The 1,153,433-nt window shown below is 38.7% G+C and overlaps 2 protein-coding genes and 1 pseudogene across 2 annotated transcripts; 1 reads left to right on the top strand and 2 right to left on the bottom strand.

Annotated features, from left to right (window-relative positions):
- Positions 1–528,558: 528,558 nt before the first annotated feature.
- On the bottom strand, positions 528,559–1,098,665 carry COL22A1 (collagen type XXII alpha 1 chain). The gene is made up of 63 exons (XM_036741444.1): positions 1,098,578–1,098,665; positions 1,089,329–1,089,895; positions 1,028,568–1,028,642; positions 982,934–983,045; positions 939,161–939,284; positions 928,595–928,870; positions 910,790–910,870; positions 908,802–908,915; positions 905,349–905,384; positions 898,572–898,634; positions 897,574–897,612; positions 839,266–839,319; positions 836,630–836,683; positions 832,140–832,193; positions 829,001–829,045; positions 800,493–800,546; positions 799,478–799,522; positions 796,019–796,063; positions 794,456–794,485; positions 793,613–793,666; positions 789,812–789,865; positions 755,316–755,369; positions 726,554–726,607; positions 725,729–725,782; positions 722,692–722,745; positions 718,024–718,077; positions 711,189–711,233; positions 709,725–709,787; positions 705,045–705,098; positions 702,318–702,368; positions 694,773–694,805; positions 686,473–686,526; positions 684,102–684,155; positions 680,524–680,577; positions 677,642–677,695; positions 669,987–670,040; positions 667,329–667,433; positions 665,413–665,457; positions 659,506–659,583; positions 641,327–641,362; positions 640,480–640,533; positions 635,022–635,066; positions 629,903–629,950; positions 623,412–623,525; positions 619,412–619,465; positions 592,494–592,547; positions 590,971–591,024; positions 584,648–584,701; positions 582,296–582,349; positions 571,744–571,797; positions 568,567–568,620; positions 566,469–566,513; positions 560,843–560,896; positions 558,016–558,069; positions 556,042–556,095; positions 553,801–553,872; positions 548,812–548,847; positions 547,423–547,467; positions 542,262–542,441; positions 537,884–537,950; positions 531,457–531,639; positions 529,853–529,930; positions 528,559–528,746 (listed from the first exon to the last, which is right to left on the bottom strand). Exons 1-63 carry the CDS (start codon positions 1,098,663–1,098,665, stop codon positions 528,559–528,561), a joined length of 4,809 nt encoding a protein of 1,602 aa, XP_036597339.1.
- On the bottom strand, positions 851,679–873,477 carry LOC118854178 (annotated as a pseudogene).
- Positions 1,098,666–1,146,184: 47,519 nt separating the features above from the next.
- Positions 1,146,185–1,147,372, top strand: LOC118833994 (40S ribosomal protein S27-like). Its single transcript, XM_036741435.1, has 2 exons — positions 1,146,185–1,146,191; positions 1,147,125–1,147,372. Exons 1-2 carry the CDS (start codon positions 1,146,185–1,146,187, stop codon positions 1,147,370–1,147,372), a joined length of 255 nt encoding a protein of 84 aa, XP_036597330.1.
- The last annotated feature ends 6,061 nt before the right edge of the window (positions 1,147,373–1,153,433 follow it).

Here is a 1,153,433-nt window from a genome sequence, read left to right as displayed (position 1 = left end):
AAAGCCAGGAGGCAGACATAAAATGGAGTATTCAAGGTGTGAAGGACAGCCAGTGAAAATGTCTGGAGCTGAGAGATGGAGTGCTTTGTGCTAGGAATATCAAGAAGGCTGGTGTCACTGAATTTATGAATATTAGAATTTTAGATTTCTATTTAGAATATTACATTTGGAATCAGGGGACCTAAGTTTGAGTCATCGATGTGATGACACTCCCTTTCTGTTCTTAAGTGAATCACAACCACACTGGCCCTCAGTTTCCTCATCTTAAAATGAGAGATTTGGACTAAATGATCTGTGAGTTCATTACAGTTCAAGATTTATGATCCTACAGGGTGACATCTGGCAAAGTACTGTGGTGTAGGGGGAAGATACGGGAACTGGCTTCAGAAAACCTGGGTTCTAATTTCACCACAGCCACTAACTCTCTGTGTAGCCTTGTCTAAGTCATATTTCCACTTTGAGCTTTATCCTCATCTGCAAAAAATGGGGTTGAAATCTATCCTCTTTAAGGTCCATCCCAAAGCCAAAATTCTCTGATTTTAAAAGGTTTCACAGCATATTAGATACAGAGCTAGACATGGGATCATGAAGACTTGGGTTCAAATCCTGCTTTAGATACTTAGCAGCTGCATGACCCTGGACAAGTCACCGAACCTATATATGGGTATCAGTTTTCTCATGTGCAAAATAATGAGGACAACACCTCACAGGTTTACTGATCAAGTGTAACGCTCTCTGCAAACTTTAAAAAGGAACATAGAAGTGACATATCTTCACTATCATCATCGAAAGACTTTTACTGAGTGGAGTATGGTTGGGATCAAGTCACCTAAATCCCTGAGAGTGATCTGATTGCCCTGAAAGAAACAATGATTACAAAAGGATCCAGAGCAGTGATATTTAGCCATGTCTGTGCAGGTAAATAAAAGAGGAACATTGATCAGATTTTCAAGTAATTTAATCAGCATAAATACATAACTTGAGGAAATTTACTTAGAAGATGGATTTAACTTATTTTTAACAAGTCAACTCATTGTTGTCTTGCTTCCTTGTGTAACTGAATCAACCTATCATATAATGAATAGATTCAGTTTAATTGAACACAGTTCAACAATCAGCAACTACATTCTCAGTTTTATTTCTCCATTCTGTTCATTAGGTTTATGAGATGATAATACATTACATTTGCCATAATTACATATTATGCATAAATACATTATTTTATGCTGTAACACAGAACTATAAGAAGCCATTCTAGTGCCGAGGGAAAGTGAGGGGAGGGAACAGGGCAGACTGTTGTAGGCTAGGCTGTAAATTGGGTAGAGTGCTAGCTATGGCTGAAGTCAAGAATACCTGAGTTCAAATCTTGCCTCAGACGCTTATTAATGTTGTATCTCTGTATACGGGACTTAACCTCTTCCAGCCTCCATTTCCCCATTTGAAAAATGAAGGAGCTAAAACTAATAGCTTCCAATGACCTTTCTGGCTCTGAGTCTAATAATTCTAATGCTACTTGGGTCCAGAAAGGCCTCAAGATCTCCCCTCTGGCATGTGTCATCCTTGAATTTCACTGTATTATTTGTGGGCTTCATTATGAGCTACTCTCAGCTAAATGTAGTCACACCACAAACCTGGAATTTTCACTGGCTGTTGCCCTATGCCCATAATGCTCTCCTTCTTCATCTCCGCCACCTGGCTTCCTTAGATTCCCTTAACTTCCAGCTAAGATCCCATGTTTTACAGGAAATCTTTCCTGATCTCCCTTAATTTAATTGCCCTCCATCTACTGATTATTCCCTACTTATCCTGTATATAACTCATTATTACATAGCCATTTACATGTGTCTCCCCAGTTATTCCCTACTTATCCTGTATATAATTCATCATTATATAGTTATTTACACGTATCTCCCCAATTAGACAGTGAGTTGCTTGAGAGCTGGGAAGGTCTTTAACCTCCCTTTGTATCAACACACCTACTTAGTACATAGTAAGTGTTTAATACATGTTTATTGACTTATTGACTGACCAGGGAGTAGAATTCTGTCTCTCAGTAGGCCTGTCCTATGCCTTCACATAATCCTCCTCAAAAAAAACCATTAAATGTGTCTGGGACCAGAGGAGGTAATGAGAAAAGGACATGGAGTGGGGAAATATGCCAAAATGGAGTAAGAATCTATAGCAGATGCAGCAGGGGGACTGGAGAACCAAAGGAAAAGGTAGGAGGGAGAGGGGAAAGGCCATGGTTTTGACATCAGGTTTGAGGTCCATGACCCAGAAGAGGCAGCAAGTCCATGAATATGGGAGGTCAAGGCATGCTGCCAGAAAGGAGAGGAGTCCAGAAATACACTTCTCTATGTATTTGTATGCTGGATAAAACCCCACTTCATTTATCATACTTATGACTCTGCGATCTATACAATCCTCTCAAAAATCCTATGAACTCTGCCCTATTATCCCCATTTTAAGGGTAAGGAATGTATTTGTATATGTGTATTATATATATATATACATATATATATATATATATATATATATATATATATATATATATATATATACGTATATATATCACAGAGTTATTGTGAGGCTGAGTGAGAGAATACATGTAAAGCATTTTTAAATCTTCAAAATAATATATAAATGCCTGTTACTAATATTAATCATTAGTCTATTTTATTAATTTGTTTACTATCTTCTCCCTTTCAGAAAGAGATAGAACTAGTTTATTAATATTCTCTAAAAATTCAATGCTTTACGTACTCTTGCCCAGGCAAGCAGAAATATTTTTTTGTTTTTTTTTTTTTTGAGTTGAATAAAAGTGTTGGGATGTAAGGTCATCCTCTATAAGAGCAGTGATAGTATTTGGTACAACTCCAGTAGCAGACTGGATGATGGGGATGATAGGTCCCCACCCTGTCCTGTTCCTGTCTTATTTTGATCTCCTCTCCTAGGTTTCAATTTTGAAAGCTTATCATTCCAAATCATTTGGAGGTTATGAGTATTGAAATTGTTGTCATTTTTAATGTATAAATTACTATAACTATCTTACATTACTGCTGTTATTATTTTTATGAAGTTATAACTTTGGGAGGGACAGAAACTTATGGACCCATCTCTTAAGGCATTGAGGGTTTGAAGTCTTTATTGGTAAAAGAAGTATCCAGACTAAATATTTTGAAATATCACAGAAGAATAGATGAATATTCAGGAAAAAAGATTACTAGGAATACCACAAGTAGAAATTAAAGTAAAACCATCTCCATATATTTTTCCTTTTTTGTAGCTATTCCTTTAGGGTGTGAGTAAGCTACCGTACTACCTTTGGTGGAAGAAAGCATCACTTGGAAAATCCAACCTATAAACAGCATTTACTACCACTTGCCTTTTCTTTTTTCAGTCCTTTGCCCTGGTATAGTTGGAAAAATTAAAACAGATCAGTTTCAATATGCTTATCCATAATTCAAAACTGATCCTTTGCTAAAGATCATGTTCAAGGCTTGGTTCACTTTGGAACCTTTGTGATTCTAACTCATGTACCTAGATGGCATAAGACTCATATTTTTGATGATGTATTGAAATTCTTCCTTTTTTGAAAGACCCTGCAATTGGCCTACCATAACGATGGTCTTCCCCTCCAGATCTGGGTCATTCATTCCTGGATGCACCCAGTGACCTCATTTTCTTTCCATGTCCAGACTTACCTGTCTGCCCACCAATCTTGACACTCAACCTGTGGGGAATTCTTGAGGGGACCTTCAAGGTAACTCGGACTTGGTAATGCCTATGGACAAAGGAAAAAAGAGTCTGCTGTCATAGGATACTGACTTGTGTTCCTCATCATGAAGGGATGGGGACAAAATCTTGCCTCCCTTGGATCCCATTTAGCACTGGCATTAATAATCAAAATATAGTTAATGAGATATCTTATTAAATATGAGAGACATAATAGTAAAAGACGTCCATCATTATCACCATCCCTTCCAAATCACTCTTTCCCTCTGCTGGCTCCTTCCACCAGCTAGATAACAGTTTCATTTGATCCATCCCATCCTCTCCAGTTATCATTTTCTAATGATCACACCATTCCTGATAAAATTCTTAAAAGAATCCACTCAATTGATCCCTCCAATTCTTCATTCCCAACTCAATCCACAGGGCCCCATTCTCTGGCTTCCTTCTGCCTCCTTAATGAAAATATTCTCTTTGAGGTCACCAGTGGCCTCGTATTTGCAAAATTTGTTGGCTTTTTTTCAACCCTTATCCTTGACCAATCTGCATCCTCTGACTCTGTGGATCAGCCTCTCCTTCTTGACATATTTTTTCCCTCAGTTTCTATGACATTACTTTCTCCTGGCTCTCCTCCTATCTGTCTCAATTTGTAATCTCCTTTGCTGGACTATCTTTATTCCCATTCTAAACTTATTTTTAGGTATTCCTCAAGGCCCCTTTTCCTGCTCTGTTTTCTTCTCTCTCTTCCTTATTGATCTCATTTACTCCCATGATGGTCTTATCCAGGGGGGGGTGCTAGAGCTATCATTTATAGGCTGAGGACATCATGAACATTTCAGCGTGGGCAAATATGCCACAGAAATTGGCAAGAGCTACCAATCACGTCTTGAGTTATTGTTTTGTTGATTGTCTAGACATAAGAAACTGATGAAAGAAATGGTAATAATGCAGATTAAACTTAAAAGTGTGTCTTACACACATTTTTTCCCTTCAGACTTGGTTATTATATGTTTGTCAGCATAATCTCTTTTCTTATCCACTCACTTGACTTCAATTATACCCTTTATGCGAACAGAATAAATCTATATATTGAACCATGAATTTAAGTTACATATTTTCAACTGCCTGCTGGATATATCCATATTATTGTCCCACTGGTCTTTCAAATTCAATTGAATTCATTATTTCTTTTAAAAACCTTCCCCATTTCTGTTGACAGCATCCATTTCTATTGAGCTTGGTCATTCAAGCTCAAAACCTTCAAGCCACCACATTTATTTATTCTTTACTGCAAAGCTTTTGACTCAGTTCCACGCCCATGGCTTGTTAATGTGTTAAAATATGCTGAAAATACTATTGTTTAGCTCTAGTCATTCATTCCAGTCATCTTCCACCTTGACTCTGCTGCTATACCCTGGGCCTCCAGGAACCACTATCTGGAAGATCTCTGGAACTTCTGTCCAGGTTAGCCTTATGGGTGATACCTTATTATATCCAGTTTTCCTCAGATCCACTTATGCTTTGTCATTCTAGCTTCCTTCTGATCTGACAATGCTGCTGCTGCTGCTGCTGCTGTACTTTCCAAATGGACCTCAAAGAAACTATGACAAGGTAAAAATTTGGAACTAGAACCAGGTCATCCTAATTGGTGAGATATCACTATAATTATCTGGCCACAAACTTCACCATCTTCTTTTACCCTATCCATTTTCTGGCTTGGTACTTGTACAGAAATCTTTCTAACATACCTCTAAACTCTAACCAAGAGATTCAGAACTCTGGACTTGGGGCAAGGATGTCCTAACTGGTGAGACTTCACTTTATCTAGCCAGCCCCAAATTCTTTCACGCTCTTTCTCCTTTAGTTATCCTTTGGTCTTCTGCTACATATATATTCCACTTCCTACCCACCTTTGTTCTGGGAACTATACTCATATTAACAATTAACATATTAATCAAGTATTGCTTCCAGAAAGGTCACGTAAATTTATTGCCCTCTTGTGCCACTCATGACCCCTTTGACTTCCCAAATTAAAACATCCTTCTCTGGACCCTACTCTTTTTTATATATTGTCTCCCCCTATAGAATACAAGCTCCTTAAGGGAAAGAATTATCTGCTTGTGCACTATACCTCTTGACATTGCAGAGTATATATAGTAAGCAATTAATAAATCCTTTTTAACTGCCTTACTTTATTTAGGAGAGAATTGTGCATTTAAAGCTAGGAAGAACCATAATGGGTATTCCTAAGAAATGTTATTAAAATCAATTATCCTTGATATCCTTATGCTGGTAGCCTGTCAAAGAGACCATTTTTCCATATGGATATCACATACTCAACTCTTCTCACTGTACTCAAATATGCTTTATGTGTTTACACTAATTGAACAAGATGAGTGTGGAACTGAGTCAAACACTTTGGAATCATTAATAAAGGTAGTGAAAATATCATGGCATTTTCAGGCAGCTTTGTAAATCCCTTCTGAATCAATAATCAGTGCATCTTTACAATGTTGATATTATTTATCACTTTCATTTTGCTCCTCAACAATAAGTATTATCTTTTCCATAATGATTTATAGATCTCTTGGTGATAGAATCTGTGAATGTTCTGCATAAAATGCAGAAGCATGAAACTGGAAAATACATTGTTATTCCTGTAATTCTCACCTTTTGATAGTGTAGTAGTATGCAAATAAACTGGAACAAATATGGTAACACAGGTAGATAGATAGATTTCTACAATATACTTTTTAAAGTTTAACATATCTTTTTTTGGCTGAACCTACTTATTTTATCTGATTTGTCAATGAGTACACAAGATTTTGCTAACTATACTCTAGATCTTCATTATGAAACTGCATCTTTATGACTGGATATCAAGCATACTTTTGAAAAATAGCCTATTTTTCCAAGGGTTAAAATCAGGTGAGTTCCCAGGCCACTAGAGCCTGTTGATCTCCATCTCTTGGACACAATGTATGACACAAATAACATGAAATAAGGTGTGTGCACAAGACTACTTTTCGCTGTTCCATTTCCATTTCTCTAGTTCTGTAATTCAGGAACAAGGAGTCCACTAATACATTTCTTTCAAAGTTCAGGATTTCCACAATGGGTATAAGTCTATCATATCCAATGGAATTAATATTAAAACTAAAACATGTTTAGGGGTGAACACTTTACTGTCTGTCAAAGATGCTCACATCTTATAGACTCACATGGGATTCTTTTGACAATGGTTTTGGTATAGAATTGGTATAAAGATTGAGTTTCAGGAAGCAAAAGTTATCTTTTGTCCAAGCTTCAGGACCCTGGTCTCTCTGTTGTCTTGCCTGTAACGAGCATTATTTTTTCCTTTAAAATCATAGTTAGCAATTAGTTTTTTTTTCTTTGCTTATTTGTCTATTTGCTTCAAATTGATCTTCTGGATGTTCTTCCAGTGTTACACCACACTTTAGAAGAATCACGATCAATCCCACCAACTCTCGGTTCTTTATTGAGGCCTTTACTGATTTTGTGAAGATTGAGTGGTTTTTACAGCAATAATTTGTCACTTCTTGATTTAAAAAAATTAACCCTAATTTTGTTTGCATTTTGGTAAGAGTAATCCTGTTTCATTGTGGGCTTAAATATTTTTGAAACACTTGACTTTCCCACACAAACAGCTCCAACAATTATTAAACAGTACTCATTATGGACTACAACCTTTGCACATTTGAGGGGAGTAAAAGCCATAACTAAAAATCACAGAATTCCAAATCTAACAATTCTACTCCATTTATCCCTAATTTTAATAATTTTCCACTCCTCAAACTCACTTTTGACCTACTTTGTTAATGCAAACCCCTCCTCCTTATTCTTCTCATAGCCTTCTCTTTTCTGCTGCTTCTTTTCTGATGATAATATTCTATGGAAACTAAAAATAGGTTTCCTTTCCATCCATCTGTCTATCTACCTACCTACCTAGGAAGCTAAAAAGAAACATGCAGAATATATATATATATATATATATATATATATATATACATATATATATATACACACACACACACATATATATACACATACATACATGTATATATCAAAATATATGGGTATAGAACATTTGTGTAAATACATATGTGCATAGTTTTGTATACACATATATGTATATTCATGTTTACATATATGTACAAATTATGGGTATGTGATTTATAGAAATATATGTGCATAAGTACATATACACATGATTTATATGTATGTATAAATGATGTATATATATTTTTCTGTATATTTTTATGTCTATTAATCCTTTCTTCATGTTTCCTATTGGTTTCTTTAATAGGAGAAGATGATTTTCAAGATTTTTACTTTTCATTCCTTGAGAGCAAGGATTATTTTTTGGTTTTATTTGTATTCCCAGGACTTAGCACAGCACCTGACACAGAGTAGACACTGAATAAATGTTTATAGGTTGACTGACCAATGTACCAGTTAGACACTGATATAATCTTCCTATCTTTTTTCACAGGTCTTCAATAGTTTTCTCAAGACTCTCCTATCTTAAGGATCTCATGTTTGAGTACTGAAATAAATGTGTGTCTGTTTATAGATCCAAAAGTTTGACATCTCTACTGTAGACAATTCTCTAAGCCTATAAGTTACAGAGAAAATGATGACCTGAATTAGTTGAGGACATTCCCTCACCCAGGAATTCCCTACAGCAATGACATCACAATCCCAGTCTCAATCTCTCTTTCACTTTTGGTAGCAGTTTTGGAAGCCATATTAAGTATAGGTAATCAATTCTTCCAAATTCATTAGCTTTCTACTCTCAGATAAGTAATTACTCAATTTCTACTCTCATTTCTTCTCATCTTTGTATGGAAATAAATATATTTCTGATTGTCCTAAAATAATCTGCAGAATTATTATATAACTTGGCACTGAGGATATAATTGACAAAAACAGTAGTACGGTGTCCTTGCCTATAACTAGTAAAATCTATTTCCATTGTAATTATAACGTACTCCTGGTGCATAATAAAATCATGTATATATTCAGTTGATTTCATGGATACTTATGTTTTATCTGTTTCAGTGGTTAGCATCAAAGCATTGCCAGTAGGTATTGGTATTTCAGATTTGTACCTATGTATTTTGCATTCCTGTGGCATCAAAACATTTGTTCTGCTACTTTCTGTGGCAGGTTGATCCACATTTCTTGGTGGACCCGAGAAACTCTATGCTCCCATCTATTTCTTAGATTTACAGGTATATATGACACTGGGGAGGGTGCGAATCCAATCACTGTTATCACCAGAGTCCAATTAGCCAGAACTTCAGGATTCCTAACAATACTATGTCAATCTCATAGCACACAGAAGCCCAGTTGTATTATCATATTGGCTGGCATTCTCTTACTTTGTCATTGCTATTTCTAATTATGACAGGGATAATTGGTTGGGCTTTTAGTGCATTGTTTTTATCATTGTGATCATTGTCATTATTAATTAGTCTGCCGAAATATTTCATACAGTTTAGTTTTTTTTCCTAAAGTATTTTAATCTGCTTTTGTCACTCTCCTGCCTCCAAACTTTCAGTGGCTGCCTATTGACTGGATGATAAGATAGAAATTCCTAAAGCCTGACATTTAACACCCTCCACAATTAGGCTCAAAACAATTAGGCACACATCATCTGCATCTTTTATGCACTACATGAGAGTCAAACAAGACTATGGAGGATTCTTGGATTAAATGTTGTACTCTTCTGTCTGCATACATTTGCATAAGTCATTTCTCATGTCTGGGATAAAAAATTCCTCCTCATTCCTGTAAATAAATCTGAGTCTTCTTCCAAAGCTAAACTCATGGACTACCTATTTGTCAAAGCTTTCCTATATCTTCTCCCTGGCCCCAAGCTAAACATGATCTCCCATTCTTCAAATGAGAAAATATTTATTGAGAAGTCATCACAAGGCCTGCTACACAGTAGGTTCTTAATAGTTACTTGTTCCCTTCCCTTCTTCCATTTTATAAACATTTATTAAGTGTTTATTATGTACCAGGTACTGTGATAAGTACTGGATATTCAAATGCAGACATTAATCAGTCCCTATCCTTATGGGGCTTATGTCAAATTTTATCTAAACTCTCTTTCTTACTTACCATATTCTTTCTGTATCATATTCATGGTGAATGTAACAATTCCATTGTAAGTAAAGTCCATTAGAGCTGGTATTGTTTCTTTGTACACTCAAACTCTGCCAGTGATAGTATTTTCAAAAAGTATATACTATTTCAGATTTACAAAATGTTCTATGGCTTAAAAGCTACTCTTATTCTTTTTAAAATGTTCATTGACATTTCTTTTAATATTACTGACACTGTTCAATGATCATACTTTCTTCAACAATAGAATACTTCCTTGTAACAAATATGTTCAGAGAAGCAAATCGATTCAAGTCATGGACCATGTCTGACAATATATGTCTCCATTGCCCACTATAAGTTTATCAATAAAAATTTTGTTAAAGACCTACTGTGTGACAGACATGGTATTATGTTCTGGGTATACACTTTTTTTTTATAAATTTCTTTATTTATTTTTGGTTTACCACACCCGGTTCTCCATAGTTTTGAGTTCCAGATTTTCTCCCCTCCCTCCCCTCTCCCTCCCCAAGACGGCATGGAGTCTCATATAACTGTCATGAATGACTTTACATTGAATTAATTTATGCACTAGTCAAGTCATGGAGAAGAATTTTGACCAATGGAATGAATCATGAGAAAGAAGAAACAGAACCAAAAAAAAAACCCCCAAAAACAAAAACAAAAGAGAAGCAGAAAAGGCGAGCATGTAGTGTGCCTCAGTCTGTATTCAAACTTCACAGTTCTTTGTCTCGATGAAGATAGCATTCTCCATCGTGAGTCTCCTGGAGTTGTCCTTGCCCCTTAGGTTGCTGAGAAAAGCACAGTATGTCAGGGTTGGTCCTCACGGAATCCACATATCTGTGGCTGTGCACAACGTTCTCCTGGCTCTGCTCCGCTCACTCAGCATTATGTCGTGTAGGTTTTTCCAGGTTGTTATGAAGTCTGCATCATCCCCATTTCTTATGGCACAATAGTATTCCATCACCTTCATATACCACAGCTTGTTCAGCCATTCCCCAATTGATGGGCATCCCTTTGCTTTCCAATTCTTGGCTACAACAAAGAGAGCTGCTATAAATATTCTTGTACATATGGGTCCTTTTCCCGCTTGCGTGATTTCTTTGGGATACAACCCTAGAAGTGGTATTGCTGGGTCAAAGGGTATGAACATTTCTATAGCCCTTTGGGCATAGTTCCACACCGCCCTCCAAAATGGCTGGATCAGCTCACAACTCCACCAGCAATGCAACAATGTTCCAATTTCCCCACATCCTTTCCAGCATTTATCATTCTCCTGATTTGTTATTTTAGCCAATCTGACAGGAGAGATGTGGTATCTAAGAGTTGTTTTGATTTGCATTTCTCTAATCAGCAGCCATCCAGAGCATTTTTCCATATGCCTGTAGATAGCTTTAATTTCTTCCTCTGAAAACTGCCTGTTCATATCCTTTGACCATTTCTCAATTGGCGAATGGCTTGTATTCCTATATATTTGGCTCAGCTCCCTGTATATTTTAGAGGTGAGGCCTTTATCAGAGATACTAGTTGCAAAGATTTTCTCCCAATTTTCTGCTTCCCTCCTAATTCTTATTGCATTGGCTTCTTTTGTACAAAAACATTTCAATTTGACATAATCAAAATTATCCATTTTGCATTTTGTAATGCTCTCTATCTCTTGCTGGGTCATGAATTCTTTACTTTTCCACAAATCTGATAAGTAAACTATTCCTTGCTTTCCCAAATTACTTAGAGTATCAACTTTTACTCCTAAATCATGAACCCATTTTGACTTTATTTTGGTATATGGTGTAAGATATTGGTCTATGCCCAGTTTTTGCCCTACCATTTTCCAATTTTCCCAACAGTTTTTGTGAAATAGTGAATTATTAGCCCAGAAACTGGCCTCTTTGGGTTTATCAAAGAGTAGATTGCTAAACTTGTTGATTTCACCTACTTGTGTACCTATCCTATTCCACTGATCCACACCCCTGTTTCTTAACCAGTACCAGGCAGTTTTGATGACTGCTGCTGTGTAGTCCAGTTTAATATCTGGTGTGGCTAAACCACCATCTCTAGCATGTCTTTTCATTAATATCCTAGATACTCTAGACCTCTTGTTTTTCCAAATGAATATTGTTATTATTTTGTCCAGCTCAGTAAAATAATTTTTTGGTAGTTCGATTGGTATGGCACTGAATAGATAAATTAATTTAGGTAGAATTGTCATTTTTATTATATTAGCTCGGCCTAACCATGAGCAACTGATATTTCTCCATTTATTTAGATCTGATTTTATTCGCGTGAAAAGTGTTTCATAGTTATGTTCATATAGGCCCTGGGTTTGTCTTGGCAAATAGACTCCCAAATATTTTATAGTGCCTTAAGTAACTTTGAATGGAATTTCTCTTTCTATCTCTTGCTGTTGGGCTTTGTCAGTAATGTATAGGAATGCTGAGGATTTATGTGGGTTTATTTTATATCCTGCAACTTTGCTAAAGTTGTTTATTATTTCAAGTAGTTTTTTACTTGATTCTCTAGGATTATCTAAATAAATCATCATATCATCTGCAAAAAGTGATGATTTAGTTTCTTCTTTTTCTATTCTAATTCCTTCAATTTCTTTTTCTTCTCTTATTGCTACAGCTAACGTTTAATTGAGTTAGTTCCTATGCTCAGGAAATTTACATTCCACTTACTGCAAGCCATCTTTTCTGATAGATGATGAAGACAGCCTAGAAGTTTCAGATTTCAAACTATGTCATGTAGTGGTAATCATCAAAACAGTCTCATACTGACCAAGAAATAGAATGGTGGATCAGTGGAATATATTAAGTACAAAATACACAGTAGAAAATGACTAGTAATCGAGTGTTTGATAAACACAAAAATCCAGTCTTTGAGGGTAAGAACTCACTATTTCACAAAAATGAAGGGAAAACTGGAAAACATTTTGGTAGAAACTAAGTATAGAGCAACATCTCACACAATAAATTGAGAATAAGTTAGAATGGATAAACAATTTAGACATAAAGGGTGATATCGTAAGTAAAATAGCAAAGCATGGAAAAATATACCTTTTAAGATCTATGGATAAGATCTATGGATAAGGAAAGAGTTTATGACCAAACAAGAGGTAGTGAGGATTACAGGAAGTAAAAGAGATAATTTAATTACATGAAATTTAAAAGCTTTTGCATGAACAAAATCAATGCAGTCAAAATGAAAATGAATACATGAAACAAAAAAAAATTAGGATAAGAACAGGTGGTTTTCAGAAGAAGAAATCAAAGCTATCAATAGTTACATGAAAAAAATTCTAAACCACTACTGATTAGGAAAATGCAGATTAAAAATACTCTGAAATACCACCTCATACCTATCAGATTGGCTAACATGACAGAAAAGGGAAATGACATATGATGGAAGGGATGTGGAAAAATTGTGAGAGTAATTCATAGTTAGTAGAGTTGTGAACTAGTCTAACAATTCTAGAAAACAATTTAAAGCTAGCCCACCCACCAAAAAGCAAGCTAGCCCTCCCAGCAAAAAGCTGTAAAACTGTGCATACCTTTCAACTCACAATATCACTACTAGTTCTATATCCCCCCCAAAATAAAACAAAGAAAAGGAAAAAAAGGACCTAAATGTATAAAGATATTTATAGGAGCTCTTTTTGTGGTGGCAAAGAACTGGAAATCAAGGGGATGCTTATCAATCGGGGGATGGCTGAACAAGTTGTGGTATATGATTATGATGGAATACTATTTTGCTATAAGAAATGACAAGCACGGTGGTTTCAGAAAAACCTGGGAAGACTTATGTGAATTCATACAAAGTAAAGTGGGAAGAACCAGAAGGACAGTGTACATAGTAACAGCAATATTATGAAGATGATTAACCATAAAAGACTTAGGACAGTGATCCAAGACAATTCCAAAGGACCCATGATGAAAGTTGCTATTCATCTCCAGAGAAAGAACTGATGAACTCTGAGTATGGATTGAAGCAAACTTATGTTTTTATTTCATCTTTATTGTTCTATTTTGTTTATGTGTTTTTTGCAACCTGGCTAAAATGGAAATATGTTTGGCATGACCTCACGTGTATAACTGAAATCAAAGTCCTTGACTTCTATTAAAAAGCAGGAGGAAAGGAAGGGACAGAATTTTTACCTGAAAATTCTTTTAAACAGATTGTTTAAAATTATTTTACATGTAATTAGGAAATATTTAATGAAATAAAATAATTTAAAAATAGAAATATATAAATAGAAGATTTTGCATCAAGAAGTGGAAAAACAAAATGCTGAGGTCAGAGAAAGGAAAATTCCATACTGCATGGGAATCAATAAATCAACAAGGTTTTATTTATGTACATTCTATAATCTAGAAATAATGTGGATGAATTATGGATATGAAAACAAACCAAAAAAAAAGCACCACCAGGTCCTCCAAGGAGTATACACTCTGTGACACTTGCATATCCATTACAAGGGATAAACTGTACACATATCAGCATATAAGATTAAGATAAGGCATAGCCTCTGCTTTAAAGAACTTATTAAAAATAAGCATACCTATGGCAGAGAATTGTCCTATATTTTTCTAATTCAATTTAAGTCATTTCAAGAACCTTTTACTAAGAGAATATGCTAACCAATGGGGGAGATACAAAGTTCAGCTAAAGCATCTCCTTGCCTTCCTATATCTTTAGTCTGATGTTAAAGAAGGTCAGGTGAAACACACATTTTTCAAGAATTCATGGTTTTATCAGTGTAGGTACCTATTCCCTTGAGAAAACCCAGGCCTCTTAATAATGCTGGATCAAACTTAATTAATGGAACGTAGAGGCTGAAATGTCATCTGTTGATGACCAAGCTTAGTGGTGAGGCACTCTACACTTCAGCCAGTCAGAAAACAAACACAAGCCCATTCCTAGGAGCTTACTTGAATACTCTTCCAGCTTTGGAAAAGAACTTCCCCAAACTGTACACATCAAGCAAAGCCTTTGAGAAAGGGTAGACACTACCATGCCATGATAATACTCTGATGGAAGATTTTACTATGGCATATATAGAAAGATAACTACAATTTGTACATCAATTATGACCATGAACACTAATCTTTCAGAGAATCAAATCATAGAACCATAGAGTATTAGACCAAGAAGACATCTTGTAGATGACACCTTTCCTGTTTTCATTTTAGTTTGGTTGCATTCATTTTGTTTCTTCAAAAGCTTTTTAACTTTACACAATTAAAATTATCTATTTTATTTCCCATAATCTCCTCTATCTCTTGTTTGGTCATAAACTCTATCCTTATCCATAGATCTGAGAAGTACATTTTTCATGCTCCCCTAAGTTATTTATATCATCACCCTTTATCTCTAAATCATTTATCCATTTTGACCTTATCTTGTAAGAGGTTAGTCTATGCCTAGTTTCTCCCAATCTACTTTCCAGTTTTCAAGCAATTTTTGTCAAATGGTGTGTTCTTACCACCAAAGCTTGGATCTTTGGGTTAAACAAACATTAGATTGCTGTGGTCATTTATTACTATGTATTGTTTACCTAATCTCTCTTTTTAAAGTAAGAAAACTAAGGCCTACAAAGTGTGAGCAATTTGTTCAAGGTCACATAATTAATTCATGTGATGATAGTTAATATAATAGTTAGCTAGGTGGCACAGTGATCTGGAGTCAGAAACATATAATCAAATCTAGCCTCTGACCTCTGATGCTTACTAGTTATGTGACCCTGGCAAAATCACTTAATGCCTCTTAAACTCAGTTTCCTCAGCTGTAAAATGGAGATAATAATAGCACCTCTCCCCCATAGCTGTGAGAATAAAATGTTATAGTATTTGTAAAGTGCTTCACAAACCTTAAGGCACTACTAAGTGATTATTATTACTGATTCTGGAATAATGAAGAATTAGAAAACATAGGATTTAATGACCATGAAATCACATCAAAAATGATATTTTAATAGACAGGAAATGATTTTATTAGTGGTAGCTGTCTTCTTGAATTAGCTATCTGCAGACAGACTACTAATCTGTTAGAGCCAAGCTAAAAAAATACAAAACCATTAGAAATAACATAGATGAGAAGATAAATGGTATTCAATTAAAATACCACCAAAATATTTGGACAAATAATTTTTACCCCAAACTGAGAAGTAATGGATAAAAAGACAGAGACATTGATTTTAGCAATTTCATACAGTGAACAAGTATTTATCAAGTGCTTGCTTTGTGCGGAGGCACTGTTGTAAGCAATGAATACATGTTTATTCAATTATTCTTCCTTAAACAAAGTCCCTTTCAACACCAATAATCTTTCAGTGATGTTGCATGGGTCCGATTCATGGAACAGTAGAAACTGAAGAAATGAAGCTGAGAATTATTCAAATGCCATTGGAGAAGAGTGTTGGGCATGAGACCATAATACATTTATGCACCAGGAACTATATAAAGTGCTAAGAAGGATAATATTACAAAAATAAGAATGGAAAAAGAAGGTGGTCCAGTCACATAGAAAGAGCTTTAGAATTTGAAGAAAGCCTTCGGCATGTTGAGTGAACCACAAATGGAAAATTATGAGAGGCTATAGATGAGAGTCACATAATATGGGCAAGGCGAAATGCAGCAGACATGAAGAATTTAGCTCATACTCAGCTAGAGAAAGCCAATTATTAAATTTCAAGCATGAGCATTTGCACCTGGAAGTCAAAACAATCCAAATCAAGTCCTGATTTATTATTTTGTTTCCTGTCTAAACCTAAGAATGTGATAGAGAAATAACGCAGTTTAAACTTAAACTTAAAAGTTTAAACTAAAAAAAGTCATCCATATGATATTAAACCTTAATGAGTACACCTTTGGTTGTAGTATGTATCACAGGAAAAAAATAAAACATTCACACCAATGAGGCCAGCAATCCATTAAAGTATTAGCATATCAGAGTATTTCACTATTGCTACCTATGGGAAGGCTACATTTCTAGTCCCTGTATACTTCATCTGCTGTTGCTTCTTTGATACTCCTCGTTATGTCCTCCCATACAATTAATTTTCAAACTGAATATCAGGCTTCATAGGAAATGCTATACTTCTTCAGCCTTCTGAACAGGTGGAGAGCCTCAAATCTCTAAGTCTGCACACTGGTAGTGCTTTTGATACAACCTGTCTTTTCAACAGTGTTTATCCATTTCACAGAACTAAATTTGGGGCCTTGTTTTCAAGTCAGTGATCTGTTATCCATACTTTTCTGTTGAGATATTCCTAGTATCATAAGTATTTGTTCACTTTTTATTTTTTAGCTATTTACAATTTTTTGGCACCGTAATGAACCTTTGCCTTCAGCCACAAACAACAAATCTCAGAGAAGATATCAATGCCAGACCAAGTTACTGGACTAAGTCAAAACAATGGCCAAAATTTCTACGGAGTTTTACCATATACATAATATTTTATATACATTATGTCATTATATCTTCATGACATCCCAGTGAGGTAAGTAACAACAACTGATCCTGTAGCCTTCAAAGCTTATAAAACATATTCCTCACATCAACTCTATATGAGTTACACAAATGTGTAAGTATTCTGATCTCCATTTTGCAAATGAGGAAACTAAGGCCCCGAGAGGCAAAGTGACTCCTTCATAGGTCACTTATTTCATAAGTGATGGAGTCACGGATGGAGCTGAATATATCTCAGCCCTAATTATAAGCAAACCAACACAACCATGATTTGGTGATGGCCTCCCCTTTGAGATTTCTTTTCACTGAAACTATAAGAGAAGGACTGGGAAGCTGAGTGGGGAGGGGATACTTGCAGACAAACCCTGTGTAGAAGTGAAGAGGAGTGAAGGGAAGTGAATGAAAAGGTCCTGCTATTGGTCAACCACTTACCACCCTCCTTGGAATGCTGGAAAAAAGAAAATAGGAGGCTATACCAAGGAGAGGAATTTAGTGCTAGCTCGGAAATGGGCCGGGTCTGACTCAACAGAATTCATTTATCTTTATTTCATGCAACATCTCACTCAATCCATACACATTTACTAATCAACAAGCATTATTTATTAATCAACAAGAATTTATTAGCAGAATACTATTCATCAAGCACAGGGCTAGGAAGCAGGAATACGAAAGATTATACAAAGGTAATAATGAAGCAGACTCTTCCCTCAAGGAACTTATATTCTATCATATACATAGATATACATAGCTATAAGTGCATGCAAAAATATGTATAAAATAAATACAGTTTGAGGAGGGAAGTAGGGTGATCAGGAAAAGTCTCAGGTAGGCAATGGAATTTAAATGAGCTTTTAAAGGGGACTAGGGATTCTAAAAGACAATGATGAAGAATGAGTCTATTCCAGGCATTGGGGGGGGAGGTGCAGAGATCTATAAAAAGGTATGAAGAAAGGAATTTCAATCTTGTTTGGGAGGAAAAGCAGGAACGCCAATTTGGTTGGACCTTAGAGTGTTTAAAAGGGAGAAATATATTATAAGTTGTGTTGGTAACCAAAAATGGACTCCTTAGCACTTAATCAACAAGTGCCCTTGAATAGTTTGGCTTTTTTCCCCTGAACTAACTGAATGCTGTCTGTATGTTGGATTGGAATAAGCTTGTCGGCCCCTTCACCTTGCTTCCCTTGCTTAAGCAGATCGAAAGAACCTGTGCTTTCCCAGTCAACCCCTTCACGTTGCTTAAGCAGATCAAAAGAACCTGTGCTGTTGGCAGCTTTCTGGGTGCTGGCTGTGGGTGACTCTTATACCCCCACAGAAGCTGCTAGCCAGATTATTCAAACATAAGTTAAGAAAAATAGGTTCAAGTCAGGTTATGAAGAGATTTAAATGAAAAATTAAGGGGTTTGCATTGCATCCTAAAAGTAATAGGAAGACACAGGTATTTACTCAGCAGGGGATTTGCCAAGGTTGGACCTGTTTAGGGACATAGTTTTGGCAGCTGTGTGGTGAATAAATGGGAAAGGAGAAAAACGGGAGACAAAATAGGAGTTTACTGCAAGAATATAGGGAACAAGATGATCAAGGCTTGAATTAGGATTGGGATTGTGAGAGTGGAGAGGAGAGAATGAATGCGGGGAAAATAGAGAGAGAGCCAAAGATGTGGCCACTGATTTGATATATGAAGTGACAAAGAGCAAGGCCTTAAGGATAACTCTCAGGTTGTGGGCTTGAATGACTAGAAAGATGGTGGCACTATATGGGGAAAAACATAGTGAAGTTATGAAGAGGAATGGGTCTGGGAGAAAAAGATGAAGAGTTCTCTTTTGGACATATGTCAAATTTGAAAAGCCTATTGGTATCCAGTTCAAATGTCCAGTTAGCAATTGTTAATTTGGGACTGGAATTCAGAAGAGCAACTTGGGCTAGATAAACATTTGGGAAACATCTTCACAGAGATCATTGGACCCATGATAGCTGGCCAGGCAGCGAAAACGCACCCAGATTCAGTCTCAGACTTTGCATTCTTTTTTTGGTGACAAAGAAGACCAAAACATAAAGCCAGAAGAAGTCAACAAAGTGAAACAGCCTACAAAAAAAGCATCCAAGAAAAACATGAACTGGTCTCAGGCCATGGAAGAGCTCAAAAAGGATTTGGAGAAGCAAGTTAGAGAAGTAGAGGAAAAATTGGGAAGAGAAATGAGAAGGATGCGAGAAAACCATGAAAAACAAGTCAATGACTTGCTAAAGGAGACCCCACAAAATGCTGAAAAATTCACTGAAGAAAACAACACCTTAAAAAAAAGATTAACTCAAGTGACAAAATTGCTCCAAAAAGCCAATGAGGAGAAAAATGCCTTAAAAGGCAGAATTAGCCAAATGGAAAAGGAGGTCCAAAAGACCACTGAAGAAAATACTACCTTAAAAATTAGATTGGAGCAAGTGGAAGCTAGTGACGTGATGAGAAATCAAGATATTCTAAAACAGAACCAAAGGAATGAAAAATGGAAGACAGTGTAAAATATCTCATTGGAAAAACCACTGACCTAGAAAATAGATCCAGGAGAGACAATTTAAAAATTATTGGACTACCTGAAAGCCATGATCAAAAAAAGAGCCTAGATATCATCTTTCAAGAAATTATCAAGAAGAACTGCCCTGATATTCTAGAGCCCCAGGGCAAAATAGAAATTGAAAGAATCCACAGATTGCCTCTTCAAATAGATCCCAAAAAGAAATCTCCTAGGAATATTGTCACCAAATTCCAGAACTCCCAGATCAAGGAGAAAATACTACAAGCAGCCAGAAAGAAACAATTTAAGTATTTTGGAAACACAATCAGAATAACGCACAGATTTAGCAGCTTCTACATCAAGAGGTCAAAGGGCTTGGAATACGATATTCTGGAGGTCAATGGAGCTAGGATTAAAACTATATATATAGAGAGAGGAATATATTGAGAGAGGGAGATAGGGAGAGATAGAATGGGGTAAATTATCTCACATAAAAGTGGCAAGAAAAAGCAGTTCTGTAGGAAGGGAAGAGAGGTCAGGTGAGGGGGAATGAGTGAATCTTGCTCTCATCAGAATTGATCTGAGGAGGGAATACCATACATACTCAATTGGGTAACTTACCCCACAGGAAAAAAAGGAGGAAGAAAAAGATAAAAAAGGGGGGGATGATAGAAGGGAGGGCAGATGGGGGTGGAGGTAATCAAAAACAAACACTTTTGAAAGGGGACAGGGTCAAGGGAGAAAATTCAATAAAGGGGGATAGGTTAGGAAGGAGCAAAGTATAGTGAGTCTTTCCCAACATGAGTATTGTGGAAGGGTTATGCATAATGATACGCATGTGGCCTATGTTGAATTGCTTCACTTCTTAGGGAGGGTGGGTGGGAGGGGAAGAGGGGAGAGAATTTGGAACTCAAAGTTTTAATAACAGATGTTCAAAAACAACAAAAAAAAATTTGCATGCAACTAGAAAATAAGATCCACAGGCAATGGGGAGTAGAAATTTATCTTGCCCTACAAGAAAGAAAGGAAAAAGGGGATGGGAGGGGGGTGGGGTGACAGAAGGGAAGGCTGACTTGGGAATAGGGCAACCAGAATATGTGCCATCTTGGCGTTGGGGGGAGGGTAGAAATGGGGAGAAAATTTGTAATTCAAACTCTTGTGAAAATCAATGCTGAAAATTAAATATATTAAATAATAAAAAAAGAAAAAGAAAAGAAATTCACTGACAAACTAAAGTGACTTCTTCCACTTTAGAGCTACACGAGAGGTCAACCAGAAACCCACATGCAGCATAAGGAGAGAGTAGCTTCCAAGTGCCACCAGAAGCTACAAATAATATGTTAATAACTCTATTTTCAAAGACAAAGAGTAGGGAAGGAAGGAAAGAAAGAAGAAAGGGAGGAAGGAAGGGAGGGAGGGAGGAAGGAAGGAAGGAAGGAAGGAAGGAAGGAAGGAAGGAAGGAAGAAGGAAGGAAGGAAGGAAGGAAGGAAGGAAGGAAGGAAGGAAGGAAGGAAGGAAGGAAGACTGTTGAAGAAAGAATTGGAAGGAAAATAAATACCTTAGAAGACAATATGGTCTTAACCAAGAGATGGACTCCCAGAAATGGCAAAACAGAAATTAATGACTCCATGAGACAGCTAGAAATATTAGAAAGCAATCAAACCACCGGAAAAAAAAAGATTCCTAACCAAAAACAAAAACAAAAAAGAAATGACCCAGAAAAAAGGTCAAGAAGAGATAATTTAAGTATCATTGGACTCCCTGAACCCTAAATGTTCTATTTCAAGAAAGCGTAAATGAAAACACCTGATATATAAGAATCAGAGGGCAAAATAAAGACAGATTACGTTGATCCCTACCTAAATGGAATCCCAAAAGAAAAAGTCCCAGTAATGTCAGAATCTAAATCCAGAGCTCCCATGTCAAAGAAGTAATACAATGAGAGAGGGAGAGAGGGAGGGAAGGAGAGAGAGGGAGATGGAGAGGGAGAGGGAGAGGGAGAGAGATGGAGAGAGTTAAGTATTTACTATATACCAAGTACTGAGCTAAACCCTGGGGACATAAATACAAGGAAGCAAAACAGTCTCCCCTTGCCTTTGAAGCCTCCCCTTTGAAGCTTATATTCTATTAAGAAGAGACATCATACTAAAGGTTTCTGAAAACAGACTGCTTGGAGGAATGGTGGACAGACAACAGGAAGCAATGTGTAGGCCTGAACATTGGCAAGATGAGACAAAAGTTCACCAGTCAAAGCCAGGAAAGTCAGGGTCAGTGTCCAAGACTTCAATGGAAAATAGATAAGGATAATGGCAAGATCTATACAAATATCTGTAAGACAGCATATGATATATATCATATGACAATACAAACTAAGAGCCAGATTAATTTTTCCAGCATAGAGTTTTGGAAAGCTACTAAGTGTCTCAGGAGCATAAAATATGGGTAAGGTAAATTATCTGCTAACTTTCAACTCTTTTCACAGATTTTAGAATCCATCCTTTTCTCTTAATTCATAGAGTCACCATGCTGGTTTGGGATCCAATACCCCTCTTATCTGGACTATTACAATAACTCCCTAATAAGTCTCTCTGATTCCAGTTTCTATTTTCTCTAATCCATCATTATAACATTTGCCAAATTCATATTCCTGAAACACAAGTGTAACTATGTCACTTCACTGATTAAAAGTCAACTAATTGCTTTAATTCCTAATTTCCTCAAGGAGAAAGTACAGATTCCTCAGACTGGCATTTAAAGCCTTCTGCATTCAGCCTTCAGCCTAGCTCTGCCTCTGACAAATTACCTGTTGGATTTTTTTCCTTCATGTTCTCTACATTCCAGACAAACTGGTCCAAAAACCCTAAACCTCGCATTCCATTTCTCATCTCCATTTTTTGGCACAAACTCTCCTCAAAACTACCATGCTGGGAATACACTCCTTTTTTCACCTCCTCTAAGAATCTTTAGGGTCCATCAAGACTTAGCTGAGATCTAACCTCCCATACAGAAACCTTTCCTGACATCTACCTGCCATATTTCTAGTTCCATCTCCTTCCTTATTTAAATTCACACTGTGTCCCTTTTGTAGAATATGGGTTTCCTGGTGAAGGGCTTGTTCCCTTTTTTTCCTTTTGAATCCACAAGACTTAGTTTATAGATTCATGCATGTAATAAGAGCTTAATAAATTTTTGTTTACTTGACTTGCATCCTTTCTTTCTGGAGTACTAATAAGAAGTTCATGAAAGAGACACCCCTGAAACTGAGTTTTATTAGAAGGAATCAACCAATAAACTGTGAACAAAGGGACTGGGGGAACAAAGAGTCAGAAGTAGGACTGTATGTGTTGAGTGGAGTACAGCGGCAGGTGATAAAGGCTACAATGGTGATGTTTTCCCCTTTGTCCTCATGATGCCTTGACAGAAACATAGTCAAAGTTGTAATTAAAATGCTTTCTTGTGACCAACAGTTTCTATTGGACTGTCATCATGCCATAAGGGGATGGTGCCACATAATAGAAGTCACGGAAAGCCAAGCTCCCTTGGAAGGCCAGAAAGACACAGTAAAGAATGACTACTTGCCATGCCAGAAGGTATATGCTCTGACTGACTTTTGAACTCTCCTCACTCAGGACTTTTAGGAAGCCAGAACTTCTTTGCTTTCATCCATGTAGCACTTAGTGCAGGTATTTTCACATAGAAAGTATACAATAAATGCATGTTGGATGGGATCAGATGCAAATATATACATTCTACTTAAAATGTTACCCATATTTCCAAGAAACAGTAAGAATATATGGAGTCTAGAGATGGAATGTCCTTTGAAAGGGAAAGCAAGGAGATCAATGTCACAGCATCACAGAGTACATGGAATGGAGTAAGATTCCAAGAAGACTGAAGACTGCAAATATCGTAGGGGTCCAGATTATGAAGGGTCAAACAGAAGATTTTATATATGACCTTAGAAGATATGTGTGTATGTATACATATACATATATATGTGTGTGTGTGTGTACACATATATACACATATATGTGCATACACACGTATATATATGTATAGGTGTATATGTGTATATACTATATATGTTTTCATATATGTATGTATAATGTACATGTACAGATATACACATATGTATATACAGATAACATATATGTGTGTGTATTTATTTTTTCACATAGAGGTGAAAGGGAATTATTGGAATTATTAAATATGAAAGTAACATGAACCTGTGATTTAGGAAAACCAAGGTGATGCTACTCAGAAGATGGACTGCAGCAGGGAGAAATGAGGCAGGGAGACAAATCAGCATGTATTGCCATCATTCAGGTGTGAGGTGATAAGGACCCACGCCAGGGTGATGGCAGTGCCTGATAAGGGAAGGGAGATATTACAAAGGTAGAATCAACATGACTTGGCATCTGATTGGATAGCAAAAGAAGATGGAGAGGAGAGGATGACATCTAAGTTTCCAGGCTTGGTGACTGTGACTGGAGGGATGGTGGTACCCTCGACAATTAATAATAGGGAAGGTTGGAAGGGGAGAAGATTTGGAAGGAAAGATAATGATCTCCTTTTTGACATATTAAATTTAAGAGGTCTAATATCTTAAGATAGTAAGACTTAATAGACTTTAGGAATCCCTAGCAAAGCAGTCGGTAAGGCAGGTAGCCTACTGTCTTCCTTTAAGAATTGTAATTGGCGATTCTCTGCTCATATAATTATGAGAAGATGTATCCTTGGCCCATGGCTGTTTGCTTGGGAGCAAAATGGGAAGAGGGGTTTTATGTAACTTACTTTGAGGGCGAAATGATTGTCAGTGTCCAACCAGGACAGAAAAGCTAGGACTTATTGGAACTAAGCAATAGGGACATGATAGGGGATGGTCTTGGCAGATGAACAGGAGATGGTTATAAGCAGAAAGGTGACACATTGGATAAAACACTACGCTTAAAATTAGGAAAACTTGAGTTCAAATCTGGCCTCTGTCAATACTTCTTCTGTAACCCTGGGCTAGACATAATCACTGTCTGCCTCAGTTCTACAACTGTAAAAAATAGGAATAATTATAATATGACTTTCCAAAGTTGTTGTAAGGATAAAATGAGATAACGTTTACAAAATGAAGTGTATTCAAGTGCCTGGAACATACTAAGTAATTAATACATATATGTCCCCTTCCCCTTTCTGAATCCCAGAGTTTTTTTTTTTTAATTCAGTTGGACTCTTGACTCCCCTCTGGAATCTAGAAAGAACCAAAAACAGTTGAATAAGAGGAAAGAGAGAAAGAAATGTGAGGAGGAAAGAGGGATGAAAAAAAGGAGAAAGAAGGAAGGGAAAGGCAGCAGAGATGCATAGAGGAGAGGGAGAAAAAAGGATGAAAGAGGTAGAGTGAGAAGAGGAAAGGAGAGAGCAAATCGAAAACTAAAATAAGAAATAGAAGCAAAAGGAAACAAAAGGGAGAAGAAAAGATAGACTAAAGAGATGAGATGGTTAGATTGAAAAGAATGTAAAATGTGAAGAGGAAAGGAAATAGAGGAGAGAAAGAAAGGAGATGGGATGGAAAAGGAAGAAATAGAAAGAAGATAGGAGAAATATGGATAGAGAAACAGAGGAGGAGGGAGGGAAGTGGGCAGTGTTAAACCTGAAAGTTTGGTTGAAGAAGGCAAACAAGATAGGTGATAGAAAGATCCATGTTGTTTATTATTTTCCCTTAAAGCATGGCTAAGCTACCTTACTTGTATGTACAAGGAGTCAGAACACAAACTCTGGCTATCTGAACAAAGGAATGGGAAAACTTATATACATTATTTTAGCAGACCCAACAAGCCTGTGTTACCTCATTTTTTATGACCCCCATGTATGTTTAACCATGATACAAGAAGAGGATTTTCCTGAATGGAATAGGGTTGTAAAGAATGTTGACAAAGGTCAGTTAATATTCTCCCTTGGAGTTAGGGTCTCATCCTTTAATGGCTAACAGGGGTAAGAATGTCCTTAGGTCAGTTTAATCTGGCCTTGTTGACAGTGGTAAGGGTATTTCCTGAGTAAACTTTTAGGGAGAACAAAGAGGCCCAGGTCCTGGATCTTCATCCAGTTACTCATTAATTCAGACTCTGGGTCTAGTTGAAATTAAAAATGATATAAAATGGTATAAAATGTTCCACATTTCCTCCTTTTGGTCAAAGGTAAGCTGAAAGCTTCACCTGAAGACCAATTAAGGTATGGAAAAACCTCTATCTTCCTCAGGGGTGAAGTTCTAAAAATCCCTATCTAGGTGGATTCAGGTTTTTTTTTTTCCTTAATGTGGTTGGACATCCCCAGAGATGGGCAGTAATTGTAAACTAATTGTAAACAAGCACAGGGAGCAAGTTGCAGGGTTGGGAGCATAATGGGGAAACTAGAGCAGCTAAGTAAAATAAGCTAAAGACACCAAAGGTACAGGTAAACAGTCTTGGGAATGCAAGGGACTCAGAAAGGGAAAGAGCAGTTGTTCATTCAGATTCTGGTCCAGGCTCTTGGGAGGGTTGCCTGCATCTGATGCTGTCCCCTTCAGGCTCCTTTGAAACCATAGGGCAAGGTGTCCTATGGGCTCAGATGTCCACTCTGGAGCAGGGGCAGTCCTCAGATGTGAAAGAAGGATCAAGGAGTCCATATCCACATGTTGGCAGCTGTAGAAGTAGTCAGACCTAACAGGAGCTCCCAGAACACATATGATTTGATAATTGAGAGAAAAAGAGCACAACATAGTTCCCAGCCATGCAGGGCTAAGTTCAAACAGTGAAATGAATGGTTCAATATCCCAGCCACACAGGGCTGAGTTTAAACAAATACAATAAAATTACAGTAAAGTTTTTCTCACAATTCACAAATTTCACAATTACATTGAGTCAGGTACAGACCAAACCATTTAGATGGTTCACTCTAGACTGGTATTGAGAGGGTGAAATTTACATGTCACATGTTTTACATTTACATATTAGATAACCAAGAAAACTTAAACATGAACCGTACAAAGTAGTGCAATCATTATTAACAGTGTTGAACATCATAAACTTTAGTCATGCCATGTCTCTTTGATGACATTTACAAAATAAACCACAAGCCATTCTTAACAAAGCTTAAAATGTTTCTGATTTAATTCCAGCAATTAATTGCACAATTTGTATACAAAGTAACTTTAAATCACAGTTACATATTCCCAATGCTCATTTAGAGCAGCACTTTTGAATCCCAGGTGCCTGATTGTAGTTATCTGGTCCCTAGATAGTAAAAGAGAGTTCTGCTTCTCTGGTTCAGATTTAGAAATTCTCAGACAATTCTAACTTAATATAACTTACTACAATCACTTTAAATTTTGCTCTCCTTTTTGAAACTTCAGAGTATTTCAGTTTATATATCATCTGCTGTTTTTAGCCTTACCTAAATTTTGTACCTGGTATAAGAATCCTTTAAAATATGAAGGTCCAACCATAAATTGAACTCATCTTCCTTTTAAAATCATCAGACAGACACCTTAATAAAGAAGATATAATTTCACTTGTAACAATATCTTATACAATTTTCTTGTGCAAAAATCCTAATTTAAGATCTTATTCCCTAAACACATATATTAGCTTGAATATCCATGACTGGTAAATTTTGGAGCCAATCATACACATCTGTAAATAATTCTTAGGGGAATCAATCTGATCCTATTGCCTTTCTCAAAATTTACTACCCCCTTTCTTTTTATTAGACATTTATCACATTACATTTTTGTCTTATTACTTTGTCTAATCATTTCCTCCTTTTGGAGGATGTTATCTCTATATTCTTTTAATCTTTATTTGGCCATGAACATAAGTTAAAATCCTAACCTATTCATTCCTGTATCCTATTATAATAACTCAGAGGTATTCCAATATTCATCTATTACCTAATAGATTTAGCATTGTGCTTACAAAACTTCTTGATAATATAAATTTCTATGAAAGAAAAGACAGACAATGTCATATATCTTAACAGAAGGAAAGGACTTCCTTAGCTTTGTTTGATTCCAGGTGTGAGTCATAGCTGATAGCCAATCATATAGTCACAAGGTGCTGAAAGCAGGGCTTAGGGGTAATTAGGTGGGGGATTTTCCTTTTCAGAAAAGAAATAGCAGAATTGGGAAATAGAATCAAGAAGATCCTACCTAGGCTGTATCCAAGGTCATCTTCAAAACTTTTTCCCAGGCACAGACATCTACCTTTAAAGTTCTCAGCCTGTAATACCTGCCATTCTACTACTGGCTTCATGTGACCTATTCCTGTAATCAGAGCTTAAAACAATATTAAATTGTAGTGCCATAAAATCTTAAATAGCAAATAAATATCCTTTAGATAGGACTGTCCCAGATTTCATTGAGCTAATAATTATCAAATCAAGCTACATAACTTTTCTGTCTTTTAAAATACTTTCTCACACTCTTTCTCAACTTACTTAAACTATCTGAAACTAGTATTCTCTTGGGACTGTAGAGGCTTATCTAACTCCCATTTGTCCCCAAACTTTCTTATCTGCCTTTCGTATTTCCGATCAAACCCTTATTTACCTTTCCAAATCTTTCAAACCCATTATTCAGTCTTCCTTTACGTTTCAACCATAAGACAAGATAGCTCATAAATTAGTGATTTTTACTGACATAACTGTCTGTACTGGAATCCATTCCAGGTTAAACAAAGCAAAGAGGTTAATGACCAAGCTCACAGGTTGATGGGTTTATGTTCCCTGTTTACTCATTCTGGAGGAAAGGGACACTTTAGGAATCAAATCTTATACACAGTGATAAGCTCTAATTCTTGCTCAGAATCACAAAAACATTTTCCAAAACATTTCTAGAATTATTTCCCTTCCTTTAAAAACAGTTTAAAATTTATCCTGGTGTTAAAAGGAATACTCACTAAACTTTCCTGAAGACAATTATTTAGAAAGTTTTAAAATGTTAGACATCTCCCTCTTTTTCCTTGAGGCAAATTAACCCTTAAATGCTGGAATTCATTAACTAAGTTGATGCCAAATGTTCTCATTCTCAAATATTGTACAGAATTCCTATATATTGCAAAGTTCTTTAGTCAAAAAGGTGTTGTAATGGGGAAGACACCTAGTTTGTATAATTACATACCCAATTAAATTAACCTTATCACAATAAACAAAGTTTACCAGGACTTTAAAAACTTACTTCGTAGGAATTCCTCTACACACAAACTTTGTACAAGATTGATAAGAATTCATGACTAGATGGTTTCAAAAGTCCTCATTTCAGTTAACAACCTTAAGTTCTTAATTAACTACAATTCCTAATTTAACAACATCTAGATTAGAAGAGGAATTGTTTTTTTCTCTATCAATATAGGTAATGCAATTTTAACTGATTTGTAATTTAGAAATATAGGTATACCACAAACAATTGTTATGTATTTTAAAACTTGAAACAACCTACTTATCAATTTAGGTGAAAGCATTTCTAAATCTCCTTCCACAGAGAATCTTTCATCTCATCATTGAAACTATAACTTTAAATCACCAGATATATTCTCATAATAGAAAACTTTTTCACATAGAAAGTCTGTTCTCATGGTTAAATATCAGCATTATTAATTATTTCTTGTTATAACCACATATAATAATTCCAAATCATCAAATTTTATCACATCCCTTTAAAAACCAAATTCATATATATCAAAATCAGATGAAAATGGCTATAATATAATTTCTTACCACACAATGGTCTTCTCAAATTTCATAATCTAAGAGAATTTTAGAAACACAATGCAATTTTAGAAATACAGAAACAATTTTCAGATGACATCAATTGCATTTCCCGATTACCACATATAGAAATTATTCAGCTTATTACTTTTGGTATTTAAAAACCACTTCAAAAGTTAACAATATCATTAAATCAGAGAGAGATAATAATAAGGTCATGTCTAACATATACCAGACTTTATGTTACACATTTTACAATCATTATCATTTTGATCCCATAACAACCATCATTATTATTTTCCCTTTACAAATCAGGAAACAGGTCAAACAGAGATTAAAATACAGTTTTGCAATGGGAACAAAGAAGTGTGAAGTTACTTAGAGCAGAAGCTGGTATCCCAGTGGTGACAATTCTGGGAGGCAGAAAGTTCAAATCCACCTACCTCACCCTTCCCCCACAACTGCAGAAGTTACTGAGCCTAGGGAAGTTTGCAGCTGCTAGGGACAGAGTGGGCAGAACGCACAGGACCTGGGTGACATCTCCAAGCTTTGCCAAAAAGGATGGGCTACAAAGGTACCCAGGGGCACAGGACTGTCAGAATACTGTCAGTCTGTGAACTTCTGTCCTTCTCCTCCTTTTGCCAGGTGGGGAAGGGTGATTTAAGTTTTCCCTACAGTTCTCCTGCATTCTCTTCTCCTAATCTGATCTGGGATGAGAGGAGTTTGTTTTAGCTGCTCTAACTTTTACTACAGCTCTGGCTCAGTCAGAGACAAGACATCAATGGTGAAAGATCTCAATGATTGTAACTCAAGTAAACTTCACCTTTTGCTCACTCCTTAAAAACCTTTTGCACTTAAATCTAAGGGAAAATATTCCCTCTTAACTCTGGGGAGGGAGTGGGGAATGATAAGTGATCAGCATTGGGAGAAGGTGTTTCAGCAAGAGTGAGCTCCTGGAGTGATTTTACAGTTTCAGGAGTTCTCTCTCCCAAAATCCAACTAACCAGTTTCCAAACTTTTAATGAATAATCAATCCCAGAATCTGCTAAAATGTTTCAACCCTATTTCCATTGTAATTCCAAGTTGTCCAGACAAGAAACCACAAGGAAAAGAGTCTTTGTTTCCCTAACTGCAGTCTTAGAATTCTCTGGCTACCTATGTTTCAGATTTTACATGGTATAGACACAGAGCACACGCTCTCACACAGACAATTAACAGACAATTAACAAAACTAATACAGAACAAACACAGACTGAGCTCAGAGTCTAAGGAACAGAGAATTAGAAGCTTTCATGAGCTAGCTATTAGCACCCCCATGGTCTTTAGGGAAGCCTTGGCATTCCTGATTTTTCTGACTCTCCATATCCTATCCCTTAGGAAGGGAGAAAGGGGAGATGGAGGAGGACTAGGACAGGTGAGAGAAGGCTAGAAGTAAGGATATAATGCATTTGTCCTCCCCATAATCACAGCCTTTAAGGGAAGGAAGCAGGAATAGGGCAGAAGGCAAAAACAGAGCCCTTAAGGGAAAGGGGAAAGTTGGATGAGGAAAGAGAGAAGGCAACGGTAGCAGAATAGAGTTACCTTCTTCCGGATCAGAGCCTTTTCTGCGAGGCATAGGGGGAGGGGATAACAGCAAAATGCAGTTTTTCTCCTTCAGATCCGGGCCTCCGAGGGAAGGAAGGAAGGAAGGGAGGGGGTGAGCAATAGGGTGGAGGGAGTAGAGGAACAGCTGGACTTCTAATTCTAGTTTTTGATTGATCCATAGCTAATTGTCTAGATCAATAAGTGTTTCCAGGGGATCTATGTACGTTTGACCACAGGTCTGAGTTTTACCACAGATTTGATCCCTACCCCCAGAGCTAGCTTAAAGGGAATTTTCGGACTTCAACCAATTTTGTGGGAGTCCTTTTTGGAAGCTGGGAAGAGAGACAACTTACCCCCACCTTGTCAAGGCTAAAATTCCAGGAAAAATGAATCCTGTGGTGCCCAAAGCATTGGCAAGGTTGGGCTGCATTGTCCCATTTCCATCATTTCCATCCAAGTCATGGCACCATAACTGTTAAATCTTAAAGTTTGGTTGAAGAAGACAAACAAGCTATGTGATAGAAAGATCCATGTTGTTTATTATTTTCCCTTAAACCATAGCTAAGCTAGCTTACTTGTACATGCAAGGAGTCAGAGCACAAGCTCTGGCTGTCTGAACAAAGGAATGAGAAAACTTATATACGTTATTTTAGCAGACCCAACAAGCCTGTGTTACCTCATTTTTTATGACCCCCATGTATGTTTAACCATGATACAAGAAGAGGATTTTCCTTAATGGAATAGGGTTGTAAAGAATGTTGACAAAGGTCAGTTAATATTCTCCCTTGGTGTTAGGGTCTCATCCTTTAATGGCTAACAGGGGTAAGAATGTCCTTAGGTCAGTCTAACCTGGCCTTGTTGACAGTGGTAAGGGTATTTCCTGAGTAAACTTTCAGAGAGAACAAAGAGGCCCAGGTCCTGGATCTTCATCCAGTTACTCATTAATTCAGGCTCTGGGTCTAGTTGAAATTAGAAATGATATAAAATGGTATAAAATGTTCCACAGCAGAAATAACTAAGGTAGGTATATACACATTTTAATGTATATGGTGAAATACAAACTCAGTCATTATAATATTATACATACATACACACACATATATGTATGTGTGTGTGTATATATATATATATATATATATAACATTCTGTAACCATTTTAGCTAAAGTTATATATTCTCAATGAAATCATATGCATTTTCAGCAGTGAATTACTTTATCCTTACTTCTACTATATGTCTCAATTGGATTGCATGATCTCAATTAAAACAATTTCTATTTGGCCTGTTTTCCCCTTGCCTCTGTATGTGTATCAGTTTTCTGTGCATCAAGCTAGTCTGATTTGAAAGTCCAGTTGCATTCCTATCAATCACACATTTGCATAGATTCTCCAGGGAATTTGCAGGCCACTGTAATTGTTCTCTATTTCCACTGACTCCAAAATCATTCTGAGAATTAATGTTTGTGAAACTCATCATAAACACAGGGCTTCACTAGCCCATTAAGTTCACATTTCAGCTGCATTCTAAGTATTTGCAAACTGTTGGTGGAAAATGTCCAAGACAAAGAGACGAGTGACATGTCCTTGGTCTGTGAACTCAGATCTTTTGTTAAAGTATTGTATCAGTGGAAACAGTAGGTGCAATTCTTCCAGACTTTGAAATCACAATCAAAATTCTTTTATTATTGCTATTATCATAATCACTTCTCCAGCCATACCATACTCACCTGAAAGTTCAGCCTATTATCTGCATATGTCGGAATTATGTGGGGAAAGACTCTGTTATTCCCCCACTTTGACCAAAACCTTGATGATGTAATATAAATGTTCTAAGCCTCTTTCCTCCTACCCAACCTGTTCTAATATTTCATTTAACATTTAACATTTAGGGATTTCTCTGAACCAGAAATAGGGAGCAGCCTAAAAACTTATCGCTAAGACTACCCATAGTTATGCCCTCAAGGTATATCAAGTCAGACAGCTTAATCTCACTGCTTATCTTATTTTCCAGAGATCAGATGGTGAAATAGAAGTTTCTTCAGAGAGGGAGATTGATCACAGGTGTGGAACATTACATACATTAAATGCTTCATCAGTCAATTTTGTGTAACTCTTTTCTTTATTAAATAAGAAGTTGAATAGTGTGAGGGTGTGTCAGGAATTAACTGTTATGTAAAAAACAAAGTTCATTTGTTTTTCAGTCATGTCCAGCTCTTTGTGACTCCAATGGGGATTTTCTTGACAAAGATCCGGGAGTGGCTTGCCATTTCCTTCTACAGCTCATTTTATAGATAAGAAAACTGAGCTAAAGGTTAAGTGACTTGCCCAACACAATATAGCTAGTAAGTATCTGTGGCCAGATTTGAATTCAGGAAGATGAGTGTTCCTGACTCCAGGTCCAGCACTCTATCTAGTGTGCCACCTAGATCCCCATAAAAAATCAGTTAAGTTTAATGAATCAGGCTTATCACATAGTTGGATTTAAAAGTCAGGCTTAGTAGACAGAGCTGGACCTAGAGTGATGAAGACTTGGGTTTTAATCTTGCCTCAGAGACTTACTAGCTGTGTGACCTTGAAGAAGTCATTTAACCTCTGCCTCAGTTTAATAAAAATGGGGATAATCATAATGCCTTTTTCATAGGACTGTTAGGAGAATTCAATGGGGTAATATATGTAAAGCACTTTACAAACCTTAAAACATTATGTAATCATTAGCTATTATTATTCGGGTGAGTCCAATTTGAATGCCCATTACCAAGCCCAGATGTTATGTATAAAAATGATTCTCTTTCTGCACAATGATTCAAGTCATACTCATCCTTCAAGGCTCACCCTTATAGGAAGTATGCACTGAATAACCTTTCCTCTCTTTACAATCACTTCTATTCTACCTAAAACCTAGTACAAGATTATGCCGACTCATCTAAAAAACTTGTTCTCTTAAATGTCCTACGTAGGTCCTGTTGTATCACCTTAATGAGACTAAAAACTTCTTTTGTGGATAGGACAATATCAATTTCTTCTTATGTCTTCCTTAAGGGGTGTAATGATTATAGAATTGCTGAATCTTCTAGCTTCAGGAGAAGCTGGACTAGAAGATCATCTAGTCCCATTAACACCTGACCCTGAACTCCTCTAGAAAAAATCAAATAACAGGTCAGCCATGTCCAAAGTATAATTCTCAATTGACAGCATGTGCTACTTTCTAAAAGCTCTAATTCATTAGAAAGTTGTTTCTTCATTAAGGTAAATATACTTAGGCAACTTCAAAGAATCACAGATACCAGGTTTGAAAGAGACCACAAGGGACAATCTAGTTCAAAATCCTCCTTGAGGCAACAATCCCCTTTATAGGATCCATGAAATGGAGACTAACTTTTGCTCCAAGACTTCTAATGATGAGGAATCCACTGCCTCCCAAGACACACCATTTTACTTGGCATAACTCTATGTCATGATGCTTTCACTTACATGAAGTCTATATGTTCCTCTCTGCAATTTCTATCCATTGTTCTTGTTCAGTCCTCTAGGGCCAAGCAGAACAAATCTAATTCATTTTCCACATGGCTGCCCATTAAAGACTTGGAGAGAGCTCTCCTGTCTGCCTGGCACCTTACAATGAAGCATGTACACAAATAACCAAAGTGCTTAAGAAAGAAAAAAAGAGGATTGGATGAGAAACTCTAGCAAGGGAGATATCATTTCTGGCTCAAGGGATCGAGAAAAGCGCAATAGCAAAAAAAAAAGTCAGAACAAGGCCTTGAAGGAATAGAAAAAGATATGGGGGGTGGGTATCTGTTCTAGCTATGCATTCATTCCTGGCAGTGGGTGTAGCAGGGCATAAGTAGGTGAATGCAACTGAAAAATAGCGTGTGGTTTCGAAAAATTATAAAATAACTCTTTCAATACTATGCTGAAGAGTTTATCTTTGACCTTATAGGCAATGAGAAAACATTGAAGGTTTGAAAGAAAGGAAGTAACATGACCAAGGCATTTCATTTATAAGGTTATCTTGGCAGGAGATACATAAGGGATTGTAGAAGGGAGAAAAAAAAAGGTAGGAAAACCAAAAAGGCCAAAAGGCCAAACCAACTTTGGCAGGGCATCTAGAATCTTGATCTTAGACCTTGCTTTCTGTCTCTCTCCTGCTCATTGTCTTACAAGAATAAGTATGTACAGAAAATCCTTGTCCACAGAGATCCAACAGGGCCTAGGAGGGATGGTCCAATGCAATCTGTACATTAGAAGTAAGAGTGACGCTCATAGCTTGACGATTCTAGCTTTTTTTTTGTTTGTTTGTTTTGTTTCACTTTAAATAAAAGTCTATATTGATGGATGTTCATATTGCTGAGCTAATGGTTTGCTTTATAGTCCATATTCTTGCTAGTTTGACTTAGGCTATACTGGTTCGATTTATACTATATGATACTGCTCCCTAATGAGGGAAAATGTTCGTATATTCTATATTCTAATGATTCCCTTGAGATCCTCAACGGCAGCTGGGTGGTGTATTAGAGGCAGGAACACCGGAGTTCAAATCCTGCCTCACTCAATACCTGTGTGACTTCAGGCACAACATTTAACTTCTCTCAGCCTGTTTGTCCATCTATAAAATGTGGATAGTAGTAGCACTTACTTTATAGGGTTATTGCAAGGATCAAATGAGGTAATAGTTGTAAAGGAAGGAAATAACATTTATTGAGTACTTACTAGGTGCCAGGCAAGGTGCTAAGTGTTTTGCAAATATTATCATGTTTGATCATCACAACAACCCTATGAGATTATTATCAACTTACACTGAAGAAACTAAGTCAGACAGGGACTGGTCCAATGTCATGCAGCTAAATGTCTGAGGGAAAATTTGAACTCAGGTCTTTCTGATTCTAGGACGAATACTCTCTTCACCGCACTTTTATAAAACACTTTTTAAAACTTAAAGATAGATTTAAATGCTTGCCATTATTAGCTTTTAAATACCTCCTTTCCACCCTACTTTCTGCTCTTCTTTCCCTCTGTTTCTTATCTGCCCCTTCACTTAAAAATTGTGAAATTATTTTGAATTTTCAGCTGAGTTGGCCAGGTAAGACCAAGTCCAGAGATTTCAGGAATACTATATCTTCAATATCAGACACCAAAGGGTTGAAGGGTGGGGAGAGGGTGAAGGTAAAGAGAGGAGGAAGTGAGGTCAGCTATATGAAGACTCAATAAAGCCTGGGTGAAAAGAAAGATGTTGGTGCCATCAACAGAAATAGGAGGGGTAGGGGAAGGTTTGGGGGATGGAGGATTTTGTTTTGGTCACGTTGAGTCTGGAGTGCCAGGGAGTCATCTAGATAGAATTGTCTATGAAGCAGTTAGAAAGGCAAAAATGGAACTTGAGGAAAGACTAGGGCTACAGATATTGATGTGAGAATCTCCTGCATGGTAGTGATAGCTGAAGTCAGGGAAGGGGATGGAAATTTTTTATATCATATGATCTAGATGCCTTTTCTTTAGTATTTGTATTTCCAGTGCTTAGCACAGTACCTGGCACATAGAAGGCACTTCTTTTGTTCATTCTTATTTACACAGACAGACAGACACACACACACACACACACACATTCCATTAGCATTTGTACTTTTCATAGACTTTTACATACATTTATACATATTATATATATATATATATATTATATCCCATTAGCATTTATACTTTTCAAAGACTTTTATATATATTTATACATATTATATTATATATATTTTATATATCCCATTAGCATTTATACTTTTCAAAGACTTTTATACACTGAATCTCTCTTGACCTTCATGATAACCTTGTACATAGATAGAGCAAAGAAAGGGAGCTTTAGAGAGGGTAAGTTTCCCAAGACTACTTGAAAAGTCTGTTAGTGGTTAAAACTTGGACTGTAGTCAAGTCCCCAGCCCTGAGTATCCACCACTTCATGTTCTGGAAGAAGATAAAAGTGGGAAATCTAAGTTGATTTCATTTTCTATCTGACAAAATAGAATTTGTCACCCGGCAGCAGGCAGTGTGAAACACAGTTGGCTTTCCACCGTGTCATCACCCTGACAGGGTGCTACTGCACCACTCTTAAAGAGATGATAGGCTTCCATCAAGGATGGGTGACTCGAGGGGAGTCATCTGTGACTGTGCAAAGATGAGGACTGAGAATGAGTGAGGCAGGAGGCAGTGGGCATGGGAAGCATGAGATGATAGGGGTAGAGGAGATTTTAGAGGACAGCTAATCCATTCCAATTACAAGGCACACATCCTGTAAACCATGAGTATTGTGTTTTTTCTATTACTAGTGTTGTTAATTACTGTCATTATTGCAATTATGATTTGAAACAGAGGCAGCTATAATACAGTGGATAGAGAACCTGCTTTGGAGTCAGGAAGATCTTGGTTCAAGCCTTTACTCTGATGCATGCTAATTGTGTGGCCTTGGACAAGTTACTTAGCTTCTCAGTGCTCCAAGCAACTTCTAAATTGCAGAATTCTCAATTTAAAATAAAACTCAATAAATTGCACAACAGGTGCTAATCTTCACTAGGTTAAGAATTTTCTTCACGAGCAGTTCCTAATGCTAAGGAAGTCACAAGGCCTGCCTTCTTTACCCACCCTCCCAAAAAAAAAGAAGAAGAGAAGAGAGAGAAGAGAAGAGAAGAGAAGAGAAGAGAAGAGAAGAGAAGAGAAGAGAAGAGAAGAGAAGGGAAGGAAAGAGGGAAAGTGGGAAAGAAAGAAAGAAAGAAAAAGAAGTAAGAAGGAAAGAAAGAAAGAAAGAAGCAGAATAGTATAGTGGAAATATCCCTGAACTTGGAGATCAGTAGACTTGGGTTTAAAATTCCATATTTAAAACTATTAACTTTATGACCTTAGAGTCACATAACCAATTTTATTCTCAATTTCATCATCTGCAAAAGGACAATAATCATACTTGCATTACTACCTACCCATCACAGGGGTATCATAGGCAAACAAAAGAAACAATTGAAATGTGAATTATTGTAGTTATTATTTTGTAGAAGAAGAAACTGAGACCCAGAAAGGTGACCTGAGCTGTCCAGGGTCATACCACTAGTGAGTGGTAGACTTCCTCATCCCTGGAGATGTTCAAACTGACAGGATAGAAAATACTGGAAATAAGATCCAGTTGAGTTCTGCAGTATGTTTTGACCTACCTGACCTCTGAGTCCCTTCTAATTCAGAGATTCGATTAGGAGTTGACATGTTAGGATATTAGGAGTTGACATATGTATTTAGTCAAAACTCCTGGTTTATTATCATTATTACTTCTGAGAATAAACCCAAGTCTCCAGACTACTAGCCCAGATTCCACTGCAGTTAGTGGGCTGAAGAACAAAATGAATAATCAGTCTTCATAAATACTTATGTGTGTGTGTTGCGATGGGTGGGGGGTGGGGACAAAAGGGGAAGGATAGAACAATTTGCCATGTACTGCTATGCATTTCCTCCAGTAACCCACGGGTTTCTGTTACAACAGATAATTTGTTTTGGCCTCAATTTGAACAGGTCAGTTGTGTCAAGCTGTCCCTGCCAACTCCTTCACCATCAGTACAGGGTGACACTTTCTGGCACAGCAACATTAAAGCTCCTTAAAGTCAGCTCCAGGGTGACAAGCAACGACTTGGAGGGGCTCGATGCCAGAGCTCTGGGAAACTGCTGGCAACAGGTCAGGAGTCAGAAATCCAGGAACTGGATTCCCAACCTGCATAACTCCTGTTCATTCTCTCTTTACCCTGACTGAATTTACCAGTTTGTAATGAATGATGGGCAGCTAGGTAGTACAGGGGGCAGAATACAGGGCTTGGAATAAGGAAGACTCATCTTCATGAGTTCGAATCCGGTCTCAGACACTTACTAGCTGTGTGACCCTGGACAAGTCACTTAACGTTTGCCTCAGTTCCTCATCTGTAATACGAGTTGGAGAAGGAAATGGCAAACCGAAGAAGACCCTCCCAAATGGGGTCACAAAGAGTCAGACTTGACTGGAATAACTCAATAACAACTTGTAAGGAACTTGTAAGGGTATTTATCCATTTTTTCACACTTGAGTAAAGTTTACAAAACATATTCCTTACAATGACCCTAAGAGTCCTATTTTGCAAACAAGGCAAGTGAAGTTCAAAGACAACAAGGACCCAGATGGCTTAACTGAATTGGTCAGTCAGTTCCTGAAATCATGTCTTGGTATCCCTTGGAAAGCATTTAGTCCAATATCTGCGTGATGTAGAAATCTACAATATTTCCAATAATTTCCGACCTGTGTTCATCTATATCACTTCCCCTCGAAGCCACTCTTTTGATTTTTAGGCAATACACTTGGGATGATTTCCTTACATTAAGCCAAAACTTCTATCATTGCAACATCTATCCTTTTGCCTTAGTCATGGCCTCTGGGTCCACTTAGAATAATTCTAATCCTTCTCGGTTATGATGATCATGCATATACCTGAAGGAACATACGTTCTTTTTGCTTCCCCTCTATCCATCCTAGAGGTGGACCTTTCTCTCTGTTAGGCTGTACCCAGACAGGGTAGATATCAACTAGCCACCAAACTCACCTTGAAATATATTTGAGTTAGAGGCTTGCATGAAAACCACCCTTTGGTGCCAAGTGAAGTTAGATCCTTAATCCTGCCTCCGTCTCAGGCAAGTTCTAACTTTCTTCCCCAGCAGGTTTTCTTTGGACTATTTTCCTTTCTTTTGTATACTTATTGGGAACTGAAAGTTGAATGTCAACTCTCTGAGAGCAGGGATAATGTTTTGTATACCCTAGCCCCTTGCACAGTGCCCTATATTCAGTAGGCATGTAACAAACGTATGTTGCTCAATTAAATTGAACTCAACCTAACAGAAATATACAAACAACATGAAGCCTTCTGGGATATCTTTTCCAACATCATTCTTCCCTGATACCTACCCCTACCAGTGATCTTTCTTTCATTCTTCTCATTCATTCAGACTCATTCTTTCATTCATCTCTTTAATGGAATAACATTCAAATACAGAACGCCAGACATTGAATGAGGAAAAATCATTGTTCAGTTGTGTCTGACTCTATGTGACCCCATTTGATTTTTTCTTGGCGAAGATGCTGGAGTGGTTTGCCATTTCCTTCTTCAGCTCATTTTACAGACGAGGAAACTGAGGCAAACAGGATTAATTGACTTGCCCAGGTCACACAGCTAGTAAGTGTCTGAGGCCAGATTTTGAACTCATGAAGATAGTCTTCCTGAATCCTTGCCCAGCACTCTATCCGCTGCACAGTGAGGAAAAAGTAAGGTTCAAATCATGACACGAATTTGTCTTTGTGTGATGATGGTCAAATCATTTAGCCTCTCAGTGTCTCAGTTTCTTCATCTGTAATATGGAAATTACTACTACCTGTTGTTGGTATAAATGCCCATTGTTCTTTGTATTTTGTTATAGTTATTTGTGTACATGGATCACATAGTCATTTCTCAAAGCTGGGATTAGGATTTATATTTCTGTTTACCCAAGATTATGTAAATTCGTGGGTACATTAGAAGTTTTATATGTATATTATTGGTTCAAATTAAAACATGGATGAATGGAAAGGAAAGAACTGCTTAGTGGGACTCTAGTCATCGAAGTGTAAAGTAACACAGGAATTTACACCTTAAAGGGACCCTAGAGGTTTTAGTCCAATCTTTTACTTTATAAAGAAGAAAAATGATGTCCAGGGATGCAAATTAACTTGTCGGAGTTTGCACAGATAGTAGCAGCACCAAAATATAATCTTAGCTTCTTTGATTCCAAATATAATGTTCTTTTTTTACTGTGCCAACAATTTATTGAGTCTACTAAGTACAGCAAACTGAGCTATAACATAAAGGATATGAAGAAACACATAGTCCTTGTCATCAAAGAATATACAATATGGTAGTGGGATAAAAGACCCATATTCAGAGAAATGTACAAACTAGAATGTTTTAAGTACATAAAAGTGGTACAAAGTCCTGTTATATCATATGGGGGAAAGATTACCTTCAGGAGTTAAGCAGTGAACTTTTTTTTTTCTTTCTATTTTTACTTTGCCCTGCAGTTCTAAGAGATTTGGGTGATTTTCTCTTAAGATTTCTTGAAATAAGATGTCTAGGCTTCTTTCCAGTCACAGCTTTTAAGTAATTCTTAGATTTTTTTCTCTTTATTTTCTTTTCCAGATTAGCTGTTTCTGATGAGATATATTTTTTCAGTTTTTATTTTAATAATTCTTGTTGCATCATTGAGTCACTAATTTTCATTTGGTACATAATAATTTTCAAGGAGTCTGTAGCTTGGGGAAAGTTTTGCATTTCTTATGCTAGCTGTTAATCTTTCTAAATCTTTCTTCTATAGCACTCATTTTCCCCCAGGCCCACATGAGTTCGTTGGCCCACAATTTAAGAAGCCCCAAAGGGGTCCCGAGTGGAAGAAGTTTAAGTCCTGATTTCATTTTAAAATCTTAAAAGCTTTTGCTTCATTTATTTCAGAAATTCTACTTGAACTTGCCCCTAGGTTGTGTTCTTATTTGAAGCTTTGCTCTTAGATGTTTTTGGAGTCATTCTAGTCTAGGTTTGTATCTTTGGTGTCATTGACCCCATAATAGCTACTTTGTGATTCTTTTTGTTTGCTTGTTTGTTTTCTCATTCTTCCAGACCTTTTTTCCAACTTCAGGCTTTGTGATTGGGCTGGTTCTGCACACTTCTACAAGCAGTGTTTGTTTTGTGCTTGACCATCTTTTGCATTTCTTGAGTCCTGTTGCTTAGTTTAGAAAAAGATACGCTCTCAATAAGCTTAAAATATATTAAAAGGTAAAGATAAAGCACATAGAATAGTATATTACACATGGCATGTATGAGCACGTGTCTGTGCAACCCGAAATTTTATAGTAAAAGCAGCTATCAACTTTCACTATGTATTATTAAGTGCATTAGAGAGGTGCAGAATAAAATGTTAGGTGAAATCTGAGGGGGAAGATCCTTACTAGTATGTAGGAGATCAGAGAAGGCTTCCTGGCGCTGGCCATGTTTTACCTGTGCTTAAGACAATGGCTAGGAGTTTAGCTGATAGAGATAATAATAACAACTATTAATAATAATAGCTAACATTTATATAGCACTTATAGCACCTACTATGTGCCAGGCACTGTGCTAAATAGTTTACAATTATTTTCTCATTTGATCCTCATAACTAACCTAAGGCGGTAGCAGCTAGCATTTATATAGAAATTTTAGGTTTGTAAAGCAGTTTAAAAATACTGCCTCATTTGATCTTTACAAATACCCTGAAAAGTTGGTACCATCATCATCTCCCTTTTACAGGTGAGGGAAGAGGAGACAGAGGTTACATGACTTGCTCATGGTTTCATAGCTAGTAAGGGTGTGAGGCTGGATTTGAACTAGGTTCTTCCTAGGTTCAGACCCAGCATGCTATCCACCACATCATCTAACTGCTTCTAGGCATAGGTAAGCTTCAAAAGGTATAGAGAGTAATGTGAGCCAAGGCACAAAGGTGAGAAACCATAGGGACTGTTTGGGAAACAGATCAGTTTGGCTGAGGAGCTACAGAATGAAGGGCAACAAGAAACTAGAAAGAGTGATGCTAGGTTATAAAGAATCTTGAAGAAAAAGACAAAAACTCTGAGCTGCACTCAGGATGCCAGAAAGAAGGGGCTGCTAGATCCTGAATGAAATATGCAGAGTTCTGGGACAGAATTAGAAGCTAAGCCAATTAACAGTAGGTTGCTGGAGGTATCAGTCTTTCTGGTCATGACAAACTTGGACTTGCTATGGCTGCTATTTTTAGAATGGCAAGTCCAACCCTCTGATAACGGAGGCAGTAACAAGAAAAAGTTTGTGAAAGAAACTTAGCCAGATGACCAAGCCAAACAAGGTGGCCACAGGACTGAGTATGGGTGTATGGGTGTATGGGTGGTGTGTGTGTGTGTGTGTGTGTGTGTGTGTGTGTGTGTGTGTGTTGCATGTTTGGAGAGAGAAGTTCCTATTAACTTGCCAGGCAGCGGGTTATGCAGGAACGGGAAATTTTGGATGTTGTCAACTTGGTCACAACACAGACAGTTTTTTGGGCTGCAGGAGCTCAGGCATCTCCACCTATATTGAAACTGAGTTCCCAATGCACCTTCCCCAAAAAGGGGACTATAAAACCACAAGATAAATTTAGAGCTGGAAGGAACATCTGAGGTCATCTAGTACAATGTTCTCATTTTATAGTTGAGAGAACCAAGACATGGAAAGGTTAATTGACTTGTCTGAAGATCACATATGTATTAAGAACAATTGGGTGGTGAAGTAGATGGAATATTAGACCTGGAGTCAGGAAGATCTGAGTTCAATTCTGGCCTCAGACCCTTATAGCTGTATGATCCTGGCCAAGTCACTTTACTTCTGTGCCTCATTTCCTCATCTGTAAAATGGGGATAATAATAGCCTCTACCTCCCATAGTTGTTGTGAGGATCAAACGTGAAAATATTTGTAAAACACTTTGTAAGCATTAAAGCTCTATATAATTACTAGCTATTGTTGTTATTAATTATTACTGCTAAATAGAAAGAGCAATAGGAAGAAAATGAAGAAGACAGAAGATGCCACCAATCTACTGAGCAGCAGGCTAATAGATAGTCCCTATATGTTGAAAAGGGAATTTGAATTGTGAGAACTATGTATGGCAATATATCTCTAATGTATGAGATTATTACCAATGATAACAATGATGTCCTTTATACGTTTTCAAAGTGCTTTACATATTGTGTCTCATTTGATCCTCAAAGTATTCCAATGAAATAGGAAATCAATAATGGTTAATTCTGTCCCAATCAATTGTACCTTGGGGCTAGTTATCAAGTTAATGAGCACTTATTAAGTACCTACAATGTTCTAGACACTGTGCTAAGCAGTGGGAAGATTAAAATTAAAAGTAAAAAAAAGAAAAACAAGCAAACAAAAAAGTAGTCACTGCTCTCAAGAAGCTGATGGCTTAATGGGAGATAACCTGCAAACAACAGCTTAGTGGCACAGTGAATCAGGAAGACCTGAGTTAAAATCCAGCCTGATATGTAAAGTAACCGTGTGACCCTGAGCAAGTAACTTAACCTCCCTTCACCTCAGTTCCTCATCTGTAAAATGGGATAATAATGACACCTACTTCGTAGGGTTGTTGTGAATATCAAATGAAACAATACTTGTAAAGTTCTTGACACAGTTTATCAGTAAGGCAAGATTCATGACCTCGAGGATGACCATGAACATGCCTGTATGGTTTGGAATAGCAAAATATGAAAAACTCTCTAGGTAGAAGGCAGAGGAAGTATAACATTTATTTAGACAGCAGAGGATCCAATCCCAAGACTAATAACTCCAATTTGATATAGTAGTAATTATATTCCAAAATCAGTAAACCCACCTCAATGTAGCAACAAGGAAATTATAACACAGGATTACAGCAAGGAACCAAGTCATCCTGTAACCTTCCCCTCTGCTAAGGCCTTCCCGTAACCAGTCACTCATGAATCCTAACTATCTGCTTGCCTGTGTCCTGTTTCACAGTTCTGAAAGCCCTTGCAGTTCTCGGAGTCCTTGCAGTCTCCTGGATTCTCAGTTCTCCAATCTTTCAATGTTGTGGATTCTCAGCTCTTTGATGTCCACACTCTCCACTCTGCAGTCTCTCTCAATACTGGCTACCTCAATGTCTTCTTGATGTGCACTTCTCAATTCTCCTTCTCTCAGTTCTGCTGCTCTCAAACCCTGGACTCTTTTTATATACAGTTCTAGACAGCATCTGATTGGCTAGAACTCAGTCCACACACAATTTGCTCTGGTCTTAGCACCTCTCCTTAAGGCCCTTGAAGGTTTCACACTTCTCCTAAACAGAAAATAAATAGCAAAAGGGTGTGGGCCTTGGGCCTCACACCTAGTAAGTAAAGGGTGTAAGCCTGCCTACAATCAAGCCTCTCCTAATCAAATTTCCCTTAACTGGCTCCACCTAAGAAACTTGCCTTAACTAGCTCCACCTGAGGCCTATTGAATGGTGGGGGGAAGATTTTCAATCACATTATCACCACACATAGTGCCTGGCACATAGTAGGCACCATACAGAGGCTAGCTATTATTATTGTTACAATTATTCTTATTTTCAAACAAGATATATAGAGGATAAATTTTGGAGATAACAATAGCATTAAGGGGGACAGGGAAAGGTACATAGTAGGAGTTTGTACTGGGACTTGAAGGAAGCCAGGAGTCAGAGAGAAGGAGGGAGAGAGTTCCCAGCCTGAGGAACAGAAAGTGAAAACGTCTGAAGATAGGAGCTTCCTGGTGGAAAAACAGCAAGGTAACCCATCATACTGGGCTCATAGGATTCAATGATGGTCATCTACAATATTTCAATGGCTAAACAGGAAGTATATCTGGGGAAATCCAGGATGATACCTCTCCCACCAGGCTGGAGAAAGGAGGAACAATCGAGGGTAGAGACTGATAGTGTATCTGATATTAATAGTGTATTCTAATAGTAATCAGAAAAAAAGAACAGCTAAGTAATGGGGAAAGGAAGACAGTTGCTGCTGCTGCCAATACTCCAGAAAAGCACATGGACCAGATGTTATAGAACGCCGAAAGAAGCAACAGACCTAGAATCTAGAAATCTTCACTGATCGAAACACCTTGGAAATATCATGTTCAACATTGTGCATCAAATTTTGGAAAAGATGCTGACATGTTTTAATGCATAAAGGGAAACATGACAAAGATTACTTGAGATCAAGGTATATGAAGACTGGGCGAAGGAACTTTGAGGTAGTTAGCTTGGAAAAGAGAAGACTAGGGGAGAGGAAGGACTTGGTTAACTGTTTTCAAATATATGAAGCACTATTATATGGGAAAGGCATTATCAGACTTTTCCTGTGTCTAAGGGGAAAATCTGGGAACAACAAGTAGAAGTTCCTAGGAGGCTGATTTTGGTTCAGTAGGACAAAAATTCTTCCGACAACTTAAGATTTCTAAAAGTGGAATAAGCTTCCCCAAAAGGAAGTGCATTCTCATTCAGTAGACGTCTTTAAATAAAGACTGGATAACTACTAATTTGGGATGTTTAAGGAGGGATTCTTCATTTTATAGAGGAAGGAAGTGAGTCTCCAGAAAGAGAAGCTGCTTGTATCAGGGGTGAGTGAGGCTTATAACCCTGGCATCCTGATACTGAGTAGAATCTAAACTCCTTGAGAAAAGTAAATGTTTTACTCCTGTCTTCACATCCACAACACCTAACACAGTATTTTGTACATAGTAGGTGTATAATAAATATGTTTCGAATTGAACTGAATTGCTTTGCTCCTTCATCTGCACAGTATTGAGTTGCAGATGAATTTTGACTCAGAGTTGCATAGATTTCAAGCTGGAAGGAAATTTAGAGGCCATCTATTCCAACTCCTTCATTTTGCAGATGAGGAAACTGAGGCCTAGAGAGATTAAGTGACTTGTATTAGGTAGCCCAAGTATTAAGTAGCAGAGCTGGGATTCAAACACAGGTTCTCTTCAAATTCAGCACTGGATCACTGGACCTCACTAACCTCCCTTAAAAAGAACAGATTGTTTATAGGTATTTGTGAGCTCTCATTTATGAACAATTTAATATACCACAGTGAAAAAAATACAGAGGGTTTTGGTGTTACAAAAACTAATTTTGAACACTGGCTCTTCTCCTTTCTAGCTGTGTGACTGTGGGCAAGGCACTTGATATTCCTTGGCCTTGATTACTTCAGTTATTGCTGATAGCCATGTCCAACTCTTCCTGACCCCACTTGGGGTTTTGTTGGCAAAGACACGGGAGTGGTTTGCCACTTCCTTCTCTAGTTCACTTTATAGATGAGGAAACTGAGGCAAACAGGATTAAGTGACTTGCTCAGGATATAAAATTGAGCTGATAGTTGTAATCCCTATCTCACAGGGTTGTTGCAAAAATCAAATGAGATAATGAATGTAAATCACTTCAGAAACTTGACAGGTGCTCAATTAACACCTGTCAAGTGAATAAAAGAAGGCCCTCCTATACTTTTTCCCCTTTTGTATCTATACATAGCATTTGAGCTTCTTAACTTGAGTACTCCTAGACTAAATGAGGTCAAGCATTTTGCCAATTAGAAATTTTACAAGACATTCTGAACCCAAAACATAAAATCTGTTTGTGCAATGAGGCACTGTGACAGGGGCCTTTACAGAAATTATGTTCTCCAACCAGTCCTTTCAGAAGCAGTGGTAAATTCTCAGAAATCACAGAACTGTAACAAGGAATTATAACCTTACATGATCTCAGGAATGAGGCAGACAATTGCCATTCTCTGTGGCACAATGAATCTATGAAATCACACATATCACAGAAATCACCAAGTCTACTGTCTTCATTTTACACATGAAGAAACTGAAGGTCAGAAAAGGAAAGGTATGAGTTATCCAAAGTCACAAAGTAAATGTCAGAACTGAGACTAAAACAGGTAGTTACATCTCATTGTTCAGATGCAACTGAATCATCAATACCAGAAATAGACGTAAGAGTACTGTGAAGCCATTCTCCCTAAGATCTTGGAGTTCTTTCAAGTAGGTGAGCTTTTCTTCCACGCTACTTTGGGTACCTTCTGCACATACTTATAAATGTACATGTTACCTCCATTAGAATATAAGCTTCTTGAGAGAGCATAATGTTTCACTTTTATCTTTGTACTCCTAGTGTACAGCATAGTATGTGGTACATAGTAGCTGCTTGGTATTTTCTTTATTTCATAGATTTATTGATCATTTGATGCATATAAGAAATGACTATAAATTAATGTCTGTTTCTTAAATAAAAATCACAACTCAAAAGTCCTTTCTCAACCTCTCTTCTAGTGGTCATAGTGATGATTTCAATAATACTACTGATAAAAACAGTGAAGTAGAAATAAACACTGTAATGAGTTTTATAAAATCTATAATCAAATATTCCTCTTAGAACATGAAACAAAGAAACCATTATATTGCTTTCCAAAGAGCAAAGAAGCCATACGATGCTGGAAACAGAAGGGTCCTTGGAACACAGGATTTTAGAAAACAGAATGCTAAAGAGTTGGAAGGACCTTCTATTTTTTAATATAGGGTAGTAGAATGTAGAACAATGAATTCTGGAGATGGAAACGTCTTTGGAGATTAGCAGGTGAGAACACAGATTATGATATCTAGGACGTACCTCAGCAGCTATATAGTCCAATCCCCTCTATTTATAGTTAAGGATAAGGAGAGCCAGGAAAGTAAAGTGATTTGCCCAAGGTCACATAGTTAGTAAGCATCAAAGGGAGGATCTGAACCCAAGTCTTTGACTACAGAACCATTTCCACTGTTTCATACTGCCACCTTTTCTATCCTCCTTGCCAGACCCCCTACTCATTTCCCAATAAAATTCACTGTGCACTTCCTTTGATAATTACTAAAACTACCAGGAGAAAGGTGCCACTTCAGAGATTTCAAGGTATTTCTCTTCCTACGCAAAATTTCCATCTTCTAGGGAAATCACCTGCCCCAGTTGGCTCTGCTTCCTGTATTTCTGGACAACTGCTCACACCATGCCAGGCCTCTACTCACCTGCATTCGGTTGATAACCCTTGGAAAATGAAGTTCTGTCACTCTCCACTCAGAAGAATGAACAAAATAAACAAACCTGATAATAGCAGACAAAATTTAATTACAGAGCTCACAATGAAAGGGGAGAAGGGAGGGAGGGCTAGAATATCAAAGATGGCAACAGGAAGAGGGGAGAAACAATTGAGTTCAAGTCAGTCCAGTTGGGGTTTTTCCCTCTACTTTGAATGTAAAATAAAAAATTCAAGGTTTTAATTACCCCCTTCTCTCTCTCCCTTTATCCCCCACCCCTCTTCTATCCCTGTTTGACAATAAAATCAATGACAATGGACACATCCTGCAGTTCAGCTCCAGCTTTTAACTTTTGTCATCTGTTCTCATTTTAGGTTTCTTCCATTAACCTCTGGCACAGCTGCGAAGAAGTTCCAAGGTTTGGGGTTTTATTTATTTGGGTCCGGAAGTAGCCATCTCAGTAACCTTTGTTGCTTTTCATCTCCCTTTGTCCTCAGTGGTCTGGGAGATGTTTGGCAAAAGCTGGCCTTTTGTGAATCATGTCCTAGAATAATCGTAACCAACTAGCAACGACAGTTGAAATGTTTCTGTCTTCTTCTGATCAAGGTCTCTGGTTTTATGTATCAATATATCTCTGATTTGGGCTAAGTGGACACTGGAAAGCCTAGTTAGGCTTTCATAACTGGAAATGGCCTTAGAGCACGGAATATTTAAAAATAAAATACAGGCTAGTAGAGTAGAAGAGGAAGGCACCTTAAAATATTAGGGCAAGAAGGCACCTTAGGACATATAATGTTACATTATATATAGTCCATATTACACTATATATACTATATTACTAGTCTGTACTATACTATTATAGTATTAGCATATAATACTATTATTGGTAGTATGTTATTAGCACTGGTATACTCTGGGCAAGTCAATTTAGCTCAGTTTCCTCAACTGTAAAAGGAGGAGTCATTGAGAATAACACCAAAGAATCCCTTCTAGCTCTAAAATGTACAGTTCTAAGGGCATTTTCACCTTTGGCATTCTACCGCCTACTTTCAAATTTTCTGGATTCTAAATTCCATATCAGGATTAATGTTCTTTGCTATTCCTGTTCTATGTGTTTTAATTGTGTATGCTATTTTAAAACATTTTGGAAGCAGTGTATTCTTAATGATAATTTTGTTGATGCTGCTATTAAATATAAGATTCTTATTCTCCTATACACATATATCATGGTGCCCCCAAACAACTCAAAAGTCATCCAAAGGGGCATAAGTGTTTGTGGAGGAATTGCTTGTTTTACTTGCAAATAGGTGGTGGCTCTGTAATTTTCTGTTTTAATTAATATGGTTATTCAAAGTAAAAGCACCAAGGTATCATTTTATCAGAGATTTAGAGCTAGAAAGAACCTCAAAAACCCTATAGCCCAATCCCTTCATTTTACAGATAAGAAGACAAGCTGAGGAAGGCTGAGTGACTGCACTCCAAATCACACATGTGTGAAGCTTCAGAGAAAGGGTTTGAACCAAGGACTTCTGATATTTCTTTTAAAGGAAACGCCAGAACATATCATTTCCAGGCTGGAGCTGATTAATTTCTTTCCTGGTGTTAATGAATCTGAGGATAGCTTACTGGTGATCTCTTTCTCTTTAATCCCTACTTTTCTTCCCCCATATGTCTCTCCCATGACCTTCTCTCTTCCCCTCTTTTCTCCCTCTTCTTTTTGCCTTTAGCTACCCTTCCCCTATTTAAACCTACTGGCTTGGGGGAAAGTCAACTGAAAATCTAAAAGAACCCATAGGTAAAACTCCTCATAGCATCTGAGGCCCAGTGAATAAAAGTCCAGAAAGCTGGCAGGTATCTGAAATTTTCTAAGCAACAGAGCTATCCTTCCTAAGATTGTCCCCTTTCCTCAATATAGGTAAAGAACTAATAAAAACAAGCAAAAAAGAAAATTCCCCAGTGAGCTTCCTTCTCTGGTCTAGGCTCATTTTGGCCTCTGGAGTTTTTGACATTATTCTTGCAAGGCTGCTACAAGTCTGTATTCATCATATTCCCTGTCTTTATTTCTATTTTTAGTACATAATTAATGAGTTCCTTGTGCATCCCCATGAATCCCTCTAGACCAGAAGCATCAAAAACATATGATGAAGTGGCATAACACTCCCAAGTGTGGCTGGAACCAGACTAAAATCTAAACAGGAAATTTTTATCAAAATAAATAAAATTACAATAAAACATAGATAATATTATGTAGTTTTCTAAGTCAATATGTGGCCAATGGGGATCATTATGTACAGGTTAGTGGCTCCCATTTCTATCTGAATTTTATACCACAGACCTAGACAATATATCTTTTTCTTCCTCACAGGAATTATGTCTTTGTATCTCCCAAATTTGATTCTTGAGAGCTTCCCACTCCTCCTGATCTGTTTCTCTACTGAGTTTTACTTCATTGGTGCTTACTTTTCTTTCTTGTGATCTTTCGGAAATCTGTAGTCTCACAATATTTTATACAATAATCACCACATTATAAAAATAAACAACTTTGAAACAGTCCAGCCATCTTATCAAGTTAATGCCAGACCATGATTCCAAAGAACCAATGATAAACCATGCTCTGACCTGCTGACAAAGAGATGAGCCACTCAGGGTGTATGCCGAGACTATATTTTTGGACATGGCCAATGTGAGAATTAGCTTTACTTGTATGTATAGTTGATTTAAAAAAAAAGTTTTATTCCCTAGGCCTTTTCCAGGGGGCAACAAATGCTTGTTTATTTAAAAAAAAATTAAACAAATCTGTTCTCCCAATGTCTAAAGTGTATGTTAGATTTCTCCTCTCTCCACAATTGTAAGGTAGAATGGTCATTTGCAGTCTCCACCTCACAAAGGAACCTATTATTTTAACACCAGAAGCCAGTTGAGAATAATCAGTAAACATTCATTAAGCACCTACTATCTGCCAAGTACTGGGGATACAAGAGTCAAAAGACAGGTCCTGTCCTCAAGAACTTTATAGTCCAATGGAAGAGACAAAGCAAACATACACAAAGCAAGCTATATACAGCATAAATAGAAATAATTAAAAAGAAAAGAACTGTGAATTAAATAAAGGAGGTTGAGGAAGGCTTCCTGTTGAAGGGGAGATTTTAGTTGGGACTTAAAAAGAGTCAGGGAGGTCAATAGTCTGGGCAGTGCAGGGACAGCATTGCAGGACAGCCAGAGAAAATGTGTGGAACTGAGAGATGGAGTGTTTTGTTCATGGAACAGTGAGGAGGCCAGTGTCACTGAACTGAAGAGTATGTGTTGGGGAGTATAGGTGGAAGAAGACTGGGAATGTAGGAGGGGGCAAGGTTATGAAGGGCTTTGAATCCCAAACAGAGAATTTTGTATTTGCTCCTGGAGGCAATAAATAGCTAGCCATTGGAGTGTGTGTGTTGGTGGGAGGAGGAATAAAATGTTGGGACCTGCACTTTAGGAAAACCATTTCAGTGGCTGAATGGAGAACAGACTGGGGTAGGGAGAGACTTGAGGTAAACAGACCCACTAGCCAACTATTGCAATAACCCAGGCCTGAGGAGATAAGAGACTAATTCACAGTGGTTGCAGTACCAGAAGGGTGAAGGAATATTTGAGAGATGTTGAAAAGGTGAAATCAGTAGGCCTTGGCAACAGATTGGCTGAAGGCCAGGGGTAGGGAGGGTAGAAACAGTGAGGAATCCAGGATGACTCCAAGTTTATGAGCCTGAGTGACTGGGAGGAAAGTATTGCCCTCTACAGTAATAGGAAAGGGAGGAAGGCAGTTGGGCTTAGGGGGAAAGATAATGAGTTCTGTTTTGGACATATCGAGTTTAAGATGTCAAAAGGACATCCAGTTTGTGATTCTGAAAGTCAGGGAGAGATATGAGACTAGAGGCTGGGGAAGCAGCCGTTAGATTTAAGATCATCAGAATAGAAATGTTAAATTAATGGGAATAGAGGATATCATCAGCAAGCATTATATGTAATGGGGAAAGCTAGATGCATTCCCAGTAAGATCAGGGGTGAAACAAGGATGTCCATTATCATCCCTATTATTCAATTTGGTACTAGAAATGTTAGCTGTAGCAATAAGAGAAGAAAAAGAAATTGAAGGAATTAGAATATGCAAAGAAGAAACTAAGTTATCATTATCTGCAGATGATATGATGATTTATTTAGAGAATCCTAGAGGATCAAGTAAAAACTTTTTGACATAATAAAAAAAAAACTTTAGCAAAGTTGCAGGATATAAAATAAACCCACATAAATTCTTGGCATTTCTATGTATTACTAACAAAGCCCAACAGCAAGAGATAGAAAGAGAAATTCCATTCAAAGTTACTGTAGACACTATAAAATATTTGAGAGTCTACCTGTCAAGACAAACTCAGGGCCTATATGAACACAATTACAAAATACTTTTCACACAAATAAAGACTGATCTAAATAAATGGGAAAATATCAGTTGCTCATAGTTAGAATGAGCTAATACAACAAAAATGACAAATTTACCTAAACTAATTTACTTATTCAGTGCCATACCCATCGAACTACCAAAAAAATTTTACAGAGCTGGATAAAATAACAAAAAAATCATCTGGAAGAACAAAAGGTCCAGAATATCAAGAGAATTAATAAAAAGAAATGCTAGTGCAGGTGGCCTAGCCATACCGGATATTAAACTGTATTATACAGCAGCAGTCATCAAAACTACTTGTTGCTGGCTAAGAAACAGAGTGGCAGATCAGTGGAGTAGGTTAGGTACCCAAGATGCAGTAGTCAACGACTATTGCAATCTACTCTTTGATAAACCCAAAGAATCCAGCTTCTGGGCTAAAAATTCACTATTTCATAAAAACTGCTGGGAAAACTGGAAAATGATATGGCAGAAACTGGGCATAGACCAATATCTTATACCATATACCAAAATAAAGTCAAAATGGGTTCATGATTTAGGAATAAAGGCTGATACTATAAGCAATTTGGGAGAGCAAGGAATAGTTGACCTGTCAGATTTATGGGAAAGGGAAGAATTCATGACCCAACAAGGGATAGTGTTACAAAATGCAGAATGAACAATTTCGATTATTTTAAATTGAAAAATTTTTGTATAAACAAAGCCAATGCAACAAAGATTAGGAGGGAAGCAGAAAACTGGGAGAAAATCTTTACAACCAGTATCTCGGATAAAGGCCTCATATCCAAAATATACAGGGAACTGAGTCAAATTCATAGGAATACAAGTCAGTCCCCAATTGCAAAATGGTCAAAGGATATGGACAGGCAGTTTTCAGAGGAAGAAATTAAAGATATCTATAGTCATATGAAAAAATGCTCTGTCACTATGGATTAGAGAAATGCAAATCAAAACAACTCTTAGATACCACATCTCTCCTGTCAGATGGGCTAACATGACTAAACAGGAAAATGATAAATGCTGGAGAGGAGGTGGGAAAATTGGAACATTGTTACATGGTTGGTGGAGTTGTGAACTGATCCAGCCATTCTGGAGAGCAATTTGGAACTATGCCCAACAGGGTATAAAAATGTGCATTCTCTTTGACCCAGAAATACCACTTCTAGGACTATATCCCAAAGAGATCATACAAGTGGGAAAGGGACCTGTATGTACAAAAATATTTATAGCTGCTCTTTTTGTGTGGCAAAGAATTGGAAATCAAGGGGATGCAACTGGGGAATGGCTAAACAAATTGTGGTATATGCACGTAAAGGAATACTATTGTGCCATAAGAAATGAAGAGCAGATGGACTTCATTATAACCTAGAATGACCTATGTGAGCTGATGCTGCGTGAGGAGAGCAGAACCAGGAGATCATTATACATGATTACAGACACATGGTATCTGCAAGGACTAACTTTCATAGACTTGACTCCTCTCATCAACGCAAGGTTCAAAGACAGCTGCAAAAGACTCATGATAGAAACAGCTATGCACATTCAGAAAAAGAATTATGGAGTCTGAATGCAGATTGAGGCAAATTTTTGCTGTCTTTTTTCCCTTCTTTTTTTGGTTTCATTTCTCCTTTCTCATGATTCATTCCATTGATTTTAACTCTTCTTTACAACTGGACTATTATGTAAATAAGTTCAATGTGAAGGTATATGTAGAACCTACATTAGATTATGTGCAGTCTTGGAGGGGATGGGGAAGAGAGGGAGGGAGAGAAAATTTGGAACCCAAAAACTTGTGGAACTGTTGTAAACTAAAAATTAAAAAATAAATTCCTAAAAAAGATGTCAAAGGGACATACAGTTTGTGATTCTGAAAGGCGGGTAGAGATGTGCAAATAGAGGTCAGTAGAGAGCCTGGAGAAGCAGCCATTAGATTTGAGATCATCAGAATAGAAATGTTAACTCAACTAATGGGAATAGAGGATATCACCAAGGGAAGCACAGAGGGAGAAGAGAAGGCCTAGGACAAAACCCTGTGGGATGTCTGAGTTAGAGGGTATAATCTGTAAGAGGGAATCCAGGAAAAGAGACTGAGAAAGAGTGATCAGGTCCAGGAGAAGAGTGGTATCCTGAAAATCTAGAGGAAGAGTATCAAGAAGGAGAGGGTAATCTAGTGATCATTTTGAAGATTATTACTTCACAATATGGTTTGACTAGAAATGGAAATGACATGCCACTTCAGTATCTCTGCCAAGAAAATCCCATGGACGGTTGGTCCATGGGTCATGAAGAGTGCAACATGACTGAATGTCTGAACAACAATACAGTTTGAAATCTAGCATTGCAAGGTTGGTTTTTCCTTTTTCTTGATTCCCTTCATATTACTGACCGTTTATTCTTCCAGATAAATTTTATTATTTTTTCTAGCTTTATAAAATAATTCTTTGGTAATTTGATTGGTATGCCACTAAATCAATTTAGGTAGAATTGTCTTTTTACTGCATTTGGTTGGCCTACCTATTAATATTTCACCAATTGTTAAAATTATTTTTATTTGTGTGAAAATTGTTTTGTAATTGTGTTTCCCATCCATGAAGTCAAAGACAGAGATAATCATTTATTGGCACATGGCTACCCCTTCTCCCTGCCAGAGGTGAGAAGAGTTAGAACTGATTTCTCCTTTAAAAACCCATAGCCTTGGCCTGTGTCATTTGAGCTGCCCTGATATGCAAATGATGAAGACCCAGCTTATAGGTCATGGCATAGGTGATGGCATTAACTTGAATATGCCAAGTATGAGGGTCGTTTCTCCCAAGAAAATTGCTTTCTTTCCCCTCCCATCCAGAATCACAGAATTTGAGAGTTCAAAAACCTCTGCCACTATTGGATCCCACCCATGCACTAAAGGAATATCTACTATAAAATACCAGCAAGTCATTCTAACTATTGGGAGGTTTGTTCTGACATCTGATCAGGCCGCTTTGTAACTTCCAGCCTTTGTTCCTGGTTTATTCCTTGGGTCCACATAGAACAGATCTCTCTTCCCCATGGCAGCCCTTTTAATAGTTTAAAAGAGCTGTCATGCCACCTTTAACTTTTCTGTTCTCCAGATTGAGCATGCCTAGTTCCTTCAATGGATCTTCAGATGACAAGGACTCAACACTCTTTACCATCTTCGTTGCCCTTTTCTGAACATTCTTCATCTTATCAATGCCCTTGTTAAACTACAGCACCCAGAACTGAGCTCAAATATCTAGATCAGGGGCAGGGAACCTGCAGCCTTGAGGCCATGTGTGACATTCTAGGTCCGCAGGTGCAGCCTTTTGACTGAGTCCAAGTTTTATAGAATGAATCCTTTCTTTAAGGGGATTTGTTCTATGAAGTTTGGATTCACTCACGGGGCTGCACTTGAGGACCTAGAGGCCCATGTGTGGCCTTGAGGCCACAGGTTCCCCACTCCTGATCATGATAAAGACTGATGAATAGAAAATTCAGTAGAATGAACATCTCTTTATTCCTGAAAATTACACAGCTAAGGGAATCATTAGCTTTGCTGGCTGTCACAACTCACAGATGACTCTTATTGAGGTTGTAGTCCACTAAACCATGAGATCTTTCTTCCCCCTGGAACAACTGCTACCTAACCATGCCTCCTCTGTTTTGGACTCACGATTATTTTTTACCCAAGGATAAAACTTTGCATCTATCCCTATTGAATTCCATCTTATTAGGTACAGCTCAGTACTCTTATCTTGTGAAATCTTTTGGGATCCTGACTGCATGATCCCAGTGTTTCAGCTTTTCTCCTAGGTTGTCTTGAAGAAACCCAAAACTGAGGCTGATTGTAGCCTAACCCTCCAATAAATTAATCCTAGTGTCCTATACTCTTTTTCTTCTTTTGTTGTGCTTGCATGAGCTAAACATGCCCATAATGAGTGACCTATTAATTTATCCATTGCTCATCTGAATTTTCTGCAAAACCCTCTCAAGTCCCAACAGTGCTAGAACAGAATAGGGCAGCAGTACAAGTACAATTATTCTCAGTTTTAAAGGAGAGAATTGAGTGGATGACTTTCCCCTGAACATAGTATAGAAGGTGGGATTTGAATCCAGGTCTCCTGACTCCAAGTCTAACACTCTATCTACCACATAATATTATTGCTAAGCCCTCTAGACACTTTTTATCATCTCTAGTATAAAATATAAACAGTTCTACTTAGCTTTTAAATTCCTTCACTATCTTTCCCCCACCTACATTTTCAGCCTCATGAAACACTCTTCCTCCTGCATTTGCTCCCAGCCAAATTGACCTCCTCTCGGTTCCTCACAAAGGACATTACATTTCCTTTTTATGTGCCTTTGTAATACCCAACCCCCATGCCTACAATGCATGCCTCCTTTACCTCAACTTCAAAGAGAGCCTCTCTTCCTTTAAGAAGCAGCTCAAGCACCATTTTCTGCTTGAAATCTGTATTGATCTCCCCAATTGCCAGTGCCCACCCTCCCAAATTAATTACCTGATACACTACATGTGTATAGCATATATTATACACACACACACACATATATGTATTATATATATACTCATATACACAAATATATATTATATGTATGTCTATATGTACTTACATGTTTATGCTGTACATATTTATATATGGACTGTCAAAATTGCATTTATCGAATACTTACTATGTGCCAGACACTGCCAAAAGCCTTACAAATATTAGCTCATTTGATCCTCTCAACACCCCTAGAAGGTAGGTGCTCTATTATTCCCATTTTATAGTGGAGGAAGCTGAGGCAGAGGTTAAGTGATTTGCCCTGGAGTCACATAGCCAGTAATGAGTTCAGATTTCATCTCAAAGCTTCCTGACTCCAGGCCCAGTGTTCTCTCCACTGTCCGACCTCACAGGCTCTGGGAGTAGAGATTATTTCATTGTTTGTATTTGTTCTGTCAGTGCCTAGCATACTAATTGGCATAGTATAGGCACTTAATAAGTATTTTTTGACCTTGACTGCTTGTTTGAAGGTCTCATCTGTAGTATATGGCACACCTGGCAGCTAGGTGATGCAGTGGGTAGAGCACTGGGCTTAGAATCAGGAAGACTCATCTTCCAGATTTCAAATCTGACCTCTTCAGACACTCACTAGTTGTGTGACCCTGGGCGAGTCACTTAACCCTGTTTGCCTCAGTTTCCTTCTCTGTAAAATGAGATGGAGAAGGATGTGGCAAACCACTCCAGCGTCTTTGCCAAGAAAACTCCACATGGGGTCACAAAGAGCCTGACAAGAATAAAAATGGCTGAACAATGGCACCTTATGTGACCTTCGGCAAGTCATTTAATGTCTCTGAGACTCAGTTTTCTCAACTGTAAACTGAATGGGTTGGATTAGATGATCTCTGCAGTCCTTTCCAGCTCACCCAGATACCCAGGCCTGTTCTGCTTACATATACTAAAAAACAATAGTTATGGGTCTGTCATCCCTTTGGGAAAGTTTACTCCAGAGAACTGCAGCAAACATTTACATTTTCCCTTCTAACAAAGAGGAAGGGCTCGCTCAGCTCCAGTGAGCAGCATAAACACTAGCTGGCAGCAAACTGGAGATTACAAGCAGTTGATTATAAATGATTCCCACTGAATGGTTGGCATTGACAATGCCTTGGGTTGGCAGATGTTTTCATGGAGATGAATAGAAATTTGCAAATGAGGAGAAAGGCCTGGATTAGGGGCTTTATTGTCTTTTCCCCCTTATTTGGTCCTTGTCTTATAAAAACCTGGATTTTCCCCAGCCTTTTGGCCTCAAGCAAGCACTTTCCCTCTCTTATCCTCAATTTCTTCATCTGTAAAGTGAAGGGATTGGATTCGATGATCTCAAAAAATGACCTTTCAGTTGTAAATCTTAGTGCTTATTACAGTGCCTGGCACATAATCGGTCATTAATGTTTGGTAACCTGAGTTAACTAAATCATATTATCAACTAACATGTATTTCATTGATTATCCTTCCATTCTAGAGACAGTAATTCAGTGGGAAAAAATGCTGTAAATGAATCAGACATGGGTTTTTGCACTAGTTCTATCTCTTAAAAACTCGATTCTCATTTAAATTATTTCCCTTCCTTGGGACTCAATTTTTTAGGCATTTTGCCTACTTGATTCGCTATTTCTAAATTTGCATTTAAGTTGAGGAAGTTGGAATCAGTCATAGCTTGAGATGCAATGACCTTAGAAGCTGTTGACTGGAACCCCTCAACTTAAGATGAGGAAATTGAAGCTTAAGGAGATCAAGCGAAAGCTGGAATTTGAAGTCAGGTCTTCCTGGTTTTTAGTCTAGTGCTCACTCTGTGACCCCTTGGCCTCTATGGTCTCTTTCAACTTATGGGCTCAAATCCTCTCTCTTCCATGGAGCCTTCCCTGAAGATTAATCTTTGGGAATTTGTTCTTCCTCTGAAACCTTCAGCATATACTAGCCTTCTTTTTGTCCCTTGCATATATATCTTACTGGCTTTGCCACTGAATTGTTTCTAGTATTGGTTATGGTTCCCTGACAAGATGGTAAGACTGCCGAAGTCAAAGTAAAAAGCTTACACATATTTCTTCCCACTGCCTCTGCCAGCGCGGTTTTTGTGTTTTACTTTCATTTTTGTGTGCCCAGTGTAGAGTACTAGGCATTGCATTCAGTAAGAGCTCGATCAATGTTTGTAGATTCAAATTGATCATTGGAAATAAAGAACTTAGTAGATTCAAAAATGTCTCCTAATTAGAAGATGACACAACAGTATCTTCAAATATCTACATTTAGACGAAACATCAAGAAAGGGAAGATACTGTGCCACTCAACAGCAAAGCCCAGGCAAGGTACAAGAAAAGAGAAGAACATTCAGCAAATGAGTGAACCTGGCATATACGAATCATTTCCCCCCAAAGTAACATGTTAACAAACATCTTCTGCTCTTGTCACATGGCCGACTGGAAAAATCACTGGGATTTTAACAGAGCAGGTATTTAAATACATAGTTAAATAGAAATAAAATTGTTATTGTAATACACAATTGTATTGTATACATAATGCACATTATATACATAAATGTAATGTAATTGTAAACACGTAATTAAATACAAAATGGGCACTTATAAAGTTCTTTAAGATTTGCAGAGTGTATCACACCTGAGCTTTAGAGTAACGTGTTGTTATACCCAACAGGTACAATACCCTCTTAATTATTATGACAATACATTTCACAGAGGAAGGAAAAGAGGCTCCTTGAGGTTAAGTGTTTTGCCCACAGTCACATAGCTTGTAAATGGGAAAAACCACTAATCAGTGGCTCAGGATTTAGAGGAACTGAGTTTAAACTGGACCTTGGTTTCTAACATCCTAGATGATTTTTGGCAAGTCATTAGCCTCCAAGGGACTCATCTTCTTCTATAAAATAAGGGTGTTGCATCAGATGATCTCTGAGGTCCATCCCTACTCCAGATCTATAACCCTAAGTGCTATAAATACTAGAATTAAAACCCAGATCATCATTACTCCAAATCCAGCACTCTATCCACTAAACCACAGTGCCTCTTCAAAAAGAATTCAGAGAGTTTTCTTTAAATTCACCTTTCACTATGGAAAGAAAAGAGGGAAGTTATAAGGCATAGTTTTTTTTTTTAATAAAAAGCATTCAATTTGGTATAGAGTTATGGATAGAGTCAGTGTGGTATAATGCATAGAGTATTAGACTCAGAGTCAGGAATCACTGAGTTAAAATCCTGTGCCAGCTACTTGCGAGCTATGTATCTCTAGCCAAATCAATTAATTGTTCTAGGTCTCAATTTCGTATCTGTAAAATGAAAGGGTAACACATGATGAACTCAAAGATCCTTTCCTGTTCTCAATCCATAATGTTATGATTCTATGTCTGGCTCCAATACTTATAAGTTATATTGTGGAGATTATTTCAAATTTTTAAGCCTTATTTCTCTTATCTATGGAATAGAAAATAGACACTTCTTAGCTGTGTGACCCCAAGCAAGTCACTTAACACCGTTTGCTTCAATTTCCTTATTTGTAAAAGCAAATGGCAAACCACTTCGGTTTCTGGGCCAAGAAAACCCCAAATGGGGTCAAAAAGAATCAGACATAACTGAAATGACTGAACAACACAGAAGAAATAGATAGATATGCATGTATTTATATAGCGACATGCATCTATGTATGTCTATATGCATATATTATGTATGAGTATATATACACATACACATATGTAGTTATATGTGTGTACATATATACACACATGTAATATACATACCTGTATATATGTATACCCACATATCGACTTATATGTGGGTATACATCCTACATGTGTATGTTTTATACATACATGTGTATATTATCTGTACATATTGCACAATATATGTATACACATATATATGTATTAAATGCTACTATACCTACATGACAGGATTGTTGGATTATTGGGGAAAAGTGGATTGTAAATGGTAAAGTATATATGAATATGAGTTACTCCAATTCCTCTCTATTCAATACATCCAGTGCTCACCATGCCATAAGGGTGACCCTAGTTCCATCAATGAAACTCTATCTTTGATAGATCCTACTAGCTTGAGAAGGTTTTAGGCACAGGTTTATTGATAGAATGTATATATCCATCTTCTGAGGACCAAGGGGAAAGCTAGATAAGTTGGAGAAATACCAACACTCACATAATGAATATGGCAAACCTTTGGGCAATGTGAATCCTTTTCATTTGTCCTGCTTCTAACCCCTTTAAACTACAGCCACTGCCGCCAGCTAGGCCTTTGTACTCTCCAAATCACAAGCCTCAACATCTTGCCATTCAGCTGTACACTAAAGACCAGGAGATCTTGTTTTATACCCTAAAAAGCTCAACCTTTCTGTAAACATCAATCTGTATTAGAATGTGACCTCAGTGAAAGCAAGGACTAACTTTTTGTATTTATGTTCCCTATGCTTAAAATAATGCTTGCCACATAGTAGAGATTTAATACATCTTGGTGTTGATTTTTCTCTCATTCATTCATTTGAGAATTCACATTAGGAAAAGACCCCTATTCATTTAATACATGTGGCAAAACTTTCAGCAATAACTCATTTCTTGTGTTTGATCAGGTAAATCATACTGCCAAAAAAAAATCCCGTGTAGTGGAATGAGTTTGAGCATGCCTTCAGACAGATGATCCCCTATTCAGCATAAAAATAAGACCCTATGATTCTAAAAAAAAAATTGGGAATCTTTCACTGACATAGCTTCCCTCACTGACCCAGGTTGATTCTATGATATCATTGGAATGGTGAACTACTGGTATGTAAATTTCTTCCACTGACTGAGATCAGTGACAAATCTGTAAATTATAGTCATTGAGAACTGTCTAGAAAACGTGGGGGGTTAAGTCACTTGTCAATGTTCTCACAGCATATCTAAGAAGCAGAATTTGAACTCTGGTCTCCCTGAAACCAAGAGTAACACTCCATCCACTACACAATGCTCTCTCCTTATTAATTATTAGAAAATGTAGAGAGCAACCTAATGGAATATAGTGATGCTTGTGGGAAGTATAAACATTACTGAAATAAACTTTGTATTGAGGAGAAACCCTGTAAAGATGATGAACATCGGAAAGCTATTAGAAAGAGTACTTTCTTTATTGTCAGAGAACTTATACAGCAGGTAAATCTTATAAATGAAAAAGATTTAGAAATTACTTTAGGGGTTGGTCAAAACTTACAGGAAAGACCCACCCTATGAATGCAATAAATCTATGAAAAAAATTAAGAAATTCACTTTTTCCAAAAGAGAAAATCCATACTAGAAAGAAATTATAAATACAATGGATATGTTTATATATCCATTGGCTTCCATGTCCTCTGAGCTTGCTTTTTTAATGTTAAGATTCTACCCCTCTGACAAGCTCATCATCAGAGTTTTGGATGGCAAGAGGCTTTTTTCCCCCAACCACAGTAACTCAGGAAGACTGTATACTAAAGTATGGAGAGGATGTGGTCTGTGTTGGGTCAGAGAGTGAGAGAGTCTTCACATCAAAATAATCATATAACTCTGAAGTATTGCCATATTATTATTCTATTCAGCTCAATTCAGCTATTCACCACACACCTACGTTATGTATTGAGCACTGTAAACTTGGGCTGAATTCATGAGTTTACTAACCAAACTTCCTGCTTCAGACACATCAGACCCTCTCAGACCTAAAGTGTTCTCTCCAGAGGGTGTGAAAAAGCCATTCCAAGACAAAATGATTCTTGGCCCACACATATGTCAAAGGACTAAAGATGCTTTCAGGATAGAGAGCAATAGTCCCTTCAGAGAGGTAGCAGAATGCCTGCTTCAATGGTGAGGGGGGACCCTCAAGTCCTGTGGGATGATGGAGAAAGACTTAGCACCCAGAAAGGCTTGAATTCAAATAAAATCCAGCACTTAACGCACTGCCTGGCACATAATAGGTGCTAAATAAATGTTTATTGAATTAAATTGAAAAATCTCACCTCTCACGGGGCCTTACCTGATAGGCTAAGGACTTCATAACATTAAGAAATAGGGAGTCATTGAAAATTTTTGAGTACAGAATTTGCCCAAGTATTAATGAAGGACAGGGTGGGGGAAGGTGAAAAGAGACTAGTAAACTGGGGGTTAATTATAAAGCTATTCAGTTCAATACAAAAAAAATTCATTGCAATTCAATTAAAAATATTAGGTGTCTACTACATGCCAAGCCCTGCACTAGACACTGGGGATATGAAGACAAAAATAAAGCCACCCCTGAACTCAAGCATATACTGGAAGGGAGATATAAGATTATCTGACCATCTAATTTAACAGAGAAGGCAACTGAGGCTCAGTGTTGCAGTGACTTCCTCATGGTCACACATCAAGTTACTTGAAGTCAGGCATGGATGATTCTGAGTTTTATAGCTTAGATGCCTAGGAAGATTCCTGCCAACAGGAATCACAAGGCTCATGCCAACAATGGCCATATTCTATCAACTCAGCAAAAAATGGTTATAACATCTCAAATGCATAAAAACTGACTCAGTTGAAACAAGTACAATGATGGGAGTTGGGGGACAGGGGAAAAGTTTGCAAAGACCAATCTCATGTTGAAGCAAAAGTTGGAAACTCATTCCCCATGTCTATGACTTTGTAGAACCCATAAGAAGAAATTAATTATCCAATTCTGAGTGGCATCATTTCTGAACCAGGGGGGTGTTAGAAATCATCAAGGCCATGACTTCAAAATTGCTGCAGTTAGTTTATAGGTGGCCTGATACCAATTCCTCATTTCAAATAAAAAACAGAATGTGTGGGGCATGAAGGGTTTGAAATGAGGATGGAAGCTTTAAACCAAACTGGCTAAAAAGGAGTCTTCAAATGTCATAAAAGAGGCTACTGAAGATCAAATGCCTGGCATAAGTGGATTTCCCTCACCCGGGGTTTCCCATTCTGAATCATTCTGGAGGCCTGTAAAAAAATTGCTATTGGTCACTTTGTCCTCCATAACCTCAGCCTCAGTGTGGCAGCTGTTGGTGGTTCAGGGAGAGGAACAAAAATCTGGCTAGAGAGAGGGAGCCAGAGATGGGAGAAATGGAGCACAGGGAGAAAGAAGAGGAATCAGACATTTTTTCTTTAAATTTATAGATTTCGAAAGTAAGAGCTGTTGGTCAGTATAAAGGCAATATGATGTATTGTCCAGTAAACATATCAGTGAGGACTTTTGAGCTTTGACTTGTTGTTTTGCATGAAAACAGACCCAGAGAGTAGTTTGAAAATGGGCTAAATTTTTCCCATGAATGGGGGGAACTAGGGGTAGGAGTGTCCTTTAGGAGAGAAGGTGGGAGAAGGGGAGGGGAGGGAATTATATATTCTAGAAGGCAATTAATTAAAAGACATGAGAATAGAATGCTGGATGGTACAGTAGAAATGATACTAGATGCAGTGCAAGGAAACCTGGAATCAAATCCTTTCTGTGCCACTTAATTAATACTAGTACAACCTTGAGCAATTCCCTTATACTTTTTATGCCTCTGTTTCCTCATTTGTAAAATTTAATAAGTGGGACTATGTAGTTTCTAAAATTCCCCCCCCCCCTGCTCCCTCCCCTCTGCTTTCAATCAATCTGTGAACCTATGATGGACTTCAAAGTTTTTAAAGACACCAAACAAATATCAGTTCAAGGCCTCCAAAAAGGTCACCTTTTAGAGAGAGGGAAGGGGAATGGTGTAAATTAAAAATAAAATAAAATAAAATAAAATTCTGGACTGGGATGCATTCTCTAGCTTTGACTCTGCCACTAATTCACTGTATGATTTTGAAAAAGACACATCCCCTCTAAGCACCTAAATTTCTTTCACCCTATGGAATAATGGGCCTTTCCATCTGCTCAAAAGCTGAATCTTCCTGCGTTTGTTGTCTCTCTTAGTTAGAATGTGAGCTCCCTTAAGAAGGAACTGTCTTGATTTTCTATTTGTATCATCAGAATTTAACTGCATGATTTACAATCAATCAGCATTTACCAAGTTCTTACTATGTGCCAGGCTAAGTGTTGGGGATACAAAAAAAATCCTTACATTCAAAAATCTTACATTCTGAAGAGGGAGAAAAATGCATATATATAAGTATATAGCGATATACTCAAAATGAATACAAGGTGGTTTGGCGAGGCAGGGCACTAGCAGCCAGCAGGATCAGGAAAGGCCTCATAGATGGTGCTTGAGCTGAGAGTGAAGAACAACATAGAGTCCAAGAGTTGGAAATGAGAAGGAATCCTACTGCAGAAATGGAGAATGGCCTGTGCAGAGGCACAGAAATGAAGGATAAAGTATATGCATGGAACAGCAAAGAATAATGACACATAAGGCCAGATCACAGATGTGCAGAGGGGAGTGATGTCCAAGGTGGAAAGATAGGTAAGGGGCCAGTTTGTGAAGAGATTTACATGCCAAATACAGGAGTTAATATTTGATCCTAGAGGTTATGGGAATCACCTGAGTTTACTGAATAGAGAAATGACATGACGATACCTATGCTTTAAGAAAATCTCAGCAATAGGTGTATGGATGGATTAAAGAGGGAGATTGGTTGAGACGGGGAGACTAAATAGACTATGGCAATATTCAAAACAAAAGGTACTGAAGGTCTGAAATGGGGACAGTAGTAATATTATTAATGATGATGATAACTAGCATTTATGTAGACTTTAAATTTTGAAAAATGCTTTACAGATATTTTCTTATTTTATCCTCACAACAACCTGAGAGGTGATATTGTTATCTCCACTTTACAGATTAAAAAAAACTGAGGCAGACAAAGATGAAGTGACTTACCTGAGATCACATAGTAGTGAGTGTCTGAGGTCAAATTTGAACTCAGATATTCCTGATTCCAGGTCCAGTGCTCTATCTACTGTGGCACTCACTGCCTAGAAAACTAATATTTTTATGAAGTTCTACTAATTCATCATGTTACCTTGTGAAATGACTCTCTCTCCCCCTCAGTTTCCTCTCATGTAAAATGAGTATGTTAGATTAAGTGACTTCTGTTCCCAAACTTCTTGACAGTCAGGTCCATTTCATTTTGTGTTTGTGCCCCCAGTGTCTAATACAATGCTAAGCATGTAGAAGTAACTTAAAATATGCCTGTTGATTGATCCTAGCATTTTGTGTTCTAATCTCCTTTGCAACACCAAGCCAAGATGTTTCTATTATTCTAATATGTAGATTCCTTAACCAAAATCAAAATGAATCACTTCTAGGACTTATAAGCACCATCACAAAGTTCAAGTGTTAGAGCACATTCTATTGAGCCAGTGGTTCAATTATAGAACACTAAAGTACAGAAGGAGTAATATTTATCAAGCCTAATTAAGATTTCATCCAGTACAAAAATCTGATGGAAAATTATAATTAAGGAATCACTGTTGAACTATGGAAAGAACTCTACATTTGAAGCCAGACGCCCTGCATTCTAATCTCAGCTCTTCCAATTACCAATTATTAGTAGAAAAGACAACCTCTTTGCTGCTTATTAACGCAACATTAAAGTAAAGAGGAAGTCCTAGCTATAAGGCAAAGAGGCCAAGGGCTTAGGATTTCAACCCTCCAATGCTGGTCTGCTTTAGCCTCATATCAGATAAGGAAGAGGGGTTATCCTCTCTCTGTGAAAGAGTCATTAGACCTAATCTGCTTGGCCCCAGAGGCAAGATGTAGAAGAAATGACTCAAAACTGCAAAGAGATAGATTTTAGTGTTAAGGAAGGAAAAACTTCTGAACATTAGAGCTATTCACAAGTGTAAAGTGTTGCCTCCATCACCAGCAGTTATCAAGCAGAGCCTCTTTGACAACTATGGAATACTATAAAGCAGAGATTATTAATGTTTGTTATGTCATGGACCTCTTTACCAGTTTGGTGAGGCCTATGGAATACCTCTCAGATTCATGTTTCTAAATATACAAAACCAAATACATATAATAACAAAAGAAACCAACTATATTGAAATATAATTGTTAAAATGCATATATGGATAAGGAAGGGAAGAAAGAAAGGGGGGAGAGAGACAGAGAGAGAGAGAGCACATAGGATAAGAAGCTCAGATTTTCAAATTTAAAGAGAATTGCTCTTTGTTCTTCATGGTCAGAATGGAAGCATCCTTTCTGAGGTCCCCTCCAGTTGATCCTATTATATGATTTAGATAGATGCCAATAATCACGCATAGGGTATAGAAGTGACTCAATATACATTTATTAACCACCAATTCTTATAATGTTGGGCAGCTAGTGAGTACTGTTACTAGGTGCTAGGATCATGTCTTATCTTCCCAATGATATGACTTTCACCTCCCGACAGTGCCAAGTATGGACCTCTTACACGGAATACCTTCTCAGAAATGCATTAATCCATGGAAAAGGTGAAGCTAGCTAGATATTTAGTCTTAGCTATGAATAGGGGTCCAGTTTCAGCCTCAAAGGTTCAAAGAAAGGTTAGAGAGATTTAGAGCTGGAAGATGTCATCTAATTTATCCCCATTATATTACAGATGAGGGAATGAAATCCCAGAGACTGTGCATGGTTCACGCAAGGTGATGAAATTCAATTCAACAGCATTATTAATTAAGTAACTAATATGTACAAGACATAGTTCTAGATTCTGGACATATAATTCAAATCCAAACAGTCACCATCCTCAAGAAAATTCCGTTCTACTTGCTCTTGTAGAGGATGAATTAAGGCATAAAATATAAATAAACATAATGCAAGTTCGTCTACAGAAGAGCATTAATATCTGGAGGGATCAGAAAAGGCTTCAAGAAGGCAATGAAAAGTATCAGAAATTCTGAGCTGGAGATAAGAATTCCAGGCCAGGCTATAACTAGGGGATAGTGTGACTAAAGGGCAGGTAGGTGGCAAAGTGGAGAGAGCACCAGGGCTGGTCAAATTTGACCTCAGACACTTACTATTTCTGTGACCCTGGGCAGGTGACTTAACTCTATTTGCCTTAGTTTCCTCATCTATCAAATGAGGGGGAGAAAGAAATGGCAAATCACTCCAGTATCTTTGCCAAAAAAACCCCAAAAGGGGTCACGAAGAATTGGACAAGACTGAAAAATGACTAAACAAGTGTGATCATAGCTTTGTCTGAGGGGAGCAATCTCCTGAGGAACATGAGGACATATTCACACTTCCTATATTTAACCAGCAAAATTTTCAAAACTCTCCTAGATCCTATCTTTCCCTCAAAATCTTGCTTTTTCCCCAGACCACTCTTTAAAAAAAAATTAGTTTATTTATTTTTAGTTTTCAACATTCACTTCCGTAAGTTTTAAATTTTCTTCCCCTCCCACCCCTCCCTCACCCCAAGATAGCATGCAATCCAATATAGGCTCTACATATACATTCCTATTAAACATATTTTCACATTAATCATGTTGTATAGAAGAATTAGAATGAATGGGACTAATCATAGAAAGAAAAACACGAAACAAAAAAAAGAAAATAGTTTGCTTCCATCTGCATTTGGTCTCCATACTTCTTTTTTGTGGATGTGGATGGTATTTTCCATCATGGGTCTTTTGGAGTTGTCTGGGGTCCTAGCATTGCTGAGATGGGCTAAGTCTATCAAAGTCAGTTGTCTCACAGTGTGGCTGTTACTGTGTACAACGTTCTCCTGCTTCTGCTCACTTCACTCAGCATCAGTTCATATAAGTCTTTCCAGGTTTTTCTGAAGTCTGCTTGTTCATCATGTCTTATAGCACAATAGTATCCCATTACATTCCTACACCACAACTTTTTCAGCCATTTCCCAATTGATGGGCATCTCTTCAAATTCCAGTTCTTGGTCACCACAAAAAGAACTGCTATAAATATTTTTGTACACATGGGTCCTTTTCCCTTTTTTATTATCTCTTTGGGATTCAGCTGAGTCAAAGGGTATGTACATTTTTATAGCCCTTTGGGAATAGTTCCAAATTGCTCTCCAGAGTAGCTGAATCAGTTCACAACTTCACCAACAATGCATTAGTGTTCCAATTTTCCCACATCTTCTCTAACATTTATCATTTTCCTGTTTTGTCTTGCTAGCCAATCTGATAGGTGTGATGTGGTCCCTCAGAGTTGTTTTGATTTGCATTTCTCTAATCAATCAGACCACTCTTTAAATGAATGTTGCCCTGCATGGGGCATGGCATTCAACTGGGCTGAAATCTCTTCTGTACAAAAATACTTCTATTTCTTCCTCCTGGGGATTATAAAATGAAAGTGTAGGACCTGAAAAGAGGTGACAGGTGGCAATCTTCTTTCTATTCCTTCTCCCCCATTCTGCCACCCTTTACCTTATTCTGGGGATAACCTGTTCCCTATACCATCTCTTTCCTATACCTCCCCCAGTTTTGGTCCCCTGTCCAGAATTCCTAGTGACAGTTCTGGCATCAGAGTAGGCCTGGAATGCACAGAGATGGAAAATGGAGGGAAACTGAGATTAGGGAGCACCTATAGAAAGGAATGCAGCATTTTTCAAGGAGGAAGTACTACGAAAGAAGACTAGAAAGGTCATTGTAACATTACAATGGAAGACCTTAAATGCCAGCCCTCATGAGGCATTTATATTTTAAACTAGAGGTGATGTGAAGCCATGGAGTGTTTTAAGGAACAGTTGAGGGGAATGGTCAGATCTGTGCTTTAGAAAGGTTGTTTTGATAGATTTTAAAAGGATCTATTAGAGAGCAGGGAGAATGGAAGCTGGAAGACCAAATGGGAAACAGTTACAATAATCTAGACAAGAGGGGATGAGGACCCGAACTAGGTTCGTACCTGTGCTAGTGGAGAAAAGGGAGTGATTGTGAGAGATGTGGAGGGAGAAAAGGCATAACTTGGCAATTGATTGGATTATAATGAATGAATGAGAAGGAAGACTTAAGGCTGACTCTCAGTTTATGTAAATGGTAAGTGCTGGTGCTCATATCTGAACCCATGCGATCTGTCTCTGAGTTAAGTATTCTTTGCATCATAGCACACTGCCTAGGTTCTCCTTAAACTGTTTTCTTAATGGCATTCATCTTCTTCATTTTAAAAATTATTTTAATTGCTGCATAATTTCACCTAAATTTTTCATTCATGTATTCATTCATTTAGTGAACATTTTATTAAGCACCCATTATGTATAAGGCACTATCCAAGCACTGAGGGAGTTTTAGAGATGAATAATAATAGTCTTTAACTGGAGGAGCTTACGAAGTATTAGAGTGGTAAGATTTATATAGAAATCGCCATCATACAACCTAGAGTGTGATAAATACCCAGAATAAATAGAAGCAAAATAATAGGGGTGTTCAAAGAAGGCAAGCAAGGCAAGCTAGGAAGATCATGGAAAGTTTCATGGAGGAGGGGGCACTTAGAGGTATTTAACTGGGAGTGGGAGGAAAGGGGAAGAGTAGACATTCCAGGCATAGAAAACAGAATAAGTAAAGATGCGGTGACCAGAATTCTTTCATTTAGGGAACAATAACAGTCTAATCTGGCTAGAATGTAAATTTCATGTGGGTGAGTGGGGGAAGATAAAACTAGAAAGACAGAGGAACAGACTGTGGAAGGAGGCCTCGAATTCCAGGCTGAGGATTTGGGAAATTATACTGTACACACCGGGGAGCCACAAATGGTATTTGAGCCGGAGAATGAAGAGCTCAGAGCAATGCTTTAGCAAGACCAAACTGCCTTCAGAATGAGGGTTTGATTGTCTTAATTTTGCACAGGGCAATCTGGATGGTAGTCCTTTAATCAAGGTTCGCACCTAATTCCTTCTGAGAGCTCTGGTTTCTACCCACCTTTCTCCTTGGGGTTCACAGGGTTCATTCTTAAGGAAGCAGAGTTTTAGGCAAAGCTTTAATTGGACAGAATGGTGAGTGATCACCCCTGGGAGAGTTCTATTTAGAGGTGGGGAGGGGAGGGGGGAAGGAGAGAGAGAGAGAGAGAGCGAGCTGATTAGAAGAGATGTGTGAATACATTTGGATAAGGCCCAAAACCCTTCCAAGGTCTGTCAGAGGCCCTCAGTCTCTGAACTCGTATCATTATCACATTACACATGGAAGATGCTCTTAAAGGTACCAGACAGCTAACTGGAACTGGGTTATTTCTGAATAATACTGAGCAGGAAGAATACCAGCATGACACATCATTTTCAAAGAAAAGGCACAGGCATACACACACACACACATACACACACACACACACACACACACACACACAAACATGTGAAGTTAGACAAAGAAACTCAGAGAAAAACACACCAAGAAATTCACACATAGAAACCTGAAGGAGGACAGAGGATACATGTATGCAGAGATCCAGGCCAGCTTACTCCAAGACAGAACAACATGCAGATATTTGCAGAGTGCATACATATCAATATAGCATTAGACACACACTCATACACACACACACACACACACACACACACACAAACACAAACATATACACTCAAGCCAGGCACACATACACACCCAGCAGTTTCTCTTAATCAGGGAAGTAAAGTGTTGTTTCCAAAGAGTATCGATTATCTGTACTGTGGGTAAGAAAGCAGGGGCACAGGATTTGGTGGATGATTTATGTTAATGCAAAGGTTCTCCTGGGAAGAAGAAAGCTGCTTTGAGAAGAGATTAAGACCCCACTTTGTCTGCTGGAGGTAGACATAATGCAGTGACAGTCAAAAAAAATCCTTGCCACCTTTGGTAGCCACAGAGAAAGGTAGCTGAATCAGATGCCCTGATGTGTATCAATTTAATCAAAGAAGCATTTAAATAAGTAGGCACCCCAAATTTGACCACTCTAAACTCTGCCCATCCTTCATAGTCAATTAAATGAAACCTCCCCAATGCCATATTTCTAGACCCTTTCTCCCAACCTTCACTCACCTGAATGTGATCACTCCTTCTAAATCTTTGGAACACTAAGTCCTTTCATGGAATTTACCACATTCTGGCTTCTATTTGTGGACAAATGTCTCCGCTACTAGACAAAAAGCTCTTGAGGGCAGAGACTGGTTCTTACTCTGAGTCTCTTAGACCTAGCACAGTGCCTTATTCACATCGGACACTAATATATGTGTGTGTATATATATATATATACATATATATATATATATATACATATATGTATATGTATACGTGTATGTATACACACATTATATATATAGAGAGAAAGATAGATAGATGATAGATGGATGGATGGATGGATGGGTAGATAGAAAGTGATAAATAGGTAGATAGACATAGATATATGTAGATAGGTAAATGGATGGATAGATAGATAGATATGCCAAATGACGGAATGGATGTCTCATGAGCTCCCTATGATCAGAAGAGCATACTGGAAAGATCTCCCTATCAATGTACGCACATTATTTCTTTGATAGATTCTATGTTCCAGCCAAACCTGCCTAGTTACAAGTGAGCAGCACCACCCCTACCCCTGCCCAGGTGCGGCACAGTAGAGAGAGTTCCAGGTATGAAGTCAGGAAGACCTTAGGTCAAATCTGGCCTCAGACACCTACCATCTTTGTGACCCTAAGCAAGTTATTTAACCATTTTGGCTCAGTTTTCTCCTCTGTAAAATGGGGACAATATTAGTACCTAGTACTAGATGGACTATGAAGAAGGTTAAGCACTACAGAACCAATGCTTTCAAATTGTGGTGCTGAAGAAGACTCGTGAGAGTCCTTTGGACAGCAAGAAAATGAAATCAATCAATGCTTAAAGAAATTAATTCAGGCTATTCACTGGAAAGTCAAATACTGGAGCTGAAGCTTAAATACTTTGGCCACATAATAAGAAGATACAACTCATTGGAAAAGATCTTGATGTTGGAAAAGATGGAAGGCAATAGGAAAAGGGCATGGCAGAGGATGAAATGGATAGACTAACATAGAAACGATGAACATCAACTTGAACAGACTCTGAGAGACAGTAGAGGATATAGGGCCCTGGAATGCTATGGTCCATGGGGTCACAAAGACCTTCTGTCCATGTGAAGTGCTATGTCTGTGTGTCCATGTGGGGTGCCTGGTGTGCTATGTGTTCATGGGGATACAAATGAATGACCCCAAAACAACAATAACAACAACACAGGGTTGTTGTAAGAATCAAATAAGATAATAATTTTAAAGCACTTAACACAATGCCTGGCACATAGTGTATAAATATTAGCTATTATGACTTGTGATTCCCAGAACTCAGTAATCTATCTCCCACCTCCATACATTTGCCCAAGTTGTTCCTCACACCCGGAATGATTTCTTTTTTTTCATCTCTGTCTCTGAGAATCCCTAAGTTCCTTCAAAATCAGCTCATTTGCTATTTCCAATGAAAACCTTTCCTGATTTTTAGTTGTTAGCACTCATTCCTTGTCCCTCTACCTCCCATTTTCATATACTCTTATCTGTTTACATACCATGCCCCCCCCACACTAGAATACCAGCTTCTTGGGAAAGGGGCCAGGTATGATTTTTCATTTTTATGTTTGTACCTCCAACATCTAGGACTTGGTACCTAGTACATACTTAATAAATCTCTGCTATATTGGTTTGAATGGACCGATGATGGAATGATTGATTAAGAAGCTGTTAAAATCATCCAGGCCAGAAGAAACAAGGTTGTGACCTAGAATAGTGTCTCTGGAAGTGGAAAGAAAGGGAAAAAATGAGATATATTCTGGCAACAGAGTCAATAGCACTTGGTAACTAGGCAGATGGGTTCATTTAGATAAATTTACATAATTTGCTCAGTGGGGGAAAAGCTATCACTTCTTTAAAAAAATAGTAACTGAGATTCAACAAAGGATATATTAGGCATCCTCTACTATTCACTACATGCTGTATTAAGTACTGGGGATACACACGATAGAGATGGAGAGCTGTGCTTTCCCTGCTGAAAACCAAGACACTTTAACAATATTTTTCATTAACATGGCACTAAAAAATTCCTTTCTCAGAACAACTCAATGCGATAAGTAATGCAAGTAAGATTATCTCCATTTTAATGATATAAAAGTAAGGATAATTAATCAATAAGCAAGTTTTAAATGCTTACTAGGACCAGGCATTACGCTAAGTACTGGCAATACAAAAAGTGGAAAAAAGATGGCTCCTGCCCTCCAGAAGCTTGCAGTCTAATGGAGGAGACAACATGCAAACAAATATATACAAACGAGCTATATATAGGATAAATACGAAATGATTAACAGAGGGGAGGCAATAGAATTAAGGGAAGTGAGGAAAGCATTCCTATAAAAGATGGAATTTAAGTTGGGACTTAAAGGAAGCCAGGGAAACAGTAGAATAGAATTGAGCAGGAATGCTGGACAGCCAGAGAAAATGCCTGGAACTGAGAGATGAAATGTATTGTTCATGGAACATTCTGGAGGCCGGTGTCACTGGACTGAAGAGTAAAGAGCAGAAAGACTGAAAAGGTAGGAAGAGTTTAGTTTACGAAGGACTTTAAATGCCAAACAGAACATTTGGTATCTGATCCTTGAAGGGAAAGGGATCCACCAGTTTATTGAGTGTGTGAAGGGGTGGGGTAAGGTGATCAGACCTGCATTCTAGGAAAATCACTTCAGTGGCTGGAGAATGGATTATATTGGGGAGAAATTTGAGGCAAGTGGAGCCACCAGCTGACTATTGTAATAGTCCAGGTGTGAGATGATGAGGGCCTATACCAGATGATGGTTGTGTCGGAGGACAGCATGGAACATATGGGAAAGATGCTGCTAAGGTGAAATTGATAGACCTTGGCAACACATTGGATATAGGGGTGAAGAGATGGTGAGGAGTTCAGGATGACACTTAGATCGTGAGCCTGAGGGACAGGGACTGGGAAAGATGATGTTGCCCTCTATGGTAATAGAGAAGGAAATAGGTGAGGAGGTTTTTGGGGAATGAAAATGAGTTGGTTTTGACATGGTTAACGTGAAATGCATATTGGACATCCAGTTAAAGATGTCTGAAACATAGTTGATGTAAGTAGATGTAAGACTTGAGGCCGTGGAGAGTTTTGAGAATCATCAGCATAGAGAAAGGAGCTGATAAGAACACCAGGTGAAATGGTATAAAGAGAGACAAAAAGAGGGCACAGGATATAACCCTCTAGGATGCCAAAAGGAGACTGAAAAAGAGTGATGAGATGGGTAGGATGAGAACCAGGAAAGAGGGATGTACTGAAAACCTAAAAAGAAAAGACTATCAAAGGAGGAGACAGTGATCAACAGTGAAATAGGTTGCAGAGAGGTCAAGGAGAAAGAGGATAGAGGAAAAGGTCATTGGATTTGGCAAGTAAAAAGATTACTGGTGACTTTGGAGAGAGCAGTTTTGATGGAATTAAAGTCAGAAACTGGATTGTAAGGAATGAGAAAAGAGGGAAAAAAGAGGAAGTGGAGACACATATTGTTGGCACCCTTGTTGAGAAGTTTAACTACCAAGGGCAGAAGAGAGAAAGAATGATAGTTAGCAAGGACGGAAGGATCAAGTGAAGGGTATTTTTGAGGGTGGGAGAGACATGCACATACTTGTAGGGAAAAATTGGTAGGGGGGAGAGAAATTGAAAATATGTGATCGCAGGGCAGCTAGGTGGCGCAGTGAGTAGAGCACCAGTCCTGGAGTCAGGAGGACCTGAGTTCAAATCTGCTCTCAGACACCTGACACACCAGCTGTGTGACCTTGGGCAAGTCACTTAACCCCAATTGCTCTGCCTTCACCCCTCTAAAAGAAAAGAAAATATGTGATCAAGTAGGGATGACAGAGGAGGCAGTCTGTTGGAGGAGTTGAGATAGAATGAGATTGCTTGAACAGGTAGAAAGGTTAGGCTTGGTAAAAAGTAAGACCACTTCATCATGTGAAACAGGTGTGAAGGAAGAGACAGTGGACAAAGGCATATGAGTGATACAAACTGAGGAAGAGGAGAAGAGAGGGAACTCATGGTGAATGACCTCAATTTTTATTCTTTTTTTGTAAAATGTAAGGCAAGGATCTCAGCTGAGAAAGTGGAGGTGGGGAGCCATAGGAGGGATAAAAAGGTTTGGAAGAGCCATTGTGGTGAGTGGGACAGCTAGTTGATAAGACAAGTATAGTAGGATTGCCTATCAGCAGTGAGAGCCCAGTTGAAGTTGTATAGTAGCATGTTATATAGGTTCCGAACAGGGAGTTGATTCATCCAAAAGCATACTCCTAAATAAATGTCAGGACCAGGATTCCAAATGCATTATGCATTTCCTTCTACCATACAGCATCGCCCTTTCAGGAGATACACAGACACAGACACAGACAGACAGATAGACAGGCAGAAACACACATACATATACACTATTAAATATTATAGCTAAAAGAGGACTTTAAAATATATTAATCAATCAATACATGTATTAAACACCTACTATGTGTTAGGAACTGTATAAGTTGCTGATGATAAAACTACAAAGAATAAAAAACCCTCCTCCCAAGGAGTTCACATCCCAATGGGGGAGATAAATACTTTTATCAGTTTATACATAATTTAAAAAACAAATACAAAACTAAATATGATACACTAACAGGAGAAGGACATTACAGCTGGAGGATTAGGAAAGGTTTCATTAGAAGGTAGTACTTGAGCTGCTTCTTAAAGGAAAATTGTGATTCTATGAGGCTGAATTGAGGAAGAAGTGCATTCCAGGCATGGATGCCAGCTAGTAGTGCAAGGGTACAAACAAGAAAAATGGAGCTTTGTGAACAAAGAACAGAAAGGAGGACAGTTTGGCTGGATTCCAGAGCATGGGGAGGGAAGTGATGTACAATGAATTCGGGGGGGGTGCAAATCATTTAGGTCTGATTGTAAAGGGCTTTAAAAGTTAAACAGAGGAGAAGCTAGGTGGAGCAGTGGCTAAAGTGCAGGGCATGGAGTCAGAAAGACCTGAGTTCAAAATGGGCCTCGGACACTTACTATGTGACCCTGGGCAAATTACTTAACTCTGTTTGTCTCAGTTTCTTCATCTGTAAAATGAGCTGGAGAAGGTAATGGCAAAGCACTCCAGTATCTCTTCAAAAGAAAACCCCAAAAAGGAGTCATGAAGATTTGGACACAGCCAGAAACCACTAAACAACAACAAAACGAGAACAGCAAATTCTTTTCCATTTCAAAGCCAGGAGCTGTGGAAAAGTCCCCTGTCACTCTGATATACCACAGAGGAAATTATATTTGAAAAACAGCCTTAAGCCAACCCAAGGTATTTAAAATTTCTACACAGCTACATCTGTACCCTAGTGATTCCTGGTCTTTTGTCAACCATCAGGACTTGTCCACAGCTGGGGTTCAATGGGATAAAGAAGGATCAAGCTGGCAGGCTGAGGAAGTCTCTATTTGACAGAAAAGAAAGTGGGACATTTTGGTAATTAGCATGAAGAGAGCAGAGTTAGGGAAACTGATTCCTAAATCCTTTTAACAATAGCACCAAAGCTATTAAAACCACTGCAACTCCCAGTAGGAATAATTAGAACAGCTTGGGGATAGGGGAGAGGGGAAAAGCAGGCTCTACTTCTCTGGGAGGCATTAATTTTATTCTCACATTTCTGAGGGACTATAAATTGCTCTGAACTAGCACATGTTGCACAGTCCCCAGCCCCTGGCTCTTCCTTATTCTCTTCCTGACCTTCACCCTCCTTCTTAAAAGCCGGATGGGTTTCAAACTGGATTAGGGGGGTGGGGTGGGGGAAGGCCAGGGCTGCTAGGTAGCAATTTCACAATTCTACTTTTAGAACCATTCCGGTCCTTGTATGGCAAACTTTGGGATGATGTAGATAAGAGTCAAATGGGATGCGCAAGAATAGACAGGCTAGATTGTGAGTAAATGGAGGCAATACCCAAATCAAAAAATCACCTGTCCACTGAAGTACTAGATTGAAAGCAGGAAAGGGCCTTAGAGACCCTCCATACTCAACACTTTATTTTATAGATAAGGAAACTACAGTCCAGGGATGGGGTGTAAATCAGTAAATGTTTATTTGTTGTTGTTCAGTCACTTCAGTCATGTTGGACTCCTCCTGACCCCATGTGGCCTTTTCTTGGCAAAGATACTGGAGTGGTTTGCCATTTCCTTCTCCAGCTCATTTTACAGATGAGAAAACTGGGGCAACCAGGGTTAAGTGACTTTCCCAGGGTCACACTGCTGGTAAGTTTCTGAGGCTGGATTTGAACTGAGTACGATGAGTCTTCCTGACTCCAGGGCTGGCACTCTATCCAACATGCCACCTAGCTGCCCTAAACATGTATTAAGCACCTACTATGTGCCAGACACTGTGCTAAGAACTGAAAACACAAAAGGGGGCAAAAGATACTTCTTGCCCTCAAGGAATTCGTAATCTAAAAGAAGAGACAACATGGAATCACATATAAATCAAACAATAGATGATGGATGGATAGATAGATAGATAAAAATATGATAAATAGAAACTGAAGGAGGGAAAGCACTAGAATTGAGAGAGGTTAGGTTGGACAAGACCCCAAGTCCCCTGCTTTGAATCCCATTGCTTTTCCTACTTTTTAGAAAAAAATAGTAGCAAATTAGAGAATATTTGGTAGGAAGTAACTAGTGATGGAGATCATATCATATGAAGGTGAGTTAAAGGAACTAGAGATGTTTAACTTGGAGAAGAAAAAAAAAACTTTAGGATTACTTTCAAGTACATGGAAATGTAATTATACTTGTGCTTGGCCCAGGAAGGCCGAAATAGGACAGGTGGTTGGAAGTTCTACATTACTTCATGGAGGCACCCCTTGTCAGGGATATTGTTCCCTTTCTATGTATGGGTTAGTGGTCTGAAGTCCTTTTCAAAAATGGCATTCTGTTAGATATGATTAGCCACAATAATCCTCTGGGCTATGGGCCAATTAGACTTAGCAGTAAAAGCTAGACTATTGAAGTTTGGGCACTCCCTCTAGGGATAGAAATTCAAGAAAAACACTCAGCTGATGTCGATTGTCACTTATCTGTGGGCATATAATCTTCCAGGCCCAATAGGTACGCCTTGAAAGAGTAACCAGGAGGCTACAGAGAAACATGATTGCGTAAAGCAAAATCATGTTTCCCCCTTGATGGTAATAAGATTACCCACTGGACTGAAGTCTTTGTTCAGCTTCCTCCCGTAGATCAGCTCTGCTGCTGGCAGCTCCTGCCTCAGCTGTGTCTGTTTCTGAAACTGAAGCTGCAACTGAAACTGACGATGTAACGGTCGCTGTAACTGATGTAACTGTCGTAACTGTCGCTGGCTCCAACCGGAAAAGGAAAGAGAGAGAGAACTCTCCGAGCTGTCCTCTCCCCTCTTATAGGGTCTCTGACATCATCAAGCTCCGCCCAAATGACCAGGGCTGATTGGTTCTTGAGTTGGCTCCTCCCCCTAGGGTAGACCAGGTTCTGGAGCTAACACCTCCCCTCAGCCAGCCCCATGACTCCTCACACAGGAAGCTGTCTGCTTCCCGGCATGCTCCCCGGGCCTCCTGCCCCGGAAGAGCAAGCCACAGTGTCCAGAGGCTCAATGAGGCAAGCTGAGCCATTCAAAGAAAACAAAAGCCATTATGGCTACAGCATACCATATTCCCCTAGTAGAATGCAAGATCTTTGGAGCCAGAGATTATGTGACTTTTAGGTTTGTATGCCCAGCATATAGAATAATGTTTTACTTATGATAACCTCTTAATAAGTTTCCATTGAAATGAATTCAGTAGAATTAAATTGAATGAACTTAATTGGTCCAAGTCTGATAAGCTGAGTCTGATCCCAGTATCATTATTATTTCCTTCCCCCAATTTTCCTGCAAGCTGTGTGTGGACGCTCAGCAGGGGTTGCAACTCACTTGACTTATTTATACAATGTGTTTGAGAGTTGAATTAAGATCAACGAGGGGTAGGTTACATGGAGGTAGGTGCTAACATTGTATAAGACATAGCTTCTGAATAAATCAGAACCATTCCATAATAAAATGTGCTGCCTTGAAGAAAAATGGACCTCTGAGAAAAAATGAATTGTCCTTTGCTAGGGATATAACAGAGAGGATGACCTCTAAAATCCCTTTTGTTTGTAAAAGTCTGTTGTTTTATATTCTAGTCCAGCCTATACCTAAAATGTGAATTTTCCCTAAAACATGATGTGTAAGCAGTTACACAGTGTCTGATTTAACACAAAACACAGCATGGTACAGTGAATAATAGCACTGGAGCTGGAGGGAAGACTTGTATTCAAATCCTGCCTCAGATTCTTTATTGAGGTAGTGTAATGTTAAGTAGGGTGGGACTTTTTCACTCTTTCTCTTTTGTAATGCTAAGGCAATCAAGTGCGTTTAATGAGTCTTGCCTTTGCTTGAATTGGGCAGGTAAAGTGGGAGCTTGTGTCTTTTGTTTTGGAGTGCTCCTCAGCACTGAGTTAATCAAGTACCTTTGATAAGTCTTGCCTTTCAAATGTAATGGCAAGCAAAGTGGGACTTTTTGCTGTTTTTTGTTTGAGTGCTTCTCAGCACTAAGGCTACTGAGTGCCTTTGATAGAGTCTTGCCTTTGTTTCAACCAAGGGTCTTTGATTGAATCAAGAGTCTTTGATGACCTGCTTAAATCACAAGAAAGCCTAAGTTGCTTAAGTTTGAGTCACATGGTAGTGACATCCTATATATATATATATAGTCTGAGGTTTGCATTTTGCTTGGGGCTCTCACTCACTGGAAGAGTGACCTGTGATTTGACCAGATGAGACTCTGGGCAGCAAACATGGAGCCTCCAGGCTTTGAAAACCCATATGTTGGTGCTTCTCTCTCTCTGGTAACTATTTATGCTATGGTCAGACAGAAACCTATCTGTTGATCTGTTTATATTGTCTCTGTAATTTCTATCTGTATTTGCTGTGAAGTACAGGGTGCTGACTTTTTCCCCTGAACTAAGTGAATGGCGTATGTAATTTTAATTAAAGTGAGATTGTAAACCCCTTAAAGTTGCTTTCCTTAGAAAAGCAGATAAAAGAACCTGTGCTAGCAGCCCTCCTGTATGCTCTTGTTGTTGGTCTTTCATGTCCACAGCAGTTGCTAGCAACATTGTTGTTACAGATAGTGACTTAACTTCCCTTAGTCTCTGTTTCCTCATTTGTAAAATGATCATTTAGATTTGATGGCCAATCTGAAGCTCCCTTCCAACTCTATATCCATGATCCTATGATCTTAGTGATGGTGGACTCATTACATCATGAGGAAATATTCCACACAGCTCTCAGCATGTGAAACCTCAAAGGCTTTCCATAAAATTCTAGTAATTTGTCTTAGTTTTATCTCCTAGGGTCAAGCAGAAAAAGTTAAATCCCTCCTTGACATGTTTTAAAACAATAAGCTTTTCTAGGTTACAGCTTCTACTGCATAAAAATCACCAGTTTTTCAGTAGTTTTTTGGAAAATGTTATTTCAATTTCTCCCACCATCTTGATTGACTTCTTCCTTATCCATATTTCTCCTCAAGTCCCTTTAATTGATATTCTAGATGTGATATTCCTTCCTGGTTCTGATTTTGAATTTCTTGACTTCCCTTTCAGGTCCTTCTTTCATTGTCTTTCTCCTTGAGAATGTAAGCTCCTTGAAGACAGGGAAGTGGGGGAGGTGGTATATTCATATCTTCAGTGCTTAGCACAGTGCCTAGCATGTAGTAAGGACTTTAAAATTTTTGTCCTCTTGACTTGCTTTGTCTTAATATACCCTGGCCCATACCTAGTGAGACAATCAACCTCCCTTTGTCCTGGACACAAGAAGTCTATTAATGCTGCCAGATGTAGAAGCTAAGTTTGCTTAGCTTCTAAAATAAGGGTGACAGGAGGAAGCTACCACAGATTCTTGAGCATGACAAATAACAAGGACATATCGATTTGCTTATCTTCTGAGAATCTGTAGAACCTCAAACTTGAAAATCTACAAGACCTAAAAATAACCACTTTCTGACAAATCTGAGAAAATATAAACCTATTGTAGAGATCAACAAGACTTGAGACTAGATGTAAGGTGCTGACCTAGGTCCTGATGTTGTCTGTTGTCTCCTACAGTTCATGAATGTGGAAGAACCCCCCCCGCCCCATTTCATGCAAGCACAGAAAGATATTCAAACACCCTGCATTTTATGTTCCCCATCCCGATATATACCTTCAGAGATAAGCTATTTTGTAGCCCATATACAATTGCTCCAGATCTTCTGAATGCTACCTGTTTCTGAGACTGGGGTATCCTTTGTCACTGAAGACATGTTGAGACATTTCCTGAAAGTAGTTAGGCCCTGAAGAGCATGGCCTATAGTAGAACTCCTCTCTAGGATAATTGCTAAGTTGAGTCTGAACAGACCAGCTGAAGCTATGACCCTTTGGGAAATGGAGTCAGGAAGATGAGTGGTAAAGGATTCCATCACAGTCTGGCTGGATAATGCAAGAAGGATGACAATTGAATCTGAAGATTACTGAACCAGGAATCACCAAATGTGTGTTTCAGGCCCTGCTCTACCACTTACTATAGCAAGTCATTTAAGTTTTCAACACCTCAGTTTCTTGATCTCTAAAATGGCCTTATTACTACAACATTACCTATTTACCAAAGATTTGAGGAGTATGAAGTGATAAAATGTACTTACAAACCACTTTGGACACTGTAAAGCATCATTAAAAAAAAGAGAGATGTAATTATGATTACTTAATTAACTGAAGGCTGAGGAAACCCAATAACAGGATATCAAAAACCAGGCATCTTATATGAGGGTGAGGGACTGAGAAAGAAAATGCACAGCCTAAATATAACTGGACTTCCCCGAGAACCAGGATATCCTTTCTTTATGGATAGCTGATGAAATCAGGTTTCTCCTAACACCTAGAGATGTATGAAGGTGGGAGGGAGATATTCATAAGAGGAGCTGCTTCATTTTAACACCCCCTCAAAAAAACAAGCCTTTTTTTTCCTAACAGTATCAACTTGCTTGTAACTCATTTCCTTAAAAGTCTCTCACCTCAAGGACTCCTTTTAGTTATAAAGTATTGTCCTTGGCTACAGAAAGAAGTGATTGAAATGGCTTATTAAGGCAATCGCATCATCAAAGCCCAAAGTCCTTGCTACTGACCATTTATCCTGTCATAACCTTCCACTTAAAAATACATCATTGTCAAAATCCCACTATAGTTATGCCATGGACTCACCTCTACCATGACCTTACCTTTCTCCCTCACTCAAAGTTACTCATCCCTTATGGAGGTTGTCTAATACTTTTCTTTTCATTCCAACCCCCCCCCCCTCTTTCTTTAAAGTGTGGAAATCTATCAATAGGAATCTCAAGATATTTCATGAAAAGCAGCAGAAGAGGGATTGTTTCCGACGGAACCAGACAAATCAATTAATTGATCTCTGGCACGCAAGGATAATTTTATTTCCTAGTCTATTAAAGAATATCAGAGGTGGTGAGCTAATTTCACTGGAGGATGATCTGTCATCAGTCATTAGTCAGGGAAGTGGAGAATGAGGATGGAAACTTGAAACTAATTTCTCTATCATAAGTCACTTCATTTCTGCAACCTTTATAACTCCTGGGATAGGGGGTGGAATGAAACCAGTGATTTTTTTACCCTTTCTACCCCAGCCTTTTTTTGTTTGCTTGTTTTTTTAGCTTACAGGTTTATTGACTGCAAAGCTTCCTCCATAGCTTATCTCATTTGAGCCTTACAATAATCCTGTAAAGTAGGCAGGAAAAAATATAGCCATTCCAATTTTGCATATGAGGAAACGGAGCCCCAGAGACTTTAAGAGATTTGCCTATTGTTGTAACTCATAAATGGAAGAGCTAGAACTCAGTCTAGTTCTCCTGATTCTAGGCAGAAGATAATTGCATTCTGTTCTCCTATTTAAAGAATTTTACTCAGGGCAATTTAAAAAATGTAGTTTAATCTTATACTTTAAGTAGAAAAATATAGATGCCAGACCCTACTTCAGCCCCTTACCAAACATATATATATATATATATATATATATGTGTGTGTGTGTGTGTGTGTGTGTGTGTGTATGTGTATATGTGTATATATATATATATATATATACATATATATATATATATATATATATATATATATATATGACTTTACAAATAATAAACAATTTTCCTAGCAATATCATTGATTCGAAGTATCTGGAAAGGAATCTATAAGGTTGCATTATCATAGAGGATGAATGCAACTTTAAGGCAGAAGAAGGCTTTCCTATTCTTCCTTCATGCTTTGCAGATAAAGTAGCATTTTGTGTACAATACTAGACACTAAATAAATGCTTAAGGAATGAAGGGAATGAATGGTCTGTTTCTAATGACAATGACAGGGCACAATGATAAGTCAAGAAGAAAAGGCTGAGAATGATGAGAATATTGCTCAGGAAGTTACAATAAATTCAAATAAACACTGGGTTATCTAGTCATCTAGGGTTAATGAAGTCCACATTTTTCTCAACAACTAGTGTTTGAATAGAGAAAGAACTTAATGAAGGCTTGCTTCTAAACAAATTTTTGAGGTATATGACACAAGTACAACTATATCCCTATTTTACAGATGGGTATCTGGAGGCCCAAAGTGATTAAATGAGTTTGTACAAAGTCACCCAGTCAAGTAGTACAGGCTGAACATTCATTTCAGGTTTCCAGCCTCTCAAATCTGGTGTTCTCATGAGAGTGGCTATTATTATTTTTAAGGAAACACAATAATTAAAAAGAATGAGGTTAATAAAATGTTCTCAATATAAAATTCTCACTTTCAGAAACACATCATAATGAATATTTTGGTTAGTATAGGAGAATGTATCCCTTGAAGTCAGAGGACCTGGTTTCAAATAATATCTGATACAGCTGGTGTGAACTTGGCTAACTCACATATGTGCCTGGGTCTCAGTTTCCTCATCTGTAAAATGAGGGGATTAACACAGATGGCCTTTGAAGTTCCTTTTAGCACCAGAGCTACATTCCTACAATCTTATGTATCTTTGATTCCCTTAAATAGGTTGGCTATTCCTATGTAAATAATGGTGTTTACCATTACTTCCCACCCTGCTCTTCTCCCTTTTCTCATAGCTATAACTCCCTATGTAAGAGTAAAAAGAAGGAGTTGGAGTAGATTCTTGGTATAATATAAGCAGTCCCTGTGCCCTTTTTACAGCAGCCAAGAGACAAATCTTCAGGCAGTCAGTCAACAATTTGTCGATAATCATTTATTAAGGCTTTATTATTTACCAGGCACCGTGTGTGCTCAGCAATATAGAGACTCAAAAAGACGGCTCCTCCCCCTCAGGAACTTCATGTTCTAATAAGAGAGACCATCTATAACCAACTGTTTACATAAAAGATTGTTGTTGTGGTTGTGGTTGTTGTTATTTGTTCTCCAAGAAGACCATGACATCAGGAAGGTGACACCATAACATGGAAGTGAATTGGATTTTACTGAGGGAGGGCTAAGCAAAGTCACCAGTCTCACTTTCTCCTCTGGAGGCACCTGGGTCCAGTGGCAAGATCTAGATCAGGATGACTGGAGATGGCCCAGGATGCAGTGGAAGACCTTGGCCTTAGCTAAGGTCTTTAACAGGTCTCAGTTTGAGAGAGGAATTGCTCATTCAGTAATTAAGGCTAAGTAAGAAAAGAGGCAGAAAATGGCCTCTTTACCTAGTCAAAAAAAATCAGTCCGGGAGGGGGAGATCCTCTGGATGTCTGGCCAAAACAGAAACAATTACTATTTACATTCAGTCTGAGAAAATCAAGTACATACAATGCAAATAGAGGGAAGTAGTAAGGAGGAAAGAAGGGGAAAGGAGAAGGAGAAAAATAATAAGACTAGGAGGAGGGAGACAGAGGCAGAGAGAGAAGAGACAAAGGGAGAGACACATAGAGACAAAGAAATAGAGACAGAGAATGACAGAAAGTCAGACAGAAACACAGACAATGGAATATCCTCCAACAGAAAGTGAGATTTGAACTATCTTGAAGGAAGCTAAGAGGTCAGAATGCAAAAAATTTCAAGCATGGGAGACAGCCGAGATAAAAATATGAAATGGGAGCTGGAGTGCCCCTGCCAGGAGGAATTGGATCATAGGGTACATGGTGGGGAGTAAAGTATATGGAGCCTGGAAAGATAGAAAGGGACTGGATGTGAAGGGCTTAAATACCAAATGGGGAAGTTTGTGTTTTATCTCCTGGGAAAGGAATTCATCACAATTTTGTTAAGGAAACAAAAGTTTATCTCTAAAGAGTTAGCTCTAGAGAAATGGGAATGCTGAGGAGGTAATTAATGTCTCCTTGCTGATAAGCTGCTAATTAAAGTCTTTTGACACTTGAAAGGGGGAGGGAGAACTGGTTAAAACTTTCCTGTTGAGGTGCAGCCATTGGCTCTGAAACCCCAAAGCAGAAAGCACTGCCTGAATGAACAGAATCCAGATGTTTTTTGATGTTAATAAGAGATCCCCTCTGAGTGAAAGTTGTTTGCTTCTCAACTCTGCTGCTCACTAGTGATTGCAAACAGCTGAAGTTCAGTGATACTCTAGTGGCACGCCACTTATCAGTCAACATTAGAAAATTAATTCCCCCAGGTAAATTTCATTTATCTGGAAAATCCAGTTAACACTTTAAGTGGCAACTACTTCTCATTTTGTCAAAAATGCTTAATTCTTTTCCCAAAATATTTTAGAACACAACATAATTAGGCAGGTGAGATTTGGAGTAGAGTGGAAAGGTTAAATTTAATAGAAATATATATGAAGTTCCAAAATTGATTCAAAAAAATCATAGTTACATGTACATGAATAGGGAAGCGTGGTTCCATGAAGAATGGAGTTTTTTTGTTATTAATATGTGGGATGAACTTGAGAGCAAAGATTATCTTCTGCCTTTCTTTGCATTGATGTGCACAGCACTTAATGCTTATTTGACTAACTATCCCAATGTCTATTCCAGTGCTTTTCACAAGAGAGACATTTAATGCTTCTTACTTAAATAATTTAAGTGAATGAATCAAATCTCCCTTTCAATCTTTTACTTTCCTCAATGAAGAGGTCTAAAATCCAATGGTGCCAAACTTAAATTGAACTTGGGGCTACTAAACTATACATAAAGAAAACCACATATTAATTTTACCTATATTCTATTGTATTTTTTATTTACTTTATTAAATATTTCCCAATTATACTTCAGTTCTGATCCTAAGTACTACTATAGGCCACAATGCTCCCAACAATTCTGATCTCCTTTTAGTCAAAAATTTAAGGTAATAAGTGGCTAGTATAGTGGATAAAGAACCCACTTTAATATCTGAAAGATCTGATTTCAAATCCAGCCTCTGAAATATGATGTCTGTGAGACCTGTTAACCTTCCAGTGCTCTCTGACATCTCTAGCACTACAGGTCACAGAATAATTGCATATCTCAATAGACAGAAGGACTTTCTTCATCCAGAGTTGCATTGGAGTCTCACGTGTGGAGAAAATGAATAATAATCCAAGTCAACTTCTCACTCATTGCAGCAGTGGCCTCAGGAATATTTCAGCCAGTTGGTTATCATCCATTGCTTGAACACATCCAATGATAGAGATCTCAGCAGCATAATGTAGAGAACAGAGAGGTAGGCTTGAACCCAACTGTCAGTCGTGTCAATGAGCAGTCATTAAATGCTTACTGTCATTCATCGTGCTAAGCACTGGGTGTACAAAGAAAGACAAAAACATATTCATTGCTCTCAAGGAGCTAATGTTGTAATAGTGGATGCACCATGAAAAACTATGTTATGTCCTATACATACACACATATATGTATGTGTGTGTATAAACATACACACACACACACACACACACACACACACACACATACACTAGCAGCTAGGTGAAGCAGTGGACAGAGCACCCAGCCTGGAGTCAGGAAGATCTACCTTCAACTCCAGTCTCAGACACTTACTAGTTGTGTGACCCTGGAAAAAGTCACTTAACCCTGTTTGTCTCAGTCTTCTCATCTGTAAAATGAGCTGGAGAAGAAAATGGCAAACCACTCCAGTATCTTTGCCAAGAAAACCCCAAATGGGGTCATGAAGAGTCAGATAGGACCAAAACAACTCAACAGCAACAATAAAAATCTATACCTCTCTCTCTCTTTCTCTCTCTCTCTCTCTCTCTCTCTCTCTCTCTCATATATATATATATACACAATATATATAATATATATATACGTACATATACACACATTTGTGTATATATACACATATATACATGCACATATGCATATTGCATATACATATAAAATTGTATATGACAATCATATCTAACATATAATTTTATATAATATACATTTTAATTTATACACATATATGTACACACACATACATACATACATACATACATACATAATAGATATAGATATATATCTCAGAGGCAAAGCATTAGGTGGCAGGAGGATGGGAGGGAACCAGAAAAAGCCTCTTGCTTCTGAATGTTAGGCAGAATGTTAGCTGAGTCTTGAAGGAATACAACCTCTCAATCTATTTCCTTACTTGATAAATAATGAAGATAATATTTATCCTACCTATCTTAAAGGCACAAACTAATGTCTTAAAAACAATTAAAGGTATTTTTAGTCTTATTTTTAAATGAAACTTAGTTGTTAATCTTTTGTAAAGTTTCATTTCATTTTAGTTTATTTTGATGAAATAAAATAATGTCCTTTATGATTGGGTAGTCAATAAATCTTTACCCAGAAAAAAATGTAATTCTCCAAATGCATCCCCATAATGAAATGTATGTATTACAATCACTTATATTTCCTAGTCTGTTGGATGAAATCATTTTTCAAACATTAAAGCAGTAAGTAGAAAAAATGGTTAATTATCACCTTAAGATATTAAGAGATAGAGTAATTTATCTCATATTTAGCAAGCTGTTGCTTGCTGAACTATAACTCTTGGGATTTTGGCCCCCTCTGGGTCTAAGCAGTCCCTCTTTCATATGGGAGCTCTTTAGATCTTTAAAGACAGTTTGCCCTTCACTGAATCATCTAACTATCATGGTCTGCATTTTCTATGAAAGTTAGCTCCCACTTCAAGGTGACCTCAGGCAACCTCTGACTATAGCAAACACCTGAAGAAATGCCCCTCTGCTGAGACAGCAGTGTTTTGTGTCAACAGCCTTATAAAACAGCTACACAAACCAGCAAGGGATTAAGCAATGGCAGACTGGTTACCTCTGGGAGGTGTTAAGTGGGAATACTATAGCCTTTGATTTCATAATCCCAGCACACAGTTGATTCTAGGATGTGGGCTGTCTTTGAAGAAAGGAGAGCTTTGGGATAAACAAATCCTGAGGAAATATCTGTGTAAAGAGCCAAAGAAAGAATGTGGAGTCAAGAGACTTGGATTTGAGACTGGGCTGCCCCAATTAGTGTCTGTATGACCTTGAGCAAACTACTTTAAAGTTAGTACGCTAAATGTCATTTTCCTCCCCTGTAAACTAGAGAACTGCTGCTCTGTCTGTTTCACTAGGTCTTTGGGAAGATCCAAACTGAGAGTAAATGTTGGTACCAAGAACTACCTACCATCAGATCAAGGATGCCAGTTCATTAGGATAGATAAATTCTAGAGAATTTAGGTCTTCCTAACTCCAAGGCAAACTTCCAAATCCATACTATCACTGGACATTGCGATATTAAAATACTATAATTACAGATTTAGTTACATTTAATTACAAATTATAACATCATATATGATAATTTAAAGTCCATACGCCAATCAGACATTTATTAAACTCCCATTTTGTGCTAGTTGCTATGAGTATAGAGATAAAAAGGAAAGTCCTTGAATACTTTCTTAGAGGTAGGCGGTGCCAAAATTCTCTTCCACATATTACAAATGAGGAAACTGAGTCACAGTTCCTGCCTAGGATCAAATAATTAGTTAAGTATTGAAGTCAAGTTTCAAACCCAAGTCTGCTGACAACAAATCTATGATCAGGCATTTAGTAAAGGCTTCTTGAATTTAATTGAAACCATTTATGAGTTAAAAAAAATGTCAGTGCCAAGTGACATGAATATTGAATAGGGTTAACGTTGGGACAGCATTTCAAGTTCCACACCATTTTGTTTGCAACACAGCATATCTTGTCAAAGGCAGGGAAGGTGTTTCCATTCTGGTAAAAATGTGATAGGCCATCTGTTTAGAGGTACAAGGGGCATTCTTTTCAGAAGGAAATGCCAGATGGCAGCTCTCTAGCTGTTAAGAATGACGAAAGGCAGGGGAAGAATTGTCCTTCCGTGATGTCTCCCACACATTCAGAGCTCCTTGCCGTGACCACCAGAGACCCCCGACAGTGAGAAACTGGTGTAAAAGACCCTAGGTGATGGCTTGGATGCTCTAATTCTGGATCTAGCTTTGCCAAATGCTCCCTCTAAACTACCTAATAACATTTTTTAATGATATTAATGATAACTCTCCATAGTACTTTAAGGGTTAAGAAATTTGAATAATTATATATGTATATATATATATGTGTGTGTGTGTGTGAGTGTGTGTGTGTGTATGTATACACACACATTCATTTCCCAAATATAACCCAGAGAGCCATCCTGTAACAATAAAGAAAAAAAGATTAAAAAACAGTTTTTTTTTAAAACTACCAATATACTAACATATAAACTAAGTCCAGCATTACATGCAGAGTTCCACACTGATAGTCCATATCTCTATGAAGAAGGGAGGCAGGTACACTGACTATATAAAGATATAAAAATAAATATCATGTATACTTATTCATATTTCTATATATGTGACATATATTTGAATCTACCTGCCTCTATATATAAAATACATACACACTTATATGCACACAATATACATGTGTAAATATATGTGCATACATATATACACATATGCATATATACACACATGTATGTATATGTTATACATGCATGTGTGTAACTGTATATATGTACATATACATATATACACAGACATACATGTGTATATATACGTATATGTGTATATATGTATATGTGTGTATGTGTGTGTATAGATATGTGTGTGTATGTATGTATGTATGTATATGAAAGGAGAGGAAGATGCCAAGGAAGATAGTGAGAGACAAATGTATATACATACATGTAAATATGAATGTGTGTATATATGCAAGTGTGTATATGCACATGTGTATATTGACATGTACACTTAAACATGCATATATACACACATATAAGTTTCTCACTATGTCTACATATTGTACTAAATGCTGAAGAAATACAATGATGAGTAAGACATGAACCCTACCCTCAAAGTGCTTCTGTTTCAGTAGATTAGATACTAGAAAAGAGGATACAGTCTAGTACCAAAATAGTAGCTGCCTTTAAGGAGCTTACAGTCTTTTGGGGATAGGGGATGGGTGATAAATATTTGCATAAACAACCATGATATGAAATAGAATCTGATTTTCCAGATGACATAACAAGTGGCAAAGCCTGGCCTCAAACACCAGTCTTTGGATTGCAAGGTTAGCATTCTTTCTGTAGTAGCATACTACCTCCCATGATTTCACTTCCCCCTTCTATAAAACACAAATAATAAGCATTACAAGCCTTGTCCTTGCAACCCCACAGGAGTCTCATGATTATCAATTAAAAAAAATACATGCTATGTCAGTCATTAAAGAGTCACCAAGTACTTCCTAAGTGCCAAATCCTGCTAAGGAATGAAAGCATGCTTTTTTTTTTTGCTTTGTTTTGTTTGGGGGAAAGAGACAGGGCTTGGTACAGACCTTAATTCATTTGTAGAGGAAATAATATCTGTGTTACAATGATATGTCCAGTGCAGATCTGCTGGGAAGGAGGTTTGCTGCTGCAACAGTCCCAAGTAAGAGAATATATGAAAAGTGCTTTGGAAACATTACAAGTGCTAAGTAAATGTGAGTTGTTAGCATTAAGTGCATCGTCTTTTGGAGGAGACTCCACACCCCTATTTAACCTTGCCGAGGCACAGTTTCCTCAGCTATAAAGTAGAATTTTTAACAATACATTTATTCTTTATCTCAGGCTAGACACCTTATTTGGACCCTTACAGGAAAAGGAGGATACATTAGAATGTCAGTAGCTTTCCCCAGTAGCAACCCTAAATTCATTTCCTTTCTGAAGGGATTCAAAACCATGAAGTGGTGCTATGAATCTTGAGGACTCTGAGGGGAAATCAAACTTAACAAAAAGGGAGAGGAATTATTATCGTTATGGGATATTATGAGTCATTTATATGTTTCCTGAACGTTCTGCGGGACAAAATAAAGTCTTCCCTGAATTCCTTTATATTAACTTTTTTTTTTTTTTGCTTTAAGACCTTTTATGTGACTTGGGAACCTTTCAAATGACATTTGTGAAAAGCTTGACATAAGCTACATTTAAATTATTTCTGAGATTTTCTCTGAGTAAAGTCTTGATAGCGACAATAAGAGAAAATTGTCTGATATGGAGGACATCTTCAGGAGTGCAACAACGTAGGGACAAAGAGTCATAGTCGACAGCAAAAGTGTCTACTGTTCTATTTTTTAAAAATTCATCTTACCCTTACTTCAGTCTTTCATACCAGTACTTATAAAATCTGAAGGGATTGATGAGCTCCTTGTGCATCCACACTTGCAACTTTAGACTTCTGTTTTAGAAAACCTTCCCTTTTCTTCCTCATCAGAACCAATTTTGATTGCATCAGGTAATTTTCATTTTTATAAATCTCTCGCCTCTCTTGAATTTAATTCCCCATTAGAATTACAGACCACAGCATCTTATCTATCCTTGCTCTAAATTATTCAAAGCTTCTCCCCTAAGCTACAATCCTCTTATCATAGTAGTTACCACTTGTCTGTGTAAGAATATCTATCAAGAATATAAAATTAATATTAACTATATAATCAGTATATTAAATAAGAAATATAAAATCTATAAAATTGGCACTTCCTCAACAAATTTCCTATATATTCAACTCAACAATATATAATAAAAAGCTATTCAAGGAATCATTTTCACTTAGGCAACCTTCCTATCCTAATTGGAGAGAATCAGGTCCAAGACAGTAGTTTGCCATGACACATCTCCCAATTTATAAGCAATAAAATTATAGGTAAGGTAAATACGAATCCTTTAGCTGCTCTGCTAGAGGCAGAGAGAACCTATGGCAGATAGGTAGATATCCAGGTGGTTGAGTTCTCCCAAAACAACTACAACCTTTGTGTGTGTGTGTGTGGGGGGGCAATTTTTTCATCTTTTTTAGGAGATTATCATTCAGTTCCTGCAGCTGGTCTGGTGGCCCACAGTGTACTCCATTACCATACCACCTCTATTTATCAACTCCTATTTTTTAAATTTAAAAATTCTCATCCTCACTTAATGGATTTCAACACAGATAATTATCTTGAGTACAAAGCTACTCTACCTCCTTTTCTACTTAATTTATTCTTCTTGAATAAAGTATGCCCTTGCACTTGAGTCATAGGTTCCATTCTGCCAAGTTTCAGTGATAACTGTGAGGAATATGACCCCTGAATTGTAATTTCTTGCCCACTTTGCATATTACTTATTCTACATGCATAAATGTATAGACACTTGAGCCCATGAGCACCTTCTCTGCTCCTTTTACCACTTAAATGTTCCCATAAATTACCAAGCACGTCTACTACCATTTCTCTTTCCAAGTCATGTATTTCCTCTGTAGTTTCTGGTATAACCACTCTATGTGGAGATTCCCTCCTCCCCCTCCCTCTTTAGTATAAATCTTTCTTAATCAAATTAGCTGGTTCCCAGCCAGATGCATTTGTTCTGACTTTTTTGGCCTCTCTCCCTGGCCAGGGACTCTTTGTGTGTCCTCCAAAGACCCAATCCTGTGATTTAGAGTCTTTCTCATTCTTACTTCTATAAAGATTCTCTTCCCTCCTCCTGGCAGCACAAAACATGAAGAAGAGGTAGTGATATTATTATTATTAATTACAGGAACCTTTACAGTGGTAGAAGATTTGGTGTAGAGATCTTTATTAATCTTCAACCACTTACTCTATGCACAGGTTTAATAACATTTCTTGCTTATAATCCTCCTACCCATCTTAGTATGCCTCTTGAGTTTATTTTCTCTGCCCACCAACTAAGTATGGACATCCCTCAAGGATTTATCCTAGACTTTCTTCTCTTCTTTCTACAATTTCATCTCTGTTTGGATTTTAACATTCTTTATAAACTAGTCCCTTCCTATCTTTCCAGTCTTCTTACATCTTAGTCTCCCTTCATATACACTAATACGGTGACATTGGTTTCAGTGCCCAAAGAGATAGACTTTCTGGGTAATCAATAATCAATTTATTAATTAGGCTAGCTAATAATAAATTGATGGTTAGTGGTTTCTCTTGGTAATCAAAGACACAAAGGCGCTCTAAATCACCTTAAATAGGATGTGTGCCTTCTGATAGGGAACTCTCTAGCATATATAAAAGTGAGAAAGACTCTTACCTTATATAGTATTTTTTACAACATTTTCACAAATAAGTCAATAAAAGCTGTACAGGAATGAATAAAAAGCAATTTTGTAGATGCATTGATGACTGGGGAAGTAAGGACCATCATCATGAAGGAACTCCTCGCCTCACCTTCCCTTTCTCCCTCCTTCCCCTCCCTCTGTATACATAGGGTATCATACCCTCACCTGTGAGTGTTCTGCCCAAAGGAATTTAAATTTTGATCGCTGAAACCTTGCAAGATATCTTGGGGTTTACTGGCTAGTTTTCTCTCTTAAGGATAATGCCTTAAACTCAACTCACTCTAGCTCTTATTGATTGACCAAGATAGGTCCCAGCCCAAGCCCCACTTAGTGGTCATTGTTTGGGCCCAGATGGCTCAGAGTGAATGTAAAGAGCAACTGTTTTCGTTTTGGCCAGAAACTCTGAGGGTCTTCCCCTCCCAGATTGATTTTTTTTTGACCAGGTAAAAGAAGTCATTCTTTGCCTCATTTATTACCTAGCCTTAATCACTGAATAGGCATTGTTTCAGTCCACCTGAGACCTGGGAAAGAGCTTAACTTAAAAAGGCCATGGTCTCCCACTGCATCCTGGGCCATCTCCAGTCATCCTGATCTATATCTTGCCACTGGGCCCATCCTCCAGATGGCTTCAGGAGAGAAAGTGAGACTGGTGACTTTGCACAGCCCTCCCTCACTTAAATCCAATTTACTTGCAAGTCATGGCATCGCCTTCCTGATGTCATGGTCCTCTTAGAGAATGAAGGACAAAAAGCAACAGATTTCCAGGATTCCTTCAAGTCCTAACCAAAGCCCTACCCTTCTACAAGAAAATTTTTCCTATATAACTTAAACTTATGGACTTCCCTCTGAGACTTCTTCAAATTCATCTTGTATATAACTTATTTTGTATAGTTCTTTGCATATTATCTCCTACATTAGACAGACTATGAGCTCATTGGAAACATTCTCTCTCTCTCTCTCTCTCTGTCTTCCTTTTTTTGTATCACCAGCACTTAATACAATGTCCAGCACATTGAAGACACTGATGTTTGTTGTCTGACTGACTTGCTGGGCCCATCAACTCCTAAGACTTCAATGATCAATCCCTCTCTTAATGGCTGTCCGCTCAGAGACTAGACAAATTGATTTTGCTTAAGTATATGTCTGATCACATCACTTTCCTACTCATGAAGTTCCCTTGGCTCCCCACTGATTCCAGTATATAAATACAAACTCCTCTGGTTGACACTTAAATCTTTTCAAATTATAAGATCTGGGAAAAGGGAAAGTTTCCAAATATGGAACACAACCTATATAAATGCAAGTTGATGCACTAGGAGGCTGATCTTAAGGAATAGAAAGGCCAATTTGGCTAGAACATAGAGTATTGGGAAGGGCATGTAAGGTGAAATCTTTGTGGGATAATTCCAAATATTCCCCCAGACAATACTGTATGATCTACTCAAACTCAATTGCCTGTTGTTTGGTATACAAGGCATCCTGTATATAGAGGTGAGTTTTAAGCAGCTTGAAACTGGAGAATAAATTGTTAAATTTTCACACTAAGCCTTTACATCTTGTTAATTAGTGTAGTCAAACACTACAAATCAGGGATTAATTCATTGTTCTGTCGACTGTTTAGACCTAAGAAAGTGAGGGAGAAAATGTTAAGAATGCAAGTGAAACTTAAGTGTCTTCAGTCCTCTCTCCCTCCCCCATAAGAGGTTCTAAAACATTTATCAGAATACCCTTGCCTCATCTCTGTGCCTTTGAATAAACTATGCTCCCATTCCTGAAATCTTTTCTTACCCCTTCCGGCTGCCTTCAAATTTAAGCTCAAGTACTGTCTCCTTCAAGATGATTTTTCTTATTTCCCCAGTCATCAATGTTCCCACAAAATTACTTTTATCTATTTCTGTACAGCTTTAAGTAAATAAGTAAATCTACTTATCTGTGAACATGCTGCAAAAAATATAAGGTGAGAGTCTTTCTCACTTTTATATATGCTAGTCCCCGATATTTTGATTGGTGGTGGTAAAATTATCATCTCTCTCACTTTATCTAGTGTCCTCCCTACCCAAATATCTCAGGTAGCAGCTATTTGAGATTTGAGGAATTCATTCACACTAGGATAGAAATGACTGATAATGCAATCTTTTCCCATTCATAAGATCAGAAAATTCTGAGGCTGGAATGTACAAAGACACTGACCAGCTGACACATTACATACAACCCTTACAACTTAGAATCAGTCAAACTCTCCTTGAAAACCCATAGTGACAGAAACTCACTACCTCATGCGGTAAAGCTCATTCCTTTTTCAGATAGGTTTAATTGTCAAGAATATTCATGTATATTCATTTAGAACAGTCTTGTGTTTGTTCAATAAGAATCTGCCAATTTAATCAGCCACTTTTTAATCAACCACAATGTACAAGGTACTATTTTAGGCATAGAGGATCAAAAACAAGAAAAGTAAACCTTGCTTTTAAGGATCCTATGTTCTAGGGAATTCAATGAGTAACAGATTCCTCCTTGAAGCAAGGGACCAAGTACTTAAAAGAAACTCAGTAAAAGTGTCCCATAAAAGATGGTACATGATCTGAACCCTGAAGGAAGCTAAGCAGAGGTGAAAAAGGAAAGCATTTCAGGGATGGGGTGAGCCTGTACAAAAGTTGGGAAGTAGGAGGTGCAGTGTTGAATTTGGGCAGCCAGACTGACCAGAACACAGAGTGTGTGAAGGGGATCAATGTGCAATAAACCTGGAAAGTTGAGTTGTAGCTGGAATGTGAAGGGCTTTAAATGTCAGCTTGTAGACCTATTTTCTCTTAGTCTCACACTTTTTAAAGACAAACAGTTCCCTTTCCCAAGACAACCTTTCAGATACTTCAAGACAGTAATAATTCCCTCTTTCATTTTTTGGCTCTTCAGAATAAAAATCACCAATTCCTTAAAATCATCTACAAATGTCATGGTTTTAAGGTCTGACCATTTTAACCATCTACTTATCAACTTGCCGAAGTCACTCATAATAATCTCAATTATTCTCTAACAGTTCAATGTGGTAGAAAATAAGCTTCTTTTGAGTAGAGATCATTTAATTCTTCATATTTGTATTCCATGCACCTAAAACAGTGCCAAGCACATAGTAGGTGTTTAATAAATCCTTGATTTTGGATTGAATGATAGGTCTTAAGTTTCTAACTACATTGTCATCTTCTTGAGGGCTGGCAATGCTTTTAACTGTTCCTGAATTCCTCTCCTCAATTCCCCCACACCTTCCCTTCCTCCCTCCCTCCCTCACTGTATGCAGCATGACTCTGGGCACATGGCCAATGTCAGTAAAGACTTATTGAATGATATCTGAATCAGCTGCTGATATGCGAATTCAAAGAGATATTCCCTAGTTTCAAAATTTAACCCACTTCTTAAAATTCATCCTGTATTCTAGAACCTCATCCCTGATGTACAGAACACTATGGTCTCCAAAGAGGTGGCTCCTGACCCTTTTAGACTAAAGGAAGAATGGAAAGAACACAGGACTTACAGTGGAAAGATGTGAGTCAAATCATAGATTATGCTTACTAGCTTGGTGACCTATAAGAAAGTCATTTAATCTTTCTAAGACTTAGTTTCCTAATCTGTCAAATGGTGATAATAATATGCTAGCTATATCGTGAGAAAACACTTTTATTCTATTATTTATTTTTAATATTTTTTATTGTAAAATGCCAAGTAAATGTGAGCTATTATTAAGGTGTAAGTAAATAGACACCCCCCACCTGCCCCCCCACTCTCCTACCCCCCCCCCACCCCCACACACAGTTGCCTGGTCAGGCTTCCAGGAATATTTCTTCCATTCCTGCAGCTATATATCAGCCTACAGGACTGCAGAAAAAGGGAACTGAAAATTCATGGAGAGGAATGTTGGGATATTATCTGCTAACTCTATCTGACTATGACAGTCACATATAATGCTTAAAGTTTTGCTTATCTGTTTAATTTTTTTTATTCCTAGGAATTTGATTCTCTCTACTCCAATAGCCCCATCACTGAAAAAATATGTCAAGCCTTCATATCTTCATTTTTCTGTCATCTCTTGCTTTCCTATGTGGTCCTTTGCATAAGACTTTTCTAGGAGATCTATCACAAGGGCACTGCCAGTATTTTTCCATCTTGTCCTTCTCTGAGTTATAAAAACATTTTTCTCCTCAGGAGGGCTGTGGACAACTTTACTGTTGGTTAATGTTTTGCTTGCTACAATGAACCTTTCATTAGCAGGATTCAGAGCACATCTCACTGTGTAGGAAGCTAAGGATTGGGGCTCGTTGTAATGCAGCTGCCAATTTAGGGCTACTAGGAATGGTCTACTGGGTTGCTTACTTTCATTTATATACAAAAAAAGATCTTTTAACTTTGGAGGTGTCTCATGTGAGTCACATTCAAATTCACATCCAAGAAGGCCTAGCTATTCTGTCACCAGGCTAACACAGCACAGAATCATATAGTGTTTTAAATATTATAAGGCACATTCTTCAAGGCTACTCTGTAATATAGGCAGGTTATTATTTCCTCATTTGAGAAATCAGGAAACTAAAGCTTAGCTAGGCTTAAATGACTTGTCCATTGTCACATAGCAGGTAAGCTCCTGAGCTGGTACTTGAACTCAAGGGTCCTGAATCCAGGCCCGGTGCCCTTTTCATAATGAAGATGTTACCTTATCTTTACCTACTTGCATCTTTAGTTCCAAATTCAATCTCCTGTTAGCAGTTGAGAATAAGATATAATTGGTGGCACATTTACTGGCTGGCTTGTATAAGTCATCTTCTAGAATCTGAGCTTTTCTAATAGGATCAACCATTCCAACAAACTGTCTCATAAGGCTTTGTTTATTTGAAGACTGCAAGGATCTGTAATTTCATTAATGTAGTAACTCACCCACCAATAAGGATCATAACTCCTCCATATTTGAACAGTAGTTGTGCCAAAAATATCCATCCTTCAGTTGTCACTCAGAGTGAAAAGCTCAATGGCCTAATGGCCACGCATTCATTTACAGAAAATTACATGTCCAGTTTTCCAGCCTAGTAAAATTTACTAGATCTTAGAATTTTCTAGAATATTAACATAACCAACAACTTCTCTCCTCTTCCTCCTCACATACTTTTCCATTCCTTCCCTTCATTTTTTTTCTTCCCTCTTCTTCCTTATTTTTCTTCCCTCTTCTTCTGTCTTCCTCCTCCTTTTTCACCATTATGTCATTAGGATGTTTTCTCTTTTTGAACACAGGCATTTACTTATTTTTATATAGATTTATATTCTATCCTCTACTGGCCCCCACAATTTATCCAAAACAATAGAAGAAGAAAAGCCTCATCTTGAAAATGTGAAAACAAATTTTCACATTGGTAATGCCCCAAAATAGTATGCCTCTGCATTTTAAGTTAATCACCTCTGGCAAGAGGTGGGTAACATTTTATCTTCAGTCTTCTGAGACTCAACAACTTTAAAAACTTTAAGGTTTGCAAAGTACTTGCCACACAATAACACAGGTAATGAGTGCAAGCATTATTATGTCCATTTTACAGATTCAGAAAATTAAAGGTCCTGAGAGATGATCAAGTGATTTGCCAAGGATCATATAGTTAGTTAGTGTCCAAAGTGAGATTTGAACCTGTATCCTGACTCCATGTCCAGTGCTGTATCCACTATGCTATGGTACTACCAGGAGAAGACTTAAGAAGCTTTGGGGGGCAAGTATGATTCAATGGCTCTGAAGTCAGAGAACCTAGTTTCAAATCATACCGCTAACAATTTATTACACTGAGCAAATCATTTAACATCCCTGGGTCTCAGTTCTTTCATCTATAAAATAATGAAGGGTGGATTAGGTGAACTTGAAATACCTTCCAGCTTTAGATCTATGGCTACGGATATAAGTCTCATTTCCAGACCATTAGAAGGCATTTTAACAGAAAACTCAAATACACATTAGCATTATTCTGTAATATGAACTATCTAACATCAAAGACATGGGCCAGGAGAAACACAAGGCTCATTTTTTTTCTCTTATACCCAAACCTATCATATCCCCTGGGCTCCTTTTCTATCCACTTCCCCTTTTGTTCCCCTCCTCCTACCCTAATGGCGCCAGATACATGCACAAATATAGATATCAATGCATGCTCATTCTTCCGTTTGCACATGTACACAAGCAGATAAGCATATACACATACATTTACATCACACAAAACACAAAATGTCCAAACTCACCCTCGCTGGAAGAGATCCACATTGTGGAATTTATGTAGTTCTACAGAAAACTCAACCGTTCCCTGTACTTCAGACATGATCTTTTCGGGTCATCACCTGGAAAAAAAAAAGGCAGTGAAAAGGTTAAGTTCTTTGAATCACTTCAGCCAAAGAGAAAGGTCAAATGATGATGGTGCCAAACCAAGTTGTGCTTAAATAACATATTAAACACTCTTCTGTGGTGGATCCACTTAACAGAATACAAGTAAACATTTTAATAATCATTATTCTTTATATGGATATAATACTTCATAGTTCCCTAAATGTTTTCCCACCTAACATCTGATTTAATGCTCAAAGAACAGAGCAGGGCAAGGATCTTTAGCGTCATTTTATAACTTAGGAAACTGAGGCACTGAAATAGTAAAATGATTTGCCACTGATCATAATGTGTCATTTTGGAGAGCCAAAGCTAGAAACTCCACCAGTCTCCATACTACCATCTTTGGTTCTTTGTGTAGGTTTTGTGTTAATAATTTTTGTTTTGTATGTATGCTAGAAGTTTTCTAAAAAGTTTTATTCATGACTTCTGCTTTTAAACCAGGGGCATTTTCTAAAACTCTTTCTTCCAAATGAATTCATCCTTGTTACAAAAAAAAGTCAAACAAAACCAAGAGACAAAGCAATAACATCTGATAACAAATGGAGCACTCCAAACACATAGTATCCTGCCACTCCACCTAGAACAAGGAGGTATGTTTCGTTATGTTTTCTCCAGAATTGACAATGGCCATTTGAGTTAGAGGTTGGCTGCCTTTTAACATTGTTTTCATTTATATCATTGTAATTACTTTATCCTGTTCTGGTTCCTTCTCTCTGCATTGATTCAAACAAATCTTTCCATATTTCTCTAAATTCATGTTCATTGTTTCTTACATTGCAACTATATTCCACTATATTAATAGAGGAAAAATTGTTCAATTTATGAACAAGCTCTTATTAAGCACCTACTGTAAGCAGTTACCATGCTAGGTGCTGGGGATTCAAAGACAAAAGTAAAAAAGCCCTTGCCCTCCAAGGGCTTATAATCTAGACAACATGTACACACACACACGCACGCACACGCACACACACACAATAAGTGTTACACAAATTTCAATTCCCTGTCTTGAAGAGACTAGACAAACTATTAACGTCCTTTAATTCTTTGGAATCCTAAAAAAAAAAAAGTCAATACACATTAACTGTCATTCTATAAGGATTTTGTGGACATCTAGAATTTTAAATGTCATTTTAGAGAGACTGTTAATATTCATGGCTAAAGAGAATATCGTATTTCAGGAGTCTCAAAAAAGTATACACACAGCGATACACACACACAAGTGCTTAAATTAAAAGTTTTATATATAGATGTAAGATTAAATTAAAATCTTTTACTTAGCAAAGCTTAAACCAAACTAAGACATTCTGGATACCCATATGTATATGTACATATGTGTGTTTGTATGTTTACATAGACACTAATGTGTATTGCATATCTATATGTACATACACATATATGTATGTCTAAACATACACTCACAAACACAAAAATAACTTGGTCTAGAAAAACTATTCTAATTTTGGAATCCTCATTCCAACCCCAGCTTATTGCCCCTCCCCCTTCCAAACAGAGTGAGCACCTCTGATTCATTTTTAACTTGTGAATCACTGCCCCTTTGGTTTGTTACTCACTTGAGAAGATCAATGATCCCATCAATCAGGATGCCACTTCTATTGGTACAAATCACCGTCTATCCATACTTTCCAAATTCTTGCCCATGTTCAACCATAAATTTACCATCGAGGGTCTCCTTAATGTGTTCAAAGCCTTTTCTACTTTTTAGCACTCACTAGTGGATAATGATACATCACTAAGGCCACTCATCCGTTTTTTCTCTCTCTCATTACATGACCCTCCTACTTCCTTGTCAGATCAAACATTTCCTAGATGGTACATTTAGGCCATTCCTTGGGTAAAAATAATCTTTGGTAATATGCTGCAGGTTATTTATGGCTATCATGTTGTCCTTTAAGTCACCTGTAATTTTGATTCTTGGGAGACTGTGATATTCCATGATTTGCAGCCATAGAATATTGCCAAAAGAACATTATTTTATAACCCATCTAGTAAAATATTGAATTAACTCAAATTAGAGTCTCTGGGCAAATTACAGTCCTCCTACTTGCCAGTCACCTATCTTGAGATTAAGATAATTTAATTCAATTGACAACCTTTCTTGTGGACCTGCTGGAGACAAATTTTAGATAAGGCATACTTTGTTGTCTTCATAGAGCTCATAGATATGCAGAATTACATACCTCCACAGATAACCATAATACATACAATTGGATACCTAATTGGAGAGGTGACAAGTACAATAGTAGAAAAGTATTACGAACCAGGGCGATTAAGGATGACTTCATGGAGAAGGAGGGTAAATTTGAGTTGAACTTAAAAAGATGAATAGAAATTCATCAGCCTAAGAGGGGAGAGAAAGAAAACTTTCAGAGATAGATGGAGGAAAACTAATGTGAAATTAATTCAGCAGCCATTTTGTAAGTGCTGTTTATGTGGCAATGCATCAAAAGGGATTGGGAAGGGCTCCCCCCCATAGAAGGTGGGATTTTCTTTTCTTTTTTTAATTTATTTTTAGTTTTCAACATTCACTTCAATAAGATTATGAGTTCCAAATTTTCTCCCCCTTTCTCCCTTCCTCTCACCACAGGATGGCATGTAATATGTAAAGGAGAATTAGAACCAATGGGAGAAACCATGAGAAAGAAGAAACAAAGAGAGAGAGAGAGAGAGGAGAGGAGAGGAGAGGAGAGGAGAGAGAGAGAGAGAGAGAGAGAGAGAGCACAAATAATATGCTTTGATCTATATTCAGACTCCATAGTTCTTTTTCTGGATTTGGACAGCATTTTCCATCATGAGTCTTTTGGAATTTAGATCAGAAGGTGGGATTTTAGCTGGGTCTTCAAAGAAGTCAGGGAAGACAATAAACAGAGATGAAGAGAGTATTCCATGAATGGGAGGCAGCTAGTGAAAATGCCTAGTCAGAAGATGGAGAGTCTTGTTTGAGAAACAGCAAGGAGGCCAGTGTAACCTTTCAAAAGTGCATATGTTGGTGGGGGTGGAGAGTTGGTGGTGGTTCTTGTTCTCAAAGAGGACCAATGACATCTGGAGGGTGATGTCTTGACTTGAGCATGAATTAGATGTAAGTGGGCAGAACTGTATAAAATCAGCAGCCTCACTCTCTCCTCCGGAGTCAATGAAGTCTAGCAGCAAGACAAAGGTCAAGAGCACTGGCCATGACTCAGGTTACAATGGGTGACCTTGGCCTTTCTAAATTTTGTCTGAAGCCCTGCCCATTCAATGACTGTGGGCAAGGTAAGAGTTGAGACAAAAAATGCCTCAAATTACCACCACAAAGATATGAGTCTGGGAGGGAAAGACTCTCAGAGCTTCTGGCCAGAACAGAAAACAATTGCTATTTACATTCATTCTAAGCCATCAAAACCTAAAGAATTAGCCACAGAGGCTAGGGTTAGGGCTATTATCAGCCATTTAAGGAGAGCCAGAGTAATTCTGGTTTTAAGGTGGAGTCAAGTAGCTTCATTTAAAACACAATGGGCTTTTAAAAAGCCTGTCTTTTCAGAGCTATATTTCTTTTTTTAAAAATTTAATTAATTTATTTATTTAACATATTTAGTTTTCAGCATTGGTTTTCATGAGAGTTTGAATTACAAATTTTCTCCCCATTTCTAACCTCCCCCCCACTCCAAGATGGCATATATTCTGGTTGCCCTGTTCCCCAGTCAGCCCTCCCTTCTGTCACCCCACTCCCCTCCCATCCCCTTTTCCCTTCCTTTCTTGTAGGGCAAGATAAATTTCTACGCCTCATTGCCTGTATATCTTATTTTCTAGTTACATGCAAAAACTTTTTTTTGTTTGTTTTTGTACGTCTGTTTTTAAAATTTTGAGTTCCAAATTCTCCCCCCTCCTCCCTTCCACCCACCCTCCCTAAGAAGTCAAGCAATTCAACACAGGCCACATGTGTCTCATTGTGTATAGCCCTTCTACAATACTCATGTTGTGAAAGACTCACTGTAATTTGCTCCTTCAAAAACCCATCCACATTTATTGAATTTTTTCCCTTGACCCTGTCCCCTTTCAAAAGTGTTTGTTTTTGATAACCTCCACCCCCATCTGCCCTCCTTTCCATCATCTCCCCCCACCCCTTGTTTTTATCTTCTTCCCTCTTCTTTCCCCTGGGGTAAGATACCCAATTGAATATGTATGGTATTCCCTCCTCAGGCCAAATCTGATGAGAGCAAGATTCATTCATTCCCCCCTCACCTGCCCACTCCCCTCCTCCCCCAGAACTGCTTCCTCTTGCCACCTTTATGCGAGATAATCCACCCCATTCTATCTCTCCCTATCTCCCTCTCTCAATATATTCCTCTCTCATCCCTTAATTTGATTTTATTTCTTTTAGGTATCTTTCCTTCATCTTCAACTCACCTTGTGTACTCTCTCTCTCTCTCTCTCTCTCTCTCTCTATCTCTCTCTCTCTCAGATATATATATATATATATATATATATATATATATACACACACACATATATATATACATGTCTATATGTGTATATATATATATATATATATATATATATATATATATATATATGTATGCATATTCCCTTCAGCTACCCTAATACTGAGGTCTCATGAATCATACACGTCATCTTTCCATGTAGGAATGTAAACAAAACAGTTCAATTTTAGTAAGTCCCTTGCAATTTCTTTTTCTTGTTCTTTTTCTTGATTACCTTTACATGCTCCTCTTGATTCTTGTGTTTGAAAGTCAAATTTTCTATTCAGCTCTGGTCTTTTCACTGAGAAAGCTTGAAAGTCCTCTATTTTATTGAAAATCCATATTTTGCCTTGGAGCAGTTTTGCTGGGTAGGTGATTCTTGGTTTTAATCCTAGCTCCATGGACCTCCGGAATGCTGTATTCCAAGCCCTTCGATCTCTTAATGTAGAAGCTGCCAGATCTGGGGTTATTCTGATTGTGTTTCCACAATACTCAAATTTTTTCTTTCTGGCTGCTTGTAGTATTTTCTCCTTGATCTGGGAGCTCTGGAATTTGACGACAATATTCCAAAGAGATTTCTTTTTGAGATCTATTTGAGGAGGCGATCGATGGATTCTTTCAATTTCTATTTTGCCCTGTGGCTCTAGAATATCAGGGCAGTTCTCCTTGATAATTTCTTGAAAGATGATATCTAGGCTCTTTTTTTAATCATGGCTTTCAGGTAGTCCAATAATTTTTAATTTATCTCTCCTGGATCTATTTTCAAGGTCAGTGGTTTTTCCAATGAGATATTTCACATTGTCTTCCATTTTTTCATTCCTTTCGTTCTGTTTTATAATATCTCGATTTCTCATAAAGTCACTAGCTTCCACTTGCTCCAATCTAATTTTTAAGGTAGTATTTTCTTCAGTAGTCTGTTGGATCTCCTTTTCCATTTGGCTAATTCTGCCTTTCAGGGCATTCTTCTCCTCGTTGGCTTTTTGGAGCTCTTTTGCCATTTGAGTTAGTCTATTTTTTAAGGTGTTGTTTTCTTCAGTCTATTTTTCAGTATTTTTTTGGTTCTAATTTAGCAATTCATTGACTTGTTTTTCACAGTTTTCTGGCATCCTTCTCATTTCTCTTCCCAATTTTTCCTCTGCTTCTCTAACTTGCTTCTCCAAATCCTTTTTGAGCTCTTCCATAGCCTGGGACCAGTTCATGTTTTTCTTGGAGGCTTCCGTTGTAGGCTCTTTGACTTTGTTAACTTCTTCTGTCTGTATGTTTTGGTCTTCTTTGTCACCAAAGAAAGAATCCAAAGTCTGAGACTGAATCTGGGTGTGTTCGCTGTCTGGCCATATTCCCAACCAACTAACTTGACCCTTGGGTTTTTTCAGCGGGGTATGACTGCTTGTAGAATAGAGAGTTCTATGTTCCACATTTGGGGGGGATGTGCCAGCTCTGCCACACCAGCACTACTCCTTCCACAAGAACCCCCAACCCAGACTAGGCTTAAATCTTCAGCAGGCTGTGTACTCCTGCTCTGATCCGCCACTTAATTCCTCCCACCAGGTGGGCCTGGGGCCGAAAGCAACTGCAGCTGTAGCTGCCCCACCTCCGCTGCCCCCGGGGCCAGTAGCCAATCCTCGAACTCCTTCCACTCCCGCAGCTTTTCCCACTAACCTTCTCTGCTGTCTTTGGTGTTTGTGGGTTGAGAGGTCTGGTAATTGCTGCAGCTCACTGATTCAGGGTGCTAGGGCATATTCCGCCTGGCTCCTCGTCTGTTTGGTCTGCGCCGCTCACGCTGGACTCTGCTCCGCTCTGTTCCCAGCTCCCAGCTCCGTGTGGGATAGTCCTCACCCAGAGACCATCCAGGCTGTCCTGGGCTGGAGCCCTGATTCCCTCTGCTGTTTTTGTGGGTTTTGCAGTTCTAGAATTGGTTCAGAGCCAATTTTTATGGGTTTTTGGAGCAAAATGGCAGGGAGCTCATGGTAGTCTCTGGTTTCCTGTCACCATCTTGGCTCCACCCCCGGAACTTCCTCAGAGCTATATTTCAAGAAATCAAAATTGGAAGCCATGAAGGACAAAAAGTAAATTGTGAAGATGGTGAAGGAAGAGGAAGAGGAGGAGGAGGAAGAAGAAGAGGAGAAGAATAAGAAAGGAGGTAGGAAGAAGATAGCATTTTCTAACTTCTGCTTGAAAATGACAGGTTGGGTCCCCAGAAGGCAGTGACAACGACTCTCAGATAACATGGTAAAGGCAGTTAATACAAAACATTCTCCAAAGAACTTGGTTCACTCCTCACAAACACTCCTTCATGGGAGGAGTAAGCTTAATCTTAGAACACCATAATTGTAATGAGGCACACATTTAAGAAATATATGTGACAAGTTTTAACTCAAAACACCTGTTCTGGAAGTCCTTCTCTCTGTGTAGAGACTTCATGCAGAACCCTTGTTGTTTGTCCTTCATTCTTGAAGAGGACTAATGACATCAGGAGAGTGACCTCTTGACTTACATGTGAATTGCATATGAGTGGGGCAGAGCTGGACAAAATCATCTGCCTCATTCTCTCCTCCAGAGTCATCAAAATCCAGAGGCAAGATAAGAGTCTAGATGACTCACAGGGAAGGAGGGAAAATAAGGTGTGAGAAGACTAAGGGGGCAGGTTATTTTTCTTGCTTCAATGGCTCATAATCACTAATAGCCATGGATACTATAAGGGTGTATAGCTCTTTATACGTTGCTTTGTATGCCTGCGAATTAAGAGCAACCCCCAAAGAGTCTCCCAGAGAATAGAGGCAGGGTACAATATACAGAAAATCAGATTCAAAGTTAGAAATCCTGCCTCTGACAGTTACTATCAGTGTGATCTTGGGCAAAGCCTCTTAACTTTTCTTTAGTTTCCTCATCTGTAAAATGAGCCAGTAAAATCAGACTGGATGGATGTTTTCCTATGATACTCTGAATAACAAATTTCTAAGCTTAGACCCATTGATCTTTTTACTCTCTGTAAATCCTCATGAATGAGGCCAATGCCAACCATACTAACTATATTTCCTCTTTTTATCAATATTTATAGACAAATAAATTATGGCATTTGCAATTAAAATGTAAAATGCAATTTACATACTTGTTTACTTTTTCCCCCTCTCCTCTTTCCCCACCCACAAAGGATTGGTTGTAATATGAATCCTATTTGTCATGAAAGGCCAGAATAAGGGCCTCTTGAGTCAGGAGATCTGGGTCCTAACTCTGACTCACACAATTTAGCTGTGTGAACATTTGCAAATCACTGCAAGTCTCCAGGACTTGATCCTATCATTGGCGGATAGTTGGTTGGTACTTAGAGATAAAGCTGCTTTGAACCATTTATCAGAAGCAACAGTGTCCCTAAAAAGACTCCAGAAATAGAAAGATAAGTCTTGTTGCCTTCTTTATGACATTATTCCCTCCACTTCTGGTTTAATCAATTCATGTAGAATTACATTCTCCTTAACCAGATTCTCTATGTGCTTCCCTGAACCTTTTTAGCTCTAGAGATAAAACTGCATCTCCTGCATCCCAGGCTCTAGGCCAGATCCATAGCATCCTAGATTAATCACTGGAAGGGACCTCAGAGGGACAACTCAAGCCTGAATCAAGAATGTTAGATCTGGGAATTTCAAATATATCCCCAGACTGATAGGGTGATGCCCCAACTCATTTAATTAGGTATTCAGGCTAAGCTGTATCTGGATTTCCATGACATCACAGATATACCTTTGTTGACCATCTGATCTCTATTGTACAGACACAGGAGAGCAGAGGTGTGAAGAGGAGGAGACAAAGAAACACAGTTGTGCCTGTCACTGTTTTCCAAGCAGGTCAACATGCCATCAGAAAACACAAAACACCTACAAGAGTTTTCTCCCATGCTTCCAGTGGTTGCCATGGTTGCCCCAATCTCTATGTCCCTTATGATTTTGGTTTTCACATCATGAGCAGAAAATAAAGGATCTGGAGCAAGCACAGATTGAATAGAAGTTTCTAGTGGAGTCCCCAAGGGATCTTTCTTTCACCTTACACTGTTTGACATTTTGATCCACGATAAAGATGAAGGCATATGTCAGTGTGCTCATCAAATTTTCAGATAATGAGAAACTGGGTAGGACAGCTACAGTGTTAGGATTATCGAAGATCTTAACAGGACGATGAGTCCAATCTAATATGATACTTCAAGTGATATATGTGTGTGAAACACACATACATACATACAAGAAGTCCAGTGAGAATGGCTGATTTATTCTGAGGATACTAGGCACAGTTGGGCCTCCAGTTAATAGGAATAAGGCCCAAATGTACTTGGACACGGCCTGGCTTTGTGCTAGGAGACTGCCAATGGATCAATGGACCATGGAACACCATTCCAAAGGCTTATGGAGACTACTTTGATATATTTCTTCTATGAAAAACTGTGAGGAAGATGTATTACAAGTCTAGAAGTGTAGAGATACTAGGAAAGATTATCATCAGAAATGGGTATTCAAATTCAAGGCTGACAAAACAAGGGCTGTGATTCAGAAAGGAAAAAATCGTCTCTCTTTGCTGTCTCCTCTTCCAACAGGTGGAGCTATAATCAAACCTCCTCACCTTGGAATTATGCAAGTACCCTAGAAAGGGGGAGGGAACTATACAATGCCAATAGTGAGAACTCCTCACCCTGGACTGATGATTGTGAGGCTCTTGCAGCTTTAGCTGCCCTGTTTGCCATTTATCACTATGGAACAAAGGATTGAGCTTGAAAAATGGGCCTGTTAACTCTTCAAATTTTATGTATTTATTACTATTCCTATGACAGTACTTAGCCATTGCCATGAACGAGTAAGGTAACATCATTAGGTATTGCTCCACCTCAAACTGGGCAATGGCCAGTGACTTTTACAAGTCCTTCTATGATCTCTGCCAGCTACCTAACCTAGCACTCCACTGCAAAAGGAATGTCACCTTCTCATTTCTGAAGCTGATACAATGCTACAGAATGCCAAACTGAACTTGGAGTTTGGGAATTCTTGAGGCTGTAGATCGCTATTGGTTGCAGTTCGTATTTTTTTTTAATATCCTTGATAATTAATTAGTAGCCTTAATAAAAATGTGTATATATATATAATATATATGTGTGTGTATATACATTTACATATATACACATACAAACATACACACATACGTATACATACATATGTGTGTGTATGTATATAAAAACGTACAAAAGAGAAAGCTTGAGATTTCCCACAGTTTACTTCTCCATATGCCAAAGGCTTGCTAAAATCAGTTTCATTCTTCACAGATAAACCTAGTCTGCCCAAATGCAGTTGTGCCCTGGCTAGTCTTATATCCACAAGCAACAGTAATCACTTTGCTTTCTCTTTAAATTTGCTAATTAAATCCCATGTTGGTAAACAATTATAAGCAGCTCCTCTCATTTACTGTGTATTCCAAGTTATCTTGTTATCAGTATCTAACTTAACTCCTTTTAAGTGCAGTGACAATAGTCTGTACAACCCGTGAAATCCAACCTAGGTAAGCATGTGGCTATATTGTACTGATGTGTTATCTTCTAATCCATACCTCTTCCAATCCAATAAACTGTCCTTTCTTCTGACCTTAATCTTAAATCCTTTTCACTTCATAGTCTGATCTTTAATCCAACCCATACAGTACCAGGTTGTTTTCAGTTTTGTGTCAGCTTTCAGATGAGTAAACCAGTTTGGAAGATAATTAATATTTCACTAATTGGGATGACCCTTCACTGGAGGTCTTTGAGCAAGTTAGATGACCATTTATTGAATATATTTTAGAGATGAACTTTGTTCCAGGCAAAGTTAGACCAAGTGACTTCTGAGGTCACTTCCATTTCTGAATTTCTGTGACTCTACAATTATATCCACTCTATATTGCTCCTGAGTACATTGGAATAACAATATAGTTACTCAGGAAACATTTCACTTTCTCCCTTCTGTTCTGTGTCTCCATTAGGTTACCCTAGTCACAATGCTAACAAAAGAGGTCTTCCCCTATAAACTATAAAAAGCACCCTCCTCAACGTAGTCGTAGTCACACCTTCCACTACTGCCCCTTTTCTAAGACCTAATGTTCTAGTTGGAGTTGATTTGGAGGTAGGTGAGACATTATTAAGCCTCCAGTATTTCTAAATTGCTAAAAGGTAACAGGGTATAAATCAAATCTGACAAAGCTTCAAAGAGAAACTAAATAGGCAGATTCATCACAAGGTTCAGGCATGACCAGAGCTTCTGGATGCAAAAGTTTGCATTGTGGGAATGCATGCTTTTTGCAGTTTGATTGTTATGGAACTGAATAAGTAAATGAATTTCAGCAGAATTGTCATTTTTATTACATTGGCTCAGCCTATCCATGAGCAATTAATATTACTCCAATTTTTTAGATTTGTCTTTATTTGTCTGAAGTGTTTTTTAATTGTGTTCATATAGTTTCTGTGTTTGTCTTGGCAAGTATTTTATATTGTCTACCCAAGTATTTTATATTATCTGCAGTTATTGGAATTAATCTATCTCTTCCTGCTGGACTTTGTTAGTAAAGATAGAAGTGCTGATGATTTACATGTGTACATTTTATATCTTGCAACTTTGCTGAAGTCGTGAATTATTTCAACTATCTTTATAAGTTGATTCTCCAGGATTCTCTAAGTATGCCAGTTTCCTCATTTCCTAAATGGGGATAATACTTGAATTTTTAGAGTTATTTAGGGATTCAAATGAATTGTTGCTAACGTAAAGCACATTGCAAACTACAGCAGTATACAAATGTTAGTTATTATTAGGGTTTTTATTCTCATTTTATGTTGTTCAAATGAGAAAACTAAGCCTGAGATAAAGTGATGTCACATGACATAAACAATGGAGTTGAGATGATATCCCAGGTCCATTTACTCAAATTTATGATAATAGCAATTGAATCTGAATCAAGAGAATAGAAAAGGGAGGAACTGGTAGAATTTTCAAATAGGAAAATTTAGACTAGATATCAAGGAAAAAAATCTAAAACATTTGAGCTATCCAAAGGTGAAATGAGTTGCTGAGGTAGGTGAGGAAGGGGCCCCCCTCATGAAGGTCTTCAAGCAAAAGCTGCATGAACTTTTATTTTCTGTATGTTATCGCAGCTGTTTCATTTTTATGGTTATTATATAAAAACACTTTTTTATTTAATATATTTAGTTTTCAGCATTGACTTTGACAAGAGTTTCAATTACAAATTTTTTCCCCTTTTCTACCCTACCCCCACTCCAACATGGCATATATTCTGATTGCCCTGTTCCCCAGTCAGCCCTCCCTTCTGTCACCCCACTCCCCTCCCATTCCCTTTTCCCTTTCTTTCTTGTAGGGCAAGATAAATTTCTACACCCCATTGCCTGTGTATCTTATTTTCTAGTTACATGCAAAAACTTTTTTTTTTGCTTTTGAACATCTGTTTTTAAAATTTTGAGTTCCAAATTCTCTCCCCTCTTCCCTTCCCACCCACCCTCCCTAAGAAGTGAAGCAATTCAACATAGGCCACATGCGTATCATTATGTATAACCCTTCCACAATACTCATGTTGGGAAAGACTCACTATATTTTGCTCCTTCCTAACCTATCCCCATTTATTGAATTTTCTACCTTGACCCTGTCCCCTTTCGAAAGTGTTTGTTTTTGATTACCTCCACCCCCATCTGCCCTCTGTTCTATCATCCCCCCTTTTTTTATCTTCCTCCTTTTTTCCTATGGGGTAAGTTACCCAATTGAGTATGTATGGTATTCCCTCCTCAGGTCAAATCTGATGAGAGCAAGATTCACTCATTCCCCCTCACCTGCCTTCTCTTCCCTTCCTACAGAACTGCTTTTTCTTGCCACTTTTATATGAGATAATTTACCCCCTTATATCTCTCCCTATCTCTCTCTCAGTATATTCCTCTCTCATCCCTTAATGTTATTTTAATTCTTTTAGATATCTTCCCTTCATCTTGACCTCACCCTGTGCCCTCTCTCTATATATATATATATGTATGTAAACATACATATATACATACATACACACTCACATATACATATATATACATAAACATATATATATATATATATATATGTATATGAATATTCCCTCAGCTATCCTAGTACTGAGGTCTCATGAATCATACACATCATCGTTCCATGTAGGAATGTAAACAAAACAGTTCAACTTTAGTAAGTCCCTTGCAATTTTTTTAATTGTTTACCTTCTCATGCATCTCTTGATTTTTGTGTTTGAAAGGCAAATTTTCTATTCAGCTCTGGTCTTTTCACTGAGAAAGCTTAAAAGTCCTCTATTTTATTGAAAATCCATATTTTGCCTTGGAGCAGAATACTCAGTTTTGCTGGGTAGGTGATTCTTGGTTTTAATCCTAGCTCCATTGAACTCTGCAATATCATATTCCAAGCCTTTTGATCTGTTAATGTAGAAGCTGCTAGATCTTGGATCATTCTGATTGTGTTTCGAGAATACTCAAATTGTTTCTTTCTGGCTGCTTGCAGTATTTTCTCCTTGAACTGGGAGCTCTGGAATTTTGCGACATTATTCCTAAGAGATTTCTTTTTGGGATCTATTTGAGGAGGCAATCTGTGGATTCTTTCAATTTCTATTTTGCCCTGTGGCTCTAGAATATCAGGGCAGTTCTCCTTGATAATTTCTTGAAAGATGATATCTAGGTTCTTTTTTTGATCATGGCTTTCAGGTAGTCCAATAATTTTTAAATTATCGCTCCTGGATCTATTTTCCAGGTCAGTGGTTTTTTTGTGGTTACATTGTCTTCCATTTTTTCATTCCTTTGGTTCTGTTTTAGAATATTTCGATTTCTCATAAAGTCACTAGCTTCCACTTGCTCCAATCTAATTTTTAAGGTAGTATTTTCTTCAGTAGTCTGTTGGACCTCCTTTTCCATTTGGCTAATTCTGCCTTTCAAGGCATTCTTCTCCTCATTGGCTTTTTGGACTTCTTTTGCCATTTGAGTTAGTCTATTTTTTAAGGTGTTGTTTTCTTCAGTGTATTTTTCAGTATTTTTTGGGTCTCCTTTAGCAAGTCATTGACTTGTTTTTCATGGTTTTCTCACATGCCTGCTCATTTCTCTTCCCAATTTTTCCTCTACTTCTCTAACTTGCTTTTCCAAATCCTTTTTGAGCTCTTCCATGGCCTGAGACCAGTTCATGTTTTTCTTGGAGGCTTTTGGTGTAGGCTCTATGACTTTGTTGACTTCTTCTGGCTGTTTGATTTGGTCTTCTTTGTAACCAAAGAAGGATTCCAGAGTCTGAGACAGAATCTGGGTGTGTTTTCGCTGCCTGGCCATATTCCCAACCAACTAACTTGACCCTTGAGTTTTTCAGTGGGGTATGACTGCTTGTCGACTAGAGAGTTCTATGTTCCACGTTTGGGGCGGGATGCACCAGCTCTGCCACACCAGCACTCCTTGTTCCCCAAGAACCCCCAACCCGACTGGGCTTAGATCTTTAGTAGACTGTGCACTCCTGCTATGATCTGCCACTTAATTCCTCCCACCAGGTGGGCCTGGGGCCAGAAGCAACTGCAGATGTAGGTGCCCCACCTCTGTTGCCCTCGGGGTGGTGGTCAAACCACAAACTCCTTCCACTCCTGCAGCTTTTCCCACTAACCTTCTCTGTTGTCTTTGGTGTTTGTGGGTTGAGAAGTCTGGTAATTGCTGCAGCTCACTGATTCAGGGCCCTAGGGCACCCTCCGCCCTGCTCCTAGTCTGGTTAGTCCACGCTTCTCAAACTGGGCTCTGCTGGGCTCTGCTTCACTCTGCTCCACCTCAGCTCTGTGCGGGATAGACCTCACCCAGAGACCATCCAGGCTGTCCTGGGCTGGAGCCCTGTTTCCATCTGCTCTTTTATGGGTTCTGCAGTTCTAGAATTGGTTCAGAGCCATTTTTTGTAGGTTTTTGGAGGGACTCGGTGGGGAGCTCACACTAATCCCTGCTTTTCAGCCGCCATCTTGGATCCACCCCTGAAAGTCCCTATAGCAGCTATTTCTTTAGTTTATAACCTGGATTGAGTGTTCATTGATATCTCTTCCAAATCTAAAATTCTGTGATTCTAATTCTAAGATTTGGAGCATGTTCTGTATAATTAATTTACTCTCTAGGCCTCAGTTTCCTCATCTGTAAAATAAGGAGGTTAAACTAGATGATATCCAAGATCTACAAGGCCATTACTTAAAGCATAAGACCCAGTCTCATACCAAATCTTTTCATTCATATGTAGACTCCTAGTATTCCAAGACATGTACAACATATAGGCTCCAAAGAATGGGGGTGTTCCCTTCTTATATATTAATAGTTGAAAGAAATGTTTATACACTCTCACATTCAAACCCTCTCATTCCTCCTTCTTAGGTCTGACATATTTTAGAAAGCTGGTATGAATGCTGCTTTAAAAAAAAGACAGTCTCATCTGCAGGTGCAAATAGACCTTCTCTTACTCTCCAATTGGGTGGGAAGGTCAAACGGGATTCCCAGAGAACCTTTAGCACTGGGTATGTAAGTGATATAGTCCCTGAGCTAAATGCTAGGAAGTTTGCAGAGAGCTTAAGGCAATGTATTATGATGTGTAAATTCCTCCCTTTTGGCTGAATGAGAGAGGCAAGGCAAGCCTGAGCCCCAGACCTTGCAAAGTTATCAGCCAGAGCTCATATTTCCCATGACAGATGCAGTGAAGGGACTAGAAGGAATTTACCACGCCATCTTTTTATGAGCATCAAAGACAGTAGTGTACCATCACCAGTCTTTATGAACCCAGGAGGATTCATTGTCCTAATAATTCAGTAAAGGTTGTACTGTCTGGCACTTTACTGCAACTTTTATTTCTACTACTAACAACTCAATTTAATTCTACAAACAGTTTGTAAGTGTAGTATGGGGTAGAGAACAAACCTTGAAGTAAGGATGACCTGGATCCAATATGTGCCTGTTCTATATACTGGCTGTCACCCTAGGAAGCTCATTTAACTTCTCAGTATTCCAAGGCCACTGTAGGACTAGAGGTTACCAGCCAATGGCCATTTGCACTGGTAGAAGGTGATTCCACACTGGAAAGCTTCCTGTATCAATGAAATCACAGGTCTCTACCTAACATCAGAAGGCCTTCTACTTTCTATACATACAGCATCCCTTCTAGTTCATATTACTATTTTATTATGTGCATAGAATGCACCAACTCCACTCAGCTGAACCTCTCCTCTCCAGAGTTACTAAGGAATTCTTAAATGATCAACCCAGTGGCCTTTTCAACATCGTCATTTTCTTGACTTCTTCGCAGTATTTGGCACTGCTGAGCACTCTCTCTTCCTAGGCTACCAAACCTGTGTTTAAGCTATCTTGCTCAACTCCCTCCACCACTTTCACTCTTCTCTTGGGATGATAAGTTGTAATAAGTGAGCTTTGTATTCAATTAGTCAGTCAATAAGCATTTATTGAGCACCTACTTTGGAACAGGCACTATGCTAAACAGACACAAAGAAAGGCAAAAGATAATTCCTGCTCTCAAGATCTCAATCAAATGAGGGAGACAGACAAATATGCGCAAACTACATACAGGATAAATGCAGAATAATTAATGAGAGAAGGCCCTTGAATTAAGAAATATTAGAAACGGTTTCCAGTACAAGTTGGGACTTTAATTGAGACTTGAAGAAAAGTTGGAGGCTGAATTCTTTCCTAGGACCAGGTCACTGTGCCATTTTGGGGACATTTCACAACCTTGTCACTACATCCATACCCCTTGGGGGCCAAAGAGAAAATTTGTTCATTCTCCACATAAGGTCCTTTCAAACACTTAAAGACTTGAAGACACTTATCATCCCACCCACCACCCATCCCCAGTCTTTGTTGGTCTTTTTTTTTCCTTCTCCAGACTAAGTATTCCTACTTTTTTCATTAGATCCTTATAAGGTATGAGACTCAGGAGTCCTTCACCATCCTGGCTACCTTCCTCTGGACACTCTCCTGTTTATCGATGTCTTCACTAAACTATGGTGCCCAGAAATGAGCACATTCATCCAGAGGTGAGTTGAACAGGGTTGAAAACAGAGGGACTAACTCTTCTTTTAAATGCAGCCAAAACTTGCCATAGGGTTTCTGTTTGCTTGTTTATTTTGGAGGGAGAAGTTGCCCCATTATAGTATGAACTCATATTGACCTTGAAGCTCATTAAAATGCTCAGATCTGTTTTCATATAAGCTGTCTAACCATGACTTTCTTCATCTTTTCCTTGTGAATTTGATTTTTTTTTGAATTCACATGTAAGAATTATACCCTTTTATTCCCATTTTCATCTTATTAGATTGAGTACAATAGTCTAGCCTGCCATCTTTGGGGATGCTATCATTCTATTAACTACTCTTCACACTTTAGTGTCATCTCTAATTTGATGAGCTTGCCAGCTATGCCTTTATGAAAGTCATTTATAAAAATGTTGAATAAAATGTGGCCTAGGCCAGATGTCTGGGGAATTCCTCCGGAGACCTTGCACCAAGTTGACATTGAATGACTGCTTTTGAGTCCAGATGTTCAACAAGTCCGGAAACAATGTAATTTTATTAATGTCCAGTCCATAGCTCCATTTTTCCCACAATAATCCTATGTACTTTATTTTAGTATTTTATTTAAATCTAGGTGTTGCAGTGGAAGTGTACTGGGCTCGGGATCTGGAATACTCATCTTCTGAGTTCAAATCTGGCCTCAGACACTTAACTAGCTGTGTGGCCCCTGAAAAAGTTACTTAACCGTGTTTACCTCAGTTTCCTCATCTGTAAAATGAGCTGGAGAAGGAAATGGCAAAACCATTCCAGTGTCCTTGCCAAGAAAACACTAAATGGGTTCACAGAAAGCTGTACACGACTGAAATGACTGAACACCAACAAGAAGTCAAAATTATATATGTAGCATCCCCTGACCAACTAGTTTATTAACTTCAGGCAGGGAGGAGGTAGAGTGATGAAATAGATCTAGTCTGGAGTGAACAGTTCTTGATTGAGTCATTCTGGTTTCTTGCACCCACAATTTCCTTTTCCAGGCATTCATGGTCTATTTCTCCAATCACCTGCTCTAGATTTTCCCCAATAATCAAAAAGTCAAACTCACAGTCCAATAATCTACAGGTTTTGATGCTATCATTTGTGAAATCCCAGACATTTGTCTGCCTCCATTGCCGTGGCTCCTCTTCTGCCTTGTATGACCACATCAGTCAGTTTTCTCTGTACCCAAAGAGTTATTCTGGACTTGGTTATATGACTTGATCAAGGACAGTTATATCCTCTTTTACTATCTTTTTGCATATCATGGAAATTAAGTCCCTGGTATCCATTTATGTTCTGTCATATAAGGTGCAAAGGTCTTTCCTCTCAGAAGAGAGGGAAGGAATAAGCATTTATCAAGGAACTACTATATGCTAGGCACTGCGTTAAGCCTTTCTAAATATCCTCACCACATCTCTGTAAGGTAACTGCTTTTATTATTCCTGTTTTACAGCTGAGGAAACTGACGCAAATAGAGGTTAAGTAACTTGCCCAGGGACACACATCTAGGAAGTATCTACAACTATATTTGAACTCATGTCTTCCTTACTCCAAACCTAGAGCTCTGTCTACTCATCCTACCTTGCTGCCTCTTTCCATGGCCAAGGAAACATGAGCAAAATAATAATTGGGCAGCTCAACCTTTTCTATTGTCAGTTACCATTGCCCATCTACCCTAAGCAGCAATCCTATCCATTTTTGTGATCCTCTCCTTTTCCCCATTATAATTATTGTTTTTTTCTTTTAAATACATTTTGTTTTTGTACTTAGCTTCTCATCAGTCCCAGCTCATCCTACACCTTGGCCCTCCTGACAGGATTTTTAGAGGATCATGTCATTTTCTTATATTCACCCTCTGTTTCCTGTCCTTATTTTCATCTTCAATATAAATATTTTTTAATCTATCTTAGTTGATAAGTTCCCAATACACTCATATTTATCTCTTCTGATGCCCCTTCTAGCTCCAAATCTATGAGCCTATGTCCAAGATAGAATGTATGATCTTACCTTCTAAGCCACACTCATTTCCTACTTTATTGTTGTTGTTCAGTTGTTCAGTCTTGTTTGACTCTTTATGACCCTGGGGACCAAAGCACGCCAATACTTTCCATGGGGCTTTCTTGACAAAAATACTGGAGTGGCTTGCCATTTCCTCTTCCAGTAGATTAAGGAAAGCAAAGGTTAAGTTACCTGCCCAAGGTCACATAGCTGGTAAATGTCTGAGGCCAGATTTAAACTCAGGTCTTCCTGACTCCAGACCCAACACTCTATTCACTGAGCCACTTAGCTGCCTTCATTTCGTACTATTTCACTGTCTTTCAAATGTTCCATCCCAACTGGACTAAAGGCTGTTGACCAGATTTGATATACCGTCTCCTACCTCTATGACTAAAATACACCTCTTATACTTTTTATACCTCCAAGAATCCTTGTCTTCTTTCAAGAACGTGCTCAAGTATCAGCTTCCTACATAAAAAACTATCCCAGTGGTTACTACTCTTTTCCTCCTCATTTAACCTTACATTATATTAAAGTGTGAACACTGAATAACCTTAAGGCCATGAACTGTTAACAATACTGACATATTTGTATCACCAATGAGTCAATGAGTTTACACACACACACACACACACACATATACATACACACAAAAAAAAAATATATATATATATATATATATATAGTATAGTGTATACACACACACACACACACATATATATATTTTATATATATATATATATATATATATATATATATATATATATGTATTTCCTCTTTACCAAGTACTGTAGTAGTTGCTATAAATACAAAGATACAAAAGAATCAGTTCCCACTATCAAAAAATTATATTCTATTGAAACAGTGTGTGCCTAGATATGTTTATACAAATAAATCCAATTTGGGTTTTTTGTTTTATTTTGTTTTGTTTTGTTTTCTAAAGGCAATGGGGAAGAGGAAGCTTAAACTGATTTGTGAGGACAGAATCAACAAGAATTTTCAAATAATTGGATGTGGAAGGTAAGGGTGAATAAGGAGTCAAGATTGACATTAAGATTAAAACCAAGTGGTGGTGCCCTCAGAAATAGGAAACTCCCCAGTGCCTAGCTCACTATCTTACACAGAGTAATTGGTTTTTATAAAGTATGTTGGTGTTGCTTTTCAACCAGACTTACACCACTGAGAAGAAACTAGACACAGAAACAGCAATGATGGACATAGTGAAAGGATAGATAGTCTCATGTCCTAAAATTACAAACAAAAACTGCCTTTAAAATGATTGGAGGAAGATGGCGGCTGGTAAGCAGGGACTAGTGTGAGCTCCCTACCGAGTCCCTCCAAAAACCTATAAAAAATGGCTCTGAACCAATTCTAGAACAGCAGACCTCGCAGAACAGCAGAGGGAAGCAGGGATCCAGCCCAGGACAGCCTGGATGGTCTCTGGGTGAGGTCTATCCCACACAGAGCTGGGAGCTGGGAGCTGGGAGCTGGGAACGGAGTGGAGCAGAGCCCAGCCTGAGCAGCTTAGAAAAAACAAACTTGGAGTTGGGCGGAGGGGGCCCTACCGCCCCGAATCAGTGAGCTGCAGCAGGTAACAGGGCTTCTCAACCCACAAACACCAAAGACTGCGGAGAAGGTTAGTGGGAAAAGCTGCGGGAGTAGAAGGAGTTCGCGGTTCAGCTTCCAGCCCCGGGGGCAGCAGAGGTGGGGCAACTACGGCTGTTGTTACTTCCGGCTCCAGGCCCACCTGGTGGGAGGAATTAAGTGGCAGATCAGAGCAGGGGTGCACAGCCTACCAAAGATCTAAGCCCAGTTCGGGTTGGGGGTTCTTGGGGAAGAAGCAGTGCTGGTGTGGCAGAGCTGGCACCTCCCCCCAAACGTGGAACATAGAACTCTGTAGTCTACAAGCAGTCATACCCCACTGAAAAACAAAAAGGTCAAGTTAGTTGGCTGGGAATATGGCCAGGCAGCGAAAACACACCGGGATTCAGCCTCAGACTTTGCATTCTTTCTTTGCTGACAAAGAAGACCAAAACATACAGACAGAAGAAATTAATAAAGTCAAAGAGCCTACAACAGAAACCTCCAAGAAAAACATGAACTGCTCTCAGGTCATGGAAGAGCTCAAAAAGGAGTTGGAAAAGCAAGTTAGAGAAGTAGAGGAAAAATTGAGAAGAAAAATGAGAAGGATGCGAGAAAACCATGAAAAACAAGTCAATGACTTGTTAAAGGAGACCCAAAAAAATACTGAAAAATACACTGAAGAAAACAACACCTTAAAAAACAGACTAACACAAATGGCAAAAGAGCTCCAAAAAGCCAATGAGGAGAAGAATGCCTTGAAAGGCAGAATTAGCCAAATGGAAAAGGAGGTCCAAAAGACCACTGAAGAAAATACTACTTTAAAAATTAGATTGGAGCAAGTGGAAACTAGTGACTTTATGAGAAATCAAGATATTCTAAAACAGAACCAAAGGAATGAAAAAATGGAAGACAATGTGAAATATCTCATTGGAAAAACCACTGACCTGGAAAATAGATCCAGGAGAGATAATTTAAAAATTATTGGACTACCTGAAAGCCATGATCAAAAAAAGAGCCTAGATATCTTCTTTCAAGAAATTATCAAGGAGAATTGCCCTGATATTCTAGAGCCACAGGGCAAAATAGAAATTGAAAGAATCCATCGATCGCCTCCTCAAATAGATCCCAAAAAGAAATCTCCTAGGAATATTGTCGCCAAATTCCACAGCTCCCAGATCAAGGAGAATATACTGCAAGCAGCCAGAAAGAAACAATTTGAGTATTGTGGAAACCCAATCAGAATAACCCAAGATCTGGCATCCTCTACATTAAGAGACTGAAGGACTTGGAATACGATATTCCAGAGGTCAATGGAGCTAGGATTAAAACCAAGAATCACCTACCCAGCAAAACTGAGTATCATGCTCCAAGGCAAAATATGGATTTTCAATAAAATAGAGGACTTTCAAGCTTTCTCAGTGAAAAGACCAGAACTGAATAGAAAATTTGACTTTCAAACACAAGAATCAAGAGAAACATGAAAAGGTAATCAATAAAAAGAACAAGAAAAAGAAATTGCAAGGAACTTAGTAAAGGTGAACTGTTTTGTTGACATTCCTACATGGAAAGATGATGAGTATGATTCATGAGACCTCAGTATTAGGGTAGCTGAAGGGAATATGCATACATATATGTTCGTGTATATATATGGGTGAATGTGTATGTATGTATATATCTATGTGTGTATGTGTATATATGTGTATGTATATATATATATATATATATATATATATATATATATATATATATATATATATATATATATATATATATATATTATATATATATATATGGAGAGAGAGAGAGAGAGAGAGAGAGGACACAGGGTGAGTTGAAGATGAAGGGAAGATATCTAAAAGAAATAAAATCAAATTAATGGATGAGAGAGGAACATACTGAGAGAGGGAGATAAGCAGAGATAGAATGGGGTGGATTATCTCGCATAAGGGTGGCAAGAGGAAGCAGTTCTGTGGGAGGAGGGGAGAGGGCGGATGAGGGGGGAATGAGTGAACTTTGCTCTCATCAGATTTGGCCTAAGGAGGGAATACCATACATATCCAATTGGGAATCTTACCCCACAGGAAAGAATAGGGAAGAAGAAAAAAAAATGGGGGGGATGATGGAGGGGAGGGCTGATGGGTGTGGAGGTCATCAAAAACAAACACTATCGAAAAGGGACAGGGTCAAGGGAGAAAATTCAATAAAGGGTGAGGGGTTGTGAAGGAGCAAAATATAGTTAGTCTTTCACAACATGAGTATTGTGGAAGGGTTATACATAATGATACACATGTGGCCTATGTTGTATTGCTTGACTTCTTAGGGAGGGTGGGTGGGAAGGGAAGAAGGGAGAGAATTTGGAACTCAAAGTTTTAAAAACAGATGTTCAAAAACAAACAAAAATGTTTTTGCATGCAACTAGAAAATAAGATACACAGACAATGGGGTGTAGAAATTTATCTTGCCCTACAAGAAAGGAAGGGAAAAGGGGATGGGAGGGGAGTGGGGTGACAGAGGGGAGTGCTGACTGGGGAACAGGGCAATCAGAATATACGCCATCTTGGAGTGGGTGGGAGGGTAGAAATGGGGAGAAAATTTGTAATTCGAACTCTTGTGAAAATCAATGCTGAAAACTAAATATGTTAAATAAATTAAAAAAATAAAATGATTGGAGGATTAAGGATGAAACTGAGGCAAAAAATATTCATGAGAAATAAGATGGAGATTTCTCTAAAGAAAACAATTGTGGATACACATGGAACTCACTGAATGACTAAGATTTTTAAAAGACAAGCACAGAAGATAGAAGCAAATGAAAGTAACTGAGAATGAATGATTTTTTAAAGCAGTAAAAATCTATAAGAATAAACTCAGAAAATCTAAAGTAGAGGGTGGTTTGAGGTTTTGACAAGTACTAAAGACAAGCAAAGTATATACGTTTTTTAAATCAGTTATGCTGAGTACAAGAAGTAGATCAAAGAGGGACATCTGATATCATTATTCCCCAGTTAGCTCCCCCCTGTAATGCTTCCACTCTAGCCATTCCTTCTTCCCACCAGATACAGGGACTCACTTTTCTCCTCTCTCTGAAACTATCTTTAACTCTGATAGGTGAATTTTCCTCTTTTCTTGCCCAGATTTAGGCCTTACCTCCCTTACTGGCCATCTCTAAACACTGTCTCTGAAAGTATACCACCCTGCTCCCCTTTCTGAGTTGTCTTTCCCCATTACAATGGAAGGACCTTGAAGGCAGGGGTTGTCTTGCTTGCTTTTATTTCTATGTCCACAGCACAGCACCTGGCACATAGTAATCACTTAATGGATGTGTTATCTATTTATCTGTCTAGCCCAAGTTTATCATTTTACAGATGAAGAAGAAAGCCTGAAGGGATTTACCTAAAGTCACAAAGCTAGTTAGGGACAAAGACTAGAAAGTGGTTTCCTAAGTCCCAGTCCACTGCTCTACACCATTAGTAATTAATAATTGATATAAGATTCCATTAAACACCTATTATTTGTCAAGCACTGTGCTAAGTACTTTCCAAATATTATTTCATTTTATCATCACAAAAAAGTCTGAGAGTAAGGTTAATATTTTCTCCATGTTACACCTGAGGAAACTAAGCCAGAAGGAGGTTTAAGTGACTTTCCCAAGGTCACATAGCTAATAAGTATTTGACTTCAGATTTGAACTCAGATCTTCCTGACTCTAAGCCCAGCTCTTTAGCTACTTCACTACCTCCAATAAAAAAAAATATAGAAAAGGGAGCAATTAATTAAGAAAGATTCCTAGCCACCTCACTGACTAGTAAACAGCGCAAAACATAATATTTTTAAGATGTTGCTCCCCAATGACTATTATAATTATCTTCTTCCAGTTTCATCACAGAAACGGAATTACGAGAAGGGGCTGCAGGACTGAGAATGTTAGAAATTGGGAGAAACCTCAGAGACCATCTAATCCAACCCCCTCATTTTATAAATGTTAAAGTGAAAGCAGGTGACCCAAAGTCCCACAACTAGTAACTGACAAAGCCAGGACCTGAAGTCAGGTATCTAGTCTCTTTAGTCCAATGTTCTTCACACTGTCCCCATATAATGGTTGGCATCATGGCTTCTATTATCTCTTTAATTGCTTTTTAATGTTCGGTTCAAAAATGAGAACGGTTTGGTTGGTTTGAAGAAAAAAATGCAAGGTCCCTGTGTGATTATCTTGGTTCTCCAACCATGAAGGAAATCTTTATTCTTCATGTCTCAATTCCATTAATCATCCTTGACTTCTCTTAGCTCCCTGAAAGCCAGCACACCTTGCATTGAAAACCCATTATCTGTGAATCTTCCTCTTGGCAAAGGGACATTTTATTTTCTTATAATTGGGATCCAAAGGGGTGTGTTTATTTTTCTTCTCAGTGGAAAGTGAGGTAAATAACAATTGAAGGAAAAGCACTACATTGCTGCTGTTTTTCCTTTCTCCTGTGTTTTCTTCTCAAAAAAAAAACAGGTTAAAATTCAGAAACAGGAACAAAACATTTAACAGTCTCCGCAAAAGAAGGGCTATGACTCATAACCTATTAAGAGCGTAACCGAAAAAAGTGTCACTATAATAACTATCTGGAGTTCACCTTTAAAAATGCTGTAATGAGAGTGCATTGTGGTTAATCGAGAGACAACACTGGTTCTGAGAGAAAAGTCAGAAGTCTGAATCCCAAATGAATGCTTGACTGAGTGTACGACCTTGAACAAGGCACTTAGCCATCTCCCAGGACCTCAGTCTCATCATCTGAAAAATGTGGAGAATTACATTCTCACTATGTACCTCATAAGGCTTTTATGGTAATGAAATGGGACAAGAGATATAAAACTCTTCGTATAAAGAGCTCTGACAATTCCAGGTATTGTTAGACGTAATAGTAGCATTAGTAATTATATTAATCTTAGTCAATATTTTAGTAAGAGGTAGCTTGGTGTAGCTGAAAGAGAGACCGACTTGCACCAAGAAAGATATTCTGCCTCTAAATTCTGCCTTTGGAACTTACTAGCTTGGTAACAATCTGAGTCACTTAATTTCTCTGTGCCTGTTTCCTCATCTATAGAATGAATATAATATCTGTTCTGCCTAACTGACTGTGATGCTAATGTGATCAAAGATTTTCCCTGCTCTTTCAATAGGCCTCAGGTGGAGATAGTTAAGGGAAGCTTGATTAGGAGAGGCTTGCTTGTAGGCAGGCCCACACCCATTTGCTACTAGGTGCTAAGCCCCAGGCCTACACAGGATACATATACCCTGTGGGTAGCCATTAAGCTCAGACAGAAGAAGAAGAAGAGGAGGAGGAGGAGGAGAACAGCAAGAAAGGATGAAGAATGGAAAGAGATGGAGAGAAAGAGAGGCAGAGAACTGGGAGGGTTCTGAGAACTGCAAGGGCTTTCAGAATTGAAGCAGGAAAGGACAAAAGCAAGCAGACAGTTAGGTTCATGAATGAGTGGTTATGGGAAGGCCCTAGCAGAAGGGAAGGTTACAGGATAGCTCGGCTCTTTGCTGTGATACTATGTTTTAATCTCCTTGCTATTACATTGAGGTGAACGTACTGGTTTTGGGATACAATTACTGCTATGTTGAATTAGGGTTAATGGTTTTGGGATTTGATCCTCTGGTGTCTGAATAAATTTTTACTTCTTCCTTCTATACAGAGTGTCTTATACTTGGCGATTCTGGACTACACAGGCATATTCATGGTCATCATCAATATCATGAATCTTGCCATAGTGATACATTGACCTAACTCAAAGGGATGTTATGAGGCTCCAATAAGATAATGTACATAAAGAATTTTATAAACTTTTAAATGTAATGCAAATCATATTTGTTATCATTATTTTCCCCATGAAAACAAAGATTGAAAATCACAGAAAGGGCTTCCTTATATTTCTGATATATATTTTACTGAAAGGAATTGGGTAGCACAAAGGCCAAGGGGAAAGATAAAACACATGTTAATGTAACAGAGAGGGAGTTCATCAACATCATCAGAAGTGACAGTAAATTAGCTGAACTGGACTGCCTCCTCATACTCCCATCCCCCTCCCAATGCCTGGTACGTGGTAGATGTTTAATAAGTGCTTGTTGACTTGCTGACTTGAACACTCTTCAAGGGCTTCCTAGTGTCTGCTAAATAAAGTATAAATTCCTCAGACTGGAACTCAAGATTCTCCATAATCAGTCTCTGAACCATCTTTCAAGCCTTATTTCCCATACTTACTCATTTTGCCTAACATCACACAATTACTAAGTGACTGAGAGTCTTCTTGAGTCCAAGTCCAGTCTAGCACTCCAGCCACTATAACATAATACAGATAATAAGTATATTATACATGTCTTATTTCTCCGTGAGATCAGGGAACACATTGATCCAATACTAACAACTCAATTAAGTACACACTATGTGCTGGGCCCTAGAATACAAAGACTAAAGGGAAAAAAAAACATTCCTTGGATTCAAAGAGTTTAATTCTAATGGAATAGAATATAAACAAAAAGTGTATTTGTTATTATTTCAGGAGAAAGAAAAGACTAAAAATTTGGGAAATTAAGAAAGATCTCATATAAGACATAGCAATTATAAGTCTGTTGACTGCATAGAGATTCTAAGAGAGAAAGAGGAGAGGGAGGAAAACATTCCATATGTAGGGGACAACACGTGCAAAAATACAGAAGTGGGAGATGGAATACCAGTTTTTGGAAATATCAAGATAATGTTGGTAACTGTGTGGAAGACAGTTACCAGAGAGTACTTCCAGCTAAGGGTTTGGTGATCAATCCATACAGGACTGGCAGGGGAGATGGTACTAGGCTGAGGCTGGAAGGGAGCTCGGGGTTCCAGGAAGTAGTGGGTAGAAAGAAATCATTCCAAGCATGAGGGAAAACCTGAACAAAGGTAGAAATGAAATGCTGGGTACAGGTCAAACAAACCAATTTGTTTGGAACACAGAATTTGTGAGAAGTAAAGTCAAATCAGTCTAGAAAAACACGTCAGAGCCAGCTGATGAGTGGTTTAAAATGACAGGCTAAGGATTCTGCATTTTATCCCTGAGGCCATCAGGAAACACTCAAGTTTCTCTGACAATGCAACCACAATGTTAAACCTGCATTTTAGAAATGGCAATTCTGGAAGATTTTTGAAGAACTATTGTGTGGAAAAACATCAAGACAAATGTAAGCTGTATGCAAGCCAGATATGTGACAGAGTACCATACACGTAGACACATATATAAATATGTGTATGTATAACATACATACATGTGTATGTGTACGCATGCATGTTTAGTTATTCAGTCATTCAGTCCTGTTCAAGTCCTCATGACCCTGTAGACCATACCATCCATGGGGTTTTCTTAGCAAGGATACCAGGGTGGTTTGCCATTTCCTTCTCCAGTGGATTAAAATAGACAGGGTTAAGTGACTTGCCCAGGGTCATAATCACACAACTCGTATGTATCTGAACCTAGATTTGAACTCAGATCTTCCTGACTCCTGTCCCAGAACTCCATCCACTGAACCACTTAGCTACCTCATACATACATACATACATGCATACACACACATAGATATATACATATTATCTATACACATATGTATATATATACACATTCTATACATGTATATCTATTATATACATATACATACACATACGCATAAACACATTTTAGAGATGTTTCGCAGGTAGGACTGATATGAACACAACAAGGGGGTTTCTATTCAATGACAAGATGTGTGGAACTTGGGGAAGGACAGAGGCTTTGGCTAAGAAAAAAAAAGATTAGGGAAATGAGGCTATCTGGGACACACTCAGGTGATTGGTTTTAGAGTTCAGGGTTAAGGAGCTGGGACTTAATACATCCTGGGTGGGAGGACACCATCTAGGAAGCCAAAACAGAGTAGGGGTTGCAGACCAGCAAAATGCACACAGACACACACAGAGAGTATATGTGTGTATACATGTATATATGTATGTGTATATACATATATGTAGATAAATGTGTAAGACAGACAACACTAGCACACAGAAGGGTTGCTAGCACAAGTTCACTCTTGATCTCATCAGACAGGAAGGACAGCTTTGGAGGGGTTAATAATCTTACTTTATTCTAGTATAGTCTTCTCACAAGAGGGTTTCTGATAACAGGAGCACCAACTCCTACAGCATTCCCTAATCACCCTTCTTGCAGGGGCCGGTGAGAAGAGGGGGGCAACTACTCCTACCTCTTGATGGGGTCAATCAAGACAAGCACAGCTTGTGCACTCCCGTAAGTCCCCTCAAATCTCAATGGGGGCCAGTTGAGACAAACACAGATCTCCCAATCAAGGCACACACAGCATTCCATGTTGTGCATTCAACCCTTAAGTTTCCCTACTCCTTGACCAGTGCCCACCTGCTTTATAGGGCAACAGACAAAGAAAGCATGTTGCCAGCAATAGCCTCATAAGTTTACATCACCTCGTCCCTATATCTCACTGCACAGTCACAGCAGATATTTACAATTTAAGCACAAATTTTTATATTATTCATCATTATATAATGCTGTGCAAGCATGGTGGAGATGTTTTGAACCATAATCATGAGAACTCATATCTAATACCTGGAAACAAGAGATTGTTATGGTTATGGATCCTGGGAACTAAACTATAACAAATAGCAACAAAAATCCACTTTACACACACTTAAATCCACCTTACTTACAATATGTATGCATACATATGTGTATATATATATATATATATACACGTGTACACACACACACACACACACACACACACACACATATATATATATATATATATATATATATGTATATCGAAAAGATCTATGATCATACTGATGCATGTAGCCCTAACCCCAACAGAGATTATAAACCCTGAAATATGAATAGGGAGGAGACTGATAACAGGAGACTGATAGCTCTTCTTTCTTGAGTGAACCCAGGAAATTCTCCTAATATTCTCTCAAATGTGGGTAGAACAAGGTTCAGAAATAAAGCACAGGCACTCAATCAGTAACATGGATACAGGATATAGAAGAGTTTTTATTTTACCACAAAGAAAATATATCAGACACTAAAGAATTACAAGAGCCCATGAACAAATTACTGAACTATAAAGCATTCAAACAGCCCATCAACATTCTTCAAGAAGGGAACTGAACTTGGGGTTTTTATCTGAGTAACCTTCCGCCAACACCAGTAAATAACTCTTTCATAAAGAATATTGCATAGTCCACTTCAAACTCACAGTGCCACCCCTGGTTTAAACTCCCCCTAGAAATCTACTTTATTTTTATTTATTTATTTATTTTTTTTTGCAGAGGAAGGCATTTTATTACGCTCCCTGGGAGAGCGGGTGTAGTGCTCGCGGGAACACTCACACTGATACAGCTGCAGGAGCAGGGGTAACTATTCCCTCCACTCCTGCTAGAGTCATGGTTAGTTTACAGTCTTTGTTTTTTACATAGTTTTCCAAGGTTATATAGTTTATATAAATAGGATAATAAGGATACAGAAGCAAAAGTGAAGTTAATTAGATTTTCCTTGTCTTAGTTTAGGATTAAACTATATTCTTTTACTTCCCCTACTTTCCCTCTTTAACATATGCAAATTAGGCCTGGATTCTTGACCAAGACCAGACCCTAGATAAGCTTGAACTGGTTCAAGTGGGTTTGGCCTCTCTAATTCCCCAGACTGCCTTTTCAAAAAGCATGCACTTGCTTAGAAGCCTCTGACCTCCTACCTGACCGACCTTGAGGCCTGGTCTCTGCTAAAGCTGGGGTGGGGGAGGGAGAAATCTACTTTGGAGATCGCTCAACAAGCAATCCCCTTTTCACTGGAATCATACTATCTGAGTATCCCAATGACTTTTCTTTCCAAGTAGGACTAATGTAGAATGCCCTCCTTTTTCTTTAAGGAACACACTGGATAAGGAAATCTCTCATTAGAAGGCTGAAACTTTCTAAGTCTTGAACTTTCAAACTCTGTTAACTCTTGGACTTGGAGTTACCCATAAGGAAATCCCCAAAGATTTTGCTGCCCAAGAAATTTTCCTTCTCTACTTAAGAGGCTAAATATTCTAGGATAACACTTTCTAGGGAATTAGAAATGGGCTCCTCATTTACAAAGCAATTTGGGATTCAGGAATCCCATGCTCATCCTTGAGCTTCTCAAGCCATATGCAAATGTATGTCTACCACTGCTATGTATTTTTGTTATAAGTCACTATCTACTAAAAGTGATCAAATATGGAAGAAGGCACAAGGGGGAATATCCTGGAGCGTAAGAGTACTATAATGCTACCATCTTTCTTTTATAAGACACAGATAGTGGTAACTTACCCTCAGGTTCTTCTTATTGGTATGTTCACATTCTTGTTGGGAAATGCTCTTCTTGCCTTCAAAGGATAGCTCTTGCTGGTTAACCTTATCAACTGACCTAGACAATTTCCTCAAATTGAATAAGGACTCTTTTGATTCGCTCCTTGTCTCACATTATTAACCCCATTTTACAGATCAAGAAATGGTATCAGAGAATTAAATAGATTTCCAAAGGCCACCCCTGTCTAAATGTCTGGGCCAGATCTAAGTGTCTGGGTCACATCCTGAAACTCTAAGGTATTTCCGCTGTACCAGAACTATTTGCATTCCTAAAAGCCTCACTATGATGTAATCTCCTGAGTTCATGACAGGAGACCATGTCATAGGCAAAACTATTCTATAGTTTCTGTTGGCATGAAGTAGCATAGGAACATAGGATTTTAAGCCAGATGGCCTCTTAGCAGTCACAAATTGTATGGTAGACTCCAAGAATAGACCCTCGTGTGCTTGGAGAAGAATAGCAATTCAAGAGTCAAAAAAAAGTCATAAGCAGGCTACAAAGTGCATTTGGAACATATCAAGGTCAGCCTTTGCTGGAAGCTTTAAGCAAATACAAAGAAGTTAATATAGTCATCTCTTAGCCTAAGTAAAAATGATAATGTCATTTCTTTGAACCTAAAGTGAGCCTAAGGCAAAATAATTCAGCAGGTAAATGAAGCTTGTCTTTTACTCTCCTTGATCCTTGCCTGTCCTCTCTAGAGAGACAGCATAGCATCATAGGAAGGACACTAAGTTTAGAAGCAGATGAGTTAGGTATAAGTTCCCTTTCTACCACTACTTAGGGTCACAGACTTGGAGCTAGAAGGGACCTTAGGGACTATCTAGTCTAACCCCTCCCCCCACTTCATTTTGTAGGTGAGCAAATGGAGGGATGAAGCAGCTCCCAAAGTTCATAGAATGATTAACTGTAAGGAGTGGGATTCATACACTTGGTCCACTGACCCTGAATTCTGGGCTATTTTCATGGCACCATGCTGATGTCTGTACTTACTGGATATATGGCCCAAGGTAAGTCAGTGCATTACTCATAAGTTTCCTTTTTTCCTATATGTAAAATGAGGATCAAAATACTCACATTATTTAGACTGCATTGTTGTGTGCGGGTCTAATTAAATAGTGTATAAAGTGAAAAAAGGAAGGAACAAGGAAGGAGGGAAGAAGTAGAAGAGAGCTGATATTTTTTTCCTAAATTAAAGTAGACATATTAAATGGGTGGATTAGCTGTAAAACAAGTCAAGTTCTTGGAGTTCCATTATATTTTAAAATGAAGATTGTCATGGGTCAGCAGTGAAGGAATAAAGATGGACTATTTTTTGAAATTTTACCTCCTCTAGCATAGGAGCTAGCAGAATTACAGAATCCTGGGCCTACAATCAGGAAGACCTGGGTTCAAATCCTGCCTTAGACATGAACTGTGTGACCCTTAATATGTCTCTTAAGCTCTGTCTTAGTTTCCTCATCTATAAAATAAGGATATTAGCAGCTCTTATCCTCCCAGGATTGTTTTAAGGATAAAATAAGATAACATTTGTAAAGCACCTTTCAAACCACATAGCACCTTATCATCATCATCATCATCATCATCATCATCATCATCATCAAAGGGCAGTTTAAATAGTCACAATTAATTCACTTTGCAAGTGTTGGTAGCCCCCAGTTCATTCTGACTTCAACATTTTTAGCTGTTCTTCCCATGCCTCCCCAAAGAGACCATTCTTCTGTGTATCTCTTCCACTTCTTTCCCTATACAATGATCACAAATTTTCAAAACAATAGAAAACTCTGTGACTTCTACAGAGATGACACCACCTTCACTATATTGTGTGGCATCATCACATCAGCTCCTAATTCTATAGTTCCTTAAGGCTTACAACACACTTTCTTCACAATAATATTATTGAGTAGAGAGTCTGAGTAGGGAACGTCATCCTCAATGTCACTTTCATGTAGTATACCCTTAATAAGTGTCTGTTTATTGAATCCCGAGCTTATGGACAAGAAAAATGAGATGAAGGGATTTTCCCATCACTGCAAACCTGGTCAGTGTCAAATCAGGGACACTCTAGTTATTCTGTATAGTCTTAGCCTAGGAAAAGACCTTAGGAATCAATCATCTGTTAAATAGAAGCAGCTGGTGTCACAGTAATTGGAATATTGGACCTGGAGTCAGGAAGGCTTGAAGTCAAGTTTGTTCTCAGACAATTACTAGCTGTGTGACCCTGGGCAAGTCACTTAAGCTCTGCTCAGCTCTGTTTTCTCAATTGTAAAATGGAGATGTTAATAATAGCACCTACCCTACAGGGCTGCATAAGGATCAAATGAGATCATATTTATAAAGTGCTTAGCATAGTACCTAGTGGGTAGTAGGCAGTATATAAATACTTAGTCACTTCCCCTTCTCTAATACTCCTACAATAAGTCACATAACCTATCTGCCTGATCTAGTTCACTAGAACTTTATGTTAAATAATCTCATTTGGGTACTCAGTGCTGTATGAAAATCCTGTTATTCTTCCCTAAGCAGTTCTCTATCACATACCCCATAGAGTAGTTCCAAATATTCTATTCTCTCAAGTCTCCTATGCTACCACATTCTCCCTTAAAGTAGTAGACCTCTCTGACTTTTGGGGGAAAAAAGCATCTAGTGTGAGTTCTGTCTTCTTTTTTCTAAAAATCACTCAATGTAAAAACCCATCCTCCCCTCCAGTGCTCTAGCCCCTGATACGTCCTTCCTCCTTGCCAAGGTCAACCCCTCTCCTTGTACCCTTGATCTTATCCCCTTCCTTCTCCTCTCATAACTCTCTTTAACTTACCTCTTACCCCTAATACTCAATCATTCCCTATCTACCTCAGGGCTATATGCTCCTTCATCACCATCCATCAGCATACTCAGGTTCCTTTATCCTTAAAACCAAAGCCAAATTAACAACAACTCTCTATTTCATGCTGGAATCCTCCCAAGGTAGTTGTCCTATATGGTTTTTTCCTTCCTTTCACAGTGATTCTCCTGGAAATCACTAAAATGGACAGTTTTGGATCAAACTGGGAAGACCTACAAACTGATCCAGAGCAAAGGAAATAGGGATACAATTGATACAATGACAATAACATTACAGAGGAAAAGCAATCAGAAAGACTTTAGAATTATGACCAATGCAATGTGAACTCTGAGTCCAAAAGAGTGAAGATGAAACATGCCAATTGTCTATCTAGAGTGTATGAACTGCAAATGTAGAAAGATATATACATTCTGCAGTGGACAATGTGGGAATATGTTTTGCTCAACTATGATGTTTATGATCAGGGTTTTATTTTTCATGTGTTTTTGTTGATATTGTTCAATTTTAGGAGATTGAGATTGTGAGTGGGGCATAATATAAATGCATGTATTTTCTTTTATTTTAAAAATAGGATGGAAAGAAATGCACAGTTAGTAATACTAACTGTTAATGTGAATGAGATGAATTCACGCATAAAACATAAATGAATAGCAGAATGGATTAGAATCCAACAATATGTTGTTTACAGGAAATGCACTGAAACAGAAAGACATGCATAGATTTAAAATAAAGGATGAAGGAGCCTATGGCACTTAGGTAGATAGGGAATGGTGAGTATTAGGGGTAGGAGGTAAATGAAAGAGTTGTGAAAGGAGATCGAAGGGGATAAGATCAAAGGTACAAGTAGAGGGGCTGACCTTGGCAATGAACAAGGCAATGTTAGGGGCTAGAGCAGTGAAAGAGAGGATGGGTTATTATACTGGGTGATTTTTAGAAAAAAGAAAAATAAAGAGCACAATCTATTATTCTTCAGCTAAAGTCAAAAAGGAAGAGATAGCAATCATAATCTCAGCCAAAGCAAAGACAAAAACAATTAAATTAAATAATTAAGGGATAAGCAGGGAAACTCCATCTTGCTAAAAGGAACCATAGCCTATGAAGTAATAACAATACTAAATACATATGCCCTAGATGGTATAGCACCAAATTCTTAAAAGGAAAGTTTAATGAATTACAGGAGGAAAGAGACAACAAAACTATACTACTAGGAGTCCTCAAGTCTCTACTCTCAGAGTCAAATAAATCTAATTACAAAACAAATAAGAAAGAAGTCATAAAGATAAATAGAATCTTAGAAAAGTTAGATATGACAGATATCTAGAGAAAACTGAATGGAAATAAAAAGGAACATATGTTTTTTTTTTTTCTAGCTGCACATGGAACTTCCACAAAATTTAATAAAATCTTCACAGCCAAATGCAGAAAAGCAGAAACATTAAATGTGCCCTTTTAAGACAATAATGAAATAAAAATTGCATTTAATAAAGGGCAATGGAAGCATAAATTAAAAGGTAATTGGAAAGTAAATCATCTAATCCTAAAGAATTCTAATCATTAAATAGAATGACAACAATGAGACAACATTCCAAAATTTGTGGGATGCAGCCACAGTAGTGTTTAGGAGGAAATTTACATCTGCTAATGCATACATCAAAAAAAGAGAGAAAGAACAACTCAATGAATTGGGCAATCAACTAAAAAAAACCTAGAAAAAGAACAAATTTAAAAACTCCAGTTAAATACTAAAATGGAAATCCTGAAAATCAAAGGAGAGATTAGTAAAACTAAAAGTAAAAATACCATTAAAGTAATAAATAAAGTTAGGAGGTGGTTTTATGGGGGGAAAAACAATAAAATAGATAAACTTTTGGTTAATTTGATTTAAAAAAAGGAAAATCAAATTACCAGTATCAAAAATGAAAAGGGTGAATTTACCACCAATGAAGAGGAAATTAAAGCAATAATTAGGAGCTATATTGCCTAATTGCAGCTTAATAAATCAGATAATCTAAATAAAATGAATGTTTACAAAAATATAAATTGTCTAGATTAATAAAAGAGGAAATAAAATATGTAAATAACTCTATCTTAGAAAAATAAATTTAACAAGCCATCAATGAACTCCTTAAGAAATAATCCCCAGGACCAGATGGATTTAGAAGTGAATTTTACCAAATATTTAAGGAACAATTAATCCCAATACCATATACATTATTTGGAAAAATAGGTACAGAAGGAGTCCTAACAAATTCCTTTTGTGACACAAAAATGGTTGGATAACTAAACCAAGGAAAGATTAAAAAAAAGAGAAAGAAAACTATCAACCAATTTCCATAATGAATAACAAGGCAAAAAAAATTTAAATAAAATACTAGCAAGGAGATTACAGCAATATACCACAAAGATCATGCACTGTGACCAGGAGAGATTTATACAAATTGGGGCTGGTTCAATATTGGAAAAACTATCAGCATATTTGCCTATATTAATAACAAAAATAATAAAAATATTCTATCAATAGATTCAGAAAAAAAATTAGATAAAATACAATGCCCATTCCTCTTAAAAACACTAGAAAACATATGAATCAATTGAGTCTTTCTTAAAATTATAAATAGTATTTCTCTAAGGCCAAGCATTATCTTTAATGAGGATAAACTTGAAGTCTTCCCAATAAGATCAGGAATGAAGCAAGGATATCCAGTATTATCAATATTATTCAATATTGTACTAAAATTGCTAGCTATATCAATAAGGTAAGAAAAATAAATTGAAGGAACAAGAATAGGCAATGGGGAAACAAAACTATTACTTTTTGCAAATGATATGTTGCTATTCTTCAGTAACCCTAGAGGAACAATTAAAAATCTAGTTGAAACAATTAACAACTTCCACAAAGTTATGGGATATAAAATAAACCCACATAAATCAGCAGCAAGAAATAGAAAGAGAAGTTTCATTTAAAATAACTGGAGACAATATAAAATTTTTGGAAATATACCTGCTGAGATAAACCCAGGGATTATATAAACATCACTCCAAAACCCTTTTCACACAAATACAGATCTAAACAATTGGAGAAATACTAATTGTTCATGGGTTGGCTGAGCCAACACAATAAAAATGGCAAGTCTACTTAATTCAATTTACTTATTCGGTGACATAGCAATAAAACTACCAAAGAATTATTTATAGATCTAGAAAAAAATAGCAACAAAATTCATCTGGAAGAATAATAAAAGGTCAAGAATATCAAGGGGATCAACGAAAGAAAAGGTTAAAGAAGATGGCTAAGAAGTTGCAGATAAACTATATTACAAAGTGGTAATCATCAAAATAATCTGTACTAGTTAAGAAATAGAGTGGTAGATCAATGGAATAGATTAAATACACAATACACAGTACTAAATGTCCATAGTTAACTAATGTTTGATAAACCCAAGGATCCAAGCTTTTGGAGTAAGAACTCACCATTGACAAAAATTGCTGGGGAAACTGGAAAGCAGTTCAGCAGAAACTATGCATAGAACAACATTTCACACCGTATACACCAAAATGGATAAATGATTTAGTCATAAAGGGTGGTATCATAAATAAATTAGGGGAGAATGGAAAACTATACCAGTCAGATGCTGTGGGGGATTACTGAAAGTAAACTAAACAATTTTGACTATATGAAATTAAAAAAAAAAAACTTTTGCACAAACAGAATTAATCCAGCCAAAGTTAGAAGATAAACAAGAAACTGGGTGTGGGGGGTGGGGGGAGGGGAGGAGGGAATTTTCATGGCAAGTTTCTCTGATAAAGGCCTCATTTCTTAAATATATAGGGGACTGAGCCAAATTTATAACAGTCATTTCCTAGTTTATAAATGCTTAAAATATGTAAACAGGCAGTTTTTGAAGAAGAAATCAAAGCTGCCGATAGTCACAGGAAAAAATGCTCTAAATCCCTACTGATTAGAGAAGTAGGTATTAAAAGAAATGAGATACCACTTAATACGTCAGATTGGCTAACATGACTCAAAAGGAAAATGACAAATGCTGGAGAGGATGTGGAAAAAATGGGATACAAATTCACTTTTGGCAGAGCTGTGGAGGCATCTAGGCAGAGCAATGGATGCAGGGGTAGGAAATTTAGAGCCTTGAGGCCACACATGACCCTCTAGTGTAGCCCTTTAACTGAATTTGTGATGCTCAAAGGACCCACTTGAGGACCTAGAGGGTAACATGTGGCCTTGAGGCCACCAGTTCCCAACCCCTGGAGAGCCTTGGCCTGGAATCAGGAAGACCTAAATTTAAATCCAGTTTCAGACATTTTCTCACTGCAGATGCCGGGCAAGTCACTTACCCTCTACCTCAGTTTGCTCCACTGAAAAATGGAGCTCATAATAGCACCTCCATTCCAGGATGGTTGTGATACTGAAATGAAGTAATATTTGTACAGCATTTGACACAGTGTCAGACACATAATAAGCATTTAATCAGTCCTTTTCCCCCTGTACCAAACCAAGGCAAGCATGGAACACACTGTAATAGGTGTTTAATAATCCTTATTGAAATGAAGTGAATTCTTAACATTTCCTGATAATGTATAACTTTCTTTATTCAGCAAGTATATATTGGGTATCATGTCTAATGTGCTGTATACTGTAAGACAAAAGACACATAAAAATGAGTCCTGATTTAAAGCTACTTATAGCTTCACGGAGAGGAAATACACATGAAACTGTGAAATCATTATAATATGCATGGTTTTATATAAACACATGGCAAAGGAAAATACATGAATCAACTAGATGGTTCGGTGGATGGTGTGTTGGATCTATTTAGAATCAGAAACATTTGAGTTCAGATCTTTATATATTTAATAGCTGTGTGACCCTGAGAAAGTCATTTAGCCTCTCTCAAATTCAATTTCCTCATCTGGAAAATGGGAATAATAAAAGCATCCATCTCCCAGGGTTATTGTGAGGACAAAATCAGATAATGTTTTTAAAAAGAAAAAAAGTACTTTGCAAACCTTAATGTGTATTATTATAATTTTATTAATGGATCACATTTCTATGTTGCTTTAAGACTCATAAAGATCTCTCATGAAAACTAGTTTTGCAAGGTCAATGGTAAAGGTACTATTTACCTTACATTTCAGATGAGGAGCTGAGGCCTAGCAAGGTGATATAACTGGGTCAAAGTCACAGAGCTAGTAGGTATATGAGCCAAACCCCAAACTCAGATTTTCTAACTCCAAGCTAGAGGTCTTAAGGGCTACAGCAGGTAAGCACTGGGCTGCATATAAATCAGCAGATGCAATTTCTACTCCTAGCTCTGACATTTAATAGTTTTGTGACTGTAAGCAAATCAGTTCCCCACTCTGGGCAATGGTATAAATAGCCATGAAATGAAAATGGTTGGGATGGTATCTAAGGGTCTTTCTAGTCCAAAAAGTTTCTAGGATTCCAAATCCTCTGAAGCATCTAGAATTTAAGCAATTGTTGAAGTGTTCAGGGAACACTTGCCTTGGAAGGATGTTTACAAGAAGAATAGGGGAGACGACAAGGAAAACCCTTTCCAATGAGCAGAAGGAAATAATTGAAAAGCACTAGAAATTGGGGATGGCATGGTTCATTTATAGGAAATTGAGGACAATGGTCTGGTTATTGCACACATCATTACTGGAAGGTAGTGGGAGATTTGTTTGCATGAGAAGAGTGGGGACAAGTTATGAACAAATTCTTCCTTAACTACCAGGAAGAATACTTTGGACATTATTCTATAGGCAACGGAAGAAACAAGATCTTGAAAGTCCGTGGCTTTCAACCACCACAACAAAATAACTATATCCCCAAGTATTTATTGTGGTGTTGCAGAAAATACCCTGAACTAGAAGTCAGGAGACTTAGTTTTTCATTTTCCAGCTCTAACTTGTACTTTGCTGTAATATCACTGGCAAATCTCTGACTTTCTGTGGGCCACAGTTTCTTAACCCATAAAAGATGAATTATTATTCTTTGTATTCTATCACATTACCTTTCTTCACACTACATTGTTCTTAGTTCCACCCTCGTAAGTCAAGCAAAAATGTCCCTTATATTACTAGACTCCATAAGTAGCAGTCAGTATATGGATCAATTTCTCAATTGTGGTGCCAATCATAGGGCCCTGTCCTTGGTCCTGTTCTGCTGAAAATGTTTTTGACAACTGGGATGAGGCTACAGAAAAAGTGTGCTTCTCTATGATTATCAATCTACAATTGATCCAAAGCTGGGTGAGACTGAACAAACTCAGTGAACAGAGAATCAAGATTCAAAATCAGCTTGATCTTGTTAGGCAAACAAGATGATAATTAACAGGGATAAATATAAATCCTTGCATTTAGGTTTAAAAAAATTAAATTACATAGGTACAAGTTAGCAGAGGTCTGGTTTGTCTTCAGCTCAATATTACTCCAGCATGTGACAGTGTACAGGATACAGAGCAATGGAGATGAACAACCCCACTATATTCTCTTGGTCAGACCCCATCTGGAGTACTCCATCCAGTTCTGGGTCACACAGTTCAGTGAAGACACTGACAAACTTGAGATTTATAAAGATTTATCAATTCAGTATATTCAGATGAGGTTGACTGCTATCATAGAATCACACAATGTCAAATATGATAGGCCTTAAGGACTAAATCCAATTCTCTCATTTTGCAGGCAAGAATATTGAGGGATGGAGAGAGGATTCATGCCAAATCTTATCAATGTGGCTTCTGTGACACTTTTTAAATCTGTTCGTCTTCACTCACACAGCTGCTACCCTAATTTTGGACCTCATTATCTTTTACCTAGACTAGTGCAAAAGTGTAGGGAGACTAATTGGTCCTGTTCTCCCTCCCACTCTTCTCTTCCTCTCCAATCTATCTACCGCACAGAAGTCAAATGAGCATTCCTAAAACATAGATGTGACCATGTCACTTTCCTAGTTAAAGAAAAAAAAAAGAACTTTGGTAGCTCCTTGTTGCTTTTAGAATAAAATGTAATGTGTTCTTGGTAGAGAACATAGAGGCAAGTGTGGTTAATTATCAAGAGGGTAGAATGATTCTGTAGAAACAGTATCAGCAAGGGTAAGGCCTCAAGGGGTGGTGAACCTGTGGCCACATGTGGCCCTCTAGGTCCTCAAGTACAGCACTTTGACTTAATCCAGACTTCCTGTGAGGTTTGAGACCACACTTGAGGACCAAGAGAGCCACATGTGGCCTCAAGGCTGTAGGTTCACCAACACCAGAGGTGAGGCTAATTTGAGATTTTGGATATAAAGCATGCCACAAATGTTAAAAACACTATATAAATGGTAGTTATTATTACTGTCGTTGTTATTGTTAGTCTATAGTCACTGAGCGTCCAGTCTGGTGATGACTTCATTCCCTGGACCTTCCACTATCCTTCCACTGAGCTCAAGAAATATTTATAGAGCAAATTGGGATATGCTGACAAATGTTCTGAAAAACACATACACATAGCAGCATCAGCAACAATAACATGTATGTACATGCAATTTTAATTTTTTTTCTTTTTTCTTTTTTTTTTGAGGGGGGAAGGCAGGGCAATTGGGATTAAGTGACTTGCCCAAGGTCACACAGCTAGTAAGTGTGTCAAGTGTCTGAGGCCAGATTTGAACTCAGGTCCTCCTGACTCCAGGGCTGGTGCTGTACTCACTGTGCTACCTAGCTGCCCCACAATTTTAATTTTAATCTGCATTACTAGAATTTTCTTGAATCTAGACCAGGGCTATCCAAAATGTGGCCCACAGGCCGCATGCAGCCCGCAGTGTCAGTGTAATTTATGTGGCCCACCTACGAGCACAGAAATTTACATAGATGCTTTAGTAAATGATGCTGAGCTAACACAAAGCTCTCACTAAAATGGCAAATCAAAATATATTGTCAATTGTTTCAATAAAAACCTAAGATTGGACAGCCCTGATCTAGACAACCCATAACAATTACAAAAAAAGAATGAAGTCTTGATATGAAGATTGTTATTTCTGAGGTATACTTATACTAAAGAAATTTGACAATTGGCTCTCTGAAAGTCAATTCAAGCTAGTTTCAGTAAACCCATGGCTAACACAAAAGATTAGATAGAAGAGCTTATTTTTGTTTTGTTTTTTTTGTTATTGCTATTAATTGTCATCATTTTTGTTAAGGCAAGTTAGGAGGCAAGAGGGGAATCAAAGAGGAGATTCCTGATTGACTCAGTGGGGTAACTGATTATAATGGACAGCAAGTAACAAGTCTCAACTACTTATAATTCTTATTTTACTTGTATTTTTTTTTCTTTCGAAGAAAATAATCTTTCGATTGGGAAGAATAAAACAGAAATCATTGGTGGTTCATAGAAGCCCAGAATAGATGAGGAAATAGTCAGAGACAATTAATTTTCCATTAATAAAAGTCATCCAACTTAAACAACCTAATTTTGACCTTAACCCTATGTATTAAGGAATAAAGGAGAAAATACAGCAGAAGTAATTTCTTTGCTACTAAAGATAATATGTGAAAAAGCATGGATAAAGAAAGAGTTGATGTAGAAGTAGAGAAAGGCAAATGTCCTTATTTTCAATAAAAGAAAGAATATGCAGTAAGCGAATTATAGGCCAGGGAATTTGACTTCTATTCCTAGAAAAAAGAAATCTAGCAAATGTTATTAAAGTGTTACCTCTGAGCTCTTTAAAAGGGAAGTAGATGTCATTAAAAGCCACCATAGGTTCACCAAGAACATATGATACCAAATTTTATTTTTTGATGGCGTTATGAGACAGGTAGATTTGGAGAATGATATGGATATAGTATATTTCCACTTCAGAAAAGTATCTGAAAAAGTCTCTCATGTCATCCTTATAGACAAGATGGTGACAAATGGACTAGATATAATTAAAGGTATTCAGTACTAGTTGAATGATGAGATCTAAATGGAAAAAAGTAGGTATTTATCGAATCTATGTCCCCTTGGAAGAAGGGCTGTGATGGATTTATTCTTGACTTTATGTGTTGTTTATTATTTTTTATATTAACACATGAAGGTATAACAGACATGCCTGTCAGATTTCCATGTTGAAAAAAAATGATGGAAGGGATAGCTAACATATTGGGTGATGGAGAATGAAAATCTAAAATACAAAGGATAACATGACAGGCCCAAGTAAATGAAAGAAATTCTAGCATATTTATTTAATGTATATATTCATTCTGAGCTAGAGAGCTATTCTCACAAATTAGGGTAATATAGCAATGGAATTTAGACTAGCAAGTTGCCAGTCATCCAACTGGGCTCTCGTTTACCAATGTCATTATTCTCAGAGGGCAACTCCCCAGTTAGGCTCTTTCAAGATAAAGGTAGGCAGTATCCTATGGCTCAGGTGTGTTCATGATTGATCCAGGCTTTGGTGATAGAAATCCTTAGGCAATATTGCCCAGAAATCTAGAAGAATGCCTGTTATTAAAAGTCCATTGTTATGATAGTCTGGCTACAAGAATGTGGATAGAAAATGGATTAAGACATTGGGAGGGATATGGGCATAAGAGGATTAAAGCATGTCTGGAGGAATGGGAGAAAAAGAAGTAGATATGAAGGGATTAGATCACCAATGTGCCTAAGATTAGGTTGCTTTGTTTGGCTGATGGAAGCTATAAATTTGTGGTTCAACATCTTACAAGAAAGTAGCCTTGGAGCTCAGTTAAAGAATCATTTAGGATTGGTGATCCCATAATACCCTACAGCACCTAAAATACAGTAGTCAGTCCTAGGTACCATATTTTTAAAGGACACTCTTGGAAATCCTATCATAGATATTGTCCTATTGTAGAAAGAGTACTGGATATTGAGTCAGATGACCCACATTCAAATCTTAGCTCCATGACTGACCTTTTAGCACATCACTGCCCTGGACCTCAGTTTCATCCTCTGTACATAGACAGACCAAGGAAACTTTTGTGTTTTATTCCAGCTAATCCAAAGCCTCTTTGAAGGACACTCAGAAAAGGGCAGCCAGGATAATGAGAATACCGAGGAATGTATAAAAGGAAAAGGTTGAAGTAACTGGGAATGTTCGGCCTGGAGAAAAGAAAAGTTAGAGGGACGTGATAGCTGCCATCCACTGTTTGCAAAGTTGCCACATGGAAGAAGGATGAAACTTACTGTGCTGGGCCTGAGAGGTGAATAACTAGGAATAACAGGTAGAATTCACAGAGTCTGATTTAGGTTCGATAAAAGAAAAAAAAACTTTCCCATAATTAGAGCTGTCCAAAAATAGCAAGAATTTACTTCATAGTTTAAAAGTTCCTTGTTCCTAGAGGTGCTCATAGGCTAAATGAGACCTTTAAAAGAAGCTATAGAATGAACTAATCCAACCATTCTGGAGAGCAATTTGGAACCATGCTCAAAGGGCTATCAAACTGTGCATAACTTTGACCCAGCAATACCACTACTAGGTCTGTATCCCAAAGAGATCATACACATGGGAAAAAGACCCACACATACAAAAATATTTATAGTAGCTCTTTTTGTGGGAATTGAGGGAATGTCCATCAGTTGGGGAATGGCTGAACAAGTTGTGGTATATGAATGTAACAGAACACTATTGTGCTATAAAAATGATAAGTAGGCAGACTTCATAAAAACCTGGAAAGACTTATATGAACTGATGCTGAGTGAAGTGAGAAGAACCAGGAGAACATTGTACACAGTAACAGCCACATTGTGCAATGACTGACTTTGACAGACTTAGGTTCTCTCAGCAATACAAGGATCTAAGACAGCTCCAAAAGACTCACAGTGGAAAATGCCATCCACATGCACATCCACAATATTGGAGTCTGAATGCAGATGGAAGCAGACTATTTTCTCTCCTTTTCTTTTGTTGTTTTTGTTTCATTTCTTCTTTCTTGTGTTTCCTCTCATTAGTTCTAATTCTTCCTTACATCATAAGTAATGTGAAAATATGTTTAATATGAATGTATAAATAGAGCCTATATCAGATTGCACGTCATCTTGGGGAGGGGGAAAGGAGCGAGGGGAAGAAAATTTAAAACTCAAAATCTTATGGAAGCGAATGTTTAAAACTAAAAATTAACTAATTATTTTTTGAGAGAGAAGAGAAGAGAAGAGGAAGAGAGAGAGAGAGAGAGAGAGAGAGAGAGAGAGAGAGAGAGAGAGAGAGAGAGAGAGAGAAAGGGAGAGAAAGAGGGAGAGAGAGAGAGAGAGAGAGAGAGAGAGAGAGAGAGAGAGAGAGAGAGAGAGAGAAGCTACAGAAAGAATTTCTGTACTTAACAGGGGGGGTCAGGCCAGACAACATTTAAGGCCCTTTCCTGGATCTAGGATTCTATGATCCAGTAATCCTTTCCAGTTTTGCATCATCAGGCCACTTGTTTGGGAAAACTGTGAAAGAGACTCTGGAATAAGAGGCTCCACTCAGTTCTAAACCTATGAAATGCAACTCAACTAGTTTAAACCTTTGCATTCATTAATGTCTATAAATATTTCAAGGGCCTTCCTTTTTCAGAATAATGGCTATGTAAGTTTAGGCATATGAAATAATCTGCATGGTAAGGATGAGTAGCTCCTCTCCTTTCTTTTTATTCTTAGCCTTTTGATGTCATCATCACAATCATAATTAGCAGTATTATTAATAAAAAAGTACTTTATGTCTGGAAGGCAGTACAACAAAATAGGCAGAATGTTGGATTTGGAATCAGGAAGACAGAGTTCAAGTCCCACCTCTGGCACTCATGTGTGATCTTAGGGAAATCATAATTTCTCTGAGATTCAGGCAACTCCCTAATACACAGCAATTAACTTATAGGGACAACATAGGATTTATATGTGCTGCTGGAGGAAGTATCCCCATGGGCAAAATCAGAGCCACCTAACAAGGACTTCATGCTTATGGTGATTATTTTGCTAGCTTATGGAGATTATTTTTACATTTTTTACATTATCACATGCCTATGGAGATTATTATTATTCTGAAGCACTTATTTAAGTACATATTATTTCTATCATCTCTCTGCAGATGCCTGATGCAGACTGCAGATTAAAGAATCTATAAATCATCTCTCCCCTGAGTTTCAGTCCTAAATTACCAATCTTCAAAGTAGAATTCATTATTATGCTCCCCACAACCTTAAATCAGCTATCCTAACTTTTCTATTTCTTTTGAGAGTATCATCATCCCTCTGGTCATCCAAGTTTGAAGCCTCGAAGTCATCCTTCACTTTTTACCTCACCACCCGTCCCCCAATATCCAATCAGTTCTCAGGTATAATTATTTCTACCTCTACAGTATCTTTGAAATGCCTCCATTTCTCTCTACTCACATAGACCCCACTATGGCTCAGGCCACCAGCAGCATCTTTCAACTGGAATATTGTAATAGTCCCCTAATTGAGCTCCCTGCCTCCAAGCTCTACCCTCCCCAATCTGTTTACATGGATCCCAAAGTGATATTCCCAAAGCACAGATCTGACCAAGTCGACCTCCTGATCAGAAAAGTTCAGTGGTTCCTTATCTTATCAGAGAAAAAACACAGAAGGTGTTCACAATCTGACTCCAACATACTTTTCCAGACTGATCTCATAAAACTCTCTTCAATCATCCTTCATTCTAACCAATCTGGCTTGCTGATATTCCTCACCCTTCACATTTCATCTCCACCTCTGTGCCTTCCCTGTCTTCTTACATCATACCTCCTACTCCTCCCTATGAACTCTTCAGTCAAGTGATTGAACTATTCTTAGAACAAGAGATGGTATCGCCTGACGCCACTGGCTAACCCCCCATTTCTGGAATGTTCTTCCTTCTCATCTCTACCTGCTGACTTCCCTAGCTTTCTTCAAGTCTCAGCTGAAGTCTCACCTTCAATGAGAAGCCTTTCCAGATCCCCTTGAATTCTGATGCCTTTCTTCTGTTTATTATGCTCCATTAATCCTGTATAGATCTTGCTTGTATGTAGTCATTTACATCTTGTCTGCTCCATTAGACCGTGAGCTCCCAGAGGGCAAGAACTATCTTTTGTCTTTCTTTGTTTCCCTATTTTTAGCATAGTACCTTGTACATAGTAGGTGCTTAATAAATGCTTATTGACTTACTTTTTCACAGATTGTCTCCCACGTTTGCAAAGTTCTCTTACCTCATCTCTGTTTCTCAGAATTCTCAATTTGAAAGTTGAGCAGTAATGTAATTTGATTCAGTAACTTCAAGTCTGGAAGACCTCAGTTCAAGACTTACCTCAGACACTGACTAATTGTGTGACTTTTGATTAGTAACGAATGCCTTAAGCCTTAGTTTATTCATCTGTAAAATAGGTGTGATAGAAGTACCTAGCTCTCAGGTATATTATGAGGGGCAAAGGAGATTGAGAATGTAGTGTACTTTCTAATCTGCAGGTGTTATACGAATACCAGCTATTATGACAGGAAAGCTTTCCTGACTCACTCTGTCGTTAGTGTTGTTAGATTTATTAATCTGTGTCCAGGGTATTTTTCAACTGTAGTGCATCGTTAGCTTTTTGGGGACAAGGAATGTTTTGCTTTTGTCTTTCTATCTCCCCAGCCCAGCATAGTTCCTGGCACTTTTATTAAATGGAACTGATTCTCACTAAATGCTAAGAGTTAATTAAAGCAAATCTTTTATCTCCTTTTTGTTACTTGGTTGTTTCGGTCACGTCCGACACTTCATGACCCCATTTGGGGTTTTCTTGGCGAAGACACTGGAGTGGTTTGCTGTTTCCTTCTCCAGTTCATTTGACACATGAAGAAACTGAAGTAAACAGGGTTAAGTGACTTGCCCAGGGTCACACAGCTATTAAGTGCCTGAGGCCATATTTGAACTCAGGAAGATGAACCTTACAGATTCCAAGTGTTCTATTCGCTGTGCCATCTAACTGTCCCATTTTATCTCCTACCTACTTATAATTTGTTGTCATTGAAGAATTGTTTTTTTTCAGTTGTGTTCAACTCTTCTTGACCCCATTTGTAGTTTTCTTGGCAGAGATACTAGAATGGTTTGCTATTTCCTTCTTCAGCTAATTTGAAAGATGAGAAAACTGAAGTAAACTGGGTTAATTGACTTTCCAAGAGTCCCGCAGCTAGGAAGAGTCAGAGGCCAGATTTGAACTCCAGAAGATGAGTCTTCCTGATTCCAGGCCCAGCACTCTATCTATTGAGCCACAGAGACATTAAATATTTGTCCAAGATTATAGAGAATATTAGAGAAAGAGGAAAAAAGACTAGCCTCTTGTTAGCTCATATCCTCACCTCGCAGTGTCATGGAGAATGCGACAATCTGAAGCAAAGACAGACTTTAGTTTGAGCCCCATCTCCTCTCTGATACTTAAATAAATCTCTAGGTCAATCACCTAACCTCGCTCTGCCTCAGTTTCCTCATCTGTTGAATGGGGATATTAATACCCAGAGGTCATACTTCCACATGGTTTTTGAAAGGATTAAATGAGATAACATAGGTAAAGTCTGTCAGCTAGCATTTAGCTAGTTTAGCTAGCACTTCTGTGTTCTAGGTACTGTAAGTGCTAAGGATCAAAAAAAAGAAAGAAAGAAAAAGAAGAAAACAGATCCTGCTCTCAAGGACCTCACAATCTAATTAGCTTTATAAACTAGATGTGCCAACAATTATTGTTATTTTTGTTGTGACACGATGGAGCATTCATTAATTGTGAAGGCACGGTGTTCTACGAGCTAAGCAGACTTACAGTAGCTCAAAACAAACAAGAGATATGCAAATTCAGAGGCATCACCACTCCAAATGTTCATCCAGACTATTTGTGACTGATTCACTTTGGTCATGCTCGAGAGAGTGTACAACAACCATCAAATGCTTCAGATGTTCTTCACCGTATCATAACCAGCAGAATAAGCGGTTTGAGAGCTAGAAGGAACCTTAGAAATTGTCATGTCCCACCTTCCACATTAGTGAGGGAACACAATTAAAGGCTCCCCTGACTTTATCACAGGCTATTTGTAGGCTAGTGTAAAGAGTGTTTGGCTTAGAGTCAGAAGACATGTTTTCAGATCCTCTGCTTCTTATTAGCCATGTAATCTTGATTAAGTTGTATCCTTCAAATGTTCTCCTCTATAAAATGTTGGGGGTTGAGAAATGAATTCCAGACAACTGAGTGGTGCAATAGACACAAATATTGCATTTAGAGTCAGGAATAACAGTTCAAAATCTGGCCTCTGATACTTATTAGCTCTGTGACCCTAAGTCACTTAACTGCTGTCTGCCTCAGTTTCTTCAGTGATAAAATGTGCATAATAATTGTAGCTACAGCCCAAGATTGTTGTAAGGTTCAAATGAAATAACATATATTAAATATTCCGCAAACCTTAAGATAGAATACAAGTGCTTGCTAACAGATTAATAATCTGTTTTACACTCCCTTTCTGCTCAAACATTCTGCATTCTAACAATCTAAGTTCTTTTCCAACTTTAGCTTTTATGTTCTAAAATTTTATGTTCTAAGCTCCCTTCCAGCTCTAAACTCCTTCCTAGTGCCAACATTCTATGGTCTGAGCTTTCTTCCAGGTGTAACAATCTACATTCTATCGTTGGATAATCAAAATTCTCTTCTTGCTTTAACAGAATCCTTATCTAATATTCTATGTTCTAAGGTCTGTTCCATGTTTTGACATTTTTATGCTATAAACTCTCTGCCAGCTCTAATATTTTGTAATTCTGTAGTTTATCCTTTCATTCAAATCATTATAAAAAGGAAAAATGTCTAGTACCCTAAGCCTCTAAATATTAGCAAACTTTTCAGCACAACATTCCAGGATCTCCATGATCTGTTACTACCCACCATTCTACCTTGGCAGCCTTATCTGCTTCTCTGCCTCTCCTATAAGCAGGATATGTCAAGGCCAAATTTGCCTGATCTCAAAGATGGTCCCACAATTTCTTACCCGGAGTCTTTGTTCATGGAGTTCTGTGAGTCCATGAATGCTTCTTCTCTGTTGTCTTGATGACTCCAATAATTGAAATCCTCTCTATCCTTCCAGGCCAAGCTCAAATATCACCTTCTTCATGCAGCTCTCCTTGATTCCCCCCAAGTCAAAAATGATATTTTTTTTCAAACTTCACATAGCACTTTGTACATCACTTACGCATGTATCGCACTCCACTTTGTGTTATATAACCTATGAGATGATTAACTAAATCAGAACACATAGAATCACAAGATTTAGCGATAGAAAGGAATCTGAAGCTCCACATTTTGTAGCTAAAGAAAATGAAAGCCATGCTTCTTTCCAATGTATCACAAAGGATATCCCCTTTAGTGAAAAAGCACTGGGCCCTGAGTCAGAATACTGATCTATATAGATCTGTAGTTCATGTTATATAAGGCTGTGAGCTCCAAAAGTACAAGGACCATGTCTACTGTATGTCGTATATCTCCTAGGAGATATACAATGCTCATCAAAGAGCAAACACTGAATAAATATTCTTGAATTGAACTGCATAGAATAGAATAGAATGCATTTTCGACCTCCCTTCTGATTAAACCAAACTGAGAGGGGAAAAAAAAGTAGGAACAATATTTCACATTAGTATATGTAGCAAGGAGCCAAATACCAAGAGACTGTATGAGGTAATCGATAGGTTGTTAGCTGAATGAAAATCATGGTATTTACCTTCTAGAAGGCAAAATACAAACAAGAAAAATCCATGAATATGTGCCTAAGTGCCCCAAACACATGAATCATTCCTTTGCCAAGTTGGTTTTATATTTATATAGACATACATCTTATCTCACTGGTGAAGTACATAAATACATATTTTTATAGACAAGGGTAGGGAGGGAAAGGAAGATGAGAAAAATAGAAAAACAAAGAATTCAAAAGATCTATGATTTCATTAGTATATCTGTCCCTTCTATTCATTCAGATCACTTTCTGAAACTGAATCTTCCTCTGATCCCCTTAGATTCCCCCTCACTGCTCCCCCTCCCCAATACAAAGTATCAATCCCAAATACAAAGTTGCTTTGGCCAAAAGAATTCTTAACCTAGTGCACAGATTTATAAATGACTAATGACAAGTTTTTTTTTTCCATGAGATCGGCTGCTGGTGCTGAAACCCTCCAATTTGTAACCAAAACAATATTCAAAGCCAATCCATCTCAATAGGGCTTGCAAGAGGTTGGACTTAATGGCATGGTTTGAGGAGCCCAGGTTCTATTCTGTGCCATAATGAGCAAAGGTGAGAAGGCAGAATATTTCAGGGATGAGGGACAGCCATTGCCAATGGATAGTCTGGAGATGTTGTATCACATTTCGAGGATACAATCAGGCTGCTCTATTTCCAACATCTACTCAGAAGTCTATTTGTAACCAGGCTAAACACCTCCAGTCCTCTCACAAGGCTGCCATGGACATCCTGAGACGATCATATTACCATCTCCATCTCCCACTAGCCCCTTCTCTCCCTTACCGGTATGGGGCTCAGATCACTGATAAAGCAAGTCAAGATGGAATGCACTGAGCTTTTTGGGAGTAAAACACTATCAGAACCCTGAGTGTTATTTATCCAAGACTACAATTATATTTAAATATCTCCACTTATACAATAAACTTGTCTGTACAGCTCCCCTACCCACCCACCCCCTGCCATTAGATAAGTGTTGAAGTCAAAGTCACAATCTCAGGAGACCTCAGGTGTTCCCTGGTGTAATCCTGGCTGAGCAATAAGATTAGTAATGCACTGGGAATATGCTGTTGATTCCTCAGCTAGAATTCACAAGCATTCTTCATTTTATACAAAGAAAGTCATATACAGTGAAAACCTTGAAGAATAATAACAGTCTCTTGCTTTTACATAGCATTTTATGACTATATACTTTATTGCACAATGGACTTTCACAACACCGCTGTAAAATATGTTAGCGTGCATATTATTATGCCCATATTACAGGTGAGGCAATTGAGGCTGAGCCAACTGAACTGATTTTCCCAGTCAGGAAGTCACTGAGAGCTGGGGCTCAAAACCAGATTTTTTGATACCAAGATCAAAACACTTTTTTCTCTGGTGTTAAAATTTTTTTTATTAGTGCCCTTACTTTCCAATGTCCCTAACTGCCTGTGACCTTTCCTTTTAGGTGAGGACTTCCTCTTTTAGGTTAAGCACAGAGTCTGTAGCTCAGAAACTGTGGGAGGGAGAGGGGGGGGCAATGCTGTTTTGACTTGTAAATTGAGCAGATTTAATGTGAAGTCATGGAGAGAACAGATGCTATTTTTAACCTCCATTTCTTGGCTGGGGATACGCTCTGGTACCCTTGGAGAGCCAATCAACCTGGAATCTCTATTCTTGCCTGTTTGCAGCCTCTCTCTTTGCTACAGAGTTAAGCCATCTATTAATTAATCAGTTCATGTAAGAATCTATCATTGAGGGTGTGAAGGGGGAAGGTTCGGAGAAAAGGAACATACCTAGGTTTAAAGTCATATCACATTCCCTGTCTAAGACCTCAGCATAAACAGCGATCTGCATCTTAGAGGGATAACAGGAGCCTTTCAGGGCTCTGCACATCAGCATCTGCAATGGTACCCAACCTAGTTATCAGGCATGACCCTTGACAGAATAATGGCATCAATGGAGTAGATCATCTCCTTTCAATGTTTCCTGTCTGTTGCCCTTGGGGCTACAGTTGTGAGTTTCCATCCTAGAAAAAAAAAAACTCCCATAACCTTCAAGGTGCTCTGTCTCAGGAGGTTTTAGAATTAGACCTTAGGGATCATCTTGTCCAATACTTTCATTTCATATATTAGAAAAAAATGAGACTAACAGTCAAAATGACTTGGCCAAAGTCATGCAGATTATAAATGACAGAAGCAGAATTTGAACCCATGTCTTTTGACTACAAATCCAATACTCTTCTATTTCCCCTGCTGCCTCACAAGATCAAAGGGGTATTAACCTATTGATGAAGGTTTCCTTTTCCAATCATGCTTTCAGCTATTTGAAAGATAAATAAAGGGAGAAAAGGAAGGTTAAGAAACTACTAGAACAATCTTAATGTGAGGTAATGAGGCTTGGGATAGAGCAAAAGTAAGGAGGATTATTAGGAAGGGGCTTTAGATGGGATTTCACAATTTGCTTTACTTTGAGGACAAGGATGAGAGAGAGGCAACCAAGAAGTTTCCATGATTGAGAGAATGATAATGGTGCCTTAAACAAAAATTGGTATGGGAAAGTCAGTGGAATATACTGGAATATACCCTGAATTTAGAGTCAAGGGATCTGAATTTGAATCACAGCCCTGAAATCAAGGTGCATGCTATATGCACTTAGCACTCATCAGCTCAGTGAGTCTCCGTGGGCCACAGTTTCCTCAACGTTAAAATGGGAAAGACAGACTAATGATAGTCACAGAATCATAAATTTGGAGCTAAAAAAGAACTGAAAGTCAATCTAGTCCAAACCACTCATTTTACAGATGAGTAAACATGGGCACAGAGGTTAAGTGACTTACCCATGATCACAGAGCTAGTAAGGGTCAGACATTGTTTAAACCCACATCTTCTTGATGCCATATTCAGCCGTCTATCTATAACGCCTCTTAATGGTAATAATGAATAATAACTACTCACATTTGTATAGCATTTATCATTTTAAAAATACTTTACATTGCTATATTTGATCCACGATCCTGTGAGATGGATGCTATTTTTATCCCATTTTATAGATGATGACACTGATGCTCATAGATCTTAAAGAACTGACCCAGAGTCCAACAACTTAAGTCTGAGCTGTATCTGTGAACTAATATGAAAAGAAGTGGTTACTCTTCCCTTCTGCCCTTTTAAATATATTCCAAACCCCTAGAGTAAAAATAGCACTTATATAATGCTTTAACATTAGCAAAGCTCTTTATGAATATTATCTTATTTGATCCTCAAAACAACCCTAGAAGGTAGATGCTATTCTTATCCTCATTTACAGAGCCTAGTATGAAGTCCAGAACATGGTAAATGATTAATAAGTTTTTTGTTGATTGATTGTTTGACAAGTCCAGCTATAGGCAATATGGAGCCAAAAGAGGCACAAAGCAAGTCACCAGCTCCCTTAAGCCAGGACAATGGCATGAAACCATGAACCTCTGATCAAAAAAAGGAAACAACAGGGGTCTCCACTCACCTAGGATCCATGGTTCCTAATGATCAGGGGACCCAGTTCCCGGGGTGGGGTTATATGTAAACCTAATTCAGGCACCAGTATCCCAGAGACCTCATTTGACTAACCAATCTAAAACTGGTCCTGAAGAGGTAGGAGATCCCATTTTGGCTTTTCAGACTAACCTAAATTACTGTCTGCTACATTAAAAGCATATCAATGATAGAGAATTTATTAAGGACCTACCATATGTCTGGTACTGGGCTTGGCACTAGTAGTAAAAGTACAAAAAAATGAGACAAAAAATCCCTTAATAATAAGAAGCTTAAATTTCAATTAACACTACAGTAAGTAGTACATATATGAATATAGAGAGCATAGAGATAATGTGAAAATATATACACATATGTATATAGAAAGACATAAATACACACATATATATGTGTTTGTGTGTGTGTATATAAATACATAAGTATAGGTATATAGTTAAATACAAGTAGTCTGGGAAAGAGGGCTCTAGAAGCTGAGAAAAGGATAAAGAAAGGCTTCATGCAGAAGATAATGCTTAAACTGTGTTTTAAAAGGAGAGGTATCTGTGAGGAAGAAGGAAGGAGGAAAGCTATTCCAGGCATGTAGAGCAGACAATGCAAAGGTTTGGAGACAGGATATTGCATGTCATCTGTAAAGAACAGAGAGAAGGTTAGTTTAGCTGAATTAAAAAGTGTGGGAGGGGCAGGGAGTAATGTCCAATGAAGCTAGAAAGACAGCTTGGGGCTAGGATGCATAGGGCTTTATCCTAGAGGTATAGGATGCCACTGGAGTTAACACGATCATATCTGAACTTAAGGAAAAACACTTTGGCAGCTATGTGTAGAATGAGCTGGAGCAGGGATGGGGACTAAGGAGAAGGCTCTTTTACAATAAGCTGTGGGGGTGATGAGGGTCTGAACTAAGATGGTACTTTTGTGAGCAGAGAGAACAGGTAAAATGCCAGGTACATTGCATAAGTAGAATAATAAGCACCTGCCATTGTGAGGTAAGGGAAAGCAAAGAGCCCAGATAATGCCAATTAAATCGACCTCCTTCCTTTTCCATACTCTTCCCCATCTTCTTAAAGTATGGCTGCTCCAAATATTAATAAAGCTAAATACATGGAGTATGAACGTTTCCCACTGAATAAACCCTTATAGGTATTTGAATAAATAAGCTATATTCCCAACAAAAATTCCCACAAGAGCCTAATTTTATTTTGCTTCAAAATCTTATAATATTATTAAACAGATAGTAAATGAACGGTGAGAATCACAGAAGTTCAGTGTCGAAAGGGACCAAATCATTCCTAAACCAGCATACCCTTTCAACAACACCTGGACAAGTGGCTATCAGGCCTTTTCTAGATGATCTCCCACAGCCAGAGAGAAGCCATTACTTCCTGAGGCAATCCACTGCACAGCTTTTGACTGAGGTCTGCACTACCTACCAGGTAACAATTAGGTGGTACAATAGATATATCACAGAGGTTCTGGAGTAAATTAAGGAAGACCTGAGTTCAAATTCTACCACAAAAACCTACTAGGTATGTGCCCCTTGGCAAGTCACTTAACGTGTCTGCCTTGGTTTTTTCAACTGTAAAATGGGGATAATAATGGTACCTACTTCTCAGGATTACTGTGAGAATCAAATGAGATAACATTTGTAAAGCTCTTAGCACAGTGCCTGATACATAGAAGGTGTTTAATAAATTCTTCTTCCCTTCTCCTCCCCCACTCCCACCTATAGTTAAGGTAGAGATGCCAAAGACGCAAATACAGCTCTTGTAGGAGTTTTCATTGGGAATATAACTTATTTATTCACATATTATAGAATGGAGTATTTAGGGGAAAAATCATTCATACTCCATGTATTGAGCTTTATAAATAGCATTCTGTATAAGCAGCTATTCCTTAAGAAGGCAAGGGTGGGGATACATAATTTACACATAAAGGTTGATACCATAAGCAAATTAGGAGAACATGGAATAGTTTCTCTGTCATATCTCTGGATACTAGCAGAATTTAGGACCAAAGAAAATATAGAGAGCATTACAAAATATAAAATAGATAATTTTTATTGTATAAATTTTTTTTAAGTTTTTGCACAAACAAAATCAATACAACCAAAAATAAAAGGAAAGGAGAAAACTGGGGAGAAATTTTTGCAACAAGAATCTCTGATAAAGGACTTATTTCACAAATATATAGAGAACTGAGTCAATTTTGTAAAAACATAAGCCATTCTCCAACTGATAATTGGTCAAAGCATATGAACAGGCAGTTTGCAAAGAAATTAAACCAATCTATAGTTATATGAAAAAAACTTCTAAATTAATATTGATTATAAAAATGCAAATTAAAAGAACTCTGAGGTACCACTTCACAGCTCTCATATTGGCTAATATGACAAAAAAAGGAAAATGATGGATGTTGGAGAGGATGTGGGAAAACTGGGACACTAATGAACTGTTGGTGGAGCTATCAACTCATCCAACCATTCTGAAAAGCAATTTGGAACTATGCCAAAGGGCTATAAAACTGTGCATACTCTTCAATCTAGCAATACCCCTGCTAGGTCTATATCCCAAAGACATGAAAAAAAGGAAGAGGACCCATTTGTATAAAAACATATTGTAGCTAAGACTTGGTAATCAAAGAGATGTCCTGCAATCGGGGAATGGGTAAACAAGCTGTGGTACATGATTGTGATGGAATATGATTGTGCTATAAGAAATGACAAGAAGAATGATTTCAGAAAAAACCTGGGAAAACTTATGTGAACTGATGCAAAATGAAGTGACCAGAACCAGGAGAACACTGTACACAGTAACAGAAATATTGTTCAATGAAGAACTGTGAATGACTTAGATATTCTTAGCAATACAATGACCCAAGACATTCCCCAAAAAATAATGAGGCATACTATCCACCTCTAGAAAAAGAACTGATATTACTTGAATACAAAGTGAAGTATGGTCCTTATCACTTTCTTTTATTCATCTTCTTGTACAAAATACCTAATATGGAAACATTTATTGCACATGTATAACCTATATCCAATATCCTATTGCTTACTGTCTCAGGGAGTGAGGAGGAGATAGAGGGATAGAATTTGAAATGTAAAACTTAAAAAAAGGTCAAAAATTGTTTTAACATGTAATTGGGGAAAATTATGTATATATACACATAAGTGTGTGTGTGTGTTTGTGTGTGTGTGTGAAAAGAAAGTAGGGGTGGGTATAATGGTAATATAAATTTGAAGATCTTCCCCACCCACTAACAGGCCATGTGACATGCTTATGTCACAGGAAGCCTAAGTCACATGTGGTGGGAGGAGTTCTCTGAAGGAAAGAAACAGGAAAGGGTGGAGCAGGAAATGCTGAGAGAGGTTAAAGCTGAGGGAGAGAGCAGATCTGTGTTGGCTGTGCTGTGAGTGTTTGTTGGTGGCAAGGCCCCAGCAGGGGGTGGGAAGGTTACGGATTGGCTTGGCTCCCTGCTGTGATGTTGTGTATTAATTTCTTTGCTTGATGGATTGGATTTACTGGTTTTGCGATCTGGTTCTCTGGTGTCTGAATGCATGGCTTACTTCTGCTTTCTATATGGAGAGTTTCCTGTATTTTGTGATACAGAACTACATAGGCATAATTACAATTATCATCTCTATTGTGATTATTGCCTTGCTAATACAGTGTGGAAGAAGAAGAAGGAAGACTGTGCAAAGGAAAGCAGCAGTCACAAAGAGCCAACATGACTTTATCAAGAACAGGTCACTTTTTTTAATTGAAGAACTTCAAGTCTATTTTGGATGGTGTTACTAATCTGGTCCATCAGGGAAATGCCATAGACATGATATATCTAGATTTCAGCAAGATATTTAATAATCTCTCCAATTCTATCCTTGTGTTCAAGATGAAAATATCTGGGTTAGATGATAATAGAGTGGATATAAAACTGGTTAAAAGTCCAGATGGAAAGAATAGTCACTAATGGATCAACAGCAACTTCTAAGGAAGCTTTTAGTACAAGACACCCAGAGATCTGTGCTGATTGCTTAAATAAAACTCAAATCCCATGTTCATCAACTTTCCAGATGACATACAACTTGGAGGAACAGCTCATACATTGCATGGCACACAACGTGGAGGGTCATCATCTCACTCACTGGATAACATACAACATGGAGGGCCAGTTTATTTACTCCATGACACCCAACATAGAGGACCAGCTCATTCAATGCATGATGCATAACATGGAAGGAGAGCTCATTCACTGGATAACAGCCAAGATTCCAAAAGAGCTTTATAAGCTAGGATATTGGGCCAGAATTAACAGGAATAGATGCAAAGCCTTACATTCTGTCCAAAAAATTAGCAGTATAGTTACAAGATGTGACAGGTGTGACTAGATAGCAGGTTAGCTCAAAAGGATCTGAGGATTTTAATGAACTACAAACTTGGTAAATAAATTAATATCATCCTCTGGCAGTAAAAAACAAACAAACAAAACAAAGTGATCTTAGGCTTCATGGCAAGTAGATAGAGTTCATCACGAGAGAGGTAACAGTCCTACTATACTTGGTCATGGTTATACTACATTTATTTTGAATTAAATTCTAGGTGTAACATATCTGAAAGAAGATTGATGACTGGACAATACCTAGAAGAGATACACCAAAATGGTGAAGCATCTTGCGGCCATGCCACAGAATCAATGACTAAAGGAACAAGCTATGTTTAGTTTGGAGAAGACAATACTCTTCCATTGTGCCATGATGCCAGCTATCTCTTTCCCCTTCTCTTCTTTTCAATTTCCTTTTTATGTGTTATCTTCCCAATTAGAATGTAAATTTCTTGAGGACAGAGTCCATCTTTCTTTTTATTTGTATTTCTATCTCCTAGCACTTAGCTCAGGATCTGACACACAGTGAGTGCTTAATAGATGCTTGTTGGCTGACTGACCCAGAGGGCAGAATAAGATAATGCATACAAGTTACAGAGAGACAGATTTCAACTAGATGTGAGGAAAAACTTCCTGAGCAAGATATCCAGAAAGAGATTGGATTAATTTTCCCCTCTTTAAGCAAAGACTCTATGATCATTTGTCAGGTAAATTATAGAGTGGATGCTTGTTCAGGTCTGGTTTGAACTAAATGGCCACTGGAGTCTCTTAGACCCAAGAGGATTACAATGTTCAGAACTGGTAGGAACAATAGGGAACATATAACCCAACCTACTCATTTTACAGATGAGGATACTGAGGACCAAGATGATATGATTTGCCCAAGGTCACATATGTGGTAAGCAACAGAATCATCATTGTTTTCAAGTCTTAATGCTCCCACCTAACACTTAGAAATCAAAATGCCATCATATGTTTCTCTCAAAGCCCAACTTACTAGAATTCTGCATAAATAAAAAAATCTCAAGCAGAGACTAGACAATTAATTTTAAGGAATTCTAAAAATGTGATTCAAAATAATAGACAACCCAATTCTACATTAGTTTGGAGGAATTGGAGAACTGGATTTCAGATTAGGAGACCTGATTTTGCTAATAATTTGTGGTGAGACATTCAGGGAGTCATTTCATTTACTTGTGATGACTCATGAACTGCTTAGTTGTTCTTTCCAGTTGTAGGTGTTAGCAAGTGTAAGGTCACCCAATGGAAAGAACAAAGGACTTTCAATCAGGACACCTGCATTGAGACATAACCTTATAACTAGCTTGTGGTCTGACCATAGACAAATCCCTTTTCCTCTATGGACCTCAATATCCCTATTTAATAAATGAAGAAGTTGGATCAGGCGATGCTTAAGGTTCCCTAGACCTTTAAGTCCAAAGGAAATATGATTGTTCAAATCAGAAAGTTGGGCCAGATGCCTTCTAAGATCCCTTCTAATTCTTTTTTTGAGCCCTTCTAATTCTAAAATTCTATGATTCTGACTACTTTAGTAGGTTAGTTATTAATCTCCAAGCACAAAGCAAGACTCTGAGGGTAACCTTGGGTAAGTCTCAACTTCCCTAGTCTTCACTTTCCTCATCTGTAAAATGTGAGGTTAAGACTAGATGCTATCTGAGGTCTCTTCCAGCTGTACAGCTGTTATCAGATGTAGCCATCTGGACAGCAAAGAGAGGGTGACTAGAATAGAACATTTAGGTTAAATTTGAGGCAGATGTTCTTCGAGGTCTTTTCAGATTCTGATATGTTGTGAGTCTATTAGCTGGTCACTTAGATAAGGTTTGGTCAATTGTTAGCGGGAAGGTCAGGAATTTTAGTGCTACCCAAGTAGGCTGCATTATGAAGATCTGGAAACTAAAAAAGGAAGAGAAAGCAAAAGGGAAATTAGGAAATGGCAAAAGTAAGGATAAATGGCACTTAATAGCAGAGCCAGACATAGTATAGGGCAACAAGGACTTTAGGCCAGATGTTAACCTCTGGGAGAAAGGGATGATTTCTTCATTACATTCCCTACCAAGGAGGATACCTCATTTTCCAAGTCTAACACACTCCTTCTCTTTCCCACATTCCCATCAGAATGTAATAGACTGCTCCTGATATACAGTATGGCCTGGGGAACTTCTCCATACAAAAATATTAATTTCATCCATCAAAAAAGAGGGGAACCAACAAAAGAAAATTCTGCCCCGGCTCTCATTAGTAATAAAAAGAAGCACTTATGGAGTAGAAATGATGAGAAACCTAGGTAAAAGAGCCCATTCTTTTGGAAGGGTATCTTTATCACTAGCCCTTTTCTTCCTCCCATCCTTTCAATGAAAAAGAATAAAACAAAAACAAAATACTATAAATGATTAATAATAATAGTTGACATTTATAACATGGTTGACAAAATACTTCATATATATCATCTCATATGCATGTCTAATAAAATTAATTCCCTTATTGGTTATGTCTAAAAAATATGTCTCATTCTACACCTTGAATCTATCACTCCTCTGTCAGGAAGTTGGAAGTATGCTTCAGCATTGTTTCTCTGGGATGACTTCTGGTCATTGAAATGATCAGAGTTCTTAAAATATTCAACACTTTTTTTCCTTAAAGTGTTGCATATTTTATGTAAATTATTTTCGTTCTGCTCACTTTAGTCTGCATCAATTCACAAAAGTGGGAAGTCACCATGCCCTCTAAGAGTTTGTGACAGAGAAAAAAAGGAAATCTGGGCATAGTATGGCATGTATCCAAGATTTTAGAAAAAGTACTAAAAAGGAAAAGTACTACAAAGGAAAGAAACATAGACATGAACACATAGAATAAAATGCCTCAAAAAAGTCAGGGAGAGAAATGATTAAGGATGAAATTCTGAAGATAAGAAAAGGAAACAACTCAAATAAAGAGGAAAGATGAGATTGTTAAAGTTGGTATATGAAGTTGGAGGGAGGAAAGAGAGAGATGGAGAAGGAGAAGAAGAAGGAGGAGGAGGAGATGGAGAAGAAGGAGAAAAAGAAGAAGGAGGAGGAAGAGGAAGAGGAGGAAGAGGAAGGAGAGGAAAAAAAGATGGTCAAGTAACACAGGATGAGGTCATTGGGGTTTTGTCCTGGAAAAAAAAGTCAGGAGTGCTAAAACTCAGAATGAGTTAGTGCTAATAGAAAGATAAAAACCAGAAAAAGGTTATTTTGGTTTGTTAGTTTTAGTTTTAGCTTTTAAGAGAAAATGTGGAGGAAATATGGCGCAGTGGAAAGAGTAAAAACTCTAGTCAAAGAATCAAGGTTCAGTGTCTATCCTGACTCTGATTACTATTGCCTTTGTGATCATGGGCAAGTCACTTTCTCAAGCCTCAGTTTCCTCATCTGTGAAATGTACTCTTTATCTTATCTGATTGTCAAAATGACCCTGGGAGGAGGTGCTATTTTTGTTACCATGATATAGTTGAGGAACCTGAGACAGACAACAGTTGAGTGACTTGGCCATGGTTTCACAGCAAGAAAGTATCCAAGGCTGGGTCTGAACTCAGGTTTTCATGATTCTACATGTAGCACTCTATCTACTGAACCACCTAACTACAAAGGGACTTACGTGAAACAAGCCTGAAAAGTTAGGCTTTTGCCAGATTGTTAGAGATTTAAATTATGCAGTGATTACACATGAAGGTGGGTCATAGGGAAGGAAAGGATCTAGAATAAAGTTGAGGATACGTATCTAACTGGTGGTACTCTCTACCGAAATGGAGAACTTTGGGGAAAAGGTGGGTTCAGAGGGGAAGACAATGAGTTCTGTTTTGAACATGTTGAGGTTCCTTAAAGCTCTGTATCTTTGATCTTCTCAAACTTAACATAAGTCCCTCTGTAACTAGGTGGTAACAATGGATAAGGTGCTAGATGTAGAATCAGGAAAACCTGAGTTCAAATCCAACCTTGGATACTTCCTAGTTGTTAGACCATGGGCAAGTTACTCTACTGCTCTCTATCTCAGGTTCCTCATCTCTACTACGGTGACAATAAAGGCACTTATCTCCCAGGGTCATTTTGAGGATCAAATGAGATAATATTTATTTTTAATTTATTTATTTAACATATTTAGTTTTCAACATTGATTTTCACAAGAGTTTGAATTACAAATTTTTTCCCCATTTCTACCCTCTCCCCCACTCCAAGATGGCATATATTCTGGTTGCCCTGTTCCCCAGTCAGCCCTCGCTTCTGTCACCCAACTCCCCTCCCCTCCCCTTTTCCCTTCCTTTCTTGTAGGGCAAGATAAATTTCTATGCCCCATTGCCTATGTATCTTATTTTCTAGTTGCATGCAAAAACTTTTTTTTTTGTTTTTGACCATCTGTTTTTAAAACTTTGAGCTCCAAATTCTCCCCCCTCCTCCCTTCCCACTCACCCTACCTAAGAGGTCAAGCAATTCAACACATGTATCATTATGTATAACCCTTCCACAATACTCAGGTTGTGAAAAAATAACTATATTTTGCTCCCTCCCAACCCAACCCCCTTTATTGAATTTTCTCCTTTGACCTGTCCCCTTTTGAAAGTGTTTGTTTTTTTTTGTTTGTTTTTGGTTTTTTGTCTTTTGTTTTTCTTTCTTTTTTAAAAAATTTATTTATTTATTTTTAGTTTACCACACATGGTTCTACATAATTTTGAGTTCCAGATTTTCTCCCCTCCCTCCCCTCTCCGTTCCCAAGACAGCACGGAATCCCATATAACTACCATGTATAACTTCGCATTGAATTAATTTATACACTAGTCAAGTTGTGGAGAAGAATTATGACCAATGAAATGAATCATAAGAAAGAAGAAAGAGAACCAAAAAAAAAACCAAAAAAAAGAAAAACAAAAGAGAAGAAAAAAAAGGCAAGCATGTAGTGTGCCTCAATCTGCATTCAAACTTCATAGTTCTTTCTCTGGATGAAGACAGCATTCTCCATCGTGAGTCCCTTGGAGTTGTCCTTGCACCTTGTGTTGCTGAGAAGAGCGAAGTATGTCAGGGTTGGTCATCACAGAATCCATATATCTGTAGCTGTGCACGTTCTCCTGGCTCTGCTCCGCTCACTCAGCATTATGTCGTGTAGGTTTTTCCAGGTTGTTACGAAGTCCGTATCATCCCCATTTCTTATGGCACAATAGTATTCTATCACCTTCATATACCACAGCTTGTTCAGCCATTCCCCAATTGATGGGCATCCCTTTGATTTCCAATTCTTGGCTACCACAAAAAGAGCTGCTATAAATATCCTTGTGCATACGGGTCCTTTTCCCGCTTGTGTAATTTCTTTGGGATACAACCCTAGAAGTGGTATTGCTGGGTCAAAGGTTATGAACATTTTTATACCCTATGGGCATAGTTCCAAACTGCTCTCCAAAATGGCTGGATCAGCTCACAACTCCACCAACAATGCAACAATGTTCCAATTTCCCCACATCCTTTCCAGCATTTATCATTTTCCTGTTTTGTTATTTTAGCCAATCTGACAGGAGAGATGTGGTATCTAAGAGTTGTTTTGATTTGCGTTTCTCTAATCAGTAGTGATCCAGAGCTTTTTTCATATGCCTATAGATAGTTTTAATTTCTTCCTCTGAAAACTGCCTGTTCATATCCTTTGACCATTTCTCAATTGGGGAATGGCATGTATTCCTATATATTTGGCTCAGTTCCCTGTATATTTTAGATATGAGGCCTTTATCAGAGATACTAGTTGCAAAGATTTTCTCCCAATTTTCTGCTTCCCTCCTAATTTTTGTTGCATTGGGTTTTTTTGTACAAAAACATTTCAATTTGACATAATCAAAATTATCCATTTTGCATTTTGTAATGCTCTCTATCTCTTGTTGGGTCATGAATTCTTTACTTTTCCATAAATCTGATAAGTAAACTATTCCTTGATTTCCCAAATTACTTAGAGTATCAGCTTTTACTCCTAGATCATGAACCCATTTTGACTTTATTTTGGTATATGGTGTAAGATATTGGTCTATGCCCAGTTTTTGCCCTACTATTTTCCAATTTTCCCAACAGTTTTGTGAAATAGTGAATTATTAGCACAGAAGCTGGTCTCTTTGGGTTTATCAAAAAGTAGATTGCTAAACTTGTTGATTTCTCCTTCTTGTGTACCTATCCTATTCCACTGATCCACACCCCTGTTTCTTAGCCAGTACCAGGTAGTTTTGATGACTGCTGCTCTGTAGTACAGTTTAATATCTGGTATGGCTAGGCCACCTTCTCTAGCATGTCTTTTCATTAATACCCCAGATATTCTAGACCACTTGTTTTTCCAGATGAATTTTGTTATTATTTTGTCCAGCTCAGTAAAATAATTTTTTGGTAGTTCGATTGGTATGGCAGTGAATAGATAGATTAATTTAGGTAAAATTGTCATTTTTATTATATTAGCTCGGCCTAACCATGAGCAGCTGATATTTTTCCGTTTATTTAGATCTGATTTTATTTGCGTGAAAAGTGTGTCATAGTTATGTTCATATAGGCCCTGGGATTGTCTTGGCAAATAGACTCCCAAATATTTTATAGTGCCTACAGTAACTTTGAATGGAATTTCTCTTTCTATCTCTTGCTGAATATCTACAAAAACATAAACTGCCCAGGCTAACAGAGAAGGAAGTGAAATTTCTTAATAACTTCATATCAGATAAAGAAATTGAGCATGCCATCAATGAACTCCCTAGGAAAAAATCTCCAGGGCCAGATGGTTTTATGTGTGAATTCTATCAAACATTTAAAGAACAACTAATTCCAATACTTTGTAGACTATTTGGGAAAATAGGTGAAGAAGGAGTCCTACCAAATTCTTTTTATGACACAAATATGGTACTAATACCCAAACCAGGTAGAGTTAAAACAGAGAAAGAAAATTATAGACCAATTCCTCTAATGAATATTGATGCAAAAGTTTTAAATAAAATATTAGCAAAAAGATTGCAGCAACTCATCACGAGAATAATACACTATGACCAGGTAGGATTTATTCCAGGAATGCAAGGCTGGTTCAATATTAGGAAAACTATTAGCATAATTGAACATATCAACAACAAAACTAGCAGAAACCATATGATCATCTCAATAGACGCAGAAAAAGCCTTTGACAAAGTACGACACCCATTCCTATTAAAACCACTAGAAAGCATAAGAGTAAGTGGAACTTTCCTTAAAATTATAAATAGCATCTACCTAAAACCATCGACAGGCATTATTTGTAATGGGGATAAACTAGATGCATTCCCAATAAGATCAGGGGTGAAACAAGGATGTCCATTATCACCCCTATTAGTCAATTTGGTACTAGAAACATTAGCTGTAGCAATAAGAGAAGAAAAAGAAATTGAAGGAATTAGAATAGGAAAAGAAGAAACTAAATTATCACTTTTTGCAGATGATATGATGATTTACTTAGAGAATCAAGTAAAAAACTACTTGAAATAATAAACAACTTTAGCAAAGTTGCAGGATATAAAATAAACCCACATAAATCCTCAGCATTCCTATACATTACTAGTGTTTTTTTTATTGCCTCCAACCCCATCTGCCCTCCCCTCCATCATCCCCCCCTTTTTTTAATCTTCTTCCCTCTTCTTTCCTGTGGGGTAAGATACCCAATTGAGTGTGCATGGTATTCCCTCCTCAGGACAAATCTGATGAGAGCAAGATTCACTCATTCCCCCCTCACCTGCCCTCTTCCCTACTCCCACAGAACTGCTTCCTCTTGCCACCTTTATGCGAGATAATCCACCCCATTCTATCTCTCCCTATCTTCCTCTCTCATCCTTTAATTTGATTTTATTTCTTTTAGATATCTTCCCTTCATCTTCAACTCACCTTGTGTCCTCTCTCTCTCTCTCTCTCTCTCTCTCTCTCTCTCTGTATATACATATATATATATATATACACATATACATATATACACACATATACATATATACACATACATACATATATACATACATACACATTCACATATATACATATATATATATGCATATTCCCTTCAGCTACCCTAATACTGAGGTCTCATGAATCACACATGTCATCTTTCCATGTAGGAATGTAAACAAAACAGTTCAACTTTACTAAGTCCCTTGCAATTTCTTTTTCTTGTTCCTTTTCTGGATTACCTTTTCATGCTTCTCTTGATTCTTGTGTTTTAAAGTCAAATTTTCTAGTCAGCTCTGGTCCTTTCACTGAGAAAGCTTGAAAGTCCTCTATTTTTTTTTGAAAATCCATATTTTGCCTTGGCACATGATACTCAGTTTTGCTGGGTAGGTGATTCTAGCTTTTAATCCTAGCTCCATTGACCTCCAGAATATCGTATTCCAAGCCCTTCGATCTCTTAATGTAGAAGCTGCCAGATCTTGGATTGTTCTAATTATGTTTCCACAATACTCAAATTGTTTCTTTCTGGCTGCTTGCAATATTTTCTCCTTGATCTGGGAGCACTGGAATTTGGAGACAATATTCCTAGGAGATTTCTTTTTGGGATCTATTTGAGGAGGCGATCGATGGATTCTTTCAATTTCTATTTTGCCCTGTGGCTCTAGAATATCAGGGCAGTTCTCCTTGATTTTCTTGAAAGATGATATCAAGGCTCTTTTTTTGATCATGGCTTTCAGGTAGTCCAATAATTTTTAAATTCTCTCTCCTGGATCTATTTTCCAGGTCAGTGGTTTTTCCAAGGAGTTATTTCACATTGTCTTCCATTTTTTCATTCCTTTGGTTCTGTTTTATAATATCTCGATTTCTTATAAAGTCACTAGCTTCTACTTGCTCCAATCTAATTTTTAAAGTAGTATTTTCTTCAGTAGTCTGTTGGACCTCCTTTTCCATTTGGCTAATTCTGCCTTTCAGGGCCTTCTTCTCCTCATTGGCTTTTTGGAGCTCATATGCTGTTTGAGTTAGTCTATTTTTTTAAGGTGTTGTTTTCTTCAGTATATTTTTCAATATTTTTTTTGGTCTCCTTTAGCAAGTCATTGACTTGATTTTCAGGGTTTTCTCACATGCTTCTCATTTCTCTTCCCAATTTTTCCTCTACTTCTCTAATTTGCTTTTCCAAATTCTTTTTGAGCTCTTCCATGGCCTGGGACCAGTTCATGTTTTTTTTGCAGGCTTCTGTTGTAGGCTCTTTGACTTTGTTAACTTCTTCTGTCTGTATGTTTTGGTCTTCTTTGTCACCAAGGAAAGAATCCAAAGTCTGAGACTGAATCTGGGTGTGCTTTCGCTGCCTGGCCATATTCCCAACCAACTAATTTGACCCTTGAGTTTTTCAGTGGGGTATGACTGCTTGTAGAGTACAGAGTTCTATGTTCCAAGCCTGGGGTGATGTGCCAGTTCTGCCACACCAGCACTCTTCCTTCCCCAAGAACCCCCAACCCGGACTGGGCTTAGATCTTCAGTAGGCTGTTTACTCCTGCTCTGATCTGCCACTTAATTCCTCCCACCATGTGGGTTTGGGGCCAGAAGCAACTGCAGGTGTAGCTGCCCCACCTCCGCTGCCCTGGGGGTGGTTGCCAACCGGTGAACTCCTTCCACTCCTGCAGCTTTTCTCACTAACCTTCTCCACTGTCTTTGGTGTTTGTGAGTTGAGAGGCCTGGTAACTGCCACAGCTCACGGATTCAGGGTGCTATGGTACACTCCGCCCGGCTCCTGGTCTGGTTGGTCCGCACAGCTCACGCTGGACTCTGCTCCGCTCTGTTCCCAGCTCCCAGCTCCATGTGGGATGGACCTCACCCAGAGACTATCCAGGCTGTCCTGGGCTGGAGCCCTGCTTCCCTCTGCCGTTTTGTGGGTTCTGCAGTTCTAGAATTGGTTCAGAGCCATTTTTATAGGTTTTTGGTGGGACTCGGTGGGTAGCTCACGCTAGTCCCTGCTTTCCAGCTGCCATCTTGGCTCCGCCCCCCAATCATCACCAAATGAGATAATATTTGGAAACCTTAAAACGCTTCATAAATCCTAGTTATTATTAGTCTATATTTTATTTGAGAGAACTGAAATGGCTGTTACCTCTACTCAGAATTCAAACTCCCATCTCTCTGTTTTTGCATACATTATTCCCCTGTGTCTGGAATGCACTTCTTTTTTACCTCTGACTCTTAAGACTCCTGACTATATTTAAAGAGGAGCTCATGAACTGTCTCCTATAGGAAGAATAATTGAACCCCTATGGTTATATGTGTTATCTTCCTCTTCTAACCACCACGCATAAACTTATTGGTTTACATGTTGTCCCCTCTCCCATCCTCTATACTCAATAAATGTTACTAATAGTGACCTGTCTTCTTGAAAAGTATTATAAAAGGGGACTTCAGGGAGCCAATATGGAGGAGTAAGTAGTAAATGGCCATAACTCTCCCATATTCACTTCCAAACAACCATAAAATAGTGCCCCCAAAGAAGTCCTGGAATATCAGACACAGGAAAAGATGGGATAAAGCAATCTTTTAGCCCAAGAAATTTGGAAGATCAGCAAGAAATAGCTGTCTCAATTGGGTAAAAGGGGAATACATTACAGGACAGGAACCATCCCATCAAGCCAAGAACAATCTCCACCTCAGAAAAGCAGCAGGAGATCCGGAGCCCCAGTGTGGTGGAACAGACAAACACCAACACCAGGAACTCCCACATGCCTCAGAACAGACAGACTCCATCTCCAAAAACCAACACATGTTTCAGCATAGCCCTGGGGAAACAAGCAACCCCCAGAGGCATGACCACCACATGCTTCAACGTAGCCCCAGGGAAACATAGAAACAATCCATTGATCTCACTACACACCAGACACCACCACTTGGACCCCAGCTCAGCAGCATGTAAGCTGCCAGATCCCTAAGGACTCCAGCAGTGCCAGCCACCTCCCCACTGCCTCCCTCACCAGACACAAGGGTCTCCCATGGGCCTCAGGACAACATCAGTACAGCACCAAGTAAACAGCCAGGACCTGCAACCCCTGGCACAAGAAGACAGAAACAGTGCCCCTTCCACCCCAGAGTAGAGTTTAAACTTAAAAGAAAGGGAGAAGGCCAAAAAAGAGCAAAACAATAACAACAAAGAATCTGACCATAGAAAATCATTATGGTGACAGGGAAGATCAAGACACAAACTCAACATTTGACATTGATAACAATGCCAAAACACCTATGGGCAAAACCCCAAAGAAAAATGTGAAGTGACATCAAGTCAAGAAAGAACTCATGGAAGGGGTCAAAAAAGAGCTTGAAAAATCATGAATGAGAGGTAGAAGAAAAATTGGGAAAAGAAATGAGAATGATGCAAAAAAGAGTCAACAGTTTGGAAAAAGAAAACAACTGCTTAAAAAGGAGAATTGGCCAAATGGAAAAGGAGATACAAAAATCCACTGAAGAAACCAACCCCTTAAAAAGTACAATTGGCCAAATGGAAAAAGAGATATAAAACCTAACTTAGGAAAAAAGTAAAAAGCTCCTTTGAAGTTAGCATTGGACAAATGGAAGATATTTACTCCATGAGTCATCAAGATTCAATGAAACAAATTCAAAAGAATGAAAAAAATTGATGAAAATAATATAAAATACCTCACTGGGGGAAACAAAAAACTGACCTGGAAAATATATCAAGGAGAGACAATGTCAGAATCACCGGACTACCTGAAAGCAATAATCAAAAGGAGGATTTGGACTGGATTAGGAGCTTTCAAGAAATTATCAGTGGAAACTTTCCTGATGTCCTGAAACTAGAGATCAAAACAGGCATTGAAAGAATCCACCAAACACCTCAAGAAAGAGGTCCCAAATCAAAAAAAAAAAAAAAAAACTCCAAGGGGCATTATAGACAAATTACAAAACTATCAGGTCAAGGAAAAAATACTGAAAGTGGCCAGAAACAATTCAAATATAGGGGAGGCACAACAAGGATTACACAGGACTTAGCAAATGCAACATTAAAGGTTCAGAAGTCATGGAACATGATATTCTGAAAGGCAAAGGAACTAGGAATATAGAATCAACTACCCAGTGAAATTAAGCAGAATATATCAAGGGGGGAAAGTTCATTCAATTAAATAGAAAGATTTCAAGCCTTCCTAAGGAGAAGATGAGAATTGAACAAAAAAAATGATTTCCAATATCAAGACTCAAGAGAAGTCTAAAAACGGCAAAAGGGAAAAGAAAGCATAAGGGATTCAATGGAACTGAATTATTTAAATCCCTACATGGGAAGATAATACTTATAATTCTTAAAAATTGTGTAACTAACAGCATAACTAGAAGGAATATACATAGTTGGAGAGTATGGGTATAAGGTGATTATGAGGGAATGACACACAAATAATTAAGGGATGAGAAAGAGGAGTACACTGGGTGCAGAAGGAAAGTAGTGGTAGAATGGGATAAATTATTTCACATGGAGAGGCACAAAAAACCTATTAGAGTAGAGCGAAAGATGTGGGGATAGGTGACATGTATCACTTGACCCTTACTCACATCAGTATTGGCCCAAAGAGGGAATAATATATACAATCAGTTGAAAATGAAAATCTATCTTACCTGACAGGAAGGTAGGAGAGAAGGAAATTAAGTGAAGGGGGATAGGTGTTGTCAGAAGAGAAGGAATACCTAGGGAGGTAATAGACAGAAGCAAAACACTTGCAGAGGAAAAGAATGAAAGGAGAGAAAACACAAAGAGGGGAAAAATAGGATGGAGGGAACTACACACTTAATAGTCATAACTGTGAATGTTAATGGTATGAACTCTCCCATATAATGGAAACAGACAGAAGAGTGGATCAAAAACCAGATTCCTACAATATGTTGCTTAAAAGAAACACACTTGAAGCAGAGACAGAGTAAAGGCAAAGGGCTAGAACAGAATCTATTATGCTTCATAAGAAATAATAAAAAGCAAGGGTAGCAATGCTCGTCTCAGACAAAACAAAAGCAAAAATAGACCTAATTAAAAGGGTTAAGGAAGAAAACTACATCTTGCTTAAAAGTACCATAGACAATGAAGTAATATCAACATTAAACATATATGCACCAAGTGGTACAACATCTACATTCTTAAAGGAGAAGTTAAGTGAGTTACAGGTTCATGACCAAACAAGAGATAGAGAGCATTATGAAATGTGAAAATATTATGAAAATATTAATTTTGATTAAATTAAAAAGTTTTTTTGCATAAACAAAACCAATGCATTCAAGATTACAAGGAAAGCAGAAAGCTGGGAAACAATCTTTAGAGCCAGGGTGTCTGATAAAGGCCTCATTTCTCAAATATATAGGAAACTGAGTTAAATCTATAAGAATACAAGCCATTTTCCAACTGATAAATGGTCAAAGGATATAAACAGGCAGTTTTCAGATGAAGAAATAAAAGTTATCTACAAATTTTAGATTAGAGAAATGCAAATTAAAACAACTCTGAGGTACCATCTCAAACCTATCAGATTGGGTAATGTGACAAAAAAAGAAAATTTGGAAATACTACTGCATTTTTGGAGGAGTTGTGAAATAATCCAACCATTCTGCAGAGCAATTTGGAACTATGCCCAAATGGCAAAGTGTGCATACTCTCTGACCAGTAATACTACTATTAAGTCTGTATCCTAAAGAGATCATAAAAAGAGGAAAGGACCTCCATATGCAAAAATATTTATAGCAGCCTTTCTCATGGCAGCAAAATATTGGAAATCTAGGGGATGCCCATCAATTAGGGAATGGTTGAACAAGCTATGGAATATGAATGTAATGATGACCAGGCAGATTTCAGAAAAAAAAAGACTTGTATGGACTGATGAAAAGTGAAACGAGTAGAACCAGGAAAACGTACACAGTATCAGCAACACTGTATGATGATAAACTATGAATGACTCAGCTCTTCTCAGCAACACATTGATCCAAGACAAGTAAAAAGGACTCAAGAAGGAATACACTAACCACATCAGATAAAAACTGATGGACTCAATGCAGATCAAAGCATACTTTTTTCACTACTTTACTTTTTTCATGTTTTTTTTCTTTTGATCTGTTTCTTTCACAACTGTGAGTAATATGGAAATATGTTTTACATGATAGCACATGAATAGTCTATATCAAATTACCTAACATTTTTAGAAGAGGGGAGGGGAAGAAGGGAAAGAGAAAAATTTGGAACTCAAAATCTTGTAGAAATGAATGTGGCCTATGTTGAATTGCTTGACTTCTTAGGGAGGGTGTGTGGGAAGGGAAGAGGGGAGAGAATTTGGAACTCAAAGTTTTAAAAACAGATGTTCAAAAACAAAAAAAAAAGTTTTTGCATGCAACTAGAAAATAAGATACACAGGCAACGGGGCATAGAAATTTATCTTGCCCTACAAGAAAGGAAGGGAAAAGGGGAGGGGAGGGGAGGGGAGTTGGGTGACAGAAGGGAGGGCTGACTGGGGAACAGGGCAACCAGAATATCTGCCATCTTGGAGTGGGGGGGGAGGGTAGAAATGGGGAGAAAATTTGTAATTCAAACTCTTGTGAAAATCAATGCTGAAAACTAAATATATTAAATAAATTTTAAAAAAAGAAATGAATGATAAAAAATGTATTGATATGTAATTGGGAAAAAAACACTATTAATAAAAAAGAAAAGCATCATAAAAGGCATTCCAGTCCTTTATAATCAACTCTCTGTTAGATATCTCCACCCACACTCCAAATAAAATGCAAGCTCTTTGAGGGCATGGCTTGTTTTTCAATTTATCTTTGGAGTCCACAGTAACTTACAAGCATTTAATATATGCTTGCGGGATTGTTTTGTATTTGAACACATAGCTAGAAAGGTCAAGGGGCAGAATTCAAACCAAGGACTTTCCTGACTCCTGTCCTTTGTTTTCACCATCATGTCACAGTGCTCCAAGATTATATAATGTACTTTGTTTGCAGAGCAGGAACTACGATGACTGAGGAATTAGGAGATGTAAGATCTGGATCTCACCCTACCTCTAACTCACTGGATTTTTCCTCTCTGAGCCTCCGTTTTCTCTTTGGCCAAATGAGGGGGTTGGAATATGATCCTGCCAGTCCCTTCCAATTCTAACTTTCTATTCTAAGGCATCAACAGAGAGTCAAGGGGAAATTTTTCCCAGTTGATAACAGTGCTGCAGAAGGAAGACTCATCTACCTCCACATGCCAGCAACTGTGAACAATTTACTTCTTTCTGCCCATGAAGAAATGCTTAGAGATACTTACCATGGCTACATGACTCCAAACATCTGGATGAAATATGGAGAAAAAAATGCACCTTAGTGTCAACAACTTCCTGAGATAACCATAGTGAGTAGAGCTTGAAATTGGAAGACAGGTAATTTTAAAATATGGGTCATACCTCCTTTTTTGGTGGGGAGTGGGGAGAGGGGAGAAGGATATTGAATAGGATGGAAATTTTTTGCGGGGGGAGGAGAAAGACCTCTGAAATATTGTCTTAGGCCTTAGCTTTCAAAATCAATGAAGTAGAGAGGCAAAAACACTGAGTTCAGAGACAGAAAACAGATTCAAATTTCAGCTCTGTTCAGACTCAGTTTGAGTTCTCAGGTCTCCAGAGTCCTGGACTGCCCACTTCCTCCCCCCCACACCAAACTTTTCTTTCCTTAACCATAAAAGAGGGGCTGGAATGGGGAAAAGGGTCCTAAATTCCCCTGAAGCTTTAAATGATGGGTGCTGATGTGCCACTGAAAATCACCTCCAAGAATTATGTCTGAGCTGAGGTGTCAGATGATATTAGCAAAAGAAAGCCATGGCAATGCATGGTGCAGATGAGCAAATTTAGTTTGTAGGGGGTTGTACAAGGTGCCACAAAGGATGCAGGATCTCAGAAAAGTAACCCTAAGCATTGGAAAAAGCACAAGACTAAGAGATGACTTCTGGGAACACATGAATTCCCATCCTAACTCTACAAAAAAAAAGTCAGCTGACCTCACCACTCTAACCCTTAGTTACCTTCTTTACAAAAAAAAAAAAAATGAACTGATTGTACAATGGAAAGAGTACTGATACCAGAGTCAGAAGATCTGGATTCAAACCATGCCTCTGATGTTTATCAGGTGAGTGACCTTGGGCAAGTCACTTAAATTCCAATGACCTCTGTTTCCTCCTCTCAAATATGTGTAGGAAAATGTGTCATATGAACTAGGTGAATACTAAAGTGCTAACATAATTCATTTTCTACATTCTTGCGTCTCTTCAGGTTCTAACATTCTATGTTCTATGATTCTATTACTTCTTTGGAAATCTATAAACCTGATCCTACCCACGTTGAGTCTCCTTGAGTTTGTCCTTAAGCTTCAACCAAGTATTTCCCCATCTGGTTTCCCCCTCCCCTCTGAGAGGAAGGTAGGAGGAGAGAAAGAAGAGGAGGAGAAAATATGCATCAACCACCTGCCACTAAGAAAAAAAATTAGGTCAGACTCCCACTCTCCTGTTCTCCCATGACCCTCCTTCTCCTGGATTTCCCCTTTCTTTTTCTTTTTATATTTATTATGATAACTGGCTAATTCCTCTGCTTTTGGGCAACTCTGGTGCTTATGTCATAGTAAGAGCCTTGAATGTACAGTTTTATTGTTTAACCATATATACATTTTCTAATTCATTTAATTAGCAAACATTTATTAGGAGCCAGTTACTATATAAAGAAGACAAGATAATGATGCAAATAACTAAAATTTAAAAAGTAGAATGTTAGTACATAGGAATGATTCATGCAAAGTGCTATGAGAATTTGGAAAAGGAAGAAATCATGTCCTTCTACAATTGGATCAAGGAAAGAGGATTCTGGGGGGTGGGGGTGGGGTGCTGCTTGATCTATGCCTTGAAGGATAAGAAATATTTTAAGGGGTAATGATAGAAGGTAAGTATTCCAGAAAAGAGGAAGGTATACAAAGGTGTGGCAGCAGTAGAGGACAAGACAAAAACCAATCAACATAAAAGCATGTATGTATATACTAAGTGCCTGGTACTGTACTTAGGCATGATGGAAACAAAGAGAAAAACGGGAGTCTTTGTTTTCAAGAAGCTTACATTCCATCAGATATGAAATCAGGAAACAATAGGTGCCTCAGAGCAGAAGTCTAGCACATTAAGGTGATAAGTTCCCCCCTCCTTGGAGGTATTTAAGAAAAAGGTAAAAATACCTATTGAGTATGCTGTTATGGGGATATTTCTTTTCATTTATACACTGAATTAGATGGCCACTGAAATCCCTTCTAACTCTCATAGTCTGTGATCCTGAACACTTTTGGATAATATGAAAAAGATACAGGGACCCCTTTGTTGGAAGCCTTGAAAGCCAGGCAAAAGAATTATTATTTTATTCAGTGACCAGTAAAAAAATGACAGTCTTTTCAGCCATTTAAATTTAAATATCAGGGAAATTTATGGATACGTGTGTATGTATATGTGTATGTATGTGTGTATGTTACATAGATATTCAGAGTATTTTTATCATATTGAATTTATTTTATCTTATTTAATATTTACATTTTCCCAGTTACAGGTAGAAATCAATTGTAACTTTTTTTTCGAATCGTGAGTTTCAAATTCTCTCCTTCCTTCCATCCCCTCCACTGAGAAGACAAGCAATTTGACATAGGTTATACATGGATAGTCACACAAAACACATTTCCATGTAAATCATACTGTGAAAGAAAAGACTGAAAAAAGACAGAAAAATAAAGTAAAGAAAAAATATCTTAGATCTTCATTCAGGCTCAACTAGTTCTTCCTCTGGAGATGGACAGTACCTTTCATCATAGGTCCCACAGAATTGCCTTGGGTCATTGTACAACTTAGAATAGCTCAGTTATTCATAGTAGTTCATCACACAATATTACTGCTGCTGTGTATAATGTTCTGCTGGTTCTTCTCATTTCATTTTGCATCAGTTCATGTAAGTCTTCCCATGTCTTTTTTTCTGAGAACATCCTGCCCATCATTTCTTCAAGCACAAGTATTTCATCAGAGTCATATATAAAACTTGTTCAGCCATTCCCCAATTGATTGACATCCCTCAATTTCCAATTCTTTGCCACCACCAAAAGGGCCGACAAATGTATTTATACACATAGGTCCTTTTTCTTTTTGTTTTTTATCTCTTAGGGAAACACACCTAGTAGTGGTATTGTTGGGGCAAAGGATATGCGTAGTTCTATGGTGCTTTGGGCATAGATCCAAATGGCTTTCTAGAATGTTTGGATCAGTATACAATTTCACCAGTAGTATATTAGTGTCTTAATTTACTCACATCTCCAACATGTGTCATTTCCCTTTTCTGTCATATTAGCCAATCTGACAGGTATGAGGTAGTAGCTCAGAGTTGTTTTAATTTAATTTCAACAATAGTGATTTAGAACATTTTTCCCATATGACTACAGATAACATTGATAACTTTGAAAACTGCCTGTTCATATCCTTTGATGATTTATCAATTGAGGAATGGCTCTTATTTCTATAAATTTGACTCAGTTTCCTATGTGTTTGAAAAATGAAATCTCTATCAGAAAAACTCACTGTAAATTTTTTTCATGGTAATAATTACCAACTATGTATTTCCCTCCATCCTATTTTCCCCATGTTTATCCTATTCTCTCTCTCTCCTTTAACTCTGTCCATTCTCAAAAGTGTTTTGCTTCTGACTTTTTCCTCCCCCAAACTGCTCTCTCTTCTATCAGTTCCCCTCTCTTCTCTTATTCCTTCCTTTCCTACTTTCCTGCATGGTAAGACAGATTTCTACACCCAATTCAGTGTGTATATTATTCCCTTTCTGAGCCAATTCTGATGAGAATGAGGTTCGTGTGCTCCTCTCTCCATTTCCTTCAGTCTCCCCTCCACTGTAAAATCTCTTTCAGGACTCTTTTCGGTTAGATACTTTATCCCATTCTACCTTTCCCTTTCCCCTTCTCCCAGCATATTCTTCTTTTTCCTCCCTTAATTTTATTTTTTTTTAGATAACCTTTACCATCACATTCAACTTATACCAGTGCTTTCTGTCTATGTGCATGCCTTCTAACTGCCCTAATAATGAGAAAGCTTTTAGGATCCAGAAATATCACTTTCCCATGTAGGAATATAAACAGCTTAACCTTATCGAAGCCCTTATCATTTCCCTTTCCTGTTTACCTTTTTATGCTTCTCTTGAGGCTTGTATTTGAAAGTCAAATTTTCTATTCAGCTCTGGTCTTTTCACCAGAAATGTTTGAAAGTCCTTTATTTCATTTTGTCCCCTGAAGGATTACACTAAGTTTTTTTCTGGGTATGTGATTCTTGGTTTTAATACTACCTCTCTGGCCCACCAGAATAGCATATTCCAAGCCCACCAATCCTTTAATGTAGAAACTGCTAAATCTTGTGTTAGCCTGACTGCAGCTCCACATATTTGCATTTTTTTTCTTTTTGGCTGCATGCAGTATTTTGTCCTTGGTCTGGGAGATCTGAAATTTGGCTATAATATTCCAGGATGTTTTCATTTGGGGATCTCTTTCAGGAGGTGATCAGTGGATTCTTTCAATTTCTATTTTATCCTCTATTCCTAGAATACCAGGAAATTTTTTCTTGATAATTTCCTGAAAGATGATGTCTCTTTTTATTGATCATGACTTTCAGGTAGTCCAATAATTCTTAAATTATCTCTCTTGGATCTATTTTCCAGTTCAGTCATTTTTCCAATGAGATAGTTCACATTTTCTTCTATCTTTTCATTCTTTTGATTTTGTTTGTTTCTTGATGTCTCAAAGTCAATAGCTTCTACTTGTCCAATTCTAAGGAATTATTTTCTTCAGTGAACTTTTGCACCTCCTTTGTGATTTGGCCAATTCTACTTTTTAAGGAGTTCTTCTCTTCAGTGAATTTTTGCATATCTTTTTCCATTGGGCCAATTCTACTTTTTAAGGTGTTATTTTCTTTAGAATTTCTTTTTGTGACTCCTTTACCAAGCTGTTGATTTGTTCATGCTTTTCTTGCATCATTCTCATCTCTCCCCCAAATTTTTCCTCTACCTCTCCTGATTTTTAAAATCCTTTTTGAACTCTTCCATGGCCTGAGACCAATTCATATTTTTCTTTGAGGCTTTGGATGCAGGAATTTTGACTTTGTTGTCTTCAGAGTATGTGTTTTGATCTTCCTTGTCCTTTACTAACTGTCTATAGTCAGAATGTTTTTGTTATTTGCTCATTTTCCAGCATATTTCTTGACTTTTAACTCCATGTTAACATGGGACTCTGCTTCCCAAGTAGAGGGGGTATTGTCCCAAGCTTTAGGGTTTTTGTGCAACTGTTTTCAGAGGTATTTCTGGGGAACTGTAAGTTTTTGGCTCTTCCAAGGTAGTATGATATAGGGAGAGGTGTGTTTACTACTCTCCTGTATTGTCCACTGGTTTGTGAGGTACCACAAGCACTCTTTTCAACCCTGGAACTGTGACCAGGGTTGCTGCTCCCCTGGGGCCACAAGCTCTGCTGTGCTAGTGTTCCTCTTCACACTGCAACTAAGATCCAGGACTGTGCCCCAGTTACAAGTATAGGAAATGCAACAGAGTCCTTTACCTGGTGCCAGCAAAGGGACCCCTATAAATCTCCTAACCCGTTGTCCAATCCCCTTATCATCTGAGGGCTGAGAGGTCTGGAAACTGCCACTGCTGCCACTGATTCAGTCACCCCAAGGCCTGCTCCTAGTTTTCTGGGGTCTGGTCATTGCTGGCATAGCCTGCGTTAGATTGTACTCCTCCCTCACCCTGATGCAACAGATTTTCCCTGCCAACCTTCTAAGTGGTCTTGGGCTGGAAAATAGTTTCACTCCATCCTTTTGTGGGTTCTGCCACTCCAGCATCTGTTTAGAATCATGATTTAAAGGTATTTGGAGGGACTTCAGGTGAGCCCCTGCCTTTACTCTGCCTTCCAGATCACATTTTGTTATGTATTTATTTGTGAGCATGTATGTACGTATACACATTTCTGCTATAACATTTGTTTTAACAATGCATATTTCTTTCAACATGAATGATATTGGGGAACAAAAGCATATCACAAATTTTGTGTTTCCTTATGGGTGATTCTGTCTGCAAGAAAGATCAGGGCTGTAAAAAGAATCATCATCCATTTTAACTAAGCTATGTAGGAATTTTGAGTGTTTTATACATCATGAAAAACAGTTGCAATAACCCGAACATAATGATTGAGGTTCTAGTAAAATAGTCATGCATGGCATCCAGATGAATTTGGAATCATATGCATAGCTTCTGTGTGAAAGGAGTAGTCTAGCAAAGCAGCAGATACTGGATTTGTATTTTAAGTTACTACAGAAGCGACAACAAGAAGACAATGAACCACACACAACCACATCTGGTATTACAACTTTCTTTCTCATTTCAGATAAACTGCCTTCCATGACTTCCATGAATTCACACAAGCTATACACCCTTTCCAACACCCACTTCCACAAGCAAACTTTAGGTCTTTCTCACAATAAGGTCCAATTTTTATTATACACCATCTGGTACAGTAAGAGCTTAGGCAGAAGGCTGGTCCTTAACCACATTTTTCAAAACACCTCTTTCTCCAAGCCATTGTATCCTAGAGTTGTGACCTGTAGATCGCCCACTATCAACTTTGACAGCCTTGACCCCATGAGAACTTTTGGCACAGACTGAGCAGCCACTCCAGGCCACAGATGCTGGCACTATTTATTAGAGTATTTATGTATTTCTTAAAAAATTATATATATATATATATATATATATATATATATATATATATATATATATACATATATTTATAAAGTATACTAACATTTTTATTAGGTTGCTATTTTTTATTTTATGTGTGACTGACAAAGTTTTTGAGTGTTGTACCTCTAACCACAATTTTTCCATACACCTTGTAGTTTTTATTGAGCAATTTTGCATACTGCAGTGATTTTTAGGAACACATACTACTTATATGTCTATGGCAGAAGTGATTGCCTATATATGCAATATAGGCAAATATATGCATACAGTGTGGGAAGTATACATGTATATGTATATGTGTATAATAAATAGGTGCATTTATGTTTTAGTATGTATGTATGTATATCTATACATATGTAGGTATATGTATATATATGCATATATATTACGTTTTTGTTGTTCCATCATTTTTCAATTGTGTCCAATTTCATTTGGTGTTTTCTTTGTAAAGATTCCAGAGTAGTTTGTTATTTCCTTCTCCAGCTCATTTTACAGATGAGGAAACTGAGGCAGACAAGTTTAAGTGACTTGCCAAAGGTCATGCAACCAGTAAGTATCCAAGGCTAGATTTGAACCCAAAAAGATGAGTCTTCCTTACTTCAGGCCCATCATTCTATCCACTGTGCCAACTAGGTGCCCATATTATGTATGTGTGTATATACATATATATCTCTATATATAGCACACACACACACACACGCATATATGTATATAAAGAAACAAATGCCCCTTAGAAAATGACTCTGTTGATCCCATACCCTTTAGTACCCCCCAAAACGAAAGAACAAAACAGACCTTTAGAGCTTACAAAGTACTTTCTTTCCAACAACACTATATAACAAATGACGTAAGTATTACTCTCCCTGTTTTACAGATGAGCAAATTAGAGCTTGGAGACATTACCTAATTCACTCAAAGTCGTACAGTCCGTGTAGACAGTATACACTTCAACTCCAAGTTCTGATGCTGCTCCTCTACAGGCCTTCACATTTTGGCTCCTGGGCTACCCCAAAGTGATACATAGAAAACATCATTTTGATTTAAGTATTAGGGCAGTTGCAGAATATTCACTTTTCGCCTTCTGGTGTGGGATGTCTTGGCAGAAAATCCAACTGTTTCATGACAGGAAATAGGCTAATTGGATTGAACTGGGACAGAAATGCTGAAATGGCAGTTTAGAAATTCTGAGAAAGGAAATTGCTGAAGTGCCCTGTGCCAGATGTCAAATCCCAGTGATTTTTTTACACCTGAGTGGCTTCTGCCACCCCAACGGGGGGACAAAAAAGATGTGATTGCAGAAAGCAAAATCTGAAAGTATTTATTTTTAACATCACATCTTCTCACTGGGATAAAGATCAATTGCTTTTCATTTCTAAGGAACCAAATATGGAATCTCAATGATCGAGGTGAAGTATTCTTCCACTGAAAAGTACCATTCACAAACCAGTACACATCCAGAATCGGGAGACCAGGTTGGGGAAAGGCTTGCCATGTCATAGGCAGTTTGCTAGTAGGAGCTCAGTATGGGTCATTTAGCCTGGGAAAGTTTAAGGTGGGGCACAGGGAGAGACACTGGAGCAGAGCTAGGGAGCAATGTATGGAAGTTACAATGAGTCAGATTTGTACTCAGTGAAATTAAACACTTCCTAATGATAAAAGCTGTCTAGTGATGGAAGGGTCTGTTTTGGGAAGTCCGGACTTCCTTGTCATGTTGAAGTTTTTGAAGCTGAGGCTGGATGGCCCCTTGTCAATAATGTTTGGGGAAGCATTCCTGTTCAATTCCAGGTTGGACTAGAAAACCTCTGAGATCCCTTACAATTCTTTGTCAAGTCAAGACAACAAGCATCTACTATGTGCTAAGCTCTGTGCTAAGTGCTAGGCATACAAAGAAAGGCCAAAAGAGACAGACAGACAGAGACAGAGGGAGGGGAAAGGAAGGAAGACAAGGAGAAACAGAAGGAGAGACAGAGAGAGACAGAGGAGGGAGGAAGGGAGGAAGACAAGGAGAAATAGAAGGAGAGACAGACAGAGACAGAGAAAAACAGAGAGACGCAGAGATAGAGATAGACAGAGAGACAGAGAGAGAAGGAAGGGAGGAAGACAAGGAGAAATAAAAGGAGAGAAAGACAGAGACAGACAGAGACAGAGGAAGGAGGAAGGGAGGAAAACAAGGAGAAACAGAAGGAAAGAGACAGAAAGAATGTCTGTTCGCAGGAAGCTCACAGTCTAATGGAGACAATATGCAAACGACAATGTACAAACAATAAACACAGGGATAAATTGGAGATAATCAAAAGACGGAAATCATTAGCAATAAGGGGAATTGGCAGGGACCCTTGCCGAAAATGAAATTTTAGCTAAGACTGGAAGGAAGACAAGAGGCAGAAAAGAAAAAAGAGATGATTCCAGGCATGCAGCATAGCCACTGAAAATACATGGAGTTTAGAGATGGAGTGTCTTGGGTAAGGAATAGGAAGGAGGGCAGTTGCTGGATTGTGGAGGGGAGTATAGTGTAAGAAGACTGAAAAGGTCAGAAGGGACCAGGTTATGAAGGGTTTTAAAAGCCAAACAGAGGATTTTTATATTTGATCCTGGATTTAATAGGGACCTCGCATGTTTATGTAAGAGGTATTAGGAATGATACTAGAATCTCATCTCATCTAATGATTACAGACAAGCAGGAGTGTTTAAGCATGATTAGGCTTTTGGAACATTGGAGTAAAGCCATATTTGAGAACAGGCCCATTCTCCAGAGATTCTTTTTATACTCAGTTTATTGGTTATTTTTTTAGGGGGCAGGTAAAATGGGTAAAGAAGGAGTCTCATAAAATACAGGAGTGGAAATAATACACCAAAATACTTCACTCAAAAAGGAGACATACAGATAATGTGTCTACTCTCATAAAGGAAAACACATATATACATAGTGTTTTGTTTACAGTTATGTATTTATATGTTCTTTTATGTTATGTTTTTGTCCAAATATCAAATTATTATCATCCCCACCCCCAAGCTATAAGTTCCATGAGGGCAGGTGTCATGGCTTATATAAACTTCATATGTCCTCTAGCCCACAGTATACAATAGACAGTAATAAATCTTTGCTTGATGAAATTGAGGAAATGGCTGGTAGATGTGAAGCCATGACAAAAATGTGTAGAGTAAGTAACCTGCTGAATAAACTAATTAATCAATCAGTAAGCATTTATTAAGTCCCTTCCCAGGCAGCAATGTGGTGCAGCGGACAGAGTGCTGGGCCTGGAATCAGGAAGAGTCCTCTTTCTGAGTTCAAATCCAGCCTCAGACACTTCCTAGCTGGGTGAACATGGGCAAGTCATTTAACTCTGTTTACCTCAGTTTCCTCATCTGTAAAACAAGCTAGAAAAGGAAATGGCAAACTACTACAACATATTTGCCAAGAAAACCTCAAATGGTATCACGAAGAGTCAGAAATGACTGAAAAACAACTGAACAGCAAGTACCTACTATGTGCCAGGCACTGTGCTAAGTGGAGCAGAAAGCAGAAAGAAAGCTGGATTTGTACTCAGCAACATCTGGCTGTGGCCAAAATATCACTGGATAAAGAATCAGAAAAAACTGTATTCAAATACCAACTCTGCCACTCGCTGTCCATGTGATCTTGGTCAAGCTGTCTTGCCTAAGTTTACCACATTCTAGGAGTGTTGGACTAGATGATCCCCAAGGCCCTTCTAACGCTAAATGCCATGGTTCTACGAAATACAGTAAAATTAGTTGATATGTATTTTTATCACAAGAGCATTTTGAAATAGGCCAGACATTTATCAGTAGCCAATCTTACAGATAAAGAAACTTTGCTTCCGAGGAGAAACCAAGTCTCCTGATTCTAACTCCAAACACAAAGGCCAAATACAGAGGCCACCCAGCCTTGAAAGGCTCCCACAGATTGATAAGAGTAGAGATGTCTTTAAAGATTATTCCCCTACTCTGTAATTTGGCAATCCTTTGCCAGCTCATTTCACTTTATTTAGTTACCTTGATTGCTATAAAAGGTTTTATTTGTCTTTTTTTAAGGAACCCAACTTCTGTCTTGCATGAACTAAAGGCTTAGGCTGTCTAGTCCTCCAATGGGAAAATGGGGGCAGGGAGGACATGTATCTTGACAAAGTAATAGTAGTGGAGGTCATAGAATTTAGCACCAGAAGGGGCATCTGAGAACTTTTATTTCAAAGTTCTCATTTTACAGTTATGGAAACTGAGGACCCAGGGAGGACCAGGAGAAATTGGCAAATGCCACAAATCAGGGAGTGATTTATTGTTTTGTTGTTTGTCTAGACTTAAGTGATACAGAAAATGTTAATAAGGCAGATTAAACCTAAAGGACCTTGCAGTCTATGTGATATTAGGCAAGTTGCTTGTCTGTGCCTCAGTTTACCATATGTTTATAAGATGAGGATGTTGGACTAGATAATCCCTAGGGTTCCTTTTAATTCCAAAGCTTATGATTCTATGACACTAGACTCATTTAATAAGCCCTTTTTATCACAAGAACATTGTGAAATAGGCCAGACACTTCTCATTAATGTATTACAGATGAGGAATTTGTTTCAGAGAAGACCCCTGGTCTTCTGATTCCAAATCCAATTACAGAGGTCAAAAATATTTACATTTTTCTGCACAAAGCCACTGTTATGCATTTACCAGAACATCCCTGGTGGGGAAAGTGAATTGTCCAAGATCAGAGAGCAGAGCTATGATTTGAATGCAAGTCTTTGGATGCTATATCCATTTCTAAACTTACTACACCACACCACCCTCAACAGCACTAGGATATTAGCTTCTTCAAGAGAACAAAACTAATAAATTTTAAAAGACCAAAAAAACTTAGGGCATAGTTAAGATTTGTAGCATATTCCTTCCTTTTGTGTTCATTTATACAACCTCAGACCCTAAGGGAGATTTGAGACACTGAAACCCTATAAGCAATGGCAAAAAATCCTTTTCCATATGGAAGTTATGTTGCAATTTCACCTTCTTCATTCAGAAGGCTAGGTAGCTTCCCCCAGAATCTGGCTGTACCTTAAGAGGAAGGGAGATGCTAATGAAAATAGAAGTCATTTCAGCTGTTTCTATATTTAAGCCTAAATTGGACAAGTCACTGGCACAGTTCAAAAAAAGGAAAAAAACCTGACAATTCCTAACACAATATTAAAAATTTCAGGAAGAGCTAGATGAAATACAGAAGGAAATGATTCAGGCACATTTCAATTCTTTGTCTCCAGGCATTTTTAAAGTCAAAAGGATCCCCTTGGATTGCCCTTAAATTTATGTGGTGCATGTAAACTTCCATCACTTCTAAGCAGGTATATGTATTCGACAGTAAATTTTATAAAAAGAATCCTCTAGCAAATGTTCAACTTTGAAAGGAAGGAAGGAAGGAAAGAAAGGAGGAAGCAAAGGAGGAAGGAAGGATGAAATAGACATAAAGCATAAAACAAGAGATTTCAAGAATTACATAGGATATGAAGGATGGTTGGTGAATGGGTTGGGATTTGTAATGGTAGAGAGATTGTTAAAATTGATAAGATCATGGATCCTCTGAAGAATCAAAGCAATTGATGGGCCAAAGAAAAACATCAGTTAGTCAAAGCCAAGGAGTCATAACTTTCCCCCAATATGAGTTTCACACAGCAAAGGCAAGGAAAATGTCCCTGACACCAACTCTCAGACTTCCACTGTCATCTCTGCCTTTTGCCTGAAGTAAGCTCAAAAACCTCTATCCAACACACGAGCTTCCTTTCCCTTCCACACAGACTGAAAGGCCAGAGTACAGGATCTGATCTACGTGGATCCTCACAGAGAGACAGAACAATCTGTCCTGGGAATGGCCAAGTAGCTCTAAAGTCAGGAAAACACACAGCTCACACAAACAGATAAGAACAAATAAACAGGAAAGGAATAGGAGTATGTTTAAATACTGATGCTTGGATTCAAAAATCAATTGTACAAACACAGGATGGGGAGGCATGACTAGATTACAACCCATCAATAAAGATCTGGATGTTTTAATGCTTTGAAAATTCAAAATGAGGGAAGTGTGAAAGAAACACTACAGCAAAAATAGATAAGCAAATTCCCCAATAGGTAAGTAATCAAAGGATAGGAACAAATAATTCTCAAAAGGAGAATTGCAAACCATTAACTACCATATTAGAAAATGTTTTAATTTACAATTTTTTTAAATGCAAATCAAAGTAACCCTGAGAACTCTTTCACCTCAGAGAAGACTGGCAAAGATGACCAAGGCTGGGAACAGCCAGTGTTGAAGGGTTTATAAGAAAATGGGTACATTAATGCATTCTTAGTAGGACTATGAATTGGTTCAAGTATTCTGAAAAATAATATGAAGAAAGTAACTGAAATATTCAGGCACTTTGATTCAAGTATTCTAATACTAGATGTATATCTCAAAGGTCAATAACAAAAAATAAAGGCTCCATATACATCAAGTTGTCTATAGAAGCACTTTTTATGATAGCAAAGAACAGGAAACTAAATAGATGCTCATGGATTTTGAAATGGTTTGTTAAACAGCTGCGGCAAAATATCAATGCTATTGAGTAAATGTCACTAAATATCAATATTATTACGCTGTAAGAATTGATGAATATGACAAATATAGAGAAGCATGGGAAGACATAAGAACTGATGCAAAGTGAAGAAAATTTCATATACATATATATGTGTATATACATAGAAATACATATATACATACCTAACGTGTATGTATACATGCCTACATGTATGTATACATGTGAATATATACATGCTTATATGTATGCATATGTGTACATGTGTGTATACCTACATGTGTGTACCAATAAACACACAATGATTACAACAATGTAAGTGGAACAAGAAAAAATGGTTAAAATAGAGCACTGCAGAATTATAATGACCAAACTTGACCCTAAAGAAGAGATATGAGAAGGCACCCCCTCTACTCCTTTACAGAAGTACAGGACAATGAGTATGGGATGTGACATATGATGTCAGAATTACAGTTATTTATTCTTGCTAAACTTTTTTTTCCTCTTTTTTTATATGAGATGGCTGTCTGGGAAGGTGAAGGGGTAAAAGGAAATGCTGGGAATTGGAGGTAATATACAATCAAAAGATAAATATGTATATAAGATAGATATAGATATCTATGTATGGAGATAGAGAGGTAGATAACTATCCCCCTAAAACAGTGTTAGGCTACATTAAATGTATCATTGTGTCACGATAAAATGAGGTGACAATTTCCCTGTCCTCTGCCCTGATCAATGCCATTTAAAGTACTATGTGCAACTATTAAGTAATACATTTCAGGAAGGATATGGAAAGACTAGAGCCTACCCAGAGAAGAACAATCAAGGTGGTGAAAAGGCTAGCGAGAGAGACAGAGATGGAGAGATAGAGAGAGACAGAAATAGAGACAGAGACAGAGAGACAGAGAAACAGAGAAAGAAACAACAGAGACAGAGAAACAGAGAGAGAAACAAAGACAAACACAGACAGAGAAAGACAGAAAGAATGATGAGTAGATGGATGGATAGATAAATGGATGGAAAGATAGATATGAAGATTCATTGCAGGAAGTGGACATAGCATGGAAAAAAGAGGTGCTACCACTGGTAGAGAAGAAGGGGAGGGCTTGATTGCTGTCTCCAAGTATCTTAGTTATTACTGTAATATAAAAGAAGCATTAGGGATCAGACTTCCTTTCTGGATATAGATAGCAGAACTAGGAGCAAAGGGTAGGAGCTGCAAAGAGACAAATTTAGGCCAGATGTAAAGAAGAAGAAAAAAATAACAATCAGTGCTTCCTAAATTTGGAATAGGCTTTGTTGGGAAGTGATCAGTTCCCATTCAACCGAAGGCTCAGATGACCAGTTGTCAGGTGAGAAAATGCGGTGTGCAAAGGATGTCACTATCAGCATACAGGTTAAACTTGACCTCTGGAGTCCCTTTCAGCTCTTACATTGTATGAATCTATAGAGGGCTGACCACAGTGGAAGGCTCAGTTTTAGGCTTAGTTTAAGCAGATCAGTATTAGGTTCAGAATAAAATGTTGCCAAACGCACAGTACACCTGCTGAAAAGTTCACTCTGGGATCTGAGAATGAAGGACTATCCATCAAAAGAGTCCCAGAAGAGAGATGTATCTCCCCCTAACTTTTTTTTTCCTCCTGGCCGGTAAAGGGAAATTATATAAAAACATTCTAAGGTTCAGCCTGAGGCCTCCCTGGCTCTTTACCAGTTTTCTGAAGCACGATTTTTACCACTTGGAAGCAGTCCAAGAGAAAGCTGACTTTAGTCCCTGGATCTATCACCTAAACTCACCTGATTCCTAAAGCACAACTTAGACACAAAGTGACACCTTCCAGGCTACTGAGATAGCCTATGCCACCCATTGGGTTCAAAGATATGTGCTATCTAAACCATAATAAATCATCCCTCTTTCTCTGCTGCTACTGTCTTCAGATGCCCTTCATTAGTACCTGCTTGACTCTTTCCTTTCTATCCCTAGACCTCACGAGCCCCAAACTACAAGGTATACTATGATCTATTGTTAAGAGAATAGAAGAGATAGAGCTGTTTAATTAGAAATATATTGTATAGGGATCCCTGACCAGAAACACTAAAACTTCAAAAGAAAGGAATTATGAGCTACATATGAATTAATTGCAGCTGAATCTTCCAGATAAGAAAACAGAACACCCATGAAATATAAACACTCCATGAATTATTACAGGAGAACTTTAATATTTGAAGCCCTAATTCAGTGTCCTTAATACCAGCAATCAACTCCAAATTCCTGCCTTTGTGAACTCAGTCTCAGGACCATAAACATTAGGATCATAAGCCTAGAGGTAGAAGGCTTTGCTCAGACCAACTGAATCTAAACTCATTTTACAATGAGGAAATTAGAGGTAAGATGATTTGTCCAAGGTCACACAGGTAGTAAGCAACAGAGGTCAGATTTGAATTTTGGCTCTCTAACTGGAAAACCAGGATTCTTTCATAATCTACCACAGCAGAAACTCAGTGAAAAACACTGAATCTGCTTTACCATGCAAAGGAAAGGAAGAGCAAGTAAGGAAATTTAGGGTAGGGCAAAACACAAGCTAGAGTCATAGACTGGATTCTCACCTTGGGCTACAGAGCTTACTCAGCGCAGGGACCCAAGTCCAGCCAACCAGCTCAACCCTCTCAGGCTGTGATTGCCCATCATTCCAGCATTAGACTTGTATGAAGCCATAAAAGAGGGAGTGCCTGATAAGAGGAAATCTGCAAAAGTAAAAGAATAAAGGAATACAAAAGAAAAGTTGAAAAACCAAAACTTCAAGAAAGGAAGTCTAAACAAATATGTAAAGGAACAGATTGAATCTTAACCAAAGAAAGAAGAAATAATACCTTAAAAAGAAACCAGGGCACTTTGAATAAATGTAATAGGAAGGAAAATCAACAAGTTTCCTTACTCCAAGAAAGAAAGAATCCTGTGGATTCCCCCAAGATCATAGAAGCACAGGAAAAAATCATGAATGAATGAAAGGAAAAAAGTCATAGTTCTCAGCGCAGAATTAGAAAACAAAGAGCAGATTGGAAGAAGAACAAATGATAGACAGAATGTTAAGTAGTTGAGAGAGGGAATAACACATCCAGAACAGAAAAATACTGTTGCAGGAAAATTTATCAAAAGAGAAGCAAAAATCAATGATAATATATGAGATAAACTAGGTGGCTCAGGAAGACTCATTTTCATGAGTTCAAAATCCAGCCACAGACAAGTCCCAGCAGTGTTACCCTGGGTAAGTCATTTAATTCTGTTTACCTCAATTCCTCATCTATAAAATGAGCCAGAGAAGAAAATGGCAAACCACTCCACTATCTTTGCCCAGAAAACACCAAATGGGGTCAGGAAGAGTCAAACATGACTAAAACAACTGAACCACAACAACAACAACAAAATGAAATAAACATAATCTAAAGCAACTAACCTCCAACATGGATTGCAAAGAGCTAAATTAATATTCAAAGGTCTCCCAGAAGAACATGACAAATGAAAAAGAAGCTTGATTATTATATTGTAGGAAATAATAAAAGAAAGTGAAGCCAGACAGCAAAGCATTGATCTATGAAAGAATCCACAAATCACTCCCAGAAAATAAATAAATAAATGAAAATGGAAAAACAAAAACAACTTTTCAAACTCCAGGGGATATTTTTAATTTCACAATTAAATTTCAATAATTTGTGGTTAAATTTCACAATTTCAATAACAAACAACTTTTTTTCCAGAAGGACTTTCCAATATAAAGAAAGTCAGATTGAATAACACTGCCTTATTTTGCATTCATAAGGGATTTGAGAAGTGAATAGAAAGAACACTATTATTACAAAAGCAAAGGAATCCGATCTAAAACCCAACCTAACAGAAAAGATGGAAGGACAAAAGGAAATAATGATTAATAATAACAATGATAAAAGAATGTATATAGCACCTTAAAGTTTGAAAAACAGTTTACAAATATTATCCTTTTTTCTCTTCATAACACCCCTAGGAGATAGGTGGTATTATTGTGCCCTAGAAGAGGAGCCTGAGGCAGACAGGATAAATGACTTGCCTACCATCAAACTAATAATAAGTTCTATTGGTAATTAAGGTGGGCTCTGAGACCAAATACGAACTCAGGCTTTTCTGATTCCAGGTCCAGCACTATACTTGCTATACTATTTGAGGAATTTGGGTTAGGAAGGTTGGAAGGAGTATTCCCCCAAACACTTATTATATATGCCAGTCACTGCGTTCACTATTAGGAATACAAACACAAGCAAGCAAGGCAATCTCTGCCCTGAACCCAAGGATAATAATAAACTAAAAAAAATGGATTTTCAGTCAAGGAGGTGTACTTCTGCTATCACCACAAAAATAACAATAATGATAAGAAGCAGAAGAAGCAGAACAAGAACAAGGAGCAAGTGGATTATTGGATTGGCAAATCCTCCAACAAAAGAAGCAGAAGAGATATTTTGTAAAATAAGTATAATTATCCAGACAAAAAAAATCTAAGTAATGAGGCCAATTCTCATGTGCTTTAATAGTTTTTCTTTTTTTTCCTTTTTTTTTTAAAGAAAGTTTGTTCTGTGGTTTAAACAAAAGAGCAAAGAAGGATCACAATGGGACAAAAAATTTTAAAGGATTTAAGGGAGTAAGGATTTAAAAGGAATTTAAAGAATCAGAAAAGGGGAAGGTAGAATGAAATAACAGAGTGGAAAGCTGCAAAAAAATGGGAGGAGAGAGTTGAGGGAAGGTATATTGGGTGATGCACCCCCACCAAGTCCATGGGTGAATAGGGACAGGATACTAATTCCTAGTCTTTCAATAAAAGGTGTGGCTATAGAAGTTGCTAAACAAAGATTCTTCTGATTCCAAGTCCCCCATATAATCCTGCCCCTCATGACATAGGCAAAGAAAGAATACAAAAGACAAGGCATGAGTAAGCCCCCTTGATCCTTGTCTTACTAAAGAGGAGATCACACAAAGCCACTTTCATCACTCCCTGAAGCCAAGCTGTCAGATACAACAATAACTCACCCTAAGAGCTGCCCTTGCTTTTCCACCAAGTATCTTTAAAAGTCCATGCAACAATAACCTATTCATCTACCTGCCAACAAAGGCTGAACTTTTCCAACATTTTGGCAAATGCACCATTTGTGAAATTAGAGAGAGCTGTAACCGAAATTCATTATGCTTACATGCATTCCTTCCTACATTCATTCATTTATGTAATGAGCATTTAGTAAGTCCCTATGGTGTACTGAGTTCCTGTGCTACCTCTTCCAGCAAGGGGCAGACATAATTTTTAATTAAGGTAAGACCCCTGCCTTCATAGATCTTGCAGCATAGCAAGAGGAAAAGACAGAAATGGGTAACTTAATACACACACACACACACACACACACACACACACGCACACAAGATATAGGAATTAAATACTGTGTCCATAGCATATGAGTTTGATTTTAACAGACAGGTTGAACTAAAAAAACAAAACAAAACAGAGGGTCATAATCATTGTCTTCCATTATCTGAAGGCTGTCATGAGATAGAGGTTTAGACTCATTGCATGTGATTTCAGAAAGAGTTCAGGGGTAGGATTTGTGGACTGGCATATTGGGCTTCAATATTTATTCATTTCCTACCAGCTGTCCTTAGACTAGCTTCCACAATCATCGCACTCCCAGGAAACCTCTACTGGAAAACTCATCAGACTGAGAGATTATATTAGTTCTAATACACATCTATTTTCAATACCCTAGCTCTGCCCCCTCTGATCGAAGGGCTACAGAGTGGAATAAAAAACCCCTCTGTATTGGTAATTAAGGTGGGCTTTTAACACTTATTCAATCAACTGCCCTTGAAGAGTTTGGCTTTTGTTTCCTTGGTTAAATTAAGAGTCCTTGAGGACCTCCTTGCCTCAAGGGAAAGCCTAGTTTACATGGGTTTGAGTGACATGTTTGTGACATCAAAGGCTTTAAGTCTCATTTTGTGATGCTTTTGAATCGCATGTGTGACTCACCTTTGACCCTGAACAAGATATATAAACCCAGAGGTTGGTGCTCTCCCTTGGGGCTCTGAGCCACTCTGGGCCATCCGTTGTTATGAGCTCCTGAACTCAGATGTTGATGCCTTTTTGGTAACTATGAATTGTATTTGTTTGTAATGTATGTTTGTAATTTGTTTGTATTTGTTCTGAAATTCAAGGTGCTCCCTGAACTAAGTGAAGGATATTTGTATGTTGGTTTGAAATAAGATTGTTAACCCCCTAATGCTACTTTCCTTAGTAAAGCAGATCAAAAGAACCTGTGCTGGAGGATCCTTGTTGTTGGGCTTGTGTTGGTCTTTCACCCCCACAGCAGCTGCTAGCCAAATTGTTGCTACACCCTCCCAAAGCCTTCATTCATAGAGTCTTCAAACACTAGCTTACAACTTATTTCTTACGATTTATACTCCTTATACTGTACTCTACCATGCCCCCATGCTGGGTATCTTCTCCCCTCTCTCCCAACCCATTTTCAGTTTTTGTGAGTGTGTGTGTGTGTGCGCACGCGTGTGTGTGAGTGCATGTGTGTGTCTTATTTAACTGTAAGCTCCTTGAGGAGAGGGGCTGTCTTTTTTCTTATTTGTATCCCCGGTGTTTAGCATAGTGCCTGGCATGTAGACACTTAATAAGAGTGTACTGACTATGAGGGCAAAAAACACCTTTCTAATGAATCTATTCAAAAGTAGAATTAGCTCCCTTTGGAAGTAATGCATTACACATAGCTGGATGTTTCTAAGTGGGGGCCAGATCACCATTTTGTAGGCAATGCAGTGCCATTGGCAGGACTAGATGCCTACTGATGTTCCTTCTACATCTAAGTCTATAATTCTATGCAATTAGGACAGGTCCAATTAATCTCACTGATTAAAACAGGTTACTTTTCCAAAGATGTTAACATAAGCTCAACAACTACAAAATAACCAAAAAAAAAAAAACCACCGCAAAATTGAAAATGGCTTAGTTAGAACTCACAAGATATCATAAGCAAATCCCCTTACTGGTAAGATCAACAACCCACAATGAGTCCAGGGGACAAGATGACAGAGCTTAGCTGCAGAGACATTCTGTGACCTCCTTGGCCTGCAACTTCACTGTAGTCCATCTACAGATAGAGGAAGGCATGATTGGAATGGTCATTGTGCAGATGAAGCACTCCAATTGGCCTAAACAAAAGTTCCAAATGGGATGGTGTAACAACAATGTTGCTAGCAGCTGCTTTGGGGGTGTAAGACCAATAACATCAGCATACAGGATGGCTGCTAGCACAGGTTCTTTGATCTGCTTTTCTAAGGAAAGCAACGTTAATCTCACTTTAATTAAACATACATATATGTTTATATAGTTCAGAGGAAAAAATCAGCACTCTGAAATTCAGAGAAAACACAAACAGAAATTACAAGCAGAAATTACATAAACAGTGCAAATAAATACAAATCAACAGACAGGCTTCTAGCTGTCTGACCAAGACATTATATACATAGTTACCTGAGAGAGAAGCACCAACAACTGGGTTTTTCAAAGCTGGGGTGGTGGGCTGTTTCAACAATCCAACTAGCAGCTATTGTGGGGGTGAAAGACCAACACAAGCCCAACAACAAGAATGCTACCAGCATGCTGCAAAAGCACAGGTTCTTTTCATCTGCTTTAGTAAGGAAAGCAATGTTAAGAGGTTGACGAGCTTATTTTAATTCAGCATACAAATACCATTCACTTAGTTCAGGGGAAAAATCCAGCACCCTGAACTTCAGAACAAAATACAAACAAAGTACAAACATCGACAGATAGACCCTATCTGATTCAAATTCCAATACATAGTTACCAGAGTTGAACAAAGTCCCAACATCCGATTTACGAGCTGGAGGGCTCTTAGCTACAGCTGCCTGGAGTCTCCATGCCACCAAGAGTGAGAGCCCTGCACAAATGGCTCCGTCTTCTCTTCTTATAGTATTTCAGATGTCATCAAACGTCATCTGAATGACCAGAACTTAGGCTCCTATGATTGGCTCTTGAGTTAGCACCTCCCCTTAGTACCCTGGGAGCTTCATACCCACATAGGCTTAGCACCTAATAGCGGTTTGGGCCTGGGGCTTAGCACCTAGGAAGACTCAATGAAATACACTGAATTACTCAAAGGAAACGAAAGCCAAACTCTTCAAGGGCACTTGGTTGAACTAGGTGCTACGAGCCCATTTTGTTTACCAACACAGGGGCCCTCCTTAACAGTGGCTACCCAGAGTCTCATCAGGCAGAATCACATGAATACTCTTCCCATCAGTGAGCCCCCAAAGCAAAATGCCAACCTCAGAGCATATATATACCCTATTTAGAGCCCTGGAGCTTAGTGCCTATTTAGCAAAAGTGTGTAGGCCTGAGGGTTAACATATTTTTAGCAAAAGGGTATGGGAAAAATCTTTACTCACTAGCACCACATCATATATATTGTTTCCAATCAATGACTCTTGATTCAAACAAAGGCAAGACTCAAAGGCACTTGATTGCCTCAGTGCTGAGAAGCACTCCAAAACAAAAGACAGCAAAAAAGTCCCACCCTGCTTGCCATTATGGATGTTTAGAGCTCTGGGCATCAGAAGGGGATTTACAGCTTCATTTGTTCCATCCACCTGTCCTTTATTAAGTTACATTTTATCTGGAAGAAAAAAAAAAACAAAATGCTACTGAGTCTACTCAGTCTACGACTCACACTTTAATACCTCTGTAGTTTTATCAGTGAGAGAGTTCCCTTTACTGGGTAGTATAAGTTACTAACCTTCCTCATGTCCACCTCCAACTTCTGTCCCTGCCAATTAATGAATCCTTCAAACAGAAACATTTCAACATATTTGAATACTTTGCCCTTGATATTTCAGGGACATTGCTCAGTACAATATTTGGCCTGTTCACCTATTATTCCTTATATTCACTACATGACTGACTCAGCTACTTGATAGAACAATGCACCTGGAATCAAGAATACCTGAGTTCAAATCCTGCTTCAGCTATGTGACCCTGGACAAGTCACCTCACCTGTACCTCAGTTTCCTCAACTTTAAAATGGAGATAATGATAGCACCTACTTCCCAGAATTGTTATGAAGATAAAATGAGATATTTGTAAAGTGCTTCCCAAACCTTTTTTATTGTTTAGTCATTTCTGACTCTTCATGACCCCATGGACCAACTGTCCATAGGGGTTTCTTTGCGAGGATACTGGAGTGGTTTGCCATTTCCTTCTTCAGTTTTAGGCAGACAGGGGTTAAATGACTTGCCCAAAGTCACACAGCTGGTAAATACCTGAGATCAAATTTGAACTCTGGTCTTTCTGGTCCCAGTTCTTTTCATCTACTTAGCTATATAGCTGCAAACCTATATAAACCTAAATATTTATATAGCTGCAAAGTTTAAAGCACTGTATAAATTATAGCTATTATTAGGTATCATTGTTATTATTATTTTTGGACATACATTCAACAACTACATATGTTAAAGAGCCTTCTATAGTGTTTGCAAGTCATGATGATCAACACTGCTAAATACCCAAATAGTCCCTACCTTCAGTTAGTTTACATTCTATGAGGCCATATAATATGTAGCCAAATAAGTATATACTAGTTGATTTGAGGAAGAAGAAGGCACTAAGTGGAGGATGTGGGCTTCACATAAGGGAAGGTAGGTAGTGAAATAGATTCTTGAAGGAAGAAAAGGATTTTAACAGGTAAAGATAAAGACAGAATATATTATAGCTGTAGGGGTAAGATTCTATAAATACACAGAAGCTAAAGATGGCATGTAGAGTTCAGAAAACAACCTGTTATCCAGTTGGGCTGAAAGAAACATCTTTTCAGTCACTTCTTATGGACGAGTTATGATTTACACCTTCCCTTTATCTTTTCATTGTCCTTTGAGTTGCCTACAATTATGATTCTTCTCCTCTGTTTCTATGTACAACCTATTTCCCTGTACTCCCTCTTCACTGATACCTCTTAGAATCAAAAAGTCCTTTCTTAGTCACCACCCTCAATTGTTAATATCTGCCCAAAAGAAAAAAGCACTTTGTATTTACTTTAAAGATATTTTGCATTGCCAAACTCTGTGTACATCCTGTTCCCCTTCTCATATGAGAAGTGGACAGCAAACAAGGCCCACTTTTCAGTGTCCATTTCCCACGCCTTGAATGCAGGGACTTATTTTCATCTTTGCATGCTGAGAATCTAATATTTTACAAAGTAAGGCATTACACAGTGCCTTACACATGGTAGATACTTAAGTATGAATTGTTGAGTGAATTCTCCTAAGATTATGATGGTTCGTAATTTGCATCTAAATGGAATCATTAGGAAAGTGCTGGAATTAAAAAAACAAAACAAGGTGGTCTTAAACCTAGAGTCAAATTACCAAATTATCAATTGTCAAATTGTCGATTATCTAAATGGTCAAGGGATATAAACAAATGTTCTCAAAAGATTTGAGAAGTATTAGCAAGTTGGTGAAATTATGCTCCAGAAGTCTAAGGATAAAAGAAATGTAAGTCAAAACAATCCTAAGGTTTTATCTTACATAGAACAAAATAGCAAGATAGCCAAAAAAAAAGGAATGGTCAATATTAGAAGGGTTGTGGAAAGACTAATGCATTATTGGTGAAAGGGTGAATTGATTTATAATAATTCAAAGACAATTACTAAATGTCTATAACTATGACTCAGAGATTCCAATATTTTGTGGTCAAAAACAAAAAGAAATGTCCCATATACATCATGGTATATACAGTAGCATTCTTTTTTTGTAGTAGGAAAGAACCTGAAATTAAATAAATGCCCATAGATTGGGGAATGATTAAAAAAATGTGGCACATGAACTTGAAGGAACATTACTATGTCATAATAAATTATGAAGATGATGAATACAGAAAAAGTATGGAAGAGAAATGAACTGATACAAAGTGAAGTGAGTGGAATTAGGAAAACAATATACATGACTAAAGTAACATAAATGAAGAATACCACAAAGTAATGGAAACTGAATGAATGACAAAGTGTAGTCACAAAGCAGAGATATGAGAAGGCTCTCCTCCTACTTCTTTGTAGAGGTAGGGAACTATTGGTGTGGGAAGCTGCTTTTAATGGCAGACTTCTCTCAATACGTTGGTTTTTCTTCCTCTTTTTTATTTTATATCATAAGGGATGGCTCTCTTGGGAGAGGATAGCAGTAGGGATACATTAAGGAATGTAAGTGACATTAAAACAGAAGATATCAAGAAAAGATCATTCTTCAAAAAATGTATTTTTGTGATAACAATCTGTTTCTGGACCTAGCTCACTGTCTGTCTTCAGTGCCTGGCTAAGATGCATATATTCACAGACCAATTCAACAGGCTGCCCATCAAACTGCATTGCAAGCAATTAACCAGCAAGCACTTAATAGGTATCTACTACGTGTCGAATACTGTACTAAGTGCCAGAAATTCAGAAGTGAAATAAATCCTTTTAGGGGCAACAACAGGTACATATGTCAAATGACAGAATAATTGTAAATCACTTGCACAGTGTCTGGCACACAGTAAGTGCTAAATAAATAAGATAGCTCTTATTAGTTATTATTTTATATGAGTAAATACAAAATAGATACAAGGTGATTGGGGGGAGAGAGTATAACTTCTGTGAGGGAGAGAGAATCAAGAAAAGCCTCATGGAAGGCTTAAGCACATGGGGTAAGTGTTGAAGAAAAACATGGAAACTCAAAGATTGAGGTGAGGAGTGAATGCTTTCAATGTGTGGGGGACAGTCGCTGCGAAGTGGGCCCTGTTGCTACCCATCTGCAGCACCCTACCAAGACCTAGGTACTAACAGAACCATTCAATGGTTTGTTGATCAGACTACATATTTTAAACTGAATGATATGAGTTTTTCATCCACTTTTTCCCTCTCTGTGTGGATGACTAGGAATTATTGGCCATAAACCCTAGTCATCAAACAATAAGAAAAATACAATTAAAGGCCTTTACCATATCTGTGTTCAGGAGACAAGACTGAGTTAACTTTATGGACGGTGGACCTTTTTTTACCATGTGTCCTTGGGTTCCTTCAGTGGATACAGTTGGATTTGCGGTAAATATAATGAGGTGTGGTGGAAAGAGACTCAGATTGAATCCTGACTCTGACAAATGCTAGTTCTGTGACCTTCAGCAAGTCTAGGTAAATACCTAGACTCGGATTACCTATATGGCAGTCTTGTTTGTGAGACTGGAGTACCAAGCTATATGCAAATATTAAGCAAACATAAGCTATTCTATTTATTAACATAATCATAACTGACATTTATATAGTAATTTAAGCTTTACAAAGAGCTTTCCAAACATTATCTCATTTGATTCTCACAAGGACACTATGAGATAGGCAATAACAGGTGCTAATATCCCCATTTTAAAATTGAAGAAAGTGAGGCCTAGACTATAAAGTCAATTGAATCATGTAGCTAGTAAGTATTAATGGTAGAACGTAAACTCAAAACTTCGTGATTTCAGGTCTAGCACTCTATCCATTACAGCACCAGGCTTCACCTACACCATCTTTGAATTCTCAGCATTGAGCAAAGTGTGTCATGTATCATATCACATGGGCTTAGTAAATATGTATTGAAGGTTGATCCTAATCTCATGTTCTGTAATAATAACCCACCTTACTTTAATGCCTTTTCCCCAGACTTCCAAAAGCTTCATTAGATTTCTTTCTAGCCATTACATTTGTACTGAATTTTTCTGTCTTCAGAGAACTTTCATATGCATTGCCCCATTTGATATTTACAACAACTTTGTTTAGGAAGTCAGGATTTACCATTCCCATTTGATAGATGATCATTCTGAGGTCCGAGTGGTGAAGTGATAGGCCTTTGGGCACAGGGTATATAAGTGGCAGAGCTGCCCACGTCTCAGGAATGCTAAGAAAATGTAATGAGATAAAGAATGGGAAAGCACTATGGAAACTGAAAAGTATTAGCCCATGAAGATCTCACTACAATAAGATCAATTGTACTGCAACATCTAAAGTACATGGAAGTCATTGAGTAAAAAGGGCTACAATATGGTTAACCTTTCTTCATTGTGGGAGTAAGAGAAGTGGTGCCCCTCAATCTGGAAAATCCACATAAAAGTTTTTGGCTTTCCCTTTGTACTAGAGAGGAAGTCTGAAATTTTCCTTTTTCTATTTTACGGGGTGTTTACAGTACCTTTTGTAAAATTTGGGTTAAGTGTTTAATCATCGGCTGTGTGCCATCTTGCTGGCCTTGGGTGTCATCTGCAGCTTCTGCAAAACTCCCTGAAAATTTCCATTTAATTTCTTATGCTGACCCACAATATATTAAAACTACTATGGGGAAAGTCACAACGGGGAAGGGATAACTGCAATGCCCACTTTAAAACAAAAAAGTGCTAGATCAAAGGGAAAACTACAATAATCTAAAAATAAATGAATGGTGGTGGTGGTGGTAATCAGCACGCAGTAGTTAAAAAAAAGTCAGGCCCCAAGACAGGAAGATTTAGATTCAACTTCTCCCTGTGTGGTTCTGGGCAAGTTTTGAAGCCACTCAGCGCTCTAGACAAATATATAAACCTTTTAGTTACAGAAGTACCAGCATTACTGGTAAAGAGTGTTTCTTCCTCAAAAGTTCCCGGTACCAATGAAATTACAGATGCAGTCCCTATACCTATTCTATCATTATTATAATTGTAATTATTATTATTATTCATATTACTGTGTTTGTTCTATCCTTGATTGTGGGGTTGGAAGGAATTAGACAAATACACATGTGGAGAACTCCCTAGGTGGAAATCCCGTCTTCTATTGCATCATCTTGTAACTCTTAGGGACTGGCCTGGGACATCAAGCAGAGAGGGACCATATGTCAGGGTTTGGGACTGAAGTCAGGTCTTTATGACACTAAGGCCAGCCCTCTATCCTTTATTTCAGGCTTCCTCTCATCAATAATCAATAATAAGGTAGATCTTTTCACAACAGAAACAATTTCTCTCACCTTCAAAAATCACCTCTTTCCCTTCCCCCTCTCTCCCTCCCTCCTCTCTGGCATTTGACAAAAGCACCAATTTCTTAGTAGAAAAACAAAGTAGCTGACTAATTCCCCTGACACCTCTGGATTAGTAATTAGGTTTCAGAAATTATTCCTCTCATTTCTTAATAGCAAATTTATATGATGGTAGCGAGAGCAGCTTTTCTGTTAATGACTATGCGTTTACTATGAGCCAACACACAAATCCAATATTAAAATGAATTGTCAGGGACCAAAACCAACCACTGGCATTTTCTTAGCACTTTTAGGATTACTCAAGACTTAACTTTACAATGACCCTGTGGGGAAGCTTCCAGTATTATCCTTTTCTTCCCTTGTTTCATATCCAGTTACCAGGATGTATAGATTCCCTCTATGCAGCATTTGTGTCTTTGATTCTCAACGTTATCTGTCTAGTACTGGTAGGTCCTTCATCTCACCTACCTAGACTATTGTAATAATCTCCTTATAAGTCCTCTAGATGCATTTACAATCCACTTCAAATGCTACCTCCTCCAAGAAGCCTTCCCTGATCTCCCCAGATGATAATAGACTTCTCATTCCTCTACTGCTTTGTAACTCTAATATACTTAATATATTATAGAAACCTGGGTTGGTACCAAGACTAAGGTTCTTGAGGACAAAGAACACATCTTATTGAAGCTTTGAATTTTTCACAGCAGTTGTAGTACAGGGACTTATTTAATGTTTCTTTAGTTATGTTGTATTGTGTTTAGAGGTATTATGGTGTAGTGGATAGAGAGCTAACCTTAAGTCCAGGAAGATATGGATTCAAATATTGCCTCTGAAGCATACTACCTGTGTTGACCTTGGACAAGTCACATGTACTCAGAGCTTTGGGTCAGTGGTGTTATACTCAAATAGAAACAGGGCCATTGAGCTGTTGTGACAGCAATTTAGATATGAAGATCTTTCCCACCCATTAATAGGCCATGTGACATGCTTACATCACAGGAAGCCTAAGTCACATGTGGTGGGAGGAGCTTGCTGAGAGGAAAAGGAAATTGTGTCACAGGAAATGCTAAGAGAACAGTTATGGCAGTTACAGCTATGGGAAAGAGAGCTGACCTGTGATAGCTGTGCTGTAAGTTTGCTTGTTTTTAGGAAGGCCCCAGCAGGGGGTAGAAGGTTGTGGGATGGATTGGTTTTCTGCTTTGGTATTATGTATCGAATTCTTTACTGCTGTGATGGACTGGGCATATTGGTTACAGGATCTAGTTCTCTGGTGTCTGAATAAATAGTTTACTTCTTCTACCTTCTACGTGGACAGTCTCATATGTTTTGCAATTATCATCTATATTGTGATTATTGCCTTACTGTTACAGTGGTACATAAGGATCTCTGCAGGCCCTATTGCTTTAACTTTAAAATGTAATGTTATCTATGTTTTCTTGTATTTTTAATTTATTTTGTTAAGTATTTCCCAATTACATTTTAATCTAGTTGGGGCACTTGGGAGTATTAGGCCTCATACTAGACACATATTTTAAACTTCTGCTCAACTCTACTAGTAGAGGGGTTCTTTGTTTCCTTTGCAGTCACACACACACACACACATACTTATGTATGTGTGTATGTATGCGTATGTATGTATATATACATACATACAAATACGTATGTATGTATGTGTGTGTATATATATATATATATATATATATATATATATATATATATATTTAATTTTCTGAGGATTCCATTGACTTCACCAAACTGCCAAAGAGACTTATGACACATTAAGAACTCCTGGAATAGAAGGTGGTGACATGCATTGGTGGAGAGAGCTTCCCCACCTAGAAGTCCTCTATACCAAATAAAATCACAGATCCTGACCTCAGTACTATTATATCTTTATAGAGTGGCAGAACTAGAATTAAAACCCAGGTTTCCTAACTCCCAATAGGATTGATACTTTCACTATAACAGACATTCTCTCAGAAACTATGATTAAGTCATATTTTGGCCAAAGTCAACTAAGGTTGATTACTGGGTTCAATTCAACAACCATGTCTAGGTGCTCACATGTGGAAGGTACTGGATGATTGCTTTTATCATTTTTCCTACTTAAATTCTTTTGAAGTGTATTTTATTATTCTTATTATTATTATATTTTCAACTGAAAAGCATTTATTCCCTTAATACTAGTGTCCTCCCTTTGAGAACAGCCCTAATTTAAATATCCTGTTTATAATGTATATATCTTGTTTGTGCAGAGTTGTTTGCATTTGGTCTCCCATTAAACTGTGAGCTTCTTGAGAACAGTTACTATTTTTTGCCTTTCTTTGTAGCCCTTGCACAGAATATTGTCTGGCACATAGTAGGCACTCAATAAATGCTAGTTGATTGTTTAATTTTCTCTTTCTCCTAATGCACTTCACTGAAAAAAAGAACCTTGTAAGACACATGTAGTTTCAAACAAAACACACTTCCACATTGGCAACAATAACTCATAGTTCACTAGTACTTTAAACTTTACAAGACACATCCCCCACAACAACCCTGGGAGGTGCTTTATATAAATGAAATTACCAAGGGGAAACCAGACTCTAATGTGGAAAATGAAGGAATTGGAATGTATTATTATTCTTCTTTCCAGATTATAGTTGAATAAACTAAGATTCAGAGAAATTAAGCGACTTGCCCAAGGTCAAATAGTTAGTGCTGGATATGGGAAGTCTGAACCTAGGTTTCACACTCTTTCTGCTCTATTATGTTTCCACTCTCCTCCAGGTGTACTTGATGATTTTAAACACCTAACTTTGAGAGCAGATTCTCATCTTAGACAAATTATACTCCTAAGGATAATGTATTATTAGTTTAACTGTGTTTTAGCCCTTGCATCCCACATGAATCATTGGTGCATGAATCATAACTGTTGCTCTTCATATTTTAGAAGCAAATATAATTTATTCCTGCCTGGAAAAAAATAAATTACATGCTAAATATGAACCTGATGGTGCAACAAAACTCTTTACTGCTAAATGAATTCAGATCCTTAATTTTCTCTCATATAGGAATAACCTAAGTAATTGGGTCTGGTATATGAGTTGGTAATTCTAGACAGATGCTACTCTTGGGAGTAGGGGGTGGGGGGAAAGGGAGTGGAGAGAGAACATATATAACTTCTGGCGAAACTCTAAACCAAAAATGCTAATGTGATGTTAGGCTATGTTTGAAAAGGCAGAATATCCAGGACTAGGGAGGTAAGAGCCCTGCTGTGTGCTGCTCTGAAAAGAATCTCCCTGAAGTATTATGTTCAGTTCATGGTGTCACATTTGTGAAAGGATATTGACAAGGAAAGGCACTATTGGAAGCTATTTCTTTAAAGGATCAGTTGAAGAAAATGGGATGCTTGACTGAAAGAATAGACTTGGTGCAAAAGAATGGTAGTTTTCTTTGTGTATTTCAAGAATTGTCATGTGAAAGGGGGATTGGGCTTGTTCCATGAAGAACACATTCTTAGAGCATTGGGTGGAAATTATAAAGAGGGAAATTTCATATAAATAGATTGGTCTCCATGAGGAGATAGTGATTCCCCCATCAATGGAGGTTTTTGAGAGACTAGGTATTATTTAGAGGTTTCTGTTTAGAACAAGTTAGACTAGAATCACAGGATCATGTATTTAGAATAGCAAAAGATCGTAGAGGCCTCTTTTATACATAAGGAAACTAAGACCCAGAAAGATTTAATTAATTTGTCCAAGGTCACACAGGTAGTGATAAAATTGGAACCCAGGTCCCATGACTTTAAAATCAGAGCTCTTTATTCAGATAACCTTCTGGCTAGGCACAGTTCTTCTAGCCTGTCTTTGTTAAGGTGATTTTTTTTTTACATCCAAGTGAAAGGCTTTACATATGTCTCTATTAAATTTCATTCATTATAGTTCCATGTTGAGTGGATCCCCCCCTCACTTTGGTGAATTATGGACAGATTTGATTTGTTTTACCACCTACAACATTGGTGGGAACTCCAAAATTGATGAGATCAGAGGACTACTGCAGTATTTAACTTTCATTTTATTAATTTGACCCAATGTTCTGGCCTGTTTAGATCTTACTGAAATTCTCAGAACTCACCTATCCCTCCTTGCTTCATGTTAACTCACCTATGTCAAAAGCACATCATCTTTGTCTCTATTCAAGTTATAAAAATGTTTGACAGTGTGATGCCAAGTATAGATCCCTGTTCCACTCCACAAGTGACATCTCTATTGTTGTTTGTCCTTCATTTTTGAAGAGGACCAATGACATCACAGAGTGATGTTTTGACCTGAAACTGGATTTAAGTGAGGCAGAATTGCCCAAAGTCTTCAGTCTCACTCTCTCTTCTAGGGTCATCCAATGACACGAAAAAAAATTAGGTTGACTTTCAATGACCAGGGATCCAGTAGATGACCTTGGTGTCATTGATATCTGGCCAAGCTCTAAGTGCTCCACAATGCCTGCTTTCAGCTGTCTTCATGGCCACTGGCACAAATTATTCTCAACTGCCCATTTCACCAGGGAAATGTCTTTATATGCTTAGCGTGGACATCCCTTTAACTCACCTAATGGGTTTGAGGCTTTTTGGTTACTCTCCGGCTGGTTTAGCCAGTCTGCTAAGCTGGTTTTACCTGAGTGTGGCTGTTGTCAGTGCTATAACTTCCTGGAGCTACAGGGGAGAGATCAGTGACTGGTTAGACACCAAAGGTGGATGGGCAGCCCTGAAAAGGGCTCCTCGACAAGCCTTCACACCAGAGGTGCTCATCCTTTCTGCACACCCCTTAAAAGTTGGCATTAAAACATTAATGACTGCTTTTTGTGTACCAATATTGAAAGAGCTCTGACTCTACTTGCTGTTTCACCCATCATCTTAATGTGTTTTTTACAAAAATAACACAGAAAACTTTGTCAAATGATTCGCCAAAAATTTGGGTTAGGTGATACTTATCTCTGTTCTTCCAGTCTAGTCCCTTAACTCCTCTGAGTCTGAGTTTTGTCAAATGTAAAATAGAAATAGTAATATGCACTAATTATCTGCCAGAATTTTGTGATGATCAAGAGAAGAATATACTGTAAGGGCTTAGTAAACCTCAAAGGCTCATTTCAATACAAGCTACTAACATATATTTTTGGAGGGGGGAAGGTGAGGCAGTTGGGGTTAAGTGACTTGCCCAATGTCACACAGCTAGTGTCAAGTGTTTGAGGTTGCATTTGAACTGAGGTCTTCCTGACTCCAGGGCCAGTGCTCTATTCACTGTACCACCTAGCTGCTCCTAAGCTACTAATATTATTAATAGAAAACTTAGTTTTTTTTTCTTGGTCCTTATTTACACAGTGCCTTAAATCATTACTTAACTATTCTCAGTTGTGTGCATGCCCTCTTTTCCCAATTAGATGATAAACTGCTAGACTATGTACCATTCTAAGCACCATGTACCTTATTGCAGATACAGTGCATTCTGAATATATGCTTGCAGAATTAATGAATCTCACTTAAAAAATTAAGCACCACTGTATGTAGTGGAGGCACCAACATAGCAGAGTGGAAACAGCCCTGGCTGTGGTTCAAACTCTGTCTCTGAATCTTTGATGTGACTCGTCAATAAATCCAACCTCCCTAGTTTCTAACAGTTTCCTTAGTTAAAAAAAATAATAATGAGGAAGTTGAATTTGATGGCATCTGCAGTCCCTTCCAGCTCTACACTTGCTATGCTCCTACTGTCTTTATTTTATTATTTATATCCCCATTGCTTAGTAGAGTGTCTGGCACATGATAGGTATTTAATAAATGTTTATTGACTGACTACCGTATACAAAACTCTGTGATTAGCCCAATGGTAATCCAGGGACGAATAAACCACAGTCTTTGTCCCTAAGGAGCATTCAAACTTGTCACAGAAGGAAGGCTACACAAAGTAAAAGTAACATTAATTAGAATACAGGAAGAAAGGAAAGATTCAAATCAAATGGTATAGGAGATGTTGGAGAGAGCAAGAGAGATAGAGAAAGAAAGGGAAAGTGAGAGGGAGATGGAGAGGGAAAGGAAAGGAAGAAGAGGAAGAAGCATATTCAGGTCTGGCTGAGAGGAATACAGAATATCAGGGAAACGAAGAGAATCCAGGCTATGGACAACGTGGTATGTGAGTTTTGCTGAGGGTGAATATGATTTTTAACAGAAGTGGGTGGGAAAGGGGGGAGGAGGTAAAGAGGAAGGCACTTGGGGTATGGGGAATAATATGAGCAGGAAAGGGTGAAATGAGCCCAGGAAACAAAGGCTGGCAGAATCATCAATTATATGAAGAGAAGGGTGGAAGATAAGGGTGAAAAGGTAGGAGAGCTTTTGATACCAAAGGCTGCAAAATACCAGACTGAGGAATTCAGACTATTCAGTAGGCAATGGGGAACTATCTGAAGGTTTTGTAGTGGATAGGGACATGAAAAGAGTATTATATTAAGAAAATTACACTGTCAGCATGTGCAAAATGGATTTGAGGGGGTAGTGAAAGAATGGATGCCCATGTGGATGCGTAGGATATGTAAGGGAGATACCTTTTGAGCAATAATCAAAGGAGGAAACGGTGGGTTAGGGATGCTGGGTTCCTTTCCCGAATCTCAACTTTACTTGCACCAAACATACCTGTGCCTCAATTCACCCATCTGTAAAAGTACCAGTAGATACAAAAACATTCACCAGCTTTGTGAAGGAAACCTGCTAATTTTAATTAGCCTAAAAGAGTTTAGCAATTCATGTTTGTAAAGTACTCTGACATCCTGAGAATGAAGATGCAATTTAAATGCAAAGTTTTATTATAACACCTTTTTTATGATTATCATTCAAAAAGCTTTCATCCAAGGAACTCAATGTGTTTTATACTCCTTATCTAGGAGAGAACGGCCTAAGCCTGGCAGAGGGCCAGGTGCCCAGGGAAGGGAACTGCAGCTTTCAGAGAAATCCCTGACAAAGTAAGCGTCGTGCTTCATGTAGATCAAGGGGAGAAGAGGGCTTACAAGGAAGAGATAACCCTACAATCCTTGTCCCTGCTCAGAACCCACCACAAATACTGGATCCATTCTGGGTGCCACACTTAGAGAGGATCATGAACAGGAGATGCATGCGTGTGTCCAAAGCAGAGGACTCCACTACTTCCTGAAGCAGCCTATTGTACCTCCTCAGCAATTTAAGCCATAAAGAAAGTTACTAAAATCATTGGTGTTGGAGGGAATACTGAGCAGAGCTTAGGATCTATCCATCTAGCTATCTAATATGTATGTATATATATATATATATATATATATATATATATATATATATATACATATATATATATACACACACACATATATATATACACCTACATACACATACATACACACACATATATACATGCACATATATACATACATACATATATACACATACACATATATACATACATATATACACATACACACATATACACATACATACACACAGGTGCATGCACACACACGTATGTATATATATATATATATATATATATGTATATACACATAAATATACATATACATCTGAACAGAGAGAAGAGAAAGGCACAAATAATGAAATAATCAAGATAGTACTGCTTCTACAAATGCTCTATGCTTAAGGACAAGGGAAGAGGAGAATTAGTTTTTATTTCCAGAATTATAGGACCCTTAGTGCAGAAAGAATTTTGGAATAGAAAAGGCTAGAGCTAAAAGGTTTTTTAAGACTAATTTAGATCAAGGGCCCACAGACCTGCCCACCCACCCCAGAGGACCGTGGATAGGTTTCATGGTGTCCAAAACTTGGTTGGGGGGGGAATATACCATTATTCACTAACATCTAGCTGAAATTTAGAATTTTCTTTAGTAATAAAAAAAAACATTATTCTAAAAAAGAAACAATAGGCTTTACAATATTACCAAAGCTATCCATGACAAAAAACTTTAAGAATCCCTGTTTCAGACCCAATTTTTGTTCCACGTAAGGAAAATGAGGTCTAAACAAACTTTGATTACTCAACATCACATAGAAAATTAATGAGAGAACAAGGGCAGGGACCCCATTCTTGTGACAATTTTGATCTCGTCCTAGATTCAACTTACCATTAATCAAGAATATATAAATATATATTATATATACATATATATATAATTATGATATATACCAGGCATTGCACTAAGAATACCAAAACACAAAGGAAACAATCCCTGCCTTTGAGAAGCTTAAATTCTTTGGGAGAAGACAATATACAGGAGCATATAAAAATATCTACACGATAATATCTACGAAAAATATCTACACGATATACAATGAAAATTTTGGGAGGCAACACATTAGAAGCTGCAGGGATCAGGAAACAAATCTATCCATCAGCTATGTCTGAAAATGGGGTTGAGGTCCTCATCATCTCATACTTAGACTATCGCAATAGCCTGCTGATGAGTTTCCCTGCCTTAAATCTCTCCCCACTTCAGTCCATCCTCAACTCAGCTGCCAGACTGACCTTCATAAAGCATGTCTAACCATGTCACTCCCTTTTTCAATCAGCTCCAGTAGCTCCTTATTCCAGTATCAAATATAAAATACTATATTTGGCTTTTAGGGTCTTCCATCCTTCTCATACCTTTCTCACCCCACATACTCTGCAATCCAGTTAGTGTTCTCAGAGTATGGGAGTGTCATGTAAGAAATCTCAGAAGTGCTAACCTTGGGATGGATGGTAGCTGGTGGCAATGGAGAGAGTGCTAGACTTGAAGTCGGGAAGACTTGGATTCATGTTTGATCCTGGGCAAGTCACTAAACCTCTATGAGACTCATTTTCCCCAATGGGAAAATTAGGGAACTGAATTAGATGGTATCTAAGTTTCCTTTCCAAGTCTAAATCTATCACCATTTGATTCTATGAATAACTTGAAGCTGGTAAGTAAAGCTTAAGGCAATAAAATGGATTTTTAAAAGCCATAATGGGGAAAAATGAAGGTCAAGTATGGGATATGGCTGCCCCTGGAAGTGGACAGGATGGCGATAAATAAAACAGGGAAAAGGTAAAGATACTTAATTCTTATTTTCTCTGCCAATGAAAAAGGCTTTTGCCAGAAAGAATGATAGAGAAGTCAGTGTTCAAAGTTACATTTCGGATTTATTGTATACTTAAAAAGAAAGAGAAGTTGAATGTAATGGTGATTCAAGATTTCATGTGCAATCCACTCCTATTCTAGAATGTATATGGAAATGCTCATTTTACTCAGCTTTTAAGTTCAGAATTTTTAAAAAGTGAAACATTTAAAAATGATTAAATTGACTTTACTCTGGAAAACTCAGGAAAAATTACTAACAGCCATCTGATATGTAAGAAAAGAAAGGCAATGCTGTGAGAGTCCACTTGATGAATTCAGGTCACCTGGATGAAATGAAATACATACTCCAGCACTGAAGGAACTCAGGGGGTGGGGGTAGAGGGGGGCTACTAAAACTGCTGAGTCCCCATATGTGATACCTGAAAGATTATTGAAAATGGGAGAAGTACCAAAAAACTGTAGAAGAGTAAATATACAGCAGATTTTCAAAACTGAAAGAAGAGACTTAAAGCTATGGGCCAGTAAATTTGACTTTGACTTCTGAAAATAAACTTAGAATACATGATAAAGAAATGGTTAGTGAACATCTAAAAAAGCAAGTCATGATTACAAATAGCCAGTATAGCTTCAGTATTAAGTGATTCCAGACCAACCGTATTTACTAAAACAAGCAAAACCCCCACAAAACAGATTACTAAACTGATAGATCAGAAGAATGCTATAGCTAGAGTTTACTTAGATTTTAGTAAAGCATTTGATATAGTTTCTCACATGCTCCTGTTGTGAAAGAGATGGCAAGATGTTGGTTGGTTGAGGGTACAATCAGATAGACTTGGAGCTGGTTGGATGACTGGAATGAAAGATTAGTCATTGCTGATTCAATTTAAGCTTGAAAGGAGATTTTCAGTGTAATCACCCAGGAATATGGGCTTGCCCTTGAGATATTTATCATTTTATCAACCCCTGGCAAATGGCATGTGTAGAAATGTTCATCAGAGCTGAAGGTGACTCAAAGTGGAGAGGGATAACTAACAAATCAGATAAACAAAGAGGAAAATTTAAGCTTAATGTCAGGATAAATTTGTGTCAATTAGAGTTATTCATGAGTGGAATGAGTCACGTTAGGAGGTACTGGACTTCCCTCATTGGAAGTCTACAAGCAGAGGATGGATATCACTTGTTGAACTGTGTTGAATATGTGGTCAAAAACTATGTAAAATATCAAAGACTCCTTTTAGGCTATCCTAAGTTTGAGTGGATGACCACTGAGATCCCTGACAACTGTATATTCTGTGATTCTCTGAATATTATCTCCAAGGTGCCTTCAAACTATAAGTGTTTTATGTTAAGCACTCCAACATTCCCTGTTTAATGGTCCATTGATTGCAATGATTCCATGAGCTCATTTTAAGTAGATGCTGGAGGAAAAGAGGATATACCAGTATAAGGACCTCAGGTGAACTATGGAAAAATATTCACTAATCAAATTATCCAGCCTTCAGATGAATGGAAATATCAATTGAAAAGAATAACTATCCTTACCTAAAATAATCAAAAAAAAGAAACCAGAAGAGTCATTATTTTTTAAAAGAAAATATTAGATTAGACTAGCTTATTTCTTTTTGTGACAGGGCAGAGTTAATAAACTGGATCAGAAAAAGGCCATAGACATAGTTTTTCTGGTTTGCAATGAGGTGTTTGACAAAAGTTTTGGTTTGTTTCTTTAACAATTTCCCAGTGGGCTAGATAAACAAATACGGACTGGATGATATTACAATTAGGTCAGCTCAGAGACAGTTGAATGACCAGAACTAAAGAGCTATGGTTATAAGATCATTCAAGCTAAAAAGAGGCTAGTGGTAGGGTGCCTTGGGGATATGTCTGACATTGCACTATTCAACATTTTAATCAGTGACTTGGATGAAGACATATGTGGAAGGCTTATCAAATTTAGGGATGATGAAAAGTTGGAAGATATGACTAATATATTAGATGAGAGAATTAAGATATGAAAAGATACCAAGAGGCTTGAATAATGAACCAAAACTAAAAAGATAAAATTTAGTAAGAAGGAAAATAAACCAATACCAATATCAGATTATGTGCTTGGGTTGTCAATCCTTGGAAAAACACAAGGATCTTAGAAAAATCACAAAAACACGTGTCCCAAAGGGAGACTTAGGTGAACCAAAATGTTTGTCATTGTCTTGGTGGTTCTGCAGTGCAAAGTGAAAATTGTAGGTCTTCAGGGAGGTATCCAAATGATTCAGTTCATCCATGACCCTGTGGTGATTGAATCAAGGAGCTGATTAAGTTCTTACCAAATGTAAAAAGCCTATTGCTGAAGACAAGATAATTAGTTGTGCAAACAACTTGGACAAACAGAGTAGATGGTCAATGAAGCAGATCCAGAATGGTAAGCAGTAAGGACAGCTAGGTCAAAAGCCTTTCAACTAACCCAGAACTTCACCTTAAATTGTTTCCACATCAGGGGCGGAACCAAGATGACGGCTGGTAAGCAGGGACTAGAGTGAGCTCCATTACTGAGTCCCTCCAAAAACCTATAAAAAATGGCTCTGAACCAATTCTAGAAGGGCAGAACCCACAGAACAGCAGACGGAAGCAGGGCTCCAGCCCAGGAGAGCCTGGATGGTCTCTGGGTGAGGTCTATTCCACATGGAGCTAGGAGCTGGGAACGGAGTGGAGCAGAGCCCAGCCTGAGCAGCATGGAACAACCAAACCTGGAGTTGGGCGGATGGGGCCCCCAGCGCCCTGAATATGTGAGCTGCGGCAGTTACCAGACTCCTCGACCCACAAACACCAAAGACTGCTGAGAAGGTTAGTGGGAAAAGCTGCAGGAGTGGAAGGAGTTCGCAGTTCCGCTTCCAGCCCCAGGGGCAGCGGAGGTGGGGCAGCTACAGCTGTTGTTACTTCCGGCTCCAGGCACACCTGGTGGGAGGAATTAAGTGGCAGATCAGAGCAGGGGTGCACAGCCTGCCAAAGATCTGAGCCCAGTTTGGGTTGGGGGTTCTTGGGGAAGGAGCAGTGCGGGTCTGAAAGAGCTGGCACCTCCCCCCCAAACGTGGAACATAGAACTCTTTAGTCTACAAGCAGTCATACCCCACTGAAAAACTCAAGGGTCAAGTTAGTTGGTTGGGAATATGGCCAGGCAGCGAAAACATGCCCAGATTCAGTCTCAGATTTTGGATTCTTTCTTTGGTGACAAAGAAGACCAAAACATACAGCCTAAAGAAGACAACAAAGTCATAGAGCCTACAACAAAAGCCTCCAAGAAAAACATGAATTGGCCCCAGGCCATAGAAGAACTCAAAAAGGATTTGGAAAAGCAAGTTAGAGAAGGAGAGGAAAAATTGAGAAGAGAAATGAGAAGGATGCGAGAAAACCATGAAAAACAAGTCAATGACTTGCTAAAGGAGACCCAGAAAAATACTTAAAAATACACTGAAGAAAACAACACCTTAAAAAACAGACTAACTCAAATGGCAAATGAGCTCCAAAAAGCCAATGAGGAGAAGAATGCCTTGAAAGGCAGAATTAGCCAAAAGGAAAAGGAGGTCCAAAAGACCACTGAAGAAAATACTACTTTAAAAATTAGATTGGAGCAAGTGGAAGCTAGTGATTTTATGAGAAATCAGGATATTATAAAACAGAACCAAAGGAATGAAAAAATGGAAGACAATGTCAAATATCTGATTGGAAAAACCACTGACCTGGAAAATAGATCCAGGAGAGATAATTTAAAAATTATTGGACTACCTGAAAACTATGATCAAAAAAAGAGCCTAGATACCATCTTTCAAGAAATTATCAAGGAGAACCGCCCTGATATTCTAGAGCCACAGGGCAAAATAGAAATTGAAAGAATCCATCGATCGCCTCCTCAAATAGATCCCAAAAAGAAATCTCCTAGGAATATGTTGCCAAATTCCAGAGCTCCCAGATCAAGGAGAAAATACTGCAAGCAGCCAGAAAGAAACAATTTGAGTATTGTGGAAACCCAATCAGAATAACCCAAGATCTGGCAGCTTCTACATTAAGAGATCAAAGGGCTTGGAATGCGGTATTCCGAAGGTCAATGGAGCTAGGATTAAAACCTAGAATCACCTACCCAGCAAAACTGAGTATCATGTTCCAAGGCAAAATATGGATTTTTAATAAAATAGAGGACTTTCAAGCTTTCCCAGTGAAAAGACCAGAACTGAATAGAAAATTTGACTTTCAAACACAAGAATCAAGAGAAGCATGAAAAGGTAATCAAGAAACGGAAATTGCACGGGACTTACTAAAGTTGAACTGTTTTGTTTACATTCCTACATGGAAAGATGATGTGTATGATTCATGAGACCTCAGTATTAGGGTAGTTGAAGGGAATATGCATATATATGTATATGTTTATGTATATATATATATAAGTGAATGTGTATGTATGTATATATCTATGTGTATATGTATGTATGTGTATTTATGTGTATATATATGTGTTTATTTATATATATGTGTGTGTATATATATATATATATATATATATATATATATATATGTAAAAGAGAGAGAGCAGACACAGGGTGAGTTGAAGATGAAGGGAAGATATCTAAAAGAAATAAAATGAAATTAAGGTATGAGAGAGCAACATACTGGGAGACGGAGATAGGGAGAGATAGAATGGGGTGGATTATCTCACATAAAGGTGGCAAGAGGAAGCAGTTCTGTGGGAGGAGGGGAGAGGGCAGGTGAGGGGGGAATGAGTGAACCTTGCTCTCATCAGATTTGGCCTGAGAGGGAATACCATAAATACTCAGTTGGTTATCTTACCCCACAGGAAAGAAGAGGGAGGAAGATAAAAAAAAATTAAAGGGGGGGATGATGGAGGGGAGGGCAGATGGGGGTGGAGGCAATCAAAACAAACACTTTGGAAATGGGACAGGGTCAAGGGAGAAAATTCAATAAAGCGGGATGGGTTGAAAAGGAGCAAAATGTAGTTAGCCTTTCACAACATGAGTATTGTGGAAGGGTTATACATAATGATACACGTGTGGCCTAGGTTGAATTGCTCGACTTCTTAGGGAGGGTGGGTGGGAAGGGAAGAGGGGAGAGAATTTGGAACTCAAAGTTTTAAAATCAGATGTTCAAAAAAAAAGTTATTGCATGCAACTAAAAAATGAGATACACAGGCAAAGGGGCGTAGAAATTTATCTTGCCCTACAAGAAAGGAAGGGAAAAGGGGATGAGAGGGGAGAGGGGTGATAGACGGGAGGGCTGACTGGGGAACAGGGCAACCAGAATATACGCCATCTTGGAGTGGGGGGGAGGGTAGAAATGGGGAGAAAATTTGTAAATTCAAACTGTTGTGAAAATCAATGCTGAAAACCAAATATGTTAAATAAATAAATTTAAATAAAAAAAGAAAAAAATTGTTTCCACATCATGTTAGCATCAATATTCTTCTTGTGAAAGTAAATGGCTGCAAGAAGTTAGTGTCTAAAGAAATAAAGCTGTATGTTATCTTAAAAGCAACAGAGAGGAAGAAGAGTGAATGTGATTAGTCTATAACATCACCAACAAAGAGTTACACAGAAGTGACTTAAAACATATTATGGGTGATCAGTAGTACCAGAAAGGGAGGTAGGTCAATCACTTAGGAAAGGGGAGTGATAACCACTGGATAGCCCATGTACACTGCTGGTATCCATAAAATGTAGAGAAATCAAAGGTACCTTCACCATGTTGAGAGGGACTGCTATGATTTATGAGAGGACATGGACAAGAGTCATATGGCATAAAAAGTCACAGCTGGACTGCCTACTGTTCTGCTTGAAGGCATACCTGTATCAGTAAGATCATGGATCCAACAAAGTATTAACTATGTGGCCTTCGTTTTAGGAAGGAGCCTAGGCCAACAATCATTCCTTCCTTCTTACACTTCTAACTTTCCAGACTTTGCCACCATGCCTCAGCTACAATCTGACTCTGGAATTATGCTCAGAATCTGAGGCTTCCTTCCATTGCAATATTCATCTGTGTCCTTCCCATCTCGGAATCAACCTCTGCCGTGCAGTCACCCTTTGCCTATAGGTTAGTCTCTCCCAGAGTCACCTTTTGGGGGAGGAGCTCAGACCAGCCAAACTTTATATTCTTCTCCTACCTCTGTTTCTGACTCTCTGGACTTTAGCGCTAGATCCACACACACCCCCAAGACATTCACATGCTTTTTCAGCTCCCTTTTGTGTTTGGTTTGAGGTTATTTTGTTTCTCTTTTCTCTAGACATTATGAAAATTTTTTTATTGAAAAGAAAAAATAATTGTACATGAAACCAAGAAATCTATTTACAATCAGCTTCCTCTTCCTTTTAAGTATATAATAATTTCAACATATAATTTCCAAAGTTTTCTTATTTGTCTGTATTTCCTTCTGGTCTTCTTCTTGTTCTACACTGTGGTTTTATTTTTAATGTTTTTGTGACTCTCTTTTACTGTTCTGTTTGTTTGTTTTCATAACCTTTTCACTCTCCCTTCTCCTTTCAGACCCCTCCTGCAACTAATGGGTGGGGGGTAGCAGGGATGACCTTATAATAGATAAATATAGTCAAATAAAACAAAATCCCACACCAGCCATGTCAAAAAATGTATGTCTCATTTTGTACCTTCAATTCATTATCGTTCCTTCAGAAGTTGTATATGTTCTTTAGTTTTCTAAGAATTATTCTTTTCCTGAGGCAAAAGATTTGCTTTTTTCCTTATGCATTGTTTTTCCATCTTGTAAAAATCAGAGAAAACAGTAAGACTTAATTCTAATTCCTCTGGAGCTTAGGAAAGTTCTTGGGTCAAATCAGGTAAGGGGTGGAAGGGCTGGGGAGATAAATTTGTAGATAACTTGATTCAGCCAGACCCTGTTTTTCCACAAAAATGAATGTGTGTGTGTGTGTGTGTGTGTGTGTGTGTGTGTGTGTGTGTGTACGCATGTGCACATGCAAATGGAAGGCATTATCCTGCCTTCTTTGAGTTACAAATCATTTCTGCATTCACTATCCTGATTGTTCCTGGAAACAACTCCATGAGATACATCCAGAGGAAATTATCATCCTCTCTTTAACGATGAGGTAAGTGAAGGCCAGAGATGTGAAAAGATTTGCTGAAGGTTACACAACTAGTCAGGGGCAGGATCATAGCAGCTAACATTCATGTAGTGTTTACTATGTGCAAGGCACTGTGCTGGCATTTTACAATTATTATCTCATTTGAATCTCACAATAACCCTGCAAGGTAGTTGTTATTTTAGCCCCACTTTACAGTTGAGGAAACTGAGACAAACAGAGGTTAAGTGACTTGCCCAGGATCACACAGCTAGTAAATAAGAGTCTGAGGTTAAATTTGAATTCAGGTCTTTCCAACTTCCAGGTCCAGCTCTCTATGAATCACCTAGCTGGCTCTGAATTTTAGTATCAGAACTCTTGATCCCAGTGGTACATCTGGTCTATCAGTTACCTCCTTCATTAATTGTGTGTGTGTGTGTGTGTGTGTGTGTGTGTGTGTGCCTGTGTGCATGATGCCACGTAGGTGCTTTAGACACAAGTGCATTGTACACATGTATTTACATCTTTGCATGAATCCACATTTTACCTTTATGTACCTATAAGTAAACTGACATGCCAACAGGTGTGTGCATACTTTGATGTGCTTAAATATCTAAGTATGACTTTCATATGGAATACTATAAATTGTGTTACAATTGTAAAGGACTTCTTCATACAGTAATCTTGGGAAGAGTCAATCAGTTGGCAACAAGCATTAATTAATTATTAATAGTGTGTGTGTTTATGTATACACATTTACTTATGGGTATGTGTGTGTGTGTGTGCATGTGTGTATCAGTCTAGAAACCCTGTAGAAAAAAAGGAGAGGGGAATAAGATTAGCCTGGTATAAATCATTTTTTAAAAAAATAATATTTTATTTTTCCCTAATTACATGTAAAATACAATTTTTAACATTTCAGCTTTTTTTAAGCTTAAGCTTATCCTCTCTTTTCTCCTCCCACTCCACTGAGTGGGTAAACAACCTGATACAGATTATACAAGTGTAATCATATAAAATATATTTCCATATCAGTTATTTTGTGGATGAAAACTCAAACCAAAATAAAAAGGAAAAAAATGAAAAATAGTATACTTCACTCTGTATTCAGATGACATCAGTTCTTTCTCTGGAGGCAGATAGCATTTTTCAAATATGAGCTTTTGGGGATTGTCTTAGATCATTGCATTGATGAGAATAGCTAAGTCTTTCACAGTTGTTTATCATACAAAATTTTTGTTACTTTGTGCAGTGTCTCCTGGTTCTGCTTGCTTCTCTCTGCATCAGTTCATGTAAATCTTTCAGGTTTTTCTGAGAGCATCCTGCTCAACATTTCTTATACCACAATAATATTCCATTACAATCATACATCACAACTTATTCAGCCATTCCCCAATTACTGGACATTCCTTCAATTTCCAATTCTTTGCCACCATAAAAAGAGCTGCTATAAATATTTTTGTACAAATAGGTCCTTTTCCTTTCTTTTTTTTTTAAATTTCTTTGGGATATAAGGATACACATCTAGTAGTGGTACTGCTGGATCAAAGGGTATGCACAGTATAAATCATTCTTAATAAAGCCATGCTTACTCATTTTAATCACTATTTCCTTTTTTAGCTGTGCACTAATCATCTTTTTAATAATAAAGTAGAGATTTTGCCAGAAATTGATGTTGAGCTCATTTGCCAATGGACTGAAAAAAATCTATTTTTCTCCTTAAAAAAAAAATCAGGAAATTTTCCTTCCTCCAACCATAAGGTGAGCCATTAGGTGGCTCAGTGGATAGAGGACTGGGCTTAGAATCAGGAAGGCTCATTTTCATGAATTCAAATCTGGCCTCAGGAAATGGCAAACCACTCTAGTATCTTTGCTAGAAAACCCCAAAAGGGGTTATGAAGAGTCAGATGCAACTGAAAATTGACTGAACAACAAAAATTGAGGAATCAGAGTGAGAAACACCTGAGTTCAAATCTGGCCTCAAACATTTACTAGCTGCGTGACTCTTGGCAAGTCATTTAACCCTGTTTGTCTCTGTTTCTCATCTGCAAAATGAACTGGAGAAGGAAACGGCAGACTACTCCAGCATCTTTGCCAAGAAAACCCCAAATTGATTTATAAAAAGTGGGATATGACTGAAAAAAACAAACCACAAGGTTCTTCTTCCATTCTTCATGATCTTTCAAAAACTAACAGTCCTTCACTAATCTCCTTTGCTAGTTCTTTAAATATCTAATGATATAACTCATCTGAGCTATGTGACAGACAAATGCTTCCATGGTACCATGAGCTCACTGACATGGGTACCATTTCCAATAGTATCTTTCAGTCCATTTACACTTTTTTATTCTGTATTATTCTTGTTCATATTCTCTCAAAACACCTCGACAAATTGTGTTCAATATACAACGGAGCTTACTCTATCTTGTCATTATGTGGCTAACAATGGGACTAGTGGTCTCTCCATCTGATATCTTTTACTCTCCCTACATGACAGGCCCAAGTCCTTTTGGTTGGTCACAAATACCTTTGATTATATCTTTTATGGCATGCAATCTTTCATGTGTGCCTTGTCACACCTTTCATACGTCTGCCCGTGGCCCTCAGGGGTGACCTGCAATTTTGATGCCTTAAATACTTTAGTATTCCATGATCCGCCAACATATAACACCACTAGAAGCATATGATAAAAAGGTAGAATTTCCCAAGTTAAATCCAGTTTGCTGTCCTTCTGTTCAATTCTGAGCCCAGTCCATTGTCTATCTACAATGTGAATTCCTGACAGGCTAAAGGATGACAGGTTGTCCCCCCCCTCCCACAGTCCCATAGCACAGACTATCGACTAACTAATTAATAGAATGTAAGATCCTTGAGAGTAGAGACAATTCTGTTGTTTTCTTTGTATTCTCAGTGACTAGAAATAAGTGTTGCACATAGTAGGTGTTCAATAAATGCTTTCAGAATGATTTTGTTACAATGAGCAATATTTAGTTTCCTGACTTGAATTTTTAATCTTTTTCATTAAAATCACTTAATTTCCATTCTCTCAATATGGTGACCTCCTCTGATGCCAAAAGCAGCTAGTGTTGTCATAGCAACTTCATGAAGTTGGGTGGGGGGGAGGAGTGGAGTTTGAGAGATGGTATATAAAACAAGGATAAAGTTATTTATAAGTATTTTCTATAAGCTTACAGATAAACAAGCCAAAATTGGCATGTGTGACATCCCAAATTGATCCCAATTCTCTGGGGACAGAAACAACATGAAAGCTATCCTATTAACTCAGGTCAGAATATCCCTAATCATGCTATTATCCTTTAGAAAAATGTTTCTCAATTAATGTTTCAAGTGAATTGGATTATTTCCTGCCAATTCGAAGTCCTTTATACATGGCAGGGCAGGGTCTTAATGTGAAATTGCAAACTCAGCTTTCCTACCCTATACCTACATCTCCAAATTGCCATTTGCAGAAAAGTATTCTGAAGAGATAATCCATAAAGTAGCATGGAAGGTACACTGGACTTGGAGTCAGAGATCTGGGATTAAATCCTACCTCTACCTCTCAACTCTAGTGGGATAAGAGGCAAATGTCTTAATCTCAATAAAGGCACAGGCCTCAGATTCCTTATCTATACATTGTGAAGATCAGAACCTATGACCCATAAGGTCCTTTTCAGCACTCCATCTCTGATCCCACAAGCCTGTAAGAAAAAAGCCAAATTCTGCCTTTCATTTTCCTTAAAGAAGCTTCCTGTATAGATTCATAGAATATTAGAGCAGAAAGGAAGAATGTTGATACTTGGAATGTCATAATGTTACAGTCCAGGGGTTCTGGAAACCCCGCAATTCAAGGGCAAATGACCTTGAAAGAATTCGACCCAAGCCTTCTTTCAGTTGGAGACAGGGCTTATTAAAACACTGGTTGGGATGGGCGAGATTTTAAGAATCCGCACTACTGGTCAAGCTCTTAAGGAATCTGAACCTTTGTGATGCTTGTATTAACAAGCGGGCCAGATAGAATGTGAGCAATTTAGTAGGGGGCAGAATAGACCTTCTATACAGTGGTCAAGAAGTGAGTCCAGATGGAATCAAGGAGGGGCAGTCTAGGGTAGGGCCAGGTGCAGACAAAGAGGGCCACAACAAAAGGGCAGTTAAAAGGATTACACTGAAATGAGCCTGAGGCCAATGCCAGGACCAGTGGGAGAGTTCAGGGGAAGGTGGTGGAGGGGGTAGGGTTTTCCAGGGCCTATACCCTGTCAATAGCTGAAAGGAAGATGGCAGAACCTGCAGTCTACTAACTGAGGGAAAGAGCACAAGATACCCATTGGATGACCCCCTGAGCTAAAAGGCACATCAAAAAGTAAGAGATGAACCGAACTTCTGTTTCCACAGAAAATATGCAATATACCAGAAGTCTTATATTTTCTGAGGAAGGCAAGACTACAGAAGAAAGTCTTGGGAATGTAGATTAACACTTGGTCAGTGCCTGCTCATCAGCATATCTAAAGAAGAACAACTCCTTCCTTGTACTTCGGATAAAATCCACAAGTCCAAAGGCCAGAGGAGAATTTCATCCTACTGTTTTGAAAGTTAGGACTCTTCTTATGTTAATGGTGAAGGAAACTTAAAACATCCTGGGTTCCTGGGGATGGCTTCTTATCAACTGAGGAGACTTCTTTAAAAGAATTTATGACATGCCATTCTCTAAAGAAAATGAGGAATGTGGCAGGAGTGGAGACCCATCTGGGGTTGCCGTTTAGGTGTTTTTCAGATAGGCTGTGAACCCTGAAGTGCCTCACGGATGGGAGGCAGGAAGGAAATTCGAATTGGAAACAGGACATAAATAGCTTTGCATTTGTCTGAGCAAGCCTACTCCATTAGGGAGCTACCCATTCATTCATTCAGAATGAACGTAAAATAAATATAATGAGAACTTTCCTGGCTTCACGAGGACTGGTTCTTTCTAGAGTAAGCACACTTCTCAGAAAAAGAAAAGCACTTGGGGAATTCCAGGCCAACATGGCCTCATTGATCACAGGAACCCCTTCCCTTTTGTTTTTATTGTTTTTGCTTTTTTTTTCCTCCCATTAACTTGTGTACTCTTCTGTCATGACAGAATGCTAATGTTACTTAAGGAAAAAAAAAAAAAACGAATGGAAACTCTAGAATGTATAGGGTCATAGAAGGTTAGCACTGAATGAGACCTTAAAATATAGACTATTCGAACATAAAAACAATGACTACTAGAGCTTTAAATTCACAGAATATCAGAATTTTGAAGGCACCTCAGAAAGCACCTAGTCCAATACCTACCTGAAAAACAATCCCTTCTACAACATGCCTAACACATGGTCTTTCAGCCTTTGCTTGAAATTCTTCAGTGAACTTTTCCTCCAAGGCAGTCCTTTCCACTCTAAAAGAGTTCTAAATATTAGGAAAGTTTTGCTTACATCAAATCTAAATTTGAGCTAGTAGGTGCTTTACAACATAGAACACTAGAACATAGACTATCGAAGATGAAAGGAACCTTAGAACATAAAGTATTAGAAAAGAGACAAAAATCAGTTACACTAAAAACAAACACAAATAACAACCCACTTCAAAGAGAATTGAGCCCAAAAGATAACAACTCTTCAAAACGCAGACTCCTACATGCACTGCAATTAAAAAAAAGCAGCGTACAAAAATAATGAGAAAAACAATGTCACGGAGGGAAGACCACTGTCCCAATGGGGAGCAGGGATTGGCCCCTGTCTAGCCTGTAACTTGAGATGGAGGAGAACAAAAGGATCGATTTTAATGTAATCCTATTAACTAATCAAAAGGTTGTGAAGAATTACTCCCAAGAGGTTTTGTCCTCTTTTTGTGGTTAGAACCATGGCTTGCTTTTAATTAAAATACAGAATAGCAGTTCAATGTCAGCTCCCAGCTGCCAATAATCATTTGTTGATAATGGCCTAGATTTTTAAATTTTTAAAATTTCCCACACTAGATGCTATCTCCAAACATAAACAAAGGAAGGAGTTGTATTCAATCCAATTCACAAATATTTATTGAACATCTATTATTTATTCATTAAACATACATTTATTATGACCCTAGGATCTGAAGGGCCTTATGCTAGCTAGGAAGGGAAGGGAAAGGAAAGGGAAGGAAACAAGCATTTATTAAGTGCTTACAATATTTCAGGTTCTCACTCTGAGTGATGTAATACCTATTCAGTGAATAGGCCTCCTTAAGAAGTGAGTCAAGGGATGGCCCCATTAATATTAAAAAAAAAAAGTCAAACTGGGAGAGGAAGACCCTCAGGTTGCTGACCAAAAGAGAAACAGTTACTATTTACATTCACTCTGAACCAGGAGGGCCCAAAAAAATAACCATTAAGTGGTGCTTGGTCAACCTATTGTTGGCCAATCAATGAGAGACAGAGTGATTTGGGTTTAAGGCATAGTCTTTAAGAAAGAAATCTAGCCAGTAAACCCCAAGATAATTAGGTTGGTTTCAGCCATCAAAATTTACCTGCCTTTGGGCAGAATACCCTCAGGTAAAAGGCATGATACTCCATGTAGGGGAATGGAGGAGAGGAAAGTAGAGGAGGGAGGGGATGGGAGGGGAGAGGAGTTGGAATACTTACAGGTTATGATTTGTCCTTTATTCTCTAAGAGGACCATGACCTCAGGAAGATGATGCCACAACTTGCAGTTGAAATGGATTTGATTGAGGGAGGGCTGTGCAAAGTCACCAGACTCACTTTCCCTTCCGGAATCTTAAATTCCCACCAGGACTCCAGCTCTTTCTCTGAGGCCCTGGCTTTCTTACTGATTGGTAATCACCCTAACTAGCCCAGCCCACACCCACCATCACATCATCCTCATTCCCTCCTGTTCACTCCCCTCAGTAACCCTCAGCTGGTCCATATACATACATTACACTACTAACTCTTTTGACAATGATCAATCAATCAACACTACCATTCCTGGAAAGGGTATGTCCATCAATTATCCTATGACTCTACTCAGCATCCTTGTGACTTCCCTGACCAAAATGCTACCTCCCATATCACCACTAGCCTATGTATATTACCTTCCCCTTTTAGAATGGAAACTCCTTAAGGGTATAGGCAGTTTTGCCTTTTATATTTATGTCTCTAGTCAAAAAAAGTGCCTGACACAGTAAGCACTTCACGAATTATTTGTACTTGTGAAATTGTTCATCTATCCATTCATTCAACCATCAAGGCAATAGCTGAGATTCTCTTGGAAAATAGAAATCCAGTAATCTCTGGGAGGCTAGTGTTTATTTTGGTGATGACCTCAACAAAAGGAAAGTGAGGAGAGAGCCTGGTCAGATCAGAGAAACCAGAAATTTTAAAATGATAAAAGAAAGTAATGACTGATTTATGAAGAATGATTAAAGGAGCAAGGAAGGAATGCTTTGATTTTTTTTAAATGGATTTAGCAACATATTTGGGGGTTTAAACATCTAGAAGTAAATAGAATGAATTCACTCAGTATGAATAGGGTAAACAGAATAATAATAGAATGCAGAAACAAATGAAAACTCATCTGCTGAGATCTTATCCTTTGGTGAAGTTTCATTTCAAAAGCAGCCTTCTTTGTGGAGAAGGCAACAGGATATAGTGGAAGAAGCCCTGACTTTGGTATCTTAGGACCTGGGCTCAGAACCAATCTCTGATATTTACTATCTGTGTGACTGGGAAAATCCCTTGACCTCCACAGGCCTTTGATTCTTCCCTTGTAAAATAAAGAAGTTGGACTATAAGGTCGATGAGGTCTCTCTTTTCTGGCCTTGTATGTGAAGACAGCTAGGTGGTATAATAGAGTACTAGCCTTGAGTTAGGAAGACCTGAGCTCGAATCCAGTCTGACACTTACTAGCTGTGTGACCCTGAGAAAGTCTCTGCTGCCTCAGTTTCTTCAGCTATAAAATGTGGAGAGTAATAGTACCTAACTCACAGGGCAGTTGTGAGGATCATTGTGATGATATTTTTAAAGCACTTAGCACAGTGCCTGGGCATATAATAAGTGCTTAATAAGTGTTTCTTTACTCTTGACATCTATGATTTCATGATCTATTGATACTGACCCAGTCCTCTAGCCAGAATTGATTTCTCCCTCCAAAGAATTTTAATACATCACATTCCCTCTCACATTGTTGTTAATATGTCTGCATGTCTATATCTATGCTAAACAACGAGTTCTTTGAGGCAGGTAGGGGAGGGAATCAGTCCATATGTCTTCAAACTATTAAATGTGCATGCTCTTCAAAATAAGAGGGAATGAAGCCAGCATCCTACGAGATACAGAGGTCAATTGGTCCTTGAGTCTGGAAATCAGGAGTGTTTGAAGTTGCCGTCTCCACAATGTCACTGACTACCATGGCAACATCATCACTTAATTTACCTTAATTTTCTATGTGTGAAATCATCATAATGGCATAGGCAGCTAGCTTCATGGGGAAGTGGAAAGGATTAATGATCAGCAACATCTTGATCATAAAAAAACAAAAAAACCTGCATACCCCATACACTTATTTTAAAACATGTGGATTCCATTCTGCCATCAGAATAAGATGTTATGCAAAAATAGAAAGAGTAGATATTATTCTTAAGGGCAGGTAGGTGGTGCAGTGGATAGAGCACCAGGCTTAGAGGCTTCCTGAAATGAAATCTGGCCATAGCCACTTAGTAGCTATATGATCCTGGGCAAGTCACTTAACCCTGTTTGCCTCAATTTCCTCACCTGTAAAATGAGCTAGAGAAGGAAATGGCAAACTACTCTAGTATCTTTGCTGAGAAAACCCTCAATGGGGTCATGGAGAGTTGCACACAACTGAAAAAGGACTTAATGACAACAAGATGTTACTGACTTTCCACTGTCTTCTCGAAATAATCTAGGAAGGGAAAGAGTCCATGCAGACCAAAAAACAAAACAAAACAAACCAACCCTTTGCATCTAATATATCCAATAATAATATCATAGAAAAGACACATACCAAGTTCACATACATAAAACCAAGAGACATTTTCCAATAGTTAATATGGTCAAAGGATAAGAATGGTTATCAAAAAGAATTGTGAACTATTAATACCTACATGAAAGACTGTCCAAAATTACATTAGAAAAATTAAGAAAATTAAGAAAAATGTAAATCAGAACAACTCTGAGGTTTCATCTCACATGCAGCAAATTGGCAAAGATGATAAGAGATGGTAATAGTTAATGGCAAAGGAGCTATGGGAAAAACAAAACAAAAACAGGTACACTAATATACACTTGAGATGGTGGTTAATTTAATTATTATGGAAAGCTATTTGGTATTATTCTTTAAAAGCAAAAAAAAAATTACCTACTCTTTGACCCAGGGACATGCTAGGCAAATACCCTTGGGAGATCAAAGATAAAAAGAATAATGCAATATACAACAATATATTCATAGCAGCAACAAACCAACCAACCATTTGTGGTAGCCAAAAAAGACAAAATAAAACTGGACACAAAGTCTGTCCATCAACTGGGATAAAGAACATTGCAAACAAAGAGAAATCAAAATGTACATGACCTGATGCAGAGGGAAGTAAGCAGAACCAAGAAAACAATATATACAATGACTACAAAAAAATTAATGGAAATGATAAAATAAAATTTGGACACTGTAATTATAACAACCAAGCTTGTCAAGAACAGAATAGGGAAAACTCACCACTACAGGAGTGTGGGCTAGGAGAATATTGTCAGATATGAGTGATGAGTCAGTTAGTCTTGCCAAACTGCTTTTCTTTTTCTCTTTCTTTTCTAATCCTTGTTACAAAGGAAGTCAAAGGGTCAGGAGGGGAAGTAGGTTAAAGTAATATATTCAGAAATGAAGGTGCTGTAAAAATTAAATATATGAACTTAAAAAGATTTAAGGAAAAAAAGAGAAGTGGCCAGATGGGTGGAACACTGAACTAGAGATCAGAAGACCTGGGATCAAATTTTGAATCCGTTTCTTTCTTCTGATTGTGTGACCCAATCCAAGTCACTTGGCCTCTGTGTGCTTCACTTTGTTCTGTACAATGGAAGGGATTGGATGAGATTAACTCTATGATCCTTCCTCACTTTAATATTTTATGTTCTAACATCCCATGTTTAAAGAACCTTCCTTATTTGTAACTTTCTATTTTCTCATTTCTATATTCCAAGCTGCCTTCTAGTTCTAATAATTCTATGACAAGTTTTTTTTCTTATCAAACATTCTAAAGATTCACAGGTTAATCCTTCTCTAGAGATATGGTAAAAACTGATCATTCAGAGGTAAGGTGAACAGACACACCACCAAAGGAGAATAAATTACAGTGTAAAAATTCACAAGAAGGTGGTAGGAATTTCATCCAGCATTAGTGACCTGAGTGTAGTTTTAGCAAGCAAAAAAGATAGATAGAAAGCTAGACAGACAGACAGACAAATAGACAGATAGATAGAAAGACAGACAGACAGAAAGACAGACAGATAGATAGATATAAATATAAAATCAAGATTTAGGAAAGAAGATCATGAGAGGATGGAAATTAACTTTGTGCAAGAATTCTTCACTTTCTAAGCAAAATGTTTCATTATAGGATTCCTTTCAATATCAAATTCTCCTGATCCATTCATAAAAGGGCTTAATGTAAAAAGCAATGAAACTTCTACAGGAATGTTCTGTATAAATAAGAATCCCTTTATTCAATAGTCAGACATTGATATGCACGTTGTAGACACGTACAGATATTTGTTACATTGAATTATTATTTAGCACATCCCATGTTCAAGGTCTGCTCCATCTCAAACTTAACAGGTCCAAAGTTAAGTTTATGACTTCTCCTATAGAACCTGCCTATTCTCCAAATCTCCTGTATCTGTTTCTCCTTGCTATCCCCTGTCATTCAAACTTAAAATGTCATCCATCTTTGGCTCTTCCTTCCCTTCCATTCTTGCTACTTTAATTCTAGTTCCCTCATCCTTTCCCTCCACATTCCCCAGATATCTAATGTGGTGAGGTGGAAGAAATGGAGGGTGATTTTTATTAAGTACATTTATTAAGTACCTTCTATGTGCCAGATTATGTATGAATGCACAATATTTTTAAATATAATCTGATTTGATCCTCACAATAACCCTGTGAGTGAAGTGTTATTGTCCCTATTTTATGATTAAGGAAACTAAGGTAGACAGACTTGCCCAGGGTCACATAGCTAGTAACTATGAAAGGCTAGATTCAAACTCAGGTGTTCCCAAACTCCAGACCTGATGCTCTATCTGATGTGCCACCTGGCTGTATCGTTCATACTACTCAAGTCCTCCCAAGTAGGCCTAAATGCTCTGTTTCACATTCACAGCTCCCTTTCCCATCTCAATGCTATCACTCAAGTTCAGGTTCACATCTTTTTTCTATAGTAATGGAATAGGCTCCATTGCCTTCTCTCTATCATACATCCCTCACACAGCGCTAACACAATCTTTCTGATCATATAGCTCCCTATTCCCAGACTGAACAAGTCACAGTTTCCACAATCTGGCCCTTAGGACTTTCCATGGTTTGTCCACAGATATCTCTTCCTGCTTTTTTTGCATTCCATTACTTTTAACGTCCTTTATGTTCAAGAGAAAAGAGATTACCAAGGCATCCCCCAATCTTGGCCTTCCCATTCCCACTTCTGCACTTTTGCCTGGGTCTGGAATGAAATCCCTTCCTCATTTAACCTCTTGAAATCCTTCCACTCCCTTAAGACCCAGTTCAGATGCTATTTCTGTGAAGCCTTCCATGATCCCCTTCCTTTTCTATTCTTACATCAATCTGGCATCCATTTGTAATAATATTAATTCACTTTTATATAATGTTTGCAAACTGTCACATATATTATTTCATTTGGCCCTAATAAAAAACCCTTAGGTAGAAGCTATTGAATTATTATGCCCATGTTAAAACTGAGTATAACAACAATGGGACTTGACGCTATGGTGGCTGTGTAAGACCAACAACACCGGCACACAGGAGGGCTGCCACCACAGTTTCTTTGATCTACTTTTCTAAGGAAAGCCACTTTAAGGGGTTTACAGTCTCACTTTAAACATACACATATCATTCACTTAGTTCAGGGGGGAAAGTCAGCACCCCAAACTTCAGAGAAAACACAAACAGAAACTACAAACAGAAATTATGTAAACAGAGCAAATAACACAAACCACTAGACAGGCTTCTAGTTGTCTGTCCAACATCTGGGTTTTTAAAGCTGGGGTGGGGGTGCTCCTTCGTCTTTGAAGAATCTAGTCACCAACACTCTTCCAATGAGTGGGCTCACAACCATGGGCCACAAACCCAGGTGACCTAGGCCTTCCTGTGACATATGCAGGTCATCGAAGACTCCCCATTCAATCAAAGATTCCCAATTGAAACAAAGGCAAGACTCATTAAAGGCACTTGACTGCCTTAGTATTCCAAAATAGAAGACAACTAAAAATCCCACCCTAATTACCATTACATGGAGGAAACTGGGGCTCAAAAGGGTGAAATGAGATAAATCAAAAGGGATAGAGCACTGAGCCTGAAGTTGGAAAGATCTGAGTTCAAATCCAGCCTCAGACACTCACTAGTTGTGTGACCATGGGGAAGTCATTTCACCTGTCTGCCTCAGTTTCCTCATCTTTAAAATGGACGTAATAATAGCACCTACTTCTTAGAGTTATCAGAAGGATCAAATGTAATAATATTTGTAAAGTACTTAGCACAGTACCTGGCACACAGTAGGCACTTAATAAATGTGTGTTCCCTTCCATTTTTTCCTTCCTTTTCCCCTCTTGCCCAAGGTCACATGAAGTATGTTAAAACACTTCTTCAAATTCTTCAAGGTCTTCAAATTATTATGTTCTGATTTGTGTTGCAGTTATTTTGGTGTTTTATGAGTCATAAGATTACTGTGGGTGGTTAGTGCTTCGTTTTCATATCCCCAGGTCCAAGCACAGTGACTTACATGTGGTAGACATTTACTAAATATCTGTTGAAAATGAGAGAAAACTCTGTACTTGCCACTGAGAGATAATACAAAGAGGAATAAGACCTGGTCTATGTCCTTCGCAAGGTTTCCCTCCAGTAGAGATGAGACAACAGATACACAAATAACTCTAAACTAAATAATTTCTCCTGAAGCCTCAGTTTGTGAAGGGGCAAGGCTGGCCTGTCCTTTTTCTTTTATTTTTCTGTCATCTGAAGTTTCCTATTCGATGAAATCAATTTAATTCAATACAATGCGGTAAATATTTATTAAGTAAATACTATGTGCCAGGCATCGTGCTAACTGCTGAAAGTACAATAAAAAATGAGCAAAGTCACACAGGAAATTACAGGATATGTTTCTGGGATATCAAGGAGTCAAGTAAAAGCAATGATTCTATAAGAAAAAAATGTGAACCTAGGGCAAAAAAAAGAAAAAAAGGATGGTCCAGTTCCACTCCCATTCCTCCCAAAAGTAACAAAGATTATTCAATTTAGCAAACACTTATTAAGGGCCTATTATATTCATTGACATTAATTTTCACATGTTTGAAACCTTGGTGCTGACTCTTTCCTTTAACTCACCTCTCACGGCTAGTCTCCTGTTAATTCTATCTCCATCACTCTCATCTGTCCTCTCTGCTCTATTTCCACTGTCATATCACAAGGCAGGATTGCTTCCATGACTCTCTCTCCCAAGCTCTTAAAATAACCTCATAATAGGTATTCCTGCCTTCATTTTGTCCCTTTTCTAATCCAAACTTCATACTATTACCAGACTCTTCCTTGTTCATGGATCTAGTCATGTTACTCCAACTCCTCAAAAATCTTTAGTGGCTCCCTGCTAGAGTCCAAACCCCTTTCCTCGACATTTAAGATTTTCCACCATAAGGCACCACATGTCCCTTTCCCGTCTTATCTCCCTATACCTGCCTCTACTCAGTCAATGCTTAGCCAAACTGAACATTCTTTGCTTCCTCAGAAGACACCCTACAATATTCTGTCTCTTACACCTTTCTTTACATGGTTTCCTATACCTGGCGCGGCCTCACCTTCATCATTTCACCCACTGAATTACTTCCTCTTGTGAGGTCTTTGTGTCACTCTTCATGACCCCATATGCCATCTTCTTGGCAAAGATGTTGGAGTGGTTGCCATTTCCTTCTCCAGTATTGAATTACTACCCCATGCTTTAAAGCTCACTTAAATGTCACGTCCTCTATCCATTCATTTGTTTATTCATTCCTCTGAATGTTTCTTAATGCCTATGGTATACAGAATCTTATTTAGACCTTAGAGGACACAAAATTTGGTTAAGACACATGATCACTCTCTTCACGGTACTAGAGTTTATATTCTTAGGAGAAGAATAAGACTAAGGCATAAACACAGAAAACTGTAATATAATTTTCTAGGAAGCCAAACTTGACCCTCCCTGTCTAATAACCTAATTGTTGGCCTCCGAGTTCACTCATCACTTTGTTTGGTGTCTCTCAAATGTTTCTGTCATGTGATAGAGTGCATACTACATATCAACATTTCTGTTTTATTGTTCTATCATATTGTAAGAGCCACGAAGGCAGGGACCCTCCCTTATCTGCCTTAGTACCTCTAGTGTGGGTGAAATCAGTTTGGGTTATAGTCACTTCTATATGTTCAATACATTCTTACAGAAGTGCTTTCTAGTATCTGTTGTACAGACAAATGGCCCAGAATGTGTTTCCGCTGAGATATCTCAGGGTCTGTCTCCTGACTCTTTCACAAGCGTGCAATTCTTTCATGGAAGGGGAAATTCTGATGGGTTGTGAGCAGCAGGGGAAGAGGGTAATGGGTCGCCCAGGGCAGGACAGAGAGGAAGCAGTAAGGCCAATGCTCCTTTTAAATCTCCTGCTTTTAAAGCGGAAAGGGCCAATTTTCAAAATTACTTTATGACATGCTGCGTCAGCAGTTAAGCTTCTAAATTTGGTCCTGCTTCTTTTCAAAGGCCCAATTCTCCAGATGCAAAGAGGACTCAGAAATAGGTAGAGTGGTTTATTAGAACTAAGAGATGCTTCAATGACCCATTTACTCCCTCATCCATCATATGGAGAGTTCCAGCCCCAAACCTCGACCTCTAATAGTAGCCTTTGAAGGATTTCCCTTGTTCTTAGGCCTGCTGAATGTGACCATAGAAGGCAGGCTTGTAGAATAACTTGGAGACAAAAAGCCTGGATCTGAGATCCAACTCAGACACTAGTTACATATTCTTGGGAAAATCATTCCTGTTCTTTGGAGCTCTGTTTCTCATCTTTAAAATGAGACTAATAAAACGTATACTACATATGTCCAGAGGTCATTTTAAGGAAACAATGGCATGGGAAAGTCCAAAGCAAAGTGGAGTGCCAGGGTATTCTATTGCCATGAGACAGCAAAAGCCTTCTCAGAAGCCAAAGAGAAGTCTGAGGGTACCTTCCTAGAGACAGAGGGGCAGCAGACCTCACCAAGGACTAAACAGTATATCCATGTAAGGCAGGGACAGGAAACTCAAGGCACCACAAGAAAAAAGATGAAAGCCTTGGGGAATCTGGTGAGTTAGACAAATGCTCAGTTCTCTAGGATGCTCTACATTTTGATTTGTAAATATTATGTGAACCTTGAATAAAAACAATGATGGCTAAAATTTATGTAGTGCATACTCTGCACCACACATTATGCTAAGCACTCTTCAAATGTTATCTCGTGTGATCGTTACAGCTCTAGGCAGTAGGTGCCATTATTATTATGCTTATTTCATAGATAACTAAGGCAAACAGAGTTTAAGTGGCCTACCTAGGGCCACACAGCTAGTAAATATCCCAGGCTGGATTTGAACTCAGACATTACCGACATCACCTGACACCTATGCTTCTCACTTGTCTCAATATTCGGATGGAGGGACATTTTTAGACACTGTAGATCCTGTTGTCAACACAGACCAAACATCTGCTTTGTGCTTCCTTCCCTTCTTACTCTCATCCTGCCTCTTCATCCCCAGATAAGTTTTACTTTTCCCCTTCCCTTGCACCCCAGGAATTATCTAAACACCAACAAAAGGTTGGTCCTGCCCCAGACAGGATTCAACAATGTAGTCCAGTTCTAGACCACAGGTCTAGAACTAGAGAAAAGCTGAAAGGCCACCTAATTCAACCACCTCAATTTTCAGGGGAGGAAACTCAGCTTCAAGATGGTTAAGTGACTTGCCCAAGGTCATACAGATACCCAGTGTCAGAGGTTCTGTGACTCTGAAGACAGTGTTCTTACTGCTATACCATGCAGTTTCCAATCATGGGTATGAAGAAAACAGATTTCCAGCTGAGATATTCAAAGGGATATTAGTTATATCAGAAGAGGGGCCTCTTGGGAGAAGCTCTTCTGTTTATAAGTCAGCCATATCTACCACACTACAATAGTGGTTCTGGCCAGAAACTCTGAGCGTCTTCTCCTCCCAGAATGTCTTTTTTTTTTTTGACTAGGTAGAAGAGGCCATTCTCTGCCTCATTTCTCACTATCACTGGAATGACTCGAGGAAAATTATTTCCCATCTCTGAATTTCTACTTTTTCACTTATAAAACCAGGAGCTTGGAATAGAGTCTCTGACATGCCCTAGAGCTCCAAATTCTATGGTAACTCCTGTGGATAAACCACTTGAAAAATTCTAAATTTTTTAACATACTTTAAAAATCAAGTCTAAAGACTTTGGAAGTACAAAGAGTTAGTCCTCCTAGGCTAATAAGAGGTGGGGACTTGAGGCCCTTAAGGATCTGCTTTAATGACTATATCAGGATGATTCACAACTCACATTACAAACGCTCAGAAGGAATCTAGTGATTTTTTAAAATTTATTTAATATATTTAGTTTTCAGCATTGATTTTCACAAAAGTTTGAATTACAAATTTTTCCCCATTTCTACCATCCCCCCCACTCCAAGATGGCATGTATTCTGGTTGCCCCATTCCCCAGTCAGCCCTCCCATCTGTCACCCCACTCCCCTCCCTTTCCCTTTTTCTCTTGTAGGGCAACATAAATTTCTATGCTCCATTGCCTGTGTATTTTATTTCCTAGTTGCATGAAAAAACTTTTTTTGTTGTTGTTGTTTTCAGACATCTGTTTTTAAAACGTTGAGTTCCAAATTCTCTCCCCTCTTCCCTCCCCACCTACCCTCCCTAAGAAGACAAGCAATTCAACATAGGCCACATGTATATCATTATGTAAAACCACTCCACAATACTCATGTTGTGAAAGATTAACTATGTTTTCCTCCTTCCTAACCTATCCCTATTTACTGAACTTTCTCCCTTGACCTTGTCCCTTTTCAAAGATGTTTGTTTTTGATTACCTCCTCCCCCCGTCTGCCCTCCCTTCTATCATACCCCCTTTTTATCTTCTTCCTCCTTCTTTGCTGTGGGGTAAGATACCCAATTGAGTGAGTATGGTATTCCCTCCTCAGGTCAAATCCAATGAGAGCAAGATTTACTCATTCCCCCTCACCTGCCCCCTCTTCCCTTCTTACAGAACCACTTTTTCTTGCCACTTTTATGTGAGATAATTTACCCCATTCTATCTCTCCCTTTCTCCCTCTCTCAATATATTCCTCTCTTATCCCTTAAATTGATTTTAGTTTTTTAGATATCATCCCTTCATATTCAACTCACCCTGTGCCCTTTGTGTGTATATATATATATACATACATATACATATATATACACACACACATATATATACATATATATATACATACGTACATATATACATACATAAACACACACACACACACACACACATATATATATATACACACATATATATATGCATATTCCTTTCAGCTACTATGATATTGAGGTCTCATGAATCATACACATCATCTTTCTATGTAGGAATGTAAAAAAAACAGTTCAACTTTAGTAAGTCCCTTATGATTTCTCTTTCTTGTTTACCTTTTCATGCTTCTCTTGATTCTTGTGTTTGAAAGTCAAATTTTCTATTCAGCTCTGGTCTTTTCACTGAGAAAGCTTGAAAGTCCTCTATTTTATTGAAAATCCATATTTTACCTTGGAGCATGATACTCAGTTTTGCTGGGTAGGTGATTCTTGGTTTTAATCCTAGCTCCATTGACCTCCGGAATATCATATTCCAAGCCCTTCAGTCCCTTAATGTGGAAGCTACCAGATCCTGTGTTATCCTGATTGTGTTTCCACAATACTCAAATTGTTTCTTTCTGGCTGCTTGCAGTATTTTCTCCTTGACCTGGAAGCCTTGGAATTTGGCGACAATGTTCCTAGGAGTTTTCTTTTTGGGATCTATTTGAGGAGGCAATCTGTGGATTTTTCAATTTCTATTTTACCCTCTGGCTCTAGAATATCAGGGCAATTCTCCTTGATAATTTCTTGAAAGATGATATCTAGGCTCTTTTTTTGATCATGGCTTTCAGGGAGTCCAATAATTTTTAAATTATCTCTCCTGGATCTATTTTCTAGGTCAGTAGTTTTTCCAATCAGATATTTGATATTGTCTTCCATTTTTTCATTCCTTTGGTTCTGTTTTATAATATCTTGATTTCTTTTAAAGTTACTAGCTTCCACTTGCTCCAATCTCATTTTTAATGTAGTATTTTCCTCAGTGGTCTTTTGGACCTCCTTTTCCATTTGGTTAATTGTGCCTTTCAAGGCATTCTTCTCCTCATTTGGATTTTTGTAGTTCTTTTGCCATTTGAGTTAGTCTATTTTTTAAAGTGTTGTTTTCTTCAATATTTTTTCAGTATTTTTTTGGGTCTCCTTTAGCAAGTCATTGACTTGTTTTTCATGGTTTTCTTGCATCATTCTCATTTCTTATCCCAATTTTTACTCTACTTCTCTAACTTGCTTTTCCAACTCCTTTTTGAGCTCTTCCATGGCCTGAGACCAGTTCATGTTTTTCTTGGAGGCTTTTGGTGTAGGCTCTTGGACTTTGTTGACTTCTTCAAGCCATATGTTTTGGTCTTCATTGTCACTGAAGAAGGATTCCAAAATCTGAGACTGAATCTGGGTGTGTTTTCGCTGCCTGGCCACGTTCCCAGCCAACTAACTTGACCCTTGAGTTTTTCGTCAGGGTATGGCTGCTTGTAGAGTAAAGAGTACTTTGTTCCAAGCTTGAGGGGATGCACCGTTGATTTCAGAGCTATTTCTATACAGCCAGCTCTGCCACACCAGCACTCCTCCTTCCTCAAGAACCACCAACCCGGACCTGACACAAATCTTCAGCAGGCTCTGCACTCCTGCTCTGATCCGCCACTTAATTCCTACCACCACGTGGGGCTGGGGCCGGAAGTAACTGCAGCTGTAGTTCTGTAGCTGCACCTCCCCTGCTGCTCCTGGGGTGGTGGCCAAACTGCGAACTCTGTCCCCCACAACTTTTCCCACTAACCTTCTCTGTTGTCTTTGGTGTTTGTGGGTTGAGAAGTCTGGTAACTGCCGCAGCTCACTGATTCAGGGTGTTAGGGCCTGTCCTGTCCAGCTCCTGGTCTGGTTGATCCTGCTGCCTCCCACACTGAGCTCTGCTCCCCTCCACTCCGTGCGCGATCCATCCAGCGACCAACCAGGCTGTCCTGGGCTGGATCCCTGCTTCCCTCTTCTATTTTGTGGGTTCTGCAGTTCTAGAATTTCTTCAGAGGCATTTTTTATAGGTTTTTGGAGGGACGTGGTGGGGAGCTCATGCAAGTCCCTGCTTTCCAGTTGCCATCTTGGCTCCACCCCAGGAATCTAGTGATTTTAAAGCTTAGAATAATTTAGTCTTAAAATTCACCTAGTCCAAGCAATACCTGAAATAGGAACCCCCTTTTACAATATACTACCATTGCTTCTGGGGATTCAAATGGCCACTTCTAATTGGGCAACCCAGCTCTTGCTTCCCTCCTGTCTGGCTCTCATTGATTGGTCAACAATAGGTCCCAGCCCACACCCCACCTGGTTACTCTTTGGGCCCTGATGGCTCAGAATGAATGTAAATAGCAATTGTTTCTGTTTTGAGTCAGAAACTCTCAGAGTCTTCCCCTCCCAGATTGATTTTTTTTGGACTAGGTAGAAGAGGCTATTCTCTGCCTCATTTCTTACCTAGCCTTAATCAATGAATGGGCATTGCCTCAGTCAAACTGAAACCTGGGAAATACCTTAGCTTAAAAAGGTCATGGTCTCCCACTACATCTTGGGGCATCTTCAGTCATTCTGATCTATGTCTGGACACTGGATCCAGATGGTTTCAGAGGAGAAAGTGAGGCTGGTGACTTTACACAGTCACCCGTCACTTAAATCCAATTCACTTGCAAATCATGCCATCACCTTTCTGAAGTCATGGCCCTCTTAAAGAATGAAGGACAGACAACAACAGCTTCTGCTACTACTACTACTACCACCACTAATAATGATGATGATGATGATGATGATGATGATGATGATGATGATGATGATGAAAACAACAGCTATAGAACTTTAAGGATTCCAAAGCACTTTATATAGGTATCTCATTTGATCCTCATGAGAGCCTTGTGAGATAGATACTCTTATTACCCACCTCCCTTTTTACAGGTGAAGAAATTTGAGATTGAAAGAGTGACTCTCAGGTCTTTTTTATATGATTGTTTTCTGGATATATTTCCCCTATCCTTGACTTGTTCCTTTGTGGATTTGGTTTTTTTGGTAGCCATATTCAATTCTTTTCATATCTCCCTATTAAATTTCATCCTTTTAGCTTCAGCCCCTAATTCCAGGTTGCCAAATCCTTCTTCAGATTCTGATTCTGACATTTAGTGTACCAGCTTTCCTGTCAAACTCTGTGTCACTTACAAATTTGATAAGTATTCTTATCATGGTTTTATCCAAATCATTGTCAAAATTGTTGGACAGCACAGAACCTCAGGGCACTTTCTCAGAGACCTCCCTCCTAATTGAGAGCTGTCAACCAGTCATGTGACACATGTGACATCAACTCTCTCTGGTATACACTTTGGCATAATATGTTATTAATGAACACACAGGCCTAGACTGAATACTTCTGATCCTCTGTTTCTCAGAGCTCACAAACTGCCCATTTATTCAAAACAGTTTGGGGCATAACTTTATGATCTTTACTTGCATACAGTAGACGAGTACTAAATGTCAGTTCAATTAATTGATTATATCACATTCATCAGCTTAGCAAATCATTTATTGTAGTTAGAGGCAAGTTTACTTGCAACCCATACTTCTTCTGAATTGGGTTGAAAATAGGATCACTTTCACAGGGCTGTTGTGCGAATCTTCTGAATGATCAGGTAGTTGGGGATCCAATTCATTCATTCATTCAAACAAACATTTCCAGAACAACTAAGATTCAGAAATGGCTTTGCCTAGTGGTTAGAGATTAGAGTAAGGAAAACAAAGACAAATCCAATCTCTGCTATTTACCAGCTAAGTTATGTATATGCAACCATCTCTCTGGGCCCTAATTGCAGTATCAGTGGGGTTTTGAGCTGATGGGATTTTTAAAGAGTTCTCATTACTGGAATTTCTGCATGCTAATTCCAATCACGGATTGGAATTGTCACAATCATGTATGTGCAAAGACTGTTAGGCAAAGCAATATAAAGGCAAATAAGTCAAAACCCCTACCTCCAAGGAGCTTACAATCTCCTTGTTGAGAAAGGACGTGTGTGCAGATGGATATGCCTTCAACTTAGAATGTGAAAAGTGAATGAGAGGAATACAAAGTACTATGAAAGAACATAGAATTGAAAGATGAGGTGATCAGGAGAAAGTAGCAATTGAGTTGGCCCTAAAAATATATAAGATTATAACAGGTAGGGATGGGGGTGGGGTTGCTCTAAGTGTAGACAGAACAGTAACTGAAAAGATCTAGAGATAAGAATCCCATGCTCCTGCTTGGGGCAAAACACAAATCTGTAGTTGAAGACAACATAGGATTAAGATGATTTACAAGGCTTTATGGACAACAATTAGCTCTTAGTTCATTTTGATGTCTTAAGACTAAATGAACCAGGAATATCCACACTAAATTCCCTTTAAAATGCACAGGGATATAAAACATAAGACCATGGATTTTCCAAATATTTCACTTTAATGTTTTAAAGACTGACCTAAAATTAAATTGACTGGTCCAGTGAAAGGGGCCTCTGAGATCCCCTAGGGAGGTATCATATTACCGTAAAGTTCAAGGGTTCTTAACTTAGGCTTCTTGAACTTTAAAAAAAAAATTATTGGTGTATATCAATTATTTAATGTTTTGCTTACTGCATTTCAGTATAATGGTTTCCTTTGTAATCCTATTTTATCTTATTTACACTCTTAGCTGAAAAGATTGCTTCTTACTTCACTGAAAAAAATTGAGGCCAGACAACAAAAACTCCCTCTTCTTCCTTCCTCCTCATCTCATCAGATGCCTTCCACCATTGTCTCCTCCATTAACCCCATTTCACATGAAGTTGGTTCTTTTGCCTGACAAGAGAAATTCTTCTATATGCATAACCCTCTTCTCCAGCAGACTGTCCCCTCTATCCTGCCTACTCTCACTATTCTTTCTAATTTTCTCTGTCTATTGGTTGCTTTCCTACTACCTAAAAACATGCCCATGCCATTCCCATCTCCCAAAACCTTTCTCTTGATCTTTCTGTTCTTGGTAGTAGTCTTCCTTTGGTTTTTCTCTCTTTTGTAGCTAAACTCCTTGAGAAGACTGTTTACAATAGGAAAATCTACTTACTTTCCTTTCAATCTCCTATTAACTCTCGATAGTCTGGCTTCCAACCTCATTATTCAATTGAAACTATTTTCCCCAAAGCTTTGAGTTTCTCTTAAGTGGCAAATCTAGTGACTTTTTATCAATTCTCATCCTTTGTGGCCTCTCTATAACATTCATAACTTGTCCCTTTCCCAACTTTCCAGTCTTCTTGCAACTTCCTCCCCTCCACATACTCTACAATTCAGTGACACTGGCCTCTTTATTGTTTATTGCACACACACACACTGAGTCTGTAATGGTGAATTAAAGAACTTGTGCTGAGCTTTGTAGAAAAAAGTCAGCTAGGAAAGACTCAAATAATATCCAGTGATTGGATGAATGACATCACAACGACCTTATAATATGATTTGATTAAAATGTAGACACACAAATTTTTAATTGGTGTGACATTATGTTTGATACCTTTCAGTCTTCCCAAGACATTTCCATAATGATTTCACTTTGTTCAAAGAATGACAGAATTTGAGACTTGCAGGAAACCTCAGAGACCATCTTAACTATCCACTTGTTGCTGTTTGTCTTTCATTCTCAAAGAGGACCATGACATCAGGAAGGTGATGCCATGACATGCAAGTGAATTGGATTTAAGTGAGGGAGGGCTGTGCACTCACCAGCCTCACTTTCTCCTCTGGAGCCATCTGGGTCCAGTGGCCAGACATAAATCAGGACAACTAGAGATGGCCCAGGATGCTGTGGGAGACCTTGGCCTTTTCAAACTAAGGTCCTTAACAGGTCTCAGTTTGACTGAGGCAAAGACTATTCAGCGATTAAGGCTTATTAAGAAATGAGGCAAAGAATGGCCTCTAACTATCCACTCCAGAATCCCAACTATACCATCTTCTCCCATGCACTTTTTATTACTGCAAACCGGCCTATCTTGCTATTGTCTATATACAACATTCAATCTCCATGTCTGTGTACAGGTTACCTAACCCCCATGTAAAGGATAGGGCAGCTAGGTCTTGAAGTGGAGAGAATGCTGGACCTAAAGTCAGGAAGACTCATTTTCCAGAGTTCAAATTTGGCCTCAGACACTTACCAGCTGGATGACCCTGAGCAAGTCATTTAATCCTGTTTGCCTCAGTTCCTCATCTGTAAAATGGGATGGAAAAGGAAATGGCAAGCCACTACAGTATCTTTGCCAAGAAAACCCCAAAGGGGGTCACAAAGAGTGAGACAGGACTGAAAAAATGACTGAACAACCAAAAAATGTCTATAATTCTCTGTCTCTTGGAATTGTTAGCTCTCTTCAAGGATTAACTCAAGAGACACCTCCTTCATGAAGCCTTTCCTGGAGAAGTGGAAACCCCTTTCCCCCACTATCATTAATTCTCTTTTCCTGAAAATTACTTTTATTTATTTTCTATATCCTTGGAATTTATTTATCTAAGGGCAGTAGCCCAAGAGCTCTTTGAAGACTGGGTATACTTTAACTTCATCTTTGCATTCCTAGAGCCCAGCTCAGCACCTGGTAAATAGTAGGTCTTAATAAATGCTCATTGAAGTGAGAGATTATAGAGATGTGGAGTTTAAATATTATATAGAAAGATCCAAGGTGGAAGGTTTCAGGTGCCACTCCATGGAGGTGATATACGAACTGGCTGATTAGAAGCCTTTAAAAAAACTATTTATTTCATACTTATCCTTGAATATTAGACTGACTGTGCCAGTAGTGATAGGGGAATGGATTCTGTTCTAATTAGTCTATGATCCACGTATTACTTAGATTTCCTTTTTCCATGAGAATTTCTTGTTCCCTACAAAATTCACGTTTAACTTAGGTGCCTTTCTCTCTCTGTCTCTCTCATTCTCTATCTCTCTCTCTTTTAATTGTCCCCACCATTTGCTGAGAACGTGTACTTTAAAATCATAAGTATTTCTATAATTAGCAACTCTCTAAGCAGGTGAAAAGTCAAAAAATGCAAAAATTGGGAAGCCTACTTTCCTTACTGAGGATCCAGGTAAAACCAGAGCCACAAACCCAGGAGTAAGCATGATGGAAGCTAAAGAAGAAGAAATAGTCTAAGTGATCAGATCCTATAACCTTGATTGAGTGATACTTAGCTATCCATTGTGCTATAAGTATATCAAAATGTGAGCTATTTTTACCTAAATGTAAGAGAATCAGAAATTTCATCAGCTTGAGAAATTCAGATTGTGGGAAACTCCTCACCCAAAGGTATTTAACTATCTATTGTTTGGTTGTTTCAGTCATGTCCTACTCTTCATGACCCCCATTTGTGGGTTTCTTGGAGGAGATACTGGAGTGGTTTGTCATTTCCTTCTCTAACTCATTTTACAGATGAGGAAACTGAGGCAAACAGGGTTAAGTAACTTACCCAGGGTCACACAGCTAGTGAGTGTCTGTGGCCAAATCTGACCTCAGGAAGATGAGTCTTCCTGACTGCAGGCCCAGAACTCTATCCACTTTGCCACCTAGCTTCCCCTAACCATCTATAACTTAGGAGAAAAGTCCTTGGAAGTTATCTGAGGCACTTAGAAGTTGAGTGACTTGCCCAGGGTCATATAGCTAGTAAATGAAGGAAGAAGGATTTGAAACCAAGTCTTCCAGCTTCTAAGCCCAACACTCATAGGACTAAATGATAAAAGACATAGAGCTGAAGGCACCTTGAAAGCTGACATTTTACAAATGAGGAAACTGTGACCTAAAGAGGTTACCTGACTTGCCCGAGATCACACAAACAGTATGTTATAGAGTCTGAATTCAAACTCATGTTCTAACTCCAAAACCAGTGTTCTTTCATTGCTCCAGCTATCTCTGCAAACTATCAAAATTAAATTAATGTGAAGTCACAAACTGAAAACAGAGGCTCTTAACCTTGGATCTACAGACTGCGGCGAGATTACAGGGAAAATGTGAACTTGGATCAGAAGAAAATACACAAACACATATGTATATGTATATAAATATATATATACACACACACACACACACACACACATATACACACACACACACACACACATATATATATGTTATAGGTTATATATATATATATATATAATATACATATATATATATATATATATATGTATGTATGTGTGTATGTGTTTACTAACCTATAACTGAAATTCAACATTTCTTTCTATTACAAATGTGGACAACAAACAATACTCAGAAAGGGGTCTATAGGTTTCCCCAGACTGTGAAAGGGGTCCATAAACATGGAGAAAATTAAAATCCCTGCCTTAATCTCACTGTAGATTGTGTTGGACTCCATGACATTAAGTGCTTGCTGTTCACTGTTCATGCTGAGTGACAAACTCTGTCTTAAAATTGAGCCCCACCTATCTCATATCCTAAATATGGCTAGTCTCATGATTTCAGTTTTCCTTAGTAAAAGATTCCTCAATCTAAACACCACCTAATTTCATTAGCATTTAGAATTATAGTGTGTTAGAGCTGGGATTCTACAGACCACTAGCTAACTACACCTGTGGGCTAAATCCAGCAGCTACCTAATTTTGTATGTTTTTTTTTAATTTTTCCATCAGGTTTGATTGTATTTAAAAGTATAAAAAGCATTCTTAGCTAGCCATATTTTGCCTATGCCTGGTTTAACACCTTCATTTTCCATATGTGTAAACTGGGGGACCCAGGGAGGTTATGTAAGTTTCTCAGTGTCCCATAGTAAGAGATAGGGACAGTTCTTCTGACTTGCAGGCCCCTCTTTTCATTACACTGTATCTGTAATTTTAGCAAAGGCCCACTTGGTGGATCTCTAGAATCTCTAGGATATGACTATGCAATTAATTATCCTGTGTTTGGTGTCAGTCTCAGTATGTATACTCATTCTAACATTTACTTTGTAAATGGCTCCTCATTGTGAACATTATGTAAATTATTGAGCGGTGGGACTTCGAGGGCAAATGGGCACAAATGGCCAGCACAATGAGTAGCATATAGAAGCCACTCTTGTTTGTAAAGATACATTATTTACCATGGAAAGGATTTAATGTTGTGGGAGGATTTTTGTTTATTTTGTTGCTTTCCTTCATTTACTTACCTATGCCTCAGTACAAGATGTTCCCTTAACTGGGGCAGCTAAGTGGTACAGTGGAGAGCTTGGTGGGCCTGGAGTCTGGTAGACTAGAATCCAATTCTAGCATCAGACACTTATTAGCTGTGTGTCCCTAGGCAAGTCACTTAACCTCTGCTTGCCTCAGTTTCCTCATCTGGAAAATGGGGCTATTAAGAGGAGATAACACCCAGGGTTCTCATAAGAATCAAATGAGACAACAATTATAAACTGCTTAGCACAATATCTTGTACATAGAAAGTGTTATATAAATGGTAGCTATTACTCTTCCTACTCCTACTCCTCCTCCTCCTCCTCCTCAGCAGTCTTTGGCAGCATATTGGATATGGGGAGGGAGTGAGAGAGTGAGGAGTCTAGACTGCAAGCTGAGGGACTGGGAAGATGGTGTTGCCCTCTACAGTAATAAGGAAGGTAGGAAAGAGTGAGGGAGAAAGATAGTAAGTTCTGTTTTGAATGTATTGAGTTTAAGATGTCTATGGATATCCAATGTGAGATGTCTGAAAAGCAACTGGAGGTGCAAGATTTAAGGTTAACAGGTAGACAGGGAAACAAATGGTAGATTGGAGACTCATCAGCATAGAGATGGTAATTAAGTCCATGCTTCACCAAGTGAACCTGTAGAGAGGGAGAAGAGAAGAAGACCCAGGACAGAATGCTGAGGGACACCTTGTAAGGGCAAGCAAAGTGGGACTTTTTTACTGTTTTTTCTTTCTGAGTGCTTCTCAGCACCAAGGCAATCAAGCACCTTTGATTGAGTCTTGCCTTTGTTTGTAGGAAGGCCCACACCCTTTTGCTAATTAAGTTGATGAGAGGTGTGAAGCTCTTGGGCCCTGAAAAAGGGTATATATACCCAGAGGATAGCCATTGAACTCAGAATCAAGAATTGAGAATGGAGAAATCTCAGAACTGTGGGAGGTGAGGTTTTGCTTTGGGGGCTCACTCATTGGGAGACTATTCCTGTGATTTGGCCAGAGGAGACTCTGGGTAATCACTAAGGAGCTCCCCCACCTACCCCCCCGCCACCCCCGGCTTTGAAAACTCAGATGTTGGTGCTTCTCAATCTGGTAACTGTGTATGTATTGCTATGGTCAAACAATTAGATGCCTGTCTGTTGATTTGTGTTTATTTGCTCTGTTTATATAATTTCTGCCTGTAATTTCTGTTTGTGTTTTCTCTGAAATTCAGGGTGCTGGCTTTTCCCCCTGAACTAAGTGAATGATATATGTATGTCTAATCAAAGTAAGATTGTTTACCCCTTAAAGTTGCTTTCCATAGAAAAGCAGATCAAAGAACCTGTGTTAGCAGCCCTCCTGTGTGCTGGTGTTACTGGCCTTACACAGCCACAGTAGCTACAAGTGGCATTGTTACACACCTACAGTTAGAAGGAGTGCTCTAAAGGAAGATCCAGCAAAGGAGACTGGGAAAGAGTGGTTGTTTAGGTAGAAGGAAGAACCGAGAGAGAGAGTGGAGTCCCAAAAATCTAAAGAGAAAAGAAAATGAAGGAGACAGTGTCAAAGGCTGCAGAGAGGTCAAGGAAAATGAGGATTAAGAAGAGGCTATTGGATTTGGCAACCAAGAGAGAATTAGTAACTTTGAAGAGAGCTGTGTAAGTGGAATGCTGTGGTCAGAAGCCCAATCGTAAGGGGTTAAGAAGTGAATGAGAGGAGAGAAAGTGGAGGCACCTAATGGCAGATGGTGTCTTCTGGGAATTTCTGTACAGAAGAGCGGAAAAGATACAGGAAAATAGTTGGGATGGAAGGATCAAGGGAGGGTTTCCCTAGGATAAGGGAGACAATGTCATGTTCATAGGCAGTACGAAATGAGCCAAAAGAGAGGAAGAAATTAAAAAATAAGTGAAAGAGTAGGGATCACAGAGAGGAAATCTGTTGGAGGGGATGTAGGCAAAATAAGACCACTCGAACAAGTAGAGGGATTAGGCCTAAGGCCACTTAATCGAATGAGACAAGGATGAAGCCTTGTACATCCTCTAGGCCCAAGTCGTGGAGGAAAAAGATGTTGGAAACTGAATGAGGGAAGATACCCCATGCTGAGCTCATTAGTTCTGCTCTCTTTCACCCAGTGGTAGACTTCGAAGTCTTAAGTACTTATTACACCAAGTATGAAACCAATCAACCAATGTTTTATGATGAAAGATATAGGAAAAGGAAATATGTCAGATCAAATGAATATGATATAATTATTCCCTTAGTTGTTCCGAAAAAGAAACATTTTGTAAAGCCCCCATCTTCATCTTCTTCACTATGATTGGTTTGTTGATCATCCTTTGAAATTTCCTTAAAATAAGATACATGTGCTTCTTGTGACCCTAGGCAAGTTCTTTCTGAACCTTATTTTCCAACTCTTAAAAAGATGGTATGAGGTGAAGGAGAGGGGACCTGATCATCTCTAAGGTCTCTCCTAGCTCTATCTATCTATTCTGTGCTAATGGGAATACAATTAGCATACCTGAAAGGTGTTCAGAGACATTGGTTGACTATCCACAGCACCATAACTCACATCGACCATCCTCTACTGAAAAGGATGCCTGCTGAGAGCTGCATTTTTAGCCTCTGCAGCCTTATGTAGTTTCCTGACAAATTGAGCCAATTCCCCAAGGCATTTTTGTACATTTATAAAAAAAAGAAGAAGAAGAAAATAAATCTCCCTAACAGAAACCAGAGCCGATATTTATTGAATTCCCGTTTACAATTGTGTTTAAGTAATGTCTTTCAACACCCTCTCATTCGAGTAAAAATCAAAGGGGAAAATAACAGCAAAACCCCCAAAGAGAACAACACAGCTGTCAAGTTGAACATTAGGAATTCCGATCATAGACTATTTGTTGGGGGAGAAAATACAATGAATGGTGTGGTCTGGGGCATTCTGTTAGAGCTTACACCATATTGGTTTTAGAATTAGGGAAGCGGTTTCAAATTCTGATTCTAATGCTTAAAAGTTAAATCACATTGAGCAAGTCACTAGACTCTTTGGGCCTCAGTTACCCTATTTGTCAAATGAAGATCATAGAATCATAAATTTGGAACTGGAAGTGACCTTAGAGACCAAAAAGCCTTGTCCCTTCATGTTACAGATGAAAAAACCGAGGCATAGAGAAACCAATGACTTAACCAGGGTCACACAGCTAGTAAATATCTAAGAGATAAAGCAGGCCTTCTTGACTCCAAGTCTAGTGCTTTTTCTACTGTGCCTGAATAACCGTCCTTCCTAGAACACTGAGGTATTATGGGTATCATGAGGAAAATGATTAATATCAAAGTACTACCAAAATATAAGCTGTTGTTATTGTATAAATCCACTGACAAGCATTTTTTGAAGAGCTTACTAAGTGCAAAATACATATTTGGCACCTAGTGTATGCAAGACCCATGCTGAGCACCACAGCTACAAATTATAGAAGTCCCTGCTCTGAAGATGCCAATATTCTTAAGGCATACACACAAGTAACTGTAAAACTGATGGCTTGATGGATTCAAGGTTATTGACAAGGCTGCGCCCTGCATGGGTACAGACCTCGTCCTTTCTGGCATTTCTACCTTGTGCCAACTGGTCCATATGTTCTCACAAATCCTCCATAAAGGATCTACCAAGGAGTTTCATGTTCATTTAGTATCTCAGGGATTTCAACACGTCATTTGGGATGTTCATCTATCACCTTCCATTCTCATGGCGCAACCAGTCTACTTTCTTTTTCTGGTTGTACACACCCTCAGTGATATATTTTATAGAGTATCTCATGGGTAATTCATCACTGATAGCATGCGGAGGCCTGAGGATACCTCCCACGTGTATTCCTATTGCCTTTTGGGTGACTAGAAATTTCACTCATCCTAAAATTATTGCGTTCTGTGATTTATAGCCAAAAATCATCCATATGATAACTGAACTTAAAAGGTGAATAATATTAACCTTAGAAACTTAAAATACTGAATTTGCACCATAAGTTTGGGGTCATCGAAAGTAACACAATCCAACAAATGTAGCCCAGTCTCTTTTCCTATTACTCAGTCCCTGAGTCTGTTCATAGTCCAGATGGCTAGATGATAGCTCCATATGCAGCTCCACTGTATGCTCTCTTGGTCAGACCCTATCCAGATGACTAGGCATTAAATTTAGGAAGAGCCTAGACTATGTGGAGTGCACAAAAAAGATATTGGTCCAAATGAGGAAGTGGACATAACCTCTGAGTCTCAGGTGAAGGACCCAAAGATCTGGTAGTGTGGTAAACAGTGATGGCTTGAAACTCAATCCTAACTCAGAGGCTTAGTAGCCCTGTGATGCTGGGAAAGTCACTTAACTTCTTTGTTCTTCAGTTTCCTTATTTGTAAAATGTGAATAAAAACAGCATCTAGCTCACAGGTTTGTTGTGGGGATCAAATATATGATGAGATATTCAAGTGCTTTGTAAATATTAAAGTGCTATATAAATGCTAGCTAATATTGTTGTTATTCTCATAATTATTATGAATCTGAGGGGGAGGAGTGATAGCTGTCTTCAAGTATTTAAATGGTGGTCATATGGAAAAGAGATAAGACTTTTGCTTGTCCACACAGAATCAAACTAGAAGCAAACAGTATATGTTAGAGAGCAGTATGTTTAGGTTCCACATAAGGCAAATGTCTTTTAAAAAAAAGGAGAGCTGGGGCACAGCCAAGATGGCAGCTGAAAAGCAGTGAGCTCCCCAGCGAGTCCCTCCAAAAACCTATAAAAAATGGCTCTGAACCAATTCTAGAACTGCAGAACCCACAAAACAGCAGAGGGAAGCACGGCTCCAGCCCAGGACAGCCTGGTCTCTGGGTGAGGTCTATCCCACATGGAGCTGGGAGCTGGGAGCGAAGCAGAGCAGAGCCCAGCGCTCAGACCAACCAGACCAGGAGCCGGGCGGAGCGGGCCCTAGTGCCCTGAATCAGTGAGCTGCGGCAGTTACCAGACTTCTCAACCCACAAACACCAAAGACAGCGGAGAAGGTTAGTGGGAAAAGCTGCAGGAGTGGAAGGAGTTCAAGGTTCGGCCACCACCCCCGGGGCAGCAGAGGTGGGTCAGCTGAAGCTGCTGTTGTTTCTGGCCCCAGGCCCACCTGGTGGGAGGAATTAAGTGGCAGATCAGAGCAGGAGTGCACAGCCTGCTGAAGATCTAAGCCCAGTTTGGGTTGGGGGTTCTTGAGGAAGGAGGATTGCTGGTGTGGCAGAGCTGGTGCATCCCCCCCCCAAACGTGGAACATAGAACTCTTTAGTCTACAAGCAGTCATATCCCACTGAAAAACTCAAGGGTCAAGTTAGTTGGTTGGGAATATGGCCAGGCATCGAAAACACATCCAGATTCAGTCTCAGACTTTGGATTCTTTCTTTGGTGACAAAGAAGACCAAAACATACAGCCTAAAGAAGTCAACAAAGTGCAAGAGCCTACACCAAACGGCTCCAAGAAAAACATGAACTGGTCCCAGGCCATGGAAGAGCTCAAAAAGGATTTGGAAAAGCAAGTTAGAGACATAGAGGAAAAATTGGGAAGAGAAATGAGAAGGATGCAAAAAAACCATGAAAAACAAGTCAATGACTTGCTAAAGGAGACCCAAAATATATTGAAAAATACACGGAAGAAAACACCTTAAAAAATAGACTAACTCAAGTGGCAAAAGAACTCCAAAAAGCCAATGAGGAGCAGAATGGCTTGAAAGGCAGAATTAGCCAAATGGAAAAGGAGATCCAATGGACCACTGAAGAAAATACTACCTTAAAAGTTAGATTGGAGCAAGTGGAAGCTATTGACTTTATGAAAAAACAAGATATTCTAAAACAGAACCAAAGGAATGAAAAAATGGAAGACAATGTGAAATATGTCATTGGAAAAACCACTGACCTGGAAAATATATCCAGGAGAGATAATTTAAAAATTATTGGACTACCTGAAAGCCATGATCAAAAAAAGAGCCCAGATATCATCTTTCAAGAAATTATCAAGGAGAACTGCCCTGATATTCTAGAGCCACAGGACAAAATCAAAATTGAAAGAATCCACTGATCGCCTCCTCAGATAGATCCCAAAAATAAATCTCCTAGGAATATTGTCACCAAATTCCAGAGCTCCCAGATCAAGGAGAAAATACTGCAAGAAGCCAGAAAGAAACAATTTGAGTATTGTGGAAACACAATCAGAATAACCCAAGATCGAGCACCTTCTACATTAGGAGATCGAAGGGCTTGGAATATGATATTCCGGAGGTCAATGGAGCTAGGATTAAAACCTAGAATCCCCTACCCAGCAAAATTGAGTATCATGCTCCAAGGCAAAATATGGATTTTCAATAAAATAGAGGACTTTCAAGCTTTCTCAGTGAAAAGACCAGAGCTGAATAGAAAATTTGACTTTCAAACACAAGAATCAAAAGAAGCATGAAAAGGTAAACAAGAAAGAGGAATCATAAGGCAGTTACTAAAGTTGAACTGTTTTGTTTACATTCCTACATAGAAAGATGATGTGCATGATTCATGAGACCTCATTATCATAGCAGCTGAAAGGAATATGCATATATATATATATATATATATATGTTTATGTGTATATATATATATAAGTGAATGTGCATGTATGTATATATGTATGTGTACATATATATATATATATATATATATATATATATATATATATATATATATATATATAAAGAGAGAGAGAGAGTGAGAGAGAGAGAGAGAGAGAGAGAGAGCAGACACAGGGTGAGTTGAAGATGAAGGGAAGATATCTAAAAGAAATAAAATCAAATTAAGGGATGAGAGAGGAATATATTGAGAGAGGGAGATAGGGAGAGATAGAATGGGGTGGATTATCTCGCATAAAGGTGGCAAGAGGAAGCAATTCTGTGGGAGGAGGGGAGAGGGCAGCTGAGGGGGGAATGAGTGAATCTTGCTCTCATCAAATTTGGCCTGAGGAGGGAATACCATACATACTCAATTGGGTATCTTACCCCACAGGAAAGAAGAGGGAAGAAGATAAAAAAGGGGGGGGGATGATGGAGGGGAGGGAAGATGGGGGTGGATGTAAACAAAAACAAACACTTTTGAAAGGGGACAGGGTCAAGGGAGAAAATTCAATAAAGGGAGATGGGTTGGGAAGGAGCAAAATGTAGTTAGTCTTTCACAACATGATTATTGTGGAAGGGTTATACATAATGATACACATGTGGCCTATATTGAGGGAGGGTGGGTGGGAAGGGAAGAGGGGAGAGAATTTGGAACTCAAAGTTTTAAAAACAGATGGTCAAAAGCAAGAAAAAGTTTTTGCATGCAACTAGAAAATAAGATACACAGGCAATGGGGCGTAGAAATTTATCTTGCCCTACAAGAAAGGAAGGGAAAAGGGGGTGAGAGGGGAGTGGGGTGACAGAAGGGAGGGCTGAATGGGGAACAGGGCAACCAGAATATACGTCATCTTGGAGTGGGGGGGAAGGTAGAAATGGGGAGAAAATTTGTAATTCAAACTCTTGTGAAAATCAATGCTGAAAACTAAATATGTTAAATAAATAAATTTTAAAAAAAAGGAGAGCTGGGCAAAAGTGGAATGGACTGCCTTGGAAACCAGTGACTCCCTCCTGCCCTTCAGAGGTTGTATGAAAATGATAGGAGATATCGTATAAGTGTATTTGTATATTATGTATATAGTATATAATATAATAATATAATATATAATATCGTATAAGGGATTTGTGTGTGTAGGTTGGCCTAAATGACCTTTAAGATTCCTTCTAACATAGACATGATAGGAAGCAAATTAAAATGTAATTGAGAAATATTTAAGAAAAAAAAATAAGAATACAATGAAATCCAGATAATGTTAATTTGTAGTTTTCTAAGTCCATATACAGCCCACAGGGAACAGGGAATGGTTTCTATTTCAGTTTGACACCACTAGTCTGAGGAATAGGTACTTTTCATTTAGGGAGCTAGGTAGCACAGTGGATAGATTGCCGGCCCTGGAGTCCAGAAGACATGAATTCAAATACAACCTCAGATATTTACTAGCTGTGTGACCCTGGACAAGTTATTTGCCTCAGTTCCTCATCTGTAAAGAGAAGGAAATGGCAAACAACTATAGTATCTTTGCCAAGAAAACCCCAAATAGGTGACAAAGAGTCAGGCATGACTAGAAAACAACTGATCACCTCACTTTCCATCGTTTTGTTTTGAAAATGTAGATGGTTAGACCAATCTCTTCTACACTACTGGGAATTTCACTGAGAAGATTTTGTCAGTTTTCAAGGCTAAATCACTTAAGAGATGCCCCATAATGCCTCATAAAAAGAGAAAGAAAGAGAGACAGACTGACAGAGACAGTGAGAGAATGGGGAAAACCTTCCCGTGCATATGAATTGCCTGTTTCCTTTGGCTCTTACAGAGGAGAGCATCCATGACATGCGTAAACACTTTTGGCTAACATAAATCTCACTTTTAATATTGTGGTAAAGGTCAGTTGTGGGGAGACCACTAAACACAATTATCTCTGTAGTCAAATCTATCCTAGAGTCTAGTATGATTTTGCTATACCCAGGAAAGGCATTTTGTCCTAGAAGAGACTTGAAAGGCTGCACTTCATTCTACTGGGCAAGTGATTTCTTAAAATTCTTAATGACAAAGGCACTGTCCTTCTTTTCTCCTCTCAGTGTGAACACAAAGGATTCTCTGTGCTGGTCAGAACTATTGTGAAAACCTGAAAATTGTTGTTTCATGTTCTCACAAATGATTGCTTCAGTAATGGAGAGACAGATCATTCTCATAAAGATTTCACAAAGATAAAAAGTAAGCATATGTACCAGCCACTGATGTCTTCTCAGTCAGGTTTTTTTTGGTGGGAATTTTTTTCTCATTTATTTGACATCTTCCCTGTATACACTTGGAACTAGTCTCTGAGTCCCTTTACAAATGTGTTGGCTCTGGAATAGTTTTATTCTGAACTAGTAAAGGCACAAGTATTATTGCCATTTCCCATATGCTATATCAGCTTACAAAGTTGGTGAATAGTATTACCATCAATAGTGACAAAAGAACACAATAAAAATACTGATAGATCTGTTCCATTATACATCTGTTTGTTGGACTTAATGATTCATCTGCAAAATATTCTTAGGATAATCTGTTTTATCCAGGTCTGCTGCTAATCTCTTATCAGGTTCATTTTATTTTTCCCTTTTGACTGCTTTTTGACCTTTTGTGATATTATATCGCCTATAAATCTTTCTTCTTATTTCCTCCTTCGAAGACTTTTGAAAGCCAACATGGCACTATATGTTAACATTTTCCTTGGCTGCCTCAGCTCTCCCTTTAGCAAAGAGATTAAATAAGTGCTAATCTGGTCATTTTCTGAGGTTTCTGTTTTTGTAGTGTTTTTAAAAATGTTTCCATTATGGCAGCAGTTTTTGCATTGGTTAAATAGGACATAAAGGTGATAGGGACTTTATAAATCACCTAGTTGAATGTTCTCATTTTATAGATGGGGAAACCGAGACGTACAGGGGTTAAGTGATTTCACTAAGGTTACATATCCAATAAGAAACAAAGCTAGGATTTAGAACCCAGGTCTTCCAACCCCAGATCCAACACTTTTTCCATTATACCCAACTCATAAGAAATGCTTACTAATTACTTTTTGGCTGAGTGACTGGCCCTACTGCCCCCTTCTTTTCCAGAAAATGGTACGTAACTTTTATCTGTTTCCCATTTGGAACAGTTGACAGCATTTAATGTAGGGTGGTCTGGAATTGCTGCAGTCTAATGCAGTTTCTTCCTCTCATCATTATCCTTTCTTCTAATCTGATGTTTATTTTGACCTTTCTTCTGACCAGCCAATGGTCTGATTTCACACAGACAACTCATTCTGAAATGGCTGCTACATCTGTAATCAGTTGCTTCCTGACTGTTAAGATATAGCCAATTTCATTTGTATTTGTGTGTGTGTGTGTGTGTGTGTGTGTGTGTGTGTGCGTGCGTGTGAGAGAGAGAGAGAGAGAGAGAGAGAGGGAGAGGGAGAGATTTTATTCATTATTGTTCAGGGATCAGTTTTTATTATCCAAAGAAAATATTCATGATATGTGTGCATAAAACTAGTGAATAGTCTGTGGGCCACTGACCTCTTTCATTCATGGAATTCAAACCATATTCACCAACCTAGTCGTTGGATGATTGTGCTAGGCTTTGTAGAAGACAAAGGGATAAATGAGAAGCCAGCCCTCTCTGAACTGTGACAGCAAAAGTCACATTTTCTAAAAAGCCATTGCAATCGGTTAATCAAAAGGTATTTATTAAGATCTTACTACATGCCAGCTACTTTGCTAGGATAAATACAAAGAGTGAAATGATTCCTGTTGTCAAGAAGCTTATATTCTAAAGGGGGGAGATAACAAAGACATATGTAAGTATATATAGAAAAAGTTAAAAGAGAATAAATACATTGTAGCTAAAATCCAAGGTAATTTGGAGGAAGGACACCAGCTGTTAGGAAGGAAGGAAAGTTTTCACGTAGGAAGTGGTACCTGAGCTTCATCTGGAAAGAAGAGAGACAGAGGAGAGGAGGAAGTACATGGGGGAAGACGTTTCCTCATAAAAACCCATTCAGGAAGGTAATAACATTAGCAACGCTGTTTTCTACATGAGGAAATTGATGCTTAGCTTAAGTGACTTTCCCATAGCAACACAGTGACTGTCAGGGCCTGCATTTGAACCAGTATCTTCTAGTTCAAAGTTCAGTGTTCATGTACCCTTCTGCACTCAAGAATCTCACCATCCAATAGAATTAACATGAAATGAACCTGATCAAAAGAGATATATCTAAAAAGAGGAAGAAAAAATTTACATACCCACAGAAGTTCCAAACTGCAGTGACTAGGAAAAATGAGTCCACTTACAGATGTAGAAAAGTGAGGAAAAGACCTTGTTTCAGCATAGTCCCCTAACTGAATGCAGTATTCCAGCTGTGGTCTAATGAGAACGGAGAGCAGTGGAATAATTATCTGCTTATTCCTGGGAATTTTACCTCTCTTAATGCAGCCCGTGATCAAATGAGCTTTTTTTGGCTGCCAGCTTCCAAAAAGGTTTCCAGAGGGAATATGATCAAGGGCACAGGTAGGGAGTTTGGCCTTGGCAAGGAGTAGGAATGCCACTTCCCCTAATACTGTAAGGAAGGAGGACGGGATAGGTGAACACAGACATAGTTAGAGGTTAAAAGGAAAGTTTAGGGAGCTCAGAATGCGCTTCAGTGTTCCAGTCAGAAATTCCCACCTGGATTCATTTCAGTAGAGTCTAACTGTCCCAGGAATTTCATGGAAGAAAAGGCATTTGAAAAAGAAAAAATGTAAAGTAAAATTTCTTAAGATTATCAGGCATATCACAACCAAGATAATCTCAACAAATCATTAACAGCTCAGGACTGGGGCTCACATGTGTTTAAACTAGCATTCACTGCATTCTCCAATTTTCTATATACCTTCCATGATATAGCTTTCATAAGTATATTTATACAGGTTATCTGCCTGAAATGTATTCCTTTTATTCATTTTGTTTTGTTTTTCTTATTTAGTATTTTATTTTTCCCAGGTTACATATAAAAACAACTTTTATCATTCGTTTTTTTGAAACTTTCAGTTCCAAATTCTCTCCCTTCCTTCCTCCCCACCCCAACCCCATTGACAAGGCAAGAAATTTGGTATAGGTTATACATAATAGAAATGTTGTGAATAGACAAAAAAAACTCAAGAAAAATAAAGAAAAGTGAAAAAAGTATTCTCCAATCTGTATTCAGACACCATCAGTTCTTTCTCTGGGAATGGATAGCACTTTTCATCTTAAGTCTTTCAGAGTTGTCATGGATTGTTGTATTGCTGAGAACACCTAAGTCATTCACAGCTGATCATCTTACAATATTGCTGTTACTTTGTACACAGTACTTTTCACATTGTATCAGCTCATGTAAGTCTTTCCAGATTTTACTGAGAGCATGCCATTCATCATTTCTCATAATATAACAGTATTCCATCATAACCACATACCACAGTTTGTTCAGCCATTCCTGGACTGATGCATTTCCCCTCAGTTTCTAACTCTTTGCCACCAGAAAAGAGCTGCTATAAATATTTTTTGTACATAGGTCTGTTAAGCTTTTAAAGCCTTCCATAACCTGACCCTTTCCTACCTTTCTACCTTTTTCATACCTTACTCATACCTCGCCAAGTCACGTTCTTTTTTTAAAATAAATTTATTTTTTTAGTTTTAGTTTACAACATTCAGTTCCACAAATTTTTGGGTTCCAAATTTTCTCTCCCTCCCTCTCCTCCTCCCTCCCCTCCAAGACGGCATGTAATCCAATGTAGGTTCTACATATACATTCTTATATATACATAAATTTTACATTGATTTTATTTACATAATAATCCACTTGTAAAGAAGAATTATAACCAATGAATTAATCATGAGAAAGAAGAAACAAAAACAAAAAAGAAGGAAAAAAAGAGAGCAAATAGTTTACCTCCATCTGTGTTCAGACACCACAATTTTTTCTCTGGATGTGCATAGCTTTTTCTATCATGAGTCCTTTGGAGCTGTCTTTGAAACTTGCATTGATGAGAAGAGCCAAGTCTGTCAAAGGTAGTCCTTGCAGATACCGTGGCCAAGTCACATTCTGTGATCCATTAATACCAACCTCCTTGCTGCTTCTCACACACAACATTCCATGTCCCAACTAAACTCTAAGTGTTTTCACTGGCTGTCTCCCATGTCTAAATTCCTTCTTCATCATCACCGCCTGGCTTCGTGACTTACTTCATATACCAATTGAAGTCTCACCTACAAGAAGCCTTTTCCAGTCTTCCTTAATCTTAGTGCCTTTTCTCAGAGATTATCTCCAATTTACCCTATATCCACTTTGTATATTGTTGTTGGGTTATTGTCTCCTCCATTAGTCTGTGAGCTCTTTGAAAGAAAGGTCTTGTGGGTCGAGCCAAGATGGCAGCTGGAAAGCAGGGACTAGCGTGAGCTCCCCTCTGAGACCCTCCAAAAACCTATAAAAATGGCTCCGAACCAATTCTAGAACTGCAGAACCCACAAAACAGCAGAGGGAAGCAGGGCTCCAGCCCAGGACCGTCTGGATGGTCTCTGGGTGAGGTCTATCTCGCACGGAGCTAGAAGCAGAGTGGAGCGGAGCAGAGCCCAGCATGAGCGGCATGGACCAACCAGACCAGGAGCTGGGCAGAGCGTACCCTAGTGCCCTGAATCACTGACCTGCGGTAGTTACCAGACTTCTCAACCCACAAACACCAAAGACAACAGAGAAGATTAGTTGGAAAAGCTGGTGGAATGGAAGGCAAAATATGGATTTTTCAATAAAATAGAGGACTTTCGAGCTTTCTCAGTGAAAAGACCAGAGCTGAATAGAAAATCTGACTTTCAAACACAAGAATCAAGAGAAGCATGAAAAGGTAATCAAAAAAAAGAACAAGAAAAGGAAATGGCAAGGGACTTACTAAAGTTGAACTGTTTTGTTTACATTCCTACATGGAAAGATGATGTGTATGATTCATGAGACCTCAGTATTAGGGTAGCTGAAGGGAATATGCATATATATACATGTATATACATATATATATATATATATATATATATATATGTGTGTGTGTGTGTGTGTGTGTGTATATATAAAGTGAATGTGTATGTATGTATACATGTATGTGTACATATATAGAGAGACAGACAGAGAGAGAGAGAGTGGGCACAGGGTGAGTTGAAGATGAAGGGAAGGTATCTAAAAGAAATAAAATCAAATTAAGGGATAAGAGAGGAATATATTGAGAGACAGAGATAGGGAGAGATAGAACAGGGTGGATTATCTCACATAAAGCTGGCAAGAGGAAGCAGTTCTGTGGGAGGTGGGGAGCAGGCAGGTGAGGGGGGAATGAGTAAATCCTGCTCTCATCAGATTTGGACCGTGGAGGGAATACCACACATATTCAATTGGGTATCTTACCCCACAAGAAAGAAGAGGGAAGAAAATAAAAAAGGGGAGGGATGATGGAGGGGAGGGCAGATGGGAGTGGAGGTAATCAAAAACAAACACTTTTGAAAGGGGACAGGGTCAAGGAAGAAAATTCAGTAAAGGGGGATGGGTTGAGAAGGAGCAAAATATAGTGAGTCTTTCACAACATGAGTATGGTGGAAGGGTTATACATAATGATACACATGTGGCCTATGTTGAATTGCTTGACTTCATAGGGAGGGTGGGCGGGAAGGGAAGAGGGGAGAGAATTTGGAACTCAAAGTTTTCAAAACAGATGTTCAAAAACAAAAAAAAAGTTTTTGCATGCAACTAGAAAATAAGATACACAGGCAATAGGGCGCAGAAATTTATCTTGCCGTACAGGAAAGGAAGGGAAATGGGGATGGGAGGGGACTGGGGTGACAGAAGGGAGGGCTGACTGGGGAACAGGGCAACCAGGATATACGCCATCTTGGAGTGGGGGAGAGTGTAGAAATGGGGAGAAAATTTGTAATTCAAACTCTTGTGAAAATCAATGCTGAAAACTAAATATATTAAATAAAATATATTTAATAAAAAAAGAAAGGTCTTTTTGCCTTTCTTCATATCTTTAATGATAACACAGTGCCTGGCACATAGTAGCTGCTACAAAATGCTAGCTGACTTACTTATCGATTATTAGGTGCTTTTATTCACAGCGTCCCTTTTTTCTTCATCAGCTTCCATGCACATTAATCATCAGTAAGGGTGACTCAGACCAAGAGCTTACTGTGTCTGTATAGCTAAAGGGAGTAAATAGTTCATTAACACTGAAAAAGTCCCAAATACTATTACAAGCCAGCCTGGATATATGAGGGGCTTTAGTTAATGCTGCTTTGTTGTAAACACTCTTAAAAGCAACATGGAAAACAAAAAGGGCACAAAAATAGCCATCAGTTGACCCAGAAAATTTAGACATCATTATAATTATCTTAATCAATCACAAGCATTTATATAACACTTTAATACTTTCAAGCACTTTATATAGGTTATCTCATCTGATCCTTACTTACAACAACCCTTTGAGGTAGGTACTATAATTACTTCCATCTAAAGATGAATTGAGTGGTTAAATGACCTTCCTAGAGCCACATGGGCAGCTAAGAGGCCAGCACCTAGAGTGACCAGCCTGGAATTGGGAAGATTCTTCTTCCTGAGTTCAAATCTGGCTGTAGACACTTCCTACCTGTGTGGCCCTGGGCAACTCACCTGTTTGCCTCTGTTTCCTCACCTGTAAAATGAGCTGGAGAAGGAAATGGCAAACCGTTCTAGTATCTTTGCCAAGAAAACCTCAAATGGAGTCCCAGAGAGTCAGACGTTGAAAAAAAATGACTGAAAGAATCACATTAGCCATTAAGGCAGAACTTCAAATTAGGTTTTCCTGACTCCGAGTCCAGCACTATTCACTGTATCACCTAGAGGCCTATCGATTACATATATGATCTTGAGTAAGTGACTTGAGCTTAAATTAAATTAAATTAAATCATCTGTCAAATGAGGAGAGCAATACTTGCACTCTTTACCTCATAGGGTGGCAGTGAAGAAAGTACTTGGTAAATCGTACCTTGTTATAGAAATGTGGGCTACTGTTGGTATCCAAATATTTAGTTTGATGCTCTTCTTATTCTCAGAGCATGAATATGTGTTGGTATATTTTAAAATGGTTAGTAGACACTTAAACTTTAAAGGAAAGAGCCATAGTTTGTACATAGTTGCTTCTAAGCTGTCATCCCCCATGAGACTGAGCTCTTTGAGAAGGTGAATTGTCTTTTGCCTTTCTTTGAATCCTCAGTGCTTGGCAGAGAGCCCAATATTTAGCAGGCCAATATGAAATTCCCAGCTCAAATCAAGTGGGAACTAAGAAACTAAACTATGGCATCAATAGACATTTATTGAGGATCTATTATGTATTCAATACTGAGGAACTTACAAGACATCAAGGAAGACAGATAATAAATAAAATTAAATATATTAAATACATACATATATGTGTACACATATAATAAAATAAATGTCCATGAGACTTAAAGTCAAAGCCTTTAATTTAGGCTCTGGTTCTGTAAACTACCAGCTGTGGGACTTTGAGTGAATTGCTTTATTTCTCTGGTTCTCATTTTCCCCATATGCCAAATGGGCATATGACCACCTACTTTGAGAACTCACCAGGGTTGTACTGGTCAATTCAACTCAATAAACATTTAATAAGCATCTACTATGTGCCAGGTACTGTGCCAAGCACTGCGTCAAATGTAATAGATGTTAAAGTCCTTTACAAACTATAAAACATTTAACGAATAAGTGATTAATATTAATGTAGTAATATAGGTACAAAAAATAAAAAAACCTTTTATTAAGGGAATTTGTTCTGTAAAGTCTGGATTCAGTCAAAGGGCCTCACTTGAGGACCCAGAAGGCCACATGTGGCCTCGAGGGTGCAGGTTCCCCACCCCAGTATAACCCTTAAAATGCTACATAAACATAAGTTCCATGAGAGACACTGTGATGAGACACTAAATTAAGTCATTACAACCAATCTGTGTCCTCATCTGTTCAATGAAGATACCAACACTTCTCTTCAGGGGTAAATTTTGGAATAAATATTTTAAAGGTGTTCCTTCAATGCTTCTTCGCGGAGTGCAAATAGCACTAATTTCTCGTACTCTATTCCAACAAAGTCCCGGTCCTGCCAAAACAGGAAGGCTCCAAGTACTACCTGGGGACAAATGGAATATCTCTTGTCCAAGCATCACACTAGTTACATTCCCCAAGGCCCATCACAACGGGATAAGGAATACAAAAATAACCAGTCACCAAGCAAAGTCTTATGAATGATGGAGAGAAAATGTAAAGTATGAAGTGAGTATTTCCACATTGCTTTATACCTTACAAGGCATTTTCCTAACAAAATCCTATATGGCTCATGTGGTGGTACTCTTATTCCCGTTTTACAGTTAAAAAACTGAGGCTCAAAGTGGTGAAACAATTTTCTGAGAGTCACATGGAAAACTAAAGTTCTTAACCTGGATCTCCTGACTCAAAGTTCAGGGCTCTCTATCTAGGAACAAATTATTGGTATATATTTTATAAGGTCATACATAGATTTGGAGAAAGGACCTTAGATATCACCTAATCTAGAGGGTCATTTTTTTGTGGCATTAAACTGGTAGTCTGGTGAAGTCTCTGAACCCCTTCTCAGAATACTCTTTTTAATAATAATGATAATAGGTGGCATTTATATAGCGCTTTAAGGTTTCTGAAACAGTTTTACAAATCTTAGTTCACTTTATCCTTACAACTACCCTAAGAGGAAGGTGCTTTTAGCATTCCCATTTTACAGATGAGGAAACTGAGGCAGACAGTGGTTAAGTGGCTTGCCCAGGATTACATAAGATAAATAAGTTCCTGAGGCTGGATTTGAATTCTCTTCTTTCTGACTCCAGGTCTAGCATTCTACCTACTACACGGGCTAGCTGCCTTGGTTTAAATGCATAAAATAAAGTACATAGGATTACAAAGAAAGCCAATAATGTTGGGATATTCTTATGTATTTCTTTAAAAATTCATGGACACAAAGTTAAGAATCCTTGACCTAGGAGGTGGAGCTGAGATGGCAGCTGGAAAGCAGGGATTTGCTTAAGCTTTCCCCCAAATCCCTCCAAACACCTGTAAAAATGGCTCTGAACAAATTCTAGAGCTGCAGAATACATGAAACAGCAGAGAGAAGCAGGTCTCCAGCCTAGGATGCCCCGGATGGTCACTGGGAAGGGTCTATTGCATAGTACTGGGAGCGGAGAGTAGCCCAGTGTGGGGCCACACCAGGACAGACCACAATGGGAGTTGACCAGAGCAGGCCTTAGGGCCATGAATCATTGAGCTGTAGCAGTTACCAGACTTCTCAACCCCAAAACGCCAAAGACCATGGAGCAGGTTAGTGGGTAAACTGCTAGATCAGGTTAGAGTGCAGTCCAGCCACCAGCCCTTGGGGTGGCAGAGGTGGGGCAACAGTGGAGTAGAAGTAGCTCTGAAAATGGTAGCATAGAACCTAAAGCTTAGGACAAAGCACTCTCTACTCTACAAGCAGTCATACCCCGACAAAAAGCTCAAAGGTCAAATAGTTGGCTGGGAACATGATCAGGCAGTGAAAAAGGATGCAGACCCAGACTCTAAAATCTTTTTTTTTGGTGACAAATAAGATCAAAACATACATCCAGAAGAAGTCAAAAAAGTCAAAGAGCCTACATCAAAAGCCTCCAAGAAAAATAAGAATTGGTCTGAGGCTATGGAAGAGCTCAGAAAGGATTTGTGAAAGGAAGCAAGAGAAGTAGAGGAAAAATTGGGCACAGAAATGACAGTGATGCAAGAAAACCATGAAAAACAAGTCAATGACTTGCTAAAGAAGACCCAAAAAATACTGAAGAAAATAACACTTTGAAAAATAGACTAACCCAAATGGCAAAAGAGCTCCAAAAAGTCAATGAGGAGAAGAGTGCCTTAAAAAGCAAAATTAGGCAAATGGAAAAGGATCTCCAAAAGGCCACTGAAGAAAATACCACCTTAAAAATTAGACTGGAACAAGTGGAAGCTTGTGAATTTATGAGAAATCAAGATACCATAAAACAGAACCAAAGAAATGAAAAAATGGAAGACAATGTGAAATATCTCACTGGAAAAACCACTGACCTGGAAAATAGATTGAAGAGAGATAATTTAAAAATTATTAGACTACCTGAAAGCCATGATCTTTCAAGAAATTATCAAGGAAAACTGCCCTGTTATTCTAGAGCCAGAGGGTAAAATAGAAATTGAAAGAATTCACTGATCACCTCCTGAAAAAGATCCCAAAAGGAAACTCCTAGGAATATTATCACCAAATTCCAGAGTTCCCAGGCCAAGGAGAAAATACTGCAAGCAGCCAGAAAGAAACAAATTGGGTATTGTGGAAACACAATTAAGATAACATAAAATCTAGCAGCTCCTATATTAAGGGATTGAAGGGCTTGGAATATGATATTCTGGAGGTCAATGGCACTAGGATTAAAACCAAGAATCACCTACCCAGCAAAACTGAGTATCATGCTCCAAGGCAAAATATGGATTTTCAATAAAATAGAGGAATTTCAAGCTTTCTCAGTGAAAAGACCAGAGCTGAATAGAAAATTTGACTTTCAAACACAAGAATCAAGAGAAGCATGAAAAGGTAAACAAGAAAGAGAAATCATAAGGGACTTACTAAAGTGGAACTGTTTTATTTACATTCCTACATGGAAAGATGATATGTGTAATTCATGAGACCTTTATTATGGTATTATGGTAGTTGAAGGGAATATACATACATTATATATATATATATATATATATATATATATATTTATATATAATGTATGTGTGTGTGTGTGTGTGTCGTGTGTGTGTGTGTGTGTGCAGGGTAAGTTGAATATGAAGGGATGATATCTGAAAAAAAAATAAAATTAAGGGATGAGAGAGGAATATATTGAGAGAGGGAGAAAGGGAGAGATAGAATGGGGTAATTTATCTCACATAAAAATGGCAAGAAATAGCAGTTCTTTTGGGAGGGAAGAGGGGGCAGGTGAGGGGGAATGAGTAAATCTTGCTGTCATCAGATTTGACCTGAGGAGGGAATAACATACGCATTCAATTGGGTATCTTACCCCACAGGAAAGAAGAAGGAAGGAGATAAAAAAGGGGGGATGATAGAAGGGAGGACAGATAGGGGGAGGAGGTAATCAAAAGCAAACACTTTTTAAAAGGGACAGGGTCAAGGGAGAAAACTGCATAAAGGGGGATAGGATAGGAAGGAGCAAAATATGGTTAATCTTTCACAACATGAGTATTGTGGAAGGGTTTTGCATAATGATACACATGTGGCCTATGTTGAATTTCTTGCCTTCTTAGGGAGGTTGGGCGGGGAGGGAAAACATGGAGAAAATTTGGAAAACAATGTTTTAAAAGAAGATGTTGAAAAAAAAGTTTTTGCATGCAACTAGGAAATAAGATATACAGCCAATGGGACATAAACATCTATCTTGCCCTATAAGAAAGTAAGCGAAAAGGGGATGGATGGGAGTGGGATGACAGAAGGGAGGGCTGACTGGGGAATGGGGCAATTGGAATATATGCCAACTTGGAGTTGGGGGAGGGTAGAAATGGGGATAAAATTTGTAATTCAAACTTTTGTGAAAATCAATACCGAAAATTAAAAATATTAAATAAATAAATAATGATTTAAACTCAAAAAAAAGAACTTTAAAAAAATAAAAAAATAAAATAAGTATAGACAATATAAAATACCTGGGAATCTACCTGCCAAGACAAAACACTTTTCACACAAATAAAGTCTAAGCTAAACAACTGGAAAAAACATTAATTGAAAATGGGTAAGCCAAGCCAATATGACAAATATGACGACTCTATCCAAATTAATCTATTTATTCAGTGCCATACCAATCAAACTATCAAAAATTATTTAATAGAGGTAGAAAAAATAATAACAAAATTCACCTGGAAGAACAAAAGTTCAAGGATATCAAAGGAATCAATGGGGAAAAAATGCAAAAGAAGGTGATCTAGCTGTACCAGATCTCAAACTGTATTATAAAGCAATAATTATCAAAACAATCTGGTACTGGCAAGAAAAATAGAATGAAGGGTCAGTGGAATAGACTAGGCATAAATTGCATTACAGTAAATAACCAGAGTAATCTAATATATAATAAAACCAAAGACCCAAGGTTTTGGAGCAAAAAATCATTACTTGACAAAAACTGTTGGGAAAAATGGAAAACAGTGTGGCACCAACTGATTATAGACCAACATCTCACACCATATACCAAGTACACATTTACACATAAAACGTGATGTCATAAGCAAACGAAGAGAGCATGTAATATTTTATTTGTCAGAATTATGGATAAAGGAAGAATTTAGGACCAAAGAAGATATAGAGAATATTATAAAATACAAAATAGATAATTTTATTATATAAAATTTAAAAGTTTTTACACAAACAAAACCAACACAAGCAAAATTATAAGGAAAGCAGAAAAAAAGGGGAAATTTTTGCAACAAACATCTCTAATAAAGGCCTTATTTCTCAAACATGTAGAGAACTGTGTCAAATTTATAAAAATGCAAGTCATTTCCCAACTGATAAATGGACAAAGGATATGAAAAGGCAGTTTTCAGACAAAGAAAGCAAGGCTATCTATGGTCATAAAAAAAATTCTCTAGATCACTATTGATTAGAGAAATGCAAATTAAATCTACTCTGAGGTACCACCTATAAGATTCGGTAATATGACAAAATAGGAAAATGTTGGATGTTGGAGGGGATATAGGAAAGCTGGGACCCAAATGCCCTGTTGGTGGAGTTGTGAACTGATCTAACCATTCTGGAAAGCAATTTGGAACTATGCCCAAAGGTCTATAAAATCGTGCATATACATTGATCCAGCAATACTACTGCTAAGCCTATATCCCAATGACATCCAAAAAATGGTGAAAGTACCAATTTGTACAGAAATATTTTAGTACCTCTTTTGTGGTGGCTAAGAACTGGAAATCAAAGGGATGCCCAACAATTGTAGAATGACTAAACAAGTTGTGGTATACGATTGTGGTGGAATATTATTTTGCTATAAGAAATGACAAGCAGGATGATTTCAGAAAATCCTAGAAAGACTTGCATTAACTGATGCATAGTGAAGTAAACAGAACCAAAAGAACATTGTATACAGTGACAGCAATACTGTTCAATAAATAACTGTAAATAACTTTTCTCAGCAATACAATGATCCAAGAAAATCCCAAAGGGCTAATGATGAAGCATACTATCCACCTCCAGAGAAAGAATTGATACTGTTTGGATACAGATTGAAGCATGCTATTTTTATTTTCTTTCATTTTTTTTCTTTTATTCGAGTCTTCTTGTGCAAAATGACTCATATGGAAATGTTTTATATGCTTGCACATATATAGCCTATATTTGATTACTTACCATCTTAGGGAGGGGGGAGGTGAAGGAGGAAGGGAAGGATAGAATTTGGAACTCCAAACTTTAAATAAAAATGTTAAAAAAATGACAACATAGTTTTAGGAAGCTTAGCATGGCAGCAGTATGTGGGATAATTTGGCAGAAGGAGAACTCTAAATCAAAGAAGCCAGATAGAGGACTCATATAGTAATCCAACTATGAGGTGAGTAAAAGACAGACTTTACTAGGGTGGCAGCAATGGGAGCAGAGGAAATATGTGAGGCAGGGACATATCGGCAGCCTCCTAACAAATCCAGGTATCATACCTCAGTTTCCTTATCTGTCAAATGAGGAGATTATACTACAAATCTCTAAGGTCTTTTCCAGTTTTAACATTCTGTGTTCAATATTCTAACATTGCTTGTTCCAAGATTTCAAAATGAAAAGGAGTGACTTCTCTGATGCACATCTTCCATCTTTCTGTATGTGTGTGTGTGTGTGTCTGTTTTGTCTATGTATCTTTCTGTGTGTCTCTGTGACTGTCTCTATCTGCCTCTCTGTGTTTATGTGTCTCTATATGCCTCTATCTCTCTTTCTCCCTCTCTTTCCCTATCTCTCTGTCTCCCTTTCTTACTCTCTCTCTATATTTCTCTCAGTCTCTGTCTCTCTCCTCTAATCTCTCCTCTCCTCTTCCTCCTCTCCATCTCTCTTTTCTGTCTGAATACCTCTGTGTCACTGTCACTGGCTCTATCTCTGTCTCTTTCTCCTCTCTCTCTCTCTCTCTCTCTCTCTCTCTCTCTCTCTCACACACACACACACACACACACACACACACACACACACACACACTCCTCTTACTGGAGAAACAAGTTAACCAACTTACCTAAAATCACAAAGAATGTAATAAGTTATAAAGGCAGGATTGAAATTGTAAGAGGAAGGATTCTCTATTAGAAACAGCATTAAATTTGGATTTTGGGAGAAATGATGAGCAGGAAATGCATAGAGTTCTCTCTCCTTTTTCATCCAAGCTCTAGTGAAGAGGAGACTCAAGAGTAGAAAAATGAACACAGCAAACGGTAATAATACAGTGGGATCAAATAGATGGAACCAGTAAGACTACATTTATTGCACCTATGAAGTGCATTAAATTAACACTTGCCATTGTGATGGGGGAGTCAGCATATTAAGCCTTGCAAAATGGCTTCCCTAAGATGAAAAAAATAAGTCACGTTTACAAATAGCAACAATATAAGGCAGTAGTTAATATTATAAGCTCTTTTGAAGGTGGGGATTATATTTTATCTGTCTTTGTAATCCTCATAGTATTTTGTAAACAATAAAGCTTAGAGTCTCAAAATTGGAAAAGACTTTGGAGTTCTTTAGTTAATCCCTATGGGAGATATGTATCTCTTCTACAGCATTCCCCAAAAGCAATCAACCCACCTCTGATTAAATACTTTTAGAGATAGGGAGCTCTCCATTACCCTAGGCAGCCTGTTCTGTATTTCAGAGTTCACTTAGAATGCATCAGATGTTAGCTGGACCTGGAGCCAGGAATACCTTAGATTAAATCCAGCCTTACACATCTATTAGCAGTGTAATTCTAGGCAAATCATATAACATCTGTCTGCCTCAGTTTCCTCACTCCTAAAATGGGGATAATAATAGCACCTAAATAACATCCCAGAGTAGCTGGGAGAATAAAGTGAGATATTATTTGCAAATGTTAAATGCTATTATCATATCAAGCCAAAGTCTGCCCTCTTCTCCCTTAACTTCTATACACTTCTATAACTTCTTAGTTCTGCCATGAAAGCTATGTAGAACTCTGATATAAATATTAAGAAGAATACATAAATAATGCATGGCATTGGAATGGTAGAGATAATAAAGGCTATGTTAGGTTAATGGAGGTAAAGTTCAGATCTGGTTATCCTTCAGGATAAAGTATGCCTGTGAAAAGAATGGATCTCAGTCAGACCTATACATATGGATACGATTCAGTGTGGTGTCATGGAAAGCAAAATGGGTTTAAGTCTCCATTTTTCTAATCACCAACTTTTTGACCTTAGGAAAGTAATTTACATGCTCTGGGTCTTAGCTGTTTTAGGGTGGCCCGTGAATTATTTGGGACAATCAATAATTTTGATATGGCTTCACTGTATGATGACAATGAGCATTTATGTGTACTTCATAATGACATTGGTCTAAGATCATCTGATATTGACCAGGTAAAACCCTGCACTAGGCTGGTTTCCTCATCTTTAGTTCTTTCAGTTGACTGCTGGATTTCTAGATAGATAGATAGATAGATAGATAGATAGATAGATAGATAGATAGATAGATAGAAGATAGATAGATAGATAGAAAGAAACATAGATAGATGGACAGACAGACAGATAGATAGATAGATAGGCAGATGAACATACATATATGTGTTTCATTTTTCTCTTTGATTATGTTTTACATTTGTGGCTTTTAAGAACAGATATCCTTGAAACAGCAAAGGTGGAATTCTTAAAGAGCACACTTCAGTGACTGTTAGAGACACTTCAGCAGACACTCGGGGGAAATAAAGTATTTCATGGCTCATCTAAGCTCACAATGAAACAGTATCATTCACACTGAAGGGCAAAGGAAGATATGGTTAAGAAAAAATTTAAACGATGCCAAGAACTGACAAATCATTGTTATAAAACAATCTAATTAACTGTCACAAAAGCAGCAAAGACTTTCAAAGTGACATGGCAGCTGAAAGAGTTGTTATTGATTTTTCTATACTGTTGTATGGCATTGGCTTGTTGAAGTTGGAAAATTACTGAGAAGACCAGTTTTTTAAAAAATGCCAACCACTGTTATGAAGAAAAAATAATTTGACATGGGGAAGATGATAAAAGGATTAGGGAGCTAAAGACTGGAAAAACACACACAGTGAGTTTCATTTCAGAGAGAGAGAGAAATATATATAGACATATGTATGTGTGTATAGATATAGATATATAGTAACTCACTTTTTTTCATTTAAGCATATGCCAAAATCATTTTAAGAATTCTAAGCGTGCTTGTAGAATCAGAATATCTTCAACAGATTGCAAAACATCTACCCCCAAAATGTTTGGAGGAATATATTTTTTATTTCCAAAGGGTTTTGTCTCCATTGTGGGATTGATGAACTCTGAAAAAAGAATTATTCCAAAATTATATAAATTCACAAATGGAGATAGTCTGCAATACAACTTCTCTTTTCTTGAGACTGTGAAAGGTTTTTATTTTTTTAATATATTTTTATTTTTTTAATTTATTTATTTAACATATTTAGTTTTCAGCATTGATTTTCACAAGAGTTTGAATTACAAATTTTCTCCCCCTTTCTACCCTCCCCCCCACTCCAAGATGACGTATATTCTGGTTGCCCTGTTCTCTTCTCTTTTTTGCTACACATCACAAAATGTTAAGAAGTGTATCCAGGAGATGGATATCAACATGCTTCAGTAGCCTGAGAACCGATCTGATTAAAACCCCACTGAAAAGCTATGGACTGTAATCAGGGCTACACACCAGGGGGAAATGTAGTTTTTGTCAAAATTATGCTTAAAATCCAATATTACAAGTGTCATTTCATGATGCATAATCAAAGTGTGTCAAATATTGTAAATTCGATTTTGAATCTTACAAAACACGTGATTCTAGCAAAAAGAGAACTCTCATTCATCCCATATGTCCAACTCATTGCCAAATTTTGTTGTTTCTTCCTTCATAACAACTCTTCTAAGTGTCTTCTTTCCACTCTTATAGCCACAACCTTAGTCCAGGACTTCTTACCTATATTACAGTAATATCATTCTAACTAAACTTCCTCCTTCAAGTATTATCCACTCCAGTTCATCCTCTACTCAGTGGCCAAGGTGATTTTTCTTTTTTTTTAAACTTATTTTTATTTTAGTTTACAGATGGTTCTACATAATTTTGAGTTCCAGATTTTCTCCCCTCCCTCCCCCATCCCTCCCCAAGACGGCATGGAATCTCATATAACTACCACGAATGACTTTGCATTGAATTAATTTATATACTAGTCAAGTTGTGGAGAAGAATTATGACCACTGGAATGAATAATGAGAAAGAAGAAACAGAACCAAAAAAAAAAAAACAACCCAAAAACAAAAACAAAAGAGAAGAGAAAAAGGCGAGCATGAAGTGTGCCTCAATCTGCATTCAAACTTCATAGTTCTTTCTCTGGATGTAGATAGCATTCTCCATCGCGAGTCCTTTGGAGTTGTGCCTGCACCTTGTGTTGCAGAGAAGAGCAAAGTCTGTCAGGGTTGGTCCTCATGGAATCCATATATCTGTGGTTGTGTACAGTGTTCTCCTGGCTCTGCTCCGCTCACTCAGCATTATGTCGTGTAGGTTTTTCCAGATTGTTACGAAGTCCGTATCATCCCCATTTCTTATGGCGCAATAGTATTCCATCACCTTCATATACCACAGCTTGTTCAGCCATTCCCCAATTGATGGGCATCCCTTTGATTTCCAATTCTTGGCTACCACAAAGAGAGCCACTATAAATATCTTTGTACATATGGGTCCCTTTCCCTCTTGTGTGATTTCTTTGGGATACAACCCTAGAAGTGGTATTGCTGGGTCAAAGGGTATGAACATTTTTATACCCTTTGGGCATAGTTCCAAATTGCTCTCCAAAATGGCTGGATCAGTTCACAACTCCACCAGCAATGTAACAATGTTCCAATCACCCCACATCCTTTCCAGCATTTATCATTTTCCTGTTTTGTTATTTTAGCCAATCTGACAGGAGAGATGTGGTGTTTAAGAGTTGTTTTGATTTGCATTTCTCTAATCAGTAGTGATCCAGAGCATTTTTTCATATACCTATAGATAGCTTTAATTTCTTCCTCTGAAAACTGCCTGTTCATATCCTTTGACCATTTCTCAATTGGGGAATGGCTGTATTCCTATAAATTTGGCTCAGTTCCCTGTATATTTTAGAAATGAGGCCTTTATCAGAGATACCTCTTTTCTCAAAACAATAATTAGGAATTATTTTGCCCAATTGTATGCCCATAAATTTGACAACCTTAGAGACATGGATGAATATCTACAAAAACATAAATTGCCCAGGTTAACAGAAAAAGAAGTAAAATTTCTAAATAACCCCATCTCAGAAAAAGAAATTGAGCATGCCATCAATGAAGTCCCTAGGAAAAAATCTCCAGGGCCAGATGGTTTTACGTGTGAATTCTGTCAAACATTTAAAGAACAACTAATTCCAATACTTTGTAGACTATTTGGGAAAATAGATGAAGAAAGAGTCCTACCAAATTCTTTTTATGACACAAATATGGTACTAATACCCAAACCAGGTAGAGTCAAAACAGAGAAAGAAAATTATAGACCAATTTCCCTAATGAATATTGATGCTAAAATTTTAAATAAAATATTAGCAAAAAGATTGCAGCAACTCATTACGAGAATAATACACTATGACCAAGTAGGATTTATTCCAGGAATGCAAGGCTGGTTCAATATTAGGAAAACTATTAGCATAATTGACCATATCAACAACAAAACTAGCAGAAACCATATGATCATCTCAATAGACACAGAAAAAGCCTTTGACAAAATACAACAGCCATTCCTATTAAAAACACTAGAAAGCATAGGAATAAATGGAACCTTCCTTAAAATTATAAATAGCATCTACCTAAAATCATCAACAAGCATTATTTGTAATGGAGATAAGCTAGATGCATTCCCAATAAGATCAGGGGTGAAACAAGGATGTCCATTATCACCCCTACTATTCAATTTGGTACTAGAAATGTTAGCTGTAGCAATAAGAGAAGAAAAAGAAATTGAATAAAAATGTCAATTTTACCTAAATTAATCTATCTATTCAGTGCCATACCAATCAAACTACCAAAAAATTATTTTACTGAACTGGACAAAATAATAACAAAATTCATCTGGAAAAACAAGAGGTCTAGAATATATAGGGTATTAATGAAAAGACATGCTAGAGAAGGTGGCCTAGCCATACCAGATATTAAACTGTACTACAGAGCAGCAGTCATCAAAACTACCTGGTACTGGCTAAGACACAGAGGTGTGGATTGGTGGAATAGGATAGGAATACAAGATGGAGAAGTCAACAACTATAGCAATCTACTCTTTGATAAATCCAAAGAGTCCAGCTTCTGGGCTAATAATTCACTATTTCACAAAAACTGTTGGGAAAATTGGAAAATGGTAGGACAGAAACTGGGCATAGACCAATATCTTACACCATATACCAAAATAAAGTCAAAATGGGTTCATGATTTAGGAGTAAAGGCTGATGCTATAAGTAATTTGGGAGAGCGAGGAATAGTTTACTTATCAGATTTATGGAAAAGAAAAGAATTCATGACCCAACAAGAGAGAGAGAGCACTACAAAATGCAAAATGGATAATTTTGATTATGTTAAATTGAAATGTTTTTGTATGAAAAAAGCCAATGCAACAAAAATTAGGAGGGAAGCAGAAAATTGCAAGGTGATTTTTCTAAAGCATAGCTTTGAATGTGTCACCCCAATTCACTAGCAGGATCAAATACAGAGTCTTCTGTAGAGCATTCTGTAGAGTATATGCAAAAGAGGCAGCTAGATGATACAGGGGATAAAAGTGCCAGGCTGGGAGTCAGGAAGACTCATCTTCATAAGTTCAAATCCAGCCTTAGATACTTACTAGCTATATAAACCTGGGGAAGCCATTTAACCATGTTTGCCTCAGTTCCTCATCTGTAAAATGAGTTGAAGAAGGAAATGTCAAACCACTGCTACATTTCTGCCAAGAAAAACTCAAATGGAACCACATAGAGTCAGAAATGACTGGAAAAAAACAAAATAACAACAACAAAAGCAACAGCTGAAAAGTCTCTTCCACAAATGATTTCTTCACTTTCTGGCTCAGTCCCCACCTATTCAGCACATTCTTCTGCCCTCCCCCTATAATGCATCATTAATCCACCTTTACAATAAAGTCATAATCATAAACATATACAAAGGTTTTTTAAACACACAGTCTTAAGTCCTTGTTAAAGCAAAATTAATGAGAAAATAGCAAAAAAAGAACTGGTATCACAGGCTTGAAAGCAATTTTGTAATTAAGAAAATTAGTGGGTCCAACAACAGAAGAATCATTGTCAAGTCAGCAGCTGTGCAGAAAAGGTGACACAAACAGAGAAAATTTCTCCTCAGTGTCTAAGCTATTCCCTGGCCATAAATTTGATTGCTTGGGGAAGTACCTGCATTATTCTGTGCTCCGGGGTCAACTCTAACCATCTTCTCCTTGAAAACCAAATTAATGACCTGCCATCAGTGAATAAGTATTCATTTTACACCCAGCACTTTCAGAGCAGTATAGTTAGAGGCAATCATTATGTGGGGTAGATTTTACTCAGGGTGAGAAGTCTTGGACCCAAGTCTTGGCTCAGCAACTAACTCACTGTTTTGCCTTTGGCAAGTCTCTAGAAGAGCTAGTGTGCTATGGCAAGAAGAGTAATGGTCTTGGAATTAAGGGATTCAAATCTCAGCTCTCATGCTTAATAGTTTTGAGACAATTATCAAATTGTTTCAACTCTCTGCATTTCCATGTTTTTTACCTATAAAAGGGGAATGATGCTGCTATCTGTAACACCAATATTGGAATTATGGTGGGGAAAAAATGTTCCTGATCCAAAGTACCGAAGTACTAAAGAAATATTACTTTTGTCTTACTTTCACAGAATTAAATATTTAGATATTTATTATTAAATATCTAGATAAATATTAAATATCTATTAAATAATCTATTACTTAATATTTAGATATTTAGAAATAGACGGGACCTTAAATGCCCTCATTTTCCTCAGTAACATTAAGTAACTTTCGTAAGGTCATTAGAGATAGTAAATTTCAGTGGCAGAATCTGGAACTAGATCTTCTTGGTTCCAGGTCTACTCTATTTGAAATACCAAACTTCTTTTTTCTTTCTCTGGGTCCCAGTTTCTTCTGTAAAATGTGAGTATAGGAAATAATGATCTCTAACTTTGTATGGTTCTGTGAACCCCCTGAATTAACAGATAAGGAAACTGAGGCCCACAGGAGTGAAGTGATATTATCCAAGGTAACTTAGGAGAGTAACAGAGAGGCATATCTGGAACCCAGAGCTCTTGTTCCCAGTACAATATTCTTTCCACTATTTTATCTCTCCTTGTTGCCAACTCTCTCTTACCTTTTTATGCAGAAAGATTCCCATATCATCCTCATTTCCTTTGCTATCTTGAAATCCACTTGTCTTTTCCTTAATCAGAAGAAAGTCCCTTTTAAACTCTATTATCCAAAAAATGGTTATTTTCTTTGTGATCAATAGCTTTCAATATGTTTAGAATTTTTAGGCTTTCATCAAACTCCAAACCCTGTAAGTCCTCTGAGAGAGTCCTGAAGGGAGCAAAGATGGCAGGGAAAAGACAGGAACTCCCCTCAGCTCTTCCCTAAACTCCTCTGTACACCTTTAAATAATGCCCCAAAATAAATTCTGGAGTGGCAGAATCCACGAAAGTATGGGGTGAAACAATTTTGCATCCCAAGACAACTTAGAAGGTTGGCAGGAAGAGTTTGTCACAGCAGGGTGAGAGTGGAGCACAGTTCTGTGCAGCCACACCAGTTACAGACCAGGCCCCGGCCAACCAGGAGCAGGCCTTGGGGGTGAGTGAATCAGCAGCAGCAGCTACTGCTTCCAAAGCTTTCAGCCCACAGATGCTAAGGGGTAGAACAACTGGTGAGAAGGAGATTACAGGGATCCCTTTGCTTGCAGTCCATACTCGGATCCAGGTCACAGTCCCAGGTGGCAGTACCATGGCAAGTAGGAGCAGCTGCATACCAGAGCTTGTGACTGCAATATAGTGAGGAGCCTCCTCATAGTTCCAGGGTGAAAAGAGTACTTGTGGCTGCTCATAGACCAGGGCACAGGCCAAAAGAGTAGTGAACATACCTCTCCTTATAAAACCCCTGAAGCTTAGAACAATGCACCCCTCCACCCTGGAAGCAGAGTCCCACTTTAGAAAAGAGTTAAAAGTAAAGAAATAGACTGGGAAAATGAGCAAACAGAAAAAAAATTCTGACCATAAAACATTACCATGGTGACCCGGAAGATCAAAATACACTCAAAAGAAGACAACAAAGTAAAAGATCCTATATCCAAAGACTCAAAGAAAAATATAAATTGGTCTCAGGACATGGAAGAGCTCAAAAAGAATTTCAAAAATCAAGTAAGAGAAGTAGTGAAAAAATTGGGAAGAGAAATGGGAGTGATGCAAGAAAATCATGAAAAAAGAGAAAACAGCTTGGTAAAAGAGGCACAAAAAATACTGAAGAAAACACCTTAAAAAACAAAAATAGGCCAAACAATAAAAGAGGTACAAAACCCAATAAGGAGAAGAATGCCTTGAAAAGCAGAGTTGGCCAAATGGAAAAAAAAGAGGCACAAAAATTCACTAAAGACAAGAACTCCTTAAATTGAATTGGGCAAATGGAAAAGGAGGTGAAGAAAATAATTCCTTAAAACTTAGAATTGAACAAGTGGAAGTTAATGCCTCTATGAAACATCAAGAAACAAATACATAAAATAAAGTACTAAATTAAAAAAAATTACCCTGAAAAAGAAAGAGTACTGGAGGGACAGCTAGGTGGTGCAGTGAATAGAGCACTGATCCTGGAGTCAGGAGGACCTGAGTTCAAATCTGGTCTCAGACACTGACTATCTGTGTAACCCTGCACAAGTCACTTAAGGTTGATTGCCAAGAAAAACAAAACAAACAACAAATAAAAGAGTACTAGAGTAGGAATTAAAAGATCTGAGTTCAAGTCTAAGTTCTAATACTCTCCAGTGGTACGATATTAGGAGAATGATGTAGTCTTTTTAGGCATTAGTTTCCTCATCTGTAAATTTGGGATAATACTGCCTATATACTCTGTGAAATTACCTCCCATTATTTACCCTGTATATATCTTGCATATTCTCTCTTCCATTAAAATGTGAGCTCACTGGGGGCAAGGGCTGTCTTTTGCCTTCCTTTTCATCTCCAGCATTTAGTACAGTGCCTGACACAGAGTGTTTCACAAACCTTGTTCCTCACAATGAAGATGATGCCACATATGATTGGTATAAGGATAAACAATGTGTACTTATTTCACAACTTATTTGGTTGTCAAGCAGTTTCAGCAAATTTATTATAATGGTGACTTATAAAAACATACTGAAAAAGAATCACAACAGATTTAGAAACAAAAATCAGAAAGTGTTTTCTCCATAGGAGGCAACCTGGAGAACAATAAATACAGTTAAATTACCAAGGATGGGGGCAGAGTGGGGGGGCAGGGACACAGGATGAAATATTAAAGCCAATTAAAGCCAATTTCTCCTAGAGAGAAGCAGACAATGGAGATGCATTTCAGGCACTAAGTCCTTCCCAAACACCTCCTCCTTCTCTACCTCTCCACTGAATGGCGGTGACCTTGGGATCTTGACTGCTACATTCACAGAGCACAAGCTATAGCATTGTGTGGGGAGGGTTCCAGCATGGATCAAGAATGGGCCATGCATCTGTCATCCAGTAAGCAGGTTAGCTAAGTCTGGAGGACCTCATTCAAAAAAGAAGCAGAGCTGGGTCCAAATCTCAGCTCTTTATAACAGGAGGTGAAACTGAAGCTCTGAAAAATGAAGTTACCTGCCCAACATAATAGAGCTTGTAAGGGCGAGAATGAGTATGTGAGTCTATACCCTTGAACTCCAAATCCAGCATGGTTTCTCTCACAGCTCTAGGTCACACAGTGAGCATCCAAGTCTCCTGACACGCAGTACTGGCCTGTACAACCCCCCCCTTTTTTAAGCAAAACAGGTTGGATCAAGATGGCATCTAGAGGGCCATTCCAGTCTTCATGACTCTGATATAGGGTAGGTCTCCATGTATTCTGGTCATAATCATAATTGAGTTAATTGAAAAAAAATAAAGATACGTGATTGCAATTTTAACAAAACTCAAACTAAACTCACTGGCTGCTCCACCAATCACAGAACATCAGAACTAGAAGAGACCCCAGAGGTCACCTGGACTAATCAAAACCCAAACAAGACTCTTCTCTACAACAGAGTTGTCTGACACACTGCTGTGGGCCACATGTCCACATCACTCCTGAGTGTGATCCAAACCATGTTAAAATCTACTTGGGAAATATTTAATGAAATAAATAAAAATATATTAAAATACAGATAATATCACAACTTAAAACAGTCTATGTATAGCAACAGGGGCCCCATATTTGCTCATTTAATACTTCTGCTCTACTACATTTCTGAGAAGTCTCTCTCTAGCTTTTGCTCAAAGATCTCTGGCGACCCTGGACTCATTAAAAATCAGTCCATTATGTTGTTGGCTAGCTTGAATTCTTAAGAAATTTTTCCTTGCATATGAAATAGAGAGAAGTATGGAACAGAGGGAAGAATGTTGGATTCAGAGCTGGAGGCCCTGAGTTCAGGTGCCTAACTCTCTTTCCTATTACTTATGTTACCATGGACAACTCCCAACCTATCTGGTCTCAGTTTCCTAGTGAAAAATAGTGGAATTAGACTGGATGGACTTTTACTTCCTTTCCAACTCTATCACGCATTTATTAAGCATCTGCTATGTGTCAGGTACTGTGCTTGGCACCGGGGATACAAGGACAAAAATAAAGTCTTTGCCCTCAAGCAGCTTCCATTCTAATAGAGGAGACAATATTTGCAAACACAGGTATATATATAAGATACATACGGGGCAGGTCAGAGTAACTCAGGAGACAGCACTTGTCATTCCGGAGAACCAGGAAATGGAAAATGGTGACTGAACCATCTCAAAGTAAGCCAGGGGGTCTGAAAAGGAGGAGTGCGGAGGAAGAGGGTTCTAGGTATGGGGGATAATCAGAGAAAGATGATGGGAGTGTCATGTGTGGCCCAGTGTGTGAGGAACAGAAAGTAGTCAGGAGCGGCTGGACTGGTACATTGAAAGGAGAAATGTGTACAAAGCCAAGAAAGGTAGAAAAAGCTCTAAACACAAAAAAAGAGGAGCTTATATTCCATCCTAGAGAAAATAGGGAACTATCGGGGTTTATCAAATAAGGAGATAACATGCCATGATCAGACTTCCAGTTTAGGAAAAGTGATCATTTTATGATCCTTTGGAATCTCTTCCTGAGACATCTACCAATTGGAGGTTCTCTCCTCAGGTGCCAAAATAATGTCAGCTTCGTCTTTCACCTGACATCTCTTCAGAGATTCAGAAATAGCTAGGTATCATGTTCTTTCTTCTCCAAGCTAACTCATCCCAGTCCATTTAAGCACTACTCATGATTTGGCAATACAATGAAGCCAACCTAGGCAGGAAACAAGCAGTAAGGTGATACTCTCATAAGCAGGTATAGGGTGTAATCAGCCCCAGAGAAATCTGCCAGAAACACTCAGGGGTCCAACCTCAGCTAGCCTGGAGGAAGGGTCGGACTAGTCCCTGATCTAAAAGAATGGAGTTTCTGGGGAGGAAACTAAGACAGAATCTGGACACAAGGTGTGGTGGCAAGCAGGGTGGGACTTTTTGCTGTTTTTTCTTTTGGAATATTTCTCAGCACTAAGGCAATCAAATGCCTTTGACTGAGTCTTGCCTTTGTTTCAATCTAGAGTCTTTGATTGAATCAATAGTCTTTGATGATCTGCTTAAGTCACAAGGAAGCCTAAGTCACATGAGTTTGAGTGACATGGTTGTGAGATATTCTCATCCTGAAGAAGTACATATATACTCTGAGGTTAGCATTTTGTTTCAGGGCTCACTCATTGGAAGAGTGTTTCTGTGACTTGACCAGAGGAGACTCTGGGTAGCCGTTAAGGAGCCCCACCTCCACCCCAGCTTTGAAAACCCAGATGCTGTCACTTCTCTCTCTGGTATCTATGTATGTATTGCTATAGACAGACAGAAGCCCTGTCTGCTGATTTGTGTTATTTGCTCTGTTTATATAATTTCTGCTGGTTATTTCTGTTTATGTTTTCTCTGAAGTTCAGGGTGCTGACTTTTTCCCCTGAACTAAGTGACATATATGTATGTTTAATTTAAGTAAGATTGTAAACCCCTTAAAGTTGCTTTCCTTAGAAAAACAGATCAAAGAACCTGTGTTAGCAGCCCTCCTGTGTGCTGGTATTGTTGGTCTTATACCTCCACGGCAAGTGCTAGCTGTGTTGGTGTTACACAAGAAAAAGGCAGAACAGGGACCTAGTGACTGGAAACAGGGCCAATCAGTCAGTCAATAAGCATTTATTAGCCACCTACTATGTGCTGGGCACTATGCTAAGCTCTAAGGAAACAAATGCAAAGATAGTTACTGCCTTAAAGAATCTTACAATCTAACAGGCAGACAAGAGTCATGATGAATAAATGAAAGACTAAACTAAAGAAAAAGGATTTCTTTAGCCATTATTATGTGCCAGATGCTGTACTGATGACGATGGTGATGATGATAGTAAAAGCAACTAATATTTATATAGACTGGCAACACAGAAATATTATGCTTTTTTATACTACAAAAAAGCACTGGCCTTTGGGGTCAGGGGACCTAAATTCAAGGCCTAGCCTTGCTCCTTCTACTAGCTGAATGACCAGAGGTGAAAGATTTTACCTCTTATTCTATATGATCAGCTATACAGACTTATAGTGAGGAAAACAGCTTATCAGCCTCAAAGTAATGGCTGATATGTTTTGTTAAGGACTAGGTCAGTCTCTGATTTCTCTCTGGATCTAATACATATATATATATATATATATATATATATATATATATATATATATATATATATATATATATATAATTTCATAACAGTTTAAAGTTTGTAAATCACTCTGAGTGTATATAAAACAACTAGATGGTGCCATGGATAGAGCGCTGGGCTTGGAATAAGGAAGACTTCTCTTCAAGAGTTCAAATCTGGCCTCAGACACTTACTAGCTGGGTGACCCTGAATGAGTCATTTAACCCTGTTTATGTCAGTTTCCTTATCTGTGAAATGAACTGGAGAAGGAAATGGCAAACTACTCTAGTAACTTTGCCAAGAAAATCCTGAATGGGGTCACAAAGGGCCAGATACAACTAAAATGATGGAACAACAAAAACATCTGTGTATGTATATGTGCATATATATATATATATATATATATATATATATATATATATATACACACATACATATATACACATATATACATATATGTAATCACTTTCTATGAGGAAGGAGTATTTTGCCCCCATTTTACAGATGAGGAAACTGAGGCTGGCAGAGTTTAAGCAGCTCACCCAGGGATCCACAGCTATTAAGTACATGAGGCTGGATTTGAACTCAGATCTTGCCAACAAGTACAGGTCTCTTACCATCTAGGACAATTAGCAACCTATCTCACTAATGTAACTTCTGAGACCCTTATATAGTGATAATAATAATAAAATAATAATATTTATATAGATTTTTAAGGTTTACAAAAGACTCAACAAATACTATCTCATTTTATCCTCACAAAACCTTGGAAAGTGTTATCATTATGTCTATATTACAAATGAAGAAACTAAGGCAGATAGAAATTAAATTACTTGGCCAAGGTCACACAGCTAAGTGTCTCAGGCCAGATTTGAACTAAGGTCTTCCTGACTCCAAATCCAGCATTCTCTCCACAGTGCCACCGAGCTGCATTTTTTAAAATGGGAAAGGATGGAGAACAGCTAATGAAATCACCAAAATTCTCCAGCATTAAGATCACAAACTTTTAACTATATTGTCTTCTCTGACTCTCCATATTGAGAGAGCTTTCCCTCATATCCCCTTCTCCCTCACCCCAAATTCTAACTTTCCTTTTATTTCCCCAAAATTAATCCAATTCCTTGCTTTGCATATGGTGTCCAGGAAGCAGCCTAAGGCGGAGCCCCTACTGGGAAGGGTTTGCTAGGTGATGAGAAATGGTAATAATTCTAAGAATATATGGGTAGGAGGTATGTATGAAGGTACCCAAAAACAGCAATATCAAATATGTGCCAGATGCTGAGGTCAGGCTGACCCTTTGGGAGAGAACACACAACATTGTTGCCAGTGGAAAAATGCCATAAAGAAATTGCTTTTTCACTTACTTCTTTCCCTTTCATGGAAGAAGGCCTGGGAGCAAGCCAAGGATTTTTAATGAGAAAACGCACTAGAGTTTATCTAGTCCAGTCCCCATAGAGGGGAAGGAATGTGCTCAAGGTCATACAAGGAGCAAATATGAGTGTGTGGTCCCCATTTTACCAAAAGAGAGAGAGAGAGAGAGGAAGAGGAGGAAGGAAGAAGGAAGGAAGGAAGGAAGGAAGGAAGGAAGGAAGGAAGGAAGGAAGGAAGGAGGGGAGGAGGGAAAACAAAACAAAACAAAAAAACCCAGAAAACCCAAATTTGTCCAAAGTCACACAGCTCATATTATAGGTGTAGAGCTGCAGGAAACCTAATCTACTCCAATTTCCACATTTTGCAGGAGTGGGAGAGAGATTTGCCCAAGGTCATACAAAGAGTAAATATCCTGTGTTCTTCATTTTGCCAAAAAAAATTAAAAAGGAAATTTTGTCTCAGAGAGGTGAAGGCACCCAACTAATTAGCACTAGGAATGATCTAAAACCCGCTAATCCTGAATCCAATTTCAGCATCCTATCCATGGCACCATGCTAGCAAGTATCAGAGTTCTATGATATGCAACCAGAGCCCTGAATCTAAATGAAGCATTTCTTCCATTCAGCACACTACCTCTCACTATGCCAAGCTGCCTCAAAAATGGGTTATGAGGTCACCCCACTGGAAGCAGCAGTTTACTTTCAATGACACAGGGTCTGCAAAAAACCACACCTCATCCTGCTGCTAAAATATGTTTGAGGCACTAGTTTTCAAGGGTGCTATAGCAAAGTGCATTCTATCACTCTGTAGTCCTTTTCTGGTGAAAAGTTCGCTAGAATTTCTGCCCACCTCCCCCCCAGGCAATCCCTTTAGGCAAGTTGTATGCCTAGATGAGACAGCCTATTTTCACTATTTTCTCTAGCTCTAGAATGCCTAAGGGCGGGAACCATACCTATAAATGTGCTCTGTGGGAGCAATTCCAAGCTGTCAGCATTCCACAAATAATAAATAAGACTAAATCAAAGGCCCTGGGTTATGGATCACCTTGGAATTTCCCCAAGTGATATGACCCTACAGAATGAGAGTTTAATTAGTCATCTGTGATTTTTTAGAATCAAGGAGAATTTGGCTCTGGGGTGTGACCTTAAGCAAGTCACTTATTGTCTCTAGACTTCAGGTTCAATTACTATTAGTTACTACAGTTACTACTACTACTTCTAACAGTAATAACATTTATATTGTACTTTTCCCTCCAAGATAAAATATAAGTTCCATAGTTTTAATTCAAGGCCCTCAGTGGTCTGGCTCCAAGAAGCATTTCCAGTCTTATTTCAAATTAAATCAACAAACATTGAACAAACAACAAACAAAAGAAGATGTTTATGAAATGTCTTTTACGTTCAAAGCCATGTGTGAGGCTTAGGTGATGTAAAGATGAAAAAAAAAACACAACTCTGGATCTCAAGCTTATAAATCAGTAAATGGGTAAGACTTGAACATCTTTAACACAAGCTAAAATGAGAAAAGCAGGACAGAGAAATGCATTTCAAACTGCAAGGGACCAAATAGGCTACCTCGACCAAACGTCTCCTTTTACAGATGAGGAAACTGAGATACACAGAATTTTGGTGATTTTTTTCAAATGATATACTGATAGTAAATCAAAAAGTTTGGATTAGAACCTTGGTCCTCTGACTCCAAATCTATCACTTTTCCCACTCTCCTATACTATATTGTCCTTCTCTCTCTCCCCACCTTACATCCATACTAAATAGCATACATAGATTGTAAATCTCCTCCTGGATGTCTGCCTTCTTGTGGTGTAGGGGCTTGCATAGCTCAATGAACTATGAGCTATGCTATGCAGGGTTACCCAAGGTGGAGAGATCATAGTGGAGAGTTCTGACAATCGGTAACCCACTGGAGAAGGAAATGACAAACCTCTCCAGTATCTTGCAAGAAAACCCCATGGACAATATTAAAATGATGAAAGAGACAACACCAGAAGATGAACCCCTCAGGTTGGAAGATGTCCAGCACCCTACTGAGGAAGAGTGGAAGACAACCACAAATAGCTCCAGCACTAATGAAGTGGCTGGGTCAAAGCCAAAAGGAGCCTCAGCTGCGGTTGTATCTGGTGACAAAAGGAAAGTCTGGTACTGTTAAGAACAATATTGCATAGGAACCTAGAATGTAAGATCTATGAACCAAGGTAAGCTGAATGTGGTCAAATGAGAGATGGAAAGATTAAACATCAGCATCTTGGGTGTCAGTGAACTTATTTTGGGTGATCACTGTATATACTACCATGTGCAAAAATCCGTTAGAAGAACTAGAGTAGCCCTCATAGTCAATAAGAGGATGAAAAAAGCAATATTGGGATATAATCTCAAAAAAAACCCAAAACAGAATGATATCTGTTCAAATCCAAGGCAAACTGTTCAACATTATAGTAATACAAGTCTATACTGCAACCACTAATGCCAAAGAGGCCAAAATTGATCAGTCCCAGGAAGACCTACAATATCTTCTAAAAACAACACCAAAAAAGATGTCATATTCATCATAGGGGATTGGGATAATAAAGTAGGAAATCAAAAGATAAATGAAATAACAGGCAAGATTGGCCTTGGAGTATAAAATGAAGCAGGGCAGAGACTAATAGAAATCTGCTGAGATAACTTGTTGGCCATAGCAAACACTCTTTTGTAACAACCCAAAAGGAGACTCTACACATATACATCAATATAGAAATCAGATTGATCATATACTTTACATCCAAAGGTGGAGAAGCTCCTTATAGACAGTAAAAACAAGACCTGGAACTGACTGTTGCTCAGATCAAGAGCTTCTTATTGAAAAATTCAGACTTAAATTGAAGAAAGCAGGGGAAATCATCAGACTACGTAAATATGATTTAAATAACATTCCTTATGAATATGAAATGGCAGTAAGGAATAGATTTAAGGCATTAGATCTAATAGACAGAGTGCCTGAAGAACTATGCACAGAGGTTCACAATATTATACAGCAGGCAGAGACCAAAAAGTTTCCAAGAAAAAAAGAAGAGCAAGAAAGCAAAATAGTTTCTGATGAGACTTTACAAATAGTGAAGCAAAAAAGGGAAGGGAAAGATATACCCAACTGAATGCAGAATTCCAGAGAATAGCAAGGAGAGATAAAAAAAAGGTTTTCTTAAATGAACAATGCAAAGAATAGAATGGGAAAGACAAGAGATCTCTTCAAGAAAATTAGAGCTATCAAGGGAACATTTTATGCAAAAAAGGGGTATGATAAAAGACAAAAATGGTAGGGACTTAACAGAAGTAGAAGAGATTAAGAGGTGACAATAATGTGCAGTCTGTGGACTTGTTTTTTAAAATATATTTTGATAACTGTATTTGAAAGTATTTGGCTTCTCTTGTAATCCTGCATATTTTATTCATTTAAAAACTTCAAAGGAGTCCCTAAGCTTTACCAAATTGCCAAAGGGATTCCATGATACATATGATCACATGCATGCACACATGCACACACGCACACACACACACACACACACACCTTGCTGTAGAATTTGGAAGGGGAAATATGGGAAACAGAAAAGTCTATCACAATTACATGGAAAGAAAGTATTGAAATGTAAACTTGAAAAAGGTGCAGATGAATATCATCATGACTACCAAAGAATACCTCCTGCCTAACTCCACCCACACTGCTTTATGATGTTGTAGGAAATGAGTGTGTGTGACTACATGATAAATGATGAAAGGAGTAGAACAGCTCCAAAACACCAATGCAAACAAACATTCTCAAGTATTTAAAGAAGGAGGACAAGGAGAAGCAAGAATATAAAGAAGAACCATATGAGAAATATTATAGCATCACTGCTAACCATGATGGTGTGGTTACTGATCTAGAGCCAGACATCCTGGAGAATGAAGTCAAGGGGGCCTTAGAAAGCATTGCTAACAATAAAGCTAGTGGGATGACAGAATACCAGCTTTTTAAAATTCTGAAAGATGATGCTGTTAAAGTGTTGTACTCAATATGCTAGCAAATTTGAAAAACTCAACAGTGGCCAATGGATTGGAAAAGATAAGTTTATATCCCAGTCCTAAAGAAAGGCAATGTAAAGGAACATTCAAATTACTGAACAATTGTACTAATTTTGCATGCCAACAAGGTTATGCTTAAGAGTCTGAAAGCTAGGCTTCAGCAACACCTGAGTCAAGAATCATTAGAAGAGTAGGCTGATTTTCAAAGAGGCAGACAAACTAGAAACCAAATTGCCAGCACTCACTGGATTATGGAAAAGCAAAAGCGTTCCAGAAAAACATCTACTTTGTTTCATTGACTATACTAAAGCCTTTGGCTATGTGGATTAAACAAAATGTAACAAGTCCTCAAAGAGATGGAAGTACTAGGTCATCTTACTTGTGTCTTGAGGAATCTTTATGAGGGCCAAGAAGCAACAGTTAGAACTGAACATGGAACAACCGATTGGTTTAAGATTGGAAAAAATAGTTCAAAGCTGTATATTGTCACCTTATTTATTTAATTTATATACAGAGTACATCATGGGAAATGCCAGCCTGGATGAATTATAAAGCTGGAAATAAGATTACTGGGAGAAATATTAACAATCTCAGATATGCAGATAACATCGCTCTGATGGAAGAAAGTGAAGAATTAAGAAGCCTTGGGATGAGGGTGAAAGAGGATAATGTAAAAGCTGACTTGAAGCTTAACATTTAAAAAAAAAAACTAAGATCTTGGCAACTAGTCCTATCACTTCCTGGCAAATAGAGGGAGAAGAAATGGAAACTGTCAGATTTTATGTTCTTGGGCTCAAAGATTACTGCAGATAGTAACTACAGCAATGAAATTAAAAGATTCTTGGTCCTTGGAAGAAAAGCTATGGCAAATCTGGACATCACACTAAAAGGCAGAGACATTACCTTGCCAACAAAGGTCCATATAGTCAAAGCCATGGTTTTTCCAGTAGCACCATACGGCTGTGAGAGTTGAACTTTAAAGAAAGTGAGTGCCATAGAATGGATGCTTTTAAATTGCACTGCTAGAGAAGTCTTTTGAGAGCTCCTTGGACAGTAAGGAGATCAAATCAGTCAATACTTAAAGAAATTAACTCAGACTATTCACCAGAAGGTCAAATACCACATAATAAAAAGACACAACTCATTGGAAAAGACCCTAATGTTGGGAAAGATTGAAGGCAAAAGGAAAAGGGGTGACAGAGGATGAGATGGATGAATAGTATCATGGAAGCAACAACATGCTCAGACAGACTTCAGGAGAGAGTGGAGGATAGAAGGGCCTGGTGTGCTATGGTCCATGACATCACAAAGAGCTGGACTGACTAAAGGACAGGACGACAACAACATAGATAGTAAATAAATAGAGGTCTAAGAGATTGGCAGGAGAAATGGATAGATCTCCTGTAGTCAGGAAAGGTAGAGGTTGGTGGTGGACACCTGAACTGCATCTTGGAAGGAAGAAAGGCTTCCAAATGGCAGAAATGTAAAGGCAAACCTGTCCCAGAGAGATAGGACGGTCTATGCCAATGCACATGGAGGCAGAAGAGTGCGGTAAGATGAGATGTGATAAAAACAAGTATACCAGTTTAGCTGGAATAGAGGGCTAGAAAGGGAATTGCCTTCAGTGCTTTGAGGGTAAAGAATAATTTCATTGGGGGGTGGAGCCAAGATGGTGGCTGGAAAGCAGGGACTAGTGTGAGCTCCCCACCAAGTCCCTCCAAAAACCTATAAAAATGGATCTGAACCAATTCTAGAACTGCAGAACCCACAAAACAGCAGAGGGAAGCAGGACTCTAGCCTAGAACAGCCCAGATAGTATCTGGGTAAGGTCTATCCCACACGGAGCTGGGAGTGGAGGGGAGCGGAGCTGAGCACCGCACACCAACCAGACCAGGAGCCGGGCAGAGTGTGCCCTAGCGCCCTAAATCATTGGGCTGCAGCAGTTACCAGACTTCTCAACCCACAAACACCAAAGACAACACAGAAGGTTAGTGGGAAAAGCTGCTGGGGACATGGATAGAGATTGCAGTTCAGACACTGCCCCAGGGGCAGTGGAGGTGGGGCAGCTACAGAATACAGCTACAGTTGCTTCTGGCCCCAGGCCCACCTGGTGGGAGGAATTAAGTGGCGGATCAGAGCAGGAGTGAAGAGTCTGCTGAAAATCTAAGTCCAGTCTGGGTTGGGGGTTCTTGGGGAAGGATGAGTGCTGGTGTGGCAGAGCTGGTGCATCCCCCCAAGCTTGGAACATAGAACTCTTTAGTCTACAAGCAGTCATACCGCGCTGAAAAACTCAAGGGTCAAGTAAGTTGGCTGGGAACATGGCCAGGCAGTGAAAACGCACCCAGATTCAGTCTCAGACTTTGGAATCCTTCTTTGGGGAGAAGGAAGAACAAAACATAGAGCCAGAAGAAGTCAACAAAGTCAGAGAGCCTACAACAAAAGCTTCCAAGAAAAACATGAACTGGTCTCAGGCCATGGAAGAGCTCAAAAAGGATTTGGAAAAGCAAGTTAGGGAAGTAGAGGAAAAATTGGGAAGAGAAATGAGAAGCATGCGAGAAATCATGAAAAACAAGTCAAGTACTTGCTAAAGGAGATCCCAAAAATACTGAAAAATATGCTGAAGAAAACAACACCTTAAAAAATAGACTAACTCGAATGACAAAAGAGCTCCAAAAAGCCAATGAGGAGAAGAATGCCTTGAAAAGCAGAATTAGCCAAATAGAAAAGGAGGTCCAAAAGACCACTGAAGAAAATACTACTTTAAAAATTAGATTGGAACAAGTGGAAGCTAGTGACTTTATGAGAAATCACGATATTCTAAAACAGAACCAAAGGAATGAAAAAATGGAAGACAATGTGAAATATCTCATTGGAAAAACCACTGACCTGGAAAATAGATCCAGGAGAGATAATTTAAAAATTATTGGACTACCTGAAAGACATGATAAAAAAAGAGTCTAGATATCATGCTTCAAGAAATTATCAAGAAGAACTGCCCTGATATTCTAGAGCCACAGGGCAAAATAGAAATTGAAAGAATCCACCGATCACCTCCTAAAATAGATCCCAAAAAGAAATCTCCTAGGAATATTGTTGCCAAATTCCAGAGTTTCCAGGTCAAGGAGAAAATATTACAAGCAGCCAGAAAGAAACAATTTGAGTATTGTGGAAACACAATCAGAATAACCCAAGATCTAGCAGCTTCTACATTAGGAGATCGAAGGGCTTGGAATATGATATTCCGGAGGTCAATGGAGTGAGGATTAAAACCAAGAATCACCTACCCAGCAAAACTGAGTATCATGCTGCAAGGCAAAATATGGATTTTCAATAAAATAGAGGACTTTCAAGCTTTCTCAGTGAAAAGACCAGAGCTGAATAGAAAATTTGATTTTCAAACACAAGAATCAAGAGAAGCATGAAAAGGTAATCAAGAAAAAGAAATTGCAAGGGACTTACTAAAGTCGAACTGTTTTTTTTTATATTCCTACAGGGAAAAATGATGTGTACGATTCATGAGGGCTCAGTATTAGGGTAGCTGAAGGGAATATGCATGTGTGTGTGTGTGTGTTTGTGTGTGTGTGTGTGCATATATATATATATATATGTATATATGTTTATGTATATATATGTATATGTGAGTGTGTATGTATGTATATATGTAAGTGTATACACACACACACACACACACACACACATATATATATATATATATATATATATATACAGAGAGAGAGAGAGAGAGAGAGAGAGAGAGAGAGAAAGAAAGAGAGAGAGGGCACAGGGTGAGTTGAAGATGAAGAAGGGAGGAGAGAGGAATATATTGAGAGAGGGAGATAGGGAGACATAGAATGGGGTAAATTATCTCACATAAAAGTGGCAAGAAAAAGCAGTTCTGTAGGAAGACAAGAGAAGGCAGGTGAGGGGGAATGAGTGAATCTTGCCTGCATGAGATTCGACCTGAAGAGGGAATACCATACATAATCAATTGGGTATCTAACCCCACAGGAAAGAAGGAGGAAGAAGATAAAAAAGTGGGGATGATAGAAGGGAGGGTAGATGGGGTTGGAGGTAATCAAAAACAAGCACTTTCAGAAAGGGACAAGGTCAAGGGAGAAAATTAAATAAAGGGGGATGGGTTGGGAAGGAGCAAAATATAGTGAGTCTTTTACAACATGAGTATTGTGGAAGGGTTATAAATAATGATACGCATGTGGCCCATGTTGAATTGCTTGACTTCTTAGGGAGGGTGGGTAGGAAGGGAAGAGGGGAGAGAATTTGGAACTCAAAGTTTTAAAAAACAGATGTTCAAAAACAAAAAACAAAAAAGTTTTTGCATGCAACCAGAAAATAAGATACACAGGCAATGGGGCATAGAAATTTATCGTGCCCTACAAAAAGGAAGGGAAAAGGGGGTGGGAGAGGAGTGGGGTGACAGAAGATAGGGCTGACTGGGAACAGGGCAACCAGAATATATGAATATATGCCATCTTGGAGTGGGGTGGAGGGTAGACATGGGGAGAAAATTTGTAATTCAAACTCCTGTGAAAATCAATGTTGAAAACTAAATATATTAAATAAAAAAATTTTTAAAAAAGAATAATTTCATCTTTGTCTCTGTATCCCCAACACCTAGCAGAATGTGTCATACCTGTTGTAGCCACTTAATAAATGCTCGTTGAATGAAACAGAAATGTAGCTGGTAAATCTGTATGTAGCCAAGCCTCAGAGGATCTTGATTGGCAGGTCAAAGAGTTATGTTTTATCTTAGAGGCAACAGGTATCACCTGAAGAATTCCAAGTAGGGAAGTGAAACTACTTTGGTGGCTGTGTGATAAAAGATGGACAAGGAAGGGTAGATAGTAAACAGGGAAACCTTTACAAGTCACTAGGTGATAAGTTATGAAGGAATGAACTAGGCTGGTAACTACGGGTACAGAGAAGGGGGCTAGATGCCAGAAATGTGACAAATATTAACATGAATCAACAACTGACTAAATATGGGAATCAAAAGCAACTCAGTCTTCTAGCATAAAGGAGTAAAAGGACAGTAGGATTCACAACTGAGATATGCATACTGGGAAGAGAAGAAGGCTAGACTAGAGGAAGAAAAGGTATGATGAAGTTCAATTTAGGACATACTAAGTTTGTCACCAGCAGGAGACATTTCCTCATCTGTTGTCAGTCATTCAAAAAAAAATTTATGAATCTTCTGCAAGCAAAATGATTTCTTAGATACTATAAAAGATCCAGTGTTTGGGTAAGTCCCTGCCCTCATGGTTCTAGTCTAAAAGACTGATGCTGCTGCTGCTCCTGCTGCTGCTGCTGCTGATGGTGATGATGATGATGATGATGATGATGATGATGATGATGATGATGATGTTGAAGATGACCACTCACACTTAGGTAGGCTATGACGTTGGCAAAGCATTTTGCATACATCTAAGAGTATGCCTCTTTCAGACTTTCAGAAACATTTTCAATCTGCAAGGGTTATTTTCTCTCCACTTGAGTCACTTCTCATGTTTTATATGTTTGAGATGGGAAGAATAATAAATATCCTATCATCCAAAATGGGGTGGATGGGAGGGAAGAAGGGAGTAAGTATTCATACGATGCCTACTATGAACTCGGCATTGTGCTAAATGTTCTACAACTGTCTGATTTGATCCTCACATTAACCCTGTGAGGTAGATGCTGGTATTCCCATTTTACAAATGAGGAAACTGAGGCAAAGAGGATTTTTTGTTTGTTTTGTGGTTTTAAATGATTTATCCAAGGTCACACAGTAAATACATGAAGCTGCATTTGAATTCAGGACTTCCGGAATCCAGGCCCATCCCTCTATCCACTGCACTACCTAGCAACCTAAAATACAAGCACAAATGTCTAGATGTTATTCCTTCCCTCTACATTTTTTTCCACCATTCTACTCTAACTTGTCATTAAAGAGGTTTTTGTTTGTGTTGCCAAGAAGTAGTTTGCAGAGCTATAAAAACTAGCGAATCACATTCCTTCATTATGTGGCTGAGAAAAGACTGGAAATGAGGCAGAGGTGCCTAACATTCACCCTAGCCTCCCAAAGGCAAAGAAAAGGAACTTAGTAAATTAAGCTCAGTTAGCTCTATCTTAAGCATAAGTATGTCTTTTATTTCTTAAGGAAATAGAAGAGATAATCAACGTCGAGAAGTGAAATAGCTGCAGAAACAGTATTATCCGCGTGGATGAAATAAAGTGATTCTTGAGGCATCAACAACATACAATTATAGAAAGCTTATTTTGTTCTTTTAACCTTTCAAAGTACTTTGACATCTATTGCCTACTTGACCCTCACAACAAACCCCTGAGGTAAGAAGGACAGGAACTATCATCCCTGTGCAACAGATGATTTATCGAGAACCACACTGGCAGTGTGTGTCAGAGGAGGGGTTGGAATGGATGTTTTCCTGAATCTGAAGCCAGCTTTCTAATTTCCAGGGCACCCAAGCAGCTTTCTTTTTTTGTTTGTTTTGGTTTTCTTTGGCAGGGCAGTTGGGGTTAAGTGACTTGCACAAGGTCACACAGCTGGTACATGTGTCAAGTGTCTGAGGCCTGATTTGAACTCAGGTCCTCCTGACTCCAGGGTCGGTGCTCTACTCACTGTGCCACCTAGCTGCCCTACAAGCAGCTTTCTAAGGTAGAAAAGGTGCCAATCTGCATTGGTAGAAGGAGTTACCTCATCCTGTATTTCCCATACCAATGAAATCACAGGTCTAAAACACACACGCACACACACACACACACACACACACACACACACACACACACACCCCTGAACACACACAGTAGCTTCTACAACCCAGAGTGGACAAATAATTTGCCTAGTGACAGAACAAGCATCAGCAGCTGGGTAGTACACTGGATAGAGCGTTGGGCCTGCAGTCAGTAAAAACCTGAGTTTGAATCCAGGCCCAGACACTTTCCATCTCTGTAACCCTAGGCAGGGCCCTTTGCCTTTGTCTGACTCAGTTTCCTCTAATGTAAAATAAGCATAATAATACCTATCTCCCAGGGTCCTTATAAGGATATTTGTTTAGTGTTTAGCACACATAATAGGTACCTAATAAATGCTTGTTTCCCTCCGTCCTGCTAATTTGCTCTTTCTATCATACCATGGTGCCTCTGTAATTCTAAAATGCTAAAATTGCTCCAATTTGTGTCTGTTAAAGCACTCTGCATAGTGGTTTCACCCTGACCACTGCGGTTTATGGAATCCTGACACCAGATGGACTCCTGGACTGAAATCCACCACGATCATCAGCCTAGGAGATCGTATCACCTGTGCACTCCCATCTCATCAGCAGCTCAAAGACCCTCTCCCCCTTTCACTGGCCAAGGGGTAGAGAAAAAGCCTCCTCCCAAAGCCTCCACTTTAAGAGGTCTCCCATACCAACTGGGTACCAACTGGGTGGGCAGAAGACCACCTTTTTCAGCTTCCTTTTATATGTTGCCTCCCTCGCCACCCCCACCTTGAACTCAGGGATTGTCTTTCTCATTTGCCCCCCAGTACTTTGTACAGGGCTAGGCAAGTAGTAGGTGCTTAATAAATGCTTATTGACTATTAATCGAGAGTGTCTGTAGGTGGGACTGATAGGTTGAAATCCATCTTAGAATCAGCTCTAGATCTGAAAGAGACCTCAGGTCTATCTAGTCCAGCCTCACAATTTTACAGTCCCTGCCCTCCCTCAAAAAATGTATATTCTATCAAGAGAAATACCATGTAAACCTATAAGTACATACAGAGTAATACGAAGTAATTGGGGGGGGGCATACTAGCCTCTACCAAGACTTTCAGTAAAGTCTTACATAGTTGGTGGCATTTTCACTGAACTTTGAAGGCAGCTGAGGGTTCTACATGGGAGAAGTAATAATGGGGTACATAACACAAATGGGACAGTAGCCTGTACAAACGCCCGGTGATGGGAAAGGTAGTACTGTGCATTAGGAACAGCAAGAAGGCTGGCTTGCCTGGACTGTAGAAGACATGAAGGGGAGTTCCTGGCTTCTTTCAAGCCTCAGCAACAATGCTACCTTCTGCAGCAAACCTTCTTAGTCCTTCCAGCTCCTAGTGTCTTCCCTTCTGAGATTCTTTCTCATTCATTATAGCTACCTCTGTGACTTTGGGTCACTTTCTACTTCTGGATTATAGTTTCCTTCTTTGCAAAATAATTAGTTTAGACTAAATGATCTCAATCTATGATTCTAAGAAGTGATTTAAAGAATTAGAAAATAGTCTCTTTCAAAACACACGCATGCACACACACACACACACACACACACACACACATGCACACACCCCATTCTTCTTGCTGCTGTCCAAGAAATCCCCAACAGTACCCTTTAGAGTTACAATAGTGAATCTCCAGCAAACCCCCACTGACAATAGTAGATTAAGAGGTCACTGAGGGTACTCCTGCCACTGTTACCTGGGTTGTCATAACTAGTCATCAATGACAGAACTAAGAATTTGAATCCAGGACTCTACAGACTTCAAGTCTAGTCCAAGTATCCAATACTGAAGACTAAAGTCTCTCCACACTTTAGTGGAAAATTTTTATGAGTTCCTCCTACCCACTTAACCCCTTCCACCTACTGGCTGACATATTACTTACCAGTAGAACATAAGCTCCTTGAAGGCAGGGACTCCTTAATTTCTGTCTTTCTAACCCAAGGGTCTAACAGTTCCCTGGCACATAGTAGGTGATTAATAAATACTTGTTGAAATGGCTTGGCTTCAACTCCATGGAACACCATCACCCCTCCTCCTCCCCCAGGATAAGATGATCATCTGAAATTTCACCACCATGATGACTGACTCACATTTCGTTACTCTATTCCTTTCTAACCTAACCCTCAATTGACTCTCCCCTCTGACTGGAGGGCTGGAAGGCAGAACATTAAAGGCTTCCCAAAACCTCCCTTTATAGCAGGCTCATGGGCTCCTAAGCAACTCCATTTTCCATAGGCAGCTTTCCTTGGCTTCAACTCCACAGAACACCCTTTCCCACCACTCCCTCCTGTGGGTACCCATAGCCACATCCCTCCTTCTTTTTGGTTTTTTTATGTTTCAGTAGCAACAATCTTGCTAGCAGCTACTCTGGCTGTGTAAAACCAACAACCAGCACACAGAGGGCCTCCAACACAGGTTTTTTTGATCTGTTTTACTAAGGAAAGCAACATTAAGGGGTTAACAAACTTACTTTAATTAAACATGGACATATAGTTCACTTAGTTCAGGAAGAAAAGCCAGCACCATAAACATCAGGGAAAATACAAACAAATCACAAACATACACAATATAAACAGACCAAATCACAATTCATAGTTACCAGGAAAGTATCAACATCTGGATTTACAAGCTGGGTGGCTCTTAAAATGGCTGCCCAGAGTCCCATGCCACTCTTCCAGTGACTGAGAGCCCCAAGGGAAGACTCCAAGCTCTTGAGTTTATATATTCTGCTCAGGGTCAAAGGGCATCACAACATGCGACTCACCTGCGTGACTCAAAAGCATCACAAACATGGGACTTAAACCCATGTGGTCCAACCTTTCCCTTAAGGCAGGGAGGTCATTAATCAAAGAAACAAAGGCCAGACTCTTCAAGGGCACTTGATTAAGTAAGTGCTAAAAGAGAAAACAGTAAAAGAAAGTCCCACCTTAATTACCAATACAGTTTCTTTTCCCCATTCCCCAGTGTAGACTCCTTGTCTCTTTTTTATATCTCTCATGCTTAACACCTTGCCTGAGGCATGTTTAATAAATGTTTATAGAACTGAACACCAATATTACCCCCTTGACATTCAATGGATCTGTGACCTAATCCATCGTCATCATCATTAGTAAGAAAACAATAGCTGCTACTTATACAATGCTTTAAGATTTGCAAATGCTTTACATAAATTATCTAATTTTATCTTCACGATAACATAAATGTGGCAGGTGCTAGTCTTGTGGCCATTTTGCAGATGAGTAAAATTAAGCTGAGACAGGTTAAGTGACATATCCAGGGTCACCAAGCAATTGTCTTAGGATTTGAACTCAGATCTTCCCATCTCTAAGTCCAGTGCTTTATACGCTATGGCAGGATATGAAGATTGCGACAAGTCCATGCCCTCTCATCTTACGAGACCTTTGTCTATATTCTCCCTTAGATCTTCTGCCGAATGTCTACCTGAAGTTCTGATGGCTTTTTTCTACTAATGTCCCACTAAAAGGAACCTCATCCCCACAGGCTTCTAGGAGTTTCAGCTGAAGAGAAATAAATAGTCTCAGTGGACTGAAAAAGTTGTCAAACACTGTAATCCTAGCCTGGATCCTCCATAGAATCCCATCCCATTTCTGGGAGAGATCTTCCTAAACCAGGTACTAGAAAATGAACACAATGAATCAGAATTGTAACTGGAACACAGTGATAGGAGCTTTTCCCAGTGGTTCCATTTGATCTAAGGCAGAGTTGGAGGATATGGGTGGAACTATTTCTCCACAGCTGTCTTGTAGCCTGCCATCTCATGTTTCAAGGAGATTCATTTATCTTTGGCTAGGGCCACCTTTTTGAGTGTTTTGTCTCTATCTGCCCTCATTACACCGTAAGCACCTTGAGAGCAAGGGTTGATTTTTTTGCTTTGCTTTTTATTCTGAGCGCTTAGCACAGATCCTGGCACAGAGTAGGTACTTAATAAATAGTTGTTGACTTGACTTCAGCTCTTCCATTCCCACCCCTCCATCCAGCCTTCTGCAATGTGTTGTGGGCTAACTGTGTCACAGGCACTAGGTAGGGCTACATTCTCTGAAGAAACAGGTAACCTCTTGTCCTGGTGTGACTGTATCCAACCAAGGCAAATTATCCTCTGTACATGTATCCCCCAACAAAAAATGTCCTAGACCCCAGAATTCCTAGTTACTAAAACTGCAGAAAAACAGTTAAGTCAGCATAGGCATCAAACACAATGGGAATCTGGAAGTAATCCTGAAGGGAATAAAGGAAAAGATGATATGTATTCCCTAGGCATGTCATGGAGCATGAAGGACCTTAGAGATCTGGTCCAAACCTTTCATGTTGGTGCCCAGGGAGAAAAAGTTATTTGCTCAGAAATACTTGTAACATTGTTCATTTACTCTTCTTATAAATTCCCTCATAAAAATCAGAGTCAACTTTTTTTTGGAAATGATTTGTTAGTGAGAACATTTTGCTTTTATGGGGTTTCTCTGCTTGAAATATTCAAGGGTTTTGCAGATGTCTCATGAATCTTCACTATAGATTTCTGGGGTAAGCTAGGACTTTGTAAGGATGATTTCTTGCATTTAGAACACAAGAAGAAAAAAAACCTGGAGCTAAAGGAGGCAAAGAAACTCCCCTGAAGTCACCCAAGAACTAGATAGGCTTAGCTTGGAAAAGAAAAAAGCATGGGAAAAAGCAAGAGGAGAAACATGGCCACTGTCTTCAAATATGGGAAAAGTTGTAATGTAGATTGAATTTGTTATTACTAGTCCCAGAGAGCAAAACTAAGACCAAGGGCTAGAAGTTATAGGAAAAAAAAACATTCGACTGAAAGGAAAAATCATCACACTTGGTATCGGGAAGCAATGGTTCAAGTTTCAGATTGGACAGTAGCTGTATAGCCTTGCACAAGTCATTTTACCTTCTCTTCAGTTTCTTTCCCTGTAAAGCGGAGATATTACTACTAAGAATAACTGTCATTTATATAACACCTTAAAGTTGGAAAAGTGCTTTACATAATTATCCCCATTAAACAGATGAAGAAACTGAGACTTCAGGAAGGTTGGATGACTTTTATATGGTCATACCTGTCATATCAGGGGCAAGATTTAAAGGCAGGTGTTCCTGATCTCAAGTATAGCACTCTACCTACTTTATATGACTATGTCTCTCATAGGACTGTTGTGATTAAAGATGCTATGAAAATGTGTGTTGCTATTATTATCAGCAGTATTATCAATATTATTATTATTACAGAGGAACAGATTTCAGCTCAATATGAGAAACCTCTTCCTAATAATACTATTCAACAAGAGAGGTTTTTAAGCAAATTTACGCAAATCTTGAATGGCTTCAGAAAGAATTTATATGTTAAGCAGATGTCAGGGTAGATACCTTCCTGGTAACTCCAATGAGTCTGAGATGCTATGATTCTAGAAATCAGTGGAGAAACAAAACAGAGGGAAATCAACTCCCTAATTCTGAGGCTAATGGGAGCTATATGACCTACCTGCTCTCAAAAAGACCTGGGGGAAAAAATAAAGACATCCATACCAGGAAAGAGTATATGCCTTGAGTGATGATGGTTATCAGGGAGGTAAGCAGCTTAGAGAGAGGGAATAAAGGGAATTCCAAAATGCAGGGTAAATCTTCACAGAAACTGTAGGCTTATTTCTAGTCCCTGTCTATCAATTGACAACAGCCTGGCAAAGAGAGATATAGTTTAATTTATAGATTCATAGAATATTAGAGCAAGAAGGCACCTAAAAGACCATCAAGTCCATTTCTTCATTTTACAGATGAAAAAATACCTGAGTCTCAAAGAGACAGCATCACAAGGTCACACAATGAGTTAGGGGCACAACCTGCGTTAGAAGTCAGGTTTTCTTAGTCCCCCTTACACTACACTCTGCTGTTTCCCACTAATCTAAATGTGGAAGGAGATGAAGGTGGTTTAGATTTTTCCAAATAAGATTATTGAGGAAACAATCTTTCTTACAAGTTGAACTGACATCTTGGATATAGGATTTTCACATGCTACCTGGGCCATGAATTAAATAAAGGGGAAAATTAAGAGAAAAATACAAGGTTTGAAAAAGGTGTCTTGTTAAATTGTGGCTTTCAAATATGTTTATTATAAGATTTAGAGATGGAAGGGACTTTGAAGATGATCTAGTTCAATCAAGCTCTCACATTTCAGATGGGGATTCCGAGGTTAAACTAGAGGAGAGGGGACTCGTTCAAGGTTAAAAAAAGGTAGTAAGGTGCAGAGCAAGTCTTTTACCATAGCTCCTGTGACTCTAAACACACTGTTCTACCAGCTTTACCATAGGTCTTTAAATATCTTAAAATATACATTTGATAAAAAGTGACAGCTTTTCTAAGATAGCCACTTGGGAAAAATGAGCATCTGTATTTTTGGAAAAAGAGGTCATTTCTGTCCTTTTTCATTTTGATTCAGTGGATGACCTAAAATATTCCTTAAGAGTACAAGAAATGTTCTTTAGGCTGGCAATATACCAAGACTATGAGGGTAGAAAAAAACACTCAACATCCAGACAGCCCATCTTTGAACTGGCTCCCATTGGTATGAGCTCTCCCCAGATGATCACAAATTAAATAGATAGCAAATAAGTTAGCGTGGAGTTAGCGTAGGATTAAATTTTAATTCTTTTCTTTACCATCTGTGTGACCTTGAACAGGCCACTTTCCTTGGGCCTCAGTTTCTTTGTCTGTAAAATGAGAGGATTCCACTATATGACCATTAAGTTCCATTAGAGCCCTAAATCAATGATTCAAAAATCCCTTTAACTCAACTCTCTAGCAACCAGGAATTATTCTTCACAAACTAGCCTCGATGCCACACTGCAGAGAACACCAAAGATCTTGACCTTTAATTAATTGTTTACAGGATAAAAAGAAGGATTGTTTTTTTTATTCTGATAAGATCTTCTCTGTAATTTCCCATCATATAACACAAAAAAGAAAGACAAGTTCTAAATACAATTTAGTTACTTCAAATTTCTACTATCTTTAAATATACGAGTTGTTTAACAATTCCATTATTTTAAGAATGCCGTTTTGTTGGGGTGTTCAAGACATAACTATAATATATCCATAGATCCAGGAAAAGCTTATATGTCTCCATTAGATGGACATTCATACTGTCTTCCGACAGAAGCTTTATATAGATGTAACCCTTTAAAAATGGAAGAAAAGAAAACACAACTTATATACCACAGGAAAATTCACGTAGAGTTTAGTACACTATCTGGCATATAGTGGGTGCTTCATATGTATTTTTGGAGGTGAATTATGCCAAAGAACTTTCACACCCAAAGCATCAATCTAATTGTATCTATGTTGCACTGACCTTAACCAAAGATGCATTTATGTGGAAATGAAGGGGAAAAAATAGCCTTTGCCTTGAAGCTCCTCTCTGGAAACAGACATTGTAAATAATCCATCCAATAGTGCACATCCGACATAGGTACCACTATGCTTGGCCATACCACTTGAGGCCAATGGAAGCAGAAGCCCAGAACCTGGACAAGAACAGTATCTCCCTAACCAGCTAAAGTGTCATTTGCCTATCTCTTTGCAAGAGAAAGAAAATTTGCCAATGACTGGAGTCTTTATTATTAGGACCCTGATTGTCATTAAGGCCAGGTACAACCCCATCTGTGCTGTGAATAATAATTGGGGAAGCAGAAGGGGTAGAGGAAGATGGAGAAGGCAAGCAGGAGGGTTTGGCTGCTGACGTCTATTTTTTCTTCTACTGCAAAAAAAATACTTGTTATGCCCATAACTCTTTTCACTCAGGAAGCTTTCCTTCGGTCACTGCATAGCAAATAGTTCCCCACTGGCCCTCAACTTCTGGGCCAACCCAATTATCTATCTCAATCAAAGTCTACATTCCAAAAAAAAAAATCTATGAGTGTCCCTACGTGGCTTGTGGGGATTAATCACTTCCTCATCGACTCTGATAGGTCTGCAGTGGAACTCTATCTTCCCCCCCACCCCACACACACACACACTCCTACCCCTCTACACCACTGATTTGACCTCTGTATACACTATTTAAGTTGAATTTCCCTCTGCTATATCCCCCACCTCCAAACACCCATTAACCCATTTGCCCCAGATATCATCTGAACAGAACCTGGGCTCCTCCGCTGTGAGGAACATGAGTGAATGCAGGACTCCAGAGTAGGAAAGGATACCAAAACGACACTTGGCTAGCGCCTTTAGATTTCCCGTGATTGTTCCCAGCTCTCTGCCTCCCTCCAAGACTTCAGGAGTGAGAACAGTTTCTCTTTCACCTAGGACATGGGAGGTTCACTGATCCTCCCCTGAAATCTCCCCAAGAGTAGGTAGAAAGGTAAGGAAGGCAAAGAAGATTAGGTTAAACGTTAAAAATTAAAATTTTAAAATTTAAAAAGAAGCACTAAGTCTACATTCCATCAAAATTGTGGAAGCCAGTCCAACTCTCTAAGAAGCTTGAACAATCAGCATCAAACCTGAAGAGAGAGTTGGCAAACAAGGACCTAGCTCCCGCGCTCTCTCACCTGGGTTGGAGCGTCCCTCTGCAGTGCACCTCTGTCAACTCTTCCCAGGCGCCCGGCGCACTCTCCCTTCTCTATCCTCTCTCCCTTTCTCTAGCGAAAAGGCTTCGGTAGCGTGGATCACGAAAGGAGGAAGAAAGGGAGAGTAAGGAGGCCCAGGGAAGAAGAGGCAAGCAGCGGGCAGACCGCAGTCCGAGGCAGCGTGAGCTCCTGAGGCTCTGTCCCCACCGCCGCCACCGGGGGAGGAGAGAGAGGAGGAGCGCGGAGGATGCTGGCGGTGCTGATGTGGTTGCTATGGTTATCAAACTCAGCAGCTGCACCCTCTCGGCGCAACAGCTGCTCCGGCCCGGACTCCAGTCACAGCGCCGAACTGTGGTGCGAGAAGCACGAATATTAAGGCTCCAAACCCACTCCTCCCCAAACCTCCCCGCCCCTCTCAATAATAACAATAATAATAAGCGCACGCGCTCTCCCTCTCCTGTGCCAGGCTCACCTCTTGCGCTTCCTCGCCTTGCCTTCCACGGTCTCTTCCTCCTCCTCGTTCTCCTCCAAGGAGACACAGCTGCCGCTATCAGCCCAACAGCCTACAGCCGGCTCCGGGGACTGCCTCCGACCTGGGATGCTGGGATCCGCGCCACGGGTTGCAGCTCGCGGGGTCTGGGCTCCCGCCTCCCGGCCGGTGTGGCTAGACCGGATTCAAGTCCCTGCAAACCCTGATGCGTTGGAGCTTGGGAGGGTGGGGGGCTGGGGAGGAGGGGGGGAGTAGGAGGGGGAGTCAGCCCTTGCCACAGCCGCCTTGGGCAGAGGAGAGAAGCTGTCGCAAGAGGGAACCAGAGAGGAGTGGCACCGGGACAAGAACCAGAGGCAAAAACCCCAGCAGCTGGGCGGAGAGAGGGAAGGTGGGAGGCTGGCGGGATCTCTCCAAGCCAGAACACCTTCTGGCTGCCCTGTGCAGCGCAAAATTTTCCTCTACTTGCAATCGAATGCTGCCCCGTCCTCCGGAGCATGCTCAGTTCCCCACTTCTAGAGCCGCCTAGGAGGTGAAGCGCACAGATTCTACTCAGCTGAGTTGTTTATTGAATTCCCACCAGCATCAGCCCCTCGCGATTTGCCTCTGTGGCTCAAAGGAGAGAGGGCTGGAGAGTCCTGTCTTCAGACTGACCCTGAGAAGCAGCTGTGGGAGCAGCGCAGAAAAACGGGGCGGGGGACGGGAAGAAAGATATATGAGGATATATATGTACAGAGGAAACACGAATGTTTAGAATCCTAGAATATTAGAGCTGGGAAGGTACTTAGAGGTCATCTTCAACCCACTCGTTTTACAGAAGAGGAAACTGAGGTCCAAGTAGGCAGGCAGTGGGAGGATTTGTCCGTAAACGATCGAACTGCAGTTTTTAGGTCTCCATCTGCATCTTACTGGAGATGTAATTAATACTTGGTTAGTAGAGTCAAGGCTGAGTCTGAGCCGAAATATATACATCCCTACTGTTCACTCCCCTCCAAAATGACTTGTCCTAGCCTCCTCTGAATTCCTAGTGCACTTCATCGGTCTGTACAACTAGTTAGGCAAGCCCTATCTTCTAAACAAAACATTTCTCTCCTCTGATAGAAAATACACTCTTTGAGAACAGGGACTGTTTCATTCTTGTCTATTTTCCCAGTGCCTAGCACAGTGATAGGCACTTAATAAAATATTACTAATAACTCATTCATAGTATTTAACATAATTCTACAATCATAAAATTTGTACATAGCACCTACTCTGAGCAATGAGTAGGGAGTAGGCCCTTGCCTACTGTTGCTGATCCCACCAGCTCCTAGTGCTTTCGCACTCAAGTGACCTAATGATTAACTTATTTTTTTGTACTTATTTGTATTTTCTTTATATTTATTCTATGTATACATATCCTTGTCTTCTCTATTAAAATATAAGTTCCTGGACAGTTGGAATTATTTTATTTATAGTCTTTTTATCCCATAGGATAGATTGGTGGCACAGTGAATAGAGTGCTGGGCCTGGAGTCAGGAAGATTCATCTTTCTGAGTTCAAATGTGGCTTCAGACACTTACTAGCTGGGTGACCCTGGGCAAGTCATTTAACCCTGTTTGCCTCAGTTCCTTATCTGTAAAATGAGTTGGAAAAAGAAAGGGCAAATTACTCCAGTATCTTTGCAAAGAAAAACCCCAAATGGGATCATGGAGAGTTGGACGTGACTAAAAAATGACTAAACAACAAAATCCCAAGTGCTAGCACTAGTGTCTAGCTTATAGTAAATTATTATTTTTAAATGTTTGTTGATTGATTTCCAATCTTCTTACACTTTATTCTATGAACTCTGAGTTCTAGCTAAAATGACTTTCTTGCTACAAAATTACCTCTAAACTATACTCTATGATACATATGGAATTGATATACCAAAGAAAACTCTAGCTGGCAATGGACAGATGATGGGAGTTTGAATCCTGAAAATCTGACCTATTTGTAACGCTTTAAAATTCATTCATTACTCATTCAAAAGAATACTTGTGTTCTGTGTGATGCAGAGTATATTTTTTTTTACTATTGCTTGTATTGTGTTTAAATCCAGTCGACTTCTTCCTGATTAGTCAAATAGAAGAAAACAAAAAGGAATAAAATTTTTTTCTGCTGAAGTTTCCAAACTCAAGACAGTCTCAGCTCTGTGTATCTAATCCAGCAAAATTAGGAATACAAGGAGACACAGAGTTGTCTTATGAATTATGGTCATTTCTGTATTTGAAGAAGCTTTATAGCAAAATATGACAAACTAGAGACTAAACTTATTTCTGAAGTGTAATCTTTTAAAAATATGTTTCCAAATTATGATGAAAGTATGTTGAAATAGGTTAATGAATTTTTTGTAGTACTGGTCTTTATGACTGATAAAAGCAGAGACTTTGTGGAAGTTGCACGCAAATATTATCTGAATATCTCTCACTATCTTCCTTCCCTGGTGAGTGAAAAAAAGATATTTTACTGAAGAGAAGAAGGTAGTCTCACCACTTAGAGAATTTTTAGTTCTAAACTGAATCGAAGGCAGTCTAAAAATTAGTTCTCTAGTAAGCAAAGGGAAAAGTTCATTTGCAGTTTGAGTTTTCAAAGCTTCTTGAGAACTCAGCATAGGTACTAACAATTCTCTAACTCAAAATCTAGTTTTAAGTCAAAGGCAAATTTAGGGGAAAAATGAGAAATATTTTGAAAGTGGAAAATTGTGGTCTTCTGTGAATAATTTGGTAGATTCTAATTGCCTAGGTCTTGAAACTGAAATAGAAATTAAAGAAAGTAAATTGGAAGTATTTCACTTAGGGATGAATGAGAAATTGTCCTTAAGTCTGGAAGTTTAATTTTGATCTTGGAAAGAGTGAAAGTTTTTGCAGTAAATTTCAGTTATGTGAGAAAATTATTCTGAAGTTGACTTGAACTATGACTTGGAAATTAGAATGTGAGTAATCAAGAAAGTAGAAATGAAGGAAAGTATTGGGTTGAATCAGTGCAGAGAGGGATGCAACTTGGAAGGTTTTAAGCCTTTAATCAAAGTCCATAAGAAGAAAGGGAAAGAAAGTTAAAAGAAGTTGGAAACCTGCTATAGAATGGATGTGAAACTCAATTAGAGGGAAATATGAAGTAAGGCTGGGTAGAACACCTCAGTGAAAGACGCTGAACTAAGTAAGGTTATTAAGACTTATGAGTGAGGGTGATGATGATGATGATGATGATGATGATGATAACAATAAAGATGAAGAAGAATTCATTGCAATCAAAAATTATAGAAGTGCTATGCTTAGTGATTTTGAATTGGTTGATCAGTGAAGTGTGTAGGGAAATTATAGAAATGACAAGTAACCACTGAAGGTCACAGAAGTTTAGAGCATTCTGATTTTGGAAAAACACAATTAGGTGACCAGAAGAATATACCAGAAACTGACTATCCTTCATAAACTAATAAAAGACAAATCCCACTATTACAAATACAGATTCCAAAGCATTCTTGAGAATTTGACAAATTAACCATAATGAAAACAGAGTATTATCATATGTAAAGTTGTTGTTCGCAATTGCCTCAGCATCACATTGATCCATAAAAATTTAAGAACAATGTTTTTAATACCTATTGCCAGAACCAAGTTGCATAGAATGAAAAGATTTTGAAATATAGAGATCAAGGAAGCTAGGCGGTATAGGAAGACCAAGGTTCAAATCTTGCCTCAGACGTATGATCGTTGTGCAACCCAGAATAAATCGCTTAACCTCTGTCAGAATCAGTTTCCTTATCTGTAAAATGAGGATAATAAAAGCATCTCTTTCCCAAGGCCTTTTTGAGAATCAAATGAAATAATACATTTAAAAGAACTTTATAAACCTTAAATAACAATATAAATTGTATTATTTATATTATATTATATTATATTATATTATATTATATTATATTATATCATATCATATCATATCATATTGTATTTTATTGTATTGCATTGTATTACATTACACTACATTGCATTACATTACATTACATTACATTGTATTGTATTGTATTATATTATCATTATTATTATTCTAGTGGATCAAATCAGAATTATATGGGAATGGAGTCAATAACAGAATTAATGGAAAACAATCAATTGAGGACTTACTACATGTCAGTCACTGGGCTAAGCACTAGGGATGCAAATATTTAGCGAAAGATGAACAAGCACAGAGGGACAATGACAGAGACCCTGGCCTCAGGGAGCTTACATTAAAATAGGAGAAAACAATAATAATTTGGGAGGGGTAACCACGGAAAAGTTTTGTTTTTTGGAGATGGAAGTGGAAGAAAAGGAACACGTATTTGTGGCAGGTAGAAGGTAAAACATAGTCTGGTAGCTAGGTCCAGCCACTATATAGTGGGCTAGGTGGGCTGGTTTGTACCCACTCTGTCACTGTTCGTCTGGAATGGGCTCTAGAACAGGAACTCCAAAGATAAATAGCTTAACTTCCTTCAGGACTAAGGTCATGAATTTTGGAAACCCTTGGTGTGGAGATCCAGGTCTCAGGTCCTGTGAGGAGACCATAATGGTTCATTTTTCAGTCATGCCCAATTCTTTGTGACCCAGGCAGACCCTGTGGGACACCCATAGTTAGAGGGTGTGACCTGGATGAAAATCCAGCAGAAGAGAATTAGAAGGAACAGACTAAAAGGTTGGAGGAGAACTAGGAGAGAATCATGTCTTGAAAACCTAAAGAAAAGAGAGTAGGGATCAAAAGTGTCAAAAGTTGCAGAGAAGTCAAGGAAAATGAGAACTGAGAAAATGCTATTGGATTTGCCAATTAGGAGATCATTGCTAACTAGAAAAAGCAATTTTGGTAGAATGATGAAATTGTAAGGAAGATTTTAGGTGGTTGAGAAGAGAATGAAAGAAGAGAAAGTAGAGGCACCTGTTGTGGGTAGTATTTTTGATGAATTTGACTACAAAGGGATAGAAGGAGCAAGTGAGTTCATTTTGTTTTGGTTTGTTTTGTTTTTTGTTTGTTTGTTTGCTTTCCCCAGGATGTGGAGATTTGGGTTTCTCTGTAGGCAATAGGAAATGAACCATTGGAAAGGGAAAGATTGGAAATAAATGAAAGAGTGGATGATGGAGGGGGTAATTCATTGAGGAGATGGGCTGGAATGGGAGCACTTGAATAAGTAGAGAGGTTAGCCTTAGTAAACCCCTTCATCATGTGAGATAGGAGTGAAGAGGGGATAGAGGTAGAAGGCATCTGAATTATAGGAGATGAGGAAGAGAGAAGATGGCCTAGATTTTTTTCTGTAAAAGATGAGGCAAAAATCTCAGTTTGAGAGGATGGGGTGAGAAGAAACAATGAAAGGTTGAAGGATGGAGGAAAAGGTTTTGAAGGCCCACTGTGGAGAGTGGACTGGTACGAATAAGAATTCAGTAAGTGCGTAAAAAAGGAGCAAACTGTGTACCAAAAGAATTCAGAAGGAGAGATCATTTCTTGCTGAAGGAATTGGAGCGTATGGAAGATGTGGTTACTGAGTTGAATTTTGAAGGATGCTTATAAATAAATGGAGGAATGGAAAATGCATTATTTCCAGGTATCCAGGAAAATATAAACCCCTTATGAAGGAGAATTATCTCATATTTGTATTCATATGCCCACTTTGTGTCATAATACCTCTCATATAGTAGGTGTTTAATAAATGTTTATTGATTTATTGGTTGGGAATATAGTGAACAAAATTTAAAATCATCTATTTAGTTAGTAGGGAAATTGTATGACCATAGGCTGAATGGAAAGATTGTGAGATATGGAGTTAGTGTATCTTGGTACAAATTCCAACTCATTACTTGTTTTCCCTTGGGTAAATCTTTTCACCTCTCTAGGAGTCCTATTTCCTCATCTTTAAAATGAGAAAGGCTGGAGGAATGATATTTTGTTTACTAGAATATAAATTAAAAACATCATTCTTCCATCTCTAACTCCAACTCTAATATCATGTTCAGAGAATGGCAAAATCAGTCTATGAGTTGCCAGAGCACAGAGTAACTGAGAAAGAATAGTGTGAGATAAGATTGGAAAGATGACTTAGGGCAAGATTATGGAGGACCATGAATGCCAAGCTAATGAGATTAGATATTTTTCAGTAGACAGTGGGAAACCACCGAGCATTTTTTGAGAAGGGGAATGACATAAACAGAGTTATACCTCCAATAGCCTACCTTGTCTTTATAGTTTCCAAAGCCAAATAGTGCAGAAAAGGAAAAGAAGAGACCAAAGAGAAGCTTGACTCATTTCACAACATTGTTTTTAGTCCATTCTGATTAAGAGCTTCTCTTCCCTTTGTGAGGGAACTCTGAGGGAACTCAAAGTACTTCTCTACGATTTATATTCCTACCTTCCAAAATCTGGTGGAAATAACACATTTACCATTGTGTCTCCTCTTTACTTCACCCAATCTTTCCAAAAAGTTACAAGGCTATGATTTTCTTAGCCCATTTTACATTTTTTATTGTGATATAGCTACCTTTGGCTTTGAGTCTAAATCTTATTAAACCCTAACCTGTTGAGGTATTCAGGAGTGTCATATATCTAACAGTCCTATAATGCCACACCTGGAACAGGATTCAAAAAAAGAGAAAAAAAATTCCCTACAGGTACATGCTGGTCTCATTTATCTTCCTGCTAATTTGATATGCAGTTGACTTTGGGGGTTCTTTGGGGAAGAAGGGAGAGAAATCTTGATTTCCAACTGTCTAATAGACCTGTCCATTTGGTCCACTTGAGCTTTATCTAAATTGGACAGAGATGATTTTAAATCTGATTTCTGCAGACAACATATTGACTGATAGGCACAGAGCCATCCCTATGACATTAGTCTACTTTTGAAGTTTCCTTTGTTTCAGATTTCTTTCTTTGAAATGCTTTGTTCTTTATTACCTATTTGGGTCCCATATTCAATGAACTCTACTATCTTTGTGCAGAATGAAGTCTTAGACTATAGAATGCTAAAACAGATAACATAGGATGTTAGAGCTGGAAGAGATTGTAGAACATAAGTTTTTAGAAGTAAAAGGAACTTTAGAACATAATTTTTTTTTTTTGCTAAAAGGAACATAGTGGTGTCACACCCAAAGGACAATGGATTTTGTGGCCCATTATTGACTTAGAGAACCACAAATTAACATTATCTATGTTGTATTATTACCTATTTTCTTAAAAATTGCTCAATTACGTTTTAATCTGCTTTATGCCTTACTCAGGAACTCCCAATTTAACACTTTTGCCATAGAATATAAGTTAGAGCTAAACATGATCTTAAATTAGGGAACATTAAGGTATAAAGATAGAAAGTGACCATAGAAGATGGAATATTTAAGCCAGAAGCCTTAGAAGCAAAGAGATTAGAATATCTCCTAGAATATAGAATATTCTAATGTTGAAATGTTAGTAATAGATGTTCATTTCGAGAGCATACAATTCAACCCCATTATTAGAAGCAAGGAAACTGAGGGTCAAAGAATGACTTGCCCAAAGTCACATATCAAGTCAGTGGCAAAGCCTAGACTACATAGATTATAGGTCTGCTCACTGCTAGCTTACCACTCTTTCTACAACACTGAAAATGCTTTTTTCTGTTTCTATATTAATTACTGCTTTGTCTGCTGGTTTTACAATCAGTTTTCTAGAAGCATAAAATACTGGAACACATAATTTCCCCTTTTGGGGGAAGGAGGCATATTATATCCCCTCCATAGTCACAGGGACTGTGAACAACAAATCATAGATTTTTGATAAATACTTGTTGACAATCTGGAGAGGAAAATTTCTTTTCAGGATTTGTAAAACAATAAAGTTAACCATAAAAAAATCCATCTTTAAAGTTTAATATTTTAAAATTATTACTTAAAATGCCTTTTAATGTATCCCTTGTAAATTAAACACTATGAAATTAACATTTAAAAAGGATAATGAATAGAAAATGATAGTGTTTTCAATTCAATAAAATTTTAGAATATATATACAAATATACATACAGAAATACACATACACTTCATTTTTAAGGATTGCGTCAATAAATAAAATGACTGCAGTGCTATTAGAGGGAGCTCTTCTCTTGGTAAAGGACAAGTTTTGGAAGTGGGCCAGGAGATTCACACTCTGCTTAATCAACAAGGTAGAGATTTCATTTTGTTTCGCCTTTACAGCAGCCCCAGGCCCTGGATGCAAGAGAAATTCTTCCTTATCCACCACCACCATCACCCCGTTCTACTCCCATCTCTTCTACAGCAAAATGCAATAATGAGTGAACTAAATGAACAAGTCAATAATGTGATGTATCTAAAACAATCTTAGCCTGTCTTTGAGAGGCACAATGTCCGAGCCTAGAGAGGTAAGAATCCTGTTGTACTCTGTCCTGATCAGGCCACAATTGAAGTTCTGAACAGCTCATTAAAAGGAAAACATTTGTAAACTGGGAGGTGTCCAGAGGAAGACAACCAGAATAGTGAAGAGATTCAAAACTAGTCCTTGGGGATATGGTTAAAAGATTGGGACGTTTTAGCAGCAGCAGCATAGCTAGCATATATATATATGTGTATATATATGTATATATATATATATATATATATATATATATATATATACACACATATACACACACATATATATGTGCGTGTGTGTGTATATATGTATATATATATACGTATATATATATATATATATACACATATATATATCCTTCTATCTGTCAGACACTGTGCCAATCACTTTACAAATATTATTTCATCTGATAATCACATGACCCTGGGAAGTGAGTGCTATTATTATTCCTGTTTTGGAGTTGAAAAAACTGAGGCAAACAGAATTTAAATGATTTGTCAGGGTTGCACAACTATTAAGTGTCTGAGGCTAGATTTGCACTCAGGTCTTCCATCACCCTAGGCCCAGAGCTCTCTCCACTACTCCATCTAGCAGAGTAACTTGATTTTTTTGTTGTTGTTCAGTCATTTTTCTATCATGTCCAACTTCTCATGGCTGCATTTGGGGTGTTCTTGGCAAAAATACTGAAGTGGTTTGCAATTTCCTTCTCCAGCTCATTTTATAGATGAGGAACCTTGAGGCAAACAAGGTTAAGTGACTTGTCCAGGGTCACATAGTTAGTAAGTGTCTGAGGCCAGAGTTGAACCCAGGGAGAAGAGTCTTCCTGATTCTAGGCCTGACACTCTATCCACTAAGCCACTTAGCTTCCCAGGAGGGACCTAATAACTATATTCAAATATTTGGAAGACTGCCATATAACAGAGAAGTTGAACTTTTTCTTCTTGGTCACAAGAAGTAGAATTAGGGGTAAAAGGTTTAAGTTACAGGGAATGTCTTCCCAATGAATAAAACTGTCCGAAGCTGAAATGGGAGGTCTCGGTTGGCAATGAAGGGACATCACAAATTGGTCATCAAACCACTGTGAATTCTACCAGTAGTTAGATGACCACTTGTTGGGGATATTTTTACCCTTACAATAGGTATAGATTAGACCATATGTTCTCTGAGGTTGCTTCTAGTTCTGAGATTGTATGATTCTTTGATCTATTCATCTCAACCCTTATATTGACATAACCCCCCTTTTATCCTCTCCCTTCCAGAGGATACCTCAGATACTTTAAAACTTCCTGCTACCCCTCTGACTACTCATAGCCCACTGTGAATAGGCCATTGAATTTATGGTAAAGATTCATATTCCTGATCTTCTATCTACTGTCAAAACTACCCAGTCTGCAGCCAGAGCTCCTAAAGTCTTTGCTTTTATAAGATGGCCATTGGTGATCTCAGGTTTAAGAACAAAGAGGAATCCTATGACATGTTATCCCTAAACAACATAAATCATACTCAGCAATTGTAATGGCAGGGATGTATCTCCAGGCAGGTGTGCTTGCTGGTACCAGTTCCTCAGATGATATCCTATAAAATGGCCTTTCATTCTGCCCCTATAATGAGCTTGTTCTGCCATTTGAGCAGTGGAGTAGAGAGACAGTATGTTAGAGAGGAAATAGCATGACATTTGGAGTTGGAAGCTGCAGGTTAGAAAATCAGCTCTGACAGTTACAGCCTGTGTGGCTCCTCTGGGCCTCATTTTCCTCATCTTTAGACGGAAAGAGTCGCATGAGATTACTACCGAGGTCCCTATTCTTAAGCTATGAAGGTGAGAGTAGACAGAAATCCTGAGCTCAAAGAATATTAGAACACAGAATGTGAGAGCCAGAATGGAACTTAGATTTTAGGAAACATTATGATGAAGATTTGAAGCTGGAAGGATTCTTAGAGGCCATCAAATCCAATTCATTTAATTTACCAAAGAGGAAACTGAGGCAATAGGGAGGTTTCTTCGGGTCATTCAGCTAGTATCTGAGCCAGGATCCAAACTCAGCTTTTCCTAGCTCCAGGTCCATTGATATATCCACTACTCTGACTGGAAAGGGCATTAGAACCAAGAAGGCTAGAACATCAGAAGGAATTCTAGAATTAATGATTCAGTACCTCAGTGACACAGAGAAGGAAAATAATTTGCATGAGGTCACACAGTTAATTAAGAAAACTTCTTCTTGTACCTCCTCTCCTAACTATTGGTTTATTGATCTTTCCCTGTCTCAAACTCTGCCTCCCCCCTCCTTTACCTGCCCAAATACAGTAAAGCATCATCTTTCTCAGGGGCCAACTACTAGGAAAGAATGCCACCTACTGAGTCACAATCAGAATGCACAGTGTCTTAGGGCAAACAAGAGTCAGATTCAGTGTCTCCATTTACCTCGCTCCTCCTCATACCTTTGCATTGTGGAAGACCTATTTCACTATGCCCCATAGGCAAGCGGAGAGAACAAAACAAGATCCTGGAGAAACCAGATGGGATTTTCCAGAGTTTCACTGACAACACTGTATGATGGAAAGAGTCATGTTTGGGAAGTCAGAATAACCAGCTTTAGCCCACCTCTTCTTCTTACTAGGTGTGTAACCATAGGGTATAAAAATCACTTTAACTCTTGGGATCTTTTGCATTACCTATTTCACAGTGTTCTGAGGAATGCACTTTGAAAAAACTACAAGTACTGTGGGAAAGACAACAGGGAGTATCGGATAAAGAACCAACCTTAGAATTAGGAAGACCTGAGTCCAACTTTTGCTTATTCTGACTGTGTGATCCTAGGCAAATCACTTGACCTCAGGGACATGGGTAAACTCAGGATAGACTCTGCTCAGGGACTAATTAGAACCAAGAGAACAATTTATAATATAATATCAATATTATAAAAAAATATTTTGAAAAATTAGAATTCTGAGCAACCAAATGATCAACTAATATTTCAGAAGACTGGTAAAGAAGAATGCTGCCCAACTCATGACAGAGAAATGAAGGTTTAATAAGCAGAATAAAAGTTACATTTTTTGACATGACCAAGGTAATTCAATTTACTTGACTAAAATTATGTGACATGTTCTGAATTTCTTCTCATTTCATTCTCCTTTTCTTTCTTTCTATTTCTTTCTTTCTTCTTTCTTTCTTTCTTTTCCTTTCTTTCTTTCTTTCTTTCTTTCTTTCTTTCTTTCTTTCTTTCTTTCTTTCTTTCCTTCCTTCCTTCTTCTGACCCTCCCTCTTCCTTCCTTCCTTTCTTCTTTCTTTCTCTCTTTCTTTCTTTCTTTCTTTATCTCTTTTGTTCTTTCTCTTTTCTTCCTTCTCTCTCTCTCTCTCTCTCTCTCTCTCTCTCTCTCTCTCTCTCTCTCTCTCCCTTCCTTCTTTTGTTTTTCATTGGAACAGATACGAGGGAGAAAAATGAATTCTTGATCATTAAAAAAATTAATTTTTAAAAACTCCTGTTTCGGTCTTTCTGGGGGTGGAGCCAAGATGGCGGCTGGAAAGCAGGGACTAGAGTGAGCTCCCCACTGAGTCCTTCCAAAAACCTATTTAAAAAATGGCTCTGAACCAATTCTAGAACTGCAGAACCCACAAAACAACAGAGGGAAGCAGGGCTCCAGCCCAGGACAGCCTGGATGTTCTCTGGGTGATGTCCATCCCACATGGAGCTGGGAGCTGGGAGCTGAGAGCTGGGAGTGGAGCACAGCAGAGCCCAGGATGAGCGGCACAGACCAACCAGACCAGGAGCCAGGTGGAGTGTGCCCTAGCACCCTGAATCAGTGAGCTATGGCAGTTACCAGACCTCTCAACCCATAAACACCAAAGACAGCATAGAAGGTTAGTGGGAAAAGCTGCAGGAGTGGAAGGAGTTCCCAGTTCCGCCACCACCACCCCCCCCTCCGGGCAGGGGAGGTGGGGCAGCTATGGCTGCAGTTGCTTCTGGCCCCAGGCCCACCTGGTGGGAGGAATTAAGTGGTGGATCAGAGCAGGAGTGCACAGCCTGCTGAAGATCTAAGCCCAGTTCTAGTTGGGGGTTCTTGGGGAAGGAGGACTGCTGGTGTGGCAGAGCTGGCACATCCCCCCCCCAACATGGAACATAGAACTCTTTAGTCTACAAGCAGTCATACCCTGCTGAAAAATTCAAGGGTCAAGTTAGTTGGTTGGGAATATGGCCAGGCAGCGAAAACGCACCCAGATTCAGTCTCAGACTTTGGATTCTTTCTTTGATGACAAAGAAGACCAAAACAGACAGACAGAAGAAGTTAACAAAGTCAAAGAGCCTACAAAAAAAGCCTCCAAGAAAAACATGAACTGGTCTCAGGCCATGGAAGAGCTCAAAAAGGATTTGGAAAAGCAAGTTAGAGAAGTAGAGGAAAAATTGGGAAGAGAAATGAGAAAGATGTGAGAAAACCATAAAAAACAAGTCAATGACTTGCTAAAGGAGACCCAAAAAATACTGAAAAACACACTGAAGAAAACACACCTTAAAAAATAGACTAACTCGAATGGCAAAAGAGCTCCAAAAAGCCAGTGAGGAGAAGAATGCCTTGAAAGGCAGAATTAGCCAAATGGAAAAGGAGGTCCAAAAGACCTCTGAAGAAAATACTACCTTAAAAATGAGATTGGAGCAAGTGGAAGCTAGTGACTTAATGAGAAATCAAGATATTCTAAAACAGAACCAAAGGAATGAAAAAATGGAAGACAATGTGAAATATCTCATTGGAAAAACCACTGACCTGGAAAATGGATCCAAGAGAGATAATTTAAAAATTATTGGACTACCTGAAAGCCATGATCAAAAAAAGAGCCTAGATATCATCTTTCAAGAAATTTTCAAGGAAAACTGCCCTGATATTCTAGAGCCACAGGGCAAATCCATCGATCGCCTCCTCAAATAGATTCCAAAAAGAAATCTCCTAGGAATATTGTCACCAAATTCCAGAGCTCCCAGATCAAGGAGAAAATACTGCAAGCGGCCAGAAAGAAACAATTTGAGTATTGTGGAAACACGATCAGAATAACCCAAGATCTGGCAGCTTCTACATTAAGAGATCGAAGGGCTTGGAATATGATATTCCACAGGTAAATGGAGCTAGGATTAAAACCTAGAATCACCTACCCAGCAAAACTGAGTATCATGCTCCGAGGCAAAATATGGATTTTCAATAAAATAGAGGCCTTTCAAGCTTTCTCAGTGAAAAGACCAGAGCTGAATAGAAAATTCGACTTTCAAACACAAGAATCAAGAGAAGCATGAAAAGGTAATCAAGAAAAAGAACAAGAAAAAGAAATTGCAAAGGACTTACTAAAGTTGAACTGTTTTGTTTACATTCCTACATGGAAAGATGTTGTGTATGATTCATGAGACCTCAGTATTAGGGTAGCTGAAGGGAACATGCATACATATATATAGATATAGATATATGTTATGTAAATATATATATATGTTTATATTTATATATAAGTGAATGTGCATGTATGTACATATGTATGTGTGTGTGTGTGTGTATATATATATATATATATATATATATAGAGAGAGAGAGAGAGAGAGAGAGAGAGAGAGGGCACAGGGTGAGTTGAAGATAAAGGGAAGATATCTCTAGAAGAAATAAAATCAAATTAAGGGACGAGAGAGGAATATATTGAGAGAGGGAGATAGGGAGAGATAGAATGGGGTGGATTATCTCACGTAAAGGTGGCAAGAGGAAGCAATTCTGTGGGAGGAGGGGAGAGGGCAGGTGAGGGGGGAATGAGTGAATCTTGTTCTCATCAGATTTGGCCTGAGGAGGAAATACCATACATACTCAATTGGGTATCTTACCCCACAGGAAAGAAAAGGGAAGAAGATTAAAAAAAGGGGGGGATGATGGAGGGAAGGGCAGATGGGGGTGGAGGTAATCAAAAACAAACACTTTCGAAAGGGGACAGGGTCAAGGGAGAAAAACCAATAAAGTGTGATGGGTTGGGAAGGAGCAAAATATAGTTAGTATTTCACAACATGAGTATTGTGGAAGGGTTATACATAATGATATGCATGTGGCCCATGTTGAATTGCTTGACTTCTTAGGGAGGGTGGGTGGGAAGGGAAGAAGGGAGAGAATTTGGAACTCAAAGTTTTAAAAACAGATATTCAAAAACAAAAAAAAAAGTTTTTGCATGCAACTAGAAAACAAGATACACAGGCAATGGGGCTTAGAAATTTATCTTGCCCTACAAAAAAGGAAGGGAAAAGGGGATTGGAGGGGAGTTGGGTGACAGAAGGGAGGGATGACTGAGGAACAGGGCAACCAGCATATACGCCATCTTGGAGTTGGGGGGAGGGTAGAAATGGGGAGAAAATTTGTAATTCAAGCTCTTGTGAAAATCAATACTGAAAACTAAATATGTTAAATAAATAAAAAAACTCCTGTTTCTCCTAGCAATTGTCTAAGATTTTAAGTCTCAGAATACTGGTAATGATATATAAAATGGTAGGGAGAATTTCCATTAGTATAGGAATCTCCTACACTAATGGATTCAGAAAGAAGTCCATCCTCCTACTCCCACAAAAAAAATTACTATGGAAGTGTGACTTACTTTTAATTTTTATCACTTTGGAAAATTCTCTTAACTCACCTGAGCCTCAGTTTCCTCATTTATCAAAGGGTAATAAAGCCTGCCCAGTCTACTTCATGGGATGGTTGTGAAAAATGAAGGATATGATTGATATAAATATGCTTTGTATACTCTAAAGGGCTTTACAAATGTAAGGCATTATTTTTATTGGTTTGAAGCTCTGGGGGATAAAAAACCAAAGCCAAAGCCTGATGACTCTGAATTAAGCAGAGTTTCAAAATGAAATCTGTTACAGTTGCCACCATCCATTTTCATCTGAAAATGAATTAAGCTATTGAAATTCAGCGCAATACACCCAGGAAAGGCAACTTCTTAGTCAGTGCCTGATGACAGAAGAGATAGGTTGATCTCTATATACATTTCCTTCCAAAAAGCCCTTCTGTGATATGTGTGTATATGTATGTATGTATGCACACATATATGCATGCATACGTACACACATGTGTATTATATGTACATATAGTCGTGACCTACATGTGTGTATGTATATGATATATGTGTATCTATTGTGGGTGCTTGTATGTATGTATGTATGTATCTATATGTGTGTATATGTGTATCCAGGCACATTTTAGAATCATACACTTCTTTTTTTAAAGCTGGAAGGGACCTCAAAGATCATTGCATCTATCTCATTTAACAAAGTGCTTTATCTCAAGTTTACTGGGTGCCATTAAGCTTGTCTCTTCTTTTACCTGAACCTCAGCTCATTCATCTTTAAAATGGGATGGTGGTACTAGATGATCTCTAAGGGTTGTTCATTAGAGGTATTTTGATCTGCAAGCAATACTGTACTTACAAGACCCTTATCACTCTGCCCCTACTGCTCTTAAAAGAGACACCCTCATTCTAGTCAGAACAGACTTTCATAAATCCTTTGTTTACAATAAATTTTGAATGTCTGAGGGTTGCTTTACAGACCACAAGGTCATTAATGACCTTCAGGACAAACGCAAAGCATGAGCACATATGCCGTATAATATAGGGCCATTAATTCTCAATATTTTTCGTCTCATTCTCCCAGAGGGCCTAGCTTTTGTTTTATATTTTATGTTTGCTAAATCAAGGGAGTCCTTGTCCAAGACAAATAACAGACCTAATAAATTCTTAGTTCCTTATACTGGCATTCCAGCTTTCTGCCCCCTCCCACAACTCTCTATCTCCAATGACTCTTTCCTGCTTTATTTCATACCATTCCCCTACATATAATTTGTGCTCCCCTATACATATGCCATACTACTCCCCTACACATAATAAATTACTAAAATGTATGTACTAAGAATTTACTATGTGCTTGTCACTATGCCAGATACTGGGAATACAAAGAAAAAGGAAAAAAAAACCCACAGGTTCTACCTTCAAGGAGCTTATATACTATTGGAGAAGGCAATGTGTATGTAAGTAGGTACATACAAAATACATGCAGACTAGTCATCTTTTTTCCTAAAAAGCATCCTCCTCCATTCCTTTTCAGTTATTCTCTATTCCCAGAGGATGCTGGGAGTGATGATAAACTGCAGCACACGTTGCCAAGAAGCACTAACAACAGTTGGAAGTAATGAGAAACTATAGAAGAGAAATTCATGGCCACGTGTGCTGTAAGTATGAGGAAGGAGGAGCTCCCATGGAGAACAATGGTTGATGACCAATGCTGGGAACAAACAGAAAATAACTAGAGAGGAAGAGAAACTTGTATATTGAGGATAGTGAGAGACTTGAAATGAAGACAGATCCTAGAGAAATGCCTGCTGATGAGACAGTTGGTATTTATTTCCCAAGTATTCTATTTTGGTTACTGTTTTCTTCTGCCTTTCAATAAAATTCTCCTGTTTCTTTAACCTTGTGTAGTATTCATAAGTAGGACATTGATGTTAGTACATCCTTGAGCAGTGTGCATACATTTCCCTGGTGTTCCTAGGTAAAGCTTCTATAAACCAAGATAGTTAAGAAAAACTCCTAAAGAGGTGGACTCTGGGCCATTTGAGTTGTAAGGTCTTTTCCCTAAGAGTTGAAAAGACTTCTGAAGAGTAACACTTGTTCAAAAGTAGAATGAGTTATTCCTTAATGTTGTGTGGTCTCTGCTGCTGATAGACTTCAAGACATGGCTAGATGGCCATTTGCCTAGGCTGTTGCCAAGGACTTCAAGCTTAAAGTGGGGGATGAACTAGATTACTTCTTAGGGTCCTACTAACTCTTAGAGTCCATGATTTGGGGGATGTTCTGGTTCCTTGAAGTATTTAAGTATTTCTCATCCTTTAAGATCCACCTCTGAGCCAGAGCCATGATGGAAAAGTAGAGGTAACCCAGCTGAAATCTCCCAACACTCCTGTCCAAACAACTTTAAAATAACACCTGGAATTGGATTCTGGAGTTATAAAGCCAACAAAAGGTCAGGGTAAGATATTTTTCCAGTCTCAGACAAATGGAGGGATCTGCAGGAGAGGTTTATGACTCCATGGTGGGGGTCAGCCTGGTGCAACTCCAATGGTGGGCCTTGAAAGTGGCAGCAGCAGCTTCAGGAGCTTTCAGACCAGAGATGCTAAGCGGATCAGAAGAGATTACAGGAGACCTTTTGCTGGCATTGGGTACAGGACCTGACATTGTTTGGCAACTCTATTGCCCATACACAATACCCGGTTGTAGTTCCACGGTGGAGAGAAATGCTTGTGGTCAGTCACAAGGGAGCAGGGGCCCTGGTTGAAGTTTCAGGGGCAAGAGGAGAGACCTTGTGACTGTAGTGGCCCTTCCTGGATGAAGACAAGAATGAAGGCCAAGAGAGCAGTGACCACACTTCTCCCCAGAACACACCACCTTGGAAGCACCAAAAAATTTCAGACCCCCAGAACAAGCTCTGAAACCAGCGGCATAAAAAGCCTGAAGCTTGGGCTAGTGACTTCCCACCCCTAGGTGAGCAGAGCCCAATTTTATCATAAAGTTCAAAGTCAAGAAATAGACTGGAAAAATAAGCAAACAACAAACAAAGAATTTGATCATAAAAAGTTGCTATAGCAGCAGGGAAGACCAAGATGAAAATTCAAACAAAGACAATGTTAAAAGAGCTATAAGCTAAGCCTCAAAGAAAAACAAACCCTGCAGAGAGAGCTAAAGGAAGAGAAGAGAACAATAGAATAAAAACTAAGAAAAGAGAGTGATTCAAGGAAATTATGAAACAGAATTAATAGCTCAGTAAAAGAGGCATAAAAATACTGAATAAATTGTACCTTAAAAAAACTGAAATGGCCTAATAGTAAAAGAGGCACAAGAACGCTTTAAAAAGCAGAATAAGAAAATGGAAAACGAAATACAAAAAAATCATTGAAGAAAAATCTTTTCTTAAAAATTAGAATTGGGCAAGTGAAAAAGACATCACGAAACAATAAAACAAAGTCAAAAGAATGAAAAATAGAAAAAAGTGAATATATCTTCAGAAAAAACAACTGACCTGGCAAATAGTTTAAAGAGAGATCATTTAAGAATTTTTGGAGTGCCTGAAAGCTGTGGTCAAAATAAAAAGCCTAGACATCATATTTCAAGAACTCATCCAGGAAAATTGCCCTGAAATCTTAGAGCCAGAGGGTAAAATAGAAATTGAAAGAATCCAATCATCATCTGAAAGAGATCCCCAAAGGGAAAGTCCAGAAAGATTATAGTGAAATTCCAGAGCTCCCAGGTCAAGGAGAAAATATTACAAGCAGCCACACACACACACACACACACACACACACACACACACACACACAATCAAATATCATGCAACCACAGTCAGGAACATACAAAATTTAGCAGTTTCCACATTATAGGATCAGAGAGCTTGGGATATGATATTCTGCAAGGTAATGGAGCTAGGATTACAACTATAAATAACACACCCAACAAAAATAAGTATAATCCTTCAGGGGGCAAATGGGTATTTAAGGTAAGAGAGGACTTTCAAGCCTTCTTGATGATGAGCTGAATAGAAAATTTCACATTTAAACACAAGATTCAAGAGAAACATAAAGAGGTAAATGTGAAAGAGAAATCATAAGGGACTCAATAAGCATAAATTGTTTCCATTCCTATATGGGAAGATAATAAATGTAACTCCTAAAAACTTTACCATTATTAGGGTTATTAAAAGGAGTCTACATAAACAGAGGACATGGGCATGAGTTGATTATGTTGCAATGATCCTGATGGGAGGACAGGACCTGGAACCCTAAAAGGAAAAGACCATGTATTTGAAAGCAACCTAATCCCTGAACTTTCCCTCATATTTTAGCAGCCCAGATCACTGGCCCACTGCAGCCAACCTAGATCACCTAATTAGCTTACTTGACATTTCTTTCACTGTTGTACCTGGCTTACCCAAGACTACTTACCACTCCTTAATCCCACCCAGGTCCTTCTCACTCATCCTTTTTTGTATACAAGCACCAGCCTCACCCTCATCTATTTGCAAGTTCACTAAGAACCCTGCCTGCTTCTATTGGCTTTACAATAAAATTTGCTCCTTGACTGGAATACAGTTTGAGTGCATGAATTCATTCTAGGTAGATTCTGCCCTGTATGTTGACATTTCAGGGTTCCCAGCAACCCCAAACTGCATCAATGCCTCCCAAAGAAAATGAAGTGGTAAGAAAAAGGGATGCATTGAGAGAAGGGAGAGGAAGAATGGGGATAATTTTCTAACATAAAAGTGGCACACAAGGGAAAGCTTTTGCCACGGAGATGAAAAGGGAGGCAGGGCAACAGGCAAGGCTTGAACCAAACTCTCATTGGAATTGACTCAAAGAGGGAAGAATATACTTACATACGTACTAAGTTGAGTATAGAAATTTAACTACCCAACAGGGAAGTAGGAGGGGTAGAGGAAAAAAGAAGAAAGGGGTATAAAAGAGAGGGTGGATTAATGGAGATAATGGTCAGAAGCAAAACAAACTTTTGAAGAGGGACAGAGTAAAGAGAGAGAAGAATAAATAGAAGAAAATAGGATGGAAGGACATATACACAGTAACCATAAATGTGAATGAGATGAACTCACCCATAAATTAGAAATCAAAACAAGAATGGATTAGAAACTAGAATCTAACAATATGTTGTTTATAAGAGACACACTTAAAACAGATAGTTATAGAGAGAGTTAAAATAAGGGCCTACAGCAGAATCTATTATACTTCCACTGAAGTAAAAAAGGGAGGGGTAGCAATCATGATCTCAAAGAAAGCAAAAGCAAAAATAGATCTAATTAAAAGAGATAGGAAAACTACGTTTTGCTAAAAGGTACCATAGAGAATGAAGTAATATCAAAAAAATGTACAGCAAATTTCTCTGATAAATGCCTCTTATGTAGAGAATTGATTTAAGTTTATAAAAGAGCCATTACCTAATTTATAAATGATCAGAGGATATCAAGAGTCAGTTTCCAGAAGAATTAAAATCAAATGTTCTAAGTCACTACTGATTAGAAAAATACAAATTAAAACAACTCCGAAATAACACTTAATACCTACCAAAAATGACAAATGCAAGAGGGAATGTGGAAGGATAGGTATCCTAATGAACTGTTGGTGGAGTTGTGAACTGGTCCAATCTTCTGGAGAGTAATTTAGAACTATGCCCAAAGGACTATAAAACTGCATACCCTCTGACCCAGGAATATCGTTGTTGTTATTAAGTCATTCAGTTGTGTCAGACTCTTCATCACCTCATGGACCATAACATTCCAAGCCCTTCCATCCTCCAATATCTCCTGAAGAATATACAAATTCATATTTGTTGTTTCCATGATACTATCTATACATTTCATCCTCTGCTGTCGTCTTTTCCTTTTGCCTTCAATCTCCCCCAACATCAGGGTCTTTTCCAATGAGTCCTGTCTTCTCATTATGTAGCCAAAGTATTTAAACTTCAGCTTCAGTATTTGACCTTCCAGTGAATAGCCTGAATTAAATTAAGCATTGGCTGATTTGATCTCCTCCTGACCAAGGGACTCTCAAATTCTTCTCCAGTACCACAATTCTCTGGTATCACAAAGTTTTGAGTTCCAAACTCTATCCTTCACTCTATCCTTCTCCTTCCCTCCTCCCTGAGATGGTAAGTAATTAGGTAAAGGTTACACATGTGCAATTATGTGAAACATTTCCCCATTAGTCATTTTGTATAAGAAGACTCAAATAAAAGAAAAAGAAGAAAGAATAAAAAGTGAAAAACATTATGCTTCAGTCTGTATTCAAACAATATCAGTTCTTTCTCTGGAAGCAGATAGCGTGCTTCATCAATCCTTTCATCAATCAATTCATCAATCCTTTGGGATTGTCTTGGATCATCGTATTGCTAAGAATAGCTAAGTCACTCACAATTCTTCATTAAACAATATTGCTGTTACTATCTACAACATTCTCCTGGTTCACTTTGTTATGCATCAGTTCTTGTAAGCCTTTCAAGGTTTTATTGAGAGCATCCTGCTCGTCACTTCTTATAGCGTAACAATGTTCAATCATAATCATATACCACAGCTCGTTCAGCCATTCCCCAATTGATGGGAATTCCTTCAATTTGAATTTTTAGCCACAAGAAAAAGAGCTATTATAAATATTTTTGTATAAATAAGTCCTTTCTCCTTCTTTGGATGTCTTTGGGATATAACACCTAACAGTGGTTTTAATGATGGTGGAGTAAGCAGTAAATCTTTGTAACTCTCCCATATTTACCTCCAAACAACTATAAATTAGTGCCCCAAAAGAAATACTGGAAGAGCAGAACCAGCAAAAAGATAGAACAAAATGATATATGAGCCCAAGAAACTTGGAAGATTGGTGGGAAAGGTCCACTTCACTCAGGTAAAAGGGGAGTCCAGTCTAAGACAGGAAGCTTCCTAGTATGCCAGAGGCGAGCCCCACTTCAGCAAAACAGTGGTAGATCCTGAGACCCAGTGTAGTGGAGCAGGCAAATGCCAACACCAGGACCCCTATTTGCCTCAGCATATCCAGGAGAAAGGGCAAACTCTAGCTCTGAGGACCAACACATGCTTCAGTGTATCCATGGGTAAACAAGCAGCAGCCAGAGGCCTGACCACTTTGTACTTCCATATAGCCCCAGGAAACACAGAAACACCCCACTAGACACCCACTAGACACTAGCACACAATAGACACCAGCTCTAGGAACCCAGGTCAGCAACAGGTAAGCTGCCAGACCCATACAGCCTCCAGCAGCACCAGCCAACCCCCACACAACCTCCTCAGTGTAGCACCAGACACTAGGGTCCCCCGTGGGCCTCAGGACAACATCAGTGCAGTACCCTTCCACACCAGAGGACAGCTCAAATTTAAAAGAAAGGAAAAATGCCAAAAAAGATGATCATTAAGCTGCAAAACAAAATAATCTGACCATAGAAAGTTATTATGGTGATAGGGAGGATCAAGGCAAAAACTTAGAAGGGGACAACAATGTCAAAACACCTATAGGAAAAACCTGAAAGAAAAATGGGAATTGGTCTCAAGCCAAAATGAACTCACTGAAGAGCTCAAAAAGTAGCTTAAAAATCATATGAGAGGTAAAAGAAAAATTGAAAAAAGAAATGAGAGTGATGCAATAGAGTTATGAAAAAATAGTCAACAGCTTGGAAAAAGAAAACAACTACTTAAAATGTAGAATTGCCCAAATGGAAAAGGAGATGCCAAAATCCACTGAAGGAAACAATCCCTTAAAAAGTACAGATGTCCAAATGGAAAACGAAGTACAAAAGCTAATTGAGGAAAACAATTCCTTAAAAGTTAGAATTAACAAGTGAAAGCTATTGACTCTATGAGACATCAAGAATCAATCAAACAAATTCAAAAACATGAAAAAATAGAAGAGAATATAAATTACTCATAAGAAAAAACAACTGACCTGGAAAATGAATACAGGAGATGTTAGAATCATTGGACTACCTGAAAGCCATAATCAAAAGGAGGACTTGGATGGAATCTTTCAAGAAATTTTCAAGAAAAACTACCCTGATACCCTGTAACCAGAAGACAAAATAGGCATTGAATGAACCCACCAATCACCTCAGGAAAGAGATCCCAAAATAAAAACTCCAAGGAACATTATAGCCAAAATTCAGAACTAACAAGTCAAGGAAAAAAAAACACTGCAAGTGGCTAGAAAGAAACAACTCAAATATTCTGGAGCCACAATCAAGATACACAGGACTTAGTAGCTGCAACGTTAGAAGTTGGGAGGTCATGGAACATAATATTCCAGAAGGTAAAAGAGCTAGGACTACAACCAAGAATCACTTACCCAATGGAATTAAGCATAATATATCAGAGAGGAAAATGGTCATTCAATGAAATAGAAATATTTCAAGCTTTCATACGAAGACCAGAATTAAACCAAAAAATTAATCCCCAATAGCAAGACTCAAGAGAAACATAAAAGGGGAAAAAGGTAAAAGAAAGCATAACAGATTCAAGAGAGGTAAACTGTTTACATCCCTACATGGGAAGATAATGCTTGCAATTCTCAAAAATTGTATCACTAACAGTACAGCTAGGAGGAATATATACATAGATAGTGGGTATCAGTAACAGGCGAATTTGAGGGACTGACATATAAAATATTAAGGGATGAGAAAGAGGAGTACAATGGGTGCAGAAGGAAGGGAAAGGTAGAATGGGGTAAATTATTTCACATGAAAAGGCACAGAAGACCTATTACAGTGGAAAGGAAGACGGGAGATGGGCATGGCTTGAGCCTTACTCTCATCACTATTGGCCCAAAGAGGAAATAATACACCCAATCAGATGAATATAGAACTCTATCTTACCCAACAGGGAAGTAGGAAGGGAGGGGACAACGTAAAGGGCAGGGGGACTGAGAGAAGGGAGGACAGATCAGGGGAGGTTGCAGACAGAAGCAAAACATGGGCAATTAGGTAAAGGGTGAAAGGAGAGAAAGGACAAATAGAAGGAAAAATAACATGGAGGGAGATACATAGTAATCACTGTGATCATAGTATATTTATAGAACCCTAAAGAATCAGCTAAAATACTACTTGGAATAATTAACAACTTTGGCAAAGTTGCAGGATATAAGATAAATCCACTTAAATCATCAGCATTTATTTATATGATCAACAAAGCTCAGCAGCAAGAGGTAGGGAAATTCCATTTAAAATAACTGTAAACAATATAAAACACTTGGAAGTTTACTTGCCAAAAAAAACCAAACAAACCAGAAACTGTAAGAACACAATTTCGAAACACTTTTCACACAAATAAACTCAGATCTAAACAATTGGAAACATATCAATTGCTCATGGGTAGGATGAGCCAAAATAATAAAAATGATGATTCTGCCTGAACTAACATACTTATTCAGTGCCATACCAATCAAACTACCAAAAAAAAGTATTTGATAGAGCTAGAGAAAATAGCAACAAAATTCATGTGGAAGAATAAAAGGTCAAGAACATCAAGGGGACTGATGAAAAAAAAATACAAAGGAAGTTGGCCTACCAATACCAGATCTCAAATTATATTATAAAGCAGTAATCATCAAAACTATCTGGTAATAGTTAAGAAATAGAGTGGTGATCAGTGGACTAGATTAGGTACACAAGACACAGTAGTTAATGACCATAGTAACCTAATGTTTGATAAACCCAGAGACCCTAGCCTTTGGGATAAGAACTCATTTTCTGACAAAAACTTCTGGGAAAACTGAAAAACAATAGGACACAAATTAGGTATAGAGTAGACCAATATCTCATAGCATATACCAAGATAAGTTCAAAATGGATGCATGATTTAGACCTAAAGGATGACACCATAAGCAAATTAGAAGAGTCAGGAATAGTCTACCTGTCAGATCTGTGGGAAAGGGAAGAATTTATGACCAGACAAGAGATAGAGAGCATTACAAAATCAAAAATATATAATTTTTATTATATTAACTTAAAAAGCTTTTGCACAAACAAAACTAGTGCAACCAAGGTTAGAAGGAAAGCACAAAGCTGAGAAACAGCCTTTAAAGAAAGTGCCTCTGATAAAGCCCTCATTTCTCAAACATATAGAGAAATGAGCCAAATTTATAAGAATACAAGCCATTCTCCAATTGATAAATGATTAAAGGACATTCATGGGCAGTGTTCAGATGAAGAAATCAAAGCTATCTATAGGCATATGAAGGGGTGCTCTAAATCACTTTTTATGAGAGAAATGCAAATTAAAACAACTCTGAGGTATCACTTCACACCTATAAGATTGGCTAATGTGACAAAAAAGGAAAATGATAAATGTTGGAGAGGATGTGGGAAAATTGGGACATTAGTACATGGTTGCTATAGTTGTGAACTGATCCAACCATGCCTAAAAGGTAATCAAAGTGTGCATACCCTTTAACTCAGCAATACCACTACTAGATCCGTATCCCAAAGAAATCATAAAAAAGGGAAAAGGATCTACATGTACAAAAATATTTATAGCAGCCCTTCTAATGGTGGGAAAATATTGGATATTGAGGGAATGCCCATCAATTGAGTAATGGCTGAACAAGTTGTGGTATATGAATGTAAAGGAATACTATTGTGCAATAAGAAATGATGAACAGGCAGATTTCAGGAAAAAAAAAAACTAACTTGGAAAGATTTGTATAAACTGATGCAAAGTGAAATGAGCAGAACCAGGAAAACATCATACACAGTGTCAGCAACATTGTGCGATGAACAAATATGAATGACTCAGCTCTTCCTAGCAACACAATGATCCAAAACAAAGGACTCAGGAAGGAAAATACTATTCACATCCAGATAAAGAACTGATGGACTTTGAATGCAGATGGAAACATAGTTTTTCACTTCCTTTATTCTTTTTTGAGGTTTTTTTTTTCCTTTTGATGCATTTCTTCTTTCACGATTGTGAAATATATTGATGTGGAAATGTGGAAATATATTTTACATGATAGCACATGTATAACCTGTATCAAGCTGCCAACCGTTTTCAGAAGAAGGCCAGGGAAGGAGGAAGGGAGAAAAATTTTCAACTCAAAATATAAAAATGGATGCTAAAAATTTGTCTTAACATGGTAATTGTGAAAAAATAGAATGCTCTTAAAAAAACAAAGGGTGCAGTTTTATAGGCCTTGGGGCATGGTTCCAAATTGGAGCAAGTGTCTTTTAATTTCATGGCTGCAGTCACTGTCTGAAGTGATCTTTGAGCCCAAGAGTACAAAATCTGACACTGCTTCCATTTCTTCTCCCCCTATTTGCTGGAAATGATGGCACTAGTTGCCAAGATTTTTTTTTGTTAAACTTTAAGTCACCTTTTACACTCTCCTCTTTCACTATTTCAAGATGCTTCTAATTCCTCTTCACTTTTTGCCATCAGAGTGGTATGATCTGTATATTTGAGGTTGTTGGTATTTCTTCACCATCTTTAATTCTGGTTTTTGATTAATCCAACCTGGTATTTTGAATGCTGTACTCTATATATAAGTTAAATAAACCAGATGACAATATACAGTCTCATCATACTCCTTTTCCAATCTTAAACCAATAAGCTGTTCCATGCTTGCTTCTAATTATTGCTTCTTGGCCTTCATACAGTTTCCTTAGGAGACAAGCAAGATGACTTGGAACTCCTATCTCTTTGAGGACTTGCCACATTTTGTTGTAATACACATAGTTAAAGGCTTTGGTGTAGTCAATAAAGCAGAACTTGGGTTGTTTTTTTTTTTCTGGAACTCCCTTGCTTTCCCCATAATCCAGTGAATATTGGCAATTTAGTTCCTCTCCCTATTTGAAAACCAGCCTGCCTTTCTTATAATTCTTGGTTCACATATTGCCAAAGCCCAGCTTGCAAAATCTTAAGCATAACCTTGCTGGTGTGTGAAATGAGAACAATTGTTTGGCAATACCATTATTAAATCTGTATCCCAAAGAGATCAAAGAAAAAGAAGAAGGATCTATGCATACAAAAATATTTATATTAGCTCTTTCTGTGGTGGCAAAGAATTAGAAATTGAGGGGATGCCCCTCAATTGAGAAATGGCCGAACAAGTTATGGTATATGATTTTGTTGGAATATTATTGTAATATAAGAAATTATGAAGGGGATGGCTTCAGATAAACCTGGGAATATCTATATGAACTGTTGCAGAATGAAGTGATAAGAAGCAGGAAATCATTTTACGCATTTGACTTTTTGCTTCTAAATGATGAGTGCCAGTGTCAACATCACCATCAGTCTTTTGCTGTCAGTGTTTTTCTTCTTCTCTAAATCATGTTGGTGACCTTGTCACCCTAAAAACTATCCAAACTCCACAGTATAGAATTGACTTTGGGTAGGTGTCAGGTTCCATGCACTCTCATGGTAATGCTAAATAATATTGCACTGACCACTTACCTTGATGGTCTGAAATAAGTTCTTTACTTACAAATCCTTGAGGAAGTCCCTTTCAGGACTCTGTTTTTCTATATGTACCTATTTGTGGAGAGAGGCAGGTTTTGAGCTATTCAAGTAACAAGAGGCCAGCAACTTCTAATGAGAGAAGACTCCAAGTCTTCTGTTACCTGCAGATATGTTGCTGAGGCTGAATAGGATGATATCTGACGGGGAAGGAGAGGTGGGGGAAGAATCAGGAATTTTTCCTCTGTTTATAGAAGAGGGCTTTGATTTAGATTGTGAGTTTAGTTACTGTACTACTTCAATTGCTGCCGATCTATGGGTGGAAGCACAAGGGCCAATTGGAAACAAGGCAGTCCCTTCACAAAAGCAAGTAGTGAGCTTAGGATGAATACAGATTTTTTCTATCCCTTTCCCTGGGATTCTTTGAATTATTTTGAATTCTTTGAAGTTGGTTTCTATAGAACTATATTTGCATTATATACACTTTTGCTCAAATTGTCATTTTCTCACTGGGTACTTTAGTTTCAACTCAATCAGATTAGTCTATTCATGTCATACAGTACAAATTCTACAAACTTTAGTTATTTTTTCCAAGAATACATGAAAAGAAAAGTAGGAGGTTAGTAGTTTGGAGGTACATCACTTATATCCTTGCTAATGGCAGTGCCCAATTCTTTTGATTGGATATTGTTTCTATCTTCACTGCAGTGAAAAGAGACCCGAGTTTAGAGTCACATAACCTGGGATGCGATCCTGGTTCAGTCCCTTATTACTTCTTGTGAATGACCTTTGTCTAAGGATACTGATGACCTCTAATTGCTAAATGCAATGACCTTTTCTCAGTCCTCATCCTTCTTGACCTCTCTGCAAATTTTAACACTGTTGACCACCCCATAGATCCTGGATATTCCTCTCCTCACTAGGTTTTTTGGCACTACTCTCTTCTATTCCTTCTAACTGCTCTTACTTAATCTCCTATGAAAGATTAGCATCCAAGTCCCAAGGATGGGGGAGGGGCTTTGTACTCTCCTTTATTTTCTCTTAGTGATCACATCAGCTCCTACGGGTTCAACCATAGCCTCTACGCTTGCACACCCAAGATCTACGTAGCCAGACTTATTCTCTTTTCAGAACTCTAATCATATGTCAGTAGTAGTAGTGGTAGCAGCAGCAGCAGCAGCAGCAGTAGTAGGTACTGCTATTATCCCTATTTTACATATAAAAGAACTGAGGCTGAGAGAGGTCACATGACCTGCTACTATCTGGGATATCTACACCTGGATGTCCTATAGATATCTCAAACCTAACATGTGTAAATCGGAACTCAATATCTTTCCTCCTAAACCCACCCTTCTTTCTCATATCCCCTATTATCTTAAAGGCACCATCATCTTTCCATTATCTAAGGTTTTCAGAGTCACCCCTAAGTCTTGACTCTAATTTACCCCCTCTTATGCAATCAATTGTCAAGTAATATAGATTCTACTTCCACATCTCTCAAATCTGTCCCCTTCCTCCCACCCCCATAGCTCCTAGTCTAGTGCACGCCCTCATCCTCTGTCATAATAACCAGTTAATTGGGCTCCCTAGTTCCAGATTCTCCCTTTTTAAGCCATCTTCCATACAGAATGCTAAGTTAATATTCCTAAAGCACAGGTCTTACCATGTCATGTCTCTACTCGTGAAGCCTTAACGATTCTTTATTGCCTCTAGGAAAAAAATACAAATTCTTCTGCTGGGCACATAAAGCCTGTCAGAAGCTATCATTATATAGGCTGCACCAGCCCGCAACCCCCCAAGTCCTATACCTAGAATGTTTTCTCTCTTCATCTCCTCCTCTAAGATTCCCTAACTCCCAAAAAGGTTCAAGCACTACCTTCTATAAAAATCCTTTCCTGATTCTCCTAGCTATTCAGGCTCCCTATCTTACAACAAAATGACTTTGTATTTTTTAAAGTGTGTACATTTTGTACAGTGAACATTGAATTGGCCCATAGGAGCCATTATGGGGAATAGGAGTCTGTAGCTTCTCTGGAAACTCTCAAGACACGGACCTGACAATTCTGCATTTGGACATTTTGGAAAAGATAAACTTTCCAGATGCTTCCTGTTATGGGATGACTTAGAGCTAATAGGACTAATCACTTTGCTAAGATGTATGAAATCTTCAGTGGTTTCTGGTTCTTCTCTTATCCCATGGTAGCTACTGAGGATCAATTTGCTAAACAAGTTAAAAAGTGCGAAAGCTTCTGGCTTGCTATTTTTCTCTGACTCTTCAGTGGCAGTTCAGGGACCACCTTTCTTTTTACTTGTTTTTGTATCCTCAGCACATAGCATAATGCTTCGCACAAAGTACCTGCTTGACTGGGGGAGGGCTTGAGGGGAAGAAAAATAATATTAATTATAAGGGACTACACTTCTACTGATTCTTATTATTCATATATATATATATACATATATACACATATGTGTATATATGCATATATATGCACACACATACGCATGCACACACATATGTTAATGGTCTTATAATATAAAAATAATAATAATGTTTAGTGAAATGAAGCATCTAATATCATTGTGCTGACAGGACATAATACATAAAACAACTAGAGAACAGTTTCTAACAGTCTCTTCATCCACAAATATTCTTTGAATGCCCCCAGTGCATCTCGTAAATATGTTATGTGACAGTGTGTTCAGTAGAAAGAGCACTAAATTTGATATCACAGGACCTGGGTTTAAATCCTGCCTTTGCCACTTACTACATGTAAGTCACTTCCCTTCTCTAGCCCTTGGTTCCCTCATCTGCAAAAAGAGGGGGTTGGATTAGACGACCTCTAAGGTCCCTTCTATCTCTGAACCTCTGATTCTATGATCCTGTCCTTTAGGTGGTTGCATTCTATTGGGAGATAAGACTAATATTGAATAATTAGAACACAGTGACAGAGAGGTGCAACGATGTGCAAATTACCAGAAATAAATTACCAAGTAGTAAATTCGATAGATAACCATTTTGTGACAGCAAAGTTCACACACATATGTATGTATATATATATATATATATACATATATATATACATATACATGTGCATATATATGTGCATATATATATATATTTTAGTGACAGTAAGCTTACTGAGAATAGCTGACCTTGAGCAGATTAAACTAGATTAATTTGTGTTCACCACTTCTAGTTATTTCTATCACTTAAATGCTGAATTTCATGCCAAATACACACATTCCTTTATGGTATTAATTTTATGGTTTTGGAGAAAGGAAGTTATTCCAAGTATATATAAAAAAAGTTGTAGTGCTTTAAGAATACACTTCAATGACTGTCAGTGATATTGTAGCATCTATTGGTATGAGGAGGTCAAGTATTTTAAGGATCATTCAAACCTGCAATTAAACTGAGTCAGTCTCATTGAAGAACAAAGTAAATTGTTGTTGAAAATGAAAAAAACAACAAGAACTATTGTTTCAATATTGCCCATTTCCTCCTCAGAAAATCAACAAAGACCATTGGAGGAACTTGAAGTTTGTTGTTTTGAAGTTAGAGTTGTTGTTGATTCCTCTCTAATGTAACATAGACTTTTTGAAGTTGGAAAAATTACGAGAAAATCAGGGGTTTTGTGTGTGTGTGTGTGTGTGTGTGTGTGTGTGTGTCTGTTAATTTTTACTGTTAATGGGGGAAAGTGGTCATAGGGAAGAAAATGCCAAGACTAAATAAGTACTAAAGATTTAAGAGAGGTAATTTTCATTAATGAAACTAATGATTATATCAAAACCATTTTAAGCGAAAAAGAACTCTAGCTGAGTCTGTAAAATCGGGGCATCTTCATCAACATTCTTTACTTTTTTCGGTCCTGTAAATCATTTCTTTGTTGATAAAATGATGAACTCTGATGAATACACTGACATGTTTAGACAAAATTGTTCTGAAATTACAAAAGTTCTCAAATGCAGAAAGAATACTGCAACACCACCTTGCACCATGTCATCCATCATGAAAGATTGAGGGATTTATTCAAGAGGTTAAGATAAAATGCTTCAAAGTACTGAAAACTCCTCTGATTTAAACCCCATTGAAAATACATGAACTATAATCAAGGCTAGACTTGGCGGGGGTGGGGGGGAGCAGAATAATCATCAAAGTTGCGCTTAACAGCCATTGTGATGAGTGCTTTAATGACGAATTAAAGAATTAACCAAAATTGTATGAAATCAATGACAAATCATATAAAAAGTGATTGTAACAAAAGGAGGAAGTATGACCTATTCAAAGTTTTTAGAGATGAAAAATTTATATGGTATACTCTATGGTAACAAATTGAATGATTTTACTTTCTCCCACTTAATTTGAACCCTTCTGAATAATTTTGGACTTGATATGAGAAAAAACTTCCTAATAATTAGGCCTAATCAATAGCTGAATAAGCTGACTTGGAGGAAGTAGTTCTTTGAACAAGTTTGGATAGCCACTTATTGGGAATGTTGGGGAGAAGATTTTGGATGAGGTACAGATTGGTCCCTTGGTCCCTTGGTCCCTTCCAACACAAAGATTCTGGAAGCAACATAAGTAAACACTACACTCTGTTACTTAGACTGAGTACATGCTGCAGGAGTTTAGGGGAAGGGGAGATGGCTGAAAACTGGAGTGGTTGAATAAAATTATCATAGAAGGCTTTATGGAAGAGGGTGTCCTTCAGTGGTGTGCTGATGATGAAATGTAACCTTTGGCTTTGCTGAGAGATAAGGAGAAGGCATCTGGGCTGGAGAGACTAGAAAGAAGTTTTTGTCTGTAGTGAAAATGATGTGCCATAAAGCCAGTTTTCCCATTATCACAGTTATAGGTTTCCTAGATCACTTGTGTACACACACACACACACACACACACACATTAAATCTCAGGAACATTTCTCCTATTTTTCCTTTTATTATTTAATGTAGGACTAGTCTCCATCAAATAACATTTCCAATTGTTTGTGGGGATTCCCTAAGAGTGTATGCCACAAAGAGGATATTGCTAAGATTCAGCAATTCACTTTTCTTCTCTAGATAAACTTTCTCTTTTGTAAAGTCAGTATTAGAGGACTTAGTTGCCTCTAAGGTCCCTTGAGCTCTGACATTCTATGCTCTGTTTTAACATTCAATGATTTCAAGACGTTTGAAGTTCTAACATTCTATAAACTAATATCTTATGGTATAAGTGCCCTTCTAGCTCAGACATTGAATTCCAGCGCTATCATTCTAAGCTATCACAGAATGATAGGAATTTTATCATCTTGTGACTGACATGTACAATAGCATATCATGTTATAAAGTGATACTACAGATATTAATCTGTCTGAAGTGTTATAGATATACATATACGTATATATATATATATATATATATATATATATATATATATATACATATACATATAAATCGATTCTTTGTGAAGGCAAACTAGGCCATCTTTTGCCTTCATTCTTATCTAGCCTTTAATTACTGAACGCATATTGCCTCAGACAAACTGAGACCTGGGAAAGACCTTAGCTTAAAAAAGCCAAGGTCTCCCACTGCATATACTTCTATTGCCAGTTGTACTACCTATGTGTTTCCACTGGAATCCAATGACTCCGGAGGAGAGAGTGAGCCTGTCCTGCCTCACTCAAGTTCAATTCATTTGCAAGTCAAGACATAACCCTCCTGATGTCATTGGTCTTCTTCAAGAACAAAGGATAAACAACATAGAATTACTTGGCTAGATATAGATACATATACACATACATATATGTGTGTATCTATTTGTATATAGATAGATCTAGAGATACAGGAATCCAAATATTTCTATATGGATCTAAACTTACATCTATCTAGGTATAGGTATAGAATTTATCAGCAAGTCAGCACTCACCCCTGTTAGTCCAATGCAATATAGATATAGATATAGAATTAATGAAGTTTTTCCAAGATACTGTCTTGGACTAATGGTGATGAGCGTTGGTCTGACAATAAGATCCCTGAAATCTCTAAGTGAAATTGAATTCCAGTGGTAATATTTGGGTACAACTTCCACTCTCTGTGATTCATCTTCATATGTAAAATAAGTAGATTGAACTAGAGCCCCTCTAAGCACCTTTTTGACTGTTAGAAGATCTACTTACAAGGTTACATGATCCCTACTGTCACCTTTGTGAAATGCTATCGCTGTTATAGAAAATAACCAGGAAGTGAGAAGGGTTATGTCCACCATCACACTTTGCCCTGGTTGCCACAAGATTGATGATCACAGTTATCCCATCCTCTCCTCCTCAAGAATTCCCCTTTTCTGCTGTGACTGACAGAATATTGTTTCATCTGAACATTAGCTATTGGGAACCAGGTAGATCTCCCTGAAATTCTTTGGTAGGTGGAATTGTTATACTTATTGCTTAAGTTCTTCCCATTTTTCATTTTCTGCCTTTGGCAAGGAAATGAGCCCACCCTGATATTATCCCTCTACCTCTCTTTTCTGCTTTCACCCATATCCTATTCACAGTAGCATTCAAATGGAAACCTAATGGGATACATAAAACATATGCTTTTAATTAGCCATAGTCTAGTGTTCTTATGTTTTTTTTTTTTCTGATTCTTAATGGTTGCACCTGCTAGCTTGCATGTGTAATTCCATAAATGCTAATTATAGACCACATATAGTCGACACAGTAGAATCTTATTTTCTTGATAACTCTCCATCAGCTTTATGACTATGAAAAATATGGTCTGTTCTAGAAAGTCATTTGCAAAATTCTGCTTTTCTTATGTTTTCACCAAGGATATTATCAGTACATGCATAGTTCATTGTCACATAAATCTTCTGGAGGTGGCTTATGGGTTGCAAGTTTCTGATATTTTCTACTTCATGTGTTTTTGTTCCATCTCCATTTCCATTCTTTTAGAGTCTCTTCTTATTGCAGATATCTTGAAAGTCAATCCTTGTGTATTTTTAAAATTATGTCAATTACAGCACAGATTTCTTCTGTTTGTACTCAATTATTCTTCCTAATCATAAATGGATTATTTTCCATTTCCTCCTTGGGTACCGAGGTCACAGCATCTCAATGTGGCAGTTCTAATGTATTACTGTCTCTAATGAGAATACTTCATTAAGCATATGAAAGCAGATCTGTTCCTTTCATACTTATTTGTTATCCTCCTTTTAGTTTCATTTTTGAATAATTTCAGGTTTAACTCTCACATCAAACTATCTGCAAACTCATTTGTCCAGGGACTGCTCTTTGTTCTTGTTTTTGTTCTATGAAACAATATTGCTTATAACTTCACATCCTCTTCCCTAAAGCCATGTGAATTAATTTGCATGCCAAACTGGGTGTTGTCCTGGGTCATCATTTATTTCTCTTTAACAAAGATCATAGATTTAGACCTGGAAAGATGTTCAGGGATCATAAAGTCCAACTCCCTCATTTTAAAAATTAAGAAACTGGAGCCTAAAGAGGGTAAATGACTTGTTCAAGGTCACACAAGTCAGAAATGATGGTCAGGATCTGAATGTAGGATGTACGACTCCAAATTTAGTGTTCCTTCCATTGTACCACCTGACTCTCTGTTTAATGTTGTTTATTGACTGAAAGCTTTTGTGGTTCTTTTATTGCTCCCATTGAACTGACTGTTTTGTATTAATCTTCTCAAAAATAGTTATGTCCTGTCAATGCTTTTCCTTTTGCTAATTTTTTTCAATTTTGCACAGTCAATAGTTTATTTTAAAAGGATGATACTATAATTTTATAAAATATACTTTAATTTCTATCTTATCTTGAAATTTGATATTGATTTTGCCTCTTTCTGGGATTCAAAAGGTCTTAACTGGGGTGGAGCCAAGATGGCAGCCAGAAAGCAGTGACTTGCTTAAGCTCTCCCCCGTGACTCAAAACACCTATAAAAATGGCTCTGAACAAATTGTAGAGCTGCAGAACCCATTAAATAGGGGAAGCAGGGCTCCAGACCAGGACAACGTGGATGGTCACTGGTAACGGTCTATTTCATGGTGCTGGGAGCTGAGCGGAGCAGAGCCCAGCATGGGCCATGCCAGGACCAACCAGACCAGGAGCCAGGCAGAACAGGCATAGTGCCCTGAATCAGTGGTCTGTGGCAGTTACCAGACTTCTCAACCCACAAATGACAAAGATAACAGAGAAGGTTAGTGGGAAAAGCTGGGGGGGATAGAGTGAAAAGAATTCATGGTGGGCCACCACCCCTGGGGGCAGCAGTGGTACAGCTCTGAGGCTGCTTCCAGAGCTACAGCTGCAGTTGCCTCTGGCCCCAGGCCCACCTGGTGGGAGGAATTAAATGGCAGATTGGAGCGGGAATGCAAAACCTGCTTTGCCCTGACTGAATCTGGGTGGCAATCCTGGTTGGTGGTTCTTGGGGGAGAAAGAGCACTGGTGTGGTAGATTTTCCCATGTAGAAGTAGCTCAGAAAATAGCAGTGCAGCCCCTCAAGCTTGGAACAAAGTACTCTCTGCTCTACAATCAGTCGTACACCCAACAAAAAACTCAAGAGTCAAGTAGTTGGCTGGGAAAATGAACAGGCAGTGAAAATGCTCTCAGATTCAGACTCAGACTTTGGAATCTTTTTTGGTGACAAAGAAGAGCAAAACATACAGACAGAAAAAGTCAACAAAGTCAAAGAGTCAACACCAAAATCCTCCAAGAGAAATATGGATTTGTCTCAGGTCATGGAAGAGCTCACAAAGGATTTGGAAAAGCAAGGAAAAGAAGTAGAGGAAAAATTGGGAAGAGAAATGAGAATGATGCAAGAAAACTATGAAAAACAAGTCAATGACTTGCTAAAGGAGACCCAAAAAATTCTGAAGAAAATAACACCTTAAAAATAGACTAACTAAAATGACAAAAGAGCTCCAAAAATCCAAATGAGGAGAAGAATGCCTTGAAAGGCAGAATTAGCCAAATGGAAAAGGAGGTCCACTGAAGAAAATACTACCTTAAAAATTAGATTGGAGCAAGTGGAAGCTAGTGACTTTATGAAAAATCAAGATATTATAAAACAGAACCAAAGGAATGAAAAATGGAGGACAATGTGAAATATCTCATTGGAAAAACCACTGACCTGGAAAATAGATCCAGGAGAGATAATTTAAAAATTATTGGACTACCTGAAAGCCATGATCAAAAAAAGAGCCTAGATATCATCTTTCAAGAAATTATCAAGAACTGCCCTGATATTCTAGAGCCACAGGGCAAAATAGAAATTGAAAGTATCCTCCGATCGCCTCCTCAAATAGATCCCAAAAAGAAATCTCCTAGGAATATTGTCGCCAAATTCCAGAGCTCCCAGATCAAGGAGAAAATACTGCAAGCAGCCAGAAAGAAACAATTTGAGTATTGTGGAAAAATAATCAGGATAATACAAGATCTAGCAGCTTCTACATTAAGGGATTGAAGGGCTTGGAATATGATATTCCAGAAGTCAATGGAGCTAGGATTGAAACCAAGAATGACCTACCCAGCAAAACTGAGTATCATGCTCCAAGGCAAAATATGGATTTTCAATAAAATAGAGGACTTTTATGCTTTCTCAGTGAAAAGACCAGAACTGAATAGAAAATTTGACTTTCAAAGACAAGAATCAAGAGAAGCATGAAAAGGTAAACAAGAAAGAGAAATTATGACAGATTTCCTGAAGTTGAACTGTTTTGTTTACATTCCTACATGGAAAGATGATGTGTGTAATTCATAAGACCTCAATATTAAGCGTGGCTGAAGGGAATATATATGCCATTCCATTTAGCTGCTTTCAGATTCTGTTTCTTCATCTATAAAATGTGAACAATAATAACACCTACCTCATAGTGTTGATGGGAAGGTCAAGTTAGATAAAATATGCAAAGAACTTTGTAGACTTTAAAGTAGTGCATAGTTTATTAGCTAGTATCACCATCTATGAAGGTACTGAGATTGACATAGAGATGCCTAACAAGGCACAGTCCTTGCCCTCAAGGTGATTGTAGTGCAGTGGGCTTGTTAGGTTAAGCCATAGTGCATAGAGTGCCGGTCCTAGAGTCATGAGGACTCATCTTCCCTAGTTCAAAAATTTGTCCTCACACACTTACTAGCTGTATGACTCTGGGCAATTCTCTTAGCCCTATTTGCCTCAGACTCCCCATGTGCAAAATGAGCTGGAGAAGGAAATGGCAAACCATTCCAATATCTTTGCCAAGAAAACTCCAAATAGAGTTACCAAGAGTTGGACTCGACTAAACAACAAAAAACAAACAACACGGCATAATAAAACATGTACCTAAATAAACAAGGGCGCTAGATTTGGAGTCAGGAAACCTAGGTTCAAATCCTAGCTCTGCTACTCAGTACCTGTGTGACCTTGGGGAAGTCACTTTAATTTTTTTGGACCCCAGTTCTGGACCTTCCTCTGTAAAATTAAAAGGTGAGAAACTAAGATGATCCCTGTTGTTTCTTCCCATTCTAAACCACCTGAATCATTTTATCCGATGAACTGTTATCCAATGTGTGACCATCTCCCTTACACAGGATGAAAATGGGGTAAGGCTCCCAAGTTGGAGTTAAAAAAACATAAAAAACCTCAGTCTCTCTATTTCTGAAATAGGAATAAATAATCCTTGCCTTATATACCTCAGGGGTTTTTTGCTACGATGCAATGTGACAATAGATGTCAAAGCTTATTAGCAGAACAAGTCAGATGTGGGGAATTACTGCTAGAGACAGCTTTCATTTTAAACACTTTATTTTGCAGAAAATGAAAATGTCACAAACAATGCATTTCACATAAAATTGAGTTGCTGAAACTATAAAGTCACCCAATCAAGATTTAGATGCTTCATTTTCATATTTTCATGCATACCCACCCTACTGATGTAAAACTAATTTATTTACCTCCCACATAAAGGATGTTTTTCATTTAAATGGAACAATCCCAATAATAGATTATCACATTATGAATATGAAAAGTATATAGCCATTACATAATCAGCCTTTTAATTGATACATTATGTCCCCCATGAAAAGCAGCACAGATTTTGAATCACATGACTACTCCCTGTTTGGTTAATAAAATATAGTCTCTCATATTTAGTAGAGAGGAAAAAACACACTGAAGTAAGGTTGAGGAGCAGATGACTGTCTTCAAAATTAAAAAAAAAAACAATCAAAAGACTATTCTATAGAACACAGAGGAGACTTGTTATCCTTGGTCTGGGAGGAGAGAATTGGAAGCAATGGATGGGCATTATGAATGGCACAATTTTAGATAAATCTAAAGAACAGGGAGTTGATTTCACTGATATAGGTGAAAACACAGTACCTAATCTCAAGGAGCTCAATATGTAAATACTTGGGCACGTACTTGATTAAAATAGTAGCTAGAAAGTAAGCAGAAAGGAGAAGATATTATCAGATGAGGGGACCAGGAAAGGCCTTCTGCTGAGGTTGACATTTAAGCTGGAGCCAGAGAAGCCAGGAAGCAGAGGTGAGGCAGAGTATTCCAGGCACGGGGAGGGACAGAGAGTCTGAAAGCAGAGTTGGAAGATGGAGTGTTGTATGTGAAAAACAGCGTGATGGCTAGTGTTACTGGATCATAGAGTACATGAAGGGAAGTAGAGCGTAGTAGGGACACTAGAAAGGTAAGAAGAAGCGATGTTAAAAAGGGGTTTAAATACCAGACAGAAATTTTCTCTTTGCTCCTAGAGGGTGATAGGTAGTCAAAGGAGCTCACTGGGTGATGTAGACAGAACTCTGCTTTAGAAGAAGCATTTTGGCACCTTAGCGGAGGGAGATTGGTTAGAAAGCAATTGCAGAAATCCAGACCAGAGGGATGACCTCCCCTCCTCCATTTCCTGCCTTCTTTCCTGTGTTTCCTTCTCCATTAGATTATAACATCCTTTGAGTAAGGGACTGACTCCTTTCTTTTTATTAATTGTATCCCTAGCATTTAGGGCAGTGACTGGCAGATTGTAGATGCTTCATAAATGTTTATTGTATTAGATTGGATTGGATTAGGTGATGAGCACTTTGTCACTAAGATTGTTGCTTTCTAATGGAGAAAAGTGGATATATAGAAGAGATTTAATGAAGGTAGAAAAGACAAGATTTGGCATCGGATTGGAAATGTAGGGTGAATGAATGAATGAATGAGTATTTGGGGAGGACACTGAGATTGTAGACCCAGGTGAATAGGAAAGTAGTGGTACTCTAAGGAGTAATGGGGAGGTTCAAAAGAATGAATTGTTTGGAGCAAGACAAAGTGAGCTCTATTTTAGACGTATTGTATTTGAACTGTCTTGAAGGCTAGTTACATTTTTGTGATAGTGAATTCCCCATCACTAGAAATGTTTAATTAGAGATGGATTAATACTTCAGGATCCTTGGATTATATGACCTCTTAGGTGCCTTGGAACTAGATAATCTGATCAGATTCATCTGAGGGTAGGAGACAGTGATATGACCACTGGACAATACTATCTCTCAAGCTTTAAACTAAATATCCTGCCCAAGGTTTTCTCAGAAAATAGACACCAAGACAGAGTAAGAATTATTCTCTTATAGGTTCTGATTAATTTTTGTCTGATACTGTATCTCTGTTTGCATCAGTTAAAATGACCAATGTTCAAAATTGAAAAGTCTAACAATATAATTTAAATAACATACAGATAATAGTGGAGAGAGCAATTGGTTTGATTTCAAAAGTCTGGAACTTGAATCCCAACTTGGCTACTTCACAGATGACCTTGTGACAGTAACTTAACTCCTCTGAGACTCAGTTTCCTTCCCTATAAAATAAGTAGATTGTATTAGATGATTGCTAAGGTCTCTTCTAGATCTATATCTTATGACCTGTCTATGCCCCATGTGGGATACAAATACAATTTACTTCAGTTCAATATATACATAATAAGTATCTGTTACAGGCTGGGCATTGTACTAAAGAGCAAGGACAGGGACTAGACCTGTGATTTAATTGTATAGAGGGAATTCTCAAGTTAGGAGATACCTCCACTAATGAAGTTCTGTACCTTCTCTGTCATTTGTAGTTTTAGAGAATTGACTGGAGGACTGATGAACTGGAGACTCACCTAGAGTCAAGCAACTTGGGAGTTATCAGAGGGGAAATTGGAATCCAGGTTTTATTCTTTCCTAAATTAGCTTTCTTTTTTTTTAATTTTAAATTTATTTATTTAGCATATTTAGTTTTTAGCATTGATTTAGCATCTCCTTCATCTGCTGGTCTTCCCTCTTGAGGAGTGAAATAAACATCTTACATCCTGAGTACAATGACAGGTATGTAGGTCTGTGGAGGTTATGTTAAAAAACAAAAAAAAAAAACAAGCCAGTTTAGAGATGGGGCGGTGGGGGTGGCGTCTTGCCCTTTTAGCAACAGAGAGTTTCCCCTTCAGTCCAGTTCCATGACTTGTGCTGGGGTCTACTTTCAGCATGCAGAGAGCTGAGAAGGGTGAGTTGTCATACTTATTCCCATTCTAAAAAATGAGAAGGCAATTCGGTGTCAGTTGTAATTTTGATATTTCAAGATCCTAAAAATGTAAGCTTTACTTTCATGACCCAACTCACAGAACCTGACAAGACAGTGCTTTGTAAGTCTAAGAGTGCTATGGAATGGGAGACTATGAGCAATTAGGAGGCAACAAGAAGGCAATACTATTAATTGAACAAATATTTCTTAAGCATTTACTATTTTTGAACTCAGATGAGGTCATAGTGGATCACTTAAAAGAAAGGTTAATTTGTAAAGTTGGGGGAAAGGGTCAGGGGAGAGAAGAGTTTCCTAGGGGAAGAAAATCTTTACAAGTGTATTTTCAAGAAAATTTTTATTCAAGAATATTTCATCTGTTCTCACCTTAAGGTCAATAATCCAAATTGCTTGTAGCTTTACCAGTGCAATTTGGTGAATCCACCCACAAACTCAACACCATATTAAAATCTCTAGTTACTGAGCTCTTGAAGTGGGGAATAGAGAAGAAAAAACGAATAAGTATTTATGAAGCACGTACTATGAAGACACTTTAAAAACTTTATTTCATTCAGTCCTCACAACAGCAGTGTGATATAGATGCTATTATCCCAATTTTATAGATGAAGAACCTGAAATAGACAGAGGTTAAATGACTTGCTCAGAGTCAAACAACTCATCTGAGGTTGCATTTGAACTCAGGTCTCCCTGACTCCAGGCCCAGCACTCCATCTACTGTGTTACCTAGCTTTCTGATGGGGGGAAGGGAAGTATTATTTCCGCTTTTAATCCTTGTAGATGCTGGAACTTGGGAAAAGATTTTCTTCCCGTACGAATCTCTTCTCCCCCAACCCTGTCCCCCAACCTTACAAATCAACCTTCCTTTAAAGTGATCCACTATCTGCTCATTACTGAGTTCAAAAAGAGTAAATGCTTAAGAAATATTTGTTCAATTAATAGTACTACCTTCTTGCTGCTTCCTAATTACTCGTAACCATGCACCTAGGCCTGCCCTTCCAAGAGAGGGAAGGTGCTTCACTGTGGAGCCTCTCTTAAACCTTCCCTTTATCAAAATCTATGCTTAGCTTGAGGCAGTATTGGCAACATTAAATTGGAAAGGATTCATTGAACTTAATTGAACACATTTATTAAATGCCTGCTATATCCCAGGTCCCCTGGGGAGTGCAGAGGGAGGTAAAAATACAAAAATAAATAAAACACCACCCTCAGCCTTATAAAATGTACAATCAAATGGGGAAGGAGAGGATGACACATACAAATAATTGTATTACAACTAGAACATAAGGGCATAAGATAGGAACAAATAAAAGGCTATGTAAGGTCTACTAAGGGAAACAGCGTCTAATTGGTAAGGTCAGGGAAGGTTTTCTAGGAGTGACGACAGTTTAGTTGGGCCCTAAAGAATGGGTAGAATTTTAATAAGAGGAAATGAACCCATGCTAGCCATGGGATAGGGAAGGACATGAACAAAGACATGGAGGCATATAGAGTGCAGGGCTTACAAAGAAAAAGATGAAGCCCAGTGTACATAGAATATAAAATATATTGCAAGGCAGGGTGCAGAGTAAGGGGAGATTAGATAACAAATTTATCATGGCTTCAGACTGCAAAGGATTTTGAAGATCAGATTAAAGAGGTGATTCAGCAGTTAGTTTAGAATCATAAAAGGATTTTTTACTGTCGTGATTATATCTATGCATACTAAAGTACTCAAAAAGGATGTGAGATCTCTTTGATTGGAATATTCCCTCCAATGATGGTGACTCCAAACCATCCATATCTGCCTGTGCTATGAAACTCTTCATCATGTCCTCCCATATATTTGCTCCAAACATTATGAGAATACCAGTGGAGAACTCCAAATCCATCTTCTTCATCTGTCATCTAGTTCCTGGATGACATACTTTATTCCAAGTTTCCTCGTTTGTTATGTGGTTGCAGCTGTTCATGCCTGCTCTACACCCTCCATTATTCTCTATGCAATGGATATGCATTCTCAATTCTACAGAGACTATTGCAGTCATATAACAGGATTGGCTATTCACTATCCCAAACTGACTCTTACAAATGAGCAGAAGCCCTAATGACCTTCAGCTTGGAATGGAGAAGGTATGACCTTCAGGGAAAGTTGAGGATCAGGAAATCCAGCAGGAGTTTCTAACCTAGGGTTTGCGTACCCCTGAGGGGTAAAAGAAGCTTCTCAAGGGGGTGTGAGAAATACTAGAAATACTAGAAATATTTAGTAAATAATTCTATTATCTTATTAAATATCAAAATATCTTATTAAATATTCTAAAAACTTTGAGTAGATTTCCAATAAATTTAAGTTAGAAAATTTTGGGTGTACCCTTGGAAAAGAATATTTGGTGAATAAGATAAGCAAATAAATATTCATAAAGTACCTACTATGTGCTGGGCACTGTGCTAAGTGATTTAAAAATATTATTGCATCGATCCTCCCAACAACTCTAGGAGCTATTACCCTCATTTTACAGTTGAGGAAACAGAGGCAAAAAGAGTTTAAGTCACTTGTCCAGGGTCATACAGATAGTGTCTGATGCCAGATTTGAATTCAGGTGTTACTGACTCCAGCCCTAGAATTGTATTCACTCCACCACTTAGCTTTATTTTTTTTTTATTTTTATGAGTGTATACATGGTAAACTCTAGAATATATTTCTTTTAGGATTTAATAGTGGTTATGGGGAGGTTTACTGAAAAGCCAAGGATTATAGGGATCAAAAAAAGATGTAGGAACCCTACTTATAGATATTCTAGGAAGAGAAAAAGCAATGACTAGTGACCTCACTAAATAAAAGTGATGAATACAAAATGCTCACATCTTCTTCTTCTTCTTCTTCTCTTTTCTTTGTTCTCCTATGCCAGAAGAGAAAGTCTCTCTGTGCTTCCTCTGGGTTGGCAGAACTACCAACAGCAGCCAGCTCTGATCTTCACCCCTGGAAGGCCTCACTCCCTCTGGTCAGGATAATCCTAATGACACATCCCTCTGAGATTCTCCATTTTATCCTGCTTGGAAATTGCTTGTACATAGCTGTTTTCATGTTGTCTCCTCCATTAGACAGTGAGCTTCTTGAGGCCAGGGACTCTCTTTTTGCCTTTCTTGGTATCCCAAATAATTAGCACACAAGATGAGACATGGTAGGCAATTAAAATTATGCTTGTTGACTTGAATTATTCACTTGTTAACCGTGGATAAACTAACTCTTTTCCAGGATAATGTCCTCTGTAAGGAGGTTTGAGTGTTCAGGAGTATAAACGTCTCAATAAATTTAAAATAATAATAGATCTTGTGTTTGGAAGAGAAAAAGATACTACCAACACGATCTGGGAGAGATACAAATTTAGAACCTAGGTCCTTCTACTTTGGAGAGCTACTGTGTGTTTAGGTCTCAGAATGAATAGGATGATCATAGATTCATAAATTGGTAACTTAGAGGTTATTTAGTCCAATCCTATTATGTTTTTTAACAGATGGGGAAACTGAAACCTTCATAAATAAAATGCTTGCTACATATGCTGAAAGAATTTATTATTGGTCTTCATACTTTTGGATTTTTTTGGCTTTTACTTCTCTTTTATAAAATTTATTTAGTATTTTATTTTTCCCAGTTACATGTAAAAACATGTAACATGGATTTTAACACTCATTTTTAAAACTTTGAGTTCCAAATTTTTACCCTTCATCCCTTCCCACCTCACTTCATTGAGAAAGCAAGCAATTCAATATAGAGTATACATGTATAGTCATGCAAAACTTTTCTATATTAGTCACGTTGTGAAAAAACATAGGCCAAAGACAAAAACCCTCAAGAAAAATAAAGTATGCTTCAATATATATTCACATGCCATAAGTTCATTCTTTGGGGGTGAATAGCATTTTTCATCATAAGCTTTTCAGACTTGGATCATTGTATTGCTGAGAATGGCAAAGTCATTCACAGCTGATCATCTTACAATATTGCTGTTACTGTGTACACAGTACATTTCACTTTGCACCAGTTTATATAAGTCCTTTCAGGTTTTTCTGAGAGCATCCTGTTCATTATTTCTTTTTCTTTTCATTTCTTTTTCAGCCAAAGAAAAAAAAAAGTTTATTAAAGATCCACCATATTGGGTAGACTCTTAAAGAATCTGAGCATTTGTGACACTTGTATTGACAAGCAGGCCAGAATGAATCAGCTCCTTCATGGAGGCAAGATGAATCTTATATACAAAAAGACTGTGGTTGGGATCTAGGGGTGACCAAGTAGTCTGGGGTGGAGTGGAGGAGGGGTCCAGGGAGGATTTTGATGGGAGTGGCCAGTTGGCTGGGCTGCCTACATGTCAGGCACCAAGAGCCAAGAGAATGGAATTTTGATAGGATAGGGGGTGGCAAGTAGCAGGAGGCAGTCTGGTGGTAACCGAGATTGGGGTGTAGCAATAAGGAAAGGCTTATGGCCTCAAGTGAATGCCAGGTCAAGTGGGAAGATTCAAGGAAAATTTGAAAGGGTTCCTAGAGCCTGTACCCCATAATTCTCCCCCTCAAACAAATGGGACTCAAATTCTTTGGAGGTAAGGGGCAAAGGTCTCAGCTTATGAAACTGCTTCTTGCTGGCAAGGGGTTTAGAGCTGTCCCTGCCACAATGGGTCATGTTCAAAGGGTACATAGCCTGAGCAGTCATCTGGAAGCTAATGGCTTGGACCCTGGAGGAGACACACTTGGCAAGGAGGTTAAGCAAACAAGGACCAAACAGGCACAAAAGGAGTATAGAGAAAAGACAATTTCCCTGGCATAAAAGACAATTTCCTTGGAGGGAATTAAAGATGACTATGGCAAGGACAAAACATAAAAGGAAAGGGGCATGTTTGATAGGGGAGTTTTTTTTGTTATCAGATATCCCCTTTCTTTCTGAATTGCTCCATGGGCATGTAGAACATGGGAAGCATATTTTAAGTCAGCATATTTTAACTCTTTATTTTTCCCTAGCTCTAGGGTTCCAATGAGTGCCACTAATTCTGCCTTCTGGGCTGAGGTCCCAGGGGGCAGGCTGTGTGGCACACCCAAAGAATTAGTTGAGGGATCTGTTCATCATTTCTTATAGCACAATAGTGTTCCATTATAATCACATACCACAATTTGTTCAGCCATTCGCCAATTGATGGGCATTCCCTCAATTTCCAATTCTTTGCCACCAGAAAAGACCTGCTATAAATAGTTTTGTATATATAGGTCCCCAATCTGTCTTCCCTTATATCCCTCCCCTTTATCTTATCCCCTTCCCCTCCTACCTTTCCTATAGGCTAAAATAGATTTCTATACCAAATTGAGTGTGTATGCTATTCCCTCTTTGAACCAATTGTGATAAGAGTAAGGTGTAAGTGTTCCCTGATATAGCCAGAATGGACTTTGTTTTCTTTGAATGACTCAACTTGCCTCATTGAGCTTCCCTGGACACTGGGGCTTGCTCTTCCGGGGCAGGACCAGAGCTTCCTGTGTGGTGAGTCGTGGGGCTGGCTGAGCGGAAGTGTGTTAACGTGGTCTACGCTAGGGGGAAGGGCCAAGTCAAGAACCAATCAGCCCTGGTCGTTCAGGCGGCACTTGATGATGTCAAAAACTCTATAAGAGGGGAGAGGATGGCTTGAAGATCCTCCTTTCCTTTCCCGGTTGGAGCCAGAGACACCTACAGCCGAAGCTGAGCTGCCGGTAGCAGAGCTGACTAGAGGCTAGTGGGTAATCTTCTTACTGTAGAGGGGAAGCATGTATACGATCTTGCCTTATACCATGTCGCTTCTCTGTGGCCTCCTGGTTACTCTTATAAGGCGGACTTATTGGGCCTGGAAGCTTTTGATGAAAATATCGAAATGGGGACGCTGGTTTGTGGGCTTGTTATTGTGGAGTGTAAATACATGCTTTAGTTCTCCTGCCTTCTGCCTAGAGAATTCCTTATATCCTGCAGTTCCGGACCTTTTAGGCACATATGAGATTCTCTTTGAAATCATAAATTCTGCCTTCCTAATATATTTGGCGACGAGTTGGATGGGATCGCTAGATGTAAGATCTCTGTTCAGAAGCAGAAGAACTTCAGAGGAAGAGATGAATATCCCAGGGTGGGAGGATCCATTTTATTCCTCCTTAGCAAAGGAATTGGCTAAAAAAGCCGGACCCTGTGAAAACTGGGAACCAAGGCTACAGAGAGGAGATCCTAAGGATTTGGAAAGGTGTTTACAAGAGGTTGGGATTCAGTCAGGGGCATCACTATCTAGGCAAAGCTGGATAGTGTTATCAGCCTACCGGCTAGTATATGAAAGATTGAGATTAAGTGAAAGAGATGGAGGCACTCCTACCCCACAGCAAGAAGGGGAATCTCAGATAGCAGAAGAACAAATTGCTGCTCAAGAACCCACTGACTCAGATGAGAACTTTTCTATTAATGTGGCTAGGAGCAACAGGAGGCCAAATAAGCCAAGAGTGCATCCCAACTCAGCCCAGACCAAGCCTGACTGCCTGCTTTGTCCTTGCCATGGTGGCAGGGGAAGCGAGTGGGGGGAAAATGAGACAGTGTTAGGGGCTGAGACAGAAAACACTACTAGGGTTCAGGACATCCCTCGCACAGAGAATGGGAGATGGTTAAATACTCAGACAAGCGTTCGTCCCGTAGAGAGGAGGAGGACAGAAACCAGAGGTGGCAATTTAGTTACGAGGGAATTTCAGGAAGATTTCTCACCACAAGAGGTCACAGATATTTTGAGTAGATTCAGCCAAAGAGTAGGAGAACCATTAATATCTTGGATGGTAAGGCTCAGTGATCAAGGGGCCGGTGGAATATTAGTAGATAAGAGGGACTGTATGAGATTCATAGGTATCAGCCACTATCCTCTAGTTCAGCAAGCTTTTAGGGAACATCATCAGCGAGGAGATGATGCTAGCAGGACTACTCTGTTGGCATTAGCTGCTGCGGGATGCAATAAGAGATATACTAATGATTCTATGTGGCCCACTGAGTACAGACCCTGGTATTCACTTAAAGATTGTATCATGAGACTAAAGGAGGAGGTAATGAAGACTGCTATTATGACAGGAACTGCAGACAAATATTATAATGATCCCATAGGAATCCCTCATAGGAATTTAATAATTAGGATAGCTCCCCCTGCTTATAAACAACTAATTTTGAATCTGTTACTTGGAGAAGTAGGGAGCCATCTTACAGAGGTGATAAATAAGATTTTACAGTTACATGACTTAGGAGACTGGGGAAGGGACAGATCTCCTCGAGAGAGAAGGGTGAACAGCCAGCAAACTTGGCGCCAAAATGGAGTGACAAGAAAAGAAATGTTCACTGCTCTATTGAGAGCAGGGGTAGGTTTTGAAATGATAGATGGCATTCCAACCAATGAATTGTACAGGATGTACCGAGATAAAGGACTCGATAACAGGAGAGATAGGGAAATAAGAACTGCTCCTGCAAATGCTACAGATGGTGAACCTTTATACCCAAGTGAATCACATGCCAGGGAATACTAGGAAACAGGCCAGGCCCCAGCCCAAATTAAGGAAATACGTAAGCTGGATTGCAGACCTCACATTAACTTGACCATATATTGGAAAAATGGGTCAAGTACAGTAACTAGGGCATTAATAGACACTGAGGCCGAGGCCACCCTTATCTATGGGAATCCAGACAAATTCAGCCATGGAACTCCTATTACCGTCACAGGACTAGGAGGGACTGAAATATCAGCCAGACAAGTTAAATTGATGATGAAAATTGGACAGTTGCCCAAGAAAGAATATAGTGTGGTTATTGTGCCTATTCCTGAATACATCATTGGAATAGACATTTTGAAGGGTATGACCTTAAATTTACCCAAAGGGAAATACCAATTTGCTGTGAGGAAAATAGGCATTAATGCAGTCTTAGTGGGGAAAATCAAGATGGATCCAATCACTTTGCCCAAACCTTCTGAAGTAATTACTTTGAGGCAATATCGTGTGCCAGGTGGGCAAGATGAAATTGCCAACACTATAAGAGAATGTGTTGAGGCAGGAGTGTTAGTCCCTACAACTACTCAATGGAACAACCCTGTCTGGCCAGTCCAAAAGTCAGATGGGACATGGAGGATGACAGTAGATTATAGACAGCTGAACAAAGTGACTCCTCCCTTGTATGCTGCTGTTCCAGACACGGTTACTTTAATAGAGAGAATACAAAAACATGAAGGGACTTGGTATGCAGTTATTGATTTGTCCAATGCCTTCTTTATGATCCCAATAGACCCCAAGCAATGGAACCAGTTTGCTTTTACTTGGCAAGGCCGACAGTATACATTTACACGCCTGCCACAAGGATATATTCATAGCCCAACTATTTGCCACAGGATTGTAGCTGAGCATTTGGATGAATTAAAGCTACCTGGTGTACAGCTTACACATTACATAGATGACATCATGATACAGGGAAAGAATATAAAAGAAGTGGAGGAGAGTTTAACATTATTAACTGACCACATGAAAAGCAAAGGATGGGAAATGAACCCCACAAAGGTTCAGGGGCCAGCTCAAACTGTAAAATTCTTGGGGATACAGTGGAATAGAGGACTGCGAGAAATTCTCCCACAAGCTCGACAAAAAATTCAGGATTTTCCCACCCCTACTAATAAGAAAGAGGCCCAAAAGTTCATAGGGCTATTTGGTTATTGGAGACACCACATCCCACATTTGGGACAGATTTTAAAACCCTTGTATAAAGTCACCAGAAAGAAATATGAATTCGATTGGGGCCTTGAACAAAGTAGAGCTTTTGAGGAAGCAAAGGCTGCTATACAATTAGCTCTGGACTTATGGCCTATGCAAAATGGGCCAGTGGAGTTACAAGTGACTGTACAAGATGACTATGCAAATTGGAGTCTGTGGCAAAAACAACAGAGCTGAAGTGTACCTTTAGGCTTTTGGTCAAGGAAACTGCCCTCATCTGGAGTGCAGTATACACCTTTTGAGAAGCAGCTGTTAGCTGCATATTGGGCTTTAGTAGAAACTGAGCAACTAACCCTGGGTCATGAAGTGATATTAAGGCCTGGAATTCCAATTATGACTTGGGTAATGAGTACCCCAGCTTCTCACAGAATTGGACATGCAGAAGAGGCGAGCATAATCAAATGAAAGTGGTATATTCAGAATAGGTCCAGAGCAGGCAAAAGTGGAGTTTCTGCTTTACATGAATCGGTGGCGAACATTGGCACTGAGAGAAATGAAAAACCCATTGAATCTAAGCAACAGATGGTGCCATCCTTAGTGAAATGGAATAATGGGTATGATGGACTAAGTGTAGAACAGAAGAAACACGCTTGGTTTACTGACGGGACAGCAAAATATTTAGGACAGAAGAGACATTGGAAAGCAGTAGCCTATAACCCCTGTACTAGGCGAACTCTGGAAAGTTCTGGGATAGGGGGAAGTAGCCAATATGCTGAACTGATGGCAGTACATCAGGCCATCAGAATGGAGAAGGGAGGACAGTGTCATATATTTACTGATTCATGGGCAGTAGCTAATGGATTAGCTACTTGGATGCCTATATGGAGGAATCAGAATTGGGAGATTCATGGCAAACAAGTTTGGGGTAAAGAGTTATGGGAAAATATATGGGACATGTCTTTGGTTACAGATTTGTCAGTTTTTCATGTTGATGCTCACGCGACCCTGACCACACCAGAGCGTGAGTACAATGCACATGCAGATCGACTAGCAAAGATTGCCACTGAATGTATTGTCCCTACTCCAACTCCAACTGATGACTCAGCCTTAGCAAGATGGGTCCACCAGACCGCCGGCCATTTAGGGGTCCAGGCCACCCACCGATGGGCACAGGATCGGGGTATCAGTATCTCTCATGCGTTGTTAAAACAAATAACAGAGGGGTGTTGTATATGTCAATTAGAAAAAGAACGAACTCTTCCTAGGATAGTAACTGGAGAAATAGCAAGGGGAAAAGTTCCAGCCCAAATTTGGCAGATAGATTATATTGGCCCACTACCCCAGGATAAAGGATGTAAATATGTATGTATGTGTGTTTACACCTATTCAGGTGTACTAGTGGCTTGTCCTTATAAGGACACAACTCAGAAAAACACCTGTAAAACCCTAGATATTGTAAGTTTATACTATGGAACCCCAATGCAGATTCAAAGTGACAATGGGTCACATTTCAAGGGCAAAGAAGTGAAAAGATATTGTGTGTTGAACAATATAGAATGGATATATCATATTCCATATTACCCATAAGCATCTGGGCTGATTGAAAGAATGGATTGTTGAAAGAACAGCTGAGAAAATTAAGCTCTAATAATTCATATCGACATTGGAAGGATAATTTGTCTATTGCCTTACGTAATTTGAATAATAGGCCCTTAGGGGGGAGTACACCTCTAGCCAGAATGATGACCCCAAATTTGCAGATTAGAGAACAGCAAACACGTGTGATCCAAAATATTGAATTTTGGACTGTGAGGGAAGATGTCCCCCTACCATGTCCAGGAACACCTGGTTCGGCAGGATATGATTTACATTGTATAGAGAATTTTAGGTTGAATAGGAAAGAGATAAGAAAAACCCCTACTGGAGTATGTATGAGAATCCCCAAGAATCATTTTGGACAGATATTACCTAAACCAGGATTAGCAGCTCAAGGAGTACATGTATTGGCTGGAGTGATAGATTCGAATTATCAAAAAGAAATTGTTGTGACACTCCAGAATTTGGGTGAAAAACCTGTACAATTTGGTAGGAATGATAGGATAGTTCAAGTGATTATTATCCCCTGTGAAAAAATACCCTTTGTGAAAACTGACCCTCCTCCCAAAATAACTACTAGAGGGGCAAAAGGGGCTTGCTCCATTGATAGAATAAAGTTGGGAGCTAAGGTATGGGTAAAACGAAAGCCAGATGATATTCCAAAGGCTGCAGAAGTCATAGCCCATGGGAAGAACAACACTGTAACAGTTGTCTATTCAGGGGAAGATAATTACCAAATCGTGCCCCTGAACCATATATTTTACCGTGAATAGGGCTATAATATTAGATTCACGGACCCCACAGGTATGGCTGATGCTGGTAATTGACACAAGCCACTCAGAGGGAAGATGACTTTGTGTGATTAACGGATGAAAGCTTGTACATCTGGGGAAAGTCTGGGAGGACAATCCTAGTCTATCTAGGATGGGATCCTCCTGGTTTCCCTTGTACATCTGGGGAAAGGCTGGGAGGACAATCCTGGTCTCCATCTAGGGTGGGATCTTCTTGGCTTAGTTTCCTCATTGTGTTCCGTTTAAAAAGAAACATTTCCCATCTGAGTTTGGCTCTGATATTGGATCTCTGCATAACCGAAATTTCAACTAAACTGGAGATGATTTTATTTAAAGTATATATACTTGCCTACTCTTTTTGTTCTCTGTTTTAGTTAACCTTGTCGCTAGTTCTGTCTCCTGCAGGTTTAAGCACCCTGCAGTTTCCGGTGACTGCCTAAGTACGTAGCATTCTTGGAATTCCTGCCAGCTCGCTAAAGAACTGAACTCTGGAATGGGACTCTTTTGGGCAGGGACACCTCTACATCCAATTTCAGCAAGAAGAAGCTATGGAAAATGAGACCTTCACCCATTACCCCAAGATTTTGAGCCCCAATTGTTTGAGGGGGGGAATGATGATAGTGTTCTGTGTACTTATTTTGTGTTATCCTTGCTATATTGTTTTATTGTTATGATATTATTAATCCTATGTAATGGATACGAAGACCTAGGGGTGGACATTTGAATTATTAATAATTATTTTGGGATGATTGATTGAAGAGTTTATCTGGCTGGGATCTAGGGGTGGATCACATTTGAATCATAAACCAATACTTGGGAATGTCACTGAATGGTATGTTTTGCTTTATTGTGAATGATGTTTTAGTTTCCTGCATAATTGGATCACAATGTTCTAGGATATATAATTTAATTTGAATTATGATTGGATTGTGCATTCTAGAACATTGTGAGGGGTGGAGTGCAGCCAGAATGGACTTTGTTTTCTTTGAATGACTCAACTTGCCTCGTTGAGCTTCCCTGGACGCTGGGGCTTGCTCTTCCGGGGCAGGACCAGAGCTTCCTGTGTGGTGAGTCGTGGGGCTGGCTGAGCGGAAGTGTGTTAACGTGGTCTACGCTAGGGGGAAGGGCCAAGTCAAGAACCAATCAGCCCTGGTCGTTCAGGCGGCACTTGATGATGTCAAAAACTCTATAAGAGGGGAGAGGATGGCTTGAAGATCCTCCTTTCCTTTTCCGGTTGGAGCCATAGACACCTACAGCCGAAGCTGAGCTGCCGGTAGCAGAGCTGACTAGAGGCTAGTGGGTAATCTTCTTACTGTAGAGGGGAAGCATGTATACGATTTTGCCTTATACCATGTCGCTTCTCTGTGGCCTCCTGGTTACTCTTATAAGGCGGACTTATTGGGCCTGGAAGCTTTTGATGAAAATATCGAAATGGGGACGCTGGTTTGTGGGCTTGTTATTGTGGAGTGTAAATACATGCTTTAGTTCTCCTGCCTTCTGCCTAGAGAATTCCTTATATCCTGCAGTTCCGGACCTTTTAGGCACATATGAGATTCTCTTTGAAATCATAAATTCTGCCTTCCTAATATACCTGACACCTCCCTTTTCTTCCCCTCCAATGTAAAAGTTCTTTCTTGACTTTTTATGTAAGATAATTTACCCCATTCTACCTCTACCTTTCCCTTTCTCCAAGTACATTCCTCTCTTACCTCTTAATTTTAATTTTTAAGATATCATACTATCAAATTCAACTCACACTTGAGTCCTCTATCTATATATACTTCCTCTAAATGCCCTAATAATGAAAAAGGTATTATGAATTACAAGTTTCATCTCCCCATCTAGGACTATAAACTGTTTAAACTTATTTAGTCCCATATGATTTCCCTTTCCTGATTACCTTTTTATGCTTCTCTTGAATCTTGTATCTGAAAGTCAAATTTTCTATTCATCCCTGGTATTTTCATCAGAAATGCTTGAAAGTTCTCTCATTGAATGTCTACTTTTTTCTCCAAGGATTATACTCAGTTTGGCTGGGTAGGTGATTCTTGTTTGTAATTCTAGCTCCTTTGCCATCTGGAACATCGTATTCCCAGCCTTCCAATTCTTTAATGTAGAAGACGCTAAACTTTGTGTTATCTTGACTGTGGCTCCATAATATTTGAATTGTTTCTTTCTGGTTGCTTGCAATATTTTCTCCTTTATCTGGGAGCTCCAGAATTTAGCTATAATATTCTCGTGAATTTTCATTTTGGGATCTCTTTCAGGAGGTGATTGGTGGATTCTTTCAATTTCCACTTTCTAGTGGTTCTAGAATATCTTGGCAATTTTCCTTGATAATTTCTTGAAAGATGGTGTCTAGGTTCTTTTTTTTTGATCATGGCTTTCAAGTAGTGTAATATTTTTAAAATGACCTCTCCTAGATCTATTTTCCAAGTCAGTTGTTTTTCCAATGAGATATTTCACAGTATCTTCTGTTTTTTTCTTTATTTTTGGTTTTGTTTTATTGTTTCTTGACCTCTCATAAAGTCACTAGTTTCTATTTCCTCCATTCTAATTTTTAAGGAATTATTTTTTTCAGTGAGCTTTTGGACCTGCTTTTTTAGGAGTTTTTTTCTTCAGTGAATTTTTGTGCCTCTTTTTTCCATTTAGCCAATTCTTCTTTTGAAGGCATTCTTCTCCTTACTGGCTTTTTGTACCTCTTTTACCATTTGGCCTAGTCTGTTTTTAAGGTGTTATTTTCTTCAGTATTTTTTACATCTCCTTTATCAAGCTGTTGACTTATTTTTCATGATTTTCTTTCATGTCTCTCATACCACTAACCAATTTTTCCTCTGCCTCTCTTACTTGATTTTCAAAGTTCTTTTTGAGCTCTTCCATGGTCTGAGACCAATTTATACTGTTCTTGGAGGCTTTGGATGTAGTAGCTTTGACTTTGTTATCTGGTCTGTGAGCCCCACAAGCACTCTTTTTCTGCCCTGAGGAGAAAGTTCCTCCTTCCATTGTGGCTACAAACTCTGGTGTTCTACTGCTCTTCCTCACCCTGGGACTGCCACCTGGATTCAAGTACAGGCAAAGCAAGAGTCCTGCCTCATTGCTAGCAAAGAATGCTCTGTAATCTTCTTCTGACCAGTTGTTTGATCTCCTTACAGTCTGTGGGCTGAGAGCTCTTGCAGCAGCTGCTGCCACCTAATTCAGTGGCTCCCAAGACCTGCTCATGGTTTGCTGTTGCTGTATCTGTGCTGGCCTGGCCTGCACTGGACTGTGCTCCACTCTCACCCAGGTGCAACAAACCTTTACTGCTGATCTTCTAATCTGTATTTGGCTGGAAAATTATTTCACCCCACCCTTTTGTGGTTCTGCTGCTCCAGGAATTGTTTCATGGCATTATTTAAAGGTGCTCAGAGGAGTTTGGGGGAGAGCTTAGGTGAGCTGCTGCCTTTTCTCTGCCATCTTGGCTCTGTTCCCCTCATACTTTTTAATTTCAAGATATATTTACAGGTATCTGAAGGATGCAATCTTCCTTTGACTCAGGAGTCAGGTTTTGGCATACCACTGATATCATATATGTATGTATGTATGCATGCATGCATGCATGTGTATATGCATGTACATGTATGTATTATGTTTGCATGTATGTATATATATGTGTGTGTGCTTATGTATATGTATATATAGACATATAACTGTTTTTCAATTTATATAATTGTCTAACTTTGATGGCTAGGTTAAATGACTTGTGTTGTTATACAGGTGCTAAACAGTAGAGCTGGAAAAGGTAAACAAAAAAGGGAAGTCATAAGGGACTTAATAAGGTTAAACTCTTTACACTACCACATGGGAAGATGATATTTTTAATTTATATGACCTGTCTCATTATTAGAGTAGTTCGAAGGAGAATATATAGACAGAGGGCACAGGTGTGAGTTGAATATATCGCAACTGGAATTTGAATTCAATCTTCCTATACGACAGTGGAATTTGAATTCACTTCCCTTTTATCACACCTTTTAAAGTTATTTTTGATTAATTATGTCTTTAATGTGTCAATAAATGTCCATGTTTATAATGATCCAAAATGTCCAGAAAAGTCCATATGCTTGCAAGTTCTCATTAAATGTCTTCTCTTTCTTGAACAAAATAATGTAATGATTGAATAGATCAACAAAGTCATAACTAGGGTCAGGTGGGGTGACTAGGTCTTTAGTTCAGATGCTGACATGGAGTCAAAGGCACACATTCTCTCTAAGGGCACTGGTATAGTCTGGACCACCACATATGCTATGCTGCGTGTCATCTGGATTTAGATTAGGGCAACTGAATCTTGGGAGATGAGAAAAGAGCAAAGAATAGTATTAGTAGAAAACAGAAGAGAAGGGGAGAGGAGTGAGTCAACCACTCTCCCAGCAAGACCATACCCCTAGACTATTTCCTGCATATACTCTCTCTTCCTCATGCTAAGTCTCCTCCCCAAACAAACAAATGAACAAACAAACAAACATCCACAGGATCTCACTGCTACCTCCTGTGCAACTATTTTTGTCCCAGGTGAAAAAATATTTTCTTGTTTTTCCCTCTGGACCTCAACTTCTCCCAGGGTCTTATCAGTCACTTATCTAAAGGTCCTAAGAATTGCTTGAAGGAAAGGTGAGTCCTTTGTTGCCTAAAATGTTTGCCAACTAAAATCTGTTCTCAGAACAAGATTGTTAAACAGTGTCAGCAAAAGCCTCATTGCAAGGGGGAGTCACAGTGGCATGAGTGGCAAGGCAAAGGATTCATTAAATGTGGACACTTTCTAAAAGTTCAACAGTGAAAGAGAAGAGATAAATGGAATAACTGATGAAAAGAGTGAAAAAGATCAGAGATTGCTTTTTGAGAGTTTGGAAGATCTGAACATGATTCATTTGAAAATCTAAACATGCCTAAAATGTATAAATTCCTTATAAATGGTATCGGCTTTTTAACTCAAGAGACCTTCTTAACTGTCTCCCCCCACCAAAAAAGGAACCACTAATGGCTGAATTTAAGATTTCTTTGGTGGTAAAGGTAGATGTACCTTCTAGTACTGCTTAAATCACACTATTCAAATAACTCCCATGTTGTAAAATCTGGCTTTATTCATTCATTCATCTATCTATCCATTATTTTATTCAACAAAAATCTTAACATTCTACCTTAAAATATTACCACATGGTCAAATTGGAGGTTTCTTTATGTAAGTCAAAAAAATCATCAATACCATATGTTGGCCTCAGGTTTTCTGGAACAAATCTAATAATAAGATAACTATTTTTGAAGTACTCATGAAATTACATCTAGAAGTGATTGAAATTCATTGAAGCAAAGAACACAGAGACGTCCTACCTTCCCAGAAACGGAGGCTTAGGGCATATGTCTTCCATGCTGGGGATTCTTGTAACCTTTCCCAAGAGCAAAGTTTACTTTATGGTGTAAATGTAGAGGATGATCTACTGGTAGTCAAAGAGACGTAGGTTCTGACCATGTCACAGGTTACAACCTGTAACGATTGGTTTGCAGCAGGGCTTTGCACATAGTAAGTGCTTAATAGATGATTTTCTATTCGTTCATCTATCCTAACACTAATTCACTGCAAGACTTTTAGCAAGTCTCTGAGGTCTCCTTTCAGGTCACATAAACATTTATTATGTTCCTACTGTGTGTAAGTTACTTTTCTAAGCTTTGGGGAAGTGATAAGTGATAAGAAATGGCCCCTGATATTATAGAGATTATAGCCTAGAAGGGAAATATGATACAAAATCGTAACTAAAACATATGCAGCACTTTATGAAAAACTACAGAGGCAAACACTATGACATAGGACGCAGAAGAAATCATTACTATCTTGAATACGATAACAATAATAGCTAAGTTATTTTTAAATAAATTTTTAAAGTTTGCAAATTGCTTTCCATGTATTATTCCATTTGATCACATAAGGAAAATAGACTTCAGGTACATTGATGGGGACCATGTTCACTAGGAAGAAAGTATTAGCATTAGGATTAAAACCCAGGTTCCTTGGGTTTAGGGCTGTTTCTCTTCCCATTATACAATGGTATACCTTTAAATTGGTAATGTAATGCTTCCTTCAGTCTTACTGAAGCCAATGAGAATCTTGAGAAATCACAGAATCTCAATTTTGAAAGGTATCTCTGAAGATTTAATGCAACCCAAAGCTTAATAGTGATAATAGTAATAATAATAATAATAATAAACTCTCCTCTATAGAATCTCTCACAGTGGTCATCAATATTTGTGTTAAAGATCTCCAATGAGCAGATGTTCACCACCTATTGATGGGATGTCAATCAATCAATGAACATTTATTAAACCCCTACTACATACCAGGCACTGTGCTAACCCTGAAGATACAAAAAGAGGGAAAAGATAGTCCTGCTCCCAAGGAGCTCATGGTCTAGTGGAAGAGACAACAAACAAATACATATACAAACAAGCTCTATACAGGATAAATGGGAAATAATGAACAAAGAGGGGGCACTAAAATTAAGAGGAGTTTGGAAAGACTTCCTGTAGAAGATGGGGCTTTAGTTGTAACTTAAAAGGAAGTTAGAGAAGGCAGGAGGCAGAGATGAGAAGGGAGAGTATTTCAGGAATGGGAACAGCCAGAGAAAACATCCAGACTTGAGAGATGGAGTGTCTTATTTATAGAAAAACGAGGAAGTCAGTGCCACTGGATCAAGTGTATGTGGTGGGGAATAAGGTATAAGAAGACTGGAAATAAAGGAGGTGGCTAGGTTATGAAGGATTTTGAATGATAAGCAAAAAATTTTAAATTTGATCCTGGAGGCAATGGGAAGCCACTGGAGTTTATTGAATGGAAGTGTGTGTGTGCGTGTGTGTGTGTGATATAGCTGGACCTGTGCTTTAGGAAAATCACTTTGGCGGCTGAAAGGAAGGAAGATGGATTGGAGTGGGAGAGATTTGGAGTAGGCAGACTTATGAGTAGTCTATTGAGCCAGTTCAGGTGGGAGGTGATGAGGGCACATTGTCAGAGGAGAGAAGGGGCATATTCAAGAAATTTTGCAAAGGTGAAAACAACAACCTTGGATTTGGAGATTGGATATGGAGAGTGAGAGATAGTGAAGAGTTAAGGATGACTTCTAGGTTATGAGTCTAAGAGACTGTGAGGATAATGTTGCCCTCTATAGTGATAGGGAAGGTAGGAGTGAGGGAAGACATTGGGAGAAAGACAAATTTAGTTTTGGATGTGATACATTTAAGATATCCATTGGACATCCAGGTGGCTATTCTGAAATACAAATAGAGATGTGAGATTGGAAGTCAGCAGAGTGCTTAGGGTAGAATAGGTAGATTTGAGAATCATTAGCCTAGGGATGATAGTTAAATCCACACGAGCTGATGAGGTTCCCAAGTATTATAGAGGGAGCAGAGAAAAGAGTCCAGAACAGAACTCCTTAGGACACCAGTGGTTAGAGGGCATGATCTGTATGAGGATCTAGCAAAGGAGACTGAGAAAGAGTGGTCAGATAAGTAGGAAGAGAACAAAGAGAGAAAGGTGTTCCAAAAACCTATTGAGAAGAGAGTACCAAGGGGGAAAAGTGGGGGGGGGGGGGATTTAATAATGTCAAAGGCCTGCAGAGAGGTTGAGGAGACTGAAAAGGGAGTAAAAGGTGATTGAGTTTGGAAACTCAGAGATCATTGGTAACTGTGGCAAGAGCAATTTCAGTAGAATAAGATTGGAAGTTGGATAATAAGGGTTTGAGAAGAGAATGAGAAGAGACAAAGTAGCAGTATCCATTAGAGCCTTTACAAGGAGTTTAGCCATGAAGGACAGAAGAGATATGGGATGATAGTGGGGATGGAAGAATTGAGAGAAGGTTTTTTTCCCCCAGGAGTGGGAGACATGGGAATGGTTGTAAGAAGTAAGAATTAGTCAGGAGACAGGGAAAGATTAAAAATAAGTGATAGGGTGGAGACAGCAGAGAGGACAATCTGTTGGAGGAGACAGGACGGAATGGGATTATTCGGGCAGGTGGAGGGATTAGCTTTGGTACAGATTAAGGCCACCTCATTGTGTGAGACAGGGGTGAAGGAGGACATAGTAACAGAAAGCATGTGAGCAATAGGAGATGAGGAAGAGAGGAGAAGAGGGAGCTCATGGCATGTGTGTGTGCGTGTTAAAAATTTGTCACTGAACTGATCAGAGTTCTGATATCTTTTGATGCTATTTTCCTTTATTTTCTGCAAAATAGTGGTCCTAAGGCACTAACCACACAGTGCCATTCCCCTGCTAACAGTGGAACCCTATTACCTCTAAAACAATGTAGACTACTTAGTCTGGTATTTAAGGCCTTTCACAGAAAATTCAAATCATCTTTCCATTTTCATTTCACATTTCTTCTCTTCTCAACACTATCTTCCAGTCAAATGCAACTTAGAGCACACCCTGATGATATTCTAATGTGATTGTTATTTATGTACATTTTATTCCTGCTACTAAATTATAAGCTTCTTGTGGACCAGGGCTTTGTGATACACATTTTTGCATCTCTCCCAATATGTAAGATAGGATCTTGCCCATATTATCTAACTAATAAATGATTCTGAATGAAGCTGGAATGAATGGATAAGTAAAGAAATCCCAACAAAAGCCCTAACCAGCCATTCCCAGAATTTGGCATCTAGTCTTTTGTTTCCATTTGCTGATTCATTCACCCAGGTTGTTCCCAATGCAGACAGTGAATTCCCATCCTCCTTTCACAATCATTATCTTCTTTCAGGGGCTACCTCCTCCTGAAGGCTTCCCTGATCTCCCAAGATGAAAGTGAGCTTTCCCTCCTAAAATGTCTTTGAAATGTCACTTTACCTGAATCTCTCCTCTCCCCTTGTAACTTTCTTCCTTGTATATATGTATCCCCAAGTAGAATGGAAGGTTGTTCAAGTTGGGGACTATGTCAATTTGGCTAGGCTGGTCCAGTTTCTTTAGGTAGGGAAAACCTCCCTCTCACACCAATCCGTAAGTGTAATGGGCTCCTTCAGGAGGACCTACATTCCACCTCATCTGAGCCTTTGGGCAAAGGCTGGATGGTTGCTTTTTGATTAGAGGTTGAAAATAAATGATTGATTGAGGAAGCTATTTATAAAGGGAATTTTTGAACTGTAATTATTGTACACAAACTTACTTAAACACATCAGTTTGTTACTCTGAGCTCCAAAACTGCCTCAAACACCAGGGATCAACTAATAGGCAGGGTAGAGGACTTGACTAGGTATTGATACAGCTGGGTTTGGGTCTCTCTGGTGCTGTTTACCAGTTCTGTGATCCTGATTGAGTTTTCTCAGCTCTCTGAATCTCAATTTCTTTGTCTCCTTACAAAACGGAGAGAATAATATGTGTTAGAAATTTCATAAATATATTGTAGGAAAAGCTCATTATAAAAGTATTCTCTCTATATAATAATATATAATGATTAGATTGACTTAACATCTATATGGATGATCTCTCAACTGACACAGAAAAAACCCCTCCAAGCCTTAGTGAATGAGGCATTTCATGAGTTGCTGTGGACAAGGACATTCATGAGATACTAATGAATTGTTTCTAAGGGATGAACCATTCCCATTTTTTGTGTCCTGTCCTCACGTAACAGAAACTCACAGAGTCCATCACCCTGACCAATCTTGATGCTTTTTCAGTTGGATAGGATCTAGATCCTAGATTGTAGATCATAAGACTCATATTTGCAAGAGTTTTAAGAAGTCTTCTAATGCAATTCCTTGATTTTACAGATGAGTAAACTAAGAAGGGAATTGAACTGCCCAAAGTCACTCAGGAACTCAGTAGAAGATGTGGGATTTGAAACATCTTATGACTGTAGATCTAGCATTCTTTTCTGCCAAGTTTGTGCTCTGCTGCAGTGGCCCTTGAGAACATAGTGACCTCTCAATGGCATAAGGAGATGTTAGAGGGGATCATCAGTGGAGGTAGTTTGAATGATGCTGATGATGACAGTTCTTATTAAAACACCAGTTAGTGACCCTGTGCAGACCCAAAGCTATTTGTAGCCCAGTCCTTGTTACTGGCTTAATTACTAAATTGGAATGGCTGGCTTTCTAAGCAAATGGTCAGACATTGGCTGGCCAACCACAAAGCTGATGGATTGTCTAGCCATGTTCTGGGTCTGAACAGCTCTAAGTGAATTGAGAACTTCACAATTATCCAGAAAATCTGGTCAGTACAGGAAGCCACCTACACTGGATGAGTCAGGCTTGGAAATCTGCTTTGTCACCTGAATTAGCTACATTGATCACAGAGTTGGATAACCACTAAATTTCCACTCTATTTCTTACTCTGAATAGAAAAAGAAAAATCAACAAATATGTATTAAACACCTACCACGTGCAAAGTGCTTGGTGCTGGGGAACTAAAGATGCAATCAGATACAGTCCCTACCATCAAGGAACCCACACTTGGATTCAGGGAATATGGCATATATAAAAATAAATATGTTGGCCAGGACAAGGAGAGAAGCAGACAAGCACTCCAAGGTAAAATTTGTAAAGGTTTCAGAGAAGAAATGGCATCTGAGCTGGGCTTTGAAGAAAAAGATCTAAACAGATGGACATGAGGAAGGAATATGTTGTGTCTGAGGCATAGATAGACAGACATGATTAATGTGGAAAAAAACCTGACATATTACAGGAAAAAGTGCGTAGTTCAGTATGGTGGAAATGTAGAGTATAAGAAAAAGAATCATATGAGATGAAATTTAAAAGGTAGGTTGAAATGTTGAAACCAGATTGTGGAGGGCCTTGAATGCCAGGTAAATTAATGATTTTTTTTAAAAATGCTATATGTAATTACTAAAAGATTCTATGAAGCAGAGTGATGTGGTGATGAGGCTTTTTTAGGTATTCCCTCATTCATCCATTCACTCAACCTTCATTCAAAAAAATTGTTGGGGAAAATTCGGGGCAAAATTCTGTACTAGGCAGTGGGAGAAACATAAAAACATGTAAGATACTGCCCCTGCATTCAAGCACCTTACAATGTAATAGAGGAAATAAGACACAAATAACATAATACAAAACATTTATTATTTTAAATTTAATTTTAAAACATTGTATAAAAATTTTTTAACTTAGTTTAATTTTAATTTAATCTTTGAAAATTATTTTAAATTCTGAGATCAGGTGAGATCAGGTGAGATCAGGTGAGATCAGGTGAGATCAGGTGAGAAAATAAAGTCATGACTAACATGTAGTTTTGAAAGTATGTAAAGCCCTTTAAAAAATCAATTCCTTTGATTAGGCATATGCAGATAAATGTTAACTGGTTGTCTGAAAAAATACATGCATGATACACTTTTAAATTTAATATACATTATTAATATTTTCTCCATCACTTTCTTAATTTTAGATAACCTTTAAAACAATTAAACTAAGCCCTAATTAGTAACTTTTATTGAGTTCTAAGGTGTAAATACTCATATTGAAAATTTAAAATTCAGCTCTTAGAAGGCATCTGAACTGGCTCTATCATGTCCCTGAATTTATTCTGTATAATACATCAGTATCAAAACATTTGTATGTTGCGAGGTTCAAAAGAGACAAGGTTTGTAAATAATGTCTAATTATTGTTTGTTGATATTCTAAGAAAAGTGTCTCTTATTTCTCTCTCTGTCTCTCATACACAGATACACACACACACACACACGCACACAAATACACACACACACACACACACACATACACACACGGAAAAAAACAAGTGGATAGAGAATATCTAGTTTCCAAATTTTACCATACAGTTGGATTGTCAACCTGTAAAGATTGTCCATCATGTGCATATCTATGACTATTAGTATAAATGGATTGGATAGATCTAGAATTAAGCAGCAGGAGGAAAGTGGACTTCAGGAAATTGCATATTTCCTTTAATAACCCCAAACTTTCTCCAGAAACAAAGACACATGTTTTTAATACCAATACCCTATCAGTGTTGTTCTATGGCTCAAAGGTATAGAACATGGCAATCCCTGAAGCACTTAGTACACAGTGCCTGGCAGACAGTAGGCATTTTATAAATACCTGTTGGCAGGGGCAGAGCCAAGATGGTGGCTGGAAAGCAGGGACTGGCTTAAGGTCTCCCCCAAATCCCTCCAAACACCTGTAAAAATGACTCTGAACAAACTTTAGAGCTGCGGAACCCACAAAATAGCAGAGGGAAACAGGTCTCCAGCCCAGGAGAGCCTGGATGGTCGTTGGGAAGGGTCTATCACATGATGCTAAGAGCAGAGGGCAGCTGAGCTTGGGCCATGCCAGGACAGACCAGACCTGGAATCAGTCAGCCAAAAAAGGCCTTGGAGCCATGAAACAGTGAGCTGTGGCAGTTGCCAGACTTCTTAACCCACAAACATCAAAGAGCAGGTTAGGAGGAAACTGCAGGATCGAGTTCAGAGCAGTCTGGCTGCCAACTCTAGGGGTGGAGGAGGTGGTGCAGTGGTGGCAGTGGCAGCAGCAGGAAAATCCTGCAGCTGTTTCCAGAACTCCAACATCAGCTGCTTCCCGAGTCCCTGGCTCACACGGTAGGAGGAATCTAGCAGCAGATCAGAGTGAAAGTGCAAGGAGTGCTTTGTGGGCACAAAGGCACATTCTCTTGTTGTGCCTTGCTTGGATCTGTATTGCGGTCCTGGTTGGCAGTTCTTGGGGGAGGAGGATCACTTCCGCAATGGTGGAGTAGAAGTAGCTCTGAAAACAGCAGTGCTTGGACACTAAAGCTTAGGACAAAGTACTCCCTACTCTACAGGCAGTCATATCCTGACAAAAAGCTCAAAGATCAAGTACTTGGCTGGGAACGTGAACAGGCAGCGAAAATGAACTCAGACTCAAATGCGAACTCTAGATTCCTTTTTTGGTAACAAAGAAGATCAAAACATACAGCCAGAAGAAGTCAACAAAGTCAAAGAGCCTACATCAAAAGCCTCCAAAAATATGAATTGATCTCAGGCTATGGAAGAACTCAAAAAGGATTTGAAAAAGCAAGTAAGAGAAGTAGAGGAAAAATTGGGACAAGAAATGAGAGTGATGCAAGAAACCATGAAAAACAAGTCAATGACTTTCCAAGGGAGACCCAAAAAAATGCTGAAGAAAATAACACCTTAAAGAATGGACAAAATGGCAAAAGAGCTCCAAAAAGCCAATGAGGGGAGAAGAATGCCTTGAAAGGCAGAATTAGCCAAATGGAAAAGGAGGTCCAAAAGACCAGTGAAGAAAATACCACCTTAAAAATTAGACTGGAGCGGGGCAGCTAGGTGGTGCAGTGAGTAGAGCACCGGCCCTGGAGTCAGGAGGACCTGAGTTCAAATCCGGCCTCAGACACTTGACACTTGTACTAGCTGTGTGACCTTGGGCAAGTCACTTAACCCCAATTGCCCTGCCAAAAAGCAAAAAAAAAAATTAGACTGGAGCAAGGGGAAGCAAGTGACTTTATGAGAAATCAAGATATTATAAAACAGAACCAAAGGCATGAAAAAATGGAAGAAAAAGTGAAATATCCCATTAAAAAAAACACTGACCTGGAGAATAGATCCAGGAGAGATAATTTAGAAATTATTGGACTACCTGAAAGCCATGATCAAAAAAAGAGCCTAGACATCATCTTTCAAGAAATTATCAAGGAAAACTACCCTGATATTCTAGAACCAGAGGGTAAAATAGAAATTGAAAGAATCCATTGATAACCTCTTGAAAAAAATCCCCAAAAGAAAACTCCTAGGAATATTGTTGCCAAATTCCAGAGTTTCCAGGTCAAGGAGAAAATACTGCAAGCAGCCAGAAAAAAAACAATTTGAATATTGTAGAAACACAGTCAGGATAATACAAGATCTAGCAGCTTCTACATTAAGGGATCGAAGGGCTTAGAATATGATATTCCAGAGGTCAATGGAGCTAGGATTAAAACCAAGAATCACCTACCCAGCAAAACTGAGTATGATGTTCCAAGGCAAAATATGGGCTTTCAATAAAATAGAGGACTTTCAAGCTTTCTCAATGAAAAAACCAGAGCTGAATAGAAAATTTGACTTTCAAATACAAGAATCAAGAGAAGCATGAAAAGGTAAACAAGCAAGAGAATTCATAAGGGACTTACTAAAGTTGAACTGTTATGTTTACATTCCTACCTGGAAAGATGATGTATGTAACTCATGAGACCTTTCTCAGTATTAGGGGAGTTGAAGGGAATATAGAAAGAGGGCACAGAATGAGTTGAATATGAAGGGATGATATCTTAAAAAATGAAATAAATTTAAGGGATGAGAGATGAATATATTGAGAGAGGGAGAAAGGGAGAGATGGAATGGGATAAATTATCTCACATAAAAGTGGCAAGAAAAAGCAGTTCTGTTGGAAGGGAAGAGGGGGCAGGTGAGGGGGAATGAGTGAATCATACTCTCATTGGATCCAACTTGAGGAGGGAATAATATACACACTCAATTGGGTATCTTACTTCACAGGAAAGTAAGGTGAAGGGGATAAAAAAGGGGGGATGATAGAAGGGAGGGCAGATGGGGGAAGGAGGTAATCATTGAAAAGGGACAGGGTCAAGGGAGAAAACTGAATAAAGGGGGACAGGATAGGATGGAAGGAAATATAGTTAGCCTTTCACAACATGAGCATTGTGGAAGTGTTTTCCATAATGATTCATGTGTGATCTATGTTGAATTGCTTGCCTTCCTAGGGAGGGTGGGTGGGAAGGGAAGAGGGGAGAGAATTTGGAACTCAAAGTTTTAAAAGCAGATGCTTAAAAAATAAAAAAGTTGTTTTTTGCATGCAAAAAAGTTGTCTATTGACCAGTGACTGTCTGAAAAGTTGCAAATTAACATCATGCAGTTGACAAGCAGAGGTTCATAGGGCATTTATACTCACTGCAGCATAGAATAGAGGAAGAGTTAAAAAAAAGAAGAGAAATCCACAGTCATGAGTCATACTTGTAGAGAACTTTATTGTTTACAAAATGTTTTACAGTCATTATTTCATTTGACCAAAACTACCCTGTGATGTGAGATAGGTGCTATGGTCATCCCCATTTTATAGATGAGGAAACTGAAGTTAACATAGATGAAATGATGTTGCCAGGGTGACATAGCTAATAAGTACCTGAGGCAGGTTGTAAGCTTAGGTCTTCTTGGCTCCAAATCCAGTGCTTTGCAAGGCAGGTAGATAGAGTGCTGGAGTGTGTAACAGTAAGGCAATAATAACAATGTAGATGATAATTGTCAAAATGCCTATGTAGTTCAGTATCGCAAAGCATACGAGACTCTCCACAGAGAAGGTAGAAGAAGTAAACCATTTATTCAGACACCAGAGAACCATATCCTACAAGCCATTTATCCTACCACATGTGTCTTGGGCTTCCTGTGACTTAAGCTGGGCCCATGGTCTGTTAATAGGTGGGAAAGATCTTCAAATCTAAATTGCTACTATAGAGTGGCAGGCAGGAAGAACTGAGTTCAGAACTGACCTCAGATACTTACTAGCTGTGTAACCCTTGGAAATTAACTTCTTTCTATCTCAATTTCCTTTTTTATAAAATGGAGATAATAATAAGACCAACCTCCCAGGGTTGTTGTGAGGATAAAATGGGACATTTGAAAAATACTTTGTAAAACTTAAAGTGCCAAATAAATGTGCTATTATCATTATTATTATTATTATTGTAGCAACTCCCTAGCTGACTAGTAGGATGGTGGTTGCATAAATATGGGCAAGATGATCAAGTCAGTGTGAGATATGCTAGGTTTGAGGTCATTGATTGTGAGGGCTGGAAGGTAGAATCTAAAGATATTCAACAGGAGAGCTGGAAATGTAGAACTGTAGCTGTAACAACCAGGTTGCTAGCAGCTGCTTTGGAGGCTAAAGACCAACAACAAGAGAAGACAGGAGGGCTGCTAGCACAGGTTCTTTGATCTGCTTTTCTAAGGCAAACAACTTTAAGGTGTTAACAATCTCACTTTAATTAAACATACATATATCATTCACTTAGTTCAGAGGGGAAAGTCAGCCCCCTGAACTTCAGGGAAAACACAAACAGAAATTACAAGCAGAAATTATATAAACAGAGCAAATAACACACAGAAATCAACAGACAGACCTCTAGCTGTCTGAACAGGACATTACATACATAGTTATCAGAGAGAAAGGCACCAACATCTGGGTTTTCAAAGCCCGAGGGACTCCTATGGCTACCCAGAGTCTCATCTGGCCAAATCACCAACACTCTTCCAATGAGTGTACCCACAAAAGCAAAACATCAACCTCAGAGCTCATATACTCTTTTTAGGGCCCTGAGGGCTCAGGACCTACTTAGCAAAAGGAATATGGGAAAGATCTTTAATCATTAGCACCACATCATACACATTATTTCCAATCAATGACTCTTGATACAAACAAAGGCAAGACTCATTAAAGGCACTTGATTGCGTTAGTGCTGAGAAGCACTTCTAAACAAAAAAACAAAGGCAAAAAGGCTTTCCATTAGGCTTGGCATTACAGTAGCTCAGGGGAGAAACTGATGCTATACAAATTCATTAGACAGTGAATTTTCACATAGGTGTCAATATGTGGGGACAGACAAGGTCACCAATAAATTCAATTCAATGAACACTTATGAAATAGAAAAGCTCTGTGTCAGGTAAGGGGTAAAACAAAATAATAAACTCTCCCTGCCCTCAAAAGCTTGTGCTCTACTGTACCATGTATAAACATACAAGTAAACATGACATAACTTAAGGAGTGTGAAAACAATGGTTGGGGGGAATCAGGAAAATGCCACATGAGTTGAGGTTGGAAGAAAGCTAAGGATTCTAAGAGGCAGAGATTTAAAAAAAAGGAATGCCTCCCTGGGCAAAGTCCCAGAGGTAGGATATGAACTGGCAAGTTCAAGGCACAGCAATGCCTTCCTGGGCAAAGTCCCAGAGATAGGATATGAACTGGCAAGTTCAAGATGCAGCAATTAGGACAGTGTGGCTGAAGCATAGAGTATATGAAGGAGAGTAGTGCAAACTATCTTGAATGTTAGGCTGGGACCAAATAGAAAAGTGGTTCAAATGTCAATTTGAGCAGTTTGGCATTTGACCCAAGGCTCAAAAAGGAATCGCTGAAGATTATTGAGCAAGAGAGTGACGTGGTTAGTCCTGATCTTTAGGAAGATTATTTGGACAGCTGTGTGAAAGATATCATTAGGAAAATATATAACAGAAACATAAAATGGGCTGCTGACATAGGAAGAGATGACAGGTGGACAGAGAGTGCTCCATTGGTATCCATCCTCGAGATCAGGAAAAAATAAGGAATACTTAGCACACCAGATGCACACCTGCCCCCCCACCCCCAACCTCACCCTCTACCTTGGCAAATTTACTGAAGAATAGGAATAAGATTGGTAGGCATGGATAAATAACAATCTGCATTGTTGGAGGGAACATCCAAAGGATGAGATCATAAATCCATTTAAGTAATGTTCCAATGAGGTCAAGTTTATTATCCCCACTTTACATATGAGTAAACTCAATGGAGTTAAATGACTCATCCATTATCAGACAGTTAATACCAGAGGATAGATTCAAGATCAGATGTCCTTTGGGTCCAAATGCCTCCTAATCTTTTGACTTTAATATTCAATCTCTGGCCTGGAAAGTCATCATGGAGGAAGCTGCATTAAGATAAATAAAAACACCCCGGAGTTCTCATTGAAGCCTGGACTATTGGAAACCATGACCTTTTCCAAATAATATCATCATTGAAAGCCTTCAGTGCCTGTAAGCCAATGGATGGTTGCTGCATCTAGATAGTCTTCCCATGTCTCCTTACCTCCCCTACATTACAGAATCATTGTCACTGAGATGTACAGACCTTCTGTCCTTGGAATGGAACCCCTGTCCTTGTTACATACGAATTGTCATATTCCCTCTCAGAAATGATGTGTTCCATTTCAAGGGAAAGTAGTTCCAGGAACACTGAATTAATCCAGGCTCCAAGGCATGAATTCTACTACTTGAGACACTGGCTGGACTAGCAATTACCTTAGTGTTATTCAGGAAGGAAAAGTTTCCTAACCGAATTAGTGCTGTAAAGAGAATGGTGGGAAGGGGAGTATAGAAATACAATGGTCACTCATTTAGCAAAACATGATGCTTTCTTAAAATACGTAGAAAGAGTGCCAGGATTGGCATCAGAAGACCTGAAACTGAAAGTTGGTTTAGAATTGCAAAACAAAAATTGATGTCTTAATCAACCCTCTCAGTTTTAAGCAAGGAACTAAGTCCCTAGAATTTAAATGATATACCCAAGACACACAAATCCTGAAAAGAAGACTTGAGATTTTAACTTCAAATATTTGACTCCAAATTCAGCAGTTTTTCCATTGTAACATGTGTTTTGCCCATCCAGGGATGTCAGGGCATAGTGGACAGAGTGCTGGGCCTAGAGTCAAGAAGAATTCTTGTCCTGAGTTCAGATTAGGTCTCAGACACTTACTAGCTGTGTGACCCTGGGCAAGTCACTTATCCCTGTTTATATCAGTTTCCTCATCTTTAAAATGAGCTAGAAAAGAAAATGGCGAACCACTCCAGTACCTCTGCCAACAAAACCTCAAATGGCATCAGGACTGAGGCTATCCAACAGCAAAACAAACAACAACAACGTGGCTTACATCAGACTCCTAGCTCTGCTACATAGGAGCTATGTGACCTTGGGCAAATCATTTCTTTCTTTAAAACTCAGTTTCTACTTCTGTAAAAAGCAGATAACCACCTCCAGTGATCAAATGGGATCATGTATGCAAAGAGTTTTATTTCATAACAAAAATCTCTGTTCTGAGCTCCCTGGTCCCATATAAACTTTTTAAGAGTAAGGATTATTTCATTCTTTGTATGTATGTCATCAACACCCAGCATAGTGTCTGGTACACACTAAGAACTTAATTAATGATTATTATTTGGTAAATTGATTGATTCTCTTCTACATCATCTCTTTTGATGAGCTCACCCACTTCCATGACCTCAATGATCATCGCTATAGAGAGGACTCCAAATACTTTCAGACTCATTCTCTCCCCTGAGGATCAGTCCTGTGTTGCCAACTGCATGTTGCGTATATCATCCTGAATGTCCTGCCAGCAACCTTAATGCAACATTTCTGGAACAGAATTTAAGACTATTCAAAAATTCAAATAAAATACATTTATTAAGTACTTGCAGTATAAAAATCACTATGCTAAGGATTGGCTTTTAAAAAATTAGGTCAATTCTCTAATCAACTTGATGAGTTTACAGAGTTGTGGGCTTTTGTTTGGGACTTTGATTATAGTCTTATGGATTAGGAATGATTTGTTTGGCTTGGACTGTTGGAAATCAATTGAGAATTGAGAATGAATGGGTTAGCTGACTCTAGTGGGTGTTCTGGTCTATGAAGGGGAGGGATAGGGTGGCAGTTGTGAAGTTAGCTTTTTGGTCCTTTCCCTCTTTTAAGATAGAGCAGAGAGCATCAGGCTAAGACTTGACCTGAATCCCAGAAGGAAAAATCTATGCAGGTGCACAGCCTCCCTCCCTAGTCTGGGAGCTGCTAAAGGCTGCCCTTAGGGCAGAAACAGAAATACATGTGCTTTCACCTACATGGCCTGAAAAAAGAATTTCTTCACTTAAATTTCTGTAATTGACCTTAGATAGAGAAAAGGGGTATTTCCTGAATAGGTTCAACTTTAGACTTGCCTCTGAAACAACTCCATGTTTGAGAGTTCGGGGATCCCAGCTGTCTAGAGAGAGGGCAAAATTCCTGAATAGCACCAGATTCACAACTGCCTCTGTCACAACCCCATGTTCAAGAGTCTTGGTGTCTAGCTTTCTAAAATGAGAAAAAGGAAACTTTCTAGAGGAGTAAAAATCTGGACTGTATCCTCTCCTTATTATTATGAGTTCTTCTGACAGAGCAGATATGAGAAGAACGCTGCCTCTCTAGCATCCTCAAACTTGTTCCCTCCCCCAACCCCTTAGGGAAGTCCAAGGCCTAAGATAATACAATAAAACTAGAAACATTTATGGATCTCCAAAGGAGAAATGGAATTCATTGGAATAGTAGTGGGATGCCTCTCTAGAAACCTGAGTTTTCTTGTTTCTCTTTTAAGGGACCCTAAACAACAGAATGATGCTGTGAGTCCGTAGGACTCTATGGGGCTGGGGGCAGGGTATCAGTAAGAGAAGGAAGGAGGTGCATGGACTGAAAGCTATGCACAACCATCAGCTTCCCCTTCTGCCCCAATCCCCTCTCCTAGCTTTGGTCTTAGTTTTTTATGCTCTCTGGCCTCTCTGAAAAAAAAAAGGAAATAAGAAAAGGAAAGAATAAATCTTCGTCTGTCTCCCTTACATATGCAATAGCACAAAAGCACAAAAACTAACCATTTCTTCCTCAGATCAATAAGACACAATCAATATCCCCAAAACTCATCATCATGAAAGCTCATAAGATTGACAATCAACCTATTCTCTTCAAATCTCTCTACACAAAGTTTAGATAAAACACATCCCTTGCCTTACTGGATATTAAAGTCTACTGGGAGATGAGACACAAACACAAATAATTAAAATATAAAATATTCCATGTATATGGAACATATGTATTTATTGAACACGTATAATATGTACATATGTATACATACATGTAGAGGGAGACAAAGAGACAGAAACAGAGAGACAGACAGAGACTCAGATGCAAAGATAGGTAGAATGCAAAATGTCATTTACAGTATGAGGTGGAAAAGTTGTTCTTGACTTTCAAGGAAGCCTCTATAGAGCATGTGAATTTGGAAAATGGCTAATGAAAAATTCCACTGGTGAAAAGGGAAAAGGACATTTTACTTATAGGAAACAGCCTGAACAAAAGTATAGAGGTGGAAGAGTCGTGTTTAGAAGCTAACAAAAAAAATAGTTCAGTTTGGCCAAGCCATAGGGTATCTAGAAGGGAATAATTGGAAATAAATCTAGAAAGGCAGGGAGATATCAGATTATAGGTGGCAATTCCAAGCAGTTAAATTTGAGTGTTATTATAGGGAGCAACTGAAGATTTTTTTTAACAGTGGAGTGACATTACCAAGTCTTTATGTAAAAAGAATATTGCAGCAGGGAAGAAAATAGAAACCTTCAAAAAGCAATATCCAGGCAGGTGCTTAGCAATGAATATGTACTAAGGCACTAGCAGTGGGACTTGACAGGATAGGAATAATACAAGATTTGTTTCAGAGATAGAATAAACATAGAGATGATTGAATAATGATACATGAGAATGAAAGATAACTCCTAGTAAAAAATATGGGAGACCAGATATGGTGGGTGAAAGATGAAATGACTGAAGAAACAAAGGTTCAAACTTCTGAGCATATCAATTTATTAAGCAGTGCATGCCAATTGCCTAACAAATTGGGTCAGTTGCCTTCCTCATCTTTGACACTGGACCTCGAATATATGGAGAGAATATTTTATACATTAAAAACAGTTACTCAGATAAGGCCAATTAATTAAAAGGAAATAACAGGAGTACAAATTTAGATAATGTGATTTGTAATTAGGGGAAAGATTATAGACTTTCCAAGTTAAGAGGAGGATGGTGAATAAATGTATTTCCCTGAAAGTGAAAAAAGAAGTCTCCCTTTCCCCCTTCCCAGGGCCTGTATACAACCAAAAGAACATGGCAACAATAACTGATTGATCAGGACAGGGTCAGTTTTCAGATAAGACATATGGGTTGCTTGAGATATATAATCATGGGAAAACTCTTGCATTAATCTTAGGATCTGACTGGGTTTCTAGTCAGTGTAATCTAGGCCCTTAGTCAAATATTTCTAAGTATCAGGTAGAGGTGGTCCAGCTTCCCAGCCACTCAGGGCTAGACTCAAACAATGCAACCAAGTCCTATCATAATTTCCGTAATTGAAAAAGTTTTCTCACAGAACAGAAATTGAGTTAGACCCATACTTGAATAGAAAGGGAAATGAGCTAGCTCCAGAATGAAGGTCACAAGATGGAGTCAATGTGGTTCACTAGATTCCTACCACCACTTGCTGTTCCAGTCACCTTGATTCTCTCGATTTTCTCCTTTTGATTAAAGGGGGGAATGGGCAGTCGACTCGCCCTATGGATCACTCATCTATCAGTCAAATATATATTTTTTCACATATTCAAAATCAGAACTACAAAAATCATACTACAGATCAAACTACTTACGATGAACTAATTTTGAGAAGGGAGATTTACGTGTCACCAAGGTAACCAAGAAAACCTGAACTTAAACATAAACACCAAGATCAAGCATCCTCATATCTTATTAACACACTCCCAATCTCCATTTAATCATCACATTTTTAGTCCCAGACATTTCATGTAGGTATCTGGTCCCTAGAAATATCTTCTCTTAGACATTATGGAATAGGCTTTTCCCAGAGACAGACATCCACATATAGCATTTCTCAGATTGCAACACTTGCCTTTTTCTAATAGCTCAAAACAATATTAAGTTAGAGTCCCAAGAATTTTTACCTCAGATAGCAAAATTTCACTAACCATAGCTTAGGGCTTGAAAATTATGAACCTGGAGTGAATTTGAACTTCTATGTTTCCCTAACAGCTACATTTCATTTATCCTTTATTTATTAATTATAACTAACAACATTCCGGGATTTCAAATATAAAGCTAATATCTTATAGTTAACTCCTATTAATGTTTTGAAGTTGCATCTTTAAACCACCCTCTACATTTTCAGAATTTTTTATGATAGCCAAAATTTTTTAAATGAAAGTCACTCTTTATTATAGTAAACTTTGTTATTATGTTTTAAAACAAAATACACTCCATTAAACATTCATTTTCAAATATCTATTTTTATCAAATTCTTTTAAATACTCCATTCATAATCTAACAACATATAGATTTTTTGAAGTTGTTTTTCTAATAGCATTTTTGATGCAATGATTTCCCAAATTTCACAGGGTAATTTAGAAATACAATAACAAATCTATTTGAACTGTATTTAATATCATGTATTTAAAACATGAAACAAAACTTATTAATAGTCAAATGACATTAATTCATCCAAATGTATTTCCAAATCATCATATATAGAAAATCACCAATTTTATTACCTTTGGCATTTTATACTAATCACATCTAAAACCTGGAATGCAATTACATTTAATTAGAGAAGTAATAATGATAATACTAACAATAGTCAACACTTATATTGCACTTACCGCATTCTAGTCACTGTGTTAAACATTTCACAACCATTATAACATTTTGATCTTCACAATAACCCTGGGAAGTGGGTACCATTATTGTTTTCCTCTTTACAGGTCAGGAAACTGAGGCAAACAGAAATAAGATAACTTTCTTAAGATCACAAGTTAATAAATTTCATAAGAACAAAGTGTAACTCAAATTCCCCTGCATTTTTCAAGCATTTTTGTGGTGGTGGTAGTGGTGGTGGTGGTTGAGCACCTTTATTTGGGAACACATTCTGAGATAAATGGGGTTAACACGGTCAGAAGAGGAGAATTTTTGAGTTGGGGGAGTCAGTAAGGTTTTGAGCTGAGAGTCACAGGGAGTCTCTGAACTGGGAGAAAGGGGAATATTAGAGGTAGGATTTGGGGGGGTCAGGCTTAGGGGGTCCCTAATCTTCGATAGGGGTCAGAAAGAAAATCTCTGACCTGGGTTGGGGGGCAAAAGGGGTCCTCCTATTTTGGTTTAAATCAACCTTTCCATTCCTTAATTAAATTTAAATTAGATATCAACTTAAAATGAGTTAAACAATGTTTTTCATGGTCAAGTAAGGGTTAAGTATTCATCTGGGGTTCCAAGCTAACTGTCAGGAGAGGGAGAGGAAGAGGGAAAGGTAGAGAGATTGACTGGAGCTAGGTCTCAGAGGAAGACAGAGAAAATAGGATCAATAACGAAGGTAGAAGAATTATCTTTAGAAGTAAGAATAATGGGGGGGGGGGGGGCAGCCAAGATAGCAGCTGGAAAGCAGGGACTAGCATAGGCTCCCTGCCACGTCCCTTGGAAAAACCTGTAAAAAATGACTCTGAACCAATTCTAGAACTGCAGAACCCATACAATAGCAGAGGGAAGCAGGGACTCAGCCCAGGACAGCCTGGATGGTCTCTGGGTAAGGTCTATCCCGCATGGAGCAGAGCACAGCGGGGGAGGCATGGACCAACCAAACCAGGAGCCGGGCGGAGCATGCCCTAGTGCCCTGAATCAGTGAGCTGCAGCAGTTACCAGACTTCTCAACCCACAAACAAAGACAACAGAGAAGGTTAGTGGGAAAAGCTGTTGGGGACAGAGTGAAAAAAGGAGTTTGCAGTTCGGCCACCACGCCTGGGGCAGCAGAGGTGGGGCAGCTACAGAAGTACAGCTGCAGTTTCTTCCAGCCCCAGGCCCACCTGGTAGGAGAAATTAAGTGGCGGATCAGAGCAGGAGTGCACAGCCTGCTGAAGATCTAAGTCCAGTCTGGCTTGGCGGTTCTTGGGGAAGGAGGAGTGCTGGTGGGCAGCACATCCACCCAAGCTTGGAACATAGAACTCTTTACTCTACAAGCAGTCACACCACGCTGAAAAACTCAAGGGTCAAGTAAGTTGGCTGGGAACATGGCCAGGCAGTGAAAACGCACCCAGATTCAGTCTCAGACTTTGGAATCCTTCTTTGGTGACAAAGAAGACCAAAACATACAGCCAGAAGAAGTGAACACAGTCAAAGAGCCTACAACAAAAGCCTCCAAGAAAAACATGAACTGGTCTCAGGCCATGAAAGAGCTCAAAGAGCATTTGGAAAAGCAAGTTAGAGAAGTAGAGGAAAAAAAATGGGAAGAGACATAAGAAGGATGTGAGAAAACCATGAAAAACAAGTCATTGACTTGATAAAGGAGACCCAAAAAATACTGAAAAATATACTGAAGAAAACAACACCTTAAAAAACAGACTAACTCAAATGGCAAAAGAGCTCCAAAAAGCCAATGAGGAGAAGAATGCCTTGAAAGGCAGAATTAGCCAAATGGAAAAGGAGGTCCAAAAGACCACTGAAGAAAATACTACCTTAAAAATTAGACTGGAGCAAGTGGAAGCTAATGACTTGATGAGAAATCAAGATATTATAAAACAGAAGCAAAGGAATGAAAAAATGGAATACAATGTAAAATATCTCATTGGAAATACCACTGACCTGGAAAATAGATCCAGGAGAGATAATTTAAAAATTATTGGACTACCTGAAAGCCATGATCAAAAAAAGAGCCTAGATATCATCTTTCAAGAAATCAAAGAGAACTGCCCTGATATTTTAGAGCCACAGGGCAAAATAAAAATTGAAAGAATCCACAGATCGCCTCCTCAAATAGATCCCAAAAAGAAATCTCCTAGGAATATTGTCGCCAAATTCCAGAGTTTCCAGGTCAAAGAGAAAATACTGCAAGCAGACAGAAAAAAAAACAATTTGAGTACTGTGGAACCACAATCAGAATAACCCAAGTGTTTCCACAATCCGGCTAGCAGCTTCTGTAGGGGTGTAAGATCCATCCACAGCCAGCACCCAGAAAGCAGCCAACAGCACAGGTTCTTTTGATCTGCTTAACTAAGGAAAGCAAGGTGAAGGGGTTGACAAGCTTACTTTAATTTAGCACACAAATATCATTCACTTAGTTCAGGGGGAAAAGCCAGCACCCTGAACTTCAGAGCAAATTAACAACAAAGTACAAACATCAACAGACAGACCCAATAGAGATTCATAGTTACCAACATCTAGGTTCAGCCTGGGAGCTCAGAACAAGGGCTGGTCCAGAGTCACACACACCACCACTGCTGCGACAAAGAGCTCCAAAGAACAGACAGCCAACCCCTGTTTTTTTTTTTTTTTTTTTTTTTTATCTTTCAGTGACCTAGAATCGTCAAAGAGGCAGACTTAAACCCAGTGGTCTAAAAGCCTCTGCTTTCCCAGACATGTAAGCTAGGCCCTCCCTGGAGTTAGCCCCACCTTGGGCCCCACCTTAGTTGCCAATCCGCACCCACTAAGGTTTTACACCTTAATTTGGGCCTAGGCTTAGCACCTAGTAAGTCTCAATGAATTACTCAAAGGGAACAAAAGCCAAACTATTCAAGGGCACTTGTTGGACTAAGTGCTAAGGAGCCCATTTTTGGTTACCAACACACCAAGATCTAGCAGCTCCTACATTAAGAGATCGAAGGGCTTGGAATACAATATTCCGGAGGTCAATGGAGCTAGGATTAAAACCAAGAATCACCTACCCAGCAAAACTGAGTATCATGCTCCAAGGCAAAATATGGATTTTCAATAAAATAGAGGACTTTCAAGCTTTCTCAGTGAAAAGACCAGAGTTGAATAGAAAATTTGACTTTCAAACACAAGAATCAAGAGAAGCATGTAAAGGTAATCAAGAAAAAGGACAAGAAAAAGAAATTGCAAGGGACTTACTGAAGTTGAACTGTTTTGTTTACATTCCTACATGGAAAGATGATGTGTATGATTCATGAGATCTCAGTATTAGGGTAACTGAAGGGAATATGCATATATATATATATATATGTTTATGTATATATGTATATGTGAGTGTGTATGTATCCATATATGTATGTGTGTATATATACACACACACACACATATATATATATATATATATATATATATATATATAGAGAGAGAGAGAGAGAGAGAGAGAGAGAGAGAGAGAGTGAGCGTGAGCAGGTAGAGAGTGAGTTGAAGATGAAGGGAAAATATCTAAAAGAAATTAAATCAAATTAAGGAATGAGAGAGGAATATAGATAGGGAGAGATAGAATGGGGTAAATTATCTCGCATAAAAGTGGCAAGAAAAAGCAGTTCTGCAGGAAGAGAAGGCAGGTGAGGGGGAAATGAGTGAATCTTGCTCTCATCAGATTTGACCTGAGGAGGGAATACCATACATACTCAATTGGGCATTTTACCCCACAGGAAAAAAGGAGGAAGATAAAAGAGGGGGAATGATAGAAGAGAGGGAAGATGGGGGTGGAGGTAATCAAAAACAAACACTTTCGAAAGGGGACAGGGTCAAGGGAGAAAATCCAGTAAAGCGGAATAGGTTAGGAAGAATCAAAATATAGTCTTTCACAACATGAGTATTGTGGAAGGGTTATACATAATGATACACATGTGGCCTATGTTGAATTGCTTGACTTCTTAGGGAAGGTGGGTGGGAAGGGAAGAGGGGAGAGAATTTGGAACTCAAAGTTTTAAAAATAGATGTTCAAAAACAAAAAAAGAAAGTTTTTGCGTGCAAGTAGAAAATGAGATACACAGGGAATGGGGCATAGAAATATATCTTGCCCTACAAGAAAGGAAGGGAAAAGGGAATGGGAGGGGAGTGGGGTGGCAGATGGGAGGGCTGACTGGGGAACAGGGCAACCAGAATATACACCATCTTGGAGTGGGGGGGGGGGGAAGGTAGAAATGGGGAGAAAATTTGTAATTCAAACGCTTGTGAAAATCAATGCTGAAAACTAAATATATTAAAAAAAATAAATAAATGCCAAAAAAAGAGATAGAAAGAGCAATTTCATTTAAAGTAACTACAGACAGTAAAAAAGAAGTAAGAATAATAAATCTTCCTCTGTGACCAAGGGGAAGGAAAAGTATGTAATATTGCAGAAAAGTTTTGAAAAAATAGTTACCGGGAGAACTAATGCTAGGGGGTCTCAATTTTCTTCCTCGTATCATAAGAGGTCATGTCATTTTTTGGGAGCGGGAAGAGTTAGGAAGAGCACCGGGAAGAAGGAAACTAAAACAGACACCATTGGGAAATGGGATAGCATATAAATCAGGGTAGAATAATATGATTTTCAAACAGGAAAATCCTTGCTGAGACTATATATTATGAATTAGTAGAGGGTGAAGTCAATTGTATTTTATAACTGAGATGTGGAAAGGAAGGAATGTGAAGATAATCCAGAAATTAAGATTAGCAGGTCAAGAATGGTGGAAGACAGCAAAGGATTGTTGGATAATAGCCAATAAACCATTAAAATGGCCAGCAATGGAGTCAGAATTGGATTTGGAGGCAGGTGAATTTAAGATCACAGAGATTATGCTAGAAGCATGAAAATGGATGAAGGGACTGGAGTCAGGGAAGGAAAAGGGAAATAATACCGTTGGTGTTCACAAAACAGTAGGAAAAGAAGAAAGATAAGAACCTGTCAGTCACAAAGCACTTATTAAGCTCTTACTGAATACTAAACACTGGTGTTACAAAGTGCAGGAAAAAACCACTGTTCTTGCCCTCAGGAAGCTCACATTCTTTTAAAACATACATTTTATTAATAGATTTTTTTTATTGCATAGCTCAAATTTATGCCAGTATCCTTTTTCCTGCTCAGAGAGCTATTCTATATGTATGCTTTTCAGCATAGTGACACTGACCTTTATGCTCTTCCTTGTATATATCACTCCATCTCCCAATGGAGATGTCCCTATGGCTGTTCCCCATACTGGAATTCTCTCTTTCTTTAACCCTACTTCCTAGCTTCTCTGGCTGTTTCTGAGTCTCAGTTAAAATCCCACTTTCTGCAAGGAGCCTTTCCCAGTCCCCCTTAACCTTAGTGCCTCCCCTGTGTATTAGGAGGGCAGAGTTTATAATCTCAAAGAGGGTCATATATATGTCTGAAAGGTTCGGAACCGCTGGATATAAGAAATTCTCAAGATAAGAGGCAGAAGAATCAAAGCATATATTTAGGCTCCACAGTAACCAACCCATGAACCAACATCCCCATTTTGACATATTGATCAAAAGCTTCCAGGCCCAATAAGTACGCCGCACGAGAGTAACCAGGAGGCTACAGAGAAGCATGATGGTGTAAAGCAAAATCATGCTTCCCCCTCTATGGTAAAAAGATTACCCACTGGCCTCAAGTCCTTGTTCAGCTTCCTCCCATAGGTCAGCTCTGCTACTGGCAGCTCCTGCTTCAGCTTCGGCTGTGGCTGTAGCAGCCTCTGGCTCCAACAGAAGCTGTTTTTAACCATCCGGCTTCTGCGGGGGTGTAAGGTACGCCAGGGAAAGCACAGGTTCTTTCCATCAGCTTAAGCAAGGTGAAGGGGTTGACCAGGAAAGCACAGGTTCTTTCCATCAGCTTAAGCAAGGGAAGCAAGGTGAAGGGGCCGACAAGCTTACTCCAGTCCAACATACAAACAGCATTCAGTTCAGGGGAAAAAGCCAAACTAGTCAAGGGCACTTGTTGACTAAGTGCTAAGGAGCCCATTTTTGGTTGCCAACACACCCTGGGAGATCGCCCCCAATTTATCCTGTGCAGATTGAGTATATATGTAATTGTTTGTGGGTCACCTCTCCCACAAGACTTCGAGCTCCTTGAGAGCAGGCCCTCTTTTTTGCCTTTCTTTGTATCCCAAAGCCTAATTCCCTCATTTAGGTTTTCCCTCTACCAATGAAATCACAGGCCTAGTTGTTAGCCTTAGTAAGCTCTTATTCTAGGCACTGTACACTCCAAGGTTCTGGGAATGCAAAATTGAAACAAGGCTAGTCTCTGCCTTCAGGGAAAATTACAGTGTAATAGGAGGAAAAGATAAACATATCCAAAACAATCACATTGTGGGAGTAGTTTCAATCGGAATGGTAAAAAACAAAAGACAGGGGGAGCGATCAAGGAAAGCAAGGAAGGTTACATGGAGGAGGTGATACATAAGCTGGATCCTGAAGGAAGGGAGGGATGTCAGTAGGTGAAGATGAAATGGAGAGTCCATTCCATTCCTAGCCAAGAACCTTGCATAAAATCATGGAGGCAGGAGAGTCTACTGGAATAGTAAATAAATAGTTCAGTTATGTGGGAGCATAGAGCACATGATAGGGGTGGTGGATAGAATGAGGAAAGATTGGAAAGATACGTTAGACCCAATTGTGAAGGGCTTTGAAGGCCAGAAATAGGAGTTTAGATCTTACTTATATCTACAGGGTATCCCAAGAAGCTTTGTACAGTTTTAAGTTTTAATAACATTTAAAGTAAAAATGTTACAAATTTACCCAAAACATTTGAAAGATTAATTAAAATTTTAAAATATTGATATGTTTCTTATTAAAATTTAATATCACTGTGATCTTGTGCTATGTATTGCTCTAGTCTATTTTCAAATTTTGTATAACCTCTCATAAGCTGCGGCTCAGTGACTGAAAGGATTGCAATGTAAGCTTGGTCTTAAAATCATACCAAAAGATGAGGTTATGATGCAGACATGATAGTTTGTATATACCCCACAAGAAAGAGTTTAATGAAGATAAACCAGAGGACCAAAGTGGCTAAGAGGATTTCCTCCACTAATCCACTGATTTTAGAAAGTGTCATCTCGAAACACACAATGTATAATGATGAGGTTTACCATCTTGTGAAAATTTAAAGATTAGTGTCCAAATTTCACAAATCTCAATATGTATAAAATAAATTTAAATTAATTTTAAAATGATGCTTTTGTTCACTTATAGCATTATCCTTCTCAAATTACTAAAGCTCAAAACTGCACTAAGATTTTTGGAACATGTTATATATGTATCTTTATAAATCCCTGTCTCTATGTATCTATATCTAGGCCTACATAGATATATAGATAATCTAGATATTGTGTATGCATATATATGTGTATAAACATATGCATGTATTTATAAACCATAGGTATATGATTAGAAGATATGCTAGAGATATATGTTGCTAGCTATCTAGATATCTATAAATATTGAGATATGTAGAGAGATATAGATCTCTATATATCTATATAGAAAAATATTATATATGCATAGGTATATATCTCTTTATATATAGCTCATAGATATATTAGATAAATGATTGATAGAGATTTATATATCTCTATATGTCTATTGATATAGAACTCTATATCTCTATTTCCCTCTAGATATCTCTGAAGTCTATAGACATCTAGAAGGATATATAGATTATATAGGCCTCTATACAGAAATATCAGGGCAGCCACATGGCGCAGTGGATAAAATGGCAGGCCTGGAGTCAGAAAGACTCATCTTCCTGAGTTCAAATCTGGCCTCAGATACTTACTAACTGTGTGACTCTGGGCAAGTCACTTTATCCTGTTTGCCTCAGTTTCCTCATCTGTTAACGGAGCTCGAGAAAGAATTGGCAAACCACTGCACTATCTTTGCCAAGAAACCTACAGATGAGGTCACAGTCAGACATAACTGAAAAAATGACTGAACAGCCATGGCTATAACTCTAGATATCTAGATACATCTATATCTATATCTATATCTATATCTATATCTATATCTATATCTATATCTATATCTATATCTATATCTATATCTATATCTATATCTATATCTATATCTATATCTATAAAACATATATGTATACATATATGTGCACATATCTCATAGGTATATGATCACATCAATGGATAGATAGATAGATAGATACAGGAATAGATGGGTAGATAGATAGATACAGGAATAGATGGGTGGATAGATAGAAGGATAGATAGAAGGATAGATAGATAGATAGATAGATAGATAGATAGATAGATAGATGATACAGGAATAGATAGATGGATAGATAGATGGATAGATAGATAGATAGATAGATAGATAGATAGATAGATAGCACTAATTTTAGAACCACCTGTGAGGTAATATAATTTTCTCATTTACTGATGAGGAAACTCAGGATACATAACCTTCCCAGGATCTCACAACTATCAGAGCCAGGACTTGAACCCGGGTCTCCTGATTCCATGAACAAAAGCCTTGGCACTACACCAGGAATGAGAAGTCAATAAGTGTTTTCTACTTGAGCATCGACAAGTTTGGTTTTATGGGAATCATTCTCTCTAGCCTCTTCCATTATTTTCTGTTTGTAAATGATGGTCTTCAATCAAGCTGTTTTCTTGTCCTTCAGCTTAGGGCTGAACAGCACCGGCCCTGAGTTTCATGGAAATCATCTGTTCCCAGGGCATCGTTTCGCTCGCCTCTCAGGAAGAGCTGTGTCTGCCTTGCCTGCTGTCTGCTGCTCCACTTTTCTTTGAGAGTGGTATTATTGGCCATGTTCAAACATAAAGAGTGAAGTGGAAAGTAAAGTTAATTATCTAGATAATGGAGGCCAAAAGAAAAACAGGAATTGAAAGGAAAGAAACATGCTTTACCTAGAGATGCCAAATCAACTGGGGCCATGAGTCACATTCAGGAAGATATGTCTTTATTTACTCCTGCATTTAGCTCAATAGCTCTTAAAGTTTTCATATGAGAAATTGTCAATTCTATTGTTTAAAAATATCTTTTTTCACAGAGACTCTGTGAGGAAGGTGGCGCAATGATTAGCATCTCCAAACAATGAATCAATAAATATTTATTATACCTGCTCTGTGCCAGGCACTGTGCTAAGTACTAGGGATACAAATATGAAAATAAAACAGTCCTTGTCCTCAGGAGCTTTCAGTCTAATGGAAGACGAGGAAACAGAGACTCAGAAAAAGTAAGTTTCTAGCCCATGTTCATATAACAAGTAAGTGGCAGAGCTGGGATTTGAACTCAGGTCTTCTGACTCCAAATCCACTATTCTTTTTAAAGTCTCATGATCAAGAAGGTTCACTTCCTTTCTTGTGCTGGACTTCCCAGGCCAGCCAAGGAAACTTCTCTGATTATGAAGGAAAGGTTTTAGCTTCATAGCCTTTTATCTCACATCAATTTTGATGGAAAGCCCTGGTTTATCTCATATTTCTGGACCTCACTCTTTATGGCCAAGAGAACAGGACAGGCACTGGCAGATCAAGACCTGAGGATTCTGAGAACAGACCTTAGAGTAAAGGTCTTTCTGCCCCACAGAATCTGCCATGCTATCTACTGCAGAGACATTGATGGCTACCATGAGGAGGAAGTGATAGAGTCTGTCAACTATATGGTCATAGGAGGGGAGGGATCCATATGACCCAAACAATGGTATCAAAGAAGCCAAGGAGTTTCTGGAAATGGAACCACAGGGACTCAAGAGAGCAGAAAGTGTGGATAGAAGTGAGTTCCTGGGGATCCAAGGTGGTGGAGTACAGGCAGCAACCCAGCTGAATTCTCCCAGCAATCCTCTCCAAACATCTTTAAAATAACTCCTCAAATGGAGTGGTAGAGCCAACAAGAGGTCAGAGTGAGACATTTTTCCAGACTAAGATGACTTAGACTTTTGGCAGGAGAGGTATGTGACACTGGTTTGGGTGCCAGCTCCAAGTACAAGAGACAGCAGCACCAGGGGCGAGCCATTGTCACTGTGACAATGGTGGCAGCCACAGCAGCAGCAGCAGCTTCAGGAGCTCTCAGCCCAGAGACGGTAAGGAAGCCACACAACTGATCAGAAAGACATTATAGAGACCTGGGTGCATCTGGTGCTGATCTGCAACTCTCTTGCCTGTATTCAGCTCTGAGTCACAATTCCAAAACAAAGAAGAGTGCTGGTGCTCAGTCACAAGGGAGCAAAGGTCCTAGTGGCAGTTCCAAAGCAGAGAAGAGCACTAGTAGACATGGCTGCAGGAGAACAAGGTATCTGAAAAGCCTTAGTATGGTTTTAAGTGTTAATAACTTCAAAAGTAAAAATGCTACAAAGTTACCAAAAACATTTGAAAGATTAATTGAAGTATGGAAAGGAATACCAGGAATAAAATTAATATCTACTCGATTTAACCAGTGACCACACTGACATATCAGTGAAGGACATGGGTGCAGCAGGCATTATCTACTACCACCAGGAAAAAAAAACCTTGAAGTTTTCATATGACAAAGTTGAGTCAGTGCCCTAACATATTCCATATCTTAAGCTCCACTAACATCTTGCCTTGAATATCTAATTCCCTATTCCTATAGCTCTGAGCCTCTACCCACTGGCAAAATCCCACCTCCTATGTTTTAAAACTTAATGTATTGTCTCCTTCTTTCTCAACCCCTTGTGTTGTGTGATCTAAAGCAGGGTTCCTTAAACATTTTCCACCCTTTTTTATGTTTCCACAGCATTCCTTGGTGTTTCGTGGCCTAAGGGCATGCACAGTGCAAAGTGAACACGCTTTGTGTTCAGAAACAAGGTTGCAGTGAAGTTGCCTGATGCAACATGGGCAAGTGCTGCCAGAAACACCTTGGATTCACTACTAGTCTGAGTTTGAATTAATTTTTGGTCATTGCACGTGTTAGACAAATAATACAAGGGAGGCACTGGGGTTTGGACTCCAGCCTCTTATCTCATATCAATTTTGATGGAAAGCCCTGGTTTATCTCATATTTCTGGACCTCACTCTTTATGGCCAAGAGAACAGGACAGGCACTGGCAGATCAAGACCTGAGGATTCTGAGAACAGACCTTAGAGTAAAGGTCTTTCTGCCCCACAGAATCTGCCATGCTATTTACTGGGGAGACATTGATGGCTACCATGAGGAGGAGGTGATAGAGTCTGTAAACTATATGGTCATAGGAGGGGAGGGATCCATATGATCCAAACAATGGTAGCAATGAAGCCAAGGAGTTTCTGGAAATGGAACCATAGGGACTGGTTCACCCTTGATCTGGTCAGAGAGGAAAGACAGTTTTAAAGGGGTTAATAATAAGTTTTATTCTAGTCTAGTCTTCTCTAACACAGTATTGCTGATAACGGAAGCACCACGAACTCCTACAGCATTCCCTAATCACCCTTCTGGCAGGGGCCGGAGGGAAGCCGGGGTAACTACCCTTTCCTCTCGATGGGGCCAATCGAGACAGGCACAACCTGTGCATCCTCTAAACCCCCTCAAGCCTCAATGGAGGCCAATTGAAGCAAACACAGACTCCCCCCTGCCAAGCCTTGATGGGAGCCGATCAAGGCACACAGCATTCCAGCTTGTGTGTTCAACCATAAAGATTCTCCACTCACTGACCACTGACCATCTGTTTTATAGGGCATCAGAGAAAGAAGGCATATTGCCAGCAACAGCCTCACAAGTTTATATCGCCTCATCCCTGTATCTCATTGCGCAGTCGCAGTGAATGTTTACAATTTCAGCACACATGTTTATATTATTTATCCTTACATAATGCATGCAAGCATGGTGGACATGTTTTGAACCATGAGCCTGGGAACTCGTATCCAATACTTGGGAAACAGAGACTGTTATGGCCACGGATCCTGGGAAACTTCACTCTAAGAAATAATAACAAAAATCCACTTTATTCACATTAAAATCCACCTTATTTACACCAAAAATCACCTCACTGACAGCACGTTCAGAAATCTTTTACTGTTGCCAACTTTTTCACAACTCCATATGGGGTCACAACCCCACAGTTGAAGAAGTATTGATCTAAATAACTCTAGTAACAATCTACACTAGCCTTTTGGTTTATGCTTGATTAAACCCTGATTCGAACTTCGCCTTTCCCATGGTTGAGAAAATTGCTCTGCCCCAGCCCTGCTGATTGATTACTCTGACCATTAATATATGTCAGCTGATCCCTGTTCAGAATATGATATGACACAGAGTATTCCGAAGACATATCATGATTTGAAGTGGCTATAATTACACAATCACAGAGTTGGAAGGTTACCTCAGTGGCCATATATTCTGACCTTATCTATAAAGGAATTCCTTCAATGTAATGCTAATATTAAAGAAGAGAATTCCACCTACAACAATAGGAACAAATAAGGAATAAAACACCATCATGAAAAAATAAGTGTAATTGAGAGTGATTTGCAGGGAACAAGAGATGATGGTTTAACCATCGGTGGTCCTGATTGCCGCTTACCTGATGGCTTCAACCACAATAAAATTATCTTGGTCCTAGAGAGTTCTATGATCACCCTGGTGTTTTTCATTTGCCACAGCTGAATGAAGTACTGATTAAATCTCTTTCTTTGTTTCCCATCTCTGCACAGAGAGGTAATAAAGTGAAAATACAGAATGAAACATACATTTACTATGCTTACTTAACTCAAGAAAGGAGGAACTTTTGGGGGAAGGAGGGGCAAGAGAGAGGGCGATTAATGAGAAAGATGCCCAAGAAAAAGAAGAAAGGAAAGAAGATAGTATAAATGAAACATTATTTTTAAATATACACAAAGAAACAGAAGCAAGTTAAGAGGGGGGTGCAGACATACAAGATAGCTTTGGAACTAATATGTTGAGTGGATTATATAGTTTAAAAAACTAGATTTAATAGTCATGGTTTCATATGTTAATACTACTACTACTAATGATGATGACAATACTAGCTATGTAGCACTTTAAGGTTTTCAAAGTACTTTACAAATGTTATCTCATTCTATCCTCCCAACAATTCTGGGAAGGAGGTGAGGAACAGATGAGGAAACTAAGAAAAACAGAGTTCAGCAACTTGCCCAGGATCACAGTTACTAAGTGTCTGAAAGGGGATTTGAACTTAGATCTTCCTGACTCCAAGTCAAACACTATAAAAGGCACTACCTAATTGTTTCTATGTGGCTATTTTCTGGTATGGAAACTTTTGTTTGTTGGCATTAGCCTAGTTTAGAATAATAAAAAAAACTTATAATTAATATCTTGGTAGGAGGAAATCGTTCTCCCTATGATTAGCAGAGAATTAACAACTTTCTATCACTCAGCTTCACCTCTCGCTATAGGATGGCATAGACACTTTGTAAAGGGTATGTGGATCCACTGAGAATTTAGCTTTGAGCCCCCAACTGACTTGCAAACCCCATTTACTCTTCTATTAGTCTGTTATATTTTAGTGAGTCACATGGCTTTGGCGTAAACACGTTGGCCAGCAGACACATATACTTACATAAATGTACTGAAACATTTACTCTCAGCATAAAATTAGTAAGCGAATAAATAACAGGTACAGTAGACAATGCACTAAGTCTGGAACCAGAAAGCTGAGTCCAAAGTTGGCCTTGGATATTTAGCAGCTTATGACTCTAGTTAAGTCCTTCAACCTCTGTCTCAGTTTCCTCATCTATAAAATGGGGATAATAATACCTCCTTGGTTTGTGGGGAGGTTCAAATGAAACAATAACTTATGCACACTGCCTGACACACAGTCAGCATTACATAAATGTTAACTGTTATTACCATAAGCAAAATAGAATAACAAGAAGATAATTCATAATAAAATTTTTAAAACCCAGTAATTCTCCCATACAGTCTTTTAGCTGTTCCCTTTGTGAGTAGACAAAATACTCCAAACAATATAGTTTCCATAAAATTCTCCAGTCATATTTCTGGTAAAAGTAGTCATTAGAACCAGAAACAGAAGCATGAGAGGGATCCTGGACCTGGACCTCAATGGTATTCTATCATGTCATGCACAACCTCGTGAACTGGAACTCAAAAAGATTGATGCTTATTCCAGTCTTATCCGGTAAAATCTGCAGACTGCCTCCATTCTTGACTAGAACATTGAAGAATAAGGTGAGTGGACTCAACAGGCAGCTCTGGCAAGGGGCATTGTCACGATTGCAGGTAGTCCTGCCATCCCACCTTCTCTAACCTTCTGTCATCAACCCCAGCCAATTTCTTATTGATCAGCATAGTAGGGAAGAAAGAGGCATATAAACTGATAGAATTTGTAAGCAAAAAGGGAATTTTCTTACTGTAACCCAGTTAAGGGGGCAGCAAGGTGCACAGTGTAAGACTACTGGACTAGAGGTCAGGAAGACCTGCACTCCAATCTGACCTCAGCCAACTCCTAGCTATATGACAAAGAGCAAGTCACTTAATTCTGTATGCCTTAATTTACTCAATTGTAAATGGGGATACTATTAACACCCACTTCCTGTACTTGTCATTAGGATCAAATGAAGTATTTCTGAAATACTACATAAACCTTAAAGTGCTATATAAAAGCCAGCCATTAGCGTTATGAGTATTAAGACAAAATGACGCATTGCAGCAGCAGGGACAAAATGTACTGACAAGTTGTTTCACAGATAACACACAGGAAGCACTGGAGTTTTGGGACTCCAGCCTCTAACAGGTTCACTCTTGATCTGGTCAGACATGCAGACAGCTTCAGAGGGGTCAATAATCAGCTTTATTCTAGTCTAGTCTTCTCACAAGGGTTGCTAAGAAGTTCAACTCCTTCAGCATTCCCTAATCACCCTTCTCACATGGGCTGGTAAGAAGGGTGGGGGGCAACTACCCCTATGTCTCAATGGGGTCAATCGAGATAGGCAGAGCTTAGGAGCTCCCCTAAGTCCCCTCAAGCCTCTATGCATTATCCGTGGGTTCCCCACTAACTGACCAGTGCCCACTTGCTTTATAGGGCAACAGACAAAGAAGGCATCTTGCCAACATTAAGCTCACAGGTTAACTTTAGCAACATCATCATTCTGCACAAATGTAGTAAATATCAATTTTGTCACCCTCATATTTCATGGCACAGCCTCAGTAGGACTGCCTATCACTATGATTCTAGGAATTACTATCTAGGATCTGTGGGGCTATTCTGGGAGTTATTATCTAATACCTGGAAACTAGACATTGCCATGGCCATGGATCCTGAGAAACTGAACTCTAAAGGCTAACAAAATTCTCCTTACATACACAAGTCTTGATGATTTTATTTTCCTAACATCTCTCCTATTTGCCCCCTTCTCTCCTTTGACACCACTATCAACCTGCTATAGACTCTCCTCACCTCACATCTGTATTATCATAATAGCCTGCTCATTCATCTCACTATCACAAGCCTCTGCCCATTGCTGTCCATCTTTTATTTCAGCGGTCAAAAAGATCTTTATAAAGTGGAGATCTTAACATATTAACCAACTCCATTGGTTCCCTATCACCTCCAGGATCAAAAATAAAATTCCATTTTACATTCAAAGCCCTTTATAATTTTCCCATTCCTTCTTAGATCTCACTACTAGGTATTCTCTGATTTAATCTTGGCTTTCTTGCCATGCCTAGATCAAGACACTCAGTCTCTGGACTCCAGGCATTGTCACTGGCTCTCCACCAAGCCTAGAATTATCTGTCTCACCTCTGCTAAAATCCCACATGCTACAAGAAGCATTTCTGTTCCCCCTTGATGAGAGTGCCTTTCCTTTACTGATTATTTCAAATTTATCATATGTATATATATATATATATATACACATATATACACACACTCACATGTATGTACATATGCATATGTATGTATGTATCTATCTATATCTATCAATATAGATCTATATGTATATTTCAAGCCCCAAAGCCTGTTGGTATGAGAGTCTCTCCTCAGTGATGGAGATTTCACTTAAATGGATGGGGTAGAGCAAGAGAGAGGAGAGACCTCTTCAGTTTCTTCAGTTTCTTTGGGTGCTTCTAATTTACAGCTTTAAGAGAGAAAATGGATGATGCCAATCCCAATTTAAGTTGCTGAAGGGAGAAAAAGAGTATGGGAAAAAGCTGACATGAGAGGGGCTAGTAATCTCCATCATGTCCGTATCCATCCCCCCCACTTGCTACACTCGAGACTTTAGGAAATTCCCCCCCTCCTTTGCGTGAGATATGGAACTCTCTCTCTCTTTCTCTTAATTGGGCTCAATTACCTCACTCCCAATAGTTGAGTTCCCTCCTTTTTTATTGTCTGGTATATTATCTCATATGTAGGCATTTTCTGATTTCCATTTTGCTATTAACTTGGTTAAATAGTTTTCTTTACTATTTGCTATTTTTGCTCGTTGTAGAACTGGCATTCGCTGAAAAGAGAGTCAACCCTTGAATCTAAAACTTAGGCTCCTTCCTTTCTTGTTAAGAAATATCAATCAGGAGTCCAACTTGAACCTGAAAACCACATCCCACAGACAAATAATATTTGAGGGAGCAGACAGATCTGATTCTCCCTCTCTCTGAGGATGAGTCTGACTCCAACCTCCTACTTCCCTTCCTGTCAGGAATCAGTCTCCTTTGAAGAAGGGAGATGAGAAGACATTGAAGTTTTTTTTGCTATTGGGGCCTCCCTGTGAACCCAATCAAGACAACCCCAACATATCATGTTTGTACATAACTGTTGCTTCCCCCATTAGACTGTGAGCTCCTTGAGAGGAGGGACTGTCTTTTGCCTTACTTTGTATTCTGAGCACTCAGTGCGGTGCTTGGTACATTATAGACACATGATACATTTTTATTGACTCTCTCCCACCAATACTCAAGTATCAGTTGGGAAGAGTGAATACAAAGTTAAAGCATAAAGTTAGTGAGGCATGCATGTGTTCAAGGCAACCTGTCAACTCCCAAACTTCAGCATTCTAATGTCCCTTCTCTCTCTCCGGAACTCTAGAAGACCTCCATATTTGTTCTTCCTCTCAAATTTCCCTAACAAGGTTGACCATTGGGAGTGATAAGGGAAATATGTGGGTGACTGTTGCTAGGGCACAGTCACTCTGCCTCTAAGCTTAGCATAGTGCCTGACACATAGTAGGCACTTTATAAATGTTGATTAACAGACTCCGGGGCTGTACTAGCTCCTGACAGGGTATGGCATCCCATCTGGAGTGGTTTTTGCACTGGACATCATCAGTGGGGCAAGGCAAGGCTGGTTCCTCCACCTGGCTGGAGTTGCTCCAGTTTCTGTTCCTTCCTGCTTCAGGCTCAGCTAATACTTTCAGCTTGTAGAGTATTCTTTCAGAAACAGCAGATGCTGTTAGCCTAGGACAGGTCAGTTTTGCTTCCTTGGCTGGGCTTCAAGTTCACACCCATAATCCCCAGTCAAAACTCCCAATCAGTAGGTAATTGCAAAGCTAAGTTAGCCTCTTTCTTGCTTCAGGACTATTACCCTCCATTCAACTTTCCCCTCCCCTCCAAAAAAAGGCATTATTCTAAATGCTTTTGACTATCCTGAGCATTTCTCAGATCTTTATAGCATCAAGCTATGACTATTTGCCCAAGAATCAGCAATAGCATAGGAATCATCAGATTTACCAACTGTTTTATTTATAAATTCATTTTTGTTTCTTTCCATCTTCCTTCCTTCCTTTCTCTCTCCCTTTCTTTCTCTCTCTTTCTCCCTATGTCTCTCTCTTTCTTTCTTCCTTTCTGTCTTTATCTCTCTTTCTCCCTCTCTCTCTTTCTCTTTTTCTTTCTCCTTCCTTCCTTTCTCCCTCTCTCTCTCTCTCTCTCTCTCTCTCTCTCTCTCTCTCTCTCTCTCTCTCTCTCTCTCTCCCCCTCTCTCTCTCCCTTTCTTCCTGTCTGTTTTTATTTCTTTCTCTTCCTTCTCTCTTCTTTCTTTCTTTCTTTCTTTCTTTCTTTCTTTCTTTCTTTCTTTCTTTCTTTCTTTCTTTCTTCCTGTCTGTCGTTCTTTCTTTCTCTCTTTCTTTTTGTCTCAAGCAAATGAAAGGCTTGGAAACAAGAAACTGAGCCATTCTACATCCTGGAGTCCAGTCCATTGTCAATATTGCTTTCTTGGCTTTACAAATCATCTATTTCACTGTAGAATTTCACATTGTATCTGACCTTGCTTCTTAAGACTTAACATACTTGCCAAAGTCTGAAAGGGATATATCCTTACACATACAGGGTGTTCCAAAAGTCTTAGTGCATTTTAAGTTTTAATAGCTTTTAAAGCTTAAAGTGGCAGTAAGACTTTGAGACACTCTGTACATAACAGTATACTCTCTGGCCATTTCCCAGAAGCACATTGGCATGCACAGTTGCATTAAATAAAATCACTAGTTGAGAGACAAAGGTACCAAGCTGTGGTTTAAGGAAGAAAGGCATTTCCAGGTTTTCAACAAGGGTAAGAAATTGAGCAAGCTGGTAGGACCAGGGATGATTGACTTAAGGCTTTAGGTTTTGAGAAGAGTGGGGCATGAAAACAGGATAGGTGTGAAAAACTTCTCTATTTTATAATTTTGGCTGCAGCTAACTATATTACCTAAGGCCCACATCAGGATCCCTATCAATGGTGCCTTTATACCTTTGCGTATTTAGACAGTTGTTATGAATGCCATGGAATATGATGCTTTTCTGAAAGTCTGTCCTCCATTTTTATCCATTTCAGCCAACAAATATTTATCAAGCACCTATAAAAGCCCTGTTGGATTGAGATAGAAGTCACAGAATCTCAGAATGCAAAAGTGACTGAAAGGCCATGTAGCCTAACCCCCACCTGAAGTTTGAATGTCCTCTATATCCCTGACAAGTGATCATCCAGCCTGTACTAGAAAGCCTCCAATGATGAGAATCTCACTACATTTTAAGGCACCTCATGCCCCTTGGAGAAGGAAATGGCAAAATGCCTTAGTATCTTTGCCAAGCAAACCCCAAACAGGGTTCCAAAGAGTGGGACATGGTTGAAAAATGACGGAACAACATGCCCCTTGGAGAAACATCTTATTGTTAGGAAAGTCTTCCTTTATATTGAACCAAAATCTGTCTCCATTTTTCCTAGTTGTGCCTGCTGGGGCCAAACAAAGTAAGTCTAATCCATTCTCCATACAAGAACCCTTCATATTTTTGAAAATATCTACTTTGCCATTCAGAGGCAACTAGGTGGCACAATGGATAGGGTGCTGGGCCTGGAGCCAGGAAGACTCATCTTCCTGAGTTCAAATCTTTCCTTAGAGATTTATTAGCTATGCGAAGCTGGGCAGGTCACTCAACCCTGTTTGCCTCAGTTTCTTCATCTGTAAAATGGGTTGAAGAATAAAATGGCAAATCACTCCAGTATCTTTGCCAAGAAAACTCCAGTGGAGTCACAAAGAGTCTGAAATGACTGAACAACAAAAACCTTGCGTTGCTGCTAAAATTTTCTCTCCTGAGCTATAGTTCATTCAGTCTTTAAAGGGTATCAACTCAAGGTCCTTCAGCATCCTGGCTATAGGATTATAGAGCAATGATTTAGAGCTAGATTTAGATAACTTAAGAGTGTTATTGTATTTGTCCTTCATTCTCCAAGAGGACCATGACATCAGGGAGATGAGGACATGACTTGCAGTTGACTTTGATTTGAGTGAGGGAGGGCTGTGCAAGGTCACCAGCCTCACTTTCTCCTCCAGAGCCATCTGGGTCCAGTGCCCAGATATTTACCAAGACAACTGAAGATGGCCCAGGATGCATTGGGAGACCCTGGCCCTTTCAGGCTAAGGTCTTTTCAGGTTCTCACTTTGAGTGAGGTAAGGCCCATTCAGTGAATAGGTTTCTTTAAGAAGTTAATCAATGTCTCCAATCCTCACATTTGTAAGAGATCTTTTCTGATTTGTAAAACAGATAAACTAAATTCTGTGTGATCCATTACCATAAAACTCAAACAAGATAATATGTATAGAAATACATTTTAAAACTATGAAGCTTTATGTGAATGAGTTATGTTTAGCAACATTTTGATATTTTATGTGTCTTTGGTAATAAATCACTGACAAATGAAAAAAAAATGTTAATCAAGTGATGGCGCCTTTAACCAAAACTCAAAAGAAAAAAATCAAACTGGGAGGGGAAGTCCCTCAGGGTTCCTGGTCAAAAGAGAAACAGTTACTATTTAGTATTGACATTCACTCTGTGCTAGGAAGGCAGGGACCTATTGTCTAATCTATGAGCTCCAGAGTGAACTGAGTTTAAGGCCTGGTTTTTGAGAAAGAAGTCTAGCCAATAAACCTGAAGTGAATTGTCAAGGTCAAGTGAAGTTCTTTGTTTAGTCTCATTGTATTGTACTATGTTTTCTTTAAGGTTGGTGGAGACCTGGGCTTGTATGCAGGTGGCAGGGTTAAGATAAGGCAAGGATAAGATCTCTTCAAAGACAAAAAGTTATGATTGAGAGGGCAAGATCCCAGAGGAAATAAGGCGGTGGGGCGGGGTGGTGGGGGAGTTGCGGGAATCAAAAGCCCAAGTATAGGAGAGGAGATTGGCAAAGAGAAGGGCCTCTTTCTCCCCCAGAGACTGGAATAGTATGCATACAAAATGGACATACAAATAAAACCTAACAACTTGAGCTGTCCCCCAGGTGATGAGCTATCCCTTTCCTTTCTCACTGCATTGGTTAACAAGTACTTATTAAGAATTTAAAATATGCCAAGCCCAGGTGATAGAGAGGCAAAAACCATGGTTCCTGTCCTCAAGGAACATACATTCTAATGGAAGAGACAGCATGCAGTCTTTATGGAAATATGAGATACATACAAAGTAGATGAAAGATAACCTCAGAATGAAAGCACTGGATTGGGAGCATGGGGGGTAAGGAGGAAGGAACAGAAAAGGTCTCCTGAATAAGTAGGATTTGAACTGAGTTCTGAAGGAAAAGTGAGAAACCATGGTATGGAGATGAGGAGGTAAAGTGTTCCAGGAACACTGAAGTCCAGAGAGTGTCTTGTAAAGACCAACCAGAAGGCTAATACAAAGAATTTGCAGAGCACTGAACTTGGAGTTAGGAGACCTGGGTTCAAATTCCACCTCATAAATTTCTTAGTTGCACAACAGTAAATGAATCATTTAACATCTCAGTTTCCCCGTCTGTAAAATGGAGATGGCAACAGTATGTACATGACCTCACTCATATTGTGAGCAAGCCCTTTGCTAACTGTGAAGCACTTTTCAAATTTCTCGTTTTATTATCATTATTAATTATTATTATTATGTTAATGCGACTTAAGATGGCATTAGCTTTATTGACTGCCCTGGCACACTGTTGACTCATACTGACCTTGTAGTCATTGCAGCCCCCGTCCTTGTGGGAGGCACCGCCTTCTAGGCCCATCTCCTTAATGCAGCTCCTGAGTCAGGTTCTGCAGAAACTGAGGCTCTGTCTCACTCAGCTCTGTGCTCAGGGCAATTTATTAAAGAACACTTTTTTTGATCTGTGTGTTCTTGGGGTGCATTTTAGATGGAAGTTCCTTTTCTCAGCCACCTCCAATTGGCTGAGTTCCTCCCCTGGAGAGCCAGCAAGCAGTACATTTCCACTGGCAGAACAAATCTGATGCCCCAGCAAGACTCCAGTCTGCCAGCCCCGGGAATAAGATGATTTGATCATTCCACAGTCACCTCGGGCTCCCGGTTGGCCTGGGCTACACATTTACAAAGGGGACATCCTGGAGGAAGCATTTCACACCATGGCTGAGGCAGGAAATCACCATGGGGATATGTACTATGCCAAGGCTGGCGAGAGCCCCAGAGGATTCTGGGAACTGGCAAATGATTCTGCCTGCAATGGGCCAGGAAGGAGAAGCTTTCCGTGCTAAGATGTATGCTGAGTTCATCTGCAGTTTATGCTGCACTAACATTTTAGAAAACAGAAAATAGTACAGTGCCCTCAGGGGACAGTTTCTCAGGGACACGTAGGCACAAGGTTGTTGGGGTTTAGTTTGGTTTTGTTCTTACATTGTTTTTGTTTTTTTTTTTTTTTTTGCAGGGGGGAAGGCAGGGCAGTTGGGGTTAAGTGACTTGCCCAAGGTCACACAGCTAGTAAGTGCGTCAAGTGTCTGAGGCCAAATTTGAACTCAGGTCCTCCGGACTCCAGGGCCAGTGCTCTACTCACTGGTGGCCTTTGTTTTCTTTGGGTGGCTCAGTTTATCTCATTGGGTGCTGGGCCTGCTGCTCCTCTTCCGGGGCAGGAAGCCCAGAGACCCATGCCTGTGAGCAGAGAACTTCCTGTGTGACCTCTTCTGGGGCAGGAAGCCCACAGACCATGCCTGGGATCGGAGAATTTCCTGTGTGATGAGTCATGGGGCTGGCTGAGGGGAGGTGTTGACTCCAGAGCCACGCCCTATTGGGTGTTAACCTAGTCTACGCTAGGGGGAGGGGCCAACTCAAGAACCAATCGGCCCTGGTCATTCAGGCGGCGCTTGATGATGTCAAAAACGCTATAAGAGGGGAGAGGACAGCTTGAAGAGGCCTCTTTCCTTTTCTGGTTGGTGTGGGAGCAGTGGTGAGCGTGACTCTGGGCCAGCCCTTGCTCTCAGGCTGAGCCCAGATGTTGGTAACTATGAATTGTATTGGGTCTGTCTGTTGATATTTGTAATTTGTTTGTATTTTGTTTTGAAGTTCGGGGTGCTGGTTCATTTCCCCGAACTAAATGAATGTTCTGAACCTCAGGGTGCTGGCTTTTTCCCCTGAAGTAAGTGAATGAATCTGTATTTGGTCTGTCTCTTGATGCTTGTCTGTATGCTCCCCTGAACTAACTGAATGCTAACTGAATGTGGCTGTTTTTTCCCCTGAACTAAATGAATGTTGTCTGTATGCTAACTGAATACTGGATTAAAGTAAACTGGTGAACCCCTTCACCTGCTTTCCTTGTTTAAGCAAATAAAAAGAACCCGTGCTTTCCCAGTGTGTCAGCAGCCTCCTGGGTGCTGGCTGTGGGGGGATCTTACGCCCCCACAGAAGCTGCCAGCCAGATTGTTAAAACAGCCACTTAGCTGCCCCAGTTTGGTTTTGTTTTAATGGCATCTTAACAGGCTTCAAAGAAGTGTTTGACCTACTACAACTTTCCCTAGAAAAATAAATGATTATTTCCAAACCACAAGGATCGTGATGGCTGAGATCATGACAGCTTACATTTGTATCATCTTTTACAGGGTCCAGAGTACTTTCCCCTCAATAGGCCTGTGAGTCCAAGAGAGGCCATATGGGGTAGTAGAGAGATCTTCGGACTCAGGAGAAATAAGCTCGAATATCATCTTCAACACTATGTAGCCATATGAACCTGGGCAAGTCTTTTAACTATCTGAGTTTTGGTTTAACCTCAGTTAAACTCCTGAACTGCACCTATGTTTCAGAGTGGTTAGGGGGACCAAATGGAATATTTATAAACAAAAATATTTTGCAAACAAAGATTTGTAAACAAAAATTTAAAAAGCACTTAACACAGTGCCTGGAGCATAGTAGATACTATATAAATGCTTATTCTCTCCCTTCCTCCCCCCCCCCTTTCAGTTTCTGCATCAGAAAAAAAATGGGAATAACCATATTTTCACTTCTCAACTAAAAGAATGGTGGTGATGAAAACACTTTGCTAAATTTAAACCAGTAGCATATAATTATGAATATTGCTACTCCACAAATGAGGAAGCTGGACTCAGGGAGTTTAATTTACACAGAACTAAGGTTGACTTGAAGCTCACACCTGTCTTTTGTCTTCTATATCTGGTGGTTTTATCCCACTCCTCCCACCCCATGCACAACACAACTGGCAATCAAAATGGGCACATCTGCAAGGCAGTGTCTTCCACTTTCTTTGGAATTCCCTGAGAGTTAGACCAGCCCTCTTCACTCAGCCAGTGTTCAGTATCAGAGGCTAACTAGAGCAGTGCAGCAGGACTTTGCTCCAAAGCATCAAATTTAGGGGGTCCTAATAATATTTGCAGTGCTTTAGCAGCATAGGGAAAGAAAAAAAATGCTGAGCTTTGTTAAAACTGAATTAGTTATCAAGAATAATTAGTTAAAACAGGAAGCTACTGACCTATCTCAAGTGAGCTACTGAACTCATTTTGTAAAACTTACCCTGGGAAAGAGGAAGGAAGGAAGGAAGGAAGGAAGGAAGGAAGGAAGGAAGGAAGGAAGGAAGGAAGGGAGAAAAAAGAAAGAAAGAAAGAAAGAAAGAACGAAAGAAGGAAGGAAGGAAGGAAGAAAGAAAGAAAGAGAGAGAGAAAGAAAGAAAGAGAGAGAGAGAAAAAAGAATTATTGGTCTCATTTTCAATAAAATCAATTACTTGAATTTCATAATGTCGTAGAATGTTAGAACTGGAAGAGGTTACAGAGATCTATTCACAGGGATTATAGAAAACATTAAGCTCATAGTTCTTTCAGTCAGAAAGGAACTTAGATCATCTATCCTGACCTCCTACTTTATAAATGAGGAAAATGAGGTCCAAAGGGGAGAAAGCGAATTGCCCAGGGTCACAGAACTTCTTAATCAGAGTTTGGATATGAACCCATTTTTCTGGATTCATAACCCAGTATTTATTCCACTGTACCTCTATTTTAAGGATAATAATAAAATACATAACTTTCTATGACATGTTAATAGATTACACTATATTTTCCATACAGCTCTGTAAAAAAAGTGATGCAAATAATATTATACCCATTTTATAAGGAAAGAAACTGAGGTTCAGTCAGAAAGCCTGCCTGTTAAACATAGTCACACAGGTAATGGATAGTAAAGCTGAAACTTAGACTCATTTTAATTTTCTTTTACATATCTTCTGGGAACTTTGATTTTAGGGTCTGAGAAGTTGGTCACACATTCAGAATTCAGTGTCTTATAGCAACAGCAACTCCATTGTTATCTCCTTCAGGGGGAGAAGCTGATGGACATGGTTTCTGTTAAATTGCCATCTCTAAAGGCTTCAATTGCTTCTAAAAATGCACAGGTGGGGTGGAAGGGAATAATCTATCAAGTTGTATAAAGTGCTTGGAATACAAAAAGAGCCAAAAAGAAAAACCCATGTCCTCAAGGGGCTAACAAACTAACAGGAAAGACAATAAGCAAACAAAGTTGTACAGACAATCTTATATAGTATAGGAAATAATTTAGAGAAGACACTAGAATTAAAAAAGGAAAAGACTTCTTGTAGAAGATAGGATTTTATTTGGGACATAAAGGCAGCCAGGGAAGCCAGGAGGCAGAGATGAGGAGGAAGAACATTCCAGGCAAAGGGGACAGCCAGAGAAAATCCTGGAGCTAAGAGATGGAATGTCTTGTTTCTGGAACAGCCAGGAAGCCAGTGGTACTTGATCAAAGAGTACATGTCCAGGAGTAAGTTGTTGGAAGATTGGAAAGTAGAAGAGATTTACATAATGAAGGGCTTTGAATGCCAACAAAACATTTTGTATTTGATCCTGGAAGTGATAGGGAACTACTAACTCCCTTCTAGAAAGAAAGAAAGAAAGAAAGAAAGAAAGAAAGAAAGAAAGAAAGAAAGAAAGAAAGGAAGGAAGGAAAGAAGGAAGGAAGGAAGGAAAGAATGAAAGAAGGAAGGAAGGAAGGAAGGAAAGGAAGAAAGGAAGGAAGGAAGGAAGGAAGGAAGGAAGGAAGGAGATCGATGAATTGGGCATGCAACTGAAAAAAACTAGAAAAAGAACAAATTGAATATCCCCAATTAAAAACCACATTAGAAATAGTGAAAATCAAAGGAGAGATTAATAAAATTGAAATCAAGAAAATTATTGATTAATAAATTAAACCAAGACCTGGTTTTATGAAAAAAAACAATAAAATTGACAAAGCTTTGGTCAATTTGATCAAAAAAAAAAGAAAGAAGAAAATCAAATCACCAGTATCAAAAGTGAAAAGGGTGAATTTACTCCAATGAAGAGGAAATCAAAACAATAATTAGGAATTATTTTGCCCAATTGTATGCCCATAAATTGGACAACCTTAGGGATATGGATGAATATCTACAAAAATATTAATTGCCCAGGTTAACAGAAGAGGAAGTAAATTTCTAAATAACCCCATCTCGGAAAAAGAAATTGAGCAAGCCATCAATGAACTCCCTAGGAAAAACTATCCAGGGACAGATGGTTTTACATGCGAATTTTATCAAACATTTAAAGAACAATTAATTCCTATACTTTATAGACTATTTAAGAAAATAGGTGAAGAAGGAGTCCTAGCAAATTCTTTTTATGACACATATATGGTACTAATACCCAAACCAGGTAGAGTCAAAACAGAGAAAGAAAATTGTAGACCAATTTCTCTAATGAATATTGATGGAAAAATTTTAAATAAAACATTAGCAAAAAGATTGCAGCAACTTATCAGGAGGATAATACACTATGACCAGGTAGGATTTATTCCAGGAATGCAAGGCTGGTTCAATATTAGGAAAACTATCAGCATAATTGATCATATCAACAACAAAACTAGCAGAAACCATATGGTCATCTCAATAGATGCAGAAATGTCTTTGACAAAATACAACACCAATTCCTATTAAAAACATTAGAAAGCATAGGAATAAATCGAGTCTTCCTTAACATTATAAATAGCATCTACCTAAAACCATCAACAAGCATTATTTGTAATGGGGATAAGCTAGACACATTCCCAATAAGATCAGGGGTGACACAAGGATGTCCATTATCACCCCTATTATTCAATTTGGTACTAGAAATGTTAGCTGTAGCAATAAGAGAAGAAAAAGAAATTGAAGGAATTAGAATAGGAAAAGAAGAAACTAAATTATCACTTTTTGCAGATGATATGATGATTTACTTAAAGAATCCTAGAGAATCAAGTAAAAAACCACTCGAAATAATAAACAACTTTAGCAAATTTGCAGGATATTAAATAAACCCACATAAATCCTCAGCATTCCTATATATTACTAACAAAGCCCAACAGCAAGAGATAGAAAGAGAAATTCCTTTCAAAGTTACTGTAGACACGATAAAATATTTGGGAGTCTATCTCAAGACAAACCCAGGGCCTATATGAACATAATTATGAAGCACTTTTCACATGAATAAAGTCAGATCTAAATAAATGGAAACATATCAGTTGCTCATGGTTAGGCTGAGCTAATATAATAAAAAATGATAATTTTATCTAAATTAATTTATTTATTCAGCTCCATACCCATCGAACTACCAAAAAAATTATTTTACAGAGCTGGATCAAACTTTGTATAAAAAAAGCCAATGCAGCAAAGATTAGGAGGGAAGCAGAAAATTGGGAGAAAATCTTTACAACTAGTGTCTTTGATAAAGGCCTCATCTCTAAAATATACAGGGAACTGAGCCAAACCTTTAGGAATACGATTCATTCCCCAATTGAAAAATGGTCAAAAGATATGAACAGGCAGTTTTCAGAGGAACAAATTAAAGATATCTATAGGTGTATGAAAAAATTCTCAAAATCACTACTGATTAGAGAAATGCAAATCAAATCAACTTTTAGGTACCACATCTGTCCTGTCAGATTGGCTAAAATGATGAAACAGGAAAATGATAAATTATGGAGAGGACGTAGGAAAATTGGAACACTGTTACATTTCTGGTGGAGTTGTGAACTGATCCAGCCATTCTGGAGAGCAATTTGGAACTATGCCCAAAGGGCTATAAAAATGTGCATACCCTTTGACCCAGCAATACCACTTCTAAGGTTGTATCCCAAAGAGATCACACAAGTGGGAAAAGGACCTGTACGTAAAGAAATATTTATAGCGGCTCTTTTTGTAGTAGCAAAGAATTGGAAATCAAGGGGATGCCCGTCGATTGGGAATGGTTGAACAAGTTATGGTATATGAAGGTAATGGAATACTATTGTGTTATAAGAATTGGGGAAGATACGGACTTCATAACAACCTGGAAAAACCTACACAATATAATGCTGAGTGAGCGGAGCAGAACTAGGAGAACATTATATACAACCACAGATATATGGATTCTGTGATGTCTAACCCTGATAGACTTTGCTCTTCTCAGCAATACAAGGTTCAAAGACAACTCCAAAGGACTCATGAGGGAGATAGATATCTACATCCAGAGAAAGAACTGTGGACACTGAATGCAGATTGAAGCAAACTGTTTGCTCTCTTTTTTTTCCTTTTGTTTTTTTTCCTCTCTTTTGTTTTTGTTTTTGGGTTTTTTTGGTTTTGTTTCTTCTTTCTCGTGATTCATTCTATTGATCATAGTTTTTCTTTACAACTTGACTATTGGGTAAATAAGTTCAATGTGGAGTTATATGTAGAAGATATATTGGATTCCATGCTGTCTTGGGGAGGGGGGAGGGGAGAAGGGGGAAGAAAATCTGGAACTCAGGTTCACGGAACTGAGTGTTGTAAACTAAAAATAAAAAATCTTAATATAAAAAGAAAAGAAAAAAAAAAGAACTGTATGGGGGAAAAGCCAGCGCTCTCCCACTTTGCTTGCCTGCCTTGTTGCATAAAGGGACAATCCTTCCTTGAGGAAGTTAATAAATCATCTCCTTGCATAACTAATAGTCTCTGAGAATTCTTTATTTTGAGTGGGGGGCGCACCACACATTTTCCTTCTTAATATTGCAGATTATATGTTCTAATGCCTCTTTCCACTCTAACGTTCCCTACTCTAACTTTTAACACGTGATAGGCATACTATAAGTTTATTTTTCTATTCTCTTTTGTTTCACAAATAACACATAGGAGGCATTGAAGTTTTTGGACTCTAGCCTTTAACAGGTTCACTCTGGATCTGGTCAGACAGGAAGGACAGGAAGACAGCTTCAGCGGGATTAATAAACTAGCTTACTTTTTTCTAGTCTAGTCTTCTCAAAGGATAGCTAATACTGGGAGCATTAACTCCTAGAACATTCCCTAATCACCCTTATCACAGGGGCTGGTGAGAAGGGGGGGGCAACTATCCCTACATCTTGATGGGGTCAACCATGATGGGCACAGCATTCCAGCTTGTGCACTCTCCTAAGTCCCCTCAAGCCTCAATGGGGGCCCATTGAGGCAAACACAGCACTATAGTGTCATATTCCCCTATGGGTTCCCCCTAAGCCTTGATGGGGGCTGATCAAGGCAGGTATGTGCATTCCTCTATGAATTGCCCGAATGAGTTCCCTGCTCACTGACCAGTGCCTACTTGCTTTATAGGGCAACAGACAAAGAAGGCATATTGCCAGCAATAGCCTCATAAGTTTGAATTATCTCACTGTTATATCTCACTGTGCAGTCGCAGTAGATACTTACAATTTTAAGCACAATGTTTATATTATTTATCATTATATAATGCTGTGCAAGTGTGATAGAGATGTTTATAAGTCATGAGCCTGGGAAAAAGAGATCACTATGGCCATGGATCCTGGGAAACTAAACTCTAAGAAAGAATAACAAAAATCCACCTTACTTACATCTTTATTCTATTCTTTGTTGCTTATTGTTTTATGTCCTGTCTAGGCCTTAGGCATCTGTCTCCAAAGACCTCAGCCCCACTAGGAAAAGATGCCTGTTGTTAGGGTTTAGGCATTAGGGCTCTGTCTTGATTCAAAGAGCTTAGATCCTGACACTATCCAGACAGCGATTGGGGTGGGGTGGGGTGGTGGCCCTATAAAAGAGACCTGAAACAGAAGAGGAGTTACAGGCAGAGAGGAGTCAGAGAGGCAGCTATCTGGACAGAAGACAACTAAAGGACATTCTGAATTGTTCAGCAGCTGGATTAAGAGGCAGCCTTTTACACTGAGAAAAGAGAGTCTAAATATGTCCTGTTCTCCATTGCAGCAGGAGCAGAGATGGGACTGGGGCCTGTACCAGAGATTAATTACTAAGAGATTGATTACCAGGCAAGGAAGATTCAACAAATCCCAGGCTAAGAATTGAGACATCCTTGGCCCAAGCATACTGTTCTCTTCCAAGGATCAAACAGGGCAACCAGTAATGGGCCTGAAAATCAAAAAGTTACCAGGTAACAGACTCTGGGGACTAGTTCTGTATGGGGGAGCAACAAGTTCAAAGTCAAGGCAATGTCTGCCCATAACTTCATCAGGATAATGGCATTGAGGAAGAAGCTCTGTGCTTCCAGTCATAATAATTAGCTCCTTGCTAAGAATCAATGACTTTGAAGCATAATTTTATGTGAGTGGCATTACCAGCCCCTCCTGCCTAACTCCAAACTCAGCTGATGCCAATGCTGCCTGGCTCCTAGTCAGGTCCTGCCTGTCTATTCTGCCTGTCAACAGATCTGGCTTTCCCCTTGCAGCAAGGAGAGGCTGTTTCTTCCATAACTCTGTACAACCCTCGCCATTTTGTGGGGGTTGATACATTCCTTTGTGAACTTTCTTTTATTGGTTTCCTAGTTGCCTCTGTTCCCTCTTTGCAATTAGAATACAGGCTTCTTCCAAATTAGTTCAATTCAATTCAAGTCGACAAACATTTTTCATTTGCTTAGTTTTGGGAGATGGGACAGAGCTATCCTGACTGGTGAGGGAGTGAATGCAATCCACTATATCTTGTAGATCCCAGTTATGCTTCACATCTCATCTATCCTTCCAACCTGGCCTCTTACCATATGCCCTATGGGTGAATAGTTCTTCCACCCCTACTCCCACCCCCCCATCCACAATCAGCACACACACAATTTCCTGTGCCTGGGGAGAGTAATTAAATCAATATTATCACTGAAATATGTTTTGCATGACTTCATGCGTATAATGGGCAGCATATTTCTTGCCTTCTCGGTGGGAGGGGGTAGAGGGTTTGGGAGAGAGAGAATTCAGAACTGAAAATAATTTTTTAAAAGCTAAATTAGATTTAGAAAAATAAGAGGAAATCAACACTGCCATATCTTCTTTACATAAGAAAAGTACATGGCATTGTGTTGCCCAATGGCTTCACTCTCCAAACCAAAACCCCTTCCTGGCCCCATTCTCCTATATTTTCTCACCCTCTTAGAATGTAAGTTCCTTGAGGACTCGTATTGTTCCACTTTTTTCTATTTGTATCACAATGCCTAGCACAGTGACTGACCTACAGTGCTTATTTAGTAATTCTTTTTTCATTTATTTGATTTATTAATATTTCATTTATTAACTCCTATTGCATGTAGAATTTGGTGCTAGTTAGCTGGGGATGTAGAAAGTTTAGTGAAGATTCAGTCTTTGCTCTCATGGAAGTCACAGACTAATAGTGGGATAAGACATGAATACAGAAAATGATTATACATGAAAAGGCTTGACAGTCACACCAGAGAAAAGCGCTATGTGAAATATGAAGGGAAAGGCCATCACTGAGAGCACCAGGAAAGATTTCCAACATGAGGTAGCACTAAATGTGAGCTTTAAAAAGTGGTAGGAATTTAGCAGGCAAAGAGGGAGAGAGACAACGTTTTCGACATATGGAACATTCTTGACTCTAATGTCCTTTCCAACCTATATGTATGTTTGTTTCTCCATTTCCACTCTCTTTATTCTTCCTTGTTTTCTGTCCTACCTATGCTTTAGGTAGCTATCTGCAAAGATCTGGCTTTGCCCTGCTAGGGACATGAGGCAGGAAAGGCACCATTTGCCTGTTGCCAGGGTTTAGGCATTTGAGCTCTGAACGAGCAGGGTAATGAAAGAAAAGAGTCTAGAAAGTGCAGGGTGCATTTTAGGCAGAAGCGTCCTGGTAAATGTTTAACAACCATCTAGGTGTGGTGGAATAAACGAATGATCCCACTTTTAAGTTAAATCTGCTTTATTAAAATTTCCTCCACTTTCTTAAATAATTCTAGATTCTCAACAATTGACAAAATAAAACATAAATCAAGCCCCAATTTGTAGTGCCTTGCTGATTTCTGAAGTGTGAACGTTCACAGAAAATTTAACAGTAAGATGTCTTGGTTAGAGCTGGCACCTGTCCAGCCATGAAGGAGACAGGTAGCAGACCAATAGAGCACATGGTGTTTGGAAGGGAACAATAGGGCATAAGACTCCAAAGGCAATAATAACAGCTAACATATATACAATTGCAAGAGATGATCCCTCAGAAGGTGAAGCCTGGTCAAAGGGTTAATGATTTCTTGTACCCCCTGTTCTATTAAAATATACTATCTCATATAAAAACAGTACCTGCAGCAAGCTAACTTTGTGAAAACATGTTTTTCAGTATACCCTGTATTGTACTCGACCCTCCCCCAGTCACCTGGACCCTGCTTTTGAGCACGGAATAGAAATAAATTATCAAAAGACTCCCCCATCCCGTCTTCAATTTTCTTCCTATCTCCCTCTGCACCTTATTCCCTTGTATTGTAAACAAACAGGGAAGACTCTGTTGCTGGGTAGATTTTCATGAGATAGATTGTGTACCCTGGGGATGAAGGGGGAAGGGGTTAAGGTGGGGGGGGGGAGGAAGGCTTTGAGTTAGGGATAAAAGGTTGAAGGGGCAACTCCCACCTTGGTTTTGTTATATAATATTATAGATCATATTAATGTGTTTATTTGTATGTTGCTGTATTATATGTTGAATATATTATATAATATACAGAAAATATAAACATATAACAAAATTAAAAGTCTTCAGAAATCATATTATTATATTATAATATATTATATTATATAATTTTAATATATTATATATTATATTGTTAAAAGTGAGCATCATGCTGTTAGAGATTCTTAGTGAAACTAATAGTAATTAGTACTACTAATTTATTCGTATAATGTGCCATGTTGGGGCCAATTTTAGGCAGGCTCTAGAAATGCTAGTTGCAATGTTTCCCTGCAGAGAAAACCAGGTTTTTAGCCCTTACTTATGGTGCTCTATAAATTATCTAGGTCATTAGGTAATGGTCTGGAAGCAGAGATGTAGGAGAGATTTGTGCCAAGCAACCAACAGATGAGAGAGGACACCTGACCTTGATTATGTGCTATGGCTTGTAACCCCTCTGGGGCTCAGTTTCCTTTTTTTGTAATATACAGGGAGAAGGTGAATAAGGTGGGTTAGATGATCTCTCAGAAGTCTTCCAGGTTTAACTTTCTATGTTCTTTGTTTCAATATTCCATATTCTAAAGCTTTTCCTAGTTCTAATATTCTTTGTTCTAAAGCTCTTCCTATGAGTAGCATAGGATTATGTGAGTCAGTAAAAAATTAGTATTTATTCAAACATACAATGCCCATTTGTCATGTAGTTTCTTCCCCCCTCCCCTTTTCTCTTTATCAATATCATCCTGGTGGCTGTTGGGAGACTAGAGCATGTGGTTTGCCTTCAAGAAGAATAGCCATTTTTACTGAGACTTTTTGTTGTTGTTGTTGCAAGTTTGAGGTTTGACTTTTTTTTCTTTTGAGGCAGTTGAGGTCAAGTGATTTTCCCAAGGTTACGCAGCCAGTACATGTCTGAGGCCAAATTTGAACTTGGGTCCTTGTATTATGAAGGCAGAATTTATGATTTCAAAGAGAATCATATATATGCCTGAAAGGTTCAGAACCACAGGATATAAGGAATTTTCTAGGTAGAAGGCAGAAGAACTAAAGCATGTATTTAAACTCCACAGTAACAGACCCAGAAACCAGCGCTCCCATTTTGATATTTTGATCAAAAGCTTCCAGGCCCAATAAGTCCGCCTCACAAGAGTAACCAGAAGGCCACAGAGAAGCATGATGGTATAAAGTAAAATCGTGTACATGCTTCCCCTCTACGGTAAGAAAATTACCCACTGGCCTCAAGTCCTTGCTCAGTACTCCTTGGTCCACACGTGGGTCAGCTCTGCTACCGGCAGCTCCTGCGTCAGCTTCGGCTGTAGGCATCTCTGGCTCCAACCGGAAAAGGAAAAGGGAAGCTTCAAGCTGTCGTCTCTCCTCTTATAGAGTTTTTGACATCATCAAGTGCCACCTGAATGACCAGAGCCGATTGGTTCTTGAGTTGGCCCCTCCCCCTAGGACCCTGGGAGGTTCACATCTGTAGACTAGGTTAACACCCAATAGGGTGTGGCTCTGGAGTCAACATCTCCCCTCAGCCAGCCCCATGAATCATCACACAGGAAGTTCTCTGCACCCAGGCATGGGTCTCTGGGCTTCCTGCCCCAGAAGAGGAGCAGCAGGCCCAGCCACCCAGCAAGGCTCAATGAGATAAACTGAGTCACTCAAAAAAAACAAAGGCCACTCTGATCACAGTCCTCTTGACCCCAGGACAGTTGCCCTATCCACTGCACCACCTAAATGCCCCAGTTTGGCATGTTTTGAGGTTCGTAAATATGTAAGAGGCAAGATTTATATATATTTTATATATATTTATACATACACACATATGTATTTATATATTTTGGAACTATTTGCCGTACTATGTATGTTGGTAATATTTAAATAAAATTACCGGTAATAACCTCCAGAATGTAATAACCTCTACAAGAAAAGGCAAGGCCCCTTCCTGCCCTCAAGGTGTTTACAATCTAATAGGGGAGACAACAAACAAATACATACATACATACATATGTACATATGCTAAATACTGCATAAATAGGAAATAATTAAGAGAGGCAAGACTCTAGAATAAAGAGGGGATGGGAAAGGCTTGCTATAAAATGATAGGGCTTAAAGAAAGCCAGGGAAGGCAAAGTGGAGGAGGGAGAACATTGTAGGACTGGGGTGGCAGAGTGGGGCTGGGGGGTGTTGCAACAATTTGGCTAGCAGCTGCTGTAGGGGTGAAAGACCAACACAAGCCCAACAACAAGAACGCTGCCAGCACAGGTTCTTTTGATCTGCTTTACTAAGGAAAGTAACATTAAGGGGTTAATAATCTTACTTTAATCCAACATATACATATAAACTCACTTAGTTCAGGAGGAAAAGCCAACAACCTGAACTTCAGAGCAAGTACAAACAAATTACAAACATACACAATATAAACACACCAAGTCACAATTCATAGTTACCAGGAAAGCATTAACATCTGAATTCATGAGCTGAGGAGCCTTTACCAATGACTGGTCCAGAGTCATGAGCCATTCCTCCAGTGGCTTAGAGCGCCAAGCAAACAACTCTGTTCTCTCTTTTTATACAGTCTTTAGACATCATCATCATCTGAGCAATCAGAACTTAGGTGCCTACTATTGGCTCTGGTCTTAGCAACTCCCCTTGGGCCCCTGAGGGTTTCACACCCACATCTGCTTAGTGGTTTGAGCCTGGGGCTTTGCACCTACTAAGGCTCAATCAAAGGCGCTTAATTTATTTAGCATTCTAAAACAGTAAAAAAAAAGTCCCACCGTAATTAATGTTACAGGGGGACAGCCAGAGAAAATTTCCAGAGCTTAGAAATGGAATGTCTTGTTCTCGGAACAGCCACGAGAGTAATCTCATTGAATCAGAGTATGTGCCAGCCAGTAAGTATAAGAAAACTGGAAAGTTAGAAAGGGACTGGGCTATAAATAGAGCATTTTGTATTTGATCTTGGAGGCAATAAGGAGCCACAGAAGTTTGTTGAGTAGAGGGGTGGCCTGGTCAGATCTGTGCTTTAGGAAAATCACTCTAGAGGCCAAAAGGAGGGTGGATTGGAGTGGGGAGAGACAATGCAGACTGATCCACCAATAAGCCGTTGTAGCCCATGTGTGAGGTGTTGAGGGCCTGCATCAGAGTGGTGGTAGTATCAGAGGAGTTTTATTTGAGAAATATTACAAAGGAGAAATCAACAGGACTTGGTGATAGCTCAGAACTGGGGAGTCCAGGATGAGCCCTACTTTGTGAGCCTGAGGACCTGGAAGGATAATGTTGCTCTCTACAGTAACAGGGAAGGTAGGAGACAGGGAGGGTTTAGGGGGAAAGATAATGATTTCTGTTTTGGACATGTTAAGGTTAAGATGTTGACTGGACATCCAGTTCAAGATGTCTGAAAGGCAGTTGGTGGTGCAATATTGAAGGTCAGCAGAGAGACTGAGGCAGGAACGGTAGATTTGAGAATCATTGGCATAGAGATGGTAATTAAATCTGTGGGAGCTGATGATGTCACCAAGTGAAGTACTACAGAGGGAGAAGAGAAGAGGACTCAGGACAGTGCCCCATGGCTTAATGCTCTTCCACTGGGCCCCCTAGCTGTTCCTAGGTAGATAAGAAGACCGGGTAAACTGAAAGGGAGAAATTGAGAGGAAAGGGAGGAAATAGAAGAGAGATGGAAGGAAGAAGAGGATAAAAAAAGACCAAAACTCTTCTCTGACCTGAAGGAGCAAACTGACACCTGTTACGTCGTACTAATAACACAAGTTGAAACTGTACTCCCCCAAACAACCAGGTCCTTCCCACTGTAACAGCTCTTAGTGCAATGAAGAAAGAGTCTGAACAAGTCTTTAACCTCTATATGCCTTAATTTCTTCATTTGCAAAACGGAAATAATATAATATAGTAAAATAATATATTATATGATATAACATAACATAAATAATATAATATGACATGATACAACATGTTATGACATGATATAATACAATATAATATAATATAACATAACAACATAACATAATGTAACGATAACATAACATAACATAACATAACATATAATATAATAGAATAGAATAGAATAGAATAGAATAGAATAGAATAGAATAGAATAGAATATGATATAATATGATATGATATAATATAATATAATATAATAATAATAACTTCCCCTCAATTATTGTGAGGGTGATAATGTTTATAAAGCACTTTGCAAACCTTAATTTGTTTGTTGTTGTTCAGTTATGTCTTACTCTTTGTGACCCCATTTGGGTTTTCTAGACAAAGATACTGGAGTTTTCCATTTCCTTCTCCAGCTCCTTTTACAGATAAGAAAACGGAGGCAAACGTGTTTAAATGACTAGCCCAGGGTCACATAGCTGGTAAGTGTCTGAGATCAGATTTGAACTCAAGTCTTCCTGCCTCCAGGCCTGGTGCTCTATCTACTACACCACCTAGCTGCTCATGGACTCTACAAATGCTACCTATTATAAATGAGTCATTCTGACCACATTCTCCTCTCTCATTCTACACTAGATTCTTTGTTGTTGTTGTTGTTCTCTGGTAGAATACATTGATTTTTATTCCATTTTATTATGCATATCATTAAGGCAAGATTCATGACCTTGAGGATGACCATGAACATGCCTGAATCGTTTGGAATCACAAAGTATGAAAAACTCTCTATGTAGAAGGCAGAGGAAATATAACATTTATTTACACTCCAGAAGATCAAATCTGAGAACCAATCCCCCCAATTCAATATAGTAGCATTTATATTCCAAAACCAGTAAGCCCACCTCAGTATAGTAACAAGGAAATTAATACACAGTATTACAGCAAGGAACCGAGTCATCCTGTAACCTTCCCCCCTGCTAGGGCTTTCCTGTAAACAATCACTCATGAATCCGAACTCTCTGCTCAGCCCTCTCTTCTATAGCTCTGTCTCAATGTCCCTCTTGTCTCAATGTCTGCTCTTCAGTGCCCTCTTGGGGTCTGCTGCCTCAATATCTTCCTCTCAGTCCTGCTGCTCTCAGATCTGTTCCTCTTCAATTCTCTTCTCCTCTTATTTCTGCTCCTCTCCAATTCCGTGCTCTCCTTTTATACAGTTCTAGCTGCATCTGATTGGCTGGAACTCAGGTGTCTGATTGGCTGAATTCATGATTGACTAGAACTCGGTGCACATACCATTGGCTCTGGTCTTAGCAACTCCCCTTAGGGCCCTGATGACTTTACACCCACATCGGCTTAGCACCTAGTAAATAGGGGCTTTAGGTTTACTTACAAAGATACAATCAAGCTTTCCCACCTAGGCCCACCTGAGGCCTATTGAATGGGTGGGGAAGAGCTTCCATCACATTAATACTACACATACTAAATTAGGACATTTGAAACACTGATTTTTAATCCTACCTGTTATCCCTTCCTACCATTTTCAGGTTCTCTGCCATTTTGTTAAACACACTATCTATACCTTCAACTAAGAGGTCATTGATAAAAATGTTGAAAATAACAGAGCCCATAACAGTTTCCAGGCACACTTCACTAGAGATGCTTTGCTTCAGGGCAATAAGCTGAAGAAATGAATGGAAGTCAGTTTTGATCAGGGTGGAAGGAATAATTCGGGGATGATTGTACCAAGCCTCAGTAGGGAGAATGAGGATGCTAGGCCACATGGAAGGGAGTTGGTGCTAAGACTATTTAAGAGGGTATTGGCTTCACCTTGTGACCTTGAGCAAGTCCTTCCTCTCTAGGCTTCAATCTCCTCTATAAAATGGTAGCTTGGGACAAGACACTCTCCAGAGCTCCTTTCAGTTCTAACAACCTATGCTTTTATAAGTAGCTTGGCCAAGGTCACATTAGTTAGTAAGTGGCAGAGCCACAAGGAACCAAATATCCTTATTCTTGGTCTGTAGCTTTTTTCTTTACACAAGGGCACCTCTATGCATACGAATTTGAAGGATACAGAATTTCTCCTCTCTTTACTCATCTTTTGTCTGGTTCTCTTTTTAGCCTTGACCAACAACAAATGACTTTGGGTTATATGCATAAATTATGTACTCAAAGAACTCCAGAAATAGTTTGGTGACACACGAAAGTAATTTTCAAGGACTGAAAAGAAGTCTTTTCATTATAGACCCTAGGGATCTTCATGTGGGACAAAGTCCAAAAATACCCCCCCCCATGTGATCACATTTTGAGGTTTAGCTCAGGGGAAATTATCTTTTTACTTTTTTGAGTTTTGGCCCTTGAGGGATAAACGAAAATCAGTGATGAGGATACCTTCTAGTATCCTGAATTCCCTACTCACAGGCCAATGGACAGGAATCTGATTGTTGTCTGTGAGAGATCCTTACCATGAAGTCCAGGAAGCTCAGGCAAGGCATAGCCTTTGTCATGTGTTCAAAGTGATTTTGAACGGATACAGACTTCAGCTCAATGCCTATAGTACTTCCTGATGACTGGAGCTGTCTGAAAATGAAATGGACTGCCTGAGAAAGCAGTTAGTTAGTTGTCCTTCAGTGGAAGACTCAAGCAGAGACTGAATGACCATTTGTTGGGGCTGTTGGAGAAGGAATTCCAACTTGGTACAGGTTGGATTAGATGACCTCTGAGGTTTTCTTTTGCTTTTATTATTCTTACCCTGAGATTCATTAACTTTGTCTTTCCCACATTACAAACGTCTGAGGGAATGAGCTGCCTTTTCAATGAGCATACATCTGCAGTTAGTGCCTTTAAAAAGACCTTTAGGGGCAGGTAGGTGGTGTAGTGAGTAGAGTGCTTTCCCTGGAGTCAGGAGGACCCGACTTCAAATCTGTCCTCAGACACTTGACACACTTGCTAGCTGTGTGACCTTGGGCAAGTCACTTAACTGCAATTGCCCTGCCTTCCCCCTCGGAGGGGAAAAAAAGGAAAAAAGAAAAAAAAGACCTATAACATCCATAGAAAGCAGGGATACTTCCATAATTGGGTCCTTACCCTTTAATACTCCAGCGGATCTAGAATATTCTCGTAATGAGTACTCCTCTCCTCAAGTAAAGATTACCATCCATCCTTGCCTCCTCATCATCTGAAATCCTTGTCCATGTCTTTCCTTGTATTTTCCAGAGACTCTACCTAGTGCTCTGAACGCATCTTCTGGGTCCTTTATTAATTCAAGGATTTCACTGCACGGCTCAGTCCATTTATCCCACAGTCTTATGGACTGACTGGCTCACTCTTTCTGGTCACATATATCCTTAACACCAGGGCTCCTTTCACTATACCACATGACATTTTGATATAACAGAAAAATCACTAGCTTTGCATCCAGTGGACCTTGGTCCTGGTCCTGTCTCCAAGGTCCCCCAACTGGGAAGTGTCAGAGTCCATTTCCCCTTTCATAAAATATGGATAAGACTAATTGCATTCCATGTGCTGGTTTATAAGGAAAATGCTGCATGCGTGGTGAAATGAGGCAACTAGGTGGAACAGTAAACAGAATTTCAAGAAGATCTAAATTTGAATCCTGCCTTAGACACAGACTCGGCGTATGACCTTAAGCAAGTACCTCAATCTTTCTCAGACTCAATTTCCTCACCTATAAAATGGGGATATAATAGCACCTACTTAGCCGAGTGAGGATCAAATGAGATGATAGGAAGCTCACCATTCCCAATCTCATCACCATTTGCTAACTCATGCCTTGACTAACATCATCTTCTTCTTCTCCCTGCTGATTGGAAGGCTGGAGAGTAGAGTATCAAGCTCTTCCCAGTGTCTTCCTTTATAGAGGACAGAAATTAAACTCTCAGCCCAGCTCTAATTTTGCACTTACTCCTTACTCTACCTGGTTTCAACTCCATGGAACAAGATGCCCCCTGGTGTCCTTTCCCTCCCCATCCACCCTTTCCTGCCTTCTAACCACTTCAACCTAACCACTAGATTGTAAGCTCATTGAGAAAAGGTACTGTCTTGCTTTTGAATAATTGTATCTCCGGTGTTTATGGGTGGCAGCTAGGTGGCTCAGTGTATATAATTCCAGGCCTAAAGTCAGGAAGACTCATCTTCTTGAGTTCACATTTGGCCTCAGACATTTATTAGCAGTGAGACCCTGGGTAAGTCACTTAACCCTTTTGCATGTGTTGCTCACCTATAAAATGAGCTGGAGAAGGAAATGGTAAAACATTCTAGTATCTTTGTCAAGAAAATACCAAATAGGGTCAAGAAGAGTTGGACACAATTGAAACAACTGAAAGACAACAAAATCCCCAGCACTCAGCACAGTGCCTGGCACATAGTAGGTGCTTAATAAACATTTATTGGATTGGACGTATGTTAAGAACTTTCCAATCCTTAAAGTCCTATATAAATGCTAGCTAGCTATTTTAGTTTGGGAGCTATCATTGAGAAAGGCAGCCAGCTGCCTGCTTTGCAAGCCAATCTCACCAGTGAGAGGGGGAGGCAGGGAGATGGAAGCCATATGCTTAATGGGCAGCCCAGGGGACTGCAGTACTCATTGGTTTTCCTTAGAGAAGTCCCATCCAGTGCTGATGAAATCACCGCCTGCTAATTGAACAACCAGCCCAAGGCAGAGCAGCGTCAGGAAGCCCAGTGGGGTAAGTGGCAATGAACAGTAGTTAATATTTATGTGGAAGGCAGCCTTCAGCATTGGCAGTTATAGTGGTTCACTTTATATACAGAATTCATTTAAGCAATCAGCAATTCACTGCAGCAGATAGCCCTGAGCACTCATAGTAGCTCTTATCCACTACAATCCCCTCTCCTCCTAGAAGTTTTATGATATTTTCACGCAGGTACAGATTGGTTCAAGGCTAGAAAGAAGACCCATTGGATTGTAGTCAGATTATCCAGCTTTTAATCCTGGTTCTAATATTTATTGGCCATGTGACCCTGTATCAGGCACCTCACTCTATCTCAGGTTCCTCAGCTGTAAAATGATAGGGATAATGATCATGCATGACATAGAGAAGGGGAAACCTAAAGAACTTTTAAAAAAAAATTCTGCTTTCTTTTCTAAGAACAATAATCTTTAGACTGAGAAGGATGGGGAAAAATGTAAATAGGGAATGGAAACCCTCCATTAGCAAGGATATGGTTGGTCATTGAAACTCAAGCTACTACCACAGAATTCAAATCAATAAGTTTGGACAAACTACATTCCATGGTACAAAAAACTTGGCAAATGGAATTGCTTAGCTCATGTCAGAGAGCTCTGAAAGATCTTAGAAGATAATAGAAGGACCAAATAATTAGAGAAAGGCAAATGTCTTGATCCCTCCCATCCCCCTTAAAAAAAAGGAAGGGTGGGAAAAGAAAGAAGATGGAGTCTGTACCTGTTTCTGACAATGCTATAAGACGCACGATTAGAGGGATGGTTTTTGAGCAATTAAAAAGCAAAGCAAGGATGACAAAAGGCCATTATGATTTCATTAAGGATAAGTTTTATCAAATTGAATGCATCCCCCACCCCCTGCTTTTTTTGTCTTGGTAAGGGAATTTCCACATGTCGGGTTCCCAATATTGATAAAATCATAGATACAGATCACAAAACAAACTCAAAATCTAGAGTAGTAGATGAAAGGAATGGTCCAGTAAATCTAGGTTTCACCAAAACATTTGGCAAAGTCTCTCATGTTCTCCTTGTGAAATAGATGGAAAGATACATAACAAATATTGCCATGGGAAATTGGAGTTGGTTGAATGGACAAATCCAAAAGGTTGTCATTAACTAATAGAGGACAACTTGAACAAACTGTTAATGAGATCTTGGGTTGCTTTAAAAGAAGGCACAGTTTCTGAAAATAAGGTGATAATAAGTTAAGATTAATTAGGTGTCTATGCTGCTAAGCTCTGGGGCACTGGGCTAAGTGCTGATAGTTTTTTCTAAATTCTCTGCTGGTCAGAACTCATCAGGAATATTTTGTTCAGTTCTGGGCACCACAATTTAGGAAGAGTATCCATAAGCTTCAGAATGTCTAGAGAGGAGGGCAGCCAGCATGGGAAAGTCCATACCATTTGCCAATTGGTTGAAGTTACTCAGGATATTTAGCCTGGAGATGAGAAGGTTCAGGGAGAATATGATGGTTTCTTCAAGTATTTGAAGGGTTTTTGTGCATAAGAGAACCCAGAATTGTTCTATTTGAGTCCAGAGGGCAGAACCAGAAATGATGGGTAGAAATGGCCAAGAGTCAAATTTAGACTAGATGTAGTGAGCAACTTAATCTGTAAAATCTAAAAGTGGGAAGGGTTGCTTCTGGGGGGAATTGGTTTCTCTCTCACTGAAGGCCTTCAAGAAAAGGCTAGATAACCACCTGTGAAGTATGCTACAGAGTAGAGGATAGTTTTGTTCGTACGTGGGTTGGAGTAGATGGTATTTAAGATGTAGTAACTTTGTTCTACTTGCCTGCTGGAGCTATTCTTTTGAACTTGATTAGGAAACTTTGAACACTAAAAAAGGGAAGAAACATCAGGTATTTTCTTAGGAAAGTCCTTGATGCTCACTGCTATGACATTCAAAATTCCATTGTTAGAGGTTTATTCATTTGGGTGGATAAACGGACTTAGGCCAAATCTAATTCAAGTGGATCAAGCACTTTGCCTTGGGAAAATGGGCTCACAGATTAATGTATACAAAATAAATGCAAACTAATTTCAAGAGGGAGAACTAAAAATGGGGGAATCAAGATACTTATGTTGCTGTTCAGCCTCTTTTAGTTGTGTCCAACTCTTCTGACCCCATCTGGGGTTTTCTTGGCAAAGATACTTCAGTGCTTTGCCATTTCCTTCTCTAACTCATTTTACAGATGAGGAAACAGAGGTAAACATGGTGAAGTGACTTGCCCAGGGTCACACAGCCAGTAAGTGTCTGAGGTCAGATTTGAACTCAAGAAGATGAGTCTTCCTGACTCCATGCCCAAAGCTCTACTCATTGTACCACCTAGCCACCCTCAAGATACTTATGTACAATAGTAATATCCTTAAAAATTATTTTACACCTAACAATTGTTCTTTCTTACTTCTGAACCTTTGAGGTGGCCTTTCACTCATCCCCCAAACCCTTCCCATCCTATTTCTTATTGCTTATAACCTACACATCTTTCAAGGCCCTGCTCAAATACCACATTCTCGAGGAAGCCATCCCTAATTCCTCCTTCTGAAAGCTTTCTCAAAGCATCTTACATTCCTCTAATGTGTTTCCAGTCCAACTTGTATCATATTTCTTTGGATACATGTCTCATGTCCCTTATTATAATTTTTAAGGCTATAACACTTCATTTTATTTATCTTTGCATCTCCAACAGCACGCAATAAACAGCATATATGTTGTAATCAAGTCACTTCCTTTATCATAACCGTCTTAGTTTCATCTGCAGTAAGATATAGTACAGTGGCAAGGGTGTCAGAAGATCAGCATCTGAATACCACTTTCTGCTAATATAACCTTGGCCAAGTCAATTGATCTCTCTGAAATCTTTTGTAAAAGGGGAGAAGTAGATTAAATGACACCTACAATCCTTTGTATGAGCCTATGTGCTTAAGTTTTTCACATACCCAACAGGTCACAGAAGCCTGTTTGTCCTCACTGTCAGGGGATCTGTGGCTCAGTACCTAGTGCCCATTCCATAGAGTCTACCATGCTGCCTCTCGCAGAGAGACTAAGTTTGAGGACCAAGAGACCATTTATGAAGAAAAATATAAAACCTCTTTCGAGGAATCTTGAACTGGGTAATTGTGAATGCCTATCACTTCCATTACTAATCTGGGAATGGAGTGGCTCATTAGGGTCAAAAAGGACCAGCCAGGCAGCTCTTTTTTTTATAAGTAAGTATCACTTATCAGGGGCAGCTAGGTGGCACAGTAGATAGAGTGCTAAGCTTGGAGTCAGGAAGACTCATTTTCCTGATTTCAAATCTGGTCTCAGATACTTACTGGCTGCGTGACCCTGAGCAAGTCACTTCACCCTGTTTCCTCATCTATAAAATGAACTGGAGAAGGAAATGGCAAACCACTACAGTATCTTTGCCAAGAGAAACTGAAATCTGGTCATGAAGAGTTGAACACAATTTAAAAATGATTGAACACAACATCTCTGTCACCAGACTTAAGAGACTGAACTTAAAGAAACTCTGGGATCTCTTCAGTAAAAGGTTCTCAGGTAGAGGTAGGATGACTTAGAGAGGTACTTTGGTTTTTGCTCAAGGAACTATGTGTGGTCCACAGATCGCCAGTGATTTCTAAGAGTGTTCTGGGTGATCTACATGCTAGGCAACTGTTATCTTTTGAAGGTGGTAGGTATGCTATTCTACAAAGAGAAATAGTAGATAGGTTGCTAAATTTGGAGTCAGGAAGATCTGGGTTTAAATTCCACCTCTTTCACTTATAAGTTGTCAAATAGCCCTTATGCTGCTGAACCTCAACTCTCTAAGACTAGAAAGGGTTGAGAATTTCATTTGTGGGTGAAGTTTCCCCATTCATGATATCACAGATCCTTCCATCTTCTCCTTCTCTTCCTCCTCCTCTTTCTAGTGCTCTGGAAAGAATGATAGCTCTACAGTCAGAGACCACCTTGTTTAAATCCCACTTCTGGCGCTTACAACCTATGTGACCCTAGGTTAGTCACTGATCCTCCTAGGACAGGAGTGGGGAACCTTCAGCCTCGAGGCCACATGTGGCCCTCTAGGTCCTCAAGTGCAGCCCTTTGACTGAATCTAAACTTCACAGAACAAATCTCTTTAATAAAAAGGATTTGTTCTGTAAAACTTGGACTCAGAAGGCTGCAGCCAAGGACCTAGAAGGCCACATATGGCTTTGAGGTTGCAAGTTCCCCACCCCTGTCCTAGGACCTCATTTACAACACTAAGTAAGTTGCTGAAACTATGAGGACCTCAGTTCCTTATTTATAAAATGGTAGAGTTGGACTAGATCACCTCTAAAATCCCTTCAAGTTTTGGGTCTATGATCATCATTATCATTGTTATCATGGTTGTCACCATCATCATCTCGGCATTTCCTGGGATCAACTTTAGTTTAGCCACTAGTTAGAGGAAAAATGATACTCAGAACACTTGACCATCAAGTGAAATCCAGTGGAAGTTAGACTGTTGGTGGAGAGCAGTAGAGATGACAGAGGTATTCATTCATTCAATCTATAAATGCCATTCATTCACATTTGCATCCAACAAACATCTACTGAGTAGGTACTGTGTTGTTCATCCTTAGCTTTCGAAGAGGACCAGTGGCATCCTGGGGTTATGTCTTGACTTGCACATGAATTGGATTTAAGTAAGGCAGAGTTGCACAAAGTCATGAGCCTCACTCTCCCAGAGTCCAGTGGCAAGACAAAAGTCAGAATGACTGTCGATGGCCCAGGATGCAGTAGGTGATCTTGATGTCTTTGATATCTAACCAAACTCTTAAGCCCTCCAAAGCACCTGCTTCAGCCACCTTCATGGAAGTTTCATTAGAACAAGTTGTTATCATCCACTCATTCTGTTAACTCATCAATAGATTTGAGATCTGTCAGTTATCCTCAAGGTGGCTTAATCCACATGCTGAGACAAGTTACTGGGGTTTACTGATGTGACTTACTGGGGTGTAGCCACTGCACATGCTACAATCTCTTGGAGCCATAGGTTGGGTGAATCAGGCAGACACCAAAAGTGGATGAGGAGCCTTAAAAAGGATTCAGCAAGCCCTCACAATGGAGGTGCTAGGCCTTCCTGTATACCTCATACATCCCATACTCTTGAGTACTTTTACTAGGTACAGAGATGAATGAGGCCTGACCTCAGATCCCAAGTACTGGTGTCTAGTAGGAAATATAAAACATGGGGTACGGATAACTATAATACATGATAGGGTGGTATAAGGTTTTTTTTTTTTCTTTTAAGAGGCATAAAACCTTATGGGAGTTCACAGCAGGGGAAATCACTTCTGGCTGTGGTTGACTTCATGGAGGAGATGATATCTTACCTTGGCCTTGAAGAATAGTTAGTAACTGAACTGGCAGGGGTGGAGAAGAAAAAACCTGGAGTAGAGAATATGACATACCAAGGATTCTCAGGTAGGAAAGTACAGGGAATGGTTACTATTTGGCTGGAGGGCATGTAAGGGTGTGCATTGTGAGATGGAGGTTTTAAAGGCTAGAACACCAAACTGCCTTCCATTAACACTGAAAGGCCTCAGGGGATTAATTACCAAAATAAACTTTTATCTTCAGACTTCTTGGCTGGGTTTACATAAAGCACAGATAACCAAGCCTTTGTCAACCATTCCTTTAAGGCCACTGGTGATAAAGTCTAGATTTCTGGACTTGAGCACCAGACTCCATCCTTTACTAAGTGGTCTTAAGCAAATTACTTCCTTCCCTGCATAGTGAATGGAGGAGCACTGAGCTTGGAGTCTGGAAGACCTGAGTTCAAATCCAGCCTTGGATACTTGCTAGCTGTGTGTCCCTGGACAAATCACTTAACCTCTGTCTGCCTCAGTTTCCTCAACCATGACAGAGGAATAATAATAGCACTTACATTGTTGAAAGGATCAAATGAGATAATATTTTAAAATGCTTAATACAGTACTCGGAATATACTAGCCAATTAATTACTTCTTTCCTTTCTTCCTTCCTACTTTTTCAAATGAGGTGGTTGGGCCACAACAAGGTCTCTTCTCCCTTTGGCATTCTGTGATCCTAATTAATACCTTAGCATAATGTTTTTTTTATGACCTTTCCCACATAGCACATAATTGGTAAGTTTGATTGGCAGGACAGGAAAAGAAGTTCATGGTCTCAGTGTTGCTCAGGGGGAATTAGGCAATCTGGGTTACATGAAAGCATTGGGCTATATAGAGGAAGATGTCCTAAGAACACAGAGAGGGTTTCTAAAAGGTTGGTTAAAAGACCATGAAAGGCAAACTTGACCCACTTCACCATTTTGCTTCATGCCATTACCTGCATAGATTAATATAATAACAATCTCTTATGTAATGTTTTATTTACAATTTTGATCCTTCTGAGATCATGCCATTCCATTATTCACAAACATACAGCCATTTTTCATTAGGGAGAATAGTGCTGTTTAAAGAGACAGGATTGCTGGTACAATTTTCCATATATGACCTACCTCTGTTTTCTCATATGTATATATGTTATATATGTGTGTGTACATATGTGTGTATACACACACGTATATATTAGTTTATATATAATATATAACATATATATCATGTATTATGTTATATATTACATTAATTATTAGTTATAATAATGTTTTATTATATAATACTTTAATTATAGATTATATGATATATAATTAATATGTTATATATAATATATTAGTATATACACATAGAATATATAATACATATATGCATATATTATATATATTATATTGAGAGGTAGTGTTGCATAGTGAGTCAGGAATACCTGAGTTCAAATCCTGTTACTGTGTAGTTACATGACTGTAGACAAGTCACTTTACCTCTAAGTGGTACAGGAAGTTCTCTAAGATTCTAAATTATATGGTTTAATCAAAATAACATGGAATTCGGCTTGAGAGGACCCCGGTTCAAATTTCAATTTGCCACTAACTACTTCCATGACCTCGGATAAGTCATGTCACCTCTCTGGGCTCCAATTACATAAGCTGTAAAATGAAGGGATTGAACTGGATGACTTGTGGAGTCTCATCTAGTTCTAAATCTAAGATCTGGGTGAGACTGAGGTGGAAATCTATAGATGTGGAGTGAATTTACATACCAGAATCTGTCCTATGCTAATGAAATCACAGGACTTGATTCCTCCTAAGCTCTGTTTGTATGTGTGAGACAGACAAAAGGACAGACAGACAGATGGGAGGTCATGAAGAAAAAACAACTAAGGTGGTATGTTGTCTGTCTAGCTGCATTGCCATATTTGGCTTTGTTTCTTCACAAGTCAGAATAGAGATTATTATCTTTGTTTTACAGATGAGAAAACTGAAGCTCAGAAATGACCAGTTCCATTCCATTTCATCTCATCCAGAAGATTACACCCTCTATCATTGCCACCCTCTCACTAGCCTTCAATCTGTCTCTGTCTACCAGCTGCTTCCCTACTGACTACAAAAAAGACCATACCTTCCCCATTCTCAAAAAACCCTCCCTTACTCCCTTTGACTCACCCAACTTGACTAGTGATATTCCTATATCTGTCTTCTCTTTTATGGAGAAGCCCTTGATATGGCCGTCTAAATCGATTCCTCTGCTTCCTCTTTCCTCACTGTCTTCTTAACTTTCTATAATTTTCCAACTTCTTCACTCAACTAAAACTAATCTCTCCAAAGCCAATTCTAATGAGCTTTTCTCAAATCTCATTTTTTTTACCTCTCTGTATCCTTTGCCACTTGATTATTTTCTTCTCCTTGATACTCTCTTTTCTCTAAGTTTTCGTAATACTACTCTCTCCTGGGTTTCCTCCTACCTCTCTGACTATTCCTTCTCTGTCTCTTTTTCTGGCTCCTCCTCTAGGTCACATCACCTAACAAGATCTCCCAAGGCTCTGTCCTGAAGCCCTCTTCTTTTCTCCCTTCACACTATTTCACTTGGTGATCTTGTTAGTTCCTGTGACTTCAATTACCATCTGTATGCAGATGATTCTCAGATCTACTTGTCCAGCCCTAACCTCTCTCTTGACCTCCTCTGTCACATCTCCAACTGCCTCTAAGACATCTAGAACAGGATGCCCCATAGACATCTGAGACTCAATATGTTCAAAACTGAATTCATTACTTTCCCCAAAGCCCTCCTGCCTCCTGAACTTCCCTATCACTTGTTGAGCGCCCCTCAAATCACCCAAGCTCAAAGCCTAGGCATTTTCCTCAATTCTTCAAACTTCCATATCCAAACAGTGGTCAAATTCTGGCATTTATTTCTTAGTCATATCTTCCATATGTGCTCCCTTCTCTCCTCTGACATGCAACCACCCTGGTGCAAACCCTCATCACTTCCCTCTTGGTCCTAAAGTTCAGGTCTAATCATACCACTCCCCTATTCAACAAACTTCAGTGACTCTTTATTAGCCCTAGGATCTTATGAGACTTTCCCCCTTGTTGCAACTCATTCAAGCTTCTGCCTGGATTGTGAACACCTTCAAACTCAGTATAGGAGTTCCACATGCATGTTCATTTTCCTTGTAATAAATTGAGTTTCAACATGTCTCATAGACTTGTGATTTTTATTTATTTATTTATTTATTTTATTTATTTTATTTATTTATCTATTTATTTCTTTGTTTATCTGTCCGTCTATCTACCTTTCTATCTATCTATTTATTGTTAACAGATCAAATATAAAACCCTTTGTTTGGTTTTCAAAGCCTTTCATAACTCAGTGCCTTCCTACCTTTCCAGGCTTCTTATACCTGACTCCCTTCCAATGATATTAGCCTCTTTGCTATTCCTCCATTACTCAGCTCTCATCACCTTCACTGTCAACTCTCCATGCCACTCCAGTACCACTATCCCTCCTCATCTCTGCCTGCTCGTTTCCCTGGCTTCTTTCAAGTCTCAGCTAAAATCCTACATTCTATGAGAAGCATTTCTCAACCTTGCTTAATCTTAATGCCTTCCCTTTGAGATTTTCCCCAGTTAATTCTATCTATATGTTGTTTGTACAGAGATTTGTATATTTTCTCCCAACTAGACTGTTATGTCCTTGAGACCAGGACCGATTTTTGCCTTTCCTTGTATTCCCAGGGTATAGTACAGTATCTGGCACATAATAGGCTCATAATAAATAACTGACTTGCCCAAGTCCACACAGTTAAGTAAGTTTCAGGAAACGATGGCTCCTTACTTTAAACTACTTCTATTCTGGGACTAAGCATTCCCATTTTTCCTCTCCTTTTTAAAAATGGGATTAGTCGCATTGTCTTCTTATGGAAACAAAGGAAGAACCATGATCCCAAAGCCCTGGCTTAAAAAAAATTATGATAAGGCTAGAGAGAAAGGGTCTCACCTCAATGGCCAGAATATGTTAAGTCTTCACAGCTAAAGTGTCTCATCTTCTGCCCTTCAAATACATATTTTTATGAAGAACCCTTTAGCAGTATATTTACCCAAATCCAATTAAAAATCACCTGCCATCCATGAATAAAGAGTCTCCCTTTCACAGAAAGCAAGTCTGTGCACATCACAGTGTTTTCAATTAATTCTCCCTGGCCCTGAGGACTATGAGTTCTTAATAGCTGTCAGAAGAGGCCCCAGTATCTTAGCCTTTGGGAAACCAGCTTACTTGACCCTGATGATTGCAATCACTGGGCAGCTGAGCAGTCCCAGAGCTTAAGAGACACTGAGAGATGGCATGGCTTGTGCAGGAACTGAGAACCGGGGAGGATAATATCAATGCTGGTTGCTGGGCCTGAGACCTCATTGAATTTCTAATGTCTGAGTAGGTAGTAAGCTCAAACTATAGCCTATAGCTGTACCTAGCAATTCATAGCAGGAAGAACATGTGTCCAGGAGGCCGAATCACTGAGATGAGTCCCTGGGACTCTCTCCTGTCTAACCAGCTTCATCCCCAACCCATGAGCCACAGGACATGTGTCTGATTGTCCCCTGAGGGTTGGAGGGGAGGGTTGCTGACTGTGAATGTAAGGGTTCGGAGGGGTGGTAAATACAGTGTAAAAAATGACCATCTAGAATGGAATAAGCCTCCTTATTCCTTTACCACCTGCTGCCTAGAGGTGACTAGGTATTAGTGGATAGAGTGCTGAGCTTGGTCAGAAAGATCTGAGTTCAGTTCTGGTTTCAGACTCTTACTAGCTGTATGGCCCTGGTCAAGTCACTTAACCTCTATAGGCTTCAGTTAATTCAATTACAATTAGTTATAGTTAACTGTAAAATGGCAATAATGATGGTGCCTACCTCACAGGTTTGTTGTATGGATCAAATGAAAAAAAAATTGTAAAGCACTTAGCACACAGTAGGCACTTAATAAATGCTTGTTTCCTCCCCTCCCCCCCAAAAAACATGCATTACTAATTAATCAATGTAATGATTTTTTTTTTGCCGTTGTTCAGTTGTATCCAACCCTTTGTGACTCCATTTTGAGGTTTTTTTGGCAGAGATACTAGAGTGGTTTGCCATTTCCTTCTCCAGTTCATTTTACAAATGAGGAAACTGAGGCAAACAGGGTTAAATGAATTGCCCATGGTCACCCAGCTAGTAAGTGTCTGAATCTGGATTTGGACTAAGGTCTTCCTGATTCCAGGCCTGGCACTCTATCCACTGTGCCTCATAGCTGCCCCAATCCAATGAATGACCAACCATAATTCCAAAGGACACATAATTCCAAAGTCATGTTATTCGCTTCCAGATAGAGAGGTGATAGACTCAGAGTGAAGACTGAGTTTTTTGTTGGTAAGGATTTGTTTTTCTTGGCTATGGATGTTTGTAATGGATTTTGTTTTCCTAACTTTCTCAATGGGAGGAAGGGGGAGGGAGGAGGAAGAGAATTTAGGGCTAAAAATAAAATAAATTTGAGTCTTTTTTTTTAAAAAAAGTGCTTTCCTATAAGGTAAATGGTGGAAGGATTATTATTTTCGTGTTTTAGATGGAGAAACTGAGGTCACCAAAGATAAATGACATTAAGTTGTCTTTAGCCAAAGGCTAGGCCTCTTTTAAGTATGTGCTAGTGGAGAACTATTTTTATGTAATGGATGGGACTAGATGGGTGTTGAGGTACCTTCCAATTCTCTAATTCTGTGATTCTGTGATTTTGCCCAAACCATATAGCCACTAAGTGGCAGATCTGGGATTTAACTCTAAATCAGAGGTTCTTAGTTTTTTTTTTTTTTTTTAATTTATTTATTTATTTATTTTTAGTTTACCACACACGGTTCTACATAGTATGAGTTCCAGATTTTCTACCCTTCCTCCCCCCTCCCTCCCTGAGACAGCATGGAATCTCATATAACTATCATGTATAACTTCGCATTGAATTAATTTATGCACTAGTCAAGTTGTGGAGAAGAATTATGATCAATGGAATGAATCATGAGAAAGAAGAAACAGAACCAAAAAAAAAAAAACCCAAAAACAAAAACAAAAGAGAAGCAAAAAAAGGTGAGCATGTAGTGCACCTCGATCTGTATTCAAACTTCACAGTTCTTTCTCTGGATGAAGATAGCATTCTCCTTCGTGAGTCCCCTGGAGTTGTCCTTGCACTTTAGGTTGCTGAGAAGAGTGCAGTATGTCAGGGTTGGTCCTCACGGAATCCATATATCTGTGGCTGTGCACAACATTCTCCTGGCTCTGCTCCGCTCACTCAGCATTATGTCGTGTAGGTTTTTCCAGGTTGTTACGAAGTCTGCATCATCCCCGTTTCTTATGGCACAATAGTATTCCATCACCTTCATATACCACAGCTTGTTCAGCCATTCCCCAATTGATGGGCATCCCTTTGATTTCCAATTCTTGGCTACCACAAAAAGAGCTGGTATAAATATCCTTGTACATATGGGTCCTTTTCCCGCTTGTATGATGTCTTTGGGATACAACCCTAGAAGTGGTATTGCTGGGTCAAAGGGTATGAACATATCTATAGCCCTTTGGGCATAGTTCCAAACTGCTCTCCAAAATGGCTGGATCAGCTCACAACTCCACCAGCAATGTAACAATGTTCTAATTTCCCCACATCCTTTCCAGCATTTATCATTTTCCTGTTTTGTTATTTTAGCCAATCTGACAGGATAGATGTGGTATCTAAGAGTTGTTTTGATTTGCATTTCTCTATTCAGTAGTGATCCAGAGCATTTTTTCATATGCCTATAGATAACTTTAATTTCTTCCTCTGAAAACTGCCTGTTCATATCCTTTGACCATTTCTCAATTGGGGAATGGCTTGTATTCCTATATATTTGGCTCAGTTCCCTGTATATTTTAGAAATGAGGCCTTTATCAGAGATACTAGTTGCAAAGATTTTCTCCCAATTTTGTGCTTCCCTCCTAATTCTTGTTGCACTGCTTTTTTTGTACTTTGACATAATCAAAAGTTTTTTTTAATGTCATAGATCCCTTTGGTAGTCTAATGAAGTTTATAAACTCCTTCTCAAAAATTTTTTTTAAATAGTTGAAGGGAATGCTAAGTTCCAGATTGAGGTTAGTAAAAATTAAAAGGTAATTTTCCCCCCATCCAAGTTCACAGACTCTTTATGGATCTATGAACCTCAGAGTAAGAGCCCCAACTCTAAATCTTCCAATTTGAAGATCAGGGCTCTTTCTTCTCTGCCATTCAATTCTAGTTTTGCTACTTACTACGTATATCAACTTGAGCAAAGCAATTTTTGGTAGCTTTTTTTAAAAGCTCTGTGTTGTTTCAGACATAGCCTTTCACATGAGAAGGCTCTTTCTGCTCGAGAAGTAGCTGTTGCTCCTGCACGATGCACCCTCATGAAATTATCTGTGTCTGCAACCTTCCATGCCCCGTGCAACCTCACTCAATGGTGCCATTAAATGATACCATGACAAGTGAGGTAGGAACCCAACAGGATGTACTTGGGTAGATCCCACCCATCAGTATAAAACCCTTGGTCCTCCCCATTTTCTCCCACTGAGCCGTGCTTTTTGTTTGGATTATTGAAGTGAATTTAAAATAGAAAAAAATCCAAAGTCTTCCTCTATGTAAACTATAGGATTAGTCTAGTGATGCTATCATTGCTTCGACCCAGCTGTACAACAGCTAGGCCTATGCTCCTCACCCCAATGAGATAAAAAAAATGAAGAAAATGCCCTGTGTGTAATAATGTATTTACATGTTTATTTGTAAGTTCTTTTTTGTGGTGGAAACTAAGGGGATGACTATCAATTAGGAATGTCTGAATAAATTGTGGCACACGATTATGCACACATTATAATGGAATACTATTTTTTGGTAAGAAACGAAGAAAAATATGATTTCAAAGAGACAGAGAAAGATATGAAATGATGCAGAATAAAGTAGAACCAAAAGAACAACAGTATACAACATCACACACCCATATGTACACACACATAAACACACACATATGTGTGTACATATACATGCATGTACATGTATATAAGCACATAAACATATACACATTTTGGAAAGTCTGGAGAAGCCTGATCAAATAATGATCAACCATGTTCCTCCAGAGGACTGAAGAAGATGAATGCTACCAACCTCAAGACAGACAGTGAGTGGAGGAATATGGAAATGTGCTTTGCTTGACTGTGCTTATATAATATAGAGCTTCTTTGTTCTCTCTCTTTCGCTGTCTCCATCTCTTTCTCATTCTGTGGAGGGAGAAGGGAAAAAGGACAACAATGAATGCTTGATAATTGAAAAATAAGCAAAAAATAAATAATGAATGCACTCAAAACTTCCCTGAGGGTAATTACATATTCTTTTGAATCTTTTCATTTTGAGCAAATCAATGTCATCTGAAGACAGGTTTGACTTTTGCAGATTGCAAAATGTAATTGCAAGTCAAATTTGATGAATGAGGAGGATTAAATGAGAAAATATGCATAAAGCGCTTTGCAAATCTTAAAGCACTATATTACTGTCAGGGACTATTTTTATCAGGCCAGGTAATAATATATACTGTGCTATTAAAAAAAGAGTTGTGAAGAATCAGATACCGATTTTCTTGGGAGTCAATGGAAATAGCACAAGAGGAGATTAAGTTATAAGACATACAATCATTAAAAAAAAATCCAAAATGTCAGAGTTGCTATAGAAAGGATTCATGACCTGGAAGGAGGGATGGGTTAGATGCCCAATTCTAATACACAGATTCCATATATATAGATAAGTATGTATGTACATATGGAATAAAATATATTTTATACATGCAAATATATTTTGATGTATTTATATATTTTATTCTAACACATACATATATGTGTGTTTGTATGTACATATACATATGCATATACACATACACATACATATACACATACACATACATACACATACACATACACATGCATATACATATACATACATACTCCTTCAGTGCTACTGTTTTGGAAGACATTGCCTTTTTTTTCCTGATCCAATGCCTTTACTCAAGAAAATTGATTTTTCTTGATCAACTGGCGATGCCATTTTATGTACCTATGTATTTATGTACCTATTTGGATCATTTCATCTTTTGAATAACAAGGATGCTACTTAATTGATTAGTAAAGGCATTCTCCAACTTCCAAATAAGTTGTATTCTAAAATTTCATCTTTAGGCTCTCCTTGATCATAGAGCATTAGCCCTCTAAGGCGCCATAAAAATGAGCCAGTCCAAAGCTTCCATTTTACAGATGAGGAAACTGGGATGCAGAGGGTTCCATCACTTTTTTTCACAATGCCATCTCGCTCCCCTATGAATTCACACACAAACAATATTACATATCTTGGATGCATTCCCAGATTAGCCAAGAACACTCTTTTTAGCCCAACAGAAACTCCGGGGGTCCAAGAGGCATGTGGACAGTCAGGAGAGACAGGAGTTCTAATCCTAATACTACTGAACTGCTCTGAATTTCAGTTTCTTGTCTATAAAATGAAGATAATACCTTCAGCACACAACTGTTAAGGTCGTTGTGTGATTAAATAAGGCATGCATACAGAGTGTTTTGCAAACTTTGAAGTAGTATATAAATCATACATAATTCATTGTTATTATTCATAAAATAGCCTTGTTTCTGTGGGACAATGCACTCTCCATTTCAACTCAGGGAAGCATTGCCCTCAAGTAGAACAATAGCATGGCCATGCAACTGTTAATTATGGAAAGAGTTGAACCAAAGTCTCTTGGTCAATATTCACACACAATACCTCTCACCCTGTCCACACACACAGTCTTCTGATACACATTTAGTTGCCCATTCCTAGACTTTTTTGTTTCATTCCCCTTATGGTATAGATATTAATCTTATTTGTTATATTTGAGGGGTAATCCCACCATAGTCCTATTAAATAGCTCAGGAAAGTGATATGTTCATTCTTTTTTAAAAGCCTCTTCTGATGATACTGGGCATTTTAGTGGTCTTATTGAGAACATTAGTACATTAACCCTAACACTTAGTGACGTCCCCCAATGGGCAATCTTGGTGTCATTAGTTCCTGCCTTAAGAGCTTTCTGAAGAAAATATACATCATGACTAGCTTAAGTCAGGGCTACCCAAACCCCAAATACTAGATTGCTATGGCACCTTATAGGAAACGCAAGCTGTAGAAATAAGTGTTTTCTTACTGGGCAAATCCGTTCATATTGTGATATCTTGAAAAGGCAGCATGACTATTGGAGAGAAGGTTAGCCTTAGAGTTAGGAAGATAATGACTAGGCATCACAGTGGCTGGAGCAAGGGACTGGAGTCAGGAAAAACTGACTTCAAATCTCACCAAAGAGAACTTATGAGCTCTATAGCCCTGGGAAAGTCACTTAAATTTCTTTTTGCCTCAGTTTCTTCATCTATAAAGTGGGAATAAAACAACACCTTCCTCTCAGAGTTGTTATGAGAATCAAATGAGATGATAGAGCCTGGTAAATAGTAAGAACTACATAAATGTTAGGTATTATTATCATTATTATGTGGGTTCAAGCCTGTATCTGACATCTACCAGCTTTGAGACCAAAGGCAAGTTTCTAAATCTCTCAGGGTCCCAGATAATGCTCCAAGTTATTGATTCTTAACTTTTTATGCATATGTGTATTGTGAACTCCTTTGTCTATCAGAGGATCCTGTGGATCCCTTCTCACAATAACGTTTTTAAATAATTGAAGGAAATGCTCGATTTCAGTTAGAGATTAGTGAAAATAAAGTTGTAGTTTTATTTCCCATGCAAGTTCATAGGGCCAGGTTACAAATTCCTACTCTAGGACAATACATGTCCAGTGAGTTGTGGCTCTGTATCAGGATTTCTCTACTCATAAAATCATACCTCCAAGCCAAAAATATATTTTAAAAAGTCCGCAGTATCTAATGGCAAGTTTAGTGAGCACGGGTTGGTATAATTATGTTTGTCACTTCTTGGTTGCTCAGCAGAGAGTATCTCCATCATAAATCTTCCCTAGGAAGACTACAGCATGTTCAGGGAAAATTTTATAATGACAAAGCAGATTTAGGCTTTTAAGAAATGATGGGGAATCACGCAATGGTAGCTGTGGTCTTGGTCCCTGCTTGCACTTTAATATAGTACATTAGTCAAATTGGAAGCAGGCTGTTCTCATTAAACACAAAGAAAAATGGATTTCCTGCCCAGATGGAAAACTTCTCACTGTTCACAGGAAAAATCTTAGCTTTAAAAAAATAATGCCAGCCCATCTCAGGCATCCTTGGAGTGGGGTTCAGGTTGGGGGAGGGAAGCCCAGGAACAAGACCAGTATGTTTGCAGGGTGTCTGTGTACGACCTTTATGGGTAAGTCTTAAAGGCCTGGATAACTCCACTGTAAAAAACACATATTCAGAAGGTAATAGTCACGAAAAGTATCTTTTCCATTACATCTGGGAAGAGAGTGACCAGGCTCATAGTAATGAAAGTCTCTTCTCAAATAGATATCACAGCCATTATCTCATTCGATCCCTGAACCAGCACTGTGAACTAGGAAGGCCAGGGATTGTTTGTTATTCCCTCATTACTTCATGTCTGGATTATCGTAATTGCTTGCTGCTGGGTCTGCCTGCCTCAAGTCTCTCCCGGCTCAATCCATCCTCTGTTCAGCTACTAAAGTACTAAAGATTTTTCTACAGTACAGGTCTGACTATGTTAACCCCCTACTCAGTAAACTCCATTGGCTCCCTATTGCCTCAGGATAAAATACAAAAAGCTCTGTTTGGCATTCAAAATTCTTCATAATCTGGTCCTCTCCTACCTTTCCTCTCTTTTAACACCTGAGTCTCTGATATATGCTCCTCGATCCAGTGACACTGACCTCCTGGCTCTTTCACAAATAAGACACTCCATTTCTTGTCTCTGGGCATTCTCTCTGGCTCTCCCCCACTCCTGGAACATTTTCCCTCCTTGGCTCTGACCTCTCTGGCTTCCTTTAAGTCCCAACTAAAATCCCGCCTTCTACAGAAAGCCTTCTTCAACCCCTCTTATTTCAGTGCTTCCTTCTATTAACTATTTCCTATTTATCTTGTATATAGCTTCTTTTCTATATATTTGTTTGCATGTTGGCTCCCCCATTACAGGGCAGGGGTAGTCTTTCACCTCTTTTTGTGTCCCCAACACTTAGCACAAGGGCCTAGCACATAGTAGGTGCTTAGTAAATGTTTATTGAATTGAATTAATTAAAATGACTTATTCAAGTTCACACTGTTAACTTAGTGCCTAATAAAGGACTACCATATCAAGTCTAGAGGAATGACCTTAAAAAGCTGGTGGTCAGAAAACCTTTTTGATACCTGTTTCTGTCATAGATTCATTCATTCAACAAACATGTATCAGATGCTTTCTTTTTTTAATTGTTTTTTTTTTTAGTTTACAACACTCAGTTGCACATGTTTTTGAGTTCCAAATTTTCTCCCCCTCCCTTCCCTCTCTCCTTTCCCCTCAACACAGCATGTAATCCGATATAGGTTCTACATATACCTGTAAGTGCTTTCTAAGCACAGATGTAAGGAAATACAAACACCCTGTGGAAAGGTTAGCTTCATGGTCTATTTCACTGGCATGGGAGCAGCAAACCCACCTATTTTGGGGTTTATAACTCTCACTCTAGTTCTTTCAGTCATCATTTCTTAGCTGTTAACTGTATGCAAGGTGGTCTTATGAATGGTGTGGGGGAAACAAAATTGAATGAGAATAAATACTGTGCCTTCTGTGAACTCCCATATAATGACAACTGGCCGAGACTGAGTATTGAAAGGATTAGAATCCCTAGTTTCATTCAAAACTCATTTCAGGAGAAACCTTCCTTTGAGGCCTTTCTGATTAACCTCCCCCTCCCCCACATCTTCTCCTGTCTCCCTCCCAAAACTACCTTATCTAGTAAGAGTGGGGCTCAATGGAATAAATCAATCACCCTACTTCACTTAAAGTAACTAACTAGTTACTCTGGCCCTGGTACAATGAAAGTGCAAATACTTTCATTGAATTGATTAACCCATTCAATAAATCTTATTGAACTAATGTAGTGTCTGCATCTTTGTGATCCCGTTTGGGGTTTTCTTGGCAAAGTTACTGGAGTAATTTGCCATTTCCTTTTCTAGCTCTTTTTACAGATGAGGAAACTGAGACAAACAGGGCTAAGTGACTTGCCCAGGGTCACCCAGCCAGAAAGTATCTGAGAAAAATGAATCTTCCTGACTCCAGGCTTGGCATTCTATGCACTTTACCACCTAGCTGCCCTATTCTAGACATAGGGACTAGGTAACCTGTGCAAGGGACAGGGAGGTAGAATGTTGTGTATAGACAATAACAAGGTAAACCAGTTCACCTGCAATGAAAAGGGTATGAGAGGAGATGGTATAGTTGGGATTCTTGAGTGGATAGTTAAATTGGTCTCTGAGGTCCCTGCAAGTCTCAAAATCTGTCCTTCTTTGAATAATGTGAAATCATTATGGAAATGTCTTGGGAAGATTAGGAGGTTATACCAAATATAATGCCATACCAACCAATAAAAATTTATGTGTCTACATTTTAATCAAACCCTGTTTTAAGGTCACATTAGGCCATTGTGATGTCATTCATCCAATCATCTGATATTAGTTGAGCTTTCCTTAGCTGACTTTTTTCTACAAAGCTCAGCCCAACTTCTTTAATTCTCTTTAATAGACTCATTGTCTGTGCAATGAACAACAAAGGGGTCAGTGTCACTGAATTGTAGAATATGTGGAGGGGAGGAAGGTGTAAGAAGCCTGAACGAAGTGCAAATGTTGTATCTAATTAAATTGGGGAGGTACTAATAGATTATTCAAACCAGTGGACGAAATGAAGTGATACCACATAGGAAGTGTGTGGGTCAAGGGTTAAATAGCAAGAGAACTCCTTACCAGAATTCCAGTGGCTGGTCAGCCCAATGGTAGAAACAGTTCCAGCCAAGCCACTGAGACTGAACCACTTGTAGGTGGAAGAGAGAGACTGTCTCATCTCCCCATCTGTGCCATCTGTTCTTGGCACATAGTAGGTGATTTAATAAATGCTTGTAAATTGACTACATAATCTGAGCTTCAGTGGTTCTTACCCAGAGGATGTCCTTGTGAGCTTCTAAATTGACTACATAATCTGAGCTTCAGTGGTTCTTACCCAGAGGATGTCCTTGTGAGCTTCTAAAGACCAAGAGGTCTTGGACATGCCACAGGCATCCCAATTGTCCCTAGAATAACAGTGGCTGATGACTGAGTCTATATTTCAAGTTGAGGAAAACTAGACACACTGACTAAAGACAGCTTCAAGGCTCTCCAAGGATCCCAGAAAAAAAAAAAAACCTTATGCTATAACTTCACGTGGACCTCATAAAAAGAAGAAAAAATTTTCCAATAGTCAGGAGTGGAAGTTACCCCTTTGCTACATGGGGTCTCTGAGCCTGAACCTTTTCCCCCTACACCCTATGTACTTGGGGAAAAGTGCCTCCCCTGGATTAGGGGTATGTTTGCATCAACTATTCCTACTAGATCAGCTTTATAAATAACTATTTCTAAACCTAATTAAGTAGCTGATGCCTTGATATCATCTGGTAATTAATGAGAGAAGCACACCAATAAAAGCTCCTAATCTAAAGTATTAGAAAACCGTACCCTGAGGATTATGCCCTAGAACCTGCAGGGGAACTGTAGTAGCCAGTCTTTGTGGACTCAGAATGCTAGGCTGAGAGTGGGAAAAGCACTATATTTGCATTCATTTTGTATATTCTTTATATATTTTTGCATGTACATTTTCTCTTCCCCCATTAGATTATTATCTGCTTGAAGTCAGGAACAATTTGACTTTTGTCTTTTCATCTCCAGAAATTACCCAAGTACCTGAGACATATTAGGTACTTAATAAATACTGCAACGAGCTGGTGCAGTAGATAGAGTGTCTGATCTAGAGTTGGGAAGACTCATCTTCCTGAGTTCCAATCTGGCCTTAGACTCTTACTAGCTGTGTGACCCTGGGCAAATTGACCCTGTTTGCCTCAGTTTCCACATTTACAAAATGAGCTGGAGAAGAAAATGGTAAACCACTTCAGTATCCTTGCCAAGAAATTCCAAATGGGGTTATGAATAATGGGAGATGACTGAAAACAATTAAACAGCAACAATAAATACTTGTTAATTAGATGCTTAATAAATAATTGATAATGAATTGAGCCACTCTGGGGATATAAGGGAGTAATGTAGTCTTGTGCTTTTATCTTTGACTCTCTCATATAAACATTGAAATATAAGTAAACATGGTGATGTGCTTGGACATAGAACTAGGAATAACAGGTGGATGTTAGAGAGAAGCAGGTACTAGCTTAAAATTGTGAAATTCCTCACAATCAAACTAGTCCAAAAATGAAATGAAGAGCACTATGTTCCCCCTCAGTGAAGGTCTTCAAATAGAATTTGGATGACTAAGGTATACTGAAGAAGGAATTTTTATACACATAAAGCTTAAAATAGATAACCTCTGAGGCCCCTTCCAACTCTGAGATTCTGTGATCATTGACTCATCCCCCTTCTGTCCTCTACACTGATTGAGATTTTCTCTTCAATTTTCTAAACTACTTATGGATTTTTTTTACACCTCACCAAGAAGTAACTATTATATGTTTAGAATCAATTATGATCTTTTAGTAATTTTACAGACCCAACTTACTTTCTTTGTTTAGTCTCAATATTTCTATAATAGGATTTCACCTCTTCTCCCCAGTCCCTGCTCCGGCTTTCTAGATGTTTCACCAATTTCCACACCCACCAGTTCACTTTGCCAACTTGCTTTGCCCATCAAAATGTTCTACTTACTCATCTTATCTTGCCAACTATTTGCTTCTTGCCCTTCACTTCAGTTCCCTATGCCTTATTCTTCTTTGGTCTTTCTTGATCTTTATTCTTTTTCTTTCATCCTTCTTTCACCAAACCCTAAAGCAGAATCTGAATTAGTAGACTATTTCCTTTCAAATATTCTCAAATTTCTCCTAATCAAATTCGGTCTCTGACTTTTTCAGAAGTCTAAATCCTTCAACATCACTTAAGTGATTTCTTTCTTTTCCCTACAACCTTCTGTGGAGCCTGGGAGTGAACTCCAACTAACTTCTCCTGACCCTAAGACCTGCTCTCTCTTAACTATACCACACTTCCTATCACTATTACAATTGATAAGGAAGAATCAACAAGGCTTGAAGATTAATTAGATACGAAATATGAGTAAAAAGAAAGAAACAAATTTGAGTTGAAGTAACAGTAGCAAATCTGGCTACTTGTAAGGAAAACTCCAATCCAACGATGGAACACATTGAAGAACACATGAAGAGATATACTCTCCATTGTTTAGGGGTTTCAAGAAGCAACTATAAGTGTGCAGAGGGTCTGGTGAAGGGGGCTGGAGAGCAGAGCTGGATGTTCATGACTTCATGGTCAAGCATATGCCTATGACTGCCCATTAATCTTAAGGTCCATTTAAGAAGTGTTCGGATATACTTCAGAGGAATGATGGTCAAAACCTTTGTGTAGGTGCTGGTCAATGCTCAGATCTAGGTAAATGGAAGGAGTTGTTTTGTTTTGTTTTGGTTTGAAATTTATTTTAGACTCAAATACCAGAACACAATTACAGAATAGAGAAAAGAAACAAAAGCATGTCATAAACTTAACTATAGGAACTTAAATAAAAAGTAAAAAAGAAAACAAGCATATCATTTGCATAGCAGAACATAAGAAAGGATTCAAAATATGTAACAATAAATTTTCATTACAAGAAAGCCTGTATGATAAATAATACACTTTGTATTGAGAACTGTCCACCTTTTCTTTGCTTCCTTGTAAGTTTTCTTTTGTTCTCTGCTGTGTACTTTTTTACTTTGTTCTCCCCCTCACCCCCACCAAGGCTACAATAATGTTTGGATATGTTTCTCTATAGCTATAGATATATACATACATATATAGATGTATACTTTGCCAAACAAATTCTATTCCTAATTTTTTGTTTTTATGTTTCTGCATATTTTTTTGTTTCTTAACCCTCCTGCCTCCTCTACTTTACTTCTACCTGCTACCTCGCCCTCCAGTTACTTGCTACTTGCCTACCCCCTCCAAGGATCCCTCCCCTATCTTCCCATTCCCATAAATCTAAACACCCTTCTATACCCCCCTTTTCCCTATTTCCTCACCCTCTCCTCTAAAGATCCCTCCCTTGTCCTCTCCCCCTTCCCTATCCCCCTGCCATTTTATTTCTTCTGAATTTAGAAGACTTTTATACTCTTCTAAACATTTATGCATTGTTCCCTCTTAAACCCATTCCTGATGAAAGTAGATTACCAGAACTACCAGCCCTCCTCCCCCATCTAATTCCTCTGTATCTATTCTTCCTCTTCTACCTCATTCATAAAAAAACAATTACTCTTTTTAGCTGTTCTTAAATGGTTTTACTTTTTAAATTTATATCATACTCAGGTTTATCCTAGTCTTTCTTAAGAGCTACTCAATTATTAATAAGAATCTTAGACATATGTTTTACATTTTACATATATAAAAAAGTAAACTGTCCTTATTGAATCCCTTATAATTAGTCTTTGATATGTACCTTATATTTCTGTTGGCTCTTGTATGTCAAATCTATTAAGTTCAGCTTTTTTTGGTTTTTCTAAACAAAGTCTTGAAAGTCTGACAGTTGATCAAATGTCCATTTTCTTTTCATTCAGGATTACACTTAACTTTGTTGGGTATGATATTTTTGGCAAGAGCCCCAGTTCTTTTGCTCTTTGATATATAGTGTTCTAAGACCTGTGGTCCTTTAATGTCTCTGCTGCTAGGTCTTGTGTGATTCTAATTCTGACACCATCTGATTGATATTGTTTTATTCTTGGTGCTTTTAATATTTTATCCTTGAGCTGGAGGTTTTGAAATTTGACTATGATATTCCTGTGAGTTTTTCTCATAGGCTCTCTTGTAAGTGGATGATTGTTGATGGATTTTTTCTATTTCTACTTCCCAGCCTGGTTCTAATGCTTTGGGACAATTTTCTTTAATTATTTCTTGTATTATTATTTCAATATTCTTTTTTATCATAACTTTCAGTTTCTTTGATTATTTTTTTTCTCTTCTTGATCTATTCTCCAAATCTGTTGTATTTCTTATATTTTACTTTTTTTCTATTTTTTCATTATTCATATTTTATTTAATCATTTCTAGATCTCTTATACTTTCACTGGCTTCACCTTACCCAATTCTAATTTTCAATGTGTCATTTTCTTCCTTAAGATTCTGGATCTCCTTCTCTAATTGATTGACTTTCCTTTCATAATCTTGTTTTTCTTGGATTATTTTTTGAATTTTTTTAAAATTTTTCCTCCATCTCTGTTATTTGGTTTTTAAAATCTTTTTAAAGATCTTCTATGAAATCTTTTTGGGCAGGTGATCATGTGACATTACTCTTTGGGGGTTTCTTTACTTCAGTATCCTCAACTGAAGATGAACCCCGGTCACCTCTATTCCCCTAATAGTTTTATATGGTTAGATTCTTTTTCCTTTGCCTACGCATTTATTTTGTGTAATGACTTGATTTTTGTAATCACCTCTAGCCCTGGGGTATGGGGGATGGTGCCTCATGATTGGCTGGATGTTTGAACTCATCGGTTCATAAAAACAAAACAAAATACAAAACAAAGCCAAAAAAAACCCACTTTCCAAGCCTCAACCAATCTAGTGTCTTTCACAATGAGTGCAAGGAATTTAATAAATATTTGTTGAAATGAATTGCATTAGGAGTTTCCATCTATATATGGATTTGCCATATGAGACTAGAGAAATGACTTAACATGCATTGTCTCTCCTGGGAAGGACATGATCCAGGTTAGACTCTACAGATAAAGAAATTCCATGACCCCAAATTCCTAGACACTGCCTTCTCCTAACCCATGTCCCCTCTCCCCGCCATTCTATACACACATTTACAAAGATATTATGTCCTATTCATGACCAAGGACATGCATGCATACACACACACACACACACACACACACACACACACACTTTCCAATAGAACTTTAATGTAAATGAAACTAAAGACAAGCAGAGAGTTGGAAATAGAGAGATGGAGTGATAGTAGTAGATGGTTAGAGAGAATAGGGGAGATGGGAAATGGAATATTCCAGGTTCACTGAGCCATAGAATCTGGCTTCTGAATGCAATGATAGCCTATCAAGACAATAACTATTCCACTCAGGTGCTGGTTCCTAATATGCACTTATATACAGAGCTAAAAATACCTACCATCTGATAGAAGAAAGTTAAATAATGAACAGACAATGATACCATAGGAAATGGATTTAAAAACCAGCTCATAGGATGAAAGGGTCTTTCACATAGTTGGTAATTAATAGATTCATGGAGTGCTAGACACATAAAGGATACCAGAACATAGAGTGTTAGAACGCAGAGTATTGACAATCAACGATGGGAAGAACTTTGGCAATTAATCCAATTCCTTCATTTGACTGATGAAGAAAATGAACTCCAAAGAAGGGATATGTGGTATATAGAGAATGCACTGGTATTAAGAACACTGGGAAGAACTGGATTTGGAGTCAGAAGAACTGGGTTTGAATTCAACCATCTTTGGGGAAATCTCTAGGCCATGGTTTCCTAATTTGTAAATGAGGCAGGTTGGCTTAGACAATATTTAAGGTCAATTTTGGCTCTAAATCTCATAATCCTAAGTGATTTGCTCCAAGTCACCCAGATGATATCTCACTCAAGTCAACCACAATTTCTAGTAAACTTTTCAATGTCAATACTTTGGATTTGGTAACTTTCTATATTTTTTGAAACATGAAAATTCCAAAATAATGCAGAATGTAGGTCCTTCCACTGGGTTGGTTTTAGCCCTGTTCTTTGAAGGGGAGGAAAGAGGGAAGGAAACAAACAACAACAACATTTATTAAGCACAAACTCTGTGCTAGGCACAGTGCTAAATGAAGTAGTGCAATTAACCAGTTACGTGACCTTGGATAAGTTACCAAAAACTCTTTGGGCCTCATTTTCATCATCTGAAAAGGAAAGAGGTTGATCTCAAAGCTCTGACATTTTCCATTTTTACATTCTACTTGCCAATGACCCTATCAACTCAAAACGTGTGATATAGTGCCTAGAGGGCTAGACTTGGTGTCAGGAAGACATGTGCCCAATACTACAGTCAACACTTAGCAACTAAATGAGCAAATCATTTAACCCACTCGGGGCAGCAGTTTCCTCACCTATAAAATGGGGATAATAATACCTATAGTATTGATCTGAGAAAAGGCTTGTGAAATTCACATAGGATAATGTATGCTAAATGTTCTGAAAACCTTAAAGCAACAGGTAAAAGTCAAGTATTATTATCACTCCCAGCTCTCATATTCTTTGTTTTAATATTCTGTATTCTAAGGTCTTTTTTAACTTTCTAGAATTCTATGTTTTAATATTTTGTGTTTGACGGTCTTGTTCTATAATTCTACGATTCTGCATTAGTTTATCAGATGCTTTCCTCAGGGACAAACAGGTTAAGTTCTGAAAGGAAAAAGAATAGTTTTATAACTGGGCATTTCCGAGGTCAAGTGTCCTGGGATTGGAGGTAGGGGACCTCTAGAAAGCTGGTGTTGACAGCATGAAAATGCTAGTTTCCTAAGGCTACACCTGATCTTAAAGCCAAGGGATAGAAAGAGTCAAAGTACATAGAAAAAGGTGGGAACCGCCATGAAGTAAAACCACTTTCTGCTTTCCAGATTTGCCCTGAGTTGCCCCTACTGTTACTCCCCAGTGTGGGTAAGGATCATTGAATTAATCTTTGTAACACACAGGGAGCCAATAGATAAAAGGTGTTACGTTTAGTACAAAGCCCTGTTTCAAAATAGAACTGAGAGGTAGATCAAAGGGTCAGGCCCTTCCAGAGAGCAAGACTGATCTGTATGAGATCTGATATGGGTAAAGGTCAAGGAAGAGCCCCTCCTCTCCAAACCTACATTATTATAATCAAAGAAGATGGAGAATGAGGAGATTGAGGGTTGAAGTGAAAGGTGATGACATAATAGGGAAAGAGTATAAAGGGAATTGATTCTTCCATAAAATCACAGAAGCTAGACGGGACCTTAATTTGTCATATAATGAGTCAGAACCAGAGAAAGAAATAATTCATGTAAAACCAAAAACAGAGGAGCATTTGACAAGACTAGAACCCAAGTATTCTTGATTCTTTTCTCATTTCTGGGTTGACTAGTCCTGGCCTGGGATCCCAAAGAAATTTCTGGGGAGGGTGAGGGCCTTGTACTGCTTGTCAAGGGAGCTTCTCATTAAAAAAAAAGACTGAAGAGGATTTTGGGATTGGAATGGAGAGCAAATGGGGAAGAATAGAGAGAATAGGGAAGGGATAAGAAAAGAGCAGGAAGAGAATAGGAAGAGGTTGACAGGTCACACAGTCCTGTTTGTTTGACTTCTTTTTATGACTGGAAGGAATTCTTGAAGTTATTTAGCCAAACGTAACTTTACAGAAATGAAAATTAAGAAGCAAAGTGACACCCAAGGTCACCTAGTTAATTGATATAAGAAATGAGGAAAAGGAAAGGAAAAATCAGTCAACAAACATATTAAGTACCAACAATGGGCTAGGGACTGGGTTAGCTGCTGGGGATACAAACATCGAAAAGAAATGGCTCCTGACCTTAAAAGATTACATTCTACCAAGGGAGACAATATGCACATATCCATCACAAGATGTGAGAGTAGGAAGAGAATTCAGTGGCCATCTTCTCTAACTTGTGTACAAAATGAATAAATGAGTCATCACTGTAATATGTCTTTAGATGGCCATGCAGTCTCTCTGCCTGAAGACCTCCAAGGAGGGGGAGCCCACCTCCACTAGAGATAGCCCATTCCACTCTTGGAGGACTTTGATCAATAGGAATTTTGTTTCTTGACATCAAACTTACATTTACCACCTTGAAACTTCAGTTGTTCTTAATTCTGCTTTTTGGACCAACCAAAAACAGTTTAATAGTTCTCCCGCAATGCCACTTAAAATACAATATGAATGTTATATCTCCCCTGAGTTCTTTACTATTCTTTTCTCTCTTTTCATGTTTCTCTAGATAGATGTGAAGATAGATAGACAGATAGATAGATAGATAGATAGATAGATGGATAAATATGTAGGTAGGTAGGTAGATAGATACACAGATAGATACATAGATACATAGAACCAGGGATGGATGGATGGATGGACGGACAGATAGATAGATAGATAGATAGATAGATAGATAGATAGATAGATGGATAAATATGTAGGTAGGTAGGTAGATAGATACACAGATAGATACATAGATACATAGAACCAGGGATGGATGGATGGATGGACGGACAGATAGATAGATAGATAGATAGATAGATAGATAGACAGATAAATGAGTTTACAGACACATTTGTAAGTGGAGAAGGAGAAAGGGAATAAGCATTTATTTAGCACCTACAAAGCACAATTGTTCAGGTAAGAGGTAATGTTGGCCTGTACTAGAATGGTGACTTTTGCAGTAAAGAGAAGATGATAGATGTGAGAAATATCACGGTAGATGGGGAAAAGACAAGGCAACTGATTGGATTGGTAAGGTAAAGGAGAGTGAAGAGTAGAGGATAATGCTAAGTTTGGAAATTCGAGTGTCTAGAAGGATGGAGGCTCCTTCAACAGAAACAGAGAAGATTGAAAGAAGAATGTTTGTTGGGGAAAAAATAATGAATTCTCTTTGATGTGTTGATGTGGGGTTACATATGGGACAAATGATTTGAAATGTTCAGTAGGCAAATGTTGACACAGGACTAGAGCTCAGCTGGGCAATCATCTGTATATGGATGCTAATCAAACGCAAAGTAACCAAGAGCCTGAGTGGAAGGGGAGAGAGGATGGGAAGGAGTAGGCAAAGGAGCAGTGTTGGTACTGGGCCAAAGGACTTGGGAAATTAGAACAATAATAATAATAGCTAGCATATACATAGGGCTTTAAGGTTGGCAAAGCACTTTATTCATGCGATATGATTTGCCCCTCACAGAAACCCTATAAATCAGGTAATACCATTATTCTCAGTTTTCACATGGGGGAAGGTGAGGTTCACTGAGGTTAAATGATTTATTTAAGGTCACACAGCCAATAAATATCTGAGGCAGGATTTGAACCTGCGTCTTCTTGGCTGCAACTCTAGCCCCCTATACAGTACACAATTTTGACTGAGAATGACAGGAAAAAAAATGACTTTGTTAGGGAAGAAGAAGCATAGGTGGTAAAAAAAAATTCTCGGTAAGGAATTTATACACATTAGCCATGGACAGCAGCTCACCATGTGTAGATATGGGCCAGGAGTCCAGGGAAATTGACGGATGCTGGGGTAGAGTGAAAGGACCACATTCTTCTTTTCTTCCCCTTGGGATGTCTTGACCAAAATGGCTCTTTTCAATTCTAGTACACCATAGACAATGCCATTGTTGATTTTTTCTCCCATAGGTTCCTACTGAGCTGTGACTTTTTCGAAGTCAATACCTATGATGATCTTTAATTCAAGGCTAAAAATGCCACTGCCTGCTGTTTTATAACACACACTATAAACACAGCCTCTGCAGCCTTGCTCACCATTTCCCTCTGCTTTTTGTAGGACCCAGTGAAGAATATCTTCTTTGATCATGGCATTGTGGAGGTGTGTTGTTAACGCAATTGTGGAGTCATTCTGAAATAAGATTCAGAAGACCCAAGGTTTTAGACTTTAAACAAACCATTTCCCAGCTCCATGACCTAGGAAAAGGCATCTATCCCATCCTGCTGGGCCTTGGATTCTTCATATGTAAGATCATGTAATATCAATTAAGTTGGGACTGTTTTTACTGTTTTAGAATGATAAATTAATTGTCTTTGAGCCCTACTAGGTGCAAAGCCCCAGACCCAAACTCCTATCTACTAGGTGCTAAGCTTATGTGGGTGTGAAGCCCTCAGGGTGCTAAGGGGAGTTGCTAAGACCAGAGCGCATTTAGGAGGCTAAGTTCTGGTCAATCAGATGATGTCTGATGATGTCTAAAGATTGTATAAAAAGAAAGAACAGAGTCATTTGCTGGGGGGCTCTGAGCCACAGGAGGAGTGGTGCGTGACTCTGGGCCAGCCGCTGTTATGAGCTCCCTGCCTGGTCAATCCAGATGCTGGTTGCTTGGTAACTATGAATTGTATTTGGCCTGTTTATAATGTATGTTTGTAATTTGTTTGTATTTGCTCTGAAGTTCAGGGTGCTGGCTTTTTCCCCTGAACTAAGTGAGTGACATATGTATATGTTGGATTAAAGTAAGATTGTTAACCCCTTAACGTTGCGTTCCTTAGTAAAGCAGATCAAAAGAACCTGTGCTGGCAGCATTCTTGTTGTTGGGCTTGTGTTGGTCTTTCACCCCCACAACAGCTGCTAGCTGGATTGTTTCAACAAATGAGAGCATTAATAATCATTGCTAACATTTGTATAGCACCTTAACGTTTACAAAGTGCTTTACAAATATATCACTTGTTCCTGACAACACTGGGGACATGAGTATTATCCTTGGATTTGAACTCAAGTTTTCCTATGTCCAAATGCAGCACTCTATCTACTATATAACCCCACTGTCCAGGTGTCATCTTCTACTCCTCACTCTCATTCACCCTCCATGTGCTACTCTGTTGTCGAATCTCATCATTTTTGTCTCAAAAACATCTCTTAGATATAGCTTCTTTCCACTTATAGGCTATGTTTGACACTTAAAGTCCTTCACAACTTGGTCCCTTCTTTTACTACATATTCCTCCTTTTCCTCCACTCTAGGTTCATTGATCTTTTTGTACTAATTCCCTGTACAGGACAGATCTCTCCACTCTGTAGGGAGTGATCATGGCTAGAATGCTCCCCTTTCTCCTGCCTTTTGCAGAAGATGTTTCTTCTCCCCCCAACTCCCACTCCTGTTTCTTCCTCCTGAGATTATCTCTCATTTACACTGTATATATTTTGCACGTACATAGTTTGCGTGGATGTTACTTTCCCATAAGAAAGTGAGCTCCTTGAGGGCTGGAGAAGTGTTTTTTCTGTCTTTGTATCCTCATTGCTTCTCACAGTGCCAGGCCTGTAGTAGGCACTTAATAAAAGTCTTCATCTTAGCTGTCTGTCAGAAGAAATGCCCAGCCCTCAGGCCATGAGGAAGTGGCATAGTTACACTAGGGATCTGATATCTTTTATTTTAATCACTGATGCTGGTTGGTTAGACTGGTCTCCCCAAAGGAAGAGGTAAATTTGTAGCAAGAAAGAGCCAGCTAGAGTGACTAATGCCTAGCCCCTGATTCCAAAGGCTGACAGAATTATCAAGCCCTGTTTTTAGGTTTACCTGACCTATTTTTTTAATTGATATATTCTAAGACACATTGGTTCTGCTTACTCTATGACTTGAAAATTTGTAAATGGCTGCAAGTCACCTTGTCTACTTTCACATTAAAAAAAAAAAGAAAAACAAAAAACCTGTAGACACAGCGCTCATAGGGTTAGCTATAACAAGAATTTTTTTCCTAAATGTTTGCAATTATCTCTCTCAGGAGGAAAACTAAACAAACAGGAATCCAAGGAAGCAGGACATAGTTGAGCCATATGCATTCTCAATACTTTTTCCAATTAAATCCATTTGTTTGCTATAAATAAACCCTATAGCTAAATGAACCAGATGTATCTCAGAGTTACATCAGGTGGGAACCCAGAGGCTGACTCTAAACTTCACCCAACAAACTTATGCTTTTCTTCAGGGGAAGGATAGCAAATAATTACAGCAAAAACAACTCACATTTCTGTTGCGCTTTAAGGTTAATAAGCAGGTGACCTAGGTAGTCCATTTTTTAAATTTTCAGTGTGAGCATTCACACCTAGGAAACTGGCAAATGCTAGAAATCAGTTTGATTTTTTTGATTGTCTAGACTTAAGAAAGTCATGTAGGAAATGTTAATAATGCATATTAAACTTAAAGGTGTATGTGAATGCAGATTCTACTATGCTTTGGAAATGCTTGTTTTATTTCTCAAGTTCAGAATAAAAAAAATATTTTTTAAAGTGTATGTGAGAGCCTTTCTGAAGAACTGTTTTTTAAACATTATGCTGGTAGCACCCTTTATGAGGACCTTTCCTTACAACTCTGTTGGGTGAGTAGTACAAATGTTATACCCATTTCATAGATAAGAAAACTGAGGATAAAACAGGTTAAGTGGCTTGCTAAATGTCACCAAGCTAGTAAATCTCAAACTTAACATTCAGTCAGTCGGTCAACTAGCTTTTATTAAGTGACTATTATGATCCAGGCATGTATTAAGTGATGGGCATACAAAAAAAGGCAAAAGACAGACTCTATTTTCAAGGATGTCACAATCTAAGTGGGGAGACTGCCTCAAACAGCTATATACCAAGAGGAGATACAAGCGCATATTCAAACTGTGGTAAGAGGATTTTTTTTTTCTGGAGTGGTTTTATGACCACTATTTCCTTAAGACAGCTAATCATAGCACTAGCTGAAACTTGCAGAATTTAGCTAACGTCAGATTTTAGCTCTGTTGATTACTAGTTAGTGATAGGAGAATTTTTGGCTCTGCTTTATTACTTAAGATAAGCATGTCAAGTAACAAGGTATAGCTCTGGTATTAATGGCTAGTCTGCAAATTCCAGCTATATCCTCAGTGTTTACTAACCAGTTTATAATCATACCTGATGTAGATCACCCTCTTCTTCTATCTTGTCTTTGATAGCTTCCCTTCTGAACTCTGTAAAATTCCATTATATCCATCCTGCCTGATGTAACTGAGACTTATATAAGGTTGCTGTGAAGGCTGCTGAAAGCCAACTGGTTTTTATTTACCATGGATCTTTGCTCAGTATACATACATATATATATTTTTATATACATATATAAAAATCTCTGATTAGTATATAATCTTTAATATAATGTATAGTATATTACTACTTCTGATATGATATGTATGATATATAACATATTAATTTACTAATTATAAGTTAATATTATAAATGTCTCTCTGCATTAATAAATATGATTGCCAGCATCATCTATCAATGAATACTTGGACAATTTTTATTTCAAAACCAAGCATCCTGACTCCAAGTCCAAAGCTTCTAGCTACAAACTTTCTGGCTCTTTCCTTCTCTATGTGCCTTTTCTCTTTATGGGTCATAGGATTTAGAGCTACATGTAACTTTAAAGAACATTTAATCCAAGCCTCTGCCTTTTATAGATGAAGGAACTGAGCCCTACAAAGTTAAATGTCTTTCCCAAGGTCATACGGGTAGTAAATAAGGTAACATATATAAAGTGCTTTGCAAAATTTAAAATGCTATAAATGCTAGCCCTTATTAATAGTAATGGTAGTAGTAAATTCAGAGACTTGCTTGTGCTCAAGTCACCTAACTCCAAATGCAGTTTTCAATTTTCAATTGAAAGCCTCTAAGAAAACATGGGAACTTTATTCCTAGCATTAACTGTGTGCCTGTCTTCCCCTGTGGCCGCTTTGTGTCACTGTGCTCTCTGTTCTAGTTCAGAGCCTGGGTGAGAGTTATTTTGCATTCAACAATAAAGATTACAAGTTAATTTGTATTTTTTAAGCCTCAGGCCTTTTTTTACAACTAAATGTGTAACAGAAATTGTTTCCTAAAAGACCAAACCTTGTAGAGTCCTACACTTGGAGCCAATAAATCAACTGCACAGTTATGAGTTAGGAAAAGGGACAGGCTAGATCACAGTGCACATAAAAAGGCACTTGGGAATTGTATTTGACCATGAGCTTGCTATGAGTCATAAGTACAACTTGGGAGTCCAAAAAGCTGCCTCAATCTTAACCTATACTTGTAAAGAGACAGAACATCTAGGAAGAAAGTGGTAGTTTCATTTTCCTCTTCATTGATCAGGCTCCAGCTAATGTGATTTGTTCCTTTCTGGCTATCACTTTTTAGGAGCAACAATTTTTAGCTCAATAGATAGTTTTATGTGGAAAAGTTGAATTCCTTTGAGAATGTAAACTCCTTGAGGGCAGGGATTATTTCATTTTTATTTGTATCATCAGTGCCTAGCACAGTGCTTGGCACATATCAAGTTTTTAATAAATGTTTATTGATTAATTGGCTATAAGGAAAAACACTGAGCAATTGAACAATGAAAGGAGTTGACCACATAATATAACTCTGTCTCTTCTGTCTCTCTCTCTCTCCCCATCTCTGTCGGTCTCTCTGTTTCTGTCTCTCTGTCTCTGTCTCTGTCTCTCTCTCACTCTCCCTCTCTCTTTCTGTCTGCCTACTTGTCTGTCTGTCTCCCTCCTAGCAGACACTGGATAAACACTTATTAAGGTTGCTAACTTACTGCCCAGACTCAGCAAGAGCCACATATCTAATAAGCACAACACACATTTCTCTAGTATTTTAAAGCTTTCAGTGATTTTCCACACACACGCATACACACACACACACACACACACAGAGAGAGAGAGAGAGAGAGAGAGAGAGAGAGAGAGAGAGTTCTGTACTGGCAGTAGTAGTATCCCTATTTTAGAGATGAGAAAATTGAGATTCAGAAATACTGAATTTAGTATCATGGGACAAGTTTGGGAAGTGGATTCTCAAGCCAGAAATTCTGACTCCACAACTTGTGTGTAGTGTTTTTGCCCCTACACTATACGGTAGCTCTGACTGTCTCAACTGAGTTGTGTAAGGAAATCAAGGCACTGTGAGCTGTGGGAAGAAAGCATCCTTATAGGCCCCTGAGATGAACCCACACTATTTTGTAATCAACAAACTTAACCTCCACTTCCAGGTCTTCATTTGTAACTTGCAACAATGGCTCCTAATTCTTACTCCAATTCAAGTCAATAAATATTTTTATACACCTACAGTATGCCAGGCATTATGCTAAGTACAAAAGATACCCTCCAAAAAGGTGGACAAAACAGTTTCTTTTCTCAAAGAGCTCTCAGTCAAATGGAGAAGACAGCACACAAACAACTTTGTAGAACTACAATACATACAGGTTAAATTGGAGATAATTATAAAGGGATGATACTAACAATAAGAAGGAAAGGAGAAAGTTTCTGAAGAAGGCAGCATTTTAGCTGGTACTCGAAGAAGCCAAGGAGATGGAGATGAGGAGGGAGAGCATTCCAGGCATGGGGGACAGGCAGTGAAAATTCTTGGAGCCAAGAGACAGCTTTTGTTCATGCAACAGGAAGGAGGTCAGTGTGGTGGGGAGACTGGAAAGGTAGGAGGGGCTTTGGTTATTAAGGCCCCGTGGAGATTTTTATCCCTTCAGGAGCAACCCCTAAATGATAATACCTCTCTTCTATGATGATGACTCCTCAAATACTTGAAGATAGCTATCATTTGATTCTTTTCTTCTCCAGTCTAAACATACTTAGTTCTTTTCAGTTGATTGTCTTATGGCTTGGACTCAAAACCAGCCATCATTCTGGTTACCCTCCTCTGGATGCTTCTAAAGGTTTTCATTGATGTGTGGTGCCCTAAACCAATCATGATAGTCTAGGTTTGTTACGATCAGAACTTTGTATAGCAGGAAAATAGCCTCTTTCAGCCTCTTGCTCAGAAAGTACATCGAATAGGTTATTTTTTTAATGTTTAATTTTCATATTTTTTTTGTTTCAGTACTCCAAGATGTAGTTCATAGGTTACATGGGGCCATGAATTCATTGAGGCACGCAGAAGTGATAAGTTCCATCTCCCTTGGTATATGTATTGGATTAGATACATCCCTTCAAGCTTTCAACTTCCCAGTTTGAAACTTATTCTCATTGATTAAAAAAACACAGAAGTAAAATAGTTGAATAACTTAATCTTCCTCCAGTATCAATCTTTATTATCCCAACAATTTCAAGCTTCTGTTCTATCATTTTTAAATCTGCCTTTTGACCCCGTTTGCTTGTGTATGTATGTATGTGTATGTGGGTATATGTGTATATATGTATATGTGTATACATTATATATAATATATATTTAAACGTATCTTTTTGCTGTCTTTTTAATTTGTTGCAAAGCTCAGATTGTTCTGGGTTCTAGTAATTCTGATCCTTTCATTACAAAATTTGGGACAATTTCTTTTAATACTCTCCCTTTCGTACCTGCCCTCACTTCCATGGCTACGTGGCTTAAAAATTCTGAGTGGAATAAAGAATTTCCTCTGCAGCTGCACTGGTATTTCCTGACATCTCCCCCATTTCTTTCTTCCTTGTGTTCATGCTGTCAAAATGTCATTCTAGAAAGCCTTCCAGTCCTCTCAAGGTGAGTTCCTATAGAAGTTTATATTGTAAAATCAAACTTAGCTTCACTCTCAAGGTATTGTAATACATTGTAATCCATAACAAATACCTCAGGCTATGCAAAATATAGGAAAGAGGGAAAGAAGAAGAATTTCAGAGAGATGACTGAGCAGGCACTGGAAAGGAGAAAAAACAGGAGTAATGAAAAGAGAGAAAGGCGAGAAGATGTAAAGAGAGGCCAGCAACAATGGTGTCCCATGATGCTCCTCTTCCAAAGTCTCACAGAATCCCAAAGTCCCAGAATCTTTGATTGCTAAAGAAGGTTCCTGTTGTTCTGAGATCCTGTGATCACAGAGACCTCATAATCAATTGACTAGTCTAGCTTCTAGTCTTTGCTAAAGCCAGATTCCCCCTTCCAACATCCCCCACAAGGGATTATCTGATATCTGCTTGATGACAAGCAGACCATTCCACTGTTGAAATGGATCCAGAGCTCATCTAGTCTAACCTCCTCATTTTACAGTTGAGCCAACTGAGGCTCGGAGAGATTAAATGAATTGCCTATGGTCACATAGCTAGTAAGTATAAGAGGCAATTTATAAATCCAGGGCTTCCTGCCTCCAGGTGTAGCCTACAAATCCAAATGTCTTCATTAGAAAGTGTCCTCTTTGATGAAGCCACAATTTACCATGCTGCAACTTCTATCCATGGCTCCTGTTACAGACACTAAGCAAAATGAAACTAATTCTTCTTCCATAGGCTCCTCTCTTTTTCAGGTTAAATACATCCTGTCCCTACAATTGATTCTCATATAGAACAGTCTGAATCCTCTCACCATCTTGTTTGCCTTCCTCTGGACCTAATCCTACCTACCTTTGTCCCTCCTAAAATATAGTACCAAGAATTGGATGTGACATTCTAGACTGGGTCTCAGGGCCCACACATTCCCTCTGGGAATGTCTATGATGCATACCTATGCTCTTTGGCACCAGCCTTTCCCCTGATTTAAATAAACTCTTGGGTCTTTATTTTGTCCCCTTACCTCACTTTCTCACTCTTTCTTTTTCTCTTTTCCATTTTTCCTTTTTCTATCTCCCTAAGGGTGTACTGTACCTCAGGAGAGCCAACTGTAAAATTTTCGGTTTCATTATTTAGAACTCAGAAATCTGCAGACTCTACAAATCAGGGCTTGCTTTGTTGTTTTGTGCGTTATCTAGACCTAGGTAATTGGAGAAACTGATAATAATCCAAATTAAACTTAAAAGTGTCAGACAGCCAGTTGTTAAATATTTACCAGTACACCTCTATAACTCTCTCTCTTCCTTCTCTCTTTATGGCTCTCCTTCTTCATCTCGCTCCCTTTTCTTTCATCTCTTTCCTTTTCTTTATCTCCTGTACTCTTATTTCACTAATTCCCCTTCTCTCTTCTGCTAGTCCTCATTTTCTCATCCCTTTTTTGTTCTTTCTTTGATCCTCTTTCTCCCATCTCTGCTTCTGCCTTCCTTTCTCATCCTTCCTTTGCCTCACACATTGTACCTCTCACCTTTCTTCCTTTCTTTCATATTCCTCCTCAGGTCTTCTTCTTTCCATCTCTCCTGCCATATTTCCTCCATCTTTTCCCTTCTTTCCACTCTCTCCCTCTCATTTCTACCCTCCTTCCACTTCTACCTCTTTCCATTCATCTTCTCCCACTTTCCCCATCCCTCTCAATACTTCGATCTCTCTCCTCCTTCCATCTTCTCTCACATCTGTCATCCCTATCACGAATCTCTCCCAATTTCCTCTTCCTTTTTTCTCTCTCTCCTTTCTTCTCTCCCTAGTCCAACTCCACGTTTCCATTGTCTTCCTCTCTTCTCTCTCCTATCCTTTTCTATCTCTCTCATTTCTCTCCCTTTCACTCCTTTCCAATTTCTTCATCTCTCCTCTCTTCCTCTCCCTCTCCCTTCTTCCTCCCTGCAACTAGATTGAAGCACAGCAAGAATGGGCATATTGAAGCTGCCCCATACTAAAACTCCTATTGGCACAGGTGCTTCAAACCCTTTCAAATTTCACTTGAAAAGATTCCTTTGTTACTGAGAGAATTCTCCCCCCACCCAGCCCCATTGTCTCCAAATTTTCTGAGGTTATCAATTGTCGTGACTGGGCCAGGGTGTCCAAGGCTGCTTTGTCCCAGGCTTAGCAACTCCCAGACAAGTCAACTTATCAGACACTCGGGATTTGGGGACTTCAGTGAAGAGGGCCTTCCTTGGCAAGAAAAACCTTGTTCCAAAAATACCCATAGAGGAGGTGTGCTGTCTTCCTCAAGCTGCAGGCCTTTTCTCTATCATACACAAAAGGCTGAATTCTGAGTTATACAATGGAGACCAAACCCTTCTTGGCCCAGCCTGCTGCCCCACTTACTACCCTTAATCTCTTCTAGACCTTTTATTCCTTTTTCTCCTCTCAGAGGTCTGGGCCTTACTCATAGGCTGAGTAGGTGGTTGTCTACAGGGAATATTTGAAAAGCTTCTGGAGAGGATCCAGGGCAACAATCTCTCTACTACACAATTCGGGTTGATGCCTGAAATGCCAGTCAACAGCAACATTAATGAGGGATGATAATATAGTGCTTTTCTGCAAAGTACATTACCACATTTGAACTTTCCATCACTCCTTATTTTTAATCCCAGCTTCTCAGTTTTAGAAGCCTATTGGATAAACTGGAGGATGTATAGGGGAGAGCAACTAGCAAAGAGAAAGGCCTTGAATCCCTGTGTTTTTAGGATTAAATAAAGGGAAAAGGGACTATTTAGCATAGAGAAAAGAAGCCTTGTTGAGCATACGTTAGCTGTCCTCAAGTAATTTTGGTGTGCTGTTATAGGGGGGAAAAGTATTAGTTTTTTTTTTCTGCTTGGACCCACAAGGAAGAAACAGGATTAATGGAACAAGTCTCCCCCCCCAAAAAAAAAACAATTGTAGACTTTTTGTCAGAAAAAAATCCTAATAATGGCAGCAACTTCAAAATAGAATTCGCTGACTCAGTAAGTGGTGGGTTCCCCTTCCTTGGAGGTCTTCAAGTGCAGCCTGGATCACTATTTTCATGGTATCTTTTAGTGGGAATTTCTTTCAAGTATGGGATAGAACAGATGGCCACTGAGGTCCCTTCCAACTCTCATCTAATGTATCTATGATTCCCTCTAATGATACATATCCAAACCTTTCATATTCTTTCATCCTTGGTGACTTTTATTTGTATCCTCTCATAAATCTAGTAGAAGCTTCACTCAACATACTGGAGACCTTCCTCTAGCTCTCTTGACATTGAATGGATGCCAGGGGATATATAGATATAGATATATAGATATAGATATAGATATAGATATAGATATAGATATAGATATAGATATAGATATATGTAGGTAGATAGATAGATAGATAGATAGATAGATAGATAGATAGATATTTGATGGTTATCCCTTACTTTCTCTAATTAACAAATCCATTATTTTTTTCTTTGATGCCTTAATGGTATATTTTATGTATTTCTCCAGCATAATTCCTTGTGTATTATATGTTGCTGACTTTTCATGTATATCATGTCTCTCTATTTTCATTTCGGTAATTAATTCTCTATTTGGTAATTTGGTAATTAAAGCTCTATACTTTATAACATTACTGGGAGAATAGAAGTATAGAGAAGATGGGCCTTTATTTCACTGAGAAGTTTGGGGATTATTGAAAGGACTGTGCAGTTCCCCAAATGTAATTCAGGCCACTCCACTCCTCCTACTAAATTCTGGGCCCACCTCATTGTCCATCCACACTATCTCATCCCTCTGCTATGTTGCTTATTTCCATACAACTTTCTCTACTACGCCATAGAAATTTCCTCATCTAAGAAGTTCATTTCATCCATTCCTGGACTACTTCTACACCATCACTTCCCCACACCCCAGGCCCCACTTTCAAATTGACTGATTCTTCTTTGCACCTCCAATTTAAGGAGAAGGCCCAGATGTATCTTCATCCCCCTCCAAGCTTCTCTGCTAACTCTTCTCCAGAGGATTTTCTCTTCCACGGCTCTGTGCTGGGTACCTTCTCCCTCCTGCCCCTCCAGTTATCTTTTATAAATTGTATTTTTTTCTATTTTGTAAGCTCCTTGAGGTCAGGGACTATATTCTTTCTTCTTCAATCTATATTCCCAGTGCTTAGCACAGTGCCTGGTATATAATAAGAACTGAATAAATGTTTAACAGACTGACTTTTACAGGCATTGTTATCCCTATTTTAGAAATGAAAAATCTAAGATGCAGAGAAGTGATTTCACTCAACTACGATAAAATGGTGGCAGGCAAGATTTAAACTCATATCTTCTGCACTCCAAATACAGTTCTCTATCAATAGACGACATTGCCTGTTGGGTTCCGTTGATGTGAGGCTGCTATCAAATTGAACGACTATCTCTGTGACATAATCAGTTGACGTGTTCAGCTGTTGACTGAAAGATTCAAGGTTAAACATGTCCAGGAATATTTTTCTCTCTAGAAGTGCTTAAGCAAAAGTTGAGTGACCACTTATCCATCAAGACAGAATGAAGCAAGTGAGGACTCCCTATACTTCATTATCAACAGATACAATTCTTTTCCCTCTTTAATTAGTCCCACCTTACTCCTAGGGCCTTATACAGTCTTTCAGAGTCACAGTATCACTGTCACCATATGGTCTGGCCTCTCCTTAGAAAAGAAGTATTTGAGGTTGCTAGAAAGGCTACCATCCCCCATACCTTTCAACCATACTTAGATACATACATACATTTAGTGAAGCCTCTTTTCCACCTCAAGAACCCATATAGGCCTTCAGTCTTATAGTACTAGCCTAAATGTTTGGTCTCCTCCAAAAGTAAAATAAATGTGGGCAGGCAACTGCCTTTCCAATTGGACATGCATTAATGAATTAACACAGCAATGTTAAATTTCAAGTAAAGTCCAAGTTTTTTGCACTTCCCAATCATAGCTCAGACCCTGGCTGGTTCTCTGGCTCTGATGCCATGATGTTATTAGATCCTTAGTCCAAGAACTCTCAACATGCCTCTAGAATGCTGGGGTTTCCGTGACTCCCAGCTTGCAGTACCCTAGCTTCTTTCATCCCAGTTTCCATCTCTGGGGCCAATAGTTTCTATCACTTCTTCCATATAGCTTGGGTCAAAAACTCAAGGCCCAGGAAGTATATCTCACTTCTTATGTGTAAGAGCAGGTACAGTGTCAGTATTCCTTTCTCTGACCCAAGTCTTCCATTAACAATTGAGTTGAATGATTACCTAGACTTCTCTCCATCCAGGAACCCAGATCCACTCAGTTCTGCTCTGGTTCTTTGTTTGTCCTTAGCTATCTCAGGGCTTTTCCCTTCAGTGGGTTGATTCTGCAATTTAAATTCCCTCTTACTTTTCAATAAATCTAGAAGAAAGGGGAACCCCTAACCCCCAGTAGCCTAAACCAAGTTATTCATCCCCAGTCTATGAGATTTAAGGAGATGTCCTTATCCCCTGTAGGATGTTAATGAACATTTCCTAGGAGATCCACTCCCCTCATAGTCTTAACAAGGTTGGAAATGATCACATCCAAACCTGCCAACCAAATGCTGGCCATCCTGAAAGCTCATTCAGTTGATTAGGGAACCCTCCTCCAGATCAACTTCCCATGTAAATGTGTTACTGTTTTGCTTTTAAAAAAATGTTCAGATCTTAACCCTGACATTTACTAGCAAATATGACCATAATCCCTTAACCTCTCAGAGTCTTGGTGTTCTCTGCTATAAAATGGGAGTAACGTTATTTGAACTATTTACCTCATTGGTTAGTTGGTTGTTGGTCTTGAAGAGGACCAAAATGACATCACCATGTTAGAGTCAAGTTTTAGTGTGTCTGACTATGGCTGATCAGACCAACATGGGCTCCGAATGCTCTACCACGGGTCGGGCACAAATAGTCTATGTGAACATTTGGGGTGGATTCTCTAAATTTGAACGTCTCTTGTTTCTTTTAAGCTACTTCAATTCTGCTTTGCTCATAGAGCACAGCACCTTCTCTGATGTGGGCACACCATGCCGGGCAGTCCTGTGCCAGTGTGTCCCATGTCACACAATCATTTCCAAAGTTCCTAAGAGAGACCTTGAGAGTGTCTATGAATCATTTTTTCTTACTACCATGTGAGCATTTGCCCTGTGTGAGTTCTCCATAAAATAGTCTTTCCAGCAAGTGTATGTTTGGCATTTGAACATCATGGCCCAGCCCATCATAGTTGCACTCTCCGCAGAAGACTTCGAATGTTTGGCAGTTTAGTTCGACTAAGGACCTTATCCTTATCCTGAAACCTTATCCTGCCAGGTGATCTTCAGAATCTTCCTTAAGACAACTCAAATGGAAGTGATTCAGTTTCATGGCATGGCACTGGTATATTGTCCAGATTTCATAGGCATACAATCATGAGGTCAGCACAATAGCTCTGCAAACCTTCAGTTTGGTAGTCAGTCTAATACCTCTTCTCTCTCACACTTTCCTTTGGAGTTGCCAAAACACTGAGCTAAGTCTGGCAATATGTTTGTCAACCTCATTATCAGTGTGTATATTCCTGGAAAGTATACTGCCAAGGTAAGTGACCTTAGGCACAGTATTCAAAATGTCATTTTCTGTAGCCGATGGTTCCACATATAGACAGTATGGTGCTGGCTGATGGAGCCCCTGTGTTTTTTGGTGTTAATTGTTAGGCCAAAATGAGCACAAACAGCAGAGAATCAATCCATACTTTGTTGCATCTCAACTTCAGAGGCTGCATTGAGTGCACAATCATCTGTGAACAAAAAATCATGCACCAACACTCCCTCCACTTTGGTTTTGGCTTGTAGCCTTTTCAAGTTGAAGAATTTATCATTAGTGCAGTAGTTGACCTTGATGGCGTGTTCATCTTCATTGAAGGTGTTGGACAACATGACTGAAAACATCAAGCTAAAAAGCATGGGAGCAAGTGCGCAGCCTTGTTTCACTCCATTGGTCACTGGGAAGGCAGGAGAGCATTGTCCATGATCCAGAACCCAGTAATCATGCCATCATGAAACTGATGTACTATACAGACGGACTTCTCTGGGCAACCAAATTTTCAAATTTTAACATAATTTTCCATAAGCCCTCATGACGAACGGTATCAAAGGTCTTGGCCAGCTCTACAAACATTTTGCATGGACCTCTGCTCTTCTCCTGGTATTTCTCCTGGAGCTGTCGGGAAGCAAACACCATATCAACCATTCCTTGACCCTTTCTGAAGGCACACTGGCTCTCAGGTAGATAACCATCTTCTAGGTGAAGGATGAGCCTATTAAGGAGGACTCTGGTAAGAATCTTTCCAGTAATGACTAAGAGAGAAATTCCCTCCCCGCTCTCCTGGTGATTGTCACAATATATTTCTTTTACCTTTCTAGAGATGAACACTGGAGGCATCCTTGAACTATTGGGGGATAACCTCCTCTGGTCAAGTAACCCAGAAAATTTCTGTCAGTTTTTGTATGAGCAAATCTTGTAAATCTCAGCTGGAATAGAATCAGCACCAGGTGTTTTGCCAGATGAAAGGAGCCTAATGGCATTCAAAACCTCTTTTTCAGTTGGAACTTCAGCTATGGAGGGACTGAATTCAACTGGAGGTAAATGGTCAGTGGCTTTAGCATAGATTGATGATGAGCTGTTAAGAACACTATGGAAGTGTTCAGCCCATCTCTCTAGGATCATGTCCTTATCACTAATCAATGTGGTTCCATCAGCACTGAGTAGTTGAGATGCACCATAGGTCTTTGGCCAATAAATAACCTTCAGGGCACCATAAAAGCACTTTGCATTGTTACTATCAACATAAAATTGAATTTTGTCTGCCTTCTTACTGAACTGAGAATCCTGCATCTATCTAAGCTTTGCTTATACTTTACTTTTGATGGAATTAAATGCTGCCTTTTTAGAGATGGATGAACTATTCTGTTGGTAAACCTTGTGGAGTTCTCATTTTTCATTTAGCAGCTTCCAGATTTCCCCATCATTTTCATCAGACCAGTACCGATGATTGCAAGTGTTCTGACCCAGATGAGCAAATGCAGTGCTATACACCAAACCTCTGAAAGCTGCCCACTCCTTTTTCTGTACCACTATTGCCAATTGTGTGTTGGCTCAGTTACTCCTCAGAAAATAGCTCTAATCTATTGACTTTAATTCTTCTGGCAGTCATTTAGTTTGGAGAGGATAAGTCTATGATCAGTCCAGAAGTCTGCACCACACATTGCCTTTGTTACTCTCTCTTCCTGTCTGTCTCTGTTTCTTACAATCAAAGTCTATTAAATGCCAATATTTGCTGCGAGGGTGTATCCACAAAGTTTTATTGTGTTTAGAAGACAGTGTTGGTGATGAGAAGGCAATGAGATGCAGAAGTCTTCAGTAGTAAATGACCATTGCTGTTGCTGTTTCCAACTCCATTCCTCCCAAGGATTCCCTGCCATGTTTGGTAGTCTGAGCTTAATCTAGCATTAAAATCACCCAGAATTATAAGTTTGTCCTTTTTTGGCACATTGATGATAAAGGTCCCCAGGTCTTCATGAAATTTTTCTTTGACCTCATCAGGGTTCGTTATGGTGGAAGCATAGGCTCTGATGATGGTGGCATGGCATTTTCCTGCAAGTGGCAATCACACTGATGGGAGCCTGTCATCCACTCTTTTTGGTAGGCACACAAACTTATTGACTAGATTAATTTTGATTGCAAAACCTACACCAGCTTCACAGTGCTCCCCTTCCTTGGCCACTTCAGAAAAACGTGTATCCAGTTCCAACTTCAGTAAGCCAGCCTTCATTTGCTAGCCTTGTTTCACTCAGGACTGCTATTTGGATAAGATACCTGTGGCGTTCCCTTGCAACAAGAGCTGTTTGTTTTTCAGGTCTACTGGATTTCATGTTGTCTATAAGTATGTGCACATTCCACGGACCAATAGTAAGTGGAATCATCTTTGTAGAAATTTTTGTATAATTTTTTGTGTTTCTACTGCAGGGTGGGATCCTCACCTGCTGAGGTAATCACGCCAGGGTTGGGTAAGCAGACAATTTTTAGGGCACCTTTTCTAGCTTCTTCCTCACACCAGGAGGTAAGCAGTGCAATCCTTAAAATGCTGCTCAGACACGTAGGGGGCTGCTGAATCCTACTGCTGATTCCAGTGAGAAGACAACACTATGGCCTAGGTCACCTGTGCGCAGGGTCGTAACTATAGCTCCCAATGTATCTTCACCTGCTGTTTCATCACTTGCCTGTCACCACAGGACTTTGAGATAGGTAAAAATGGTCAAATGGTATGGGTGATATCTTTTGATGAATATTTCCTAGCAGATCCACTCCCCTATAGACTTAACAAGGTTGAAAATGATCATGTCCAAACCTACTGTACATAGGTAAAAAGTACCAACCAAATGCTGGCCATCTTGAAAGCTCATTCAGTTGATTAGGGAACTCCCCTGGATCAACTTTCCATGTTAATGTGTTATTATTTAACCTTTTTAAAAATCACTTGTTCAGATCTTGACCCTGACATTTATTAGCAAATATGACCATAATCCCTTAACCTCTCTCTCAGAGTCTTGGTGTTCTTCACCATAAAAATGAGGACAATGGCATTTGAATTATTTGCCTCATATAGTTGCGATGGAAAGCATTTTGTGCACTTTAAATTATAATAGAAATGTGAGGTGTAATTCATTTCCCTTTATTCATTTATTAAATATTTATTGAAAACTTTCTTCTTGCCCTCCCATGGCCTCACTTGCTTACTCACAGGATGTGCTTACCCTCAGAAAGATTATAAAGTGACAGGATCAAGGATCTAGAGCAGAAATGGACCTACCTTTAAGTGGACAAATAGGGAAACAGAGGCATGAGATGTTAAGTGACTTGCCCAAGTTCATATACATCATCTCTTACTTTGATCTTGGCCTATCTTTTTAGCAACAGACCCTTGGCACTAGATAAGCACTCTTCTCTGGCTCGAGATCATCTCTCTTTTTAGTCAGTCAGTCAACAAGCACTCATTAAGGTCCTTCTATGTGCTGGTCACCGTGGTAATTGCTGAGGATACAAAGAAAGGTTAAGAACTATCCCCGCTTTCCATGAGATCAGAGGCTAATGGGGGAGGCAACATGCAAACAACTATGTACAAACAAAATATGTAGAGGATGGATGGAATATGATAAATAAGGGGAAGACATTAGCATTAAGGAAGATTGGGAAAGGCTCCTAGTAGAAGGTGGAATTTTAGCTGGGATTTGAAGGAAGTCAAGGAAGGTAGGAGTCAGATATAAGGAAGGAGAGAATTGAAGGAATGGGGGACAGCCAGTGAAAAAAAATGCACAATCGGAAGATGGAGTATATTGCGTGAAAAACAACAGGGAGGCCTGTTCTCTGGATGGCAGCAGAAATGGTGGGAAGTGACATATAAGAAGACTGGAAAGAGGGCAGGGAGGTAACGAATGGCTTTGAATGTCAAACAGAGAATTTTACATTTTGTCCTGAAGGCTATAGGGAGCCATTGGGGTTTATTGAATAAGACTGTGACATGGTCAAACCGGTGCTTTAGAAAAATCAATTTGGCAGCTGAGTGGAGAATGGACTAAAGAAGGGAGAAACTTGAGGCCTGGAGCAGTTTGGTGATTTTGTCAGAAGAGAGAAGAGTGAATGTATGAGAAATGTTATTGACTTTTAAATCAACAGGATTTGACAATGGAGTGGATAGGGACTAGGTGAGAGTGAGAAACTGAAGCTGATGCCTTGCGATCCTGGGTAACTGGGAGGATGGTCATAATCTCTACAGTGATAGAGAAGTTGGGAAAAGCACAAGGTTTAGGAGAGGAAATATAATGAGTTCAATTTTGGATGTATTGAGTTTAAGATGTCTATGGGATATCTGGTTCAAGTTGTTCAAAAGGCAGCTGGAGAAGCAAGTCTGGAGGTTAGGTTTGAATATGTAGTTTTGAAAATCATCAGAAAATAAATGAACATTGAGTACATGGGACCTACAAGATCACCAAGTGAATAACAGAGGGATAAAATAAGAAGGGCCAGGACAGAGGACTAGGGGACATCCATCCTCCCTTTTCTAGAATATCTTATGGCTGGAAATGCTAGAAACTTTCTTAAGCCATTTTCAGCTCTGGTACCTTCCTGTCTGTGATGTCAGATATGCTAAGCAGATATTGCCTGAGTAAGAATCTATTACCTTTCCTATAAATCCCCACACTGATCTCTGAGCTATCCTAATTCATAGGGGGAAAATAGTCCTCTCAATAAGTCCCAGAGGAGAAGTAAGAATTTAGTTTCACCAGGTACTAAGTCTGGGATACAACCTCTTGTAGTGGCATTCAAAACTTTCTCCTACCCTGCCATGGCCTCAGCATGGTCATGGCCCAGGTTATGGTAACATTTGTATTTACAGTTCTTCCCCATCCTCTTCCCTTCCATTTAGAGGTGTCATCTGTTGCCCCAGTTTCTTTTTTGGAGGAACATACTGACCTAGTGTCTTTCCCTCATCCCCGCCCCCACCTTTGCTCCAACTGTGGTCTTTAGTATGAGATATATTCACTCACATCATATAGCCTCATTAAAACATGACAGATCAAAACTTCTTGTTTTCTGCATTGATTAGCAGGTCTGATTCTGCCACAGATCCTCCTTTAGCTGCCCAAATGATGGTTACAACAGAAGAGAACATTACCTCAGAAACAAAAACAGCCCCCAAATTTACCATGACACTCCATTTCCTCATACCCTCAATAAAACTCTTGTTTGTAGTCCAGAGCCAACCCCAGAAAATGCCGCAAAGCTTGTTGACTTGTTACTGGGCCAAATTCATCAGAGGCACAATGGGAGGAGGGGATATTTTTCATTTTCCAAGCGAATGAACAAATAGATTTTCCATTCATTATTCATCCATGTCTGGGGCTTAATGAATAGCTCAAGGGACAATCATTAAATTTGGGTATTTGTAGTGAGCCAGTCCAAGACCAGCTCAATAGACAAGTTTTAAGTATCAATTTGTTAAAATAATGAATTTTACTTATTAGTATAATTATCTGGTATTTATTGACTTTTAAATTTTAGTGTAAGCAAAGTGATGATAAAAACATTAAAATATACACAGACTGAATATATTTTACTTGGGTCAATTTGTGAAAACAGGTTCAAGCCATCCAGAAGACCAATGTTAAGACTTTTAAAAAAATGTTAGTAATTTCTTTCCACATGGATCAATCTTTGTCTTTAATATGTTTCATCCCTTCTACCATTCCGTTCTTGGAAGTCAAGTCTCTATTCCCTTTCTCTCTCAGAAGATAACCCCTTATCACTAATTTTTAGAGGACATTTATTATGTATCATTAATTTTAAAAAGTTCAGCTCTGGATCCCATATTTTAAGAGAGACATTAATTACCCAGAAGTATCCAAAAGAAGTTGGAGAGGTTTAGAAACTTTTCATAACCACAAATCTAGGAATTAGTTGAAGGAATTGGGGATGTCTAGCCTGAAGAAAAATGATTTGGGGTGATATGATAGCTATTTTCAAGTATTTGATGGACTATCCATAGTTGTTTGCATATTGTCACCCTCATTAGAATGTAAACTCTTTGAGGGCACTGAGATTTGTTTTGTTTTTTGTTTGTTCATCTTGGCTTTTGTATTTCAGCCTTTCCACAGTGTTTGGCACATAGTAAGCATGTAACAAATGTCTCTTGATTTGACTTGACTTGACTGTTATTTGGAAGAAGGGTTATTTCCAGAGGAACCAGGAACAATGGGCAGAAGTTGAAAAGAAGGAAATTAATACTTGATGTAATGAAAAATTTCCTGTCAATTAGAGCCATCCAAAAGCAATATAACCCAAGTCGCAAAGCCCATTGGCATGAGACTGTCTCCCACATTGGTAATCAATCACCAAACGTTTACTATGTGCCAGGCACTGTGCTAAGGGCAGGGTCAGTGTCCTACACCTGCATGAAGGGCAGGGTAGTGTTGGTGGGGGCTGGAGATGGGAAGGGTTTGGTTTCCTCCAGCAATTGAGCCTGTTTAAGACTCCCTGAGTTGCTTCACTTTTTTCAAGACTTTCTTCAAGTTGCTACCAATGAGGAGAGCATCCCATATCAATGGGCTTTGGGACTCAGGGTACAGCAGAATGGTCTACCTCTGGAGGTAAAGGGTCTCCTCTCAGTGGAGGTCTTCAAGCAAAGGCTGGATGACCACCTATCAGATATATTGTAGAGAGGCCTTTGATGATTGTAACCTTTCTTATCTGGTGTTCCACTTCTGGGATCAAAGCAATAGCTCAGTCTCCATCTTCTGCTCCCAGGTTCTGGCTCCAAGTTTCCTTTAAAATGACAGAGCTAAGATTCCTGTAGAGATTCTTGGGTGCTTACGATCTCCCAGCATGGTGCCAGAGGGGTTGGGGTGAGGTGCTGTGCTATGATTCAACACAGAGAAGCATCAAATGTCCCTATCGTAAACTAGCATCCAGGAGAAAGCTTACATCTATGTTTAAGTTAAGCTGGGTTGAAACCTATATTACTGACCCTGCAAACATAGGAGCTGAACTACCCTGACTTTCTCTTCTCCATCCATGGGCCCCGGCGGCATCTAAGGCAAAAAAATATAAGAACCTGTCTCCCCAACTAGTTGTGAGTATGCCCTCCCTACTCCACACCCACACAAAGCTTGCTCATTTGTAGTGCTTTTGGCTAATGTGTCTCTTTACTTGTTCCTGATATCCATCAAACCCATTTTTAGGAGGGTTGCTGGGCTAAGGAGGACACAAGGTAAGACAGGCTACAATTATCTAAAGTTGTTATAGTCATTCCAGAAGGTCAAAGACCCTAGCCCTAGCACAAAGTACCAATCAAGAAAGTAAGCCTGGAAAAATAATTCAAGTGCAACAACAACAAATGACAAAAAAGATATTAAAAGATGTTATGAAGCCAGGGATGCCTAAGACACAAACCAAGAAGAGAGTAACTAATGATCACTGATATACATGGAAGTGTTTCTGGCAGGACAGAGTTGATAATGATGGAAAAAGGGCTAAAGCGGGTGGGAGTATTGAATGGCAAAAGAGTCCTTTTTTCCATGCTGGATGGAGCTTGTATTTTCCTGATGGAAAAAACACTGGGGGAAAGAAAAATGAATGGAAACTTCAATTGTTGCTAGGCAGCCTGAAGCCTTTGCAAAGTAAGTTCATTAGCATCTGACAGCCAATCTTTCTTGATGGTACATGCCATCCTAGCCCGGCCATACGCTTTCCAGGGTACAAAGCCTGAGCTCTACAGCTTTCCCTAGAAAATCAACACAGAGTAGATTTTGTGTTTCTATTTCAATTCCTGACCCTCCTCCATTGAAGACCTGAGTTCAAATACAGCCTCAGATGCTTCCCAGATATGTGACCTTCTTCAGTTGTAAAATTGGATAATGATAGCACCTATCTCTAAGAGTTGTTGCAAAGATTAAATGAGATAATATTTGTAAAGTGGAGTGTCTAGCAAATAGTAAATGGTATTTAGGTGTTGGCTATTATCATTAGTTTTGAGGCATTATGACATTCAAATCAGAAGAACTGGGTTCTTGAATGCTTTCTGTACATGTTACTGTGTGATCTTGGGCCAGTGTAACCTCGGAGACATCAGTTTTCTCACCGATAAACTATGGGCGTCGGACCAAATCATTTTGTTAGAGTGGAAAATCTTTGAGAAGAGGGACTACCTCATCTGTATCTTTGTATTCCCAATTCCCAGTACAGCACTACTATGCATTCTATAAGCGCTTCTTGAAGGATGGACTCATCGCAGAAACTTTTGATTTATAGTTCTAAATAATTGTAGAGATGATCTAGGATGTTTAGAGAGGTTTGGAGAGTAAGAGGTTTCCAGACATAGGGAACAGACAGAACAAAGACAAAAATAAGGAAAATGGAGTGTTATGTTTGAGGAATATCAAAGAGACCGGTAGGCTAGATCTTAGAGTGCATGGAAGGGAGTAGAATATAAGAAAAGTGGAAAGATAGTCAGTAAATCAATAAACATTTATTTAGTGCCTACTATGTACCAGCCACTGTGCTAGGCATTGCGGATACTAAGAGACAGAAGTGACAGTCCCTCAGATCTAATGAAGGAGACAACACGTAAACTATGTATGAACCATCTCTTTACAACTAGAAATGATAAATAGAAAAGTAATAGAATTAAGGGGGATCAGGAAAATTTTGTTTTGTTTTGTTTTTTGAAGGTGGGATATTAACTGGGAGTTAAAAGAAGCCAGGGAAACAAACAAAGATGAGGAGTGAGAGTGTTCCACATGTGGAAGACAGCTAATGAAGATACCTCAAGTCTGGAGATGGAGTGTGTTGTGTATGGAATAACAAGGAGGCCAGAATTACCAGACTGCAGAGTATGATCAAGGGTAAGAGGTATAAGAAGACTGTTTTATCCTAGAGGCAGAAGGATACCACTAGGGTTTATTGAGTGAGGGGTGTTAATGTGGTCATACCAGTGCTTTAGGAAGATCACTTTTGGCAACTGAGGCTGGTGAATAAAGTGGAATAGGAAGAGATTTTAAGTGAAAAGATCAATTAGGGTATTGCAATAGTCTTGGTGAGATGTGAGAAGGATCTGAACTAGGTTGGTGACTGTGTGAGTGGAGAAAAGGGAACATATGTGATAGAATGTAACAACAATGTTGCTAGCCGTTGCTGTGGAGGTAAAAGATAAACAACAGGACCAACAACAAGAATACACAGGAAGGCTTCTAGCACAGGTTTCTTGATCTGCTTTTCTGAGGAAAGTAACTTTAAGGGGTTGACAATCTCACTTCAATTAAACATACATATATCATTCACTTAGTTCAGGGGAAAAAGTCAGCACCCTAAACTTCGGGGAAAACACACAGAACTAAAAAGCCGAGATTATATAAACAGAGCAAATAACACACAGAAATCAACAGACAGGACTCTAGCTATCTGACCAGGACATTACATACATAGTTACCAGAGAGAAAGGCACCAACACCTGGGTTTTAAAAGCAAGGGAGCTCCTTAACGGCTACCCACCTTCTCATCTGGCCAAATCACTAACACTCTTCTAATGAGTGTACCCCGAAAAGCAAAACACCAACCTCAGAACTCAAATACCCTGAGGGCTCAGTGCCTACTCAGCAAAAGGGATGTGGGAAAGATCTTTAATCATTAGCACCACATCATATACATTGTTTCCAGTCAATGGCTCTTGATTCAAACAAAGGCAAGACTCATTAACGGCACTTGATTGCCTTAGCATTCCAAAAGAGAAAGTAGTAAAAAAAAAAAAAAAAAGTCCCACCCTGCTTGGCATTACCCAGATGTTGTTGTAGAGAAAGAAATTACAAGAATTGTAACTGATAAGGGGGGGGGGGTGGAGAGAGAGAGAGAGACAGAGAGAGAGGGAGAGAGACAGAGACATAGAGAGACAGAGAGAGAGAGGGTGGAGGGAGGGAAGGAGGGAGAGAGAGAGAAAGAGGAAGGGAAGGAGGGAGGGAGAGGGGTGAGGGAAGGAAGGAGAGAGATGGGGGAGGGAGAGAAGGAGGGAGGGAGAGAAAAGGGGGAAGGGGAGAAGGAAGGGAGAGAGAGAGAGAGACAGAGAGACAGAGAGAGAGAGAGAGAGAGAGCACAAGCAGAGCGTTATATGGAGTGTGTAGAACCTGAGTGAATAGAATTACAGTGGTCCCTTGACAGTAATAGGGAAGTTCAGAAGATGGGAGGTTTTGGAGAAAATGTGAGTTCTGTCCTGGCCATGTTGGGTTCAATATGCCTTCAGGATATCTAGTATGAGATGTTCACCTGGCAAGTGGTGATGGAGCTCCAAGGAGAGCCTATGGTCAAATAAGTAGATCTAGTAATTATCTGCATAGAAAAAAATTAAATCCATGAGAACAGGCTAGGTGGTATAGTAGAGTGATGGGCTTGGAATAAGGAAGACCTGAGTTCAAATCCTGCCTCAGACACTTGTTGTGCAATGTTGAGCAAGTTATTTAACCTCTCTCACCCTTAGTTTCCTCATCTATATAAAACAGAGATAATAATAGTACTTACTTCACTGGGTTGTTGTGTTGGTAACCAAAACAGGCTCTTAACACTTAGTTCAACAAGTGCCCTTGAAGAGTTTGGTTTTTGTTTGCTTTGAGTAATTCAGTGTATTTCATTGAGTCTTACTAAGTGCTAAGCCCCAGGCCCAAACCCCTATTAGGTGTTAACCTAACCTATGTGGCTGTGAACCTCCCAGGGTCCTAAGGGGAGGGACTAACTCAAGAGCCAATCATAGCAGCGTAAGTTCTGGTCATTCAGATGACGTTTGATGATGTCTGAAGCCCTATAAGAAGAGAGGACAGAGCCATTTGCTTGAGGGCTTTCACTTGTGCTAGTGTGCTGGTGCAGAGACTCTGGGCAGCTGTAGCTAAGGGCCCTCCAGCTTGTAACCCAGATGCTGGGACTTTGTTAAACTCTGGTAACTATGTATTGGGATTTGAATCAGACAAAATTTGTCTGTTGATGTTTGTAATTTGTTTGTATTCTATTCTGAAGTTTAGGGTGCTGGCTTTTTCCCCTGAACTAAGTGAATGATATTTGTATGCTGAATTAAAGTAAGCTTGTCAACCCCTTAATGTAGCTTTCCTTAGTTAAGCAGATCAATAGAACCTGTGCTTTTGCAGTGTGCTGGTAGCATGCTTGTTGTTGGGGTTGTGTTGGTCTTACACCCCCACAACAGCTGCTAGCCAGATTGTTGAAACAGCTGTTTGAGGATCTAATGATGTAACATATAAAGTGCTCTGCAAATGTTAAAGCACTATATAAATGCTGGTTATTATTATTATTAGAGAGAAAAGAGAAGAGGGCTGATGACAAGAGTCTTAGAAAACACTTAGAGTCAGTATTATATGGATTAGCTCCAGGAAAGAAAAATGGGGAGTTGTCAGATAGGTAGGAACAGAACCAGAAGAAAGAGATGTCACAAAAATCCAAAAAGGAGAGAGTAGCTGAGAGAAAAAGGACCAACAGTGTCAAGGACTTTGCAAACCTTAATGTGCTATATATGTTCTGGCTAATACTACTACTGCTACTACTACTACCATTGCTACTACTACTACTACTAATACTACTACTATTACTACTACTACTACCATTGCTACTACTACCACTATTACTACTCTTACAACTTCTACTCCTACTCCTACTATTCCTACTACTACTGCAACTACTTCTACTACTATTACTCCTCCCCCTCCTCCTCCTCCTCCTCCTCCTCCTACTACTACTACTACTACTACTACTACTACTACTACCACCACATGCTGCAGTGAGGCCAAAAGAGATTAGGTAGAGAGGACGACATTAGATGGGACAATTAAGATGTAACTTTGGAGGGGGCAGTCTCCGTTCACAGGGAAGGTTAAAAGCAGATATAGTTTGCCAGACAGTCCCCCAGGCATGATCTTGCATAAAGGATTACCAGAAAAGCTGGAGATGGTCTGTGTCCACTTCCCCAGGGCCTATCATACCACTTCAAGCCCTAACAATAGCTTTAGCAGGAGCATGTTGGCCCCTCAACAGTCTGGCACAATGAGAATCATTAAGAGTGAGTGCTCACTTCATCAAAAGCGAGTCCAAACCATGATAATAATAATGAGTGCTAAGGATCTAACATAATTCTTTTTCTATACACAGAGCATTTAAGGGGCTATCACAATAGTCAAGGTAAAAGGTGATAACAACTCAATTTTTATAGTAAAACACTTTCCTTAAAGCATCCTTTTGAGGTACATTATACAGTGCAAATATTATGACATTACAAGTGGAAGAATGGAAGCTTCCAAAGGTGAAGTAAATTTCCCAAGGGCATCGAGGGAGGAAGCATCAGGGCTAAGACTAGAATCCAAGTTTCCATTTCTAAGCTTAGTATATTTTTCACTATACTGTAAGATCTGAGCTTAATCAATGTTAATAGAAATGAAAAGAAGGATGAGAATGAAGAGAGAGAAAAAATAAAACTTTGTAACTGATTAGGTATTGGGAGTGAGGGAAAAGGAGAAGGAAAAAGATGATTCTGAAATGATAAATCAACAAAAATTGGGTAAGTAGGGAGGAGGCAGTGGTTTATAGGAAATGGTATTTGGGGAAAACTGCAATCTGTTGTGGACATTTGCATCGCTCTTCAGACATTTAGGTGGAAGACTCATAGCTGGAAGGGACTCCAGAGGCCATCTAGTCCAATCCTCTCATTTTATAGATGAGGAAACTGAGACCTAGAGAGATTAAATAACTTCCTCAGTGTATATAGATAGCAAGCATCAAAGCCAGTATTTGAACCCAGATCCTTTGACTCTAGAATTAATTCTCTTTCTAGTTATATGAAGTTCAACAAATTCTAGGAACTATAGTTCTGGAGAGAAGTTGGGAAAGAAATGTACGTCTCTGGAATCATCTACTAAGAGTTAAAAAGAGATTTTTGTTGGAGGGAGGAAAGAGGGAGGGAAGAAAAAGACCAGTGTCACACATAATACCACCAGTAGCATTGTATAGTGAGGACCAGGGTTCAAATCTTCCTCCTTCTTCCTCTTACTACCAGAATGACCTAGAATACATCACTTAATCTCTTTTAGCCTCAGATCTTTCATCTGTAAAATGTGGGTGTTGGACTTGAAGGCTTCTATGACTCTATGAAAAACATACTGATCAGGAAAGAAGAAGGGCCAGTGAAGGAGAAAGAAGACTGATCAGAGAAAGAAAAAGAAAACTGGAATAGAATGATATCAGAAAATCCAAGAGAAGGGAGGCTCAGGAACAAGGAGGTGGTCAATTGGGCCAAATATGGCAGAGTGGTTAAAGAAGATGAGGGCAGAGAAAACATCTTTCAATGAGGCTAGTGGGGAGCCATTAGTGACCTTTGTCAGGGTAGCATTAACAAGGCGAGGAGGGGACAAACCAAATTGCAAGAGATTAAAGAACAAGTGATTAAAGGCAGTAAATATAGCTTAATCTCTCCATAGAAAGCTGCTTTTTGTGTAGTTGTTTTTTTTTCTTTTCACTAAAGATGAAAGCTAAGAAGTTTTTCAGAGAGAGAAGCTGCCAATACAACCACATGTGAAAAAAATAAAATGCAGAGGAGAGGAACCTCACATGAACTTGAGGAGGACACAGAGTAAACATATTTTGATAGATAACAAACATATTTTTAGGATTGCTTCAGTAGTTATATTCTAAGGGTTTTATGTAAAGTCTTATTCTTTATTGTACAAATTTATCTGATTATTTGAGAAGCAGCAGGGAGTGGTGAATTGAGAGGACAGGGCTTAGAGTTAAGACCCGTGTCCTACCCTTCCCATATATTGACTGTGTGACCCTGGACAAGTCACTTAACCTCTAAGTTCCATCTGGAAAACGCCTAAGCCTACTACTTAAGAGTAATTTATTGATTTTTATCTGTGGAGGGAATTATCTGATTGATAAAAGCTCAGGTCAGGAACCACCCATCCCCAAATTTTTGTTAAAAATTATTTTGGCTTATTTAGGTCATTTAGTTTGTTTAAAAGAAAAAAAAATGAATAAAGGTCCTAATAGTACAACGTCATGAAGAGCCAAGAGGGAATGGCACGGCGGGCACCAATGGATGGGTTAGGCTTGGAAAGGAAAGAGAGATACTTCTTCCTCTTAGGAACAAAGGAAGAAAGCATCAGTTAAAATAAAGGGATTTTGAAGGAGAGAGGATGCTAGTTGAGGGAGCACCTATTAGTGTTTTGGAATCTTCACCAAGTAGAGAAGAAAGGAAAAGGGAAGGGAAGGGAAAGGAAGGGAAGGGAAGGGAAGAGGGAAGAGAAGGGAAGGAAAGGGGAAAGGGGGAAGGGGGAAGGAGGAAGGGGGAAGGAGGAAGGGGAAGGGGAAGAGAAGGGGAAGGGAAGGAAGAAAGGGGAAGGGGGGAGGGAGAAAGGCAAAGGGGGAAGGGGAAGGGAAGGGGAAGGGGAAAGGGAGAAGGGGAAGAGAAAGGGAAAGCGAAAGGAAGTCCTTGCCCTCAAGGAGTTTACATTCTAATAGGGGAAGACAACAAGTAAAAAGAGGGTGAAAAGCAAGTTAGAGGAAGGAATTCTGGCCAGAAGCATAGTGGAGAATGACATCCATAGAGTCAAGATTGGAGTGGAAAAAGAAGTAAAGTAATGAATATGACTGGTCTGGTCACCTCCTTAAAATGGAGGTTCTCAGAGCAACTGATTGATCAGAGAAGGAAAGGAAGGAAACAGACATTTATTAAGTGCCTACTATGTGCTAAGGCTCATTTGAGCCTCACAACAACCTTGGGATATAGGTGCTATTATTATCCTCATTTTATAGTTGACAAAACTGAGACAGATAAAAATCAAGTGACTTGCCCAAAGTCAAACATCTAGTAAGTGTCTGAAGGCAGATCTTTGTCAGAAAGACATAGGTCTTTCTGACTCCAGGTCTAGAGCTTTATCTCCTGTATAACCTTGCTGAAGAGGTGGAGGGCTCTTAAAAGGAAAACATAGAAAAACTTAGCTCCTACAAGTATAATAACAGTACCTCTCATTTCTAGAACATTTTAGAGTTTCTCGTTACTAAGGATCCAGCACTGAATGAGACAAGGGAGATGCCAAGACACTTGCTCTCGAAAGCCAACAATGCACTTGAGCTATAATAACACTTACTCACATTTCTATAGCACCAGAAAATTTACAAAGCAGTCATTTCACAGCTCTGTGATATAGGTTAGTAAAAGTATTAATATCCTCATTAGACAGTTGAGAAAACTGAGGTTCACAAAGATAAAATGACTGGTCCCAGTGTCAAATCCAGGTCCTCAGATTTCAATGGCATTGCAGTAAACTACCACAAAAAATGAATAACCAAGAAATAGGAAAATAAATCAGAGTATGTGATGACGAGTTGTGTGCTACCTATGGCCAGTGCTGTTTAGGAGTTCAGAGAAAGGGAGAGATCAGTGAAAGCCTGGAGGAGTTGGAGAAGGCCAAATCCAAACTCCAGCCTGCTTTTATAGTCAGTAGCAAAACAATTTACATGTAAGGGTAAGCCAATTCCAATTGGTAGATGTTTTAATGAGGAGGTGGAATAAGGGTCATCTCAGCAACTCCTTATTACAGCCAGCATCACTGGGAGATGGGAGTAGTCCTGAGGCCATGACTATGAGACTTAATCAAGATGGTTGATTGTATGGATGGAGAAAAGGGAACTTTTATGTGTGAGATGGATTATAGAGGTAGAAATGACAGTATTCGGCAAATAGTTGGATATAGGGATGAGGGAGTGTGGAATCCAACTCGAAAAGAACATAGTGGGCCCTTATGAGATGTTTACCTGTTTTTTTTTTAGTTGAATTGAAAGAAAGTGATCAGATCACAGCTATGTATCAGGGAGACAACCGTCAGTGTGTGCAGGAGAAGGAACATAAGGAGCAGTGAGAACTAGGTAGGGAGTTGATATAATAGTCCAAATGCAAGGAGACATTTGATATGAAATAAGTGACATGGAAATTCAGTTAAGGAAAAGATATTTGGCAGGTTACTTGATCTTTCATAGTTACTTTTAAAGCTAGAACCATCCAGAGTAAAGTGAGCAGAACCAGAACAATACACAATAAAAATATAAAAAAACAATATAAACAATTTATATAATAACAATGTAAAATGAACAACTTTGAAAGACTTAAGAAACCAGATGAATAAAATTACCAGTCATAATTCCAGAGGATCCATGATGAAACATACCACAAACTTCTTGACCAAGTGGTGATAGACTCAGGGCACATATTGGGAATGGTCAGTGTGAAGATCCATTTTGCTGGACTATTTATAATTTGTTAAAACTTTATTTTTTCTCATTTTCCTTCAAGATGGGGAGTGGGAAGAAGAGAAATTAGATTGATATTGATTTTAAAAGAATGTATGAGAATAAAACTGCAATCATATAATAAACATAAATAATATTCTATGATGTAAAGTGTTCAGTCCTGTTCTTTTTGCTCTAATTACCCCAAATCTGTCTGTCCTTCAAGACCCAGCTTCAGTTCTCCCTTCATCAGGAAGCTATTCCTGATTAGAATCATGGGCTTCTAGATTTAGAGAGAGATGGGGTCTTGCTATTGAATCCAACCCCCTCATTTTATAAAAGAATAAACTGATGCAAGGAGAGGTACAGTGACATGATCATGGTCATGAAGGTGGTAAATTTCTTTTTTTTTGTTTTTCAAAAAATTTAAATAATACTTTATTTTTCCCCAATTACATATCAAGATAATTTTTAACATTCATTTTTACAAGATTTGAGTTCTAATTTTTTCTTTTTTGAAATTTATTTATTTTTAGTTTTCAACATTCCCTTCCATAAAATTTTGAGTTCCAAATTTTCCCCCTTCTTTCCCTCCTCCCTCCCCCAAAGACAGCATGCAATCTGATATGGGTTATACATGTACAATCATATTAAACATATTTCCACATTAGTCATGTTGTGAAAGAAAAATCAGAACAAAAGGGAAAAAAAACACAAGAGAGGAAAAAAGAGAGACAGAGAAAATAGTCTGCTTTGATCTGCATTCAGACTCCAGGGTTCTTTCTCTGGATGTAGATAGCATTTTCTATCATGAGTCTTTTGCAATTGTCTTAGATCACTGCATTTCTGAGAAGAGTGAAGTCTATCAAAGTTGGTCATCACACAGTGTTGCCATTACTGCGTATGTACTGTGTACTTGTCTTGGTTCTGCTCACTTCACTCTGCATCAGTTCATGTAAGTCTTTCTGGGTTTTTCTGAAGTCTGCCTGCTCATCATTTCTGATGGAACAATAGTATTCCACTACATTCATATACCACAGCTTGTTCAACCATTCCTCACTTGATGGGCATCCCCTCAATTTCCAGTTCTCAGCCACCACAAAAAGAGCTCTATAAATAAAAGTGGCTTGCTTAGCTTCTCAGTTGAATCTGAATCTTCATTACCCCATCTGAGGTTTTTTCGGCAAAGTGGTTTGCCATTTCCTTCTCCAGCTTATTTTACAGATGAGGAAAAAGGGTTAAGTGACTTGCCCAAGGTCACACAGCTAATCAGTGTCTGTGGTCAGATTTGAACTCAGGAAAATGAGTCTTCCTGACTCTAGCCTTGGCACTCTTTCCACTGTACAACCTACCTGCCCCAGTAGGATCATAGTAATCTCTAAAATCCTCAAAAGACTTAAAAATCCAAGCATTCCAGCCCTTTTATTTTGTAAGTGATGAAACTGAATCCCAAAAGGGTTAAATCACTTTCCTGAGGTCATATAGGTAGTTATTATCTGAGGTAGGATTTGAACCCAGGTCCGGTGAGTCTGGAGCACTTTCCCCAGTTGCTTCCCCACTGGTAACATTCACACTTCATTCCTTATTGACCTTCTGTGATACCAAGACTCTATAGAGATTCTCCATGGGAGAGCACATAGATTGGTGAAAGGGCTCAAGTTCATGGCATGTGACTATCCACTGGACTCAGCACTGTTAGAAGGAGTTTCCTGAAGGAAGAACTCCCTGTATAATAATAATAATAATATTTATATGGTACCTACTATGTGCCGAGAAGTATGATAAGTGCTTTATAAATTTTATCTCATCTGATCTTCACAGCAAGTCTATGAGGCAGATGCTATTATTATCCCCATTTTAAAGTTGAAGAAACTGGGACAAATGCAGGTTTATTGACTTGCCCAAGGCCACACAGCTAGTAAGTGTCTGAAGCCAGCTTTGAACTTGGGTCTTTCTGATTCCAAGCCCAGCAGTCTATCCGATGTATCACCTTGCTGCCACCAACTGAGATATTCCATATATTAATGAAATTACAGGCCTAGTCCATATTCATATTTTAATTAAAGGATATTAAAAGAAAAAACACACAATGAATACAGAATCAGAATTACTGAATTTCTAGGGTGGAAGGGGCCTCAGGGGCCATCAGCCCAACACACATAGGTAAACAAAATGCCCTCTACAATCACCTAATTAGTGGTCATTCAGCCTGTGCTTGAAGACCTCCAAAGAGAGGGAACTCACTATCTCCCCAGGCAGCTCACTCTCTGTTTGGACAGCCCTCACTGTGATGAATTTTATCTCTTACATCATGACTAAATGTCCCTTTATACCACTTTTCATGGATTACTCCTGGTCCTCCCCTCTGGGGCCAAACAGGGCAGATCTAATCTCCCATATAATACTCCTCTGCAGTACTTCAGGGGAGCTATCATGTCTTCTTCTTCTCAAGGCTAAACAATTCCATTTCCTTTGACTAGTATTCATACATTAAGAATGTGAGGCCCTTGTTTGGATAATCTCCAATTTATCCATGTCCTTACTAAAACATGGCACCCTGAATTCAATGCTGTACATGTGGTTTAATGAAAGCAAGAGTACTTCCTCTGTGTATTTTTCTCTACTGGAAATAGCATTAGACTTACCAACTACATGATTTTGAGCAAGTCAACTGTCTTCCCTGGGACTCAGTTTCCTCATCTTTAAAATAAGGTTGACTTCTCAGGTCCTTTTCAGATCTAGATGAATGATGCTATGCATGTGTGTATGTAAATATTGCTTAGGTTATACCTGGTTGTTTTTCCTTTCAAAGAAAAGCCCCTTTTTTATGTATTCAGGGGTAGTTGGTTTTGGAACCAACACGACACTCCTTGATTGGTTGATCTATTCATGAGTTCCTGGTGCTATGGACAGCCTATTGATGGGGACTAGTAAGGCTCTTAGGTGGCCAGCACAGGAAAAAAGGGACAGAATCTGAGAATGAAGAATTGATCTAGGCCACTTAATGAACTGGAATGGATTGGCCTGAATGGAAAGGAACAGCATTTGCTTCTATTGATCAGCACTGGCACGAGCAAAGTCAGACAGAGACTAATATGTTTAAGATCACTTGAAGCAACTTAAGGGCACACTCTTTCCTTTAGGCTGCCACTCATTGGAAGAGGACTGTGTGAACAGCGTTTAAAAGGCAAGAATTTCTCAAAGGGAAGGATAAAATAAAGTGGCAATAAGTTTATTTAATAAACATTGAGACAGCTATGCATGATTGGATGATACTGGGCCAGAAGTCATGAAGACCTACTTTCAAATCCAGGCTCCGATGCTTCCTAGCACACAGCTTAGAAGCTACAGCAAATCACTTAGCCTCTGTCTGCCTCAGTTTCCTAAACTGTAAAATACAGGATGATACAGTACTAGATAATAGTAGAACCCATCTCCCTAGCTTGTTTAAGAATCAAATGATAAGATATTTAGAAAGTGCCTAGTACAGTGTCTGGCACATAGAAGGTGCTTAATAAATGCTTATTGTCTTCCTTGCTTATTCTCCCTCACCTTAATCCTCACAACAGCCTTTGAAAGTATGTCTTCACCAAAACAAGAAAATGATAAATGTTGGAGAAGATGTGAGAAAATTGGAACACTAATGCATTGTTGGTGGAGCTGCAAGCTGATCCAACCATTCTGAAGAGCAGTTTGGAACTAAGCCCAAAGGGCTATAAAAAATGTGCATACCTTTTGACCCAGCATACAAGTTCTAGGGCTGTATCTTAAAGAGATCATAAAAATGGGAAAAGGACCCGCATGTACATAAATATTTATAGCAGCTCTCTTTGTGGTGGCCAAGAACTGGAAATTGAGGGGATGTCCATCAGTTGGGGAATGGCTGAACAACGCTGTGGTATATGAATGAAATGGAATACTATTGTGCTATAAGAAATGGTGAGCAGGCAGATTTCAGAAAAACCTAGAAAGACTTTTATGAACTGATGCTGAGGGAAGTGAGCAGAACCAGGAGAACATTATACACAGTAACAGCCACAGGGTGTAATGCCTGATTTTGGTAGACTTAACCCTTCTCAGCAATGCAAGAACCTAAAACAATTCCAAAAGACCCATGATGGAAAATGTCATCCATAACCAGGGAAAGAACTATGGAGTCTGAATGCTGAGTGAAAGAGACTATTTTCTTTATGTTTGTTTTCTTTTGTTTTTCTTTCTCATGGTTTCTCCCATTCATTATAATTCTTCTTTGCAACATGACTGATGTGAAAATGTGTTTAATAGGAATGTATGTGTAGAGCACATATTGGATTGCACATCATCTTGCGGAGGGAAGGAGGCGGGAGAGAAAATTTAAAACTTACAGAAGTAAATGTTGAAAACTAAAAATAAATAAAAAACTAATTAAAAAAAGCAAAAAAAAAAAAAAGAAAGTGTGTCTTCACTTTACAGATGAGGAACACTGAGGCTTACATCGGTAATGTGATGGCCCCAAGTTTGCACAACTAACACATCTGTGGAGCTAGGATTTTGATATATCTGCTGATTCCAAGTCAGTCTGATGGTCTTTGGACCTTACTCCATGGTAAAATCCCCATCTCACCCTTCTCCCCTGGGAGTCAGGGTCTCAGAGACAGTGTACCTGGTCACACGATAAGTGTAGTAGCATGTTCAATTCTAGAAGCCACAGTATAGGAAGAGCATTGATCAATTAATGAATAAGTATTTGTTAAGCAATTGCAAGGTGCCTGGCATTGTGCTTGGTGCTGAGAAAACAAATAAAAAGACTGAAACTATCTCTCGATTAAGTACTAATGAGGGAGACAATAAAACGTGTGTATACATTCCTATACATGCATATAGAAAGTAAATATAAAGAGAATAAATCCAAAGTAGTTTAATGCAAGCTAGGTTGTGAGGGAGGTCACTAGCACTTATGGGGATCAGGAAGGGCTTCAAAAGGGCAGTTGTTGCGGCCCCGGCCTCACAACTTTCTCAGGGTTCCCCCCAAGACCCAGGCCTTTGTCTAGCAAAAGGCCTGATCTCACGGAGAATGAATGGGGTGGAAGCCGAAAAGTGGTGAATGACTCCGAATTTTATTTCAGCAAGCAGCATTTTTATATCTTTAGTGACGTAGGTGCATTCTTTGGTTACGTGGGTGAAAGACAGGGAAAAATCAAGACACCTGGGTACTAGGACCGCCCTGACTTTGCCTACTCTCCTCCCCTTCTCTTCCCGAGCTAACCCAAAGCTCCCTGTGGGCAGGCAGTCCAGGCAAAGAACCAGAAGTTCCATGCGTTCTGGCAAGCCCAGACAGAGAGCCGAAAGTTCCATGTGCTCAAGCAGGTGCTCAAGCAGGTGCGGGCAAAGACCTGGAATTGCTAGGGAGGCAACAAAGGCGAGACCCCTCCTCCTGGCTCCACCCATATCTCAGAGGCCTGAGTTTATCTCAGCAGGCCCCTAGGCGTGGAGGTCCCAGGAGGGCAGGGCTCAGCTCTAACTCGGCCCGTAACAGGCAGTGCCATAGCTAAGCCATGAAAGCACTCCAGGGATGGGAGATAAAGTCTGCAAAGTCAGAGATAGGAATCATGTATGTCACGTATGAAGAACAAAGTTGGCTAATTTTGCTGGATCATAGAACCAATCAGTCAATATTCTTTTATCAAGTGCCTAGTCTTTGCCAGGAACATATGATAAGTTCTACCTTCAGGTAGCTTATAGTTTAAGATGGAAAACAATATAAAAGGAGACTGAAAAGAGGTTTTTGGGGGAAGTAGCAGCAAGGTGAGGGTAGGGCTTGATGGAGAAATCCACAGAATTGTAGCCAGGTGAGAAACAAAGAGATGGAGGGTTCCCTATTTAAATGGGGGTTCTGGGAGAAGCTTTCCCACTCTACTGTCCAATCAGAGAGGCTTCGGGGGCCGAGGGTACTGATAAGGTGTGAGTATCAGGGTGTTGAAACAATTTGGCTAGCAGCTGTTGTGGGGGTGAAGGACCAACACAAGCCCAACAACAAAAATGCTACCAGCACAGTTTCTTTTGATCTGCTTTACTAAGGAAAGCAACATTAAGGGGTTAACGATCTCAATTTAATCAAACGTATAAATATCATTCACTTAGTTCAGGGGAAAAAGCTAGCACCCTGAACTTCAGAGAAAAGACAAACAAATTACAAACATCAACAGACAGATGTCGTCTGATTCAAATCTCGACTCATAGTTACCAGGGTTTAACAAGGTCCCAACATCCAGGTTTACAAGCTGGAGGGCTCTTAACTACAGCTACCCAGAGTCTCTTCCAGTCACACACCACTCTTCCAGTAAGTAAGAAACCTCGCAAATAGCTCTGTTCTAGCTTTTTATACTCTTTTTAGCCATCATCAAACGTCATCTGAGAGACCAGAACTTAGCCTACTATTGGCTCAGGTCTTAACAACTCCCCTTAGGACCCTGGGGGCTTCACACCCACATGGGCTTAGCACCTAGTAGCTAGGGGTTTGGTCCTACTTGGAAGTGAAGATATAGTCAGACATCCCTTCATTGGTCCCACCTGGAGCCTCACCTGAAGCCTATTCAAGTGGGCTGGGAAAGATCTTCTCATTTACTGATTGCCTTTACATAGGGCTGATTTGATTTTACAGGATTATAATGTTCTTTGGGAGCATAATTTAGAGAAGGGGAGTGGGGGAGGAAGTGAAGCTGGAAAGAAAGGTTGAAGCCAATTGGTGCAGAGCTTTAAAAGTGAAACAGCTATTGATATTTATCTCAGAAGCATTCGAAAATCACTATAATTGAATGACTGTGGGAGTTACCTGGCCGGATCTGTGCTTCAGGAAAATCGTCTTGGTTATGTGGGTGGTAGATGGACTGAAATGGAGTAGGGAGAACCTCCAGGCAGGGAGATTGTTTCTAAGAAGATTGGCAGCTGTTTCACAAAAAGATACATTCTCCATAGGCTAGTTACAGGATTTTGATGGGGAAAACTTAAAGTGCCATACAACCAATCAATCAGTTACTATTCCACTTTGAATACAAATACAAAGAAATAATCCCTACTTTCGTGGGGGAAGGCAACAAGTACATATGTATATGCACAATACAGCATGATATATACACATATGATATACATGTGCTTACATATATGCATGTGTGTCTGTATATTTACACACATATACATAAATGCACATACATGTATACATATGTATGCACACATACATATATGCATACGTGTGCACACATATATACATATATACACATATATACACACACATACACACACATATATATGTGTGTGTGTATGTGCATATATATATATATATATACATACATACATACACACATATGCAGGGAATTTGTATTTGGGAGTATCAGAAAAGACTTCTTGTAGAAAACCTTCCCCTCTCAACTTCTATTTTCCCCTTTGTAAAATTCAACTATGGGACTTTTAACATCCTTTTAATTACTATAATTCTATAACTTTCCAGGGATGGGGAACTTACTAATTTGCAGGTAAGGCAGGTGGTACCATTACGAGACGTTAGGAAGTACAAGATAGCAGTACAGTGGATTTGGAGTCAGAAAGCCCTGAGTTCAAATGTGGCCTCAGATGCAAGTCCTGTATAATCTCTGTCTACCTCAGTTACCTCATCTACAAAATGGGGACAATGACAGCACCTACCTCATAGGGCTGTTTTGAGAATCAAATGATAGAGTCCTATGTCAGACTCGTGCCAGCTACATCTTTCTGGGCTGATTGTTTAACGTCTCCGAAGGTATTTCCTCGTCTATTAAGTGAACCTAATAGTAGCACCTGCCTCACATTGGTATTGTCAGTGAAAAAGAAGGTGATTTCTGTAAAGTGCTTTGCTATAGAAAAGTAGATGATGATGATTTTAATGTTCATTTAAATGAAGTGAAATTGAAATGATGTTCTGTAATCTCTTACCATGGCATCTAATTTGGAGCTCTAGGACCAAGCAGTCTAAATCCTCCTCCCTTTGTGTATTTAAAGGTACTTTTATTTCCTCTTGAATCATCTCTTCCCTAGGTTAGACATTCCCGGTTCCTTCAGCCTCATATAACATTGCATTAAATCCACTCGCAAAAGAACTTAAGAGTGCCAGGCCTCCCCACCACCCCCTCCCAAAAAAGGGAAAGGATTTAAATAGCTTCCATCCAGTTCCTTCATCACCAGTGACTTGGTACTCAGCATGGTCCTTCATTGACATGCTTGGCCACATTTCTGATGGCTCCTACTGCATGGACCTGCTGCTCCTTTAGAGAAATGTCTGCCTATAGGCCTCAAATCAATAAAAAGCAATTAGATTTTGCCTTGATAACTTTGACCTTAGTGAGACTTTGGTGACACCTGCCTTGGAATAAAAATTCTCCAGCCAGCAACAATTTAGCATGCAACTCGGTACACTCAACTCAATTCAGGAACTATTAAGAATGTGCTGAGTGCAGAGATCCGTGCTAGGCACTGGGAGAGATTGAAAGTCCTTGCTCTCAGGGAGCTTACAGCTTACCTAGGAAATGTGAGATTAATAAATCAGTCAACAAACATTTACTAAGTAATTACTGTGTGTCAGGCTTTTTGTTGGGCACTGTGGCTGTGAGAGGGAATCAACATCTCATGTGTGAGGAAGGAGGAAAGGAAGAAGAAAGGAAGGTAAGAGGGAGGTAGAGAGGAAGAAAAGGAAGGATGAAAGGTAGAAAGAAAGGATTTCAGCGCTTACTTCATGGAAAGCACTGTGCTAAATACTGAGGATAGCTCTAGGGTAACTGGGTGGCACAGCGGATAAAGAACCAGACAGACCTGGTTGAAATCTGGCCTCAAATGGTTACTAGCTGTGTGACCCTGGGTGAACCACTCAATCTATTTGCCTCAGTTTCCTCATCTATAAAATGGGGATCATAATAGTATCTACCTTGTAGGGTTGTTGTCAGGAACAAACGAGGTTATAGTCATAGGGTAACTAGCAAAGTGCCAGACACATAGTAAGTGCTATATAAAGTTAGTTATTATTATTACAAATTAAAAAAAAAAGACAGTCCTTACTCTCAAGGAGCTTATATCCTTTTAAAAAATAAATTTAATTTTTTCTCAATTACGTGGAAACAACAACACATATGTAAGGTTTCAGCTGTGAGTCAGATGAAAAGGTCCTCAGAGTACAGTGACAAAACAGATATTAATGCCTCCTCTTTAATGTCATTTCCACTGATAAAGTCATGTTATTTCTGATGTTTTAGCATTGGATGAGAAGAATTGCTATTCTCAAGGCTTTTGGGTTCAGAGTTATAGGATGTCTTCAACAGGGTCAGAGAAGAGATGGTGGTCAAGGAATTGGTGGTTTGGTGCCTGCTCATATTGGCTCCTATCCTCCTCTGGTGCTATAGCTAGGCTGGCTTGCCTGTCCTGTGAGTGAATCATTGATTGGCAGTTGGTGGGGATAACTGGCCCCTTGTCTACAGGGGTTACCTCCCTAAACAAAGACTGTGAAGGCTTGGCTAGAGTACCAAGTAGGACCAAGATCTATGGGGTATTCCCTGAGGTCCACTCCAGCTCTAAACTGATGAGCTGAGAATTCTAGCATCACCATTTTCAAACTTCATAAGATGTTTTGTCGTGGTAGATCCTAAGTTCTTGATCTCTATGTAGCATTTGACCTTGTCTACTAGCCCCTCCTCCTAGGCACTCTTTCCTTCTTGGGCTTTTAATGACAGTGCTCTCTTCTAGTTTCTTCCTATATGTCCAACCATTTCTTCATAATATCTTTTCCAGCATCATTATCCTTGTCACACCCCCTATGGGTGGCTATAAAGCAGCACTCATCCTGAGCTACTTTCCCTTCTTTCTATTGGTAGTCTCATAATCTTACATTGATCCAACTATCACCTCTAGGCCAATAACTCCAAGATTTGTATATTCATCCCTGGCCTCTCTTTTGAGCTCCAGTCTCATAGCACCAACTACTTTTTGGACATCTCAGACTGGATATCCCATAGGTATCTCAAACTCAACATGTCCAAAATAGAGAACAAATTACCTTTTCTATAAAACCTTCATCTCTTCCTAATGTCCATATTTCTGTTGAAGGTATTACTGCCCCATAGTAACCCAGGTCCACAATCCAGATCTCATCTTTGACTTTTTTCCTCTTGTTTATCCCTCACACCCAAGAAACCTTGCCAAGTGGCTCCACAATCTCTTTCAAATGACCTGTTGTCTAAACATGCCTCATTCATTTTGTGCTTGTGAAACTGATTTTTTGAACCTGTGTTAGACTTTACATTTGTCTCCATTACATTTCAGCTTATTCATTTTGGCCCAGTTATCTTCTAGCTCGAGATTTTTGAATCCTGACACCATCATTCAATATGTTACCCATCCCTTCCAGCTTTGTGTAATCTGCAAATGTGATAGGCATGCCATCTCCACTTTTATTGATAAATGTGGTATACATACAGTGGATTCCAGCACACCTCTCTGGGGCCATCTCTGTTTAATTCTTTAGTTCTTGCTTCTTGTTCACCACTTGCACCCATGATCCCTAGTTTAACTCTCTGGGGCCAAGCAGAACAAACCTAATCCCTTCTCTACTTGGCAAATACTTGAAGACAGCTACCATGTCTCCCTCCGCTTATGTCTTCTTTCTTCCAGTTTAAACATTCCCAGTTCTTTCAACCAAAATAGCCTCTTTTCCCCAGCCAATAGCTCTCTTCCAATGCTGTCTCCTCTGAATCCCATCTCCTCTGATGTTACCAAGGAAGAAGCTCAAACAGAAGAGCTGATGAGTGGGTTGATTCTATTCTGGCATATATCACCTTCCAAACTTTAGACCTTCTGGGAATGTTTCATGCAGCAAAGCACCATTCAGGGAAGTTATATTTCATAAAATCTTTGAACACTTCCACCTCCTATGTCTGATTTTATCTTATCCCGTTTTCTGCAGGAGGACACAGGCTTTCTGTTTTAAAAAAAAATTTCCATGGCCAGGTAGATCCATTGAGTTTCTTCTTGGTCCAAATGGAAGAGGGAAGGAAAAGGCATTTTACCATGGGCGAAGTAAGGTCCCAAGAGGAAAGATGGGAGCAAGCTCTGTATGATTCTGCATAGTTAGTCAAATGGGAAAGCACAGTTGTCTCCCCATCTTATGACCTTCTCCATTCAGAACAATTTATCACTTTCTGTGTGATAATGGGCACGTCATTCCATTCCATGGATCTCAGTTTCCTCTTCTATAAAATGAGAGAATTGAACTAAATAATAATAAATTTTCCTTCCAGTTTTAGCATTCTATTTTGGTACCTATTCTGTGAGTATAGCATTCGATGTTTGATTTCTTTCCATGCTGAACAAGCTTCTCCCTAGGCTCAAGCTCAAACTCCTCATTCAGACAATTGAGGGATCTGAATTTTGGATCCATGCTGCCTGTCCATATAACCTGAGGACTGACTGAAGGAACTGGGAATTCTAACCCGGAGAAGAAAAGGCTGGTAGATGTGTCTGCTATCTTCAACCTAGTTTATCTTGACCCCAAGGCAGAATAAGAAGCAACCAGCTGATGATAGAAATCAGAGGTTCAGAGCAGGGAGGAACCTTAGAAATTATGGAGTCCAATTTCTTCAAGTTGTCAGTCAATAAACATTTATTAAGCACCAACTATGCACAAAGTATTATGCAAAGCATTGGGAATACAAAGAAGAGTAAAAGATAGTCCCTGTTCTTGAGGAACTCATAATCTAATAGGAAAGACAACATGTAAATAAATATGTACAAACAAGCTAAATACAGAATAAAAAGGGAATAGTCATCACAGGAAAGACTGGAATGAACAAGAACCAGGAAAGACTGGTTGTAGGAGGTAATATTTTACCTGGGGCCTAAAGAAGACAGGCAAGCCAAGAGGAAGAGATGAGGAGCAAGAGTGTTTCCAGGCATGGGGGTAATGATAATATGGAGTCAGGAGCTGGAATGTTTCAAGCAAGGAACAACAGCAAGAAAGCTATTATCACTGAATGAATTGAAGAGTGTGTGTATGTGTGTGTGTGTGTGTGTGTGTGTATGTGTGTGTGTAGGGAGGGGGGCAAGACTGGACATGTTAAAAAGGGCTTTGGATGACAAACAGAAGATGTTATATTTGATCCTAGAGGTAGGGGAAGTAGGGAGACACTGGAGTTCATTGAGTACGGGGAGGGTTGGCATAATCAGATCTATATTTTAGGAAGATCACTTTGACAGCTGAGTGGAGGATGGGTTGGAGTGGGGAGAGATTTATGACAGGGAGACTAACCAAAAAGTTGTTTGCAGTAATCCAGGTGTGAGGTGTTGAGGGTCTGTAACAGGGTGGTGGCAGTATCAGAGGAATATTCCAGAAATATTGCAATCAACCAATCGAAATTTATTAAGCACCTACTACATGCCACACAGTGTGCTAAGTACTGTTACAAATGTAAAATTGACTGACCTTGTCAATTGATTAGAAGTATGAGATGAGCAAAAATGAGCAGTTGGGGATGACACCTGGGTTGTGAGCCTACGTGACTGGAGGATGGTATTTTCCTCTATAGTCATATGGAAGTTTAGAGGAAAAGAGGATTTGGGAGTAAAGAAAATGAGTTTTGTTTTATATATGTTGAGTTTGAGACGCTTATAGAACATCCGGTTTAAGAAGTCCAAAAGACAGTTGGTGATCCATGTGGGACTGTGATGTACAAAAAGTTTAAGAGATGCAATTTCTGGATAATTAGTCATTTTATTAATCATGCTAGCACATAATTAATAAAAAGGGTCAGTAGCATTCTTGAATGCCAAGGATCCCTCATGGAACCCACTCAATGCTTATATACCTTTAGAAGAGTGGGTGTTCTAAGGGTGGGAATCAACTCTGATTGGTTAAGAAGTAATGAGAAGAATGAATATTATGATGACAGGTGAGCTTATTCTAATGACAGAATGGGGGATGTGACTCTGATTACCTAATTTTGGACAAATATATTTATCTCTTATCCAGATTACTCCTCTCTAGGATAATCTAGACCAAAGGGAGTCCACCTCTGCCCAGACCTGGCTGACTAAAACACAATGGGCCAGATTTCACCTTAGATTAAATTCTTTGTAAGTTTCTCTAATTGAGTGGGGTCTCCCACCCAAAATTGAAAAGCACATGTCCTGGAGATTTGAGCAATCTCATCCATCAACAATGTCCTTATCTTCAATGTCCCAAACAACCTACAGGTTTCTGAAAAAAAAAATCCTGGTCCCAATTCATTAATTGATTATCAATATAAGAGAGAAATAACCATTCCTCTGAGGACTCAGGTGAGAGATTTGGGCTAGGTATTTAGGTCTGTGAATCATTAGATGATAATTGAAGCCATGGGAGCTGATGAGGCACCTAGGTGTCTGGGTCTGGACTCAGGAAAGCCCGAATTCAAATCCAGCCTCAGACACTTTCTAACTATGTGACCCTAAGCAAATCACTTAACCTCTATTTGCCTCAGTTTCCTCTACTGTAAAATGGCAACAATAAGAGCACCTAACTCCCAAGGTTGTTATGAGGATCAAATAAGATAATATTTGCTAAGTGCCTGGCACACAGCAGGCATTATGTAAATGCTTATTCCCTTCCCTTCCCTGACGAGATCATCAAGTGAGATAGAATAGATGGAGAAGAAACGGGCCAGGACAGATCCTTGAGGATCAACTAAGGTTAGGGGACAAGGCAGGAATGAAGACCTAGAAAAGAAAACTGCAAAGAAATCATCATAGAGGTAGAAGAAGAAGCAGGGAAGAGAAGGGACATGAAAACTTAGGAGTGAGTTTCCATAAGGAGAAGCTGATAAATACTTTTAGAGGCTACAGAGGTCAAGAATGTCAAAAATTGGGAAAAGTCTATTCAATTTGACAACTAAGAGATCGTTACAACTTTGAAAAGGACCAGTTTCAGTTGAATGATGAGGCTCAGAGAAGGATTGTAAAGGGTTTTGGTGGAAGTGAGAGAAGAATTGTAGACACTGAATGCAAAGCATCTTCTCAAGGAATTTAGCCAGGAAAGGGAGGAAAGATATAAGACATCAGCTAGCAGGTCTGATAGGATCAGACAAGGGCTGAGGTGGCATTGATGGTGTTGGGGTTAATGCTGGTGGTGTGATGATGATTGTCATTTGTTTGTTTTTAAATATGGCAAGGAAGGAGCCAACGCACAGAGAAAAATTTCAGATAAAATAGAATGGGACTGATAGCGAGGGAAATTTGTTAGAAAAGATGAGAGTGAATAGAATCAAAAGGGCTTGTAGAGGGCTTGGCCTTGGTAAGGAGAAAGATCACCTCTTCATCAGAGACCAGAGTGAAGTTGAGCATAGTGGAGGAACACAGTTGAATGGTGTTGGATGAAAAGAAGGGGGATACAGAGGACTTCTCAGCAAATGCCCTTAATTTCTTTGGCGAGGTATGAGTTGATGTCCTCACTTGAGAGGGTGGAGGTAAGTGGATGTCATGAGAGATGAGAAATTTTGGAATAGCTGGTGTGGAGAGTGGGATAGCAAATTGAGGAGGGAGGAATGGAAAGTTTACTTTGTAGCAGTAATGGCTAAGTTGAGATCAGATAATATAAATTTTAATGGACCCAATCAGCACAATTTTGTGATTTCTTCCATGTCTGTTCAGTGGTATGTGGATAGAAACAAAAGAGGAGTTAGATGATGGGATTGATATGGGGCTGGGATATGGTAGGGTGTGTATGATAGGACAATGGGGAAAGGGACTCTGCATGGGGGTTGTGTTTGTTCACCCCGAGGTTGAGATGGGGAAAGGAGGAAAATGCAGCCAGTGCTGGCGTGATAGCTTAAGAAAGAACTAGTGGGTAGAGAGCATAGAGGTTTCAGTGAGGATGAAGCACAGGGTTAGGGATCATAAGGCACAGGAAAAGAGGAAATGATAAAAGGGTTATGATCATACCTAAAAGATATCCCTCATGGTAACGTGCCTCAAAATGTTTATTCAGCTTCAACCTTGAGCCCTCCAAGGAGGGAGCAGCCCATCCCCCTTCTGTACAACTGTAATTATTAGGAAGTTAAAAAAATTTCCCTGACATCAAATTGAAATTTGCCTCTTTGCAGTTTCCACCATGTATTATGAAGGCAGAATTTATGATTTCAAAGAGAATCATATATATGTCTGAAAGGTTCGGAACCACAGGATATAAGGAATTCTCTAGGTAGAAGGCAGAAGAATTAAAGCGTGTATTTAAGCTCCACAGTAACAGACCCATGAACCACCATCCGCATTTTGATATTTTGATCAAAAGCTTCCAGGCACAATAAGTCTGCCTCACAAGAGTAACCAGAAGGCCACAGAGAAGCATGATGGTATAAAGCAAAATCATATACATGCTTCCCCTCTACGGTAAGAAGATTACCCACTGGCCTCAGGTCGTTGCTCAGCACTCCTCGGTCCACATGTGGGTCAGCTCTGCTACCGGCAGCTCCTGCTTCAGCTTCGGCTGTAGCTGTCTCTGGCTGCAACGGAAAAGGATCTTCAAGCCGTCTTCTCTCCTCTTATAGAGTTTTTGACATCATCAAGCATCGCCTGAATGACCAGAGCCAATTGGTTCTTGAGTTGGCCCCTCCCCTTAGGACCCTGGGAGGTTCACATCAATGTAGATTAGGTTAACACCCAATAGGAGGCATGGCTCTGGAGTTAACACCTCCCCTTAACCAGCCCCATGAATCGTCACAAAGAGGCAGACTTAAACCCACGTGGTCTAAAAGCCTCTGCTGTCTCAGACATGTAAAACTAGGCCCTCCCTGGAGTTAGCCCCACCTTGGGCCCCCAAGAGCCCAGCACCTAGTAAGGCCCAATGAAACAAACTGAGTTACCCAAAGAAAACAAAGGCCATCTTGCCTACCAACACACAGCATTGCTCCTGGTTTTCTCCTCTGGGAACAAATGACACAAGTCTAATTTCTCTTCCACTTTATGTCAGTTATTATGTCCCCCTGACTCTTCTCTTCTCTAGGCTAAATGCCACCGGTTCCTTGAAGGCCTCCTTACATGACACAGACTCAAGGCTTTTTACTATCCTAGTTGACCTTTTCTGGGCAGTTCATCAACATCCTTTTTCAAGTCTGACACCCAGAACTGATAACAATCCTCCTGTTTCAACAATCTGGCTAGCAGCTTCTGTGGGGGTATAAGACCCACCCACAACCAGCACCCAGAGAGGTGCCAACAGCATAGGTTCTTTTGATCTGCTTAACTAAGGAAAACAAAGTGAAGGGGTTGACAAGCTTACTTTAATTCAGCATACAAATATCATTCACTTAGTTCAGGGGAAGGGACCAGCACACTGAACTTCAGAGCAAATTGCAAACAAATTACAAACATAAACAGACAGACCAAATACAGATTCATAGTTACCAACATCTAGGTTCAGCCCGGGAGCTCAGAACAAGGGCTGGCCCAGAGCCATGCGAGCCACCACGGCTGTGGGGAAGAGTTCCAAAGAAGAGACAGCCAACCCCTGGTTTTATATCTTTTTCAGGGTCAGGGGTGAGTCACACATGTGACTCACCCACATGACCTAGAATCGTGGCAAAGAGGCGACTTAAACCCACGTGGTCTAAAAGCCTCTGCTGTCCCAGACATGTAAATTAGGCCCTTCCTGGGAGTTAGCCCTACCTTGAGCCCCACCTTAGTTGCCAATCCACACCCACTAAGGTTTTATACCTAATAGGGGTTTGGGCCTGGGGCTTAGCACCTAGTAAGGCTCAATGAAATACACTGAATTACTCAAAGGGAACAAAAGCCAGACTATTCAAGGGCACTTGGTTGAACTAAGTGCTAAGGAGCCCATTTTGCTTACCAACACACCTCCGTACAAGACCTGGTGAAGGTAGAATACAGTGGGATATTTGTTGTTTTGTTGTTCAGTCATTTGAGTCATGTCTGACTCTTTGTGACTCCATTTGGGGTTTCTTGGCAGAGATATTGGAGCGGTTTGCCATTTCCTTCTTCAGCTCATTTTATAGATGAGGAAGCTGAGGCAAACAAGGTGAAGTGACTTGCCCAGGGTCACAAAGCTATTTGGTATCTGAGGCTGGATTTGAACTCAGGAAGATGAGTCTTCCTGACTCCAGGCCTTGCACTCTATCCAATGTACCACCTTGCTGCCCCAGTGATATTACCATCTTCTTATTCCTGGAAGCCTTTTTTTTAATGCAGCCCCCAAAATCACATTCATTTCCTTGCCTGCTGTATAGAACTGCTAAATCATATTGAGCTTTTGATCTACTTAAATTCCCAGATATTTTTCAGTGTAACTACTGTCTAACCATGCCTCCCCCATCTGTACTTGTGAAGATATTTTCTTGTACCTAAGCGTATAACTTTACATTTATCTATATTGAATTTCATCATATTCAATAAGCCCAATGCTCTAGCCTGCAAAGATCTTTTTGGATTCTGATTGGATTCTGTCACTAAGTTTGTTAATTATCTTGCTGACTTTGCATCATCTTGTAGTTTGGTGAATATGCCATCCATGGTTTTGTCTAAGTCGTTGGTAAAAATGTTAAAAAACACAAGGCCAAGGGTTGATTTTTCAATCTCCTGCCACATTGGCATTAAACCATTAGCAACCACTTTCTGAGTCTGGCCGTATGACTAGTTCTGAACCTAGCTAAATGATTTAAAATCCAGTCCCATGTCTAGATTTTATCCACAAGAATAATGTGAGATATTTTATCAAAAGCTAAGCTAAAATATAAGTTAACTATGCCCACAGATTTCCCTTTCTCTACTTGTTCAATACTCCAGTCAAAAAAGCAAATAAAGTTATTCTGGCATGAAGTTAGTCTTTCTCCATGTTTTCTATCTTCCTCTTTAATAGAGAATTTCCTGGGACTAGAAATTCAGCGTCCTGGCCTATGATTTGTAGATGCTCTTCTCTTCCCTTTTTTGTAAATCAGGATATCATTTACCTTTCTTATAGTGTATCTCCCCTTTTCCATGATCTTTTAAATATTTCTTGCAGTGGTTTAGCAATCACGATTGCAGGTTCTCTCAGTACCCAAAAATGTAATTCATCCGGGCCAGGAGACTTGAATTTATCAAGGATTGCTAGGTACTGGCTTACTATCTCCTTACATATAATCTTGTGTATCAGTCCTTGTTAACTATTTTTGCCCGAACAAGGTGAAGAGCAAGCCAAAAGGCAGAAACTGGTTTTCCAATTGACCAAACCTTCACCTTCAAGCCCACACATGGCCAGAATCAAACGTGCCTGCTACAGAAAGTATCAGAGGAGTATTTGCAGCACCTGACTCATAGGCTGACATAGGTAAAATACTTTGTAAACCAAAAAATGCTCTAGAAATGTGATTTTTTATTACTGCATAGGAAGGTGCAAGGCTTGGGCAGGGACCCTGGACTTCTGAGAGCAGAGAATACATACTTACTGTCAAGGAATGGGAAACAAAAGACTTTTTTGAGGAGAGGGTTAGGCTGAGGTCAGATTATGGATGGTCTTGGATGGCAAGCTGAGGGGTCTTTACTCATCACTCCTTTGGATAAATTATTGAGGAAGTATTTGCCTTTCTAACTATAAATTCTCTGATTCTATGATTCTTTAATGTAATAGACTAGCATTTTACCAATCTTGGTGCTGAGCAATGTAATTAAAAAAGAGTTGACACTAGATATATATTTTTCTCTCTAAAATCCTATAATCCCAGAAACTCAGAGTTATAAAGGAACTACAATAAGTCATCTTTGCCCAACATACATCAAAAATCTCTTTGATGGCATAACCACTAGGTGGTCACCCAATCTTCACATGAAGACTAGTAGTAAGGGGAGACTCAACTATCTCCCAGATATACCATTCCATTTTTGAAATAGCACTTTGTGAGACAATACAAGAGATCCTTCAGGAGAGCTAGTATGATTTAGTGGTGTGGGATTTTCAGAACATAGGAAGGCTTGGTCAGGTGGGGAAAAAAGTAGCTCATCTGGAAGGCAAGAGGAATACCAAGACAATTCCCCTGACATCTGTTAAGCCTCTACTATAGGAATATCAGCTGTCGGTATCATTAATATTATTGTTGTTACTATTAAGGCAACAAGTATTTGTTACATTCCTAATTATATATGTTACATATAGGTGGACGTATAGATAATTATTCTATTTGTCTTCTAAAAAAACAACTCCCAATTTGGACAAAATATGATTATTCTGAGCCCAGAGCCTGTGTCAGACTTGAAAAACCAAGCTGAGTGGGATCAGTGCTGGAAATACAAAGATTAAAAATGATACTGTTGCACTAGTCCTGGAGTCAGGAGGACCTGGGTTCAAATTCAGCTTCAGACACTAGTTTTGCGATCCTGGGCAAATTACTTAACCCTGATTACCTCTCAAAAAATAGTACTATTCCTACACTCAAGTAACTGGTATTTTAAAAGAGGTAAGCCATGGTATAGAGAAGTATGGTACAAGGCAGAGTAGAATGAGGAAAATGGACAGATCCAGACCAAGTTCTGCAAAAATATTTGAGGTAGGAGCTCCTCACCAATTACCTGTTTTCTAAGGTCTCCTTGCTTCCCTGTCAACTTAGCTCAGATTCTCAGCTCTGCCACAGGCTCTGGGCTCAGAATAATCACACTTTGCCAAACTTGGGAGCTGTTTTTCAGAAGACAAATAGCATAATTATCTGTGTGTCCATCTCAATGACATTATGGCGCTGAACAAACATTAACTTCAGCTGCCGCTGTTAAAATTATATTAAAATCTAATCAAGATGTTCAAGAACTACTTGTTCTACCTTTGATTGGTGATATGAATCATGGTTCAGATTTTATTTTTTTTTTGCAACTTCTTATTATAATTTACACTGTTAAACACCAGAAGAGCACTCGATTGTTAAAAATACCCCAGTTGCAAACACTAGTAATATTTCCCAGAACAGTGAGTTGAGAGGAGAGGAGCTTTTTATAGTCAATGAGACTTGACTTAACTTGTCCTTGACTGAGCAGGGAGATATTTTCTTGGCAAAGACAATAAGGTATAATGGAAAACCCACTGTATTTAGAAGACCGTGGTTCTATTCCCACCTCTACCATAAGTTTGGGTACATCACTTAACTTCTCTGAGCCTCAGTTTCCTCATAAAACTATAATTTGCCTCCAACATACTATTCCAGTCCGAACTTCCCTTCACTTACTCTGCGTTCCAGCCAAACTGGACTTTTGGTTGTCACTATTTATAAGATTTTTTATTATTCATAGATAACATTCTTTATTTTTGGGATGGATATTGTCATCTATGACTGTTGAAATAGATTTCTTACCTTAAGGGCCAGGGCGGGTATGCTTATGTGTCACTCCTCTTCCCTCAAAAAGTTAACAATCTAAAGAGGTATTATGTATGCCATCACTCCTATTAGAATGTAAGCACTTTAAGGACAAGATTTCTTTTTCCTTTTCATATCCCCATGTTTAGCATGGGGTCATGATCGATAAATTGTTTTAATAACTCTTTGTTGAATTGATATTAATCTATAAAGTTATGGGGTTAAATGAGATGATCTTTAAATTAGCTTCTAGTTCCAAAACTGTATAACACGAGGAAGAAGGATAATTCCAGTGAATCATTATTATGTCATATCTGTCTGCCTTGATCAAGATGAATTCGTTGAATTGTTGTTCGTCCTTCATTCTCAAAGAGCTCCAATGACATCGCTAAGGTAATGTTTTGACTTGGGGATGAGTTGGATTTAAGGGAGGCAGAGCTGCACAAAGTGATCAGCTTCACTCTCTCTTCCAGATTCATCGGACTCTAGGGGCAAGACATAACTCAAGATGACGGGTGATGTCCCTGTTGGTTGAACTGGATTTCCCCAGAGGGAGAAGAGCTTCCTATTCTCCTTAAACACTGATGCTATCATGCTCTGGGTACTGTCTCAGGCCTTGGACAACTCCACAGAAGTTGTCATGCCCCATCTGTTTTCCAGCTATGTAGAGTAGCCTGATACCCTGGGAACAAGGGTGCTTTTCTCACTGCCTCCCTCTTAATATCATGGCTTCCCTCATCTTTGTCTCTAGAACCTCTTATTTTCATTTCTAACACTTATTTTCACTCATAACCCTTGACTTACTGGTTCTGGTGGGGAGTGGAATCCTCCTTGCTCGCTATTTCTCTTTTCAGTCTCTTTTTCTACTAACAACTCTCTTTCCTTGTTTCAGGTTCATTAAATTCACATTTATCACTCAATCAAGATTTTGGTGACTGTTGTCTTCCAACCTCCAGGACCCTCTTCTTTCTTCCTTAATGAGTTCATCCCTGGCTCACCATTTTTCTATTCCTGAACTCCTACCCCAGACTAGGAGACTTCAACATATCCATTAATACTCCTTCAAACTTTTTAAATCTTCCAATTCCTCACCCTCCCTTTCTTGGAGGAGGGTAGACAGGGCAATTGAGGTTAAGTGACTTGCCTGAGGTCACACAGTGTGTCAAGTGTCTGAAGCCAGAGTTGAACTCAGGTCCTGCTGAATCCAGGGCTGCTGTTCTACTCACTGCGCCACCTAGCTGTCCCTAATTCCTCACTTTTTAAATAAAAATTCCCAGCATTCAATCCCACATCAGCCATACCTAGAGATGGTCATACATTTATTTAATCTTGTCATCTCCTCAAATGATTTACTTCCATGTTCATAAACTCTACAATTCTTTTATCTAATCATAATCTGTTTTTATTCCACCTCTCCCTATGTCTTGGACCCCTTAACATTGGTTTTCATTCTTATAGTGACCTACAATCCTTTCACTCTCAGGCCATAATCCCTGCACAAGCTAGACTTCCCAAGTTGACCTATCAGTGAACCAGTTCAACTCTACACTACCATTCTATTCTCTAAAGTCCCTCGTCTACTTAGCCTATCATTGTTCTTGCCCAGCTAACCATCAGCCTTATATTTCTCAAAACAGTACCTACTTTCACTCCTACTTATATACTATTAAAGAGTCTCCTTTGACAGTGCCAACACCCTGGCACAGACCCTTGTTACCTCATTCTTGGACTTTTCAAAAAGCCTGCCACAAGTCTCTCCTCATTCCAGTCCATTCTTCACTCAGCTGATCTTCCTAAGATACAGATCTGCCCATGGTGCTCTTCTATCCAATCAATTACAGTGGCTCTCTATTACATTCAGGATCAAACCTATTCTTATTTGTCTTTCAAAGCCCTCCATAGCCTGGCTCCTTTCTACCATTCTAATCTTCTTACACCTTCCTCTACTATACATTCTCTACAACCCAGTGGCATCAGCTTCCTAATTGTTGCTGGCACAAAGCATTTTACCTTAGACTGGTCATTTTCACTGGGCATTCCCAATGCCTGTAATTCTCTTCTCATCTCTGCCTTCTGGCTGTCCTGGAATTTTCAAGCATCAGCTAAAGTTTACCTTCTGGAAGAAGCCTTGCAAGTCCTCTTTGGGGTTTTTCCAATGAGATTATCTCCAATTTATTCTCTCTATATTGATATTTATACCATTGCCTATGTTTTAGTGTTTTCCTGTAACAACAATGCTATTTGCCATTACTGTGGCTGTGTAAGACCAATAACACCAGCACACAGGAAGGCAGCTAGTACAGGTTCTTTGATATGCTTTTCTAAGGAAAGCAACTTTAAACAGTTTACAATTTCACTTTAATTAAACATACATATATCATTCACTTAGTTCATGGGGAAAAGTCAGTACTTTAGAGAAAACACAAATAGAAATTACAAGCAGTAGTTATATAAACAGAGAAAAATAAAATAAATCAGCAGGCAGGCTGCTAGCTTTCTGTCTAAGACATTACATACATAATTACCAAAGAGAGAAGCACCAACATCTGGGTTTTTTGAAGAAAAACCAGGGCCCCAATGGCTGCCCAGAGTCTCCTCTGGTCAAATCACAGGACATTCTTCCAGAGAGTGAGCCCCAAGAAAAATGCTAACCTCAGAGTATATGCACATTTCTTCAGGGTCAGAGAGCTTCATACTTCTCAAAGGCTTCACACCTCTCAAGGGCTTCACACCTCTCATGACCTAATTAGCAAAAGGGTTTGGGCCTTTCTACAAAGACAAGACTCACTCGAAGGTACTTGATTGCCTTAGTGCTGAGAAGCACTCCAAAAGAAAAAAACAGTAAAAAGTCCAACGTTGCTTGCCCTTACATTTCCCAATGAGATTATCTCTAATTTATTCTCTCTATGTGGATATTTATACCTTTGTCTATATCTATCCTTATCCTTATCTCTATCTCCATTTTTATCTGTCTCTACCTCTATCCATCCATCTATCTACCTGCCTATCTATCTATCATCTATCTATACCTATAGCTATATCATCTTTATCAATATCTGCCTCTGTTTCTACCTACATATCCATATCATTTATATATGTTTATCTCTGTCTCTAGCCATATCCATGTATATCTCAAATATCTATGTCTAATGCCGATCTGTCTAAATCTGTATCTCTATCTTTTTTTTTTGTACATGGTTATTTGCTTTTTGTCTCCATCATTAAAATGTGAGATCCTTGAAAGCAGGGATTTTGTTGGGGGGTGGTTCTTTGTATCCCCAGTGCTAAGCACAATACCTGGCACATAATCGATGGTTAATAAATTCCTGTTGACTTGACTTTACTTGACTAGATGAGGGATCCATGCAAACAGGAAGGGAGAGTTAGTAAGAAAGAGTCAATGATTTCAGTCAAGCAAGATAAGCTGAGACTGAAATTTAGAGCAGAGGCTTGGAGGTAGCCAGATTGTGTGGGACAGGTGGTCAAGGGACAGCGAAGTGGTGCAGTAGATTGATCACTATACCTAAAGTCAGGAAGAACTGAGTTCAACTTCAGCCTCTGACATTTACTGACTGGGTGACCCTGGGCAAGTAACTTAACCTTTTTTTGCTTCAGTTTCCTCATTTGTAAAATAGGAATAACAATAAAAACACATACTTCTCAGGATTTTTATGAGGCTCGAAGGAGATAAGAATTGTAAACCTCTTCCTACATTGCCTAGCACATAGTAAATGTTATATAAATGGTAGGTACTATATAAATTTTACCTATTATTATGAACTATCTGCAGGTCAAAGTTGGAGCAGTGTAAGCTGAAAGTAAAGGGGGGAAGACACTTTCAGGTCAAGATGATCCAGGGCTCCTTCCTGCAGGATGGGGGTGGGAGAAGTGATGTGGCTAGGCTATTGAGCTGGCTGACATTCAGAGGTTTGGATAAGTCAGAAACTCCTTGAAGTTGGGACAGTGCCGATGAGGAGTCTCTTGGAAATCTAGTTATTCAGATAGTTCTGGATTATGTCCCCCTTTTCCCCATGAATGCACCCTAGACATAGCAAACACATGCCAAAAATAGCGGCAAATAGGAAAGGGGAGGGGTCAAAGCATCATAGAATCCTATAATTGGAAGTAATCTCAAAGCACACCTAGTTTAAACTGGACCCGAACAAGAATCATAATATTTAAGCATTTTAAAAGATCTCTCTTCCTGATAACTCCTTGAGGTAGAAATACGGATTGCATAGATGAGGGAAAAAAAGCCTCAGAGAGGTAGGTGGCTTACTCAAGGTCATATGGCTAATTAGGGGCATGTTCTCTGGACTCCTCCCACACTTCCTCCTCCAGTCTTCAGTCTCTATCTCTTTGTTGATTCCCTTCTGCTTACTGCAAGCAGGCTCAGATTTCCTCACCTTAAGAACAAAACAAAACAAAACAAATCAAAACAAAATAATCTTTGCCCAACCTTGCTGCCCCCTCAAGCTGTTATTGTACCTCTGTCCTCCCATTCACTATCTCCTAGAAAAAGCCATTCCTCACCTCCATTAAACATACCCCTAACCCCTTGCAGAATCGATTTTTTTATGCTGAAAATGTGTCCTTATTCAAGAGAGTCCACTGCTTTATCTCTCAAGGGTAAGCACAGAACTTCAGTCCCCTCCCCAAAATGGTGTCCAGCAAGGAACTGAAAGCTTCCAGAGATGAGAAAAACAGAATAACAAGCAAATGTGAAATGGAAGTCTTTTTTATTTAAAAAAAAGAAAAGAAAATAGCTAGGACTTGGAAAAATCATTTCAGGCTCCCCAAATGAGAAATGCCTTGGAGCTGAGTTTGAGACAGGGATTATTATAGCCTCAGTATTGGCTGAGGTATGAATTGTAAATCCCTTGAGTTGGCAGGAGACAAATAAAATATATGTAGAAAAAGATCTGGAGAAAGCAGGAAATCTTGCTTCTCATTCTGTGTGAGTCTGGGCACATAATTTAACCTTTTGGAATGCCAGGTATATTAGAACCCAGGAGTTCTCTCTATCAGTGAAATCACAGATCCATCTGTCACTATCACTGTACCTAAACATACACACACACACGCACACACACACACACACACACACACGTGTGTGTGTGTATACAAAATATGTATGCATGTATACAAATATTCCTGAGAGAGAACAAAGGTAAATCTTTTTTTCAAATATATGGATAAAAGATTAGACCCTTTTTAATTCTATGGTGATACCCCAAATAGTTAATACAGTGATCTATGCACAGGGTATAATTAATCTAAGTAAACCAGGAGTAATGGATGGAAATTAAATCTAATCAATTTTCTGGATTTTTACAAGGAAAATCTTTGTAACAAAGCTGTTTAGAAAAAGAATGGGCAGCTTGAGGGAAGAGTGACTTCTCCGAAGCTAGAGGGCTTCATATAGATGTTGGTTACTTACTCCCTTGATGGAAAGTTGTAGACAGAATTTATATTTTCATTGTGGATTGCCTGAACTCCGCAGCATCTTCTAACTCTATTATTCAACTGAATGTTGATTCTCAGACAAACTGCGATCAAAGCTACCGCTGATGATATTTAAAAGATCATGGTGGATGGAGAAATACCAGAAGACAGGAGAAGGGCAAATGCCCCAGTTTCAGTAAAGGGAAGAGAGTGGTTTCTTCAAACAAACCATGTACTAGTGAGCTTAGCACACTGTCAAGCATATAGGAAGTGCTTAAAATGATTGATTGACTCACTGACTGAACTAACATTCTTGAACATATTATTAAGGGATGGTTAATGAACATCTACAAAGAGAAGTAGTGATCACAGATTCATGATAACTTTGTCTCAATTAGCTCATGCAAGTCTAACCTTATTTCCTTCTTTTTTGGAAGATAACTAAACTGGTCAATAAATAACAAGAAACTTGTGGTGTCAGTTGGAACCACTACCCCTAGTGCTGAATAACTCAAAGTCCCCCCAGTTCTCCTACTCTCAGGTTTTTATACTCCTCAGGGGCTACATAGAAAAATAGACATAACTTTCTCAGCACCTCCCCACCCACTTCGTTAACTCATACAAGTAGATAAACATACAGAGGCCTATAACTTTGAGCATGTGACTTGTCACTATTTCAAGAAAACATCTTTCCTAGCTGACCTTATCTGTGAAGTAGGGAAGTGGTTGGCTAGGATAAACTCTACATGCCTACATTTTCTCTTACAGGAACATCAGGAACTGAGAGAATGAGAGAAGATGATTGTTGGGAAACAGAAACCTAAGCAGAAAGACTGAATTCAAGACTCAAATATGTGATACAGACACACACATACATACATACATACACACATAAATGCATGCGTACATACGTACGGATGGTTACAGATTATTATTCCAACCAACTCATCAAATTCAACTCTTGCTCACTGACAATCTAGGCCTTCTTGAGCTATGAGTGATCACCTATATTTCCCTCCTTCTTTCCTTTCCTTCTACCTCTATTGGCCCTTCTTCCTTTAAGGTCCACCCTGCTTCTATATTTTCTATCATAACTTCAAATTAGTTCAGTCTGGACTACGCTGGTACCAAAGTCAGGTTGAGTGATCCAATTCTGGCAGTCTCTGTGGAAACACCATCTCTAAATGAACTCATTCCTTTAAGTCTGTTTATTACTGGGTGTTTTCATCACTGTTGATTTAAGATAGTAGCTTCAAAAGAGAAAGACAGATTAGGGAAGTTTGTACCTCACTAGAATGTCATATTTGAGAACAGGATATGGATTTCTGTCCCTTTGATTAAGATATTAGCCCTGTTAGAATAGGCTCTTTGTCAAAGATAGAGCACATCTAATAAATGTTGGTAAGAACTTATTTGCTTGGAGACTTGCAAATTTCTTGATTAGGAACTTAAATTTTAAATGGAGAGGAAAGGAGAGAATGCCAACATATATCTATCAAGATGGATACCACAGAGAGTAGCAGGCATGATAGAGGGAGAACAGAAGACAATCAGTAGCAACTAAATGGTAAAATCAATATAGTGCTAGACCTGGAGTCAGGAAGACCAGAATTCAAACCTGGCCCCAGACTTAAACTAGCTGTGTGATTCTGGACAAAACACTTAAAAGGCTGCCTGCCTCGGGTTCCACATCTTTAAAATGGAGAAGATAATAGCACCTGCGTCTCGGGGGTTGGTGTGAGGATAGAATGAGATCACATTTATAAAGTGCTTTTCAAACTTTAAAGCACTACATAAATGCTAGGCATTAATCCAGAAGACATGTATCAAACAAACCCATTCAAAAAGGATGTACTCAAATTCACAAAGTGTGAGTAATAAACAAAGTGAACCAGCAATTTTAACACAAGGGGATAAATTAGATCTTACAGATTTCTATAGTACTGACTTAAATAAGTAAATCATTGGAATATGGCCATGGAAGACTATACCTTGTTATAACAAAAAAAAATGATCAAAGGGGTGATGGAGCATCACTATACAGGAATTACAGTAGAATTATATGTTATATGAGGAATCCACAAACTTGAAGGGAGGAAAACATGATGAAAATTAAGAAGCAGTAGTATGGGGTATTCAAGGAGGACTAGCACCTCTGGTGTGAGGTCTTGCTGAGACCTTTTGAAGGGCTGCTTATCTGCTTTGGGTGTCTACCTGGCACTCAGCTCTCACCTATGGCTCCAAGAAGATGTAGCATTCACAATAGCCACACCCCAATAAACTGTCTCAGCAGACAGGCTAAAACCAGGTTGAAGGTCTCAAACCTTTTAATGAACTAGGGGGAGGTCTACCCCAAGCATGTGAAGATGTCCCCCTGGTATAATGGTGCAATAGACAAATGAGAACATTTTTTTTCCCAATGGCCATGAAGGCAGCAGAAGCAGGCACGGTGGAATGCCTAGAGATGGGTGAGACATTGAAGATGCCAACGTTATCCACTGCATCGCAGTCCATTGCCAGTCATCCTGACTTTTGTCTTGCCACTGTATTTGGAAGAAAGAGTGAGGCTGACTACTCTATGCCACTAGCTTCACTTAAATCCAATTCATACACAAATCAAGACATGACCCCATGATGTCATTGGCACTCTTCAAAAAGGGAGTACAAACAACAACACCAACAACAGACTACTCAGCCAGAGGAGGAAATGGATAATGAGCTCAGACAACAGATTGCAAATCTTTCATGGAGACATGATATAATAGTAGTTAGGGACTTTAATCATATATCTGGTGGAGCTCTTTCAGCTAAAAGCAAATATTTTACCTTAGCGATCATTTTAACTCTTTAAAAGGTGGATAAAAACAGTGAAGGGAAGTGCTTGTCTGGATTTATTCTTTCTAACAAGAAGGAATTGGTTGCTGGAACAGAAACAAGGAAGTGGGAAGTGGGAAGAAAAGCATGGCCTGTTATGATACATACCTTAGATTTGGAGAGAACAAATTTCAAGAGTTTGAAGAAAAATACAATAGGAATCTATGACTTAAAAGTCTACAGGGGAAGCTGAGCCAAGAAGCTCTCAAGAACAAAATTTTAAACACACACATAAATCCACAGAGATTCAGTGAGAAAGAAAAACAAAATCTAAAGAGACAAATGTATCTATATAGTATACCTAGAGTAGAATGTAAACCCTTTGAGGGTTTTAGCTTTTCACTAGTAAATAGCTAGCATTTATATAGTGCTTTAAAGTTTGCAAAGTACTTTATAAATATCTTATTTAATATTTAATTTAATATTTAATCTTATTTAATAAAGTAAAATTCATGAGAGGTAAGTGCTATTACTATCCATTTTACAGATGAGGAAACTGAGCCACAGATCTAATAAGGGTCTGAGGCTAGATCTGAACTCCAGTGCTCTTGACTTCAGGCCCAGTGCTCTATGCACTGTGTAACCTAGTTACCCCTAAATCAATCAACAAGCATTAATTAAGTGCCTACCATATGCCAGGCTGCTAGAGAAAATGGGAGGATCAAGGGTCCATGCAGAAGGTTTTGCCTTGGCAAAGAAAAGAGCCATTTTCGCAGGAATTTGGAGTAAAAGGAGGTGAGCTGGGGGATGATGTCTGGAGTGAGAGAAGGGGCTTACTGAAAAGGTCTTGATTTTCTTGGCAAAGTATGAGGGGAGTACCTCGCCAGAGAAGGTGGAGGGAGGGGGCACTGTGAGTTGATTGAAGAATATCTACTGTGTGTAGAAAGATTCCCTTTTTGCAGTGAGAGCCCAACTGAGACAATTTAAATTTATAGTGGACAGCATGTTTAAATAATGTTCTCCAATTCTGCTCAACAAGTGAGTAGGAATGAAAGGGGCAGATGATGGAAATAATCCAAACTTGGAGTTTGGTGAGGGTTACAGATAAGAGAGCAAGGGATTTGAGGGTAAAGGGCATGGGGCAGAGTTTAACTTGTTCTCTAAGGGTCAAGATTGTGAAGAAACCCAGAGCAGAGTTCATGATCTGGGAAGTAGGGAGCTCACAATGAGGACGAAGAACAGGCTGAAGAGACAGAATGATAAAATATCAAAATCAGATAAAGGAATTTTTAGTTTCTAGACAAGGTAGTAGAACACTTGTGGGCAATGCCAGATAAGGGGTATAAATAACCCAGTGTGTAGTCTAGGTAGGTAGAGGAGGTCATGGAAGTTGAATTGATTGAGGAAATGAGGGTTTAGGGCATTTGAAGGAACATCAACACATTTGTTGAAGTCCCTCAGAAGGGGCTAGAATTGGGATAGAGAAGGAAATTGTGAACTGGGCATATAATTCATGAAAAGGGAGAGAGAAGGTCCAGGGGATCAGAGATAATGAATGCCAGAATCTGGACTGGGTGACAAATTTGAATAGAGTAAATATCAACAAAGGAGAGGTTGCTGAGTGAAAGTAGGAGAGGGAGAGCGTCAAAGGGACAATGGGAGGCAAGGGATGTTCTTGGAAACAATGTGAGAAGACACAAGGAGTACTGAAAAGAACACTTGAGAATGTAGTGTTATTCAAGGAGAACGAGTCTTGGTAGGTGAAAGAAATGGAAGGAGAATTGAAAAAATCTAAAATTGAGAAAAAAAATTCTCAATTTTCTAGCAGGCACCCTGGAAAGGATGGGCAATCTGGAATAAGACTGAAGGAACAGGACTGAGGTGGATGGTAACAAGAAAATGGGCAGCAGGATTCGGGGAGTAGTGTCAGTATATAAAATCTCAGGACGAGGTATGGCTGGTGAGGACAGAGAAGGGATTCAGAAAGGTCGCTTTGTCTTGTTTTTAGCTATGTTGTGAGAAAGATCAGCTCCACTGTTTGGAGTGAATGAATCTGAGTTGGAACTTTTAAACTTTTTTTTTTAATTTTCTCTACTAAGTAGAAATCTCTTCCAACTACCATGTGCCTGGCACGTATTAAGGGCTTTATAAATGTTTGTAATTAAATGACTAATATGAAAATGATTTACATGATTGCACATGCATAGCCTATATCAGATTGCTTACTGTCTGGGGCGGGGGTAGGGAGGGAGGGATAGATAGAATTTGGAACTCAAAACTTTGCCAAATTTCCAATGAATGTTAAAAATAGTTTTTATGTGTAACTGGGAGAAAATAGAATATTATTTTAAAAATCTTTTAATTGATGATTGGTTCATTATACCATACTAACCCTCTGCTCCAGGCAGCTAGCAGGTGCAGCGGATAAAATGCTAGGCCTGGAGTCAGGAGGACCTGAGTTCCATTTGGCCTCAGACACTTACTAGCTATGTGACCCTGGGCAAGTCACTTAACCTCATCTTTCCTCATCTGTAAAAAGGACTTGAGAAGGAAATGGCAAACCAGTATCTTTGCCCAAAAAAACCCCAATGGGGACACAAAGAGTCAGACACAGTCAGTAAACTGAACGACAACGGCAACAAACCCTCTGCTCACCATGCTAAGATAGGGTAGTCAGTGCAGCATCCACAGAGGATGATTTGAGTCAGCTATTGGTTGGATAGGATTATGGAAAGAAGGAGACTGTTGAAGGTGAGAGATCATAAAATCCTAAATTCAGAGCTGGAAAGGACCTTAGACATAATTTAATCCAAAACCCTCATGCAACAGATGAGCAGATTGTTACCCATAGATGTTTTATAAAGCAGCATTTAAACCCAGATCCAGTGTTCTTTCCACTGGATGATACTGAAATGTATAACACCAACAATAGCTAACATTTATATAGTACTTACTATGTGCCAGGCACTATGTTAAGCACTTTCTAATTATTATCTTATTTGTCCCTCACAATAACCCTGGGAGGGAAGCGCTATTATTATCCCCATTTTACAGTTGAGAAAATTGAGGCAGACACATTAAGTGACCTGTCCAGGATCATAGCTAATAAATGTCTGAGGCTGAATTTGAACTCAGGTCTTCCTAACTCTAGGCTCATTGTCCTATCCACTGTCCTTCCTAGTTACCAAGTATTGAAACAGGTGACAGAATCACAGAATTTGAGAGTTTGATGGGATATCGGTGGGCAGCTAGTCTAACCCATACATGAAGCAATCACCCTCTATAGCATAACCAAGAAGTAGCCATGGAGACTCAGCTTGGAAAAACTTTAAGGTGAGAAACTCACCACCTCTAGGTAAAGACCCTTCCACTGTTGGAAATCTCTAATTTCTAGACATTGTCTGAATTTGCCTCTTCATCACTTCCATCTTTTACTCTAAGTTCTGCTTCTGGGATCAAACAGAATAAATCTAATCCCTCTTCCATATGATACATAATCCAGCCTATATATTTTTTGGAGGGGGGAAGGCAGGGCAATTGGGGTTAAGTGACTTGCCCAAGATCACACAGCTAGTAAGTGTGTCAAGGATTTGACATCAAATTTGAACTCAGGTCCTCCTAACTCCAGGGCCGGTGCTCTACTCACTGCACCACCTAGCTGCTCCTGACCCAGACTGTATAGATAACCTTGCTGAACTCACCTTTCATGTTGCTCTCAGTTGCCTCTTTCCCTTGGATTGGAGGGCTAGAGGGCAGAGCAAACCCCCCCCCCCCGAAAGCCTCCCTTTAAAGAGGGCCCAGAATCTCAGCCAACTCTTCTTTTCCCACCAACTGAACGGACCATCATCACTGTCTATGTTTCAGGTCCTTTGCCCTCCCCCACCACCTTTTCACCTTCCTTTTGGTGTGCTGTTAGATTGTAATGTATTTGAGGCAAGGGAATGTCCTTTTTGTTACTTATATGCCCAGTGCGTTGAGCCAACCCTGGCAAATAGTAGGTGCTTAATAAGTGTGTATTGTACCAATTGCATTGCATTGTATGTCTCACTTTGGGTCTTCTCTCTTCCAGGCTGAAAACTAGTTTAAACAGACCTTCATATAATATGGACTCTAGGCTCTTTTGAGGACAAGTGAAATGATATTCCACCCTGCTCCCTGGGGCCTGAGACACTTTGAACTTGGGCTCCATATTGAGGGGACCCTGGCATCTGGATATTTAGCATCTCCCACCTTGGAGCTCCTGCAGCCTCTGAATGCCTGACTGAGCTCCTGGAGGCTCTCGGAAGAACACAACACCATGTTGGCACTGTGGTGGGACGTTGTCATGCTCCTAAGTATTGAAAATACTGTCATTATTTATAGAGCGTTGCCTGAGATCATGTGTTAGTTTATTTGTATAAATGTCTATATATTGTTCATTGGGATAAATAAGGTATACACTGAGTGGGTGTGTTAGTCATTAGCTGCTCCAGACACTAAAGAATAATGCGTTGCCATGACAGTCTGAGAATATAATGAATAACTTCTTTCACTTCCTTATTCATTCATTCATTCAACATTTATTGGGCACCAACTATGTGCATGATCCTGTTTTTGTTATTGTTGGGTTGTTTCAGCCACGTCCAACTCTTCATGACCCCATTTGGGGTTTTCTTGGCAATAGTACGGTGGGGTTTGCCATTTCCTTCTCCAGCTCATTTTACAGATGAGGAAACTGAGGCAATCAGGGTTAAGTGACTTGCCCAGGGTCATGCAGCTAGTAAGTGTAAGAAGCCAGATTTGAACTCAGAAAGATGAGTTTTCCTGATTCTAAGTCCAGTGCTCTATTCACTGCCCCACCTAGCTGCCCTTGCATGATCTTGCACTAAGTGACAAACAGATAAATAAGACATAGCCCCTGAATTTAAGTACCTTACAGGACGATAGGGGGAATTAGATGTGCACAGGAATTCCCATTCAAATTTACAAAAAAAATCATTCAGTATGTCTGTTATGTAGAGAGTCTTCTGATAGGTGCTGCAGATGTAATGAGAAAAACAATTTAATCTCTCCTATCCAGGACCACAAGATCAAAGACTTAGAACTAGAAACCTGAGAAGTTACCCAGTGACTAATCCATTCCTCTGATTTTGTAGGTAAGGAAGGAGCTTAAAATCTAACACAATGGTTCTCAAACAGTTTTAGTCTCAGCACTCCTTTACATTTAAAAATTAGTGAGGACCCCAAAGAGCTTTTGTTTATATGGGTTATATCTCCAATAGTAACCATATTAGGAATTAAAACTGAAAAATGTTTAAAATATGTCTTTATTAATTCATTTACAATAAGAATAATGAACCCATTATAAGTTAACATAAGTAACATTTTTATAAAACAAAGACTATATTTTCCAAAACAAAAATCAATGAGTTAAAAGAATGACATTGTTTTACTTATTTGTTGTTTTTTGCAAATTTCTTTAATGTTTGGCTTAATAGATATTTGCTTTGGCATTTGATCTGGTTGACATATATGAAGAAAATCCAATGGCATGTAGAATTGCAGTAGAAAAAGGGAGGAATATTATAATAGGTAGATAATGTCTTAGTATAATTATGAAAATAGTTTTGACCTTGAGGATTTACTGAAAGTGTCTTGGGTGCCCAAAGTGGTTCACAAACCATACTTGGAGGACCACTGATCTAACAAAAAGAAGGTGGAGCGAAGTTTATACAAAACTACAATATAGAAGTGTGCTATAATAATGGAAAGACAGTAAAAGAATTTTGATGAGAGACATAGAGACACAGAGATACAGAAAGAGAGAGAGACAGACAGACAGAGAGAGACAGAGAGAAGAGAAAGAGAGGGGAGAGAGAGAGAGAGAGAGAGAAAGAGAGAGAGAGAGAGAGAGAACTCTTTCAGGTGGGGGTATCAAGAAGGGCATGGCATCTGAGCTAGGCCTTGGAGGACAAGAGAAAATTTAACAGGTGAAGATATGGAGCAGGCAAAGTCTGGGAATAGGGAACTGTGAGTAAAGGCATGGAGCAAGAAGAGGAGGATGAGGATAGGGGCAGTGAACTGAACATGGATTACATGAAAGGGAATATCATGAAATAAGGCTTATGTTGTAGTCAGTTTGTAGAGATTCTTAAATGCCAGTACAAAAAGTTTATATTTCATCCAGAGAGAAGAAAACTATGACGAATTCTGAAAGCATATTCCAAAGCAGGAAAACAGGCAGTTTACAATAGTGATGGGGTCTTTAAATATCTAGCCATCTGCTGAAGCAATTGGTGTTTGAAAAGCAAGCCGTCTGAGAAATGTCTGATGTACCTTGGTAAAGGTAGAACAAATGCTGAGGGAAATTTCTGGTCCTGATTCTAAGCAATAAAGAAGGGTTTCTTGCTGAAGTAGAAATGAAGACACCTTTGAAAGGAAGGGACCTTGTCCTCTTAGAATAGCCACACTTAGAGTACAGGACTAGATGAGGCATATGATCCTGGGTTCCAAGATAGGGCAGATGCAATTATGGAGCCAATGATCTTTAGAAAATAATGGAGAGCCAGATGTTGATGGCGATAGGGTCTGAACTGCCCAAAGGAAAAGACCATGTCTTTGGGATCTGGACGAAAAGCCCCTTGGACTTTCCCACATGGCCCAGGTCCCTGGTGTTCCCCTGGGGCAATCGGCCCTTCCCAGGTAATTAATTGCCCCTTCCTTGTCAGCACCTGGCCCCACCCTAAACTTTTTTTTAACATATTTTTTTTTTATTTTTAGTTTACCACACACGGTTCTACATAATTTTGAGTTCCAGATTTTCTCCCCTCCCTCCCCTCTCCCTCCCCAAGACGGCATGGAAGCTCATATAACTACCATGTACAACTTTGCATTGAATCAACTCATACACTAGTCAAGTTGTGGAGAAGAGTTATGACCAATGGAATGAATCATGAGAAAGAAGAGACAGAACCAAAAAAAAAAACCCCAAAAACAAAAACAAAAGAGAAGAAAAAAGGAGAGCATGCAGTGTGCCTCAATCTTAATTCAAACTTCACAGTTCTTTCTCTGGATGAAGATACCATTCTCCATCGTGAGTCCCCTGGAGTTGTCCTCACACCTTGCGTTGCTGAGAAGAGCAAAGTCTGTCAGGGTTGGTCCTCACAGAATCCATATATCTGTGGTTGTGTACAACGTTCTCCTGGCTCTGCTCCACTCACTCAGCATTACGTAGTGTAGGTTTTTCCAGGTTATTACGAAGTCTGTATCATCCCCATTTCTTATGGCACAAGAGTATTCCATTACCTTCATATACCACAGCTTGTTCAGCCATTCCCCAATTGATGGGCATCCCTTTGATTTCCAATTCTTGGCTACCACAAAGAGAGCCGCTATAAATATTTTTGTACATATGGGTCCCTTTCCCTCTTGTGTGATTTCTTTGGGATACAACCCTAGAAGCGGTATTGCTGGGTCAAAGGGTATGAACATTCCTATGGCTCTTTGGGTGTAGTTCCAAATTACTCTCCAAAATGGCTGGATCATCTCACAACTCCGCCAGCAATGTAACAATGTTCCAATTTTCCCACATCCTCTCTAGCATTTATCATCCTCCTGCTTTGTTATTTTAGCCAATCTTACAGGAGAGATGTGGTATCTAAGAGTTGTTTTGATTTGCATTTCTCTAATCAGTAGTGATCCAGAGCATTTTTTCATATTCCTATAGATAGCTTTAATTTCTTCCTCTGAAAACTGCGTGTTCATATCCTTTGACCATTTCTCACTTGGGGAATGGCTTGTATTCCTATATATTTGGCTCAGTTCCCTGTATATTTTAGAAATGAGGCCTTTATCAGAGATACTAGTTGTAAAGATTTTCTCCCAATTTTCTGCTTCCCTCCTAATTTTTGTTGCATTGGCTTTTTTTGCACAAAAACATTTCAATTTAACATAATCAAAATTATCCATTTTGCATTTTGTAATGCTTTCTATCTCTTGTTGGGTCATGAATTTTTTTCTTTTCCATAAATCTGATAAGTAAACTATTCCTTGCTTTCCCAAATTACTTATAGTATCAGCTTTTACTCCTAAATCATGAACCCATTTTGACTTTATTCTGGTATATGGTGTAAGATATTGATCTATGCCCAGTTTCTGCCCTACCATTTTCCAATTTTCCCAGCAGTTTTTGTGAAATAGTGAATTCTTAGCCTGGAAGCTGACCTCTTTGGGTTTATGAAAGGGTAGATTGCTATAGTTGTTGACTTCTCCATCTTGTGTACCTATCCTATTCCATTGATCCACACCCCTGTTTCTTAGCCAGTACCAGGTAGTTTTGATGACTGCTGGTCTGTAGTACAGTTTAATATCTGGTATGGCTAGGCCACCTTCTCTAGCATTTCTTTTCATTAATACCCTAGATATTCTAGACCTCTTGTTTTTCCAGATGAATTTTGTTTTTATTTTGTCCAGCTCAGTAAAATAATTTTTGGTAGTTCGATTGGTATGGCACTGAATAGATAAATTTAGGTAAAATTGTCATTTTTATTATATTAGCTCGGTCTAACCATGAGCAACTGATATTTTTCCATTTATGTAGATCTGCCTTTATTCGCATGAAAAGTGTGTGATAGTTATGTTCATATAGGCCCTGGGTTTGTCTTGGCAGATAGACTCCCAAATATTTTATAGTGTCTACAGTAACTTTGAATGGAATTTCTCTTTCTATCTCTTGCTGTTGGGCTTTGTCAGTAATGTATAGGAATGCTGAGGATTTATGTGGGTTTATTTTATATCCTGCAACTTTGCTAAAGTTGTTTATTATTTCAAGTAGTTTTTTACTTGATTCTCTAGGATTTTCTAAATAAATCATCATATCATCTGCAAAAAGTGATAATTTAGTTTCTTCTTTTCCTATTCTAATTCCTTCAATTTCTTTCTCTTCTCTTATTGCTACAGCTAATGTTTCTAGTACCAAATTGAATAATAGGGATGATAATGGACATCCTTGTTTCACCCCTGATCTTATTGGGAATGCATCTAGTTTATCCCCATTACAAATAATGCTTGTTGATGGTTTTAGGAAGATGCTATTTATAATTTTGAGGAAGGTTCCACTTATTCCTATGCTTTCTAGTGTTTTTAATAGGAATGGGTGTTGTACTTTGTCAAAGGCTTTTTCTGCATCTATTGAGATGATCATATGGTTTCTGCTAGTTTTGTTGTTGATATGGTCAATTATGCTAATAGTTTTCCTAATATTGAACCAGCCTTGCATTCCTGGAATAAATCCTACCTGATCATAGTGTATTATTCTCATGATGAGTTGCTGCAATCTTATTGCTAATATTTTATTTAAAATTTTTGCATCAATATTCACTAGAGAAATTGGTCTATAATTTTTTTTCTCTGTTTTGACTCTACCTAGTTTGGGTATTAGTACCATATCTGTGTCATAAAAAGAATTTGGTAGGACTCCTCCTTAACCTATTTTCCCAAATAGTCTACAAAGAATTGGAATTAGTTGTTCTTTAAATGCTTGATAGAATTCACATGTAAAACCATCTGGCCCTGAAGATTTTTTCCTAGGGAGTTCATTGATGGCATGCTCGATTTCTTTTTCTGAGATGGGGTTATTTAGAAATTTTACTTTCTTTTCTGTTAACCTGGGCAGTTTATGTTTTTGTAGATATTCATCCATATCTCTAAGGTTGTCAAATTTATGGGCATACAGTTGGGCAAAATAATTCCTAATTATTGTTTTGGTTTCCTCTTCATTAGAGGTGACCTCACCCTTTTCATTTTTGATACTGGTAATTTGATTTTCTTCTTTCTTTTTTTTAATCAAATTGGCCAAAGGTTTATCAATTTTATTGGTTTTTTCATAAACCAGCTCTTTGTTTTATTTATTAATTCAATAGTTTTCTTGGTTTCAATTTTATTAATCTCTCCTTTGATTTTCAGTATTTCTAATTTGGTATTTAATTGGGGGTTTTCAATTTGCTTTTTTTCTAGCTTTTTCAGCTGTATGCCCAGATCATTGATCTCCTTTTTCCCTATTTTATTCATGTAAGCATTTAGGGATATAGAACTTCCCCTAAGAACTGCTTTTGCTGCATCCCATAAGTTTTGGTATGTTGTTTCATTATTGTCATTCTCTTGAATGAAGTTATTAATTGTTTCTCTGATTTGTTCTTTGGCCCACTCATTCTTTAGAATTAGATTATTTAGTTTCCAATTAGTTTTTAGCTTATTTACCCTGGTTTTTTATTAAAAATGATTCTTATTGCATCATGATCTGAAAAGGATGCTTCGACTACTTCTGCCTTTCTGCACTGGATTGTGAGGTTTTTAATGCCCTAGTACATGGTCAATTTTTGAGTATGTGCCATGTACCTCTGAGAAGAAAGTATATTCCTTTTTATCCCCATTCAGTTTTCTCCAGAGGTCTATCATATCTGCCTTTTCTAAAATTCTGTTTACCTCCTTAACTTTTTTCTTATTTATTTTGAGGTTAGATTTATCAAGTTCAGAAAGGGGGAGGTTGAGGTCTCCCAATATTATAGTTTTGCTGTCTATTTCTTCCTGTAACTCCCTTAACCTCTCCTCTAAGAATTTGTATGCCTTACCACTTGGTGCATATATGTTAAGCAATGATATTGCTTCATTGTTTATGGTGCCTTCTAGCAGGATATAATGCCCTTCCTTATCTCTTTTAATTAAATCTATCTTTACTTTTGCTTTGTCTGAGATTAGGATTGCTACACCTGCTTTTTTTACTTTAGCTGAGGCACAATATATTTTACTCCAGCCTTTGGGTTACTTGTAAACAGGATATTGTAGGATTATGGTTTGTAATTCATTCTGCTATCCGCTTCTGTCGTATGAGAGTGTTAATCCCCTTCACGTTCAGAGTTATGATTTCCATTTGTGTCTTTTTCTCTATCCTAGTTCCCCCTGTTTATGCTTTTATTTCTCCCTTTCCCCTTCTCCTCCTCAACAAAATTTTGCTTTTGACCGCCGCCTTCCTCAATTTACCCTCCCTCTTTATTCCCCTCCCTTATCTTACCATTTCCCACTTGCTACTTCTCCACTCTCTTCTGACCACCCCCCTTCCTTTTTCCCCCCTTCTCCTCCTACTTCCCGTAGGACAAGTTAGATTTCTAAACTTAACAGAGTATGTTATTCCCTTCTTGAACTAGATCAGATGACAGTAAAGCTCAAATACTGCTCTTCTCCCTCCCTTCTTTCCCTCTACTATAATATGTTTTTGTGCCACTTCATTCGGTGTAATTTGCCCTTTTCTACTACCTCCTTACCTCTTCTCTCATAGTCTTCCCTTTACATCTCTTACTTATATTTTTTATCTTTACATCAGTTAATTTATACAGGCATTCACAACCTATGTATATCCTTTTCAATTGTCATAATAGCTGTACCATTCTCAAGACTGACATATATATGTATATATATATATAAAACATACATAAGATGATCTAATCCCACTTAAAGATGCAAACCACCTGCCCTTATTGGTTAATAAGGTTTGTGGGGTTTTTCCCCCTGGTTACCTTTTTATGTCTCTCTTGAGTTTTGTATTTGGAGATCAAATTTTCCATTTAGTTCTGGCCTTTTCATCAGGAAGGTCTGGAATTGCCTTATTTCATTGAATATCCATCTCCTTGCCTGAAAAATTATGCTTAGTTTTGCTGGGTAGTTGATCCTTGGTTGTAGTCCCAGCTCCTTTGCCCTTTGGAATATCATATTCCAATTTCTCCTGTCTTTTAAGGTGGAAGCTGAGAGATCCTGCATGATCCTGACTGTAGTTCCACGATACGTGAATTTCTTCATTTTGGCTGCTTGCCGTATTTTCTCCTTGAGTTTATAGTTCTGCAATTTGGCTATAATATTTCTTGGTGTTTTCAGTTTGGGATCTCTTTCAGGCGGTGATTGGTGAATTCTTTCAATGACTATTTTGCCCTCAGGTTCTAGGACCTGGCAGTTGTCTTTGATAATTTCTTCAAAGATACTGTCAAGGCTTCTTTTTTCATCGTGGATTTCCAGTAGACCAATAACTCTTAAATTGTCTCTCCTGGATCTATTTTCCAGGTCAGTTGTTTTCCCAATCAGGTATTTCACATTTTTTTTTCTTTTTGTTCATTCTTAACGTTTTGCTGTACTACTTCTTGGTGCCTCATAGATTCATTAGCTTCCACTTGCTCAACTCTAATTTTTAATGAGTTAGTGTTTTCATTTTGCTTTTGAGTCTCCTTTTTCAATTGGTTGATTTTACCTCTCAAGGTGTCATTTTCTCTATTTAGATTCTTAATCTCTGTGGCCATTTCACCAATCTTATTCTTTAGGAAGTTTTCCATTTTTTCCATGTTTTCTTTTAACTCCCTAATTTAGTTTTTAAAATTCTCCTTTAGCTCTTCCAGCAATGCTTTTTGGGCTGGAGACCAGTTCACATTACCTTTTGAGGTATCAGACACATCTATAGTGTCATTACTGACCTCTTCCATATTGGTATTTTGATCCTGCCTGTCTGCATAAAAAGAATCTATTGTCCTCGGTTTTTTTGTGTTCTTCTTCATGTTTGTTGTTTTGTCTTTTCATGGCTTTACAACAAATTTCTGCCTATGGGCCTCAGGGCTCTCTGTCCCAGCTTTCCTATTCTGGGGATTATGAGTCTAGAATTATAGCCTTCAGTTTCCTGAGGTGTGGGGGAGGGGTCTGGCTCCCTGGCGTCTCACTCCCTATGGGTGCTCTCCAGCACTTGCTTTTCAGCAATGGTCTCAGCTGTTTGTTGTTTGAGCTGATCTCTGGCACTTCCCCTGGGGGAGCAAGATTACGTCTGGGCTCTTGGTGTTGACCCCTTACAACTCTGCCCCTCTGGGACTAATGAACTTCTACTATTTGTCCACTGAAGCCCCACTTCTTTTTCCTCTGTTCCAGCTTTCTTTTTTTCCCCCCCGAGGAATTCTCTGGGTAGGGAGGGGAGGGATTAGAGCCATTTACCTGGCCATTATGTCTCCCGGAAGTTCAAGACGCCGAGTTTCTGGGCTGCAAGCATCAGGAGTTGGTGTTTTCCCAGCCGGTGGCGTTGCGCTGCCTCTCCTCACTTCCACAGACTGCCGTCCTGCGTTGGGAGGCCTGGGGATCTCTGCCGGTTTCGGGAGCCCAACTTTCTCCCAGCCTGTCTCCCACATGGATTTCCCAGCCGGCTGCTTCCCTTTGGTCTGGAGCAGCTCCGCACGACCGACACTGAGCACTCTCAGAGCCTACAGATTCGTGCCTTTGGCCTTTCAGACTCTCCCAGCTCAGAAATTTGCCCCACGCAGACTGCTCGCAGTTTCTGACTCTCTCAAATTTGCTCAAATTCACTTTTTTATGGGAATCTGACAAATCTAATAAACCATCCTTGCGAGAGAGCTCCAGTAAGAAACTGCCTTCATGTGGCCATCTTGGCTCCGCCCCTCCGACTTTTGCACTGTTAATTCTATCTAGACCCCTTCTCTGTGTCTTCCCTACAAAAGCTTCTTTTTTTCTCCATTAAGTTGCTCAGATTCCTTAAGAGTCTGACCGATATGGTAGATTTTTAGATTAATGCCCTGACCTGTGCTCTAATAAATTTTGCCTTTGGCTGAAAGAAGGTGTGGGTCAAATCCATTTGGTCAGGACCAAATTGTTGCTATTTTGTGGTCCCAGCACCCCTAAATCTCAACAGCGTGGTGGCACATGCTGGTATTCCCAGATACAAGGGAAGCTGCAGCTGATGGATCTCATTCTCAGGAGTTCTGAGCTGCAGTGGGTTGTTTGGTATTAATATCATGAACCCTTGAAAGCAGAGGTTGGCTAAGAATCGAATCAGGCCAGGTTGGAAAATGAAGCAAGTGAAATTTCCTGAGCTGATCTAGTAGGTGCTAAGTTTCTCTAAGTTTTCCTTGGAAGATAGCTCTACTCTTCCAGCTAGGTAGTCCAGTAAATAGAGTATGGAGTCAGGAAGGCTTGAGTTCAAATTCTATCTCACACATTTACTAGCTCTGTAATCCTGGGCAAGTCATTTAACCTCAGTTTGCCTTAGTTTCCTCATTGTGACGATCGAATGAGAATATTTTTGGAAAGCACATAGCCTAGTGCCTGGCACACAGTAAAGGCTTGATAACTGCTTATCCCCAAACTTTCCCCAATTTTGAGATGTCTAAAAGGCCACTGGTCATACTAGTCTATAGCTCAAAAGACAGATTAGCGCAGGGTGTAAAGGTCTGAGCATCTTTTGAAGACAGAGAATAACTGAACCCATGGGAACTGATGTGATTACCAAGTTAGATAATCTAGAGGGAGAAGAGAAGAGGGCTCAGGACTGAGCCTTAGGAGGCACTTGTGGTTAGCTCAGCTTTTTAATTTGTTAAATCTAGCCTCCAGGGAGCTGAAATGAATCTCTTAGGATCATACAGTTAGCTGGTAAATAGGCCGGGACTATTACATTTATCTGCTGACTTCCAGTCTAATGCTATCTATTTCCACTGTCCTAATCCTCAGAAGTGTGGCTCAGGGGCAGAATTCTATGGTATCAACAACCTAGTACAAAACTCATTGCAATCACAGGCTAGCATAATGTAGCAGCAAGAATTTCAGATGTGGATTCAGGTGCCTGGGGTCTGTTGTAAGAATTGGTTTTTATTTCCTTCTATTCCTCCTGCAAATTTTGGTTAACTAAAAGTCTATCCTAATATTAGTCTCACCTGACCAAAAACTGTCTCATGGGATGTGCAAATTTACTTTAGAGCCTTCAATATTCCATAGTTAAGAACCAAGAGGAAGAATCTTAACTGTCCCTGACTCCTTGGTGGCATGTAAATCTTCCTCCTGGATTAGTCTATTTGCAAATCCTCTCAATGTAGTGTAATCTGTAACCTGATTTAGTTTAATAGAGTTGTTTGATGACATTTGTTTCCTTGGGGGATGTATGAGATTATGACTCTGTTTACCTAAGTTTGTTCAACTTTTATGACATTGTAGGAAGCACTTGATCGTGCATCTACCTTTTCTTTTAACTTATATGGCCTAAGAGCTATGTACAAAGTTTGCAGTACATAAAAGAAGTATTTGTCATTCGGATAAAATTTTACCTCTAAGAAGCTTTGTCAGAATTCTCATGATCAGGTTTTCCTTGAAGCCTGAACCTATGCTTGGACATAATAATAAAACCTAAGTTTTTACCTCTGTATTTACTTGAGAACCATTAACAAAAATGTATCTCCTGCTATTCAGTTGTGTCTGACTCTTCATGAACCTGTGGAACACAGCATGCTGTAATGTTAATGGAATAAGAAGATCTTCCCCTTTCATTAATAGGCTAATGTGACCCTATGTGTTCAATCACAGCTGTGATACATCCTGAAGTTACAAAGAGCCCATTGGGCGAGGAACTTGCCTAAGGAGGAACTTACTTAAAGGGGAAGCTTGCTTAGGGGGAGGCTTGCTTGCAGGAAGGCTCTTGTACCTTTTGGTACTCAGCTAATTAGGCGCTGAGTCAGGAAGGTTGTGATGGCTTCTGGCTCTGAACCTATTAGCCAAAAGTGTACATATACCCTGAGGCAAGATTTTGCTTTGGGGGTTCACTTATGAGAAGGATTTTTGATTCCCAGGACAGGACTCTGAGTAGCCATTTGTTCAGAGCAACCCCTCCTCCCACTACTCAGATGTATCTGTGCTCCCCCATCCAGTGGTGTATGTAGGTGGTTGTATTACTTTGATCAGACAGCTGGAGCCCTGTCTATCAGTCTTGGTGCTAATTTCTCTGCTTGTTTTTTCTCAAAGTTGAGGGTGCTGACCTTTCCCCTGAACTAGTGAATGTAAGTAAGGATTGTTGACCCCTTAAATTTGTCTTTCCTTTAAGACAATTAGATCAAAGAACCAGTGCTAGCAAACCATCCTGGGCGTGCCAGGGTACATGCCAATATTGTCCATAGGGGTTTCTTGGCAAAGATACTGGAGTAATTTGATATTTCCTTCTCTAGTGGATTAAAGCAAATAGAGTTTAAGTGACTTGCCCATGGTTTCACTATCTAGATGATAAGAGCACCAGGTCTGGAATCAGGAAGTCCTGAGTTCAAATCTAGCCACAGACACTAGCCTGTGTGACCCTGGGCAAGTCACTTAAACTCAGTTTGCCTAATAGACCACAGAAGGAAATGATAAATCATTCCAGTATCTTTGCCAAAACTCCATGAGCAGTATGGTCCATGGACTCATGAAAAGTTGGACAGAACTGAATGGCTGAAAAACAACAACCCACCACATCGACTCAGAAAGGAGATATTTCTGCTATAATAGACCCGGCTCTTAGAATTCATCTAGTCCAATCCCCTCATTTTTAATGAAGCTGGAACTAAGGACCAGAAAAGTAATTTGTTCAAGGTATTTCCAACAGTAACATGGCTGAATAAACCTTCCAGTCAGCGTTCAAGTTTTATATACTTTTAATAACCCAATTTCACAACAAAATCAGTGGGAAACACAGCTTCATAAAATAGCACCATGATTGAAGACTGAAAACAATCTCTCATTCTAAGAAAGGAAGGGAGGGAGGGAAATAGGGAGGGAGAAAAAGAAGAAAGAGAAAAGGGGAGGAAAAGACAATAATTTGGAAGCAGCCCTGAAAGTTTTAAAGAAGGATCAAAAAGAAATTTTCAAATAACAAATAATACCAACTTCAACAATTTAACAAATACACTCTCCTTCCCATGAGTGATTTTTTTTAAAGCAAGAAAGAGTGAGAGAGACACATTTGGTATTCCGTCCTAGGCTTAGTCAGAAAGATTCATATACTAGATATAAAGCATTAAAGCATCCTTTGCAGAAATATATCCCCAACTCTACCTCCCTCCCTTTCTAAACACAAACACCCAGCTCTTAGAGGCTGTGCACTTCACCACTAAAGCCTGTAGATCTGTGTGGTGGAATACTGAGTTAGTAGAAGGAAGCTGCACAGTGTTATAGACAAAGAATTGGAATCAGGAAACCTGGTTGAATCCTGGTACTCACTGGCTGTGTAACCTTGGGTTAGTTTCTTCACCTCCATAAATGTCAGTTTTCTCATCTTAAAAAAAAAAAACAGGGATCACAACACCCATATGACCTACTTCCCTGGGCTTTGAGGAGGGAAGTGCTTTGTAAACATTGTTGGGGAGAGGCAGGGAAGGGAGTTCCTATGATTATCATTCTAGCATTGTTTGCAATACTGAGTATCTATCTGTAGTTTAAAAGGTGAGCAACCACAAGACTGGCCCAGGATCAGTGTGCTGATCTCCAAAGATTTTGGGTGCCAAGATCATCCATTGGGAAGAATCTTTGAGGCAGACAAGTGGCTATGCTAGGGAGGCTATTGAGAAAGATGGGGAATCAGCTAACAACTTTAACCCCTCTCTTGTCTCTGTCTCTCTTTCCCTTGTTTAGAGTTCTTATACTATTCCTCTGGATAATTTCCCATCTAAAGAAGCCAGATGTGCAGGGCCAGTGGCCTAGGACAATTGTGGCCTAGCTGAATCTTCTACATTGCAATTAGTGGTATTCCTTGAATGGGTTTCCCATCAATCCCTCAAAAAAAAAGAGACCCTGAATCTGTTCCAATTCTGATAGATTGAGTTTATTCCCTAGTGGTAAGCAAAGTCAGCTTAATCCTATTGACTTCTAAGGGGCATAGAACAGCAAAAATTGGGAGGAGATAGAGGTTAAGTGATAAGACCTCAGGGCCTAATTGAAAGCCAGCCTCAGGGGACCAAAATGTCATCTTTAAACACATTCGGATATTCATAGCAAAGGTCCTTCCTACTTCAAAACACAGCTGAGCAGCAGATATAGAACAATGAAGAGGCACTGGCACTGGCAGTCACAAGATCTGGATTTCATCCATGCCTCTGACATTAGCCCCCAACCTCTCTGCGCCTCAGTTTCCCCTTCTATAAAATGAGAGAGTCAGACTAAACTCTTTTCCAGTTCTAACATTCTATGTTCTAAAGTCTCTTCTTGTTTTAACATCCTCTATTAGAGAATCCCTTCCAGTTCTGGCATCCTTGGTTCTAAGGTCCCTTCCATCTTGAACATCTTATATGCTAAGGTTCCTTTGGAGTCTAACATACTATATTTTAAGGTCTCTCATCTTTAACATTCTCTCCATGCTTTTACACTTATTAAATATGGGCCAGGCTTCTCCTGAGTCTCAATTTCTTCAGTGGAAAAATGGAGATAGAAATAGAGTAAGACTGTTGTGAAGAAAATGCTGTGTAATACAGAAATGTGAATTTGTCCATACTACTTTTAGCTAGTAAGGGGCAATGCTAGGATTTTCATGCAGGGCATCAGACTCCAAGTCCAATGCACTTTGCAGTACTCAAACACACACAAAAAAAGCCCAGCTCTAACAAGACCCCTTCTAGCCCACCAGTCAGTCAGTCAATAAGCATTTGTTAAGGGCCTACTATGTGCTAGGCTAAGTACTCCGTGAAACCTTTCTGGGTTTCTACCAGCCATACATGATCACCCAAAGGAATTCAATAACATTTATTAAGCACCTAGTGCATTCCAGTTTCCCTGCCAAGCACTGGTGATCTGTTCTGGGAATCCCCAAGGCACTAGGTTTACATCTCTCACAGACTCAGATGCTCTGCTTTGTAGTAGAGATGTTCTTGGACATTTTTCTGCTAGACAGTAAGCTCCTTGAGGGCAGGCAATGACCTCATGAAATCCATCTGGGTACCAGTAGTCTTAAATTTGGGGCTGGCCCAGAATAGGAGCATAGGGAAAGTTTATGGAATTGAACTATTGAAGATATTAGCTTGGAGGATCATTCCAGTTAAGTGGATGGCAGGGCTTTGCACCAACTGCAAACCTTCTAGAATGTAGGTATCTGAAATGGCATTAGATTGCAGCTCAACACAATTGTAATTTAACAACTCACAATTATAGTAACATTAACAACAGCAACAAAGCACATTCGTATAGCACTTCAAGGCTTGCAAAGTGTTTCTCCTCCAATAACCCAATGATGTAAGGAGTACAAACATGATGGCACCCATTTTACAAGTGAAGGAACTGAGATCTGTTCCACTCTCACAATGTCAGAGGTAGGCTGTTTGAAAGGATAACAACATAATGGATGTGAAAAAAAACTTGGAAAACCTAAAACACTGTATACTAGGAAGTGATATTATTAGTATTGTGATTATCATTTATTATTTATTTCTCTAAAAATTTCCTCCCCAGATGCCTCACTGTGGTGTTGGTAGGTGATGGGAGGGCTTCTCAAAGGTTATGTCAATGGACTATAAATACTGGCAATTCCCTTCAGCCTGAAAAGGTCTGACTGGCAAGTACCGTGTCCTCCTACGGGCCCTCTCCATGTTGGTCCAGTCCAGCCAAGTGCAGAAAGACTCATCACCAGAGAGAGCTGGCCACCAGGGGATCAATATTCCTGGCCACAGTAATTCATTAAGGTTTGGAGAAGCTGTGATCTCCAGTGGCGAAACATCTACATTGAAGAAACCACAGGTCCTTAAAAGTATAGAATGGCCAATGTTGTCATTCTAGCCCTCCGAGCACCTAGCATCATTCTAGGCAGTATAACAAACCATAAGTATCATCTAGTCAAACCACTATGGGAGCAAGACTACTCTATGCAACAGCTTTGACAAGTGGTCAAGCCAGCCTCTCCAGGAAAGTTTCCCTTGACACACAGTTGAGAACTCTTACTATATGTTCAAAGAATGGACAACTGAGTCCTCAGCAGGCTTTGAAGTTGGTTTAAGAGCCGCACATCCAGGGTTAGAGCCTTTCACTTCCGGCACTGGTTTTTTTTTCCCCTTAAATCTCTCTGAATACTTCTTATTTTATGTTTGTATTATAATTATGTCCTTTCTTTGTCTTTTCTCTCCCCACGTTACTTAAAAGCAAAATCTGTGTCTTATTCATCTGTGCATCCCCTACTGCGGTGCTGAGCTCAGGGCCATGATCATAGCAGGCATTAGAAATATGTGGGCAGAAGGGATTTGCCACTCTCTTGGAAAGGCTTTGCTCCCATTGCTTAAGTCAATAACCCATGGCTGAAAGGAACAGGAATTCTTTTAGACCACAGGTAGCTCACTGGGGCTGCTGCAGCTGTCTGTGCTCCAGGGCCCAGTGTGCCAGTGAAGCCAGTGATTGATTTGTCTTGCTTCAGGATTAGCCCTCTGAGTTGGCACAACAATTTGCATCTGAATAGCTTTTCCACATCTAAAAAAAGGGTATTTTTCCTCAAGGACATAGCAAACATAGGCTCTAAGATCACAGGATTTAAAGCTATAAGGGGCTTTGGAGATCATCCAAGCCAATCTCATTTTACAGAAGAGGAAACTGAGACCCAAAGAGGATGTGCTTAGGGTTCTGACAGGTAAGTGAGCAGAGATGGGATTATAATCCTGGTGCATTAGAGATACTTAGGTGGGATGCTGGGCCTGGAGTCAGCAAGGCCTGGGTTTAAATCTAGCCTCAAACACTTACAAATAACCTCTGTCTGCCTCCCCATGCAAAATGGGATAATAACAGCACCTGCCTCCCTGGGTTATTTGGGACTTAAATGAGATAATATTTGTAAAGGGCTTAGCACAGTATCTGGCAAACATTAAGCACTTGATAAGCCCTCCCTTCCTTCCTTCCTTCCTTCCCTCCTTCCTTCCACTACTCTCCAAACTAAAGGTTCTTTACATTTCAGTCTCAGTGACTGGAAAACAAATGTACTTTGTATGTATACAGAAATTTTCATTCAAAGATATGATGCTCAACAATATTAAAAAAATGTGCTGGAAAACAGATTAACCCTATTTTGGAGTTGGAGACACTGAGCCTCTGAGAGGTTAAGGATACGAATTATTATGAACTTTGAAAATCTTAAAGCACCATGTCATTATTTATTATCATAATTATTATTCTCTGACTCCATTCACATATCTACACCCTCCATCCCCACTCCAAACCTGTGTCAGAATCACAGAAATTGTAGAGGCAGGGATTGGCATATAAGCTCAGTTTGTAAATAATAGCCCACAGATTTACAAAGAAATCCTAAAGGAAACAAAGGGTAATTATGGGCAAATCTCTGTCCTTCTTTGTCCTCAATTCCTTCCACATGTTTTTCATTGACCTGGTCACTCCAAGAAAGCCTAGTAAGTTCCTTCTGGTCATTAAAACAACAGCAAGTGTCTATTCTTCGTGAGCATGGAAGAGTCAGATTACTGTATTTTGCGTGTCCTAGAGAGCTATTTCATCCTCTGAATACCAGAAATCCATTAGGAAAGGACAGTGTTTTCCACTAGTGTGTCCATTTCTTTTCCTAGAAAAAAATATCTGTTCTTCCTCCTCTCCTTGCTTCTTCATGTGGGTCTTTCATCAGTGGTAGTTTTCTTAAAGATTGACATTGAGAATCTATGTAGACCATCAGCTGACTGGACGACTTCCTTTCAACTACTCCCTCTGGATTGTGTTAACATATGGAGAAAAACCCCAAATTCCTAGCACCAAGAAAAGAATCAGAAACCTGAGAGTTCAACTAGCCCAACTCCTACCTGAGTAGGAGATCCCTTTATGTCATAAGATTCGAAGCTGGAAGGCATTTGAGAGATTATCTAGTTATAGCCTTTCATTTTACAGGTGAGTCAACCCAGGGTCCAAGGTGAAAAGACTTTGTCCAACCAAGGTCACATGGATAGTAAGCTGTTAACAGAGCAGGGATTTGAAGCCATGCCCTCTGACTTTAAGTATAGTGACCTTTCCATTACACTACCAAGCCTTTCCTGGACACAATGATGGGAATCCATTGCCTCCCAAAACAGCCCATTTCACTTGGGGTCAGCTCTGACTGTTAGGAAATTTTCCCTGACATGGAACTTCGGTCTGCTTCTCTGTAACTTTCTCCTATTGTTCCTGATGCCAATCTGAATAAAACAAAAACACAAAGTAGGGGGAAGAAAAGATACCATGTGCTCTGACATTAGAGATGAGAAAATAAAACCCTCCCATCTCACATAAAGGATATAAAATAGTCATCATAATAATTAAGGATAAAAATATTAACCATCACAATAATAATAATAATCTGACCGACCGGCAGCATCTGTTGGTTTTAATCATTTAGAAAGCTTCCCACAACAAATAAAAAGTGACATCATGGCCCAGGAGATCTGTGAACCCCTGGTTTCCTCTTCAGTTCAAAGTTCAAGTTTCAGAAAATCCTCCTTAAGTCTCCTAGGCCTCCTCAGTGTCCCTTAACATTGCCAGGTCGGGCTGCGAGACTCGCGAAGTAAGCACACTGAGAGGGGTCACATTGTCCGCTGGGGCCGGGGGGTCCTGGAGGGCCAGGGAGGCCAGCTTGTCCTGCTTCTCCCTGAGGACCAGGGCTCCCAGGAATGCCATCTTTCCCATAGCCAGGCTCCCCAGGCTGACCTAGTCCACAGAACAAAAGAAATATAGATTGGTTAAGGCTTCTTCCAAGAGGAAAGATCCCTGTGCTCACAGCCAGATCTCCTATTTATTTAACCAATCAGAAAGATAGATGTTAGCTAAACATACAATATTTAGAACAAGAGTTTTTATTGCTGGGTATGTTACCAAGTCTCTGCCAGACTCATCTGATCTTAAGCAACTTATAGGAAAACTTCAGTTAATTAGAACCTAATAAGACTGAATCATGGGCTACCTGAAATAGTTTAAACATTCTGTTTTCAGGGGAAAGAAGTAAATATATTTTTAAAAGCTCCAAACAGGAATTTGCTTAACACACACACACACACACACACATACATACATATACATAAACACATGAAATGACCAAGCACATTCAGTTTTATTCATCTTTTTCAATCTCTATTCCTGACCAAAGTATACTTATACTCAGAATGAACATGCCACATCCTCAATAAGGAAAAATGAATCTTAATAATGAATTTTACTTTTAGAACTTATCAGAGTGTTAGAACATAATGTCAGAATTGGGGGAAGCCTTAAAACATATAACAGGAGAATATGGAATATATAACATTAGCAGTAACAAGCCTTAGAACAGAGAACTTTAGAACACAGATCACAGAATACTTTAGGTGGGATGGAATTTAGAGCATATAAAAGTGCAGAATGATGATGAAGAGGGAAGGGACCAGAGAATAAAGAATTCTGAAGTTAGAAGGACCTTTGGCATCAGCTAGGCCAACACTCTTAGTTGACAAAGGAGGAAATGGAGACTCAAGGTCATACAGACAGCAGGAGAACCCCAGTCTCCTTATTCCTAACTCAGTACTTACTCCGTTGCACCCCATTCTTCTATTAAAGGATGGCAGACTCAAGCATTTAAGAAGAAAAAAGGATAATGGCTTTGGGCAAATCTTTAAGGAGAAATTTGAATTCACCAGAATTGATCTTCACCATACCTTCCTACATTGCTTATGCCATTTCAAAAGTACTATGACCATCTGATGTCTACTACCTTTTTTCTAGCTCTTTTCTCCATGGAGGCTGCACATCTTCATCTATAAGAATCTGGCTAGCAAACCTACCTGGTATTCCAGGAGGTCCTATTTCTCCTCGTTGGCCAACTCCAGGCTCTCCTTGATCACCCTTTGCACCACGTTCACCTAGAAAAAAGATACATAAGGTGGAGAAATTGTTGTTTACATATTTTGTTATTTCCACATTGGCTTTAACTGTTGCTGTAGCTATGATTCCATAGTGTACTGAAGTCCTTTGTATCAAACTGTGAATAAGAAATCTCTGCCAATAATGACCTTTCATTTAACAAACAAAAAAACACGGGCAAAACATTCAGTGACACAAATGAATAAAATCAATTTAGATTCATACAATGTTAGAGCTGGAAGAGACCTTAGAAATTAGAATATTAGAACTAGAGGAGACCTTACAATGAAGAATTTTAGAACACAGAGTACAGAATATTAGAATTGGTAGGAACTTTAGAATGTGGAATATTGGAGTGAAAACCATAAAGTGGAGAGATGCAAGGGATCTTAGTATAGGGGTGGGGAACCTGCAGCCCCCAGGACACATGTGGCCTTCTAGGCCTTTTGACTGAGTCCAAGTTTTCCAGAATAAATTCTTTTATTAAGGGGATTTGTTTTGTGAAGTTTGGAGTCAGTCAAAGGGCTGCACTTGAGGACCTAGAGGGCCACATGTGGCTTAAGGCTGCAGGTTCCCCATCCCTGCCTGAGAACATACAATTTTAAGATATATAACACATAATGTTAGAAATAGAAGAGATCATGAAACACAGAATATTAGAATATGGAACACAAAATATTAAGAGTTCAACTTAGTCCAGGGTGGGTGAACTTGTTTTAAAGATATTTTTACAATTGCATTTCAATATAATTGGTTTCATTTATAATCCTACATTTTTTATACATTTAAAAACATTATTCTAAGAAAGGGTCCATAGGCTTCACTAGATTGACAAGAGGATCCATAACACAATAAAAGGTTAAGACCCCCTGATCTCATTCAACTCTAGTTCAACAGGCCCAGAGAAATGAAGCAACTTGTACAAAGTCACAGAGTTAGTGGCTAGGGATAGAATCCAGGTCCCCTGAATTTACATCCCCTGTTGGATAATTGAACAAATGGATGAACAGAGGCAATGGGAAGGAAGCAGTCACTGAAAAATAAGAGATGGAAGGGTGCCAAATTATCTTTCCCTCTTTTACAAGTGTATCCCTGCTGGGAAGACAAAAGTTACCAAAAACAAAGTGATTGGAATGACTCATATCTGTATAGTATTTAAGAATTTACAAAGTGTTTTTCTTATAACAGTGCTGAAAAGCAGGTAGGACACATTATTCCCATTACCACTTTGCAGATGAGGGCACCTGGGGTTCAGAAAGGTTAAAGACTCACCAAATAGTTTCACATAGTGAGTTAGTGTTGGAGCAGGAACTTGTACCCAGATCTATGGAGTACAAGCTCCTTCTCCTAAATTATGTAGTATGCTGTGATATAATCTGTTTAGCCATTGACAGATGGGGCTCAGTGAACAGAATCTGCTATTGCTGGGATACCTTTCTTATTCTAGTTTCCCTCCTCCTTATAATTCCAGACTAAACAAATAAGTCTCTTTTGGCACTTGCCTGGACATTCCAGATTCTCTTACCTTTGGGCCCCATGGGGCCTGATGGCCCTTCTAGGCCCACTTGTCCAGGCCGACCTGGTTCCCCCATAGGACCTATTCTTCCAGGAAGGCCATCTTTTCCAGGAGGTCCAGGGGGCCCTGGTCGGCCCTGAGTTGCTCTGACATGTGCTGGTGGCATTTGGGCCAGGAGGTATGCTAGTTTGGCTGTGGAGAAGAAAAAACATAAAGAGATTTATTTGAGAGAAATACCATTAGGACTTTAGGGACCCAAGCTTCACAGAAGCAGAAGAGATGCATTATTGAGATGCTCAGAATCTGATGCCCATCACCACTGACATTTATATGATGCTATGAAGATATTTGGCAAGAGTAAAAGATAAAAGACAGCCTGATAGGTATCCATGAATCAGTAGTTCAGTGTTGCCCCTTGGAGGTTTGTGAATTGATTTCAGGGATTCTGTGAACATGGGTAGGAAAAAGATTACACATTCATTTTCACTCACTTCTTACTGAAATTTAGCATTTCCTTCAATTATGAATTTTGGTGCCAAAAAGTAGTAGAATTAAGCTTCATCAGACTGTGTCAAAGAGGACTAGGACATGAATAAGATCAAGAACCTCTGTTCTAGCATGTTGGTTAGAATCACATCATCCCCGATCATCAATTAGGAAGGAGCTCAGAGGCCATCTGGTTCAAGCCACACTTGGATAGGAATCCCTTCTACAAGATCCTTGGCAAGGAAGGTGTCCGCTGAGGGGAAACTCACTACCTTGAGAGGCAAGACATTTCACTTTTGAATAATTGTAATTCTTAGGGAGTTTTCCTCAGAAGTAGCCTCACTCTGCTGTTCTGAAACTTCTGTCATTCTTATTTCAGCCCTCTGAAACCAGGCAGAATAGATTTAATCTTTTGTATGACAAAAGTCATACAAATCTGTACTTTCAAGTCTTTGAAGACCACTATCATGTTTGCTCTCATCTGTGAGATATAAGGCTTTCACACTCTTTTGTACTAAGTTGAGTAGGCACTGAGTCAGGAGGCTTGTGATGCCTTCTGGCTCTGAGTAATGTATATATACTCTGAATTGGTATTTTGCTTTGGGGGTTCACTTATGAGAAGGATCTTTTGATTCCCTGGTCAAGACTCTGAGTAGCCATGTGTTCAGACCCCCTGACTGCTCAGATGTAAAGGCTGTCTCGATCCAGTGGTGTATGTAAAATGTATAGCAATATTGCTTTGATTCGGGCAGTTGAGAGCTCTATCTGTTGGTCTTTGCTAATTTCTCTGCTTGTATTTTCTCTGATGTTCAGGGTGCTGACTTTTCCCCTGAACTAGTGAATGTCATTAAAAGTGAGATAGTTGACCCCTTTAAAGATGCCTTCCTTTAGAACAGATCAAAGAACCTGTGCTAGCAGGACATACTGGGTATGCTAGGATGCCTGCTGCTACACTTTCTCATTGGAGGTCTTCGACATGGGGCTGGATGATGACTTGTTGGGCATGCTATTGAAGGGGGATTCTTTCTGTGCATCACTCAGATTAGATGGCTGCTAATCTCACTTCCAATTCTGGAATTCTATGATTCTGTGACTGTGCAGGTTGCATATTAGCTTTTTTTACTTTTTGTTGAATCAAATCCAAGATTCAAAGTTGGGTTTCTAACTCCAAGTTCAGCCTTCCTTCTACTACACATACTATTTCTTAAAATCTTTCACTGATTTCTTATTTCTTCTAAATTCCTTCACCTTGCATTCAAGGCTTTCCACTGTTTAGTTCCAACCTACTTTCCAATTATCTCATGCTACTCTTCCCTTTGTGTACTCCACACTCCAACCAAACTGAACTGCTATCTATAATTTCATCATGCCTTTTTTGGACTCGCTGTACCTTCACAAGATGTCTTTCATTCCTAGAACTATCACCCTCACCCCAGCTCCCCAATACACAAGCATTTCCCCCACCTGACCCCTCCATTCCTTCCTCCAAGACCTAGCCGAGGCACCACCTCCTCCAGGAGGGCTAGCCTGATCCTTCCAGGTGAAAATGATACAGACCTCCTCTAATCTCTCATTATCCTGTTTGACCTATCTTGTTTACTCCATTTGCTATATGTTTTATTATATATTTTTGTATATATAGATACTTCATTGTATCTATTAGACTATAAGCTTCTCGAGGATAGGGACTGTGGCTTTTTAGAATCCTTGCATGATTAGCAAGAGGCCCTGAACACAGGAGGCCCTTTAGAATGATTTGCACAACCATCCTGTGAGTTTATAGAAAAAGCATTATTAATCTTATGTTGAAGAAGAGAAAACGGACTCAGAGAGAACACAGGGTCTTGCATATTTTTGTTACTGCTATTTTTGTTGGGAGTTCCCAAAGTAGAAACTCTCTTCACTAATGCAAACTGGTAACTTAATTCTTCTACAATTTAAAGTCTTAGAGAATGGCCTGGGTGTCATGTTAAGTGATTTACCTATCATCACACAGCTAGTAAGCCTCAGCGGCAATGTTTGAACCAAGACCTTCTTTACTCCAAGGCTCCCTGGTCCTCTATGGTCTTTCATGAATTGCTCATAGATACTTTTTAATTGCATTTGTTGTTGGACTGAATTCAACAGAATTGATGTGCTTCTGACCTGGGCATTGTCCAAGTCAGAATCTCAAACTCTAGGGATAGTCTGGTCCCAGGCTGAAGTGAAAGGTCTTGATACTGTATGAACATTATGCCAAAGGCAAGTATCTACTACCCCAAGAAAGTCTGTCCTTTCAGACCCTCTGAGGACACAGAGCACAGCCCTTATTTTCAGGGGCCCCAACCTTATCATACCTACCTCACACAAGCCTAGTTGAATTCATACTCCAAATTTGCTGCTCTTTCCCCCCATGTTAGTTGTTAAGCTCCTATGACCCTCATAAAAACTTTTCAAAATAGGTGGTGGTGTTGTCTCCTTTTTGCATATGAAGAAAACGAGGCAGGGTCATACAGCTAGTAAGTGAAGGAGACCTGGAACTGACTCCAAGGCCAAGGCCTCTTCCCACTATGTAACTCAGATGCCTCATAACAACAGCTATCATCTATATAGTCTTAAAGGTTTGCAAAGCACTCTATGTATATTATCTCATTTTATCCTAACAACAACCCTGGGAGGTAGGTGATATTATTAACCCCTGTATTATCCCCATTTTACAGATAAGAGAATGGAGGCTTATAGAGGTCAACTGACTTTCCTAGGACCACACAGTCAATAAGCATCTAAATTGGGATTTGAACTCGGATCTTCCTGATTCTAGGTTTAGCACTCTACTGTCCCACATAGCTGTCTTTTTCCTAAACATTATGGTGTCAGCAATTCTCTAATCTTCTCCTTCTTTCTTTATGTTATGGTACCAGCAACTCAGCAGCAAAGCAAGACTTAAAAGGAAAAGCCTCCCTCTTGACCTCTCTAACACTGGGAGTGATCTAATATTTATGTATTTTAGATTCAGAAATTGTTCCAGCAATGAGAGACCTCAGAACTCATCAATCCCTTCATTTCTAAAGGAAGAATTGCCTTGTCTAAGTTCATACAACCGTTAGGGTTAAAGCCTGGACTTAAATTCAGGTCTTCTGTCTCAAGGTAAGAATCTTCCCATTATACCCCAAATGCCTATTTCTGACCAGGCTATTATCTAGGTCAATCTCCTCTTTAGTCCAAATGCAATGCTCTTTGTACCCCCTGCATTTGGATCCTGAATAAATCCCCTCTTTTATCTACATCAGTACCTTGAAGGTATTTATAGACTTTTCTTCTTGCCCTGCCAAAGGAATGATTATGGGCTATTACTTAAGAGTGTTTTTGGCCACAGAGGGAGGGCAGGTGCATGAGCTGCATGGCAGAATCCTTTGGATATAACTCTCTGTACTTTTCCAGAGGCCACGGACAGAGAAAGTATCTCGAGGACCTTTCTGGGTGACCCACATGATTCCAGCCACTGAAGTGTTCAAGTGCCCTTGAGTAAGTGTCATTGGTTCCATTAGAATTGCCGAATATTAAATCTAAAAGGGATCTTGGAAGTTAGAATATCAGAACGTAAAACATTAGAGCTAACAGGAACTTTAGAACAGAAGCACATAGAATTTTACAATTGCAAAGGATGTTACAATATAGATCATAGAATGTCAGAACCAGAAGAAATCTTAGGACACAGACCATTAGAAATTGAAGTGACCTCAGAAAATAGAATGTTAGAACTTACAAAGGAATTTGGGGCTTATCTAGTTTAAACCCCTCCTTTTACAGATCAGGGTGTTGAAGCTTAGAGAAAGGAAATAATATTCCTGAGGCTAGCTAGAGGCAAAATTTAGTTGTTCTAACAGAGAAGCCATGACTTTTTCTGTTGCAATTATTTTTACAGTTGTGGTTTTTCTGGTCTCTTGCTCACCACTCCTTATTTCTAGTTTGGAATTGGTGTGGAAACAGTTTCTTCCCCCCATCCCATTCTCACCAGAGCTGAAAAAATCAGCCTAGTGATTAGCTGATGCTCTTATACTAAGGAGACAGACAGATAGTCTCTAGGACTCAGAGTAACTCAGTATTTCTAGGTCCTGATTCATGACAGTATCTATTATCCGGCTCTTGTATGCTGTTAAGGCCTTTTGAAATAACTAAAACTTCTTGGTTCCTGACCAAGAATGTCAATTGCTATCTCATTTTGGCCCTTCTCCAACAACTTATCAATAGGCTACCATTCCCTAGAAGAAGCCTCACTCCCTTCAGCAGCACTCCCAAATTTCTAATTTTTTTATTACTCATCTGCTATATGTAGGCTTGGAAAGTTAAAAGAGAGAATAAAGAATATTAGAACTCTAAGGGAACTTAAAACACCTTTATTTCTCTGCAGCATTTGATACTTTTGGCCATCTTCTCTGTAATACTCTCTCCTGATTTTTTCATAACACTACTGTTTTTTGATTCTCCCTCCTACCCCATCGGACGACTCCTTTTCAGTCTTTTTTGCTGGATCATCATCCATTTCACATCTGCTAACTTCAAATGAACCTGATGCTCTATCTTGGCTTATTTTCTTTTCCTCTTTTATGCTCTTACATTCTCTTAGAGTCCCGCCTAACTCCCATGGGTTCAATTATCCCCTCTATGTCAGTGACTTCCAGGTCTGTATTTCTCGCTCTGATGAGATCCAGTCTTTTATTCCTGACTTCCTATTGGATACCTCCGTCCAGATGTCCTGTAGGCATCTCAAACTCAAAATGTCCAAAACGGAATTCATTTTCCCTGCAGTCTTTTCCCTCTTCTTAATGCCCCTCTTTCTGTTGAGTCCACTACTATCCTTTGAGGCAACTGGGTTCACAATCTTGGAGTCTTTCTCTACTCATCCCTCTCCCTCGTCTTTCATAACCAATCAGTTGTTAAGTAATATGGGTTCTAACTCCACACTGTCATCTGTATCTCTTTCCTTCTTTCACTTACAGGGTACCACCTGTTATGGACCCTCATTACCTCTCCAGTATATTATTACAAGGGCCTCTAATTAGGCTCCCCACCTCTTGTCTATCCCTCCTCCAACCTGTTCTTTATACTGCTGCTAAAACGATATTCCTAAAACACAGAGCAGACCATGTTATTCTCATGTTCAAGAAGTTCCAATGGCTCCTCATTTTTGGGATAAAATACAAATTTCTCTGTTGGGCTTACTGTCTGACTTTATTCTTCCATTCTAAGATTACCGCACATTACTATCCTTCCTCCTGAGTAAGGCCCTAACCAGATTAAAATGTAATTGGGAAATATTTAACAAAATAAATAAAAATACAATACAACAGATAATATTAATTTGTGGCTTTTCTAAGTCCATATGCGGCCCACAGGGATTTGTTTCTTTTTTTCTTTTGACGTCACTGCTCTATATCCTAAGAAAACGACTACTTAGCTCTCCCAGGTCATGCCTTTGTATAGCTGTCCCCTATGTATGGCCTGTGCTCCATCTTCAGCTCTGCCTCATAACCCTTCATTCTGCCTTCTGTTCAGCTATCTTTACCCTGAATATGTTCCCAAAGGAAACCTATGCTGATGTCTTAAATTGCTACTCCAGCCACAATTTGCTTTGTACCTATTTTATTTCTAATTTGCATTACATATTATCCCTTACCTCTCTTAGAATGCAAGTTCCTTGGGACCAGGGGATGTTCTTTTTGTCTTTGTGTCCCTAGTACCTAGCACACAGTAGGTGCTTTACAAATATTTGCTGAATGAACTAATATAACAATGCTATGTTATAGATATGCAAACTGAGACCTAGAAAGGGAAATGCCTTTCTCAAGTAAATGGCAGAGCAAGTCCTCAGACTCAAAACTCTGGTCCATGGATACCCAGTCGAGCAATCTTTTCCCTCTACCATTTTACTTCCTCCCTAAAACATGGCATTGATCAATCATACACTTACTTTCAAGTTGCTTCCCTAACTCTTCTTGGATAAGTCTTCGAAGAGTGTCCACTGAGGGTGAATCTCCCTAGGAGAGAAGAAAGTTGGAATTACTACTGAAGAAAGATTAACAAATGAGTACAATATACTGGTCAGTCTGCAGAAACTAATAACTACTAAACTTGTTGTGTCAACAACCCGGCTGGCAGCTTCTGTGGGGGTATAAGATTCACCCACAGCCAACACCCAGAAAGCTGCCAACAGCACAGGTTCTTTCGATCTGCTTAATTAAGGAAAGCAAGGTGAAGGGGTTGACAAGCTTACTTTTAATTCAAATATCATTCAGTTAGTTCAGGGGAAAAAAAAACCAGCACCCTGAACTTCAAAACAAAATGCAAATTACAGACATCAATAGACTTTGTCTGATGCAAGTCCCAACACATAGTTACCACAGTTCAACATCCAGGTTTACAAGCTGGAGGGCTCCTTAGCTACAGCTGCCCGGAGTCTCCTCATCAACACCATCTCCAGAGCCCCGCACCAATAGCTCTGTCCTCCCTTCTTATAGGGCTTTAGACATCATCAGACATCATCTGAATCACCAGAGCTCAGGCTCTGGTGATTGGTTCTTGAGTTGGCCCCTCCCCTTAGGCCCCCCCCCCCCCCCCCCCCCCCCCCCCCCCCCCCCCCCCCCCCCCCCCCGCCGGGATGTTCAAATCCACATGGATTACATTAACACCTAATGGGGTTTGGGCCTGGGGATTAGCACCTAGTAAAGCTGACTGAGATAAATTGAGTCACTCAAAGAAAACAAAGACAATTCTGGTTACACTTGTATCTCAGTAGTATTTTTGTATCTATCATGGCATTCCATCATTGTTCCATCCCTGTAATGCATAGACCTCAGGCAGTAAGGTATCCCAACTAAACTCACAGCCTCACCTACTTGGAGTGGGGAGGGACCTCAAGGGTCACCTAGTCCCACAACCCTCTTCTTACAGATGAATAAAGAGGCCTGGAGAGTCTAAATGAGTTACCTTGGGTCACTAAGGTAGAAAGGGGCAGAGCCAGGATAGTGACAAAACGCGTTTTTACATTTTAACCCAGAAAACTGTGCTGGGCATTGTTTTAACAATTCGGCTGGCAGCTGCTATGGGGGTGTAAAACCAACAACAACCAGCTCACAGAATGCTGCAAGCCCAGGTCCTTTTGATCTGCTTTACTAAGGAAAGCAACATTAAGGGGTTAACAATCTTACTTCAATCAAGTATACAAATACCATTCACTTAGTTCAGGGGGAAAAGCCAGCACCCTGAACTTCAGAGCAAACACAAATTACAAACATCAACAGACAGACCTTGTCTGATTCAAATCTCAATGCATAGTTACCAGAGTTTAATAAAGTCTGAACATCCGGGTTTACCAGCTGGAGGGCTCTTAACTACAGCCGCCCGGGTCTCCACATCAGCACACTGCCAAGAGTGACAGCCCTAAGCAAATAGCTCTGTCTTCCCTTTTTATGCACTGTTTAGCCATCATCAAATGTCATCTGAGCCACCAGAACTTAAGCTCTTACTATTGGCTCTGGTCTTAGCAACTCCCCTTAGGACCCGCACGCCCTAAAATTGTCACAAAAATGTGACTTAAACCCACATGGTTTCAAAGCCTATGATGTCACAAACATGTCACTCAAACCCATGTAAACTAGGCTTTCCCTTGAGGCAAGGAGGTCATCAAAGACTCCTAATTTAATCAAGGAAACAAAGGCCAGACTCTTCAAGGGCACTTGGTTGAATAAGTGTTAAGTGCCCATCTTGATTCCCAATACAGGCATGCAGCTGGGGTCAGAAAAGCTGTGCTGAATTTCATAGAATGAATACAGAATTCTAAGGTGGTGGAAGTGGGGGAGAGCTTGAATAATTATTCATTGAGCATATGTTTCTTAAGGGTTTATTATGTGTAGAGTATTTTGCTAGGAACTAGAGAGATGATACTGATAATAGCTAGCATTTACAGGAAGTTTCAAGGTTTGCAAAGCACTTAACACCATCTTCTCTGATTCTTGCAATGACCCTAGGAGGTAGATGCTGTGATTATTCCCATTTTACAGATGAGGAAACTGAGGCAGAGGGAGAGTAAGTGATTTGCCCAGAGTCATGTAACTAGCAAACATCTGTGACCAGAAGTGAATGCTGGTCTTCCTGAGGAAGGATCCCTGTCCTTATGTAACAGTCTAGAACAGGGCTGTCCAACATTAGGTTTTTATTGAAACAATAGACAATATATTTTGATTTACCACTTTAGTGAGAGCTCTGCAGTAGTTCAGCTTCATTTACTGAAGTATTTATATAAATTTCTATGCTTGTAGGTGGGCTTGCGGGACACACTTTAGACTGCCCTGGTCTAGAATATACAGCCACATACTCTCCTACTGCTGCTGCTGCTGCTGCTGCTGCTCCTGCTACTACTACTGATAACTGCATGATAATTTGCACAAATACAGCATTTTGCTTTACATAATTATAAATTTTTTTGTATTTTAAAAACATTTTATTATAAATTTTTAATTTTAAAAATTTTTAAGTGCTTTTAAATTTCTGAGTTTATTATTTATTTTGTATTGCATTTTGCATGTAGTATGATATCATAAAAATTATACAATATTATATAATTATAAATATGTAATCATTTTACCATTTTGCAAAGGGATTTTGCATCCTCATTTGCATCCCCACTCTTTCATTTGATTCCTCCAACAACCCTGTGAGAGAGGCAGGGAAGGAAATGTTCCCTCATGACAGATAAAGAAACTGAGGTCGAAATGACTAGTCTAAGGTCCCACAATAAGTAAATAGAAGAGAGAGGGATCAGAGCCCAGGATTTCTGTGTCTTTTCTACCAAGTAATGTCGATGCATGAAGAACCATTAAATGCGAAGGCCCTTGGATTGATGTGAAGGTAAGTTCGGGAGCTCCTTCCTGGCCTCCCTCTTTGGGTTTTAGTTACTGCTCCAATCCCTACCACACTGTATTTGCTGGTCACCTACTTACTTAATTTCAACCTTTCTCCTCAAAATAAACAAAAAAACAGGTCAGAGTTCAGGAAGACATTCAGCCAGCCTGCCTGTCTTTCTTCCCAATGTTATGTGCTTTCTCCACTAGATGACCCATTTTGCCCTGTCTGTGTTGTCTGCAACAAAATGATAAGCTTTGAAAGTCCAATTATTTGCAGGATGTCTCTCTGGAAGCTTACTTTTTTTTGGAGGGGCAAAGAGAGTGTGTCACTACCTTCTATAAAATAACCATCCTCTGGTCTCCCAGGCCAGTTCTCTGAACAGAATGTCCCTGCTGAGGCCTGCTCCCTGCCTCTAAAATCTGACCACTGAGATTTTGTTTGCCAATCAAGAGGCCAGTTGTTTGACTTCCCAGCAGGTATATTGTGATCACTGATGGGATAGAGGGCAAGATAAGGGATTGCTGAGCACATATTAAAGGGGGCTTAGGAAAGGCATTGATTCCACCGCCTTCACCTCAGGATTGTTCCTGGATGGAGCCTGGCATCCCATGCTCTTACATTCATTGTGGCCGGGCCTCCTGGAACATTAAAGCTAGCAGGCAGAGCCTTGGAGGTGCTCTAATCCAACTTCATTTTATAAATGAGGGAAGTGAGATGCGGAGAACTAAAGTAGGAAAACAGCTAAAAAAAGGAAGAGAAGAGCCAAGCCAGGATTAGGACTAGTGACCCAGGCAGATACTATTTGATGATAACAATAGTTACCATTTATATAGTTTTTTTTTTAAGATTTGCAAAGCACCTTATAAATGTTATCTCATTGTGTTGTCGTTCACCTGTATGTCTATAGGACCTCACGGACAAAGTCCATGGGGTTTTCTTGGCAAAGAAACTGGAGTGGTTTTGCCATTTCCTTCTCCAGTGTGTTCCCATTTTACAGATGAGAAACTGAGGCAAATACAGGTCAAATGACTTATCCAAGGTCACACAGCTAGTAAAGGTGTGATTGAGCTGATTGAATAGTTGACTACAACAATAGGTCTCTTTACCACAGTAATGATCTCAGGTTTAATAGCAGGAAGTGATCTTAAGATCTCCTTGCCCCATTCCCCTCTTTTGACAGATGAGGAAACCGAGAAGTAAGGAGATAAATTGACTTGACCAAGATCGTTCAGGTATGAAGTAAGAGAGCTGGGATTCAAACCTGGTTCTCTTGATTCTAAGTGGAGTGCTCTACCCACTATGCTACCCCACTCCAGCTGCTAACAACAAAGGCAACTCTAAGAATGTGAGAGTTTTGCTGAACTGGAGAGAAAGCTGTCAAAAAGGAATAAAATTTGAGGCTGAGTAGGGCGCTCCATCCAACGCTGATTTCCTGGGATTCTTACCCTTGCTCCGGGAAATCCTGGCTGTCCTGGTGGTCCAGGAGGCCCAGCAGGTCCACTTTCTCCTGGAGGTCCATGAGGGCCCATCAGTCCTGTGTGGCCTTTATGACCTGGTAATCCCGGTTCTCCAGGCTGACCCTTCTGTCCTTGAGTGCCTTTCTCCCCTTTGACTCCAGGATCTCCCTAGAGGGAGGAGACAGCACATAAATATAAAAAATGAGTACATAGCATGCTCAGCCAGAACCATGATCTACTGATTAAGTCCAGAGTCTAGAGAATGTGGCCTTCTCTGTTCCAAGACTCCTCACAGATTGAGAGGCCATATTTACATTAACAGATCCTATTAGCTACAGCCAGCTGTGGCTGACATCTAGAAATAGCAGAAGAGTTTCTTTATGAAATTGGATTTTTTTCTTAGTGCTAGATATGCCTGTAATGCTCACAAAAGATTCCAGAATATTGGAACTAAAAAGACCCTCAGAACACAGGATGTTGAAAAAGAGAATGTTAGAGAGAGATGGAAGCCTAAAAGATGAAGAAAAAATGTTAGACCTAGAAATGTCCTTAGGCCAGAGAATGTTAAAAATAGAAAATGTAAAAGATAGGATGGAACCTAGGATGTAAAACAGAGAATATTAGACCTGGAAGAGCCATTAGAATATAGGGTGTTGATATAGAGAATAATGGGTGGTGAAGTGGATAGACTGCAGGGCCTGGGGTCAAGAAGACTCAATTCCTGAATTCGAATCTGCTTCAACCCCATTTCAGGGTGCTGAAGGAAAAGACTCTGGGAAGACAGGAGAGGAGCTAGCAGTCTCCAAATGTCCATACATCCAGCGTGCTGCTCAAGACATTTTGGGGAGTTTCCTCTTAGTTGAGTTATTTCTCTCCCAATGGGAGAGCTTCTTCATTCTGTGTCATCTGGTGTATACTCTCATATATATCTATGTATCTATATCTATATCTGTATCTATATCTATGTCTATCTATCTATCTATCTATCTATCTATCTATCTATCTATCTATCTATACCTTCTATGATTTCTGTTTTGCTACAATTTGGATAAATGGACTTCTTTGCTATTCCCTATGTGTTCACTGTGGAACTGATATTAGGTGGGAAGGGATCTTGCATATAGAACTCGGGGTCCTTCCTCCCCACCTCAAATGACAAAATGACCAGAATGTAGCTGCAGCCCATTCCTATCCAACAGAATAATAATATTTAAGGGAGCAGATAGTTACACTTTAGCCTTTCTGAGGAGGCCTCAACCTTCTGCTTCCCCTCCTGGCAGGAATGAAAGTTTCCCTTGGAAGATGGCAGAAGACAATGCTTAGAGATGTATTTTGCCTCCCTTCAAACCACACACAACAGGCCTCACACATAGAGCCTCACTATACAGCATGGGGTCTATTCTTCTTTCCTTACATAGCACCACCAATAACAATAATAATAAGTAGCAATTATAAAATGCTTTAAGGTTTGCAAAGCACATTTTATCTTTAGCACCACACTGGGAGGTAAGTACCATTATTACTAGGACCCTTAAAATATAAATGTTGGAAGTAGAAGGGCTTTTAAACCATAGGATATTGAAATGTAGAATGCTGGAGACACAAAGGATCTTGGAACACAGAATGTTAAAGACAAGAGGAATCTTACTCATTCTGTAGTTCAAACTTTCTTCTGACAAATGAGGAAAATGAGGCCCAGAGGAAAATGTGTCAAAGATTGTACTACATCAAGTGGCTATCCCATCATGCCTCCTCTCCCCACTCCAAAAGCAATCTTTAATCATTAGGCCACCTGTGACTTCAGACCAAGGAAACACAGTCCCTAACGTCATGCCGGGACTTCAACCTTGCCTCTTTTCTCCTTCTTTCCAAAGCACGCCGCTGTTTGACGTCTCACCCATGATTTAGCAAGCTAGACAGCTGTATTCTTCAGAGAGCCCGTGAACCAAGAATGCTTATATTATTTAGGCATCATCTGCTCATTTTAGGGATGAGGAGACTGAAGTCAAGAAAGCGATTTGCCCAATGTCACAAAACTCGTGAGTAGAATGGTCAGTATTAAAACTTGGGCCTTCTGACTATGAATTTCATGCTCAAGCTACTACAACACATTTCCTACATATACATGCATGTCTCAGATTCTCAAACTAGATTTGATGAAGAATTTTCCTCTTGCTCCTAGTCCTGAGTAATACCTTCACCATGGGTCAACTAGGTAGTGCAGTGGCTAGAGCACCCGCCCTGGAGTCAGGAGGAACTTAATTCAAATTTGGCTTCATACAAGCTGACCCTGGGCAAGTCACTTAATTTCAACTGCCTCCCAAAAACCCCAAAACAAACAAAAAAACCCAATATCTTCATCATGTACCCAGAAGGGGTACCCCTTTGCATTGTGAGCCTCAAAGCTGGACGAATGGCAGATATATGTTTCCAATATTAGGGAACAAGTCCTAATGATGAGTGATCTCTTACATGGGCATGACATTTTAAAAAGTACTTTATTTCAATGAATCCCCACAATATCTCTGTTATGTTGGTTGGGCAGAGATCATCACATCCATTTTATAGATTTGGAAACTGAAGTTTGGAGACATTGACACAGCCAATCACACAGCCAAAATTACACAGCCAATTTCTTGTAGACCTGGGATTAAGTCTCTCCCTGCCCCCCCCACCATCTTCTGACTCTGACTGATTCTTTGGCTCCAAGGCTAATGCTTTTTCCACAATTTCACATTGTTCCTAGAGCAAAGGTATCCTAGAATTAGAAAATTTCAGAGTCTGAAGGGAACTCAGAGGTCTTCTCGTCCAAATCCTGAATATAAGAATCCCTCTGATTCACCAGCAAGCCCAGACTCTGTTAGAACACTTCTCATCACAGGGGGCTCACCACCTTTGGATGCAACCAATTCCATTGCGGGATGGCTTTAATTATAAGGAATTTTCTTTCTTATATTGAATAGAAATCTCTATTCCTCTAACTTTCTAGTTCTTACCATTTAGAGCCACACAGAATAAGTCCAGTCCCTGTTCCACATGCCAGACTTTTAGACATTAGAAAACAGTAGTTATGTGCCTTTTAAAATACAGGATCATGGATTAGAGTTGGAAGGAAACCTAGAAGCCATCCAACTCCCTCATTTTACAAATGAGTAAACTGAGACTCAGAGATATTAACTGACTTGCCCAAGGTCACACAGATGGTAATAGAGAAAGGATATGAATCTAGGTACTCTGACTCCAAATCCAAGGCTCCCTCCATCAAAACACATTGCCCTCTTTTCCCCAGATCCTTTCAGTGACCCTCACACTAAGGGGTCTTCAGGCCCCCCCCCACCAATCCTGGTTGCCCTCCTTTGGTTGGGGCTAACCAGTTACACAGGAGTTTCCACATAGAGACCCAATCTCTCTGTTTCCTCTTGACACAGTGGAAGAAGCTGCCACGTCAGTCTTAGAACTTGCAAAGGAAGCTGAGATACATCCCCTTGCGGGGGCCATGACAACAAGGGGAACTGGAGGCTGCCATTCTGAGTGGTTGTGTAACAAGCAACACATGTGGGGGTGTCAAGGCAGACTGGATATATATTTTCACTGTGAGGAGAAGCAGCTTTCATGGGTGTTAAAACACACACACACACACACACACACACATACACACAACTTTGCTGCAAAAACGATCCCCCCCCAACTCCCTTTCAGGCAAATGTAAAGAAAATCTTATTAAATCCTGGTGCTGCCAACATTCATTATGGAAAAATCTGTTCCCTTTTCACATCCGATGACAAAGCCAGCACTGGGCAAACGCCATGCCATGCATGTTTTCATGTCTGAAACTTTTTCAAATGAAAATAGACAAATTTAGATTAGAACATTTGAAAGGGAAGGGATGTTAAGATGTTGATGTTGGAGCTGGAAGGTATCTTAGAACATGGAATTTTCAACCCAGAAAGGCCTTTAGAGATCATCTACTTCAGCCTCCTTATTTTACATATGAGGGAAATAAATTAGAGATGTGAATCAACTGAGGTCAAATAGCAAATGAATGGGGGAACTAGTATTAGAACCAAGATATACTGATTCACAGGAAAGAAGGAAAAATGAATAGAAAGAAGGAAGAAAGGAAAGAAGGGAGGGAAGATGGAAAGAAAGAAGAGAGAGAGGAAGGAGTGAGGAGAGGGAAGAAGGAAGAGAAAGAGGAAGGAAGAAAGTGAGGGAGTTAGGGAGCAAAGGAGGGAAGGGAGATAGCAATGGAGGGAAAGAAGGGAGGGAGAAAGGGTCGGAAGGAGGGAGGAGGACAAAGGACATAATATAAGAAGTCTTTCTATTTTTTTAACTAAAAATAATATCTTAAGCTTTACATAAAGGAGGAAGGAAGGGGGGAGTAAATGAGGGAAAGAGAGAGGGGGAGGACAAAAGAAAGAAGGAAGAAAAGAAATAGCATTTATAAAGTGCCTCCTATGTATGAGGCACTAAGTTCTTTACAAATATTATCTCATTTGATCTTCATGACAACCCTGGGAGGTAGGTTCTATTACTATCCCCATTTTGCAGTTGAAGAGACAAGTAAGTGTCAGCTGAGGCAGACAAGTAAAGTGATTTGCCTAGGGTCACAGCGCTAGTGAGTGTCTGAGGCTGGATGTGAACTCAGGCCTTCTTGACTCCAGACTCAATCCACTGTGACATCTAGCTATCTTGTCCAGCATTCTTTCAACTTCACGCGATGCCTCTCCTCTTTGCCATCAATCACCTTTCTGTTTATCATTTCAATGGTTTCTTTTTTAATAACTAACCAAGAGAAAAATCCCATGAAGATTTATGTACCCATTAAGAAAAGAAAAAATCAATATTTCCTTCGCTGAGGAGAGTTATTTTCTAGACTTGGGTAAGCTGCAAGGATATACATATATGTGTGTGATCTAAGCAACAACTCACATTTATGAAAGGCTCTACAGTTTGCAAAACACTTGGTTCACCACAATAACCCTGTGAACTAGGTAGATGAGGAAGTGTTACGCCCATTTTATAGATGAGAAATTGAGGCTTAGAAAGGTGAAGTTACTTCTCCAGGGTTGCAAAGCTACTATATAGCAGATCTGATTCTTAGATCTTCTGATTTCAACTTAGGAGAGACCGAATTTCTTCTACATACCCTTTCTCCTTTGGCGCCTTGTTCTCCTGGTTTCCCTGAGGCACCCTGTGAAAGAGAACAAACGTGAGCATAGAAACATGAACCTGGAACCTGAAGTTTCCTGCTTATAAGCAGGGAGCCAGGAGCAGTAAGATCATACAATATGAAAATTAAGGAAGAGGCTCTGGACCCACTGGCTCAGGAGAAAGAGTAAGAAGATGATGCTGTCTTTGTTCTCTTGTGAAAGAATGGGTAACGTTTACCTGAAAAGCTTAAACTGGCATCAGTAATAACAGCAACCAAATACATGTTTTAGAATAAGAAAGCACTTCATATACATTCACCCATTCAGTGTTCCCAATATCCCATGAGTGGAAGTAGGCAGTGTTATTTCCATTTATTGATAGACTTAAGGCCCTTTGAGCTGAGCAAAGATGTTCTAAGAGCAGTCCCCAAAGTGGGGTATTTGTGTCCAAAGCAATCCATTGGGGTGTGCAAAGAAAATATGAGAAGTCATTCCATTTATTTTTTTAACTAAAAAGAATATATTAAGCTTTATAAATATTTAATATATAGATGGGCCCTGGTTCCATCATTTCAAGTCATATGTTAGATGGATATGTATGGTATATATGCAGTATCCTGACAGAAGAGCAGGAGTTCCCTAGTTCACAGCATCACTCTCACTGATTTGTTCAATTTCAGTGTATTGAGATGTCCTGTGACTGTATGAATTATATGACCTATTTTTCATTAAACTAATCCTCACAGAATGGATAAGTGGTTTAAATAGCTTCCTACAAGACAACAACCACAACAGCAAACAATGACTGGGGATTAAAGAGAATACTAAGAATAAGAGTGTGGAGGAACAATACGAACATGGCAGAGCTGGCATTTCTACTACTGCAAGGGCTTTGTCAGTTGTGTTGAAAAAATTATTAAGATTACTTGAAATATGGCCCTCTAACCACCATTGTTAATTATGAAACTCACCCTGAGAGAAGGCCTTGAGATAATAATATGAAGGCACTATAATTAGAAAGGCAATTAAAAACCAAACTATTGTTGTTGAAAAAGATGTGTATTACCTATAAAAAATTTCATATCTCTAAATGCAATTCCTGATTCATTTTCAAGAACAACCAACTGATAACGGGAAAGAAGCGAATTTATATGATGAATTTCAACAATAATGTTTTGCCATAATTGGTGGATGGGATGCCGTTACCTTGGGTGATTTCCCAGAACTCTGCTCTGCTCTAGAAGAGTGATGTATTGCATGGATGATGGTGATCCTTAAAACTTGTCTGGCTATACAGTTAACAAAGCATTTTATAGTACACAAAGTCCTTTCAAATCCACTTTATCATTTGATCAATAAAGGATTAAAACACGCTAAGTACTTGCCTCTTTTCCTGGGATCCCTTTTTCTCCTTGTTCTCCCTGTGAAACATTAACAATTATGGAAAAATCAAGCAATGCAAATGTTAACCAACTAGCCGATTGACTACCCGACAAGTACATGTTGAGCACCATTGGCTATCCCAAACAATCACCAAATATTTATTAAGCACCTACTTTGTGTCAGGCCCCACTCTGCGTGCTGGGTATATAAGTAACAAAGAGGTAGTCCCACTAGGTACTTACGTTCTAAGGTAATGCAGTTGACATTCCCACTGGCAAACTACTGCAAGTTTAAGGGGATGGAGGAAGGGAGGGAGGAGGAATCCAGAAAAAATAATTCCTTATATTTGTATAGAGGTGCTTCACAGTTTAGAAACTCTTTTTGTAAATATTACCTCCCTTGATTTTCACAAACAAGTTTTATTCTCTTTATAAGTAATAATAGAAATTTGTTAGCTCTGCTCACAATTACTCCCTGAAGCAGGCATAGCTAGAATTACTATTTCCATTTTACAAATAAGAAATTTGAAGAGAGGTACTCATTCAAGGTCACATGGCTGGCAAGTGTTGGATGTGAGATTCAAACCCAGTACTCTGCTGACTCCAAGTCTGATGCACTGTTATGTGCTGTTCAGAAGAGGTTAAAAGTGTCTGGTGTCATAAAATTTTAAGTTTCAAAGGCATCATCTAGTGGTTCTTCAGGTGTGGTCTGAAGGTCTGTGGGGGTCTCTGAGACCCCTTTAAGGGGTCTGTGAGGTCAAAACTATTTTCATAATAATATCAAGATGTTACTTGCCTGTTCTAATTACATACCTGTGTGAGGCCACTCTTAATACATTTCAACCGAAACAACCTATCCCAACAGCAGAGATCAGAATACAACTGTCTTCTATTAAGCCATACATTAGAGAAAATTACAAAAATAACGCTACTCTCCTCACTATTTTTTTGTTTTGGAAAATATAATTATTTTCATAAAATATGTTATTATGTTAACATGTAATAGGTTTATTTTTATTATTTTAAATTGAATAAACACATCTTTAAAATGATTAGTTTTAAGTTTTAATACAGCAAACATTAAAAGATATAGCCTACATAAACAAAAACTCTTTGGGGCCCTCAATAATTTTTGAGAGTATAAAGGGATTCTGAAACAAAAGGGTTTAAGAAATGGTGATCTAGTCCAATCCCCTTAATTTTATAGGTAAGGAAACTAAAGGCCAGAGAGGACGAGTGATTTTCCCAGAGTCACTGAGGTGGTTCATATATCAAAGTGGTGAATGACGCCAAATTGGAAGCCTGATCTTCTTCTCTATGTCCTAAGTTCGGGATTCTATTTACAGGATTGACTCTGCCCTCAAGAAGCATCTCCTTAAGCTTCATCTATTTAAAGGGATAAGAAATACACCAACCAATCTGGGTACCAAACTAGTAGAGCGCTAACTTGTATGATGTGACTACTAGTGTTATAGTGTTTAGAAGAGGGGAGAGAAGTGTTTGAGAAGCAATTTATTCACTGAGGTGGATGTTTATTTCTTACCACCTCTCTTTGCATGCCCATATTATGCAAACACTGAGCTTGTTTGAAACCATGTGATTGGTTGCCTCAGATAGAATTTATCAGAATAGATCTTCCCTACTGATTACCAATGGGCACACTCCACCCCTATCCTATATTCTTTCTTCCATCTTACTCCAATGTTGACCCCTCAGAGTAAGAGACAACTGACGGAATTCTTGAATGTTTATGCAAGAAACATTTATAAGATCAAAGAGGAAATGACCTGAGAGACTGTCTAGTCCTGTTCCTTTATTTCACAGACCATAACAATGAGGCCCAGAGAGGGGAGGGTTTTTTGGTTCGGTTTTTGTTTTTGTTTTAAATGCAGGATCCCAAAGCTAGCTAGCAAAGAAAGCACAAACTTTTAGGGGTCTTTTGATTCTGCCCAGAGTAGACTGGGCCTTGCTCGTTTCACTATGCTATACTATGCCGCCTCTCTAATGATAAAGAGCAAATAATACAGTGGAGTTTAGAAATTATAATTCCACTCAGCCATAGCTGGAGTACCTTTGCTTCCCATGTGACTATCAGTAACTGAAGTGACACTGGTTAGTGATTCCCCAGAATCCTGACTTGTGAAAACAGAAACATATTTTGATACTGAACAGTAGAAGGGAACATAGCCATATAAAAACTGATTACGCAGACAGTTAGTATAAAGAACACAGAAAGTTGAAACAAAAAAAGACAGAATGTTAGAACTAGAAGATACTTTAGAATACAAAATGTCAGAATGCAGAGTATAACATATTAGAATAGAGAACATAAGATGTTAGAACTGGAAAATACCTTAGAAGACAATGTTAGAATATAGAACATACAAAATCAGAACAAAGAACATAATATGTTCAAACAAAGAAAACAGAACGTCAGAACTGGAAAATACCTTAGAATATAAAATTTTAGAACAAAGAACATAAAAAATTAGAACAAAGAACTTAGTATGTTAAAACTGGGAGGTATCTTATAATGTAGATTATTAAAACAAGGAATATAGAATTTTCAAACAAACAGCACAGAACATTAGAACTGGAAAATGACAGAACACAATGCTAGAATATAAACATTAAATATTAAAAGCAAAGTACATTGAATGTTAGAGATGGAAGGAGCAGTAGAAGTTTGATTAGACAGATTAAGAAAATAATAAGCCCTGAAAGTTAAAGTGACTTACCCAAGAAACTGCTAGTGACAATGTCAAGGTTCACCAAGTCATGCAGTTAATAATAGCAATAATAGCTAACATTTATACTGGGCCGGTGGGCGGTTCATTGGATAGCCTCCTGGGCCTGAAGTCAAAAAGACTTATCTTCCTGAGTTCAAATCTAGTCTCAGACACTTCCCAGCTGTGCGATTCTGGGCAAGTCAACTTAACCCTGTTTGCCTCGGTTTCCTCATTGGTAAAATGAGCTGGAGAAGGAAATGGCAATCCATTCCAGTATCTTTACAAAGAAAACCCCAAGTGGGGTCAGGAAGAGTTGGACACGACTGAATAACAACAGTTTACTATAAGCCAGGCACTGTGCTAAGCACTTTCCGATTTTACCTCATGTGATGCTAAGGACAACTCTGGGAAGTAGGTGCTGTTGTTTATTCTAGTAGAATAGTAGATCTTACTAATGGTATTATGGGTGTGTGGGCACACATACAAATTAAGGGTGCTCAAAGATTCAGAATGTGTCCTGCTTTGTAAATTGAAGCTCAGATTCAATCACAGAAGACAGTCTTCTCCTCCTTCTGGTTAATGATAATGACAATAATATTAGCTCACATTTATTTAACCTTTTAAAGGTTTCAAAGTGCTTCCCCCACAATGACTTGTGAGGAAGGCTGCTGTTGTTTGTCCTTTGTTTTCAAAGAGCACCAATGACATCAGGAGATGATGTCTTGTGAATTGCTTGTGAATTGGATTTAAGTGAGGCTGAATTACCCAAAGACGTCAGCCTCTTTCTCTCTTCCTGAGTCATCCAAATTCAGTGAAAAAAACAAATGTTAGGATGACTGGCAATGACCAGAGAAGCAATGGCTGACCTTGGGATCTTCAATACCTAATCGAACTTTAAGTGCTCCATATCATCTGTTTTAGTGGCATTCATCGCCGCTGGAACAAATTCTCTCATCTCCATATTCCACCAAGAAAAGTCTTCACGTGCTTGGGACAGACATCCCCCCTAACTTACCAATGGGTTTGAGGCCTGTTGGTTACCCTCAACCTGACTTAACTATCTGCTGAGACAGTTTACTGGGGCGGCCCGCCGTGCATACTACAGCTGCCATAGGGGAGAGTTGGGTGACAGATGGACATGAAAAGTAAATGAGCAGCCCTCACACCAGAGGTGCCAGTCCTCCTTTAACATGAGGCAGGTAATGCCAGTATTATTGCCTCCATTTTACAGATGAAGAAATTGTTACCAGAAAAGTTAAGTGACTTGTTCCAGGTCATACATTCATGAAGTAATAAAGTGGGATTCAAATTTTTCTTTTTTGTTCTTGAGTGTTCCTTACTCAAAGAGAAATGGGCTGTAAATAATACATATGGATCCCTGTAGGCTACATATTGACTTAGAAAACTACAAATTAACATTGTGTTTTCTTATATTTTTATTTGTTAAATATTTCCAAGTTATCTTTTAACTTGGCTTGGGTTGCTCTTGGGAGTGTCGCTGGTCTCACATGACATGACATGTGTGACATTTCTGGTTTACCCTAACAGTGTTTCTGTCGTGTCCTGTCTCTTTCCCTCTCCTGCTATCTTATCTGTCCCAGAATTAATGTGTGAATAATTCTCTCCTTATATTAGCTCATATTTCTATATCATTTTGTAGGTTTTTTTCACAAAACCTCTATGAGGTAAATGGTACAAGCATTATTTATTTCCATTTTAATGAACCTTAAACTGGCCCCATGTATGTGTTCCATGGACATGGCAGAGCCAGGGCATCTGACCCCAAGTCTAATACTGTCTCAAGCTTCTCTTTGAGGACCCAAAGTGCTGAGAAACCACTTCCGACTCAGTTTCTGAGTGGTAGAGACAGGAATAGGAGTGTGATGAATTATTTTGCATTTCCTAGCAGTAAAGTCTAGAGATATGGATTCATTTTAGAATATCTGACTTTTCCCCCTCTTAAGCTGTCCCCAAAATGACAATAGTTACTTCCATTTTCTTTGCCTTGGGCAAAATGCTTAATCTTCTGCTTTTTTAGTTTCTTCCTCTATAAAACAAGGGCATTTGCCTGGATGATCTCTAAGGTCACTTTCAATGCTAAAGTCCTAGTAACCTCTGAGCAAACACCTGCTCATTTCTACCTGAAGAGATGAGAAGTGGAGCTTGGGCAGAAAATGAAACCTTTAGGCTAAATATCCAATCCACGGACCTTCCTGGTCAGGATTGAAAAATTACGATTTCCAATCCGGAGCTTTCTGCTTACCTGAGGTCCCCGAGGTCCCTGGAATCCTGGAAGTCCTGGGCTGCCATTATCCCCTTTGTTACCTTTCTGCCCCTACAAATACAAACAAAAAAAGGGACAACGACAACAACAAAAACCCAGATCGGTCTTAGTCATAATCTCTTCCTTCATGTTTGTTCTGCTAGGAGTGCCAAGAAAACCCAAAGGCACTTTGTATACAGTAAGATGGAGACAGAGAATATGATCAAATTAGAAGACAATGGTTTTTCCCATTAAATCCTTGCTGTATGTACAGTACTCTGCCGAGTGCCAGGGATGTATGTCCAAAATACAGTCCCTGCCCTTATGTAATCTACAGTCTAGTAGGGCTGGACTAAAGCTTACCTGGGCACACACAGATAATGATAATACATAATAATACATAGTAAGTTCATTAGAGAAATGCAAAACAGAAAAGTGTATCCTTTTGAGTCATGGGATCATAGATATAGATCTGGAAAGGATGTGAGAAGCCATCTTGTCCACATGAGGCCTACAGTTTAGAGACTTAAGCAAAGTCACAAGGGCAGCAAGCAACAGGGCTTCTGACTCCACAGCCGGTGTTTGTTACAACCCTACATCTTTCAGAATAGATTTTTTAAAAATTGAAAATGTAAGTTTATTTCTAAAATATTATGAAGTAGGTAAGTGCATTATTATAGGGACCATCACATCATAAAATGGTGAGAAGCAGTGGAGGGAAAAAACAATTAAGAGAAAAAAATCTTAGTAAGAAACCCAACTAATCAAATTTATCTTAAGGACAATTAAGGTGAAAATGGAAACAGGACGACAAACTGTTGAAATAAGGGAAAGATCTACAAATTGTCTTTAATAACAAACTCTTTTTAACAGGATGGATTTAACTTTGAGAAAAAAGCCAAAAGTCATCCAGAAACAACCCTAATGGATGGAATTTGGGGGGGGGGGTGGTAAAGAGAGACAGAGACAGACAGAGAGCGAAAGACAGAGAGAAGAAGAAGAAGAAGAAGAAGAAGAAGAAGAAGAAGAAGAAGAAGAAGAAGAAGAAGAAGAAGAAGAAGAAGAAGAAGAAGAAAAGGAGGAAGAGGAAGAAGAAGAGAAGGAGGAAGAGGAAGAGGAGGGGGGGAGAGAGGAGGGGAAAGGAAGAGAGGGGAGGAGAGGGGAAAGAGTAGGTGGGAGGGAATAGAATTTTGGATAAAAATGATGTATGACTATAAATAAATGAGGTTGACTTTCCCCAGTGGTCCCTGACTGGCTTTGATGGTCTTTTTATAAATAGAGATCCAGAAATGCTTTGAAAAATGGCAGCATTATTGGAACACACTCATTTAGATAGCTATCTTCTGGGTGACCACTTGTTGGGGATCATCAAATCACAGAATACAGTAATTCTGAAAGGGGATTCTTGCTCAGGTAGGCAGTAGACTATATGACCTCTGAGGTTGTTTCTAACTCTGAGATTCTAAAGAGAATTTTTGAATCTGATTCAATGGTGGTTTTTGTTTAAGAAAGAAATAAAGAAAATGTGTGTATGTGTGTGTGTGTGTGTGTGTGTGTGTGTATGCACGCATGCGTTCACACCCACTCACCCACCAATAATACTGATATTGCTAGCCCAAATAGGAAATCTAATGTTTGAAGGTGGGAGTGGACTGTGTTCTTCAGTCAGAGACATTAGCAATTTTACCCCCAGTAAATAGGTTATTCTGAAGCCTCTCTGGAAAGCTATTTAGGCTGTGCTTTGTCCTGACCAGTCCCAGAAGCCTTCAGTAGACTTCTTTTCCTGGCATTTCTCTCCACTCCCAGTGGCTGAACACCAAGTCTTTCTACTCTTCCTCCGTTCATCTGAAGATTCCCATTTGTTCTGCTCCCCATTGGGAGGCTGCCTGTTTGCAGTGCCCATAAATACATCTTGAGATGACAGACAGACCCATTACTCCCTCTGCCTGAGGTAATGTGCAATCACTCCAATTACCCCCTTCTGGTTTCCTCTTCTGCTATGGAACAATGTGTCTGCTTCTTGGGGCTGTGTGAGATAAAGCTGATACCCTGGTGGAAAGAGGAACTGAATCTTCCCCTTCTTCCAGCAGCAGCCTATGGAGGTACTGTGGAGATACATACAGGTGAATGGGACCTAGTCTATTCCTTGTGAAGTAGGGAACCAAAAACTATGGTTGCAGCTGGCTTGGATTTGCCAAGTTATTTATTTCTTCTTTTATTTGGCATTTGACAGGTACTTACTGGGTTACCTGGTTGGCCAGGGTCTCCAGGAGGGCCGGGTGATCCATTTTTACCCTGTAGGGGAAAAAATATAGGTAAGAATGCAACCACTCTGTTCTACCACAGTGACACTCCCATCCAGTTTTCTTCCTTTTTTCTTATAAGGAGTAGAAGGAGCATTTAGTAGTTATATTATCCTATTGGAATTAATGTTTAGTTTTATTTTATTGCTTATGTGCAGATCCTTTAGGCTATAAACCACTATATTATCCTATTGAAATTAATGGATATGTTTTATTTCCTAAGTGTAATATCCTTTATGCCCCTCAAGAGCTGGGATTATCTTTTGCCTTTCTTTGCATCACCAACACTTAACACAGTGTCTAGCACATGTCATTACAGTAGTCTTTCAGTTGTGTCTGACTCTTTGTGACCCCATTTGAGGTTTTCTTTGCAGAGATACTGGGGTGGTTTGCCATTTTCTTCTCCAGGTCATTTTTACAAATGAGGAAACTAAGGCAAACAGGCTTAAGTGACTTGCCCGGGTTACACTGCTTGGAAATGTCAGAAGCCTGGATTTGAACTCAGAAAAATGGGCCTTCCTGTCTCCAGGCCTGGCACTCTCTCTACTGAGCTACTTAACTACCCCATATGTGCTGTCTGGCACACAGTGGGTACTTAATAAATGTTTATTGACTGCCTGATAAACTGTAGAACTTATTTCCTTTCATATCAAATGGGGGTTAAAGGTTTGCTAAAAGTCAAGGGACATAAGGACCTAAAACCATTGGGAACTCCTGGCATAGTGGGTAAAGCACTGGCCTCAGAACCAAGATGATTAGGTTCCACTCCTAGTCCTGACACATACCACTTAGCTGCATGATCCTGGGCAAGTCTCTTACCCTCTTAGTGGCTCAGGTAACTTTTCAAGATTATAAGCTATAGAACAGTTACAGATTTGCCCTGGAAGGAAGTTTCTTCCTTGAACTTTTCTACATTGATGAAATCACAGGCCTGGACCTCCCTTTACACCTAAATAAAATAAAACCAACCCAAGCCCACCATTTCTTCTGTATCTTCCAGGGCTTTTAGAATGTGACTTGGATTGTGTTCTCTTAGAAGCCCCTTGCCACTCAAGAACCTTGTAAGCAGGGCCATCCCTAGGCTCTGGTTACTTTTTGTTACACTTTGGACAGTTCAGATGTGCTAAGATCTGGGGCAGGGTGGGGAACTAGGTCCTCAAGTATGAACCTTCAATTTAATCCACACTTCACAGAACAAATCCCTTTAATGAAAGGATTTGTTCTGTAAAATTTAGACTCAGTCAAAAGGCTGCACCCAAGGACCTAGAAGGACATATGTGGTCTCCAGGCCACAGGTTTCCCACCCCTGATTAGGGATACTGACCTATGGAAGAAGCCAATGGGAGAAAGGGAAGTGGCTCCACCTTCCTCTAGCCAAGGGAGCTAACATTTATACACATACGTATACATTAGTTCCTAAGCCTTCTACCAACAAGTAAGCATATTTGTAGGGCTACTTTCTTGTACATGCCGCCCTCAGGCTACCCTTTGATATTTGTCCTTTCCAAGCAGTTGCTGACATTCATCTTAACTTGATTTCCCATGAATGACGACAATGATGGAAAAGAGAAGGTAGAATGCATTACATATGGAGAGAACATATGGTGCCATAGTAAAGAGACAGACAAGAATTCAGGGGACTTGGGTGCAAGCCTCAGCTTTGTACTTTTTAGTGCCAAATCAAGTGACCTTGGTTAAGTTACTTTCATGGGGGGAGAAGGGGGGGACTTGGTTTCTCCATCTGTAAAATGGAGATAATTATATTCATATTGCCTACATCAAAAAGAGTTTTGCGAGGTAAGCTCTCTAGACAGACAAAACCTTTTGATTGGTCAGTCTCTCACATCTATCTGCTTTAAGATGATCCTGCTGAAAAACTGAAATAGCTGCCGAAAGGAAAAAGACAACTCACCGGTATTCCCCTAAGTCCCCGAGCACCTGGGGGCCCTGGGGGCCCAGTGTCACCCTAGAAAAAGAAAATAAGTCATCCAATTATTAATGCAAAGATAATCTCAGGAAGGGATGAGGGTGTATATAAGAGTGACATGGGTACGACAGCCTAAAGTGTCCTTGAAAGAAAACATTGACCTCTAAGTCCAGTGTGGGGGGAAAAAAGGAGCGGATTCTAATGAGGAACAGGAAGAAGGCCTAAAGAGAAACCCAAATTATCAAATGCAAATGCTAAAATGTTTAACGAGCAACAACAACAAAACTGATGACAGAGATTAATAGGTAAATAAAAAGATCATAAGATTTTAGAGGACCGTGGGGATAACCCGACTGAATCTTCTTCTTTTACAGATGAGGAAAATGAGTCCTGGATGAAAACCCAGTGACTTGCCTATGGTCCCAAAGGCGCTAAATTTCAAAGCCAGGTCTTCTAATGTGAAATCCAGTGCTCCTTCTACTACAGCATCGTTCAAGAGATATTTAGTGTTGGAGAGCTCACTACCTTAGAAGACAGTCATGCATACTGTTGGACAGTTTGGATTGCTGGAAAGTGTTAGGTTTTCTTTTTTGTTTGTTTTATATTGAGCTAAAATTTATTTCCCTCCACACCAATGTAGCATAGATGATTTCCAAGATTTCCACCAACTCTAAGACTCTACTGATCGCATGTCATTGGTTTATATTTGGTTTGGCTGATGCTTCAAAGAGCACCAGATTTGGAATCAGAGGTCAAGGATCATTGCATGTAAGCTCCATGATTCTACAAAAATCACTTAGCCTCTTAAGGCCTCAGTTTCCCTGTCTGTGAAATGACCAGATTATATTATATAATGTTTAAAGTCTATTCCGACTCTAATCGTAGAAGATTTTAAAAGCAGAGCAGATTTATCTTTCTGTTCTGACCAAAAGATATACTGTACAGGCAAGCTGGTAAAATGGATAAGGCATTGGACATGGAGTTGGAAGGTCCTTGGTTTGAATCCCATCTCAGTCACTTACTAGCTTTCTGACTCCAGGAATGTTGCTGAATCTCTCTGTCTCAGTTTCTTTATCCATAAATTGAGAAGAGTTAGACTCAATGACCTCTAAAGTCCTTTCTACACCTAAATCTATAATGCCTAGAACTTATTTTTATCCTTTTTTTTTTTAAATTCTTGTTTCATTATAACCTGACTCTTTAGTCTCAGAGTGCCCCTTCCTTCCTCCCCTGAGACAATGGTAGTAGAAAGAGAACTTAACCAGAAGTTTGGAAACCTGCTTAGTATTCTGAGTTATACAACCACTTATCTGTATGACTTTGGGTTAGTCAATTAAAGTCTCTGGGTCTAATTTTCCTCATTATAAAATGGGTACATTAATATCTTTCTCACAGGACTATTGTGAGGAAGTGCTGTAAAAAAGTTTCCAGCATGACCCTAGGAACAAGCAGCCTCATTCTCAAGGTTGATCATAGTTAAATTTACCTAAAGGATTTAATCCAAAATTCTCATTTGGCTTTGATGATTCTTCACATCCTGATCTCTTTCTACCTTTCTAACCTTCTTACACTGTGCTCTTATCCATTTGTTCCAAGATCCAGTGACACTAGCCTTCTTGTTGTCCCCCTCAGAAGACATTCCATCTCCCAACTCCATGCATTTGTACTGGTTGTCCCTCATGCCTGGAATGTTTTCTCCCTCCTCACCTCTGCACCTTAGCTTCTCTGGCTTTCTTTAGGACTCATCCCAGATCCCACCTTTTGCAAACAGCTTTTCCTGACACCCTCCCATGTACTCAACAGCTATTGCCTTCTGTCTGTGATTATCCCTCATTTTCACAGTAAATATCTTGTATGTGCAATTTTTTTGCATGCTGTTATAGACATTAAAATGTTAGCTCCTTAGGGCAGGAATCATGTTTTTGTCTTTCTCTACATCCCTGATTGCTTAGCATTGTGCCTGGGAGTCATTCAGTCCAGAGCTTCTTAAACTTTTTCCACTGGAGATCCACAGTTTAAGAAGAGCTGCAGTCAACAGACATTTATTAACCACCTACTATGTCTCAGGCATTGTGCTAAGCACTGGGAACACAAAGAAAAGGGAAAGACTGTTCCTGCCCTCAAGGAGTTTACAGTCTAATGGGGAAAACCACATGTTAACAACTAAGTGCAAACAAGTTATGCACAATATAGTCTGGAAACAATCAACAGAGGGAAGGGATTAATATTAATGGGGATCAGAAAAGACTTCTTGAGGGTAGGGTTTTAGCTTGAACTTAGAGGAAGCCAAAGAATTCAGCACGTTGTAGGCAATTAATAAATGTTTGGTGACTGTTAAATATAGAGAGGTTCCTGGACACTTGATTATTTAACCATGAAAAACTGTAAACCAAAGGGAAAAATTAACAGTACATGTGCAGTTATAATACAGGACTAGACAGGGATGAGAATACGGAAGTAACTCACTGGAAAGGCTAAAATCTTTCAATATTCAATATATAAAATAATCTAGGTGCTCATCCTTCCATGTAGATGCCTTCCTCAATGTGAATGCCTAATCCAGGAAATAATTCCCCGGCTTTTCAGGCAGATGCTTTATCTTCATCACAGAGGATATAAAGAGTGGCTTGGACCATCAGCAGTTTCAAACTGCGTCCAATACTCCGTGACATGGATTCTGAGAACCTATAATGGTTTATGCTCAAGCGCAATCTTTGTACCCTTGGCTGCTGGATCTGGGGTAATCATGTGCAATCCTGAAATGAAATTTCTTTCCCCCACCCTACCTCCAATAGATTGGCAGTGCACTTACATCTTTCCCTGGTGACCCTTCTCTGCCCGCAGGACCCGGTGCTCCTGGCTCTCCCTGTAAGAAAAGAAAACAAGAAGATCTTAATTAAAACAAGAGATGGGGGGAAATACCTGTCTCTGTGGAAGGTGTTCTTGTGGAGTTACCTGGGAAAAGAAATTGAGGGGTATAGGTGAAGACTATGCCCTTGATAGCCCTAGATATTTTTGAGTATATGTGTATGTGTACTATGCTTTCTTACATGATATAATTATGACAGAAGATCCCCAAGGCAGATGTCGAAGCTCTATCCCAGCCAACACCCAGATGGCATTTTTGTCTATTGCTAACGCTTTACTGGATGGCATCTCTGAGTTGACAATCAGTGGGCCCCTTCACTCTCTACTGCCAGACCAATCAGAACTTTGCCTCAGCATGAGATCTGCTTTATTCTCCTTGCTGAACCCAGGACAGAAGTTCGATTTTTCAAAAGGATAACATCAGTACTTAGAGAGAAAAAAAGTCTATCTTCTTATCATGGCCCTGCTCTCCAACAGTCTCCAACCTAACAGAAACTTGGACCCTACCCTTGGGTATCTCATCTCTGACAGCTCAAAATCTATGATACTAATGATTCTATCACCATGAAGAAGGCACTTAATGTCTCTCAGGATCATTTTCTGTACCACAATCAACTAGAAATTGTCATCCTCCCAATAGCTGCCTCACAGCATTGCTGTGACTTTTAACTACTATAGACATGGCACAATAGAAAAAAAAATATGGGGGGGGGGGGCAGAATTCAAATCATGGCTCTGTCATTTACTACCTGTGTGATGTTGGGCATGTCCCCTCACCTCTCTGAGTGTAGTTTGCTAAATGGGACACTTGGACTATATGGCTTCCAGCTGGAAGTTGCCTTTTCCTTCTTAAATTTCTCATGGCTGTTTTCTTCTTCTGGACCTCTTCTCTGCACTTAGTATACTCTCTCATATTATAATTATTTGAAGAAATGACTTATCTTCCTAGAAGACTGCTAGCAATTTGAGGGTAGGGTTCTTTGTATCCCCTGAACCAAACACCAGATGTTGGGCATAGTAGGTGCTCAATAAAATGCCTGTTGTAAGAGGCTTTTCACAGTACCCTCACATCCACCTCTAGTTCCTTCTCTCTGAGACTGCTTCTCATTTATGCTGTTATCTAGTGTGTATGCATGTGATTCTTTGTATGCTGTTTTCTCCTTTAGAATGTGAGCTCCTTAAGGGCAGAGATCATAATTTTTTTACTTTCTTTGTATACCTCTATACTTAGCACAATACTTGGTAAATAGTAAAGCCTAAAAAACATCTTGTAAACTGACTTTTGAATTGAAATCATGAGTCATAAGGTAATAGCTCACAGGGTTGTTGTGAGAAACAAATGAGATAATATTCGTAAAGTGCTTATCACAAGCTGTGATATATGATTGTGGTGGAATATTATTGTGATTTAGAAATGACAAGAAGGATGATTTCAGAAAATCTGGAAAGACTTATATGATCTGATACAAAATGAAACAGAACCAGGAGAACATTGCACACAGTAACAGCAATATTGTATGATGCAGAACTGGGAATGACTTAGCCTCAGCAATACAATGATTCAAGATAATCCCAAAGGACTCATGATGAAGCATGCTATCTGCTTCCAGGGAAAGAATTGATTCTGTCTGAATACAGATTAAAGCCTGCTATTTCTCCTTCTCTTCCTTCCTTCCTTCCTTCCTCCCTCCCTCCCTCCCTTCCTTCCTTCCTTCCTTCCTTCCTTCCTTCCTTCCTTTCTTTCTTTCTTTCTTTCTTTCTTTCTTTCTTTCTTTCTTTCTTTCTTTCCTTCTTCCTTCCTTCCTTCCTTCTTTCTTTCTCTTTCTTTATTTTTCTTTCTTCCTTCCTTTCTCTCTCTCTCTCTATCTCTCCCTCTCTCCTTCCTTCCTTCCTTCCTTCCTTTCTCTCTCTCATTTTATTTGAATCTTCTTGTGAAAAATGACTAATATGGAAATGTTTTACAGGATTGAACATGTATAAGCTATATCAGATTGCTTACTGTCTCAGGGAAGGGGGAGGGGAGGGAGGGACAGAATTTGTAACTCAAAACTTTTTTAAAATGTCAAAAATTGTTTTAACATGGAATTCAGAAACAATGAAATATTATTAAAAAATCAAGTGTTTAGCACATGCCAGGCACATAGTAGGTACTATATAAATGCTTAATCATTTCCTTTTCTCCCTCCCTCTTTGCAGATTCCACCCATTGCTCCCAGCTTTGCCCTTTGAGATAAAATGGAATGAACTGAATCCTTCTACCACCTGACAAGACTTATTTTCGGGGGTAGCCATTGGGCCTTTCCCAGTTTTTCCTTGTCTAGGCTAAACTTCCCTAGTTCCTTTGGTCGATCTTCATATGATTCTCTGGATGCAAAAGATCTCTCCCTTTTAAAATCTTTTGTTATCAATTTCTTTTTTTTTCTTTTGGAGTTTTATTAATGTGCTTTGGTTTTACATTACAAACATTTACATATTATTAGGGCTGCTGGGTGACTAGTGTGTGGGTGACTACTGCAGGGTGACTACACGCTGACTACTGTGCTGGACCTGGAATTAGGAAGAACTGAATTAAAATCTAGCCTCAGACACTTACTAGCTTTGTGACCCTGGGAAAGTCACTTAACTTCTATTTGCTTTAGTTTCTTCAACTGTAAAATGGGGATATTAATAGCACCTATCCCAGGGCTGTTATGAGGATCAAATGAGATATTTGCCAAGTGCTTAATAGTACTCGGCACATAGTAGGTGCTACAAAAATGTTATTATTATAGTTGCTTTTGATATTATTCTGAAATCACATGCAATATTCCATATATATGAATATATCTCTATCTATCTATCTGTATAGATAGATAGCACCTCTAAGCCTCTCTATTTTACAATTCATTTTTAATTTTCTATTTCTATTTTCTTATCTCTCACCCCAATGGGCAAAAAAAGAATTCCTTGTAACAAATATACATGGTCAAGCAAAACAAACTCCCTCATTGACTATAAAAAAATATACAAAAACATTCTGCACGTTAAATCCTTCCCTTCACCTTTATCAGGAAGTGAGTAGTATGCTTCATTATTGATCTTTTGGATTCATGGATGGTCAGTGTATTGATCATAATTATTGCAGCTTTCAAAATTGTTTGTCTTTATAGAGTTGTTATTATTGTATATAGCATTCTCCTGGTTCTGCACATTCCAGTAATCATTTTTTTTAAAGTCTTCAAAATTGTTCATTTTTGTAATATTGATGTTCTAGTGTTAATTGTTCTTCTGGTTCTGCTCATTTCCATATCTATGTGAAATCATTTATTTCCTCATTTCTTATAGCACAATAGTATTCCATCACATTTATATAACAACTTATTCAGTCATTTCTTAATTGATGGGCATTTCTGTTATCACAAAAAATCTATAATTGTTTTTGCACATACAGGATTTTCTTCTACTTCTTTTATCTCTTTTGGGTATAGGCCTAGCAGTAGTATCACTGAGACAAAGAGTACAAATCGTTTAGTTCATATGTCTGGGTATGTGTATAATTTCAAATTGCTTTCCAGAATATGTGTCTCCAATCACAGGTCCACCAACAGTGTATCAATATGGCTTTTTTTATAGCACCTCTAACATTCATCATTTCCTTTTATTGAGATCATTGCCAAGATGACAGGTGGGAGGTAGACTTGGGCCAGAATGGCTTCACTCTGCCTTTTTTAATTAATAGTAATTTGGAACAAAGTGTTTTCTTTTTTGTTTTTTATTTCGTTTATTTTTCTTTCCATATGGCTATAGATAGCCTGAATTTTTTTCCTTAAGAACTGCCAGTTCAAATCCTTAGGCCATTTGTCAATTGTGGAACAGTTCTCATTCTTTTAAATTGAAATCAGTTCTTTATATATCTTGGAAATAAAACCTTTATCAGAGAAACATGCTACAAAGATTTCCCCCCAGTTAATTTCTTTTACTTGGTAATCTTAACTTTGTTTTATTTGTATAAAGACATTTTAATTTTTTGTAATCAATTATGAAATAACCAAATTTAGTCTTATCTTCTGTGCACCTCTATGTGCTTTTCTCCCATTCCATTGATCTTATAGGTATTTTTTCTATGTTTCTCTAAGCTATTCATGATGTGACCTTTTTCTATCTCAATTGCTTGTTTATTTGGAGCTCATCATGATTTAAGGTGTGGAGTGTTCCCCTAAATCTAATTTTTATCCATACTGGTGTTCAATTTTGCTAACATTTTTTTGTTGAATAGTGAGTCCTTATTCCATAGCTGGGATTTGGGGATTTATCAAATATCAGAACTAATATTAATTTCTATGGATCTTTCCTTTGCATTTATGGGATTATATTTATATGTAAATGTATCTGATCGTGTAGGCTCTTGAGGACAAGGATTATGCTGCTTCTCATTGCTTTATCCCAGCCTGGGATCAATCTATCTTCCCCAGAGCTACCAAAATGAATATCCTAAAGCTTTGGTTTTATTGTGTGACTGCTCTGCTTAGTAAACTACCGTAGTTCCCTATTTCTTGTAAGATCAGATACTAACTACTTTGTTTGTCGTTTAAATCTTTTGTAAGCCTAGACTTTCATCCCTCTCCAGACTTCTTCCACATTACTCTCTTCCAAGAATTCTGTGAGCTGACTCACAGAATGGCCTAGTTACTGCTTCATACCCATGATACTCCCTCCATTACACTGTCTTTTTATCTTTGCACCAACTTTGCTCCATGCCTCCCTTCAAGTCTTGGAATCCCATGGTACCCTTCAAGATTCAGTTCATGTACCAGCTTCTCCATGGAGGCTTTTTTTATCCTTCCCCCACAGCCCAGCTATGAGTGCACTCCATCCCCAAGCTATCTTATATTCATTTTGTGTCCGTTCTACATATGAGGTATTTCAAGCTTTAAAAATTTAAAAACTGCTCTTTGAGACAGTCTATATACTCCTAGAGGCACATGTTATCATATGATTACATGCTCCTTGATGACAGGAACTGTTTTGCTTTGGTTATAGCATCCCCACAGTTCCTGGTATATAGGTAAGTACTTAATAAATTCTTGTTGAATATATGTAGTTGGTGCTTAATTTATAGCATACATTAAGCTTGAAATTCATAGTGATAGTAATGTCATTAACTGAAATAATGTGGTACTTCTCAATGAGTGGTTTTCCAATCAATAAATCAGTCTTTATTGAGCATATACTGAATGCCCATTCCTGGGCCATGCCTGTGTGGTAGTTACTTGATGTCATTGATAAAGACCATAGTCAACAAAGTCTCTATTTGTCTGGATTTATTCTTATATCAAACTCTGTCTTCTAGAACAAGACATCTAGAAGAACCAAGCTGAGAAGATATGGTATCTTATGAAAACAATTATATTGGAAAGCCCATTGTCACTTTCTTGGATGATAAGATATTTAATTGACAAGAGGAACTAGGATTGATTTTAAACAGTCTGAGGTGATTGGGTTTAGTTCTGCCTGGAGTTAAAAATACTGAGTTTGAGGACTTGACAAGAGCCTGCCCATTCCTAATTTTTAATATGAAGTGATTGACTTACCCTAGGGCCAGGTGGACCAGAGTCTCCTGTGTGTCCCTTGAATCCCTAGAAGAAAAAGAATTAACTTTTTCAGAAAAAATTTCCTTGAGAGGGAGAAATTCTTATAGTACATATGTGGGCAACATGGTATAACATGGCCATTTACATCCTTACTCTTATCCTTGGCAGAGCCCAGTTTTATTAGACATTCCAAACCAGTCCACCATACTGTCTCTTCCTATACTAGCTTGGTCCTTTTCCCTTCTCCTGGTAGCTGGTGATAGAACCTCTCAAGATAAAGGATCAGCCTTTTAGAACAAAGGCATCATGGGGCAGTACACAACCCTACCCTATCTCTTTATAGTCATGCTGGAGGTCAGTTGCCTCTGCAAGAGTGAGCAGAGGCACACGCACACGTACACGTGCACACACACACGCACACACACACGCACGCACACACACCCCTTATAAAACTTTTCTGGCCTAGGAGAACATAGGACAAGCATCTGGACAGTCGAAGTAGCCCAATCAACCTCCACTTTGCTCTTAGACTCTTCTACTAGATCCAAGATTCTAAGAGTAGAATGTGAAAGATTTTTCTATAAAGAAAGCTGACTTGAAAAGAAATGAGTGACAATGATTAGATCTCATCTAATTTGCTTAGCTGGATGTAAAATAAAATAAGGATTTCAAGGGAAGTGGTTGGAGAACATGACCCCTAAAATGCCTTCCAACTCTAGGTCTATCCTAGGATCTCTCTGCTTTCATTCCTTCAATAGCTCCTTGGCCACTAGATAATAATCATAATGATAACGACAACACAATCGTAATAGCTAATGTTTATGGAGGGGCAGCTGTGTGGTGCAGTGGGTAGAGTGCCAGCTCTAAATTTAGGAAGATTCATCTTCCTGAGTGCAAATCTGGCCTCAGACACTTACTAGCTGTGTGACCCTAGGTGAGTCATTTAACCCAGTTTGCCTCAGTTTCCTCATCTACAAAATGAGCTGGAGAAGGAAATGGCAAAACTACTCCAGTGTAATTGCCAAGGAAACCCCAAATGGGGTCATGAAGAGCGGAACACAACTGAAACAACTGAACAACAAGAAGACATATTTATATAGCTAGGTGGTATAAGCGATAGAGTACCAGGCCTGGAGTTAGGAAGCCCTGAATTCAAATCTGGCCTCAGACACTTACTAGTTCTGTGACCCTGGGCAAGTCACTTAACCTCGATTTACCTCAGTTTCCTCAACTGAAAAATGGTAATGATAATAGTACCAGTTTGTTGCAAGAATCAATAATTGTAAGACATTTAGCACAGTGCTTGACATATAATAGGTGCTTTTATAAATGTTAGATATCATCATCATCATCATTATCTCATTTGGTCCTTACAATAATCCCTGTGATGTAGGTACAACTATTATCCCTGCTTTACAAATGAAGACACTCAGGTTCATAGGAGTTAAATTATTTTCCCATGGTCATGTAGCTAGTAAGTGTCTAAGACAGGATTTGAACTCAGGTTTTCCTGACTCAAAGTTCAATGCTCTAGCCATTGCATCACCTAGATGTTTAACTAGTGTTATGCCCTTGGGCAAATCCATTTACTTCTTTGGGCTGCAGTTTTCTTACCTTTTGAGTGAAGAAATTGGGCTACATATCTTTGATATCTATCGCACACCTAAATTTCAAAGATTATATGACCTTGACTCTATGATGCTATGAGCTCTGGCCCTGACAAATTACTTATTACAAACATTTTCTGTCTCTGAGTGCCAGTTCTCATTCCAGAAATCTTGGCTGTAACCCTGAAGCTATGGAATTACATGTGCCGATGGGAACCATTCATTCTAGTATGCATAAATAGACATAGCTATTACTAAGATAAATGAGATGTTGTGTTATACATGTGCTTAGGAGGAAGGATAGAATTCTCTGCATCTTCCCCTCTGCTCACATCAACTACATGGTATTCCTCAAAATATTTATCTATGCCTAATTTCCAACCTGCCATTCAGAGGATAAGGCTTAGTTTGTCATTAAATGCCAGCGTCTACCAATGTTACCCAACTTGTCAAATAAGATTTATCACAGACAAACTATTTTGGTAACTTACAGGTGGTCCTCTGGCACCATCTTGTCCTGGAAGGCCTGGTTCTCCTGAAGGACCCTGAAGAGACAGGGGAAAGAAAGAAGAGAGAAAGGAATTCATACCATAGAATTTATAAACCCTTTGCTTCCATGACAACTGGGATGAACCATCCTCATCAATGACAGCATCACCACACATCCTTGCGTACTGAAATTCTTCTCTTCTTTGTAGGCCCAGCAGAGGTTCCACCTCCTTCTGGAAACCTTCTCTTATCATTCAAGTCAGAAATGATCTTTCCCTCTATTAATTCCTTTATGTTTAACCTCCCCAATAACACTTAATCATAGTCTAACTTGTATTACAGTTGTCTAGATTCTATGTTGAATCTCCCATCTCATTAGATTGGAGGCCTCTTGAGGGTCTCAAATGACTTTCATTTTTACATTGCAGCTGCCTGGTACAGAGTTCTCTACATAGTAGGTACTTAACACATGGGTTTTGATCAAAATGAAGATCTTTCCTCTATTACCGTCCCATATTTACCAAATACAAACACAAAATAACTAGTGATAATGAGCTCTTGTCCCTTGTTCACATTCCATGTTCTCCTTCCTCCATTCCTTTGCTTACCTTGTTACTAATCTGTAATGATCTCTATTTCTATTATCCATCTTTCAATTTCTGATTCAAAATGTGCTCAGTAAAACCTTAGTCTTAGTCCATCTTTCCCTTCTAGGTCCTGATTAGTGTGAATAATGAATTCCATGAAGTAATTGAATGCATTTGAATTTGCACTATTAGAAGTTATAATGATTAAAAAGTATGGTAACTGGTTCCAAACCAATGGAAATATGCAATTTGAATTCCAATAATGCTACCACCTAATAGATTCATTATGTACCCTTTTGGTCATAGCTGTTCAGTCATTTCAGATGTGTCTGACTAAATGTGACCCCATTTGGGGTTTTCTTGGCAAAGATACTGTAGTGGCTTGCCATTTCCTTCTCCAGTTCATTTTACAGATGAGGAAACTGAGGCAAAGAGGGTTAAGTGACTTGCCCAGGGTCACACAGCCAGGAAGTATCTGAGGCCAGACTTGGACTCACAAAGATGAATGTTCCTGATTACAGGCTTGGTCCTTTATACACTGTACCACCTAGCTGCCATTATGCACACTAATCATGACCTAGATGACCTCCATGCTCTCTTCTAGTTGTATAATAATATAGCAATTTGTTTTCATGTCTCATGCTATTTCTAATTAAAAATGTTCTTTTATGTTTCTTATATGTCTTACCAGGGTATAAGCTCTTTGAATTCAGAAGACATGACTGACTTACCTTTATATCCCTCCCTACCATATAGCACCAAGCTCTGCACATTGTGGGTACCTTATAAAATGTTTTAAACAAAATTTGGCAGAGCCACAAATAGGTAAGTGAACGATTTTATTCCCAAACACCATTTCCTTCAATTATGTCATCTACAAAAGGATATTTTAAGTAATTACTGTGAAAGTCATTTGGAAAAATGTATGTATTTGAAAAAAAAAAGGTATTTGGAGGCCTTAGCTTCTTGATCTGTAGAATGAGTTGGATTAGATGATCCCTGAGGCTCCTTTCATCTTGGACACAAAGATCCTATGATTCCAGTCCTGGCTTGGCCGCAGGCACATTGTTCTACCTTTCTAGATCCTAGTTTCTTCCTAAAACTGGTACACTGGATAGAGTGCTGGTCCCATAATTAGGAAGACCAGAGTTCAAAATCAGCCTCAGACACTTGCTACCTGATACCTGGCTTACAGTATTTCTGTCCTCTCCAACTTCTGCCCTTATGCTAAGGAATTTCAACCTATATATTGATTGTCCCTTAAACACCCTAACTACTCATTTAGCTCTTCAGTCTACTCACTTCCCATAAGCTACCCTTCCATCCCAACTCAGACTAATACAAAAATTGCCATGCCCTTGATCTTGCCATCATCCACAAATGTAGCACCCATCTCTATGTTTGAGAATTCTGAAGTCCCCCTATCCAACCATAACCATTTGGCTTGTCAACTTTTCCTCTACTTTCCTTGACAAAACCCTGCTATTTGTCCACACCATGATCTCCAATCCCTTTATCTCTCAATTCTTTCCTATGCCACCTCCCCTATGCTAACTAATCTCTCCTCTTCTCCCCATCTTGACCTCTTGGTGAACCAATTCAACTCTACACTGTCCTCCTCTCTTGAATGTATAGCCCCCTTATCATACTGAGTATAACACTCAGCTAGATTACACCCATCTAAGCCGCAGCCTTGGATCCCTGCCATCATTCACAACTATTTACTTACCCAATGCTAGTGGACAAAGTGGTAAAGCACAAAAAGCACTAGGCCATGGGCCATGAGACCTAGATTCCAGGCCTAGGTCTATCACTAACTAGATTTACCAAGATCATGGTTTGATCTTGAATAAGGAAGGAAACATGCATTTATTAAGCACCTACTATCAGACAAGCACTGTGGTAAGAGCTTTACAATTATAATCTCTTTTGATCCTTATAATAACTCTGGGAGAGCAGTATTATTATTATCCCCATTTTATAGATGTGGACATTGAGGCAGAGGGAGGTTAAGTGACTTGCCCAGGGTCACAAAGCTTGCTAGTTTATTTATTTTGTTAAATACTTCTTAATTACATTTTAATCTGGTTTGGGTCACACTCAGGAGTTTTGCTAGTTTCATGCAGTCCTCAGGCCATAAGTTTGACATCTTTCATCTAGCAAAATTATTTAAAATTTTAGGCCATATTTGAATTCTTAGGCCAGATTTGAATTCAGATCTTATCCACCAAACCACCTAGCTGTCTAGGCATTTAACATTTCTCATCCTCAGTTTCCTCCACTTTAAAATGGGTGGAAAAGGCATAGGGTTGGATTAATGATTTCAAAAGTATCTTCCAACTCTCAACTTTTATGAGTCTCTTTTATGTTTGTTTAATTTGCTTTCAATAGTCTCATAGGGAGAGTGTGGAATAGGGCAGTGTGGCAAATATGACCTATTTAGAGAATCATGGAATATCAGGGATCAAATGGACCTCTAGTCTAAGCTATTCCTGAACAGAAATCTGCTCCACAAAATTCCCCATAACCAAGCATACTATTTCTACTTAAAAACTCCAGGGATGCATATTGCCAAATAATTCAGTCACTTACTGGCTCTCCAGGGGGGCCTGGCTTTCCATCTTTACCTTCCTTCCCTTCTTCACCCTGGAGTTGAAACAAAGAGGTTAGCATCTCAAAGAAAAAGAAAAAGGGGACACATGACATAATAGAGAGTTAAACTTGAAAAGAGGTTCAAATAATATCTCAGACATTTGCAAGCCGAAGATGAATCCTAACCTTAGGTGAATCAAAATGCTTCTCTGAACCTCAGTTTCCCCCCCCCTGTAATGGGGATAATAATAGCACCTAATTTGCAGGGTTGTTTTGAGAATCAAATGAGACAATGCATGTAAAGTGTTCCTTAAACCTTAATACTCCACATGTTATTATTAATTAATACTCTGAGCTACTATGAAAAAATAAAAGAAAAAGGGAGAAGGGGAAAGGGAGATGTAGAATGGGGAATTTTTTTTCACATAAAAGAGGCATGCAAGGAAGAACTTTTATGATGGAGGGGGAAATAGGGGGTTGGTGCACAATGCTCAAACCTCATTCTCATTGGAATTGGTTCAAAAAGGGAAGAATATATATGTGTAGATAGATAGATAGATATAGATATACTTAGTTCTGTGCAGAAATATATCTTATCCCATAGGGAGATAGGAGAAGGGGATAAGAGGTATGGGGCGGGGAGGGAAATAAAGGGGAGGACAAATTGGGGGAGGCAGAGGTCTAAAGCAAGACAGACTTTTGAGGAGGGACAGGATAAAAAGAGAAAGAAAGATAAACCAAAGAAAATGGGATGGAGGGAAATGTACAGTTAAGTGATCATAACTGTAAAGGTGAATGGATGAGCTAACCAACACAATGGAAGGAGAAAGCAGAATGAGTTGGAAAGCAAAATATGACAATTATGTTGCATGCAAGAGACACACTTGGGACATAAAGACACACACAGAGTTGAAATGAAGGGCTGGAGCTGAGTCTGTTATGCTTCAGCTGAAGTGAAGAGGGCTGGGGTGCCCATCATGATGTCAGACAAAGCAAAAGCAAAAATAGACCTAATGGAAAGAGATAATCAGGGCAATTACATATTGCTAAAAGATACCACAGATAATGAAATTATACCAATTTTTTATACAAGTTTCCCTGATAAAGGTCTCATTTCTCAAACGTATAGGTAACTGAGTCAAATTTGGGGGCAGCTCGATGTTGCAATGGATAGAGCACTGGACTTGGAATCAGGAAGACTCATCTTCGTGAGTTCAAATCCGGCCTCAGACACTTACTAGCTGTGTGACCATGGGCAGGTCACTTAACCCTGTTTGCCTCAGTTTCTTCATCTGTAAAATGAGCTGGAGAAGGAAATGGAAAACCACTCCAGTATCTTTGTAAGGAAAACCCCAAATGGGGATTCCCAAATGTGGAAACAGGTTCATGATGAGTCAGATATGACTGAAATGACTGAACCACAATGGAATAAAATTTATAAATAATAAATAAAATCCATTCCTCCATTGAAAAGTGATCAAAGGATATAAACAGGCAGTTTTCAGAGGAAGAAATCAAAGCTATCTATAGTCATGTGAAAATACGCCCTAAATCACTACTGATTACAGAAAGGCAAATTAAAATAATTCTGTGGTACTACTTCGCACTTATCAGAAATGACAAATGCCGGAGGGCATAAGGGAAATAGGTACATTAATAAATTGTTGGTGGAGTAGTGAACTGATCCAACCATTCTAGAGAACAAGCTGGAACTATGCCCAAAGGGTTATAAAACTGCACATAACCTTTGACCCAGAAATACCATTACTAGGTATGTACCCCAAAGAGACCAAAGAAAAAGGAAAAGGACTTAAATGTACACAAATACTTATAGCAGCTCTTACTGTGGTGGCAAAGTATTGGAAATTGAGGGACTGCTCATCAACTGTTTAATAGGTTAATAAGTTATGACATAGGATTGGGACGGAGTATTATTGTGCTATAAGAAATGACAAGGGGGATGCTTTCAGAAAAAAACAAAACAAAACAAAACACAGCAAGAGCTGTATATCAACTGATGTGATACAAAGTCAAGTGAGAAAAAGTGGGATTTCATTGTGCACAGTAACAGCAATGTTGTAATAATGATCAACTGTGAGAGACTTGGCTACTCTGATCAACATAGTGATCCAACATAATTCTAAAGGACTTATAATAAAAAAATTTCTATCCACCCCCAGAGAGAGAACTGATGAACTCTGAATGCAAACTTAAATGTAATTTTCTTTATTTCTTTTGCTCCTTTTTTGGCGATATGGCCAATATGCAAATATACTTTGCATGATTTCACATGTATAATTAATATCATGTTGTTTGCCTTCTCACTGGGTGGGGGAGGAGTGGGAGGGAGGGAGAGAATCTGGAACTCAAATTTAAAAATAAATAATGCTAAAAATAAATTCAAACAAATTTTTAAAAAAGAAAAAAGACAATGAGGGGGAGGTTGAAAAGATACTTCTTTCCTTTCTACCCCTGCCCCCAATCCTCACCCAGATCCATGTACCTGGTTCTCTTTATTTATGCAATACTAGAATTTTAGCTGTGATTCCATGATTTCCCTGACATCCGACTAATGTTCACAAGGATGGGGGTACAGTCTGACTTCATTTCTGATTCAGTTGGGATGGAACATGATATGGCTACATCATGACTATAAATCAAAGCTTAGGGAAAGTTAAGAGACACAGGAAATGAATTAAAAAGATTCCTGATTAGGATCAATCTTCAGCTTTCAATTATAATAATTGGTTTAATATGAGGTTTACTTTTGTTTTTAAGTAGCAGCCATCACCATCCACTAAGAGCTAGTAAGCTTGGATTTTGCAGGTATGTTTAAAAACAATAATGCCTTAGGCATTATAATAACAGTGGTATATAATAATATTATACTTTTAAGGGGTACAAAGTATTTTAATACATATTATTAAATTGTTTCTCACAATATGGGAAAGGGTATACAGGTCGTTCAGGTATTATTATTATCTCTATTATTCAGACTTGGGGTGACTTATCCAAGGTCACGAAGTGAGCAAGTGGTCAAGCCCAGACTCAGATCAGATCAGGTCTTCTGAATCCAAAATCAGTGTCCCTTGGTACATCATCCCGATATCTTCAAGGCCTAGGCTCAGGCAATATTTTCAAGGAATGAAAGTGTTCAGCAAAGACAAGAACTAACATTATCCTTTATAACACAATGACCAATAGAAAACTAATTGATATATAGATAGCACTTATATAGTGCATTAAGTTGTGCAAATGAGTTGGGCGAACTCATTTGACCCTCACCATAAACCCATGATGTAGGTGCTAATTATTACCCACATTTTACAGACGAAGAAACTGAGACCCAGAAAGGCTATGTGACTTGCCCTGGGTCACAGAGCTAGTAAGCTTCTGAGGCAAGATTTGAAATAGTCTTCCGGACTCCATCCTCTCTGCCACCTAGCTTCTCCTAATTAATGCCAATTAATAATTGCTCTTTGAATTGGACTTAAAGATGTGAAAAATGCTTTGTTAAAGTAATTTAACATGATTCTCCTTAAGATAGCATTTTGAGATGGTTACTATATTTATTACTATCCCCACATTTTAAAAGTTGAGGAAACTGAAGCATAAGGAGGTTAATTGACTTGCCTGTGGTTATACAACTAGAAGACCCAGAGGCAGATGACTGAGGAATTTTCTAATAGCTGTTTCTTCCTTCCTGGCCCACCTTCTGTGTTTGGGGTCACACACTGGCATGTACTCCCCTTCTTCCTCTGCCTTATAGAATCCCTCTCCGCATTCTTTAAGATGCAGAACCTTCCTTGACCCACTCCATTGTTACAATTGTTCATTATCTTTTTTAAATTAATTAATTTATTTTAGTTTCCAACATTCACTTCTATAACATTTGGAATTCCAAATTTTCTCCCCATCTCTCCCCTCCCCCACACCAAGATGACATGTAATTTGATATAGGCTCTACATATACATTCATATTAAACCTATTTACACATTAGTCATGTTATAAAGAATTAGAATCGATGGGAGAAACCATGAGAAAGAATAAACAAACAAAAACAGAGCAAATAATATGCTTCAATCTGCATTCAGACTCTATAGTTCTTTTTATGGATGTGGACAGCATTTTCCATCATGAGTCCTTTGGAGCTGTCTTGGATCCTTGCATTGCTAAAAAGAGATAAATCTAACAAAGTTAGTCATCGTACATTGTGGCTGTTACTGTGCACAATGTTTTCCTGGTTCTGCTTACTTCACTCAGCATCAGTTCGTATAAGTCTTTCCAGGTTTTTCTGAAGTCTGCCTGCTCATCATTTCTTATGGAATAAGAATATTCCATTACATTCATATACTACAACTTGCTCAGCCATTCCCCAACTAATGGGCATACCTTCAATTTCCAATTCTTTGCCACTAAATCTTACATTTAAATACCTTGTATTCATTCTCTTTCTTTCTTATTCTATATAGGCTAATATGCATAGTTCCTGTTACCCTATTAGAAAGTCAGCTCCCTGAAAGCAAGGATTGTTACACCCTGACTTTGTATTTTCAGGACCTAGCACAGTGTTGGGGGCATAAGTGGAATATCAGTACAGTTTGTTGGTTGATTCATTGACTTTAGCCCAACTCAAATCTTTGGATATTTTACACAATTCAGGAGAATAGATCCACACATGTGGCATCTTGTTTTAAGTTTACGACAGACACCTACTCACAGGACCGCGGAAGGAAGCTTGGTGGCCACAATGGATGGAGCACTAGACCACAGGACCTAGAGGGATTCTGTTGTAAAACATATGTTGGCTTATGGATTGGGGAAAAGGGTCTGCAGCGTGAAAAGGATATCTGACACTTAAGTCATCTGTTCTTAATCTGATTCATTTAAATAACCCCCCTTTCACATATTAGACTTGGATAATGTAAGTTAGTGATTTTCTCTGAATTATTTTTCTTGTTTAATTTTTATTCTTTGTGATAATGAAAGCTCTCTGGGCTGAGGTAAGGATAAGGGAAGGATTTTCTGGGAAAATAGGAGATTTGAAAACAAAAGATAGTAATAAAAACATTTAAAAAATTAACTCCCTTAGTGCTGGCAGAGTGAAATTCCTCATGGAAATTCACATTAGTTTGCCAACAAGACTTCTGTCAGATAGTTTTAATGTATCTCTGCAGATATCTGGGAACTGAGTGCCCCCCAGCACACTGGTAAACACAGTATGTCTTTAGCAAAACTATTATTGATTTTTTTCAATTAAAAGTCTGCTTTCCAAAACATTTCCTGAATGCACGAGGGCAAAAAGAGAGGGGCTAGAAGAATGATAAGTCAAGGGGAGCATGAACAATGGTGCAATTGACAAAAACATTTCTCCAGCAGGGGTGAGCACAGATTTCCCATCAAAGCCAGCATGAAGCACTTAGAGAAACAGTCACATTGCAATCTACGGATGCCTTTGAGCCCAGGACCTCACATAGAGGCTATCAACTGAGTGGGTTATGAGGAAGGCGGAATTTTGTTGTGTTCAATAAGGTTCTCATAGATTTGCACCTATGGATCTACGTTTATCATATAATATGGTCATCCATTCATCAAACATTTATTTAGTGGGCAAAATATTGTGTTAGGTACCGGATCAGTTATAAATATGAATAAAACAAGGTCCTTAGTCTTAAGAAACTTAAAATTGAGCAGATAAGAGAATTTCAAGTTTAAGCTAAAGGATAGAAGTTTTCTTTTTCCTTCTTTGGGAGAGAGATACTATTAAGAAAGTCACAAGGAGAATCTACGAAAGTGTGCATGAATATGCAAAAGCTATGATTTAATCTGCTTATAAAACTTCAATATTTTTAATCTCTCTTTATCTACTACCTCCTTCCATGAGATCTACGGACATGCTTTGATTTCTTCTATCCTTGGAGAACTTTCACTTGATCTTGCAGTCCACTAGAAACAGGGCTGTGCTGGAGTCAGTTCTAACCAACTTGTAGAATCAGATGGTTAAATTTTCAGTGTGAACACTTCTACCTTAGAAATTATCAAATGATACAACTCAGAGCTTGATTTATTGTTATGTTGATTGTCCAGATTTAAGAAAGTGTTAATGATACAGATGGAACTTAATGCTATTTGGAGAATCTGTTATTAAATATTTACCAGCCCATCACTGACTCAAACTCATCTTAGTTTGCTCCTCCCTTCCAAAGCCAACAACAGTCTAGAAAAAAACATCTTCTATACCTATTGCCTTTGCTTCCTCATCTTCCACCCACTTATCAACTTCTTGAAAACAGATTTTCTGATGAGCCAACACTTTTTTTTCTTCCAGGTCAAACTGAAATTGTCTTTGTCACTCTCAACCTCTCTGTAGCATTTGACACTGTTGACTGTTCCCTCCTTCTTGATACACTGTCGCATGGTTTTCATAAAACTTTCCTCTACTTATTCTCCTCCTACCTGTTTAACTGAATCTTCTAAGTCTTCTTGCATGGACTATCATGCATACCACATAATAATTATTACTACTACTATGTAGGGCTTTGTGAGTAATGAATATTCTCTCCTACAACAAGCCTGGGAGATAAGTACTAGTGTTATCTCAATTTTACAGACGAGGAAACTGAGGCAAACAGAAATTAAGTGACTTGCCCAGGGTCTCATAACTAGTAGGTGTCTGAGAGTTATTTTGAACTCATCTTCTTGACTCTAGGCTTGGTGCTCTATCCACTGAACCGCCTTGATGATATCCTATCTGAATACATGGATAAACCCAGTGTTCTCTTGTAGTCACTTCTCTCCCCTCCTCTCCCTTCCTCTCCTCTCACTTTCCTTTCTTTCTTTTCCCCACTTTCTTTTCTTTTTTTTTAAATTTATGGAATAAAACAAGCATTTCGGTAACATAGTATAATAAAAAGATAATTGCCCATTAAACTGACAATTTATATGGACAAGTTGTTATTCCTTTTAAAAATATAATAAAGTTATCATGTAAATTTCTTTTTTCCCCTTCCCCTCCCTAAGAAGTGGCTATCATTAGACACAAATAATTATTTTTACGTAAAATTGTTCTACACATACTTCTATTTATCAGTTCTTTCTCTGGATGTGGATAGTGTCTTTCTTCATATGTCATCTATAGTTAATTTGGGTATTTATAATAGTCAAAATGACCTATCCACTCAAAGTCATTCTTAAAACAATATTGCTATTACTGTATACAATGTTCTCTTGGTTCTGCTCATTTCGCTCATTACTTCATGCAAGTCTTTCCACTTTTTTCTAAGATCATTCAGCTCATCGTTTCTTATAGCACAATAGTATTCCATCACAATCATATATCATAACTTGTTCCGCCATTCCCTAACTGATGGGCATCTCTGAAATTTCCAGTTCTTTGCTACTACAAAGACAGCTGCTATAAACACTTTAGAATATGTAGGTTTTTTTCCTTATTCCATAATCATACTTGGAAATAAACCTAGTAGTGGGGTAAAAGGGTATAGGCAATTTCATAACTCTTTAGGCATAATTCCAGATTACTTTCCAAAATGGTTGTCTGTTCACAATTCCACCAACAATGAATTAGTGTCCCAATTTTTCCAAATCCCTTCCAACATTTGTTGCTTTCCTCTTCAATAATTTTAGGCAATCTGATACGTGTACCATTATATTCATGTACCACAATCTTCTTTTTTTCTTTCTTCCTTCTTCTTCTTCTTCCTTCTCTTCCCTCTCCCTCTCCTCTTCCTTTTCCTTCTCCCTCTTTCTCTTCCTCCTCTTCCTTTCTCTTTTTCCTCCTTCCTCCTCTGCCTCCTTCTACTCCTCCTCCTTCTCCTCTTTCTCTCATTTGTAATGATGCTATGGGAGTGAATAAAACACCATTCTCTGACTCCAAAATCTCACTGCTAGGCATATAATTCAAGGAAATTAAAGACGTAAAAAATGTTTCATATTTTTTGTAGTAGCAAAGAACTCGAAAAACGTAGATGCTTAAAGACTGGAATCACTAAACAAAGGATGGTGCATGAATGCAATGGTACATGACTGTGCTGTAAGAAACAATGAACACATGATAAACACAGAGAGACGTGGGCAGACATATGAACTGATACAAAGGGAAGTAAGAAGAACCAGGAAAATATATGCACAATGATTAGAGCAGTTTAATAGGAAGAACAACAGCAACAAATTATAATTCAAGTTTGCATTTTAATGACCAAGCTTGGTCCCAAAGAAGAGATATGAGCATGTACCTCTCTCTTCTCTGGAGAGGTAGGAGACTGTGGATATGGAACAAATGTCTATACTTAAGATTTAACTGATGTAATGGTTAGCTTGATTGAATTGCTTTTCCCCCTCTCTTAAAAAAATATTTCATTTAAGGGATGGCTGTCTGGGTGACTCAGGGTGAGGGATTTCTTGGAAAATAAATTTCTTGGAAGATGAAACAGAAAAAAGATACAGACACCAAATTTTTAAAATATCCTTAAATCTTTGTACGTTAATGTCAGTTTTAATATCTAAAATCAAAGAGCCAACATGAAAATGTACCCTTCACATATACATCCTCAACTGCTTTCAGACTAAAATCTTCTCTCCTTGGTCTAGTATTGAAGGCCCACCAGCATTTTGCCTCCTTTCTAGCCTTCTCTCCATAGTATATTAGGTCTGGAAGGGAGCTTAGAAATTATCTAGTAAAATTCTCTTATTTAATAGATGAGCTGACTAAGGCTAAGAAAGGGTAAGTGATTTGTCCAGGGTGACACAGATTATTAAGGGCAGAGCTACTAATCAGAAATAATTCTATCATCTATCCTGGTCTCTCACTGTCTGCCCCTCCCCACTTGACATACAATGCACATTCCACTCTTACACATTTCTCTTACCCAGACATCTCTTCATCTCTTTCTACTCTTTTCCATTGATCCAAATCTCATTCATAGACAAAGGAAAGAAATCCCTCCCCACTATGAGGCTTTCTAAACCCATACGGATTTCTCCTGTCCCTGATACCATGCTGCTTATAGAGTATATTACCTATTTGGTCTTTATATACTACCCACAGACATTTTTTCAATTGTTAATCATTTCTTTGAATATTAATCTTCACATGTTTAAATCCTCTCTTTACAGATGTCATATAAGCAGCGTGAGGGCAGGGACTATATTTTTATTCTGTGTATACTTCACAGATCTAAGCACTATGTGTCACTGTCAATTTAATAAGCATCTATTGTGTACCTGTTATGTGTTGAGTCCTCTGTTCAGTGCTGGGGATATGAAGCTGAAAAATAACCCTGTTTCTGCTCTCATGGAGTTTAGCATGTAACTGAAGAGGACTAGACACATACAAAAATAAATATGATAGCAAGGGGGAAAGAATAAAATGTGCTCAAAATATTTTCCCTTTGTCAATAAATCATTACCAAGCACCCACTAGGAGCAATGAACTATATCTAGAACGATGCAGCATGATGGACATTCAAACATGGATAGAACAAGGACTCTCGCCCTCAAAGAATTTTTGTCTAGTAGAGGAGATAAAGAATGCGTGCAATTTACATAGCACAATGTGTGTTCCAAGGCACAAAGTGAAAGTACTATTAAGGGAACACAGAGTACTATCGATGTTTACTCAGTGGAGAATGAGATTGCTTTTACCTGAAAAGACCAAGACAGGCTTCTTGCAAAAGGGAACAGTTAAGCTGGGCCTTGAAAGATGGATGTTTTTTGAATGAATTAATGAAATAATGGATGATGGGACAACAATTCCACAGTCATCACCTCTTTTGCCAAAACTCTCATATGGGGTCTTAGGAGTGAGTGACTGGATGTAAAGTAAAAATGTGTCTCACCACTTATGTTTTAACATAAAGTCAGAGAAGGCCTGAAAACCCAAGTCTCAGGTACATCTGTCCCCTCTAGAGTACCAGCCACTTCGTAACTGAAGTTGTGGGCAAGTAGCCAATTGGTTACTCAATAAGGGTGAGAAGCATTCTGTGCCACCTTGCTCATCGAGATCTTGATTTCATTGATTTCATCCTGAACTTTCTATGAGTAGGGCAGGCCATAAACAACATCCTATAGACTGGTCACAAAGAGAGACAACTAATTGAATTCTCTGTTTTTGGAAGAGCATTGATAGGCTTGGCTATATTTAGATGAGGAAGGTCTTCTGAAATTGTTGAGTTTTACGAAGCATGGGACTTAATGACAGAAGCCCTGTGTTCTGGTCCCATGTCCAACACTGATTATTTGTGGGATGTTAGACAAGTCACTTCACTAGATCTCAGTTTTCTCACCTGGAAACTGGGAAATTGTCACTGTACAGGTCATAGGGTTGTTGTGAAGAAGGTTCTTTGTAAACCTTAAAGAGCTTTAGACATGTGACATATAGTTTCCAAGAGTAATGGGTAAGTATAATGAATGTCCTCATGGTAAATTCCTCCCTTTTCCTCCCACTGCCACTTGGGACCTTTTCTGATCCAATAGCCCATTTTAGTGCTATACTCTGAATGATTTAGAATGAATAAATAACCACATGCTACTTACAGGAATTCCAGGTAATCCAGGTGGGCCTTGGGGACCAGGAGGGCCATCTTTACCCTGTAAAAGACCCAAGATGCAGCTGCATTATTTTCACATTGCTATGCACTTTCTAGAGAAGAATGAGTTCAGCACATCAAGGCTATAGTCTGCTGTGGCAGAAGACTCTTTGGGAACAAATGTCTGGAAATGCATTTGGTCCAGAGCTTATGTTACTCCTGAAATCCCCACTGTAAGACTGGACTAGCGTAATAGCCTGCTAGTTGGCCTCCATGCCTCGAGTCTCTCCCTACTTCATTCCATCCTCCACTCAGTTTTCAAATTAATCTTCCTAAAGTGCAGATCTAATCATGTCAGCATCATATCCAATAAACTCTAGCATCAAATATAAAATTGGCATTTGGCATTCAAAGTTTTTCATAGCCTGACCCCTTCCTACCCTCCAATACTCTACTCTCCACCATGTAATCTGTGATCAATGACACTGGCCTCCTTGCTATTCCTTGAAAGAGACTAAACATTTTCACTGGATGTCTCCTATGCATGGAATGCTTTCCCTCCTCATCTCTACCTTTAAGTCTCAGCTAAAGTGCCGCCATCTACAAGAAGCCTTTCCCAAACCCTCAATTTTACTGCCTTTCCTCTGAGATCATCTTCAATTTTTTCTGTGTACAACTTATTTATACATAGTTCTTTGTATATTCTCTCCTTCATTAGAGTATGGGATTGTCTTTATATTCCCAGTGCTTAGCATAGTTCATGACATATAAGGGCTCAAAAACGTTGACTGACAGTGACAAAAGTGAGCACATTATAGCCAAAAGATCTCTAAGAAAAGGTCCAATGTCACCCGTGAGACGGAATTGGAGAATGCGGAGAGGAAGGACTATAGAACCAAGACAAATCACATTTGGATAAGAATTTCCAATAAAGATAGGATCCTTAAAAATAAAAAGTCATCTAGCTATACTTCAAGACTACCAGTTTTGAGGAACCCATCTATTCTGTAGGCAGTCCACTGCATTCTTAGACAGCACTGAGTGTTAGACTTTCAAGCCTTGATCTGCTTCATTGGAACTCCAACCCATTGCTCCTCTGTTGTGCCTGCTTGTGATACGAAAACTAAGTCTAATTCATCTTCTACCTGACAGTCCTTCAGGTATTTGAATATGAGTATAATGTCACCACTAAGCACTCTTCTCCACAGTAAATATCTCTATTCCTTCAATCAATCTTCATGGAAGAGGGGATCCAGTTTCCTCACCATCCTGGTTGCCGTCCTCTTGGCACTCTCTAGCTTATCACTGTCTTTCCTAAAATATGTCTTCCAGAGGTAAACATCATAATATCAATGTGGTCCAGACAAGGCAGATGGCAATAGGACTATCATCTCTACTAGTTCTACATGTTTTTAGGTCTGGACCTGTTATTTCATCATCTTAGGAAGTTCCCAGTGGGGAAATTCTTACAAGTTCTTGATTTGCACTTAGGCAACTCATTTGCAGTTTGTAGGCTTAAAGAGTTTCCTGGGGAATTAGAGCTACTCACTCCTTTTACAGATAAAGGAACTGGGGACCAGAGAGATTAAATGAATTGTTAGAGATAACCCAGGTTTTAAGCAGCAGAGCTAGGTTTCAGGATCTTCAACCAGATCCTCCGAATTCAAATCCATCTTGCTTCTCATTGCACCACACTAAACTGAAATAAACAAAGAGCTCTTCCTTGACCCTAGTAAGAAGGATAAATTGGAGCTAGATTATGGCAGGCTTTGAAGGCCAGGATCTCTCTCTCTCTCTCTCTCTCTCTCTCTCTCTCTCTCTCTCTCTCTCTCCATATATATGTATACACACACACACACGTACACACATATATGTGTGTGTATGTGTATATGTATATGTGTATATGTATATATGTGTAAAATATATGTGTGTATGTATATATGAAAATATATACAAATGTATATATACACATATTTTATATGTAAAATATATATGTATATATAGATATAACACACCACCATATATATATATATATATACATACATGTTTTATTTGGCAGGAAAAGGGATGCTTCTCAAGGTTATGAAGTAAAGAAAGGATATCAATCGGAATTCTGTATTAGGAAGATTGCACAGGCTATGAATTGTGGTATGTAAGAGGTATTAGAAAAGGAAGAGGCCAGAGGCAGAAAGATCATTTTCATGGGTGTTCTATTAGTTCTGATTAGAGGGGATGAGAAATTGAACTAGGGTGATGGCAGCAGTAGTGGATGGAGGTAATAGAAGGGAGAGATGTTATTAAGGCAGAATGGATAGAATTTAGTGATTCATTCAATATGATTCTACAGTGGAAGGCTTACTGTCACTCCTGGGTTTCCTGGTGGGCCGGGAGGTCCTGAGGCACCAACTGTCCCCTGAGGAAACAAAAAACCAGCATAGAGAACATATGAAGAGTTCCTCCACCAGTCTTGCTGACATGCTTAATCACAGCAACTATGAGAATAATCAAGTCTTCTGTCCATTCACAGCACTGGACAAACATGTAAGTCACACATCCCTCAGGTCCATGCTGGAGAACAGACTACTGGACTAGGAAGTCCAAACACTTTTACTTTTCCCTCTCGCACCCTCAGGCTGAAGCTGAAAATAAAGGTGAGTGTGGAAGGAGGTTCTATTCCAATAAAAAATGATCAGTATGCAGTCAAGAGAATGATAACAATTACACCAGCTTCCACTAAAATCCTCCTCTGCTGTCCCGCATGGTGGGAATGAAATGTGGGTTCCAGCCAGCCCAACACAAGCTCAGGCAACACTGAGAAGGCTTTGAATAGGGCCTGACAATGCGTCTATCATGTGAGGACCAGCCTAGCTAACTGAGGAGAGTTTCAGGACCAGGACGTTTGCAACCAGTCGATGGATTTCTTGGCCACAGCAACTCATTAAATCTTTGACAGGGGAATGCAGAGATCAGGACATGCATAGGTAGAGAAAAATACCTACAAGGATAAAATGACAAATTCTTAAAGCTTTAAACTAATGGAAAGATAAGCTCACAGGATCATAAGGGAATTTAGAGACCTTCTAGTATAATAACCCCCATCACCCGCCCCCCTACACACACATAGATGAGGAAACTGAAGCCTGGGGGGCTAAACGACTTACTTCTGGTCATCCATATAGAAAATTGTCAAAGGTGGAATATTAACCCAGGTACTGTCATTTTAGAGTCAGTGTCCCCACCCCACCTTCATCCCTACCCCCCCCCCCCCGCCCACTGTACCACACAAATAGAGAAGCAGAACAGACCCATTCTCAAGGAGCTCACATTCCAACCGGGGAAGGAAGAACACATGATATGACAGTTTACAAATCCTCACAATTCTATGAGTTCAATAGTGCAAGTACTTCCACACCCATTTTATGGATGAAGAAATTAGGGTCCATCTATGCTAAACACTATGTCTTTCATAAAAGTGAACGATCACTCAAGGCTGTGCAGGTATTCAGCCTCCCAACAGTTGTCTTTCAAATAAATAAATAAGTGAAAGGGACAGCATTCTAGCTCTTGAATATTCAACAGAAGAACCTGGTTTTCATTCCCAGAGAACAAACAGCAATGAAGAAAGTGACTATCTATCAGGCCAGGCCCACAGGAACAAAGGGGTTGAGTGGCCAGGGCATCATAGAGTGAGAGACAGAGAAAAATCATCCAGCCATGAGTCAGGCTTGCTCAAGGACGCATGGTCTTTAACTGCAAGAGGGAGGCAGCGGTCTGACGAGTCAGGCACATTTGTTGGTCTGTAGAATTTAGAGCTGCCAGAAACCTTTATTGGAGCCCCTTTGTCAGAGCATACTGTCAGAGGAATCTTCCCCCCGCCCGGCCCCCAACCTATTTTATATGATGCCTTCAGGCCTGATGATAGGGAGGAAGGAGGGACATTAAGAAATAAACATCGAGGGAGTGAAGGGAACCAGTCATTTGGACACGTCACATAGACGGCTGCCTGGTTGGGTGACTTGTAGTCTGCGTTTTAGGAGATGGAGGGGGTGATGAATGAAATCAAGTCATAATTATGTGTGCGGACTCCTTGAGGGCAGGGAGGATTTCATTTGTCTTTGTACCCTCAGCACCCAGCATAGTTCTTTGAATATCAGTAAATGCTTAACAGATGCCCTCTGAATTTATAGTCCTGACTCATTTATCTAGAATGAACCTTAAAAAGCAAGCACTTAATACAAACCCTTTACTTTGAACATGGGGAAACTGAGTCTTAGAAAAGAGCACATGACTTGTTCAAGCTTACGTGGCTAGTAAGTGGAAAAACCTGGGCTTTCCCCCAGTCCAACCTAATTCCAACTTCAAAAAAGGTGTTTTTGCCTTAAATAATTTTCCAGTCTTGTGCAATTCAGAGTCTGCATGGTGTCCATTACGTGGATAGTCATAGAATGAGCAATGCATATGGAGTTAGAATGTATGTCCTGTTGTATCCCAGCTATATCGGTGACTTATGATGTGAGTCTGGGCAAGTTCTTTACTACAACTGTGCCTGGTATATAGGAAGTGCTTAATAAACACTGAGCCCACTGTGTGCAAAAGAGCTTTGTGGAGGGAGTAAAAATAAATGGATTTATGTCACAGCTTCATAGCTTACTAGCTGACACTAAGTAAAAGCTCCTATTCAAAGTGATTGATATGGTCTCTTCAAAGCGCAGTTTTGTCATCTATAATCCATGGTCTGACCTGTCTATCTGACAGTGCTGTGAGGAATAAATTAAAAGATCGAGTCCCTTATATACTATAAATATAATGTGAGATGTAATTTTTTTATTATTAGAATTACATTGCTAATTGTAATAATAGTAATAATTTACATCGGTAATTCTAATAATAATAGCTAACATTTATATAACACTAAATTTTGCAAAGTATTTATAGATATTAACTCATTTAATCCTCATAACAACCATGGGATGTGGGTACTATTATTATCTTTACTTTAAAGATGAGGAAAATGAGGCAGACAGGTTGTCACACAGCTAAGAAGTGTCTGAGGCAGCATTTGAATTCAGGTCTTCCTGATCCCAGGGCTCTATCTATGATACCGCCTAGCTGCCATATGATGCTGGTCAATTCATTTAAATTATTTAGGCCCCAGTTTTCTCATCTGTAAAATGAGGGATTAGGACTCACTATCCTCTAAGGTACTTTTCTGCTCTAAATCTATGAGCTATTAAGCGACAGTCAATAAACTTTTATTAAGCATTTACTATGTGCCAATGCATTGTGCTAAATGTTTACAGTCTAATAGGAGAAGACAACACACAACAGGGAACTGAAAAGGAGTGGTGATGGGAGAAGTACCCTGTGTGGGGGCATGCTGGAGAGTTCCAGAGAAGTCCAAAAGCAGTATAGCTAGTGGAAAATGGAGAGAAAATCTGTCCTAAGACTTCTCCTTAAATAGACAGGTTGCAATCTGTACTTGGGGAAGGACTTCTCATATTGAGTGCTTCAAAAGTTGATGAAATCACAGATTCTCTGTATATCCCCAATGCCTGGCACTGGATCTTATGCTTTGTAGGGTCTTAATACAATTTTGATAAATTGAAGTTAATGATCTAATCCAGGCTCTAACCCTAGAAAAGCCCTTTGACTTTTCTGGCCCTCATAATCTTCATCCTTAAAAGGAGAGGATTAGACTAAATGGCTTCTAGGATCCCTTCTAGTTTCTAAAACATAATGAGTGAATGACCAGAGTCCAACTAGAGATACTGAATTTCCCTTCTGGATCTGGTACTGATTCTCGCACTGTATGATTGACCATTGACTTTCTGGCTTTTTCTGACTAAGGCTCTGGTTTCAACCTAATTAATAAAGGATAATAACATAGATATAAATAAGAATAGTATATTTATTCAGCAATTTAGAATTTACAACATATTATCCTCATATCCACTCTATGAGGTAGGCATCAAAAGGATTTTATTGATGGAAACAAAGGATTGGAATAGATTGTGAAATTTATAAGGGCCAGTGAGTTACCCACAATTCCCTTTCCTCTCTACCATTTCACCTCTAGAATGGGACTTTTCTCTCCTCTAACTCAAGTAGCTAAGTCTCCTGCCATCCTGAAAGAAGGTATGGGAATGTGGCTCTCATGTGCAGAAGACATGTGAAATCTGAAAAGAATGGTGACCACGCTGAGAAATGAGCATGCTGGGATATGCACAATTTCTTAGACCTTTGTGGACCCATAAAGAACCTTAGGGAAATGTAAACTGGAAATGAATGGAGAAGGGCCGGAGGTACTGATGCAGTACTATGTTCTCTGTTGCTATGGCTACAATTGATGAATACCATGAATCATTTGAAATAAATGAGATGTAATTCACAGAGGAAGAGCACAAGTGATCTATGGAAGACAAGAGGGCCAGCACACAGGGGCAGAAGAAGCAAAACAGAATGTGGTCATAAGCTGGAGCAGTTTAGTGTTTATTTCAAGGTTAAAGCACATGGAAAGGGATCATTCAGAAGCTTCTGATGGAAACAGACAATCATCATTCCTTACATTTGCGTCGTGTTTCATGGAGTATGAAGTTCTTTCCCAGGGATAATCTCATTCGATCTCTACCACAATCTGATTAGCAAACTATAACAGTGATAAGTATAGCTCACATTTCTGGAGCATTTTACAGTTTACAGAGCACTTCCCTCACAAGAATTCTGTGAGGCAGGTGGTGTAAGTATTAATGACCTCATTTTTCAGATGAAAAAACAAGGCTCAGAAAAAGGTAAAAGTCAGTTGGTCAGTAAGTATTTATTAATCATTCACTGTGGACCAGAAACTGTACTAATCAAAAATTTCAAGGTGAAAGTGATCTAAGGTGATCTTATCTCATCTTAACCTCAGATTATAGATGAGGAAAATGAATTCTCAAGAGGGGAAGTGTCTAGGCCAGGGTCAAGTGGGTAGATGTGAGCCACTCTGATATCATATGACCTTGATGTCACAGTGCCTAGTTTTGAATCTCAACTGCAGCTGCACCACTTAGTAGTTCTATGGTTTTGGACAAACCTCTTTCCTCCTCTGGTCCTCAGTTTCCTTGTCTGTAAAATGACTTGGCTGAGATGATAGCTAAGTTCTCTTCTAGCTCTGATGTATATAATTCTAGCAGTTGTGTTCAGTGATTTGGTGGTAAAACTGGAATTAAGACCCAGATCTTCTGACTCTGAATACTCTGATTAATACAGTTTCTCATTCTGAGGAAACGTGACTATGGAATTCTGAACATGAAGTGAGGTGTGAAGGTCAGATGAGAGGACCTCTAAAGAGTGTCTTCCAGTGCTTAGATTTGATAAGACTAGGATGCCTGGTAGCAATTTATCACTACAGACTTTCAAAGGCCAGAGAGGATATTATTCCATGTCCTATAGTCAACTAATAGTTAGTAAAGCCATTAATTGGCATTGTTTCTGAAACATTGGAACTGGGAGGAGGCAGAATGGGATGAAACGATAGATAAGCAATGAAAGGAAAGGCTATGGAAGAAACTCAGGATGAAGAATGAAGAAAGGAATGACCCTTAGATAGGTTGGGGATGAAGGCTTCATGATCTGTTTCACTGGAATTAGAAGAAGACAAAAGAACAGAACAGAGATTCTTATTTTTTTTTGTATCATAGATCCCTGTATCAATTTGGTGAAGTCTACGGACCCCTTCTTAAAACAACATTTTTAGATAATTGAAGGAAATAATAAATTTTCATTATAACTTAGGAGAAATAAAGGAGCTCCCTGCCCAAGTTCATGAATGTCTTGCAAACCACGGACTCTGTGTTAAGAAGCTCTGGTTGGAATGGGGCAGGGGTGGGATTGGAGGAGGGAGAGAAAGAAGAGGAGGAGAAATAGGAGGGGGAGAAGGAGGAGTCCCACCTCATTCTAATTCCTACTGAAATCAAAATTGTTGATTTAGTTCATAGTTTACCAATGTTAGCATTTTGTTGTATATATGGGGAATATTATGATTGTTTAAAGACTTAAAGGTTGTTAAAACCACTGGACTTAGCAGTTCTAAGTCCCAATTCTGCCACTAATTACCTGTCTATGACCTTGGTCAAGGCACTTCTTTCTAGGCATCAGCTTCCTTATTTTAAAAATCAAGACATTGGACTAACAGTGACCTTGAAGTGAGAGGACCTCATTCATACTCTGTATCTGACACTTACAATCAGTGTCACCTCAGACAAGTCATTTAACCTTCCTGGGCCTCAGTTACCTCATTTGTAAAATAAGGAGGCTGGAAAAGGCCATCTCTGAGATCCCTTACAGCTCTAGATTTATGATCTTATGACTAGGGGAACTCCATGGTAGCTTCCAGTTCAAAATCCTATGAAATGCCTAATGAAGTCTCTATCCCTAAGCTTTTCAAATGTGGCTCTTACTTTCATTTTTCACTTTCAGGTTCCTCCATAACTTTCCTTCCATTTCTTTTCAGTCCATTCCTCTCAATCTGCCTCCAACCAATGCAGATTGTCCAGAGCACCGTCCAGAGACAAGTGCAAGTGGACGTCTTGAACATCACACCAGAGTTTGAAAAGGGAAGGGAGGCATTTAAGATGATCTTGTAAAGCATCGAGGTAAAAATACAACAAACAACAAAAAAAAAAACCCAACAACACTACTTACAGGTGGCCCTGGGTCCCCTGCTGGTCCCATGAAACCAGGAACTCCAGGATGACCCTGGGAGTGGGGTGGGGGAGAGGGAGAAACAGTAGAGATCTTAGAGTTTTTGTATATTCATTCATTCATTTAATCATTCATTTTTTCATATGTTTTATAGACTCATACAATCATGGTACTAGAAGAGACTTCAGAAGGCATGGAACCCAATCTATACCGGATGTAATTATCCACTATGACTAATTGATGAGAGATTTGTAATCAAAATGTGAGCAAACAGGTGATACATTTCTTGGCTATCACAGGCCTATTAGACCATATGCTGAAGTATAAAGAGATTGGGATTTGTATGGGTAGAAAATAAATCACATGAATGAAACCACAAATTCTTAAAAAAAATAGTGTTTCTAGTAATGAAGTTGGAGGTTGGATTAGTTGTCTTCTAAGGCCAATTCCAAATTTTTAGCATGTATGATTCTATGAATGAGAATTATTTCAATGTTTCACAAAATCTGGGATTTCACTGGCACAGATAATAACCCCAACATACATTATTGGTTGGTGAGAGGACAGATATCATTATCTGTTCACTAAGTTCTGATGATAAGCCTCTAAATTTAGCTTGCCTGCTCCTTGGGTGACAGATCTGGGTATATACTGAATTTTTCCAATTTGGAAAGATTTGCCAAAACTTCTACCCTCTATTTTAGACTTAGGGAGCGTAGGGTCACCTTCATACTATGATGAAGCAGGATAACAAAATATTATTGGTGGGCAAATAAAGAATAAGATAGGTATATATGCATAATATATGTATATATAAATATGTGTATATATGTATCTAAATAAATATAAAAGTAAATATATTTATATATATAAATATAAAATAAATTATACCTATATATCCATATGTATTTATGTATGCATAGATAAATGTATCTATGTGTATGTATAATATATATATATATATATGTATGTATATATATATATATATATATAAGCAAGAGAGGAGGTATTCAACATGAATTACATGAATTATCGAATTATTATAGGTAGATAATAATATGAGTGACTCATAGTCTGAACTCACCAGCACACAACTTTAAAGGAAGTATTTCATTTGTGACAAAGATAATTGTCTGATGAGTCATGTTTATAGTTTATGAGATTGAACTGAACTAAATTGAGAACTGGATCAAGTAACTGGGAATCTTTTATGTCTTTAATAAATATCATTTTGACAGACAGAGGGCAGATTAAGCCAGAAAACCCCACAGAATTAGAGAGGAAGTTCCTTGTAGGAAAAGATACTTTCTTGGAGTATCTTTGAAGATAATTAGGCATATAGTGGAAAGGAAAACAGGCATGGAAGATTTTTAAGCTGGGAGGTGATTAAATAGTTATTTTTATTCCTAACTTAGCCAAAGGAAGTTATCCTTTAAGGAAGAAATTGGGAAAATAGCTTTGTGGATGTAATATTGATGATTCCTGGGAATGAATGGGAAATTAGGAAGGAAATAGATTATTACCTGTTCACCTTTTTGTCCAATCTCACCATCTGCTCCTGGCTCTCCTTTAGTGCCCTGAGGGGAAAGAGAAAATAATCACTGAAAAAAATGTTTTTACTAGAACCACGCTAGATATACACAAGCTATTGATCTGTCAAAATGTTCCCTTCTCACCAAAGGGATATACCAACCAAAACCAAAATCAAAAACAAAACAAAACAAAAAAAACTCTGAAAAAAAATATAAGACCCTGGATATAAGCACCATTTGTGAGGGATCCAAGATTCAAATCAAATCATTTCAGGAAATACTTGTAAGTACATACCAGAAACTAGGCACTAAGAATGTTTAAAAAAACATCTCGTAACTTCTAGGAATTTACACTTTACAAAATTTATAAAAATTTTAAAATTGTAATACAATTTGCATAGGCGGAGCTGTAGCCAAGATGATGGAATAAAGGCAGGGTCTCGCCTGAGCTCTCCCTCAAATACCTTCAAATAATGACTACAAACCAATTCTAGAGTGGCAGAATCCACAAAAAGACAGATTGAAACAATTTTTCAGCCCAAGACAACTTAGAAGGTCAGCAGGAAAGATCTGTTTCACCAGGGTAAGAAAGCAGTGCAGTCCTGGCCCCATTAGTGTAGACTGGGCCCCAGCAAACTGGGAGCAGGTATTGGGAGTGACTGAATCAGTAGCAGCAGTGGCAGTTTCCTGACCTCTCAGCCTACAGAGGGTAAGGGGGTTGGACAATAGGTCAGAAAGAGATTTGCAGGGTTCCCACGCTGGCACCAGGGGCAGGACTCTATTGCCTTGCCATCTTCTTGAATCTGGGTCTCAGTCCTGGGTGGCAGTCCCAGGGCAAGGAGGAGCACTGGCATACTACAGCTTGTGGCTCCAGTGGAATGGGGACCTTCCTTACAGTTCCAGGGCAAAAAAGAGTACTTGAGGTTGCTCACAGACCAGAGCACAGGACAAAATTAGTAAACACACTGCTTCTTAGATCATACCATCTTAGAAGAACTGAAAACATACAGGCCTCTAGAGGAATCAATTAAAATAGCTTCACAAAACCCCTGAAGTTTGGGAAAGTGCATCCTCTACCCTGGAAGTAGAGCTCTACTTTAAAAAGAGCTAAAAGTCAAGAAATAGGCTGGAAAATGAACAAAAGGCAGAAAAAAGATCCTGACTAAAGATTAGAAAGGTACTTCTTACTGTTGTTTGTTCTCAATTCTCTAAGAAGACTATGACATCAGGCAGGTGATGTGATTACATTACTGAATTGGATTTAAGTGAGGAAGGATTATGCAAAGCCACCAGCCTCATTTACTCCTCCAGAGCTATCTGAGTCCAGTGGCAAGATATGGATCTAATTCCTACCGAAATCAAAATTGTTGATTTAGTTCATAGTTTACCAATGTTAGCATCTTCTTGTATATATGGGGAATATTATGATGCTGGAGATGGTCCTGGAAGCAGTGGGAGACCTTGGATGTTTTAAGCTAAAGTCTGTAATAGGTCTCAGTTTGACCAAGGAAATGTCCATTCAATGATTAAGTCTAGGTAAGAAATGAGACAAAGAATGGCCTCTTTCATCTATTAAAAGAGAAAAGAAAAGAAATCAATCATGGTGAGGAAGAGCCTCAGGGTTTCTGGCCAAAACAGAAAAAAAAAAATGCTATTTATATTCACTCTGAGCCAATCAGGGAACAAACTATGACAATATGGGGTTTGAACTGGGACACATTGTTGGCCAATGAATGAGAATCCAGAGTGACTTGGGTTCAAGGCATGGTCCTAAAAACAATCTAGCCCATAAACCCCAAGATACCTTGCGAGGTTTCAGTGATCAAAATTTATATTCCTTTGAGCAGAACACCCACATACCCTATGTGGACAGAGGGAAGGGAAGGGAAGGGAAAGGAAAGAAAGGAAAGAAGGAGGGAAGGAAGGCAGGGAGGGAAGGAAAAGAAGGAAGAAAGAGAGAAAGAAAGAAAGAAAGAAAGAAAGAGCTGTGTTGCCCAACTGGCCAGTTCCAGTTGAGCCTCCAAGTGGAGCAGCTCCTACTACTACTCATAGTAGTTGATGTTTGTTCTCGAAGAGGACCATAGAAAGTTAATATGGTGACAGGAAAGATCAAAATGCAAAGTCAGAAGAAGACAACAAAGTCAAAACTCCTACATCCAAAGCCTCAAAAAAAAAATGTGAATTGGCCCCAGGCCATGAAGAGCTTAAAAAACATTTTAAAAATCAAGTAAGAGAAATACAGGAAAAATTGGGAAGAGAAATGAGAGTGATGAAAGAAAATCATGAAAAAAAGAGTCAACAACTTGGTAAAGGTGACAAAAAAAAATACTGGAGAAATTAAAACCTTAAAAAACAGAATAGTTCAAGTAGTAAAAGAGGCACAAAAGCCCAGTGAAGAGAAGAATGTTTTGAAAAAAAGCATTGGCCAAATGGAAAAAGATATACAAAAAATCACTGAAGAGAACTTCTTAAAGAGGAAAAGGAGGTACAAAATTTCACTGAAGAAAATAATTCCTTAAAAATTAGAATTGGGCAAGTGGAAGCTAATGACTTCATGAGACATAAAGAAACAAACAAAATCAAAAGAATGAAAAAATAGAAGAAAACGTGAAACATCTTATTTGGAAAAACAACTGACCTATAAAATAGATCCAGGAAAGATACTTTAAGAATTTTTGGAGTACCTGAAAGCTATGATCAAAAAGAGCCTAGATGTCATCTTTCAAGAAATTATCAAGGAAAATTGCTCTGATATTCTAGAACCAGAGGGTAAAACATAAATTGAAAGAATCCACTGATCACCTCCTGAAAGATATACCAAAATGAAAACAATCAAGAATGTTATAGCCCAATTCCAGAACTTCCATGTCAAGTAGAAAATACTGCAAGCAGCCAAAAAGAAGCAATTCAAATCTCATGGAACTACAGTCAGAATAACACAACATTAAGCAGTTTCTTTATTAAAGAATTGGAGGGCTTGGAATATGATTTTTCCAGAAGGCAAAAGAACTTGGATTACAACCAAGAATCATCTACCCAGCAAAACTGAGTATAATCCTTCAAAGGAAAAAAAATGGTTATTCAATGAAGTAGAGGGCTTTTTTTAAGCATTCCTGATGAAAAGACCAGAGCTGAATATAAAATCTGACTTTCAACTGCAAGACTCAGTAGAAGCATAAAAAAAAAAAAACAGGAAAGAGAAATCATCAGGGATTTAATAAGGTTAAATTGTTCACATTCCTACATGGGAAAATACTAGTAACTCCTAAAAACTTTCTGATTATTAGGGTAGTTTGAAGGAGTATGCATAGACAGAAAGCACAGGTGTGAACTGAATGTGATTGTATGATCATCTAAAAAATAAAATTAAGGGATGAGAAAGAAGAATAAATTGGGAAAAGGGGAAAGGGAGAGGTACAATAGGATAAATTATATGACATAAAAGAGGCTCTAAAGAGATTTTACAGTGAGGAGGAAATGGAGGAAGGAAAAAGGGGAGCCCGTGAACCTTACTTTCATCAGAATTGACTCAAGGAGAGAATAACACACACAGTCAGTTGGATGGAGGAATCTATCTTACCATACAGGAAAATAATAGGTGAAAAGGATAAGAGAAGAGGGGGGCACTGATAGAAGGGAAGGCATTTAAAGGAGGTAAAAGTCAGAAGCAAAACACTTTTGAGAATGGACAGGGTAAAAGGAGAGAGACAGTGAGTAGAATAAATGGGAGGGGGGAATAGGATGGAAGAAATACGTAGTTGGTAATCATTAGTGTGAAGAAAAATTATAGCCAGTTTCTCTGATAAAGACTTCATTTCTCAAACATAAAGTAAAACTGAGTCAAATTTATAGAAATAAGAGTCATTCTTCAAATGATAAATGGTCAACGGATATGAACAGGAAGTTTTCAGATAAAGTAATCAAAGCCATCTATAGTCATAAGAAAAAATGTTCTAGATCACTATTGATTAGAAAAATGCAAATTAAAACAACTCTGAGCTACCACCACACACCTATCAGATTGGCTAATATGACAGAAAAGGAAAATGAAAAATGTCAGAGGGGATGTGGGAAAATTAAAACATTAACATACTGTTGATGAAGGTGTATCTTGTTCTCTTAGAGGTGGCAAAGAATTAGAAATTGAGGAGATATTCATCAATTAGGGAATGGCTGAACAAGTTGTATATGATTCTGATGGAATACTATTGTACTTTAAGAAATGGCAAGCAGGATGCTCTCAGAAGAACCCGGAAAGGCTTACATGAAGTGATGCAAACTGAAATTAGCAGAACTGGGAGAAGATTGTACACAGTAACAGCAATATTGTATGGTTATCTGCTGTGAATAACTTAGCTATTCTCAGTAATGCAATGATCTAAGACAATTCTGAAGAACTTATGACAATGTCCATCTCCAGAGAAAGAACTGATAGACCTTGAATGCAAATTGAATGCAAACTGAGGATAGTTTTTCTTTATTTTCTTTGTTTTTCTTATTTTTTTTGTCTGTGTTCTCTTTCACAGCATGACTTACATGGAAATTTGTTTTGCATGACTACGCATGGATAACCTATGTCAAATTGCTTGCCTTCTCAATTAAGGGGGGAGGAAGGAGGGATAGAATTTGAAACTCAAAATTCATAAACAGAGGATGGCCGCATGAAGGCAGCGTCTTACCAGAGCTCTCTCACAAGGTCTGTCAGATTCCTATAAAAAAGTGAATTTGAGCAGATTTGAGAGAGTCAGAAACCGCGAGCAGTCTGCGTGGGGCAAATTTCCAAGCCGGGAGAGTCTGAAAGGCCGGAGGCACGAACCTGTAGGCTCGGAGAGGGCTCAGTGAGGAGCTGCTCCAGACCAACGCGGAAGTGGCTGGCCACGAAATCCACGTGGGAGACAGGCTGGGAGAAAGCTGGATGCCCGAAACCGGCGGAGAGCCCCAGGCCTCCCAACACAGGACGGCAGTCTGTGGAAGCGACGAGAGGCAGCGCAATGCGACCCATGAAACACCGTCTCCAGAAGTTTGCAGCCCAAACGTATTAAACACAGCTTCTTGAACTTCCGAGAGTTCTTAATATCCAGGTGAACAGCTCTAATCCCTCCCCTCCCCAACCAGAGATTCCCTCGGGGGGAAAAAAAACAAAACGCTGGAACTGAGCAGAAAGAAGTGGGGTTTCAGTGGTCAAATAGCAGAAGTTCATTAGTCCCACAGGGGCAGAGTCGGCAGGGGTCAACGCCAGGAGCCCAGACATAACCTTGCTCACCCAGGGGAAGTGCCAGACATCAGCTCAAACAACAAACAGCTGAGACCATTGCTGAAAAGCAAGTGCTGGAGAGCACCCACAGGGAGTGAGACACCAGGGAGCCAGACCCCTCCCCCACACCTCAGGAAACTGAAGGTTATAATTTTAGACTCACAACCCCCAGAATAAGAAAGCTGGGACAGAAAGCCCTGAGGCCCACAGATAGAAATTCGTTGTAAAGCCAGCAAAAGGCAAACCAACATGAAGAAGAACACAAAAAAACCGAGGACAATATATTCTTTTTATGGAGACAGGCAGGATCAAAATACAAATATGGAAGAGGGGAGTAATGATACTGGAGATACATCAGATACCTCAAAAGGTAATATGAGCTGGTCTCCAGCCCAAAAAGCACTGCTGGAAGAGCTAAAGGAGGACTTTAAAAACCAAATTAGGGAGCTAAAAGAAAATATGGAAAAAAAGGAGAAAAAATCCACTGATGAAATCAAGTCCCTAAAGAATAAGATTGGCGAAATGGCTTCGGAGATTCAGAATCTAGAGACAGAAAAGGACACCCTGAGAGGCAAAATCAACAAATTGGAAAAGGAGACTCAAAAGCAAAATGTAAACACTAACTCATTAAAAATTAGACTTGAGCAAGTGGAAGCTAATGAATCTATGAGGCACCAAGAAGTAATAAAACAAAAGGTAAAGAATGAAAAAATAGAAAAAAATGTGAAATATCTGATTGGCAAAACAACTGACCTGGAAAATAGATCCAGGAGAGACAATCTGAGAGTTACTGGTCAACCAGAAATCCACAATGAAAAAAAGACCCTTGACAGTATCTTCGAAGAAATTATCAAAGACAACTGCCCAGAGGTCCTAGAACCAGAGGGCAAAATAGTCATTGAAAGAATTCACCGATAACCCCCTGAAAGAGATCCCAAACTGAAAACACCAAGAAATATTATAGCCAAATTTCAGAGCTATAAACTCAAGGAGAAAATACTGCATGCAGCCAAAAAGAAGCAATTCAAATATCGTAGAAGTACACTCAGGATCATGCAGGATCTCTCAGCTTCCACATTAAAAGACAGGAGAAATTGGAATATGATATTCAGAAGGGCAAAGGAGCTGGGCCTACAACCAAGGATCAACTACCCAGCAAAACTAAGCATAATTTTCCAGGCAAGGTGATGGACATTCAATGAAATAAGGGAATTCCAGACCTTCCTGATGAAAAGGCCAGAACTCAATGGAAAATTTGATCTCCAAATACAAAACTCAAGAGAGACATAAAAAGGTAACCAGGGGGAAAAACCCCACAAACATTATTAACCAATAAGTTTAGGTTGTTTACACCTTTATGTGGGATTATATCATCTTATGTATGTTTTTATGTATATATATATACACATATATAAGTCATTCTTGTGAATGGTACAGCTATTACGACAAATGAAAGCGATATACATAGGTTGTGAATGCCTGTATAAATTAACTGATGTAAAGGTATAAAATATAAGAGGTATAAAGGGAGGACTATGAGGGAAGCAGTAAGGAGGTAGTAGAAAAGGGTAAATTACACCAAATGAAGTGGCACAAAAACATATTATAGTAGAGGGAAAGAAGGGAGGGAGAAGAGCAGTATTTGAGCTTTACTGTCATCTGATGTAGTTCAAGAAGGGAATAACATACTCTGTTAAGTTTAGAAATCTAACTTGTCCTACAGGAAGTGGGAGGGTAAGGGGGGAAAAAGGGAGGGGGGTGGTCAGAAGGGAGAGGAGAAGTAGCAAGTGGGTAACGGTAAGATAAGGGAGGGGAATAAAGAGGGAGGGTCAACTGAGGAAAGCGGCGGTCAAAAGCAAAACTTTGTTGAGGAGGAGAAGGGGAAAGGGAGAAATAAAAGCATAAACAGGGGGAATTAGGATGGAGAAAAACACACAGATAGAAATCATAACCCTGAACGTGCAGGGGATGAACATTCTCACAAAACAGAAGCAGATAGCAGAACGGATTAAAAACCATAATCCTACAATATGCTGTTTACAAAAAATGCATTTGAAACAAGGGGATACACATAAGGTAAAGGTCAAGGGCTGGAGTAAAATATATTGTGCCTCAGCTAAAGTAAAAAAAGCAGGTGTACAAATCCTAATCTCAGACAAAGCAGAAGTAAAGATAGATTTAATAAAAAGAGATAAGGAAGGACATTATATCCTGCTAAAAGGCACCAGAAACAATGAAGCAATATCATTGCTTAACATATATGCACCAAGTGGTAAGGCATACAAATTCTTAGAGGAGAGGTTAAGGGAGTTACAGGAAGAAGTAGACAGCAAAACTATAATATTGAGAGACCTCAACCTCCCCCTTTCTGAACTTGATAAATCTAACCTCAAAATAAATAAGAAAAAAGTTAAGGAGGTAAACAGAATTTTAGAAAAGGCACATATGATAGACCTCTGGAGAAAACTGAATGGGGATAAAAAGGAATATACTTTCTTCTCAAAAGTACATGACACATACTCAAAAATTGACCATGTACTAGGGCATAAAAACCTCACAATCCAGTGCAGAAAAGCAGAAGTAGTCAATGCATCCTTTTCAAATCATGATGCAATAAGAATCATTTTTAATAAAGTACCATGGAAAAATAAGCTAAAAACTAATTGGAAACTAAATAATTTAATTCTAAAGAATGAGTGGGCCAAAGAACAAATCAAAGAAACAATTAATAATTTCATTCAAGAGAATGACAATAATGAAACAACATACCAAAACTTATGGGATGCAGCAAAAGCAGTTCTTAGGGGAAGTTTTATATCTCTAAATGCCTACATGAATAAAATAGGGAAAGAGGAGATCAATGATCTGGGAATACAGCTGCAAAAGCTAGAAAAAGAGCAAATTGAAAACCCCCAATTAAATACCAAATTAGAAATACTGAAAATCAAAGGAGAGATTAATAAAATTGACACCAAGAAAACTATTGAATTAATAAATAAAACAAAGAGCTGGTTTTATGAAAAAACCAATAAAATTGATAAACCTTTCACCAATTTGAATAAAAAAAAGAAAGAAGAAAATCATATTACCTGTATCAAAAATGAAAAGGGTGAGGTCACCTCTAATGAGGAGGAAATCAAAACAATAATTAGGAATTATTTTGCCCAACTATATGCCCATAAATTTGACAACCTTAGAGATATGGATGAATATCTACAAAAACATAAACTGCCCAGGCTAACAGTGGAATTTCTTAATAACCCCATCTCAGAAAAAGAAATCGAGCATGCCATCAATGAACTCCCTAGGAAAAAATCTCCAGGTCCAGATGGTTTTACATGTGAATTCTATCACACATTTAAAGAACAACTAATTCCAATACTTTGTAGACTATTTGGGAAAATAGGTGAAGAAGGAGTCCTACCAAATTCTTTTTATGACACAAATATGGTACTAATACCAAAACCAGGTAGAGCCAAAACAGAGAAAGAAAATTATAGACCAATTTCTCTAATAAATATTGTTGCTAATATTTTATTTAAAATATTAGCAAAAAGATTGCAGCAACTCATTACGAGAATAATACACTATGACCAGGTAGGATTTATTCCAGGAATGCAAGGCTGGTTCAATATTAGGAAAACTATTAGCATAATTGACCATATCAACAACAAAACTAGCAGAATTCATATGATCATCTCAATAGACGCAGAGAAAGCCTTTGACAAAGTACAACACCCATTCCTATTAAAAACACTAGAAAGCATAGGAATAAGTGGAACCTTCCTCAAAATTATAAATAGCATCTACCTAAAACCATCGACAAGCATTATTTGTAATGGAGATAAACTAGATGCATTCCCAATAGGACCAGGGGTGAAACAAGGATGTCCATTATCACCCCTATTATTCAATTTGGTACTAGAAACATTAGCTGTAGCAATAAGAGAAGAAAAAGAAATTGAAGGAATTAGAATAGGAAAAGAAGAAACTAAATTATCACTTTTTGCAGATGATATGATGATTTATCTAGAGAATCTTAGAGAATCAAGTAAAAAACTACTTGTAATAATAAACAACTTTAGCAAAGTTGCAGGATATAAAATAAACCTACATAAATCCTCAGGGTTCCTATACATTACTGACAAAGATCAACAGCAAGAGATAGAAAGAGAAATTCCATTCAAAGTTACTGAAGGCACTATAAAATATTTGGGAGTCTATTTGCCAAGACAAACCCAGGGCCTATATGAACATAACTATGAAACACTTTTCACGCGAATAAAATCAGATCTAAATAAATGGAAAAATATCAGTTGCTCATGGTTAGGCCAAGCTAATATAATAAAAATGACAATTTTACCGAAATTAATCTATCTATTCAGTGCCATACCAATCGAACTACCAAAAAATTTTTTTACTGAGCTGGACAAAATAATAACAAAATTCATTTGGAAAAACAAGAGGTCTAGAGTATCTAGGATATTAATGAAAAGACATGCTAGAGAAGGTAGCTTAGCCACACCAGATATTAAACTGTACTACATAGCAGCTTTCATCAAAACTGCCTGGTACTGGTTAAGAAACAGGGGTGTGGATCAGTGGAATAGGATAGGTACACAAGTAGGAGAAATCAAGTTTAGCAATCTACTCTTTGATAAACCCAAAGAGGCCAGCTTCTGGGCTAATAATTCACTATTTCACAAAAACTGTTGGGAAAATTGGAAAATGGTAGGGCAAAAATTGGGCATAGACCAATATCTTACACCATATACCAAAATAAAGTCAAAATGGGTTCATGATTTAAGAGTAAAAGCTGATACTATAAGTAATTTGGGAAAGCAAGGAATAGATTACTTATCAGATTTATGGAAAAGTAAAGAATTCATGACCCAACAAGAGATAAAGAGCATTACAAAATGCAAAATGGATAATTTTGATTATGTCAAATTGAAGTGTTTTTGTACAAAAAAAGCCAATGCAACAAGAATTAGGAGGGAAGCAGAAAATTGGGAGAAAATCTTTGCAACTAGTATCTCTGATAAAGGCCTCATTTCTAAAATATACAGGGAACTGAGCCAAATATATAGGAATACAAGCCATTCCCCAATTGAGAAATGGTCAAAGGATATGAACAGGCAGTTTTCAGAGGAAGAAATTAAAGCTATCTATAGGCATATGAAAAAATGCTCTGGATCACTACTGATTAGAGAAATGCAAATCAAAACAACTCTTAGATACCACATCTCTCCTGTCAGATTGGCTAAAATAACAAAACAGGAAAATGATAAATGCTGGAAAGGATGTGGGGAAATTGGAACATTGTTGCATTGCTGGTGGAGTTGTGAGCTGATCCAGCCATTTTGGAGAGCAGTTTGGAACTATGCCCAAAGGGCTATAGATATGTTCATACCCTTTGACCCAGCAATACCACTTCTAGGGTTGTATCCCAAAGAAATCACACAAGCGGGAAAAGGACCCACATGTGCAAGGATATTTATAGCGGCTCTTTTTGTGGTAGCCAAGAATTGGAAATCAAAGGGATGCCCATCAATTGGGGAATGGCTGAACAAGCTGTGGTATATGAAGGTGATGGAATACTATTGTGCCATAAGAAATGGGGATGATGCAGACTTCGTAACAACCTGGAAAAACCTACACGACATAATGCTGAGTGAGCGGAGCAGAGCCAGGAGAACGTTGTGCACAGACAGAGATATATGGATTCGGTGAGGACCAACCCTGCCATACTGTGCTCTTCTCATCAACCTAAGGGGCAAGGATAACTCCAGGGGACTCACGATGGAGAATGCTATCTTCATCCAGAGAAAGAACTGTGAAGTTTGAATACAGATCGAGGCGCACTACATGCTCGCCTTTTTTGCTTCTCTTTTGTTTTTGTTTTTGGGTTTTTTTTTTTTTTGGTTCTGTTTCTTCTTTCTCATGATTCATTCCATTGGTCAAATTCTTTCCACAACTTGACTAGTGCATAAATTAATTCAATGTGAAGTTATACATGACAGTTATATGAGATTCCATGCCGTCTTGGGGAGGGAGGGGAGAAAATCTGGAACTCAAAACTATGTAGAACCGTGTGTGGTAAACTAAAAATAAATAAATAAATTTATAAAAATATATATATATATAGGGCTACATTCAAATGAAATTTCATTTAGCTGTTTTGAGGTACTCTTAAAGGTTTCAGCTTTCATGTTTTTGAATTTTGAATGGAGTACATAGAAGTCTGTTTAATAAATACAATTAACTGGAAAAAAAATTCATAAATAGAATATTGAAATTGTTTTCATGTGTAATTGGGAAAAATAAGCTATTAAATTCCTATCTATCTATCTATCTATCTATCTACATACATTTATATGTATGTATGTATACATATAAAATATGTGTGTGTATAATTTGCAGAGGAAGAGAATTCTAACAGCAAGAAGAATAAGCAAGATGTCTCATGGTCGGGGGCCCCTCAATGATCCTTGCAGGAAGATACTTCATATGCATGATAATTTCTAAGTGAAATATCGTTAAATAATAAATATTACAGGATTTGAACCATAATTTCTTGTCATGATGGTTGCATGAAGAAGAAGCAGACCAACCAGTTCCCACATTCCTACTCAAACAAAACCCATTTGTTATTGCATCAGATCAAATAATGATCAAGAAATTCAAAGAAAAACTATAAGTGACTTCTTCCACCCCAGAATTGCACAAAAATTAGCCATGAGTCCATAGGTAATAGGAAAAAGAGTTCTTACAGCAAAGAAAATGTCAGGACACTCAGAGATGGGACATGTATGGCCAGCACAGCTCTGTGTCTGGAGAGAGTAGGAGTGGAGGGTACCCCTTAGAAAGCCCCACAGTGGAAATTTATGGAAGCCTGAGAATGGCAGGGGACAGGAATCAACATGGTGTCTTAGCACACAGAGGAGCATAGCACAGGCCCAAGGGCTCTGAGGTCCCTAACATTCTCTCCTGAGATATCAGCCCTGAAGACACAGTACTGCAGATCTCAAAGATCCATGGAATGGAATCCCAGGAGCTAGAGGTCAGAGCAAGAACTCAAGTGAGACCCAACAGGGCTTGGAACCCCACTCGGAAACAAACACTGCTGAACCAAAATTCCACTTCGGGAATTAAAGCTGGAGGGATGAGTAAATTGAAAACATCTACTAGTATCAAAACATTTCAAATCTAGAGTTTTCCCCCAAAGAAACTGCACAACCACTGGAAGCAAAGGAAAACAATGGATTTTCCACAAAAAACTACATAAATACATAGAAGAAAATAAGAAAGGTTTAAAAAAAAGCAAGCTCTGGAGAAAAAAAAATGGAAGGAGAATCAGTAGATTAGAGCATAAAATGGTAAATCTTATCCAAGAAATAGACATCTTGAAAACAAGAATAGATCAGAGAAATCAATGATTCCATGAGACAGCAAGAAATATTCAAAATCAAAAGATAAAAAAGAAAAAAAACCTGATATTAAAAAAATTGACCTAGTGAACAAGATAAAGAGAAATAATTTAAGAATCATTGGATTCCCCAAAACTATAGTAAATTTTTAAAAAGCCAGGACACTATATTTCAAGAAATAATAAATGAAAACTGTCCAGATCAATTAGAAATAAAGGGCAACAGTAAGGAAAGAAAAAATCTATTGATCACCTCTTAAAAGCAAGCTCAAATTCCAGAGCTCCTATATAAAAGAAAATACCTTTATTTTGCACTTGAAAGGAGATTAAATAATAAGAAACTATGGTCAGCATCACAGAAGCCTAAAAATGAAAAGAGGAATCAGGATACAATATTCCAAAATAAAAAATATATATAGGCTTAAAACTAAGAATAATTTACACTGCAAAGCAGAGTATAATCCTGCTGAGGAAAAAATGGACCTTTAACAAAACTGAGAATGTTCATGGATTACTGAAGAAGAAATAGAGATGAGTTAGCAACTTTGAAATAGAAATGCAAGAGGCCAAAGAAACCTCGAAGACTAAATTTATTTTAGCAATTGGAAGGAGCTGTTTGATTTTTAATAATTGTGGCACGTAAGAAGAAAAACATTGAGGACAGATCTTGAAGATAGATTGGGGGAAGTAGGCACCAAATGAACCTCATTCTTATTTCAAAATGGACAATGAACACACACATACATGATCAGCTTGGTGTGGAAATACATCAAACTGAAAGAAGAGGTTAAAAGAATGGAGGGAGAAAAGTAGTAAATCTAAGGGAATGTCTTAGATTGTCCTTTAGATAATTGGACAATGGCAAAACAAATTATTTTATATGAATATAATGGAATGTTATTGCATGTGAGAAATGGTGGAAGCAGTTTTGTTTCCACAGAGTTGAAAGTACCCCTCTTCCCTCCCCCTTCCCCCCAGCTTTAGCGGAATGTAAGTCGGGTGACTGATTAGAACTAGCTCTAATTAGAGCTGTGATTTAGCAGAGACCAGGCTTCTGATCAGGTTATATGCAAGCTTAAACGAGCCATTTGAGGAGGGCATGATGTAGGCAGTCAGGGGGTTGCATCTGGCCAATGAAGAGCCTGGCGGGAGATTTGAAGTGGGAGTCAATTAAAGAAGTGGCGTCCATCTGAGTATTTGTACTCTCCTGTACTCTCTTCAGGGGACATACCCATTTATTCAGACTGAATAAATGTAAAATATAATTAAAACGTTCTTGGCTTCCCAACGAGTATTGTTTATTCCTAGACAACGTGACTATATTTATAACATTGCATAATAACAAATTACGGAAGAAATTATTTTAGAAAAGTTTTCATTCGTAGCAACAAAGTGAAATGAGCAGAATCAGGAAAACAACATATGTGGACAGCAACATTGTAAAGAAAAAAAAACTACAAAAGACTTAACTCTTTGATTAAGACAATGACCAACAGTCTCCAAGAGGACCTTTAATGAAACAAGTCACTCACTTTCAGACAAAGAGATGATGGAAGAGTCAATAATTAAGCAAATTAATAATTAAGTACCTGCCAGGCATTGTGATAAGTACAGGGGAGGGGAGGAGGGGGAAATCAAAGATAGTTTCTCCCCTCAAGGAACTCATAATCCAATGGAAACAACAAACAAACAAATATATATAAACAAGTTAACACAAGAGTTATAGGAACTAATTAAGAGTGAATGCATAAGAATTTGGGAAGCTTGGCAAAGGTTTCCTATATGTAAGGTGCAGAAAGAGACATACATTTTAATATGGCCACTGTTTGTATTCATTTTTCTTGATTTGAATTATTTGCTACATTTTTCGTCAGTTTCTGTCTCTCCCTCCACCTCCCCACTTTTTTAATGGGGGCTAGCAATAGAGATCTTTTCAAAAAAGGGATCATTATAACATGTTTTAAAGTGCTGAGAAGAGAACAGAAGACAGTTCAGGAGGAATCACAGACAAAAAGGACAAGTTTTGAAATAATTATGTAGAATTTTGTAAATACTTTTAAAAAATTCACTAAAATGGAGAGTCTTGGTTTCATATTGAATTATCTCTATATGCTCTGCTATATATAAGGAAATGCCCTTTTTTAATAAGTTCAGCATAATATAAATGTTTAAAAAAAATGCTCCTGTGAACAGGAGCATTTAAGGAACTGTGCTATTAGTAGGGAATCATACTAACTTGGACTCTGGACATCTGTTTGGCCAAAATGTCTGTTAGTATTTCAAAGGATTTCCCGGGTACAGACTATATCACAACAAAAAGGACTGGAATAACGTCATATACATTCAGTGTTATGGGCCTTCTGAAAACAAAACAAAACATATATGGCAGGGATAATACAGGGCCACGGGTAAGAAGACCTAGGCTTGTCCTTAACTTATGGTGTGACCTTGACAAGTCACCTGATTTCACTGAGTCTTAGTTTTCTCATTTGTAAGATGAGTTTTCAGACTAAAAGATTTCTAAGGTTTCTTTCAGCTCACATTTTAAAGGGGATAATGATAAGCTAGGGTATGAGCAGGGAATGATGATTCATAAAAGAATGGGTTAAAACAAATAGGTGTCTATTAACCTAAAGAAAAAATGGCTTAGTGTGGGATGATACTTTTTAACATCCGAAGATCTGTCGTGTGAAAAAGGTATTGGATTTATTCTGTGTAGCTTATGCGAGAAGAACCACCATAATCAGTTATTTACCTACTTCCTAGTGTCATTGTGAACAAAGTGTGATAAACGTTAAAGTGCTATGTAAATGTAAGTTATTATTGATACTGTTATTATGGTTGTTTGGTTGTTTGCAAGAAGCCAGATTTCTCCTGAATATAAAGAACTTTGTTATGAATCCTTAATGCCTGGCACATGGCTAGCACTTTAAAATGCTCCTTAATAAAGAAGAGCTTTCTAAAATTTGCATAGTGTGTCTTCTGAGGGAGGGAGCTCCTTACCATTAGAGGTATTTAAACAGATGCTATATCAAAGGCTGATAGGATCATCACCAACCATCACGACCTTTTACAGATAAGGAAATGGGGTCCCAGAGAGATAAAATGATTTGCCAATGTCAATCTGAGGTGGGATAGACACTGACAAAAGATCGAATGTGGTATAAAGAGAGAGAAGACCATGCTGAAGAGTCCTGGACTCACATCTCATTCCTGCTATTTGTTACCTGGGTGACCTTGGGCTACATCTGTCTAGATCTCTGCTTCCTATTGTGTAAAATAAGAGTCAGACAAAATGTTTTCTAAGGTCCTATATAGCACTAAATGCTAAAAACCACATTACGCGAGGCATTAGTCTGACAACTGGGGTAGATGATCGCTGAGATTTTGTGATTCCAAGTCAAAACCCCAGCACTCTGTACAGCTTATAAAATGGCTTCCTAATGGGATTGTAATGGAAAAGCTTTTTGTTGAGATGAAAAGAGAAGCAAGTTGGCTAGAAGAAAATAAAAAAAAAATACAATTAGTAAAATTCCCTACTCCCTCCACCTCTTTCTTCCTTGTAATCATTTCTATTGTTTAGAAATACACAAGTGCTGGTCCCAGGCTATGCGCACCTCCTGAAATCTCAATGAAATGAAATGATCTTACAGCAACCTAAGCTATTTAGGACAATTTCCTCAAAGGGGAATCTTTGTTTTTTTGTGCTCTAAATTGCTTTTGTGCTCAACTTGATTAGTGAATAAGAAAAGTAGATTTCAACCTTCATTTCAAGCCAGTGGAAATCTTCCTTGCTCCAAGACCACCACAAAGCCAGAGAAAGGCCCATAGCTCGGCTACACTTGGTGTTCAAGGGAAGCAAATTATCCCCCGGATACAACTCACCCTCACTGCCAAACTTTCTTCTCTTTCTATAATGGCTTTACCCATAAGTCTTTAAGTAGGTGGTATAGTGGATAGAGTGCTGGGCTCATATCTTCCTAGGTTCAAATCTGGCCTCAGACACTAGCTGTGTGATCCTGAGAAACTCTATTAACCCTATTTGCCTCAGTTTCCTCATCTGAAGAAATGAGCTGGAGGAGGAAATGACAAATCAGTCTAGTATCTTGGCCAAGAAAATCCCATATGAGGTCATGAAGAGAAGAACATGACTGAGATGACTGAACAACAATAAGGATTATCTTCCATTCAAAAATCATCTTCCCTGAACATTTCCAGAGCTTCAGATTTTTTAATTTTTTTTTAATTTTTAAATTTATGTATTTAACATATTTAGTTTTCAGCATTGATTTTCACAAGAGTTTGAATTACAAATTTTCTCCCCATTTCTACCCTCCCCCCCCACTCCAAGATGGCATATATTCTGGTTGCCCTGTTCCCCAGTCAGCCCTCCCTTCTGTCACCCCACTCCCCTCCCATCCCCTTTTCCCTTCCTTTCTTGTAGGGCAATTTTGAAGTGCTATTGCATATTTTTAGGTGAGGTGCAGTCAGAGCCTTAAGCCAAATATAGCCACTCTTGGAGTCAGATAACCTGGGCTCAGCTTCTACTTTTAAAACTAGCTGCTACTGTTTGGGTCAATTAAATTCTCTGGGTCTTAGCTTATTCAATTATATAATGAAGATAATGCTGGCATTGCTCATTTTACAGGTCTGCTGTCGGTGAAAGTCCTTTGTAACCTTTAAAATGAAATAAATTTGAGTGGTTGCTACTATTTTCCTTTTGATTTCCCTAACCCTGTGAATGACATAATTTTTTTTTCCTGCCTCGCAGATGGGCAACCTTAGAATCATCACCTAAATCACATATCACAAATGGCATATCTATCTAGTTGCAGCCCATACCTTCATAAGGCATCAAGGTGGCTCAGTGGATAGAGAATTGGACCCAGAATCAAGAAGATGTGAGTTACTAGCTGTGTGACTCTGGGAGAGTCACTTAACCTCTGCTGGCCTCAGTTTCCTCATCTGTAAAATGGGAATTGTGATATCATCTATATCTCCGAGATTAGAACATGGAATGTTAGAATTGGAAAAGACTTTATAACATAGATTGCAAAGATGTAATGACTCTTGCATGTGACAGTTCTTCAAATACAAAAAAAAAACCCAATTGTTAATGTTATGAGGATAAAATGAGATAATATTTGTAAATTGCTTAGCATAGTGCCTGGCACATAGTAGGTGCTTAAAAAATGCTTGTCTTTCCCCTCTTTCTCCCCCCCTCCAATTCTCTTTTTTCCTATTTTATATTTACTGCTTGATGTGGGTAGCCTTGTGTGGTGCTAATGAGAAAGTGCCGAGCCCTGAAAAAGGGAGAAAAAAAGAGTCTCATTTCCCTGGGCAGACCACAACTGGAATTCTATGTCCATTTCTGGGAAGGGCATTTTGGGAAGGGAAGTGACAAACTGGAGCTAGTAAAGAGGAATTCAATAACTAGGGGAGGGAGGAACCATGAAACCCTATTATATGAGGCACAGTTGCAGAAGATGGAGATGTTTTATCTGGGGAAGAGAAGGTTTAGTGCAATGTAGCAGCTGTCTTCATATATTTGGAGGACTGTCCAATGCAAGAGTAATGATATCTTGTTCTTCTATACTTCTATACTCTAAAGTTCTTTTTATTTTTAATATTCTATGTTCAAAAGTTCTTATCCTATTTGAACATTCGATGTTATTTTTTTTCTCTGATTCTCTTCTCTGTGGTCTCTTCCAGATCTAACATTCCACATTACATGCTCCAAAGTCCTTTTCCTGTTCTAAAATTCTCTTTTCTCTCACCTTACTTCCTATGCTCTAAAGTGTTTTTAATCTCTAACATATTGTTTAAGAACAAAACTTCTCCTTCATCTTAATTGTTTGATTTTCTTAGGGACAGTACACCAGGACAGTGAGAAATATGATGCTTGAACTTCTAAAAAAAAGGAATTGGTATGTTCAATCTGGAAAAGAGCTTTCATTTCTAATTCTGTAATGTTACAAGCCCTTCTGGTCATCATTCTGATTAGAATCTTGTTTCTTCCTCCCACTTGACTTGGACCATAATTACCACAATGGCAGCTATCTCCAAATCCTGTAAATCTTAAAGCCAGTGTTTTGTACTTCTTGAAAGCCCTGGGAGACAGTTATCTAATGAACAACAACATTAACCTCCAAAGGCCTCAGAGATATGAGATATGAGCTGCTAAGTAGGGGAGATAGATTGTGGCAAAGATAGTTCCCAGCTGGTGAATCACCAGCATAAATACCCATGCAGTCATCAGGATTTCACAAGAATTGGAAGGCTGATAAATTACATATACTCCAAAGATGATGCAGAAATTTGAATATTTAAACATTCGTTAATTCATTTAACAAATACTTAATAATACCATGCTTCAAGACACTTTTCACATCTAACAATTTAAGATTTTGTAACAGTCTATTGTTATACAGTTCTAAGCACTGGGGAAGATTAGAAAAAATAAGACATAAGCTGACCTATGCCAATTCTATCTTCCCAATATTTCTCATATACATCATTTTCCCTCCTCTGGCACTTTCCTCATCATGTCACCAGGGGCATTAATACAACAGCCTGATGGTTGGTCTCCTTGTCTTAAGTCTCTCTCCACTCTAGTATCCTCTATTCAGCTACCAGTTACCTTCCTAAAAAAGTCATCCCCCTACTCAAAAATCTTCAGTGGCTCCTTATTACCTCCTGATTAGAATATAAAATCTTCTGTTTGGCTTTTAAAGTCTTTTAAAACCTCCCCCCTCCTACCTGTCCAGTTTTCTTAAATGTTACCTCCCTCCATGTGCTCTGTGATCCAGGGATAGTGGCTTCCTTTTTGTTCCTCACACTGTTCTGACTCCATGCCTTTTCACCGGCTCTCCACCATGCTGAGAATACTCTCTCTTCTTATCTCCAGCTCCTGACTTCCATGGCTCCTTTGATTCTCAGTTAAAATCTCACCTTCTGAAAATCCCTCTGAAATTACCTCCAATGGGTCTTCTTGCACGTTCCTAGTTGTTTGCATGTTGTTTCCTCTGCTGGAATGTGAAAGCTTAAAGGACAGGGATATTCTGGCCTTTCTTTGTATCCCTAGCTCCTAGCATGATAGTCCTTGACCCTCTTTGCCTCAGTTTCCTCATCTGTAAAATGAGCTGGAGAAAGAAATGGCAAACCACTCCAGCATCTTTGTCGAGAAAAGCCCAACTGGGTTCACGAAGAGTCGGATAAGACTGAATTGACTCAGCAACAGAAACACTTAGCATGGTACCTGGCCCAGAGTAAGTGCTTAATAAATGCTTGCTGTCTTGACTTTACTTATGCAGTAATCTAATAGGAATTCATTTGCATGTAAACAAGTATAATAAATGGTGACTCAAAGGCTGGGTGACTTGTAGCTGGAAACATATGATATACATCATCAAGGCAAAAAGAGGGCCAAGAAAAAGATAAGGAGGCAGCTAGAGAGCCTAGTGGTTAGAGCATCAGGCAGGCAGGCAGTCAGAAAGACCTGAGGCTAATCCAGTCACAGGCACTTGCTAGCTGTGTGATCCTGGGCAAGTCATTAACCTCTGTTTCGACTCCATTTCCTCATTTATAAAATGGGCCCAATGACAGCACTCACCTTCTGGATTTGTTGTGAGGGTCGAATGTGATAATAATTGTAAAGTGCTTAGTATAGTGCCAGACACATAGTAAGGACTATATAAATGCTATTACTATTATTATTGTTCGTAGTAGTAGTAGTAGTAGTAGTAGTAGTGGTAGTGGTAGTGGTAGTAGTAGTGGTGGTGGTGGTAGTAGAAGTAGTAGTAGCAGTAGTAGTGGTGGTAATAGTGGTAGTGGTAGTAGTAGTAGTGGTGGTGGTGGTAGTAGTAGTAGTAGTAGTGGTGGTGGTGGTAGTAGTAGTAGTGGTGGTGGTGGTGGTAGTAGAAGTAGTAGTAGTAGTAGTGGTGGTAATAGTGGCAGTGGTAGTGGTAGTAGTAGTAGTAGTTGTGGTGGTAGTAGTAGTAGTAGTGGTGGTGGTGGTGGTGGTAGTACAAGTAGTAGTAGCAGTAGTAGTGGTGGTAATAGTGTAGTGGTAGTGGTAGTAGTAGTAGTAGTTGTGGTGGTAGTAGTAGTTGGAGTAGTGGTAGTAGTAGTAGTGGTGGTGGTAGTAATAGTAGTAGTGGTAGTAGTAGTAGTGGTGGTAGTGGTAGAAGTAGTAGTAGCAGTAGTAGTGATGGTGGTAGTGGTAGTAGTAGTAGGAGTAGTAGTGGTGGTGGTGGTGGTAGTAGTAGTAGTAATAGTTGTGGTGGTAGTAGAAGTACTAGTAGTAGTGGTAATAGTAGTGGTGGTAGCAGTAGTAGTAGTAGTAGTAGTAGCTATGGTGGTAGAAGTGGTAATAGTAGTAGTAGTAGTAGTAGTAGTAGTGGTAGTTGTAGTGGTAATAGAAGTAGTAGTAGTAGTGGTAATAGTAGTGGTAGTAGTAGTAGTAGTGGTAGTAGTAGCAGCTTGCCTGTTTAGCTTAACTTTTGTGCTTGGAGCAGATTCTTTCGCATAGGAGATGCAAAGGATTTTGGGAGCCTGAGGACAACCTGGTGCCTTTAGTTGAAGTCAGCCCTTTGTGGTTTGTTGAAAGTAGGCTTCTAAAGTAACTTGAGGAGGAGGCAGATTGTCAATCAGTCACTGATAGGAATTAAAAGGACCTTCTAAGATGGATAGAGCATTGAAACACAGACATTGGTCCTATTAGCCAAAAGAAGCAGGTCCAAAGATGTATTAAATGAATACCTGAGGGCTCTAGGTAGCTGCCTACCTGTTCTGTGTTCCAGAACTATGACACATGGAGGGCAAGACAGTGGGACCAGGCAGACTTTCTTCTCCTTAAGGAGAGAAAAGCCACATATAGTTAAGACTCTTGGAGCTGATGGATCTATAGAGAGAAAGCATCTGAGGGTTTTTTCCCTAGTCCAATAACTTTGTGTGTGAATGGGTCTCCTTTAATCACTAAAACATATGAATCTTACGTCCTGCGATCTAAGTTAAAAGGCAGAAGACAGAGAACAAGCTTGACCTTATAAGGAAGATGTAGCATCGGTTGATAGATCATGAGCCCTCAGGGACATCGGTGGCTGCCCAGCCCAACCCTTTACTTTTTCTAGATGAAGAAGCTGAGACCCACGGATTTTCAATGACTTTCCTAATGTGATAAAGGCAACAGGAGAAAAAGGGAGGCTACAAGAAGGGAAAAAAGGAGAAAGAGGAAAGAGAGGAGGGGAAGAAGGGCAGGAAGACAGGAGAGGGAGAGAAGGCCTCCAAGAAAAAGGTAGGGAGCAACAAAGATATTACTGGGTATGTTGAGGCAGCTACATGGCGTAATGGATAGAGTACTGGGCCTGTGCTCAGAAAATTGCCTCAGACACTTATTTGCTTCCTGACCCTGGGCAAGTCATATAAACGATCTGCCTCAGTGGCCTCATCTTTAAAATGCGTATAATAGCAACTACCTCCCAGGCTTGTTGTGAGGATAAAATGAGATCATATTTGCAAACCACTTTGCAAACATTAAGGTGCTATAGAAATGTACGGACATAGTTGAAACACGGTCATTTTGGCTCAGACACCTCAACTTCTGCAGAAGCAGATAACCAGAACTGCGTGTGAAGAGTGTCTATACACCAACTCGAATCCATCAAAGCCATTGCGTGAGAGGCTGGGTCAAGAGCTAGGTGATTTGTATAAAAAAAGAAATGATCTCAGAAGCCACAGTGAGTGATTCTGATGGTCCAGATTCAAGGGGTTAGAGCAGCATGGCATTTCCAGCATGTCTTTGGGGAACAGAGGAAGAACTGAGCTATGATAAAGAAGGGAGATATCCAAGGGAACCATTGACTGTAGGCCCAGGATGAGGGAAATCTCAAGAAAAGGTCAACTCTTTTCATAACCTCCTCCTGGCGTCTATCTATCCACAGACAGATACTATGATATAATCTACTGTTTTATTCTGCAAATACCTCCAGTAAACCAAATTTTACCTCAACCTCAAAGAGGCCAGGTTTGAAGGACATACAGATACAAATACGAATCATAGGTAGAAAGTCCAAGCTCTGCCTGAATGGTAAGAACTTTCCTAACTAGGGACTCGGAGAAATTGTGACCAAATTTATAACTGTCCAAAATAAATTCCTTAAAGCTGAAGATGAAAGAACCATGTCGACCCTAGGGTTACAATGAGATAACTATGGTAATAGGGAGTTGTATAAATGTTGGCTATAATTAGTTATTATTAAGTGGCTCAGTGGTGAACCGATCAGTAATGAGCAGGCCCAGTAAGGGCAGCATGAGGACATCACAAGAATACATCAATGGCTTTGTAGATTCATAAATGTGAATTGCCCCTTCAAAGTGTGCCCCATCAAAATATGTGCCACCCCCATGTCCTCTGGCCACATAGGATTCTGAAACATACTCCCTCTCTAAATGTTTCTTATGTGTATCTACTCTTATCATTAATGGTGTGTTTATCTGTGGAAGAGTGCATTCCAGTTTTATTTGGGACACATCCTAGTACTACTTTCCTCACTTTTTCATTAAATGGCTTGCTTGGAATCAATTATCTTCAACAAAACTAGTAAAAGTGAACATATTTCTGGTGTGTAAGGAAGATCAGATGAAGAGAACATATTCAATGGAGAGAGCTAAGGAAAGGCTTACCAGAGAAGGCAGCATTTGAGATGAAGACTGAAGGATGGGTAAGATATAAAGGTGGCGGTGCAGGTTGGAGGAGGATTATGTGGACAAAGACACTGAGGCAGGAGCACAAATTCAGGGGGAGGGAGAGGGGGTAGACCAGTTTGGCAAAATCACAGAATAAATGAGGTGCAAGACAAGCCTAGAAAGGTAATTTGGGACCAATTTGTAATGGGTCTTGAATGCTAAGCCAAGGAATATGAATTTTAATGAGAAGGCAATGGAGAGTCATTATAAGTTTTTGAGCAAAGGAGTGATCTGATTAGAGATTAAGTCAGATGGGATGTGAAAGACAGATTCTTGGAGAGAGACTGAAGGCTGGGAGACATGCAATGAGGATATTACAATAGTCCAAATGGGGGATAATAAGGACCTGAGTTAACATTCAGGCAGTAGGCCTGACAAGAGCAACACCTTAGCAGAGGTCAGCAAACTATGGCCCCAGAGCCAAAGGCAAACTGCTACCAGTTTTTGTAGGGCCCTCAGGGAACTAAGGAAAAGGCTGGGCTTTTTGCATATAATATATATGTATATAATATAATAAATATATGTTTAATATATAATAAAATGGTATGTAAAAACAATTCTTAGCTCACAGGCCTCTAGGCAGCTGTCATCTGCAGTTAGCCTACCCCTGTCCCAGAGTAGCAGGAAAAATTCTTAACCTGGTCAGAGTCTGGAGAGACCTTGATTTGAAGCCCTACTCTAACACTTACCAGCTGTGTGACCTTGGGCAGGTCATTCAACCTTGCTAAATCGGTGTTTTCTTCTGTCAGATGGGAATAACACCTCTAATATCTAATAGGCTTGTTATAAACAAATATTTAAAATGCTCCATAAATGCTACCTATTATTATGATAAATATGTGAATTCAAAGGACAGAAGAGGACTTTTTAAAAAAAATCATAGAATGTAAGCTACTTAAGGGCAAAGACTTTCATTTCTATGTTAGTATTTACAGGCTTAGGATTGTACCTTGCACACTGTAGATGCTTAAGGCTTGTTGAATTCAATTGAATGGTGGGGACAGATGAATAAAATTTGGAAATAGACTAGATGTGAGTGATGAGGAATAGGGAGGATTCAAAACTCACATCTGAGGTCGTGAGCACCGGGGACTGAATGAATAGAGGTTTTCTTGACAGACTAGAGAACTAAAAAATCCAAGGTGAGCCTGAAATAGAATTTCAAAGGGACAAAGATGGAAGAGGATCCCCAAGATATCAGCCTTCATATGACAGCAGGCTGATATGGAAAACAACTGACACATAGGGGTAAAATTCCTTATCTGTATAATTGATTTGTTTCAACACAGGCATTTTTAGAGGATGAAATAATAATTAAGAGTAGGAGCTTCAGTGAGATGACGAGTTTCAATTAGTGCACTCAAAAGAAAAAATCCTCCAGCCAGTCTAAACTCACAATTGCTGATGACCACAGAAAGAAAGAATAATGTACAATAAATTTCCTATCATACTTTGGGTATTTATGGGCAATTTTGCCTTCTTGATTGTCTTTCAACATGACAACCAAACAAACAGATGAATGAATGAATATAGGAAGAGGGAGGGAGGGAGGGAGAGAAGGAGGGAGGAAGGAAGGAAGGAAGGAAGGAAGGAAGGAAGGAAGGAAGGAAGGAAGGAAGGAAGGAAGGAAGGAAAGAAAGAAAGAAAGAAAGAAAGAAAGAAAGAAAGAAAGAAAGAAAGAAAGAAAGAAAGAAAGAAAGAAAGAAAGAAAGAAAGAGGATTTTGGATCTCAGGGAAAATTAAAACAAAAAAAAACAACGGGATCTTGGCTGTTAAGAGAGGCATGGTATTCAGCAGCAGGGATAAAAAAGTATGAATATGCTCTGCTATGATCAGATTATAAATGCAGTATTGTTTTCAGTGTTCCCACTTTATTGTAGGTAGAGAACAGATAAGCCAAAGCATTAAGAGGCCAACAACCAGGATGACAAGGGAGGAAACCGTATACCATTCCATATGAAGATGGGTGGAAGGAATTAGAATATTTGTCCTGGAGAAGAGAAAGATTGGTGGAAAAATTATACCTGACTTTTGAATTTTTTAAAAGTTATCCTCAGATCTAGGACTGATGAATGGAATCTACACGGATCTGTGCTCAACATAAGGAAAACTTATTAACAACTACGAGTGTCCAAATGAGGAATGGGGTGCCTTAAGAAGAGGTGTGTTTTCTATTGTTGGAGGTATTCAAAGAAAGACTTTCCAAGGCACTTGGAGAAGACATTTCTTTTTTAAGTATGAGTTGGATTACATAGCTGCTGGGATCTCGTCCAATTCTGATTCTGTGAGCCCTTGTCACTCTCATACCTCTGATAGGTGCAGTATGGCAGTTCACAGGTTCTATTTAACATCTAGTCATTCAACATGTAAAAACTTGCTAAAAATTGCTAGAACTCAGCCGTCTAAGAGTCCAGTGGACTGACTTCAGGTAGAGAGCTCCCCATCGCTAAGGTTGGATAAACACTTAACACGGCTATTGTAGAGGAAATTTCTAACCAGGTTGAACTAGATGACCAATGAGCCTCCTTCCAAAGTTGGGATTCTGGAGAAACTATCAGAAGCAGTAGATATAATAGAAAAGGAAGATAGCCTTCTTTCAAATCTCATCTCTGGTACTTTTTGACTAGGTGACCTCGGATGAGTCCTTTTCATTTTCCTCCTCTGTTGAGTGAAGATATAGGAGAAGATGGTTTTTAAGATTCCATTCCAGCCTTAAACTCATATAGTGTTTACTACACTATAATTCTAGGCCAGCAAAGGTAAATTTGCCTCATTTCACAATTTTTTTTCCTCAGAGGCCTATCCTGACAGTTACCACTAAAACTGTGGTACCTGGAGTTTAGATAAGATGGCCTCTAAGGAACATTTAAGTTTTTGGATTCGATGATGCTTTCATATTTATCAATTGCATCAAGTATGTCTCCACACACAGTGGATTCCCTGGCAGATAAAAAAGATACATAGGACAAAGTTCTCACCCTCATGATGCTCATGGTCTTGCTGGAACAGAAGATATAAACAAACAGCTAAAGATCAATGAAAGTCCATTTAAAATAAAGAACTAGATGAGATATAATCAAGTGTACAATGTATGTTATATATAAGGAAAAGATTCTTGTTGGCTATAGGGAAGTCTTTGGATGATAAGATATTCCAGAGAGGTAGCCTGATGTGGAAGCATACACAACAGGCTTAGAATCAGGAGATGTGGATTTGAATCCTGATTATGACTCTTAGAAGTGTATACTATGAACTAATGAGTCAGTTCTGCCCCATAAGCATAAGTTTCCTCACTTGTAAAATAGAAATAATACTACTGTTATTGCCAACCTTATAGGATTGTTGTGAGGAAAGTTCTTTGCAGGTGCAAGCTTCTATCACAAACACACATACATAATTTGAATAATTATTATTTCCTTCTCCATGATCTAAAATAACCAAATACAGGCAATTGAGTAACATTTGTTGAATCTGACTGACCTTTGGTCCAGTTATTCCAGGAGGTCCTGGGAGGCCTTGGAGTCCAGCATCTCCCTGTGATGCAGAAAAAGCAAATAGATAAGAATGAAGAAATGGGGCTACTACCTAGAGTCACTGACAAATCATCAGCATATATAAGCATTCGCTGAGTGTCCACATGAATTCCTGGAATCCAAGCAAGCCAGAAAAAATAGTTATAATGTGATGATTGAGAGTACATATGTCTAATTATATCTAGTTATATGGGATCACTGGTATAGAAAGACTAAGGGAGAGGCCCATCAATATACTAGTATAATTATTGCTAGACAAGAAGCAATAAGAGTCCAAGAGATGGAGATGCAGAGTTCCAGTCTTGATTCTGTCATTTACCAGCTGTGTGGCATTAGACAAGTCATTTCCCTTATCTAAGTTTCTGTTTCCCCATCTAAGAGAAGGAAAGAATATTTCCATAACCAAATCCATAGCATTTGGGGGGAGTATAGTTATATATAATGCCATATATTAATTATATATTGTATATATACATATACATACATGTATAATGTGTATAGATAGATATTGATACTGTGCATTTAAAGTTATACAGAATAGATTTATTTTATAATTTTTGTTAGAAAGTACTTTAAATACTTTATCTCACTTAATATTCACAAAACTCTGTAGTTTGTACTAGTCTCGTTTCCTTGTCGTTGTTGTTGTTGTGTTTGTCCTTTGTTTTCAAGGAGGACCATGACATCAGGGAAATGATGACATGATTTGCAATTGACTTTGATTTGAATGAGGGAGGGCTGTGCAAGGTCACCAGACTCACTTTCTCCTCCAGAGCCATCTGGGTCCAGTGGCCTGATATTCACCAGGATGACTGGAGATGGCCCAGGATGCATAGTCTTGTTTCCATGAGGAAACTAAAACATGAGGTGGAAAAATGATGTGTTTAAGACTACACGGCTAGTAAATAGAGAATTCATGACAAAATCCCTGGTCTAATGACTATAGATAGATAGATAGATAGGGAGATAGGGAGATAGGAAGATGATAAAGGAATTGATAAGTTACAGTATTGATGAACATATACACAAATATATGGGTATATAGTTATATAAAATACATACAACATATGTGTGTTTCCTCATTGAAAGATCCACTACATCAATGAAAAAAAAAACTAGGTTCTGAATTTTATATCTACACTGTTTTTTTTTTCATTGGTCTAGGGGAATCTCCCAGTGAGGAAATGCCCTTTGATAATATAGACAGACATTTATTCTGCCACTCATAGTCCTATAAATTTTCTTTAGGCACTGATTACACAGAAAATATGTGTCAAAGGTAAATCTTTAATATTTAACACTCTAAGATTTTAAGATCAGCTCTCTACTCCATCCTGTTTGTCATATTTTATATGGTCGCATATGTATGTATATATCCAAATGGTTATTATTTATGGCATTGAAAGGGAGGTATATGAATTGTTGAGAGTCAGTGTTCTGTAGTGGAACAAAAGCTGACTTCAGAGTCAAGTAGACCAGTGTTCTAGTCCCATTTTGACTTGATATTTACTGGCTGTGTGCTTGGGCAAATTACTTAACTCTCTAACTGTACCAAGCAACTCTTCAAAACTGAAAGTTGTGGAGGAGGTGTTGAGATGCATGGCTTGTGGGAGTTTCCTCACTGGGAATTCTCTATACCAGTAAAAGCCTGTATTTTTTTCCAAACAATCTGAATCTTATGGTATTTTTAAAGAAAAATAACCTTATTTATTTAAAAAAGTATGACTTGAATTTTGATTCAAAATAAGGAAGATTTTCTAACAAAGAGAGCTGGAATGTGTTGCTCCATAAGGTAGTGAGCTCCTTGTTACTGAAGTAGTGGAACATTGTCTAGATGACCATTTGAATAGAAAGCTATAAGGAGGATTCTTGTCTTGAATGGAGTTCACGGTAGATGCCTTCTAAGGTCCCTTTCCATATTGCCTCATAATTATCAGATTGGCTAATATGTCAGAAAAGGAATATAATAAATGCTAGAGGAGATATAGGAAAATTGGGATACTCATGCACTGTTGGTGGAGTTGTGAACTATATGCCTGAAAGGATAAAAAGCTGTGTATATCTTTTGACCCAGCAATACCACTACTAGGTCCGTATCCCAAGAGATTAAAAAAAGAAAAGGACCTATATATACAAAAATATTTATAGCAGCATTTTTGTGGTGGCAAAGAATTGGAAATTGAGAGGATGCACATCAATTTGGGAATGGTTGAACAAGTTGTGGTATATGATCATGATGGGACACTATTATGCTGTAAGAAATGATGAGCAGGATGTCTTCAGAAAATCCTGCAAAGACTTAACACGAATTGATGCAAAGTGAAGTGAGTAGAAGCAGGAGAACATTGAGCACAATAACAGTGATATTATTGCATGATGATCAATTCTAAATGCCTTAGCTATTCTGAGCCATATAAAGATCCAAGGCAATTCCAAAGGACTTATGATGAAAAATGCTATCCTCCTCCAGAGAAAGAACTGGTGGAGTCTGAATGCAGATTGAAACATGCTAATTGTTACTTTATTTTTTTCTTGTTTTTATTTTAGTCTATGTTTTCTTTCACAACACGAATTTGGGAATATGTTTTGCATGACTTTGAATAACCGATATCAAATTGCTTGCCTTCTCAATAAGGGGTAGAGGGTGAGAGGGAGAGAGGGAATTTGGAACTCAAAATTAAAAAAATAATGTTTAAAAAATTTTACATGTAATTGAAAAGGATAAAATATTATAAGAGACTTTAGTGTCTTTATGCTTTTTCATGCATTGTGTTCCTGATTCTCCCAGAATGAAACTGCATAACATCATAGCATCTCAAGAGTTGGAAGGGACCTTGAAGGCCATGTAGTTCAACCCTCACCTGGACAAGAATCCCTCTACATTATCCCTAATATGCGAACATCTAGTCTTCAGAGGCACTCCAGTGAGAGACACCCCACTATTATCAAAGGCAGTCCATTCCATTTTTGGATTCTGCTAATTCTGGGGGTTTGGGGAGGTCTCCTTGCATCAAGCTTAAATCTGCCTCTCTGAAACTTCCATCCACTTCTTGTAGTTCTGCCTTCTGGGATTAAGCAAAATTGATTTTATCTTACTTCTTTATAATGGTGACAGCCACATCCCACTTAACCAAACATCCGGAATTCCTTTTACCATGGGATGGTTAGAGTAACACTGATTCCTTCCATACCATTGTAGATTTTTATGGTCAGATTCCCTTTTTGTTGTTTCCTTTTCCAGCCCTTTTCTTGACTTTGAACTTTATGTTAAAGTTGTGCTCTGTTCACGTAGGGGTAGAGGTGGGGAGGCACTGTCTCAAGCTTCAGGATTTTTCATGCTGCTGTTTTCAGAGCCCGTTCTAGATGTCTGTAATTTTTCAGTGCTTCTGAGGTGGTGTTATCCTGGGTGATGTGTCATCATTGTTTCTCTGGTCTGTGCTCTGATCTTTACCCAGGAAGGGCCCCTCCTCTCCTGTAGCCACAAACACTAGTTCTCCTCTCCAACCTTGAATTGTGGTCACTTTCCCTGCTCCCCTGCAGCCACAAATGCTAGATAGAATTGCTAAACAGCACCTGGTCCTATGCCTAGTGTCAGTTCATGGCCCTCTGGAATCTCTTTCTGACCAGTTAGCCAAGCCCCTTACCATCTCTGGGCTGAGAACTACTGAAGCTTGTGTTGCTACTGCTGCTGCTACTGCAGCCACCTCCAGGCTGGCTGGCCCTGACCCAGATGTCACAGACCTCACCTGTTTACCTCCTAAGTTGTCTTGGGTGGGAAGACTGTCTCACTCTGACCTTTTGTGGCTATGCCACTCCAAAATTTGATTTGATGCATTATTTTATAGTTGTTTGGAGGGAAATATGTTGGAAATATTTAACTGGGTTGCTGTTTCTATTCTGCCATCTTGGCTCTGCTCTTTTCCCATTATTTTCCATATTCTTTATACCTTTTTCCCATCTGCACCATCTTTTCCCGGTTTTCCTTGGAGACCTTTATCACCCTTCAGACCTGGAAGCCCAGGAAGTCCTGGAGGACCAGGTGGACAGTCATTGCACACATCCTAAAAAGAAGAGACATCAAAAATACTGTTAAAACTTATTAAGTCCACAAATATTTTTTCATGTCTACTCTGTATAAGGTCCCATCCTGGGTACTGGCTGGAATACAAGGATTAATTTTAAAAAATAGCCCCCTCTCTCATGGAGCTCACAATTTAGTAGGAGACCGAAATAAAAATAAATAACTACCATGAACAATTTTTTAAAAAAGAAACATTTCCCTATTAAGACTATGGAAAATACACTACAAGTGTGGTTGAGATATGGTTTTTTCCACTTTCATGCTTTGCCAGTGACTAACAGAAAGGAATGATGTGTGCCTAAAATGATTAAGTACTAATTTTGTCGCTCCTCAAGAAGTATTTAGAGGCAAGAAACCCTGGGTTCACAACATGACTCTCATGCGTATTCAATGCATTATCTTGAACCTCTCCACATCTCCAGACAACTTTCTACTATGAGAGTAAGTTGTAGACAAGTTGTAGATCTTGAACAGTGGAGAGATTGAAGGTCCAGAAAAACAATTAAACAAGCAAACAAAAGTTTAAAAGTGCTAGGTACTGTACTAATTGCTTTGATAAAATATGGTCCTTGCCCTCAAGAAGCATATGTTTTTTTCAGTAAAAAAATAAATTGTGAAATTTGTTTAAAAATAAAACACAACAAGTAAGTATGTATTTATAAAGATACACACATGTTTATTGATATTATTAAAAGGAAGACATCTCGCGCAGGTGTTTATCAAAGACTAATTGACATATTGTCACAGCAAAGCTAATTATCTGGAAAGGAGGAAAGATAAGAGGACTACACAAGATCTGTTAATGAAGGAGTTGTGTGGTTCTGATGGACTAGTATTCCTGGATGGCTTTGTTTGAGTCTATTTTTGGTGCCCTGTGTGTCCCTAGGGAAGTCTTCTGTGCCAGTCAATCCATGCTGTTAAGTTGACCAAGTTTGGTTGAGAATTTAGGTTACGGAGATTTTGTGTCAGAACATAGCTGTATCCTAGACAACAGCTTCTGGTCCCATTCTTTTGGGTCTGCCAATAACAGAGAAAGTGAAACCCTGGCAAATAGGTCCATTGTCTGCCCCAATTAAATTCGAAGTTTCTTGTATGGACATGCTACATCTAATACAGCTTATTTTACCCTTAAATTATGCAATTCAATATTAACTGCCTTTAAGGGTAAGATAGCAGAGAGACTAGATATGTTCTATTTAACTGAAGAAAGCAGAACTAGGAACACAGGCTTCTGAGCTCAAGACTCAACTGAAACTGCTCTCTCCAAAGTTACCAACAATCTGTCTGTGTCACTTAATCATCATTTGCCTAAGTATAAACTACCTCCCTTCCTATTCCCTCCTTCCCACTCTTTCCTCCCTTTCTTCCCCAACCCTACAGTCTCCCCATGTCCCACTACACTCTACTTGACATTTTCATTGAGACCTCTGGAATTCTTGTTTAACATTTAATAAATTTCCATTCTTTTTTAACTTCTTCCTTTCATGATTCTTCCATCTCCTGAGTTTTAACCAGATGTGATTGCCTCCAAACTTCCTGAGACACTGGTCTTGGAAGTGTAGTTGGAATACTGCCTTCCTAATCTCAACCTCATAGGGTAACCAGTTCAGTTCCACCCTTTCCTCTCTTCTTCGACCATCTGCTCCTTTGTTCCTATTCACTATTTGTGCTTTGCTAACCCCAAAACTAGATTACTCCCACTAACTTCTTCCCCTGTTCCTATTCTTATGATGTTGAATAGAATGGAAGATGTCTTTGAACTGAGGTAATGACCCGATTACACATTTCTCTTATTTAAACTCAATTGGGCCCTCATTGGCAATCCTTTTACTCCTCCTTAATTGATTCACTATTACATTTCCCCAGAGAGACTGTTCCAAATTTCTTCCCTCCTCAAAATTCCCACATAGATCCTTTTATCCCACCCTCTGAGCTAAGGATCTTGAATAATATTTTACTAAGAAAATAAAGAAAATCATTATAAGCTCCCTCTTGCTGCCTTCTCTTTATCTCAAAAAACCCTTGACATCAATCCTCTCCCATTTTCTTCTTCTACATTCACTCCCTCGATACCATCCATTTCTGTCTCCCCCAGAAACCTGCTCCTTCAATAATCCTTTCTGTCTCTCCAATATTTAATATCTCCCTATCTATTGGTTCCCTCTCTGCTATTTAAAAAAAATCAAATCTCCTCCATCTGTAATAATATTTTAAAGCTTCTCTAGACCCTACTACTCTCTCAAGTTTTGTCCTCTATCTCTCCTTCCATTCATAGCCAAACTCCTAGGAAAAAAAATCTATTTCCTTTCCTCCTATTCATTTCTTAACCCTTTGTAATATGTCTTTTGAGCTCATCATTCAATTGAACCTGCTCTCTCCAAAGTTGCCAACACTCTCCTGGGTTCCAAATTGATTGAATTTTTTTCAATTCTCATTCCTTTCTGTACCTCTTTTCAGCATTTGACAATGTAGACCAGGGCTGTCCAACCTTAGGTTATCTTAGGGCCTCATTAAAATAAAATAATTATTTGAGGGCCACACCCAGAATAAAAAATACAGTACACTAATAGAAAGTGGGGGAACGCAAGTCATCAATAGGACAGGCGAAGGTGCAAAGTGCAAAAGCAAACACAAAACAACAAAGCGACAACACAACAGTATAAAGGTAGGTACATGCTGACTAGTCTGCATCATACAGACTGAACCCATCCCATAGATTGATCGAAAATTCTGTGTGATATGTTCTGTTCGTAACACGGCTTAAAAACACCAAAGAAAATTAGAATCAATGAGATTATTAGTGATGGAATTAAAAATTCTAATATGCATTCCATGCAGATTATTATTTGATTTTTTTTCTCGTGAAAATTAAAACCCACAAGCGTGCCGCATAAAATCACACTGGGGGCCCCATGAGGCCCACAGGCCGTATTTTGGACAGCTCTAACGTGGACTATTCTCTTCCCTAGGATACTTTCTCTTCTCAGTTTCCATGCACTCTCTTGCTTTTCCTCCTACTGGTCTGACCATTCCTTCTCAATCTCCTTTTCTAGAACATCATCCATATTATACTTCCTAACTCTGTGTGTACTCAGGATTTGTCTTGAGCATTTTCTTCTCTCTCAACACACTCTCCCTTGTTAACGTGATTATTGCCTCTATGAAGATGATTGCCAGCTCTATATATCTAGTCCCAGTCTCTCTCCTGAGTTCTAATCCCAACTGTATTGGAAATTTCAACTACCTAATACTGATTGAACATTTCAAGATAATGATTTATAGATGACAAAACTGAATTCATCATCTTTCTTTCAAAACCCATCCATCTTGAGAACTTCCCTATTTCTATCAAATATATAACCTTTCTTAAAGTTCTCTCGGTTAGCAACCTCCACATTATCCTCAACTTTTCATTCTCCCTTTCTCCATATGTTCCATCAGTTGCCAAACTTTGCCATTTCTACCTGCATAGCCTCTTTTTCAACTGCCCATTACTTATATAACCACTACTAAACCTCCCTTTCCCAAAAAGACAAGAGAATGGAATCTGTGAATTATAAACCAGTGACTTTAAACAGCTATCAGATTTCTAAAACATTACTAAATGGATGGTCAGAGAATACATAGGCTAAATTTAATTAAGAAAAGATCATGCAATTTGAAAGGATCCGTGATGAAAAATGCTGTCCACCTCCAGAAAGAAAACTGATAAAATGAATGCAAACTGAAGCCTACTTTTTTAACTTTACTTTTCTTAGGTTTTTTGGTGTGTTTTCTTTTGCAACACAGTTAATATGGAAATATACTTTGCATGACTTCAAATGTATGATCAATATTGCCTCTTAAGGGGTAGGGAGGAGCAGGAGGGTGGGAGATAATTTGGAACTTATTTTTTCAAATAAATTATAAATTTTTACATGTAATTGGGAAATTTAACAAAATTAAAAAAAATGAAAATGTCATGGGGAAGGTGGGTGGCACAGTGAATAGAGCACTGTCCTTGGAGTAAGGAGGACCTGAGTTCAAATCCAGCCTCAGACACTTGACATTTAATAGCTGTGTGACCTTGGGCAAGTCACTTAATCCCAACTGTCCTGCCTCCAAAAAATGTCATGCCACAGTAACTTTATTTCTTTTCTTGACAGTATTAACTGGTAGACCAATACTAGGCACCATAGTTTAGAAAGGACATTGATAAACTGGAGGGCATCCAGAGGAGGCAAAGTAGAATTCTGAGCTGAAAGTAACATTCATGGTATCCGGGGAGAGGCTGAAGGATTTGGGGATCATTTAACCTGGAGAACAGAAAATTTAAGGGTTGAGGGTGTGATGACTGACACCAGGGACTTGAAAAGCTGTCAAATGGAAAAGGCTTTTTATCCTTCTTCTGTCTGACCTCAGAAATAATGTAGTAGGAAAAATGGGTGCAAGTTACAAAGAAGAAAATTTACTTCTGATTTCAGGAAGAGAAAAAGAAAACAACACTACCACATTTCCTAAGAATGAAAGGTATCCAGTAGTGGAATGGGTAGCCTTGGGGGTAGAGTATGTTTTCCAGATGTAAGATCTTCAAATGGAGCCTCTATAGCCACTGGTGGAGGGAATTCTTTTTGGAGACTGGATGGGATGAACTGGATAGGTACCAAAGTCACTTATGACTTGAAAATTCTGTGATTCTTTGACTCTAAATCCTTCATCTTTAAATAGACCACATGATGAGAAATGTTTAGTGCTAATAAAAAACAGCTAATAAATTAGAGATTGAATCAATTTCTAATGATTTCTTGCCATGTCTGAAAAGGTGAAAAAACTCAAGCTTGCCAATAAAAATGAGTAAAGCTTGTGCTGAGACATATTTCCTCACAAAATAGATAATTATCTATCAGGAGACCTTGATGACTAGGAAGACGAAAAATTAGAGTCTAGGGTTTTTAGCATTCATGAGGTATTTTCAAATGTTACCCAAGGGCTTTCTTTTGGATATCAGAAATGGTCCTTTAGGAGAGCACATGGTAAGGAACACATTTATTACGTGGCTTGTCCTAAAGCCCAAGGAAGATTTTGAGCAAAGTAAAAACATGAAAATCTCTATATATCACAAATATATAAAAAAATAAATATATCTTATGGAACAATCCATGTGTGGCCACAGATTAAGAGAGTGGAAGTATTCCTCATTTCTTAGGACAAGGATGAAATAGGTCAAAATATAAAAATTACTTATCAATGGCAAGGGAAGTGAGATTCTGCTGTATTCGATACCAATGAGACCCTATTAAGGGTATTACACTCATTCTATTCATCACATTTAGTAATAGTTGTATCATTAGTTGTAGCATGTAGCAGCTAGCATTTATATAGCCCTTTAAGGTGTGTAAAGTGATTTTATATATATACATATGTATATATATATATATATATATATATGCATAGCGATTATATATGTATATGTACAGCATGATTATATGTGTGTATATATATAGATACACACACGTAATACATATATACATGCATACACATACATACATATATATACATATATATGTATATATATACACATATATATATATGAAATCTCATTTGATCTCATTTATATAAAGGAATACACCTTCTACAATATTTCCTTTTGCCCTTCCTCTGTAGTTCCTTTGCAATATTCTCATTTAAGTCTATCTCCCTGATGCTACAGTGTCCTGTTAGGTCTTCTTACCTCAATACCCTCCTTCTCTGAAATCCATCTTTCTTATTGACATCAGATTGATCTTCATGTTTAGATCTTCATGTCATTCTTGTACTCAAAATCAGTCCATGGCTCCCTATAGCCTCCTGAATCAAATTCAAAATTCTCTAACATTAAAGACCTTCTACAATCTGGAATTGCCTTGTTTTTCCAAACTTACCTCAGACTTCTCCTTTTCACAGTCCTCTATCCCCTAGTCAAACTGGGGATCGAACTCTGTGGTTTGATCAAGCAGTATTTTAAACCCAGAATATTTTTCATCACCTTTGCTGCCTCTTGAATTCCTACTTATCATTTGAAATCCAACATAAATGTCATTTCTCCCAAAAAGCCTTCTGCCCAGTCTATAACAATCTTTTTTCTCCCATGGACATAGCACAGTACTTTGTTTTGTACTCCTTTAATGCACATATCATTTATTACTTTATATTATCTTATCTACATATAAATACTATATCCCCTTCAAGACTGTAAGCTCCATGAGGGCAGGGACCGCCTCATCTAAACTTGGTATCTTCACTAGCACTTACTATAGTGCTCTACACACACAAATACTGAACATAAATGCTAATTAAATTTTAATCAATTAAACTGAGGAACCTGAAAAAGGCTCTTACCTTCACTAAGAGGTTTAGATCCTCTGGAGATAGAAGAGGAGAGGGACCCTGCCAACAGAAAGAGTGACAATTAGGATTATGCAAGAGGCAGATGGTTTTATTTTATAAAAAGGAAGACTCATGTAGGAACAAGTGAGAACTTGATTATAGTTTATATTTACTCAAGAGTAATAAGGACTGTATCAAGTGTGTGAAACCCTGCTCAGAGAACACAAAACACACGAATTACCCAGCTAGAAATGAATGATTTTAGGCAAGGCTGAATCTGAGCAAAAGGTGAGGCTGATGGGACCTTAGTTCCTAAGTTATTTTCTGTAGACCTATCTACCTTCACAATACTACTATCCTTTTCCCCATCAAGACCTCATAAAAATAATAGCTAATATTTTTATAGTGCTTTAAGACTTGCAAATTTTACATCTTATCTTATTTCATCCTCAAAACAAGTCTGTGAAGTAGGTGATATCACTGTTCCCATTTCACAGATGAGGAAACAGTGACTTGAGAGACTGAATGACTTGGCTTGGGTTATATAGCTAGCAACTGCCTGAGGCAGATTTTGAACCCAGGTCTTCCTGGGTCTAAGTCCAGCACTCCACCCATTGGCTGTCCTAACTGTCTATCTCTTCTCACAAAAGGTCAAAATGATCTGTGCTCATGGGATCTAGGGCTGAAAGTAAGCTTATGGGTCACATTCAGTTCTCATTTTATAGATCAGGGCCTGAGACTCAGGGATATTGAATAATTTTCCTAAAGTTCAGAATGGAATTAAGTGGAGGTGGATTGCAGATTCTATCTTAAGACTTGGTGGGGGACGGTGGTAGGGAATGAAGCATCTGAAGGGTTTTCTTGGGGATGAAAGGTTAGTCTTGTTATAATTGACTCAAATGGGTAGAGCAAAGAGAAAAATTAGTTTTGATGTGAAGAAAAACTTTCTAATAATTAGAGCTATATGGTAGTAGAATGGATTGCCTTGGGAGACGATGTATGCCCCTTTGTTAGATGCTTCTAAGATAACCCTTGATGACAATTAAAGACCTTCCACAATCTGGAATCGTCTTATTTTTCCAAACTTACCTCAAACTTCTCCTTTTCACAGTCCTCTATCCCCTAGTCAAACTGGACTATTCTCTAGGGTTTGTTCAAGCAGTATTTTAAACCCAGAATGTTTTCCATCACTTTTGCTGCCTCTTGAATTCCTACTTATTTGAAATCCAAGATAAATGCCATTTCTCCCAAAAAGCCTTCTGCCCAGCATATAATAATCCTTGGTATTTTATAGGGGAAATCTTTTTTCCCTATATCTAGGTTGGACTAAGTGGCCGCCAAAGTCCCTTCTAACTCTGAAATTCTGTGATCTTCACTCTCGTGTTCTTTTGAGTACACTATACTGCTATCAGTCATGAACCCCTAAGAGTAAATATAAAGTCACTGTGCTCTCTCCCAGAGGGCTTAGCATTTTAAGCCTTTTATTTTTCAGGCACTCTGTAAAAATCCTCTATAGCCAAGGATTTATGGATACACATGGACTAGTGTTATAAAGGATGGAAGGTATGGAGTGGTTATGTACCTATAACAGTGGAGGAAGTACTGACACATGACATCACAAACATATCAAAGTATCTCTTCTTCAATGGCTTTCTCTTGGTTAAAAGCATTTCAAGCAACGGTAAGCAAGTGAGAGGTAGATATCATGTGAGTCAGAGAGAAAGAAATGGCCCAGTTTGAAAGAAAGATAACAATTGTTCAGCAGCTGGTGTTGGTGCTGGCAATGATGATTGGTTCACTGTCCACAAAGGTTGTCTCAGTCAATAAAAGTTGTGGGGGCCAGGATGGATGTGGGGCTAGGGTCTATGCACATAGTTATTCAAATGGAATTTAAATATATGTCCATTCATTCATTCACATAGTCATTTAATCAGTCAGAGCATAAGGTACTCCTTTTTGGGGGGGGGGGGTTCCTTCTCTCTATGAGGGCTACCCTCAATATTTGCTTTGCAGGAAACTCTTTGGTATTTACTGACACTAATCACCACTTCCTGGTCAAGAAATCCTTCTTTTTTTCTGACTAAACATAATTAGGTTAAAAAAATTACTATCACATGAAGAAGTCATTCCTAACATAAATTAGGAAATTGGAAATAGTAAAATTCACAAAAGCATAGATTTGTTTCTTAGCATCTAACATCAACTCTCTTAGGCAAAGGCACAAGTTCTTTTTGAAAATGCCAAATTTCTATTATGGTAGACTAATTAGGAGAAGGACTTGCGGTCAATGATGGGGAGAAGAACTTGAAATAAAAGGAACTAAGTGCCCCAGAGAAAGACTGGTGGCAATTGTAAAAAGAAAAAAAAACAGCCAAACCAAAAAAAGCAACAACAAAAACAATGAATCATAAAAAGTTTGAAAGAGGGTAGATACATTAAAATCCATACTTTAATATTTAGGAAAGGTCTGTGACTTCAGGGATATAGCCATTCTCCACATCACAGTTCTCTCCTTGCCTTAATGGACAGTTTTCTTGAGTTATTTTAAAAAAAATGTTAATACTTAAAAAAATCATCCTTTGGTTGTAAGCTTCTGACAATGAACTTCTAGAAGCTTAGCTAGTTTGGTCCACAGAACTGTAGCTGGTCATTATTCAATGCTATACAGCTTGGTAAGACCCACCAGAATTTGTGCCTAATTAAAATGGCCTCTGAAAACCTGGTGTTAACCTCCATATTTCAAAAACCACCACCACCACCACCACAATAATAATAATAGTGGTTGGATGGTTGCTGTCCTTCGTTCTTGAAGGGAACCAAAATGACATCACTATGTTAGAGTCCAAGTTACAATGTATCCAACTGTGGCTGATCAGACCAAAACAAACCTGGAATGCTCTGCAACAAGTCGGACAAAGAGAGCCCATGTGAACATTTGGAGTGGGTTCACTAAATTTACGCATCTCATATTTCTTTTGAGCCATTTCAATTCTGCTTTGCACAGCCCCTTCTCTGATGAAAGCATGCCATGCTAGGAGGTCCTTTGCTAGTCAGTGTCTCCTGTGTCACACTATCCATTCTAAAGTCCTTAAGAGAGACCTTGAGAGTGTCCTTGTATTGCTTCTTCTGACCACCATGTGAGTATTTGCCCCCTATGAGTTCTCCATAAAAGTCTTTTAGGCAAGTGAACATATGGCATTCAAACAACACGGACAGTCCATCGTCATTGTGCTCTCTGCAGTAGAGGCTGAATACACACACAGATAGTATATTTCTGAGGCAGGATTTCAAATCAGGTCTTCCTGACTCCATTGTGCCTTGATAAGCTATTGTAGGTGTTTAATGTAAAATTAAAACACACATGTAAAGGGTTTTAAATGCCAGCCTGAGGAATCTGTATTTTATCCTGTAGACAAAACTGAGATATTTAAAGAACTTGAGTGTGATATGGTCAGACGTGGGCCTTAAGAGCATTATTTTGGTGATTTCTCTGGATGGACTAAAAAGGAGGTGATTGGAAACAAGGAGACTGGGAAGGAAGCTATTACACCACAGGCCATGAGGGACTGAAAAAAGATGGTGGCCTGCAAGTGGGAAGTAGGTTATAGCTATGAGAGATGTCATTAAGGTAGGACCAGTATGACTTAGCAATGAAACATACATGGGGGAGTGTGAGGGCTAGGGAAGAGTTAAGCATGACTTTGAAATTATGAATCTAAGTGACTACGAAGCTCAATAAAAAAAGGGAAATTTGGAAGATGGGTTGTTTTAAGGGTAAAGATGGGGAGCTTCCTTTAGCTATATTGAATTTGAGATGCTTAAGTGGTCTCCCAAAAGAGATGTCCAGCAGGCAGCTGACAGAACAGGACTGGCACTCAGGGAAGAGATGAGGGCTGCTCATACGGCTTTAGCAGTCATCTTTATATAAATAGTACTTGAACTCAAGGAAGCAGAAAATATCACTAGGGGAGACAATGAAGAGGAGAGGATAAGAGAGGAGAGGAGAGGATAGGATAGGATAAGAGAGGAGAGGATAAGAGAGGAAAGGAGAGGGGAGGAGAAGAGAGGATAAGAGAGGAGAAGAGAAGAGAGGAGAGGACAGGAGAGGAGATGATGGCCTAGTTCAGGGCTTTTAGAGGCAACTATACTAAGGGGCAGAAGATGGACTTTGATGCAGCAAAGGAGAAAGAGGAATGGTTGAACCACTAGTAGGACAAGCAGGAGAGAAGAATCATAGAAGACAAGGGAGAAAAGAAAGTCCATGAGGAAGGAGAAATTAACAGTATTAAAAGTTGTAAAGAATTTAAAGAGAATGAAGATTGAAGGGGGAAATATTATTTAACAATTCAGTTTATTTTTAACCTTAGAAAACACAAGGTTCGGTGGAGATAGATTTTGATAAATTTGTGAGAGTGAGAAACAGATTACAAAGATCAAGGAGTATGTGGATGGTGAGGAGAAAAAGAAAGAGAACGCAGAGGATTCTTTCTAGGAGTTTGTCACTGAAAAGACTTAGGGATACAGGACAACAGTTGGAGGGGGTAGCAGGATCAAATGAAATGTTTTTTTCCCTAAGGGTAGGGTAGATCTAAGCATATTTTTATGAAACAGAGAAAGAGACAGTAGATAGGACAACATTAAATATGAAAGACAGAGGGAATAAACACTGGGCTAATGCTCTAACGGAAACGCAGAGTCGCATAGTGGAATGAGTTAGGACTAGGCTCTGGAGTTAGGAGACCTGAGTTGGAATCTTGATTGGATCATTTAAATAGTTATATTAGTTGATACAGCTTTTGAGCCTGTTTTCTCACATGTAAAATGGGGAAAATCATTCTTACACTGTCTCTCTCTTAGAATTATTGTGGGGAAAAGGGTTAGGAAACTTTGAAACCATTATGGAAATGAATAATGATGATAACCATGGCAACAGTGATGATGGTACCAATGATGGATGAATGGTTACAGGCGTTCATAAGCAAAAGTTCTTATGTCTCAGGCTAGCCTCATTGTGACAACTAAGGTTAGAATAACTTCTCATGGAAAGCAGGGTTTTTTGATGGTACTAGTATAAAGGAAGAAAACAAGGCCAGTCAGGACTTAAAAAAATCAGAAGAGTAAGACAACTTACTGGTTTTCCTGGTGGTCCTCTTTCTCCTGGATTTCCAGGTAGACCCTACAGAAATAAACAAAATCTTGTCATATTGGCTACACACAGTCCATTCTTGTGTTTTAACACTTTCTTCTCCCCATAACCCTTGCAAAGGTGATCCACAGGAAGGATGGGATCTTCATTGCTGAGAAGCAGTGACAAGGTCACTCAGAGGACCTGACTGCATCCCCTAGCATTAACTTTTATTAGATGTGTGACCTGGGGCAAATTATTTCAACACTCTGAGCCTCACTTTCTTCATCTGTAAAGTGAAGCTTATAATCCCCCTTTGCTTCATAGGATCCTGTGAGGACCCAGTGATATATCTATAGATGTTTGTTATAAATATGAATTGACATGTTAATATGTTTTTTATGTTGGAAATGTCTGCCGCAGAATAGGTGTGCACAAAGGGGTTGTCCCCTTAGGGACAATAATCAATAAATTCTAGGAAGGCAAATATCTCCAAAGCAAGAGGGCGAACTTCCACAAAATATAGAGCCACCTAAAAATGAAATTAATGGTCACATGCTAAGGTGAGATCCCTGTCTCACTGGAGGTCTTCAGACATAGGCCTAATGCCTACTTGCCAAGGACCTTATCAACATTGTAGACAGAATTCATGCTTTAGGTGGGATTTGGATTAGAAGACCTCTGAGGTCCCTTATAAATATGTCCATCACCCTTGATGTTATAGAAATGTCTGGATTTGACGGGTTATCCAGAGGGATGTGGAGGCCTGTGGAATATGAGAAAGAATGGTCTTTTGGTCAATACACAATAATTCAACTTTTTCACCCTCTTCACAACAAGCAATAAAGTCTCTGGACTAGGAAAATACAAGTCCCCAATGTCCTTATGTAATTCTCTACTTTTTCATGACTTAAGAATCTTGACAGTTGGTTAAATAATTACTTTGCTACTTGCTAGAACTTGCCAGAGATTTCTGCTGCTGGTATAGCCATCAGGAGTCCAGTTAGCTTCAAGCTCAAAAGAGTCATTGGAGGAAGCAGAGGAATTTACTGAGATTTTGACAATATATTTAATAAAATCTCTTTGGTGATGTCTCTGGAAAAGACAGAGGTAGGCTGCATTGAAGTTCAATGAAATGTATTTGGGACTAGTTGAATGACTGGACCCAAAGAGTACTCATTCCTGGACTGTTGTCAGATTTGATGGAAGTATCTAGTGGAATGGGAGGCTTCGTGGCATTAAGGATGGAAAGTCTGAAGAGCTGGCCTCAAAACTAGGTTCAAGTACAAACCAGGACATAAACTAGCTTGAGCAAGCCATTTAACTTCTCAGCGCTCAAGGCAACTCTCTAAGACTAAGGTATATATCGAGAAGGTGTTTACTGGTATTGTAAGAAGTATCCTCACCTGGGAGTTCCCCCACACCAAAGAAATTTACAAGTTCAGGATATACGTCTATCTTCTAGTTAAGTACCCCAGTGGTCTTGCTTGATCTTAAGATTTTTTTTAACATTTTTATCAATGACCACAATAACGTTATATGTGGCTTGTTTACAAAACTATAGATGACACAAGAAGGTATTACTAATTCACAGAACGGGTAAGGATTCAAAAAGAAGTGAATGAGGTAGAAACTGCAATGATTAGATGAATTTCAATAGATCAAAGTAAAGGAGAATTCTTGGATTATTAAAAAAAAATCAGTGTTGTGGCTAGAGAGTAGTTTGTTCAAAAAAAGAACTTGAAGACTTTGTGAGTAAGCAATGTTGAAACTCTAACGTATCTGTGATTTCTTACATGTGAGTATTTTTACTATGGAAATCATAGTCCATCCATCCCCATTTAGTCTGTTTGACTGTTGCTCATGACCCCCCGTAAATCTGCAATGATGGTCCACCCAACATTTGGAGTACTTCCTTCGTTTCTCTTGAAAGCATGAAGTTAACCAGGGTGTCCACTGGTTGTCTCTTGGTGTCTCTATGTGACCAGTCCATATTTGTAGACATGCATTTCTTTGATGATAAACCTTATATCCTATTCTTGATGATTCATAAAGGAATTCATAATTCTTTGTTTATAATATTTTACAGCATGATGGCATCAATCATGCAGCTCTTCATTGTCCTTTGGGTCATCCTCAAATTTCATTCCTTTGGGGACTATAATATTTTGCAACTTTCAAACACAATCACACAACATCATTGGAAGAATCTTGACATTAAAAAAGATGGGCCTTTGTTTTAGTGAGAAGCTTGAAATCATTAAAAAATAAAACAAAACAAAAAACCGTTTAATTTCCCAAAAGTCATATAGTGAATTCAGAAAGCTCACTGTCCATAGTTAGCTTCTGTCACATATATTCTATATATAGTGTATATATGCATATGCATGTGTGTATATATACATATATATACACATACATTTATGCACACATACACAAATATCCACATTTGTGTGTATAATGTAAAGATACTTTAGTTGTTGTTGAATCATTTCAGTTGTGTTAGATTCTTCGTGACCCCATCTGGGATTCTCCTGGAGTGTTTTGCCATTCCTTCTCTAGCTCATTTTACAGATGAGGAACTGAGGCAAACAGGGTTAAGTGACTTACCTAGGATCACAGCTAGTAAATATCAGAGGTGGGATTTGAACTCATGAAAATGAGTCTTCCTGTTTATAAGCCCAGTATTCTACCTACAATGCCACCTAGCTTCCCCTGTATATATGCATACTAAACACACACACACACACACACACAGTATGTCTATACATGCATAATCAATATATCTCCATCTATCTATCTATCTATCTATCTATCTATCTATCTATCTATCTATCTAGAGTTCTAGAAGCCATTCATCCATCTGTATACCACAGTTTGGATAATAGACATTCTTTGTCTACTTGGTTTTTCCTGTGTCTTAGCTATCCAGTAAGACCAAACTCTGTTGAGGGATTTGGGATCTCATTTAGGAAGCTCTGCAATGTCCTGGGCGATGATCCATTCAGAGCAATGACATCTGCAAACATGGGTACCTGGAAAGCCTTACCATCTAGAGTCATTGCCTCTTATATCTGGATTCTAAATTGGATCTCCTTCATGACAGCGATGAACATCTTTTGAGCATGACTCCCTGTTTTGCATCTTGCTTGATACTAATGATTACAGTGTTATCAAACATAATTACCACTGTTACATCTTGCAAGAAATCTTATATAATTTTTACATTATGCATGAGAGATACCTTATTGGAGGGAAAGCAGTTAGGGTGGAGTTTTGCTCTATGAAATAAATAAATATATATATATATGTATATATATATACACATATATATATGTGTGTGTGTGTGTGTGTGTGTGTGTGTGTGTGTGTATATACACATATATATTTATACACACACACACATATATATATAAACACATATATATACATACACATATACATAAGCAAAACTAATAAGCATAATGGGATCTCCTATTTGCTACACATTTTGTTAAATTGTATGACTGTAGAGCTTTTATTTACTGTGAAATATTATTTGTAAAAGCCTTTTTAGGAAGGTACTGACAAACTGGAATGTGTCTAGAAGAGAGCAAACAAGGCAGAGAAAGGACTAGAGACTATACCACAGAAAGACTGACAAACAGAGCCAAGGACATTTAACCTAAATGAGAGAAGGCTAAGTATATGTGGTGGGTTGGAAGTGGGAAGATGGTCACTGTATCCAGCTATTTGAAAGGAGATTTACCTTGCTTGGCACTGAAGGGCAAAACTAGCGTCAATGGATGGAAGTTACAGGAAAGTAGATTTTGTCACAGGATAATTTTTGTAAAATTTAGAGCCATTAGGGATTTAAGAGGGGTGCCTTGGTAGGTAGTAAGCCCTCTAATGAGCATTCATTTATTGTATCCCTTCCTGGAGTGGCTTGACACATGTCATTAATTAGGAAATGTGCTGGGAAAAGAAAAAGACAATTTCTAATGGGAACCATGCTGAGAGGGATAGCTAGCAGACTACAGGATTGTAAAGATCCACTGGGATATCAAAAGGTTAGAATGATAGGTTAAACCTACAAATATAAAATTCAGTATGACAACATGTAAAGTTCTCCATTTAGACTAATAAGAAAACAAAACAAAAATTTTAAAAAATGATTGAAGTTTAGCTAGATAACAGTTTGTGTGAGAAAAATCCAAGCATCTTTTGGGACTGTAAGGTGAACATGATTCAGTAACAATACATGATAGCTTCAAAAATGCATATATTTCAGGTTTCGTGAATAGCAGAGCTTTCACTAAGCAGGAAGTAATAACCCCTCTGTATGCTTTCCTGTCCAGATAACATTTGGAATTGTTGTCAATTCTGGGTACCACAATACTGGAAGGAAATTGAGAAATTACGGTTTGTTAAGAGAAGAGTTACCATAATAGTCAAGAACGATAGCAACAAACATTTATGTAATGCCTACTATCTTCCAGGTATCCAGTTAAGCACTTTAAAAGTATTAACTCATTTTATCCCCATAACACCCCTTGCAGCCAAATGTTACTATTATCCTCATTTTATAAATGAAGAAACTGAGGCCAACAGAGGTTAAGCAACTTGTCCAGGGGTCACACAAGCTAGTAAGAATATGAGGTTGAATCTGAACTCAGGTCTTGGGTGCTCTATCCACTGAGTCACCACATATAATGAAGAAAATGAGATAATAAGCGTGAAACGGAGAATAACAGGAAGGATGTGAAGAGCTTTCATACAGAAGAGGGATTCTACTTTTTTCTGTTAGACACCAAAAAGTAGAACCAGCAGCAATAAAGATAAGGTGTAGATGAAAGGATTTTGGCTCAATGTATTAAGAAGTAGAGCCCTTCAAAAGAAGAATAGGTTCCTCCTGCAGGTATTCAATTTTTGATTGCAGGAAGACATTAGGAGGAAGCTGGATTATACCTCATCTGAGATACGATCGAGGGGACTAAATCCCTCGTTTCCTTGAAGATTCAACTCAGGTGCTCCCTTCTACATGAGGCCTTTCCCAATCCTTACCTCCCACCCCTCACTTGTTAGTGTAGTCTCTACAAAAAGGTTACATTACCTATTTTGTGTATTTCTCTGTATGTTCATGTTTGTCTTCCCTATTAGACTGTAAACTCTTTGAGGATAGGGACCATTTCATTTTTTCCCAGAACCTAGAATAATAATCCATAGCTTATTGATTAGTTGATTGATTTAATAATGGACTTATCAGAGGTATCAATACCTTGAACTAATGGTGTGGTGAGAAAAAGCTTTGACTGGGGAGCTAGAGACTTTCAGTTTGAATCTTATTTCCTTAGGAGTCACTTCTGCTCTCTTAGCCACAATTTCCATAATCAAGGTTTGGATGAGATGATGTTCATGTGGTCTCTTGAAGATCAAAGAGTTTATAAATTCATGATTGTAGAACACATAATTTTTATTTACTTACATCTTGTCCAGCTGGACCTTGTGGCCCTGGGAATCCAGGTAACCCTCGAGATCCCTGAGTAAAAGAAAAAGAAAAAAATACACCCCCCTCAAGTATTAGGGAATACATTTACATACCCTTACATAATACATACATACACACATATACATACACATAAATATTAATGGATACACATGAGTATTTTATATATGAATATAAGAAACGTGTTAACAGTCTGTAGAATCTAAAACATGATGTTGCTTTGTCCTAATCTTATTCTACCAAACCACAACATCCCATCATTCCATCTCTCTGTTTCAGCCTTCTTTTTAAACCTATTTGTTCTCACTGTTATCTTCAATCTATTCACATTTCAGTCTTTCTTCTAGTCATTAGCCTTGCACTGACTGAATCCAGTTTATACTTTCACCAAACTCAACCCTACAAACCTATCACCAATAATTCCTTTGATTTCATCTCATTCCTAGCAACATACATACAAATATATGTACATGCATATGTATATATGTATTCATGTATATACATATATACATATACATACACATGCACACATACTCTCTCATACACATATAGTTGTCCCCTTTTAATGCCTTCCTGGTACCCAAGAGAGCATTCAAAGATGTTAACTTTCAATAGTATCTGTTAAAATATTAAAAGGATCATAATGTTAGTCACTGGCACATTGAAAGGATCCTCATGGAGGCATTAATGAGAAACCTTGGAAGAGGATCATTTAAAATGAGGAATATATGGGTTGCCACCTACACTGATGAAAGCAATATTCAACCATGCACCTCAACATGTTCCCTACAGAAATCTAGCCACTGTTCAGGCACACTGTACTTACTGGTGGTCCCTTTTCTCCTGGTGGTCCAATGGAACCCTAGAGACAAACAGAATGAGATATCCTTGAAATTAGACTCAATATTCAACTACAGAGAGGACATTTAATTTCACTAGACACTGAAATTATCAGCCAGATGGGCTGGGGGTGGAGGAAAGAAATGAGAAGACAATGTATTGTGGGATGTGTGTACCACCTGAGAAGCTCTTCAACTCTGTGTGGTCTGTGGCCTTGTAAGGGAAAGGAAGTGGTTTGGGTTTCCAAGAATTTCATGCTTTACTGTACCTTGAGTGGAACTAGAATATGAATGAAATCACTGACATCTCTCTTGGGATGAGGCTGGCAGAGCGATCTTCCCAAGAGGAAGCAAAATTTTGGGACAGATTAATGGATGGTTTGAATGAAGAATGCTCAATTGTTCACATTGAGACCATGTGAATTCATTAGGATGAAAAAGCATCTTACTCATTTTAACTTGGAGCTAATGTGAGACTGTATTTGGCAGCCTCTAGGCAGCTGAAGAAGCAAGTGGGAGAGAAACACAATGCAGCAACCAAGTCAACGCGGCTTTTCCTGAAGCAAGAATAAATCCTATTGGAATTTTCTTCAATTTAATACCTTGATTTTTCCCCAAGAATAGTAATAATAAAAATAACAAAATTGACTAATATTTCCAGAGAGTGTCAAGATTTGCCAAGTGACTTCCATAATTGATTTTTACTCAGACCTATGATTCAATGTTTGTAAGGAATTTCCAATGTAGAAACTCGTTCCATCAGTGAAAATCAGCGACTTGTTGATAACTCAAAAGATAGTTATAAATAAGTTTTATAGGGCAGTCAAGGGGACACTGACAATTTAAATGACTTACCAATATTCAGAAAGTGGGTGTGTCCCAGAAGTAGGACTTAAAATAGGTCTTCTTGACCCAAAGGCCAAATCTCTACCCTCTAAAGTACTTTGCCTCCAATAAACTCATTTTATAATTATTGAAATTTGATTCAAACTTTATTAAACATAGTATACAAAAAACTGGCCCTGAAGCCAGGAAGACCTGTATTCCAGTCCAGTCCCTGAAAGATACTGGCTGCGTGACCCAGAGTAAGACACCTAAGTACAATTCTCTAAAGTTAAAAATGGCAGAGAAGGCACCTGTCTACTTTAGTAAAGGGAGGTTACTTACCTGGTAGTTCCTTGTTTTAATAAATATACAGACCTAGTGCTGATCTTTTATGTGTTAGGTATTGTTCTAGGTATTATGAGTACTATGGCGAAAAGGAGAGAAGTCTTTACTATCAGTTAGCAAGCATTCTACTGAAGGATGTGATATTGAGTAAAGTAACTACAAAGTATTTGCAAAGTGATAGAAAGTAACCTCAACTAGGATTGAGTGCATTTGATCCTTCATAGTCTAGACTTTAGATCTGCTGTGCCAATTCTTATTCATGCTGGCAAGTCAGAACCCCACAGGGTAGCTCCCATATTTGCTTTGGTATTTTAAGGATCAAGTTGAAGAGTTTGTGGGGAGGTCTGTTCCATAATTGTATAGCTCAAAAGTCCCTATGAGTTGGGAGTCCCCCAGTGACTATCAGTTGATATCAATTAGCCAAATAGACTTAATTGGCTTTTGTAATCAGGTTTTTACCAAGGGGGTATATTGTAAGAATAGTTTCTACCCCACTTTACAGCCTTTCCCTCAAGCAGGGGCATCCTCTCCAAGTACCTACAGAATGCAGGGAGAAATGAATTCGACCTTAGAACAGAGGATACAACAAAATGGGTAATTCACAGCTCCTTGAAATCTCTGGCTGGAAGTACTTTATCTATCCTCTTCCCCCTCCTCCCTAGCATGGGGCCCTTATGATGTGTTACTTAAGTATTGCATAGCTTTCTACTGGGCTCCTGGTAAGACTCCGTAGTTGCCTTTCCTGAGTGTATTTGGTTTGTCCTTGGCTTTCTATGTAGGTAGACATTGCTGCCAGTCACTGTTATTTCTGGAGATACTGCTAAGACACCGATGAGAAGTCCAAATTTTTCAGATGCTTCAAAGTGTAAAAGATTTTCCTCTAGTCTGGCAGCTTCAAAGGGGGAGAGAGGGAGGATTCCAAGGCTCCTCCCCTCCCCCACAAACAAATGAGTCCCTCTCATTGGCTTGACTAGAACTGCCTTCCCTTGGTTCATCACTCAAACGCTAGGATCCAACCTAGTGCTCTCCCCCTCAACTCCAACTACTGACCTCTCTATCTTCCTTTAAGTTCCAACAAAAATGCCACTTTTTACAGGAAGACTTTGCCAATACCTCTAATTTCCAGTGCCTTCCATCTTTTAATTATGTCCTTATCTTGTATATTGCTCACTTTGCATATATTTATTTGTATGGTGTTTCCACATTGGATTGTAAATTCCCTGAGTGCAGGGATTGTTTTTTGCCTCTTTTTTTTTTTTTTTTTTTTTGGTATTCCCAGCACATGTTTGGCATGTAATAGATGCTTAATAAATTGACTGGCTGATCCCCTCAATCAACCCCAACACATTTCTTTTATAGTATCATTTCATTTTATCAGTAGCTAGGAATATTTTACTCCTTCTCAACTTGATAAACTAGGTTATTCAGATTTAGTTCAAAATCTTTGACTGATTCAACAGATATGTCTCATTTGGCAAAGTTATAAGGGTATAGCATCTTGTTAGTTAATAGCTAGCATTTATATAGTGCTTTAAGTTTCAGAAGCATTTTTCAAATATTATCTCGTTTTATCCTTACAAGAACTTTGTGAGGTACTATTATTGTCTTTGTTTTGAAGATGAGCAAACTGAGATAAATAAAGGTTAAGCGACTTGCCCAGTGCCACACAGCTAGTAAGTATCCAGAAGCTAGATACCTCAATTGGAGTAAGGGTGATTGATTGGTTCAATCCAGCCCACCCTTAAATTCACAATAATTCTGTGAGCAAAACATTATAGTTATCCTTATGCTATAGTTACTATATATTATAGTGATTAGTGTCTCCATTTTATAGATGAAGAAACTGAAGCTTAGAGACTTACTCATAATCATTCAATGAAACTGTCTGTATATAGTAATATATAGTCATCAGATAATAGGATTTAAAAGGAGAAAATCTTAGAGGTAATACTGATGTAATTCTATTGGTATTATAGTTGTTTGCACTTGTGCCTTGTCTCCTCTACTACACTGTAAGGTCTGTGAGTTCAAGCACTATGCCTTCTTCATCTCTAGAGAAGCATATCCTCCCATCATGAGTACAGAGCCTTGTGCATACTAGGTACTTGCTAAATGTTTGTTGAATTAAATAGAAGATTATCCTGGATAGAATCTCACCATATGAGAAAGTGCTGGAGAGCTGTAGTTGCCAATGGTAAAAGAGGACTCACACAAGTGAAAGCCTTGATCCATTAAAGAGGTATCAAAAGGTGGAGAAAGCAGTGGATTTAGAGTAAGGAGAGCCTGAGTTGAGATCTCTCTCTAGTCAATTATTAAAGGCTTGATCTCGGGAAAATCACTTCTGAAATCCCATCTAGCTTTAAATCTTTGATCTTTTATGTCTAGGAGTTACAATTTTATCAGCATGGGAACTCCATGTATCAATCAGATTGTAACCCATCTATAGCCTACTAGATTACATATATAGCTGCTTGAGGTACAGAGAAATAAAATGACTTGCCAGAACATGGTGCAAAAGCTACTGAACAACCCAGGAAGGGTCTAAAGAGAGCTCTTTCTCAAGCCAACCCCAGAACTTTATGCACCATTGCACAATGCCTTTACACATGCCAATGAAATTCCATTCAATAAAAGATTTTAGGCAGTTCCTTGGGAGGAAAAACAACAACTGTACATTTATCTATGTGTTGGTCAGTGGGGAAAAAATAATTGGACTTAGAGTCAGAAGATGTGAGTTCAAGTTCTTATGGTCCCACTTACTAGTTTGGGCAAACAACTGCCCTTCTCCACCTCTCAGTCTCCTCTAACAGGAAGGAGTTAGATTGGATGACCTTTAAGAGGCCTTCCAGTTCTAAATAATTTTAAAATGGAGATTCCATTCTTTGTTAGGAAGTTGCTTAGAATTTGCTTTTATCAACACTCAACTGTATGTCAAGTTATATGGCAGAAGTATAAGATAAGGCTCTTGCTTTTCAGGAGCTTTTGTGTTAAATATATGCATGACAAGAGAGATAATTGTAAAGGACTGTCTAGGCTAAGTGAACAGTTCAGAAGAGGGGAAGAGGTCAGAGTAGGAGGGAGAAACCCAGGTCTACTAATTCTTGCTTGGTGGCCCTAATATCCTCTCAGATGCCAGTTTGGGGGAGACAATCTAGTTCAAAGAACCCCGTTCAAAGAAAAATGGTCAGGAAGGCCTTTTTAAAGCAAGAAGGACTTGAACTATTAAGAGAAACTAGGATATAGTAGAAGGAACACGAGGTTTGGATTCCAAGGAGTCTGAGACTTTTATTCAATTCAATTCAATTTAATTCAATCCAATAAACCTTTTCTTAAGACCTATACTCTACCTCTGGCATTATACAAGGTGCTAGAGATACAGACACGCACAAAACAAACAAACAATTCCTGCCCTCAGGGAGTTTACATTTGATTGGAGGAAATCAAATGATTTCAGGGGTGGCTATAATCTCACTAGCTTTCTCCTTGAATTGCTGTGAGGATTAAATGAGATAATGGTTGAGAAAGTACTTCTGTAGACCATCAAGTACTACACAAATGTGAGCTACCATTGGGAATGGGAAGAATCTAGTGTGTTTTTGTGGTGTGGTGGAGTGGGACTCTAATCTTATCTGTACTTTTGGCAAGATTATTCTGAAGCACTTAAGTTTCAGACAGTGAGATTAGAAGCAGCCTGGAGATTAAAGGACTTTTTTGTTTGTTTGTTTGTTTACTCTTAAGAAATGCTTTATAAATGGAAAGCAAGAAATCAAACAACTGTCTCAACAGCTATTACCCTATAAGGTGTAATGGGGCAGAAAGTGGCAGATAGAATCAGTGCAATCTTCCTTTCCCACAGCGGAAACCAATAGTATGTACAAAAAGTCACGTGGAGAATTCTTACAGTAAGGAGAAAATGATTTCTTTCAAACTAGTGTCTGCTGGGAGAGAATGCACTGGAAATCCCCAAATCCTGCACTCAGGAATTGCTTGTAAAGTGTTTCTTTCTGTAATAATAATAGTAATTCATATTTTCATAGCACTTTGTAATATAAAAGGTACTTTTTCTTAAAAAACAACATGGAACATTGTCACAAATATCAATAATCCTTATTTTACAGATGAGGAAAATGAGGCTGGGGTAGGATAGGAGGGAAAAGGATCTATGATTTCATTGGTCTAGGGAACTCCAGGTGAGCAAACTCCTTCAACAACTTCTCGGCAACTTAGAATCTTAAGGAGTTGCCTGGGTATATTGAGAATTTAAGTGACTTGCCTATGGAGACTCAGCCAGTAAGTGTCAGAGATGCTTTTGACCCTTCTGCCTCTAAGGCCTAAAGCTTTTCCTCTTAAACCAAAGGGTCTCTACCCTCCTCCCTTTTCTCTTTTTCCTTTCCTTCCCCATCTCTCTCACCTTATCTCGCCTTTGAAGCTTTTTCTGTCTTAAATTCCTGGAACATAGAGACTCAGACCAGCAGCCAGAGAAAGGACATGTGGAAATCTGATAACCAAAGCTCAAGCTGAAGTTCAGTAAAAGCGGTGGAAATATACCAAAACAAGATTAGATTTACAGCCTCTGGTGGGGGACCTGTCAAATTGCTTTTCGGCTGGTCTCTCTTTGAAAGGAGTGTTTCAAAAGTGATTTACAGTAGTCTTTTTTACTATGAGGTATGGTTGTTTCCACCATTAATGAGATTAAGCTTTACGCTAGAGCTAGATGGAGAATACTACAGATACATGTACAGATAACAGATAACTCAGATTAGGTTATGTAAATATATAAAACCACAGTATTTAATTTCACAATGCCAGTATGAAAAGACTGTACAGCACAATGGAAAGGGATATAGTTATATGTATAGCAAGCCTTCTTAACCTGGGGCCTCCAAGGGGTCCATGGGTAGATTTCAGGGGGTTCATGAACTTGGATGGGAAAAATCCTAACTTTTTTTTCACTCATCAGTCATTGAAATGCATTATTTCCTTCAATTATGAATTAAAAGCAAAATGTTATTCTGAAAAGGGACCCATGGGCTTCACCAAAAGGGTCCTTCACACACACACACACACACACACACACACACACACACACACACACACATTAAGAACCCTGGAACCATAGTCAGGAAACCCAGTTTCAGGCTCTAGTTCACACGATGTGACCTTTGGAAAGACACTTAGGAGCACAGTATTTAGAGTTGAAAGGGACATTAGAGATTGTTGAGTCCAAACCCATTATTACTGAGGTCAAGACAACAGAATAGAACTGTCCAAGTTTCCACATGCAAAGAATGATAGAGCTGGGACTTCAACCCAGATCTCTTGACTCCAGATCTAATGGCTTTCCACTATATGACATGCCTCCATTGCCTGGCAGCCCTAAAAATTAATAAACACTTGACCAAGTAGATCTGCTGCTGGCACTTTATCTCTTTGAAACTCAGCTGTCTCATCTGTAAAAATGGGGATAGTCGTTATGCCTAAGCCAAAGCATTTTATAAACTTTAAATATCTATGAAAATGTAGCTGTCGTCATTGTTGCTACTTCAAGAATCCTTAGTTCCTTCCAGTGCTCAGTGCAACCTTCTACCTAAGTCCTTCCCTGATTCTCCTAGCTGCTGGTGCCTCCCCATGCAAAGTTCCTTGTGTTTATTTCTATGTATACTTTTATGTGTACATATATTCTTTTTCAAGAGAATGTAAGCTCTTCGAAGACAGTTGTCTTGTTCACTTTTGCCTCTGTACCCCCAGTGAGTAGCACAGTGCCTGGTCACTAAGTAAATGCTTATTGAGCTGTGTCTGATTACTGTGTCTGATGTGTGGTATGCTGAGGCATAGGGCCATCCCTGATAGCCAAAAAGTCCAGAGTACACCAAAGGGCTGGTGGATGATTTGCCTTGCATAGATGAGTGATCTCCCTGTTTCTAGCTTCTTATTGACTTTCTGACTCAGCCCGTACAGTTTCTGACTGACTTGAGTCATTTAAGATTTGAGTCATAGAAGCTTAGATTAGGAAATAACATCAGAACTCACCTAGCCCCATGAATACCTGAACAGGCATGTTTACCATAACATCCTTGAACACTGGTCATCTTCTTAGTAACTTCCAGTAATAAGGAAACACTAATTCCCAAGGCAATTCTAATTGTCATGATGTGTTTTCCCCCCCTATATTGAGCTGAAATCAATTTCTTCAGTTTCAATCATTGTTTCTAGTTCTGCACTTAGGGACTAAGAAGGAAAAAATAAGTGACCTTTCTTCTATGTGGCAGTATGTCAAAACACCATCTCTTCTTCAATTTTCTTTTTCCCAGGCTAAATGTCTCTAATTTCTCGAGATTTTGTTGGTCCTCAGTTGACTCACCGTTCCTAGCATCAGAACACTAAGCTAGCCATGTCATGATCCCTTGTAGCCCTAGCATCTGTACTTCCTGGCTTTCCCTCCACCTGTATCCTTATCATGCATCACTCAGATAAGCTGGAGTACTGCCTACCCAGCTGGGATGATGCTGCTCTCTGCTGGCCAACATAAAACTTGATGATGCATGAACTTCATTTGCCTTCCTTCCTCAAACCCCTCTATACACCAGGCACTATTATGTCTTGCTGTTATCTACCAGTTATGTAGAACAGTTCATATGTCTACAGGTTTCAAGGTTTACAAAGTGATGTCTTCACAATACTCTATGCGTTAGGCAGTATGATTATTATCTCATCTGTTCTACAGATAAAGAAACAATGCAGCTGAACACCAACTACTCCAGTTCAAGACCTACTCTGATACCCCAACTGTTAGTGACGTCTTCTCTGGAAAACACTCTGCGTATATTTTGTATTTATTTATCTGTGAACATGTTACTTCCCCTGGATAAAAAGTAAGTTCTTTGAGGGAAAGGACTATTTTAATTTTGTTTGTATCCCCAGCATATAAAACTCTGTGATTTAGTAGGTACCCAATAAAAGCTTGTTGAATGAATGAAAATTAAATGAATTAATTAATTATGGAAAATGCTTGTTTTATTTCATAAATTAAAAATAAAATTAATCAATTAAAAATAAAATTAAGTGAATTGTTTAACTTCACAAAACTAGTAAGTGTCAGGGCCATAACTTGACCCCACTGGGTGTTATGTCAAAATTTGTTCTTTTTTCACTGTACAGGCTTCACTTCAGCACAAGGTGGTCAGGAATCATCTCCACTGAAAAGAACCTAAGAATAGCTCCAAAGAATCTTAGAATTGGAAAGAACTTCATAGGTCACCTATTCCAGACTCCTAGCCAATACATGAATCATATCTACAGGATACCAGATGAATGAGCATTCGGCTGCTGCTTAGACATCTCCTGTAACAGGTGACTCACTACTTCTTTTGAGCCCCATTAGCTCTCTCTCTCTCCCTCCCTCTCTCTCTCTGTATATATATATATATATATATATATATATATATATATATACACATATGTATATGTGTATGTGTATATAATTATATTCTTATATATGTATATCTCTCTATATAATTATATTATATAAAGTTATTATCCCTATAAAATTATATTTATATACATATAGGTATTTTATTATCTTTATATGATTATATTTATATATACATGTGTATATATTATTTTTCTATATAATTATATTACATATACATATGTGTATGCTATTCTTTCTTTATATAGATATAGATATAGATATATAGATAGATATAGATATATAGATATAGTTATTTAAATGCATGAGTACAAGACCCAGCTCAAATAACATCTACTCCATGAAGCCTTCAGTGATTCCCCAGGTCAAAATTTATTTTTCCTACCTCAGACCTCACATGGTGCTTTGTTTGTACCTTTTGTAATGCATTACCAATATTCCATTTTGCATTTTAATTATTTTTGTGTTATTTCTCTAGCTTTGTCAATAAACTCAGGGGGGCACTGTTGGTAACACATTTATGCACATAATATCCACTTAATAAATGTTTTATTGAATTGGATTGAATTTGAGATCTTATTGCTATATTGCTCTCTGGGGACAGGTAATAAATTTAATTTATCTCTGCATCTCCCCTGTTCCAATGCTTTACAAAAGGGCACTCTATATAATAATTATAAAGAATAAATGAATTAATGACAAATCACATGAAGCAATACACACACACACACACACACACACACACACACACACACATAACCAACAGGAATCATCGCATTGTGGGCAGAGTTCATTTGTATTTCTTGAAACACTAAGCATGGTGACATAACTTCAATGAGTCTGTTTGCTTAATGGTTATTGAATAACAATGGATTTGGGCACATTTTAATCAGCACAGTATCTGGGAACCTAGTGGAGGAAAGAGTTCTGGACATGGACTCAGCATATGAGGTTTTGAGTCCCTGTTCTGCCATTTACTTATTAGCTGTGCAACACTGGCCATGTAATTTCTCCTCTCTAAGACTCAGTATTCTTATCTACAAAATGGAGATCATAAGTAGTTGGGTGGTTGTTGTACAGAAGAAGTAAAATAATGTATAAGAAGCTTTCGACAAATTCTGAAGCATGGAACTTAATGGGGATGGCTGATGCTCTACAAGGATGTTCAAGTACATGCTTTTGTTGTTGTTCAGTCATTTTGCAGTTGTGTCCAGCTCTTTGTGACCCCTTTTGGGGGTTTTCTTGGCAAAGATACTGAAGTGATTTGCTATTTCCTTCTCCAGCTCATTTTATAGATAATGAAAGTGAGGCAAAAAGGGTTAAGTGACTTGCTCAGGGTCCCTCAGCTAGTAAGTGTCTGAGGCAAGATTTGAACTCAGGATGATGAGTCTTCCTGATTTTAAGACCAATGCTTTATCTATTGTGCTAGTTTTAACATAAAGTTAATTTCCTTTATAATCCAATGCTGTAAAAATTGTTGATTCAGGCATAGCAGATGTGGTAAATCTATTAACCAGCATATTTGATTAACCAGAATATCTCTTTGCCCCAAATATCAAATAATATGCTTTCCTAGCAACTTACAGATATGGAAGGGGAAACAGGGCACAATTTACATATATCTACAAGCTTTATACTATCCAGAGTAGAAAGCATGATTCAAGAAAATTGGAGAGGACTAATCATTTTTCGGAAACAGTGTTCAGGAAAAAGGGCAAGAATAATACTCATGTTCTCATATGTCTAATCACAAGTACACAAAGTATGAATAATAAATAAATTGAACTGGAAACAAAGAAGGCAAAGTCAGCCTCACTACATATAAGAATCTAGGATTTCAGGATTGGAAGGAACCTTAGATACTATCTAGTCCAATTGCTACTTTAAAAACAGTAAAACATTACTCTTGTGTTGCCTGCCAAGAACAGAATACAGATTTTTGTATTCTACAAAATCAAGGGGTGATAGTTCTTTTCTGCAGACTTAGGAATTATGCCTTTCTTAATTCAAACCAAGATGCCATTAGCTTTCTTGGCTGGCATACCACACTGTTGACTTAGTGAGCTTTTCAAACTAGCTGCTGACTAGCTGTGCTCCACTTATCTTATGCTTGTGAAGTTGATCATTTGAACTCAAGTATAAGACTTACATCAATATCTGTTAAATTTTATTTTATCAGATTTGGTCCAATGTTCTATCCTGTCATATTTGAACCCCAGAATTTGCCATCCAAAGTGATCTCTTCCAACTTTCCAGTATCTGCAAATTTGTGGAGCTTTTAATCAATGCCTTAATTCAAGTCAGTGATAAAAAAATGTTATATAGAATTAGGCCAAACACAGATCCCTGAAGCACTCCACTAGAGACATCCTTCTAAATTCAAAAGAAATAATTAACGACCACTTTTTATGTCTAGCCATTCAAATAGTCTTTAATCTGCTTCACTTTACTATCATCTACCCATGTCTTATTTTCCACAAAAATTGCTAGAGATTTTGTTAAACTGATTTATTTAGACAAATCCCCTTTCCTATATATTGAATTATTTCTTTTTGTGGCTTCAAAATTTCACTCATCATATCTTTTCATGCCTCCTGGACTGACTTCTAGAGAATTTCTGTCCAGGAGATTTTAACGATTCTTTCTCTGAATGCTTTCTGTTTTTTTCCAGAATCCAAGGTGCATGCCAGATAATGCATGGCTTTACTCCCATTTTCTGGTACAATTGTGAAGATGGAGCTGCCACTTCACCCCAATGCTCCCAACATTCTACTCCAGAACCCAGTTCCCCCCTCTTGGTGAAAGTCCAATTCAAAATTGAATTTCCCCTTTTGGATTCTTTCACCTTTTAAATTATGATACTATCGTTAAGGCCAGTTAAGAAATTAATGGATGCTCTGCACTTGGCAGAATGCTCCAGCAGTCATATTGATAGCTGAAGTTCTCCACCATTGTTATATCATGGCTCTGTGCTAGACTTATGATTTCTTGCCCAGACTCCAGCTCTTTCCTTTTTTCTCTGAAAGTCATCTATGATATACTCAGATGATAATATATTTTATCGCTAATATCTGTGTCCATTGACCTTCACTAAACCTCCTCCATCAAAACTGACTCCTCTGGGTCATGGGTCTCCATACACTACATCATCCATTTATCCCTATGTTGTTCATTTTGAATGATATTTACCCTTCAAAAGTTATGTTCTAGTCATAGATCTTATGCCACCAAGTCACAGTGATACTTATAAGTTGAAATTGGCCTCTTCACATTAAAATCTTTAGTTTATTTTGTTTATTACCATATTCTTAATTGGGTATTAATTTTTTTTCCTCCTATAAAATTCAACTGCTAGTTTTCTTTCTAAATTATAGCATGGGAGACTTCTGGGAGCCAAGATGGTGGAGTAAGCAGTAAATTGCTGTAATTCTCCCATATTCATTTCCAAAAACCATGAAGTAGAGCCCCAAAACAAATCCTGAAAAAGTAGAACCAGTAAGAAACTTGGAGGAGTGGCAAGAAAGGCCCATCTCACTCAGGTGAAAGGGGAGCACAGTTCAGGACAGGAAGCAGCCCAGCAAGCTAGCAACAAGCCCTACCTCAGCAAACCAGTGGGAGACCCTGAGCCCCAGTGTAGTGGAGCAGGCAAATGCCCATATCAGGACCTCCTATATGCCTTAGCATAGCCAGGGGAACAGGGAGACTCCAGCTCTGAGAACCACTACATTCTTTAGTGTAGCCCCAGGCAAACAGGCATCCTCCACTGGACAGACTGTGCTTCAGCGCAGTCCCACTCAAGTACGTAGCCACTAACCATAAGGGTACCTAAGCAAACAAGCAGTAGCCAGCCAGCACTGGCCCTCCATACTTCAGCATAACCCTAGGCAAACAGGCAGCCTCCAGAGGACAGACTGCCATGTGCATCAGTGTAGCCATAAGGAAATGTAGAAACACCCCACTGGGCCTCATTACATACAAGACATTACCACTAGGATCTTAGCTCAACACTAAGTAAGCTTCCAGACCCCTACAGCCTCAAGCAGCACCAGCCACCTCCACCTTCAGTGCAGACCAGATATAAGGGTCACCTGGGGGCCTCAGGGCAACATTAGTACAGCAGAAGAAGCCTGAGACAGTGCCTCTTCCACCCTTGGAGCAGAGCTCAAATTCAAAAGAAAAGAAAAAGACAAAGAAAAAAAATGATGCACAAAGAACAAAAAAAAAAGTATCTGACCATAGAAAGTTATTTTGGTGACAGAGAAGACCAAGACACAAACTCAGAAGAGGACTACAGTGTCAAAATACCTATGGGCAAAACCCCAAAGAAAAATGGGAAGTAGTCTCAAACTCAGAAAGAAACTAAAGGAAGAGCTCAAAAAGGAACTCAGAAAGAAAATGTAAAATACCTTATGGGTAAAACATATGTCCTGGAAAATAGATCTAGGAGAGACAATATCAAAATCATTAGACTATCTGAAAGCCATAATCAAAAGGATAACCTAGACAGAATCTTTCAAGAAATTTTCAAGGAAAACTGCCCTGATATCCTGGAACCAGAGGGCAAAATAGGGATTGAAAGAATCCATCAGTCACTTCAGGAAAGAGATTCCAAAATAAAAACCTTAAGGAACATTATAGCCAAATTTCAGAACTATCAAGTCAATGGAAAAATACTACAAGTGGACAGAAAGAAACAATTCAAATATCAAGGAGACACAATCAGGATCACACAGGACCTGGCAGCTGGAACATTAAAGGATGGGATAGTCATGGAACATGATATACCAGAGGGCAAAGGAGCTAAGATTACAGGCAAGAATAATTTACCTGGAAAAATTAAGCATAATACATCAAGAGAAAAATGGTCATTCAATGAAATAGAAGGCTTTCAAGACTTCATAAGGAGAAGAGCAGAACTAAACCAAAGTTTTGACCTCTAACATCAAGACCTGATAGAAGAATAAACAGGTAAAAAAGGAAAAGAAAACATAAGGGTTTCAATAGAGCTAAACTAGTTACATTCCTATACAGGAAGATGACATATGTAATTCTTAAAAATTGCACCACTAATAGTACAGCTAGAAGGAATATACACAGGCAGAGGGTGTGGGTATAAGGTGAATTTGAGTGAATGGTGAAAAAATAACTAAGGGATGAGAAAGAGGAGTACACTGGAGACAGAAGGAAGGGAGAGGCAGAATGGGGTAAATTATTTCACAGGAAAAGGTGCCAAAAACCTATTACAATAAAGGGAAAGATGGAAGGGTAAGCAATAGGCATTGCTTGAACCTCACTCTCATAAGTATTGGCTCAAAGAGGGAACAATATACACAATCAATTAAATATAGAAATCTATCTTACCTGACAGGGAAGTAGGAGGGGAGAGGATTAAGTATGGGGGGAGGGTGGTAGACTGACAGAAGGTAGGGCAGATCCGGGTAGGTGATAGATAAAAGCAAAACACTGGTGAGGAGGGAAAGGGTGAAAGGAGAGAGAGGACAAACAGGAGGAAGAATAGGATGGTAGGAAATATGCAGGTAGTAATCACAACTGTGAATGTGAACAGGATGAACACTCCCATAAAACAGAAGCAGATAGCAGAGGAGAACAAAAACCAGAATCCTACAACATGTTGCTTACAAGAAACACACTTGAAGGAGAAAGACACACAAAGAGTAAAGGTAAGGGATTGGAGAAGAGTCTATTATGCTTTAGCTGAAGAAAAAAAAAGCAGGGGTAGCAGTCCTGATTTTAGACAAAGCAAAGGCAAAAGTAGACCTAATTGAAAGGGATAAGGAAGGAAACCACATGTTGCATAGACAATGAAGCAAACAAATTAGAAGAGCAAGGCATAGTCAACCTGTCAGATCCATGGGGAGGGGAGGAATTCATGAGACAGAGATAGAGAGCATTACAAAATGTAGACTAGATTATTTTGATCATAATAAACCAAAAAGCTTTTGTACAAATAAAACCAATGCAATCAAGACTACGAGAAAAGCAGAAAGCTAGGAAACAATTTTTACAGCAAATGTCTCTGATAAATGTCTCATTTCTCAAATACATAGAGAAATGAATCAAGTTTATGAGAATAAAAGTCGTTCCCAATTGATAAATGGTCAAAGGATATGAGCAGGCAGTCTTCAAAGTCAAAGCTATCCATAGGCATATGAAGAAGTACTCTATATCATTTTTGATTAGAGAAATCCAAATTAAAACAACTCTGAAATACCACCTCACACTAATCAGATTGGCCAATGTGACAAAAAGGAAAATTTCAAATGTTGAAGAGGATGTGAGAAAATCGGGACACTGACGCACTACTAGTGGAGTTGTAAACTGATCCAACCATTCTGAAGGGCAATTTGTAACTATGCCCAAAGGGCAACCAAACTGTGCATATCCTTTGGTCCAGCAAAACCATTCCTAGGTCTGCATCCCAAAGAGACCATAAAAAAGGGGAAAGGACCTACAGTTGCAAAAAAAAAATCATAGCAACCCTGTTTGTAGTGGCAAAATACTGGAAATTGAAGGGATGCCCATTAATTGGGGAATGCCTGAACAAGCCATTAATTATACTTAATGTATGTAATGAAATACTATTGTGCAATAAGAAATAATGAACAGGCAGATTTCAAAAAAACACCTGGAAAGACTTGTACATGTTGATGTAAAGTGAAATGAGCAGGACCAGGAAAACATTGTACACAGGATCAGCAACATTGTGTGCTGATCAAGTATGAATGACTCAGCTCTTCTCAGCAACACTGATCCAAGACAAGTACAAAGGACTCACAAAGGAAAATGCTATCCATATCCATATAAAGAACCGATGGACTCTGAATGAAGAATGAAGCATATTTTTTCACTTACTTTATTTTCTCGGTTTTTTCTTTTGATCTGTTTCTTCTTCCACAATTGTAATGAATATGGAAATATGTTTTATATGATAGCACATGTATAAACTATATCAAACTGACTGCCATTTTCAGAATAGGGAAAAGAAGGGAAGGAGGGAGAAAAATTTGGAATTCAAAGTCTTATAAAAATGAATGCTAAAAATTTTCTTTGTATGTAATTGGGAAAAAAATAAGATACTATTTAAAAAAATTGTAGCACAGTCTCTTGCTTGGTGTATGCATGTAGTCAGTTTTCTTCCTGCTATTTTCTTCTTGGTTTAAAACTCCTTTGATTAGATTTGCAAGATTCCAGGCAAACACTTATTTGCATTAACAACTGGATGTATTCCATGCCTGGCCAGGAAAAACCACATTGTAAATCATGGCCCAGAAAACCAAATTCTGTTCTTTGACACCAACTTCTCAAGCAGGTGTTCACTTTCCAAATCTGTCTGTCTCTTCTGAATCCTTTGCCTTTGATGGACAGCAGTGATGTGAAAACACCATTTGTGTCACTAAAGTCTTGACAAAGACTTCATATTCTTTAGATTTTTCTCTGACAATATCATTTCTACCCATGTAGATCATCAGGAAATAAGTGGTATTCATCTGTTTTGACAAGACTTGGGAATTTCTGTTTGCCTCAGACATACCCCAAGAATAAAACAGCTTTCTCTATGACTATTGTCCAATCAACACATTGCCACCTCTGCATCTCTTCTATGAGCCTCACCAACACTCCCTATCTGTCTCTCTTCTTCTGATCTTTAATAAATGACCCTTCACCTGACAACAACATTGCGTGTACAGCATGATTCTTTGGAAGACAAGTAGCAACTTCCTTTTCAGCCTGTTTGAGTCCTTTCACTTGAAGAAGGGGTTCATTAAGTTTTTTTTTCCTTTCCCTCTAAATGTCTGTATTAACATAGGCATTGATATCAGCTATAACAGCCCCTGGTGGATGACCAACAACCAAGTTTCAATTTCAAATGTAATCTAGTGGTTCAAGACCTCTTGGGAGAGCAAGGTAAAAGAGGGACCCAAAGAGACTACATACATAGGGAGATAGTGGATATGTTTCCCAGAGTTTTCAGTTTTCTGATTTCTTTTTTCCTTGGAGAGACTTCTTATTCAGAGACTTCTGTAAGCTTACACAAAAAACAGTAGGTAGAAGCTGCCAGGGAGTCCAAACTTTTTACTCGTGTGTATACAAGACACAGCATTGGTATGCTGATTGCTGATCGAGCAGCTATGATCAAGAGAAAGCAAAAGATAGACCTAGACCTCTTTGCGAAACTATTCATGGAGGCGAGGCAGACCTCAAATGGATATGGTGTTCAGACCAGATGGGAGCAGAACGTGGGCAGCCAGAGGAAACAGTGAATGGCCCTACCTAACAATGGAGTGCTAATTGGAGAGAGTAAAACTAGTAGTCACTCAATAAACAGTCAGTCAATAAACATTTATTAAATATCTACTGTTTGGGGTAGCTAGGTGACACAGTGTATAGAGCGCTGTGCTTGGAGTCAGGAAGTCTAATCTTCCTGAGTTCAAATCTGGCCTCAGAAACTTAATAGTTGTATGAACCTGTGCGTATCACTTAATCTTGTTTGCCTTAGTTTCCTCAACTGTAAAATGAGCTGGAGAACGAAATGGCAAACCACTCCACCACTCCACTATCTTTGCCAAGAAAACCCCAAATGGGGTCACAGAGTCAGACACAAGTGAAATGAAATGACTGAAAAACAACAACTGGTTATGCACTATTCTAAGCTCCAGGGGATACAAAAAGAGTCAAAAGACAATCCCTACACTCAAGGAGCTCAGTCTAACGGAGTTGCTGTTAAGGGGATCAAACAGAATTCTTGTCCACTGATTCTTCCTCACCTTGCTTCTTCAGAGCACTTGCTGAGGAGTCTATGTATACTTTTTAACCTTCCCAATCCCTTTCCTTTCAGTTCCCTCCCCAGGCAAACTGAGAAGGTTTAAGGGAGGAGAAGAAAAAAAAATCAATCTAAGCTTCACCATTATGCAACTATTTGAGGTAATGTTTAATCACTTATTTGGATTTTTATGCCATCTGATTGTTACATCATATGGCCATTATGGTGAATTGTTTAGTACTATGAATTTGGAGTATATTTACTGTGTCGGAGGGGGTTAGTCCATGCCATGGGAAATGGGGATTTTATACATTGGATTATATATACATTTTCAAGTTTTGGAAATTTTGAGTATATTCCAGACCATATCTTCTAGATTTCCTTTGAATCTGGTGGCTATCTTAGTGACTACCAGCCAAGAGTTCTAGACCCATGAGGAATTTGGGAGAGGGTGGAAAAAAGAGACGATTCACAGAGAGTTTGGAGCACCATCTGGTGACCAAAGAATATACTATGCCTCCTTAGCTGAGTAAATAATTGACAGACCAACGTGACAGCACGTTCTTTCTGAAATAGCAAAGAGCAAGGGAGCAAGTCAAAGGTGGTAACAGTTGTCACTAAATGTACCTCTTAGATCTTGGACCAGTACTTACCACCAACATTCTTGTTAAAAAATGTTGTTAAGAACCAAAGCATTGGAATGGAATGACACTATGCTAATTCACCTGGAAATCAAGAAATATATCACAGTTTAATGTAGAGAGAAGTTGGGTTTGCCTACTTACAGGAGGGCCTGCTACTCCAATTCCTGAGCTTCCTCTATTTCCTGGTTGGCCAGGCAAGCCTGGAGCACCTCGATCCCCCTAGAATGAAGGAAGAGCAAGTTTATAAGATTAGCACTTTAAATAATAGCTAAAATAGATCTTCACCCTCCAAATTCAGCCACAACCTTTGATACCTAAGATCATATTCATTTACCTCAATTCAGCCATCACGAGAAAGGAGGTGGTTTTTAGTCATTTCATCATCCTATTCACCTGCCTCCCAAGATCTGTCTTGCCAATGTTCCTTTGAAAATTCTACCAACAATGTCGAACTGACCATACTCTTAGCTCCCTCTCCTGTCCAGATTTTGGTTTTATCATGCCCATCAACCAAACTACATGCCTAATTCTGATTATATGTCCTTAAACTCAACTACACTCTCACTTTGCTCATACTTCTCTATCTGACCACATAGATCTACAGCTATGAAAAATCAAACTTGAGTACACTACAAATTCTGCTTATTACTTTATTGTAAGTTTGGATCCCTCCTCCTTCAATTCAGACCAGAGGCACAGCAGTCATATAAACTAACTCTTACCCAGTTCATGAATCTAACTCATAAAATCCTTGACAGTCATCTGGCAAGCCTATCTCTGAAGACCTCTTTTAATGGCAAATTCCTTATATCTGAAGACAGTCCATTTCATCCTTGGATAACCTTAATTTTAGTACATTTTTTCTTACACTAAACCCAAATTAACTTTCCTGTATCTTCTAACCATTGAACATATTTCTGCATAGAACTATGTAGAACAAGTCTACAAAGAACTACAGCTACATAGAACAATTCCTTCATCCATATGATAGCCTTTCAAAATTTGGAAGGCCATTGTTTTTCTTCCTGCCTCACAAAACGCTGCTCTTCTTCAAGCTATAAGCTCCAGTTCTTCTTACTGATTTGCATGAATGTGATTTTAAGGGCTTTCACCACATTGGTTACCCTCCTCTGCATTCATCCCACTTATCAAAGTCCTTTCTAAAAGTAGAATCTAGGATTGAACACAATATTGTAGATTCTCATTTGATCAGAGTTTGGTACCACTTTTTGAGGATAAACTATTTTTTTACCAAGGTAGGACAGGTGGTTGGCCACTGGGGACTGGCACAGTCTCAGTTCAAGGTTCCTTCCAGCTCTAACATTTGGGGAGACTGGCTCTAGCTTTATATCATTCATAACTCCTAAAGTTTATGATTCTTTAATTCTAAGATTCTATGAAGTGTTGTTTGGCATAATAAAGTGTATGACAATGGACTGGAATTCAGAAAACCTTGATTCTAGCCTCAGTTTGCAATTAACCAACTGTATGATCTGGTTTACATCACTTCTTCAGTTTGTCAGTTTCCTAAGAAGGGCAGCATTTGGTATATCACAAAGGGCACTAAACTATTGGAATCAGGAAGACCTGAGCTCAATTCCTGCCTTAGAAACTTGCCAGTTGTATGACCCATGGCAAGTTGCTTAACCTTTCTGTGCCTCAATTTCCCTATTTGTACAATGAGGAGGTTTAAATCAGTGTCCTCCAAAGTCCCTTCTGGCTCTAAATCTATGATCCTAACAACTTGTATAAAATGAGCAGTAGAGGGGTGGACTAGAATATCGCCAAGTTACTTTCTAGCTCTAATATTCTATGAAAATGAATTCTGTATCTCTGCCTAAAAGCAACTTACCCCTGAGAGGATCAGATTTTAAAGCAATTATTCCTATACTAATAATAGATAGACAAGGGAAAGAGTTCCCAGGACATTCCCTGGAGTCCAGGCCTCAACTGCTCTCTTCAGCATATTTGCTGGTCTTTTGTCCATTTTTATGTGTTATGGCTCATTGGAATTCTGACCCTGTCCTGGGAAAACAAATCCCCAACTTAATAGCCCATATTTTCAATACTCAACAAATGGTTTAGATGCTATTTCAGTGGAAGTTAAAATGTAAGCTTAAGAAATAAAAGGGTGAGTGCTTGTGGAATGGAGACAGTAAAGATGCAATGTGTTTACTCTCTGTTAAGACTCTGGGGAATTGGGGAGGATTTTACTACAAGTGAAGCAGAAACAAGCCTTTCATAGACTTTTGGGTAATCAAACAGGGCATGCCAATGAAGCAATGGGTAAAGAAAAACTTAGGCTTAATTTTCAAATTTTATGACATTGTTTTCAGCCTTTGACCTTTGACTGTACAAGATAAGGGACGTAATTTCCCCCAGTCTGCTGCTTTATTCCCTGACACTCTTCCTACCCCACATCATTTGCCTCTCCTCCCAGTACCACTGAGTGAGTAGCAATAATTAGTTCTAAACCATAACCTCACAGAAGCATAAAATGTTAGAGATGAAGGGACCTCAGTTCATGGGACATTAGAACATTAGAACAAGTAATGTTAGAGACTTGGGAACATACGATGCTAGGATAGTCAATAAAGATTTATTAAGTACTTACTAAGTGTTAGCTACCATACTAAGTGCTAGGGATACAAAAAAAGACAAAAGACAGTCCCTACTCTTAATGAGTTCACAGTCTGCTATGTACAATCTATTATATAGAACACATTAGAAATAATCAACTGAGGGAAGGCACTAGTATTTAATGGGATTGGGAAAGGTTTCTTATAGAAGGTGAGATTTTAGTTGGGATGTGGAGGAAACCAGATGGTGGAGATAAATAGGGAAAGCATTCCAGGCATGGGGGACAGCCAGAGAAAATGGCCAGAGCTGATAGATGAGTGAAGAACTGGATGAATGTAAGAACTGGAAGAAAAGTTAGTACACAAAGTGTTACAGGAAAGATCTGAGGTTATCCAGTCCCTCATTCTATAGAGGTTATAACTAAGGCTCAGAAAGGGAGAAATGATTTGCCTAAAGTCATGTATATTGTTAGACACAGAAACAAGACTTGAACCCAAGGTTTCTTGGCAGCAATTGTGTTGCTCTTTCTACTATAACAGGATGCCCCTTAAAATGTTACACCAAGATTCCAGATCTGGTAGTTACTCTTTTTCTTCTGAATGACTGTGTCTGTCTACTTGTTTGCATATGAGTTGCCTGGTGTTATGGGGCTAGGATGGGAGTTGGTATTCTTGATTGATATGATCATCTGGACCCTCTTTCCATTAAGAGAAATAAGAGGTTTTCTTTAGATAGCATTTTGCATACACCAAGCCCTTTGTATACCTGGATTCTCATAACACTTTTGTGAAATGATCAGGAAATTCAATACCCTTTTTACAGATAAGGAAATGGAGGATCAGAGCAGTTTGTTGACTTGCTCAAGGTCTGCCAGTTAGTAAGGAAGTTGTAAAGCAGGGTCTGGAACTCAGATCTTCTGGTTCCTAGTTCAGTGTTCTTTCCATTAGACTACTCAAGAACAAAAAGAAAGATTATTGGGAAGCCAGGAGTAATTTCAAAGGAATCTTTCTTCCTTATAAGATCTAGAGATATAAGACATTCAGGTTCTGGAAAATATTGCATGGTAAGGGGATATTTGAAGGGGAGTTCTTCTTAAATACATTGTTGGAAGACAACACCTACAAAATGTCTCTTTACCTACACAAGACCGTGCTACATTCTTTGCTGCCTCATTGTTGTTGTGTTTGTCCTTCGGTCTCGAAGGGAACCATGACATCAGAAAGATGATGACATGACTAGCAGTTTACTTTGATTTGAGTGAGAGAGGGCTGTTCAAGGTCACCAGCCTCATTTTCTCCTCCAGAGCCATCTGGATCCAGTGACCAGATATTCATTAGGATGACTGGAGATTATCCAGGATGCTTTGGGTGACCCTGGCCCTTTCAGGCTAATGTCTTTTCGGGTTCTCACTTTCAGTGAGGTACGGTCCATTCAGTGACTAGGCCTCTTTGAGAAGTTAATCAAGGAATGGCCCCTTTAATCAAAACTCGAAAAAAAAATCAAACCGGAAGGGGAAGACCCTCAGGGTACCTGGCCAAAGGAGAAACAGTTACTATTTAGTATTTACATTCACTCTGTGCTAGGAGGGCAGGGGCCTATTGTCCCATCTATGAGCTCCAGAGTGAATTGGGTTTAAAGCTTAGTTTTTGAGAAAGAAATCTAGCCAGTAAACCTGAAGTTAAGGAGGCAACCTTCAGCCATCGAAATGTACCTTCCTTTGGGCAGAGCACCGAGAGGAGGGAGAGGGAGAGGCTATTCACAGGTTGTTTTTGTCCTTCATTCTCAAAGAGGACCATGACATCAGGGAAATGATGACATGACTTGAAGTTGACTTTGACTTGAGTGAGGGAGGTCTGTGCAAGGTCACCAGCCTCCCTTTCTCCTCCGCAGCCATCTGGGTCCAGTGGCCTGATATTCACCAGGATAACTAGAGATGGCCCAGGATGCATTAGGAGCCCTGCTGCCTCATTATTGTATAGAGGTAACCCTGGTCTCTACTAGGATACCAAAGGATCTTTGATTTAAAGCTGGAAGGGACCATAGAGGACATCCAATAAAACCCTTTCCTGTTTTCTTCTTCAGGCTGTAGATTCTAATTCCTTCAACTGATTCCCATAGGACATGAGCTTAAAGCCCTTCACTATTTTGTTTCCTCTAGATGCTCTTCAGCATATAAGTTCAACTTAAGATGTTAAGGAGCAAATTGAGACTCATTCTCTGAAGACCACAGAGATGATGAAAGGCAGCATGATTTAATGGCTAGAGCCACAAAGACTTAGATTCAAGTCCCACTTCTTACACATATGAACTGTGTGACTGTGGCCTTCGCCTTTTAATAACTATCAGACTTGTCATCGGGCACCAGCAAATTCTAGAGTTCAGGCCAAATCCGATTAAAATGTAATTGAGAAATGTTTAACAAAATAAATAAAAATGCAATACAAATTAGAAAATAATAATTTGTAGTTTTCTAAGTCAATATGTAGCCACAGAGATTTGTCTCTATTTGAGTTTGACACCACTGGTCTAGGCAACTCTAAGACTCCAAGTTTCAGAGAAAGGGACCTGAATTAGTAAAGGAATTTTCTTTACCTAGGAGTTCCCTATATTAAAGAACTCATAGTTCCAATTTTTGTTCCTATCTCTGTCATCTAGGTATGTAAATGGAAGAGCCAGGATTTTAACCTGCACATTCTCCCTCCAAATCCATTTATTTTTTCTGCCATATCCTCTGTACAAGCTCTGGAGGATCCCAACAAGATGGAACACTTCAAGGATGGGGCCAGCAAGAGCCTGGGTCTGTTGTAGCATGATTAGACTAAGTGCAGAGAGAGAGGTGTCACCTCCATCTCTTGTCTCCATGCTTTTGCATGTCCATTCTCATACCTGGAATGCACATCTTCTTAATTCCATTTATTGAATCATTTATTTTCTTAAAGACTCAGTTCAAGCTCTACCTTCTACAAGAATCTTTCCTGGTGCCCATTGCTGCTAATGCCTTTCCCTTTAAGGCTACCTATTCTGTATAAGTCTTCTGTGTTCCCATTTGTGTACAGGTTGTCTCCTTCACTACCATGTAAGCTTCTTGAGGGCAGAGACTGTCTTTAGCTTTTCTTTGTATTCTCAGCATTTAGCATAGGGCTTGGCAAAAAGGGAGCACTTAATAAATTCTTGTGATTGATGTAAGCATCAATCAGATAGTGGTTTCTTATCTTCTTCAGCCAACTCATGAAGACCACTTGATAAATCATGGAATGCTAGGCTTTGTTAGTGAAGAATTACTGAGACCGGTAAAAATGCAACTTTTTTTAAGAAATACATTGCAAGAGAAATACTGTCTGGCCTCGCCCAAAGAGGTGGCCTCACATGGAAGTGGATTAGAGTGACCTGAAATGTTAGGATTTTCTCAATAGACAGACATATTCCATGCCCATTTATTGCTTTCCTGAATGACAATGACACACATACCTTGTGTCCTTGAGGTCCCGGTAACCCAGGTGCACCAGGATGTCCCTGGCAAAAAGAACACAGGAAGGAACAAAGTTATGAACAATCAACCAATGAATAAGCATTTCTTGGACATCTGAAATGTGCCTAGTCCTGCTCTAGGTGCTGCAGGAGATAAAGAGGAAGGCATATCCCGGGCTCTTAAAAACCTTGTAATGCAGTTGGAGAATTAAGACAAAGACATAGGAAATAATTTAGAAATATCTTCCTCTAAAATTATCTTCTATTTACACTGTATAAATCTTGGATATACATAATTATTTGCATTCTGTCTTCCTCATTAAAATGTGAGCTCCTTGAGGACAGTGTGTGTATATCTGTATATATACACACATACATGTATATATACATATACATATACATATATATAGTCTCCCAAAGTACAGTACTTGGAAATATTAAGTACTTAATAAATGCTTGTTGACTTGGTCTAAATTGGTCTAAATTTCCCATGCCCTGACATCTTTTAATTATGTAAACAGTGTGGAGGAGACAAAGAAGCACCGGAATTTGGAGAATGGAGTTTAATAGGGTTCAGCTAGTTGAGGGAGACTCCCAAGAAGACACCAGACTTAAACTGAATCCTGAAGGATCAATAGGATTTAGAGATTCTGAGGGAGGCAGGGTACTGTAGGAGGTGAAAATAGTATACAAAAAGATACATGGGTGGGAATAGGAATTGTATCTTTGGTTGACAGGAGGTAGTGGGTTGGAACTGGACTGAGCAAAAATGAAAGAAGTCAGATCAACAATCGATTCTGAGTTAGAGAGAGCCTTGAGCATGAGGACGCAGCGTTTACACTTAACAAAGTATTTATGTTCTGGTCTTTTGGAAAGCAAATCTCCATTTTTTTTTTATCGATGCAGATGTTAATCCCCATATTTTTAATGGACTAATAAGAAAGAACTGTAGAAAACAGAAAAAAGGTCAAATGCCTGGTGCCCAGACCACACAATTGGCAGATACAAAAGACTGTAGAGGGACCAATGTATGGTGCAATGATTGCATATGAGAACAAATACCGATAATGAAACACATAGCAGGAAAGCTTGGCCACACCCATTGCCAGAGCTCAAGTCTATACCTGAATTTGATAAACTCACCCTGATTTCATTTCTTGACTCTGATTCATATTTCCTATTCCTTAGATTCCCCTGATTAGATATCATGATCTGACCCCCGCCACTGCTTCTCTATCTTGATTTCTTTGTTCTAATTCCTGGTCATGGTTTTTGGCTCTTCATTATGGCACACATAGCAGTATTCCTGTCCCATAATCTACTTTCTACTTTCCCACACCCTAAGCTATCCTTCCGTAGATATTTCACTCTATGAAGAAGCTACCAGAAAGGCACTGCCACTCCCATCACTACCCACTCTCCCTTTCTGCCCCACCCCCCATCAACTTGATCAACCAATGAGCCATCTTGTGGGGGTGTAGCTCTTTCTCTGTTGATATTGGTCCATGATATCTAGCCCTTAGGACTTTCCATTCTCCTGAAACAAGGCCAATCACACTCCTACTCTTTTGTAATGTTATTTTTTATTGAGGTACCCTTGCAAATAATGTGCCAGAATTTGATGCTAGGCACCTTTGTCATTACAATGATGTGGGCTTTCTGTAGGAAATTTTTGATCACTTATTTCAATGGAATTGTTCTTTCATCCACCTTCTTACCTCCCCCCCCCTTACAAAAAACAAAACATAACAAAACCTTATTCACAACTAACCTTGTAAGGTTGAATGTGATTGTATAACTCAATCATGTACACTAAACATCAAATTAGACTTTGGGGAATTGCTTCCAGCAAATCCTTATCATGATTATTTCACATGGCTCCCTGTGACACAGAAGCCATGTGAAATCCCACTTACTGGCTCTCCTTCCTTCCCTTTCCCAGGCAGCCCAGGTTCTCCAGGAGGGCCAGGGTCACCTCTGGGACCAAGTGGTCCTGCTTTTCCTTCTTCACCAGGATCCCCCTGCAGGTAGCAAAAACATAATTTCAGGTTTGAGATAATTTTCAGAATAAATATGCGATTATGTGCCACCAGGATATTGGTTTGTAATGCCTAATATAGAACCTTCAGAATCTCAGTTTTGTAAAGGACCTCAGAAATAACTAATTCAACTACTATGTAAAACATAAATCCACTTTACAATATATTGGTTGAGTGGTCAACCAATATCTGTTTGAAGATATCCTGCCACAATGACCCGTGTTTTTAAGGTTGACTCTGGCTTTTATTTCAAGGACATCATCTTGCCTGAGAACAGTGAATTATAGAATTAAATGGAATGGACCTTTCCAGTCATGTAGATCCAACACTTACCTTGTGCCTCTTCAACAAGTGGCCACCCAACTTCTGCTTGAACACTGCCAATGACAGAACTCACTTTCTCCCAAGGCAGTCAGTTCCAAAAAGGATCATTCCTAATTTTAACTTAATTCTTTATACAGAACTAAAATCTACTTCTAAATGCATTATCTTAAACCTGATTTTTATAGCCACACAGAATGAGATTGATCCCACTCCTGAGACTAAAAAAATTAAAGATCGTTATAGTGTGTTCCTTTTTCTAGGCTAAACAGCCCTGATTGCTCCAAATGTCATAATATGTACTTTGATATGAACTCTTATGTTCCTGGTATCACTCAACTTTGTCTATGTCCTTCTGAAAATATGGTGCCCTGAAGTCAACATGCAGGATGTAGTCTGAATAGAGAAAAGTAGAGCAGGATATCACCTCACATTTTCTTACACTCTGCTTCTTTTAATGAAGCCTAATGTTTTGTTTGCCTTTTTTGTTTATTTTTATCCTGGACCTTTAGAATCATGTCACACCTGAAACTTGTATCCAATTTTGGCCAATAGACCTAGATGTTTGTCACAATGACTATCATCAAAGGAGGTGAGGTCTCTCCCTTCCTGTACCTATATAATTGATTTTTTGAACCTAAATAAAGAATTTTATATTATCTATGCTAAATTACACTGTATTGGCAAAGAGGCAATTCTTTTTTATTACTCTTTTCAAATAAACTATTTTTTTAAATAAGAAATAGATGTTATTTTTTACCAGAAAAATAACAACACATTTTTGAAATCAGAAAGAATTCAGAGAAACTGTCCATAGATGCAAATAGAAACCATATCTTACAAACATAAAGGCCAAATGGAGATAGGAAAAATAAAACTCCCAGGAACAATTCTGCCAGTGTCCTCAGCTGTGTCTATGTTCTTGTAATACATGTGAAATCATTGATTTTGTATTCAGAGATCAAATTAACAATTGCTTTTCAGGCCCTTGTATAAAACTCGGCTTAGTTCTAGAAGTGATCCTACGCTTGTGGAATTTCAAAGTACTTTGCACTAACATTCATCCAATAAACCCTTAGTGCCTACTATATGCAAGGGCCTATGCTAGGTAGGAACTGTGGGGAAATAAGAAGATCTGGTCCCTGCCCTAAAGAGTTTCAAATCTAATGCACTTCTATTCTGATTACATGTACTTAAGTACCTAATGTACTAGGTATAAAGTTCAGCATATAGTCAGTTTTTAATCTTTGTTGAACTAAATTTAGTTGAATTTGTGCACATATTTTCTCTTGCCTGCTAGATGATAAGCTTCTTAAGGGCAAAAACAATTGAATAATTTACCTTGATAAGCACTGAACAAATCACTGAACATTCTGAAAGCATGTTCACGTGAGGCAATCATGAAGTGAACAGCTCCTGAGAATATGAGTTTGACCTTGAGAGATGGGTGAGATTTCAAAGCTGTGATGGGGCACTTGATATGTTGGTTAGCTTTAAAGAACTGATTTTTTCCTATTCCTTTTAAAATCTTTGTTATGAGGGATGATTCACAGTGTAATGGAAAAAGGAGGGATATATTTAGAAATCAGCATGATATAAACACAAATGCTGTCAATAAAAATAGATAATTTAAAAATAAATAAAAATATGATGAAGAGGTTACACCAGGCTAAGAAAAGAGCACAGGCAAGATGATGTAAGACTAACTTGAAAAAGAGTGAGTCACAGAATTTGTCTACAGTCTAGAGAAAATTCAAGGTAGTGCTGAGAGAAAATCTTAGATTGGTCTTTGGTGCCATGTTATAAAGGCCACTAAATTTTGACGCTAGTAGGAATGCATGCAGAATTTTCTTCAGTGCAGTTGTCTCCTATCTCTCATTCTCAGCCATTTGAAATGACATATTTGTAAAGGCATATAGTTGCCTTTGCAAAAGATCCTTCAAGTCCTTGAATTCTGTGATCGAGGGTTTAAAGCATATTCTTATGTGTTCTGTGGAGTATTACAAATACTTGTGTGCCAATTAATGAGAGGTTCTCAGAATGTTAGTACTAGAAAAATGTTTTAGACCTTAAAATGTTAGAACAGAGAACACAGAATGTTAGACCCAAAAGGGACATTAGACATTATGTCATCTAACTTTTTATAGAAGAAAAACACTGAGGATTGTAGCAAAGAAGTGCTCAAGGTCAAGTAAATAGATCACCACATCTTACCTTTTCCCCTCTCTCTCCAGTTTTTCCTGGTGGGCCCATGACTCCAGGTATGCCCTGAAGGAAAAACAAAGATGACTGGTATAAAAATGCATTTTAAAAATACTCAGGATTATTTCTTATAAATGGCAACCAAATACAGATTAGGAAAATTCTTTCTAGACCATCATTATGCCCTAAAGCCTCTGTCAATCTCTCCTTATGAGAGCTGTAGAAAAATTGAAAACTTAGGCCAAAGTCAGTAACCAAGTGGAGGGACTGATACTCACAAATGTCATCAACAAAGAGCATAATATTTTCTTTTCAAAATGTTATCACCTAATGTATTTATTGTCTTAATACTAATTCTAGTTGATTAGAGCACTCTCATCTATTCTCATATTGCAGGTCTTTCCAAGAATAGCACATTTTCTTAATTGTAACATTAATATAATATTTGCTGGCATTTCCCCCTTTGTATCTTTCTCAAAAGCCACATACAAACCTCTGAAGAGTCATATGCAGATTAGTAGCTCATTGTGTGATTCTTTTCAGCAGACTTTGCTTTTCCTAATTTTAGCATCCTCACTTTAATTGGAACTTATGTTACATGAAAGTCTTGAGGATCAAATGAGTTAAGAGATAAGGAGATATTTAGGAAAAGATACACATGCTTTGGAAGATATGGTAATTTATGGGCTATATCAACCATTGGTTAGCTTCACCAATAGAAAGTTACAAGACCTTAAGTAAAGGAATTCTATTATAAGAAGTGAATTGTTCTGATCCCTTCCTTACAAGATAATACTGAATTAAATAATTTAAGAAAGCCAATGGACCAGTCGAGAAGACTTGGGTGTAAATATTGACTCTGATGCTAAATAGGTGAGTAATAGACAAGCCATCTAACCTTATTTTGCTTACAGTTTTCTTTTTTTTTTTAAGTTTTTTAAAATTTATTTATTTAACATATTTAGTTTTCAGCACTGATTTTCACAAGAGCTTGAATTACAATTTTTTCCCCATTTCTACCCTCCCCCCCACTCCAAGATGATGTATATTCTGGTTGCCCTGTTCCCCAGTCAAGCCTCCCTTCTGTCACCCCACTCCCCTCCCATCCCCTTTTCCCTTCCTTTCTTGTAAGGCAAGATAAATTTCTACACCCCATTGCCTGTGTGTCTTATTTTCTAGTTGCATGCAAAAACATTTTTTTTTGTTTTTGAACATCTGTTTTTAAAACTTTGAGTTCCAAATTCTCTCCCCTCTTCCCTTCCCACCCACCCTCCCTATGAAGTCAAGCAATTCAACATAGGCCACATGTGTATCATTATGTATAACCCTTCCACAATACTCATGTTGTGAAAGACTCACTATATTTTGCTCCTTCCCAACCCATCCCCCTTTATTGAATTTTCTCCCTTGACCCTGTCCCCTTTCAAAAGTGTTTGTTTTTGATTACCTTCACCCCCATCTGCCCTCTCCTCCATCCTCCCCTCCTTTTTTATCTTCTTCCCTCTTCTTTCCTGTGGGGTAAGATACCCAATTGAGTGTGTATGGTATTCCCTCCTCAGGCCAAATTTGATGAGAGCAAGATTCACTCATTCCCCCCTCACCTGCCCTCTCCCCTCCTCCCACAGAAGGGCTTCCTCTTGCCACCTTTATTCGAGATAATCCACCCCATTCTATCTCTCCCTATCTCCGTCTCTCAATATATTCCTCTCTCATCCCTTAATTTGATTTTAGATATCTTCCCTTCATCTTCAACTCACCCTATGTCTGCTCTCTCTCTCTCTTTATATATATATATATATATATATATATATATATGTATATATACACATACATATATACATCATGCACATTCACTTATATATATATAAACATATATATGTGTGTATATATATATAAACATATATATATATGCATATTCCTTTCAGCTACTATGACATTGAGGTCTCATGAATCATATACATCATCTTTCTATGTTGGAATGTAAACAAAACAGTTCAACTTTAGTAAGTCCCTTATAATTTCTCTTTCTTGTTTACCTTTTCATGCCTCTCTTGATTCTTGTGTTTGAAAGTCAAATTTTCTATTCAGCTCTGGTCTTTTCACTGAGAAAGCTTGAAAGTCCTCTATTTTATTGAAAATCCATATTTTGCCTTGGAGCACGATACTCAGTTTTGCTGGGTAGGTGATTCTAGGTTTTAATTCTAGCTCCATTGACCTCCGGAATATCGTATTCCAAGCCCTTCGATCTCTTAATGTAGAAGCTGCCAGATCTTTGGTTATTCTGATTGTGTTTCCACAATACTCAAATTGTTTCTTTCTGGCTGCTTGCAGTATTTTCTCCTTGATCTGGGAGCTCTAGAATTTGGCAACAATATTCCTAGGAGATTTCTTTTTGGGATCTGTTTGAGGAGGTGATCGATGGGTTCTTTCAATTTCTATTTTGCCCTGTGGCTCTAGAATATCAGGGCAGTTCTCCTTGATAATTTCTTGAAAGATGATATCTAGGCTCTTTTTTTGATCATGGCTTTCAGGTAGTCCAATAATTTTTAAATTATCTCTCCTGGATCTATTTTTGAGGTCAATGGTTTTTCCAATGAGATATTTCACATTGTCCTCCATTTTTTCATTCCTTTGCTTCTGTTTTAGAATATCTTGATTTCTCATAAAGTCACTAGCTTCCACTTGCTCCAATCTAATTTTTAAGATAGTGTTTTCTTCAGTGGTCCATTGGACCTCCTTTTCCATTTGGCTAATTATGCCTTTCAAGGCATTCTTCTCCTCATTGGCTTTTTGGAGCTCTTTTGCCATTTGAGTTAGTCTATTTTTTAAGGTGTTGTTTTCTTCAGTGTATTTTTCAGTATTTTTTGGGTCTCCTTTAGCAAGTCACTGACTTGTTTTTCGTGGTTTTCTTGCATCCTTCTCATTTCTCTTCCCAATTTTTCCTCTACTTCTGTAACTTGCTTTTCCAAATCCTTTTTGAGCTCTTCCATGGCCTGGGACCAGTTCATGTTTTTCTTGGAGGCTTTTGGTGTAGGCTCTTGCACTTTGTTGACTTCTTTAGGCTGTATGTTTTGGTCTTCTTTGTCACCAAAGAAAGAATCCAAAGTCTGAGACTGAATCTGGGTGTGTTTTCTCTGCGTGGCCATATTCCCAACCAGCCAACTTGACCCTTGAGTTTTTCAGTGGGGTATGACTGCTTGTAGACTAAAGAGTTCTATGTTCCACGTTTGAGGGGGATGCGCCAGCTCTGCCACACCAGCACTCCTCCTTCCCCAAGAACCCCCAACCCAGACTGGGCTTAGATCTTCAGCAGGCTGTGCACTCCTGCTCTAAACTGCCACCCAATTCCTCCCACCAGGTGGGCCTGGGGCCAGAAGCAACAGCAGCTGTAGCTGCCCCACCTTCGCTGCCCCGGGGCTGTGGCCGAACTGTGAACTCCTTCCACTCCCGCAGCTCCTCCCACCAACCTTCTCTGCTGTCTTTGGTGTTTGTGGGTTGAGAAGTCTGGTAACTGCCAGATTCAGGGCACCAGGGCCCGCTCTGACTGGCTCCTGGTCTGGTTGGTCCGAGCAGCTCATGCTGGGCTCTGCTCCGCTCCCACCTCCCAGCTCCCAGCTCCATGTGGGATAGACCTCACCCAGAGACCATCCAGGCTGTCCTGGGCTGGAGCCCTGCTTCCCTCTGCTGTTTTGTGGGTTCTGCAGTTCTAGAATTGGTTCAGAGCCATTTTTATCGGTTTTTGGAGGGACTCGGTGGGGAGCTCACTGCTTTCCAGCCGCCATCTTGGCTCCACCCCGCCCCCCCTTACAGTTTTCTTATCAGCAAAAGAGGGACAATTATACTTGCACTAACATATCTCATAAGAATCACACCATTTCCCCTAAAGCTGTGATTTCATAGATGTCAGAAACTTCTGGTAAAGATCCTCCAGCTCCCAGTGAAAAATCACTAAATTCTCTGCAATTTATAGTCTGAGAATTGGCTGACATAAGAGACAGAAGCATCATGATACAAAATCACTATGGGGGAAAGGTAGTTTGTGGTGGGCAGGAGAGGAGAGGGAGGGATCAGAAATAAGTCTGGAGATGAACAGGCACTGTCTGAAGAGCCTAGGTTGGATGAAGTGCCACAGTTTGGGGGATATCTTGCCAATGTCCCCTTCCCTAATGGATAAAGGACTTTGTCATTGCTTCAGCCTAGAACTTAAGAGTCAGGATTCCCCAATGATGACTCCAGTGTCTGTTTTTGCTGGTTTACAACGGCCAGACGGGCACTGTCCTTGACAGCTGGGAGCTCATGTAAAATCCTAGTCATGGGCCCCTAGTCAGAAAGGCAAAGGTACCCAGTTATATCCTGATTTATAAATTGAGGGGTCTTTGGAGGTTGAGATTGTCCTCACCAGGCAATCATAACAGTTCTCAAGTCTCAAGTCAGCCATACGTGAAGAACTTTTTAAACCTTAAAAAGGAGAGGGACTGGACTTTTGATGTGATCAGCATAGAGAACTCCCAGGTTAAAAAAAATGTCCTCTACCAAGGCAGGTCAGCACCTTCTCTACAACTTAGTCTTAGAGAGTTGCCTGGAGCAACTCAAGTCTCCTTGACTTCAAGGTAGGCTCTCAAAATATTACATGCCAATTAATACTGCTATTACAAGTGGAATGGCATAATGGAGAGAGTTTGCTTTAGGGTGAAGACCTCAGTACAAGTCAAAAATCTGATATATATTGACTGGGTAACTGAGAAAAAAAGTCTCTTACTTCTTCATGTCCCAGGTAACTACTAAAAAATAATATTTTATAAGTCCAAAACACTGTATAAATCTTAATCATGGTTATAAATAATAATAAAATCCTCCAATTTTAGAGCTAGAAGTTCACTTATAAATCTTAGTACAGTCTCTTCAATTCACAGGGAAGAAATAAGGGCCCTGAGAGAAATTGGTCAAGGTCACAAAGGCAGTAAGTGACAGAGCCAGATTTAATCTCAGATCCTCTGAGCTGAAGTCCAGTACTTTATCTATGGGACAACAAAGCAGGCAAAACCCAAACTCAACCGAAGTTTTCTGGCTTCAAGGTCTCTACACTTTCCAAAAGAAGTGACCAATGAAAAGAAGAGAAGGAGGTACTCACTGAGTTGGGCTGGAAAGTAGCAGTGTTTAGAGACTGTAGGACTTAGGGCCAGAGTGCAAAAGCAACATTGGTCTAGGGGCTAAGTGATTATTAAGGGTGAAGACTGAAGAGTGACTAGATTGACTCAGACTGGAATTTTTCCCTGGGGAAGGTAGAGACTACACCTGAGGGGGCTGTGGTTTTCAGAAAGGCCCTAGAGCAGAACTCTTACAGTAGTCTGAGAAGGGTAAAAGATTGTTTCCATAATGATTTTATTATGTTAACTCTTCAATGTGAATTCCAACTCATTAAAGTTTATCTTAATGAGCTTCAAGCTGAGGAACAAATGCCACCCCAGTTAAGCAATTCTAGGCTATTAGAGCTGAAAAAAGCCCTTAGAGACCAGCCTAAGTCTGCATGAGTCTGTGTGAAAGAACAGAAGAGGTGAGGATTGGACATCAGAGGTTTGGATACTTTGTACTGGAAATGATTTAATTAAATGTTTCATTCTTTTCCTCTCCCATCCTATCCTGACAAGTTTAAAAGTTGGGTAATTGCAGGTTTCTTTGCCTGAAAGTTTTCTTTATACTTAGAGAATCTTGAAATTCCAAAGAAAAGGACTTTTAAAAGTACAAGTCAAGAAGAGGGAATACATTGTTCCTATGAAATTATAGGATATTAAAGCTTAGAGAAATGACCTTAGAGGTTATGTAGGGCAAACCCCAACCTGATACAGGAATCCACTTTGTAAACCAGTATAAGTAATCCAAATTGTAGTGCTCCTGATTGTAGAATCACCAATATCATCACCACCACTGCTACCAACACTCCTACCACCACCCCTAATGGGTAGTAAGGCATGTAGGAAAGGACATAGGTTCTTGAGTGAGTAGACTTGAGTTCCAACCCTGCCTCTTACACTTACCTGTGTGACCTTTGGAAAGTCATCTAATTTTCCTGGGCTTCAGTTTCCTTATCTCTTAAATGAAGGGACTGTACTGGATGGTACCTCATGTCTCTCGTAGCTTTAGAGATATGATCCTGTTACAAACTGATTGAAATTTCTGACTCTGAGGCCTATGTTTTTTCTACTACACCCATGACACCTCAATTAGAGACAAGCTCTCATCTTTCACGGGACTAAGTCTCCATAATTCACATGAATCAATCAGAGCAAATAACTCCTCACTGCAGCAGTTAAATGGAGGATGGGTGACTTTATGTTCTAAAATCATACTCTGGAGGCTCATCATGCTTTGGAGGTGGCTGTGGATTTATAAACGTTATACTGTAACACAAGATCTACTGGGTCCTACCAAACTGGAAAGGTTGAGAGTCTGATGATGGATTGCATGTCTGTTATCCATTGACCAACTTAGCTCAGTGTGGAAAGATTCGCGACCAGAGGTTTGGGAATCAGTAGGATTTTACTTATTTATTTATTTTTTTTGACAATGCAACTCATGAAGATGAGCTACTGAAACTGGGATAGGTCATGATCTCCAGTGTCAGTGGAGGGAGAACCAATAAGGATACCTGTGTGAATGATGAATGTGTAAATTACTTGCCATTTGAATAGAATATCATAATTTTCAAAGCACTTCAGATACATTCTTATAACAATCCTGTGAGAAAGGTAGGGGCAATTATTTTTTTTCACCATTTTAGAGATAAGAATACTATCTGCAAATCCAGAGAGATTAAGTGACTAATAATGCTACAGAACTAACCACTGGCAAGCCTGGGGTTTGCCCAAAGCTACTAGCATTCTTTCTATTAAGCTACACTATCTTCTACTTAGAGATTTTGTGCACCATCGTTCAAGAGGGGTGACTTAGAAGGAAGACATCATGACTTTAGATATTTTTCTCTAAGATTTTTCTAAAGGTAAATGGTCATTATTTTGGTGGAGGTGGGGGAGATATCCAGACCTGTGATTTCTTTAGTATAGGGAAAGAGTGACTTGCCCAGGACTACACTGTCAATATATGTCAAAGCCTGGACTTGATCTCACATCTTCTCGATTCTAAAGCCAGCTTTCTGTCCACTATATAACACAGTCTCGCTATATGAAGTTATAATTAATCCAAATAAGGACATACTTATTGAATTCTTCTTCTGGGCATTGTGCTCCTTTGTCTCACCATTATGATATTCTTAGCCTCTGAACCCATTCAGAGTAGTTCACAGCTGGTCTTCAAATCATATTGCTGTTACTGTATACAACATGCTCTTGGTTAAGCTCATTTTGTTCTTCATTATTTCATGTAAGTCTTCCCATGTTTTTTTTTCCTCTAAAGCCAACCAGCTGATCATTTCTTATAGCAAAGTAGTATTCCATATCAACCATATACCACAACTTGTTTAGCAATTCTCCAACTGATGGGCATCTCCTCAATTTCCAGTTCTTTGCTACCACGAAGAGAGCTGCTGTAAATATTTTAGTGCATATAGGTTCTTTTCCTGTTCCCTGATCACTTTGGGAAACAGATATAATAGTGGTAAGGAACAATTAAACTTCCAATCAATTTCCGCTCTCCCAACTTTGATTACATACCACATTTCCTGGGAGACCACGGGAACCAGGGGGACCTATTGGTCCAGGAGCTCCCTGTTGAAACAAAAAGAGAAGAGATTTAGATACAACTGACTCATCTTTGACACTGACATGTTTCAATTTTAGAGAAATTTTCTATTCAGAATAACACAGTTCATTTTTTTCTAGCATGTTCTTCCAAGTAAATGTATTTCTATCATGTCTAATCTATCCTCCTGCTCTCCATTGGTTCCAACTCTAAGAACAGCTATCACTGTGATGATTTTTAGGAGATAGCCAATAAAGCCAACCACAAAAGCCCCACCTCTTTTCTCATTAGTCACTTATAAAAGGTCTAGCTTGTCATGTTGAGGTGCAGGCACTTTCAGGAATAGTCCAGCCAAGTTATCCTAGAAGGATGAGGCCAGTGAAAACCATCTAGAGTGACCAAATTTGAGCCATTCTCCACATAGCCATATAAGAGACTCGTGTACCCAGAAGTAGTCACGTCCCTTAGGACTGATATTTTGTTGGTTTTTTCCTACTGGTACAGTAGTAAGTATCAGTACCAGCACAAGACACCTTTCCTTTGCTGGTTCCAAAGAATCTGTCCCACTTTCAGTGACGGCCTGTCCTTGATAAACAAGTGACTTCCTGCTGGTAGTGCTATCGAGAATCTGAGTTAAAGGCTGGCCAGGGAGCATATCACAGTAGTCAGGGAGAAGGACACAAGGAAGGGATGCTAAAGAACGCGATGATCAAAAACTTATCAAGGCTGGGGCAATGTATGTGTTTCCTTCCTTCCTTCCTTCCTTCCTTCCTTCCTTCTCTCTGTCTCTCTGTCTGTCTCTGTCTCTCTGTGTCTCTGTCTCTCTCTGTCTCTCTCTGTCTCTCTCTCTCTCTCTCTCTCTCTCTCTCTCTCCCCCTTGTGACAAATAAAAACAATTAAGCAAAACTAGCCAATACACCAAGTACATCTGACAACACATGTAACATTCTTCTACCTTAGGAATCTCTCTGCTCTTTACTGTAGAGTGAAGGAAGCAGAGCCCATAAAACAAAAGACACAATGACAACAATGTAAGCAGAAAGAAAAATAAAATTAAACCAAGAAATTAGTAGTTATAATGACCAAGGTCAGCCCCAGAGATGAGGTAAGAAATGAACCTCCTTCCCTTTGTTGCTGAAGGTCTGGTTGAGAAACATTACCTACACTGTCCCACATAGCTGATGTGTTAATTTATTTTGATGAAATGCTTTTTTTTATCTTTCTTTAAACATTTTTGTCACGAAGGATGGCTGCTAGGTGGAAAAGGGTGACATATTTGGAAATAATTTTGAGGAACATGGGGCAGTATAATATATTTGTGCATGTTTCTCTCCTAGGTATCAACTGAAGGAGCATGGGAGATGAGCAGGGAATCTGAGGCCAGGGTACCCTTAGGAGGGTTAGACCAACAATATCCACTATGTAGCCAAGTAGGGCCCAGGTACTTGGGGAAATTCAATAGCACTGAAGTAGTTTCACAAGATCATAGGACTCAGAGTTGGAAGGGGCCTTAGAGATTATATCATCCAACTCCCTTCATTTTACAGATGAAAACACTAAGGTCCAGTGAGCGGGTATACATTGTTCAAGGTCACAAGGCCATATCATCTAGTGGAAGCAGTAGCAACATCCAACCTGGTTTGCTCTAGGCGGTGCTTGGAGATGTGTGTTTCAAGTTCATCTCACTCCACCATAGGTAAGGATGTGCTGCTAACCCTGACACCCCCAGTCTGCTAAAGGACATTATAGCATTGTGCTTTGAGCAATGAATCACATTTTTAGCCTTTTACAAGGAATTCTGCTTCACAGCATTTCCTGTGCTGAAAATGCTGCACTTCCTAGTATAGCAGCATAGTACACTGAAAAAATAACAACAAAAATAAAAACCCCATTGTAATTCTAGTCACAGGATATGATCTGATACCAACACTGATATTTAATGCTGGTATGACCTTGGTTAAGGCACTGACACTTCCCTGGTCCCTAGTTTTCCTCTCAGTCAAATGAGAAGATTAAACTAGATTTTTTTTGTGGTCTCTTACAATTTGAAATCTTCGAATTTTGGGAGCCAGAATCTTGCGCCCTGTTGCATGGGTTTTATAGATTTGGTCTTTCCTATTTCTTGGGGGCATAGTGTCACTCTGTGGGGCTCTGTTTTTCTTTGTGAGGGTACAGGACTGTGAAAACCAGTCCTGCATTGGTCAATTTACCAGGTTATTGATGAGAATTATCTTTTATATTGATGAGAGGATATTGATGAGGGTTATCTTTGCCTATTCCAAAGAATTGTGTTTGAGACTCTATGTGAAGGGAGGAAGGAATTGAGAAGTGGTTCCAGAATACTGTCTCATGGCTTTCTCCTCTGGAGTCATCTGGATCCAGTGGCCAGATAAATATATCAGGATGACTGGAGATGTCCCCAGATGCGGTGGAAAACCTTGGCCTTTTTTGTTTGGAAATGTGAAGATGGAACAGCAGTGTACTAATATGCTTAGAAACGTAGATGAGAAATGATATGGCACTTAAGGAAGGGAGCAGCCAGATCTATGTTCTGCCTAGATTGGTAGTGATGGTGCATCTGTGATGAAACAAACCTGCACGGCCAAATCCTTTAAATATTGACGTGAAGTAATGAATGGATTAGTTTGTAATAAATGACTGGTCTGAGAACTTGAGGGCAACTGCCCATTTGATTTCTGCTCAATCCTAAGCAATTCAATATGCAACTTTGTTTACTGATTGCATCCTCCTCTACAGAATTAGCCCAAGAACCAAAATCTGCAATGCAGCTGCTGGCGCATCCCTTCAGCTGTGTACCCTGTTAAGGAGATGCATCAGAGAGGCAATTACTCACAATGTTTCCAGGCTCTCCAGGTCCCCCTCGGGCTCCTTCTGGGCCTTGAGCACCCTGGATGGAAACAAAGGGGAACAAGCAAATTAGAAACTGCTGAACTCAGCCCAACATCTGGGGTCCCAGGCAGGGGGCTGCTCTAATCAATTCAAACGAGGACCTAAAAAGCCAAAGTTATATATTGGGGGAGGGGAAAGCATCAGAGTAAAGCATAGATTCATAGGATGCTAGAACTGGAAAGGGATCTAAGAGCACATACTTTAAGATATTAAAACAAAGACTGATGGAACACATAACAGAGAATGTTACCATGTCAGGGGTGTAAGAATATATAGCATGGAATGTTAGCATTAAATTATTATTACATTTGAAATTATTAAATTTGAAAAAAGCTTTTTATGATTATCCAATCCAATGCCTCTGCAATTGTAAATAAGGAAGCCAAGAGCAGGGGAACTGACTTGACCCAAATAATACAGCTAGTTCTTCACTGAATCTGGTCTAGAACCTTAGGTTCTTGACTCACAGATTGGGGTTCTTTTCACTGCATGATGAAAGGTTCTGATGCAAAATTGGTTTCTGTCTTGAGAAGCATACTTCTTATCTCAATGTGTCAAATAAAATTCATCTTGATGAATTCACAAACTAATTATTCAATTTTGTGGGTATAAGCCATTCATTTTATTTCAGCTACTTCCTAGCTGACTGTCATATAACAACCTAACCGAAAAGTAGAGGCACTGTACCCTGAGATAGCCACATGTTTGATCACCCCTATTTTTATAACTAACCCTTCCTTTATATACTGTCCTTATGGAGTTTTGATTTGAATCCTGAAATTTCATCTAAGGCTCCATGTTTAACTACAGAATATTAAACTTGAATGGGGCATTAAGGAGAAAGGGAAGGGACTAAGCACCTACTATGTGCCTGATACTGTGCTAAACATTTTTTTAATAAATATCACCTTAGTTAATCCTCACAAAAACCCTGGGAGGTAGGTGTTTTTCTTTATCATCCCCATTTTCCCATTGAGAAAACTAAGGCAGATAGAGGTTAAATGACTTGCCCAGAGCCATCCAGTTAGTAAATGTCTAAGGCAAAATTTAAATTCATGTCTTCCTGATACCATGGAATGTGTTCTACCCACTGCACCACTAACCTGCCTGAAATGTAAACTGTCAAAGCTGAAAAAGACCTTAAGAAAAGAATGTTAGGACACAGAACACCTTAGGGATCATTTTAACCCATCTAGTCTTAGTTTTTAAAAAAATGATGAAACTCAGGCCCAGATAAGAGCAAATGGTTTACTAAGGCTTCAGAAATGAGGCATAATGAATCTGACACAGATTTCATCTAAAGGGAGTCCTCCTTCCTATGAGAGCCCAAATCACAGGTCAAATTTTATGTATACAAAAGTGCTTTATGGCTTCCAGATTATCAAAAGAATAGCACCTAGGCCAACAACAAGTTATAATGAGTTGAGCACCAGATTTAGAGTCTATAATATGGAACAGAATCCTATGATTTCACCTTCCTAATGCTTCTTATAGGGAGCTACATGGAGGACTATATTATCTATAAGATCTCCTCCAGCCCCAGATTCTAAGATTTTGTTTTCTAAAATTTTATGTTCTAAAGTTCTCTTCAATTCCAACATTTTAAGGTCCCTTTTGATTCTAATATTTTATATTCTAAGGTACTCTAGTTCTAATGTTCTATTGGTTTGCATAAGGACACAGAGCTACATAGAACAGAGATGAGATTGAGACCAATGTTTCCACTGGGAAAAGGTTCCAGGTGGCTCTTCCACTTGACCAAGGAGAATATGAATTATGCAACAAATGGGGTGTATGTATGACGATCATTTTTAAATGGAATTTCTTTTAGAAATATTATAAAGGGCAAAATTTAGAATGCTAAAACTGTTGCCTTATGCTCAGTCAATTAAGCCCCACTCAGAAGACCTGACTGTGAATACCAGCATGTGGAGCATATTAATTGTTTGTGCTTAATGGTTATAGAAACAGGCTGAGTGAGTTATACTTAATGACAGTTATTAAGTCTACAAAGTGTGCTATTTTATCCATTTATGTCCTTCAGTCCTATTCTACCTAATCCCATTGAAGAAATTAAATGATCATTTTAGTAAACTCTCAATTATCAACATGTGGGCTATCTACTGTGAACTGTCTGCAGGAAATCTCTCATCCCATCCTGTTACCTCGTATACATCTGGGTCACCTTTCCTATTCATTATTCAGAAAATGGAAACTAACTTTCATACCAATTTATGCAATACATAATTAGGAAAGTACATCAGTAGGAGTGGGAGTGGGAAGATAGAGGGGTGGGGGTAGGGATGGGACATTTGAAAGTTAATTGTATAAACTTGGTTATTTCATTGTTCTCACGCTAAAAAGCATGACATGAAGTACTAACGGCATAGATTCCAAGTATTCATAAGGTATATGAAAACATTTTAATAAGTACAGATCACCAATAATACGAAAAACTTTTAAAAAATCATATATGAAGGTATATAAAGCACTTTACATTTATTTGAGACTCATAATGTCCCTGTGGAGTAGGTACTACAGGCATTTTACAGATGAGAAAAGGTGAAGAGAGACATAAGCATGTTTACAAAGCTGGCATCTGAGGTGAACTCAGGTGTCCCTGATGTCCCATAAATAATTGAAATGCAGCATAGAATTATCAAATGTTAGAACTGGGAGAAATTTTCACGGTCATGTAGTCTAACCTTTTCAAATGAGCAAACTGAGGCTCAAAAACTTGCTCAAGTTCATGCAGCAGTATTAATGGCAGAATGTTGAATTTTAGAGCAAGAAGGGATTTTAAAAATCATTCAGCCCTAATGTGTTTTGCATAACTACACATGTATAACGTATGTCAAATTTCTCAACTTCTCAATGGGGGGGGTGATAATTTTGAACTCAAAATTTGGAAAAACAAAGAATATTAAAATTGTTTTTACATGTAATTGGGAAGAAATATTAAATTTTAAATTTCAATTTAGCCCACCCCCCTCATTTTACTGATGCCCAGAAGAGTTAAATTATTAGGCTGAGTTCATATAGTTAGTACCAAGCTACTACTGGAAACCGGGCCCTCAGGCCCTAACTCACTGCTGTTGCTACTATACTGAGGGATATTAGGGAAAAGGATGTACGTGTGACACAATTGAAATTTTATCTGCATTAAATTTATCTGCATATTTTCTCTATCACTCTCTTAGGTCTGGATAATCAACAAAACACATTAAACACTGACCTATACAGTGTTTGCTGGTTTCCTAAGTTAAATGCTCACACTAAAAATTTGACGATAAGATCTTGAGAGCTAGTTCAAGCTGGCTCCAGCACACCCCTGACTACCTTATGAGCTTTACAAGCTTCTCAGGTATAGAAATGTGCCTCAGAGTCTGTTAATGTTTATAGGCTATATAAATATCAGACATGCAAATTAACACTATGAATGGAGCTGGAAGACAGAGCAGGATATTTGTTACTTTCTACTGGAAAGCCATGGCCAACTGAAAATAGTAAGATTTCACTTACCGGGGGTCCTGGAGGTCCCTTTGGTCCTACTTCACCTGGAAAACCACGTGGTCCCTAAAATCAATTAAACAATCATTGAATCATCTTATCAAAGAATAGAAAATCTCAAAGGTCTTCTAGGCCAACAACCTTAGTCAAAAAGTAGGAATCCTATCTACAACTTTCCTGACAAATAGTCCTCCAGTTTCAACTTGATAACATCCAGTGATGGAGAGCTCAGTATATCATGAGCCAACCTATTTTGCTTTTGGATAACTCTCATTGTTGAGAGGTTATAACTTAGGTTGAGCTGAAATCAACTGCTGTTCATTTCAGCCCACCTAGGTTTGTCACCCAATGGTCAAGCAAAAGCACTCCAATCCTTCTTTCTATGACAGATTTTTTTTTCAGATTAAATGGTGGGGGCATAGTCCCCACTAAGTTTTCTCTTGGTTATAAAACCCAATTTCTTCAATCAATCCTCCTATTCACCTTCCTCTGAATGTGCTCTAACTTATCCATTTCTCTTTTAAAATCAAGTGGAAGAAGGGTTAGTCTTGTTTTGTTTGGCCCCATAGGGAAAAAGCAAGACCAGTGGATAGAAAGCAGGTAACAAGTATGTATTAAGCATATACTATGTGCCTTATGAATATCACTTCATTAATCCTTACAACACTAGGAGGTGAATGTTATTCTTCTCTTAATTTCACAGCTGAAGAAACTGAGGCAGACATAGGATAAGTGACTTGGCCAAGGTCACTCTACTCTTATTAGGTCATTCACCTAGTAAGTATCTGAGGTCAGATTTGAACTAAGGTCTTCCTCACTGTAGATTCAGCATTCTACCACTGTACCACCCAGCTACCCTCTCTAGAAGTCATAGGAGATCAAATTTCAGCTTAATTTAATTTAAAAATCTTGAATAATTAGAATTGCTAAAAAATTATATAGGTTGCCTCAGGAGGCAGTGGATTACTCCTCACTGAAGGTATCGAAGTAGAAAGTAGATAACCATTTGTCAGAGATATTGAAGAGGAAATAAACTGAATTAAATGACTTGTTAGGCCATTTTCACCTCTGAACATCATATCTGTATCTATATCAATTACTTAGGTAGTTATCTGACAATGATAGGGTAGAGTAGGAACATTACTTGCCTTGTGTTAATTATCCTTTATGCACTCTAAGATCACTTTACCTTTTCTTTCTTTTTGTAGCCAGAATCTACTATTGACTCATATGGAGATTTCAATCTACAGGGCAAATGAAAAAATCTTACAATTTGAGTGATATTTGAATGGCTGGTCTTGGCCCCTATAAGGCAACTATGTGGTTGAGATTCCCCACTGATTCCATTATCTAAGGAGTTAGTGACTTTTGAGGTTAACAGGCAAAGAAAAAGTACCTTTTCTACTGAAATCATAATATTCTATTCTGAACTTTGGGGGCCATCAAACTGCTGCAGATGTCATACTGTTAACCCATAATCAGGGATTCAGGGCAGTTGAGTTGTGGAAGTGAGAAGTAACTGCCCCAATAACTCTAATAAAGGGATCATTTTCATTATATTTTGATTACGGATAGAACATAAATAAGGAAGAGTCTAGGCTTCTGGGATGGTGTTCAGGCTATCCCTTTACACTATAAAGACAGAGTTGCGTGCAAGGAAAACAAGGAACGTTTGAGAAATCAAGAAAGATCTACTCATGAAAGCATGGTATGGCTCTGGATAGACTAGTTTTCTCTGTATGTCTGGGCTCTCCTGAGCTTTTTCTGTCACTAGGAAAGTTTTGTACACAAAGTTTTACTTTGGGTTGCCTGAGATCTTAGGCTCAGAGTACATCAAAAGGGTTGGGCTGTGATTCTCCTGGGTCCCAGGCTCATCAGCAGTAGCATTCTTGAGAACAGTTGTGTTCTTTTTTGTTTCCTCAGGTACAACTGTGAGAGAGGTTTCAGGGCCCTGACACAGGTGGCTAGAGGCATACATCTCTTAGAGAAACCATAGCTCATAAAAAACAAAACAAAACAACCCTAAATGCTCATATAAACATCATGTCACCTGTTTCTCACCTCTTTTCATAGTACCATGACAAAGTAGGCAGGTAGGGTAGCAGGGTCTGGCAAAAATAATCCATCTTTATAGAAATCTGGAATTCCATTGACAGAGCAATCTCAATTCAACTACTCAACCAGCACAGGTGTCCTGGTGCTATAATAGCCCTGAAGTCTCTGATAAATGTGCATAGCCTTGAAGGAATTACATTGTCACTCCAAATACATGCCTACAGTAGGTGTGACCCTTCAACGTGGAAAGACCTCAGCAATGTGACAGCTGGGAACTAGCATGTCTCCATTTCACAAATACACTAAAAAAAAAGGCTGAAATACTCACAGGTTCCCCACTGATGCCTGGATCTCCTTTCTCTCCTTTCTGCCCAGCTTCCCCCTAGAAAGAGACAAGTAGAAGGGAGGTCATCAGTGATAGTGTCATAGCACTAGAACATTAAAGGTGCATGATCCTTAGTTTCAGAGCCTCATAGAGGTTTGCAGATAGAAGGGAGCATAAAGATTATCTAATCAAGTGGAAATGCTTTTGAAACTGAAGTATGTTACACACAGGTGAAGAGCTGATTACCACTTTCCCTCTGAAATCATAAGACCATGTTTAGAACTGGGAGGAATAGTCATTAGGTGAAGCTCTCTATTTTTTAAATTTTATTTTAGGTGAAAAAGAAATTAAGTGACTTGTCACACAAGTTATATGTGGCAGTGGGGGCACTTGAATTCAGTGCTCCAACTTCAAAGCCCCTACTCTTTCCACTGCATTTCACTGTTCCGATCAATACCTCAGGATAGCACGGAAGTAAATGGAACTAAACTGAAAAATCAGGGATAACAAACATTTATTATATCTCTGCTATGTGAAAGCTTTTAGTGTCCACTCTTGAGATGCAGGGATTTCTTAAACACAGACACTACTCATTAGGACCTAGCTGCCTAATGGATATAAAGATGTGTGCACAAAATAAGATTATACAAGGGAAGGTGTGATAAATAAAAGTGGTGAGAAGAGCAAGCATTTATTAAGTGCCTACTATATATTAGGTATTGTTCTAAAAACTTTACAAATAGCATCTCATTTGAGTCTTACAACAACCCTGGGAAGTGAGTACTATTATTATCCCCATTTTACAGTTGAGGAAACTGACTGAGGTTAAGTGACTTATATAAATGGTGTCTAATTTATAAATTATTAATTAATTGGCTAGGAAGTATCTGAGGTCACATTTGAACTCAGGTCTCTTTGACTCCAGGCCTCATGCGCTATCTACTACAGCACCTAGATTTTCTAGATAAATGTAAAGGAGAGATAGAGACAAAGTGCTGTGAAGAATTTCAAGATGAGGACATGACTTTCACAAGGTCAGAGCAAGGAGCTATCAGAAGAAGGCTCCTTGGAGGAAGTGGTACCCACAAAGAAACTTGAAAGAGGGGGGCAATTAAAAAGTCAAAAAGGGGTGAGAGGAAAGAATTTTGCAGGAAGGTAAAGTGTGAGCAAAGTGAATACAGAGGATAGAATAAGAAGGCGGGTGATAAATAGAAATTCAGTTTAGCTGTAGGTGAAAGGGAAAAGTATGACACAAGATCTTGTAATGTTCATGCAATCTATTGTTTTATCCAAGTCACTAATAAATATGGTGAACAGAACAGGGCCAAGCCCAGTTCCCTGGAGCTCTCCATTGGAGTCTGTGTTCCACATTGACAATGACCAATTACTAAGTCCTCTTGTGTTCTGCCAATCCCAGAAGTTCTGCATTGTATTTTTATCTCTTTATCCATATATCCATCTCCTCCACAACGACAGTATATTTGATCAAAAGTCTTGCTAAAAATCTGGATGAAATATATCCACAGGATTTCATTCATCTACTAATTTAATTATCCAGTCAAAAAAGTATATGAGGCTAGGCTGGCCCTACCTGTTCTTCATGAAGCTGCTGGTTCTTTGTAATCACAGCTGCCTTTTTTTATATGCTAGGCAACTATCCCTTTTTTATGAATTGCAGTCAAGCTCCCTGGCTTATGACTTGAAGGACTCTATTCTCTTTTCTTTTTAGATATCAGGACATTTGTCCTCCCATTTTTAGGTAACTCTCCTGATTTCCATTATCTTTCCAATATCACTGCCAGTGGCTCAGCAATCCCATCTGCCAGCTCTTTTAGTAATGAAAGATGGAGTTCATCTGGGCCAGAAGACTTGAATTCATCAAGGACAACTTCATTATACACCCCTGCTTCCTCTCTATATTCTCACTTTGGCTTAGTAGAAATAAATGTTCGCTATTTGCCACTGTGACCACTAAGTTTTGTTCCCTCACTCCTCTTTCCTTGGCCATAGAAGGCTGGGGTCCACACTGTCTATGGCTCAGCAATGCTTACAACCCTGCAATCACACCTACACAAATAGAAGTGGGGTCACATGGGATACAAGAACAGTCTGGCACAGCTCATTTGCTCCAGCCTCGAACACCCACACCCTGCCCACACCTTCTCCCTGGAGCCAGATGTATGTACTTTGACTCAGCTCAGAAACACTTCTGTCTTGCTTTCCCTGTTATGATGACTTTTTTCTCACACAACTGTGTCTATGCTCATTGTTTCCTTTGACTCAGGACATTTCTCCTGTTACCTGGATCCCTTATCCTCAGAGACAGAGTAACTCAAACACTTTGTCATGTAAAATGCTGGCACAGTTTTTTTGACACTTGTGAGGGCCACCAAGGGAATGTGTCAGCATGAAATCTAAGCCTCAAAATCAATTGCGTTCGTCATTAAGCACCTGCTCTGTGCCCTCACTATATCAAGCATTTGGGAAGCAAAGACAAAAATGAAGCAGTTCCTGCCTTCAAGGATCTCTAACACCTTTGTACATTATTCCCAAAGGCACACACAACTTCTCTGTTCTGTTTTTCCTAGCTCACTCTGTCCAGAATCAATGCAACAGGGTAAGTAGACCAATCAGAGAACACTGTTCATCTGTGATACACTCTAGGCTTCTTTTTCAGGAAGGATAGAGGGGTGAACAAGTTCTGCTCTTCTCCATCCTTCTGATTACAAAGCCCTTCTTAGTAGTTCATTCATAGATTCCTGGCTAACTCTTCTCTTCCTCTGGTCTTTCTTACCAATGTCAATGATTCATCTCATACACCACAAATGACCTGGGGTTTTTTAATCAACTTTAGGCTCAGTATGAGTCAATAGTGTGACCGGGAACTATTAAGAAGGGCTAATGTGATCTTAGACTGTGAAAACAGAAGTAGAGTCCTGAAGGAAGCAGGTGGTGGTCTTGACAGATCCGTGTACTAGTTATGGTTCATCTGAAGTATTCTGTCTTGTTCTGGGGAACAAATTTTTGTACTAACATGGTTGAGTTTGAACACATGCATAGGAGTGAAATGAAACATAAACTTATAACGATAGTGTAACAAGACAGGTAGGCTGAGACTGAGGAAGATGGTTATGTCTGGTGGGAGGGATTGGGTTACTCTTGCTTGGTGATGGAATGAGTCATTAGAGAATGACTCTACCCCATTAGAGAATGACTACCCCATGCCCCCAGAGGGGATTGGAAAACACACTTTATGAGGAGGATCATTTGAAGGAATGAGATGTTTATCCTGGAAAAGAAAACATTGAGGAGAGAACATGATAATAGTATTTGAGAATTTGAAGGGCTGTCATATTGAATGGGGATTTTTTTGGTCCTAGAGGGACCAATCAGTAGCAAAAGGTAGAAGGTGCAGCAGTGAATTTAAGTTTGATGTCAGGGGACAAACAACAATTATCACACCTAATAACTAGCATTGCCCAAAGAGAGAACGAACTACCTCAAGGGGTGGTGGGTTCCCCCAATTTGGAGGGTAGGGGTTTGAGAAAAGACCTGTTCAGCTACTAATCAGGGATATTACTGTCTAGTAATAGATGGTATTCCTGTCTGGTATGTGTTGGGCTATATAAGGCTGCTGAGGTTCTCTCCAGCTCTCAAATTCTAGGGTTATTCTGTACTACAGGCAAAGGACTTAGTCTCTCAATGCCTCCATTCCCTCACATCTCACATGGGGTTAACAATGCTTGCCCTTGAATTGCCTCCCTCACAGGGTTTTATGGGGAAAGTATTTTGCATACCTTAAAGAGCAGCACAAAAGTAAATTATTGTTACTAGCTGGGTAGCCATGGGTACCAAACTTCAATTTCTATGAACCTCATTTCCTACTCTATAAGATGTGATAGTGACCCCTGAACTCCCCATTCCTCCAGGCTGCTGTGAGGAAAGCATTTGGACAACCTTCAAATGTTAAATAGAACCACAGATGTCCAGAGCTTCCAGGGTACTTACAGATCATCTGTAGTCTGTCACTGTACAGGAGACGAGAAAACCAAGGCCCAGAGACTTATGAAAGTGTCTAATAAATGTGAGTTGCTAATTGGACTCGATGCTCTCTGAGGTTAATTCCATTTCTGGAGCAGCCTGTTCTATTTTGCTCATCTTGTCTTCCTCTTACCCTATCTTTAGGCTGAGACAAGGGGTCCATGAAAAACCAGCAGCTACTATCGCCATCTTGTGGTACGTACCAGCATTTCGGCAATGCAGTGATTTGCAAAGACTGGAGGCTGGAGCAGAGAGATTCTGTCTCCTCCATGATTATGACTTTTCTTAATTATGCTATAGACTTTAAAACCCCTGTAAATCCTTCAGCGTTTCCCACCTCCTCTTGATCCACGGGGACTCAGAAAGTGCACACTGAAGAAGAGCATTAATGAAGTCAAACAGAATAACACTTTAGGAAACCATAAATACAAACACATGTTGCTTTGGCAACCAAGGCTGCCCCAGGGAGCGCAGCTTGGAATATTGCAATGAATCTTTTTTATAGGCATTCCTTTTCCTTTCTTTATTGCAAGGATATTTTAATGCACAGACAGAGGCAAAGCCCATCATCTGCCCAGGAAAAAGCCCATTCCATTTTGACAAAGGATGGAGCCAACCAAACCAAGTCTCAGCTGTGATGGGATCTATCAGAGACCTTCACTAATGGGCTTGGCCCCCACACCTAGGTCAGTTTGAGAAATGTAGCACCATGACATACTTTGCCTTTGAGGACATCTAATGATCCTCATAGTAGACACGAATACAGGATGCGTGTTTTAAATACCATTGAGCAAGGCTACATTTACATGCCTTTTCTACATGCTTTGAGGGTCAGGGGCAGTGTTGCTTTTTTATTTTTAACTAAAACATTCAGCATTGTGCCTAGAATAGAGTTAGGGCTTAATAAACGATTCTTAATTCACAGGTTGTTAGAGACAAAAGGGCACTTAAAATTTTAATGTTAATAACGGTTATCAATTATAACATACATCAAGGTTTACACAGCACTTTACATGCATTATTATCCAAGCCTCATAAAAACCCTCTGAGATATGTATCACAGGTATTATTATCCCTCCCCCCATAGGAAACTGAAGCCAGGTTTGGGGGCAGGGTAAGTAAATTGCCCTTTCTTACATTCAACAATTGTCATAAATAGGATTTGAACTTCGGATTCTCCTGACACAAGTCTGCTACGCTTTCCACTACATCACAATGATTTCTTGTTTTGTTTTTTTTTTTTCCAGCAAAGAACAAAAGGAGAGGCTTTAAACCTCAAAATGTTAAAAAAAAAATAAAAACAAGTTTTATCTGGAAAGAATGTTAGAGGTTATTCACTTCCTTCAGAGACGTTTAGTAATTTGCCTGAGATCACAAAGCCAAGCTAGGACTAGAAACGAAGCATTTGATGACCCATTTTGATGTAATTTCCACTACACTACAATATATGGCCCCTGACATATTTTATAGAATCATAATATCTTAGCACTGAGAGGGACATTAGACATGGTTTAGTTTAATCACCTCGGTGAACAGATGAGAAATAATCACATAGTCTCCAAATTGGAATCAGAGGCTACCTAGTCCAACACAGCCTGGAACAAAACGAACCAACAAGTGGCTGTTTCACCTTTGCCATGAATATCTCCAGCAGAAGGGAACCCATGACATACTGACAACTCATTCTATCGTTTGATATTTTTAGCTCTTAGGAAGCTTTCTCCTAAATAGAGTTTAAATTTGGCCTTTTGTGATTTCTACCCATTGCTTCTAGGTCTGCCCTCTGGGGAAGTTACAAAAACTTCCCTTGCATTTATTTAGTATATGCATATTTAAGCACTTGCTGTTTACTCTAATAGAATGTAAGCTCTTTGAGGGGAGGTATAGTTCCTTTTTGTGTTTGTATCTCCAGTGCCTCCCATAGTGCCTGGTACATTGCTATGTAGTAGATAAATGATAAATGCTACTATTTATGTTACTACTGATATTATCATACTGTCATGATAAATACTATTATTAAAAGCACTATCTAAGAATTATCTTGGTTGCCTTGGGAGGAGGTCTACTCCCCTTGTTATGCGTTTTAAAATAAAGGTTGAATGACAACTTATAAGGTGTATTGTAATTGGACTTCTTTATATATACATCTCTCTATTTATCTGGGTAGCTGGGTGGTGAAGGAGATAGAGCCTTGGAATGAAGACTCATCTTCTTGAGTTTAAATTGGGCCTCAGGCACTTAGTAGCTGTGTGACCTCAGGCAAGTTCCTTAACCCTGTTTGCCCCAGTTTCTTCATCTATGAGCTGGAGACAGAAATGGCAAACCACTCCAGTATCTTTACCAAGAAAACTCCAAGTGGGGTCACAGAGAATCAGACATGAATGAAAAACAACTAAACCACAAAAATATGTCTATCTAAACTTTATTATTGTCTAGACCAATTCTCTCCCTATTTTTGACACCAAAAGGTTTTATTAAATGTTACTATTAAGTACATAAGTACATTCCCCTTAACTTCTGGTTTACAAACCTTATCAAAAAAATTAAATGAGGTTGGTTTGGTATGACTTGTTCTTCATGAAGTCATGGTGCCTTGTGATCACAGCTTCTTTTTCTGTTATAACTTTACTATAATTTCTCTAGGAATCAAAGTCACACTCATTGATCTAAAATCTGTATTTTCTATTCCCTTCTCTCTTTATTTGTGGGGCGGGGGAGGGTGGTGGTGGTAACTGAAGACACTGCCTTCCTCCAGTCCAGTGGTATGTGAGACATTACCCACAGTCTTTCAAAAAGCATTAACAGTGGTTCTGAAATAGCATCTGTCAATTCTTTGACTAGGTTGGATTTCTGTTATCTGGGATTGGTGACTAATTTGTGAAGGGCGGTTAGGGACATACTTATTATGTCACTATATATTCTGCATTTCAATCCCCTGTTATTAGCTGTTTGGTTCTGTTCTTTGCAGTTCAAAAGATTGTCGATTTGGCAGAAACAAAAAAAAACAAACAAACAAACAAGTAAAATAATAGCTGAAGAGCTATTTTCTCTCCATAGTATAATGGATGCACTCAAAGTCAGGAGGACCTGGGTTCAAATCTTACCTGGTACACCGATTAGCTATAGGACCTTGGGCATAGCATTTAACCTCATGGAGTCTCTATTTCCTTTTCTATAAGATGGGGATAATACTTATAGCATCTACACACAGGATTACTAGGAATCTCAAATGAGGTGAGGTATATGAAGTGTTTCACAAACTTTAAAAAGTCAGCTATTGTCATCACTATCCTGTCTAACTTGGGCAAAGTCCTATTTCTTTTTTATATTTTGAAATTACTTTTAAAAGCATCAACTTGCTTTATTTTTAGCTGTCTCAATCAAACTCGGTTCATCCTGAACCATAGCATTCCTGGAACAATTTTCAGATGATTATGCCATTGTTTTGTCTTCATCCACAGGTGCCTTCACTTGCTTCTGTCTCCTGAATATACATACATATGTGTGTGTGTGTGTGTGTGTATTAACAATATGTTTGTTGATAAGTTCCTGTGCATTCATAAACCAGTTTTCTTCCTCAAAAGAATTGTACCTTTTTTGTCTTTGGAATTTCATTCTTGAGATATTTCTTTTCCTTCTCATTTGATTTACTTTATAGAATTTTAGTATATGGGATCCTTTCCACCTATTTCTTTCCCAGAACCCTCTGAAAAATACTCTACTAAAGGCTAAGGTCTATGTCAGACTATGCCCATTTTTTTTTCTTTATCACAAATTCTAAATTAATATCTAAGATATCTTCAAAATCTAAATCCTAGGATATAATTTTACCACTGATTCCAGGATGATAATAAGGTCAAAGGTTTACTCTTTTCTTCTTCCAGAGAAACCTCATTCTCCCTTATTCTTTCTTGATGTCTAGTTGTGTTTTTTTTTTTGTTGGGGGTTGGGGTTTCCTCTTTCCAAAGTCATTTCAAATTACCACTACCACAGTGGCAGAAGGTCCTCTTTGTGGATGCTATCACTGGTCAATCTCTATATAACCGTCCTCTGTACCTTAACCCAGAGCCTCATTTTCCACCTTTTCCAGGGTGACACTAAATCATATCTCCCTCTCCCTCCCAAATGCTTGAAATTAGCTAAGAAAATGGCTCCTTGAGCTATGTAAAATCTAAGACCATTTTCCCTAAGTTCAGGAGAAAAGAAGTGCACCACTAGACGATTGTCAGTGTATAAACATTGAATCGACATATTTTACTTACCGGGATGTGAGGATGTGGAGTGAACAAAGATGTCTAAAACAGAAATTAAGGGAAAATGGAGAGAAATAATTTATCAATAAAAATCATTTGCTCATTTTTAACATTTGGTCCTCCAGTTCTTATAACAACCCTCTACAGGGGAGGATGGGAGATTTCTAGTAGAAGATGTATGTATACATGCATACATATAAACGTACATACAATGTATGTATATACACATATACATATACAATATTTCTTGAAGAGGCATATAGATATGAATATATACGCATGAAGGGCTATATAGATGGATATAGATAGATACAGGGACATATATATATATTTATGGATGCAGATACATATATGTATAAAGATAGATATGGATATATGTATATAAATTTTATATATGTATACATACATATATGTGTACACACATATATGTATGTATGAGGTGTCAGAGATAAGAATCAACCCATGGTCTTCTGATGGCATGTTCTGATAGTTCTTCCAATTATATTCTACTTCTAGTTGTGTCTTGTCTAAGCTATGTTACTCCTCTAGCTCCAAGCATAGGTTTCTGCACATCTTACATAATAAATTGTTTTTTGATAAATCAAAGAAACCATTGACCCTAATTAATGGAAGTAAAAAGAATACTGTTGTTCAAGGATTGTTTGTTGAAGTTTGACCCTAAACTACAACTCCAAACACAGAGAGGCAAAGATGATATAGGAAGCAATAAATGTCCTAGGCTCAGAGTCAGTAGCCCAAGGTCTGTGTCCCTTCTCTATTATTATTTTCAATGTGTGAACTTAACCAATTTATTTGATCTCTTTGAAATTATTTTTTTCTCATTCACCAAAGAGGGAAAATAATGATTGCATAAGAATATTTACATTGATTACACAGACAGGGTCCACACAGATTAGAAGTTATCAAGTGACCAAATAGTAAGCTATCTGCAAGATGGGAGGCATTCATGTGCCATAAAAATTCATGGACATTGTAACTATTCCTCTTGTCTTTCTCCAAAAAAAGATGGAAGAAATATCAAGACCTACACATCCAAGTAAAACCTTTGTGAAAATAAGTGATGTATGTAGAGAGGATATCTTTGATTTGGCGCTATGAAAAATTACAATAAGATTTTTACAAATGATAATAGTAGAGCATATTTTTCTAGTAATACTATTAGCTAAAAGGTTCAGAAGCTGTATGGTATAGCACTGAGTGCAAGAGGGGTCTCCTCATCTGTGACTGCAGACACACCAAGGGATGGAGAAATGTTCAGTGAAGAAGTATCTGCCTCAAGGGGATGTGAGGATAATGGATGCAACGTGCTGGGTAAACTGCAAAAAGCTATTCAAATGCCAGCTCTTCTCATTATATTGCTACTATACCATAAAACAGCTTACTCGCAAACACTATTTCTGACACCTTTCCTGATGGTTTAGGTGTAAGAACAACTATTCTTAACACCTTGGTATCTAAAGTGACAAGTCTCAAGTATCTGATTCCAAAGTCTCAGTGTAGTGCAAAGAACCCTAAAATAATCATAATCACAATCATAAACAAATACCATTTATATAGCACTTAATATATGCCAGGCACTGTGCTAAGTGTTTTATAATTAGTACTTTAAGGCTTGCAAAACAGCTTATAATTGTTATCTCATGTGATCACAACAACTCTGGGAAGCAGTTGCTACTATTACTTCCATATTAAAGAGGAGGAGACTGAGGCAGACAGCTAAAGTGACTTACCCAGGGTCACAAAGCAAATGAATGTAGGAGGCAGGATTTGAACTAAGGTTTTCTTGACTCCAGGTCCTACACTGTATTGTACCACCTAAACCTGGGCTCAAACATAGCATGAGTCATTTACCATCACATGAGATTATGGACAAGTCATTTAAAAGCTCAAAACCTGTTCCCTCATCTTTAAATAAGGGGTAATAAAACTTGCTTTCCCTAAATCAAAATTGTTGTAAATAAAGCACTTCCCTAATGTGTCTGAATTACTTTTTTATGTATATTTTTTCTTCACTAAAATAAGACATCATTTATAACAAATCAATACACAATGATCAGTTCATAACCTCTTCTTTTAAAAATGTGTGGGCCACTAGAACCAAAACCTGGAAATGACAAGGAGCAAATGGTATAGAGAGCAGGCTTGGGGAGTAAAAGCAGACGTTGAGATCTTGTCTCTTCTTAGCATCTTGGATATGACCAATAAAAATTCTTATTGTCTTTAGGTAGACAATGAATTGTTGAGATTTAATGAACTAAAAACAAAAATAGAATTCTTCTATGATGGAGGGGGAGGAAGGGAAGAGGAAAGAAGCAGAAGGAAGAGAAATAGGAGGAAGACAAACAAGGGAGATGAGGAGAAAGAGAAGGATGAGAAAGAAAAGAAAGGGAGAAAAAGAAGAGGGAGCTAGAAAGGGGATATAGAAGAGAAAGCAGAGAAGGATATGGTAGATTAGGAAGAAAGAAAAAAGGAAAGAGAAGAGGGGAAAGAGGAGAAAAAAATATAAATCATTATAACCAAAGAATCCAGAATTGGAAAGGACCTCAGGGGTCTTCTAGTCCAATCCACATCCAATCCAACATCCATAACATGTAGTCATCTAGCCTTGGTTCAAAGACTGCCAATGGGAAGTAATATACTATGGTATATTCCAAGATAGGCCAGTCCACTATGGGAATCATTTTAATTGTTAGAACAACTTTTTTCTTTTTATTGCATTGAAAGCTCTCTGCCAATCTACTTGATGTACTTAATTCTGCCCTATTAGACCAAGCAGCATAATTCCCTTGTACATAACAACCCTTTAGATACGGGAGACAATTATCTTGTCCCTACTACATTATCTCTTCTTAAGTTAAACACTCTGGTTTCTTTCATTGATTCACATGCAACATAATACTGAGGACTGCTCAGCTTCCTCCTTGCCTTTTCTGGACACTCCAGCTTATCAATGTCCTTTCTAAAATGTACACAGAGGGAAAAGTACACAGAGTATACACAAAGTGAAAGTACAGAGAGTGAGAAACAAAACATCCATCTGTGATTTGACTATAGTAAAGCATGGTAAAAAAATTATTTCCTTAATGCTGCACATTACTTTTTTTAATGAAACACAGGAAAAGATAAAAAAAGGTAAAAAGGGGGAAAGGAGAAGAAGAAGCAGTTAAGAAATGGACAGCCAAGTGCTACACTGGTATATCTGATAAATTTAAAAAATTCAAGGTAGTCCTTCAGTGAGTTGGGTTGATTTTCAGTCTCACAGGGGGAGAAGTCATGGAGAAACTGTGAACTTCACTGATGAAGGGAGTATTCATGCCAATAAAAAAAATGGCATCAAAGTAGCAGAGTAAGAAAAAATAATTTATATTTATAGATCACTGTATAAAGTTTATAACGACTTTTTGAATTTCTCGTCTGATCTTGGAAATAACACTGTGAGAGAAACAGGACACAAATTATAACCTCTATTTTATACAGGAGTAAAGTAAGGCTCAGAAATGTCAATGGCTTGTCCCAAATCTCACAACTAGTAAGTATTAGAGCTGGGAGTCAAAGGAAAAGATTGAGCTATTCCTGAATCTGATCTTTTAGATAATCTGGAGATTAGCTTTTCCTTTTTTTTCCTTTTTTTTCTATTTCTTTCCCTTTTTTCTTTTCCTTTTCTCCTGCCTTCCCTCCCTTCTCCCTCCCTCTCCTCCTTTTGTCTTTCCTTCCTTTTTCACTGTGTTCTTTCTTTCCTTCCTCCCTCCCTTCCTTCCTTCCTCCTTTCCTTCCTTCATTCCTTCCATCCTTTCTCCCTTCCTTTCTTCTCTCTCCCTATTTTCCTTCCTTCTTTCTTTCTTTCTTCCTCCTTTCCTTCCTTCATTCCTTCCATCCTTTCTCCGTTCCTTTCTTTTCTCTCTCTCCTTTCCTTCCTTCCTTCCTTCTTTCCTCCCTTCCTTTCTTCCTTCTTTCCTCCTTCCTTTCTTCCTCCTTTCCTTCCTTCATTCCTTTCATCCTTTCTCCCTTCCTTTCTTCTCTCTCTCTCCTTTCCTTCCTTCCTTCTTTCCTCCCTTCCTTCCTTCTTTCCTCATTCCTTCCTTTCTTCCTTCTTTCCTCCTTCCTTTCTTCCTCCTTTCCTTCCTTCATTCCTTTCATCCTTTCTCCCTTCCTTTCTTCTCTCTCTCTCCTTTCCTTCCTTCCTTCTTTCCTCCCTTCCTTCCTTCTTTCCTCATTCCTTCCTTTCTACTTTCCTTCCTTCTTCCTTCCTTCCTTCTTTCTTTCCTCCCTTCCTTCCTTCCTTCCTCCTTTCCTTCCTTCATTCCTTCCATTTTTCCTCCCTTCCTTTCTTCTCTCTCTCCTTTCCTTCCTTCCTTCTTTCCTCCCTCTCTTCCTTCCTCCCTCCCTTCCTTCCTCGCTCCCTTCTTTCCTTCTTTCCATGTGTGACAAGATTTAGAACCTGAAGTGATTTAAACCATTTATGACCTAACAGCTTCATTTTAGATATCAGGAAACTAGGGTCCAGTGAGATTAAGCAACTTCTCTAAGAAGGAAACATAAGTAGTAAGAAGTAGAGTCAGAATTGGAACCTGGGTCCTTTGATTACACTCTTTTCATTGTATAATGTTGTCAATATTCTTTCCTCTTCATTACTTTCTGTCTTGGCAATGCACAATTACAGTCTGTTAACACATCCCCAAAAGACATTACTTTCTCAGTTGTAAGGTAATTTATAATAATGCAACTTAACTAACATTTGCTAAGTGATCCTTCCAGATGTCTTGTGGGAGAGCTAAGTCCTGTTATTAGTGCAATATGTCAAAGTCAGGGAAGATAGAGCAGAATGATTAGCCTACTTTGCCAAAAGATGCACTGCCAGATTCTGAGCCAGGCTCTAATTATAAAATGCTTTCACAGACTGGCAGGATTTCATAGTTGGAAGGGACCTCTGAATAGGAACCTGATCTACAACATGCCCAGCAACTGAGAAGGGAATACGTATTTGTTAAGTGTTCTTACTGTGTGCCAGACTGTGCTATGCGCTTTCACAAATACTACCTCATTTGATCCCCAAAAGAACCCTGAGAGTGGTTCTATTACCCCCATTTTGCAGTTGTGCAAACTGAGACATACAGAAGTTAAGTGACTAGCACCAGGTCATACAACTGGTAAGCTGCTGACACCAAATTTAAACTCAGGAATTTAAATTCCTGACTCCAGGTTCAGTGCTCTATCCTCTAAGGCAACAGCTACCTCTGGTCTTCTAGTCTCCATCTGAAGATCTCTAGTAATGGGAAACTCACTGCTTAGAAAGGCAATACATTCTATGTCTGGAGAGTTCTGGTTGTTATAAAAGTTTTTCCTTATATTCAGTTGAATTCTACAATGCAGATCAGAACTCTTATTTCAGTGGTCTTTCCATTGAATCATACTGCTTCCCAGGTATAAAGTAGTCAAGAGGCAACCCTGTAAAATACTTGGTTTATCTTGAATGAGGAGAGTTGAGGCACCAGTAATAGAAGGTCTATTATTCCTATATGTCAGATCTGCCCCTTGCTGGCATCTTTTATGCAATGCTAGACAATTCCTGATAGTGCAGGCTTGGCTGATTAAATATTGGCAAAACTAGAAGGCTGATGTTTTTTCCTAGTGAACAGCTAAGAGCCCTTCCAATGATGAGAGGATATAGACAGGGTATTCCCTGCTTAGAGACAACACGGCATGGCATAGTTGAAATCAACAGGATTTAAAACTGGAAAAAAACTACGTTTGAACCCAACTTTAATACTCACTACAGGCTGTGTCTTAAATTGCCTCCAATCTTCTCTGGATCCATCTTGTACCTATTTCAATACATATTATCTTTCCCATTAGAATGTAAGCTCCTTGAGGGCAAGGATTCATTTGCTTTCTCTTTGGATGACCAGTACACAGAACAGTGTATCGGTAATTAAGGTGGGACTTTTTTTTCACTGTTTTAGAATGATAAATTAATTAAGTGTCTTTGATTGAGTCTTACTAGGTATGAAACCCCATGCCCACACCCTTTTACTACTAGATGCAAAGCCCCAGGCTGGTTAGCAAAATAGTTCCCTAGTTTGAGAGAGGTGGGAAGCCCCCAGGGCCCTAAGGGGAATTGATAAGACCAGAGACAATAGTAGGCACCTAAGTTCTGGTGGCTCAGATGATGTCTGATGAAGTCTAAAGACTGCATAAAAAGAGAGAACAGAATTGTTTGCTTGGGGCTCTGAGCCACAGGAGGAGTGGTATGTGACTCTGGACCAGCCGTTGTTAAGGGCTCCCCAGCTTGTCAACCCAGATGTTGATGGTTTCTTGGTAACTATGAATTGAGATCTAGTCTGTTTATATTGTGTATGTCTGTAACTTGTTTGCATTTGCTCTGAAGTTCAGGTTGCTGGTTTTTTCCTCCTGAAATAAGTGAGTTTATATGTATATGTTGGATTAAAGTAAGATTTTTAACCACTTAATGTTGCTTTCAATAGTAAAGCAGATTAAAGAACCAATGCTGGCAGCTATTATAGTTGGGATTGTGTTGCTCTTTCACCCCTGCAATAGCTGCTAGTTGAATTGTTGCTATAAACGGCCCCTGAAACATAGGGCACTTAGTACACATGTTGATTAATTGTTTGATTGTTTGACTTTGGACAAGTCCCAACCTCTTTTAACCTAACTTTCCTTATCTTTAAAATAAATAGTTAGGACTTGATACTGTCTAAGACTCCTTCTAGTTCTAACCCTTTCCATTCTACATTCTAAAGACTAACCTGTTTGGAAGAAAAAAAATCCTAGTATAAATGAGACAACTAGAAAACAACTAACTCACTGTGTGATCTTGGACAGGTCACTTTTTCTATCTTGACCTTAATTTTCCTCTTCTGCAAAATGAAGGCATCAGATCATATAGTCACTAAACTCCTTTTCAGTATTATTATTCTATCTTGTATTATCCTGTAATAGTAGCATAGAATTGTGAATTTCAAGCTAGAAGGGACCATAGAGACAATCCTGTCCACCCTCTTCATTTAGAGATAAGGAAATTGAGAGCCAGAGATGTTGAGAAAATTTTCCTTAAGTCTTACAGGTACTAAATGACAGAGCTGGGATCTAAAAGCAGTTCCTTGACTCCAAATCCATTTTTTTCTCTTCCCTGTGGTACGCTGCTTTCTAACCTTGTGCATTCTATGGTCCCTCTCAGTTTTAATGTCCTATGATGATCCAAGAAAATAAATCTTTATTGAGCAAGCATCTAGCATATGAACAGAAGTGTGAGGTGCTACCAGAGGACACAAGCAGAAGACCTGGTCTGTATCATATTTCAGGAACTTATAATATATGTGGAGAGATAAGATTCAAATGCAGAAACCTATTATAGAACAATTGTGTCTAGATTAAGACGTAAGGGAAGGTGACTAATTCAAACCATTACTTGGTAAGTGCAATAGAAAGGAAATTAAGTTAGACACCATATGGCACATGCAATAAAGACTGGAAAGAGTTCAGAGAAGAGAAGGAATCCAGTGTTATATAACTTACTGTTCCAGGGAAGCCAGGAGGACCAGGGGGACCAGCAGGACCAGCTTCACCCTGAAGAACAAAGAGAATGAAACTATCATTCATGTAGCAAACCTTTAATTAAGTAGTTCATATGTACAGAGTGATGTACTCTTGTTAGTAACAGTCACAAAAGTTACGGAAGACATGGCTATGACCAACAGAGAGCTTGTATTGTAGTTGTGGAACAAGACTTTCACACATGGCAATAGGTGTAATTCATGACATTACTTGACAAACACATTAGAAAATTTGAAGAAAAATTATGTGAGGATAAAGAGCAATACCAGATGAGGGATTTGGAAAGGTTTTGTGGGAGAAGGCTGCATTTGAGATGAACTTTAACCAAGGATAAGGAATTCAGTGGGTCAAAAGAGAAAGGGAGTATACATTAGGAGTAAGGAAGAGTAGGAGCAGAGGGGCATGCAGATTTGAGAGCATGATGCAAAGAACAGTGGGTTGGGTGGTGGGGGTAGGAGAGTAATTGCGAACATGAATTCCTTGACTTGATGGACCATATTTTTGCCTTTTTTGTGTCCTCAGAGCTTAGCACAGTATCAGGTACACAGTAAGCACTTAATAAATGCTGTTGACTGAATCTAGTTTAGTTGGGGCATAGGGTGTGTACAGGATAATGTAAAAACACTGGAAAGGTAGGGTGACACCCACCTATGGAAGGTTTTGAGTATTAGATAGAAGCATAGAGGACTTTCTCTATATGACTTGATCTCTAAATAAGAAAGAGTATTCAGCCAAACGTACGGGAGGAGGGAAGATAAATTAGAATTGGTAGAGTGAAGATGCAGAATATTCCTTATGGGGACTATGTAATAGTACTGGTGACTGATAATGAGGGCTTGTACTAGGGTGCTGTCAATAGGAATTTTTGAAAAAGGGTGACTATGAGGGTTTCAGCTAAACAGCATTTCATGTGCACAATGGAACACAAATTTAGATGTTGTAAATCAGCTACAAACTGTGGTTATGATAATATTTGTCCTTGCAAAGAGTGTTAATTCCCAGTGAATGAATGTAACATGAAGGGCTACCTAGGCAAGGTTTACAAATCTTATTTAAGCAGTAGGTTCTGAGCAGGCAAGAAACATACCCCATGTGCCCAGCTCAGTCTGTGCCCATTTATACCCAAAGGGACGTGCCTTTCTTTAGTCAAAGTTGAATTTAGAATTTTGCTGCAGGTACCAGCAGCTTAAGGGAAGCAATAAAAAAGGGTTTATTATCCTGAGCTTTTGAATGCTAGAAATGAGTTTTCTATTTGAAATGATGTTTCTGAAAAGTCCATGAGTATGAAGCATTCTAAAGCTTGGTTTGTGAAAGTCCCCTTTCCTATGCTGCCATCTATCTTAGGCCATATCCTTTCCAAAGGGTATCCCTCTGTAAAGGAGGAAGGGAATTGGATGAGGGGGGATGTGAGAAAAGAGAGAAGTAGGAATTGGGAGGAGATGAGGGGATGAGACAAGAGAGGCAGGGAGGCAGAAAGATAGAGAGAACTGAAGGGGATGAAGAAATAATGAACTATCAAGAGTCAGAGAACAAAGAGAGAAAAGAAACAGAGAGGAAGAAAGTAAAAGCAAAGAGATGCAGAGAAATCCAGAAAAGTGAAGACAAAAGAAAGAGGAAAGAAAAAGAAGGTAGAAACAGAGTGATAAAAAGTTAGAAGAAAAAGATAAAATGACAGTGAGAGAATATGAAAAGTGCAGCAAAGAAAAAGAGGAGAATGAGAAACAAAGGTGGAGAAAAGAGAAGAAAGTGTCAGAGAACAACAATGGTTAGAGAAAAAAGAGGAGAGAAACAGATGGTCAAGGAAAAAGAAATTAGATAAAAAGAGATGGGATCAGGAAAGAGTGATAGAGGTAGAGAGAGAAAAAAAGCAGGAGAGAGAAAGAAATAAGGGTGGGAAAAGGAGGGAAAGCAAGAGTAATTAAGACAAACTTAAGACTAAAATAAGTAGCACAGGGTTCATAAGGAGAAAGGTTAACTCCATCTCCCTGACTTCTGTCCTGGTCAGATAACATTGGTTATGCTTAGCTCTGAGGGGAGGAAACCTGGTGTTGGGGTTGGGGTCAAAATTTTAGGAAGTTGTACAGAACTAGAGAAGGGTGAGCTCCATGGTAGGAGGACTAGACATCATATTGTAGAAGATTTGGTTGAATATTTGGTCTAGTTTCCACCTGGGGCAGTGAGAGGACATGACAGCTGATATTCAACGATTATTTAGTAGCCATTAATTATTTAATTATTAGTCGATTAATTCTTTGAGTCTAATTATTTAACAAGTCGCAAATCCAACTAAGAGTTATGCCCAGGCATTGGTTGGTTATGAAGACTGTGAGCCAGGTCCTAGGAATGAACAGGGAGAAGTAAAAGGAAATTAACCAAAAAAGGAAGGAAGGTGTGTTAGAATACAGCATATGGATGATATCAGCATACATAGCGAGAAGTTGGCATTGTCTATAACATAGTTTACTTCTGCTATTAACATGGTAGAAATTGTCTACAGAAAAATTCATTTATATTAAAATCCTTAAACCTGCATTTTCCTTTTAGCTGATGATAATGGAGAGAAGAGAGGGTTTGTCCATCTCCCTTTCTTTCAGGCTGCCAATTGTCATGTCCTATTGATACTCATAATTTCATGCTTTCAAAAGCTCCTGGCAATAAGAAAATTAAGAAAGAACAAATTGATCTTACCTTTTCACCTCTGTCACCTTTTGGTCCAGGGAGACCCAGGCCACCTTTTTCGCCCTAATGTACAACAAAGAAAAATCATAAAAATCATCACTACTCAGACCACTAATATGCATCTGTCCAGCATGTGCTACCTTTTATGAGATTTCAGCATTGCCTTCTACGTAGCTCACAGTCAAAACCTTCTCTCATTTAATTTTATGATGGAGGAAGTGTAGATAATAACATTCCTTTGTATAAAATAGGACATTGTGGAACAGAAAAAAAGACTGGATGTGGCATTAGCAGATGTGGTTTCTAATCCCAGCATGTTTATTATCTGTCATCTGAGGTAAGGGTGACTGAAGCTCTCTTGGCTTTAAGACTACTTATTTATAAAAGAAGGTGAATCAAGATTACTTTTCCACCTCTAAATCTTGTGAAGCTATGAAAAAAGGATACTAGGAAAACAGAGAAGGAAAGTAATTTACCCAAGTTCACACAGCTAGATAGACAGAATCATGAGGAGAGCCAAATCTCCTAACTTCTAGACCATTTTTCTTTTGTAATTTTAAATTAAATAAGACTTTCTTTACCTAGAGGTCAATTTACCAGAAACTCCACCTATCCAGGATACAGCCAATTTCCAGGAAGGAAGCAAAAAGGACTTTTGACTAGAGACAATAGACATCACAAAACCATACTGCTTAGGTTCATGGTCTATTGCTCTAAAGACAGAATCATGCAGACTTTCACTCAAAACAGAGTTGCTCAAGTTTTATACACAGTTCTAACAGACATGCAATGTGGTTTCTGTGCCCAGAATAAATGACAGACATCAGTTAGAAAGGGGAGAGGAGCTAAGAGGAGTTACATTAAGAGATAAAGCAGGATTAAAGAATTTTGAGATTAAAAGCATCTTAGTCCAAGTCACTAGTTTCCAAAGAGGAAATAGATGTCTATAGAGGTTAAGGGACTTGCCTAAGTAGCGGGAGTAGCCAAGAACATCAGACCAATAGAAAACCTGGTCCTCTGATGCCAAATTAAGTTCTCTTTACACTATAAAATAGTGACTGTCTCAGCCACTAGGCTGAAATCAAGGGAGAAAAAAAGAAAAAAAAAGCTAACACAATAAAACAAAAAAGTACAGCAATTTGAGGCCATTTAAATCCTCCACCCTTCAGTAGGCCTTGAGGGCATCAACACTTTACACCACAGTACAACAGCTGATGTTTCTGATGAATATGCTAAGTCATCAAGAAAAGTTGAAATAAGTGCTGTTTAAAAAGGCAGAGAAATGTGAAACACATTGTAGGAGGATTTAAAAATGTTTCTTATGCTTCAGAAGATCGATGATTTCATTGGATAACAGATTAAGAGCCAGAAGGGATTTTCAAGAGCATGGAGTCTGAGCTCCTTAAGGAGGAAACCAAGCCTGGGACAGGTAAAAGGACTTGCCCAAGGCCACAAAGATAGTAAGTGTTTGAGGACAGATTTGAACTCAGGTCTTCCTGACTCCAGGTCTGACATTCTAATCATTGCCATCACCTAGCTGCTCTGAATAGCAAGAAGTCTATTTAGGTAGGTTGAAGGAAAAAAAAAACTAACTGGCAGTCAATCAACGAATCCAACACATTTGTGGTGCCAATTATGAGCAAGGCAATAAGGATGCAACAATAAACACAAAACAGTGCCTGCCCTCAAAGAGCTTATATTGTCCTGAGGAAATACATTATGTTATAAAGATCAGCAAGTACAAAATTAATTTTGAAGAAGAAAAAAGAATATTAATAATTAAGGAGACTGAGGAAGGCTTCCAGGAGGAGGTGGCAGCTAAGCTGAACCTGAAAGGAAGTGAGGGGTTTTGAGGGTCTAAGGGGAGTATGCAGAGTATCACAAACTGAAAAGTCACAGAGATGGGAAATGGAATGCTGAATGTGGGAAACATTTGGTTTGGGTAGGATGCAGAGCTCACTGAGAGCAATAATGGAAAAAAACCCACTGATAAATTAGGATTAAATTAGTCAGGTTGTACTGGGATATAAATATGCTAGAGCATGCAGAGGGATTTTGGAGCAAGGAGACTTAGGTTAGCAAGTTCACATTTCCAAAACAATTTAAGGTTTATAGAGTCCTTTCCTTACAAAGAGGTAGGCAGTGCAGTGGTTATTATCTTAAGTTTGCAGATAAAGAAACTGAGGCCCATAGAAGCAAAGGGATTGCCCAGGGTCACATACTACTCAGTATTTGAGCCACTATGATAACTCCAATCCCTGCATTCTTTCCACAGATGACAACAACATGGCAGACAGTTCACTCTTTACATGTATTCTGTCTTCCCTCTCCCACAATAAAAAATGGCGAATTTGCCTCAAAGTGCAATTACAAAGATTCGTTTTCCTGACATGCCTGCAGGAAACACTACAATTATAACAGGATAGATGAAATGACAGAACATAGACACTGTTCTATCATTTCTCACTGGGAATTGTTATAAAGAGCAAATGAGTGGCATTGCTGTTCTTTATCTGGGAAAGCCAAGACAAAATAAAGTTTGATTTTTGTCAGGAGCCTCTCTCAACTGTCAGCTAATACAGACAGAACAACAATAAACCTTAACTAGAAGCAGGCGGCATCTGTGTAGACATTACTCTAGTGCTCCTGAAACAGACATCTTACAAATCCTTGAGTTCACAGACAAATAGAGAACTATGGAATCCCACAACTACAAGTGACCTTTGTTTTCATCTAATCTGACTCCTTTAATTTACCAGGAAGAAAAATGGATGTTACAGGGATTACATTACTTGCCCAAAGTCACCTAGTGAGTTAATGGCAGAGCCAGACTAGAGTCCTCAGCTCTTCACTCCAAATTCTGTCTTTCAATAATACCATATCATCTCTCATGAAGGATCTTACACAACAGATTCCCTAAACATAAGATGCTGGTCACAGGAAGATTTTCCTGTTCGTTTCTGGCCAACTTAACTCCTAGATTAGGGTTACAGCTACCATATCTATATAAAATATCATCCATTTTATATTAGTGAACCCCTGATGACACACAAAGCCATGTGGGAAAGAGGTAGCATCTGCATAGCTGTTCAAAATTGTTAATACTAAGGCTCCATAAAAAGCATCAACATTCCATTTTAGATGATGGCCTTGGTTTTATGTTGTGATGGGTATGTTGGTGATTGATCAATGAGAATTACTGAATGAGTAAAGAGAGACAGAGAGAGATAGAGACAAAGACAGAGAGACAGAGATAGACAGAGACAAAAATAGAGCAGATGGAGAGAAAGAAAGAAAATGGATGAAAATGGAAACTTGATCAGTTCTGATCATGAGAAATAGGAATAGACTACTGTGAAGAGAATATAAGGGAAGCAGGGTATCATCATGTGTATATTTCATTTCATGATTATAATGAAAAATAAAGAAGGATATCCAAGTGCAGCTGCTCTGATTCAATTTTGTGTTGGCAGTGGGTTTAATGAAGCTGGGCAGAGAGGTTAATGGTCATGAGTCTTTGGCCAATCCCCAGGGATTAACCTCAGTACTGTGGGATCTGTGATTTTATCATTAGAAGGCAAGCTGAAATATGTGTGGAGGAAGGTGACCGGACTAGTGATAAGACTTAAAAATATGACAAATGGTAAAAGTTAAAGGAATTGAGAATATTTATCCTGGAGAAGACTCGAATGAGGGGAGAGCATGATGGATGTTTTTTGAGTACCATAATTCTGAAGTTGTCATTTTAAAGAGCAATTAAACTTTTCTCACTGGTCCCAAGGGACAAATCTAGAAGTAACGAAAGAATTATATCATAGAGAAGTGGATTTCAGCTCAACACATGGAAGAAATTCGTAACAATTATAATTGTCTCCAGATAGAATGGGAAGCCTTCAGGGTTAGTAAATTCCCCATTCTTGATTAATGATAGTAATAATTATAATAAGAGTGTTTTTAATGTTCGTTCAGTGTTATATATGCATGTATACACACGCATATTCATGCACATATATACATATATGTGTACATATATGTACATACCTAAATATGCATGCAATATACATGACATATACATGCACATAGGCATACACATACATATGTATATGCACATATTTGTGTATACACACATATGTCCCCTTGACCCTTAAGACAACCCTGCAAAGGTAGGTGCTATTACTATGCCCATTTTACCAACGAGAAAAATGAAGCACAAAGAGATTAAACAATTTGACCAGGGTCATACGGCCAGAAAGTGTCTGAGACAGTATTTGAAAGTTAGATCTGCTTGACTACACATCTGGTATCCTCTCTACTGCACTGCCTAGATTCCTTCAATCTTCCTTTGGAATTCCTTTGGAATCTTCAAGCAAATGGATTTGCCATTTATCAAGAATATTCCCGAGCTGATTCATGCTTTAGGTAACAGTTAGACTAGGGGACTTCTGAGGTGACCTTGAAACTATATTTTTATGATTTTCTGATTTATGATTCTCCCTTCCATAAATAAAAGGATCATATCATTAAATACCTAAATGTTGAACCCTTGGCGTGATAAATTTCCCTTGAACAACATCATAATGTTCTCAGAATGAAGCTCTAGAATAATGTTCCTCTTTCCTCAGGTTAGATAATATAGGAATTGAAGTGACCTCCAAGGCAAATAAACCACCCTGTTCTGAAGATACGTACCTCATCTCCCTTCTCTCCTCTTAGTCCTTGGAGCCCTGGAGATCCTGGAAGCCCCATTTCTCCCTGGGAAAACACAACCCAAAATCATGGCTGCAAATTTCCACTCTAATTAACAAGTATTCATAGAATCTAAATTATTACTTAGTCACTAAAGGGGAAATAAGAGAAGTATAAGGAGAATATGTAGTGGATTGGACTAAGGAGTGACCTATGTTTTCTTTGGTTATTGTTCAATCATTTCTGACTCTTAGTGACCTCATTTGGGGTTTTCTTGGCAAAGATATTGGACTGGTTTGCCATTTCCTTCTCCAGTTTATTTTACAGATGAGGAAACTGAGGTAAACAGGGTTAAGTGACTTGGCCAGGGTCACATAGCTAATAACTATCTGAAGCCAGATTTGAACTCATGAATATGAATTTTCTTGACTCCAGGCCTAGCATTCTATCCAGGCCCGCACCATCTAGCTGCCTACGTTCCACCAAAACTGTTTTAGCTTGAGCTTTATGTTTGCATAGCACTTTAAAGTTCATAATTTCTATTATTGTATTTTCCCAATGGATTCTCAAACAATTTTGTGATGAAGGGACTACTATCTTCATTTTCCAGATAAGGAAACTGAGATTCAGTGAGTTTAGTCAACTGTTCCAGAGTCACACTGCTAGGAAGTAGCACGATCTGTAGTCGACTTTATTAATTGAGAACCAACTGGGACTTGATTCTAGGTCTTCTGATTACAAATCCTGCACTCTTCCTACTATGTCCTGGTGGGATAGGACATGAATGAATAGGGCCCAGTAGACACACAGATGCTTTCATAGAGGAATACGTCCAACAAAATAGTGGAACATGATAATTGGTCAAAAACTACAGACTTGCAGGAAGGCTTTGTCTCAACGACAAATAAAGAAGAAACTTAATTTAGATATGAGCTAAAAGTGACAAAGAAGAAAAGAAGAAGGAGACAATGTGCATTTGGGCCAAGACAGTAAGGAAAGGTGATTTAGGACTTCCTAATTTGGGGGACTTTAACACCCAGCAGTCCCCGAGGAAAATGACTATTAAATTGACATAGCACAGGTCATGAAGAGAAGAAAGAATGATATGGTCTCTTCATGTTCTTGGAGAATACATTTAAATTTATATAGGTGTCCAGAAAGAATGGCAGAAATGCAAGTGGGCTCAGAAGAGGAAATGAGACCATTTTTCCATGAGTCACACTGAGAGGTAAAAGGTGGTATCAAATCCTTGTACCTTTAAGGGCTCACATTACTCTGTATCCCTGAAATTGGGAACATGATTCCCTGGAAGGAGGCCTAGACTGACACACCAAACTAACAAAAACAATCCATTGTTCAGCTCACATGAGGTGTATGATTTTAACTGCTGATAGAGTAAAAACAGAGATAGCAATAGGAAATGAAATGAACTAACAGACTGAGGTGGTGCTGATTTCATCTACTCACCTTCTCACCAGGCATGCCCACTAGACCTTGCTCTCCAACTTCACCCTGAAAGCAGAATGATACAAACTCTCAGTTATCCAGCATTACGGGGATCCAAAATCTCCATCAAATTGTCCTTCTACATAAGTACAATACAGTAGAACCTCACTTAATTGCTACTCATGTAACCACTACCCTTTAAGTTGCCATTCAAGAAAACTTCAGGGCTGGCAAGTCTCAGAACCAAAATATCTGAGAATTAATACCTTTTTATATAGTGGTTTGAAGTTCTCGAAGTGCTTTATATACATTGTACTCACTTTTGCCTCATAATAGCCCCAATTATTAATATAGATAATCATTATTATTTTATTTATTATATACATATGTTATTTTATTATAATATTATAATATGCAATATATCAGTACAATATATTACATGTTAGTATAATAGTTTATATTACATAGCTATTTGTTTTTATTGTATATTATTTGCATATGTATCTATGTGTGTATATAAAGCCACAGATATATGCACACACATTTATAATATACATATGTATGTACATCCTTTAACATAATAATGGAAGGTAGGTACAGAAAGTATTAAAATTATCATTTTACAGGTCAGAAAATTGAGGCTTGAAAGGCCTAAATGATTTGCCTATGGTCTCACAGCTAGAGAATATCAGATGCATCATTTTTCCAAGTCCATCATTCTATCCAATATACCATGCTGCTTGTCTAGAACTCTGTTCTGCTCTCAAAAGGGCAGACTGAGTGGGAAGGATGGGGGGGGGAAACAATCCAGTTCACCCCAGAAATGACTTTCATTGTGGTATGCCAGGGAACACTGATCCTTGAAAGTTCCTAGTCTGTAGCCTTCCCATAAAAGAAATGATCTTACAAAATTATACCAGCAATTTTTCACAAAAAATGATTATAGGCAACCAGGGCCATCAGGGAATTTCAAACATTGTCAAAGACAAAATTTGTGAGACATAAACCTAATTTCCTTTTTTTTTCCTTCCTATCTTATTTTTTCCAAAAACTGGGAGGAAGAAACATTTTAGGTTAAAAAAAAAGACAAGAATTATTCAATAGCAAGGAAATCTAGCTAGTCCTAATTTTCAAATGGGGAAAAGATGTGACTTCTTAGCCTAGATAACAGGGAGTAAATGGTGTCATTTCATGGAATTCCTGGTGAGACACCCAACAGATTCCTAAAAGTAGGCTTTTTGAGGAAAAGGATTACAAAACCATTGCCACCAAAGTGCATTTTTTACAACTCTAAGCACAAATGGTTTCTTTTCAGAAAACTGATTGACTCCACCCCATAACTCTCCAATCAAAGCAGTTTACAGAGAAACTTCTTAGAGCAAGGGAAATAACTGTCTACCTTTGTAGCACACTTTCATTGTTGCTAAACCCTTCAGTGTTCCCAATATTCAAGACTTCTAGTATGTTACACCACTGCTTGTCCACAATATTCCTCAGGGACGCATACGCAATACAAAAGAACAAAAATACAGACACATACACAAGGAAAGACATCCGGGAACACTAAACCCTAGCAGCCACACCACTCTACCACAAAGAAGTCTGCATCTCTTTCTCTCCCTCTCCCCCTTCCTTCTCTTGTCTCCCTTTCTCTGCCTCCTTCCCTCCCTCCCTTTTTCTCTCTCTATCATGGTAGAAATGAGAAATATAAAGTATGCAACAGTAGGGATTTAGTCTCTCCTCCTCCCCCTTTTAGTTTAGGAGTGCTTCTTGGCATTTGGCAAAGGGGTTGCTGCTGCTTCAGTGAATCTGAAGTCTAAATTCCTTTCTGGTATCATTAATTCCCATCCATCTATTCCCCCATCCCCCATCTCATTCTATTTTTCATCTTCACCATCATCTCCAGAGCATCCATTGCTCCCTAGTCTTGTGGTCTGTCATTCTCACTTTGTCCTCCTTTTCCTCATTTCAGTCTTGATCCTAAGCAGGGAGACAGGGCACAGTGAAAACATTTGGAGTCAGAGGACCTGGGTTCAAATGTCAGCTCTGTTAGTGATTACTTCTTTGACCTCGAGCAAGTCATTTAATTTGGGGTGGTGGTGTTGATTTTCATAATAATAAGACAGAATTTATACATTGCTTTAAGGTTTACAAAGTACTTTACTAATATTCTTTTATTTGATCCTCTTAACAACCGTGGGAATTGGGTGCTGTTATTATCCCCATCTTAGGGATAAGGAAAATGAAGTAAGTGACTTGCTCACAGTCCTGTAGCTGCTAGTTTGCTTGTGAAGCCAAATTTGAACTTGTCTTCTTGACTCCAGCTCTAGCATTTTATCCACTGCACTGCCTAACTGCCATAAATATATAATGATATATAATTATATACCAATATGTATACATACATATGTATATATGTATGTGTGTGTATATATATATATGTGTGTGTGTATATATATATGTATATACATGTGTGTATATATGTATATATACACACATATATATGACAACAAATGAATTAGTTGGCCTAAATGACCTTTAAGGTGGCTTCCAGCTCTAAATATATACTCTGATGACCTCAGCTGCCCTCTGCCTCATTCTTCTACCCCAGCACTCCCACATGTTTCATATGTTCACAGACTCTGCACAAACATTTATGGGGAACAGCAATCCCAAACATAGCTGCCACTCAGTAAGATATGATAAGCCTGGTAGGGCTGTAGTTTGACGACCTGTAATCTAGCTAAGGCGAAGGGACTCTAGCATACTGAGAAAGAGTAAGAGGTTGAATTAGGGTAATATGGATCTATTAAAGAACATAAGAAGTGGCATCCTTCGTCTAGCCCCATAGGTTCTGTCTCTAATGAGCGTACTGAGGGATGGCTCATAAGACAGCCTGGTTGTTTCTCTAGATTTCAGACTCCAAAGATCAGAGACATTCCCTAAATAAACCCTGTTTCCCTTTAACATGTTACTGTTGTTCTGTTGTCCTTGAATTCACCTAAACTCTTGTCGAGAATATATTTTCAGCTAGTATTTATCCATAGTATTTGAAAGACCCAGTTTCTTTGGTCTGTGCTCCTTCCACTAACCAGGGTGACAAACATCAGGCTTTAGGATACCATCTTCAAACAGCAATTTGGCTAAAAAAAATTAATCATTTGGTGGCCAAACCTCTGAGGATCTTAGTGTAATTAAAAGTAAGTAAAAGTAAAAAAGTAAGTAAAGTTAAAATAAAAGGAAAGAGATGCCCCCAACTCTACTTTCTGCTTTCTGTAAAGGAGTCTGTAGTAGGTGTATATGTTATTTGAATAGATCATAAAAATTATATTTTATATTTTTAAAGAAGTGAGTCACAGATGTTTTACGAAAACATTTAGTAGTATGCAGCAGCAGAAAAAAATGTATTTGGGGTCCCGAGACCTAGGCTCAAATCATAGTTCTGCTACCTTACCTGTGTGACCTTAGACAAATCACTTAACCCGTTGGGTTTTAATTTTCTCATTTGTAAATGAAATGACTAAATCACCCCTATGATCCTTCCTAACTCTAAATTTATGATCCTATAGTACTATCAATTGTGTGAAGTATGGGAATTCTTCCTACCAACTAGGGTCATAAACCAACAATGACTTAGTGGCTAAGGTCAAGTGCCTAAGGTACCCATCAGGAAAATGACTTGCCCAAGATTACACAGAAAGTAAGAGTCAGAGGATCTGACACAAGCCCAGCATTCTAACCATTATCCTAAGCTGTTTCTCACAGGTGTGTTACTGAAGGCAAAATACAATGTATTTTTAAAAATCTATCACATAGTAAAAAAAAAAGTTTCCTTCTAAAATATTTTGCTTCTTAGTGACAATCAAGCGAAGGAAAGGGGAAAGGAACTGAAGAATTCCAGTAAATTTCTAAGTATGTCTGATTTTGTATAAATGTGTTGCCACCAGAACCCCTGACTACAAAATGGCTGCCTAAAGAACAGATGATTTCAGCATATTACCCATGCTCCCAGGGAATTGCTACAAGAAAAGCCAGCTCCTGCTATTATCTTGCTACCCTTTACTTTTATGCTCTAAAAACACCATCCAAAGCAAGCTGTGAGTTGCCATCCAAATCCTCATGGTGGCCACAGTGACTTCCTGAAGTCTGCAACACCGGAACACGTAAATTCTAGCAGGTCTTAACAAAATGGAAGGTCTTTGAGGACAGTCACTGGAAATTAATCTGTAAAAACATCAGCCTACCTAATTTAGGAGAGGTCAGAAAGTTGAACATCAGGTGATGGAGTTTTCCACCCACAGCAATGGGTGGAAAGAATTACATGGAAGGATTACAATCTACAGTGTTGGGGGTGATGTTCACACCGCTGAAATTGTATCCCTGATATAAGTCAGACAGTGAGGATGGAGTGGCTTGCCCATGAAGACAAGGCGATCCTTATTATTCTTCAGGCAGAGATTTGGATCACCACTTATTAGAAATTCATGTTTCTGATAAGAACTTGACTCAATGACCTTTGAAACCCTTTCAGTAAGCCAATTCTACGATTCTAAGAATTGATCCATTTCCTTAAGGAGGTGGGTTTTCATTGCATCAGAATTATTTTGTTTTCTCTCCTAGGATTATTTCATTTTCTCTTTTAGATGGACATTGTTTAACCGCACATTGAAAGAATTTCCAATATCGCGATGGGGGGGCAGGATGAAGTAGGTACCATCATGGTATTGCCAAGGAATAATATTAAAATATTATGGGAAATTATACTAATAACAATGCTTACTGTTATTACTATTATTGTTGTTGTTAATCTAAAAAAAGACCCAGTTTTAATAACTTAAAATTGTACTAGAACTTTTGGACCTCCTGTATATGTCATGTCTTTTCATATATGAAACAGAGTCAACTGTCTTGTTAAAATTAAAACCAAATGTATTCCTTTATCTTCCCCGAAGTCTAAGTCATGGCTTTTGGTTTTTATATCAGTCGTTTCTGGATATACCTCTTCCAGTCTTTTTTTTTTTTAAACCAGTGGTAAAAAACGAATATGAACAATTGCATGGGCAATCAAAAAATTAAAATAAAAAAATGAAATAAAGCATGGGCCTAGTGATAGAGGCCTGTCTGAAGTGATAAATGCAGAAATTTTCTTGGCCACAGCAATTCACAAAAACCATTCCTCTAGTCAGGGGAGCAGGTTTCATTCTATGATGTTGGAAGGAACAACCATCTGAATGACATCATAGATCCCGGACATTTGGAAGTATTAATTTAAAGATTACATTTCTGACATACCCTCAGTAGAGTCCATGCTTAGTGTGGAAGAATTTATTCTAAGCACCTTATCACTTGTCCTAAAAATCAGAACTCTTCAAAAGTAGCATAAGGTTACACTTTTCAAGACTGTACTTTTCAAGGTTCCCCCTCCCTGGAGGAGTTCAAGCGAAGGCTGAGAGGCCACTTCCTCAGTTTGTGGCAAAGCAGACATTGCTTTGAGCCTAAGGGTTAGACTATAGTCAAAAGGGAGCTAGGTAGGGCAATGGATATAGTGCCAGGCCTGGAGTCAAGAAGACTGAGTTCAAATCTGGCCTCAGACGCTTACTAGCTGTGTCACAAGGGGCAAGTCGCTTAACCATGTTTGCCTCAGTTTCCTCATCTGGAAAATGAGCTGGAGAAGGAAATGGTAAATCACTCTAGTATCTCTGCCAAGAAAACCCCAAATGGAGTCACAGAGTCAGACATGACTGAAAAACTAAGAACAACATAGACTACAGTCACATCCTGATTAGTGTGAATAATTAAATCTCTAAATTACTCATGCTATTTGAATTTACACTGTATATTTCCATTGCTCTGGAACCAATGACTATATTTTTACATATTTCTAACTTTGAATGGCATGAATTTGAATACATGCAACTATTTCAGAGGATTAATTATTCACACTAATTAGGACCTAATTGTAGGTGGACTTTGAGATCAGCTAGGTCAATTCCTTTAACTTAACAGGCGAGAAAATGAAAGCCCAAAGAAAGAAAATTACTTGCCTATGACTCTCTTTTAACTTCCCAACCAGTCCTCATTCCATTCTATTATACTGCCTCTTCCTGAGTTCAAGATGCAACCTTGAATTTACTGGTACACAATGAGGATCACAATATAGGGAGAGGGGAAGAATAATAATAATGATTTTTATAGTGCCTATCATATGCCAGGCACTGTGTTAAGTCCTTTTACAATTATTATCTCATAGTATTATATCACTCAATCCTCATAACAACTCGATGGGGTAGGTACTTCTATGATCTCCATTTTACAGTTGAGGAAACTGAGGGAAACAGAAGTTAAGTGACTTAGTCAGGGTCACATAGCTAGTAAGTGACTGAGGCCAAATTTGAAGTCAGGTCTTACTGACTCCAGGCCCAGTTCTCTGTACTCTGTGCCAGTTACTCTTAGATTATTATTGCCTCCAAAGATTATTTCCTTGAGGGCAGAGGCTGTCTTTTGCCTCCTTTTGTATCCCTGGCACTTCGCACAGTGGTTGGCACATCATTAAGAGTTTAATAAATGTTTATTGATTGATTGATCAGCAATGAGAGGAAATGTGGAAGGAGGCAATGGATGGCATGCATGTGTCTGTCTAGTCATCCTCCCTGGTTCCAAAACTATCCTTTGATGTATACACTTACACACAGAGTAGGCCTATTCCTATCATCTGGGCCATGGCCTACCTGGAGTAGCTGGGAAACACTAAGGTGACAGAATGATATTAGAAGCTAGACCTTTGATGTGCTCTGCTAACCACAGTAACTACAGTCAACTGACAGATAGATGGAAAATGGCAAGAGAAATTCCATACCCTAGGTCCAGGATTCCCAGGCAAGCCATCTTCTCCTCGCTCTCCCGGCTCTCCCTGTAAGGAACACAAAGTACAATTATTGGAAGATGCCAGGATTCTGGCACCTCTTTAAAGAATGTCACATCATCAGACAAGGCTTTGGACTTCATGTGATAATGTTGTGGCATTGTTTCAATTCAATTTACCAAACATTTATTAAGAATCTAGAATCTGTTGTGCTCAGAATGGAAAGAAACACAAAAATATTCAACAACTGACTTCTGTATGCTGCTTCCAGGTTTGCAAAGTGCTTTTGGTACAATTTGATTTTCATACCAATTGAATGAGGAAAAGTACTGCAGATATTATCTATAGAGAGATTCACTGACTTGTGCATGGTCACCCAACCAACAAGTATCAGAGGCAAGATTCAAGGACTCTGTCTCTCCTGATTCCAAGTCAAATAACTCTTTCTACTGTATTATGTTGTCTATCCCACCATACTGTGAGCTCTTTGAGGAAAAGGACTATTTTTTTTTGTACTTTTTGTATCCCAAAGTTTGTTCCAGTGCCTGACACATAATTGACTCTTAGTAAATTGTTCTTGGCTGAGTTCTATCAATGGATACTTACTCAATAAATGTGAAAAAAAACAACTTTTAAACACTACTATATGGAAGAAGGCCCTGAGTTCAGGGCTGGAAATTCACACATTTCCTGTCCTCAACTGTCTAATACCGGAGATAAGACGCTGTGTTTTCTAGGAAACCACAATAACACAGACCATGAGAATGGTTAGAAACTGTCCTACAGACTGCCAATTGTTTTGAGAGACTGAATTATTATGTACGATTTTGTGAGATATGTGAGACTGTGTGAACGTGGGTGTGAGATACATATCAAACTCATTCTGTACCCTCAAGGTTAGCTTAAAATATTTAGGGGATGTAAGATGAATAGGTAAACTGCAATACTAGAAAATGAACATAACAAGTGCAATATGAGAAGATACAATGTAGTATGACTTTTAAGGAAGGGACAATCATTTCCAAGGAAGGGGCAAGGTGGGAAGTTAGAAAGTAGGAGAGGGTTCATGAAAGTAGAGGCATTTTTAGCTCTGCCTTAAAGGATGATTAAATTTTCAGTAGATTCAAAGTAATGATTATCAATTCAGGGATGAGTGCAAAAAAGGCATAGAGACGAGAAAGGGTAGAATGCATTTCTAGAACAAAAATGGTTTGTAGGCTAGCCTGGCTTGAACATCAGGGGACGGGCACAAAATGAAGTAATGTGAGAAAAAACTGAAAGAACAGATTGGAGTTAGGGCCTTAAACATCAGCTAAGAAGTTTGGAATTTTGATGGCAGACATTGCTTGAGGAATTTCCACAAATCAGAAGATGCCTAGAGTTTCTAGAGACACAGTGACCCCTAAGCTGAGCAATCTGAGAAGTAGCTGTGAAATTTGTATACAAAAGTAACATGAATCAGCATAAATACATCAGTTAGCAATAGGTCACGGGGATAGTCCAATAGTGAACAAGCATCAGTAATTGTGAGTACTTAACGGAGTATTTGGCACATAAATAAATGCTTGCTGAGGACCAAATGAAAATGGAACACTGTTTTTATGTCAGCCACCCCAGGGACACAAAGTGGAACAAAGCACACAATAATTCAAAGCCTCAAAATAACAGCAGCCTGGAGAATGGTTTGTAACCATTCTCATAGATCACGCTATTGTGGTTCCCTAGACAGATATAATACCACATTTCTTGTATTAGAGCATAGGTTCCTTGAGAGTGGGGAGTGTGTGCATTTCCAGCACTGAACTCAAGGTCTTTACTGGACATGTGTGGACCCTGAATTACTAGCTACATGCCTTTGGCCAAATTACTTCACCTCTGGGACTCGATTTCCTCATCTGTCACATGAGGGTGATAATACTTGTGTGATTTAGCTCACAGGGTGGGTTGAGAAAATGCATTTCACAAACCTTAAAGGCACTACAGGAATATGTTAGTCTTCTCATCAACATTAATGTTTGTAACAGCAATACAAACTACAGAGCTCCATTGCTGTGAGGCTGAGTGAGGCAGGCCTTTGGGGAAAGCAACATCCGTGTGGTCTCTGAGCTGACAATGTCAGGAACCATCACATTGAATTTGGTATTCTGTCTCTATCTGGGGAAGCAAGAGTTACCCAAGCTTCTTGAAGCATAAAACATTCCCCTCACACCTCTCCCTTGAGGTGCTAAACATTGTTTAAAGGGAGCTATTGGGAAAATTGATTCTTCCACAAATCAGCTCAAGGGCATGAAATGTTTATAGTCCTGGGGAAATTTTTTATTATTTTCTTTTATCTAGCTCTGACTTCTCCAACCTGTAAGGAGTCCCAGATGGTAATAACAACACAACATATGCATCTAGTGCTTTTTTAGGGCTCTTTATGTAGAGAAAGATGGCCTGGGTTCAAAGGTTGGCTCTAGCACTTGACCCTGAATGAGTGATCTTTATAGGATTCAGTTCTACTCTCTGTAAAATGTACCTGATAATACCTGTACCATCTACCTCACAGGGTTGTTGGGAAAACTAAATGAATGGACAAATGTGAAGGGCTTGTTTGACTGGGGTCTCATTGGCCAGTCTCACCCCACCTCTACTCCACCGCCTTATAAAATCACGCTTCAGGATTTCAAGTATCTGTAATTTCATCAATGTGAGTATATTCCCACCTATGTATCTTTACCCATGAGAGATGATATTTTAGAAGAACTGTGCCCCTCCCTCTAATTTGTTCCTTCGTGATTGGCCTTCTAGTGATGGACCTCTCCAAACAGAGCTTTGCTGGCCAGAAGATGATAGAATCACAGTCTGTGACTGTATTTTTACTTGAAGCTTTTCTAGCTTGTCACGATCTATCAGACTTTGGAGTTTACTGGCATAGCCTGCAAGAAATCCAGGTCAGCTCCATACCACAATGAGGCATTAGGAGAAGGCTATAGTTGAGAGCATAACCTTAAATCACAACATGAATATGAGGAGAGAAGGGGAAAAGAATGGAGGAGAGAAGAAGAAGAGGAGAGGAGAAGAGAGAGAGCAGGCAAGAAGATAGGAGGGGAGGAGAAACAGGAAGAGAAAATAGCAGCAGTGACAATGGCAATCCTACTCCCGTGTTTAATTGTGCCATGTAGATAATACATGGTCCTTATACAAACATTGGCAAGTGCTACCCAGGTGATATGGGGGCAGAGAGAGGGATTACCGTATTTTCCTTTTATTCATGGATAATGACATTTAAAAGTAAGTTTCCATTTCAGTCTAAGTGGTCAGTCCCAGCTAATCCCTCTGTTTTGTTTTCCTTTGTCCCAGATTTTGGGCAAGGCAAACCAAAAGACAAATTGAGTCCCTTTCTCGGATCCCCAAATCTAGAAGGCCTCAGTACTGCCTCTGGAAACAGAACAAACTGTCCCATGGGCAGTGGCTGACCAGTTTTGAATATAGCATGACCATGTGTTTTCTGTATACCCTAAGTACCTATTGAAATAGTTACATATTCATAAGGCCTATACTCTATAGAGACATTTCTCTATGTGCCAATCAGCTCTTCTGGTCTTGATTTTTAACTACGGATGAAATGATGCTTTTGGATACATGCTTTAAATTGTAAACAATAGGTGTCATATCCCACCTCCCCTCCCTCTTTGTCACCACATTGGAAACAATCCAAGAATTTACTGTCATTGTGATCTCAAATGAGCTACCTCTCTCAGACTTTAGGTTTCATCACTAGGGGCTAGGCCTCAGAAAATGAATTTGGCAGGCTACAACTCCTTGCAAAGACCAAGTCAACAAGCATTTATTAAACACTGACTGTGTGACAGGCACTGTGCTAAGCACAAAGACTATGTACTGAAGTTGTAGAGGGGTCATATTTGTGTATGTCTGTTCTTCAACAACAGCCTGGCTGAGTTCAGAGAAGTCTATTATCAGGTGGGCTACAAGGAAATGATTTTTTAAGTCTATAGAACCTCTAGAACATAGGGTACTAATGAATAAGAAGCATTGTTTTTGTTTCAGTAGAACACCTACACCAATGAAATCATATATAATATGAGAAAAGAGAGGAAAAAGAGGAAGAAAATAAATAAGTGGTAATATATGATTAACCATAGTAATTCTATCAGCAGAAATTGCATATGTACACATGTATATTCATATATATACACACATATACTATATTATTTGTGTATATATATTATCTATCTATCTATCTATATCTATATGTATGTGCATTAGTGGTAGCACTAGTGATGGCATCAATAGATTAAAGCAGTGGGGTATAGTGCTGGATGTATAAGTAAGAGTCTAGTAACTCAGGTCATATGGCCAAACCCAAAGCCACCCCACTTCCAACCTCAACTCCCCCTTTAGCCCTCTGTGAAGAGCTGGAGAAACAAATGTTGGAAAAGTGTCCAGAAACTAATTCCTCACCTTTCTGAGTATAATCCTGACAAACACAATCCTATAAACAAATGAACGGTATAACAAACTGCAAGTTAACCTTAAGATCACCCTGTTTGTAGCTTTCTGATTATTAATGTATTTGGAAATGAATAATGATGACAGTAGTCCTTTTTGGAATTTTAACTTGGACAGTCTTAGATTTAAATGTATATATCTGATACTGACCTTAGGTCCTTGCAATCCAGGGAGTCCATTTATCCCATCTTTACCAGGGGAGCCCTATTCAACAAAAGAACAATAATAGGTTAGATACATGGATATTTAAGTAATTTCAATTTAGAAAGTTGCTTTGTACTTAGATACTTAGAAATCCCCTTTGTCTGGAACTATTTTTTTTTTCAAAATCTCTGTTTGTTGAAATCCTCTTCTTCTAAAGCCTGACTCAGAGGCCACCAGTTCCATGAAGCCTTCTCTGAGTATCCACAGATGGAACTGATCACTCTGTCCTAACATTTTCTAACATCAATTTTATCCTTTCCTTTGACCTTATCATATTATTTGTCATTTATCAAAACAAATACAACAGACTGTAGCAAGTGGTATAGAGGTGGCATGATACAGTGGCCATAGTGCTCTACTTGGTGTCAGGAATATCTAAGTTCAAATTTCACTTCTGACAAAGAGGAAGTTTTCTATGAAGGAAGAGGAATGACATAAGAAGAAGATTATGAATGTAAGGTCCTAAGGCATATTGATGGAATAGACTAATAATTCATAGGAAGCAACTTTCAAGGAAAACAAAAGCCATAACAAAGTTCATTGGCTTAGATGTCTATATATACATACACAGAGGTTGATAGCAGAGACCTTGATGCAAGGAGGTACCTTGGACCTCACAGACACTGCTGAGATTTGATTGGATGTGGGTCATGACCAGACCATGGTAATGGGAAGATGGATTGTATTTTAAAAGGAAAAGATTAAACAAATGAGGCATCATAGTATAATGCACCTGTGAAAAAATATACAAGTTAAAATGTAGAAAGCAGAAAGGACAATAGTAGAAAGAGGATCAATGGAGCTGGTACTATTATCATAGTAGTATATGCCAGACTACCTAGTCTATAGGAAGAAAAAGCTGATGAGTCTGGGAAAGAGCTCATGAACCTGGTAAGGACTCATGGAATAGTAACAATGGGATATTTCAATGGATCACATAGTTCTCTTTCTATCAGAAGCAGAGCAACAGCTAGATTTTGGGAAAGTCAATAATAGAGAGAGAAAGATGAAATGTTCTCAAGATTAAAATTCTGATGACACAATCATTAAGGATTCCAATGAAGAATAAAAGCAGGATCTTCCTGAAGAAACCACTGTGGATACACAAGGAACCACTGAGCAAAGCAGAGTTTTAAAAGACACGGATAGAAGAAGGAATCAAGCACAGCTAATAAAGGAAGATTATAAAAGTATCATTGTCTTATGAGAATGTGAGGAATGTTAACAACTAGAAGGAAATGAAGCTTGTGTTTGATTCTAATAGTAATAACTGATATTTAAAAATATATATTGCAAGTGAGTGAAAGATTAAAGAAGGGATAAAACTACTGTTCGGGGTTGACAGGGAAATGATAAGAGACACATAAAACTGTACTTTTTGGATCAGTCAGCAAGCATTTATTAAGTACCTACTAATGTGCCAGATTCTGGAGACACAAAGACAAAAACAAAACAATTCTTGTCCTCAATGACATGATACTCAATTAGGAAAGAGAATATAAAATACACATAATATGTTTGTATACACATGCATATATGTAACATGTATATATGTATAAAAGTATATACATATACATATATGTATGTATATATAATTAATAAAAAGAAGCTTTGGAAGGATGGGCACTGACAGCTGAGGGTGGGAAGTGATGAGGGAAGGTTTCATGTAGAAAGTACTACCTGAGCGGAGTTTTGGAGGAAACCAGGGATTCTAAAAGGCAGAGGTGAGGATGAAGTGCATTCTAGGCAAGGGGGCAGCCAAAGATACAGAAATAGATGGAGTATCATGCATGAGGAAAAGCAAGACAGCCAATTTGGCTACACCATCAAGTGAGAATGATCCACTGTGAAAGCTGAAAAGTCAGCTGAAGCTGTGCTGTGAAAGATTTTAAATGCAAAATGGAGTTTACAATTTAACCTAGAGGCAATAGAAAGCAACTGGATTTCTGTGATTAAGGGAGTTACATGGTCAGACATTCACTTTAGGAAAATCACTTTGGTAGCCGTGTGGAAGATAAATTTGAAAGGGGAGAAACTCAAAGCAAGGAGACCACTAAGGGAGACATTAGAAAGTTCAGTTGAGAGGGAAAAGAGTTTGAATTAAAGTGGTGGCTGCATGAGTAATGAAAGGATATGTTGTGAGAGATATTGAGGAAGTAAGATATTGCAAATTCTTGGACATGTGGAATGAGTGAGAATGAAGAGTAGAAGATGACTTTGAGGTTGGAAACAAGGGTGACTGAAAGAATGGCTCTGCCTTCTTCAATAGAAATAGGAAAGTTAAGAAGACAGATGATTTGGAAGAAAATATAATGAATTCTGTTTTGCACATGTTGACTTTGAGATGGCAGCAGTGCATCCAAATTGAAACATCTATTATAAAGAAAGAACTGGAGCTCAGGTGAATGATTAGAGTTTGACATACAGATGTTGGAGTTACATGTGAGGAAGTGATCATTAAACCAGTTTCTGACTATGAGATTCCAATTGAAAGAGGTAGATAAAGAAAGAAGAGAGAAGCACTGGCACAGAGTCTTGAGGTATACCCATAATTAGAAAGTAACAAATGGATGAAAAGACAGCAAATGAGACCATGGAGGAGTGGTCAGGAAACTAGGATGAGAACCAGAAGAAAGAAGTATCACAAAAAGCTGGGAAGAGATAACAGGCAGTGAGAGAGGGTTGTGAATAGTCCCAAATGCTGTAGAGAGGTAAAAAAAAAAGACAGCTGTGACTTGCAGATGACACAAAATTGAGAGGAATGGCAAACATGTTGTGTTATGGTGGTAACCTAAAAATATCTTAACAGGATCCAAAAAGAGCTAGTGCATGATAGACATAAATACCGATAAATGTATATAAGAAGTGACAGGCTGGAATGTTGGGTCCAATCTGAGAAGATGAAACTTAATTGGGTTTACGTTCAAGTTCTATGCTTGGTTTAAAAATAGTCAATTTCACAAGCATATGGAAGAGTACTTACCAGTTGACCAGGCTGGCCAGGCTTTCCAGAAAAGCCAATCTCTCCAGGGAGGCCCTAGATGAGGAAACCCCCAGAAAGAAACTGTTAGTTCACCATCTTTGCCAAGAAGATATAGACACACAACCAGCATATCACATAATTTAAATTATTTTATATGATTTAGAGCTTAGAAATGTTCTTAGAGTTTAATTAAGAAGAGGATTTTTTCCCATGACTGCCCTCACATGGCAGTCCCTGAAAACACAAAATCATAGTTTCTAAGAGTTTGGACTAGACTCAGAAAGTATCTAGTTCAAAATGTACCTGAAATGGAACTTCCTCTACAAAAATACTACTTATCTAAGCCTTATCTTAAAACTTCTAATGAGGGGAGAACCTTTTGACTCAGCCCATTCCATTTTTGCATAGTGCATCATTTCTAATAATGCCTTCATTAATCATCTCTACCAGTCATCCCTAATGATATGCTTCTCTTCTTTTTCACAAACAAAAGGCCTTGTAAGTGAATAGGGCTAAAAAACAAATAACATTTTAGGTCTCAAACAGCTTAGTACAAATTCACATGTGCCCATTTCACCATATATGGGTACTTCTTCTTGTCCTGAGAATGGTAGAAATGGATGTTAGCTGATAGCCTCACATCATTTGGCTGAAGCAGCAGGTCCTTGGGAAAGGGAAAAGAATATTTTTCTTTCATGGTCCTTCCATTCAAAATAACTAATGGTACACACTGACACATATTTCTAAACAGATTATATTATGCTCCATATTTTTCACACTTATCCCAACCCAAATGACATTGGAAACAAAACAAAGTCAACTTACTGGGGGGCCAACTGGCCCAGGTGGTCCTGGGACACCAGGAGATCCTTGAGGGCCCTGTAAAGAAAACAAGAAAATGTCCCGATGCATCAAAAATGGTGGGAAGTAAGGCAGGGATAGAAATTTCCCTGTGAATTAGAAGTTGCTATTAGCTTTCTGTATGAAGTGATTGAATGGGATCAAATGAAGGGATTTAAGAAGATAGCTAGTCCAACTCGTCTCTGAACAGGAATGCTGTCTACAACACAATCATAATCATACTTATTTGGAACTTGGAAATATTTGTAGTTTCACCATTATTAGGGCTCTTTCCACTAAGGCAGTTTGTAATCTTCTGATATTTTAGTAGATAGCCTTCTTGATTTGCTATGCAATAAAGAATAAAAGAAAAAGTGAAAGAAAGAAAGAAAAAGAGAAGGAAGGAAAGAAAAAAGGAAGGAAGGAGGGAAGGAAGGAAGGAAAGAAAGAAGGAAGGAAGGAAGGAAGAGAGGGAAGGACGAAGGGAGGAAGGAAGGAAGGAAGGAAGGAAGGAAGGAAGGAAGGAAGGAAATAAGATGAACTAATGTTTAGAAGCTCTCTTTTCATCTTGAAATTTTCAACCAAACATCTTCCTCCAAGCTTTAATGGAAACCTGGCTCTGCCCTAAAAGCATGACATCAATTTCAACTCTTTTCACTGGTAGTTACTTCTCCCATTCACCACCAACCCCAATTTATAAGGGCCAGGACAAACACTAGTGGATCTAGACTAGGGGTGGGGAACCTGAGCCCTGGAGGTACATGTGGCCCTCTAGGTCTTCAAGTGTGGCCCTTTGACTGAATCCAAACTTCACAGAACAAATCCACTTCATAAAGGGATTTGTTCTGAAAAATTTGGACTCAGTCAAAAAGCTGCACCTGAGGACCTAGAAGGCCTTGAGACTGATGGTTCCCCACCACTGATTCAAGACTGTTTTACTAGTACCAACTCTCAGGGAACTTTCCTTTTTCAATGCCCATACAACTGATTTATGCCACTCTTCATTCTTGATATTACCATCTCCCAAATTTCAGGCTATTTCTTAGTGTCATTAGCATAAAGCTCACAGACTTCCTCTCTCTCCCACCCCATCCCATATTCCCAGTCCTTCAATATTCAGTGTTGACAACATCAACCTCTAGTACTTCCCTACCCTAAATTATTTTGTTTTAATTTTGTACAGAGTCTGTATGTGCTTACTTCTACATATTTAAGGTCAGAGATTATTTTATTTTTGACTATGTGTTACAAGCACCTAGCACACTTCCCATCACATAGTAGGTATTTAATAAGTACTAGTTGGTTGATTGACATCTTGACCACATTTTCTCACTTTCCATAACTCTAAGGACATATTTCTTTGCCCTATTACTGCTGTTTTAGATCTAATCCATTTCTTGGAATTGTACCTCTTCCAAGGCCTAGAATTCTTAGACTCCATTCTAGGTCACAGTCACTTGTTCAAATGTCCACCTCTCCCATTCTCACTCACACATAATAAACCTAGTCTTCATCTTTGTTCCTGAACTCTGGTCCCTTGATTTATCCCCATACTCTCAGTCTTTCCCAACCCTGCTTTCCTTTGCCTCTATAACTCATTTTGTCTGTACAGTTTGGTACTTTAAAATACCAGTAGAGACTATCCAAAATGTCTTTTGCTTCTAACCTTCCAGTAGTTCTATCCTATGAATATTTATCCCTGGGTACACTCTATCATTTATGTATTTTTTAGTTCCTCCTCTAGGTATGTTGAGTAACGCTGGAGAAAGTCACAAAAATAAGCTGATTTCAACTACATAAAAATCTCTAATTTATAACCTCAGATGAGATCTCATTACTACCTAACAATCCTCGATCCTTCTCTGCTAAATCAATGAACCTATAAGAAATATATCAACTCCTCATTCAGGGAGGCTTCCTCCATAGCCTCTTTCACAGCTGTCCACTCAGGAGTAACATGTTTCTGATACGCCAAAGAACTAGACTAATTATGTTAATTATATCTCCCAATGGCCCTGCAGGAAGCAGTAGACACTTTCATAAAAGCTCTCACTCCCCAAGAAGAATTACGCCAACTTCCCTTATTCAAGATTGCTCTCTCTCATCTCTACTTCTCAGAGTTTAAATAAGCATATTTTCTGTATGTATATATGCATGCACATATAAATACTTTGTAAACTTTAAGGGTACTATGTGAGTGTAAGTTGCTAGATCACAGAGGCAATGTATTATAGTGAAAAGGGTGCTACATTTAGAGCCTGAGGACCCAGGTTCAAACCCCCATTTTGCCACTTACTAGCTATGTGATCTTGGTCGATGCACTCAGCCTCCTTGGGTCTCAGTTTCCACATCTATAAATTAAGGTCGTTGGATTAGAAGGCCTCTGAGGTCCCCTCTTGAGTTAGATATATTGTATTGCAATCTTTCTCTGTCTCTGTCTGTCTCTCTCTCTCTGTCTGTCTCGCTGTCTCTCTCTGTGTCTCTGTCTCTTTCTCTCTGTCTCTTCTCTCTGTCTCTCTCTCTCTCTCTCTCTCTCTCTCTCTCTCTCTCTCCCTCTCTCTCTCCCTCTCTCTGTCTCTCTCTGTCTCTCTGTTTTTCTCCCCCTTTGCCTAGACCTCAGCTTTCCTTATCTGTAGAATGAAACGACTGAAATATGTAATCTTTAAGATTCCTTCTTGTGTAATATCACTATGCCGTTGAAACAAAGTTCTAGAGGGTCAACAGTCCAACTAATGTGAAGAGTGAGGAAAAGACTAGTAGACAGAAACCCCCACCTGGCTAATGTCAAAAGTATTTTTTTAAAGGCTTGGGGCAGGGGCTCAATTATCTTTGCTCCCATATTATCGGAACATTTGAAGTATGACAGTATTTTAACAGCAACACAGAAAGAAGACATGTGACCACGAGAGGGCAGTAAACATCCACAAAAGAGAATGGCCCAGAGTGAAAGAGTAGTTCTCCATTTTTCCTGGAATTCTCTTGGAATTTACCATCTCAAAATCGCACCAGTATAATTTAGCTCAAATGCAGCAGAGGAGTACAGAATCTTTCCTGAAAAAAATGAGCACACACGTTGTCAGGAACTGCCTTTTCTCTCTGATTCCTCACTGGCCCATTGTGCATGGCTCATGGCTAAGAGATTTTCTATCTTACATGGGAAAGGCAGATGTGGCTGACAGATGCAAATTCAGCTTTAAAGAGTCTGCTGTAAGCACTTCAAAGTTGTCAGTCAGTTGTCATTCAGCTCCATTGGGTTGGTTTGTCTGTGAAGTCAAAGAATTATAGAAGAGTCTGGAAGGTCCTTAATGGAACTCAACTATATTCCTGACAAGTGGTTAACCAACCTCCCCTTGAATGTGGCCCTAGTGATGGGAATTCAGTAACCTATGTGATAATTCCATTCTGTTATTGACAGGTCTGTTAGAAAATGCCTACCTTCAATTGAGAAAAAAAAAAACCCTAGATATTCCAAAATATATTAGCAACTAACAGAGATATAAATGATCAAAAGCTATTCCCCAATAGCCGAGGTCATTATAGGATATGAACAAATGGTTCTCAAAAGGGGAACTGTAAAATATTATCAACCATGTGAAAGAATGTTCCAAATCACTAATAATGAGAAATTCAAATTAAAACAACTCTGAGGTTTTATCTCACACTCAACAAATTGTAAGGATGACAAAAGATGCAAATAGTCATTTCTGGAGTGAATGTGGAAAGACAGGAACAAAAATGTAGTATTGGTGGAACTGTAAATAGTTTCAACCATTCTGAAAAGCAAATTGGAATTATGCAAAGAAAGTGACTAAATGTCCATACCATTTGACCCAAAGATCCTGCTTCTAGGCAGGACTCCAAGGAGGTCAGGAATAAAAACAAAAGCTCTATAAACACCAAAATATTTATAACAGCTCTTCTGTGTGTGTGTGGAAGCAAAGAACTAGAAATAAAATAAATTCCTATTAATTTGTGAAGAGCTAAACAAATTGTGGTACATGAACTTACATTTATATGCATATTGCTATGCTATAAAAGATGAGGAAGATGAAAACAGAAGCATGGCAAGTACTATATGAACCCCAGAATCACATATACACTCCTCCTCTGTGCACCTTTTATAGCCCTTTACAACCCAGCCTCACTTTCTTGCCAACCTCATGAACATCGCTGTCTCCCCCCATCAAATACACACACACACACACACACACACACACACACTGTGGTCCAGACAAACTGGTCTTATTGCTGTTTCTAACACATAACTTTCCATCTCCCATATCCATGTCTTTGCATGGACTATGTCTCATGACTGGAATGGACAGTCTCCTCATCTCAAAAAATCTTTCTCCAAGATCCAGCTCAGCCACCACTTCTCTTCACTTCCCAAGCCCCACCCACTGTGAACAATTAAAACAGATCGTTGTGGAATTATAACAACCAAGGTTTGTACTAAAGAAGAGCCATGAGTAAGCACCACTTCCCCCTTCTTTAGAAGATGTGGGGGACTATGGATGTGGATTATTATAAATAATGCTATACTTTGTTAATATTAATTACTTTTGCTGAATTAGTTTTTTCTTCTTCTCTTGTTCTTTATTCTGGGAAGGGAAAGTGAGAGGGATATCTTGGGAAACATAGGTGATACAGGAGCAATTATATAGTGCTTTAAGATATGCAACATGCTTTAGAAATATTATCTCATTTTACCCTCCTGGCCATTCTGGAAGGTAGGTGGTATTATATTCTCCATTTAAAGATAAGGAAATGGAGGTGATATATTAAGTGACTTGCCCAAGATCACATAGCTCTTCTTGACTCTAGGTCCAGCATTCCATCCACTGAGCTATAAAATGGAATGGAGTTTGTTTTCCTATGGCTTTCTCCCACTGGTCATGGTACTACCTTCCAGAATCAATTGGAACATGTTTAATCTCTTGCCCTCTGGCAGCTGTGCAAATACTTGAAGAGCACTATGATGTTAACTCTGAGTGGCATCTTCTCTGGGATAAAACTCCTTAGTTCCTCCAATCCTCTCTCCTCATTCAGGGCTTTTGCATGGGTTGAACTAGATGATTTTTTACCAGTCAATTTCTGTGATTTTTCTCTCTTTGGCCTGCCTTGAGAATCCTTTGATTTGCTGTGGAATACTGGATCTGGTCTAGTCCTTCTACATTCCAACTCTGGCTCCTTCCTGACTCTCATGTTCAAGCTTTCTTCCTAGTACCCCCTGCTGTGCCAGACTTGGGGACAGGAGACCTGAGTTATAATCCTGCCTGACATTTAATAGCTGCGTGACTTTGGGAAACTGCCTCAACCTCTTTGGACCTCGGTTCTCTCATCTGTAAAATGGGAATTATAGTACCAATGCTGCCTATCTTACCAGGTTGTTGTCAGGAAGGGATGGGAACTAAACCTGTGATTTCATTAACATAAGGAACTCCCAGGTGAGGAAACCCTATCTATCAATACAGGTCAGCATCTACTCTGCAATTTATAGTGTTAAGCTGAAAGGATATGTGCTTTGTCCAGGATCACACAAATCTTGTATGTCAGAGGCCAGATTTTAACCCAGGTTTTCCTAGCTTTGAGGATGGCTCCTAATTCATTTGAGCAGCTAGGTGGTAGTGGACAGAGCTCTTCCTGAGTTCAGGTCTGGCCTCAGACACTTAGCAGCTGTGTGACCCTGGGCAAGTCACTTAATTCTGTTTGCCTCTGTTTCCTCATCTGCAAAATGAGCTGGAGAAGAAAATGGCAAGCCACTCCAGTATCTTTGCCAAGAATGGGGTGATAAAGAGTTAGACACGACTAAAAAACAGTTGACCTAACACCTACCCAGGTAAAACTGCTTGGTATCACTTAGGTATTTAGCTATCTTTATATATATCATTTTCCCCAATAGAAAGTAGACTCCTTGAGGACAGGCACATGTCCATTTTTGTGTCTGAACTGCTAGTCCTTAGCATGGTACCTTGTACATAGCAGGCACTTAGTATATTTATTGTTGTTCCAACTGACCAGTTTTGCCGGGCTGGGTGTTAAGCAGGAGAGAAGCAATGGCGTGAGTCATAATTGGCTTCCATTTAGAGGCGGCTCTTGAGCTGAGTCTTGAAGGAAGTTGGGATTTTAAGAGGAAGAAGTTAGGAGGGCCCATACTCCAGGCATGGGGACCAGCCCATGAGAAACCATAGAAGCAAGAGAGAGGCTTTTTGTCCAGGGAATAGCAAGAAGCTTAGTTTGGCTGGATTGTAGCGGATAAAAGGATTTGTTCTGTGAAGTTTGGAATCAGTCAAAGGGCTGCACTTGAGGACCTAAAGGGCCACATGTGGCCTCCAGGCCTCAGGTTCCCCACCCCGGACTAAACCTTTGGACTCCCAAATCCAGTACCCCCTCCTCCCCCCCTTTTTTTAATAAGTCAGTCAATCTACCAACAAGCATTTATTAAGCACTTACTATATGCCAGGAACCAAAATAAGTGCCAGGAAGACAAAGACAAAAAGGAAACTGTCCCTGCCTTCAAGATGATTAAATTCTACTGGGGTGGGCAACATTCACAGATAGAAGCATATACAAAATATTTTCGAAATCATTAGTTGAGTAGGCAATGGGAACTGGTGGGATCCAAAAAGGATTTGTGTAAATGTTGGCACTTGAGCTGAGCTTTGAAGGAGACACAGGATTCCAAGGGGGATGGGCGGGTTAGGAGGGAGTGCGGCCCAGGGCATAGAAACTGGTTTAAAGGCTGTGACAGACTGTTGTGTGGAAGCACTACGGCCAGTTTGGCTGGGCAATAGAATGGGAGAAGGGGAATGATAACTAATAAGTCTGGAAGGGCCTGAAAAGACAGTCCTAAAGGCCATATGAATCCAAAGGACTTTATTGAACAGAATAGGGGCCTTATCAAACCTGAACTTTAGCAAAGTGACTGTCAGATATAGGGAAAAATAGATAAGACAGGGGGAAGATTAGAGTACAAATATCTCATTTTATCCTCAGTAAATCTGGGAAATCTATTATCCTCATCTGACAGATGGGAAATCTGAGGCAGAGAGTGGTTAAGTGACTTGCTCCCAGTCACACGGCTACCAATACATGTCTGACACTGATCTTAGGTCTTCCTGATTCCAGGTTCAAATATTCTGAGTTTGAGATGCTCAGGTGACATCTGATGAGAAATTGTCCAGGTGGCAGCTGATAATGCCATAAGAGTTTAATCTAGTATTTGCTGTATGACCCTAGGTAAGTCACTTTTCTGAGACTTAGTTTCCTCTTCTGTAAAAATGAGGATTTGACTCAGTGATTGTTTGCTACTCGGTAAAGAAGGGCTTTGAACAGGTAAATTTCTAAAGTCCTTCCTAGATGTAGCATTTAATTTCAAGCATTTCGCATTCTCAGATGCCTGCCAGCTCTGCCATTCAATAATTCAATCCGGGAGAACAGTTGTTGCTAATCTTGGTCACAATTACATTTGCCATTGTGAATATGTAGTTAAATGATATAGCCATCATACCATGGTATGGACAACGACAGGCTATATGTGCTGGGCAAGGATCCAGGATTTCCAAAACTGAGGCCAGACTGTGAAGAATTAAGTTGGTATGAGAGTCCAGAGCAGACAGCGGTGCATATTAGAAATGAACTGAACTTTGGGCCTACACAGAGAGTGAGGGTCAGGACAAGAAGTGGGTGAGGTTAGGCTATGATGGATCACACCTGTAATTCCTGCAGCTGGGGAGGCCAAAGTTCATGGATCATTTGAGTTCCAGAGTTCTGAGTTACAGAGCCAGTCCAAGGCTGGAGGACACAGGTTCCTCACTCCTTGCCTGAAGGGTCAACTCTACCAACAGTGAGTTACTTTACCTTGAGCCTGATTTTCTTCTTCTGTAAGATGGAGATAATAATACCTGCTGTCCCTGACTGAAGGGCTCAAAGAAAGACCTTTGTAAACTGTAAAGTGATAGAGAAACACGATTTTTTTTTTAGCACCATGAGCTATTTCTACTAAACTACTGTCTATCCCCCACAGGGCCTTGAACAAGGTAAACTCAATAACTCTGTAATGCCTTGGTTCAATAACAGTAATGATATGATTATGTATAATGAATGCATGCAATGATAATTACAGGTGCTTGTAAGGAGCAACAGAGAAAGGATAAAGATCTGAAAACAACTTTCAGAAAAGATCTGGGGCAAGAGGCAGAGGAGAATGCTTCCATTAAACAAGAAACAGAAGGCGGAGTATGACTTTGCTGTTGACTTTGCCTCTGGTGCAGAAAACAGCTCCTTGAAAAACAAGGCGGAAAAGGCTCCTACGACCCTGCCTTGATGGAATCGGTTGCTTTCCCACCATCAGCAGCAGATGTGGGGCATGAGAGGTGGAGGGGAAGAAACTCACAAGTGTCTAGAAGGCTGCAAAGAGAGGCAGGAGCCTAGCCTCTCCCCGACAATTAGGACTCCATTATACAGTAGGAAGGATCAGCAAACAGTGAGAGAGCCCTCAGACAAGAGAAGGCGGTGTGTCCTGGCATTGATGTAGCAGGAATCCGTTGGGGACAGGGTGATGCCCATTAGAGTGAATGGAATACATTCAGCCTCTTCAGCCCTCAGGCTACTGGTGTGTTTTTCTATAATTCTCCTCCCCCTGCCTTCTCTGAGTAACTGATTATTATTTACTGGGTTCTCTGCCTAAATTCCCCACTGGCAGCAAGTCTGCAACAGTGGGGACATGTTTAGTATAGTCACACACTTTGAATCACATTACATGAGAGCGGCAAAGGGCATAGACTGAGATCATGGAATGGAGACTGTAACTGGAAGGCACCTTAAAAGACAGTGTAGAATGAGAGACCTGAAATAAGAGAGCTGGAAGAGACTAAAGACATAGAATATTACAAGGTAAAACACAGAACAGTGGAGCTAATAAAGAACTCAGGCATTATCAAGTCCAGCCAATCCATTTCACTGATAAAGAAACTGAGGACAAGAAGGGAAAAGTGAATTTCTCAAGCTAACTAGCTATAAAGCCAAGCACCAAGTTCTCCTGACTCCTGGCTCTCAGGATTCTCCCCAGCATACCATTTTATCTCCTGTTCTAGAAATGAAGAACCTGAAGGCAGCCTGAGTGCAGCTGAAGTAAAACTCAACTAACAACCCCGGAGATCTGCATTCTGATCGCAGGTCTTGAGGAACTAGAGATCCATGTCATGTTAGACACCCTCACTAGATCTCTTCACCTCTGTTTCCGTAGACAGAAGGCCTATAGATACCCTGATTTAACCTATAGATTATATTAATTTAACAGGTTAGGATAACTTGTTGAATTTTCTTCCACTTTTGACATTTGATGATTCTAAGACATGTTGCCTCATCTTTATTTTAAAGATGCAATTTAATGGGGCATAGAAATTTATCTTGCCCTACAAGAAAGGAAGGGAAAAGGGGATGAGAGGGGAGAGGGGTGATAGAGGGGAGGGCTGACTGGGGAACAGGGCAACCAGAATATATGCCATCTTGGAGTGGGGGGGGGGTAGAAATGGGGAGAAAATTTGTAATTCAAACTGTTGTGAAAATCAATGCTGAAAACCAAATATGTTAAATAAATAAATTTAAATTAAAAAAACATATTTGTACTGCTTACATCATAGGCCTAATTTAAAAAAAAAATAAAGATGCAATTTAAAGTCCAGAGCAGATAAATGACCAGTTTCAAGCCAGACAACAAACATGTTATAGAAGCAATATCTGCTCTCTGAATCCATGTGGTAGGTAACTGTTTTCAAATACATATTTACCACAACGAAGAAATTATGGAGGCAAAAATCTAGGTCCTATTATTATTCTCAAGCATAGGTTTAAGTCTCAAAGAAAACCTGAATCATTATGAGGATTCTGACCAGGCAAAATTACATCAGACTGACAGAGAAAGAATTCATTTACATATTGCAATCTTGTATATTCCTTTAAGGTAGTAAAGGTTAAAAAGCAGGTTTCAGATTAAACTATATTTAGAGGGTTCACAATAGGCTGATTGATGAAGATGATTTAAATGTGCCCAAGGAGGCAGGGGTAGTTGAGATTCTTCCTCAAGATTCATATCTAAGGAAAGTTTAAGGCTCTTTAGTAAATTTTCAAATCCCATGGGACAGCTTTTGGTCAGGTGAGATTAATGTTAAGACAGAGTTCAAATTAACCAAAAATTACAAGAAGAATGGCCCCAGTCCCAAATAATAAAAAGGGAATCAAATCCCCCTATAGGGCAGAGAGAACAGTGATTAGGAATGTGCTCCAAAATGATGGTAAAGAGTTTTGGCAGATGGCAGAGAGGCTATAGGGTGACCATAAGAAAGATAACTGTTAATTGCTTGCAGGAGTATGGAGAGGTCTGTTCTATTAGGCCCTAGTCAGATATCATCTGAAATCTTATATTCAGTTAAGAAGTACATTGATAAGATGGAGAATATCCATAGGAGGGCAACCTGAATGGTGAAAGGCATCAAATCTTTGTCATATGAAGACTTTTGACATCGAGAGCCCAATATTGACCATCATGCAAGTTCCCCTCACCTACCTTCACCTTCATCCATGTATCTAAAATTTCATGTCTTTTAGATGAAAAATAAATAGAAGTTTCAAATAAAAAAGTAAAATGTCTTGTTAACTGGCATATTTTGTCAGTCTCATCTATAAATGGAAGTCATTTTACAGAAGTAAAAAATGAGTCCTGAGAGGTCTAAGTGCACACCACGTGATTTCAAGGAGATCAGGAACTCCCTGCCCTCCCCTCAAAATAACAGGGGGATGAAAGGTCTTTTAAATGATACAAAACTTTTCATCCTATATTGAGGCCTAGAGCTTTCATTGTAAGCACTTCAGGGAGGGTTCACACACTTGGACCATTATAAAAAGCCTAGAGCATCAGGAGGAGCATGGGTTAGTTCTCTTTGGACAGATGGTGAGTTTCTCACTTTCTGTCGGGGAGTGGAAAAACCTCTGGACTAGAAAGCAGAAGGCTTAGATTGGAATCCTGTCTTTGCTGCTACCCAACAGTGTGAACCTTAGGTAAGCTTAACCTCTCTAAACCTTATTTCTTCATCTGTTAAATGTCCTAAACTATCTCTAAAAGAAAGGAGTTGGGAAGGAACGGGAGGCCATGAGGGAAGGTAACTTTTAGAAGTTCTGCAGTGAAGGGGAGATACAGGAGTCTAGCGAAGGTTTGATAAGATTAAGAAGGCCTGAGCACATCTGTAAACATATGGGAAGGAAGAGGTGGAGAGGAATAATTTGAAGGTGCAAGAGAATGAGGAGATGAAGGCTGCTCTACAGAGCTTTAGGTGGAAGAAGGAGAGCATAGCAGTGTTCTCCCTCCCCCCATCTTTTTGAGTTAAAAATATATAAATAGAACTTGCATATAAAATATATAAAGAATACATTTTATATGTATAATATGTAATATACATGTTATATATGTATATAATATATTGTAATATTTAATGTATATCATATATAATTGTAATAGTAACATATGCATATGGAATATGTGTGTATGTGTGTGTCTGTATAAACAGGTAGATAGGTAGATAGATAGATAATGAATTACATTGAGAAAAGTATGGCTTCCATAAAGAGGTCCTGGTCCCACTGCACTCAGTCTTGGTTAGATCACTATGGAGTCCATTTTGTCCTGGCTGCCATAATTTAGAATAGACATATTCATTCATTCAGCAATTTAATCATGCATCTATGTCTTTCTATCTATCTAATTTAAAGACTAGTTCTCTCTGTCTCACTCAGACCGGAAGGGCACAGGCTATTCATGCGTTTGGGCCTAGTGTGATAACCATGTGAGATATGCTTTGCCCCATTTTGGCTTTGGGCTAGTTCTTCTAAGAAGGAAGGAGGAATGGAAGGGAAGGTGGTACAACAACAACGTTACTAGCAGCTGCTGTTGGGGTGTAAGACTAATAACACCAGCACACAGGAGGGCTGCTAGCATAGGTTCTTTGATCTGCTTTTCTAAAGGAAAGCATAAAGGGGTCAACAGTCTTTCTTTAATCAAACCATAAATAGTTACCAGAAAGAGAAGAACCAACATCTGGGTTTTTCAAAGCCTGGGGTGGGGGGGGGGCAGAATCCTTAATGGCTACCCAGAGTCTTATCTGGTCAAATCACATTAACACTCCTACAATGAGTGAGCTCCAAAGCAAAATGCAAACCTCAGAGTATATATACACTTCTTCAGGGTCAGGAGGAAGGAAGGAAAGAAAGAATTTATTAAGCGCTTATTATGTGCCAGGCAGGGTGGATACAAAAACAATACAAAAACAAATACGGTCAAGTCCCTGCCCTGAAGAAGCTTATATTCTAATGGGGGGTGACAACACAAAAAAGAAAAAAAGATTGGGGAGGGGCAGGGCACAGAGATTTATGATAAGACATAGGTATTCTATTCAAAAGGGACCAACTCATTCTTTGACCTTTGCCTCACTATCCTCCTAGGTAAAACACAAAGATTCAACTAGGAAATGTCCAAAACCCTTTCCCTCTTTGGGATTTAGGATTATAAACTTTGAATTCTAACTCAGACTCAGACCCAGACTGTCAGCATATTACATCATATGCAGGGAAAGGAATTGAGGGGTTGAATTTCCTATCTAATGTGTTTCTCAGCTCCTTGTTTCTATTCCAAGCTCTGCAAAGATTACAACTTTGCTTTGCTTCCTTCATTCTATCACAGAGATTTACAGAAAGTCAATATTTACTTGTTGTAATTTATTGTGTACCTCACCCACTAAAGGGAGTGTCTGTCCTGGACTTTATGCTGGGAAAGGGACCATTAATACTTCAGGAATATCTGCCCCATAGGACAGTTTTCCTTGCTATATTCCCAGATAAGCTGAACACCAGCAGAGTAATCAGATTTGGTTTTACATAAAAGTTGAGTGGGAAGCTGTTTAAATCGCAAGAGTCAAGTGAGAAGAGATATGGGCAGTGGGGTAGATCTGAGTTCAAATCCCTGATCCCTTAAATGCTAGGAGTCCTTGGTCAAGTCTTTGACCTCTCTGACCTTCAATCTTACCTACAAAAAAAGGAATACTCATTCAGACTTAATCTCCCTCACAAGTTTCTTGGGAGGGCTAAATTCAATAACTTATATAGAAGCACTTCTTAAGTATTCCCTAAACTTGGCAAATGCTAGAATGAAATTCTCTCATCTGTGAGACTTTCCTTTCCCCATGGATCTATCATGGCAGTGAAATCTAGTGTAAAGAATTCCTTCTTTAGGTCAAGGGAGTAGCTCTAGAAGGTTCCAGATGAAACGTAAAAAAAGAAGGCATCATGTTGTAGGGGAAACAATATTGACTCTGAAGTCAGATGATCTGGATTCAAAACGCGGCTTTGATATTTACTAACTTTGTGACCTTGGGTCACATGACCATCTTTATCCTAGTTTCCTCATCTGCAAAGTGAGAGCTTTGGACTAGAAGATGAATAAGGGTCTCCCCTAGCTCTAAATATATGTTCCTACATCATTTGGCAGGAGTAAACACATATGACTTTTAGAGTTGAAAGCTGTCTTAGCATCACCAAGTAAAAACCTTTTCATTTTATAGATGACAAAACTGAGGCCCTGAGAGGTCATGTGACTTGCCCAAAGTACCCATAGGTGTAAATTTGTTTCTCAAAACACCAAGCACAGAACAAGACCCAGAAGGCATGTGCCATAGAGAAGATATAACTTGATGTAGAATGAGGATTGTCCATGTGTTTCAGGAAAAGTCTGTGCCACGGAACACAGTGAAAGAAGGGGTAACCAAGGTAGGTCAGGGATGCAAGAGAGGCAAGAAAAGAGAAATGGACACAGAAAGCTGGGAAATAATATTTGCTATACAGCATTTATCTATATGACAACTTCACAAGCTGATACAGCATAGATGAGAAAATCACATATTTTAGACTCTAGAGATCATCTAGTCCAACCCATTCATTTTAAATATTATTTTAAAAAATGACTTGCCCAAGGTCACATAGCTAGAAAGTGTTTGAGGTAGGATTTGAACCGAGGTCTTCTTGATTCTGTCCAGTGTTCTAGCTACCTTTCCACACTGCAATTCAAGTCGTCTGGACCCAAAGAAGTGACAAGGCCTCATAACTCAAAGGAGTAGCCATTCTACTGGTTTATTCCCAGGGTCCAACAGAGTGGTGCACACTTTAGACCCATAGTTGGAGTGTTCTGATTTGCATGGGGCTATTGAAAGGCAGTGCGGCATAGTGAATAGAGATCTAGAATTGAAATTAGGAAAACCTGGATTCAAGTTTTGCCTTTGTCACTCCCTATGTGACCACAGACAAGCCACTTAAAAACGCTCAGTAACCCAGGGAACTCTCTAAAGACTGTCAGTTGCAGATTAGTTGCCATTTATTATCAGTGGAGGGAGTTTTCACTTTCCATACTGGGAGATTCCTACTCTGATGAAATCTCAGATTAGGAAACTCCCTCATCCCTACCCCCTAAAATGTATAATACTAGACCAAAAGTGAGAAGCTACTCTACCCTCCCCCCAACTTTGAGGAGCAGATGCTAGAGTCATCAGGCTTCTCTTTGCCTTGGGGGAAGGGAGGCTGTGATGAGGAGAAAGATTAGACAAGATGTGTAGGTGGGGAAGCAGACTACCATGATCAGACATCACATTACTCACCCGCTACAGCACGTGGGTTGGGGACCAAGGCTATTAATGGCTCTAGGAAGCTCTGGGATAGTCTGACCTTTTTAGATGCTGGTAACACGAACCTTTTCTTTCCAGTTTCAAGTGGAACTGACCAAACATAGTTCCTAAGACCATTTTTATACATTTGCTGAATAGCATAATAGAACCAGAGGCTAGCAGGGATTTAGAGCTCCTCTAGCCATGTAATAGAAGATAAGAGAAAAAAGTCAGAAACTGGAGTTATAGTTACGGTTTTGCCAGTTATTAGCTGTGTGCCCAGTGGTGGATTGTATACTGGGCTTAGAATCAGAAATATCTGGATTCAAATCCTGACTCAAATATTTATTCACTGTATGACCCCACATGAGTTACTTAATGTACCTGGGCCTCAGTCTTCTCATCTGTAAAACGAGGGAGTTGGATTCAATGGCTTCTAAAGGTCCTTTCTAGGTCTAAATCCATGATCCTATGCATGACCTCTCTGAACCTCAGTCTTCCCAGCTGTACTAGGAAGGAATTAGATCATATGAATTCCTAGGTCTCCTCCAGCTCTTACATTCTCAGACTATCCTTGACTCTTCACATTCTCTCACCACCATCCCCCTTATCCAATCTGTTACAAAGGCCTATCGGTTTTACATTTGTAACATCTCTCACACATGCCCCCTTCTTCTGGCTGATACTACCATCACCCTGGTACAGGTGCTCATCACATATTGAAATAGCTTATTGGTGGGTCTTCCTGTTTAAAATCTCTCCTCATTCCAACCCATGCTTCATTCAACTGTCAAAGTGATCTTTCTAAAGAGCAACCCCATCCCCTACTCAATAAAATCCAATGGCTCTCTCTCACCCCCAGGAACAACTATAATATCCTCTGTCTGGAATTCAAAGCCCTTCATAACTTGCCTTTCCCCCAACCTTTCTAGTTTTCTGACACCTTATACCCCATTTCCCTACATACCTGTGATCCAGTGACACGGGCTTCCTTGCTATTCCTTGAACAAGATCTTTCATCTCCTGGGCTAGGACATTTTCACTGGTTGTCTCCCATACATAGAATACTCTCCCTCTTCATTTCTGCCTCCTGGCTTCCTTCTAGTCCAGCTAAAATCCCACCTTCTACAGGCAGCCTTACCTGACACCTCTTGAATTCTATCTCCTTTTCTCTGTTGATTATTTCTAATTTCTCCTGTATATAGCTTCTTTGTACATAATTGTTTGCATGTTGCCCTCCCATTAGACCATGAACTCCTTGATATCAGGGACTGGCTTTTATTTCTCTTTGTATTCCCAGCACTTAGCCCAGCACCTGACCCACAGTAGGAATTTAATAATTGATTACTTAATACCTATTATTTTAGTCCATTTGAAGCCTCTCTTTACTAAATTTTTACCATTAGGAAATGGGAATATATTATATGAACATATTATGGAGAGACCATGTGCAATAACAGAGTGCACTTCAAAACCAGGAAGACCTGAGTTCAAGTCTTAAATGAAATACATATTGGTTGTATGACCCACAGCAAGTCACTTAACCTCTTAGCTTACAAAAAACTATCTTACAAACATTATTTTATCATTTACAAACATCATTTAGTCCTCATGACAACTCTGAGAAGTAGGTGCTTTTGTTATCCTCATTCTCACTCTATGAAACTCTACAATTATAAAGTTGATAGAAGGTGCCAAATTACATTGCTGGTTTCCTCAACTAGAAATTACCTATACTAATGAATTCAAAGGCCTAGTCCTTGTCCCTCTCCCAATATGGAGAGGGAATATGAACTCTACTAGGAAATGCAGTATTAATTTAATTAATTTGTGAACAGTTGGTACTGCTGACATTCAAAATTTGGATTAATGAAGTTATAATTAGTGCTTTGAACTCAGGATACAAATACAAAGAAGCAAAACAGTCCCTCAAGAAACTAACATTCTAATGAGGAAATCCAACACATATGGACAGCAGAGGAGGGGATAGTATGCACTGGGGCACACACACATATTACATATATGCATATGCATATATATTGATATATATGTACACACATATAAGAGGGAGATAGGATATATATGTATATTATGTGCGTTTGTATCCGTGTGTATATATATAACACATATACACATATACATATATGCTTATACATATACGCATGCATAGATACATGTATACACATACACATATGCATACACAAAATATGTATATATGTATACGTATATGTGTATATACACATATGTATGTATATATATGTGTGTGTGTGTATATGTATACATATATATGTGTGTGTGTGTGTGTGTGTGTATGTACATATATATCTCCTTCTCCTTCTCCTTGAATTTGAAGCAAAAGAGAATTCTATCCCTGCCTTTTAACATGAAACTTGGGGGTAGAAGAGACTTTTGCAATAATCTAAGCCGATCTTATCATTTCAGAAGGAAAGAAACTGAAGACTATGGAGATAATGTGACTTACCCATATTTACCAAAAAGTTAGTAGCAGAACAGAATTAGACTGTAAGTTTCCACCTCCCAAAGTAGAACAGTGTCTAGTACATTACTTTCTGGCACCATAACCATGGCACTTGGGTCCAGCACTTTCTCTCTACCTATACAGATCTGCCACTGTTCTCTAACTGTCTTAAAAAGTTTCTTGGGGTGCCAGCAGGTGAAGTGGCCTGTCCAGGATCACATAGGCAGTAAGTGTCAGAGGTAGTACTAGAACCCACATCTTTCTGACTGCATGGATAAATTTCTATCTCCTACCAGTGCTGTCTCAGTGCAGTAAATCCTTTAAAAATGTTCCTGGATTGGATGATTTACAATTGATTTCCTCTATACAACTCTAAACAAAGAAAAGCTATGAGGTATGAGAGCTAGTTATGAAGGGATGCTTGAACAGATCTGTTCACATCTATCTTTCCTTTAGACCTGGAAGGAATGCCGCAGTTCCCTTGAAAGACAACAAAGAGAACCTCTTCAGACCTGGAAACAGTCAACTTATGAAGCTATTTGGCTCTGGCCCACTGTTTCAAAGCCTTGACTGTGGTAATGTTCTCTCCCCAAGGAAGCTTTGGGGGGATCAAAGATGAAGTAAGTGTCTCATCTATCAGCACAGGCAAAGTACAGACTGTTCCTCAGTGAGATTCAATGTCAGGTCCACAGAAGGGGAGCTCAGACAGAAAGGAAAAAGAAAAGAAAGCACCGATGTCAAAGTCAAGAGATAACGGCAGGTTCCTGCTGAGGATTTCAAAGTGAAGATAAGAGTAATTATCGTCTTGGATCCAAAGGATACTTTCCTGGTGTCCACAGCCCCAGGGATGGGAGAATGCCTGTATATCCACAATGGTTATTGCTGCATAGTCTAATGAAGCTAAAGTTGTGACTAATAGGTTTGTCTGGTTCTCACTACATATGCCTTTTAAAAGCACAAAAAGGCAGGTGGCACATACATGAAAGGGAGCAGCTGATAGAAGCTTCCTGACATTTATAGATCACTGTGAGGTTTTCAAAGTGCTCTATATACTGTAAACCATTTGATCTCCAGAAACTCACAGCATCTCAGTATTACAAAGGACCTTAGAGGGCATCTCATCCAACCTGAATTTTAACAAGTAGTTGCCATCTACATCATTGTCAGCATGTGGTTATCCAGCTTTCAGCTGAAGACTCCCAGGGACAGGGAACTCAAATAACTCCCAAGGCAGCCCATTCAACTTTGGGATGATTCTATGGATTAGCAAGTCCATTCCTTAAAGCTAAATCTCCTTGTCCATAACTTTTAAACAATGATACTAGTTCTGCTCTCAGGAAAAAAACAAACCAAATCCATTGTTATTGTACATGACAGACATTCTATTATTTGGGGATAATAATCATATTCCAGCAGCTAGGCAATGCAGTGCTTGAGTGCTGGGCCTAGAGCCAGGGAGAATTGAGTTCGAATTGAGCCGCAGACAATTTACTAATTGTATGATTCCTCCCAAGCAAGTAACTTGATCTCTGGTTGCTTTAGTTCCCTCAAGTATAAAATGAGTATCATAACAGTACCTACTGTGAAATTAATTAAGGTGGGACATTTTTTTTGCTGTTTTAGAATGCTAAATTAATTGTCATTGATTGAGCCTTACTAGGTGCAGAGCCCCAAGCCCAAAACTCTAATTACTAGGTGCTAAGCAGAGGATGTGGGCATGAAGCCCCCTGGGCCCTAAGGGGAGTTGCTAAGACCAGGGACAATAGTAGGGGCCTAAGTTCTGGTCACTCAGATGATGTTTGATGATGTCTAAAGACTGTATAAAAAGAGATAATAGAATTATTTGCTTAGGGCTCTGAGGCATAGGAGGAGTGGTGTGTGACTCTGGGCCAGCCTTGTTAAGAGATCCTCAGCTCGTCAACCCAGATGTTGATGCTTTCCTGGTAACTATGAATTGTGACTTGGTCTGTTTATTTTGTGTATGTTTGTAATTTCTTTGTACTTCTCTGAAGTTCAGGTTGCTGGGTTTTCCTCCTACTAAGTGGGTTTATATGTATATGTTGGATTAAAGTGAGACTGTTAACCCCTTAACTTTACTTTCCTTAGTAAAGCAGATCAAAAGAACCTGTGCTGGCAGTGTTCTAGTTGTTGGGCTTGTGTTGGTCTTTCACCCCCACAAGAGCTGCTAGCTCAATTGTTGTAACATCTACCTCCCAGGGTTGTGGGGAACAAATGATATAGTATGTGCAAAGCACAGTACCTGGCACATAGTAGGTGCATAATAAGTCCTTCCTTTCTTCCTCCTTCCCTCTCTCTCCCCTCCTTTCCTTTCTCCCTCCTTTTCTTTTTCCTTCACTCCCTCCATCTCTCCCTCTTTCTTTCCTTATTTGGTGTCTTCCTTCCTTTCCTTCCTTCTCTTCATTCCTTCTTTTCCTCCCTCTTTTGTCTTCCTTCCTTCTCGCCCTTCTTCCTTCATCTCTCCATCTTTCCTTCCCTCTTTCCTTTCCTTTCTCCTCCTCTTATCCTTCCTTCCTCTGCTCCTTTCTTCCCTCCTTCTTTTCTTCCATCCTTCTTTGCTTCCTTCCTTCTTCACTCCTCCCCTAGTTTGTTGGGATGCCTTCCCCTAAAGCTCCCAGATGTTGTGACTAATGTAGAATACAGTAGAGCCCTCATTTTCTTTGGTACAGATATTATACCTGTATTTTTGCAACCTAAGATCACAAAAGCTTTTTTTGCTGTCATGTTGGACCCCCTGACTCACACAGTGCTTTTGATCCACTAAAACCCTCGACTTTCCTTCACATGTAATGCCTTTCCCATCCTGGACTGGTAAAATTCATTTTTTTATTTTAAATCCAAGTGTAGCACTTTATAGAGGCAGATAGGTTTCTCAGTGAATAGAACTCTGGACCTGGAATCATGAAGAGCTAAGTTCAAATGTGGCCTCAGGCACTCACCAGGTGTGTGACCCTGGGCAAGTCACTTTACCTCTTTTTTCCTTAATCCACCACAGAAGGAAATGACAAACCTTTCCTGTAACTATGTTTAAAAAGTTTGAGAGACACAATTTCTGGGTAAGTGATCATTTTATTAACATGCTAGGATTTTATCAATAAAAGGGTCAGTGACACTCTCAAGTGCCAAAACTCTCATGGCTGAAAGCTTACAACTTATATGCCCTTGGAAAAGTGAACATTCCTAACAGTGGCAATCAACTCTAATTGGTTAACAATTAATGAGAAAATGAATATTATAATAATATGTGGCCTCACTCTAGTGAGAGTCTTGAGGGTATGTGACTTGGATCACCCTAGTCTTGGTCAAAGAGACTTATCAATTTACATATCAAAGAGGGAATCCACTTATACCCCAGACATGTGGGACCAAAGACAATGAACAGGAATTCACCAATTCAGCCTAGTCAGTAAGTTTTTTCCAAGTTGGGTAAGTTGATTTCTGGATAAGGAAGTAGACAACCCTTTAACCCTAATGCGATAATTGGCTATTGATATAAAAAAGAAATAATCTTTTTTTGTATATCTTTGTCAAGAAAACCCCCATGGGGTCATGAAGAGTCAAAAATGACTGAATGGCTGAACATCACTTTACATTTCTCTGTATTAAACTTCATCTGAGTAGAGATGACCCACCATTGTAACCCACCAAGGACCTTTGGGAACCCACATTGTACAAGGTATTATTTAACCCTCTGAGCTTTATGCTAATGGGGTTTAGACTGTGGGAATCCCCTTGGACCCCAAAAGAATTTGGGTCCTATTTGTTTGAGGGGGGAATGATGAGGGCACAGTCTCTGGGAACCCCTTTGAACTTTCCTTGAATCTTCCCACTTGATCTGGCCTTGGTCTGAGGCTATCTATCTATCCTTGCCCTTTATTGTCCAGCTACTTCCCACCCTTGATACTATCAATATCCATGCCTTCAGCTACTTCCCACCCTTAATCCCATTCTCTTGGTTCCTGGAGTTGGACCTCATCCTAGACCTTGGAGTCTGACCTCATCTGGGTCCCATCAAGCTCCTCCTTAGATTCCTCCTCAAGACACTCCCTAAACCCCTCCTCTAGTCACCCCAGAGCACCCCTCAATCCCTCCCACAATCTTTGTGTATATAAGTCTCATCTTGCCTGCATGAAGGCACTCAGATTTAATCTAGCTCAGTAGATTGAATCTGGCCCGCTTGTGTAAACAGGCATCACAAAGGGTGGGATTTCTTAAAACAACCCATCATGGTGAATCCCTAACAAATTTTGTCTTTTCCCTTGGCTGAGAAGGCTTGAGTCGAATTCTTTCGGCAGGACCTGGTATGTTGGTATCTTGGGGTCTCAAGCACTCCCAGAAACCTATGGTCCCCTACCTATCATCATTTTTTTAAAACCTCTTCAATGCCATGCACAGACTTGATGAACGTATCATCTTCATTGGTATCATGAGTAAAAATTTTGCTGACCAGCACAGGGCCATGAAGAGATACCTGAAGCATTCCACTAGAGACCTCCCTTCAAGCTGACATTGCTGTAATCAGTTAATCAATAAAAAAGCATTTATTAAATATTTAATATTTTCCAAGCAGCAGGGATATAAATACAAAAACAAAGATAGTCCCTGAATACAACAGGCTTACACTCTAATAGGGGAGACAATAGATATAGGAGATTGGTAGACAGGTAAGTATATTTTATTTACTTCCATTTCACCAGTTGCAAATCTACATAACTGTGCTTTCATCTAGCACATATGCCTCAACCTTGTCAAACAGGATAACATGGGAAATGTTTCCAAATGCTCCCCTAAAATCCAGATATATTATAATCTTATTTTTTTAGTCAAGTATTCCTCACAAATACCCTGTGAGATATCCATTTTATATATCAGGAAAATGAAGTACCAAAGGGTGAACAGACCTGGTCAAGGCCAGAAGACTAATCAGTGTCAGAGCTGAGATTACCTAGGCAAGTATTTTTGGTTTTACTTTGAGGGTGGGGCTTCTATATCATGCAAGTGTAACCTTTCACAATATGATTCCTGTCTCCCTTTCCAGTCTTACTGTAAATGATTATTTTCACATACTCTCTATTTTGCCAAATCAGCCTGTCTGCTCTTCCTTCTAAACAACATTCTCCCTCCTGACTCTCAGCCTTTGCAGAAGTCACATACCATACCTAGAATGTACTCGCTCTTCAACTTTGCCTCATAGAATCCCTTGCTACCTTCATGGACCAGGTCAGGAGCTACCTACATGACTGCTCCAGCTACTAGTACCCTCCAAACAGAAATTACTTCATATCTATTTTACATATATTATGTATTTAATTTTCAATACATGTTTCCCCCTCCCCCTCATAAAATGTAAACTACTTAAAGGCAGGGATTGTACTGCTATTTTCCAGGCCATTTTCTTTTACCTTTTTTTTCTTTTTAAATTTCCAGTGCACTGTACAGTAAATGGAAGAGTGTGGTCACTTAACACAGGTTTTATAAATTGAATGAATATGCCTCAGTAGTACCACTGACAACCTATCCTAAAAACATTATGAATTTTTGTAAGTCTTGTCTCCTCCTAAGACTTTAGTTTCCACTGCTGTAGAAGGTGGGGGCTATACTATCTCTAAGTTATCTTCAGACTCTTGCATTCTGGGATCCTTAATGAAAAATTGCAAATAATGAATTAGTTGACTTGTTATTAATAAACAACAGTGACTAAATAAATTGAATTACCAGGAAATACTAAATAGCTAACAAACCTAATTAGCAGTATCAGTGTTAAATTAACCAACTAATCTACACATCACTGAGAATGACAAAAACTAATTGATCTAATATCTATTGATGAACAGCGGTGATTACTAATAACAAGAAGCAGCATGGTTGATGTCGGAGTCAAGGGATGAATAGAGGGGTTCTTTCAAAGTTTTGTGAAGAACAGCAGTATACATTAGCATAAGTAATTACATTCTGGATGCTCCTTATAAACATTTGCTTTTCTAGATGAAAATGTGTACAACTCATGTATTTGTTGTGTGCCAGCTGAGAATGCCTGCTTTCTTAGCACACAGCAGGAAAGGCTACTTGTTCCATACAGTGTGATGTCTTGTATGCCAGTGAGGATTGTCCTCTCCTGATGGGGAGGAGGTGAAGGGGCGGGAGAGAGGAAGAGGAAAAGGCAGATGGAGACAGAAACAGGCAGAGAGGGATTGCTCAACTTGCTTTAATGGAATTGATGCTAATGAACAAGCAGATAACACTTTTTGTAAACATACAACAGATCACATTACCAAGGATTGGAATTCCCATTTAACCTTTAAGATTTCTCCATTATTCTTGTCTATCTGGAGGTAGAGGTAGTTGGGTTAATGGAAAGAACACACTGCCTTTGAAATCAAAAGACCTGGGCCCAAAATGTGCATTTAGGGTGACTCTCCTACTTAAAAGCTGTGTGATCTTTAAGAAAACACTTCTTCTCTCCAGACCTCAGTTTCCTCATCTGCAAAATGGACACAGTACCTAAGATTCTATGATTTACGCCAGGTGATATTTGAAATGATTTCAGATAAATTAATGTGTTTGGATTTTTGAGTGGTTTATTATTATTATCTTTGCTGTTGTTGATGATAGTGGGGATATTAGAAATATTACTGATAATATCAATGATGTTCATGCACTGAAAGTAATGATCATTTCTCTTTTGCACTAATAACTAACTACTGAATCAGGACCAAAATTTTTCCCCCTTTTCTACTTCCTCCTCCAGAAATCAATCAGTGTGGAAAATCTTGGGCAAAGACTTTTCCAGGCTAAGATTTAATTAGTTAGTAAAAGACATTCTAAGTTTAGGTTAATGGATAGATTCCTGCTCATTGGGTTTACTCAGGTCTGAGAAAATGTGCATTCTCCCTTTTGTCAGCTGATTTGGAAATTGATAAGTCTCTCTGACAAAGACTTGGGTGATCCAAGTCACATACTCCCAAAGACCCTCATTAGAATAATACCTCATTATAATATTCATTTTTTCATTAATTGTTAGCCAATCAGACTTGATTGCTACCCTCAGGTGTACCTGCTCTAGCAACGGCATATAAACTGTGAGCCATGAAGGGTCTTTTGCATTTGAGAGGGCCACTGACCTCTTTTATTAATAAACGTTTTAGCCTTACTAATAAAATGATTAAATTACACAGAAATCATGTCTCTTGAACATTTTAAACGTCACAGAACATTTGTATAATCCACTAAACATTTTGATTTGCTTTCCATTCAATATTCCTATGAGGTCCTTATTGTAAATGTAAGTACTGTAAGTTCTACTACACCCAATAACAAAATGTATTACAAATTTTAGTGAGTAGCATAATTTAGAAAATGTCCTGTAGCTTAGAAAGTTAATAATAGAAATGCTATATTACTTTAGGGCTGGAAAAACACTTTCATCTCAATTACCCTTTGAGGAAAATAATGAAGAAATGACTATTTCCATTTCATAGATGAGGAAACTGAAGCACAGGGAGGTTAGAAACATGGGATCCATAGAAAGGGATGATACTTTGGGGATCACCTAGCCTAATCTGTGCCTGAATCATGAATTTCTCAAGTGACTTCCCAATCCTACCAAGAACAAATGGCCGAGATAGGACTCAAATCTAGGTCCTCTGATTTCAGGGCCAGAGCTCTTTCTGCTCTGCCATGTTGCCTCACTGTGACTGCAAAAATGATTTGCCAGCCTTGTTTGCCAGAATTGAAAAAATAAAGACTAAAGAGAAATCAGCTTGTTTTTCATCATTAACATCAAAATGTCGCCATAAGTGTGAGTCATAAAAAAGCAAAGAAAACACAACTTGAATTATGGACAATTTGAAACCTCCAATTCCAACAGCATTCAGAGCTCGGGGAGTGGTGCAAAAAATGCTCTGAAAATTGGGTGCATAATGCATCTATCACTCAAAAGGACATCTTAATGTAGCTAGGCTGTAAAGCCAAAATTTCTGGAATATACTTACAGATTTTCCTTTTGGATAAGAACCCTTATACAAGCTGTACTTGAAAGGCTGATAAGCCATGCAGTATGGTGGTGAAATGAGGCGTAGAAAGCTAAATGGTTAGTAAGCAGCAAACATGAGACTCAGAGATCTTAGAGCCAGCGAAGCTCTCAAAATATCGTCAAGTCCATTCCCCTGCCTTGAGCCTAGGAAGGCAGAATCCTCATTTCTGTGGATGAGGCAGGGCAGTCTCGGGGAGGGTAAATTACTTGTTCTAGGTCATACAGGAAATTAATGGCAAGATGAGGACTCAAAGGCAAATGTCATACATCTATTGACTCATAGACAATTAGAAATAAAAAGAAACTTGGAGAACCCTAATCCAAAACTCTCATTTAACGCAGGGCCAAGACTCAGAAAGGAAAATGGCTTGTCCAAAGCCAAAGAGTTATGGCCAAATTGTAACTTGAACCCAGCTCTTTAGACTCCAAGTTCAAAGCTCTTTCTATAGCCAAGGGCTGCCTCTAGCTAGCATAAATATAAATCACCAAATTCACATCATTCTACTAAAGCCATGCTATACTATGTGTCTGCATTGAGACTACGGGCTGCTATAGGCCTTGGATAGTGATTAGGTATAAGCTAAAGTAATGAAATATAGTTTAGGTCTAGGCCTGAGAGTTATTCATCCAATCCTCAGAGTTTACAGCAATCAATGTAAGATAGAAGACATGCAGAAATCGGAAGATAAGCAAAAACTGAATGTTAAGGTCCTCTAATTTTTGATACTGGTAAACTGTGGGGAAAAGAGCATGGTTTAGAAAGTCCTCATGTCTTTCAATGACATGGAGACATGAAGTCATCCCTGACAATATCTCTTTAGGATTTCCTCTGTGTCTTAGGCTTCAAGAACCTTGCTACAGTAACGGGGCTTTAATTAATGTCCCGATCACCTAAGATGGAGTCATCCAAACGGGAGATACCAGGGATCTCTTCCTGCTTCTAGCTGAAAACGTTCTGTATTCCCCTAACATGGATGGGAACAGTGGCTTCCATTGAATGCTAGTGTCTTTAACAGCCTTGACAAGCTTTGTCTTTAAAATTAACAGACTGAGACAGTCTCACTTTCTTTCCAGCAACATTGGAGGGATAGGGGGTGGGGGAGAAGGAGGATGTCCTGTTCACCCACAGTACAGGCTTCAGTGCACTGAGTTGTTCACTACCTTCCCTCCCTCTTTCCTCCCTCTCTTTTTAGGCCCTGTGATCTGAGGAACAGCTTGGACATTGTTATCTCTTTTTTTTTTTGGTTCTAGACCTAGGTGGTAGGCCAGGACTTTGGAGTTGGAGTCATGGTGTTCTTTGAGGCAGGATTCCAGGCTGGAGGTTGCTGCCAACCCAGTAGGGAAGGCCTAAGAAAGCAAGGTACTAGGACATAAATATTAAACCCCTCACCAATATCCCTAACCCTTTGAATTTTAGACTTTGAACTTGGTAGGATTATGATATAAAAGAAGTGAATTAAGCCATTAAACTAATCTCTCTTCCCTCCCCAGAGACTGTGGTGTTGGGGAAGGATGTTTGTTTATTTGTCTTGTTGTACTTTTAAAGTAAATAGTCTTTTATAAAAGCTACAAATAATCTGACTATGGCATGGTTAAATGGAACTGAGGTATATGGCATTGTTAAAATTTGGGGAATACATTTGGTGGGAGCTTGAGCCAATAGGAGAAACTAGACTCTTGCAAATCCATTTAACCTTAATGAAGAGCCCAGAAGGGTAACATGTAATATATGTGGCCTTTAGTACTTCAGGCCAGGGCAGCCAATGTTAAACTACCAAAGCCAGCTTATAAATCTCCCCTAGGGAACATACACAAAACAAGGGGAACATACCTATAAACAAAAAAGGAACAGCACTCAGAAACATTCAAATCTTGAAACTACTCTGCTTTTCTGAAACAACTGAAAAATCGACCTATTTCCTTTCTTCTTTATCTAACAGTAAAAGGTTTTAAATAAGATCCAGAATAAGGGCTAGCCTCAAGCACCGGAAGCAATCCCCTACTTCCTTGTAAGTTCATGCATCATCTTTGGACAACTTCATTGTGGGAAAGATACTGGTGCCAAGCTACTGACTTCCCACTCTCATGGATCAACTGTCCTTCCTTCTCTGTTATGCTCACAATGCAAGTCAACATCAGCATTGAGTCAGAAACCATTCAGGCAGGAAGGAACTAGAAGAACACAAATATTTAATGGTAAGGCAAGATAGGTTGTCAAAGGCCTGGGCACATAATCAAGAGTCAGTTAGCATCAACGGAATTCAAAATGGCAGAGTAGTAAAATATATGTGTACAGAGAATCACAAGGCTTGAAAAGATATTGGACCATTAAGATCCCTTCCATTTTAAAATTTCTATATTCTTACTATCAACTAATCCAACACTCATGTTATTGACATGAAATAAGAGTTAAGGGCTTGATGTGACTTCTCCCTGGTTGCAAAATGACTTCATGGCCAAGCTGGATTGTAAACCAAGATCTATTATGTCCTCTCCGGTATTTTTTTCTACTATACCATACTGCATCAATACATAATAGACGAAATGACTCAAGAAATTCTTATTTCTAATGGCGGCAGGCTTCTGCAACTGCTGCTAATCCAGGTCTGCTTGAGGGAGTGGGGAAGGTCTCAGGAAATGCTGTCAAAGCACATTGCTGTCATTGACATCACAAATGCAGTCATCATCATGGTACATTCCTTTCATATTTGCCTTTAAAACTTCCAACAGTTTATTGTATGGCCCAGTACATGAGAATATCCTTAGGGATACATATGGCATAGGGCAACAGTCACATGGAGAATGCTTGAGTCAGAACTTGCATTTTGGCTCCCAGGAAAAGTGATATAGAACAGGCCTTAAATTCAGTTCCCTGGATGACAGGATGGTAAAGACCCCAGGACACCATAAGAAACTTGTTATGGATGAGATGAAAGAGGGTAGAGCTTAATGGGAAGCCCCCTGGAGTGATGATCATTGGAGAAAGGAAGAACTCTATCCCATAGCTTCTTGTTTAAGCTAATCATTTTATGCAAGTTGTTGCTGAGTTCTTTGTTCTTGTAAAATACCTTAAGTACTGAAAAGGCCCTGTCAGTATTTTTTCTCTCTAATATAAAGTCCTGGGCACCTGTTCCCGATTGCAGCTACCCAGGTATTCAGATTCTTTAAAGCTGAGCTTCCCTGACACCAAAGAGGTCCAACTTGGATTGCTTGCTCTCTCTTCTCCACACAGTGAGATCTACAGGCCAATGCAATAGAAGAGCCTGATTAAGAAATGCTGGCCCAGAAGCCTAGGCCAGCCATGATTTTCTAAGCCGACCACAGGCAGCCTCAAAATAAGGAGACTAGTTGGCACCCATGATGGTGCTACTGCTGCCTTCTTGCTCTGACCACCAAACTGATCTGCTAGTTGTGAAATTCTTCATTTGTCAGAAGAAATAACCAGTTGTTTATTTACTTTTTCTTTTTTTTTTTAATAAACTTTGATATGGAAAAAATGTCAATTGTTTCACTTACAGGAGGTCCTGGTAATCCATTGACTCCAGGTATGCCAGCTTCGCCTTTCTTTCCCTGGACACAGAAGAAGAAATGGAAATTACAAAACAGACATGGAATAGAGGACCAACATTGCTTTAGACAGCCATTGATGGGATTCTTGTCTCCTCCAAGAAACCCGAAACTTTTAACCTAAGCATTAGCCTTATCAAATCCATGAGGGACAGAAGGGAAACGCTGCTCAGGGTACCACAGTTACTCATACTTGAAACTTATTCTTTTGCTTTCCTTTTTGAAAAAAAAAATTATTTTTAAAATTCATTTAAAAAATGAGTCTCAAATTCTCTTCCCCCTTCAAATCCTCCCCCACCCATTGTGAATATAAGACATGTGATTTATGTGGAATCAAGAAAAACACATTTCCATATTAGGCATGTTGCAAAAAGAAAGTAAGAAAAAAATAAAGTGAAAAAAATGCTTCAGTTTGTATTCAGACTCCATCAGTTATTTCTCTGGATGTGGATCGCATTTTTTCATTATAAATCCCCTAGAACTGGCTCAGATCATTTTATTGATCAGAGCAGCTAAGTCTTTTACAGTTGATTATCATTACCATGTTGCTGTTACTGTATACAATGTTCTCTTGGTTCTGCTCACTTCATTTTTAACAGTTCATATGTCTTCCTGTTTTTTTCTGAAACCATCCTGCTCATTATCTCTATCTATATCTATATCCATCATTGCTATAACACAATACTATTCCACCACAATCATAAACCACAACTTGTTTAGCTATTCCCCAATTGATGGGCATTTCCTCATTTTCCAATTCTATGTCAAGTCCCCCAAAGGATATTATAAATAATTTTATATTTGTAGGATTTTTTTCTTTTCTTTTTATCTCTTTGGGATACAGACCAAGTAATGGTATTGCAGGGTCAAAGGGTATGCATAGCTTTATAGCCCTGTAGGCACAGTTCCAAATTGCTTTCCAAAATGGTGAAATCATTTCATTACTCTACCAATAATGCATTAATGTCACATTTTTCCCACATTCCCTCTAACATTTGACATTTCCTTTTCTATCATATTAGACTATCTGATAGGTGTGAAGTGGTATCTCAGAGTTATTTTATAATTTCCATTTCTCTAATCAATAGAGATTGAGAGCATTTTTATATGACTACAGATAGCTTTAGGGCAATTAGGTGGTACAGTGGATAGAGCACTAGGCCTGCAGTCAGGAAAACTCATCTTTATGAGTTCAAATGTGGCAAATAGGAGTTAAGTGACTTGCCCAGCGTCACACAGCTAGTGTCTGAGGCCACATTTAGTTGGTTTTGATTGTGCAAAATTTTTTAATTTAATAAAATCAAAATTATCTATTTTACATCCTACGATGTATCTTTGTTTGATCATACATAAATTCTACCCTTACACATAGATCTAACAGGTATAATTTTCCATGCTCCCTTAATTTGCTTATGATATCACACTTTATGTCTAAATCATGTACTCATCTTTACCTTATCTTGGTATATGGTGTGAGATGTTGGTCCATACCTAGTTTCTGCCAAATTACTTTCTAGTTTTCCCAGCAATTTTTGTTAAATAATGAGTTCCTGTCAAAAAGTTTAGATTGTCAGGTTTATCAAACATTAGATTATGATAGTCATTTACTACAGTGTATTGTATACTTAAGCTATTCCACTGATCACCACTCTTTCTCTCAGGCACTACCACATTGTTTTGAAGATTACTGCTTTGTAATAGTTGGAAATCTTGCATTGCTAGGCCACTTTCTTTTGATTTTTTTTTCCTTTGACTTTTTGATATTCTGGACAGGATATTTTTTTCCTTCCAGATGAATTTTGTTATTATTCTAGTTCTATAAAATAATTTTTGGTAGGTTGGTATGGCACTGAATAAATAAATTAGTTTAGGTAAAATTGTCATATTTCCTCAGTCTATCCATGAGCAATCAATACTTCTTCAATTGTTTAGCTCTGTCTTTAGTTGTGTGAAAAGTGTTTTGAAATTGTGTTCATATTGTTCCTGGGTTTGTTTTGGCATGTAGATTCTAAGTGTTTCATATTGTCTGCAGTTATCTTATTTTTTTATTCCTCTTATTTAAAAAAGTGTTTATTTTATTTTTCGCAATTACACACAAAACAGTTTTTAACACTCATGTTTCATAATTTGAGTTCCAAATTCCCTTTTTCTTCCTTGAGAAGGTAAGCACTTGACATAGATCATACATGTACATAGAATACATGTTTGCATATTAGCCATGTTGCAAAACAGAACACAGACCAACGAAAAAAGAAAGCAAAAAAGGTATAAAGATAGGCTTCAATCTGTATTCAAACTGCATCAGTTCTTTCTTTGGAGGTGGATAGCATTTTTTTTATCATAAGTCTTTTGGAATTGTCTTATATCACTGTATTGCTGAGAATAGCTAAGTCATTCACAGTTGATTATTATACAATATTGTTGCTATTATGTACAATGATCTCCTGACTCTGTTAACTTCACTTTGTATCAGTTTATATATCTTCCTATTTTTTCCTGAAACAATCCATTTTGAGTCATTTTAAATGGAATTTTTCTTTCTATCTCTTCATTCTGGATTTTGTTGGTAATATATAGAAATGCTGATGATTTCTGCAGGTTTATTTTAAATCTGCAACTTTGCTAAAGCTATTCATTGTTTCAGCTAGTTTGTTAGTTGATTCTCTGGGTTTCTCCAAGTATACCATCATATCAGTTAACAAGAGTGACAGTTTTGTTTCCTCGTTGCTTGTTTTAACTCCTTCAATTTCTTTTTCTTGTCTTATTACTATAGCTAGCATTTCTAGAACAATATCAAATGATAGTGGTTCTAAGGGGCATCCTTGCTTCACTCCTGACCTTACTGAGAAGGCTTCTAACTTATCCTCATTACAAATAATGCTATGTATAGAATGATTTTACGCATATATATATGCACACTCATATATACACATATGCATATATATATACATAGGCATATATATATATATATATATATATATATATATATATACACACATATTTGTGTCTAATGGTAGAAATCGCTAGGGCAAGTAGGGGAGAAAAAAAAGAGGAAAAAAACAAAGTTACACGAGGACTTTAATATATACATTTAAAATGAATAGCAAGTTGAATATAATTGATTTGCAGTTTCATGTACAATCATCATTTTTTTCTATTCTACTATATTATGGGAATACTTATTTTATTTCTTAAGTTCAGAATAAAATAGATAAGAAGAAAAGAAAAACAAATGATAGTTGCTGATGGTTTAATGTTGTTGTTATTCACTCATTTAGTCATGTCCAACTCTTTTAGACCCCATGGACCATAGCACTCCAGGCCCTTCCATCCTCCACAAATTCTCAGTCTGTCCAAGTTCATGTTCATTGTTCTAGCCTTATTATACATTGCTCTCATCCACATACTCTATAGCCTAGCCAAACTTTCTTTCTTCCTATTCCTCACACATTATATCATTTCCAAAATCTGTGCCTTTGCATTCACTATCTCCTGTCCCTGGACAGTACCCGCTCTTCCCTTTTGCCTCCTGAAGTGCTTGATTTCCTTAAAGACAGAGAGATCAAAAACATGGCCGACAACACTCCTAAGTGTGGCTGGAATCATATTAAAATATAATTAGGAAATATTTAACAAAATAAATAAAAATACAATAGAACATAGATAATAATAATATGTGGTTTTCTAAGACAAATATGGTGCTATGGGGATTTTTATTTATAGTATCATGGCTCATTTTTATTTGAGTTTGATCCCAATGCTTTAAAATATGTTTCAAACACTGCCCTTTCTAGAAGGGTTTTTGTAGTTGCCTAATTACTAATTCCTTCCTCTTCTTCAGGTTATATTGCATCTGTTTTACATGAGTTTTCTGTATACCTAGCTATGTGAATATTGACTCACCTGTCCAAATATAAGCTCCTTGAGGGCAGAGGATATTTACCTTTTGTCTTTATATCCCCAATTCTTTGCTCAGTGCCTGACACATAATAGAGACTTTACAATGTTGGTTGATAGACTGATAATATAGTCATTGACTTAGTATAAAAGTCTAAGATTATAAGTCTAACTAATTTTCTGTGTAAGCCTCAATATTTTGAAGACATAGGGGGCATGTTTCATCATCTGTCTTTTGGAATCATAATTGGCCATTGTATTGAAAAGAATTTTTAAAACTTTGAAAAGTTGTTTTATTTAACAAAACAGCAGCTATTTTACCAATTATTATCCTGATTTTGCTCATCTCACTCTTCATCAGTTCATATGAGTCTTGTTAGGTTTTTTGGAATCCATCCATTTTGCTATATCTTACAGAACAGTAAGATTCTCTTACATGTATAAGCCATAAGTTGTTTAGCCCCTATCATTTTATATTACTAGTGAACAAGAACCAGCTTCTTTTTGAAGCAGCTCGTTTTTAGATACCATTTTTTCTTTGAATCAAACTTGAATTTGCCTCATTGCATCTTCCACCCATTGCTGCTAGTTCTGCTCTCCCAAGTCTAAATTAATCTCCCAGGTGACAGCATTGAAAAGATCTGAAGTGAGCTTTTATGTTGCCTTAAATCCTTCTCTTCTCCAGGACTGAACATTCTTAGTCCCTTCAATCAATATTTACATGGCATGAGCTCAAAGCACTTCACTCTACTGTTTGAATGATTGGCCTCTGGATATTCTCTAGCTTAAGAACAATTTTCTTAAGATTCAGTGCTCAGAAATGACTTCAACTTTCCAGAGGTTACCTCACTCAGTCAGGGTATGGAATGAATACCACTTCGTTATTCTTGGATGGTACAACAATCCAACCCCTTGGTTTTACAGCTAGTAACACCTAGACCTCTAGAGATGAAATGACTTTTCCAAGGCTTCAGAGTTAATGAATGATGGAGCTGGCATTTAGACTCAGACAGAACCTTGTATAGGGAGTTCCCAGAGAGGAGTCTCCCTATGCCAATACACATGGGTAGTTGCTTTGCCACTTATAATGTTAGGAATTTATTTGCCTGTGACACTGAGAAGTAAAGTGACTTGTCCAAGGTCATTGCCCCAATTAATATATATTAGAGGTAGAGCTGAACTCAGGTCTATCTGACTCCAAGGGCAGTTCACTATCTACTGTATACCACTATACTATACCTTCTACTATTTTATACTGCTAAAATACATTTATTTAAAAAGAGAAAGAATTTTCTGTCTATGTCTCTCTTCACTTTTCTCTTTCACTTGGTAGTCATATATCTTTCATGTTTTCAATTACCTTACCATACTGATGAGTCTCAGCTCTACTTATCAAGTCCTAACCTCTCCCTCAACTTCCAGATTTCCATCTCCAACTACTACACATTTTAAATTTTATTTCCCATAGAATGATGGAGCTGGAGTTAGTAATACCTGAGTTTAAATACTTCCTCAGAAACTTGTTAGCTGTATGACCCTGGGGAAGTAACTTCCTTTCTCTCTGCCTCAGTTTCCCTATCCATAAAATAAGGATAATAATAGCACCTAAGTCAGAATTGCTATGAAGATCAAGTGAGATAATATATAAAGAGTATTTCATATACACATGTAGTATTTTACGTGTTATCTCTATAGAGTTACATATAGAAATGATATATTTGATAAACATACTAGAATATTATATTAGCACATATTTAATGTGTACAAATTTCATTTGCATATATAGCTATTACTTCTCAGAACAAAATATCCCTTTCTGGATAAAGCTCCCCTATAAAGTTTTATTCCCTTAATAGAATGTTAAGAGCCTTGATGGCAAAGATAGACTTGCTTTTTGTGTTTGTATTCTCAGAGTTTAGTACAGCACCTGTCATGTAGTACTTAATGAATGTTTCTCATCTGTTCATTTGTTCCTTCATTATTTCATTCATTTAAACCTTATCTGAATTCTAGCCTTATTACCTGCCATATGACCATGGTCAACCTACCTTACCTTTCCGGGCCTCAGTTTCCTCATCTTCCATACTAATTTTATAGGACTAAAAGGACCAAAATGCATCATAAATTATAAAGTGCTATATATGAACTTTTAAAATTAGTGAATAAGACAATACATATACATAGGCACATATGTACATGCATACACATGCAAACATACAAATATATGCTATGAAATTAAATTTCTATGGTTCATATTAAGGTATAGCAAATGCAGGAAATTTTGGTAGAGTGAATCAAAATATGACTATATGCCAAGTGATCTAATGATAATCTAGATACAGAATATATCCTTGACTGCATCAGAAATTGTACCTTTAAGCACTGTCCAACAAACTATGACATGCTCCATAAAATAGCAGTGTCAAATTGTACAGAGACCCATAAAAAGAATATGGGTTTCTTGACAATAACCTTGTGATTTAACAGGTTTTTATTGATTCCTCTTTGTTGAGGGTGTGCGATTGTTTTAAGGCATTAACAGGCAAGACCATTGCTCTCTGGTTATAACCCACATATACGATCAAGCTAACTTTGGTTGAACTACAGGAGGAATGTGCCCATTTATTTCCTCAAAAGTGAATAAATGGCATACATACATTATGTACTTTGCATATATGGTGCTACTCCTGGACTACCATCATGAAGGATTGAACTAAGTCTCACCATTATCAGTGAGTCCATATTATAAGTCCAGTCCTATACTAGATTAACATTTTGAAGAACAGGCAGAAGGAATAAGGCATGTCTCCATATCCCTTCAAGAACTCACAAATCTTGTTGGAGTCGCCAAATTGGGGAAATAATTTATGAAATAATTGAGAGGTCTAAGAGTAGAGTGGAAGAGTCCAGGACTTGGATCACAAGACCTTGGCTTTTCGAGCCACAATGATTTTCATTTTTAAAGTTCTTCTGTGGCTACACATGGGTAATGGTAAGAATTAAAAGTGGGAAGAGCTTTAGAAACCATCTAGTTCCATTTTCTTATTTTGCAGAGGAGAATATGGAAGTTCAAGAGATTGAATTTTAACACTTGGAGATTGTTGTGGATTGTAGAGTTGGCTGCTGATTACTCCTTCCTTTTTGCTCCCTCCCACCTGTTGAATTGATTCAGTTGAGCCCTGGGCAAGTCTCTTCTTTCTTCTCCTTAGGGGGTGGTTTAGGACAGATGTGTCAAATACAAGCTGGGCTGCATTGCAACACCAGAACCAGATAAAAATGTAACTGGGAAATATTTAACAAACTATGAAAATACAATAGAACACAGATAATATTAATATGTTTTTTCTAAGTGAATATGCAGTCCTTAGGGGTCTTTATATTTAGTTCAGTTTGACACCACAAGTTTAGGGTGAGAATTTTTTCCCCAGGTCATCACCTTTTCCTCCCATACGCTTTTATCTCTGGAGATTTAATCAGTTACAAGGAACACTTCTCCCTATTTTTCAGAGGTCTCCATTCTCGAGTATGGGTGGAATTCTTCTGTAAAAAGATGAATGTGATATCAATAATATTTAACAAGAGGAATTAAAAATAATTTCTCATCTGTAAAATGCACTGGAAAAGGAAATGGCAAACCACTCCAGATATTAGATATCTTCTTGGTTTTTTTTCTATTTTTTGGATATTTGGTTTTGTTCTCATATTCCTTGCTGTCTCAAAGGGTCGTTGATTTCTGTTTGGCCTGTTGTATTTTTCAAGAAATCTATTATTTGGGCAAGGTTTGCTGCTTTATTTTAGAAGCTATTCTATTCATTCCCTTTACAATTATTTCCTTACTTAAGAGGCCAATCTAAATCTAATCAATCCCTGAGAAAGAATAACTCCTGCAAAATTTACCAAAGCAGTCATTTAGCCTTTGCATAATGACCTCTAGTGAGTGGTAACCTACTACCTCAGGAGGCAACACATTCTGCTCTAGGATGGATTTAATTTTTAGGAATACTTTCCTTAGTCTCACATAAAAATGGATGATTTTGTCAATGTGGATATTCCCTCCAGTGATGTAGATCTCAATCCATCCATGCCTGCCCTTGCTATAACCTCATATAAACTTTCCTTAGAGTGTCTAACAAACATGGTGGAGGCCTTCCTCAAATTTTATGGACATTATGAAGATACTAGTGAACTACATGGGCTGTCTTATTTTTTGCTCAATCATTGGTAACATCCTTTGTATTGTTTCTTCTTTGAATATCTTGTTTAAAATGTATGATAGCCTGCTCATGCCTACCAGTTATCTGCCTACTTCTTTTTGGGTGAACCTCAGTTCAAAGAAGGAAGGAGAGAGAGAGGGAGGAGAAATGAAGGAATGAAGGAAAGAAGAAAGAAAGAAAGAAAGAAAGAAAGAAAGAAAGAAAGAAAGAAAGAAAGAAAGAAAGAAAGAAAGAAAGAAAGGAATGAAGGAAGGAAAGAAGTAAAGAAGGAAGGAAGGAAGAAAGGAAGAAATGGAAAGAGAAAGAAGGAAGGAAGGAAGAGGGAAAGAAAGAAAAAGAGAAAAAAGAAAATTCTTTAGTCTAGACTCTGAATCTATCACTTCTTGTTCTGGAAGTGTATGTTATGTTTCATGATGGGTCCTTTGGAATTGTGGTGGGTCACTGTGTTGATCAGAGTTACTAAGTCTTTCAAAGTTGATTATCCTTATGATATTGTTGTTATTATATATATTATTTTCCTGGTTTTGCTGACTTCACTTTGTATCAGTTCATACAAGTCTTCCTTACAGCAAAATAACATTTCATCACAACTATATGCCATAGCCTTTTCAGCCACTCTCCAATTGATGGGTATTCCCCTCAGTTTCCAATTTTTACTACCTCAACAAGAGTTGCTTTGCTGTGGTACATTTGGGACCTTTTCCTTTTTATTTAATCTCCTTGTGGTATAGCCCTGGTAATAATATTGCCAGGTGAAAGGTGATGCTCAATTTAATAGCCTTTTTGTCATAGTTCAAAAGTGCTTTTCTGAAAAGTTAAACTAGATCACAGCTCCACCAACAGTGCCTTATTGTACCTGTTTTCCAAAATACCCTCCAGTATTTGTCATTTCCATTGCTTGTCACCTTAGCCAATTTGATGGACGTGAAGTGGTACCTCAGAGTTGTTTTAATTTGCATTTCCCTAATTATTAGTGATTTAAGGTGTTTTTTTAAATATGGCTATGATAACTTGGATTTCTTCTGCTGAAATCATATCCATTCATATCCTTCGCTCATTTATCAATTGGGAAATGAATCTTATTCTCAACAAACAAATCCTTGCTAAACCATCCCTGGCAGATGGTTCTCCAACTTCTGCTTTACCATGGTCTACAAAAGCAAAATCACTACCTCTGTAGGCAACTTATTCTTTCTTAAAAAGTTTCTACTTTAAGAAGTTTTTTTTAATGCTGGATCAATAGATTTGATTGCTCTACTGCACTTCTCCCCTTTGAAGCTGTATTTAATGAATCTACTCCTTTTTGTGGGATAGCCATTTATATTTAAAGACAGCAATCAATCCCACCCCCTCTCTCCTATTCCCTTACCTCTATACATATCTCCTTTACTAGGTCACTAGTTCCTTCATCTGGTCTACAAATTATGTTGTTTTGAGTTCTCTCCCTACCCCTTCCTGGGTACTTCTCAATGCTTCTTTAGGTCCTAACTTATATGAGGTCACTTCAATTCAATACAATCCAATTGAATTCTTATTTATCAAATATCTGTTTTGTGCAAGGTAGTTTTACAAGCAAAACTGGTATGATAAACTGAGCCAAGGTACTTGTAGAAGTCAATAATATCTTTCACTACAACTTGACAAAAGTTTATTCCCCCTCCTTGGTACTGACTAATTAAAGAGGTGAGATTGATCAGGAAAAAGATAATGGAGGCACCTTCTCTTCTCCTCTTAGCTAAGTATAAACAGATGACTTCACTTATCTTCCTGGACAGTCAGTCCCTCTTGAAGATGCTTCCTGAGATATTAATAAGAAAGATGAAGTATTTTGCCTCAAGGTCAATAGAACAGTTGAGAGAATATATTTCAATTTGGAAGCCAGCCAACAACTTAGCATTTCTAAGACCATCTCAGCCTTTGGTGAAGATTCCAATGAGCACACCAGACATTAAAATGACCCACAATAGAAGGTAAGGGGGAGGTGCACTGCATTTGGCTGGAGCAGGATGATTAAAATTAAAATGCCAATGGGAAAAGGAATGAAAAGATTAATTTTGTGAGAAGCCTCAGAAGTATCCAGTGGGATTTCAATGAATCCCACATTTCAAGAAGTCCTGGCAATTTTACATAACATTTTTACTATCATTCTGGAAGGAAAGGTCTATAATAGCTTTAAAGCAATTTGCAAAAGGCTCCAATTTAGAGGATAATTCCATTTCAGGAGAATGATAGCCATGTGTCTGAATGTGTCAGAAATTAAAGCTGGCAGAAATAACCAACAGTGATTTACACTGAAGAAAGGCATGGTAATGTATACAAGAAATACATTTTAAAGCAGGAAACACAATTTAAAAAGCAAAAGTCAAAGAGTAGCTTTTAATGAAGAAAATCAGGCCCAGAGATGTTAAATGACTTATCCAAGGTGACATAACTAATGCACAGAAGAGTTGAGATTCAAATGCGAGTTCCCTCATCCGTAATTCTAAGCTCTTTCCCTCTCCTCTCATGTAACACATGCTCGTCAGGGTTCTATCCTGAGTCCATTTCTCTTCTCTCCCTATATTTGTGTTCTTGGAGACGGCATGTGGTCCCATGAGTTTAAGCATCATGTAGAACAAGATAACTTCCTTGTCTATTCGAGATTCTGAAAACATCTCAAAATCACCATGTCCAAAACAGAATTTATTATTTTTCCCCATAATCATGGGCATCTTCCAAACTTGCCTAATTTTCTCCCTTACAGTCCGTATCTAATCACTTGTCACTTCGTGTTGATTCTGCTCCAATAATATCAATCATATCCATGTCCTCTTCACTCACACAGCTCCCATCCTAAATAGGCCCTCGTTATTTGGTGCCTATACTACTGTACTATTTTATTCTTTTACTCTGTCTCCTTCCTTCTAAATCTCTTCCTTTATTAATCCATCTTCCTATGGCTTCCAAAATAACTGTCCTAAGATACATTTCTACTATTATTTCACTCTCCCACCAAATATTTTCAATGTCACCCCATTGGCTATAAGATAAACCATAAACTCCTTAGCTTAGTAATTAAGACTCTTCATAGCTCCCTTTTGAGCCTTATTTCACACTACTTCCCTTCACATGAGCAGGCACTATGAGGTACCTGCCCCTCCCTAGCCCCTGCTGGCTCAGAATGGCCTAGTTAAGAGCCAAACAGTAAGTTAAGGATAGCCTCCCAGGTTTCTTTCACTGTATCACTCTCACTAACAGGTTAGGATTCTCACAAAATGATACTCATATTTCCAAAGAGCAATACCCAGTGAATAGAATGGAACTCACTTCAACTCTCTTCAAATGGACAAGGATTTATCAAGAACCTACTATGTGTAATGTACTGGGCTCAGCTCTAGGGATATAATGATAAAAACAAAATAATGTCTGAGTATCTTATTTGACTGAGACTTTCTATTTTTTATCTCCACTTTGCAAAGTACCAAAGAATTGGATAGAACTTTCAAACAAAGCCCGTCTGTCTGCCTTCTTCCTGGAAATGGTGAATGCTGGATGTTCAGAAAGCAATCCTTTCTGAGCCTTGGGTAACAATGTAATAGAGTCCACAGAGTGTAATGGGAAGCACATAGCCAAAGCAGAGGAGAATAAGATTCCAGTCCTGTCTTTGCCATTAAATCACTGAGTGATATTAGAAAAGTCACTTCACCTGTCTCACCCTAAGGGCCCTTCTACTTCCAACATCCAATCATCTTATGATAATCCCATACAGCCATAACATCAGGCTTAGTCTTTCTTGTGTGCTCCAGTTCTGCCCCATGAAGTACATCTGGAAGTCACTACCTCCTCATCTCTATTTTTTAGAATTCTAGCTTCTTTGAAGTCTTTACTTATGTACCATTTCATATTGAATATCTTTCCTTTTCCTTCTAGTTGTGTTCTCTCATTCCTAAGATCAACATGTATAAACTAATCTATTTGCATATTTTTATTATTAATAGTATCAATATAATGTTTTAAAATTTTCAAAGATCTTTATATTTATTATCTCATTAGATCCTCACAATGCTGTGATACATGTGTTAGTTTTATCTCTGCTTTTACAGATCAAGAAACTGAGGCTAAGATAGATCTAGTGACTTATAAAGAGTCATAAAATCACTAAGTGTCTAAGGAAGAATTCAGAACCTGGTTTTGGATCCTCAGATTTTCTGAATCCCAAGGTCCATGAACCTGATCATCCCAGAAGCATCTGAAACTCAGCTTGCAACAAAAAAAAAGTTATCATTAAAGTCAACTTAGCACAGAAGGGAGGCATACTGGATTTAGAGGACCTAGTTTCAAATCCTTGTTCTGTCACTCACTACTGACATAGCCTTGATTAAGTCTCATTGCCTTGCTGGGCTCCAGTTTCCTCATCTATAATGAGAAGGGTGGACTAAATGAGGAGCTAAGGGCCCTTCCAGCTCTCAAGATATGATCCTATGGTCTTTCCCCGAAAACCAACCTTTTTTAAACTTTTCTTCTTCCCAAGAAGATATCACTATTCTTCTAGTCACTCAGGTTCTCAACATCCACAACTTTTAACTTTTCATTTCCACCAATGGCCAATCAATTGTGAATGCTGATTCAACCTCCATAACCTATCTCACTTTCATCCCCTTTTTTTCTATTCACACAGCTACGACTCCCATGAATTCTCACCAACAGTGGATAGCTTGGTGGCCCAGTGGAACACTAGGTAGGATCCACAACATCTATTTCTTCCACATCCTCCTAATTACTTAGCACAAGTACCTGAATGGACTCAGTGCTCACTGAACTATCATATATGAAATGATATACTAGACACTGTGGATAGAGTGCTAGTCCTTAAGTCAAGAAGATCTGAGTTCAAATTCAACCCAGACACTTAGCTGGGTGATCTGAGTCAAGATACTCAACTTCTACATGCCTTAATTGTCTTTATGTAGAATGGAGATAATAGGAACAACCTTCCACTTTTCTTGTGAGGTTCAAATGTGGTAATATCTGTAAAGTGCTTTGTAAAGTATTATATGAATGCTTGTTGTTGTTGTGGTTACTATTGCAACACTCTCCTATTGGAACTCTCATCACAGGGGCGGGGCCAAGATGGTGGAATAAAAACAGGGACTTGCTTGAGCTCTCCCCCAAACATCCTCCAAATACCTGTAAAAAATGACTCTAAACAAATTCTGGAGCTGCGGAAACCACAAAATGAAAGAGTGAAACAAATTTCCAGCCAAAGACAACCTGGAAGGTTAACAGGAAAGGTCTATCATACTGGGCTGGCAGAAGAGCAGAGCCAAGTGTGGGCTGAGCTGGCACAGATGAAGCTGGAGGAGGCCTCAAGGGACTGAATAACTGATAACTGTGGTGGCTTCCAGACTTCCCAACCCACAAACACCAAAGACAATACAGAAAGTCAGTGGGAAAGGTCTGTGGGACCTGAGTGAGAGAGAAGTGCAGTGGGGCCCCAGTCTGGGACAGTGGAGGCAGTGGTGGTGGTGGCAGCAGCAGCAGTGGCTGCTTCCAGAGCTCTCAGACCACAGATTGTGGGGGATGTAGTGGCTGATCAGAAAGGGATTGCAGGGATCTCTTTGCTGGCTCTAAGGAAGGATTCTCTTGTTTTGCCCTGCTTGGATCTGGGTCACGGTCCTGGGGTGAAGAGGAGTGTGGTATGGCACAGCTTGTGGCAGCTCTGGAGAAGGAATTCTTCTCAGAGTTACAAGGTAGAAAAGAGTGCTTGTGGTTACTCACAGACTAGAGCACAGGCCAGGAAAGAAGTAAACATTGCTCCTTTGATCATACCAGCTTGGAAGAACTGACAATTTCCAGGACCCTAGAAGTGTCTCTGAAAACAGCTGCACAAAACCCCCTGAAATTTGGGACAGGACACCCTACACGCTGGAAGCAGAGTCTTACCTTAACAAAGGGTTAGAAAGTCAAGTATTTGGCTGCTAAAACAGCATTAAAAAACTCAGACTATAGAATCTTACTTCTGTGACAAAGAAGATTAAAACATACAACCAGAAGAAGACAACAAAGTCAAAACTCCTACATCAAAAGGCTCCAAGAAAAAAACAATATGAATTGGTCACAGGCCATGGAAGAGCTCAAGAAGGATTTTGAAAATCAAGTAAGAGAAGTAGTGGATAAATTAAGAAGAGAAATGAGAGTGGTGCAAGAATATCATGAAAAATGAGTCAATAGCTTCCAAAGGAGACTCTCCCAAATACTGAAGACAAAACCTTAAAAATACACTAGCCTAAATGGGAAAAGCAGTCCAAAAAGCCAATGAGGAGAAGAATACCTTAAAAAGCAGAATTGGACAAATGGAAAAAGAAGTCCAAAAGATCATTGAACAAAATAATGCTTGAAAAATTAGAATGGAGCAAACAGAAGCTAATGACTTTATGAGAAATCAAGAAATTATGAAACAGAACCAAAAGAATGAAAAAATAGAAGACAAAATGAAATATCTCATTGGAAAAACCACTGACCTAGAAAATAGATCCAGGAGAGAGAATTTTAAAATTACTGGACTATCTAAAAGCCATGACCAAAAAAGGAACCCAGGCATCATGTTTCAAAGAATTATCTAGGAAAACTGTCCTGATATTCTAGAAATAGAGGGTAAAATAGAAATTGAAAAAAATACATTGATCACCTCCTGAAAGAGATCCCAAAAGGAAAACTCCTAGGAATATTGTAGCCAAATTCCAGAGTTACCAGGTCAAGGAAAAAATATTGAAAGTAGCCAGAAAGAAACAATTTGAGTATTGTGGAAACACAATCAGGATAACACAAGACTTAGTTGCTTCTAAATTAAGGACTTGGAATATGATATTCCAGAGGTCAAAGGAGCTAGAATTAAAACCAAGAATCACCTACCCAGCAAAACTGAGTATTATCCTTCAGGGTAAAAAATAGACATTCAATGAAATAGAGAACTTTCAAGTATTCTTGATGAAAAGACCAGAGCTGAATAGAAAATCTGACTTTCAAATACAAGAATCAAGAGAAGCATGAAGAAATAAAGAGGAAAGAGAAATCATAAGGGAATTATTAAAGTTGAACTGTTTACATTCCTACATGGAAAGATAATATTTGTAACTAATGAGACCTCTCTCGATATTAGAGTAATTGGAAGGGATATGTGCGTGTGTTTGTGTGTGTGTGTGTGCGTGCACGCACACACACACACACACACACACACACACATATATATATACACATATTATATATAGACAGATAGACAGACAGATAGATAGATAGACAGATAGGTAGATAGATAGATATAGAAAGACAGAGGGCACAGAGTGAGTTTTATATGAAGAAATGATATCTAAAAATAAAATTAAGGGGTGAGAGAGGTATATATTGGGAGAAGGACAAAGGGAGATACAGAATAGGGTAAATTATCTCACATAAAATAAGCAATAAAAAGTTTTACAATGGAGGGGAAGAGGGAAGTGAAAGGGAATGAGTGAATCTTACTCTCACTGGATTTGGCTTAAGGAAGGAATAACATACTCACTCGATTGGGTATCTTACCCTACAAGAAAGTGGGGGGAAGGGGATAAGAGAAGGGAGGGCAGATTGGGGGAAGGATAGTGAAAAGCAAACACTTTTGAAAAGGGACAGGGTCAAAGGAAAAGATAGAATAAATGGGTGGGGGGGTTGGGATAGGATGGAGGGAAATATAGTTAGTTTTTCACAATATGACTATTTTGGAAGTGTTTTACATAACTACACCTGTATAAATTATATTGAATTACTTGCCTTCTCAATGAGGCTGTGTGGGGAAGGAAAAAGAGAGAGAATCTGGAACTCAAAGTTTTATTTGTTTGTTTGTTTGTTTGTTTTTTTTTGCTTTTTGGCAGGGCGATTGGGGGTTAAGTGACTTGCCCAAGGTCACACAGCTAGTACATGTGTCAAGTGTCTGAGGCCGGATTTGAACTCAGGTCCTCCTGACTCCAGGGCCGGTGCTCTACTCACTGCGCCACCTAGCTACCCCCTGGAACTCAAAGTTTTAAAAACAAATGTTAAAAAATTGTTTTTACTTGTGATGGGAAATAAGATATACAGCCCTATAAGAAAGAAGGGAGGGCAAATTGGGGGAAGGTGCAATAAGAATACATATCATCTTGGGGGGGAAGTGGAGAGAAGTGGAGAAAATTTGGAACTCAAAATCTTGTAGAAAGGAATGTTGAAAACTAAAAATAAATTTTAAAAAAGTAACTCTTATCTTGTCTTCCTCTCCTCAAATTTATCCTTAACACAGTTACCAACTAATCTTTCTAAAGTGAAAGTCTGACCAATATTTCTCAAGGACTTTCAATGGCTCCCTATTTTGCCTGGTATAAAATATGAGTTCCTTAATATGTTATGGCTCCAGCTTAGATTTCAAGAGTTCTAGGGTTTAAAACTGATAACTGGGGCTACTGGCTCTTCTCTAAATTCAATATTCTCTCTTTTTAGCTATATAGCTCTTGCAAAGTCTAAACCCTTACCCCTACCCCTGGAAGGCACTTCTTCCTCATCAACGCATCTCTAAATCTTAGAATCCCTAGTTTCTCTGACATATCACCTTGTGTACCCTCTCTTATGGGAAATCTTTCCTTCTTGCTCTATTTGTGTTCTATTACTCCTAAAATCAAGATGTATATATTAATCTATATGTATCATCATCATAATTATTATTAATAGCTACCATTTAAACAGTGTTTTAAGCCTTCCAAAAATCTTTTTAGTATCTCATTTGATGCTCAGAACCCCATGAGACAGGTGCTATTATTTTCCCTGCTTTATAGTTAAAGGAACTGAGGCTGAAATGGATCTAGTTATTTCCCCAGGGTTACATAATTAGTAAGTACCTGAGGAAAGATTTGGACCACAGTCTTGGATCCCTGGATTTCTTGACTCCCAAGCCTAACTCCTGTGTCATCTACATCACCACAAAAAAAGCATAAAATTCCTTTTCTCTAAACCTTACACATAAGAACTATTTTCATATCCTCTTAAAGCTAGTATAAGTGACTTTCACATAGTAGACACTTAACAAATTATTTTTGATTGGATTTATGTAGTCAGTTTTGATGCCATATTAGGTTAATTCATTAATCAGATGGAGATATGCTTAGCAAATTTTCATATGACACTAAGCTGGCAGAGAGAGTCAATATGCTGGATGACAGAACTGGAATCTGATAAAACAAAACAAAACAAAATTAAATTATGACAGGCTAGAGCAATATGCCAAATATAAAAAAAAAACAAATTTAATAGCTATAAATGTAAAGTCCTATGCCTGGGTTCAAAAAATTAATTGCCCTAGTACAGGATGAAAAAGATAAGGATAGAAAGCAGTTCAAGTTAAAATATGAGTAGAGTTTAGTGAAAGCCATGGTCACAGCATTTTAACCATGTGATTCAGTAGCCAAAAATACAGATCTTAAGCTACATGGTATCCAAAACATGGAATATAATGCTCCTTTTGTAACCTGTCCTTGTTATCACTTCTGGAGTTCTATGCTCAAGCTTGGGTGCTACAACTAAGAAAGGTCATGGGCAAACTGTTGGGCATTGACAAAAGAAGAAAAAAAATGGTATGTGGATTTGAAATGATGCCTAAAGGAATTATGGGTACTTTGTATTCAGAAAATAAATGTTACTGGGGGCACTGTCTCATCAAGTGGTGCTGATATCTGGAAGAGCCCTAACCCAGAGATCCAGATGGCAGAACTAGCACCAATAGGGTTGAATTTAACAAGTCTCAGCTTTCAGTTTAACATTGTAAGAGGCAGTATAATGCAGCAGTAAGAAAAGCAGTGTGGAACAGAAAATAGAGAAAGTCAAGAAGTTCTGGTTTCAAAATCTGCCTCAGCCACTTGCTAGCTGTGTGAACCTTGGCAAATTACTGACCCTCTGTGTGCCTGTTTCTTTTTCTATAAAATAATGAGATCATCCTTAAAGGCCTCTAAAATCTGTTCCAGATCTAAATCTATTAACCTATGAGATTCATTTTTTGTAGTCAAATGATTGGGTTCAAATCACAGTCCTTCTGCTTATTGTTCAATTAACCTATCTAGACCTCAATACCCTTAATCTATAAAATGAAAGGGATGGACTAGATGGTCTCCAATGTAACTTATGTTACCACAAGCAGGCACATGGGACAATGAATTTGCAAGACAGGAAGGCAATGGTATTATCAAATACCCTTAAGAGGTACCATCTCTCTGCTACCAGCAACTTTCTGCAGTTGCCCTATAAAAAAAACAAATCTAGCCATAGCTTCCGAGCCACTATTCCTAAGATAGCACTTATACTGGTCCTTGAGTCTGTTAATAAGACAGTAGAGCAAGAGAATCATGTAAGAATTCTGGGTTGTACAGCAATACCACTCTAGGGATACTGGTTACCTGGGTGGTTTTTCTTTGTGTCTCTGTATTTGTATGGGATATGTACCTGAGGAGATTCTCATGGAGTTTGTCATGATGTAAGTGACTGAAGAACATTAAGGCCTGTGAAGTGATAATTCCATATTTCCAAAGTCAGAGAAAAATGAGATCTTGACAATATCCTTTGAATTCTCTATTCTCTTCAGATTGCCTACGCAGGAGGTTATGGAACCCTGGCAATTACAAGTTGTGATGCTCCTGATGTATGAACTTCCTAATGGCAGGAGACAGCCAACGAGGGAACAGGTTGCCTCAGAGGTAAGTGGTTTTTCCCACCACTGCAGGTACTTAGGCAAAATCCAGATGGCCATTTGTTGAATATGTTGTAGAAAAAATTCATGCTGAGTTAAAGGTTGGGCAACATGACCTCACAGGTCTCTCTTCCAACTCTATGATTCTGATGTTCAATGACTGCTTATATAAATGATTCCAATATGTACCATATGTTCCCTCTTCCTGCTTCCTGTTCTCAGAGCCTCACAGTGATAGACAGGATCATTTCAAATTGTCAGTGCTAAACCCAATCCCTTCCAAACACCTAGGGTGTTCTGACATGGAACGCTGCAAAGTTGTTGTGTGGTATAATTCAAATATTAGATATCAATCCAAGTGATCATTTTACCATCTGGAGAAGGAGAAGAAGAAGGCATAGAAGGGTCCGAAACACTGAGTAGTCAAACAAACTACAGATCTCCATGGATCGCAACAAAGAAACTAGGTTCCCATGTAACTTCTTTCAACCTCTAGAAATGAGGACTGAGGAAGCTTTTAGCTCTAGACAATGACACACTATTCAACAACCAGGAAATGAAAAGGAGACTAAGGGACTGCCTTTCTAATATATAAAACTGAAGCACCACTTTGGACAACACAGACAATAAATTACATCACCTATCACCTAATATCCTTTGGAACAGGAATTGCTAACATGCAGTTTTGAGTTCTGGGGGAAAGAAAAAACAACATATATGAATATGATCAATTTCTCTAAATCTATTAGGCACAAAAGGAAAATGTTATGGAGGCAGATTTAAGACTGATGTAAAAGGAGAATCCATAACAACTGTAGTTTTCCTGAAGTAGAATGGGTTACTCTGGGAAGTAGTGGGTTCCCCTTCACTGGAGGGTCTTCAAGCAAAGAATAGAGAACTAGTTGTCATACATGTTAGAGAGGGCATTCTTCCTTGGGTCTGAGTAAAAGTAGATGATCTCTGAGATTTGGTGATTCTATAATCTATAAACATACATGCATATATACATAGGAGAATATTTATATGCGTATATATACATATATGTATGTGTGAATGAATGCCACCCACCTCCTAAGAGAGAGGTGACAGATTTGAGGTAAAGGAAGAGACATAAATTTTTAGAAATGGTGACTGCATGATTCATTTTGTTTTATTATATTAACTATGGTAGGTTTTTTTCTTTCAGTTTTTAATTAAGGAAATAAAAGGAAGGAGTCGACAATATGATCCCCCCCAAAAAAGAGAGGAGGGCATTGAAGTAGTTTTAAATGCATATAAGAAAACTAAAAAAAAAGTTCAGTAGGGAGCATGGGAAAGTAGGACATTCTTGAAAGTGATATGTAGAATTTATGAAATATATTAAAAAAACAATGATATGAAATGGAGCTACATAATTTAATATATAATACTCTTTTTGTGTCATGCCGTGTATATGTAAATGTTCTTTTTGGTGCTAACATTAAGAATTAAACAAAAAAAATCAAATGAAAAACAGTTAAGACACAGTTCTACCATCATGAATCTTAAAATTTAAGAAGCAAACACAGATTATTATAACATACATGGTAGGAATACTAGATAGGTGTCAGCAAAATATATGAAATTTGGGGAGGGGAGATCATTATTGTTGGTGGATAGAAGTTGAAAAATACTTCATAGAGCAGACAGCAATTTGATTGGTCTTCAAGAATGAATGGGAATTCAACATGTAAAAAAGGAGAATAAGGCCATTGATAATTTAGGAAAAGACCTAAGAAAACACATGGAGGCAGTATATTTGCTTTACAACAGGACAGATATGGGCAGGAGACCATTTCAGTTAGATCACAAAGGAGAGAGGAAAGAACAATAAAGAGGTAGGTGGTTAAAGATTGTCTAAGGCTTTGAATGCCACACAAGAGGCTGAATTTTATTCTGAGGCAGCCTAGAGGTAGTGAATATTCTTGTGCATAGGTGTGGAGTAACTAGATATATGCATAATAAATGACAACATTTATGTGATGCATTGTTACCTTATCTTCCCCACTAAGGCAACTTTGACAAAGGAGAGGATAAACCATCAATTTAGTTATTCTTGATTCTTCCCACAAATTGAGTGCAGCAAGGGAGATGATGTAATCCTCAAAACCAAAGGATAATCTAGAAATTATGGCTCTTCATTATCTCTCTCTCTCTCTCTCTCTCTCTCTCTCTCTCTCTCTCTCTCTCTCTCTGTGTGTGTGTGTGTGTGTGTGTCTTTCTCTCTCTCCCTCCACACCCCCCCTGCCTCCACTGCACTCCACTCCCACACATCTTTTACTAAAAGGAATGTCATGCTAATAAGGTGATTAAAATGATCATTCCCCAATGCAGAAATTTTCACTGCTATGGTTATACCCCCAAGGAAATCATTGACAAAAAGAGAGATTCTATACACACCTATGTATTTATAGCAGCAAATTTTTAGGAGCAAAGAACTGGAAATAAAGTAGATGTCCATCAATTGGGCAATGACTAAACACACTGTGATATTACCATGCTCTAAGAAATGATGGATATGATGAATACAGAAAAGCATGGAAATACATGAAATGATGAAAAGTTAAGTAAACAGAGGCAACAAACCAATATACACAACAATGCAAATCTAAAGAATAACTCACAAAACATCAAAAAATAATATTGTGGAAATATAAAGGAAACAAATGGGCCCCAAGAAGAAATATGAGAAGGCAACTCCCACTGCTCCCTTACAAAGGGGGTTCTGTTGGTGTGGATCTTTGCATATCACATCAAAATTTGTCAATATATTGATCAGATTTACTGACATTTTTTCCTTTTTAAAAATATTCTGTTACAAAAGATTGCTTCTCCAGGAGTGAAGAAGGGAATGGATACAAGGGAAAACTTCAGTGGTATAAAAATGAAAGATATCAATAAAATATGTTAAAAATAAAATATAAATGGTGGTAGTAGAGCTTAATATATATACAATATGTGTTTATATATTATATATGTACATCTCATATATATATTTGTGTGTATGTGTGTGTGTGTACGTGTGTATTGGCATTTTTGGGGAAGGGTTAAGGGTGAAGAAGTAATGATAGAGTGAGGGAATGGGAATTGGCCCAGAAATATCTTGGGTAGGAGTAAAAAACAAGCCTAGAATTGAAAACTGGTTTCAATAGTAATATTCAAAACAAATAATATTTTAAAACTTTGCATGTATTTTTATAAGTATTCTTCTTCTCCATTAGAACGTAAGCTTCTTGTAAGCAAAAAGTTTCATTCTTTTTCCTTGCACTGCTTGCTCCTAGCATAGAGCCAGGCACATTGTGGGTACTTAACAAATATTGGCAAGTGACTGACTGATTTATAGATAGTTGAATTAATGCTTGAATTCAGCTAATACCTAGAAACTCTACCTCCCTGAAAACACAATGCCTAAGGTACCTAAGGTGCCTTAAAACTTGGGAATCTGGAATAATGAATATAGAATGTTGGAGCTGAAAGTTACCTTGGCACATAGAACCTCAGAGGGAATCTTTAGAAGACAGAATCTTCTAGATATTTAGAACACAAAATCTTAGAAGGTACCTTTCTGCTCAAAACTTATAACAGAAAAAAGATAATCATATTCAACCCTGCTCCATATTTTACAAATAAATATATTGAGGTCCAGATAGGGAAAGTGATTTGCCCAAATGAGGACAGCAAGCAAATCAAGTCTTATTCTACAATCCATATTCTTTCTATAACCTTATAACTACTTTCTGCCACCCTATAAGAGAATTACCTTCCAAAGCACCTTCTCAATTTTGAATCTTATAAATAAGCAGCAGCAATAAGAAAGTCATTTTTGAAATCACAAGTTTTAAGTCAATTTATTTTTACAAAATCACACTGGAAAAGAAGAAATTTACTTTCCACTTATTTCAAACAGGCTATTTGTATTTGGAAAAGAAATAAAACAACCAACAACCCTCAAAATATTATTGAAATTATGAGAAGCTAAAAACACTTCCCAAATTTGGAATATTTAAAATTGCAACAGAAAGCCCTTATTCTTGCCCTTGTTACTTAAAAGAAACTAGTGGTGGGAGACTTATTCCTATAATATAGTAGTAATTATGTTGGTTTTTTAAAAATTAATTTTGATTTAGCAAAGATCTATTGAGTTGCTCCTATGTGCCAACCACAAGGCTAGGAACTCTAGGGATATAAAAGACAAATATGACAAAATCCATGTCTTCAAGGAAAATATAGTATTTGTTGGGAAACTAGATTAATTTAACACATTAAAACCAAACCACGCAAAAGAAAATATATTAAATTGTGAAACTGAATTAATGAAGCTCCTAGTAAGGAAGACTTAGAAAATATGTTCTTTGGGAGTACAGAAAGGTGCCAAAATAACATTTGAAAATGGTAGAGGAGATGAGAGTCAAGCTATGGTATGATAGAGTTTTGTTTAGAAAAATAGTATGAAATATGATACTTGAGATGAGGTGAGTCCTGATGTCATGATTCTACCTCTGACACTTAACTAGCTATATAACTGTGAGGAAAGCAGGGTACCATGAAAAGAACATATGGATTTGGGATCATATGATTTTATTTCAATTCCTATCACTACTATTTACTAGCTGTATGACCTTAGGCAAGCTACTTAACCTTTTTGTCCTTTGGTTCACTTGTAAAATCAAGGACTTGAAACAGATGGCCTCTAAAGTCCTATACAACCCTATGTCTTTGATTATATTATCCTATTTCCTGAAGTCACTAAACCTTTTTTTGTTTCTGTCTTCCTACAGAGATCCAGCATGGCTTCATCAGGAAAAGGTCAAACCAGATAAATCCCATTTCCTTTTTGAGAGAGTATCTAGACTAGTTAGAGGATTGTCTAGACATAGTCAACCTGGATTTCAACATAGCTTTTGACAAGGTTATTTATAGTCATCTTGTGGACAAGATGAAGGGTCATAAGCTAGAAGATATTATAGGTAGGTGGAAATAGACTGGTTGAATGGTCAAATTCAATTTGTCTTGAATTCAATGATCAATTAGGCATGAACAATGTCAACATGGAGAGGTATCTCTAGGAATTCATCCCTGACCCTGTACTGTTTGATGTTTTTTCAAAGCATTGGATGAAGACAGCTGGGATATTTGTTAGATTTTCAGATGACATGAAGCTGGCAAAAAGAATAACAAAATTCATTAGATGATGGAGTCAGGGGGATTCAAAAAGATCTTGACAAGTTAGAATGCTGAGTTGAATTTAAGAGGACGACATATAATGGGAATGATGTTAAAGTGCTACACTTGGGGTTAAGAAATTACCTTTACAATTATGGAATAAAGGGAAAGGCAAATATGCAATGGTTCATGTGAAAAAAAAAACGACCCTAAAGTGTTTTTTTTTAATCATTATTTATTTATTTAATATTTTCAGTTTGCAGTGTTGATTTCCACAAGAGTTTGAATTACAAATTTTCTTCCCATTTCTAACCCCCCCCTACTCCAAGATGGCATATATTCTGATTGCCCAATTCCCCAGGCAGCCCTCCCTTCTGTCACCCCACTCCACTCCCATCCCCTCTTCTCTTGCTTTCTTGTAGGGCAAGACAGATTTCTATGCCCCATTGCCTGTATATCTTATTTCCTAGTTCCATGCAAAAACTTGTTTTTAACATTTGCTTTTAAAACTTTGAGTTCCAAATTCTCTTACCTCTTCTCTCCGCACTTACCCTCCCTAAGAAGGCAAGCAATTCAAGATAGGCCACATGTGTATCATTATGCAAAACCCTTCCACAAGACTCATGTTGTGAAAGACTAACTATATTTTGTTCCTTCCTATCCTATCCCCCTTTATCCAATTTTCTCCCTTGACCCTGTCCCTTTTCAAAAGTATTTGCTTTTGATTACCTCCTCCCCCTATCTGACCTCCCTTCTATCATCCCCCTTTTTTATCTCCTTCCTCCTTCTTTCCTGAGGGGTACGATACCCAACTGAGTGTGTATGGTATTCCCTCCTCAGGTCAAATCCGATGAGAGCAAGATTCACTCATTCCCCCCTCACCCTCTTCCCTTCCAATGAAGTGCTTTTTCTTGCCACTTTTATGTGAGATGATTCACCCCATTTTATCTCTCCTTTTCTCCCTCTCTCAATATATTCCTCTCTCATCCCTTAATTTGATGTTATTTTTTTAGATATCATCCTTTCATATTCAACTCACCCTGTGCCCTCTGTCTATATACATATATATCTGTATGTAAGTATGTATGTATGTATACTCCCTTCAGATACCCTAATATTAAGGTCTCATGAATTATACACATCATCTTTCAAGTAGGAATGTAAACAAAACAGTTCAACTTTAGCAAGACCCTTATGATTTCTCTTTCTTGTTTACCTTTTCATGCTTCTCTTGATTGTCATGTTTGAAAGTCAAATTTTCTATTCAGCTCTGGTCTTTTCACTGAGAAAGCTTGAAAGTCCTCTATTTTATTGAAAATCCATATTTGGCCTAGGAGTATTATACTCAGTTTTGCTGGGTAGGTGATTCTTCGTTTTAATCCTAGCTCCTTTGACCTCCAGAATATCATATTCGAAGCCCTTCAATTCCTTAATGTAGAAGCTGCTAGATCTTGTGTTATTCTGATTGCATTTCCACAATACTCAAATTGTTTTTTTTCTGGCTGCTTGCAACATTTTCTCCTTCACCTGGGAGCTCTGGAATTGGCAACAATATTCCTAGGAGTTTTCTTTTTGGGATCTTTTTGAGGAGGCGATTGATGGATTCTTTCAACTTCTATTTTACCCTCTGGCTCTAGAATATCAGGGCAGTTCTCCTTGATAATTTCTTGAAAGATGATATCTAGGCTCTTTTTTTGATCATGGCTTTCAGGTAGTCCAGTAATTTTTAAATTACTCTCCTGCATCTATTTTCCAGGTCAGTGGTTTTTCCAATGATGTATTTCACATTGTCCACCACTTTTTCATTCCTTTGGTTCTGTTTTATAATATTTTGATTTCTCATCAAGTCACTACCTTTCAGTTCCTCCAATCTAATTTTTAAGGTGGTATTTTCTTCAGTGGTCTTTTGGACCTCCTTTTCCATTTGACCAATTTTGCCTTTCAAGGCATTCTTCTCCCCATTGGCTTTTTGGAGCTCTTTTGCCATTTGAGTTACTCTATTTTAAGGTGTTATTTTCTTCAGTATTTTTTTGGGTTTCCTTTAGCAAGTCCTTGACTTGTTTTTCATGGTTTTCTCACATCATTCTCATTTCTCTTCCCAATTTTTCCTCTACTTCTCTACTTTACTTTCCCAAATCCTTTTTGATCCCTTCCATGGCCTGAGACCAGTTCATGTTTTTCTTGGAGGCTTTTGATGTAGGCTCTTTGATTTTGTTGACTTCTTCTGGCATGTGTGCTTTGGTCTTCTTTGTCACCAAAGAAAGATTATAAAGTCTGAGTCTGAATCTGAGACCGTTTTCACTGCCTGGCCATGTTCCCAGCTAACTACTTGACCCTTGAGCTTTTCATGCAGGTATGACTGCTTGTAGAGTTGAGAGTACTTTGTTCCAAGCTTGAGGAGCTGCACTGTTGTTTTCAGAGCTTTTTCTACACAGCAAACTCTGCCAGGCACACCAGTGCTCCTCCTCCCCCAAGAACCACCAACCCAGATCCTGACTCAGATCTGAGCAGGCTCCGTACTCCTGCTCTGATCTATCACTTAATTCCTCCCACCAGGTGGGCCTAGGGCCAGAGGCAATTGCAGCTGTAGCTTTGGAAGCAACCTCAGACCTGCACCACCTCTGCTGCCCCCCCAGGGCAGTGGCTGACCAGAACTCCTTTTGCTTAGTCCCTGCAGTTTTTTCCCACTAACCTTCTCCGTTGTCTTTGGCATTTGTGGGTTGAGAAATCTGGTAACTGCCACTGCTCACTGACTCAGGGTGCTACGGCCTGTTCCACCTGGCTCCTGGTCTGGTTGGTCTGGGTGCAGCCCATGTTGGGCTCTGTTCTGCTCCCAGCATGGTGGGATAGACCTTACCCAGTGACCATCCAGGCTGTCCTGGGCTAGAGCCCTGCTTCCCTCTGCTATTCCGTGGGTTCTGCAGTTCCAGAATTTGTTCAGAGCCATTTTTATAAGTGTTTGGAGGGTACTGGGGGAGAGCTTTAGGCAAGTCCCTGCTTTCCAGCCACCATCTTGGCCCTAAGGTTTTAGTAGATTTCAAATTCAATATAAGTCAATAAAGGCCAAGGAGCCAAAATAGCTGATGTGATCTTTTGCTGCATTAAGAGACATAGCTTCTAGAACTAGGAAGAGAAAGTCCAACTATATTCTGCCATTGGTCAGACTAAGACTAATTTTGCTGTATTTCATTCTAGACATCATGTTTTAAGAAGGATTTTGAGAAGCAGGGACTTATCCATAAAAGGAAGATGACCAGGGTAGTGAGAGTGCCAATGACCAGGCTATCTGATGACTTGTTGAAGGGATTGGGAATATTTAGCTTGCAAAGAGAAAAGTTAGTTAGGACACCAAAACTAAGGTCAAATATCTTGGCCTGTTATGTGGAAGAGGCAATAAGTATGTCCTTTATGGCCTCAGAAGTTAGAACTAGAACTAATGAGTAGAAGCTACGGGAACGTAAGTAATCAGGGAAAACAAAACAAAAACAAACAAAAAACTTTTCTGAGGTAGAGCTATCTAAAACTATAATAGGCTATCTCAGGAAGGAGTGAGTACTTCATCTTTTGAAATTTTTAAGCATTTGCTGGATTACCATGTGTTCTCAGTGCCACAGAGGGCACTCTTCCTTATGTATGCATTAGAATATTTGTCTTCTATGGTATTGTCCAACTACAATTCTGTATTGATCAGTAGACACATAGCTAGGAAGTATCAGAGTTAGGATTCAAAACCAGGTCTCCAAACTTTAAATCTATTGCCCTTTCCAATATATCAAACTCCTTCAAAATATGGGATCTCATCACTTTTATTGTTGTTTAACCTTAAGTCTTTTTCCATCATGAGGTGAAGACACTATCACCTTCAGTCTAGCTGCTTCCTTGAATTAAATTTTAATTGTGCAAATCTCAGAGACAAAGACAATTGTCCCAATTTCCCATAGTGTACTTTAAAAGAAACACCAATAGACAAGTCCATGAGCTATCCATAGCAAGTAATCATTTGCAGGGGTAATATTTGAGTCCTAGACTCCAAAAGATCAGGGAGCAATCTTTTGGGCTGCAAATTGATCATTAAGGATGATGTATTCACTTATGGAGTTAACATAGTGTTGGGAAAGGACAATGAAATTAGATGCAGAAGACACACAGGTTCTAGTTTTGCTTCTGCTAATTCTCCTGCCTCACCTTGACTAAGTCCCTTAGCTACTCTAGACCCCATTTGGAAATAAAGCAGTTGAACTAAATGAAAAGCAAGCAGTGTTTTTGATATTCACGCCTTTTTGCATTAATAATGTTTAATGCTGTTTTTTTCTGTTATAATTTCAGATAATAGCTGTGTGGCAAATTTCTATAAACTGTATTTTTTCCACCCAATTAACTACTATGAAAATTAATGCTTGCAATGGTCCAATTCTAAATGTAGCAATATATGCTGAGACTATGTGAATTATAGAAATAGGCATTTTTTTAAAGTACCAACTAATAATACGTTGGTATTTGGCTTTCACACACAACTTCAGAACAGGTACCCCCATGTAAGGCTTTATAACTATTCATCCATAATATAGTAGAAGAATTTCTATTCAAGTATGGGTTGGCCTTCTTGACCTCAAAATTGTCTTTCAACTTTAAGAATTTAGAAGGCCAAGTTTCTATATTTGGGCCCTGGTTATAGACCTCTCAACTTAGTGATCTTGGATTAAGTCTTTTTTTTTTCTCCATTGAGTCTGTTTTGCAAAAGTTTAGGAACACAGACTATACACCTCTCTCTCTCTCTCTCTTTCTCTCTCTTGGTAAAGATCTATGAAAATAATCACATACTGGAATCACTTTACCTAATGTAGTGTAAGATTCTAAGATTTTATGGTTTTATTACTTTATAATTAAGTTCATTAAAATGGAAAGAACACTAGGTTTGGAGTTAGGATATCGGAGTTAAAATCCTGACTGTGAAATCCACTAGTTTTATAACCATGACAACCAGTTAACCTCTTTGATCCTCAGTTTTCTGGCATCATAAAATGGTAAAAATAATCTGTTGTTGTGAGTAAAGTGCTTCGCAAACCTTAAAATGTTTAGGAAATGTGGTGTGTTAAAACCTTCAACCATTATATAATGTGAATTGGTTAAATTCTTTTATATTTACAAAGTACTATTTAAATGTTCAATTCAACATTTATTCAGTATCCACTATATTTATGGTACATAGTGCCCAGTGGAAGAAAGCCAACGTTCAGCTAGACAGGTCAACTGGACTGGGGAATTTGCTATCCATATGAAGAGAGCTTTACTGTGAGAGACTGGCAGGTTGGCAAGAAAAGCTGCCCACCCTCCAGAGAATAGAGTAGTGATGAGAAGGGGCATATGCAGAAAACTGTATCCCCAGACCATCCGCATTGAGCCTCTTTCTCTTCTCTAGGGGACTACTTGTGGCTTACTGGGGCAACTTCCCAGTATATGGCAGTCTCAGAGGACCAAGGCAATGCTCTTAGAGAACAAGATATGAGGATAATGGCAGTGCTTCATTTCACAGTCCCAAGAAAGTCCTCTCTCTTAGGAAGACTGATCGACACAGAGGGGGAAACTAGATTAAGGACAGCATAGACTCCTAACACAATGGATGCTCCAATTCAAAGATGAGGAAGAGGCCAGAGGAAAATTCCAGGCAGAGAAGTGGAATTGAAGTCAGCCACTCAGGAAGTCCTACTTACCCTCCTGGCCAGTGTATTCTCTTTATTATCATGTATTTTTACCAGGGGAAAATATCTATCTATCCATCCATCTATCATCTACCCATCTATGCATACATATGAATGTAAGGGCAATATACAACTGCAGTTATCTGAATAATAGAGAGGCAATGGTCTACTTAAGGATCTCTTGTTAGGGAAGAGGCAACATATGCAATGAAAAGCCTTTTGGTTTGGGTTTAAAGAGGCCTGGATTTGAATCCCAGCTTCAATATGTGTTACTTGTGTGAGCTTCAGCTGTTTCCTCATACGTGGACAAAAGGTTGGAATGGAATCTAGATGATCTTTGAGAACCATTTTTGCTTTAAATCTTTAATGGAGAATGGCACTCCTACTATATTCTCCTATTTCCCTCCCCTTACCCTCAGCTAAAGGAACTTACTCCTACTTCAAATATTCCTAGTAAGCTTGTACTAATAGTCTCTTTGCCCTCTTCAGAGACTTTTACTTTCCCTCTTCTCTGTGCATTCTCTCCTACCCACCAGTGTAATTTAGGCTCCTTGAGGGAAGTGACTGCATTAAAGGGGTGTGTGTGTGTGTCTGTGTCTGTTAGAGAAAGATGAGTATAAATGAAGAGGCCATATATGTATATTATATATATATATATATATATATATATATATATATATATAAACATACATATACTATGTATGTAAATAACTTTTCTCTACACATACATATACATATAGGTATCTATAGATATATATCTTTATATGCGTATGTGTGTATGTATATATATATATATCTATAATATGTGTATGTGTGTACACACACACACACACACACACACACACACACACACACACACACACATTTACATATAGATACATAGTCCCCTCAAGGGGCCCAAATTATACTGATACTGGGAGTTGGAGGGGGGGACAGTCTAGTATGTGCATTTAAGGAAAGTGAAAGGTAGCCAGTGAGGACAGCAAAGAGGACATTAGGCTAAAGTATATAGGAATATTTGTTGTGAGATAAAATGCTTTTGGTGAGGGAGGTGGTTATTCAGGCAAAGAGTCTCCTCTCATTCTGTTAGTTCGAAGTAATGAAGAAGTAATTAAAAAGAAATTCTTAATGATGGGAATGTCATGTCCATTTCAGGCTGGTAAGCATGGGTTCTTATACTTAATGCTGGAAACGAACTCAAACAGTCTCTACAGTCTAAATATAATCACTTCATCTACATATGATAAAGATAAAAAGTAATTTTCCCTAGTTCAAAGTAATAAATAATAAAGCTTGGATGCAAACCCAGACTCTCCAACCCCCGAAACAAAATGCTTCCTAGTCTATATGCTGCCTCTACCAAAACACATAAATAGATGTTTAACTGTAGCACTACTTCCATTATTCAGAAAATTGCAATTCTATAGATCTTCAGAGGTATCAGGAATCATTGTCCAAGTCTCTTCCTGGTAATTGATCATAGAACCAGAGATTCAGAGCTGAAAGGAACCTCTGTTGGGGTAAGGAGAAGGTAAGAGAATAATGTTGAGGACCTTCTGATACTTGCAAATAATGCATCCTACAGATGATCTCTTTATTTAACAGTTCACTTGGCTCAACCTGAACACTGATTAGTATTTACTGTAGGAGTGGATTAGAATCACTGGGGGAGATACTGCAGAGAGAGAAACGAGGTCACAATTTAGTCTATCCTTGGAGAGGTACACTTGTATTCACAGTTTAAGGCATCAGTGAAAACTTATGCTTCTTCCTCTTAAATATCAATTCTCCCCTCCTACAGAATATAAAAGAGTAGTCTCAGATTCTCTGGAAAACAAAAAGGCTCAGTTCCTTCCTCTCATAGTCAGCAAAGGATGGGTCATGCTAAATGTTCTAGAGTCCACCTCCATGGGGAGGTGAAGGAAGACAAATCCAAACCATCTTCTGTATTGTGTGTAGGTAGGAGACACGACCTAAACAGAAGCTCTAATTAGTTTGAGTAAGTTTCTACAATCATCTCCCAGCAATAGACAAGGGAGATGAAATCTGAGACAACTGATGTGTTTAAAATGTGTTTTGAATTAAATAAACAGAATAAAGAGAACAATTTATGCAATACTTTAAAGGAAAGCAACATGGAAAGAACTCAGAATTCTGTTCAATGCATTACAGTAGACTGATAGCAGAATACATTCTTGTCATTCCTCTTGACAAGCTGGCAGGAGATTATAGGTACAGAATGAGATATATTTTATCAGGAATCATCAATGGGTTGGTATGTTTTGCTTACCTGTACTTTTCTATTACAAGGGTAGTTTCTATTGGGGTCTAGGGATCATCACTAAGAAGTGATAGTAATGTTAAAAAAATGAAACTTCTTAAAAATGTACTCCAGAGAACATGTACTTCTTAAAAATGTACTCCAGGGAAAAAATAAAACAAAAAAATGAGACGATGTCAGAGGACCTGACATCAGGGTACTCCTGTGTACTTTTCATTTAACTTATTACGTAGTAGTAAGAAGGTCACTTCTTCATCCAACATGAAAAGGATGGTCTCTAACATCCCTTCCAGCTCTATATCAAGAAACCTATGATCCTATGCTCTCCAGGTAATCAATTTCCTTCTAAAACTATGGAACACAGAGCTGAATACAATAGTCCAGATGTAGTAATACTAGGACAGGGAGATTATCATCTCCTTCCAATATCTCTCATTATAGTTTCAGATTGCATTAGTTTTCACAGCTGCCATATCATACTACTGACTGATATCGACTTTGCAGTCCACCAAAGCCCCTAAATCTTTTGCAGCCAAACTGATTAGCATGTGCTACCTGTCTCTGCTAAGTGGGAAAGAAGTTTTAGAAAGGAGACTAGAAACAGCAAGTGAAACTATCAAGAGTGGAATGGGTTACTAGGCAATAGTTGTCACTGGTGGTTTTCTGGCTGAGGTTGGGTAGCCACTAGCTGAGGGTGCTGCAGAGCATGTTACTATTTCAAATAAGAGTTGGACTAGATCAAAGGGTTAACCTGGGATTCATGAACTTGGCATATAATTTTCATATGTACTTATAACCAAAAACCTCATCACCCTGTGGCCATGATCTGTGAGCCTCTCTGAACATAGGTAGACCAGCACTCCCAATAACAGGACTACTTAGTGGTTAGTGACAATTTTTTAAATGCCCTACTGGTAGTTACAACGATGGTGATAATGGTAATCTGTTCAGTCAATACTCTGCAGAACCAGTACAACTCTCTCATCTAGAACTTTCAAGTCCAATGATGAACATGTGGGCAAATATAGTTTGTTTCTAATATTTTTTTTCCTTCATCAGTAAATTATCAACTCAAGCTATCTGTTTCAACTATTTTTATTTGTATTGCCTGTTTGCACACCCTTAAAAAATCATAATGCCTGCTTCAACTCATATCATAGTGACTACAGTAATTTTTCTGTAGGACAAAACCAACTTGAGTCAAAGTAAAACATGATTCATTCTTATCCAGATCAAAGATTTTCATTTTAGGAACTGAAGAAAATTTTTAAAAGAGGGTTTTGAGTTTGGGTAGAAATAAATACTCAAAATTCTTGGTACATATGTTTCAGCATTTGTCTTCCCTCTCCTACATTGTCTTCATGGGTTGTCATTGTCTGTTTTAAAAGAAGTTTTATTTTGCTTGGATTATCTCAAAAAAAAAAAAACCTGAGGAAGAGGGAGGTTAAGTGACTTGCCCATATCATCATGGTGAGTTGATGACAGAGATAGGGCTGATTCTTATATTCTGTACAAGCCCTGTACAAGCCCTGTACTCTCTCTGGGAAGTATGCCACTCTCCACATTTTTCGAAACATGAGGTTTCTTAGACTGACTCCTATTTATGAAGGGAAGGAAGCCTTAAATACCCTTAAGACAAAAAATACTTTTTGCCTTGATTTGAAATTCAAAAGGCCTGATACACAACAGGTATAGCTTATATGGGCTTCTGCTTATTCTGGCACCATTAGCATCAATATCAACAAGCATTTACCAAGAATTTTTTTTTTTTTGCAAGGGCACTGTTATAGCTACTGCTACAGATACAAATAAGCATATCATGGGCTACTTCTAGTGAATGGATGTAGAAATGATTTAAATAAACAGAGCGGAAAGGCAAGTGGTACAACAAAAAAAGTGCTAGGTTAGGAGTCGAGTGACCTGGGTTAGTAACTCATGTGTGCCTTTGGAGAAGTCACTTCTTCACTCTGAGTTTCCATGTCCTCATCCATAAAATGGTCATCTCTAAGGTATCCTCTAGCTTGAGAATGCTATAAATCTATAAGTCTATACATTAAAAAGATAAATAGCACAGAAAGTGCCAAGTGAAGAGTAAGACTGGACTTCCATAGGTCACACAGCTTATAAATAGCAGAGTAAATACCTAGTATGTGAAGATTGGCAACAACCATGTGATGGGACTGAAGCCTATAACATCAACACATTATATCTTGACACTTCTGATTCATCACATTTTCCTTAGGTAACATTTTCAATTCCTTAATGAAAAGAAGAAAGGAGAAGAAAATATAAAGATTCTCGATACCAAGAGAGCACATGTGCTCTTATTCAAGGATTTCCAATTCTGCATTAATGTCAACACCATTCTCCCATGCGAAGCTTCCTAAAACGGGACCATGATGTGGATCATGTTGGGGTAGAGGGAGAGAGGCACAATTATAAGTAGATATTCAACTTACCCGCTGTCCTTGGGAACCAGGAAGTCCTTCTTTGCCTTCAGGACCCATTGGACCCTAATTTAGGAAGCAAAACAGGAAATAACATGTTATTGATCAGGAAACTGAGGCTCAGAAAGGTTAAATGATTTTCCCTGAGTCACACAGGCGCAAAGTCACATAAACATCCAGTGTGGAAAGCAGAACTGAAAGATGGGCATCTCCAAAGGAGGGAGTATGGAGGATTCTGCCCATTGTGTTCAGATGGTTCACTGTGTTCCCCGCCCCCCCCCCCAAAAAGAAAGAAAAAACCATTTCAAATAATAACAGTTCTCAAACAGTTGAGTTTGAAACTTTTTTCCCATCATGCACAGTCAGATGCAAAGTATCAGCATTAAATCCTGATAGAAAGTCTTGTGTTCCTTCTACAATGTGATGTTTACCTCTGAGATTCTTTCTAACTGAGAGACTCAGTGATTCTCACTTATGCTAGATTTCCTTTCAATCAATATGTGTTGTTTTTGAAACTGACTCTTATAACCACGTGTCCATTTGCCATGGTGTTTGGGAAAAGAGAGAAAAAAACAGGTAGTAATTGTGACAATAAGGGCATGGTGGTAGAGTCAGGTGTCATAGTGGGTATTTACCTTTTGTCTCCTTTGTGATTACTGTCTTAAGGGCTGGGTGGAGGTTGTGGAGGGGGGACTTACACTCTGCCTAGTTACCTAGTTTTCAAGCATTAATTTTAAGCATGCTCTGAGATGATTATTATACTCCAAAGGCAGCATTTGAGGCTATGCAATAAAATCAAAGAATAAAAGGCATATTGAATATTGAAGATTGCACCTATTATACCCATCTAAATTGATATTTAATTAGATGACTTTATCATGAAGTGACCAAATGGCAGATCTGGTTTTAAACTCAGATTCTCGGACTCTAAATCTAGTCTTGAATGAGAAAATGCAAACACCTTAACGACTGTAACCATTCCAGACCATGTTTCGCATTCCATTCAGCTAACTATCTCAGTCATCTAGCCATGTGTGCCTGCTTAATGTTTTTTTTTAGTTAATTTATTCTTAGAGTAAGCTTTTATAATCTTAGTGAACCACTTGGCTAGATTATCTCATCTAACAACCAAACTTCATCTAAAGTCACAAGAAGGAACGGAAACTCCCAAATTAACAAACGAAACTCCTATTTTAAATATTGGAAACCATGCTTGATTTGATGTCAAAGGAATTGGGTTCAAAATAAGGGTCTGCCACTTACTATCTATGCGACTCTGGGCAAGTTGATTAATCCTCTTGAACTTCAGTTTCCTTAGCTGTAAAATGACTGGCTTAGACTACATTATCTTTGAGGCTCTTTTCAGCTCTAAACCTATGATCACATTGTCAAGTCATATGATCTCTTTGGTCCACTCACTCATCTATTCAAAAAAGTGGTTTATAAGCATTCAGTATGGTTCTTACATTGCCAGGCTCTTTGAGAGATGAAAACATCAATACATGACAGCCGATGCCATCAGAAAAGTTCACACAACTTCTCACACAATTTTGACATGGTCAAAATTAAATCGGATGGAAGGTAGAATCTGATAAGAACTTACTAGCAATATAAACAAAATAAAATTTGATGACTCAGAGATCATTAATTGAAGGCACCAGATTAGGCTTCCTCATGGAGATGGCATTTGAGGCAAGCTCTGAAGGACAGGTAAGCATGGAGCAGGTTGAGGTGGGGGAATATTCTAGGTGGAGGGACCAGTATGGGCAAAGAAGTACGAATGCAAAGTACACATTTAGGGAACATAAGGTCAGCAACGCTGCCTGTGCCTCCCTCTTTGCCCAGACTACACATTATAAATATGAGGAAACAGATTCAGAAAAGGTCCTGGAAGGCAATATAGTAAAGTAGAAAGAAGTCAGAGAACCTGGGTTCAAGTCCTGCCTCTGCCAACTACTACGTGTATATAACCTTGGGCAACTCTATATCGCTGGGCTGCAGTTTCCTCCTCTGTCAAATCAGTAGATTGGGCATGTTGGTCTCTAAAGTTCCTTCCAGCTCTAGATTCATGATACTATGATATATGAAGAAATTTCCTAAGGTCAAATAGGTAGTTAGTACCAGAAGTGAATTTTCTGATTTAATAGTATTCTCTCTGCTACTTTTCTCTGGACTCAATTTCCGCATATTAAAAAAATGAGGGGGTCAGATCATACTATTTTTTTAAGGTCATCAAAGTGATGCAGTGGACTCCACTGGACCTGGAGTCAGGAACACATGATTTCAAATGTGGTCACAGATGCCTAATAGCAATACAACCCTTGGCAAGTCATTTAACCTCCATTTGCCTCAATTTCCTCATCTGTAAAATAGGGATAATAATAGCATTTATCTCAGAAGGTTGTTGTGAGGATAAAATGACATAATATTCTTAAAGTTTTTCGCAAACTTTAAAGTACCATGTAAATGGTAACTATTACTACTAGCTATTATTGAAGTCACTGATTCTCTGAGTCACATATTGGGACTTTTACTTAACAGCATACACAGAGCCTTCCTTTTAAAAAATATAACCAGAAATCACTAGTTTGTTCTTTTTATGTTCTTGCTTAAGACCTTAGCCAGCTGGTCTTTACTGGGGATTCCGTTTTTATTATAAACTTACCTGAGAACAAGGTATGGAAGGTCAACCAGAGGCCTGATTAGATCAAAAGCACCCAGGACACTAATTCATTCACCATTCATTATCCCAGGCTCTGCAGCTCTGAAGTGATTTACTGACCTGTATTTAGCCTCCCTCAAGAAAAAGTCTAAACATATGTCTGTAGAGTCACCTGATCACTCAGTAAGATAAAGGCAACCCCAAAGTGCTTCCCAAAGTATCTGGGGACAAGTGAGGAAATGATTTTGTCTTTGAGTGATTCCAGTGCCTGGGAAGTATTTTACCAATGGTCTCACACTAATCCTGGGTTGAAGTAATAAGATAGCCTAATTCAAAATATTTACCTAAACTCCTATTTCACTATTAAGTCAGGCCTGTTGGGGAGAACTCTGCCTTCATTTTTATCTTTCTCTTCCTATGGTCATTTTAATGTGAAGAAAAGAACCCTGAAGAAGTCAAGAGATGTTGGCTCACTCTAGGCCTGGGTATGGTCATGACTAGGTAGGTAACCCTGGACCATCCTCTTATACCCTCTGTAAAATGGAAGTAACACCTTGTTGCCTAATTTAAATGCTTTTGAAAGTATCAAAGCCACAGGGGAAGCAGTGAAGGGCTATTCAGATGAACAGGAATGACCTCTGAGGCCCTTTACAACTCTGATTTCCTCTAATTCTAGAAAGAGATTCTGTAAGATTCTGTACAGGCAAATAGAGAAAGAGCTTCTTGACACTCCTAGAGGATCGAGCTATTCCATACAGAGACTGAGACCTTACAGATAAAAACAAGTGACTTATGTAAGATCATGTAACTAGTAAGCAGAAATGAAAGGATTCAGTTCCAAATGTTCTAATTTTAAGTCTGGCATTCTTCCTACTACAAGACTCCATCTTTAATAAAAGGAAGAGAATAATAGATCATAATATAAACTCCCTAAGAGCAGAGACTGCTATGCCATTGTGTTCAAATCCCAAGGGTTTAGAACAATAGTTGGCACATGGTAAGAGCTTAATAACTTTTTTGTTTTATTGATGACTTGTAATGCACCCTCTCACTCTTCAAATATAAATTGGTTACAAAATAAAATTATAGAAATGTAGACATATAAGCTAAAGTTTGTTTGGATCAGGATTAAAGGAAATTGAATGACTTACTGGTGCTCCTGGAGGACCAGGAAGTCCCTGATGACCACGTGGTCCAGGAGCCCCCTGTTAGAACAATAAGAAATTAAATTAAGTAAAAATTACAAAAAAAGTAGATTCTGGAATTCCTAAATTACGACCCCATGCTAGTATGTAATCCAGAGATATTAGATCCCATAAACAGAGAAGGTCATTCATTGGTACAGGGGCTTGAAGAAGGAAGAGGTAGGATTACAAATATGTGTAGCTATTCTATCTGCCAACTAGACTGCTGGCTCCCTAAGAGCAAGAGTCAAATCTAAACTCTGCATTTCCTCTAGCATCAATTATTGTGCTCTGAACAACTAAAGGCTTAATAAACATTTAGTGTACTGCATCATAAACAATCAGGGTTAACAACATAGGGGCAGGAAGAGAGCTTTCAAGATCTAAGTCTCCCAAATGGGCAAGGTCAGTATTGAAAGGAAGCCAGGAAGAAACTCAGCAGGACCCAACACAGCTTACAGCAATTCAGGTAAGATTTGTTCATTTGGTTCCTTTGTGCCCCAAATGTATTTTTGAAGACATTTGCCTATACCAGGCCCCTGTCAGCAAACATACCTTTTGACCAATGACAAAGTCAAGGTCACTTAGCACACTGTCAGCCTCCTTTACTGGCACTATTTTCTGGGGCTAAAATTTCTACCATTATGAAAATAACCCATTTCCCCCAAGGGCAGATTAAACCATTTTCAGCTTAATCCTGAGTATGCATATCTTTGCAAAGCAATATCCCAGCTCCAGGTGTTGAGTCAGGGTCAGGTCCTTTCCATTTACAGAAATAATGGACAAGGGGGAGATAACAATTCCCCTTACTTGTTCTCCTTTCAGGCCCTCCTTCTGCACCTGAAAGATAAAACCAGCAATCAATTGAGGCAAAGGGCTTCCTATTTGTTTGGAAATACTAAGCACGCCCAGGATCCAACAGGATCAAAGTCTACTTACTTGGGTTTTCTCTGCTCAGTCCACACAATCACTCTTACTGCTTCACACCCTCCCTTTCTCAGTACTTACTTTTTGCTCTTATTGTAACCTGAATTAATGAGGTTTCCCTGGATTTTTTCACTCATTTTTATGACCACACATATTCCAGGCCAAAAGATGCTCAAATCAAAATGAATAACTGCCTTGGTCTCTTTAGTGCTCTCGTGGTTTCTTATCCCCATTCTGGCTTCCCTTCCTAACTTCAATCTTCATTTGGTACACAATCACTTCAATGATACCTCTCCTTCACCCTGAATCTCTGACCCCTTGACCTTCTAATGTCCCTGCCCCCTAAGTACCTAACCTAGATGTTACCCACCATAGTCTACTATCCCCACCTCCAAACAAAATTGCCAAGAGCTGTTGAAGGGGGTTCAGAAATCATGTTGATTGGGTCTGCTCCTACTCCATTTTATCTGACCTTAGGAGGACCTTTGCTGCCACAAGGCAAACCTTTGGGTCATATTTTATTGACTATCACATTCTCCATCTCATTTATTTAAATGTTTAGTTCCTAACTCCACTCCCTTTCTTTACTTCATTAGCAAATAGTATCTCTTACTATTTTTTTAAGTCTTATAATGAGTTTCTTCAGTTCTACTACCTAGTTCAAAAAGTCCTTAAATCTTTTGCATTCCTCCCTCATTCTCTCTGACTTCTTGGTTAAAGTTAACTCATTATGCCTTTGACTTCTTTCAGGACAGTCCTCTATTGACAGACAGTACCTGGCACATAGTAAGCATTTAATAAATATTTATTGACAGAGTGATTGCTATTGAATCTGATAGTGATTCCTCTACTCTTGTTTTCCCTTCTCCTTTCTTCTACTCCTCCATCCTTCTCCTCCTGGGCTTGTAGAAATGGAGCTAAGCAAATGGGTGGTAGTAAGAAGGAGGCAGATTGGGGCTCAGTATAAAGAAGAACTGTCTAGCAAATCTGTTAAGCAGTGGAATGGGCATGCTCTGTCACATCAATTAAGCCTCTCATCACTGAAAATATTCAAACCAAGGTTGAATGACCAACCTATCAGGAATTCCTGAATGGGTTGCTTTTGATCTAGATAAACCCAAAGGACTTTTAAGATTCTATGGGCCTAAGATTCTATGCATCTATGGCTTATCCCAAGAGACGGTCGGTACAATTGTGAGAAGACTGGCCCTGGAGTCAGAAATAACTGGCTTCAAATCCTACCTCTGATGCCAACTGGCTATGTAACCGTGTATAAGTGACTTAACCACTCTGTATCCCAGGCAGTCTATTAAGAATAGAAACTACACACAAGTTGCTGATCTCTGGTTGAAGAAGTTCCTCTTCAAGCAGTTCTTACATTGATGAAATCACCTATCGAGGCTGTCCACCTACCTTGTCCCCTACCCCACAGACAAAAATACTTGCCACAGAGCCTGGTATACCAGGTGGTCCAGGTGGTCCAACTTCACCCTGGGTAATGGAACAAATTATTTGAGAGTTATTTTCTATATCTCTGTTAAATTGTATCCTCCTCTTTTTTTTGCTTTGCCTCTTCAACAAAACTGTATACCTGACAGCCCAGAACATGGTCCTCTTTTTCTATCTTTTGAAACCCTCGAGCACTGATTAAGAATGTTTGCCACAGTGCCACATACACTCTTTGATCAAGCTCACAAACTAGTTAAAAGGCAAACTAGGAACCAAGCCAAGTCTACTGACTATAAATCTATCCCACCTGTTAGTAATGTTGTAGAGGGGATTCCTCCAGGGGATAGGGTTTGGAATAGATCCCTAATGTCTCCTTCCAATGAGAAGAGCTGATGATTCTAAGATTCCCCAATTCTATGCTTATCGAAAGGACGGTAGACCAAATTTCTCAGCTCTCACTAGGACTTTGCACATGCCAGGCCTTTCAAACATTGTAAAGTGTAGACCAATCTATTCTGGTCAGTCAAAAAGAACTCAGGGCACAGAGTACATTATAGTGAGCAGGTGAACTTAATAACTCATTTATTCGAAACTAATTTCTTAGGATATGCAGTCAATCAAATTTAATTCTTAACTCAGTCTAAAACTATAGGACAATCACAGATTGAGAGCTGGGAGGGATCTCAGAGGCTACTATTCCATCTCATGTTATGTATGAGGAAACTGAGACCCACAAAGGTTAAAGCACTTGTCCAAGATCATAGCAGTAGTAAATGGTCCAAGATTATAAAAGTAGTAAGTGTCAGAATTAGGACTTCGTATTTTAGGCTGGAAGGAACTATGGTGGTCATCTAGTGCAAGTCACTCAGTTTACAGATGAGAAAATTGTGTCTTTGAGCAATTAAGTGACATGCCATGAGATTATATGCTGTTTGGGAGCAAAGTTAGTTTTTGCTTTTTGTTACTCCATTGCTTACCCTAGTACCTGGCACCTAGTAAATATTTAATAAATGTTTGTTGATTAATCAGACAAGGTCAGCTAAGTGGCAGAGAAAGGATCTGATCTCAGGTACTTTAATTCTAGATTTAGCACCTTTTTATGCACCACACTGCCTCTCATAATATTGGGCATCTTAGTGCTGTTCATCATGTAGGTTGGTAAATGACCTGAATTCTGGGCTCTACTCTGCCATTAACTGTGACTTTTATTAAGCCATTTTCATTTTTTGAACCTCAGTTTACTTTTATTATGTCTTCTGACTCTGAAATTCTGTGACTTACCAAGATTATAGGTTGCATTAAATAGGATAAAGTCCCTTCCCAAACTCATATTTTGGGATTCCACAATCTTCTCTCAAAGAGTTAATGACAGTAAACCTTAATACCTGAAAGGTTCTAGTAAGTTTATTTCCCCAGCAAAATTTCCACAATGACATTCGAAGGCATTTTTTCAGCATCTGTTTTATGATAAGCAATAATGCCTCATCTGTTTCCCCAAGTGAGAGGAAAAACCAAAGTGTTCAAAATGGCAGAGTGCTTGGAAGTCAATTTGTAAAGCAACGGTAATGTAGAATATAACAGGAACCAGGGTAATTGCCTCTTTGGTTTTCAACCTTCAAATATCATTCCCTCTCTACTTAGTGATTCGAAGTGAAATAGCTTCTTTTAAGGTTTTGCATTCCCTGTCAAGTAACTGCTTAGAGTATATTAAAAACCTGACACCAGCCTGGAGAGGTATCATGAGCCTCTAGTTTTAATAGCTATTTTAAAAATAACAATGTAAGACACATCCCTAAAAATACCTTGTAAGAGCAGTGGATAATTAAACAGAGGTAGAGGGAGACAGGGGGAGGTTGAAGGGAATGGAAACATTTCCAGTTCCTATTCTTACACCAATCGTGTTTTTCTGATTGTATGCTGCTAACCTCTTTCTCATAAGCCAACTTGTGGCAAGGGGGTGACCCTGGCTTTACCAAGACTATGTTGTTGGACTGGCAGGGTTCAAGTATAGGCCTCCGATGGCCTATGGGGCTGCTGCCTGAAGACCAGTCTATCTGAACAGAAAAATTTACCCCAAGAAGTTTGGTCATTATGTTGTGTGTTTTTGGTTTCGTTTGGCTTTTTCAGCCAAAGCAACTCACAGTTCCTGCCTGGAGAAGCATAGGGAGAAAAATAGATAATAATAGTCAATTAATAAACATTTATTAAGTGCCTACTCTATGCCAGGCACTGTGTTGAGCACTGGAGATAAAAAAGGAAAAAGAGAGTATTTGCCCTCAAGGAGCTTACAATCTAATGGGTTGATAAAAGTTGTTGAGTCATTTCAGTCATTTCCAACTCTCCACGACCCCAACTGGTGTTTTCTTGGCAAAGATACTAGAGTGGTTTGCCATTTGCTTCTCCAGCTCATTTTACAGATAAGGAAACTGAGGCAAACAAGGTAGAGTGGCATGCCCAGGGTCAGGCAGCCTGAGGCCAGATCTGAACTCATGAAGATGAGTCTCCCTGATTCCAAGCCAAGTGCTCAATCTACTGCACCACCTAGCTTGCCCAAATAATAACTGTAATAATAATAATAGTAGTAAAAATAAAATAATATTTCTATAGTGCTTTAGAATTTGTGAGGAGATTGACATTTATGAGGTTTTCATTGGTGGAAAGTATACTAACACCTGGTAAAACCACAGATCTGATGTGTGCTAAGAACTACATGGTCTGACATTGACTTCTATGTGAACTCAGTTTTAAGAACGGCACTTTTATTTCCTTCTTCATGGAGCTGCTATATACACTGCTATACCATAGAAATGTGGGATAAAGATTTTTCTCAGCTCCTTGTAAACAGTAGGCATTTAATAATAACCATGTGGTATGGTAGAATGAGCAATCTGTTTGGATTCAGGGAGTATGGGTTCAGTCCTCCACTCAGCCTTTCCTGCTCATATGATCTCAGGTGAGTCATTTAGCTCCTTGGATTCCAATTTCCCCATGTAGAAAATGAGGGTTTCGGACCAGATGGTCTTTAAAGCATCTTTTCATTCTTATTGTTTGAATGCTATTGAATTGAAGTTGGTCTCGCTGCTTTTAACACAGCTGTATTCTTTCTTCCAGGTTCAAAAATTATACCCTACCGTAGGGGTTTTGATTTTTCAAAGCTCCACAATTTTTTAAAATGTATCTAGCCAAATATCTGTGAGTCAGCATCGTGTGGTAGGAAGAGCACTGGGCTAAGAGTCAGCAGACTTAGGTTTGGGTTCCAGGTTTTAAATTTACTGGCTGAATAACTAAGGCAAAGCTATTTAGCCTCTCCAGAGATGGTATTATTTTACTCATCTGTAAAATGGGTTATACTTCTGCTATCTACTTCAGAGTGTGATATATTTTTTAAATTTAATATAAAGAATTAATTAAACCTGTTTCACCAAAAAAGGTTTTCCTTGAGTTGGTTTTGCTTACCTTTTCTCCTTGGAGACCAGCCACACCTGGAGTGCCAGGACTACCCTGTAGAAAGGAGAGCACTCAACTGTTATTGTGGGGAAAATGAAGGAGTAATTTTATTATACCATAAAGGGACTTCAGCCCTAATGACCACCAACCATTGTATGAAGCCAAAAGGCTCCAACAGCAGAGTGAATATGTGATCAGACCTCAAGGCAGAGAAATAACACAGTATGACATACAGACCTGGGAGCATTGCTGGCATCCATCAGATGTTACACTGCCCTCTGTACCGAGATAATAAAGGTTCTGGCCAATGTGGTGCACCTGTCTATCTATAGGGCAACCCAGTGATCATTGTAAGAATATCTATTCTCTTATCTTAAGCTTGATTTTAAAGATTCTCAATCTAAGTTGATTTTTTCTTCTTTTTCTCCTTCTACCAGATCACCCAAACTTGAGATCATTACATTTGGACAGAATGGCTGAGAAAGTAGTTAAAAATATCAGTATTAATAGATATTTACCAGGTATGACACTATGTGTAGGCAGAACAGATGGATGTGTCTAAATAATTTACCTCTTGGACACCCATCTTCCTGAAATTCTCATTATAGTCTCTCCTTTGTATTAGGGATGCAGAATTGGAAGGGATCATACAGTTCATCAAATCAAAACACTTCCTCAAGTTTTAATGCTCTTTTAAAAACTCATAGCTTCACTTACTTTGCAATTTTACTACAGACAAGTCTTAAAGTGAAAAGGTGGAATAATCCAGAGACTTACCACCTGGAAAAGGGACAGCAGACCCATACTAGTAAGGAAAAGGGTCCAAAAAAGTTAAGTAGGATACTTGTACTATGCACCAAACAGGGCTGCTGCCATTTGTAGACACAAAAGGCACTTCCAGCTTAGAGAAAAGGTCATGATGTCTTCCCTGTTCCTGCAGTCTCTCTTGCCGGATACCAGCCTCTCCTTCTCACCATTCAGCCATTGTTGGAAGGGAGGGAAATTTAATTCAGAGATTAGATACCTGCTTCCCTTCTTCTCCAGGCTTCCCAGGGAATCCATCTAGGCCTCGCTCTCCCTGACAAAACAAGAGACAAACAATTGACAATGCTGCAACAGAGGACATAATCCAGTAGTCATTATTATGGTTGTAAATCAGTATAATGAACATCTATTATTCAGGTGCTGGAAGAGACATAAAGTTTAGATAACGTATGGCCTCTGCCCTGAACAACTTTATGGTCTAAGAGACACTCTAGTCTATTATGATGTCACTTCAAAAACAGTCATGTTACTCTTTCTTCAGTATTTTAAGGAGAACCAATATGGGGACTCTCATCCTTGGCACAGGATTACAATCCCGCTATATCTTAGGAAATTGTCTTTAGGAATTGCTTCATCTGAAAAGTTCATTAATCTACAGCCTGGCTCTTAGCCTCTTTCATATCTCTGCTACTAATTGTAAAAGATTTGTTGGGGGCTACAGGTGAGGTTGCATGTAGCCTTTTCTGTGCCTGATCTTGGAAGTTTTCAAGTTTCTACAGGTTTTATTCACTTAAATGAAGATGCTCCCTTAGTGTACCTGGGCAGAGGTTTTCACTTATAAATGATTTTACTAGACATTACTAGGGAAAAAGATGATCAAATGAGCTTACAGAGGATGGAACTGCCTAGTCAGAGACAAGTTAAATCTGATTCCCAAATTCCCTCAGTCTAGTAATACTAAATTGATATAATTTCCTGAACATACTGTCCCATTCCAATCTAAAGTGCATCGGGACTTAACCTTAACATGCTGCATGAGGAGAAAGACCTGAGACCTAGTTTGTCCTCTCCCATTCCTTTTTAGTCCCACTGTAGTTCCTGTGGCTTTCTGTAGTCAGGGCTTTCAGATATTATCATTACCTCACAACAGAAAATTTTCATCTATCAAAGTAAGGGAAGAACTAATGACTCCCTATTCTAGGATCAAATTCAAACTCTCTTGTTTGGCATTTAAAGCCTTCCAAAAATGGCTCCAACCTACCTTTCCAAGCTTATTATATACTAGTCCCCCTCATGTATTCTTTGCTCCTGACAAAATGTCCTTCTTGGTTTTGCTCACAAACTATGTTCTGTCACTCGACTCTGCACCTTTGCATAGGCTGTCTGTCCTCCATACCTGCTTTCCAGGACTGATCACTTGATTCCAAGCTCACTTTATAAATCATGAGGCTTTTTCTGATCCTCCCAGCTGCTAGTGTCTCCCTTCCAAAAACTTACCTTGCATTCATTTTGTATATATTCATATTACTCAAATATACTGTGTATTTTATACATAATCATATTTACATGTGTTATCTCCTCTGAAAGAATGCAAGCTCCTTGAGGGCACAAATAAATTCATTTTTGTGTTTGTATTTCCAGGGCCCAGAACACTGTGGTTGCTTAATAAATACTCATTTAGAGACAGAGCCAAGATTGTGGAGAAAAACCTGGGAAGTTGCCTAAGCTCTCCCCAATATCCCTCAGAAACGTTAAATCAAGCCTCCAAATTGATTCTGGAGTGACAGAACATACAAAAAGACAGAGGGAAACAATTTTCTAGTTTAAGATAGCTTAAAAGGACTTCAGGAAAGGTCTTCCACACTTGGGTAAAAGGGGAGCACAGACCAGTGTAGATGTGTCTAGGCAAGCCAGCGGGAGGCTTTCGCCATGGCATGTAGGGAGTTAGTGCTGACCCTGGGGCTGCTCAGACCCTAGCGCTTGGCCTGTTTCCTGGGTAAAACCAGACAGGCTTAGTAGGAGTTGTAACGGTGAGGCGCCTGGAGGAAAGACTTCCGTCCCTAGCAGCCCCCCTCCTGCTCTGGTAGCCATCCTTTCTCATGCAAGCAGAGTCCATTCACCAGGGACTCAAGCCGAGTAGGAGGAACCCAGCTGGCCATTACCGAATGCTCTTGAACCAGTGCCTAACACAAACATGCTTTAATTAATGGGAACTTCTTGGATACTTTACAAGGGCATCCTGCCCTGTGCCTCAAGTAGCTCATACAGTTCTGATACCAGCTTGTATCCTGCCCAAGCCTTCCCATGCCTCTTTAGATACTGTAGAACAGCACTCCCCTTCTGTTCCCATACTCCCATGGAAACTACCTTACTACAGCCGTAGTTTTTCCCATACGCTTGTAGGAAACATAGTTTACAACAATCCAGATTCTTCCTACCAGATATCAATCTTCCCATGCTCTCATCCCCTTGAACACCTGCTTCTGCTTATGTAGTGCAAAAACCTATAAAAATGGATAATGGCTCCCAATAAATCAGAGTTGTATCCATCTTTGACTCCTGCCTCATCATTGCATACTGAGATAGGGATACTTGCTGGTCAAGGACCCCTAACAATGGCAAAGATTAACAGCTGAGGCCCCTCAATCCTGGATCAGTAGGCCAGTGGCAAAGCAGGCAATTGTGAGGCCTCCAGCCCCAGTGCAGCAAATTGCCAAATCCAGAATCAAGGGCACGACAGGTGTGACTAGGCTGGGCCAACCTAGTGCAGGGGGTAAGCCACCAGCATCTGAGGCCCAGTCCCAGAAAGCCAGTGACCAGGCCCCCAGCACAAGAAGCTTGGAATAGTGCCCCCTGTGGCCCAGGAGCAGAGCTTAATTGTAAAAGCACAAAACAGGTAAGAAATGAGCAAATAACAGAAATGAGTTCTGACCATAGAAAGCTACTATGGCCATAGGGAGGATCAAAACACACTCAGAAAAGGACAATAATGTCAAAATGCCTACATGTGAAACCTCAAAGGGGAATATAAATTGGTCTGAAACCCAAAACACCTTCTTGGAAGAGATGAAAAAGGAGTTTTAAAATCAATTAAGAGAGGCAGAAGAAAAATTGGGAAAAGAAAAGAGAGGTATGTAAGGGAAAGTCAACAGCTTGAGAAAGGAAGGACAAAAATTGAATGTAGAAAACAATTTCTTTAAAAATTCAACTGGGCAAATGAGAAAAAAAATCCACTGAAGAAAATAACTCCTGACAAAAGTAAAAATGGTGAAATGAAAAAGGAGGTACAACAGCTAACTGAAGGAAATAATTCCTTAAATGTTAGAATTGGGGAAGTGAATCTAATGACTCTATGGGACATCAAGAATCAGTCAAACAAAATCAAAAGAATGAAAAATAGAAGAAATCATAAAATACCTCATTGAAAGAACAACTGACTCAGGAAAATATATCCAGGAGAAGCAATTTAATAATTATTGGATTACCTGAAAGCCATGATAAAAAAGAGCCTGAACAGCACCTTTAAAGAAATTATGAAGGAAAAATGTCCTGTTATCCTGGAAGCAGAGGGTAAAATAGTCATTGAAGGAATCCGCCAATGACCTTTTGAAAGAGAGTCCAAAATGAAAATTCCAGGGACTATTGCAACCAAATTCCAGACTTATCAGGTTAAGTAGAAAACACTGCAAGCAGAAATAGCTCTGAAAACAACAGCACATCCCCTCAAGCTTGAAGCAAAGTACTCTCTACTCTACAAGCAGTCATACCCTGATGAAAAACTTAAGGGTCAAGTAGTTGGCTGGGAACATAGCCAGGCAGTGAAAATGGACTCAGATTCAGACTCAGACTTTGGAATCTTTCTTTGGTGACAAAAAAGACCAAAACATACAGCCAGAAGAAGTCAACAAAGTCAAAGAGCCTACATCAAAAGCCTACAAGAAAAACATGAACTGCTCTCAGGCCATAGAAGAGCTCAAAAAGGATATGGAAAAGCAAGTTACAGAAGTAGAGGAAAAATTGGGAAGAGAAATGAGAGTGATGTGAGAAAACCATGAAAAACAAGTCAATGACTTGCTAAAGGAGACCCAAAAAATACTGAAATAAACAACACCTTGAAAGTAGACTAACTCAAATGGCAAAAGAGCTCCAAAAAAACAATGAGGAGAAGAATGCTTTGAAAGGCAGAATTGGCCAAATGGAAAAGGAGGTCCAAAAGACCACTGAAGAAAATACCACCTTAAAAATAGATTGGAGCAAGTGGAAGCTACTGACTTGATGAGAAATCAAGATATTATAAAACAGAACCAAAGGAATGAAAAAATGGAAGACAATGTGAAATATCTCAATGGAAAAACCACTGACCTGGAAAATAGATCCAGGAGAGATAATTTAAAAATTATTGGACTACCTGAAAGCCATGATCAAAAAAGAGCCTAGATATCATCTTTCAAGAAATTATCAAGGAGAACTGCCCTGATATTCTAGAGTCAGAGGGTAAAATAGAAATTGAAAGAATCCACAAATGGCCTCCTGAAAAAGATCCCAAAAAGAAAACTCCTAGGAATATTGTGGCCAAATTCCAAAGCTGCCAGATCAAGGAGAAAACACTGCAAGCAGCCAGAAAGAAACAATTTGAGTATTGTGGAAACACAATTAGGATAACACCAGATCTAGCAGCTTCTACATTAAGGGATTGAAGGTCTTGGCATATGACATTCTGGAGGTCAATGGAGCTAGGAGTAAAACCAAGAATCACCTAACCAGCAAAACTGAGCATAATGCTCCTAGGCCAAAAATGGATTTTCAATAAAATAGAGGACTTTTAAGCTTTCTCAGTGTAAAGACCAGAGCTAAGTAGAAAATTTGACTTTCAAACACAAGAATCAAGAGAAGCATGAAAAGGTGAACAAGAAAGAGAAATCATAAGGGACTTACTAAAGTTGAACTGTTTTATTTACATTCCTACATGGAAAGATGATGTGTATGATTCATGAGACTTCAGTAATAGGTTAGCTGAAGGGAATGTGTATATGTATATGTGTGTGTATATATATATATATATATATATATATATATATATATATATATATATATATACATATTTATGTATGTATGTATATATGTGTGTATATATGTGTGTGTGGTGTGCGTATATATATATATATATATACATATATATATATAGCAAGAGAGAGAGAGAGAGAGAGAGAAATGGGGGGAGAGAGAGAGAGAGAAATGGGGGGAGAGGAGGAGAGGGAGAGAGAGAGAGAGAGGCATAGACCAACATCTCACACTGTATACCAAGATAAAGTCAAAATAGCTACAATTTAGACATAAAGGATGATATTATAAGCAAATTAGCAGAGCAAGAAATAGTTTACCTGTCAGATTTATGGAGAAGGGAGGAATTTATGACCAAACAAGAGAGATAATGTTATGAAATGAAAAATGGATAGTTTTGATTACATTAAAGTTTTTGTACAAACAAATCCAATTCAAGCTAGATTAGAAGGAAAGCAGAAAGCTGGGAAACTCTTTTGACAGTCAATGTTTCTGATAAAGGCCTCATTTCTAAAACAGAGAATTGAATCAAATTTCTAAGAATACAAGTCATTTCCCAATCGATAAGTTGTCAAATGATATGAACAGGCAGTTTTCAGATGAAGAAATTAAAGTTATCTATGATTATATGAAAAAATGCTCTAAATCACTATTAATTAGAGAAATGCAAATTAAAACAACTTGAGGTACAACATCATACCATTGCTAATATGATAGAAAAGGGAAATGATAAATATTGGAGAAGATGTGTTAAAATTAGAACATTAACATATTGTTGGTGGAGTTGTGAACTGATTCAAGCAGTCTGAAGGGCATTTTGGAACTATGCCCAAAGGGCTATAAAAATGTGCATACCCTTTGATCTAGCAATACCACTACTAGTTCTGTATCCCAAAGAGATCATAAAATGGGAAAAGGACCCACATATACAAAAATATTTATAGCATCTCTTTTTGTGGTGGCCAAGAATTGGAAATTGAGGGGATGCCTATCAAATTGGGGAATGGCTGAACAAGTTGTGGCACATGAATATAATGGAATACTATTGTTCTATAAGAAATAGTTGGATGTCAGAAAAACCTGGAGAGCCTTACATGAACTGATGCTGAGTGAAGTGAGCAGGACCAGGAGAACAGTGTACACAGTAACAGCAACATTGTGCAATGATCAGCTATGACAGACTTAGCTCTTCTCGGCTACAGAATGATCCAAGACAATTCAAAAAGACTCATGATGGAAAATGCTATCCACATCCAGAGAAGGAACTATGGAGTCTGAATGCAGATCAAAGCATGCTCCTTTCTTTTTTTTTGTTTGTTTTTTTTCTTTCTCATGGTTTTTTCCCTTTTGTTCTGATTCTTCTTTCACAACATGACTTATGTGGAAGTAAGTTTAAAATGATAGTATATGTATAATGTATATTACACTGCTTGCTGTCTTGGGGAGGTGAGTGGGAAGGGAGGTAGGGAGAAAAAATTTGGAACTCAAAATCTTATAAAAGTGAATGTTGAAAACTAACTTTACATGTAATTTAAAAAGCTAAAACATGACTCAGTGGAAAAATAAAATAATAAAAAAATATATTAGGCGAAAGAAAAACATAAATGCTCATTTAATAATTGATTGACATATTTATATTGGGGAATTGGGGGTGGAGAATACCTTTTTGGCAGCCAATATATATTTCTCGAGTATTTAGCATGTGTCATGTTGGAGGCCAAAGTGGGATGTGTAGAGGGAGATGGAAGTTTTCCCACCCCCAACCTTGTCCCATTATGACTTCTCAGACACACTGACTTCAGTAAAATATCTCATTGGAGCATTGAGGCCTAATGCATAAATGTCTTACATTTTCATTATGTTTGTTGAATATCTTGTTCTGGGAGTCAGATAATCTGGGCCATTCGCTTTCTATGGGAATTAGTTTTTTTACTTCTTTAGATCTGTTTCCATTTCTGTAAAGTGAGGGAAGCATCACTGTGTTATGGATAGAGCACTGGGGGTGGGAGTCAGGAGACAGGTTTCAAATCCTAGCTGTGCCAACTTTCTACCTGTGTGACCTTATACCAGTCATATTGTCTCTCTAAAATTCAGTTTAACTCCTTTCTAAAATAGAAAGCTTTCAACTGGATGATCTCTCAATTTCCTTCAAGGTCTGAATCCGCTGATCTTATGATTTGTCATTAAATGAGTTTAAATGGGGACTTGCTGCAAGTCAGATCACTCAAAGAGAAGAAACATGACTACAAACTGGATATCTAAAGGTAAAGTAAAATACTCTCAAGCACAGAATTTTAGGGAATTTAAGAACGTATATTAGATCTAGAAGTGATCTCAGAGACCATCTCATCTAGTGGTGTCATTCTGTAGACAAGTCAGTTGAGGTGCAAAGAGTAGAAGCAATCACAAAGTTAGAACAGAGCCAGGGGCTTGAGCACAAATCATTAGATTTTAAGCCCAGTGTTCTTTCCACTACATTACGCACAGAGGTTGGTCCCATTATAATGAAGCAGTCTTCCTACCATTATACTGGATTCCAGTATAATGAATTTAGCTTAATTTCAAAATATGTGGCTGTTTTTCCCCAAAAAATTAAATGCTAAGGTCTTTGCCAGATACTTCTTAATGTGAAGGGACCATGAATTCTTTTTAAAAATATACATTTATTTTTTTTTCTGAAATGAATATGTGTGTATATACATGCATGCATGTATGTATATGTGCATACACACATATATGTATATACGTGTGTATATGTATATATGTGTGTGCATATATACATGTACATACATACATATGTATGCATACATGTATGTATGTATGTATGTATATGAAGACTCATCTTCTTGAGTTCAAATATGGCCTTAGATGCTTAGTAGCTGTGTGACCCTAGGGAAGTGACTTAATCCTGTTTGTCTCAATTTTCTCATCTGTAAAACGAGGTGGAGAAGGAAATGGCAAACTACTCTAGTATCTCTGCTAAGAAAACTCCAAATAGGATCACAAAGAGTCAGACACAACTGAAAATGACTTAACAACAACAAATGTATATATGCGTGTGTATATACACATACATCTCTACACATGTATGTGTGTATGTACATATATTGTTTATGTATATATACACAAGATATATATTGCAATTTTCAAAACTGTCCTGCTTGGTTGTGTTTCCTTCTGAACTTCCTTCTATTTTTCCTTTGTGTATTTAAAAAATACTTAAATAACTCTCATTTCTTTTCTTCTTTTATCTTTTCATCAATATCATCACTAGCTCCTCTTCCCCAACTAAAGAAAATTCAAAAATGTAATCCTTGTATCAAATAAAGAAAATGAAAATCCACATAGTGGCCATATCCAAAAATATATTTCTCATTCTGCATTTTGAGGCCCTAGTCCTTTTGTCAAGAGATGAATTCATCATCTGATTGTAGGTTCCTAAAGGTTATGCCAATACAGTATGAGCTCTTTTAGGTCCTACCAAGCTGGAAGGACGACTTCAAGACAGACCTAGCCTCTACTTTCTTTCTGTCACCTGAAGGACTGGCCTAGCTAAGTGCAAGAAAGTTTATAACCAATAGGTTCACCACCAGGTACTGATTTTTTTTTCTAGAGTAAATAATGTCAGATCTATCAAAGTGTCGATGGGATGGGATTTACTTCTATCCAAAGAACATTCCTACCAATGAAACCATGGATCTTTTGTAGAAGTAGAGAAAGAAGAATGTATGGGATTAGTCAGCAAAGCTGGACATTACGAATGACATTTTAATCTAACGATATGTATCTAACCTCATGACTCTACTATAATGTGTGTTTTTAAACAAATAGACCCAAACTTATTCCCTTTCAGGAAGCTGCTACTTTACCTCGCCTGCCCAGAGGCTGAAACACTGCTTGAGTGTCTGGAAGTCTTAATAAAAGTACTAGCCAAGGTATGTAAGGGCACAGTAATACATTTTGAAATTTACAATGCACTTTTCTCATAAGAACATAGGCTTATATAATATTAACATATAATGTATAATTATGTTCATATAATATATACATTTAAAAATAAAAAAATAAAATATTTGAAAATTAAAAAAAATAATATAGGCAAATAGTTCCTATAGCATTACCCCCATTTAAAAGATACAGAAATAGAGTCTCAGAGCAATGGAGTTATTTGCCTGGGTTCATATGGATTTTATTAGGCAGTGCTCCAACCTCTACCTTTGAACAAGAATAGAACTTTCTCCACTACAGCACAGTGCAACCAGGTGACTGGCTGGGAGGTTAGAAAAGGGTAAGCATTTTACCTTTGGGACAGTCAAGACAATCCAAAAGAGACAGAAGCAAAGGGCTTGTCTATTTAAAGGAAGGATTCAGTCAGGCGGCAAGGCAGCAACAGCATCGAAGGACAGGGACAAAATCAGAGTCAAAGGCCAAAGCAATAAGTCAGTGAAATGGAAAGCAAGCTTGGTTCAGCACTGAGGTGAGGGAGAAGCTACAGAACCCTCATCAGTTAGTGGCACTGCTCCACTTCTGAGGCAGCAGGAGGGGGTGGCAACATGCTTGTACGCTGAAGGTAGAAGAGAGTCTCTCATTGGAGTTTGATGCAATACTTAACTGGGAAGCACAAGTTTGTTTTTTTTTTCTCTTTAAGGGATTTAAATTATTTACAGAGTAGGACTAAGACTCCACCTAGAGAGGATTTCACCACTTGGGAAGGATGCTCTGATTCCCAAGGAGAATATTTCATTGATGTGGACATATCTCTGTTTCTTCTCCCAGGTACAGTAATAGAAAAGACACCCTACGGGATGATTCTGAGTCTTCACAACTCCCTTTGACAGTTGTCTAATGTCTTCCGGTAGTCCTTTTTACTGCCCCAGGAGGGAAAGAATCATTATTCATATATAGCCTGAACTTGTGGTAAGGAAAAGTTCTGAAGATAGTTCCTGATTCTAAGACTCTGCTCCATCATCCTCTAGGTTGTTTCAAGTGCCCCAAAAGCACAGTTGGCTCCAACTGACTTGGAACTTCAAAGGAAAGAAACTTTTTCATCAGAGGTACACCATGGACTCTGGTAGCATCTTTCGAAGAGGACCTTCAAACATATTTTGGGCCATGTTGGTATAACATAAATAAAGGGGTAAACTCCAGAGGCTGCTACTTTAAAAGGAACAACAGTTATTTGGATGGATAAATTCTGATATTTTATTAAAAAAACAAACCATACACACAAAATAAACAAAAAAATACACAGATACATGTACATACACACATATAACAAACTCATTGTTAAATATTCCTACTAGAAAACAAAATGATTGGCATTGTTCTCTCTAAGAAGCATGCAGTTCAATGAAGATTTTCTATTGCCTCAATATTATATATTATTATCTATCCCTTACTGGCATTGCACATAACATAGATATGTTATCCTTACACAACTCCAGTGCCATGTTTGAAGGTAGATGACATTGTAAAGTGGTAACTTTAGTAATTATTATCCCTAAAATACACTCTATCAATCAACCAATAAACATTTATTAATTTCCTATTAGGTGGCAAGCACAGTCTACATTATGGCTTCTCTGGTTGATCACGTTGGTAATGAATTCTTAATTCCTTCAATATGGTAAAGTGAAAAAAAACCACAAGGTTTGGAATCAAGAAAAATCAGGGTTCAAAGCCCAGTTATGACAATAACTTGCTACATCTATGGGTAAGTCATCCAGTCTTTCTAAGTACTTGTTTTCTTAATATAAAATGGGAATTCATAAGAGTGCTTGTACTATGTGTATTGTTCAAAGCTAGGCACTTTGTAGACTGATCTAGCCTTTGTTTTCAGTCAATATTAACTCTTGCCATGGACAAGGCACCTCCCCAGATGCTGGAAGTAATATAACAATAAAAGTAAAACCTTCATGCACTCAAAGAGTTTACCATCTAGTAAAGGAGAAAAGACACATATACAGATAAATGTAATATCAACTTAGATTCTAGCCAATGCATGAGAGAAGTAAAAAAGTACTACAGAATCAGATAAAGGAAAAAATATCACTTTCCCCAGAGGGAGTCATTTTAGAACAGGAAAAGTACTGAATTTGGAGGCTAAAGACCTAGGTACAAATCCAAGATCTATTACTTCATATTAGCTTACATTTCTTTGATGCTTAAATGTTTACAAATCTTCTTTCACCACAATCCTATTAGTCTTAGGCTTTCTTCACCACAGTCCTATTAGTTAAGAAGAAACCTTTATTCAGAGCCAAAGTCCTATTAGTCTTAAGCTTTCTTTACTACAGTCCTATTAGTCAAGAAACATTTATTCAGAACCTGCTATGTGGTGCACTGTGCTAAACACTGGGGATAAAAAAATGGTAAAACATAGCCTCTGTTCTCAAGAAGCTTACAAACTACCTGGGAAGACAACACGCAAACAACTATGTACAAACAAGTCTTATATGGGATAAATTGGAAAGACATGAAGTACAGATATAATCTATATGGTGTGACTGGCTGTTGGAACAATTCTGCTAGCAGCTGCTGTGGGGGTGTAAGATCCACCAACAACCAGCACCCAGAAAGCTGCCAACACAGCTTCTTTGATCTGCTTTACCAAGGAAAGTAACTTTAAGGGGTTAACAATCTCAGTTTAATCAAACATACAAATATCATTCACAGTTCAGGGGGAAAAGATCAGCCCCCTGAACTTCAAGGCAAATACAAACAGAAATTATAAACATCAACAGACAGACCTTGTCCGATTCAAATCACAATACATAGTTACCAGTACCAACATCTGGGCTGCAAAGCTGGGGGGCAGTTTGCAGCTTGCCCAGAGTCTCAACACTCCCTCCATAAGTGTGCCCCAAAAATCAAATACCAAGCTCTCAATTGTATCCAGTTTGGAGCCCTGAGGGCTCTGACCTCACCCAGGCTGGGTCTGGGAAACTTCTCCATCCCCAGGATCACATCATATACAAATCAATGACTCCCATTTGTCTCAGTGTGGAGAAATACTCCAAGACAAAAAGATCCCACTTTATCTGCCCCATTCAAACAAAGGCCAGAATCATTAAAGGCACTTAAGAGAAGAAAAGCAAAATGTCCTACCTTAATTACTATTACACCGGCACCCAGACTGAATTGCCTAGTTTCAGATAACAACTAAGTGGCAGAAACAGAACTCAAAATCAGCTCCTCTGATTTCAGATCTCTTGCTTCTTTCCACTGTGCCATGTTGTCTAGGAGGCCTTGGGCAAGTCTCTTCCCTTCTTTGAGTTATTAAATAGAGGAGGGGTATTTCAACTAGATGATTCCTAAAGGCTCCTCCAGCTATAAATCTCACAAGAAAATGAATCGTGAAGGACTCATGGAAAAGGTGGAAAATGAGCTTGGCTTAGAAAGATGGGTAGGATCTCTAAGCAGAAATCTGATGGAGGTGTTATGGGAGGCACCAGAGAATTGCACATAATTGGATATCACAGCATGTTGTTGTTTTCTGAGCTCAGATGCTACTCTAATTGCTTGTCAAGGCTTGATCTCATGACAGTATTTTAACCCCTAGAGATTGATTTAACCTGAAGTCACCAATATGCAGCTGATGGGCTATTTGCAAAATGGATTCTTGCTCCAATTTAAACTGAAAACTAATCTTTCCCTCTCAGGGTCAAAAATACCATTATAAATGGGTCAGTGTGGTGGCTGAATTTACATAAGACTCATCATATTTGAGGAGAGTTCTGGCTCACAGGGTCAAAGGGCACTCTACACTCAACATGGATGGCCTAGACAGGGTATTTTTCTGTAACTTCTCCCATAAGAAGGAATGTCTCCTTACCATAGGCACAGTGGTCATTCAGCAATGAAAGCGAGAGAAAATTTATATTGACTGTGTGAAAAATATGGTAGTACTGGAAAGAACATTAGATAGTAATCAGAAGACCTGGGGTTATCTAGTCTGTGCTGTGCTGCTAATTAGTTTTGTGACCTCTGCTTTCCTCATTTCTAAAATGATGCAGATGAACCAGATGGCCTCTAAGGTCCTTTTAGGGCTAACATTCTATATTCACTCATGAGCATCAAAATGAGATTCTGAATGCAGATTGAAATTATAAAGACTTATACAAATGTATCAGAGTGATGGTTGTTAGTCCTTCATTCTCAAGAGGACCATGACATCAGGAAGGTGATGCCATGACTTGCAAATGAATTGGATTTAAATGAGGGAGGTCTGTGCAAAGTCACCAGCCTCACTCTCTCCTTCAGAGCCCTCTAGGTCCAGCAGTCAGATGTAGATAAGGATAACTAAAGATGGCCCCAGATACTGAGGGAGATCTTGGACTTTTTAAGATCTTTCCAAGGTCTCAGTTTGACTGAGGCGATGCCCATTCAATGATTAAGGCTAGTAAAAATGGCCTATTTTACCTTATCAAAAAACAAAATTAATTTGGGAAGGGTAGACCCTCAGGGTTTCTGGCCAAAACAGAGAAAAATTACTATTTACACTCACTCTGAGCCATCAGAGCCCAAAAAATGACCAAGTGAGGCCTGGGGCTGGGACCTATTGTTGGCTAATCTATGAAAGCCAGAGTGATTTGGGTTTAAGGCATGGGCCTTAAGAAAGAAATCTAACCTGTAAACCCCAAGATATCTTGCAAGGTTCAAAATGTAAATTCCTTTGGGCAGAACATTTGTAGGTAAGGGTATGATTCCCTATGTGGACAGAGGAAGAGGAAGGAAAGGAGAGAAGGAAGAGGGAAGGAAGAAGGAAGGAAGAGGGGAGAGAGAGAGGAGGGAGAAAGGAGGGAGAGGGGAGGGGAGGGGAGGAAAAGAGAGGAAAGAGGAAGGAAGGAAGGAAGGAAGGAAGGAAGGAAGGAAGGAAGGAAGGAAGGAAGGAAGGAAGGAAGGAAGGAAGGAAGGAAGGAGCTGTGTTGCCCTACTGGAACTGGCACAGGTTGTTGTTTGCCCTTCCTTTTTGAGGCAGACCATGATATCAGGAAGATGCTTTCATGACTTGCAAGTTCATTGGATTTAAGTGAGGGAGATTTGTGCAAAGTCACTAGACTCACTCTCTCCTTCTAAGCCACCTGGGTCCAGTGGCTAGATATAGATCAGGATGACTGGAGATGGCTCCACCAGACTGGTCGAGGAAAGAGGGAACAAGTACCTTCTAGACGTAAGGCACGATGCTTAGTGCTTTACAATTATTATCTCACTTGAGAATAGCTCTAAATTGTTGGTAGCAAAAGAATTGGTAGAACTCAAATAAATGTACCCTGACTCTCAATCTGCTGATATTTCTAGCAGTCTCCATTGCCTTAGCATGACTTTCGCCAGAGTCCAAAGCATGTAAGATCCTAATCCTTAAAATGAGTACCTACACTGAGGATCTTGGGTTTATAAGTAAAATAAGTATTCTCAACAAGCAAAAGAGATGGGTCTGGGATAAGGGAAGAAAGCCATAGTTACAGAGGATCTTATTTGGAGCTCATCTCTCCCATTTCATGGTTGTGTGTCCTTAGGCAAATCAATTAATCATTCTGACCCTGAATTTCCTCACCTGTAAGAAGAAGGAGCTGAACTAGATGACCACTAATGTCCCTTCCACCATTAAACCTATGATTCAGACAACTACAATCCTACAACTGTGGCATCAGATAGTTAAACAGGATCATGCTTCAGAAATCTTAGAGCTGGTAGTCAATTGGCTCCTGTGGACCTATTCTCCCTGCATGTGAATCTTGGCCAGTAGGGGGAGCTCGGATACAGGGAAATTATCTGAAGCATGTATTAAGGTCCCTACTCCTGACTCAATCGGATCTTAGGATCATTTGATTTATAGCCAGAGAAAGAGTAACAGATCTAATCCTTTTGTAGTTTAGGAGTGAAGAAGGGATGGATTCCACCAAAAAAATGGGTTTCTGGCAGGTCGGAGACTTAACATGTATCTAGAATCCACCTTTTACATTTTTTGCCTCCTCTTCAAGTCACATCAGTCCTGGGAGGTAGGTCAGGCAGATTTGATTAGTTCCATTTGCCAGAGCCAACAAGGATGTAGCTTTTAAGGAAATGGGAAAGCTGGTATAATGGCACAGTGTTATAGTGGAAAGACTACTGACTTTGGAATCAGGAGGCCTATTTGAATACTACCATAGATGTCTACCAGCTTTGGGACCATGTATAAAAAGTCCCGGCTTTTTGGAGACTAGGTTTTTTTATGTCTTAACATTGGGGATAATATTACATTACCTACCTCACAAGGATATTATAGGGAAAAATGATTATCAATATTTAATATGCTATATAAATGAGTTATTATCATTATAACCAAAGGATTATAGGGTTGGAAAGAGGCCTTGGTGATTATATGGTTTCTAAGAAACAGTGTTGGAAGAGATGTTACCAATCGTCTAGTATGCTGCCTGATTTTACAGAGGAGGTAATTGAGTTCCAGAGTGCAGGGAGGGGGACTTGTCCAGGGCTAACCATTGAGTCAACAGTAAATTTTGGGATAAAATTCTAATCTCCTAACTCTCTTCTACTAAAAAAAAAAAAAAGTCCCTACTACCCAATGCTGCCTTTCTCTAATCCACACATTTGATATTAAAACAAAAACCTGAAGTCCAAAAGAGTCAAGCAATTTCTCTAAGGTCACAATGATCAACAGAGGAAAAATTAAAAAACACACAAACAAACAAACAAACCTAGAATCTGAAGTTCTGGCGTATGGCGCACTGATCAGGATCCCACAGCCACTGAGATTCTAAGGAATTAGAGGCGCGAAGGACCTGAAGTCATCAAGCCAAAAGGGCTCTACAGGGAAGGGAATGAGCATTTATATAACACTTACTTTGTGCCAGGTACTGTGCTAAATGCTTTTCAAATAGTATTTCACATGATCCTTACCATAAATCTCTGCTGTAGATGCCATTATCAACTCCTATTTTGCAGTTGAGAAAAGTGAAGCAAACCAGTTGAGGTTAGATTTGAATTCCAGGCTTCCTGATTACAGCCCCAGGGCTCAATCCTCTACTCCATTTAGCTGGTTCTAAATACTTCACATTAGGTATAATCCAAGACTCAAGATTCCTAGGCAAGTCAACAGCAAGTAAATAAACTTAATAAGTGACCTGAGTTCAAATCTGGCCTGACACTTAGTTGCTGTGTGACCCTGGGCAAGTCACATAGCCCTGTTTGCCTCAGTTCCCTCATTGGTAAAATGTGCTTGAGAAGGAAATGGCAAACCCCTCCAATATCTGAAAAGAAAACCCCAAATGGTGTCACAGAGAGTCCTACGGGACTGAATAACATAACGGCAAGTGCCTATTATGTCATGGGGACTGTGCTAAGGGCTTAAGATAAGGCAAAAAGAAAGATAAAAATAGTTCCTGTCCTCAAGAAGCTCACAGTCTAATAAACTTGAGTCCAGTGTTTTTTGTTGTTTTTTTTTTCATTATACCATACTGTAAAGGTTGGAGATACACTGTTGAAGAAAGAATGAATTCCAATTTCTATGGCTGATGGGTACAATGTGCTAAATTTATTTTCCCTTGAAATGTTAATTGAATGTGGCCCTCTGCTCCATTACCTTGTGCAGCCTGATATAGCACAAGCAGCTGCTGTACTGGCCCCCTGAGGTGGCTCCCTATCAGCAGGGGCCACCACTGATTAAGAGGCTGAATACAGTTAATTAATTTATCTAACTGCTCGGGGACACTGAAGCAGGGAGCAAGTAAAACAAGTAAATTAGGTTGATCAGCAATAGATGAGCCAGTATGGCCAAGTCTAAAGGCCTACCTAAATCTGCAGATTCAGTAACTCAAGCAATTAAGACTCCATCTTCCAACTCTGTGCCCTTTTCCATGGTTGGCCCCCAAGCCTGGATCACTTCCTAATCCTCCTGGATGTCCTGGTTTCCTTCAAGACTCAGTTCAAATCTCACCTTCAGCAAAGGCTTTTTCCAGTCCCATCCTTCCCATTCCTACTGCTAGTAGTGCATTTCTTTGGAAATTACCCCCCACTTAAAATAAATATACAAAAAATTAGTATATATATGTGTGCGTGTGTATGTGCACTGTGTATATATGTGTGTGCATATACATTTTTATGTGTGTATATATATGTGTATATATATACACATATATCAGTCACAGAAATTAGAATTCATTCATTGTTTCTGTGTATGTATATAATGCATAAATACACATTATACATGTATAATACATATGTTTTATATATAGTTATTTGTCCATTGTCTCCCTCATTTAAGTATGAGCTCCTTGAGGTCAAGGATGCTGTTTTTGCCTTTCACCGTAGCCCCAGTGCTTACAGACTGCAAGACACGTGGTTGTTTTGTTGTTTAGTCACTTTTCAGTCCTGTCTGATTCTTTATGACTCCATTTGAGTTTCCTTGGCAAAGATACTGGAGTGGTTTCCCACTTCCTTTTCCAGCTCATTTTACAGGTGAAGAAAATGAGGCAAAAAGTTAAGTGACTCGTCCAGGGTCATATAGCTAGTAAGTGTCTAAGCCCAGGTTTGAACTCAGGAAGATGAGTCTTCATGATTCTAGGCCAGGTACTCTATCCATTGAGCCACCTAGTTGCTAGGCACATAGTAAACCCTTAGTAAATGTTGATTGTCTGGATTAGACAGTCATCACTTATTTGGTAAGAAGTTCTGTGACATTGGTTGAGTTATATCATTTACTTGGGCCTTAGTTTCCTCATTTGCAAAGTGTTGGATTTGGACTGGATGATCTATAAAGTCTCTTCCAGCTATATTCTTCTGTGTTCTACCAGTTTCTGTCCCCAGTGCCATCCTAGTTCAGATAATCCAGGTTAAGGTTCTTTCCAGCATTGATACTCTACTTTTCAAGGATACATCCAGTCCTAACATTCTTCTCTTCTTCTCTCATATTCTGAGATCCCTTCCAGCTATAGCACCGCAGTAATCACTGAGTTCACCATCCTCTGGCTGGACAAAACCTTAAGTATCTCAGGCTTTAAATAAGGAGTTTTAGAAAGCTGATTTTTAAAAAGCCCTTAACAGCAGGAGAACATCAAGCTGTATTTTAAAAGTAATATTTTGATGGGCGCTGCATCAATGAATTGAATGACTGTAGATTAAATTCCTCTTACAATATAAGTGATTTTCAAAAGATAGAAAAGTGATGCTGGAAGCGAAGGGCAGAGGCATTGTATAACAGCCCAGGTGTCTGCTCTACACCATTCTCTTCATTTAGCCAAATTTAACCAATCTTTAAAGACTTAGCTAAAATCTTCACCTTGGTTCTCCCCTATTCTACAATGAAGAAATCTCAGGCCACCCCTGTCAACAGAAATGTCGCCCTCCTTTGAATTCATAGTACTCAGTGTCTGTTCTATTCACAGCGTCAGAATTTCAGAGTTTGAAGGAGTCTGAGCAAGAATCCAATCAACCACATCCCTGTAAAGAGGAGATACAGCCTTTGTGAGCTCATAGACTCATAGGCCCAGAGCAAGAAGGGATCTCTGAGGCCATCTAGCCCAACCTTCTCATCTCACAAATGAGGAAACAGAGGCTTAGAGAGGCTATGTGATTTTGCCAAAATTCCCACAGGTAATAAGCATTAAGATCTGAACACAAGTCTTTTGACTCACTTTAGAAAATCTTCCACAGATGTGTAATTCATTACCACTGCGACATCCCATTAGTCTTTTGGCCAATTCCAATTGTCAGGAAGCTTTCCCATGTAAAGAGATGAAGTCTTACTCTTCATAATATCCTCCAATTAAGGCTTCTTCTGCCCCTTGAGGCCAAGCATAATAGGTTTAATCCTTCTCCCACAGCAATATTCTTTCAAATACTAAATGCTTTGTTCCTTTTCAAGAATTTATTTTATGACATGGTTTTGTGCCCTCTCACAATCCATGCTTCATCCCTCTGGAAGCTTTCCACCTTGTTAAAATCCTTCTTCAAATGTGATGCCTGGAACTAAATATAATCAAGATTCATATTGAGTCTGCCATCCATTAAAACCTTCAGATCCTTTTTTGCATAAACTTGATCAGCCCCAAATCCCTCATACTATATTTTATATGGTTGACTATTTAGACCCAAGTGTAGGACTTTATATTTATCCATATTAAGTTCCACCTTTTGAGGTTTGGTTCATTACTCTAACCTACTGAGATCTTTCGTGATCCTAATCCTATGATCCATTTCAGCTGTCCTCTACAGCTTTTTATTATCCAGAAATTTAATAAGCAGGCAATCAATGCCTTCATTCATGACTTGATAAATGATAAAAAGTTAAAAGCTTTTAAATAAGTTTCATTTGGATTTTATTCTTCTATCTACCTTGATGGCTTCAACTACCCCTTCAATACGGATGATCACCAAATATTTATCTCCAGTCCTGACTCCTACTCCCACATCCCAATACAAATTTCTCAATGGTACAATGGACAGGAGTTCTAGTTCCTGCTGACATTAATTAATTGGGCAAGTGACTTCCCTTTCCAAAGCTTATGTTTATTCATGTGTAAAATGGGGGTGGATTGACTAAAGCTACCTTCATATTCCATCATTCTATGAATCTATGAATTTTCTTTTTGACTCTCTCCAAGTGACTTTGAATTGTGTGGTATACAGGGTCATAACAGGGAACTGATTTTGCTATATAATCCCTGACATTTGCAGAGCACTTCATGGTTATCAACAGTTTTCCACAACCTGGTCTCAGACAGCCTATCCAGTCTTATCCTCCTCCTCCACATGCACTCTGTTTTCTAAATTAGCCAACTCTCTGATGCCTGATCTCATCCTGCCCTCTCTTGCCTATCTGCCTTTTTACCTGCTGTGTCTCTCGCATCAAAAATAGCCAGCCCTCTACTGCTGAAGCCTTTATGTTTCTCTAAGATCTAAGTTTCCAAAACTACTGTGAGCACAGTGTTCTCTGCCTCATTGACTTGTTTTCTCCTGTGTACTGATCACACTCTAATTTCTATTATTATTATTATCCTTTTCTCCCACGCCTATATAAGATAGGAGTAGGGCTGTGTTTTGTCTTTCTTTAATTCCAAGAAAAACTGAGGTACCTGGAACATTTTAATACCTCATATTTATAGAACACTTCTCCATCTACAACATGTTTTCTTTCCAACAATCCTGTGAAATATATATGTGCACATATGTATATATACATGCATGAATATATACATATATACATATGTGTATACACTAAAAACAATTATAGGGGATTGGGAAAGTGAGTTTTCTAATTTCCTTAATAAGTTTATAGAGTTGTGAGCCTTTGTTTGGGATCTGTGATGACTGAGTCCACTATAAATCTGTGTTACATAAGCTTAAATGGGCCCTCGCTGCAGCAAGGCAATCTTTCTGCAGCTCCATAGTGGATTTATTATCTCATTCCGTAAACTGGCTTTTCCAAACCTTTTCAGCTCTATTCAAACCACTCACAACTCCCTCCTCACCATACACTCTCAGAGGAGAAGCTTGCCTCACATGCACTCCACAGGATGTTCCAAAAGACTTAAGTATTAATTACTTTAAAAATATTAAGACTTTTGAGATATCCTGTATTTCACTGAAAAAAAATCTGTGATTATTTGCATAGAGGGCCGCCTTCTCTCTTCTTTATCTCACAAAACTCAGATGACTGCTAGACTATCACCTTGCTCATATTTCACATGAAGAGGTGACCCTTCCTTTGCCAAGGCCAACCCCTCTACTGCAGCTTCCTTGTTGTTTCTTGAATAACATTTCTATCTCCTTACTCCTGATATTTTCACTGGCTGTCCTGCATGCTAGGAACTCTCTCCACATTTCCATCTCCTGGCTTCCCTGGTTTTCTTCCAGTTTCACCTTCTGTAAGACTTTCCCAGTCTTCCTTAACATAGATCCTTCCTTTTGAAATTATCTCCAAAACCCTATATAAATCTTGTTTGTACATCCTATAATTGATGAAATTTATTTGTTTTTCCCTTTCTTTGCATCTTTAGGAGTTATCACAAAGCCTAGAACACATTAGGTATTGAATAAATGCTTGCTGACTAACTACCAATAAAGGATATGAATGAAACCTTTGGTGCTTCCTGGAGGATTAGTTTCATTTGTGGAGGATAAACAATTTGGGTCCAATAATTTTGGGATGGACAACTTTGGGACCTACCTTGACTTTGGAATGGGGACATGAATTGGTTTGCTTGACTTCATTAAGACGTGGTAGAAAAAAATGTTGGCTATAGAGTTAGAAGATAAAGGTTTGAATCCTGCCTATGATATATTTTCTCAATAAAACCTCAGGAAAATGACTTGACCATCTTGGGCCCCTGAGTGAGTGACCTTTTGGGACAGGGCCTAAGACAGCATTTAATTAGCGTAAACAAAGAGCATGAAGGATATAGTTTGCAAGAGATGCACAAACACAGACGTACACATATACATGTGGAAATGTGCTTATTTTGAAAAATAGAGGAATTGAGGATCTAGGATATTAAGTAATTTATACATGGTCACATAGTTATTAGGTGTCACAGGCAGAATTTGAAGATAAGAACCCGAGTCTTCCAACTCCAAAACTATTGCTGTCTCCAATGTATTGTCATCTCTATAGTAAATACATAATAAAAGTTTGTTGAACAAAAGTATGCAACTATGAATGAATGTGTAAAACTTTAAGTTTTCAGAGGGCCAGAACCATGTCTTTTCTGTCTTCTCATCTCCTCTAGATGTAGCCCAAGGCTACTACACAATAGCCATTTCCCAGCTAAGCATTTATTATCTAAAAAATGAATAAGGGAAAAGGAATTCAGATGTAAAAAGCAATGTTTTTGATCAATATTTTTCACATGAAAATTTTTTACATTTTTACATGAATTTTTGTTTACATGTATTTGTACTTTTTTATATGCATGTATGTCTGCTTATATAAATATTCCTTTTAATAAACTGTAGTTTGAAGTTTATGATTTTATGGTATTCTTATTTTATTCATTTGATGATTTTTGTTGAAGATTTAGTTTATTAAAACAATCTTTTAAAAGAAATGTTACACATTTATTCAGATTCATTTTTTTTTACTCTCTCTGTTCATTTGTGACCATCCTATTAATTTTAAACTTGTTCTCTACAGGAAAGGTAGATACAAATCTTGATGAAAGATGAGCAAAACAAAAGCCAGCTGAGAATCAATAGAGAGTTGGGATCTGTACCCACTGAGAGTCCAAGGGGCTGTGAAGAGATGATCACTTGTTTTAAAACAATCAAGAGAAGTGTTTGGAAAAAATAACTGGTTCTTGGAACACTTTGGACTTGGAGCTTTAGATATGAAACCACCAAGTTAATCCAGCTCAGTATCAGAAGAGAAAAAGGATCTGTACTGTGGGCAATTAACCTTAGTTATGGTATGGGGAGATTAGGAGTTAAGAAGAGTTTGACCTTAATGTCTGGAGTGAAACCCAGTCAAGACTGAAGAGGCAAATGCTATGATCATCTGTAAACAACTAGAGTAGGTTCTCAGGCATAATTTCTGCTGCTCTTATTCCATAGTCATAGGGAGGCTACATAACATCAGGAAACACCCACTGACAAATCTGGCATTGGTTTTTCTTTTTCACTGATACAACAAATATTTTATGAGTATCTGGTGTATGAAAGTGCCCAAACACTGGATCCAGGCTTTGAAGTGATAAAAATTGCATTTACATATTGTGCTAAAGTTCATAGAACCAATGGATGTCAGAGTAGGGAGGGACTTTAAAGATCATCTTTTCCAACAACCATATTTTATAGATGAGGATAATAAAGAGAAGAATTAGGAACTATTGCCCTCACTCAGATATCTGTTCATTCCTTTGTTTATCCATCCACCCATTCATTCATTTGACATCTACTGTACAGAGGAAAGCATATAACAGAAAGAACATTAATGTTGGAGTTAGAAGATATGTGTTGAAGCTCCAGGTCCTCAATTTTCCAGTGGTACAACATTCAGTAAATCACTTCATCTTTCTCTGGTTTCCTCATTTTTAAAAAGAGGAGTCTGGATTAGGTGATCTTTGTGAACCCTCAGATTCAGGAGACCTGAGTTCAGATCTTACCTCTAATGCTGACTACCTATGTAACTGAGTCACAAACTCTGGAAGGGATTAGTCACTTCTCCCTAGAGTTTCCATCATTTCCACCCAGCAACCACTTATTCCATGCTAGTGAGAATAAGATCCAAGGCCAAATTTCCCCCTGTTTGATCCCTCATGTTAAAGAATTAAATTAGCATTAAGGCAAGTAGAGGAATTATTAGCTGTTCTTCTTTTGGAAGAAAGAGTTCTAGCAGATGTTTGGTTAATTGAAGTCCCTTATCACTACCATATATATCTATAATATCTCTCTTGCTAGGCTTATGATCTGTTTCCTAACATCCTCATTTGTTTATTCATTCTGTCCAGGTGGTCTGTATAGTTTGAGGACAAAATTGCTTCAGTTTGATCTTAACCCAAATCCTCCTCCATGACCACCTCACTCATCTTCTTAGATTTCTTCACATGAATGTATTTTCTCAACATGTAATGCTACTTTTGCCTTTTAATATTTGCAAGATACATGGCACAATGCCTGGCACATAGTAGGCATTATATGTATGTCTATTCTTTTTCTTTCCCTTCCCTTTTATCTACCTTATCTCTTTTGAATAAGGTATACTTACACAGAACCATAGTCTAGGCAAGGGATTCAACCCATCAAGACTCAGTAATATGTATTAGTTCAATTTTGACTCCTTGAATTAAGATCTCTGATTCTTCATGTTTATTTCCTAAATTTGAAGTATGTGGGTAGATTGACATGAGGTCATGGATTTTAATACTGACTCCTTTTGTGGATTTGTCTCTTTCAAATTTGGCTATCACAACTAGAACTGTATTCCTTTCATTCATTATAGCTATTCCCTATGGTGTCCTTCTTGGGGGATAGCCAATAAACATTTAAGTGCCTACTATCTGTCAGACACTGTGCTACATACGTACATATGTACACACATATGCAGTCTCCTCCATCTCCAATTCCTTATTTAAAGCACCTTAGATTATATTTGCAAGACACTCAGAAAATACATTCTTAGTACTCTTTGTTAGGTTTATTCTATTTCTTGCCAAGATTCTGTTATCACTATATTGTAAGCTACAGTTCAGAAATCCATGTACCCTTCTCAGTCACCATCTTCTCAGATATGAGTTCATTTCCCAAGTTATCTATTTTTTTCCTCTTCTGTATTACCTTGCCTCTGATGGCAAAAAAAAATTTTATAAGCACAGCAAAAGATAAAATTTATTTCATTTTGTATCAAATAGAGTTCAAAATCAGGTTTACAGAAATTCCAAGGAGATAGGACTGGGAAAAGTTCAAATCAGCTTACACTGTAAGAAAAGTCTCCAGTCGATGAGCAGTGAACCTCTCCTTCATCATGAAGGAGGTGATGTTCATCTTCTTGCAGAGAAGGCTGGAAATGGAAGGTCCCTAGCCAGAGAGCCTAGTGGTGGGCTGAGAATTTCTCCCTGGAGAAATGATCAAAGACAGGAATAGCAGCAAGCACAAAGATGAGAGTCCACTGGACAGAGAGTCATGGGACCAGCCTTTGATCCTGGAAGCGAGGGGCCAGGAGAAAAGATGGGTGTGACGGGCTCTGTGAAGAGAATGGGGTGGAACCTATAAATGAGGGAGCACTAGAGGACACTGTAAAAGGCAAGAGTGCCAGGGGTATATTCTAGGTATATCCTGACCCTGGGCAAAGGGCCTTTCACTCGATGTTCCAACGATCTGGGATAGGTTTGTAAATAGTAATCCTCGTCCTTCTTGACACAGCAAAGCAGGAATACAGAAGCAGAGGAATCCATATTCCTCCCCCTCCTTTTCCTCAAGAATGGGGTATGGATCCCCAGTGTCCACTCAGGTAGCTGAGTCACATCCACCTCCCAGTACTGTCTGCCTGAACTGAAGGCTTGCTCAGCAAAGACATAATTGCAAACAGCAAGCTCAGGGTGCCAGCCTTCTCCAGCCTTCACACTCTTCAGATCCTCAGAAACAGTCACAAAAGAATTGGCTGACGTGGGACCCCTTGTGATGTCCACTCTGAATCATCTGAGCATCTCGATCATGCCAGGGATGCCTTGGCCCTTTGAGACAGCACTGACTCACTCCTTCCCAGAAATTGTTTGACTTCCTGTAGCAGAACCACATTGGGTTGGTGGCCTGCTTCCTGCAGAACTAGGATGAGGTCCTGGAGGGCTTGCCTATGCTGGGATAACCTGTTCTGGCTAGCCCTTTCCTCTTCCATAATCCTTTCAAGACACTGGGATTCTTCCTCCCTCAAGAACTTGTGCAGTTTGGTATATGCTCCTGTGATCACCCAGTTCCAGTCATCAACAAGTCTCTCCTCCTGAGCAAGAAGTTCCTCAACTTCCTCAAAATGCTTTTGCAAGTGACTGTGAATGTGCTGGAGCTTCTTCCTGCATTTGTGAGCCCCATGCTCTGGGCTTTGGGAACATCTCACACAGAGTGGTGTCTGGTCATCTTCACAAAAGAGCTTGAACACTTTTTGGTGCCTGGAACACTGGTTCTGTCCTTCAGTATTCTGCAAAAGCAGGGAGCAGAGCTCTTTGCCCAGGTCAGTCAACTGTGCTAGGATCCCATTGACTCCTGGGAATTCTCTAACTGGGGACACTTATCTGCCTTCAGGAAAGAGAAAGCTGTAGCTCGAAGTCTCCAGCTCCAGGAGAGACTGGCTCTGCAAAAGTTGTGCCCACACCAGATGGTGACTGGCTCAGAGAAGTAGCTCCTGCAGATGCTACAGGTGATTTCCCTTGAAATTCCTGCAGCTTTTTCAAAGTAGCAGCCATTTTCCTCTCTACAGTTGCTTCTTTTCTACAGCAGCTGAGATGAAGACTTCAGCTCCACTGAAGGCAGTACTTCTGAGAGGCAAAATGGTCTCCTTTTGTAGGAAGTAGCTCTGCCCCTTTAGTGCCACCCAGAGAAGGTGTGAAATCCTCTAGCCTAGAATCCTGCACTTCAACCTGGTAACTCTTTTTTTTAAATTGGATTTTTTATTTTTAGTTTATAACACTCAATTCTACATGTTCTTGAGTTTCAAATTTTCTTCCCTTCCCTCCCCTCCCCTCCAAGACAGCATATAGTCTGATATAGATTCTATATATACCTTCGCATTAAACTTATTTACACAACAGTCAAGTTGTAAAGAAGAATTATGACCAATGGAATGAATCATGAGGGAGAAGAATAAAAACGAAAAAAGAGAAAAAAAGAGAGTAAACAGTTTACCCCAATCTACATTCAGATTCCATAATTCTTTCTCTGGATGTAGATAGCTTTTTCCATCATGAGTCCTTTGGAGCTGTCACTGAACCTTGTATTGCTAAGGAGAGCCAAATCTATCAAAGCTGGTCATCGCAGAATCAATGTATTGTTGAGAAGAGTGAAGTCTATCAGGGTTAGTCATCACAGAATCAATATGTCTATGGTTGTGTACGATGTCCTCCTGGCTCTGCTCCCCTCACTTAGCATCATATCATGTAGGTCTTTACAGGTTATTATGAAGTCCGTATCTTCCCCATTTCTTATACTATGATAGTATTAAATTACATTCATATACCACAACTTGTTCAGTCATGCCCCAGTTGATGGGAATCCCCTTGATTTCCAATTCTTTGCTACCACAAAAAGAGCTGCTGTAAATATTTTTGTACATACAGGTCCCTTTTCTACTTGTGCGATCTCTTTGGGATATAGCCCTAGGAGTGGTATTGCTGGGTTAAAGGGTATGCACATTTTTATAGCCCTTTGGGCACAGTAAAATTTTCTTTAAAAGAGATTAAAGTATAATTTATGATTCTCTCATCTTCTTCATCTCCTAAAGAGCCCGTGTAATCACTGGCACAATTTTTAAACTTCTTCTGACAGCATCATTTCTGGCACATGAAACATTAAAAGTGGGTAGTGGTCATTCATTTTAATGTCTTAGAAATTTCTCTGCTATAACTTGGATACTTACACCAGAAAGTCTTCTCTATTACCATTATTGAGTTAACAAATAGCTGCTTCAATCCCCTTGACTAGAAAACAACATACACTTTTTTTGTTCATTTGTTTTTCAATCATGTCTGACTCTCTGTGACCTCATTTGGGGTTTTCTTGGCAGAGATGCTGGTGTAGTTTGCCATTTCATTCTCCAGCTTCTTTTACAGATGAAGAAACTGAGGCAAATAGAGTTAAGTGACTTGACCAGAGTCACACAGCTAATAAGTGTCTGAGGCCAGATTTGAACTCAGTCTTCTGGACTCTAGGTTTGGTACTCTATCCACTTTGCCACCTAGCTGCCCAACAAACTATTACTATATTATATATATATGCATATATATATTGCATATATATTACTATATTATTATTACACTTACTATATTACAAACTATTACTACTATTAATTCTCCCTATGACCCTAACTGGATGATGGTATAACAGACAGTTTTTGTGGATCTCTACTATAGTCTTCTTTGCAGGACAAGTTGCCTTTGTCTCCTTAGAGCATCCAGCTCCCTCCTCTTCAGGAAGAGTCTCAGATCTGTTTTCCTTCTCTAAACATACAGTTGACCCTTTCCTTCTCTTCCTCCTCTGTGTAACTTTTATCTATTCTACAAAATTCTAACAAGGGCCAAGTCTCCCCTTCTCCATGCCAGAGTTGCCCCCATCCCCACCAGCCACTGAAACCTGGCTTTTGTTTCCTCTAGGAATGGTTCATTTTCCCCTAACCTAGAGTAGAGGAGGCATCCTTCAAGTTTCTTTACTTTCCCTTCTAGGAAGGAGATCACCTTGGCCTTGACATCCAGAGAACAGGCACTTGGTTGTCGCAGAAATACAAATAGTATAGGCTCAATGGAAGTTTAAAAATTTTTTTGGTTAAAGTTTTCAGTCCTTTTTTGTTCATTTGTTTTTATGTTTTTTTGTTTTTTTCTGTTTTTAAATCAGTGGACCCAGTACTAGAACTCTTTCAATTATAGGAGGTCAGTAGAGGAGAGACAGGCTGCCCCAACCCTTTTAAATTGGAAAAGTATACCATTTATCTTTAGAGGGTGATAAAGGAGACTTTTCCAGGCAAAAGCCTCCAGTTCTCAGCCCTGAATCTCAGAACTGAGGATGTGACAGCTGAGGGAGAGCTTAGAGAAAATTTAGTACAAATTCATTTTCTAGATTTAAAACAACTACAGCCCAACACAAAGTGATTTGCTCAAGGTCCCAAGGCCCGAATCAGGAAAAAAACCATGTCTCCAAGCTTAATATCCAGTGCTCCGTCAGATATATCTTAGGCTAAACAGGAAGACCTTGTTTCAGGTAACACTTTTCTTTGTGAAGTGATTACACGTCAATCTCAATACTATTGATATTTTATATTTTTTGAAAAAAGAACTAAGGAGAGTTAAATATATGTGTGTATATATATATGCCCATGTGAACACAAATATGCTCATATAAAGATGAACCAATTCACAGTGATACATGCATAAGAATGCACAACTGTAGTCGCATATACTCGCTCATGTTCATGTACATGCATGTGGGAACACACATACAGAAGACAGTCATCAGGAACCTTATTTCCTTGATTATATCCTAAACACTGTAAGGACTGAAGGGCATGCTGAATACCTTATCTCCTCGAGGGCCCCTTTCTCCTCGCTCTCCTCGGAGACCCTGTCAAAGAAACAAACAAAGAAAGGAAATCATATATATTTTCAATTACACTCCTGTACTCATCATTTGCCTATTCTGGGCCAAACCACAGGCAGAGGACACTGTCCTCAGTGGTACTGGCAACCTCTCATCCTGCAAACTACAGAGACATTGGAGCTGGAAGAGACCTAAAAGATCATCTTCTTCCAACCTCTTGTTCTACAGATAAGAAAATGAAGACTCAGTAAAAACATGTGACTTGTCCAGGGGACATAGAGCTAGCTCACGGCAGAACAAGTTCTGCAGCCCAGTTCTCTGGACTACTAGGTTCTTTTGGAGATATTATAGAGAAGACACATAAGTCTAGGGAGTCAGTTCCCGCCTAGAGTCACAGATTTGAAAGCCATCTGCATATAAGCAATGTTGTAATACAGAGCTGACACTTGAGTCAAAAAAGATTTGTGTTCAAGGCTTGGGCTATTGGATAGTGGTCAAGTCACTTAACATTCACGTGCTCTAGGCCACTTTCTAAAACTATGTTTCATACCAGTTGTTGATTTGCACTGAGAGAGGGAATACCATTATTGAAAATTCCCTGTAACAGTGAAACCAGAGGTTCAGCCCCCTTCAGCACCAACTAAAAAAAAAAAAGTAGAAGAGAGTCCGCATAGACTCATAAGGCAGAAGTGGAAACAACTACAGGGAGGAAACTGTAAAGAAGAAGGTTTCAACTCAAAATAATGAAAAACTTCCTAAAAATGAGAACTGCTCCAAAATTTTATGGGCTCACTCATAAGTTACTGAGTTCCGTGTGATTGAAAGTCTTTAAGTGGAAAGGGCACAGGATTTCAAATCAAGAGAGTTCGGGCATGGTTAATGCATTTCAATTCTCTGACCCTCAGTTTCATCATCTCTAAAATGTTGTTGTTCAGTTATTTCAGCTGTGTCCAACTCTTCTTGACCCATTTGGGGTTTTCTTAGCAAAGATCCTGCAGTGGTTTGCCATTTCCTTCTCCAGCTCATTTTACAGATGAGAAAACTGAGGCAAATAGGGTTAAGTGACCTTCCCAGGGTCACTAGTATCTGAGGCCAGATTTAAATTCAGGAAGATGAGTCTTCCTGACTCCAGGCCTGGCACTCTATCCACTGCACCACCTAGCTGTTTGTCTTTCATTCTCAATGAAGACCATGACATCAGGGAAATGATGACATGACTTGAAGTTGACTTTGATTTGAGTGAGGGAAGGCTGTGCAAGGTCACCAGCCTCACTTTCTCCTCCAGAGCCATCTGGGTCCAGTGGCCTGATATTCATCAGGATGACTGGAGATGACCCACAATGCTATAGAAAACCCTGGCCTTTTTAGGCAAAGGTCTTTTCAGGTTCTCACTTTGAGTGAGGTAACCTCATTCAGTGAATAGGCCTCTTTAAGAAGTGAGTCAAGGGATGGCTCCTTGAATAAAAAAAATCAAACTGGGAGGGGAAGACCCTTAGGGTTGCTGGCCAAAAGAGAAAGTTACTATTAACATTCATTCTGAGCCAGGAGAGCCCATCTATAAAAGGAGGATAACATTAATTGCATTATCTACCTCTCCTGGTTATTGTGAGGAAAGCACTTTGTAAACCTTAAAGGAGGGGTGGGGAATCTTCCATCTCAAAGCCACAATTAGATCCTGGGGTGTGGGCTTTTGACTGAGTCCAAGTTTTACAGAACAAATCCTTTTATGAAGGGGATTTGTTTGGTGAAGTTTGGATTCAGTCAAAGGCCCACACTTGAGGATCAAGAAGGCCACATGTGGCCTGGAGGCCACTGTTTCCCCACCCCACCTTAAAGAATCATAGAAAAATTAGTTATTTAGCACCATGACCAACACACATAAAGTACTTAATAAATGCTTATGAATGTTTGAAGGATTGATTATCAGGGACATTTAATTTAGAAAAGAAAAAAATCACAGAGGGTATAATTGCTGTTATCGAGTATTTAAGGCATAAGCACATGGAAGAAAGGAGACCAGGTATTGATGATATAGAGCTGGCCTGGGATCCAAGAAGACTTGGGTTCAAGGCCCACATCTGGCACAGAAGGACTATGGGATATTAGGCAATTGACTTAATCTCTAAGTGTTATAAGAGAAATTCACCTCAAGCTTCTATCAGAAATTCACTTTTCAGGCAGTGATTCAAATAGATGATCTCTATGGTTGCTTTAGACTCTGAGATCTATGAATCTATAAACAGAGTAGGCCAAAGAAGACAGTGAAACTGTAGTGTGGTTGTCTCTATGACATGATTTCAGGATTCCAATGGATAGGCTACCCTATCTGTTCCTAGCTTCCCAAAGCAAACAGATAGGTAGACAGATTGAGAGATAGAGAGATAGACAGATAGATGGACAAATAGATAAACAAATAAGTAAGTACATCCTCCATTGAGGTTGTGGTTACCTAAAATCCCCTTACTAGTGATCTCTTTTGCCAAAATGTAGTGTCCTGTTAAAAGACAAACTTCCCTTATGAATGGTGTCACATTAGGCTTTCTTTAACAATAGTGCTAGCAGGGACTTTAGAGACCCCATACTACAATGCTCTGGTTTTAGAAGTACAGAAACTGAGAAACAGAGAAAGTGACTTATTTTGTGTTATTTAACTAGTTAGTGACAGACCCAGAATTTGACCCAGGGCTTACAGCTTCAAGTCTACAGATCTTTCAAACTTGCAAGGTTCAAGGGAATAATACACAGTAGAAAGAAGGCTCAACTTGGAGCCACAGGGACTGTGTTTGAATCCTGGGTCTGCTACTGTAAGAGCAACCTTAGGCAAATCATTTCACTGTTCTGGACTCAGTTTCCTCATCTATAAAGTGAGAGGTTTGGACTAGATAAACTCTGAGGTGCCCTCCAGCTTTAGATCTAGGAACCTGTCATTTCATTGTTTTTTGGTTATTGTACTAGGACTAATTGGTGGCATAGCTGGAATTAGAACCCTGGCTGTGTGTGAGTATAAACAAGGGCTTGGAAGTTTCTTCCTGCACTGCTCAGTCGCCTAGAGGGATTCAATCAAGCAGAAACATTTCCAAGAGGGAAAATTTGTTCTCTAGATAGTGCCATTACTTACTGGAATCCCGATCTGTCCAGGAGGCCCTGGTTGTCCTGGAGGCCCCATTGGTCCCTGGAAAGGCATTTTCAAAAATAGTGAAAAGGAAGAAATATCAGGAGAACAACAACAAAAGAAACCAAACCAAACAAAAAAACTACAACCTTATCATGAGAAGAATCAAAGGAAGCAGAGATTGTATGATCAAACTCAGAGCTTCTCATATAATAAAAGGCAGTTGGAGCTACCCTGACACAAAACAAATTATGTGGGATGATGTAAGAGGTAACTGGGACAATATCATTCCCAAATATGTCACCCCAACCCAGGAGTACCCACAACACCTAAAATTTCATTATATTTGAGACAGCAGTATAGATAAAAAAATTGTCTTAGAAAAAAATAAAACTGTCTCTTATTTCCAAGGTTTGCATGATACTATTCTTTCCTGGTTCTACTCCTACCTGTCTTAGCCTAGTCACCTTTGCTGCCTTTCAGCTACCTTTTCTCTCTGCTTCTACATCCCTGTTCTCTCACTGGTGAGTTGTTCTAGAACCTCTATTTCGAGGTAGAGTTTCCAACCATCCTTCATTCTCAAGCTTTTATAACCATTCCCCCACGTTGGTACTCCCCTCTATCTTCTACTTTTCAGGCCTCTTTATTTGTATTCTTACCCCATTAGAAAAAAAGCTTCTTGTGGACAGGGGCTGCCCTTAATTTACCTTGTATTTATATCTTTGTATCCCCTGGCAATCTAAGCACTTAATCAATGCTTGTTGACTTGATTTGATTTATTCACTCATACCGTACCAGGCCCCTTCACCATTGATATTCCTCAAGGTTCCGTCCTAGGACGTCTTCTCTCTCTATGCTCTCTATCTTGGTAACTCCATCAGTTCTTGAGTTTAATTATCATCTTTGTGTAGAAGGTAAATAAAACAGATAGGCAGACAGACAGACAGATAGATAGATAGATAGATAGATAGATAGACAGATAGATGGATGAATGGATGGATGGATGGATGGATATATAGATATCTTGATGGACAAACAGAGATGGATGGATAGATATGGATGGATGGATGGATGGATAGGTAGAAAGCCCTGGTTTCTCCCCTGTACTTCAGTTTTACAGAACCAATTGCTTATTGCACATTTCAAAACAATCTTAAACTCCAGATGTCTAAAGTGGAACTCATCTTTCCTCCCAGCCTTCCTTATTTCTGTCAAAGGCATCACCATCCTTCCAGTTTCTCAAGTTTCTAACCTTGGCATTATCCTGCAACCTTTATTCTACCTCATGCTATATATCCAATTTGTTGAGAAAATCTTTTAGCTTCTAGCTTCATAACATCACTGATGTCTGACCCCTTTTCTCCATCCACAGAGATGTCACCTTGGTTCAAGCCCTTATCACCTCTCACCTAGATTACTGCAACAACCTCCTAATTGGTCTCCCTGTCTCAAGTCTCTCATTTCTCTGGTCCTTCCTATACTCTACTGCCAAAATAATTTTCCTTAAACACAGATCTGACCAAGTAACTTCCCTACTCAACCATCTACAACGTTTTCCTTCTGGCTTTAGGATAAAGTATAAACTCTCCTGATTAGTTTGCAAACCCCTTCACAACCTGGCCCCAGTCTCTCTTTCCAACTTCAGTAAGCATTGCTCCCCTTTCTATGCTCAGTGATCGAGTTATCCCAGCTTTCTCTCTGTTCCTCATACCCATGGCATTCCCTCTCTCATTTCCATGCCTTTGCAATGGCTGTCTCACATTCACGTAATTCATTCCCTTCTTAACGCTGCCTCACAGAGTCCCTCTCTTCCCTTAAGATGAAGTTTAATCACCTCCTTCTTCATGAAGTCTTTCTTCATCCCACAAATGCAATTGTTTTTCTTCCCGAATTACCTTTTAATTAACTACTTTGTTTTTATTTGTATTTATTCACTTTATAAATATGCTATGATGTAATAGAAAAGCCACACACATATATATCTTCTTTCTTCCTCCATTAGAAAGTGAGCATCTGGATAATTCACCCATTCCCAACAAATTTTACACCTCTAAACTTTTACTCAGACCATTCTATAATACATCTGCAACAATCTCTATTTCTTTCTTTGCTTATGGAATCCCTACATATTCTTTCAAAAAACAACTCTTACAGCATCTCATCCATTATGGCTTACAATTAGAGATTATTTCATTCTTAGCACTTATATTCCCAATGCCTAGCACAGTGATAGGCACATAGTCAGTGGCCAATAAATACTTGTTGACTTGTTTAACTTCAGGTGGAAAGATGTGGGTTTGAATCCAGCCTCTAATGCCTACTGACTGTGTAACCTGAGCCAATCACAACATCTCTCTGAATCTCATTTTCCTCATCTTTAAATTGATGATACTGCTTGCACTACAGCTCTCATAGGATGTATTGAGAAAAGTGCTTTATAAATCTAAAAGTGCAATAGAAACTTGTGCTATTTTCCTCTGGGTTAACCATCATCCTCTCTAAGCTTCTTCACTTAAAATCAAGTTTTATAGCACCTTAAGTCTTACAAGTAATTCACAGAATTCTGGTAAACTAGGTAGGACAAGTACTTCTCCTCCCTTGGCATCAATTGCCTTATTTGCAAGATGGGAATAATAATTCCTGCCCGGCCTGCACCCCACCGAGGAGGTTTTGATCAAGTAAGATATAAGATGTTAAGTGATTTCATATGCTAATATACAGTACAGCACCAGGGAGCCTGGCATTATGAGTCCACCTAAATTTATACCTGGCCATCAAATCCAACTCCCTCATTTTACAGAAGAAGAAACTGAGGTAGAAAGAAGTTAAATGACTTGTCCAGAGCCACAAAACTAGTAAATATCTAGCAGGATTCAAATTCAGATTTTTCTGACAGCAATCAACTCTAGCACCATGACCCTACAATATCTTCTCTTCTCCAGGTTAAACTTCCCAGGATATTGAAGTCAGTTTCTACACAGGGAGTGGCCAACTCTCCATGGGTGGGGAAAATATAAGCAAAAACATAAGCTGTCTCTACTGAGTGTCTTATACAGATACCTGAAAGTCATAGGTAGGGCTGGCCCTCCTTAGAAACAGACAAAGAGAAGTGACCTCACCAGCCCTGTGATTGTGCCAACTGTAATGGTAGCTGTGACCTTTCCAGTTCCCCCTCACCCTCTCCATCTCTCAGTTCTCTGGACTTTGCTGATGCATTACTAAGTGAAAAAATGGCTGTAATTCCTCAAACTTCTCACAACTCACACTTTCCTCTGCAGTCAGCAAGATCCTGGGTGAGTCCTGAGGACAAACCTGGAATGATTCTGGACATTGCTGAGGTATGGTCTTTGGACAGTTTCTACAGACACTCTTTAATGGAAGCAGGAAAGGAATACTGGACAGAATCTGCTTCTTCCAGGGGCTGCCAGCTAAGGCTTCTGACTGTGGCAAATCCAAATGCCAACAGCACATAACTCTCACCCGCCTCCTACATAGTGGGTTCTCCTCCTTTGAAATGTACTCTTTGGATCTGAAACTCCATTCAGCCAGTCTCCCAGGCATGTAGCCTTGGGGCTATCTCGGGCTTTTCCTTCTCCCTGCCATCACATAGGCAATCAGTTATCAGATGCCAATTGCATCTCTAAGACAGTTTTGTAATCTGTCACCTAATTTCTGTTCTCACTGTATCCACCCTAGTATGGACCCTAATTACTATTCACCTGGACTACTGTAGTCAACTCCTGTTTCAAATCCAGTCTCTCCTCACCCCCTACCTCCAATCCAGTCTTCACACTGCTGCCCAAGTTATCTTCCTTATGCAAAGTTTTGGACATGCCACTCAAAAATGTCTGCTCAAAAACCTTTAGTGACTTTTTACTGCTCACTAAATCAAGTTCAGATTCTTCTGTCTGATATTTGAAGGGCTCCACAAACTGGTGCCCATACATCTCATACTGCCCCTTCTCATACTGATTACATCCGCATATTAAAGTCAAGGAATACTGGACAATTCACTAATCCCCCAACAGGCCTTCTACCTTCCTACCTTTATGCTTTTGCTCACTGTTCCCTGTAATAACTCTGCTATATTCTATATTCCTTCCTTTGCTTGTGGAATCCCTACACATTCTTTTAAAACACAACTCTAGCGTCACCTCATCCATTAAAGCTTTCTGATCAGTAATGACACCCCCCCCCAAGATTTCATAGGACATTTTGCTGTCTAATGCACTCCTAGTCAGGAGTATTTTCATTTTATTCCTCTAATAGACTATAATCTTGTGGATCATAGAATCTTTCATTAGTTCATCCAAAGCCAGTTTTAGCTAGCTGACTAACTGAACTTTTGCAGGTATGGTTTTAGAAATGCATATCACTAATTTCAGTTCAGTAAATATTTATTAAATGCCTACTGTGTGCAAGGCACAAAAAAGAATAATTCTTCCCCTTAAGGAACTTACAATCTATTAGAATGTGTTACAAAGAAAGAAGCTTACCTTCAGGCCCACCTCACCAGGTAATCCAGGTTCTCCTTGCTCCCCTGGCTCCCCCTGCATGAAAATAAAATTTTATTGCAACCTGAGCCAATATGGTGGTCTTTCATTCATGAAAACAGTGAGTCCCAAATTTCCTTTCTAAGCCTGCTATTCCAAACAAACTTTCACAGAAACTTAGATCTTAGGACTAGAAGGTACTTGAAAATAGAGATTGTTAAGAGTCGAAAAGGATCTTAAAATATAGCATGATATATATATATATATATATATATATATATATGTATATATGTATATATATATATATATATATCTCATACATATACACACATATGTGTGTATGTATATATGTGTGCATATTTGTATATATGTACATATTTATGTGAATATATAATTTATTTCATTAAATATTTCCCAATTACATTCTTAAAAGTTTTTAACACTCATTTTAAAAAAAAAAATTAGGTTCCCAATCCTCTTTCTCTTGCTTTGCCTCTATTCCTTGGGAAGGCAAGCAATATATTGATTATCCATGTGAAGTCATACAAAACATATTTTTATATTAACAATGAAACACAACATGTTAGAAAATATAATGTCGGGCTTATCACATAAACTGTGAAAGCTACAAGAGTTCTTGAGCATAGATTTTTTTTTTAGCACTAGAAGGAAGCTTGGAGATCATTATTTTAATCCAGCCAGTTTTCAAACTTTTTGATCTCACAATCCCTTTACCTACTTAAAAATTATTTATGACCCTAAAGGGCTTTTGTTTGTGTGGTCTATTTCTAGAGATGTTTGCCATATTAAAATTTTTAAAATTATACATTTTAGAAGTATTTATTAATCCATTAAAATAAGAATGAATCATTTGCATGTTAACATAAAAACAAATTTCTGAAAAATAATATTTTCCCAAAATAAAAAATTAGAAGAGTGGCATGGTTTTACATATTTTTGAAGATTTCTTTAATGATGAGTTTAATAAAGACATCTGGATTTTTATATCTACTCCTACAATCAATCCGTTGTGACATGTAGTTTTGGTTGAAGTATATAAAGACAATCCAGCCTCAAACAATTATGTGGTTGGAAAACAGAGGAGTATTTTAATAGGTAAATAACATCTTGTGAAAATAGTTTTGACCTCAAAGATCCCAGGGGATCCTCGTCCCACATTTTGAGAACCACTGGTCAAATTCATTCATTTTATGTACGAAGACATTTAGGGTAAGTGAGGAAACTAAACTCACTGCCCGAAATCACAAAGACAGAGCAGGAACTAGCTGAGGGCTAAAAAGACAACTTGGGTACATTAGAAACATCTTCTGTTCTCAGTAACCAGTGTTATGTAGTAGAAAGAGCAAAGGATTTACAATCCAAAGATTAGGTTTGAATCTTAACTCTCTGTCTTGGAGCCTACCATTTAACCTCTTATAATTTTTAGGAATTTTTTTCTGATATCATGTCTGTGTGGGAAGGGCCCCCAAAATCAAATCTTTTTCATCTGCACTGAAAGATAGAGAGTAGCATTGGTGAGGATAAGCCAGACCAGGGGCAAAATCTAAAAATATCTTGTGTTTGTCTTTAGGATGAATCATATTGTTGTGTTGTTTCTGAGTAGATTTGCCATGTTTGGCTTATACTGGATTAAAATGAGTTTGCATTTCCAAGTACCTCTCCCTATGAGAGGCCAGAAAGGGTTAGGAGCTTGGGCTGTGGCCACAAACTGGGGAGAAGCTAACTGGCCCCTACGGGAAAGAGTGGATGACCTCATCCTCATTATCACTGCTGCTCTAACCCCCTGAGCTGACAAGCCACAGCCGCCTGGCAAAATGATGGTGGCTACTCTTCTGTTCCTGGCTTTTTCCTTTCCTTATAACCCAAATCATCCTGTGATTAGAAGGAAGAGTAAATCTCCAATCAGAGACTCTTCCCTTTCTCTCCAGCTCCTACAGAGCCCCATGCCCACTCCACAGACTGGAGGACTTACTGCCTTAATCCCTAGGAAAGTCTCCAGCTCATAGGCCTTTTTCCTCTCCTCACTTAGAAGACTGATACCACGGGCCACTGTGCTAGATAGGAGCAGGAACATGTAGACTATTCACCTTTAGCCGCTGGCTTCTGTTGCTCTGGAAATGGTTACAATACTCCCTATGAGGTGCTCCACTCAATAATGATTCATTTTTCCCCACTTCCCCTGGCCATGATGCACATAATGTACTTAATGAAATGTGATGCCAGGATAGCTAGAATTTGAGCTTACAGAATCTAAGACTCGTGGAAACATATTTTTGTAAAGTAATCATAGATGCACAGAATCTAATCAAAGGATCATAGGTCTAGAGCTGGAAAAATAAAACCATATAGTCTAAATGTTCTTTTTATAGATGAGGAAACTGAGGACCTGGGAGTTTAAATTACTTTACTGAGGTTATACATCAAAGATGAGATTTGAATCCTGGCCCTCTGACACCTGAGTCAAAGCTCTTTCTAAAGTATCCTAAGGTTGTGGAATCAAAATCTCAAAATTATAGAATATTAGACCTGTAGTAATAGATGAAGACATGACTTTGGAGTCATATATTCAAGGGGACTCAGAGATTATTAAGTCCAATATACCATCCCATGAAACTTACCCGGACACCTTTGGCTCCCTCTCTCCCTGGGGGACCAGATAAACCCAAGGAGCCCTAAAATTAAAAAAAAAAGATGAAAAACAACATTCAATCACTATTTTTAAATTAAATTAAATATTCAATTAATAAAACATATCTCTTTTCCACCACCCCCTTGAGAAAAAGACAAACAAGACCCTTGCAACAAATATGCACAATCAAGCAAAACAATTCCTGAATTTGTTACATCCAAAAATGTGTATGGTTCAAGTCCACTACTTCTATGTCAGTAGGGGCATAGCATGTTTTATTACTGGTGTTTTGGAATCATAGTCGATCACCATGTTAATCAGAATTACATTCGATCTTAATAACATCAATGATCAAAAGCCCTGATGAAGAATCAGGTTCTCCCCACTTCAGGTCATGGTATAGCAGATTTGGACCTTAAAGGCAATTTAATTCAATCCTATTATTTCAGAAATAAGGAAAGTGAGGTTCAGAGCAGTTAAATGGTAAATCAATATTCCCAAAGTCATACAGGAAATGGCAGAGTTGTAATGCAACCTGAATTCTCCCATTCCATGTCAATTTCGGCAGTAAATAAAAATCTGAGTTACAGATAACCAATCTGTCTTTCAAGTCCCCAGGACATCCCAAAAGAATGTAATCTAGGTGGTGAAAAGAATCTCAGAAGCTATGTTGTCTACCCCGTACCTGACCAAAGTCTGTATAGAACCCTCATCAAGTGCTATCTACTATATGTGTAAATCTCCATCAAGGGGGAACCTACCTTTCCCAAGGCAGTCCATTCCATTTATGGATAACTCAGTAAGGTTCTGTGCTTCCCCTCCACCCACCATGCTTAAATTAGACTCTGCAAATGCTCTCAAAACACAGAGCCTTGTCCTCTGGGTAGACATAGAAATCTAATCTCTTTGCCAATGTGAGAGCCTCAAATCAAATCATCAGTCAGCAAGCATTTATTAAATGGACTCTATGCTCTAGGCACTGTTCTTAAGTTCTAGGAATACAGAGACAAAAATAGAATAGACCATGTCTTCAAGGAGTTTATAATCTATAGTAGGAATCGAAGACTTGAAGACAGGGCACATTTGCCCTCTAACTCTTCTCCACATGAAGTTGTCTCAAAGATCTTAGTGGTTTGTTTCAAAATCAAGAGGGATACAAAAGTATTTATGAAGTACCTATTATGTGTACAATATTATGAGTTTGTAGAAGATGTAAGAAAATTATATAGTCTTTGACCTTAAGGAACGTGAGACACAGTGTGCCATAGAAAGAGGAGGACAAGATGTAGAGCCAAAATGTTTGCTTCCTACTAGCTGTGTAACCAGGCAGCTGGGTGGTACAGTGGAGAGAGTGTTGAACTTGGAGTCAAGAAGACTTGAGTTCAAATTCAGTCTCAGATACTTATTAGCTGTGTGACCCTGGGCAAGTCACTTAACTTCTATTTGCCTCAATTTCCTCAATGCAAAATGGAGATAATGACACACCAACTTCTTGGGGTTACTATGAGCATCAAGTTCTTAGCACAATGCTTAGCACAGAGTAGGCACTATATAAATACTAATCATTCTTATTTAGTAACACAACTTCTGTGGGACTCTGTTCCCTCACCTGTAAAATGGAGATAAATACTACCTACCTGCACTGTCTACAGGATTTCACGAAATTGGGTATGTAAAGTACAAACTATGATGATATAAATCTTATAATCCCACTGAGTAAACAAAACATACCCAAGAGGAAAGGGTGAAGCAGCACAATGTAGTTGAAAGAACATTGTATTTGGAGTCAGGGGGTCATAGCTTTAGAGCTGGAAGGGATGTTAAGGACCATCCAAGTCAACCCCTTCATTTTACATAAGAAGGGACTAGTCAAGATCACCCAGCTAGTACATTTATGAGACAGAATTTGAACCCAAGTCTTCCTGACTTCCAAGTTAGAAGATACATGAGAATTCAGGTCTTGGTCCTACCAATACTTACTAGCTACATCGATTGGGACCTTAAGTTCTTTTTCTGTAAAATGAGAGTGTTGGACTAGATCTAATTTCCCTTCTGGGTCCAGCTTATATGAAAGCTCTAAGTAATTTCTCTTCTCTGGTCCTCAGTTTCTATATTTATCAAATGGAGATAATTATTCTTGACCGCATTTTCCCATCAAGGTTGCTTTGAGCATCAAATGGAATAATGGATGGGAAAGTATTGTTTCCAACTTACCTACAGCATTCTACAATACAAATGATCTCTATTCTGCCAGAGCAAATATTTCCTCATAACACACTGTAATCACAGTGAGCCTAGCCAGTTGGTAGTATTGATGATAAAGGCGTATGAAATCACACTAGAGCCAGGGAAAAATGATGCCTTTGGATGCTTGCTGTAGCACTAACAAACAGGCTAGGAAAGAAAGGTGGGGGTGTTCATCTGGATGATTATGTGTCTGCTGCCTTCAGTCCAACAATTGAAACTCCAATGGCATTCATGTTCCAGCAAAACCCTCTTTTGTCAGGATGCTGGAGATGGGCATGTAAGCTCTGGTTCAAATGGATATGTCTCTTACAGAGCAGAAATTGCTATAATGAGGTGTACTCCATTGCAAACATCTCCAAAAGTGATGGGTGAGGCATGTCATTAGCAAATAGGAAGAGGAGAAGCCCTTAAGATCTACTCAAAAGAATGTTAAAGGCAGAAGAGGTTTTAGAATACTGACTAGAAGAGTATTGTTATAGCTGGCAGGGGTCTTAAAACATAGGTTATTAGGACATACAATGTTAAAGCCAGAACAAGCCATAATGAATATGTAGACCAGGAGAACTTAACTTTGGGTCTGTGAATATTTTAAAAATATATTTTGATAACTATATTTGAATAGAATTGGTTTCCTTTATAATTCTATGTATTTTATTTGCAAATATTAAAGCATTTAAAAACATTAATCTGGCAGTCAACTAATATTTATTAAGCAACTATAACATGGAACGCATTGTACAAAGCACTGGAGATACAAAGAAAGGCAAAAAAGTCCTACTCTTAAGGGAGACTTTAATGGGGAGACTGTGCAAACAAGAGATGGACAACTGAAATATATACAGGGTAAATCATGGTTAGTCTCAGAGAGAAGGCATTAAGATTAAGAAGGACTGGGGAAAAGATTATAACAGAAATGAGACTTTAGCTGTGACTTTATGAGGCATTATTCTGAGGAGTCCATAGGATATACTATAACTGTAACTAAACTGTAACACAAAAGAGTTAAGAACCCCTGAAATAGAATAAAAACCTTATTTTACATGTGTGGAAATTGAAGTTGAGAGAGATCTGATAACATATATAAGATTATACAGATAACTAAAGGCAGAACCAGAAATTCCAGGTCTTCTGATTCTCACCCCAAGGCTCTTCCTATTATAGATATTGCCTCTATATCATGGATGAACTTTGAATTATTTTAATATATTAGTAATAATAAATACATCAAAGTTATATAGCCAGTCAACAATAATTTTATTAAGCTCTTTACTTTGTGCCAGGCACTATGCTAAAATGCTGGTGATACTCAGAAAGACAAAACCAATCTCTGCCCTCCAGGAGCTCACATTCTAAAGGGAGACACAGCAGCCAAGCAGTCAGGTACATATGAAATATAGTCAGAGTAGATGGAATGTAGAAGAAGAAAGAACCAACAGCTGGAGGGATTGGACAAATAATCCGCCATCATCTTATCAGAGCCTCACAACTAACAGCAACCTAGTGATATAGACAGGGTAGAGGAGATATTCTCCATGAGATCAATGAAGACAGTGAAGTTAAGTGATTCAACTACACATGCTATATATTTTGTACCATGCTATTTTCTTAAACCCTTGTTGGGTTTTATGTAGGCATATGCACACCGAAAGGCATAAAATTCACAAAATTGTAGTTGAGATCCTTGGCAGGTGGAAAGAAAATAGAGCCACAATTAATGAAAAGCTACTGAAACCTTAAATGCCACAGCCTTTCTCAGACACTTTGGCCCACTCTGAATCCCTCCATGGGAACCTGTCAGTTCACAATGATATGATAGAACGGATTCACTGAGTCACTGTAGGAAATTTCTTAAGGGATGGAGGGAGGGGAGTGTCGAGAACAAAATCCCATGTGATCTCTAAATATATTGAACCTAAAAGTGAATGGAAATTCAGTTTGATCTAACATAACTTCCCAAGGCCTCACTCCTTTGCTCCTCTTGAAGACAATCTAAACAAACCTGGACAAGTGGCAAATTTATTTTGGATCACAGAATGTCACAGTTGGAAGGAAACACAAAAATACAGAATGTGAACTTGGAAAGGACTTTAGAATGTAGAGGGCAGCTAGATGGCGCAGTGGATAGAGCACCAGGCCTGGAGTCAGGAAGACTCATCTTCCTGAGTTCAAATCTGGCCTTAGATATTCACTAGCTGTGTGATCCTGGGCAAGTCACTTAACCCTGTTTTCCTTAGTTGCCCCTCTGAGGATCTGGAGAAGAAAAGGGCAAACCCCTGCAGTAACTTTGCCAAGAAAACCCCAGATAAAGTCAAAGAGTCAAAGTCAACTGAAACAACTCTACAATAAAAATGAGATCATAGACTACAAGAACACAGAATGTTAGGTCTTTAAAAAAATAGAACAAAGAATGTTAGGGTAGAAAAAAATAATAGAAATTATTCAAAACACTGTTTTGTTTTTGCCTTTGTTTCCCTATTCCATTGCACACCGTATTTTTCTCAATCCTCGTAATCCTTGATCTTTTGAAGTTCTTGATATTGTAAAGCACCATCTTTTCCTTCAAATTCTCTTCTCTCTAGGTTTTGGTGGAATTCCTCTTTCCTGGTTCTCCTACCCCCTATCTGGCCACTCTTGGTCTCCTTTGCTGGATCTTTATCCATATCATACCTGCTAATCATAGGTGTCCCACAGGCCTCTGTCTGGCCCTTTTCTCTTCTTCCTCTATTTCCTCAGTTTCACTTGGTGATCTCAGAAGCTCCCATGTATTCAATTATCATCTCTATGTTGATGATTCTCAAACCTACTTTTCCAAGACTAACTTCTCTGCTGACCTCCAGTCTCATGTATCCAACTGCCTATTTGACATCTTGAAATGGATGTTTCACAGACATCTTCAACTCAGCATGTCACAGACCAAACTCATTATTTCTCTCCTCAAACACTCCACTCTTCATAACTTTCCAATTAAGGGCACAACCATCCTCACAGTCACCCAGGCTCACAATCTAGGTGTCACCCTTAAATTTCTCAGTCTCTCTCAACTCCCATATCCAGTCTGTTGCCAAAGCCTGTCAATTTTACCTTCGTAATGCTCTCAAATACATCCCCTTCTCTTCACTGATACAGCCACCCCTCTGATGCAAGTCCTCTTCACCTCACCATTCAACTACTACTGTACAATGCTAGCTAAATTCCTGCTAAAACTCTCTCCCTACTCCATCTTTCACTAAGCTGTCAAGTGATCTTCCTAAAGTGCAGGTCTCACCATGTTCCCCCTTCCCCTTAATAAACTCCTGTGGTTCCCTATCACCCCCCAGAATCAAATATAAAATCATCTGTTTGGCATTCAATGTCCTTCATAACCTGCCCTGCCCCCTCCACCTTTTCAGTTGTCTTAGCATTTTCACCACGTCACCTGCTCTGCCATCCAGTAACTTCCTTGTTGTCCCTTTAACAAGACACTTCATTTCTCAACTCTGGGCATTTTCGCTGGCTATCCTCCACATCTGGAATGGCCCCCATCTCTGTCTCTTAGCTTCTCTAGATTCCTTCAAGTCTCAAGTAAAAGCCCACCTTCTACAGAAAGGCCTTTTCTATCCCGTTGTTGATCAGTTCCCAATTTATCCTGCATATATCTTGGTACATAATTGTTTGCAAGTTATCTCCTCCATTAGACCATGAGCTCTCCAGATACAGGTACTATATTTTTCCTTTCTTTCTGTTTCCAAGACTTAACACAGTATCTGACACATAGTAGGTACTTAATAAATACTGATTGATTTAACTTGAGGGATCTGAATTCTTGAATTGTGGAATTAAGTATCATTAAACACGTGGTTCTTAACCTGGCATCCATAGACTTCCAATGTGTCCATGGATAGATTTCAGGGGTTTTGTGAACAAGGATGGGGAAAACACATTTTTATTTCAGGAGAATTGGTTTCTTTGGGGCTCCTATATATTTTATTTTATATGCTTAGAAAAACATTTTTTTCCTGAGGAGTCCAAAGGCTTTGCTAGACTGCCAAACGGGTCCATGACATAAAAAAGGTGAATAACTTTCTGATCTAGACTGACTCTCATTTTACAGAGTAAGAGACTGAGGCACAGAGAGGGAAAGTGAGATTCTCAAGGTCACTTCCCAATGACCAGTTGCGGACAGAAAGCAGATTTCCTGAAATAGATTAGTGCTTAAAACTCTATTCTTGTCTTATTCTCTCCCCTTCAGTGTTTCCCTGTTTCATACAGAATAAAATATAGGTTTCCAGGCAACATAACATTTCATCAATCTACCTTTCCATCCTAATTTTATTTTATTCCTTTCTCTTGCCTCACATTTCAACAATAGTGGACAAGTCTTTGTTCTCTGATTTTGTCCTATCCTCTCTTGCCTTAGTGTATTTGACTTCTTCTATGCATCTGTTTGGCCCCATTCTTATATTTCCTTCACATTTCTCCTACAAGAAATCTTTCTTCATCTTTAAGACACAGCTACGGTGTCAAGCTCTCCAGGAAGATTGCAAGTGATGTTTCCTCTCTCCTCCTCCATCTCCTGAATAATAACAGTGAACATGTTGTACTTTAAGGCTGGCAAAGCACTTTCTTTATATCAGCCTAGTTAAAAGTGAACCACCTTTCCACATATCCTTCTTTGCCTTATTCTTTCTTTAAACTTAAAGCAGATTTTGAGAGCTAGAAGTGACATCATTGGCTATCTTGTCCAATCCATGCTGGAAAGGAATTACCACTATAATAAATCTGAAAAGTGGTAATTCACTCTCTGCTTGAAGACTCATTCCTCTTATGGACATCTCTAATTATTTAGAAAGCTCTTGGTTTCCCCCAACATTGCTAACCTGTTTTCTTTGTAACTCCCACCATAATTCATTGTTCTCCCATCTGAGGGCTAAAAGAGAACCAACTTGATCCCTCCTCCACTTTACAGCTCTTCAAACACTTGAATATAGCCAGTAAACATTTTTATGACTTCTCTTTGCCAGGCTAAACATGCCTAGTTATCACATTTCAACTTGTCTACATGCCATTCTCTAAGTAGATTATAAACTCCTTTAGAAAAGTAATTATGTTATTCTTCATCTTTTTATTCTTATCTATAGTAGATACCTAATATATGATTGTTGGATTGAATTTGAAGATTGTTTCATAGGCCTAAACCTTATTCCCTCAATTAGATTATGAACCTTTTTCTCTTGCATGCTACCAACAAAGCTAGAAGTGTGCCTTATTCAGAAGGAGACCATAAAGGTTTGTCCCAGGTTGTAATGCTAAACAAAACCCAGTGATTGTGTTATTGGCAGGGTTTAGAGAGGATTTAGTCCTAAGGATCTAAAGTGTTTCCAGGATAATTTGCATGGCAACAAAAGAAGAATTATGAAGACTGAGGGGAAGTTCATAGACCTCTATCCCCAATCTGGTTGGGTAGAATCTCCCAAATGACTAGAGGAGAAGCAGACTAAGAATCAAAACTTTAATAGGAATTTTAAAAAGCTTTCTAACCCCACTTCAGATAGAAGTGAGACTGCCCTCTCAAAGGTTATGTCACTGGCCCATAAATATTGGCAGGTCTTATCAATCTGGAAAAGCATCGGATCTCCTCTAGTTCTATTAAAACGCGACTGTAAAGTCGCAGGCAATCTCACTGATAATTGATGAGTGACAGGTGAGACAGCAAAGAAGTTTGATTTCAGCCTAACACTGATAGGTTCCTTCAGTTTCACTCCTCAAGGAGGCTAAAGGAAAAGGAAGGTGATTCATAGGACTCTGAGATATGCCCATTCAGGCCTCTCCGAAGTGCTCACCTTATCTCCCTTGAGTCCAGGAATCCCAGGATGTCCAGCTTCTCCCTGTAATAGGAATTCCAAAGACATGAGTACAAAACCAAATAATAAAAATCAAATATCATATATCAATCTCTAAGGTGCTAGGAAACTACATGATTCATGTGAAGTGGTTTGACAGAATGCAGTTTGGGTAATTCAACTCAGCAGGTCCATTTTGCTGTCTCTGAGTTCCTCCAGGGATAGCAGAGCAACTGCTTATCAGATGGCAATGAGGTTACTCTTTCATGACTTGTTGTACTAGAAGTTTTTTTTTTTTGTTTGTTTGTTTTTTCTTTCCACTTCTCTGATCCTTAATTTCTTCATGTAAAATGAGAGTCTTGGACTAGAAGTATCAGGATAAGAAGTTTGAATTTTACCCTGTAAGCCCTAGGGAGCCACAGAATATTTTTAAGCAGGAGAGTACCATGAGCAGAACTGAGGATCAGGAATAATATTTTGGTCATTATTTTATGATTTCTACTACTAAGAATAATGACACCAGAAACTCTGACATTTATATAGTGCTTTAATGTTTCAAAGTCCTATATATGAATTATTTCTTTTGGCTCTCACATCATCTATAAGAAGATTTGCAGATATTATTATACTCATTTTAAAGATAAGGAAACTGCAAAGTAGAGAAGTTAAGGAACTTTTCCATATTCACACATGTAGTAAGATTCATAGGATAGTTTGGAGACTATCCTATGAAAAGAAAGAGAAAAGAAAAAGAAGACCAGTTGGGTTTGGGGTTCAAAGCCCTAGTTTTGAAGCCTGAGCCTCTAATCATTAACTTCCAAGCACAGATGGGGGCATGAGAAAGAATACTGACTTCAACCTTCAGTCCTAGTTTAGCCCCTGCTTAGAATGATATGATTTGGAATTGGAACGAATGTTAGATATAACCTAGTTTAGTCATGTAATTTAATAAATAAGGAAATCATTGAAACATTTTTTGTAAAAGCACAGGAGGGAACAAACTCAAAGTTCAGAAAAAAAAAACACAAAGAAGCTGGACATCTTTGAAAATAACATGCTGAATTTAATACAAACATATACACATACATATATACATATATATATATATCAAGCTATATGCAAAAGAAACATGACATTACATAATCCTCTTTTTATGTTCTCCTTTGTATTTGAAAACATTCTTCTTAGAGAAATTGATGGAATAAATATGGGTAATAGGAAAACAAAATTATCCCATTTTACAGAAGATAGGATGGTATAGAGAACCCCTGGAGAGTCAACTAAAAAATTAATTGAAACAAGTAACAATTATGGCAAAGATGCAGGATATGAAAATAAGCCATCAGCACAATATTACTGATAATATCCAGTAGGAAGTGATAAAGAAAAATTCCATTAAAAATACCTACATAATATAAAAAATATTTGGGAGTTCACCTTCCAAGATACACACAGGAAGTGTATGAATCTGACTACAAAACATGTTTTATGTAAATAAAGTCAAATCTATATAATTGAAATAATATAAATTGCTCATGGGTATGTCAAGCTAATATAATTAAAACTTAAATTAATGTATTAGCCAGTGTTGTACCAATCAAACCAACCACAGATTACTTTAAAGGGGTAAAAAAAAAAAGTAATAATGAAACTCATCTGGAGAAAAAAAGGTCAAGGGAAAGAATGAAAAACAAAGTGGGAAAGAAGGTCTAGATGTATCAAACATCAAGCCATAATACAAAGCTGTAATCATGAAAACACTAGAAAGGCTAATAGATGGAACAGATTAGGTATACCATATGTAGAAGCAAAAGAACAATAACCAAGTGTTTGATAAAATCACAGACCCCAATTCCCGAAGTAAAAACTGACTATTGGGGCAGCTAGATTGCTCAGTGAGTAGAGCACTGGCCCTAGAGTCAGGAGGACCTGAGTTCAAATCCAGCCTCAGACACTTGACACATGTACTAGCTGTGTGACCTTGGGCAAGTCACTTAACCCCAATTGCCCTGCTTCCCCCCCCCACACACCAAAAAAGAACTGACTATTCCACAAAACTTGCTGGAGAAATGGAAAGTATTCTGGCAGGGACTAGGTAGAGACCAATAACTAACAGCTTATACCAAAATGAGCTCCAAATAATACAACACTTAAAAAAAATTAAAGGTGACATCATAAATAAATGAGAGGAACAAAGAAGAAACTACCTTCTAGATCTTTGGAAAGCAGAAGAGTTCGTGGGCAAAAAAGCAATATAAAGCATCAGAAAATAAAAATAACAACTTAGACGATATAAAATAAAAAAGATTTTTTTTGCACAAACAAAACCAACACAGTTAAAATTAGAGGAAAACAGGTAACTGGTGTGTGTGTGTGTGTGTGTGTGTGTGTATGTGTGAAGATTTGTTGCAAGTTTCTCTTATTAAGATCTCATTTCTAGGATTATATAGGAAACAATCTCAAATTTATTTTTTGAAGAGGTAACAAGTTCATTGGCAGAATAGACCAAGTGTTGTGTTGTACACAATTCAATTTGGCCTTTACAATGATTTAATAATAAAATAGTCTAGCTCTTTCAGAGATTTTGACATATCAGCCCCAGGTGATTGACTATTGTTATTTGTGATACTGAACAAAAAAAAAAACCAAACAAACATTATACCATTTGGGGAGTTGATTCAATTTACATATTTCATTAGAAAGAGCCTAAGCAAACCATCACGTTAACATCAGTAACAATCCAACAAGACTGTCCCAGTCTTTCTAATTTCACAATGAGGTTGTTAAAATGATGTTTGATGTTGTTCAGTTGTTTCAATCATATCCAACTCTTCAAGACCCCATTTAGGGTTTTTTGGCAAAGGTACTGGAGTGGTTTGCCGCTTCATTCTCTAGCTCATTTTATAGATGGGGAAACTGGGGCAAACAGGGTTAAGTGCCTTGCTCAGGATCACACAGCTGAGAAGTATCTAAGATCAGATTTGAACTTAGAAAGATGAGTATCCCCGACTCCAGGCCCAGCACTCTATTTGCTGTGGCATCTAGCTGTCCTAAAATGATGTCAGGCAAGTAGAAAAATGAAACAAAGTAGATAGAATTAAATTCAAAATCACATCTGCATTACTATGACATTCTTATCTTATGAAAATATACACTCAAAGGAAAAAAAAACATCCTCATGATAAGGAAGGGGTAAATCCAAAAAAAATCTTGAACTAACAGCATATAAATGTTGTACTGTCATTAATCTCAGTCTAAGGTTGGGGGGAGGCAGAGAAGAAAGAAATCTACCAGGGAGAAGAAATTGTTTTGCAACAAGGTCTGCTCAAGATAGATATTGGGCCAAATGGCATCCTCCGAAATTGAGGGAGGTGTAATGATTAATATTCAGCCTCATACCTGTTGCCTCTCTTACTAAAAGTGAAAGAATGACATTCTGTCCCTTGTCATCTACATGTGCTTTTGACATTCTCAACCTTCCTAACTATGGGAAGTTCATTCCTGCAAAATGGGAAATTACCAAACTAGCCTCCTTTTCACCACCTACCCTCAGTCTTACAAAATTTAAGGAGGACCCTTTCTTTTAAAAAGAAAAATAATTTATTTATTTTTAGTTTACAACATTCAGTTCCACAAGCTTTTGAGTTCCAAATTTTCTCCCTGTTCCTCTCCTCCACCCTCCCCAAGGCATCATGCAATCTGACATAAGCTTTACATATACATTCACATTAAACATATTTTCACATTAGTCATGTTGCAAAGAAGAATTATAACTAATGGAATGAATCATGAGGAAGAAGAAACGAAACACAACAAAAAAGAGATAGAGCAAATAGTATCCTTTGATCTGCATTCAGACTCCATAATTTTTTTTCTGGGTGTGGATAGCATTTTCCATCATAAGCCTTTAAGAGTTGTCTTAGAACCTTGCATTACTGAGAAGAGCCAAGTGTATCACAGTTAGTCTTTGCACAATGGGGCTGTAACTGTATACAATATTTTCCTTGCTCTGCTCCCCTCACTCAGCATTGGTTCATATAAGTCTTTCCAGGTTTCTCTGAAGTCATTTCTTATAGCACAACAGTATTCCATTACATTCATATACCACAACTTGTTCAGTCATTCCCCAATTGATGGACATCCCCTCAATTTCCTGTTCTCTGCCACCACAAAAAAGGGCTGCTATAAATATTTTTGTACATGTGGGTTTTTTTCCCATTTGTATGATCTCTTTGGGATATAGTCCTAGAAGTGGTATTGCAGGGCCAAAGGGTATGCACATTTTTAAAGCCCTTTGGGCATAGTTCCAAAAGGGGGACTCTTGCTACATTTTCCTTTAAAAGTCTAGAGACTGTGTACTCTCTACAGGATGGAGGTCTATGAGGAGTTTGTACATATTATTTAGGGCTTGTCTGAGGAATGGTACAGTAGTTCTGATTTCCAACAAGATCAGGTTATCTAGCTTGGCATGTGTTTCCTGTAGCTTGACAAAACTGTCTGCAGATACCCAGAGTTTGGCTATTTGAATATCCCACATATTCTTACTTAATCAGGGTATCGAGATACACAAATCTAGAGACATTTCCATCCCAAATGTTCAAATGCACCTCTCGTCAAGCATAATTGATTGGTCACAACTGAACACACTACACCTTAACCCCAACATCATGATGGCATTGGTAGTCTTCTGGTATAAAGGAAGAACAATCCCCAGGATCTGGATCTCATTTGCTTTGGGGGCATTATCTAAGGCATGGTTTAACAACAATTTGGTTAAGTTTCATGTAATAAAACTAGGATTGGAATAAATGTTTTCTACTTTATCTCTTGATGTCAAATATCCTCCAATTTTTTAACATCCATCCATTCAGGAGGAATCACTTGACATTTTTGTTTTAGGTAAATTGCCAGCCAAAGAGGTACTTCCACAGGTAAAGCAAGATTAAAAGTTCCCAGATTCCCATGCCCCACCCCCAATCAGGTAGATATTGTCCAGGCTCAAAGTGGGGATGGTGACCAGCTTCTTATAAACCAGGAACTTCACCTCGGCTGACTCCTGGACTGTGTATACAAACCCTGGGGTCAGAGGCCAAGGAAGAGTCACTGCCTTCCTGCCTTGTGGTACACAAGGACCCTCAGAAGAACCTCAAACTGATTCAGATTTAAAGAATAAAAATCATTCCTCTATCGACAAAATCCTCCTATTAAGAAAAAGCCTGGATAGATAATATTCATAGGAAGAAATACGAGCTATCAATATTCATCAAAAAGAATTCCAAAGAACTATTATAGAAATACAGATTAAAGCAACTCTGAGTTTCGCCATATACCCAATAGATTGGCAAAGATAACAAAAAAGGAAAATGGCAAATCCTGGAGGGGTTGTAGGAAAATAGGTGCGTTCGTGCATTACTGTAAATTGATCCAACTATTCCAGAAGCAATTTGGAACTATGCTTAAAAAAGTTGTTAACTATGCATATTCTTTGGCCCAGTGATATCACTAGTAGGTCTGTATCTTAAAAAATGGAAAAAAGAAAAGAAGAACCCATATGTACGGTTATATTATAGCAGCTCTTTTTGAGGTGACAAATAATTGGAATCCAAGTGTTCATCAACTGGAGGTGGCTGACTAAATGATGGCATGTTAATGTAATGGAATACTAGTGTGCTTTTCAAAATGATGAAGGGAACAGTTTCAGAGAAAACTGGAAAGACTTGTATGGACTGAAGCAGAGGTGAAGTAAGCAGAAACAGAAGAACAATTTATAGAGCAGTAACAACATTATAAAGACAAACAACTTTGAAAGACTTAAAACTCCCTATCAACACAATCACCAATCATGATTTCAGAGCATCCATGGTGAAACATGCTATTTACCTCCTGACAGAAGGAGATGGACTCATGGCACAGACTGAAAAATATATTTTTTGGGATATGGCCATTAGGGGATATTTTTTGTTTGATTATGCATGTAGGTGAAGGGGTGGGAGTGAGAGAAAATAAATTTCTCTTTATCAGAAATAAATAAATTGAATTTTATTTTAAAACGTTCTTTGGTGGTAGGATGTCTTTAAATTAAGATGTTTTTTTAAAAAAAAAAAAACGTGGCTATTAGTTTGTCTGCTAATCTCTCTGAGCACTAAAGTTTCTCATCTGTCAAAGGGATAAAGTCGTACTTGCACTCCCTGAAAGCATTGTTGTGAAGCAAGTGATTTGTAATCTTTAAAGCCCTAAAAAGTGGGAGTTGTTACTACTTATTAAAGCTTCTGACCATCCCTGCTTTAATGAATGGCTTAATAATCAATGAATTAATAGTAATGCTAGATAACATGTATATAGTGTTTACAACTATTATGTCATATGAGTCTCACAATAACTCTTTGAGGAAGGTCCCACATATTACAGATAAGGAAATTGAGGTTGTAAGACATTAAGTGACTTGCACAGGGTAAGACAATTCAGAAATGTCTCAGGCAAGATTAAAACTTAGGACTGCCTGACTCCAAGTCCAGCACTCTATATTGTCTGATGTCTAAAGTTCCCAAATCCCTTAATTTTCTTAAGGAAAGGAAAGCAGGAAAAATATTACCGATATCTTCATATTTGCCCTACTGATTTACATCACAAACTCCTTTTATTTATTTATCCAAGATGGTACAAAGTCAAATGTGAAACCACTGTCTAAAGACTCACAAAATTTAAGTTTTCTGAAGATTAAATTTAAAAGGGTGTTTGTGATGTGTTTTACATTTTTCCCCCAATTACTCCCCTTTCCTCTGCCTATCATAGCATAATTATATCTCATTATACCCACATTCTTTGGCCACATGCACTGTCTTTGTTCATGTTATGGCTCACTCAGCAAAGCCTCTGATGTGTCATTCTGGTACAGAAAGGACTCGACTTTTCCATGCCATGCCAGTAGAATGTATGCTCTATCAAGCTGAAAAGTCTTTGAGCTGGGACCTAGTAATGACATTGCCTCTGCTGTCTTATTTGTTAACCAAGGCCAAGTCTAAGTTTAAATGTTATTTCAAATCTATCACAAGGTGTAGTTTTTGTTTATTTTTCCCTTGGCAACATCAACTTTTGAAGTATGTTTTGGTACTTCAGAAAAACCTCAAGCACATCTTGTGTATCCTTGTCGGTTACAGGTTGTCTTGACTTTATAATAGTCCCCTCCTCCCTTCTTTTGCCCAGGACTTCTTCAATCCTCCCCTGTCCCTTTTCTGGAACCCTCTCCCTGAAGTTTTCATTGCTCATATCATCAAGTTTCCTAGCTAATTGGCACCTACTGCATGTGACATCAGAGGTGGGAAACCAATCAAATACACCTGAGCAAGGACCTACTCTTTCTTATAAAATATCTGGCTCTTTTTTTGGAACTCCTGCTAGAACCTCATGTGAGATATGTCTAAGGCATATAACCATGGCATCAGGATCAAAGGGTGCTGGTTTCATTACCTTGATGCTCTTCTTTCTCCTCTTATGGATTCCAGACCACCTCATTTAAGGCTGTAATGCCTCCATGGATATAGTCTGACCCTACAGATATCAGTTGTATCCTGGTTTCTTGGAAAACTGTGCTCACAGTATATAATTGTCCCCTCTAGTCCCACTGTCCCTACTGCTTCGCTGCCCCACTACACCATACCTTGTTAGGTAACTTTCTCTATATAAAGCAAAATTCTCCCAGAATAAAAGGCAATCATTTTTTAGTACTGGATTGCTTCAATGGAAATGCCTTAGGTTCCCAAAAATAGCTTCAATGGATTAGGACAAGCATCTAACTGAGTCATACAGGGATGGTGATCTATATCGAAAGAAGGAATTCTAGTATGACTGCAAAGTTATAGGTACATTCAGTGAATTTCAGCTACCAGAATCATGGATTTTTTTTCTTAATACTAGGAAAGTCACTGCAATTCTATAGGTTTGGTTTTCTCATTTACAAAAATGAATTGGTTGAATGAGATGGTCTTTGAGGTTCCTTTTGCTTCTAGAGCTATGTTGCTATGAATCTAAATACTGAAACACTGGAGGCATCATAGTAAAGTAGAGAGTGCTAGAATTGGGAGTCAGGAAGACCCACGTTCAATTTCACCCTCAGATACTTACTGTGTGACACTGGGCAATTCACTTAAGCTCTCTGTACCTCAATTATACTATCTGTAAAATAAGGGGAGGTTAGTCTCAATGGTCTTTCCAATCCCTTCCAGTTCTAAATCTACAATTCTTCAAGTTGATTCACTATTTGAGAGCCATTCTCAAAACCCAGTCACAAACACTGGTTGAATTTTATAATCATGGGTAATTATTTTGAAAAACAGAATACTTTCTCCTTCACAACCTGTATTTTAGAATCAGTAATAACCCAGGGATCACATGTATGGAGTCACAAAGGTAGCTGGAAGGAGGCCAAGTCTTCCATAGCCTCTAGCACAGTATGCCACTTAAAAAGTATAATATCAGAATACAGATTGTTTTTATTTTCCTTTAGGGGATAATCCTATGAGGAAAAAAAGTAACTATAAACACGTCTCTGTAAAATGCTGATGCCATAATAAAGATGCCACTTTTGCTGGTCCACAATTACTGTTAAAAAAGCATTGTTTAATTTGTATTTAGCTCCCATGGGTTCAGCTACCATCTGTATGCAGATAATTCCTAGATTGCTATATGCAGTTCTTGTTTCTTTCTTGAACTCCAGTTTCACATCATCAATTGCCCTGTGGACATCTCCAACTGAAGGTACCATTAGGATCTCAAATTCAATATGCCCCAAATAGGGCTCATTATCTTTCACCCCAAACTCTCTCTTCTTCCTCAGTACCATCTTTCTTTTGAGGAAAACACTACCCTTTCAGTTACCCAGGTTTGTAGCCTCAAATTAATCTTTGACTCCTCCACCTACCATTGCCCCTCACATCCAATCAGTTACCAAACTTTGTCAATTCTACCTCCATAGTCTAGTTCACATCCATAATAAAGGTCCGGCATCTCAAATTCAACCTGTCCAAAACAGAACTCATTATTTTTCACCCCAACTCTTCTCTTCCTAACTTTCCTATTTTTTTGAGGACAGCACCACACTTCAATTACTCATGTTTGTAATCTCAAAGTAATCCTTGATTCTTCCCTTAACCATTGCATCTGTTGCCAAGACCTGCCATTTTACCTCCACAGTATAGCTTGCATACATTCACTTCTTTCTATTCACACAGCCACCACTCTTACTCATCACCTCTTACCTGGAGTATTAAACTGCCCTAATTGGCATCCCTGTTTCCAGTCCACCTTTGACACAGATACAAAATCAATATTCCTAAAGCTCAGACCTGACCATGTCACATCCTCGCCCCAGAATAAAATATGAACTCCTCTATTTATTTTTTAAAACGCGACACAATTTGACTCCAACCTTACTTTACAGGCTTCTTCCCTATTAGTGTCTTTCACATACACTCCATTCCAGCCAAGCTGTCTTGATGGGTCCTCCCTATACATAACATTCTATCTTTTGCCTCTGTGCTGACTTTTCCCCAGGACTGGCAAGCATTCCCTCCCTCCTAACCTTCGCCTGAAAGAATATCTAGTTTCCTTCAAAGCTCAGCTCAAGGGAGCCCATCATGATCACTCCCTGCCCCTACATTTCCTAGTGATGTCCATTTAGAAATGGCTTTGCACATATATGGGGAGTTCCAACAGGCTTAGTTCAGTACTAAGACTTTTGAGAAATGGCATAACCTGTATAATTTCCTATGAACATATTGCTCCCTATAAGCTTCTTGAAGTCAGGGACTATACTGTTTTTGTCTTCATATCATAGCACCTGGTGTGCACAAAGAAGGCCCTTAATCAATAAGCCAGTCAGTAGATGAGCATTTATTAAGTGCCTACTCTGTACCAGGCACTGTGGTAAGCACTAGATATTAGATTTAGTGGATGAAGAAGTAATTTAGTTTGCTGGGAAAAAAGCTTGGACTTGGCATCAGGATCCAGTTTCATGTCTTGGTTCTAGACCACTATCTTAGTTATGTGACCCTGGACAAGTTACTCGGCTGCACTGAGCCTCAGGTTTTTCATATACAAATGAGGCAGCTATATGGCGTAATGGATAGAGTGCTAGACGTCATGTCAAGAAGACTTGAGTTCAAATCCAGCCTCTGACGTTTACCTGCTGTGGAACCCCAGGCCAGTCCCTTTACCTCTGTCTGTCTGAGTTTCCTCATCTGTACATTGAGGACAATAATAGCACATTCTAGCCGAGGTTGTGACATATTTGTGAAGTGCTTTGTAATCCTTAAAATGTTATAGAAACATTAGGTATTCTTGTTACTATTACTATTACATGTAATAATTCTGTTATCGGTGAGAACACAAATAGTATTAATGTTAGCTGGGTGACCCTGCACAAGTCACTTGCTTTCTATCTGCTTCAGTTTCCTCAATCATAAAACAGGGATAATGATAGCATCTACCTCACAGGCATGTCATGAGGATCAAACGAGCTGTTAATTGTAAAGCCCTTAGCACAGAGCCTGATACAGAGTAGCTACTATAGAAATGCTTATTCCCTTCCCCTTTCCCTTATATTATTACTATTACTATTAATTATTATCATACTAAGCACCTTGTATGTACTCTCTAAAGTTGGAAGATAGAGGAGTTCTCGTTACCATTATGGGTTCTTTGTATTTACTCCATTTCTCCAATACAAACATACTTCAGAAAAGTAAGGTATCTCAGTTTTCTACTGCAGATTGGTTCCATACGAAAGGTTTTACCCTCCTGGCAACAGGATTGCAACTGTCAGAAGCTTAGAATGCAAGAGCAGGAATGAAGGAAAGAGATGAAGAGCGGAAGAGTGAGACCCAAGCAGAAGGCAAAATAGAAATCAAGTTTGGGGCATTTGCAAGTTTCAAGAATTAAGGGCCTTTAGTGGTAAGAGTTTTGTAGACTACTAAACTTTTGCCAATGACCAAGGTACTTACTCCATGACCCTGCAGCTGAAGAAAGCTCCAATAGCTATAATTTCATTGTTTTGTCTACATCCCAATTCAATTCAATAAAATCCTATCCTCCTTTTGAAGAATAATTATTAAAAAAACCCACTATTATATGAAGCACCGCCCATAGTCTTTGAAACTAAGGCCAAATTTCTCCTTTGGCAAAGTCTCTCTAAGCCCCTCTTATATCTAATGCTTTCCCTCTGATTTCCCCCCATTTACCCTCTATGTATCCTGCTCTTACATAGTGTTTGTATGTTATCTCCCCCATTTAAATGTAAGCTCCTTGAGGGCAGAGACCCTGAGTTAGGTCATTGTTATCCTCAGCACTTTGCATAGTGCCCAGCACACAGTCAGTATTTACTAAATGTTTGTTGACTGATTGGTTGGCCTAGTCCCACCCATAATCTTAATCAAGGATATGGCTCCTACAAAAGGCCTATAATAAATATATTTGTAAAAGAATGAAAACAAAGTGCTAGCTGAAGTCCTAGAGTTTTGGTAAGGATTTCTACGTCTATCTTCTTGAATGCTAAAGACTGAAGAGCTTGAAGGAATTTTAAACATTACCTTGACCAAGAGTTAATTATGCAGTTTAAGAAACTGAAGCCCAGAGGGGTAAAACCTCAAGATGAGCAAGCACTTTGTCTCTTCCCAGATGTTTCACCTTGGGAAAATAGTTTTATCTCTCTAGTTTCTCCATATATAGAATGAGGACAATATATTTTTTGTTATAAGTTCATTGTGAGAAAAACTCTTTGTAAATCTTAAAGCCCAATAGGAATGGTTATAATGATGATATATGGAAGGAAGGAATGAAGGAACAAAGGAAGGGAGGGAGAGAGGGAAGGAAGGAAGAGGGAAGTAGGAAGGAAGAGAAGGAGGAAGGAAAGAAACACTTATTAAGCACCAACTAAGAGCTAGGTACTGTGATAAATGTTTGACAAATATTATATTATTTAATCCTCACAAAAACCCTGGGACATAGATGGTATTATTATCCCCATTTTATGGTTGAGTAAACTGAGGTAAGTAGAGGTTAAGTGAATTGCCAATAGTAACAGAGCAGGATTTGAACTCAGATTTTCCCAACTCCAGCTGAGTACTCTCCACAAAGCTGAGATTTGAACCTAGGCCTTTTGACCTCATGTCTAGGTATGTTTCTAATACATGACATAGTTCCAATTCCAAAAGTTTGAGACCTGCTAGATGAGATAATTTCCCAGGTCCCTTCTAGTGCTAAATCCTTGATCTTAAGTTCTTTAATTATGGGAAATTCACTACCACTGTTAGTTATCTTTCATTGGCAGATGGTTTTCATTTATTTTGTAGGATTATGAGGACCAATCATCAACCTGTTCAGCCTTCTTTCACTCCTTCCAGATGGTCAATGAACCTACTAAGATATGGTGCACATCATAACCAGACACAGTATACTAGATATTGTATGATGAAGGTCAAGGGCAGGGGACTGTCATTTCTCTTCTTCTAGACACTTTTATTAATGTAGACTGATTAAATTCAGGACTTTACATTTATTCCTAATGAGCTAAACTCTTGGTTTTAGTCAAGATCAATTTTGATTTCACTTCAGTCATATAACATTCAAGGAAATTCTCTGAGTTTTGTGTCATCCACAAATTTGCATCCACATCTATGCCTTCATCTAAGTTTTTGATGAAAAAGTCACATAGCACAGAGCCAAGGAGAGATTCTCTGGGGTGCTGCCCTCAGTACCTTTCCATAATTTGACATTAATCCATTAATGATTATTCCTTTGACCTTGTTATTCAAGCAGTTCCAAACACACTTAACTGTGCTATTATGGAGTCCACATCTTCCCATACTGTCAGCAGAAATTGTGTGATTGACTTGTCAAATATCTTGCTGAAATACAGGAGCTCTGCAGACTGTGACATTCCTCTGCTTAGTGGTATAGTAACCTTATCTAGTAATTCTAACTATAAGGTTACCAATATCAATTCAGAGCCACCAAAGGTCACAGAGGAGCAAGGAAAACAGCTGTCATGAAGTCCATGCATTTTATTCTGCCAAAGAAAAATGAGCTGCCCTCTAGCCTGAGACACTTAACATTATAAGTGAATTTAAGGATGCTAATTTAACAAGCTTCATTATGTCATTTTCCCTGGTAACCTTCCATTCTGCCCTAGTTCACACGGAATAGTTAAAAGAAGTAATCAAGGCCACTTGAAGCAGTCCCAGATAACAGTAAGCCAACACAAGTTAATAAGTTGGAAAGGGAAAAGCAGCTACTATTGGTCAAAATACAACATGGTACAGAAGGAAAAGAGAGCAGGATATGGCAGCTGAGAGTGCTGGATTTGGGAACAAGAATCCTTGGTTCAAATCTTGCTTCTAACACTTAGCACCCTTATGGCACTTAATTCTCTGAGACTCATCAATCATTTGTAAAGTGAGGATAATGATACCATCAAGAATTGTCAGACTACCGAGATATAAAAGATGGATTGGAGAAAGGAAATAAGCATTTATAGAGTGACTACTACTTGCCAGGCACTGTGCTTTTTACAAATATCTCATCTGAGCCTGACAACAACCCTTCAGGGTAGGTGTTTTTATTATTCCTGTTTTACAGTTGAAGAAACTGAGACAAACAGAGGTTAAGTGACTTGTCCAGATTCACACAGATGAGGCTGAATTTAAACTCAGGTCTTCCCCTGTGCCATTAATTACTTCCAACTGGAAGAAAAAAAAAGAGGAAATCCAGTTAGGGATATGAATCTGCACACTTACTTTAGCCAAAAAGAGGTAAGAATATGAAGAATTATACAAAGTTGTACTGATTCAGCTCTTGAAGGTTTATGAAATATTTTACATGTTACTTTATTTGATATGCACAGCAAAATGTGTACTGTAGATGTGATGTTCCCTATCTTACAGATGAGGAAACTGAGGCTCAGAAAGGTGAAATCATTTGCCCACAGTGAAATGTCTGAGGCAAATGTCCTGTACACCAGGTGAAACACTTTTATTATCACCTATTTTTTAGCAAAGTCTGATACCATGAAAAAGGAAAAACTGTCTATAGGATTCAGATGCTGGTATTTTGAATAGGAAGATTTCTTCCACAGTGGTTTTTTCCCCTTGAATTGTGGATTCAAATCCTTGTAGGCTGCAAACCTCTAGTACAGCTAACCTTTGTCTTGCCTTCCCCAGACCTTGGGGTGAGGGTGGGGGAGAGATGAGATGCTGCAGGAGGCTTAAATTTTTATTTACCCTTGTTAGCAACGGGCAAACACCCATTTGAAGCATTAAATAAATCCACAAAATGAATACTTCCTCTGCACCTTTCCTGAGCTCAAATGCCAGGCCTGCCAGCCTCAGTTCCCACCCTTAGGGTTGTCAAAGGCACTGCCAAGTTCACAAAGGAGGACTTTAAGAAGAAAACAACCATGACCTCAAATGGCATCGTTTACCTCAGAAGGATTTTTGACTTAAGCTAATATAGACTGAGATCTTCCTACTGGGGGAATGACACCCCAAATCACTTTACAGCCCTACTTAGAGCCCCACATTAAACCACATACCCCCTAATCCCTTTGGCTGCTTCTTGTTTCCACATGACAACCCTGGCAAGTACCCACTTGTTTGGTTCCTTTCTCTCCTCTAGCACAAAAGCCTTTAATTTGGAGATGAGGGTTTTGGGGGTTTGGGGTTTTTTTTTTCATTTTCTCTACCACATTTAACTTACCAGTTACCAGCTGCCCTCACCCTGCCATGGCCAACCACTACAACCACAGGAAGGTAAACATTTTAAGCTAGACAGGATCTTCGAAGCATACATTGGAAAGATATCTGAATTCAGTCAGGAAATCCCAAGTTAGAATCTCAGCTGTAAAATTTACTATCTGAATGTGGCTGTAGGCAAGTCTCCGAATAAATTCAACAAAAAATAAGAGTTAGCATCTACTCTGTGCAAGGTACTGTGCTGATGGCAAAAATGATACTGACCCTGCCCTCAAGGAGATTATAGTCTCCGGGTAGGGATACAGCATGTTCACAAAGTATTTAGAGCAAAATAATACAGAGTAGTTCCGCAAGGGAAAGAAAGGATGGGGGGATCTGAAAGAGCGTTGTATGGGGGTGGCACCTGAGGCAGGCTTTGTTCTTATCCTCTCCAAGTCTGTTTCCTTATTGATATAAAATAGGGAGTTCAATTAGTTATTTTCTATGATCCCTAAATACGTATTCTATCTATGACTAATTCTGTAGGTTCAGGAAATTTCAAAACCTAGGGAGTAGCAAGTAGCTATGCTTCTTATGACTTGTTCAACCCTGTACTAACCATCTCCCTTTGCTGAGACTCAGTTTCCTCAGCTGTAAAAATGAAGGGCTTGGTTGCAATCGGGAGTTCCTGACCAGTAGTCTGTGGATAGCTTTCAGGGAGGTCTATAAATTGGGAAAGGTGAAAAATTAGATCTTTGTTTTCACTTACTTCTATCTGGAATTTAATATTTCCTTTAATTATTTAAAAAAATTACTCTGAAAAGTGGTCTGTAGGCTTCGCCAAACTACCAAAAGGGGCCATGGCAGAGAAGTTAATAACTTCTCATATAGTCTCTAAATATATTTCTGACTTGACATTCTATAATTGCATGAATGAATTTTGCAAATAAGTCAACTGGCCCAGAAAAGGAAAATTAATTGTTCATAATAGAGCAGTAGTTAAATCATTGGACCTGAAGTTGAGAAGACCTGTGTTCAAATCCCACCCAAGATACTAATTAGGTATGTGATCTTGGGCACTTGATTTCTCAATGTCTTATTTTCCTCACCTGTAAAATGGAGTCTGTTGATTTGGGAAGGGGTGGAGAGGTAGGTAGGTAGTGCAGTAGATAGAATTCTGGGTCTGGAATACCAGTAAGGAAGACTCAAGTTCACATGTGACTTCAGACACTTACTACCTGTGTGACCCTGGGCGAATCACATAACCTGTTTGCCTCAGTCTCTTCAATTGTAAAAGGGGAATAATTAACAGCATCTACCTCTCTGGGTTGCTGTAATAATTGTTGTAGTAAAAGGTAATTATAAAAAGCTTAGCATAATGCTTGCCATAGAGTAAGTGCTATAGAAATATAAATGGTTGTCATTATTATTATTCTGTCCCTATATTCCTAGCACATAGTAGGGTAGGTACTTCTCTTATGATTTCATTAATAGAGGGAATTCCAGGGAGAAGAAACTCGCTCCGCAAATGCAGTTTAGCATGTTCGCTGTAATCTATGCTTTTAGAGATTAGCCAGGAGCAATGAGAGGTTAGAGGCAGCTAGGTGACACCATGGCTAGAGGGCTGGGCCTGGAGTCAGCAAGACTCATCTTTTTGAGTTCAAATCTGGTCTCAAACATTTACTAGCTGTTTGACTCGGGGCAAGTCACTTAACCCTGTTTGCCTCAGTTTCCTCAACTATAAAATGAGCTGGAGAAGGAAATGGCAAACCACTCCAGTATCTTTGCCAAGAAAACCCCAAATGGGGTCATGAAGAGTTGGACACGACAGAAAATGACTCAACAGCTAGAGGTTAAGTGATTTGTCCAGAGTCACAAAGCTAATAGCTATCTGGGGCTGGATTTGAACTCAGGTCTTGATGACTCCAGGATCAAAGCTTTAGTCATTGCTCCACCTAGCTTCTTAGGGTCCTGTAGTAAGTATCTACCTCACAGGATTGAAAGAGTCAAACAACTCAACGTATGAAAATTCTTTTCAAAGCTTAAATCCTGATATAAGTATCAACTATTATTATGATACTACAAAGGAACTTATATTTTAAAGCATTTTAAAATTTGGAAAGTGCCTTTTTCACAATATTCCTTTGAAGTAGATACAGCAGAGGTGGGGAACCTGTGGCCTGGAGGCCACATGTGGCCCTCTAGGTCCTTAAGTGTGTGAAGGCAGCTTTGACTGAATCTAAACTTCATAGAATAAATCCCCTTAATAAAAGAATTTGTTCTATAAAACTTGGATTAAGTCAAAAGGCTGCACCCAAAGACCTAGAAGGCCACATGTGGACTCTAGGCCACAAGATCCCACCCCTGAGCTAGGTCCCCATTTTGACAGCTGGGGAAACTGTGGGTCAAAGAAGTTAAGGGAATGGTCTCACCCTCAATCAGTTTAAGGGCTTGGCATTTTGGCTTTTAATCTACACACGAGGCTGCCTTTCCAACATTCAAATTCAACGCAACTTAATACATACTTATTAAGTATCGATTATGGGCTAAGCACGGTCCAAGGTGCTGGGATACAAGTTTAAAACAAAAGAAAAAGTAAATAGTCTCTGTCCTTAAAGACACTGATTCCTAATCTGGGGTCCACAGGTCCTTTGGGGGCTTCTGGATAGAGTTCAGGGGCTCCATGAACTTGGATGGGAAAAATACATATTTATTTTCACTAACTCTAATTGAAATTGTTCATTTCTTTCAGGTACTTTTTAAGGTTACTCTGAAAAGGGGTTCATGGGCTTCATTAGACTGCCAAAGGAGTCCAAGACACATAATAGATTAAGAACCCCTGCCCTAAGTAGGACATTATATTCTACTGGGAGAATCTAGTATATACACAAGCAAGTGAATATAAAATATGATCCAAGTAATAGACAGCAAGAGGAAAAGAGAAGATAGACCAGGAAGGCACTAAAAGAGGCAAAACCTGGGCTGTGCTTTGAATAAACACATTTGCTTGGTAAGGTTTTTAAAGTTCCTTCATCATCATCACCATCATCATCATCATCATCATCATCATCATCATCATCATCATCTGGCAAAGTGGCCAAGAAGACAACCAAAAATCATGGTTATGATGGACCTGCACCATTCCCTTCATTTGCTGTAAGTAGCTTCCTTCCACAGGGTTCTGTTGGGATAAATACATAGCCTAGGCAGTCACTGTTATGTAATCAAAGAAACTTATCAAAGAACTACCTAGGGACAGAGGGAGGAACAACTTCAAAGGCCATTTTCTTAAGTGTTCCTTTTTATATATGAAGACTAGTAGCCTGGCCTGTACACTTCATCCGAAATGCAGACAGCAAAATTTCAATTTTCAAGTTATCATTGAATCCAGACATTTTACAAGATGTGTTCCTGCTAATATGAAAATTGCATTCCCCAAGAAGAGCCAAACTGACACAGATATTTGATGTTTCATTATTATCTCAGCAATATCTCATCTAATCACTATTTATAGTGCTTTCCCAAGTTTTTCACTCCCCACTGTCAGTGCCTGAATGTATCATGAACTACCTCAAGTCACTATGAAGAAGCAGTAAGATTCAGTGGAATAGCTATAGGCCTGGGAGTGATTTGAAAAATATTATTGTTGTTTATTTTGAAAGTACGTTCTCAGTCTGACCTCATCTGCATTCAAAATACAGTACTACTCTGGCATATATTGCTGATTATTACAATGGGTTGGTAAGAGGATGAAATGTCGTAAAGTATGGTTATTAAACTATCCTTGTGATCCTGGACAAATAACTTCACTTTTCTAAGTCTTGATTTCTTCATCTGTAAAATTAATTAATTAAAAAGAATTCATACTTGTACTATGTAGCTAGCATATTTGTTGTAAGGCAGTAACTGGATACCATAAAATGCTATGCAATGATGACTTATTGCTACAGTCACCAACTATAGACCACAAAGTGCTACATAATTATTTTGTAATTATTATTAAAAGTTCTGCAACTTTTTTGGAATGATGTGTCCAATTAATACAATAAAATCATAGTTACACTTTACTTATCTGGGTTATTGATGAAGGCATTTGGCCCCAATTATCCAGTACATAGCAAAAAAACCCAGAATGTAAGCTAATGGAGTTACAAAGAAGAGACAAAGAAATACTCCAAACCTTGTATTTAAAATTTCAGTGCTTTACTTATAAAAGAACCCCTCAGGCTTCCACGATAGGGACCTAGTCCCACCTATTTCACAAACACTTGCTACATATATGCTTAATAACTTAGGTTCCTGGGAAAAAAAAGAGATTAGAAGCAAGATTGGGGCTCAAAGGGAGCTGTTAAGAGTCAGGAGCACAAATAGCAAGGAGAAGGTGAAAACTGACAATCTGTTGCAACAGCAAGTGTAAAAATAGAAAAATTTCTAATAGTAGACAGAAGAGCTCAGAGTGCATAACTGTCTAGGATAATTCAGTGTGGGAGCAAATGGCCTATAAAGCTTATAGACCCTCAGAGCATCCATTTATTCTCAGCTGCTCTGCTTGGCTCGGCCTCCCCCAGGATAAGCTCATGACCTAAAATCTCATCACCTTGGAGATCTATTCAGGTTCAATACTCCAGGCTTTCTTATTACCCTCAGTCTCCTCTTCCCTCTGATTGTTGGGCTGGGGAGTAGAGCAATGAACTCTCAAGACATTCTTATATAAAGGGCTTAGACTTTCCCAGTGACCTTCATTCACCATCAGATGCTCTGCTTCCTTTGGACCCTCTGGTGCTCCATATATCCTGTCTCACCCCAAGCCCCCACCTGAGATTATAAGCTATTTGAAGGCAGGGACTATTTTTTTTTCTTTTTCTAATTTGTATTCCCAGCATTTAGCACATAGAACCAAGAACATAGTAGGCACTTTATAATTGTTAATAACTACTGACTTTTGACATTGCTGAATTACAGCGCAATAACTTATGTTCATAACCATGACCCATCATCATCCTCATCGTCAAGCAAAGGGCAAATTATGTTTTCTCCCAGGAGGCAGGATGATATTGTGGAAAGAATAGTGTATCTGGAATCAGACAAGACAGGTTCAAATCCTGGCTCTTCAACTTACTAACCATTTGGCATTAGATAAGACACAACTTCTCTGAGACCCATTTTTATCATTGTAATATACTTGATTTTTGACAATTTCACAGCCTTTATGGTTCCTTCCAGCTCTAAATCAACGATCCTATGAGCTTTGCTAAGTTTCCAGGCACCATCTTTAAGCTCTAGAATTCTATTAGTTTATACTTCAATGCCTCTAAACTGTTCGCTTTAAGAACATAAAATGATCATAAGTATAATAATAATGAGGATGTTAACAACAACTATGACAATTATAGCAATAGGCTGGGGCATGTGTCAATCTCTCCAGGCCTTGACTGCTCCCAGGCCCTTACTGATTATTTTTGTAAATATTTTATTATTTTAAATATAAATATAAAATGAGAAAAGAAAAAAAAACGAATATTGCAATGTACACAGCAGAATATAAGCAGACTTAATATAAAATAATAAATTTCCATTTCAAGAAAACTGTGTAATAAATAATATGGGTTGTTTTCTAAGCTACCCAGCTTTTCTTTCATTCCTTATAGGTTTTTTTTTTTGTTCTCTGCTGTGCACTTTTTACTTTATTTTTCCCCTCCTTTCTCCCCACTCTAAATAAGGCTACAATTAAAAATGGATATATATATTATACATATAAATATATAATATATATGTATACACAAAATATCTATAAAAATACATATTTATGTAAGACCATACTATGTACATCTCCACTTGTGATATCTTTCTATGAAGGTAGATAATATCTTCATTTATAGGACCAAATCTTTCCATATTTTTTGAAATCAACCAGCTTATAATTTCCTACACCACAGCAATATTCCAACACAAGCAATCCTATCAGAGTGATTGTCTATGAAAGCTTTCCCCCCACTTTTTTGCATTCCTTCTATTCTCGGCTACAATAGTTTTATTTATACAAGAAATTTTAATTTAAAATAATTGAAATTTTTCATTTTATGCTTTGACAATACTCTCACCTCATAGTTTAAAGTCTGATATTGCTGAATCTCCTTCCTTTATATCTTTTTATTTCCCCTGGTTTCTTTGAAATTCCTGACTTTTTATTCTTCTAAATGATCTTTGCTATTATTTTTTAACTCGGTAAGATAATTCTTTTAGTAATTTAATTGGGATGATATTGAATACCTTTTTGATTTTTCCAAAATACATCTGAGAATGATTCCATCTTGATATCTGCCAGTTTATTCAGTGTGCCCTTGGAGGTGCTCTATCTGGGCTAGATGACTTCACCTCATTGAGGTCCAATCTTACCAAAACGCAATAACACTTGCTCTACCTAGCTCACAAGGTTGTTGAGATGAATAGATTTTGTTAACTGTGAGTAATATACACATGGTTAGGGGAGCTATTATTATTATTTTGGTTGCTATTATTGCTTTCTTTCTCACCCTCTATCACCTCTAACTCTGGGTGATGGTGAGCATTCAGAAAATGCCTGCCCACTGGTGGACTTAACCAAATTTAGAGGAGACCAGTCTCTCCAAAAGAGTTAAGGTGGAAAGGGAGGCATTTCTAGGTTTGATTTCTGACTTTAAGTCCTTATGAAACACAAACTTCTGAAAAAAAAAAACCCTTCAACATTGCAGACTGAGGGCATAACACCTTTATTTATTGTAACTTTTAGCTGTTTATCCCCATCTGACAATGCTATTCCAGTGTACATAAGCCACTAACCCCTCCCTATTCCAAACCCTTTAATTATTGTAAAAATAGAAACCACTCAACCACAGTTCTCTAACCTGATAACCATGAATAATGCACATTAATGCATAGTCTAAGAATAGGGGATTCAGCATGCTGACAGAGCCAGACATGAGCTGAGAGAAAGGGGACTAGGATGGAGGTAAATTGAATAAATATAATTTAGAAGTGTCACACTTACAAACTGATTATACAAATACTTTTCTTGGAGATATTTCTTGCACTATGGTGCTGACCTTATAGAATGAATACTTTTCTGAGCTTAAAAATTATCCATGGGTGAAGCTCATTTCCCCCATGACCTAGCCCCGAGGTGGTCAGTTAGTTTTGATCGTTAAGGGCTTCTACTTGTCTTTTGAATGGTAATAATAACGCAGTTAAAGAAACACTTTAAGTAGATAGTGAAGGTCTTCTCTTCATGTTATAGTCAAGAAGACCAAATCTCAAAGAGATGAAGTGAGTCACAATAACATAGTCCTTTCTTTCCTATCTGAACCCAGATTGAAACCCAGACTTCCTGACTACAAATCCATAGCCATTTCACTGTTAGTATGATATCTAACTTACTTGTACTTAGGCAGCACATTTATTCACAGTGCCCCTGCAAGTGAGGTGGTATAAAAATATTATACCCCATTTTACAAACAAGGGCAGCTAGATGGTGGAGTGGATAGAGGCCGGCACTTGGAATCAGGAACACTCATCTTCCTGAGTTCAAATCTGACCTCAGACGCTTACCAGCTGTGTGACCTTAGGTGAGTCACTTAATCCTGTTTGCCTCAGTTTCCTCATCTGTAAAAATGCACTGGAGAAGGAAATGGCAAACCACTCCATTATCTTTGCCAAGAAAACCCCAAATGGGGTCATGAAGAGTCAGACCCAATGAAATGACTGAAACATAACAATTTGGCAAATTAGGAAAATTGACATCAACATCACTACTTAAAAGTATTTCCCTTACTCTCTGAGAGAGTCCAGGAGGTGAATAATATATATCTCTCCTCTGGAAACAGGGGTGGTCATTGCATTGATCAAAGTACTTAAGTCTTTTAGAGTTGTTTTTCTATGTATATTGCTGTAGTTATATAAATTGTTCTCACAGTTCTGCTCACTTCACTTTGCATCAGTACAGACTATGCAGGATTCTCTAAAATAATTTCTTTTATCATTTCCTATGGGGTAATAATATTACACTACCTTCATGAAATTCTTATGTTCAATTTGTCTAAGAGGCAAACTAGGATGACCTCTGAGATTTTACTTTTCTTTTTCCCCCTTCTTTGTCCCCCATTCAGATGTGTTATAGTAATTATGGTAGGACTCTTATTGGTTTCTCTTTTGGAATGCTGAGGTAATGAGTATTGCCTTTCAAATGTAATGGCAAGCAAAGTAAACTTTTTATTATCTTTGTTTTGGAAGTGCTTCTCAGCACTAGGGAATCTTTGATTGAATCCGGAGTCTTTGATGACCTGCTTATGTCAAGGGAAAGCCTAGTTCACATGAGTTTGAGTCCCATGTTTGTGGCATCCCTTGCCCCTGAGACCTGTATATTAGATCTGAAGTTTTGCCTTTGGGGGCACACTCATTGAAAGAGTGTTGATGACGAGGCTCTGGGTAAGCTGTTGAAGCAACCCCACCCTTTGAAAAACCAGATGTTGGTGCTTCTCTGCTAACTATGTATTGTGATTTGGTTAGACAGAAATGTTGATCTGTTTATATTGTTTCCATTTGTAATTTCTGTTTGTATTTGCTCTGAGGTTCATGCTGCTAGCTTTTCCTCCTGAACCAAGTGAATGACATATGTATATTTAATTAAAGTGAGATTGTTAATTCCTTAAAGTCGCTTTCCTTAGAAAAGCAGATCAAAGGATCTGTGCTAGCAGCCCTCCTGTGTGCTGGTGTTGTTGGTCCTTCACCTCCATAGAAGCTGCTAGCAACATTGTTGTTACAAGGATCAGGAATGTGGCTTTGCTCAAAGTTATTCCCTCCCTGGTATCATCCTCTTTGACTCTGACCCCCTTTCTATCACTCTCTCTCTCTCTCTCTCTCTCTCTCTCTCTCTCACACACACACACACACACACACACACACACACACATACTCCAAATTGGGCAGCTAGTCATACAATGAATAGAGTGTCAGGGCTGGACAGACACTAGCTGTGTGACCCTGGGCAAGTCATTTAACCCTCTTTGCCTCAGTTTTTTCATCTATAAAATTAGCTGGAGAAGGGAAAAAAAGGCAAATCACTCTAGTATCTCTGCCAGAAAACACCAAAGGGGGTCAGAGTCAGACACAACTGAAAGAACTGAAGAACAACACTACCAAATTATTATTGTTATGTGTATGTTTGTTTCAACCTCCTTTATGAAATTCACTTCACACCTGCTCTTCTCTTCCTCCATGTTTATATACTCATGCATTTCAATTATGAGAAAAAACAAGTTCCATCCCATGTTTTCCTCCATTGTACAGTAGTGTTTGATCCTCCCTTCTTGTTTCTCAATTCAAACCCTCACAATATATCCAATCTATTCCTAGGACCTTTGTTTTCTGAAAGGTTGATTACCTGCTTCTTTCTCTACTATTAGAATGTTAGCACTGCATCATCATACAGCTCCTTAAAATTTCTCAAATAACTTTCTCTGGGCTCTTGTGTTTCTATTTCAAAAGTTCTACTTATCTCTGGATTTTATATCATAAATGCTTTAATGTCCTTAATTCTTTCAAGTCATTCTCCCATTCCCTTGGATTACAGCATGTTTTAAAGAAAATTATTCTTGGTTGCAAGTCTATATCTTTTGTTTTTTGGAACTGTATTCTAAGATCTTGTCTTATTTATGTTAGAAACTGACAGGTTTTATGTGATTTAAATATGTTCATTAAGTGCTTCTTTCTGGATATAGTCAGTATTTTTTTTCTTTGATTTTAGAGCTCTGGATTTTGACAATGACATGCTTGGGATATTTCCTTTTGAAGTTCCTTTTAGGAAGTGGTCAGTGGGCTCTTTTTATTTTTACTCTGCTCTCTGATTCTAATAGATGTGGGCAGTTTTCATTTATGATTTCTTAAAATAGGCTTTTTAAATCATGGTTTACAAGCTGCAAAGAATGAGTGCTGTGACCAATTTCAATGACTTCAGGATCTGAGAGTCTAATAATTCTTGAATTCTCTCTCCTTCATGTGTTTTCCAAGTCAGAAATTTTTGATATCTGGTATCTTATATATTTTTTTAAATTTGATTTTGTTCTAATATTCTTGTTGTATCATGGAACAATTGATTCCTGCTTGGTCTATTCTAGTTTTCAGAGAGTCCATTATTTAAGGAACTTTTTCTCCTAAGCTATTCATTTTCCTTCCAACTCTTTTCTCCAGAGTTTTTATTTTATTTTTTTTATCTTGCTTCATTTCTCCTAGTTATTTATGCAATCCTTATGGGAAATCTATTTCTTTTTCCTTTGAATCTCTACTTGTAGTTATCATGGAGTTATTTGCCCCTACTTTTGTGGGCCTCCAGATTTGCAAACGTTTTTGATACTAGTTGTCATTTTCTTTGATTTACTCATTTTTCCAGTTGTAGTTCTTGAATTACGACTTTGTGTTAGGGCCATGTTCCACCTCTTTCTCAGCTTTTGGGCTCAGCAGTTGGCCCTGTTTTGTATCTCCCTGGGTCACTTCACTCTATTTCCACTTGACTCTATTTCCCAAGGTTATGCCTCATGGATCTTTGTGATTCTGACAGCTGGATCTTCAGGGTCCTTTCTGGTAACTCAGGACAGAGTCTTAAGGACCTTAGAGCAATTTGGTCTTAGAATTAGTCTGCTAGTTATTCAATGCCAGTTTCTGCTGCCTGGGATTTTTAAGGTCCCCAACCTAGAATTATCTGATCACCCTGGGGCTTTCTTTGATGAATCTTCCACTCATGGTGCCTCTGGAAACAAAGGCTTGTAGCCTAATTGTCTCTGGGCACCCTGGGAGGCTACCTTTGCTTAGTGATGGTGACCCTCAGACTTCATGCTGACCTTTTTGTGCAGTTCTGGTGTAGGAAAAATCACTTACTATATTTTTTCATTGGAGTTCTTAATCATCATTTGGTTTGCTGTGGAGTTTTCAGGGTTTTGCTGGAGGTATATGGGTATATGGGAGGTATATGGGAGCTGAGCAGTCTACCTCCTGATCAAGCACCTAACGATCTTGGCCAGAAAGTCCAATTCTATTCTTTCCAGCCTTACTTTTTTTTTGTCAAATGTTAATTTATTGCAATAGTCTCCTTTGTAGCTTTTAACTTGCTGGGCATTCCACAGTACCACTACTGATGTCATCAATGACATCATGGGGATGTCTGCCATCAGTGTTGCAGCCCACAGATTTGGCTGTTCCAAATATATCTTTAATGATTCCAGAGAGGTCTCTTGCCAAGGATTGGTGACTTATCTGTCAAGCAATGTTGACAATCTCACCAAGACTGATGTTTCCACTGTGTTTAATATTTTTCTGCTTCTTTCTGTCCAGAGGAGGTTCCTTTAGGGCTTTGATGATCAAAGCTGAAGCAAAAGGTACAACCTCCATCTGTGCCTATCTGTTCTGAATGGTAAATTTCACTGTGATCCTTAGCCCTTGCCAGTCACCAGTTGCCTTGATGATGTCATTGCTAATCTTTTTGGGAGAAAACCCAAGCAACCAATGTGGGGCCACAGCTGATGTGGCACTGACTTCACCACCTGTGTACCTTGAAACACAACTTTAATTTCATTAGGGTCAAATTTAGGTGGCATGGCAACGACCAAAGTGGAGGCTCAGCCTGGACACTGTGGGGTGGCTGCCAGTATCAGATGAACGGGGATTTGGGACAAATGAAAGAAGTTGCTCCTTCACCACCAAGAGCTGGGAGCCAAAAGTCGAGCTTTATTTCATACTTCTCTTCTTCGAGCCAAACTGGATTACTCCTCCTTTTTCTTACCTCTATTTGTAAAACCCAACTCCATGCTAGAACTATCTGTCTATCAAAATCAGGCAATCAAAAATCAGGCAAAAATCAGCTCTAAACTATCTGGTTCCCAACTAACTTCCCACCTTTATTTCAAATTATTCCCTTTAATGCACTTTCAATTTCAACAAACTAGCCTCTAGCTATTTCCCATGTATAACAATCCACATTTGACCTCCATTATTTCATGTAAGTTGCTCTTCATGTCTAAAATGGACTGTCTTCTCACTTGCGCTTTGTAGTATACCTAGTTTCCTTCAAGATACAAATTGGGCACCACTTCTTACATAAACCCTTCCTTGATGTTTCTCCTTATCAGTGCTATTTCCTTTTTAAAATTACTTTTTTATTGCCTTGTGTTTTTTTTTTTAATTTTGACTTCCTTTTGTACATGTTGTGAAAGAATGACAATTCTTTGAAAGTAGAAACTGTTTCTTTGTATCTTTAGATACTAGTACAGGGCCTGGCATCTAGGAGGCATTTAATAAATGTCTGTTGAACTGGATTAAACTGAATTGAATTGAACCCATTTGTCTTAAAGGCAGAACTCAGGTCCTATTGCTTCCATAGTACCTTCCTCAGTTCCCCCATTCATAAGTTGTCCCTCCCACTTTGAATATGTCTTCCTTCTCTTTTTGAACTGTTCTATACACTTAATCACTTTCTAATTTCTATCATACTTGTTTCTGTACACATATCTCTCTCACTACTAGATTCTAAACTCTTCACATTCAGCATTATGTACTTTCTCATATCTATGGAAAGAAACAGGCATGAATTACACTGGAAAAGAAGGCATGATTGGATTGTTATTTGCCCTAGGGAATAAAACGACTATATTGCTGAGACTCAGAATCCATCAAAATACCCAAGTTATTATTAAGAAGTTTTAAACCTACCTTTGTAACCTTTACCCATCACTCCTACATCTGACCTACTTCAAATCGCTAGGCTGACATCAATTAAATGAGAGAGCACTTAAGGTACTTTTTAATCAGAATGTTTTCATAAACGTCACCTATGAATACTATTGTCACTCCTGGTTCTCCCATGTTTTACCCACTCACAGAATATCTGCATTGTATTCCCTGAAGGGAAGAAAGTTTTTGATTATAGCTGGAGGCACAAACACGGGAACTCAGGTCACTGGGTTCTACTCCCAGCTATGCCAATTATTGGATATGTGGCCTTGAGCAAATCACTCCCCTTCTCTAATCTCAGTTTCCCAACCAGTTCTCAGTTCTTTCTAGCTCTTTCACCCTAAATCTAACCCCTTCCAGGTCTAACATTCTATGTTAAATCTATCCATCAGGCATTTTCTAATATTCTATGTCCTAAGGTCCCTTCCAGTTCTAGTATCCTATGTTCAATCCACTCAACATTCTAGCGTATTATAAAAATCTAGGTTCTAAGTTCTCTCTCAAGTTTGACAATCTATATGCTAAAAATCTATGTACTGGGGTCCCTTGCCCCTAAGGATAATCTATATATCTACATTCTATTCTAAAAGCTCTCCTGACTCTGACATTCCATGACTATGTGAAGGGGTAAAATTGAAAGAATAATTTTGTTGGCTGAGCAGTTGATTAGACTCACTCAATCAAAACCTACAAGAAAGGAAGGGAAAAGGGGATGGGAGGGGAGGGGCAACCAGAATATACGCCATCTTGGAGTGGGGGGGAGGGTAGAAATGGGGAGAAAATTTGTAATTCGAACTCTTGTGAAAATCAATGCTGAAAACTAAATATGTTAAATAAATAAATTTTAAAAAAGTGTGCAATCAAAATGAGCACCTCACAATCAGGAACAAGAAAAATCAAGGGGCCCCAGGCTTTTATTGAAGGGGATGTGTTTTTATTTTGCCAGAGCCTGGTTCATTGACGGCTTGGATGAGGGTTGTAGATACCCAAAGCATTTAGGGTTAGGGTTAGTATTTGAGTATTCATTAAAGTAAATAATTTAGAGTGTTCCCTTTCATGTGAGGCCCTGAGTTACGGCCTGATTTCAGAGAGTTTACAGCCAGCTCTATTTGATATCACTGAAGAAGCAAGAGAGATTCTGACCTTTAAGTCCCAGAGATCATCTGGGACACCTGGTATAAACTCTTAGTGTCATTAATTTCCCAGTTGGTTGTCTCAAAGGGATGAGGTGGGAGTTGGCAATGTTGGTAGTAATCAGTTTGAGGACCTATCTGATGTCAATGATACCCGTAGCTCATGGTTTTATAGGATTTCAAATCTTATAAAAGAATCTGTCTCACAGCAACCCTGCTAGATAGGTGTGGAGGTGGTACAAAAATCATTTCCATTTAAGAGTGAAGGGAACAAAGAAAGGGAAGGGAATAAGTATTTATTAAACACCTGCTTTGTACCAGGAATTATTCTCTAAGTGCTTTATAAATCTTTTTATCCTTATTATGACCATAGGAGTTAGGTGCTTCTATTATTCTCCTTTTACAGTTGAGGAAACTGAGGCAGACAGATTAAGTGACCTGTCCAGGGTCATACACCTAGGAAGTATCTGAGGCTAGATGTGAATTCAGGTCTTTCTGACTCCTGGCCCAGGCTCTATCCACTGTGTTACCTAAGTTCTCTGATTCTGAGAATGAAACTGATGTTGATAAAGAGATTTTCCCACATCTATAGAGCTAAAAAGTATCAAAGTCATGTCTGGAACCAAACACTTATAACTCTAAATTAGTTCTCTTTCAGCTATGGTATTGTTGATAATAGGAAGCATCAGGGATAGGATTTGAACTGAGAACCTCAGACTACAGAGTCTTTCACTATATCATATTGTTTCCTTCTTCACTTTAAGTCTAGGGGTCCAAACACTCTGCTAATGGGGCCACTATCTCAAAAATACACGCAAACATATTTTTTCACTCCTAAAATAGCCAAGCATGCTGTCCCATCTATTTCTGCCAAATAACATACCAACAACATCTACCAAACCTCACACATACACACATACTCACACACAAATGTACATCCCCCAGACACACATGTACATGTGTATTCACGAGCTGTGTCACCTACAATACTTCTACATACTCAGAAGCTCTTTTCTCCACATAACATGCATATTTTAATACTCCCACAATACCCACGCACTCACATAATTTCCCCTTCACATAGCACAGATACAAAGCACACATATGCATGGGGTCACACAGTAGACACATATACTTGCACACACTGTCTCACTCACAGATACGCAGACATATATACACACCTACAGAGAGGCAAATACAAATACACAGAAACACCTTGGAGCTCTTGAGAAGACAGAATAGCTGAAGTAGCTGTTTGTACTGAACAATGATTTTTTTCCATCCTCTTTCATCCTTACATGTTTATGGCTGTGTTGAAAAAGTGAGCAAACAAAGTGAGGACAGGCTCAGCCAGGGTCTAGGAGGCCAAAATATTGGCGATGCTGATTCAACAGACTCCATAAAATTCAGCTGACTTTTCCACATTTGCCTGCTGAATGTTTTTTTGAACGCTCTCGCACTGTAAAACTTGAGCGCAAAATCCATATGAACTTTATTTACGGCCATATGAATTTCTGTGAAAATGCTTGAGAAAGCGCTTTTGTCTTCCACTGTGAAAATGAAAGGGAAGAAAAAGACAAACAGTTGTACCGTCTTTTGCTGACCACAGCATCTCTTCAGGGGTCCCTCTGTTCTGAAGAAGCTTGTTGAATTTATTGGATTTGCCTGTTTCACATCCACTAACAGAAAGGTGAGAGAACCAAGGGACAGATTGACACATACATTGTGGAATGTAACCAATCTGGGGCCATATTTTGCTTAACTATGTTCATTTGTTAGGAGGCAGAATGACCTGATTGGTAGGACAGCTGGTCCCAGAACCAGGCAGATCTGTAATAAAGGCCCACCTCTAACATATGGAGGATGCTGAGGATGCTGAGCAAGAAATTGAATTGCTTAATGTTCTAAGCAACTCTTCTAAGCTTCAGAGATGGTGCTGACCTCCTGTACTGGTGTAAGGAGAGTTCTCATACAACTCCAGGTCCATTCTCTGTGCTTATTTGTTACAAGTTATTTCTTAATAATGTTGGTGATCCCCCCAAAACACACATACACACACACACACACACACACACACACACACACACATAAAAAAGAGGATCATTGCAGCATTTCTTAAAATTGCAAATGAGAGAACAGAAGGAAGTTTCAGGGATTTAAACAAGCAGATTCAAAATTAACTTGGTGAATTTATTAATTCTTGGACTATTTGGGTTAAGATCAAATACATGCTAAAAACAAAAAAGTTGTATATAATAGTGATTCTTGGTTTTATGTAAAAAAATTGCTCTCTTTGTGCCTTAATGAGTTCCCATTGACTACGGAATAAAGTCAAGATATGTTATCCTGATATTCAAGGCTTTCCAAATAATATTAAGTAAGTCATATCAACTATCTTGGCCTCATTTTATCATCTTTGAAATATGAAAGGATTGCCTTGATGGTGTCTAAGGTTCCTCTAAAGTCTGATAGTTGATGTTCTAGTTTCCTTATTTCTATGTTCTAGAGTCTCTACCAACTATAACCCTCTATGATTTTATTATTCTTAAAAATAGTTAATATTTATATAGCACTTTATGGTTTATAAACCACTTTATAGGTATTATCTCATAGGATCCTCACAAGTTTGTGAGGTAGGCATTATTATCCCCACTTTACAGATAAGGAAACTGAGGCAAAGTGACTTGCTCAGGGTGATACCACTATTAAGAGTCTAAAGTAGTGTTTGTACTCAAGATGTCCTGAATGCAAATTCAGCATTCCTGGTGAAGGAACTACTAAAGAATGAATTCTTGAGAGGAAGAGCTGACTTTAGCTATGCTAGAGTGCACTAGAACATCAAGGAGAGGAGAAGAAAAAATATACTGTCTCCACTTAGGTTTTCTCAAAAGCTGATAAGCTTTGGGTTTCTGCACTTCTGGAGTAAATTTTATGGTCGACTGAGATGGAGCAAAGGAATTTTGCCATGTCATAACACATCTGGATTTTTGTGTCCAATTCTAAGAAGCACACTTTAGGAAACTCACAAGCTGGAGCTTATTCAGGAGAGAGACATCAAGATGATGACATATGCCACCTAATGAAAGTGCCATAAAAAGATCTGATGAAGGAACTAGGGGATGTCTAGCCTACAGAATCAAATATGTGGGGAAGGAAGAATGTCATTGCTAAGTTAAATTAATTATGGGGCAATTATGGTCAAGAAGACTTAGACTTACTTTAGACACCTCAGAAGTGATGGGTGGAAGTTCCAGAGAGGCTGTGCTATAGTTAAACCTAACCAGGAGTGGAAAGCCTAGGCTTAGTAAACAGTTATCCCTCACTAGGAAGCATTTAAAAAGAGGTAGAACATGAGCATGTGTCAGGAACAATGGAGAGATAATTCATAAATTCAGAAGGGGAACTTGCTCAGGCAAGATTCCTTGAGCCTACAACAGCTTCCATTCCTCTCTTTGTCTATTGAATTCTTATAGCCCAAATTAAACACTACATGCTCCAGGAAGTCTACCCAGATCCCTTGGTTGATAATCACTTTTGCTCATCATACCACAGATGGTACTTTATAACTTTATAGTCCACGAGAACCAGATTAGCATGGTAGACAGAGTGCTGAACTTAACATCGGGAAGACCAGACTTTGAATCCTACCTCAGACAATACTATGTGATGCTGGTAAGGTCACTAAACCCCTTAAGACCCCCTTTTCCTCATTCTGCAAAATGATGATGATGACAATAATAATAATAGCCTCTACATGGCAGAGTCATTGGGAGGATAGAATGAGACATATAAAGTACTACTATAAGCATGAAAATATTATATGTCAGCTAGGATTTTTTATTATTATTAACTCTAATGCAACCACTACATAAAATTATTTATTATATCTATCGGTGTTAGTTTCTTATAACTGACTTGAGTGTGATACCATGAAGGTAGAGATCTTATCTTACTTAACTCTGCATCTCCCTCACTGTCTAGAATAGTGTCTTGAACATAGTACATACTTAATAAACTTTTGCTGATTTCTATTTGATCTCTCAGATCCTTGTCAGCTTTGGGATTTATTTCAAAATTTTCCTGTACTGTTTTGCCCTTTTAAGATTTCATGGACTGGTCAACTTCCAGAAGCCAAGATGGAGTAAGCAGTAAATATCTGTAACTCTCCCACGTTCACCTCCAAACCACCATAAAATAGTGCCCCCAAATACATCCTGGGATAGCAGAAAAAGATGGGGTAAAATAATCTTTTAGCCCAAGAAACTTGGAAGATCAGCAAGAAAAGTCTGTCTCACTCAGGGAAAAAAAATGGAGTGTAGTTCAAGATAGGAAGCTTCTCAGCAAGCCAAAAGCAAGCTCCACCTCAGCAAACCAGAGTGAGATTTTTTGAGCACCAGTATAGTGTAGCTGGCAAAAGCCAACACCAGGACTCCTCCTCCCCCCACCCCCGCCCCTGCACATTCCTCAGTGTAGTCACAGAATTGGGGAGACTCCAGGTCTGAGAACCTCCACATGCTTCAGCATAGCCCTGGGCAAACAGACAGCCTCCAGCAGCCAGACCACCACTTGCTTCAGTGTAGATCTAGGGAAATGCAGAAAAACCTCACCAGCCTCAGCACATGCCAGATCCCAGTTCAGCACCAGGTAAGCTGCCAAACCCCTACAGCCTCAGGTATCACCAGCTTCCCCTGACCATATCACCTCAACACAGTACCAGATTCAATGGACCCCCATGGGCTTCAAGGCAACATTGGTGCAGCACCATGTAAACAGCCAGGGCCTATAGCCCCTAACACAAGAAAATTGAGACAGTGCTCCTTCCTCTCCAGGAAGAGAGTTCAAACTTAAAAAGAAAGGGAAAAGGCCAAAAAAAAAGATGAGCAAAAAACAATGATAACAACAGAAAAGAATCTGACCAAAGAAAGTTATTATGGGGACAGGGAAGATCAATACAAAACTCAGAAGAAGAAAACAATGTCAAACCACCTATGGAAAAAACCCCAAAGGAAAATATGAAGTGGTCTCAAGCCCAGAAAGAACTCTTGGAAGAGCTCAAAAAAGAGCTTATAAATCATAATATAATAGAGGTAGAATAAAAAATGGGAAAAAGAAATGAGAGTGATTCAAAAGAATTATGAAAAAAGAGTCAACAACCTGGAAAAAGAAAACAACTGCTTAAAAAGTAGAATTAGCCAAATGGAAAAGGAAATACAAAAGCAAACTGAGGAAAACAACTCCTTAAAAGTTAGAATTGGGCAAGTGGAAGCTAATAACTCTATGAGACATCAAGAATCAATCAAACAAATTCAAAAGAATGAAAAAAATGGAAGAAAATGTAAAATACCTCATGGGAAAAACAACTGATCTTAAAAACAGATCCAGAGTAGATAGTGTCTGAATCATTGGACTACCTGAAAGCCATAATCAAAAGGAGGACCTGGAAAGCATCTTTCAAGAAATTATCAAGGAAAAATGCTGTGTTATCCTAGAACCAGAGGGCAAAATGAGCACTGAAAGAATCCACCAATCACCTTGGGAAAGAGATCCCAAAATAAAACTCCAAGGAACATTATAGCCAATTACAGAACTATAAGGTCAAGGAAAAATACTGCAAGTGCCCAGAAGGAATTTGAAAATCAAGGAGCCACCATCAGGATGACACAAGACTTAGCAGTTGCAACATTAAAGAATCAGAGGTTATAGAACGATATTCCAGAAAGCAAAGGAGCTAGGAGTATAACAAAGAATGACCTACCCAGTGAAATTAAGGATAATACTTCAAGGGGAAAATGGTCATTCAATGAAATAGAAGAATTTCAAGCTTTCATTAAAAAAAAGGCCAGAATTGAACAAAAAATTAGATGTCCAATATTAAGACTCAAGAAAAACCTGAAAACAGAAAAAGGGAAAAGAAAACATAAGAGATTCAATGGAGCTGAACTGTTTACTCCCCTATATGGGAAGATGACATTTGTAATTCTTAAAAATTGTATCACTCATAGTATAGCTGGAAAGAATATATATAGACAGAGTATAAGGTGAATTTGAGGAAATGACATAAAAAATAACTAAGGGATGAAAAAGAGGAGTACACTGGGTGCAGAAGGAATGAAGAGGTAGAATGGGGTAAATTATTTCACATGAAGAGGTGCAAGAAAAACCTATTACAATGTAGGGAAAGATGGAAGGGTGGGCAATAGGCATCTCTTCCATCTTACTTTTGTGAGTATTGGCTCAAAGAGGGAATAATACACACAATAACTTGAACATAGAAATCTATTTTACCCAACAGGAAAGTAGGAGGGGAGGAGATCAAATAAGGGAGGAGGGGGTGACTGACAAAATAGAGGGCAAACCAAGAGAGGTGGTAGACAGAAGCAGAACACTAGTGAGGAGAGAAAGGCTGAAAGGAGAGAGAGGATGAACAGAATGGAAGGAAATACACAGTTAGTAATCATAACTGTGAATGTGAATGGGATGAACTCTTCCATAAAATGGAAGCAGTCAACAGAGTAGATAAAAAAACCCAAAATCCTACAATCCGTTGTTTCCAATAAACACACTTAAAGCGGAGAGATACACATAGAGTAAAGCTAAGGGGCTGGAGCATAATCTATTATGCTTCAGATGAAGTAAAAAAAAAAGGCAGGGATAGCAATCCTGATCTCAGACTAAGCAAAAGCAAATATAGATCTATTTAAAATAAATAAGGAAGGAAACTATATCTTGCTAAAAGGTACCATAGAAATGAAGTAATATAAGTAATAAATATAAACACACTAAGTGGTATGGCATTCAAATTTTTAAAGAAGTTAAGTGAGTTACAAGTTCATGACCAAATAAGAAATAGAGAGTAATACAAAATGTAAAACAAATGATTTTGATTATATTGGATTAAAAGGCTTTTGCAGAAACAAAAATAACGCAACCAAGATTAGAAGGAAAGCAGAAAGCTGGGAAACAATCTTTACACCAAGTGTCTCTGATAAAAGCCTCATTTCTCAAATATACAGAAAACTGCATCAAATTTGTAAGAATACGAACCATATGAACAGGCAGTTTTCAGATGAGGAAATCAAAGCGATCAATACGTATATGAAGAAGTGCTCTGAATCACTTTTGATTAGAGAAATGCAAATTAAAACAACTCTGACATACCACCCCACATCTATCAGATTAACTAGTATGACAAAAAAGGAAAATGATAAATGTTGGAGAGGATGTGGAAAAATTGAGACATTGATGCACTGTTAGTAGAGTTGTGAAATGATCTAACTATTCTGGAGAGCAATTTGCAACTATTCCCAAAGAGCAATCAAACTGTGCATACCCTTTGATCCAGCAATAACACTACCAGACCTGTATCCCAAAGAGATCATAAAAAAGGAAAAGTACTTACATGTGCAAAAATATTTATAGCAGCCCTTTTCATGGTGGCAAAATATTGGAAATTGAGGTGAGTCCCATCAATCAGGGAATGGCTGAATAAGCTGTGATATATGAATGTAACAGAATACTATTGTGCAATAAAAAATGATGAACAGTCAGATTTCAGAAATATCTGGAAAGATGTGCATGAAGTGATTCAAAGTGAAATGAGTAGGACCAGGAAAACATTGTACACATTATCAGCAACACTGTGTGATGATCAACTATGAATGACTCAGGGGGTGGAGCCAAGATGGTGGCTGAAAAGCAGGGACTTGCCTAGGGCTCTCCCCCAGGACCCTCCAAACACCAATAAAAATGGCTCTGAACAAATTCTAGAACTGCTGAACCCACGAAATAGCAGAGGGAAGCAGGGCTCCAGCCCAGGACAGCCTGGATGGTCGCTGGGTAAGGTCTATCATGCATGGAGCTGGAAGCAGAGGGAAGCAGAGCCCAGCATGGGCTGTGGCAGGACCAACCAGACTGGAAGCCAGGCAGAACAGGTCCTAGTGCCCTGAATCAGTAAGCTGTGGCAGTTACCAGACTTCTCAACCCAAAAATACCAAAGACAACAGAGAAGGTTAGTGGGATAAACTGCTAGGGACAGAGTGAAAGGAATTTGCTATTCGGCCACCACCTTGGGGGCAGCAGGGGTAGTACAGCTACAGAACTACAGCTGCAGTTGCTTCTGGCCCCAAGCCCACCTGGTGGGAGGAATTAAGTGGCAGGTCAGAGCAGGCGTGCACAGCCTTCTTAAGATCTGAGTCTAGTCAGGGTTGGCAGTTCTTGGAGGAGGAGGAGTGGTGTGGCAGAGCTTGGCGTGTAGAAATAGCTCTGAAAACAACAGCACAACCTCTCAAGCTTGGAACAAAGTGCTCACTACTCGACAAGCAGTCATAACCCAAAATTCAAGGGTTAAGTAGTTGGCTGGGAACAAGGCCAGGCAGTGAAAACACACCCAGATTCAGTCTCAGACTTTGGAATCTTTCTCTGGGGACAAAGAAGACCAAAATATACAGCCAGAAGAAGTCAACAAAGTCAAAAAGTCTACATCAAAAGCCTACAAGAAAAACATGAGATGGTCTCAGGCCATGGAAGAGCTCAAAAAGGATTTGGAAAAGCAAGTTAGAGAAGTAGAGGAAAAATTGGGAAGAGAAAGGATAATGATGAGAGAAAATCATGAAAAACAAGCCAATGATTTCATAAAGGAGACCCAAAAAATTACTGAAGAAACCAACAACTTAAAAAATAGACTAACTCAAATGGTAAAAGAGCTCCAAAAAGCCAATGAAGAGAAGAATGCCTTGAAAGGCAGAATTAGCCAAATGGAAAAGGAGGTCCAAAAGACCACTGAAGAAAATATTACCTTAAAAATTAGACTGGAGCAAGTGTAAGCTAGAGACTTTATGAGAAATCAAGATATTATAAAACAGAACCAAAGGAATGAAAAAGTGGAAGACAATGTGAAATGTCTCATTGGAAAAACCACTGACCTGGAAAATAGATCCAGGAGAGATAATTTAAAAATTATTGGACTACCTGAAAGCCATGATCAAAAAAAGAGCCTAGATATCATCTTTCAAGAAATTATCAAGGAGAACTGCCCTGATATTCTAAATACAGAGGGTAAAATAGAATTTGAAAGAATCCACAGATCACCTCCTCAAAAAGATCCCAAAAAGAAAACTCCTAGGAATATTGTTGCCAAATTCCAGAGCTCCCAGATCAAGGAGAAAATATTGCAAGCAGCAGAAAGAAACAATTTGAGTATTGTGGAAATACAATCAGAATAATCCAAGATCTAGCAGCTTCTACATTAAGATATCGAAGGGCTTGGAATACGATATTCCAGAGGTCAATGGAGCTAGGATTAAAACCAAGAATCACCTACTCAGCAAAACTGAGTATCATGCTCCAAGGCAAAATATGGATTTTCAATGAAATAGAGGACTTTCAAGCTTTCTCAGTGAAAAGACCAGAGCTGAATGGAAAATTTGACTTTCAAACATAAGAATCAAGAGAAGCATGAAAAGGTAAACAATAAAGAGAAATCACAAGGGACTTACTAACTTACTAAAATTGAACTGTTTTGTTTACATTCCTACTTGGAAAGATGATGTATATGATTCATGAGACCTCAGTATTAGGGTAGCAGAAGGGCATATACATACGTACATATATACATACATACATATATACATATATATGTATATGTATATATATATGGACAGAGGGCACAGGGTGACTTGAATATGAAGGGATGATATCTAAAAAAATAAAATGGAATTAAGGGATGAGAGGAATATATTGAGAGAGGGGGAAAGGGAGACATAGAATGGGGTAAATTATCTCGCATAAAAGTGGCAAGAAAAAGCAGTTCTGTAGGAAGAGAAGAGAAGGCAGGTGAGGGGGAATGAGTGAATCTTGCTCTCATCAGATTTGACCTGAGGAGGGAATAACACACACACTCAATTGGGTATCTTACCCCACAGGAAAGAAGGAAGAAGAAAATAAAAAAGGGGGGACAATAGAAGGGAGGGCAGATGGGGGAGGAGGTAATCAAAAACAAACACTTTTGAAAAGGGAAAGGGTCAAGAGAGAAAATTGAATAAAGGGGGATAGGTTAGAAAGGAGGAAAATATAGTTAGTCTTTCACAACATGAGTATTGTGGAAGGCTTTTGCATAATGATACACACGTGGCCTATGCAGAATTGCTTGCCTTGTTAGGGAGGGTGGGTGGGGAGGGAAGAAGGGAGAGAATTAGGTACTCAAAACAGATGTTCAAAAAAAGTTTTTGCATGCAGCTAGGAAATAAGATACATAGGCTATGGCGCATAGAAATTTATCTTGCCCTACAAGAAAGTTAGGGAAAAGGGGAAGGGAGGGGAATGGGGTGACAGAAGGGAGAGCTGACTGGGGAATGGGGCAACCAGAATACATGCCATCTTGAAGTGGGTGGGAGGGCAGAAATGGGGAGAAAATTTGTAATTCAAACTCTTGTGAAAATCAATGCTGAAACCTAAATATATTAAATAAATTAAATAAATAAAATTTTAAAAAATGAATTAAAAAAAGACCTAAAAAAAAAGCTATGAATGACCCAGCTCTTCTCAGTAGCTCAATCATCCAAGAGAAGTACAAAGGACTCATAATGGAAAATGCTATCCACATTCAGATAACTGATGGAGTCTGAAAGCAGATTGAAACATGCTTTTTTCATTTATTTTATTATTTTTCATGGTTGTTGTCCTTTTGATCTCTTTCTTATTTCACAAGTGTCACCAACATGGAAATACACTTTGCATGATAGCACATGCATAGCCAATATCAATTTGCCTATCATTTTATGAAGAAAGAAGGAAAGAGAGGGAGAAAAAAAATTCGGAACTCAAAATCTTATAAAAAGAATGGTTAAAAATTGCCATGACATGAATTGGGAAAGAAATAAAAATACTATTTGAAAAAAATATTTCATTGAAGTTATTTAAAATAGCTCACATCACTGTCAGCTAAAAGGAATGCATAATAGATAAAAAATTAATATGACAATTATTTATTTGTACCGGGTAAATTTATCCCATGATCAAAGACTAATGGAGGATGACTATCAAGCTTAACTCTACTAACTTTTACACCTATATCTAGATCTATGCCCAAACAATCCTAGCCAGATAACTGCCCAGTCCTGTCTTTAAGACTTTCAGAAGAGATACTAGTTAATTTCTGGGGGCCCAAGTGGAAATGATGTAGGGAACGTTATTCTAGACACAGGAAGCCATCAATTTCACACATACAAAGTGGAGCTGGCATGGTTAGACAGTAATTGGTCTGACAAGAGGTAAAGGTTTTGTGGACAGCAATTGCAATATGAGTAATCAGAGCAATATGGCTTCCAAAAAAGCTTACATGATATTGGTTTGCATTGAGAGGTTTCCAGGAATAAAGAGGGAAGAGTTCTGTATTCTTCCCTGGTCAGACCACAACTAGAGTATTTTGTTGAATTCTAGCATTGTGGTTTGGGAAGCACATTAATATGCTAGAAAAAGATCAATGGACAATCAGGATAAACTGACATCAAGGTCAGAAAGTCCTGGATTCATGTCCTGCTTCTGACTTACGCTGGCCATGTGACCATAAGATAGCTGCTTAAACTCTTAGTGCCCTAGGCAACCTTCTAAGATTGTAAGTTTCAGAGAAGGTATATCTGCAATCAGTGGTGGTGTCTTAAACAGGAGCTCCCTACATTACTGAAATGATTGCCCTTGCCCCCAAATTACAGAGTGTTACATAAAAAGGATGGATCATTAAGGCTGGAAGAATGTAGAATATATGCAGTGCTGTATAAATTGAGACATTGTGAAATAAGCAGAATTAAGAAAATAATATGTTGAATGACAATAAAATAATCAAAAAGAACAACGACAAAAACTGTATGTTGTATATTTATAATGTAGAAGCTTATCCCTGGAGAACAGCTGAGAAAATGCATTTTCCTTTCTTCATTGAAGAAATAGGCAGATAAGTAAAGGATAGACAGACAGACAGATAGATAGATGGCTATATAGCTAGAGTACAAAATATATCTCTGTAAATAGTAGGTTTGTTTGCTTTTGTTAAAATGTTTGTTTTCTCATCCTTTTTGGTTGTTATAATGAATAACTCACTGGATGAGGGAGGGATATATTTGGAAATTAATGCAATACTAAACCAATGTTACTAATAAAGATGAGATAAATTTTAAATCAATCTCTGTCTGTGTCTATCTATCTGTCCATTCATCCATTCATCCATCCATCTATCCATTCATCTATATCTATCTACCTATTTATCTATCTATCAATCTCTTATCTGTCTTTTAAGGAGTCCAACTCCTTCATATGTGAGATGAAAAATTAATGTCCAGGGAAGGGTTGTGACCTACCCACAGTTCAATGAATAACCATTAGAACAAAAAATCCCAACACTGGTGTTCTGACCATTCAGTTTAGGGTATTTTGTACCACAGCACAGTAGAAATTGATATGCATTGAAATACTAACACATGTATGCACATATATATGTATGAATGCATATGTGCATGTGTGCCTGCATGTGCAGTTGATTTCAATGTTATGTAAGATCCTGCTGTTTGAAAAGTTCATACCCAAGTAGTTCTGACACCTCCTGTGCAACCTCCCTTTCTGAGGCTTCACAGTTTCCTCATCTATAAAGTGACTCGATAAACTCTAAGGTCTATTACAGCTCTATCACAATTAATTTATATTCCCAAGTGTTGTTCAGACTGTGAAAAGTATTTTCTTACAGGAAAAAATGTTCTAAATGGTGGTTAGATTCCATGGTTACTGCAGAAATTCCAATTTAACCTTAATCTTCAACTTCAATTTTGCTTAACCTGTAATACACCTGAGGCAGGGCTCTATGCTAACAAGATTGCAGAACTTCACCCTTCTGTGTAAATATGTTTCAGTGGGAACCTCTGATCAGAATTCAATCTTGGGATGCCAGGAACAGACTTGATTATAGAAATTAAGGACCTCAGAGATCATGGAGTATAACACTTTCACTTTCTGAGGATGGTGCTCAGGTCAAGAGAGGGAAACTGATTTAACCAAAGTCACAAAGGTAGAAAGTTATTGGAAGAGGGATTCAAACCTGGTGTATGTTCTTTCTATTACTGTATGCTAACTTTGTTAACCTCTCCCCATATCTTGTCCTACTGTACATATAATACAATAGGAAAAACTCTACTCCATTGTCAGAATCCTAGACATACTCTAAGGCCATGTCCAAAAGCCAGTTCCTTTTTCCCAGGGAGCCTTGCCTGAACACCCCAGTCCTAAACCCTCACTACTTCTTCCAGTGCAGGGATCCACCTACCAGACAGTTGGAGTGAAAGCTCATCATGATAAGGATGGTTTTTCTATGGCCTGAGACAGGAGTTCAGTAGGAGGTATCAATCAGGTTATGGGATTTAGAGTAAGAGAGGATGACAGAGACTACGAGGTTTAGATTAAATGGGAAGTGGAAGGAAGATGAGAAGGGCAGAAATTAAAATAACAGGAAGCCCAAATCAATCAAGGTTATATTCAGGAAGAGATTGTTGGAATCATCCTATATCACTGAAAGTCAGTAGCAGAAAGAGAAATTATCCAGAAGTCAGCAGACCAGGCTTCCCCTGCCAGCTTGTGAACTAAACTCACTGGCAAAGATGGCCCAAAATGATTCACTTCTCTCAAAATTCCAGTTTGGTCCTCTTTAAAAAGGGATTTTAACTAGATCCTCTCTAATGCCCCTTCCAGCTCTAAAACTCCATGTTCTATGTTCTAAGGCTTCTTCCAGCCCAATGCTTTTTGTGTTCTAAGTTTCCTTTCAGCTTTAATATTCTTTATTCTGTGACTCCATAGTTATATTACTAAAAGAAACAACTGGAAGAACAAGAGAAAGTCTCTTTCAAGCTGCCAGCAGCAAGAATCTTGTAAATGTGTATCTAACATTTATCAATCTAGAATGGATTTAATTGAAAAAAAAAATAAGTAAATGATAGAATCTCAGAGCTGAAAATGGCTTCAGAAGCCATTTAGCTCTGATTGTACTTCAAGATGAATTCTCCAAATGCAGCCCTAGCAAATAGTCATACAACTTTTGTTTGAAGACCTCCACTGTCTAAGAATGAACCATTTCCCAAAGCCAGGGAATGACTTTGTGAGGAAATCCAATATTTCCCAAGGCAATCCATTCCATATTTTTTTCATTTTTTTTTATTTATTTAACATATCTAGTTTTCAGCATTGATTTTCACAAGACTTTGAATTACAAATTTTCTCCCCATTACTACCCCCCCCCACTCCAAGATGGCGTATATTCTGGTTGTCCTGTTCCCCAGTCAGCCCTCCCCTCTGTCACCCCACTTCCCTCCCATCCCCTTTTCCCTTCCTTTCTTGTAGGGCAAGATAAATTTCTACGCCCCATTGCCTGTGTATCTTATTTGCTAGTTGCATGTAAAAACATTTTGTTTTGTTTTTGAACATCTGTTTTTCAAACTTTGAGTTCCAAATTCTCTCCCCTCTTCCCTTCCCATCCACCCTCCCTAAGAAGTCAAGCAATTCAACATAGGCCACATGTGTATCATTATGTATAACCCTTCCACCATACTCATGTTGTGAAAGACTTACTATATTTTGCTCCTTCCCAACCCATCCCCCTTTATTAAATTTTCTCCCTTGACCCTGTCCCCTTTCAAAAGTGTTGGTTTTTGACTATCTCCACCCCCATCTTCCCTCCCTTCCATCATCCCCCCCCCATTTATTTTTATCTTCTTCCCTCTTCTTTCCAATGGGGTACGATTCTCAATTGGATATGTATGGTATTCCCTACTTAGGCCAAATCTGATGAGAGCAATGTTCACTCATTCCCCCCTCACCTGCCCTCTCCCCTTCTCCCACAGAACTGCTTCCTCTTGCCACCTTTATGCGAGATAATCCACCCCATTCTATCTCTCCTTGTCTCCCTCTCTAAGTATGTTCCTCTCTCATCCCTTAATTTGATTTTATTTCTTTTAGATATCATCCCTTCATCTTCAACTAACCCTGTGTCCTCTCTCTCTCTCTCTCTCTCTCTCTCTCTCTCTCTCTCTCTCTCTCTCTCTCTATGTATATATATATATATATATATATACACATAGATATAGACATACATTCACATTCACCCATATATATACATAAACATATATGTATGCATATTTCCTTCAGCTACCCTAATACTGAGGTCTCATGAATCATATTTGTCATCTTTCCATGTAGGAGTGTCAACAAAACAGTTGTCCTTTAGTAAGTCCCTTGCAATTTCTTTTTCTTGTTCTTTTTCTTTATTACCTTTTCATGCTGCTCTTGATTCTTGTGTTTGAAAGTCAAATTTTCTATTCAGTTCTGGTCTTTTCACTGAGAAAGCTTGAAAGTCCTCTATTTTATTGACAATCCATATTTTGCCTTGGAGCATGATACTCAGTTTTGCTGGGTAGGTGATTCTAGGTTTTAATTCTAGCTCCATTGACCTCCGGAATACCGTATTCCAAGCCCTTCGATCTCTTAATGTAGAGGCTGCCAGATCTTGGGTTATTCTGATTGGGTTTCCACAATACTCATATTGTTTCTTTCTGGCTGCTTACAATATTTTCTCCTTGATCTGGGAGCTCTGGAATTAGGCAACAATATTCCTAGGAGATTTCTTTTTGGGATCTATTTGAGGAGGCGATCGATGGATTCTTTCAATTTCTATTTTGCCCTGTGTCTCTAGAATATCAGGGCAGTTCTCCTTGATAATTTCTTGAAAGATGATATCTAGGCTCTTTTTTTGATCATGGCTTTCAGGTAGTCCAATAATTTTTAAATTATCGCTCCTGGATCTATTTTCCAGGTCAGTGGTTTTTCCAATGAGATATTTCACATTGTCTTCCATTTTTTCATTCCTTTGGTTCTGTTTTATAACATCTTGATTTCTCATAAAGTCACTAGCTTCCACTTGCTCCAATCTAATTTTTAAGGTAATATTTTCTTCAGTGGTCTTTTGGACCTCCTTTTCCATTTGGCTAATTCTGCCTTTCAAGGCATTCTTCTCCTCATTAGCTTTTTGGAGCTCTTTCGCCATTTGAGTTAGTCTGTTTTTTAAGGTGTTGTTTTCTTCAGTGTATTTTTCAGTATTTTTTTGGGTCTCCTTTAGCAAGTCATTGATTTGTTTTTCATGGTTTTCTCACATCCTTCTCATTTCTCTTCCCAATTTTTCCTCTACTTCTCTAACTCACTTTTCCAAATACTTTTGGAGCTCTTCCATGGCCTGGGACCAGTTCATGTTTTTCTTGGAGGTTTCTGTTGTAGGCTCTTTGACTTTACTAATTTCTTCTGTCTGTATGTTTTGGTCTTCTTTGTCAGCAAAGAAAGAATGAAAAGTCTGAGACTGAATCTGGGTGCGTTTTCGCTGCCTGGCCATATTCCCACCCAACTAACTTGACCTTTGAGTTTTTCAGTGGGGTATGACTGCTTGTAGACTTACGAGTTCTATGTTCTACGTTTGGGGGGGAGGTGCCAGCTCTGTCAGAGCCTCACTCCTCCTTCCCCAAGGACCTCCAGTCCAGACTGGGCTTAGATCTTCAGCAGGCTGTGCACCCCTGCTCTGATCCGCCACTTAATTCCTCCCACTAGGTGGGCCTGGAGCCGGAAGCAGCAACAGCAGTAGCTGCCCCACCTCTGCTGTCCCCAGGGCTGGAAGCCAAACTGCGAACTCCTTCCACTCCCGCAGCTTTTCCCACTAACCTTCTCAGCAGTCTTTGGTGTTTGTCGGTTGAGAAGTCTCGTAAGTGCCACAGCTCACTGATGCAGGGCGCTAGGGCATGTTCTGCCCGGTTGCTGGTCTTGTTGGTCCATGCCACTCAGGCTGGGCTCTGCTCCACTCCGTTCCCAGCTCCCAGCTCCCAGCTCCCAGGTCTGTGTGGGATAGACCTCACCCAGAGACCATCCAGGCTCTCCTGGGCTGGAGCCCTGCTTCCCTCTGCTGTTTTGTGGGTTCTGCCGTTCTAGGATTGGTTCAGAGCCATTTTTTATAGGTTTTTGGAGGGACTCGGTACAGAGCTCACGCTAGTCTCTGCTTACCAGCCGCCATCTTGGCTCCGCCCCAATCCATTCCATATTTTGATAGTTCTCATTATTGAAAAGTTTCTTCCATACACTGAGCTTCAATCTATCTCTTCTACCAATTATTCCATGTTTTAGCCTCTGCCCCAAAACATAACAAGTTAGTTCCAAATGATAACACAAATTCAAATTTCTGAAGATAACTATTGTGTCTTTTGCAAATCTTTGCTTATTCAGGTAAAACACCCCAAAGTCATTCAACCTATATTAAAAACTGCCACCATGCTTTTTCCTCCTCCCCCTTTGGAGACTTAACAGCTTATCTATATCCTTCCTAAAATGTGTTTTCTACAGGTACACATTATTCTCCAGATCTAAACAGGACAAAATATAGGACTTCTCTAGTTCTGTACATTCTTCTTCTCTTAAGGAGGGCTGAGTTTTCATTAGCTTTCTTGGCTACCATATCCCATTGTTGACCTATATAGAGCTTCCAGTCCATTAAACCCCAGGCATCATTTCATATCAACAGTTGTCAAATCATACCCTGAAGCCCTAGTGCTTCTTCCCTCTTGGAATTATACAGTTCATTTTCTGAACCCAAATGGATGACTCGTAGTTACATATGATGAAGTCCGTCCCAGTAAATTTGATCCATTGTTTCAACCTGCTGAAATCTTTCCACTGAACAAATTTCTGTGAAAAAACCCAGGCAGCACAATGCAGTGGAAAGAGTAGAAAGATTTGGTGACAGAGGACCTAGGTCTGAATCTCTCTTGGCTTGACTTTTAAGATAAGTTACTTAACTTTACAACCAGTATCTCTGATAAAGGCCTCATCTCTAAAATATACAGGGAACTGAGCCAAATTTACAGGAATACAAGTCATTCCCCAATTGAGAAATGGTCAAAGGACATGAACAGGTAGTTTTCAGAGGAAGAAATTAAAGATATGTATAAGCATATGAAAAAAATGTTCTAAATCACTATTGATTAGAGAAATGCAAAACAAAACAACTCTTAGGTACCACATCTCTCCTGTCAAATTGGTTGAAATGACAAAACAGGAAAATGACAAATGCTGGAGAGGATGTGGGAAAATTGGAACAGTTACATTGCTAGTGGAGTTGTGAACTGATCCAGCCATTCTGGAGGGCAATTTGGAACTATGCCCAAAGGGCTATAAAAATGTTCATACCCTTTGACCCAGCAATACATACCACTTCTAGGGTTGTATCCCAAAGAGATCACACAAGTGGGAAAAGTACCCATATGCACAAAAATATTTATAGTAGCTCTATTTGTAATAGCAAAGAATTGGAAATTGAGGAGATGCACATCAATTGGGGAATGGCTAAACAAGTTGTGGTATATGAATGTAATGGAATACTATTGTGCTATAAGAAATGGGGAAGATATGGACTTCATAACAACCTGGAAAAACCTACATGATATAATGTTGAGTGAGCAGAGCAGAGGAACCAGGAGAACATTATACACAATCACAGATATATGGATTCTGCGATGACTAACCCTGATAGACTTCACTCTTCTCAACAATACAATGTTCAAAGACAACTGTAAAGGACTGATGATGGAGAGAGCTATTTACATCCAGAGAAAGAACTATGGAGACTGAATGCAGATTGTGGCACACTGTTTGCTCTCTTATTTTTTCTTTTGTTTTTTTTTTCTCTTTTTTTTTGTTTTATTTTTTGGTTTCGTTTCTTCTTTCTCATTCATTTCATTGGTCACAATTCTTCTTTACAACTTGACTATTGTGTAAATAAATTCAATGGGAAGTTATATGTAGAACATATATCTGATTCCATGCTTTTTGGGGAAGGGAGAAAGGAGGGGGGAAGAAAATCTGGAACTCACAATCATGTGGAACTGAGTATTGTACACTAAAAATAAAAAATGTTAATTAAAAAAAAGATAAGTCACTTAACCTCTCTGGGCCTCATTTCCTATCAAAAAAATAAGGTGGTGAGATTCAATAAACTTCAACTTCCCTTCTAGCTTGAAATCCATGATTCTAAATTTCCAGGAAATAGACTTTTTTAAAGGCCTTCATTGGTTGTATTCAGATAAGGAAATCAGGACCAATTGACCTAGGGACAATTGAAAACATTGTAGAATCAAACACTTTTATAATTGAAAGGGAAATCATCTCAATTAATCCCTTTCTTTTTGTTGATAAAAACTAAAAAAAAAAAGAGTTGAGAATGATGGAGGAAAATGCCTTTCCTAAGAGAGCACAGCAATAAGAAATGGGGACAAGGACCCAGGTCTGATGATTTCCTATACAAGTTTTTGTTTGTTTATTTGTTTTCTGCTACTATATGCTGCTCCCCAGGACTTCTGAGGACAATCCTCCAATTAGCCTGAAGCCAAGATATCAAACTGAGGGAAGAAATGATTAAAAAAAAACCTCAAAGGACTGCTGTCCTAGACTTCAGCAAAACCTACCAGAACATTTTTTCTTAAAAAAAAAATCCAATGGAATAAGGTTCTTCACATGTAAAACAAAAGCTAATAAGGAGCCTTTCCACAAATTTTGCCTTCTGTTTCTCCTTGAAGCCACCAGAGTTTGGTATCCCTATGTGAACTCCCTTAGATTCCAGCCATGAATTGTATCAGTACACCTGCAAAAAATAGGTGGAGGATCTGATCCAGAAAATGCAAATTGGAGTTCTACTATGAAAGTGATTAAATTGCCCATATCCTTTGAATCAAAGATCTCATAACCATAAAAGACCTCACTCCCAAGGAGGTCAGAGATAAAAAACAAGTAAATGAATAAACAAACAAACAAATAAATAAGAGACCCACATACACCAACTATCTAGGAGAAGTCCTTTTTGAGAAAGCAAAGAACTAGAAGAAAAACTGAGGCCTGTCATTTAGGGAATGGTTAAACAAATTGGACTACATGAATGAAATGGGACATTATTAGGCTGTAGGTAATGACAAACATGATGAATACAGAGAAGAAAAAGAAGACGTATATGAACTGGTGAAAAGTGAAGTGAGCAGAATCAGGAAAACATTATACATGGCTCTAATAATGTACATGGAAAGAACTACAATCACAAAACCATTGAAACTGAATTCTACAAAATTCAAATAAATGACCTTGGTCCTAAGAAGAGATACAGAAAAGAATCATCATCTCTTGCTTCTCTGCAGAGTTGGTGGGCTGTGGGTATGAAATACTGCATATATAATGTCAAGATTTTTTGGATATTTTGGTTAATTTTGATAAGGTGTTTCCCTTCCCTCTTCTTTATTTTCTTCAAAGGAAAATGAATAATATAAAAACAAAAGCCATCAACAAAGTTTATTATTATAAATATATTTTATAATATTTATTATACATTACCAAATGAAATAATATTTGTAAAGTGAGTTGCACAGTATCTAGCACATGGTAGGTGCTTAATAAATTCTTATTCCCTTCCTCTCTAAAAATGCATGGATGAATAACTATGTTTATATAATCATGTACTTGTGTTGACAAGGGTTTGTGGGTACATGTATATGTTAAGAAGAATGAAGCTAACTTTACTTTTCCAAATTTAACTCGCACCATTCTATGGAAGACTCCATTTTTGAACTCCCATTTAATAACCTGGTGCCTTTACTAATGCTGTTTCCCATAGTTGGAAGGGATATCCAGTCCTTATCTCTTCCTGTAGAAATCCTTTATTTTCTTTCCAAAAAGTCCCAATCTAGGGGAGAACTTTTCCATGAAGCCATTTTGATCCACTCCAGCTCAATGTAATCCCACTTTTCCAAGTCCTTTGGATCATTGTATTTAACCTCTCTTATGTTCTGATTTGTGTTATAATTGTTCATGCGCTGGGCTGATCCATTTCCTCCCTTAAAGTCTTTATTACACATCCCTCTTTGAGAACAGAGATTATGTCATTTTTCTTTTTTGTACCTCTAGTGCTAATAGGGCTCGACCAAGAGCTCATATTTAATCAATTTTTGTTTGTTATTGAATTAAAATTGTTTAGTGAAAAGGCTCTTGCTTACTTAATAAATCTTTAAAGATTAGAGTTTTGTTGTGGTTAATGCTCTGGAACTAGAGAATAATAAACTGGCATTCTAGAGTCTTTTATTTTCAGTTTCTGATCTTGAGGCATTGCTTATTAGGGATATTTTCAATTAGACAAGACACATATTGTCTGTGGACTCAAAAAGATTCGTTTCACTTGCTCTGTCTTCTGCCATTCTATAATCCTGTCCCATGGTGTACACTGAGATGCAAAACAGAGAGTGACTGAAGTAAAGTGAATGGCTGCTTGACTTCAAGCCATAGTAAAAACTTGCACATTGGTTGTCTCTGCCTTTCTTCCAGCTCTTGGAAAAGCTTGAAAGCTTTTAGGATCATGGAAGAGAAAGAAGTACCAATGATGGCATAACACTTGGAAAAGTCTCTTTAAGAAGTCGCTAGTAAAAAATGCTATTAGTGATGCCTGAAACCTGCCCAAAACAGACTCCCCTTGCCATGCTTTTCACTCACTTCACGGGGCCCTCAGTGCAGTGTGAAGCAGAAATCATACCTTTTCACCTTTCTCTCCTTTGAAAAATGTTCCCTGACCCTAGGGAGAAAAAAGACAAAAAATGAAGAGTTTAATTTATAGCATATCATTGCCCTCATAGCAAAATTACCGTTCATCCTAAAATATCTGAGAATTTTGAAATTATTGCATATATTCCCCTCCCCCTCAATTAACTACTGTACTATAAAGAGTCATTAAGTTAGTCTTTCTAGTAATTCCCATTATATCTGTCATGTTCATGTCAAACTCTTCTATATTCAAGAACCCATCAAACCTTTCCAGCTTCATCCATCCCTTTTCCCTAATTTCAGGAAGGCCAGTATCTTGACTATCTTCCACAAAACATTCCTGCTTTTGAAGACACTCTTCCTGCCACTGCCCCCTTCTCTGCAATGGTCAGAATCTCATCAGTCCTTCAAGTCCCCTCTTGTCCATGAAGCCTTTCCTGACCCCACCAGCCCCACCATAAAGTCTCTCTCTTCTAACCTCCTAAAGCACTTGTAGGCTATAGCATAGGCCCTAGCATTCATGATAGGCTGTCTTTGGTCATCTCTGATTGATGGCACCTTAGCAATAATATTTTAATAAATGGAATAATAACAATTTTAATTATATATGTGCTGTTATCTATAGCAAAGATATGCTGATGACTGTACCTTGGCTTATACAGTACATATGTTTATGCACATCTTTTATCCTTAGACTGAATCTCAAGCTTCTTGACCCTTAATCCTTCAGCAAAGAGCACACTGCCCTGCTTAAGAAAAATTGGTGGATTGGATCTCATCACAAAATTTGCCTTTTTCTTCCGTGTTCCTTTCATATTGAACCACAAGGGTCAGGAGCAAATGGCCTTACTTATAACACAAGTCCCTTAAGGACAAAAGCAGTTTCATTTCTTCATTCGCATCTTCAGCATCTAGCACAGGGACTAGAGCATAGCAGCATTTAGCAAATGCTTATCAGCTGATTGACTGACCTATTGATTATTTACTTACTGAGTCGCCTTTCTCTCCTTTGGGCCCAGGGACTCCACCCTGTCCTCGAGGTCCAATTTCTCCCTTAAAAATTTTCAAAGAGAAAAACGTCAAGTTAGATTGAAAATAAGTGAGCATATTAAAGTTTAATTTTTTTTAAATCCACCCTAAGGAAGTAGTATCATCTCTACCTTCTCTTCATCTCTTCTTCCCTCCCTCATCTCTCTCTCCCTCCCATTCTCTCTGTGTGCATAGCTACAGATATAGATACATAAGTATATGTATACATATTTTTAAATGTCTCTTCATTTCTCCTTTCCTACATATTATCAACTACCTACCATTCAGAACTGTATTTCTCATTTTTGTTATCATAGATATCTAGATTTCCAATTACAGTCTTTTTGTTCAAGAAATGATATAAAAACAAAAACACACGCATACACACCAATTTAAATAATCCAAGTTAAATTATTTAATTACAAAGAACAAGCTTGGTCTTAAAGAAGAAGTGAGAAAATTTACCTCCCTCCTTTCGTTGCATAGATGGGAAGACTACAAATAAGAATTATTGCATTAACCATAAGGTATAGTTGATGCATTGATTGGCTTTGCAGAAATGTATTTTTTCTCTTTCCTTTCTAATATTTGTTACAAGGGTGAGAAAGAGTAACATATTCCAAATCAATGTGATTAAAAAATAAGAGGTATCTTTTTAAACAATAAAACTTCCAGAAGTAAAGTGTTGAAATGTAATGGAACCTCAATTATAAAGATCATAATAATTGCTTACAGTTCTATGAGATTGGAAATATTATTCCCATTTTAGAAGGAAAGAGGATCAGACTGATGAAGTGATTTGCCCGAGATAAAACAGCTAGTTAAGTGCCAGAGCCAGGATTCAAACCCAGGTCTCAAAACACCAGGTCATGGGATAATAGGATTTAGAGCTAGAGGGGACCTTAGAAATGAATTAAATTAATCCCAGAATTTTACAGATGATATAACTGAGGACGACTGATACTGTGGCAGCTAGATGGTACAGCGGATAGAGCGCCAGACCTGGAGTGAGGAAGCCCTGAGTTCAATTCCAGCCTCAGACACTAGCAGTGTGACCTTGGGCAAGTCATGTAACCTCTGCTTTCCTCAATTTCCTCATCTTTTAATTAGGAGTAATAACAGCACCAATTCCCATGGTTTTTGAGAGGATCAAATGAGATATCTGTAATGTGTTTAGCATAGTGCCTTGCGCACAGTAAGTGCTGTATAAATGGTTGTAGTGGTGGTGGTGGTGGTGGTGGTGGTGGTAGTGGTGGTGGTGGTGGTGGTGGTGGTGGTGGTGGTGGTGGTGGTGATGGTGGTGGTGGTGCTTGCTCTTTACTGAGAGCCAGAATTCCAACCCAAGCCTTTTGGCTCCAAATTCAATCCTCTTTCTACCATATCAGGCCGGGGCAGTGCCCTTTCCATTATACCCCACTGCTCCTCAAATAATTAATGTGCTGTAACTACTTGAAAACCTGAAATCCAGAAAAATCTCTTTCCCAGGTATTTATTTCTAGCCACATTAATTATCACAAAGGCATTTTTAGCATAGTAAACGTTCACAGAGTCATTCTGATTTTATCCTCCAAACACTGCTGTGAAGTAGGCAGGGCAGGATTGTGTAAGCATTTTTATTTACACGCAAGGAATCTGTCAAGGAGCTGAAGTGTTTTATCCAAATCCCAGAGTTAGCTTAGCTCGGCCTGCAATCCAGGTCTCTGCACCCTGCTAGTCCTCGATGTTCTCTGATGTCACTTCCATCTCACCATCTATCATTCTTGAACCATTTGGTCCTCTGATCCTGAACCAGAATTAAAGTCAAGCTATATTTATTCTAGTGTTTTCAAGACTTCTTTTTGAATAATTGCAGAGATCAGAAGAATAAGGGGTAGATGTTTGGCAGGCAGTAATACATTACCAGTGATGATTTGTGCATCAGAAGTGGTATAAAAGACTCTGTCAAGGACATATACGAGTGGGAAAAGAGAGGGGCTGGCCATGTCGCCAGAATGAAGCATAATAGATGGATAGCCCAATATAACATTGGAATCAATGAGTTATCAAAACAAACAAACAAAAACAGAGGGAGGCTCCTAGCACACTGGGTCAATCCTTTCTGAGGATACATGGAAGGGAACTGCAGGACTCTCCTTCATCTTTCATTACTGCATGCTTTTGCACTGGTTGTCCCTCATGCCTGTAAAATATAATTCCTCCTTACCTCTATCTTACAGAATTTTTTTCCTCCTTTCACGCATAGTTCAGGCATCATCTTCTGCATGAGGCCTTTCTTGATATCCCCAACTAATGTACATTTAATTACTATAATACATATACATATGTGTATACATGTATATACTGTATATATATTTATAATTATCCACTCTATATTATATAGACATAATATACACATATGCACATAAATATGTATGTATGTGTGTATATATATATAAAATATATAAATACATACATACATACATACATACACATAGTCTCTCCTCAGTTACAATGTAGGGGGCAGCTAGGTGGCACAGTGGATAGAGTACTGGGCCTGAAGTCAAATCTGGCTTCAAATACTACCAGCAGGGTGACCCTGGTTAAGTCACTTAACCTTATTTGCCTCAGTTTCCTCATCTGTAAAATGAGCTGGAGAAGAAAATGGCAAAATATACACTCTTGTATCTTTGTCAAGAAAACCCCAAATGAGGTCACAAAGACTCGGTCATGACTGAAACAACTCAACGACTACGATTACAATTAGAATGTAAGCCCCTTGTGAGGAGGAATTATTTCCTCTTTGTACTTGTATGCCAATCACTGATCACTTTGTCTAGCACATAGGAATCATTTAATATACACTCACTGATTTATTGACTGATAGGTTTCTGACCATAGTTAAGTATCTCCCTTAATATATTTCAGTTTGTTTGTCTTATAAAATGAGAGGGTTGGGCTCAGAGACCTCTGGTGACCTTTAAAGCTCTAAGATCCCGTGGTTCTATAACTGTGGTTTGACCATATAAATGTGGTTATTTATTTTGCTGCCTTACCCACCAACTGGGTTTGCCACACTATTGACTGTTAATAGGACCACAGACTGCACATCAGTGGTGCCAAAGCCAAGCTGGAATGAAATGATATTCTTTAGCCAAGTGGCTAAATCCACATTCACATTTCCTTTCTATCATCATTTGAAATTATCTCCCCCTTGATGCTTTTGGGGGTTTCATCCCATCTTTATCTTTTTTTCCTGCTAATCCACTGAAATCCTGTGACCATTACATAAACAGGCACTGTTTCATGCAACCACTTTCTATTTATAGGCCCATCAAACCCCCAAACATCTTTTCCTGGCAGCCAAGAAGCTGTAAGGTCACAGCCCAAAGAACACTCTGTGAAGCAGAGATGTCTCCTCTCCTCCTAGAATGAACATGACCCAATAACCTTGCTCTTGCTGCTGCACCCCATCAGGGCAGAGACAATTCAGCACAAGGCTAACCCAGGTGACATCCAGCCAAATGAGTTTTACAGCTGTCAGAGACGATGGACACTTCTCTGCACCTGAAGAGACAAGTGTGTAAGTGTGTGTGTGTGTGTGTGCGCGCGCACATGCACATGCACTTATGTGTGCGTGACAGAAGGGAGAGAAATGGACAGGAAGTAGAAAGGAAAAGGAGAGAAGGAGGGATGAATGGGGGACAATAGGGGAGGGATTGTAGGGTAAAGGAGAGTGGAGAGAGAGGGAAAAAAGAATAAGGAAGGAAAAGGAGTAAGAATGAGATGGAAATACAGAGGCAAAGAGACACAGAAAGACAAAGAGAATGGTAGGATGTTAGAAAAGGAAGGGGTACAGGGTAGGGGAAAGACAGAGTGAAGAGAGAAAGGAAAAGGAGGGGAAGAGGGGAAATATAGTAGAAGTGGAAGGAAAAGGAAGAGAGTGGAAATAAAGTAATGTCAGTAAGAGGAGGAGGGAACAGGAGTAGATAGGAGGAAGGAAGCAAAGAAAGAAATAAACATTTATTAAGCACCTAACATGTGCCAGGTACCGTACTAAGAATTTTATAATTATTATCTCAATATCTCACTTGATCCTTACAACAAGCCTGGGAGATAGGTGCTATTATTATCATCCCCATTTTACAGATAAGGAAACTGAGGCAGGCAGAAGTTAAATGACTTCTCTAGGATCACACAGAAAGTTAATGTCTGAGACAAGATTTGAGGTTTCCAAAGTCAGTTCTTCCTGACTCCGGGCCCAGAGCTCCATCCACTGTGCCATCAGCTATCGAGAAGAAGAAAGAGAGGCATGGAGAGAGTAGAGGAAGACAAACAGAAATGAAATAGGATGCTTTTTAGGGGTCCCATCAAAATAGAGCATTCCAAAGACATCTAAATCCTTACTCTTGTTGCCTTTACCTCATTATTCCTGAAGTTTTAGGTATTACAGAATAAGAATCATATTATTAAGTCAGGAGTACTGGGGTTCTTGCCCTGGCTCTAACTTTAATCAGCTGTATGGCCTTGAACAGATTATTCCACCTCTGTGATCATCAGTTTTCCCATCCGTAAAATGAGAAGAAAAAAAAAAAACCCTGCTTCCTCCACAATAACCTCATAATTAGCATGAGTAATCTCATCACACACAGCTTCGGTTTTCTCACTGGTAAAATTAGCACCACAATAATAACAACAACAAACTGCCCCCTCCACGACAGCCTCACAATTACGAGGGTAGCCACCTTTTCACATGCACTATCTTATGTGGTGCTTGCAATAACCTACTGAAAGGGGATGGGATGGCTTTTTGCTCATTTTGCAGAAGAGAAAACTGGGACCCAATAGGTGAAATAAGTTGCTCTAAGTCACACAAGTAATGATTGCTAGCATGAGGACATCAACCTCAGAAGGTTTGATTGTGCATAAGCACTACAAATGTTAGGAGTGATTTACTTTTATTATTGTTATAAAATATGATTAAAATTGTGTAGACAACTCCCAGCCAGACCCTTCTTCTATGATTAGCACCCAATTGTACAGTAGTTGCAATCTGTACTTACATTGTGACTTAAGATTTTTAGGGTTGCCTAGGAAACTGAGAATCATTGACCAGGGTCGCAGAGCCAGAGTGTCAGAGGCACATCTTGAAACCTTTCTGACTCGAGACCAGATCTTTATCTACTTTATCCACTTCTTAGCCAATTCTCATTACTATTATAATATCATATTACTTTATTACTATCATATCGTTGTTTTAAAAAGGTCAGGAGACCTGATTTTTAAGTAAGTATATTAGGATGATGTAGTGAAGGATGGATAAGAGAGGAGAGAGGAGAGTCAGGGAAGAGGTATGGTACAGTAATAGGGCTGGTAGGTGGTACAGTGGATAGAGCACCAGGCCTGCAGTCAGGAACACTTGAACTAAGACACTTGTAGCTATGTGATCCTGAACAAATCACTCAACCCTGTTTGACTCAGTTTCTTCATCTGTAAAATGAGTTGAAGAAGGAAACGGAAAACTCCAGTATCTTTGCCAAGAAAACCACAAATGGGGTCACAAAGAGTCGAATCAGACTGAAACGACTGAACAACAATAAATGGTATGGTAGAAAAAGCTCTGGACACCTGGGTCCAAATCTCACCTATGTCATTCATAAACCCTATGACCTTCCACAAATTGCTTCTCTGCCCTAGGCTTCAGATTCTTCATCTATAAAATGAGGAGTTCTGACTACATGATCTCTATGAAAACGAGGGAGATGGATTGATATCAAGGATCTCTTGTCAGTTCTAATAATCTATGAATCCAAATCTGTGTGTGTATGAAGAGTGGGGGTGGTTGGACTATATGTGGGACTATAGACTCAATAAAGAGAGGATCAGATGTAGATGCCCCTTGATTTATAGAAATGACATATTCCCGAAACTTGCTTCTAAAAGGAATGTAACTAAATTGAATGATGTTTGATATGTCCTAGGAACATTCATTGTTGAAAATAACTGTCTAGGCTCAACTAAATGACCACTTGGTCCCCTCAGATGCTATTTAAAATCTCCAAAAGACTATGGCCATGAAGCACACAGGGATTCAGGTATTGTTAGGAGAGGTATGATGACGATAATCCAAAAAGAATCAGAACATGGCCTAGTTCAACCCAGTCTAAAAAGCATTGATTGAGTAGCTACCATGTGTGAGTGAGGCATTGTGTTAGGAAATGAGGACATAAAGAAAACATGAAAAATAGACCTTCTTCTCAAGGACCTTACATCCTAACCTAGTAGGGGTAGGATGGTATACAACATATAAACATATGATAGTCATGACGTGACGATTACATGACAGTTTGAGGAGGCAGGAGGGGGAAAAACCTTAATAACTATAGGGACCAGAATAAGGATAGCATGTAAACCCATCCTTGAAGAAAGCTCAGAATTTTAAGAGGTTAGGGTGAAGAAGGATGGCATTCAAGACATGAGGGATAGTTTGAACAAAAAACAAAAATAGAAATGAGCGATGGCAAGATAAATTTGGGGAAAAACAAGTAATCTGGTTTGGTTTGAGAACAGACTGAGAGAGGGGAGAGGGTGGAATGATGTAAAATAAGTCTAGAGAGGTAGGCTGGAGGAAAATTGCAAATACTGAGGTGAATACTCAGTATTTTATTATAAATTTAATAGGGAGGCACTGGGGAAAGATGTAGGGAAATGATATAATTATGTCTCAAGTATCTAATGAAGAATAATTTCATGGATACTGACCTTGAGACCTTGTGGGCCTTCGATGCCCCTCTCACCCTATGGAAAAAAGGCAAAAGTATAGTTAAGGTTTAGTTTCATATTATTCTCTTTCACTCAATGCTATCTCCACCAGCATCCAATACACAATTAAACTGAAATGGAAGTAAACCTATATAGTAAGGGGGGTTGGTGATGTTGGCTGGACACTGCCCAGAAGGTAAAATCCATTGGCTGCAATTGTAAGGTTATGTCTGAACAGTATTATGTTAATTACACATATAGCTATTTTCCCTCCCCCATTTTAGCATAACAAAGATGTTCTGTCTAACATCCAATCATACATAGCATCTTAAACATAGGAAGAGTTCAATGAGTGTTGAAGATAGACTCTAAACACATTATATGTAGGTTTGTAGCAGTTTTCTTAACTTAACTGTTATCCAATTGATTCCAACTGGATAAACATTTTGTTGCACGTGGACACCTTCCTAGATCTTAGAAGAGGTATTTTTTTTAATTGTTTAAGGGGCAAAAATGGATATCATAGAAGAGGCAGTGAAATGAGGGAAACCAAGAGAGAATTGGAAATGATCTCCAGTTCCTGATTATGTTAAAATACAGAACTCCCCCAAAGTGCTATTAGGTGGTCTGGTATCTCCCACTATACTGAGTTAAATTAGGCAGGTCTTAAATGATCATCAGGCACTGGTGAAACTGACATTGCTTTCTATATGCTGGTGTTAGTCATTTTCCTGAGGGCCAAGAATACTGGGCATGTGGTCCTTTTGCAGTTGTATTTACTTTTATTTGCATTGGCAGGTAGGTGACATAATGGAGAGAGGGTGGGACTTGTTATCAGAAAGACCCAAGTTCAAATTCTGCCTCAAATACTAGCTATGTGACCCTGGTGAAGTCACCTAACCTCTGTTTGCCTCAATTTTCTGTAAAATGGGGATAATAACAGAATGTACTTCATAGGGTTAATGTGAAAATCAAATGTGATAATATACATAAAGTGCTTTGCAGACTGAAAGTACTACATAAATGCCAACTGCTCTTACTATTGTTAACAGATTTGTGCAATATCATGGGAAGACATGCCCGCCTCGGAGGGCTCTGTTTAGCCGAGCTAAGGAAACCTGAGACCTCAGCTGGAAATCTAGAAATCTGCATTTCCCCTTAGCACTTAAGAGAAGCTGCAAAATAGATAATATGTAAGACTTAGAGAATCAAGAGTTCTGGGTTCTGATCCTTGCTATACAATGCTTATTGTGTAATTAGGGGGAGGGATGCTTAATCTTAGAGCTTCAGTGTTCTGATCTGCAAATTGGTAATTATAATGGCTAATTCGGAGCTATTATGAAGAAAGTGTTTTGCAAACCCTAAATTATTATACTAATGTAAATTTTTATTTTTGTGTGTGAATGTGCAAACACACGTGTACACATAATTATTTCCAGGAATAAAAACAGTTCTTGCACATTTACCTGGGAAGGGCCAATAATTTTTATTTCTTTTATATCCCCCTGCCCTGTTGGGGCTATGTCTGGCAATGAGCACATAATAGAAACTTAATTAAGACTTGTTGATTGTTTGATAAGCCTAGATACACTCATCTACCTAGAGAAAATAAGAAAAAGAATTGATTTTTATCAGATATACCCTTAGAATTTTTTGCTGTGCTCATTAGCCTTCTAAAATCCACTGAAGCCACAAGCCAGTACAAGGAATAGCACTGAGAGTGAACTCTAAAAAAGATTGTTTTTGGCTGACTTCACAGGTTCTGGGTGTGCTGCCTGCATGTGTGTGGCGGTCAGTGCTGGGCAAAATTGCTTGGCAGCTAGATATCTATTATTTCGATTTCTTTATTGAAAGCAGGAAATCAGGGGGAATTCAGATCAGATGGTCTTTGTGATTCTATTGACTCACAAAATCTAGAAAAGAAAACGACTACAAATCTCAAAGCCTGACTGTTTTCCCTGGACTAGACAAGTTAAATGATGTTCAATATCAAGGGTAGGCCTAACCGTATCCTCTGTTTATATTGTTAATCTAAGCACCAACCCAGATGCTATACCATCACCCAAATCTGGTGTTTTTATGATTAGGAATAGACACAATTCCCATTTCTAAAGCCCTCCAAGGTATATCATCAGTATCGCCAGCAGCAGCAGCATTATCCAACATTTATATAACACTTACTACGTGCCAAGTTCTATGCTAAACTCTTTACCAATAGTATCTCATTGGATCCTCACAATAACCCTGCAACAGTGGTGGGATTCAAATGAATTAACAACAGGTTCTCTCCACTGTGCTCCTCTCTTATGTGAAATAGTCATGGAATTGGTGGAGCCATTATTAAGTGCCTACTACATTACAAGGACTGTGCTAAGGACTATAAAGAGAGTACTGTGGTAGGGAATGGGTGGGGAAAGATGACGTTGATTTAGGGTAGGGTGGAGTACAGTAGATAAAGAGAAGGAAGGGATAATGGCCAAGCAGGCCTTATGAAAGCAAATTACATTTAGCTAAACACTTTTGGTCAGTGTTGTTGAGAAAATTGTTGAGAAAAAGACATTTCTTAAGTCCCCTTTCAGCTCTACCCTTTCAAAAGGGCCTAATTTACTCATGCTGACCCTCTGGATCCTTCGACACAATTCTCGTACCTTTATATTTCATTCTCCTGTATGAGGTGAATTTGTGATGTATAGAGGGGTTAGTAAATGTTTCTCTACCAAGTCACTGATGATCTATTTGTTGCAGAGAGATCCCTGTTCAAATATGACTTGGGCTAGATGGCCTGTTCTACCTCTGAGACTCTGTCATTCTTTTGGTGAAGAAATTGCTGAGAGCTACCCACAAGAAAAAGCATTCTATTTAGGGGTTTTTAGAATAGTTGGCTTGACTATTAAATTAGGAATAGGGGATGTTATGATAATTAGCAGATAATTATAGACACAGTTTAGCTTCATATTATGACCAGATAAGGAAAAGAGAGGAAAGATAAGAGGTAATCATGAGGCCATATTAAAATCACAATTCATTTTATAGCTCTTATTATATTCAAACAATTTTTCCCCTTTAATTGAGTTGCATCCTGGTGGAGGCACCATATAGTAGTGAGCCCACAAAAAATCAGTGAGGAGAAAAACCTTCAGAGGATTAAAGGTATAGATTTAATCACAAAGTCAGCAGTTTACCTACCTATACACTGGGCTAGGAGTCCATTACAATGAGCACGTGCCTATCACGTGACCTTGGATGTATGTACTTGACAATTATTTAATGTTACCAATCAAAAAAGGAAGTAGAAGGATGACCCCATAATGATCATGCACTGGGCTACATCCTGTGACCTAAAAGTATAAAAATGATATGCAAATTTCTTCTGAAGGCTGGAAATATCCCAGTGGAAACATCACCAGCAGTGACCCTTGCTTTAGGAAGAAGGAGGAGAGGTCATAAGAGTACCTTTTCCCCAGCAGGGCAAGAACAATTGATGGTCTTCAGAAAGCCAATCTGCTCACTGCCAATGGTGGGTGGTGTCTCTGGTAGAGGGGCTTCTGTGATGACAGTCACCTGGCACTGAAGAAGGAAAAACAGAGGACAAAATATATTGACTTCTCCACTCAGTATTCAAACCACCATATATAAGCCCGTTGTGCTTTGACTTTTACAATGGCCTTTCCTTACAACAACCCAAGTTTAACCAATGCCATTTATAGCTGAGCTAACTGAGGTTCAGAGATGTTAAGGAACTTGCAAAGTCATATATGTATGGCTATGTGTATATACACATATATATATATGTGTATATACACATATATATACACATATGTATATATACATATGTATATATACATATGTATATACACATATATATACACACACATAAATACATGTATATATACATACACATATACGTATATATGTGTATACACACACACACACTCACACACACACACACACACACACACACACACATATGGGGTAGAGGTTCACAAACAGGTTTTAGAGTTGGACTAAAAAATAGATTTCATAACTCTACACCATGCAGTTTTTCCAGAAGTCAAGTTAGTCAGTGGGAAGGATGACCCATAAAGAGCAACAACATGTTAGGTGCCTAAACTGAAAGAATTCAAAGTACCATGAAATCCCACAAAGAGAAATTAATTCTATTTTCGATATAGACACTTGGAAAGGCAAAGATTTTAAGCTCTCTCCTCTTGTCATAGAAAAATAGAATCAATAAAAGGGAAACAAATGAGTGCCTATCCATTGGGAAATAGGTGAAAAAAACTATGGCAAATTTACATAGCAAAATAATATTGCATTATAAGAAACTGATATAAGGAATTCTTAGAAACAAGGGAAGACTCATACCAGAAAAACATACACAAGGACTATAATAACAAAAACAATAGCCATTAAACTCAGATCAAATGCCAAGATAAATCCTTATCCTGCAGAACAAATGATGAAACATGCATTCCTGCTCTCAATGGAGAGGTGGGAGATTATGGGAGAAGAATGTTTCATAAGCTATAAGAGACTGGTAAATTTGGGTTCATTGTCTTTCTCTATTACAAGAAAGGTGAGGGCATATCAGAAAATAGCTGTAGTATGAAACAGGCAAAATTAAAACCTTTTTCTTCAGTATTTATGCTCTTAAAAGGCAGGCACTAAATCTTCTCTTTTCTCACAGTGTTAGAACCCCAATAAAGGTTTGATATAGGCTGGCATTGAGTATAAGCTTAATTCCTAAAAAAGATGGCTTTGACAGGGAAAAGTATACCATGAAGAACTAAAAAATAACACTGATTATAGACTACACTAAGAATTGGTACACACTAGATTTAAGGAAAGAAGTATAGCCTGATTTGGGCCAAAAAGACATTTGTTAACTCTTGTCTTTGTGGAAATGCGGGTTGATAACACAAGTGAAATTGGGGTGTCAAATTTGGCTCTTCCATTATGGCTATGTGACCTTGGGCAAATTACCTGTGTACAGGTAGAGTGGTGATGTGGAAAGGGCGTGAGATTTGGAATCAAGAGATAATGGTTTGAATCAGCTTAGTCCTAAGCTTTGTGACTTTGGGCAAATCATCTCATCTCTCAGCTTCTTCTTACATAAAATGGAGATGAAGAGTCATATATTATTTGCCTCATGGAGTTGTTGCAAGAAAATGCTAACTTTCTAAGCACATAATACGGTATTATCTTAGCTATCCTTCTGGAATGGAAGCTCCGTGAAGATAAGGACATTGTATTAATCATCTTTTTATTCACCACAGTACTTAGGATAAGACATGTATATAGCAGGTACTTAAAGTAACAATTGAACGAATAAATTAATTTATTGCCCTAATAGTCATGGAGTAAATATTTATGTCTGACGGAAATTTCTCCTGCTTTCACTTAAGACCGTATCTTCTTGCTTCGTGGATATTGTATCTTACCGGTCCTGAAGGGATGTCACAGCAGGTTTCCAGTTCAGCATGTCGAGAGTCACAATAAATCACTATCCGCTGCAGATCAAACTGAAAAGGGAAGAAGGGATGATCAATCCCAGACAGGTTGAAATACAAATGCATCCATCATCTTTGGATGCCAGTTCTCAGGTTCCCTCTTTCAGGAAGCCTTCCCTGGCTCTGAATCCCAATTATCTCTCTCCTCCTCGGAAGCCCATGCTACCTCTACAACATATTAATACACACTTTAATATATAGTATGCGATGGTGAAGCTAGGTTGCACAGTGGATAGAGTGCTGGGCCTGGAGTCAGGAAGACTCATATGCCTGAGTTCAAATCTGGCCTCAGACGCTTACCAGCTGGTGACCCTGGGCCAGTCTATTAATACTGTTTGCCTTAGTTTCCTCATGTGTAAAATGAGCTGGAGAAGGAAATGACAAACCACTCTAGGATCTTTGCCAAGAAAACCCCAAATGGGGTCACAAAGAGTGGGACATGACTGAAACAACTGAAAAACAAAATAATATATGATTTATCCTACTTTGTATAACTTGCTAAAGAAAATGCTTCCATGCGGGGCGGAGCCAAGATGGCAGCTGGAAAGCAGGGACCAGTGTGAACTCCCTGCTGAGTCCCTCCAAAAACCTATAAAAAATGGCTCTGAACCAATTCTAGAACTGCAGAACCCACAAAACCACAGAGGGAAGCAGGGCTCCAGCCCAGGACAGCCTGGATGGTCTCTGGGTGAGGTCTATCCCACACGGACCTGGGAGCTGGGAGCGGAGCAGAGCAGAGCCCAGCCTGAGCAGCTCGGACCAACCAGACCAGGAGCCAGGTGGAGCGGGCCCTAGTGCCCTGAATCAGTGAGCTGTGGCAGTTACCAGACTTCTCAACTCACAAACACCAAAGACAGCAGAGAAGGTTAGTGGGAAAAGTTGCGGGAGTGAAAGGAGTTCGCGGGTTCGGCTTCCAGCCCCGGGGGCAGCGGAGGTGGGGCAGCTACAGCTGCTGCTGCTTCTGACCCCAGGCCCACCTGGTGGGAGGAATTAAGTGGCGGATCAGAGCAGGAGTGCACAGCCTGCTGAAGATCTAAGCCCAGTTCCAGTTGGGGGTTGTTGGGGAAGGAGGAGTGCTGGTGTGATAGAGCTGGCACCTCCCCCCCAAATGTGGAACATAGAACTCTTTAGTCTACAAGCAGTCATACCCCACTGAAAAACTCAAGGGTAAAGTTAGTTGGTTGGGAATATGGCCAGGCAGCGAAAACATGCCCAGATTCAGTCTCAGACTTTGCATTCTTTCTTTGGTGACAAAGAAGACCAAAACATACAGCCAGAAAAAGTCAACAAAGTCAAAAAGCCTACAACAGAAACCGCCAAGAAAAACATGAACTGGTCTCAGGCCATGGAAGAGCTCAAAAAGGAATTGGAAAAGCAAGTTAGAGAAGTAGAGGAAAAATTGGGAAGAGAAATGAGAAGGATGTGAGAAAACCATGAAAAACAAGTCAATGACTTGCTAAAGGAGACCCAAAAAATACTGAAAAATACACTGAAGAAAACAACACCTTAAAAAATGGACTAACTCAAATGGCAAAAGAGCTCCAAAAAGCCAATGAGGAGAAGAATGCCTTGAAAGGCAGAATTAGCCAAATGGAAAAGGAGGTCCAAAAGACCACTGAAGAAAATATTACCTTAAAAATTAGATTGGAGCAAGGGGAAGCTAGTGACTTGATGAGAAATCAAGATATTCTAAAACAGAAGCAAAGGAATGAAAAAATGGAAGACAATGTGAAATATCTCATTGGAAAAACCACTGACCTGGAAAATAGATCCAGGAGAGACAGTTTAAAATTATTGGACTACCTGAAAGCCATAATCAAAAAAAGAGCCTAGATATCATCTTTCAAGAAATTATCAAGGAGAACTGCCCTGATATTCCGGAGCCACAGGGAAAAATAGAAATTGAAAGAATCCATCGATCGCCTCCTCAAATAGATCCCAAAAAGAAATCTCCTAAGAATATTGTCGCCAAATTCCAGAGCTACCATATCAAGGAGAAAATACTGCAAGCAGCCAGAAAGAAACAATTTCAGTATTGTGGAAACCCAATCAGAATAACCCAAGATCTGGGAGCTTCTACATTAAGAGATTGAGGGGCTTGGAATACGATATTCCGGAGGTCAATGGAGCTAGGATTAAAACCTAGAATCACCTACCCAGCAAAACTGAGTATCATGCTCCAAGGCAAAATATGGATTTTCCTCAAAATAGAGGACTTTCAAGCTTTCTCAGTGAAAAGACCAGAACTGAATAGAAAATTTGACTTTCAAACACAAGAATCAAGAGAATCATGAAAAGGTAATCAAGAAACAGAAATTGCAAGGGACTTACTAAAGTTGAACTGTTTTGTTTACATCCCTACATGGAAAGATGATGTGTATGATGCATGAGACCTCAGTATTAGGGTAGCTGAAGGGAATATGCATATATATATGTTTATGTATATATATAAGTGAATGTGTATGTATGTATATATCTATGTGTGTGTGTATGTATATATATATATGTATATATATATACATATATATATATATATATATATATATATATATATATATAAAGAGAGAGACAGAGAGAGAACAGGCACAGGGTGCGTTGAAGATGAAGGGAAGATATCTAAAAGAAATAAAATCAAATTAAGGGATGAGAGAGGAACATACTGAGAGAAGGAGATAGGGAGAGATAGAATGGGGTGGATTATCTCGCATAAAGGTGGCAAGAGGAAGCAATTCTGTGGGAGGAGGGGAGAGGGCAGGTGAGGGGGCAATGAGTGAACCTTGCTCTCATCAGATTTGGCCTGAGGAGGGAATACCATACATACCCAATTGGGTATCTTACCCCACAGGAAAGAAGAGGGAGGAAGATAAAAAAAGGGGCGGGGGAGGATGGAGGGGAGGGCAGATGGGGGTGGAGGTAATCCAAAACAAATACTTTCAAAAGGGGACAGGGTCAAGAGAGAAATTTCAATAAAGGGGGATGGGTTGGGAAGGAGCAAAATATAGTTAGTCTTTAACAACATGAGTATTGTGGAAGGGGTATACATGATAATACACATGTGGCCTATGTTGAATTGCTTGACTTCTTAGGGAGGGTGGGTGAGAAGGGAAGAGGGGAGAGAATTTGGAACTCAAAGTTTTAAAAGAAGATGCCAGTTGCATTTGCATGCAACTAGAAAATAAGATACACAGGCAATGGGGCATAGAAATTTATCTTGCCCTACAAGAAAGGAAGGGAAAAGGGGATGGGAGGGGAGTGGAATAATAGAGGGGAGGGCTGACTGGGGAACAGGGCAACCAGAATATATGCCACCTTGGAGTGGGGGGGAGGGTAGAAATGGGGAGAAAATTTGTAATTCAAACTGTTGTGAAAATCAATGCTGAAAACTAAATGTGTTAAATAAATAAATTTAAATTAAAAAAATAAAATTTAAAAAATTTAAAAAAAAAAGAAAATGCTCCCATGAGAATGGGGTTTGGTCTTCTCCCTCCAACTAGACCTTATGTTTTTCAAGAGGAGGGGTCATGGCCTATAAAAAGGAGATAAAGTACTATAGTGGGAACAGTGCTGGATTAGAGTCGAGTGTGTTGCATGAGACAAACATGGACTCTGGAGTACAAGGGCCAAGGTTCAAATCCCATCTCTGATGTCTGTGTTTGGGCAACTCATTTTTCACCACTCTGTGCCTCAGTTTTCTAATTTGTAAAATGAAGAGGTCAGATTAGTAGGACCTGAGGTCTCTTCCAACTCTACATCTATGATCCCATGATATAGATTCAATCCCCTACTCTGACACTTAATAGGCTTGCCACATTGTGAGAGTCTTTTCAGCCACCCAAGCTTTGTCTTCTGTAAAACGGGGATTATACAGGTGCACGTATTCTTGGTCCTGCAGGATTGTTGAAAGGGAAATACTCTGGAGGCAGTAACACACCATGGAAAGAGTGTTAATAAAAGCACATCATCTTTCTCTAGAGCCCTGACAGATGCTGTGATCTGGTGCACATAGAGCCAAACTCAGAGTTAGCAACACCTGAGTTCAAGTCCCGTCTCTGGTCTCTGAAACCTACTGACAGTTTGTCTCCTCTGGTTGGCTTTGTGGTCAGTGTCCAAGGAAACTCTCTAAGACAGCACATGGCAAAGTAGTTCCTGATATGCGTGATATTAAATTGTATATTCCTCACAAGGAGTTACCTGTACCAGTAATACCACAGGTCCAGAAAAGAAAACAAAAATAGCACCTAAACATTTACTGAGCCCAGTTTTCATCACAGTTCTGCCAAAGAGGCAATATGGAAGAAAGGGCATTGACCTTGAAATCACGGGAAGCCTTGATTCCAATCACAGGTCTAATATTTATGTGAAACCTTGGGTCAGTGGCAATCTCCCTGTTTTTCAGTTTCTCCATCTATGAAATGGGAATACTAATATTGATACTGCCTACCTAAAATGTGTACTGCCTGTCTCACAGGGCTATTGTCAGGAAGGTGTTTTGTGAGCCCTACAATGCTTATAAATGAGTCATTATTTTATTGCCTACCACCTCCATGCCATTTTTGTATAGCTAAAATTGTTAGGAAGTTTTCTCCTAAATCTGTGTCTCTTCAACCTTGACTCATTTCTTTTAGCTCTGCCCTATTTCTGGGCCTAAGCAGAGCAAGCCTATTTCTTGCTTCATATGAATGTCCTGCATCTTTTAAAACCTTACAGTTTTTAAAAAAAAGTCCTGCAAATACTAGGAGACAGCTATCATGTACCCCATGGTTTCTCTTCTCCAGAATAAACAGACTTCTTCCCCACATGACAAGAACATTAGACCCTTCATCAAACAGATTGCTCTCCTCTCCACAAAAAATCTCTTGTAAGAAAGTAAAACAATTAAGTAAAACTAACAATATGGTGACCTCATCACCTGAAAGTACATGAAAAATTCCATTTCTGTAGTACCTCTCTTTTTAATGTTTTTAATTAAAAGAAATGTATTTTCTTTTCCTCCCACCTCTTTCCCCATTAAAAAAGAAAGAGAAATAAAAATTCCTTGTAATAAATATAAATACATATAGATGCAAACATATATGTAGAGTGGAACATTCCCCACTATATGTGTGTGTGTGTGTGTGTGTGCATTTGTGTGCATTTGTGGGTCTCATTGCATGCCCTAAATTTGCGACCTTTCCAGTGGATTGTTATGTTTCGTCATCATTCAACTGGGCACTCTCCAGCTTACCAATACCCTTCTTGAAATACTATGTTAAGAACTCAACACAATTTCAATTGTGGTATGGCTACGGCAGAGTAGTGGGGAAATCAGTTCCTTCTTCCTGGAAGCTATACCTCTTATACTGTAGGGTTTTTTGGCTGCCATATCACAGCATTAACTCACATTGTGTTCACCTTCTACCAAAATGCCTGCACACTTTCCAGACAATTGCCGTCTAATCATGATTCTCCTATCTTTCGTTTGTGAATTTGATTTCAGAACCCGACTGGAAGACTTTACATTTGACTGAGTTATTTTTCAGTGTTTTACCTTCAGTCAAATGTTCTAACTTGTCAAGATATTTTTGGATCCTGACTTTGTCATCCGAAATTGTTTGTTCTCCCTCCAAGTTTTAATAACAATGCTTTCTACACCTATATCTAGATCATTAATTTAAAACAACTGATAAAAAGTACAGGACCAAGTAAAGAACCCTGGGGCACTCCACTGGGGATAACCTCAACTATTTCCAAAACTATATCAAGATCCAGTCCATAATTGGGACCACTGAAAGTAAGTATTTGTTCTATCTTTGTATTTGTATAGGCATCAGAATGTCAAAATGGATAGATTACTGGATTTAGAGTCAGAAAGACATGAGCTCAGATTCTGCATCAGAGTGTGAGACCCTAGGTAAGTCATCTCACATTTGGGTCCTTCCATTTCCTCATCCATAAAACAAAAATAATACTAGCATCTACCTCCCAGGGCTGTTTTGCAGATCAAATGATTCAACATATATAGCGTACTTTGCAAGCCCTATCAATCAATAAATCAGTATTTATAAACCCTAAAGCACCCCAGTGCCTAAGACAGTGCCTGGCATGGTGTTTAACAAATACTTGTTTCCTGATTGACTAATTATTTGATCTCTTCCACTGATGATATGACCCTGCACAGGTCGCTTTCCCTCAGTGGACATCAGTTACCTCATGTATAAAATGAGAATATTGAATGAAATGATGTTAATGTTCTTTCCTTATATTCTATCCTGTGTCCTGTTTTCTAACATTCCATTTTTCATCTCTACCATTCTATATTCTAATATTCTACATTCCAAGAGTCCTCTCAGATTTAATGTTGTTGACCTGAGGTCTCTTTGTCTCTAACATTCCACATTCTAATATTCTATGTTTCGAGAATCCTTTCAACTTTAATGTTCTATGACATAAGGTCTCTTCCATCTTAATATTCTATATTCTAATATTCTGACTTAAATCTTCTATGCCCCAAGGTCCTTTCCACTTCTAACAGTCTGTGTTTTCCTTCCCGATAGTCTATGTCCTAAGGCTTGTGCTAAGTCCATCATTACATGGATTGTTTTACTAGACAGCTCATTATGTCATGCATCTTTTTATAACATAGGTAAAACAACAATCCCTTCTGACACAGTAATAATACATTATAATATTTCACTGTAATGCATGAAATCTATTTAAAGTACATCAAATACCTCCATTTGTAGTGGCATTTTCAGTCACAAAATACTTTTAATATTTCATTTGAAACTCACAATAGCACTACTGAGGTAGGAAGTAAAAAGGTGATAGAGATTTTTTTGTTTTGCAGACAGAGGAAATGAGGCTTAGAGGAAGGACTTTTCCAAGGACTGGTCAGAAAGCAGGCTTCCTACCATCAACAAAGAGATGGTGATCTATAGTAGAGAGTGACAGATACAGTGTCAGAAATGGCCAAACCACTGATTTGTTTAAAAGTATTTCATCATTACAAAGAAGGGTCTATTGTGGAGTAGTGGAGTCACTGAGAAGGGATAGTTATATTAAAGAGAAATATCGGGGGGCAGAGCCAAGATGGCCGCTGGAAAGTAGGGACTAGCGTGAGCTTCCTGCCAAGTCCCTCCAAAAACCTATAAAAAAGGCTCTGAACCAATTCTAGAACTGAAAAACCCACAAAATAGCAGAGAGAAGCAGGGCTCCAGCCCAGGACAGCCTGGATGGTTGCTGGGTGAGGTCTTTTGCACACAGACTGGGGGCAGAGCAGAGCAGGGCAGAGCCCAGCATGGGCTACATGGACCAACCAGACCAGGAGCCGGGTGGAGCATGCCCTAGCGCCCTGAATCAGTGAGCTGCAGCAGTTACCAGACTTCTCAACCCACAAACACCAAAGACAATAGAGAAGGTTAGTGGGAAAAGCTGCTGGGGACAGGGTGATAGTTTATGGTTAAGCCACTGCCCCAGGGTGCAGCGGAGGTGGGGCAGCTACAGAACTACAGCTGCAGTTGCTTCTGGCCCCAGGCCCACCTGGTGGGAGGAATTAAGTGGGGGATCAGAGCAGGAGTGCAACAGCCTGCTGAAGCTCTAAGTGTAGTCCGAGTTGGGGGTTCTTGGGGAAGGAGGAGTGCTGGTGTGGTAGAGCTGGCTGTAATAGCTCTGAAATCAACAGTGCATCCCCCAAAGCTTGGAACATAGAACTCTGTACTCTACAAGCAGTCATACCCTGCTGAAAAACCCAAGGGTCAAGGAAGTTGGCTGGGAACATGACCAGGCAGCGAAAATGCACCCAGATTCAGTCTCAGACTTTGGAATCTTTCTTTGGTGACAAAGAAGATCAAAACATACAGCCTAAAGAAGTCAACAAAGTCAAAGAGCCTACAACAAAAGCCTCCAAGAAAAACATGAACTGGTCTCAGGCCATGGAAGAGCTCAAAAAGGATTTGGAAAAGCAAGTTAGAGAAGTAGAGGAAAAAAACGTAGAGGAAAAATTGGGAAGAGAAATGAGAAGGATGTGAGAAAACCATGAAAAACAAGTCAATGACTTGCTAAAGGAGACCCAAAAAAATCCTGAAAAATATACTGAAGAAAACAGCAACTTAAAAAATAGACTAACTCAAATGGCAAAAGAGCTCCAAAAAGCCAATGAGGAGAAGAATACCTTGAAAGGCAGAATTAGCCAAATGGAAAAGGAGGTCCAAAAGACCACTGAAGAAAATACTACCTTAAAAATTAGATTGGAGCAAGTGGAAGCTAGTGACTTGATGAGAAATCAAGATATTCTAAAACAGAAGCAAAGGAATGAAAAAATGGAAGACAATGTGAAACATCTCATTGGAAAAACCACTGACTTGGAAAATAGATCCAGGAGAGATAATTTAAAAATTATTGGACTACCTGAAAGCCATAATCAAAAAAAGAGCCTAGATATCACCTTTCAAGAAATTATCAAAGAGAACTACCCTGATATTCTAGAGCCATGGGGCAAAATAGAAATGGAAAGAATCCACAGATCACCTCCTCAAATAGATCCCCCCCCCAAAATCTCCTAGGAATACTGTCACCAAATTTGAGAGCTCCCAGATCAAGGAGAAAATACTGCAGGCAGTCAGAAAGAAATAATTTGAGTATTGTGGAAATACAATCAGAATAACCAAAGATCTAGCAGCTTCTACATTAAGAGATCAAAGGGCTTGGAATATGATATTCTGGAGGTCAATGGAGCTAGGATTAAAACCAAGAATCACCTACCCAGCAAAACTGAGCATCATGCTCCAAGGCAAAATAGCTTTCTCAGTGAAAAGAACAGAGCTGAATAGAAAATTTGACTTTTAAACACAAGAATCAAGAGAAGCATGAAAAGGTAATCAAGAAAAAGAAAAAGAAAAAGAAATGGCAAGGGACTTACTAAAGTTGAACTGTTTTGTTTACATTCCTACATGGAAAGATGATGTGTATGATTCATGAGACCTCAGTATTAGGGTAGCTGAAGGGAATATGCAAATATATATGTGTGTGTGTGTGTGTGTGTGTGTGTATGTATATGTGTGTGTATGTATGTGTATATATATAGAGAGAGTGAGAGAGACAGAGAGAGAGAGAGAGAGGGCACAGGGTGAGCTGAAGATGAAGGGATGATATCTAAAAGAAATAAAATCAAATTAAGGGATGAGAGAGGAATATATTGAGAGAGGGAGAAAGGGAGAGATAGAATGGGGTAAATTATCTCGCATAAAAGTGGCAAGAAAAAGCAGTTCTGTAGGAAGAGAAGAGAAGGCAGGTGAGGGGGAATGAGTGAATCTTGCTCTCATCAGATTTGACCTGAGGAGGGAGCACCATACACACTCAATTGGGTATCTTACTCCACAGGAAAGGAGGAGGAAGAAGATAGAAAAGAGGGGACGATAGAAGGGAGGGCAGATGGGGGAGGAGGCAATCAAAAACAAACACTTTCAAAAAGGGACAGGGTCAAGGGAGAAAATTGGATAAAGTTGGATAGGTTAGGAAGGAGCAAAATATAGTCTTTCACAACATGAGTATTGTGGAAGGGTTATACATAACAATACACATGTGGCCTATGTTGAATTGTTTGACTTCTTAGGGAGGGTAGGCAGGAAGGGAAGAGGGGAGAGAATTTGGAACTCAAAGTTTTAAAAACAGATGTTCAAAAAAAAATTTTGCATGCAACTAGAAAATAAGACACACAGGCAACGGGGCGTAGAAATTTATCTTGCCCTATATGAAAGAAGGGAAAAGGGGATGGGAGGAGAGTGGGGTGACAGAAGGGAGGGCTGACTGGGGAAGGGGGCAATGGGAGTATATCCCACCTTGGAGTGGGGGGGAGGGTAGAAATGTGGAGAAAATTTGTAATTCAAGCTCTTGTGAAAATCAATGCTGAAATCTAAATATATTAAAAAAATTAAATTTAATAAAATAAAGAGAAATATCAATAAAATATAAATGAAAAATTTTCCCAAGGAAAATAATATAACCAGGAACACCATATATTGAGCAAGCATGCAAACCAGTCATTGCACTCTACCCTGTGACCTAGTCTATTCTATTATGTAGTTCTGGTTTGTCTCCCTTTGACTCACAAGAAAACCAGTGGTGCAAAACTTTCAGTCTTTAAAGGCAAATGCATTGGAGGAAGGGGACAGGAGTGGCTCTGCCATTAGGATGACCTAATCTGTCAAATGAGGACAATAATCCATGGACTCCTTATCTCGGCTCAGAGACTCACAGAAATAAGCATCTGAGTTCCAATACCAGTTTCCTAGCTCTGTGACCAAAGACAAACCATAGCTTCTTTAAACTTCCTCAGCTATTGAATGGATTGTACTGGATAACCATTAGATACCTTTTCATCTCTAAAGTCTACAATCCTATGATTCCCATCTTGAGCCTGGAAACCTTTATCCTTTAGACATGCCTAGGCAGATTTTGATACCTATCTTCAGACAAAATAGGATTGGCCCTAGACAGTAGTACTAAACATAAGGGGTGAAAGGTACAGAGAGCCAGTGGATAAATTTTTGGTTTTGCTCAGTTGTTTTAGTTGTGTCTGACATTTCACGAGTCCATTTGGGATTTTCTTGGCAAAGATACTAGAGTGGTTTGCTATTCCTTCTCCAGCTCATTTTATAGATAAGGAAACTGAGGCAAACAAGGTTAAGTGACTTCCCCAGGGTCACACAGCTAGTAAGTGTCTGAAGCTGGATTTCTGCCTCCAGGCTTCACACACTATCCACTGAGCCATGCCCATGGATAATAACAATGGTAAAAAATACTCCCTGCCCTGAAGGAACTCACAGTCTAATGAAGGAGACAACATGTAAATAACTACATACATACAAGGTATATAATAGCTATAGCTAACATTTTTATAGCCCTTTAAGGTTTGTAAAGCACTTTCCAAATATCATCTTATTTTATCTTCACAGCAACCCTAGGAGGTAAGTGGCATTATTATCCTGGTTTTACTAATAAGGAAAATGAAGCTGGCAGAGGTCAAATGACTTCCCCAGGGGACCACAGCTAAGGAATGTCTATGGCAGGATCTGAACTTAGGTCTTCCTAACTATAAGTCCAGAACTTTATGCATTGTACCACCTTCCTATGAATGGAAAGCAATCTCAAAAGGGAGGTACTAGCATTAAGGGGGGTGGGGAAAGGCCTCTTCTAGATGGTAAGATTTGAGCTGAGTCCTGAAGGACTTAGCCAGGGTCACCAGGAAATAGAGATGAGGAAGAATTCCACGCACTGGGGATACTAGTGAAAAGGTGCCAAAGTGGAACATGGAGCATCACGTGTGAGGAAGAGTAAGAAGGCCAATATCATTGAATTGAATGATATATAGAAGACACTAGTGTAAGAAGACTGGACAGGTAGGAAAGGGCCAGGTTTGAGGGTCTTTAAAAGCCAAACAGAAAATGTTCTATTTGATCCTAGAAGTAATAGAGAGGTACTACAGTTTGTTGTATTGGGTGGTGACAGGGTCAGGTATGAGAGGATGTTTTTAACAAAATGTAAGAGAAAAAGATTTCTTTTAAATTAGAACAGTCCCAAAAGAAAGAGGTTGAATGATGAAAATCACAGAAATCTGCATTGCAAGGGACTCTAGCAAGTATCTAGTCTAAGATGTAAGCAAGTATTCCATTTGTAATAGCCCTGACAAGCAATTAGTCACATATTTAAACTCTTTTCTATTATCACCCTTCATATTTTTGAGGAAGGAAAAAATCCTCTAATTCTCTCACTACCAATGCCCCCCCCCCCATTAAGTTTTCTCATTTCCATGTTGAAGCCCCTTCCCTGCTGGGAAGATGAGGAGTATGCCAGAAAGGAAGTCTGTCTCACCTACAGAAACAAACCCCTGTTTAGAGTTGGGGTTCTAAGTCAGGGTTAAGCCAAAAGAACCCAGCTGGTTTCTGGACTAAGCACCACTGTAAACGCTACTTCATAACTCTGCGGGCAAAAGACAAATGACATTTTTTTTCTCGGCTCTGCAGCCAAGTGTCCATGTTTCTCTGATTCTGTGTTTTCTATAAAATGGGATTGCTTTGGCCTAGGCTTGACCAAGAGCAATGAGGCACCAGGGCGCAGTAAAACAATGACATGTCAGGATATCATCTCAGAAACTTGGGCTTGAGGGCTCTTTATTGTTTATCTCTCTAAAGTTTTATCAGCTGGATTGGTGATGCAAAATGATAGAGGGCTGGACTGATGGGGCCAAACCAGGTCAGGTTAGAGGCTATCGAGTCTCTACTTGTAAAGACATAAAACAATGGAGATACCTCACAGGCTCCCAAGGCAACTTGTTTCATTTTTTTAAAAATACAATTCTAATCATTGGTAAGCTTTTTCCTTATATACATCTTAAAACTGGCTCTCTGGAAGATCTGTCTGTTGCTATTAATTCTGTTGGGGGACCAGGAAGAACAAATCTACTCCTTCTTCTATGTGACAACTTGAAGATGACAGCTACTGTGTTCATTGTGCATGGCCCTCCTCTTCCCACCCCCAAATCCTCTACTCATCGGCCTAAGCAATCACATCTCCTTCAACAGATCCCCAGAGGATCTTTAGGGTCTTCACCCTTTGACTGTGCTTGCCCTCCTCTAGACACTCTTGACCTTATGACTATCTTACCTAAAATGCAGTGCCCAGAAGACAGTGCAACATCCCACATAAAGGATGTCCCCAAAGTCTTACTGTAATTTTCCACTTGAATAGCTTAAAGTATGCTAGCATTCTTCAAGTTTTTGAAAGGTTGTCACAGAGAAGAGATATTAGACTTGTTCTATTTACTTTAATAGCTAAAACTGCACTAAGACTTTTAGGATATTCAGTATAGCCAGAATACATAGGAAGACAGTATACTTCTCTTACTGTAGTCCAAGACAAAACTGGGTTCATTTAGTTGCTATCTTTGTTTTGGCTGCCACAGCTGTTATATATCTTCGTGTTGATGTATATTAAGCTTGGAGTGGATGAAACAACTCCAGATATATTTAATAATAATATTAATAAATAGCTAACACTTATATGGCATTTTTACTATGGGCCAGGTGCTATGCTAAGTGCATCATAATGATTATCTCATTTGATGTTTTCAACAGCCCTAGGAGGTAGATGCTATTATTTCACCATTTTACAGACAAGCAAACTGAGGCAGGCAGAGGTTAAGTGACATGGCCAGAGTCATACAGCTAGGAAGTATCTGAGGCCAGATTTGAACTAAGGTCTTTCTGGCTCCAGGCCCAGAGAGCTTTCCACTTTACCTCAAATCTTAAATTTGTGAAGCTGATTTTCTTCTTTTCTTTCTTTTATTAATCTTACGTTTAAGACATATTTATTCATATTAAATTTCATTGTGAGAGGCAGGTTGGTATAGTGGATAGAGAACCAGCCTTAAAGCCAGGATTACCTAGGGTCTTCCCTATATTAACTGTGTGGCAACTCAGTCTTCTGGGCAACTCGCTTAAACCCTCAATACTATAGACAATTCTCTAAAACTATAAATTGCGGAAAAGGCACCAGCCTGCATGGGTATGGAGAATTTCCTCAAGTGGGAGTTCCTCATACTAATGAAATTACAGGTCTAGTCCCTATTCTTATCTTTAAATTTCAACTTATTAGATTCAGTCTGGCATTTTATTCTGCCAAACTCTTTTTGCATCTCCACTGAGTCACCCAGAATGTTAGCTTTGCGTAACCAACAAGCCTGATGCCACAGCCTCTGTTCATAAAATTATTATATCACCAGAGATAGAGAGTCTTAGAGATCATTTAGTCCACCTTCTTTCATTGTATAGACCATTTGGGGGTTTCAGTTTCCTCATCTCTAAAATTAGGGGATTAAAGTGTGCTTTGGGGACAGTTTCAGGTTTAAATCTATGTACCTCTGCCTAACTGATCCTAGTACCATGGGATTTTTAGAACCTACAAAAAGTACAGGTTATTTCATCAAACTGTCTTATCTTACAGATGAGGAAAACAGAGCTCAGATAACTTGTGAGTTGACTGAGGTCACAGAGGTTGTAGCAGAGGGAGGATTCACACCCAGGTATCTGATTCTAAATCCAGTGTTCCTTAATATAAAGACCATCCTGCCTGTAAATTTTCATGGTCCAGTTTCATGGGTAAAAATTCATGTTGTTTCCAAATATCTAATCCATGTGATTCTGTGAATGCATTTCATTTGTGAAAAGCAAGCTTAGGTTTAAGTTCAAATAGAGTGTTTACAATGTTCCCTAGTGCTTTTTCTTTCCTCCCTGAGAAAACAAACACAAAATCCAACTCATCTGTCATCCTGCTTAATGCATGAGCTATAATCTGGAGAGTTGCAAAGACCAAATCCTAGATCCCTTCGTGCTGGAGTTTTTGAAGTAACTGCAGTAAGGTCAAGATGTCTTCCTTGATAAGACAGGCAGAGAAACTTACATAAAATTCCAAAGGGCTATAAACATCTCTTACTCACTTCACATGCAGCTAAGTAAGCTAAAAGAATAATGATGCTTCATTAGCATGGTCTGCTCCCTGTTTGCTGAAAAGGAAGGCTTGAGAGTAGCTGGATATCTGTTTAAAAGGAAGGATGAGCAACAGACAGGTTAAATGACAGTCACCTCTTGCTAATGTCATGGCATGCCATACCAAGCCAGGGAGAGTTGGCAAAACAAAACTGGCATGCAAGAGTGAATTTTTCCTCCTGGAAGGACAGCTCAGTGCTCCAGAAGAAATAAACCCTACTTTCTGACGTGCATGTCTAATCTCTCCTACTCTACTGTCAGCTTACTCAGGGCTAGGGCTCTGTCTTATTCTAATACCTTACCTTCACATAATAATTTAAAGTTACAGGGTCAAAAATATTAGTGCTGGAAGGGAATTCAGAGCCTGCCTGGTTCAATCTCCTTGCTTTACAGATGAAGAAATTGAGGCTCAGTGAAAAGTAATTTAACCAAAGTCATCGAGATAATCTACATTGGTTGTAAGATCAGTGCTAGAAGGGGCCTTAGAAATCATAGAATCACTGAGTCATAAGATCTTGTAAGATAGGATCACAGAGCTAGAGCTAGGACCCTAGAGACCATGGATGATGAAACTGAGGCTCAGAATGACTGTTACTTTCCAAAGATCACCCAAGCAGTGTGAGGCATGGGATTTGAACTATGCCACCATAATTACTATTTTCTAATAATCCACTACTACCAACCATGTGCCTTTCAATAATGCTTTAAAGTTGGCAAAATCCTAAATTTGGGTTGAAAATGTAGTTTTTTGTTCATTAACAGGATAGCTCCTCCTCAATTTAGAACTGATTTGTTCCTTTTTATAAAGAGAACACTTTCAAAGGTCCTCAGATCTGTTCTAAAGAAACAGAGGGAAATAATTATATTGACTCTAATTATCAGGATCTGAGAAGAAGACATAGAATTATGCATAGATCCGAGAAGAAATCTGATTTAGTACATGGCATGTAATATGACTGGAGGAGGGAGTGATAGACAAAGTTTAATAACACAAGTCTTCTAAGGCACCTTCCTCTCCCCTTTCTTCCCTTCTCATCTTTTTTGTCTCTCCTTTTCGCCTTCTCTCCTCTCCTCCCTTCCTCTATGCTCCCCGCTTCCTCTTCTCCTCTCCCCTCTCCTCTCCTTTCATCTCCTCCTCTCTCTTCTCCTCTTTTCTCATCCTCTCCTCTTCCCCTTAACTTTGTTGTCAGGCAAGGGGAGCAGCAGGTGGTAACACTGTTCTTCTTGAGGGTAGAGGAGAATGTAGACAAGAGAGGGATAGAGAGGAAAATGAGGCATGAAATGATCACCAGACTTTGACATGGCTAGCCCTACCTTATGCAATGCTGCCCGTACATCTTTTCTAATCATTCATCTGAATACCTTCCTTCCTTCATTTTCCCTTGTGCTTCTTGGACTCCTCTACAATCAGAAAGGTTAAACTCAATCTATATCTGGTGCAGAAAGCCATTTCTGACTATTGCAGCCCACATTCCTAATTATCCTTACTTCTAAGCTCAGTTTGTGTCCTTAGACTCTACCTGCTTGCCTCTCTATTTTGGTAATGTTTTTCATAAAGAAGCCATCAGCAAATGTTCTTGTAAAGTGAAGAAATATTTTTCAATATAAATGATCCTGCCCTTGGAGTCACCACATTTTCTTGTTGTGAATTTAACTTTGAGTATAACAGGTTTTCTTAAAGTAAGATCCCCCTTGGAGAACAATCAATAGTGGGCACTACTATTAATAATAATATGGCTAATTCGTATTCCTATAGTGCTTCAAAGTTGACAAGGTTCTTTTGCCATAGCTATCTTGTGAGGTAGGTTGTTTAATTGCTATTATCTTCATTTTTCAGATGATGACACTGAGGCCCTGAGAAGAGGAGTGAATAGGCATTGGCCATCCATGCGCTCTCCACTTCTATTGAATTGCAGAGTAGGAAGCACTTTCAGAAACCATCTAATTCAACCTATACCTAAAAGGGAATCTTCATTAAAAAATCCTGGACAAATCATCATCCAGCCTTTAATTGAAAACTTCTAAAAAAAGGAGGAAATCTATTTTGTACCAAGGAAACCCAATCTACTTGCAAATACTTCCAACCATCAGGCAACACTTCCTTACATTAAGCTTAGATTTACTTTGCAATTTCCATACGTTGTTCCTAGTTCTGTCTTCTGGGATGCCATGGAACATGTGTCTCTTCCATACTGTAGCCTTTCAAATATCTGACCAGAGGTATGATGGCCTCCATTAATCATCTTCTCTCCAGTTAACCATTCCCAGTTCCTTTACATAACACTCATATGGCATGAAAGGGAGGTCCTCTCCTATCTTGTCTGCCTTCCTTTGGGCCTGTGTCAATGCCCTGCTTAAACTGTGACACCTCGGGTCAAATAGAATATTCCAGATTGACCTGTCCAGGATAGTGGACAAAGTGGTTCTGTCCTTATTACTAGAATCTATGGCCCTCAGTGTAGCACAAGATTGTACTAGTTTTTTTGGCTACTATGTCATTCTCTAAACTTGTATGGAAGTTGCAATCCAGTAAACTCACAGATTATTTTTCCCCAGATAAACTGATGTTCAAACTTGTTTTCCCTATCTTATAGCTATGAAACTGATTTTTGAACACAAATATAGGAATTTATATTTGACTGATTATATTTCATTTACTTATAATGGTACATTGTTGTGGCCTGTTTATATTTTTTGTATCCTATTGTCCAGTATGCTATCTCTCCTAGTATTTGTGTCATCTACAAATTTGACACTAATGCTATATACGTCTTTTTCTATATCAGGGCTGTCCAAAATGCTGCCCACAGTGGGATTTTTTGGCCCTCATACAAGCATAGAAATGTATGTAAATGCTTTGGTAAATGAAGCCAAGCTACTTCACACCTCTTACTAAGATGGCAAATCAAAATATATCGTCTACTGTTATAAATCATTGACAAAATATCAATTAATAGAAGTCACAAAGTGGTCAGGATTTAAACTCAGATCCCCTAACTTCACATTTGGATTTTTTTTGTTTTTTCCCCATCTATGTGATATTGCTTTGGACAGCAGGGTGTCATTCACATTCATCCTCATTTACAACTTATGTGACCAAGTTTATGAATTCAGAGGAGATTTCATGAGCCTAGTAAAGCTAACAAAGGCTATTCTGGAGGCCCAAAGCCATGAGAGCTGGCTGCACTGGGGTTTCATTAGGCAGAAGGTCACTCACATCAATGGGCACGCTGTCATAGAGGCGCTTGCCAATCACGGTCTTTCCCTGGATGTCGATGTTTTCTCTCTCTTCAATGGGCAGCGTCTGTACCAGCTTGCAGTCAATGTAGAGGGACACATTCTTGGCCTGAATGCTGAGAGCAATCTTGTGCCAGTTTCGGTCAAACAAGTCACTAACTGGCACACCCCGGAAGACCACCCGGACTGCATCCTTCATCACTCCCACAGCATTATACTCCACAGCTTTGTTCTCTCCATCTAGCCGGATAGAGACCTGAAAAGAAAATGGAACATTTTTAAATGAGAAGGGACTTCTATGGAGAATATTTATATTCATTTGACATTCATTCAATATTTATTAAGCCCCATGCTACATGCTAGGTACTATACTGGAATGTTGGGATGCAGAAACAAAGAAAAAGAGTTCCTGTTCCCCAGGAATTTAAGCATTCTACTAAATAAAAGGTACACAGATACCTAAATACAAATGCAAAGCAAATATGAAGTAATATCTGAGGAACAGTAAAGACCTTGTGTACAAGGTGACACAAGTTGAGGATTGAAGGAATCTAGGGATTCTGAGAAGCAGAGTTAATAAGGGCATTCTAGGCATGGAGATTGGAAATGGGACGTAATGTATGGGAAACTACAGGTCAGTTGGGCTGGAATATAAGGTATATGGCAGGGATTAATATTCATTAACACTGGAAAGATAGCCTGGACCTAGACAGTGAAAGGATTTAAATGCTAGACAGAGGAGGCTGTATTTTGTTCCTTTGGCAAGAGAGAACCACTAAAAGCTTCTTAAGCAGGGGAAAGACTTGGTTAGATCTTGTTCTAAGAGAATCATTTTGGCATTTGTGTGAAGTATGGATTGGAGAGGAGACATATTTAAGGTAAACAGACCAATTAACAGGCTACTGAAATAGTCTAGATAAGTGATAGCTGAACCACGGTGGGGGTGGTCATGTGTGTAGAATGAAGGAGACAGATGTGAGAGATGTTGTGGAGTTATAATTGAGAAGATTTGGCACCTAATTAGATATGGAGGGGTTAGGAACAGAAAAGAGTCAAAGGTGATTCCAAGGTTATGAGCCTTGGTAAACAAAAGGATAATGGCATCCATAACAGAAAGAGAGAAGTTAGGAAAAGGGATGGAATGTGAGAGGAAGGGGGAAAGATGAGTTCCATTTTAGATATATTGAATTTGAGATGCTTGTGGAATATTTCTGGCAAATGGTGATAAGAGAATGAAATTCAGGATAGAAACCTCTCTTCCTCTCTCTCTCCTCTTCCTCTTCCTCTTCTTCTCTCTCTCTCTCTCTCTTTCTAATCTCTCTCTCTGTCTCTCTCTCTCTCTGTCTTTCTCTCTCTCTCTCTCTCTCTCTCTCTCTCTCTCTCTCAAAAACTAGGTACAGTAAATCAGAGGCAGAAATGGGACTGGAACCTAGGTTTCCTTCACCTAGCCCAATGTTCTTTTCCTTTGTACCACTTTGTCTCTCTCCAGGCCAGAATCATACCTTAAAACAAAACAAAACAAAACAAAAACTATATTGCTGGCTTATATTATCTTATTTTCAACCATCACCAGACTTCCTGGTTATTTTCTACTCATCTTGTGTCTAGCCAATCCTTCACTAAGGAGCTAGGAGTGGTTACCAAGATGGACTGTGGGAGTTAGACCTGTATCATTAACACAGACTTCATCACCAAGCAGCCCTGTAGGGTTTCAGCACTGAGCTCATTTTGGCAGGAGGAGAGAAGAATGAAGGAAGAGTCAGACAGGAGGAGGACAGAAGAGTCTGCAAATGAGATATAAAAGGAGATCACAGAATAATGAGGTGGTGAGGGATTCAAGAGCTATTCCAGATGGCAAGAAAGGGAATGGCAAGAGGCCAAGCATATCCCACCAGATTCCCTGAAGAGGGAGAGTTCAGACCAGGGAGAGAGCCAGAAAGCAGAAATTATCAGGGAGTAGAAATAGCTAAACCAGCTCTTGACAAAAGCCATGACTTCTCTTCACAGCCATTCACCTTGATAATAATGAGTTAGCTAAACAATCCGTCTTTGGAGTGAGCAGCAGCCAACTTCTATTGCTCCTGAGAACAATTTGGGGAACAAGGTCACTGAAGTCAGGCTGCAAAGGTCAACTGTTTTAAACAACCACAATACCATGGTCACAGTGGAGACATTATAAATATATATCCTATTAGTTCTATGAGGTAACTGTTCTAATTCCTTCTTTAAGTTTATGTGTTTTATATGATACTGTATATGAAAGATCCTTGAATATGAATGACAATGCCATTTCGGAATAATAATCATAACTCAGATCCATATAGTGTCTTAAAGTTTGTGAAGTGCTTTACAGTAATTCTGTCTCATTGGAAACTGAATAACCTGGTGAGGTAGGCAATATAGATATGAATTTTTAATTAAATTTTATTTTTCCAGTTAAAACAATTGTTTTTCTCCCTCCTATCTCTACCATTGAAAATCAGTCAACAGTAAACAAATTTTATTAACTGCTGACTATGTGTCAGGCACTTTTTGTTAATCACCAGTGATATAAGAAAGGCAAAAAAAACATCCTTGCTCTCAAGATGTGTTATAGGCTAATAGACAACCTACAACTATGTTCAAATAATATAAATACGGGATGAATTGGAGATAATGAACAGGAAGGAAGGCACTACAATGGTGAGGTGCAGGGAGAAAAACAAAATCCTTGTAACAAATAGGCATAGTCAAGCAATACAAATTCCTAAACTGGCTTTCTCCCAAAATACATATCTCATTCTCATTTTTTTGCTGTTTCATGGCCTAAATTATCACCTCAAGACTGATGATGTACTTATTTTCCTCCTCTTCTCCTGAATTCTTGCCTGAAGTCTTAAGGTCACTTCAAATTCAGTTCCTCCAAAGTAGAACTCCTTGTTTTCCATTCCAAACTGGCTACTCTTTCCAACTGCCCTGTCAATGTATTTGTCATCTTCCCACTCCCTTAACTACAAAACCTTGGTATTGCCACTGACCCTTCCTTTTGCTTGACTTCTTATAGCCAATCAGTCAACAAATCCTCTTGGGGTTTTCCCTTGAAATTCCCCTTTAATGTTTCTCTACCTACTCTCACTCCTATACCACAAACCCTAGTTCAGACCCTTATCACCTTAGGCTCAGACCACTCCTTCATCTCTCTGCCTCCAGTCTCTCCCCTGATGCTGAAAAGAGGTATTACCCTAAATCACCAATTTCTTCATGTCACACTCTTGTTCAAAAAGCTCCCTGTTCCCTACTTGACAGATGTCCAAAATCTTCAAACTAGATTTCAATAATCTAGCCACCGTAATCCTCCACTTCTATTAGGCTGGTGTCCTCCCATGCTCCAAAACACTCATGATCACTTTTATTTTGAAGACTAAACAAGCATGATATGATGGCAAAGAGTATAGTATTTAGAGTCAGAAAATTTGGCTTCTTAATTCAACAGTTCAGAAAAGATCCATCTTCTTTTATAACAACAACAAAAACCCATTCCTAATCCTCCATATTACTTTGTATTATTCTATATTTACTTTACTGTCTACAATAAAATAGATGCTGCAGGTATGACCATCCTGATTTAAATTTTCTTTTTTACATAGTTCTTTCGTTGTTTTTGAGGGACACATTGGGAAGGCAGGCTCTTTTATTACCTCTCTGACCACCATCTCCCCAGAAATAGGTATATCCATTTTACATATGTGTGTGCTGAGGTTCAGAGAGATCAATTAACTTGCCCATGGCAATAAATCTAGTATGTAATGAGCTACGATTGGAATCTTGGTCTTCTGACTCCAACTCCATGACTCTGCTTCACAATCATTTTCTCATGATGATATGATTTTTTTTCAATTGATTAATATACAATGTGACAGGGTACTTTGAACTTCAAGGTGAGTAAAACTTCTTGCCCAAGAACCAGTATTAGTTTTGGGCAAAGAGACTAAATCTATTCCATCTAAAAGAACACTACAAATTCTGTCTAATGGTCAGTTGCTCATTCAAGCTGTGGGAAAAAGAGGGCTCCAACTAAGAAGGATTATTGAGTTTCATGAAGAGGAAATGAGGAGTGTCACAAATTAAAAGAATAGTCACAGATGGCAGACAGCTTAGATTACCTGCAATTACCACTCCAAAGATCAAAAGCCTGCCCTACTCATTTGGTTTCAAAAATTTGGAAAGTTTTCCCACTGAGAAAGATCTTCGGATGACTCTGAAATCCTATAAAGAACTTAATAGTTACATCTATTTCTTTAGTTATCTATAGGTACAAAATTCTTTCACAACTATTATAAAACTTCTTCATAACAAACCTATGGTTGGTAGGCCTAGATTATTATTCCCATTTTATAGATGGGAAAGCTGAACATCCATCCAATGGCTAAAGTGGTTTGTCCAAGGTGACATCAGTAATGTCTACACCTGTGTTACTTCTATTTTCTCTCCTTTCTTCTCTTGTCCTCATACCAGCTTTATAAGAATAAGGAGAGAGATAGGGAGTAGAACTGAAATTTCACTGGTTTAGAAAACTCTCAGGCAAAGAAACTCCTACAAATGTAGGTTGGCACCTTCACTGAAATTTATAATCTTAGAGTTTCCTAGAATACTAATAATTGAAACAACTACCTTAAAGTTCCTGTGTCATATAAAGGAACTGAACCCAGATCTTGGGTGGTTAGATGGCACAGTGGGTAGAATGACAAGCCTGGAGTCAGGGAGTCTCCTCTTCCTAAGTTGAAATCCTGCCTCAGGCATTTACTAGCTGTGTGACCCTGGACAAGTCACTTAACCCTGTTTGCCTTAGTTCCTCATTTGTACAATGAGCTGGAGAAGGAAATAACAAGCTACTCCAGTATCTTTTCCAAGAAAACCCCAAATGGAGTCATGAAGAGTCAGATAAGACTGAAAAATTCCTAGCTTTGAGGATGGCTCTCTCATCTTCCTATAGCACTTATAAAAATATTTTCTGTCATAATTTTGTGATCTAGGAACCACACATTTTCTGTCCCCCTCCCCCATTTAACAGTGGAGGAAACTGAAGCTCAAAGGGTAAAGTGACTTGCCCAAGCAGTAAATGGAAGACCTGCGGCTCAAATCTAGTTCTCATATTGATTATAAGCCTATGGCTTTTCTGTGGCTATATCACAATGAATGGTGATTCAGGGGATTATTTTGGGATATTGCTTTGGGAACTCCAACATTGTTACCATATAATCACTTCACCATTTCTGATTTGGGAGTGCCATCCAATGTTGCAACCTGAATCTCAGCCATTCTTGCTCATCCTGTATAACCCTTGACCAAGACTTCTCCAAAGTTCACTATTCAGGGACAATGCAACATGCTGGAGCCTTCTTGGCTTTTTCTTGAAATCATAAGGGTACCTAGGGATCATTCTAGCAGTCCAGAAGTCTTCTCTTACCATATGACCTGACCATCTTCCCTTCTTATCATAAACTGCCTTCATGAGGGTCTTTATTATTATTAATATTACAATATAGAGTTCCTCAAATGGTGCAATCTGCTCACCACAACATTCTACTCTCCAGTACCCTCGGTGTGATGCTCATCTTTAATTCTTCAGAAACTGTAGTATCCCAGGTCACTTTGCCATAGAGCAACAATGGTAAAAAGTTATTACTGAAAGCAGAGTTCTGTCCTTCAAGAGTTTATAGTTTAATGGGGGAAACAACACACATCGGAGAGTGGAGGTCAGTGGCAAAACTTTAGTCTGGAAAGTTACAACTGGAAAGTCAACTTTTGAGGGATAGATTGATGATATTTTCTGATCTTAGAAACTAACTAGCTGTGTGACCCTGGGCAAGTCATTAACTTCTATTTCCTTCTGTTTCTGCAAATATAAAAATGGGTACAATAATAGGATCTACTGTTGTGAGGATCAAATGAGATGATTTTTATATATTTACTATAGCGCCCAGTGTTCTCATCCCTTTTTCTCCCCCTTCTCCCAACCTAGTAAAAAAATGAGATAGTTAAATTGATCATGGGCCATGCTTCTAAAACTGGAAAGCAGGAGAGGAGACTGGAGAAGGAAATGGTACATGTGTAGTAGTGAGACAGTTAGTGAGATGGCTATAGAGGATGTGGCTTGGAGGTGAGTGGAGAGAGGAAAATGAAAAGAAAAGGGAAGGGAAGAAAGGAGAAGGGAAGAGAAGGGAAGAAAAGAAAAGAGAATAAACCTTTCTACCCCAGTGAAATTATGGTACTTCTGAAACATTAAAGAACTATGGATATTAGCAGAAGCAGTGTTAGTTCCCGATCTAGGAGAAATGGGCTATGTTAGATTTGTACTTCAGTTCAAGTCAAAGAAGACAAACCAAAAATCAGGATGTCAAGGCTTCACTTCACCAAATTACAGCATTTGAGAATTGGAAGGGACCTTAAACAGCCATCTATTGTGTCTGCAAAAGGCATCTATTTTATACTATACCTGACAAGTATTCAAATTCAACTTTAAATCCTTTCAGTTCTGCCATGCCTTGAGAAGTGGCAGTAAGATGTTGACCCTCCACTGACTTGGACACAGGGCCAGAGAATATGGCATGTTTTCCTTTGAAACAACTATATCCTCACAAACTTCCATCTTGTTTAAATGTACCTGAGCAGCTAAGTGACTCAGTGAATAGAGTCATGGCCCTGGAGTCAGGAAGACTCATCATCTTGAGTTCAAATCCAGCTTCAGACACTTACTGGATGTTTGACCCTGGGCAAGTCACTGACACCTGTTTGCTTCAGTTTCCTCAACTATAAAATGAGCTGGAGAAGGAAATGGCAAACTACTCTAGTATCTTAGCCAAGAAAATCCCAAATGGGGTTAGTTTGAGATAACTGAAAATGACTGAACAATTGAGGTGCCACCTACTCCCTGATCTATAGAATTACAGAACTATAAAATGTTACAACTGGAAGTAAACCTGGCACATAGAGTATTAGCAGTGGAAAGAATCTTAGAGATCATTTATTACTGATGAGAATACTGAGACATATACACAAAAAGTAGCTTGACTCAGTGTTATAAAATTAGTATCAGAGAGAACAAAACACCGGGATGGTGTAGTGAAAAGAGCAATATGAGAGACTATTGGTAGAGAATCCACCACTACCATATGGCCTTGGGTAGTTCAGGTAGATTTTCCATATCTCAATTAGGTATGCAAAATGGGGATAAGGCTATCTTCTAGGCATATTAAAGTCCCTCTGGGCTCTCATCTGTATTTGATACTTTAGGGTTTACCAAGTATTTTCCTCACAATAACCCTACACACTAAGTGTTTGCGTTATATGTGCAAATACAAGCATTATTATTTTCCTTCCTACAGATAAGGCAGCAGACATTCTGAGATGCCAAGTGATTTACCTAAAGTCAATCAGCAAGCATTAGTGCTAAGGCTTGAATCTAGAACTTCTACCTCAAAGTTTAGTGTCCTTTCTAAAGCAAGGTAATCCTGAGCTGAGAAGAGACCCCAGGTGTCCTGAATGCTCTTTCTTCCATATGGCAAATGAAGAGGACAGAATTGGAGAAAGCCATAGTCACCTCCTTTTTATATACTTCCCAAAGAGAAACATGGTGGCTTATAGAAGAATTTGGCATCTACCTTCCAAAAGCTCATTTTCCAGGTGAAGACAAAGGCAGATGACTGACTGACATATGGTTGGCTCATTAACTGTGTCAGCAAAGGGGCTAACAATTTGCCAGAGAATGAGATCTTTGATGACACACCAATTGGTTTCTGGGATGACTGTGATTACCAAGTTTCACATTCCCCATTTAGATGGGAGCTGAAAGTCACCCTCTCCAACCCATCAAAGTGGAAAGCCAAAAATTATCTTGGAGGGTAGTGGGAAAACAGCAGTTGAAAAGCAAAAGCCAAAGTGAGGAAGTGGACAAAATAAAGATAGAATGATATTTGAGAGAGGGAGAAATATTTAACTCATAACACTGGGCCAAGGTTACTGCATTTCATGATCTAGTATGGAAAGAATTCTGGAGTTGGGGATAGTGTTGCCTGCCTATAATTGCTTCTACCGGGGAGGCCAAAGTTGGTAGATCTCTCAAACTCAGGGATTTTGAGCCAGGGAGCTCATCTGCCCTAAGGATGGTACTAATATAGGGAGTTGTGAGGGCCAACAGGCTGCCTAAAGGGGAGTGAACCAATCCAGGTGGGAAACGGAGCAGATTAAAACTTCCACAATGACCAGCATTGACAGCACATTGTATAAAGAGCTGGACTTGGAGTTAAGGAAGACTCAAGTTCAAATCTGGCCTCAGACACTAACTAGCTATGTGAAAATAGGCAAGTCATGTCACTTCAACCTGCCTCAGTTTCTTAATCTGTAAAATGGGGATAATTATAACATTTATAATTAGAATTATTATAAGACTCTAACAAGATAATATTCATAAAGCACATTACAAACCTTCACACGCTCTATAAATAGTAGTTGCTATTCTTATTAGTCCATGAGTATCTCTTGCACTTCCAATCATAGAGAGATCGAGTGGGAAAGGAAAAGGGGAAATGAAAGAAGCAAAGGGGAGGGAAGGATAGAAAGAAAGAGAAGGAAAGGGAGAAGGACAGGGAAAAGAATGGAAAAGAATGGGAAAGGAACATGTTACTCTTGTGGAAAATAAGGTGAAATGCAGGCGAGATGATTGTGGGGAGAGGGACATTGACATAACTACTCCTTACCTACATACACAAGTGCCATATACATAGGCATCCTTAAACTCACATGCATTTAAGAATACAATCATATTCTTAAGGTAGAAAGGGTCAGTGATAGTTCTCATGACAGCCATATATGTATGGCTTTTGTTTTCGCTTTCTCCAAGGACCAGTCTAGTTACATTTAGAGAGGCTCACCACCTGGTTGGCTATAGTGTGATAAACTTGGTAACAACAATTTTCAAAGGCTAGCTACTAACTGTATGTGTGTGTGTGTGTGTGTGTGTGGTGGGGGGAGTTATGATCTGTCACAGTGAAAGAAATGACAATACTGATAAATTACACATCTTAGAAATATTAGAAATACTTATAGTTTGCAATTTTTTATTTTTCTTTGTTTTTTGTTACATTTGAGTTCCAATCTGTTTTCTTCTCTCCCTCCCAACTCCACACTAGAGAAGGCCAACATTTAACACAAGTGACTTCCCTAAGTTCCATTCCAATCTTAAAGAATGACTTAAGGCATTATTAGAGGTAATTAACAAAACGAGAAGAAGAGCAAATACTAGGAAATGAGCCTGGTCCAAGTTGAGTTAAGCCAAAAAATTCATGAGGGCCTAAAATCCAAAGGGCTAGGAAGGAGCATTAAGTGAAGGGAAGAACAGTAGTCAAAGTTAGGTGGCAGTCAGCACAGAAAAACAAACAGTGCTTTTGGGAGAAGCATAAAATGTTAATGAATGTCAGTTTATCCCATACAAAGCCTCCATTTGAGAAAACATCCTTTTTTTTGTGGAAGCAGTATGATATCAAAGAGCAGGTATTATGTAATGGCTAGAGAGCTGGACTTGGACACACAAAGACCTGATTCAAGTTTTTCCTCTAAGAGATACTAGTTGAGTGACCCATAGCATGTTACTTAATTTACCAGGGTATCAGGCAACTCACTAAAACTCTAGGTTGAAGTGAAGGCACTAATCTGCATTGATAGAGGAAGTCCTTCTTTGTGAGCTCCCTACATTAATGGCATCATCAGTCAGTCTTGCAAAAAAAAAAAAAGAATGCTAGCCATGTGCCTTTCTCTTGAAGTTGAATCTGCATAGCCATAAACTCATATGCCCTGTACATAAATGCCAATCCTCACTGCTGGGTCCACTGTTACCTAGATAAAGTTTCTCTGATACTGTCTGTCAGTCAGTGCAGCTATCCAGTAGATATAACATTTATTTTACTTGCTTTTACAATATTTTTACTCTCCTCATCAAGTTGCTTTAAATTCTCATCAGGAAAATACACAGTCACTAGGGGCCTCCTCCTTTATCACAGTCAATTAATCAACATTTATTAAGCACTTATTATATGTCAGGTAGTGTGCTAAGTCCTGGGGATGCAAAAAAAGCAAAAGATTGTCCCTGCCCCCAAGGAGATCACAATCTAATTGAGTAGACAACAAACAAAAATATACAGACAGGCTACATACAGAATAAATAGGAAATAAAATTAAGAAGAGTTGGGAAAGTCTTCCTTTGGAAGATGAGATTTTAGTTGGTACTTAAAAGTAGCCAGGGAGGACAGTAGGCCACAGGTACCACATTCCAGCCTCTAGCAAACCAATTAACCAAAGTTCTCTATTTTCTGTATTGTCCTTCCTCTACTTCAAAGCAAGAAACTGACCTGAAAACTATAGCAATCAAATCAGCCAAATAATATTAAGTAGTATGATTCAGCCCTATCTCTGAATGATTGGGACTCTGCGAAGTAGAGTCTTTACCAAAAGGAAACAATTGGTTCTATAAGAACAGGAAAACCAATCAATCAACCAAAGGAAGATGACATACCTGTGGAATTCCATATTTGTCGATGACCTGCCAGATATACCAGTCTTCTCTTCGAGAAGTTTTCCTGAACCGGAAGGTAGTAACAAAGGCATACTCATCAGGTAGACCTTGGGGAAATACATCCCTGGAGGGAAATAAAGAGGGAAACATGAAAAAAGATGCAAGACTTATCAGTTGCCTTACACATTCAAGTTAAAGCTATAACACGATATGACTTCTAGAAAATGTATTATAGTCTTAGGTTTTAAGTTAGGCATAGTGTACAGAAGAAAGGAAGTTATAGTTCCACTTTATTCTGCCCTAGTCAGGCCACATATGATACCATCTCAGAATTTCTTTATTTTTGTATTTCTTTAATTAGGAGTGATTTGGGACATTTTATCATATGGCTATAGATACCTTGAGTTTCTTCCCTTGAAAAATGTCTGTTCCTAGGCTTAGAGTTAGACCATTTAGCAATTGGGACATGGCTTGTGTTCATATAAATTTAAGCCAGTTCCTCATATATCTTGGAAATGAGACTTTTATCAGAGAAACTTGTTGCAAAGATTTTTCCCCATTTTTTGTTTGGTTTTGTTTGTGCAAAAGCTTTTAAATTTTATGTCATCAAAATTATCCATCTTATCTTCTGTAAAGGTCTCTGTCCCTTGTTTCATTGTGAACTTTTCTGTAATGTTTATGTGTTTGGTAATTTTTTCATGTTTCTCAAATTTGTTTATGATTTTAGCTCTTACATAAAAATCATGGAACAATTTGAAGCTTATTTTTGTATAAGGTGTTGGTCTAAATCTAAAGTCTTCCATACTGCTTTCCAGTTTTCCCATCAGTTTTTGTCTAATAGAGAATCCTCATAGTTAGGGTCTTTGGGTTTCAATCAAATACTAATTTACTGGATATATTTGCTTCTATATGTTGTTTAGCTAATCAATTCAACTAAAGTCTCTCTTTTTTAATTGATCCAAATTACTTTAAGAATTACTGCCTAAAAGTATAGATTGAAATTTGGAACTGCTTAGGCCCAGTTTATCTGTATTTTTTTATTAACTGCTATTTAGGTTATTTCATGATTTTTCACTCTCTATTCTATCAGATTTGCAGAGATGACCCTAAAAAGGTAATAATAGTTGAACAGGCTACAGTAAAAAACAAAACAAAACAAAACATCAACACAGTCAATCAATCAACATTTAATAAACACCTACTATGTACCAAGTACTTTTCTAAGTATGGGAAACAAAAAATGCCCTCTCCAGGGGCTTACAATCTGGTTGGGGAGAGTTGAGAGGAAGTGGATTAGCCTTCTTTAGGAGTCTTTAAGCAAAAGTTAAATGGCTTGTTGATCATGCTGTAAGGGGATTCTGACTGATATAGGGGTTGGACCAGAGGACAAATTCTACTTCCATTCTGAGATTCCTTGATCATGTCCTAGCTCAGTTGAAGAAAAGGAGACAGACCCTAAGAGTAGGAGTGAGAGAAGTCAGGACGTCAGTCAACAGTCAACAAGCGTGTCAACAATGCTTACTATGTAGATGGTGGCCAGAAGGCAGGGACTTGCGTTAGCTCCCTGCCAGGTCCCTCCAAAAACCTATAAAAATGGCTCTGAACAAATTCTAGAACTGCAGAACCTACAAAATAGCAGAGGGAGGTAGGGCTCCAGCCAAGGACAACCTGGATGGTCGCTGGGTGAGGTCTATCATGGACAGAGCTGGGAGTGGAGGACAGCGAAGCCCAGTGGAGCCCAGCATGGGTGGCGGCAGGACCAACCAGACCAGGAGCTGGGTAGAACAGGCCCTAGCGCCCTGAATTAGTGAGCTGTGGCAGTTACCAGACTTCTCAACCCACAAACACCAAAGACAACAGAGATGGTTAGTGGGAAAAGCTGCGGGGGACAGAGTGGAAGGAGTCTGCGGTTCTAACACAAGATCTAGCAGCTTCTACCTTAACGGATTGAAGGGCTTGGAATACGATATTCCAGAGGTCAATGGAGCTAGTATTAAAACCAAGAATCGCCTACCCAGCAAAACTGAGTATCATGCTCTGTTGAGGTCCTCTGACCCAACAACCAACTTGTGGGGGTCTGTTACCCCCCACACCCAGGCCTTTGCCAAGCAAAGGGCCTGATCTCATGGACAATGAATGGGGTGGGAGCCGAAGGTGGTGAGTGACTCCGTTTATTGTTTCAGCAAGCATCATTTTTATATCTTTGGTTACTTAGGCATTAGGGACGCCCTGGTTCTGCCTACTCTCCTCCCCTTCTCTTTCCACACTAACCCAAAGTTCCCTGCAGACAGGCAGTCCAGGCAAAGAAACGAAAGTTCCATGTGCTCTGGCAAACCCAGACAGAGAGCTAGAAGTGTCATATGGTCAAGCAGATCCCTGCAAAGACCTGGAATTGCTACCAAGGCAACAAAGGCGAGACCCCTCCTCCTGGCTCCACCCATATCTCAGAGCCCTGAGTTTACCTCAGCAGGCTCTGGGCATGGAGGTGTGAGGAGGGCAGGGCTCGGATCTAACTTGCCCTTAACAGTGCTCCAAGGCAAAATATGGATTTTCAATAAAAGAGAGGACTTTCAAGCATTCTCAGTGAAAAGACCAGAGCTAAATAGAAAATTTGACTTTCAAACACAGGAATCAAGTGAAGCCTGAAAAGGTAAACAAGAAAAAGAAATCCCAAGGGGCTTACTAAAGTTGAACTGTTTTCTTTACATTCCTACATGGAAAGATGATGTGTATGATTCATGAGACCTCAGTATTAGGGTAGCTGAAGGGAATATGCATGTGTGTGTGTGTGTGTGTGTGTGTGTGTGTGTATGTATATATGTATGTGTGTGTATATATATGTGTGTGTGTGTCTATATATATATATATATATATATATGTACACATATATAGACAGAGGGCCCAGGGTAAGTTGAATATGAAGGGATGATATCTAAAAAAATAAAATCAAATTAAGGGATGAGAGAGGAATATACTGAGAGAGGGAGAAAGGGAGAGATAGAATGGGGTAAACTATTTTGCATGAAAGTGGCAAGAAAAGGCAGTTCTGTAGGAAGGGAAGAGGGGGCAGGTGAGGGGGAATGAGTGAATCTTGCTGTCATCGGATTTGACCTGAGGAGGGAATACCATACACACTCAACTGGGTATCTTACTCCACAGGAAAGGAGGAGGAAGAAGATAAAAAAGAGGGGATGATAGAAGGGAGGGCAGATGGGGGAGGAGGCAATCAAAAACAAACACTTTCAAAAAGGGACAGGGTCAAGGGAGAAAACTGGATAAAGTTGGATAGGTTAGGAAGGAGCAAAATATAGTTAGTCTTTCACAACATGAGTATTGTGGAAGGGTTTTACATAATGATACACATGTGGCCCATGCTGAATTGCTTGCCTTCTTAGGGATGGTGGGTGGGGAGGGAAGAGGGAAGAGAATTTGGAACTCAAAGTTTTAAAAACAGATGTTCAAAAACAAACAAAAAATGTGTTTGCATGCAACTAGGAAATAAGATACACAGGCAATGGGTTGTAGAAATTTATCTTGCCCTACAGGAAAGGAAGGGAAAAGGGGATGGGAGGGGAGTGGGGTGACAGAAGGGTGGGCTGACTGGGGAACAGGGCAACCAGAATATATGCCATCTTGGAGTGCGCAGGAGGGTAGAAATGGGGAGAAAATTTGTAATTCAAACTCTTGTGAAAATCAATGCTGAAAACTAAATATATTAAATAAATTAAATAAAAAAATAATAAGATGAAGAAAAAAAAAAAAACAACGCTTACTACGTGTCAAGCACTGTGCTAAGAACTGAAGATTACAAAGAAAAATACAAAACAGTCCCTGCCTTCAGGCTGTTTCAAACAGAAGAGACGACATGCAGACACCTATATAAAAATAAGATATATACAGGATAAACTGAAATAGCAGTTGGCTGAGTAAAGATATGATACTAGAAAGGCTGCTTGCAGAAGGTAGGAGGAGATTGAAATGATATCAGCATTATTACTACAAAATAACCAGGCCAACCTCTTATTAAATGCCATTTATTAGCAATTTGCAGAGGTCAGTGTCTGTGGTCTTGACTTCCTTCCAGTGGGGTTAGGTTATACCTCAGCACCTAAGGATGTGGTCTTGGTAAGCATTTAATGAGTATTTATGTAATGAATGATGTAGTCTCCTCAGGAAATGTGTAAAATATCCCTGTCTTCCCAAATGTTACTTGTGATAAGATCTGATTTGCCTGCTTGGCAGCAAAAGTTCTCTATGAACAGTCATTTACCTGGTTTGCTAGATTTGAAAAAAATCAAGGAAAAAGTCCACCTGATCTCCATATCTAGTAACTGGGCCCTAAACAGGTCTTTGTAGTCAGTGGCAGGAAAAGAAATGATTTTGACGAACAAGCCAGACTCAAATTACATATTAAATGTTCATTAGAGGCAGGACAGCATAATGGTTCTAAAACGGAAGTGTACTCGACCCTCAGAAAACATGGTTTCCAATACCAACTCCAACACTGACCTTCTATATGACTGAGGGCAATCCATTTCACCTTTCTATTCCATGCTTCTATTCTTATCTTTGTGTGTGTGTGTGTATGTGTCTGTGTGTGTGATGGCTATGTGATGAACTCTTTTTATGAATCATGTTTTAAAAAATATAAAAAGTTAGATTATGAGTGAAACCAATCATATTTAAAAGATATTCAAAATATTCTTTGAAAACAAATTGAAAAATCCCACATTAAGCACATCTGTAGAAATTAACATTCTACATTTGGTCATTTTTTTTTCTGTCCCTTATCTCTGGAATTGTATTCCTTCCTCATTTCTGCCACTTAGAATCCCTAGTTTCCTTCAGAATGCAAATAAAGTACCAATTTTAAATGAGGTCCTTCCTGAACCTCCGTGTGCTAGTTAGTGCCTTCCTACCACAATATTATCTTGTATTTATTATATCTTTTGTATCTACATATGTATCTACCTAAGTCCCTTGATAGGATGTGAGCTCCTTGAAGGCAGGGAATGTTGTTACACTTTTGTCTCTGCATCCCAATGATTAACACAGTGTCTGGCATATAATCAATATATACTTGATTGATTGATTGCTATCTGACACACTGTCTTCTAAGGCTCATCTCAGTTTTAATATCCTTGTCAATAATAATTCATTAAGCACTTATTGTGTACTAGGCATTGTGCTAAGCATTGGGAATATAAATACAAGCACAAAGAGAGACTTTTCCCTCAAGGAACTTATATTCAAATTGGGGAAGATAACAAATAAAGGAGAATTGAAAAAGGAGAGAGAAGAGAGAAGGTCCCCAGGAGGACTCATGGTGAGAAAGAGGCCCAGATAATCAGGAGTGGGGCCCCAAGACAAATGATGGAGTCAACATGGCTGGCGTGGGCCCCTTCCTTAAAATGGAGCTTCTAGGAATGGCTGATCAATGAGAGGAGAGGGACTCAGGGGCAGAGTGACATTCCAGGGTGAGAAAGCTTTTGGCTTTAACATTCTAGCACTCTATATGAGAATGTCCCTTACTTCCAGACTTAGTACTTCACTATTTATGTTCTAATAATCTCTATTTTAAGGTAATTTGCAGGTATAATCATCTGTGTCCTATTTTCTCCAATTACTTATTTTAAGGTCCTTTTCAGATGTTACACTCCACTACAAATTTGTTCTATCTGTTTATGTACTTTAGATCCTTTCTAGCTCAGAAATTATTGTATACTATGGTATAGCAGATTCTATTCTCCAAGATTTCTAAGTTCAATTCAATCTGACAAACATTTATTAAGGACTACTACATGTTTGGTACTATGTTCAAAGGGCTATAAAACTGTGCATATCCTTTGATCTAACAATACCACTGTTAGGTGTGTGTGTACATATATATATATATATATGTGTGTGTGTGTGCGTGTGTGTGTGTGTGTGTGTGTGTGTGTGTATAGCACAAAGACAAAAAAAGGGAAAAGGACCTATTTGTACAAAAACATTTATAGCAACTCTTTTTTGTGGTAGTTAGGAATTGGAAATGGGATTTGTATCAATTGGGGAATGGCTAAACAAATTGTGGTATATGATTGTTATGGAATATTATTGTGCTATAAGAAATGACAAGCAGGATGATTTCAGAAAAACCTGGAAAGACTTATATGAATTGATGCAAAGTGAAGTGAACAGAACTAGAAGAACATTGTACACAGTTACAACAATATCGTATGATAAAAAACTGTGAATGACTTAATTCTTGGCAATACGATGATCAAGACCATTTCCAAAGGACTAACAATGAAGCAAACATACTATCTGCCTCCAGATAAAGAACTTATATTGCCTGAATACAGACTGAAGCATGTTATTTTTCAAATTCTTTCATTCTTTTTAAAAATTATAATCTTATTGTACAAAATGACTAATATGGAAATGTTTTTACATGATTGCACATGTATAACCTATATCAGATTGCTTACTATCTCAGGGAGGGGGTGCAGAGGGAGCAAAGAAGGGATAGAATTTGGAACTCTAAACTTTAAAAAAAAACCAACTGTTAAAATTATCTTAACATGTAATTGGGGAAAAATAAAATATTATTTATTAAAAAAATAAGGACTACTGCATGCAACTCCATAGGCACTGTGAAGAAGACACAGATGAAAAGACAGTCATGCCCTCTGGAAATTACAGTATAAGACCCAAGAGAACATTGTATACACCAACAGCAATATTGTTTGAAGAATAACTGTGCATGACTAAGCAATTCTGAGTTATATGAATATTCAAATCAACTACAAAAGTCCTATGAAGGAAGATGATATCCACCTCTGGGAGAAAGAATTGACATATGGAAGCATGTATTTATTTATAAGTTCACATAAATATCTGAGTCAAATGCTGGCCTTATCCAGGGCAGAACTGGGTGGGTGGGAAACAGCCTGGAACTCAAGTGTGACCATAATAAATACATAAATATTTAAAAGAAAAAATAAAGAGAAATTACAGTATAGCTAAAGGAATGACAAATTGCCACATTAATTACTACAGTACAAATTAAAATATCTGAAATCCATGAGAGATGTGGGATGAAATAACATCTCCTCATTTACCCTACACACTCTTCAAACGAGCCAAAATTAACTCTTTGCTTCTTCTCATAGACAGTATTCCATCCCCCAGGTTGTTCTTAGACCTAGAACCTACTCCCTTCATATTACCATCTCTAGGAGAATCCTCAGTTTCCTTCAAGGTAACTTCAAAGTACATTCTACCTCCTTTCCTCATTTGCCAAATCAACTAATGCCTTGATTTTGTGTATTTTGTGCGCATATTTGTATATGTATGCAGCATTACTTCTTAAAGCATGTCAGCTCCATCCCTGACATTTATTCCCCACATCTGGGCCTTTGCATAAGCTGTCTTCCATGCTTTTGAATGTTCCCCTTTTCTACTAACTCACTTCAAGGATCAGCTCAAGACCCAAAAGCAACTTTTCCTGACTGCCTAAATTATTAGTGCCTCCTGCTATGACTTACTTGGTATTCATTTTCTATATACTTTGCATTTCCTCATCAGTGTGAGTGTTATCTTCCTTCAGAGTAGCATAGATCCTTGAGGGCAAAGACTATTTCATTTTTGTCTTTGTATTTTCAGCCTCTTGCATCAAGTATATGCTGAATAAATGCTTGAGTTGAATTATTTTTGTCTAAAGTACTCTTCAGTCTATAGTCAAACTAGGACAAAAGCAATTTACCTTCTTGGCATCTACAGAGATTTAACTTTCTGGAACTCAATATTGAATCTCAATTAAAGATTTTTTTCCCCTGACCTTATTTCCTTCCCACCTACAAAGATATGATTAATCCTTCTTTTCTCTTCTATAAAGATATAAAAAAGAAGAGTAGGTTTTCAACCAAGCCTACGGAAGGTTCTGCCTACTTTTTCCAGACCTATCAAAAATCCCATCATTATTCTACAAAATAAACTTGTCCTAGCTCTAATCATGATCAAGTTGGTCTACACAACTACGTCTTGACTTAATTCAGGGCTGTGTTCCACAGTGGAAAATTTTCACTTAAAACTTCCTTCCCTAACATTCCTGCCCCTGCACACCAAGCCCATGCCCATGCCCAGCCCTGGTGGTGGTGGTAGTAGTAGAGGACTCATTCATTATAGCTTCATTAACTTGGGCCACATTTCCTTCCCTCTCAGAAGTATAGACACCTCTCAAAGTCCTGAGGCACACTTGCTTGCCTTGCTTACTGACTTGCCCTTCCCAATAACAAACCTACCTTTTCAGCCTAGAAATCTCATGGGGGCCTCAGGGAAAGCTTTCTCCCCTAGGCTTGAAGCTGCTCCATTCCCATCCCTACCACCAGCAACTTGCCCCAGGCACAAAAATTGCTAAAGTTTTGGAAGCTGGCATATTTCCCCTGGGTTTTGAGATTTTCTTACTTAGGAAAGGGATTTAATAATAATAACAACTGACAGTCATGTGAATCACCTCATCTCTCTCATTCTTGGTTTCTTCATGAAGATCACAACATTGTGCAAACTTTAAGGTGCTTGATGAATAGGTGTTAATATTTATTTTCATGTCATGCACATGAAATGACATAATATTTGTATACATACATATTTGATACTGAATGGCATATATCTATTCTATATTACATATAGAACAGAACAATAATAATAGTTATCATTATTATCAATCTGATGCATCATGGTATAGTGGAAAGATCTGTCCTTAAAGCCAGGAAGACACTTTCAGCCAAGATAGCAGAATATAGGCAGAAACACAGCTGAACTCTCCCATCATCCGTCCCCCCCAAAAAAACCACCCTTTAAAATAACACTGCAAATCAAATTTTGGAGCAGCAGAACCAACAAAAGGTCAGGATGAGATATTTTTTCAGCTTCAGACAACTTTGGAGGTCTGTGATATCCAGGTAGGAGCCAGCCCAGGGCATGGCAGCACCAACAGCGGTGGTGGCCCAGGGACAATAGAGCTTTGGGTCCTCTCAACCCAGAGATGGTAAGAGTGGCAGTCAGACAAATAGTCAGAAAGAGATTACAGGGGGCCCTTTGCTGACACTGGGTGCAGCTGGCACAGACTGACACCTCTATTACTCATGCCCAGTTTTGGGTCACAGTTTAAGAGCAGATAATAGTGATTGTAGTCACTCAGAACGGAGCAGGGGCCCTGGTCACAGTTCCAAGACAGAGAGGTGCACTTGAAAGGTGGATGCAGGAGAGCAGGAGCCCTGGTCATAGTTCTGGGGCCAAGAAGAGTCTTACTGCTTGCAGCTGCAGAGGAGCAAAATGGAGACCAGGAGAGCAGTGACTGCACCTCTCTCTGGATCATACCACCTTGGAAGCACTGAAGAACTGCAGAGCTCTAAAACTAGCTCTGAAAAAACATCAACACACACACACACACACACACACACACACACACACACACACACACACAGCCTGAGGCTTGGAATGGTGACTTACCAACACCAGATGAGCAGAACTCAGCATAAAATAAATGTTCAAAGTCAAGAAATAGGCTGGGGAAAATGAGCAAGCAATAACAACAAAAAGAACTTGACCATAAAATGCTATCCACCTCTGTTATGGTAATTAGGGGGAGACTTTTCTGCCTTTCTTCTCTTTGGGAATGCTAAGGTAATCAAGTACCTTTGATGAGTCTTGCCTTTCAAATATAATGGCAAGCAAAGTGGACTTTTTGTGGTTGTTTTTTTTGAGTGCTCTGAGCATTGAGGTAATCAAGTGACCCAGGGCCCTGAGACATGTATATAAAATCTGAGGTTGGCCTTTTGTTTTGGGGGTCACACTCATTTAAAGAGTGTTGGTGATGAGACTCTGGGTACCTGTTGAAGCAGCCCCTGCCTCTTTGAAAACCCAGATGTTGGTGCTTCTCTCTGGTAACTATGTATGTAATGTGATTTGTTCAGACAGATAAAAGTCTGTCTGTTGATCTGTTGATATTTTCTGCTTGTATTTGCTCTGAAAGTCAGGGTGCTGGCTTTTCCCCCAAAGTAAGTGAATGGTATATGTATGTTTAACTAAAGTAAGATTGTTAACCCCTTAAAGTTGCTTTCCTTAGAAAAGCAGATCAAAGGACCTGTGGTAGCAGCCCTCTTCTATGCTCTTGTTGTTGGCCTTGCTGGTGGTCTTTCACCTCCACAGCAGTTGCTAGCAACATGGTTGTTCCAACCTCCAGAGAGAGAGAACTAATGAACACTGAGTGCAAATTGAAATGTAATTTTCTCACTTTATTTTTTTTTGCTTTTCAAAAACTATGGCTAATATGGAAATGTCTTGCATAATTTCACATGTATAATTGATATAATGTGCTTGCCTTATCAATGGGTAGGTGGTGGGTGGGTAGGAGGAGGAAGAGAATTTGTTGGAACTAAAAAATTTTTAAAAAGAAAAGAATGTGAAAAATAAATATTTTTTATAAAAAATGCTAGAAAGACCTGGGTTCAATTCCTGCCTCTGACACATCCAGGCAGGATGATCCTGGAAAATTCACTTAACTTCTCATTGTTACGGATAGCACTCTAAAAATATAAATTTCAAAGATGCTAGCATACATTGGTAGAGGGATTTTCCTCATTAGAAGGTCCCTACCACCAGTAAAATCACATGTCCAGATCCTATACCTAACCCTATTATTGATGTTGTTTTAAAAGTGTTTTAAATATTTTTTAAAGTTTACAGAGTGCTTTCAATAATTTGTCAAATTTAATCCTCAAAATAACACTGTGAGGGCAAACTGAAATTTGCAGAACTTCAGTTAATCAATGAAAGAACAGGGACTAGATTATGATTCTTAATCTTATATATTATAATCTCATGTATTATTACAACTCTACTATATATATGTATACACACACACACACATATATATATACATACTATATATATGTATATATATATACACACACGTGTGTATGTATATGTGTATATGTATATGTGTATATATGTATGTATGTATCATAGCAGCCTCTCATCCAATAACAACATCTAATCTGAAACTCAAAATTTAATTCCTTATTATTGGTCACAGTGTCTTATATTATTCTATGCTATGTGGACATAAATCTCCTCAACATTTTAGGAGGCACATTGGAACGTTGGAGCATATCCAGAGAGAAGTGACCAGAACTGGGGAGGATTCTGGAAACTAGGTCATATGGGCAGGTTGAGGGAACTAGAGATGTTAGGTTAAGAGAAGAGAAGATTGCAGGGGCACAGAGAGAGAAAGATGACAATGATAGCTATCTTCAAATATTGGAAAGGCTTTTACACATGTAAGGTTCTGCTCCTTTGATGTGTGAGCAGTTGGTTTGCTGAAAGGGCCAGAAAATAAGCTTTTACACAAAATAAAGAATAAAATCAACTTTTGAAGTACTTAAAGTATTGCCCCTTTTCTTGTGTGAACCATTTGGTTGCTAAAAAAGATAGAAATAAAAAGCATTTGTACACTAAAATAAATAAATTCATATGTATAGAAAGAATAATTTTCTGTTAAATTATGAGGACAGATTATTAGAAAATCAGACAGAGAACTGACCCTCAGATGAATGAATGGAAGGGACCTATTTGAGGGCAGAAACATGAAGCTGAAAATCATCTTAGTCTCTCAGTTCAATTGTATGTGATTGTCCTTAGAGCTTCAGAGCTGAAGACTCACAAAGTGATAAATCACTTAAAAATTTAGATACAGTTGGGAAGAGTAAATGAGCATTGGTTTCATAACTAACAGAAAGGTAAGCTTTATGAATTTCAAATTCTTAGGGAAAAATGAGTCACTGACCATCTGCAGGCTCTGATTTGAGTCATTAGAAGTAATAAAAAACCCAAAAGGTGAAGAGTTAAGGGAAGAAAAGGAAGGTTTAAGAGCATAAGAAAAGCAATTGATAAAGTAGCAGAAACAGTATAAAGACACAAGCAGAAAGTCAGATGACAGAAATGCTTCGGGTGCTAGACTTGGTGCCTGTTGTTTGGAAGTGAAACATTGCTTTGTAGGCTAGATGAAGAAAAGACCTGGAGTCCACTGATTGGAAGAGAGCAGAATGCTACTATAGTTACAGCTACAGTTTGAGTTGGGAAACTGCTAATAAGTACCTGATTGTTCTCCACTCCCCACTAGGGTGGGAGGGGAAAAAAAGGAGAAAAAAACTGGCCTTGCAGCTACTTTGCAGCACATGTAGCATTGAAATGGATTGAATGACACAGCATCCTTTCGAGTGAAGAGCTGGCTGGACCTATTTTTATTACCCAGAGAGCCAACCTGAAGAGGCTTGCTGTCTTAAGGGAACTGTTCATCATTGCATTAGCATCACACTTTCTCAGCACCCATTTAAGAGTGATTGCAAATGTAAAACTTTCACTGTTTAATCAATTCCAGAGCAGGAGTGAAATGGAATTGCCTAGCAGTGTGACTGAGAAGGGGATCAGCTAGCAGAGATGTAGCTTTGTGGATGGGTAGACTTTTCCTGATGTGACCATGGATATCATGGTCTGTAGTCCAGACTTGTGAGTGGTCCCAAGCACATGGGCCTTCCTTACTCCTGTGCCTCTTTATTAGGTTTCTGTGTGTGTCCATTTTCCCCATGTATTGGTGGGAGAAGGTGATAAAGTTTATATGCGCATTGTGATGCATTCTTTCACTTGACTTATGTTAAGTAACTTTGATGTAATAATTTTTTTGCCCTAAAAATATAAGTAAGTGTTATGTTTAAATGTTAATTTAGGTTACTGCTTATATGAGAATAGGAAACATACTTTACACATGAAAAAGAGATCCAAATTCTCCCATAGGGCTCCAGGGGAGAAGAGTAGGCTTATTGGATAGAGGTCCCTGAGAGATAGACTATATTATAGGAAAAGGAAAAGATCTCTTGTTATTAGAGCCCTCTAGAAATGGAACATACAGATACCAAAATGAAATGCCAAGTTTCTCATCACTAGAGATCTTCAAATACAGAATGGAAGACTTCCTCTCTGGAATGTTATACTGAAGAGTCAAGCACTGGGTGGTAGGTTGGACTATAGGATACCAAAGATTCTTTTCCAATTTGTTCTGACATTGCATGCATGTAAGAGAATACCTTCCCTTATTCTCTTCCCCACACACAAACTCATCAGTAGACAGTCTTCCTTACAAAATAGAGAATATATTAAATATAAAATAAATAGAGAAATGAATGAATGAATAAAACAAGCAAATGAATATATAAATGAAAAAATAAAATCTTTTACTGTCGGGCAGCCTTCTGGTTCCATCACATGATGGTTTGTCCTCAGATGATGGTTTGTCCTCAGATGACATAATTTGTCACCCATTAAAAATGAAGTCATTCCACTTTGGTAAGACCTAAAAGTACTTGATAGCATAACTTCAAGAATGCTGGATTATCTCCACACTATGATGTGATATCAAAAAAGAACTCAAGTAGATGTCTACTATTTCAAAGATAAGGGAACGAAGGCTCAAAGTTGTCTAAAAAGGACCATAGCTAGCATGTGAACCTAAGTCTTCTGATTCCATATCATATGGCCATTCATTTACAGTCTCCTCCTATTGGAAGAACACAGGAGTTAGGATCAGAATACCTCAGTTGGAATCCCAGGTCTGATCTGAACTGCATGACCACAGTCAAGCTATTTCATCTCTTTGGTCCTCAGTATTCTCAAATATAAAATGCAGATAATAATACCTGACAGGGTAGTTCCTACCTGACAGGGTTCTTGTGAGGTAAACCTTATAGGGACACGCAAATGTAAACTGAGCTGCTACGATAGGGTAAGAAGAAAAACATACCCCAAGAGAAGGGTAATTTAGCAATCATAGATGTGGAGTTCAAAGGGACTGCAGACACTATCAAATCCAACCCCTTCATTTCACAGATGAGGAAAAGGAAGCTGGGAGATGTTAAGTGACCTGTCCCTGGTCATGCAATTAAGTGGAATTTGAACCCATATCCTATGGCTCCAAATACAGCATGTTTCCTTTCTTTTTTTTTTAAATTTATTTAATATATTTAGTTTTCAGCACTGATTTTCACAAGAGTTTGAATTACAAATTTTCTCCCTATTTCTACACTCCTCCCACTCCAAGATGGCATATATTCTGGTTGTCCCATTCCCCAGTCAGCCCTCCCTCCTGTCACCCCACACCCCTCATTCCCTTTTCCCTTCCTTTCTTGTAGGGCGAGATAATTTTCTATGCACCTTTGCCTGTGTATCTTATTTTCTAGTTGCATGCAAAAACTTTTTTTTGAACATCAGTTTTTAAAACTTTCAGTTCCAAATTCTCTCCCCTCTTCCCTCCCCACCCACCCTCCCTAAGAAGGCAAGCAATTCAACATAGGCCAAATGCGTATCATTATGTAAAACCCTTCCACAATACTCATGTTGCGAAAGACTAACTATATTTTGCTGCTTCCTAACCTATCTCCCTTTATTGAATTTTTTCCCTTGACCCTGTCCCTTTTCAAAAGTGTCTGTTTTTGAATACCTTCTCCCCCATCTGCCCTCCCTTCTATCATCCCCCCTTTTTTATCTTCTTTCTCCTTCTTTCCTGTGTGGTAAGATACCCAACTCAGTGTGTATGTAATTCCCTCCTCAGGTCAAATCCGATAAGAGCAAGATTCACTCATTCCCCCTCACCTGCCCCCTCTTCCCTTCCTACAGAACTGCTTTTTCTTGCCACTTTTATGTGAGATAATTTACCCCATTCTCTCTCTCCCTTTCTCCCTCTCTCAATATATTCCTCTCTCATCTCTTAATTTGATTTTATTTTTTTAGATATCATCCCTTCATATTCAATTCACCCTATGCCCTCTCTCTCTCTCTCTCTCTCTCTCTCTCTCTCTCTCTCTGCGCATATATATATTTATATGTATGTATGTATGTATGTATGTATGTATGTATACTCCCTTCAGCTACCCTAATACTGAGGTCTCATGAATCATACACATCATCTTGCCATGTAGGAATGTAAACACTTTAGTAAGTCCCTTGTGATTTCTCTTTCTTGTCTACCTTTTCATGCTTCACTTGATTCTTGTGTTTGAAAGTCAAATTTTCTATTCAGCTCTGGTCTTTTCACTGAGAAAGCTTGAAAGTCCTCTATTTTGTTGAAAATCCATATTTTGCCTTGGAGCATGATACTCAGTTTTGCTGGGTAGGTGGATTCTTGGTTTTAATCCTAGCTCCATTGACCTTCAGAATATCGTATTCCAAGAACTTCGATCCCTTAACGTAGAAGCAGTTAGATCTTGTATTATCCTGATTGCATTTCCACAATACTCAAATTGTTTCTTTCTGGCTGCTTGCAGTATTTTCTCCTTGATCTGGGAGTTCTGGAATTTGGCGACAATATTTCTAAGAGTTTTCTTTTTGGGATCTTTTTCAGGAGGCGATCAGTGGATTCTTCCAATTTCTATTTTACCCTCTGGCTCTAGAATATCAGGGCAGTTTTCCTTGATAATTTCTTGAAAGATAATATCTAGGCTCTTTTTTTGATCATGGCTTTCAGGTAGTCCAATAATTTTAAACTGTCTCTCCTGGATCTATTTTCCAGGTCAGTGGTTTTTCCAATGAGATATTTCACATTGTCTTCCACTTTTTCATTCCTTTGTTTCTGCTTGATAATATCTTGATTTCTCATAAAGTCCCTAGCTTACACTTGCTCCAGTCTAATTTTTAAGGTAGTATTTTCTTCAGTGGTCCGTTGAACCTCCTTTTCCATTTGGCTAATTCTGCCTTTCAAGGCATTCTTCTCCTCATTGGCTTTTTGGAGCTCTTTTGACATTTGAGTTAGTCTATTTTTTAAGGTATTGTTTTCTTCAGTATTTATGGGGGTCTCCTTTAGCAAGTCATTGACTTGTTTTTCATGGTTTTCTCACGTCCTTCTCATTTCTCTTCCCAATTTTTCCTCTACTTCTCTAACTTGCTTTTCCAAATCCTTTTTGAGCTCTTCCATGACCTGAGACCCATTCATATTTCTCTTAGAGGCTTTTGATGTAGGCTCTTTGATTTTGTTGACTTCTTCTGGCTGTATGTTTTGGTCTTCTTTGTCACCAAAGAAAGATTTCAAAGTCTGAGTCTGAATCTAAGTCCATTTTCACTGCCTGGTCATGTTCCCAGCCAACTACTTGACCCTTGCGTTTTTCATCAGAGTATGACTGCTTGTAGAGAGTACTTTGTTCCAAGCTTGAGGGGATCTGCTACTGTTTTCAGAGCTATTTCTACACAGCCAGCTCTGCCACACCAGCGTTCCTCCTTCCCCAAGAACTGCCAACCCAGTCACGACTCAGATCTTAAGCAGTCTCTGCACTCCCACTCTGATCCACCACTTCATTCCTGCCACCAAGTGGGCCTGGGGCCAGAAGCAACTGAAGCTGTAGGTCTGTAGCTGTACCACCCCAGCTGCCCTTGGGGTGGTGGCCAAACTGGAACTCCTTTCACTCTGTCCCCCCTGCAGCTTTTCCCACTAACCTTCTCTGTTGTCTTTGGTGTGTGTGGGTTGCGAAGTCTGGTAACTGCCTCAGTTCACTGATTCAGGGTGCTAGGGCCTGTTCCATCCGGCTCCTGGTCTGGTTGTTTCTACCACTGCCCACACTGGGCTCTGCTCTGCTCCTCTCCCAACTCCATGCATGATAGACCTTACCCAGTGACCATGCAGGCTGTCGTGGGCTACAGCCCTGCTTCCCTCTGCTATTCCGTGGGTTCTGCAGCTCTAGAATTTGTTTAGAGCCATTTTTATAGGTTTTTGGAGGGGCCTTGGTGGGGGCGGGGAGCTCACGCAAGTCCCTGCTTTCCAACTGCCATCTTGGCACCATCCCCAGCACGTTTTCTATAATGCCAAGCTGCCTTTCCATGGGACCTTTTTGTGGAGTAGTCCAAAAGGATTTGAGAAATAATGGTGGTATTTCTCCTACCCAAAGCCTTCAAAATCTCATGTTTTATTTCCATAGCCCTTTAAGCAGTTATGTGTTGTCAGACTCAACTGCCCACCTATTAGACTGAGAAGAAATAATGGGAAGCTTTCAGTAATCATAATCCTTCTGCCTAAATCATAGTCTCTGCCAGGTCAACCTATTTTTTCCTGATGCATAAGGAACCCATTGGTCATCATCTGAGGACAGAGCTCACCCACAGACATAATGAATCCTCTCAGACTAGTTCTTTGGTCTCCTAGTTGAGACACAGAGCTGGTGCCAAATTACAAAGGGGAAAGGGGAAAAGCTGAGTCAGCTACCTGAGAGACCAAAGTGCTTGGAATGATTTAAAGGTGGCTATCAGAGGCCAGGCAGGTGTAAAGCAAACAATTGTGCCCTCCCTTTCCTATTCCTCTTCCAAGGCAGCCAAGAAAAGCTGCTTCTTTAACCCTTCACCAACCTAATTGGAAGAGGCATTCCCTCTAGGATGACAGAAGATATGGATAATAGGTTTAAAGCCAGGTAGGATCTCAGAAGTCATCTGTTCCAACTTTTTTCATTTTAGAGGAATTTATGAGGAAGTAGAAGCCTACATGATAAAGCAAATTACCCAGAGACATAAAGTGACTTGTCTGAGGTTATACAGCTAGGAAGATTACAAAGCTGGAGCTAGAACTAAGGGAAGACCTTGACTCCTAATCTATGTCTTTCTCTTGATAGTCATTGAGTACTGTGTCTTATGCAGGTAACCTATTCCACTGATCTACCACTTTATTTCTTAGCCAGTATGGGATAGTTTTGAAGATTACTGCTTTATAAAATACTTTAAAATCTGGTATTGTATTTTTTGTATTTTTTTTCATTAATCCCCTTGCTATTCTTGAACTTTTGTTTTTCCAGATGAATTTTGTTATTTTTTCTAGCTTTATGAAATAATTTTTGGTAGTTTGATTGGTATGATACAGAGTAAGTAAATTCATTTAGGCAGAATTTTTATTATATTGGCTCAGCCTACCCATGAGAAATTGATATTTTTCCAGTTGTTTACATCTGAGTTTATTTGTGTGAAAAATGTTTGGTAATTGTGTTCATATAGTTCGTGTGTTTATCTTGGCCGTATTTCAAGTATTTCATATACTTTACAGTTATTTTAAGTGGAATTGCTCTTTCTATCTCTTGTTACTGGATTTTGTTGGTCAGATAAAGAAATGCTGATGATTTATGTAGGTTTATCTTGTTTCCTGCAATTTTGCTAAAGTTCTTAATTATTTCAAGTAGCCTTTTAGTTGATTCTCTAGGATTAAGTGTACCATCATATTATCTGCAAAGATGATAGTTCCGTTTTTTCAATGCCTATTCTAATTTCTTTTTCTTCTCTTATTGCTATAGCTAACACTTCTATTACTACATTTAATAATAGTGATGATAATGGGCCTCCTTGCTTCACCCCAATCTTATTATGAAGGCTTTGAATTTATCCCCTTATGGATAATACTTGCTGATAGTTTTAGACAGATATTATCTACATTATAAGGAATACTCCCTTTATTCCTATGTTCTCTATTATTTTTAATAGGAAGGGATGCTGTATTTTATCAAAAGCTTTTGCAGCATCTATTGAGATAATCATAAAATTTCTGTTGGTTTTGTTATTGATACAGTCAATTATGTTGATGGTTTTCCTAATATTGAACCAACCCTCTATTCCTGGCATAAATTCCACCTCGTCTTAGTATATAATCCTTGTGATATATTGTTATAATCACCTTGCTAGTATTTTGCTCAAAATTTTTCCATCAATATTTATATTAGGGAAATTGGTGTATAATATTCTTTCTCTATTTTAGCTCCTCCTAGTTTAGGTAGCAACAACACAGTTTGACAGGACTCATTCTTTGCCTATTTTTCCAAATAGTTTATAGAATTAGTTATTCTTTAAATGTTTGGTAAAATTCAATTGTGAACCCATCTGGCCCTGAGATTTTTACTTAGGGAGTTCATTAATGGCTTGTTTGACCACTTTTTCTAAGACAGGGTTATTTTGACATTCTATTTCCTACTTTTTTAATCTGGTCAATTTATATTTTATAAATATTCATACATTTCACTCATTTTGTCAGATTCATTGGCGTATAATTGGCAAAATATTTTCTAATTATTGCTTTGGTTTCTTCTTCATTGGTGATGATTTCACCCTTTTCATTTTTGATACTGGATATTTGGTTTTCTTCTTTCTTTTTTTTTTTAAATCAAATTAACCTATGGCTTATCTGTCTTATTATTTTGTTTTCATAAAACCAACTCCTAGGTCAGGGGTGGGGAACCTGTGGCTTTAAGTCCACATGTGGCCCTCTAGGTCCTCAAGCACTACCCTTTGACTGAATCCAAACTTCACAGAACAAATGGACTCGGACTCAGTCAAAAGACCCCCCCAAGGACTTAGAAGGCCATATGTTCCCCACCCCTGTCCCAAGTTTATTTATTAGCTTAGTAGTTTTTTTCCCCCTTTCTTTCACTTTTTCCCCAAGTCTTTCAGTCTTATTAATCTCACCTTTAATTTTCAGAACTTCTGATTTAGTGCTCAATTGGGAGTTTTTAATTTGTGCTTTTTCAATTTTTTTAGCTGCATGCCCAAATCATCGATCTTTTCCCTCCAGTTTGGACTCTCTCTCCTTTCACTGTTTCCCTCCTGACAAGTATTTTGTTTCTACCACTTCCCCCAATCTGCACTTCCTTCCATCACTACCCATCCTGACCCCTCTTTACTTAATCTCATCCCCTCCTACTTCTCTGTGGTGTAAGATAGATTTCTATGTGTATATTATTCCCTCTTTGAGCCAATACTGATTAGAGTAAGGTTCAAGTGATGCCCATCACCCATCTTCCCACCTTCCCCTCCACTGTAATAGGTTTTTGTGCCACTTCATGTGAAATAATTTACCCCATTCTACCTCTCCCTTCCTTCTGCATCCAGTGTACTCCTCTTTCTCATCCCTTAATTATTCTTATATCATTCACGGCAATTCACTTTATACCCATACCCTCTATTTATGTATATTCCTTCTAGATATACTGTTAGTGATATAATTTTTAAGAATTACAATTATCATCTTCCCATATAAGGATGCAAGCAGTTTGGCTCTATTGAATTTCTTATGTTTTCTTTTCCCTTTTTAACTGTTTATGCTTCTCATGGGTCTTGATACTAGAGATCAAATTTGTGGTTTAATTCTGGTCTTTAAAATCTTTCTATTTCATTGACTGACCATTTTTTTCACTTGATATATTATGCTTCATTTGGCCTAGTAAGTGATTTTTAGTCACAGCCCCAGCTCCTTTAACTTCCAGAATATCATATTCCATGATCTTTGATCTTTTAATGCTTCAGCTGCTAAGCCCTGTGTAATCTTGATTGTAGCTCCCTGATATTTGAATTGTTTCTTTCTGGCCACTTGCAGTACTTTTTCCTTTATCTGACAGTTCTGAAATTTAGCTACAATATTCCTTGGAGTTTTTCTTTTGGGATCTCGTTTGTGAGGTCACTGGTGGATTCTTTCAATACCTATTTTGCCCTCTGGTCCAGGATTATCAGGGTAGTTGTCCTTGATATTTCTTGAAAGATCTCATCCAGGTCCACCTTTTGATTGTGGCATTGAGGTAATCTAATGAGTCTGACATTGTCTCTCCTGGATCTATTTTCGAGGTCACTTATTTTTCCAATGAGATATTTATATTTTCTTCTATTTTTTCATTCTTTTGAATTTGTTTGATTGGTTCTTGATGTCTCATGGAGTCATTAGCTTCAACTTGCCCAATTCTAACTTTTAAGGAATTGTTTTCCTCAGTTAGTTTTTATACTTTCTTTTCATTTTGGCCAATTCTGCTTTTTAAGCAGTTGTTTTCTTTTTCCAAGCTGTTGACTCTTTTTTTCATAATTCTCTTGCATTACTCTACTTTTTTCCCCAATTTTTCTTCTACTTCTCTTCCATAATTTTGTAGCTCCTTTTTGAGCTTTTCATCAATTCTTTCTAGGCTTGAGACCACTTCCCATTATTCTTTGCAGTTTTGCCTATAGGTGTTTTGACACTGTTATCCTCTTCTGAATTTTTGTCTTGATCTTCCCTGTCACCATAATAACTTCCTATGGTCAGATTTTTTTCCTGTTCTTTTTTGCTCATCTTTCTTTGGCTTTTTTCCTTTATTTTTAATTTGAACTCTGCTCTTGGGGTGGAAGGGGGATGGTCTCAGGCCTCTTGTGTTAGGAGCAACAGGCCCTGGCTGTTTTCCTGGAGCTTCACTGATGTTGCCCTGAGGCCCACAGGGGGCCTTCTTGTCTGGTGCTGCCCTGAGGGGGTGTGATGAGTGGTGGCTGGTACTGTTGGAGGCTTCAGGGATCCGGCAGCCTGCTTGGTGCTGAGCCAGGACCCTGTTGCTGGTGTCTAGAGTGTACTGGGGGTAGTGTGGTGTTTCTGCATTTCCAGGGTATACACTGAAGCACATTGCAGGGTAGGAGGTGGGACTTGTGCTGGCAACAACTGTTTGCTTAGGAAACCATAGGGTTGATTTCTACATGTTTGCCTGGGGTTGTATTGAAGCACATAGAGTACCGGCTATTAGAGGTTGCCTGTCTACCCAGGGCTACACTGAAGCAGGTAGTAATTTTCCGAGCTAGAGTCTGCCCATTGCCTTAGCTATGCTGAGGCACATGGCAGGGCTGGTGATGGTGTTCACTTTGTCCACCACACTGGGGCTCAGGATCTCCTGCTGCTTTGCTGAGGTAGGGTTTGCTGCTGTCTTGCTGGGATGTTTCCTGTCTTGAAATGTATTCTCCTTTTCGTAGACTGAGACAGATCATTCCTGTCAATCTTATAAGTTTCTTGTGCACAAAGATTGCTTCTCCCTGTCTTTTTGCTAGTTCTGGTTCCAGGATTTGTTTTGGGGAACAATTTTACAGTGTTTGGAGGTGAATATGGGAGAGTTATGGTAATTTACTCCTTACTCTGCCATCTTGGCTTCCAAAAGTACTCAAATATCTAGAAAAAAATTTTAAATCCTATTGCCATGTTCATATAACATATCATCATTACCATCTACCTAGATTATTGAAAAACCTTCCTGACAATGGGGGTGGAGCCAAGATGGCAGCTGGAAAGCAATGAGCTCCCCACCGAGTCCCTCCAAAAACCTATAAAAATGGCTCTGAACCAATTCTAGAACTGCAGAACCCAAAAACCAGCAGAAGGAAGCAGGGCTCCAGCCCAGGACAGCCTGGATGGTCTCTAGGTTAGGTCTATCCCACACGGAGCTGGGAGCAAAGCAGAGCCCAGCATGAGCTGCTTGGACCAACCAGACCAGGAGCTGGGCGGAGCGGGCCCTAGCACCCCGAATCAGTGAGCTGCAGCAGTTACCAGACTTCTCAACCCTCAAACACCAAAGACAACAGAGAAGGTTAGTGGGAAAAGCTGTGGGAGTTGAAGGAGTTCATGTTTCAGCCACCGCTCCCAGGGCAGCAGTGGAGGGGCAGCTACAAATGCTGTTGCTTCTGGCCCCAGGCCCACCTGGTGAGAAGAATTAAGTGGCGGATCAGAGCAGGAGTGCACAGCCTGCTGAAGATCTAAGCCCAGCCCGGGGTGGGGGTTCTTGGGGAAGGAGGAGTGCTGGTGCGGCAGAGTTAGCGCATCACCCCAAACATGGAACATAGAACTCTTTAGTCTACAAGCAGTCAGACCCCGCTGAAAAACTCAAGGGTCAAGCTAGTTGGTTGGGAATATGGCCAGGCAGCGAAAACACACTCAGATTCAGTCTCAGACTTTGGATTCTTTCTTTGGTGACAAAGAAGACCAAAATATACAGCCAGAAAAAGTCAACAAAGTGCAAGAGCCTACACCAAAAGCCTCCAAGAAAAACATGAACTGGTCCCAGGCCATGGAAGAGCTCAAAAAGGAGTTGGAAAAGCAAGTTAGAGAAGTAGAGGAAAAATTGGGAAGAGAAATGACAAGGATGCGAGAAAACCATGAAAAACAAGTCAATGACTTGCTAAAGGAGACCCAAAAAGATACTGAAAAACACACTGAAGAAAACAACACCTTAAAAAACAGACTAACTCAAATGGCAAAAGAGCTCCAAAAAGCCAATGAGGAGAAGAATGCCTTGAAAGGCAGAATTAGCCAAATGGAAAAGGAGGTCCAAAAGACCACTGAAAAAAATACTAATTTAAAAATTAAATTGGAGCAAGTGTAAGCTAGGGACTTTATGAGAAATCAAGATATTATAAAACAGAACCAAAGGAATGAAAAAATGGAAGACAATGTGAAATATCTCATTGAAAAACCACTGACCTGGAAAATAGATCCAGGAGAGATAATTTAAAAATTATTGGACTACTTGAAAGCCATGATCAAAAAAGGAGCCTAGATATCATCTTTCATGAAATTATCAAGGAGAACTGCCCTGATATTCTAGAGCCACAGGGCAAAATAGAAATTGAAAGAATTCACCGATCACCTCCTCAAATAGATCCCAAAAAGAAATCTCCTAGGAATATTGTCGCCAAATTCCAGAGCTCCCAGATCAAGGAGAAAATACTGCAAGTAGCCAGAAAGAAAAAATTTGAGTATTGTGGAAACACAATCAGAATAATCCAAGACCTGGCAGCTTCTACATTAAGAGATCGAAGGGCTTGGAATACGATATTCTGGAGGTCAATGGAGCTAGGATTAAAACCTAGAATCACCTACCCAGCAAAACTGCATATCGTGCTCCAAGGCAAAATATGGACTTTCAATAAAATAGAGGAATTTCAAGCTTTCTCAGTGAAAAGACCAGAGCTGAATAGAAAATTTGACTTCCAAACACAAGAATCAAGAGAAGCATGAAAAGGTAAACAAGAAAGAGAAATCATAAGGGACTTACTAAAGTTGAACTGTTTTGTTTACATTCCTACATAGAAAGATGATGTGCATGATTCATGAGACCTCAATATCATAGTAGCTGAAAGGAATATGCATATATATATATATATACACATATATATACATATATATGTATATTATATATATACACATATATATATACATATATATGTATATATATATATTTGCTTATGTATATATAAGTGAATGTGCATGTATGTATATATGTATGTGTATATATATAGAAAGAGAGAGAGAGAGAGCGGACACAGGGTGAGTTGAAGATGAAGGGAAGATATCTAAAAGAAATAAAATCGAATTAAGGGATGAGAGAGGAATATATTGAGAGAGGGAGATAGGGAGAGATAGAATGGGGTGGATTATCTCGCATAAAGGTGGCAAGAGGAAGCGGTTCTGTGGGAGGAGAGGAGAGGGCAGGTGAGGGGGGAATGAGTGAATCTTGCTCTCATCAAATTTGACCTGAGGAGGGAATACCATACATACTCAGTTGGGTATCTTGCCCCACAGGAAAGAAGAGGGAAGAAGATAAAAAAGGGGGGGATGATGGAGGGGAGGGCAGATGGGGGTGGAGGTAATCAAAAACAAACACTTTCGAAAGGGGACAGGGTCAAGGGAGAAAATTCAATAAAGGGGGATGGGTTGGGAAGGAGCAAAATATAGTTAGTCTTTCACAGCATGAGTACTGTGGAAGGGTTATACATAATGACACATATGTGGCCTATGTTGAATTGCTTGACTTCTTAGGGTGGGTGGGTGGGAAGAGAAGAGGGGAGAGAATTTGGAACTCAAAGTTTTAAAGACAGATGTTCAAAAACAGACAAAAAGTTTTTGCATGCAAGTAGAAAATAAGATACACAGGCAATGGGGCATAGAAATTTATCTTGCCCTACAAGAAAGGAAGGGAAAAGGGGATGGGAGGGGAGTGGGGTGACAGAAGGGAGGGCTGAATGGGTAACAGGGCAACCAGAACATATGTCATCTTGGAGTGGGGGGGAGGGTAGAAATGGGGAGAACATCTGTAATTCAAACTCTTGTGAAAATCAATGCTGAAAACTAAATATGTTAAATAAATAAATTTTTAAAAAATACTGCCAAAAAAAAAGAAAAACCTTCATAACTAGTCTTTCTAACTAGCAACAAAAGTCATTATTTTCTTATTATAGTGATAACCATTTTTTTCTCTTTTTATTTACTCATTCAAAGTGCTCTATCTTGGCTAGGTCCCCACCCAAGGAGGAGAGCTTGTTTCTGACTAAAGGGTAAAAAGGACCTTATCAAGGTGAATTCTGGCTTACTGTGTTCAAATTAAGTGGTCTGGGTGGAGATGGATCCCTTTGTCTAGATTGCCTGAGGTGGGAACTATCTGGCTTGAGATTAATCTCTGTCCAAGAGACTTGTTCAAAGTCATGTACCCAGCCCCTCATCAGAAAAGGCCCACCTCTCATTATAATATTCATACTCTCATTAATTCTTAACCAATCAGAGTTGATATCCACCATTCAGGGACAACCTATTTTCCAAAGACAATTAATCATTTAAGTGGCCTCCATGAGGGGTCTTTGGTTTCTCAGAGAACCACTGACCTCAATTTATTGATTACCTGCTAGCTTAATTAATAAATTATTAATTACTCAGAAACTATATTTCTCAGGCCTTTCATGCACCTCACTAGTCTCTCTCTACTACAACGTATCTTTTCAACTGGCTCCCTGCCAGAGGAATTTTTCTTATACAGAGATCTGGAATGGTCTTTCCTTCATTCAAAAATCTTCAGTGGCTCCCCACTGCCTATTATTAAGTAAAGCTCATAGGCTCTCTGGCATTCAAGGCCCTCCACTTGCTGACACCAACCTTTCCAGTTTTCTATCAAAATACTCTCCTTTACATCCTGAGATCTCCACTTTCATCCCTAACACAAGTGCTTAACTTTCATATCTCTGTGACTTCTCTCAGGCTGACCTTTATTCCTGGACTAACTCCTACTTCCAATTTGTGAAATTTAAGCCTACCTTTTGAAGTATAATTCAAATGCTATCTCCTCCGGTAGACCAATCCTATGGCATTTTGCTTTATATCACTCAAATACATTTATCATGCAATACTGTGTCTTTGTTTGGTTCTTATTCCCCTACTAAACTTAAGTTCCTTAAAAGCAGCATTTTACCTGGACTTACTATCTCCTCCTCCACTTAGCATCATGTTCTGTATAGAACAGGCATTTAAGAAATGCTTGTTGTATTACTAAGTTTTCCATATACATGATTCCAAATAAATGTCCTCTGAAAGGGGAATCAGACTTAGTCTCTTTGCCTCCAGAAGAAAAAAAACTAGGATTAACCAGTGGGAGATGCAGTAGATCACGTTTTGACTACCTGGGTATAAAATTCTATAATCACAAAGACCCAGATATACACAGAGAGTCCCCTACTGAAGTCCTATTTTGATATATCATCATGTCAGGCAGTTGACTCTAGCTCCGATCAGTCCAAGCTCACAAAGTTTCAAATAGAGACCTAGGCAACTGACTATGAGACTGTCATTCTAAGACCAGTCTTGCTGAATCCAGAGAGCCTTATCGTAATTTCTGGCAACCTTAAGTTCTTTCAGCTCCAACAACTCAAAAAAATCCATCCAGTATTCTGAAGTGGAACTAGGGTCTCTTTTGCTACTCTTGTCAACAAAATATAGAGGTGTGGGATAGATGAAACTACTGTCAGATTCAGAATTGGGTAGATGGCTGGATCTAAAGAGTATTTATTGATAGATCAATGTTAACTTGAAAGGGGATCTTGAGTGGAATGCCTCAAAGATCTATGCTTGGCCCCATGGAATCTAACATTTTTTTTCCCATTGACTTTAAAAAAGATATAGATCACATACTTATCACATGCACAGATGACACATAGCTAGAAATGAATGCTAACTAAAAGGATGCCAAAGGCAAGACTCCAAAGTTTCTTGACAGTCAAGAAGACTATATGTACTGAGATGAAATTTACTTTAGATGAATATAAAGCTTTATACTTCGGTTCAGAAAATTAACTTCAAAAGTGAAAGAAGGAAGAGGTGTGGCTAGAGGTAATACATGTACAGCAAAAGATCTGTGGGTTTTAGTAGGCCATAAGCTTAATAAAAGTCAACAATGTGATATGGCAACCAAAAAAGCTAATGCAAACTTAGTTTGAATTAAAAAAGGCCAGGATTACGGATATCGACTCAGATATAAGGGTTTGTATTATTTACTTAGTCCAGCACTATGGAAGACACAATAACATGCAGGAATAGGAGACAATGTGTAGCGATAGAGTACCATGGAAGGAGCACTGAAATTAAGAATTCTGTGGCTTTGGTTCTACTTGTAGCTCTGCCATTAACTGTGATGTTGGATATATCTCATTTTTACTATCTGTAAAATGACGATAAGAGATTGGATTAAATAATCTCTAAGGTCCCTTCTAGTTCTAACATTTCATCTTCTATTCCTTCCAGTGCCAACATTTTATGACTCTCTAATTCTATGCATTCTTTAGGTCCACTTACCAGGTCAGTCCCACTCCCTGTTAGCCAACCGCACTAATTCTATTGCCTTCCCTCAGTTGGTTATTTCCTATTTATCCAGTTCCTCTACCACTATGAGTCTTTGGTGAAGGCAAATTAGGCCATCTTTTATCTCTGTTCTTGCCTAGCTTTAATTACTAAATGGGTATTTCCTAACTGGAAAAGGTCAATATCTCCCACTGCATCTGGGGCCAGGCATCCTGACCTCTGTCTTGCCACTGGACTCCAAGGACTCCAGAGGAGAGAATGAGGCTGATCACTCTACACAGCTCTGCCTTACTCAAATCAATTCACTTGCAAGTCAAGACATCACCATCCTGATGTCACTGGTCCTCTTTGAGAGAATGAAGGATGAACAACAATTTATCCTGTACATAGCTCATTTGAACATAGTTATTTTCATGTTATCTACTCCATTTGATTGTGAGCCTCTGGAAGGCAAAGGCTATCTTTTGTCTTTCTTTGCATCTCCTATGCTTAGCACAATGCATAGCACAGAAGAGGTGCTTAATCAATGCTTATTTTTCACTGACTGAAGAGAGTCAATAAGAGAAGACAAGGAGATAGGCCTCCCTACCCTAAGACATTCAAGAGTCAGCCATGAAGTAATGAACTGGTCACTTCCATCCATTATGGAATGGGATTCTAAACAGCCTCCAGAATACTCTGATTACTATTTAATACAAGTGTTGGTATTTTGTTTTAGTTTGTTTCTCCTGTGGAGGGCTGCCTTGTAAACTAACAAACACTCACTCGCATTCTCTCTCTCTCTCTCTCTCTCTCTCTCTCTCTCTCTCTCTTTCTCTCTCTCTCTCTCTCTCTCTCCCCCCCCGTCTCCCTCTCTCTCTCCCCCTCCTTCCCTCCCTCCCTCTCTGGAAATCTTCAGGCATTTGAGAAATTAATGGGAAAAAAGATAAATATTGAAACCTGCCATCTATTTTCATCACAAAATAAATTAGATTGCATATTAAAAATGAAACAATGGAAAATAGATACTAATTTCTTGGATTTGTTCTTTTGTTTTCATTAAAAGTGAACTTGCATCTTAAGGGAAAATCTACAACAAAATTGCTCTTCTCAAGCATTAAACTGAAGTCCAAATTTATTCTTCACATGGTCTCTAAAATGTCAATGACATAGAGTGTTAGACTACAGGATACAAAATGTTAGAGAAGGAATTGAACTTAAAACAAAGTGAATATATTAGAGAGAGAAAAGAACCTAGAAGATAGAATGTTAAACATAAGATAGTCTGTTAAGCAAGCAAAGAACCTCAGAATTTAGATTGATCATAGGATTCAAACCAAGCAACATTTATTAATTGCTTGCTGTGTGCAGAGGACTATGTTAGACTGAGAGGGAAAATACAAGGTTTATACATAAAATAATAGCTACCCGCAAAAACTCACAGTCTAGTCTTGGAAAAACAAAGAATATTTGTGGTGGAAGAGATCTCAGAATTTATCTGATCCAACCCTTTTGTTTTTCGATAGGAAAATTGAGTACCAGCAAGGGAAAATGACTTGCTGTAAGTCATAGACCTACTTAGTAGCAGAGTTAGGATAAGAATTCCATTCTCCTCAGTCCTCCTACTAAGTTGACTAAAAATCCCAAAGTATTAGGAATTCAACCAGGAGAGTCTTTGGACATCAACAACTTTAACCTCCTCCTTTCAGAGATAAGGCAGCTGGAGCCCAAACATGATGCGACTTGCCCAAGGTCATCAAAAGTAAATAGGAGAGCCAAAATTTGACTACCCAATATTTGTTTCCCTATACTAGACTGGCATATCGCTTAGGCCTTTGATTGGAGAGGGGGATACTGAGGATAGACCATGAGTAAAAAAAACACCAAAAACAAAATTAAAAAAAAAACTACAAGCTTAAGGTAAACTCTGTCTAAGAGGATGCACTTTAGCTTTGTCTTTCTAAGAAAAAGGACAACAGAAATCTTAAAATTACCTTGGCACTAATGTTCAAAGGTCAAGTGAGCTATGGTCATGAATTATTCAGATCTGCTATTCCATAGTGGGTGCTTAATACATTTTTGCTGAATTGAATTCAAGAATCCATGCAAACTCTATGCCCCAAGTACAGGACTCAGAGGAGCCCCAGGTGTTGAAAGGATTCTTAAATCAATTTTTTCATCCATAAATTCATTCATTCATAAATGCATTAATTCACAAGCTAATTTATTCATAATTATATTCATTCATCCATTTGCTCCAAGTAATAATTTATTTATTCATTCTCCAGGCAAAGAATTATGCTTATACTACAATGTCAGAGAGGCTTTGCTCCACCCTTACTATACATCTCTCTGTAGCATCTTCAATATCCCCTTCTACTCTAGCTCCTTCTACTCTCTTTTCAAAGATATTCACTCTTCCCTATTAAGAAAAAATAGAAACAAAACCAAAATACCATAACTATATAATCTCTCAGGCTCTTCTAGCTACTAACTGGGTAGAAATTATAGAAAGTTGGATTCTTCTTTTACTGGAAGTCTTCAAATGGAGCCAGAGCCTATTGATAAACTATCAGGTATGAAGGGTTTGGCCTGGATGACATCTGAGAAATTTTCCAATTTGAGATTCCATGACTCTGGTTTTCTTCTGACCTCTTAGAATACTCTTTCTAGTCTCTTTCAACGGTCCTACCTTCAGTACTCCAATAACTGCTAAATCATCCATCATATCCTCTAACTTGGGCTCAATCCTCTATCTCCAGGTCAACTGACTCTTGTAATTTTTCAGTTCTGGTATAAGTAACACTAAGGTAAAGAAACTCCCTCTACCAATGCAGAATGGCACCTTTTCTGCAAATTATACTCTTGGAGAGTTGCCCAGAGCACTGAGATGTTAAGTGACTTGCTCAGGATCACACAATCTTTAATGTGTCAGGGTAAGGATTTGACCTAGGCAAATTAGAGACCAGTTCTCTGTCCTTACTTCCTCTCTGCTCCAGGCAGGCAACTCTCCATCCCCAACATCTGCCCAATGCAATGTTTTTATACTATCAGTTATCAAGGAAAATACTGACTTGAAGTTTAACAGATACAAAATAATAGCCACAAGGAGAGAGCACAGGTTTAGAGTTCAGGCATATATACAAAACATTATTAAAGAGGAGGATAACAACCAGAAACAGCAAGACCTCATGAAACAGTGAAAAACAATTAAGAGAAAAGGTACCTGAAGAGAGTTGGGCACCAGTATCATCCAGAGAGCAATTTGAAATGAAATATAAAGGACAACAAATAGATATGAAATGGAAGAGAGAGGCTGGCATTTTTCTAGCAATTTACTGTCATCAATAGCAAGGCTAGAATGACAGCATTTGGATTTTAGCAGATCAGACTTGATGTGTTATGTAAAGATTGATACTAGTGCTTCAGAAGATGAAATTGAGGAGAACATTTGGATTTGACCAAGTACAGACAGACAAAACTCTATCGTGTTGTCATCAATAGTATCATAATTATTATAGTCAATGTTAGTTTCATAATTTGTCTCAGTCATGATTATTATCATACTGTATACTAGCACACAAAATAAAACATCTATCAACTGAATGAGGCTACAAATCAGCTTGATGAGACAATGTGGGACAGTACAGCGGGAAGTACCTTAAAAGTACTTCCTAAGCAGCTAGCACCATGGACCCCAGGACCTCCTGATTAGCTGTGTTGAAAAAGACTGGCCACTGAGTGTCAGGGGAGATGGAGGTGCAGATTCTTGTCAGAGGAAGAAAATTTCTCCCTCTGATCCACAAGTGCACACTATGAAATGGTTCCACTTTTTTCCACAACTCTCTCTCCATTGGACTTCAGAAGTTACTAGGTGATGGGGATGTCTCTCCTCATACCCAACAGCTATGGAAACTTACTAGAGAATGGTAATTAAGAATGGTAATGGGAAACAGGGACTTGTTCAGGCAAGCCTGAATGAATGAGAGAGACACAAATACAAAGGCAGGGACAGTCCTTGCCCTCAAAAGCTTATCTTCTAGTTGAACAGGACAATGCAGGTTGCAGAGTACTGGCCAGGAGTACTTTGGTTCTAGGAAAGATGGTGTAGGACCATAGTAGAGCAGATCAACACATCCCTTCCTGCAACTATGGGAAAGCTGATTTGATCATTCTACCAGAACTGGAGTAGCAGAAGAGGAAGGATTCAAAGTTACTGGCAAGGCCTGAGAATGGAGTTCCCAAACCTCTCAATTCTTGCCACCTTCTTCTGCCTTTTTATTTTCTTTTTTAAGCTCAGGTCAGTGACTAATGATCTTAAGAAATGTGTAATTCCAGCTTTGTAGGTTACCATGGAGGTATATCTGAGTTCTTGATTCCCACACTCAAGCACCAGCTTCCCACAGGATTATTTCCTAGTAATCCTGTTGTCTAATATACTCTAGAAGTTCTTTATTGCCCCTAGAATACGAATTCCTCTAATAGATATTGGTTCCCACCTACTTTTCTAGTCTTATTATACATTTCTCCCCTTCCTACTGCTTTAAGGTCCAACCAAACTGGTCATTTTGCTGTGCTTTTCACACAATACTTCTCACCTGTCCATGCTTTTCTACAGGCAATCTCTTATGCCTAGAATGCACTCCCTCCACTTTTCTGCCTCTTGGAAATCCTTTCTTCCTTCAAGACTGAAATCAAGTACTACCTGAACCCCTTCCCCAAATCCCAGTGCACTCCTTCCCAAAATAAGCTTGTATTTATTTTGTATATATTTCATATTTACTTGTATGTATACATGTCACCCCCATAGAATATAAGTCCTTGAGGGCAAAAGCTATTTCATTTTCGTTTTTGTATTTCTAGCACCTAGCACAGTGAGTGGTACATATTATAGGTACTTACTGATTGACTAATCTTCTATGTTGGTTGTTCAGGAAAAGAGTCAAAAATCAAGTCAAACAAGATGGGAAGACATAGAGGTTTTATGGTCAGTATTGATTGAGGGAATATTCCCACTGGTGAAAATCCAGATCTGTCACCATGCCAAAATGGTAGCTAGACTTGGCATTTCAAACTCATTTTATTCCCAACTAAGCACACCATCTTCCCCAGAAAAGCTGTTCCTATCCCTGATTTCTCTATTTCATTTATAATGCCAGCATGTTCCTAGGCACCAAAGTTTGAATCCTTCTCTCTCCTATCCATCATCTAACCAGTTTCCAAGTCATATAGGTTCTTTTAAAATGTATTTATATATTTTGTTTTTACATCACCTTCTTTCCCAGACACAAAGACTCTGCCCCCAACATTCCCTATAGACAAAGCCCTTCCTGTATACACATAGAAAAAAGAAAGAGGAAAAAAGAGGAAAATTAACCAATAAATCAATTGGCTGACAGTATTATAATGTTCCACATCCATTGTTTCCCAACTTTGCAAAAAAGAGAAGGAAATGCATCTTCTTAACTCTGGTTCAAGTTCAAATTGATTCATTATAACTATATAGAATTAAGTTTAGGGTTGATGTTTGTTTTCTTTTGGTTTGATTTTCCCCCCATTTACATTGCTATGGTGATTATGTCATACACACACTCACACACACATACATATACGTGCGTGCATGTGTGTGTGTGTGTGTGTGTGTGTGTGTGTGTATAGTCAGTATATTACTTTCCTCAGTCTGCTAACTTCACTTTCTATTAGTTGATATGTCTTTACTTGCTGTTTTCCATTACATTCATTTTTATGGCACAACAATATCTTATTATATTAATATGCTACAAAATAGTTTATCCATTCTTAAATTAATATGTATATAATTATTTCCAGTTCTTTGGTGCTACAAGAGTTAAAATGAGACTTTTCAATATGAGGCTTTTCTTTCTGTCTTTGAACTCTGTGGGATATATGCCTGGAGGCAGGATATATGGATCAATATATATGGCCATTTTAGTCTAAATTCTACAGATGGCTACTTCCATAATACTCTTATCTCTCCCTTACTTTCTCTATTCTCATCGTCTTCTAGCTCTTTGCCTTTGCTAGGTACATTCCCTATGTCTGGAATTGGTCTTCCTTTCTCCATTAAAAAAATCATCCATTCCTGTCCTGTGATGTCTCTCCCTTAATTCAGAGCCCAATTTAGCCATCACCTCCTACACAAAGCCTTCATTAACTCTTCCGGGTTATAATGAAACAGCTCTCAAGTATTCTCATATGGTTTTGCCTAGACCTCTCCTTTGCACCCATCACATTTTCCTGGTGTTCTAATCTACACAATTATTTGTGTAGATGTCTTTTCTCTCCCCTTAGCTTATAAGGTCCAGGGTCTGTTTCATAACCACATTTATATTCTCAGCATTTAGTAGAGCATTGTGCACCTAAGAAGCACTTAGACAATGTTTGTCAAATTGAATTAAAATTAGAGTTTTCAGGGAAGTAGAAAGCACTGAAGACAACACGATGGATTGGAAAGAGTGGTGATTCGGGAGTCCCAAGGCCTGGGATCAATCTAACCTCTATCACTATTTTAAGACCCTGGGCAAGTGACAACTTCTCAGTCTTCCTATTTCCCGTCATTGTACCTTTGCATAAGCTGTCCTCCATATCAAGCGACTCACCTCCCCATCCTGTTTCCTTTAAAGCTCAGGTCATGTCAGATTTTACATGACCCATTTTCTCATCTCCCAGCTGCTGGTGCCTTCCTCAAAAAATATAAAGTAAAAGTCTTGAAAGCATTTTTACATATTTACATCTCTACTTATATCTCTATTTTGTATGTATTTTGTAGTTGTGACTCCTTCTTGAGGTCAGGAATTGTTTTTTCTTTTGTCTAGATATGCCTGACACTTAACAAGACATCTAAATACTATTAATTGAGAGATCTGAATAATGAGGGTGTGGAACTATACGACATTTATGGTCCTTGCAGCTTCAAATCTATTGTTCTCACACCAAACAAAATGCCCACACCATTCCTGACTGAGAATATGTGCAAATGTCCTCTTTTTCTCTTTGAAGTTCGAATTCTTTTCTTCAGCTGCCTGGTGTGATGCAATCCACAAAATTACCTTGGATCCATTACTATTTCAACCCAACTCCAGTTCTCACTTTTCTTGAGTTTTCATTTTCATGGAAACTCAGCTTAAATAGTCTCAGTGTTAATGAGGTCACAAACCAAAGGAGTAGGGTTGTTTTCCATACTGCCTACCTATGATTCCTTTCCAGTGCTCCTGGATGTTTATATAAGCAAAGAAAACAGAGCCAGCCCTCAAAATAGATGCAACTGATTCCATAACAGCAGAAAGTACATCTTGTCCACTGTTGCTGAAAGAAGGAAAATGGACTGAAGGCACAGAGAACAAGTTAAGACAATGAGACGCTGCCTAAGCAGTGTCACTCTTGGGAAGGCACATGCCATGGTAATGGGTGCTAACAAGGCAGTTTCAGACACGGAAACCAAAGGGGAAAACCCAAACCTGGGCTTGTAGGAAGAAACAGGGTTTGATGAGTCAGGAGAGAGCCAGGACAGGGGCAGGATATACAGATGTCTGGGCCTAGGCCCACCCCACTGGAAGGGCTCTGCCTCTCAGCTGCCAGGAGTGAGAAGTCTGCCAAAGGTCTAGAAAGGATAAGCTAAAAACTGATGTATCAGCATATTAGTTAATCATCAGAAGCTAAGGGTCTGTAGATTAAGAATTCAGAAAAAGGAGAGCAGACAGAGGAGCAGGAGAAAGGATCTCAGAGGTCAAGGCAGGCAGCAGTCTGAAATCTAGGGTGTCAGGTAGAGTAAGAAGGAGAGGAGATAGAATGGGAGTCAGGGGACCTGGTCATGAATTTCAGCGAAGCTAATTATTAATTGGGTAAACTTAGGCAAGTTATTTAACCTCCATAGGTCTCAATTTCCTTGTTTATAAAAATAGATACTATCCCCATTCTACAGATGAAGCGCAGCTAGGTGGTACTGTGGACACATTGCTCAGCCTGGAGTTAAGAAGACTCATCTTCTTGAGTTCAAATTTGGCCTCAGGCACTTACTACCTATGTTACCCTGGGCAAGTCACTTAACCCCCACATCTACAAAAGGAATTGGAGAAAGAAATGGCAACCTAGGACAAAGAAGTTTAGTCAACTGCAAACTGAATATTAAATCATCAGGATGAGGTGGCAGCCAAAAAAATCCAATAGAACCTTGGGCTGTATTTACAGAAACTTAGCATGTAGGACTAAGGAGATGGTAGTTCCTTGACCTGCTCAGACTCCATCCGGAGTATTGTATTCAATTCTAGATTTGCTTTAAGGACAATGATAAACTGGAAAACTGGAAAGTATCAAGAAAAGGGCAACCAGGATGGTGATGGGCCTCAAGTACCTGTGATATGAATACTGGTTGAAGGAACTGTTTAACTCAGATAAAACAGGCTAAGTGGGGGTACAATAGATGTCCAAATATCTGAGGGCCTGTCATGAGGAAAAGGGATTGGACTTGCTCTGTTCTGCCCTAAAGGGAAGAACCATGAGCTTTGGACAGAAGTTGCAAATTACACTTGATGTTAGGAAAAATTGTGACAATCAGGGCTGTCCAAAAATGAAATGAGTTGCCCTGAAAAGCTGTCGGTTCTCCCTCATTGGGCATACTTAACCAATGGCTAGATGACCACTTGCCAGGTGTGTTTAAATGGGGATTCCTTCTGGTATCGGCATGGCAGCTGAGGTCCCCTCTGACTCTTAAAATTCGATTTTTATACGATTCTCGGAAGAATCCTGTACTGTAAGAATCCTGTAGGTACTACAAATGTTATTTTCCTCATTTTGTAGATAATGAAACTGAGTATCAGAGGGATAAAGTACCTTGTCTAAAATCATGTGGTGACTTTTCCCAAAGTAAAACAGCTAGTATGTGAACCTAATTCTTCCAACTATTCACATAATTGTTCCCATTATATGGGAAAATTGATAGAAACCTCACCAATCTCAGGAATTGTCAACATTCCTGATGTCAGTGGCATGTGGACTAACACTATTGGGTGTATGTTCTATTCTTTGAGTTCTATAGTGGAATCACAGATGACAGGGGGAAACGTCACAAAGGCTTTCCTTATCACAATGAATCAAATTCATATAGCATTTTAATGTTCACATCTACACAGATCAGCTTGCTGTTCTCCAGTATAGACAGCAATATTATAATATCCATGTAGTTTAATCATCTGGCAAGGCCCACATTATCCTTCACTTGTCAGGGGTCTATTTATTCTGTCCTTGGTGTATGAATTTTAAATGTCTTGATATTATTCAGGGGCTTTAGTTACTGACTAAAGATAGAATTTGTTCTGTAGGAGACTGGAATCTTATTCTGGGGTCCCATTAAGCTACAAGTGTTGTTGGGTCTCAGCAGTTTTCACATGATGGCTTTTTTTTGTGAGAGCAAGTAAGTGTGTATGAAGAGATATGACCAAGAGAAACTCTTGCAGGCAGTCAGATTTATCTGAGAGCCCACCTTTTTTTGGAAAAGGGGAGGGAACTTGACAGGAGAACCAGTTACATATGGCAGGAATTACCTAATTTTTTTTCTCAATAATAATATAAATCTCTAGGACACTGAGTCCTCCTTTTTTCCAGGGTGCAGTGCTCCTTGATTTCCTTGTGGAAACTGCTGTAGTCAAGAAAATTACTAAAAAATATCCTATATATTTAAAAATATTCATAACAACATTTTCTGGGGCATCAAAGAATTGGAAACAAAGTGAATGCCCATTGACTGGAGAATGGCTATACAAACAGTTATGTGAACATAATTAAATTTTATCAAGAAGTAATAAATGGAAAATATAAGAAATTCAGAGGAAGGAAACTAATGTTTATTAAGTACCTATTAAGTATTCTAGGCACTATGCTAAATGATTTACAAGCATTATCTCATTTCATCCCTACAACAACCCTTGAAAGTAGGTGCTATGATGATTCTCATTTTACAGTTGAGTTAACTGAGGCAGACAAAGATTACATGATTTGCCCAGGGTTAAACAGCTAGTTAGTGTCTTGGACTGCATTTGAACTCAGGTCTTCCTGACTTCAGATCCAGAGTTCTACCCACTCAACTGCCTAGTTATCTTTAGAGAAATGTGGAGGAGACTTCTAGAAACTGCTGCAGAGTTAAATAAACAAAATGGAACAACATTACATGAGTACAATAATGTAGATAAAAAGGAAGGCAGATTCTATCACGACCAACCTTGGTCCTGGAGGACAGATAATAAAACATTCCTTCCTTCTCTCACTAGGAAAGTGGGAGACTTTGGGTACAGAAAAAGACGTACATACACTTTCAGATAGTCATTGGATCATATAGTTTTGCTTAGCTCTTTTTTGGGTTGAGAGAGCTCAAGATAGGTGATATAAAAACAAAATGAATCAATTGTTTTTTGAAGAAATGTTCTCAACAGAAAGATGTCCCCCAGGATGGGAAAGGAGGAATTTAATGAAAAACATTCCCTTGTCACTGTATGAAAAAGAGAGCTTTATAATATGGTCATCAGACACTCAAGATATCCATACACCTGGAAAAACAACAGAATTATTACCTTGGTTTGATAATCCTATTTAATGTTGGCTCTTTCTTGAGTTGTCTGCACATACGCTCCAAATAAAAAAAGGAGACAATGGCATTTCATCTGTTCCATTTCATCTATCAACAACAGTCCCTCCTGCAGCTGATGCTGGGTTTGGGCTGCAGAGCATACGTAGGGGTCTCTTGTGGGGCCCCAAAATCAGCATCTCCCTAAAAAGGGACCCCACTGATCTGCCCCAGGGAACAAGATTCAGAAATCCTCACCATTGCTGCCACTTTACAATGCGTTCTTGGATTGATTAAGGCAGGAAAGAACTTGGATAAGCTAGTCCCGGGCATCAGCACAGGATGGAGGCAGGAACAGCAAGGTGCCAAGAACCCCAGAGAAAATGAAAGCTTTAGAAAGAGAAATCAGGTCAGAAAAGCACAATCCCTTTCTCTAAGATGTTTCACCTGCTGATAATACGTGTGTGTGTGTGTGTGTGTGTATGCAAATATATATATGTATGCATGCGTAGATGTGTGTATACATACGCAAACATATGTACATATATATACATACACCACACACATATATATATAATATATAATCCTACATGTTAAAACAATTTCTAATATTTGTTTGTTTGCTTTTTTTCAGTTTTGAGTTCCAAATTCTATCCCTTCCTCCCTCCTCCCTGAAACTGTAAGGAATCAGATTCACTTGTTGACTCTTGATCTCTACTCCTATAACTGTTTGTTCATCCTCTCCTTCAATCATCTCATTCCTTTGATCTTTAGCCCTCCAAAGAAACCAAGGCACCAACCCAGCCTGGCCTTCTGATTTAAGCGTGCTGAGTTCTCAGTTCATATACCTACCCTTGTCTTTCCAAGTGGAGGTTGTCTTTGCCCCACCCTGACATTTTCCTAAATACTGTCATATGTTGTCCCTGTCCCAGGTAAGATACTACATACTGCAAAAATGGATTATATCTCTAGAAGGCCCACATGAATGCATACAACCATTACTTGGGAAGGAAAACTTATTACCTCCTCATTAGACTGAAAGATCCTTGAGAGCAAGGAGCTTCTTTTTGTATCTCCAGCACTTAGTACAGTGCCTGGCACATAGTAAACTAAGTAACTGTTTACTTACTGATGATTAATTGAAAGTATCAGAATCAATTTTCCCAGTTAGGTTTCTCTACCCTAGTACCAATCAGTGCCCCAAAGGGAAGGAAAAGTATGTAGATAAGTATAGGTAGGGACAAGAATGGAGTGATAATTCTAGAACTGCTTGAGACAGTGTGGTAAAAAAGCCAGGGTGTGGGGAGGTGATACTCAAAGGAATAGACTAAAAGGATAGTTGGCGCCAGAAATGACTATATAAATCCATCTATATAAGATGATAGCATTTTATAGATTACAATGTGTTTTTTTTTCCTCAAAATGACTCCCTGAGGCAGGTTAGTACAAGTGTAGTCATCAATATTTTTACAGATTAGAACACTTAGATTCAGAGAGACTGAAAGTCATGTAGAAATGGCTGGGATGTAGGAGAGCCATGATTCAGACCCAAGTTTTCTATCTCCTAACCCACAAGGCAAGCCTTCACCTATTTCATAATATTTGTTAGGGCTTTGTCCTCACAGTTACATGTGAAACATAAACTTTACATCCTATGTTCTAATAACCTAGAGCCATACGATGTGAGGGGAAAGGGTTCAGGGCTTATTTCTGTGACCAGAGAGCCAAACGTAAAGAAGTTATAAGGACCTGGATTTAGGATGGCAAAAGGCTCCATTATTAGGTAAAACAAAGCCCCCAAACCACTAACCACTTCCAAAGCTCTATACAATTCAGACATCCTCTCCATCTACATGTATCACCCAGTCAGAGGAAGTGTGGTTCTGTAAAAGTTTGCTGGTGGAGTCAGAGGACCTGGGTTCAAATCCCAACTCTGCCATTATTAGCTGCATGACCTTGCATGAGCAATTTTGCCTCTTTTGACTTCAGTATTCTCATTGGAAAATAACGGAGTGGAATTATATGACTTCTATGCTCCTTTCCAGTTTTAAATCTATGATCCTATGATGTCATGATCTTCACTCCAGCCCTAAAAATTCCTCCCTGATCCTGCAACCACCAACACCTAGCAACATGACAAGTTAATGATAAATAACATAATGATAATTCACAATTCTGAGCCTATAATCATGATGTTTCCTCATCAGCAGCAGCATCATTGTCATTCCTATACCCCTTTAAACTTTGCAAAGTATTAATGGAAATATGTTCTCTCATTTGATCCTCATGGCAACTCTGTGAGGTAGGTGTTAGTATTATGCCTGATTTATATATGAGGAAACTGAGGCTCTGAAGTCCAGGAAATTCCATGAATCATCCATGCTTACACAGTGAATGTCTAGGGTGGGAAGTCAAACCTAGGTCTTTCTGACTACAAGTCAGAAATCTATGTCATGATGCCTTCCTTCACTGGGAATGCTCTTTTCCTGTTCATTATTCAAATTCTACCCATTCTGTGAAGTCTAATTGAAGACCCACTTTTTGCATAAAGATTTACCCAGTTACTACTATCATCATAATCTCTTCTGTTGATGAAGTAGGCTCTCAATGACTATTTTTTCCATATTAGCAACTCAGGTAGAACTAAGGCCAGGTTTGAAACAAAAAAAATGAATTAAAAGAAATTTGTTTTGTCATCTAGCCCTTTGTCCTTCTTCCACCTAAGCCTCCTTTTGGTGGCCCAGGGTCAGCCATTGTGATGGCACACACAAACCTCGCCTTAAAAGACATACTTTAGAGTGGTTGATCAGTAGAATAGATTAGGTACAAATTACACTATAGTAAATGACCATAGTAACCTAGTATATGATAAACGCAAAGATGCAAGCTTTTGCAATAAAAACTCATTATTTGACAAAAACTGCTGAGAAAACTTAAAAACAGTATGGAAGAAACTAAGTGCAGACCAACATTTCACATCATATACTAAGATAAGGTCAAAATGGGTATATGATTTACATATAAAAGGCGATAACATAAGCAAATTAAGAGAATGTGCCATGGTATATCTGTCAGATTTATAGGTAAGGGAAGAATTTAGGACCAAAGAATGTATAGATAGCATTACAAAATGCAAAATTTTGATTATATGAAATTAAAAATGTTCCCAAAAAATCCCAATGCAACCAAAATTATAAGGAAAACAGAAAACTGGAAAAAAATTTGCAACAAGTATCTCTGATAAAGGCCTCATTTCTCAAATATATAGAGAACTAAGTCAAATTTGTAAATAAATTTAAGTCATTTCCCAGTTGATGAATGGTCAAAGGATATGAACAGGGAGTTTTCAGACAAAGAAATCAAAGCTATCTACAGTCATATAAAAATGGTCTAAAACACTATTGATCAGAGAAATGCAAATTAAAACAACTCTGAGACGCCACCTCACACACATCAGAGTGGCTAATATGACAAAAAAAAAGAAAATGTTGGATATTGGAGGGGATGTGGGAAAACTGGGACACTAATGCACTGTTGGTGGAATTGTGAAGTGATCTGACCATTCTGGAGAACAATTTGGGACTCTGACCAAAGGGCTATAAAACTGTGCATTCCCTTTGATCCAGCAACACAACTACTAGGTCTATATCCCAAAAATATCCAAAAAGAGGGGAAAGACATCTATTTGTAAAAAAATATTTGTAGTGGCTCTTTTTGTGGTGGCTAAGAATTAGAAATCAAAGGGATGCTATCAATTAGGGAATGACTACACAAGCTATAGTATGTGGTTGTAATGGAATATTGTTTTGTTGAAAGAAATGACAAGCAGGATGATTTCAGAAAGACTTGGAAAGACTTATATGAATGACTCATAGTGAATTGAACAAAACCAGGAGGACGTTCAACACAGTAACAGCAATATTGTTCAATAAAGAACTGTGAATGACTTAGCTATTCTCAGCAATAAAATGACCCAAGGACTAATGATGAAGCATACTATCCACCTCCAGAGAAACAACTAATATTGATTGAATACAGCCTGAAGTATGCTATTTTTCACTTTCTTTCATTTTTTTTCTTTTATTCAAGTCATCTTGTACAAATTGACTAATACGGAAATGTTTTACATAACTGATAATGTATAACCTATATCTCATTGTTTACCTTCTCTGAGGAGAGGAGAGAGGGAGGGAAGGGTAGAATTTGGAATTCAAAGCTTTAAATAAAAATCTTAATTTTTTAAATGATTTTTTTAAAAAGACATACTTTAGAATGGCTCCTCCATTCTTCCATCCATCAAGCTGTTCCTCCTTTCAGGCCCCTCCTTCTTAACACCAGTGGGGTGGGAGAGCAATATGATTAAGCATATTTGCAATAAGAGGTTCATATCTGATAACTACAGCGTGGTAATTCTCCCAGAGGCACAGCTTGGTAGTGACAGAGACTGGATGAGAACCAAGACTTGCTGACTCCCAAATACTACTCTTCTTTCCATGATATGGTAATTTCTCCACTTAAAGTCCAGTGGTCTGTCTTCTCCCATTCATTCTTGCTTGTCATGGGTAAAGGTGGGGTGGGGTTTGGAGGGAGAGAAATAGAATTACTGGGTTCATGTTTAAGGCACTATTTTGATGAGAAAACAATAGTGGCTGTTGTAAGTAAAATAGTACGTCTTTTACCAAGTTTATTTCACATGTAGACTGTAATAATAATATGTGTGTGTATGATGAGCTATTCATTTATAGACTATTATATAGAAATACACATAATATAATATAAGTGCTTACAGATATTCATATACCCAGATCTACAATGTAGTTATAGGACCAGAAGTAAAAGGGGCAAATTAGTTTCAAAGTTAGTAAGTACAAAGTTTCAGGAGCAAGTAGCCTAAAGCTGTGTTCTCAACATCACTTACTATGCTTGCCCTGGTCATAATTAATGCTCAACTCAAATACTCACTTTTAGCTCTAGCTAAATGAAGAGGCTAAATGGCTCATCCTGTGTTTTCCCACCTTGTGGTTTTGCTACTTCACTCCCCAGGTCTGGAATGATCTCAATCTCTGTCTCTGTCTTTGGAAATCCTACTCATCCTTAAAGGACCAGGTCATAAGTGATCTACTCAATTAAAAAACAAAAACAAACAATAACAAAAAAACCTAGCCATCTGTCAAGCTCATCTCAAATGCCATCTCCAGAAAGCTCTTCCTGATCCATTGCCCTCTTCTCATAGTACATAATGATTTTACTGAATGGATGATATATCAAAAATACCTCATCGTGACATAGAAAGGAGTTTGGACAATACTGCACATTTGAGTTGTTTGAAGGCATCAGCCCAATGTCTTCCTGTATCTAAAAGGCCATCTGATAAACCCTAAGACCAGAGGACTGAAGAAATACTGATGGTAGGGGTCATGTGTTCTTAAGTATACCCTGCATCTCCTAGACTATTTCTGGGCACATATTGGGCACTCAAACAAACCTGGTTGAAGACATGAATGCATGTTGACTTGTATCTTGAGGTTCTTTCAAAAGGGTAAGAAACTAGTTTTAAAAAAAAACCAATGAAGAGAATAATCAGCAGTCTGAAAACCCAGGTGGGAGATCTGCTGGCTTTCACACCTCAAAGCATTCTGCCCATGAGTCAGGCAATGGTCCTTGTCATCGCTAGAGCCAATAATTGTTGTCAGCCAGTCCCCTTCCCTCATCTTGCCTAAGGCTAGTCAGAGGGCAATTATAGGAAGGAAGGCAGCAGAGAACCAGTCATACTTACTCAGTCCTTTGCACCACCGGGAATGATCCCATTCGGACATAAGAACTCTGAGCACCACCTTCTTTCTTCCCCAAGATGTCCTTCACACTGAATAAATCCATCAGGTCAAAACCTGCCCAAAAATAAGTGGGGGGTAAAAACAATGTTGGCGATGGAGCAGGGCCTAGCAAACACAAAACCAAAGTCATGTCAGCTCTTTAAAACCAGGCAAGAAGCCAACCCCTCTGGCAAACAGGATGTGGAGAATAAGCAAACAGACCTGTTTAAATACATATTCATTGGAAAGAAACACAGTAACAGGTCATTAAGTTTCCCCATCTCTTCCATGAAAACGTAGAGAAATGCAGATCTTGGAGGTTTTAAAGAAATGTTAGATCATGAGTATTTTATAGATATTCCAATACGTAGCATTTATAACATTTATAGCAACAACATTTTCAATGCCTCAAATGATCTATGACCTTATTGGTACATAGGTACTTCCTCTGTCAACATGAATAATACGCTGTCCACTGTGATGGACAATATGTCCATAAAGGAGGATCAAGGCAAGTCAGGAGTGCAGAGGGGATTTCAGCAATATAGAAAGCATGAGCTAGGGGAGTAATTCCCTCTCTTAAATAGAATAAAACAGAACAATAGAATATTAGACTTAGAAGGGATCTTAGAATGATAAGAAGCAGAAGGGATATTAGAAAAAAGCATTAGATCTAGGTGGACCCTTAACACATAGAATGCTTGAGTTTAAAGGATCTCAGACCTACAGCCTATAGGAATTGAAAAAAGTCTGTAAAAATGATCTGGTCTAATCACTTTCTCAAAAAGAGAAAGACACTGCAGCACTGAAGCCCCAAGAAGTCATACAAAATAGTGGCAGGGCCAAGATTAAGACATAAAGTGTCTTAACTCCCAGCCCACTAGGGTACAATGTTTCTCTAGATAACTTCCAACTTTGCTGTGGTTGCTTTTAACCAATTCAACATTTATTAAGCTCTTACAATGTGTTGAGGAATTGACATTCAAAGCTTCTGAAAAGGAAAAGATAAAAAAGGTGTGTTGAAAATTGTGGTCCTCATTATTATTCCCCTTCTTCCCTCCCCCGCCTTCATCCCCACCCTACCACCCTAAAAAGAAAAAGTGTTTCAAAGAATAGCAATAAATCTTGGGTAACATAATTTCTTTCTCATCTACACAAAAAATTTATAAGAATAATCTCTACATGTAAACCAAGGTCATCCTTCATGGAAGTATAAAAAAGCTGAGGTGTACAAATGATATTTTCCAAGAGAACACATCATTACGAGCACAGAGATTAAGTTCAAGGTGAAGAGAATTATAGCCAGAGAGAACAAGACCCCTCTGTAATAAGTTTATTGACTGCAAAGTTTTTTTTGATAACTTTAGTATATATTTAAAAGGAATAGCAAGTTGTACATAATTGATTTGCAGTTTCATGTGCAATCATCTTTTTTATTATACTGTTATGGAAATGCTTATTTTACTCCATCAATTAAAAATTAAATAAAAAAGAATGTTAGTTCCTTACAGAAAGGCCATTGCGTCTTTTTGTCTCCAGGCCTGGCATTCTACCCATGGCACCACCTAGTTGCCTCAGGTTAACTGTATCCACCCATTATTAAAAATTTAAGGGAAGCCATGGACAAAGTAGCCACACATAGAAGGGTTGTGACAACCATCTGACTGGGACACAGAAGAACACAGATCCCTCGGAGTACTGTTTACTGTGTTTAAGGCACTAGGCTAGGCATTGATGATGCCAAAGTAAAAGCTTGAATGTTAACGTCCAAAAATCAAATGAAAACAAAACCAAAAAAACCATGAATTTAGTGTCACAGAACCTGGGTTAGTATTACATCTTTAATTCTAACACAGCAAGCAGGCAACAAAATGGATATAGAACTTGTCCTGAAGTCAGGAAGATCTGAGTTCAAATCCCAGTTCAGATACTTACTGGATGTGTAACCTTGGGAAGGTCACTTAACCTTTATCTGCCTCAGTTTCTTTAACTATAAATTTTGGATAATAATAGGACCTATCTACCATAAAAGTTGTGGGAATCATACAAGATACACATAAAGAGCTTTAGCAAATCTTAATATCTATATAAATACTAGCTATTATCATTATTATTATTATTATTATTATTAATGCAGTGTCACAATACTTAACCTCTCTGAGCTTCAGTTGCCTCATCTGTAAAATTAAGGATGGACAAAATAAACTTAAAGGTACCTTCTTGCTCCTAAAATCCCTTGAGGAAAAGCATAGTCTCTTCCCTGAAGGCAGATATAATCCAATCAAAGATTAACCATGAATAGAGAAATAAAGAAAATACAAGTAAGTTGCAATTGGTGGAAAGGAAGAGGCACATTAAAGCAAGGCAGCAGTGGCATCATGCAGGGAGTACTCAACTGAGGGGCAGAATGTTTTAGTTTCATTTTTGGCTTTTCCGCTAACCATCTGAGCAACTTTAGTCAGGTCATTAACTTATAAGGACTCCCCCAGTTTCATCATATGTAGCAAGAAGGCGGTTAGATTATATGAGGTTTAAACATTTTCCAGGTCCAAAATTCTATGAGAAACATATGAGAGGTTAAGAGAAAGTTTCAAGGGAGAGGAGGCAGTGAAGCTTGACCTTAAAGTCTGAGGGAAAGGTTATGGTTTTTTTAAATGAAAGAAGAAGAATTGAAAAAGCATCATTAGACTTCTGCACTGATATAAGTATGTGCCAGCTTCTACAAAGGTTTATTTTTTTAATTTCCCCTTCAGTTTAAAATAATGAAAACTTACAATTCTGTACCCACTGAATAGCAATTTTCCTAGAACTCATTAAGTAAATTTTAATGATAATGGGATATCTCAGAGTTGACATACAGGGGCAGAGTTTTCTTTTCTTTTCTTTTCTTTTCTTTTCCCTTTGCTCAATTTTAGTAACTGAAATTCAGTGATAAATCACCATTTCCAAGAACATAATCTCACAAAAGTTATGTATAAGGTCATATATAGTTCTTTGTCCTTCAGTTGCATTTAAATGTGTCTGATTCTTGGGATTCGAGGCATTCTGCCTCTAGAAGAGAGCAACTATGATGCCAGAATTACATTCACTTCCCTTCCAGGACAAAGACTTTTCCTTGGTTTATGTGTTTGAATTTGGGGGAAATCTGCAAAGTTCCAGGTTAGGAAGCATGCTGTAAGAATATTTCATACTCTGGTTTTAAATTTTGAATCTCTTAACCTAAACTATGGTAAAGTCACAATTTGATCCTAAATTCAATGCATTCAACAATCTGGCCCTAACCTTGGTTTCTAGACTTGTTCCAAATAGTCCCTTCCACACATATAAAGCTCTAGACAAACTTGGAAAAATCTTTATCCACTGAACTCTCACTATCCCCTTGTGCCTGCATGGTCTTATTTCTAACATTGCTTGTTATGCCTCAAATATTCTCTCTTTCTTCATTCATCAGATGGATTTCCACCCATTTTTTTAACAATAGCAACCTTGTAAAAGAGGAGGTCCTTAAGTACAAAGAAATCTATCAGTAGGTGAGAGGCAAAGTGGCAGAACCGAGGCAGCAACTCATTTAAACTCTCCCAACATTCCCCTCCAAAGAGCTCCACAAATCAAATTTTGGAGTGGCAGATTCAACAAAAGGTTAGAATGAGATATTTTTTCCAGCCTAAGACAACTTATGAGATCAGCAGGAGACATCTGTGACACCAGTATGGGGACCAGTACTAAGCATGCCCAGTAGCAGTACCAGCTATTAGCCCAATCTCAGATGAGAAGAGTCCAACTTTAGCATAAAGTTCAAAAATGAATAAATAAGCTGGGAAAAATAAGCAAACAACAACAAAAAAAATTTGACCATAAAAAGCTACTATAGTGGCAGGAAGGATTAAGACATAAACATAGAAGAGGACAATAGTATGAAAACGGCAATATGTAAAATCTCAAAGAAAAATGCTTATTGGACCAAAGCCAAAAAAGAACTCCTAGAAGACTTAAAGAAAGATGAGGGGTAGAGGAAAAATTGGGAAAATAAAAGAATGCAATATATAAAAAAAAAATGAACAGCTTGGTAAAATGCGGCACAAAAAACTAAAGAAAATAATACCTTAAAAACAGAATTGGTCTAATCATGAAAGAGGCATATAAATTCACTGAAGAAAATAGCTCATTTCAAAACAGAATAGGACAAATAGAAAAGAAGGTACAAAAATTCACTGAAGAAAACAATTCCTTTAAAAGCAGAATTGGACAAATGGAAAAGGAGGTCAAAAACTCACCGAAAAAAAATTATTCCTTAAAATGCTGAAAACCAAATATGTTAAATAAATAAATTGCATTAAAAAAAAAAAATTAGATTTGGGCAAGTGGAAGCAATTCTCTCCATAAGACATCAATGAACAATAAAACTAAGTCAAAAGAATGAAAAAAATGTGAAATATCTCATTAGGAAAACAACTGTAAAACAGATCAAGGAGAGATTATTTAAGAATTATTGGACTACCTGTAAGTAGTGATTTTTTAAGAAGATCTTGGACATCATATTTTAACAAATTATAAAGGAAAAGTGCTCCAATACTTTAGATTCAGAGGGAGAAAAAGATATTGAAATAATCCACCAATTAACTTCTTAAAGAGATCCCAAAATGAAAATTCTAAAGAATTTTTTAGGCAATTTCCAAATATCCCAGGTCAGGGAGAAAATATTGCAAACAGTCAGAAAGAAACAATTCTGATCTTATGGAGCCACTGTCAGAATCACAGAAGATTTAGTAGCTTCCATATTAAAGGAATGGGGGATTTAGAATATCATATTCTAAAAGGCAAAGGAGCTAGGATTACAACCAAGAATAACCTACCCAGCAAAACTGAGTATAATCAAGCAGGCAGTAGGAGGATGGGGAGGGGTTGTGTGTTGAAATGGACATTTAATGAAATAGAGGACTTTCAAGCACTCCTGAGGAAAAAGAATTGAATAGAAGATTAGACATTTAAACACAAGACTCAAGAGAAGCATAAAAAGGTAAATATGAAAGAATAATAATAAGAGATTTTTTTGAAGTTAAACTGTTTACATTCCTGTGTGGGAAGATGATACATGTAACCCCTAAGAACCTTGTTATTAGTAGGGAAGGAATCTACATAGACAGAGGGCACAGGAGTGAATGACTTTGTTGGGATGATCTCAAAAAAATATGAAGGCATGAGAAAGAGGGATGTACTGGAAGAAGAAGGAAGAGAGAGAATAGGGAAAAGGTTCTCTATGTATGCTTTTATGTATATGTATGTATGTGTGCATGCATGTATACACACATACACACACACACACACACATACTCCACTGGGCATAGAAATCTATCTTACCCAATAAAGAAATAAGAGGGGAGGGGGAAAAGGGATATGGGCAGGGGAGGTACTGATAAAAAGGATAGCAGATTAAGGGAGCAGTGGTCTGAAGAAAAACAGACTTTTGAGGATGGACACAATAAAAAGAGAAAGATAAAGAGAAGAAAATAGGATAGAGGGAAATACAGCTAATAATCCTAACTGTGAATGGGAATGAGATGAGTTCGCTCATAAAATGGAAGTGGATAGTAGAATGGATTAGAAACCAGAATCTGACAATATGTCGTTTACAAGAGACACACTTGAAACAGAAAGACAGAGTTAAAATAATGGGCTGAAACAGAATCTATTTTATTTCAGCTGAAGTTAAAAAAAAACAGAGGTAGCAGTCATAATCTCAGACAAAACAAAAACAAAAATAGACCTAATTAAAAGAGATAATCAGGGAAACTACATTTTGCTAAAAAAAAAATACCATAGACAATGACATCATACCAAAAAAAAATTTAAGGGCAAATTTTTCTGACAAAGGCCTAATTTCTAAAATTTATGGGAAACTGAGTCAAATTTGCAAAAATAAGAGTAATTCCTAAATTAATAAATGGTCAAAGGATATAAACAGTCAGCTTTCAGAAAAAGAAATCAAAACTATCTATAGTTATTTTAAGAAATGATCTAAATAACTACTAGACAAATGCAAATTAAAACAATTAGAAGGTACCATCTCACACCTATCCGAAATTACAAATGGTAGAGAGGATGAGGAAGAATAGGTACAGTAATAAACTGTCGCTGGAGTTGTGAACTGGACCAGTCATTCTAGAGAACAATTTGGAACTATAACTAAAGAGCTATAAAATTCTGCAAACCCTTTGACCTTGCAATTCCACAACTAGGACTGTATCCCAAAGAGATCAAGAAAAAAAACATAAAAGGACCTATATGTACAAAAATATTTATAGCAACTCTTTTTGTGGTAGCAACGAATTGGAGAAACTGAGGGGATGCCCATCAACTGGGGAATAGCTGAACAAGTTGTGGTTATAGTTGTGATGGAATACTACCGTCCTATAAGAAATGATGAGGAAGGTGTTTTCCGAAAAAAAATCACAATGCCCATATGAACTGATGCGAAGTAAAATGAGAAGAACCAGAGGGTCTTTGTGTGGAGTAACAGTAATGTTGTAATGGTGACCAACTCCAAAAGATTTGTCTACTATGATTAATACCATGATTCAAGACAATTTCAAAGGACTCATAATGAAAAAAAAATGCTATCCACTTCCAGAGAGAGAACTATTGAATTCTGAGTTTAAAGTAAAATTTTCTTGCTTTTTTTTACAACATGGTTAATATGGAAATATGTTTTGCTTGATTTCATATGCATAATTAACATCCTTGCCTTCTCAGTGGGTAGGGAGGGGTGGGAGGAAGAGAGAGTATTGGGAACTCAATTTAAAAATAAAAGAATGTAAAAATACATATCAAAAAATAAAGAAATTTATCTGTATCTATATATCCCCAACTGGGGTCTAAGTCCAGATTCTTACATCAGATGTTGGCTTATTTTGGTAAGTTGATTTTTATTCTGATGGTTTTCTTTTTCCTTCTGAGTTTTACTGATAACTTTTACTTTTAACACCAAAATCATTTTGTTATAAAACAGTATTTCTGATAACAATGAATAACAAATAGGTCAGTACAACCAGCCAACACAGTCACCATGTCCTATGGATCAGGCAACATTCTACATCAAAAGTACCTGGTCTATCCAGTTAAAGAAGGGAACTTGTTTTTTATGATGCTTTTTTCATCTCTGCCTTCAGCAGCCCTCTTCAGTTTACTCCCACAATCCAGCATCTCTGGCATTAGAATGTTCCATTGTTTCCTCCACACCCTTTCATATATGCTCAAACAGTAGTGCTGGTCTTCTCCAGGCAATTCTGCTTCTTCTTGCAAGGTCTACCACTCCCCAACAAGGCACCTTATACTACTCCCTGTCTGCTCTCAGACTTCAAAGGCATGACAGGAAATAGAAAGAAAAATAAGACATGCATGGCCTGTACCTTGAAAGAACTAAGTCTGATGGTGAAAAATAATGTCTCCATATTTCCTCATTTCTTTGCACTGAGAAGATGTTCAATAATTATTTTCTGATTGATTGACCAGCTGGTTTGCTAAGTTATAGCCATGGAACTTAGAGTTTAGGTGTACAGCATGACATTGAATATTAGGTCCCTGAACTCTTTAAAAACCTGATAAAATGCAATTAGAAAAACTTCAGTCAAAACATAACCTCTGATGGCCCTTCCTCATTCCATGGCCAAGGAATCTGTGCCAAGGAAGGTCCTTATCACCAGGACATACCAGTATTCCTTTCACCAAAACTTATGAGGCCCTTCCTTCAATCAAAGGTTACCAGATAAGGCTACTCTGACAAACTTATCACTGAGGTGGTATTAGTTGACAATGGCCTTATATCTGGCAATAAAATCAATTACCCTTCTCTAATTAACATCTTGAAAGAGAACTTCAAAACCTTATGTCAATGGTATCAAATAGAAACTTATCCCTGTGGGAAAGAAAAACACAAATTGACATTAACTGTATCTAATTGTGTTTTTATTTATTTCATCAAACATTTTTAATTTAAATTTTAATCTGATATAGGCTCCTGGCATTTGAGAGTTTGACATTGCCTTAAATCATTGGAGTAAATAAAAGTGTGACAGGCCTAGAAAAGAAACAGTTGTAATACCTCAACTTGCCCTAGGAGGCAGTAATGGAACAAGATGTCTCATTAGATAGTATTCAAGTCTAGAATGGAATTGTATGCCATCGAAAACCTCTATGATCCCTTCCAGCTCAAATATTCTATAATTCTGAAATTCTAAGATTTGGTCTATACCCTACCAATGCAATACCTCAGTCCTGTTCTCTGTCAATTTCTTAGCACTTAGAAGTACTTAAGAGGGGCAGGCATGAGGCCAAGTGGTAGCAGGATCTCCATAAGTATCTTTTTCATTCTTGACCTTAGAGGTCAAGTACTTCTCAATCCCTCCTATGATACTAAAGTAGATGAGCTTATAAGAAGGAGCAGTTCCTATTCTGGTGGAAATCAGTTACCACATGAGGTGAGTCAGATTTCACTCCAGGTCTTATACAAACATTTATGCATTTCTACTCAGAAGAGAACACACACACACACACACACACACACACACACACACACAAACATGGAAGGTTTATCACAAATTCAAATGTGATTCATTAAGCATAGAACTTTAGGTGCACAGTAATCTAATTCTTGGGAAAACTATAGTAAGAAGTACTATCATCAACAAATATGTGCCCTAATTGGGGACTTAAGAGGCAAATTTTGCTAAAAATTCATTTCTTCTCTTGGTGGCTCATCTGCAAAATCAGGAGAGTGGATTAAGTGGAGAGTGTTGGACGTGGAGTGAAGAAGACAACTTCCTGAGTTCAAATCTGCCTTTGGACACTTACTAACTGGGTAACCCTGGGCAAGTCAGTTAACCCTGTTTGCCTCAGTTTCCTCATCTGTAAAATGGGGAGCTGGGGAAGAAAATGGCAAACTGCTCCACTATCTTTACCAAGAAAACCCTAAATGGAGTCACAGTCAGATACAACTGAAAACTAGTGAACCACAACAACAAAATAACTATAATGGTTGTTGTAAAGATGAAGTGGAATAATACAAACATTGAAGCATTATATATGCTAAATATAGTTATTATTCATTAACTATGAATATTGTGGTAATGATCATCATTTATTTTATTATTATTATTACTATAGGTTTCTTCCGGGTCTTGCATTCTATATTCTACGTCCCTTTTCTAAGTCCCAGAGCTTCTCCAATAGAATGTAAAACCCCTTGAAGCATGAACTGTTTCATTTTGTTTTCTTGTGTATCCCACATTTCATGGCACACAGGGGGTACAAAACAAATGTCTCTTGATTAATGTTTTTCAGCTCTAATATGCTATGATTTAAAGATTCTCTGATTCAACATCTTTTTCTGGGAAATGGAAATCACAGTACCGTTCACACTCACAGGGACCCAGCTGGAGCTTATACCTCTAAAGTGTCCCAAAATTGATGAATAAAATATGTGCCCTTTCATTGTGTTGTGAAAAAGTAATCTGATTACCAGACTGAGTCTTATTTGAGCCAGCACTGGAGTGTGCATAACATGCTCTGTCTCATCAACCCTGCGTATTATGGGACTCTCACCTACCTATTTTCTTTCCTCTTAAGAAATAGGAAATAATTTGTATAATAATTGAGCATAAATCTTGGTTAATCTGAATTAAGAGGTCATTCTCATCTCTGTCCTGTCTCTCTGGATCCTCTTCAATTTCCAAGGTTTTCAGGGTCCAGCATATGTCCTTTCTCCTCAATAAGGCCTTGCCTGATGATCCCAGGTTGAGAAGGTCTGAGCAACAGATTGGTGAAGAGAATTAGAATTTGTCCTGCCCCAACTCTGCAGCTATTCACATTCTGTTTGTCCTTTACTCACCACAGCAGTATCTCCCACCTTTAGTTTCCTATAGATTCCTTTCTTTTAACTCTCAATATAGGTCCCATTTTAACACATTACTTTTTTGATGTTGATATGGTTTCTCCTTGACTACCCTCCACAAGGGTATAGGATGTATTTCTTCTACCACGTGCATTTCTTCCAAATGCTCCTAAGTGCCTAGCACAAGTACCTGAACAGACTAAGTGTTTAATGCTTTAAAATATTTAAATATTTATGATACTACCATGAATGGAGTTATGCATTGGGCACTGTGGATAGAGCTCAGGGATTGAGATTTAAAAGACATAAGTTCAAAATCAGCCTCAAACACTTATTAGCTGTGTGACCCTATGTTTGCCTCAGTTTCTTCAACTGTAAAATGAAGATAATAATTGCAACAACCTCCCAGGATTTTTGTAAGGATCAAATGAGATAATATTTGTAAAGCACTTAGGACAGAACCTAGAACATAGTAGGTTTTAATATAAACACATATTCCTTCTTCCCTTGGGTTCTTGTACTGATCCTACCACCAACTCTTTATGTGACTTTGGGCAGGAAGCATGGGTTTGCAGAAAAGACCACACTGCCTCTGGAGGCAGAGGACCTGAGTTAAAACCCTACTTCTAATGCTTACTGCACGTTTAACCTTGAGCAAGTTTTGTAACCACTCTGGATTTTCATCACTTCATCTGTAAAATGAAGGTGTTGGACTATCTGGTATCCAAGGTTCCTTCTAGATCTAAGATCCTCTAAATCATTTAACTGAATCTCAGCTTTTCCTGTCTTTGGCTTGATATTGGCTACAGTGTGTGATTCAACTAGATGTAATCTAAGTTTCCTTCCCGCTGTCTAACATTTTGGAATGCCATACCATTGTTAGAGAGCAATGCTTTCTGATCCCTTCTTTGCTTTCAGGCTCTCAGATGTCCCTGTGACTGTCAGGGTGCCTGAACCTTCTAATTATCTGCTTCTAATATGCTGTGCTCTGAGGTATTATATAACTAAGATTTAAATTATGTTTAAAGAATCAAAAATTCCAATCCATGAGGGCCTCTCCTTCAATCAATAATGAAATAAGAATCGTTTATTAAGTGCCTCCTTATTTATTAAGTGTCAGGCACCAGGATTCTGGCCACCCTTTTGAATGAGGCTTTAGACTAGACCTTGTCACTCAACTACAAAACCTCATCCTAGATTCACTTGTTCATTGTCACTAATCAATACCATAAGTCCCATTCTCTTGGGGGTGATTGATGAGGAAGGGCACTCTATAGTAATGACCTGAATTCCTTCTCTGCTTATTGATAAATATTACCCCAGCTGGGGACATCTCCAGGCTTAATGCCATCCTTACATCATTGGGTTTTGAGAATAATTCAGTCCATAGACAGAGAAGGTATAAGAACATGTGGATACATATAAATTGTCCTTGCTGCTGGTCCCATTCTGATCCTGTCTCCAAGTTCTATCATTAATCCTCTTGCCTTATTTAGCTGAGACCAAGCTCCTTTCTTTGGACTCTAATTTCAAAAGCTCGCTTACTTAAATCCCTGTCCTGGGTAACCTGACTCAGTTGTTCATTTCCTCTAATAATATGGCCCTAGGTTCCTTCAGATAATTCTCTCAAGGCCCAGTGCCCTGAATGGTAATGTATAGGGTTTATTATACCCCTTTATACCCAAGCTTTATATCAAGCTTTATACCCAAGCTCCTAAACTTTCACTTTGATAACAACAGCAATGGTAATTCATGTTTATAAAACATGTCAATATTCAAAACACATTCACAAGATCTCAAGAATATTAAAAAGTTAGAAGAAACCTGAGCTTAGGATATAAAATATTAGAATTTAGAGGACCCTTTACGATCATCTAGTGGAAGCCCTCCATTTTACTGATGAGGAAACAGAGGTGCCCAGGAAGAAGGTGGTTTGTCCTAAATCTCAGAGCTGGGGAGAAAGTGAGGAAAGAGATATAGGTATAAAGTAAAAGGACCTGAGTTCAAATCTAGGCTCTGCTATTTACTACCTAAGTGAATTTTGGTTATGTAATGCTCTTGATTGCAGTTTCTTCATCTGTAAAATATTTTTTTTCTTTTTTAAACTTAATTTTATTTATTAAAGTGAGGAATTTTGATTAAGTCATTTCTAACTTCCCTTTCAGCTCAGAATCCTAAATATTCTTAGTGAAGGGCAGACAAAGAACTTTAACCTAGGTCATCTGACCCAAGTCCAACATTTTTTCCACTATACTACATTTTCATTGTGCTTTGACTAAGCCTGATAATAACGACAAATCAGTGATTAATCAATAAATATTTATTAAGTATCTATGATGTATCAGGCACTGGGCAGTGCTGGGGTTAAAAAAGAGGCAAAAGACAGTCCCTGCCCTCAAGGAGCTTACCATCTAATGGAGGAGACAAAATGCAAACAAATATATATATATATATATAAGCTACATAAAGGAGAAATGGGAAATGATGAACAGAGGGAAGACATCAGAATTAAGACATTTGGGAAGGCTTCCTGTTGAAGGTAAGATTCTAATTGGGACTTCATGGAAGTCTGTAGTTGGAGTGGAAGAAGGAGAGTATTTCAGGCATAGGAGACAGTCAGAGAGAATGCCCAGAACCAAGAGATGGACTCTCTTATTTATGGAACAGCCAGGAGGCCAGTGTAACTGCATGGAACAGTACATGTTGTGGGGTAAGGCGTAAGAAGACTGGAAAGGTAGGAGGAGACTCGGTTATGAAGAGTTTTCAATGACAAACTGAAGTTGTTTTTTTAATTATTACTGGATCCTATGGAAATAAGAAGTCAAGAGAATTTATTGAGTTGGGGAGGGGGTAACATGATCAGATCTGCATTTTAGGAAAAGCACATTATTGAGTGAATGGAGGTTGGATTGGAGTGGGGAGAGACTTGAGGCAGGCAGACCCACCAGTGGTAGGTCTGCAATAGACAATGTATGAGGTAATGAGGGTGGCACTAGAGTGGTGGCAGGGGCAGAGGAGAGATGGGGGCATACACAAGAAATCTTACAAAAGTGAAATCAGTAGGCCTTGGCTACAACTTGGATATGGACAATAAGGGCCTGCACTAGAGTAATCTTTTTTTTAGATAAGAAAACTACAAACCAATGAGGGGTGGTAATTTATTTAAAGTTACATACCTAGTAACTTTTAGAAGCTGGACCTGATTTCCAACCTTCTAGAATCAGGGCTGTTGTTCTTTTTGCCACACTAAGCTGCCTCTATTCTTTGAATGGTTAATAGAAAAAAGAAAGTTCTTTGTGCAAGGTGGGTAGGAGATAGAAGGCAGTTCTTCTGACCTGAAAGAAAGGTTTTGGGAAAAACCACATGATTCCCAGAGAGAATGGAGTGTGTAGCTTAACCAGTAATAGATCACCCTAGTAAGTAGGCATAAAGAATGGAGTCAGCTAGGAACAAGAGTCTGGGGCTCAGTACTAAATCACCCCCATTCTTCTTTGCTGAATCCTAAAAGTGGCATCCATGAGGATCTTAACCTTGTCTCTGAACTGCATTATTCCCCACCACAACCCTTATCAGTCTTATTTGGTTGCTCACCATGTCCTAGACAGACAAACCTCTTGTGCTTTCCAAAAGCATTTGCATACACATGATTAACCTAACCTCTCTTAGTGAGAAGGCATTTAGCACTGGGCAAATCACTTAACCTCTCTGAGTTTCACTTTTCTTACCTATAAAATGAGGAGGTTGAAAGAGATGGTCTCTATGATACATTTGAGCTCAAGACCTAAGATTTATGAAGCCTCCCTAAAATTCCTGAACAATTAGATTTAGGAATAACATTCTTATAATTAGAGCTGTGAGACAGGGCAGCATCAGGGGGTGCCCCATTACTTGGAAGCCTTCCACTGTACTTGAGATGACCATTTCTAGGGAATATTGTAGAGATGACTCATGCTTCAGGTATGAGTAGGATTAGATGGCTTCTGACTCAGCATCCAGGTTTGGATTTGATGATTCTACCCTCCTGAGTAAGTAAGAAATAGCATTCCTTCTCCTTCCCATCCCCAACACAATGTAGAATAGAAAACAGAATACAGAATATTAGAACTACTGGGAAATGAAATAATGAACATTATGGCATTAATAATAATAATAAACATCATTAATATAATGTTTTAAGGTTTACAAAATACTTTACAAATATTTTATCATTTTATCCTTACAAGAACCTTGGGAGATAGGTGCTACTATTAACACCATTTGACAGCTGAGGAAACTGAGGCAGACAGAGGTTAAATAACATTCAAAATCACACAGCTGCTATGCCTGAAGCTGGATTTGAACTCGTGTCTTCTAAACGCTAGGTGCAGCACTCTCTCCATGATTAAACTTCTAGAGACCTTGGAGATCACATAGTTTAACTCCCTCATTTTTAGAAGAGGGAATTGGAACCCAGAGAAGATGAGTGATTGGCCCAAGGTTATACAAATTAGGAGTGGCAGAGCCAGAATTAGAAACCATGTCTGTGGCATAAAGTCCTTTTGACTACAGCATGTTGCCTCTGTCCTCCACTATGCCTCCAGACTGTATATCAATTTAAACCGTTTTGTACTCAAAATTCTCTTCTTTGCCTATTTTTTTTTCTGAGCAGTTTTATTGGGGGATTGTGGGGTAAAAAAAAATCAAAAATGCCAAACACAAGCTGTACCTCTTGGCTATTCTTTTATTGGCTAAAACTTAATGAAAAAAAGATTTAAACAATAAAAACTTTGAACAAGCAATTAACTGAGCAGCAGCAGAGGGCAGCCTGGGAAAAGATAAATTATATGAAATAAACAAAGGCTGAGGAGGAGAATGAAAAATGTTCCAGAGGTAAATATACTATGAAGCGGGGCCCTGGGAGATAAAGAATGAATTGTTTAATGCCCCCCAAATTTTTTTTAACAAAAAATGAATCTATAAAGCCAACTGCACCATGAATCTATAAAGCTGATGGCACCAGAGGCAATCAAGTTCTTGGCTGCAAGGGGCCTCAGAGCAAAGAATGTCATAGCTAGAAGGGACCATAGAACATAAAATGTTAGAATGCAGAAGCCTCCACATTAATCCTTATACCTTGGCATTTAAGCAAAATGAGCAGATTTTTTGCCATTGAATGAAACTGATAAACAATAGACACACACACATATACATATATATATATGTATATATGTGTATATATTACATACATACATAATGTATATGTATATATTGTACATATTAACTTACATAGATAGATAGATATACATACGTACCACAGAAATAATTATAATTCAGAATAATACATGATAGGTGATAGGGGCAGTTAAGCGGCACAGTGGATAGAACATCAGGCCAGGAGTCAGGAAGACCTGAGTTCAAATCCAACTTCAGACACTTATTAGCTGTGTGAACCTGGGCAAGTCACTTAACCTTGTTTGCCTCAGTTTTCTCATCTGTAAAATGAGCTGGAGAAGGAAATGGTAAGCCACTCTAGTATGCTTGCCAAGAAAATCCCAAATGAGGTCACAAAGAATCAGACACAACTGAAATGACTGAACAACAACAAAGGGGTAGGGACTGGACCCATGATTTCACTGGTATAGGAAACTCTCTGGGCAGGGAAATTCCCTGTACCAACCTAGGTTGGCCTCTTCTCTGTAAATTATAGTCTTGAAGGCTTGCTTGGAGTAATAAAAGATTAAGTAACTTGACAGAAGTCATTCAACCCATGTGTCAGAGTTGATGCTTGAACCCATATCTTTCTAGTTCCAAAGGACAGCTCCCTATCCACCACACCATACTGCCTCTCATCATAAATTTGTATAATATGATAGAGCTGGGCCTGAAAACCCAAGTCGTCTTTCTAGTGGGCCAAAAGCAGCACAGTATTTTTTCACAATCACTGGTTCTGCAGTCTAGGTTCACACCCTTCCTCTGATGTTCACTGTCTTTGTGAAGTTGGACAAGTCAACTATATTAGGAAGGCAGAATTTATGATTTCAAAGAGAATCTCATATGTGCCTGAAAGGTTTGGACCCACAGGATATAAGGAATTCTCTAGGCAGAAGGCAGGAGAACTAAAGCATGTATTTACACTCCACAGTAACAGGCCCACAAACCAGCATCCCCATTTTGATATTTTCATCAAAAGCTTCCAGGCCCAATAAGTCTGCCTCACAAGGGTAACCAGGAGGCCACAGAGAAGTGAGATAGTATAAGGCAAAATTGTATACATGCTTCCCCTCTATGGTAAGAAGATTACCCACTGGCCTCCAGTCAGCTCTGCTACCGGCAGCTCAGCTTCGGCTGTAGGCGTCTCTGGCTCCAACCGGAAAAGAAAAAGGAGGTCTTCAAGCTGTCCTCTCCCCTCTTACAAAGTTTTTGACATCATCAAGTGCCACCTGAATGACCAGGGCCGATTGGTTCTTGACTTGGCCCCTCCCCCTAGCATAGACCAGGTTAACACACCTCCCCTCAGCCAGCCCCATGACTCATCACACAGGAAGTTCTCTGATTGCTGGCATGGTCGCTGTGCTTCCTGCCCCGGAAGAGCAAGCCCCAGTGTCCAGGGAAGCTCAATGAGGTAAACTGAGTCATTCAAAGAAAACAAAGTCCATTCTGGTTACATCAACGGATCTCTCTGAATTCCCAGATTTAGGATAAGAAGGGAACTTAGAGGTCATCAAGTCTAATCCTTCCTTTCAATATATGTAGAAACTGAGGCCCAGGGAAGTTAAATGATTTGACCAAAGCCACGCAGGCTGGGAGTGGGAAAATTTGGATCTGAACCCAGGTGATTTGACTCCAAAATAAGAGAACTGTACCAGAATGCCTCTGAGCAAGATGGCAGCTGGAAAGCAGGGAACAGTGTGAGCTCCCTGCCGAGTCCCTCCAAAAACCTATAAAAAATGGCTCTGAACCAGTTCTAAAACTGCAGAACCCACAAAACAGCAGAGGGAAGCAGGGCTCCAGCCCAGGACAGCCTGGATGGTCTCTGAGTGAGGTCTATCCCACACAGAGCTGGGAGCTGGGAGCGGAGCGGAGCAGAGCCCAGTGTGAGCAGCGCGGACCAACCAGACCAGGAGCCGGGCGGAATGTGCCCTACCACCCTGAATCAGTGAGCTGCGACAGTTACCAGACTTCTCAACCCACAAACAGCTTCTACATTAAGAGATCAAAGGGCTTGGAATACAATATTCTGAAGGTCAATGGAGCTAGGATTAAAACCTAGAATCACCTACCCAGCAAAACTGAGTATCATGTTCCAAGGAAAAATATGGACTTTCAATAAAATAGAGGACCTTCAAGCTTTCTCAGTGAAAAGACCAGAGCTGAATAGAAAATTTGACTTTCAAACATAAGAATCAAGAGAAGCATGAAAAGGTAATCAAGAAACGGAAATTGCAAGGGACTTACTAAAGTTGAACTGTTTTGTTTACATTCCTACATGGAAAGATGACATGTATGATTCATGAGACCTCAGTATTAGGGTAGCTGAAGGGAATATGCATATACATATATGTTTATGTATATATATATAAGTGAATGTGTATGTATGTATATATCTATATCTATATGTAAAAGAGAGAGAGAGAGCAGACACAGGGTGAGTTGAAGATGAAGGGAAGATATCTAAAAGAAATAAAATGAAATTAAGGGATGAGAGAGCAACATACTGAGAGAGGGAGATAGGGAGAGATAGAATGGGGTGGATTATCTCGAATAAAGGTGGCAGGAGGAAGCAGTTCTGTCAGAGGAGGGGAGAGGGCAAGTGAGGGGGGAATGAGTGAACTTTGCTCTCAAAAGATTTGGCCTGAGGAGGGAATACCATACATGCCCAATTGGGTATCTTACCCCATAGGAAAGAAGAGGGAGGAAGAAAAAAAAGGGGCGGGGGAATGATGGAGGGGAGGGCAGATGGGGGTGCAGGTAATCAAAAACAAACACTTTCGAAAGGGGACAGGGTCAAGGGAGAAAATTCAATAAAGGGGGATGGGTTGGGAAGGAGCAAAATATAGTTAGTCTTTCACAACATGAGTATTGTGGAAGGGTTATACATAATGATACACATGTGGCCTATGTTGAATTGCTTGACTTCTTAGAGAGGGTGGGTAAGAAGGGAAGAGGGGAGAGAATTTGGAACTCAAAGTTTTAAAAACAGATGTTCAAAAACAAAAACAAAAAAAGTTTTTGCATGCAACTAGAAAATGAGATACACAGGCATAGAAATTTATCTTGCCCTACAAGAAAGGAAGGGAAAAGGGGATGGGAGAGGAGTGGGGTGATAGAGGGGAGGGCTAACTGGGGAACAGGGCAACCAGAATATATGCCATCTTGGAGTGGGGGTGAGGGTAGAAATGGGGAGAAAATTTGTAATTCAAAGTCTTGTGAAAATCAATGCTGAAAACTAAATGTTATATAAATAAATTTAAATTAAAAAAAAAAAAAGAATGCCTCTGAGGGCCCTTCTAGCTGTAGATCGGTTTTCCCCATGATCATGGGTAAATAGGCATAAGGCATGCTGGTATAATCCAATATAGATTTTTATCAACAACTTACTAATGGAGTTGTCGTTTTCCCTTATGCTTGTAGAGGACCAAAATGACATCACAATGTTAGGGTCAATGTGCAGTGTGTCTGACTGTGGCTGATCATACCAAAACAGGCTTAGACGGCTCTGCCATTGGTCAGACGCAGATAGTCCATAAAACCATTTGGGAAGAAGATGTCTCTAAATTTGTTTCTAAAATTACTGGTGGAAACATTTATGTCAAAGGACTAGTCACAGATGTCTATTCTTTGTCAGTTTCATTCAACGGTAAAAAGCTTGTTCGTTTGGTTTAAATGCCAAGATATAAGAATTAATATAGAGGCTATTCATTCAGCCTGTGTCTAGTATGCTGTGTGAAAGATTCAGCAAAATTTATCAAGCCCTGGATTTGAAGTCAGAAGATTCAATTTTTTCATGACCTCACTGTATGGTCTCTGGTAATTCAAGGTCGCTGGGCCTTAACTTTCTCATGCTCAAATGGGGTCAATAATTCATGATTTTTGAAGCTTTTTTTGCTTAGGACTTAAAACATATTGAGAGGACCCATAAATGTAGAATTTCAGAGTCCAGATCAGGAGGGGAGGGGGCGGTGGGAAGGAGACAGAAGGTCTGATTCATTAGCCAAGATCAGAGTGAAGATAATGCCAGAATATTGCAACTTGTTAACTTGTAATGGTGAAAATAATCTAGAAAATGGTTAAGTGAGTGGTATCTCTTTTACAGAACCTGAGAAGTGGGGGTGTCTGGAATGGGCGTGTTTCAACAATTCAGCTAGCAGATGCTGTGGGGGTATAAAACCAACAACAACCAGCTCACAAAATGCTGCAAGCCCAGGGTCTTTTGATCTGCTTTACTAAGGAAAGCAATGTTAAGGGGTTAACAATCATACTTTAACCCAGCATACAAATATTATTCACTTAATTCAGGGGAAAAAGCCAGCACCCTGAACTTCAGAGCAAATACAAACAAATTACAAACATCAACAGACAGACCTTTTCTGATTCAAATCTCAATTCATAGTTACCAGAATTTAACAAAGTCCCGATATCCAGGTTTACAAGCTGGAGTGCTCCTAACTACAGCTGCCCAGAGTCTCCACATCAGCGTACCACCAAGAGTGAGAGCCCTAAGGAAATAGCTGTATTCTCTCTTTTTATGCACTCTTTAGCCATCAACAAACTTCATCTGAGCAACCAGAACTTAGGCTCTTACTATTGGCTGTGGTCTTAGCAACTCCCCTTAGGACCCTGAGGGCTTTACACCCACAAAGGCTTAGCACCTAATAGATAGGGGTTTGGGCCTGGGGCTTAGCACCTAATAAGACTCAATCAAAGATACCCAACTTAATTGATATTACAGCGGGGTGGCGAAGGGGTTCATGGAGGGAAGGGGTTCAGGGAATAGGATTGAATGTGAAGTGAAGTGGAGGAAGGCAGAAAATACTGCTTGTTTCCAAGAAAGAGTAAGGGGACCGAGAGCCCAGGCAGGTAATTTTTTCCTTATTTTTTTTTAAAGAAGATTTAAACCAGATTATCTTTAAGGTCCTTTCCAATTCTAATTCCTATGATGATTCTTCCCTTCCAGGGTACATTTCCTAGGATAAGAATTATTAGAGCCCAGGCCTAGGCTAGGGCTTCATAAAAGGGGGCGGTGTAGGGTTGGGAGGGAGGGGGGTTCATGAACTTGCTTTTTAAAAAAAAAAGATGAAATTTGCATGTCAATACAATTTGTTTCCCTTATATTCTACATATCTTATTTCATGCATTTAAAAAATATGATCCTAGGAAGGAATCCATAGCTTTTCACTAGATGGCCCAAGGAATCCATAACACAACAAAAGTTGAGAATTGCTGTCTTAGAGCATTGTCAGAGCTCACATTTTACAGCTCCTCAGATTTCACAGAACACTGTGAGTTAAATAGTACAAATGTTATCATTCTCAGTTTACAGATAGGAAACTGAGTCCCAGATTGATGAACTGACTCACCCAAATTCACAGCTAGTAATTACTAGAACTCAGAATGGGAATCTGTTTCCTGACTCCGGGTTCATCCCTCCTTCCATTATACCATATGTGCCACTCACTGATTCATGAGCATTAAAATTTTCTCCCAGAACCCTGTTCCTCCAACACCTGGGATTCACAAAACTTATTTTGGAAATAAACCACCCAATTCCTCACCTTGTCTCCCAGAATTCTCACAAAGATAATGTCTAATAGATGTTGAAAATGCTTTGGAAAGCACAGTATAAAACACTCTATGTGTGTAAGAGGTTTTAATGGATATACTTCCTCTTCTCAGCCTTAGCACTATGTCCTCAGTCCAACAGGCACTCAATGTCTGTGTATTAATGATGATGACCAAATTGTTCTGGCTGCTAAAATAATGATGGAGAATCAGGGCCACAAACATGCCCACTGTCAAAGGCACTTGGGGCAGCAAAACAAACAAACCGATCCCTCCCCCCATACACACACACACACATACACATGCACACAGTAGAAATAAGGAAGCAGAATTTTCCAAACATGAAGATAAAGAGGCCAGTCCCAGACCTCAAACTCTGCCAATATAGATATGGCCAGAATAGATAGAAAAAGTGGCTAGGAATAAATCTATAATCAGAGCATTCGGGGCCCTTGAAGTCAGCTAAAGAAAGAAGCAAAAGATTATTTTTGTTGGTTTGTTTAATTTGTTACTTTTCTTGATTTTTAAAACAGATTTAACTCCTTTTAAGCAATAGACGGACTATTCAGAGAATCATAGATTTCAAGACTGTCAGAGCCAGAGATGATGGTCAAAATATGTTAGAACATAAAACAAAGAATTTTAAACTGGAAAGGGGCTTGGAAGAAAATAAAGGACCACAGAAAGGCATTGGATTTAGAGTAATGAGGCCTGGGTTCAAATCTTATCATTGCAACTTACTACCCATATGACCTCGGAGTTTCAGTTTCTGTATCCGTAGAATGAGGGATAAAGATATCTTCCAATTCTAAAATCCATGATGATCTTAAGTAATAATAATGATTAATAATAAAAATGATAGCTAACAGTTTTTAGATAGCACTTACTATGGGCAAACACTGTACTAAGTGCTTTACAACTATCCTGTTATTGGATCCTCACAACAACCCTGGGAGATAGGGGCTGTTATTATTCCCATTTGACAGATGAGGAAACTGAGGCAAAGAGGTGACTTGCCCAGGGTTATATGGCTACTAAGTATCTGAGGACAGATTTGAACTCTTATAAGGGGTGCAGTAGATTAAGCACTAGGCCTGGAGTCAGAAAGATGAGTTCAAATCTGCTTCAGACATTTGCTACCTGTGTGACCCTGGGCAAGTCACTTAACCCTGTCCGTCTCAGTTTCCTCACCTGTAAAATGATCTGGAGAAGGAAATGGCAAATCACTCCAGTACCTTAGCCAAAAAAAAAAAAAACTCAACAAAACTTCAAAGAGCATCACAAAGAGTCAGACGTGACTGAAACTACTGAACAAGAGTAACAACTTCCTGACTCTATCCATGGTGCCACCTGGCTGCCTCAAAGAAGCTGTAATGTGAGATATGGATGGAGCCTTCGAACATTGATTATATGATTTTATATGGACTTAGGAGGCCTCCTGGTATAGTTGATAAAGCACTAGTGCTGGAGGGAGTTAGAGGAATTGGGTTCAAATCCTGCCTTTGATACATATCCTCTGTGTTACCTTGGTCAAGTCACTGAACCTCCGCTGTGCCTCATTCCTAAATTGAATGGAATTATACTTCCAGATCTAGATATATGATCCAATGACTTAAAAATACGGACCGTGGATTTTAAAGACATTTAAAGACATAAAGTGTTAGAATAGAAAGGAACCTTAGACGACGGAAAGTTAAAGCGGGAAGGGCCCTCTAAAAACACCAATTGTCTGAGAAATAGAGTGATGGATCAGTGGAATAGGTTAGGTGCACAAGACATAGTAGTCAACGACTATAGCAACCTACTGTTCGATAAACTCAAAGACCCCAGCTTCTGGGATAAAACCTCACTATTTGACAAACACTGTGGGGAAAACTGGAAAATAGTATGACAGGAACTGGGCATAGACCAACATCTTACACCATATACTAAAATAAAGTACAAATGGGTATACAATTTAGATATGAAGGCTGACACTATAAGCAAATTAGGAGAGCAATAGTTTACCTGTCAGATATATGGAGAATGGAGGAATTTATGACCAAATAAGAGTTACATAACATTATGAAATGCAAAATGGATAATTTTGATTACATTAAATTGAAAAGTTTTTGTACAAACAAAGCCAATACAAGCAAGATTAGGAGGGAAGCAGAAAGCTGGGAAAGAATTTATGTAACCTGTATTTCTGATAAAAGCAACATTTCTAAAATATATAGGAAACTGAGTCAAATCTATAAGAATACAAGTCATTCCCCAATTGATAAATGGTCAAAGTATATGGACAGGCAGTTTTCAGAGGAAGAAATTAAAGCTATCTATAGTCGTATGAAAAAATGCTCTAAATCACTATTGATTAGAGAAATGCAAATCAAAACACATATCAGATTGGCTAACATGACAAGACAGGAAAATTATAAATGGCTGGAGAAAATGTGGGAAAATTGAAACACTAATGCATTGTTGGTACAGTCGTGAACTGATCCAACCATTCTGGAGAGCAATTTGGAACTATGCCCAAAGGGCTATAAAAATATGCATACCCTTTGACCCAGCAATACTGCTTCTAGGGCTACATCCCAAAGAGATCATAAAAATGGAGAAAGGATCCACATGCACAAAAATATTTATAGCAGTTCTTTTTGTGGTGGCCAAGAACTGGAAATTGAGGGAATACCCATCAATTGGGTAATGGCTAAAGAAGTCTTCTTATATGAATGTAACAGAATACTATAGTGCTAGAAGAAATAATGAGCAGGAGGATTTCAGAAAAATCTGGAATGACTTATATGAACTGATGCTGAGTGAAGTGAGCAGAATCAGGAGAACATTGTACATAGTAACAGCCACATTGTGTGATGACTAACTTTGATAGACTTAGCTCTTCTCAGCAATGCAAGAACCTAAAGCAACTCCAAAAGATTCATGATGGAAAATGCCTTCCACATCCGGGCAAAGAAATATGGAGTCCAAATGCAAATTGAAGCATACTAGTTGCTCTCTTTTTTGGTTTTGTTTTGTTTTTTCTTTCTCATGGTTCCTCCCATACATTCTTAGTTTTCTATACAATATGACTAATGTGAAAATGTTTAATAAGAATATATATGTACAGCCTATATCAGATTGTATGTGGTCTTGAGAAGGGGGGAAGGGAGGGAGGCAGAGAAAATTTAAAACTTATGGAAGGGAATGTTGCAAACTAAAAATAAACTAATTTGTAAACACATACACACACACACACACAAATTGTTCCAATTGGAGTGGATGTTAGAGATCATCTAATCTAATCCCCTCATTTAACTAATGAGAAAACTAAAGCCCTGAGAGGGTGACTTCCCCAAGGTCATACATCCAATTGGGGCAAAACTAGAAAAAGAACCCACATCAACTTGCTCCCAGGCTACTGCTCTCTTTATACCAACCACACTGCCTCTGGTTTCAATATTCCAGGCCAGACAGAGTCTAAAAATAGCTGGAGCTATTTACTGGAAACAGCTGGATTTGAATGCTAAAAGGAACTGAATTTGATTCAGAATACAAAATCTGCCCCCATTATTCAATTGCATTTAAATTGGCAAAATGTTCAATCTCTCTCCACCCCTCTCTCTCAGCCCCCAACAAGGCCAAGGCTTGATGTCAGCAGTTATCATTGTATTAGACTGCAGGTAAAACAAGCCCCTTGCGTTATTAGCTGCACAAACAAAGCACCTGCTCAGCATGCTGATTTATTTTCTAGGACTAAAGGAACTCACAGGCTAGACATTTCATAGCCTCACACAACCTTGTCTTAACCAGGGATTCTTTTTCTGTGAGATCCGGAAACAAAGAGCATTCAAATACACCTTTGCAAAGAGTGCTTATCTTTAGGCTTTGTTTAACCAGACACCCCCACCCCCAAAACACCCCCCCACACACACACACACAAACTCCTGCCTAAAGTAACAGCCACCAGAAGAAAAAAAAATCATTAGAGGAAAACTTAGATTAGAAATCAGAATACCTGGATTTAAGTCACTGCTCCAAACTGATATACAACATGACCCTGGGAAAGTCTTACTACCTCTCTGATCCTCCATTCCTTCCTCTGTAATATGAGAATATAATACCTGTACTGCCTAGTTCACATGGTAATTATGTACTTCAGATGACATTAAGCACTTGTTTATTTGTTCTAAATTTTCTTTATGTCTTTTGTCTTAATATCACCTGCATTTCCAAAAATATACCTACCCTCTTTACTTCCCAGAGAGCCATCCTTTATAAAAGGATAAGAAACAGAGGAAAATGTGTGTGGGGGTAGGGGAGAGAGAAGTAGTTCAGGAAAACTAATCAAAATATCACTGGAACTGAGTCTGCCAATTTGTGAAACATGCCCACAATCCTCTTCAAAGAAGGAGCAGAAAGGTATTTTCTCTTCTCGTTGGGGTGGGTGATCATTATGAATGCACTGCGTTACATTTCTATAGGAGTGGGAATGATTTATTAAATGGTTATATTTTGTATTGATATTAAAAACTATATCACGAAAAGAGAAGAAAAACAGATCATATATCTTTTATAGCTATGGAGAGGAAATGTATCTTTAACCAAAGGAGAGATGTAATTACAACAGGCAAAATAGGTAGCTTTGATCACATTAAACTAAAACACTTCTGCACAAACAAAATTAATGTACCTAGGATATAAAGGGGCATGATTAAATGGGGGGTAAAATCTTTGAATCAAATTTTGGCTTGGTATCCAAGATATTTAAATAATGATAATAATAACAATTGATAATATATATACACACAAACACACACATACACACACACACATATATATAGTTTATATATTTGCATCTGTGTATAAATATATTAAACCACAAGTCATTTGCCAACAAATAAACTATAAAAGGATGTGAACAAAATGTTTTCAAAATAAAAATTAAAAACTATTAACAGTTATATGTAAGAATATCCCAAATCACCAATAATAAGAGAAATGCCCTCACGGTCAAAATGTTTTCAAAATAAAAATTAAAAACTATTAACAGTTATATGTAAGAATATCCCAAATCACCAATAATAAGAGAAATTCCCCTCACGGTCAGCAAATTGGCAAAGATAACAAAGTTGGGGATGATCAATGTTGGAGGCATGGGGGATGCTAGTAATTTTTGGTACAGCTGAGAATCAGTACAACAATTTTGGAAAGTAATTCGGGATTAGGCAAGAAAAAAATGACTGAAATATCTATACTCAAACCTAGGGATTCCACTACTAATCTTATACCCCAGGAAGGTCCATGATAAGTCCCCACATATAGCAAAAGATTTATAGCAGCATTTTCTGTCATAGGAAAGAACTGGAAACAAGGTAGATGCCCATCGATTTGGGAAATGTCTAAATGCATTGTGGTACATGAATATAATGGAATACTACTGTGCTGTAAGAAATGTGATAGGGAGGGTGAAGCATGGAAAGATTTACACAAACTAATGCAGAATAAAATAAGCAAAGATAAGAAAACAGTATCTGACTACAATAACGTAAATGTACAGTATAATTCATGAAATAATCCAAAGGGAATGTTACAAAATTACAGAGAGAAAATTTAGGAAGGTATCCCTATCCTGCTCCTATCTAGATGTGGAAGGTCCTCAGGTTTGGTTCAGTTTACCTATTTTAAGACTTTTTTGATGTGTTGATCAGTTTTGTTGATTTTTTTCTTTTTTTTAATATATTATTTGTTATGTGAGATGACTCTCTGGGGGGGGAAGGGGAAGGAAAAAGAGAGGGGGTGGGAAAGGATGCTACAGGAAAATACAGCAATTTTTTTAACCCCAAAGTATTAAATATTTTTAAGCCATTATAATATATTGTTTTCCTGATTGTGTTTACTTTATTTTGTGTCAATTCATCTAAGTTTTCCCCATTTATAAAGCATTTTGAGGAGTAAAGTACTACATAAAGGTAATTAAAAAAACTCTTTTCCTACTTTGCTCCAGCTAAATATCTCCATTTTCTTAAAGAAAACAGTCCAGCTATCTGTTGCCCTCTCTTAGGGTCACTGGTGCCAATGAACAAATGAAATAGTGTTTGAATTTTATGCCACTAACATTCATAGTCCACAAAAATTCCTAAGTTCCAATACTTATAATTACTTAAGGATAGAAGAATAAAGAGTATGACTCAGAAATCTGCTCATTATTCTTCCTTGTTGCATTTCTTAGTTGAATGATTGTTTTTGTTTGTGTTTTTGTTTTTGGCCAAATCCAATTCTTAGCTATTCAATGATCTTGGCCTGTCCCCTTTCAGCTCCATGAATTAAAACAGGACATCTCCAAAGACAGAATTCATTCTCTTCCCTCCTCTTATCTTACTGAAATCCCCTTCTTTCAAGGCTTGGCTCAGTTCCTGCCTTCTCTATCAAGTCTTCCTGGACCTACACTACCACAGGCATGAATGATTTATCCTTCCAGGGATTTTTTCTAGAGTACTTTTTCTGACTTTTTTCATTGCCCTCATCACACTCAGCCTCAAATTACAGTTATTTTTTGTATATATCGTATGCCCCCTAGAAAAGTGTAAGATCCTTGAGGGTAGGGGCCATATTGTTCTTTGCATACCAAGTTCCAAACACTGCCTTATCCATGTAGGCACTTCAGCAATATTTGTTCCATTTAATTGAATCAACATGGTATGACGAAGGGCCTTAAAACTGAATGGGGGAAAATATTTGAGTAGGGTAAAAAATCAAGTTACCGCAACTTAGAAATAGACATCAGGGATATATTCAGTTCTTTCCAACTCTCTGTGACTCCACTTTGGGGCTTTCTTGGCACAGATATTAGAGTGGTTTGCCATTTCTTTCTCTAGATCATTTTACAGAACAAATGATGAGGAAACTGAGGCAAACCGGTTTAAGTGACTTGCTCAGGGTCACACAGTTAGTGTCTGAAGCCAGATTGGAACCTATGGAGATGAGTCTTCCTGATTCCAAGCCCAGTGCTCTATCCACTGTGCCACCTAGCTGGTACCCTATTGTAGCAACAGTAGTTAGCATTTTATCATTCTTTAAAGTTTGCAAAGCATTTTACAAAAATCTCATTTGATCCTCACAACAACCCTAGGAGGTAGGTGTTAATATTATCCCCATTTTACAAATGAGGAACCTGAGGCAAATAAAAGTTACATGCCTTGCCCAGAGTCACACAATTTGAATTCAGGTCTTCCTAACTCTAAGTCCTGCACTCTCCATTGCACCACTTAGCTGTAACACATTCATTAGCTAGCATCTCAGTTGAGAGTTGAGACTACCAGCCATCAGGTTGCTATTATTATATCATTATCATAATTTGTTACTATTATTAAATTTGTGCACCCCCTACCTAAAGCATCGATGTCCTTGATAACTCCAACTATCTCTGTTCCAATCCCTACTCGAACTATGACAACCGGGAGCTCAATGTCTCTATGGCAGCCTGGTCCATTGTTGGATAGATCACAAAGAAATTTTTCTGAAACCTGTCTGTCAGTAGTTTCTACCCATTTCCCCTAGCTCTATCCTCTGGGTCTATGCTAATGAATCTTAACCCTTCTACTAGATGACTCTTCAAGCACTTGACAGGTAATATGTCTTCTCTGCCCTAAGTCTTCTCTTCTCAGTATTAAACTTCCTCAGTTTCTTTACCCCACAATCCCTGTATGGCATGGCCACTAGTCCTCTGGAAATTCTCCAGGTAATCAAAGTCTTTCCCATAATATGGCATCCAAAAATGTACACGATACCCTAGATTTAGTACCACTGCCAGTCGGGGTAGAGCAGGGCTATCAAAACCCTCATTCTGTGCACTAGACTTCAGATCAGTCTGTTAGAGGAAACCCTCCCCCCACCGAATCCAATGGGATACAATGAAAACTTTACCTACAAAAAGCTAATTATCCTGAGAGCCCAGACAAAGGCTCTGGAATGTTCAAATGGATGGGCGCAAGCTGTAGGACCACCTAGACTTCAAAGGAATCATTCATTCTGCCTAAATAGAGGGAGCAAAGCAAGACCAGTTAAATGGCTATTGGCAGGTACCCAGATGTCAATCTCTGGCAAGAGATGAAACACCTGACAAGACAGGGAGGCAGAAGAAATAGGTTCAGCCTGCAATAAGGGTAATCCTGAAATCATGATTATCTTTTAGCCATTAAGTTAATCATGGTAGTGTGGTGGTAGTAGTAGTAGCAATAGTAGTGGTAGTAGTAGTAGTAGTAGTAGCAGTAGCAGCAGTAGTATCAGTAGTAGTAGCCTAGCTTCAGTGGAGGTTTGCAAAGAGAACTTGGACATATCCCAGGGTGGGGAACCTGCAGCCTTGAGGTCACATGTGAATTTTAAACCATCTGAGCTTCTCATTTTTTCTAATGTTTAAAGTGTTAAAAATAATACCCATAACATCTACATCACAAGTGGTGAAAATGATGCTTCATAAACACTCCAGAGCTATATAAATGTGAGCTAATGCTGCTGCACATCTGTGATCAATGACATCGAGGGCTCCTTTCAGTCAGATGACAGAAGGTTTACACTGAACTTATAAACAGTATGTAAACACTAGTAGCCAGCAGTATTTATGCTGAGCATACAAAATAACGGGTTGAACTCCTACCCTCTCAACTTAGCAGAGAAGCTACTTGACACAGCGGATAGATTGATGGGCTTGGAGTCAGGAACACTGGAATTCTAATTCCACCTACACTTAATAGGCTATAATCAGACAAGTGCAGCTATGTGGTTCAGTGGACAGAGTAGCACAGGCCTGGAGGCAGGAAGACATCTCCCTGAGTTCAAATCTAGTCTCAGACACTTGCTGGGAGAGTCACTTAACCCCATTTGCCTCAGTTTGCTCATCTGTAAAATGATCTGGAAAACGACATGGTAAATCATTCCAGCATCTTTGCCGTGAAAACCTCAAATGGAGCCACAAAGAGCTGAAAATACAACTGAAAAAAAAAAACCTAAATAAAATTAAGGGCAAGTTACAGAACCTATCTTGGCCTCAGTTTCCTCATTTGAAAAATAAAAGGAACAGATTAGATGATCTCCAACATTGCTTCCAGGTTAAGATTCTATGGTAAGATATTTAGCCTCATGATTTGTAAAGTAAGGTTAATCAACACTAGCGATGGGTTAATACTTTCCTTTTTTTCACTTGGTATCTACTATGAAAACTAGCTAGAGTTGTATGTAGACTGGTTTTTTAGCAAAGATTCCTTTTTTTGCACGTCTAACTGTTCTAGAAAAGATTCCAGCCCGTGGTCTTGCGAATAGCATGCATGAGACCCATGCAGAGATGGATCTCAGAAGGAGAGGAATTGTTACTGTTGCTTTGTCGACTAGTCATGTCTGATTCTTCGGGACCCCATTTGGGCTTTTCCTGGCAAAGATACTGGGGTGGTTTGCCATTTCCTTCTCCAGATCATTTTGCAGATGAGCGGACTCAGGCAAACAGGGTTAAGTGACTTGCCCAGGGTCACCCTGCTAGTCAGTGCCTGAGGCCAGAACTGAACTAATCCAGGGCCAGCACTCTATGCACTGTACCACCTAGCTGCCCATCAAAAGAGAGGAAACACACTCCCTAAACAGGCAGCCTGGTCAGTTGTTCAGAAGCTCTAATGGTGAGGAAGTTCTTCATTATATTGAGCCAAAATCTGCTTACCTTCAGTACACTTAAGTGAGAAGATCATTGAGCTTAAGAGAGGGGAGGAACACTGGAATTCTAATTCCACCTACACCTACACCTTAAGAGAGGGGAGGACCTGGATTCAAATATCACTTTTGATGCTTAAGAGAGGGGAGGACCTGGATTCAAATCTCACTTTTGATTCTGATTAGACATCTAACCACGGAAAAGTAATTTAACACATTTTCAGAAGTGGACAATGTATTCATTTGTTTTGTTTGATTATACTTACTTGTTATATAGTGGGTAAGGTTCTAAGATCCATCTCTGAGGTGCTCTTGGCCTCCACTTTGTTGTAATGATTATCATAATTTCCATTTTACAGATGAGAAAAATCAAACTGATTAATGCCCATAATTATTAACCTAATAAGTGTTAAAGGTGGGATTCAAGCCCACTATTTTATATGCTCAATTTAAATACTACCAACTCCTGATAGCCAACTGGAAGGGATCTTAGATGGCATCTACCACTGATCTGGAATCTGTGAGTTAGTGGAGAGTTGTAGAGATGCAAAAAATTAATAGCTAAATAGCTAATTAAATAAATGTTGAGCATACAAAGAAATAAATTGCATCAAATATTAATACAAGAAGAAAAGAAAAAGAAAATCTGGTAAACTTCTCTACTCCCCTTTTTCTTACTTGTAAAGTGAAGATGACAACTTATAGCACCTATCTCATGAGGTGGTTGTGAGAATGGAATGAGATAATATTCAAAGAGTGGTCTGCAGTTACCATTCTTCTATCTACTGCTTCTAGTTCTGCCCTTTGGGGCCAAGCAGAAATCCTGTGGATAATAGCTTACTGGTATGGAGCAATTCCATAAAAATCTGAATTTCCATCAGGGTATAATAGTAACCCTGGACCCAAGAAGTTCATGCCAATGCAATGTAAAGGCTGGTGGGTCAATGGAACTGAAGAGGTTTTGAGGGCAGTGATAGGAAAAGACAAGATCCTAATGTCTGATGACTAGATTAGCTAAGTATAGTAGAGCAGTTCCTCACTGGCAGGATATGACTTTTTTTTTTTTTGCCCTGGCAATTCATGAGCTAAATGTGTTTGTTAAATAACTTTAAAAAAATCTGCTTGGAGGTTTCCTTGTGATATGGTAGAAATTACTTCTGGTTATATTCTCACTCTAATAAGCAGAGAAATGGCTCGAATGTAATGGCATTTGTTGTCATAACAGGGAAATGTGTTTTTACCAAAAAAAAAAAAAAAAAAGATACTCCAAAAACCTTGGGTGACGAATCTTCTATGATGACTTCCTACCACAAGAACTTTTTCCCCCAATTCATGAAATTAAGTTATGAGTCTCTAATCTTTTTCCTCTCAGAGCTTTTTATTCCCCTTGAGTGTAACAATGTCATCAAAATTCCCCAACAGACTCTTAAGGTTGGCCAGCTTAAGCAGTGAGTTAATTGATTTCCAGTGTGCGACTTGCATATGTGAAGAGTCTTTATTTCCCAGAGAGCCCACATGCCACTAGCACATGAGGGTCAGAACTCAATGAGAGAGAGAGGGGGCGGGGAGAGACGAAGACAGACAGAGACAGAGACACAGCAAGACACAGAGACAGAGAGACAAAGAGAGATAGAGACAGAGACACTGGCAGAGAGAGAAAGAGAGAATGAGAACTACGACAACTGGTGCTTTAAAAACTTTTCAATAAAGCAGCATGGAAGGAACAAGCAAGGTACAAGGTGTAGGGGAAGCCCTACTGGACTTGAAGTCATAAGATCACAGATGGAGATTGAGAGCTGGAAGTGACCATAGGAATCATAAGATCTAACACCTTTATTTTATAGAGGGAAAATGATTTGCCCAAGGTCACACGAGTAGTAAATGACAGATGTGGGATTCACACTCTATCCTCTGACTCCAGATAGAGTCGTCTTTCCCCTGCCACACACTAGGGAGGTTTGATTACAGGTCTTACCACTTAATAGTCTGCATGGGCACTTCCCCTGTGTGAGTCTTAGTATCTTCATCTTCCAAGAACAGAATAAAATGATTGCTCAGTCTATGTTCATGAAAGAAACCAAAAGAAATTTGATCTGAATTTGGCGGGGGAGGGGTGGCGGAGAAGGAAGAAAACAGAATAGAAAAACTATTAGCCAGTGAGCTTGACTTAAAATCCTAGACAAAAGTCTAGACTGAATTGCCAAAAAAAAAAGGCTGAACATCTAGAAAAAGAAGCAATGGTCAATAAGAACCAGGATGGCGTCACCATAGGCAGGTCAAGTCAGGTTAACTCCATTCCCTTTTATGACAGCATTACTAAACCGATAGATTTAGCTGGTAGATTCTCTACCTCTAAAAGTTATCAGTGATGTCAGCAAACAGAGCTGCCTGCCCTGCAGTCTATTTGTGTTTATGTGCTAAAAATAGTTGTCAGGCTATTTTCCTTGAGTGTTTTTGTGACAGTATCAATAGAGGTCAAAACTAAAAACTCAAGCCTGAAGTGAGAGAAGATATATAGGCTGTTGTGATAGACAGAACTCTCAAATGCTCAAATGTATTTATGATCTTATGGATTTAGAAGTTCCTTCTAAGTATACAGATCAAAACCCAGGCATGCCTGCTCATCCTGGCTATTCTTGCCCATGTATTCCCGTTAATTTTTCACAGAGGGTCCATCAATTGAGAGGGCTCCAATGGAACAATCTGCCTGTCAACCTTCACCCTACATCTAGCACCAGCTCATTTTTGCTTTCTATCACAAAACTCCTTCATGGCATTGTTCATTCTTATCCTTCAAATATCCATACTGGGTATGTTTCATCTTGCTCACATCCACTATGTATCTTTCCATTGTCTTCAGTGTCATAATCATTTTTAATGCTTCACAGATTATTATATCCTGTGGTAGAAAAAAAAAAAAAACTCTGAACAAAGATCCAAGAAACTCCTGGGCCTGGCTTTGCCCCTTACCCAACTGTGCTTCCGACAATCCAGACTTTACCATCATGACTCAACTTCTCACCCTGTAATATTCCACCACCACATTGGGCCTCCTTTCTTTGGTGAGTTCCATTTTGGGGATAGATGAGGCTGATCAATTTTATTTGCCTCTCAGTTTTACTTCTTACTCTACCACAAAGCCCAGTGTTAGGGTACCTTCCCTTCAACTCCTTTCAGCTCCCTTTTAGGTGTATCCTTCACCCATTTGAATTTAAGTTCCTTGAGAGCAGGTGTTGTCCGTGTTTTTTGCTTAGATTTATACCCCTAGAACTTAAGAAGGGCTCTGGCAAATAGTGAACACTTAACAAATGCCTGTGGCTTTCCTGCCTCAAATCTTCTTGACTCCAAATCCAGTGCTCTGTTCACTGCATCATGTAGCTGTCCCATAAGGAAAAGATAGAAAGACAAACAGACCATTCATTAAGGACAAAGTACTAGGTATCAGACCCTGTGCTAAATCCTGACGATAGAAAAAAAAAAAAAAACAAGAAAATGAGACCATCCAAAGAACTTAAAGTCTAAAACAATAGCCGTGTAAAAACAATCTAAAACGCCAGACATAGTAGGGGGGCAGGCTACAAAATAGGTTGGGGGGATGACCCAAAATGTGTATGTCAAGCCAGAATTTGTCATCATGGCTGGGACATAATATGAAGGCTGGGGTGAGGACTCATCAATTTGCTAGTTGACCTCAATATAGAGTCATTCTCAGGAGGCAAGATAACCATGCAGGTGGAGAGAGCCAGGTAAAGAGCAAAACAAAGGTTTAACAAAAAGCCACACTCTTGGGATATAAGGGCCTTTAACAAAATCAGGATCATAACATCCTAAAATGGAACCTAAATCAGGATCATAGGACTGAATTTGGAAGGAACCTGAGAAGCCAGGTAGTACAACCCTCTCGTTTACAGATAGGAAAACTGAGGTCCATGATGGTTATGTGACTTACCACAGATGGCTCAGGAAAGAATCTCAGGTCACTTAGGTCAACCTGGAACTACTAAACTAATGAAAGAATCCCCTTCCAGACAGACTGTCTAGTGGACTCCTTGTCTCTGCTTGAGGATTTTTCAGTGACAGAGACTTCCTCCTCCAGAGACAGACCTTTCTGTTCTTATATAAATTAGATTATTAAGGTAGATTGTCTGCAAATCCAGTTGCAATCAGCTCCCAGTAACTCCCAGTAGGGAGTGTAGGGTTTTATAATTGTCTAGCCCACCTTCCAGAGTGGTAGAGAGGATTAAATGAGATAATGGATGTAAAATCAGCTTTGAAAGAAAAAATAATGGCACAGAAACTTTAGGAGGAGGCTGTTTTGTTATGATTCTAGGTACAGGCTTTGCCTCAGGACTAGCCTGAGGCAGAAAGAGAGACCTAACAAAATTTGTTTTTGAAAATCCTAAATCCTCCTCCTGAGGTCTGTTTTCCCTGGCATAGATCAAGGAGCACAGGCACATATGTGCCTGGCCTTGGGCTTTGTTCTAGGGACACAAAGACAAAACCAAACAGTCCCTGTCCTCAGGGAACTTCAATTCTAGATAAGATGCTATAATAATAACAAAAACAAGAATAGAAATAATAGATACTATTTATAGCACTTTAGGATTTGAGTGAATATGTGCATGAAAGCACGTATGTACATATACACACATACACACATACATATATGTAAAATCTTATTTGAGGCTCACAATGACCCTGTAAGGTAGGTGTTGCTAATACCCTCATTTAATAATAAGCAGTCTCTAGAGGGGAGGTTGCTTACCAGGCCACAAAACCAATAAATACCTAGGGCAGAATGAGAACTCTGGACTTCTTGATTCGAAGTCCAGCCTTCTCCACTATGCCACCAACAGCCCAAATATATTTGCTATGGGGGTCTGGCATATGTGCCAGTTTGGTAAGATGCTGTCATCCTAAGGAGCTACTTCTGGGAGAACCATGAGGACTAGAACAAAAGGGAGCCTTCTTCACTGGCCCATCCTGTAGTTGGAGGGGCCAATTTTACCCCCGAGGATTTGTAGACCATGGCTCTGCTTTGTTCTTGCTATATATGTGAAGTAAATATTCTCTTAAAAACTATCAAATGTAACTGGGGTGTTAGTCACTGAACCCTTAAAAATGGTGGGGAGCATAGCCCATAGAGGCTCAAGTCAATGACAGAGAAAAGAAAGTCCTAAGAGTAAGTGGTGGGCCTGGTTCTGAGAGAGTGGAGCCAAAAGCAATCACGTTAATATGAATATATGCAAAGTAATAATAAGATGGGAGCTAGGTGTTACAGTGGACAGAGCCAAGTGGATAGAGTCAGGAAGAGTTGAGTTCACATCTGACCTTTAGATACTTACTAGCTGTGCGACACTGGGCAACTCACTTAGCCCTGTTAACCTCAGTTTCCTCATCTGTAAAATGGGCTGGAGAGGAAATGGCAGATCACCCCAGAATCTTTGCCAAGAAAACCCCGAATGAGGTCAGGAAGAGTCTCAAAACCAACAACAAAATAAAATAATAATAATAATAATAATAATACCAATAATGTGGTGCTTTTAGGTTTGCAAAGTCCTCTATATATGCTATCTCACTTGATCCTCCCCACATTTCCGTGAGGTCAATGCTGTTCTTATCTCCATTTTATAGGTGGGAAAACTGAGAAAGTTTTAACTTAAGTAACTCATCCAGGATCACATAGCTAAGTCAGGATCTGAGGCAGGATTTGAACTCAGGTTTTCTTGACTCCACGTCCAGTGCTCTTACCCACTATGACACCTGGCTGCCGTACAATGAAACAGTTATTAATTATTTGCTATGTGCCATGCACTTTGCTAGGAACTTGAAATACAAAGTAAGGTTAAAAAAAAAAGGTCTCAACTCTCAAGGAGCTCAGATTCTAATAGGAAAAACAGTATGTACATAAGTATATAGAAGGTAGGTACACATACATACACACACACACACACACACACACACACAGAGGTTATTGAAGATAATCTCTGAGGAAAGGCAAACTAAGAATCATTTGAACCAGAGAATATTAGACTGGAAAAATTCAATTAAATTTGACTTGCATTTATTAAATCCAAAGCATAGGCAAAGTACGGAGACACAAAGATAAAAAAAAAATAAAAACAACAAACCTTGAAACTGACCCTGGCTTCTTTGGTGAACTTACTTTCCAAAGACTGCAGTGGTTGGAAAGAGATCACATAATCCAGTATCTCCCTCCCCATTTTAGATATAGAAATCTGATGTTCAGAAAGGTAGGGTCACAGAACTATCTAGTAAAAGAATCTGGACCATGACCCAGAGCATTCAATCAAACAACAAACATTTAATAAGCATTTGCTACATGCCAGGCATTGTGCTGAACATTGAGCATACAAATAAAGATGAAAATGTACAAATAGCACCTGATCTCAAGGAGCCTATATGGTAATGGGGAGAGAACATGTGAATAAGTAGGTCCATACAGGGTGCATTAGAAGGAAAGTCATGTTGACAGGAAAGCTCGGATGGCTTGGAGTACTGAGAAGGCAGCCTTTGAGCAAGTCTAGAAATAAAACAATGATGTCAAGAGATAAAAATGAGGAGGGAGAACATTCCAGAAATGGAAAGAATACAAACAATACAAAGCCAGGAAATGGAAGATAGAGTGTCATGTGTGGGAAATAGTTTTTAAAGAGACCTGAATACCAAAGGACTATATATTTAATCCTGGAGGTAAAAAGAAGCCACTGGAAGTTACTGGTTTGGGGATGACACAGTCACAACTACATTTTAGGAAAATCACTTTGGCAGCTGGGTAACGAACAGATTGGAATGAAGAGAGACAGAAGGCAGAGAAAATTAGTCTATTACCATAGTCTAGGCCAGAGGTGATAAGGACTGGATTAGGTTGGTGTCTGTCTGAATAGAAAAAAGCCAATAAATGTGAATGGTGGTGTGCAAATAATGAGATATGGGAACAGACCGCATATATGGGGTGAAAAATAGTGAGGAACCAAGGAAGACACTGAGGTTATGAAGCTGAGGGGATGAGAAGATAGTGATACCTTCAACAGTAATGAGGAAAAGGGTAAGGCGGTGGTGGTGGGGAGGGATAATGAGATTGGTTTGAGATATGTTAAGGCTGAGCTGCTTATGGAAGGGACATCCAGTTCCAAATCACTCCATTTTCCCCTCTCACCAAAAAGCTTGCCTACATAAGAATCATTCCCCTGAAGAGTGAATTATAGGTGAGAATGTGACATTCAGAAAAGTTAGTCTCTACTAATGAGTTAATTCCTGGAAGCCCTTAACAAAATCAGATAGAATCATAGATTTAGAACTAGAAGGCACCTTAGAAAGATCACAGAGGTGAAGCCCCTCATTTTACAGATGGAGAAATTGAGGTCTATAAGGGCGAAGTAACTTGCTCACGTTCATACAGGTAGTAAATGTCTGAGGTAGGATTTCAACCCAGGCCTTGTTGACTCCATACCTAGATCTATACCTATTGCACATGCTCTCTCTCTCTTCAAAATGTCTGAGCCTAATTAAAATCAATCAACAGACATTTACTAACCCCCTCAGGACAGTGGAGGATAGAAGGGACTGGTATGCTATGGGGTCCATGGGGACACAAAGTGTTGAACATGACTGAACGTCTGCATGACAACATACTAAGTAGGTAGTCCAGGCATGGAAACTAAGGAGCATACCAATATCATGGAATTATACATTCAGAGTTGAAAGTTAGTTGACTCCTCCTCATTTTACAGGTAAGGAAAGTTAGTCTCGGAAAAGTTAAGTGACTTGTCTAAAATCACTCAACTAATACATGTCATAGTTGGGGTTTGAATTTACGACCTCTGACTGCAAGCCCCAAGTAGGCAAAGTCCTCAGTAGGTAAAGACTGGAACACAAATAAGTATTACATCATGGGAACTGTCACAAGTACAGATGATAAATGCAAACTGCCATGGGAGCTCAGAGGAAATAACTCTTGACTGAGGGACCTACAGGAAGTAACATATATACTGAATATTGAAGGACTGTCAGCGTTTTGACAAGCAATGACTGAGCTGGGAAGAATATTAGGGGGCCAAGTGGTCAAAATTAAAACAAGCAAACAAAAAAAAACAACAAATGTGGGATGTATAGAGGGTAGGATGAGTACTCCAATGTGGCTGAAGCATGGGGAGAGCTGCAAAATAAATTTGGAAAGACAGAATGCTAATCAAATTACCAAAGGATTATTTAATAGAACTAGAAAAAATAATCATGACCATCTAGAGGGACAGAAAGTCAACTATATTAAGGGGGAAAGCAGAAAAATTGGGTACCTAGCAGAAACAGAATTCAAACAATGATTCAAAGTAGTAATCATTAAAACTATTTGATACTGGCTAAAAAACAGAGAGCTCTATCAGTGGAAAAGATTCAGTACACAACAAAGCGAAGTAAACAGTAAATGTGTGTTGGTTATATCTCCAAGACTCCAGCTCTAAGGACTCACTGTTCAAGAAAACTTGAACACAATCTGGCAGAAATGAAGTGCAGACCAACATCTCCCACCATATACAAAGATAAGCTCCAAAAGTAATAATTTAAATATGAGGTGACATTATAAGCAAATTAGAGGAACAAAGAAGAAATTAGCTTTCAAACATAAGGATAGCGGGAAAGTTGATAACCAAAGGAGAGAGAGGACAATTAATGACAAAACAGACACTTTTGATTACCTAAATTGTTTTTAAAGCTTTTGCATAAACACAACCAAGTTCTGCCAAAATTTGGATGGAAACGGGTAATTAGGGAAAATATTTGCAGAAAATTTCTCTGATAAAAGTCCCCTATCCAAAAATACTTAAGGAACTGATTTATAAGAATAACATTAATTCCCCAGTAAATGAATAATCAAAAGAAATCATCAAGGCCAGTTTCAAAAGGAAGAAACCCAAGCTAACAATAACCATATTTTAAAAAAAAATGCTCCAAATCAATAGTAGAGAGAGAGCTTAGTAGATATAGTTTTAAATTTGGAGTCAGAAAGAACTTAGTTCAAATCTCTCCCTCTGGCTGAAGAGGGTGGAAAGTGGATTATAGAGAGCTCCTCCCGGATCCTCCATTTGAGGAGGGGGCCTAGGACAGCCATCTCACAATTTTCCTACCAGCTACCCTCCTGGACTCCATCATCCTTCTTTCCAGAATCTCACAATCCAATAAGATCTCACCAATCCTGATTTTTATACCACCTCAGCTCCCCTTGTTCCTTCTCCCCCTCCCTCCCTCCCTCTGGTTAGAGAGGGTGGAAGGTGGACAGTAGACAGTTCCAGATCCCCCACTTAAAGGAAGGAGCCTAGAGCAATCAACTCATAATTTCCTACTAGCTGCAAAAAAGATAAAAGATATTAATCCCATTTTGCATATGAAGAAACTGAGGCCCCCAAAGATAAAATCACTTACCCAAGGTAACACAGTCCTGAGATTCAAACCCAGGTCTTAACTTCAAAAATGTTCTCTGTACTCTACCACACTGGGGCCTCACAAGCTAGCTAGGTTCAAACCTTACTAAACTCACCAATCACCAAGCTCTTGTCTCTCATCAGTTGTCACTGTCTCAGTGCTTTAGTGTAGCATATAAATAATTTGCAAAATAGCATAATTAGTTAGTGAGTCTCAGGGAGCTAGCTCCATGCCAGAGACTCCACTCAGCTAAGCACAGGATGACAGAGGTCCTTGCTAAACAGAGAGCCTGGGGACTGTCATTATGAGTCTCTGGGTTTTCTGGTAAGACAGAATATCTGTGCTTCAAGGCACGCATATCCTTGCCCAGGCTATAAATAGCGAATGATTCCTATCTCCAAGTCCGTTGTTCTGTTATTTTGACATATTTGTGCACTTCTATCAAACTGCTGCTTGATAGTGCTCTGGGAAGACAACAACCTGTACAGTAACTGCCTGGGCCACCAAGCCACACTATCCCTGGAGCTAGAGATGCTGGGCTCAGGGGCAGAGTCAAAACCAAGCCATTCCTGGCACAGAAGCTTTAGCTCATAGCTAACTGGAAGAAATCTTAGTTCATGAAACATCATAACACAAAATGTTTAAATTTAGGACATAAAATGTTAGCACATAGGATATTAGAGCTAGCAGAGTTCTTAGCACATAAGATGTTAGAACATGGACTCTTTCAACTTAGGATATAAAACATTAGAATATATAATCATTAGAGTTGGAAGGGAACTTAGAACACAAGAGACCCAGAAGAAATCTCTGAAGTTCGTGTTAGGATATTGAATGTTAGAGTTGGAAGGGACCTCAGAACACACAACATCTAAGCAATGATTATGTGATGTTCTAAATTTTTCATTTTATAGACCAAGACCCACAGAGAGGAAGTGATTTGCTTAAGGACACAGAGATGACACACAGTGACAGAGTAAAGATGGAAACTGAGGCCTCCTAAATCCTAGTCCACTATATTTTCCTAGTGACATTTCTATTCTCCCTCCAAGCAGGGCTAGTCCTTGGCAAAACACTCCTCTCACTCCCCCATGCCTCATTTATGCAGGCCGGTCTTCTTTCTTCACATGGAAAGTCCTACCTCTGCAGCAGGGATGTACAGGAACCTGCCTGCTCATACTAGCTCTGAAGAGCCAATTATTATATTCTCAGGGTGAATATTTACACCTTGGAAATCAGCAAACTAGAAAACAGAGCCTAAATTATTTCTTGTTGTTATTGATTGTCCCGACAAGAAAGTGACATAGAATATGTTAACATCCAGATTAAACTTAAAAGTTTGCCCTCCATATTTTTTCAGAGAGCCGGTTGTTAAACATTTACCAGCATACCCTTAACTCTGCCCCTACTGAAATGCTACCTATCTTTCAAGGCCTAATTCAAATAGCTCCTTTCTATTCCCAGAGGGTAAATTCTACATCATTTCCATGTCATGAAAAGATTCCTGGGGAGGATGCTTTTGGAGGAGCTGTAATCTGCATCTGGGAAGTTCATCTCACCGAGGACTCAGTAATTCCTAAAGACATTATGTTATAAGTTATGTGTGGGGTGAGAAGTTGGGGGTGGAGGGAGGTGAGAAGTGGGAATGGGAGACCAGGGACTAGAAGTAGTCATCTGTAAGGGCAAGCAAAGTGGAATTTTTTACTGTTTTTTTTTTTCTCTTGGAGTGCTTCTCAGCACTAAGGCAATCCAGTACCTTTGAATGAGTCCTGCCTTTATTTGTAAGAAGGCCCACACCCTTTTGCTAGTTAGGTCACAAGAGGTGTGAAGCCTTCCAGAAGTGTGAAGCTCTCTGACCCTGAAGAAGGGTATACATACTCTGAGGATAGTGGTTAAGCTAGAACTCTCAGAACTGTGGGAGGAGAGGTTTTGCTCTGGGGGTTCATTCATTGGAACAGTGTTGGTGTGGAGACTCTGAATAGTCATTAAGGAGCCCCTCAGTTTTGAAATACCCAGATGTTGGTGATTTTCTCTCTGGTATCTATGTATGTAATGTCTTAGACAGCTAGAAGCCTGTCTGTTGATGTGTGTTGTTTTGCTCTGTTTATATAGTTTCTGCTGGTAATTTCTCTTTGTGTTTTCTCTGAAGTTCAGGGTGCTGACTTTTTCCCCTGAACTAAGTGAATGATATATGCATGTTTAATTAAAGTGACATTGGAAACCCCTTAAAGTTGCTTTCCTTAAAAAAAGCAGATGAAAGAATCTATGTTAGCAGCCCTCCTGTGTGCTGGTGCTGTTGGCCTTACACAGCCACAGTAGCTGCAAGTAACATTGCTGTTGCATCATCACATAAAGGTAGCATAGTTTGCTCAAGAACAGATCATGAAACAATACTAGACTATTCTTCTTCTTTTTATTTTCTTTTTTTTTGGACAGGGTTACTATACAAATAAATCAAGGGAACACTGTAGGTTAAATTTTAGATTTTAGAAATGTATTTAACAAGATTTCTCATGGTATTCCTATGACAAAAGATGTGCGCTAAATGCTAGCATAATTAAGGGAATTTTGTACTATTTGAATGACTAGACCCAAAAAATAAACCATTAATGGTACAATGCGAAACTGAAAAGAGCCCTCTAGCCAAAGGTAACAAAGATAGATCCTTGATTCTATGCTATTTTAAACTTTTTTAAATCAGTAATTTGCATAAAACCATAGATGTTAAACAGTTTGCAGATAACACAAAACCAGGGAAAGATAGCTAATATTTTGAACAATAGACTCTAGAACTAAAAGGATCTCAACAAATAAAAACATTAACCTCAAATCAAGAAGATGAAATTTAATGGGGATTAAATGTAAAACCTTATATTTGGGTTCAAAAAATCAATTTCACAAAGAGAAGACATGAATAGACAGCAGGTTCTCAGAAATGATAGATAGTGTTTCAAAAGTGTAATGATGGCTTAAATGCCTGGATAAATTAGGTTGCTTTGAGAGGGGTAGAATGTCTAGAATGAGGGATGCCATTAATGCCATTCACATCTAGCCTCATTGAATGGCAGGTCCTATTCATGGCATGAGTTGTTTGATGTTTATTTGTATTTGTGCTTAGTTTTAAGCAGTCTATTTTTAGAAGGACATTGATAAGTGGGAGCTTACCTGGAGGATGGCAGGGTGGTAGAGGACCTTGAAGAAGGTACTGGGCATCTTAAACAGAAAGACGGCATAAGGGTCTAGACCTGTGAATTTGCTGATACAGAGACCTACCAATGGGGAAATTCTCTCTACCAGTGCAGGTAAGCACCTTCTCTGTACCATAATGTCTTAAAGGGTTACCAAGAGTACTGAGAGGCTATGTAAATTTCTCAAGGTAATACAGCCAGTATGTATCAAAAGTCAGAGATAAACCCAAATCTCCCTGGTATTGAGTCTGGCTCTTTATCACTATGCATGCTACCTTTCTTCCTTTATAGATTCTAAAAATTTCATTACATCACTATAACTATGATCTCCTCCTTGTTGAGTGTTCCCTCCAACAGTACATTCTGCAATACATTGACTCCCTTCTAATCCTGTGTAACTCAGATTCTAATTTTGTGTAACTCTCTTCCTTAACTCTGTGTGTTATTTTCTAGTTCCTATCATACCTTTAATCTTCCACCAAGGCTCTTACAGAGGTGCTGATTTAGGTTTGATGGAAGGAATGGCTTCCTAATGATCAGAGCTATCCAAGAGTGAAATTATCAAGCATGAGAGATCATGGAAGCCTTCAGGTAGATGTGGGGGAACCACTTGTTGGGGTTGTTGTAGAGTAGATTGTTAGCCAGGCTCAGGTTGGATTAGATGACCTCTGAGGTCCCCCCTCCTCCACCTTCTCTCACATTCTATGATTGTGTGAAAAAACAGAGGAAAGCAAATGTCTAGACTCTCCTTTTGTTTTCAGGTGTGATTAAACTTTAGATCTGAAGGAAGCAGATATCTCCTTAAAAAAGACTCTTCTCTTTTATTCTCTATAATGAAATAAACCAGCGAAATAACTTAATCCCTGCATAGTTTAAAATATTGTAAAAATATACCCTATATATGTACAACTTTAAGTTAAATAATATATGATTATATATTTGTGTGTATAATACATACATACACACATAAAGTTTATAATTTTCCCTTTCTTTTTCTCCTCTATAATTTTGTTCCTAGCAAAATCTCCTGATTAGCTTCCAGGGAGAGGTGACCCAGTCCTATTGATTTACTTGATGTGTTTTATCTAAGGAATAACCTAGTTAAATGGAGACAAGGTTATCCTCAGATGTTCGGCCACCAGGAGATGAATTTTGCAGGCATAGCAACTTAGGCAATCCATCTCCTCAGATGTGTCGGGGTGAGGGATGGGAGTGTTAGGATCTGTGAGGACTGAGAGCAAATTCAAACTGACAAAACTATGAATTCTTAAAATTTTGAAGTCATGATACCTTGCATCACTTAGAAGTAACTATAAAACATTCATGAGGTACTGTAATGAGTAATTATACCCTAACATCGATTTACGAATATATAAATATATATATATATATATATATAAATATATATATATATATATATTCCTATAAATAACAGCTCTTTGGTAAAAGCAAATATTTCTTTACAGTGATTATCTGCTGAACTAGGAGCCTAAAGAATAGAGACACTTAAATGTAAAGTATTAGGAATTTCTGCTCATCGAGGATCAATTAGAAATGAAGATTCAGCACCTTTCGAATTAAGATACAAGTTACTGGGGGGGAAAGGATTTCTATCAGAAAAGAAGAAAAAAATCTATTTGCAGACCTATCTTATGGGAATCCCAGTGATACCTTTCATCTAATTACAACATCATATAATGCAAAACTCCGACCCTCATAGTTTAGAGAGTCTGTAACAACAATGTTGCTTGCAGCTGTTGTGGAAGTATAAGGCCAATAACACCAGTGCACAGGAGGGTTGCTACCACAGGTTCTTTGATCTGCTTTTCTAAGGAAAGCAACTTTAAGGTGCTAACAATCTTACTTTAATTAAACATACATATGTCATTCACTTAGTTCAGGGGAAAAAGTCAGCACCATGAACTTCAGAGAAAATACAAACAGGAATTACAAGCAGAGAAAATGTAAATCAACAGACAGGCTTCTAGCTGTCTGACAAAAGGTATATACATATACATATACATATACATATACATATACATATACATATACATAGACATATACATAGACATAGACATATACATATACATATACATATACATATATATACATATACATATATACATATATATACATATATATATACATATACACACACACACACACACACATACACATATATATATATATATACATATACATATACATATACATACATACATACATATATATATATGTATATAGTTACCAGAGAGAGAGAAGCACCAACATCTGGGTTTTCAAGGGCAGGGGGCTCCTTACTGGCTACCCAGCATCTCCACACCCACACTCTTCCAATGAGTGAGCCCCAAACAAAATGCTGATCTCAGAGTATATATACCTTTCTTCAGGGTCAGAAAGCCACACGCCTCTCCAGGGCTTCACACCGCTTGGGACCCAATTAGGAGTTCTTTGAAAGGCAAATGTTTGAGGTGTGTGAAGAGAAAAGAAGGACTCACACAGAACTCCAAGAAAAGGAACAAAAACTCCCTGCTGGCTTTGGGAGAGGCAGACTGCAAAACGGGAGAGCTTCCCAGAGCAGAGTAGTTGACAGTAGGTTACCTTTTCCAAGATCAGATGTAAATTACCATACAATTTCTCCCATACCTGTAATTTCATTGGTTCCTCCATTGGTGTGTTTAAAGCGATCACCTTCCACACGAACACTGGGGCACAGCACATCTGAAGAAGAACAGAAGCAAAAGGCAGAATTACTAACCCAAAGGGCACATGGTCAACCAAGCTGGTGATAGTAGTTCTTCTAAATCCATGGCAATGTCTGTCCACAAAACACTTTGGTTGCATCTCTCATGATGCAGTAGAGGAAGCACTGGGTTTGGAAAAAGGAAGACATAGGTTTGTATCCTATCTAAGACACTGACTTTAATAGTGATCTAAAATAGGTCACTTGTCCTTTTTCATGCTCAATTTTCTCATTTGAAAAGTAGGGTAATTATAGTGCCTATCTCACTGTATTATTGTAAGGGTTAAATAAAATGGAGCATATTGACATGTCAGTTGTCATAATTTAACTTATATCATATTGTATATCACAATTATGTGTCTCTACTAAAAATCAATATTGCATAGTTAAAAGAGAACTAGATTTGGAATCAGAGAATCTTGGTTCAAATCCTATCTCTGCTCCTTACTATCCATTTAATCATGGGCAATTAAATCACTTAATCACTTTACACCTCAGTTTATTCATCTGAAAAAGGAAGGTGTCAGACTAGATAATGATAATACTAATAATAGCTCATAGTTACACAGCGCCTACTGTGTGCCAGGCACTGTGCTAAGCACTTTATAATTATTCCCATTTCTTCTCTTTCATCATCATCATCATCATCATCACCACAACTAGTATTTATATTAATTAATTGCATCACCAGCACTTAGCTACAGTGTTTGTCGCATAGTAGGAACTTAATAAATGTTTACTGGATCAGATCGGGTTGATATAGGGCTTTAAGGTTTGAAAAGTGCTTCACAAATATTATCTTATTTGATCCTCACAACAACTCTGGAAGGTATGTACCATTATTACTCCCACTTTACAGATATGGAAACTGAGACAAACAGAGGTTAAATGGCTTGGTCTGGGTCACACAACTACTTAGTGCCTGAGGTGAGATCTCAGCTCAGGTCCTCTGAACTTCATGTCCATCGTTCTATCCATTGTGCCACCTAGCTGCCTCTAAAGTTACTTTCTATTCTAATTCCACAATTTGTAGTCCCTAATAGACTCAAAGCTCTATGAGTGTAAGAATTATGATTTCTATGAACCGTATCCTAGGACATACAGTTTTCCTGATTCTATTTATTTTACCCTAGACCATTTTATACAAGTCTTCCCATATTTCTCTAAATTCTTCTCATTTATCATTTCTTTCTCTATCATAATACTACAGTAGGTGGCAGGTAACCAGAAGGTCAATCTACTACCACTATCTGGTCCACCACTTCTCCTCACATCCCAGAAGAGATACCCTAGGGACTCTGAGCTCCAAAGGCCTACAAAATATAATATGTTCCAACCTAACAGTCCTACTTCCAACCCAGAACCTGTAGCCAACATCCAGGGGAGCAACTCCTGTGGAGGAGTATCCTATCCCTACCATGACCATCGCCAAACCACTTACCAACTGAATGCAGATAAGTGGGGCAATGTAACAGCAACAGGGGAAGTTTCTATAGCTTACCCTAGTCCTCATTTTGCTAGTACACTAAATAGGAATTGGTGTGCTTCACGCATACACAATACACACTGTCACACACAACTCACATACCCAACATGTACAACATACTCGCATACACATATACACACACAACACATACATACAGAATGTACACACCCTATGCCTACTACACATGTACACACAAAAGACATAAAACATACATACACGTTAGGCCTAGATTTGTGATTTTATTAGCATAAGGAATTCCTAGTGTGGTACCTCTTGCCATTGATCTAAATAAAGGATAATTAAATTCTTAGAGAACTGCCTAGGGCACTGAGATGTTAAATGATTTGCCCATGACCACAGCAACATGACTAGTTTTTATCTGAAGTTGGACAGAAATCCACGTCTTACTGACCCCAACGTTAGTTCTCTAATAACAACACCATATAAAATAATCACAAAAGGCCTTATATATGATCTAGTACTTGCAGCCTGGCTAAGTACTGAGAAAAAATCTTTAGGGGATATTTAAAAATAATGATTGTAAATAACAAACAAATAAATGAATGAATGAATGAATAATAAATAGATAACATTTATATAGCACTTACAATCATTACATTATTTGATAAATAATCTAAAAGTAATCATAATACAATAGTAAAAGCCCTAAAATGGGCATTAGTAAAAATTCCTCAGGGGCAGCTAAGTGGCACAGTGGATAGAGCACGGGGCCTGGAATCAGGCAGACTCAACTTCCTAAATTCAAATCTGGCCTCAGACACTTACCAGCTGTGTGACCCTGGGCAAGTCACTTAACCCTGTTTGCCTCAGTTTCCTCATCTATAAAATAAGCTGGAGAAGGAAATGGCAAACCACTCCAGTATCTTTGTCAAGAAAACCCCAGCTGAGGTCATGAAGAGTTAGAAATGAGTGAAACAAGTGAACAACAACCAAACTTTCCTTAGCATTGGCTCTACCTCTAACTGGAGTCAAAGGATCATAGAACCCACACTGGAAGGGACCTCAGAGGACATCAAATCCATTCCTCTCATTTTACAGTTGAAGTAACTAAGCCCCAAGGGAAATTAAGTGACTTGCCCAAGTCTCAAAACTTGCCTCAGATACTAGCTGTGTGACCCAGGCAAGTCATTTAACCTTTGCCTCAGTTTCTTCATCTAAAAAGTGGGGATAATAATGACAGGCACAAACTTTTCAGGGTTGTTATGAGGATCAAAGATTACATAGGAATTAATTACCAGAAGTAGAATTTGAAACCAGGTCCTCAGACTCCAAAACCAGTGGGCATCCCACTCTAGCATGCTATCCCACTAAAAGACATTCTTATGTGATTTTGAATGTCAATTTATTTAATAAAATAAAAATAATGTCTAAATTATGTTTAAGGTTTCAACTTTATTAAAATTTTAAAATGAGTTAGGTGAAATTTATAGTGTCAATAAAAAGTATTTTCATGAACTTTTCTTTATACATATTTTATAAACAAATAACTGTCCTCAGAAGCTTAAGTAATTATATAGTCAGAAGCATGGGGAAGGGAGGAGGGACATCTTCTTGAGTATCACTACACATTTCTATGCCTTGTGTGACTTCTAAGACCAATACTTTCACTCAGTCTGTCTATAGTCTCCTACCTGAAGAACTGGGTATACAAAAAGAAGCAAAAGATAGTCCCTGTCCTCAAGGGGCTTACAATCTAATGGGCATGACAACATGCAAACAAATATATACAAAGCTATATACAGGATAAATCGGAAATAATGAACAGAGGGAAGGCACTGGAATTAAGAGGGGCTAGGGAAGGCTTCCCACAGTAGTTGTGATTTCAGATGGGGAGGTCAGTGGTCAGAGCAGTGTAGGGAGATCATTCCAGGTATGGGAGATAGCCAGAGAGAATACCAGGAGTCAAGAGATGGGGTGTCTTGTTTGTGGAATGCCCAGGTGGCCAGCATCACTGAATCAAAGAGTACGTGTCAGGGAGTAAAGTGTAAGAAGACTAGAAAGGGTAGGTAAGACTTTGAATACAAAAACAAAATATTTTATATTCAGTCCCAAAGGTGATAGAAAGCCGCTGGAGTTTATTGAGTAGGGGGAGGTGGCACGATCAGACCAGCATTTTACGAAAATCAATTTATTGGCTGAATAGAAGATGGTCTGGAGTGGAAGAGACTTGGGGTGGGCAAACCCATCAGAAATAGACCAGGAAGAAGGTAATGAAGGCCTGTACTAGAGTGATGGCAGTGTCAGAGCAGAGATGTGGGTGTATACAAGAAATGTTGCAAAGGTGAAATCAGCAGGCCTTGGCCACACCTTGGATTTGGGTGGGGGGTGGTGAGAGTTAGTGAGGAATCCAGAATGACCCCTAGATTACAAACCCGAGGGCCTGGGAAGATGGTGTTGTCTCTGACGGTAATAGGCAAAGTAGGAGGGGAAGAGGGTTTATGGGGAAAGATAATAATTTCTGTTTTGAACATATTAAGTGTCTGCTATATGCTAAGTGTTAGGGATTCAGAGATGCAAAAGACAGTCTCTGCCCTTGAGGAGCTCACAGTCTTCATACAAATATTCTGGATGGATATTTATAGAACTGAATCCTTGTAACAGGAAATTATAGAAATACAGAGGAACTAAATTCGTTAAATTCACCATCTATCAGACAACAAAGAACCACATTAAGTTATAATTTATAATACTTTCAATATTGAAGTGTGAATAATGATGATCATAACTGACTCCTGTCTATCACTCTGCAGTTTCAAAACCTTTTACATACATTTATTTCCTTCACATCAAAATAATCCTTGATTTAGGCAGCATGAATTCCCATTCTAAAGATGATGAATATGAGGCTCAGAGGGAGGAAACTGACTTGCATTCTAGGCAAGCTATTTACTGGAGAGATAGGACCAGGCTTCAGGTCTTCTGGTTCCCAAGTCAGTGGCCTTTCCCCTGAACACTATGAGATCATGTTTGTGTAAGTGTGGGTTTTTGTGTGGGTATACACATTAGAGATGGGGTAGGAAAGAGGTTCTAAATGGAAGAAGGCACCAAAGACTTAAGGAAGTGATTTACTTCTCAAAAATGCCAGGTTGAGTGTCACATACTCCAACACCTGCCTAGTTACATTACTGCAGACCATGCTTGAGCATCAATATTGAACCAAGAAAAGAAGGGGCACTTAATGCCTTCTGGATCTTGGGCCAAGACTGGACAATACCTAAACTCCCTCCCAACTCTAATGCCCGCGTATTGTGGTCCCGCTACCTAATATTTTACCTCTGATAGTGGTTCCCATGGACTATGGTAGAGGAAGGTTTGATTTGTCCTTAAAAGGCTATGTCTTCCAAATATAAAAACCTGAATCTTATATTAAAGAAGGGGTAAGAAGGATATTTTGGTGCTGAAAAGTCTTTATGTCTCTGAAAAGCTGGTATATGCAAGAAACAACTGACCTATCCTGCTGGCCCCAAAATGAAGTTCACAAAGTGAAAGAAGTAAAGCTGGAAAGGACATCAGAGGTAATGTAGTTCTGATCCCTCATTTTACCTGTAAGAAAAGTGAGGCCCAAGGAGACTGTGTGACCTGCCCAATTTCACATGGATAGTAGTAAGCAGTAGATCTAGGGTTTGAATATTCGTCCTCTGATTCCAAGTTCAACGCTCTTTCTATGGGGACACCCCAACTCTAAGCAGGGGGGACAAGGTATTGTATAGAATATCTCTTCATCAGTCAATAGTCAATAAGTCAGTCAACAAACAGTTATCAAGCATCCACTAGGTACTAGGCACTATGCTCGTAGAGGGTTAGGCTAGACAGTATCAAAAGTCCCTTCAAATTGTGACATTTTATAATCTTGAATCAGAGGATATTTGGCACTCTCTATTCTATCATCCACAAAAATATACTAGGAAAGGAGTCAAAAATATGTGGAGTCAAAATATCTGGGTTCCAGATATTTTGGCCCCTGCTATTGCCTGTGTGATAATGAGGAAGTCACTTAGCCTCAGTTTTCTCAATTGTAAAATGAGAACCATGTCTGTAACAACTTATAGTGGTATTATGAGGAAAGCACTTTATAAAGCATAAATTGTTCACACAGCTGTGATAATGAGGATGAGGAGGAGAATTAATAGTAGTAAGTAGTATGGAAATTACCTTTGAGGGACTATCTCATTTGTTCTTCTGCTTTGAGGCAGCAACATCACTCATCACCATCATTGTTAACATATTACATTTACAGAGTAGTTAAAATTTTCAAAGTGTTTTCCTTGAAACAACCTTATGAGTTGGAAGGCACAATTACTGTAATTACTTCTAGGTCATCCAAGATAGACTGACTATCTAATCTCTTTCCACGTTTATTCAGACATTACCCTGACCTGGATAGTCTTCCCAAAGTAGAAACAGTGAAAAAAAGCACTGGATTTTGAGTCAGAAGACATGACTTTGGCACTGGGAGATCTTGAGTGAATAAATTACCCTCTTTGGGCCTCAGTTTCCTCATTCATAAAATAATATCCATAAAATTTTGGGGGCCATATGATCTCTAAACTTTCTTTTGACTCTAACATTTTATATTTGAACATTTAATTCAAGAAATATTTATTAGATTCCCATTATGTATAATGCATTGTTGGGCCTTGGAAAAACAAAACAGTTCCTGCCTTCAAGGAATTTACATTCTATTAAGAGGGATATAGTATATACCTAGACAATATGATTTAAGGAAGACTGTGATGGGGCTAGAGAGTAGAGAAGAGATCCAGACTAATTATTCTAAGATGCTTTGAGGAAGGGAAAAATACATTCAATTAGGGAAAATTAGGAAAGACTTCACAAAGCAGGTAGGTCCCTAAGTCTTAAAGAGAATAATTTTAACAGGTATGGATGGGGAGGGGAGGTAGTGTATACCAGGAGAAGAGAATGGAACAGTTCTAATATTCTATGAACCTATGAATGATCATGGCTAAAAATATGTGGGAAATCCAAGCTGACTGAGCTATTTAAATGGATCTATCTAGGGCTCTGGCAGCTGCCATTCTGGCTGTTTAGTGGGCCCATCAATTACTCTAACTTGGGAAATCAGCCACAGATAATGGCTTAGGATCTTGTTTCAGTCCAAATTTGTTTACTCAGAAAGCTTGGTCCTTGATCATTAGCACATCCAAATTGGCACACAACCAAGTGCCTCCGTCGCTGGTGGTGCCACTGAGTCACAGATATACCAAAAGCCTAAAGAGTATAGTTTCTGAGGGTGAGGATGGGGCAAGACTGCAACCGGGGAGTTTGTCTAACAGAACAAAAGAGACAGTCAAGAATAGAACTCCAGCTCAAGCTGGAACTTGACCTAAGGAAAACTTCTGGGCTCCTCACCACCAATACCACTTTTTGAATTAACTTACAAATTGCTTTCTGTAATCATTCCTATGTCCAAAAGCACTGAGTGGCAGAAGGTATAATTTAGAGTTTACTTAGATAAGCCCATACAAATAACTCCTGGAATATAGCCCCTTGCCCAACTTTTAGGGGTATTACCAGGCTTCCTAGAGGGAGATTGTTTGATACCAGTAGTCTGTGACAAGTGGCTCAGACTGAGAAAAGCAGATTGTTAAATTTTCAGTGTGAGCATTTACATGTCAGAAATTGGCAAAAGCTACAAATCAGGCCCTAATTTATTATCTTATTGATTTTCTAGACCTAAGGAAATGATGGAGATGCTAATTATGCAAATTAACCTTAAAAGTATGTCATACCTATATTTTCTCCCTGGAGAGCTGACTTAAATATTTACCAGCACACCCCTGATCGATAACCATAGGTATGACATGGTTTGCTTGTATCCTAAAAGGTAGAACTGGGACAAGTAGGATAAGTATCAGGAACGCAGAGTTCAGCTCAATGGAAGGACAACTATTCAGCATGGACTGGACTACCTTGCCAGGTGCTGAGTTTCCAGTCACTGGAAGACAGGAAGCAAACACTGAATGACCATATGTCTGAGATTCAGCATAGAGGATTCTTGATTCTGAAAGGGGCTGGACTAGGTGAACTCCAGCCATTTTACACAGTTTTGTTTATGTGTACCAGATTTGAGGAAGGACATCGATTAAATGTTCCTTGTCTGAAGAAGAGTGATTAAGATGGTGAGAGGACTAGAGACTATATGTTAAAAGGATCATGTTATAAAAGACCACCTCATAAGGTTGGAGGAATTGGGGATACATTTCCTGAAGGAAGAAAAAGAGAAGCTTTGTTGAGGACATGCTTCTAATCTTCAAGTATTTGAGGGTTGTCATGTGGAAAAGGAGATTAAATCTGTCATCCTTGGACCCAGAGGACAGAACTAAAACCAAGGGATGTTGAGGAGGGGCAGGCTGAGGATGGGATTGCACAGAGGCAGATACTTAATAATGGGCTATCCAAAAGTGACCTGGGCTGCCCTGGGAGGTGGCCAGAACCCTCTCCTTCCAGGAATTCAATTAGAGCTTGGCTGACCTCTAGTCAAGGATATTGTCAAAGAGATTTTCAGTACTTTGAGAATCTAGGTTTCTTTGAAACACAGAACTTGTTGAAATTGAAGACCAAAGTCAGGTATCAAGAGGCCTGACCTGTGGAAAAGAGATAGAGATGGTTTTCTAAAGAGAAGCAATGGAAAAGGCAAAGGCCCCGTAAGCAATCACTTTTTAGTAAATGGGAGGAATCTTACATTCTGTGACTTTTAAATTAGACTACTGGAACTCGGTAAGTCATTTGGGGCTTCAATTATTTAGGGGATTTGGGGGGTATTTTCCTAAAATGACATCTCTCTCTATCTCAAAAGTCTCCCTATGAAAATTCCTAGCAAGGATTACAGTCTGCAACTTTTCCTCTTTGGAAATCAATGTTCTGGGGATAGAAAGTACACTCAATTTGGAGACAGAAGACCTGAGTAAAAGGGCTGACCTTGATTCATATTAGATAAACAATTCTGGGTAAAGAATTGCAACTCTCTGATTCTCAGTTTTCTTATCTGTAAAATAGGAATAACAGTACTTTACACTTAGAGGGTTGTTGTGAGGAGAAAATTAAGCAAGGTACATGAAACTTTTAGTAAATGCAAGAATTTACACAGTTATAATATGTTTAATTGAGTTGGATGAAGAAAGGGCAAAGGTACATTACTTCCACATACCGGGACCAGATTTCTCATTTGTAAAATAAGAAAGATAGATAACATGAACTCAGAGGCTCCTTCCCATTCCAATAGTGCTAGAAAAAACAGACAAAAACCTCATGGAGGTCATTGTACTTGAACTAAACTTTGAAGAAACCCAGAGATTCTAAGAGGCAAAGAGGAACCAGAAAAAAAGCACAGAGTTGGAGTGTCATAAAAAAGACTGGTGTGAATTGACCTTATAGTTAGTGATGAAGTCTTAATAGATGATAAGCCTAGGATGGTAGGGTAGAACCAGGTGGTAAAGAGTTCTAAAAATGTCAGACAGAATCTGTATTTGAACCCAGAGGAAGTAGAGAAACTTACTGAACAGGGAAGGTCATGGTCAGAACTGTGTTTTAGGAATATCACTATTTCAGCTATCTAGAGGAAATGTTAGAGAGTGGAAAGATTTGAGGCAAAAACTTTACTAGACATCATAATGAGGAACCTGTCTTTGAACAATAGATATGTCACCAGGTGTAAAGACATATTGTGCAATCTCCCTAAGTGTTTATTCAGATAAAATAGAAACATTGATTATCAAAGTGATAAAGGACCTTAAAAGTCACCTAATTCAACTCCTGACTCAAGCATGAACCTTCTCTATAGTATCATCAATGAATGCTTACCCTGGATCTTCTACTTGAAGAACTCTGGGGATGGAAAAATCACTACCTTCTAATGTAACCCACATGATACCACTCTGATGGCAAAAAAAGTGAAGAAGAATTAAGAAACCTTTTGATGAGGTTGAAAGAGGAGAGCATAAAAGCTGGCTAGAAGCTTAACATCAAAAAACTAAAATCTTGGCAACTGGTCCCATCACTTCCCGGCAAATAGAGGGAGAAGAAATGGAGGCAGTGTCAGATTTTATATTCAAAGATCACTGCAGATGTCAACTGCAGCCATGAAATTAAAAGATGCTCGCTCCTTGGAAGGAAAGTTACATCAAATATGGACAGCATATTAAAAAGGTGAGATATCCTGTTGCTGACAAAGGTCTGTATAGTCAAAGCTGTGGTTCTTCTGATGAGGGCCCAGTCTCTGGGAACCCCCTTGAATCTGGAACACAGTTTCTGGGAGCCCCCTTGAACTGTCCTTGAATCTTCCAACTGGATCTGGCCTTCCCCTAAGGCCACAAGCCTCACATTATCATTAGGCCCAAATCTCTACCTAGCCTCGCCCTTTGTTGTTCAGCTACTTCCCACCCTTAATCCCATTACCTCACCTTGCCCTCCTTGGACTTCCCCTCAAGACCCTTCCTAAACCCCTCCTCTAGTCACCCCAGACCACCCCTCAATCCCTCCTACAATCTTTGTGTATATAATCTCCATCTTGCCTCCATGAAGGTGCTCAGATTCAATCTGATTCAGTAGGTTGAATCTGGCCCGCTTGTGGAAACAGGCGTCACAAGGTGGGGGGATTTCTTAAGACAGCCCATTATGGTGAATCTCTAATAAGCTTTCTCTTTTCCCTTGGCTGAGAAGGCTTGAGTCGAATTCTTTCGGCAGGACCCGGTGCGTCAATATTTCGGAGTGCCAAGCACCCCTCAACCTTTTACCTCTTCACTTCTAGTATCAGTGTATGGCTGTGAGAGTTAGACTATAAGGAAAACGGAGTGCCACAGAATCAACATTTTCAAATCTTAGTACTAGAAAAGACTTTTGAGAGTCCCTTGGACAGCAAGGAGATTAAATCATTCAATATTTCAAGAAATTAATTCAGCCTATTCCCTGGAAGGTCAAATACTGAAGCTGAAGCTTAAATACCATGACCACATAATGAAAAAATGGGACTCATTGAAAGAGACCCTAATGTTGGGAAAAACTAAAGACAAAAAGAAAAGGCAAATAATGAGATGGATAGATAGAGTCATGGAAACAACAAATATGACCTTGGACAGCCTTCCAGATATAGTGGAGGACAGAAGGGCCTGGTATGCTATCGTCCATTGGGTCACAAAGAATCAGACACCATGGAGCAACCACTGCCCTAACAATAAAGTGGCAGTATCCAAACAGATACTGCCCTTTCCTACTTCTGTGGCTCTGCTTATATAATACTGTGACCAGAACACTCTTTCTATATATATCTAACACTGCAGTAAGAGAAAACCTCACTTTCCTCTGTTCCTGTACATACCTATTACGGGACGCAACATGATCTAGTGGGAAAAGCACATGACTTAATTTCAGCCTACCTAGGTTCTTCTGGTCCTGGAACTGACATTAGCTAAATCACATATCCTTGTCCAAGTAATTTCCCTTTCCTGGACCTTGGTTTCCTTCTCAATAAAATGAAGTGTTTGGATGAGCTGGTCTCTGAAGTACCTTCTAGCTTCAAAACTCTATATTCTATTTTCTAACACTCTTTCGTAAGTTATCTTCCAACTTTTGCATTCTGGGATCCTTTTTTTTCTAACATTGTATGCAATAAAGGTTTTTTCTGATTTAACATTCTGTACTTTGTGTTTTAATATCTGATTTTCTAAAGCAGGAATTCCTTTTTTAAATTTATTTTTTATTTTTAGTTTACAACACTCAGTTCCACAAATTTTGAGTTCCAAGTTTTCTTCTCCACCATCTCCTCCCCCCTACCACACCAACACAGTATGTAATCTGATATATATTCTACATATACCTTCACATTAAACTTATTTTCACAATAGTCAAGTTGTAAAGAAGAATTATAACCAATGGAAAGAACCATAAGAAAGAAGGAACAAAACCAAAAAAAGAGAGAGCAAATAGTTTTAAAGTAGGAATCCTTTTATTTTAAATATTTATTTATTTAATAGTTTTAGTTTTCAGCATTAATTTTCACAAGAGTTTGAATTACAAGTTTTCTCCCCATTTCTACCTTCCCCCCACTCCAAGATGGCATGTATTCTGATTGCCCTGTTCCCCAGTCAGCCCTCCCTTCTGTCACCCCACTCCCCGTCCCATCCCCTTTTCCCTTACTTTCTTGTAGGGCAAGGTAGATTTTTATGCCCCATTGCCTGTCTATCTTATTTCCTAGTTACATGGAAAAACTTTTTTTTGAACATCTGCTTTTAAAACTTTGAGTTCCAAGTTCTCTCCCCTCTTCCCTCCCTACCCACCCTCCCTAGGAAGGCAAGCAATTCAACATAGGCTATATGTGTATCATTATGCAAAACCATTCCACAATACTCATGTGGTGAAAAACTAACTATATTTTGCTCCTTCCTATCCTATCCCCCTTTATCCAATTTTCTCCCTTGACCCTGTCCCTTTTCATAAGTGTTTGCTTTTGATTACCTCATCCTCCTATCTGCCCTCCCTTCTATTGTCCCCTTTTTTAATCTCCTTCCTCCTTCTTTCCTGTGGTGTAAGATACCAAATTTGAGTGTGTATCATATTTCCTCCACAGGTCAAATCCGATGAAAGCAAGATTCACTCATTCCACCTCACCTGCCCCCTCTTCCCTCCCAACAGAACTGATTTTTCTTGCCACTTTTATGCAAGATAATTTACCCCATTCTATCCTTCCTTCCTCCCTCTCTCAATATATTTCTCTCTCATCCCTTAATTTGATTTTATTTTTTTTAGATATCATACCTTCATATTCAACTCACCCTGTACCCTCTGTCTACATGTGTACATATATATATATATATTCCCTTCAGCTACCCTAATACTGAGGTCTCATGAATTATATACATCATCTTTCCATGTAAGAATGTAAACAAAACAGTTCAACTTTAGTAAGTCCCTTATGATTTCTCTTTCTTGTTTACCTTTTCATGCTTCTCCTGATTCTTCTGTTTGAAAGTCAAATTTTCTATTCAGCTCTGGTCTTTTCACTGAGAAAGGTTAAAAGTCCTCTATTTTATTGAAAATCCATATTTTGCCTTGGAGCATGATACTCAGCTTTGCTGGGTACGTGATTCTAGATTTTAATCCTAGCTCCACTAACCTCCAGAATATCATATTCCAAGCCCTTTGATCCCTTAATTTAGAAGCTGCTAGATCTTTTGTTATTCTGATTGTATTTCCACAACACTCAAATTGTTTCTGGTTGCTTGCAGTATTTTCTCCTTGATTCTCTGGATTTTGGGGACAATATTCCTAGGAGTTTTCTTTTTGGAATCTTTTTCAGGAGGCTATCAGTGGATTCTTTCAATTTCTATTTTATCCTCTGGCTCTAGAATATCAGGGCAGTTCTCTTTGATAATTTCTTGAAAGATGATATCTAGGCACTTTTTTTGATCATGGCTTTCAGGTAGTCCAATAATTTTTAAATTATTTCTCCTGGATCTATTTTACAGGTCAGTGGTTTTTTCCAATGAGATATTTCACATTGTCTTCCATTTTTACATTCCTTTGGTTCTGTTTTATAATATCCTGATTTCTTATAAAGTCACTAGCTTCCCCTTGCTCCAGTCTAATTTTTAAGGTAATATTTTCTTCAGTGGTCTTTTGGACCTCCTTTTCCATTTGGCTAATTCTGCCTTTGAAGGCATTCTTCTCCTCATTGGCTTTTTGGAGCTCTTTTGACATTTGAGTTAGTCTATTTTTAAGGTGTTATTTTCTTCAGTATTTTTTTGGGTCTCCTTTAGCAAGTCATTGACTTATTTTTCATGGCTTTCTCTCATCCTTCTCATTTCTCTTCCCAATTTTTCCTCTACTTCTCTAACTTGCTTTTCCAAATCCTTTTTGAGCTCTTCCATGGCCTGAGACCAGTTCATGTTTTTCTTGGAGGCTTTTGATGTAGGCTCTTTGACTTTGTTGACTTCTTCTGGCTGTATGTTTTGGTCTTCTTTGTCACCAAAGGAAGATTCCAAAGTCTGAGTCTGAATCCGAGTCTCTTTTCACTGCCTGGCCATGTTCCCAGCCAACTACTTGACCCTTGGCTTTTTTGTAGGGGTATGACTGCCTGTAGAGTAGAGCATACTTTGTTCCAAGCTTGAGGGGTTGTGCTATTATTTTCAGAGGTATTTCTACACAACAAGCTCTGCCATACCAGCGCTCCTCCTCCCCAAAGCCCCACCAACCCAGACCTTGACTGAGATCTTAAGCAGGCTCTGCACTTCTGCTGGGATCCTCCACTTAATTCCTCCCACCAGGTGGGCCTGGGACCGGAAGCAACTGCAGCTGTAGGTATGTCCTCAGAGCTGCACCACCTCCGCTGCCCCCGGGGTGGTGGCCTAAAGGCAAACTCCTTTCATTTTGTCCATGCAGCTTTTCCCACTAACCTTCTCTGTTCTCTTTGGTGTTTGTGGGTTGAGAAGTCTGGTAACTGCCACAGCTCACTGATTCAGGGCACTAGGGCCTGTTCTGCCTGGCTCGGACTCTGGTTGGTCTGGCCCCACGCTGGGCTATGCTCTGCTCCCAGCACAGTGCAATAGCCCTTACCCAGCCACCATCCAGGCTATCCTGGGCTGGATCCCTGCTTCCCTCTGCTATTCTGTGGCTTCTACAGCTCTAGAATTTGTTCAGAGCCATTTTTTACAGGTTTTTGAAGGGACCTGGGGGGGAGCTCATGCAAGTCCCTGCTTTCCAGGTGCCATCTTGACTCCACCCCCTAAAGCAGGAATTCTTAAAAGCTTGTGTGTGTATGTGACTTTTATTCAGTCTCGTGAAGCCCACAGATCCCTTCTAAGAATAAAATGTTTAAATGCATTAAATAAAATGGAAGTATTGCAAATAAAACCAATTATATTCAAAGAGTTATCAAAACATTTTAAAAGAAAAAGTTCAAAGACCCCAGAGTAAGAACCCCTCCCAGGCCTCTTCCTCCTCAAACATTCTGTAATTTGAAGCATCATTCTTAGACCACAAGTGCCAAGTGATTGGTAAATGACCACATGTTTGGGTTCTTAAGGAATAAACTGTGCCTTCATAAAGAAGAGTCCAGGTCCTTGTTTGCCAGAGGGCAGAGTTCTGCTCTGGTCAGGGAGGGGCTCTCACTCAGGCAAGCTGGCAGACAGGCGGCTGTCAGAGCTATTTCCAGAGGTGAAATTAGACAACAGCTGGGACTCTCATTTAGCCATGGAGCTTCTTTGAGACATTAGGGGAGTGTGACCATGGGACAAGGACAACTAGAAGCTTACTTGTGGCTGGGCTTTTAATAAGTGTGGCACTTCAGACACGTGTGGCATGGTGAGGCAGACAGGCTCCAAAGTTTTGTGTGAAACCATTGGCATGTTTTGGGAAGAGTCAGCTGCCATCCAGAAAGGCAATAGGGGCTTGGAAACTGCCCTAACTTGATCCTTCTAACAGCCTCCAAACTCATTCACTATTAAATTAGCACTTGTTAAGCGGTCTGAGATAAATATCCTTTATGCCTCTTCTCTGCTTAGCCATTCTACATGAGGTTCTCTGAAGAGCTACCTTTGCCATGAAGTCTTCCCAGCAGCTCTCCACCCAAAATGACCTCTATCCTTTTTAAAAATAATAACTGATCTCTTCCTCCTTTAATATCTAAAGATTTCAAAAGTATTCTATGTATATTATCTCATTTAATCCTCAAAAGACCACAGGGTGGGTACTATAGGTACTTGGGACCCTCTTTTACATCTGATAAAAGTAAGCTCATACATGACCATGATCACAGAACCACTTAGATATCTGAATTAGAATTTTGACCCAGTTACCTCCCGACTTCAAGTCAAATATTCTTTCCATTCTACCTTGGTAGTTCTCTTGGAATTTCTATATTCACTACCTATGTTGTTCTTTAGCAGCTACTCATATATGGTCATGTTATATTTCATGAATTTATAGCATTTACTTTCTATTGTATTTACTCTATTTAACTACAAGTATGGGTGGCATAGTAGAAAACATATCTGGTAGCTAGAAAGTCCTGGTCTCAAATCACAGCTCAAGCATAGTGACGGCGACTCTTAAGCAAGTCACTGACCTCTCTGTGCTAAACTCAACTTTCTAACACTCTAACTGGCAAAGGTGTTGACCTGCATAGGTGGAGGGCATGTCCTCATCTGAGAGTTCAGTTCTGAAATCACATACCTATCTTTTAAAATGGATACTCATTACCATCAACGTGGATAATTTTAGTAGCTTTCTGATAGATCTTCCCATCTCAGATAGTAAAAAGATGTCAGTAGCCATCTAGTCAGACTTATACCTGCAAAAAGATTCCCCATCATGAGGTACCCAACAATTGATCATTGGCCTCTGTTCAAAGATAATCTCCAATGAGGAAGAACCTGCTGCCATAGGTTCCCAAAGTGGGTGATATTGCCCCCTAAGGGATGCTGGAATGATCAGGGGAAACTGGGGGCTTGGGGGTGGGAGATAGGCTTAGGAAAAATTGGGGGTTATTGAATAAAAATAAGGAGACGGTAGAAGCATAAGGAAACAAGAGAAGAAAACCTTGAAAAATCATTCATACATGTTTCATCTGTTGTATAACAGAGAAAAATTCATTTATTTTCCAAATAAACATACAAAATGCAAGTTATTACCAACCAGTGGTCAAGTCCACCAACAGGTCTTAAGAAGCAGGCCAGCATGTTACACATTGTCAGGAAGTCCCTCATGCATCGGCAGGAATATGTTCACCTAATGACTTGTTTACAACACAATACTATATGGTTACATGACGCAATATTGCATCATCAAAATTTCAATGTAGGAAAAATACCCATACATTTACAATAAACAATTAAATTTAAGATGCATCATTTTAAATATATATATATATATATATATATTTTGAAATGATGAATTTTTTTTTAAAAAGAGTTAAAGGGTTAAAAAAGTAGATTTCCAGGGGAGAACTGAGTAATTTTTTTGAAAAGAGGGTGGTAGGTCAAACAAATTTGGGAACCTCTGTGCTAACCCCAAGGCATACAATTATACTTTTGGATAACTTTAATCATTATGAATGGTTCTTTTATTTCATTTAGTTCTGTTTTTCCTGACATTAAGTCCAACTTTGCTCTTTTAAACTTCCCTCTACTGATCCTAGTTCTGCCCTCTGCAACTAAACAGAATAAGTGTAATCACTTCCACCTGAGATCTTTCAAGTCCGACTGAAATTGTACCTCCTTCAAAAAAATTCCTTGATGTCCCAATTATATTATATTCATTCTCATTCTCTCTCTCTCTCTCTCTCTCTCTCTCTCTCTCTCTCTCTCTCTCTCTCTCTCTCTCTCCCTCCCCCCCCTCCCCTTTTCCCTTTCCCTTTCCCTTTCCCTCCCTCTCTATGCCACTCCACACCCAACCTAGAAAGTACAGTGGTTATCCATAGACCCAGTCCAGTGGTTGACAGGCACAATTAACCTGCTTGGTGTCCTGGCTTAGTTCACACCTCCTTAAGCTGGTTCCCTCCTCCCTCTTCCCTAGGGCTCACTGTATTGGTGTGAGACTTAGTGAGGACACTCAAATGGCTATAGCCCTCCTGCAGTTCAGAACTCTACCAACATCAGTCTCAGACAACAGAGATTATAGCAGTTCCATTATTAACACTCAAAACCTCACATATCGGTTTGTTTAGAATCTTTCTAATCCACTTGTTAAGAAATACTCTAAGTCCATTGTAATAATCCATGTACGTGACTGGATGCCCTACAAACCTCTAAAGCTCCATGATGGCAAAGGCTACTTCTCATCTAAACTTTGTATACTCCCCATAACAGCATTTTGCATGCATCAGGCACTTAATAAATGCTTGTTGTGGGTATTTTTGTTTAGTGTTTCATGTATGTATGTATCATTATCTCCACATTTAGATTCTAAGCATCATCAGGGTGAAGATCTGAACTCCCTCCACCCCACTTCTTCTATCAGCCCCAAGTACTAGCATGTGCCTTGGACAGCATTAGTTGCTCAATAAATATTCAATGATTGCATTAGTATGAGAAACAGGGAATCAAAAAGGATTTCATTTAAATAGTGGCATGCTATTAATAGTACCACTTTGCTCAGCATTAAGTCTGAAAGAGCACATAAAGGATCTTTTCATTAATTTATTTGTTTCTCCATTTATATCAGTCATTCAGTAGAAGAACTTTGATAAATTGGAGTGAGTCAACAGAAGGACAACCAAGACAGAAAAGGACTTTGAAGAGAAGACTTAGAGGGAGAAAGGTGAGAAAGGTCATGATTATTGTCTTTAAGTGTCTAAAAGGCTTTTATCTGGAAAAGAAGCTAGACTTTTTCTTCTTGGCCCTAATAAGAAGAACTAGAAGCAATCTTGAGGAGCAATAGGTAGAAATTGTTTATGTTTAATGACAGAAAAAAAACACAACTACCTGACTTCCTAACAATTAGAGCTCTCCAAAAGTAGAACCAAGAAGAGCTGAGTCCCCCTCACTGAAAGCCTTGAAACAAAAGTTGATGCCCACTTTTCCACAAAGTCAAAGAGATTCTCAAGATACAGTAAGAACCAGATCATGTCTGAGAAACCTTTCAATACTAAAATTCATCAATCCTAGAAATAAGGGAGAGAGAATTAAAGAAGCACAGATACTCTGAGTAGAAAGGGTCTTACAAGACCTTGACTCTAACTTCCTACTGGAAGTATGAGGGTTCCCTCTTAAGTCATCCCAGGCCAACTTCTGCTTGAACAGCTCTTAGTAGCTAGGTGTAATGAATAGAGCACAGGGCCTAGAGTCAGAAAGACCTGAGTCTGAATCCAGCCTCAGACACTTACTAGCTGTGGGACCTTGAGCAAAACATTTAACCTCTGCTTGCCTCAGTTTCCTCGACAGTAAAATGGAGATTAAAACAGTACCTACTTCACAGGGTTGTGGTAATGATCAAATGAGATAATATCTGTAAAGCGTTTAGCGCAGTGCCTGGTGAGTAGTGAGATGTAAAAGCTTATTCCCTTATCCCCACCTCCACCCTGCTTTTCTCTATAATGTTCATTCATTGGTATTAGTCCTTCTCCTAGGGCAAATTATATGACATTTATGACAAATACTTGTCTTTTTTGGCTATTCCCAATTCATTCCTTTGTAATCCTATGAAATTCAGTTTAACTATTAACCCTGTTAGAAGGGGTCTAGAGCCCATCTTCTTATGCAAATCTCCATTCCTTTTACTATCCTGATTGCTCTCCTATGGACATATGCGTTTGTCAGTGACCTTCCTAAAACGTGGCAATCAGAAATGCATACATTTCAGTGGAGTCTGACCAAGACAAAAGATGGGAAGACAGTTACCTCCCTGGCCCTAGACGCTGCTTATTTCCATCATGCAACCTACAATTGAATCAGCTCTTTGGTCCGCACGGCATACTGATGACTCATATTGAATGAGCAGTCAATAAAACCTTTTTCTGAATAAAGATATAGAGGACTTGGCTCTTGTTCTTTAATTCTTCTAGATCTATTTGGGGAAATGACATGCATGTGAAAAAGCCATAACTGCGTAATGTATTTGTGTAGACCTTCATCACTTTCAGAGCACTCCCAAATGCATTTTTATTCCATTTGCTCTTCAAACTTAGGTAAGGCATTTATTGTTCCCCATACTTTTCCTTTCTACTCTCTGGTCTCAATTTACAAATGATGAGACAGAAGCCCAAGTTACCTAAGTTGGTCAATATCACCCATTTAGTAACAGAGCTGAGGTTACTGAACTTTAAGTTGCTAAAGACCAAGGGTATTTAACTTTGTATCTTCAATGAGACCTTGGTCAGAAAAACATGCATCAGGATTTCTTACCCATTTTTATATAATGAATCCCTTTGGCTGTCTGGGACAACCCCTGGATCCCTTCTAAGTAATGTTTAAATTGAAATTTGTAGGATTAAAAAGGAAACCAATTGTAATAAAATATAGTTATGAAAATATTTTTAAGATCAAAATTCCTAAGAACCCCTGACTTACATAATGATCACTTTTTATTCTGAATTTTAATAAAAGTAGACATTCATATGGTAGCACTTTAAGGTCCATTCATTATGTCATTTTTCAGAGTTGGAAGAAAGTTGTGGTCACAGAATCCAACAAGTGCCTGAACAAGAATTTTTCTACAAGATCCCTCCAAAATGGTCACTCACCACTTATCAGTCTTCTGAGTACACTCATTAATGACATAATTGTAAGGAAGTCTTTTTTCCCCTTAAACTGAAATCTGCTGGTCTAGAGAAACTCTCTCCACTGTTCCTAGTTCCATCTTCTGGCATCAAGCAAAATAATTCTACATCTTCTCTTCCTTCAACTAATCAGATGAAATAGTATTTAGTCCCAACATTATACTAGTCAGATTTCTCTGCAAACACTAAAGTTTTAAGGCCCTTCCTAAAACTCAGCATCCAGAATGAAATAGAAATCTCCAGATGCAGTCTATTGAGGGCAGAGTATAATGAAATAATTACCTCCCTTCTAGAAGGCATTGTATGTCATAATATTAACTTATATTGACCTTCAAGTAAACTAAAATGCCACATTTTTTTCACATGACTTTCTGTATAATCATATCTTCTCTCTCTCATTGTTTTGTAGTTAATGCTTTGATGAAATCTTATAACAAGAAAGGCAGAGTGTCCAGAGCATGGTATGTGATATATCCTTTGTCCCCTGCCCAGCTCAAATAATATCTGGTGTATTATGGTCCATTCTCAGCAATATATTTTAGGAAAACCAATGGATAAGGTAAAGATCATACCAGAAGGCAACCAGAATGTTTAAGTATCTCAAGTCAGGTCCTAAGATGTTTGAGTAATAGAACTAAGGGTGGTTAACCTAGAGAAGAAGAAACTTGGAGGGGACATGATAGCTGCTATTAAGTTTTTGAACGAATGATATAAGGAAGAGTGATTAGATTTCTTATAAAATTTGGAATTATTCAAATAAAGTCACTAAAATGTTCATACTTTTTGACCCAGAGATTCCACTGCTAAGCATGCACCCCAAGGAGGCTACTGACAAAAGGAAATGTTTCACATAAACCAAAATATTTATGGCAGCACTTTTGTGGTAACAAATATTTGTGAAGAAAGCAGATGCCCTTTGGTTGGGTAATGGCTAAACAAATTGTGGCATACGAATATGATGAGACATTACTGTGTTGAAAGAAACAATAAACATGATGACTACAGAGAAGTATGGAAAGACTTATAGCAACTGATGCAAAGTGAAGTAAGTAGAACCAAGAAAACAATCCATATAATGAATACAAAAATGTAAATATGAAAACAACCAGAAACTAATAAAAAAAGTTCTGAAATAATAAAAAAACGAAATGTGGCTTCAAAGAAAGGCTATGAAAAGATCCCCCACCCCAAACCATTGCAGAGGTCAGTATATATGTATATGCAACACTACATATAATATCCATTTTTTTCAATACATCTATCAATTTTAATGAATTTTTTCTTATTCTTCTTTTTCTCTCTTTCTGAAACATGGTTTTGTTATAAAGGATGCTTTTTTTTTCCTGGAGGGGGAAAGGAAGGGACATGAGGTAATTTAAGTTATGTAAAAATAAAAGACACTGATAAAAATCTGTTTTAAGATGATTGGTTCTACTCGTTCCCAGCAGCCAATTCTGCTAGTTCACAGAGTTGTACTTTGAATTTCAGTATTATCCTCCAAGTTTCCTTTTCAAAAAATGAAAATTAATGCATCATAGTCATATAGGTAGTATAAATACTATAATCTTCATTTTTTTAAATAGGGGAAAGAGAAGAAAGAGGAAGAAGAAGAGGGGGAAGATGCTAAATAAATGCTTGTTGACTTGACTTTTCACTTTTCTCATATTTCTTCTAAGTCCTACTTGGGTTATCTTTCTATTATACTATTGGGTCTCTGTAACCCAATGGAACAGTTCAACTGAATACAAAAACTATTTAGGGAAAACTGACATTTCTAGAGGCACAGAATGAGGGAAGAGGAGGAAGAAGATGCTAAATAAATGCCTGTTGACTTGATTTTCCACTTTTATATTTCTTCTAAGTCCTACTTGGGTTTTCTTTCTATTATACCATATTGCGTCTCCATAACCCACTGCAACAGACTGAATACAAAAATATTAGGGAAAATTGATATTTCTAGAAGCACAAAATGAGGTTGAGGCTAACAATGGAAAGTTATCTGGAGATAAATTTTGAACTTGGTCCTATTCCATCCCTTGCCTAAAAGGATCACTGGGACATAATTACAAATCACCGGAGGCCAATGGATGTGACTTTCTCCATCATCCTTTCCTATGCCAGCTTGATATAAGAAAATAGAATAATAAATATCCTTGCTACCACTGTCAAATATTTATTGAGAACCTTCTACATGGGAGGCCCTGAACCCATTTCTGGGAAGACAAAGAAATTGTTAAGGTGATATTCTTGCCCTCACATAATTTACAATGTAGTTCAAAAAATGGGGAGAGGCACTAGACTTCTGATTCAATTGTTGTATAGGGCTCCTGGGGAAGAACTTCAGCTACTAATGCAGATCTGCTCCTTCCCTTTAATGTACAATCTTACAGAGCTGCCTTAGAGTACTGACAGATTAAATGATTTGCCCAGGGTCACACATGCAAGCTGTATCTGAAGAATCATGGAATAATAGTGGATAGTCTCAGAGTCAGGAAAATGTGGGCTCATGTCTTGCCTCTGGAAAGATATCAGTGACATAACTCACAGTTATATAGCATGTAATGACTGCAAGGACTGACTCATGATTGCTCTGTCAGGTAAGCAATGCAAGGATAATTATCCCCATTCTTACATTAGGAGACTTGGAGAGCTGAACTTACTTTCTGGCTATTGCTGGAACCAGGACTAGAAGCCAGGTCTACAGGCTTTACCTTCACTGTTTTGTTTTTGGGTTTTTTTTTGGTCAAAAACACCACATTCTCTTGAATAAATAACTTAAAATACAAGGAGTTCCAAATGTCCAGTGCTGGGTGTCACATTTTGGGAGGAAGACAAATGAGATGAAACATATGCAAAGGGGGAGAAAGGTGATCAGGATGGTGATGGGGAGGAACCAAGCTTTATAACGGTCATTGAAAAACTGGTGAAATTTAGGCTGGAAAAGAGAAAATGTGACAGTGATCTTCAAATAGTTGAAGGCCTATCCTGTTCTTCAGTGTATCCCCAAAGGACAGAACTAGAGCCAGTAAACAGAGAGTTGTCGATTTTGATTACTTTTTTAACCAAGTAGCAGCCATATATGAACAAAACATAAGATGGTCTCTGTCCTAGAAGAGGACATGTCAATTGGCTCCCAAGGTTACTTGGGAGAGTGAAGTGTTTTTTGAAAAAACAGAAGAAGTATATCAAAGAACAAAGAAAAAAAAGATATGAAGATGGAGATGACATTTTCTAACCTACATCAGGAGACTCAAGGATAAAAGAATGTGAGGAAGAGAAGGGAAGAAGATGGACCAGAACATATACACCTAAGTAATAGTATAAAGGTCTTGCTACAGACTAAAGAGCTGTACCTTCTCTAGAGAAAGCAGCTTCTCAAACACCAAGGAATAATGCTGTAGAATGATCTGTATAATGACAGCTCCTACCTTTATCTGTGTATCCCCAGTACCTGTCACAGTGTCTTGTGCAGAGAGGGTGCTAAAAAGAGACATTTGTCAAATGTTGTTGTTATGTGGTAAAATCATGGAGAGCATTCCTTCCTTAGTTGGGAGATCAGGCAAGATGATCTCTACCCTGCCAATCTCAACATTGTTGGAGTCTAACATTGGATGATTTGTGGGGTTTAAGATTTTTAAATTATAAGATAGATTCTAGCATTCTGAAATTCTGTGTGTCTAATAGCCTAAGATTCTATAATTCTCATTTGATGATCACTTGAGTCTAAGATTCTAAGTATCTAAGATCCTAAGATTCTATAATTCTCATCTGATGATTACATGAGTCTAAGATTCAAAGGTAGCAAGATCCTATGGACCAATGTTTCTGTGATGCAGTTAGGCTAAGATTCCATAATGCAATCCTTCTCCCAAGGATGACTCCCCATGTTTGATTACAATAATGTTCATACCAGATGATTCCGAGATCTAACAATACATTGATCCTAGACCCTACAAGAGAAAAAGGCAGTGACCGACTAAGGCAATCTAGTTGCCTATGACCTAATTTAGCAGCCCTGCTTTGCCCATAGACTTCCCAGCACCCAATTCCTTTTTTGAGAAAGCACACTGGGCACTGGAATTCTACATCACTTCTGTGTTGAAAGTTGATGAAAATAAATCAATCAGACCTAACAGTCATCCCACTAGAGGTTAGTAAGCATATCAAATATATCAGTATGGTGTTTGAGAGACAAGGAAGATTTGTGGCCCTAGCATAACCATTCCAGCAGGGAAAAAAACTGTCGGTCTGCCTGTTGTGGCCTCTTGCCATGCAGAACATGCTGTTGATAAACATTGGCCCTGGCTGGTGCCCATTATTTATACTAGAGTGTGCATGAAATGGTCACAGAACAAGGGAAACAACAAGCAGTCAGTCCATCAATCTTGCTTACATAAAACACCCCAGTGCAACTGGGAGATGCAAACAATTTATATGTAATGTTTTAATGCTTGTATTTTAATAATGATTTTGACAAGTCAGAGCTTTTAGACAGGTTTTGCAGGAAGACACTGTGTCAACATAAGTGATCCTTTGGGTTCTCATTTTCTCATACTGGAAAACAAATACCTTTCATCATGAGTCAGAGAAGCATGAAATCTGTAAATAAATAAGAAAATCCCTCTCTATGAAGGCCATCATTTGTCTTTCCCTACCCCCCAAAAAGGAGAGTCTGTCTGTGGGGTGTAATGAAAGAAATAGTAAATCCCACCCTGACACTGATTAGCTGTTACCCGCAGATAGTAACAACCTCTGTGAGCCTCAGTTTCTCCATGTATAAAATAAACAAGATGATGTCTATAGTTTGCACCTCCCAAGGCTGTTATGAGGTGAGATAATATACATAAAAGCACTTTGCACACCTTAAAGCCCTACTCAGGGTGACTTTTTAAAGCCTTAATAGTATAAAATGGTACTAAGGCTTCAGAGACACCCTGTATAAATGTTTACTATGAATTTGTAGCAGTAGAAAACCTGAGTTTGGTTTTGTTTTGTTTGGGCAGCTCAGTGGCACAGTGGATGATACACTGGGTCTGGGGTCAGGAAGAGCTGAGTTCAAATCCAGCCTCAGACACCTACTAGCTGCATGACCCTGCACGCATCACTGAACTCAGTCTTTGCAAATGTAAAATAAGGCATCATAATAATAGCACCTACCTTGCAGGGTTGTTGTGAGAATCAAATGAAATGATAATTGTAAAGGGCTTAACATAGTGCCTGATAGTAAGAATTGTATAAATGTTTGCTATTGTTACTATCCTTATTATTTGTGTTTTTTCCCCTCAATTTGAGCAAGCCACTTCCTATTTCTGATCCTCATTTGCCTCAACTTCAATGTGAAGGTGTTGGAGTAACAGATTTATAAGGCCCCTCTGTACTCTTATCTTATATTTTATGTTATTCTAAGGTCCCCACCAACTAGAATATTCTGAGAGCCCATGATTTGTGCTTCTGTCACTACCTTGGAACACCTACGTATACACAGTGTAAGGCAGTAGGTTCAGAAAATCAAATGCTTTTTGTAGAGACACTAAATACTTTCGAAGTTCAGGGGATCATCACCGTGGAATGGAAAGATTCCAGAAGGCTTCACAGAGAAGGTAGAACTTGACCCTGAAGGATGAGTAGGATTTGAAAGAGGGGAAGGAAGAGGAAAGGTATTTAGGTTAGGGAGAAGGATTGCAGAAAGGAATATGCTCCTGAGACTCTGGGTCCAGCCTGACTAGAGTGGGTGTCTGTTAAAGAGTGCTGAAATAACATCTGGTTAAATTTTAGATCACTTTCCCTTCTGTTTGCTCTTGAACAGAATCTCTTCCTGGGAAAATTTTAAATAGAGCACTTCTTTTCTGCCTAGCTCTGTATTAAGCACTAAGAGAAGGAGAGAAAAAAGGGGTGTTGGTGGGCAGGGATGAAAAATCAATAAGCATTTATTAAATGCTTACATATGTGCCAGGCATAGTACTAAGCAATGGGAATACAAAAAGAGGCAAAAGGCAGCCCCTGCCCTCAAGATGCTCATAATCCAGTGGGGGAGAAAATATGCAAACATACATGGAAAGTAAGCTACAGACAGGGTACATAGGAAATAATGAACAGAGGGCCACACTAGAATTAAGAGGGTTTGGAGAAAGCTTCTTGTAGGAGGTGGAATGTTAGTTGGGAAAGAAGACAGGCAAGTGAGTAGTCACAACAGACAGGTCCTTAAAGTTACGAAACACAAGCGTTTTTCCTGAATGCTATGGAAACTGATACCTACATCCAACCTGAGGAGTAGATAGTCAATATGGAGTTATGCTTATTTAACAACTGAAAAAGCTGAGGTTGGATAGTCGAAACAACTTGATCAAATTCACACATATAATGAGAGATGGATCTGGGAACTCAACTTGGGCATCTTAATTCCATGACTACACTGCCCAGTGCTCACCTTCCATTGGCTCACACTGTGGAACTCCAGCCCAGAAGCCCGGGCTGACTACCAGGCAATGAAATTCCCTCCCCTTTGTCTACAATGAGATATTCCTGGGTCAGGAATTATGATCCAAGAAAGAAATAGTACAATAAAGTTGAAAATAAACACAAGAATTGGCAGTAGGGGATCAGGAGGGGGAAGAAGACTGCCGACAAATGGCACGTTTGTTTACCAAAGATGGTCGTTATCTTATCCCTCATCCACAAATTCACTGAGAAGCAGCACCAGTGGTAGAAACAGCACCAGAGTCTGACTCATAAGACACGGGTTCAGGTTTCCTTTCTGATGCTTATTAATTCTGTGACCATGGACAAAACATTTATCTTCTTTAAGGCTGTCTATTAATCAGTAAAATGGGCATAATATTTATACCAACTGCCTCACCATATTACAGTACGGAAAGTATTTTGTAAAACTTAGAGCACCACACACAGACACACACATACATATACACACACGTGTGTGTGAATGTATGTATGCATACACATACTCAGATGTACATACATATTTATGTGTGTGTATATATATATGTATATATATACATGTGTGTAGGTATATACTGTGAGAAATTATTATTACTTATTCCAACTCCATTGTACTGATGGGGAAACTGAGATCCAGAGAGGAGAATGATTTGCCTCAGGTTACACAGCTTGCTTAATCTTATATAAGCCCTTTATATTGGCTTTAGGCATTAGTGTGTGTGTGTGTGTGTGTGTGTGTGTGTGTGTGTGTGTGTGTGTGTGGTTTTATGAAGAGGCAGGGTCTTATCACCACAAGCTCTGCAATCCAGAGACACTGGCCTCTTTCCTGTTTCTCACATAAGAGAAAATGCCTCCTGGTTCTGGACATTTTTGTTGGTTATCCCCACTGTTAGAATTGCCTCTCTCTTCACTTCCTTTTCTTGACTTTCCTTCCTTCCTTCAACTTCCAGATAAAGTCCCACCTTCTATAACATGACTCTCCATCCCTCTTAATGCTGGTGTCTTCTCTCTAGAAGCAGCCAGGTGGTGCAGTGGTTAGAGTGCTGGTTCCAGATTCAGAAAGACTGGAATTCAAATTCAGTCTCATACGTTTTCTGGTTATGGGTCCCTGGGCAAGTCACAACTACCATCTGCCTCAGTTTCCTCAACTGTAAAATGGGGATAATAATAGCACCTACCTCCCAAGGTTATTGTGAGGATCAAATAAGATAATAGCCATAAAGTCTCAGTGTCTGGCACATAGTAAACACATAATAAGTGACTGTTTCCTTCCTCCCACAATGATTATCTGCAAGGTATCCTGAGTGTGTAGCTTGTTCACATATAGTTGTTTACAAGTTGTCTCCTGCATAAGCTATGAGTTCTTTGAGATAAAGAACTATCTTTTGCTTTTCTTTGTATCCTTAGCACTTAACACAGTGCCTGGCACATGGTAGGAACTTAATATGTGGTTGTTAATGGATTTTGTCTTCTGTCATATTTACTCACATTTTACATCTCCCTCTCATTAAATTACAAATTTCTTCAGGGCACGGACTATGTTGTCTTTCATCTCTGAATCTCTAGCACTTAATACAGTGCTTCACCCATGGTAAATATTTAATAGGTATCTATTGAGTCTAATCCCTCATTTTATAAATTAGGAAACACAGAGTGATCAAGAGAGTTGCCCAGAGTCACACATCTAGGTAGCAGCTAATTCAGGATTTGAACCCAGCTCTTCCTTTCTCACCCAATGCTCTACCCACTACACCCCCTAGCTGGCAGGCAAGTGAATGTCAATGTCACCAGAATCATAGTGACATCTTCCTCCCATTTGTCTCTCCAGTTTCAGCATGATTCTAGGCCAGCATTTCTGGGCAAACCTCTGGAGTTTTCTCGTCAGAGTTAGCCCACATCAGCTCCAATTTCAATATAGTCCTTTGCCTAGGAAGCCTCTCCCAAAGCTCCTTAACTCATTTCCTTTTAGCCCGAGGCCACCTCTACAATTCAGGGAAAAAACATAAAATTGTATTTAAATATTTAAGAGCCAATAGAGAGGAAGAAAACAAAAACATTCAGATAATATTAACAGCAACAAGAATAGCTTATTATACCAGGAGGCACCAGTGGTACCATGGCAAAATCTTTGTCTGAGATTCAAGACTGTGAGGAAGTCACTCTCTCTCTGCAACTCATCTGTAGTCTTCATCAGTAAAGGATCTCTATGTTTCTCTCAGAAATAAATTCTATGAATTGGACAATATCTCTTCTAGTGTGCACCCCCTTGCACATCAGACAGTCAATCAACAAGCTTTAAAAATCTTATTAATAGCTTGGCCTGCGAGATCCCAGGGGATATAAAGAAAATGGGAAAACAACATGTGAATAACTATGTACATACCACCTATTTACAGTGCAAATGGAAGAGAATCTCAAGGGGAAGGCCCTAGAAGTAGGTTGCAGATGACACAGAAAGATGTCCAGCAAAAGATATGATTTGAGCTGAATCATGGAGAGAAGGTAGAACATTCCAGGTTTGTGGGACAGCCAGGGAAAAGGCAAATGAAAGAATATAATTTGTGAAGAATCATAAGGAGGCCAGTATCTCTGGAGTGGAAGGGAGTAAAGTGTAAGAAGACTACAAAGATAGAGGCCAGGTTATGAAGGATTTTTAATGACTGCCAAACAGAGAGTTTTATATTTCATCCTGGAGGTAACAGGGAGCCACAGTAATGACCCACCCTCCAAATTGTGTATTTAAATATCTATGTCAATACTGAGGAGGAAAACAAAACAAAAACTCAAGTATTAACAAAAGCAATTATGATAACTTATAATAACAAATTTACCTTTGCCAGTAAACCTTCTTTGAAGTACTACCTTTCCTCCAAGCCCCCATTATATAGAACTTTATTTGAGTCTTTCTAATGGATATGTGATATTATTATGTATAATGGTTATCTGTGTTTGTATCTTATCTAAGACCTAGACTGTGAGGGTAGACACCCTTTCTTATCCAAGGTTTGTGTTTTACCCTAGCATCTAATGCCCTTATACTATAGATAACAGATGCTTAATAAATATTTGCTGGATTGAATTAAATACTGATTGGTCCTGGTGGATCAAATTAAGAACAATAGACAGAAGTTACCCAGAGATGTGTTTCAGTTGATTGTGCAAAAGAAATCCTTAACAATCAAAGATGTGAAACAATAGATGTATTGCCTTGGGAGACAGTGATTGCCTGGTGTTCATAAGGCTACATAATCAATTTTCTTCCTCTGCGAATTAAGAGGTGGTTAATAGTGGATAACAACATGCTGGAATTAGAGACAGGAAGACTTCAGATTCTCCTTCTGACACCTGCTAGCTGTATGATTGTGGACAAGGCGCTATGAAGCCTTGGTTTCCCCATCTGTAAAATGATGATAATGCCTGTAGTAGCTACCTCACAAAATTTTGTGAGGCTTAAATGAGACAATTCGTATAAAGCACTTCGCAAATTTTAAGGTGCTAGATGTAGATGGTAATGATGATGATGATCATGATAGAAGGGTTGTACAGAATGATCCCTGGTCCCTGCCAATTCCAAGAATCAGTGATTCTTATATTTGTAGAGGGTTTTAAGGTATGACATATTTTTCCTTGGGTTGATATTAGTAATAAAAGCTAGATTCTATTTAGTAATGTATAGTTTTCAAAGTTCTTAGTACCTATTATTTATCTCCTCTTTGCAACAGCACTGTGAACCAGAAATAGCTAATATCACTAGTTCTACTTTATACATAAAAAATCTGAGGCTCATCCAGGTCAAGTACTTGTCCAAGATCACACAGCTAGTAAGTAGCAGAGCTGTGATGCCACAGCTGCCTATTCTATAAGAAAAAAAGGAAGCAAGGAAATAAAGAAGGAAGGAAGGGGAGGAAGGAGAGGGAGAGGGAGAGCAAGAGTGAGAGAGACAGGGAGAGAGACAGAGAGAGACAGAGACAGAGAGAGACAGAGAGAAAGAAGGAAGGGAAAAAAGAAAAAGAAAGTGAGAGAGAGAGAGAGAGAGAATGAATGAAAGAAAGAAAGAAGGAAAAATTAGCTAGAGCTGTGGCTCCACTGGAGCCTTTGAAGGCTCTCTTTCTCACTCTCTTTGCAAAGTGTCCTGATTTTAGGGAAGATTTCCAGAAAAAAAGGCATTTAATAAAATGTATAGGTCAAATCTGAGATCCAGTATGCACGAGGTACTCAATAAACCTCTCAAGAAATGGAATGAAGACACAGAAATCATCTATCAACCTAAGCTCTAGCCAGTACTATCTGTTCCCTTCACACTACATAGGTGTTGGAACTGTTACCCCCACCAAAGAGGAAGGAAAAGTCTGGCTGTAGAGAAAATTAATCACTTTCCAGTTACCAACTAAAAGTGTCAACTTAAATAGGTCAACCAAAAACAACTGCCTGAGCCCATATCCAGTCTGTTCAGAAGGCTGCTCTGAGCCCTGATGGTTATTGTGTTTTTTTTTTACTCTTTAACTGATGAAGAAATAAAACAGAAAACAAACAAAAAAATCATGTTAGCAATGGCTCGGAAAGCAATCACAGAAAATCATAAAATGTCAGAACTGGAAGGGAACTCAGACAATGTCTAGTCTAGACCAATCTCATTTTGGAGATGAGGAAACTAAAACCCAGAGAGGTCAACTAATTTGTTAAGGTCATACAGCCAGTTAGTGGTAGAGTGCTCTTTCAATCAGGCAATAAAGCATCTGTTGCAACTAGAAGTAAGTCCCTTGGGATATGATTTTCCTCAAGCTCAAATTAAACTTGGATAATGAACCATTAGGGAGACATCTCTAGAGAAAACAAAATGTTTTCACCTAGTCTTCCTCTGAAAGTTTGTAAGTAATTGGGTTGATATCTGGAACTATGCCAGTTTGGATCTCTCACTTCTAGTCTCCCCAACACCAAACCATTCTACACATGCAGCTAGATTCATCTTCCTACAAACAATGTACCTCCCCTTTTCAAAAACCTCCAATGGCTCCCCATCACCTGCAAGATTAATGTCTGGAGACTTTGGCATTAAAGGCCCTGCAGAATCTGACCCCAAACTACCTTTCCAGACTTACTATATACTACTTACCGCATATACTATACACTTGAGTCAAATTGCACTGTTGACCTTCCTCTGAGAACATCCTCTTTGGCTTTCATCAGGTTATTTCTCATAAATTTAGTTCCATTTCCACCTGTTGACAGTCAAGTGTACATGCAGAGACAGCAATGGAGTTGAAAAGACACTGGATAGCCACGAAGTAGGAAGTAAAGTGAAGCCTACCTGAAGTAGTAGGCAAGGTGAGATCAATACCAACCAATAAATAAAAAACATTTATTAAGCACCATGTGCAAAGCACTGGAATAGGGATGGGAGGAGCCCTAGATGGAAGCCCAGATGGAAGTTCTAGAGATGAAAAGGTTAAAACCTCTAGGGGCTCTAGCAAGAGAGCAGAATGATATTGACAGAAATGGAAGAAACCTCAGAGGACATCTATATATCAGAATAGGAAATCTCTCTATCAAGTACCCAACAAGTAGTCTTCCAGTCTAACTCTAATTCCAAATTCATAGACCTTGAGTGAGGAAAAATTCACCTTTGGCTTTTTGGGGAGATGTTCCTCATGCCAAGCCTATGCTTCCTTCCAACCATTATTTCTAGTTCTATTCTCTGGGGCTAATTAGAACGGGCTTGGTCCTTCATATCCTAAAAATAGGTATTACATACACCCTTCTCTCTTGTGACCCCTCCCCTCCCCTCCCCTCTACACACACTAAATCTTCCCTTCTCCAGGCTGAAAATCCTCAGTTTATTAGACTGAACCTTTTCCAAAAAAAAAGAACAAAAAAATAAAATAAAATTCCATCTAGCCATGCCTCCCTCATTTTGTACCTGCAAAGTTGTTTTTTTTTTTTAAATCCAGGTGTATGGCTTTTCATTTATCCCTTTAAGATTTATATTATTAGTTTTTTACCTATGAAGTTGTGTTTTTTTTTTTATTCCTAATTCTGTCATTCAATGTGGTAACAAAAAAACCCTTCCTGATAAATTTGTAAAGCAAACCATCTGTAAATTTGTAAAGCAAACCATCAATATCATTATCCAAGACACAGATCACCTAGCCAAGAGCAAAGTTCAGATGCCTCCAATGATCCATCAGAGACTTTCTTCCCAACTGTCCCCCAAACCATACATGACTAATCTTTCTTTCATTTTGGCCATTCAACCAGCTCTGACTCAACCTAATTGGGTTACTGCCTACCCCATATCTCACCATCTTGTCTTAAGAATGGAAGAAGTTCAACTAATACATGAAAGGAAGGGAGAAGGAATAATCATTTATTAAATGCCTACTATGTGCCAAGTACTGTGCTAAGCATCTTACAAATATTAACTATACAACATATCCAATACATGGTCATTCATCTATCAGTTATGGTTCTGGTGCAATACTATATGTGCATGTAAATGTAAATATACATATATAACCACATATGTATATGTATGTGTATATATCATTTATGTATTTATCTATCTCTATTTATCTACAATATATAATACACACACATACACACACACACACACACACACACACACACACACACACAGAGATTTCCAGGGACTGAGCCAAGATGGTGGAGTAGTGTAAGCACTCAGCGAAGCTCTTCAAACATTCACCTTCAAACAACTTTAAAGTAAATCCTCAAACCGAATTCTATAGTGGCAGAGCCAACAGAAGTTCAGGGTAAGACGTTCTTCCAGCCCAGAACAACTTAGGATGTGAGAAGGAAAGATCTATGAGTGGCAAGTGGCCCCGGAGCCCACATGGATAAAACACCAGTGGTGAGACTACATGGCGGTGATAGGTGCAGAAGCAGCTTCAAGAGTTCTCAAGCCAGAGATGGTAAAGGGACCTGGCGACGCATCAAAAAGAGATTTTAGAGGACCCCTATGCTAGCACTGGATGCAAGACCAGAAGTTATACCGACTTCTGGGTCATAGTTCAAGACAGAGAAGAGCACTTTCAGTCAAGGGATCAGAAACCCTGAGAACAGTATCACTCCCTTCCAGTCCCAAGCAATCAGGGCCTTTTCTGGGTAAGGAACAGAATGCAGAACTGGAGAGCAGTGAATACACCTCTCCCCAGATCATATCACCTTGAAAGCATAAAAAACTTCCAAACCCCCTGAACTAGCTCGGAAACAGCAGTGCAAAAAATTCTGAAGTTTGAGATAGACCGCCTCTTCTCCCATGCTGGTAACAAAGTCCAACATTAACACAAAGTTTCAAATCAAGAAAAAGGGTGGAAAAAGAGTGAACAACAACAAAAAAGAACCTGACCATAAAAATCTACCATGATGGCAAGAAAGACCAATATACACACTCAGAAGACAGTGAAGTCAAAACAACTACACGTAAAGCCACAAAGAAAAAAAAAGAGTTGGATATGAGCCCAATAAGAATTCCTAGAAGAGTTTAAAAATGGTCTTCAAAATCAAAGTGTGGTAGAGGAAAAGTTAGTCAAAAAAGAGAGAACAAAGGGAAAATATGAAAAGATAATGAGCTTGGCAAAACAGGCACAAAAAGAATACTGAAGAAAATAACTCCCTAAAAAGCAGAACTGGCCAAATTGAAAAAGAACAAAAATTCACTGAAGAAAATACTTGCTTAAAAAGCAAAATAGGGCAAGTAGAAGCTAATGACTCTATGAGACATCAAGAAACAATAAAACAAAGTCAAAAGAATGAAAAAATAGAAGAAAATGTGAAATATCTCATTGCAAAAACACAGACCTAGAACATAGATCAAAGAGAGATAGTTTAAGAATTATTTGACTCCCTAAAAACCATGATCAAAAAAGGATGTTAGACATATTTCAAGAAATTATAAAGGAAAACTGCCCCCAACATCTTAGATCTAGAGGATAAAATAGAAATTGAAAGAACAGATCCACCTAGCTAGTAAGTGCCTGAGACAGGATTTGAACTCATTTCTTCCTAACTCCAAGGCCAGTACTCCATCTACCATGCTACCTAATTGATCAATGAATCAGGGTAACAGCTACCATGGCCAAGGGCTCTCCTCTCTGCTCTTTAGGCATCAGTTAATATAACATAGAACCAATTGGACGAACTATGTGGCACAGCAGATAGAATGCCAAGCTTGGAGATAGGAAGACTCATTTTCCTGAGTTCAAATCTGGTCTCAGACACTTACCAGTTGTTTAGCCCTGGGCAAGTCACTCAATCCTGTTTGCCTCAGCTCCTCTTCTGTAAAATGAGCTGGAGAAGGAAATGGCAAACCATTCCAGTATCTTTGCCAAGAAAACCCCAGAAAGGGTCATGAAGAGTTGGACATGACTGAACACAACTTAACAATAACAATGAAGGATAGGAAAGTCCTGAAATCCCCCAGCTAGTACAAATGACTTGATTCACTTGGTAACCAACAATCTCTTTACTCCAGAGGAAGACCCATGGAGATGATGCTCTCAGGGAGACAATAGCAAGTCTGAAGAGCAGGAGGAAGACAAGGGGGGAGATGGAAGTAGAGAACAGGAAGGAAAGAGAAAAGAATTCAATAGGAGAGGCAAGATAATTAAAGAAGGAAGAAGTAGGGAAGGAACACAGGAGGAAAAGGAAGAAAAAAAAGGAAAGTGAAGAAAGAAGAGGAGAGAGAAAAAGAAGAGAAAAGAAAGAGAAGAGGGAAGAGGAGAAGGTGAAGCAGGGAAGGAAAAGGTGTAGAAACCTGTCACTACCATCTATCTTTTCCTCATTCATTTTGTTCTGATTCATTGAGCTCCAGGACATTCTTAGAACTTTCTCACCTTGCTGCAGTATTTGACTCTCTACATGATCTTCTGTCAACATCCTAAAGCACTTTAATTCATATTGACAATGCCTCTAATAATTGGACCTCTCACTTCCTCATCAACTTCAACAACCTCCTTCTTCATCCTACATTGACAAGGTTACAACTCAAAACTTGCCATCTCCAGAACTTTTCCATCCTGCACCTAAAACATACCTTCCTCTCCATTTCCTGGTTCCAATAGAGTCTCTCATTACCTACTGCCTGAAAATTTTGATAGTCTCAGGATGCAACCAAGGAACAGAGTGTATAGAATTCTGAACTTAGAGTAAAGTAGATCTGAGTTCAAATCCTGCCTCAGACACTAAGCTATGTAACTCTAGGAAAGTTGCTCAACCTTTCACCAACCTCACTTTCCTCATCTGAAAAACAGGAATAAACCTGACTCACAGGGTGGTTGTGAGAGTAAAATGAGATAACATCAGTAAAGAGCTCTGCAATCCTACAGTGCTATATAAATGTGAACCATTCTTACCATAGTATTCTATGGTGTCTCCCAATATCTCACCGCCTATTAGGACTTAGACCTGATGGTTCAACTTCATTAGGAAAGGCTAAATCCAATATCATCTTGCAGCTAGAACAGTAGGACTATAACAAAGAGTTTTTCATTCTTAGTGATTGGAAATTAAATGTCATTCCCAAAGGTTTAAATTATAGAATCATAGTATGTGAGGGAAGGACTCTGAGAACACAGATTATTAGGACTGGAATGGACCTCGTCTATCCTCTACTCCAATCCTCTGTAGAAAACTTCGATCCACAGTTGGAAAGTAATGTGCCCAAAGTCAAGCTTATCCACATCAGTGTTGGAACCTGAACCCAGACCCCCATCTCCCAGCTCAGGGCTCTCTCTACACTGCGTCATAACTGTCTTTGTAAATCCAATGATCTGAGTTGGCTCAAAAATGAAATTTAGCTGGCCAAGTTTCACTGTCTGATCATGGCAGAGTGAGAGAAAAGCAATCATTTTGCAGTTTAGACCTATGCGTTTCCCAACACTGGCTGATCCTCTTAATTTCCACATGACTCGTAATTATTTTGTGATACAATGTACCACCACCTGTGACTAGGCTATGAACTGGCAAAACATCAGTCCTCAAATGCCCTAAGCTCTGTTCCCATTCTCCAGACTGGCTAATTATTTTAAAAGACTGGGATGGAGAGAAGAGGAGGGAGACGGTGAACTTAGTGTCTGGTTGCCCATAGTCACGGATCCAAGTAACAAATAATGTTAGAGAGGGTAATGATGGGAAGGAAGTAAAACTGGGTATACAAATGACCATTGTTGGACATAAAAAAGAGGCAGCCTACTATAATGGAAGGAACAACAGTAACTGGAGATGGAAGACTGGGGCTTATTGTGCCTCGGAGATTTACTCAGCTATGTGATCTTGGGGCAGACCATTCAACTTCTCTGTTCTCCAATTTCCTCAACTGTAAAATGAAGCGGTTGGATTTCGGAGGTCCTTAAAGCTCCTAATTCTGTGATCCCACGGAGCTAGATGTGAGTTCAAGTGCAGTCTTTAGTATAGAGAACCCCACCCACCACGTCCCAAGACCATCCAGTACATTTGTGGATAGCTCTGATCATTAAGATGATTTCCCACCCGCTTACATGAGGTCTAAATGTACCTCTTTGCAACCTTCATCCTTCACTCCTACTTTTGCTTTCTTAGCAGAATGAGTCTAATCTGTCTTCCACATGACAGCCCTTCAAATAATTGGAAACAGCTATATTGTGCCTACAGGCTAAATGGTCCCTCTTTCCTTTGACTGATCCTCCTATGGCATGAGCTTGAAGTCTTTCACTATCTTTGTGGCTCTTCATTTGACTCTCTCCAGCATATTAATATCCTTCCTAAAAGGAAGCGTTTGGAACTAAAACACAGTAGTACACCCATGTGTAATCTGACCAGGGCAGAGTGAGGTTCTGACCCTCATTTTTGGAAACTATGCCTCTTAGAGAAGACTAAGACTAAACTGGGGTTTTCAATCTCCATATCACAACACTGAGCTTTTCATCCATTAACCTCTCAGCTGTTTTTCAAGCAAAATGATATCCTAGCACTCTTGTAGCTCGTACTTGTGAATTTGTTTTTTGAACCCAAATGAAGGATTTTTTCATTTGGCCATACTTTATTAAATTCAGTCCATTTCTACTGCTTATACCTCCTTCTACTTTGTGAGGTCAAGCAAAATAAGTCTAATCCCATTTTCATGTAACAACACTTGAGATACTCGAAGATTGCTATCTTTGCCTCTCCAGTTCCTCTATTCACTATGCTAAACACCTACGTACTTTTGGATAACTCTCACATGACTTAGTTTCAATTTCTGTCACCATTCTAGTTATTCCCCTCTAGATACACTTTCAAGAATATCTCTTCTGAAATGAGGTAGCTAAACCTGAATAGAATACTTCAAATGCGATCCAGCCAGGGCAGATACAACAGGACTATTCCTCCCATATTCTGGACATTATGCAACCCAGTATCTCATTTTTTAAAAGTTTCTCTCCCACTTCTCTCCTTTTCCTCGCAGAGAACAGCACAATGACATACCTAGAGGACACAAGCACACATGACTCTTCATGCATATTCCCTGTGATTGAACATATGTGCTCAATTGCATCTAAACATATACTATATAAATATGCCCTTCCCACACCACTGCTACACTACCTGTGGCAAAACATATCCCATGGAGAACTTTTCTTTTCACTTAATTTGCAATGTTATTTGATTAAATATATTCTGTTTTGCTCTAATTGCTCTCTAGTTGACTGGTAAAAGTAGAAACATCAGTGGGGGTTCTTGAGCAATGATTTGAGTCTGGGGCTGACTCAGAGAGAGTCTTACAGTCCATGGACCCATGTGGGTGGGGGACTTGGGATTGGGGAGGAGGAGCAAGTGCTACATAAGTTTTTAAGATTTACAGAGCACCTTCCTCACAACAATCCTTTGATATAAGCAGAACAAGTCTTTCTCTCTCTCTCTCTTTCTCTCTCTCTCTCTCTCTCTCTCTCTCTCTCTCTCTCTCTCTCTCTCGCTCTCTCTCTCTCTCACTCAACAAATTCAGTATTACTATCTCTTTTTACAAATGAAGAGAATATGGCTTGGAAAGGTAAAGGGACATGTCCATAAAAATATATTTAATTAGCATCAAGATCAGGATTTGAACCTAGATTTTATATCTCCAAATCCAGTGATCTATACATTTACCATGCTATTTTTCCAGCAAAAGGTAATCCTCAAAGAAAGATTTCTGCATGATTGCAGGTTTGTGTATGTATTTATGTTTGTATGTATGTGCTTCTCTTTTGTACACACATGTATTGCTCTGGGGTTTGCATGTGTTTATGTGTAATATGGAGGAGAATCTGTGGGCAGAGAGGCAGACATATCTGGAAAAATTTGTCTTAAGCTTAATGCACTTAGGAACAAAAATTCTCCCCCACCCCCATGACTCTTGGCCAGAACCTAGTTCACAGCCAGAAAAAAAATGGCCCATCAGCTCTGCAAAGACTATTAGAAAACAAAAGCCCCATGGCCAAGCTGCCGTTGGCACAGTTCAATTCCCACGCACTCTCCCTCCCTCTGTCTCATGAGGTAGAGTGGAGGCGGGGGTGGGGGATGAGACTGTGAACAACATACTCAGACAGAGTAACATCATTCAGCACTGGCACTGCCATGCTATCAGTCTACATCTCCTGAGCCCACAAACTACCCATCTCCCCCTTCAACATTATTTCTCTGATCATCTCTTTGTATCCCTCTGCCCATATATCTCTTCTCCATTTCCTTTCTTTCTGTATTTTTCTTCTACTACCTAGCTCTGTATACTCTTCTAGACCCATGTATCACATTCCCTGATTATTTCTACCCCTCCATGGGAATTTCTTCCCCAATAATAGCATTTCTTTTCTCTCACCCTAATTTCTCACTTCTTTCCTCTGTTGTTCTCATTTCTCTTTTCTTCCTTTTTTGCCCCTTGCTGTTTTTCTCTCTTGCTTCCATTACTTCTTTCCCCACCTTTTTCTCCCTTCTCTCTTTCCCTTGTTTGTTCCCTTCCCCCTTCTCCTTCCCTCCTGCCTACCTCCTCTCTGGTATGAGGATTTCTGTCTGATTTAAAGTTTGTTGTTTCAGAACAGAACATTCAGAGAAGAGGATTCCACAGTTATGCCAACCTATTTGTTCTTCGCCCCAGTGGGCAACGTTAATAAAAGCCCTAGGAAGAATCTCTACTGGGCCTAATTGGGACCCCTTCCCCCAAAAGAGAACTGTCCATTTGCCCAGAGGTTGGGGGAAAATATTCACAGAGAAAGGGAGTTGCTAGTCACATACAGGCTTAGGTTACCAATTACCAATACTCCCACTTACCATTACCAATATCCTCATTTTGCTAATGTGGAACAAAGTCATAACCAAACTAGGCATAGACAGAGTAAAAGGAGACTGTGAAACTAGGGAAACCACAGCATCTCAGATAAACCACTATAATACTCTTCAGGAAATTGCTGCTTGATTCCCTACTCACATTAAAGATATAATGCAACTAGGATATGGTTAGCGAGCCAAGGGGCCTACTTAAAGTAGAATATTCTATAATCTCAGTTCTCATTGCATCTATTTCCTAATGTATAATGAGCTCTCGGATCCTTCCTAACTCTAAAATCTTATCCTTTCACTTCAATTTCTTTCTAAAAAAAGTGTTTCACTATTTTTTTTGCTTTCACCTCATTTTCACATCCTTCCCTTTCCCATGGAACTATCCCTTATGATCAAGAATAAAAAAAGAAGAAAAATACAGTTCAATTAAACTGGCTAACGCATCAATCATTTCCAAAATTATGTGCAGTGTTCTCTACCCACAGTTTCCCATCTCTGCCACAAAGGGTGTGTGTGTGGGTATGTTATCATATCTGTTTTCTGGGATCAAGTTTGGTCGTGATTTCACAGCCTTCAGTCATGTTTGCTGTTTTTCCACTTAGATATTTGTAGTTACTGTCCATATTTTATTCTTGGTTCTGCTTTGCATAAGGGAAAATAAGTCTATCCATAGTTATCATTTCTTATAGTATACTATTATCCAACTATATTCATATGCCACAATTTGCTAAGCCATTTTTCAATCCTATAAATTTAAGTTAGTTGTTATTAAGTGTCTGTTATATGCAAGACCTATATGGTGTTGGCTGCTGGTGGTATAAAGACAAAAAAATGAAAGAATACCTGCCTTCAGGAAGTTTCCATTCCACTGAAAGGATACAACCAGTGGTGTACTGGTAAATGTTTAACATCTGTTTCTACAAGAGGACATGACATATTTTTAACTTTATTCTGCATTAGTAATGTTTTCTCCATCAGTTTCTTAAGACTAGACGATCAACAAAATAATAACTTAAGATCTGATCTGTAGTATTTGCCAGTATCTGAGGTATAAATGCTTATACTAAATTTTTACCATGAAGAATATCCTGGGATACAACCTACACATAGATAAATAAAAGGTCATTTGAGTTAGGAGACAGTACTAACTACTGGGAGGTTTCCCAGAGGAACAGATATCTGAGCTGAGCCTTGAAAGAAGATAAGGATTCTGAGAGGCGAAGAAGAGGAGGGAGTGCACTCTGGGCATGGTTGGATGACATACAAATGTTTAGAGACTGGAGAAGGAATGCTGAATTCAGAGAACAACCAACAATCCAGAAGAGATAGAATGTAGACTAGAAGAGCAGGAATTATATGAAGTTCCTTTGTAAAGGTAGCTGGGAGTCAAATTATAAAAGACCTAGCTAAGGAATTTGAATTTTATCCTAGAGGAAAAGGAAGCTTCAGATGGTGTTTGAACAGAGAAGTGAAATGTTCACTCCTATGTCTTTGGAAGATTACATTAGCAGTTGTGAAGGAGAAATTTTAGAGGGGAGACTGGAAGAATTAGAAGGCAAATTATAGTGGTTTAGAGGTGATGAAGATTTAACTAGGTAGTAGCATTGTGAGTGATAAGAAGGGGACAGATATGAGAAATATTACAGAGGTAGAGCTGACAAAATATGTTAGTTGATTGGATGTGAGTGATGAATGAGAGGAAAGAGTCAGATGATTCTAAGGTTATGAATTTGGGTAATTGAGAGGATTACAATGTCTTCTAAAGAAAAAGAGAAGTTTGAGGGAAGGACAGATTTTAGGAGAAAAGATCACTAGTTGTATTTTGGACACATGGAGTTTGAACTCCTGAAGGGGGGGTATACAGGAGGAAATGTAAGATTTTAGATTTCAGGAGAAAGATTAGGGCCGAATGCATAGATGTAGGAGTCACACGCAGAGATGTATTTATTTATTAAGCCTATGTTAGCTGATGCACTCACCAAGGGGGCATGTATAGAATGAGAAGAAGAGAGTTCCTTGGTCAGTGACTTGAGGGACACCCACATTTAAGGAGTGAGATATAGACATGAGGATTGGCCTCTTGTACCTGACAGAAGTGATTACATGTTAGACTACTGATTGCTCTGCCTATATACTGAGAAGTTCCTAAATACCCAATAACTGTCTTGGTCAGCCACATTCAGGGTTAAGAATACAAGGTTACCAAATTATCAGCTTAGTAAATTCCATTTAATCCAGGTATGTAAGCTTAATAAATATTACTAATCTGAATATCCTTAAGGTTGATGGGGGAAGGGGTTGTAAAAGTCCAGACTACCAGCTATATCCCAAACCCCTCCTCCCATTCATTCTTTGTGTATCTTCCCAGTAAAAACAATCAGATACAAGAGCACAGACTTAAAGATCTAGGCTCTTCATCAGGGTATACACCCCACTGTCTGCCCAAGCTGCCAATGTGGCAGCCCTGGAGATTGAAGGGTGAGGGAGTCACACATACTTACCTAATTGCATGTAATAAACTGTCTGACTTGGGATCCTTTGAGCACTATGTTCTTTCTCAGATCTCTCTAACACTGGATGTTACAACAGCAAAGAAGACCCAAAAGGAAAGGCCAGAAACATTGGAGAAGAACCAAAAGATAGCAATGTCCCATCCAGAAGGAGGCAGCACTCATCAGTATCTGAAGCTTCAAAGGGGTCCAAAAGGAGGGGAGTAAGGATGAGGTCCACTGGGTTTGGTAGTTATAAGAACACAAAATCTCTATACCAGAGATGAAATAGAATCCCCTCCATACACACCCTGTAAGTAACATCCAGGTTCGGATTAAAGAATTCCAGTGAGAAGGACTGACTACATAAAAATGAAATGTACATAGTCCTGGTGATCAAGAATCTTATGGTCCAATAGAGAATAAAGGTAGATACACATGTAACTCTAACAGAAAATGCTAGGTGGCATAGTAGATAGAATTCTAGGCCCAGAATTAGGAAGAACTGAGTTCAAATCTGGCCTCAGACACTTACTAGTTGTATGACAAGTCACTTACCCTCTGCCTCACTTTCCTCAATTATAAAATGGTACTTTAAAAATGATAGTACCTACATCCCAGGGTTGTTGTGAGGATCAAATGAGATAATATTTATAAAATGCTTAGCATATCGCCTGGTACATAATAGGAGCTATATGAATTTTTATTCCTTCCCCCATTACCCCTTTTATGAAAAATATATAAGCAAGATACATATTCTAAAATACTATGAGGGCTCAGAAGAGGAAGGGATTACTTTCAGCTAGTAAGACTTCATAGGGGAGGTGTCACAAGTTAGATTTTGAATGATAAATAATATTTCAACATATATAGAAGAAGAGGTTAAAAAACTGGTGGAGGGAACAGATGAACAAAGGCATAGAGATGGGAAATTAAAGTTTGGGTTAACAGGATAATAAACAGCTCAGTTTGGCTGGAATGTATCATAGGGAGTAGAAAGAGATAACACAGGAAGAGCAGGTTGAAACCGAATTGCAAGATGATGGAGTAGAGAAGCACTCAGCAGAGCTCTTCCAAAATTCCCCTAAACAACTTTAAAATAACACCTTCAATCAAATTCTGGAGAGACAGAGACAACAGAATGTCAGAGGGAGACAATCTTTAAGCCCAATACAACATAAAAGGTTGGGAAGAGAGATATATGACCTAGAAGTGGAGGCTGGCCCAGAGCCCACATGGATGAAACACCAGTGGTAGGACTGAGTGGTGGTGACAGAAGAAGCAGCAGCTTTGGGAGCCCTCAAACCAGAGCTGGTAAAGGAACCCGGCAACTGGTCAGAAAGACATTACAGGGGACCTCTGTACTAGCAGAGTAAATGCTGTTTGGTAACTCCATTGCCTATATCCACTTCTGGGTCATAGATCAAGGACAGAGAGGAGCATTTTTAGGCAAGAGGGTGTGAGAGTCCTAAGGGGCAGTATCATTTCCAGTCCCAAGGGAGAAGGGGCCTTGAGGAGCAGTATGTATAATTACAATTACAATACAGTATCCCAATTCCTGCCAAGACAAACCCAGGGATTATATGAACACAATTACAAAACACTTTTCACACAAATACAAATCTATACAATTAGAGAAATATTAATTGCTCATGGGTAGGCTGAGCCAATTTAATAAAAATGACAATCCTACATCAATTAATTTGCTTATTAATTTTAATTAATTTAATTTTAATTAATTATTAATTTGCTTGGTGTCATACCAATCAAACTACCAAAGAATTATTTTATAGAGCTAAAAATAGTATCAAAATTCACCTGAAAGAGCAAAAGGTCAAGAATATCAAGGGAATCAATTTTAAAAATATAAAGAAAGATGGCCTAGCAGTTCAAATTATATTACAAAGCAGCAGGTATTAAAATAATCTGGTACCGGATGAGAAATAGATTGGTGGATTAGTAGAATAGATTGTAGGTACACAGTAGTAAAATGACCATCGTAATTTAGGATTTGATAAACACAAAGATCCAAATTTTGGAGGTTAAGATCTCAACATCTGACAAAAATTGTTAGGAAAACTAGAAAGCTGTTTGGCAGAAACTAGGTATAGACCAACATTTCACACTGTATACCAAGATAATGCCAAAATGGATACACAATTTAGACATAAAGGGTGATATAAATAAATTAGGAGAGCATGTAAAATGTACTTGTTGGATTAATGGATAAGGGGAAATTTTATGGCCCAATAAGAAATAGAGGAGACTACGGGAAGTAAAACAGATAATTTCGATTATATGAAGTTAAAAAGATTTTGCACAAACAAAGCTAGTGCAGCTAGTGCAGAAGGAAAACAGGAAATTAGGGGGAAAATCACAAGTTTCTCTGACAAAGTCCTCATTTCTCAAATATATAGGGAACTGAGCCAAATTTAGGACAATAAGAGCCATTCCTCAGTTGATAAATGGTCCAAGGATATGAACAGGCAGCTTTCAGATAAAGAAATCAAAACTATCAATACCCACATGAAAATATTTAGAGAAATGGAAATTAACACGATTCTGAGATACCACCTCACATCCATCAGATGGGCTAACATGACAGAAAAATAAAATGGCAAATGCTAGAGGAGATGTGGAAAAATTGGGACACTAATGCATTGTTGGCAGAGTTGTAAACTAGTCCAATCATTCTGGAGAACAATTTGGAACTATGCCCAAAAGGCCATAAAACTGTACATACCCTTTGACACGACAATACCACAACTAGGTCTGCATCCCAAAGAAATCAAAGAAAAGGGAAAAGGACATATTTGTACAAAAATATTTATAACGACTCTTTTTGTGGTGGCAAAGAATCGAAAATTAAGAGGATGCCCATCTGTTGGTAAATGGCTGAACGAATTGTGGTATGTGATTCCAAAAGAATAATATAATGCTATGAGATATGATGAGCAGGATTCTTTCAGAAAAACCTGGGAAGACTAATCTGAACTCATTCAAAGTGAAGTGAAAAGAATCCGGAGAACACTGTGCACAGGAACAGCAATAGTATAAGGATGATCAAGAAAATGATCCAAAAAAATTCCAAAGGACCCATGATGAAAAACACTATTCATGTCCTCTGGAGAGAAAATTGATGAATTCTGAATGCAGACTTTACTATACTTTTTAAACTTACTTTATTTTTATTGTTTTACTTGTGTTTTCTTTTACAACATGGCTAATATGGACATATGCTTTGCATGACCTCATATACATATTGTACTGAAATCAAAGTGCTTGCCTTCTCAAGGAGAAGGGAGAGAATCTGGAACTCAAAATTTTAAAAACTGATTGTTAAAAATTTTTACATTTAATTGGGAAATATTTAATAAAATAAGAATAATTTTGAAAAATGAAACTGAATTGTAAAAGTTCTTCAATTTCATGTTGACCCAATGGAAAATTATTGAAAATGTTTGTTCTGGGGGATGCCTGAGTCAAGGCCTCAGGTAAGGACATTAATCTGGTAGCATATGCAATATAGCTGGCAGGGGGCGATTAATCGAAATGGAAAGCTAAATCAACTATACATCTCTGCAATTTTCTGGATAGTAGAACTTAACTATGGTAATCATAAATTAAAATGGAAACCGGTATTAATTTTTTTAAAAGAAATTAACCCTTCATACACCAAAATGGAAGGAATAAAATAATAGTTCACATTTCTATGATGCTTCCAAGTTTACAAAACACTTTCTCCATAACAACCCTATGAAGTTGGTACTGCATGCACTAGAAAGCCCATGTAATAGTTTATGAAAGCTGAGTCTCAGAGAAGTGAAGGGACTTGATTAGGTCACATAGTTAATCAATGTTGGGATTAAAATGCCACTTCTGCTATCTTATCCTGGAACTGCCCTCAGTACTTGGGGCCTCTGAGCCCAGGAACATCCAACCATCCTTGTAGCTCTCTTACCTTGGAATATCCTTTAGCAACCTTTTCCCATTAGTGAGTTCCTCCTAGGGCCTCCATTTTGTGGAAGGGTTCAGACTCACAAGCCTTCATTCCCCTACTAGTTCTGACCTTGACTTTCAGACTTCAAAATTGTGCCCCAGTATTGGATGATTTCTGCCCCTGCCTTTCAGCTCTTTTTTGTGTGTTGCCTTCTCCCATTAGAATGTAAGCATTTGAGGGCAGGGACTGTCTTTAAGTGATAAATAAGTATTTATGTAATTTTCCTTCCTTTTTTAGAATTCTATGCATGGTAAGGCCCTTCCCCTTATAATTCCACACATCTAGGAATACCAGTTTAGATCATACTTCTTCCACAAAACCTTTCCTTGACTCCTCCAGATAAAAGTGATTTGTTTCCTCTGTTTTCTCATGGCACTTTATCTAGACCTCTACTCTGTGTACATAATTCTCTCTAAAAAAGTATTTGAATTAATATCATTCTTCCCCTTAGACTATAAGCTCCTTGAGAGTAGAATCTGTGCTATATTGAGTTTTGTATGTTTGACACTGAACATAGGACTTGCACATAGCAGATGATTGATAAATGTTTCTTAAATTAAACTGGATAATTTGAATAAGCTCTATTTTGAGTCAAAACCAACAGCTTTTCTGGGCCACATCTCTAATGAAGGGACCTGTTTTTAGACCCTACTCTTGTGGAAAACATCAGCTCCACACTGGGGCATTTTTGCCATAGGCTGATGTCGTGGCTGCTGTCCAAACCACCAAGCAGGGAAAACACCACCCCAACTGCTGTTCATTGAAATAAAGATTTTAAATTTCCTTTAATGAGCTCCAGTCTGATCTCTATTACCAAGTTCTAATCAGCACCAAATGTGGTCATTTTCTTTCTGTTCTGATGCCTTCTTCTGTAGTGAGTTGACCAGCTTCTTAAGAGACTGTGTCAATAAACTGCAGACTTTGGCAGGTCTTAACAAAATGAAAGAATACGAGCATGTTCTACTAATAAACTGTGTCTGCTATGTAAGGTCAAACCTAGCTACATGTGGATCACTAGAAGTTTGGTCCACACCCTATGAATTCTGTGACAATGATAACCCACGAAACCTAGTTCTATCACATATTTGCTAAGGTTACTTTGAAAAAAAATGCTCCCTATTCCTGAGTCTCAAATTCCCCAACTGTAAAATGACAAGCTTGGACTAGATGACCTAGAAGATCCCTTCCAGATCCCCATCTCGAAGGCCATGAGATCTGGATTGGTGAGAGTTGTCCTTAGATAGCCTGACCCAGACTCACCTTCATCACATGCCTCTGATAATCCTCAGGATCTGAAATGCAATTGATGAGGGTTCTCCAAAACTAACCCAACCTAGACCAACCATACTATGGCACCATAATCATGCCTCCAACCAGGTACTCCAGCTCTTTTGCACACAGTACTTTGCATTCTCTACAACTATGTTAACCCAGGACCACCAAACTATAGCCCTCTAGCCATCTTCATGTCATACCTCCTGCCTTTCACCAGATCTCCTGATCTGGCCCTGAGTCCTTCTCTGTCCAAACCCTTTGGTCTAAGCATTCCCACAATTTGGGATATACTCAGGTCAAAGGTTCACTCACTTCAATGACTTATGTGCCATTTGCCAAGAGTCTTCCTTTAAGTTTAAAAATATTTTCTTCCTATTGATAGTATTTGGAACCCCCTGGCCACCAAATTCTGGATATTTCCCTATGATTGACCCACAAACCATTATTAAATTAGCAAAGGACATAGGAGGTAGAAAATAAACTACTCTTGTAGACAAGAAAGCTATGTACAGCTCTAAAATTAAAACAGAGGAGTTGGGTGAAATAACGTGGACAAAATGTTTTATAAACCTCAAACATTATATTTTTTAAATGAAGGGGGATTGGGGGAAGAGAGGGAGAACATTTGTGATTTCATTAATACAGAAAACTTTAGATAAGAAAACTTCTTCTATTATATAAATTACAGGTTTATAATTGTAAGGAACATTAGAAGTCTTTGAGCCTAGCACCATCATTTTATAACTAAAAAAATGGAGAAGCACATATATCAAAGGCAGAATTTCAATCCAGGTTTTCCTGATTCCTAGTTAGGTTCTTTATCCTCCATATCCTGCCACACTGCTTCTCCTGAGCTAGAAAGAGGACTATATTATCATCTACCCCATCAAGAAATCCTAATTTTATAGATACAGGAGCTAAGGATGAGGCCTAAAGAGAAACTACTCGCCTAAGATTGTACAGCAAGTGATGCATGATAAATGAGTGACAGAGATGGACTAGGATGTGTCCTCTAACTCCAAGTCCAAAGCACTTTCCAAAGTAACTTGCCACCTAACTTATTAAATGGCATTTTATCAATGCATATATGACATCCTGCTTGACTGTCAAAGCTCAAAGCCCAAGAAGACAAGAATATATATACGGATGGCCCAAATCTCAAATCTTACCTAGTAGACTTTAAAGGCAAAGAGGATCACTAGTTTAGACTTAGAAGAAATCATTGAGTTGAATAATCTCATTTTGTAGACTGGAAAACCGAGGTTCAGAAAGTTTAAGTGCTTTGAAGAGGGTCAGTGTATGAGGCAAGATTCAAATGTGGGTCATCCTGACTCCAGGTCCAGAACTCTATAGGCTATCTCTCAATAAATGAGGGCAGTAGAGAAATGAAAAAGAAAAAAAGATGAGATGATAAATGGTTAAAAAGCAGTATGTTTTCGCTATTTACGGCCCCATTTTATTATTATTTTAGCTATGGGAACAAGAAGTCTCTCCCTTTCCACCCCCCACCACTGCAATATTCTTCACCAAATATGTAATAATACTTATGAGAAATGCAGGCTTCAAGCGTTTAAAATGTGAATGGGCAGCTGGAAGGAAACTAGGGGAAAAATGATCAACGCCCACAGAGGACTTATAAAACTAGGTTTTCTAGAATCTATTCTACTACCACACACACTGGGGGCAGGAAGTGAGTTGGAGTCTAGTCATTCCCATTTCCGCCAAAGTTCCCAGGGTACAGATTTGCAAGGAAAGATCAAATGTCCAGAGTGACCAGTTCCTGGGGTAGTGCATCTGCTGATGCCTTCGAGTTTACTTCTGGCAGGGACTTAAGGTGGCTGAGCCTTGAAAGCCAGCCAGATGTCAATTGAGAAACAGCTGGTTAAGTACTCCCTTTTGGAGAAATTCAGCTGTTGCAGAAGGCAAGACAGAAACCTGAGTCAGTATCTGGGATTGGGTTGTGAAAGGGAGAAATGGAATTATCCCAAGCACTCCCATTGTAGCTGTGGTAGAATGCCATGCCTCGAGCTGTTGTCTCTGTCACAGCTGGGAACTGGCATGGCTTAGGTCCCTAGCAAGGAAGGGTCATTGGAAGATTCAGGAATTCTGGTCACTGATCTGTCACTATGGGACCTGGGGCAAATTACCTCACGTCTGGATCTCAGTTTCCTCCTAAGTCCCACAGGTCCCTTACAGCTCTAATGGTCTATGATTCAAATGCCTGTTAGGAAGCCTCTTCCTAGAAATACTAAACTGCAATGGGGTTACTAGGCAGTATGTGCTGGTAAATGTTTAACAATCAGCATTCAGGGGGGACAGGGGGGTGGAAGTAGCTGCATTATCATCATTTTCTCTATCACTTTATTCAATCTAGATGACCAACCAAACAGAAAACCAAGCTCTGATTTGTAGTGTTTGATGATTCCAAGGTGTAAAATTTAAGAATCTGCTAAGACAGTTTGAGCCGGCTCCAGCATTCTCATGTCTCATATGGAACAGGATCTGGGACATAGGGTAAATTCCTCCCACATTTCAAGCTGCTCCTAAAGCAGCATTGCTTCTCTCAGGCAATTCTCTCTAAGAACGAGACTCAGTAGAAAAGAAGGAAGCTACCGTTGCCTACAGAGGCAATAGCATAGAGATGAATTCAAAGGCAAGTGACAAATTAACAACACATATGCAGCCTCTGTTGACCTAAAAGGGTCATTTTGTGGTCATGTAGTCATTTTCAGTCCTGTTTGACTCTTTGTGACCCGACCTCTTTTGGGGATTTTCTTGGCAAAGATACTAGAGTGGTTTTATATTTCCCTAAACAGAGGACTTGGCCTCTTTTACTAAGCACTTTATAATATATTAATATGTAATATTAAAATAAGTTATTATTAATATAATTAATATAATTTAAAACCTAATAAAATATTAATGTAATGTAGAATGGGTATTGTACATGTAGCGTATAATTATATATAATATAAACATGTTTATATTTATATATTTGTCTGGGTTCATGCTTTATTTCTTTAGCAGACCAAATTTACATTATATATACATGTATATATACATATTATATATGCATGTATATTATATATACAGGTTTATATTTATATATTTATCTGGGTTTATGCTTTATTTCTTTAGCAGACTCAATTTTTTTGAGGGTCAGAAATGTATTTCAATAATCTTGTGTCCCAAGTAGCACCTAATATATAGTAAGTGCTTAATAAATGTTTGAATGAATAAATGTCATAGATGTTGTACCCTATAGGAGTTTGGAGGACACATATCAAACCATGCGGGCACAATTTAGATTTTCATTGGGGTACAGTTCTTCTACTGGGCTACACCCACTAGAAAGTACTACTGATCTCCAGATGGAGCATTTAAAACTCCATTGCTCTTATCTTTGAGTTAGTATGTTTTCCTAAGTACAAAACCACAAACATCTAAGTGGTACTTCTTAAACTATGTTTTCTGTTTTGTTTTCTGCTTTATTATTTTTTTTTATCATTTGCATTCCTCTTTGGCCTTTGGATCCACCCATAGTGAATGGCTGGGTGTGTCTCTTTTGTGGCCACAAGTTTGAAGATACATGTTCATAAAAGGATCTTTGGCAATCCTCAAAAAGACATTTGCTGGAAATAGCCTAGGGAAGTGGTGTGGCAGGGGAGGTAAACTAGTCAGAGAGGCACACCAGGGACCTGGGTTCTCACAGGGAGGTCTCTGGTGCCTGGATTCATTGAAAGGCTTAGAATTCCCATGCAGCAATAACCCCACAGGAGCACCTCAACCACAGAGAGAAGCTACCTTCCTAAGAGCTGCATTTTAGCATTATTTGCTATTTCTTCAGTTGCCACAGGGCAGAAGTATTGCAATAATTTCTTATTTATCCTTAGGAAAGAATAATAGCTAGCATTTACATAGTGCCTACTATGTGCCAGGCACTATGATAAGTACTTTAAAATATTATCTCACCTAGTATGTGTTAGGCATTGTGTAAGGGTCTTTATAAATATCTCATTTGATCATTATAACAACCCTAGAAAATAAGTATTATTATCATCCCCATTTTATAGCTGAGGAAACTGAAACATATTGAGGTTAAGTGATTTGCCCAAGATCACGCTGCTAGTAAGTATCTGAGGCTGGGTTTGAACTCAGGTCTTCCTGAATCCAAGTCTAGCATCCTATCCACTGCACCACCAGGTGCCAATGGACTGATGTAGTGGATGCACATTGGAAAAGGAGACAATATGGATTCCCAGGTCTATGAGAAACTAGATTCACATATATATTCACAGATACAGCCTTATAAAAAACAAGATAACCTCCACCATCATTTCAGGCACTAACATTCTATGACCTTATATGCTATGTTCTAAGCTTCCTTCTGGCTGGGAATTCTCTTTGATGTTCTGACATTCTACATTGTAACATTCAATGTTCTGAGGTCCCTTCCAGCATTAGCATTCTATTTTTTGTTCTAAGGTCACTTCTGAGTCTCCTTTTCTGTTCTAATATTCTTTGTTCTAAGGTCATTTCTGCCCTCCTCTTTGATATTATGATTCAATAAATTCTGAATGCAAAGAAGTAGTGAATTTAGAATGTTCAACTGGTTTCCTGCTTTCCGTTTCTCCCATCTGTGTCCCAACCCATACAAAACTAATAGATTAGTTTGCCTTTCTTCACACTATTCTCCTCTTCATAAATCTTCAGTTTCTTCCCAAGCCTACAGCACCAATTCAAAATCCCTCCTCCTTGTATCCAGGGTCCTCCACAATCTTTTCATGTGCTTCAAGACTTATTTCCTTAACTCACCTGTGAGTTCCTGGGTACAGATTTCTCACATTTCTATATTACAATACTACATCTTGACAATTATTTGTTGATTGATTTACTGACTTATAAAGGTTTTTGTTTTGTTTCAAAGACTAAAATGATCTGGAACAAAAACTTATATACTTCAAATACATGGGCAATTAAAGATAAAATCTGCTAGGCCTTATGATGTCATGACGTAGAACTTGAAATGGGAGCCTAAAAGATAGATAAGATTTAAATAGGGACAGAGAAAGGAGGAGGAAAGGCAATTGATAAAGAAGGTAAGAGGTGGGGTGGCATGAGCAAGAACTAGAGATGGTGAGGATTATTAATAGGATATTAATAGGATATTAATATTAATAGGATAGTAAGTGGACAAGCTGAACTAAAGGGTTTGTTTAGGAAAACAAACAGAGGTAGATAAGCATGTACAGGCAAGTTGGGGCCAGACTTTGGATACTTAGGTGAGAAATCTAGACTTTATCCAGTAGGTAATAGGGAGCCACTGAAGATCTCTCATTTTGGAAGTTAACAACCAGAGTAGTTGTGCATTATGGAAACTAATCTGAAATATGTGTGAGCTGAACTGGAGAGAAGAGAGACTATAAGCTGGGAGACCAACTAGGTGGCATTTTATGCCACTGGCAATGGCCATTTGGCCACTGGACTTTTTTTGGATGGAGCTCCATTAGTAATAAAGTTTATAATAATTCTGCCCTAATATCAGAATTACAGGCCAAGAAAGACTAACTAATCCGAATGACATTACGATACAATATGCTAATGAGGAGGTTATAAAAAGAGGAGCAGAAGGTGACTTGAGGCTTGGTCAATCTCTCAGTCTCTAATTAAAGTAGGGAAGTCAACAAGGGAACTAAGAACTAAATGAAGAATAGAGAAATAGAGATTATGGTGACTCCAAGGTTTTGAACGCAAATGTCTATGAGAATGGTCCTGTCCTCAAAAAAACAGAAAAGTTTAGAGAAGGTGAAAGTTTCAGGAAAAGAAGAGTTTGTTGAGTTGGAGATGCCAATTGTACATTCAGGTGGAAATGCCCAGTAGCCAACTGGGGACTAGAATTTAAGGGAGTGATTTGGGGGTGGTGGTGGTAAGATGATGCTAGGGTGGCAAATGGGACCTGGGATTTCATTAATGTGGGGAACTCCAATTATAAAAATTCTGTCTCTTCACAAAGATCAGCAATTTGCCTGAGACGTAATCCTAAAGTTTCTTGGCACACTGAGTGGTTAAATGACTTGCCCATAGTCATAGAGCTCGTATTTGCCAAGAGAAAAGGATTGAAAGTCTTCCTTACTCCAACAACCAGCCTTCTCCACTATACCACAATTAGGGCTGAATGCATAGATTTATGAGCCATCTGCATAGAAAGAACAAGTTCTTAGGAAAGAGACTGGCAAATAGTAATCATTTAATAATTTTTTTTTACTCATTCACACAGGCAGTAAATAGACGAATCAAAATTTAAACTCAATTCCATCAATCGACAAATGTTTATTAAGTACCTACTATGTGCCAAGATACTGTGCTAGGTGCTAGGGGATAAAAAGGTAAAAACAAACCAGTACCTCTCCTCTAAAAGCTTACATTCAGTCAGGTAAAGCAATGTGTACATAAATACATATGCAGAAAGTAATTACAGGATAATTTTGTAGAGAGGACACTAGCATCTGGGGAGATTATGAAAGGCTTTGCTCATGTAGAAGGTGTCATTTGAATGAAGCTCTGAAAGAAAGAAGGGGTTTTAGAAGCAGAGGTGAGATAGGAGTGCAATCTAGGGATGTGATACAACCAGTGCAAAGGTGCAGAGGCAGGAAATTTGTATAAGAAGAACAGCAAGGTCAATCTGGTTGTATCTGAGAGTAAATAAAAGGGAGTTAGAAAGCTAGGCTGGGGCCAGGTTGTGGCTAAACAGACGAATTCCTATTTTATTCTCTGACTCTAAACCCAATACTTGTTGTACTACATGAAAAGGCTTCTGTGACCTCTGTGCTCTTATGTCTGCTACAGACAGAGTGTGAATGTGCCAATGTGTTTCTGTGAGTGCAGACTGTCCAAACAGAGGCTTGGTCTTGGCCCTTTGAATCAGTGCTAGCTTGCTGTCTGATTCAATCCAATCAATATTGAGTGCTGACTATGTGCAAGGTTCTTGTAGCTCAGTAACACTAGACCCTGTGTATTGACTGATTCATTGGCCAGCAATGTTGATGACAGACAATGAAATAAACTTAGAAACTCCTGAGAAACGAGCCACAGTTTGGAAAGTCAAAGCGCGGCCTTCTCAGAGAGACGACAGACAAAAATTTTGAACTGAGAGGTCAACAGCTAAAAAGGCATAATGACATGGGAACCCTCCACAGATATGGGGTAGGGGGGAGGGTACCTCAACCCACCAATGAACATCCTCAAATTAGAAGGTAGAGGGTGTTTTCAGCTGCTGGGAAAGTCTGCATACCAGAGTTTTATTTTTAACATAATGATAAACTAAAGAAATGTTCATCACCACAAGACAGCCTACAGGTGGGGCTAACTCAGTGGCAACAGAGGCCTAAGGGGCACTTATCCTTAATCCCTAAAACCCATGGGGCATTGCATTCAGGAAAGGGAATCTGAATTGGCTTCGAGGAACAACTCTTATCCCAGGCACTGGCAGCCAGCAGAATTTACCACTGGATAAAGTCACTTACCTTGATGAAACAAAGGACAAGGTGCTCCCAAGGAGAGAGCAAGAAAGTTTCTCTTCATGTAGTTACCATGGGAATCAGGCATAGGGAATATACAAGTTCAGTTTTTCAAAACAAAGAAAAGAAACCCCTAAAATTAACAAGTCTCATTTCTGTAAACCTTTGAGGTTTACAAAGTGGCTTCTCCAAAACAGCCCTACGAGTTTATACAAGGAGGCAGCAAAAACAGTAGCATCTTTTTTAGGATAGCGATAACAATAATAGTTAAGATGTATATAGTGCTTTAAGGTTTACAAAGAGCTTTACAAATATTAGCCCGTTTGATCTTAACAACAACCCTGAGAGGTAGGTGCTATAGGATTTGAACTCGGGTCTTCTTGATTCCAAATAAAACACTTTATTCATTGCACCACTGAGCTGAAAAAATGGTGTAGCAGACAGAATGCCAGACCTGGAGTCAGAAAGACTTGAGTTCAAACTCTGCCTCTGATATTCGTTACACAACCATGGTTGAAGTCAACCTTATCAGAAAACTCTCAGACCTAGCTGCTAAATTATAGATGTGTTTTCTTCTCACATCAACAAATTATTGATTTAAAGATCCCTGATATGGCCACATTTTGCAAATGAAGAGACTGAGGTCCATAAAAGTTAAGTGACTTTTCTAGGGTCACACAGCTCAGGTCTCTTGCCTTCAAATTAGCTCTTAGCTCCTTGTCCAACACACCATGTCCTCTCTTTAAAAAACAAAACAAAGATCCCTGCTACCTCAGAGTATCTGGTCTAGAAAACAGAGAGGGAGAATAATTTTCAGAGAAAAATAAAGACAAAGCTGGCAACATATCCTTTCTGGTGTTATTGGAGAAATATCTCCATTCTGAGTTTGTAAATAGGTAACTGCTGTTAAATATATATTTGCCGCAATGCAGAAACTATGGAGATAAAACCCAGGTTTTATTATTATGCTCAAGTACAGGTTCAAGCTTCAGAGAAAGCCTGAACCCTCATGAGGATTCTGACAAAGTTTCCTATAGGCAAAATTATGTCAGAGTGATAGAAAAAATATTATAATTTTGTATATTCCTCTTTGGCCAAAAAAGTTAAAGAGAAGATGGGTCCATAATTTCATACTTCCTTTAGAGCCATAAAAGTCAAACAAGTTTCATTAAGCCATCATAATATATATTTCCTAAGGAAACAAACTTCATCATTAGGTAAACTAAGTCAGGTTACAGATTAAACTGCTTTTAGAGAATTCACAAGAGGCTGATTGAGGAGGAAGATTTACATGTCACAAGGAGTCAAGGACAGTTGAGATTCTTCCTCTGGTTTCTTATCTGAGAAACTTTCTTATCTAAGTAAATTTTTTCATCCCATGGGAGAGACTTTGGTCAGGTGAGGTCAATATTAACGAAAAGATACAGGACCAATAACAGGAAATCAAAAATTCCCATAACACATGTATCTCTGCCAAGTCCGCCTGTCTGTTTTAACAGAATGTTGCCTGGACAATCTGCAGGGGATTCAAGGAAGTACAAGAAAAGAGAGCTTCCTTTAAAGAGTTCACAGCTTAATTGGGCAGAAAAGACATATATGTACAGATGAAGAGTCAAGATAAAAACACTGCAAGAGATGTTATAAAGCAGCAGACACAGAAAATACAAAACAAGTGACCCAGAAGGTGAATGCTGTGCCCATTCAGATGAGGCTGGACGATCACATGCCAGGGATATTATAAAAGAGATTTATGACTTCTTCAGGGGATAAAGTGCAAACTGTTTTTCCTGGCATTCAAGGCCTTTCACAATCTTGTCTCCTTTGATTGTTTTCTTCCTTAACTCCTATTAAGGCCTTCTATGCAGGGTATGCCCCAGCCAAACTGGCCTAGTCTCTACAGAATATAGAAATCTGGGGTTTTTTATTGCCTAATAACTGGAGAACTCCATGAGGGTAGAGAGTAGGTCTTGTCTGAACTTTGTATCTCCCCCAGTACCTCTAAGGAACCCTCTATGACCATCCAGTCCATACCTCTCTCCTCTTGTTTTTCTCCAGGCTGCACTACCAGGCTTCCTCTACCAGGCCCAGTCCTTCATCCTGAAGCCTCATTTGTACTTGGAAATTCCCACATTGGATGTACCTTCACTTCTGGCTCCTCCCAGAGCCTCCACTTAAGGAGATGCCCGGGCCAGCCACTCTCCAGGCTGTACCCCAGATTTCCTCAACCATTTCCCCACTCTGCTACTGGGTACCATTGTCTTCCTCCCTGCTCCTAACTCCTCACCTGTTCAGCTTCCTTTTATGTGTTGTCTTCCTCATAATGGTAGCTCCTTGTGGGCTAAGACTGCCTTTCTTTCCAGTAGCATTTGTATTCCTTACACTTAGTATAGTGCCTGCCAAATAATAATTAATCAATAAACATTTATTAAGAACCTAGTGCCTGCAAAAGGAGGCAAAACACAGCACCTACCCTCAAGGAACTTAAAATCTAATTTGTTTGCAGTCAAACATATAAAAACAAGGAAAAATAGGAAATAATTACCAGAGGGTCAGCACTAGAATTAAAGAGGTATATTGGGAATCAAGATGGGCTCTTAGCACTTATTCAACCAAGTGCCCTTGAAGAGTTTGGCCTTTGTTTCCTTGACTAAATTAGGAGTCCTTGATGACCTCCTTGACTCAAGGGAAAGCCTAGTCTACATGGGTTTGAGTGACATGTTTATGACATCAGAGGCTCTTAGACCATGTGGATTTAAGTCGAATTTTTGTGACAATTTTAGGTCACGCGGGGGAGTCACATGTGTGACTCACCTTTGACCCTGAACAAGCTATATAAACGCAGAGGTTGGCTTTCTCTTTCGGAGCTCTGAGCCACAGCAGGAGTGGTACATGATTCTAGGCCAGCCGTTGTTATTAGCTCCCTGGCTTTGATGTTGATGCTTCTCTGGTAACTGTATGTTGTGACTTTGTCAGACAGAAATCTGTCTGTTGATTGTGTTTATTTGCTCTGTTTGTACTTGCTCTGAAGCTCAGGGTTCTGGCTTTTCCCCCTGAGCTGAGTGAATGACATTTGTATGTTGGATTAAAGTAAGATTGTTAACCCCTTAACGTTGCTTTCCTTAGTAAAGCAGATCAAAAGAACCTGGGCTCGCAGCATTCTTGTTGGACTTGTGTTGGTTTTTCACTCCCACAGCAACTGCTAGCTGAATTGTTGCAACAGGGGGATTGGGGAAAGCTTCTTATAGTAGGTGGGATTTTAGGTGAGACTTAAGTAAGCTCTTAATAAATGCTAGCTGGTTGACTAGACTGACTCTACACCATTCCTGACAAGTGGTCACACAACTTTTGCTTAAAGACTGTTGTGAGAGAACCCATTACCTCCTGGGGAGCCTATTCAAGTTAGGCTAGCTCTAATTGTTTGGATGTTTTATTTTGCTGTTAATCAAGTCTAAATTTATCTTTTTGCAACTTCTCTCCAATGTTCTTCTATTTAGTTCTGCACTCAGGAGCCAAAATGAACAAGTCCAGTCCAATCTCTCTCCCAGGTGACTGAAAGGCTTCGGGCCACTGAATACTGCCTCATTCTGCTGATCTTCTCTTCTCCAAACTAAACAGATCCAGCTCCTTGGTCAGTTTTCACATAGCATGATCTCCAAGTCCTTCCTCATTCTGGTTGCCCTCCAGATTACTGATGTCCATCCACTTAATAAATATTAAGGAAGTTGGGAGTGGGCTGGGGAAGAGATGTTTCCATACTTTTCTAGATATTTGCTCAGAAAGGTTGTAAAGAACAAATTGCCACTTTAATGATGGCTTCTTTGGTCCCCTGATACTTCAGGGATCTCTTCCTCCTTTGCCCCCAAAGGGCTTTATTTGTACCTCTCTCTTACGTATTGTATTCTAATTTGTATTAGAGCAATCTCTTAAATATACCTTTTCTTTCCTATTAGGCTATATTCCCTATAGTGCATTGTATGTAGACATTAAATAAATATTTAGGGGGATAAAGACTAGACCTGTGAATCCAATAATAAAAGAACTTTCTTGGTCAAAAACCCCACTCCACCACCTGAATGGTGGCACCTTCTCTTATAATCTTGGGGAGTCACTTAAAATGACTCATGTGAAACTACGCAGAGATAGTTCAACAGGCCCGAACCCAGGACATCTTGCCTCAGAAGCCAGCCCTCTATCCCTGCTATACCAGGCTGCCTCTAAAGTAAATATTTATTGAACTGCATTGAACAAATTGAAATTTATCTTCAAGGTCTGCTGCCAACTTTATTCTTCCAGGTCCTCTCCCACTCAGAAGGCCATTCCTCAGGCATTTAGTGTCCTCATGATATCCACTGGTTGCTAAGAGATTCTCAGGACGATGCCACACTCTCTTACTCAGGTAGTAGCCCATGTAGACTTTTCCCTCTTTCCAACAAACATTATTTATCTCAGGTTTCTTTCCTGTAGGGTTCTGTTCTCCCTCCCTCCCCTCCACCAACTCAGGTAGATACTAATTAATTTGCCTGGGATTAATGTCAATACTCTTATGTAACATGCATACATTTTGAAAGTGGTCTTCTCAATATATGAGGACTAATCAAAATTAACACGAATGATGGAAATCTCTAGCACCATTATCAATTAAGGGAGAGACTTTCAGGCAGGTGGTTCTCCTGACATCCCTGAAATCTTATCATACATGGAACCACCAATAAATAGAGATGGCCATGCTGTTATCACTTCCAAACCTCTAACTAGGTGAGCTAGAATCATGTGAAATAGGGATTTTAGAGCTTCAAGCATCTTCAAGATAATCTGCTACAAATTACTCAGTGTATAGATTAGGAAACTAATGCCTGGATAGGGGAAATGACTTGCCAGAGATCACATGGGTAGGTAGGTAGGTAGTAAGTGGCAGAGCTGAGATCTGAGCTCAAATCTTATTCAGGGAAGTCACTTCACATTATTAGGCCTCATTTTTGTTGTTGAGTTGTTTCAGTCCTGTCCAACTCTCCAAGATGCCACTTGGGATTTTCTTTGCAAAGATACTAGAGTGGTTTGCCATTTCCTTTTCCAGCTCATTTTACAGATGAGGAAACTAAGACAAACAGGATTAAGTGACTTGCCCAGGGTCGCATAGCGAGTAAGTGTCTGAGGCCAGATTTGAACTCAGGTCCTCCTTGATTACAGGCCTGGAGTTGTATGTACTTCACCATGTGGCTGCCCAGGTCTCAGTAAGTTTCATTGTAACATAGATAATGTGGACAAGACTTCTAGCTCTGACATTTTATATTCTAAGGTTCCTTGTAGTTCTAACATTCATTGACTCTATGAACTAATTATTCATTGGTATATCTAAGCTATACTGTAGTTAAACACCTCTAGCATACACTTAGACTCAAGTCCAACCACCCTGCCCACCCAGCCCGCCAGTGCCTTAATGAATGATAATTAACAATTTACATTAGACACCACTCTCTTGCCTGAAACCTGCCCTCCACTCTGTTCTTAGTACATCTCACCCCCTCAGTCCCAGCTCTGGTAGGTCTTGGCAGATCAGGGCCAAGAGACTGAAAGGGGAATTGCCAACTCACAGTTCCCTGTTGGCCTTTGAGTGGAAAGCTGATGACGTCAAGCTCTCAACCTCTGGGAGTAAGGGATGTGTTACTCATGCTGCCTGAGCCTCAATTCACAAAAGTCTGAAGAAGTACTCAGAGGCTAAAATTGAAGTCCAGCTGATGGGAAACTTTAACATCACACACTCACAGAGATCACCTTGTCTAACCCCTCATTTTATAAACAGAGAAACTAAAGCCAGGTCAGGGGAAGGGATTTAGGTGTCTGGTGAGTTGAATCAAAAGAAGTAATATTCCACAAGACACAGAGAAGGCAATGAAATGTTTTACTTACTTTCGCAAAGGCGGCGTCTCAACTTCCCTCGGATCTTATCAATGGCATTGAAATCTGAGACATGGAATACATGGGCTGATTTAGGCTCAGAAGCAATTTCATCGAGTTCTTCCTTCAGGGCTTCCCCAACACCAACAGCAAAGATCCTGATTCCAGCTTTGTGAGCAGCTGTAGCTGCATCCAGAACAATATCTTGACTCCTCCCATCAGTCAAGAGGATAGCAACCTTCTTGATGACCCTATCACTTGGCCTCCCACCAGCCTCTTTGGAAAAGCTGTGTGTGGTTATGTAGCGCAGGGCATCCCCAGTATTGGTGTTGCCCCCATGATAATTAATGTTCCGAGCAGCTGCTTTGACTTCCTCTCGAGTCCAATACCTCCCAAGGTCAAACTCAGTGATGGTACGGTCACTATAGCGAACCACACCTACTCGAGTCCTATCTGGTCCAATCTCAAAGGTCTCTACCAGGTTGGCCACCCACTGCCGGACCTTCTCAAAGTCATCTTTGCCCACACTGGAGGAAGTATCCAAGATAAAGACTAGATCATAGTGGACATTTTTGCACCCTGTAGAAATAAAAGAAAGCACACATTATAATAATAATAATTTTCTATGACTGTAAGTTATAGGTGAGTTGCTGATCTGCACGTATAGAGGGATTTTTTCATGCTGGGAAATCCTCACACAGATGAAAACAATCATAGGCACTGGTTAAGAAACAATGGCAACAAAAACAACTCACATTGCTTCAAGACTTATGGAAAATATTCCTCACAATAATCCTATGTGGTAGGTAGTGCAAAATATTATTTTTCCATTTTACCAAAGATGAAATGGGGTCAAAGAGATTAAATAATTTTGCCATAAGGTTTCTATGATGCTTGGCCAATCCTTCTCTGCTGGGTCATCATCCATATCATGCCCTCTAACTGTGATTGTCCTCCCAAAGCTCTATGCTAAACTCTCACTCTCACTCCCTTCCCCCCCATCTCTCTCTCTCTCTCTCTCTCTCTCTCTCTCACACACACACACACACACACACACACACACACACACAAACATACACATACACACACAGCAGTAGCAAATTATCATCTTCATGCTGATAATTCCCAGATCTATACATCGAACTTCAATTCTAGTTCTGCATCAATTACCTATCGGATGTTTCAAACTAGATACCCCATAAGAAGCTTGAAGTCAAGACAGCCAAAACAACTTCATTATTATTTCCCACAAGCCCACCTATCTACCAAATTTCCCTGTTACTTTTGAGGATATACTATCCTACTAGTCACCCAGGTTACCCACCTCAATATCATCCTTGACAACTCACTCTCTCTTACTTCACATAGCCAGTCAGTTGACAAATCTTGTTTCTACTGCCTAACATATCTTGCATCTATCCCCTTGTCTCCACTCTTCTAACAGCTACCACCCTAACCCAAGCCCTCATCATCTTTCTCCTGGACTATAGCTACAGATTCCTAACTGGGGACTCTATCTCAAGCCTCTCCTCACTACAATCCATCTTCCACTGCCAAAGCGTATTTCCTTAAAGCACAGATCTGACCATGTCACTTCCCTACTTAATAAACTCAAGTTACTCTTTATTATCTCAAAGAAGAAAAAATAATTTCCCCTACTTAGTGTTCAAGGCTTTCACATCTTGGGCCCAACCAACTTACACATCCCCTTCACACAAAATCATGCAATGCTACCATTAGACACACAAAGCACTCCAACTCTCATTCTGTGCCTTTCCATTGGCTGTCCAACATGCCTGAAACACTCTCCTTCCTCATCTTTGCCCCTTTGAATCTATGGTTTCCTTTATGTCTCTATTGAAGCACTACTAATCACATGAAATGTTTCCTGATCTCCCTAGACACTAGTGCCTTCCCACCCAAATTTTCTTGTATCCAATTTGTATTTCTCTCCTCTCCTCTCCTCTCTTCTCACTATTAGGTCTGTCTATTTTTCTGTCTGTCTATCTATCTATCTGTGCTGTTTCCTCCAGCTAGACTACAAGCTCCTCAAGGGAAGGGATTGTTTCATTTTTGTCTTTTTATCTCCTTTGCCTGCCATATGGTAAGTTGGCATAAGGTTTGTTGAATGATTGAGAAACTAAGGTTTATGTCATGGGGAAAAGCAGATCTCAGAAAGACATGAGAACTGTCTTCATATTTCAGAGGGCTATCACCCAGAAGGAGGATATGACTTGCTGTGCATAGCTCCTGAAGGAAAAATCATGAGCAATGTTTACAAATGTAAAGAAAATCTTCTGAATCATAAGTGTTTTTCAAATGACAGTAGGTTCTTAATCACTGGGGTTTTCAAATGTAGCTTAGGAATATTATAGAGCGGATTCCTTTTCAGGTATCACTTGGCTTAGATGGCCTCTAAGCACTCTGCCAAATTTGAGATGCTATGATAAATGCCACAGCTAGGACTAGGACCTGTCTCCTGACTCTAAGTCTGGGACTCTATTCACTTATAAGGAAAAATAGGCTTGGAAGAGTCTGCTTTCCTCTGCATACAATACTGGTAAGTGTCTTATTTTCAGAGTGGAAGACCAGGAAGATCACTCACTAACTTCGTGCAAGAGAAGATGTCTTCTTTTGCGGTAGAAGAACCAGTGGGTATCAATCCAGGAGGCCTGGGTTTCATTCAGATCCTACTTAGTGTTTTCTCCCAGACTATGAGAATAACCTCCTAACTAGTTTTCCTGTTTCTGGTCTTGCAATCTTTCCCCTCTCTAATCTATCCTTTATACAGCTGCTAAAGTTTTCTCCCAAATCCATAAGTCTCAACATGCCAAATTCAAAAGCCTTCGGAGGCCATCTTGTCTATGTGATAAAAATGTCCACGCTTTCAATGAGCACTTAAGAACCTTCATAAGCTGGTTCTGTTTTCTTCTCTTCTCTTTTTCTCCTTTTCTCTTCTCTTTTCTTCTCTACCTATATTCCTTCTCTTGATGATCTTATCAATTCTCAGGCTCCAATAATCATTTAATGGATCTCCATACTCTCAAATCTGTATAAGCATCCCTCATCTTTCTCATGGGTTCCAGTTTTTCATCTCTAGATTCCTGCTAGAGAACATCATCTGGATGACCTATAGGCATCTCTATCTCAACATACCTTAAAGAGAACTCCTTATCTTCTGTCTCCCCCCCCCACCTTCAGTATAAAAAGGCTACTAAAGTCCTACTATAGAGCAGAATTCTTAATAAAGAGCTCTTGTTTAGACTCCATCTAAACATACTTTTTTAGTAAAGCTTTAATTATACTATCGTTCCCCGTCAAAACAAAAACAACCTTGAAGCCTGGACTCTGAGAGACTCCAGCATTAATTCTTTTCTGTAGTCACTACCTTGCAAGTACCTGCAGCTGAAAACCCTTAAAGATCTTTTGTAAAAAATATTTTTTGGAAAATCCTGGACCAAGTTTCAGTTATATAGAGGGCACTGAATTAGAACAGGGTTTCTTAATCTGGGATCTACGAATTTGTTTTGAAATATTCAATAAATATATTTTAACATAGCTGGTTTCCTTTGTAATCCTATTTTGTTTTATGGATTTAAAAACATTATTCTAAGAAGGGATCTATAAGCTTCTCCAACTGCAGAAAATGATGCACCAAAAAGCTTAAGAACTCCAGACACTGGTAATCTCTGATTGATTTGTAGTGCATCACATCAAAGGTATCAAACTTGAGGCTCTTAAAAGTCTCAGTAGGAACCATAAAAATGTAATTGGAAAATGTTTAGCAAAATAAATAAATGAACACTGGTAATGCTAACTTGTGGTTTTCTAAGTCTACATGCTGCTGTCCGGGATTTGTTTCTGGGATTTGATGAGTTTAACATCATTGCTTTAAATTTCTAACATTCTATGTCTCTGAGTCTAGTACTCTATGTTCTAAGGTCCCTTATAGCTCTGATTGGTCTATTTTAAGTTGTAACATTCTATGCTTAAGGTTCCCCAGCTATAAGTCTATGTGCTAAGTTCTAGAACTAATGAACATTGGAAGATTTTCATTTTTTTAGCTTTTCATTTAAAAATATTATAAACTTAAACATTAAAGCCTCTACTTAAATGTATGTTTACTTGTAAATAAATGAATTTTAATTTGTTCTTACCAGTCCTCTTCATCATGATAAAAATAACAGCTAACATCTTGGTAGCATTTTAATTTTTGTAAAGTGCCTTACAAAGATTGTCTCACTTTATCCTCACAACACTTTTAAATAAATGAATTTCAATTAATGAAGTGTTATATCCTTTTAGTTGTCCCCTCCAAGTCTCCTCACCTAAGTTTTGATAGGTGAGATGTTACCTATACTTGCCCAAAACAGGCCACCATACTCTTATCCAACCATTTCCAAACTAAGCCATCTCCTCATCCAATGGCCATGAGAACTTAAATTCTGCACCTGGGACTCCAAAAATCAGACCACTGGACCAATTCCCAAACATCTGGTACTTTTCTCCCCCTCCTCACACCATTTTCTAGCTCTGGTTTAAATGCTATCTTCACACGTTGGAATTTAAATTCCTTGAGTACAGGAATTTAAGCTCCTTGCTTTTTTATATCTCTAGTGTTTAGCACAGTGCCTGGAACATAGTAAGTGTTTTTCACTCATTCATTTAAGCATTTGATGGGGTTCTTGGGTGCCTGTGCTTGGACCCCAGTTCCAAAACCACATCCAGTTTCAAAATCACATCTCTCCCTAGCCTCAAAACACTGTTCCTGGCAGTTTCTCTTAGCAAAACAGGACAGCATGCCCTAGCAAAACATTTATCCCTCTTCCTGATACAGTAGCCAGCTGCACCTATAGAATTTATTAGTTTGAACCAGCTGTGTACTGACTGAACTAGCTGTATCCTGGGTCATAACAATATTTACTACTCACTGACCTATCATATGCATGCTAGACCTAGACATACGTATACTCCCTTACATTTGTCTTGTGTAACAAGACATTAATGAGAACAGCCTAAGTATTTCCCAGTCAGCCCTGACTTAGTGAGGTTTCAGGCCTAAAACCACACCCTCTTGTAGCGTCCCACCTTGGGCTATTTCCCAGTGAACTCTGGTCAAAATATCTGCCCATTAGATACAAAAAGTGCATGTTCCTTTAAGAACTGACCACTCCTTAACCACTCCCTAATCCCACCCTAAATCACCTAATTAACATATTTGATACATGTTTTACTAAAGTTTAACCTATATAAACTTTACCTGTAGCCCTCTAAGGTTGCAGGTTTCCTAAGAACTCTTGTCCACTGAGAAGCGTAAGAAATCTTTGCCACCCTGACCTAAAGAATTCTTGAGTCCATGGATTCATTCCAGATGGCCTTGACCCTCTCCAGTACTCTGATCCTTGAGGGGTACCACCTGTCAATGACCCTGTCTGGGAACTCCAGTCTTGGGGTTCCTGGACTTCATCCCATACCTCAATACATTCATCGTGAGTCTTTGTCTATTCTCATCCAATTTCACTTTGTCCAGTTGTATTTAATATATATCTTGTTCTCCTGCTTTTCTCAGAACAGCTTACCTTTTTGTAAGAATATTTTCATATTCCTTTATTTTTTTCATGCTTTTGTATTTTAACTTCACTACAGTATCCCATTATATGATTATACCAAAATTTACACAATTACTCCCCTACTATTGGACAGTCAAGTTGCAACTAGTTTTTGCCATTTTTAAACACTATAACCACAAAATTCTTTTTAACAGATAGCTTCTGCTTTCCATCACACTCCCAGGTTATATTCCCCAAAGTGGGATCATTGGGTCAAAAGATATGGTAATCTTTACAACTTTAATTTGTATAACGAGATAACCTTCCAAGCTGATTCTACTAGTTTTCAATTCTGCCAGCAATGGACAAGTGTTCCTTTTCCTTTATTTCTTGCTTTTTTTAAATTACCAATTCATTATATTAAGTGATAGGTTTGTTTTAATTTGCATACCATTTTGTCAAAGGGCTTTTTAACAATTTATTAAATATTAACAATTGTTTTGAAAAGTGTCTGTTCACCTGTAGCTTTTAAAATTCATGCTAAGATACATATTCAAACTAAAGTAAATCCCTTTCTTAGCATAGCTGATCCACCTGGAGGTAGTCTATCCACAGCAGGATTCATTTTTTTGGATTCTATTTGCCCAGATGTGTTGACTCAGATAATTCCTTAAGAGGTTTATCTTTAACACAGATGGTCACTCTTTTGTTCTCAGGAGTGTTTAGTTTTTCTTTTCATTGGAATAATTATAGCTGGGGGCCAAAGAAACCTCAGCCAGAGGTTCTAGGAGCAACAAAGGCTTATATGTTTAGGGCACCTCACCCAAAGTAATCCACAAAGGTTTTCAGTAGAATATTGTTGAAAAACAGAGGAATCAATTGGATTATATGCATTAAAGGAGGGAGTGGAATGAAGTAGAAAGAGACTTGGGCACTAATCCTTGTTTTTTCCACTTACTCAAATGTGACCCTGGAGTAAGCACTTTACCTATCTGTAAAATGAGGTTGGTTACACATGAAGACCTCCAAGATCCTTTCAAGCTCTAGGACCCTGTTCATGTCTGGGCGTTCAGGTTGAACCCCATTGATCCTGGTTTCCTTGCTGCTGTAGGAGGCCACAGGTCACTCAATCTCCTAAATGCATTTTCACTGGCTGTCCCATGCCTGGAATTCCCTCCCCCCTCTTCACCACTTCTTGCCTTCTCTGGTTTCTTTCACATGCCATATAGAATCCCACCTTCTAAAAGAAGATGGCTTCCTTGACCTCCCTTGAAGCTAATGTCTTCCCCTTCTTGATTATCTCCAATTTATCCTATACTTATCATTGTGCATAGTTATTTGCCTTCTGTTTCCTCCACTAGACTACGAGTTCTTTGGGGGCAGTGACTGTGTTTTGCATTTTTTTGTTTTGTATTTCCAACACTTAGCATAGTGCTGGGCACATAGTAGTCATTCAACAAGAATTTATTAAGTGCTTGGTATGTGCCTGGCACTGTTCTATAGTCTATGTGCTTAATAAACGTTTGTTCACTAACTGACTGAACAACTGATGGTACCAAAAAAAGCAGTTATATAACAGCAGCAAACATTTATTAAGCACCTACTATGTGCACAGCACTATGCTTTTTGCTGTGGATGATGACAAAATCTTTAGAAAGAATATCTACACTTGCCCTCAGGGAGCTCAGAGTCTTCAGTGAAAAAAAAGCACTTCCTCTTGGGCCAGAGGACCTGGTTCAGATTTTGCTTATGATATTACATATGTGACCTTGGACAAGTAATTTAATCTTCTTGGACCTTTAGCTGTAAAATGAGGAGGTTGGGTCAGAAAGTGATAGATCTTGGATCTAATGAGGGTATAACACAAACTCATGTAACTAAAATACATAATATTTCAAGATAAGTTCAACCAGTCTGAGAGGAAAGATCCTTATCAACCAAAAGGATGAAGCAGGTTTCCTGAAGGAAGTTGTCTTAAGAATTCTAGGGCTTAGAGCTAGTAGAAGGGCACTTAGACATTATCTAGTCCAATGTCTTCATTTTACTGATGTGGAAACTGAGGTCTACAGAGCAGGTGTTGCCTACTCATAGTCATGCAGGAACAAGTAATATAAATTTGATTCTAACACAAAATCTGATGTATTACATATACCATGCTGGGCTTTAAAAATTGATAGCAATTTGATATAGGCAGCTAGATAGCACAGTGGATAGAGTGCTGGATTCAGGAAGACTCATCTTCCTGAGTCAAATCTGGCCTCAGACACTTACTAGCGGCACGACCCTGGGCAAGTCACTTAACCCTGTTTGCCTCAGTTTCCTCATCTGTGCAATGAGCTGGAGAAGGAAATGGCAAACCACTCCAGTATCCTTGCCAAGAGAACCCCAAATGGGGTCATGAAGAGTCAGAAGCAACTGAAATGACTGAACAAAGGAATTTAATACAAGGAGAAGAAGGGAGGACATTCTATACATTGGGGGCAGCCAGAGAAAAGGCACAAGTATGAGATGGGAAAACAACAGCAGACAGCAGGTCACATGAAAAAAGATCTGGGAATTAGAGTGAACCACAAGCTCAGTATGTGTCAACACTATGATATGAGAGTCATGCGAAGCTAATATGATCTCTGGCTATATTAAGAAGAGGAAAAGTGCTCGGAAGAAGGGAAGTATTTTCATCGTCCCCTTCCCCAGTCAGATTGCTCAACTGGAGTATTATATCCAGGTATGGACAGCAAATGTTAAAAGGACAATTGAGAAGGTGAAACACACCCAGAAGAAGGTAACTATATTGTTGGGATGACTGGAGATCATGCTTTACTTGATCTGGTTAAAGGAACTAGGGATGTTTAGCCTGCGAAAGGGACTGGATAGCTACCTTCCAAGTATCTGAAGGGCTGTCACTTGGAAAAGCTATTAGACTTGTTTCTCCCCAGGGAGCAGTGCTAGGAACAATTAATGGGAAGGGAATGAAATTGCAGAAGTGGGCTTTGACTTAATGTAAGGAAAGACTTCCTATAACATTAAAGAAGCTCCAAAGCGCAGTGGGCTGTTTTGGGGAGATAGTGAGTTCTTGATCGCTGGAGGCTGAGTGGATACCAGGAATGCTTTTGAGAAAATTCATGCTGCGCTTATAGGTTGATCTATACGGTCTAAATTCTCTTTTAGTTCTGACATTCTAAACAGTAGGACCATCTCCAATGCCAAGGCCAGAAAAATCTAGCCTGGCTTACCACCACTTTAGACAGGAGGGCAAACAGTTCCATCCTGAGGCACTGTACTGGCTGAGATAAATGGGTTCAAGAAGAATTGGCTTAAAGTAACAAGCTCAGAACTTTCTACAGGCAAACCCTTAACACTGCTGGCAGACACAGAAGACTGGGCTGTAATTAAAAAATAGAACTGACACAGTTTAACATTTTGGATGGATGTGTAGAAGAGACAGCATGAATGGAAAGAGCCCTGGATTTAGGCTCAGAAGACCTCAGAGGTAGGTGTTGTTATTATCATCTCTATTTTAAAGAAGATGAATTGAGGCAAACTGAGGTTTCGTGACTTGCCCAGGCTGACACAGCCAGTAAGTATCTGAGGTTGGATTTGAACTCAGGTCTTCCTGATTCCAGGCCCTGTGCTTTTACCTACTACATGACCTAAATGCCTCCTCCCCCCTTTTTATTTTCTGTGTGCTCAGGAAAATGGATTCAAATCATACCTGCCCTTTGTGCCTGGCAGCCATCTCCAATCCAAAGAGCCAGAAGTACCAGGAGGTAGATCAAGTGGTGTCCTCTGAGGTGAGTCATTTTTCTCTTAGTCTAAGAGAAAGGAGATTCTTGTTCAAGAAGAAAAGATGTCTAAATTCTACAGGAGCATCTCTTCTCTAGGAAGACAAAGACACATAGAAAAGTCATCCAGAGAAGAAAAAGGCCCACAGAGAACAAATTCAGCCCAGCAAATGAAAAATATCCTTTACATTTCTACAAGCTGCTGTAGTGGCTCAAAAGTACCACACTTCATGGTCAACCTACTAGTGATGACTCTTCTGTCATACGCTGATTCTTGGACAAAAGCCACACAAAACCATTGTCAGGCCTGTCTGCAAAGCCTTTCCAGCTTGACAGTATCTGCCAAAGGTTGCAATTCACTGGCATAGCCTTCAGGGACTGTATCGGTAAGGCAAAATTCATGACCTCAAGGATGACCATGAACATGCCTGAATGGTTCAGAATCACAGAGTATGAAAAACTCTCTAGGTAGAAGGCAGAGGAAGTATAACATTTATTTAGACACCAGAGTATCAAATCCCAAAACCAATGACTCCAATTTGATATAGCAGTAATTATATTCCAAAACCAATAAGCCCACCTCAATGTAGCAACAAGGAAATTATAATACAGTATTACAGCAAGGAACCAAGTCATCCTGGAAACTTCCCCCGCTGGGACCTCGCCTTAAAAACTCATGAATCCTGTCAGCTTGCTTGTATTCTCTCCACCCTCAGTTCTCTGGTTTCTGCAGCTTCCTGGTTTCCACTTTCCACTCCACACTCTTTCTATAAACTGGACTGGATTCTGAACTCTTGCTTCTGACTTCTGAATTTTCAGTTCTCAATAGCTACCTTCTGGGTGTACATACACTTTTTAGGACCCGAGGGTTTCATATGCAATTAGCTAAAGGGTGCGGGTCTGAAGCTTAGTGCCTAGTAAGTAAAGCCCTGTCTACAAACAAACCTCTAATCAAGCTTCACTTAATTGGCCCCACCTGAGGTCTGTTGAGTGGGTGGGAATGGTGTTTAATCACTGCTTGGCATCACAGGAACCCAGAATTACCTCCAGGCCATGAAGGGACCTTGGAGGACTTCAATGGAGACTGAAAAAAGGCTATGGTGGGAATAACTGTAAAGCCTAGAGAAGAAATTAAGGGGGATTATGGCAGCTAACTTCAAGTCTCTAAAGTACTATCAGGGGAAGAGAGATTAAATTTCAATTTAATTCAACATGTGCAAGGCACTGTTCTAGATGCTAGTGATACAAAGACAAAAATTAAACTGTACCTTCTCTTAAGTAGCTTACAGTCTACAATACAAACTTGTTCTAGTTGTCCACAGGAGGCAGAACCAGAGTCAATGGTAACATCACAAAAATCTTAATTAGAGCTGTGGAATGAACTGGTAAATGATTCATCTTTGTTTAAGGTTTTCAGGGCTCCAACCCCTCACTGCACCTTTTTTTCACTGGCTATCCTGGCTTACTTCAAGATAGTTCAAATCCCACCTTTTGCAAGAGGCCTTTCCTGGTTCTACTCAAAGTTAGTGCCTTCCCTCTTGGAGCACCTTCCATCTGCTGTATTCATTGTTTATGTACATAGTTGAATGCCTGCTGTCTCCCCCATTAGAAGATGAGGAAACACTTCTTTGTATCCTAGGTGCTTACCACAAGGCCTGACACATGGTAAATGCTTAATAAATGCTTGTTGACTGACTGACTTGGTGGGTAAGGGGTAACAGAATTTCCTTTTTCAGGTTTGAGTTGGACTAGATGTCCACTGTATCCCTTCCAATTTTAAAATTTTGTATTCTATGACCCAAGGCCAGCATAAATAGGCTGCACCATGTTACTAAGGATGATTTGTCAGGGATACACAGTATAAAATAATTCAATAAAATATTTTTAACCAGGGAATGAGATAGCCTGATTATTTATCAGTAATGAAAAAGAGTTACCACACCCAACAGTCTCATCCTCCTTGACCTCCTCTATATTTTACACTATTGACTACCCTGCCCTTCTTGTTCTTGTCCCTTGGCTTCTGGAACACTGTGATCTCCTGTTCCTCTTCCTACAGCTTCTGTTGCTCTTCATTTGTGCCCTTTATTGCATCCCCTTACTCCTTTCAAACCTCAAAGTTCCTCAAGGTTCTGTGTTCACCTTTCTTCTCTCTCAAATATTCTTCCTCAGCAATCGTCTCCACTCCTATAATTTCAGTTAGAAAATCTGTGTGAATTACTTGTAAATTTATAGTCAATTCCAAACTTGCCCTAGAGGTCCAGTCCTTCATTGCACAAAATCATGGAATCTCAGCGTTACAACAGACCTCAGAGGACATCTGAGTGCCATTTCCTGGCACTACTTGGTACCCACTGGACATCTCCACTTCAAATTTATCATGTACAAAATTGTACTTATCTTCTTGTCCCTCTCCTCCAAACCTATCCTTCCTCCTAGCTTTCTTATTTCTGTTAATTCATTCACCAAATATTTGTCAAACCATCCTCTTGGAATCTGCTAGAGAAATAAGACAAAACAATTATCTATAATACACAATAATATATAATAAGTATGCTAGAGAAGGTAGAAAATGAAGTGCTATGTGAAGTCCATGGGAAGAAGTGATCATTCTCATTTTTATATTGTAATGGTAATGAGGGTGGGACTTTTTTTTTCCTGTTTTCTCTTTTGGAACACTGAGGTAATCAAATGACCTTGATGAGTCTTGCCTTTCAAATGTAATGGAAAGCAAAGTGAGATTTTTTGCTGTTTTTTGTTTGAGTGCTTCTCAGCACTGAAGGAATCGGGTGTCTTTGATGAGTCTTGCCTTTGTTTCAGTTGGGAGTCTTTGTTGAATCAAGAGTCTTCGATGATCTGCTTAAGAAACAAGAAACCCCCAGGCACTAGGCCCCACACCTTTTTGTTAAGTAGGCTCTGAGTCCTCAGGGCCCTGAACAGGCTATATGAGCTCTGAGGTTGGCCATTTTACTTTTGGGTGTTTCACTCATTAGAAGAGTGTTAGTGATTTGGCCAGACGACACTACGGATAGACATCAAGAGCCCTTCCCTTCCTTTGAAAACCCAGATATTGGTGCTTTTCTCTCCAGTAACTGTTTATGTATTGCTTGGACAGACAGCTAGAAGCCTGTCTGCTTATTTGTGTTTATTTGCTCTGTTTATATAATTTCTGCTCATAATTTCCATTTGTATTTGCTCTGAAGTTCAGGGTACTGACTTTTTCCCCTGAACTAAGTGAATGAGATATGCATGTTTAATTAAAGTGAGATTGTTAACCCCTTAAAGTTGCTTTCCTTAGAAAAGCAGATCAAAGACCCTGTGCTAGCAGCCCTCCTGTGTGCTCTTGTTGTTGGTCTTGTGTTGGTCTTTTACCTCTACAGCAAAGGCTAGCAACATTGTTGTTACATATACTCAGATAGTTCCTGATTTATCCCTTTCTTAAAGTATCCATCTTATCATTATCTGGGTATATATCTTATCTACCCTACTACACAGTAAAATCCTACAGGTCAGGAACTAGCTTTTGTTGATCTTTTTTATCTTTCCCAGGACCAACCACAGGATTTGGCACTATAGTAGGCAATCGATAAATAGTGGATAATCTCTCACACTATCTTTATAGAGAAAATGGAAAGACGAGGATGATGACTCAGAACCAATTGACTGGTAGGATCCAAAGTGTATCCATAAATGGTTTGAGATCAACTTAGAAGGAGGTGTCCAGTGGATTATTAACAATAAGAGAACTAACGTTATGCTCAATGACTTGATTAGATTTCTAGATGGCATACCTATAAAATGTGCAGAAGGCACAAAGCTTGGGGGGGCATCTTATATGAAGAATAACATAATTAAATTTAAAGGCAAATATACTGAAACGTAATCGCAACAAACACAAAATCTTTCACTTGTGCTCTGAAAATCATCTTCAGAAGTTTAAGATATGGGAGGTATGGACATATAATTCTCATAAGAAAAATAAGTGGGAGCTAGGCTCAATACCATCTTAGACTAGATTATGGGAGGCATCATGTCCCATCTAGACTGAATTAAAAGAGATAATAATCCCGCTGTCTTTTGCTTTTGTTAGTTTATTTCTTAGTACTGTGTTCAGTTCTGGTGCTACATTTTAGGAAGGGTAATGATAAATTTGGGGGGCATTCAGATGCTTTGGAATTCCAGCTCCATAATTGATGTACTTTCATTTTAAACCATTTCCTTTCCCACTCCCTTCATCTTTTAGCAATCACTGAATCCTTATTCTCTCCTTTTGACAAGACTGACCTTTCTGAGCACTAGATACATTTTCTTTCATGCCTCCCAACTTCCTGGTCATGGTAAAGGGAGTCAAAAGTTGCCTTCTCTCGTCCTTTGAGGCTTATGCTATCCAAATATATCCCCCAATTCATGTCCTGTTGGCTATTATCTATGGAACTCCAGGTCATTCTCTTTCCTTTCTCAATAAGTTTATTGCCTGGTTCTGGATCTTTCTCTTTACTCTAACCCATACTAGGAGACTCTAACATACATATTGATACTTCACCAAATTTTAACTTTTGACTTGAATTTTGTATTTCCTTAATTTATTCAGTTCCCATGACCTACTACTCTTCTTTACCGGAGCTACACAGAGAAATTGTAATTCTCTTGATTTTGCCATCCACCACAAATGGTCCTTTCCCTTGCTCACTAACTCCTAAATTCCTTTATCTTATCATAGTCTATTGTCATTCTATCTTTCCTTACCCTTTATGACTCATACACCTGTTCTTAGCCCTCACAGGGACCTTCAGCCTTTCTATCCCTTATGCTTTCCCAAGCCTTTTCCCCCACATTGGCTACACCAGAGTGGGGAATCTGCAGCCTTAAGGCCATATGTGGCCCTTTGACTGAATCCAAACTTAGGATTTGTTCTGTGAAGTTTGGATTCAGTCAAAGGTCGCACTTAAGGATCCAGAGGACCACATGTGGCCTCAAAGCCACAGGTTGCACATCCCTGGACTGTACTCTTCCCTTCTCAATCGTAGCACCCTAGTGAAATAACTTAATTCTATACAATTCTCTATTTTATAATCTCTTGCTTCCTTTGTCTTTCTGCCAATTATGCCTTGATAAACTCCAACCATGGACTCCTTCCATTACTTGATTACTTTATTCCTATTCACTTGACGCTGAATGGATCTGAAAGAAGCCATGAAACCACATTGATTGGATCCACTACAAATCTATGTTACATAATCTCAACTGGGCCCTCAGAGTAGCAAGGCAATCTTTCTACCTGCCTTTAATTATTATCCTAAACACCACCATAATTGTTCTAAACCTTCTCAGCACTTCTGAAGCAACCCATGGCACCTACTATTCAACATTCTCAGCTCATACCCTACCTCATTTCGTACTTCACTGAAAAAAATGAGACTATCCATTAACTAGCACCTCTGACATCATCCCTACTCTTTTCTCTTTCACCTCAGTCTCTAATAAATACCCTTCTCATTTCCAAAGCTACTTCCTCCAAATGCATCCTTGATACTACTATCCCTGCTTTTTCTCTAAACTTCGATCTGTCCCTATCTAATGATCCCTCCCCTGCTGGCTACCAACACATCATTGTTTCATCCATGCTCAAAACTACAATAACAACAACACAGACGATGACTACTACCCTTAGTTGATCCTAGTACCCCCACTAGCTGGCCTTCTGTACCTCTCCTTTCTCTTTCACTTAAACTCCTTGAAATAATTTTCTATCCTCAGTACTTCTATTTTCTCTCTTCTCACTCTCTATTAAATCTTCTACAATCTGGCTTCTAACCTCAAACTTCAATGATGAAACTACTGTCTTAGATGATGTCTTAATCACTAAATCTAATGCCTTTTTCTCAGTCCCCATCCTTTATTAACTCTCTTTTGTGTTTGACACTGTTGATAACTGTTTTTTTTTCCTCCTGGACACTATATCCTCTCTGTATTGTTGACACTGTTTGTCTGACTACAATTTTCAGCCCCTTTTGTCAGACCTTTATCCTTACTATACTTTCAAACTATAAATGTTCATTAAGACTCTGTCCTGGGCCGCCTTCTCTTTTCTCTCTATACAATCTCTCTTTGTAATCTCATCAGAATCCATGTGTTTTATTATCATTTCTATGCAGAGGAATCTTAAATCTATGTATCCATTCCTTGTTTCTTTTCTGAATTTCAATCCCACATTTCCAAGTGACTATTGGACATTTTGAACTAGATATCCTATAGGCAGCCCAAACTCAACACATCCTTAACAAATAATTATCTCTTCCTATCACCCCTAAATCTTCCTCTCTTCTGAAATTCTCTATTACTGCCAAGGGTACTGCCATCTTCTCAGTTACCGAGGCCTGACATCTCGGTGTCACCTTTGACTCCTCCCTCCCACTTACCCCACCCATCTATCTTGTTGCCAGATATTACAGTTTCTACCTTCAAAACATCTCTCCCATATACCTCTTCTCCTTGAGCACAACCACCACCCTAATTCAGGCTTTTTTCATCTCTCAGCTAGACTACTTCAGTAGTCTCTAATTGAGTCTCCCCATCATGAGTTTCCTTCCATTTCCATCCATCTTCCACTCAACTGACAAAGTCATTTCCCTTAGACACAGTCTGGTCACCCCCCTCAATAAAGTTCAGTAGCTCCTCATTACCTCCAGGATTAAATATAAAGTCCTTTGCTTGACATTTAAGGCTCATCACAACTTGACTTCCTACTGCTTAAAATCTTATCACACTTTACTCTTTTTACACAGTATGGTCCTAGGATGTTCACCAATTTGCTACTGATCTGTTGTCTCCCTGTGTCTATACTCTGACTATACCACCCACATCCTCCTAAACTTTACCTCTTAAAATCCTTTGCTTCCTTGTGATTCCCTCCAACCACATGAATGGTCTACCAAACATTAAAATATCCCCAATTAATAGCATTACTATGAATTATTTGGGAAAATAGGCAAAGAAGGATTCCTTCCCAATTTCTTTTATGGCACAACTACAGTTAAATCAGGAAGAGCAAAACCAGAAAGTTCTCCTCTAAAGTTACCTTCCTTCTACTCTATGTAGTCTTGTATATACCTTTTTATTTAGTTGTTTCCCTCATTAGAATGTAAGAGCATTGAGGACAGGAATCTGTGTGTGTGTTTGCCTTTCTTTTCATCTCTAGCGCATGCTCAGTACATAATACTACATATTATATAATACATAGTACATAATAGGGGCTTATCAAATGTATATTGATTGATGGATGGATGGATTGCTACTTAGCTCCAGAAGTAGAAAATTAGGGGGCAGGATGGTGGAATCAAAGTCCCTTCCAACTCAAATTCATTGATTCTCTGAATAAAAAGAAACCTAGAGGTCAAGGTCCTAGTTTTACCTCACTAAGTCTCATTCTCCTTATTTATAAAATGAGGGGAGTAGACTAATCCTATAACATCCATTCTAATTCTAATCAATTACTCAATAACCATTTATCACTACCTATATGCCAAATGCTGGGGATACAAAAATTTTCAATTTTTGTTTTACAAAGAAGCATTGCTCTCAAGTTTTACTGAAGAAAACACATAAGTAAACACAAAAGATAGTGCAAAGTAATTTTGGAGGGATGGGAGACTAGTAGTTGAGGGGATCAAATAAGGAATCAGTTAAGCATTCTAGGAGTACTCTGAAATCTACCAATACTTTTCAGAGTACTATGTTATCTTTTTCCCTATGTCTATCTTATGTTCCCAGAGAGATTATAAGCTCCTTGAAGGTTTACATCCTAAAATTCATTTTATCCTCCATAGTCCTCAGGCCAACTCCTAATGCAGAGTAAAGGCTCAAAAACATTTTTAATTCATGCAAAATGAAAAAAAAAACTAAAAAAAGTAATTACTGAAATGACTACTCTTTGTCGACACCCATCTTAGGACTAAAAGAAGTCTTGGCTGCACATCCACTCTGGTGGGAGTATGCTTCATTAAAATTATCTAAATTATTAAACTGAAGAGATAACCTGCCAAGGTTCATTAGTGATGCCAGCAGGTGGCGATATTACACAATTCATTCAACAACCATTGATAAAAGCTTGATCAACTAATCACCAATTGCATTCAAAGTACCTAAAATGTATAGGTACGAAAAAAAAAATTTAGAGATCCAGAAGATTCCAGATTTAAGAGTGACAGTAAAAATGGATGAAAAAGTGAAATCATCTATCATTTTGACTTGCAGTTATATTTTCTTACAATAAAAAATAAATAACTTGGTCGGCTATATCTTATCCTCCTACCAGACTGGAAGCTCTATGAGGGCAAGGATCACATTTGTTTTCATTTTAAAATTGGTTGATATCTTTTGTCTTGATATAACCTTCCCTGGAAGTGATGCATTTTAGGATATCTATACCCCTCTACCCAGCCATTCTTGATATCAAAGAATTAAAGAAAAAAGAAAGCATTTAGCAAAACTGCCACATAAACCAAGAATGACAATATATACAATGATCCACACCCATAGTCTCCCACTTCTACCAAGATAGGAGAAGTGGATTTTTTTCAATCTCTTCTTTAATGCTAAACTTCATTATAATTGCACAGCATTTCCCAAGGGATTTTTCCTTATCTAAACTTTGTACCTTCCCAATACCTAAAGAGCCCAGAGCTCTCTTTATAATGGATACTTAATAAATGTCTGTTGATTGAATTAATGAATCACTCAATCAATCCTGCTTTAGAGAGAAAAGCCGCAAAACCATGCTGGCTGCCAGCTGGGGCTCTGTAATCTGGTGTGTATTTAGGCCTTCTGTGCAAGTGTTTCTATTCAATGACATTAATTTCCTTCACCTAACTAATGCCAGAAGCCCCCTCACTGGGGATATGTGATGGCTTGGCAACACATGAAATGCATAGGAGGTATTTAATAACTGCTTATAGAATTGGTTGGCTTTTTTTAATATCACTTTAAAAGCTGGAACATATCAGCCGCATGTTTATCATCTTGAATAAAATGAGTTTATCTTCCTCATTTCTTTTATAATATTTTATCCTCTTGTCAAATAGATCATTACTGTAATGCCAGGGATGACATATAATATAGCCAAGATTACCTAATCTATAAGTTCTTACTTGAATGGAGCCACAAATATAGTAGTCAGACTTTGGTAGTGGACAGAGTGCTAGATGTTGGGTCACAATGACCTGGTTTAAATGCTGACAATCCTGGGAAATCACTGAAATTCTTTGATCCTCAGTTTCCTCATAGGTAAAAAGGAATAATAATACAGCATTTCTTCTAGGGTTGTTTTGAAATAAAATATGAAAGTACTCTGCAAAACTTAAAGCATCCTATAAATATGAGCTCTTATTATTATATCATTTTAATTGTCATTATCATTACTATTACTACTATTTATTTTTACTATTATTAGTTAGATCTCTGAACTAAAAGCCAGGAAATCTGAGTTCTTGTCTCAATTCTGGCTTTAAGGTATCATGTGATGGTAGGAAAATTATTTCCAGAAGCCCAGAGCCCCAAATGCAGAACTAAACCAGGATTTGTCACCATATAAGTCTTGAACAAGGCATCTTTCTGGATATTTTGGTTCCCTTGTTTATAAATTAAGAGGGTAAGATCAGATGATCTATAAAATCTCTTCTAGCTCTAAATTCTATGTTCTAGTGTCTTCGTTGAAAAAACAAAAACAAAAACAATGATTTTATAGTCAGAAGACCTGCCTGGTTGGTACCCTCTCATCCTTGTTGAGGACATCCAGATGTAGCCAGTGTCTTCTTTCCTCTTGCAGTATGTTCAATTACCATTTTCAGTGACCACATAGAAATTTGAGGTGAGCCTACTTAAGGTCGTGTGTGACTTAGGGGCTTGCAAATAGAGATTGCAGAGCCTCTTACTTAGCTTCTGAGCAGAAATAGTTGATGACTCAGAGTACCAAAAACAGAGAATTGGAAAACTTCATCATATCCCATTGTAAGCCTTTAAATTACTCATGGACATAAGAAGACTCAACTACGTCTTCCATTCAGTTTCAAGAAATGGCAACTAATTTCTACAATTTTAAAAATCCTTGATTCTATCACAAATCTCATGATGACTCCAAAATCAATACCTTCAGTTCAGACCTCTCACTAGAATTCAATCTCACTAATTCTCAACTCAGAACTGCCTATAATCTCTTTACTTAAATGTCCTGACTTCAAACCAACATGTTTCATGAGCATCCCCTAAACTAGTTCTAGAGTGAGACACAGTGACAAAGCATTAGAACTGAAAGGGATGTTAGAAGTGATCTATTTTCTAAGTGAGGAAATACAGACCCAAAGAGAAGTGACTTGTTCACAGCTAGTAAACAGGGTACTTAACGATAATTCTAAACAAAGAAGAAAAAAATAAAGAGTGTAATTGAAACACTTAAGAAAATAAACAGAAGAGAGCAGAAGTAAATTCATCAAAAGAGGCAGGGCAGTTTTTGTTTTTATTTGACCAAATTAAATACATGCTTAAATTAAATGAAATACACACTTAAACAATTGAAACCAAATCCACAACATTATATATAATTCACTTTTCTGCCATTCTTTACATCTGGAAACATTTATTTTTGTTAAGTTTATAATAATTTTTTAAAGCTATGCTCCTCAGATTCATCATTTCCTTTCCCTTCTCATGATCCCCACCTTACCTAGGTCAGTCTTTCATCATCTCTGGCCTGAATTAATGGAGGTTATCTTCCTCTTCTCCTTCCCAACCAATTGCATGTAATCCCATCAGACTAACTAAATCAAGCCAACAAGCATCTGCTAATGCTTGGGTCAGGCAAAGCATTGCTGTGATAATTATTATCACATAATCAACCAGCTCAAGAAACTGAAATGATACTTGTTTCACATTTCATATCCAAATTCTTTTCTTTACTCAATTTTCAAGGGACCCTATATTCTGGACCCACCCAGCTTTTACCATCAGGTGTCCTCTAAATAATTTAATTCAGCAAAATTTACTACAAGGCTGAGAACTCAATGCTAGGGATACAAAGATTAGAAGGACCCAATACCTATCCTCAAGGGGCTAAAAATCTAGAAAGGGTATGATGTGTGTACACAAACAACTATAACATGAGTTAGAACATGACTAGGATCATATTTCTTGAGGTGGAAAGGAACTTTAAGGTCATCTAGCACACTCCATCTTATTTTTTTTATTTAATATTTTATTTTTCCCCAATTACATGTAAAAATGTTTAGTATTTGCTTTTTAAAAATTTTGAGTTCCAAATTCTCTCCCTTCCTCCCCCCCACAATGAGAAGGTAAACAATTTGATATAGGCTGTACATGTGCAGTCATGAAAAACATATTTTGATGTTAGTCATGTTATGAAAGAAAACATAGACAAAAAAAACCAAGAAAAATAAAGTAAAGAAAAAGTATGCTTTGACGTGCATTCAGACACCATCAGTTCTTTTTCTGGAGGTACACCCCTTCATTTTATAGATAAAAAACATATGTATATATATGTATATATATACATATATATACATATATATTATCATCTTTGTTGAACTTTTTACTTCTTTTTTATTCTGTATTATAGGGAAGAGTTCTCTGACAAGAACAGGGAAAGGGATATACTGAAAAATGTAAATGATGTAAAAACAAGAGCTATCAATAAATATCAAGGGCTATCTCCCAATCGAGTGTTACCTTCTCCATTAAGCCTTACTACTCTATCTCACTCTAACCTCTATCATCTATATACTACCAGTATGCTTTGAGTCATAGAATATTCAAACTAAAAAATGATCATCTAAGCAAAGTCCTTCATTTTACAATCGGAAAAAAATGATGCTCAAACTGGTAAAGTTATTGGCTCAAGATTATACAGCCTTTTCTGGCTTGCTGAATCCAAAACATCCTTTCCCCTACGGACTTAGCAGGGAATTTTAGTCATCCCCACAATAAAACTGTAACATCCCATAAAGACAGGAAATACACCATGCACTATTTTTCTCTGTTTTTGGAGCACAAAGCTAACACAGTCATATAAATGAGCCAAAGTAGTTTATAAATTTTTGTTGACTGAAAATAATTGTTACTTCAGGAGGTAAAGAACTGAATCACATTCATTTTTTGACTGGACGTGTATAAATAACACAACACAAACACAGTATTCATGGTTACAAACCATTTAGCACACATTCTCAAATGGTGTACACAAATTTGTGAGCCAGGTAAGGGAGTCTTAATTCAGCCCATTTTACATATAAGAAAACCAAAGTTCAGAGAAATTAAGTAACTTGCCTATAGTTAAACTTCTAGTGAGTGAGGATACAAACCCAGGTCCTCCAAGTATCAATAGGCACTTGACAAGTGAATCAGAAAATATGAGATCTGGAATCATAAATGCCCAATAAAACATGAACTAGAGAGTCTTAACCTGAGGTCCATGAGCTTTTTTTTTTTTTTGGTAACTGTATTCAGTATAATTGGTTCCCTTTGTAATCTTCTGTATTTTGTTTTACACATTTTTAAAGCATTATTCTGAGAAGGGGTCCATAGCATTCACAAGACTACCAAAAAAGGCTATGACACAAAAATTATTGAGAACCCTTAACCTTTGATTATCCACTATTGCTCAAATATTTTCAGAAAAAGGAATTCATTAACTCATGAAAATCCCCACTCTGTTGTAGGAGCTCTGTTGAAAAGTTCACTCTAACAGTGACCATCAGTGTGAAGGAGCTTGGAGGGCTCCCGTAGGATCTCTCCTTTGTCCCTTTTTCTGCCTTCCCATGCCACCATGCTCATTTAAACCACAGGGCCTTCCCTAAGCCATGCAAAGTGAAAGTTATTGCTTTCAGTGATAACTGGCTTTCCTGATTCCTATAGAAACCCCCTTTATTCCAGCAATAGATCCTGACGATAAGAATAACATAGCTGAGAAGCAGCTGGTATCAAGATATCAGGTCTAAATGTTAAAGGACCTGGGTTCAAATCTGCTGCTTACTCTCTTTGTGACCTTGTATAAGTCCCTTAAGCTCTCTAGGCCTCAGTTTCCTCAGGTACAAAATGAAGACTGAGCAAGATCATCTGTAAGTCCCTCGTATTTATAAAAGCCACAATACTACTAATACTACTAATTTTACTACTAGAGAAAACAATGGACAATGAATGAAAATATTCATTGAGCTAAGATTGAATTTTCACTAAATTGAGATGGCCTTTCCTTTGCTTTACCCAAATCTGTGAGACAACTTCATAGAATTTCAAAGTCCACAATTTTACAGATGAGAAAACAGAGGCATAGAGAAAGGAATGGATACCCAAGATTCTATAATGACTTAGCAGCAGAGCCGGGAGTACAGCCTTGTTTGCCTCAAGCCCAGGCTAAACTAAACCCCACTTCAGGTCTGATTACATCTGGGTCATGATAGAATAACAAAAATATTCATCTATATAGCACATGCCAATGTACTGTCAAACACCAAGAAACTGCCATGCCAAGCTTTCACTCTGGGATCATGTCTCTCAGTAAGTTAATTACTAAGTGATGATGAGATTCTTCTCTTGGCAGAAATAGGACACCACTAAATCCAACCTTTCAAATAATGCCATCTTCACTCTGTCTTTCTACATTGGTCAGATTAATCTCTCTTTCTCTCCTCATGTAATTACCCTTAGGCCTCAACTAAGAGTTCCAATGGGATAATTTGGGGCTAAGGGTGGGTGGAAGTGGGTCTGCTCAACCTTAGACCAAGGGTTCTTAGAGAAGAGTCCATGAAACCCAATTTCAGGGAGTTTGTGAGTTTGGGTGGAGAAAAAAAATACATCTTTATATTCTGGAACCTACACCTGAAATTTAACGCCTCCTTCTATTATTTAAAAACATTTTTCTGAGAGAGTTTGGTCCATTGGACTGTCAAAGGAGTCTGTGATGTGTATGTCTGTGTGTGTGTGTGTGTGTGTGTGTGTGAGAGAGAGAGAGAGAGAGACAGAGAGAGACAGAGAGAGAGAGAGACAGAGAGAGGGAGGGAGAGAGAGAGAGGATGGAAGGGAAAGAAAAAAGGAAGGAAGGAGATGGAAGGAAGGAAGGGAGGAAGGAAGGGAGAGAGAGAGAGAGAGAGAGAGAGAGAGAGAGAGAGAGAGAGAGAGAGAGAGAGAGAGAGAGAGAAAGAACAAAAGAAAGGAAGAAAGGAAGGAAGGAAGAGAAAGTTAAGAATCCTTGCTTTATTCTCTTAACTCTATGCACTTTCACTTATTTGTTTCATCACTTCCCATGGATTCAACTATCATCTTTATAAAGATGACTCACAAATCTATACATTTAGCCCTAATTATGCTTGTGAACTCTGGTCAAGTGTGGTCAACTACATGTTGGACATCTTTATTTAGATGCCCCATCAGCATCTCAAATTCAGCATATCTAAAATAGAACGTTATATATTTCCTCCAAAACTCATGCTTCTTCCAAACTTCTCCATTTTTATTGAGGGCACTACCTTCCTTCCAATCACTCATGTTCAAAACTTCAGAATAAACCTTGACCCTATTCTCTCTCTTATCCCCCTTACTTCCCCATATCCAGAACTGTCACCAGAGCAATGTGATCCTAAATTTGACAATGGGTATTGGAATTTAGAGGATGCACAATTTTTTTTTAAATAATTTATCTATTTAACATATTTGGTTTTCAGCATTGATTTTCACAACAGTTTGAATTACAAATTTTCTCCCCATTTCTACCCTCCCCCCCACTCCAAGATGGCATATATTCTGGTTGCCCTGTTCCCCAGTCAACCCTCCCCTCTATCACCCCCCTCCCCTCTCATCCCCTTTTCCCTTCCTTTCTTGTAGGGCAAGATAAATTTCTACGCCCCATTGCCTGTGTATCTTATTTTTTAGTTGCATGCAAAAACTTTTTTTTGTTTTTGAACATCTGTTTTTAAAACTTTGAGTTCCAAATTCTCTCCCCTCTTCCCTTCCCACCCACCCTCCCTAAGAAGTTGAGCACTTCAACCTAGGCCACACATGTATCATTATGTATAACCCTTCCACAATACTCATGTTGTGTAAGGCTAACTACATTTTGCTCCTTCCCAACCCATCCCGCTTTATTGAATTTTCTCCCTTGACCCTGTTCCCTTTCCATAGTGTTTGTTTTGATTACCTCCACCCCCATCTGCGCTCCCCTCCATCATCCCCCCCTTTTTATTTTTTTTTTATCTTCCTCCCTCTTCTTTCCTGTGGGGTAAGATACCCAATTGAGTATGTATGGTATTCCCCCTCAGGCCAAATCTGATGAGAGCAAGATTCACTCATTCCCCCCTCACCTGCCCTCTCCCCTCCTCCCACAGAACTGCTTCCTCTTGCCACCTTTATGCGAGATAATCCACCCCATTCTATCTCTCCCTATCTCCCTCTCTCAGTATGTTGCTCTCTCATCCCTTAATTTCATTTTATTTCTTTTACATATCTGAGGATGCACAATTTTAACATATACATTCCATTAGCATCAGACACAACTAAACTTAGGGCCTGCATAACAAGAATAATTAAAGTATTAGTTATTATAGTAACTAATTTTCCCTTCTGCTCAAAGAATTTTGTTTAAATTACTACTTATATTATTTACATATCATGAATTTAAAACTTGATTTGAGTGTACCATTTGGGCTGTTTGCCATAGATGACAAAATCACCTACAGCTCTACACATATCCAACCAACTGCCAAGTCTTATCAATTCCATGTCAACACAGCTTCACGTTAAATCTCTCCTATCTGTATTCTCTTTGTTCATATAGTGTGACTCTAATGTATATACTTATCATTTTGCCCCTACTATTGAAATAGCATTCAAATGGCTCTCCCTGCTATATACTTTCCTCTCTCCAACCATCTTCCACTTAGCTATCAAGTTAATACTCCTAACACACAGGACTGATCAATTCAGTTCCTTGCTCAGAAATCTTGAGTTGCTGTTGATTGACCTGGATAAAATAAAAACTCCTCAGCCTAGCATTTTAATCTCTCCACAATTTAGTTCCCATTTACCTTTGCTGACTTATTTAATATTCTTCCCCGTCACATGCCATACTATGAGAATGAGCCTACTAGCGCATTCTCAGACTGAACATTTAATGCCCCATTGTCATACCTATAAAAAGGCTATCTTCAATTCCTGAAATGTGCTCCCTCTTCATCATTGGCTCTTATAATTCCTATCTTCCTTCAAGGGTCAGCTAGGTCCTCTTCCTTTATGAGGACTTATTTTCCCCAGATGTTAATATTGCTGCCTTCACTTCTGAAATTATTTTTTGTTTATTAATTTTTGTACTTGTACTATCCTTTCAGTAGAATATAAGCTTTGTGTGAGCAAAGATGATTTCCTTTTTGTCTCTGTAACTCTAACATGGTGACTTGTACATAGTAGGTAGTCAACAAATGTTTCATTGAATTATGTAAAAAATACTGATGCAGATATGAGGTACAGTATACGGAAGGGACAATATAGGAGTCACTCTGACCCAATCTGACATTCAGATATCAAAGATTCATAAAAATTGGGAGGAGTCATAACATAAGTATCCTAACATTTGCCATGATTCTGTGATGCAAAAGTCTGGAAGAACTATAGTACAAAAGAGAATTCCAGAGAAGTGCCCCTTGATTAGAATTGTGTTAAGGGGTGGATACAGTGGGGTCAAGAATCTCTGGAATATCCTCTATATTTGTTGTACTTGATTTGACTAGGACATCAATAGCCAAGAGATGTCTGATTCATTCTTCTATCCCAGGGAAGCAGTGACAGAGGACAAAAACTCCATATCTGCTGGGGACTGAGGAAAACTTCAATTCAAGCAGTCTAATGAGTCACACTAGAGATTTCATCTACTGAGGACCGACTTAGGACATAACAGAAGGTGAATGACCTATACAGGTCCGTGGGAAAGCTTGTAAATATATGAGGGATATTTTCTTGACCTCTGTGTGAATTTTCTTTGTTTTCTTTGGCCTTTAAATAAGCCTATTCATTCCTCGAACTTTCTGAACCACGGGCTTGTAAAAGGAACTAGAGACAACACCTGGAGTAATACCAGATGATGAATTATCCAGAATAGCTGGGTGGCAGCAATGAGCCAGAGAAGAGAGATATTTCTTAAAAAAGGTATTCAGACCTTTTTTGGGGGGGGTGGGGGGGAAAATGATTTCGATGTCCCACAACTCTTAATAAAGCTATCATTGGAAAATGTGTTGCATTTTAAGTTAGTTAGAATCTCAGCTTTGCAGCTGTGATTCAAATGGGTGACCACTTAACCTCTCTGTTCCTTATTTTCATCATCTGTAAAATGATAGGCCTGGACACAGTAACTTTTGGGTCCCTTTCCAGGTCCAAATGTAAATTTAGCTTAAATGTTGTTTGTGATGGTGCTGTTTTTATCCCTCGATAAATTTCCCTTCGTGAATGAATGATCAAAGGATCCATAGATGTTTCAATGGAAAGGATCTCAGAGGCCCCCTACTGAAGCCCCCACATTTTACAGTTGAGGAGTCTGAGACCCAAGGAGGTTGTAACTGTAAACTTCTTAAAAGCACAGACTATATATTGCTCGTTACTCTCTTCCCCCATCTAAACATCCATTTTCCAAAAAAAAAAGGTTTCACATAGGACTTTTCTGTTTAAAGAGCTGTATATTGAAGCAAACATTCTGGAAAGCAATTTTGGATTCTATTTTTTAAAGTGACTAAAATGTCCACACCTTTTGGCCGAGAGATCCCACCACTAGGCTTGTACCTTGACGAGGAGGTCAAAGACATGTAGACACAGTATAGCTTATTACATAGAGAGCCAGCCTCGTAGTAAGGGTAACCTGAGTTCAACTCCTACCTTTGAATTATACTGACTATAGGATGTGACCTTAAATCACTAACTCCCTTAACATTTAAGACTCCAGGCAACTTTAAGACTACTAAACTGCAGAACTGTTGCACATCTGCATCAATAGAGTGGGGTTCCTCCTGGCGAATGAGAATTAGCAATGAAGCTGCTGGTCCAAACCCAAAGTTCAATGTAGACCAAGATATTCATAGCAGCACATTTTATAATCACAAAAAACTAGAAACTAGGTAGGTGCCCATTGATTTCGGAAAGTCTATACAAATTTCAGTATCAGAAGACTTACATGAACTGATATCTAATAAGCAGAACCAGGAAAACAATAACAATGTAAATAGAAATTCAAAAATAAAATTGAATACTGCATAATTGTAATGACCAAGGGTGGCCCCTGAGAAGAGATGAAAAAGATACTATGGGTGTGAATGTGGCATATACTGTCAGATATAGTAAATGTGTCCTTTGCTTCTTCTGAACAATGTCATTTTTTGTTTTGTTTTGTTTTATTTGTTGTTTTCTTTTTAGTCTTTGTTACATGAAAAGACTATTTTAGGGGAGAGGGATATATTTATAAGTCAATTTGGTGCAAAAAAAAAGAAATCAATGAAACAAAACCAAAAAGATTAAAGAGAAAAAAGGGCCTCAAATTTAATATGTTCTATAAAAAAGGAAAAGAGAGAAAGGGGGAAGTAACAGAAGAGGAGAGAGAGAAAAGAGAAGAAAAAAGAAGAGAATAAGAAAGGAGAGAGGGGAGAGAAGATGGAGAGAAGAGAAGTGAGAGGGAGGATAAGAAAGGAGAGAAGAAAAAGAAACTGAAGGAGGAGTATACTGGTGAAGCTACTAACAGAGACAGAAATCAGCCCATAGCTTCAGATGGCATCAATCTCAAAGGCTCTTCCAGCTTTAAAATCTATGATTCTGTGCAATTGAGATGCAAGAGAGGAGGAGAATCCACAGAGCCATCTGTGAGAAAGGAGGCAAACATCACTTAGTCCTGCCTGGTACAGGCTGCATAGCATACAGACACAGTGATTCTCGGAGAGATCACACCATGAACCTGGGGTGGGAGAGGTGGAGACATTTAGGGAAATCCAGATGTTCCTACCCTGAATTACTGGGTACTGCAGTCACACAAAGGGGTAGCAGTGGGGGTGAGAATATAACTGCAGATGAATGTTTGGGTTGGAAATCTTTACTAAGAATGTCAATAAGTATGAGATATTCTCAGTCACTCTAGGATCCATGCACAAAGAAGGAAGGAATGAAGGAAGGAAGGAAGGAAGGGAGGAAAGAAAAAGAAAGAAAGAAAGAAAGAAAGAAAGAAAGAAAGAAAGAAAGAAAGAAAGAAAGAAAGAAAGAAAGAAAGAAAGAAAAAAGAAAGGAAGGAAGAAAGGAAGGAAGGAAGGAAGGAAGGAAGGAAGGAAGGAAGGAAGGGAGGGAGAAAAGAAAAAGAAAAGAACAAAGGTCATTTGGAAGAGAATTTTAGAACTTGAAATGTTAGATCATAACCTACATTTCTGTAGCACTTGAAGGTAAACAAAATACATTCCCTACAATAATCCTTAATAAAGGCATGGGAAGTATTATCACTGTCATTATTATTGTTGTTATTTCTATTTTAAAAATGAGTAAACTGAGGGCTAATAACTTGCATAGTCACAGTGTTGACTTCATAACTGTGACATAAACTCGTGTGCCAGGCAGGTCAAACTACCACCACTTTGACCATCAGCTTCCTTTGGATCCAGGTAGAGATGGTCCAAGACCCAGAGCCCAAGATCCTTGAATTCACAGTGCATCTCAGATTATCATCCTGCTTCCAGCCTGCCACCTGCACTCCGCATCCTCAGGTATTGCAGCTCACAGCTCTTCGGCAGCTAAAGCTCCAGAAGACCCAGAAAAGAAAGTTCTCACCACCCAAGTCCTTGGCACTGTCAAATGATTTAACATCAGAAGCTAATATGATTTTATCAGTGGAAACGACATTAAAAAAGATGCATTACCATCTGCTTTGCTACTACACCTTAAAAACCACAGGGCCCTTCCATCTGACTTGCAGATGAAACTTTCTATATGTGTTATCTCCCTTATTAAAATGTGAGCTTCTTGAGAGGGGGACTGTATTGCCTTTGTATTTGTACCTCTATCGTTTAGCACAGTACTTTACAGAGTAGATGATTAATAAGTGCATTTTCATTCATTCATAAGTTCACTCAACTCAGGATGAGAATGTTATAGCTGAAAGTGACCCTACAGATCATATAATCTGATATACTTATTGCACAGATAAGAAATCTAAGGGCCTGAAGTTTAAGTACCTTGCCCAAAATCATTCAGGTACAACAAGTGATAGAGCAATAATTTTAATCCAAACTTTTGAAAGTATAAATTTCATTTCATTGAAACTTTTAAAGAACAACAAAAATCAGGTAGTATACTTTTATCAAAAGACAGAAGCTGCAGGAATAATCATCCTGGAATTTTAGAGTATAACAAATGTGACCCTGCTATGTTCCTGTGGGTCCCCCCCGCACCATATATGTATACTTCATTCAAGAGCTAAATCCTACTTTTTTCTGGCTCTGATAGGGATATATCTGAGAGATAGCTACTATTTCAGGCATTGGAGCTGGCTGATTTTAAAGGGTGAATTAAAAGCTGTTCCTCACCAATTAAAGAATATTGAAAGATATTCAAGTATTTTAAAATCATTTCCCCCTATGCCAGATTGCCTCGTAATATGGAGCAAGAACACGGGGAGAAACTTTTGGGCAGAATAGAGCTTTCTCTCTTCCTGGTTGCTGAATTCAGCAGGGACAATAGAGATACTGAAATACTCTGGGGGAAAAGAGCCCAGATAACTGGACTTCAGACTCTACCACTGACTTCCTGTGTGACCTTAGTCAAGTCATAAAATCAAAGAATTCTAGGGTTGGAGGGAACCATAAGAAATTATCTAGTTCATATGTACCTGAGTGACAGTCCCTCCAGAGCATCCCCAACAGGTGCTTATCCAACTTCTTCTGGAAAAAGGGATTAGGATAGGAAAACCCACTCAGTATACCTGCCTGAAGCAATATGTTCTATTATTTGACAGCTCTATTATTAGGAAGCTCTTCCTCATGCTGAGCTGAAATCTTCCTTCCTATATATTCCACCCTTGGTCTCAGTTCAGCCTTTGGGGCCAAGAAGAACAAATCAAATCCCCGATCCAAATGACGTCCTTTCAGTTATTTGAAAAGTGACCAAGCCTGCTTTCCTTTAAGTCATCCCTTGTCCAAATATAATATTTATGAATCGATTGGCTCAATAGTCTTCTTTTTCTCCATTGTTTACCCTTACCATTGTTGTAGGGGAAAGAACACTCCACAGAGAGACTTAAGTTACACATCTATCTCTACCACTCTCTGGATGTGTGACCTCCAAAAAATCACTACTTTAGACCTCGTTGTCCTCAGATAAATGAAAGAGTAGATGAGGGATCAGAAAACTGCAGCCTGAAAGGATTGTGGAACGAAAAACAGTTTTTATATTTTTAAATAAAGTGGGCCTTACACGAATAGGCCTGGGTTTGGGATTTGGGCTTTAGTTTGCCAACCACTAGACTAGAAAATATCTAAGGTCCTTTATAGTTATAAAATGAATCAATCAATTAGTAAACATTTGCTAAATGCCTATTATTTTCCAGGCACTCTGTTAAGTCCTAGGTATAGAAAAAGAGACAAAAATCCAGTAAGGGGTTCACAATCTAATGAAAAGAGTAGAAAAAATAAGATGTGTACAAACAAGCTATATACAGGATAAATAGGAAATAACAGAGATAAAGCACTAGGATTAAGAAGGGTGGGGAAAGGCTTCCTGTAGAAGATGACACTTTGGTTGCAATTTAAAGGAAGCCAGGGAAGTCAGAAGGCAGAGATTAGGAGGGAGAGTGATCCAGGCCTGGGAGAGAGCCAGAAAACATTCCTGGAGTCTAGAGATGAAGTGTATTGTTCATGAAACAGTAAGAAGGCCGGAGTCACTGGATCAAAGTGTACCTGGTAGAGCGTAAGGGAGGAAAAGACTGGAACAGTAGGAGGGGGCTAGGCTACGAAGGGCTTTAAATGCCAAACAGAGAAGTTTCTATTTGATTCGAGAGCCAATAGGGAGCCACTGGAGTTTACCAAGTGACAGGATAGGACCTACACTTTAGGAAAATCACTTTAGTGACTGAATGGAGGATAGATTGGAGTGGGCAGAGGTTTGAGGCAGACAGACCCACCAGCAGGCTATTGCAGTAATCCAGGTGGGAGGTGATCAGGGCCTGCACATGAATTACGGCAGTGTCAGAGGAGGGAAGGGGGAATATTCAAGAAATGCTGCAAAGGTGAAATCTACAGGCCTTGGCTTCACAGTGCATAGGACCCAATTGCAGGCACCATGTTTTAAAGGGAAAATTTAAAAACTGAATTAAAAACTCCAGATGAGATCTGGGAAATATCAATAACAAGGACTTGGACTATAAATAGATACAGCTGAATTCAGGAAAAAAATGAGAAAACCTCAGTTAAGTAAGCACAGAACTAATCACCCTTGCAAGAAACACACTAGAACCATGGGGATCAGCATTTATTCACTAAGCAAATATTTATTAAAGACCTACTATGTGTGAGTAATGACATCTTTACCATCTCTAGGCCCCAATCCAAACACAGTAGCTAAGTCTAAGTATTCAAATGCAAACCTTCTGTGGTGGCTTTTACACCCCAATCCCCAGGGCACAAAGGCTCATTCATTAGCCAATAGACAGACAGAAATCAGTTTACTAAATTCCTTCCCAAATTCAGTCTATCTCCATAGTAACCAGCATCCACTGTATGTAAACTCAGCAAGAAATATTTTAAAAAAGGAAAAGAAAAAAGAAAAGAGATAGAGAGCTAGATAGTCTAACAGATGAAGAGAAACTAATAGACAGAAAAACACTGATTGTCATATAGTGAAAGGAAAATTGGGATTGGAATCAGTAAAACTGTGTTTGAATACTGTGTTCTGACATTTTACTAGCTTTTATGAGAAAGGGAAGGCACTAGAGACGCAGGTGTATTTTGTTATCTTTAAAAAGGGGATAATTGTCCACTAGCTACCTCAAAGGGTTGTTGTAGAGACCCAGAGATATCTGTAAAGCGTGTAAAGTTAGTATTATCAGTAGAGGAATATATTGTCATAGCACCCCTCCACACACACAACCCTTGTGTCTCTGGCTCATCTTATAGTTCAGCACTCACCTCTCCCTATTCCCCCAGACACTCTCTGGTGTCATATGAACATTACTGAGAATTAAGGATTGTACTATTTGCATATACCTGACATGGCAGATATGACGGGAGGAAAAGCAGGATCTGACAATTAATGTGATGTATAGGGCAAGATTCAGGGATGCTTCCAAAGTTATAATCCCAAGACACTGAAAGGATAATGGATTTGGGTTCCATTTTATATAGTGTTTTATAATACACATATACACACATTATATATATATATATATATATATATATATATATATATATATATATATATATATATATATGTGTGTGTGTGTGTATATATATACACACATACAAATACATATATATATAGTATTTATATTATATTTTATTAATTATATTAGCTGCAATACAGTGGCTATCACTGTGCTTACACTTACATTAAGTACTTAATAAATGTTTACTGACTGATAGCGAATCTATGAAAAATGGATAGAAAACTAGACCAAAGCCAGAAAGACTTGGGTTAAAGTCTCATTTCTTCCATATACTGGCTGGAGGGTCCTGAGCAAGTAACTTACCTTCTCAATACTCCAGGAAACTCACAGACCGTATGTTACAGAAAAGATGCTGACTGACATTGGTAGAAGGATTTTTCCTTCCTTAGTTCTTCTCAAGTATATACCTAGGAAATTCTCTACTATGCCCCATAAACTTCTCCAGAAGCTTAGTCTAGCCTTTGAATTCACAGATTGGAAATATCCTCAGCCCCTATGACCTTTCCCTCCAACTGAATGAATCTTCCCAAAACTTCTATTTAAAAAGAGCACCTCATTCCTTTATAGACTGCACTCCCCCCAAGTACTCTCATGTCATCATCCTGTCCTGCCTCCCCTGACCTACCACTATACCACTCACCTTCTTTTTATGTGATGTCTTCACATTAAAATATAACATCCTTGAAGGCAGGGGTTTGTTTTCTTTATGCCTGTATCCCCAACATTTAATACAGTGTCTAGTACATAGTAAACGCTTAATAAATGCTTGTTGACTAACAATGTATATATTAATGAAATCACAGGGTCAGTCCTTATCCCCTACACTAATTGATTAATATATAAAGTTCTACTCAGATGTCTTCTTGATGCTAGATTCTCAAAGCCCATAATAGCATAGCATAAGCTCTAAAAGCTTATGCTAAGGTGGAAACAGACCCAAGAACAGATCCTGTATCTACCATCTGAAGATGAGCCTAGCTAAGTGTGGAGATACTGATCAGCTGAAGACTGCTTACCAAATGATAGAAAATTTTGGCCACAGAAACACATGAATATCTTATAATAAGGTATGGCAGAGTGAGGATCTGCATTGAAAAAGTATCCACACCTAAGCAACTGTAGCACTAATGAAGTTTTTGCATATGTATTAATACTTATGTATGTATTTGCACAGTCATATATAATTGGTCTATGTCTGTGTATATATATATATATATGTATATATATATGTATGTATGGTGAGAAATAGAGATAAATGATAGGAAATATGTCAAGCTATTTACACACTCTACAGGACCATGTAAATGTTAGCTATTATTATTGTTACACATTATAATATTATTATATATTATATATACTTGTAATGAGGCTGTGTAAATGTATCGAATATTTTGATTATTCTTACTCTTTATTTCTATTGATTAAAGGTTATTATTCTTTACTTTTCTTTATGGTTAAATAAAGGGAGGCAAACTAAAGACATCTCTAACTTCTTCCCACTACCCTTCTTTAAGAAAGACTCTAATTCCTACCAGTAGGGGACATATGATGTAAGCGACTCTGTTCTCCCAAGACAGGAGTATTGGGCCAGAAATATATCTATCTGTTCCCTTAAATATTATTAGTTTGTTGAATGTAGTTTTCAGTATCAAGCTAAATTCCTAATTGCTGTTCCTTAGTGGGGAAAGGAGGACCTCAATCTCTATGTCTAAGGCTTTCTTCACATCAAATACCAATACCACAGTGAACATACACATAGCAAAAGAAACCCATTTATCCAAATTGATAACAAAATAGAAATCAGAGAAAGTATACATAGATACCAAATAATAGAGTAAAGGAGCCATTCCATTGCAAGGAAGGCATCTCAACTCAACTAAAAGAATTCTAGCTTTCATCCAAAGAGAAAATTCCCCCAGTCTAAGAGTTATCAGCCTGGGACTAGGGACATGATGGTTTCTGCCAGCTACTCTCCTGTTTGCTTCTTTCCAGAGTCTTTTCTCCCTTGAACTACTTGAATGAAGATATCATCCATCTTCTCTCTCTAAGCTGGAAGACAGAAAAGCCTGAAGAGATTCAAGAGAACAACGAGACTGAAGATACTAGATTTCTCTTCTCTTTTGTTCTCACCAACTCCATCCTGCCCTTCACATAGATGTAGCATGATCACCTATGAAGAGAGAATTCCATACCAGTGGGCTTTGGGGCTCAAGTTATATACATATCATAGAATAACAGATGTAGACTTCAAAGGGACACAAGAAGCCACCAAGTCCAAAACCTGCATTTTATAGATGATGAAGCTAAAGTCCAAAGAAGTCAAGTGACTTGCCCAAAATCATATTATTAGTAAGTGTAAGGTACTCCCTTTTCCACATATGGACATTCCGGTTGCTGAAAGGTGAAAAATGCATTTGTGCATAGAAAACTAATAAAAATCAACTGAAGAACAAGTATAGATTCTCAGATAAAATGATAAGGAAAGACAGACTGTTCTGAGGACCAAAAAGTTAACTGCCCCTTAGACTAATGAACTGAGAAGACCTGTTTGAAGGCAGAGTAATAACCAAGGTATGGTAGCTACAGAGCATTGTGGTTCATCAGCATGTGACTTTTCAGAGTTTTAAAGGCTATAATTGAGAATTATTCAATTAAACAACTTTGAGAATTATGGGAATACTATATAAAGGGCTGCCAAAATTACACCAAATAGAAAGGTAGAACTGTTGCATTTCACACCATAAATTAGAGATTGACTATTTGTAAAACAATGCTACCTGCAGCTGCTGTAGGGGTATAAGACTAATATCACCAGCACACAGGAGGGCTGCTAGCACAGATTCTTGGATCTGCTTTTCTAAAGGAAAGCAACTTAAAAGGGTCAACAATCTTACTTTAATCAAACACACACACATATGTCTCATTCACTTAGTTCAGGGGAAAAGTCAGCACCTTGAACTTCAGAGAAAACACAAACAGAAATTACAAGCAGAAATTATATAAACAGAGCAAATAAAAACAGCAAAGACCAACAGACAGGGCTTCCAACTGTCCAACCAAAAGCAATACATACATAGTTACCAGAGAGAAAAGCACCAACATCTGGGTTTTTCAAAGCTCCTTAATGGCTACCCAGAATTTCATCTGGCTACATTATGTAAACACTATTCCCATGAGTGAGTCCCAAAGCAAAATGCTCAGAATATATATATACACTTCTTCTGGGTCAGAGGGCGTCACAACCCTTGTGACCCAGGCTCATATGACTCAGGTTCAAAGCAGGTCACATAGGCCTATTAAAGGGAGGGGTAGATCTTCAAACTGTATTAACATCACATTATTGCTTATGAGAGGGTATTGATGAAAGTCATTAGAAGCCAGATAAAAATCCATAAGAAGAAGCCTTCAAATGGGTCAAAAAGGAAAAAAGGAAGAATCTGAAAGCAAGGTGGGGAGGGGGGTGTCAGGCACAGAAGGTACGTGAGGCACAAAGGGCAATGAGAAAAGCTGTTTATAGAAGACAGAGTACAGCAAGCTGACAGCTTGTCTCTGTAGTAACTTGAACCTCAGTGGAAGAGAGCTAAATTCTGTTGTTGTATGAAAAGATATCTGAATTCATTGCTTTCTACCTGAGTTTCTCTCTGCAGCCTTCAGTCCTATGAGAAGGAGAAATGGATGGGGGAGATGGGTTTTGCTTCTGCTTTGCTGTGAGAAGGGGCATGGTTTTACTGAGAGATGATTAGACAAAATAAGAGTTGCATGATATTAAAGGGCTGAATGCGGAGAAAATATATGACTTTATCACTGTTAAAAGCTTGAGAGGGAGAAACTCCTCAGATTCTCAGAGCAGATCTAAGGAGCTTGGCAGGTTTTTTTGTTTTGTTTTGTTTTGTTTTGTTTTTTTTAGAATAGGGCAACTACCTGCAGCTGAAGTAGTGTAACGCTGTTTCAGCTCCCTGCCAAGAGTGGCTGTGGACTAAAAGAATTTGTCATTGTTTCAGTGGCCTGAGCATAACAGAGAAATGGCTCTGCCCAGCAGGAAGTCTAGATGGAGGAAATATAGCAGAGAACTGGTTTTGCTCTGCAGCTGACAGTAGTGTAGATTGTTCTCTAGAGACCCAGAACATGATGACCTGCCATTCAGAGCTGTCAGTTGCCTCAGGCACATGGATTTCCCTACTCATGTACTTCCTTGCTAGACTTTTGAAAGTATGTGCCTACTCCACCTCATAGACATTTCATACATTGTCAAGAGCAGAGGTACCAAACATGTATACCACAGGCTTCATGTGGCCCACAAAATCTCCAGAGTACCAATGGAACCAGATTAAAATTTAATTGAAAAGTGTTCAACAAAATAAACAAAAATATAACAAAACACATAATGTTGATTTGTAGTTTTCTAAGTCAATACTCAGCCACAGAGATCTGTTTCCATTTGAGTTTGACAATACTGGTCAAAAGAATGTGACCCAAGTTTTAACAAGTATTTTGATTATTTTTACTCACTGATTAAATGTTATGATTATTTTTTGAGTTTTCTTTATTATTAAGTAAATTATGTTTAAGATGCAATGGTGTCATTGTAATTGATTTTTCTTAAATGAGAAGCACACCAATAGGGGATAAGAAACTACAGTGACAAGTAGTAGAAATGTATCAACTCAACACTAGAGTTAGTTGTAGGACCTTGAGAAAGAGGATAAGTTGCATTGATTAGATCATTTCCTTGGCTGGAGTCCTTCTGGGAAAAAAAAATGCAAGACTTCCTGTTGTGGGGGCAAGTTGGGTTAAATGGACTAGCCTAGAGGGAAATAAAGTGGGAGTACCATGTAGAATCCATTGCTATACTGCCCATGTGGACTAGTCCATGCCAAGCATCAAAATAGAGATTTGAATCCATGTCCTCTGACTACAAAGCCAGTTCCTTTTTCTACTGGACCACACTATCATCTTGACCCTCTACTTCTGTCCCTCTGCATGAATAAATATATGCATATGGAAACCCATGCACATATTTATCAGAGCCAGCACCTGGGCTTTGCCAGAGTACAAACATTTCAAGAATGCTGAGAACATTTACTTATTAATGTAAGAGCCCTGAGGTCAGAAAACATGTTTTTTGCCTTTTTTTGTATCCCCAGGACTTAGCATAGTGTCTGGCACACAGTGAACATTTAATTTGTGTTTCTTGTTATTACTAATGAGGATAGTTAAAATACAAATCTACCAGATAATACTCCTTCCTCCTGCAAGCGGTTACATCCCAAGTAAACTGATCCCCACCCCCAGTCTGTGTCCAATATTCTACTTCCACTGCTTCTTAAATGAATTTATTTTTAAAAAGTTTATTTTAAGGCACTTTTCATGCTACTTCCCATGGTCCCATTTTGTGATGCTTGTGCCAGGTGTAGCTACATCTGGGTAAACTATTTTCAGCCCCTTATTTAAACACCCAAGTGAAAGGATGTTTTTTGTTTTGTTTTGTTTTCCTCCTTTAGAAGATTAGACACAGCTCATCATTAGTTGCAGGATATGCAAAGTGTAGCAGTGGTGATGTGTAAAATTCCAGGCAGGAATACGGTTTCATCATAAATGTGTGTCATATTTGGGTACAAATCACTGAACTGTATCTTTCAATTTCAGGCGAAGGCTTTGAGCCTGATGTCCCAGCATCAATAGTTTCATCCTTGATGGAATCTGCCTGTGCTTTTGGCAAAGAGAGAGAAAGGCTCAAAGATATTTGCTTAAGATTTTTGCTTTTTGGGTAACCTGAAGAGCCAGTAAAGGGCTTTGCATGATAAAAATAGTGATAAAAATCACAATAACTATTATCATTATACAGTGCTTGGAAGTTTACAAAATTCAATAGATGAATAGAGAAATGGATAGATAGCAAGATATAGACAGATGTAAATATAAAATCTCATTTAATAAAGGTATTATAAAGGCATACCCCTATTTGAGCCATGTTATATACTAATCTAAATAGGGCTGTCATTGCTAACAATGGTTCATATTATGGGGTTTTTACATTTTTCTTTTGGTCTAGATCTGTGACTTCAAAGTGGAGATAACAGTAGTATCTACCTCACATGGGCTTTGTGAGGATCAAATGCTAAAACATTTAAAGCATTTTATGATGATGATGATGATGGTGATGATGATGATGATATTTGTTAGAGGTTCCCCAACAAGAGAAACATTTATTAAGCATCTACTATGTGTAAGGCATCAGGTTCAGTGCTGGGGATAAAAAGGCAAAAAGTAAATAAGCCCTATCTCAATGGCCCATAACATATTGGGGGACACAACATGTACACAGAGAAGTACATACAAAATATATGCAAAATAAACACAAAGTAACTTGGGGAAAGGATCATAGGATTACAGATTTAAAGTTGGAAGGGACCTTAGATGCCCATCCAGTACAATCCCCTCATTTTATGGTGGAAGGCACTGAGAACTAAAGAGAACAAATGACAGGGGAGGGAACACAAACAACTGGAGAAACTGGAAAAAGCCTCATGCAGCATTTGGACCTGAACTATACCTAAAGGGAGGTAGAGAATTTAAGACATGGAATTAAGAAGGGGAGAATTCCAAGCATGAGGACAGTTCTTGCCAAGTAAGGAAGGAAGGGAGGAAGGGAGAATTTGTAGAGGGAAGGAAGGAAGGAAGGAAGGAAGGAAGGAAGGAAGGAAGGAAGGAAGGAAGGAAGGAAGGAAGGAAGGAAGGAAGGAAGGAAGGAAGGAAAAAAAGGAAGGAAGGAAGAAAAGAAGGAAGGAAGGATGGCTATATGGCTAATTTATCAAAACATTTACAATAGGGAGGATTCTGGGAAAATGGTAGAGTAGCTCAGAAACTTCTAAGGTCTCCAGATTTCCTCCACAAATAAGATAAAATAGCACCTCAGGGCAAATGTAAAGTGGGAAAAATAAACAAGAATTGGGCAGGATAGTATCCTCCTAGGACAATTGGAGAATATCTGAGGTTAGGTCCCTGTGAAGTATAAATACCTCCAGGCTAGTTCTACGGAAACATAAGTAATGAGCCCTGGGGCTAGCTGGGTTGGGAGCTAGCCTCAGCCCCAGCCACAGGAATTTTCACCTCTAGGAGAATATGGGGAATCCAGTGGCTGAGCAGTGGAAGATTCAGGAAACCTCTGCTGATAAGGGATGACAGGCCCAGCTGTGCTGCTCAGAGATGGCCCTGGGCAAGATGGAACCAACACACACTTGGTGATCACAGAAGCAGTGGCGTGGCTGTGGACACTTACAGGAGGGCAGAGTTCTTGGTTTCTCTTCCAGGCAAGAGAGGGGAGAACTGAAGGAGGATCTGAGTCCAGAGATGCCACCCCCCATATCCCAGGACTAGAGGTGATTACAACTAAAAAACTGATATAAATAAAATAAAATTTTCAAAATAAGTAGGCAAAGGAGAAAGAACCCAACCATGGCTGTGGGAATAGAGAAGACAGCTGGTCATCTTCAGAGGAGGAAATTGAAGCAAAAAAAAAACTCTCATACCCCAAGGAGTAACATCAAATCGCCACCTGCCCAAAGAAAGAATTCATAGAAGAACTTTTAAAAAAGTTTTAAAAATCAAATGAGAGAGATTGAGGAAAAATTTTTTAAAAAGACAATCCAAGGAAAACAAGAGGATTATGTAAAGAAAGTCAACCAACTAGAAAAGGAGATCCGGGATCTTAAGGAAGAAAATGACTGCTTGAAAATTAGAATGGGCAAGAGGAAGCCAGCAAAGTTATAAGACCAAGAAATAACAAAACAAAATATAAAGAATGAAAAAAAAGGGAAACTAAAACATCTCATAAGAAAAAAACTGATCTGGAGAACAAATCAGGAAGAGAAAACATAAGAATATTTGAACTACCTGAAAAGCTACAATCGAAAAAAGAAAAAAGAAAGAATCTTGCTACAATAATACAAGAAATAATTAAAGAAAATTTGTCCTGAAGTGTTAGAACCGGAAGGGAAAGTAGAAATAGAAAAAAATCAACCAATCACCACCTAAAAGAGCTCCCGCAAGGAAAATCTACAGAAATATCATGGCTAAATTTAAAAAAAAAAAACCCAGCTCAAGGAAAAAATATTACTAGCAACAGGATAAACAAAACAAAGCAAAACAAACAAACAATTTAAATAAGGCAGAGCCACAGTTAGAATCACATAAGACCTAGCAGTGGCAACACTAAAAGACCACAGGTTTTGGAACACTATATATCAAAGAGCAAAAGAACTGGGGTTGTAGCTGAAAATATTATATCCAGCAAAGTTAAGCATAATCCTGAATGAAAAAAAAATAACAGATTGTCAGACTTTCAGGATTTTGCTGCAAAAGACCTGAAATCAATAGAAAATTTGACATATAAGATCCAAAAGAAATATAAGGTAAACATCAAAGACTAATTACAAGGGACTCAACTTTTTATATGAGGAAATGTAAATTGTGTGTCTCAGATTGTTGGGTAGTTAGAAAGAAGGATTGGGGCAGAACTGGGCATTATGTAATACTAAAAAGTAAACTGTCTAGGAAAAGGTAAAAAGAGTAATTATTTTATACAAATGAGTTATGAGAGGAAGAACTGAAACAGAGGATTTTGATGGGGGAGGAGGGCTGGTAGCTCTGGAACCCTACTCTCATCAGGAATGGGTTAAAGAGGGAACTATACATATACATACATATATATATATATATATATATACACTATATATATACATATCAACATATCTACATATATATATGTATATATATAAGTGCAGAAAATTCTTCTAAATTCAGAAAGAAATAAAATGTTAAGGGGATGGGGAGAGAGGAAAAGGGAACTATTTTAGGCTGGGGGGAGAAGAAAAGGGAGATATCCTTGGAGGTGGGCAGTTAAGTAATAGGAGGGCAAGGTAGTGAGAAGAAGTAAAGTAGAGGAGTCAGGAGGGCTAGGAAATAAGAGATACACATGAACATAAAATAAAGATCAGAAGTTTTATTAGGTAAAAATGCAGGAGTAATAATTATGATCTCAGACAAAGTTGAAGCTAAAATAGATTTAATCAAAAGAGAAAAATAAAGAAACTACACTACACATCAGCCATATTAATCAATATTGTTTTAGACTTTAAAATAACTAGACAGCATAAGGCTGGAATATTGCTGTGGTATAGGAAATGATGAGTTGGTGGATTTAGAAAATACTGAAAGACTTGGACTTATGAAAGAAAATGTTATCCACCTTCAGAGTATCAGAGGACAAACAAGGATAAGTCAGTCTTACATAGATGTATATGAATATTTATGTGTATGTATGTGTATGATTACAGCTATCTATATACATGTATATGCATGTAAGTGTAGGTGTGTATATGTATGTATGCATATGTTCGTGTGTGTGTGTGTGTGTATCTGCTTAATTGTAACCTTCTTGGGGTGGGGGGGGATGGGGAAAAAAAACAAAGTAAAAAGTGCACAGCAAAGAATAAAATAAAACCTATGAGGAAGCAAAGAAAAATGGACATCTTTGAACGCAATTTGTATATTTATTATACAGGTTTTCTTGAAATGGAAATTTATTGTTTTATATTTTGAATCCTCTCTTACATTCTGCTATGCACATGGCAATCCTTTTTTTTTCTTACTTTGTATTTAGGTTTTAGTATTCAAGTTAAAAAAAGATTAAAAACATTTTCAATATGCTAGGCAGTGAGGATATAAACTGAAAAGTAGGACCCTCAAGGAACTCACATTCTAATGGGGGAGAAAACACAGATAGGAGGTTTCATCTGCAAGTCAGATGTAAAGGCCCAGCAGTCAATAGCACATAGCAGCAAAGAGGACACTAACACATCTTCATTAATGCCATCTCTACAAATAAAACAATATAAGTTTCTGATATTGAACAGGGCCAAAGGTTTAGATAGTGAGAATTTTCTTTTCTGGGTCTTCAGTTGCTGTCATTGCTAAGGAGATAGGCGCCATAGCACCTGCAGGGGCAGTTGTTTGGCCCTATCTCCATAAGACCTGCTTCCCTGGGTGATGGCTTTGGGACTTGGGTTGGAAGCAGGGTGGGAGAGAGACTGCTGCCACATCCAAAGGTTCTTTGGTGTACCCATTCATCAATGGGAGTTGGTCAACATTAGTGGTTTCTGGCATGATAGGCCCCTTCTTTACTAGAGTTTTTCCCTTCAATAATGGATTTAAAGTCTAGACTAAAAGCAGGGGGGAATAGTCTGGAGTGGGGTACTGCTGTGGGAGTTCTGGGGCACTTGGAAATTAACTGACTTGCCTCATGGTCAGTATATTTCTGAAGCATGACTTGAACCCAGATCTTCCTGATTCTAAGTGTAGCTCCTAATTTACTATGCTATGGTGCCTCTCTCCAATAGAACTTCATGGATGACAAAATGCTTTCCTCACTGCTTTAGAAAATGGTCTGAGAGGAGGCTCAGTGGATAGAGCATTGGACCCGAGTCAGGAGAACCTGAGTTCAAATCCAACCTCAGATACCGACACTTACTAGCTGTGTGACCATGGTCAAGTCACTTAACCCTAATTGCCTTGCCAAAAACAAACAAAAAGGAAAGAAAATAAAGTAGCCACACCATCTGTATTCACTTTGCTCTTAGCTCTGCTCCCAAGTTTTCCACCTTGTAGCCTCCCCACTACCCTTACCAACTTCCTCTTATGCATTGTCTTCCCCAACTAGAATATAAGCTTTAGGGTGAAGCCAAGATGGTGCTGTGAAAGGAAGGAACTACCAGAGCTCTCTCACAAATTCTGTCAGATACATCTAAAAATGCGAATCTGAGCAGATTTGAGAGAGTTAGAAGCCACTAGTAGACTGACAGGGGTAGGAGCGCCAGGCACACGGAATGGCACCAGACCAAACCAACTGGGAACAACAGAGGAATCCAGCCAGCATGCCAGTCTGAGAGAGTGCTGGGTGAGCAAAACGCTGGAGCAGGAACAGGCCCAGGGCGGGAGAACTAGCTACGGCTTCAATCCAGCCCCAGGCCTCTTGGCCCAGGACAAGAGTCTGTAGGAGCACAGAGCCTGTGACCACAGAAGCAGTTAGCCTGGAGGCCTCCAACCCACAGAATAAAGGTTTGAAACTCACCTTCTTGAACTTCTGGGAGCCATAATGGCCAGGTAAAATGGCTCATATCCCTTCCTTGAATAAACCCAGAGAATAAAACCTCAGGAGAAACAGAGGAGCCAGAAGGGAGGCTTCAGTAGCCAGAGACTGGGGAGAGGGGCCTTCCTGTGGTGGCAAAAGGAAACAAGTGTAGGAAGAGAGGGGTCCCAACAGACCCCACCTCAGCAGAACAATGAGAATAACTGAGCCCCAGGGGGTGGAGCTAACTAATGTCAACACCAGGACCCCAGACTTGGCTTTGCATAGCCAGGGGAAGTGGCAGACACCAGCACAGACAAGAGCTGAGACCACCCATTCTGTAGAACAGTCCTGGGGAAGAGGAGACCCCCCAAGAAGTCAGACCACCCCTCCCCCAAACCTCACAAAAACTGAGGTCGTAGCACATAAAACTAGATCCCAACACAAGAAACTTGGGACAGAGCCCCGTGAACCCCAGAAGCACAGATCCACTTCAGAAACCAGGAAGGAAAAAAAAAACACCATGAAAAAGAATAGCAAGAAGCTTTCAAAGATGATAGATTCATATTATGGAGCTGGATAATCAAAATACCAATTCAGAAGAGGACAGCATGGATACTACACCCACATCTGAAACCTCAAAAGGGAATGTGAACTGGTCTCTAGACCTAAAAGCATTACTGGAAGAACTCAAGGAGGACTTTAAAAACCAAATTAGGGAGGTAAAAGAAAAAAATAGAAAAAAAAAATCAATGAGGAAAACAAATTTTTTAAAGGTAAAATCAGGGAATTGGTTAAGGAAAATCAGAATATAATTGGAGAAAATATCTAATTGAAAAGTAAAATCAACCAAATGGAAAAGGAGATAGAGAAGATAAAGGAAGAAAACAAAACATTAAAAAATAGAATTGGGCAAGTAGAAGCTAATGACTCTATGAGACTTCAAGAATCAGTCAAACAAAATATAAAAAATGAAAAAATAGAAGAAAATGTGAAATATCTGATTGGAAAAACAACCAACCGGGAAAATAGATCCAGGAGAGACAATCTAAGAATTATTGGTCTACGTGAAAGCTATGATGAAAAAAAGAGCCTGGCCAGTATCTTCCATGAAATCCTTAAGGAAAATTGCCCACAGTCCTAGAACCAGAGGGTAAAATTGCCATCGAAAAAATCCATTGATGACCCCCTGAAAAAGATCCCAAATTGAAAACTCCAAGAAATATTATAGCCAAATTCCAGAACTACCAGGTCAAGGAGAAAATCCTGCAAGCATATAGAAAGTAACAATTCAAATATCATGGAACTACAGTCAGGATCATGCAGGATCTTTCAGCTTCTACATTAAAGAGAGGAGAAACTGGAATATGATATTCCAAAAGGCAAAGGAGCTTGAACTACAACCAAGGATCAACTACCCAGCAAAACTGAACATAATTTTCCAGGCAAGGAGATGGACAATCAATGAAATAAGGGAATTCCAGACCTTCCTGATGAAAAGGCCAGAGCTCAACAGAAAATTTGATCTCCAAATATAGGATCATTTTGTTATATGTAAGTGTGTATGTATATATCTATATATCTATATCTATATCTATATATATCTTGAGAACAGTATACTCATTATGACAATTGAAAGGGATATTCTTAAACTGTGGATATCAGTATAAAATAACCTATATTATGATAAAAATATAATTAAGAGACACAAAGGCATGGTTCTGGGAGAAGAGGCAAGGAGGTAGTAGAAAAGGGTAAATAATATCACATGAAGAGACATAAACACACATTGTAGTAGAGGGAAAGAAGGGAGTATTTGAGCTTTACTCTCATCAGATTTGGTTAAAGAAGGGAATAGCATGCCCTGATAAGTTTAGAAATCTAACTTGTCCTACAGACAGTAGGAGGGGAAAGGGGAAAAAAGGAAGGGGGGTGATCAGAAGGGAGAGAAGAAGTGGCAAGTGGAAAATGGTAAAAAAAAAACAAAGGGAGGGGATTCAAGAGGGAGGGGAAACTAAGGAAGGCGGCAGTCAAATGCAAAACTTTGTTGAGGAGTAGAAGGGAGAAGGGAGAAATAAAAGCATAAACAGGGTGGAAATAGGATGGAGAAAAAGACACAAACAATAATCATAACTGTGAATGTGAATGGAATGAACTCTCCCATAAAACCGAAATGGATAGCAGAATGGATTAAAAGCCATAATCCTACAATATGCTGTTTACAAGAAACACATTTGAAACAGGGGGATACAAACAGGGTAAAGGTAAAAGGCTGGAGTAGAATACGTCATGCTTCAGCTAAAGTAAAAAAAAAGCAGGGGTAGCAATCCTAATCTCAGACAAAGCAAAAGCAAAGACAGATCTAATTAAAAGAGATAAGGAAGGACACTACATCCTGCTGAAAGGTACCATAAACAATGAAGCGATATCATTGTTCAACATATATGTACCAAGTGGTATGGTATACAAATTCTTAGAGGAGAGGTTAAGGGAGTTACAGGAAGAAATAGACAGCAAAACTATAATAATGGGAGACCTCAACCTCCCCCTCTCTTAACTTGGTAAATCTAACCTCAAAATAAACAAGAAAGAAGTTAAAGAGGTGAACAGAACTTTAGAAAAGGCAGATATGATAGACCTCTGGAGAAAACTGAATGGGGATTAAAAAGGAATATATTTTTTTTCTTAGTGGTACATGACACATACTCAAAAACTGACCATGTACTAGGGCATAAAAACCCCACAATCCAGTGCAGAAAGGCAGAAGTAGTCAAAGCATCCTTTTCAGATCACAATGCAATAAAAATTATTTGTAATAAAGAACCATGGAAAAATAAGCTAAAAATTAATTGGAAACTAAATAATCTAATTCTAAAGAATAAGTGGGCCAAAGAACAAATCATAGAAACAATTAATAACTTCATTCAAGAGAACGACAATAATGAGACAACATACCAAAACTTATGGGATGCAGCAAAAGCAGTTCTTAGGGTAAGTTTTATATCTCTAAATGCTTACATGAATAAAGTAGAGAAAAAGGAGATCAATGAATTGAGCAAGCAACTGAAAAAGATAGAAAAAGAACAAATTGAAAATCCCCAATTAAATACCAAATTAGAAATACTGAAAATCAAAGGAGAGATTAATAAAATTGAAATCAAGAAAACTCTTGGATTAATAAATAAAACCAAGAGCTGGTTTTATGAAAAAAACAATAAAATTGATAAATCTTTGGTCAATTTGATTTAAAAAAAGAAATAAGAAAATCAAATTACCAGTATCAGAAATGAAAAGAGGGAATTCACCTCCAAGGAAGAGGAAATTAAAACAATAATTAGGTACTACTTTGCCCAACTGTATGCCCAAAAATTTAACATCTTTAGGGATATGGATGAATATCTACAAAAATATAAATTGCCCAGGTTACCACAAGAAGAAGTAAAATTCCTAAATAACCCCATCTAAGAAAAAGAAATTGAGCAAGTCATCAGTGAACTCCCTAGGAAAAAATCTCCAGGGCCAGACAGTTTTACATGTGAATTTTCTCAAACACTTAAAGAACAATTAATTCCTATACTTTATAGATTATTTGGGAAAATAAGTGAAGAAGGAGTCTTACCAAATTCTTTTTATGACATAAATATGGTACCAATACCCAAACCAGGAAAAGTCAAAACAGAGAAAGAAAATAATAGACCAATTTCCCTGATGAATACTGATGCAAAAATTTTAAATAAAATATTAGCAAAAAGATTGCAGCAACTTATCACGAGAATAATACACTACGACCAGGTAGGATTTATTCCAGGAATGCAAGGCTGGTTCAATATTAGGAAAATTATCAGCATAATTGAACATATCAACAACAAAACTAGCAGAAAACATATGATCATATCAATAGATGCAGAAAACACCTTTGACAAAATACAACACCCATTCCTATTAAAAACACTAGAAAGCATAGGAATAAATGGAGCCTTCCTTAAAATTATAAATAGCATCTACCTAAAACCATCAACAAGTATTATTTGTAATGGGGATAAGCTAGATGGATTCCCAATAAGATCAGGGGTTAAACAAGGATGTCCACTATCACCCCTACTATTCAATTTGGTACTAGAAATGTTAGCTGTAGCAATAAGAGAAGAAAAAGAAATTGAAGGAATTAGAATAGGCAAAGAAGAAACTAAATTATCACTTTTTGCAGATGATATGATGATTTAGTTAGAGAATCCTAGAGAATCAAGTAAAAAAGTATTTGAAATAATAAACAACTTTAGCAAAGTTGCAGGATATTAAATAAACCCACATAAATCCCCAGCATTCCTATACATTACTAACAAAGCCCAACAGCAAGAGATAGAAAGAGAAATTCCATTCAAAGTTACTGTAGACACTAAAATATTTGGGAGTCTATCTGCCAAGACAAACCCGGGGCCAATATGAACATAATTATGAAGCACTCTTCACATGGATAAAGTCAGATCTAAATAAATGGGAAAATATCAGTTGCTCATGGTTAGGCCGAGCTAATATAATAAAAATGATGACTTTACCTAAATTAATTTATTTATTCAGTGCCATACCCATTGAACTACCAAAAAATTATTTTACAGAGCTGGATAAAATAATAACAAAATTCATCTGGAAAAACAAGAAATCTAGGATATCTAGGGAATTAATGAAAAGAAATTCTAGGGAAGGTGGCCTAGCCATACCAGATATTAAACTGTATTATAAAGCAGCAGTCATCAAAACCACCTGGTACTGGCTAAGAAACAGAGGTGTGGATCAGTGGAATAGGATAGGTACACAAGACACAGTAGTCAATGACTATAGCAGTCTACTGTTTGATAAACCCAAAGAATCCAGCTTCAGGGCTAAGAATTCACTATTTCACAAAAACTGCTAGGAAAATTAGAAAATGGCAGGGCAGAAACTGGGCATAGACCAAAATCTTACATCATATACCAAAATAAAGTCAAAATGCGTTCATGATTTAGAAATAAAGACTGATGCTATAAGCAATTTGGGAAAGCAACGAATAGTTTACCTATCAGATTTATGGAAGAGCAAAGAATTTATGACACAGTAAGAGATAGAGAGCATTACAAAATGCAAAATGGATAATTTTGATTATGTTAAATTGAAAAGTTTTTGTATAAAAAAAGCCAATGCAGCAAAGATTAGGAGGGAAGCAGAAAATTGGGAGAAAATTTTTACAATTAGTATCTTTGATAAGGGTCTCATCTCTAAAATATTCAGGGAACTGAGCCAAATTTATAAGAATACAAGTCATTCCCCAATTGAGAAATGGTCAAAGGATATGAACAGGCAGTTTTCAGGGGAAGAAATTAAAGATATCTATAGGTATATGAAAAAATGCTCGCAATCACTACTGATTATAGAAATGCAAATCAAAACAACTCTTAGGTACCACATCTCTCCTGTCAGATTGGCTAAAATGGCATAACAGGAAAATGATAAATTCTGGAAAGCATGTGGGAAAATTGGAACACTGTTACACTGCTGGTGGAGTTGTGATCTGACCCAGCCATTCTGGAGAGTAATTTGGAACTATGCCCAAAGGGCTATAAAATGTTCATACCCTTTGACCCAGCAATACCACTTCTAAGGTTGTATACCAAAGAGATCACACAAGCGGGAAAAGGACCCATATGTACAAAAATATTTATAGCAGTTATTTTTGTGGTAGCAAAGAATTGGAAATCAAGGGGATGCCCATCCATTGGGGAATGGCTGATTGTTGTGGTATATGAAGATAATGGAATAATACTGTGCTATAAGAAATGGGGAAGATACCGACTTTATAATAACCTGGGAAAACCTACGTGATATAATGATGAGTGAGCAAAGCAGAACCAGGAGAACATTATACACAACCACAGATATATGGATTCTGTGATGACTAACCCTGACAGACTTCGCTTCTCTCAGCAATACAAGGTTCAAAGACAACTCCAAAGGACTCATGATGGAGAGAGCTATCTACATCCAGAGAAAGAACTATGGAGTCTGAATGCAGACTGCATGTTCTCTATTTTTTTCCCTTGGTTTTTCTTTTTTTTTCTCTTCTGTTTTTTTTTGGGGGGGGGTGTTTCTTCTTTCTCATGATTCATTCCATTGGTCATAATTCTTCTTTACAGCTTGACTATGTGTAAATAATTTCAATGCAAAGTTATATGTAGAAGATATATCAGATTCCATGCCATCTTGGGGAAGGAGGGGGTGGGGGGAAGAAAGTCTGGAACTCAAAATTACATGGAACTGAGTGTTGTAAACTAAAAATAAAAAATCTTAATTATAAGAAAGAATGTAAGCTTCTTGAAGGTAGGGATTTTCTGTTTGCTTTTATTTGTATTTTCAACACTTGGCATAGTGCCTGGCACATAGTGTTTAATAAAGGAGGAAATAACCATTTATTAAGCACCTGCTCTGTGCCAGGCATTGTACTAAATGCCTTACAAATATTTCATTTAATACTCACAACGACTTTTATTTCTATACTGATTTTATAGTTAAGGAAACTGAGGCAATAGTTAAATGACTTGCCCAAGAGCAGAAAGCCAGTAAGTGTTTGTGGCTAGATCTGAACTCAGGTCTTCCTGGCAGGTCTAGCACTCTATACATTGCACTCTCTAGCTGCCCAATCTACCTGATTGTTTATCTATCTATATCACAACCACTGTACACTTTTCACTTTGTAAGTACAAGTTACAGTTAAGCCAATTTTACAGATGAGGAAACTGAGGCCCTTAGAGATTGACTTGCCCAAGGTGACCCAGATGATTAGTGACTGAATCCATGCTTTCTGACTCCAAATTCAACATCTTTCCCTCTCTATAGGGTGTTCCTAAAGTCTGGACACATGGGCAACAACGCATATTTTCAAGAAATGAAATGAATGAAACATTCAACAACATTTTATTTAACTGGAATATTAACAAATTACATCTTCAATATGATTTCCATCATTTGTGATGCAAAGGTTGATGTGCTTTGCAAGATTCACATGAAATCGATGCAGTAACTCCACATTGCTGCCAATTTTAGCACATTCACTCTTTATGCATTCAATCAAGTTGTTGCATCTGTGATTTTCATAGAATACACCTTAGCATACCCCAGGAAAAGAAGTCAAGGGGGCTAAGGTCTGTTAATATTCCAAATATTTCAAAATATGCACTTTTGCCTATGTATCCAGACTTTAGGGATACCCTGTACTGTACTGTAAATACCATATATATATATATATATATATATATATATATATATACTTCTGCTGTGTATCAGTCAGGCCATGCCAGGAATTGAATATCTTCTGCATTCAGGTAATAAGGACGCCATGGAGAGGAAAGAGGAAAAAAAATACGATGGCATTTCTCTTGTGATTTGGGAGAAATATCTTCTCTGCTGTGACTCAGGTTTCCTCATCTGTGAAATGAAAAGGTCAGCCTGGATGACCCCTAATTTCCCCTCAAGTTCTGACATTCTGACATTTCATGTTCTAACATTCTGTGTTCCAAGGTCCCTTCTCTGATCCTAGAGGCATCTCTGATTCTAACCTGAAAAGCAGTTAGAAGGCACAGTGGATAGAATGTTGCAACTGGAGCCAGTAAACTCCAATTTCAAATTTTAAATCTTGCCTCACAGGATTAACTAGCTATATAACCTGAGGCCAGTCACTTACCCTGTCTGCCTCAGTTTCCTCATCTGGAAAATGGGAAAGATAATAGCGCCTATCTCACAGGGTGTTGTGCAGATGAAATGAAATAACATATGTAAAGTGCTTTGCAAACCTTAATGCACTATATAAATCCTAGCTGTTTTTATTGCATTCTATCTCTTATAACTGTTACAATGCCTCCGTGCCTTAGTATCTCATGTCCCATGAGATAACATGGCTGATACATTGGTCTCTCGGCGGCCAACTTTTTGGTGATAGCTCTGCACACTTTGCTTGTCTGGCTCATGGATGACAGACGTGCAGTCCATTGCTAGGTCATGCCCATTCTCAAAGACTTTCCAATATGGTAGGACAGAGCTAAGCTTCCTGTGACCATATCCTCTTGAACAGAGTCAGCTCTACACCATGACAAAGCACCAGAGTAGGACTTCAGTAGAATCTATATATTATAGGTACCTTTTATATATCCCCTAAAAATGTCTGAAAGTGGGTTTAATTTCTTCTATTCTGTCCTTAAAGTTTTCTGAACTCCCTTTGGTATGCAGGTATTCCATACCACCCAAAAATCTGGAACTAGCTTTTATATGATTTGTTAGTGAATTTCAAACTGAGGAGTTCCCTGACTTAATTAGTTCAGAAAAAATGACTAATAAATTCAGTATGACTGGTTATGAGAGACAGCATGACTAGTCGGTAGAAGACAAGACTTGCAATCAGGAAGCCCGATGTCTGAATCCAACTTTAGCCACTTACTAGCTGTATGACCTTGAGCATATAACTTCTCTGAGATTCCGTTGCCTCATTTATGAAATGGAGATGATAATAAAAGTACCTAGCTGTTAGTGTTGTCATGAGAATGAAATGAGAGAGAGAAAATATGCAAAGTGCTTCATAAAATTTAAAATACTACATGAATTTGTTTTATTATCATGAGATAAGCAATGTAGCACAGTGGATAGAAAGTTGGCCTTGGAGCTAAGGAGGCCTGGGTTCAGAACCCACCTCTGACACATGCTGGCTGTGTGACCCTGGGCAAAGAAAGAAGCCAGGAAACTAGAATATATTAAACAACTACTATGTTCCATTAATGTAAGCATTTTACAAGTATTATCACATTTAACCTTCACAACAACCAAGCCTAAGAGAAGTTACATGACTCGTCCAGGGTCACACAGTTAGTATCTGAGGCCAAATTTGAACTCAAGTCTTCCCGACTCCAGACCCAAAATTTTATCCGCTGTATCGATCAGGTGCCTCAGAAGCTAAGGTATTAATTAGTCCCTGAACCTCTCAGTCCTCTGTGCTACTTTCTGATACTCAAAGTTGTGGAGAAAGCACCAACCTGCATTAGGAATTTCTTCATCTAAGAGTTCCCTACCTCAAATAAATAAGAGTTTCAGTCCTTAGCCCTATAACGATACTGATGGTAATAATTACCAGATCATGGGAATGCATCTGACAAAATCTCTCATGATATTCTTGTGCATAACACAGAGAAATGGGAAATATATAATACAATAAGGTCAAGTTAGAATCAGTTGACCTTCTAGACCAAAAGAGCAAGTGTTAATTAATAGACTGATGTCAGCCTAGAGAAAAGTCTCTGAGAGCATGCCAAAGGGTCAGTCCTTATGACTACATGGACCACTGAATCCTAACACATTAGTGTGGGGTTGATCAGACAACCTGTACCATACTTTAGGGATCATCACCCAATTCTTCAGGATGCCTCTCTGAATCTTTTTTAATTCTCTTTAAATAATTAACTGAAATGCAAGAGAGAGACAGATAGACAGACACAGAGAGAGGCAGAGAGACAGAGAGAGACAGAGACAGAGGGGGACAGAGGGGTACAGAGAGAGAGCAAGAGAAGGGGTGGGGAGTGGGGGAATAGAGAACATTTCCATATACAATATACAACCATAAAAGAAGACTGTAAATGAAACCACAAAAGGATAACTGGGATAACTGGCAAAAAACACTTTGGATACAGCAATCTCCCACTCGGCACTGGTCCAGTGTCCTAGATGTCCATTTCCCTGTACAAGTCCAAGCTAAACCAAAAAGAAGTTTTAGTAAGGATGTGCTAATTATGGGCTAAGGAGAGTTACAAAATTGCACAGTATAAAATTTACACCATATACAGAAATTAAGACATCCAGTATCATAAACGTACTGGACAGTCTGCTCTTTCTCAACCACCGGTCTTCAGGCAAATTATTTGTGCCTATAAAACTTTTACTAACAAAGGTCCTTATTTCTTAAAATTTACAAATTGTTAAAATTATTCTGACTCCACTAACTTTTTCTCCCCATGCCCTCTTCCTCTTCCTCCTCGCAGACCCTAATTTCCAAACTCTAAGCTGCTGATATGTGTCACTTGGACCTTTAGAGAATGGAGTAGTCGATGAAAAAAATTAGATATTTTACTGGTTTAGAGTTTGGCACAGGAAACACTGGCCTGGTCCCAGAATCAAGGGGCCTCAGAGGTAGTAATGGCTAATATGTGTGTATACGTACATATATACACATACACATACATACTCTACACATATATTATTCCTTTTATGGTTTGCAATGCACTTTACCTATATGTGTTATCTCATGTGGTCATCTCAACAATCCTGTGGAGTAATTATACCAACAACATGATATAGTGCTTACTACATGCCAGACACTTTGCTAAGCACTTAATAATTATTATCTTATGTGATCCTCACAACAGCCCTGAGAGGTAGATGCATTATTTGCATTTTACAGATGAGGAAACTGAGGACAGCACCAGTTAAAAGTGATTTGCTCCGAGTTATACAATTAATAAGTATCTGAGACAGGAAACGTATTTATTCAGTCTTCCCAACTTCAAGTACAGCCTCTGTCTACGTCTCCACCTAGATTCCTGAAATAATTTAGTCCAACACATACCTCAACAAGCATCTTCTCTACAACATCCTCAACATCCTCCCAACGTGCTACCTCATAATGCATACAGAATAAACTATATGCTCCCTTTTACTTAGGGGACTTTTCTCTATGTAGAAGCAAAATCCATTCCTTTCTCCCTGCCCTCTACCTCCCCTTGTAACTTATCTCCTTTGCTCCTAATTCTTCCCTCTGGGGCCAAGTAGAACAAATCTCATCCCTCTGCCATATAACAATCCATTTTTTTAAAAAAATGTCCTTTATTTCTCTTTTTACTTTTTAAAAAAATATTTTGAGCTTTTATTTTTTGTATTTCCAAATATAGTCCCTCCCACACCCAATGAGCCATCTCTTGTAACAAAGTATTTTTAAAAAAGTTTTTTAAAAATTAGTTTAACGTGGCCAATTAGCACATTAATCAAGTTAACAGCCAATGAAATATTCAATACCCACAGTCCCCCACTTCTGCAAAGAAAGAAAGTTGAATTTTCTCAACTCATTTCCAGAGCCAAGCTTCTTGGTCAATATTGTTACAATTCAATATTCAATTTCAGGGTTTATTTTTTCCATTTACATTGTTACAGTTGTGTATATAATTTTTCTGAATCTGCTTTGCCCTTCAATTCATGACAAGGGCTGTCTTTTTACCTGTATGGCCTCTCTTCTTCAACCTTCTGTGTTTAATAAATGCACCAAGATCCTAACCTGAGACACCTGGACCCTGATGCCACATGGTCATACCACCTTGAGTCCAAGTCATTCCCATCTGGTGTCTCATCTGGTCTCTCCAACCCTCAACTATACTCAACTTCCAAGAAAGAGCCAGACTCCAAATAAGTCAGGAAATGATACAAGTTACAAATAATAATAATCCTTCTCATTTTCACAGTGCTGTAAGAGCTACAAAATACTTTCCTCATGTGCATAATATAGAAATATCAATATCATGTAGCCCCAGTCCTCCTTACTCCTACTCTGCCTCCCCAAAAAATAGGGACTATAATTTCCCTATAGATCATGACCCAATCATGTTCAAAATTTTTATTATTCACCATATAATTCTGCCAAAAAAACTTCAGCGAAGTTGGATCCCCTGAACATTTATCATTTAAGGAGATGAGTAATAATGGGAAAAAAGCTTGGTTTTAATTCTCAGCTAACTCCATAGCTAGCTGTATGACTTGAGATAAGTCACTTTTCTGACTCTCAGTTTCCTCCTTGATAAAATAATTGGACAAGATAGGCATAGGACAAGCCATTTTTCTAGGGAATCTTCTCACCTTAGCATTATATGTTCTAAGGTCCTCTCCACTTCTAAGAGTCTCTGTGCCTTTATTCTCTCTCCACTCTAATCCATCCTTCACCTGGCTGCCAAAATACTCTTCCCAACACACAGGTCTGACTAATCTCTCCTAATAAACTTCAATGGTTCCCATTGCCTACAATATGAAATAAAAATTTCTGAGCCTGGTACTCAAAGCTATTTACCATATAATTCCAAACTGCCCCTCACACTCTTATTTTATGCTACTCTCTTTTATCCACTCTACATTACAGTCAACTTGGACTATTAGATGTTCCCTGCTCCTGTCCTAATCTTGACCACCTTTATCCATACTTACAGGCCATCCTATCTGCCTGGAATGCACTCCTTCACCACCTCCTTCTACTGGTACCATTTTCTTCCTTCAAATCCCACCCCCCCCTGCTTCCACACATCTTTTTCCTCCTCAGTGAAGACTTCCCTAAACCCCTAGTTGAAAATTCTTTCTCCGTCGTATTTCTTATATCATTTGTTAAGCCATGTTTTTGCTTTTTATCACATTCTAGGTCATATCATATAACAAACCACAGTGTCCCAAAAATCAGTGCATTTTTTAGATTTTAAATAGCTTAAAACTGCACTGTGTTTTAGAATATCCTGTTACTTGTACATATCTTCTTGTTATCACCTTTTAGGCCCCAGATTTTGGTTTTCATTTCAAAAATGTTCTTACGTTCTGCGCTGTCCTAAGGCCCTTTCAATGTCTAACATTCTATAATTTGTGTTTCAACATTCTGAAGTACCTACATTTCACGACTCAATAAAGGTATGAATGGCATTCCACCTGGAAGGATCAAAAAGCAACATTATCTGTTCCCCAAAATTGTCCTGGGGATATAACCAAACCACTATACCTCTATGTTACAGGGAAGTATCAGGTTTCTGACAATGCTTAGAGTCACCTGAATAACCATTAAGTGAATTTGTATTGTCAAGTATCCAAGCAGAGAAAAAGAACATAAAGAGGAGATTTGTGTTTTTGATTTTTTTAAACTTGCTTTAGTAGATCATGAAAGGTAAAAACTGGACTGTTTTCACTTCACAACCTCTGCCATTTGCCCCACTCAGGAAACACATTAGGGAAGCTACTCCTGAAATTCAAAGAATTCAAGAAATCTATTATGTTAATCCTTAGTAAGTAGAAACTGCCTAGTCCAAATCACTCCATTTTACAGAAAAGGAAACTGAGATGCTGACAAGGAAAGGAAATTATCCAAGGTCACATATACTTGTTCTTGACTGTCCAGTTAGAATGGAAGATCCTTGATAATATGAAGTGATCAGCATTATGCCTAGAACAAAGCAGGTTCTTAATAGATTGATTGATTGAATAAATTGAATGATAATGATAAGTTTCTGGTAAAGAGAAGGAAGAGAGATGTATTTTTAAATACAGATGATGCACAAATAAAATATATCAATGAATCTCTTTTAAAAAAATTTAAAAGGCAAAAACTGAGATGCTTTCCCTCCAAGGAAGAAACTTTTTCCCCCTTTTTTTTCTTTATGCTCAATGCTTAGCCAGGTCCCTGGTACATAGTAAGTAACTGATAAATGGATTTTGAATGATAAATGGCTGGATGGCCTCTGGGGTCTCTTCCAAAATTAAGCTTCTGTAAGTACTTTAGTCACTGACAGAAAGAAGGTCCCAACAAATAAGGTGTAGAATAGGCTTCATTTTATAAATAACTCTTGATGCTTCCCAGGAGCACACAGGAACAGGGAGGGCCTGAAAAATCAAACTGTCAACCTGGGGAAAAAAATAAAATCACTCTCCCTATCATATTGATAGCAAGGCAAAAGTCTAGAGCAGAAGGAGTTAAAAGTTACATTTTCTAATCCCTTCATCTTACAAGAAAGAACCTGAGAACCAGAGAAGTTTAGGAACTTGGAACAGGAGAATCCTCACTTTAAAGCTGGGCTTTTCTGGCGGTGAAGATCTCCCTGAGCCAACATCCCTCTCACAAAAGACCTCCTGCACCCCTCTCCCGAGGAGCAAAAACAGAGACACAAGAAACACCTGGTGCAGAGTCCAAACTCGTATTTCATAGACGTAAAGTGCCCGGGGTGCTATAAAATCACCACTGTCTTCAGCCACGTGGTCCTCTGTGTCCGATGCTCTACTGTACTCTGTCAGCCTACTAGAGGTAAGGCAAGACTTACGGAAGGATACTCCTTCAGATGGAAGCAGAACTAATGACTGAATCAAGATGAATGAGGAACTGTAAAAAATAAAACAAATTTGACACACAAAAAAAATTTAAAGCTGGAAGGCACCTCCAACTTCTCTGATTTTACAGTTGAAGAAATTGAGGCCTGGAGTCATTAAGTGACACAGAAAATCACAAAAATCATACTTGATAGAGTTTCAGGGGAGGCCAAATGGTTCAGCAGATATACTGTACCTGGAATCAGATTAGACCCGAGTTCAAATTCCACCTCAAACGTTTAGCTGTGTGGGCTTAGAGAAGTGCCTTAATTTCCCTCATCTGTAAAATTTGGATAATAATAGCACATGCCTCATAAGGATATTGTGAGGGTCGAATGAGATAACATACATAATATATTGTAAAGAGGTTTGCAAGTTTCAAAGTACTATTATTATTAGTAAATATCGATGATTATTATTGAACCCAGGTCCTCAGATTTCCAACCAAGATGCTTTCCTTGGTCCTTTGCTCAAGGTCACACAGTAATTTAGGGGACGCACCCCAGGTCTCTTGATTCTCAATTCAGGAATTTCCAGTTCCCATAATAGGCTGTTGGTATTGTTGTTTGTCCTCCTTTACTCTCAAAAAAGGATCAATGATATCACAAGGGTGATGTCTTGACTTGCAAGTGAATTAGATTTAAGTGAGGCACCACCCTGAAAAGTCATCAGCCTCATACTCTCCTCCAGAATCACAGGAGTCTAGCAGCAAGACACAGGTCAAGATGACTGGTGAGCACTAGACTTGGAGTCAGGAAGACCTGAGTCCTCAGACACTTACTAGCTGTGTGACCCTGGACAAGTCACTTAACCTGTTTGCCACAGTTTCCTCATCCGTATAATGAAGATAATATCACCTAGCTCATAAAATAATTAGGAAGATCAAATGGGGTAACAAGTGAAACACTTTGTACATATTAAAGTTATGTAAGTGCTATTTTTTATTGTTAATAATAACGAATCTTTGTTAAATGTTGAATGAGTACCTTCTATCTCCAGAGCTTAATACCAGGCTCTGGAGTAAGATATGTAATTTAGATAAGAAACAATTCTTTCCCTCACTGAGCTTACAGTTTAGTAGAGGAATAAGACACAGAAAATTGTAGTGGACAACATTAGAGTATGAACACATTAAGGAAGCATAAAACAAAGTATATATCAAATCAGAAGAGGAAGTTGGAGGCATCAGAGAAGACTTCCTGGAGGAAGCAAAGAAAAACTTTAATAGCCAATACACAGGGAAAATCACCAAGCCTCACAGTGATAAGAGGATAGAGAGGGTACAGAGACACCAGCAGAGTGAAGTTAATTTCAGAGATCCATCACAAAAAGTACTTACCCACATAATTAGGGAAGCCTTTGAAAAAAATCTTAAAAAAATATGTCTTCTCCATTCTGCAGCAGGTGACCCAATAATTAAACGATAAAACAAAGCCAAGGATGGGTGATTCCAAAGCTATGGAATTATTCAAGATAAGTTATGCCTCATGAGGTCCAGATCGACACCTTCAATTAAAGATCCTCTTGTTACAAAGCTGGCCCCCTGATATTCCCAGGAGTCTACTTCATTGAGCTGTCTGGAGCTCTGTTAGTTCATTTGCCTAACTCGGTTCACAGATGTATGCAGACAGCATGGTATAATGTAAAGGATGCACCATTTGGTGTCCAAAAGTCCTGGGTCCCAGTACTGGTGCTGCTCTTACTAGCTCTGTGACTTAAGGCAAGTCATTTCATTTTCTGGGTCTCACTTTCCCAATCTGTAAAATGGGTGCAATGATACAATCTCCTACTGTAAGTGAATTCTACTACCTACACCACTATAGTACAAATTTCTTTTGTATGATTACATGTCTGGTTTGCCTTGACTCTAATCCTTGACTTTCACTCCTGCTTCTGGACCTTACCCACAGGAACTATTGACCCTGAAGAACTTCTTAACTCAATCCTTGCATAACATTCTGATTAATCTTAGAGATCAAGCTTTAGCTGTACCCTTTCTCCTTGGGCGTATTTTCTCTCTCTAATTGCCTTAAACACAAAGACTTTTTATCCCCTTAGGGTAGACACAGGTAGTCAAAGAATTATGATGCTGAGAAAGTGATGTCAGTGAAAAAGGAACACTCAGTCTAAGTTCTATGAGGAACTGAAAGAGACAAATGTGACTCTTATTTCAGGGGTGGGGTCAAGATCAGGGACTTTCATCATGAAAGAAAGGACGAATTCCAAAGCAATTCCAAATGAAGACCCCAGGGAAAGATGGAGAATGGAGATGGAGGGAGCCAGGTGACTTGGTGAATAGATATTCATATATTAAAAAATTCCTGTATATTTTGAATCTTCTGCTAAGTTCTGCTGTGCACATGGCAATGCTTTTTTTTTTCCTTTTCCTATTTTGTATTTAAGTTTTAATATTTAAGTTTATATTTATTTTTCTCATTGTATGTTTTTTAAAATAAATTAATTTTAAAAATGTCTCAGTATAAAAAATATACAAGGGAAGACATAAGTTCCACAGGAGTGATAAGTGGTAGAGAGGGTGATCACTTTGGGTTTGAGAGTGAGTGATCAGGGAAGACATCATAGAGGGGCTGGGCTTTGAACAGGGAGCTCTGTAACTAACTTCCTCCCATAATGAGACATTTCAAACTTAAAGATATAAAGAACTTATTTGGAACTGGGGAAGGCTCTGGAAATGTGCTCTGTTTGCCCATTAAGTTGTGATTCTGTGTTTTTTTTCATGCTTGTTCTACGTCTAATAATAGCATGATTAATAGCTGACATTTCCATATTGCTATAAGGCTTACTACAATGCACAATAGTTTTGTAAGGAAGGCACTACCAGCATCACAATTTCCACTTTACAGATGAAAAAACTGAGGTACAAAGAGGCTAAATGATTTTCAGAGTCACACAGTAGGTGGCAGAGCCAGAATTCAAACTCAGGTCTACTGAATCCAAAAGCAGTGTTAAATTATTATCAGCATAATTCCTGGTACATAGTAAGGGCTTTGCTTGATTCTCAACTTCCAGAGAGGTCATGTCTCCAATTTCCAACTATGTTGTATGAAAACTCTGAGAGACAGAATTTCTGGGTAATTTAACAACCATTTTATTAATTATAGCTAGCAGATAATAAATAAAAGAGGTCAGTGGCATTCTTGGGAAACAAAGATGAATCATGGAGACTGTTCAATGCTTATATACACTTGGAAGATTGGGTGTTCCTGGCAGGCAGAAATCAAGGAGAGAATGAATATTATAATAAGAGGTAGGCCTATTCTAATTAGAGGCTGGGTACATGACTCAGATCATGTCACATATGGACAAAGAGAGACTATCTCTACATCTAGACCACTCCAATCTAGACAAAAGGGATCCAACCAATCCTACCAGAGTAGAATACAATGGGCCAGAATTCACCTAGATTAGATTTTCTTTGTAAGGTCTTTGCTTGGGTGGGGTGAGAAGCAAGTACTCAGGGGATTTGGGCAATTTCACTATCAGCAATGTCCTTCACAAGGACTGGGCTTTGAATGAGGAAATAGAAAGGGAAAAAAAAACCCAGATCTTCCCAATATTAATTGGTTATTAATAATCATTTCCCTCAATTTAGAAGCCCTTTTTTGGAACTTGCAACATATTTTCCAATAGAAAAATCATGTTCCTTTGGTTTCCAAGTTAGCCCATAAATACTTTGTTAGTCCATGATCTGCCTCAAGTGTAACCCTAGACTGAGACATACTGTAGGAAAAATGCCTTTCTAGTTATAAGATGGGGCAGCTGAAAGGAGACTTCATGCTCTATTACTCATGCCCCTTGCTCCCAGAGTAGAGAAGCCAAAGGAGAGCTTTGAGGGTACAATGGAAGAAGGAAACTCTCCAAGAATTAGTGACTCCCTTGGTCTAAGATAGGTGGTCCAAGTGACAGTGAAGGATCATAATGTGAAGACCTTGTGGGGTAGAAAATGGATAACTGGGATGGAGACATTGGGATAAAGATAATGAAAATATGGGGAGATGATCAGGAATTCAATGGATTTGAGGGTCTGAAAAAAACAGATGAGGGCAACATATACATATTAAAGACAGAAGACAGAAGTAACCTCCTTTCTCCTGTGTCCCTATCTCCTGTCTACCTCTCCTCCTGAAGCCACTGCTCCCAGAGGCAATGGGGGATGAATGAGGGTTGACAGTAGGACTCCTCACTTGATCAGTAATGAACAGAGAATCACAGAATGTTCGGGCTAGAAGAGCCTTCAGAGACCATCTAGCCCAACCCCACCATAGTCCAGAAAGGAAGTTAAGATTCAGAGAGGGAAAGACTTGTCTAAGGTGACAATGGAAGAGGCAAATCTGGCATCCCAACCCAGACTCCCCATGCTCTTTCCACTACAGCCCAGGCAACTCCAACTTTTCCTTCCCTTCCTTCTTTTCTGTTCCTCCTCACTCCTGCCAACCACCAGGACTTGGGGATGGAGAATGCCAAATTCCAGGGCTGGGGGTGATGAAAAGCCATCTAGAGAGGTTTACCCTTCCCTTCACACTAGCCTTCCTGTACCGCAGACCCTGGCACTAGGAGAAAATATATGCTATGAGGAAAAACTTCCTAACAATAAGAGCTATTCAAAAGTAGAATAAGTTGCCTCAAGAGGATGGGAGTTTCTCCTGACTAGAAATCTTTAAGAAAGGATGGATGGTCACCTGTCAGACATGTTGTAAGAGGAATATTTTTTTTCCAAGTATGCGTTGGACCAGATGGACTCTGAGGTCCTTTCCAACTTTGATATTCCATGGTTCCTTGACACCCAACTCAGTTATTACCTCATTCACTGAGACTCCTTTGCTCTCCCCACAACCCTCTTCTACCCACCTCAGATTCCTCTCACCCCATCCTACATACACAGCAGCCAAAAGTGATCCTTGCCAGGGGCTGTCTTTTACATTTAATTACATTCTTCTATGTGTTTGCATATCTTGTTCCCTATCCCCTTTAAACTGTGAGCTCCTTGAGGGCAGAGGCAGTGAGAGATCAAATCCAACCTTCATTACGAAATATTTTCTGGTCTCTTGCCTTCCTCAAATGCTAATTTGTTTCCTTTTGAGATTACCTTCCATCTACTCCGTATCCTAATTTGTATGTGTTTTGTTACTTACATGTTGTCTCCCTTTTAGAATATATGCTTCTTGAGAAAACAATGGATGTTGGAGGGGATGTGAGAAAATTGGGATTCTAATGCACTGTTGGTGGAGATGTGAACTGATCCAACCATTTTGAAGAACAATTTGGAACCCCTAAAAGGCTATAAACCTGTGCATGCCCTTTGATCTAACAATATGTTTTATATACCAAAGATATAAAAAAGAATAAAAGGGAAGAAAGGACCTATTTGTACAAAAATATTCATAGCAGCTCTTTTTGTGATGGCTGGAATTAGAAATGGGATGCCCATCAATTGGGGGAATGGTGGAATATTATTGTGCTATGAGAAATGACAAGCAGGATGATTTCAGAAAAACCTGGAAAGAATTAACATGAACTGATGCAGAGTGAAGTGAACAGAACCAGGAGAATGTTGTACACAATTTAAGAGGAGAGACAGCAGTATAATTCTCATCTCGTGTCACCATTTTGACCTCCACATTGATGTTATTGAAGAAGATTTCTCAATCAATGACAGTCATAAACTGCAAATGGTTAAATTAAATCCTGGGGATTTCTCTACCTTTGATAGAAAGTTGGGGATCAGCTCCTGGAAAACTATGTCACTGCCTGCTCAGTAGCTTGGTGTGCCTGTAATAGCAATATTGTATGATGAAGAACTGTGAATGACTTATGTATTCTCAGCAGTCCAATGATCCAATACAATACTAAAGGATTAATGATGAAGCATACCACCCACCTCCAGAGAAAGGACTGATATTGTTTGAATACAAACTGAAGAAGGCTATTTTTCACTTTCTTTCATTCTTTTCCTTTTGTTCATTTCTTCTTGTACAAAATGACTAATATGACAATGTTTTACTTAATGGTACATGTATAACATGTTTAC

This window comes from Trichosurus vulpecula, chromosome 1 (assembly GCF_011100635.1).
Source record: "Trichosurus vulpecula isolate mTriVul1 chromosome 1, mTriVul1.pri, whole genome shotgun sequence".
NCBI classification, from domain to species: domain Eukaryota; kingdom Metazoa; phylum Chordata; class Mammalia; order Diprotodontia; family Phalangeridae; genus Trichosurus; species Trichosurus vulpecula.
Note: the sequence above shows the minus strand (reverse complement) of the source record. Positions and strands in the feature narration are given on the sequence as shown.

What these genes read in the sequence shown, in the direction of transcription:
- COL22A1 (XM_036741444.1), bottom strand. Translation starts at nt 1,098,665, where the DNA reads ATGACTCACCTCAGAGGACACCACTTGATCTACCTCCTGGTACTTCTG. An exon ending in CTGGACAGATCGGGATTCCA is followed by an intron (nt 829,046 to 832,139) that starts GTAAGTAATGGC and finishes TTTCTTTGACAG; the next exon opens with GGTCTCCGAGGAGAGCGAGG. An exon ending in AAGGTGACAGAGGTGAAAAG is followed by an intron (nt 702,369 to 705,044) that starts GTAAGATCAATT and finishes TTTGTTCTTCAG; the next exon opens with GGTGAAGCTGGTCCTGCTGG.